At 46.7% G+C, this 1,153,433-nt stretch overlaps 1 protein-coding gene and 1 non-coding gene across 2 annotated transcripts; one reads left to right on the plus strand and one right to left on the minus strand.

Moving 5' to 3' along the window:
* Positions 1 to 24,776: 24,776 nt before the first annotated feature.
* Positions 24,777 to 913,329, minus strand: LOC146784472 (guanylate-binding protein 1-like). Its single transcript, XM_085633259.1, has 16 exons — positions 913,298 to 913,329; positions 826,406 to 826,498; positions 639,542 to 639,798; positions 618,102 to 618,229; positions 617,679 to 617,788; positions 507,288 to 507,493; positions 328,950 to 329,192; positions 272,595 to 272,875; positions 271,856 to 272,068; positions 189,793 to 189,901; positions 188,162 to 188,355; positions 139,737 to 139,839; positions 137,770 to 137,963; positions 100,816 to 100,918; positions 98,850 to 99,043; positions 24,777 to 26,939 (listed from the first exon to the last, which is right to left on the minus strand). The coding sequence occupies exons 3-16, from the start codon at positions 639,732 to 639,734 to the stop codon at positions 26,799 to 26,801; spliced, it is 2,412 nt and encodes an 803-aa protein (XP_085489385.1). The 5' UTR covers positions 639,735 to 639,798; positions 826,406 to 826,498; positions 913,298 to 913,329; the 3' UTR covers positions 24,777 to 26,798.
* LOC146784473 (small nucleolar RNA SNORD2) lies at positions 871,031 to 871,102 on the plus strand. The gene has a single exon (XR_014971475.1). It is a non-coding gene; the product is annotated as a small nucleolar RNA SNORD2 (small nucleolar RNA).
* Positions 913,330 to 1,153,433: the final 240,104 nt, after the last annotated feature.

The following is a 1,153,433-nucleotide window of genomic DNA, read 5'->3' on the forward strand; positions in this document are numbered from 1 at the left end:
ATTTTAATTTTTTACGAAAAAATCGCGAGGTGCGCGCGCGGTGCGAGCACGGTGAAAATCCCATAAAAAAAAATGTATACATAAATTAGCATTTAAAAAACCTTTGAAATTCACTGAAAAAACCATAGGTTTCACACACGTTATAGCTAGGAATTAGCATTTAAAAAACCTTGCAAATTCACTTAAAAAACCATAGGTTTCACACATGTTATAGTTAGCTGGACATTTCACTTGTAAAAAACCAATGAAATTCCCCCGTTATAGTTAGTGCAGTCAACTATAACTGTCCAGCTAACTATAACATGTGTGAAACCTATGGTTTTTTAAGTGAATATATATATATGCATATATATATGTTCATATGTGTGCATGTACAGAGAGGTAGAGAGGTAGAGAGGTAGCGAGTAGAGGGCGAGTAATAGAGAGTAGAGAGTGAGTAGTAGAGAGTAGTAGAGAAAGTATCAGAGAGTGAGTAGTAGAGAGTAGTAGAGAGTGAGTAGTAGAGAGTAGTAGAGAGTGAGTAGTAGAGAGTGAGTAGTAGAGAGTGAGTAGTAGAGAGTAGTAGAGTAGTAGAGAGTGAGTAGTGGAGTGAGTAGTAGAGAGTAGTAGAGTGAGTAGTAGAGAGGGTGTAGTAGAGAGAGAGTAGTAGAGAGTAGTAGAGAGTGAGTAGTAGAGTAGTAGAGAGTGAGTGGTAGAGAGTAGTAGAGAGCAGTAGAGTGAGTAGTAGAGAGAAGTAGAGAGTGAGTAGTAGAGAGTGAGTAGTAGAGAGTAGTAGTAGAGAGTAGTAGAGAGTAGTAGAGAGAGAGTAGTAGAGAGTGAGTAGTAGAGAGTAGTAGAGAGTGAGAAGTAGAAGTAGAGAGTAGTAGAAAGTAGTAGAGAGTGAGTAGTAGAGTGAGTAGTAGAGAGTAGCATAGAGAGAGTAGTAGAGAATGAGTAGTAGAGAGAGTAGTAGAGAGAGAGTAGTAGAGAGTGAGTAGTAGAGAGTAGTAGAGAGTGAGTACTAGAGAGTAGTAGAGAGTGAGTAGTAGAGAGTAGTAGAGAGTGAGCAGTAGAGAGTGAGTAGTAGAGAGAGAGTAGTAGAGAGTGAGTAGTAGAGAGTAGTAGAGAGTGAGTAGTAAAGAGTAGTACAGAGTGAGTAGTAGAGAGTGATTAGTAGAGAGTAGTGGAGTAGTAGAGAGTGAGTAGTAGAGTGAGTAGTAGGGAGTAGTAGAGAGTGAATAGTAGAGTGAGTAGTAGAGAGCAAGTAGTAGAGAGTGTGTAGTAGAGAGAGAGTAGTAGAGAGTAGTAGGGAGTGAGTAGTAGAGAGAGTAGTAGAGAGTAGTAGAGTAGTAGAGAGTGAGTAGTAGAGGGTAGTAGAGAGTGAGTAGCAGAGAGAGTAGTTGAGTAGTAGAGAGTGAGTAGTAGAGTGAGTAGTAGAGAGTAGTTGAGAGAAAGTAGTAGAGAGTGAGTAGTGGAGAGTGAGTAGTAGAGTAGTAGAGAGTGAGTAGTAGAGAGTGAGTAGTAGAGAGAGAGTAGTAGAGAGTGGTAGAGTGAGTAGTAGAGAGTGAGTAGTAGAGAGAGAGTAGTAGAGAGTGAGTAGTAGAGTGGTAGAGAGTGAGTGGTAGAGAGTAGTAGAGAGTGAGTAGTAGAGAGTGAGTAGTAGAGAGTAGTAGAGTGAGTAGTAGAGAGAGAGTAGTAGAGAGCAGTAGAGAGTGAGTAGTAGAGTAGTAGAGAGTGAGTGGTAGAGAGTAGTAGAGAGCAGTAGAGTGAGTAGTAGAGAGTAGTAGAGAGTGAGTAGTAGAGAATGAGTAGTAGAGAGTAGTAGTAGAGAGTAGTAGAGAGTAGTAGAGAGAGAGTAGTAGAGAGTGAGTAGTAGAAAGTAGTAGCGAGTGAGTAGTAGAGAGTGAGTAGTTTAATTTAAAAGGAACACAATGAGGAGGTTCATTTTGCCATAGAAGAGACTGGTTCTTATAAACAACTTTATTTACTACAGAAAGGACTTAGTCCATCAAGTGACTGGAACAGCGATGGGTGCGAGATTCGCACCCTCGTATGCAAATCTATTTATGGGACATTATGAGACAGAACACGCTTGGAAATTTGGGGAGGTTTATGAAGAAAATGTTATATATTGGGGAAGGTTTATAGACAATGTTTTTATGATCTGGAAAGGGGATGAAGAGAAACTAAAGCTTTTTCATAATCATTTAAACAAGAACCAATATAACATTTTATTAACTTTAGACTATAGCAAAGTAAGTATTGTTTTTTTGGATGTAGAAATGTATGTTTCAGAGGGCTGCATTGAATCTAGACTACACAGAAAATCTACATCAGTAAAATTCGATATTGCACACTAGATCAGGACACCTGAAAAGACAAATTGACAATATTCCAAATGGGGAATTTTTACGTGCAAAAAGAAACTGCAGTGAAGAAAGAGAGTATGATGGTGTTACTAAAGAGATCACTGAGAGATTCTTAAGAAGAGGCTATGATAAAGGTTGTGTAGAGAAAGCAAGATTAAGAGCTCAGAAAGTAACACGCAACAAACTACTAAAGGATAAATCTAAGCTTACTGGGGGTAATAATGATGTGATACGGTATATCACTACCTACAGTGAAGGGAATGCTAGAGTCTTCAATACGTTATGCAAACATTGGGAAGTACTTACCCTAGATAAGGATACAGCAAGTATTGTGCAGAAAATACTGACCATGGTATACAAAAAGGCACCAACTTTGAGAAATGTAATGAGTCCCAGTGACACAGTGAGTTTTGAAATCCCAAATGTAGTCAGTAGGACAACAACTATGATAAGTAATGTACTGCCAATTGGTTCTTACAGATGTAATCAATGTATATGCTGTAAGCATATAGTAGACAAAACACAAACTTTTCATGATAACAGGCACCAGAAAGTGTTTAAAATCGGTTCATTTATTAATTGCAATACTAACAATTGTGTTTATATAATGACATGCATATGTGGCAAAATGTATGTAGGGTCATCAGTAAGGAAGTTAAAAGTTAGATGGATGGACCACATTAGGGCTATTAAAAAGTGTGATTTGAAATACCCTATAGCAGTACATTTCAAAGAGAACCATAAACTGACGGAAATTGGAGGAATCAGGTTTATTGGAATATAACAGGTCACCTTAGACAGGAGAGGTGGTGATTTAGAAGGCAAACTACAGAGTTGAGAAACCTTTTGGATCAATATATCATGTACTGTTCAATGTGGCTTAAATTTTGATTGCAAATTATATACCTTAATCTGATCAAATAGACTGAATTCAGAAGAACATTTCTATCGGGGTATACATTCGGATCATGAAAAGTAATCACTATTCAAGTGTATAGATAAGCGCAGGCTTAACAAGCTCATATTCGTAATTGAGAAACCAGAAATAGGAGATAGAATGCTCTCCCCTCTAAGAAGACTGAAAGTAAAAGAGTGCCTATACTGTTTAAGTAAAGAAATAATTATGTTGAGAGAATTAGCACTAGAAGCTAAAGAAGTTAAACATCTGAATATTATTGGGGGTTCCATTCTGGAGAATGTAACAAATTATCAATTTCATTATACTATTTTCGTTCGTAATAATTTGAGTAAAGTTACAGTACTAAACAAATAAAAAAATAATCTAAATGTTTATATAACAAAAAACCAAAGGTTCGCTCTAAAACATTTAAAGATAAACGTTAAGTCTCATGATTGGGCAATATTTAAGTAATCTCTAAGTTCCCATAAAAGATACTAGTAACCACGTGAGATGGAAGTAGCTTAATAGCTTAAGGAAAGTGTTTATCTATCCAAGTGCCAGGAGTTTGAATCCCGGCAATGCCAGGGTTTGTAATGTATATATTAAAAAAAAGCATTTCTTTTCCCCTTTTTTCTGTTTGAAGATTAGGCACGTGAAGGAGTAATTAACTTGTAGGAATTTCGAAATGATAGAGCATAGATATCCTGGATAGGAGCAACAACGTGAGAAGGAGGTAGAAAATAGCTTAAGGAAAGTGTATATTTATCCAAGTGCCGAGAGTTTGAATTCTGTCCATACCAGGATTCATTTACAAAACAACGTTTTTTTTTCATTTTTTACTTTCTTTTTTTTTTTTGCGCCTGATCAGGTGCAGATGATTAAACAATCTAGAGGGTATTTAAGGGCAGAAAAGAGAAGTGCTCAGTACATGCTAGGATTCAGAAGCAGAAGGATGGGAAGGCTTCCAGCCTGAATGCAGGTAAGAGTGCAGGGTGGGGATATAACCTATCCACTATGGGGAGACTGATAATATTTAAGGATAGAGGAACTTGATTAACTATAACGTTCTTGGGGCGGGAACTGCTGGTTTTAAGGTATTTATAAGTGTAAGGACATAATCTCTGCCTCTAATATAGAGTGAATGAATGAATTAATATTTTTTATTGTATCAATTAACAAAAATTGTTGCAAAAAGTCTCCTATATAATATCCACAAAACTTAATTGCTACAATAGGCATCATTAACTATTACAAGTTTGATGTACTACATCCAGTAAAACAAATCCTAAAAATACAGATCATAGATTATAATAACACTAAAACCCATGTATCAATTTATACAAAGTACAGGGAATAAAAAGTGTGAGATGGGTACGCACCGGCTCTCTCTTTTTTTTTTTTAAACCGGGGACTTTTCCCCTGGGCAGAAACATCACAAAACAGGCAGATTCATATAAAATTGCAACATAGAGAGGCATTCAAAGACCTATTTTGGAAGAGAGATTTCGACTAAGTGCGAAGTAGATACATCTTGTCACAGCATACAAATCAAAGTCTGGGCGTGCTTAAAGTGCAGTCTTAAAATTCTCAAGTGCAAGGTGCGTTACTTAAACGTTCTTTAACTTTATGTGCAAATTTAGCAAACCTAGCCAGTTCCATCGGTGTCTCCAGGCTAAACAAGAGTTTCATGGCATCCTTGCAATTACGTGTCCCATATTTTAAAAACAATGGTCTTAGTAAAGTGCGACGTGTGTGTGTTAGGCAATGGCATATGCAGACTAGATGAACCATGGATTCTTCATACTGGTGACATAGACTGCAGGTGGTAATTGCCTCCAGGGATTTCCAGCACCTGTTGATATCTTTTATCGGCAATGCCATAAGCCTCACTGTTAAGATTTGCTTTAAAAATATCTTATTTAAAGCAGCGTCGAGGTATGGTTGCCATTGCCGATCTTCATAGGAGCTTACAAGTATCCCAATGTTACTTTTGGAGCGATTCAACTCCTTCATATCTTCTCCCTGGATAATGCTCTAACTTGATTTTTTAATATAGATTTTAGTGTGCTAGGCTGATAGGTCAGATCCTGCAGTTTGTTCATGTTAAGCTGTAATGCAGTGCAGGCAGTTTTCAGGCCGTTGCTCCATGAATTATTGGCTTTCATAAAAATCATTTTCAGGATTGACTTCATAGTATTCGGAGGGGCCGCACAAACCCCTCAGTGATACCGCACGAACGTTGCCCAGTGTTCGTAGTTTTGCTTGTTCAGCCCAAATTCCAGTCACACCAAGATAATACGTGTATGTGCTGGGATCTGGAAAATTCGCTTGTAGGCTCGACAGTTGATATGTTCGAGGCTATTAACAAAAGCCGCAGGGAATGCTAACTGGCCATATGTAATTGAGGAAAGCAGCTTGTCCCTTATAACTTTTCTAATGGATTTTGTTGTCGGGCTATTTAGTTTGGCATTACGCTTGCACAAGGCAAACGTCACTGCTTTGGCCTTTGTTTCGGCTAAAGCAAGGTAAGCTGTTGATTTCCCATTACTCATCAGCCAGACCCCTAAATAATTACGTTTTGTTACTGTTGTTATCTTCAAGTTGCCCAACCTCCAATGTTGTCCGAGTTTGTTGGTATACTTTCCGAATATAATTACCTTTGTTTTTCCTGCATTTGCTCTTAGGTCATTCTTATTGTTGTAAAGATTTAATGCGTCCAGTAGTCTTTGCATGCCTACTTTTGTGTGATCTAATAGCACCATATCGTCTGCATATTGTATTAAAAATAATTTGTTTGAGCCAATTTTCGGAGATAGAAGATTTGCATTGAGGATTGTTTTGCCATGTATAAGTTAAAAAGCAAAGGTGCCAATACGAAACCTTGTTTTAAACCACGGTCTGTTGGGATCTTTTTAGTAGCAGAATTCTTTGAAGTTTTCACCCGTACCCAAGTTCCAATGTAAAGGCAATTTATTGCCTTTAAAAGAGTCTCTGGTATCCCCCAACCTTGTAGTTTCCGCCACAACAGGCTCCGATTGACTCCGTCGAAGGCCGCGGAGTAGTCCACGAAACATGCAAATAGAGGAAGAGACTTTTTCTGTGAAGTCTGTTCTATCATGTAAACAAGGGCTAAAATATTATCCATTGTGGACGCTCCTGGCCTAAAGCCATTTTGGCAGCTTGGTAGGATTTCATTTTCATCAGCCCACGTCTGCAGGTCTTGTAGAAGGAGACTAGCATAACCTTTAGTCTCAATTTCTAAAAGGGCTATCAACCTGTAGTTTGAGGGGTCCCCGGTATTGCCCTTTTTATTGATTGGTTGTAGTAAAGATCCTTTTCAAGTCTTTGGAATTACTGAATTTGCCAGACAATGCTGGTAGAGCGGCGTGAGTATGCTACTCCAGACGTCGCGGTCTTCTTTAAACAATTGCCCTGGTAACCCGTTAGGGCCTGGTGCCCCATTCTTTCTAATATTTTGTTTAATTATTGTCACGCGTTTCCCTACGACCAGGGCTTCTGGAGGTATCTCCGTATTTGATGCGTTCCTTACCACTGCTGATCCGGATTTGTCTTCTGCAGCTACTAGTGAAGTTTTGGGCAGAGCGGTGATGGAAGACAGCTCTTGGTTGTGCGCAGATGTAAGATTTTGTGCGTCACAATATAATGTTGTTACATAGGTTATCCATATGTCACTAGCAACCACATTGCACCTGTCTTGGCCATGACCAGAGAGCTTGTTAATGTATTCCCAGAACTCAGCCTGTTTATTTAGCTTTAGCAAGGAAAAGAAATTTATCCACTCCGAGTATTGTTGTTTTCTTTTATTGTCCCACACGTTTTTCCTGTGGATTTTCTTTGCTAGGAGTTGGTTTTGATATGTTTCGTATTTTCCGTTTTGCTTATGGATCCGTGTGGCTGTTCTGAGCGACCTCTTACTTTGCTCCACTTTTTCGCATAGTGGATGAAATTGGCGACAAGACGTTTCTATAGAGACTGGAGATTGTTTTTTACCTTTCAGAAGTTGGTATATCATAGTCATTAATTTAGTCCCATTCTCATTAATATTACCTGTTGTGGAATCTTCGGCAGGTCCAGGCCAATTATTTTTCCACTGTGTTAGGGCTGCTGTGTCTATTTTTGTCCACTTTAGTCTCCTAGGCAAAACATATATTTCTTCTCCATTGGCATTACCCACGGAAATGATGGTCTGAAGGCGGGCCGTGTGTAGGATGATAGATATGGCAAGTGGGAGATGGTCACTAGTTGGGATAGGAAGTTTTTGAAATTCCATCACTTGCCCATAGAAGCGACCACACGTAAAAATATAATGAATTGGTGATTTAGATAGCCCCTGTGTGTCTTTGTTGGAGGACAATTTAATACCATGGCACGTTTGTATTGATTTTAGTCTGTGTATATTTAAGAATTTATTCATCAACGTTCCTGCTTTATCTAAGGGCAGAGCTTCATCTGGTTTCATTCCAAGGTTTTTCGTTTTAAATTCTCCGGCTATTATGATCCCACAGTTTGGTTGACTGCTTAGTAATTCCTCAAGGGTATCCACTAGCGTTTTCATCTCACTGTGTCTGGGGGCCTCATTGCTATTAAAGTAGATATTCACGAGAATGATCTTTATTGGGCATCCGTTTAATTTCAATACTTGTACTAGGACTACCTGAACCATGTCCATGTTTAATAGAGGTTTTATTTTTATGTTGCTGCTAATCCGCGTGTATATTGATAAGCCCCCCGACGGTCTTCCAAATATGTTGCGCTTTTTTGCAGGCTGTTGAAATTCCATGAAGCTTGGTATAGCCGTTGGAATGAGCGACCAAGTTTCTTGCAGACATAACAGGTCCCCTGACTGTAAAAATTCAAATACTTCTTTGTTCTGTAATGAGGCTTTTAGCCCTTAAACATTCCATGAGATTATTTTGAGGAAGTTGCCTGGTTTATTGCTCAGGCAACCATTTCCTTGTATGCTAGGAGCACCTGCGCTTTGTTTGAGTGGACTCGGGCACAAACTGTATTTTTATGTTAGGGAATGCTGTTGTGCGAGGGACATAATTTGTCCCTTTTAAGATGGACTTTCATGGGAGCTGTGTTGGATTTAAACGCGATCCTCTTTTTAGCATAAATGGATATTTGTCTTCTTCTGCGGTGTGAACATTAATCCCCCAGTTTGCAAACCTTTATTTTTCTTTCGTAATTTTTTGTACAAACGAGCCGTCGGTCCATTTTAGTATTGTTGACTCTCTGCTTGTATTGTCATCCAGGATTTTAAATTGAACTTGGGTGAGGTCTTCACTGGAGATGGTTGAGAGCTCTGGGATGTGATGAAAAATTTGTAGAATGTTGGACCTGTTTAATGTGTCCGTACTTCCCCGTGATGTGTATTCAGGTGTAAAAATTATTTTATTTTTCTTCTCCTCTTTATATCCTTGTACTGGTTGGCTGGCCACGAGGGAATGTGCAGCAAATCGTCGCGTATTTGTTGGAGATACTTCGTGGTCGATATTGACTTCTTGGGACCCCTGTAACTCACTATTATTCAGTGATGTAGATGCTATCACTTCTCTATTTAGTGCTGTCTGCTGAAGTTTCCTATGGCTATTTTCGTGCAGTACCTTATTCAGACTGCCTATACTGACCAATTGCAGAGACTCATCTGATTTGTGCGGTGATTGCTCTTCCTTATTGTTGACTGGTCTGTTTGAAATTGTTTGGGATATAGGATTATTTGGTATAGTTTGATATTTCGCCTGGCTTTCCCTTTGGAAGATCGGAAAAACTTTCTGTGGTTCAAGGTTCTTGTGTGTGGGCACCTGTGTTGCGAGTTTTTTTTTAGGTCGGACATCGATGGGTTCTCTAGCGCCCAGTTGTAAATACTTTGCCTTTCTTTGTTGTTTTAAGTTTTTGGCCTGTTTTTTCAGGTGTTTCTTCGGCCTTCTTGAAAGGTTTTTACTCAGTTCTGTGGTGTGCTTTAATTTTGCGACCCCACTGTTGTTACCATGTGAGATCTCATAGATTATAGGTTTCTCAGGCGATGTTTTGCTTTGACGGGGGGGCTGATGGGGACTGCAAAACTAATGGAGATGTACCCACGCACAAAATTTGTTTACTGTCTTGTGTGTTCATCAGTGTCGGATTTGTTTCTGCTAAGCCGGTTTTCCCCTCGGGGTTGTTTACAGTGCTCACTCCAATTTCAGTTTGTAGTTCACTTGGGGAGATTGTAACTCCTGCCGGACTATTCGTGCCGTTTTGTGTGCCATCTTTTGCAGGCCCTTCGACTGTTCTTTGCAGGCTCTGAACTGTAGTTGTCTTTGCTTTAATTCTATTATGATGGATGTTAGCACTTCAGGCAAAGTGCTAAGTTTCTGTACAATTGGAAGGCATGAGCACCTAGCAGTTGGTTGCAGCCTCAACGACTCAATTTTTCCGTCTCAGGTGTTGATTTTAGTTTCGCTGTTAATCATGGCTATTGCGAGAGCCTGTATAGTATCCATTTGAGATTCCAATGTTTGCGTTTTTGGTTGAAACATCCGTTGTGGAGTGTACATTTTGTTTCGGTGGTTGAGTGGAACAAATTCTGATTTCCCAAAAGGCTATTCTCTTTCCGTTCCTCCTGTTCCTCCTGCAACAAGAGTGAATTTTGATATAGAGTGTATTAAGGAGATGGTTGAGTGGCTAGTGAACTAACTGTCAAAAGAGTACTAATAGAAATGTAAGGTTGAGGCTAAAGAAAGGAAATGTATATGTGGTCTATTTACTCTTAACAGACCTTATCAAGGGGAACTCAATAAATTAAGAAAATCAGACAATGATGAACTTAGAACTTGGAGATTAAAATCGTTATAAGGAAAGAACTATGGAATTAAATAATAAAATAAGTAAATATTTAAAGAAAAGTAGTTGGAAGTCCTTACTAAAGTTTAAATAATAGAAATATGTTTTCATCAATTTAGAATTCCTTTTGTGGAAGTGCAAGTGCTAACTTTAGAAGATGAAAAAAGAATAGCAAAATCAAGAGACTATAAAAGGTAAATGAGTTTGTTTTTTTCTTTTCTTTTTTTTAAGTTTAACTGAATCATATGTGCTTAAATAAATAGATAAATAGATGCATAGGTATGGTAAAAGAAAAAAGGTGTTAGGCTAACTGCTTGTGGAGAAGGAAGATATGTGCTCAATTAATTTCTGAAGCTTAGCAGGGTCGGGCCTGGTTGGAGCCTGGATGGGAGACCGCCTGGGAATACCAGGTGTTGGATAGTTTCTGTAGCCCCTAAAGGAGAAGGTATAGAGAACATGGAGGAAAATATAATTTGTATTTGTATAGATGTATATAGATTTCACATCAGTGTGTTGTTAAATAGATTTATTATGCTGAATTTCAAGTTGTATTTTGTTTAGATTCTAATTGTAATGGCCTATGTTTGTAAACAGCTCTGAAGAAGCGCAGTGGAGCGCGAAACACATGTTGGGTTTGTTCAGACTGCGGCTATGTTTTGACTGCTTAAGAAAAAATAAATAACAACAAAAAGAAAGGAACTAAGAAAATTAGATTTTTATTTTTATCGATGTCTTATGCGTGTTTATCTCAGTGATGGTTTTTGATATATTACAATAGGAGTTTAATCATCGGAGATCCTAGGGATACTGGCCAGGTGGTCTCCCTACAAGAGAGTGGCTTGGGTATCTGGAGTGAGGTGGCTATCTTGGGACCGGAATAAGCAGTAGAGCGCAGTGGATGTGTGTCATGTGATAGGATTGTGGTGACTGTGTATGCAACTAAAACAAAACAAACAACTGAACAGTAACTTCTCCCAGCCTAGACTTCCAATCCTGAAGTATCTTTTGCCTCCACCCAGAACACATTAACATTCATTTAGGGTCTGAATAGTTCTATGGTGCCAGTGAGCCCAGCAGAAGGATACTAGTGCCCAACAGCAATTCAATATAGCATGTTCACCTAAAGACAAGAACATTTGTCTCTACCCCTCCTCCCCACCACCTCCTCAACACCCTAGGCTGGGTTTTCTCCTGCCTGGCCCATCCTCACGCATGCGCATCTCCCACTGGCGGCCATCTTTGTAGTCCCGCGATTCCGGCTCGGCAATCGTGACACCACCTCATTTATAGCACAGTTCACAGAGTACCAGCAGGGTCAGTGAGCAGCACATGAGGTTGCAGACATCACAGAGGTGGCTTGCAGTCGTCATCTCGGATAACGAAAAGGTGTGAAGTGGCAGACAGTACGGTTTCTTGAGTCAGGAGTGTCGGTCATGCCTGCTTCCTGGGGAGAACATGGGGATTCACGATGGCCCCTAACTGACATACTTTCCTTCTGGGCCCTATTTCTCCTGAGACTCTACTGTGGAGAGACCACTCATGCATTATGAACTCCAATGTGTTGTGTACTGTTGATGGTGTGTATCTAAATAAACCCATTGAAAGTGAGAAAACACTCTTAGCAGTTCTATGCAGAAATAATGATTTTTGTGAAATAAATAATTTAACAATTGTTTCTCCCCAGACTATGACTGATGAGTCCCATTGTACTCGTGATCTCAACAAGTTAACAATGTTGCATGAGTTTTAATTGCCAAGTCAGTTAAGATTATACTACATTCAATGAAAATGTTTCTTGAATACAACAGCATCTAGTCCAGTCCAGTCATTATTGTTTTGATAAAACTAAAGATTTTGGTACTTACTGTAAATGTTTCGAACACCTCCATTCTACCCATCAAGAATCCAGGTAAAGACACCTATTGACTTGTGGAAGACCTACATGCAATTTGTTAGAAAAGTGGTTGTGGTAATGGTCCTCATTCCATGTGCAGGAGAAAACATTTATGTGGTATCCCCTGGTTAGCAGCTTTCAAGGAACTCCCATGGCAACAATCATTTTTGTAAGACAATATTGGCACAGTCATTAACCTTTGTCTAGTGAACATCTAATTGCTGTTGATTAAATTCCTTATTGGTAATTTTCAGACATTGTTTGGTATTTAGGAGATGGCATTAGGTCTTGAAAGCACCAGAGTTCAGTACCGCATTAGCGCATAATTTGGCACCAAGCCTCTCAAGATTATGAAGATCATGAAGTCCTGCAAGACCGGACAAAATTGCATCTGTCTTTGTATCAGTGCCGCTATAGAAGTTGAGCCATTTGCATTAAGAACTCAACTGGAGCAGTTGGTTAGAGAGCAGTTTCCAGAAGCAGATCTGATGACACATCTTTGAAGGCATTCAGATAGGTCCCCGCGTATTCGGCTTATTGGGAAGTAACCCTTGTGTATCTGAAAGGAATCTATAAACAGATTAAAAAAAGAATACTGTATAATCAAAATCTGAGTTCGAAGTGCATAATGAACAATCTACCTTAAGCATGTTACTATCAGAGTTCTTTAAAGAAGCCTCTTCAAAGACAGGAGAAGGAACATCACACAGACTGGATTTGAGTAAAGATGCTTTTGAACCCTCAGAACAGAGCACTTAGGTTGGTATAAACTCTAGTAATGATTCTGGTAAATGATTAGCTGTGATTAAAAACTTTAAAGCAACAGAAGGAATGTAGATGTATAAATGTGAAATTAACATTTCTATAATCTTGAGGCTTAGTACTCGAAAACCATGGAAACCCAAACCTGAACTGAGAATTACAAGTAAAAGAATCCATGAGAATAATGTGGTATATTATGTGGTGCATTGACATTTGATGAGCCTTGTCTCACTTGGAAGTGCAGACTACCTGAAAATTATAATAGCAATACTCTCGATTCATGGTAAGTGTCAGGTTGGGGGTAGAACCCATGGGAAATATTGTTGGTAATTTTAAACTAAAGGTTTGTTCACATTCTCATAGGACCCATAAATGCTCAGATGTACATAGGCAGGTGTGTCTTTGTCCGGAATTCAAGTTGTTAGAAGAAAGAGCTGTATAATCACCTTACCATTTCTTAGCTAGACAGGTAGGAAAGGGGAACTCTCTTTTTTACACAGTTCGACTTGCAACTTGTCTTTTGTTATTTCAACTATTTTGTTTTAGTTTGATATTTAGTCCTGACCCCTTCCCCTTTATCACATCCAATCACTACCATATATAAACACCCTGGTGTTGCTGATAAGTGCATGAGGGATCGAAGGGTCTATGCTGCCTCTACAGTCTATTAACCGAGAGAACACATCTCCAAGGATTAGTGTGGCACTTTCACTTTGTTGAATCATGTTCTGTGGTCTTCTCAAACCTAATACAACTCAAAACACAATTTCTTTAATCCTTAGTTTTGTGGGCTCCCTAATCATGTGGTTGGTTCTGCCCAATTTGTATATAGAGTTACCTATCTTTTTGCATATAGTCCTATAAACTCCTATGATCTAAACTCCTAGAATTCTCAGCGGAGTCAAAACTTTTCAGTATGTTGATGATCTGTTAGTTGCTTTTGATTGCAACTTTACCTGCTAACTAAATTTGCTAAAAAAAAGGCACAAAGTGTCTAAAGAATGCTGCAATTTTGTCTGCTCAGAGTTTGATATTTAGGTTAAGTCACTTCCGCAGAAGACAGACACCTGTTTGCCAACCACAGTGAGGCCACCCATAAGCTACCTGAACCTATTGCATGTCTAGACAGTGGATTTTGGAATACACCAGTACTGTTAAACATGTTGAAGATTTCTTTCAAGGACACCCCGAGCCCTTACCTTCGTTCATGGAGGCAAGACAAGCATTTGCATCCCTAAAACAAACACTGTCTTCTGCTCCTGCTTGCCTAATTATACTAAACCTTTTATGCTATATTGGCATGAGAGGGAAGGCTTTTCTCTTGGAGTGTTTCTTCAGGATCATGGTAAAATAAAGAAATGTTGCATAGTATTGTTCTGCTCTTGATGCTGTAGTGAAAGCTGGTGTATGATTGCAGCCCCCACCTACCTATTTGGAGTGTCTGAAAACTTTGTACTTGGGTTACCTCTCATTGTTGCTTTACCTTGTGCTTTTGCTGAGGACCACAAAAGTTAGCATCTTTCCAGGCCCATTTTGTCAAGGAATGAAATAGTTATTGTTTGCCTCTCACATTACATTGATACGCTAAACTCTGCTTCATTGTTCCAAATGGCTTTTGATGGGAAACCACATTACTACTTTCTCACCACTTTCTACCTCACTAGACCGCACATTGATCCAAGCGACACACCTTTGCTAAACTGTGATCTTGATTATTATTTTGAAGATTCTTGCCACAGGAATGATGAGAGAGTCCTGGTTGCTGGAAATGCGTTCTTCACTATATTTCAAGTTATTGAGAGCAGATGTTTACACCAGACGCTCACTACACAAGTAGCTACATTGATAGCCCACACCCATGCTTGCATCTTAGTGACTAAGAAACCGGTCACCATTTTGCCTGATCCAAAGTATGCCTTTGCAGTGGCCCACGATTTGGGGTTCTGTGGCTGCAGCAAGGAAACCTCATGCCCCAATCAAGAATGGCTTCCATGTTAAAGGATTGTTCAATGCCTCCAATTGCCTTTAAAAGATTCTGTTTAGTATGTTGCACACTAAACCACCCTAGACACAATGTCCAAAGATAAAACGTTTGCTGATGGTTCATTGTGCCCTAATCACAAGCCCCATGGAAACCCATCAATGGACTGCAATCTGGGGATTGGGTCCATGTGAAGGTCCACTAGCAAATTGTTGGTTTCCAACCCTGGTGATTAGGCCCGTACTGGACCCTACTAATAGTAAATAACTCTGCACAGTGCAGTAGGTTGCATGCTTGAATCCATGCATCACACTACAAGTGGACCACCAAGCCTAAAGACTTAAATACCATGGACTGAAGTGCTCCTGATCCCTGCTGGCACCCCACATAGACATAATCAGTAAACAGTCCATCCTCCAGCCTAAGACTACTGTCTATGATCCTTCCAGCTACCTAATTCTTTGGGGATTCTGCCCTGCTGCTGCCAACAAACAGTGAAATAATAAATGCTCAAATATCAAACTAGTAATCCTGCTATTTTCATTTTCCATACCGGTCGCAGCTTACCAACCGCCGGATAGAGCGGGCCCCCTTCCCTGAGCTGTTGCCAGGTTGAGGTGAGGCTACTTATCCATACACTTAGGGTACAACCAGTAATTCTGGAAAATGAAAATTGCAGGATTACTGATTTGATATTTGAGCATTTATTATTTCACTGTTTGTTGGCAGCAGCATCCTTTTAGGTCCTGACGAAAGCCTTGACACCACTCGGGTTGACTTGGCTGAAACATGTAGACCCCTTCGTCCGACACATGCAGTTTAAATCCATACTGCAGGTGCACAGTCTTTCAAACCTGTCAGCAGGAGCAAGTCATTAAAAATATGTTTTTGTTCCTGTTATTCAGTTTTAACTTCACCACCTTCACGGTTTGATATTTCTGTTGAGCTGCACCCTCACCACTATTTTTCAGCACCTCTCATCTGGTGGATTTAGTATATCCTGAAGTAGAGTAGGAATACAAAAAACATCCCTGAGCTCCTTTCTCTCAGAGAGGGAGTTGTAGCCCTTGGTGGGACTCGGTATTCCCACCAGGAGGAGAATCCCAGATGATGAAGCATGCCACCTTTGGTGGGTGAGGGATTTTGTCCTGAAAGGGATTTTTCCCACAGCTTGTTGCGTGATATTTCGTTTGTCACTCTACATGCCCATGTTTTTATTTTAGACCCAATGATTTTTTGTGGCAGTTCTGAATTTTTGGGGATATTATCCTTGCAAGTCTCTAAAATGTTTCCCTTGGACCCCCTCTCCTTCACATATATTTGTGTTAAGGAGACCTATGATACCAATCTTGTTTGATGGTAGGAACAATGCAATGACCTGTATGCGCTTAGGCCTTTCATTTCTGAATGTTATAATATCACCATTCACATTTCACTCAATGACCCTGCCAATGGCCTTGCCCAGTAACCAAACTATGCTTGCCTACTATGCATTGTGCATCATTTATTTGTGGACTCGTTTGTGAGATTGGAAATGGTCGTATAGGTGTTCTTTGTTGAACACAGTGAATGCAACATATCCATTCCCAAGCAAACTGAAACCATTTCTTGCTTCACTGGAGTTGAACTTCCTTCATGAGCACTACTCACCGGCAGTGACCCACCGGGATAATCTGGGACTTGCTATGTATGCAGAAACTAGGTTTATGTCTGGTCACCTGAGAATTGGCCAGGATCCTGTTAACTTGCTAATAGTGTGCCCCAATCAGACATTTAGCCAAGTAGGAACAACGGGGTGAGCCAATGATAGTCTTGGACCTGGGTTCAAATTGGGACAAAAAACAATGGTCCTAAACCTCACTTGGAATGATATAAATCAAACCTACAATAATCTTTTAAGCAATTATAGAGCATGCGCAAAGTCAGCTCACAGTAATCAAATCAATCAGTATAATGATGTGCAACAACCAAAATTTGTCAAAATTAACAAAGGTTTTATTCATTATGGACGCCCATATCTACTTAGCCTGGATCACAAGCCCCCAACTCTAAAGTGCCACATGACGATATATCTCTGTATTCCAAAAGTACATGTAAATGGATTCCTATTGATTAAGTGTGGCCAGGCTATATAAGATTGATAATTGTTTACCAGTCCAACCTATGAATTTTTCTAATTATCCTTCTTAAAACACCCACTGGAATTCATTTTCCAACCCCTTCACACTAGACCACCCTCCCCCTTCACACGTTCCCCTGGAGCAACCTCTTTTCTGTTTCCTTTCTCCATTGCAGTAAGATATCTACTGTTGGGTTAATGATGATTGAATAAAACTTTTGTTCATTTTGACAAATTTTGGTTGTTGCACATCATTATACTGATTGTTTTGATTACTGTGAGCTGACTTTGCACATGCTCTATAATTGCTTAAAAGATTATTGTAGGTTTGATTTATATCAGTCCAAGTGCGGTTTAGAACCATTGTTTTTCGTACCAATCAGACATTTGTTAGCACGACCAACTACCTTACAAAAGACACGACCTAGAGACATTTCAAAAACCTCCAATTCTTTGCCATGCTGTTCCCTATTTATGGTACGGGAGTGTCAACTAAAAACTCACATTGCAATGGTTTAGAAGAATTAGCAAACTCTACTGCCATCACTCTAGATTTGATTTCCAACTTAGTGGAAGCTCAACAAGTACAAAGTAGGGGCCTTGATTTTGTCCTGGCTGCTAAGGGAGGTGTTTGTTTCATCATTGCCATCCAATATTGTACTTTCATTCCAAATGTTTCTATGGATCTACATTGGCAAATAGAAGAGAGGGTGTCAAAATCCTCCATACGATGGACTTTGGAATGGACTTTGACAGATTTAACCCCTGGTCCTAGATAAAAATATTTCTTGAGGTTGTGGAATGACTTTTGAAATGATTTTGATAATGTTTGTCATTGTCTTGCAGACATGCATCCATATCCAAATCTGTATTGCCTCAATTTCAATTCTTACCAGAGGCAATGGCACTTCCCTATCCTATCTGTTAACAGAACAGGGTGATGATGATTGTAATGTTTGGAGAATTGTTTATAGTGTCCTAGTAAATTGAGAAAGAAATGTTGAATGGAAGGTGAATCGATTAATGAGTACTGCAGTGCCTTAATTGTGATAGTATTAGTACAATACAGAGGAGTTGTAAAACAGTAAATCTATATTCACTCACATTAATGTTATTTTAACTTGCATCAGCCATGTGTTTTTTGCTCATGCGAACATTACCCAGAGGAAAAGCCTGTTTTGAATATTTAGCTGTTCCCACCTCTTGTCTACTGAGTTATTAACTAGCTTGCACATCTATAAGATGTTAACATATTCTGTTACTATTTGCAGGATATTTCAGCTGTTCTCATGATCTCAGTCTAATAATCAGTCACATGTTCCCATTAAAAAACAATGAGCAAAAGTGTATGAATGTGTGTTGTAACGTTGTGCTAGGACCTTTCTCCACTCAATAGTGCTGGAGAAGATTCTACCCATTCTGGTCTGTGTTTCACAGACCTCTTTTTTAGGTCTGGTCTAAAGGCAGCTTTAGATGTGTTACTAGCCTCATGTTTTACCAAGGAATCATCCAGAAAATACGTACGCAGGGACTCTCATTTAACACTCTTTCACCATTGGTCTGTTGATGTGTCACTCAAATTATACTCTCGCCCACCCCAGCAAAATGTATAAATCAATAGTCCAACCTGCCTCAACCACTGGATGCTTTCACTTTGAGTGAGTGCATTCTACCCTTGCACATGTACGCATACATCTTAAAAAATAGTTCCCTAAAACTGAAAATTGTTAAACTTTTCCCAAAGACTGATAGTCAGTATGTTTGATAGGGTTATATGAAATATTTTCATAATCCTCCAGAGATTTGTTGCAAATTACAATGTTTATTCCTCAATATATTTTTATATCTGTCTATTTATCATACTGAAAATTAGCTCAAGTCAATTAAGTAGCTTGTGTGAATATGCAGACATTTAGGATGGAGGATTTCAATGCATTTCCATTCAACTTTTGAGGGACACCTAGTGACCACTAGTGGAACTGTGGGTTGATGTAAGAATTTCAATTCTTTTGCATTTGATCTGTGAGAGACACCTAGCAACTTGTGGAACTACACCTTCATGAAGGAATATAAATGCATTTGCATTTGACTTGAGGGACACATAATAACGAATAGTGGAACTGCAGCTTCAAGTAAGCATTTCAAAGTTTTTGTATTTGACTTTTTGAGGGACACCTAAGGACTGATGGAATTACACCTTCACAAAAGACTATCAACGCTTTTGCATTTGACATGTGAGGGACTCCTAGTAATGACTAGTACAACTGCAGATTTGTGTAAAAATGTCAATGCTTTTGCATTTGATCTGTGAGAGACACCTAGTAACTTGTGGAACTACACCTTCATGAAAGAATATCAATACATTTAACTTGAGAGACACATAGTAACGATTAGTGGAACGGCTTCTTTAAGTAAGCATTTCAAAGCTTTTGTATTTTACTTTTAGAGGGACACCTAAGGACTTATGGAATTACACCTTCACGACCGTCTATCAACGCTTTTGCATTTGACATGTGAGGGACACCTAGTAATGACTAGTACAACTGCAGATTTGTGTAAGAATGTCAATGCTTTTGCATTTGATCTGTCAGGGACACCTAGTAACCACTACTGAAGCTGCAGCTGCATTTAAGAATTTAAATGCTTTTCCATCTAACTCAATAGGACACCTCGTAATAACTAGTGGAACTGTAGCTTCATGTAAGAAGTTCAATACTCTTTTAATTGACTTGTGAGGGACACCTAGTAACAACTTATGGAACTGCACCTTCATGCTCGAGAGGGACATTTAGCAATAACATGAGTTATTGCAGCACTGTAACAGACTTGTTAAGCAGTTGCTTCTGACTTGAGAGGTACATCTAGTAAAGTTCTGAAGGGCTGCAGTCTTGTAAAATACTTCAACAGTTCTTTCTGAATCGGAAAGCACATATAGTAGTTACTTGAGGAAGCTGTAGTAATGTGAAAGGCCAGACCGATTGGCTTTGCCAGTGCTTGCTTCTTTTGTCTGCAAACCTTTACTGACTTTGATTGGAGTATACAGTGTTTTTTATGAGAAGCCCATGAATGAGTGTTAAACACTATGGTGCGGGATTCAGTCTTCTGAATGTATTCCAACTGGTTTATTTCATTGCTAAAAAGCACAGCTTAAACTGTACTCAAACACATCTTGGATAGGCAATAGTAGTAGCTCCCTGGTGAAGTCTTTTTCCTGAAACAGACATATACATGCATATACATTTTTTCACTTTCTTGTGATTTCCAGAGTCTAATGCAAGTTAGAAAACTGAGTTTGTGGGATCATGTTCATTATCTTCAAGTGGTTTAGACAGTTAGACTGAGCATCCTTGGTGTGGTTTCCCTGACTTTTTGTCTCAGCCGCCTGTATTTTTGCTGTGTGCTGGATTTTGTTTTTGCTGGCTTAGGTTATGTTGTGTAGTTTCTAATAATACATATGATCTGTGCGTTTAGATAACATAAACTAAGGGATTGGTGTCCAGACTGATTCCAGACACCCCCACAGGATATGTTATCCTTTAGACCAGCTAGCTCACAGTGTCACTGTAAGCTCCCTAACCTTACCAAGGAGCGAATAGTTTCTGACAGCTATCGAACATGACAACCCTAGATACTTCAGGGATCGTGGAAACAATACATTACTTTTCGCTTAGTCACTCGTGCTCACTTGGTCTCAGAGAGGTACACAGAATAAACAATGGGGGCATTTTCAATAAGGATTTATTGAACAAGCTTCATTCTAGCATTAAACATGTTTGCTGTGACAATCATTAGGTAGAAGCAGATATATAAGATTACAAGCACCAACAAAGTAAATAAAAATTAGAAATCTACCATGGTGCTAAAACAGTAAATATATGCAGGCATATCGATATATGGCAGTAATCAAGCATACTCCTACGATGCAAACCCTATCTAAGTAGGCCTATGTGTACCTAGCATGTATGTGGGTGTAAAACCAAGAATCCTCAGGGAAACCGCCAACCCCATTACCTAATGGGAGAGAACGAAGGACCTCGTCTAGGTCTCAGGTCGGATACCGCGCAAGGGATGTCAGTCCGCTGCGTGCTGGAGCTTCTGCAGGCCGGGAGCCCAGTGTCTTGCGTTAGAATGGAAGCTTCTCCTTTGGTTGCCCAGTGAAGATGTGGTTCTTTTAAACCCGAAAGGTACCCTCAGGGGATCTACCTAGACGTGTAATGATACAGTGGGTCTGTCGTTCAAAAATGACGATTAGGGTAACTTTTGTACAGAGTTATTATACAGAAGATGGTAATCATGCTGTGCATGTCCAAGGCAGGGGATTAAGATATGACATTACGAATCCTCATTCATAATAAATGAGGCTAGTTTTCTACGAAAACCACACAACATTTATTCAGCATATAACTAGTTAAAAGGTCAGCGCCAGAACCATAATGTAGAGCAAGGTAGGACGAATGTAGGTAAAAAGTTGTGCAGCTACCTAGGCCTATATTGGGGTATATTGGGGCTCATATCAATTTTCTGGGAACTTTGCCACTGCTGATCGGTGCCAAAATGCAAGTGCTCCTTGTGTAAACTGAAAATTCTGATTGGTTCTCCCTGATTGGCATATTTGGTTTACTGGTAAGTCCCTAGTCAAATGCACTGTGTGTGCCCAGAACATGTCAATCAAATACTACTAGTGGACCTGAGGCACTGGTTGTGCCACCCAAACAAGTAGTCTTTCAAATGTGTCTCAGATTGCCACTGCAGTATCTGTGAGCACAGTTTTAAACTGCCAGGTTGACCTCGCAAGTGCACCCCCTTGCCAGGCCCTCACTGTCTCTTTTTATACAGGTAAGGCACCCCTAAGGTAGGCCCAAGGTACCACTATGGGCAGGGTGCAATGTATGTTAAAGGCAGGACATGTACTGGTGTGCTTTGCATGCTCTGGTAGTGAAAAACTGCAGATTCTGTTTTTCACTATTGCAAGGACTAACTCTCCCATAGGCTTACATGGGAGCTGCCTTGTAACATTTTTACAAGTGTAACTTTCCATTGGGAACAGCTAGAGATTTGGAGTTTAGGCCCTCTGAACTCAGAATTTAATAACACACCTTTTAGTACATCGGTTTTAACATTTTGTGCCCACTTTTAGAAAATGCACATTTTCTTCTTTAAGCATGCTGTGCGCCTCTGCCTGTTAGTGTATTCACCATCTGGTTTTCGAGTGACAGGAGCTAGTGATGTGCATTCACTCTAGACAGTCACAAGGGGGGTGGAGGTGGTCCTGTCTTTCCTAGGTGACTCATAACCTGGCTGAATAGATATCTCTGCATTTAGGGTGGTGGGAAGAGTTTTCTTCAGGACCTGACTAGGCTGTGTCTGCTCTGCACAATGCTATCTCCACCTCCTGTAGTGAAGCTGGTCCATGGAGGACAGAACTGGTTTTCACTGAGCTCAGAGACTCTTGCAACAATGACTACAAAGAAAAAATGGGGTATAAATATTGGACTGGGAGGAGTCCGATGATCCAACCGACCGGAAGTGGGGAGAAACTGGGCAGAACACGCACCCATCTCCGGGATCACTCACCGGTCTAGCGGCACTAGGGAGGAATACGGAGGCGCACCTGACGTCATCAGCGGGAGACACACAAAGGTGCTGGGATCCGGAAGGAGATGTGTCTGACACGGAAGCAGCGACGACGAAGAGGAGAGGAGATTGAGGCGGAGCGGCCAGAGAGCTCGAGGGAGAGAGAGACGGAAGGCACGAGATCGCGGAAGCAGCGGGTACCGCGAACAAATCCGGCGGCCCAGAGAAGAGGGAGGACGCCCCGGCCCAGATCACGGGTCGTGGCACAAGGCGAGTACCATTAGGGGGATCATTCTGGAGGGGGTGGTGGGGTGGTGCGGGACAATAGGGCATGGTGCTTTGTTTGCTCTGTCACCTGGCCAACCCTATCTGCGCACCCTGTTCCTTCCCCACATGGCGTCTGGTGGTGGTGGCACATAGTGTATACAAGAAGAGGACCCTGTTATTAAAACCGGTTTCTGTTTTGTTTATTTTCTCTCCCTTTCATCCCTGAGTGCCCTGGGAAGACGTAACAGTAACGACCAGACCAGGACCAAGCCTCGAGGAGCCCCGGGTGAACGGCCAAGAGGAACACTTCTTAACTCCCCTCCCCCCTTTTTTGCTTTGTTCCGTTTGTGTACCTGATTTGAAGGCCACCTGTTTGGATGGCAGTACGGACCTTATGGGACTGATATACCAAAGAGCCCAAAAGCGGTTGTCTCATAACAGAATAAAATCCCTGAAATCCTTGTACTATATGTGTGTGGTGTTCCCTTCTGCTCCCCGGATCCCCACCCCGCCTACATGGACCTAAGACCCCAGAACTTTATATTACTTGTGGAATCAAGAGGAACCTCTGCCAAGGACAATAACTGAAGAGCTGTGAAGAGGAGACTGCCCCTTTGCTGGGTTGGCCTGCAGCTGCTGCTTGTGCCAAGGAAAGGACAAAGACTGGAAGTTTGCTGTGAACCTGTTTGTGAAGAATCTCCAAGGGCTTGTGCATGCTTGCCTCCTGTTCTGAATTCTTTGCAACACAAAGACTTCACCACCAACTTCCCCGAACTCCACTGCTAGGAGTTCTGACCTGCCAGGAGTTACCTGTTCAAGTTCTGGGCCTCTGAAGGTTGTTCCTGTTGTTGGGAGCTGAAAGAAGCTTGAAGAAACCCCTAAAAATGTGCCTGTTTTTCCAGCGCAGTAACACCATGCAGGTAATATTTCCACGCATCGCACATGTGTGCCAAAATTACTACAATGCTGGGGCTGCAGTAAGAAACCGACGCATCACCTGCCCGCGCAGTAAGAAACCGACGCATCACCTCCACTCCAGTAAGGGACAGACGCGTCACCTCCCCTATGTGGCAGTAAGGACCTGATGTGTCACCTCCACTGGAGCAAGGAACTGACGCATCACCTTCCCTGCATGCAAGGATCCGACGCATCACCTTCCCTGCGGCTGTTTTTGCTTGTGATTTTGACGCATCCCAGGTACTTTGTATTAAAAGTGACGCACCCATAGTTTCCTATGGACAGACCTGTTCTTAGCTTTAAAAAGTCATAGTTTGGTATCTGTATGTTGGATTGTCGTTTTGATCTTGTTTGGTTTAGATAAAGATTTTTTATTTTTCTAAACTGGTGTGGTGTTTCCACTGTGTTACTGTTGGTTATATACAAATGCTTTACACAATGCCTCTGTAGTTTAGCCTGGCTGCTCTGTGCCAAGCTACCAGAGGGTGAGCACAGGTAAACTTTGGTGTATACTTTACTCATCTTGACTAGAAGGAAGGGTCTCTACCTCGACAGGGTGTATACTGCTGCCAACTAGAGACCCCAATTTCTAACAGACACATTATTTTTGTTTTACATCTATGTTCTTCCACAACCTTGCCTCTGACTTCCTGTCATAGTCATGGATGAACCTTGGAACCTCTATTCAAAAAGTGGAAACTGCTCTTGAAACTCTAGCTAATAACCCTTTGAGTTTATTGTCGACAATCTAGAATTCAGACAGGCAGTAAAACCTCTATCTATTTCATCTATTAAAAGTGCAAGAACAAATGCTGTAGAAATGACTGTGAAAAGAAATACTATGTACCTACCTCTCTTGTTGATGTTCTTTTATGTCACTATTAAGGGTCAGTTTACCATGTACATACATGTAAGTGGTAACCTCGAAAAACTCTATGCCTGATTGGACCCCTGACTTAAACTGCTTAACGTACCAGTGAAACTGTTACTGTTATTTCATTGCTTGATGCATGTGAGCAATATCCATTTCCAGGGCAACCCAGCACTATTTTGGTTACATTTGTGAAGGTGGCATTTTCAGTTATTCCCACCTCAGCCCCAAGCGAAAGCGAGTTGCAATATTTTTTGTCTGTGGATGCACATACAGATTTTTTTCTATAGGGACGAATCAGTTTAAACAACACACCTTTCTTTCCTTCCAGAGTTACGACGGGCCAGCAGAAATATCTTTCAACGTTCTTTTTGCGGCTATTGATAGAACAATTTTTATACTGTGAATAACTGAAGCAAAGTATTGGACAAAAGACTGCATTTAATCTGCAGGATGGGGGAGGAGAGACCCTGGCAGAAAGCCTACCCTGACGTCATACTCCACCAGATTATTTAACGCATTTACTATTTGTACTCTAACCACGGTCCTAATAGAATCTTGCTTTGCCTTCAGGTATGTTGGTTACACGGCAATTTCCAATCTGTGCTGCTCATAAGGATAGATGTGTGGGCATTTATCCACTCCAGAATGTACGGACAGTGAGAAAATGACATTTCTCCGCACAGAACCTGTGACGCCGCAGATGGTGCTCAGCTCTACGTGAATCCCTGTTCGTTCGTTGGAGCTCTCTTTTTCTGTAACATGTGCAATGACAGACTCTTCTTATGTCACCAGGTCAGGACTGTTGCACTGAACCCATACTCTACTACACTCCTCACTCTGTGCATCCCGAAGTAGTTACCTGCACCCTTCAGTAATAGGCTTCCATGCAGGTCCCTAATTTGGGTCAATGGACTGACCCTGTATGCGTTTTGCCATTTTTAATCCTGTAATTCTTCTTATATGACATTTTAAGCATCCTCAAGTATTTTATTTAGCATTTCATCCCCTTGATGAGTTACTGGAGCCCATCTGCAGTGGGGTATCATACTACGCAGTAGAAGACCTTGGGTGGAAAAAGTGTGTTTTTCATGTAGCTTATGTCAGCAGTGTTTTCTTGTCATGTGTTAAGACCAAAATTGTGTTCTTATCATATTTTTGTCATTGCACCTTGATGTGCAGTGAAATACAAGGAATGAGAGATAGAAAGCTTAGGCTTTTCAATCTCTAGTGTATGGATAATGAAACATATATGGATGTAGTGCTTAGGTGTTGTATATGTATTGCAGGCTGCACATATCATTTTGTGGATATTGGTAATGTACATGTACAACAAAAAGTGGATATTGGCAATGCAACCCTATATTAAGGGCTACAAGTATGCACGAGGCCTCAAGGTGACGTCAGTGGTGAAGCAGTGCCCCCCCCCCCCTCGGTAATGATTAGCTTGATTTGGGAGGCTGGTGGACAGTACGTTTTTCGCTGTAATAAGGCTATATGTAATTTTACTCTTTCAAGAAATTACTGTCCATTTACCCATATTAACTTGACAGCATCGTTCTCATGCTTCATGCAGCTGTGAAGCGCCAAGCCTCTCAGATGTGTCAAGTCTCAGTTTTTTGTCTGGCAGTTATTAAGCATGTTTAAACGCTGTGTTTTGGACAACATGTATAGTTTGTCATCGATGTAACCATTGATTCCACAGCTTGTCATTAAAACAAGATGATGGACTGATAATTAGGTAAATTACGGCGCATTATTGGCATGCACACAATCATGTTGTTGCAGTCTCCTGTTGACTGCAGCTGAACAATCCTCAAGAGTTCAGGACGGCCTCGCCCCTTAGAGCTGGAAATAAAAAAGGAGTAACAGTTTTTGACAGATACCTCTCGAGAATCCTCAACGTGGTACACCTGAGCATGCCTCACTTAATCAAGTTTTATCAATAACTTGTTGCTTTTTAAGGGTGACGCGAAAGCTGCTGGTGGTTTATGTTTGCTCACATGGGTTACGGGAGTTTATAAACTGATACTGAGCTGAAATAAATGTTTATGAGGAATTCTCAACTGAAGCAATGAATGTGCCCTCATTGAACAGTGATTGTGTTTGAACATCTCCCTTAGGTGCCATGGATTAGATGATTTGGTTATTGGTTGTTGTCTCACAAAGAAAGAAATCTGGAGCTACTGCAAGGAGGGCCTTTAGTGGAAAGAATTGCATTAAAGTGTGGAACCAGAAGACATCAGTGATTAGGTTGGTACATGCAGCTCAGTCTCTTTTAGAGTATAACACACTCATTTTTTTTCTCCTCAGGCTTAGGTTTGGAAGCCTCAATCATCTGATTCTTGAGACTTTGGATCTGGTCCATCATTTCCTTTTGATGCTTCTCTGCTCCCTCCTTAATCAGCCGTGCTTGTTCCTGTGGAATAAAAGAGATCAATGGGAGACAGCTGCAGCTTCTTGAAGATACTCACGGGCATACGTATGTAGTCACATCCACACAAAAAAACTTAAGAGATACTTGAATCACAGTCAGTCACAGAGATCTTACCTGTTCAAATTACGTAAACATTTAAACAATCCCAAATCCCAAAATACAGGGCTATGGTTGAGTACACACCATTTTATAAAATGGCACACACATATAACAGTATTACCTCCAATGTTCTTTGCTGAATAAAGATCTCAACAAACAGAAGGCTGATATTGTAAACACTGCATGTGTCCATTTGTATGGTTAATACTTTGAGAAAGTCACAATCTAGTGAAAGCCAGTCAGGTCTATTTGCCATGTTTTTGTAAAAAGGACAAATAGACATAATAATAGGCGGCATGAAGGTAATTTGGTTCGGCCTCCTTCAGCCCACACTCTGTTTGAGTGTTTGTCACGGTTTTGCTCATCCTAAAAAACAGCTTACAGAGAGTGTGGAAATAGGTCAACCCCCTTCAACCATTAGAATTAATAGCAGTGTCAGTCACCTTTAGGACCAGTCCCTAGTACAGCCATACAATAACTGGAGTGCCTATGATGCTGTTAGAAGATGTTTACCCGAATTACATTTCACTCAACATTGGCAAGAGGTGAGGCAAAGGAGACAGTTTGTAGCCACTGCACTCCTCACACAAGTCCGGTAGGCCGTGGGGAAACAGAGGCATAGTTGGTTTATTAAGGAGTTAAAACTTTTAGCAAGTAAAATTTAGATTTTAACTATTTTACATAAAATGGGACTGTGAAATTCATTGTCATACCTAAATATATTTTTCTCAATTCATTATGGCCGATGCTGTCTCATCTTCTCTTCAAAGAATAAGGGACCAATCACAGCTTCCACGGCAACGTCCCCACACAAACCTCCCCATTGCTTTTTAGGTCAAGCCTAGGCAGCACATGCAGCAACGATCTTGACATTATCGTCCTTACTGAAACGTGGCTAAATAGTTCCTCCTCGCCCATCCTAGACCTCCTGGTACCTCCTAGTCATGACCTAATCCGCCTAGACAGAAATGTGCAACCCGGTGGCGGGCGGGCTGTATTTATCGAAACACAATCGCAGTCAATCAAGCAGATTCTATCTCTTTATCCACCTGCGAATATCTCTGTATCAACATCTCTGATCACAAGCGCCTCGCCAGCAAACTTCACATAATTTACCACACTTCGGGTGATAATCTGATGTTCATCGATGAGCTAATGGAAGTCATTGCATCCAATGACAACTCACAAGTGCCACAGATTTTCCTGGGCGACTTCAACCTCCATTGGAACAACTCAAGAGATCATGGTGTAAGCTGTCTTAAATCTTTTCTATCAAATCAGGATCTGTGACAGTCCAAACCACAACAAGGGAGAGACACTAGACCTCATCATAGCTAGAACGAACACGGTATCATTAGAATTCATCACCCCATGTGACTGGACAGACCATTATAGCATTTTCTTCTCCATCAATATCGAGGTAACTCCAAAAAGGGGCGAACCCACAAAAACAAATCAATGGAAAAGGAATGTACAAAATATCAACCCCATCGACCTTGTAAACTGATGCAACTCTGCCCTGATCCCCAAGACAGACATGGCCGACATCCATGACCTCACAGTCTTTTACAATTCCACTATGCTTGAAATTCCTGACTCTGCAGCACCCCTCCAAGAAAAAAACGTTTCCTCCAAAATCTCCAAACTATGGTGCAATGAGAACCTGAACTCGGATCGGCGCAAGCTAAGATCAACTGAGCGACTATGGAAATCAGCACCCTCCTTTGATCACCTACATCAGCTTAGAGTGCTGAGGAATTCATACATCAGGAAGATCCTAAAGGCTAAGGCAGACTTTTTCAAAACCCAGCTGAACCAAGCCATCAACCGCCCCAAAAAACTATTTGAAATCGTCAAACAGTAAGTGCGCAACCCACCTAACTCCATGGAACCAAGCGATTCGGCTACTCCTAACTGTGATGAGCTTGCCAAGTTCTTCCTAGAAAAAATTAAATCCATTGAACTCGACATCCAATCTAAGAAGGCCCTCCCACAAACTATTGCTCTGGATACTAAATTTCCCTCTCAGATCAAGGTCCATTTTAGTACTCTGACGGAAATCCCAAAAAACAATGCCTCTTGGCACACCTTCTCGCCCATCCCTGAACAAGAAATCTATAACACTCTTCTAGCGATTAACCACTCCAATCACTTCTCGGACACCTTACCTCCTTCTCTATTCAAAATGATAAAAACCTCTATTCTACCCCTATGGTCAAAGATTGTAAATGCCTCTCTGAGACAAGGATCCATACCGGAATGTCTTAAAATAGGGCGGGTCACACCTATACTAAAGAAATCCGACTCTCTCCACTCAGATCTCAACAATTACCGCCCTATATCCAACATACCCACTTTGGCAAAAGTGCTGGAAAAATGTCCACAAATACAACTATGCAACCACATCGAGAATTACAACCTCCTAGACAAACACCAATCCGGCTTCCGTCAAGGTCACAGCACTGAATGTGCACTCGCCCACATAATGGATGACATACTAAAAATGCTAGACCACAACGAATCATGCCTATTGATACTTCTTGACTTATCCTCCTACTTTGATACGGTTAAGCATGACAACCTACTGTCCCTACCGGAACGAAGGATGGGCCTAACTGGCCCAGTGCTACAATGGTTTACCTCCTTCCTAAATAACAGAACACAAAGAATTAAGACGAAGCACTCACTCTACCAACCCTCCATGGTCACCATAGGGGTTTCACAGGGCTCAGCACTCTCACCCATTCTTTTCAATCTACTCATGGAACCCCTGGCAAACGCATTGAACTCTGTGAACATTCTATATCACCTGTATGCGGATGACACCCAACTGTACATGAAAATCTCCCAACCAGAAGACTTCATCTCCCTCAACGCTATTCTACAGAATACTCAAAGTTGGCTCACTGGCAACCACCTCATGCTTAACAACAAAAAAACGGAATTCCTTCTCATCTCCCTTCCCAATCACACACCCAAGATAGACTTATGGTTGAAACATCTAACTTCCTTTGACTGTGCTCCCCACATCATTGACTCCGCGAAATCCTTGGGAGTCACCATAGACAAACACTTGAACATGCAGGCGCAAATCAATATTGCCACCAAGGGAGCTAATCATCAGATGAGCATACTAAGGAAGTGTAAACCCTTCCTCCCACAGAACAACTTTAAAATGGCGGTACAAGCCTTAGTGCTACCAAGATTTGACTATGGAAGCACCACTGTATGCGGTCTCCCCAAATACAAGCTGGCCCCACTGAGGGCTTCGCTTAATGCTGCAGCCAGACTAGTCTCAGGAACTAAAAGAAATAACCACATTTCTCCAACCTTGAAAGCTCTGAACTGGCTACCCTACGAGGCAAGAATACACCTAAAGATCGCACGCATGACCCACAAAGCCCTGCATAGCAATTCCACCAGTTACTTAGCACGAAAGCTAGAATGATCAGGAGGATGCAGACAATTGCGAAGTGCGATTTCACTACTACTGAAACTACAATCCTTCCACAAGAAGACAACGGGTTGCAGAGCATTCTCAGGGATCGCACCGAAGATTTGGAACTCCCTACCTCCAGTAGTATGCGGAATCTCTTCCTTTACCTCCTTCAAAAAATAAGTAAACTTCTTCTAATGAACAAATTCACATCCTAAGACTTTAACGCTATGATAACAACCAGTCACCTATGCTACCCTTATACTACTGTCTACCTCTTTTGTATTGAATGGCAAATAACAAATGTATGTATACTACCCCAACCACCTAATGTGTAATAACTGTATATTGTAAAGCTCTCTGATACCCTCATGGGTCATGTTCGAGCTATATAAAACTTTATAAATAAATAAAATAAATAAACATGTGCTCTCTCTTCAAGACATGCTCTAGAAACTCTGTGGGCTTACAGCCTGCCCGCTGCTTTTCATTTGTGTCCTTTACAAATCCTTGCTTCTAAGTGGTTATTTTTCCTACATGTTTCTCCTTTTTCATTGTTTGTTTCCACCCATGGAGCAAGCTCTCACTACATGTAGCATCCCTCTTGTGCCATTATAGTTGCTGGCTTATGGACGTTTGTTGGAAAATGAATTATTAGTAGTGGCAGGTATGCATTTACCACTGGCATTAATGCCACTAACACACTATAGGGCTCACAACAGGTATGTATAGCATTTAAAAAACACAAATTCAGTAAATAATTAAGACACAACACACAATAAAAATCCAACGCCTATTTATAAAAATAAGAAATATTTTTATCTTCTAAATGACACCAAAATGAAAAAACAAATCCACTATAGGGAACCAGAGATATGAAATTTTAAAGATTAGTCACTTTCTAGTGCTTAGTACCCAACAGTGCAATGTTTGGACATTTGCTTGCCTCTGATAGGGACAAATTCACATTTAGCAATTGTTCTGGATGATTCCTCACCAGACTCATGCAGCCTCCTCCAGCAGAGTTAATCCTGTTAGGAACTCCTTCCTGAAGATCCTCTTGTGGGTCCAAAGTGTCCAAAACACAATCCGAGTATCTGGAATCTCCAAGAGGGTCCTTGAAAGTTTGGGACTTCAGATCCGACAATCCACTTGGACAAAACCCTTACAAATCCACTGGTAGTACCCCAGGCTGAGGATTCTTTGTGGTAATGGTCCAGGTGAGCCCTGCTAACCTGCAGCTTGCAGGGAGTCCACTCTTTAGTCCTTTTGAAGCAGGTTTGATCCACAGGGCTGTAGTTTCAGATGGTGCAAAAGGCACACTCTTCAGTGCACATCAAACTCCTCAGTGTGGGCCCTTCTGGTTCCCTTAAGTTTTAAAAGCAGATCTGAGAGGCACTGCCTCTCTCAGATACTTAATCTTTGTTCTCTGGGGTCAAGCAGGAGGGCATGCTCTGGGGTGTTGGCCTGTCCAAAGAGGTGCAGGCCAACACCCCAGAGCATGACCACTTCCTCAAAAGTGTGGCACAATGCTAACCCAGAAAGCACTATTCCTTCAAAATTCAATATGTCAGAATTTTCAGGGCACAGGGAGCAGAACTAACTAAACCAGCCCATAGGATGGCTTCATCTGCATAGATCCACTACCCTTACATCCGTGAATTTCTCCTAAATCCCCCCATCAAGCTGCGGGGCACAGGGAGAGGTGTAAGTGAAAACTAATTTCTAAAACTTGTCTCCTCCTTCCTTTGAAGAGCATTATTTACTATCCCTTCCCATGGCTCTGGCATTCCTATGCCCAGCAACCTCTCCTCCCCAAAAGGCTTCCTACCACCAGGGGTCATTTATCACCTCTTTAAAGCAGCCAGACTAATCCACTTATCTCTGACCAATCAGGGCAGAGCACTACAATGAATTTTGGCTGAGACAAGAAAGTCTTAGAACTTCTTGTCTGTACATTTTAGAAGAAATTCAACAATACCATATTTATCATTAACGTTCTACAGAGTCCTTTAATCCTAGTTTTAGGGCTTTTCTATCTCAAGCTATTAACTAGTAACCTCTTGCAGTGTTAACCTATGGGCTGGGGATCTGCAAAGGAAAAATTATCTGAGCAATTTGTCCAATACCAGGGCCTATACAACAGGTTTTATAAGGACCCTGCTTATATCTACAGGACCCCTCACCCCTGGAACACTTAGGAAAGACTTTAGGGGTTCCGAATATATATACTCATTTCACAGTGCTCCTAGCACAAAAGTCGATTTTGGGAAGCACTTTGCTACATTATGGGGAGTGTAGTGTGCAATTTCACTAACCCAAGGGCATATCAACCATTTTTATAAGGATTCTCCTTATGAGTGCCTGTCCCCACCCCTAGGACATCTAGGGGAGACCATGAGGGCACCTGCAAATTCCCAAATATTGTAGCTTATCCATTTGTAAGTGCCCCAAACACCAAAGTAAAGTTTTGACACAGTTTGCATTTGCATTTTAATAGCAATCCTGCTACACAGGGCAGCTTTTAAACTTACCTCTGGCTCCAGCACTGCACACATGCAAGTGCAAAAAAGGCTGCTGGCCTCTAAACTGCCCTGCCCCATTCCATTCTGGGGCCTTAAAGGTAGTTTCAACCCCCTGCCCTATATGTATTAGGGCCTTATAGGGAAGGTCATGCCAATCACAGGGGGTACCGTAACCCATAGTGTTCCCTAGTGAATTTAGGTGTTTTCATTGGATTCTACGTGTGTCTTCAGCAAAGCACTGGCCATAGGCTTGGTTAGGCAGAACCCAGGGTCAGTCAGAGTCAGTTATCACCAGTACCTGTCAGCAAAAGGTTGGGGGTAGCCCAGGGCACAGGATGACTTTGCAACATAGCCCCCTCCCCCAAACGGAAGGTGATGGGTTACTAACCTACACCCTGGTAGTCCTCATCAGCTAAGTGGAAAAACCTGTAAAGTCCATTCGCATTTGCATGGGCAACCCAAAGTCTATGTTCCACTGTAAAGTCCATTCCCTATAGGGAAATAGACCACCTTAACAGCTGTGATTCTCCCCTCTCATCTGCGTGAGCCATCTGAGAGGCCTGTGGTCAGTTTGAACACGAAAGTGAGTCCCAAACCAATATGGTCTCAACTATTTCATGGACCAAACCACAGCAAAAGCACTCAATGGCACTCCACCTTTGCTCTCAGAAAGAAGTCTCCTGCTAATAAAGGCAACTGACCGATCAAGGCCCTCTTCATTTAGCTTTGACAACATTGCCCCAATCCTTTGCTCTGAAGCATCTGTCTGAATCACAAATTATTTTGTGTAATCAGGGGCCAGCAACACAGCTTTCAGAGTGTCAAAAGCCTTCTGACACTCTTGGGTCCAATCCACCTGTTTGGGCCTCTTCTTAGAAGTGAGTTCTGTTATGGGCCCCACAATGGCCCCATAATTTTGAACAAACCTTCTATAATACCCGATCAGTCCAAGGAATGCCCTGACCTGAGTCTGGGTAACAGGAGCTGTCCAATCCAAAATAGTTTGGATTTTGGCTTGGAGATGCTGTACATGGCCCCCACCTACCAGCTGGCCCAGGTACACCACTTAACTCTGGCCTATTTGGCGCTTGCCTGCCTTTATTGCCAGGTCTGCCTGCTGCATGGCCTGAAGCACTTCCCTTAGGTGGCTTAAGTGATCCCCCAGGTAGAACTGTATACAGCTATATCGTCCAGATAAGCTGCACTAAACTGTTCCAACCCAGACAAGACCCTGTTCACCAACCTTTGGAAGGTGGCAGGTGCATTCTTTAAGCCAAAGGGCATTACCTTGAACTGATAATGCCCCTCTGGTGTTGGGAGTGCTGACCTCTCCTTTGCTCCATCAGTGAGGGCAATCTGCCAATAACCTGAAGTCAAATCAAAAGTAATCAGGTATGTAGCTGCCCTAACCTGTCAATGAGCTCATCAGCTCTAGGAATAGGGTAAGCATCAGTCTTTTTGACTTAATTCAGTACTCTATAGTCCACACAGAACCTTAACTCCTTGGGTCCCCATTGGAGATTAGGTTTGGGCACCACAGGACTGGCCCATGGACTTTCAGATGGTTCAATTACACCCAATTCCAGAGTTTTAGCTACCTCAGCTTTAATACTGGCTCTGACATGGTTATACAACCTGTACAGTTTAGTTGTGACAGGTGGGCTGTCACCAGTGTCAATGTAGTACACATACCACTCAGTGATGCCTGGGGTGAAAAGAAAACAGGCCAGCAAACTGCTCCAGCACCTGCTTGCAGCCTCTGTGCTGCTGGTCTTTTAACTTGGGAAAGAGTACAACTCCCTTCACTGACCCATTAGTGGAGACGAGGTCGGGCACTAGCTCAGTTTCCTCCACCAATTCCTCATCAGTGACCAGTCACATGGTCATATCGGCCCTGTCATGGTGGGGATTCAATCTGTTCACATGCAGGACCCTATATGAGGGTTCTTGGGGGTACAAAGTTCAAACAAATACCTCACCCTTTTGTTCTGAGTTTGAATAGGGCCCACTCCACTTGTCATGGAGAGCCCTGGGAGCCACAGGCTCCAACACCTACAATTGTCCTGGAGTATATTCAGGCATAGTAGCCTTCTGAACATACCAGTGCTTCATGAGCTCCTGGCTGGCCTCCAGTTTCCTGCTTACCTTGTACGTGTACTCGGTCATTCTAGATCCCAGGCCTAGTACATAGTCAAGCACATTGCTTCTTTGAGAGGCATCTCTAAAGACTCTCTCAGCAGGCACAGTGGCCCCTCACAGGGTGTCCAAACAGCTTCTTAAAGGGACTGAATCCATCCCCTTTCTGTAGTACCTCCCTGTAGGCAAACAGTAGGCATGGGAGGAGAACAACCCATCTCCTCCTGAGTTTCTCTGACAACCTATTTATCATGCCCTTCAGGGTTTTGTTGAACCTCTCAGCTAGACCATTTGTTTGTGGGCTATGGGGGTGGTGAGCTTGTCATTGACACCACACTCATCCCACACAGCAGTCAGATAGCTGGACAAAGTTTGTGCCCTATCCTACACCACCTCTTTCGGAAAACCCACTCTGGTGAACACACCAAGCAGTGCTCTAGCCACAGCAGGAACATCAATGGTTCTAGGAGGGATTGCTTCAGGGTACCTAGTGGCATGGTCCACTACCACTAAGATATACCTATTACCTGATGCAGTAGGTGAGTCCAGGGGACCAACAATGTCCATCCCCACCATTTCAAAAGGAACCACAACCACTGGCAGTGGTATTAGGGGAGCCTTTGTCTTGCCCCCTGCCTTGTCACTGTCCTGACAGGGGACACAGAAGCTGCAAAACTCGTTTACCTTTTCAGACATATGGGGCCAGTAGAAATGGTTCACCAAATGGTTCCATGCCTTTGGTTCTCCCAAATGTCCTGCCAAGGATATATCATAAACCAAAGTCAATTCTGGTGCAACACCAACCTCCTCATGGTCCCCTCCTTGAGGTTTCTGGCCTCAGTATAAAGCAGTCCACCTTCCCAGTAGATTCTATGAAACCCACTGTCATCCCCCTCCTCTTTCTTAGAGGAAATCTGCCTCAAGTTCTCAAGGGTGGGACAGTCTCTGTGTTCCTTACTAAAGTCCTCTCTGGAGGGTCCACCTGCTCCTGTCAGTTCTGCCAAATCTGACAGCGCCGGCAGGGATGGAGTCCTTCCCTCCGAGGCCAGATCCTGCCCATCAGGGTTAGATTCCTCCTGCACCTCTGGAGTTCCCTGGACTGGCTCATGAGGCCTGTACACTTGTCCTTGGATGCTTGGTCCTTTGTTCCAGGGTCCAACTGTCCAGCCCTTCCCTTCTGGCTAGTCTGTGACCCAGTCACAGCACATACCCACTCAGGGAGCTCCAATATTTTCATATGGAGTCCTCTCTCCACCTCTGACCAGTCAGAGGCTTCAAGATCATTGCCCAGTAAACATTGGACTGGGAGCACCTTAGACACAGCTACTTTCATAGGGCCTGTCACACCTCCCATTCCAAATCCACCACAGCCATAGGATGGAGTTTGGTAGTGTTTTCTGCATATGTCACCTGTTGAAACTCACTAGGTAGCAACCTTCCTGGAGGCACCAACTCATCCAGGACCATAGTTACACCAGTCCCTGTACCTCTGATAGCCTCAACCTTCCTTACATTCACTTTAGGCCTCTGCCTGTAATTGTCCATGTTTGGAGGTAAGGAAGCCAGGGTGGCAATATTCACCCCACCCAGGGACACTAAGGTGGCTTCCACCACCTGCCTATCCGGGACACTACTCTCCACCCCCACACTTACACTGGCAATACCAGGGGATGGCCCCTTAGGGGGGAGCTTCTTGGCACGGACAGCATCTCCCTGTTTGTGCCCTGGCTGGTTACAGTCAAAGCCTTTACCCACTTTTGAGGGATCAAAGAACCTATCATCAGTTCCCTGATACCCCCTCCCTTTGAATTTGCGTTGGTTCTGACCCCCTTCCTTGGTCAGGTTTTTGTGTCTTTGGAGTACACCTTCTGTTTTTGACCTTCTTTCCCCTGGCCTTTCCCCTGTGCTTTCCCCTTGGGAGGGACCTGTCCTCCTTTTTTCTGGTCACCCCCTGGTGCTGAATGGAAACCCGAGTTCTTACCCACTCATCAGCTGCTTCCCCCAGCTCTCTGGGGTCTGCCAGCTTAGAGTCCACTAGATACTAGTGTAACTTCTCTTATGCACAATGAGTCAAAATATGTTCATACAAAAACAAATTATACAAATCCCAATATGTGTCCTCTTTGTTTCCAACAATCCAGCCTTCTAGTGCATTCAGTAAAACATCCACAACGTCTACCCAAGACTTTGAACTAACTTTCTGGGTGTCTCTAAACTTCACCCTGTACTGCTCTGGAGTCATGCCAACTCTCTTGACTAAGCATGCCTTCATCTGCTGGTATGATTATGCATCCTCCTCCCTCAGGGTCAGGAGCCTATCCCTCCCAGCTACTGGAATCGACTTCCACAGGAGTGCACCCCAATACGTAGAGTGGACCCTACTCATTCTAAGGGTCATCGCAAAGGCTGTTAGCCTCTTATCAATGTCATCCCCCTCTACATACCTGGGTACTATAACCTTTGGAAGTTTGTGATCAAATCCACCACCCCTGGACATCTCAAAATCTTCATCATTTTCACTGCCAACATTTCTTTTCTCCTCCTCCCTCTCTTCTTACCTAATTCCAATTTCTCCCTTTCCAAGGCAATTGAGGCTAGTTGGGCCTCAAGCTGCCTTTGTGCAAGGGATAGTGATGGTTCCTGAGTAGGGGACCCTGCCCTCCACCCACCATCAGAAATCGCCTGGCTAACAACGGAAAAAATGTAAGAGGCAACTTCTTCACCCCCTCCCAGCTGCGGGTGGTGGGAGTCACTCCCCATCCACCCTGAATCTCCTTAGCTACCCCAGGCCTTTAGGGACTTAAGCAACCCTGCCTCTCTAATCTTGTTGGAAGCAGGCATCCCCCTCAGCCTACACTGTACCCTAAGATCAGCCATCCTGAACTGGGGCAGTTTAGCCAGGTCCATCTCCATGGTTCCCTAGTTTTGGGTCACAACAACTAGACACGCAGACTTGGAACTATTTTGAAAAATCAAAATAATGGATTAAAAACTGTTTTAGTACAAATTTATAAAAAAATCTAACTCAAAAGTTTTGTTCTAAGGCAAATTAGAGGATTTTTAAAATCCTAATTCACTTTACTGAAAGGTATACTTTTTAAACGCAAGTCCTCGTCCACACCACTGAGCACCAAATGTTAGAAAGTGCATTGTCAGTAGCGGCAGATATGCATTTACCACTGGTAATAATGCCACTAACATGCTATAGGCCTCAGAAAAATATTCCCATGCTTAACCCTTAGTAGCTTGGCTGTGAGCAGGCTGGCTTAACTTCAAAGACAGGTATGTAAAGCATTTAAAAACACCAATTCTTTAAATAATTAAGATGCAACACACAATAAAAATCCAACACCAATTTACAAAAGTTGGAAATATTTGTATCTTTTAAATGACACCAAAACGAAAAAATTCCACTGTAAGGGAACCAGAGATATGCATTTTTAAAGATTATTCACTTTCTAGGGCTTAGTACCCAACCGCGCCACTTCTGGACATTTGGTTGCCTCTGACTGGGACAAATTCACATTTAGCTATTGTTCTGGAGGATTTCTCACCAGACTTGTGCATCCTCCTCCAATAGGCTTAATCCTGTTACGAACTTCTTCCTGATGTTCCTCTTGCGGGTCCAAAGTGTCTAAAACACAATCCAAGGGTCTGGATTCACCAAGAGAGTCCTTGAAAGTTGCGGACTTCAGTTTCCACAATCCACTTGGCCAAACCCTTACAAATCCACAGGTAGTACTCCAGGCTGAGGATTCTTTGTGGTGATGGTGCAGGTGAGCTCTATTAACCTGTAGCATGCAGTCAACTCCTTAGTCCTTGTGAAGCAGGTTTGATCCACAGGGCTGTAGTTTCAGATGGTGCAAAAGGCGTAATATTCAGTGTGCAGGGCCTAGTGAATACACATCAAACTTCACAGTGTGGGCCCTTCTGATTCCCTTAGGTTTTAAAAAGCAGATCTGAGAGGCACTATCCATTTCAGATACTTATTCAGTGTTCTCTGGGGTCAAGCAGGAGGGCACCCCTGTCCAATGAGTTGCAGGGCAACAACCCAGAGCATGACCACTTCTTCCACAGTGTGGCACAATGCTAACCCAGAGAGCACTATTCCTCCAAAATTCAATATGTCAGTATTTTCAGCAAAGGGAGCAGAACTAACTAACCCAGCCCTTATGATGGCTTCATCTGCATAGGTCTACTCCCCTTACATCTGAAAATTCCTCCTTAATACCCTCATCTGGCTGCAGGGCACAGGGCAGAGGTGTAAATGAAAACTGGTATCTATAGCTTGTCTCCTCCTTCCCTTGAAGAGCATTGTTTACTATGCCTCCCCCTGGCTCTGACATGTCTATGCCCAGCAACCTCTCCTACCCGAAAGGCTTCCTAACACCAGGGGTCATTTATCACCTCTTCAAAGCAGCCAGGCTAATCCACTTATTTCTGACCAATCAGGGCAGAGCATTACAATGATTGTTGGCTTACAGACAAGAAAGTCTTAGAACTTCTTTTCTGTACATTTGTAAAGAAATTCAACACAACCATATTTATCATTACCATTCTACTGAGTCCTTTAATCCTAGTTTTAGGGCTTTCCTTTCTCCAATTATTAACTAATAACCAGGGCCAGACTGGCAGTAGAGGGCTGGTTTTGGGCCCCTGGGGGGCCATTTTTGTTACCGGGGGCTGGCAATATCAGCCCCCTGTAACAAAATCGGTCGAAACCAGCCCTAGAAAACAACTCAGCCACACCTCACCTGCCCCAAGCGGCAGCCGGGCGAGCAGTTTCGGTTCCCAGTCAGGCCCTGGCAATAACCTCTTCCACTGTTAAAACATGGACTGGGGATCTGCAATGGAAAAATGAACGGGGCAATTTCTCCAACACCAGGGCCTATTCAACAGGTTTTTGTAAGGACCCTGCTTATATCTACAGGACTCCTCACCCCTGGAACACTTAGGAAAGACTTTAGGGGTTCTGAATATATCAAAATATTGCAGATCCTCATTTCACAGTGCTCCTAGCACAAAAGTCGATTTTGGGAAGCACTTTATTACTATGTGGGGAGTCAAATGTGCAATTTCACTAACCCCAGGGACTACAAAACCCTTTTTATAAGGAGTCTCCTTATAAGTACATGACCCCCCCCCCCACACACACACACCTGGGACACCTAGGGGAGACCCTGGGGGCACCTACCATGCCCAAACATTGTAGTTTAGCCATTTCTAAGTTCCCCTAACACCAAAGTCGAGTTTTAGCACAATTTGCATTTTAAAAGCAGGCCTGCAACACAGGGCTGCTTTAAGTCTGACCTCAGGCTCCAGCAGTACACACATGCAAGTGCGGAAAAGGCTGCTGGCCTCTAAGCTGCCCTGCCCCATTCTATACTAGGGCCTTAAAGGTAGTTTCAACCCCCCTGCCCTATATGTACTAGGGCCTTATAGGGGAGGTCATGCCAATCACAGGGGTACCCTAACCCATAATGTACCCTAGTGAATGTAGGTGTTTTCAATGTATTCTACGTGTGTCTTCAGCATAGCACTGGTCCTGGGCTTGGTTAGGCAGAGCCCAGGGTCAGTCAGTCAGTTACCACCAGTACCAGTCAGCAAAATGTTGGGGCTAGCCCAAGGCAACGGAGGACTTTGCAACACCCATTGTTAAAGATTGCAGGAATCTGTTAGCATGAGCTGAAAGCCATTTTGTACTTGGCAGCCATTTTAGTTAGCTATGTGCTAGCCATTTGCTTTCTCCCTCTTCCAGAACCTCGCACATGCTCAGAAAGGCCTAGCTAGTAGAATGCACCTGCTTCTAGTATAGAACTGTCAGGCTGTTCTAATTGATGTCAGCAACTCATTACTCCTCCTACTTGTTGACTGTGCATTTTCTGTATGACCATCTATGTGTGTAACTCTTCTCATGTGTACTTGTACTGCTTTCTTTTGAACCCCTGTGTGGGTATATAAGGCCCATGTTCTCTGTACTCCTTAGAATGCCTCCTACAGTGACTCGAGGGTACTGTGTGATGCAATCTCTCTCATGTGAGGCTTAATAAATGCATTGTTTTTATATTACAGCTTCTGTGCCAATCTCTTCTTTGTTGGTTTAAAAGGACCAGGTGTATCAGTGAAACCCCTGAGAAGGTTTATATTTCTTCAAATGGCGCTCAACGTGGACCTCATCAGAGAAGCGGCTATCCAAGGGAGTGGTCTTGACAGGAGACAGGAATCTACTGAGGAGGACAGAACAGGACTCTATTAAGGAGGTATCCTGCACAAAGATTCTCTGTCTCTGCAGCCCAGTATAGTTCTGGTCTTCCTGATTTGACTCCTCCAATTGTTTACCGCTCCTAACTGAGAACCTTTTTGGTGTGAGTAATCTAAAAACGACTGTTAGGTCACTCAGAACTTGGCACTGAGAGGATGGAGATTTTGTGCTTGGTAAGGTCGTTTGTTGCGACGCTTTTTGGAATTGTATGGAAATTGGCCAATATTTGGAATTTGGAAATATGTAAATTGCAATTTATGTAGGCAAGTAATGAGAAACTTTTGAAAACTTGAACGGCACACTTTGAGTTAAGTGCTACTTTGTGTATAATATTGTATATCTTACAATATTCTTGGCATGCCCGTTTCAAGCGCACATCAAAGAATGTGTTGCTTTCTTGGAGGTACCAATGTGAAACTTGTATGGAATCAGCCGACTCCCCTAGAGGGGATACCTAAATAGGTTTAGGTATAAAAAATGTATTTCTTCTCTGGTGACTAAGTACCCCAAGGAATTAAATATGAACATAAAAAGGATCCTGGTCTGTGCACTTAGTAACATTCCTAAGTGGTGATATGCAGAGCATTTTTGGGTGTTTTGCCAGCCAAATTGGCAAATTTGGTGTATTTAGCTTCTTGAAAATGGAACAGTCTTTGGGCTGTTATGTTGCAGTTATTTTTGGACTACCTTTGAGAAGCTTTTCTTGTAAATATGACTTACAATTAATATTTACAAATGGTTTGGTTACAGTACAGTCTGTGGGCTGTCTTTTGTTTCTGTCCTAAATGTTGATTTGTGGGTTAAATGTGTGTTTAAATGTCTATGTGGTTTGTCATTGGTGGTACTTGTGTGAGTAAGTAGCGATTGCGCACGTTGTGTAAGAATGGCTAGCCTTAAGCGCGCTCTATTGTGTGTTCTGAGTGTATGACCCCCCTTCTGAAAATGTCTGGAATGAGCTCAATGCGTTTTTTTTGTTGTCATCATTCTGTTATGCAAAATATCATTAAAATAAAATATATTTTAGAATAATCCAGCAATGAATTATGTAATATATGCTAAATAGCTGCACGCTATCATTAAAATTGACAGAGTAAGACACTATACATTGCGCAAATTGCCACAATGCTAAAGATAAAATTAGAATTCACAATCAATAGGAATAAAATAGGCCTCATAGAAGGAAGAAAAAACGAAATTGTGGGCCTTACAATAATTTGGACTAAGATACAAAATGTCACAGCATTTATCCTTATATATTAAGTATTAATAGGCATTCACATTATCTGAGTGAGTTGGTTGTTGTTGAACTAACCACAAATTACAGAACAATAGATTTGTGCTGGCTTGAAAGGCGTGAGAATTCGACACCTGCTGATCACAAGCAACAGCTGTGTCAATAGCACATGGCTATTTCAGACTACAGGCTACAGAGGGGAAAATGCAGAGTCACCTAGATTTTAAGTCAGTGTAAACCTGGTATAAAGGCCTGCATTAGAGACTGCTGTTTTAAAAGTTAGAAATACAGTTTCATTATTTTGGATAGCAGAGAAAAGATAAGAAGGGATTTCCTTTCTTAATGCCTTTTTACATAAGCACATCTGTGGTTTTGATGTTAAATAATAACTGTCCTTAAAAGTGGCGCAGACTTTCATGTTTCAAGTATGATAGTAAAGGAATGAAGCTTGATTTTCATATGTACAACCATCAAAAGGGTTGGAGTTATTTAAAAAAATTAAAATAATACTGTGAACGCCTAGCATTAAAGTTGAATTTAAGCAGCGTTTTACAGCAATGGGGGGAACTAAAATGGCAAGTGTCACTTCACCCAGGCGTACAAAACTCATTTTTCTAAGCGTGTACCTTATACATTTCTGAGGCCCCATCTCTGGGATATGTAGAGGACATTCTGGGGATGACTAATATGGGAAAACATTGTAGGATATTAATTTTTAAGTGCCCCGAACACCAAAGTCGAAATTGGGAAGAATTCACCTTTTAAAAGCAGTTCTGCCACTCAGAGCTGCTTTCAAACTGCTCTTAGGCTTCAGTAAATGCACAAATGCAAGTATACAATTAATAGCTGACCTCTATACTGCTATAAAAGCATACCTCACACTGCTTACAAATATAAATAAATATAAAAACCCAGCAGAAGTTATTCTCTTACCTCTAAATTACTGGAAAACAGGAATAACAGGACTGCCTTTCAGCTGTGATTCTTCATAGTCACTTTGAATTGAAAAACCACATGGAAAACCTTGCACCCAAAATAGGACAGCTGGTAAAGGGTTAAAGGTTGAGTTCTACATTTAGAAGCCTAGCAGGGCTCAGAGCAAGGTTTGCTTTGACACTTCGACCTATGAAACTTTTTGAAAGACGAGATGGCAGCGCAGGGAGAGGAAGAGAAGTTTTGCTTACTTTTTTTGGCAAAAGCAAGTTTTTTTTTTTTTTGAAATATTTTTATTAAGTTTTTGCAAACAAAAAACACAACACATCTTGGTATCAGGCTTAGCAGGAAATTACAAAAGCAAGTTTTTATGCACTCATATGAACAGAAGGCAATATGATGGTATATGTGAGCTCTGATTCAAAGGCTAGCTCTGCCATGTATATAAAAATAATGTTTTTAGTTTGAAGATTACTGTGCAAGGGCTGAGATAATGGGATTTAGTTTGAATTCATGCGCCCTCATGTTACACTTGTACATTTGCTAAAGGAATTGGTGGTTGGGTATTCATGTGTTTTAGCTAGCTCAATGTGCTAATTACCTCCTATAACTTTGTTTATGCCCAGTTGCTACAAATAGTGGTTGATCGTGTCAACAGAAGTAAAACCTGTTTCAGGTTTTCCTATTGTCGAAATGGGGGAAGGAGGCTAGCTCCTCTACAAATTAAGGGTAGGCAAATTCATGTTTTCTCTCTTTTTCTCAATCTCTTTGGTGCCTGTCTAAGCTGTCTGTGAAACAGCTATGAGACATTTAATTAGTTATTCAGTAATACTGTTTTACAAATTGTGAGCATTAATAAAATGAATAAATAAATATGCTATGTTACTTCCCATCCTGTCTGATGAAATTATGAAAGGATGAGTAGTCTAGATTGCTGGTCCCTTATTTGATCTTTAAGGGGAACTAGATGTGGGTAGTTTTTGTTCTAAAATTCTCAGGTGATAACACCATTATTATTAGCTAGTCTGTGTAAATAAGCTTACAGTCCTTATTAGAGCTGATGTTGCATAGTTTGGATCGTGAAAAGTAGAATGCAGGAAAGACGCCCATGTGATCCTTAGCAAACATTTTATGAAGAAAATATTGTTTTATAGGAGTTTGTTTGTCACAACATGTTCTGCTGGAGAAATTTATGTACCCGCTATGTTGAAGTTTTTAGTTCTTTATGTAATAAGAATCCTGGTTAAAATTAGCAGTTTTAGATTTTCCTGCTGCACCTATTACCTGAGAGTATGGTCCTATACGTACATTTTAGGTGCTTTTATTAAGAGAAATCATTTTAGAAGTGTCTGCAGTCCTGTACAAGTAATGAAAAGTCTATGAGTAAAAGTGTAGAACATTTCCTTTTTTCTTGAGGGTCTTCAGTTGAATAATATAGGAATACACAGATGTAAGGATTTAGAGTATGTCTGTATTGTTTTTCTCTTTTCCTCAGAAGTTAGTAAATGAACACAGACTTTCTTAGCTTCTTCAAATAGAGTAATAGGTCCAGGGTATTTACTCTCAGATAGAAGTAGTGGTTCTTGGGTGCCTTGCTAATATATGGGGCGTCCCAAGACTAGGAAGAATTTCGAGGATATCCTCTCTGTTGATAGATTATTTGTATGCCTTGTCTAAAGACCTTTTGTTCTGTCCACCAATAGATATTTGCTGCCTTAAAACCATTGCCAGAGGGGCCCTGACATTCGATCCAGCCTGAGGAGTCAGCACCAGTCTAGCTTGAAGCCAAGGTGAAAGTAACCAGCACAGGCATTGCTAGCAACTAGGACCTCCGTGAAGGTAGAAGGCTGGAAGCACTGGGATGTGAAGTGTGTACCCCTGCCTCTGTCTTGGGCGAAAGACGGGGTCACTAATCAGAAAGGAGAAATCGTGGATCAAGTTTTTGATGCCCAGCTGAGAGTCACAGACCAACCAGAACGACAAGGAGGTTTTTGCTTGAGAAATAAGGGTTGCTTCAGGTACTTCAGCATCATGCTCCTGAATACTGTCTGTAAAGTCTGCACCTTTGTTTGTTGATCAAGAGATACTTGGGCACACTGGATACAATTTGTGGCCCCAACAAAAGAGCAGTGCGCCATCAGAGCAATACAGGAGTTAGGGAAGGACTTGAGTTCAGGGTACAGGTGCTGTGCCTTTGCTGCCTGTTAGATTGAAGTGAAGAAAACTGGTTCACTGCCTGAGACACTGGACAGCATCGCTGAGGACATTTGCCCCGGAAGGTGATTGCCCTATCCTGAAAGAAAAAACTTTTCCCTTGAAACTGGGCCGAGATTCCTGAGTTGCGAGTTGTGCAGCTCCACCGTGGGAACAACAAGAGCCTGCCTGTGAGGCTCAAACGGACACAGGGAGAAGACTCCCCTCTGGCTGGTTGTACAGCGGCTTCAATTTCCCTAAGGACTTCTTTTTTGTTAATAATGTACCCCTTTGGACGTCCCATTTTTGAGGAGGAGCAGCCCTTTGCGGCTCCTCGTCCTAATTCTCATGGCCCTGTGTGGTCCTCCTGGTCCTCTGGAGCCAGGATTGTTTTTGTAATAATATGTCTGACTGCTTTAATATTTGCATTAGGAATAATGTTTATTCTGCGAGAGAAAAGTTCATCTGAGCAGTTGACAAATGTTACTTTACCCTTTCCTTGACTATAATGATTGATACTCTAAACCTCATAAAAAGAACACTGGAAAAGTCTATTGAAAATGTTTTTTACACAGAATTGGACTAGATGGTTCTAGGATTTGATTTCTGCTTAGGGTTGAAAAATATTCATAGTTCTGTTTGTGATAACAGTCATTACTCTCTCCTGCTATCTGTATGACCCAATGCTCTGTTCCCTTTGTACTCCTGCTTATACCTTATATATGCCCGCTTAACAATATTTAGAATGAGAAATGCCCACCTAGCAATGGATTAGAATATTGATGAATTTATGAGAACAAATGTGCAAAATATTTTCTATGTCCCTACTAGATCATAGGAATGTCTTTTGCTCATGCTAAAAGGTTAAAGGTTGCTGGAATCTGTTAGCATGAGCTGAAAGCCATTTTGTACTTGGCAGCCATTTTAGTTAGCTATGTGCTAGCTATTTGCTTTCTCCCTCTTCCAGAACCTCGCACATGCTCAGAATGGCCTAGCTATTAGAATGCACCTGCTCCTAGTATAGAACTGTCAGGCTGTTCTAACTGATGTCAGCAACTCATTACTCCTCCTACTTGTTGACTGTGCATTTTCTGTATGACCATCTATGTGTGTAACTCTTCTCATGTGTACTTGTACCGCCTTCTTTGGAGCCCCTGTGTGGATATATAAGGCCCCTGTTCTCTGTACTCCTTAGAATGCCTCCTACAGTGACTCGAGGGTACTGTGTGACGAAATCTCCCTCATGTGAGGTTTAATAAATGCATTGTTTTTATATTACAGCTTCTGTGTCAGTCTCTTCTTTGTTGGTTTAAAAGGACCAGGTGTATCAGCGAAACCCCTGAGAAGGTTTACATTTCTTCACCATGATCAGCACGCTTTATGTTTGAGCACACCTTTCTTTTGTTCTACATGGCGCAGCTCGCCCACCTCCTTTTTTAACTTTGGCAACATTTATTATAGCAGCTGTCTGTGGTGGCCACTGTTCAACAGCCCTTTGCACTTCTGCCAGTCAACAGCTCCACCAGCTCAGAGAAAAGATTGAAATGAGGTTTTGTTCAGCGTGGAAATAAGCTCACATGATTTCTCAGTTTTTTTTGGGCAGCACAGCATGCCGCTCTTCGTCAATATGCATGGTAGTGGCACGCCATTCTTTCATTCTACATGGCACGGCTCACCCACCTCTATTTATTTTTATCCCACTTACAGCCCTGCATAGGACTTGTGCCCTGCGTATCCTTAATTTGTTTACGCAAATGTGTATTCTCAACTCTCCCTTGCAAACCATTGTAACCTTCATGTTTCAGAGATGTAATTTTTGTTTTCAATTTTTTTTATTTATTTCTTCAAGATGCACAGACTCCGGAAACTTGGCAGATGTGATTCACTTAGGGGCCGCAACCTATGTTTACCAACATTCTACTACCTGGATCATGAAGACACTAGTTTCCCCACACCTCCTTCTGTGTCTGCACCTTTGGCACACTTCCATCGATCACTCCTACTATCAAAATTGTTGACATTGGTAGATCAAAAAACTAATTAACGCACATGTCCGTAAGGGCGAGTTCCTGTCTCCACCACTGTAGGATAAGGTAGAGCGTTCATCACAGCGCTATCAACAGAACGTTAAAAACATAAATAAACAGCAGTGTCAAGATTGTAGCATGGTACTAGCACCAGTCTGGTCATGCTTCCCTCAGTGGCCTCCTCCTGCTTTTCAATTTTATTTATGTTTTCGTTTCCTGAACTCTCTCAAGTAAATTCCAGTTAACGTCCCTCCCCGAAAGAATGTAAGCACTTCACTTTGACGAGTTCTGTGTCCACCTGTGATTTGCTGTCAGTTGAATGGCCACTTAGTTTCACCAAAGTTAGGTGCGTGTGCTGCTGGTCGATGGAGCCGAGGCTGAAGCAGCTGGTAACTGGTGCTTTTGAGTAGTACTGAGCATTCTGCAGTCATGTGCGGAATATACTGCGGTTGGTGAGTGAGCCCGCCTACCTCCTTATGAGCCCCCTTCACCTCCGAACCCTCCGCTGTCATGCATCTGTGAACTGAGCTGAAGCCATAGCATGCATCAGAGCCGCTTCAAATACTTTCATATGCCCCTAGTCTTTCTTGTTGTGCTGTGCTAAACAAGAATCTGTGCACACTAGATGGAGGCACATGCCCTGCTGCTATACCCGAAAACCTGCTCGCCACCAAATACTGGCCAGGTGCTCTTGCTATCATGCTACATACAACAAAGTGTTTTGGATGACAGAGAACTCAGAAGTGGCTGCTTATGATGACACAGGCAGCTTCTGCCTTGCTGTGAGGTGTGCAGTGCATGGTGAGCTGAGACTTGGCGCAGCTGTTGATATTGGCTGTAATCACAGAGCAAGAGTGTTGTCAGCCAACAATTCAGTGCTGCTTCAGCTCCTAATGGATTTAGGATTGCTGTGTGTATGACTCCACCTGCGGTTGCTGCTAGCTGTTTAAGCAGATCTGCAACTCTGTTGTAAACAAGTAGTGGGCAAGCCAACACATAAATATGGAAGGGTCAGCCAAGGGTCTGTCTTGTTTTTAGGAGCCCATGCACAAGCCAACCCATGAAAATATTTGACCTATAAATCATTCAACAAACATTATGCATAGATGCCAAGTTTTCAAATTGCCATTTGTGATTCTTACCGGATTCTGTGTACTTATAAGTAACATTTAATGACCAAATGTGTGACACCTGAAATGACACTATCCCAAGAGTAAAACTAAGCAGTGAAGTCCATGGAAAGGGAAAAATATCAGAAATGATTCCCTATTAAGGTGCCAATTCCGATCCGGTAAAAACCGGGTACGAACCGTCGGACGGAGCCTTTTCTCCGTCCGACTCGTACCCGGTGCGAAATCCATCCGAAAATGCAAGTACGATTCATACGGAAACACCATTTCCGTACGATTCGAACAAAACACCGACCGAACAGAAACTAAACACAATTCCGATCCTGAAAGGAGCCGACGTGACGTCGGTACGCATCCAGCCTACGTTTCACGAACCAGGAAGTACGATTCGAACCGACGTCATCCCGCACGGAAAATATTTACCGGCTGCCAAAAACTGCCGGGAAATCAGGACGACACACGCAAGGAGCAGCTGGACGCGACGAACAGACATGGACCCGAACCTACGTGCCATCCCTGCCCTCCTAGCAGTCCACCTGGCGTACAGGAACCGACGCAGACGCCGCAGAAGGTCAGCACAACAACCAGGGGCAAAGGGGGGGGCAGGGGCAGGACACACAACACCAACACATGGTACCAAATCACACATGGCCTGGACATACCTGACCATCAGGGCCTGGTCACTTCCAGGGGGTGGGGGCAAGGCCAGCAACGCAAGCGTCCGCCACAACGGAAGTGGATGGTCACGCGAACCGGTACGTACCCTACCCAGGCCGCAAGAGCGTGGGTACGGAACGTACCACGCGTCCCCCTACGTCACTCCAACAATAGCGGTACGGCCCGTACCCACGTCAGAAAGGCCTTGGTACAGCTCGTACCAGCATTGCTGGGGTCATGTAGGGGTACGCGTGGTACGACCCGTAGCCACGCCCCCAAGGCCTGTGTACGGTGCGGACCCCACGGCCCGCAACAATGGTGGGACGCACCGTACCCACACACCAAAGGCATGGGTACGGCCCGTACCCAGGCACGCAGAGCGTGGGCAGGGGTATGTACGGACCGTACCCCCACCCGTGGAAGTACGGCCCGTACCCCCACCCGTGCATGTACGCCCCGAACCCCCACTCGTGTATGTACGCCCCGAACCCCCACCCGTGTATGTACGCCCCGAACCGCCACCCGTGTATGTACGCACCCAAGCGCCACCCGTGTATGTACGCCCCGAACCCCCACCCCACCCTGGTATGTACGCCCCGAACCCCCACCCGTGTATGTACGCACCCAAGCGCCACCCGTGCATGTACGCCCCGAACCCCCACCCCACCCTGGTATGTACGCCCCGAACCCCCAGCCGTGTATGTACGCACCAAACCCCCACCCGTGTATGTACGCACCAAACCACCACACCAGCCGTGTATGTACGCACCAAACCCCCACCCCAGCCGTGTATGTACGCACCGAACCACCACCCGTGTATGTACGCACCGAACCACCACCCGTGTATGTACGCCCCCGAACCCCCACCCCAGCAGAGTATGTACGCCCCGAACCCCCACCCGTGTATGTACGGACCGAACCCCCACCCCAGCCGTGTATGTACGCACCAAACCACCACCCGTGTATGTACGCCCCCTAACCCCCCCCAGCCGTGTATGTACGCACCGAACCACCAGCCGTGTATGTACGCACCAAACCCCCACCCGTGTATGTACGCACCTAACACACACCCCAGCAGAGTATGTACGCCCCGAACCCCCACCCGTGTATGTACGGACCGAACCCCCACCCCAGCAGAGTATGTACGCCCCGAACCCCCACCCGTGTATGTACGGACCGAACCCCCACCCCAGCCGTGTATGTACGCACCAAACCACCACCCGTGTATGTACGCCCCCGAACCCCCCCCCAGCCGTGTATGTACGCACCGAACCACCAGCCGTGTATGTACGCACCAAACCCCCACCCCAGCCGTGTATGTACGCACCGAACCACCAGCCGTGTATGTACGCACCAAACCCCCACCCCAGCCGTGTATGTACGCACCGAACCACCACCCGTGTATGTACGGACCGAACCCCCACCCCAGCAGAGTATGTACGCCCCGAACCCCCACCCGTGTATGTACGGACCGAAACCCCACCCCACTCGTGTATGTACGCCCCGAACCCCCACCCGTGTATGTACGCCCCGAACCGCCACCCGTGTATGTACGCACCCAAGCGCCACCCGTGTATGTACGCCCCGAACCCCCACCCCACCCTGGTATGTACGCCCCGAACCCCCACCCGTGTATGTACGCCCCGAACCGCCACCCGTGTATGTACGCACCCAAGCGCCACCCGTGTATGTACGCCCCGAACCCCCACCCCACCCTGGTATGTACGCCCCGAACCCCCACCCGTGTATGTACGCACCCAAGCGCCACCCGTGCATGTACGCCCCGAACCCCCACCCCACCCTGGTATGTACGCCCCGAACCCCCAGCCGTGTATGTACGCACCAAACCCCCACCCGTGTATGTACGCACCAAACCACCACACCAGCCGTGTATGTACGCACCAAACCCCCACCCCAGCCGTGTATGTACGCACCGAACCACCACCCGTGTATGTACGCACCGAACCACCACCCGTGTATGTACGCCCCCGAACCCCCACCCCAGCAGAGTATGTACGCCCCGAACCCCCACCCGTGTATGTACGGACCGAACCCCCACCCCAGCCGTGTATGTACGCACCAAACCACCACCCGTGTATGTACGCCCCCTAACCCCCCCCAGCCGTGTATGTACGCACCGAACCACCAGCCGTGTATGTACGCACCAAACCCCCACCCGTGTATGTACGGACCGAAACCCCACCCCAGCCGTGTATGTACGCACCAAACCACCACCCGTGTATGTACGCACCAAACCACCACCCCAGCCGTGTATGTACGCACCAAACCACCACCCGTGTATGTACGCACCAAACGCCCACCCGTGTATGTACGCACCAAACCACCACACCAGCCGTGTATGTACGCACCAAACCCCCACCCCAGCCGTGTATGTACGCACCGAACCACCACCCGTGTATGTACGCACCGAACCCCCCCCCAGCCGTGTATGTACGCACCGAACCACCACCCGTGTATGTACGGACCGAACCCCCACCCCAGCAGAGTATGTACGCCCCGAACCCCCACCCGTGTATGTACGGACCGAACCCCCACCCCAGCCGTGTATGTACGCACCAAACCACCACCCGTGTATGTACGCACCAAACCACCACCCCAGCCGTGTATGTACGCACCAAACCACCACCCGTGTATGTACGCACCAAACGCCCACCCGTGTATGTACGCACCAAACCACCACACCAGCCGTGTATGTACGCACCAAACCCCCACCCCAGCCGTGTATGTACGCACCGAACCACCACCCGTGTATGTACGCACCGAACCCCCACCCCAGCAGAGTATGTACGCCCCGAACCCCCACCCGTGTATGTACGGACCGAACCCCCACCCGTGTATGTACGCACCGAACCCCCACCCCAGCAGAGTATGTACGCCCCGAACCCCCACCCGTGTATGTACGGACCGAACCCCCACCCGTGTATGTACGCACCAAACCCCCACCCGTGCATGTACGCACCGAACCTGCTATAAGAATGGGGTGTGCAAAACACCCCCAGCAGTGCCCAGACACAGGAGGGGTGGGTGCAGGGTCCTCCCAGCAGTGCCCAGACACAGGAGGGGTGGGTGCAGGGTCCTCCCAGCAGTGCCCAGACACAGGAGGGGTGTGTACCTATCACTCCCAGCAGTGCCCAGACACAGGAGGGGTGGGTGCAGGGTCCTCCCAGCAGTGCCCAGACACAGGAGGGGTGGGTGCAGGGTCCTCCCAGCAGTGCCCAGACACAGGAGGGGTGTGTGCCTATCACTCCCAGCAGTGCCCAGACACAGGAGGGGTGTGTACCTATCACTCCCAGCAGTGCCCAGACATCGGACAATATACCCCATCAACAAGTTCAGTGACCTACAAGGGTGATACCCCAGATGCAGGCGGAGCCATCGCTGAGCCAGCATGGCTATATTGAAAGGCAACCCTCACACATCCAGGAAATGTAGACACAGCACAGCACAGCATTTGGGAGACACCCTGCAGGAAAAATGGCCTGGGCCACAGAGGACGGAACACACCTTGGGACAATGTCACCATACAGTGAGAGCAAACATGACCAAATACCATTTGCAGAGACCTTTGTGATGGCACGCAGATGGCAGGGTACACCCCATGAGCAGCACACTCCAACATTTCACAGACCCCTAACACATTATCACCACCCCAACGCAGGGAGCACCAGCACCAACAGCAAGTCCAGGAAAGCATCAGTGTGCAAAACAAAAAGAAAAGGCTTTATTCAGCAGGAAAATATATCAGAGAAAATGTCCACTATGTACAAGGGCCATGGGCCAGCCCAGCAGCAATGTCCGGGGGGGGGGTACACATCGGGACGTGTGTCCCCTAGCTTGCCTGCACAGTTCACAAGTCCATTTCATCCACAGAAGAGGGGGCATCAGGGGGGAGGGTGGAAACAGGCACCGCAGGGACAGGAGGGGAAAGGGTAGGTGTTGTGGGTGCAGGGAGGGATGAATCTGCCACAGGGGGGGTGCCAGCGCCAAAGGTGGAGGACAGAATGGCGCTGCACACGTCGGCAAGTTCCCCCAGCGACTCCCCCGTACCCAATCCAACCACAGGCCCCAAGGAGGGGGGGGGGGCAAAGGGATGGGTCGCAGCGCCACTGGGGGAGGGTGTGGACAGGGTGGGGGACTCAACTCCCCTGGCCGGGTCCCGCCTCCACCGCTTGCGGGGTGGTGTCATCCTGGGGCTGGGGGGCACACTCGCAGTGGATGATGCTGTCACTGACTGTTGGCCAGGAGAGCTAAGGGGAGTGGATTTGGAGGGAGTGGGTTGTGTGGAATGCGGACTCCCACTGTGGCTGCGTGTTCTACGTTTCCCCCCCGACCCAGTGGGTGTGCCTTCCTCACCCTGTGTGTGCGTGACAGGAGGTGTGCGCTTCGACTTCCCTGGTGGTGTGGTGCCTGTGTCTGTTGGGGTGCGTGCACGCTGACGTCTGGATGTGCGTGGGACAGGCACGGGAGTGGGAATTGTGGATGGGGCAGGGGTAGGGGGTGTTACGCAGCGCTGCAGGAGATCCAGTGCTGCAGTCAGTGTGGAGTCTATGGACCTCAGCAACTGCCGTTGGTCAGACTGCGCAGCCGACATGCCCTCCATGTATGCCTCCATCTGGGTCAGCACCTGGGTGTGGGCATGGAGGACATTTAGCATCGCAGTCTGACCAACCTGCAACTGCCTCAGGATGTCCACAGACTCCGCACTCACCGCAGCAGTGGTGACAGGGGCAGGGGGTGCGGTGCCTGGCAGGAAGGAGACATGTGGGGACCGAGCACGGAGGGAAGGGCCACGAGCATGTGGGAGGCCGGTGATGGAACCTGAGGTGGCGGGGGGATGTGGAGGGCTGCCATCAGCTGGGGGGGCAGACTCCGCCACCTCTGGGAGCTCAGCCTCGGACCCGTCTGCGTCATAGTCTGTGTTGGCAGTCAACAGGTCCTCCGCCTCACTCCCTTCGGCCTCCGTGCCACTCCATGTGCCAGACAGGACAGCACTGCTGGTACTGGTGCTCAATCTCTCCTCCCGGTCCGTGCTAGTGTCTCCTTCCGTGTCCCCCGGCGATGCTGTGGGCAAGGTGAAGAGACAGGAGAAAATCAGACACCTGTACACTTATGTCACATGAGTCAAATATACATAGGTCACATTGCATAGCCTGAAAAGCAACAGGAGTAACACCTACAAAACAATGTACACATGTAGGCCATGGAACACACAGTTTTTCTACCCACCATGCCACTGAGACACAATGGAGATCATGACACAACAGCAAATCACTGCACCTGAAATTTTAGAGAGGAGTCAGCCTCTGGGGACAAATGTGCACAGCACCTGCACCACACTGCGTCGTCAAAAAGGGATGAGCATGAATCATATCCATTTACTCTTGCCGCATGCTGCAAAGGCAATACATGAAACCAGGCCACACATGACAGGGTCACTGCACCTTGAGCGTATGTCCAGTCAAACATCACACACAGGCTAAACCCAGCAAGGAGGATGAAGCTTCTGACATGTAGGCCTTGTACGCACAAACCACCCACACCTGAGACAATCTCATTGAGACGGAGAAAGTATGTACACCTCTTACTCTGGGATGGAAACACATGGCCTCCACTAATTCATGACTGTAAACACACAGCCCCTGGTGGCCATGTCCACACATCATTGACAGGCAAACATCATCAGATTGTCTCAACAACACACACAGGTAATGCCCACTGTGAGTATGCACAAGCAAAATGGGTCCCCCTGTACAGTGGACACATGTAGCAACCTGTAGGTCCTAACAGTTGAGCCCAGGGTACAATGCCACCCTACGCAACCCATGGCAAAGACACAGTGAATGGCCATATTGTTGGATGACGCACATGATACCTAGGAAGAGGTGCCCCAGGGCACAGTAGTGCCCACACTCCTCCATGGTCCAGGATGGACATGACTGCAAATTAAGCAACCGTCCCTGCACTTAGCAGGCCTCCCACTCAGGCACATCATGTCAGAGGGCACACAATTGGACATGCATGCTGGAAGGCTGTACATTTTGGAGACACACCCCTATGTCGTGATTCACAATCAGTGCCAAGTGACATGGACACCACAATGACTGAAATTGGCCATGGCACACGCAAGGTCCCCATACCTGTGGCACATCACCCCCACACATGATGCTGATAGCATAGGGCACCTGCATGAACTGCCTGCATAAATAACCTTGTGCAAGAGTGGCGACAGACCAGGGAACACATTGCAAGGAGGGGAAGGGAGGGAGTGAGAACAGCACTGTGCTACTTTGTGGAGAAGTTGACGCACTGCACAATCAAACCCTGGCAGTGTATCCATGCAACTGCACACTTACATTGGCTGGGGACACACAACTGACACACATGTACCTACCCCCTTCCTGCTGCTGCCTCTCCTGTAGGCGCCTGTCCATATCGGGGAAGACCACCGCCAGCACACGCTTCTGGATGTGGGTCAGACGACGGCGGCCACGGTTCTTACGGCTCTCAGGTGAGTCCCCCAGCAGGAGCCGTGCAATCCTCCTCGTCCAGCACCGGATGTCCTGCCAGCGTTTCCTCACCTGAGACAGGCTCCGCCTCCGACCCTCTGTACCCCTCACGGCACTGACGGCTTCCCTCCAGATCTCCCCCTTGGCAATGGCGCCTACCTGTGAGGATGCAAAAGAGAGAATACATTAATCCACATGAGCAAAGACACAGAGACACACATATAGAACAATCCTCATTATGAACAGGCCATGGTATGCATGCAACTAATTGCACCTTTGTCATAGGGACATTATCCACTGTGGAAGGCCAAATGCACTACGTGCCAGTGGAAGCACACGGGTGGCATGAGGGGTACCACACACTCACTGACCAGGGATCACACTGTGCCTCACAGGCTACACCAGGATTATGTACAGCACCTCACAGCAGTCACCTGCCCCAGCACACTGATGCTACCTCAGCAGAGTACACAGACACACACAGGTACAGGACAATCACATGGCATTGCCAACTGCGGGTACACACCTCACTCTGCCCATGTGCCAGTAGACGGGGGTGTCACAGGTGTGGGGCTGGCTCAGCACGGCATGCACACAGCACTGCTCCCTGCTCACATCCGATGGCCAGGCCATATCCATCCCTCATGCTGCTTGTGTGCAACACTCCCCATATGCACTCACCCACATGACAGGGGACTAACACACACACCAATGTGCAGGGGACGAACACGGCCTTTGGACACTCACAGCACAGGTACACTGAACAAACACACATCCATGGGTACTGACACCTGTCACACTGGGGGGAACACAGGATCACATCAGGACTGTGGAAACAACATCCCCAGGAGGAGTATGCAGGCAGAATGTGGCATGCACCTTGCATTCATTGTCACAGTAGGCACTATGCAAGTGAGGAGTGCACACAGGAAACACAGCATGCTCTGCATGGGTGACATGAGGCCTTCCACACCCTGGGACCCACTCCAAACAACAGTGCATGTCTGTCACACATGGACACAATGCCAGAAGTCACTGTCACACAAAAGGGGCACAGTCTAAGCTAGTGGAGTCTGCACTCACCTGAACCCCTGGTCGACCATACAGGCTCTGGAACTGTGGGAGGATCACATCTATCAGGGCAAGGTTCTCCTCCTGGGTGAATGGCTGTGACCTCTCCACAGTCCTGGACATGGTGCCAGAGGAATCACTATCAGCAGCAGTGGTCAGGGATGAATGGATGTGCAGGCAAGTGCTCTCTCATGGGACCTGGCTGCCTTATATATGCCTGGCTGGCCTGTTCATGTATAGGAGTACAGATTGATTGGTCAGTCACATTAGCATCCTACGTTTCATCCAATCCCTTCAAACCTACCCCAGTGTGTGGCTTTGCATGGTTTCAGTTTTGATAATGATGTCAAGTCAACATCCACATTGCAACAATGTAGATTCTTTCAAACTGACTTCTGCTGTGCACCTGGTGCTCAAATTCAAAAATTTAACTCAGTCTCCATGGCAACCATCAGGCATTTAGGCCCTTATACTTGTCCCTCATGTGTCCCCTATGTGTTTTCATACATTTACACACAGGTACGGTGCGTTCCACGCCCTAGGGCACCCCACAAGCAGTGATACCGACCGTACATGCGCTTGTACGGTCCGGATCACAATATGGGCGCTGGCGTATGCGTACGCCACAGTAGTACGGACTGTACACGCGCTTGTACGGTCCGGATCACAATATGGGCGCTGGCGTATGCGTACGCCACAGTAGTACGGACTGTACACGCGCTTGTACGGTCCGGATCACAATATGGGCGCTGGCGTATGCGTACGCCACAGTAGTACGGACCGTACAAGCGCGTGTACAGTCCGTACTACTGTGGCGTACGCATACGCCAGCGCCCATATTGTGATCCGGACCGTACAAGCGCGTGTACAGTCCGTACTACTGTGGCGTACGCATACGCCAGCGCCCATATTGTGATCCGGACCGTACAAGCGCGTGTACAGTCCGTACTACTGTGGCGTACGCATACGCCAGCGCCCATATTGTGATCCGGACCGTACAAGCGCGTGTACAGTCCGTACTACTGTGGCGTACGCATACGCCAGCGCACATATTGTGATCCGGACCGTACAAGCGCGTGTACAGTCCGTACTACTGTGGCGTACGCATACGCCAGCGGCAATATTGGCCCAGGGACCCTATACACGCGCTCCGAGCGTATGTACGGTGCGTATAACAACTGTCAGTGGTGACAGGCGGCACACAGACAGGAATGGAGCGGACAGGTATTGCCAAGGGTGGACACCAATGCATTGTCTGTGCAATACCACCTGTGTGTGACACAGGTGTGTCAGGATGTGATGTGGCACTTTACCCCTGAGGTGTGGGCAAAGCACATGTACGATGAGCTGTGTACACATGTCGTGTGTGATGGTGCGCATTGTACCACACATCCCCTGCACTCCTTTGACATGTGTGCATGTCGTACACACTAGTGGAGCCATGAGTCACTTGCATGTCCCAGTCACGGACACCCGCACCTGTCCCCTGATGCCAGGTACACGGAATATTACATATGACACGTGTATGGCTGCGTTGCATGCTGCAACCATGTCATGTGTGTGGCATGTCTTTCCATGATTTTGCTGTAGGTGTGTGATTCAATGTGTCAGCAGTTGCTGCTGCCAACATGTGTCTGTGTGTCGATGGGCATGGCACACTGTTCCGCACACCAGCCCACATATGTGATTTGCCATGAGGTGTGTATGTATCCAACTACACGGAGTATCAACACAAGTACATATCCACATGCTCCCTATGTATGTTCTGTCTCGACATGTACTCCTCAAAGGCAATGTGTGTGGCCTGTCCTATTCCTATGACATGTGACCAGTGCATATCGCATCCAACTACCTGTCTGTACCATACGCATACTACCTCTGCACATGTGTGGATGTCTGTGAATCCTGTGATGCGTGTGCATGTTCACTTACACTGGCCCACAGCTAGTCTCATGCCATGTCATCGTGATCTTGCCCCCCTCCGTTAGTGGCTGTCCCTTGGTAGGAGTGTAACCTGACTGGCGTTCGTGTCCAGGAACTGTGGCACAGACCTGACTCACAACGTGGCATATGTGTATTGGCTGTGTAACATGTGCTCAGTGCATTGACGATGTTGTTGTACAGTGCTCACTCTTAGGTGTTCCTTCCATTTCACTGCAGGGCTCCGCCTCTCCCTCGACGTATGCCAGACATTGCTGCCCTGCATGAACGGGACTGTATACGCCGCTACAGATTCAGCCAACGGTTGATTGATGAGTTGACTGGCCGGCTGGAAGCACAACTCCTCCCGCGCCACAGGTATCCAAGTGCACTGACACCCAAGTTGAAGGTGATGGCAGCCCTACATTTCCTTGCCACGGGTACGTTCCAACATACCATTGCTGATGTCGGGGGCATGTCCCAGACGATGTTCAGCCGTGTTCTGCATGATTTCTTAGAGGCCATGTTGGTTCACCTGGATGAGTACATTAAATTCCCAAATCGTGAGCAGTTGACAGATGTCAAGCGTGAGTTCTATGCCCTGGGAGGGATGCCCCATGTCATTGGGTCCATAGATGGGACACATGTTGCGTTGGTACCACCACAGGCACAGGAGGTGGTGTATAGGAATCGCAAACATTATCACTCCATTAATGCCCTTGTGGTGTGTCTGTCCAACATGGTGATTTCACATGTCTGTGTTCGCTTTCCAGGATCAGCACACGATGCCTTCATCATGAGGCGTAGCAGGGTGCCAGAAATGATGCTGCAGCTGCGGAACGAGCGAGCATGTATTGTTGGTGGGTAGACTCTGGCAGTTCTGTGTTTGGCGTCATCTTCCAATCTCACTGCCTGTGCTGACACACTTCTGTCCATGATGTTTCCTTGTAGGGGACGCTGGCTATCCCAACATGCCATGGCTGATGACGCCTGTCCGCAACCCCAGCACGGCTGCCGAGCACCTCTACAACAACGCACATGGGCGGACCAGGAGAGTCATTGAGAGGACGTTTGGACTTCTGAAGAGCCGATTCCGGTGCCTCCACAAGACCGGCGGAGCACTCCCATATGCCCCGGTGAAGGTGTGCAAGATCATCATCGTCTGCTGCATGCTGCACAACATGGCAGTGGAGGAAGCTGTTCCACTCATACTGGATCAAGATGACCAGGACCATCCACCCGTGGAGGATGAAGGGCTTGGTGACGGGGCAAGTGATGTGGAGGAGGAGGAGGCTGTGGAGGACATGCGGAGTCGGCTCATACGCAACTTCTTTGCTTAGTGGTGAGTTCCAGTGTCTGAGTGTGCACGCATTGGGCCGTGTGTGGCATGTGTTGCAATGTGTGTGTCCATCTGCATGTCTGCCAAGTGAGTCAGTGGTGTGTATTGAAGTGTCACTCAAGTGATGGCGCAATGGAAGGATGTTGTCTGAGGGTCATCATTGTCACCTGTCATGTTAACAACATGATACGTGTTAAGTACATGCTTGCGGATGTGCTCCTTTGTGCTGAATCCTTGTGTGTCTCTCTTCCACAGGTCCATGTGCATGCTGTCTGCTGGTGGCATTGTTGTGCTCCTGCTACTCCTCATGAACACAGCGACATGTGCTGATTCAGCGTCACATGCACGGGCAAGTGTTGAAATCTCCTCAGGGTAAGGGATGCCTCACGTCGTTTTGGGTGTGTGAATTGTTTGTAGTCTGTGTGCACTTCTCCGGTTCATGTGTGTTCCATTTGCATACATGGTGATCCTACATGGGGAACATGACATGGGGCAGGCTTCACCTGGAGCCATGCTCAGACTTGGTGACTGTCATGTGGCAGGGGATTGGGGATTGTGATGAGGCCATCATTGTGTGTAACACTGGCCTCGGAAACATACAGGTTGCACCGGGTTGACATGGTGTGTGATTGCCCCATCAGGGCCTCAATGGTGTATAGCGGCCTCTCCGTGGCAGCAGGGGGTGTTTAGCTGTTATCCGTCACTTGTGTGCCAGGTCAATGGGATGCCAGCATCTGTGTTGCAATGGGGGGTGCCAGTGTTGCTCCCACATGTACATCCACATGACCTGTGTATGTGTTGACAGAGTATCATTGTCATTCCAACACACATGACTAATAAATTTGTCCCTCTGTCTCCAAGGTGCCTCTTCCCTGTCAATGGTGCCCTGTTGCCACTGTGCGTGCCGCAGGTCTGGCATAGTTTTCATAGGTGGTGCATATGTGTCTATGTGTAGAGTGACAAGATGCTAGGGGTTTGTCAGGGAGTGGGAACTGTATTATGCACAAGATGCACAGTTCCATCCACCTCAAGGCAAGAGAGACCATCCCCCAGGGAAACTACAACATCTGTGTAGAATCCTACCCTGCAGTCTACGGACATGTGCCTCACGACTCCCATGGTACTTGTCCATATCCGGAGTGCATCTGCACAGCTCTGCTACTGCGTCGGGCAACCAGGCCACATCAACGTCCTAACGGGATGGGGGGAATGTTTCACAGCCAGCTGCAGGATGACCTTCTAGATCCACGCCCACACTCATGATGCAGCCCACAACCCCAACACAACCATGTGGCACAGTGATCCTAAACTGCATTCTGGCATCTCCATGCATCCAACCTTGGCCTAGCCACCATTCTCAACATCCGCCTGACGCAAGCATGCTGCACATTGTAGGGACACATGTCTAGACATACCTGGGAGCGGCAAGCCAGGTCACTCCACATGATCCCTGACCTCTGCGCATGACTGTTGCTCCCCTGAATGTGTCTGTAGCCACAGTTGTGCGGGAACCACTCAGCTGGTTGGGCCCAGCACAGGTGAGTTTGGTACTCCATGTCTGTATCAGATGAGACATTGGGACCCATGTGTGTCCTGGGCAAGACTGCGACCCCACGGTTTGGATGGTTGGAGTTAATTCTGAGATCAGGCATGCTTTGACTGTACGACACACACATGTATTGTAATAATGTAGAATCACGGCATCATCTTGTAAGTGTGATTAATTTATTTGTGGTGGGGTACGGGTTTGTGGGGATGACAAGAGGTGCACAGCGGGAGTGTAGAATCCAAAGTTCACTGGGGGAGTTGGTATCCTTGTCGTAGCAAAATGTCAGAGTCCATGCCACAGTCTTCGTCAACATAGGTCAGACAGTGACCAGCAAGTCCATGTGGCAGACAATGTCATGTGCTGCTATTGGGCCAGAGGGCCAGGTGCCAGGCCAGGTGACCTGGGAGATGGTGATGTTCTGCTGACTCTCACAGTCTTTTTCGTGGACGACCCACCTTCCTGCGGGGACCCTCGGAAGCAGTCCGTGACGATGTCTGTGACGCTCCGTCGGATGAATCCTCCTCCTCCTGATCCCTCCCTGTGTCTGGTAATGGCCTTCGCCTGGTGCCACAGGGAGGGTTGCCCATGTTGTCGGCAATCCGACGGAGTACACCGGTCATTTGGGTTTGCACCGCCACGAGCTCAGCCTGTCTATCCTCCATCCTTCCTTGGTGTTGCAGTTGACAGGCATGTTGCTGGGACTGCAGGGTCTTCATCTCCTGGAGGGTCCCCTTGATGTCATTGAGGGTGGACGCAATCTGGTCCATGCCCCTGGTGTCACGCCGGTATGTATCCAGGATGTTGCTGACCTGGGACACTACCGGGTCCTGAGCTGCCTGGTCAGGTTCGCGCCTCCGCCGTCCTCCACTCCCGCCACCCCTGCCCACGTGCACCTGGCCTGCCGTTGTGGGTGCATCGGGTCTCCGGGACCCCTGAGGGATGGCATCTGCGTTGCCGCCTGCCTCCTCCTGGGTGCCCGGAGGACCGTGTCCCTCCTGGGCAGACTGGCTGGGTGGTCGTGTGCGGGCAGGGCTCCTGGACGTCTCCTGGGATGTGGCAGGAATGGGGGTGGTGGTTGGCACAGTTGTACCTGACGCAGGTGCTGCAGGTGGTTGGACACCAGAGGGGCCAGGTTGGTCTGGGTCATCCACGGAGTGGTGAGAGTCATCGCTGGCGGTGGGGTCATCATCCCGCGGAGCCTGGTCCTGTGTGACTTCCCCCCCAGTGTTGGGGGGTGTTCGTCGACGTTGACCTGTGTGTGAGAGAGACAATGTTGACAGTGTCACATGTGGCATCCATGTTGCATGCATTTCTGATTTGGCACTCTTCCTCTGGGTAGTTGGATCTGTCCTGCATTCCTCTCACAGTGCACTTGTGCATGGCTATGTCCCTTGGCCACAGCTGTCAGGGCTTTACGCATGTGTGAGACACAATCTTAGTTGATGCATCTATTTGGGTACACAGTCAGCAGTGTGGTGTGCGGGCGTAGCGAGCCATGCAGAGGCGCCTTACGTGTTGCACTGTACGTGGCCAAATGGTGTTTTGGCAAGGCAATTTGATGTTGCAGGTAGGGGACTGAAGCATTTGTGACAGGGTTCTTACCGACACGGTGGGTGGGTATACTGGGTGTGTGGTTAGGTCTGTGCCTGCAGCACGGATGGACTCGTGCACAGATTGACACATGGACCGGTCTTCATCTACGGAAGGGGGGGTTGAGGCACTGCCAGACCTGGTCTGCATGCACACAGTCCACCGGCTGACGAGTGGACATGGCCACACCACCCAAGGGTGATTTAGTCTCCCTGTGTCTCCCTTCCTCCCTCCCTCTGTCACCCTCCTCCCTCCCTCTGTCGGTCTCCCTCTGTCACCCTACTCCCTCCCTCTGTCTGTCTCCCTGTGTCCCCCCTCTGTCTCCTTCCCTCTCATTCCCCCTCTCCCTCCCTCTCTTTGTCACTCTCTGTCACCTCAGGCCAGCTTCCTGGGCACACACAGTTAGCCGGTCTTTGAATGGCCATTGGCTTGTTCATGTGAGTTAGTCCCTGTTCTCCGGGCACCCATTGGGCAGTGTGTCTGAGTGTAGGCTGCTGCTGTGGCGGTGTGTGCTGAGACTCTATCAGAGCGATGCATCTTCATTGTCTGCTGTGATGTGCAAATTGTGCCTTCAGACCCATGGCATCCTGCATGGCAGCCATCATTTGCAGGCAAGACAGTACTGTGTGGGTACACACAGTTTGTATGGCTGTGCCCTGGGCCATATGGGCTGAGGGCATTGTTGTGTGCTTGTGAGTTGCTCAATGTTAGTTTTGCTGCCCCCACTCCCAGCATCGACCACATCCTGTGTTGTGTTGGTGTATTGTGTGGCCTGTGACTTGGCATGGCCCTGATTGATGCATGGGGCATGGAGGTGCCAGTGGCATGTGTGTGTTTGTGGAGTGTTGTTGTGTCCGGTGGTGGCTTGGGGGGGGTGGCATGCATGATTGATTGTGTATGGCATCCCCCCCATGTGAGGTGAGTTGTTTGTGTACTCACCAGGGTCTGGGAGTCCTGGCAGTCCGTGTAGTCCCTCCACCGCCAGCGTGGACATCACCTTCTCCTCCCAGGGATGGTATTGTACCGGTCTGGGGGGCGGCCCTCCTCCAGTGATGTTCCCCTGGTTGTGATTGTCAGTCATCTTCCTCTTGACCGTCCTCCGCAGATCGTACCACCTGGATTGGCACTCGTGCCTGGTCCTTCTGGTTGTCCCAACAGCATTCACAGAATCGACGATCCTCTGCCACATGGCGGTTTTTTCGGATATGCTGGTCTGTCTGACCAATGTCCCAAAGAGCTGTGGCTCGACTCTGAGGATTTCGTCGACAAGGATCTCCAGCTCCTCCTTTGTGAACTTTGGATTCTTGGTGGTGGACATGGCGTGGGGTGTGGTTGTGGGGGTGTGGGTGTGGATGGCTGTGGGTGTGTGGGTGTGGTAGTGGAGGTGTGTGTGTGAATGTGATGAGGGGGTGTTTGTGTAGGTGGTTGTGTGAAGGTATGCAAGTGTGAGGTTCAAGTATGGTGGTGTGGGTCGTCTGTGGGCTCTGGCAGCAGTGGGTCTGTTGCAAAGGCTCATGGTTTGTGTGTGTGGTCCATTTTTATTGGTCCATTTGTGGGTGTGGCTGTGTTTGAAATTTGTGTGGGTGTGTTATGAGGAGTGATTGAGTTTTGGGCCTCTGTTTGGCAGTTTGGCAGTTGCAGGTGAGTGTATGTGATGTTTGTGGGGTTGTTGGGCCTGTTTGGTGGTGTGGGGAAACTCTACTTGACTCTCCTTGTGTAAATATGGTTTGTCCGGGTTCAGTACGTGTTTTTTTGGCGTCAGTACGGTCCGTACATGCACTGGTGGGGGTGCGGTCCGTACATTCCCTGGTGGGGTGGTGGTTCGGTGCGTACATACACGGCTGGGGTGGGGGTTTGGTGCGTACATACACGGCTGGTGGTTCGGTGCGTACATACACGGCTGGGGGGGGTTCGGGGGCGTACATACACGGCTGGTGGTTCGGTGCGTACATACACGGCTGGGGGGGGTTCGGGGGCGTACATACACGGCTGGTGGTTCGGTGCGTACATACACGGCTGGTGGTTCGGTGCGTACATACACGGCTGGGGGGGGGTTCGGGGGCGTACATACACGGGTGGGTGTTTGGTGCGTACATACACGGCTGGTGGTTCGGTGCGTACATACACGGCTGGGGGGGGGTTCGGGGGCGTACATACACGGGTGGGTGTTTGGTGCGTACATACACGGCTGGTGGTTCGGTGCGTACATACACGGCTGGGGTGGGGGTTTGGTGCGTACATACACGGCTGGTGGTTCGGTGCGTACATACACGGCTGGGGGGGGTTCGGGGGCGTACATACACGGCTGGTGGTTCGGTGCGTACATACACGGCTGGGGGGGGGTTCGGGGGCGTACATACACGGGTGGGTGTTTGGTGCGTACATACACGGCTGGTGGTTCGGTGCGTACATACACGGCTGGGGGGGGGTTCGGGGGCGTACATACACGGCTGGTGGTTCGGTGCGTACATACACGGCTGGGGGGGGGGTTCGGGGGCGTACATACATGGGTGGGTGTTTGGTGCGTACATACACGGCTGGTGGTTCGGTGCGTACATACACGGCTGGGGTGGGGGTTTGGTGCGTACATACACGGCTGGTGGTTCGGTGCGTACATACACGGCTGGGGGGGGGTTCGGGGGCGTACATACACGGCTGGTGGTTCGGTGCGTACATACACGGCTGGGGGGGGGTTCGGGGGCGTACATACACGGGTGGGTGTTTGGTGCGTACATACACGGCTGGTGGTTCGGTGCGTACATACACGGCTGGGGGGGGTTCGGGGGCGTACATACACGGGTGGGTGTTTGGTGCGTACATACACGGCTGGTGGTTCGGTCCGTACATACACGGCTGGGGGGGGTTCGGGGGCGTACATACACGGCTGGTGGTTCGGTGCGTACATACAGGGCTGGGGGGGGGGTTTGGTGCGTACATACACGGCTGGTGGTTCGGTGCGTACATACACGGGTGGGGGTTCGGGGCGTACATACGCGGGCGGGGGGTGGTGGGGTGTTCGGCGCGTATGCGGGCACATGTCTCCATGGTTGCTATGGGAGTTCGGTTCGGACGGTGTTTTTTGCGTACGGTTGTGAAATGGGGAGGACGGGAGGGATCGTACTTGCGCAGTCGGACTTTATTTTTCCGCACGGTGGGTTTCTCGCCCGGGGACGTGTCGGTGACTTTTCCCGACCCGAGGACGTGTGGGGAAATCTTCCCAATGCGATTCGTATGGACTTTTTTCCGTTCGAATCGTACTTGGCAGTTTGTACGCTACTTTGACGATTCGGACGGAAAAAAATCCGGATACGAGTCGGACGGGGAATTTTTTTACCGGATCGGAATTGGCACCTAAGCATTGAGAAGCTCTAAAAAGACCTCTGTTGCATTGCACTTCATTATAACAAGGTAGGTCTTGGACTTGCCACTAACCAACTGGGAAATGCTGCTGCACTTATCAATGCTGCTCCCCACCACAATAATAGCAGCTGAGACCAGAGCTGGACTGGTCACATCGGATAACCTTCACAGCATCACCTAATTGTAAGAAGGTAAATCCTAATCTCTACCAACTCAATGATTCCCTCTGAAATGTTTAATGCAACATGCTTCTTAGCGCCTCAACCATCAGAAATTTCCTCAGCAGATAATTTGTCACAACTTACACCATGTATATTTCTTTGCTGCTGTCATCATCGTATTGTCTCCATATGAATGTGTCACTGCCGATTGTTTTTGTTTATTTTCTTTTGAAACAATAAAAAGATGTTTAAAAAAAAAATCCTCAGCAGGTACCTACATCATAACCACCCCACTTCAGCTTTCTCTCATACACATAATCCTTCAAAATGCTAGCATTGCCTGCCCCTTCTGGACTGGCCACTTACAATCTGGGGAAATGCTGTGGAGCTCATAGTAGTTGTTTCTACCAATGCTGTACTTCTGTTGTCTGCTAATAGCTTCAATGCTGGCTAGACTGCATCACGCGATTACCTCTGAACCCCTCAGGGGGCTTTAGTGCTGCTGCACTTTAGCCCAGTCAATGGTTTCAATCTCTGACCTGACTGCCTGTCCAGTGACGTTGACAGTCATAGGCTGGTAAGTTGATCCGCACCTTTAACAGCATTGCAGCGCTTGCCTGGATTAGATACAACTCTGTGCCACCAGCCTCAAACACACATGAAGGGCAGTAGGTGAGTTGTTTACTCAAACAGAGGAGCTGTGGCCAGAGTCAGCCTGGGGGCCGGAGCAGCTGAGGCTGGGGAGGGAAGAGGGGTTGCAGGGCTTGGAAAACATCCTGCCTTGGTGCCAGAGCCTGAAATCCTCTGCATGACAAAGTAGCACACACGGAGGGTGTATTTGTATTAAGACCAGGCAACATTCTGGTTGCAGGTGCAGCAAGGACAACCAAAGCTGCTGCCCGGCGCCTCAGGGGCCAATCACAGACACTGCGTGGCAGTGGTTAAAAGGGGGTGTCGCCTTGCCAGAAAATAACCGGCACGGCATAGCCCCTGGATCCATGTGTGAGGGCACTGCTGGGTCTTCATTGTTTTTGTTTATACCAGAGAGCTAAGACTCATCCTATTGACTACCATGTTCAACAAAAGTAGTAAGACTTGATGAACAAACTTCAACTTAATGCACATGTGAGAGAGCTAACAAGGCAGCACCTGCACTTCATTTACTCTTTACCTCATTTCCAAGGTGATGGAACGTAACAGAAAGCGGTACACTTGGGAGAGACTAGTATAGGGAATCAGGAGGTGTAGCACAACATAGGAGTATCTCACCAAGAGATACTACCCGGTATAACCTACCGCACTGTCTAGTATTCAGCTCAACTATAGTGCCGATTCCGATTCGGGTCGGAAAGCACTCCGACCGAGTCGGATCCAGAGTGTTTTCCGACCGAGCCGGACCCCTGCAGTCCGACCGAGCGAGTAGATGCGCACGTATGCTGTCGGACTCGGTTCGGTCGGACTTCCATTGAAGTCAATGGGAGCCAGTTGTACGATGCGTACATGCGATCCCATTGACTGAATGGGTATGTCTCGAACAAGTGCACCCCATACAGTGGGTACGCGTCGGTGCCATCCGTGCCGTACATGCCTGTGCGGGGGAGACCCATGTGTCTCCCCCTGTGTGCGAGTCGTACGGATGCGGGTGTCAGGGGTTCCGACGCGGACCCCCGAAGTCCGACTCTGGGAGCTTTTGCGAGCCGGACACTCCGGCTCGCACAGGCTGTCCGACTCATGCATCGTACTGGCTCGGTCGTGAATCGCATCCATTGCACGCCACGGTTAGCTTACGACCGAGACGTACGGAGCGGTTCGGACCCGGAAATGACTCGGTCGGTGATTTTCATGTAGCTCTCATCGTACTGGCTCGCTCGTACAGCTGTACGAGTCGGGCAGAAAACACGCGTACGGCTCGTAGTTTTTCCGGCCGGATCGCGTTCGTTGCCCTTCTGACCCGGATCGGAATCGGCCCCTAAGTGTACTTTCTTTTGCGGAAATGATAAATATGTTGAGTACTGAACACAAGCACACTGCACTATCTCCTTGAGAAACCTGTGACTGCTGCCCCCGCTACCTTGAGAGCAAGTGCAGAACAGGTTGTATTTGGCCCACTTTGCAGACGCATAGTAGGACTGGCCCTATGACACCAGAGGTAAACTATCTCAACTACCACAGTTGAGGCACAGTAGTCTCTACCTGTCCAGTGACCACCCCCCCAACGGGCCCAATATCTACTTTACAAGAATCTATAGCATACCCAGGAAGAACGATAAAGAACTGTGCAAGAGGACCAGGAAGCTACAATTCTGTAACCCAGAAATTGGCCTGAACACAGTTAATCCTTGACTGCTCCGACAGTAGGAACTGAACTTTTGATGAACGGGTATGAAGCAAAAATACCCATAGCTCTTATTGGCCTAAACCTGCCTGGAGAATGACAGTGAAATTGCTGTGCATACATGAACCTGTGTAAAACTAATTTTTGCTTGAGTATTAACAGCTTCTTCTTGGGTGCGAGCATTATCTCTGTGGTCAAATGGGTGTCATTCTATGCATTGGTGGAACGTTCTCTTTAGTTCCTAAAAACAATACCGGAAGGACGGTAAACTGAGGCCATAATGACATCCCCTGGAAAAAGGGAGTGCAATGCAGAAATTTGTGAAATGCTCTTGCATTTCTACCTGGGCATGTTTATGCGAACCCGCCCCCCCTCCCCCCAGCCTGGCAGTGACACGTTTAAAATGTATTGGCAAGCTCCACCCTACTTCCTTAGGATTAGAGAGCTGGGGGTGGACCTTGCTCCTCAGTGAATGGTCCTTCAATGCCCAGCATACAATAGAGAGTCAGTTGCACTTGCCTTTGATTCCCTGCAGCTACAACAGACATTGCTACAGAGTTAGGCATATTTCCTATAGACACATTGACAGGCTTGTTCCTTTAATAATGTCTCAAGTCCATTGCATCAAGAACCTTCAGGCTTCATTGTTGCACAAACATTTGTGTTGTTATCATACATAAGATGACCATCCAAAAGCTGGCAAGAATATTTGGACACTTCCCTAGGGAGGCATACTCAAAGATACCAGGACCATCTGTGTAAATTCATTACAGCCAGAGGTAGTGTCACATGGCCGTTGGGGACATTGTCGACATCACTAAGTTAGCATGAGCCCTGCAGCCATTGTGCGGCTTTTGCGCTTGTTACTACATGACTTTGCTTTGAGAGGGAGAGCAAGTGAGGCACTATAGCTAGTCGGTCCTGGGCTTATGGGTACTCAGGTGGTAGGATGACTCAGTCCCTGCACACCAAAGTCCTATAATCCTACGCATAGTTCTGTTCATTTGGAGAATCACTGCAACATGGCGCCACCAACGTTTGGCCTGGTACTTATTCACGAGACCCCTGAGAAGCGCTTGTCCACAATTACCCTCTCGTCGTTTTCAGAGACGTCCTTGGCGGGGGCGGAGAGGGGGGGGGGGAGGGTTGGCCTCCTATATTTTATGTCTATAGGTTTTTCATGCTTGAATTTTAAAAGGTTTTATTTCTGACCCGATATTGTGCTACCGTTCTTCTTGCATCCTTATTTCTATAATGGCGGTTGCTATTGCGCCACCGAACCGCGTTGCGGTTACAGCATTTTTAACTGGCCACGGAGTCCCTGTTGCTGGGGCTGATATTGTTTTTGTAGTTGTGGCAGACCCCACCTATCGCTATGAAGTTTTCTACTCTTGGGTTACTTACGATGCGCTATTCCGAGCGCATACCGTCTATATGCTTTGCTTGAAGTTCAGTTGACAGCTTGGGAGCATACCATTTGCTTTAATGGCACCCTTCCTCACCCTGTTGCTTCTGTTCGGCTTGGCCCTCTGTCTTTTGATGGGGCCACTTGACCGGTTTTGTCTGTTTTTACACCACATCCAAATTATATGAATGTTAATCTTGCAGAGCTGCGTCAATTACATACAACATTGATTCACAAACATAGACGTGTCATACAATTTATGTCTTGTGCAATTCAGGTTGCTCCTGCTGGAGCTGCTCATGGACCGCCAGCACATGCTGGTTTGGTGATTAATCCCGTCATTGTGAATTCAGTGATGGGCAGACGTCCTCAGAATGGTGATGACTTGCCGTTTTGGCTTGCACAGAAATTTGAGCAGCTAGAGACTGTTTTACCCAATACCACTGCTGTTGATAAGCACAGGATCCTTACAATGAGTATGCCAAGTGGTTTAGTTCCCACTTTAGCTGATTGCACCACCTGGGGAACTGTCTTTGCCCTCATTATGCACTGTGCTTTGGCGCCTCATCCATGAGCATTCTCCCGAGTGTTCTAAAGAAGGTTCAGGATGAACACTGGGCTGGACCAGGCCTGGATTTGGGGATTAAATTAGTGGAAATGTTCCCTGTTGTCTCCGAAATGATCATGGCTAACATTAAAGGTGAAGCATGTTGCTTAATGGTAGGCCAGCGCCTTGAGGCGGTACCGGAAGTTGATCGGTAATGTCGTTTGCTAGGTATTATTGAGATGGTGTATACACCTTTGGGTCGCAATAATTTGGAAATTAAAGCATTCATGCAACAACAACCTAAACCAGGAAACAGCAGTTACATCGCAAACGGTACAACGCATGCCATTACCCCGCATGCTGTTGCAACGCAAAAGGTGTGTAGCAGTGGGTAGAAGGTGTTGGATTTAACTCCAACACCTTCCCTACTGTTGCACACACTGGAGTTGGAATAGTAAATTAAACTATTCCAACTTCCAGAGCCCCCCGTCAGAAAGTTGAGGTAAAGTTTTGTGTTGCAACGGCATGCGAGGTAATGGCATACGTTGTAAGGTCACATATCCACCTAAACCACCTCCCGACCAGGGGGGTAGTTCAGTCTTTCCTAAAAAGGCTTGGAATAAGCAGCAGCAACAGTAACAACAGAAACCTGGTTTTAGTGCAGGTTCGCCTCCACCTGACGCTTCTGAACGTAGATATGATTTGCACAACCGCTCTAAAATTAAGACACCAGTGAGGTTCCAGGTCCCTGATCCTTATTATCCTCGTTCCTTTCAGGAACCATCTGAATAACACTTCGATGGAGGAGGATGTCAGGATGGCAGACAAGGGGAGTTCAAGCAAACAGGACGTGACCCGCAGCACCAGTTTGATGTGAAAGTCAAACAGGAGGGACCACCTCCATATCAAGCCCCTTTTCAGAAGAATAAGTTGCAGCTTTGATAGCAAAGTTTTCCTCAGATGGTGAGAACCCTACTCCTGGACAGGAGTTGGGCGGTTACCCTCCTCAACAGCGCTCCAGAGATTACCATAGTACGGAAGACACTCAACCAGCACCTGGAAGCGAAAGCAACTGATACTTTCATTATGGTGGAAACAGCTGACACTCGTGTTGCCCCCCCCCCGATAGGTTCTATGAAGTGTGCCTCCAAATTGAAGGTGATATTAAACGCACTATAAAAGCGGTCTTTTGGGATAATCTAACTTCTTCTTATGATATTCTGTTGGCAGAGGTGGATTGGCCTCTCCCGTTTATTCTTGCTTCCTCTAAAGGGTAGGATGTTATTCTCCCGATTTTTTCGCAATATGTCCCAGACATTAAACAAGCTTATGCTTCGGAGTGGGCTCTTGCCCTTGCTCCCGCGTTATATCGAAATCAGGCTGGTTGGGACATAGATTCCTCCGCGCATGTAATTCCTTTACCTTCTACACTGCAGCCCCAATCCCAATATCCAATTAAACGTGAAGCTAGTGTCAATTGGTGAAAGTCTTACCCAATTGGAATATCAGGGTATAATTGAACCCTCTGTTTCATTAAAGAATAATCCTCTTTTTCCGATATTGAAACCGGACGGTTCATATTGCATAGTTTTGGATTACAGACATTTGGATTACAGATATTTGAAGAGTCATGTTCATACCTTTGGGGAACAGAACACTCACAGCTCTGGATTAATACACAATATTGTACATAAAAAGTTTAAAACTACTTTGGATATTCCCAATGGATTTTTCAGTCACGCATTGGCTCTTGAGAGCTGTGACTTGACAGCATTCAGCGTGTTAGGCAATCAGAAAAGACATGCATGTTTGCCTACAGGCTATAAGAATAGCCCAGGTGCGTTTGCGGCAAGCATTGTCTCCATTTAGCATGAGATTGATCCAGATGCTTTCTCGTACGTCGATATTTATTTGACCGTTGATGATTAAATCCACATCTTGTGCGTGTGAACCGCATTATCACATGTTTTGCTGACCTAGGTTACAAATGTAATTTTCCTAAGTCTCAAATTGCCTTTTTGGAAGTTCTTTTTCTTGGTTATGAACTTACCAATGAAGGTAGGGGGTTTGCCCCCCACTTTCTGGAGAGATGTGCTAAATTTCAACCTCCATCTACTCTTAAAAAATTGCAAACTTTGCTGGGAATTTTGGGAGGACATACATTCCTGATTATGCCAAGCATATAAAGGCGCTTTATGCATTAATACAACCCTCTTTTTTTTCTTCCTCCTGCCTTCCGGAACACACCAAGATTCTTCAGTCTTTGCAGTCTGATCTTCTTGCAACCAATTTCTTGTCAACCTGAGACAATTCTACAAATTTAGACATAAGGATTGTACCAGGTTCATTAGGTTTCACTTACTTGACGTTCAATGAGTGGATACTGTCCCCGTTGCTTAGAAATCTCATTTGTACACTTCTGCTGAAATGCGTTTTTCTCCTACAAAAAAAATATTGATTGCCGTTCTGATGGCGATCCTGAAGGAACGCTCTATGGCACAAGGGAAACCCAGTCTCATGGTCTCCCCCGTGCCTGCTCTAGAAGCTGTCACGATTGCGAGTGTTAAGAACTCTAAGGCTTTACATCCCCTTTGAATTCAATGGGCAAGTTCTTTTATCTTTGACCCTTCTTTGCAGACACAGGAGTTCTTACAGTATGAACACGTCCATCCTGCTCCGTTGTCTCTGCTTCCTCTTAATCTGTACAAGTGTATCCTTTATATTGATGGTTCTGCTCAACCTGCCATTGGATCTAAACATACTTATTCGGCTGCCTGCGCAATTGTGGTAGACACACTGGTTGATGGTGATTTTAAATCTTTGGTGCACACTCAATCACTGGGTGATTGTACAGCACAACTGGCTGAGTTACGTGCTTTGGATTTAGCTCTTGAGTTTGCTGAGCCTGAAGTTCCCACACTTATAGTGTACGACTCTTTCTACTGTGTACAATCTTTCAATGACTACTTACTACTTACTCTTTTGGCCACAAAATGATTATTGTAATTCTAAAATTAGCGCAATTATGCATAAAACACTTTGGGTCCGGGTGGCCGCTCTGAAGGAGCGTTTATCACACACACTTGTTATTCATACATTAGGACACCAGTGCTGGAAATTCTTTGGCTCATGAGGCAGCCAAATCTGCAGTTGCCACATGTTCAGTAGCAGCAGTATCAATGTCCATGACTAAAATAGATGATGATATTCTTGCAGCTATCGCTGCTACGAAGGATGGAACAGAGTTTCCCCAAGGTTTTTCTTCACGTTATTCGTACCACTTGTCTTCAGAACAAGTTTCTTTTGCAACTATTCCGTCCATTGGTGATCAGCTGATTCCCAACGAGAACCGCAGATTTTCTTTAATTATTGCCGCACATGAAGGCATGGCATCCGCCCATGCCGGAGTAGCTGCAACAGTTTTGTTGTTCTAACAATGTTTCCGGTGGTGTGGCTTATATTAACAAACCCGTAATTATGTTCTTTATTGTGACATTTGTCAACAAATTAAGCCTTCCACTTTTTCACGTCCACCACATACTTTTTTTTTTTTTTTTGAAAACCTTTATTGACAGTTCAATCAAGAACAAGTATGGGCCTACAACCCCCCGGGGCCGGCCGCTAAGCAATCAGAGCAAAAACAGGCAAATGTAAACACAGGCAGCACTTCGGGGAGGAGAATCGTAATGCTAATACTGTGAACAGCGTAGGTAGGGCACCAGGAGAAAAAGGTTTTCATTTTATAATGAAACAAGGCAGAAGGATCAGGTGCCAGACAATTTTCAAACAGCACTTACAGATATGCAGAGTAATAGACAGAAACGATTTACAGCAATCTGTTAGGTCAATGGCGCAAACACAAGAACATCAGGATGGGGAAGAATATCGTAAGCAGTGGCGCCTGCAGTCCCCCGCCAGAACTCCCGGAGAGCACCCCGGAAATTGTGGTACACATGGAGCGGCAGCGAGTCATAGCAAAGGAAGTGTATCACGCTGATCCCAGAAAAAGAAAAACAAAAAGAAACAGAGAAGAAAAAGGAGGCCATGGAAAAAGAGAGAAAAGACTAAAGAATCCCCTCCCCCAACCCCCCACCCTGCACCTCTGCAGATGAGTACGGCCCCCCCCCCCAGCAGTGTGCCTGTCGCCCTGGAACCAGACCCGAAATATAGGAGAATAGGGAAAAAGAAGTAGGAAAAGAACCCCACCAGACGGGGGGGTAGAGAGAGTATTAATAAACTGGAGGAGGGCCTTCAAAACATACCCCCGGCTTCTCCCTCCCGCACGGTAAGTTTCCCCCAAAGTGAACAATAAACAGCACAAAATCGATCTTCTCAAAGAAAGATGGGGAGCATTATGCACCTATTATGCTGTTAGCTATGCCAGGAGAGCACGCAACCCCTGAGCCCGCCCGTCCACTAGATGACCACCCCTGAAGGATCAGCCTTATCCCTGACCACTCTTTGGAATTCTGCCCATGCCTACCCCTCGACCCAGCACCATATCCGATGTTCCAAGGTAGAGGATTGTCCAAAAACGTCCGAGAAGCGACGCATACAGGTGGGATGGAAGTCTCTGAGCATCAACACAGTCCGCAGCGTGGAGAAACAGGCTTCCCAGTGCTGCCCCAGGATATGCACTGCACTCAAGGTCCAGGAAGGCAGAAGCAGCCAAAGCAGACAATAGTTGCTGGAGTTGTCCTTGGGTCGCAGGAGGGCACGTACGGGACGAGGCTACCACATCCCACTCAGGGCCAATGCCTCCGGGACAGATCAGGCCCTCAACTGGACGAACACACTGTAGCATACTGGCCGGAGTGTCCAGCTGTGCACTAACCTCAGGGGTGGCCGCCAAAGTGTCCTCCTGTGCGCAGTGTGAGTAGTCCCTGTGTACGTGCGGACAGGCGGGTCGCCATTGCCCCAACGCCGACGCCACACCGTTGAGCTTACTCCCCAAGACCCCGACACCATGGATCAAGGAGGAGTGAAGAGCACCAAGAGCCTCGAGGAGGTCGCCGTACCCCAGCACAGCTCTCTGGGATCGCGCCGCCACACTCCCAAAAGTCGCACTCTCACAAGCCCGCTGCGACCCAGCGGACAGGATGGTAGGCTTCATCGCAACAAGATGGCCGCCAAGTATGCCCGACCCTCACCGGGGCCGGGACCCTGGGACAAGCGTCTCGATGTCCACGTCGCTGGTGACCGGGTTCCGGGGGCAGGCAAAAAGTTATACGTTGCGTGGTCACGGGCAACAGTCGTCCCCCCTACGGACCAGCTCCCGTAAAAATCCGGGGGCGGCCCGCAATGATCCGGGCAGGATACGGGCGGCAGCCGGGCAGCTCACCATCAAAGGCAGGGGCAGCCACCGGAGGATCTGAGAATTGCACCCCCGGGCATGCACCCGGTCCGCTACGCTTGACAATAGAAACGACCACGACGAAATGTAGGCCGAGTTTGGCACCGCTCCGGTGGACCGACTCCACCCAGTCACAACAGACCGCTGTTGTTGAACTGCCACCCGGCCACGGCGTCCACTCGAGGTCCCGGCTCCGGGGCCGCACAGGCCGCAAAGTTCAGATGCACATTTCTCCGGCGGTACCGCAGCCAGAAACCTCGGAGTCACACAGTCGGGTGCCACTCTCCTTCAGAAACACGACCGCGTAGCACAGGTTGAGGATCTCGTGCAGGATATCCGTGCGGGATGCGGAGGTTCACGGAGCCGGGAGTCTACGCTGCCGTCCCGGTCGCCATCTTGGCTCCTCCTCTCCACCACATACTTAACTTTACATTTCAAATCAGACGTTTGGCTGGATTTATCTTGATCACTGTTGTCCATTGTCGTCTGACACTGCATATAAACATACTTTGGTTGCAGTGGGTTTGTGCACAAGTTCCTATGGGTTTGGGCGCAACGCAGTACTGACGCTTGAACTGTTATCAAGGATTTGCCTGTCTTTGTTGGGACATTTGCTTGTGGTACCTTCCATTCTGACCAAGGTCTGGCGTTTGCCTGTAAGGCTTACCGGGATTCGATGAAGTCATTGAGGGTGCAGGTGCAATTTTCGTCTCCATACCGGCCTGAGGGCAATTCAGTTGTTGAACGAATGAACCGTGACTTAAAGCAATCTTTAACAGCAAGGGTTTTAGGTCCTGGAAGGGGCTGGCTGACTCATCTCTATGGAGTACAGCATGCACTAAATAATCTCCCGAGAAGATCTCTTGGTGGACGGACCACATATGAAATGCTCTTTGGCATCAAAATGTTTGTACAACACACACAAGGAGGGCCAGGAGGAGGTTTAAGGTCCAGCCTGGGTGCACTCCCCACTACACAAATCAAATCACAAAAGAGCCCATGGGTCCAAGATGTGTGAAACTAACGAATGTGATACGCGAAATTCGCCCCTAAGGGAAAACCTGCTAGACAATGGAAGGAAACATCCCTGGGCTCCTCCCTCGTAGAGAGGGGGTTGAAGCCCGCGTTAGGACTAGCCTCCTAACACAAGGAGGCACCCCTAGGATAAAGCATGACACCTATGGTGTGTGAGGGCAGTCATCCTTAAAAGGAACACCTTCCATTGTCTAGCAGGTTTTCCCTTAGGGGCGAATTTCGCGTATCGCATTCGCTAGTTTTACACATCTTGGACACGTGGGCTCTTTTGTGATTTGATCAAAATGTTTGTGCCTGACCTTGATGGTCCAGACGTTGTGGCGGCTGCCGCAACTTTTCATGTAGATAACCGTTCTACTATGTTACAGGGTCTACAAAAGACTTGTGACACTTTTGTAAAAGATCATTTGCCCTTGTCCACAGAAGCAGCGGTGCTGATTCCTGTTACTGGCTGGCTTCCTAAATTTGGTGATCTGGTTCGATAAAAAGTGGAGAACACAAAATAATTTGGTCCTTCTTATCGTGCTCCAGTCCCAGTCCTTGGATTGAAGGGTACTCGCACTATGATTTTGCCACCATTGCCTGGTCACAAGGAGAAACACTTTATTTCCATTGAACATGTCAAGTTACACCATGTGGCCGATACTGAATAGTATGCCTTGGAACATTCCATTACGGGAAGTTTCTCTGAGTTCGCAGACTTCCCCTACTACGACTCTACAACCGGAAAGTGAAGTGGAGACTTCTATCAATTTGTTGCCTGACTTGCCATCAACAGCCATGACTTAGTCACCTGAATATGCTTCTCCACCAGTCGAGTTTACGGTTGACATTCCTGTAACTCAAATCCATTAATCTTTGACTTTGAATTTGCCCCCAATATTTCAACTGGGTGCTAGTGGTTATTATATGGACAGAGATAACTCTTCTACCGATTCCTCTTCTCGGACTTTCACTGTGGCTGAGCCTCCAGGTCGTGTTTACACTTTTTTCTGCTGGTTTTGAACAATTTATCTGGTTCCCCCTTGGACATACATCTGGCTAGTGCTCACAATGATTTTCCTCTTTATGTGGATTGGTTTTGTGACTTTTTTTTCCTTTTGATCAATGGCCATTACTTGCTGGAACTCTCTGCAGTTAATCTTGCCGATGGTGTTTTGGCCCCACACACTTCATCTCATAAAATGAAAAGAGATCAAGCCTTTGTAAACATTTCTGCTTTCCCAGTTGTGGATGGTATAGTGGGGGATAACGTTCCATTCAAAGTCTACAGTCCAACAGAATATATTAAAGTTCAATACGTTTTTCATGTTTCTATTGGTGATTTCATCAGGCCAGGAATACATTTGGATGATTGGGATGTCAACGCTGTTCATTCACTTTTTTTCAGACTTTAAATTTTATACCGCTTTTGAGACTGAAAATTAGTATTCAAATTCTGCAAATTATGCTGATTTATTCTGCTTTCAACATTATGGTCATCATTTTTTACATAGATCTAGTACTGTCAGAAATCCAGTTAATTATACACAATGGGAACATTGTCCAACACCTTCAGAGGGAAGTTCACAGACCCAGAAAAAAAAGTTAGTCTATTTTATAGGTTAAAATCTTTTGTATTATTATTATAAAGTAAATGCCCAGCCTCACACGAAATTTATGCTGACCCATACTAAATTGATATATTCTTCAGCTTTCATAGCTGATTTAGCCTTAAAAGGTTATGATTATTGGAAAGAAATGATAGATTTGAAGTCCATATGGGGTACCAAAGATTGAAACCCCTTGCAATCCCTTTATCTGGCATGTTTAATTCCATCTCAGCTGATATTCCTTGAATCAGACTGTTCAACAGACTACATGTTTTGGTTTAGCATCTGTAAATGATTTAAATACTTCTTTAGTTCCATCTATGGCTGCCTGATATGCTTGGCAGCGACATTCCAATTGTTCTGTAGAGGATGTGAAAGATTTGATCCAAAATTGTACTCTTAACTCGTCTTATATTGGTTACTAAGGCCGGTTAATACTAACACGTGTCAGTTGCGCTTCTCCAATGCTTATAATGGGTTAACTCTTAGTAGACCTGACCCTCGTTCCCCTGATTCTCATACAGTTACCACATATTCAGTTGGGAAACTATGTCAGCAATGGTTAGAATGCTCCACACTGCCCTCTGTAAAACAACATCTTTCTCTATCTGGGGACATTGATTTGGCAGATTTCCTTTCGTGTCCAAAATCCCATTGTTCTAAACTTTTTGTATATCCTCCATATAATGAATTTTGGAAACTGTCCCAAATGGAACTGGATTTCTGCTAAAGACGACTTGATCAAGACAATTTGAAGAAGGTTCTTGATGTTGTTGATAATAGTATTATTGTCTTCTCGCATTTACACGTTGGAAAATATTGTTTCATCTGTTACAGACATTATACAAAATGATGTATCTGTTCTGTATCATGGACAAAATTAATTGGGCTCTGTAATGCAATTTGCTTGGACATTGCAGACACTGAAAAGTGGCAAAGTGCCATGGGATTATTTAAATGCATCCGCCCTGTTTTTGCAGTTTAACTTAACAGATAAACAAAAGCTTATGTCAATGAAAGATGTTACATACACTATGTTGCACATTGAAAGTTAGAACAGTTGCCATTTTCAATAGCGGAGACTGTTTCTTCTGTATGGGTAATACTCGGGGTTATCTCGCTGGCCAGGTCACTATTTCAGTTCACTGCATGCAGAAAACATTACCCAGTTGGTAGATTTTAACCCCTTGGAAGTGCTTTTAATGTATGAATTGTGGTTGTTACTGTTTACTTTTTGCAGTCAGTGTGAGGAAAAATAAGTTTTCCTGACAGTGGAGAACTGTGATTCTACTGCAGGACATTCCTTAGTTTGTACAAAAGTTAAGTTGCACGGGGCTTGTAACATTTCTGCCCCTAATTTAGCCTTTTTTTTAAAAAGAACCCCGGTACCTGCAATTATTCCCATGCTAAATCTCCTTTCTAATGGAAGTTATCTTATCCTAAATAACCACAACTGCTGCGGCATACAGGCAGGCGTCCCGTATATAGTAACTGTTTCACAACGTGTTACATGTTGCAGCAATGTCCTTTCCCCCCCACATGGGATTGTGGATAGTTCGCTGTGACCTTCCATTCCTACTTTGAAAGCAGATTTCAATAAACTAAGCAGACTCAAAGCGCTATTGTTTCAACAAGAGGTCGCTCTCACTTTAGTTCGTGAGACCTTTGAATTGCAGGTGGCTTGGACATCCAGTGAGATTCAGTCACTGCTAAACTCGAATCTCCCCCTTCATTTTGGGGAATTAATTCACCAAATATTTAATGTGTCTGAAACCGAAGGCCTTGCTCACTTTTTTAAAATTGTGGGCTCAATCCTCGTTACATTCTTTCAAACAATTTTTGGAGTAATTCCACCTTTTATTCATTCTATTTTTTCCAGTGCCTTTGGCAGCTTTCCCCTGATTCTCTTGCTGGTTTGCGGGGTGCTGGTTCTTGTTCTACTGCTATGCAATGGCTGCCCGTCCTGTGGTCCAACCCTGCCCCGGCCATTTGCAGCTGTACCGTGACAGAATGAAGCAACTTTTTGGATGCTTGCCGTTGGCCATTTTTGGCATAAGCTATCAGCTAAACTTTCGCTACGCCTATTTCACCTGCGTGCAACCTGTGTTCTACTGTCGCCTGTGCCCCTTTGAATGGGCCCTGGATGTTTGCCTTTCTAATACATCTTGCGCTGATCTGGATTATGAACTGTTAGTGGGTCTCTTGCTGGCCCATGACCAGTGCTGTTCTGGAGACAGTCGCTTGAGGGATGCTTTTCTTCATAGCAGACAGGCTAAGTGGATTGCCTGTACTCATGCGCAGCACCTCCTACAGCGCAGCATCCTCAAATATCACGCAGGTTGCCCGGAAATTCTCCTACTGGCACAGGATTATGAGAAGCATGTATGTTCGTTCAAATTGCTCAATTAGATGGCAAACCTCTTTGCGGAAGAAGGTACCGATGGCCTTTTGGAGCTGCTTGCATTCTAGAGTGCATGTGCTTTTATGGACTTCGATGGATCACCATGAGGGTCTTGGGACCTGATTCCCTGTCTTGTTTTTGTTTTTTATTTTTCAGACTCCCCCTCATTCGTCTTCGAATCTCATGGATACTCCATCATTCATTTAAAAAAAAAATCTTTCTTTGTCCATGTAATTTGACCCTTGGCATTCGCTTTGGCTCTGCTTACCTTTACGTTCTGTTTACCTGGGTGCTACAGACCTGGCCAAGAGGAGGGTGTCATGTGGCCGCTTGGAACATTGTCAACATCACTAAGTTTGCATGAGACATGCAGCCATTGTGCTGCTTTTGCGCACGTTACTACATGGCTTTGTTTTTGCAAATATCTTCGTTTATGCTTTTCACATGAGAACTGTCTGCTGTGCTCGTTCTCTGCCTGATCCTGCTGTTTAGTCTGAACCTTTTGTACAAGGTCGAACAACAATGACCCTTATTATTCTGCTCTGGTCAGGCCCTGGCACCTGGACAAAACATACCATTGCAGCTGCTGTTTAACACCTGTACTTTTGATATTATGGGGAGGCGTGCATGTTAGCACACACTTGGAGAGGTACCTTTTCAGGGAGAAGAGCGAGGCAGCAACTGTGCTGTAGACTTACCATATATAAGCTGAGGTATGGGGTCTGCTGACAAAGCCCAGAGATCTTCTAATATATAATAATATCTTTTTTTCTAGCAAGGGGAGGGAGGATAGGCTCTATGGTCTTTTCCTCTATTGTCCTGTTAGCATGACATCTCCCTTTATGATATGTGGACTAGTTTCTATGCTGACTGTTTTTGTATTATGCATTTCTCTGCTTATTGTGGCACATATACTGCATGTTAGGACACGTTAGTTAAATTAAACATTTTAAAACGTTTTCATGTCTCTGTCAGAGCTTATTGTGGACTAGTATAAGGGTGAGGGCGAAAGGGTGTGCCTTGTTACAGCGATTCCTGAGAGATCTGGGAGTGTTGTGTTCTGGGGTGTCTAATCACTTGTTTCTCTGTGAGTGAGTAGGAGAGCAAATGAGGCACTCTAGCTAGTCGGTCTTGGGCCTATGGGTACTCAGGTGGTAGGATGACTTAGTCCCTGCACACCATAGTCCTATAATTCTACACATAGTTCTGTTCATTGGCAGAATCCCTGCAACAATAGGAGGGATAAATATGCTGTCCTATTAAATTGTTTTGTCTCATTTACTGCAGTGTGTGTCAAGAATATATATTTTTTGCTCTTGCTACACATAGCCTTAGTAGTCTTGAAGCCCTATTATCGAAAAAGCCTTTGCTCCTTCTTTGTAACCCAGTGGTGTCTGTCTAGGGAGAAGAGAAAGGAGGATCGGATTCTGGTGTCTGAAAAGCAAAGAAAAAATAATTAATGACTGTGTAGAGGCAGGGTGGTGCCTACGAGGATTCATGCCGTAGTCGATTTTTGCACCTTGAGCGGTCAAAAGAATAATGCAACCTAGAAATTGAGGGACTTTTTGATGAAATTGTTCTGCATCAATTCTGACACAAGTAGATACTTACAGATGAGAAATCTTCAAAAAGCACTGTGCTGCTCTTTGCTCTCACCTTGGAACCGCTAGCTGCCTGGCTCCGCTGGGAGCCCTCGATCAGAGGGATCCGGTGGGCCCCGGGCTTCGAGGATCGGGTCTTGTTGTACGCGGATGATATTCTTATGTACCTCACCTCGCCGCGGAAGTCGCTCAATGTGCTTTTTGATGTTCTTACTTCCTTTGGGAGAAATTCGGGTTTGATAATTAACTTGACCAAATCTTGCGTGTATCCTATCTCCGGTGGCCTTCCTCTCCTGCCGCCGCGGCTTCCGCTCCAAACATCTCAATCCGGCTTTAAATACTTGGGGATATACGTTTCGTTGGATCCGGCAGTCCGCTACGAGCAGAATCTCCTGTCTCCCCTCCGGCGTTTGAGGGCGGATACGGCCCGGTGGTGTGCGTTGCCCTTGTCTCCGCTTGGTCGCGCAGCACTGTTTAAAATGATGTCCCTTCCCAGATTTCTTTACGCACTCCAGAACTCCTTCGATATCATTCCGGCGGCCTACTTTAGGGAAGTGGAGAGTTTGCAGAGGAGACTGGTTTGGGATGGTCGTGCGCGTATCGCTTTGGCAAAGCTGACTCTTCCCTGGTATGACAGGGGCATCGCGCTCCCTGACATTAGAAGGTACTATTGGGCCTCCCAGCTGTCTGCCATTAACCATGCTACGTACGCTCCTGGCTCGAACCCGGCTTATGAGATGGATAAATTCCTGCTTCCCGGCGGTAACTATAACAGAGCGCTTTACTCTCGATCTGCCGGAAGGACCCTCACGGGCCCTACTAGGATAGCGGTACGTGTGTGGAAGGCGGCGAATGCAGCTGTGGGCTGGAGTGAGCGGTTGACGTGTGCTACTCCTCTGTTCGCCTCAGAGCGCTTGGGGAGCCTCTGGACAACGAAAGGCTTTGAGCACTGGGATACGATCGGCATTAGCAGAGTGGGGGACCTATGGGTTAAGGGCGCGGTTAAATCCTTTGCGGCGCTTCAGAGCGAGTACGAGCTTAGTGAAAGGGAGTTCTTCCGCTATGCCCAGGTTCGGCACGCCCTACTCTCGGTCTTTGGGGAGGGGACCACGGTCCCTGTTTCTTCGCCTCTCGAGGACCGTATACTCGACGGACACGTCCCTGACAGCACTATCTCCCTGATTTATAAAAAACTCATAAATAATCGGGCTGATCTCTTGGTGCGTCTTCGGGAGGTGTGGACGGGAGATGGGGTTGAGTTGGACGACGAGGACTGGCAGTCTGCGCTGTCATCCCCTAAGGAGGTTGCCATCCCGGCCCGTCTCCGTCTGGTCCAGCTTAAGATTTTCCATCGTGTCTACGTGACGGGTCCCCGTTTGGTCTCGATGGGGTTTTCTGACAACGGGCTCTGTAAGCGTGGCTGCGGTCTCAGTGCCACCTTTCTCCACATCCTCTGGGAGTGCCGCGAGGTGGCGGAATATTGGCGCCAGGTGCATGATGTTATGAAACGAGTCACTGGGGTCGCTCTGCTGCCGGAGGTGCGCCGATGTGTTCTGAACGTGTGGGAGCCCAATGACTATAATGCGGCCCAGGCTCGGTGGGCGGCCCTTGGGAACATGATCGCAAAGAGAGATATTGCGCAGCTTTGGGGTTCCCAACGGCCTCCCACCGTGTCCGTATGGAAGGAGAACATGGACTGGTGCATGTTCAGGGAGAAGGCGGTGTATGTGGCTCGTGGTGAACCCGGGGCGTGGGGTAGAATCTGGGGTCAGTGGAATGTGTATCGAGGGACTATCTGTTCTCCCCCCCTGGTGGATACGTCTGATGTTGCCTTGTCCCCCTGATCCTTGACGGTTCCTTGCTTACTTAGTTCATCTGAGTATAGATTTGGTTTGCCCGTGGCCCCCCCCTCCCTCTCAGACCCCCTTTTTACCGACCACCCTTGGGTGGTCCTGTGTGGAGTTCCTCTGCTGTGGTTAGACGCCCTTTCAATGTTTCTCGCCTTGCTTTTTGTTTTTCTTTACTTTTGTTGATATTTATGTAAAAGGGTGTATCCTGACTTTCCTGATGTGCAGCCTGATCTCCTGTCATTTAGCGGAGCCCCTGCGGGCCAGTCATTGTTTTTGAACTGCTTGATCATTTCTGCATACTAGCGGCCGGCCCAGGCGGTTGTAGGCCCGTGCTTGTACCCTTTTTATCTGCACAATAAAAATTAAAAAAAAAAAAAAAAGCACTGTGCATTAGAAAATAAATTTTCCATGTACCCATACTTCGGTGATATTCTTTTAAAAGGTGTGGTACCAAATAATTGACTCTAAAATATCGATCTGCAACAACATCAACTTCAACTTGCACAATACCGTCAAAATAATTAGATGTGGTGTTAGGTAGTAAGGGGCTCATTTATAACATTGTGACGCAGTGCTGCACAGCAGGTCAAATTGCTGTGCTGCGCAGCGTGATAGCAAAAGGGCAAAAATGCGCCATATTTAAGGCAATAGGGTACATTCCCGCCTTTTCCCCTGCACTGGTACACTTTTGGCAGCCTATCGCCAATGCAGACACCCTTGCACCAGGGTGCAAGGGTGCCTGCATTGCATGCAAGAAATATTTTGTCCAGGGAGGAACACCTTCCTTCACAAAAACAGTCCGGGGAGGCATATTACTCTTTATATGTGTGCTGTAGAATGCAGTACACATAGAAAAAGAAAGAAAAGAGGAGAAATAGAGATATTTTTCTTCCTTAATCCTCCCCTGGGAAGGAGTAAGATTTTGGCGCATCCCCACGTTTACAAGTTCTTGTACATCTGCGGATGCGTCAAAAACCATGGCAGTTGTATGGGAACATTTATGCATTACCCATGGAATGCCTTCCCAAGGCAGAGTAACGCAATGCAGTGATTTGTGGTGCGTTGCATTACACCAGGATTTTTAAAGCACTCAGAGCCACGCAAAGTGACTTTGCGTGGCTTTAAAAATATGACTTAGAAGTCTGTTTCATGCATGTAGCAAGTTGCGTGGTGCAAACGTGATGCGACCCTCTCATAAATAAGCCCCTAAGTCTATACTTCCTAAGGAATGTTAATATTTTAGAGACTATATTGTTGCAGGTCATAATTTCGTCATGCAACCCTTCTGAATGGCAGTCCATGACAGATGTCAATGGATTTTGTTCAAAGCATTGCCAAGATCCCGCAGCATGTAGAGCGCCATAGACATCTCAATATGTCTCTTCTCTAAAGTTGAAAACGTGCATCCTTCAGAAACAGACTTATTTATTCATCAGAAGTTTCTTTTCCTGAGAGAAGTTCTTGCCTCCTGCCAGACACGTGTTTTCTTCGAGCATCAATGGTTTCTTGCATTCGTATTGTACACAGTGTGCGTATATGCGCGAGTCCTCTGCAGGAATGCCAGGAGAAGCGGTGTACTGGCCTTACAAACTGACCCGTTTCTCTTCTGCTCTCCTGCCACTTCTAATATGACACCAGAAGGAAACATGTTGAAAGAAAATCGTGAATAGGGCAGCTGACTCCCCCAACCAGACAATCGTGATGGATGCATTCATCCGAGGAGGGGCAAGTGCTATTAAAGAGACAAGGTCTCAGAAGAGCAGTCATCAATTGTTAGTCTGTTGTTTATGCATTTAATAGAGGCACTTATGATGGCGAACTAGGGTCCCAAGTAACACTTTCATTCCACTCGAATGGGATTGTAACACACAGGGACGTAACAAACACCCCTGCAGCCCCCGCGGTGAGAGGGTGGGTGCCCAGTTTTCAGAAAGTGAAGGGGGCCCCCTCAGCTCTTCGGTGAGAGCTGTGAGAGAGAGTCTTGCTTTAGACTTGCTTTGCTCTAAAGCAAGCCTCTCTCTCTCTAAAGCAGCCTGCACTGAGCTCCTGCGCTGACCGAGAACTGAAGAGAAACAAAGTAACAAGTTACATTGTTTCTCTTCAGTCAGAGCCGGACCGGAAAAGGGATGGGTGTGGGGGCCCTCAGGCCTGGGTCTGTTTGTACCTTATATGACCAGGCACACAAATGCATCTACAAACACAGACACTCTCAATATTAACTTGTTTTTTATACTGCACTGAAACCGCACTTATGCCGCTTCTAAGCGCTGTAAATAAGAGATGTGATTGTTAACCCGAACTCAGTTTTCCGATTGCAGAAAAATGGAAGGCCGAGTCTTCTTGTTGACACTTGAACTCTTTAACCCAGAACTTTTCATTTGTTGGCAGTGAGACTTCAGCTCACTGAGCCATCGTCCCTGCAGCAATACAACCTGTTAGAAAAAACACAAGTATGTGTTGTCGCAAGCATCAGTGCATCAGCATCTGATCATCAAAGAGTACGATTTACATTAATTCACTAGAAATTGCTGCAAGAGTTCTGAAATGTGCAGACAGAATGTGTGTATGTATGTGCCTGTGCGATGTATTTCTATAGCATAAACGTGGCCAAAGGTAACAGATCGCTGTACAGGGACAAAGGCGATGGTCGACCAGTTAATATGGGTGGTGTTGGGTGGGCCTCACACGGAACCCAACTGTGCTTAAAATCTGACATTTAAACGGCCCCTATCGAGCCCTTTGTTTATGTCGTTAACTTTACAGACAATTCTGTTAGCAATAGCTTGTGAACTCAGTTACTTTAATTTGCCAGCAAACAAGCACTGCCTGTGCCAGCACATAGTAAACAATCTATCTGTGAGTAAGCTAAAGTGAATGCATTCATGTATTGTATCTTGACGAACTAGTGCTGCCATGCAAAACAGCAGTGGCGGCTGGTGACATTTAAAAGTGGTAGGGCGTAAAAGTTTGAAATGAGTGAACTGTGGCCAGTGTGCAAAGGGTGGGCAAATGGTGTATTTTTAAGCAAATTTGAGAAAGCAAGAAGGTTAATATGGCAATTGTGAAAGTGTAGTTATGACCTCAATTAAGGGATTTCATATGAATGATGTAGGTAGCTGCTTATTCAGTATAACCACAGAACCTAATAAAGCCAAGATACAAGGTGGAATGTGTGAAATTTGCTGTTTTTGCCACTGTCAGATGTGGCTAGCCTTTTTCTGTTTATGTTGGTGCCATTGTGTGTTGAGTGTTTGTGACACTATCTCTTTTCAGCCTGAGTTGTGTGTTTGCGGCCTGCTGCCGACCTTTAAAGTGGAAAGTCAGTATCTGTCCTGACTCCTAGGCAAACAGTGCTAGGCACACACCTAACCACATCCAATCAGGGGGCAAGGATGAGAAGAAGACATGCTTGTGAGACTGTGTGTGGCTCTATCCGCTTATGTCATTTATACTCTGTGTGTGAATGCACATTGTGTGCAGACTACAGAGGCCTGCTGCCAGCCTACCGTTGGCACAGATAGTGCCAGGCTCATGCCTAACCAATGATGAGTCCACAGTGCTGTTCGTATTGATCAGGACTCCCCTAGTGCTGCTTCATACTGACTAGGTGCCACAGTGGAGATTCTTATTGGTCACGGCCACGAAGTGCTGCTCTGTTAAACCAGAGACCTCAAACCAATGTGAATAAAGCAAATTCAACTGTCCTATCGAGACAGCCTATTTCTAGTCATAGTGCCCTTTTTTTTTTTTAAACAGAGCCAGGATAGGTGTCAGAATTGCTGGCAAGACATAGCCAAGGGGCTGCACTGCAATGTACATGCTCTGATGCTCCTCTACGTCATCCTAATCGATGTGTTCGCAAATGTATGTTGGTCTTAGCAACCAAGCTGCCATGACCTGTGTGTTGAGCTGTGACACCCAGGGTAACATGTAGGTGGCTTTAGCAGCCCATGTGTGACTTAGATGCACCAGTGCGGAAAGGCACCATGTGAGGGAGGTGACATGGTGGCAATGTGATCATCCAGTGTGCGGAGCGGAGGTCAGTATTGAATGTGGCACTGCTTTGTGAGGTTGTGGGATCCAGCCAGGCGAATCTATTCGCACACTTTAATCTGCCTCCCACCAGGGTAGAGGATGTTGGGGAGAGGATTTGGCCTAACGGGTCAACCTCAAAACTAGGGAACTGGGTTCGAGTCTCAGACACGATGCTCCACATCATGTGATTCTGGGCAAATCACTTAATCTACCTGCGCCATGCGTAACTGGTGCTTGTGTAAAGCGCTCTGATACCGGCTACCTTTGGGTCAAGTTCACGCTATATAACACTTGGAAAAAAAAAACTACAGGCCTCTTATGATGAAAGTATGTAAAAGGCAGTTATACTTTTCTAAATTCACAGGCCAGCACATACATACCAACATTTTTAAAAATGTCGGTATGCCTCAGAGAACCCGCACCTCGGACCTCCTTGAGGGCAGTGAATGTTCAAGAATATTTAACACACAAACCGTAATGGCCAACAGCAGTAACAGCCAGAAACAGATAGACAAATGCGTTTTGGTGCAGGGAGTCTTTTCCGTGCTAGAGCGATTTGCCTTTGCATTGCCATCTATCAGATCCAGACATTGAGCTGAATTTCATTAGCTTTAAAAGTGGGCACATTCTCTTTGTTTGCAGCATACGTGTTCACGTTCACTCACATTTTCTATTTAGGGCACATCATTATTCACATTTAATATATAAGTGGACTCATGCAATGTTGTTATCAAACTGTGCATACTGATCATAGCTATACGAGTGCATTTTATTTATTTGAGGTTTAGTATAGTGCACGGAACACACCGTAGGTTAACAAGGTGCTGGTATAAACTATAAATAATTAGTTCTTCCTCCACTGGGATGAGTAGCAGAGTTAAGGGAGATACCCGCATCCTGTTTGTTTGAAAAAGAGTGTCGGTATGTGAAAATAGGAACATGGAGGTCCAAAATGGCTAAGGTTCAACTCCTGGAGGGTCCTACCCTCCTTTAATATATACAATATGCTTTAACAGCATGTGCAACTGTATGAAGAATGGTGTAAGCGCACTGATGAAAACACATGCATTTTACACTGAAGCTATTAAACGATTAACGATCTTAAAAAGAAATTACAAAAGAAAACTTGTGAGTTGGCGCAAGGTAGCCCTAAAATATCACCAGGAATCTCAAGTCGTCATGGGTGTTAAAATGCCCAAGAAAAATTGAGATATCAGATTAGTCACATTATTTCAAATGGGGCTTGCTTCCAGGCTCTCTTACCCGTTCACCCAAATCACGGATGAGATTATTAACGCTAGTGAGGCGGATGTCTTAGCCTGATTTACCCTAAGCCTGCTGATCGAACTGGCTGTGCAGAGCCTGCTGACGGACAACCAGATGGGACACAGGGAGCAGCGTGCAAGTTAGATTTTTTGTTCCCTCTAAAAAGATCGGCACAACCAAGATGACCCCTCTCTGACTGGGCAGTGTGACCCTGAGATGAAGGCCTGAGGACAGGCACGGTTGGGAGGCCAAGACAAAACAACCGCCCACCGGCGCGAGTGTTCGGTCTTTTGGAGTTGTAGGGCCCTGGGAGGATGACTGCTGCCTGGCAGACTCGGCCCTAACGAGCCTCAGCGCGAAGTACGCCTTGGTGAAGGGGAGGGAGGCCGTGTTGTTATTATAGATGCTTTGGTTTATAAGAACAGCCTGCCGCTCTTATTTCGGCCGTCGAAGTCCAGTATAGGGACATACCATGGCAGTAGGAGAAACCTGCAGCTGGCCACCACCATAGTGCCAATATCGGCAACAGTTATCACAAAACACATAAGTACATAAATGAAACACACGACACTGAATGTAAGTGGAGAAATATTGCTGCAGGTTTATTAGCATAAGCAATATGCAAACATGGTGGGTTATCTTACGGGCGATCCCAGGGCAGGCCAGCCCCTATGCCGCCTGCCCGTCTGATAAGCCTAGAGTCACCATGGCAACGCCAATTGGTGTCTACCAAATGTTGGGAGGGTCCCCCCCTCCCATCCGTGGACCACCAGTCCACTTGCTTCACACGCCCCCCCGTGATGGGTGGGCGGAGCATACATGGCAGCCCCCGGTTGCTCAGACCCACAACCGCCTGTCGGATAGCGGGGCGCCGTCGGTATTCCAGTGGACACGCTAAACATCCCTGGGTATCCTGGCTTAGCACCACGCGGTGCTGCTGCATGCTATACCCCTTGGTATGTGCAGACCCTGGATCGCCCTGTAACTCCTCCTGCAACACAAAGTGAAAATTGTTAGAAAACCTGGCCCCCCCTTTGTCCCTCCGGACGCCGGGTAAGCGGATGGGCGGGCAAGGCGAACGAGCGGACAAGAGGGCGGGGAGGGGGCGGAGACAGAATATGTACCCCCCTGGCTCCTCCCCGCCGGAAACAGCTATCTGCTGGGGTCTCCCTTGGTCTATCCCAGGGACACGACCTCCCACCCCTGTGCCTTCCTGTGGCACTAAGGCGGCCGCCCTCAGAGGGGCGGGCCGCTGCGCAACCCCCCCGCGGGCAGCCTTACAGTGGGTGTAAACAAAGAGAAATCCCCGCCCGCAACTAGCGCTAAGAGAGACTGGTACCGGCTGCCACGCTTCAGAAAAGGCACGCGGTACGCGATGTGTTCTGCAGAGACAGACATGGGGTGAACAACATTACAAGACATAGGCATAGTATGTGCATTGCCGAAAGAGACAAACACAGGCTGTGCACAAGGCAAAACAGGTTCGAGAGAAGAAAAAAAAGCACTACGCGCCGTGCGAGTCTCGGCGCCGACTCTATATCCTGTAATGTGATTCTGGGCAAATCGCTTAACCTGGTGCTTAACAATAGCTGAACTCTCTAATGTAGCCAGTGGGGCTCATGTAATCTCAGCTTAAAGAGAACATAGGTGCCAACCTGTATTCTTTTTGGGCCTGTGTATGTGTTGCAACCAACATGCAAGAGGTGTCCACAGAGAAAGGGCACAGCTTCCGCTTCTTAAGTAACGTTTCCAAAAGTGAAAGCACACGAAGAATGAAGAGAGAATCCAGTTCCACCCCTCCTACAGCCCGCCCCCTCTCGTGATGAGTTTAAATTGTTACCACCCATCACCTCGTTCTCCTTCTCAGTCTGCCCCGCCCCCTGCCATTGAAATGAATGGAGTTCTGTGAACTCCTCCCAGGGCCATTGTGTAAGCGCCCGAAATCTAAACCTATTCACGGCATTCAAAGTCAGCACGCCCTCTGCACTGATGTCACAGCTGTAGCTTGTGCCTGCAGGTCGAAGAATACCTCGCCCAGCAGGCACATGCACAGCAGGAGCAGGACATCTGCAAAGTTCATCACAGTTGCCCATAACAAAATAAGAGAGCAGCAAATAGTAGTTTCTTTCCTGCTGCGTGGCGATTTTCTAAATTCTCTTTTTGCCTCTCCCCTGAGAGTGGTAGGGGCAGGGCGATGCCCATTTTGCCCATTAGCACCAGCCGCCCCTGCAAAACAGTGAGCTTGTCTGTGAACCCTTCCTTGGAGTTAGTAGCCAATACCGTCCACAGGCATTTACAAAGCGGCCTCCGCTGGTGCCCTGCGCGACGAAGTCACCTTCGGTGTCCGCCTCTCAGTGTCGTACGTTCCTGTGCTCTCGTTCTCGAGTGGAATGTGGCTCCCCTTCATTCCGTGGGCGACTGTTCTGCAGATGACAGCAGAATTTATCAACAAGATTTATAAACCGACCTGAACTCCGGAGAATGCCTACATTGCTGCTGAATACTTCCACTGGGGGTTTGTTGCAATCCCAAAATAAAACGGATCACATTTATATTAATTCCATGTAAAATCCCACTGTAATAACTTTATTTTGTCCTTGCTTGTTTAAGGTGCAGTATAAAGTTGCAGTAATTTCGGGTGGAACCTGGAGCAGTTTATTTAGTTTCTATAGCTTTATAACGCCTTCAAGTCACAGAATGTTTGATATCGTCCTAGCAGTAGCAGCTAGAGATGGCAGGGTGCTAAAAGTAGATGAAAGGGGAGAAGGAAATGTGAGAAGTAAAGAGTCATGCCAACCTTAGACTGCCAGCGATATCACCCTTGGCATGTTTCCCCATTGGCATCAATGGGCCATAGGGAGTGCATATGGATGAATGATGATACATAGAAATCCATGGACTGCCCCTTCGTCACTTCTAGGTGTATCCTTGGAGCATGCATCCTGGTGATTCGTGAGCAGCACATGTTCTACGCTGCGTCACTTTTCACTCTAGGCCTCATGGCTTCTGTTGCGCATCAGTGAATGCTATAGAACACTTATCCAGGCTGCATATAACCTTGGCATGTTTTCCCAGTGGCATCAATGGACTATAGGGAGTGCATTTCCGGATGAATGATGATACGTGAGAAGTCCATGGACTGCCCCTTCGTCTCTTCTAGGTGTACCCTTGGAGCAACCATCCTGGTGACGGTGAGCAGCACATGTCCTGTGGTGTGTCACTCCTCACTCCAGCCAGGCCTCACATATGGGCTACCGATCCTACCAGTAACCGCTAGACACAGTGGTGCTCCTCTGTTGCACACGAGTATACGCTATAGTTATCCAAGCTCCATATAACCATGGTATGCCAAAGGATGTTCTTCAGTATATTCTAATGGCCGTTACCAGGCAAAGTAAGTTGGGGTCAGATATACTATTTACAGGTTGCAAAATACTATTTTTGCAACTAGTAAAAAATTTTATGAACTGACCTTTGTATCGGCCGGTGTAGGAGAGCAGAATCTGCTTCACATGGGTACCCCCACTTTTTGCTGGTGTTTCACTGTTTTTCGACCTTAGTCTGGCCGTGGCCCTGCTAATCAGGACCACAGCCTAGCTGCTTCCTCTCTAAAATGGTTTCCATGTACATTAGGTACATATCTAATTGGATTCTGGAGTGCCTTATAAGCCCCTAGTATATGGCACACTATGTACCTAGGGCATAGGTACCTCAGAGGCCTACCAGGGGCTGCAGCATGTATTATGCCACCCCTGGGAAGCACTCCAAAATGACACCACAGGTCTGCTACTGCAGCCTGGGTAAGGGTGTGCTTGCACCCCTTACTGTGGTATAGGCTACCTTTATCACTACCTTATACAGACACATATAAACCTATAAGCCACTCCTATAGCAGGCCTTGACAATCCTGAAGGCAGAGTGCTTGTTTTTATGTGAGAGGGCGCCCAAGCATGAGCTGAGCCCCTCTGCAGCATTCGGAAATACTTCCTTATGGCTGTTCTGTGATACAGCTATACCATGTACTCTTAAGTGCATTATAACCTCGCGGTAAATGCTAACTTTGGGATGGCTGCATCAAAACATGTCGTGTTTGGTGTCAAACGCTTTAGAATACTACCCCCCCTCCAGTCCTGGCGGCGGGGGTAGCATTCCACCCTTCTAGAGGGAGAGACATGTTCCCACTGGCTAAGCCCGGTTAAAACTTTCCAAAGCCCTGGCATCACAAAATGGATGCCACTGCCACAGACACGGGTCTGCCCTCCTGCTGCTGGGGGAAACTCCGGCAGGGGAGGCCTGGACAATAGGTTTCCTGTCACAGGGAGGTGTAACCACCTCCCCAGACAGGCAGATGTGTATTGGGGCAGGGTGGGTGCATTCAGAGAATGCTTTTGTGACACTGCCTAGGGCACACAAGGTGTCCCTGTGCATAGCCCAGTTCAAACCGGTTGCAGGGGCACTCAGCCCCTGCTCTGGCGCGAAACTACGCCACCCCCACCCCAGGTCCACGCATAGGTGGGGCCTTAGAGTTAGTCCATCCCCTAAACTTAGTATAAGTATAGGAATCCAGTCCCTAGGACTTTAGATTACCCTGGATGAACCTTTGCAACATATATCCTGGACCTTCAACTTTCTATCACGACTAGAAGACGGAAGAAATCTCCCTTGGGGTCAAGGAGTGACTCCCCTGCTTGGCAGGCACCAAAGAAGCAACTGACCGGTCTGCAATTCTGAAGCTCTCGCCGGACGCCGAAGTCTCTGCATCTCCAGAGGTAAATTTCCAGACTTCCCCGAGGCTACCCTGAGTCCACAGCAAAGCTGAGGGCTGTGGCTATCGTGGGTGACGTGAAACCGTGACCCCTGGACACCGTGAACTTTTGCAGCAACACTACCTTCCTGATCATCCTTGAAGTTGTGCTTTGGGCTCCAAGTAGCCCCAGCCTTGAGCACCTCCTGCACTGAAGATTGTTGGCCTCCACTCCACGAGTGATCCGTGGGCCAGCTTCAAGTGCGATCGCTCGAGGCTCCTTCGTGATCACTAGCCCGTTGGCTAGCAGGTTCCCATGAAGGCGACTCCTTTTCTGATTGGGCGTTCCTGGTAGCTCCAGACATGCCCTGACTTACCTTCGCTGAGTGAGTCCCTCAAACTTTGCTGGTCTGCACCGCAGTCCTTTCTCTGAATTCCAGTGACTTGCCGTTGCCAAGGCTTGTTGGGTCTTTTCTGGTCGCCGACACTGCAGCACTCGACAGACTTTGTGGGACAGCTCGCACCTGGCTCGTGGACTTCGTCGACACCTCCTGAACCTCGTGGCTGAAGAGTCAAGACACCCATCAACTCACCTGAAGCACCCGACATCTGTGGGCATTGGTCCATCCTGCCCTAGGTCACTGGCAAGTGACCCAGACTCTGTCCCCTCTGCTTTCTGGTTCCTTACATCCTAGATCCAGGCTGGGATCTCTCCGGACACTTCTCCTCTTCAAGGCAGCAGCAGTTCTTTGCAGGCTTCCATTGAAATCGACGACGCGACCCGACACCAAAAGACACCTTTGCACCCGGCATTCCTGGGTGAGGTAACTCGAGTACTCCAGTGCTCTCGTGGGTGCTAGCCCTAGAACTTCTTAAGTCCAAAAGGGTTTGGTCCTGACTCGACTAGAAGTGTCCCTAATCTTTAAATTTCCAACCGCGACATTGCCCGTAGAAGATAATAGGAACCCGTGGTTGTGTTTCCACACTGCATACAGCTCCCGGGGGGTCCCCTGTGTCACTACCTTGGGTGGTTCCTTGGGGTCCCAGCGATTCTAGAAGCAATAGGCCTAGTGCCTATTTCAGTCGTGGTTCTTATACCACTTTTTTAGTATATGGTTTGGTGTGCCCCTAGGGCCCAAACGTGTATTTGTGCTTTTACTGATGCTTGATCACTTGTAACTTTAGTACTTCGAACTCCAGTCACATAAAGAGACTAGGGTGTGTGTTTAACCTTAGATACATATATTTCGAACATATACCTGGTGTGGTTGTCTTTTCATTTGATCATTCAAGAGATTACAGACTGGTAAAACAAGCTGCTTTACATTCCTTCAACACTTACCCTAAAGGCTACTCTCCATAGCTACCACTAGGATAGCTTTCATATAAGGTTGTCTTTAACCATTCACCATAAGGGGTTGTTTGGACTGATACAAGGTGCCCACTAGAACTAGTGGACAGCATATATCAGGCCACCTTCTCACAGCCGGTTCTTTAAATTTCGATCACAGTCGGTTGGAATTGGACCTACCTCATAAATATCAAAGCAGCATCAGAAATGGGTCTTCAAGGGCCAGTCCTGGTCGGAGAACTGGGCACAGATAAATGACAAGGCCAGGGAAAGGGTGAAGTTTCCATCTTTTTTATCTGAAGAGATGCATTTTATGCAGCAGCATCTATCTTCTATCTGGCTGTCTAGAACCCACCTCTCTAGTGCCTAGGAGCTTTTCAAGAAGTTACCCAGCAGATCACATTAACTATGCAAATCTATAAAGGGAAATGGATGCATTCTCACACATAAGATCTCTGCTTTATATACTTGCACTCTCCGTGCAGACGCGTAGCTGAGATGTTAATGTGTGATACATTTGTTTTTGAGTTTCCTTTAGCTACTATTTTCTTGGGGATAGGTTTGTTAATGAAAGATGTTGTAATGGTTTGATAACTTAGATACAATATGGGTAGGGGCTTACAGACTTCAAGCACCCACATCTCCTGTTTTGGAAAGGGGCACGCCTGAATTTTCAGGAGAGCTGAACTATTCCAAAGACAGAGTTCCACTTACCAGAAGTACAGGGTCTCCTAGATTGCATGCAATCACTGTCACAGTCTTTGTGACCTTTGACACAAGGGCCTTGCATGGTCTCCAGCTATGTTCATACAGAGCTCAGTGGAAATCAAGAAGCCCAGATTCACACCAGAACATGGGCTTCTATTGGAATTCTCAAGGGCATATTATCAAGCCCATTATCACGGCTTTAGTGGCAGTTTGCTGCCGCCAAAGCGGCGATAATTTTAACGCCGTTCTTGATAATATGCCCCTTGGTCATTTTTTTGTAAAATGCTAGCACACAGCCGACTGCTTTTAGGTATTTAGGCTTTCTAAATACATAGAAGGGTGTTTGATGTATTTCTTCACTGGCTCTGATATATTCTGCCATTTGGATTATATTCCTAATTAATGTTGTAACTGCACTAGAATGTACCGACTCTGTTTAGGGAAATGAATAACATCTCCAAAAATGCAACATGCTATTGGCTCGAAGGTCAGAACTGTCTGGAGTTTGTCAAACCTGGCATAGCTGACTTGGAGGGGTGTCACATATTTTTTTTTTTTTTAAGTTTTTATAATTGCAAAGGTTGGCTCTGTTATTAATATCTATTAGATAAATATACAATCTCCTCTTCATCAGGCCCTTAGGCTGGTATTAATGTATAGTAAGTTTACCAGATAGGCCATGTCACCAGGGGCACTCTATTCAGGGCCATCTATTCCTTTTACAAAGCATTGTAATTTGGAATCTATCTATCTGGCCAGAATAGAGAAAAAAGGCTTTACATTTTAAGGATCGTATATTGTATTAATCTTTGCAATCATGACAACCGAGGAAAATGTTTCAGAGCGTACATTGCCAGGATGAATATATTTATTTCACAAAACAGAAAGCGGCTAACACAAGAAGTTTCTGAAAGTAAACAGTTCTTACCTGCATCCTGTTTGCCTTCTGCTCTTTATTTTGATCTACCTGCCATTGGTCGCAAGGGGAGTGTCATGGGTCGCAAGGGGAGAGCCATTGGTAGCAAGGTGTCGCAGGTACAATCCCTGGCGACTTCTAAATGATAGTCCATGGCTGCATCCTTCCTCTTGGTACTTTTCATTGGCTCCTGCCTCTGCTGCAGTGCCTCACTAGGAGCCCCTGCCTCGCAGCTAGCACTGACTACTAGAGAAGATCACAAGCCACCAACCTCTGGAGGGCCTAGGATGACTAGGTGTACTGGATTTACCAGGACAGTCCAGGTTTTTCACCAGGTATCTCATTAGATTTCGACAAATTTAGCACATGTCCTGGTTTTCAGAGAAGGTCGACTAAAGACATGGGGAGGCACGTTTTTATGTGTTTCATGGGCAGTATGGCGAGTCGCTGGCTTGAGAGCTCTTGACTGGCACGGAGGATGGGGGGGCCCCTCCATGTAGTTTGCAGGGTGGCCCCCTCAAGTTTCGTTACGCCACTGTATACACATTACATACTATACAATAAAATTTGAAATGTTAAATAATAAAGCTGGTCAGAGACTTACACTGAGCTTCTGACTCATTAGTCTCTCGTTTTCCTTCATCAATTTCTCCCTATCCTCCTCCATCTTCTGTGTCAGCTGCTTGACATGTTCCTCATGGCTTTTCTGCTGGGCCTCCAACTTTTGCTGGGCTGCTGCTTGCATCTCATCCTTCAGCTTCATCTCCCGCTCTGCAGCTTGTACCTTTGCTTGCTTCTCTGATGAAAATACATAAGTGAGAGAGGTTCCTGAGAAGAAACATACTTTGCAAACTCAAAGCTGTTACGATAGTGAGAGTGCAAACGTGCTAAATCTTAATAAAACGTGCAAAGCCCAACTTCAGAAAACCTGAGAACCTTATTCCTTAAGAAAGGGGTACCCAATAAATCTAATACTTCGGACCTTTCTCTTTCTCATTTTATCAGCTGTGAAAATGTCATCCTGTTAGGCTGTAGACGGATTCAAACAGCTAGCACAGATTATGGCAGTGTAAGTGTTTAAGGTAGGGAAAAGGGCAAAGAGCAGTAGATATTGTAAACATTTAGGACTTTACATTTATACATAGCGGCCCATGGGATGATCAAAAGGCATCAAAGTAGGTGCTGGTTGGCATGATGGGCTGGACAGCGTTTGCAGACTGAGTGCAGAAGATATCTTTGACCTGCGTTACAGCCAGCAGGCAGGCAGTGTATTAGCTAAATATTGATTAGTAGGGTTGATTTTCCTTGATTTACTTTTACATCCCCCTAATTAACCTTCTGATTGTGGCACTATGAAAGTAGTCTCTAATGTCCTAGGGCAATTGTATTTGATGTACCTGGGGATTGAAGGGGAACGTTTGCTGGTTAATCAAAGTTGCTCAGCTGTTTGTTTGGTTGGGGAATGTATTGAAGGATATGAGCCAAGATGCCCTCAAAAGGCAGAGTTTATTATGTATGTTGTTATGTGTGGCATTTCAGTTTCAGAATCTCGTAACCACTGCTATGACATAGCAACAGTTGATAATAAAACTGGTTACCCACTGTTGTGATATCATAAAGGCCTTCCAGGCCCGGCCGACATGCATCTCCGAGAACTTGTTATCACAGCTCTGCTTGTCTGCTTTGATTGAAAGCATACAGCACAGCACAGAGGAGTAAGGAAGGCAGGGAACAAGGTGGGAGTTGGTCAATGATGGAAGGAGTGTTTTTTAAATCTTTGGGAAAGGGATACATAACAGAGGTCATTTTATGTATGACTTCCCCATTACTCCTCTGCCACTGCATAGTAGTTAAAAGCAGGGGCAAATGATTTTGGGGGACATACAAAACATAAAATTATAGATGGGTAAAAAGGGAATTATGGGGATGTTTTTCACCTCGGGTTCTGAGTGACATGATCAACATCTCAAGCTCTGCTCTAGTTGTCTATTTGATGTCACTCAGAACTCCTCTTTGAAAAACATCCCTATAATTTACTGTTACTAATCAATAATTCTATTTGTTATTAGCTCCGATGCATGTAGTGGATGCTGGCGGATAATGTACACCAGATGTCGTTTATGTCATGTAGGTATCCTTTACACTGCCTCACTAGTGCATGGATTTACAGTGGAAGACAGTTCTGGAATCTGCTGGCAGTATTGTTACTGGAGAACGTGTTTTGTCACATAGCGAGTCATTGGTAAGAAGATGGTGTGTTTAGCACATTATATGGTAATGCATATTTATGTGCCTTTTAACCTACAGTACACACAGTTGTGCAACAACTACTTTGCTTAAAATCATTTGGTAGTTCATTTGCTTGGGCGAGGAATCTTCAAAGAAAAGGGCTAAAAAATAATCTAATAGGAACAAGGTTTCCGGGCAATAGGCAGAATTCCTGAAGATCACACTTGATTTAAGCAGTTTGTACTGCATGGGATGAACTAGTACTTAAATAGAATCTGAAGCCTACTGTTTGTTCTGCAGTGTTCACAGCAGTTGATATGATCAATAACATCACCACCTACCAGCAATTTCCTTCTCCTTCTGCGACAGGGTCTGATCCATCTTCAGAATTGACATTGCTACAGATTCCTGTTTCTGAATAGACTCCTGGAGAACTTCTTCTGCCTAGGAAAGAATACACAATTTATGCCGCACTGGACACCTGCAGTTTAAGGAGAGCATATGTTTGTACCAGTAGAGAAGGATAGACTTATCTACATTGTGATGATGGTCCTAGGCTTTCTCCTATTGCAAATGTGAGTGTACCATGCTACCTCTTGGTAGGACCATAAGCAGCTTTTCAAAGCCATAACCAAAGTTGTATTAGACGGACACCATGCACACCTGAATCACACAGCGATATAGAAGCACAGTTGGCCATCCTTTCAAAGTCATGAAAAGAGTAGACTGAAGATTTAAGGGAGTGTGAGTGTTATTAATAGAAATTTGCCTAATACTAGTATTACTAGATTGATCATAAAGTTAACTAGCTTACTAGCACCCCTTTGCGCTCTTTTTAGTCTGCAGTTCAAAGCTGACGAAATATTCTTTGGTTTTAGAGAATGCATACAGTAAGTAATGACTAAAAAGGGTGCAGAGACAGAATATTGAGGCAAAAATATGGACTTGCACAAATATCATGGCAACAATATCGTGGGTCAAGAATATGGACAAACAAAATATCGTGGTCAAGAATATCGACTTTGGGTAAGTAATATCAATGTAAAACATATTGAAGAGTTTAATATCGTTTGCAACAATATAGATGTTAAAAATATCGTTTTCATTAATGTTATGTATTTTAGTATATATTTTATATGAATGTGATGCATGTATTTTTTGAATAAGAATTGTTTGTATTTTTACTATAGGTATTTTTAGTAGTATATACCATTTATTTTTTATTTTTAGTAGTTATTATTTTTTATTTTATTTGAATCTTGTGTTTTTAGTAGTACCGTAGCGGGTTGTGGGTTTAAAGGGGAATAGGGTGGGAAGGAATATCATTATAGTAAATTTATAGAATCATTTTAATGTATTAATAATTGTGGAATTGAGAACTTATAGTGTTAAATGTGTAAATTAATTTTGTATTAATTATGTAATAATTAGTTGTTAAATAATTTTAATTAATTGGCAATTATGTTAATTGTTGAATTATTATGGGTGTGTGTTGTGGTATTAAGAGGTGAAAATGGTGATAAGTAATTTATTTATAATTAATGAATTCATAATTAGTTGTTAATTATATTAAATTAATTAATTAGTAATTATTGCCGGTAATTGGGTAATTAATTTAAGGTGTGTGTTATGGTGTTTACAGGTGTAAATAGTGGGAAGGGTGGGAAGTAATTTATTTTTAATTGATGAATTAATAATTAGTTGTTAATTAATTGAAATTAGTTCATTAGTAATTAATTATGGTAATTGTGTAATTCATTTTAGGTGTGTGTAGTGCATATTATAGTGTTAAAAAATGCGTATTCAAATAATGTTATTAATTATTTGTATTATTAATAATTTTTACAAATCATTATTTATGTTAACTATAGAAATAAATGTAAATATACATTTTGAAGTTTTTATTTTATTGATGTGATGTTATAGGGTAGGAAATAAAATAAATACATTATTTGTTTTTAAATTTTTGTTTGTCAATATTTGCTTCTTTAAAATAAATATTGTTTATAAATATATTAATTTACTTTAGAGAATAGTTGTACCTTTTTGTTATATGTAATTAAAATATTTAATGTTAATATTTAATATATTTAATCTGATATTTTTAAAATATTGTTTATTGATTTTTAAGAATATTTAAAAAAGTGTTTAAATGTTATTATTATTTTTTGTTTCTCTGCTATCCAACACTTTCCTTACTGTTGCACTCACTGGAGTTGGAATACTAAATTTTACCCCTCCGCTATCCAACGCTTTCCCTACTGTTGCACTCACTGAAGTGGGAATAGTCATTTTTACCCCACCGCCATCCAGCACTTTCCCTACTGTTGCACTTATTGGTGTGGGAATAGTAATTTTTACCCCTCCGCCATACAGCACGCTCCCTACTGTTGCACTCATTGAAGTGTGAATAGTAATTTTTACCCCTCCGCTGTCCAACACTTTCCCTACTGTTGCACTCACTGGAGTGGGAATAGTAATTTTTACCCCTCCCCATCCAGCATTTTCCCTACTATTGCACCTATTGGAGTGGGAATAGTATTTTTTACCCCTTCACTACCCAGCACTTTCCTTACTATTGCACTTATTGGAGTGGGAATAGTAATTTTTGCCCCTTCAATACCCAGCACTTTCCCTACTATTGCACTCACTGGAATGGGAATAGTAGTTTTTTACTCCCCGCCTTTCCAGCATTTTCCCTTCTGTTGCACTCACTGGAGTGGGAATAGTAATTTTTACCCTTCCGCTATCCAGCCCTTTCCCTACTGTTGCCCTCACTGGAGTGGGAATAGTAATGTTTACTCCTCTGCTATCCAACGCTTTCCCTACTGTTGCACTCACTGGAGTGGGAATAGTAATTTTTACCCCTCTGCTATCCAAAATGTTCCCTACTGTTGCACTCTTTCAGGTTGGAATACTAAATTTGACCCCTCCGCTATCCAACACTTTCCCTACTATTGCACTTATTGGAGTGGGAATAGTAATTTTTACCCCTCCCCTAGCCAATATTTTCCTTAATGTTGCACTCACTGGAGTGGGAATAATAATTGTTACCCCTCTGCTATCCAATACTTTCTCTACTGTTGCACACACTGGAGTGGGAATAGTTATTTTTACTTCCCTGCTATCCAACAATGCCCCTACTGTTGTATTTATTGTATTGCGAAATGTACTTTTAAATTTATGTATACATTATTATGTTATTGTGTTTATATTTTTTTTATGAAGTTTATTTGTTATATTTAGTTAAAATGTAAATTAAATTTAATTTATCTTGTCAAAAAAAAATAATATTTAAAATGTTTAATTTTATATTATATATATTTTTAAGTTGATATTTTGTACATCTATATTTTTTACTTCAATATTTTTGAGTCGATATTTTCGTTCTTACCTGTTTAAGTATAGGGAGTCGATATTTTTGCAGTCTATATTTTTGTCATCGATATTTTTTACATCGATATTTTGTCAGTGATCCACTAAAAAGTATGTAGAATCTAAAAGGTAATTCCACAGAGCTGGACGTATCAAGAAAACCCATTTGCAGCTTGTAATGCTATTCACTGCTAGGGGAGAACCCCTAAGATAGTTCTTAATTTGTGCCAGTGGTTGCCGGTGGTGCTCACTGTCACTTTTGAGGACCAAAACTAATGTTTCATCATCAGACATGGCAGATACCAAAAGAGAGCAGTAGCAAGTAAAAAGGAGCATGGTAGGAAGGTAGGAAAACAGTGACAAAGGGGAAAATCATGATTAGAAGAAACCTGCAAAAGAGAGATAAAGGGACAGAAAGTGTGAAGGGAGGCATGAAAAAAGTATTATGTGGAATCAAGACTCTGAAGCCTTTGTATTCAGACACCTCAGGATTCAGCAGCGGTGGGCTACTAAGAAATACTGTACGAATATGCACTTATTATTTTAGTTTAACAAATTAAGCACTGCCCAAAGTTCACAGCAATATATGGCTGAGCAAATGACTTATCTTAAACAAGCATTTGCAATGCAATAGGCCTTGTATTTGTATTAGTTACAGCTAATGGTGTTGTAAATAGATAATGTGGTATAATACTTCAAAGAAAAGCGATGTAGCAGAGTTTACATTTAATTTATGGTGAAGTTAACAATTCAGAGAGAGTACTGTAAATCCAAGAGGCTCATTACGATGGCGGAACGATCGCCACTGCCAGGCCGTTGGTGGCGATCGTTCTGCCATCGTCATGAGAGTTACCCCCCACCATATCATGATGGCGGTGTGTATCGTGGCAGACGCCATATTAGGATGTCGATTTTGTAAGGCTGCCATGGAAAGGCTGGCAGACAATGGTTTTTGGGGGCCCGTTGCGGGCCCCCCTTGTGTCTGGGGGTGGTGAGGTGCACTTGGGGGGTACCTATGGTACCCCCCTACATTTTGCTGCACCAAGTGGCAGGCACAGTGTGGTGTCTGCCATGTGGTGCAGTGAAATGCCAGGCATGCAATTTTAACATAGCGGCGGGTGCTGCTGTCAGCAGCACCTGCCGCAATGTTAAATTGCAGCTTGCTACTGCCATGGTGGCGGTCGCATCCTAATTTGCAGTGCGGGACCGCTGGCGGCTGGTCCCAACAACGCGGGGATGGCGGGCGGACTCAGATCCGCCCGCCATCCTAATGAGCCCCTAAATATCATGAAAACTTTCCTCCAAAAGCATTTAGCCCGTTACAATATGTGGAGAGCTCTTGGAGGCATGGTCACATTGGAAGCATGATCCATGTTTCATAAGTCCTGCTCAGGACGGCAGGACATAGGAAGTTCATACATACCGTGCCCCGGCCCCCATGTTAGTTTTATGAGCACAGCGAAGCACAGCAGTGTCATTTGCGGTCTAAGAACCGGGACCATGCTGAAGATTGCAGCCTCAGAGAGGGCGCATTGCTAGGATTCTGTATCCTTAACCCCTTCGATGCTGCGCAGATTCCGCCGCTGTGCTGGCGGAATCTTGCGCGGGCGGGGTCATGACGGAATGGTTCCGTCATGAGCACAGCTCAACCGTGGGTCATGACGGAACCATTCCGTCATGAGCACCGAAGGGGTTAACCCGCTGAACATTGAACACTTCCCCCAAACAACTGTTATTTTCCTGGGGTCAACAGACATAGACATAAGTTTAAAATTGACGCCACTTATGAACGTAATGAAATGTGTCGGTCATCTCTCCAAAGTGCATCACTTCATGTATTCAAGTGACAAATTAAGGCTTAATACATAAGTAGTTTTTAGGTCTCCCCTACGCAGCGCACATGCACTGCATAGGAGGGCCTTTAGGCATCGGTCTTCACTTTTCAAGCAATGCACTCGTGCTTGTGGCGGCATCCACCTTGCGGGAGCGAGCAGCGGCGCACCCCAAGTACGAGTGCAGTGCTTGAAAAGTGAAAACTGATCTCCCAAGCGTGCGCACCACTCGTGGCCTCACCTCCTGCTCCCCTCTCTCTTCACGTGGCCACTCCCCTTCCTGTATGCGAGGCTCGCCGGGGCCTTGCGGGTCTTCTATGCTGCTTTGTTCTGTTGTGGACTCCAAGGCTGTTCGTGTTCGCGGGCTCACCTCCTGCTCCCCCTCTCTCTTCATGTGGCACTCCCCTTCCTGTATGCGAGGCTCGCCGGAACCGCGCTTGTCTTCTATGCTGCTTTGCTCTGTTGTGGACTCCAAGGCTGTTCGTGTTGTGGACCGGCGGTACAAACCTCCTCTCTTCCAGAAGCTGACATTTCTGGCAGTAATCGAAGCTAGCACACTCACATGCCACTGGAGCCACCACCCCCCACTACAGACGGACGGGCCCCTGCAGCTCGTGTCAGCCCCCAAGAATTCATGCAACAAGCGTGTGCATTGTGCTCCCATCTGCACCAGAAACGCGCGTAAATTCACCCGCCAGGCACAAAGTGATCGGCGAAGGAGAATGCTTGTCTTGTGGCTGACGCTCTGCTGCATACAGGCCTGGTATGTACAATTCAGGGCTGAATGCTGAGTTGTATTCACCCCGCTGGCTGCTCTCGCGCAGCTCTTTGTGCAACAACAAAGCTTACAAATACGGGAGCAGGCATTGCTAGTTGTCTGTGTTTCCAATGATGGGCTGAGCAATTAAGCACAGTGCAGTAAGCGTGCTAAGGCATTCTTCCGAACCGGCAGCAAACTTGCCTTTGAAGGTGAAATATTTATTTGCGTTTGAATGTTGGGGCGATTGTTGCTAAAACATATGGCAGCGTCGCATACAATATCTGTTTATTTTCCATAATAATGCACCTGCAAACAATAAATTATCCTTTAACCCCTTCAGTGCCCATGACGAGCTGGACTCGTCATGGGCCGCGGTGGCGCTGTGCCCATGACGAGTCCAGCTCGTCATAGACCCCGCCCGCTAATGCAACGGCCGGCACTGGGCGGGGAAAGGGGCGGGCACTGAAGGGGTTAATATCTTATGAATGTTAAAAGTGAAGCGCCTTATTTTTTAAACAAATCGGGCTGATGCATGGTGTATGTCTCCTTATTTTGTCACATGGGTGCTTGTTGAATGCCAGTTTCTATTCGCCAGCTCATTGAGTAGTTCTGTCTCCTCTCCTGCTAAATCCCCTGTGCTTCTCTCTGTAATATGAACACTTAGCAATTACCAAACAACTTTCCTCATCTCCACTGCAGAACTCAATCATGACTTTAGCTCGTGTATTGCATGAAAACTAGCCAGCAGAAAAAAATCTTCTGGGATGAGTGACAGTTTGCTGTTTACATTTGCTTTAATCTTAACCTACAGTTGTTCGCCTTTCTGAGGTCATTATTATTATTATAAAGTAAATGCCCAGCCTCACACGAAATTCATGCTGACCCATACTAAATTGATATATTCTTCAGCTTTCATAGCTGATTTAGCCTTAAAAGGTTATGATTATTGGAAAGAAATGATAGATTTGAAGTCCATATGGGGTACCAAAGATTGAAACCCCTTGCAATCCCTTTATCTGGCATGTTTAATTCCATCTCAGCTGATATTCCTTGAATCAGACTGTTCAACAGACTACATGTTTTGGTTTAGCATCTGTAAATGATTTAAATACTTCTTTAGTTCCATCTATGGCTGCCTGATATGCTTGGCAGCGACATTCCAATTGTTCTGTAGAGGATGTGAAAGATTTGATCCAAAATTGTACTCTTAACTCGTCTTATATTGGCCCGTTGGGTTGGTTACTAAGGCCGGTTAATACTAACACGTGTCAGTTGCGCTTCTCCAATGCTTATAATGGGTTAACTCTTAGTAGACCTGACCCTCGTTCCCCTGATTCTCATACAGTTACCACATATTCAGTTGGGAAACTATGTCAGCAATGGTTAGAATGCTCCACACTGCCCTCTGTAAAACAACATCTTTCTCTATCTGGGGACATTGATTTGGCAGATTTCCTTTCGTGTCCAAAATCCCCTTGTTCTAAACTTTTTCTATATCCTCCATATAATGAATTTTGGAAACTGTCCCAAATGGAACTGGCTTTCCGCTTAAGACGATTTGATCAAGACAATTTGAAGAAGGTTCTTGATGTTGTTGATAATAGTATTATTGTCTTCTCGCATTTACACGTTGGAAAATATTGTTTCATCTGTTACAGACATTATACAAAATGATGTATCTGTTCTGTATCTTGGACAAAATTAATTGGGCTCTGTAATGCAATTTGCTTGGACATTGCAGACACTGAAAAGTGGCAAAGTGCCATGGGATTATTTAAATGCATCCGCCCTGTTTTTTGCAGTTTAACTTAACAGATAAACAAAAGCTTATGTCAATGAAAGATGTTACATACACTATGTTGCACATTGAAAGTTAGAACAGTTGCCATTTTCAATAGCGGAGACTGTTTCTTCTGTATGGGTAATACTCGGGGTTATCTCGCTGGCCAGGTCACTATTTCAGTTCACTGCATGCAGAAAACATTACCCAGTTGGTAGATTTTAACCCCTTGGAAGTGCTTTTAATGTATGAATTGTGGTCGTTACCGTTTACTTTTTGCAGTCAGTGTGAGGAAAAATAAGTTTTCCTGACAGTGGAGAACTGTGATTCTACTGCAGGACATTCCCTAGTTTGTACAAAAGTTAAGTTGCACGGGGCTTGTAACATTTCTGCCCCTAATTTAGCCTTTTTTTTAAAAAGAACCCCGGTACCTGCAATTATTCCCATGCTAAATCTCCTTTCTAATGGAAGTTATCTTATCCTAAATAACCACAACTGCTGCGGCATACAGGCAGGGGTCCCGTATATAGTAACTGTTTCACAACGTGTTACATGTTGCAGCAATGTCCTTTCCCCCCCACATGGGATTGTGGATAGTTCGCTGTGACCTTCCATTCCTACTTTGAAAGCAGATTTCAATAAACTAAGCAGACTCAAAGTGCTATTGTTTCAACAAGAGGTCGCTCTCACTTCAGTTCGTGAGACCTTTGAATTGCAGGTGGCTTGGACATCCAGTGAGATTCAGTCACTGCTAAACTCGAATCTCCCCCTTCATTTTGGGGAATTTATTCACCAAATATTTAATGTGTCTGAAACCGAAGGCCTTGCACACTTTTTAAACTATTTTTGGAGTAATTCCACCTTTTATTCATTCTATTTTTTCCAGTGCCTTTGGCAGCTTTCCCCTGATTCTCTTGCTGGTTTGCGGGGTGCTGGTTCTTGTTCTACTGCTATGCAATGGCTGCCCGTCCTGTGGTCCAACCCTGCCCCGGCCATTTGCAGCTGTACCGTGACAGAATGAAGCAACTTTTTGGATGCTTGCCGTTGGCCATTTTTGGCATTAGCTATCAGCTAAACTTTCGCTACGCCTATTTTACCTGCGTGCAACCTGTGTTCTACTGTCGCCTGTGCCCCTTTGAATGGGCCCTGGATGTCTGCCTTTCTAATACATCTTGCGCTGATCTGGATTATGAACTGTTAGTGGGTCTCTTGCTGGCCCATGACCAGTGCTGTTCTGGAGACAGTCGCTTGAGGGATGCTTTTCTTCATAGCAGACAGGCTAAGTGGATTGCCTGTACTCATGCGCAGCACCTCCTACAGCGCAGCATCCTCGAATATCACGCAGGTTGCCCAGAAATTCTCCTACTGGCACAGGATTATGAGGAGCATGTATGTTCGTTCAAATTGCTCAATTAGATGGCAAACCTCTTTGCGGAAGAAGGTACCGATGGCCTTTTGGAGCTGCTTGCATTCTAGAGTGCATGTGCTTTTATGGACTTCGATGGATCACCATGAGGGGTCTGGGGACCTGATTCCCTGTCTTGTTTTTGTTTTTTATTTTTCAGACTCCCCCTCATTCGTTTTCGAATCTCATGGATACTCCATCATTCATTTAAAAAAAAATCTTTCTTTGTCCATGTAATTTGACCCTTGGCATTCGCTTTGGCTCTGCTTACCTTTACGTTCTGTTTACCTGGGTGCTACAGAAGAGGAGGGTGTCATGTGGCCGCTGGGAACATTCTCAACATCACTAAGGTGCCGATCACGATCCGGTAAAAAATGTCCCGGTACGACTCGTATCCGGTCTTTTTACCGTACGAATCGTACAAGTGCCGTACAAACTGCCAATTACCATTCGCATGGGAAAAAGACCCTACGAATTGCATTGGGAATCATTCCCCACACGTCCTCGGGTCGGAAAATGTGACCGACACGTCCCCGGACGATTTACCGTACAAATGTGAAAAGTGAAGTCCGACAGCGGAATCACGATCCATCCCGTGCGTCAGAAGTTACAACCGTATGGAAATAACACCGTCCGCACCGAACACCCATAGCAACCATGGAGACATGTGCCCGCATACGCGCCGACCCCCCCCCAGCCCCCGTATGTACGTGCCGACCCCCCCCAGCCCCCGTACATACGTGTCAAACCCCCGTGTATGTATACACCCGTGTATGTTCGAGTCGTATCCCCACCCGTGTATGTACACCCGTGTACGTGTCGTACCCCCGTGTATGTACACCCGTGTACGTGTCGTACCCCCGTGTATGTACTCCCGTGTACGTGTCATACCCCCCGTGTATGTACACCCGTGTACGTGTTGTACCCCCGTGTATGTACACCCGTGTACGTGTCGTACCCCCCTCGTGTATGTACACCCGTGTACGTGTCGTACCCCCATGTATGTACACCCGTGTACGTGTCGTACCCCCCGTGTATGTACACCCGTGTACGTTCGAGTCGTACCCCCACCCGTGTATGTACACCAGTGTACGTGTCGTACCCCCCCGTGTATGTACACCCGTGTACGTGTCATACCCCCCCGTGTATGTACACCCGTGTACGTTCGTGTCGTACCCCCGTGTATGTACACCCGTGTACGTGTCGTACCCCCGTGTATGTACACCCGTGTACGTGTCGTACCCCCCGTGTATGTACACCCGTGTACGTTCGAGTCGTACCCCCACCCGTGTATGTACACCCGTGTACGTGTCGTACTCCCCGTGTATGTACACCCGTGTACGTGTCGTACCCCCAGTGTATGTACACCCGTGTACGTGTCGTACCCCCGTGTATGTACACCCATGTACGTGTCGTACCCCCGTGTATGTACACCCGTGTACGTGTCGTACCCCCCGTGTATGTACACCCGTGTACGTGTCGTACCCCCCGTGTATGTACACCCGTGTACGGGTCGTACCCCCGTGTATGTACACCCGTGTACGTTCGAGTCGTACCCCCACCCGTGTATGTACACCCGTGTACGTGTCGTACCCCCCGTGTATGTACACCCATGTACGTGTCCTACCCCCCTGTATGTACACCCATGTACGTGTCCTACCCCCCCGTATGTACACCCCTGTACGTGTCCTACCCCCCGTGTATGTACACCCGTGTACGTGTCGTACCCCCCGTATATGTACACCTGTGTACGTTCGAGTCGTACCCCCACCCGTGGATGTACACCCGTGTACGTGTCGTACCCCCCCGTGTATGTACACCCGTGTACGTATCGTACCCCCGTGTATGTGTCGTACCCCCCGTGTATGTACACCCGTGTACGTGTCGTACCCCCCCGTGTATGTACACCCGTGTACGTGTCCTACCCCCCCCCTGTATGTACACGCGTGTACGTGTCCTACCCCCCTTGTATGTATACCCCTGTACATGTCGTACCCCCCCGTGTATGTACACCCGTGTACGTGTCGTACCCCCGTGTATGTACACCCGTGTACGTGTCATACCCCCCGTGTATGTACACCCGTGCACGTGTCCTACCCCCCCCTGTATCTACACCCGTGTACATTAGAGTCGTACCCCCACCCGCGTATGCATGGAGCGTACCCCCACCACAACATTCTAAGTACGGAGCGCACCCCAGGCCCCAACATCACAACCGCATGTACGAGTCGTACCAAGCCACACACAAGGACAGCACTGTACAACAAAATGGCCCATGTACACACCGTACACACGCTAAAAACGCACGTACACAACCAGGACAAACCCAAACGACACAAGAATACACCATTCGAATGGCACAAAGCCACTAAACATGTCCAACAACCACTAAAACAACACATTCACTGACCTGCAACTGCCAAAAACAAACAGAGGCCCAAAACACCACCACTCCTTATAACACACCCACCCAAAGTTCAAACACAGCCACACCCACCAATGGACCAATAAAAAGGGCCCACACACACAAACCATGAGCCTTTGCAACAGACTCACTGCTGCCAGACCCCACAGACAACCTACAGCACCATACTAGAAGCTTTACCACACCTTACACTTGCACACCTTCACACACACACCTTCACAAACACCCCCTCATCACATTCACACACACACCTGCACAACCACACCCACACACCCACAACCATCCACACACCCCCCCCACCATCCACACCCACACCCCTCACCATGCCCACTTACAAGAATCCAAAGTTCACTAACCGAGAGTTGGAGGTCCTTGTCGATGAAATCCTCAGAGTCGAGCCACACCTCTTTGGAACATTGGTCAGACAGACCAGCATTTCAGCAAAAACAGCCATGTGGCAGACCATCGTCGATGCTGTGAATGCTGTTGCGGACACCAGAAGGAACAAGCAGGAATGCCAAGCCAGGTGGTACGATCTGCGGAGGAGGGTCCGAGCCAAGATGACGGATGAACACAACCAGGCCAACGTCACTGGAGGAGGGCCGTCCCGCAGACCCGTACACTACCATCCCTGGGAGGAGAGGGTGATGGCCATACTGCCAGTGGAGGCAGTCGAAGGATTAGGAGGACTCCGAGACCCGGGTGAGTACACAAACAATGCACCTCACATGGGGGGAACGTCATCCACAACCAAACTCACAAACAGGCACGCAACCAACCCAAGCTATCGCATGACTCAACCACACTCCATGAACACGCACATGCCACTGGCGCCACCATGCCCCATGCACCCAGCTGGACAATGTCAAGTCACAGGCCACAGAAGACACCAACACATGACACGGTAACCCGGATGGCGGGAGGGTGGGCCCCAAAAATCACATAGTGCAACTCAGAAGCAAACAACAATGCCCTCTGCCCATATGGCCTAGGTCACAGCCAGACAAACAGTGTGTCCCCACTCAGGAAAGACTTGCCAGCAAATGCCGGACGCCTTGCATTAACACATGGAGGTGAAGGCACGTTTTTGCACATGACAGCAGCTAATGAACAGGCAACACTGTGAAAGAGTGGCAGCACACACCACCACAGCAGCAGCGCAGACACAGACACTACACCCAATGGGTGCCTGGTGATCAGAAACAAACTCACAGCAACAATCCAAGGGCCATTCAAAGAACTGCTAACAGTGTGTGCCCAGGAAGCTGGGCTGAGGTGACAGAGGGTGACACCAGAGGAAGGGAGAGGGGGACAGAGAGGGAGGGAGACACAGGAAGACGGACAGAGGGAGGAGGCCGACACACAGAGGGAGGGAGAGGGGGACAGAGAGGGAGGGAGACACAGGGAGACGGACAGAGGGAGGAGGCCGACACACAGAGGGAGGGAGAGGGGGACAGAGAGGGAGGGACACACAGGGAGACGGACAGAGGGAGGAGGCCGACACACAGAGCGAGGGAGAGGGGGACAGAGAGGAAGGGAGACACAGGGAGACGGACAGAGGGAGGAGGCTGACACACAGAGGGAGGGAGAGGGGGGCAGAGAGGGAGGGAGACACAGGGAGAGCAAATCAGCCTTGTGGTGTGTGGGAATGTCTGCTCGTCAGCAGGTGAACTGCGTGCATGTAGACAAGGGTGGCCAGTGCCAGCACCCCCCCTCTCCTCTATGGCAAAACACAGGGCCATGTCACAACCTGTGCACGAGCACAACGACAGCTACCTGCATCATTGAAGTGTGTGGAACAACTTCATGTGCCCACGTACAGTGCAACACGGAAGGCGCCAATGCACGGCTCGCCACACCTGCCCACTCCACTGCTGACTGCAGTCACACTTGACGCAGCAAGTAAGACTGTGCCACACATAGTTAAAGTCGCCAAAGCTGTGCCCAAAGGACATACCCATGCACAAGTGCACTGTGAGTGGAATGCAAGACAGATCCAAATTCCCAGAGGAAATGTGCCAACTTTGAAACTAATGAAACATGGATGTTGCATGGAACAAAATTAACATTGTCTCTCTCACACACAGGTCAACGTCGTGGTTCACCCCCCAACACTGGGGGGAAGACTCACAGGACCCGGCTCTGCGGGAGGCCGATCCCACCGGCAGCGACGACTCTCACCACTCTGCGGACGACCCCGACCAACCTGGCCCCTCTGGTGTCCAACGACCTGCAGCACCTGCGTCAGGTACAACGGGGCCAACCACCACCCCCACTCCTGCCACATCCCAGGAGACACCCAGGATCTCTGCCCCACCACCACAAAGCAGCCAGTCTGTCCAGGAGGGACAAGGTTCTCCGGGCACCCAGGAGGAGGCAGGCAACACCGCATATGCCATCCCTCAGGGGTCCCGGAGACCCGATGTGCCCACAACGGCAGGCCAGGCGCAAGTGGGCAGGGGTGGTGGGAGTGGAGGACGGCGGAGGCGCCAGCCTGACCAGTTGGCTGGGGAACCGGTATATTCCCATGTCCGAAACATCCTGGACACATACCGGCAGGACACCACGGGCATGGCCCAGGTTGTGTCCACCCTCAACGATATGAAGGGGCCCTCGATGAGATCAAGACCCAGCAGGCCCAGCAACATGCGGAGCAACATGCCTGTCTACTGCAACACCAACGGAGGATGGAGGACAGACAGGCTGAGCTCGTGACGGTGTTCACGGGAATTCACAGTACACTCCGTCGGATGGCCGACAACATGGGCAACCCTCCCTGTGCCAGAAGGCGTAGAACATCACCACCCACAGGGAGGGATCAGGAGGAGGAGGAGGAAACATCCGATGGAGCATCCCAAACATCGTCACGGCCTGCTTCTGAGGGTCCCCGCAGGAGGGCGGGTCATCCACGGAAAAGACCGTGAGAGTCGGCGCTACAGCACCATCTCCCAGGACACCTGGCCTGGCACCTGGCCCACTGGAGCAACAGCAGCACAGCATCAAAAGACATTCTCTGCCACATGGACTTGCTGGTCACTGTCTGACCAATGTTGACAAAGACTGTGGCATGGACTCTGAGGATTTCAAATGGCAAGGACACCAACTCCCCTAGTGAACTTTGGATTCCACACACCCGGAAAGCCCCTCATGTCAACCCCCCCCCCCCCACCAAAATAAAAAGTCACACCATGAAGAGAAGATGCCTACTGGTTGCATTATTACCTTACATGTGTCTTGTAAAGTCTAACTATGCCTGAGTTCTCATTTGACTTCAACCATCCACACCCTGGGGCCTGAGTCTGGCACCGGACACACATGGGTCACATTGTATTAGGCAAGACAGACATGGAGCACCATACACACCTGTGATGGGCCCAACCAGCTGAGGGGGGGACCGCACAACCGTGCCGACAGACATATTGAGTACAGCGACAGCCATGCGCAGAGGTCAGGGATCATGTGGAGTGTCCTGGGGGGCACCCAGGTATGTGTGGACAGGTGGCAGAACCATGTCCTGCAAGCTTGAGTCAGGTGGATGCAGAGAATGGTGGCCTGGCCAACGTTGGATGCATGGGGATGGCACATGTCACAATACCCACACAGTCATGGACATCATGCACAATACACAGTCTAATCCCACACAAACAGCTTGCATCTTGCTACTCTACACATAGACACATAGCCACTATCACGGAAAACCATGCCAGACATGCCGGATGCACCGTGGCAACACACCAGCATTGACTGAGAAGAGGCACCTTGGAGGCATAGGGACACCTTTATTAGTCATGTATTCGGGATTGCAGAGGCAACTCGAAGTAAACATGAACAGTTCATGTGGAGTAACATGTGGGTCCAACACTGGCACCCCCCTTCTGCAGCACAAATGCGTGATAGCCATGGAACTGGCACACAAGTGTCGGCTAACAGCTAAACACCCCCAGCTGCTCACGGAGAGCCTGCCATACACCATTGATCCGCTGATGTGGAAGTCCCACAGCATGTCAAGCCAATTCAAACCGTATGTGTCCGAGGGCAGTGTTACACACATTGATGCCATCATCACATTCCACAATCCCATCACTGATGACAGTCAACAAGTCTGACCATCTATTCAGGTGTACCCAGCTGCATGTAATGTGTACCATGGTGATGCAACATGTCTGCAGAGGAACCAAACATCGACAGGGGCAGTGTGCATACATCGTGAACAACTGCCACACCCAATACACCCCTGATGCATCCCTTACCCTAAGGAGACTTCCAAACGTGTCCGTGCCTGTAACGCTGAGTCAGCACACGATGACGTGTCCATGAGGAATAGCAGTGCCACAACAATGCAACCAGCAGACGGCATGCGCAAGTACCTGGGGAAGAGAGACACACAAGAAGTCAGCGACAAAAAGCACAGCCACTTGCATGTGCATGTACTCGACACATGTATGGATGACAACATGCTAGGTCACAATTATGACTGGGGAAACACAACCATCACTGGCACCATCACTCCAGTGACACACCCACACACACCTCTGACTCACGTGCCATACATGCAGGTGGACACACACATCGCAACACATGCCACACGGGGACCAATGCGTGCACACTCAGACACTGGTACTCACCACTGAGCAAAGAAGTCGCGTATGAGCCGAGTCCGGATGTCCTCTTGCGGCTCCACATCCTCCACATCACTAGCCCCATTGCCAAGCCCTTCGTCCTCCACGGGTGGATGGTCCTGGTCATCTTGATCCAGGATGAGTGGCACAGCTTTCTCAACTGCCATGTTGTGCAGCATGCAGCAGACCATGAAGATTTTGCAGACCTTCGCCGGGGCATATGGGAGGGCGCCGCCGGTCTTGTGGAGGCATCTGAATCGGCTCTTCAGGAGGCCAAACGTCCTCTCTATCACTCGCCTTGTCCGGCCATGGGCGGTGTTGTAGCGGAGCTGGGCCGGCGTGATGGGGTTGCCGAGAGGTGTGATCAGCCATGGCATGTTGGGATAGCCAGCGTCCCCTACATGGAAAGCACATGGACATAAGCAGGACAGGAGAAGCGGTCGTGCTGGAAGTCTACGCAAAATACAGGACAGACAGACTGTACCCACCAACAACACATGCTCGTTCGTTGCGCAGCTGTGTCATCATTTCAGGCACCCTGCTACGCCTCATGATGTAGGCATCGTGTGCTGATCCTGGAAAACGAGCACAGACATGTGAAATCACCATGTTGGACAGACACACCACAAGGGCATTGATGGAGTGGTAGTGCTTGCGTTTCCGGTACGCTACCTCCTGTGCCTGTGGTGGTACCAAAGCCACATGTGTCCCATCTATGGACCCAATGACATGGGGCATCCCTCCCAGGGCATAGAATCCACGCTTGACCCCAGTCAACATTTCAGGGGTAGGAAAATGGATGAAGTCATGCAGGTGATTCAACATGGCCTCTAAGAAATCATGCAGCACACGGCAGAATATGCTCTGGGACATGCCACCAACATGAGGTATGGCAGAATCAACCGTTGGGGGAAGCGGTAGCACCGGATACAGTCATTCTCCCGCATGGCAGCCAAGTCCGGAATTGGTCGGGGAAGAGGCGGCGCTCTGCAGTAATTTGGAAGTGACAAGGAAGAGTGAGTGCACCACAACAACAATTAATTTGTACTGAGCACATGTTAATCTGTCTATACACATATGCTACATACGGAGTCAGGTATGTGCCACATGCCCTGGACACGTGTGGCTGCCAGGTGACACTCCTACCAAGACCCAGCTACACACGGAGATTGTGAACCTCCACATGCCATGGCATGGGATTAGCTGTGTCCCAGTGCAAGTGAACAGCCAGACGCAAGACAGGAGTGACATACATCCACACATCAGCAGAAGTAGGATGTCGATTGCAGAGACTGGTAGCGGAACACTAGAGCCACAGGTCACATGACATTACACTAGGACAGCCCACACACCTTGCCATGAAGGTGTACATGTCATGACTCACCACACATTCATAGAGAGGATGCAGACATGTCCTTGTTACGCTACTCCGTGTCCCATGCATACATACGCACCTCACATCCGATACCACATGTGGCATGGTGTGCGGAACAGTGTGCAATGTCAATCTACACACAGACACATGTTGGTTGCTGCAACAGCTGCAGCTTTTGAGGGAGCTCCAACATCAACCTAATGGGAACCCCCCCACACATAAATGACATAGTCACATCATGCACCGTGGGAAGTGACATGTCAGGTGTGGTAACCCCTGTACCGGGCCTCAGGGGACACTTCCGTGTGTTGGTGTCCGTGCCATGCCAGTGACGCTCATCACAAGTGTGCAGTACGACATGCACACATGTCAAAGGAGTCAAGGGCATACCTGGCACACATTGCACCATCACACATTACATGTGTACACATCTCATCATACATCTGGTGCCTTCGCGAGAACACCCATAGTGGTACGGCCCGTACACACGCCTGTACGCTCACTATCACCATGGGTGTCCTCGCGTATGCGTACTCGTAGTGATAGTGAGCGTACAGGCGTATGTACGGGCCGTACCACTACGAGTACGCATACGCGAGGACACCCATAGTGAAAGTGAGCGTACAGGCGTGTGTACGGTCCGTCTCACTATGGGTGTTCTCGCGTATGCGTACTCATAGTGATAGTGCGCGTACAGGCGTGTGTACGGGCCGTACCACTACGAGTACGCATATGCGAGAACACCCATAGTGATAGTGAGCGTACAGGCGTGTGTACGGTCCGTCTCACTATGGGTGTTCTCGCGTATGCGTACTCATAGTGGTACGGACTGTACACACGCCTGTACGGGCCGTTGCTATGCATTTGGGGTGCCCTAGGGCCCCGGAACGCACCGTACCTGTGTGTGAAGCTCAAATTTACATAGGGGACACATGAGGGACAAGTATTAAGGCCTACATGCATGCTGGTTGTCATGGAGACCTAAGTTTGAATTTGTTCTGGAAGGTGCACAGCAGAAGTCAGTTGGAATGAATCTACTTTGTTGCAATGTGTTTGTGGGGTTGACATCATGCTGAAGAAAAAAACACAATAAGAACCCACTGACTGTGCTAGGTTTGAAGGGATTGGAGGAAACATAGGATGCAAATGTGAGTGACCAATCACTCTGTACTCCTGTGCATCAAACAGGACAGCAAGGCAGATATAAGGCAGCCAGGTCCCATGAGGGATCACTTGCCTGCACATATTTCGATTCTACCACACTGCTGCTGCTCCTGATTCCCTGGAACCATGTCAAGGTCTGTGGAGAGGTCACAGCCATTCACCCTGGAGGAGAACCTGGCATTGCTGGATGTGATCCTCCCACAGTACCCCCTGCTGTATGGGCGACCAGGGTATCAGGTGAGTGCAGAGGCTACTAGCACAGACTGTGTCCCTTTTTTGTGACTGTGACTTCTGCCATTGTGTCCAGGTGTGACACACATGCTATGTACTGTAGGGGGGGTCCCAGGGGGGGGGATGCCTGATGTCTCCCAGCCAGTGCCCAGACGCAGGAGGGGTGGGTGCAGAGTCCTCCCAGCAGTGCCCAGAGTCAGGAGGGGTGGGTGCAGAGTCCTCCCAGCAGTGCCCAGAGACAGGAAGGGTGGGTGCAGAGTCCTCCCAGCAGTGCCCAGAGTCAGGAGGGGTGGGTGCAGAGTCCTCCCAGCAGTGCCCAGAGACAGGAGGGGTGGGTGCAGAGTCCTCCCAGCAGTGCCCAGACGCAGGAGGGGTGGGTGCAGAGTCCTCCCAGCAGTGCCCAGAGTCAGGAGGGGTGGGTGCAGAGTCCTCCCAGCAGTGCCCAGAGACAGGAGGGGTGGGTGCAGAGTCCTCCCAGCAGTGCCCAGACGCAGGAGGGGTGGGTGCAGAGTCCTCCCAGCAGTGCCCAGACACAGGAGGGGTGGGTGCAGAGTCCTCCCAGCAGTGCCCAGTCACAGGAGGGGTGGGTGCAGAATCCTCCCAGCAGTGCCCAGACAGAGGAGGGGTGGGTGTGATGCACAGTGTGAGCCTTGATAATTGATTGTGTCATTGCCCTCATTCCACATGTGTACTTTCACTGGCACGTACTGCTTTTGCCCTTCCCCAGAGGAGTATGTCCCTATGGCAAAGGTGCAATGCGTTGGCTGCATGACATGCCTTGTTGTAACCAGCTAATTTGTTCTCATATGTGTCTCTCTGACATGTTGCAGGTGTATTGATGTTGTGTCACTTGTTCATCCTCACAGGTAGGCGCCTCTGCCAAGGAGCAGATCTGGCTGACCGCCGTCAGTGCCGTGAGGAGTGCGGATGGTCGCAAGCGGCGCCTGTCCCAGGTGAGGAAACGCTGGCAGGATATCAGCGGCTGGACGCGGAGGATCGCACGGGTCCTGCTGGGGGACTCACCTGAGAGCCATAAGAACCGCGGGCGCCGCCGTCTCTCCCACATCCACAAGCGTGTGCTGGCGGTGGTATTTCCAGACTTGGACAGGCGCTTACAGGAGATGCAGCAGCAGGAAGGGGGTAGGTACATGTGTGTTTGTTGTGTTTCACCAGCATTTGTAAGTGCACTGTTCCATGGATACACTGCCAGGGTTTAATGGTGCTGTGCAGATCCTGTTACCCACAGTATTGCAGTGCTCTCCTGCCTCCCTTCCCCTCCTTGCAATGTGTTCCCTGGTCTGTGTGTAGTCACTCCGTCACAAGGTTATGTAGCCTGGCACCTTCTCCACGTGTACAATGCCTGCAGCATCATGTGTGGGGGTGGTGTGTAACAGGTTTTGGGACCTTGCCTGTGCCCTGTCCAGTTCTGGTCTTGTGGGTTCCATGTCAGTTGGCACTAATGCTGAGTCCAGACATGGGAGTTAGTCTCTCAAGTGTGAGGCCTTACAGCACGCATGTCCTATGTGGTGGCCTGTGACATGATGTGCATGAGTGTGCGGTATGCATAGTGCGGGGATGGTAGCGTGTGTTGCAGTCATTCCCATTCAGGAGCATGGAGTTGTGTGGCCACTACTGTCCCCAGGGGCATATTTTCCTAGGTATCAGGTGTGTAATCCGAATATGTCGACAATCTCTGTGTCTACAGCATAGGTTGTGCTCTGTGCCATTGTCCCCTGGCCAAATGTATATTGACGTGAAATGTAGTACAAGTGTCCACTGTACAGCCTGACCTGATTTTCCTTGTTCATACTCACGGTGGACATTGCCTCTGTGTCTTGTTACAATCATCTGATGATGCCCATTTGTACATGATTATTTGGACAGGCGCACCTTGGGTATTTTGTGTGCAATCTTGAATTGTAGCATCCCATGTGTATTTCACCCAGACTAAGAGATGTAAGTGCTTCCTGTGTCTCCAAATAATTGTCTCATGTAGGGGGTGGGTGGTGCGGGCATGGCCTTCATGTCACAACCTGATATCTCCTTGCTAGGACTGGCCAGTGTGTGATGTTTGTCTGGACATGCATTCAAGGTGCAGTGCGCCAGTCATGGTGGGCATGTTTTCAGTATAACCTATGCTGCATGTGCCTCTTGTTCCTGGATATGGTCCCTGCTCATCCCTATTTCCTGCCACGCTGTGTGGTGCAGATGCAGTGCTGGATTGTCCCCAGGGTCTTGCTCCTCAGTCAAAATTCCATTCCATCTCATTTGCTATTGTGTCATGCTCTCCATAGTTTTTCAGTGGCATGGTGGGTCAAACAACGGTGTCTTGCATGCCCTACATATGTACCTTGTTTTGTAGATGTAACTCTTCTTTTGTTTCAGGCTATGCACTGTAACCTATGTAGATTGGACTCATGTGACATATGTATACAGGTGTATGATTAATTTCTGTCTCTTCACCCTGCCCACAGCATCGTCGGGGGACACGGAGGGAGACATGGGCACAGACGGAGCAGAGGGACCGAGCACCAGTGCCAGCGGTGACATCGGGGCTGGCACATCAAGTGGGACTGAGGCGGAGGAGAGTGAAGCCGGGGACCTGTCGACTGGCACAACAGAGTATGAAGCTGACGGGTCCGAGGATGATCTCTCCGAGTGGGCGGAGGCTGCACCAGCAGCTGACAGCGGCACTACATCTCGCCCCGCCCCCTCCATTGCCATCAGCCGCCTCCCACTTGCTCGTGTCCCTTCCCAACGTGCCCGGTCACCACATGTCTCCTTCCTGCCAGGCACCGCACCCCCTGCCCCTGTCTCCACTGCTGCCGCCAATGCCGAGTCTGTGGACATCCAGCGGCAGTTGCAGATTGGTCAGGCTGCGATCCTTAATGTCCTCCATAGCCACAGCCAGGTCCTCAACAACATGGAGGCATACTTGGAGGGCATTCATTCATCGCAGGCTGACCAACGCAGCTTGCTGAGGTCGATAGACTCGACACTGACTGCAGCAGTGGGTCTCCTGCAGCGCTACGTCCCACCCCCTACCCCTGCCCCATCCACACTTCCCACTCCCATGCCTGTCCCACGTACACCCAGACGTCAGCATGCACCCACCACAACACACACAGGCACCACACCAGCAGGGAAGGTCCACAGCACACCTCCTGACACGCACACACAGGGTGAAGTAGGCACACCCACTTGGTCGGAGGGCAAACGTGTGACACGCAGCCAGAGTGGGAGTCCGCATTCCACCAAATCCACTCCCTCCAAATCCCCTCCTCTCAGCTCTCCTGGCCACATCTCCCCCAAAGACTCCTTCATGGCCGCTCTGTCCCTGAGCCCCACAGTGACACCACCACGCAAGCGGTCAGGTGTGCAGCGAGATCCTGGCCTCCGCCTTTGGCCCTGCCCCACCCCCTGTGGTGGAGTCCTCCATCCCTGCACCCACGACGCCTACCCTTCACCCTCCTGTCCCTGCAGTGCCTGGTTCTTCCCCCCCACATGATGCCCTCATCCCTGTGGAAGACGACGGAATGTAACTGTGCAGGCAAGCTAGGGGACACACATCCCACTGTGTCCCCCATCCAGCTGTGACTTCTGGACTGCCCTATGGGCTTTGTAAATATTGAACTTCCTACAAACAAGATTTTTTGGTTCATGCTGAATAAAGCAATTTTTTTTTTTCCCTTGGAACACTACTGCTTTGCTGGTATTGCTGTTGGTGGGGCTGCTACATGGTTTTGGGTGGTGTTCATGTGTTGGGTGTGTGGGAAATGTAGTAGTGTGCTGGTCATAGGGGGGACCCTGGGATCTGTGTGCCATCACACGGTGTTAGCTAGGTTTCTGTGTTCATGTAAGCAGTTGCTGCATGGTGAAATTGTCCAAAGGTGTATTCCTTCCTCTGTGTACCCTGACATCTTCCCTGCAGGGTGTTCCCAATATTTAGCGCTGAGCTGTGTGTACATTAGCTGGGTGTGTGACGGACTCCTTCAACTTTGCACATGCATGCTGAGCGATGTCTCCACCTGCATCATTCGTGGCATCCTTGGTAGTCATTGTACTTGTGTATGTGGACTATTGACATGACTTCATGTGGACATGTTTTCTTTTCTGTGCTATGCATGCGTATACTCCCAGCCTCGCACACATGTGTTACATGTACTGCAGGGTCTTTGTGCACCTGACTGAAATTTGTGGGCATGGTATCTGTGGCTACTCCACCCTTTGTGTTCCATGGGCACTGCTGTGAGTGTTAGGCACCCACCCCTCCTGTGTCTGGGCACTGCTGGGAGGACTCTGCACACACCCCTCCTGCGTCTGGGCACTGCTGGGAGTGATAGGCACACACCCCTCCTATTTAACAATATGTACGCTTAGAACATACACGTGTGTGGGTTCGCTCCATGGGGGTACGGTTCGTACTTACACTGTTGGGGTGGGAGTAGGCTCCATACGTACGCGGGTGGGGTAGGGGTCGTACTTACACTGTTGGGGTGGGAGTACGCTCCATACGTACGCGGGTGGGGTACGGGTCGTACTTACACTGTTGGGGTGGTTTTACGGTACGTACATACACTGTTGGGGTTGGGGTACGCTCCATGCATACGAGGTGAGGGTACGGGTCGTACTTACACTGTTGGGGTGGGGGGTACGCTCCATACGTACGCGGGTGGGGTACGGGTCGTACTTACACTGTTGGGGTGGGAGTACGCTCCATATGTACGCGGGTGGGGTACGGGTCGTACTTACACTGTTGGGGTGGGGGGTACGCTCCATGCATACTCAGGTGAGGGTACGGGTCGTACTTACACTGTTGGGGTGGGGGGTATGCTCCATACGTACGCGGGTGGTGGTACGGGTCGTACTTACACTGTTGGGGTGGGGGTACGCTCCATACGTACGCGGGTGAGGGTACGGGTCGTACTTACACTGTTGGGGTGGGGGGTACGCTCCATGCATACGCGGGTGAGGGTACGGGTCATACTTACACTGTTGGGGTGGGGGGTACGCTCCATACATACGCGGGTGAGGGTACGGGTCGTACTTACACTGTTGGGGTGGGGGGTACGCTCCATACGTACGGGGGTGAGGGTACGGGTCGTACTTACACTGTTGGGGTGGGGGGGTACGCACCATGCATACGCGGGTGAGGGTACGGGTCGTACTTACACTGTTGGGGTGGGGGGTACGCTCCATACGTACGCGGGTGGGGGTACGGGTCGTACTTACACTGTTGGGGTGGGGGTACGCTCCATGCGTACGCGGGTGAGGGTACGGGTCGTACTTACACTGTTGGGGTGGGACGTATACGTACGCGGGTGAGGGTACGGGTCGTACTTACACTGTTGGGGTGGGACGTATACGTACGCGGGTGAGGGTACGGGTCATACTTACACTGTTGGGGTGGGGGTACGGTCCGTACATACACGGTTGGGGTGGGGGTACGCTCCATACGTACGCGGGTGAGGGTACGGGTCGTACTTACACTGTTGCGGTGGGGGTACGCTCCATACGTACGGGGGTGAGGGTACGGGTCGTACATACACTGTTACGGTGGGGGTACGCTCCATACGTACGGGGGTGAGGGTACGGGTAGTACTTACACTGTTGGGGTGGGGGGTACGCTCCATACGTACGCAGGTGGGGGTACGGGTTGTACTTACACTGTTGGGGTTGGGGGTACGCTCCATGCATACGGGGGTGGGGGTACGGTCTGTACATATCCGTCCCCACGCTATGTGATGCTTGTGCGGGCCGTACCCAGGCCTTTGCCACGTGGGTACAGCCGTCCCCCCATTGTTGGGGTGACGTAGGTGTGGGCGTGGTACGACTCGTACCCACGCTCTTAAGGCGTGGGTATGGGACGTACCTGTATAGTTGTGTTGCCGGTTCGCATCGTCAGGCACTTCCGTTGTGGCGGACGCTGGCTTTGCTGGACACGCCCCCACCCCCTCGTAGTGACCAGGGCATGGGGGTCAGGTATGTCCAGGGCATGTGTGCTGTGTGACTTTGGTGGTGGTTTTGTGGCCTGCCCCTGGTCCTGCCCCCCCCCTTTCCTCCCCTCCCTTAGTTGTTCTGACCTTCTGCGGCGTCTGCGTCGGAACCTGTAGAGGAGGTCGACTGCTATGAGGGCCGGGATGACACGTAGGTTCGGGTCCATGTCTGTCCGTCGCGTACAGGTCCTCCTTGTTCGCGTCGTCCTGATTTCCCGGCAGTTTTTGGCAGCCGGAAAATATTGTCCGTGCGGGATGACGTCGGTGCGAATCGTAATTCCTGGTTCGTGAATGGCAGGCTGCGTGCGTCCCGCTTTCCCGGATCGCATTTGTATGTTTATTTTCATCGGTCGGGGTTTTGTACGATTCGTACGGAAATTGAGTTTCCGTGCGAATCGTAATTCCATGTTTGTATATTTTGACGACCGGGTAAGCGTCGGACGGAGAATATGCTCCGTCCGACGGTTCGTACCCGGTTTTTGCAGGATCGTGATCGGCACCTTTGTTTGCATGAGCCCTGCAGCCATTGTGCTGCTTTTGCGCACGTTACTACATGGCTTTGTTTTTGCAAATATCTTTGTTTATGCTTTTCACATGAGAACTGTCTGCTGTGCTCGTTCTCTGCCTGATCCTGCTGTTTAGTCTGAACCTTTTGTACAAGGTCGAACAACAATGACCCTCATTATTCTGCTCTGGTCAGGCCCTGGCACCTGGACAAAACATACCATTGCAGCTGCTGTTTAACACCTGTACTTTTGATATTATGGGGAGGCGTGCATGTTAGCACACACTTGGAGAGGTACCTTTTCAGGGAGAAGAGCGAGGCAGCAACTGTGCTGTAGACTTACCATATATAAGCTGAGGTATGGGGTCTGCTGACAAAGCCCAGAGATCTTCTAATATATAATAATAACTTTTTTCTAGCAAGGGGAGGGAGGATAGGCTCTATGGTCTTTTCCCCTAATGTCCTGTTAGCATGACATCTCCCTTTATGATATGTGGACTAGTTTCTATGCTGACTGTTTTTGTATTATGCATTTCTCTGCTTATTGTGGCACATATACTGCATGTTAGGACACGTTAGTTAAATTAAACATTTTAAAACGTTTTCATGTCTCTGTCAGAGCTTATTGTGGACTAGTATAAGGGTGAGGGCGAAAGGGTGTGCCTTGTTACAGCGATTCCTGAGAGATCTGGGAGTGTTGTGTTCTGGGGTGTCTAATCACTTGTTTCTCTGTGAGTGAGTAGGAGAGCAAATGAGGCACTCGGTCTTGGGCTTATGGGTACTCAGGTGGTAGGATGACTTAGTCCCTGCACACCATAGTCCTATAATCCTACACATAGTTCTGTTCATTGTCAGAATCCCTGCAACAATAGGAGGGATAAATATGCTGTTCTATTAAATTGTTTTGTCTCATTTACTGCAGTGTGTGTCAAGAATATATATTTTTTGCTCTTGCTACACATAGCCTTAGTAGTCTTGAAGTCCTATTGTCGAAAAAAGCCTTTGCTAATTCTTTGTAACCTAGTGGTATCTATCTAGGGAGAAGAGAAAGGAGGATCGGATTCTGGTGTCTGAAAAGCATAGAAAAAATAATTAATGAGGGTGGTGCCTACGAGGATTCATGCCGTAGTCAATTTTTGCACCTAGAGCGGTCAAAAGAATAATGCAACCTAGGAATTGAGGGACTTTTTGATGAAATTGTTCTGCATCAATTCTGACACAAGTAGATACTTACAGATGAGAAATCTTCAAAAAGCACTGTGCATTAGAAAATACATTTTCCATGTACCCATACTTCGGTGATATTCTTTTAAAAGGTGTGGTACCAAATAATTGACTCTAAAATATCGATTTGCAACAACATCAACTCCAACTTGCACAATACCGTCGAAATAATTAGACGTGGTGTTAGGTAGTAAGGGGCTCATTTATAACATTGTGACGCAGTGCTGCACAGCAGGTCAAATTTCTGTGCTGCGCAGCGTGATAGCGAAAGGGCAAAAATGCGCCATATTTAAGGCAATAGGGTACATTCCCGCCTTTTCCCCTGCACTGGTACACTTTTGGCAGCCTATCGCCAATGCAGACACCCTTGCACCAGGGTGCAAGGGTGCCTGCATTGCATGCAAGAAATATTTTGTCCAGGGAGGAACACCTTCCTTCACAAAAACAGTCCGGGGAGGCATATTACTCTTTATATGTGTGCTGTAGAATGCAGTACACATAGAAAAAGAAAGAAAAGAGGAGAAATAGAGATATTTTTCTTCCTTAATCCTCCCCTGGGAAGGAGTAAGATTTTGGCGCATCCCCAGGTTTACAAGTTCTTGTACATATGCGGATGCGTCAAAAACCATGGCAGTTGTATGGGAACATTTATGCATTACCCATGGAATGCCTTCCCAAGGCAGAGTAACGCAATGCAGTGATTTGTGGTGCGTTGCATTACACCAGGATTTTTAAAGCACTCAGAGCCACGCAAAGTGACTTTGCGTGGCTTTAAAAATATGACTTAGAAGTCTGTTTCATGCATGTAGCAAGTTGCGTGGTGCAAACGTGATGCGACCCTCTCATAAATAAGCCCCTAAGTCTATACTTCCTAAGGAATGTTAATATTTTAGAGACTATATTGTTGCAGGTCATAATTTCGTCATGCAACCCTTCTGAATGGCAGTCCATGACAGATGTCAATGGATTTTGTTCAAAGCATTGCCAAGATCCCGCAGCATGTAGAGCGCCATAGACATCTCAATATGTCTCTTCTCTAAAGTTGAAAACGTGCATCCTTCAGAAACAGACTTATTTATTCATCAGAAGTTTCTTTTCCTGAGAGAAGTTCTTGCCTCCTGCCAGACACGTGTTTTCTTCGAGCATCAATGGTTTCTTGCATTTGTATTGTACACAGTGTGCGTATGTGCGTGAGTCCTCTGCAGGAATGCCAGGAGAAGCGGTGTACTGGCCTTACAAACTGACCCGTTTCTCTTCTGCTCTCCTGCCACTTCTAATATGACACCAGAAGGAAACATGTTGAAAGAAAATCGTGAATAGGGCAGCTGACTCCCCCAACCAGACAATCGTGATGGATGCATTTATCCGAGGAGGGGCAAGTGCTATTAAAGAGACAAGGTCTCAGAAGAGCAGTCATCAATTGTTAGTCTGTTGTTTATGCATTTAATAGAGGCACTTATGATGGCGAACTAGGGTCCCAAGTAACACTTTCATTCCACTCGAATGGGATTGTAACACACAGGGACGTAACAAACACCCCTGCAGCCCCCGCGGTGAGAGGGTGGGTGCCCAGTTTTCAGAAAGTGAAGGGGGCCCCCTCAGCTCTTCGGTGAGAGCTGTGAGAGAGAGTCTTGCTTTAGACTTGCTTTGCTCTAAAGCAAGCCTCTCTCTCTCTAAAGCAGCCTGCACTGAGCTCCTGCGCTGACCGAGAACTGAAGAGAAACAAAGTAACAAGTTACATTGTTTCTCTTCAGTCAGAGCCGGATGTGGGTGGGGCCCTCAGGCCTGGGTCTGTTTGTACCTTATATGACCAGGCACACAAATGCATCTACAAACACAGACACTCTCAATATTAACTTGTTTTTTATACTGCACTAAAACCGCACTTATGCCGCTTCTAAGCGCTGTAAATAAGAGATGTGATTGTTAACCCGAACTCAGTTTTCCGATTTCAGAAAAATGGAAGGCCGAGTCTTCTTGTTGACACTTGAACTCTTTAACCCAGAACTTTTCATTTGTTGGCAGTGAGACTTCAGCTCACTGAGCCATCGTCCCTGCAGCAATACAACCTGTTAGAAAAAACACAAGTATGTGTTGTCGCAAGCATCAGTGCATCAGCATCTGATCATCAAAGAGTACGATTTACATTCATTCACTAGAAATTGCTGCAAGAGTTCTGAAATGTGCAGACAGAATGTGTGTATGTATGTGCCTGTGCGATTAGGGTGACCAGATTCTCAAAACAAAAAACGGGGACAGGTCATAGACATAGAAGTAGGACTACGATTTGCAGTAACCACCGACATAAAAGTAGGACTATTTGACAGATGTGATAAACATAGAAAAAGGACTACGACTGCTCCCTCCAAGACCGAGATGAAGCATTACAGATGACAAATCAGAGGTCTTTTATCGGCAGTAAGCATTAATTCCATTTAAACAGACTTTGCCTCAACATTTGCTTTAGTCCAAGTTTGTTTTCTTATTAGATAAGTATATATATTGGGATTGTTAACTGAACAATAAAGAAAATTGCACAATCGAAGAGGAGTTTGTGCTCTTGTTTTTGCCACGAGGAAGTGAACGAGTGCATCGCTAGCGAGTTTGATAGATATATATATACACACATATACACACACACACATTCTGTCTTCGTCAAAATCAGATACTGCTGTTTGTAGAATACTCCTTCCCATAAAGCACTCCCCCTACGTTCAGCGCAGTTGACTGAAATATAAATAATGTTTGCTTTATTTACGTGGAAACATTTACGCACATTAGCATAGTAAATAGTTTAGAACATATAAGACAGGGCTGGCTTTAGTGCTGGTGGCGCCCTGTGCGACAATGTTTGTTGGTGCCCCCCCCAATGACCACCTCCACCACGGATTCTCTCACTAGCACCCTTTAACAGTGACCAAGTCACCATAACCACACTCTATCAGATGCATTATATATAGCGCCACTCATACCAGTGTAGGGTGTCCAAGCACTTTGCATCACACACACATTACACAGAGACAATCAATCATACGTGTGTAAATCAGTGTATAGGAAATGTTACATAAGCCAAAGGACTGAAAGTGTAGGAGTCACATGTCATCCATACTGGTAGGCAGTATAGTTTAAGAGTGCTTGGTGTGGAGAAGCACAAACGCAGAGTCGAAAAAGAAACAGCATAGTTGGGAGTTTTCTTTAATATTAAGAATCGATTTCTAGCCAGATTAACCCTTTTTGAAACATTAATCAATGTTCTAATAATGTATACCTTGCAGTGTGTATGCAGTTCTAGGATGAAAGTTAATAGCTCACTATTCTATATTAGGACTTTAAGTTATAAATTGCAAGTAGCAAAAAAATGTCTCTTGTGAAAGCAGTAACCCTGCAGATCTGTTTACATCATACACACTCTGTAATCTACTTGGTACACGTTCTTTGCAGCAGGCATATTAACCCTCTGCACTAACTTCAGCCAAGTCAAAACCTCAACTATACAAAATGCTGATCTGTCTCCAGGAAGATAATTAATCACACTCTTGACATTTATGTGAGGCCTGGTAATTGCTGGGGGAAAGAAACGCTACACGGCGCCCCCAGGAAGCCAGCACTGGTGCGGATAAAACTCTCAGGGTTAAAATTACACGTTGCGGGCTTGCAGGCTGGGAGGGCAAGGATTCCTGGATGATGCAGCTCTGATGCAAGGCAGTGTCCCGACGGTGCTGGTAGGGCTGGGGAGGCGTCACGAAGCTGCTGCTGGATTCTGCTGTAGTTTGAGACTGTCCGACCCTCGCTCGCTTTAAGGCAGAGCAGGGTCACGGTGGATTGCGGCAGGCTGTAAAATCAGGGTCATGCCGGTCACAGGTGGTTCTAACCAGCTGCAGGATGACGTCGGTGGCGCTGTGTAGAGAAAGAGAAGGGAAATCCCGAGAGAACATGTCTCTCTTCAAAGGATTTCCCTTCCTGCTACAGCGCTCACCTCAGTGACGTCACCAAGCTGTGAAACCAGAGCATGCGCGCAACCGGAACAGTGAAAAACCGGGACATTTCTTTGTTCAACCCGGACACTGTTCTAAAACGGGGACATTTGACTCCATTGGAGTACAGTGTCGGGACACGGGGACATTTCACAAAAAACGGGGACCGTCCGGGCAAAACCGGGACGTCTGGTCACCCTATGTGCGATGTATTTCTATAGCATAAACGTGGCCAAAGGTAACAGATCGCTGTACAGGGACAAAGGCGATGGTCGACCAGTTAATATGGGTGGTGTTGGGTGGGCCTCACACGGAACCCAACTGTGCTTAAAATCTGACATTTAAACGGCCCCTATCGAGCCCTTTGTTTATGTCGTTAACTTTACAGACAATTCTGTTAGCAATAGCTTGTGAACTCAGTTACTTTAATTTGCCAGCAAACAAGCACTGCCTGGGCCAACACATAGTAAACAATCTATCTGTGAGTAAGCTAAAGTGAATGCATTCATGTATTGTATCTTGACGAACTAGTGCTGCCATGCAAAACAGTGAGCTTGTCTGTGAACCCTTCCTTGGAGTTAGTAGCCAATACCGTCCACAGGCATTTACAAAGCGGCCTCCTCTGGTGCTCTGCGCGACGAAGTCACCTTCGGTGTCCGCCTCTCAGTCTCGTACGTTCCTGTGCTCTCGTTCTCGAGTGGAATGTGGCTCCCCTTCATTCCGTGGGCGACTGTTCTGCAGATGACAGCAGAATTTATCAACAAGATTTATAAACCGACCTGAACTCCGGAGAATGCCTACATTGCTGCAGAATACTTCCACTGGGGGTTTGTTGCAATCCCAAAATAAAACGGATCACATTTATATTAATTCCATGTAAAATCCCACTGTAATAACTTTATTTTGTCCTTGCTTGTTTAAGGTGCAGTATAAAGTTGCAGTAATTTCGGGTGGAACCTGGAGCAGTTTATTTAGTTTCTCTAGCTTTATAACGCCTTCAAGTCACAGAATGTTTGATATCGTCCTAGCAGTAGCAGCTAGAGATGGCAGGGTGCTGAAAGTAGACGAAAGGGGAGAAGGAAATGTGAGAAGTAAAGAGTCATGCCAACCTTAGACTGCCAGCGATATCACCCTTGGCATGTTTCCCCATTGGCATCAATGGGCCATAGGGAGTGCATATGGATGAATGATGATACATAGAAATCCATGGACTGCCCCTTCGTCACTTCTAGGTGTATCCTTGGAGCATGCATCCTGGTGATTCGTGAGCAGCACATGTTCTACGCTGCGTCACTTTTCACTCTAGGCCTCACGGCTTCTGTTGCGCATCAGTGAATGCTATAGAACACTTATCCAGGCTGCATATAACCTTGGCATGTTTTCCCAGTGGCATCAATGGACTATAAGGAGTGCATTTCCGGATGAATGATGATACGTGAGAAGTCCATGGACTGCCCCTTCGTCTCTTCTAGGTGTACCCTTGGAGCAACCATCCTGGTGACGGTGAGCAGCAAATGTCCTGTGGTGTGTCACTCCTCACTCCAGCCAGGCCTCACGTATGGGCTACCGATCCTACCAGTAACCGCTAGACACAGTGGTGCTCCTCTGTTGCACACGAGTATACGCTATAGTTATCCAAGCTCCATATAACCATGGTATGCCAAAGGATGTTCTTCAGTATATTCTAATGGCCGTTACCAGGCAAAGTAAGTTGGGGTCAGATATACTATTTACAGGTTGCAAAATACTATTTTTGCAACTAGTAAAAAATGTTATGAACTGACCTTTGTATCGGCCGGTGTAGGAGAGCAGAATCTGCTTCACATGGGTACCCCCACTTTTTGCTGGTGTTTCACTGTTTTTCGACCTTAGTCTGGCTGTGGCCCTGCTAATCAGGACCACAGCCTAGCTGTTCCTCTCTAAAATGGTTTCCATGTACATTAGGTACATATCTAATTGGATTCTGGAGTGCCTTATAAGCCCCTAGTATATGGTATACTATGTACCTAGGGCATAGGTACCTCAGAGGTCTACCAGGGGCTGCAGCATGTATTATGCCACCCCTGGGAAGCACTCCAAAATGACACCACAGGTCTGCTACTGCAGCCTGGGTAAGGGTGTGCTTGCACCCCTTACTGTGGTATAGGCTACCTTTATCACTACCTTATACAGACACATATAAACCTATAAGCCACTCCTATAGCAGGCCTTGACAATCCTGAAGGCAGAGTGCTTGTTTTTATGTGAGAGGGCGCCCAAGCATGAGCTGAGCCCCTCTGCAGCATTCGGAAACACTTCCTTATGGCTGTTCTGTGATACAGCCATACCATATACTCTTAAGTGCATTATAACCTCGCGGTAAATGCTAACTTTGGGATGGCTGCATCAAAACATGTCGTGTTTGGTGTCAAACGCTTTGGAATACTACCCCCCCCCCCCCGCCAGTCCTGGCGGCAGGGGTAGCATTCCACCCTTCTAGAGGGAGAGACATGTTCCCACTGGCTAAGCCCGGTTAAAATTTTCCAAAGCCCTGGCATCACAAAATGGATGCCACTGCCACAGACATGGGTCTGCCCTCCTGCTGCTGGGGGAAACTCCGGCAGGGGAGGCCTGGACAATAGGTTTCCTGTCACAGGGAGGTGTAACCACCTCCCCAGACAGGCAGATGTGTATTGGGGCAGGGTGGGTGCATTCAGAGAATGCTTTTGTGACACTGCCTAGGGCACACAAGGTGTCCCTGTGCATAGCCCAGTTCAAACCGGTTGCAGGGGCACTCAGCCCCTGCTCTGGTGCGAAACTACGCCACCCCCACCCCAGGTCCACCCATAGGTGGGGCCTTAGAGTTAGTCCATCCCCTAAACTTAGTATAAGGATAGGAATCTAGTCCCTAGGACTTTAGATTACCCTGGACGAACCTTTGCAACATATATCCTGGACCTTCAACTTTCTATCACGACTAGAAGACGGAAGAAATCTCCCTTGGGGTCAAGGAGTGACTCCCCTGCTTGGCAGGCACCAAAGAAGCAACTGACCGGTCTGCAATTCTGAAGCTCTCGCCGGACGCCGAAGTCTCTGCATCTCCAGAGGTAAATTTCCAGACTTCCCCGAGGCTACCCTAAGTCCACAGCAAAGCTGAGGGCTGTGGCTATCATGGGTGACGTGAAACCGTGACCCCTGGACACCGTGAACTTTTGCAGCAACACTACCTTCCTGGTCATCCTTGAAGTTGTGCTTTGGGCTCCAAGTAGCCCCAGCCTTGAGCACCTCCTGCACTGAAGATTATTGGCCTCCACTCCACGAGTGATCCGTGGGCCAGCTTCAAGTGCGATTGCTCGAGGCTCCTTCGTGATCACTAGCCCGTTGGCTAGCAGGTTCCCATGAAGGCGACTCCTTTTCTGATTGGGCGTTCCTGGTAGCTCCAGACATGCCCTGACTTACCTTCGCTGAGTGAGTCCCTCAAACCTTGATGGTCTGCACCGCAGTCCTTTCTCTGAATTCCAGTGACTTGCCGTTGCCAAGGCTTGTTGGGTCCTTTCTGGTCGCCGACACTGCAGCACTCGACGGACTTCGTGGGACAGCTCGCACCTGGCTCGTGGACTTCGTCGACACCTCCTGAACCTCGTGGCTGAAGAGTCAAGACACCCATCAACTCACCTGAAGCACCCGACATCTGTGGGCATTGGTCCATCCTGCCCTAGGTCACTGGCAAGTGACCCAGACTCTGTCCCCTCTGCTTTCTGGTTCCTTACATCCTAGATCCAGGCTGGGATCTCTCCGGACACTTCTCCTCTTCACGGCAGCAGCAGTTCTTTGCAGGCTTCCATTGAAATCGACGACGCGACCCGACACCTAAAGACACCTTTGCACCCGGCTTTCCTGGGTGAGGTAACTCGAGTACTCCAGTGCTCTCGTGGGTGCTAGCCCTAGAACTTCTTAAGTCCAAAAGGGTTTGGTCCTGACTCGACTAGAAGTGTCCCTAATCTTTAAATTTCCAACTGCGACATTGACCGTAGAAGATAATAGGAACCCGTGGTTGTGTTTCCACACTGCATACAGCTCCCGGGGGGTCCCCTGTGTCACTACCTTGGGTGGTTCCTTGGGGTCCCAGCGATTCTAGAAGCAATAGGCCTAGTGCCTATTTCAGTCGTGGTTCTTATACCACTTTTTTAGTATATGGTTTGGTGTGCCCCTAGGGCCCAAACGTGTATTTGTGCTTTTACTGATGCTTGATCACTTGTAACTTTAGTACTTCGAACTCCAGTCACATAAGGAGACTAGGGGGGTGTGTTTAACCTTAGATACATATATTTCGAACATATACCTGGTGTGGTTGTCTTTTCATTTGATCATTCAAGAGATTACAGACTGGTAAAACAAGCTGCTTTACATTCCTTCAACACTTAGCCTGAAGGCTACTCTCCATAGCTACCACTAGGATAGCTTTCATATAAGGTTGTCTTTAACCATTCACCATAAGGGGTTGTTTGGACTGATACAAGGTGCCCACTAGAACTAGTGGACAGCATATATCAGGCCACCTTCTCACAGCCGGTTCTTTAAATTTCGATCACAGTCGGTTGGAATTGGACCTACCTCATAAATATCAAAGCAGCATCAGAAATGGGTCTTCAAGGGCCAGTCCTGGTCGGAGAACTGGGCACAGGTAAATGACAAGGCCAGGGAAAGGGTGAAGTTTCCATCTTTTTTATCTGAAGAGATGCATTTTATGCAGCAGCATCTATCTTCTATCTGGCTGTCTAGAACCCACCTCTCTAGTGCCTAAGAAGTTACCCAGCAGATCACATTAACTATGCAAATCTATAAAGGGAAATGGATGCATTCTCACACATAAGATCTCAGCTTTATATACTTGCACTCCCCGTGCAGACGCGTAGCTGAGATGTTAATGTTTGATACATTTGTTTTTGAGTTTCCTTTAGCTACTATTTTCTTGGGGATAGGTTTGTTAATGAAAGATGTTGTAATGGTTTGATAACTTAGATACGATATGGGTAGGGGCTTACAGACTTCAAGCACCCACATCTCCTGTTTTGGAAAGGGGCACGCCTGAATTTTCAGGAGAGCTGAACTATTCCAAAGACAGAGTTCCACTTACCAGAAGTACAGGGTCTCCTAGATTGCATGCAATCACTGTCACAGTCTTTGTGACCTTTGACACAAGGGCCTTGCATGGTCTCCAGCTATGTTCATACAGAGCTCAGTGGCAATCAAGAAGCCCTTATTCACACCAGAACATGGGCTTCTATTGGAATTCTCAAGGGCATATTATCAAGCCCATTATCACGGCTTTAGCGGCAGTTTGCTGCCGCCAAAGCGGCGATAATTTTAACGCCGTTCTTGATAATATGCCCCTTGGTCATTTTTTTTGTAAAATGCTAGCACACAGACGACTGCTTTTAGGTATTTAGGCTTTCTAAATACAAAGAAGGGTGTTTGATGTATTTCTTCACTGGCTCTGATATATTCTGCCGTTTTGATTATATTCCTAATTAATGTTGTAACTGCACTAGAATGTACCGACTCTGTTTAGGGAAATGAATAACATCTCCAAAAATGCAACATGCTATTGGCTCGAAGGTCAGGACTGTCTGGAGTTTGTCAAACCTGGCATAGCTGACTTGGAGGGGTGTCACATATTTTTTTTTTTTTAAGTTTTTATAATTGCAAAGGTTGGCTCTGTTATTAATATCTATTAGATAAATATACAATCTCCTCTTCGTCAGGCCCTTAGGCTGGTATTAATGTATAGTAAGTTTACCAGATAGGCCATGTCACCAGGGGCACTCTATTCAGGGCCATCTATTCCTTTTACAAAGCATTGTAATTTGGAATCTATCTATCTGGCCAGAATAGAGAAATAAGGCTTTACATTTTAAGGATCGTATATTGTATTAATCTTTGCAATCATGACAACCGAGGAAAATGTTTCAGAGCGTACATTGCCAGGATGAATATATTTATTTCACAAAACAGAAAGCGGCTAACACAAGAAGTTTCTGAAAGTAAACAGTTCTTACCTGCATCCTGTTTGCCTTCTGCTCTTTATTTTGATCTACCTGCCATGGGTCGCAAGGGGAGTGTCATGGGTCGCAAGGGGAGAGCCATTGGTAGCAAGGTGTCGCAGGTACAATCCCTGGCGACTTCTAAATGATAGTCCATGGCTGCATGCTTCCTCTTGGTACTTTTCATTGGCTCCTGCCTCTGCTGCAGTGCCTCACTAGGAGCCCCTGCCTCGCAGCTGGCACTGACTACTAGAGAAGATCACAAGCCACCAACCTCTGGAGGGCCTAGGATGACTAGGTGTACTGGATTTACCAGGACAGTCCAGGTTTTTCACCAGGTGTCTCATTAGATTTCGACAAATTTAGCACATGTCCTGGTTTTCAGAGAAGGTCGACTAAAGACATGGGGAGGCACGTTTTTATGTGTTTCATGGGCAGTATGGCGGGTCGCTGGCTTGAGAGCTCTTGACTGGCACGGAGAATGGGGGGGCCCCTCCATGTAGTTTGGAGAGGGGCCCCCTCAAGTTTCGTTACGCCACTGTATACACATTACATACTATACAATAAAATTTGAAATGTTAAATAATAAAGCTGGTCAGAGACTTACACTGAGCTTCTGACTCATTAGTCTCTCGTTTTCCTTCATCATTTTCTCCCTATCCTCCTCCATCTTCTGTGTCAGCTGCTTGACATGTTCCTCATGGCTTTTCTGCTGGGCCTCCAACTTTTGCTGGGCTGCTGCTTGCATCTCATCCTTCAGCTTCATCTCCCGCTCTGCAGCTTGTACCTTTGCTTGCTTCTCTGATGAAAATACATAAGTGAGAGAGGTTCCTGAGAAGAAACATACTTTGCAAACTCAAAGCTGTTACTATAGTGAGAGTGCAAACGTGCTAAATCTTAATAAAACGTGCAAAGCCCAACTTCAGAAAACCTGAGAACCTTATTCCTTAAGAAAGGGGTACCCAATAAATCTAATACTTCGGACCTTTCTCTTTCTCATTTTATCAGCTGTGAAAATGTCATCCTGTTAGGCTGTAGATGGATTCAAACAGCTAGCACAGATTATGGCAGTGTAAGTGTTTAAGGTAGGGAAAAGGGCAAAGAGCAGTAGATATTGTAAACATTTAGGACTTTACATTTATACATAGCGGCCCATGGGGTGATCAAAAGGCATCAAAGTAGGTGCTGGTTGGCATGATGGCCTGGACAGCGTTTGCAGACTGAGTGCAGAAGATATCTTTGACCTGCGTTACAGCCAGCAGGCAGGCAGTGTATTAGCTAAATATTGATTAGTAGGGTTGATTTTCCTTGATTTACTTTTACATCCTCCTAATTAACCTTCTGATTGTGGCACTATGAAAGTAGTCTCTAATGTCCTAGGGCAATTGTATTTGATGTACCTGGGGATTGAAGCGGAACGTTTGCTGGTTAATCAAAGTTGCTCAGCTGTTTGTTTGGTTGGGGAATGTATTGAAGGATATGAGCCAAGATGCCCTCAAAAGGCAGAGTTTATTATGTATGTTGTTATGTGTGGCATTTCAGTTTCAGAATCTCGTAACCACTGCTATGACATAGCAACAGTTGATAATAAAACTGGTTACCCACTGTTGTGATATCATAAAGGCCTTCCAGGCCCGGCCGACATGCATCTCCGAGAACTTGTTATCACAGCTCTGCTTGTCTGCTTTGATTGAAAGCATACAGCACAGCTGCAGAGGAGTAAGGAAGGCAGGGAACATGGTGGGAGTTGGTCAATGATGGAAGGAGTGTTTTTTAAATCTTTGGGAAAGGGATACATAACAGAGGTCATTTTATGTATGACTTCCCCATTACTCCTCTGCCACTGCATAGTAGTTAAAAGCAGGGGCAAATGATTTTGGGGGACATACAAAACATAAAATTAAAGATGGGTAAAAAGTGAATTATGGGGATGTTTTTCACCTCGGGTTCTGAGTGACATGATCAACATCTCAAGCTCTGCTCTAGTTGTCTATTTGATGTCACTCAGAACTCCTCTTTGAAAAACATACCTATAATTTACTGTTACTAATCAATAGTTCTATTTGTTATTAGCTCCGATGCATGTAGTGGATGCTGGCGGATAATGTACACCAGATGTCGTTTATGTCATGTAGGTATCCTTTACACTGCCTCACTAGTGCATGGATTTACAGTGGAAGACAGTTCTGGAATCTGCTGGCAGTATTGTTACTGGAGAACGTGTTTTGTCACATAGCGAGTCATTGGTAAGAAGATGGTGTGTTTAGCACATTATATGGTAATGCATATTTATGTGCCTTTTAACCTACAGTACACACAGTTGTGCAACAACTACTTTGCTTAAAATCATTTGGTAGTTCATTTGCTTGGGCGAGGAATCTTCAAAGAAAAGGGCTAAAAAATAATCGAATAGGAACAAGGTTTCCAGGCAATAGGCAGAATTCCTGAAGATCACACTTGATTTAAGCAGTTTGTACTGCATGGGATGAACTAGTACTTAAATAGAATCTGAAGCCTACTGTTTGTTCTGCAGTGTTCACAGCAGTTGATATGATCAATAACATCACCACCTACCAGCAATTTCCTTCTCCTTCTGCGACAGGGTCTGATCCATCTTCAGAATTGACATTGCTACAGATTCCTGTTTCTGAATAGACTCCTGGAGAACTTCTTCTGCCTAGGAAAGAATACACAATTTATGCTGCACTGGACACCTGCAGTTTAAGGAGAGCATATGTTTGTACCAGTAGAGAAGGATAGACTTATCTACATTGTGATGATGGTCCTAGGCTTTCTCCTATTGCAAATGTGAGTGTACCATGCTACCTCCTGGTAGGACCATAAGCAGCTTTTCAAAGCCGTAACCAAAGTTGTATTAGACGGACACCATGCACACCTGAATCACACAGCGATATAGAAGCACAGTTGGCCATCCTTTCAAAGTCATGAAAAGAGTAGACTGAAGATTTAAGGGAGTGTGAGTGTTATTAATAGAAATTTGCCTAATACTAGTATTACTAGATTGATCATAAAATTAACTAGCTTACTAGCACCCCTTTGCGCTCTTTTTAGTCTGCAGTTCAAAGCTGACGAAATATGCTTTGGTTTTAGAGAATGCATACAGTAAGAAATGACTAAAAAGGGTGCAGAGACAGAATATTGAGGCAAAAATATGGACTTGCACAAATATCATGGCAACCATATCGTGGGTCAAGAATATGGACAAACAAAATATCGTGGTCAAGAATATCGACTTTGGGTAAGTAATATCAATGTAAAAAATATTGAAGAGTTTAATATCGTTTGCAAAAATATAGATGTTAAAAATATCGTTTTCATTAATGTTATGTATTTTAGTATATATTTTATATGAATGTGATGAATGTATTTTTTGAATAAGAATTGTTTGTATTTTTATTATATGTATTTTTAGTAGTATATACCATTTATTTTTTATTTTTAGTAGTTATTATTTTTTATTTTATTTGAATCTTGTGTTTTTAGTAGTACCGTAGCGGGTTGTGGGTTTAAAGGGGAATAGGGTGGGAAGGAATATCATTATAGTAAATTTATAGAATAATTTTAATGTATTAATAATTGTGGAATTGAGAACTTATAGTGTTAAATGTGTAAATTAATTTTGTATTAATTATGTAATAATTAGTTGTTAAATAATTTTAATTAATTGGCAATTATGTTAATTGTTGAATTATTATGGGTGTGTGTTGTGGTATTTAGAGGTGAAAATGTTGGTAAGTAATTTATTTATAATTGATGAATTCATAATTAGTTGTTAATTATATTAAATTAATTAATTAGTAATTAATGCCGGTAATTGGGTAATTAATTTAAGGTGTGTGTTATGGTGTTTACAGGTGTAAATAGTGGGAAGGGTGGGAAGTAATTTATTTTTAATTGATGAATTAATAATTAGTTGTTAATTAATTGAAATTAGTTCATTAGTAATTAATTATGGTAATTGTGTAGTTCATTTTAGGTGTGTGTAGTGCATATTATAGTGTTAAAAAATGCGTATTCAAATACTGTTATTAATTATTTGTATTATTAATAATTTTTGAAAATCATTATTTATGTTAACTATAGAAATAAATGTAAATAAACATTTTGAAGTTTTTATTTTATTGATGTGATGTTATAGGGTAGGAAATAAAATAAATACATTATTTGTTTTTAAATTTTTGTTTGTCAATATTTGCTTCTTTTAAATAAATATTGTTCATAAATGTATTAATTTACTTTAGAGAATAGTTGTACCTTTTTGTTATATGTAATTAAAATATTTAATGTTAATATTTAATATATTTAATCTGATATTTTTAAAATATTGTTTATTGATTTTTAAGAATATTTAAAAAAGTGTTTAAATGTTATTATTATTTTTTGTTTCTCTGCTATCCAACCCTTTCCTTACTGTTGCACTCACTGGAGTTGGAATACTAAATGTTACCCCTCCGCTATCCAACACTTTCCCTACTGTTGCACTCACTGAAGTGGGAATAGTCATTTTTACCCCACCGCCATCCAGCACTTTCCCTACTGTTGCACTTATTGGTGTGGGAATAGTAATTTTTACCCCTCCGCCATACAGCACGCTCCCTACTGTTGCACTCATTGAAGTGTGAATAGTAATTTTTACCCCTCTGCTGTCCAACACTTTCCCTACTGTTGCACTCACTGGAGTGGGAATAGTAATTTTTACCCCTCCCCATCCAGCACTTTCCCTACTATTGCACCTATTGGAGTGGGAATAGTATTTTTTACCCCTTCACTACCCAGCACTTTCCTTACTATTGCACTTATTGGAGTGGGAATAGTAATATTTGCCCCTTCAATACCCAGCACTTTCCCTACTATTGCACTCACTGGAATGGGAATAGTAATTTTTTACTCCCCGCCTTTCCAGCATTTTCCCTTCTGTTGCACTCACTGGAGTGGGAATAGTAATTTTTACCCTTCCGCTATCCAGCACTTTCCCTACTGTTGCCCTCACTGGAGTGGGAATAGTAATGTTTACTCCTCTGCTATCCAACGCTTTCCCTACTGTTGCACTCACTGGAGTTGGAATAGTAATTTTTACCCCTCTGCTATCCAAAATGTTCCCTACTGTTGCACTCTTTCAAGTTGGAATACTAAATTTGACCCCTCCGCTATCCAACACTTTCCCTACTATTGCACTTATTGGAGTGGGAATAGTAATTTTTACCCCTTCCCTAGCCAATATTTTCCTTACTGTTGCACTCACTGGGGTGGGAATAATAATTTTTACCCCTCTGCTATCCAATACTTTCTCTACTGTTGCACACACTGGAGTGGGAATAGTTATTTTTACTTCCCTGCTATCCAACAATGTCCCTACTGTTGTATTTATTGTATTGCGAAATGTACTTTTAAATTTATGTATACATTATTATGTTTGTGTGTTTATATTTTTTTAATTAAGTTTATTTGTTATATTTAGTTAAAATGTAAATTAAATTTAATTTATCTAGTCAAAAAAAATAATAATATTTAAAATGTTTAATTTTATATTCTATATATTTTTAAGTTGATATTTTGTACATCTATATTTTTTACTTCAATATTTTTGAGTCGATATTTTCGTTCTTACCTGTTTAAGTATAGGGAGTCGATATTTTTGCAGTCTAAATTTTTGTCATCGATATTTTTTACATCGATATTTTGTCAGTGATCCACTAAAAAGTAAGTAGAATCTAAAAGGTAATTCCACAGAGCTGGACGTATCAAGAAAACCCATTTGCAGCTTGTAATGCTATTCACTGCTAGGGGAGAACCCCTAAGATAGTTCTTAATTTGTGCCAGTGGTTGCCGGTGGTGCTCACTGTCACTTTTGAGGACCAAAACTAATGTTTCATCATCAGACATGGCAGAGACCAAAAGAGAGCAGTAGCAAAGTAAAAAGGAGCATGGTAGGAAGGTAGGAAAACAGTGACAAAGGGGAAAATCATGATTAGAAGAAACCTGCAAAAGAGAGATAAAGGGACAGAAAGTGTAGAGGGAGGTATGAAAAAAGTATTATGTGAAATCAAGACTCTGAAGCCTTTGTATTCAGACACCTCAGGATTCAGCAGCGGTGGGCTACTAAGAAATACTGTACAAATATGCACTTATTATTTTAGTTTAACAAATTAAGCACTGCCCAAAGTTCACAGCAATATATGGCTGAGCAAATGACTTATCTTAAACAAGCATTTGCAATGCAATAGGCCTTGTATTTGTATTAGTTACAGCTAATGGTTTTGTAAATAGATAATGTGGTATAATACTTCAAAGAAAAGCGATGTAGCACAGTTTATATTTAATTTATGGTGAAGTTAACAATTCAGAGAGAGTACTGTAAATCCAAGAGGCTCATTACGATGGCGGAACAATCGCCACTGCCAGGCCGTTGGTGGCGATCGTTCTGCCATCGTCATGAGAGTTACCCCCCACCATATCATGATGGCAGTGTGTATCGTGGCAGACGCCATATTAGGATGTCGATTTTGTAAGGCTGCCATGGAAAGGCTGGCAGACAATGGTTTTGGGGGCCCGTTGCGGGCCCCCCTTGTGTCTGGGGGAGGTGAGGTGCACTTGGGGGGTACCTATGGTACCCCCCTACATTTTGCTGCACCAAGTGGCAGGCACAGTGTGGTGTCTGCCATGTGGTGCAGTGAAATGCCAGGCATGCGATTTTAACATAGCGGCGGGTGCTGCTGTCAGCAGCACCTGCCGCAATGTTAAATTGCAGCTTGCTACTGCCATGGTGGCGGTCGCATCCTAATTTGCAGTGCGGGACCGCTGGCGGCTGGTCCCAACAACGCGGGGATGGCGGGCGGACTCAGATCCGCCCGCCATCCTAATGAGCCCCTAAATATCATGAAAACTTTCCTCCAAAAGCATTTAGCCCGTTACAATTTGTGGAGAGCTCTTGGAGGCATGGTCACATTGGAAGCATGATCCATGTTTCATAAGTCCTGCTCAGGACGGCAGGACATAGGAAGTTCATACATACCGTGCCCCGGCCCCCATGTTAGTTTTATGAGCACAGCGAAGCACAGCAGTGTCATTTGCGGTCTAAGAACCGGGACCATGCTGAAGATTGCAGCCTCAGAGAGGGCGCATTGCTAGGATTCTGTATCCTTAACCCGCTGAACATTGAACACTTCCCCCAAACAACTGTTCTGTAGTAGGGGATCTCTGTGTATAGTCATAATCTATGAATAGTCCCGCCCATGTGCGGGGACCCCGGAGCAATCAAAATATCTCTTAAGCTGTCCTGCATTTGCAAACCTGCAAAGACACTTAAGAGACAGACAAAAATAATACAGCCTAAGAACAACATGGCTGCACTGGCCAGCACTTCCTCTGAAGTGAACACAAAAGCCAAAATAAAGTTTAAATGTCATTTTTATTCACATCTGACATGTTCCTTTATTGTATCACACTCCCTTCACCAAAATCCCTTTAAACAATAGAGAGGAAGGGGTGGACAGACAAGCCCTATAGGCTGTCATTATGTGTCTGCTAAAGGGATACCGTGCCTTTAAGAAACTCTCCAGAGACCCCCGGTATCCCAGGATGCACAGCCAAAGCAAGTTACTTTCAGTTCTTTTTTCCGGCTCCTGCTAGCAGGACCCTGGAGCTTGAGCTCTACCCTTTTGGGTGGATATTTGGACTAAATTTTAGATTTTTGGATAAATAGTGTGTTCATTCGACGTCTAGAGCCTTTCTTTACTGCATCCTGAGTTTTGGTGCAGTTTGCTCACTCTTAGCATGGCTTTATTTGATAAATGCCCTGAGTGTGGGAGGAAAAAGGCCAAGACGGACCCACATGATGTCTGTATCCTCTGCTTGTCTTCCTCACATGTCCCTGCTGCGTGTGCCATCTGCAAGACCTTCTCCAAGAGGACCCTGAGGGACAGGGAGAAGATTCGCCTCCAGGGACAGGAGAAGCAGAGGACAGGTGGGACTTCGGGGCATGGAGGATCTCATTCCCCTTCCTCTGCCCATGCTTCAGCCACTGGAGGGACCTCCGGGCAGAAACAGCAGCAGAAGCGACGCCTACCGGCTGGTAGATCGCGTTCGACGTCGAAGGCGACGACGTCGAAGGCGAGAGGTAAAGCACCGGTGTGTTCGCCGTCGATCCCGGGCTCGGGGTCGCGGCATTCTCGACGTTCGACGTCGAGAGAGGGGCCGGCGAGACCTAGGACTAGGTCGCCGTCGAGGATTCCACGGTCGACGTCGACACCCCATCGACGTCGTACTGAGCCCCGCGATGGATCGCCGCCGACGACATCAAGGCCGAGACACCGGCGACTGCCATCGAGACGGAGGGGGTCGCCGTCGAGGCACAGATCGCCGTCGAGGCACAGATCGCCGTCGACAGATCGCCGTCGAGGCACAGATCGCCGTCGGGGCACAGATCGCCGTCGAGGCACAGATCGCCGTCGAGGCACAGATCGCCGTCGGGGCACAGATCGCCGTCGAGGCACAGATCGCCGTCGGGGCACAAATCGCCGTCGAGGCACAGATCGCCGTCGAGGCACAGATCGCCGTCGAGGCGAAGGATATCGACGTCGAGGCGAAGAAGATCAGCGTCGAGGAGACGTCGTTCACCGTCGACGTCGAGGGGCCACCGGTCGACGTCGAGGGGACGCCGGACGGCGAAAAGACGCCGGACGAGGTCGACGATCAGTTCGACGTCGGTGACATCGGGGAACACGTCTTCGGTGATTATAATCTCCAGTCGTGGATCTAGGAGGCGACGGCGCTCCCCCTCGTTGACTTCAGCACGGGATAGGCCCGCCAAGAAGAGAAGGGTGGACGGGAGCCCGGACAGTGCTGGTCCTGGTTCCCCTACAAGGAGTGATGGAGCTCCGCAGCCTCTCCCCCAGCCGCTGCCTCAGAAGCCTCCTACGCCTCCTCCGCCTCCGCCTCCTCCTCCGCCTCCTCCTCCGCCTCCTCCTCCTCCCCCTCCTCCTCCTAAGCGGCCTACACCGCCTCCACCACCGCCAGTGCCGCAGCTTTCGCCGTCTCCTCGGCTACCGGCGGTTCCTAAGGCTCCTCGCAGACAGAGGTCGCGTTCTCGATCTCGCCGGAGGTCACGGAGTAGACGCAGGTCGTCCACTCACACGAGGCATGGACGACGGAGGTATAGATCTCGTTCCAGAGGCACGTGGTATACAGACTCTTCTGGCAATGGACGGCTCTCCCCCTCGCTGTCGGAAACTCCGCCTACCCGAATCTCGCCGGTGGATGATATTGCCACCTTCCAGGATGTGTTGATGAGGGGGCGGCGAAATTGGGAATCTCCGTAGCAGTCCCGGTTCCCACTACCTCGGTGATCTTTGAGACATTGCACAAGGCTCACCTCTCCCGCCCCCTCCTTCCTTTGGTTCCGGGTTTGGAGGAACCAGCCATGGAGGTTTTCTTGACACCTGCGGTGGTGAAGTCTGCTCCCTCACGGTTGCAGAAGAAGTACAGGGCCCCTGATTCGGACCCGGCGTTCCTCAGGGTGGACCCTCCCCCGGACTCTGTCATTGTGGTGGCGGTTCGTAAACAACACTCCACGACGCCCTCTTCCGCGGCTCCTCCGGATAAGGAGAGCCGCAAGATGGACTCCTTGGGGAGGAGAATGTGCTCTACGTCGGCCACGACTATGAAGGCCGCTAGCGCCTCTGCCCTGCTGGGTCGCTATGACCGATCGCTTTGGGACTCTCTGCAACAGTTTGCTGCCTCCCTGCCTAGGGACAAAAGGGAGGACTTCCAGGAGGTGCTGAACGAGGGCATGATGGTCTCCAACCAGATCATCAGTGCGGCGGGGGATGTCTCGTTGCTGGCGACCCATGGGTACTGTCATGGAGTGCACATGAGGAGACATTCCTGGCTGAGGCTTACCTCTCTCAAGCCTAAAGCGCAGCAAAAGATTGCGAACTTGCCTTTCTCTGGCTCGACGCTGTTCGGGTCTCATGCGGATGACGAGATGGCCCGCATGAAGGCCGAAGCGGAAACCCTGAAGGCCGTGGGGTTGGAAAGACCCAAGGAGCAGAAGAAGTCATTCCGTTCCTATGGCAGGCGTTATTCTAAGCAACGCGGTCAAGGGCGCCAGTCTGGTCACCAACAACAGCACCAGCAACAACAACAGTTCCCGAGGCTTCCACGTTCCCGGAAGCCCAGTGTCACTTCAACAGGACTGCTGCCTTGCTTCATCGCCTGGGGCTGCACATCAACATGTCAAAGTCAGTGCCGATTCCTGTGCAGTGTCTCCAGTACTTGGGGGCCTCAGTCAATACCTTGAACGCAAGCGTGTGTCCTTCAGAGGAGAGACGCTTATCGATCCGTGGGAAGGCCCTGCACCTCCTCTCAGCCCGCTCTCCTACAGTGAGGACGGTGTCCTCCTTACTGGGGTCGATGGCTTCCTGCATCTTTCTCACCCCCAATGCACGTCTGCATATGAGGCCTCTGCAGGAATGTCTGGAGGATCAATGGGACCAGAGGCGGGGCCGTTGGGAGGACAAGATTCATATGTCCCAACACGCTCTCCAATCTCTGAAATGGTGGTGCTCCTCAGAGAATGTTTGCAAGGGGACTCCTTTCCACAAGGATATTCCGGTCCAGACCATAGTGACCGATGCGTCTCTCCAGGGCTGGGGAGCGCATTCGGGCCCTCTTCAGATTCAGGGGATGTGGTCGCAGACGGAGATGACTTACCACATCAACTTTTTGGAACTCAGAGCAGTACACTTGGCCCTGAAGGCGTTCCATCCCTCCTTCACGACGAACTCCCTGCTTGTTCAGACGGACAATACCACTACCATGTATTACATCAACAAGCAGGGGGGCTCCCGTTCACGCACGCTGTCTCGGGAGGCACAGACGATCTGGAATTGGCTGGTGGCCAGGAACCTGACGATCACGGCAACCCATCTGCCGGGAGTGCAGAATGCCCAAGCCGATGCGCTCAGCAGGCTCGTCCAAGAAAATCACGAGTGGGTGCTAAACGACAACGTGCTAAGAGACGTCTTCGCAGAGTGGGACACTCCGGATATCGATCTGTTCGCTACGGCAGAAAACAGCAAATGCTGCGACTTCCCGTCCAGGTACTACCAACCAGGGACACTGGGGAATGCCCTATGCATCAGCTGGTCCAACAGCTTTCTCTACGCCTTTCCACCCATTCCCCTGATTCCGGCGGTGCTGATCAAGCTGTCGCAATCCAGAGCCAGGATGATCCTGATTGCTCCGGAGTGGCCGAGGCAATGGTGGTTCACCGACCTTCTTCACCGGTCTGTTCTGCCACACCGGCGCCTGCCGTGTCGGCCGGACCTTCTCACGAAGTTCGGAGGACAGATGGTTCACCCCAATCTCTCGTCCTTGAGTTTGGCAGCATGGCTCCTGAGCTAGTACAGTATGGACACTTGAACCTACCTCAGGACTGTATGGAGATCTTGAAAGAGTCGAAGAGACCGTCTACAAGGACTTCTTACGCCTATAAGTGGAAGAGATTCTGCTTGTGGTGCGAGGCGAAGGACATTGACCCTACATCCTGTAAAGAAGACGTTATTTTGCCTTATCTGCTGCAGTTAGCTCAATCTGGACTTAATTTTCAGTCTATTAAAGTTCATCTCGCAGCTTTGACTGCGTATAGAAAGGGCCCTTCCCAAACCTCATTTTTTCAAATCCCTGTGATTAAAGATTTTTTGGAGGGTTTGCGTAAGGTGTTTCCCCCTGTTAGACGACCTTCTCCACCATGGGAATTGAACGTGGTGTTGTCCAGATTGATGAGAGAGCCTTTTGAGCCTATTCATAAGGCTTCTTTGCAGCATTTGTCCTGGAAGGCTGCCTTCCTTGTGGCCATTACATCGGCCACGAGGGTAAGTGAGATTCAGGGTCTGTGTTGTCAAGAGCCGTATACTGTATTCCATGCGTCTAAAGTAGTGATGCGTACTCATCCTAAGTTTTTGCCTAAAGTGATATCTGATTTCCATGTAAATCAAATGATAACTTTGCCTACATTTTTTCAGCATCCCTCCTCTCCGGCGGAGAGGTCTCTGCATTCACTAGATGTGCGTAGGGTGTTGAAATTCTATCTAGATAAGACAAAAGACATCCGCAGGTCGGATCAACTGTTTGTAAATTATGGTTCAGTAAGAACTGGTCTAGCTACCTCAAAACAGTCCATCTCCAGATGGATTGTGTCCTGTATTCAGCTTTGTTATCAGAAAGCTAATAAGACGTTAGGGGGTAAGCCTACAGCGCATTCGACTAGGGGCAAAGCAGCTACTACAGCTTTGTTTAGGAATGTTCCCATTGCTGACATTTGTAAGGCTGCCACCTGGAAGTCGGTCCATACGTTTACAAAGCATTACTGCCTGGACTCTGATGCTAGGGCAGATGCGCAGGTTGGACAGGCTTCGCTGAGGAATTTGTTTGCACAGTGATTTGTTGGTGTTTGGTTCTTACTCCACCGCTGTTTGTTGGTTGGGATGGGCTTGCCGTTCTATTCATAGATTATGACTATACACAGAGATCCCCTACTACAGAAGGAGTAGTTTCTTACCTGTAACTCCAGTTCTGTAGTAGGGGTATCTCTGTTATAGTCATAAGCGACCCTCCCTCCTCCCCGGTGGAGTAATTCTGGCAGTATCAGGCCTGTTGTTATACACCTTCAAAAAGAACTGAAAGTAACTTGCTTTGGCTATGCATCCTGGGATACCGGGCGTCTCTGGAGAGTTTCTTAAAGGCACGGTATCCCTTTAGCAGACACATAATGACAGCCTATAGGGCTTGTCTGTCCACCCCTTCCTCTCTATTGTTTAAAGGGATTTTGGTGAAGGGAGTGTGATACAATAAAGGAACATGTCAGATGTGAATAAAAATGACATTTAAACTTTATTTTGGCTTTTGTGTTCACTTCAGAGGAAGTGCTGGCCAGTGCAGCCACGTTGTTCTTAGGCTGTATTATTTTTGTCTGTCTCTTAAGTGTCTTTGCAGGTTTGCAAATGCAGGACAGCTTAAGAGATATTTTGATTGCTCCGGGGTCCCCGCACATGGGCGGGACTATTCATAGATTATGACTATAACAGAGATACCCCTACTACAGAACTGGAGTTACAGGTAAGAAACTACTCTTTATTTTCCTGGGGTCAACAGACATAGACATAAGTTTAAACTTGACGCCACTTATGAACGTAATGAAATGTGTCGGTCATCTCTCCAAAGTGCATCACTTCATGTATTCAGGTGACAAATTAAGGCTTAAAACATAAGTAGTTTTTAGGTCTCGCCTACGCAGTGCACATGCACTGCATAGGAGGGCCTTTAGGCATCGGTCTTCACTTTTCAAGCAATGCACTCGTGCTTGTGGCGGCATCCACCTTGCGGGAGCGAGCAGCGGCGCACCACAAGTACGAGTGCAGTGCTTGAAAAGTGAAAACTGATCTCCCAAGCGCGCGCACCACTCGTGGGCTCACCTCCCGCTCCCCCTTTCTCTTCACGTGGCCTCTCCCCTTCCTGTATGCGAGGCTCGCCGGGGCCGTGCGGGTCTTCTATGCTGCTTTGTTCTGTTGTGGACTCCAAGGCTGTTCGTGTTCGCGGGCTCACCTCCTGCTCCCCCTCTCTCTTCATGTTGCACTCCCCTTCCTGTATGCGAGGCTTGCCGGAGCTGCGCTTGTCTTCTATGCTGCTTTGCTCTGTTGTGGACTCCAAGGCTGTTCGTGTTGTGGACCGGGGGTACAAACCTCCTCTCCTCCAGAAGCTGACATTTCTGGCAGTAATCGAAGCTAGCACACTCACATGCCACTGGAGCCACCACCCCCCACTACAGACGGACGGGCCCCTGCAGCTCGTGTCAGCCCCCAAGAATTCATGCAACAAGCGTGTGCATTGTGCTCCCATCTGCACCAGAAACGCACGTGAATTCACCCGCCAGGCACAAAGTGATCGGCGAAGGAGAATGCTTGTCTTGTGGCTGACGCTCTGCTGCATACAGGCCAGGTATGTACAATTCAGGGCTGAATGCTGAGTTGTATTCACCCCGCTGGCTGCTCTCGCGCAGCTCTTTGTGCAACAACAAAGCTTACAAATACGGGAGCAGGCATTGCTAGTTGTCTGTGTTTCCAATGATGGGATGAGCAATTAAGCACAGTGCAGTAAGCGTGCTAAGGCATTCTTCCGAACCGGCAGCAAACTTGCCTTTGAAGGTGAAATATTTATTTGTGTTTGAATGTTGGGGCGATTGTTGCTAAAACATATGGCAGCGTCGCATACAATATCTGTTTATTTTCCATGATAATGCACCTGCAAACAATAAATTATCCTTTAATATCTTATGAATGTTAAAAGTGAAGCGCAGTAAGAGACGCAGCCACGCCTTATTTTTTAAACAAATCGGGCTGATGCATGGTGTATGTCTCCTTATTTTGTCACATGGGTGCTTGTTGAATGCCAGTTTCCATTCGCCAGCTCATTGAGTAGTTCTGTCTCCTTCTCTCCTGCTAAATCCCCTGTGCTTCTCTCTGTAATATGAACACTTAGCAATTACCAAACAACTTTCCTCATCTCCACTGCAGAACTCAATCATGACTTTAGCTCGTGTATTGCAGGAAAACTGGCCAGCTGAAAAAAATCTTCTGGGCTGAGTGACAGTTTGCTGTTTACATTTGCTTTAATCTTAACCTACAGTTGTTCGCCTTTCTGAGGTCATTATTATTATTATAAAGTAAATGCCCAGCCTCACACGAAATTCATGCTTACCCATACTAAATTGATATATTCTTCAGCTTTCATAGCTGATTTAGCCTTAAAAGGTTATGATTATTGGAAAGAAATGATAGATTTGAAGTCCATATGGGGTACCAAAGATTGAAACCCCTTGCAATCCCTTTATCTGGCATGTTTAATTCCATCTCAGCTGATATTCCTTGAATCAGACTGTTCAACAGACTACATGTTTTGGTTTAGCATCTGTAAATGATTTAAATACTTCTTTAGTTCCATCTATGGCTGCCTGATATGCTTGGCAGCGACATTCCAATTGTTCTGTAGAGGATGTGAAAGATTTGATCCAAAATTGTACTCTTAACTCGTCTTATATTGGCCCGTTGGGTTGGTTACTAAGGCAGGTTAATACTAACACGTGTCAGTTGCGCTTCTCCAATGCTTATAATGGGTTAACTCTTAGTAGACCTGACCCTCGTTCCCCTGATTCTCATACAGTTACCACATATTCATTTGGGAAACTATGTCAGCAATGGTTAGAATGCTCCACACTGCCCTCTGTAAAACAACATCTTTCTCTATCTGGGGACATTGATTTGGCAGATTTCCTTTCGTGTCCAAAATCCCCTTGTTCTAAACTTTTTGTATATCCTCCATATAATTAATTTTGGAAACTGTCCCAAATGGAACTGGCTTTCCGCTTAAGACGACTTGATCAAGACAATTTGAAGAAGGTTCTTGATGTTGTTGATAATAGTATTATTGTCTTCTCGCATTTACACGTTGGAAAATATTGTTTCATCTGTTACAGACATTATACAAAATGATGTATCTGTTCTGTATCATGGACAAAATCAATTGGGCTCTGTAATGCAATTTGCTTGGACATTGCAGACACTGAAAAGTGGCAAAGTGCCATGGGATTATTTAAATGCATCCGCCCTGTTTTTGCAGTTTAACTTAACAGATAAACAAAAGCTTATGTCAATGAAAGATGTTACATACACTATGTTGCACATTGAAAGTTAGAACAGTTGCCATTTTCAATAGCGGAGACTGTTTCTTCTGTATGGGTAATACTCGGGGTTTTCTCGCTGGCCAGGTCACTATTTCAGTTCACTGCATGCAGAAAACATTACCCAGTTGGTAGATTTTAACCCCTTGGAAGTGCTTTTAATGCATGAATTGTGGTCGTTACCGTTTACTTTTTGCAGTCAGTGTGAGGAAAAATAAGTTTTCCTGACAGTGGAGAACTGTGATTCTACTGCAGGACATTCCCTAGTTTGTACAAAAGTTAAGTTGCACGGGGCTTGTAACATTTCTGCCCCTAATTTAGCCTTTTTTTTAAAAGAACCCCGGTACCTGCAATTATTCCCATGCTAAATCTCCTTTCTAATGGAAGTTATCTTATCCTAAATAACCACAACTGCTGCGGCATACAGGCAGGCGTCCCGTATATAGTAACTGTTTCACAACGTGTTACATGTTGCAGCAATGTCCTTTCCCCCCCCCCCACATGGGATTGTGGATAGTTCGCTGTGACCTTCCATTCCTACTTTGAAAGCAGATTTCAATAAACTAAGCAGACTCAAAGCGCTATTGTTTCAACAAGAGGTCGCTCTCACTTCAGTTCGTGAGACCTTTGAATTGCAGGTGGCTTGGACAGCCAGTGAGATTCAGTCACTGCTAAACTCGAATCTCCCCCTTCATTTTGGGGAATTAATTCACCAAATATTTAATGTGTCTGAAACCGAAGGCCTTGCACACTTTTTTAAAATTGTGGGCTCAATCCTCGTTACATTCTTTCAAACTATTTTTGGAGTAATTCCACCTTTTATTCATTCTATTTTTTCCAGTGCCTTTGGCAGCTTTCCCCTGATTCTCTTGCTGGTTTGCGGGGTGCTGGTTCTTGTTCTACTGCTATGCAATGGCTGCCCGTCCTGTGGTCCAACCCTGCACCGGCCATTTGCAGCTGTACCGTGACAGAATGAAGCAACTTTTTGGATGCTTGCCGTTGGCCATTTTTGGCATTAGCTATCAGCTAAACTTTCGCTACGCCTATTTCACCTGCGTGCAACCTGTGTTCTACTGTCGCCTGTGCCCCTTTGAATGGGCCCTGGATGTCTGCCTTTCTAATACATCTTGCGCTGATCTGGATTATGAACTGTTAGTGGGTCTCTTGCTGGCCCATGACCAGTGCTGTTCTGGAGACAGTCGCTTGAGGGATGCTTTTCTTCATAGCAGACAGGCTAAGTGGATTGCCTGTACTCATGCGCAGCACCTCCTACAGCGCAGCATCCTCGAATATCACGCAGGTTGCCCAGAAATTCTCCTACTGGCACAGGATTATGAGGAGCATGTATGTTCGTTCAAATTGCTCAATTAGATGGCAAACCTTTTTGCGGAAGAAGGTACCGATGGCCTTTTGGAGCTGCTTGCATTCTAGAGTGCATGTGCTTTTATGGACTTCGATGGATCACCATGAGGGGTCTGGGGACCTGATTCCCTGTCTTGTTTTTGTTTTTTATTTTTCAGACTCCCCCTCATTCGTTTTCGAATCTCATGGATACTCCATCATTCATTTAAAAAAAAATCTTTCTTTGTCCATGTAATTTGACCCTTGGCATTCGCTTTGGCTCTGCTTACCTTTACGTTCTGTTTACCTGGGTGCTACAGAAGAGGAGGGTGTCATGTGGCCGCTGGGAACATTGTCAACATCACTAAGTTTGCATGAGCCCTGCAGCCATTGTGCTGCTTTTGCGCACGTTACTACATGGCTTTGTTTTTGCAAATATCTTTGTTTATGCTTTTCACATGAGAACTGTCTGCTGTGCTCGTTCTCTGCCTGATCCTGCTGTTTAGTCTAAACCTTTTGTACAAGGTCGAACAACAATGACCCTTATTATTCTGCTCTGGTCAGGCCCTGGCACCTGGACAAAACACACCATTGCAGCTGCTGTTTAACACCTGTACTTTTGATATTATGGGGAGGCGTGCATGTTAGCACACACTTGGAGAGGTACCTTTTCAGGGAGAAGAGCGAGGCAGCAACTGTGCTGTAGACTTACCATTTATAAGCTGAGGTATGGGGTCTGCTGACAAAGCCCAGAGATCTTCTAATATATAATAATAACTTTTTTCTAGCAAGGGGAGGGTGGATAGGCTCTATGGTCTTTTCCCCTATTGTCCTGTTAGCATGACATCTCCCTTTATGATATATGGACTAGTTTCTATGCTGACTGTTTTTGTATTATGCATTTCTCTGCTTATTGTGGCACATATAATGCATGTTAGGACACGTTAGTTAAATTAAACATTTTAAAACGTTTTCATGTCTCTGTCAGAGCTTATTGTGGACTAGTATAAGGGTGAGGGCGAAAGGGTGTGCCGTGTTACAGCGATTCCTGAGAGATCTGGGAGTGTTGTGTTCTGGGGTGTCTAATCACTTGTTTCTCTGTGAGTGAGTAGGAGAGCAAATGAGGCACTCTAGCTAGTCGGTCTTGGGCTTATGGGTACTCAGGTGGTAGGATGACTTAGTCCCTGCACACCATAGTCCTATAATCCTACACATAGTTCTGTTCATTGTCAGAATCCCTGCAACAATAGGAGGGATAAATATGCTGTCCTATTAAATTGTTTTGTCTCATTTACTGCAGTGTGTGTCAAGAATATATATTTTTTGCTCTTGCTACACATAGCCTTAGTAGTCTTGAAGTCCTATTGTCGAAAAAGCCTTTCCTCCTTCTTTGTAACCCAGTGGTATCTATCTAGGGAGAAGAGAAAGGAGGATCGGATTCTGGTGTCTGAAAAGCATAGAAAAAATAATTAATGACTGTGTAGAGGCAGGGTGGTGCCTACGAGGATTCATGCCGTAGTCGATTTTTGCACCTTGAGCGGTCAAAAGAATAATGCAACCTAGAAATTGAGGGACTTTTTGATGAAATTGTTCTGCATCAATTCTGACACAAGTAGATACTTACAGATGAGAAATCTTCAAAAAGCACTGTGCATTAGAAAATACATTTTCCATGTACCCATACTTCGGTGATATTCTTTTAAAATGTGTGGTACCAAATAATTGACCCCAAAATATCGATTTGCAACAACATCAACTTCAACTTGCACAATACTGTCAAAATAATTAGATGTGGTGTTAGGTAGTAAGGGGCTCATTTATAACATTGTGACGCAGTGCTGCACAGCAGGGCAAATTTCTGTGCTGCGCAGCGTGATAGCAAAAGGGCAAAAATGCGCCATATTTAAGGCAATAGGGTACATTCCCGCCTTTTCCCCTGCACTGGTACACTTTTGGCAGCCTATCGCCAACGCAGACACCCTTGCACCAGGGTGCAAGGGTGCCTGCATTGCATGCAAGAAATTTTTTGTCCAGGGAGGGACACCTTCCTTCACAAAAACAGTACTGGGAGGCATATTACTCTTCATATGTGTGCTGTAGAATGCAGTACACATAGAAAAAGAAAGAAAAGTGGAGAAATAGAGATATTTTTCGTCCTAAATCCTCCCCCGGGAAGGAGTAAGATTTTGGCGCATCCCCAGGTTTACAAGTTCTTGTACATCTGCGGATGCGTCAAAAACCATGGCAGTTGTATGGGAACATTTATGCATTACCCATGGAATGCCTTCCCAAGGCAGAGTAACGCAATGCAGTGATTTGTGGTGCGTTGCATTACACCAGGATTTTTAAAGCACTCAGAGCCACGCAAAGTGACTTTGCGTGGCTTTAAAAATATGACTTAGAAGTCTGTTTCATGCATGTAGCAAGTTGCGTGGTGCAAACGTGATGCGACCCTCTCATAAATAAGCCCCTAAGTCTATACTTCCTAAGGAATGTTAATATTTTAGAGACTATATTGTTGCAGGTCATAATTTCGTCATGCAACCCTTCTGAATGGCAGTCCATGACAGATGTCAATGGATTTTGTTCAAAGCATTGCCAAGATCCCGCAGCATGTAGAGCGCCATAGACATCTCAATATGTCTCTTCTCAAAAGTTGAAAACGTGCATCCTTCAGAAACAGACTTATTTATTCATCAGAAGTTTCTTTTCCTGAGAGAAGTTCTTGCCTCCTGCCAGACACGTGTTTTCTTCGAGCATCAATGGTTTCTTGCATTTGTATTGTACACAGTGTGCGTATGTGCGTGAGTCCTCTGCAGGAATGCCAGGAGAAGCGGTGTACTGGCCTTACAAACTGACCCGTTTCTCTTCTGCTCTCCTGCCACTTCTAATATGACACCAGAAGGAAACATGTTGAAAGAAAATCGTGAATAGGGCAGCTGACTCCCCCAACCAGACAATCGTGATGGATGCATTCATCCGAGGAGGGGCAAGTGCTATTAAAGAGACAAGGTCTCAGAAGAGCAGTCATCAATTGTTAGTCTGTTGTTTATGCATTTAATAGAGGCACTTATGATGGCGAACTAGGGTCCCAAGTAACACTTCCATTCCACTCGAATGGGATTGTAACACACAGGGACGTAACAAACACCCCTGCAGCCCCCGCGGTGAGAGGGTGGGTGCCCAGTTTTCAGAAAGTGAAGGGGGCCCCCTCAGCTCTTCGGTGAGAGCTGTGAGAGAGTCTTGCTTTAGACTTGCTTTGCTCTAAAGCAAGCTGTAATGTTGGTAAATAAGCACTCGGAACAAGTATTATCTTTCCGCTATGTTTATTGGCACATCAGTTGAGCAGTTACACCAAGGAGCGCCGGCCACCTCTATCTGTGCGCTCGCTGCCGCACACTCCTCTCTCCACGCTCCGCGCTTCCTCCTGCGCGCGCATCCTGGCGTCAACGTGCGTACCCGCGTCACGTCACGTGACGCGCTAACAACTAGACCGCTACATATCTCCCCCTTTTACCGACCCAACAATAAGTCACTTACAGTTCGCAGTCCAGTTCAAAGTCTTGGAACCTGGAAGGCCTTACTACTTGTCTTCCGCTCCTGGTCACCTTACCGCTTGACCCTCGAGCCCCTTGGCTCTGTGGTTCCTCACGTTCTGTCCCTTCGGCCATCGCTCCCCCACTGTTCAGATTACCTCCCAGCCTGTCCATCTCTGCCACTGGGGTCTCACCCCCTTGCTCTCCTCCTTGCTCCTCTCCTGCACCTGCTTCTTCCCTTTCTTCACTTCCGCTCGCCTTATTCTCTTCATCCACGTCTCCCGTGCCTTCGCCTTCCGTCTCCCACTGTTCCCATCTCAATATCTTGTTGCACCGGGCCATGCGGTCCTGCGACCACACGTTCCCGTCACTGAGCAGAGCCGCTCTGTCATACACTTCCTTGACCTGCATGGGCTTGCTGTACTTGCTGTCTCCTTTCCTTTGTAGGGTAGCCAACTTCACTCTCACCCATTCTCCTCTCACTAACCGAGTGTCCTTCACACTCCTCCTCTTGTTGTAGTTGTTGGTGTAGATGGCTTGAGCCCTCTCCATATTTGCTCTCACGACTGCCGGAGACCATTCACTGGTCACTACCTTCTCCTTCCAGATTCTGTTGTCGTGCGTGAAAGGTTCACGTCCTCTCAATATTTGGAACGGGCTGTACCCTGTGCTTGTGGGCGTTATCCTGTAGGCCCATACCATATTCTCCACCGCCTTCTTCCAGTCCTTGTTGCAGGTGATGGCTGCTTGAATGGCCCCCATCACCACCCTGTTAAATCGTTCCACCAGACCGTTACCTGCCGGATGGTATATGGCCGTGTGCTTTACCTCGATGCCGTTCCTCCCCATGAACTGTTTCCATTTTTCTGATGTGAACTGTGGCCCGTTGTCGCTTAAGATGGACTTGGGAATTCCCTCTCGGGTGAACGTTTCCGATAGGAACTCCAGGATGTTCTCCGTGTCCATCGTTTCGCTCACTTTTATCTCTGGCCACTTGGAATAACGGTCGATGAGGACACACACATATTTTTGTACGCTCTGGTCATCCAGCACCGGCCCTAAAATGTCTATGGACAACTCTTCCCATGGGTTTGCGGGCGTGTCGAATTTCCCCAGAGCCGGGCGTAATGGCCTCAACGTTTTGTCAGCCCCTTGGCATTGGGGGCACTCCCTGACATGTCTCTCTGCTCTCATGTCCATGCCTGGCCACCAGTAATTCTGTTTCGATCTAGCTTTGAGTTTCCCAATGCCCAGGTGGCCTTCATGCAATAGGCCCAGTAGTTTGTTGATGAGATTCGTGGGGGGGATTACTCTGTCTCCCCGGTATATGAATATGCCCTCATCTCCCACGGTCAGTTCTTCTCTCACTTCATAAAAAGGTTTGAGGTTGGGTTTCACCTTTTTCTTGTCAGGCCACCCTTGGGTGATGTGGGCTTTTGCCTCCATCAGGTCCGCATCTTCGTCATACGCGGCTGTCCACTCCTGTCTGCTGATAATCTTCTCTTGATCCTCAATGAGAGCCACCATCTCTCCTCTGTCCGCGGGGTCTTCTTCTCCCGGCTCCATGGCCGCCGCTCGGCTCAGGTAGTCTGCCACTCGGTTCTTGTTTCCCGGGATGTACTCTACATCATATCTGTAGTCCAACAATTTTAGGGACATTTTCGATATCCTGGGTGTGGCGCTGGCGTGTCCACACGATGTCAGAACCTTCACTAACGGCTTGTGGTCCGTTTTGAGCAGGAATCGGGTACCCCATAGGAATTGCCGGAATCTCGTCATGGCCCACACTACCGCTAACATCTCCTTCTCAATGACGCTGTACTTGCCTTCTGTCTCCGTCAGTGCTCTGGAGGCGAAGCTTATTGTCTCCACTTCTCCACTTCCTCGGTCTTGCATGAGTACAGCGCCCAACCCCTTGTCGCTGGCGTCCGTGATGAGTATGGTGGCGCCTTGCGGGTCGTAACCCTTGAGAGGCATTGCTTCTAGGATCCCTTTTTTGATGACTTCAAATTCCGCTTGGGCTTCCGGTGTCCATTGGAACACCGTGCTTTCTCTGGTCAGCCTCCTCAAGTTATAGGTCTTAGATGCGAATTGTACCACGAATTTACTGTAGTACTCCGCCATCCCCAGGAAGGACCTGACCTCCTCCTTGTTCTTGGGGGCCGGAGCTTCAACGATGGCCTTCACGTTTTCCATCTTGGGGGTGACCCCTTGTTGCCCTATTTCGTGGCCTAAATAGGTCACCGATTGCATTCCCAACCGGCATTTCGACCATTCCGCCGTGAGACCTTTAGCTTCCAGCGTCCGTAACACCTTTTCCAGTGTCCTGTCATGGTCCCTCCTATCTCTGCCCATCACCAGTATATCGTCCTGGAAGTACTGCACGTCCTTGCAGTCTCTGAACAGCTGGTGCATCATCTTCTGGAAAACGGCCGCCGCCGAGGCCAACCCGAACGGCATGCGGCAGAATCTGTAGCACCCAAACGGGGTAATGAACGATGTGAGACTTTTGCTGTCCGGGTGTAGGGCTACCTGGTGGTAAGCTGATGTAAGGTCGATGGTGGAGTACCACTGGACTCCTCTGGTTCGTGCTAGCATCTCCTCTATCTTGGGAAGGGGAAATTTCTCCACCACTATGTTCTTATTGAGTTCTCTCAAGTCTACGCAGAGCCTGACCTTCCCGTTGGGTTTCATCACGACCACCAAAGGCGCCAACCATTCGGCACAGGTTATGGGTTCTATGATGCCCTTCTTCTCCAGGTCTTGGAGTTCCGTCTGGACAGCTTCCCTTACTGCAATGGGCACATTCCTTACTTTGTGTGCTACTGGTGTGGCTCCTTCCTTCAGTACTATTTTGTGTTGAAATTTCTCCATTTTTCCTACTGCGCCCCCAAACACTCTCGGGTAGTTTTCTTTCCATCTGTCTGTGTTCAGCGATTCCACCTGGTCTGTGAGCAGGATCTGTTCCTTCCCTCCTGGGTCGAGTTTTATGCCCAGGTCGCCCTGGTCCAACCATCCCAGAACGGAGGGTCCTTTCTCGGCCACGTACAGCTTGCACCACGCCGTACGGCCTCTGAATTCGAACAACAGACGTCGGAACCCTAGCATGGGGATGCGATCACCATTGTATGTTACCGGTCGTATGTCTAGTTTCTCTAGCCCAGGGCCCAACTTGGGTTGGAATTGTTCTACCCACACTGCACGCTGTACGATGGTGAATGGGGATCCGGTGTCTGCCACAACTGAGATGGTTATGCCGCCCATGGACATCTCCAGGACCGGTTTGGTTGATCTCTTGGCATCCACGCTCAGTACCTGATCATATATGCACAGTACGGTGACCACCTCCTCCTCCGTGGCGTCTTCCGGGTCTTCCGCGCTTTGGTCCATGTATTTCACCACTCCTTTCTGTTGTTTCTTCCGACACACCTTCTCGTAGTGGCCCATGATACCGCAGTGCATGCATTTGGCTCTGAAGGCCGGGCAACGTCTGTCGTGGGCTTCGTGGGACCAACTTCCACACCTGTAGCACGTTTTCTTGCTCTCACCGTCCGCTTGTTTCCCTTGCCATCTGCCGGTCCCTTTGGTTGTGGGAGGCCTGGGTTTCTGGTCCCTGCGGTGATCTCCCTCCTGTATCCTGTTCACCATGGTTGGGGCGCCTGTGTCTTTTCTGGTAGCATCGGCGCACCTCTTTGAGAGTTCCGCCCTCTTCACTATGACCATTACTTCCTTGAGTGTGGTGTCCCCACTCGCCCACAGCTTGTCTTGCACGTTTGTACTGGTGGTGTGCATGATCACCTGATCTTTTATAAATTCGTCTTCCCACAGTGCGTACCTGCACGGGGCTGCTAGCTTCCTCAGTGCTGCTACATACTCTTCGATGGATTCTCCCACCTTTTGTTTCCTTTGCTGGAAATTATATCTATCTACCGAAACACAGACGGTGGGGCGGTATCGCTCATCCAGGTCCTCCACCGCGTGCGCATACACATCATCGTCTGTGTCTTCTCTCTTCGTGGGCACTAGGCTCTTGTATATTCTCAGACCTTCAGGCCCTAGATTTAGTAGCAGGATGCGTTTTTTTCTCTGGGGCGTGAATTTCTCTTCGTTCTCGTCCTCCAAAACCCCAATGAAATTGTCTATGTATTCCTTCCAGTCCTCCCATTTCATCATTGGTTCACCGGGTTTCGTTAGGAATTGCACCGGTGCAATCGCATACCCTGCCGGGGTACTCATCTTTGCTTCCTTGGCGCTTGTTTCGACGGTGGCTTTACTCGGGGGGCTGCCTGGGGTGTTGTCGTTGTTTCTTGTGTGCTTGATCCTCTGGGGGCTCTTGTCACTGGGCCCCACTTCCTCCTCTTTGGTAGCCAGTGCAGCGCTTTCTGTGCTTGATTACGTGCGAGGGCAGCTCGTGTGCTTTTGTCGGTTGTGGACGGTGTCGTCTCTGTGGCCTGTTTGTGGTTTGGTTATTGTACCGTGGCACTGCCACGCTCCTCGGGTGCTCTGTGCCTGGGGTCGATCTCCGCAGTTGGCTGGGTCGTATCTCGTGACTTCCCCCTTCCAGGCGGCCTGTGCGGTGTTTTGTTCGGGCTTGATGGCCTGGTAGCGTGTCTTCCTTCGACTCGTGGGGCCACGTGGAGTGTTGCCCTCTACTGCGCTTCCCCCCGTCGGTCCGGTTTCCATCCCATCCTCGTCGCCACTGTAATGTTGGTAAATAAGCACTCGGAACAAGTATTATCTTTCCGCTATGTTTATTGGCACATCAGTTGAGCAGTTACACCAAGGAGCGCCGGCCACCTCTATCTGTGCGCTCGCTGCCGCACACTCCTCTCTCCACGCTCCGCGCTTCCTCCTGCGCGCGCATCCTGGCGTCAACGTGCGTACCCGCGTCACGTCACGTGACGCGCTAACAACTAGACCGCTACACAAGCCTCTCTCTCTCTAAAGCAGCCTGCACTGAGCTCCTGCGCTGACCGAGAACTGAAGAGAAACAAAGTAACAAGTTACATTGTTTCTCTTCAGTCAGAGCCGGGCCGGAAAAGGGATGGGGGTGGGGGCCCTCAGGCCTGGGTCTGTTTGTACCTTATATGACCAGGCACACAAATGCATCTACAAACACGGACACTCTCAATATTAACTTGTTTTTTATACTGCACTAAAACCGCACTTATGCCGCTTCTAAGCGCTGTAAATAAGAGATGTGATTGTTAACCCGAACTCAGTTTTCCGATTTCAGAAAAATGGAAGGCCGAGTCTTCTTGTTGACACTTGAACTCTTTAACCCAGAACTTTTCATTTGTTGGCAGTGAGACTTCAGCTCACTGAGCCATCGTCCCTGCAGCAATACAACCTGTTAGAAAAAACACAAGTATGTGTTGTCGCAAACATCAGTGCATCAGCATCTGATCATCAAAGAGTACGATTTACATTAATTCCCTAGAAATTGCTGCACGAGTTCTGAAATGTGCAGACAGAATGTGTGTATGTATGTGCCTGTGCGATGTATGTAAGGCAGCCCGGGGGGAGTTGCGCAGCGGCCCGCCCCTTGGAGGGCGGCCGCCTTAGTGCCACAGGAAGGCACAGGGGTGGGAGGTCGAGTCCCTGGGCTAGTCCGGGGGAGACCCCAACAGATAGCTGTTTCCGGCGAGGGCGGGCAGGAGACAGGGGTACTTATACTGTCTCCGCCCCCTCCTCGTCCTCTTGTCCGCTCGTTCGCCTTGGGCCGAGGTCGCAGTTCGTCGTCGCAGAATCGTCGTGTGCGCGCTCAGCCTGCTACAAGCTTACGTGGTGAGTTTGCCGGTGACCTTCCTCTCGCCCCGGCCCTGTCCCTGGGCAGTACCAGGAGACGGGGCCCTGTGGTCGGTGTACCACGGGCGGGGGGGGAGGGCCGTGCGCGGAGTGCTGTCGGTGTTGCGTGGTTGTGGGGTGACTAAGGGGTCTGCATGGTGGAGACGCGGTTCGTGTCTCACACTGGTGGTGTGCGTCAAGATTCCATCATGCGTTAGCAAGCGATGCATAGGAGGCCTGGTTTGTGGGAAGTGGGCCCAACTGACCTCTTCATCGCGAGGCTACTGGGTCCTCTATATTCACACCGTTCACCTGCCCGACATTCTTGCAACCTCCCGACGTCAGTACCCCCTGCCAACACGACTAAGTCTCCTGTCCGGAGTACGCCGCGGGTGGGCTCGGGGGGGGGGGGGGCTTCGCCCCGGTCGGTTTTCGGTTGGGGCGGGCTCAATGTAGAAGGGTCTCCCTTCTCCGTGGCCATGTCCGGGGATAGTTTTGTCGCGGGCTGTCCCGGGTGAGTTAGGTCCCTTACTTCGGCGGGAAAGGAGTTGTGGCCGGGGGGGGGGGGGGCGGACAACCTTTATGGGGGACCGGGGGATTTTCTCCCGGATACGACGCTGACTAGGCCTGTGTTCCGGGCCAATCCCGACAGACGCTTTGTGGCCTAAGGGACGGTCGGAGACTCCCAGTCTCAATTTTACTGTTTTAAAGGCGTACACGCAATTTGTGGTCTGGCGGCTAGTTTGCCGACTCTAGTGCTGGAAACCGGGTTTCGAGCCTCGGGGACGCGTTCACATCCTGTGATTCTGGGCGAATCACTTAATCTTCCCGATCCTGAACCCAAGCAGTTGACCCGGGTTCGATAAAAACGATGGGCTGCACCATGCTCCTCGTGTGTATGTTAAGGTTTACTATTTAAAACAATTGCAAGCGCCTTGATGCCCGAGATGTGGCGGGTGCGGGCCTCTAGCACAGTCTGAGGTCACGTGACCAGGCATCTTATTGAGTGTGAATTGTTACAGGTCCTATTTAGACTTGTAGGCGCATTCTTATTGTCTAGTGGTAGTGTCTGCGCGGCGCACTGTACAATGTTTACTATCTTTAATGTGATGCTCTTTGGAACTCTCACGCGTGAACCCAAGCCTGACGGCATTCCACCAGAATCGTTAGTTAATGTGAATTGTTTCTTCGTCGACATAAATGCGTTAGTGCCCGACTGGCTGGTGCTTTTCTGCAGTCTGTACACGCAAGCCTCGAGATATTGTGCGAATGGCTGGGGTTGGCATGTTCTCGTGCAGACATACAGTGCCCGGGTGGTTGCTGCATGTCTGCACCACAGACGTCGATGCAGTTAGGCTGTGCCAGGGTTTTCACTTGCGCCACGGCCCATCTGCAGCCTGGTCCAGGCGGCCTCCGTAGGTACAGTATGAAAGGTTTGCAAGGCTGCCCGGGTACTTAGTCTTTAGTTGATGTGGTCCGTCGGCTTAAAGCGGCCCACTTTGGTGCAGCAATCCGGGGCTCGAGCCTCGAGTTCGCGTCCTCACCCTGCGAGCCTTCGCTGATTCATGACATACCATTATTATTAGGACCCTGACAGGCCCGGCTCAGATGTCCCTGGCGCGGCTCGTGCACCTAACTCCTGCCCCGGCTCCCCTGTGGCTCAAGGGCCCATGCGGAAGGAGTCCAGCTCCTGCAGTTGCAGCGCCAAGACGCCCCTAGGCATGAGCTGCGCTATATAAATGATATTTTAGATTTCATTACAGCAGTGCATTTACCGTGCCCACACTCAGCGCTCCTAGTCCCCCTTGTCGCTCTCGCGCCATCTAGAAGACCTTATTCATGCGATGCTCCCGGGCCACGTAAGCGCTATGATATGTTATGTTGGCAAGGGTTGGCCTGGCAGCGCCGCTCCAGAACGTAACTGGTGCTCTCCTTAAAGCGTCCCATTACCTCCAGGTCGATTTCGCGCCATATATCAGCCCACCTACCTCTATAGCGGGATTCGCACTGTTGTACTCGTGACGGGATCGCACACGTTCATTTGCACGGGCCACGCACGCAGGGTGGGCGGCATGGGACCCGGCTCGGTTGGTCCTGGGGGTTAGCGTACGGGCCGGCCGTCGGACCCCTGACAGCTGGGGCTCTCGGACAGGCTTGTATCCCCCCCACCCCCCCGGACACGAGGGGCATGGCTGCGGGCACCAGTGGTATAACAAAAAAACAAAAAAAACAAAAAATTAACAACAAAATTAGTAACTTTTCATTTTCCTCCTTAGTTTGTGACTGGTGCCCGGCCGATCTGGAATATCGCTCGCTGCTGGACAGGGGTGTAAGTTCAATGGAGGCCGGGGGGTGGGGGAACCGGAGTGGATGCACCGGGTGCAAGCATCGGTCTCCGTGTAGCGCTGGACATAACAGTTCTTGTTCTCTGTTTTACACAGGATTTTGTGACTCCACACGTTCGAATCAGACGGCCGTGCGCACGCTCCGTGAGGTTAGGAACGAGGCGAGGGATGGATAGCGAGGGTGAAACGAGAACGTAGGGCCATCTGCCGCCTTCAAGTATAGCGAGTCAGTCGTGGCGTCCGCAACACCATCAGAACTGGTGTTAGTCACGTGGTACTCTGTGTCTGGCCTTGGCAGATTGCAATTGGACTGAAGTGAGTCGAGGGGGCGCCTTGCAAATGGTACAACAAACTTACGCTTTGGAGCAATCATGCTATTAAGCAGGCAGACACCACTCACCCATGCATCGTGGGTCTGGGGTTTTTTAGTGTTTGCACGAGACTAGGCCCGATCTGCATCCCGGTCTCCAGGGCGCGCTTTCGTCCGCCCCCCAGCGCAGCAGAGCGGTTTGCTGCTTTACGGTCTTTAGTGCTGGGCGCACGATTGTTTTCCCTCGGCTTCGCTCTCATATGCAGTCACTATTCTTGTGGTGATTCAGTGCACTGTGTGTAAGTCAAGTAGAGTTGGGCACAGTTAGTACTCGAATGGGAGGTCTGTTTTGTGTCACGGCGAGTATAGGTTGTGACCATTCTGATTTGTGGCGTTGTATGTACCGAGTGAAGCTCTGCCCCTTGGCCACAGCATTGCAGTTTCTCCGCGAGAGTGTGCGAGTTCGACAGCATTTGAGTCATGTTTGGAGAGGAGCATAGTTTAGGAGACTGCCTCAAGTCTTTAGTTTGACTAGGCACTTTTTAAGAACTCTGCTCCATGGCTGTGAGATGATTTTCATCTGGCAAGGAAATATATGTTAAGGGCTTGTTTAGGGGACAACATATTCTGGGGAGGAAGGTAAGGGTCATGTTTATCATTGCCTTGTTTTTGTAAAATGTGATATATTGCTCAATGAAACATAGGGGTTGCATCACACTTTGGTACTGAAGTAGTCGCAACGCAGCACAAACGGTGAACTGCAGCACTATGCATCTATACATATATGTACCACAACTCCCCACCACAGCGACATCTAGGGTCTAACCATTGTTCGTTGCATGGCAGTTTTCTGTTCGAAAAGAAACCCATTGCTAGGCACCGTGCTCCTAATTGCACCAGTCTTTGGGCAGGGTTGACCATATTGAAATTGCTAGTGTGTGCTGCCCATGCCTTGCTTTTAGCCGTTGGGGCCAGGAATAGTCAATTGGTTTTGTATACTGCAGGGGGAGGGACTCCTATCATCTTCAACCCTGCCAATATAGAGCAGTGCTACAAACTTTCCAGATTTGCAGTTACATGGGCATCGCTCCTTTTTGCTATCCTCGCACAATTCTAATGCATGTTTATGTAAGGGCACGGCATAGCACAAGACCTGCTAATTATATACATCCTCCAGTACCTTCAGTATACGTGCGCGCACATATCTCTCACTTCCTGTGGAGGGCAAATGAGACCGAGTGGACCTGAATCACCTAGTAAATGCGTGGTGTGTTGGTGGCCGGTCTGTATGCCATAGCCAGTGCCTGAGCATGCTTGGTAGCCCTGCAGACCAGTTTTACTCTGTAAAACACTTGTAGCTGCGCAAGGCTCCCTCGGTTCTGTCGAGGTCTTTTATATTAGCCGAGCACTCCTGGGACACGGCACCACTACGGTCGGGAGCAGGGGGAGGTGTCACTTTGCTTCCAGCACTTAGGCTAAGCAAAGAGTTACGCCTAGTGCTGAGTAAGTGTTAATGTTACCTGGTCGTTCATAGGGGCCCCTTAGGGTAGGATGGCCTAGTGGCAAGGAACGGCTAGGGTGGTTTTACGTGTGCTTCAGCGATCATGGAAAAGTATGCATCGCGGGCCCTGGCTCACACGGAAGTGGGCAAAGATCGCACACTCCACAGGTGCCGAGGCTTGCTCTTTGCCTGGCTTTGGGGCTCCAGGTTACTTCTGTAGTGCTAGGCCTTCAGATGCTGTAAGGATGCCCGTTTTTATTCACTCGATTGTCAAACGATTGGTATTTCCGGGGTTATTCCACGGGTGTTGAGTGTTTGGCGCTTGTTGTTTTTCCATTGGGTCGGTTTGATGCGGGATGGTGGTTTTTTGGGCACAGCCACGTGGTGGGTCTTTCTGTGTCTGACTGGGGTTAGCCTTCCTTTAATCTCCCGGTCTGTCACACACGGTTGCAAGACTTTTCTGGGAGCAATAGGGGTCCAAATACTTGTGGGGTTGCCAGGCTTGGACAGAGGTTGGTGGCGAGCTCCCACATCATTCGGTAGGAGGATTTCGTAGAGTCTTGGGGCAGGTCACAGGCCGCTTCCTCTCGCTGTGTTGTTCTTCTAGGTGTGATCGGGTCAAGCGACGGAGGAGAGCAATTATCACATGGTATATCTGGGCATGAAGGAACGAACGCCAGGCAAGATTGTAGCGTAGGCAGATAATGGTACTTATCGGGGACTGGACGTTGGTCTCAATGGCATGCCGCCATGCAAGAGGACCATGTACCTAGGTCACGTACATCAGGCAGTGACAAGTGATCTGGGACCATGTGTACTAGAATATACAGGAGTGGTTCCCACCACGGTTGGTCAGATGGGAAGCTGTCATCTTATTCTCACTGTATACCCTTACTCCATCACTCCTATTGTAATCTGAGGATGCCTGTTGACGCTGTTAGACCTGCTATTAGTTATTACATTACTTGTGTGCCTTGGCATTGTTTGGATCGCATCAGGGCCAGTTTGGGGTTACTGGCGAATTGTTTGCTCTAGGGCTGAAGCGGGCGCTTCTAGGACAGGGCAAGATTGATTAGGCCAGGCAGCATGACAAAGGTCTTTTCGGCACTGGCAGAATGGTGCAGGCTGCGAAGTAGTGCCATTGCAGAACATAGATTTGTCAACATTCTGCTAGGAAATGTTTAGCAGCAGGAAGGTATTGAACCATGGCGAGCAATTGATTGTGGGTTCGTGCTCATCAGGAGCAAGGGAATTGCATTCTGTTCCATCAGGCTACGGGTACCGTCTATAGCACCAGAATCTGTGAAGCTGCCATTTTCGCCCTGGGCTGGGGTGTCAATGTCATCCAACTTTGCAGCCAGACTCTAGGCAGGCAAAGGCATACTTGCAATGGTGCAACAGGCACTCAGCAGTAGAGTTAGATGTGTCATCATACCCCGATATAACGTCAGTGATGAAACGTAGGTTGTGGCCACACACGACCAGGCACTCTAGGGCAGCGGGGGTGTGCCAGCGCCAGGAGGGTGCGGGTGCCTGGGTAGGGCTGCTGGCTTGGAGGGAGCACTACTCGGATCGCCACAAGGGCACATTTTGCATTCATAGAAGGCTGAATTGATGCTTTTATGGCATGGTGCCAGTTGCTTTAGTTATGCGCATGTTTCTTGGCAGTGTCAGAAACATTCAGAACGCAATGCTGGTGGTTAGCCTGTTGTCATGCTGTTCAGAGGTATTTTAGCTCAGGCATGGCCAAGCATGGGTTATAGGCCGGTGGTCTGCCCTGGGATTCGTGTTAACAGGCAGGTGAAGCAGCAGAACTTGGAGGGGGTTGGGTTTGACCTCTTGATACAAGGGTGGAGCCTGGTTGCTCACTTATTAGCCCGCCCTTGAGTTCGACGAAACAGGTACCTTGATGCGAGTATCGGTACCGGGTAACTTCTCCCGCCCTCCAGCACTGGCTGGCAGCTAGGCAGGTTGTGGAAGTGGCTTATGGTCCATACGATTAAGGGAAACAACGGGGCAACACTTTGAGCTACAAATCTGCAGGAGAACAATTGGCGTTGTTCTCCTCTGTGGTCACCCTGATCTGTCTCTCCCTGGTATACTAGCAGAATTTTGGGAGGGCAAGGCTTTACATTTGGTGGTGACTGATGGAATACGATGGGCGTAATCCAACGGAGTGAAGGAGGAAGTAAGGCAGGCTTGTCAACTCTTACCTCCTCCCGCATGGGCACTGCCAGGCAGGAGTGACTTGGCAAAGAGATTGTTATTTAGCCATGCAAAGGCAACCTTGGACCATCGCCTATTTTAGGTTTAAGGTCATTCCAGTTAAATCCACGGGGGAGTTAGAAAGGTGGGGGAACCTGTCCTGATTGTGCCCGCTGGCCGCCGGCTCGGTTGTGGCGTAGACTTGTTTTGGCTGGACCTGGGAGAAGCCCGGTATCAGTATGCTGTAGGTATGAAGGCCTATCGGGAGCCATGCGCAGTTGCGCAGAGCAAAGAGGTCTTGGCTTCATCAGGCATGGTCTTGTACACGCCAAGTCCACAGGGTGCCTGGAGGGAGATGGGGTGCACCTCTCTAGTTTAGGCATGGACCTTTTCATACTGGACCTAGGGGAAGCTTGGGCTGCAACAGGTTGTAAGTAAACAGGTCTACCTTGGTGGGGGGCCCTGGTAGTGACGGTGGCCACTCCCAAGGCTGTGGAGGAGTTACAGGGCGATCCAGGGTCTGCACATACCAAGGGGTACAGCATGCAGCAGCACCGCGGGGTGCTAAGCCAGGATACCCAGGGATGTTTAGCGGGTCCCCTGGAAGAACGACGGCGCCCCGTTAACCGAAAGGCGGTTGTGGGTCTGAGCAACCGGGGGCTGCCATGTATGCTCCGCCCACCCATCACGGGGGGGCGTGTGAAGCATGTGGACTGGTGGTCCACGGATGGGAGGGGTGGACCCTCCCAATATTTGGTATACACCAGTTGGCGTTGCCATGGTGACTCTAGGCTTATCAGACGGGCAGGCGGCATAGGGCTGGCCTGCCCTGGGATCGCCCGTAAGATAACCCACCTTGTTTGCATATTGGGTATGCTAATAAACCTGCAGCAATATTTCTCCACTTACATTACAGTGTCGTGTGTTTTATTTATGTACTTATGTACTTATGTGCTTTGTGATAACTGTTGCCGATATTGGCACTATGTAAGGCTGCCCGGGGGGGGTTGCGCAGCGGCCCGCCCCTTGGAGGGCGGCCGCCTTAGTGCCACAGGAAGGCACAGGGGTGGGAGGTCGAGTCCCTGGGCTAGTCCGGGGGAGACCCCAACAGATAGCTGTTTCCGGCGAGGGCGGGCAGGAGACAGGGGTACTTATACTGTCTCCGCCCCCTCCTCGTCCTCTTGTCCGCTCGTTCGCCTTGCCCGCCCCTCCGCTTACCCGGCGTCCGGAGGGACAAAAAGGGGGGGTGCAGGTTTTTTCTAACAATTTTAGTTTGTGTTGCAGGAGGAGTTACAGGGCGATCCAGGGTCTGCACATACCAAGGGGTACAGCATGCAGCAGCACCGCGGGGTGCTAAGCCAGGATACCCAGGGATGTTTAGCGGGTCCCCTGGAAGAACGACGGCGCCCCGTTAACCGAAAGGCGGTTGTGGGTCTGAGCAACCGGGGGCTGCCATGTATGCTCCGCTCACCCATCACGGGGGGGCGTGTGAAGCATGTGGACTGGTGGTCCACGGATGGGAGGGGTGGACCCTCCCAATATTTGGTATACACCAGTTGGCGTTGCCATGGTGACTCTAGGCTTATCAGACGGGCAGGCGGCATAGGGCTGGCCTGCCCTGGGATCGCCCGTAAGATAACCCACCTTGTTTGCATATTGGTTATGCTAATAAACCTGCAGCAATATTTCTCCACTTACATTACAGTGTCGTGTGTTTTATTTATGTACTTATGTACTTATGTGCTTTGTGATAACTGTTGCCGATATTGGCACTATGTAAGGCTGCCCGGGGGGGGTTGCGCAGCGGCCCGCCCCTTGGAGGGTGGCCGCCTTAGTGCCACAGGAAGGCACAGGGGTGGGAGGTCGAGTCCCTGGGCTAGTCCGGGGGAGACCCCAACAGATAGCTGTTTCCGGCGAGGGCGGGCAGGAGACAGGGGTACTTATACTGTCTCCGCCCCCTCCTCGTCCTCTTGTCCGCTCGTTCGCCTTGCCCGCCCCTCCGCTTACCCGGCGTCTGGAGGGACAAAAAGGGGGGTGCAGGTTTTTTCTAACAATTTTAGTTTGTGTTGCAGGAGGAGTTACAGGGCGATCCAGGGTCTGCACATACCAAGGGGTACAGCATGCAGCAGCACCGCGGGGTGCTAAGCCAGGATACCCAGGGATGTTTAGCGGGTCCCCTGGAAGAACGACGGCGCCCCGTTAACCGAAAGGCGGTTGTGGGTCTGAGCAACCGGGGGCTGCCATGTATGCTCCGCCCACCCATCACGGGGGGGCGTGTGAAGCATGTGGACTGGTGGTCCACGGATGGGAGGGGTGGACCCTCCCAATATTTGGTATACACCAGTTGGCGTTGCCATGGTGACTCTAGGCTTATCAGACGGGCAGGCGGCATAGGGCTGGCCTGCCCTGGGATCGCCCGTAAGATAACCCACCTTGTTTGCATATTGGTTATGCTAATAAACCTGCAGCAATATTTCTCCACTTACATTACAGTGTCGTGTGTTTTATTTATGTACTTATGTACTTATGTGCTTTGTGATAACTGTTGCCGATATTGGCACTATTTCTATAGCATAAATGTGGCCAAAGGCAGCAGATCGCTGTACAGGGACAAAGGCGATGGTCGACCAGTTAATATGGGTGGTGTTGGGTGGGCCTCACACGGAACCCAACTGTGCTTAAAATCTGACATTTAAACGGCCCCTATCGAGCCCTTTGTTTATGTCGTTAACTTTACAGACAATTCTGTTAACAATAGCTTGTGAACTCAGTTACTTTAATTTGCCAGCAAACAAGCACTGCCTGTGCCAACACATAGTAAACAATCTATCTGTGAGTAAGCTAAAGTGAATGCGTTCATGTACTGTATCTTGACGAACTAGTGCTGCTATGCAAAACAGTGAGCTTGTCTGTGAACCCTTCCTTGGAGTTAGTAGCCAATACCGTCCACAGGCATTTACAAAGCGGCCTCCGCTGGTGCCCTGCGCGATGACGTCACCTTCGGTGTCCGCCTCTCAGTCTCGTACGTTCCTGTGCTCTCATTCTCGAGTGGAATGTGGCTCCCCTTCATTCCGTGGGCGACTGTTCTGCAGATGACAGCAGAATTTATCAACAAGATTTATAAACCGACCTGAACTCCGGAGAATGCCTACATTGCTGCAGAATACTTCCGCTGGGGGTTTGTTGCAATCCCAAAATAAAACGGATCACATTTATATTAATTCCATGTAAAATCCCACTGTAATAACTTTATTTTGTCCTTGCTTGTTTAAGGTGCAGTATAAAGTTGCAGTGATTTCGGGTGGAACCTGGAGCAGTTTATTTAGTTTCTATAGCTTTATAACGCCTTCAAGTCTAGTCAAGGAGCTAGAGATGGCAGGGTGCTAAAAGTAGACGAAAGGGGAGAAGGAAATGTGAGAAGTAAAGAGTCATGCCAACCTTAGACTGCCAGCGATATCACCCTTGGCATGTTTCCCCATTGGCATCAATGGGCCATAGGGAGTGCATATGGATGAATGATGATACATAGAAATCCATGGACTGCCCCTTCGTCACTTCTAGGTGTATCCTTGGAGCATGCATCCTGGTGATTCGTGAGCAGCACATGTTCTACGCTGTGTCACTTTTCACTCTAGGCCTCACGGCTTCTGTTGCGCATCAGTGAATGCTATAGAACACTTATCCAGGCTGCATATAACCTTGGCATGTTTTCCCAGTGGCATCAATGGACTATAGGGAGTGCATTTCCGGATGAATGATGATCCGTGAGAAGTCCATGGACTGCCCCTTCGTCTCTTCTAGGTGTAGCCTGGGAGCAACCATCCTGGTGACGGTGAGCAGCACATGTCCTGTGGTGTGTCACTCCTCACTCCAGCCAGGCCTCACGTATGGGCTACCGATCCTACCAGTAACCGCTAGACACAGTGGTGCTCCTCTGTTGCACACGAGTATACGCTATAGTTATTCAAGCTCCATATAACCATGGTATGCCAAAGGATGTTCTTCAGTATATTCTAATGGCCGTTACCAGGCAAAGTAAGTTGGGGTCAGATATACTATTTACAGGTTGCAAAATACTATTTTTGCAACTAGTAAAGAATTTTATGAACTGACCTTTGTACTAATTGGCCGCTGTAGGAGAGCAGAATCTGCTTCACATGGGTACCCCCACTTTGTGCTGGTGTTTCACTGTTTTTCGACCTTAGTCTGGCTGTGGCACTGCTAATCAGGACCACAGCCTAGCTGCTTCCTCTCTAAAATGGTTTCCATGTACATTAGGTACATATCTAATTGGATTCTGGAGTGCCTTATAAGCCCCTAGTATATGGCACACTATGTACCTAGGGCATAGGTACCTCAGAGGCCTACCAGGGGCTGCAGCATGTATTATGCCACCCCTGGGAAGCACTCCAAAATGACACCAGAGGTCTGCTACTGCAGCCTGGGTAAGGGTGTGCTTGCACCCCTTACTGTGGTATAGGCTACCTTTATCACTACCTTATACAGACACATATAAACCTATAAGCCACTCCTATAGCAGGCCTTGACAATCTTGAAGGCAGAGTGCTTGTTTTTATGTGAGAGGGTGCCCAAGCATGAGCTGAGCCCCTCTGCAGCATTCGGAAATACTTCCTTATGGCTGTTCTGTGATACAGCCATACCATATACTCTCAAGTGCATTATAACCTCACTGTAAATGCTAACTTTGGGATGGCTGCATCAAAACATGTCGTGTTTGGTGTCAAACGCTTTGGAATACTACCCCCCCCCCCCCGTCAGTCCTGGCGGCGGGGGTAGCATTCCACCCTTCTAGAGGGAGAGACATGTTCCCACTGGCTAAGCCCGGTTAAAACTTTCCAAAGCCCTGGCATCACAAAATGGATGCCACTGCCACAGACACGGGTCTGCCCTCCTGCTGCTGGGGGAAACTCCGGCAGGGGAGGCCTGGACAATAGGTTTCCTGTCACAGGGAGGTGTAACCACCTCCCCAGACAGGCAGATGTGTATTGGGGCAGGGTGGGTGCATTCAGAGAATGCTTTTGAGACACTGCCTAGGGCACACAAGGTGTCCCTGTGCATAGCCCAGGTCAAACCGGTTGCAGGGACACTCAGCCCCCCTCTGGCGCGAAACTATGCCACCCCCGCCCCAGGTCCACCCATAGGTGGGGCCTTAGAGTTAGTCTATCCCCTAAACTTAGTATAAGTATAGGAATCCAGTCCCTAGGACTTTAGATTACCCTGGACGAACCTTTGCAACATATATCCTGGACCTTCGACTTTCTATCACGACTAGAAGACGGAAGAAATCTCCCTTGGGGTCAAGGAGTGACTCCCCTGCTTGGCAGGCACCAAAGAAGCAACTGCCCAGTCTGCAATTCTGAAGCTCTCGCCGGACGCCGAAGTCTTTGCATCTCCAGAGGTAAATTTCCAAACTTCCCCGAGGCTACCCTGAGTCCACAGCAAAGCTGAGGCCTGTGGCTATCGTGGGTGACGTGAAACCGTGACCCCTATACACCGTGAACTTTTGCAGCAACACTACCTTCCTGGTCATCCTTGAAGTTGTGCTTTGGGCTCCAAGTAGCCCCAGCCTTGAGCACCTCCTGCACTGAAGATTGTTGGCCTCCACTCCACGAGTGATCCGTGGGCCAGCTTCAAGTGCGATCGCTCGAGGCTCCTTCGTGATCAATAGCCCGTTGGCTAGCAGGTTCCCATGAAGGCGACTCCTTTTCTGATTGGGCGTTCCTGGTAGCTCCAGATGTGCCCTGACTTACCTTCGCTGAGTGAGTCCCTCAAACCTTGCTGGTCTGCACCGCAGTCCTTTCTCTGAATTCCAGTGACTTGCCGTTGCCAAGGCTTGTTGGGTCCTTTCTGGTCGCCGACACTGCAGCACTCGACAGACTTCGTGGGACAGCTCGCACCTGGCTCGTGGACTTCGTCAACACCTCCTAAACCTCGTGGCTGAATAGTCAAGACACCCATCAACTCACCTGAAGCACCCGACATCTGTGGGCATTGGTCCATCCTGCCCTAGGTCACTGGCAAGTGACCCAGACTCTGTCCCCTATGCTTTCTGGTTCCTTACATCCTAGATCCAGGCTTGGATCTCTCCGGACACTTCTCCTCTTCACGGCAGCAGCAGTTCTTTGCAGGCTTCCATTGAAATCGACGACGCGACCCGACACCAAAAGACACCTATACACCCGGCTTTCCTGGGTGAGGTAACTCGAGTACTCCAGTGCTCTCGTGGGTGCTAGCCCTAGAACTTCTTAAGTCCAAAAGGGTTTGGTCCTGACTCGACTAGAAGTGTCCCTAATCTTTAAATTTCCAACCGCGACATTGCCCGTAGAAGATAATAGGAACCCGCGGTTTGTAATTTGTAATTTGTGGGGGTATTTGTAGAGTGCAACGGTCGCTCCAGAAGGAGCATCTTGGCGCTGATTTCCAGGTAGAAGATCAAGTAACTTCCTAAAGGTAGAAAAGTTAGATGGCTGCCATGGTGTAGTCGTCGGGAAGATTAAAAATCCAAGTTTTTAGTGCTTTCCTGAAGTGTTTTTCTTGGGTTAAGGACCTCAGGAATTTGGGCATGCTGTTCCAAGCTTTAGTGGCAAGATGATTTAAGGTTTTGCCACCTTTGGTTTTCAAAGAGAACCTAGTAGGAAGGATTAGATTGTCCTTAGAGGAACGCAGGGATCTGCTAGGGTTGTAGTGAGGGAAACGCTTGATAAGATATTTTGGGCCGGAGTGATTAAATGCCCGAAATGCTACCATAAGAATCTTGAAAAATATTCTTTTGTGCAGTGGGAGCCAATGTAAAGATTTTAAAGCAGCGGATATTGAAGATTTTCTGGGTAACTTCAGGACTAATCTGGCTGCAGAGTGAAGTACACTTTGGAGTTTTTTAAGTGTAGCTTTCTTGGCGCCAGCCAGAAGACCGTTGCAGTAGTCCAAGCGAGCAAGAACTAGGGCCAATGTGACGGTTTTTCTAGAGTCTATTGGTAAAAAGTCAAAAAACTTTTTTAGAGATTTGATGATTCCGAAACAACTGCCGGCCACAGTCCTCACGTGTTGGTCGAAAGACAGATCAGTATCAAACAGGACTCCAAGGTTCCTTGCAGTTGTTACAGTCTGGGGGGAGCAGCTGAGTCTTCAGGCCACCATAGGCTAGGACAAAAATTGACATTTTTTCCCATAGGGAGGATCTCGGTCTTGCTGGAATTACATTTTAGATGGTTTAGATCCATCCAATGAAAAACAGCTTTCAGACAGCATTTGAGGTTCTGCTCCGCCTCAGTCGAGTGTTCCTCTAGGGGCACAATGAGTTGCGTATCATCGGCATACGATGTTACGAGTATGCCGAATTACTCAATCAGAGAAATGAGTGGAATTAGGTAAATGTTGAAGAGGAGAGGGCTCAAGATGGAGCCCTGAGGGACTCCAGATGAGACCCTCTTCTCTTTAGAGAGGAAAGGACCTAGGGCGATCGTTTGCGATCTATCCGTTAGAAAGGACGTTATCCAAGCTAGAGCCACCTCTGAGATACCAATATCTTTCAGTCTGCTAATCAGAATGGAGTGCGAGATGGTGTTGAATGCCGCCGTGAGGTCTAAAAGAATGAGGACGGCATTCTTCTTCTGATCCTGCAGCAGCTTTATAGAGTCTGTTAACTCAATCAGTGCAGTTTCTGTAGAGTGATGGGGGCGAAAGCCTGATTGTTGGGGATGGAGTACATTGTGTGCTTCAAGATACCTTTTAAGTTCTCTATAAACCGTTTGTTCGGTGATCTTTCCTAGTGCTGGAAGGAGCGATATTGGGCGGAGATTAGTAAGTTCAGAGGGGGATTTGTTAGATTTCTTCATCAGGGGTTTGACTATTCCCTGTTTCCACAGGCGAGGTACAATTCCAGTGCTAAGAGAGGAATTAACAATCTTGTTAATAATTGGGTTCACCACGTCAATGAGTTGATGGAGTATTCTAGGGGGGCAGGGGTCAGAGGGTGAACCAGATTTGCATGCCAAGATAATTTCTCTAGTTTGCGGTTGTGTTTCCACACTGCATACAGCTCCCGGGGGGTCCCCTGTGTCACTACCTTGGGTGGTTCCTTGGGGTCCCAGCGATTCTAGAGGCAATAGGCCTAGTGCCTATTTCAGTCGTGGTTCTTATACCACTTTTTTAGTATATGGTTTGGTGCGCCCCTAGGGCCCAAACGTGTATTTGTGCTTTTACTGATGCTTGATCACTTGTAACTTTAGTACATCGAACTCCAGTCACATAAAGAGACTAGGGGTGTGTGTTTAACCTTAGATACATATATTTCGAACATATACCTGGTGTGGTTGTCTTTTCATTTGATCATTCAAGAGATTATAGACTGGTAAAACAAGCTGCTTTACATTCCTTCAAGACTTAGCCTGAAGGCTACTCTCCATAGCTACCACTAGGATAGCTTTCATATAAGGTTGTCTTTAACCATTCCCCATATGGGGTTGTTTGGACTGATACAAGGTGCCCACTGGAACTACTGGACAGCATATATCAGGCCACCTTCTCACAGCCGGTTCTTTAAATTTCGATCACAGTCGGATGGAATTGGACCTACCTCATAAATATTAAAGCAGCATCAGAAATGGGTCTTCAAGGGCCAGGCCTGGTCAGAGAACTGGGCACAGGTAAATGACAAGGCCAGGGAAAGGGTGAAGTTTCCATCTTTTTTATCTGAAGAGGTGCATTTTATGCAGCAGCATCTATCTTCTATCTGGCTGTCTAGAACCCACCTCTCTAGTGCTTAGAGCTTTTCAAGAAGTTACCTAGCAGATCACATTAACTATGCAAATCTATAAAGGGAAATGGATGCATTCTCACACATAAGATCTCAGCTTTATATACTTGCACTCCCCGTGCAGACGCGTAGCTGAGATGTTAATGTGTGATACATTTGTTTTTGAGTTTCCTTTAGCTACTATTTTCTTGGGGATAGGTTTGTTAATGAAAGATGTTGTAATGGTTTGATAACTTAGATACGATATGGGTAGGGGCTTTCAGACTTCAAGCACCCACATCTCCTGTTTTGGAAAGGGGCACGCCTGAATTTTCAGGAGAGCTGAACTATTCCAAAGACAGAGTTCCACTTACCAGAAGTACAGGGTCTCCTAGATTGCATGCAATCACTGTCACAGTCTTTGTGACCTTTGACACAAGGGCCTTGCATGGTCTCCAGCTATGTTCATACAGAGCTCAGTGGCAATCAAGAAGCCCAGATTCACACCAGAACATGGGCTTCTATTGGAATTCTCAAGGGCATATTATCAAGCCCATTATCACGGCTTTAGCGGCAGTTTGCTGCCGCCAAAGCGGCTATAATTTTAACACCGTTCTTGATAATATGCCCCTTGGTCATTTTTTTGTAAAATGCAAGCACACAGCCGACTGCTTTTAGGTATTTAGGCTTTCTAAATACAAAGAAGGGTGTTTGATGTATTTCTTCACTGGCTCTGATATATTCTGCCGTTTTGATTATATTCCTAATTAATATTGTAACTGCACTAGATTGTACCGACTCTGTTTAGGGAAATGAATAACATCTCCAAAAATGCAACATGCTATTGGCTCGAAGGTCAGGACTGTCTGGAGTTTGTCAAACCTGGCATAGCTGACTTGGAGGGGTGTCACATAATTTTTTTTTTTTAAGTTTTTATAATTGCAAAGGTTGGCTCTGTTATTAATATCTATTAGATAAATATACAATCTTCTCTTCATCAGGCCCTTAGGCTGGTATTAATGTATAGTAAGTTTACCAGATAGGCCATGTCACCAGGGGCACGCTATTCAGGGCCATCTATTCCTTTTACAAAGCATTGTAATTTGGAATCTATCTATCTGGCCAGAATAGAGAAATAAGGCTTTACATTTTAAGGATCGTATATTGTATTAATCTTTGCAATCATGACAACCGAGGAAAATTTTTCAGAGCGTACATTGCCAGGATGAATATATTTATTTCACAAAACAGAAAGCGGCTAACACAAGAAGTTTCTGAAAGTAAACAGTTCTTATCTGCATCCTGTTTGCCTTCTGCTCTTTATTTTGATCTACCTGCCATGGGTCGCAAGGGAAGTGTCATGGGTCGCAAGGGGAGAGCAATTGGTAGCAAGGTGTCGCAGGTGCAATCCCTGCCGACTTCTAAATGATAGTCCATGGCTGCATCCTTCCTCTTGGTACTTTTCATTGGCTCCTGCCTCTGCTGCAGTGCCTCACTAGGAGCCCCTGCCTCGCAGCTTGCACTGACTACTAGAGAAGATCACAAGCCACCAACCTCTGGAGGGCCTAGGATGACTAGGTGTACTGGATTTACCAGGACAGTCCAGGTTTTTCACCAGGTGTCCCTTAGATTTCGACAAATTTAGCACATGTCCTGGTTTTCAGAGAAGGTTGACTAAAGACATGGGGAGGCACGTTTTTATGTGTTTCATGGGCAGTATGGCGAGTCGCTGGCTTGAGAGCTCTTGACTGGCACGGAGAATGGGGGGGCCCCTCCATGTAGTTTGCAGGGGGGCCCCCTCAAGTTTCGTTACGCCACTTCGCCTGACAGACGCGAGGATTTTGGGCGGACTACAGATCCCAGGGGGCCTGCTGCTATCGCCCGCACCTGGTCTCACTTTGCCTTCCTGCCGGCGCCGTTAAAGCGCCTCGCTGCTCCCGCTGCCGCGGGAGCCGCTTCGCCTGACAGACGCGAGGATTTTGGGCGGACTACAGATCCCAGGGGGCCTGCTGCTATCGCCCGCACCTGGTCTCACTTTGCCTTCCTGCCGGCGCCGTTAAAGCGCCTCGCCTGACAGACGCGAGGATTTTGGGCGGACTACAGATCCCAGGGGGCCTGCTGCTATCGCCCGCACCTGGTCTCACTTTGCCTTCCTGCCGGCGCCGTTAAAGTGCCTCGCCGCTCCCGCTGCCGCGGGAGCCGCTTCGCCTGACAGACGCGAGGATTTTGGGCGGACTACAGATCCCAGGGGGCCTGCTGCTATCGCCCGCACCTGGTCTCACTTTGCCTTCCTGCCAGCGCCGTTAAAGCGCCTCGCCGCTCCCGCGGGAGCCGCTTCGCCTGACAGACGCGAGGATTTTGGGCGGACTACAGATCCCAGGGGGCCTGCTGATATCGCCCGCACCTGGTCTCACTTTGCCTTCCTGCCGGCGCCGTTAAAGCGCCTCGCCGCTCCCGCTGCCGCGGGAGCCGCTTCGCCTGACAGACGCGAGGATTTTGGGCGGACTACAGATCCCAGGGGGCCTGCTGCTATCGCCCGCACCTGGTCTCACTTTGCCTTCCTGCCGGCACCGTTAAAGCGCCTCGCCGCTCCCGCTGCCGTGGGAGCCGCTTCGCCTGACAGACGCGAGGATTTTGGGCGGACTACAGATCCCAGGGGGCCTGCTGCTATCGCCCGCACCTGGTCTCACTTTGCCTTCCTGCCGGCGCCGTTAAAGCGCCTCGCCGCTCCCGCTGCCGCGGGAGCCGCTTCGCCTGACAGACGCGAGGATTTTGGGCGGACTACAGATCCCAGGGGGCCTGCTGCTATCGCCCGCACCTGGTCTCACTTTGCCTTCCTGCCGGCGCCGTTAAAGCGCCTCGCCGCTCCCGCTGCCGCGGGAGCCGCTTCGCCTGACAGACGCGAGGATTTTGGGCGGACTACAGATCCCAGGGGGCCTGCTGCTATCGCCCGCACCTGGTCTCACTTTGCCTTCCTGCCGGCGCCGTTAAAGCGCCTCGCCGCTTACGCGCAGCGGACGCGCGCGGACGCCGCCGGACGAAGCCCGGACTAAGGGCGGACAGTCTGTGACAGTCCGGGACTGTCCGAGGCTGGGCTGGGCCCCACCATTTACATCGACCTTAGGAGCCTCAGAACGTTGAAGACATCTAAGCTGGTAACTCGTCAAAGGGTTGACTGCACAGTCGAACTACCATTCATTTATAAATCCTTTGGTTACTGACATTTGCCATTTTGTTTTGCCTTGACAGACGCGAGGATTTTGGGCGGACTACAGATCCCAGGGGGCCTGCTGCTATCGCCCGCACCTGGTCTCACTTTGCCTTCCTGCCGGCGCCGTTAAAGCGCCTCGCCGCTCCCGCTGCCGCGGGAGCCGCTTCGCCTGACAGACGCGAGGATTTTGGGCGGACTACAGATCCCAGGGGGCCTGCTGCTATCGCCCGCACCTGGTCTCACTTTGCCTTCCTGCCGGCGCCGTTAAAGCGCCTCGCCGCTCCCGCTGCCGCGGGAGCCGCTTCGCCTGACAGACGTGAGGATTTTGGGCGGACTACAGCTCCCAGGGGGCCTGCTGCTATCGCCCGCACCTGGTCTCACTTTGCCTTCCTGCCGGCGCCGTTAAAGCGCCTCGCCGCTCCCGCTGCCGTGGGAGCCGCTTCGCCTGACAGACGCGAGGATTTTGGGCGGACTACAGATCCCAGGGGGCCTGCTGCTATCGCCCGCACCTGGTCTCACTTTGCCTTCCTGCCGGCGCCGTTAAAGCGCCTCGCCGCTCCCGCTACCGCGGGAGCCGCTTCGCCTGACAGACGCGAGGATTTTGGGCGGACTACAGATCCCAGGGGGCCTGCTGCTATCGCCCGCACCTGGTCTCACTTTGCCTTCCTGCCGGCGCCGTTAAAGCGCCTCGCCGCTCCCGCTACCGCGGGAGCCGCTTCGCCTGACAGACGCGAGGATTTTGGGCGGACTACAGATCCCAGGGGGCCTGCTGCTATCGCCCGCACCTGGTCTCACTTTGCCTTCCTGCCGGCGCCGTTAAAGCGCCTCGCCTGACAGACGCGAGGATTTTGGGCGGACTACAGATCCCAGGGGGCCTGCTGCTATCGCCCGCACCTGGTCTCACTTTGCCTTCCTGCCGGCGCCGTTAAAGCACCTCGCCGCTTACGCGCAGCGGACGCGCGCGGACGCCGCCGGACGAAGCCCGGACTAAGGGCGGACAGTCTGTGACAGTCCGGGACTGTCCGAGGCTGGGCTGGGCCCCACCATTTACATCGACCTTAGGAGCCTCAGAACGTTGAAGACATCTAAGCTGGTAACTCGTCAAAGGGTTGACTGCACAGTCGAACTACCATTCATTTATAAATCCTTTGGTTACTGACATTTGCCATTTTGTTTTGCCTTGACCATGCCTATAAGTCTAAGGGAACCAGGACTACCGGGGTCAGGCCCTCTTGACAACTATTTAGTAAAAAAGGTCAATAAAATTAACAGTGACCGACGGGCTTCCCTGGGGATGGATAGCCTCCAGGAGAGCCCCCAACACCCTATAAACGCTGAGAGTTTCCCATTGGACAAAGGTATCTGTGTCTCCCCTTCCCATATTGAAGCCAACGCTACTGTTACGGCCACAGCCCAGGTTTATATGGACCCTCTAGATCTGGACGTGAATTCTGCGAGTGATGTGACAGTCGAGGCTACACATGTTCCCAGACCAGTTAGGAACTGTAGAAAACAACAAACTAAAAAGGGGGGGGCCTCTACCAAAGGAAATAGAAGGGTAGATATTGGGGAAAAAGCTCATATCGATCCAGACGAACTTTTAAATAGCAGTTTTGGTGCAATAACCCCATTATTCCCTGACCATTTTTCCAAATTACTCAGCTCCTTTGAGGTTTTACTTGACACAAAATTAGATCTACTTATGCAACCTCTGGTACGGAAACTTGATATGGTCGCCGATGAGGTTAAAAGGTTGGGAGGATTATTAACAAAACATTTAGACTGGGTAGACAGCAATAAAAAGAAGGGGCCGCGTGCAGCTGGGCACGATAATCTAGTTAGAGTAGAAAACCCACAGATTCCATCTCAGCCCGTTAGCATTAATGCTATAGCCACGCCAACACCTCCTATGATTACTATAGCCTCAAACCCAGCCAGCCCAGTAGTAAAGGAGCAGGTTCCAGCGCATAAAGGAGAGGTGGTAACGAAAGCTAGATTTATTAACCTACCCCCGGCTTGCTCCCCTTTCGTTGTGATCTTAACCAATGTCCCACCCCAGGATAGGCAGGCAGTTCCCTTGCAAGTGGAATCGCACGATTCTCTCAAGCAAAAGACAGTGTCGTGGTTACATAGGAAGTGTGGGTTCCCTCTTAACATGGCCAATGACATCTTAAGTACTCGCAGGGTAAATTGGATTGGGCCCTCCAAAAAATCATCTAATGGAGATTGTGTCATAGCCAATTTTAGACACACACAACATGTGGCTACTGTTTTATTGAGAGCAGCATCCTTGGCACAAGATGCTAATAGCATTCAGGTGCGTCCCCTTGGATTCTTTTACTCCCACTTCCCCCCTAGAGATTGTTTCCACCTGACTAGACAGAGAAATCTCATCCCAGCATCGAATTTGATGCCTTTTCTTCACCAGGGGGTAGGTGCTGCCCATCAGTTTATGGGTGGGCCAAATATACCCACATCTAATCGTTTTGAGGCACTCTCTCTGTTGGATATGTGCGACTGACAGGAGGCTGGTATACAGGGGGGGATGAGTCATCACCGGTTAAGGCCCTCTATGTAGAGGATCAGCCCCCCGCATTATCTGCAGGTATTGATGTTAGTCATCTGCCTGCCGATAACTGTAAGGGGGGTTCACCAAAAAAGTTGATCAAAATGTTAACGTGGAATATTGCGGGCTTACGTGCCAAGAGAGATAATTTATCCTGGTTAAGCTTCTTGAAGGATTTTGACATTCTGGCACTTCAAGAGACCTGGGAAACTGAATGTAATTTTTGGTTAGATGGTTTTACATCTCATTTTGTTCCAGCTTCAAAATCAGTTTCCGGAAGGGCCTCAGGAGGCTTAGTGGTTATGCTTTCGGTGAAACTAAAAGGAATCGTTAGCAGGATAACTTGTTCATGTAACAATTTTCTTATACTGGAATTTAAACTCTCCAATAATAGAAAATTATTACTGGTAAATTGCTATAATTCCCATCAAGAGGTCTTGCCGAATGAACACTTGCTATGGTTGGCGAATTTTTTAAATACTTATTCTTTGAAGCAAACCACTTTCTGCTATTATATTTTGCTAGGCGATTTTAATGTACACTTATGTAGTCATAATTGCTGTTTATCTGATATTGACGGACCAGATCTGACATCCCCACAGCATTTTGAGCACTCAAGTAAGGGTGAAGCTCTGGAAAAACTTCTTATCGAAAATCAGTTGTACCAACCAGGCTTTCACGAACAAACCGTACGGGTGCCCACCTTTATTGGAAGGGATAGTAACACCATTATTGACTACATATTTCTTTCATCTGGACTTTTAAATATGTATGTTTTTATAATGCGATTCCATCTATTTTTAGCGACCATAATCCGGTGGTAATTGAAATGTTAGATGGCCTTTCACTTTTAAATACCTTAACCTCACACGTGTTGGACACTGAACTCAGGGCAAAGGATCAGGGAAGAAGGCTAAACTGGTCTAAGGTAGTTCCAGAGGAATTTTTCAACTCAATAAAGCTAGAGGCGGCCCTGGACTTGGAAATCTGTGGGGACCAACTTTCTACGGGGAAGGAAGTAATTTCCTCGTTTGAAGCCATATGCTCCCTAGTGTCAAAGGACCTAACTAGTATAAGTAGACCAGCACCTAAGAATGGAGTCTCCGGCTGGTTTGATCATAACTGCACTAAAGCTCATAATAACCTTAAAAATGCACTTCAGGCCAGTCCGAGGAATAAAATCTTAGTGTCGCAGTTAAGGAGCGACTATAAAAAAGCACTGTTGGTCCGGAAAAAAGAAATTAAACACAACGCCTGGGCCGATCTTATGGATAAGGCAACTTTAAAAGACAGTGCGAAATTTTGGTCCATTATCAACACTCCTCTTTTTTCCGATGTTAAAAATGGAGTGTTGGAAACTAATATAGCAGAGGAGGACTGGTTGAGTCACTTTAAAATCATATATGGTAGTCACTTAGATTTAGAATCCCTAAACGGGCAAGATTCGGCTTCTACTTTAACCCCAGTTAGTTTTCATATAGGAGAAATTATAAAAGCAATTGAAGACTCTGCAGGAAAGAAGGCTCCTGGCCCGGACGGGGTCCCCACCGATTTGTATAAGGCAAACCCGGTGTTTTGGGCCAATATATTGACTAATGTATTTAACTCCTCGGCTATTGTAGGTTTTCCCAAATCCTGGTCACATTCTATCATAATACCGGTGTTCAAGAAAGGCCAAAGGGCTGACCCTAAATGCTATAGGCCCATATCCTTGATAGACTCCTCTATAAAAATCTTGGGGAAAGTCATACTTGCTAGGATAACAAATTGGGCCTCGGATAATAACATCTTGTCCGATGCACAGTATGGCTTCAGAGCCGGCCGGAGCACGGAGGATCAATGTCTGAACCTCCTCTTAATAATAGACAAATACACTAAGGCGGCTGGGGGCTCCTTTTACCTGGGCTTTATGGATTTATCCACGGCCTTTGATCTCGTAAATAGGTCAAAGCTGTGGACAATGCTTCTGGAGTTGGGACTTGACCCTCCCCTTGTGTATTTCCTTTCAGAGCTCCACCAAGATTTGAATGCCTCGATAAGGATGACGACGGAGGGGAAGTGCACGGCCAGCTTTAAGTCTAGCAGAGGGGTACGACAGGGATGCATCCTTGCGCCCATGTTGTTCACCCTATACATAAATTCCCTGGAACAAAATCTGCTGGCTGCAACGCAGGACATCCCGCGTATGGGAGGTACCCCGATCCCGGTCCTCCTATACGCGGACGATGCTGTCCTGCTGGCCAGGACTTCCCTGGCGCTGCAAAGATTGCTGGACTCGTTCGGGGACTTCATGCATAGCCTGGATCTGGTGGTTAATAACGGCAAATCTCATGCTATGTCGTTAGGTCTTGCGAAAAATAAGGTAAAGCCTTTTTTCTGCAGAGGAGCCGAAATCTCAAGAGTGAAGACTTTCACTTACTTGGGAGTAGTCTTTGATGACAAGGGCTCATGGTCCCCTCAGCTTTCTATAAAGGTAAACTCCATAAGAAGCTCATCTGCGGCTGTACTTGGCTTTGCAAAAAGGTTGGGAGGAAAACCGACAGAGGCAATACTAACAATCTACAAAGCCAAAACAGTTTCCATTGTAAGGTATGGGGCGCCAATCTGGGGTTACATTAAACACGACGCGATCCAAACGGAGGAAAACAAATTTCTTCGTACCCTCCTTGGCCTCCCACAATCAACCGCTTCTTATTCAGTCCATTTGGAACTCGGGTTAGGTTACATAGCAGACATGATTAAATTAGCCCCACTACTGCTATGGATCAAAATTTGGCTAAACCCGAAACTTACTTTAAACCATAAAATACTAAAGGACTGTACTCGACTTGACAACATGAATAAAACTCAATGGCTGTCAAATATCGAGAGGTTATCTGCCTACATTGGGAGACCAGAAATCTTTTTTAGCCCTGAAATTCTCTGTAAGGCAGATCTTGAGTGGGTACAATTCAATTTTACGAAGCTAAGGGAGGCCGCGCGGGAAGAAGTCGAACTTCGTAAACCCTCTGTCAGGGGACACGTCCTGGTATCTCAGCTCTCAGGGTTGTCTTTATATCTTACAGTGGTAACCCACCCTTTTCACAAATGGCTGTTGACTAAATTCCGGTTCAACCAAATACACATAGTTGTTTGGGATGTGACTGGTTGGAATAGGCCTGACGATGTCGCCCCTTGCAAGTGCGATGATATTTCTCCACAAGACACTACGCACTTTATGCTATTTTGCTCCTTTTTTAAACATGCCAGGAAGAGGTTTATTATTCCTTTGTTAAAGAGTAGGAACTTTACACAGTATAAGCCAGCTCTATTGTTCCTAAGCATGCTTGAATGTCCACTAATTATGTTCTGTGTTGCTAGCTTCTTGGTGGCAGCCGTTAGAGAAAGGAGGGTCAGACTAAAACCTATACAGGATGTGGAGCCTATTTGATATATGGAATTTGATCCTGTATTAAGATTTCATGTTGATTATGGTCTATTATGAAATTTCATTAGGAATTGTTTTTAATTGTAGATTTGTGAATCGCAAGATTTTATGTATTTAATCGTGTAGTATACTTTTATGATTTTAATTAATCGAATAAAGTGGTTTTGACTTGACTTGACTTGACTTACGCCACTGTATACACATTACATACTATACAATAAAATTTGAAATGTTAAATAATAAAGCTGGTCAGAGACTTACACTGAGCTTCTGACTCATTAGTCTCTCGTTTTCCTTCATCATTTTCTCCTTATCCTCCTCCATCTTCTGTGTCAGCTGCTTGACATGTTCCTCATGGCTTTTCTGCTGGGCCTCCAACTTTTGCTGGGCTGCTGCTAGCATCTCATCCTTCAGCTTCATCTCCCGCTGTGCAGCTTGTACCTTTGCTTGCCTCTCTGATGAAAATACATAAGTGAGAGAGGTTCCTGAGAAGAAACATACTTTGCAAACTCAAAGCTGTTACGATAGTGAGAGTGCAAACGTGCTAAATCTTAATAAAACGTGCAAAGCCCAACTTCAGAAAACCTGAGAACCTTATTCCTTAAGAAAGGGGTACCCAATAAATCTAATACTTCGGACCTTTCTCTTTCTCATTTTATCAGCTGTGAAAATGTCATCCTGTTAGGCTGTAGATGGATTCAAACAGCTAGCACAGATTATGGCAGTGTAAGTGTTTAAGGTAGGGAAAAGGGCAAAGAGCAGTAGATATTGTAAACATTTAGGACTTTACATTTATACATAGCAGCCCATGGGATGATCAAAAGGCATCCGAGTAGGTGCTGGTTGGCATGATGGGCTGGACAGCGTTTGCAGACTGAGTGCAGAAGATATCTTTGACCTGCGTTACAGCCAGCAGGCAGGCAGTGTATTAGCTAAATATTGATTAGTAGGGTTGATTTTCCTTGATTTACTTTTACATCCTCCTAATTAACCTTCTGATTGTGGCACTATGAAAGTAGTCTCTAATGTCCTAGGGCAATTGTATTTGATGTACCTGGGGATTGAAGGGGAACGTGTGCTGGTTAATCAAAGTTGTTCAGCTGTTTGTTTGGTTGGGGAATGTATTGAAGGATATGAGCCAAGATGCCCTCAAAAGGCAGAGTTTATTATGTATGTTGTTATGTGTGGCATTTCAGTTTCAGAATCTCGTAACCACTGCTATGACATAGCAACAGTTGATAATAAAACTGGTTACTCACTGTTGTGATATCATAAAGGCCTTCCAGGCCCGGCCGACATGCATCCCCGAGAACTTGTTATCACAACTCTGCTTGTCTGCTTTGACTGAAATATAATTTACTGTTACTAATCAATAATTCTATTTGTTATTAGCTCCGATGCATGTAGTGGATGCTGGCGGATAATGTACACCAGATGTCGTTTATGTCATGTAGGTATCCTTTACACTGCCTCACTAGTGCATGGATTTACAGTGGAAGACAGTTCTGGAATCTGCTGGCAGTATTGTTACTGGAGAACGTGTTTTGTTACATAGCAAGTCATTGGTAAGAAGATGGTGTGTTTAGCACATTATATAGTAATGCATATTTATGTGCCTTTTAACCTACAGTACACACAGTTGTGCAACAACTACTTTGCTTAAAATCATTTGGTAGTTCATTTGCTTGGGCGAGGAATCTTCAAAGAAAAGGGCTAAAAAATAATCGAATAGGAACAAGGTTTCCGGCAATAGGCAGAATTCCTGAAGATCACACTTGATTTAAGCAGTTTGTACTGCATGGGATGAACTAGTACTTAAATAGAATCTGAAGCCTACTGTTTGTTCTGCAGTGTTCACAGCAGTTGATATGATCAATAACATCACCACCTACCAGCAATTTCCTTCTCCTTCTGCGACAGGGTCTGATCCATCTTCAGAATTGACATTGACATTGCTACAGATTCCTGTTTCTGAATAGACTCCCGGAGAACTTCTTCTGCCTAGGAAAGAATACACAATTTATGCCGCACTGGACACCTGCAGTTTAAGGAGAGCATATGTTTGTACCAGTAGAGAAGGATAGACTTATCTACATTGTGATGATGGTCCTAGGCTTTCTCCTATTGCAAATGTGAGTGTACCATGCTACCTCTTGGTAGGACCATAAGCAGCTTTTCAAAGCCGTAACCAAAGTTGTATTAGACGGACACCATGCACACCTGAATCACACAGCGATATAGAAGCACAGTTGGCCATCCTTTCAAAGTCATGAAAAGAGTAGACTGAAGATTTAAGGGAGTGTAAGTGTTATTAATAGAAATTTTCCTAATACTAGTATTACTAGATTGATCATAAAATTAACTAGCTTGCTAGCACCCCTTTGCGCTCTTTTTAGTCTGCAGTTCAAAGCTGACGAAATATGCTTTGGTTTTAGAGAATGCATACAGTAAGTAATGACTAAAAAGGGTGCAGAGACAGAATATTGAGGCAAAAATATGGACTTGCACAAATATCATGGCAACAATATCGTGGGTCAAGAATATGGACAAACAAAATATCGTGGTCAAGAATATCGACTTTGGGTAAGTAATATCAATGTAAAAAATATTGAAGTGTTTAATATCGTTTGCAAAAATATAGATGTTAAAAATATCGTTTTCATTAATGTTATGTATTTTAGTATATATTTTATATGAATGTGATGCATGTATTTTTTGAATAAGAATTGTTTGTATTTTTATTATATGTATTTTTAGTAGTATATACCATTTATTTTTTATTTTTAGTAGTTATTATTTTTTATTTTATTTGAATCTTGTGTTTTTAGTAGTACCGTAGCGGGTTGTGGGTTTAAAGGGGAATAGGGTGGGAAGTAATATCATTATAGTAAATTTATAGAATAATTTTAATGTATTAATAATTGTGGAATTGAGAACTTATAGTGTTAAATGTGTAAATTAATTTTGTATTAATTATGTAATAATTAGTTGTTAAACAATTTTAATTAATTAATTGGCAATTATGTTAATTGTTGAATTATTATGGGTGTGTGTTGTGGTATTTAGAGGTGAACATGGTGGTAAGTAATTTATTTATAATTGATGAATTCATAATTAGTTGTTAGTTATATTAAATTAATTAATTAGTAATTAATGCCGGTAATTGGGTAATTAATTTAAGGTGTGTGTTATGGTGTTTACAGGTGTAAATAGTGGGAAGGGTGGGAAGTAATTTATTTGTAATTGATGAATTATTAATTAGTTGTTAATTAATTCAAATTAGTTCATTAGTAATTCATTATGGTAATTGTGTAATTCATTTTAGGTGTGTGTAGTGCATATTATAGTGTAAAAAATATGTATTTAAATAATGTTATTAATTATTTGTATTATTATTAATTTTTAAAATCATTATTTATGTTAAATATGGAAATAAATGTAAATAAACATTTTGAAGTTTTTTTTTATTGTTTATTGATGTGATGTTATAGGGTAGGAAATAAAAGAAATACATTATTTGTTTTTAAATTTTTGTTTGTCAATATTTGCTTCTTTTAAATAAATATTGTTTATAAATGTATTAATTTACTTTAGAGAATAGTTGTACCATTTTGTTATATGTAATTAAAATGTTTAATGTTAATATTTAATATATTTAATCTGATATTTTTAAAATATTGTTTATTGATTTTTAAGAATATTTTAAAAAGTGTTTAAATGTTATTATTAATTTTTGTTTCTCTGCTATCCAACACTTTCCTTACTGTTGCCCTCACTGGAGTTGGAATACTAAATTTTACCCCTCCGCTATCCAACACTTTCCCTACTGTTGCACTCACTGAAGTGGGAATAGTAATTTTTACCCCACCGCCATCCAGCACTTTCCCTACTGTTGCACTTATTGGTGTGGGAATAGTAATTTTTACCCCTCCGCCATACAGCACGCTCCCTACTGTTGCACTCATTGAAGTGTGAATAGTAATTTTTACCCCTCCGCTGTCCAACACTTTCCCTACTGTTGCACTCACTGGAGTGGGAATAGTAATTTTTACCCCTCCCCATCCAGCACTTTCCCTACTATTGCACCTATTGGAGTGGGAATAGTATTTTTTACCCCTTCACTACCCAGCATTTTCCTTACTATTGCACTTATTGGAGTGGGAATAGTAATTTTTGCCCCTTCAATATCCAGCACTTTCCCTACTATTGCACTCACTGGAATGGGAATAGTAATTTTTTAATCCCCGCCTTTCCAGCATTTTCCCTTCTGTTGCACTCACTGGAGTGGGAATAGTAATTTTTACCCTTCCGCTATCCAGCACTTTCCCTACTGTTGCCCTCACTGGAGTGGGAATAGTAATGTTTACTCCTCTGCTATCCAACACTTTCCCTACTGTTGCACTCACTGGAGTGGAAATAGTAATGTTTACCCCTCTGCTATCCAAAATGTTCCCTACTGTTGCACTCTTTCAAGTTGGAATACTAAATTTGACCCCTCCGCTATCCAACACTTTCCCTACTATTGCACTTATTGGAGTGGGAATAGTAATTTTTACCCCTCCCCTAGCCAATACTTTCCTTACTGTTGCACTCACTGGAGTGGGAATAATAATTTTTACCCCTCCCTATCCAATACTTTCTCTACTGTTGCACACACTGGAGTGGGAATAGTAATGTTTACTTCCCCGCTATCCAACAATGCCCCTACGGTTGTATTTATTGTATTGCGAAATGTACTTTTACTGCCATCGTCATGAGAGTTACCCCCCACCATATCATGATGGCGGTGTGTGTCTTGGCAGACGCCATATTAGGATGTCGATTTTGTAAGGCTGCCATGGAAAGGCTGGCAGACAATGGTTTTTGGGGGCCCGTTGCGGGCCCCCCTTGTGTCTGGGGGAGGTGAGGTGCACTTGGGGGGTACCTATGGTACCCCCCTACATTTTGCTGCACCAAGTGGCAGGCACAGTGTGGTGTCTGCCATGTGGTGCAGTGAAATGCCAGGCATGAGATTTTAACATAGCGGCGCGTGCTGCTGTCAGCAGCACCTGCCGCAATGTTAAATTGCAGATTGCTACTGCCATGGTGGCGGTCGCATCCTAATTTGCGGTGCGCGACCGCTGGCGGCTGGTCCCAACAACGCGGGGATGGCGGGCGGACTCAGATCCGCCCGCCATCCTAATGAGCCCCTAAATATCATGAAAACTTTCCTCCAAAAGCATTTAGCCCGTTACAATTTGTGGAGAGCTCTTGGAGGCATGGTCACATTGGAAGCATGATCCATGTTTCATAAGTCCTGCTCAGGACGGCAGGACATAGGAAGTTCATATATACCGTGCCCCGGCCCCCATGTTAGTTTTATGAGCACAGCGAAGCAGAGCAGTGTCATTTGCGGTCTAAGAACCGGGACCATGCTGATGATTGCAGCCTCAGAGCTAGGATTCTGTATCCTTAACCCGCTGAACATTGAACACTTCCCCCAAACAACTGTTATTTTCCTGGGGTCAACAGACATAGACATAAGTTTAAACTTGACGCCACTTATGAACGTAATGAAATGTGTCGGTCATCTCTCCAAAGTGCATCACTTCAAGTATTCAGGTGACAAATTAAGGCTTAATACATAAGTAGTTTTTAGATCTCGCCTACGCAGCGCACATGCACTGCATAGGAGGGCCTTTAGGCATCGGTCTTCACTTTTCAAGCACTGCACTCGTGCTTGTGGCGGCATCCACCTTGCGGGAGCGAGCAGCGGCGCACCACAAGTACGAGTGCAGTGCTTGAAAAGTGAAAACTGCTCTCCCAAGCGCGCGCACCTCTTGTGGGCTCACCTCCTGCTCCCCCTCTCTCTTCACGTGGCCACTCCCCTTCCTGTATGCGAGGCTCGCCGGGGCCGTGCAGGGTCTTCTATGCTGCTTTGTTCTGTTGTGGACTCCAAGGCTGTTCGTGTTCGCGGGCTCACCTCCTGCTCCCCCTCTCTCTTCATGTGGCCACTCCCCTTCCTGTATGCGAGGCTCGCCGGAGCCGCGCTTGTCTTCTATGCTGCTTTGCTCTGTTGTGGACTCCAAGGCTGTTCGTGTTGTGGACCGGGGGTACAAACCTCCACTCCTCCAGAAGCTGACATTTCTGGCAGTAATCGAAGCTAGCACACTCAGATGGCACTGGAGCCACCACCCCCCACTACAGACAGACGGGCCCCTGCAGCTCGTGTCAGCCCCCAAGAATTCATGCAACAAGCGTGTGCATTGTGCTCCCATCTGCACCAGAAACGCGCGTGAATTCACCCGCAAGGCACAAAGTGATCAGCGAAGGAGAATGCTTGTCTTGTGGCTCACGCTCTGCTGCATACAGGCCAGGTATGTACAATTCAGGGCTGAATGCTGAGTTGTATTCACCCCGCTGGCTGCTCTCGCGCAGCTCTTTGTGCAACAACAAAGCTTACAAATACGGGAGCAGGCATTGCTAGTTGTCTGTGTTTCCAAAGATGGGCTGAGCAATTAAGCACAGTAAGCGTGCTAAGGCATTCTTCCGAACCTGCAGCAAACTTGCCTTTGAAGGTGAAATATTTATTAGTGTTTGAATGTTGGGGCGATTGTTGCTAAAACATATGGCAGCGTCGCATACAATATCTGTTTATTTTCCATAAGAATGCACCTGCAAACAATAACTTATCCTTTAATATCTTATGAATGTTAAAAGTGAAGCGCAGTAAGAGACGCAGCCACGCCTTATTTTTGAAACAAATAGGGCTGATGCATGGTGTATGTCTCCTTATTTTGTCACATGGGTGCTTGTTGAATGCCAGTTTCCATTCGCCAGCTCATTGAGTAGTTCTGTCTCCTTCTCTCCTGCTAAATCCCCTGTGCTTCTCTCTGTAATATGAACACTTAGCAATTACCAAACAACTTTCCTCATCTCCACTGCAGAACTCAATCATGACTTTAGCTCGTGTATTGCAGGAAAACTGGCCAGCAGAAAAAAATCTTCTGGGCTGAGTGACAGTTTGCTGTTTACATTTGCTTTAATCTTAACCTACAGTTGTTCGCCTTTCTGAGGTCAGAAAGTTGAGTACTGTTGATTTGGGTAAGAACAGCTGTTAAGCAGGGCAGAAAAACACAGTATCGGGCGATGTATGTGCAAGTTAAATGCCAGTGATCATTTCAGATTACAAAAGGGTGCTTTTGGATAAGACTTATATTTGCAAAGCCTTTGGTGAGCATATGGTCCACATATGGTCAAAAACGGGCTGCAGTCATTCAGACCAATCTGTACGCAAGGAGTTTGCAGAAAGTGTCTTTCGCTTTTTCCTGTTCACCATTCACCTGCTCCAGCAAGTATTTTCTATACCAGCTTTTGGGATAGCATATAGCTGTTGATGTTTCTTTGTGGCGGTGTGTGGCACATTATCTTTGGAGTGTTGCTTTAAGGAATATTTGTCTTGACCAGAAAAAAGTGGCCACCTTCATAATGTTACTAATTCCAGTAATCTCTTACAAAGTTTTGTGAATGTGACACATTTGCACACACATATTTGCAAAGGTTGTCACCTCCACGCTTCACCTACAGCTTATATGCCCCACAAAATGTGTGTTTTTCGACAGGCAACTTGTGCATGCGAATCTTTAAAAATGTCATGCTTTTTTCTTCCTCGAACACTATTTTTTAGTGGAACTCTTCACTAACTACTTTAACACGTTTCCAGCAAATCAGACCACCAGGGAATGTACCGCTGTCTCTGACCCCACGAGCAACAGCAGCGAAATTCTCTAAATATGTGTGCAAAAAGGAACCCCTTTTTGGTCGATGCTAAAAAAAATCAATTTGGAAGGAAGCAAGCAACCATTGGGACAGGCAGATACATGTTGCCAGCATTGAAAGGACAAAAAAAACTCAAGACATTATTTGTTGTTAATACGTTTTTTAATATGGTCGTTCAGTTGTACATAATGCTTTCTTGGTCATATCTAAGGTAACAGAAATGCTTCTGACACTTCTTTAATATAACTTTTCAGCATGCTGCAGACTTCTGTACAGCACAGCTTAAAGACATAGGCAAAGTCAATATCTCTGGCTAAACACTCATAAGTTCCCAAAGGCGAGACCTATTGGCTATGCCACTGCTTGTTACATTTGTTTGGAGGCTGTGTCCTTCTAGTGAAAATGCATTGTTTAATTAGTTAATGCTGAGATGCAATTATTTAGCAATCCTACTCATTTTAAGAAGGTAATGTTATTTGAAATATTTTGCAATTCAGAAAAGTTTACGACTCAGCTGAACAATTACTGTTTGTTGGTTATTATTGGTTTAAAATGAGTTCTTTCTTCAGGATACGGAGGAATGTTGTTCATGGTAAAATGGGCGCCATGTTTACTATCAACTTAAGCATGATGCCGATTAAGCAAACAGCACGTCCAAACGGGTGCTGTACAGAGAGTTAAAGTTTATTTAAAGTCTTTTAAATAATGGAGGTGGGCGAGCCGCGCAATTTAGAACACAAGGCCAGGTCGCCAAATTAAAAGATACAGCATGTGAAATGTAAGCAGGAACAACATGGTAACCTTAACGCTTTTACACTTTTTATCAGGTCGAGTGTAGACAGCGCAAGCTGTCACTTGGCGACCTGTTGTAGATAGTTTGTGCAGTTAATCTCCACCTATTTCTTGCCCCGTCTTTTGCTTGTCAAGGCCAGTGTCTTTCAGAAAATCTTGCTTGTGACGGGTCAATCTTCCCTCTTTTCCCTCCTTTGTGTTTCTGTTTTCTTGCTAGAGAGCCCCGGCCAAGTACTGTCTCCTTTCACTTTCAGTGTTTATGTGTTCAGAAGGAGACTTTTTTTTTTGTCTGCACGTGTTTTTTGCCGTCCACTTACTCACCCAATATGTCCCACCCACACCCTCACTCCTTCCACAACCCTGCTTAGTGTCTTTTGCAGATAACCTTCACATTAAAGCAACAGCTTAATATGTACCAGCTCTTAAAATCAGCCTCAGCACCGGAGCAGCCGGCCTACAGCCCGTAGAATCAATCCAGTACGGACCCAGAGCTCCCCATAGTCCTCTATGCCTGGAATTCATAGAGTTGGTGCTGGGAACCATAAAGTGCATGGGGTTGTTTCTCATTGGACTGCTGCGATCGGCGTACACTGAACACAACAACTGGAGGCACGCAGGAGTATTGCCTGGTAATGCTGAAATACATTTATCTGTTTGATTGTACGCAAGCCTTGAACTTTTCATACTTTTCCTAGTGTGGCTGCCCGTTCTGTGCCCCCATATACGTACTTTTTCACGGCCCGTAGCCCTCTTTCTATTCAAATAGAGATGTCGCCAGTGCTGCCTGTCCTGTGCCCTCCATTCATGCTTTTTTACAGCGGTCAGGAATGCACGGTTTAGTGAGATGATGAAATTCCAAGTTGTCTATTTCAGTAAGTTTGCATCAGCTCACAGTATTTTTACAATCCTGCTAAGTGCCACACATCAGGCGTTAGACTAACGCATACAGTGTGGTAATCCACATTACCGCACTGAAATGCATTGTCACACATATGCTGTGTGTCAGCTGTCACTAAAGCGCTGATTAAAGCTGAGCCTCAGGCAGCGCGCCGCCTCTGGCTTGCACGTGCTACTCCAGCAGACTTGGGGCTCACAAGCAGTCTGCTGGCAGCCTCACTCAACTGCTTGCTACAATGTATCATGATTGTGCTTTCCAATCCCTGTGGTGCAGCTCTCACTATTGGCCTGATGTCATCGCAGGGGACGTCATGTCACATCCTGATATCGGAGTGCAGGAGTTTCTTTTGGGAGCTACAAGGCATGTGGCTGGTTTGCAGGCAGCGCTGTGTATATTAATCATGGCAGGAGCGCTGCAAATAATCATGGTTCATGCCGCGGTGCTCTAAGTGCTGTCTGCTGCAGCTCACACTGTTCCAGGCCAGCGCCTGCTATCAGCTGTTGTTTATTGTGTATAATAATAATGGCAGGAGAGCTGCAAATAATCAGTGCTGCAAATAATCATGGTTCAGGCTGCGGTGCTCTCAGTACTGTCTGCTCCAGCTCGCACTGGCCCAGGCCACCGTCTGCTATTAGCTGTTGTTTATTACCTCTCTGTTGAAATGATGGATTCTTATGCGAAGGTTTAGTTTGAAGACCTTTATTGGTTAACATGCGTGGGAGAAAGAAAAACCCACAACCGCTCATCCTGGTGTTCCCGCTGCAACTGACAAACCTAAAGAAGCAGCAGAGTTGGAACGAGAACTCCAGAATGAGTGACATATTAAATAACAATAGCGCCCTAGAGCCGGCGCGCGGAACTGACAAGTTGTCCTTAAAGGAACAAGGACAACTTGTCAATACAACATCACCCTCTTTTTTTTTTACAGAAAAGAACATTATTAGCAAGCAATGACAAAGTCAAATATAATAAAATGCAGAGAGCAAACACAGGCAATGCAGTGAGAACAGAAATGAGCATAGGAAAAGAAGCTGCATGAAGTAATAATAATTGTTCATAAAAATTAAAGAAGTGTAGAAAGATAACAGGAAAAGAAAATACAAACAATACATGCATCATCTACCTTTCTCTCAAAAGATAACCACACACTCCCTCACACAAACAACAAAACAACCCAAGTACAAAAATCAAGAAAGCTGGCCAGGCTAAAAGAGTAAAGTACAGGGTGAGGGCAAGAAGTAGAAGAAGTGAAATGTTGAAAGAAGTACAGAGAACAGTGAAAGAGTGGAAGACGGCTGCAGACAGAAAAAAGGGAAATTATGGCTGTCATTCACACAAACAGTATCCAGCAGTGGTATGAAGCACAGTAAATGAACGGGTGTTAAGCTCATAAAGGTGGGAAAGGGTGGAAATGGAGAGGTGAGCTGCACTATAGAACTTCCCCAAAAGCAGGTTGGGTGGAAGGTGTGGGAGGGACCCACACAGCACCGGGTAAAAATGTAAAATGCAACATGTGCAATATATATGGATGAACCACATGAAACAAAGTACGGTAAAGGAGAAGAAGGTGTGGGAGGAACCCACACAGCACAATGTAATAATGTAAAATGCAACATGCGCAATAGATGTGGGAGTACCGCATGAACGTGTGAACAAAGCACGCAAAACAATGCAAAATGTACATAATAGATGTGGGTGTAGGCCACATGACAAAATGTAATACTATGAAGAGTAGATGTGGGTGCAAGCCACATGACAAAATGTAAATTTCAAAGATAACTAGGTGTGGCGAAGAAGCTACCACACTATAAAATGGAATGCATAGAAACCAGTACAAAGTAAAATACAATACGTGTATGGATAATGCCACACAGTAAACAAACTTGTGCACTTTAGTTTTAAAAGGAGGCAACCAAATTCATGTTAAAAAAATGGCGTAAGATAGCCCCATTAACCATTAAGAAAAATGATTAATGTAATTGTAGAATGACCTGAAAGCATATGAAAATATGAGCATTGTGAGGTGTGGAGCACGCCGAAGTAAAAACAGGAAGCTGTGGGGTTGTTTGAAGATCCTTTAATGTAGAAGGTAGATTAGAGACCTCATCCTCCAACAAGCAGATCCAACTGAACACACATTCAAGAGGTAACATTCTACACAAGAGCATTCCAAGAAGGAACTCTAAAGAAGTACAAGCTCAGGTCAAAAGCAATGCATGACATAAGCACATGACATCACCAAGTCAGAACACTACATCACCTCCCTCTTTTCATCAACAAAACAAGACGAAATAAGAGCAGAGGGCTAAGACAAATTCAACATTTTACATTTGATTTTGAAAACGTAAAGGAATCTTCTTTAGCCTAACCGGTCTAGTCTCACTAGAAACTGCGGGAGCTGCAAGAACCTCAGGAGAATTCCCTTCGCTGCATTTGGTAGGACATTTGACTACTCTATTGAGGTTCCACACTCTGTGATCCTGCGTTCTCACCGCATTTCCTAGAAGTTTGGTCACTTTGATTGGCTGACCATACTTGGAACTACCAAACTTCCTCTCAGGGAGTTTTATTTTGACCCAGTCACCAACTTGAATGAGAGTTTTCTTAACGGCCTTCCTCGTGTCAAACACATCTTTCCTTTTGATCATTTTCTCCAACTCACGATCTTTCCAACCCACCATTTGGTCAACAACCCCACCTACACCTAATCTCTTTGAAGTTACCCAAGGAGGATTCAGTTGAGTGAAAGGCACCCTTCCTTTGAACAGCACAAACACAGTGACACCAGTAGAGGAATGTGGAGTAAACCTATACTCATACACCTTCTTCTTCACGGCTTCCTCCCAGTTGTAATTAGAAACCAAGGCTAACTGCATGGCCTCCTTCAAAACTCTCACAAATCTTTCAACTACCCCATTTCATTCTGGGTGATACAACGCTGCACGCTTATGAGTAATCCCTCTTTCATTCAAGAACTCTTCCACTGCTCTGGAGACAAATTGTACCCCATTGTCCGTTAACACAGAGCTTTGCAAGCCTTCATTCGCAAACAGATCGTCAAGAAAATCAATAACAGATTTGGAATCCACACAATTCACTATTTTGACAGCTGGCCACCTGGAAAACATTTCAATACACACCAGAACATACTGATCTTGAGACCTTACCTTGACCGGACCTAAAATATCAATGGCTACGTCCACCCAGAGACCAGTTGCTTGTTTTCTAACGATCATAGGTTGAGTTCTACATTTGAGAACCTTATCACTACAGGCGCACTGAGGACAAGAGCGCACCCACCTCTCAATCTGCGTGTCCATTGCAGGCCATCAATATGTTTCCCTTAGTCGTTCTTTAGTTTTTGCGATTCCCATGTGGCTAGCATGCGCATTATCCACTAATCTTTTGCGCAGAACCAAAGGAACAACAAATCTACATCCCCTGAAAAGATCTCCATTAAAAACGGACAATTCTTCTTTGACGCACCAAAAACCTTTAATGTTCTCATCACAAAGACGCTTCTCGCACCACCCATTACGTACAAAACCAATAACCCGTTGAAGAACAGAGTCATCACTCATTTCCGTATTCCATTCTTCTTCAGAGATCACACCCTGAGTGACTAGACACACTTTCAAACCTTCTCCAGCATCTTCCCCAAGGAAACAGTCAACATCATCACTATCACAATCTTTGGAACCACCCAGCCTCGACAAGCAATCCGCAAGAATGTTATTGGTTCCAGGTAAATAACACACTGTGAACTCGAAATCTTGTAAAGCAACTACCCATCTCCTTATCCAATGGGAAACACGATCAATTCCTTTCTTCTCAAAAACTTCCTTTAGAGGTTTATGATCAGAAATTACTGAAAACACTTTGCCCCACAAAAACATTTTGAGTTTCCTAACAGCTCAATACACGGCCAAGGCCTCTTTTTCAATAACTGAGTAATTGCATTCCGCACCTCTAAGTGGTCTCGAGATAAACAAAATAGTGTTGTCTACGTTTTCACCAGAATGCAAAAGCACGGCACCAAGTCCCTTACTACTGGCGTCCGTCATGACATAGGATTCTTTCATGGGGTCAAAGCTAGAAAGACTGGGTGCTTTATTCAAACAATCTTTGAATAGGTCGAACTCCTCTCCACAAGACTTGTCCCATACAAATTCACTTCCTTTTTTTAACAAAGACCTGATTTTCTCCGTTTTTTTAGCAAAGTTAGGAACAAATTTATTGTAAAATTCCGCCATCCCTAAGAACTTTACAAGCTCATCCTTATTTAGTGGATAGTTGAGAGTGGAGATGGCTTCTACCAAGGATGGTGTGGGTTTGATACCGACCCAGAAATTAAATGCCCAAGATATTCGATTTCTTTGACATCAAACTTACATTTGTCTAGCCTTAGAGTAAGCCCTGAGTCTTGTAACCTAGACAGTACTAAATTTACTCTTTCATCATGTTCTCGTAAATTTGAACCATGAACAAGAACATCGTCTTGGTAGACTTTAACTCCATCAATGTCACACAAAATGTTCTCCATTACCCTTTGGAACACTGAAGTAGCAGAAATGAACCCAAACGGCATTCTTAGAAACTTAAATGTGCCAAAAGGTGTTATGAAAGCTGTCAAGTCTTGGCAAGAGGGATGAAGTCTGACCTGATGATAGGCCGAAGATAAGTCTAAGGTTGAAAAGTGAGTGGCATCACCTAAGGAGGACAACATCTCCGTTATGTTTGGAAGGGGATAACGATCAACTACCACTGCCTTATTTAGTTCTCTCATATCAATGCATAGCCTGGCCTCTCCGTTTGCCTTCCGAGTAAGCCTGGCAAAGCACTACGCTACGCTCGCGTAGTTTGCGAAGTTCGCGCTACTTCGCACTACGCGAATTGCACGTAGCACAGTGCGAACACGCGTAGCGTAGTGTTGCGTAGTGCTGCGGTCATTTTTTGCTTGCTCACGGTCCTCAATGTCAAGTTGGTGACCGCGAGCAAGCAAAATGACATCCCCGCGAGACTTTTTCCTTGTTCGCGATCAGCAACATCAAGTTGGCGATCGCAAGCATGGAAAATAAACCTCCCGGCGAGATTCCCAACGCGAGGAGGTCAGGTTTCTCATTGCGAGTGGTCGCGCATGCTCGTGACCTCTTGCGATGAGAAACTACCAGTTCGCGTTGAGAAAGCTGCCGCTCGAGTAAAAATCTACTCGAGCAGCAGAAAACTACAGCTCGCACTGTGCAAGATGCCATTTTCAATGATTGCACAGTGCCGGTTGCTTGTCCGCACTGTGCAATCATTGAAAATGACATCTGGCACAGTGCGAACAAGGTACTTGGATGACGCCATTATCCAGCAGCTTATTTAATTCTTCTTTCATTCTATCTTTGACTAACAAAGGAACATTCCTGACTTTGGCGGTAACCGGAGAAGAATTACTTTTCAGTTTGATCAGGTGTAAGTATTTTTTTAGACAGCCGAGATTTTTATCGAAAACTTTGGGAAATCTCTTGAGCCAGGAATCTTGATCGGAGATTGAGGCAATGGTGGGAAGATCTCTTAAACACACCGAGGGAGATTCATTAGGATCTAGAAACACTCCAAGATCACGTTGGTGAGACCAACTGATCAGCGAATCCCCTTTCATTGAGACATAAATCTTCCCTGCAGTAATTCTCCCTTTGAAGTCTATCGTTCCCATAAAATACCCCAACAAACTTATGACTTGACCACCATAACTCGAGCAGCAGAAAACTACAGCTCGCACTGTGCAAGATGCCATTTTCAATGATTGCACAGTGCCGGTTGCTTCTCCGCACTGTGCAATCATTGAAAATGACATCTGGCACAGTGCGAACAAGGTACTACGCAGTTCGCGAAGTGCTACGCGTAGCTCACGTAGTGCGAACTGCACTTTGCGTAGCTTCGCGAAGTGCTACTTCGCGAACTACACCCAGCCCTACTTCCGAGCCATAATGACCGGATAGATCCATTCAGTGGCTTCAACTTCTTGGATGACGCCATTATCCAGCAGCTTATTTAATTCTTCTTTCATTCTATCTTTGACTAACAAAGGAACATTCCTGACTTTGGCGGTAACCGGAGAAGAATTACTTTTCAGTTTGATCAGGTGTAAGTATTTTTTTAGACAGCCGAGATTTTTATCGAAAACTTTGGGAAATCTCTTGACCCAGGAATCTTGATCGGAGATTGAGGCAATGGTGGGAAGATCTCTTAAACACACCGAGGGAGATTCATTAGGATCTAGAAACACTCCAAGATCACGTTGGTGAGACCAACTGATCAGCGAATCCCCTTTCATTGAGACATAAATCTTCCCTGCAGTAATTCTCCCTTTGAAGTCTATCGTTCCCATAAAATACCCCAATAAACTTATGACTTGACCACCCTAACCTCTTGGGACAATATCTGGCTTGAAAAGCTTCACGCTCGTGGAGAGATGTTTCTCATAAAAATATTTAGGCACCAGAGTAATTTTTGCTCCAGAGTCAAATAGCATATCAACACTGCTGTTATCAATAAGAACTTTTTCCATAGGACCATCTTTAACTTGACAGCAAATTTGAGATACAACTAGATTGTCATCATCTTGTTCATAAAGATCTACTTCCCTCACATTTTTTATACTCTTATTAGACCTGCAACATTCAGAGAAGTGACCTTTCTTTTTACAAATTGAACATACAGTCTTCCACCCAGGATGGTCTTTAAAGTTGGCAACGTGTCCTGCATTACCACAACGAAAACATCTCACAGAAAAGGATTTAATATTTTGGTTCGGTCGTGTGGATTTTAAAGAACTTGAAGCGTTCTGTTGAGGAGTCTTGGACGCCTTATCGGAGCCCGTAGGCGATTCTGCCTTTATTTCTTTGACATCAGATTCAGAGCTTTTGTTATTATCTGTAACCTTACGTATGGCTTCAGAGCACGCTTTAGAATGTTCATGCAATTTTAGAGTAGTGATAACATCTTTAAGGGACGGATTATCCTTTTGCCAAAGTGCGTCTTTTGCTTTGTCTGTAGAGGAACCCAACATGAGTTGATCTCTGAGTCTTTCATCTAAACTCCCACCAAAAGAACAAGTGGAAGCGAGTTTGCGTAAAGAAGTAACATATTGTTCAACAGACTCATCATGTCTTTGAACCCTTTTACCAAAGTGATATCGCTCCAAAATCATGCTCATTTTAGGCAGATAATGTAAATCCATTTTCTTGATACAAATCTCATACTCATTGAGAGAGTTTCCTTCACTATCAGGTAAATCCGGAAGGTGCTCAAACACCTCCTGTCCCTCCGAACCTAAACAATGGAGGAACAGAGCAGACTTTCTTTCTGCACTCAGGGATGTCCCACAGACCCTGGCATAGTTAGCAAACACCTTCTTCCATTTAAGCCAAGGTATGGGGGGTTCACCTGGAGCAGACAGAAAGAAAGGAGGAGAGGTGACGTTTTGCATGGTGATATCGAGTGAGTGGTGGTGAGGTGAAGTGTGAATAGTACAAAATGGGAGAGAATGTATGCTGGATCCGATTCTTGGCTCTAATTTCCTAACGAGAACCTTTGTCAAAGATAACACCTACCAAATCACACCTATGAATTGCAAACAAGTAGTTGAAAAAGGGGACAAGTAACATGAAAATTGGCTTCTTAAACTTTAGTTGAACGTAAAAGCGCGGCAGAAAAGTTGTGCAACACTCCTAACCTACACATTTCATTATATGTATACAGAAATAAAAAGTTGCGTAGATTAACGGGGTATGGAGGTTACATTAGCACAATCTTAACATAGAAGGCCTGCGGTGAGACAGTTTTTATATAGGCGAAAACTAAGCAGAACAGCTAAAATCCAACACACTATGAATAAGCAGTACCCTTTTTTTTTTAAAGTAGCCAATCTGCAGCGAGGAAGTCTTAGAAGAAAAACAGCTGTGCAGATCAGCGACAAAATCAAGCAAACGTTGAACAACTAAAACACAATCTGCAGTAGGTGTCTTAACTTAAAGAGAGCTGTGCAGATCAGCGAAGACGTCAAACAAAACCTTTAATGAATGTTACCTTTCTTCCGTTGAGGCAGCGAGCAGTGGGTGTGTGGTGAAAAATACTCCTTTTTTTTTAAACAAGGAAAGCAAGACGCTCACTGCGTACGTTTTGATCCTCTCACAACGGTGAGTGGAGCGAAATTCTGTAGTCTCTTTGAAGACGCGCTGACGCTGTGGACTCCGGGGTTGACGGGATGACGAGGAGCTTCAGGAAGTACGCGTTGGTAGGTAACAGTACGAAGAGTACTGGTAGGCCGTAGACAGGACAACGCATTGCCAGGCAACGGTACGGGGAGTGCTGGTGGGTCGTAGATATGCCAGATAACAGGAAAGAAGATGTTATTTGAGACACCTCTCCGCTTAAAAGCTTTCGCCTGAAAACCTCGGCAATTGGTTCTGCATGGCCGGGCAAAACACGCGTGGAGATGAGCAGGAAGATGTGCCACAGTTACTCTTCCAAGGTATTGTAGCTTCCGTCATGAAACGAGTCCAGCGCAGCGTTGTGCCTTGGGAAATGAAATGTAGGAATTTCTTCTTTTCCTTCTTCTTTTTTTTTTTACTTGGTTAAATCGATGAGGGGACGTTCAGATGGCAATGAGTCTTTTAAAGCAGGCTGCAGAGTTGATTTTGAGTTGAGGTCTCTTTTGTAGTTTCCAGTCGTTGCCAAAATGAGGTGTGGAGCACGCCGAAGTAAAAACAGGAAGCTGTGGGGTTGTTTGAAGATCCTTTAATGTAGAAGGTAGATTAGAGACCTCATCCTCCAACAAGCAGATCCAACTGAACACACCTTCAAGAGGTAACATTCTACACAAGAGCATTCCAAGAAAGAACTCTAAAGAAGTACAAGCTCAGGACAAAAGCAATGCATGACATAAGCACATGACATCACCAAGTCAGAACACTACACATTGTCAATAAGAAAACAATAAGATAAAACAAATAAAGTGGTCACCGTAGTCATCGTAGTGTGTACCTGATGCATTAACTGGAATGGAACAGTACCTTGCTATATATTGGTGGATCGATGACCAACGAAGATATGAAGAGGAGAAGAAGAAAAAAAAACCAGCAGCGTTCCCGTTTGAAGTTGTTGAAGACGTCCTGTAATAAACAGGTGCCGTGGTGCTGGATGACCGCTATGTGGCACTGTTAGATTATGTCTATATAATCCATAGTCAAATGCCGGCTCCAAGACTTGAAAGAAAGAAAAAGCCAAGAAGTAGAGAGTTCTTGGAAATGCGAAGATGGTGGCAAGTAGAAACCAGAAGATGGAAGAGAGAAGTAATCCACTGAATCCAACGACGTTCTGGCCACATCAGAAGAAAGTATCTTGGTTGGCAAAAACATGTGGTTGGGAAGGAGACAGGAATGCAGGGGAAACATTGCTGCAGAGTTTGTGGTATCCAGCAACACAAGATGGAGGCACGCAGTATGACGACGTGCAGAGTGGCTCCAAGCACATAGATGCATGCAGGGGTCCAGAGGTAACCATGCAGCTCTAATTGCAGGAGACGTCACAAAGAAATGAAGCAGGAGTTGTAAAATAACAGGAATAACGTTAAGACCACGAGCGGGCTCTGTGTGTTCTTGAGACTTTTGAATATGTGGTAGATGGCGGATAAACTGCCAAAGGAGCTCACACACATAGGAAAAGTGAAAATATGTAAAGCTAATGGATGTTCACTCACGGCGAATGTCCGAAGCATTGGTAAAAGTCCCCCATGCAATTAAAAGTACTTGATAACTGCTTCAGACGATGTATTTTCTGTAAAATTCTCCGATTAAGGGTAGAAGACCGGAGTCAGGAAACGGTGAGGTTTGCCTTCTTCGGTTTCAGATTTCCTTAGCAGGTATTGAAAGTACTGGTTCAGATTTTGTTGCCCCGATCTGGGCTCTGTTTAACTGCAGACAGCATGTTAGCAGGCAGGAGAAGCTGGTAGTGGTCAAGGTTGGGGAACAATGCGAAATCCTTAGTCATGTTAAAAGTTCTTGAATGATTTTCTCAGTTACTATCCTTAAGCTTGCTTGAAGTATGTTGGTTGAAGTCATTAACCCAGAGCATGGGGTGAGAATTTCAGATGGTCGTAAGATGGTGAAATATAGTAAAATGAAAGCGTTGGAGTCAGTCGGTCTGTTTATTCTTTCTTTCTTCTTGTCCGGTCGTCGCCAAATGTTGAAATGATGGATTCTTATGTGAAGGTTTAGTTTGAAGACCTTTATTGGTTAACGTGCGTGGGAGAAAGAAAAACCCAAAACCGCTCATCCTGGTGTTCCCGCTGCAAGTGACAAACCTAAAGAAGCAGCAGAGTTGGAACGAGAACTCTAGAACGAGTGACATATTAACTGACAATAGCGCCCGAGAGCCGGCGCGCGGAACTGACAAGTTGTCTTTAAAGGAACAAGGACAACTTGTCAATACAACACTCTCCCACGCTTAATTCAATATATATCCACAGTTGACGGAGCTGAGAGAAGTCAGTCTATCATAGGACGGCCCCGCCCAGGACTCACAGGAGTCAGGACAGCTGAGCTGCCTGGACGACTATCACTGGAGGCGGGCCGGGCAGCAAACTTGCATTGCCACGACCCACGGTGACTCAAGGCTTGAGCTTGCCTGCAGCAAGTCTTACAGACCAGAGTCTCTGCCTTCAACTATGGAGTGCCAAAAGCGCAAGGACAGAAATTAGTTAAGAGTGTTAACCGTTCCGGGAGCCCGGCACCCAACCTACTGCCTCTGAAGGTGTCCAGGGTCTCGTCAGCAGGCACTTGATCTCATAATGGCAAGAGAACTTTTTCCTAAGTTTAAATTGTGACGTACATACTGAGATGTGGTAACCTCGAGCTTTGCGAGGGAAAGGTTTGTGTTTTTCCCGAATAGAGGTCCCGTATAGTAACTGTTTCCTAAATTAATTGAAAACAAGATCTGTATTATATTTAATTAGCTCTTCTGCTTTTCCGTTACAAATCCTGAAGCACTGCAGCACTGAAAATCGTAATATGCATTTGTATCGTTGAGCAACATCATTTGAAAAATTATTCTTGTTAAATACATGTGCAAGAAACTATCTAAAAAAGTGTGCGCTATATTTTATCCCCGTGGCCTAGGCAACAGCTGTAGCCCTGCATTAGTCCTGCATGTACCTGAACCCATTTTTCTTCTCGAGTGCAGCTCTCTTTTATTCTCTCTCTGTGATTGACTTACTGGCTGACAGCTCTTACCTGTTTATGTGCTACAGTACATATGTATAGCTTTCTTTGTGCTTATGACTTCTCTTCAATGTTACAAATGGGGAATGTCATTTCTGATTGGCCATTAGTCTAGACTCTACACACTTTACGCATGTCTTTTTCTGACTTTAATAGTTGTTTCAGGCATTTGTGTTTAAGATTAATGGGTCCTCATCTGGGAAACTGATATAGAATCCCAAAACATTTTGTGGATCAATTAAAAATAATTAAACTGAACACCCCTTTTGTTGCTTGTGTCTAACTTTAACCATTTCTCTTTTGGTCTGTCAGCATCTGCCATATGTTGGATCCCCTCATAAGGGGACATACCGTTTTACACACAACAGCACACTGGCTGGCTGTAACCTATGTGTGCCTCAGCCTCACTCTCTTAAGCATTGCCCGATGCAGAGTGTCTGTGGTCACTGTCCGATTAGATTAAAAGGACACTAGGTTAGTTCCCTTCCATTTCTGGTGCTTTACAGCTGTTTTAAGATCTCCTTACAGTTTCTCATTGCTCTAATGGTTGTAATTTCCGATATTTATAGGTTTCCCTCGTCTTCATTGCTTGATTTTGCTCGGTAGAAAGAGTCACTCACAGTCATTGAAATGTCACTCATATTTACACTGAAATTATGAAAATGTCACACATAGCAATCTGAAACCTTGGCAGCTATGGTTTTAGCTTTTCTTTAAAGGTTTTGCCTACTTTCAACAAAATGCAGGAACAGTGGAGTTGGAATAGGCTGCAGCCCGATTAACCGAATTACAGTACAATTTAACATTCACTGTCAGGAGCTGCGTGTGTTTGTAAAGTCTTGCCAGCGACTTATGGATTGTTTTCATTATTTCCACTGCTTATCAGTAAGTTCACAGTGCCAGGTAACCATGCGCTCTGTAGGTATTTATTAATGTATTTGTCTACCTTAAACCGGATTCCAGAAGGTTATAATTACTCATTTTAGCACTGATGTTTTTGAGTGTGCAAGAACAATGTCTTCTCAGTGGATGGGATATGTTCAGAAACTTTTAGATTAGGGCTTTAGATTTCATGCTATGATAGTGGTTGTATGTTCGTACCCAGCCTTTGTTCGTACCGCCATTTAGTAAATGTAACTAGAGTGTGCAGGTAAAACTGAAGATGTGTGTGTATTCCTGTCTGTTATTATTTTCAGCTGAATTTTGGCAGTGTAATTATTTTCCACGGAATAAGACTGTCTGGAAACATGCTTTAGCTCAATTTTCCTTTTGTGATTGTGTAATAAATGCCTTTTCATATTTTTATTAGGTGCTTTTTCAACTCCTTGGGAGAAACATTTGAAAGTAGTATTACCAGAAAAGGGCCACCTGAACTTAGCAGAATACCTCACATATCATTGCTTTGCCATATTCCATAGTACATTACTTCTGTAATTTAACGTGGTGGCTCATTTACAGTTCTGGAAACTTGTGTGGACTCTTTTCCATCACTTTTCAAACAGATAATATTCCTTGCCAGAGCGCATCAAGTTTCTTGTCACTACGAGAGAACAAAAGTAGGACTTTCATTTCAAAATCAATGCTCTTTTGTTTGTATCACATGGTGGACCTGGGATGCATTCTCTTTTAACACAGTTGGCGTAAATTTCTGAGCAACAATATCCATTGTCTGTGTGCGTGATACAGAGGACATTCACACAGTGTAAGTGTTTCATTCATGCCACACGTTGATTGATGCGCTATTATGGGTGTCACTTCAAGCAAATGCCAAACCAAAACGTATTTGTAAAAGACATTGACATTTACAACACCAATATCTCTAACTCTCACAAATGCGAGACCTTTTGCATTGCAATGCTTGGTTATAAATGACATGAGCATGAAGAGGAAGGCATGGCCGGATCGTACCAATGGCTCAGCTTTGTTTTCACTTAGCTTGGGAGCAGTGTGGTGTGCCGGGTGAGGGGTCGGAAGAGTGCGCTGAGCTCTCACCGTGTGGTGGTATCTAAGTCCGGCGGGAGCACGGCATGCTAAAAGATTAGGTGGCCGTAAAGCGTGCGCCATCCGGTTTGAGTCTCGGTGTCATGATAAGCAAGTAGTGTGTGTGTTTAAACACAAAAAATGCCACTGCAATAACAAGCTGATTATAAGTGGGCAAGCAGTGCGATGCAGAACAAAAGAAATGCACCGCCATACTTAAAGATAAAGTGCGCACCAAGCTGGTAGTGCTCGATTTCAATGTAAAACAAGTAAACAGAACAGTTAACAAGCAAAGAGGCAGTCCAACTAAGAAAAGAGTTCTCTCGAAGTATAAATAACCTGAACAGTAAGAAAACATGTAGGAGGGGGAAACAACCATTACATCACATGCGTTACAATGCATAGCGATTACAACACGGTCATTACAAAAACAGCGTTGTTGCATTGCAGTACCATTACAACGCAAGTCGTTACAACGACTTGCTCTAGATGGTGCTCTAAACTAAGGAATAGTATAATTTACTGTTGCACACACTGGAGTTGGAATAGTAAATTATACTATTCCTAAGTTTAACGCGCCATCTAGAGCAAGTCGTTGTAATGAATTGCGTTGTAATGGTACTGCGATGTAACAATGCGGTCGTTGTAACGAACACGTTGTAATCGCATGCGATGTAATGGTCTATATTCGTAAAAGTCCAGTCCTCATGGGAGGATACAAAGTTCCAAAAGGAGGGGCTACTAAGTGTATTAACCAATGAAAAGCCAGCCTTTCTAAAGGACAGCAACAGGAATCAATGAAAAAGATGGACGTTTTTTCAAGCCCAGATACTGCATGTCTTGAAGAGACAGCACAAGCGCTGCCTAAGCAAGACCTAAAAATTAACAAGTGACACAGATTCACATATCAAGTGAAACTTATGTTGGCAAAGGGTTGGGAGAAGTACTGAAGGAGAAATCCCAAACTAAATGTATATTTGTATGTAAATGGATTTATATAGTATGGACCGAACTGATACACAGCAGAGCGATGTGCAGGATCCAATTTAAAGACACAACATGAGATTGGAGGATCAAAGACACACAATTGGTAACCAGGGAAGAAAAAGAAAACAGTGGGCGTCCAGCAAACAGTATAAGGCACTAGTCGTAATTACAGTAATGATGGTGCTTCCAAGAGAGGAGGGGTCGGATGCCAATTCCACCTCAATAATCCCTTCAAAAAAGAGAGTGGAAAATCATCAAAATAATCCTCCGTGAGCACTCTCAAAATAATAGATCATCAAAACCAATATCAGAGACTTATTTGTTCTTAGTCCACTTTTAATTCTTTGACATCCGTTCAGGGACAAAAGTTACAGGCTGTAGGAAATTCCCCTTTTTTTCGAATCCACATTTTCAAGGTGTACATTTGAAGCATGGAACTGTACTAATGAAAAACAGACATGGAGTAACTTTTGTCCCTGAACGGATGTCAAAGAATTAAAAGTGAACTAAGAACAATTAAGACTCTGATATTGGTTCTGACTATCTATTATTTTGAGAGTGCTCATGGAGTATTTCTTTGATGAGATTAGAGGAGTAGCTTGTTTCTAAGAGCAAAAGTGGACTGTAACTTCATCACATAACAACAGTGGATTTTCTTACAGACAAGTTATGGAGTGTCTCTTCAGTAAGAGCAATGGAGTATGAAAACAATGAGAATGGTAGTACATACAAAAAGTCTGACCTGATCAGCATCCTTTGTTTAATAATAATTGTATAGGTTTCCAGGAACCACACAATTTCAAGTTCACTAATTTCCTCGAGTTGATAAGAACAAGGCAAATATATTTCTAAACATTTGTTTAAAGTTGAAGTAGGTTGCATGTTTAGAAAGGTTAGAGCCAGTAGCATGGCCAGACCAATCTTAATGTTCTCTGAAGATGAAGGCCCTTGAAGGGTAAGAACTGTGTGCATAATTGTTAAGTACTTTATTGCATATTCACGTTCGCTTTTTGCTGGTTTACTGAGAAGGGAATGTCATGAAAAACTGGCACACCTAAGGATTTAGCCACATTTAAGACCTTACGCTATTTCAGCTGGATGTGTTTGGCTCTAATAGAAATGGGGAGACAGTTCCAAACAGCAGTGGCCTGTCTTCCTCGGGGTGGCTGAGGCGTCGTGCATTGCCAAGTTCAGAAAGGAGATACATTTCAACATCACTGCCATACCAGGGGAGAATAATGGCTGAATATAACAACAGAGTGCGAGTAATACTACTCTGGTTTCCAAGGCACGATTGCGTGTTAGCACCCTTCATTGGTAATGTCCTGGAAGGATTTCCTATGCCCCCAATTTGATTAAGGGAGGAAGTTGTCATTTTGGGGGAGATGGCTCAAACATCTCTGTCTTCTCATAGGGTGGGGGATATATTACCCTTCTCATCTTCCATTATTGCCAAGTGTAGGTGAATGTATTTCTTTCACGTGCCACCACATTAGGGCCAACACTGCCAACCTGCCTAAGGGGGAAGCTGCTTGTCAGGCCCATTGCACTGCCAAATGAATAAAAGTAATTTTGAACACCAACACCTTGCCCAAAGGCAGGTGTTTGCCCCAATCACCCCTTGTTTTGTTGATTGCACTACTGAATATCACCACCAACAATATTGTGGCATACTAATATAGAAGACAGACCTTGAACTCCCTTTTCTGGACTTAAAGATTATACAGAGGCACAATAAATTGGACACTATCACTTTAAAAAAAACAACAGATAGTCACAGTCCCCTTCTATTTAGTAGCTTCCATCTAAAAGCCCTAAGGGAGAATCTGCCTTATGGCCAGTTCTTGCACATACAACGCATCTCTTCAGAAAGGAACAGAAGTGGGTCTTCAGGCTCTCATCCCAAACACGGGGCTTGAACGACGACATTCCTTGGGCTGAGTTGAACCGTCCATAAATAATTTTTCCACCACACCAGTTAGGCTGCCTAGTACTATCCAATTATGGATTTTTATAAACAGCTAGTGGACTACCCCCTGTACTTTGGGTGAGCCATTGAACCAAGGCAGGATTATTCAATCCGGCCATCCTTGACCACCACGCCCCTACACAATGCCTACCCACCCCTGTGTCATCACCCACCTTCAGGGGTAGTTATACATACCCACTTATGCACGCGTGGCCCGTGTCTTACTATCATAATACACTATTCCAAATAATACCCTATTAAGTGGCATTAGGTTCACTTTCACGTTTAATGTATCTATTTAGTAGCAATAGGGTCACATGACAATATTAAAGTTTATTTTGTCAGCCCAACATTAATTCAAAAGGGGTCACTTAATTAATACAGGGTTCACGCCTTATATCCGGACCATCGCCCCTCCATCCAATAACTTTGTCCCGTTTCCCTCATGTTAATTGTGAGGAAAACAATAAAAATTCCTCCCAAAATGGCCGCCCATGTTAGCAGCCTAGAGGTCCACATCTTCACGTGACACAAGGTCTTCAAATACTCCAGACCCGGAATTCACCGACACAGGGGCCCAGAGTGAGGGTAGGATCAAAGCAAGTCGCTCTGTAGATCTGTCGTGAGTATGCACCAGATCGCCTGCCACTCCATAAAGGAGTTTTCTCCTCATCTTCCTGGTAAGACTAACGCCACGTAATGACCAACTGTCATTTTTAATTTACAAAATCAGAGCAGTGCTTTGCCATCCCCGTCAGCCTTTAACCCTACATAGCTGGGGTGAGTCTGTCATAATTACGACGATGCATCAGCTCGCCTGTCGGCGCGCTCTCACTGGCTCCATTACTGTTTAACATTAAGGGACCGATTCCGGCCGCAAAACGAACCGACCGACACGGACCCGGACCGAATACCGACCGATACGGACCAGCGCCGTATGACCCGTGCAGTACGATGCAACGCGAGTGAATTACAACCGACACGTACGGAACACAAGCCGTACGGCCGAGCCGTAGGGAAAATAGTGATCCGGCCGGAAATCCAACGCGATTTTCACCGACCGACACGAACCCGGAATGAACCCGACCGACCCGTACCTGCGATGTACGATTAGTGCAGTACGATGCAATGCGTGTAAAACCAGACCGACTTGCACAGAGACCAAGCCACACGACCGACACGCACAGGCAACCCGGCACACAAGCAATAGAGACCGACGCGTACCAAACACAGAAGATAGGCAGCGTGAACGAGGCGGAGAAGTCCACACGAGACAACAGCAGCGTCTGTTTCCGTCACATGAACGTCTCCTTCATGCCTACAAAACCCAAAGGAAAAAAGACAAAAAAAGGACCAAACAAGCAATGACAAAGCCAATAAATACCAAAGAAAAAAACATGGGACAAAGACACACCCACAACTCCAACTATATAAAGGACTAAAATCACTACCATCATCCCTTGCAAACAGGAGACACAGCCAGCAGCAACCACCAGTACACAGCAACCACAGACACACTCACAAGTCACCCATCACACAACTCACACACCATCAGCACCTCATACAAAAGCACACACACATACACCCAGCAAAACCTACACCAAACCACCCTCACTTGCACCCTGACACATACATCTCTAACCACTACCACCCATCACCATGCCCCCAAAGAAGAATCCAAAGTTCACAGATAGTGAGTTAGAAGTGCTGGTAGACGAGATCATCAGAGTAGAGCCACATTTGTTTTGTACATTGGTCCAAAGTACCCCCATCTCACAGAAAACCAAGATGTGCCTGGTGAGTACACAAACAACATACCCAAGATTGTGTGGCAAAGGGACAGTGAAACCATGCACCGCAAGCAAAGCTACACTAACCAATAGATAATCCTACCATGATGTGTATGCCAGTCAGACAAACACAATACCTGCCATCTCATAGTGACTTGGAACTGTGTCATGACATGCACCAACCTACAAACAAATAGAGCAAGCCAGTGGCACAAAGCCAAATAGACCCTGCCAGACAGTTTGCCACCACAAACACACCACCTCACAGTGCAGCTGACTGTCAGGAAGAAATAGTGCGGATGCAGGTGAAGTGAGTGTAACCAAAAGCATGATGGGGCCTGTAGTCACAGATAATGCTCCCCCTCCTCATTGGCCCATCCAGACCTCTCTGAAACATGCCCACATCACAGGGAGTGAAATGACTGACAAGATGGCTGACACTGGGTCCTGCTGTGGAGAGCACAAGGCCCTGCAAGGGGTTGTGTGCAAATTAGAAGCAGGACACCACTGACTGGATACATCCTGAAAGACAACTTGCATGCCCTACAATGGAAGCACATTTCATGATGGGAAGAAGGACTGACAGCCCTGACCATACTTACCAGCATGTGGAGACACCCCCACCCCAACGCAAACTCCACACAACTCACCGGGTACAATGCATTGACACACACATCATTGAAATATCAGCAAAAGATACCCCACACTGGGTGCTGCTGTGTGAAGCACAGGGGCTCACTTTGGACTTGTAGCCAAGCAAACACCAGGATTTCACAGTCAGCCATCTTGCCACTGCTGTCACACCCCCTCACAGGGAAGCAGAGTCAAGAGGGAGGAAGTATGGGCATGCTGGGAAGGGGGTGTAGCCAAGAGTATGATGGGAGTCGCAGTCACAGACAATCTACACCCACCCACATGACCCAGCAAGCTCACACTGAACCATACTCGCCTCACAGGGAGTGGGAAGGGACTGACAAGATGTCTGACACTGGGCTCTGTCGTGGGGAGCACAAGGCCATGCTGGGAAAAAGCCAACAACAATATCAAACTCTGTCCGTGACAAGCAGGGAAAAAGCAGTGTACATGCAGGCCTCTGTTCGAAAAGTAGAAAATGTCATGTTTGTGAACCATTGATGCATGTAGAAACATAACTCACATTGTGTGTCTCTTCCAAACACAGGTGGTGCTGGGCACCCAGCACCAAATGATGAGGATACCCAGTCCCAGACTCTGGCGGACACTGAGCTCTCCGTTCTGACTCTCTCTCTGTCCTCTTCGGATGATGACGACCAACCTGGCCCCTCCGGTGTGAGCCATCCTGCAGCACCTGCAGCATCAACATCTGCACCCCCTGTACCCATGCCTCCAGCATCTGGACACTGACAGGGCACCCCCACCAACACGGACAGACCAAGGCCAATCAACACCCACAGCACAGGGACAGAGGACCCCCGGAAGCTACAGCAAACACCACCAGCAACACCACCCAAGGGGTCCCAGTGTCACCTGTGCGTCCCACTGCCGGTCCTGCCCATGTGGAGAGGGGTGCTGGGAGGGGTGGGAGGCACAGGGCGCACCTTGCAGAGGGGTCTGGACTGCATGATGACCCCCACCTGGCGCGCATCTTAAATGCGTACCAGGATAGCACCAGAGGATTTGGCCAGGTAGTGGGGATCTTCAAGGACATGCAACACGAGCAGGTCGCCCACCATGCCCACATGGAGGCCATGTGGGCTGACATTACTGCGGTGCATCGGGACATACTCCAATGCCTCCACCAGATCAACACCAACCTGTCCACACCCCCCTGTGTAGCCACAACATCTGTTGCAACACCATCTGCCAGCGCCACAGGGAGGGAGGAGGACTCTGGCGGAGATTCCCCTGCACAGCAGAGGCCTGCACATGAGGATCCCCCCCAGAAGAAGAAGGATCGTTCGAAGAAGGACATGTGAGAGGCAGATGAACCAGCACATCCCCCAGGGCCTCTAAACCTGTTCTGGACAATGTCCTTTGTGCACAACCCGTTCACCTTGTCCAATCACACACAACTCGCCCGCATGACATGGAGGGTTCATGTTGGGCCAATGTAGCAGATGACTGTGGACTTTACTCTGGACATTTCATCTACCAGCACTTCCAACTCCAATGTGAACTTAGAATTCCCAAACGAATGTACAGCAGCCACCATCCTGTGCACTTCCCTCACACATGTTTGTAAAGAAACTCACCAGTACACCATAATTGCCTCTGTTGTGATTCCAACTTGTCATGTTCAGGGAGATGTCAATCTGCTACACAACAACGTGCATGCCAAATACTGCAACAATGTGACCAACGTAAGGTGAGTCATGGTGATGTGACACATGTGAGAGAGACACACCACTATGGCAACACAAAACATACTCACCATGGCCATGTTACTCATCACACACAATGATGTTGACCTGAAACGCATTGGCATGCACAGACACAACACCAACCCCAGTCAGTGGTAACATGTCCACAGGTGAGGTAAGCAGATGTCACTTAGATGTGGGAAGACAGACAACGCACATGAGAAAGCGTAGCACAGGTTCATTACACATCACCAACACGTTTATTCCACAATAGTTGCACGGTAATTCTACGTAACAGTGGACACACGCTCTCAATGTGTTGGAGAATGGAAGTCCAGGGATGTCTGGTACATCAGTTGATGGGAATTGTCAACTTCCACACTGGTGTTGGCTTCTGGGTGTTGGGGGTCAGTGTTGACCACACAACAGGCAAAGTACTCTGGGAAGGACAGACACAAGACACAGTCAAAAGCACAGAAGAACAGGAGAGAAATGCAATACACATGCACAAAACATGTTGCAAGACACCTACACAAACACTAGTTAGCAGTACTACCCTATTGTGGAGTACACAAGACCTGAATGGACACATCCCAGCACGTATCTAGTCAAGTGGCACACAGACACACTCAGACAGCAACAGAGCTAGCACAACACATTCCAGGCTACCTCCATACATGCACATAACAACCCTGGAAACTCACATTCAGGTGAAGAAGTTGTTGATGAGCTGTGAGCGGACGTCACCCTCATCCTCATCATCACTGGCATCTTGGCCCAGGCCGAGATCCTCCACCGGTGCCGCAGGTTGGTCATCGTCATCCTGGATGAGAGGCACCTCCTTCCACACTGCCATGTTGTGTAGCATGCAGCAGACAAGGATTATTTTGCACACCTTTGCAGGCATATGGGAGGGCCTCTCCGGTCTTGTCCAGGCAGCGAAAGCGGCTTTTCAGGAGGCCGAATGTCCGCTCAATCACCCTCCTGCTCCGACCATGTACCTCATTGTAGCGTAGCTCGACTGGTGTCACGGGGTTCCTGAGGGGTGTCAGCAACCACGGCATGTTGGGGTAGCCGGAGTCACCTACACACACAAAAATGAACAAGTAGCTGAGTTTTGTAGGAGTGCGGAATACAACATTGACAAACACACACAATGAGAAACAGTCAGTTTACACCGACAAGCCAGGCATGCTGAGCTGGCATCTGTGACATCAGCGCTGCAATGCGACTATTCATTATGTAGGCATTGTGCGCAGAACCAGGGAACCGTGCACACACATGTGTGATCGACATGTCAGCAAGACAGACCACCAGAGCATTGATCGAATGGTAGTGCTTCCTGTTACGGTATGCCGGCTCATGTGCCTGTGGTGGTATCAGGGCAACATGTGTCCCATCAATAGATCCAATGACGTTCGGCATCCTCCCCAGTATATAAAAGGCATCCTTTATTTCAGGGAGTTCTGCTGGGCTCGGGAACTTGATATACAGGTCTAGGAAATGCAACATCCCCTACAAGACATCACGTAGCACCCGACTAAACATCGTTTGCGACATCCCACCAGCAGTAGCCACAGTGTACTGGAAGGTACCAGTAGCAAAGAAGTGCAGGGCTGCCATCACCTTCATCTCTGGGGTCAGTGCTGTAGGGTATGTCCGGCCAGGTAGCAGATGTGGCGCCAACTGCTCCGCCAACTCCGCAATCAGTGGCCTGGTGAAGCGGTACCGTCTGATGCAGCCGCGTTCCTGCATGGTTGCAAGGTCTGGGAACGGTCGATGGACAGCTGGTGCCCTGCAGTACAGAGATGCACAAAGGAAGATTGTTCATCCACCCATGTGGCCATGACCACGATCAATATCACATGCTAGATCATGACATTACACAATGTACTGAGGTGTGTGCTGCTGGTCATGGCAAAACCAAAGGAAATGATGGACGGAGTGTTGAACATTGCAAGCACTCACCCCCAGTCAACTGATCTGGGTTTAATCCATCACCGTTCTTTAGCCCACTCTGCCACCCCAGTTCAGACATGGCCATATGCAAATCAGTCTGACCCTGTGCCTCATGGGAACAGTCCAGCCCGAAATGCCAAGCCATGTCGTCCCTGGACCGGAAACAAGCTTCCTAGGACCGGTTTCTGGCATTTCAGCCGTCTTCAGCCAGGCTTGCTTGAATCCAGTGGCAAAGTGAGCAAGGGACTCACGTCTGAGCATACCCTGCTGGTCATGGACACATATGTCACCTACATGACCACCACCTCACATCTCAATTCCACATGTCCACATGAGTCCCATGTAGTGCAATGGCCAATCATCTGGCTGTGTCACCCAACCTATGTGCTGCTGCAACGTTTCAAACACACACCACACTGACAAGTGAGGCCCCATGTCTCCCAGGCATCACAGATCTTTGCCATGCAGAAACCCAGGGTCCCTGTATTGCCACATCGACACAGCAATGGACATGGCGTATCACGTACACACCACAAGGCAAGCGTAAGTCCCACAGGTAGTGGCCACTGTTGTTCCTGCCGGCCCTACATATACGTCTCTTAGACACACACCCCATCAAGGGTGATGCATATACCACATGGATGTGGAGACTGTCATCCATTTGGCACATTTGATCAGACACATCTGAGACACAACATGCACACAGACTGTGGGTGCAAATCAGTATTGTGGTTACAGGTCTCACTGTGGCGTACATGCCATCACCCCCAGGACTCAGGGTGTATGTGACATGTCCTAAACATATCCAACCTAACACTGTGTCCGTGACCCATGCCCATTACTGTACAATTGCACATCACAGTGGTAATGTGCACAACACACAAAGGATTCTGCCCCCATGTACACGTGCACAGCCTGGGAGTGGCTACACAAAGTGCCAGCCAAAAAATCAGATGTGGCCCCCACAAACACCCAGGGAATGCAGCCTTACATGCCATGGGACACTGTGTGGCCAATGCTGTAGTGTGGTAAGTGTGCACAGGTGTCCCTGGCCAGTAAATGTGTGTTGCATCCGTATAATAGTCACACCAATGATGTCCGACACGGGTGACAATGCATATGCATTGCACGGGTCATGACCGAGCCGCGCGTACGCTTTGTCATTGAATGCAATGAGGTCCGACGCGGGTGACAATGCGTACGCATTGCACGGGTCATGACGAGCCGTGCGTACGCTTTGTCATTGAATGCAATGAGGTCCAACGCGGGTGACAATGCGTACGCATTGCATGGGTCATGTCCGAGCCATGCGTACGCTTTGTCATTGAATCGTATGGTGACGGGTGCATGTGTATATTCAAAATACGCATCGTACAGTCAGTTGAACGAGCCGGGCGCACCCATTGGCTCCGGACTGTCATGGAGACGGATGCGGATTCAAAACTTGTACGAGTTGTGCACTGGAAATTCAGTTCGATGCCTACAACAATGTTGCAATTTCAAGTTTCCATGAAGGTGAAGATTTGAATGATGCGGAAGGCGTGTACGAGTTGTACATTTAAATGGATTGGCCAGATTCATAGAATGCAACCGTGTTGGACCTATCACTTGGGACACATGGCACAGAGTCTGCCTCTGCAGCACAGATATAAGGCTGGCTGGCCCCAGGGAGCTCACTTTGTAAAGTCTTGCCAGCGACTTATGGATTGTTTTCATTATTTCCACTGCTTATCAGTAAGTTCACAGTGCCAGGTAACCATGCGCTCTGTAGGTATTTATTAATGTATTTGTCTACCTTAAACCGGATTCCAGAAGGTTATAATTACTCATTTTAGCACTGATGTTTTTGAGTGTGCAAGAACCATGTCTTCTCAGTGGATGGGATATGTTCAGAAACTTTTAGATTAGGGCTTTAGATTTCATGCTATGATAGTGGTTGTATGTTCGTACCCAGCCTTTGTTCGTACCGCCATTTAGTAAATGTAACTAGAGTGTGCAGGTAAAACTGAAGATGTGTGTGTATTCCTGTCTGTTATTATTTTCAGCTGAATTTTGGCAGTGTAATTATTTTCCACGGAATAAGACTGTCTGGAAACATGCTTTAGCTCAATTTTCCTTTTGTGATTGTGTAATAAATGCCTTTTCATATTTTTATTAGGTGCTTTTTCAACTCCTTGGGAGAAACATTTGAAAGTAGTATTACCAGAAAAGGGCCACCTGAACTTAGCAGAATACCTCACATATCATTGCTTTGCCATATTCCATAGTACATTACTTCTGTAATTTAACGTGGTGGCTCATTTACAGTTCTGGAAACTTGTGTGGACTCTTTTCCATCACTTTTCAAACAGATAATATTCCTTGCCAGAGCGCATCAAGTTTCTTGTCACTACGAGAGAACAAAAGTAGGACTTTCATTTCAAAATCAATGCTCTTTTGTTTGTATCACATGGTGGACCTGGGATGCATTCTCTTTTAACACAGTTGGCGTAAATTTCTGAGCAACAATATCCATTGTCTGTGTGCGTGATACAGAGGACATTCACACAGTGTAAGTGTTTCATTCATGCCACACGTTGATTGATGCGCTATTATGGGTGTCACTTCAAGCAAATGCCAAACCAAAACGCATTTGTAAAAGACATTGACATTTACAACACCAATATCTCTAACTCTCACAAATGCGAGACCTTTTGCATTGCAATGCTTGGTTATAAATGACATGAGCATGAAGAGGAAGGCATGGCCGGATCGTACCAATGGCTCAGCTTTGTTTTCACTTAGCTTGGGAGCAGTGTGGTGTGCCGGGTGAGGGGTCGGAAGAGTGCGCTGAGCTCTCACCGTGTGGTGGTATCTAAGTCCGGCGGGAGCACGGCATGCTAAAAGATTAGGTGGCCGTAAAGCGTGCGCCATCCGGTTTGAGTCTCGGTGTCATGATAAGCAAGTAGTGTGTGTGTTTAAACACAAAAAATGCCACTGCAATAACAAGCTGATTATAAGTGGGCAAGCAGTGCGATGCAGAACAAAAGAAATGCACCGCCATACTTAAAGATAAAGTGCGCACCAAGCTGGTAGTGCTCGATTTCAATGTAAAACAAGTAAACAGAACAGTTAACAAGCAAAGAGGCAGTCCAACTAAGAAAAGAGTTCTCTCGAAGTATAAATAACCTGAACAGTAAGAAAACATGTAGGAGGGGGAAACAACCATTACATCACATGCGTTACAATGCATAGCGATTACAACACGGTCATTACAAAAACAGCGTTGTTGCATTGCAGTACCATTACAACGCAAGTCGTTACAACGACTTGCTCTAGATGGTGCTCTAAACTAAGGAATAGTATAATTTACTATTCCAACACCTTCCCCACTGTTGCACACACTGGAGTTGGAATAGTAAATTATACTATTCCTAAGTTTAACGCGCCATCTAGAGCAAGTCGTTGTAATGAATTGCGTTGTAATGGTACTGCGATGTAACAATGCGGTCGTTGTAACGAACACGTTGTAATCGCATGCGATGTAATGGTCTATATTCGTAAAAGTCCAGTCCTCATGGGAGGATACAAAGTTCCAAAAGGAGGGGCTACTAAGTGTATTAACCAATGAAAAGCCAGCCTTTCTAAAGGACAGCAACAGGAATCAATGAAAAAGATGGACGTTTTTTCAAGCCCAGATACTGCATGTCTTGAAGAGACAGCACAAGCGCTGCCTAAGCAAGACCTAAAAATTAACAAGTGACACAGATTCACATATCAAGTGAAACTTATGTTGGCAAAGGGTTGGGAGAAGTACTGAAGGAGAAATCCCAAACTAAATGTATATTTGTATGTAAATGGATTTATATAGTATGGACCGAACTGATACACAGCAGAGCGATGTGCAGGATCCAATTTAAAGACACAACATGAGATTGGAGGATCAAAGACACACAATTGGTAACCAGGGAAGAAAAAGAAAACAGTGGGCGTCCAGCAAACAGTATAAGGCACTAGTCGTAATTACAGTAATGATGGTGCTTCCAAGAGAGGAGGGGTCGGATGCCAATTCCACCTCAATAATCCCTTCAAAAAAGAGAGTGGAAAATCATCAAAATAATCCTCCGTGAGCACTCTCAAAATAATAGATCATCAAAACCAATATCAGAGACTTATTTGTTCTTAGTCCACTTTTAATTCTTTGACATCCGTTCAGGGACAAAAGTTACAGGCTGTAGGAAATTCCCCTTTTTTTCGAATCCACATTTTCAAGGTGTACATTTGAAGCATGGAACTGTACTAATGAAAAACAGACATGGAGTAACTTTTGTCCCTGAACGGATGTCAAAGAATTAAAAGTGAACTAAGAACAATTAAGACTCTGATATTGGTTCTGACTATCTATTATTTTGAGAGTGCTCATGGAGTATTTCTTTGATGAGATTAGAGGAGTAGCTTGTTTCTAAGAGCAAAAGTGGACTGTAACTTCATCACATAACAACAGTGGATTTTCTTACAGACAAGTTATGGAGTGTCTCTTCAGTAAGAGCAATGGAGTATGAAAACAATGAGAATGGTAGTACATACAAAAAGTCTGACCTGATCAGCATCCTTTGTTTAATAATAATTGTATAGGTTTCCAGGAACCACACAATTTCAAGTTCACTAATTTCCTCGAGTTGATAAGAACAAGGCAAATATATTTCTAAACATTTGTTTAAAGTTGAAGTAGGTTGCATGTTTAGAAAGGTTAGAGCCAGTAGCATGGCCAGACCAATCTTAATGTTCTCTGAAGATGAAGGCCCTTGAAGGGTAAGAACTGTGTGCATAATTGTTAAGTACTTTATTGCATATTCACGTTCGCTTTTTGCTGGTTTACTGAGAAGGGAATGTCATGAAAAACTGGCACACCTAAGGATTTAGCCACATTTAAGACCTTACGCTATTTCAGCTGGATGTGTTTGGCTCTAATAGAAATGGGGAGACAGTTCCAAACAGCAGTGGCCTGTCTTCCTCGGGGTGGCTGAGGCGTCGTGCATTGCCAAGTTCAGAAAGGAGATACATTTCAACATCACTGCCATACCAGGGGAGAATAATGGCTGAATATAACAACAGAGTGCGAGTAATACTACTCTGGTTTCCAAGGCACGATTGCGTGTTAGCACCCTTCATTGGTAATGTCCTGGAAGGATTTCCTATGCCCCCAATTTGATTAAGGGAGGAAGTTGTCATTTTGGGGGAGATGGCTCAAACATCTCTGTCTTCTCATAGGGTGGGGGATATATTACCCTTCTCATCTTCCATTATTGCCAAGTGTAGGTGAATGTATTTCTTTCACGTGCCACCACATTAGGGCCAACACTGCCAACCTGCCTAAGGGGGAAGCTGCTTGTCAGGCCCATTGCACTGCCAAATGAATAAAAGTAATTTTGAACACCAACACCTTGCCCAAAGGCAGGTGTTTGCCCCAATCACCCCTTGTTTTGTTGATTGCACTACTGAATATCACCACCAACAATATTGTGGCATACTAATATAGAAGACAGACCTTGAACTCCCTTTTCTGGACTTAAAGATTATACAGAGGCACAATAAATTGGACACTATCACTTTAAAAAAAACAACAGATAGTCACAGTCCCCTTCTATTTAGTAGCTTCCATCTAAAAGCCCTAAGGGAGAATCTGCCTTATGGCCAGTTCTTGCACATACAACGCATCTCTTCAGAAAGGAACAGAAGTGGGTCTTCAGGCTCTCATCCCAAACACGGGGCTTGAACGACGACATTCCTTGGGCTGAGTTGAACCGTCCATAAATAATTTTTCCACCACACCAGTTAGGCTGCCTAGTACTATCCAATTATGGATTTTTATAAACAGCTAGTGGACTACCCCCTGTACTTTGGGTGAGCCATTGAACCAAGGCAGGATTATTCAATCCGGCCATCCTTGACCACCACGCCCCTACACAATGCCTACCCACCCCTGTGTCATCACCCACCTTCAGGGGTAGTTATACATACCCACTTATGCACGCGTGGCCCGTGTCTTACTATCATAATACACTATTCCAAATAATACCCTATTAAGTGGCATTAGGTTCACTTTCACGTTTAATGTATCTATTTAGTAGCAATAGGGTCACATGACAATATTAAAGTTTATTTTGTCAGCCCAACATTAATTCAAAAGGGGTCACTTAATTAATACAGGGTTCACGCCTTATATCCGGACCATCGCCCCTCCATCCAATAACTTTGTCCCGTTTCCCTCATGTTAATTGTGAGGAAAACAATAAAAATTCCTCCCAAAATGGCCGCCCATGTTAGCAGCCTAGAGGTCCACATCTTCACGTGACACAAGGTCTTCAAATACTCCAGACCCGGAATTCACCGACACAGGGGCCCAGAGTGAGGGTAGGATCAAAGCAAGTCGCTCTGTAGATCTGTCGTGAGTATGCACCAGATCGCCTGCCACTCCATAAAGGAGTTTTCTCCTCATCTTCCTGGTAAGACTAACGCCACGTAATGACCAACTGTCATTTTTAATTTACAAAATCAGAGCAGTGCTTTGCCATCCCCGTCAGCCTTTAACCCTACATAGCTGGGGTGAGTCTGTCATAATTACGACGATGCATCAGCTCGCCTGTCGGCGCGCTCTCACTGGCTCCATTACTGTTTAACATTAAGGGACCGATTCCGGCCGCAAAACGAACCGACCGACACGGACCCGGACCGAATACCGACCGATACGGACCAGCGCCGTATGACCCGTGCAGTACGATGCAACGCGAGTGAATTACAACCGACACGTACGGAACACAAGCCGTACGGCCGAGCCGTAGGGAAAATAGTGATCCGGCCGGAAATCCAACGCGATTTTCACCGACCGACACGAACCCGGAATGAACCCGACCGACCCGTACCCGCGATGTACGATTAGTGCAGTACGATGCAATGCGTGTAAAACCAGACCGACTTGCACAGAGACCAAGCCACACGACCGACACGCACAGGCAACCCGGCACACAAGCAATAGAGACCGACGCGTACCAAACACAGAAGATAGGCAGCGTGAACGAGGCGGAGAAGTCCACACGAGACAACAGCAGCGTCTGTTTCCGTCACATGAACGTCTCCTTCATGCCTACAAAACCCAAAGGAAAAAAGACAAAAAAAGGACCAAACAAGCAATGACAAAGCCAATAAATACCAAAGAAAAAAACATGGGACAAAGACACACCCACAACTCCAACTATATAAAGGACTAAAATCACTACCATCATCCTTTGCAAACAGGAGACACAGCCAGCAGCAACCACCAGTACACAGCAACCACAGACACACTCACAAGTCACCCATCACACAACTCACACACCATCAGCACCTCATACAAAAGCACACACACATACACCCAGCAAAACCTACACCAAACCACCCTCACTTGCACCCTGACACATACATCTCTAACCACTACCACCCATCACCATGCCCCCAAAGAAGAATCCAAAGTTCACAGATAGTGAGTTAGAAGTGCTGGTAGACGAGATCATCAGAGTAGAGCCACATTTGTTTTGTACATTGGTCCAAAGTACCCCCATCTCACAGAAAACCAAGATGTGCCTGGTGAGTACACAAACAACATACCCAAGATTGTGTGGCAAAGGGACAGTGAAACCATGCACCGCAAGCAAAGCTACACTAACCAATAGATAATCCTACCATGATGTGTATGCCAGTCAGACAAACACAATACCTGCCATCTCATAGTGACTTGGAACTGTGTCATGACATGCACCAACCTACAAACAAATAGAGCAAGCCAGTGGCACAAAGCCAAATAGACCCTGCCAGACAGTTTGCCACCACAAACACACCACCTCACAGTGCAGCTGACTGTCAGGAAGAAATAGTGCGGATGCAGGTGAAGTGAGTGTAACCAAAAGCATGATGGGGCCTGTAGTCACAGATAATGCTCCCCCTCCTCATTGGCCCATCCAGACCTCTCTGAAACATGCCCACATCACAGGGAGTGAAATGACTGACAAGATGGCTGACACTGGGTCCTGCTGTGGAGAGCACAAGGCCCTGCAAGGGGTTGTGTGCAAATTAGAAGCAGGACACCACTGACTGGATACATCCTGAAAGACAACTTGCATGCCCTACAATGGAAGCACATTTCATGATGGGAAGAAGGACTGACAGCCCTGACCATACTTACCAGCATGTGGAGACACCCCCACCCCAACGCAAACTCCACACAACTCACCGGGTACAATGCATTGACACACACATCATTGAAATATCAGCAAAAGATACCCCACACTGGGTGCTGCTGTGTGAAGCACAGGGGCTCACTTTGGACTTGTAGCCAAGCAAACACCAGGATTTCACAGTCAGCCATCTTGCCACTGCTGTCACACCCCCTCACAGGGAAGCAGAGTCAAGAGGGAGGAAGTATGGGCATGCTGGGAAGGGGGTGTAGCCAAGAGTATGATGGGAGTCGCAGTCACAGACAATCTACACCCACCCACATGACCCAGCAAGCTCACACTGAACCATACTCGCCTCACAGGGAGTGGGAAGGGACTGACAAGATGTCTGACACTGGGCTCTGTCGTGGGGAGCACAAGGCCATGCTGGGAAAAAGCCAACAACAATATCAAACTCTGTCCGTGACAAGCAGGGAAAAAGCAGTGTACATGCAGGCCTCTGTTCGAAAAGTAGAAAATGTCATGTTTGTGAACCATTGATGCATGTAGAAACATAACTCACATTGTTTGTCTCTTCCAAACACAGGTGGTGCTGGGCACCCAGCACCAAATGATGAGGATACCCAGTCCCAGACTCTGGCGGACACTGAGCTCTCCGTTCTGACTCTCTCTCTGTCCTCTTCGGATGATGACGACCAACCTGGCCCCTCCGGTGTGAGCCATCCTGCAGCACCAGCAGCATCAACATCTGCACCCCCTGTACCCACGCCTCCAGCATCTGGACACTGACAGGGCACCCCCACCAACACGGACAGACCAAGGCCAATCAACACCCACAGCACAGGGACAGAGGACCCCCGGAAGCTACAGCAAACACCACCAGCAACACCACCCAAGGGGTCCCAGTGTCACCTGTGCGTCCCACTGCCGGTCCTGCCCATGTGGAGAGGGGTGCTGGGAGGGGTGGGAGGCACAGGGCGCACCTTGCAGAGGGGTCTGGACTGCATGATGACCCCCACCTGGCGCGCATCTTAAATGCGTACCAGGATAGCACCAGAGGATTTGGCCAGGTAGTGGGGATCTTCAAGGACATGCAACACAAGCAGGTCGCCCACCATGCCCACATGGAGGCCATGTGGGCTGACATTACTGCGGTGCATCGGGACATACTCCAATGCCTCCACCAGATCAACACCAACCTGTCCACACCCCCCTGTGTAGCCACAACATCTGTTGCAACACCATCTGCCAGCGCCACAGGGAGGGAGGAGGACTCTGGCGGAGATTCCCCTGCACAGCAGAGGCCTGCACATGAGGATCCCCCCCAGAAGAAGAAGGATCGTTCGAAGAAGGACATGTGAGAGGCAGATGAACCAGCACATCCCCCAGGGCCTCTAAACCTGTTCTGGACAATGTCCTTTGTGCACAACCCGTTCACCTTGTCCAATCACACACAACTCGCCCGCATGACATGGAGGGTTCATGTTGGGCCAATGTAGCAGATGACTGTGGACTTTACTCTGGACATTTCATCTACCAGCACTTCCAACTCCAATGTGAACTTAGAATTCCCAAACGAATGTACAGCAGCCACCATCCTGTGCACTTCCCTCACACATGTTTGTAAAGAAACTCACCAGTACACCATAATTGCCTCTGTTGTGATTCCAACTTGTCATGTTCAGGGAGATGTCGATCTGCTACACAACAACGTGCATGCCAAATACTGCAACAATGTGACCAACGTAAGGTGAGTCATGGTGATGTGACACATGTGAGAGAGACACACCACTATGGCAACACAAAACATACTCACCATGGCCATGTTACTCATCACACACAATGATGTTGACCTGAAACGCATTGGCATGCACAGACACAACACCAACCCCAGTCAGTGGTAACATGTCCACAGGTGAGGTAAGCAGATGTCACTTAGATGTGGGAAGACAGACAACGCACATGAGAAAGCGTAGCACAGGTTCATTACACATCACCAACACGTTTATTCCACAATAGTTGCACGGTAATTCTACGTAACAGTGGACACACGCTCTCAATGTGTTGGAGAATGGAAGTCCAGGGATGTCTGGTACATCAGTTGATGGGAATTGTCAACTTCCACACTGGTGTTGGCTTCTGGGTGTTGGGGGTCAGTGTTGACCACACAACAGGCAAAGTACTCTGGGAAGGACAGACACAAGACACAGTCAAAAGCACAGAAGAACAGGAGAGAAATGCAATACACATGCACAAAACATGTTGCAAGACACCTACACAAACACTAGTTAGCAGTACTACCCTATTGTGGAGTACACAAGACCTGAATGGACACATCCCAGCACGTATCTAGTCAAGTGGCACACAGACACACTCAGACAGCAACAGAGCTAGCACAACACATTCCAGGCTACCTCCATACATGCACATAACAACCCTGGAAACTCACATTCAGGTGAAGAAGTTGTTGATGAGCTGTGAGCGGACGTCACCCTCATCCTCATCATCACTGGCATCTTGGCCCAGGCCGAGATCCTCCACCGGTGCCGCAGGTTGGTCATCGTCATCCTGGATGAGAGGCACCTCCTTCCACACTGCCATGTTGTGTAGCATGCAGCAGACAAGGATTATTTTGCACACCTTTGCAGGCATATGGGAGGGCCTCTCCGGTCTTGTCCAGGCAGCGAAAGCGGCTTTTCAGGAGGCCGAATGTCCGCTCAATCACCCTCCTGCTCCGACCATGTACCTCATTGTAGCGTAGCTCGACTGGTGTCACGGGGTTCCTGAGGGGTGTCAGCAACCACGGGATGTTGGGGTAGCCGGAGTCACCTACACACACAAAAATGAACAAGTAGCTGAGTTTTGTAGGAGTGCGGAATACAACATTGACAAACACACACAATGAGAAACAGTCAGTTCACACCGACAAGCCAGGCATGCTGAGCTGGCATCTGTGACATCAGCGCTGCAATGCGACTATTCATTATGTAGGCATTGTGCGCAGAACCAGGGAACCGTGCACACACATGTGTGATCGACATGTCAGCAAGACAGACCACCAGAGCATTGATCGAATGGTAGTGCTTCCTGTTACGGTATGCCGGCTCATGTGCCTGTGGTGGTATCAGGGCAACATGTGTCCCATCAATAGATCCAATGACGTTCGGCATCCTCCCCAGTATATAAAAGGCATCCTTTATTTCAGGGAGTTCTGCTGGGCTCGGGAACTTGATATACAGGTCTAGGAAATGCAACATCCCCTACAAGACATCACGTAGCACCCGACTAAACATCGTTTGCGACATCCCACCAGCAGTAGCCACAGTGTACTGGAAGGTACCAGTAGCAAAGAAGTGCAGGGCTGCCATCACCTTCATCTCTGGGGTCAGTGCTGTAGGGTATGTCCGGCCAGGTAGCAGATGTGGCGCCAACTGCTCCGCCAACTCCGCAATCAGTGGCCTGGTGAAGCGGTACCGTCTGATGCAGCCGCGTTCCTGCATGGTTGCAAGGTCTGGGAACGGTCGATGGACAGCTGGTGCCCTGCAGTACAGAGATGCACAAAGGAAGATTGTTCATCCACCCATGTGGCCATGACCACGATCAATATCACATGCTAGATCATGACATTACACAATGTACTGAGGTGTGTGCTGCTGGTCATGGCAAAACCAAAGGAAATGATGGACGGAGTGTTGAACATTGCAAGCACTCACCCCCAGTCAACTGATCTGGGTTTAATCCATCACCGTTCTTTAGCCCACTCTGCCACCCCAGTTCAGACATGGCCATATGCAAATCAGTCTGACCCTGTGCCTCATGGGAACAGTCCAGCCCGAAATGCCAAGCCATGTCGTCCCTGGACCGGAAACAAGCTTCCTAGGACCGGTTTCTGGCATTTCAGCCGTCTTCAGCCAGGCTTGCTTGAATCCAGTGGCAAAGTGAGCAAGGGACTCACGTCTGAGCATACCCTGCTGGTCATGGACACATATGTCACCTACATGACCACCACCTCACATCTCAATTCCACATGTCCACATGAGTCCCATGTAGTGCAATGGCCAATCATCTGGCTGTGTCACCCAACCTATGTGCTGCTGCAACGTTTCAAACACACACCACACTGACAAGTGAGGCCCCATGTCTCCCAGGCATCACAGATCTTTGCCATGCAGAAACCCAGGGTCCCTGTATTGCCACATCGACACAGCAATGGACATGGTGTATCACGTACACACCACAAGGCAAGCGTAAGTCCCACAGGTAGTGGCCACTGTTGTTCCTGCCGGCCCTACATATACGTCTCTTAGACACACACCCCATCAAGGGTGATGCATATACCACATGGATGTGGAGACTGTCATCCATTTGGCACATTTGATCAGACACATCTGAGACACAACATGCACACAGACTGTGGGTGCAAATCAGTATTGTGGTTACAGGTCTCACTGTGGCGTACATGCCATCACCCCCAGGACTCAGGGTGTATGTGACATGTCCTAAACATATCCAACCTAACACTGTGTCCGTGACCCATGCCCATTACTGTACAATTGCACATCACAGTGGTAATGTGCACAACACACAAAGGATTCTGCCCCCATGTACACGTGCACAGCCTGGGAGTGGCTACACAAAGTGCCAGCCAAAAAATCAGATGTGGCCCCCACAAACACCCAGGGAATGCAGCCTTACATGCCATGGGACACTGTGTGGCCAATGCTGTAGTGTGGTAAGTGTGCACAGGTGTCCCTGGCCAGTAAATGTGTGTTGCATCCGTATAATAGTCACACCAATGATGTCCGACACGGGTGACAATGCATATGCATTGCACGGGTCATGACCGAGCCGCGCGTACGCTTTGTCATTGAATGCAATGAGGTCCGACGCGGGTGACAATGCGTACGCATTGCACGGGTCATGACGAGCCGTGCGTACGCTTTGTCATTGAATGCAATGAGGTCCAACGCGGGTGACAATGCGTACGCATTGCATGGGTCATGTCCGAGCCATGCGTACGCTTTGTCATTGAATCGTATGGTGACGGGTGCATGTGTATATTCAAAATACGCATCGTACAGTCAGTTGAACGAGCCGGGCGCACCCATTGGCTCCGGACTGTCATGGAGACGGATGCGGATTCAAAACTTGTACGAGTTGTGCACTGGAAATTCAGTTCGATGCCTACAACAATGTTGCAATTTCAAGTTTCCATGAAGGTGAAGATTTGAATGATGCGGAAGGCGTGTACGAGTTGTACATTTAAATGGATTGGCCAGATTCATAGAATGCAACCGTGTTGGACCTATCACTTGGGACACATGGCACAGAGTCTGCCTCTGCAGCACAGATATAAGGCTGGCTGGCCCCAGGGAGCTCACTTGCCTGCACTACATGCTACTGGACCACATCCCTGCTACCACTGCTGCTGTCTCTGCATCCTCTGGCTCCTGCTATGGCACGTACTCTGGAGAGGGCCCCAGCCTTCACTGAGGAGGAGAACCAGGCCTTGCTGGACAGGCTCCTTCCACAGTACAGCAAGCTCTATGGGAAACCAGGGGAGCAGATAAGTGTGCAGTCCACTGCCTTCCTAATTATGCATGTTGTCTGACTAGCAGTACTAGCAGTGTGTACACCAGTGGCAAGCATTCTAACTGACTACTTTCATCCCCCAAAGTCTGTAGGTACATGTACTGAATAGGTTTCCTGCTGCTAAAGTGCATTAGTGCAAGCTTAAACTATCCAGGCATTGTTAACATGTCACATACACAGGAGGTTCAGCACTATATACTTTTGTATAGTTTCCAAGTAACAACAGCCGTTTGATAAAGCATGTGACACAAACAAGATATAACGATTTTCTTCTTTATTGCTTTTGAATGAAGATTTCTTCTATTTCACATTTCATGTTCACATAGCCATAGCCAAAGACGTTTCGTCTCCCATGAGACTTCTTTAGGGCTCATAAGTATGGTGTCATTCATATTCTGAATATTGCATTTTTGAACAATTTCACATTGCATTAGAAAATATAAAAAAATTTATATATAAAAAGAGGCTACAGGTATTCGTTAGCATCACTATTTCTTAGCGTCTTTCAAAATCATATGTGTTTCGCATACCTCATAAGTATGGTGTATATGGTTCTTTCCTGTATGGCCGTTCCTAGGGTAAGGATTCAGCGATGAGAATTTCTCTAGGTCACCAAATGTTCTACAAAAAAATATATTTGCAGAACCATATAATATCAATCCCAAAATTATTTCATTCTTTTACTTTTATTTAGTCTCATCAATTGTCATACAGCATGATTTCATCCCTAAGTGTTACCATGATTAGAGTAAGACAGATAAAGAATGCCCTAGAGGACCTATGCGGATGTCCATGTGCTAGTGATCTAGAATCTTAATATATATGCCATACCGCAAAATCACGTAATCTAATAATAGTGACATTGATAGTGCTTTCTGATTTGTCACTTATATGCTTGGGAGCTGCGATGCAAAAGATGTAACAATAAAGTTTAGCCACTTTAACTGAACATGCGATGCATCAATCTTTAATATTAATTAAAACATCATGTATTAGTTCAACATTTGTTCACGCAGAGCTATATTGCTAGCTGTGCAGGCAGGTATCAATAACAACGTACCCAACGGCAACCTGTTATATTATATTCTGTAAAGAGACCAACGCAATAATTGCATTTCGTGGGTTGTAGTTTGTCCTATTTACTTTTGAAAAGACCGCGAAAAACCAAACGGAATTGATATCGTGAGTAATGACATACATTGACTAATTATAGAATGACTGACAAATATAGATCTATTAGGGGTTGCCATCATAGTGCAAATTATGAGTCTCAAGTTTATTTATGACAAAGATGAAAAAGTCACAATGTCATTAACGCGTGTTTGAAATTACGCGAGCCCAACTATAGCAGGGATTGGAACTTAATATATCTTGGAGAAAGCAAAGTGCTTCTCACTCGGATTTACGTCAACCCGAGCCCATATAGTATCTAGTTATGCAAGGTTTAGTTATCTAGCCAACTTACTCGTGACGGTCTGATAGCCAGCAGCTCAGGTCATGGTTTCAGCAAAGCCGTATATGCATTAATCACGGCTTTTTAAATCCAGCACCCGATGGTAACCATATCACGTGACCTACGTGACGTCTAGTGTGTTTGACAAATGTGTTGGGAAGCAACCGTAGCGGCCATCTTTCAATGGCCAAAAGTTCCAATGTGTTCATGGCGTCACTGTTTATAACTCAGTAAAAATTAAAAGTGACAGATTTACTGGGAACAGTGTTCGACTTATACGTTGCCATATCATATAATCTCCTTTTTGTTAACAATATTTGTACACGTTAGTCTCGGCTTTCTAGGTTCGGCACAATTTTTAAAAGGTCAAAGCTCCAATATATTAATGGCGTTACTTCATATAAATCAGCGAACATTGAAAACATAACATGTTCGTTTGGAACAATATTTAGCTTGTTCATTGCCGCACCATATCTTTTTATGTTTATTAGCAATTTATATGCATGAACTCAATTATATGTGAATTTTAACAAACTTAACATCTACGGCGGCCATCTTTAAATGGTCAAAGTACACATTAGAAAGTTTCTTGTTCTCTTTATATCAATGGATGAATGACCATCACAAAATATATTGTGTTCCCAAAGCCATTTTTATATGAATAGCCATCACATGATGTCATTTGTTGTTCAGCCATATATTACATCGATTTTACCATTGGTACATTGATTGTCAGTATATTATTACAATCATCTGTATTACAACCAAATTATATGGTTCTACAGTGACATATCAATAACATCTTTATAGCTCATTCCCATTCCCAAGGATATCATAGAAAATGATGCATCTCATCATAGATATTAAGACCAAATTGCACAGTTCTAAGACGACATATCCATGACGCCTCCCGTTGTCGCAAGGGCAGTTGCCTATCCCCTCCACGTTCTGGCATCTTGACATGATCAATGCCATAGAATTTGAAGTTCTTGTCATTAGGATGTTCGCATTGTATATGTATGGAGACTGGATATTTATCATTGCCATTTTTTATGGCTCTTGCATGTTCTTGTATACGCAGTTTTAGACTGCGTATACTGCTCCCAATATACTTTTTCTGGCAGGCACATATAATCATATATACCGTGAATTCAGTGTTGCAATTAATAAAGCAATTTGTTGTGTATTCCCGTGAAATATTGCTAAATTTCTTATTTTTATTAATGCCAAATTGACATATGCAGCAGTTGCCACAGATGTGGAAACCCAATGGTTTGTCAGGTAACCATGTGGACATAGGAATTCGAGAGTCCCTGATGTAGCTCGGACTCAAGACTTCTTTTAAGGTTTTACTTCTACGATAAACAATTCTCGGTCTTTTGGATGTTATTGGACTTATCGAGTCATCTTTAGAAAGAAGGTGCCAGTTTTTCTTTAAGATCTTATATACTTGGTTGCTCTGAGCGTTGTATTCTGTAATGAAAAGTATCCCAGATTCATTTCTCTCTTTGTCTAATTTGCTTGCACCTTTCATGACCAGTAGCTCTTTCCTATTGAGGGTCATAGCCCTCTTTTCGGCCTTATTCAAACAAGCTTGATTATAACCTCTCTGTATGAATCTGCTTTTAATTTTGCTAATGTTGCTTTTAAAATCTGATTCCAGACTACAATTGCGTCTAGCGCAAACCATTTACACCAGTGGCAAGCATTCTAACTGACTACTTTCATCCCCCAAAGTCTGTAGGTACATGTACTGAATAGGTTTCCTGCTGCTAAAGTGCATTAGTGCAAGCTTAAACTATCCAGGCATTGTTAACATGTCAGACATGCAGGTGATTTGTCCTTCCCCATGATTGCACTGCCTGTGTAATTCATTTCCCTTTGTGATGATGACATGCATATCTAAATGTGTGCTGCACAAGTCTGGGGCATGTGTGTTAATGTACCTTTCACTTTGTCATCCTCACAGGTAGATGCCCACCAGAAGCAGGAGATCTGGCTGACCATCACCCGGGCTGTTCGTTCAGTGGGGGTCTACAAGCGCCGGATACGCAACTGCCAGAAGAGGTGGCAGGACCTTTGGGGCTGGACCCGGAGGATAGCTAGAGTCCAGCTGAAGCTGTCACCTCCACGCTGGAGGGGCGGACACCGGACCCTGACTCCCCACATGCTCCGGATACTGGCGGTGGTCTTCCCGGACCTGGATAGGCAGCTGAAGGCTAGACAGCAGCAGGAAGGGGGTAAGTCCATGCCTGATCTGTGTACTATGTCTGACATGCTAATAGCAGTCTTTTGGCCAGGTCACACTTCCACATTACGTAGGTCTTGTAGTCCAATACTCATGTCCCTCAATTGTGTGATGCACCCTCCTCATCTGTTCCACAGGTGTGGCACCTACAGTCTGTTGCTTGTGTCACTAGGGCACTGTGTCCCTGTAGTCAGCTATGCTTCAGCTACCGGTCAGCATCTGTTCCTGTGACTCTGTTGTGTGTTTCATGGGTGGGTCAATTGTTTACACAATGCCTGAGATCTGACATGTGATATGTGTGTGCCCTTGAGATGTGTTCCAATTGCTGGTCTGACTCGCAACATGTAGCTGGAGTATTCCAAACCCATGCAGCAGGGGACTCCGATTTTTGGGCGTCAGGAGCATGTATATCGAGTATGTCACACTTGCTTAGCCACCTGACTACTGTCCAGGGCCAAACACGGTTTCACGTAGACCTTGCCAGTCATGCCTCCTCAAGGGCATTTCGAAACACTCTGTAATCCCACTCCTGTGTATGAAATTGCAGGTTGTGCTTAGTGACATGTGCCCTCAGGTGTCTTCCTCTGTGTCATTAGGGTGTGGCTTGTTGTTACGTACAACTGGTGTGTCCATGATTCAGAGGGTCAGCAGGACATCTGAAATGTGACTGTGAGAGACAAGACCTGTGTGACATATAGGTGTGTGATCATCTGACAGCGCACAATGGTGTATGCAACTGTGTCCTTCAGGCAGCTGGGTTACATGCATGGCAGACTGTGACGTGTTAATGTACAGGGATTTGTGTTTGCAGAGACTCAGATGTCTGATTTGCATGATGTGAGGTCTTCTGGGTCCTGGATATGTTGCTTGCATGGGATGGGCAAGTGCGCCGGTCATCTGCAGAGTTAGCTTTACCCCTGAGCTAGGATTGTGAGTCAGTGCATATTGTTGTTGTCTGGATGCCCTGCCCCTGTGACAGGAGACAGTGTTGACTGACTTTCAGAGCATCCCAGTGCCATGGCATTTAACTTGCTATGGGTGATCCTGCATTGTGTTTAAGTGTGCACCATGAACACCATTGTGGCATTGCCCATCAGGACATGAGAACATCATAGTGTGTGTTGCTGGCATGCATCACAAGCATGTGAAATGAGTCTCTGCCCATCCCTTCATACGGACAACTGTACTGATTCAGTAGCAAGAGATGTGCTGTGTGTATAGTGACATACTCCTACATGTTCACTTGCATGTACAACTAATGTGTGGGTGGTGCATGTTGGCACATTGGGGTGTTAGCATCCAACATGCAAAAGACATATGGGTGAAAGTCAAGGAGGGATATGTGTGCCATGGTTGATGTTGAGAATGACAATTGTCTTATCCTAAACAGTGTTGGCACTTTGAGCTGTGTTCAGCTGATGATGCCAGGGCTTGCACTGTGATGTGATGTACTCACTGTGGTGTGTGCAGTCGGTGCAGGTGACTGATGTTGTTCTCTTACTTCCTATTCCTATCCAGATACATCCACTGCCACAGGAGGGGACAGCTCCACGGACCAGGAGGAGCCACAGAGCCTTACAGGGACAGAAGGAGAGGAGTCAGGTGGACCCAGTGGCACGGATGGCGAGTGGAGCCACACAGAGGAGTCGTCAGCACCATGCCCCCAGCTGAGGGCCACAGCAGCTCTGAGGATGACTCCCTTGTGGAGGCGGGTGTCAGCAGCCACCATACCCTATCTAGTGAGGCTGTTCCCGCCACCGCCACCACCACCACCACCACCACCCTCCCATCGGCTCCCATCCCAGAGCTCCCTGTGGGCTCCTGTGTTCGTGAGCATGTCTTCTTCGTGCCCGGCACCTCACCCACTGCCCCTGTGTCCCCTGCTGCCCTGAGTGAGGAGTCTGTGGACTTACTTCGACAGGTCCATGTAGGGCAGGTGTCAATGCTGAAGGTCCTCCATGCACACACAGGTCTAGTGTCATTCATGGAGGGCATTTCCTTGGGCATGTCTGCCCTACAGAGGACCAATCAGTCCGTGGCCTCCTCCCTGACGGCGGCAGTGTCCCTCCTCCAACAGTCTCGCACCCCTCCTACCCCGGCACCACCTACGATTCCTAGCATCCTACCTGTCCCAAGCACACAAACACCCAAACCAAGGTCTAGACGTGCACACAAGCAAGCGCAGGGGACTGTAGACACTCACAGGGGCTGGTTTGCAGACACACACACACAGTCATCCACAACCACTCCGCAGTCCTCCGAGACCTCTCCCTCCCAGCCCCCTTCCCTTGCATCACCTGCAACCCCATCTCCCCAGAAGCTCTTCCTCTGTGACCTTGGCCTCTTCCCCACCGACCCAGCAGATCCTGATTACAAGGGGAAGAGGAAGTCCCCACACACAGAGGGGAGTGCCCCTCACACCCTGAAACCCCCCCCAGGCGCAGTCAGACAGAGACCCCCACCTGCAAGTCCCCCCGGGTGCAAGACCCCCCCCCCCCCGCCACCACGCAGCTCCAAGGCAAAGTCTCCGTCCTCCATCCCCCAGGCCACCACTCCAGAGGTTTCCCCGCCACTCCCTGCCCCGGGTTCCCCCACCCACAGATACACCATCCCCAAAATGCTAAGGCCCTCCCCCCCTGGCACTTGCTTCTCCACACCTGGTCAGACGGTTAGTGCTTCTGATGTGGGGACCGTGTCCCCCCCTGCCCTGCCGACCTCACCTGCCCCCCATTCCGCTCCCATGGATGTAGGCACTGCATTGGAGTTCACGACCACCCTGTCTGACTTGGGCACTGCAGTGGTGACCTAAACCACACCATTTGACCTGCCCACTGGAGTTGTGCCGGCACCCACCCCATCTGACTTGTGCCCCACAGTTGTGACAGCACCCACCACTTCAGTCAGCTCCACTGCAGTTGCAAGTGTCTCGCCTGCATCCACCACCCCTTCACTGCCTCCTTCTGCTGCGCCCTGATCCTGTCCCTGCAGTGCCTGGCCTGCTCCATGTATGCCCCTTCGAGGGGATGACCCTGGTCCTTAGCAGTGCAGGCAAGCAAGGTGGGACAGTTGTCACTCTACTTCACTCCTTGGCATTTGGTCATGGACTGGCCATTGACCTTTTGTTTGAACAGATGTTTAACTTTTAATATGCTGAATAAAGCTTTTTTCTTTATCCCTGTGAACTTGATTTAGCTGTACATTGTGTTGATGATGTTTAACATGCCCTTGCAACTGTGATGCTTGGTTTCCAATGTTGAATACTGATGTGTTGCTATGAGGTACTCCCTGTGGTCCATGAGATATGTATCCTATTCGGGTGGGTATCCATGTCATCCTTTGCAGCTACCTGGGTGTGTCAGGATCAACTATTTGTGGACATATCTGTGAACATTTCATTTGCATGGTCACATCTCTGGCTTGCACCTCTGCACATATGATGTGCTTCCCATTGTCCAATTTGTCACTTCAACAAACGTTGTGCTCCTCAACACTGGACCTACAGTTGTGGGCATCATTGGTATGGGAGCAACTGGGTCCTCTGTGCAACTTGCTAGACATATGTTTTGGGTATGTGCAGGTGACTTAGGGGAGACTCCCGTACCCAGGCTGTTGTGACCAGAGCCTTCATTGTGTGGTAACTGAAGGCTGACTGACCAAGTGTTCTGCAGACATGAGTGAGACATGCGTGGAATATGTTTATGTTTGGCACAGTTGGGCTTCCACAGGAGTTGGGTCCCCTCAAGTAAGTGTGTTGTCCAGTGACATGGCCTGGGCCCATGGTGTGTGTTGTATGAGCATGTGTGTGTGTCCACATCCCTGTTCATACACAGACAGTGTTCCCTTGATATGTTCCTGTTGTTGATGCTTGCTGAGTGGTACTGGGTTCACCCCACTACTTTTCCAATGTGCTACCAGATGTGTGGGTGCATGACACACTACTGTTAATTGGTGTATCATCATTGGGATTTGTCAGTTCTGAGTGGTGATGATGTTGTCAGACACAGATGGGACACAGTCAGGGTTCCCCAAGGAACCTGTTTATTTGCTAAATCATGTAGTTGTCCCTAGGTGGTACCTTTCAGTGATTGAGACATTTGTATGTGTGTGTGACTGCTCCCACTTGTCGGGTTCATGGCTGCGATGCTGGCAGGTGTCAGCATGTGTGCCTTGTCCTTCTCCTTGGCTTCTGCATTGTCCTGGGACTGTGGCAGGGATTCTGAAGGTTACGTGAGCTTTGAGGTAATGGCCATGTACCGCATACTGTGCAGTATGTCTGTCAGTCCCCAGGGTTGCAAACGGTCCTTGTGTGATGTGTCTGTGCAACTTAGTTCCTCCCGACATTCCTGTTTGTCATGGGTGCATGTGCAATGTCACCTGTCCATGAGGGCTTCACAGATACACATTGTTGCAGTTCAGGGTGTGTGGTGTTGAGGGTGGCCTGATGTAAATGTTTGCATGGATGGTCCCCTAGCTCCCGTTTGTCCATGGATGAGGGGCCATGCTGAGCGATTTGTGTTTGTATATGTGTGATGTACATTTGTGGCACAAGACACATGTCTGGGTTTCCAAGTTTGTACGACATCTGCCTTTGTCATCACAGTGGAAGTGTCATGCATGCTTGTGTCACCCCAATGTCTGGTCCCTGGGGGTAGTGGTGTTGTGTGTCAGTCTCTTGCTGTGTAAGTTTGTGTTAATTCCAGCTTGTATCACATGTGTCTGTGGTGCTCCCTCTCATCTCCCAATGCCTGATTGCCCACTGAGGGTGTCCCAATGATGGTTTACTTTTGTGTGGCACTGTGTCCACATCTGTGTCACTGTGGTTCAGCCCCCTTCATGTTTTGAGTAGTTGCCTGGGGATACTGTGACACACACATACACATGCTGTATCAGATGTGCAGTGCGAGGTTGCCTGTTTGTGTTTGTGCATCTGCACCAGTGCATTGGTATTGCTGTTGTGCGCCTTTGTCTGGATGCTGTTTCTGTGATTTTGCCTGCTGTCCCTGTGAGTCATGCAAAAACAACAATTGATGGACAGAATGCAGAACAATGTCATACATTCACCCCAGTACAGAGATCTGGGCCTAAATCCATCGTTTTTTTGCTCACCATGCCGTTCCAGTTTGAACCCAGCCATATGCAAATCAGTCTTGACCCTGTGCCTCATGGGAACAGTCCAGCCCGAACTGCCAAGCCAGGTCCTCCCTGGACTGGAAACAAGCATCCTAGGACCGGTTTCGGGGTTTCACCCCTCTTCAGCCAGGATAGCTTGATTCCAGTGGCATGGAGAGCAAGGGACCCACGTCTGGGCATACCCTTCCCACTCGGGGTGACAAATGCAAAAACAACAATTGATGGACAGAATACAGAACAATGTCATACATTCACCCCAGTACAGAGATCTGGGCCTAAATCCATCGTTTTTTTGCTCACCATGCCGTTCCAGTTTGAACCCAGCCATATGCAAATCAGTCTTGACCCTGTGCCTCATGGGAACAGTCCAGCCCGAACTGCCAAGCCAGGTCCTCCCTGGACTGGAAACAAGCATCCTAGGACCGGTTTCGGGGTTTCACCCCTCTTCAGCCAGGATAGCTTGATTCCAGTGGCATGGAGAGCAAGGGACCCACGTCTGGGCATACCCTTCCCACTCGGGGTGACAAATGCAAAAACAACAATTGATGGACAGAATGCAGAACAATGTCATACATTCACCCCAGTACAGAGATCTGGGCCTAAATCCATCGTTTTTTTGCTCACCATGCCGTTCCAGTTTGAACCCAGCCATATGCAAATCAGTCTTGACCCTGTGCCTCATGGGAACAGTCCAGCCCGAACTGCCAAGCCAGGTCCTCCCTGGACTGGAAACAAGCATCCTAGGACCGGTTTCGGGGTTTCACCCCTCTTCAGCCAGGATAGCTTGATTCCAGTGGCATGGAGAGCAAGGGACCCACGTCTGGGCATACCCTTCCCACTCGGGTGACAAATGCAAAAACAACAATTGATGGACAGAATGCAGAACAATGTCATACATTCACCCCAGTACAGAGATCTGGGCCTAAATCCATCGTTTTTTTGCTCACCATGCCGTTCCAGTTTGAACCCAGCCATATGCAAATCAGTCTTGACCCTGTGCCTCATGGGAACAGTCCAGCCCGAACTGCCAAGCCAGGTCCTCCCTGGACTGGAAACAAGCATCCTAGGACCGGTTTCGGGGTTTCACCCCTCTTCAGCCAGGATAGCTTGATTCCAGTGGCATGGAGAGCAAGGGACCCACGTCTGGGCATACCCTTCCCACTCGGGGTGACAAATGCAAAAACAACAATTGATGGACAGAATGCAGAACAATGTCATACATTCACCCCAGTACAGAGATCTGGGCCTAAATCCATCGTTTTTTTGCTCACCATGCCGTTCCAGTTTGAACCCAGCCATATGCAAATCAGTCTTGACCCTGTGCCTCATGGGAACAGTCCAGCCCGAACTGCCAAGCCAGGTCCTCCCTGGACTGGAAACAAGCATCCTAGGACCGGTTTCGGGGTTTCACCCCTCTTCAGCCAGGATAGCTTGATTCCAGTGGCATGGAGAGCAAGGGACCCACGTCTGGGCATACCCTTCCCACTCGGGGTGACAAATGCAAAAACAACAATTGATGGACAGAATGCAGAACAATGTCATACATTCACCCCAGTACAGAGATCTGGGCCTAAATCCATCGTTTTTTTGCTCACCATGCCGTTCCAGTTTGAACCCAGCAATATGCAAATCAGTCTTGACCCTGTGCCTCATGGGAACAGTCCAGCCCGAACTGCCAAGCCAGGTCCTCCCTGGACTGGAAACAAGCATCCTAGGACCGGTTTCGGGGTTTCACCCCTCTTCAGCCAGGATAGCTTGATTCCAGTGGCATGGAGAGCAAGGGACCCACGTCTGGGCATACCCTTCCCACTCGGGGTGACAAATGCAAAAACAACAATTGATGGACAGAATGCAGAACAATGTCATACATTCACCCCAGTACAGAGATCTGGGCCTAAATCCATCGTTTTTTTGCTCACCATGCCGTTCCAGTTTGAACCCAGCCATATGCAAATCAGTCTTGACCCTGTGCCTCATGGGAACAGTCCAGACCGAACTGCCAAGCCAGGTCCTCCCTGGACTGGAAACAAGCATCCTAGGACCGGTTTCGGGGTTTCACCCCTCTTCAGCCCGGATAGCTTGATTCCAGTGGCATGGAGAGCAAGGGACCCACGTCTGGGCATACCCTTCCCACTCGGGGTGACAAATGCAAAAACAACAATTGATGGACAGAATGCAGAACAATGTCATACATTCACCCCAGTACAGAGATCTGGGCCTAAATCCATCGTTTTTTTGCTCACCATGCCGTTCCAGTTTGAACCCAGCCATATGCAAATCAGTCTTGACCCAGTGCCTCATGGGAACAGTCCAGCCCGAACTGCCAAGCCAGGTCCTCCCTGGACTGGAAACAAGCATCCTAGGACCGGTTTCGGGGTTTCACCCCTCTTCAGCCAGGATAGCTTGATTCCAGTGGCATGGAGAGCAAGGGACCCACGTCTGGGCATACCCTTCCCACTCGGGGTGACAAATGCAAAAACAACAATTGATGGACAGAATGCAGAACAATGTCATACATTCACCCCAGTACAGAGATCTGGGCCTAAATCCATTGTTTTTTGCTCACCATGCCGTTCCAGTTTGAACCCAGCAATATGCAAATCAGTCTTGACCCTGTGCCTCATGGGAACAGTCCAGCCCGAACTGCCAAGCCAGGTCCTCCCTGGACTGGAAACAAGCATCCTAGGACCGGTTTCGGGGTTTCACCCCTCTTCAGCCAGGATAGCTTGATTCCAGTGGCATGGAGAGCAAGGGACCCACGTCTGGGCATACCCTTCCCACTCGCGGTGACAAATGCAAAAACAACAATTGATTGACAGAATGCAGAACAATGTCATACATTCACCCCAGTACAGAGATCTGGGCCTAAATCCATCGTTTTTTTGCTCACCATGCCGTTCCAGTTTGAACCCAGCCATATGCAAATCAGTCTTGACCCTGTGCCTCATGGGAACAGTCCAGCCCGAACTGCCAAGCCAGGTCCTCCCTGGACTGGAAACAAGCATCCTAGGACCGGTTTCGGGGTTTCACCCCTCTTCAGCCAGGATAGCTTGATTCCAGTGGCATGGAGAGCAAGGGACCCACGTCTGGGCATACCCTTCCCACTCGGGGTGACAAATGCAAAAACAACAATTGATGGACAGAATGCAGAACAATGTCATACATTCACCCCAGTACAGAGATCTGGGCCTAAGTCCATCGTTTTTTTGCTCACCATGCCGTTCCAGTTTGAACCCAGCCATGTGCAAATCAGTCTTGACCCTGTGCCTCATGGGAACAGTCCAGCCCAAACTGCCAAGCCAGGTCCTCCCTGGACTGGAAACAAGCATCCTAGGACCGGTTTCGGGGTTTCACCCCTCTTCAGCCAGGATAGCTTGATTCCAGTGGCATGGAGAGCAAGGGACCCACGTCTGGGCATACCCTTCCCACTCGGGGTGACAAATGCAAAAACAACAATTGATGGACAGAATGCAGAACAATGTCATACATTCACCCCAGTACAGAGATCTGGGCCTAAAATCCATCATTTTTTTGCTCACCATGCCGTTCCAGTTTGAACCCAGCCATATGCAAATCAGTCTTGACCCTGTGCCTCTTGGGAACAGTCCAGCCCGAACTGCCAAGCCAGGTCCTCCCTGGACTGGAAACAAGCATCCTAGGACCGGTTTCGGGGTTTCACCCCTCTTCAGCCAGGATAGCTTGATTCCAGTGGCATGGAGAGCAAGGGACCCACGTCTGGGCATACCCTTCCCACTCGGGGTGACAAATGCAAAAACAACAATTGATGGACAGAATGCAGAACAATGTCATACATTCACCCCAGTACAGAGATCTGGGCCTAAATCCATCGTTTTTTTGCTCACCATGCCGTTCCAGTTTGAACCCAGCCATATGTAAATCAGTCTTGACCCTGTGCCTCATGGGAACAGTCCAGCCCGAACTGCCAAGCCAGGTCCTCCCTGGACTGGAAACAAGCATCCTAGGACCGGTTTCGGGATTTCACCCCTCTTCAGCCAGGATAGCTTGATTCCAGTGGCATGGAGAGCAAGGGACCCACGTCTGGGCATACCCTTCCCACTCGGGGTGACAAATGCAAAAACAACAATTGATGGACAGAATGCAGAACAATGTCATACATTCACCCCAGTACAGAGATCTGGGCCTAAATCCATCGTTTTTTTTCTCACCATGCCGTTCCAGTTTGAACCCAGCAATATGCAAATCAGTCTTGACCCTATGCCTCATGGGAACAGTCCAGCCCGAACTGCCAAGCCAGGTCCTCCCTGGACTGGAAACAAGCATCCTAGGACCGGTTTCGGGGTTCCACCCCTCTTCAGCCAGGATAGCTTGATTTCAGTGGCATGGAGAGCAAGGGACCCACGTCTGGGCATACCCTTCCCACTCGGGGTGACAAATGCAAAAACAACAATTGATGTACAGAATGCAGAACAATGTCATACATTCACCCCAGTACAGAGATCTGGGCCTAAATCCATCGTTTTTTTGCTCACCATGCCGTTCCAGTTTGAACCCAGCCATATGCAAATCAGTCTTGACCCTGTGCCTCATGGGAACAGTCCAGCCCGAACTGCCAAGCCAGGTCCTCCCTGGACTGGAAACAAGCATCCTAGGACCGGTTTCGGGGTTTCACCCCTCTTCAGCCAGGATAGCTTGATTCCAGTGGCATGGAGAGCAAGGGACCCACGTCTGGGCATACCCTTCCCACTCGGGGTGACAAATGCAAAAACAACAATTGATGGACAGAATGCAGAACAATGTCATACATTCACCCCAGTACAGAGATCTGGGCCTAAATCCATCGTTTTTTTGCTCACCATGCCGTTCCAGTTTGAACCCAGCAATATGCAAATCAGTCTTGACCCTGTGCCTCATGGGAACAGTCCAGCCCGAACTGCCAAGCCAGGTCCTCCCTGGACTGGAAACAAGCATCCTAGGACCGGTTTCGGGGTTTCACCCCTCTTCAGCCAGGATAGCTTGATTCCAGTGGCATGGAGAGCAAGGGACCCACGTCTGGGCATACCCTTCCCACTCGGGGTGACAAATGCAAAAACAACAATTGATGGACAGAATGCAGAACAATGTCATACATTCACCCCAGTACAGAGATCTGGGCCTAAATCCATCGTTTTTTTGCTCACCATGCCGTTCCAGTTTGAACCCAGCCATATGCAAATCAGTCTTGACCCTGTGCCTCATGGGAACAGTCCAGCCCGAACTGCCAAGCCAGGTCCTCCCTGGACTGGAAACAAGCATCCTAGGACCGGTTTCGGGGTTTCACCCCTCTTCAGCCAGGATAGCTTGATTCCAGTGGCATGGAGAGCAAGGGACCCACGTCTGGGCATACCCTTCCCACTCGGGGTGACAAATGCAAAAACAACAATTGATGGACAGAATGCAGAACAATGTCATACATTCACCCCAGTACAGAGATCTGGGCCTAAATCCATCGTTTTTTTGCTCACCATGCCGTTCCAGTTTGAACCCAGCAATATGCAAATCAGTCTTGACCCTGTGCCTCATGGGAACAGTCCAGCCCGAACTGCCAAGCCAGGTCCTCCCTGGACTGGAAACAAGCATCCTAGGACCGGTTTCGGGGTTTCACCCCTCTTCAGCCAGGATAGCTTGATTCCAGTGGCATGGAGAGCAAGGGACCCACGTCTGGGCATACCCTTCCCACTCGGGGTGACAAATGCAAAAACAACAATTGATGGACAGAATGCAGAACAATGTCATACATTCACCCCAGTACAGACATCTGGGCCTAAATCCATCGTTTTTTTGCTCACCATGCCGTTCCAGTTTGAACCCAGCCATATGCAAATCAGTCTTGACCCTGTGCCTCATGGGAACAGTCCAGCCCGAACTGCCAAGCCAGGTCCTCCCTGGACTGGAAACAAGCATCCTAGGACCGGTTTCGGGGTTTCACCCCTCTTCAGCCAGGATAGCTTGATTCCAGTGGCATGGAGAGCAAGGGACCCACGTCTGGGCATACCCTTCCCACTCGGGGTGACAAATGCAAAAACAACAATTGATGGACAGAATGCAGAACAATGTCATACATTCACCCCAGTACAGAGATCTGGGCCTAAATCCATCGTTTTTTTGCTCACCATGCCGTTCCAGTTTGAACCCAGCCATATGCAAATCAGTCTTGACCCTGTGCCTCATGGGAACAGTCCAGCCCGAACTGCCAAGCCAGGTCCTCCCTGGACTGGAAACAAGCATCCTAGGACCGGTTTCGGGGTTTCACCCCTCTTCAGCCAGGATAGCTTGATTCCAGTGGCATGGAGAGCAAGGGACCCACGTCTGGGCATACCCTTCCCACTCGGGGTGACAAATGCAAAAACAACAATTGATGGACAGAATGCAGAACAATGTCATACATTCATCCCAGTACAGAGATCTGGGCCTAAATCCATCGTTTTTTTGCTCACCATGCCGTTCCAGTTTGAACCCAGCCATATGCAAATCAGTCTTGACCCTGTTTGATTCCGGTCCAGGGAAGACATGGCTTGGCAGTTCGGGCTGGACTGTTCCCATGAGGCACAGGGTCAAGACTGATTTGCATATGGCCATGACTGAACTGGGGTGGTGTAGTGGGCAAAAGAACGATGGATTTAACCCAGATCTCTTGACTGGGGGAGAATGTCTGCTTTGTCAGCATTCCGTCCATCATTTGTTTGTTGTAACGCTTTTCGCCCTAAGTGGGATGGGTATTCCCAGACGTGGGACCCGTGCTCACTACGCCACTGGAGTCAAGCTATCCTGGCTGATGACGGCTGATAGCCAGAAACCGGTCCTAGGATGCTTGATTCCGGTCCAGGGAAGACATGGCTTGGCAGCTCGGGCTGGACTGTTCCCATGAGGCACAGGGTCAAGACTGATTTGCATATGGCCATGTCTGAACTGGGGTGGTGTAGTGGGCAAAAGAACGATGGATTTAACCCAGATCTCTTGACTGGGGGAGAATGTCTGCATTGTCAGCATTCCGTCCATCATTTGTTTGTTGTAACGCTGTCCCTGTGAGTCATATCACATCATTGTGCACGTTCATTCGGGTTGTTAGCTGCCATTGCTGGCATGGAATGTGTATTTGTGAGCTGACACCTACAGCCTACACATGTTGTTTTGATTAGTGTGTATTTTTTAGATGTGTGCATGCTTGGTGATGGTCACTTCTGCTCTTGTGCGATTGTACACTGTATGCATTGTCAGCCCCCATGTGTGGTGCTTGTCTGCACATGGCCGAGAGTGTGTTATGTTTTCACAGCACTGTTAGCCTTACCACATCTCTGTGGGAGTGGGACACAACCACTAGTTTGCCCCAGAAGTGTTTAATGTGTTGGGAGCAGGGATCATACATGCTGTTTGTTATTTGCAGCTTTGACCATGATGACACTTACCTTTTGGTCATTGTGATGAGGGGGGTTTAGTCCCCATCACCACAATGTTCAACATCTGCTGCATTTTGGAAGCCCACACTTAACTTCTGTTCTACACAGTGAGGGAGTGTTCTTTTTACATTGCCCCAGTGCTATAGTGATGCTTGCCTTGTGTATGTCACACTCATGTGTTGGTCACACAAGTGCTGTTAGTTACATTGTATGTTCGAAGTCCTAATCACTGTTGTGGGCATTTGCCACAGACTACACACTGTTGTCATGATGTTAGGGGGGATGTATTTTGCTGACATACCTGATGTTGGAGTATGCTGGATGTGTTGCGCATCACCCATCCTATGGCTGGGGGTGGCAGTAGTGATGGGAAACATGAGCCCTATGGCTGGGGTGGCAGGGGTGATGGGCAACAGGACCCCTATGGGTGTGGGTGGCAGTAGTGATGGGCAACAGGTCCCCTATGGGTGGGGGTGGCAGGGGTAATGGGCAACATAGTCCCTATGGGTGTGGGTGGAGTAGTGATGGGCAACAGGTCCCCTATGGGTGTGGGTGGCAGTAGTGATGGGCAACAGGTCCCCTATGGGTGGGGGTGGCAGTAGGGCTGGGCAACATATACCCTATGGGTGGGGCTGGCGGTAGTGATGGGCAACAGGTCCCCTATGAGTGTGGGTGGCAGGGGTGATGGGCAAGATAGGCCCTATGGCTGGGGGTGGCAGTAGTTATGGGCAACATATGGCTGGGGGTGGCAGTAGTGATGGGCAACATACGCCCTATGGCTGGGGGTGTTAGTGGTGCTGGCCATGCAACCCCTATGGTGGGCTGTTGTTAGTGGCCAGGATGTGGATCTCCTGTGTGTGTGTGCCATTTTGCGGGTACGTGTCGTTTGTTTATGTGGTAGGTGTCTTACGTACCGCCTGCACCGTCGGCGTCGGTTCCTGAGCCGGTCATAGATGTAGAGTACTGGTATGACATGCGCAATGGGATTCATGATGTGTTCATGTCGTACACGCTGCTTGTTGCTCCGTCTCGTACCCGCTGCAAGCTGGTCTGTCTCGTAGCCGTGTATTGAGTTGTGGCACGAATCATAGCTGATATGCTTGTTTTCCGGATGCTGTGACGTCCCGTACGTGGCGACCCGTGCGGCGCGTAGGAAGTACGCATCATAATTGTCATGCCGGAAACTGCTATGGATACTGCTGCCGGGCGACTCGGTTCAGCGTTAGGAGTTACGGCTCGGACGGAGAATAGAGCTTCAATCACGGCCTACGTGTCGGTCCTGTTTTTGGCAGTTACGCGCATCGTACTTACTCTACAGGACATACCGGCTCTGGGGACGTGTCAGTCGCACGGTAAGGCTACGGACAGCTGTCCGACCGGGTATCAGAATCGGCCCCTGACTGCACTCCACATTTGGGTTATGTCTACGTGCAACGGAGGTCGCACTCGATGCTCTATTATTCTTTGACGTTAATAAACACAGGTCATCAAGCCAACAACTGAGTGTATGGGTGGCACATATGCCAGATTGTGTGTTTGTATGTTTGCCTTGGCACGTTCAGATGAATGCGCTGCTATTATAATTTCAGAATTTTATCTTTCTGCCAGAAGCCTTCACGCATCGCTGGTACCTCGTCATGTTCTACTCACCATAGCCATATGCATGCTCATTGGCACTGCGAGCTTCAATTGAACGAATTTATTTTATTTACCGCTTTTGGATACTAACCAAGCACGTTTGATCACAAGTGCTAGAGACACCTCCCCTCTTGTACTTGTACACCATCCCAATCATCACATATACTCACGTGCTGAATATTAACCCTTATTTCTGTTTACAATAATAATGTCTAAACTAGGCTGGTTCTTTTCTAGTTTTTGTCTCCCCCTCCCTTTCCCTTAGGTCTTTCACCTCGGGATCCTTTGACCCAGGACTATTTACCACATCTAGTTACCGACTGGTAATGCCATAGTGCCAGAGTACCTATTTTTTCCTTTGTCCTGATGAAGTGCCACCTGACCCGTTAGGGGCTACCAGGCACGAAACATGTCGACCTATGCACCACATTACCCCAATAGGACCATCATATCCGGTTAGGGCCTAGTCTTTTAGTTAGGCTAGTGTCCCTTGATAATAAATACAATACATTAGGGTACCCTAGACCCAAGGGCGGTTCCCTCATGTGGGCGCTGGGACTCCGCCCCCTTTATTTCCTTCGCAAAATTGCTTTTTCTTATTGAAATTGTTATTCAAATCCACTGTTCTTAAATAAAAGATTTTCTTTAGGGCAGTACTGGAGATAACTCGCCGTCAGATAAAAACTCCTCGAACAGAACTCTGCTGCACCTGCGCAGCTAACTCAGTAAGGCTTGCATCAAATTACCATTTGCCGGGCGGATGAGGTCAAAGCCCTGAGGCCTGTGAGGTCACCAGCTCGTCAAAATCATTACCTCCCGCGCTAAGCTCCACCCCCTGACAACATGTGTGTAAAGTTTGTCCCTAGGCGTTTTTGGCTGAAGCCCTGCAGCTCCAGGGACTTCATGGCCATCAGGGCCACGTCACAGGTTGGGTGGGAGCAAGCATCACTGACCCCATCTTGTGATGAGTTGAGAGTGTGTGGGGTTAGAGGATGGAGGCGGCAAGCCTAACCCTGGAATCTAGCCCCTGGTGCTGTTTATTTTCAAGAGATAAGTGTAAATTTGTGGCTTGTTATCTTCACGATCTCTCTGAATGCAGAGCAACTTCCTCAGCACCGATCAGCCTTTCCAAGTGAGCCCGATCGATATCTTGCAGTTGTTAGTGCAGACAGGATGCTGTGGCACAATTGTATCAGCAACTCCTGGCACATACTTTTAGTAGGGGGCCCACATGTGAGCATTTAATTACGTGTTACCAAAGTGACTACACACCAGCCACAATGTCTGTTTTCCCTCTCTGACTTCATGGTGCTGCTGTACGCTAACATTTCTTCTAGTCAGGATTTAATTTCATCAGTGAAATGGGTTTCAAAACTTAGAAACAGATGCACTGGTGAAGTGCCATGACGTGGTGCGCACAGCCTGCTGTTTCCTTTAGCCACCTGGGGAGGTGCATTAGCAGAGCCAGGAGTGCAGCGAGGAATCTTAACACCAACCATAAGACAAGGATTGGAATTGTCCGGCTGACTGCAGAACGCCGTGCAAACCTTTTGACTGTCTCTTTGTGCTTGGCTGAAGTCAACATATGCAGGCCCTGGTGAGCTTTTCCTATGCAATTTAAAAGTTTTGGGCATTACGCTGGCCGAAATGTTAAATGCCTATGTGTGTGTGTTTTCTAATGACGTGATTTGAAAGTCTTTCTTCTCATCGCTTTGCAGAGCAAAAGAGAGGAACTGGGTTAAACACATGAAGTGCAAAATGATGTTCCTTTGTGAATAATTTTAAAGGGCTAGCAATGACACACATTTTTGTCCTATGATCTGTCAAGAGTAATGTGCTGGTAGACCCATAAAACGTATCAAAAGAGTACCCAGCACCAAGCTTTTTTTACTTTTTCCCTTTTGTTTAATAAAACTGATGATTTTAGTCTACACTATTGGTACCAGACTTATCCTGTCCAGTCAACAAAATACCATGCCTCCCTTCAAGGCCTAGCCTCTCTTTCAGAAAACGCTACAGCCTTCAAACAGCTTTAGCTTATGCCTACTCATGTTTACTCACTAATTGAAAATTGGTGTCTTTATTTTACACTGAACCATTTTCAAACTTTACCAGCCGCCATTGCCTAGACCTATTTTATCCTTCAAACTCACTGCTCTACCTAGCACTCACTCTAGGGCTTCATCACCAAAAGATCTCCGGCAAAGAGGCCCTTCACGGGTACCCGTCAGGCATTGCAGCGCCGGCCCGACGAGGAGCAGGCCCAATGATGAAGCATGACATCCTTTGGGGTGTATGACGGCATACTGTTAAAGGCCTTTCCTTCCCCCTTCCCTTCCCTAAGGAACTGCACTCCCTTTTGATTATATACTAATATAGAGGACATGAATCTAGAGACAAAATATTGAAAGGTAACTCCAATTAGGGAAGTATAGATTTACTATTCCTATCATATCAACGTACCTTGAAGATATATATATACCACATAGATACATGTATATTGACTTAGGTATATAAAATCTATACTTAACAGGCAATATTCTATTTTCGATATATGTTCTGTCCTTGATATTCTGTCCAATTGATTTTGTTGATTCAATACTGAGGGGCACACTGCTTGTCCAAGGACAATTGGGGCCAGTGGCGGCTGGCACAGATCGGGGGTGACGGGGTGGTGGGGTAGAATGGGGAAGGGGAATGTAAAAAACAAAACAAAAAAACACTTACCATGTCGCTATGTCCCGCGTCTCTGCCCTGTCTCTCTTTCGTGGGTCTCTGGCCGCACAGCAAACAGGAAGCACACCCAGGCTCCCCTGAACAATCACAATGCTGCAATGCAGCATTTTTTGATTGGTCTGAGCGCTGTGGTTTGTCGCTCAGCCAGAGAATGGGGGTTTGAGTATGTTCTCCACGCAGGCTGTAATACAGCCTGCATGGAGAACAAGCAAAGTGTGCATGAATGCTTGGCTAGCCTTGAGGGCCGGCCAAGCATTCATGCGCACTTGGAGTTGGCAAACCACTCCACCCCTGCACTGAGAGCAGAGCAACCTCGCCCGCCCGCAAAGCAGCTGGAATCAATAAAATGATAATAACAAGTTATTATCATTTTATTTTTCATTTCCTCACACTGCTTAAAAGCAGTGGGTCGACACTCCTCCGCCTTAGCGGAGGAGCCACCACTGAACTGATTGAAGCTGAGTGAAAGCCTTCCCTGCCTTGCCCTAAGCAACTGTGGTGGATGGAGCAATTGCTCCATCACCCCAACTTGCCAAGGACAGAGATGAAGTTTTGTCCCCCACTGCCTCCCCATCTCATCCAAGGCAGGGGATGCACCTTTGCCTAGACTTGCTAATGGGCAAAAGGCTCTATTGCAAGGGATGAGTGAGACCAGCAGTTAACACCTGCCCGCTACCCAATCTGAAATGGCAAATAGGGATGCGGGTCAGCTTTCACAGCCCCCCTTCACTCTCAAGCAAATTGTGGGCAGGGTAGCTAGACAGCAACTGGCTGTCCCAGCTTAGCTTCATCCTATTTTTAGGTCAAGCCTGAGCAGCGCATGCGCTGCTTTTGCGAGCCATGCTATAGTGGAGTATGGACTTGTAGCTCCACCCACTCTCTGCCTATATTTTTCAATGGCTTGTGTCATTGTCCTTTGTAAATATAGGCTTCTGATTCATTAATTGGCTTGTTAGTCCCTCCTTAGTACCGCTTGTCTGCATTTGTTACCTCCCATGGGGACTGGACCTTTTACTTGTATTGATACACAGTATGTTTTAATTGCATCCTCCAAGCACTATTTTCCTGAAGGGCTTTGGACACCCTCTCCCTCAATGGTTTCTTTTTTTTTTATTTAACTAGTGCAGCAGCCTTAGCACTAATAATGGTGCTGCATTTTACTTTCGTTTCAGTGGGATAACGAACTCGGCCGCATTCTTTTTTTTAAAATATATTAACTTTTTGTTACAATATTGGCACCCGCATTTTAGCTTTTAACATTGCATGCTAAAACGCGGTTGCTGCCATTGATTCAAAAGCAAAGAAATGGAAAGAAAATGTGCATTTCTTTTTCTATTTCTTTATTTTCCCTAAGCAGATGTCATTTCGCTGTAGCTGCTGGGGGTGTGGGGACTCCTTGCTTGACTCTCCAGCAGCAGCCCAGCTCTTGTGTCAGATCGAGCTCCCACAGCCCCACCTCCGCCTTCCTTTCTGCTTTGTATGTGTGAAGACGCATGTATAAAAGTACAGAGGGCTAAAGGGACCAGTTTTACATGGGCCATCTGTCTCCCGGCGGCAGCAGGAGAATCTTCGGCAGCATTCTTGTTTTCGTCAGGATTGTACAGGGCAGTTACCACTGCGTTTTGTATTATGCTTGGTCTTCCAAAAATAAAGAATAAGCATTTACAATGCAATAGGTCTCGTATTTGTGAGAGTTTGAGCTATTGGCATTGTAAATGACAATGCCTTTTATTTACATGTTGGTTTTTAAAACATAAATAAAAGGCATTGTCATTTACTATGCCAATGTTTTTCTGAGGATGATGTAGGGCCAGGATTGTTCAGAGCTGCCATGCTGCTCTATTCACAAATACTCAGAAGGAAGCGGGGGAGTTGTTAGCTGCTCTGGGCCCACAAAATGTAGCCCCTTGGAGAATTAAGGCTTGTTTGTCAATAGGCAGGCAGGAGCACAGATATAGTCAAAAGACACTTCTTAGCTTTTAGGTTGAGCATTCGAGACCTCTTGTAAATACTTTAGTATATACTTATTTGTGTATGTACTTTGTGGGCTCTGGAGATCCGCCCTAGGACTTCTCTGCTTCTGCTTAGGGACTGTTTTTTATTCTGTTCAACTGCCTCTATTTAACTATCTTGATAGAAAACGACCAGCAGAGGTCAGTAAAATACCAGTATTGCTTTCTGCTTAGGGACTTTCTTTTTAAAAAATTTTCTGGCAACTGCCTCTATTTAACTTTCTTGATGGAAAACGATCAGCACAGGTCAGTAAAATACCAGAATCACTTTCGCATTCTCTAGGTTTCAGTCCATAGAAAATGTCTTCCATGAGCACCCGTAGACAATAATATTTTTTTCAAATCTTGTATTTTCAGTGATATGACCACCATTGGCCCTTATTTTATATTATAAACTGAGCTTTGAACTATACCATTTCCCGCTGAAGGGCAATATTTCTCTCCATGTGTTCCCATACCTGGTGTGTCACGCGGTTTGGTGATTGCTTTCCCTCCATGTTAAAGAACGGTAGATGTTTCAGCACCCAGGCTCTTGTGCTGCATAGCTAAATACATATACGGTCCCAAAGGCGAGACCGATTGCATTGCAAATGCTTGTTTTAGCATCTGTCATATTTGCAAACATTGGGTGGAAATAAGAAAAATGTTCTACCCCCAGCCATGCAGCGGCTGTGTGCTCTTATATGCAGAGGCACTGTCGTTATCCAGAGCTTTTCCCTGCAGGTTTCTTCTTGCTTTAACAGAGAAATGCTGTTCTTCCAGACTCACAAATTCTTTACGCCGAGTGAACAAAAGGTGAACAGTACTTTCTGCATTCTAGTTGATCCGACAGCATTCTTGTCTTTGTGCAAGTTGGCAGAAAGGGAGGTTAAAACCTCTCATGTCACCCCCTACCTGCCGTCACGAAAGACTCACATTTAGTATTGATGCTTTCAATAAAATTGCAGTTTCGCTTAAAATAGTTTGTTTCTATAATGTCGTCTGTCTTTCAAATGACATGGCGTACACACGTCAATTAAAAGCACCTTATAAGTGATCCTCGTTTAATCCACCCCTTGGTGGGTACAATGTTTCAATCATTAATGGTCAGACATGGTGGTTCCTCGAACCTTTCATTGGTCATTGCAATTCCGTACAGATGCACCAATATTTTTCTTATCTTGTAATAATGCATATTATTGGAATCTGGTGCACTTGGGAGACACCCTCCACAGGCCTAGTTGTCCATTAGTCCTGAAGAATTTGCTTCTAAACTGATGAATTTGCTGCTAAACAAAGAAACACGCCAATCTCCCCTTATTTTAGGTCTAAAATTGGCCATTGTTTTTATCATGTACAGAGGATAATTCATTTATATAAGCAGACACTAACATTTCCCTGATATTTTCTTAACCTCATACCAGTAGGCCACATATTACTACAGTAAACACCACCATATCGGGCTCCGACATACAGCCCTTTCACATACACCATCATTAGAGAGCAAGTGGTAAGACTAAGTTTAGATAGGCCTGTCCCCACGAACACTGTGCCATATTTATGAAAAAGTGGTGCAGCGCAGCAAGTCATCTTATGTACTGCGCTGCGTCACTGGGGAAGGGCAGGAATGCACAGTATTTATGGCATTACGGTGCATTCCTGTCCTATCCCCTCTCTGGTGCACAATGGGCTGCCAATTACCAATGCAGGCACCCTTGCACCATGCTGCAAGGGTGCCTGCGTGGCTTGCAGGATAATTTTAGTGCAGGAAGGGGCACCTTCCTGCACAAAAACAATCCTGATAGGCTTTTTCCTCTTTCTATATGTGCTGCAGTATGCAGCAAACATAGAAAGAGGGGCAAATTAGGAGAAATAAAGATATTTCTCCTTGTAACACCTATCCTAGGGAGGCGTATCTTGTTGGTGCATTCCCAGGTTTACAAGATCTTGTAAATCTGGGAATGCATCAAAATCCATGGGTGTTGCATGGGAACACCCACGCAACACCCATGGAAAAACCTCCCTGGTGCAGAGTAACATCATATTCCTAGACAGTTCAGCCATTTAAATAATAGCCAAGGAAGTAAATGTGCAATTTTATTTGTTATCTTTTGCAATAGCAGGGGGTTGGATATCAATACCCAGAAGACAAAGTTTATGGTCTTCAATCCACCTAAGACACTATGTCCCAACCCTAGTCTAGATGGCATCATGTTAGACAGAGTGATGGTTTTTTTTTTTTTTTTTTTGAAACCGTTTATTACAAAGTTCAGAGAATATACAAAGATGGGCCTACAACCTTCAGGCCGGCCGCTAGCAAACAAGAGGAGCATAAGATACACACAGTAGACCGCAGGCTGCGGCAAAGGGAAACGTACAGGAGTTAGCCGCGTTGATGGCCACACCATCCGGACCCCACATGACGGTTTCTTTTTAACATAAATAACAACAAACAAAATCAAACCACAAGGCAACCCACGATCGAAAACAGCAGCATGTGCTCCCCTAGAAGGGGGACTCTACCAATCCATAGGAGTATCAAAGGGGGGGGGGAGAAGGTCAGAACAGGGACTGGGTGGACTCAGTGCCCGGTACCGGAGGGCTGAACCGGCTAAGGGGACGGGGCAGGCGATGGATCGGGCAATAACGGCGGGGCACAGAGTCCCCCGCGGTAGGCGTTCCAGGGGCCCCATACTTTCACCCATGTCCCAGGCTTACCTCTCGCTACATACACCACCTTTTCCCGAAACATGCACCAGTCCATATTTTCCTTCCAGGCCGAAACAGTCGGGGACCTCTGGGAACCCCACAGTTGAGCAATATCACGCTTAGCTACCATATATCCCAGAGTCACCCACCACGTCTGTGGTGCCGAATAGTCAGTTGGTTCCCACATGTTCAACAGGCATCTCCTCGCTTCGGGCAGCAGCGGCACACGCGTAACCACCCGCAGGACCTCATGCACACCACGCCAGAATCGCTCCACCTCTGGGCACTCCCACAAAATATGAAGAAAGGTCCCCAAAGAACCACACCCACGCTTACACAACCCGTCCACAGCATAGCCCATACGCAATAGCCTTGGCCCCGTTATATAGACCCTATGGAGTATCTTGAGCTGGACGAAGCGAAGGCGGGCCGGTATGGCCACCTCTTTCGGGGAGGCCACCGCGGAGACCCAGTCCTCGTCGTCCAGTTCCAAGCCATCGGCAACCCAAGCCTCGCGAAGATCAAGCAGCAATCCCGCGCGGTCATTGATCAGTTTTTTATAGATTAACGAGATCGTGCTTTCCGGTACATGTCCATCCAGCACTCTATCCTCCAGAGGGGAGTACTCCGGGATGGAGGCGACGTCCGGGAAGGCGGAGCATAGTGCATGACGGATCTGCATATACCGAAAGTACTCCCTGTCTTGCAACTGGAATTCCGTCTGCAGCATCCCGAACGTTTTGAATCCCCCCCTCGTCCAGAGATCCCCCACCCTGCTGATGCCTATCATGTCCCACTTCTCGAAGCCCTTCGAGGTCCACAGGGAGCCCAACTGCTCAGATGCGTACAGTGGTGACGCCCGGGTCAAACGATCCTTCCACCCCATCGCTACATTAGCCGCGTGCCACACCCGTACCATGACACGCGTGGGGCCCGTCAGACGTGAGTCGAGCGAGCTGGAGTAGAGCGCTCGATTATAGTCACCACCCGGCAGTAGCATCTTATCCATTTCAAAGGCCGGGTTTAGGGCGGGCCCGTAGAGGCCGTGATTAATCGCGGCCAGCTGGGAGGCCCAATAATACCGTTTAATATCCGGGAGGGCAATCCCCCCGTCATACCACGGGAGCGTCAGCTTCGCCAGGGCGATACGTGGTCTCCCGTCCCAGAACAGGCGGCGTTGCAAACTCTCCACCTCACGGAAGTAGCGCGCCGGGACGAGGTCCATTGTATTCTGCAGAGCGTACAGGAAACGCGGCAGCGACATCATCTTAAACAATGCCGCCCGGCCGAGCGGCGAGAGCGGCAAACACCGCCAACGCGCGACATCCTCCTTCAGGCGCTGGAGGGGGGGGAGCAGGTTTCGATAATACCGGGCCTCCGCGTCCAGGGTGATGAAGATACCCAGGTACCTAAATCCCCGCGGGGCGATCTGGATAGGACAGCCCCGCGGAAGAATAGGAGCCTCCCCAGAGAGAACATACACGCACGATTTAGCCCAGTTGATGACAAGGCCGGAGTTACGACCAAATGATTGCAATACATCAACCAGTACTATCAGTGATTTACGTGGGGAAGCCAGGTACAGGAGAATATCGTCAGCATATAGAGACACGCGGTCCTCATACTCGGGGGTCCAGCGGAGACCACGAATAGAAGGTTCCCACCGCAGCCACTCCGCCAGGGGCTCCAAGGCAAGCGCAAAAAGGAGCGGCGATAACGGGCAGCCCTGCCGCGTGCCCCTGCCCAACTCAAACGGAGCCGACACTCTACCGTTCACAACCACCTGCGCCAGTGGGCCAGAGTACAACAATTTAACCCAGCTGATAAACCCTGGGCCAAACCCAAATTTCGCGAGCGTCGCCCAAATATATGGCCATTCAAGTGTGTCAAACGCCATAGTGGCGTCCAAGGATGCCAAGATGGCCGGCTCCCGTATGAACGGGACACGTGCGAGCACCCCATGCAAACGCCGCAGGTTGAGGGCTGTGTTACGATGGGGAATGAAGCCAGACTGGTCCTGGTGGACCAAGTCACACAGCACGCCGACCAGCCGATTGGCCAAAACCTTGGCGAGAATTTTGGGCTCCGCATTCAATAACAAAATGGGTCGATAGGATGTGACCAGGTCCCGTGGCCTCCCCTCCTTGTGACAGTCAGTCAGTCAATTTATCTTTATTCGATTATTGAAAATCATAAAAGATCGAGCAATGATACATAACAACATTTCATCAGATCACTAAATTTGCATACAATTATCACAAAAAAGAAACATACATTTTTACAATAAAACATACATAAATATTTAAAAGGGATAAAAAGAAGGGTTTGTTAAAAAAAAGAGGAAGTTCATTTTTCAGAGATAAAGTGCCTGTGCCTTAATTGAAACTTATTTAAACGTGCTCCTGCCACTAGAAAACTAGCGACAGAGAAGGCTACTTTTATATTAGGAAGAAGTTGCAAAAACATCAGGGCTGGTTTTACCTGAATAAAGCCCTGGGTGCGTAAAATAGGGAGCAAGTATCTTTTTCTAATCTCAGCATAATGACCGCAAAACATAATAAAATGCATCGTATCCTGAATTGAAAAACAATCGCAATCGCATGGTTCAGCGTCATCCGGTCTAGCCCAGGTTCCAAAATTACCCAATATAAAATTAATTGAGTCAAAACGAAATCTCGTTAAGAGAAAACGATGGTAAGGGTTTGTTACCCATAGAAGGTATGGTTCCATTCCAGGAACAGAGGTAAGCAAATAATGTTTCCTTACCATGGGTTTTTTTAGCTCTTGTGCTTCTCTTTCCAGGGCATATAGATTTATCAAAGTATCTTTAACTAATTTTAAATCTTCATGAGTTATTTCATCTGGAGATGAGAAGAGCTCCGGGCGGCCTGCTAGGGACAACTGAGTTCTCACATATCTTACCCATGGGATTTTAAGTGCTCTGTCCAGGGCTAAGCAATCTTTTAAAATGATGTGGTTTAATGTGAGCTCCTGGTTAAGCCAGGTTTTTAGCCAGCCAATCACTGGGGCTAATTTTAAAATATCAGATATGTAGCCCAGGCCTACCTCTGTGTGTAATGCGAATGTCGGGGTTGATTGGGGAACAGAAAGGAGAGTTCTTAAAAATTTATTTTCTACATTCTGTATTTTAACAGGGTTAATATATCCCCAAATGACAGAGCCGTACTGGGCGACTGACAAGCATTTTGCTTTATAAATTTTAATTATGCTTTCCATAGGACGAGCACCCAATTTTTTGGCAAAACCCAACAATCCTGCGGTCGCTCTGGCAACAGCGTTACTTTTAACCAGAAGCTGAGGACCCCAAGTGCCCTTTTCGTCAAAGGTCACACCTAAGTATGGGAAAGAAGGGACTCTCTTAACCTCCTTCCCCACGCAATAAAATGTTAGCATCTTTTTTTTTCTACCTGCGTGTCCAGCGATCATTACATGTGATTTTTCTGTGTTAATTTTCATGTCCAAAGATGACATGAAAGCTCCAAAGGATAAAAGGAGTTTATTCAATGCAACTCCCGAACGTGCAAGAAGAACAGCATCGTCCGCGTACAGGAGGACAGGTATCTTTGTCTCCCCTGCACGCGGAATATCACTATGTGATGTTCGCATTACTGCCTCAAGGTCATTGATATATAAGGTGAAGAGGAGGGGGGCAAGTATGCACCCTTGCCTAACCCCCCTCTCAGACTTAAAGAGGCAGGTGCATCTTCCTTCCCTAGTGACTCTAACTGAAGTCATGAGATCCTTATGTAGCTCAGCTAAGTAATCGACTAAAGGGGGGTCAAGGCCCATGCCCAAAAGGATCCCCCACAGCTTCGACCTGTTAACCAGGTCAAAAGCTGAGGAGAGGTCCATAAAGGCCATGTACAGTGAACCACCCCTAGCGACTACATATTTGTTTATAATTAGCTCTAGGTTTAGGCACTGATCTAAGGTTCCTCTATTGGCTCTAAAGCCATATTGTGCATTAGATAAAATACCCTTACTTTCTAAAATCATGGACAATCTACCTAAGAGGACTCTCCCCAGGATTTTAACACTCGAATCAATAAGAGAGATAGGCCTGTAGCAGGCCGGGTCTGTCCTCTGTCCTTTCTTGAAGATTGGCACAATGGTCGAAATTGCCCAGCTAGGGGGGAAAATAAATTCCCTTGTAGCATTAAAAATATTAGTTAAAATTTTTGAGCTAAGTTCAGGAGCGCTCTTAAAGAAGTCCGCAGGGACCCCATCTGGCCCCGGTGCCTTTTTACAGAGTGTATCTTTAATTGCAAGTATCACCTCTTCCTGAGTAAAGGGAGGAATATGAGTCAATGATTTTAGTACGGGCGTTTCGCAATCTAATGTGGAGTGGGTTTGGCTATAAATGTTACTAAAATGTGACACCCACTGTTCATCTGGGATAATACAGTCAGCTCTCTGATTATCTAGTCCCACAAAATATGGGTGATTTATGACTGCCCAAAATTTAGCACTATCTTTCTGTATCTCGGGCAGTAACAAATCATTCCAAGCCTCATCTTTAATCTCAGATTTCCTCTTCCTAATAGCTGAATTATATTGTTTCCTCAATGATGCTCTCAATACTCTGTCTCTAGGTTTGCACTTTAAGGCCTTAAGAAGGGCTGAATGGGCCCTAGAACAGTTTATATCAAACCATCTAGGGCCCGTTGGTTTATTAAGCTTTACCCTTACGGTCAAATCTAAGTTAACTTGATGACATATGACACTAAAGGCCTCAACCATTTTGGCACTCGGGTTTTTGTTATCTAGACAAATGGCAATTTCATCAACAACTTTTGCCAATGTTTCCTGTAAAAAGAATGTTGGGATAACTTGGTCCTATTTCAGCCTACGATTTTGATCTTTTAGCGCAAGACCTGTCGCACACAGTGTGTCAATCTTCCTATTTTCAAGGACTCCATATGCTAAAACATCTAAAATCACAGGATTGTGATCGCTAAAAACAGAAGTTTCTACCGTATAAGCAAATGTTTTAGGTAGAATACTTAAAGAAACAAAAATGTAATCGATAATTGTGCCAGAATCATGACCCACATATGTTGGTAGCCTCAAGTCATTTGAGCAGGTACAAAATTCATAAAGATTGAGGGTGGCCAAAAACGATTCCAAGATCTCTCCGCTTGGGGTGTGTTCAAAATGCGGAGATAGGGAATAAAAAGGAAGTATCTCAGTTTCCCTCTGACAACCTGCCAGGCAGGGATGAATGTTAAAATCTCCCATAAGGATCACCTCATAATCATAATGACTATTCTCAATCTGAGTAGATAAGAGATCCTCTAAGGATAGCAAATGCTCGTTAGGAAATTGACTGGTCGAAGAATTATAAAAATTTACAAATAAAATGGGGTTACAGTTTGATAAAGTCAATTCAACCATTAAACAATTTTTGGATTTAGACTGGATATATCTAGGTTTACCTTTGACGTCGAGTGAAATATACACAGCTAACCCACCCCTTGCTCTTCCTACTTTACTGGGGACTGCAGGTACTGAGAAATGAGAGTAGCCATCTAGGGCCAAACACTCTAACGTTTCCCAAGTTTCCTGGAAAGCAAGAATATCATAACTCCTGATTTTGTCCAACCATATTTTGTCTTTAAATTTGGTTCTGAGCCCAGCAAAGTTCCAGCTCATGATTCTACAGGCCCTGTTACCCGCAGAGGACTGAGGTGATAAAACAGAAGCGGGATGTAGTCCCTCAACATCATTAGCTTGACTAGACAAAAGTCAATCATTTTGATCCATAAAAGATAGTGGCGCAAAACGGTTAAACAGTTCTAAGGGTTGTGTAACAGGGTTAAACACAAAGGATTGTTGTCGGTGGACTGATGCATTATTCCTTATATCTTGTCCCCATCTAGAGTGAAGATCCCAATTTGTGTTCCATCCTAGGGCAGGAGTCCTTGGGAATGATACGTTCTGCTGTTCCCCATAAAAGAATTTCAAAGTGAGGGGAACCACGGTACCTTGTCTTCGTTGGGGGGGAAGGATGTTTGCAAGAATATTAGGAAGAACGTGTTGATTTGAGAAACTCACAGCCACACAGTCACCTTTGAATTTTTTTGGCCGATTTCCCAGCCAAGGAACCCTAGTTGCTGATTTGATTACGCTTGCGAGATGTTGCTGACCTCCTGGAGCTAGCCGCATATTACTGGTTAACCAATGTAGGGCTTTGCTACACAGTGAGTTAGAACTTTCCACCGTGCCTCTTTCTAATGGAGGGACATTTGCAAGGACTAACACCACGGGTGTAGCTTCAACAATAAATTGCAAGGGATCCGAAGTAGGAATATGGGGTTGTAATTGTGTTTGCATGTGGGGAACATTCGCCGCGAGAGTTGGATTTGCTGGGGGGCACTGAAACGTAGAGCTCCCGACTACAGCGTTGGGAATCAATGTCGATGGGTTCTCCCCAGGAGGCTCTGTTCCCTCTCCGACATCCAAAGCAGTTCCGTCTACGGCTTCCCCAGAATTATTGCTCAAGAGAGTAACTAACGTGGTTAAATTTTCAATGCCGCTTGCAACTGTGTTTTGATAACCACCCAGCTTCTTAACCTCTGCTTGTAATTTATCGATCTTGGATATGAGGGGTTTAACAATAGTGTTAATTTTAGTCTCAATAAAATCCGCAATTTTATCAAAAAGGGCTTCTTCACTAGAACAGGTGGAAGGATCATCAGCATGATTCATTTGTATACATTTTGAAGTATTAGCCCTCTTCCATTTAGCCCCAGAGCGTAGACCACCCCGCTTTAGAGGGATCTTAGTGCATTGACGCTTGGGTCTAACTTCATGACCTATAGGAGTTTGGTCAAGAATAGGCACCTGGGACGTCTGAGACTGTGCGTCTTGATCAGAATCAATGTCATTCAAATCGTTTATGTTACCCTCAATAAACAAGTCTTCTAAAGCCGGGGTTGCATTGTCCGAGATATCAGGTATGGCTTGGGAAACAGTGTCAGCAGACGTGGTTACGCTAAAAACATCTTGTGTATTAATTTCATCAGGCGACGTAGTGGCAAAAGTAGGTGGGGACAGGCAGAGCAAATCCGGTGATTGGCTCAGCCCCAAAGACTCCCTTCTTTGTGTGTTAATCTTTTGCACAGTCTGGACCAAATAATTGTTCATCTTGTTGTGTTGGACTACAACAAGTTTTTTAGGCATGACTTATCGTGTAACCGAAATTAACAAGAACGCATAAACGTGGGGACTTCTATAAGCTCAACTTACTTGTACAATAATGTCAGATATAATTCATACAGCATGTATAGCCCTGCCCCTGCCTCCTCCTGCCGATGAGGGCCGTAGAGGGCCCGCCCTTTGCCCGGGCTTAGCCCCGGGCGTCCCGCTCGCGTCCCGCGAAGCGGCCCTTGCGCTGATTTTATGCGCCTCCTGGCGCCGTTGGTGCGTGCGTGCTGTGCGCCGCCGCAAGTGCTGCCGGGATTCGTAGTCCCGTTATGCGGCGGCGCGGAATCTGGCTGGCGATGACTCTTGGCGGTGGCGGCACAACCGTGTAGTCTGTACGGTCTCCTGGCGATGGCAGCGTTAAGGTGAGCTCGGTTCCCCCCGCTCCGCCGGCCATGCGCTGATTTTATGCGCCTCCTGGCGCCGTTGGTGCGTGCGTGCTGTGCGCCGCCGCAAGTGCTGCCGGGATTCGTAGTCCCGTTATGCGGCGGCGCGGAATCTGGCTGGCGATGACTCTTGGCGGTGGCGGCACAACCGTGTAGTCTGTACGGTCTCCTGGCGATGGCAGCGTTAAGGTGAGCTCGGTTCCCCCCGCTCCGCCGGCCTTGCGCTGATTTTATGCGCCTCCTGGCGCCGTTGGTGCGTGCGTGCTGTGCGCCGCCGCAAGTGCTGCCGGGATTCGTAGTCCCGTTATGCGGCGGCGCGGAATCTGGCTGGCGATGACTCTTGGCGGTGGCGGCACAACCGTGTAGTCTGTACGGTCTCCTGGCGATGGCAGCGTTAAGGTGAGCTCGGTTCCCCTCCTTGTGGATAACCACGATGGTAGCCAGACGCTGGTCTAGCGGGAGGGAACCCACCGAGTGGGCCGCAAGGAACATAGCACGGAGATGCGGCGCCAGCGTATCCGGTCGCAGCTTATACAACTCGATGGGAAGACCATTAGGACCCATGGCCTTGCCGGAAGCGACCGAGCGTATAGCGAGGGCAATTTCTTCGGAGGTTGGAGCGGCGTCCAACAACACTCTGTCCTCCTCCGAAAGGGATGGCAGCGCGATATCTCTGAGCAGGGCATGGGAATCCTCTTCAGAGCGGGAAGATACGGGGGAATACACCCCACGGAAATAGTCCGCGAAGCAGGAGACAATTTCCTCCGGTTCAGTGACACACACACCATTCGTTTTCTCAATCAACGGGACAACTCAACTCGCTCTCTCTTTTTTATCCAGCAACGCAATCAATTTACCGGCCTTATCACCCACATCATACAATCTCCCCTGTTGCTCTCTACTGAGGCCCCTGGCCGCCTCCGTGACGAGGGCCTTATAGGCCGCTTGCTTGAGTTGGAGAACATGCAATTTGTCATCCGTCACCCCCCATTCTAGATCACCCTCCAACTCGGTTATCTCAGCTTCAACACGGGTCACCTCCTCCCGCTCGCGCCTCCGGGAGTGGGAAATAAGGGACAGGGCCTCTCCCCGGAGTGCTGTCTTGAACGCCTCCCACAGTGAGACCGCCGATGACACAGACCCCACATTCTCGTCAAAATAGCGCTTAAGGGATTTAATCAGCTCTGCGCGAATGGTGGGGTCACGCAGGTACCAGGGATTGATCGGGGCCACTCTACCCTCTCCCCTCGGCAAAATATCAAAGTGCAACAAGAGCGGGGAGTGGTCCGAAATACCCCGTGCCAAATGGCGCACCTCTCCCACCCTCCCCACATAAGCCGCTGGGACCAGGATATAATCCAGCCGTGAGAGACTACCATGAGCTCCTGAATGGAAGGTGTACTGTAGCTGCATGGGATGCTTTAAACGCCAACAATCCACCAGCCCCAGGGTATCCAAGAGGCCAGATAACCACGCTTGGGCCCGGGGGAGATCCCTAGGGGGGTGACGATCCACAGTTCCGGAAACTACAGCATTAAAATCCCCCCCCACCACCAGAATCCCCTCCGGAAGGCCAAGGAAGAGGCGCCCCAGGTCTGCAAAGGTGGTCGTCTGCAGCCCCGGTGGGACATATACTGACACAAAAATGACCACTCTGCCCTCCATTCTGCCCACCACAACCGTGTAACGTCCCCTATCGTCATGGCGCACCTCATCAATCTCCAACGGGAGCGAGTTTTTAACCATAATGCCCACACCCCTTGAACCAGACGTGAAGCCCGAATGGGCCACAAGGCGGTAGCCCCGTCGATTCATAGCGCAAAAGGAGTTGCCAATGAGGTGCGTCTCCTGCAGAAAAACTATATCGGGCGAAATTCGCTTCAAGAACTGCAGAACCACACCTCGTTTTATCCTGTCCCCCAGTCCATTAACATTCCAGGACAACAAACTCAGTCCCCTACCCCCCATCATAAACAGAAGTCATCACTCGTCCCCCAGGGAGCACTGTAGAGGTAACACAATGAAACGTTTGCCTTGTGGTGTAAACAAACAACACCCCACCCCAACCCACCCACTCCAACAAAACTCCCCCCTCCCTGCACCCCTGCATGAGCCCGGACAGCCCCCCCAACTTGCAGTGTGCCTGTCGCCCCTATAGAATGAAACTAGCTAGACCCCCTAGAGGAGGAAAGAGTACCCCTTCTAGACCCCACACAACCTCCATGGGAGGGGAATGTACAAAGACAGACGCTCGATCGAAAGTAGCATCGTATTCGTCCAGAGTGAGGCCCAATATTGACCCCTCAGTCCCGATCCAGTGGGCCGTCTCCTCCCGCCGCCCCCCCCCCCCGCCATCTCGATCACGATCCCCAGACAGAGTGTCCAGCCAGTCCCCGGCCGCTTCAGGACGATCAAAAAAGTGCGTGCGACCATCCACCTCCACTCGCAGCTTGGCCGGGAAGAGCATGGCGTACTTTAAGTTCAGGTCCCGGAGTCGGCGTTTGACGCCCAGGAAGCTCAGTCTTTGCTTCTGGACCGCTTGGGTGAAATCAGGGTAGAAGTTCACCTCCATATTTTCCAGCTTAACCGGCCCATGTAATCTGGAAGCTTGCAGGATAGCGTCTCTGTCCCGAAAGTTAAAAATCCGGGCAATGAGAGGTCGCGGAGGGGCTCCGACCTTCGGCCTTCCCCCGGGAACCCTGTGGGCCCTCTCCACAGCAAAAAATGTACTCAGTCCCCGAGGCTGGAGATGGGTAGCGATCAGGTCCTCCACAAATAGATCCGCCGCCGCTTCCTCCCGTCCCTCGGGTACTCCGATGATTCGGATGTTATTCCGCCGGGCCCGACTCTCGGAATCCTCGAGGCGCCGATCCATAAGTGCGCTCGCCTGACTTAGCCGGCGTACCTCCAGTTGTAGTGCCGCCACCTCAGTCGTAAGGCCCGATGCGGTTTGGGCCAAAGAATCAACTCGATCGTTGGTCTTGGAAAGATCGGCCCTCACCAGGCCAACATCCACAAGGACCGCGTCGATCTTCTGTGCCAGGGTGTCGAACCGCTGGCCCACCGAGGCCTTCATCTCGGAAATGGCGCCCATGATGTCGTGGAGAGTCAGATACGTGGGCAAGTCCGGGGCATCAGAAGGGCCCTCAGGGGACTTGTGCGGTCCGCCGGGAGATCCCCTCTGGAGGGTGTAGCGGTCCATGCTGTTGGCCTGATGGGCGGTGCCACGCCGGGTCGACTTGGTCTTTGACCGATCCCCATCTTGTTTCGTGGCCATCGCCGCTGATCCCACAATCGCACCAGCAACGCCGTAAAGGGCAGGCAATCAGGGCCACGAGCTCCGGGGGGGCCACCCCAGATCGGCGGGGTGGGCCACAGCAGGCAGGCAGGCAGGGTCCCCCAGCGAGGCCACACCAACACAAAAGGCTTCGCGATCCCACTTGCAGAGACGGTGAGAAAGCGAAAGCGAAAGTGCGGGGTACGCGACTCGCCAGGCCCGGCCCGCCGTTGTTGTTCACTTTGCCACTGGGTCACCCCCCAACGCAAATCCGGGGTTCGGCGAGAAGAAGGCCGCAAACTTCAATCGGTGCTCACTCCGGCACCCGAGGTCCGATTCGAGAACGGAAAACGGGTACCGCCTCAGCTCAGGCTCACCAACACAGTCCCCTCAATCGAGGCAGGATGAATTCAGGATAAATGTAGGAGGTTGCGGAGGTCCTCGGGAGCCTCGCACCTACGCGGCCATCTTGGTTGCGCGCTAGGCTCCTCCTCCCCAGGGTGATGGTTTTTGACGGTTTTTGAATACCTAGGGGTCACCCTGACAGAAAACATGGAGTGGGGCCCTCAAATTGCTAAAGCCAAGTTTAATCTAGCCCAGACTACTGGAGGAATTATTAAACTACTAAGAAACTCTTCCTCCAAACCTGCTGGGCCTTTAGTGGAGATCTACAAGGTGCAAGCCAGGAGTGCGACAATGTTTGGGGCTGAATTATGGGGGCACCGTTGTTGTGGAGACGTGATTAAAGTAGAAAACAGTTTCATGAGACAGATTTTGGGTCTCCCCTCAGTACTCCACTCATCCCTTTACGGCTGGACTTAGGAATCAGACCCATTGGAGAGGAGATAGGTCTCATACCCCTAACATTTTTGTTGCAGACTATGGGTGACACCAGAACTGGCAGTCTACAGGGCGGAATTAAAAGAGATATTGAGCTTTCCAGGAGCAGCAAAAATCCCTTTGTTTACTCATATAAAAAAAGAATGCAGCAGGCTGGGAAAACTAAGCGTGTGGAGCAACCCAGAGGAAGCGTGTTTTGCAGTCTCCCGTTCCGAAGTAGTAAAAGCCTATCGAATGAGTAAGCTAGCAGAGGTGAAAGGGAGCCCGTCCATACCACACCTGACGGTCCTGAAGGACGAGTATTTGTTCAAACCCTTCTTAGATGACATTTATCCATTCCTGGCAAGAAAATTATATGTCCAGTTCAGACTGGGCACCCTGCCACTCTGTGCTTTTTCCTGCAAATGGTCAAATGCGGCCCGGCGAGAGTGTCCAACCTGTAATTCGGAGGAAGAGTCAGAGCTGCACGTCATCTTCTTCTGCCCTGCCTACAAACTAGCGAGGAAGCACTGGCTTGTCCCACTGTGTAGGAATCTAGGGTTCGTACACTGTATAGAGGCATTCCGAGTTTTAAAGCATGACACCTGTAAGCCCATTGTTTTTGCTGTATCGCGATTTTTGACCTCAATGTAGAGTAGGTGCTGGACTTTTGTACATATGCCTGTCCAGTAGCAAATAGCACACTGTCCCTGATCTTCTAGGGTTTTTTTTTTAACTCACTTTTAAAACCTTTTTACAACTTTTAACTCTAAAACCAATTACAACTTTTAACTTTAAAACCAATCAAGTTCTTATTGTTTAATATGTCTACATTTCTTGTTATTATGTTGGCTACAATGTAACTAATGAATTACCATTGTATGACTATTTTATGAAATTTTTACTTGCACTAACTGTATCCTTATTGCTACTATTGATGGGTTTCAGCAGGTGTTGGTCTTTCCAATGTATTGCCTCTTGTTTTGCACTCACCCTGCACATGTATTGGACTTAGACATGTGTCAGTGCAGATCCCTCTTTCTTATCCAAATTACCGAGGTGATGTAACTATATTCTTGCAAAGAGGACTGGTTATCATTTTACTGTTATGAATTGTAATGCATTGTTTACTGTTAGTATACTTTTATGGTCGCATAGACCGAAATAAAGTTTTTCTGAACTGAACTGCGATTTTATTATCATGTTTAACTAAAAGTATCCCATTCCAACAGTTTATACAAAGTTAAAGTGAACCTTTATAGTACGGTACTTGCGGGTGTGATTGTTATCATGCACTGAAGGAACATGTTAATTCCTTCCTAGGGCTATACAATTTAAATGCGCATAACAGGCTAAAAACGTAGAAAACACAGGGATTATGCGATGCTTCAATGTGTTATCATCCATACCTTTATCCCTTTGCCAGGTGCCTGTCTGTATTGTTCTGTTACTCTTTTTTGGTCCTCGACAAGGAGTAAATATCCTCCTGGCTTTGCGTATACCGCACCTGACAGATTATTTTGTATGGTCGATGAAAGCTTCTGGAGCAGATCTCTGCAGATATCAGTGGACCGCTGCTCATTCTCCGCACAAAACTTTTCACATTTGTCTTTTAGGATCTCCTGCATGAACAGCAAATGAGATCGTTAACAGGGGGTGTGGTATGTACCAGATATACACAGTAGCCGCCAGGCGCGCAACACCCATTGGGCTCACCGGGCTTCAGCCCCCCCCCCCCCCTCCCCCCCCGTCATGTGCGTCATCCCGGCTGAGATAGCCTCGCGGGCTGGCGTCCGTCTGATTGCAGCCACACCCGAGTACTTAACAGGTCTTTAAAAGACCATTTACTCGTTAATGAGGCTTTTGTTGTGTGTTCACCCCTTCTAACAGCCACTCTGCCTATGGCTGGAAGACTTAGCCCCCCCCGAAATCTTTTTCAGCCCCCCCGAAATCTTTTTCAGCCCCCCCCCCCAAAATCTGCCCCATGTGTGGCTTTTGTGGTGCATGATTAAATAGGGGAGGCGAGGTACAAACGGTGCTAATGAAAATTTGAAATTTGTACTACAATATGATTGATGTGGCCTCTTCAGACCTGCAATAACAGATGACAAAGAAACACAAACAAAAATGGCTGATTCATGAAATTACCCCCAGTTGCTTCTGAAACTTCCAGTCTTCATCCTTAAAGGAGCGCTGCATGAAGAGTTTGATGGCCTCTTTCTCACACTCAGCGTGAAGGTCTAGGAATACCTTCATTGTCGCGGTTGGGAATTTTGCTCGTTCCCTCATCTGCTTCTCGTAGTGTGCTACAGCCTCCTGGACGGCTGCAGAGTTCTCAATCTGTGCAAGAGCAACCACGGCGCTCTCTATGCAAGGCACTGACCCGCTGCGAATGGAATCCACGTAAATCACTGCCAGATTTGCCAAAACTGAAAGAAACCCATAACTTCAAATCGTAGGCACTTTGAAAACTGAAGTACAAATATTTTGATCTCACAAATTAGACAGCATCATATAGTTGAGAGAAGGGACTTAAATATTAAAAAATGTTAAACAACTCTTTATTCGATTTTACAAGGGTCAGCATCAACACTGCGCAACTGTAATAATCCATGGCGCAGCCATCATAACAAGAGATACCTTCAAAGGTGTAAGCCCCATCCTTGACTACCTCAACTACCCTTCCACACAACAGAACAACTACTTCCTCGACCTCTCTGGAAGAAGAAAGAGCATAACAGTCCAAAACAACACAAACACTTCAGTATGGGAATTGCACTTGTGCTAAGTACCACTACAAGAGACTCTCAGTGTAATAGCCTCAAGGCACTGAATCTTGGAGGATACATCTAGGTGCCGATCACGATCCGGCAAAAACCGGGTACGAACCGTCGGACGGAGCACAATCTCCGCCCGACGCGTACCCGGTCGTCAATTTTTACAAACAAGGAATTACGAATCGCACGGGTACACCATTACCGTACGATTCGTAAAAAAGCCCGACCGAACAAAAAAACACCTACCAATGCGATCCGGGAAAGCGCCGACCTGACGTCGGGACGCTCGCAGCCAGCCATTCACGACCCAGGAATCACGATTCGCACCGACGTCACCCCGCACGGTGAATATTTTGCGGCAGCCAAAAACTGCCGGGAAATCAGGACGACGCGAACAAGGACCACCAGTACGCGACGGACAGACGACGACGTGAACAAGGAGGACCAGTACGTGACGGACACACAGGACGACGCCACCAAGGAGGACCCGTACGCGACAGGACGACGCGATCAAGGAGGACCCGTACGCGACAGGACGACGCGATTGGAGTACCAGTACGCGACGGACAGACATGGACCCGAACCTACGAGTCATCCCTGCCCTCATAGCAGTACACCTCCTCTACAGGTTACGACGCAGACGCCGCAGAAGGTCAGAATAACTAAGGGAGGGGGGAAAGTGGGGTGGGGTGGGGGTGGCACGACCAGGGCAGGCCACAAAACAACCACATAAGTCACACACCACACATGGCCTGGACATACCTGACTCCCATGCCCTGGTCACCACGAGGGGGTGGGGGCGTGTCCTGATAAGCCAGCGACCGCCACAACGGAAGTCCGTCACCACGCGAACCGGCAACACAACCAGACAGGTACGTCCCGTACCCACGCCTGAAGAGCGTGGGTACGAGTCGTACCACGCCCACACACACGTCACCCAAACAATGGCGGGACGGATCGTACCCACGTGGCAAAGGCCTGGGTACGGCCCGCACAAGCATCACATAGCGCGGGGACGGATATGTACGGACCCTACCCCCACCCCGTATGCATGGAGCGTACCCCCCATGCCATCAGTGTAAGTATGACTCGAACCCTCACCCGCGGACCTACGGACCGTACCCCCACCAGTGTAAGTACGACTCCTACCCCCACCCGCGGACTCACGGACCGTACCCCCACCACACCAGTGTAAGTACGACTCGAACCCTCACCCGCGTATGCAAGGAGCGTACCCGCCACACCAACAGTGTAAGTACGACCCGTACCCTCACCCGCGTATGCATGGAGCGTACCCCCCACCCCAACAGTGTAAGTACGAATCGAACCCTCACCCGCGGACGTACGGACCGTACCCCCACCCCCACCAGTGTAAGTACGACCCGTACCCCCAACCGCGTATGCAAGGAGCGTACCCCCCACACCAACAGTGTAAGTACGACCCGTACCCTCACCCGCGTATGCATGGAGCGTACCCCCACCCCAACAGTGTAAGTACGACCCGTACCCCCACCCGCGTATGCATGGAGCGTACCCCCCACCCCAACAGTGTAAGTACGACTCGAACCCTCACCCGCGGACTTACGGAGCATACCCCCACCCCAACAGTGTAAGTACGACCCGTACCCCCACCCGCGTATGCATGGAGCGTACCCCCCACCCCAACAGTGTAAGTACGACTCGAACCCTCACCCGCGTATGCATGGAGCGTACCCCCCACCCCAACAGTGTAAGTACGACCCGTACCCTCACCCGCGTATGCATGGAGCGTACCCCCACCCCAACAGTGTAAGTACGACCCGTACCCCCACCCGCGTATGCATGGAGCGTACCCCCCACCCCAACAGTGTAAGTACGACTCGAACCCTCACCCACGGACGTACGGAGCATACCCCCACCCCAACAGTGTAAGTACGACCCGTACCCCCACCCGCGTATGCATGGAGCGTACCCCCCACCCCAACAGTGTAAGTACTACTCGAACCCTCACCCGCGGACGTACGGACCGTACCCCCACCCCCACCAGTGTAAGTACGACCCGAACCCCCAACCGCGGACTCACGCACCGTACCCCCACCCCAACAGTGTAAGTACGACCCGTACCCTCACCTCGAATGCATGGAGCGCACCCACACCGTGTATGTTCCAAGCGTACATATCCAGAAATAGGAGGTGTGTGTGCAGAGTCCACCCAGCTGTGCCCAGAGACAGGAGGGGTGTGTGCAGAATCCTCCCAGCAGTGCCCTGAGACAGGAGGGGTGGGGCCCGATCACTCACAGCAGTGCCCTGAGACAGGAGGGGTGGGGCCCTATCACTAACAGCAGTGCCCTGAGACAGGAGGGGTGGGTGTGGAGTCCTCCCAGCAGTGCCCTGAGACAGGAGGGGTGGGTGTGGAGTCCTCCCAGCAGTGCCCTGAGACAGGAGGGGTGTGTGCAGAATCCTCCCAGCAGTGCCCTGAGACAGGAGTGGTATGTGCAGAGTCCTCCCAGCAGTGCCCTGAAACAGGAGGGGTGGGGCCCTATCACTAACAGCAGTGCCCTGAGACAGGAGGGGTGGGGGCCTATCACTTCCAGCAGTGCCCTGAGACAGGAGGGGTGTGTGCAGAATCCTCCCAGCAGTGCCCTGAGACAGGAGGGGTGGGTGTGGAGTCCTCCCAGCAGTGCCCTGAGACAGGAGGGGTGGGGCCCTATCACTAACAGCAGTGCCCTGAGACAGGAGGGGTGGGTGTGGAGTCCTCCCAGCAGTGCCCTGAGACAGGAGGGGTGGGTGTGGAGTCCTCCCAGCAGTGCCCTGAGACAGGAGGGGTGTGTGCAGAGTCCTCCCAGCAGTGCCCTGAGACAGGAGTGGTATGTGCAGAGTCCTCCCAGCAGTGCCCTGAGACAGGAGGGGTGGGGCCCCATCACTAACAGCAGTGCCCAGAGATAGGAGGGGTGGGTGTGGAGTCCTCACAGCAGTGCCCTGAGACAGGAGGGGTGGGTGTGGAGTCCTCCCAGCAGTGCCCTGAGACAGGAGGGGTGTGTGCAGAATCCTCCCAGCAGTGCCCTGAGACAGGAGTGGTATGTGCAGAGTCCTCCCAGCAGTGCCCTGAGACAGGAGGGGTGGGGCCCTATCACTAACAGCAGTGCCCTGAGACAGGAGGGGTGGGGGCCTATCACTTCCAGCAGTGCCCTGAGACAGGAGGGGTGTGTGCAGAATCCTCCCAGCAGTGCCCTGAGACAGGAGGGGTGGGTGTGGAGTCCTCCCAGCAGTGCCCTGAGACAGGAGGGGTGGGTGTGGAGTCCTCCCAGCAGTGCCCTGAGACAGGTGGGGTGGGTGTGGAGTCCTCCCAGCAGTGCCCTGAGACAGGAGGGGTGTGTGCAGAGTCCTCCCAGCAGTGCCCTGAGACAGGAGTGGTATGTGCAGAGTCCTCCCAGCAGTGCCCTGAGACAGGAGGGGTGGGGCCCCATCACTAACAGCAGTGCCCAGAGATAGGAGGGGTGGGTGTGGAGTCCTCCCAGCAGTGCCCTGAGACAGGAGGGGTGGGTGTGGAGTCCTCCCAGCAGTGCCCTGAGACAGGAGGGGTGTGTGCAGAATCCTCCCAGCAGTGCCCTGAGACAGGAGTGGTATGTGCAGAGTCCTCCCAGCAGTGCCCTGAGACAGGAGGGGTGGGGCCCTATCACTAACAGCAGTGCCCTGAGACAGGAGGGGTGGGGGCCTATCACTTCCAGCAGTGCCCTGAGACAGGAGGGGTGTGTGCAGAATCCTCCCAGCAGTGCCCTGAGACAGGAGGGGTGGGTGTGGAGTCCTCCCAGCAGTGCCCTGAGACAGGAGGGGTGTAACACATGTGTGTGAGGCCGGAATTACCCACATCCATACTGCCTACAAGGGAACATGTCCCCATGAACTCATGTCAACAGACTCCACACACAAGTACAGTGAACACCAAGGATGCCACGATTGTTGCAGGTGGAGACATGGCCATGCATGCATGGCCAAAGTAGAAGGGCTCCGTCACACACACAGCTCATGTACACACAGCTCTGCGCTAAACATTGGGAACACCCTGCAGGGAAGAAATCTGGGTACACAGAGGAAGGAATACACCCTGGGACAATTGAACCATGCAGTAACTGCTGACATGACCTAAGGAAGTTAGCCAACACCTTGTGATGGCACACAGATCCCAGGGTCGCCCCAATGAGCAGAACACTACTACAAATCCCACACACCCAAAGCCTTAAACACCACCCAAAACAATGTAGCAGCCCCACCAACACCAATACCACCATAGCAGGAGTGTGATAATGAAAACAAAATTAAGCTTTATTCAGCATGAGCACAATGTCCGTGGATCGCAGGCAGTTCAATTTTTACAAAGGCCATAGGGCAGTCAATGATTCCCAGCTGGATGGGGGACACAGTGGGATGTGTGTCCCCTACCTTGCCTGCACAGTCAAATGGCATCGTCTTCCATACTGGTGAGGGCATCAGGGGGGGGGGAAGCAACAGGCACCGCAGGGACATCAGGGCAAAGGGGCGGCGTTGTGGGTGCAGGGATGGAGGACTCAACCACAGGGGGTGTGTCATGGCCAAAGGCGGAGGCCAGGATGGCACTACACACCTTAGCAAGGTCCTCCAGGGAGTCCCCTGCACCTGAAATGACCTCAGGCCCCAAGGAGGGGGGGGTTCAGAGGGATGGGTTGCAGCGCCACCGGGGGAGGGTGGAGACAGGGGGGGAGACTCAACCACCCTGACCGAGGACTTCCTAGACCGCTTGCGTGGTGGTGGAACTGTGGGGCTCAGGGACAGAGCGGCCATGAAGGAGTCCTTGGGGGAGATGTGGCCAGGAGAGCTGAGGGGAGGGGATTTGGAGGGAGTGGATTGTGTGGAATGCGGACTCCCACTATGGCTGCGTGTCACACGTTTGCCCCCAGACCCAGTGGGTGTGCCTATCTCACCCTGTGTGTGCGTGTCAGGAGGAGTGCGGTGGACCTTCCCTGCTGGTGTGGTGCCTGTGTCTGTTGTGGTGGGTGCATGCCGACGTCTGGGTGTACGTGGGACAGGCATGGAAGTGGGAAGTGTGGATGGGGCAGGGGTAGGTGGGGGGAGGTCGCGCTGCAGGAGACCCACTGCTGCAGTCAGTGTGGAGTCTATGGACCTCAGCAAGTTGCGTTGGTCAGCCTGCGATGAATGAATGCCCTCCAAGAAAGCCTCGATGTTGGTGAGGGTTTTCCCGTGGGCATGGAGGACATTAAGGATCGCAGTCTGACCAATCTGCAGTTGCCGCTGGATGTCCACAGACTCAGCATTGGCGGCAGCAGTGGAGACAGGGGCAGGGGGTGCGGTGCCTGGCAGGAAGGAGACATGCGGTGACCGGGCACGCTGGGAAGGGACACGAGCAAGTGGGAGGCGGCTGATGGGATCTGAGGGGGCGGTGCAAGGTGTTGTTCCGCTGTCAGCTGCTGGTGCAGCCACCGCCCACTCGGAGAACTCCTCCTCGGACCTGTCAGCTTCGTATTCTGACGTGCCAGTCGACAGGTCCTCGGCAGCACTATCCTCCACCTCTGTCCCACTCGATGTACCAGCCCCGATGTCTCGGCTGGCACTGGTGCTCGGTCCCTCCGCCTTGCCTGTGTCCATGTCTCCCTCTGTGTCCCCCGACGATGCTGTGGGCAGGGTGGAGAGACAGAAATTAATCAGACAGCTGTACACATCAGTCACATGAGTCCAATCGACATAGGTAACATTGCATAGCCTGAAAAGGAAGATCCCTAACATCTGCAAAACAAGGTACCCATGTAGGGCATGAAACACACAGTTGGTTGAGCCACCATGCCACTGAAATACCATGAAGAGCATGAGACAATAGCTAAAGACAGGAAACGGAGTCTGACATAGCACCCAGGCCCTGGGGACAATCCAGCACTGCATCTGCACCACACAGCATTGGCGAAAATACCGATGACCAGGGACCATATCCATGAACTTGAGACACATGCTGCATAGGTAATGCAGAAAACATGCCCAACATGACTCGGTCACTGCACCTTGCGTGTGTGTCCAGTAACATCACACACTGGCCAGACCCAGCAAGTAGGAATCCGGATTTGACACATAGGCATTGCCCGCCCCAACAAACCCCCACACGAGGCAAATTGTTGAGACACAGGTGGCACCAACATCTCAGAGTCTGGGTGATAAACACAGGGGCAGGCAAAAAGCAAGATTGGATGCCAAACAGCCAAGGTGCGCCTGTACAAATAATGAGGTACCAGTGCACATCCTCAGATGAGTATAACAAGACACACAGGCACTGGCAACTGTGAGTATGAAGAAGGACAATCAGGTCAGGCTGCACAGTGGACACCTGTACATAATAGCACGTCTATATACATGGTGACAGGGGACAATGGCACAGAGCACAACCTACGCTGTAGACAGTGAGAGTGACCACGTTGATGATGACACAAACAACACTGAGGATAAGGTGCCCCAGGGGACAGTAGTGGGCACGCAACTACATGCTACTGAATGGTAATGACTGCTACACACGTCACCATCCCTGCACTATGCGTATCGCACACTCATGCACATCATGTCACAGGCCACTACATAGGACATGCGCGCTGTGAGGCATGACACATGAGAGACCAACTCCCATGTCTGGAGTCAGCATCAGTGCCAACTGACATGGAACCCACATGCAGTGACCTTGACAGTGCACAGGCAAGGTCCCACAACCTGTTACACACTACCCACACACATGATGCTACTGTCATTGTTCTCGTGGACAAAGCGCCAGCCTACATTACCTTGTGAAGGAGTGACTACACACAGACCAGGGAACACATTGCAAGGAGGGGAAGGGTGGCAGGGGCGCAGCGCTATACTGGGGCAAACTGGATCTGCACAGCACCCTTAAACCCTGCCAGTGAATTCCTGCCACTGTGCCCTTACAAATGCCGGCGACACACAACAAACGCACATGTACCTACCCCCTTCCGGCTGCTGCATCGCCTGTAAGCGCCTCTCCAGGTCTGGAAAGACCACCGGCAGCACACGCCTGTGGAGGTGGCTCAGACGGCGGCGGCCGCGGTTCTTGTGGCTGTCAGGTGAGTCCCCCAGCAGGAGCCGTGCAATCCTCCGCGTCCAGCACCGGATATCCTGCCAGCGTTTCCTCACCTGGGACAGGCTCCGCCTCCGACCATCCACACGCCTCACGGCACTGACGGCGGTCAGCCAGATCTGCTCCTTGGCAGTGGCGCCTACCTGTGAGGAAGAACAAGTGACACCACATCAATACACCAGCCACATGTCACAGAGAGACATATGAGAACAAATTAGCTGGTTACAACAAGGCATGTCATGCAGCCAACGCATTGCACCTTTGTCATAGGGACATCATCCTCTGGTGAGGGAAAAGGCAGTACGTGCCATAGTGGGTACACAGGTGGAATGATGGCAATGTCACAATCAATGATCAAGGCTCACACTGTGCATCACAACCACCCCTCCTGTCTCAGGGCACTGCTGTGAGGACTCCACACCCACCCCTCCTGTCTCAGGGCACTGCTGGGAGGACTCCACACCCACCCCTCCTGTCTCAGGGTGTAACGCCCTGAACGTCTCAGGATCGTTTAACAGACACGACAATGAGGACGCAACCACTTGTGAAGGGTTAGTTCTTTTAATGAAGGCAAATAAAATACAAAGAACAAACAAAAGTTATAGTCACTGGAATCCTCCAGGCTAAGTATGTTACCAGCCCACAGCACGGATGGTCCTAACCGTCCTCTGCATATACGCCGATCCCGGCATATGCCAACAGAGGGCAGAAATGAAATGGCCGACAATGCCAATCGGTAGGCTGTGAGGGGCACGAAGAGTGTTGGGGAGAATCGAGGAGTCAGGGAAACACCCAGCCGGGGTCTCTACCTGAAGGGAGCAGCCGCTCAACCTCTTCCTCAGACTGCACCGGGACGCGGAGTCACCTCCTGGTGATGCGTCACCGATACCCCAATCACAAGCAAGAAGACTGAACCGAGAGCAGCCGCTCGATCGATCCTGTGGACTTCCGAGTCTGTAACGCGGCAAACACCTCCTGGTGTGCGTTACAGCTGGCAGTCCCTGTGTCTCTGGTCGGGCTGGGAGTTACGACTCCAACCAGCAAAAGCGCCACTGCGCTTGGACTCAGCCGAGTCAAAAAGCGAAGCTCAATGGTTGACCGGTAGAGCTTCCGGGTCCTTCACAGGTGACGATGGGGCAAGACACGGCCCAGGGAGTAACGACTCGACCTACCTCCGTTCTTGCCTTACTGGAGCACCACTCCGGAACACTGCTCTTCACGAAGCAGGTACGTCGGTGTAAACACAATATCCGACAGCCTTGTACCTCCCGGTTCCTCCCTTTATAGGGCGTGTTTTCCTTGAGTTATGTAACAGCTCTCCTGTTTACATAAGGGCGTGTTTCCCTTGAGTTATGTAACAGCTCTCCTGTTTACATAAGGGCGTGTTTCCCTTGAGTTATGTAACAGCTCTCCTGTTTACATAAGGGCGTGTTTCCCTTGAGTTATGTAACAGCTCTCCTGTTTACATAAGGGCGTGTTTCCCTTGTATGACAGGAATTCTTGACAGTACATCCTCCCTCTCAGCGGCTCCCCACGGGTCCAGCGCTGGCAGGAAAACGCCGATGGAACAAGGAGACCAAGCGCGGAGCATGAACCCCTTCAGCCGGTTCCCATGAATGCTCCTCCGGGCCATAGCCTTTCCACGCAACCAGGTACCACAGCTTCCCCCTGCGCCATTTGGACGCCCGTATGCCCGACACTTCATACTCCACCTCCGACTCCACGCATACCGGCCTAGGTGTCCCAGACGGCTTGGAGGGTGCTGGTTTGAGCAATGATACATGAAAGACAGGGTGTATCCGCAATGACTGGGGCAAGCACACCTTCACGTTCACGGGACCCATACACTTGGTAATTCGATAGGGGCCCATGTACTTGGGATGGAACACACTGTTCTTTCGAAACCTCATGTTTCTTGTGGATATCCAGACGTAGTCTCCAGTGCGGTACAGTGGCCCGGGCCTTCTCTTCCTATCTGCCGCAGCCTTGTATCTTCTCTTGGCCTCTATTAGGACAGCCCTTGAGCGCATCAACGTGTCTTTTATGTGTGCCACCCTGTCCGCTGTGGCGGGAATCCTGTCCTCTCTGAACGGATGTAGAAATGGCAAGAACCTGGGATGTTGGCCATAGTTGCTATAGAACGGAGATGACTGTGTGGAGCTGTGAGTGGCGTTGTTATAGGCTATCTCTGCAACCCATAGCAAGTCGACCCATTCTTCCCTGCCCTGGTCCACAAAACATCGCAGATACTGTTTGAGCGTTTGGTTCAGGCGCTCGGTTTGGCCGTCCGTTTGAGGGTGGTAGCTGGTGGACAGGGCGGTCTTAACATGCAGTGCAGTGCACCAAGTCTTCCAGAATTGCGCAGTAAACTGCGACCCCCGGTCCGACACGATCACCCCAGGTAATCCATGCAGTCGTACCACATTCTTTAGGAGTAGTGACGCCAATTCCCCGGCCGTAGGGACTCTCTTGCAGGGGATGAAGTGCCCCATTTTCGTCAAGTAATCCACCTCCACCAGTATTGCCGTCATCCCCTGGTCTACCGGTAGGCCCACCACGAAGTCCAGTGATATGCTATCCCATGGTCTATCCGGGGTCGGAAGTGGATGTAAGAGCCCTTGGGTTCGGCCATGGTCGGCCTTCATGGTAGCACACGTAGGACACTCCTGTCCCCACCTCCTGACATCCACTCTCATGGTTGGCCACCAGAAATGCCGTCCCATGCTAGCCACCGTTTTTTCAAAGCCCAAATGACCTGCGCATGGAGAGTCATGGCACCAGATGAATGCTTGTTTCCTTAGCCTAGGCGTGGGTATCAATAGGCACCTGCCCTTCAGGGGTATCCCGTCCTTCAGCTGCCATTCTCTGTGACTGAGGAGCCACCTCCGCCATGCGAATGACCTGATCCCTCTCTTTATTCCCCTCAGGAAAGTATCCGGTTGGATAACCCCCAATACCATCCTCGGGGAAATGATGGAACGCTCGGTTGCAGGCAATGGTTCCTTAACTGCAGATTGACGGGACAGGGCGTCCGCCTTCCGGTTTTCCGTCCCCGGCCGATATGTGATGCGGAAGTTGAACCCCGCAAAGAAGATCATCCACCGCAGCTGCCTGGGAGAAAGGTGTCTAGTGGCCGTCATGAACTGTAGGTTCCGATGGTCCGTGTACACCGATACCACATGTCTTGCCCCCATCAACCAATGCCTCCATTCGGTGAAGGCGTCCTTGATTGCGAGAAGCTCCTTCTCCGCAATATGGTAGTTGCGTTCGGCGTCGTTGAGTTTGCGGGACATGTACGCAACGGGATGAAGCACCCCTGTGTCGTGGTTGCGTTGGGACAAGATAGCCCCCAGCGCCACATCCGACGCGTCCGCTTCCACCACGTAGGGGAGATCCGGATCGGGGTGAGCCAACACCGGCGCCTTACCAAAGGCGCTTTTCAGGGCCTCAAAGGCTTTGTTCGCTTCAGGGGACCAGACAAACTCCTTGGACTTCCTCAGTAGCTGTGTGATTGGGGCCACCACTCCTGAAAATCCATCTATAAACCGCCTGTAAAAGTTGGCGAAGCCAATGAAACTTTGGACGTCCTTCACGCTTTGGGGCACCGGCCATTCTTTCACCGCCTTGATCTTTCGTTCTGCCATCTCCTGTCCCTCTGGACTCAGCATCACTCCGAGGAATTCCACGGATGTGACGTGGAAGTCACACTTGCTGAGTTTACAAAACAGCATGTTTTCCCTCAGCTTTTGGAGCACAGCTTTGACGTGGTGTACGTGCTCCTCCACACTGGACGAATAGATGAGGATGTCGTCGATATATACGACCACGTAGATATCCAACTCCTCTCTGAATACCTCATTCAAAAAGTACTGAAAGGCTGCCGGGGCGTTGCACAGACCGAACGGCATGACGAGGTACTCAAAAAGGCCGAACCTGGTCTTAAAGGCGGTCTTCCACTCGTCTCCGTCCCTCATGCGCACCAGATGGTATGCCCCTTTCAAATCCAACTTGGTGTAGATACGAGCTTTCTTGACCTGTTCCAGAAGTACACTGATGAGAGGCAAGGGGTACCGATTTTTTATGGTTATCGCATTCAATGCCCTAAAGTCCACACAGGCTCTCAGCTCCCCATTAGCCTTCGGGATGAAGAAGAGTGGCGAGGCGGCCGGAGACTTGGACGGGCGGATGAATCCTAGCTTGAGGAGTTTATCCAGGTACCCCCGGAGATGCACGTTTTCAGGCTCCGTCAGGGCATACAGCCTGCCGCTGGGAACGCTGGCCCCTGGCACCAGGTCGATCTGGCAGTCAAACTGTCTATGTGGTGGTAGCACTTCCGCCTTCACCTCATCAAATACATCCTCAAAACTGTGATAAGCCTGGGGGAGAGCCACATCTTTTTCTGCCGCTGTAGCCACCGTCTGACTCCCGCTCTCATCTGCGTCAAGGGATTCCGTTCTTATTCCACAATGCAGGATGCAATACGGTGACGTCATTTCGATGCGATGTGTTGGCCAATCCACAAAGGGGTTGTGTTTCTGTAGCCACGGCAATCCCAATATGACGCCATATTGGGGCGCTCGGATGATGTTAAAATCGATTTGTTCCAAATGGTTCCTCCCATATCTCATCGGAAGGACCCCCGTGTGCTGTCCGATGGGCCCCGTCACCAATCGCCTTCCGTCTACCGCATAGACGTCTTCGGGTACTGCTTTGGGAAGAAGCACTAGCCCTAGCCTGCATGCCTCGTTGTGGTCCATAAACATGCCAGTGGCCCCTGAATCCACCATGGCCACAACGGGTATCCACTGGTCATGCACTCCCACGTGCACCGTGATAAACAGGTGTCGTTGTCCCTTAGTGACCGAGTTGGAAAGTGAAGGGATGGATGAGTGACTCCGAGATGCCCCTTCTCTGGTCTTGGAGTCCTCTAGTTTTCCGCCGGTATGTCCACCACGGCTGTTACCGACCGGTTGGCCCGATAACGTGACTTCTTCGGTTTGGCGGGGCATTCACGTACGTAGTGGCCTTTTTTGCCACAATATAGGCACAATCCTTGTTTACGGCGTGACTCTTTCTCCGTGGCTGTGAGGCTCGCTCGTATTGCGCTGATGTCCATGGGTTCTCCCTTGGATGCGGTGGAAGTTTCAGGGCTTCCCACCGTCACATAGGATGGAAGGGATTTTCCTTTTCTCCCATGATCCCCCTTTCTTTCACTTAGCCTATGTTCCAGCCGTAATACCAGGTTGATAAGGCCCTCACATGTCTTGGGTTGAGGGTCAATATGAGCCACGGCGTCCTTGAGCTCATCGCACAGCCCTTGATGGAAGAGCGCCGTCTGTTTAGCAACAGGCCACTTGGTTTCCGCAACCAGCCTTCGGAACGCGTTGAGATACTGCACCAGGTCGTTGGATCCCTGTCTCAACTCAAGCATTTCACGGTCCGCCGTGTACGAGTCAGCCCTTCTGTCGAATACCTTCAGGAATTCCTCGCGAAAAGCACCCCAATCACATAAGAGGGGGTCGTCCCTGCTCACCAGAGGTACGGCCCATTGTGCCGCGTTTCCAGCCAAATAGGATATAAGGAAAGCCACACGAGCCTGACTCGTGGGGAACGCCTTTGGTTTGCACGATAAATGTAGCGCCACTTGTGTGAGGAATACCTGCACTGTGTTAGGATCCCCACTGTACCTCTCTGGTGTTGCCAAGGGGATGGGTACCGGCATTTCCACTACTACCGCAGGGGTCTGGTTCGTGAGGGAGGTGCTGGGCGTGAGCGGGTCCAATTGGATAGCATCCAGTCTGGCTTTTACATCGGCTGTTTCTTGCCTAGAGGCAGCCACTTCAACTTGCATGGCCGCTAAAGCAGCCAGCACATCATCAAGTGTTGCCATGTCTGTTATCGACCGGGAGACAGTTAGTGTTATTAAGGTCGGATATTTTGTAACGCCCTGAACGTCTCAGGATCGTTTAACAGACACGACAATGAGGACGCAACCACTTGTGAAGGGTTAGTTCTTTTAATGAAGGCAAATAAAATACAAAGAACAAACAAAAGTTATAGTCACTGGAATCCTCCAGGCTAAGTACGTTACCAGCCCACAGCACGGATGGTCCTAACCGTCCTCTGCATATACGCCGATCCCGGCATATGCCAACAGAGGGCAGAAATGAAATGGCCGACAATGCCAATCGGTAGGCTGTGAGGGGCACGAAGAGTGTTGGGGAGAATCGAGGAGTCAGGGAAACACCCAGCCGGGGTCTCTACCTGAAGGGAGCAGCCGCTCAACCTCTTCCTCAGACTGCACCGGGACGCGGAGTCACCTCCTGGTGATGCGTCACCGATACCCCAATCACAAGCAAGAAGACTGAACCGAGAGCAGCCGCTCGATCGATCCTGTGGACTTCCGAGTCTGTAACGCGGCAAACACCTCCTGGTGTGCGTTACAGCTGGCAGTCCCTGTGTCTCTGGTCGGGCTGGGAGTTACGACTCCAACCAGCAAAAGCGCCACTGCGCTTGGACTCAGCCGAGTCAAAAAGCGAAGCTCAATGGTTGACCGGTAGAGCTTCCGGGTCCTTCACAGGTGACGATGGGGCAAGACACGGCCCAGGGAGTAACGACTCGACCTACCTCCGTTCTTGCCTTACTGGAGCACCACTCCGGAACACTGCTCTTCACGAAGCAGGTACGTCGGTGTAAACACAATATCCGACAGCCTTGTACCTCCCGGTTCCTCCCTTTATAGGGCGTGTTTTCCTTGAGTTATGTAACAGCTCTCCTGTTTACATAAGGGCGTGTTTCCCTTGAGTTATGTAACAGCTCTCCTGTTTACATAAGGGCGTGTTTCCCTTGAGTTATGTAACAGCTCTCCTGTTTACATAAGGGCGTGTTTCCCTTGAGTTATGTAACAGCTCTCCTGTTTACATAAGGGCGTGTTTCCCTTGAGTTATGTAACAGCTCTCCTGTTTACATAAGGGCGTGTTTCCCTTGTATGACAGGAATTCTTGACACAGGGCACTGCTGTGAGGACTCCACACCCACCCCTCCTGTCTCAGGGCACTGCTGGGAGGACTCCACACCCACCCCTCCTGTCTCAGGGCACTGCTGTGAGGACTCCACACCCACCCCTCCTGTCTCAGGGCACTGCTGTGAGGACTCCACACCCACCCCTCCTGTCTCAGGGCACTGCTGGGAGGACTCCACACCCACCCCTCCTGTCTCAGGGCACTGCTGGGAGGACTCCACACCCACCCCTCCTGTCTCAGGGCACTGCTGTTAGTGATAGGGCGCCACCCCTCCTGTCTCAGGGCACTGCTGGGAGGACTCTGCACATACCACTCCTGTCTCAGGGCACTGCTGGGAGGACTCTGCACACACCCCTCCTGTCTCAGGGCACTGCTGTTAGTGATAGGCCTCCACCCCTCCTGTCTCAGGGCACTGCTGTTAGTGATAGGGCGCCACCCCTCCTGTCTCAGGGCACTGCTGGGAGGACTCTGCACATACCACTCCTGTCTCAGGGCACTGCTGGGAGGACTCTGCACACACCCCTCCTGTCTCAGGGCACTGCTGTTAGTGATAGGCCCCCACCCCTCCTGTCTCAGGGCACTGCTGTTAGTGATAGGCCCCCACCCCTCCTGTCTCAGGGCACTGCGGTTAGTGATAGGCCCCCACCCCGCCTGTCTCAGGGCACTGCTGGGAGACATCAGGCACCCCCCCCCTGGTACCCCCCCTACAGTACACGGCATGTGTGTCACACCAGGACACAATGCCTGAAGTCACAGTCACAACATAGGGACAGTCTGTGGCAGTGGCCTATGCACTCACCTGATACCCTGGTCGCCCATACAGCATGGGGTACTGTGGGAGGATCACATCCAGCAGAGCCATGTTCTCCTCCAGGGTGAATGGCTGTGTCCTCTCCACAGCCCTTGACATGGTTCCAGGGAATCAGTAGCAGCAGCTTGGTCGACAAATGCAAAGATGTGCAGGCAAGTACTCCCTCATGGGACCTGGCTGCCTTATATGTGCCCTTCTGCCCAGTCTCATGCACAGGAGTACAGAGTGATTGGTCACTCACATTTGCATCCTATGTTTCCACCAATCCCTTCAAACCTAGCAGTCTGTGGGTTCTCTATCGGTTTCATTCTCCTGCATGATGTCAGCCCCACAAACACATTGCAACAAAGTAGAAGAATTCCAACTGACTTCTGCTGTGCACCTTCCAGAACAATTTCGAAATTTGAACCTGGTCTCCATGACAACCAGCATGCATGTAGGCCTTAATATTTGTCCCCTATGTAATTTGGAGAATCACACACAGGTACGGTGCGCTTCCGGGCCCTAGGGCACCCCAAATGCATGGCAACGGCCCGTACATGCATGCCTACGTTCACTATCACTATGGGTCTGCATGCGTATGCGTACCCGTAGTGGTACGGACCGTACACACGCATGTACGCTCACTATCACTATGGGTCTGCACGCGTATGCGTACCCGTAGTGGTACGGACCGTACACACGCATGTACGCTCACTATCACTATGGGTCTGCACGCGTATGCGTACCCGTAGTGGTACGGACCGTACACACGCATGTACGCTCACTATCACTATGGGTCTGCACGCTTATGCGTACCCGTAGTGATAGTGAGCGTACAAGCGAGTGTACGGTCCGTACCACTACGGGTACGCATACGCGTGCAGACCCATAGTGATAGTGAGCGTACATGCGTGTGTACGGTCCGTACCACTACGGGTACGCATACGCGTGCAGACCCATAGTGATAGTGAGCGTAGATGCGTGTGTACGGTCCGTACCACTACGGGTACGCATACGCGTGCAGACCCATAGTGATAGTGAGCGTAGATGCGTGTGTACGGTCCGTACCACTACGGGTACGCATACGCGTGCAGACCCATAGTGATAGTGAGCGTAGATGCGTGTGTACGGCCCGTACCACTACGGGTACGCATACGCGTGCAGACCCATAGTGATAGTGAGCGTACATGCGTGTGTATGGCCCGTTCACTATGGGTCTGCACGCGTATGCGTACTCGTAGTGCTACGGACCGTACAAATGCCTGTACGCTCGCCATCACGATGGGTACACATACGGCAGCACTCCCACAGTGATTTGGGAACATACACACGCCCTCTTAGCAGCAGTACGGCGGTTTTTACACATCACTGTGGTGATAGGCGACACACAGGTAGGAATAGGGCGGACATACTTGTCCATGGATGGACATACTTGTCCAGGAATGGACATCAAGGCATCGTCTGTGCATTACTACATGTGTGGGGCACAGGTGTCACAGGCTGTGATGTGGAACATGCCTCCTGAGTGGAGAAGGCACCAGATGTATGATGAGATGTGTACAGGTGTACTGTGTGAGGGTGCTATGTGTGCCAGGCATGCCCTTGACTCCTTTGACATGTGTGCATGTCGGACTGCGCACTTGGGGTGAGCGTCACTGGAATGGCACGGACAACAACACACGGAAGTGTCCCATGATGCCCGGAACAGGGGTCATGACACATGACTTGTCACTACCCACAGTGCACAATGTGACTATGTCATATATGTGTCCGGGATTTACATCAGGTTGATGTTGTAGCACCCTCAAAAGCTGCAGCAGTTGCAGCAACCAACATGTGTCTGTGTGTAGATTGTCATTGCACACTGTTCCGCACACCATGCCACATGTGTTATCGGATGTGAGGTGCACATGTATGCATGGGACACGGAGTAGCGTGACAAGGCCATGTCAGCATCCTCACAAGGAATGTGTGGTGAGTCATGACATGTGCACCTTCATGGCAAGGTGTGTGGGCTGGACTAGTGTCATGTCATGTGACCTGTGGCTCCAGTGTTCCGCTACCAGTCTCTGCAATCGGCATCCCACTTCTGCTGATGTGTGGGTGTATGTCACTCCTGTCTTGCGTCGGGCTGTTCACTTGCACTGGGACACAGCCATTCCCATGGCGTGGCATGGGGAGGTTCTCAATCACCGTGTGTAGCTGGGTCTTGGAAGGAGTGTCTCCTTGCATCCATACGTGTCCTGGGCATGTAGCACATACCTCACTCCCTATGTAGCATGTGTGTATTGCCAGATTTACATGTGCTCAGTAGACATGAGTTGTTGTGGTAGTGCACTCACTCTTCCTTGTCACTTCCTCATTACTGCAGAGCACCGCCTCTTGCCCGGATAATTCCAGACTTGGCTGCCATGCAGGAGAATGACAGCATCCGGCTCTACCGCTTCACCCAACCGTTGATTCAGGAGTTGACGGCGAGACTGACACCACACCTGCAACCGCTGCACAGGTATCCCACGGCACTGACACCCCAGCTGAAGGTAATGGCTGCCCTACATTTCCTTGCCACGGGTACCTTTCAATATACCATAGCTCATGTGGGTGGCATGTCCCAGAGCATGTTCAGCGGTGTGCTGCATGATTTCTTAGAGGCCATGTTGATTCACCTGGATGACTTCATCAAGTTCCCAAACCCTGAACAGATGACAGAGGTCAAGCGTGGATTCTATGCCCTGGGAGGGATGCCCCATGTCATTGGGTCCATTGATGGGACACATGTAGCTTTGGTACCACCACACGCACGGGAGGTGGCGTACCGAAATCGGAAGCACTACCACTCCATCAATGCCCTTGTGGTGTGTCTGTCCAACATGGTGATTTCACATGTCTGTGCTCGTTTCCCAGGTTCAGCACACGATGCCTACATCATGAGGCGTAGCGGGATGCCTGATATGATGATGCAGCTGCGCAACGAACGGGCATGTGTTGTTGGTGGGTACAGTCTGTCTGTCCTGTATTCTGTATAGCCGAGCAGCACGACCGCTTTGCCAGTTCTAACGATATCCATGTGCTTTCCATGTAGGGGACGCTGGCTATCCCAACATGCCTTGGCTGCTGACACCTCTCCGCAACCCCATCACGCCGGCCCAGCTCCGCTACAACACCACCCATGGCCGGACAAGGCGAGTGATAGAGAGGACGTTTGGCATGCTGAAGAGCCGATTCCGGTGCCTCCACAAGACCGGCGGCGCACTCCCATATGCCCCGGCGAAGGTTTGCAAGATCTTCATGGTCTGCTGCATGCTGCACAACATGGCAGTTGAAAGAGCTGTGCCACTCATCCTGAATCAACATGACGAGGACCATCCACCCGTGGAGGACGAAGGGCTTGGCAATGGGGCTAGTGATGTGGAGGATGTGGAGCCGCAAGAGGACATCCGGACTCGCCTCATACGCGACTTCTTTGCTTAGTGGTGAGTACCAGTGTCTGAGTGTGCACGCCTTGGTCCCCGTGTGGCATGTGTTGTGATGTGTGTCTCCACCTGCATGTATGGCACGTGAGTCAGAGGTGTGTGTGGGTGTGTCACTGGAGTGATGGTGGCAGTGATGGTAGTATTTCCCCAGTCATAATTGTGACCTAGCATGTTGTCATCCATACATGTGTCGAGTCAATGCACATGCAAGTGGCTGTGCTTTTTGTGGCTGACTTCTTTTGTGTCCATCTTCCCCAGGTACCTGTGCATGCCATCTTCTGGTTGCATTGTTGTGGCACTGCTATTCCTCATGGACACGGCATCGTGGGCTGACTCAGCGTTACAGGCACGGACACGTTTGGAAGTCTCCATGGGGTAAGGGATGCATCTGGGGTGTATTGGGTGTGGCAGTTGTTCACGATGTGTGCACACTGCCCCGGTCGGGGTTTGGTTACTCTGCAGACATGTGGCATCCCCATGGGACACGACATGCAGCTGGGTACACCTGAATAGATGGGCTGCCTGGTTGTCAGTCATCAGTGATGGGATAGTGGATTGTGATGATGGCATCAATGTGTGTGACACTGCCCTCGGACACATGCGGTTAACATTGGCTTGACATGGCGTGGGACTTCCACATCAGCGGATCTATGGTGTATGTCAGGCTCTCCGTGTGCAGCTGTGGGTATTTAGCTGTTAGCCGACACTTGTGTGCCAGTTCCATGGCTATCACGCATTTGTGCTGCAGAAGGGGGGTGCCAGTGTTGGACCCACATGTTACTCCACATGATGTGTTCATGTGTACTTCAAGTTGCCTCTGCAATCCCAAAAACATGACTAATAAAGGTGTCCCTATGCCTCCAAGGTGCCTCTTCTCAGTCAATGCTGGTGTGTTGGCACGGTGCATCCTGCATGTCTGGCATGGTATTCCCTGATTGTGGCGTTGTGTCAATGTGTTGAGTGGCAAGATGCAAGCTGTGTGTGTGTGCTGAGACTGTGTATTGGGCATGATGTCCATGACTGTGTGGGTATTGTGACATGTGCCATCCCCATGCATCCAACGTTGTCCATGACCCCATTCTCTGCATCCACCGGACTCAAGCTTGCAGGACATGGTTCTGCCACCTGTCTACACATACCTGGGTGCCCCCCAGGACACTGGCCAGGATCCCTGACCTCTGCGCATGACTGTTGCTGTACTCAATGTGTCTGTCAGCACGGTTGTTCGGCCACCCCCTCAGCTGGTTGTGCCCATCACGGGTGTGTATGGTGCTCCATGTCTGTCTTGCCTAATAAACTGTGACCCATGTGTCCTGTGCCAGACTCAGGCCCCAGGGTGTGGATGGTTGAAGAGAACAGATGACTCAGGCATGTTTAGACTTGAAAAGACACATGTTAGGTAATAATGCTACCAGCAGGCATCTACTCTTAATAGTGTGATTTATTATTGGGGGGGGGGGGACAAAGTGAGGTGCTTTCCGGGATTAGGGAATCCAAAGTTCAGTAGGGGAGTTGGTGTCCTTGCCATTGGAAATCCTCAGAGTCCATGCCACAGTCTTTGTCAACATTGGTCAGCCAGTGACCAGCAGGGCCATGTGGCAGAGAATGTCTCTTGATGCTGTGATGCTGTTGCTCCAGTGGGCCAGGTGCCAGGCCAGGTGTCCTGGGAGATGGTGATGTAGCAGCCACCCTCACGGTCCTTTCCGTGGACGACCCGGCCTCCTGCGGGGAACATCACCAGCAGGCCGTGACGACGTCTGGGATGCTCCGTCGGATGTTTCCTCCTCCTCCTCCTGATCCCTCCCTGTGGGTGGTGATGTTCTCCGCCTTCTGGCACAGGGAGGGTCGGCCATGGTGTCGGCCATCCGACGGAGTGTAGCGTGAATCCCCTGGAACGCCGTCACTTGCTCAGCCTGTCTGTCCTCCATCCTCCGTTGGTGTACCAGTAGACAGGCTATTAGGTCCGCATGTTGCTGGGCCTGCTGGGTCTTGATCCCCTCGAGGACGGACACAACCTGGGCCATGCCCGTGGTGACCTGCCGGTATGAGTCCAGGATGTTATGGACATGGGAAAATACCGGATCCCCAGCCAACTGGTCAGGCTCGCGCCTCCGCCGTCCTCCACTCCCACCACCCCTGCCCACTTGCGCCTGGCCTGCACTTGTGGGCACATGGGGTCTCCGGGACCCCTGAGGGGTGGCATTGGCGTTGTCGCCTGCCTCCTCCTGGGTGCCCGGGACACCGTGTCCCTCCTGGCGAGCCTGGCTGCATTGTGGTGTTGGGGCAGGGATCCTGGGTGACTCCTGGGATGTGGCAGGAGTGGGGGTGGTGGTTGGCACGGTTGTACCTGACGCAGGTGCTGCAGGTGGTTGGACACCAGAGGGGCCAGGTCGGTCGGGGTCGTCCGCAGAGTGGTGAGAGTGGTCGCTGCCGGTGGGATCGGTCTCCTGCAGATCCGGGTCCTGTGAGTGTTCCCCCCCAGTGTTGGGGGGTGCAGCACGACGTTGACCTGTGTGTGAGAGAGACAATGTTAATTTAGGTCCATGCAACATCCATGTTTCATCCGTTTCAAACTTGGCACATTTCCTCTTGGAATTAGGATCTGTCTTGCATTCCACTCACAGTGCACTTGTGCATGGGTGTGTCCCTTGGGCACCAATTTGGCACCTTTAACTATGTGTGGCACAGTCTTACTTGCTGCGTCACGTGTGACTGCAGTCAGCAGTGGAGTGTGCAGGTGTGGCGATCCATGCATTTGCGCCTTCCTTGTAGCACTGTACATGTGCACATGGAGTGGATCCACACACTTATATGATGCAGGTAGCTGTCCTTGTGCTCGTGTACAGGTTGTGACATGGCCCTGCGTTTTGCCATGTTGAAGAGGGGGGGTTCTGGCACTGGCCACCCTTGTCTACATGCACGCAGTCCACCTGCTGACGAGCAGACATTCCCACACACCAAAGGACTGATTTGCTCTCCCTGTGTCTCCCTCCTTCTCTGTCCCCCTCTCCCTCCCTCTCTGTCCCCCTCTCCCTCCCTCTCTGTCCCCCTCTCCCTCCCTCTGTGTGTCAGCCTCCTCCCTCTGTCCGTCTTCCTCCCTCTCTGTCCCCCTCTCCCTCCCTCTCTGTCCCTATCTCCCTCCCTCTGTGTGTCCCCCTCTGTCACCTCGGCCCAGCTTCCTGGGCACAGACTGTTAGCAGATCTTTGAATGGCTCTTGGCTTGTTGATGTGAGTTTGTTTCTGATCTCCAGGCACCCATTGGGTGTAGTGTCTGTGTCTGCGCTGCTGCTGTGGTGGTGTGTGCTGCCACTCTTTCACAATGTTGGCTGATCATTAGCTGCCGTCATGTGCAAACCAGTGCCTTCACCCCCATGTTTTAATGCAAGGCGTCCGCCATTTGCTGGCAAGTCATTCCTGTGTTGGGACACACTGTTTGTCTGGCTGTGACCTAGGCCATATGGGCAGAGGGCATTGTTGTCTGCTTTGGAGTCGCACTATGTGATTTTTGGTGCCCAGCCTCCCGCCATCCGGGTTACTGTGTCATGTGTTGTTGTCTTCTGTGGCCTGTGACTTGACATTGTCCAGCTGGGTGCATGGGGCATGGTGGCAGCAGTGGCATGTGCCTGCTCATGGAGTGTGGTTGAGTCATGCGATGGCTTGTGGTGGTTGCGTGCCTGTTGGTAATTTTGGTTGTGGTTGCAGTTCCCCCCATGTGAGGTGCGTTGTTTGTGTACTCACCCGGGTCTCGGAGTCCTTCTAATCCTTCGACTGCCTCCACCGGCAGTATGGCCATCACCCTCTCCTCCCACGGATGGTACTGTACGGGTCTGCGGGAGGGCCCTCCTCCGGTGGCGTTGGCCTGGTCGTGTTCCTCCTGCCTCTTGGCTCTGACCCTCCTCCGCAGATCGTACCACCTGTTCTGGCAATCCTGCTTGGTCCTCCTGGTGTCCGCAACAGCATTCACAGCATCGACGATGGTCTGCCACATGGCTGTTTTGGCTGCCAGGCTGGTGCTTCTGACCAATGTCCCAAAGATCTGTGGCTCGACTCTGAGGATTTGATCAACAAGGACCTCCAACTCTCGGTGACTGAACTTTGGATTCTTGGTAGTGGGCATGGTGAGGGGTGTGGGTGGGGATGGTGTGGGTGTGGGGGGTGTGTGGATGTTGGGGGGGGTGTGGATGGTTGTGTGTGTGTGTGAATGTGATGAGAGGGTGTTTGTGAGGGTGGTCGTGTGAGGTGTGCAAGTGTAAGGTGTGGTGTAGCTTGTAGTCTGGTTGTGTGGTGTCTGGCAGCAGTGAGTCTGTTGCAAAGGCTCATGGTTTGTGTGTGTGGGCCCTTTTTATTGGTCCATGGGTGGGTGTGGCATTGTTTGAAGTTTGGGTGGGTGTGTTATAAGGAGTGGTGTTGTATTGGGCCTCTGTTTGTTTTTGGCAGTTGCAGGTCAGTGATTGTGTTATTTTAGTGGTTGTTGGCCATGTTTAGTGGCTTTGTGCCTTTCGAATGGTGTATTCTTGTGTTGTTTTGTTTTGTCCTGGTTGTGTACGTGCGTTTTGAGCGTGTGTACGGTGTGTACAGGGGCCATTTGGTTGTACGATGATGTCCGTGTGTGGCTTTGTACGACTCGTACATGCGGTTGTGATGTTGGGGCATGGGGTGCGCTCCGTACTTAGGAGGTTGTGTTGGGGGTGCGCCAGGAACTACTGGGGTGTACATAGACGGTGGTACGACACGTACAGGGGTGGGGGTGGGGCTCGAACGTACTGGTGTGTAGGTACACGGGGGCTATGACACGTACTGGGGTGGGGGTACGACTGGAACGTACTGGGGTGTAGGTAGACGGGCCTATGACACATACTGGGGTGGGGGTACGACTGGAACGTACTGGTGTGTAGGTACACGGGGGCTATGACACGTACTGGGGTGGGGGTACGACTGGTACGTACTGGTGTGTAGGTACACGGGGGCTATGACACGTACTGGGGTGGGGGTACGACTGGAACGTACTGGGGTGTAGGTACACGGGGGGTACGACACGTACTGGGGTGGGGGTACGACTGGAACGTACTGGGGTGTAGGTACACGGGGGGGTACGACACGTACTGGGGTGGGGGTACGACTGGAACATACTGGGGTGTAGGTACACGGGGGGTACGACACGTACTGGGGTGGGGGTACGACTGGAACGTACTGGTGTGTAGGTACACGGGGGCTATGACACGTACAGGGGTGGGGGTGGGGCTCGAACGTACTGGTGTGTAGGTACACGGGGGCTATGACACGTACTGGGGTGGGGGTACGACTGGAACGTACTGGGGTGTAGGTACACGGGGGGGTACGACACGTACTGGGGTGGGGGTACGACTGGAACGTACTGGGGTGTAGGTACACGGGGGGTACGACACGTACTGGGGTGGGGGTACGACTGGAACGTACGGGTGTGTAGGTACACGGGGGGGGTACGACACGTACTGGGGTGGGGGTACGACTGGAACGTACTGGGGTGTAGGTACACGGGGGGGTACGACACGTACTGGGGTGGGGGTACGACTGGAACGTACTGGTGTGTAGGTACACAGGGGCTATGACACGTACAGGGGTGGGGGTGGGGCTCGAACGTACTGGTGTGTAGGTACACGGGGGCTATGACACGTACTGGGGTGGGGGTACGACTGGAACGTACTGGTGTGTAGGTACACGGGGGCTAGGACACGTACTGGGGTGGGGGTACGACTGGAACGTACTGGGGTGTAGGTAGACGGGGCTATGACACGTACTGGGGTGGGGGTACGACTGGAACGTACTGGGGTGTAGGTACACGGGGAGGTACGACACGTACTGGGGTGGGGGTACGACTGGAACGTACTGGGGTGTAGGTACACGGGGGGGTACGACACGTACTGGGGTGGGGGTACGACTGGAACGTACGGGTGTGTAGGTACACGGGGGCTATGACACGTACAGGGGTGGGGGTGGGGCTCGAACGTACTGGTGTGTAGGTACACGGGGGCTATGACACGTACTGGGGTGGGGGTACGACTGGAACGTACTGGTGTGTAGGTACACGGGGGCTAGGACACGTACTGGGGTGGGGGTACGACTGGAACGTACTGGGGTGTAGGTACACGGGGGGTACGACACGTACTGGGGTGGGGGTACGACTGGAACGTACTGGGGTGTAGGTACACGGGGGGGTACGACACGTACTGGGGTGGGGGTACGACTGGAACGTACTGGGGTGTAGGTACACGGGGGGGTACGACACGTACTGGGGTGGGGGTACGACTGGAACGTACTGGTGTGTAGGTACACGGGGGCTATGACACGTACAGGGGTGGGGGTGGGGCTCGAACGTACTGGTGTGTAGGTACACGGGGGCTATGACACGTACTGGGGTGGGGGTACGACTGGAACGTACTGGTGTGTAGGTACACGGGGGCTAGGACACGTACTGGGGTGGGGGTACGACTGGAACGTACTGGGGTGTAGGTAGATGGGGCTATGACACGTACTGGGGTGGGGGTACGACTGGAACGTACTGGTGTGTAGGTACACGGGGGCTATGACACGTACTGGGGTGGGGGTACGACTGGAACGTACTGGGGTGTACCTAAACGGGTGGGGGTATACATATATGGGGGGTACGTGTCGGACGTACGGGGGCTGGGGGGGGTGTTGGGCGCGTATGCGGGCACATGTCTCCATGGTTGCTATCGGTGTTCGGTGCGGACGGTGTTTTTTCCATACGGTTGTACGCTCGGACGCACGGGATGGATCGTGATTCCTCGGTCGGACTTGGCTTTTCACGTTTGTAAGGTAAATCGTCCGAGGACGTGTCGGACACATTTTCCGACCCGAGGACGTGTGAGGAATGATTCCCAGTGCGGTTCGTATGGACTTTTTACCATGCGAATCGTGATTGCCAGTTCGTACGGCACTTGTACGATTCGTACGGTAAAAAGACCAGATACGAGTCGCACGGGGGAATTTTTTACAGGATCGTGATTGGCACCCTAATCTCTGTTTTTCATGACCCTGTATGGAAGAGGCAGACAAACTGCCAACAGTTTCTATTCCGTATGCAATCGTATCCCAGATTTTCAGTTGCCAATTCAACTGTTTCTTGGAGGTAATGTTATGTAGCCAACGTAGGCTGACCATATACACGAGACTGTGCTAGGCGGTGTTTAGCCAAAATATCGAGTTTTAAATTTCGACCTACAATAATATCGTGTTTTTAATATCGTAGGTACAGAATATCGAAGTCAAGAATATCGATGGACAGAATATCGATCCCAAGGTAAGTAATATCGAAGTTAATAATATCGAAGTACTTAATATCGATGTAAGTAATATCGTAAGTAAAAATTTCGATGTCAATAATATCGATATTTATTTAGTGTAATGTCATTTAATATGTATTTTATTTGTATGTTAAAGATTATTGTAATGTATTTTAATACATTTAAAAATAAATGTTTAGAGATTTATAAATATTTTACATTTAATTTAGCGTTTTAGTATCAGAGCGGGTTGTGGGTTTATAGGGGAATAGGGTGGGAAGTAATTTAATTATAATTAATGAATTAATATGTATTGTTTAATTGGTATTTATGATTAATTAATTGGTAATTAATTAATAATTGGTAATTAATTGATTAATTAATTGTTAATTAATTATTAATTGTAAAATTATTTTATTAATTGGTTAATTATATACATTATAATTACTTTATTATTAATATTTTTATTTATTGTTATTGTTAATTAATTAATTGTTAATTAGTAATTAATTGGTGATTTAAGTTTATTAAGTGATTAATTGATAATTAAATTAATTATGTGAATTGTTATGTGTAGTGGGTTGTGGGTTTATAGGGGAATAGGGTGGGAAGTAATGTAATTATAATTAATGAATTAATATGTATTGTTTAATTGGTATTTATGATTAATTAATTGGTAATCAATTAATAATTGGTAATTAATTTGATTAATAGATTAAATAATTTTTAATTAATTATTAATTGTAAAAATAATTTATTATTTTGTTAATTATATAAATTATAATTAGTATATTAATAATATTTATTTATTGTTATAGTTAATTAATTAATTGTTAATTAGTAATTAATTGGTTATTTAATTTTATTAAGTGATTAATTGATAATTAAAATTAATTATGTGAATTTTTATGTGTAGTGGGTTGTGGGTTTATAGGGGAATAGGGTTGGATGTAATTAAAATAAAATAAATAATGATATATTTTATTTATTTGTAATTATTATTAATTAATTGTTATTAGTTAGTTAAATATAGTAAATATAAATAATTGATTATTGTATTTTATTTGTTGTTATTGCTAATTAATGTATTGTTAATTAATAATTAATAGGTGAATATTTGTAATTTCGTAGTTAATATGTATTAATTAGTGAATTAATAACTATATTAATTATAAAGAATGTATTATTAATTGTAAATAAGAGATAAATTGATATTTGAATCTATTGTGTATTTTGTATGTGTAGTGTGTTGTGTGTTAAAGGGGGAATAGTGTGGGATGTAATTTAAATTTATTTATTTAAATATTTATTTTACATAATTGGTATTTAATAATAATTATTTTTTTAAAACATTGTTAACATGCAATTTTTTTATAACAAATTATTGAATTGGTCATAATGTTCATAGAATCACTATGCTATCTAGTGCTTTCCCAACTGTTTTACTATCTGGAGTGGGAATAGTAATTTTTACCCCTACGCTATCCAGCGCTTTCCCTACTGTTGCACTCTCTGGAGTTGGAATAGTAATTTTTACCCCTACGCTATCCAGCGCTTTCCCTACTGTTGCACTCTTTGGAGTTGGAATAGTAATTTTTACCCCTACGCTATCCAACCTTTTCTCTACTGTTGCACTGTCTGGAGTGGGAATAGTGAATTTTACCCTTACGCTATCCAACACTTTCCCTACTATTGCACTCCCTGGAGTTGGAATAGTAATTTTTACCCTGACGCTATCCAACACTTTCCCTACTATTGCATTCTCTGGAGTGGGAATAGTAAATTTTACCCTTACGCTATCCAACACTTTCCCTACTATTGCACTCTCTGGAGTTGAAATAGTAATTTTTACCCCTACGCTATCCAACGTTTTCCCTACTGTTGCACTCTTTGGAGTTGGAATAGTTATTTTTACCACTACGCTATCCAACGTTTTCTATACTGTTGCACTCTCTGGAGTGGGAATAGTAAATTTTACCCTTACGCTATCCAACACTTTCCCTACTATTGCACTCTCTGGAGTGGGAATAGTAAATTTTACCCTTACGCTATCCAACACTTTCCCTACTATTGCACTCTCTGGAGTTGGAATAGTAATTTTTACCCCTACGCTATCCAACGTTTTCCCTACTGTTGCACTCTTTGGAGTTGGAATAGTTATTTGTACCCCTACGCTATCCAACGTTTTCCCTACTGTTGCTCTGTCTGGAGTGGGAATAGTAATTTTTACCCTTACGCTATCCAACACTTTCCCTACTATTGCACTCTCTGGAGTGGGAATAGTAATTTTTACCATTACGCTATCCAACACTTTCCCTACTATTGCACTCTCTGGAGTTGGAATAGTAATTTTTACCCCTACGCTATCCAACGCTTTCCCTACTGTTGCACTCTTTGGAGTTGGAATAGTAATTTTTACCCCTACGCTATCCAATGTTTTCCCTACTGTTGCACTCTCGGGAGTTGGAATAGTTATTTTTACCCCTACGCTATCCAACATTTTCCTTACTGTTGTTTTTGTTGAAGTTGGACTAGTAGTTTTATTGTGTCTGATATTAAATATGTTTTGTAATATTTTAGCTATTGTAATATATAATTAATAATAAAAATTATTCAAATTAAAATTATTGATTATTATTTGCTATATGTAATTATTTAATATTTATTAATGTTATTGTTTTAAGTGTATAGATGTATTGGTAATTTAAATAAATATTTAATAATTTATATGTTACAGAAGTTATTATTAAAAGTAATTATTAAGTAAGTGTATATATTATATATTATATATATATGTTTCATTAAAGTTTCATTTAATTATATATATTTATTATACATTTTACATATTATACAATATATTTAATTATGTTTCTTTGATTTATAAGTATTATTTGGTTTATTTTACATATATTTATAAACTAAAAAAAAACCGATATTTTTGAATTACGATATTTTTGACATCGATATTAAATTATCGATATTTTTGTACTTACCATGTTGTAGATAGGATGTCGATATTCTTGACCACGATATTTTTGTTGCGATATTTTTGTAGGTCGAATTTTTGTCTTTCGAAATTATGTCATACAATCGTGCTAGGCCAGGTGTCAGGTGACCATGTTAACATCACATGGCCTATCTTGCCTCTCATCAAAGCCAGCTCGTAAAACAAAATTGAAAAAAAGGGTTCAATAATATTTGTAAAACCAATGTGGGTCCTAGTTATCCATTATTAAAATAAGCGGTATCTAGACTAGATGTTGCTTGCGCACACAAAAAACCTATATGTAAGGCTCTACACAAGAACTCTTCGCCTCTGGAGTTTTACTGTAAGATGGACCCCAAATGTGTCTGATATACGCTACTCTCTTTGGCTTTATTAAGAATGAAACACACTTTTTCTCATTACATGTCCAATATATACTTCACCACAGAAATATTGGTGAAAGCCTCTACACTTGGAATTCGAAGCAGTGAGTAAGAAGCATGGATCCCAGCTATATAACAATACTGAAAGTTTCAAAATGCAATACTGTACTGATTTTGATAGCTTGGAACCTGAGAAAGTCAACTTTATTTCTTATGTTTATATGCTTCAGTGAACATTATACTTCATACCATTGCAACCATTTGGTAAATATTTTAACAAGCATCATCATATAGAATAAAATTAGGAGGTCTAAAATTGTTCTCGATACGAAGGCCCCAGTCATGGGGGTTGAGGTTGTTCGCCTCTGGTGTCCTGTGATCTTACCTACTATTGTTCTGCAAACAGGGCCAACTACAACCATTTTGTCACTAGACTCCTAGTGAGGTAGTGTGAAGGATGCTCAAGCTCGGAGCTCAACAATCACAATGCAATAAACAAATGTCCAAAACAGTGCTACGCCTTCATGAAAAGATAGTACTTTAAAACAAACTAGAACATAATACATATAAACACAACTAAGTAGAATTTTGTGTCCCTGGGTGCTATCAGGCACTACATCTTTATTCACTATCTCCCCCACCTTATCTAAGTGGCCCCTCCCCTCAGAGTAAAATATATTAGCATGATTAGAGGTCAGGTACAGTTCTGACTATTTGACAGGCTTGACCTAAGTCTCTTATGGCTTAGTCTTAAGTTTCTTAACACATGCGATGGATCTGTTCTCAAAGCAGGGGGCATCTGGTTTCTCCCTCAGCGTGCTCGCCTCCCTGTCTTATGAAACAAGGCTTGCCAGCAGGCAGTTCAGTTGGCATGTTCCACAACTGCTGTTGCCTGCCTGGCAGATGAGGAGTCAGCTGTTCGAATTCATTGCAGGTAGTTGAGTCTCTGAAAGAGCCAGCCAGTGAAGTCACTCACTGACTGGTTCTTCAGCTTACAATGCGGCCATGTACGGACCAAGTCTTTGATGATGATGATGTGCCCATGTAGAGGCTGATTTGGTGATGATGTGGCAACGGATCACTGACATAATATAGAATGCCAAAATATCGACCTACCAAAATACCGTTGACAAAATATAGAATGCAAAAATATCGAATTCCTATCTACAAACAGGTAACTACAAAAATATCGAATCAAAAATATCGTTGTAAAAAATATAGTTAGTAAAAATATCGAATTTTTTAAATGTCTTAAAAGTAATGTAAAAAGAATAAAATATTAAATATAATTAACTAAAACATACTTAAAATACTTAAATAACCTTAAAAATAATAAATAATTAATGTAAGTTAAAAAAAAATAAACATACATTTTTATTTTTTAATACATTTATATATTAACGTAATATTAATAAAGAGTAATCAATATTTTTAGCGTAGGATAGCAGGAGGGTAAAATGTACTATTACCACTGCAGTGACTACAATAGTAGGGAAAGCGTCAGATAGCGTAGGGGTAAAAATTACTATTCCCACTCCAGAGAGTGCAACAGTAGGGAAAGCGTTGGATAGCGGGAGGGTAAAATTGACTATTCCCACTCCAGTGAGTGCAACAGTAGTGCAAACGTCAGATAGCGAAGGGGTAAAAATGACTATTCCCACTCCAAAGAGTGCAACAGTAGGGAAAGCATTGGATAGCGTAGGGGTAAAAATTACTATTCCCACTCCAGAGAGTGCAACAGTAGGGAAAGCGTTGGATAGCGGGAGGGTAAAATTTACTATTCCCACTCCAGTGAGTACAACAGTAGGGAAAACGTCACATAGCGTAGGGGTAAAAATTACTATTCCCACTCCAGTGAGTGCAACAGTAGGGAAAGCGTTGGATAGCGTAGGGGTAAAAATTACAATTCCCACTCCAAAGAGTGCAACAGTAGGGAAAGCGTTGGATAGAGTAGGGGTAAAAATTACTATTCCCACTCCAGTGAGTGCAGTAGTAGGGAAAATAACAACAAATTAATTTTCAATACCAAAAATTAATAAATACAAATAATACCAATTAATAATTAATTAATAGTAAATTAATTATCAATATACAATAATAGTTTCAATAATTAATTATTTACTATTAAATTACTTCCCACCATATTCCCCTATAAACCCACAACCCGCTACAAATAATAAATTAATACAATTAACATAATTATCAATTAAACAATTAATTACCAATCAATACAAATTAATTACCAATTAATAATTAATCAACAACCAATTAATTTTCAATACCAAAAATTGATAAATAACAAAAAAATACCAATTAATAATTAATTAACAGTAAATTAATTATCAATACACAAAAATATTTTCAATAATTAATTAATTACAATTAAATTACTTCCCACCATATTCCCCTATAAACCCACAACCCGCTACAAATTATAAATGAATACAATTAACATAATTATCAATTAGTAAATCAATCAAAATTAATTACCAAATACAAATTCATCACCAATTAATTAATTATCAATACCAATAAATAAAAATAAATATTTACTTAATTACAATTAAATTACTTCCCACCCTATTCCCCTATAAACCCACAACCCGCTACGGAATTAAATTACGCAAAAAGTTAATATAAAATTAATTACTTTAAAAAAAATTAAACATACATTACAAAAACCAATATACACTTTTAAAATATATACTAACATACAAAACACTTTATAAAAAAATCGATATTAATAAAAATTTGAAATTTTTGAATGCCTGTATTATGTACTTCGATATTACTTACCTGCATTTCGATATTTTTAACAACTATTTTATGTCCATTCGATATTATGTCCATTCTATATTTTGTACTCGATATTATGTCCATTCTATATATTTTTTTCGATATTGTCTATTTACCGTGGCAACATACAAGCTGATACTCTTAGTGCTGATGCAGCTATGCACAGGCAGATACATGATGTGACTTCAAACAGACTTTTACGCCCCTAATGAAGCAGCTCCTACCAGACATTTACTCCTTCTGCAGAGTTGGCAGGCTCCTTCATTCTCTCAGCAGACAGGCAGGCTTCTAGGGGCTCAGGTGAGGTATACAGCTTTTCTGGCAAGAGATCATACTCAGTTGATGTCCTCTCGCCTCTAGGAAGCTGGTTATCAGGCAGACATGATAAATGGTTGCACAGCAGTCCTCTCAGCACTATGCAGAGTATTTCCTACCTTGGTCATAAAAAGCATGCTACTAGAAAAACAAGTGGGGTATTGAGGAGCTACATTTAAAAGGCAAAATCAGACAGGAGCTGGGTATACACTGTCTGCATTTTCAGGATAGGCTTGGGTTATTATCATGTTAAGTGTACTTTACAGGCTGCTCTCTAGTCAAAGCCTTTGTGTAGAGTGATGCTTCCCACAGTAGGTAGCTTCCAGCCTGCTGCACCCCCAACACGGGTACAATGAGGTGTGAGGTTTCTGTCCGAGGGTGTTATCAGCCAAATGAAAGTGTAATCAGGGAAAGAGAAAATGATGGGCCTCACCTAAAGCTTCCCTTCACTTTGCACAATAGGGTCTGTAGACCTCCCCTCTCCCCTACCTCCTACCAAATGGCATTGTTCAGGAAGACTAATCAGCAGTTCCTTGCAAGGCAAAAGTCTTAATTGAGGTTCTAAAGACGCCCTGTATCGACTCCTCTCACTTCATTCTCTAGGTCCTCTCTCTTCAGCTTCAGGAATGTCAGGAATACATTTCAACTGTCTGGAAAAGAGCCTCACCTTCATCTTGTGCAAAGGCCAGGCCTGTGGTAATCAAAATGGTTGTTACAGACCTCCATTAGTTTGGATCACTCACACACACCATGCATGAAGCACGAAGGTTACACACACCAAGACCTACAACATACCCTTGCGATGTTAGCACTATGAGTTGTATAAGTGTATAGAAGTAGAACTTTACATGAGTAGCCCAACAGGCATTCACTCCGTTTACACAGATGAAACAGCTTCGTCACAACTTTGGACTCACAAATTACAGTATGCTGCCACCACCACTATGGTGCCAATTCCGATCCGGTAAAAACCGGGTACGAACCGTCGGACGGAGCCTTTTCTCCGTCCGACTCGTACCCGGTGCGAAATCCATCCGAAAATGCAAGTACGATTCATACGGAAACACCATTTCCGTACGATTCGAACAAAACACCGACCGAACAGAAACTAAACACAATTCCGATCCTGAAAGGAGCCGACGTGACGTCGGTACGCATCCAGCCTACGTTTCACGAACCAGGAAGTACGATTCGAACCGACGTCATCCCGCACGGAAAATATTTACCGGCTGCCAAAAACTGCCGGGAAATCAGGACGACACACGCAAGGAGCAGCTGGACGCGACGAACAGACATGGACCCGAACCTACGTGCCATCCCTGCCCTCCTAGCAGTCCACCTGGCGTACAGGAACCGACGCAGACGCCGCAGAAGGTCAGCACAACAACCAGGGGCAAAGGGGGGGGCAGGGGCAGGACACACAACACCAACACATGGTACCAAATCACACATGGCCTGGACATACCTGACCATCAGGGCCTGGTCACTTCCAGGGGGTGGGGGCAAGGCCAGCAACGCAAGCGTCCGCCACAACGGAAGTGGATGGTCACGCGAACCGGTACGTACCCTACCCAGGCCGCAAGAGCGTGGGTACGGAACGTACCACGCGTCCCCCTACGTCACTCCAACAATAGCGGTACGGCCCGTACCCACGTCAGAAAGGCCTTGGTACAGCTCGTACCAGCATTGCTGGGGTCATGTAGGGGTACGCGTGGTACGACCCGTAGCCACGCCCCCAAGGCCTGTGTACGGTGCGGACCCCACGGCCCGCAACAATGGTGGGACGCACCGTACCCACACACCAAAGGCATGGGTACGGCCCGTACCCAGGCACGCAGAGCGTGGGCAGGGGTATGTACGGACCGTACCCCCACCCGTGGAAGTACGGCCCGTACCCCCACCCGTGCATGTACGCCCCGAACCCCCACTCGTGTATGTACGCCCCGAACCCCCACCCGTGTATGTACGCCCCGAACCGCCACCCGTGTATGTACGCACCCAAGCGCCACCCGTGTATGTACGCCCCGAACCCCCACCCCACCCTGGTATGTACGCCCCGAACCCCCACCCGTGTATGTACGCACCCAAGCGCCACCCGTGCATGTACGCCCCGAACCCCCACCCCACCCTGGTATGTACGCCCCGAACCCCCAGCCGTGTATGTACGCACCAAACCCCCACCCGTGTATGTACGCACCAAACCACCACACCAGCCGTGTATGTACGCACCAAACCCCCACCCCAGCCGTGTATGTACGCACCGAACCACCACCCGTGTATGTACGCACCGAACCACCACCCGTGTATGTACGCCCCCGAACCCCCACCCCAGCAGAGTATGTACGCCCCGAACCCCCACCCGTGTATGTACGGACCGAACCCCCACCCCAGCCGTGTATGTACGCACCAAACCACCACCCGTGTATGTACGCCCCCTAACCCCCCCCAGCCGTGTATGTACGCACCGAACCACCAGCCGTGTATGTACGCACCAAACCCCCACCCGTGTATGTACGCACCTAACACACACCCCAGCAGAGTATGTACGCCCCGAACCCCCACCCGTGTATGTACGGACCGAACCCCCCCCCAGCCGTGTATGTACGCACCGAACCACCAGCCGTGTATGTACGCACCAAACCCCCACCCGTGTATGTACGCACCTAACACCCACCCCAGCCGTGTATGTACGCACCAAACCCCCACCCGTGTATGTACGCACCTAACACCCACCCCAGCCGTGTATGTACGCACCGAACCACCACCCGTGTATGTACGGACCGAACCCCCACCCCAGCAGAGTATGTACGCCCCGAACCCCCACCCGTGTATGTACGGACCGAACCCCCACCCCAGCCGTGTATGTACGCACCAAACCCCCACCCGTGTATGTACGCACCAAACCACCACCCCAGCCGTGTATGTACGCACCAAACCACCACCCGTGTATGTACGCACCAAACGCCCACCCGTGTATGTACGCACCAAACCACCACACCAGCCGTGTATGTACGCACCAAACCCCCACCCCAGCCGTGTATGTACGCACCGAACCACCACCCGTGTATGTACGCACCGAACCCCCACCCCAGCAGAGTATGTACGCCCCGAACCCCCACCCGTGTATGTACGGACCGAACCCCCACCCGTGTATGTACGCACCAAACCACCACACCAGCCGTGTATGTACGCACCAAACCCCCACCCCAGCCGTGTATGTACGCACCGAACCACCACCCGTGTATGTACGCCCCCTAACCCCCCCCAGCCGTGTATGTACGCACCGAACCACCAGCCGTGTATGTACGCACCAAACCCCCACCCGTGTATGTACGCACCTAACACACACCCCAGCAGAGTATGTACGCCCCGAACCCCCACCCGTGTATGTACGGACCGAACCCCCACCCCAGCCGTGTATGTACGCACCAAACCACCACCCGTGTATGTACGCCCCCTAACCCCCCCCAGCCGTGTATGTACGCACCGAACCACCAGCCGTGTATGTACGCACCAAACCCCCACCCGTGTATGTACGCACCTAACACACACCCCAGCAGAGTATGTACGCCCCGAACCCCCACCCGTGTATGTACGGACCGAACCCCCCCCCAGCCGTGTATGTACGCACCGAACCACCAGCCGTGTATGTACGCACCAAACCCCCACCCGTGTATGTACGCACCTAACACCCACCCCAGCCGTGTATGTACGCACCAAACCCCCACCCGTGTATGTACGCACCTAACACCCACCCCAGCCGTGTATGTACGCACCGAACCACCACCCGTGTATGTACGGACCGAACCCCCACCCCAGCAGAGTATGTACGCCCCGAACCCCCACCCGTGTATGTACGGACCGAACCCCCACCCCAGCCGTGTATGTACGCACCAAACCCCCACCCGTGTATGTACGCACCAAACCACCACCCCAGCCGTGTATGTACGCACCAAACCACCACCCGTGTATGTACGCACCAAACGCCCACCCGTGTATGTACGCACCAAACCACCACACCAGCCGTGTATGTACGCACCAAACCCCCACCCCAGCCGTGTATGTACGCACCGAACCACCACCCGTGTATGTACGCACCGAACCCCCACCCCAGCAGAGTATGTACGCCCCGAACCCCCACCCGTGTATGTACGGACCGAACCCCCACCCGTGTATGTACGCACCAAACCACCACACCAGCCGTGTATGTACGCACCAAACCCCCACCCCAGCCGTGTATGTACGCACCGAACCACCACCCGTGTATGTACGCCCCCTAACCCCCCCCAGCCGTGTATGTACGCACCGAACCACCAGCCGTGTATGTACGCACCAAACCCCCACCCGTGTATGTACGCACCTAACACACACCCCAGCAGAGTATGTACGCCCCGAACCCCCACCCGTGTATGTACGGACCGAACCCCCACCCCAGCAGAGTATGTACGCCCCGAACCCCCACCCGTGTATGTACGGACCGAACCCCCACCCCAGCCGTGTATGTACGCACCAAACCACCACCCGTGTATGTACGCACCAAACGCCCACCCGTGTATGTACGCACCAAACCACCACACCAGCCGTGTATGTACGCACCAAACCCCCACCCCAGCCGTGTATGTACGCACCGAACCACCACCCGTGTATGTACGCACCAAACACCCACCCGTGTATGTACGCACCTAACACCCACCCCAGCAGAGTATGTACGCCCCGAACCCCCACCCGTGTATGTACGGACCGAACCCCCACCCCAGCAGAGTATGTACGCCCCGAACCCCCACCCGTGTATGTACGGACCGAACCCCCACCCCAGCCGTGTATGTACGCACCAAACCACCACCCGTGTATGTACGCCCCCGAACCCCCCCCCAGCCGTGTATGTACGCACCGAACCACCAGCCGTGTATGTACGCACCAAACCCCCACCCCAGCCGTGTATGTACGCACCGAACCACCAGCCGTGTATGTACGCACCAAACCCCCACCCCAGCCGTGTATGTACGCACCGAACCACCACCCGTGTATGTACGCACCAAACCCCCACCCGTGCATGTACGCACCGAACCTGCTATAAGAATGGGGTGTGCAAAACACCCCCAGCAGTGCCCAGACACAGGAGGGGTGGGTGCAGGGTCCTCCCAGCAGTGCCCAGACACAGGAGGGGTGGGTGCAGGGTCCTCCCAGCAGTGCCCAGACACAGGAGGGGTGTGTGCCTATCACTCCCAGCAGTGCCCAGACACAGGAGGGGTGTGTACCTATCACTCCCAGCAGTGCCCAGACATCGGACAATATACCCCATCAACAAGTTCAGTGACCTACAAGGGTGATACCCCAGATGCAGGCGGAGCCATCGCTGAGCCAGCATGGCTATATTGAAAGGCAACCCTCACACATCCAGGAAATGTAGACACAGCACAGCACAGCATTTGGGAGACACCCTGCAGGAAAAATGGCCTGGGCCACAGAGGACGGAACACACCTTGGGACAATGTCACCATACAGTGAGAGCAAACATGACCAAATACCATTTGCAGAGACCTTTGTGATGGCACGCAGATGGCAGGGTACACCCCATGAGCAGCACACTCCAACATTTCACAGACCCCTAACACATTATCACCACCCCAACGCAGGGAGCACCAGCACCAACAGCAAGTCCAGGAAAGCATCAGTGTGCAAAACAAAAAGAAAAGGCTTTATTCAGCAGGAAAATATATCAGAGAAAATGTCCACTATGTACAAGGGCCATGGGCCAGCCCAGCAGCAATGTCCGGGGGGGGGGTACACATCGGGACGTGTGTCCCCTAGCTTGCCTGCACAGTTCACAAGTCCATTTCATCCACAGAAGAGGGGGCATCAGGGGGGAGGGTGGAAACAGGCACCGCAGGGACAGGAGGGGAAAGGGTAGGTGTTGTGGGTGCAGGGAGGGATGAATCTGCCACAGGGGGGGTGCCAGCGCCAAAGGTGGAGGACAGAATGGCGCTGCACACGTCGGCAAGTTCCCCCAGCGACTCCCCCGTACCCAATCCAACCACAGGCCCCAAGGAGGGGGGGGGGGCAAAGGGATGGGTCGCAGCGCCACTGGGGGAGGGTGTGGACAGGGTGGGGGACTCAACTCCCCTGGCCGGGTCCCGCCTCCACCGCTTGCGGGGTGGTGTCATCCTGGGGCTGGGGGGCACACTCGCAGTGGATGATGCTGTCACTGACTGTTGGCCAGGAGAGCTAAGGGGAGTGGATTTGGAGGGAGTGGGTTGTGTGGAATGCGGACTCCCACTGTGGCTGCGTGTTCTACGTTTCCCCCCCGACCCAGTGGGTGTGCCTTCCTCACCCTGTGTGTGCGTGACAGGAGGTGTGCGCTTCGACTTCCCTGGTGGTGTGGTGCCTGTGTCTGTTGGGGTGCGTGCACGCTGACGTCTGGATGTGCGTGGGACAGGCACGGGAGTGGGAATTGTGGATGGGGCAGGGGTAGGGGGTGTTACGCAGCGCTGCAGGAGATCCAGTGCTGCAGTCAGTGTGGAGTCTATGGACCTCAGCAACTGCCGTTGGTCAGACTGCGCAGCCGACATGCCCTCCATGTATGCCTCCATCTGGGTCAGCACCTGGGTGTGGGCATGGAGGACATTTAGCATCGCAGTCTGACCAACCTGCAACTGCCTCAGGATGTCCACAGACTCCGCACTCACCGCAGCAGTGGTGACAGGGGCAGGGGGTGCGGTGCCTGGCAGGAAGGAGACATGTGGGGACCGAGCACGGAGGGAAGGGCCACGAGCATGTGGGAGGCCGGTGATGGAACCTGAGGTGGCGGGGGGATGTGGAGGGCTGCCATCAGCTGGGGGGGCAGACTCCGCCACCTCTGGGAGCTCAGCCTCGGACCCGTCTGCGTCATAGTCTGTGTTGGCAGTCAACAGGTCCTCCGCCTCACTCCCTTCGGCCTCCGTGCCACTCCATGTGCCAGACAGGACAGCACTGCTGGTACTGGTGCTCAATCTCTCCTCCCGGTCCGTGCTAGTGTCTCCTTCCGTGTCCCCCGGCGATGCTGTGGGCAAGGTGAAGAGACAGGAGAAAATCAGACACCTGTACACTTATGTCACATGAGTCAAATATACATAGGTCACATTGCATAGCCTGAAAAGCAACAGGAGTAACACCTACAAAACAATGTACACATGTAGGCCATGGAACACACAGTTTTTCTACCCACCATGCCACTGAGACACAATGGAGATCATGACACAACAGCAAATCACTGCACCTGAAATTTTAGAGAGGAGTCAGCCTCTGGGGACAAATGTGCACAGCACCTGCACCACACTGCGTCGTCAAAAAGGGATGAGCATGAATCATATCCATTTACTCTTGCCGCATGCTGCAAAGGCAATACATGAAACCAGGCCACACATGACAGGGTCACTGCACCTTGAGCGTATGTCCAGTCAAACATCACACACAGGCTAAACCCAGCAAGGAGGATGAAGCTTCTGACATGTAGGCCTTGTACGCACAAACCACCCACACCTGAGACAATCTCATTGAGACGGAGAAAGTATGTACACCTCTTACTCTGGGATGGAAACACATGGCCTCCACTAATTCATGACTGTAAACACACAGCCCCTGGTGGCCATGTCCACACATCATTGACAGGCAAACATCATCAGATTGTCTCAACAACACACACAGGTAATGCCCACTGTGAGTATGCACAAGCAAAATGGGTCCCCCTGTACAGTGGACACATGTAGCAACCTGTAGGTCCTAACAGTTGAGCCCAGGGTACAATGCCACCCTACGCAACCCATGGCAAAGACACAGTGAATGGCCATATTGTTGGATGACGCACATGATACCTAGGAAGAGGTGCCCCAGGGCACAGTAGTGCCCACACTCCTCCATGGTCCAGGATGGACATGACTGCAAATTAAGCAACCGTCCCTGCACTTAGCAGGCCTCCCACTCAGGCACATCATGTCAGAGGGCACACAATTGGACATGCATGCTGGAAGGCTGTACATTTTGGAGACACACCCCTATGTCGTGATTCACAATCAGTGCCAAGTGACATGGACACCACAATGACTGAAATTGGCCATGGCACACGCAAGGTCCCCATACCTGTGGCACATCACCCCCACACATGATGCTGATAGCATAGGGCACCTGCATGAACTGCCTGCATAAATAACCTTGTGCAAGAGTGGCGACAGACCAGGGAACACATTGCAAGGAGGGGAAGGGAGGGAGTGAGAACAGCACTGTGCTACTTTGTGGAGAAGTTGACGCACTGCACAATCAAACCCTGGCAGTGTATCCATGCAACTGCACACTTACATTGGCTGGGGACACACAACTGACACACATGTACCTACCCCCTTCCTGCTGCTGCCTCTCCTGTAGGCGCCTGTCCATATCGGGGAAGACCACCGCCAGCACACGCTTCTGGATGTGGGTCAGACGACGGCGGCCACGGTTCTTACGGCTCTCAGGTGAGTCCCCCAGCAGGAGCCGTGCAATCCTCCTCGTCCAGCACCGGATGTCCTGCCAGCGTTTCCTCACCTGAGACAGGCTCCGCCTCCGACCCTCTGTACCCCTCACGGCACTGACGGCTTCCCTCCAGATCTCCCCCTTGGCAATGGCACCTACCTGTGAGGATGCAAAAGAGAGAATACATTAATCCACATGAGCAAAGACACAGAGACACACATATAGAACAATCCTCATTATGAACAGGCCATGGTATGCATGCAACTAATTGCACCTTTGTCATAGGGACATTATCCACTGTGGAAGGCCAAATGCACTACGTGCCAGTGGAAGCACACGGGTGGCATGAGGGGTACCACACACTCACTGACCAGGGATCACACTGTGCCTCACAGGCTACACCAGGATTATGTACAGCACCTCACAGCAGTCACCTGCCCCAGCACACTGATGCTACCTCAGCAGAGTACACAGACACACACAGGTACAGGACAATCACATGGCATTGCCAACTGCGGGTACACACCTCACTCTGCCCATGTGCCAGTAGACGTGGGTGTCACAGGTGTGGGGCTGGCTCAGCACGGCATGCACACAGCACTGCTCCCTGCTCACATCCGATGGCCAGGCCATATCCATCCCTCATGCTGCTTGTGTGCAACACTCCCCATATGCACTCACCCACATGACAGGGGACTAACACACACACCAATGTGCAGGGGACGAACACGGCCTTTGGACACTCACAGCACAGGTACACTGAACAAACACACATCCATGGGTACTGACACCTGTCACACTGGGGGGAACACAGGATCACATCAGGACTGTGGAAACAACATCCCCAGGAGGAGTATGCAGGCAGAATGTGGCATGCACCTTGCATTCATTGTCACAGTAGGCACTATGCAAGTGAGGAGTGCACACAGGAAACACAGCATGCTCTGCATGGGTGACATGAGGCCTTCCACACCCTGGGACCCACTCCAAACAACAGTGCATGTCTGTCACACATGGACACAATGCCAGAAGTCACTGTCACACAAAAGGGGCACAGTCTAAGCTAGTGGAGTCTGCACTCACCTGAACCCCTGGTCGACCATACAGGCTCTGGAACTGTGGGAGGATCACATCTATCAGGGCAAGGTTCTCCTCCTGGGTGAATGGCTGTGACCTCTCCACAGTCCTGGACATGGTGCCAGAGGAATCACTATCAGCAGCAGTGGTCATGGATGAATGGATGTGCAGGCAAGTGCTCTCTCATGGGACCTGGCTGCCTTATATATGCCTGGCTGGCCTGTTCATGTATAGGAGTACAGATTGATTGGTCAGTCACATTAGCATCCTACGTTTCATCCAATCCCTTCAAACCTACCCCAGTGTGTGGCTTTGCATGGTTTCAGTTTTGATAATGATGTCAAGTCAACATCCACATTGCAACAATGTAGATTCTTTCAAACTGACTTCTGCTGTGCACCTGGTGCTCAAATTCAAAAATTTAACTCAGTCTCCATGGCAACCATCAGGCATTTAGGCCCTTATACTTGTCCCTCATGTGTCCCCTATGTGTTTTCATACATTTACACACAGGTACGGTGCGTTCCACGCCCTAGGGCACCCCACAAGCAGTGATACCGACCGTACATGCGCTTGTACGGTCCGGATCACAATATGGGCGCTGGCGTATGCGTACGCCACAGTAGTACGGACTGTACACGCGCTTGTACGGTCCGGATCACAATATGGGCGCTGGCGTATGCGTACGCCACAGTAGTACGGACTGTACACGCGCTTGTACGGTCCGGATCACAATATGGGCGCTGGCGTATGCGTACGCCACAGTAGTACGGACTGTACACGCGCTTGTACGGTCCGGATCACAATATGGGCGCTGGCGTATGCGTACGCCACAGTAGTACGGACCGTACAAGCGCGTGTACAGTCCGTACTACTGTGGCGTACGCATACGCCAGCGCCCATATTGTGATCCGGACCGTACAAGCGCGTGTACAGTCCGTACTACTGTGGCGTACGCATACGCCAGCGCCCATATTGTGATCCGGACCGTACAAGCGCGTGTACAGTCCGTACTACTGTGGCGTACGCATACGCCAGCGCCCATATTGTGATCCGGACCGTACAAGCGCGTGTACAGTCCGTACTACTGTGGCGTACGCATACGCCAGCGCCCATATTGTGATCCGGACCGTACAAGCGCGTGTACAGTCCGTACTACTGTGGCGTACGCATACGCCAGCGCCCATATTGTGATCCGGACCGTACAAGCGCGTGTACAGTCCGTACTACTGTGGCGTACGCATACGCCAGCGGCAATATTGGCCCAGGGACCCTATACACGCGCTCCGAGCGTATGTACGGTGCGTATAACAACTGTCAGTGGTGACAGGCGGCACACAGACAGGAATGGAGCGGACAGGTATTGCCAAGGGTGGACACCAATGCATTGTCTGTGCAATACCACCTGTGTGTGACACAGGTGTGTCAGGATGTGATGTGGCACTTTACCCCTGAGGTGTGGGCAAAGCACATGTACGATGAGCTGTGTACACATGTCGTGTGTGATGGTGCGCATTGTACCACACATCCCCTGCACTCCTTTGACATGTGTGCATGTCGTACACACTAGTGGAGCCATGAGTCACTTGCATGTCCCAGTCACGGACACCCGCACCTGTCCCCTGATGCCAGGTACACGGAATATTACATATGACACGTGTATGGCTGCGTTGCATGCTGCAACCATGTCATGTGTGTGGCATGTCTTTCCATGATTTTGCTGTAGGTGTGTGATTCAATGTGTCAGCAGTTGCTGCTGCCAACATGTGTCTGTGTGTCGATGGGCATGGCACACTGTTCCGCACACCAGCCCACATATGTGATTTGCCATGAGGTGTGTATGTATCCAACTACACGGAGTATCAACACAAGTACATATCCACATGCTCCCTATGTATGTTCTGTCTCGACATGTACTCCTCAAAGGCAATGTGTGTGGCCTGTCCTATTCCTATGACATGTGACCAGTGCATATCGCATCCAACTACCTGTCTGTACCATACGCATACTACCTCTGCACATGTGTGGATGTCTGTGAATCCTGTGATGCGTGTGCATGTTCACTTACACTGGCCCACAGCTAGTCTCATGCCATGTCATCGTGATCTTGCCCCCCTCCGTTAGTGGCTGTCCCTTGGTAGGAGTGTAACCTGACTGGCGTTCGTGTCCAGGAACTGTGGCACAGACCTGACTCACAACGTGGCATATGTGTATTGGCTGTGTAACATGTGCTCAGTGCATTGACGATGTTGTTGTACAGTGCTCACTCTTAGGTGTTCCTTCCATTTCACTGCAGGGCTCCGCCTCTCCCTCGACGTATGCCAGACATTGCTGCCCTGCATGAACGGGACTGTATACGCCGCTACAGATTCAGCCAACGGTTGATTGATGAGTTGACTGGCCGGCTGGAAGCACAACTCCTCCCGCGCCACAGGTATCCAAGTGCACTGACACCCAAGTTGAAGGTGATGGCAGCCCTACATTTCCTTGCCACGGGTACGTTCCAACATACCATTGCTGATGTCGGGGGCATGTCCCAGACGATGTTCAGCCGTGTTCTGCATGATTTCTTAGAGGCCATGTTGGTTCACCTGGATGAGTACATTAAATTCCCAAATCGTGAGCAGTTGACAGATGTCAAGCGTGAGTTCTATGCCCTGGGAGGGATGCCCCATGTCATTGGGTCCATAGATGGGACACATGTTGCGTTGGTACCACCACAGGCACAGGAGGTGGTGTATAGGAATCGCAAACATTATCACTCCATTAATGCCCTTGTGGTGTGTCTGTCCAACATGGTGATTTCACATGTCTGTGTTCGCTTTCCAGGATCAGCACACGATGCCTTCATCATGAGGCGTAGCAGGGTGCCAGAAATGATGCTGCAGCTGCGGAACGAGCGAGCATGTATTGTTGGTGGGTAGACTCTGGCAGTTCAGTGTTTGGCGTCATCTTCCAATCTCACTGCCTGTGCTGACACACTTCTGTCCATGATGTTTCCTTGTAGGGGACGCTGGCTATCCCAACATGCCATGGCTGATGACGCCTGTCCGCAACCCCAGCACGGCTGCCGAGCACCTCTACAACAACGCACATGGGCGGACCAGGAGAGTCATTGAGAGGACGTTTGGACTTCTGAAGAGCCGATTCCGGTGCCTCCACAAGACCGGCGGAGCACTCCCATATGCCCCGGTGAAGGTGTGCAAGATCATCATCGTCTGCTGCATGCTGCACAACATGGCAGTGGAGGAAGCTGTTCCACTCATACTGGATCAAGATGACCAGGACCATCCACCCGTGGAGGATGAAGGGCTTGGTGACGGGGCAAGTGATGTGGAGGAGGAGGAGGCTGTGGAGGACATGCGGAGTCGGCTCATACGCAACTTCTTTGCTTAGTGGTGAGTTCCAGTGTCTGAGTGTGCACGCATTGGGCCGTGTGTGGCATGTGTTGCAATGTGTGTGTCCATCTGCATGTCTGCCAAGTGAGTCAGTGGTGTGTATTGAAGTGTCACTCAAGTGATGGCGCAATGGAAGGATGTTGTCTGAGGGTCATCATTGTCACCTGTCATGTTAACAACATGATACGTGTTAAGTACATGCTTGCGGATGTGCTCCTTTGTGCTGAATCCTTGTGTGTCTCTCTTCCACAGGTCCATGTGCATGCTGTCTGCTGGTGGCATTGTTGTGCTCCTGCTACTCCTCATGAACACAGCGACATGTGCTGATTCAGCGTCACATGCACGGGCAAGTGTTGAAATCTCCTCAGGGTAAGGGATGCCTCACGTCGTTTTGGGTGTGTGAATTGTTTGTAGTCTGTGTGCACTTCTCCGGTTCATGTGTGTTCCATTTGCATACATGGTGATCCTACATGGGGAACATGACATGGGGCAGGCTTCACCTGGAGCCATGCTCAGACTTGGTGACTGTCATGTGGCAGGGGATTGGGGATTGTGATGAGGCCATCATTGTGTGTAACACTGGCCTCGGAAACATACAGGTTGCACCGGGTTGACATGGTGTGTGATTGCCCCATCAGGGCCTCAATGGTGTATAGCGGCCTCTCCGTGGCAGCAGGGGGTGTTTAGCTGTTATCCGTCACTTGTGTGCCAGGTCAATGGGATGCCAGCATCTGTGTTGCAATGGGGGGTGCCAGTGTTGCTCCCACATGTACATCCACATGACCTGTGTATGTGTTGACAGAGTATCATTGTCATTCCAACACACATGACTAATAAATTTGTCCCTCTGTCTCCAAGGTGCCTCTTCCCTGTCAATGGTGCCCTGTTGCCACTGTGCGTGCCGCAGGTCTGGCATAGTTTTCATAGGTGGTGCATATGTGTCTATGTGTAGAGTGACAAGATGCTAGGGGTTTGTCAGGGAGTGGGAACTGTATTATGCACAAGATGCACAGTTCCATCCACCTCAAGGCAAGAGAGACCATCCCCCAGGGAAACTACAACATCTGTGTAGAATCCTACCCTGCAGTCTACGGACATGTGCCTCACGACTCCCATGGTACTTGTCCATATCCGGAGTGCATCTGCACAGCTCTGCTACTGCGTCGGGCAACCAGGCCACATCAACGTCCTAACGGGATGGGGGGAATGTTTCACAGCCAGCTGCAGGATGACCTTCTAGATCCACGCCCACACTCATGATGCAGCCCACAACCCCAACACAACCATGTGGCACAGTGATCCTAAACTGCATTCTGGCATCTCCATGCATCCAACCTTGGCCTAGCCACCATTCTCAACATCCGCCTGACGCAAGCATGCTGCACATTGTAGGGACACATGTCTAGACATACCTGGGAGCGGCAAGCCAGGTCACTCCACATGATCCCTGACCTCTGCGCATGACTGTTGCTCCCCTGAATGTGTCTGTAGCCACAGTTGTGCGGGAACCACTCAGCTGGTTGGGCCCAGCACAGGTGAGTTTGGTACTCCATGTCTGTATCAGATGAGACATTGGGACCCATGTGTGTCCTGGGCAAGACTGCGACCCCACGGTTTGGATGGTTGGAGTTAATTCTGAGATCAGGCATGCTTTGACTGTACGACACACACATGTATTGTAATAATGTAGAATCACGGCATCATCTTGTAAGTGTGATTAATTTATTTGTGGTGGGGTACGGGTTTGTGGGGATGACAAGAGGTGCACAGCGGGAGTGTAGAATCCAAAGTTCACTGGGGGAGTTGGTATCCTTGTCGTAGCAAAATGTCAGAGTCCATGCCACAGTCTTCGTCAACATAGGTCAGACAGTGACCAGCAAGTCCATGTGGCAGACAATGTCATGTGCTGCTATTGGGCCAGAGGGCCAGGTGCCAGGCCAGGTGACCTGGGAGATGGTGATGTTCTGCTGACTCTCACAGTCTTTTTCGTGGACGACCCACCTTCCTGCGGGGACCCTCGGAAGCAGTCCGTGACGATGTCTGTGACGCTCCGTCGGATGAATCCTCCTCCTCCTGATCCCTCCCTGTGTCTGGTAATGGCCTTCGCCTGGTGCCACAGGGAGGGTTGCCCATGTTGTCGGCAATCCGACGGAGTACACCGGTCATTTGGGTTTGCACCGCCACGAGCTCAGCCTGTCTATCCTCCATCCTTCCTTGGTGTTGCAGTTGACAGGCATGTTGCTGGGACTGCAGGGTCTTCATCTCCTGGAGGGTCCCCTTGATGTCATTGAGGGTGGACGCAATCTGGTCCATGCCCCTGGTGTCACGCCGGTATGTATCCAGGATGTTGCTGACCTGGGACACTACCGGGTCCTGAGCTGCCTGGTCAGGTTCGCGCCTCCGCCGTCCTCCACTCCCGCCACCCCTGCCCACGTGCACCTGGCCTGCCGTTGTGGGTGCATCGGGTCTCCGGGACCCCTGAGGGATGGCATCTGCGTTGCCGCCTGCCTCCTCCTGGGTGCCCGGAGGACCGTGTCCCTCCTGGGCAGACTGGCTGGGTGGTCGTGTGCGGGCAGGGCTCCTGGACGTCTCCTGGGATGTGGCAGGAATGGGGGTGGTGGTTGGCACAGTTGTACCTGACGCAGGTGCTGCAGGTGGTTGGACACCAGAGGGGCCAGGTTGGTCTGGGTCATCCACGGAGTGGTGAGAGTCATCGCTGGCGGTGGGGTCATCATCCCGCGGAGCCTGGTCCTGTGTGACTTCCCCCCCAGTGTTGGGGGGTGTTCGTCGACGTTGACCTGTGTGTGAGAGAGACAATGTTGACAGTGTCACATGTGGCATCCATGTTGCATGCATTTCTGATTTGGCACTCTTCCTCTGGGTAGTTGGATCTGTCCTGCATTCCTCTCACAGTGCACTTGTGCATGGCTATGTCCCTTGGCCACAGCTGTCAGGGCTTTACGCATGTGTGAGACACAATCTTAGTTGATGCATCTATTTGGGTACACAGTCAGCAGTGTGGTGTGCGGGCGTAGCGAGCCATGCAGAGGCGCCTTACGTGTTGCACTGTACGTGGCCAAATGGTGTTTTGGCAAGGCAATTTGATGTTGCAGGTAGGGGACTGAAGCATTTGTGACAGGGTTCTTACCGACACGGTGGGTGGGTATACTGGGTGTGTGGTTAGGTCTGTGCCTGCAGCACGGATGGACTCGTGCACAGATTGACACATGGACCGGTCTTCATCTACGGAAGGGGGGGTTGAGGCACTGCCAGACCTGGTCTGCATGCACACAGTCCACCGGCTGACGAGTGGACATGGCCACACCACCCAAGGGTGATTTAGTCTCCCTGTGTCTCCCTTCCTCCCTCCCTCTGTCACCCTCCTCCCTCCCTCTGTCGGTCTCCCTCTGTCACCCTACTCCCTCCCTCTGTCTGTCTCCCTGTGTCCCCCCTCTGTCTCCTTCCCTCTCATTCCCCCTCTCCCTCCCTCTCTTTGTCACTCTCTGTCACCTCAGGCCAGCTTCCTGGGCACACACAGTTAGCCGGTCTTTGAATGGCCATTGGCTTGTTCATGTGAGTTAGTCCCTGTTCTCCGGGCACCCATTGGGCAGTGTGTCTGAGTGTAGGCTGCTGCTGTGGCGGTGTGTGCTGAGACTCTATCAGAGCGATGCATCTTCATTGTCTGCTGTTATGTGCAAATTGTGCCTTCAGACCCATGGCATCCTGCATGGCAGCCATCATTTGCAGGCAAGACAGTACTGTGTGGGTACACACAGTTTGTATGGCTGTGCCCTGGGCCATATGGGCTGAGGGCATTGTTGTGTGCTTGTGAGTTGCTCAATGTTAGTTTTGCTGCCCCCACTCCCAGCATCGACCACATCCTGTGTTGTGTTGGTGTATTGTGTGGCCTGTGACTTGGCATGGCCCTGATTGATGCATGGGGCATGGAGGTGCCAGTGGCATGTGTGTGTTTGTGGAGTGTTGTTGTGTCCGGTGGTGGCTTGGGGGGGGTGGCATGCATGATTGATTGTGTATGGCATCCCCCCCATGTGAGGTGAGTTGTTTGTGTACTCACCAGGGTCTGGGAGTCCTGGCAGTCCGTGTAGTCCCTCCACCGCCAGCGTGGACATCACCTTCTCCTCCCAGGGATGGTATTGTACCGGTCTGGGGGGCGGCCCTCCTCCAGTGATGTTCCCCTGGTTGTGATTGTCAGTCATCTTCCTCTTGACCGTCCTCCGCAGATCGTACCACCTGGATTGGCACTCGTGCCTGGTCCTTCTGGTTGTCCCAACAGCATTCACAGAATCGACGATCCTCTGCCACATGGCGGTTTTTTCGGATATGCTGGTCTGTCTGACCAATGTCCCAAAGAGCTGTGGCTCGACTCTGAGGATTTCGTCGACAAGGATCTCCAGCTCCTCCTTTGTGAACTTTGGATTCTTGGTGGTGGACATGGCGTGGGGTGTGGTTGTGGGGGTGTGGGTGTGGATGGCTGTGGGTGTGTGGGTGTGGTAGTGGAGGTGTGTGTGTGAATGTGATGAGGGGGTGTTTGTGTAGGTGGTTGTGTGAAGGTATGCAAGTGTGAGGTTCAAGTATGGTGGTGTGGGTCGTCTGTGGGCTCTGGCAGCAGTGGGTCTGTTGCAAAGGCTCATGGTTTGTGTGTGTGGTCCATTTTTATTGGTCCATTTGTGGGTGTGGCTGTGTTTGAAATTTGTGTGGGTGTGTTATGAGGAGTGATTGAGTTTTGGGCCTCTGTTTGGCAGTTTGGCAGTTGCAGGTGAGTGTATGTGATGTTTGTGGGGTTGTTGGGCCTGTTTGGTGGTGTGGGGAAACTCTACTTGACTCTCCTTGTGTAAATATGGTTTGTCCGGGTTCAGTACGTGTTTTTTTGGCGTCAGTACGGTCCGTACATGCACTGGTGGGGGTGCGGTCCGTACATTCCCTGGTGGGGTGGTGGTTAGGTGCGTACATACACGGCTGGGGTGGGGGTTTGGTGCGTACATACACGGCTGGTGGTTCGGTGCGTACATACACGGCTGGGGGGGGGTTCGGGGGCGTACATACACGGCTGGTGGTTCGGTGCGTACATACACGGCTGGGGGGGGTTCGGGGGCGTACATACACGGGTGGGTGTTTGGTGCGTACATACACGGCTGGTGGTTCGGTGCGTACATACACGGCTGGGGTGGGGGTTTGGTGCGTACATACACGGCTGGTGGTTCGGTGCGTACATACACGGCTGGGGGGGGGTTCGGGGGCGTACATACACGGCTGGTGGTTCGGTGCGTACATACACGGCTGGGGGGGGTTCGGGGGCGTACATACACGGGTGGGTGTTTGGTGCGTACATACACGGCTGGTGGTTCGGTGCGTACATACACGGCTGGGGGGGGGGTTTGGTGCGTACATACACGGCTGGTGGTTCGGTGCGTACATACACGGCTGGGGGGGGTTCGGGGGCGTACATACACGGCTGGTGGTTCGGTGCGTACATACACGGCTGGGGGGGGGTTCGGGGGCGTACATACACGGGTGGGTGTTTGGTGCGTACATACACGGCTGGTGGTTCGGTGCGTACATACACGGCTGGGGGGGGGTTCGGGGGCGTACATACACGGCTGGTGGTTCGGTGCGTACATACACGGCTGGGGGGGGTTCGGGGGCGTACATACACGGGTGGGTGTTTGGTGCGTACATACACGGCTGGTGGTTCGGTGCGTACATACACGGCTGGGGGGGGGTTCGGGGGCGTACATACACGGGTGGGTGTTTGGTGCGTACATACACGGCTGGTGGTTCGGTGCGTACATACACGGCTGGGGTGGGGGTTTGGTGCGTACATACACGGCTGGTGGTTCGGTGCGTACATACACGGCTGGGGGGGGTTCGGGGGCGTACATACACGGCTGGTGGTTCGGTGCGTACATACACGGCTGGGGGGGGGTTCGGGGGCGTACATACACGGGTGGGTGTTTGGTGCGTACATACACGGCTGGTGGTTCGGTGCGTACATACACGGCTGGGGGGGGGTTCGGGGGCGTACATACACGGCTGGTGGTTCGGTGCGTACATACACGGCTGGGGGGGGGGTTCGGGGGCGTACATACATGGGTGGGTGTTTGGTGCGTACATACACGGCTGGTGGTTCGGTGCGTACATACACGGCTGGGGTGGGGGTTTGGTGCGTACATACACGGCTGGTGGTTCGGTGCGTACATACACGGCTGGGGGGGGGTTCGGGGGCGTACATACACGGCTGGTGGTTCGGTGCGTACATACACGGCTGGGGGGGGGTTCGGGGGCGTACATACACGGGTGGGTGTTTGGTGCGTACATACACGGCTGGTGGTTCGGTGCGTACATACACGGCTGGGGGGGGTTCGGGGGCGTACATACACGGGTGGGTGTTTGGTGCGTACATACACGGCTGGTGGTTCGGTCCGTACATACACGGCTGGGGGGGGTTCGGGGGCGTACATACACGGCTGGTGGTTCGGTGCGTACATACAGGGCTGGGGGGGGGGTTTGGTGCGTACATACACGGCTGGTGGTTCGGTGCGTACATACACGGGTGGGGGTTCGGGGCGTACATACGCGGGCGGGGGGTGGTGGGGTGTTCGGCGCGTATGCGGGCACATGTCTCCATGGTTGCTATGGGAGTTCGGTTCGGACGGTGTTTTTTGCGTACGGTTGTGAAATGGGGAGGACGGGAGGGATCGTACTTGCGCAGTCGGACTTTATTTTTCCGCACGGTGGGTTTCTCGCCCGGGGACGTGTCGGTGACTTTTCCCGACCCGAGGACGTGTGGGGAAATCTTCCCAATGCGATTCGTATGGACTTTTTTCCGTTCGAATCGTACTTGGCAGTTTGTACGCTACTTTGACGATTCGGACGGAAAAAAATCCGGATACGAGTCGGACGGGGAATTTTTTTACCGGATCGGAATTGGCACCTATATGTACTAAAAGTACAAGAGACAGTAGTTCAATTGTCTGTCAATGAGGGTACTCTGGGTGCAGAGCTTACCAGACAGGTCCAGGACCATACTCCTGTTCAGTGACAGGCCCAGGAATCTGTGCACATGCTGGATTAGAGCTTGTTAGAAATGGGGGTCTCTAGTTGGCAAGGGCTTGCACCTTTGTCCAAGTAGGGACCCTTCTTCCTAGTCAGGATAAGGGAGTTACATTCCTAAAATAACCTCTGCTCACCCCCTTGGTAGCTTGGCACGAGCAGTCAGGCTTATCTTAGAGGCAGTGTGTAAAGCATTTGCACATAACCAACAGTAATACAGTGTAAGCACTACAAAAGGACACCACACCAGTTTAGAAAAATATCCAATATTTTTATATACTTAAGACAAGACCAAAAACGATAAGAATCCACAATACAGTACATAAAAATCTTCAGTTATCAAAGTATCCTTGAAAAACTGTTCCTTGAAGTCGATAGCTCCATCCTGGGCTATCACGTCGTCATGAACAAACAAATCCAAACAGTTCTGGCTGACCGCGGCGTCGCGGGTCAGCTACGGTGTCGGAAAGACCCGCAAACAGTACCTTTTGGAAATGCAGGGAGTCGATGACCTCTCGTTATCACACGCGTTGCAGGTCAATCTCCTCTCTGATGCAGCGGTGCGGCGTGCGGTGCTCTCAGGTCGCGGTGCGAGCAGTGGCTCGGTGGCGGCGTCGGTGAGACCAGGGTTGCGGTGCAGCGTTGCGGCGGAGCCCTCTGTGGTGCCTTCAGGACACGGAGTCGGCAGTGGCGTTGTGGACGGCGTTCGGCTTGAAGTCTTTGCTGTTCCTGAGACTTCTTGAACAGGGGGCAAGCTCTACCTCAAGCCCTTGGAGAAACTCACAAAAGTACATTGCAGAAAGTTTAGTCCAGTCCTTTCACTGCCCAGGAGAGAAGCAGCCACTGCAGGCCAACGCAGCAAAGCACAGTGCAAAGTGGTAGTTCCTCCTCACAGCTTCTCCAGCTCTTCTTCTTGGTAGTCTTCTTGATCCAAAAGAGTTCTAAAGTCTTGGGGTCTGGGCCCCAATATTTATACAAGCAATTCCTTTGTCCTCTGAAGCAAAGGGGCCTGTACCTAGTTCAAACCAGTTTTGGGTGCATTCTGCCAGTGTGCACCTTCTTCCTTTGTCAGTGTGAGCCAGAGTCCTCAGACGCACCAAAGGAGGTGGAGCCAGCATTCTGGAAGGCAATCACAGCCCTATTCAGACCCAGGTGCTACTCCTCCCGCCCATCTGTGTGCAGATAGGTCTATTCAGCCCTGTGCAGACACCCTGTCTCCTAGAGTCTCCCCCAGCCCCTGTCACAAACCAGACAGACAATACACAAGCTCGCACAGGCAGGCTGGATGGTTAGGTCAGAAAATACCTACTTTCTAAAAGTGGTATTTTCAAACACTATGGTGTCGATTCCGATCCTGTAAAACCCGGGTACGAATCGTCGGACGGAGCGTTTTCTCCGTACGACTCGTACCCGGGAAAACCACCTTACAAACATGCAAGTACGAATCGTACAGAAATACCATTTCTATACGAATCGTAAAAAACACAGTGCGGCTCAAATATACATAGAATTCCGATCCGGGACAGAGCGTACGCGACGTCTGCACGGAGTCAGGCAGCATTTTACGGACCACCAAGTACGATTCGTACCCACAGCACTCCGGACGGTACGCGGGGGGTACGTCGCATACATACGGGGGGCTGGGGGTACGTCGCGTACATACGGGGGGCTGGGGGTACGTCGCGTACATACGGGGGGCTGGGGGTACGGTGCGTACATACGGGGTGCTGGGGGGGCTGTGCGACTCGTATGCGGGCACATGTTTAGACGTGCACATGAGTGCTATAGCGTTCGCTCCGTACGGTGTTTTTTCTATATGGTTGTACAATCGGACAGACGGGACGGATCGTACTTGCGCGGTCGGACTTCATTTTTACGAATTGTACGTAAAAATGTACGGGGACGTGTCGGGGACTTTTCCCGATCCGAGGACGTGTTGGGCAATTTTCCCAATGCGATTCGTATGTAGTTTTTCACATACGAATCGTACTTGCCCGTTTGTACGGGACTTGTACGATTCGTACGTAAAATAATACGGATACGATTCGTATGGGGAATATTTTTAACGGATCGGAATCGGCACCAGAATGTTAAAACCAACTTCACTAAAAGATGTATTTTATCATTCTGAGTTCAGGCATACTAAACTCACATTTCTACTGCGTTCCCTGGGTCAGTTAGGATTATAGGATGTTATAATCAACTGCCCACTCTGGCCTATGGTGAACAGGTAGTCTTGCAATAGTGAAAACGAAGTAGGCTGTAATTCACTATTAGGACATGCCACACACACCAGGGCATGGCCTACCTTTCACAAACAGTGCACCCTGCCCATGGGGGTACCCTGGGCCTACCTTAGGGGAGGCTCACATGTAGAAAAGGGAAGGTTTAGGGACTTGCAAGTGTGTGCACTTGCCAAGTCGACATGGCAGCCCCAGCCTGCACACAGGCTCTGCAATGGCAGTCCAGAGTTACACTTTACGGGCTGTTTGAGTGGGTGGCACAATCCAGTGCTGCAGCCCACCAACAACATTTGCTTTATGGGCCCTGGCATGCGCAGTGCACTTTACTAGGGACTGATATTTAAATCAAATAGGCCAGTCATGGAAACACCAATCCATAACACATTTTATAACAGGAGCACTTGCACTTTACCACTGGAGAGCAGTGCGAAAAGTGCGCAGAATCATTACACCAGCAAAAACAGAGTCAAAACCAGGAGGTCAGAAAGCAAAAAACTCATGGGAAACACGCCGAAAGATGCCAAGTCTAACAGAGCTGGATTAGATTGTTGTGATACTAACACCAAAAATTAAACGTTTGGATGCCAGATACACTCAGTTGGGCCAGGCAACATGGCTGTACGACATTCAGGGTACATTCCGTCCCAACAGGAAGGATCACTGAACTTTGTCTGCTGAGGCCTCTTGAGCAAAACAACACATTTTGTTTAGATATACACTTTTGTACACTTATTCACATCACTTCTTGACACAGGCAGGAGTTATGTAACCTGCGAGCGATACGTGTTCTCATATTTACCTGCATTTGGATAAATCAAATAAAAATTCCAATTTTGTTTTTTACGTTGGGCCTCCTCATCCATGTAGCAAAATTGCTAATGCTTTGTACAATCAGTATGGAAAATGATCAATATTCTACCTCTTGACTCAACTTTGCACTGAGTACACACCACTGTGTATACCCCTAAAATGGAGCAAGTCCCACTGTCTTAAGACCATAATTTTTCTAGATAACGAGAACAAGAGCTGTAAATGCTCAGAAAGTATCTGAGCCATTAAGCAGTATGATACCAATCTCTCAAGAGTATTTACTCATGAAGGTGTTTTGTTATGAGCCATAATATCACCTTGTGGTCTCTTACTAGTGCTAAGTAGCACTTAGATAGAAATTCATGGCAGTATTTCTCACCTCATGTGGCCACTAAGGTTAAAGGTGGAGATGCATGCACAGTGTTTTAAGGTTATAACTCATTGTAAGGATAGCAAAAGTTGAGTAGCAAAAGCATCACAAACTTACATTTCCCAGTCACTGAATGGCCGCCTTCGATAGTTTTAGTTCTACATTTCTGAAAGATAAATTGGCAGAACATCTTTGTCGGTTCGACAAAGTCCTCTTCCAGGTCAGTCTCGAGGAGCTCTTCAAGTTTCTTCAGCTTCTTTTTAGTTGTAGGCCGATCAAACACAAAACATTTCCGTCCTGGAAAGTAAAACCTGATGCACTCCCTTGGAAGGTTTAGCTTTGATGTATCGGAATTGTTGCCTGTATAATGAAAGATGAATAGCAATTCAGATATATCATACAGGATCGTAAGACAGTTTATGGACATAGCAGGAAGAGAACATTGGTGAGACAGAAGAGTAATTGAGAGAGAAGTCCCCCAAAGTAAAAAACTCAGTAGGTTTGTTTGAAACTGGTGGTAACAGAATCAGTCAGAAAGACAAAACAATAAAATAGGCTTAATACAACAAGAACATTTTCAACATGTGCCCTGATACTGCTGAAGCGTTTGTCTAAATACTGATACTGAAATACAGGTAATAAGCTTCTCCCTATCTCTGGTGGCTATCTAGCCAATAGAATGTGTCAAAGAACCTGCTTAATATATGTATGTCCATGGTTTGGTCAATATCTATGCAAAGGCAACCAGATGCCAGTGGATGTGCCAAAAGTGCCACAAATGTATTTACACATAGGATTTTCAGAGGTGGCCTGGTTTCTGTATGTAGCACAGCAAGTTGGAGGATACAAAAAAGTTGGATTTCTCTTTTCGCAGCCAATTTTACTGCTTAATAATGTATCTTCTGAAGCCCTGTAGCCTACTTACGCTATGTCAGACCCCATTTGGGTGCCAAGGACTGGCAGGGTCTACTAGGCCTTAAATGTGGGGGGTTATACACAGGTCAGTGGTACTGACTTCTCTCCCTTGTAGTTTACATACCTGTCCTGCTCCCACTCTTTTCCTACCCTGGTATTCCCTCTAGCTCAGCCTTCCCAGTCTCGCTGGTGGTTAGACTGGTGTGAATTAAGCTCTGGTGCAGTGATTAAATGATCAACTGAACTCAGTCTTTTGCGATATCTTACCCTTCCTATGGAAGTTGATATACTTAGATTCCCTTGTGTTGCATTTCCATACCCACACAGCCCTCCAATGCACGTTGGTGGGATCCATGGAGCACAGACACCATAGCTGGGCACAGCTTACTTTGGCAGTGTGCTCGCTCAGCACTTCTGGCAGAGGTTGCAGCACAAGGCCTCGATGAGGATGGCAAAGGCCTTGGCAGTCAAACAAAGTCCTGGGCACCTGGTATAGGATAAATGCACTGATTGGCAAAGTCTCTTACATCAAGAATGTTATCATACAAGGTCCACGCAAGTTATTTACGGTCTCTTCACTTTGTTTAATCTTTATGGACACAACCAGCCAACATGTGTTTTATCACAATGGGAAGTATCCTGTGACTTCTCCAGGGCTGTATGTTAAAGCGTTGGTATCGGGTGAGATCGCTCCGCCGGTGATAATTCTGACCCAGCTGCTCTGGTAAGCGTAAGAAAAGATTGAAAAAGCCTCATAAGTGTACAGTGTATGAACACAATGCTCCGGTGTGCTGGAGAGCCCAGTCAGCATGGTAAAGTTAGAAGGGACGCATTCTAGTGAGTCTACAGTAAAAGAACAAGATTCACCGGTGTGTCGGTGATCCCCAGAATGAGCGCCTGTGATCCGGAGCAGAGGTGAACCAGTGCCTGATCTCCGCCTTAGCGCACACGCTAAAGGTTCCTTTTCAACGGCAAACCCGCTGTTCAACTGGATCACAGTCACTCATTCTGGGGATCACCGACACACCAGTGCATCTTGTTCTTTGTCTACAGCATAAAGTCTGGACTTCAGGTGATGGCCCTTCACCTCTGAGAGATTGACTAGCATGCAGACACTAGCCCTGGTTGCAGAACCATTATTTGAGTACTCTGTGGAACAGACATTGTCTTGGCCATAAAGGACTTGGAAATGAAACCAAGTGGTTTAGGGCCCACTCTCATGTGCAAGTTTGAAACACGGGATCCCCTGTTTAAAACTGTAGAACTGGTTTGGAGTGGCTCTCCATTCAAATATCATCTGCCGGCTGTTTTCCAGACACAGCCCTTGTGTAGAGTGATGCAGTGTGAGGTTTCTGAACCTGGCTGTTATCAGCCAAACTGAAGAAGTAATCAGTGAATGACAAAATGGTAAGCCTCACCTAGAGACTTCCTCACCATACACAAGAGAGTCTTTACTAAGACTCCTCACGAACACGATGCCCATGGAAACCGAGATATCAGCCCAGATATCAAGGTACCTTCAATCGGGGCAATTACCAACAGAGCAACCAGGAATACCTGGTAACAAGGAACACCCAGTATTGGAGGCCATAACAGAAATTTCTATCTTCAACCCTGTCTAAGCAAGTATTATCTAGTTCTACCGTTTCCCTTCTATCTAAGTGTCTCTCTTTTGTACCGTACACAGGCATTAACATCTTCGAACTTCACCAGGACATAATTGCGTTCTTCCGCAAAATACGGCTTAGGAAATATTTTGCTAAAATTGATGACACTACACAAAATACGTATGACCAAATAGACAATCGTTCAAAGGTCTACGACCTACATCTACTTTTACACCCACACTGGACCAGATCGGACCAGAGGTAGAGATATTCTAAAATGATGTGCTCAAACATCTTAAAACATTGATTACTCCTTCTTTTCGTCCCTCTCCCAATCTAAATAAAGAAGAACTTGAAGATTTGATCACCCTCAGACATAACTCTGAAGTAACTATAAAAAACTGTGATAAAGGAGGTGGGATAGTAGTAGTAGACACAGAGAAATATATTCAAACTATGCAAAAACTCTTAACCCCTTGCATGCTTATGACGAGTCCAGCTCGTCATGAGGTACAGTGGAGCTGTGCTCATGATGAGCTGGGCTCGTCATAACGGCTGCGCTCCGCCCACGCGCGATTGATTCCCCACCTGTGTGGGAGAATCAATCAGTGGGTGGAGCCGTGACGAGCCCAGTTCATCATGAGCACAGCTCCACTGTGCCTCATGACGAGCTGGGCTCATCTCAAGCACTGCGTGCCGCCCCCCACTCCCCCGCGCCGTGGGGGAATTACCCCTGCGGCGAAGGGGTTAAGCGATGCCTCTTATGATCAATTAGTCAAAATAGATCCTACTGCCAGAGTCCAAAGAATTATTTTTATTTTCACAAAAAGAGAATTAGGCACAGGAACCATCTGTCAAATGGAGTTTGATTTCCTAAATATAGAACATCCCAAAATGCCAGCCATTTACGGTGTACCAAAAATACATAAAGACAGCCACAACCTTTCCTACTGCCCAATTGTGACTACAATCACGGAACCGATCTCAAAATACATTGATCGCATTCTATGCCCACATGTATCCAAAATAACATCATACATATAATACACCAAAGCAATGATACAGACAGTGGAGGGATTACCATTTAATATCTCCACAGACACAATGGTCACGTTAGATGTTGAATCTCTTTATAGTAATATACCTAAGGAAGGTGCACTCACGGCCATGAAGTGGTTCATAGAACATCACCAAATAGATTGCTGTTCAGAGTTCATTATAGAGATCCTCAAAATCGTATTAGACGAAAATACTTTTGATTTTAAGGGGGCCCCAGGGGGAGCAGAGAAACAGTCTCCCCCTGGGGCTGTTCGCCCGAATGGAACGGACCATGTAGTGACGTTAGGGAAGGGCGCGCGCGCAGTTAATTTTAGTCAGGTGCGCGTAGTGTAGGGAAGCGCGAGCGAGGGGCGAAAGGAGGAAGCAAAGTCAGCGCTGAGGGAAAAGTTTTCTCTCAGGTGTCAAACGGACCGGAATCGACGGGGAGGAGCAGGAGACGCATGGAGGAAGAAGAGCAAGTTAAGGCAGCATTGGAAATATTGAAGAAAGCAGGGAGAGAAGACCTGCTGTCAGCTGAGGCGAGAGCTGCGTCTGTGCCCAGGGGAAGGACAATGAGGCGTCGTGCGGCAAGCGGAGTGCAGAGGGCAATAGCGGCCTGCTTGCCTCAGCAGTCTGGTAAAACACGTCGAAGAGCCACGCGCCTCAGGAGCGGAGGTGCACAGGGCAGTGAGGACAGAGGTATGGCAAAACACCTTTCACAGCGCCCGGTGATAGCAACGCCTCAAGGAGTTTTACATAGTGCCACAGTAGGGCAGGAGGTTACCATGAGGGGGGCTCCAGTGGCAATTTTTAAGGGGCTCATTTCCAGAAGAAGTAGAGTGAGGGGCAGGAGGGGTTGGGGGAGGGGTGCTGCACCATGCCTCCTCAGCTGGGAGCAGCACGGTAGCGTTGCGAAGGTGGGAACGGAGGACCAACAGGTTAGTGATATGACAGAGCCTCTGGGTATGATTTTGCACACTAGGGGGGAACAAGGTTTCCGTTAGTGGATTATTCTTCAGACACAGGGAGTGACAGGGAACAAGATGAGGTCGTGGGCATTTTACGGCCAGCGCAGAAAAAGAACAGGCAAAGGCTTGGTGGGGTTACTGGTGGCAAGGGAAAAAGGTTGCAACAGGTGAGGGGTGAAGGTTTTGGTATAGGGGAGGAAGGTGTGGATTTTGTGGCGCAGGTGGTAGACACAGCTGGTGAGTCCAGTGAAGAACAGGATGATTGGGTATATGGCGTAGACCAGCTGGGTGAGGGTTTGTGGCAGGGCGATATTGGGCCCTCTCATAGATCGGAGCCCGACATGGAAGAAAGTATTTTTCCGGAGCCTAGGTTACCACCAGGTCAAATAGCGCAAGGGGATTTAGCAGAGATAGGGTGTGATGAAGGCTAGTGGGTGTGGGTGCCGCACTCAGGGCAAAGAGGCGAGGCGCAGGAGAGGGAGGCTGCTAAAAAATCACAGTTTGCGAGAGTACCAGTTGCAGAGCAGCCTACCGGCGGGAAGAGCGCCCAGCGGTCGGAAGCTGTTTCTGGCCGGATTGTAGATCAAGGCGAGCTGCGGTCTCGACAAGCGCCACAGGTAGCGGTGGCTAGTGATTTAGCGTTTCAGCAAGAGAAGTTCAGTGCGGATTTTTCACAAAGACGCAGAGCTCGAGCGCAGAGTCGTGTTCAAGATTGGCGCTTTTTTGATGGAGGGATAGGAGATGGAGCCCTGCCTAGCAGTAGTAGACAAAATGTGGGGTATGGAGAAGAGGGTGGGGATGAAGAGGTGATTTCGGATGAAGTTAGAGAGGAAGGCAGTACAGTCATGCAGCAAATCAGAACGAAAAAAGGGGTAAGGGAGGGAGGGAAGGGGTCAACTGCCTATGTTTCTACCTTACAGAAGTCACGTGCGGACCTGCCAGTTGAAGAGTCTCAAAAGAAAAGACGTCGAGCGAGTGTGCCAGTGGGCATGAGGGACAGAGCAGAACATCTTCCGAGAGGTACGACACCATGGTGGGAGGTGTGGGCCCCTTCGGGTACACATTTAGACTTACCACAGGTGAGGGATATACACAGCGGCTCGAGTCAGCCAAAGGTACTGTCGAGTAAAGTTGGGGAGGAAGAGGCCTCAGTTGTTGTACAAAGCAAGGATAAAGTAGGGAGCACGACGGCGCAGAAGACAGAGGGGGACGCGACGCAGGCAGGGGGTAAGGTAGCTAAACGTTCACCTTACATGGGTTTAGCGATGCCCCTGGGTACACATTTATCTTTAAAGACGAAACAGAAAATTTGGGACCATGAGTTTGTCGACATCTTTAAATTACTACACAGGGAGGTCCAGGCAAAAGAAGGTTCTAAGGAAGAGGAGTGGGAACTCGCAAGGCGGCCAAGGGTTCCACGTAATGTGAAAAACTGGACGTCTGCGTTTCTCATTTTTGCCACCATATATACGGAGAAATACCCTGAGAGAGCAGTGTCCATTTTTAAATATATGGATGTAGTACGAAAAGCTCAGCTGCAGTTTGGGGGTTATTGCTGGCTCAATTATGATGAGGAATTTAGGGCCAGGATGTGCATGGCAGCAAATAAACCATGGGGTGAGGTAGATGCAGAATTGTGGCTTCAATGGATGGCTTCAGCTCATCCTTTGGCGACTACTCATACTGCCAGCGGTCTGCCGGTTACATATAAGCCCTTTCTACCACGTCCCGCTCTATCAGGGGCGGGTGTCACAGGGCGGGGGCAGGCGGCTGGGATTGGAGCCTGCTGGAATTTTAATAGGGGATCATGCACCAGGCAGGCGTGTCGCTTTAGACACGAAAGTTCACAATGTGGGGGGCGACATGCAATTACCCAGTGCTTCGCCACATTTAACGCAGCTGGTGGGCAGAGAGGGCCCGAGCAAGGATGGGGGGCCAGGGGTAGAGGGGCACCATTACAATTTATGCCAAAAGGCTGCTACGCCAATTAATTTGGAGGCGATGATACCATGGCTGGAAGCATATCATGATAAGACAGCGGCTAGCACATTGTTTTGGGGTTTGTTGGAGGGTTTCAAGATTAGTTATCAAGGGCCCAGAGAAAGTCGGTGGGCAGATAATTTGAAATCCGCGACGGATTTCCCTCACATAGTTCTAGCTAAGCTGTCTGAAGAAGTGTCATTGGGCAGAGTAGCTGGCCCGTTTGCGATGTGTCCCTTGCCGAATTTTGATCATTTCGCCTATTGGGGTCATCCCTAAAAAGGCAGCTGGGGAATTTCGAATGATCTAACATCTGTCTTGGCCAGAAGGCTATTCTATTAATGATTTTATTGCCCCAGCAGACACGGCAGTGTCGTACACGTCAGTCGACGAAGCCCTGAAACAGGTGAATTTTTTAGGTGGAGGTGCGCAGCTCGCTAAATGTGATATCAAGTCGGCGTTTAGGTTCCTCCCGATTAATCCAACCGACTTTGAATTGTTGGGAATGTATTTTGAGGGGCACTATTATGTTGACAAAGTGTTACCTATGGGGTGTGCGGTGTCTGGCGCCCTCTTTGAGCGATTTAGCACTTTCCTGCATTGGGTTTTTTCGCAGAGTTACCAGCAAGGAGCTTCCTGTCACTAATTGGATGATTTCCTCTTCATGGGTAGGGCAGGTACTCGACAGTGCCAGACAGCCTTGGATGTTTTTTGTAAGTTGATGAAGGAGCTGGGAGTGCCCTTGGCACCGGAAAAAACAGTAGGGCCACAGACCTGTTTAACATTTCTTGGCCTTGAGATAGACACGGTAGCACAAATAGCCAGGCTGCCAGCAGGAAAAGTACGTGAAATTCGAGAATGTGTGGAGGAAACATTGGAAAAAACGAAACTGGAGCTTAGGCAGGTACAGCGCCTACTGGGCTATTTGACGTTCGCTTGCAGAGTAGTAAGGGCAGGTAGGACGTTTTGTAGGGCTTTAGGCATGGCGCTGTCGGGAGCCCGGCGGCCACACCATAGAGTCCGCATATCTAAAATGGTGAAGGAAGATTTGAGAGTATGGTTGGTTTTCTTGGAGGATTTCCATGGAGTGCCGTTACAATTCATTGAAGACCGTTTTATCTGGCAGGTACAGATATATTCGGATGCGGCTGGTTCCAAAGGTTTTGGTATCTTTTGGGACGGTCGGTGGTGTTCGGAGCAGTGGCCAGTGCACTGGATGACACAAGGGCGCAGCATCGCCTGTTTAGAGCTTCTTCCGGTTTTGGTAGCGCTGGTCACATGGGGCAAAGAGCTTCAAAATAGATCTGTGTTGTTCAATATTGATAATATGACTGTGGTGAATCTACTCAATCACCAAAAAGCCAAAGATGTGACAGTGTTACGCTTGTTACGGGAGTTTATGTTGGTGAGTTTACAATGGAATATTATGTTCAAAGCCAAACACATACCAGGGGTAAATAACTGCATTACTTTTTTTTTTTTTTTTTTTTTTGAAACCGTTTATTACAAGACTCAAAGATATACAAATATGGGCCTACAACCTTCCGGCCGGCCGCTAGCAATGAAAGGAGCATACGATATACATTTATAAAACATATGGTGCTGCGGCAGAGCATGCATAGGAGTTAACATCGTTACGAGCCACACCATCCAGACCCCACTATACGGTTCCATTTTAAACTTAAAGAACAACAAGTACAAACAAACCCACAAGGCAATCCTCAATCGGAAATAGCGAACACGTGCTCCCCTAAGGGGGAAATCCTAGCCATCCATAGAAGTCTCAAGAGGGGGGAGAGATCAGAACTAGGGCTGGGGAAACCCAACGCCCAGGTGCCGGGGGGATGAGTTGGCTAAGGGGACGGGGCCGGCGACGGATCAGGCAATAACGGCGGAGCACAGATTCCCCCGCGGTAGGCGTTCCAGGGGCCCCACACTTTCACCCATGTCCCAGGCTTACCTCTAGCCACATACACCACCTTTTCTCGAAACATGCACCAATCCATATGTTCCTTCCAGGCTGAGACAGTCGGGGGAATAACTGCATTACTGACGCCCTTTCACGTTTTAATTGGCAGCTTTTTTGCGAACTGGCGCCAGGGGCGGACAACAGCAAAACCCTTCTGTCAGACAACATCTGGGCGTTGGGGAACTGACAATTGAAAGGCTCGTGGAAAATTCAGTAGCGGACTCCACAAGGAAATCTTACAGACAAGCATGGTTACAATTTACGAGTTATGTACAATGTAACAGCGAAGGGTGGAAGAAGCAACAGTTTACTTCCATTATCTTACACTTTGTCCTATGGCTGGGCGAAACGGGGATTGTCATCTAATACCATAGCGGGTAAACTGGCTGGGGTATCCTTTTATGGACAGTTACACTGGGGCTTTGACCCTGTTGAAGGCATTCTGGTGCGAAGAATGTTGAAAGGTTTGAGCAAAAGGAGGGTAACACGGCGGCTGCCTCGAGCCCCCATTTCTTTTCAGCTGCTGCAGAGACTGGTGCAACAGTTACCAAATTGTTGTTATAGCGCTCATGAGGCAGCATTGTTCAGGCTGGCAATGATTTGGCTCTTTTTCGGAGCGTTTAGAGTGTCAGAGATATTGGGTGACAGAGGGAAAGGAGGTATACGATATGACGAAGTGATTTGCGAACAGCAGAGGCTTCGGATTTGGTTAAGAAGTTCAAAAACTGACCAATTGGGGAGGGGCGTTTGGGTTTTTCTGAATAAAAGTGGCCTGGCGGAGTGTTGCCCAGTTTTAGAGTGGGAGGGGTTTCAGGACAAATCCAGTACCAACACAGCAGCTTATATTTTCATGCATGCATAAGTCAGGCCATCATGTTACCATTTCACAGCTGTTGGGGGTGCTGAGGAAGGTTTTGTTGTTAGTGGGAGAGTCACCTTCAGAACATGCAACTCATTCATTCAGAATAGGAGCAGCGACGGACGCTGCAAAGTTGGGGTTAGGGTGGGATGCCATTTAAAGAATAGGCAGGTGGAAATCCAGGTGTTGTGCACGTTATGTACGCAAGTAGATTTAGTAACTGTTGGTAAGGCGTGCTAATTCTTTTTATTTTATGTTAGGTGATATCCGCACTTTGTCTGGCAAATGCCACGTATGGATCATCGGACATTCATTTGTCAAATGGGCAGGCCTCTTCGCTGAAAGACAGATTTATGGTTACAGCCTCGGCCTCCCAAGTGCAGGACATGAGTTGCTTTGGCATGGAAAAGGCGGCATGAAATGGGAGGAACTGTTCCCAACTCTCAGAAGATTGAGGTACGATAGACGGCCGCCAAACTTGCTGTTGATACATTTAGGAGAGAATGATCTCGTATCGCTTTCAGGTCTTACGCTGTTAAAAAGCATGAAGTTAGATCTAGCGGTGATCAAGGACAACTGGTTGGGAACAAAAGTTGTATGGACTGAGTTCATTTATCGGCAGCATTGGAGACATTCGAGAGACCAAGTGGCAATGGACAGAGCACGCAAAAAGCTGAATAAAGAAATGAAAAACTATTGTGCGGGAATGGGCATAAAGTATCTGTCACATGGAAACATCACCAGTACAGAGGGACAGTTATTCAGAGCGGATGGGGTTCATTTGTCAGATTTGGGCCTGGCATATTACATTTTGGAAATCAGGGATTGTTTGTCAATGGAATTGGCTGTTGACCTGTGGTGCAACAGTAAAGATCGCTGAAGGGAGGTTACGGCTGCAAGGGTTGGTGGGGACAGGAAAACGCTTTGGTTTTCCTGGGTGGCAAGGTTTGGGGTGGGTGAGGCAGGAGCGGTCTTACCCAGCATCCCAGGAAGACGGGTAGGAAGAAGGGGAAGAAAAGAATGACAAGGTAAAGGTAACACAGAGAAGTTGAAGGTTGGTTTAAAGTTTTGAAATGGGCAAATGTGATTTTAGAAATGGTTTTGGCTCAGTATTCTAAATTGTAAAGAGAATAAATAAATTGCCGAGTTATTTGAGACTTTACCTGTTCTAAATATAGTAGCCTTTCTACTATACAAAGATGTGTGAGGGTCAGTTTGTTTTGGGCGATGCGCCCTCTATAGACAGACTAAAGGAGTCAGTATGGGGGCAGTTTGTGCCCCCACTGTAGCGAACATATATATGGCATACTTTGAGAGTATCTATATATTCAATGAAATAGCCACCTTTTTTTAATCTATTCATAATTGGGCTCGCTACATAGATTACGTTTTTTTCATCTGGACAAATACACCCAATGCGCTGCATTAATTTTTATCTTGGATTAATCTTTGCGATCAGAATCTCAGATTCACAGCTCACATCAGTTCTAAGAACATTTAATTCCTTGACATCCAAATCAAGGAAAATAACCAGGTCTTGGAGGTTGACCTTTACGTGAAACCAACGGCAAGGAATACTCTCTTGCACTTTAATAGTTTTCACCCTACAAAGCTAAAAGAAAGCATTCCCTTTGGACAGTTCCTCCGTCTTTGGAGAATTGTACCAATATTGCCGACTATGACAGTAGATCAGAACATATGAAGAATAAATTCATCACACATGGATATCCCAGACGTGTAGTAAGAGCAGCGTACAAGCGTGCAAGATTCTATGACAGAGATCATCTCTTAGCTAAACACCCTACTAAAACAGCACCACAATTGGTATGCGTTACTAGACATTCTACGGCCAATGAACAAGTTAGTCAAATAATATGTGCCACCTGGCACATTTTAAACACCAACTCAGACGAAAAATATAATCTGCCACGTCCAAAATCTAAAGGACCAAATTGTCCATTCGCACATTAATAACAAACCATCGTTCATTCAAAAAACTATAGAGGGAGGCATCCCCATCTGTGGGAACAATAAATGTTCCCAATGTAAGGCATGCGAGAATGCAATCATAACCAAAACATTTGAACATAATGGACAAACACACTCAAATCATTTACAAACTGCAAAACAAAAAGCATTGTGTATTTGTTATTATGTCCGTGCAGATTAGGCTACGTTGGTGAGACGTCAAGAACACTAGCAACACGGCTGACAGAACATCACTCAGCGATACGGACAAAAAAGATGGCTGCCCCTCTAGTAAAACATTTCACAGAAAAAGGACACAGCCATGAAGATATCCAGTGGCTAGTCCTAGAAAAAATAAACGTTAAAGCTGGGACGGACATTGATTCCATCAGAAAATTTATAGAAGTTTTTTGGATACTCTTTTTAAATACGGTCAAACACGGATTAAACCAGGAAATCCTGTGGGAACAGGCCATTCGATACAATACTGGTTAAATGCTATACTTACATTTATTGAGACATTACTGCTTCCACAGCAACTCATCACATTCTTGACTGGCACCTTCTTTATTAGCCATCTGTTTTCCTTGTATTATTGTATTCCTTTATTTCTCCACCCTTCGTGGAATGTGCATGTTATCATTTGCGCTATGCCATTATAACTCCATATTGTTCCTCTTTACGTAGCCTACTTCGTGCCAACTAGTTCTCAGTCAGTACACCCCCTAGTCATCATTCAGTATATCTGTAACACTGTATCAAGTTTGGTACAGATCGTGAAAACCTTTCTGTCATTTATTTCCCAGACAGCATCAGTATTTTCAATAAATATCTGTAGTGTCGCGGTCTAGTTGATGCGCACTACGTCAGGGTAGGAATGCGAGTAGCGGCCATATTGGACGCTACTGCGCATGCGCGAGTTAGCGCAGCGCGAGTGAAGCGTTCGGAGCGTGTTGCCCGGCGCTCTCTCGGATATAATAGCTTGAGAGTAAATAAAGGCGTATTTATCCCTCTACCCAGTCGCCTGCAAGTCCTTGGGGGTAACTGCAAGTACAGATTGCACCTAGCAACACTACAGTGGCGACGAGGATGGGATGGTGAGGACCCTGTGTGACCCAGGAGGAAGGTGCCCCCCAACTTGCTCATTGGAGGAAGACCCACGAAGAGGGACGTCGCCCCACGCGGTAAGAAGACCGAGGGGGTCGAGGACAGACGCCAATGCACCGGGAGAGCGTGGCAGTGGCAGACGGACGCCAGAGGATGGCACGTGGGCGGTGAGTGTGCTGGCCACGAGGCGGAGGAACGTCACAGGCGGACCGTAGGGAGGCAGCGAAGACCCTGGCGGAATCGGGTGGCGACAGCGCAGGCAGCTCCAACGAAGTCCCAGGAACCCGAAGAAGGGGAGAGAGGACAGACGCGCCAGGTAGCCCGAGGAAACAGGTGGAAGCCAAAATGAGCGCACAGGCATCAGCATTAACGACGCCGATCCCGTTCCTTCCACGTCCAGGAGAACCCCAAATGAAGTGGGAAGACTGGAGGGAGTACTTCAAAAATTACCTAGAAGCGCTGGAAGATGAGAACGAGGAGGCGTTCTCCAGTGCCAGGAGGAAGAGGATACTCTTACACAATATAGGACGAGAAGGTATACGGGTATTCCAGAACCTCACACCGGTCACCAGACAGGCAGCGGACACGGACGTGTTCAAACACGCCATTGAAGACTTGGACAACCACTATCGCCCCGCAGTGTGCACCTCCATCGACCGCTACAATTTCCAGCAGAGGAAGCAAGAAGCGGGGGAAACAATAGACGACTACGTGGCGGCGCTGAGGAAACTTGCGATAACGTGTAAATATGGGGCGTTACAGGAAGAATTCATTAAGGACCAAATCGTAATGCATACGACAAGTAAGACGGTGCAAGATAAACTGTGGGCGGGTGGAGATTCGACGCTGAAAGACGTGATTGCCATAGTGAAAAGGGCAGAACTGACCAAGCGCTGTGCAGAGGCTGCAAAGAGAGACCAAGCCCCGAGACTCACAGTTAATAAGGTGGACGACGTGGACCAGTATGGACGAGGAAAAACAGCGCCTGGAGAGTACAGAGGAACATCCAAAGGGAAAGGAAAACCAGGACAACCGTGGAAGCAAGACAAGGGAGAAACGGCGAGTTGCTACAGATGTGGAAGCTCGAACCACGCAGCGCACGACAAACGGTGCCCCGCCTTCAGAGCCAAGTGTGCGTTCTGCGGCCTGGTCGGCCACTATGAGAAAGTGTGTCGAAGGAAAGGGAAACAACACGCGGTGAAATTCGTGGCGCAAGACATAGGAGAAGAAGTAGAAGGCCAGGAGGAAGACGACGAAGTCCTGTGTGTGGAGGACCAGGTGCTGGGCATCGATGGGAGGAGATCGCGCCAGCCCCAGTGTGACATGATCATTGGAGGAGTAGGAATCACCATAGTGGCGGATTCGGGGTCTCCTTACACGATCGTCCAAAGATCGGTGTGGAACGAGAGGTTCAAACCCACTCTGGGCACACGTCTAGAACCACCCGACATACGACCGGTCACCTACACGGGGGAACCCATCCCGATGGTAGGGTTCAGGAAGCTACTGTTCCAGTTCAAAGAACGAAGCGCCCACTGCAAACTGTACGTTGCGGAGAAGGGACCATCAGTCCTTGGGTGGATGGACCAAGGAGAGTTGGGCGTACAGCTGAATCCAGGAGGGGACACCCAAGTGATGGTAACTCTGGACGGAGAAGAGTCGACGACAGCGAAATGGCGGAATGGACACCCGAAAGTATTTGGCGGCAAAATCGGAAACCTCGAGAAGTTCTCCCACAAGATCGTCCTCAAGGAAAATGTCAGCCCTGTTGCGCACAAAGTAAGGAACATACCGATCGCAGTGAGAGAGGCGGTGCAACAGGAACTACACTGGCTGGAGGACGGGGGAATCATCGAACCGATCGACAGTGCGGAGTGGTTGGCGCCACTGGTAGTGGCCATGAAACCGTCAGACAAGGTGCGCCTATGTGTGGACCTCCGAGAATTAAACAAGTGCATCGTGGTAGAAAAATTCCCCTTACCACGCATAGAGGAAATGTTGGCCCGCACGAAAGGCGTGAAATGGTTCTCCACCATCGACCTACAATCGGCATACCACCAGGTAGTGCTGCATCCCACGAGCAAGAAACTGACGTCATTCATAACGCCGTTTGGATGCTATCAGTTCTGCCGCATGCCCTTCGGTCTAGCTTCGGCAGCAGCGGTGTTCCAAAAGCTGATGGCCCGCCTATTCAAGGGTATAGAGGGAGTGCAATACTTCCAGGACGATATCCTAGTAATGGGGAAAGAGCTGGAAGACCACGACGAGAAGCTGGAAGCAGTATTGAAGATCTTGGAGGAAAACGGCCTGACAGCAGAGTGGGAGAAGTGTCATTTCGGGATGACATCAGTCACATACCCGGGGCATGAGATAGGAGCGCACGGGATAACACCGAAGAAAGGGAACGTGAAGGCCATCTGCGATGCACCCCCGCCCACCTCCAAGGAAGAAGTACGGTCATTTCTAGGGATGGCGGAATACTACAGCAAGTTTGTCCACCATTTTGCCACGAAAACACACTACATGAGACAACTCACGAGGGACAAGACTGCGTTTGTGTGGACGGAAGAGATGCAGGAAGAGTTCGACACGGTGAAACGTGAAATCAGCCAGGCGATCCCGCTGTATGGGTACGATCCCCTGGGGAGATCCATATTGATGACGGACGCAAGTGACAAAGGGTTAGGAGCGGTGCTCATGCAAGAAAGACCTGAAGGAGGGACGGAGATGATCAGCTTCACGTCCAGGACATTGACGTCACCGGAACAAAAGTTCAGTGTGATCGAAAAAGAGATGCTGGCCGTGGTATGGGCCATGGGAAAGTACCGCCAGTTCCTGTGGGGCACAAGATTTCAAGTGAAAACGGATCACAAACCCCTAGTAAAGGTTTTGACATCCGACGGCCATGCCAGCGCCACAGATGACGCTGAAACTCCTGGAGTATCGTTACGACGTAGAGTACATACTGGGCTCGAGAAACAAGATTGCAGATTACCTCAGCAGGGCGTCAGCAATGGAAAGTGCCACCAATGGCACGGAGGATGAAGACGAGATGGTAGCCCTGACGGACGACCCAGAAAAAGCCATCAGTAGACAGGAGTGGAAAGACGCGTATGCAGCGGATGGAGATCTGGACGACATCAAGATGTACATTGTACAAGGGTGGCCGGAGAGGAGACGACAGAGACCCAAGGTCCGGCAGTTCTACGAGGTCAGAGAAGAGCTGTCGGTGGGGAACGACGGGGTGTTCGTATACAGAGGAAACAGAGTGGTACCACCGGAGAACATAATACCGGATCTGCTATCCATAATACACGAAGGACACCTGGGAATCGTGAAGACGAAGGCCAGGACCAAACAAACGTATTGGTGGCCGGGAATGGATATGCAAGTAGAGAGGCACGTAAGAGACTGCGTGCAGTGCCAAGGAGCGGACAAGATACTGAAACCAATGAGGCCGCCTCTAGGGAAGTTCACGAGTCCCAGTAACCCATGGGAAGAGGTGGCAGTGGACATCTTAGGACCTATACTGGATGATCAGGGGATACCCAAATACCTCTGTGCGTTAGTGGACAAGTACTCAAAGTGGCCAGAGGTACACATCCAAGAGGTCATGGACACGGACGAAATACTGCGCTTCCTCAAGGCAGTGTTCCTCAGGGAAGGCATACCCAGGACCATAATCAGTGACAATGGCCCCCAATTCACCTCGGACAAATGGGCCAAATTCGCAGAAAGGAATGGCATTCTACTTAAACACACGTCGATATATCATCCGGCTAGTAACGGACAAGTAGAAAGGTTCAATAGGGTGCTCATGGGCTCCATACAAGCTGCCATCACGAGGGGCAAAGACTGGGAAAAAGAAGTGCAAAGTACAATCTGGGCATATCGCATCACCCCCACCGGTACGGGGTATAGCCCCTTCCAAATCCTGCGAGGAAGGCAACCCTTCACCAGAGACAATGTTGCTTGGCAGGAGAAGACCATCACCAGCAAGTGGTCTCCAGCGGTGGTACAACACAACCTGGAGAAGGCACAACGCATTTACACGGAACACTACAACCGCAACAGGAAGGTGAAGGAGACAGTATTGGAAAAAGGGGAGTGGGTCAGAGTGAAGCTGGCAGTTCTGAAGCGAAAGGGAGAAAGCAAGTACTCCCCACCCCTAAGAGTAGAAGAAGTGTACGACCGGGCAGCGTTGCTCAGTGATGAACGTGTGGTCCCACGATCGAATGGCCAAGTGCAACAAAATCCTACAATGGCCCCGGGGGGACACGGAAGGGAAAACACAAACAGAAGGGGCGACAAGGGATGCAGAAACGTCTAAAGGAGAGTGTGGTGAGAACATGAGTGAAGAACAGGATGGAGAGAGAGACATACCGGAAGGATGGCCCACGGAGGAAAGGACCCGGGAAGACGGTGAGAAAGGAGAGAGAGAGGGCCAGGGCACTCCGGAAGGAAGGAGAGGAGGCCCTGTCTCAGAAGGAGGCCGAGAAGGACATACCACCCCGGTAAGACACACCCGGGTGGGGCGAGCAGTGGTGAGACCATCCAAGTTTAGAGACTATGAAATGGACTGACCACCCGGTCGGGGTACATTGTGTTGGATGGTATAAAAGGGGGAGATATGTAGTGTCGCGGTCTAGTTGACGCGCACTACGTCAGGGTAGGAATGCGAGTAGCGGCCATATTGGACGCTACTGCGCATGCGCGAGTTAGCGCGGCGCGAGTGAAGCGTTCGGAGCGTGTTGCCCGGCGCTCTCTCGGATATAATAGCTTGAGAGTAAATAAAGGCGTATTTATCCCTCTACCCAGTCTCCTGCAAGTCCTTGGGGGTAACTGCAAGTACAGATTGCACCTAGCAACACTACAATATCCATATGTGATAACTACGTCATTATTTATTGCCCAGATAGCAACAATGTCTCAAATATCCACATGTGTGCGTTCTTATGAAGGGAGCGTTCACGCTTTTCATATTAGAAATGTGGAGTCACCACTGATTGTTTTGTAAAACGGCGTGTCCAGGGTGCGAAAAGAGGAAGGTCAGAAGGTGGGGGAGGCCTATATACCCCCCCACGTTCCTCGCGCCCCGGAAGTGACGCGCCCTGCGCGCCGCAGCCACTGGCTGCTAAGAGTGGGGGGGACTCCTCGCCGAGGGGTCCCCTAGTAGAAGGGGGGTGGGCTGGTGCCTAGCTGGCACTAGAGGCCCGCCCTTCTAGGGCACCCTGCGGGCGCCAGGGCAGCCGCATAGTAGCATTAGATATCAAAATTGTTAATTGTAGTGCACGCAAACATGTTTTCAATAAAGTTCTGTTGAAGGATGCAGATGATAGGATATCTTTACCACGTGACACATCAGCTGCAGGTTAAAACAACGTAACCGGCACACGCCAGTTCAGTTGCGGAACGTAATCACGAAAAGAAGGAACTCCACATCCGGTGTCCCAAAATCGGCTGCAAAGTAAGTACATGCTATTTGAGCCTCTTTAGCTGTTAATAAGTGCACGTAGCAATCTGCCAGCTTATTAAATAGATTTATCTATTAATGCTGACGCATTATTCTCTCACATCATCACTAATCACATTTTGGTTCATATTTCCGGTTTTATTTTTCGAATTAACTAATGTGATCAAGCTGTAATCTTTACATTTTCGGTCTACATTTTCGTTCATTTAAGTTACAAGGCACGAGTTAAATAACATGAACCACACGCCGATATACTAAATCCTGCCAGTTTTTAACTCCTAATTGGCAGTGACTGCAATCCCTGTGAGCGCACAATATGGCATAGATGGCCCATATTTTGTTTGCCTGGCCGTTAATTTACAAAACATCATTGTCCCCCCATTTTTCTTGAGAACCAGATGCATATATAATCAAACACGACAGTGTCAATTTGAAAATAGCAGTTATTATGAATGCCTGTGATAGTATTACCTTATACAAGTGGCTTTTTTACATTCTTTAGCCGCTTAATGGCTATGGTTTATTTGCTTTGTATCAATTCTTGAATCAACAATACAGAATTTATATGAGCCCGTTTATCTGCACAACATTGTATCAAAGTGAGTGCTGGCCTGTTATACACTTTTCTTATTAATAGCATGTGACTAGTTTCACATCATTGACTCCCCCAAGACTCTCCGCTACAACAAGCGCTAAACTGATCAGAATGATTGTGTATGTTTCCATTCGGCACTTCTGGAAATGCAGAGGTAATCTTTGGTCACCACTGGACACTCGGCGCTATCTTGCTTCTATGATGACGTCTAATTCATCACTCAACTAAAAATTATTAGACGTACTGGTATAAACAAAATATACCCCACCAGATTCAATACTATGGGGTCTAATATAATAGCGGGCGGATCACCACCGTCCGTATGGCGGTGGCGATCCGCCCGCCAAAAATCACCGCCCGCTTAACTTTTCCCCCGCCACATTACGATGGCGGGGGGGGGGGACACCCTAGCGGACGGGAAGACCGTCCGCCGGTTTTCCGCTGGTAGGCAATCTGCCCGATTGCCTACCGGGCGGAAAAGCCCAGCAATATGGTGGTGGTGCCTTGCAGGCACCGCCATTTATATTAGTATTATGGTGGGGAATTGCCTTTCCATGGTGGAGACTCTGCCATGGAAAGGCAAGTGGTTTTTTCTTAGGGGGCCCGTTGCGGGCTCCCACGGTTTTCGGGGGGCGGGGTGCACTCAGGGGGTACCTATGGTACCCCCTGCATTTGCATGCACAAAGTGGCAGGCACCTCGCGGTGCCTGTCATGTTGTGCATGCAAGTGCACAACATGCCTTTTTAGGTCTCGCTGAGACAGCGAAAGCTGTCTCTTTGAGACATTTTGTAAGTGGGTTTTCAAAAGTGCTACCGACATGGTTTTGCTGGCCTAGAGCTTGAGTGCACGATGGCGTGCACGTGCACAGCTGCTCCTCTGCTCATTGTGTTCCCCCCCTCCCTTCTCACCCAGCCCTTTGGTGCTCTGCTTGCATCTCCTGAACGCGATCCCTACTGTCTTTCACATGTGTTTGCTGTATCTCGCTTGTCTCTCCCCCCCACCCCCTTATGCTCCTGGCTTGGTATGTTTCTCTATTTTTCGGTAGTCTGTCTTTCTGTCTACCTCTCTGCTTTCCTCAGATAGATTGTGTCACTCTCGGTGTATTTTCTGTCATGCCTCTGTTCTGCCTGCCTCTTTCTGTCTCCCCCGTGCCGCCCATCGAAGAGGGCCCGAGTCATTGATGAGGTCAGTGTATTTACACTCCATTGTATTGGGAGACGGGCACTTAGGCTCCTCCTCCCCCCTTACTCCTGGCGTCTGCTTGCCCTAATCCCCTGATAAGAGTGTGTAAAGAATGAAAACTGAGGAGCTCCCGTCCATTGGAGCCCCTGCGCAAGTCTGGGACACCTCTTACAGACAATCCCCACCTTGGCCTGGCTTGAAGCTCAGGAGACGCCGGACCGCAGGCCCCTGAAGCTGGGACACGCCTCAGGCCATGGAGACCCCCTGTCTGTAAGGCTTTGGGCAATGATGCAGGTCTCCCACCACCAACAGTGCCTCCAGCCCCCTCTAGGAGCCACCAGCTTCTCTGTGTCCCACTGCCTGCCCCAGGGCACTATGAGGGGCTACTGCACCACCACATAACATACTCCAGCAGCCACTGCAAGCTGCTATCTTACCAGGACAACTTAAGGGCTGCAGTGACCAACCCGGACTGGTATGGGGGCGGCCAGAAAGGCCACTACCCATCAAGTAAGTACACTCGCGTACTGCATATGTTATTGTTTACAGCATGTGACGTGTTTGTTCTTTAACAGAAAGATATATTTTATTATTACTCGTAGGCCGCATTTCGGCCTTTGCTTTGCTCTTATACATATCTTTAATTATCCGGCAAACCCCGTGATAGGTTTCATTTCAAGCTGCACTGACTCTTATCCATCTGAAATAGGTAAAATTAAGGATATTATAGAGTTCGAATGTCTATGTTGTACGTACCAACATATATATATTTGTCTGATTGGACAATGTAAATAAAAGGCACTATGTAAGTGCTCAATGTTATCAACATTTGTTCATGCAGATTTCGCTGTTGTACATACAGTTGGTAGTGTATATGTGTATATTTATGACGTGATACCCATGTCATTTATTTATGAAACAAAGTCCTTCTCTCAGCATAAGCATATTTTTTTCTGTTTTGGTAACGAGCAAGCTGCCCATACCGCAGCACTGTCAGAGGCTCTCGCACAGTTCTGCTCCGATATGAGCCATTTTCACACTAGTTATTTGCAGCGCTACAAAACCGTAGGACTGCTTAGCAGGCGCTACACAAGGGCACATTCTAATTCGGCACGAAGCATTTTCCCCTAACACAAGTGAAAAGTCAACATTTGGCCACCCATATCACATTTTCACAACAATATTGGAAGTCTGAGCGGAGAAACTGATGAGATTTTGCTCACAATGTGCGGAAATTGTAATATTTAACCAGGGACTGCATAATATGGTGAAAGGAAGTGCACCAGGAATTATATCCTAAGACTGGAGTAAAAATACCAGACTTGCATCTCACGTAATTTTACAGAAATGTCTCATAATCATTCAAAAGGTAATTACGCAAATTTCTCACACCCTCAATGCTATTATCTCGTCTTAGGTCACTGCACCTAGGTGTGATGGCATGAGGAAGAATGAGACATCTATATTGCCACAACTCACACAATTCGCCACTTTAATCTGTAGAGCCGAGATTTGTGGTCTAACAGCGCAGGCTTGCAGCAGCGCTCGCTGCCATTTCAGAGAAGCCTGAACCAAGTGTAATGGGTTTCAGTTCAGTGCTTTGTAACACTTGATTACTTTAGAAGCCTTCGCTTCCTCACGCAGAATCCAATGACTACGTTTCCACCTCCGTGGACGTGGAATCTGACTGTTGTTGGGGGACACCGGATGGTGGGCCAGATGAATTTGGACACTCAGGTTTTCACCCCTCCTGGGAGTCTGGCAGTGCCTGCTTCCTCTTGACTCTGCCTGTGGTAAGACTGTTGCTACTAATTTCATTTCCTCCTTAAATTCCACGAGTTTTGGCCGCGATTTGGTGCCTGCGCCTCTGAAACCACAGCACAGACTGCAGATGTTAAAGCACTTCATGCGGGCCTGACACTCCCGTGGGCCACAGACCAAGTGGGAGGCAGGCTGTTTACCTGGTGCTTGTTGAGAGCAGGTGCAAGGCCTCGACATTTAGCTCTGCAAAGGGTTGAAGACACTGAGACATGCTACATGTACATGAACACAATGACAGTTACACACACAAACACACACATGCATTAATATACATAAGCACACACAAAGCCATGCACCCACAGCCACACACACAATAAACAAACATACACACACAGCCACACACAGAGCCGCACACAAACAGACACACCTATCAACTCAGCCTCATTTACACGGTATCAATCACTTTGGGCTCATTCTCACCCGCCAAACTTTTGAAAGAGCTTGCACGCGTGTAGCCTTATTTATACTACTATTTTCTCACTCGCTATTATTTACATAAAGTATAGCACTGCAGCCACAGCAGCTAAATCTGTAGCACAAGGCTCACGGTTCGATTCCTGGCGCAAGCAGCAGGTCATCCTAGCAATGTCTTATTAGAAGCAAAATAGCTTGCTCGCCTTTGGGACCTTATAAGTGTTTAGCCATGCAAAACTTGATGTTGTTGCACCAAGGATATTGTGCTGGATAACTAAACACTTATAAAGTCCCAAAGGCGAGACCTATTGGCTATGCCAATGCTTGTTTACATTGCGGCGGGTGCTGCTGACAGCACCACCCGCCGCAATGTAAAAAATGCGGGATGTGCCCGCCAGTGTGGCGGGTGCATTCTAATGCCAAACTTACCCACAATTCCGATCCGGGACATCGCGTACGTGACGTCCGGACAGAGTCAGGCAGCGTTTTACGGACCAGCAAGTACAATTCGTGCCTACGTCACTCCGCACGGACCATGTTTTACGGCAGCCAAAAACTGCCGGGAAATTGAGGACGAAGCGAAGAAGGAGCACCGGTACGCAACGGACAGCCATGGACCACATCCTACGTGACATCCCGGCCCTCATAGCCTACGACCTGGTACACAGAAACCCACGCAGATGCCGCAGAAGGTCAGAACAACACCCAGGGGCAAAGGGGGGGGGGCCAGGGGCAGGAAACATAACCCCCACCCAAGTGAAATTGGAAAAATGTCCTGTACATACATGACCTCCTGGCTCTGGTCACTTGGGGGGGGCGTGTCCACCACTCCCTACGTCCCGTCACAAAGGAAGTGGACGTGGACGCGCACCCGTCACCACGACAATGGTGGGACGGCCCGTACCTACGCTGTGGGGTCGTGGGTACGGCCCGTACCACCATTGGAGTGGTGATGGAGGTGTACGCGCCGTACCCACGCCCTCAGAGCATGGGTACGGCTCGTACCACCATTGTTGTGCTGATGGAGGGGTACGCGCCGTACCCATGCCCTCAGAGCGTGGGTATGGCCCGTACCACCATTGCTGTGTTTATGGAGGGGTACGCGCCGTACCCACGCCCTCAGAGCGTGGGTACGGCCCGTACCACCATTGCTGTGTTGATAGAGGGGTATGTGCCGTACCCACGCCCCCACAGCGTGGGTACGGCCCGTACCACCATTGAAGTGGTGACGGGTATGCGTCGTACCCACGCCCTCAGAGCGTGGGTACAGCCCGTACACCCTATGATTGCGGGGTCAGTGTCCATCCCACCCGTACCCCTACGGCACCAGTACTGAATGGATACAAGGCGTACACACGCCACGAATGTCGGCACAGGGCCTGGTGCAGCATTCAAGCAATATATTGGTCTGTGTGTATGCACAGGACAGCAGTGTACTGCACCAAGGGGGCAGGTGGGTGGGTGGGTGGGTGGCTGCAAAGGACTCCCAGCAATGGACAGAGACATGGGGGTGGGTGCCTATCACTCCCAGCAGTGCCCAGACTAATGAGGGGTGGGTGCCTATCACTCCCAGCAGTGCCCAGACATTTGAGGGGTGGGTGCCTATCACTCCCAGCAGTGCCCAGACTTATGAGGGGTGGGTGCCTATCACCCCCAGCAGTGCCCAGACATATGAGGGGTGGGTGCCTATCACTCCCAGCAGTGCCCAGACATATGAGGGGTGGGTGCCTATCACTCCCAGCAGTGCCCATACATATGAGGGGTGGGTGCAGAGGCCTCCCAGCAGTGCCCAGACATATGAGGGGTGGGTGCCTATCACCCCCAGCAGTGCCCAGACAAATGAGGGGTGGGTGCCTATCACTCCCAGCAGTGCCCAGACATATGAGGGGTGGGTGCCTATCACCCCCAGCAGTGCCCAGACATATGAGGGGTGGGTGCAGAGGACTCCCAGCAGTGCCCAGACATATGAGGGGTGGGTGCCTATCACCCCCAGCAGTGCCCAGACTTATGAGGGGTGGGTGCCTATCACCCCCAGCAGTGCCCAGACATATGAGGGGTGGGTGCAGAGGACTCCCAGCAGTGCCCAGACATATGAGGGGTGGGTGCCTATCACCCACAGCAGTGCCCAGACTTATGAGGGGTGGGTGCCTATCACTCCCAGCAGTGCCCAGACATATGAGGGGTGGGTGCATCATCCTCAGATGACCACAACTCCATGGGTCCATGAAAGCATCCCCAATGTGCGACTATGTTGAGAGTGCCATTTCAACGCATCACTGACAGCAGTGTCCCACTCCCATGAGGATGGATGTCATTCCCCCACTGCATGACACACCACATGTGGGTGCGATGACAAATGACACAGGCATACCCACCCCTGGCGGATGCAGCACAATACACACACTCAGACCATGTCACTAGATTGCATAGTTATGTGAAAGCCTACTAAACTAAGAGAGCCAAAGGGAACACACACTGTCACGCACATTCAAGGACTGATAGGACTGTACAGGTGCTGGCACAGCCACCAAGTCGTTGTCTCCCATGGAAGGAATAGGGTGGACTTCCCACAGATACATTGCCCACAATTGTCAGACAGGTGACCAAATACCCTGCAGAACAAATAACATATGTGTGCTAGGCTGGGAGTACACACATGCATAGTGCGGAAAAGGGACCATTTCCCCATGGAGGCATGGCAACATACTCTATACACAAGTACAGTGACTACCAAGGATGGCACAGACGATGCAGCCGGACACATTGCTGAGCAGGCATGGACATAGTTGAAGGGATCCATCAGCCACCAACGGAATGTAGACACAGGTCAGCACAACAATGGTGCAACTCCCTGCAGGGAAGAAGGCAGGTGCCACAGAGGAAGCAACACTCCTTGGGACAATGACTCCTAACTCAAAGCGCATACACGACCCAAGAATCATTGCAGGGACCTTGTGATGCCACCCAGATACCAGGGTCCACCCCATGAGCAGCAGACTACTACATTTCCCAGATACCCAACACATGAACACCACCCCGACTCATGGAGCATCAGCACCAACATCAATACCTGAAAAGCAATCGTGTGCAAAGGGAAAACAAAATGCTTTATTCAGCATGGAAAATAAAATTTGAAAAGGACACTATACACAAAGTCCGTAGGCCAGTCCAGATATGTAGTCCTGGGGGGGACACATGGCCAGGCGTCTCCCCTAGCTTGCCTGCAAATCTGATACCTCTGGTTGATCGACTGGGATGGGGGCATCATGTGGGGAAGGATCAGGCACCACAGGGACAGGAGGGGGTAGGGCAGGTGTTGGGGGTGCAGGGACGGACGACTCCACCACAGGGGGTTGGGCAGCGCCAAAGGTGGAGGTCAGTATTGCGCTGCACACGTCCGCAAGGTCTTCAAGCGTCTCCCCTGCACATGAAGGAACCACAGGCCCCAAGGAGGGGGGGGGGGTCAGAGGGATGGGTTGCAGCGCTACTGGGGGAGGTGGTGGACAGGGGGGGGGACTCAACTCCCCTGGCCGGGGGCTTCCCTACCCGCTTGCGGGGTGGTGTCACACTGGGGCTGAGGGACAGACTAGCCATGAAGGTCTCTTTGTCTGACTGTTGGGCAGGGGAGCTGAGGGGAGTTGTTTTGGAGGAAGTGGGTCGTGAGGACTGCGGACTCCCACTGTGTCTGCGTGTCTGCCCGTGTGCCCTAGACCCAGTGGGTGTGCCTTCTTCCCCCTGAGTGTGCGTGCCAGGAGGTGTGCGCTTGCCCTTCCCTGTTGGTGTGCTGCCAGTGTCAGGTGTGGTGCCTGCCTGGGAAGGTGTGTGTGTGCTTGGGACAGGAATGGGAGTGGGAAGTGTGGATGGTGCAGGGGTAGGTGGGGGGACGAAGCGCTGCAGGAGACCCACTGCTGCCGTCAGTGACGAGCCCATGGACCTCAGCAACATCCGTTGGTCAGACATCGCTGATGACATTCCCTCCATGTACGACACCATCTGTGTCAGCAGTCTGGTGTGGCCATGGAGGACAGTCAGGATCGATGTCTGCCCAACCTGCAACTGCCGCTGAATGTCCACAGACTCGGCAGTGAGGGCAGCAGGGGAGACAGGGGCAGGGGGTGCGGTGCCTGGCACGAAGGAGACATGTTGTTGCCCTACACGGACAGAAGGGACCCGAGCAACTGGGAGGGCGGTGATGGGAATGGAGGGGGCGGTGACAGTCGTAGTGCTACTGCCAGCTGTTGGAGCAGCCTCCGCCCCCTCAGGGAGTTCAGCCTCGGACACGTCTGCGTCGTAGTCGCTGGTGGTACTACCCAGGTCCTCCGCCGCACTCCCCTCGCCCTCCGTGCCACTTGATGCAGCCGACTCGCCAGGAGTGGTGGCACTGGTGCTGGATCCCTCCTCCACGTCCGTGCCGGTGTCTCCCTCGGTGTCCCCCGATGATGCTGTGGGCAAGGTGAAGAAACAGGAAATAATCATTCACCTGTGTACATCTGACCCATGAGTCCAAACTAAATAGGTCACAGTGCATATCATGGAAAGCATCATGAGGAACATCTAGAATACCCAGCACATATGTAAGCCCTTCACTCCCCAGTTGGTTCACCCAACATGCCCTCTGAAATAATGTAAATCCGACACCACAGCAAATAACTGGATATCCAATTATACAGAGAAGCTAGTGTCTGTGAACAGTGGAGCACAGGCAGACCATGACGGCATGCCACCTCCTGGTCACTGTGAACGCAATAGTATTGGTGCACCCAATGCCAAAAAACAGACGCCAATGCTGAAGGGGTCCCCACACACACAGACCTGTGAGTACTTCAGAAAAACCAAAAGTTATACTATCTGATCCATTGGGAAGCACAAAACAGTACACAATTGACATATTTGGATGGTGTGAATGTCCCACTTGTGTGGAACAGGACACACATGTGCATGAATATCAGAAGTCACACAAGGAGGTGCACGCTAAACTACATATACACAGTCATTGTATGAGCTGGCCGCCTAATGGCAAGAAGCCAATGTTAAGAAGAAACGTGGTATCAGGAAGTACATACACATGGCACCACGGTGGTTGGGATGACTTTACACCGTGAAGTTGGCATCAGCAACAACCAAGGACTGACCCAAATGCTAACACACTGTGGGGACATGGATATGTATAAATCCTAAACAAAATAGGACTGAAATGTGCCCATAAACTAATTGTGCCAGCGTGTTCCACAAAAGTGTAACAGTGGCACTTGTGCACTCCCTTGGGAGACATCTGTCATGAAGGCACATCATTGTCCTTCACGAAATCTAAGTGAAGCATATAAACTATTGGGACATGTTGACTAGTGTAGTGAGTGGCAGGGCACATGACTTCTTGAATAACAACTTAAAAAATGCCACCTGTCCCATGGCCATCCGTACCATGATGACCCAGTTGGCAACACATCTGACCCACTACCAGTCATGTGGATTGGCACACATGTCCAGACACAGGACAATGCATTAGCAAATGGCCCTCAAATAGTGTTGAAATAAGGAGCACCTGCACTGAGGAGACACCCTGATGTGAACGAAGAATGTCCACACAGATGTCAGCACACACAGACCAAACCACATAGCATCTGGAGCACACACCGGTGCCAATAATGGATGAGCATGAAACATGTTTTTCCACTTGTGGCACATGCTGCAAAGCACAAACATGACACCCTGCACAACATGCCTGGGTCACTGCACGGTGAGTGCCTGTCCAGACAATCATCACACACTGGTCAGACCTGCCAAGGAGACATAAGGTTTGGACATGTAGTCCATGCCCGCACAAACACCCCATACCTGAGACAATGTGATTGAGACAGTTCAAGAAGTGACACCTCTCCATCTGGGTTTACTAAAAGGTGCATCAGGAAATCCAAAATGTACTCCACATCACCTCGTGAGGCTGCCAAAACATATTTGTGACAAATAACCTCAACAGATTGTTGTACATAGACACACATGCACTGGCCAGTGTAAGGATGCACAAGCAAAATGGGGTCAGCCGGTGCAATGGGCACATGTAGCACACTTCAGATAAATACAAATGAGGCCAGGGAACAATGCCACAGAGCCAAAACTATGCAGAACACATTGAGAATGGGCACAGTTTTGGATGACACACATGATACCGAGGCAAGGGTGTCTCAGGGTACTGTAGTGGGCACACTGCTCCATGGTCCTGGAATTATCTGACTGTAACATAAGCTACCGTCCCGGCACGATGCATATCTCCCACTCATGCACATCATGTCTGAGGCCACAACATCGGTCATGCATGCTGCAAGTCTGTTCATTTTAAAACTCACACTCCTATGTTGAGACTCTGCATCAGTGCCAACTGATATGGACCCCCAAATGACTGAACAGGACAGGGCACAGGCAAGGTAACAACACATGTCTCCCACCCCACCCCCACATGATGCAGACAGCAATGTGCACTTGGATTAACTGCCAGCCTAGATGACCATGTGCAATAGTGATTACACACAGACCAGGGAACACATGTCAAGGAGGGGAAAGGAAGAAGAACAGCAGCGGATGACTTTGGGGAACAGAATATGCAAAGCACATATCAACCCTGACAGTGTATCCATGCGACTGAGCACTTCCAAAAGCCAGTGACACACAACAAACACACATGTACCTACCCCCTTCCTGCTGCTGCTTCGCCTGTAACCGCCTATCCATGTCAGGGAAGACCACCGCCAGGACACGCTTCATTTGGTGGGTCAGGCGCCGGCACCCGCGGTTCTTGCCTTCTGATGAGTCCCCCAGCAGGACCCGGGCGATCCTCCTTGTCCAGCACCGGATTTCCTGCCAGCGTTTCCTCACCTGTGCCAGGCGCCGACTGCGACCCTCCATGGAGACCACGGCCCGCTTCCATTTCTTCCCCTTCTTGAAGGCGGTTACCTGTGAGGATGCCAAAGTGAGAATAGATCACTACACCTGCTCCATGTCACAGAGACACACATTAGAACAACTTTGATTTGTTGCACAGGGCATAGTATGCTGCAAAATATTAGCACCTTTGTCATAGGGACATTCGCCTCTGTGTAAGGCCCAATGCACTACATGGCATTGGAAGTACACAGGTGGCATGAGGGGTGCGACACACTCCCTGATCATGGCACACACTACATCACAAGCAACACACATCAGATGGCCAGCACCTCCAAGCAGTCACATGCCCCAGGCCACTGACCCAACATCAGCAGACTACACAGACACACACAGGCACAGATCATTCACCTGCCAGTGGCAACAGCCGATACAAACCTCACACTGCACATGTGCCACTTGCCTGGGGGGTGTAACAGGCGTGGGGCTAGCACAGCAAGTCAGACACACAGCACAGATCACTTCTCACATCAGATGGGTAGATCAGTTGCCTCCTCCATGCAGCTGTGGTGCAACACTACACATAGACACTCACCCACATGACAAGGAAAAATCACACACATCAATGTCCAGATCATTTAGACACTCTCACCACAGCTCCACACAACTCGCACACATCTGTGGGTACAGTCACTTGTCACACGGTGGGAACACTGAATCACCTCAGGACTATAGAACAAGAAGGGCCAAGAGGATTAGCTATGCTGAATGTGCCATGCAGCATGCATTGAACGTCACAGTAAGCACTATGCAAGTGAGGAGTGCACACATGTACCAGATCATGCTCTGCATGACAGATATAAGCCATTCCCCCCCCCCCCCCTGGGACCCACTCTAGACAACATTGCATGGCTGTCACACCTGGACACAATGCCAGAAGTGCCAGTCACAAAAAAGGGGCACAGTCTAAGGTAGCTGATCTGCCATACAGGCTGGTGTACTGTGGGAGGATGACGTCCAGCAACGCCTCATTCTCCTCCTGGGTGAATGGCTGGGCCCTCTCCACAGTCCGCGACATGGTGCCAGAGGAATCACAAGCAGCAGCAGTGTAGTCGAATCAAAGGTTGTGCAGGCAAGTGCCCTGTTGGACTTGGCCCTTTTTGCAGGGTCATCCCTAAACTTTTTGCCTTCCTCCTGTATATTTTCTGACCTGTTGTTGGCTGTTTTATGACTCTGGGCACCTTACTACTGCTGATCAGTGCTAAGGTGCATATGCTCTCCCTATGGTAAAATGTATACATTGATTGGTGATAGGCGGTGTGAATCCTGCGACGTTTGTTGAAACGCGTACCTCGATCCGCGCAGCCGTACCCAGACCTCCGGGTGAATTAGAAAAGTACTATCTTGCCCTGATAGGACGGCTCGTATAAAGGATGTTTTGGCATTCTAACAAATAATCTACTAGTGCATCCTCACACAGGAGACCGTATCATCCCTAAAGTGCAACCAAACAGACTTGGGATTTCTCTTGTTTTACAAACGTTTCAAAATGTCTAAATAATGAACATGACCTCATGTATGCAGTGAGGCCCCATCAGACTGGACCAAGATAAAGTTACACGCCATTTGTAGGCTTCGTCTTAGCCTCTAAACCATCCGTCAGCAATTTTTATTGGGACAGAGATGGACTCTTGTTAAAGTTATTCTGTGGAGGATTTAAATTTGTCAGTCCTGAAGAAGGTGGTTTTTATCACTATACACCACCGAAACGCGTTGACTCATAGATTGTTGGGTGGAATTTGTTGCGGAACAGAACCCCAAGTAATTAGGGTGCATTGTCACCAGACTGTCTCTGTTTACTGTAATCACAAATTCACACATCCAAGACATAATTCTGGTGTCTGTCATTGTTCCTCCCATTACACAATTGTATGTATGTCCTATTGTCCTTTTAAATCTGTACTGAAAGTTATACTTTATAACTGTGTGTGTCTTTAGATACAACGTACATATATATTTTTACCTTACTGTCACGGTTGAGGCTTGATTCTCAGTCACCTGTTTGTAACTATTTTATCTGATGTATTTTGATCATGTGATACCTCTTTTTAATTTGTCAATAAATTTCAATCAATGCTTTTTACTAAAGAAAGAGTTTCTCTACTGATAATTTTCCAACATTACACGTTAGGCGGTCACAACCTTGTCTGAAAGTGTGTAAGTGGGTGAATGATATAAGGTCTGTTTATGTAACATATGTTTCTATTCTAGCACAAAGAGAAAAATCTTTTTAACTAAATAGTTACCAGTGCTCTATCTCTTTGAACTTAATTGAGCCCCTCTCCTTGTTTTGCAAGGTACATTGATTGGTGTCCATGTTTGGCTTATTTGGTTTACTATCAGCCCCTAGTAAAGTGCACCAGGAGTGCCAGGGCTTGTAAATACGAATGCTGCTGGTGGGCTTGCAGCACTGGTTGTGCCACCCACAGAAGCGGTCTAGTAAAATGTGTCTAAGGTCTGCCATTGCAGAACCTGCGTGCAGTCTGGTACTGTCATGCTGACTGCGCAAGTGCACCTAATTGCCAGTCCCTAAACCATCCCTTAACTACATATTAGTCACCCCTCTGGTAAGCCCAAGGGCAGGGTGCATTGTAGGTATAAGGTAGGACATGCCCTGATGTGTGTGGCATGTCCTAATGGTGAATTACAGCCATTTTCGTTTTTCACTATTGAAGGCTACCTGCTCTCCATAGGCCAGAATGGGCTGCTGGAATTATTACACGCTATAATTCCAGCGGACTCAGAGAGCATGGTAGAAAGTCAAGTTTAGTATGCCTGAACTCAGAATAATAAAATACTTTTTAGTAAAGTTTATTTTAATATCCTGTGTTTGTAAATACTACTCTTAGAAAGTTAGTATTTACTTGCTTAGCCATTTCAGTCCGCCTCTGCTTTGTGTGTGTGTGCTGCCTAGTTTCAGTGAGGGGCAGGGCTGGGGAATTCCAGGAGACAGGCTGGCTGCCAGGTGGTGGGTAGAGAGATTACACCAGGATGGGTGGGAGGAGTACACCTTGACTCTGAATAGACCTGTGCTCTGCCACCACAATGCTGGCTCTGCCCCCTGTGGAGCGGCTGATGTCTCTGCCCTGTGCACTGAAAGGAAATAGCAGAGTCACCACAACAAAGTGCTCCAAAACCGGACTGAGCCAGGCACAGGCCCCCTGGCGACAAAGAACAAAATAAACTTAGTATAAAAGAAGGAGCCCTGCTCCTAAGAAATCAGATCCTGCTTGACAAGAAGAACCTCTGCCTGAGGAAAAGGAACTGGGAAAGCTGTAAGGAGGAGTACTGTCCCTGACCTGGGGGATAAGCCTGCAGTGGTTGCCTTGCTGCTGAAAGGAGAGGAGAAAAGACTACAAAGACTTTAATTCAACTTGTGCTTAAAAGATCTCCAAGGGCCTGTGCTGAGCTTGCCCCCTGAATGAAGTCCCAGGACCAGTGGACTTCACCCCCAGCTCCCCAAAGTCTTTTGGAAGTGCCTGATGCTGTTGTTGGGCCTTCTGAGGGACTGCGTGTCGCAAGGAGCTGGAAGCGCGACTCAAGAAGGAGAAGCGTGCCGCCGTCTGAGCCGCTGTCGGCGCATCTCGCAAAGGGTGTCGCCGCTGCAGCATCGCGCGGAAGCGTCTCGCATCATTCCGGAAGTGTCTCGCAACGCCGAAGAAGCGTGTCGCCATCGCAGCCATCGTAGCTGACGCATTGCACCGCATCAAGAGAAGAATCTCGCATCGAGAAAGAAGCGTGTCGCCATCGCAGCCATCGTAGTTGTCGCATTGCACCGCATCAAGAAAAGCGCCTCGCATCCACGGAGAAGCGTGCCGCCGTCAGAGCTGCTGTCGTCGCATTGCGTAAAGGGGTGACGCCGCTGCAGCATCGCATCGAGTGGAAGCGTCTCGCAAACGTCGGAGAAGAGTGCCGCTGCCAATCCCTTTAAACATACACCAGTGACAGCATTAGCATTTTTTCAAATTAGCTGCATCATGTCAAGTCAACAACCACTTTGCAACAATGTATAATGTGGCCAACTGCCTTTTCCAGGCCACATGATGGAAAAATTTCAACTTTTAAGTTGGTATCCATGACAACCAGCATGCATGGAGGCCCTAATACTTGTCCCTTTTGTGTCCCCATGGTAAATTTGAAATCCCCACACAGGTACGGTGCGTTTCACACGTACCCGTTTGGCACCACTACTCTAGTGATACGGCCCGTACCCGCGTGTGTACGGCCCGTGGCACTATGGTAGTGGTGCCATAGGCGTACGCCTTAGTGCTACGGGCCGTACCCGCGTGTGTACGGACCGTAGCACTATGGTAGTGATGCCATAGGCGTACGCCATAGTGCTACGGAGTGTACCCGCGTGTGTTCGGACCGTAGCACTATTGCGTACGCCTATGGCAACACTACCATAGTGCTACGGGCCATACACATGCGGGTACGGTCCGTAGCACTATGGCGTGCGCCTATGGTACCACTACCATAGTGCTACGGTCCGTACACACGCGGGTACGGCCCGTAGCACTAAGGCGTACGCCTATGGCACCAATACCATAGTGCTACGGTCCGTACACACGCGGGTAAGGCCCGTAGCACTAAGACATACGCCTATGGCACCACTACCATAGTGCTACGGCCCATACACATGCGGGTACGGCCCGTAGCACTAAGGCGTACGCCTATGGCACCACTACCATAGTGCTACGGTCCGTACACATGCGGGTACGGTCCATAGCACTATGGCGTACGCCTATGGCACCACTACCATAGTGCTACGGTCCGTACACACGCGGGTACAGCCCGTAGCACTAAGGCGTATGCCTATGGCACCACTATCATAGTGCTACGGTCCGTACCCGCGTGTGTATGGCCCGTAGCACTATGGTAGTGTTGCCATAGGCATACGCCATAGTGCTACGGTCCGAACACACGCGGGTATGGTCCGTAGCACTATGGCGTACGCCTATGGCACCAGTACCATAGTGCTACGGTCCGTACACACGCGGGTACGGTTCGTAGCACTATGGCGTATGCCTATAGCACCACTGCCATAGTGCTACGGGCTGTACACACGCCCTCAGAGCGTGTGTACGGTGCGTTTCACAGCTTACACTGGTGATAGGAGGCGCACAGGAAAGGAATGGAGGTGTCAGACTCGCCCAAGGATGTACATCAAGTCATTGTCAGTGCAGTCCTTCATGTGTAGGGCCTAGGTGTGTCAGGCAGCGATGTGGCACATGTCTCCTCATGTGTTAACCCAATAGTTGTGTCATGACCTGTGTACACATGTCATGTGGGATGGGGCACTATGTGGCGCACTTACCCTTCACACCTTTTACATGTGTGCATGTAGTTCAAACTTGTCAAGCACTGCATCACTGGCATGGCACAGTCACCAACACCCGCAACTGTCCCTTGATGCCAGGTACGCGGCTGAGACGAAGCTCGGGATGCTATTTTATTGCGAATGCCCAAACTATAAGAGGGCTTGCGAAACACAGGATCACTGCAACATTTACAGTACCTGTTTGACACGCTGTCGAGCTGGTATGAGAAACCTTGGCTGACAACGGTCACAAATAGTTCAGTGCAAATGTGCTGATAAGGTGAATGAAGTCCTGTTGCCCGGAAGAAATTTCCGTAAGAGTAAGGCAATGAAACATGTCGGCTCATTGGCTTCTTGTCTGTTAAAATACAGCACTTTTTATCTTTGAATTGACCCATGAGCAGAGAATAAAATTATGGTGGCCATGGTTCTCTATCAATTTTAATTTAGGACTATGGTGTGTGATATTCACATATTTTCACCTTTTGTTTTTCTTGATTTTTTTCTGGTTCAGTTATCCTGTTTTCTTTGAGCAAGGTGGCAACCTATGATGAGCAACGTGGCAGTACTGGTAATGATCTAACCGGTTTCAGCTCACTAAGGTGTTGCGCACGTGAGGTGCTACCTTGTTCTGCACATATTTTTCTTCACTGATTTTCACGGTGTGGGGTGTTATATCCCTGTGATTGAACTGTTTTCTTCACACATTTACATATATTTTTTGAACATAGTGACTGCTACATTGGTTTAGAGTTCTTGCAATTTTCTTTTTTATAAATTAGTACAGACTCTGGTAAATCGGGAATCCACCCCACAAATTTAGATAATTGGGGGTAGATGTGAAGAGGCTAACTTGATACCTCTCGATTCCTGTTGTTACACAGTGCTTAAAAATTTCTGTACCTAATAGATTGGGTCTTTTTTGTTGAAAAACACGGATGATGACACCTGACATCTCACTACCAGCGTGCCACGATGTGACTATGTAATGTGTGTGTCATGTGTTCCCATGATCTTGCTGTTGGTGTTCCGTCAACGGCATCTGCTGTGGCTGCATCCAACATGCGTCTGTGTGTAGATGCTCATGTCACACTATTACACACACCAGGACACATGTGCAATAACACATAACGTGTGTCTGTATGCATCGAACCGGGACTTGCGAGCTTAGGACATATCAGCGTAGTCTCAATGTCTGTGTGATCATGTTTGACATGTACCCCTTCATGGAAAGGTGTGTGGTGTGTCCATTTTCCATGACATATGACCTGTGCGTCTAGCTTGGCGCCAGCTGTCTGTATGAGATGACTTCCTTCACCCCGCTTCGCCGCTGGGGGCATTTGCATACCTGAATTCCGACGAACTTGGAGGGGCTGTGCCTGGAGCCGCTGGCAGCTACGGAGGGAGTAAGGGGCTGCTGGATGGACTACAGCTCCCAGGAGCCCGTGCCTGACTGCACCTGAGCTGCACCTGAGTCGCGGCCCGCCCACCCGCCCACTAACATTTAAAAACGCTCGCGGAACCCGCTGGCGCGGGTCCCGCTTCGCCGCTGGGGGCATTTGCATACCTGAATTCCGACGAACTTGGAGGGGCTGTGCCTGGAGCCGCTGGCAGCTACGGAGGGAGTAAGGGGCTGCTGGATGGACTACAGCTCCCAGGAGCCCGTGCCTGACCGCACCTGAGCTGCACCTGAGTCGCGGCCCGCCCACCCGCCTATTGGCTCCAGTACCCTTTAAGTTCACCTTGATTCCGCAGCGCGGGACGCGCCGCGGGACGCCCAGGACGAAGCCCGGACAAAGGGCGGACAGTCTGTGACAGTCCGGGACAGGAGGGGGCTGGAGGGGGCCGTATACAGGCTTGTCAGTTCGTTGTTAATCTGCCTAACCCGTTGTGTGATTTGCTGTAACGTTATTTTTATAAGGGTAGGGCAGTGAACCTTATTGTGGTATAACGGGAAGTTATCATTTGTGTTAGATTTCCTTATTCAGCACAGGTTTGTAGGGTGCCGCATTTGTGGTGCTAATCTGTTCTTGAGTTTTGGTACCGGTTTAGTCCGGCTTATAATGTCCAAAGCCAAATCAGCAGTTGTGATGTCCACTATGGATAACTATTTAGTTAAGATGGTGGATAAAATCAACCAAGAACGGAGGAAGTCCCTTGGACGGCCGGGGTCTCAAAGCCTGAGCCCCTCCTCTCTTAACCGATCGGCTACCCAGTCAACTACCAATCCTGATGTTAGTGTTTCCCTAGATCCAATGGATAGTTCCATTTTGGTTGACTCAAATGATACTACAAGTGAGGCTATTGTTATCTCCGGGCCCCCTAACGATGTGGAATCTGGTCCAGAAACTTCTATTGATTTAATAGTTCCAAATGTGCAGGCTCCGAGGCCACAAAGATTAATACGTTCATGCAGGAACAATAGCAAGATTAATCAGCCTAAACGAGGGGGGAATCGCCCCGCTAAAAGAGCTGATCCCTCATTGTCTAATGCTCAATGTGAGCAAAAAAAGGTACTGGATGGTACCACGATCAGTTTAGACAATGTGCAACTTGATTTTTTGATTAATGCTATTGATGCCAAGTTTGACTTATTTGTTAAACCCCTATTGACTAAACTGGCTACAATATCAGACGAAGTAGTCAGATTGGGAGGTTTAGTGGATACATTTATTAATGCCGCCAAGGGAGCAAAAACTAATGATAACGAACTTGGTCCTGTTGAGGTTCCCTGTAACACCTCTAATTTAGTTGTAACGTCGGCCGTGAGCAGCACTTTTGGTTCTGGGAATGATTGCGAAGCTCCTCCTGCTGTCCCCAACTCTCCCCCACAGTTGTCGGCCCAAGTCAAACCATCCTTTAGCTCAGTTCTAAGGAAGCAGGTGGGTTCCAACGCAAATTTTAGTAGTTCTAGTAGCCCTCAGCCAGATTTACCACCGACCTGTGCACCTTTTGTGGCAGTTTTAACCAATGTTCCTCCTTTAAGAGCGACCGGAAGTAACCACGGTCCTGATGAATCCCATTCATCATTAAAGAATAAAACTGTGGATTGGCTCCACCGGCAATGTGGTTTCCCCGTAGCTCTGTCAGGGGATATTTTAAGCACTAGAAGAACTAATTGGGTGGGGAAATCCCGCAAGACTTGTGGAGGGGATTGTATTGTTATTAATTTTCGAAACCCACAACTTACCTCCATGGTGCTGATCAAAGCCGCATCCATTCCTATACGAGATCAAGGAATTTCTTTACGTCCCCTTGGGTTCTTTTATAGAGACCATGATTTTCAATTCGATGTCGAGCATCACCGAGGGAGGTCCAGAGATATGAACATGTGTGCTGGTCCTACTATCCCCACGTATAATAGATTCCAGTCCCTGAGTGGGCTTGACTGTAACGACTGACTGGTATCTCCTATGGTGGACCCAGGGATTGTGGTTATTACCTTGGGAGAGGGGAGGCGTAGTGTGGTCCCTGGGGCTCCAGAATCAGTGGAGGCAATTGGTACAAGTGGATCCAGTGTTAATTATACTGATGTCCCAGTTGATTGTGGAAATGTAAGACCGACCCCTGGGGCTTCAGAATCAGTGGAGGCCATTGGTACAAGTGGACTCAGTGCTAATTATACCGATGTCCCAGTCGATTGTGGAAATGTAAGACCGATCCTTGGGGTTTCAGAATCAGTGGAGGCCATTGGTATAAGTGGATCCAGTGTTAATTTTACTGATGCCCCAGTAGATTGTGGAATTGTAAGACCGACCACTGGCAACGGGGATAGGGTTGTATCAACTAAACCCACTGTATCTGATAATTGGGACTGGTGTTCTATTGCCTGTTGGAATGTTGCTGGTCTCTCACAAAAGGATGCTTGTTTAGGATGGTTAGATTTTATTAATAAGTTTAATATTGTTTGTTTTCAGGAAACCTGGAGTCTGGACCCCATTAATTATTTGGGTTTTGTCTCTTACCAACTGCCGGCGGTGGCTTCCACCTCGGGCAGAGCTAAGGGTGGGCTTTTGACTCTGATCTCTGTGGATGTACCACTTATTGTTAAGAACTATGTACCCATTGGGGCCCATTCCCAGATTCTATGGCTATACCAGGAGCTGGGTAGAAATATCCTTTTAATCAATTTTTATAATAATGTATTTGACAATACTAGGCAGCAGGTAGTGTTTGCTTTAGAGTCCGCTCTGGCAGATATAGTAACGGGAAACAATATAGTGTTTGATTTCATATGGCTAGGGGATTTTAATACTGCTGTGTGCCCATCACCCGCCCACAGGGTTTGTGGTTTTGTAAACTGTTGGGGGGAAGGCGTCTCTCATTTTCCCCATAATCCTTACGGAGATTCATTAAACAAAATCTTGATGACTTATGATATGGAACTGTTGGAGAATTTGAAAGGTGCCTCTGGTGAAACTATCCCTACATTTACGGGCCGAAATGCAAATACGGTGATTGATTTTATTTGCATTTCATCTAGCCTTAACCCGTGGTGCACAGCCCCTTTGGTAGTTGATAATTTAATTAGCGATCATAACTGCCTAACTATGGAGGCCGTTCTTTGGAAGGCGAAACAAGGCCCCAATCTAAATACAATAGCTAATATTGAACCCCACCGACCAAATGGAACTAGAATTAGGTGGAAGGGAGATAAAGCTGATATTCTGTCCAACTCCATTATTATTAAATGCGTAAACGAAATTGCTGTTATTTTAGAGAGCAAAGAATTAACGGATGTAATTATACCCACGTTTACAAATATTAATCTCATTATTGATGCCAAATTTACTAAGCTTCTTAAGGGTAAGTCGTGCAGGCAAAGGGGGTGGTTCGACCACGCTAGCACTTTTGCCCTGAAGGGTCTAAAAGAGGCACTTGTAGCCAAACCAAGGGATATAACTTTGGTCAGGGAGCTCAGAGCCACCTATCAGGCTGCAGTTAAAAATAGGAAGGCCGAACTAAGACAAGAGGCATGGGACAAGTTAGACCAGGCGGCTGAAACTTCGGATTCCTCACTTTTTTGGGCAACAGTTAATTGTCCCTTTCTTAAGAACGAGGAGATGCCTGAACTGACGGCAAATGTTAGTGCAGAATGTTGGGTCTCCCACTTCTCCATGATTTTCGACTCGGAAAAATCTCTGGAGGTTGGTGGTGGTGATTGGCCTGTCATTCCCTTAGACATATCCACTTCCGAGGTTCAGGATTGTATTTCTGTTAGTAAGGGAGGAAAGGCCCAGGGGCCCGACGGGGTGCCCATAGATGTTTACAAAAAAGAACCAGAGATATGGGGCCCGTTATTAACTAACGTATTTAATGCAGCGGTCCGTTATGGTGTCCCACACACATGGGAGGAATCTATCATTATCCCTATATATAAGAAGGGGGAGAGGAGGGATGCCAAGAACTACCGCCCAATCTCCCTTCTCGATTCCTCCGTGAAAATTATGAGCAGGGTGCTTCTGGTTAGACTAGAAGAATGGGCCGATTCAAACAACATATTGGCTAATTCCCAATACGGTTTTAGGATGGGACGAGGGACAGTAGAACAGTGCCTCAACCTAGAACTCCTTATTGGGAAGTATACGAAGGCCAAGAAAGGTTCTCTTTTCCTCTGCTTTGCAGATTTGAGCAGTGCCTTCGATATGGTGAACCATAAGATTCTATGGGAGAAATTACTGGAAATGAGGGCACCGGAGGGCATTGTTTATTTCTTGGCCCGGTTATACGCTAACCTTAGATCTAGTGTTCGTTTTGGCCCGGGAGGGGAGCGTACCCCTAAGTTCCCTATCAGACGTGGCATTAGACAAGGTTGTGTGCTTGCCCCTCTACTTTTCACACTTTTTATCAATGAGATCGATTCTGTTTTAAAGACTGTTGTGGCTGATGCCCCTAAAACCCTTGATTTCCACGTCCCAGTTTTACTTTATGCGGATGATGCCGTTATTTTATCTAGGACCCCTATTGGCCTTCAACGCCTAATGGACAGGTTTTCTCTGTTCATTAAGGAAAGGAAGTTGAAGATTAATAAAACAAAAACATTTGTTATGGAGTGTGGTAAGAGCTGTAAAAAACCGCATTCGTTTTTTATTGAAGGGCATAAGGTCCAAACGGTGGACTCTTTTAACTACCTAGGTATTACATTTTCCAAGTCAGGTAGTTGGTCCAGTGAGATCAACCATGTCAGGGCGAGAATGGCGAAATGTGCCCATGGGGTGTTTCAGTTCGCATCTAAAATTGAGGATAAACGGCTTAAAGACATGTTGAAAATCTATCAAATGAGGTGTCTTTCTATTGCTCTTTATGGTGCTGGTATTTGGGGGCATGCTCCTAGTGGAAGTTTACAAGTGGAGGAAAATCTCTTCCTAAAAAGACTCCTTTGTCTACCCACTTCGGTTTCTACCGATTTGGTGCACAGGGAGTTTGGTATCCAACATCTTTTAGATTCTGTCGCCCTCAGACCACTTTTGTTGTGGCGTGCAATTTGGGCAAAGGAAGAGACCTCCTTAAATAGAGCTATCATTAAAGACTGTTTCTTTATTGATAACCATCTAAAGATTCCATGGGTCAAATTTGTTTCGGGTAGTTTCTTGGAGATCTATGGTCTTAATGTAACAGAGGACTATCATGCAGCCTCTAGTTTGACCAAAAATGAGATGAAATCTGTTTTTATGAGCCATAAGACAGAGGGGCGTGGGAGGGCCAGCGGTAATTTAACTACCTGTTTGTTCTACGGTAGTTTCTGTGAGACGACAGGGTTCCAACCATATTTGAGTTTTGTTACCAGACCCTCCCATCGGTTCGTACTGACAAGATTGCGTTTTGGGATTGTTCACCATTTGGTGGCATTTCCAAGTATCAAAAAACACCCGAATGGTCCCTGCCCATGTGACAATACTACTGCACAAAGCACCATGCATTTTTTATTGTTTTGTCCGTTTTATGGCAATTTTCGATCAGCTTTTTTAAAACCTGTTTTTAAGAAATATGGAGTTAGGACTGTAAAAGATACCATGAAATTGTTATTTAACCCGACACCCGATGTCTGTTTCTTTACTGCCACTTTTCTTCTTCGTGCCATCAAAGCAAGGCCTAGTATGATATTTTAAACTGTTTTTTATTGTATTTTAACTGTCTGATTTATTTCGTTAATATGATGTTGTTTAATAATGTAATGTATGTGCTTTTATGGACTTTGTGTTTAAGCTCCGAATAAAGCCTTATGAAATGAAATAAAATGACTTCCTTCAAATGCACATATGTGGATGCATGTCACTCCTGTAATTTGTCGGCCTGTTCACTCACACTGCCCCACAGCTACTTTCATGGCATGTCATGTAGACCTTGACAATCCAAGTTTGTAGCTGGCTCTTGGTAGGAGTTTCACCTTGCTGGCATACGTGTGCAGGTTGTATTGCACAGTACAGACTCTGTATGTAGCATATGTTGATTAGCTGTTGAACTTGTGCTCAATGCATTGACATTGGTGTAGTAATGTACTCAATCTTCGTTATTCCTTCAAATTTTCTGCAGGGCACCGCCTCTCCCCCGACCAATGCCAGACTTGGGTGCCATGAGGGAACGTGACTGCATACGCCGATACAGATTCTCCCAACAGTTAATTGAGGACCTGACAAACAGGCTGGCACCACACCTCCAACCGCGACACAGTTATCTGACTGCGCTGACCCCCAAGATGAAGGTGATGTCAGCCCTACATTTCTTTGCCACCGGTATGTTTCAATTCACCATAGCTGATGTGGGTGGCATGTCCCAGACCATGTTCAGCCGTGTCCTGCATGATGTTTTAGAAGCCATGTTGGAGCACCTGGATGAATTCATCCATTTCCCAACTCATGAGCAGTTGACAGGTATCAAGGGTGAGTTCTATGCCCTGGGAGGGATGCCCCATGTAATTGGGTCCATTGATGGGACACATGTGGCTTTGGTAGCACCACAGGCACAGGAGATAGCCTATAGAAACCACAAACATTATCACTCCATTAATGCCCTTGTGGTGTGTCATGCTAACATGCTGATTTCCCATGTCTGTGCACGTTTTCCAGGGTCAGCACACAATGCCTACATCATGAGGCGTAGCAGGGTGCCAGAAATGATGCTGCAGCTGCACAACGAACGAGCATGTCTTGTTGGTGGGTAGACTCTGTTTGTCCAGTATTTAGCGTTGTCTTAGTATGTGATGGCATCTTCTGGCCCACTTCTTTACATGATGTTTCCATGTAGGGGACTCTGGCTATCCCAACATGCCATGGCTGGTGACACCTCTCCGCAACCCCAGAACAGCTGCAGATCACCGTTACAACAACGCCCATGGGCAGACCAGGCGAGTGATTGAGAGGACGTTTGGCCTCCTGAAGAGCCGATTCCATTGCCTCCACAAGACCGGCGGGTCCCTCCCATATGCACCGGTGAAGGTCTGCAAAATCTTCCTCGTATGCTGCACAACATGGCAGTGGAGAAAACTGTGCCACTCATCCTATATCCCGATGAGCAGGACCATCCACCCGTGGAGGATGACGGCCTTGGTCACGAGGCAAGTGAGGAGGAGGAGGAGGACATCCGGAGTCAGCTCATACGCAACTTCTTCTCATGATGGTGAGTCCCTGGGTGTGAGTGTGCACGCTTGGAGCCTTGTGTGGCATGTGTTGCAATGTGTGTGTCCAGCTGACTGTGTGCTAAGTGACTTTGAGGTGTGTTCTGATGTGTCACTCGAGTGCTGATGTCATTCCACACATTTCAGCTGACACATTGATTTGACAACTAGCATGGTGTAAACCTTAGTCATTTGGAGTACATGACCATGCATGCGGATGACTACGTTTTTCCTGACTTCTTGTGTCTCTCTCATCCCCAGGTCGTTGCGCATGCTGTCTGCTCGTGGCATCATTGTGCTCCTGCTAATCCTCATGAGTATTGCAACGTGTGCTGAATCAGCGTTACATGCACGGACATGGTGAAAAGTCTCCTTTGGGTAAGGGTTACAGCAAGGCATTTTGGGTGTGGTAGTTGCTTGGAATGTGTGTGCACTGCTCCTGTGCAGGTTTTGTTACTATGGATACATGTGGACTCAACATGGGGCACATGACATGTAGCATGACTCACATGAATTGATGGTTACACTTCGTGACAGCCATCTGTAATGGGATAGTGGAATTTGATGAAAGCATCAATGTGTGTACAACTTGCCTCGGAAACATACGCGAGGCAACGGGTGAACATATTGCGGGACATCCCCATGAGCGGCTCAATGGGGAATTGCAGCCTCTCCGTGTGCAGGAGGGGTTGTTTGGCTCACCCCCATCACTTGTGTGGCAGTACAATGGATTTACTGCATCTGTGGTGCAAAGGGGGTGTCCAGTGTAGGTCCCACATGTTATTCCTATGGACCTGTGAGTCAGTTAATATTGATGCTTTTGCATAGGTGTGAGCCTGCGTAATAAAGGTGTTCCTCAGCCTCCAAGGTGCCTCATCTCTGTCAATGCAGGTCTCTTGCCACTGTGCATGCGGCATCTCTGGCATGGTTGTCAAGGATTATGCATATGTGTCTATGTGTAGATTAGCAACCTGCATGCTGTTCTTCATGTATATAATTCTCTATTGTGCATGATGCCCATGGCTGTGTATGTGGTTTGACATGTTGGTCCCCGCAACGGGCCGTCAACACTTTCTGGGGTGTGTTTCCTGTGTGCAGCTCTGCCTTCATTTTCATGATCCGCTGTCTGTCATCTTTGGTGATTGTGCATCCTTTGTCTCTGGGTGTGCCATTGGAAACCGGTTACTCCTTCCTTGGCATACACCTGTTGCAGTGGTCCTTTCAGACATCCTAGTATTTGCGTGGATATTGTGTCATTGTTCCCAGGACATGCCGCCTGCTGTTGCAGCCACTGCAGCAAGGGCACACGTAGTTTCCAGATTTGGCAACACACACACATCAAAGATGCTCCTCCCTTCCTCCCTCCACCCATTCATTTGGCTGTCATCAGCTTGTCTGTGCCACATTTGCGTCCATGCGTTGCGAAAGGCTGGACCGTTTGCACATGCAACGTGCACATAGCACGACCCTCAGGTCCTTGCATGACCCACATCACACTACAGTCTGATGTTGCAGCCACCCTCCAAGCAAGGTCCATCCACACATCTCCCGCCTGCTCTCAGGAATACACTAAGCGCACACACAACACTTTTGCATGATGAGTGTGCAACTCCGACTGCCTACACAGCGCTGCCATGCCTTACAGGCCCTGCAACACCCACCTGGTCATGTCCCTCCTACTCCCCACTGGCTCTGTACCCCTGCAAGGCCATGGGAGTGGGACTCAATGCTTCTGCATGTAGTACGCTGTCGTCGTGAGGCACATGGTACAGGTATCATCTCTCAACGTGTCAATCTGCAATGTGTCCAGGACCCCCCTCTCCACCATCACATGCGCACACAACCTCATCATCAACTCGTATGCCATTGCAAGCCAGGCGCTCCTCACCCTCAGCAAGGACGCAGACATTTCCAGTTCCAATATTCAAGATTGCATGAGATCTATAGATGAATGTCAGAACAGCATCCACCTGAGGCTGGACTTGTACAGGACTGAGGTTAATATCTGAGGATTGTCCTCTTACAGCGGGGTCAACTGCTTGTGTCCCACCCGCAGAAGCCCCGCTCAGGCACCCAGTGTCCACGCACACAAGATGTTGTGCATCATGGATAGCTTGCTCACATTTGCCATGCTAATCACCAGCATATGTCCCTCACACTGCAACACCCTCTGCATTATGCACATGATCCCTAGATGGATCCACTCCAAGGAAAGACGGACCATCCCCCAGGTCCACGACAACATCCGTGTCAAATAATGCCATGCCCTCTACGGAGCAGCCACATCCAAACTCCCGGGACACTTGTAAACATCCAGGCTTCATCTGCACACCTCAGCTGCAACATCCCGCGCCCCAGTGTGTGCTGCAGGATGACCTTCAGACTCCCCACCCACACTCAGGAGGCAGGCCACAACCCTGACCTAAAACCAACCTTGTACCACTGTCATCCGAGAGCCCGTAGTGCCATCTCCGTGCATCCAACCTTGACCTGGCCACCATTCTTCAGATCCACGTTACTCCAGCATGCAGGACATAGTTCTCCCACCTGGGAACACATACCTGGGACTCCCTCCCCGGGAACCTCCAAATGAGGCATGACTTCTACGCCTTAATGTTACTCTTCCAAATAGGTGTGTCCGCACTGTTTAGCAAGCCCCCCCTCAGCAGCTTGAGGCCATCACAGGTGAGTATTGTGCTCCATGTCTGCATTGAATGATAACTTGTGACCCATGTGTGTCCTGTACCAGACTCAGACCCCAGGGTATGGATGGGTGGAGTTAGTTCAACACGCAGGCATAGTTAGACATTTACACGCACATATGTTGTGGACTCATGCCAAATGACAGCAACATCTCATGCCAGAAAAAGAATTTATTTTTGGTGGGGTGAGTCTTTTGGTAGATGTACAAAGGTGCTCTACCGGGTGCATAGAATCCAAAGTTCACAGGGGGTGATAACATCCTTGTCAGTTGGAGTCATCAGAGTCCAGACCACAGTGTTGGTCATCATTGGTCAGACTGTGACCAGCAAGTCCATGTGGCAGGGAATGTCATTGGGTGAGGTGCTGCTGTTGCGCCCGAGGGCCAGGTGCCATGCCAGGTGACCTGGGAGATGTGGATGGTCCGCTGACTCTCACGGTCTTTTCCGTGGACGACCCACCTTCCTGGGGGGACCCTCAGATGCAGGCCATGACGATGTCTGTGATGCTCCGTCGGACGAATCCTCCTCCTCTTCCCTCCCTGTGGCTGGTGGTGGTCTTCGCCTGGTGTTACAGGGATGGTTGCCCATGTTGTCGGCGATCCGACGGAGTGAACGGCTCATGTCCGTTTGCACCGCCAGGAGCTCAGCCAGTCTTGCCTCCATCCGTCCTTGGTGTTGTTGTTGGCTGGCATGTTGCTCGGCCTGCAGGTTCTTCATCTCGTCGAGGGTCCCCTTGATGTCTGTGAGGCTGGACACTACCTGGCTGATGCCCCTGGTGTCACGCCGGTATGTGTCCAGGATGTGGCGTATGTGTGCCATACCGGTTCCTTCAGCTGTCTGGTCAGGTTCTCGCCTCTGCCTGCCTCCACTCCCACCACCCCTGCCCACACGAGCCTGGCCTGCCGTTGTGGGCACATTAGGTCTACGGGACCCCTGAGGGATGGCATTAGTGGTGTCGTCTGCCTCCTCCTGGGTGCCCGGCGAACCTTGTCCCTCCTGGTCAGACTGGCTGTGTTGTTCAGTGCGAGCAGGGCTCCTGGGTGTCTCCTGGGATGTGGCAGGAATGGGGGTGGTGGTTGGCACAGATGTACATGATGCAGGTGCTGCAGGGGCTTGGGCACCAGAGAGACCAGGTTGGTCGGGGTCATCCACGGAGAGGTGAGAGTCGTCGCTGCCGGTGGGATCATCTTCACGCTGGGCCTGGGCCTGTGATTGTTCCCCCCCATTGTTGGGGAGAGGGCGATGACGTTGCCCTGTGTGTGAGAGAGAGACAATGTTAATGCTGTTTCATGCCACATCCATGTTTCATGCATATTCAAGTAGTCACAGTTCCTCCAGGTGGTTGGTTGTGCCTGGCATTCCTCTCAATGTACACTTGGGGATGGGTTTGTTGCGGGGGACAGATTGGCATGTGCTCCTGAGTGTTTGCCCAGTCGATGTTTTGCTCGGAAGCTTATTTGGCTATGGATTGGTCTTTTTGTGTCACATGTCCATTGTGAGAGTGGGTAAATCCGTAGCCTGCCCCGGGGGTGTGTGCTTGTGTGAGGGGGGTGTGTGACCGAGCCTCCTGTTGGGTGTAGTGTGATTTGTCATTGGGTCTCCCAGGTGATGTGTCTGTCCCCTCATGGTGCATGCTGACATGACAGTGTGTGTGAGTTCCTGTGCTAGGTATGTGAGCTTGTCAAGTTGTTGTTTAAGTGTACAGTGATCACAGGAGGGCCTTGTGCTGCCTACAGCAGGGCCAAGTGTCAGCTACCTTGTCAGTACTTTGCCAGTCCCTGTGCATGGGGCATGGTGCATGGGTATTTACCTAGGCCATATGGGCTGTGGGCATTGGTGTCTGCTTCTGAGTTGCACAAAGTGTTGTGTGAGCCCCACCCTCCCAGCATCCCAGACATCCAATTCTTGGGTTTGTGGTTGGTGTGGGCTGGGACATGGCATTGCCTTTATTTGTGAATGGGTCATGGAGACGTTAGTGGCATGAGCGTGGTTCTTGAGTGTGGTTGTGTGCGGTGAGGGCTTGGGGTAAGTTGAGTGCATTTGGTGTGGATGCCATTCCCCCCATGTTACGTGAGTTGTTTGTGTACTCACCAGGCTCTGCGACTCCTTCGACTCCGTGTACTCCCACCTGGATTGGCATTCATGCCTGGTCCTTCTGATGGGCGCAACTGCATTCACCTTATCGACGATCTTCTGCCACAGGCTGGTTTTTTGGGCCAGGCTGGTCTGTCTGACCAATGTTCCAAAGAGCTGTGGCTCGACTCTGATGACTTCGTTGACAAGGAGGTCCAGCTCCGCACTTGTGAACTTTGGATTCTTGTCTGTGGGCATGGTGTGGGTGTGGATGGTTGTGGGTGTGTGGTTGTGAATGTGATGGTGTGTGTGTGAATGTGAAGAGGGGGTGTTTGTGAAGGAGGTTGTGTGAAGGTGTGTGAGTTAAGGTGTAGTTGAGGTGTAAGCAAGGTGCAGTTGTTTGTCTGTGGGGTCTGGCAGCAGTGGGTCTGTTGCAAAGGCTCATGGGTTGAGTGTGTGGGCCCTTTTTATTGGTCCTTTTGTGGGTGTGTGTGGTTTGAATTTGTGGTGGGTGTGTTATAAGAGGTGGTTGTGGTTTGGGACTCTGGCTGTTTGGATGTGCCAGGTCAGTAATAGAGATGTATTTTGTCATGTAGATGTTTTTTGTGGTGTTGTGAGAGTCAAATTGACCCTCCTTGTGTTGTTTTACAGTGTCCTGGTTCTGTACGAGCATTTTTCACGTCGGTACGGTGCGTCCATACGCGATGCTGGGTGAGGGTGCTGTGCTACGGTGTTGGGGTACGATGCGTACTGGTGTGAGGCTGGGCTGCGGTGTTGGGGGTACGGTGCGTACAGGTGCAGTGCTGGGCTACTGTGTTGGGGGTACGGTGCGTACAAGTGCAGTGCTGTGCTATGGTGTTGGGGTACGGTGCGTACTGGTGCGGGGCTGGGCTACGGTGTTGGGGGTACAGTGCGTTCAGGTGCGGGGCTGGCCTACGGTGTTGGTGTACGGTGCGTACTGGTGCGGGGCTGTGCTACGGTGTTGGGGTACGGTGCGTAGGGGTGCGGGGCTGGGCTACGGTGTTGTTGTACGGTGCGTACGGGTGCGGGGCTGTGCTACGGTGTTGGGGTACGGTGCGGAGGGGGGGTATGGTTCTGACATACGGGGGTACGGGGTTGACATATGCGGGGTGAGGGGGGCTGTACGTCTCGTATCCGGGCACAAGTTTACCCGTGTACATGTGTGCTACCGGGTTCGCTCCGTACGGGGCCTTTTACATGTGGTTGTGTATTCGGACGGGCGGTACGGATCATACTTGCGCGCTCGGACTTTGGTTTTACGATTTGCACGTAAAAGTTTCCGACACCGCTTTTCCCAACGCTATTCGGACGTAAAAAATCCCGGGTCCCTTTCGTACAGGTTTCCCAACGCTATTCGTAGGTAATTTTCATGTCCGAATCGTACTTCGCTGTTTGTAAGGTACTTGTACGATTCATACGTGAAAATTTACGGATACGAGTCGTACGCAATTTTTTTTTTTACCGGATCGGAATCGGCACCTAAATAAACAAACGAAAATGTAACATTATTTCATGCTCAACAACAAAACCAAGAATAAGGGAAATCTCTGCCGGATTGCTTCTGCGACACTGGACTTCATCATAGAAAGCTCTGAATACAACTTCAAAAAGTAAGAAAAACATCTATTTAATTTTACAACTGCATAAAATAATTGTAAAAAACTTTATATTAAGTACAAAAAATTTAATCTTTTTTTTTAATTTTTATTCAGCAGTGTCAGATTTCATAAAGTTTACATAAGAACCACATTTTATACGAATCAAAACATACATAATTTCACAGCTTTTTGAACATTTGTCGCTATTCACAGCCAATCTGTTACCGGTGCCCATAATTGCTCCCCAAATTGCTTTCTTCTATAACCCTTCATTTTATAAAGAGCCAATTCCATATGATATAGGGCAAGGATCCTAGACCTCCATTCAGAAAAAAGGGGTGGATCCGGGCTTAACCAATTTGAGGTTATACAAAGGCGCATCAAAGCCATACATAAAAATACAAAACCCCTTTGTGGTGCAGGCCTTCTACTATTTAATAAATCAAACTCAATGCCAAACAAAACTAGGCCCGGATTAAGAGCTACCGATAGTTCTAAAGAGGAGTTCAGAAAAGATTGCAGTTCACCAAGGAAGGGGGCCAGTGACGAACACAAAAAAAACATATGTGCAGCATCCGCTGCACTCTCACCACACCGCGCGCATTTATCCCCCCTTCCCGTCTTCCATTTTGCGATCTTGGCTGGAGTATAATAAAGATCAAAAATTGACGTAAAACACTGACTCTTTAAACTCCAGAAAACAAAATAGAGCTTGCCAGCTCTAACGACTCCTGCAAATCTATATTCTGAATCCCAAGCCTTCTTTTGCATTTTAATTCCTGCATTGGGAGATCATCTTGCTGTCCACGAATAGCTTCTTTATATAATTGTGAGAGGTTCCCCATGCATATTAAAACCTTGAGTATGGGAATTCCCTCAAGTGAACATATAGCCTTCGTGATGGCTTTGTCTAAATAACTGCGCAGCTGTAGGTATTTAAAAAAGTCCCCCTTATCTAATTCAAATTTCTCTCTCACTGAGGCATATGACATTATTTGACCATGTTCACATAAATCCCCCACAGTCCATATACCAGCCGACCGCCACTTCCGGGCTACGGAGTCCATGAGGACTGTAGACACAGCCCCAGGCAGACCAATCGGTGTATAAAAATTGACTTCCTTTATCTCACACAACAAACATATCTTCTTCCAAACCAAAAAAGCTGCTGACAGAACTTTAAATCTGTTTTTTTTGTAATACCTAGGCTCTATAACCCTAATAGATGCCGTGCTTCTGAGCCCAAAACTAGTTCAAAGATAGAGGGAGATAAAGGCAAACCCTGGCTTGCCCTTTCTCCATAAATCAAAATTCCACAATGTTGGAGCATCGATACATAATAATATAAACGAAAATTAGGGATAGCCCACCCCCCACGATTACTGGGCAGGTAAAGCCACTTCATGGCTCTTCTCGCCCTTTTATAACTCCATAAGAACCGAGAACAGAGCCTTTCTATCCTCAAAAATAAAGAGTTGGGAAACATTACCGGGATAGCCCGAAATATATAGAGAAACTTCGGAAAAATCAGCATTTTAATAACGTTACTTCTTCCATAAAGTGATAAGTACAGATGATCCAGTCTCTCCAAGATCTTATTAGAGTCTAAAACAATAGGATCAGCATTCAAAGCTGGAATATCCTGTACCTTCGCCGAGATTCTAATGCCCAAATATACTACCTCATCAACTATTTTGGAGTCTACTGGGCGTCCCTTTTCCGAGTGCAGAATCTGGGTCTTGGCTAGATTCAGCTTATAACCTGAATACCCGGCGAATTCGTTCGTCAAAATCTCAATTCTATCTAGCGCTCTAACCGCATCACTTGTCAGGACTGCTATATCATCAGCATAGGCTAGAACTTTCACGTCATATAGCTGAGGTTTGACGGGAATAATTATTGTGTCATATTCCAGTTTGTAAATCAGCGGCTCTATATAGAGAGCAAAGAGCAAAAGGCGAACAAGGGCATCCTTGTCGTGTGCCCCTTAGCACTTTAAACTCCTCTGATTCCACCCCTGAAACCTTTACAACAGCAGCCGGCTTCTTATATATAGTCTGTATAGCCTTCAGAAAATCAGGGGGGAATCCCTTCCAATTAAGCACAGACCATAAGTAAGCCCAGGAGACCCTGTCGAATGCCTTTTCGGCATCCAACAGGGCCACCCCAACCCGCGAATCCGTCGCCTGTGCCCAATCCAGAAGAGATATGACCCGGCTGATATGATCAGTGGTGCCCCGGCCGGCGATAAAGCCATGCTGACGTGGTGAGACAATTGAGATAATAACTTTAGAGATTCTCCTGGCAAGGAGTTTTGAATAAATGTTGCTGTCTGCGTTTATTAAAGATATGGGTCGGTATGAGCCTAATTGTAGCCCATCCTTCCCCTTTTTCTTAAAAACCATGATAATCATTTTAGACCAAGAGTCCGGCGGAGAACCTTTAAAAGCGTTTTGCAGCAACGCCATTAACTCTAGCCCAAGCTCCAACATAAACTTCCTATAGAACTCCAAAGGTATTTTATCCGGGCCCATCACCTTGCCACACGGCAGTGAAAGGATAGCAGCCTCCACTTCTTCTAGCGTTATTGGCTCAGACAAAATATTTTTCTGTTCTTCTGTCAGAGAGGAGGAAGCAATCCCTGCTAAATAGCTCTCCGCCTTTTCGGTTTCCTCATTCCGATATAAATTCTCATAAAAAAATTGAAAAGCTTTCCTCACCCCTTGAGACGTTACCTGGAGTGCTCCCTGCATATCTTTAATTTTAAGGATTTTATTCTGTACCTCTCTTTGTCGGAGTCGGTTGGCTAAAACCTTGCCGGTCTGCTCCCCATACTCATAACATTCCCTTTTATACAGCTGAAACTTAGCAGCCACCTCCTCAGCAAACTGTTGATATATGACAGATCTATTAATGGCTAGCTTTCTCAATGTCTCAATCAAATCCGCTCCTTCTTTGATTTTTTTTTATCCAGCTCACGTTCAATATTGCTTAAATCCCTGATACGGTTTTCCAAAACTACCTTGATATTTTTACGCTTATGGGCAGCAAAGCTAAGAGTCTCACCCCTGAGTCCCGCCTTAAATGCATCCCATACCATTCCTGCAGAGGCAGAGTTCCTGTTAATCTCAAAAAAACTTGAAATCCAATCCTTAATATGATTACAGTACTCAGTATCCAGCAGCATTTTCCTATCAAAAGTCCACTCAGAATTTCGTGGGGTAGCTGTATCAAGCTCAATTTTTAAAACTACAGGGTTATGGTCAGAAATAAACCTAGGCAGAGTAGCTATGCTCGCCTTTCCAAGCAGGGAGTTAGAGACAAAAAAATAGTCCAGTCGTACCAATTTTTTATGAGGGGCTGAGAAGAACGTATGCCCTGACTGATTGGCATTAAGTTCACTCCAAGCATCAGATAATCCTTGATCAATAGCCAAACTACGCAAGCTTCTAAATACTCTAGGCTTCCTACCATGATAGGCCTGATTGCCTATGACATCAAACCCCTCATTTAAATGTATGTTCAGATCCCCACAAATTATGAGCGGTTGTGTCCAAGTAGACATTTCTAGATTAATTTTATCAAAAAATTCAGATTCATCTAAGTTTGGACCATAAACAGTACAAATTGTAAACTTTTTACTATTAACAATAACTTCAGCAATTACCCAGCGCCCCCAATTATCCTCCTTATATTTCCTAACCGTTAATACTCCTTTCCTAGATATAATAGCAACCCCCCTCGAGTTTGCTGACTGACGTGAGCAGACAACCAGATTCATACCCAAAGTCTTGAGCCATCCTCGATTCGCCCATGAGATATGCGTCTCTTGTAGACACAAAACATCCCAAGACAGGGCCTGGGTTATCCTAGCCAAAACCCTCCTCTTGTTAGAGTCATTTAAACCACATATGTTGAGAGAACAGACTGTAAGTTTACCCATTTATATTGCTATAAGTTTTCCCAACTACATCACTTCTCTTTCTCCAATACTCTCCCCCCTTGCATTCAGCATTTCTTCTCTGGCTTGAGCTCGCAATTACTAATATCGAACTAGTACTGAAAAAATAAATTGAGGGATTCCCTCCATTCCCTCCATACCAATACAAAGAATATTCATCCACTGCTGAAGTTTTCACCCCCACCCCCCCCAATACCCCTAAGTCCCCCCACCCAGTGCAGACAGCCCCTGCAACCCCAACCCTCAAACCGCCCCCCCTCCCAAACACCCTACCACCCCCATGAGGTATTGGGATCAAAGTCCCTTGCGATGCAGAGTCGGGCCTCCGCACCTCCCACTCCCCTCTTCTCCTCCCTCAAAACAAAGCTGAATCTGCTTGACTGCATTTCAATTTCTCCATCAAACAGGAAATTAACCAAGAAAGATCAACCTCATTATTGTCTAATAGCCTTACTAATCAAGAAAAAAAATTCATCAGTTAAATGTTATAAAGTCTGTAGAAACTCCTTGGCCGACGACTCGTCAAAAAACATAATTGTCCGCCCTTTAACAACAATCTTCAACTTTGACGGGTTCTGAAGGAAGACTTGAGCGCCTTTATCCTGAAACTGTGGAATCAGCTGTCGCATCCTCCAACGAAGGTCAACTGTGGACTGGCAAAAATCAGGCCTCACGAAGAAATCACAGTCCTTCGCATGGCCTTTCTTACTGGGTCGTGCAATATCGTAAAGGGCTTCATGAGCCAGAAAGTTATTTAGCGAAATACGAATTGCTCGAGGATAATCAGTACTCTCGCCTGGCTTCTTTCTCTGGTTAGCTGGGTAACCATGCGCTCGCTGTATCTCCACTCGCCAGTCCCACTGTGCAAGCTCCGGGAAAGCCTCTCCCAATAATTCGGCTGTTACGTCTTACACGATTCTCTAAATCGGTCAGCTTCCACTGTAAGTCATCACGATGAGCTTTCATGGATCCTGTAATTTCTCTCTGCTTTGTGAGATCATCCTCCAGGGCGGATATCCGTGTCTCAGCCTCGCTAATTCTGTTAGACATATCCGTGCATGTCTTCACCACCCTCCGAATTGAATTCTGTATTTTCTTGGATGAGTTTTGCATACGAATACTCTCGGCCTGGGTTTCTGCCCTATGCGCCACAATCAGGTCATAGATAGTAGCCAGCGTTACTTGCCCTTTCTCACTCCTTGTAACAACATCACCAGCTGGTAAAAATAATTGGGATTCTGAAGGAGGAACGATTGTATTAGGTGAGCCCTCATAATCCCAAGAGAGCAACGCATCTGAACCAGGTGGACTCAGTCTTTCAGCTCCTTCTACTGCAATTGTGGCACTTATTGCATTCTCTGAATTCTCTTGATTCATTCCATTTGGAGACCTTGTCACTTTATCACCGCCTATACCTGAGCCGGCTTCTTCCAACCCATCTTCTAAGAAGCTCTCATCTGAAGAATGATCTGACAGGGAGAAGAAATCATCTGCACTGGATAATTTGTCAGGTGGCTCACATAGCTCCAAATGGCAGTGATTGTCCGCCAAAGTAGAATCAATAGCAGTATCCATAACAGCACCAGTCCTTTCATCGGTCCTGACACTCTCATTTATGATCCTTCTAACTCCTCCACTATCGTCCATCGATGCTATGGGGGCATTATCAATAGACTGTTTAATTATTTCTGCTGGCTGGACTTCATCTCCCAGAATGCAACAAGTGAGAACATTGCCACCCGGCTCAGAGCCCTGCGAGGTAACTGCATGAATTGAAGCTAGAGGCACTGCGATATCTTCCGCTACCCCCGGTTTTGCACTCTCCGCACTCACCACAATGCCGGCGTTATGTTCCAGACCATCCACCTCCTCGCCTTGCTTCATCCTGGTAGCCGACTCGTCCCCTCGTTTCTTTCTGTTCACCTTTTGCGTGAACATCACGGGTATTGCCGGTTTAGCCGGAGTCCGAGCTTTGTCTGATCCTAGAGAGCCGTCCATCGAGCCTTTCGCCCCCTGACCCGAGGCTTCCAAGGCTTCCAACTCTACAGCTGAGTCAGGTAGGATGAAAGTTTTTTTACTTAGAGCCGCGTTAGCGGTATTGGCAGCCAAGCGTGTTTTAACCGGCGTACCGGTCTGTAAAGCAGCAATTCATGGTCTCGCTGGTCTCGCTGATCGGGAAGTCAATTTTGTCGCCATTACTTGCGCTCCGTGATCCGGAAACCTTTGCTTGAAACGACAGCAATCCGGATAAGCAAGCCAGTGGAGGGAGTTACAGAACAACAGCAACCGCCAGCACATCAGTTTGTTCATTGTAATTCAATATTGAGCTGTCGGCCAGAGCAATATCAGCCAAAGCAGAATCACTGCATCTGTAGCAAACAGTGAGGGGAGTGAGGAGCAGCCCGCTTAACCGGCCAGCAGCTCAGCCGCCATCTTGCCTCATATTAACTAAATAATGTATATTTATTTTTAATTATATCTCCTTTACAGAAACTTCAACACATACTCCACTACCTTCAAACATCATCCAAAAACCACCTTGCCAAAAAAGTAAGTATAAATTTACTATTCCCACTCCAAACTTTAGTCACTCGGGGAAGACGCTGGACACTAAACATATATCATTTACTATTCCCACTCCAAACTTGAAAAAGTCAGTGAAGGCGTTGGATAGAAAGCATATATAATTTACTAATCCTACTCCAAAGTAGAAAAAGTCAAGGAAGGTGCTGAACACCAAACATATATAATGTACTATTCCCACTCCAAACTAAATTAACTCAGGGAAGGTGCTGGACACTAAATATATATAATTTACTATACCCACTCCAAACTGCATTAGCTCATGGAAGGTGCTGGACACTAAACATATATAAAGTAGTATTCGCCACTCCAAACTTGAAAAAGTCAGGGAAGGTGCTGGACACTAAACCTATATAATTTATTATTCCCACTTCAAACTACCTTATGTCAGGAAAGGTGCTGGACACTAAACATATATAATTTACTATTCCCATTCCAAACTACAAAAAGTATGGAAAGGTGTTGGACACTAAACAAATATAATTTTATATTCTCACCCCAAACTATATTAACTCAAGTAAATTATATAAAAATATTATTTTTAAATGTAATAGCCCAATAAAATTTAAAAAAACATAGAAAATAATACACATTATACATGTATTTACATATTCCCGTTCATAAATATGTGATATGTGCATCCCGGTGCCCGGGGCGCGCTTTCGCCCGCTCCCCAGCGCAGCAGAGCGGTTTGCTGCCTTACGGACGGATATCTTTAGCGCTGGGCGCACGATTGTTTTCCCTCGGCATCGCTCTCCTATGCAGTCACTAGTCTTGTGGTGATTCCAGGGCACTGTGTGTAAATTAAGCAGGGTTGGGCACGGTTAGTACTTGAATGGGAGGCCTGTTTTTGTGTCTCGGCGGGTATAGGTTGTGACCATTCGGATCTGTTGGCGTTGTATGTACCGCGTGAAGCTCTGCACTTTGGCCACAGCATTGCCGTTCCCCCGTGAGAGTGTGTGAGTTCTACAGCATTTGAGTCATGTTATGGAGAGGAGCATAGTTGAGTAGACTGCCTCAAGTCTTTAGTTTTGACTAGGTGCTATTTAAGAACTCTGCTTCTCTCTCTCTCTCGATCTCACCACCTCACTCTCTCTCTGCTAATGCAATAGGTATCACATATGCAAAAAAAAAGCTAATGCCAATAGAAATGACAATGCCATTTATTTAGGGATACAAGAAAATAATGAGCAATACCAATAGCTCTACCTATAATATTGCCGAGACCATTGCATTGTAAATGCTTGTTTACTCTTTTAACCGAGTCCTAGGATCTCAGGAATACAATTGTTCTACCTCGACGGAGGATCTGCACTTTGAACTCACCCCTTCCCCAAAACCACCTGCTCCGCTGTAATCAAGCATCGTAGCACACCTGGGTTTGCACTCGGCAGCCCAGGTGGGAAACCAGTGATGAAGCATTTAAGAACTTTACCGGATATATGCTGTCCACTAGTTATAGTGGACACCCTGTATCTGTCCAAACAACCCGTTATTGGTTATAGGTTAAAGACAACCTTCATTGAAAGCTATCCTAGTGGTAGCTATGGAGAGCAGCCTTCAGGCTAAGTCTTGAAGGAATGTAAAGCAGCTTGTTTTACCAGTCTATAATCTCTTGAGTCACTAAACGAAAGATACCACACCAGATATATATATATATATATATATATATATATATATATATATATATATATATATATATATATATATATATATATATTGCAAGATTCGTCTCCAGCTTTCACGTCACCTCGGAAAGACGAACACAGACCCATATATCAGTGCAGAAGTTTCTGTTTTATTTCATTTCACCCAGCACTGCCGCCATTACGCGTTTCGGCCTGCAAAGAGGCCTTGATCACATGACATGTGAGGACGACATTCACATATTTAAAGTGCTAGTGCATGATCACGTGGTACACAATGATTAGGTCACCATAGACATAGAAACGGTCAAAAATCGTTTTAGAACAATTGTTCATGGTTAACGTAGTGTCGAAAAGGGCACAAAGCATCGAATCATTATTATTGGTCATCATAATGATTAATATCATAAGAAACTTGTTTTGGTACTGTGTAGATAAATAGTAAAGTGAATACAATTCACCTACTACGAAGAAAACTGAAACAATGTTCAATTTTAAACACATCATATAAACATATATATAGAGATATACATAGATCAATAAATATGAATATTTAAATATATGATTAAATAAATAAATATATAAATATGTAAATAAATATATATGCACGTTCTTATTTGTATAATAAATAAGATAAAAGAATAAAACCCCAGTGGGTATATTCTAAAATTTTCTAATCATAGGTTAAAATCCATGAATGATGATGGTTCAACAATATACACAAGTCCTTCACATAGTTTCAAAAACAGAATAACATAAAGTGCTGGTGTTTTAACCTGAGAATGATGTTAAATTTTTTTAATCAAAACCGTTTCTTTAAAACAAGGGTGCCTATGCTGAATAAAAAGGTGCTACCCAGTGTCTAAAATATACATAAAAATTACAATGTATTGCCGTGTTTGTTAAAAGAATAGAGGAAGGGATTATCAAAGGATACTACGATGTCTCGTCTATCATTTATCATAAGGGATATAGTAGGCTTAGGGACAGTACTAGTGCCTAATGTTGTTGTCATAGGCACGTATAGAAATCCTCATTGGCGTTAAGCCCGTTGGGTGACTTGGTGTCTAATTCTAGAATGTATCGGGTTTCTAGTTTGCGTAACATGGCTTCACGGTTGCCACCACGTCTGAGTGGCAATACACAATCTATTGCGAAATATTTCAAATGCTCAATGATATTGTTGTGACTTTCTTTGAAATGTCTCGCGACTGGATAAGCAGGGTCACTGTTAGATATAGCTCTGATGTGCTGGTGTATCCTCTTGTAGACCTGCAACTTGGTACTGCCAACATATTGCAGGCCACAGGGACACCCCAGCACATAAACAGCGAACTCTGTTTTGCAAGTTAGAAATTTGCTTATCCTTCTTTCTTCCATATGAAATGGGGTTCTGTATGTAGTTGTGCTGACACCATGTTTACAAGCTTTGCAATTCGTGCAACGATAGAATCCCTTTCTAGAATTCAGCCAATTCTTGTTTGGAATAACCTCTGGACTGCTTTTAACCAAGTCACTCGACATAGAACGTGCTTTTCTGAAAGTAATGTTGGGAATTGGTGCAGTCTGTTTTCCTATCACTGGGTCATTGCAAATGAGATTCCAATTTTGTCGGATTATTTTGCGGATAGTGCGATGTTGTCGATTGTAAGTCAATATCAGTCTAGTTGGCTCTGTGGTCAAATTATCAACAGAAATGGGGGCCATCTGTTTGTTTTTCAGGGCATCAGTTCTGGATGTAAGATGGGCTCTCCTGATTGCCTGACCAATTACCTTTGCCGAGTAACCCCTGGCTAGAAATCTCTGTCTACTTTCATTTTGTGCCATTAGACATTCCTCATGCTGACTACAAATTCGTCTGATGCGCAACATTTCCCCATAGGGAATGCTGCGAATCAGGTGGCCTGGGTGATGGCTAGAGGCGTGGAGTATGGAGTTCCCAGCTGTGGGTTTTCTATGGAGTCTAGCTTGGATCTGATTCTCCCAAATATAAATCTCCACATCCAAAAAAGTGATGATTTCCCTACTGATATTGACTGTGAAATCAAGATTCAAAGAATTGACATTAATCTGATCTATAAAGTTTCTGGCCTGTGTTTCAGAGCCCTTCCAGATAATGAACAAGTCATCAATAAACCGGTACCAACAGATTACATGAGTGGTTAATAGTTCAGAGTATGTTGATCTGAGGACTTGCTCCTCCCACAGTCCCATATGCAAGCAGGCATAGCTGGGAGAGAAGCAAGCCCCCATTGCAACACCTCTGACCTGTTGATATACCTGATTTTGGAACATGAAGAAGTTATTATGTAAGCAGGTGTGTATCATGGTCACCAACATTTTGTTATGATTACTCATATGAATCGATTTGGTACCAAGGTAGTATTCCACTGCCTTGATGCCGTCCTGGTGGTGAATGCTGGTGTACAAACTGGTAACATCAAGTGTTATCAATAAACAATCCGGATCCCATGTAATGTCTTTGATCTTATGTAGAAAATCGCTGGTATCACGGATATACGATGGCAGCTGCTTTACATGTTCTTGTAGGAAGTAGTCTACATATCTAGAGGTATTTTCAGTGATGCTGTTCCTTGCAGATATTATAGGTCTGCCTGGGGGTCTTTCAAAGTTCTTGTGCACTTTGGGGATGAAGTATATGACTGGTATGACGGGGTGGTCATTTTTGAGAAATTTAAGTTCATCAACACTTATCAGGCCCGCACTTCTCCAGGCAGTCAATTTTAAATAGAAATCGCACCACATATATATATATATATATTCACTTCTCTTTTCCTCGGTACAGCCGCCGCTCACCAAACCAACGGGTGCGTCGTCACAAAGGACCACCCAGGCAAGGTCCGTAATATTCTTTCTTTCTTTCTCACAACGACAGAGATTGACGACGCTGTGTTCTGGCCAAATATTTATTGGGACAGCTTAGAATGTATTGTGACATGTGATATACAATTTTGTATGAATTGATTAGCCAAGACGAGAGATGTTCGCTATTGAGAACTACTAGTCTTTTGTTTAACACACTGCAATTGTAGTTGTATCACGTGACTGTGTATTCATGCATTGCGGTTTAAAATGACCGATTTCAAAAATGGTTAAACTATTGGTATACAAGCCTGCTGGGCAGGCGAAACGCGTCCTTCTAAGCTGTCCCAATAAATATTTGGCCAGGACACAGCGTCGTCAATCTTTGTCGTTGGGAGAAAGAAAGAAAGAATATTACGGACCTTGCCTGGGTGGTCCATTGTGACGACGCACCCGTTGGTTTGGTGAGCGGCGGCTGTACCGAGCAAAAGAGAAGTGAATCTTTGTGCTCGCCGCCCCCCCGCAACTGTGGATTAAAGAGGAAGCTGACTACTAGCATCCACAAATTGGCAGAACAACTCCTGGGAACCTGCAACGTTCACGGCTGAGTCGGAGGACCGGCATGCGACGAGACAGTATTTCCAGGTAGGAAAAGCTGAGAAGCACAGAGCGGGAAACTGGGAAGCCAGTCAGAATACTTATACTCTATATCAGCAACAAGCTTATAGAGACTGGCGGTTTTTGGCCATAGGCATCAGTGCCTAAGTTGTGATATACAATGTCAGCGGCGGAACTAAATGAAAGAGAGGAAGCTACACTTTCTATTTTTGATGACACGAGTGTACCCACCAAAAAAATAGGAAGTCAAAAAACTACTGAAGTAGTTTCTGATACCTTCACGCGATTAAAGCGCTTAGAAAAACTCAAGCGGAGCGAACTTTCGAAATGGTGGGAGGCGAAGTCCCTCCAGCGTTATCTGGAGGTGAAACGAATCCCACGGGGACTGCGCATCTTGGTAGCACCAACATACGAGGACCCAAATCCTAACATGTTATTGGAGTGGGCAGACAACAACCAGGAGGCATCGCGAAAAATGTTGGCAATCTTAATCAAGTACGCTGATATTGATAGGCAGAAAATCTTGGAGGAAATAGCCCAGATTCTTGACATGCTGTCTAAGGAAGGAGATCAAGAACCAATCATGAAATTTACGAAGGAGATGTCTGAGCGTTTAAAGAAGTTGGAAACAACAATCAAGGAAAGGAAAGCGCAAAAATGTATTAGAGATAAAATCAATTACGATCGGGGGCAGATTTATACCTTTCCCAAAAAGTTCGACACCTTGAGAAAACATAGAATGAACCCAATGTCGCAAGCAAGAGCAGAGGTGCAATCGGAGTTGAGCAGTATACAAAGCTCAGAAATTGACACAGACTTAGAGGAAGGACAAAGCCGACAACCATTGCAATCTGCACCTTCTGTTATCGAAGATTTCAGTTTTTTAGAACAAGAAAGGAAGTTCAACCTTCGCCCCAGACCCAAACCTCAGTACGACAACAAACCAAGAGGAAGAGGCAGAGGAAACAGAGGCGCAAAGCGGCCAAACAACGCCAATATGTCCAGTGCCAAAGGGAACAAGTAGAAAGCACCGAATCATTGGCCAATGTAAGTTCCATCATTAACCTAACAGATGTCAGCTTAACACCAAAAGAAGAGACAATTTTGCGACTGGGATTGTCATACTGCCCTCCAGCAGACTTCAACTATGTGACAACCAGGGTAGACACTTTCAAATTCATAAGATCTTTAAAATTAAAAAAAATTTTTTGCACAAAGCCAAAATAAAAAAGATACCAAAATACAAGTGATGCAAGATTCATCCGAGCAACCGAGTAGTCTCTCGGTATCTGACATGGATTTAATGTTTGATTTGGGAACTATGGACCCAGAATCTGGAAGTGACACAGTTATGCCAGATATATCAGCGAACTCAAACCTAGAGTACAATGGTTCTCTTTCTAACAGTCAAGCAATACAACTGGCAAGAGAACAAGAACTAAATATTGAAGGAACTGTAGCTACTAATTTCCGGCCAAATTCAAAATTCATACCTACTACTGCAAGAGACTCAGTTGATGTATTTAATGAGTTAGTCATAAATGACTTTAAAAAATTGGAAAAATGTACTAGTGTACAACATAAAAATTTCACACAGCATGAAAAAGAGTACTCTGCATTAATTACTAAATTAAAATCCAAAGTCAACTGTATTGTGAGAAATGCAGATAAAGGTGGAAATGTTGTCCTCTGGGACAAAGCCAAATATTTAAATGAAGCATATAAACAACTTAACAACTGCACCAACTATGTTAAAATAACTCAGTCAGTGATGCAATGTAGCTTTGATGTTTATAATGAACAACTTGAAGAATGGTATAACAAATGTCTGATTTCAAGAGAAGAAAAGTTGTTCTTGAAAGTGTCTAATCCTACAACACTGGTGTTTTATTTAATACCAAAAGTCCATAAAAATGTAGATAACCCACCAGGGCGACCAATCATCTCTGCCATTGGTGGGGCTCTAGAAAACACCTCTAAATACATTGATTCTTTTCTTTGCCCATTAACCAAATCTTTGCCTTCATATATTCAGGACACGGGCGACTTCTTAAAAAGAATATATGATATACCCTGGGAGGATGACATGCTATTGGTTACTATTGATGTAACCACGCTTTATACAAGCATTAGGCATGAGGATGGCCTGAGAGCTATGAAACACTTTTTGAGAGTGCGTCCAATTAACCTTTGGTCACACACTCAAATGCTAATCCAAATGACCTCGATGTGTTTGAAAAACAACTACTTCCTCTTCAATAATGATTTATACCATCAGATCTGTGTTACCGCGATGGGCACCTGCTTCGCCCCCAGCTATGCCAATTTGCACATGGGCTGGTGGGAGGAGCAGGTGGTCCGGATCGAGTACCACCAAGAGTGGGAAGAAAATGTTCTACACTGGAGTCGTTTTATCGACGACTTGTTTATCATTTGGAGAGGGACAGAGGAGTCTATAAAGAGTTTTATTTAAAGAATTCAAACTCTTTAAATTTACAATTCACCAGCACAATCATCAATACTTCAGTCAATTTCTTAGATCCGACTGTGTACATAGAAAACTCCAAAGTCCACACGAGGTTGTACAGGAAGCCGACAGTGGGGAACACGTTGCTGCATGCAACGAGTTTCCATCCGCAAAATCTAATCAAAAGCATTCCATATGGTGAATGCCTCAGGACCATTCGCAATTGCAGTGAGCAGGAAATCCTAGACAATGAACTTGTAAACTTAGAACAACGATTCCAATCACGAGGTTACAAAAGGGAATATATTCAGGCTTCTATTAAACAAGCTAAAAAGAGAACAAGGGAAGACATTCTGTTTCATGACAGCCAGAGTAAAATTAAGCGAAAAAGTACGCAGAACAATCAAGTAAGAATGATCACCTCCTTCAACCGACAGCATGGTCAAGTCAGGAGTATTCTTAGTAAACACTGGCACCTCATCAGAAATGATGCAGTTTTGGGTAAGCTAGTAAAATGAGACCTGCAATTACTTTTAGAAAAGCTCGATCGTTCAAACAGATGCTGGTCAGTAATATGATTCCACAACAGCAAAGTACAAAGATGCACACATGGTTAAGGAGAAAGGAAGGGTTTTTAAAATGCAAAGCTTGTAGCCATGGGAAGAATACTTCTTCCTATAAACCTGGACTCTCCAAAAGAGAGAAAAAGATCAAAGGTCTGTTGTCTTGCAAACCAGAATATACTGTCTACGTTTTGCAGTGCCCTTGTGGCCTGCAATACGTGGGCAGTACTATTCAGTCAGTACATGTGAGAATTCTGCAACACCTGAGAGCTATCAGGAATGGGGACAAATCATATCCAGTTGCACGGCACTTCGATGCATACCATGATAAAAATGCGCATGAGTTAAGCTACTTTGTGATTGACTGCGTGCCTCCTAACATTAGAGGCGGCAACCGAGAAATGAAGCTTAGAAGATTAGAATCGCGCTATATTATTGAATTGAATACTAAAGCCCCTATGGGCTTAAATATGGAAGAGGATCTGACAACACATCTATAAAATTGAGGGTACAAAATTTGTGCACAATTTGTGAAAAATTTATCAAGATTTGTCAATCAAAGAAAAAAGAAATGTATGCCACACCTCTCTCAATTTTGGTTTTAACTATTTTTCTTTTTCCAAATTTTCTTTATTAAGTTTTTTTTATATTTTCTCATAATGCATGGGGAGATACAAGTCGTGAGTTTGACTGGATGACTCATGCACTACAGTTGCCTATTTGGGCTGATTTGTGAGTAGAAGTTTTTTGAAATATCAAGAACAGAAATCACTGTCACTTTAATAAGGATCATACGTGTAAAGATAAGCAGAAATGGGTATATGCCCACAGGGGCGGAATTTAATTGCACAACATTTCTGTTACGACAACAAACGTCTAATAGACGGTTTGTACGAATAATTGAATATGTCAGACCCACTAGCGTTGAATTACTTGTACTCTTTGGAGTAAGTTATACTCACTAGGGTTGAACTGTGCATGCCAGCGTGAACGCATACAAAGAGGACAGGAGTGTTTGCATAAAGTTTTATTGAAAACCAAAAAAAGTTATACCCACTAGGGTAGAAACGTTTTCACTCGTCCTAAGTTAGTCATTCCCACTAGGGTTGATTTTCTGTGCAAGCGCAATTAAATGAGAAGAGTGCGCGTGGCCTGAGTCCTTACATAAAGTTATATTGAAAATTACAAATTAATTTTAAGAGTGTATCTTATGGTCTACTCGGATCTTTAATTAATATTTGTTAATGTATTGAACACCAATGTATTGTGACATGTGATATACAATTTTGTATGAATTGATTAGCCAAGACGAGAGATGTTCGCTATTGAGAACTACTAGTCTTTTGTTTAACACACTGCAATTGTAGTTGTATCACATGACTGTGTATTCATGCATTGCGGTTTAAAATGACCGATTTCAAAAATGGTTAAACTATTGGTGAACAAGCCTGCTGGGCAGGCGAAACGCGTCCTTCTAAGCTGTCCCAATAAATATTTGGCCAGAACACAGCGTTGTCAATCTTTGTCGTTGTGAGAAAGAAAGAAAGAATATATATATATATATATATCAACGATTCCACAGCGTCTCAGCCTTTCACAGCCACACAGGGACACGGACCACAGAATTTTGTGCCAATTTGCGTGTTTATTCAGATGCCGCCATAACGCGTTTCAACTCCTACGAGTCTTGTTCACATGGTAACGTTTTTTTGCGGCAGAAGCTTTTTTAAAGTAATAACGTGCTCTGTGATTGGATTACACAATTCTATAGAAATGGTAGAGGTAATCTTCGTAGGTTATTATCACGGTCAACGTTTGTTATACACATACATTTCAAAACAATAATACTTTCTGTTTGATGGTTTCATAATTTACAGTTTATCAATGTTCATAATAATAATGTATTATGACATGGTATGATTTAAAATAATGCGGTTTCTCTAAATTTTATAATCATACTAGAAATGTATTTTGTATATCCTTTTGATTAAAATACCCACAAATTGAAATAGAAAATCTGAATCCAATAATGTGCAAATAGTGCTGTAAAGTGCTTAAAAATTAAAATATATGTAAATATAAAACAAATGTGCGTTTCGTTGTCACTTCGATACTGCGGTTGGTAGCTATTGCCATTTGAAAATATTATATTTTTTTTCGATGTTATTTTCGGTCTTATCAAAATGGTGCCAGGTAAAGACAGACTTGAGAAATGTAAGGTTAAATGTGTAGACTGCATCTTATATGGGGTATTTTTCCGAATCTGATCATACATCTCAAACATGTGGTGCAAAATCATGCTCAAATAAATACATAAATACACATATATAAATACATAGATAAATATATAAATATATAAATACGCACATAAATACACCAACACGTAAAATAGATAGATTTGTCATAATCCAAAAATCCTCATAAAATTTTATAAAAACCTTAAAAATATTGTTCGGTTTCTAAGAAGACATGCTAGACAAGGTAGGAGGTTATTTATATGCAGGTGTACAGATCCTCCGTGATATTGAGACCTCCTGGGGTCTTTGTATCGAGGTTTAAAATGTATTGTGTTTCCAGTTTTCTCAATTTGGCCTCTCTGTTTCCTCCTCGTCTACTTTGGGGAATGCAGTCTATTAGGAAGAATCTTAAATCCTGACTTTTTGAATTGTGGTATTCGCGGAAATGTCTTGCTACCGGATATGTGTTATCATGATTGTTGATGGCTCTTATATGTTGTAGGATCCGTTTGTGGGCTTGTAGCTTGGTGCTACCAATGTATTGTAGTCCACAGGGACACATTAGAACATATATGACATATTCCGTCTTGCAAGTAAGTAGCTTTTTTATTTTGATTTCCTCCTTACTAAAAGGTGTTGAGTATGAAGTTCTATTTATACCCAACTGGCATGCCTTGCATGTTTTACATCTATAAAATCCATAATGGGTTTTGAGCCAACTACAAGATTCAATTACTTCAGGAGTTGTTGAAACAAGTTTATCCCTCATAGATATTCCTCTCTTGTAAGTAATAGACACTTTTTTGGGCAAGGATTCCCCTAGTACTGGATCGCTTAGGATAAGTGGCCAATTACTCATTATGATTTTGCGTAGCTCCTTGTGTTGGTTGTTATAATCTATAATGAAGCGAAATTCGCTTTTGGCATTGTCCTCTGTAGCATTTGCTGCTATTGACTGTTGTTTCTTTGATTTAGGTTTTATTAAATCCAAGCGATCCCTGTTCATAGATTTGGCAATCGCTCCATCTATGGTTTTGTGAGAATATCCCCTTGCAAGGAATCTATTTTTGGCTAGTTTTTGTTCCTGTTTGAGGACTTTTTCATCGCTGTTTATGCGTCTTAATCTAAGCATTTCCCCGTAGGGGATGCTATTGATTAAGTGTCGGGGATGGGCACTAGAATTGTGCAGAGTTGAATTTCCCGCTGTTTTTTTGCGGTAAAGTTTGGTTTCAATTTTGTTTTTGTCAATGTATATGGTGGTGTCAAGAAAATTAACAGATGAATTATTGATAGTACCTGTAAATTCAAGATTTAAAGTATTTTTGTTGATAGAGGTTAGGAAGTTTTTTGCCTCCTGTTGTCCTCCCCTCCATATTATAAAAAGATCATCAATAAATCTTAACCATATAACAATGTTGTTTTTCAAGATTTCACTGAATTCATTAGCTAGAACCAGCTCCTCCCACCTACCCATGTGGAGACATGCGTAGCTAGGGGAGAAGCTGGCTCCCATAGCTACTCCTGTTGACTGTTGATAATGCATGTTGTTAAACATAAAAACATTGTTATTTAAACAAAATTCGACCATATCTATTAACATTTTGCTGTGGTCTGTTAATGTTGATGTCCCCGAACTTAAATAATGTCGAAGTGCTTGTAGTCCGTCTCTGTGTTTGATGCTCGTGTAGAGCAATGTTACATCTAATGCCATCATTAGATAGTCCTCCTGCCATTTGATGTCTTTGAGTTTATGAAGGAAATCACTTGTGTCCCTTACATATGATTTTAGACCTTGTACATGACTTTGCAAGTAATAATCCACATATTGTGAGGTGTGTTCTAGCAAACTTCCACGTGCCGATATAATTGGTCTACCAGGTGGTTGGTTTCTATTCTTATGGATCTTGGGAATAAAGTACATTGATGCTGTTATCGGACTGTCATTTTTCAGGAAATTGTATTCTTCTTTAGTTATCAGATCTTTAGTTCTCCAATTTAGTAATTTGATATTGTACTGCTGGTGTATTGTTTTTAGATCCGCTCCATTTATTTTTGCATAACATTTACCATCATTGAGTTGTGACAATGCTTCCTTCAGGTACTCAGTTTTCTTCCAGATAACAATATTACCTCCCTTGTCCGCATTTCGTATGACAATGGAGGGGTCATTGTTGAGTTTTAACATTAGTTTGTTGTATTCTGCTGATCTTTTGTTGTATCTGATTTTTTCATTCCGTACCTTGTGATGTAGCTTCTTGATTGCCCCTGTTAAGTGTTCATTGAAGACGTCGATAGAGTCTCTTTGACTGATTGGTACGGATGTGGACTTTGGTTTGAAGGGTGATGGGATTTCTGCTCTTTCCGGTCTGGTGTTGATATTAGGCTCCATCATTGTTTCATTATCGAGTTGTACATTACCTTCGGACCATAGATCAGTGAGAGTATCTAGTAGTATTGTCTCTTGATTAGTCGTAGTTGGATTTGATCTTATTTCCACTGTCGTTGTTGGGTTCTCAGGATTAACTTTTTTTGTTTTTGTTTTATCTTTTTCTTGTAATAAAAAGTGTTTTTTTAATTTTAATTTTCTTATACTCCTGTAGATGTCCATCCTGGTTCTTGAATAATTGAAATTGCTTTCCGGACAGAAAGATAGGCCAAGGCTTAGAATTTGTTCTTCCGCTTTGGTTAGATCAATATCAGCTAGGTTGATGATAGTTTGGTTAGTTTCATTACCCAAACTTATTTTCTCATCCATCTTCCCCTGGCTCTCCTTCTGGGATTTGATGGCCCGAATTCTCACCTTGCGCCTCTGCCTGCGTTTGTAATTTCTTGACTTTCTGTCGGTTGAGTTCTTGGCCGTAAGGTTTGCGTCTGTCCATACATAAAAAATTGATCTCATCTCCTGGCTCAGGTACCGGTTCCGATATCCCCACTGTTTTATCTCTTAATTCGGAGTCAGAACCACTATCCATTGCGGAGCTTAGATCAGAGTTGTACATTGGAATTGCCGATTTATCTCCTGTTCTTGTGTCTTTTCTTTGACTTTCCTTTTGGTTTGCTCTGGTTCGTCTTAAAGTATCGTATTTTCTTGAGAAGGTGAAAATTGGTCCCAATTCGTAATCTTTCTTATCTCTTATAAATGTATAGGCTTTCCTTTCCTTTATTTTGTCCTCCTCTTTTTTCAAGCGTGCCATCATTTCCTTGCGTAATTTGTCAAGTTGTGATTGGTTTACCTCCGTTTTCTCGTAATTTGTAATTTCTTCATTCAATTTGTCAATTTGTTCCAATAACACAGTACGGTCAATTTCGGCATACTTAATCAGAATTAGAACTAAATTTCTGGAGGATTCAAGACTACACTGGGCCCATTCTTGCATCATTTTTGGGTTCGGGTTCTCGTAACTTGGAGCTATAAAGATTCTGAGGCCGCGTGGTATACGCCCCACATCAATGTAACCTTGTAAGGACTTATATGTATATATATATGGGGAACAACCTTTACAACGCAACTTTTACAACGCACTACCATTACAACAAAACTGTTACAACGCGAGTGCATTGACAACGCAGGACATTACAACGCAAGTCTTTACATCGACTTGCACTAGATGGTGTGCTAACATTAAAAATAGTGTAGTTTACTATCCCAACACATTCCCTACTGTTACGTAGTCTGGAGTTAGAATAGTAAATTACACTTTTTTAATGTTAGCACGCCATCTAGTGCAAGTCGATGTAAAGACTTGCGTTGTAATGTCCTGCGTTGTCAATGCACTCGCGTTGTAAAACTTTCGTTGTAACAGCATGCGTTGTAACAGCATGCGTTGTAATGTCATACATCCATATATATATATATATATATATATATATATATATATATATATATATATATATATATATATATAAAAAAACACAAGAGTTGCCTCCCAATGATGAAGCCTCACACAGCGTGCTTTTCACCTTTTAATCCAAGGATGTAATCCGTTCGGCCTTCTGGACACAAATAAAACAACCAGACGCATTTCAGGCATCACCTGCCCTTGATCACTGGTACGTGTAAAGCAGCAGCAAAGCAGAACCACTAGCGCAACTTAAATGTCCCGCCCATGTGGGCGTGTGCGCACTTGAATGCTGGTATACGTAGTTCGCCAAAATAAAACCCAAGTGGGCGCTGCCACGCCACAAAATGAAAGTCTTACCCCAGTGGGTGTGTACAGAGTCAGTCACGGATTTAAATAGCTTCCTCAGACCGGGCACGCTGTTCCTGACTCTGTACACACCCATTCAAGTGCAAATATCAGATGGCAAAATTGAAACATGTCTATATAGAAAGCCCACATCAGGCAACATGGTATTACATGCAGGGAGTTTCCATCCATCCCACACTATAGATAGCATCCCATATGGAGAGTTCATTCGCATTCATAGAGCATGTAGCACTCCTGAAATGAGAGAACACCACCAGTTGGAAGCCAAAAAAAGGTTGGAAGCTAGAGGCTATTCACCTAACAGACTTGACACGGCTATGAGGAAAGCAAATACCTGTAACCGTGTAGCCCTGTTAGACTCCAATAGGAATCTCCAACAAGATGGTGTGCGTGTAATTGATCCTAGGGACAGTGAGCTTTCGGAAATTAGATTAATTACAGGATACAGTAGACAGGCCAAATTTATTAAGAACATTATAAAAAAAGAATGGCCTATTATCCTTACCGATCCCACCTTGAAAGAAATTGTCCCTAGCACACCGACCATAACTTTCAGGCGAGCGTACTCTATGCGCAATGAATTGGTGAGAAATAGCCCAGAAACTGACATCACCACCAGTTGGTTATCACCCCGCAAGGGTTTCTTTAGATGTAGCTCATGTCGAGCATGTAAGTTCGGTATGAACACCACCACTTATGTAACACCTTTTTCTGACACTCCTATAGCCCTGAAGGCTCACTACACATGCAGAACAGAATTTGCCATCTACGTACTCAAATGTAGTTGTAATCTCTGTTACGTGGGTAGTACCAAACTGCAAGTGTACGTGCGAATTTTGCAACATCTCAGGGCCATAGTAAACTCTGACCAATCCTATCCAGTGGCCCGACATTTCAAAACTGTACATAATAATAACCTTAGTTGTTTACAGTATTTTGTGATTGATGCCGTGGCACCAAGTAAAAAGGGAGGTAACAGAGAGAAAATATTGCAGCAGTTAGAGTCACGCTACATAGTAAATCTGGATAGCAAATCTCCTGCCGGTTTGAACATAGGGGAAGATATGTATAATATCCTATGATCTACTGTCATATACATGAGTACTTCTATACAGACATCATGTCCCGAGAAGGTGTCCACTTACTCTGTTTAATGTACATGCAACTGCACTTTAGATTCAATTCTATTCAATGTTTCGGAGTATGTTGATCCTGGGGTGTATTGATACGCTATGAGGTCCAGCCAAATGAATCGGTTTGCTGTCTTTTTGTCTTTTTGTATACATTATATTGATGGTTCTTAGAAGGTATAGCTCTTTCTTCTCTCTTCTCTTCTGTTTTCGTGGTTTATGCCCCCTCCTGTGTATTTCTCTCATTTGTATGCTCATTCTTTTTACGAGTTTTCACCTTCCTTTTTAACATTCCATTCGACTATGATAATATCTGGATAGATCATATATGCTTCACTCTAGTACATAAATAGGTTTATATTCAAACCTTCATGTTAAATTAGATAGAAGCAATGTCTACACATGTCGAGGAATGAAGATTTCATTATTTTTCCTATCCCTTTTTCAACTTTAGGCTATATAGTGATACAAACATTATATGTAAATTATGATTATAGCTGCCATATCCCCTAATTAGGTAATGTAAAGTTAACATAAGATATTATATTCGAGCACGTAAGCACTTTTTAGCACAGTTGGTATTATAGGCACATGTCGCACTTTAAACAGTACTGTTCTGGTTTACTGATGTTCATCTATTTATACCATTTTACCATACTATAATTGTATATTATACTATGCATGCATAGAAGTATAGGTTGTGGTTATTTGAAGTACCGGCGTTGGTCAATGTACACAGTAGGTTTTTTACACTTTTATTCAGAAGATCTAACTACAATAATAAGGGGTATTTGCACCTGGAAGATTATTCTGTTGTTAGTACTGTATTCCTACGGTTAAGTCACTATTTGCACTAGAATACGGAGGTATTTTAGTATACATTTGTACTTATTGTACATAAGCGGGTATTTGAACCAGTATTTATTCTATTATATGCTGTTTTTTGCACATTATTAGCCAGTTTGCACATATGCGTTTCTTTGCACAATAGTAGCAATTGGTAACAAATCAGACTAGTGAATCCTTGGATCTCGTATAATATAGACGCACTGTTAATTTTGACGCATTATAGTATGTGCTCAGGGACTGAACTAAAGTCATATTAAGAAAGGAGCATGCATTGGTTCTGTTTATAATATGCACCTATATGTTTCTATTATATGCATTCATAAATCGGAAATTGCACTAAATGTGTTTCTGACGAGAAAATTAAGATTGAAAGAAAAAAAAAATGCACAAGTACTGTTTCTATGTTTGTGAACGTGACGATGCACGTCACGTTTTTGTACCTATACTGTGCCTTTAAATTTTGTTGTAGCCTCCCTGTTTGTTAAGTGAACAAGGACACAGCCCAGTGTCTGAAACGCGTCTGAGGCAGCACCGTTTGTACACATGAAAATGAAATAAAATCCTGGCAATAGCTGAGAAAAGTGTTCGTGTTCCTGTTTCGGTGCGATGAGGCACTAGGGAAAAGCGGAATCGAGATATATATATATATATATATATATATATATATATATATTCACTGAAAAAACCATAGGTTTCACACACGTTATAGTTAGGAATTAGCATTTAAAAAACCTTAGAAATTCAGTGAAAAAACCATAGGTTTCACACATGTTATAGTTAGCTGGACATTTTACTCGTAAAAAACCAATGAAATTGCCCCGTTATAGTTAGTTCAGCTAACTATAACTCACGCGCCCGCAATGCACTGCTGATGACGTCACATATTACATCACTCATGACATGGTCAGTGACATCACTCATGACATCACTGATGACATCTCAAATGACATCACTGATGACCTCACTGATGACATCATCCAGTGAATGTGTGTTTTTCTGAAAATTAAATATGTTTTATATATGTATATCTCAAGGTCGATGGAAGAATAAATGGGTATATAAGTGTCTAAATGGATGATTTGTTTTTAAAAAATTGATTGTGTAACTGACTGATTAAGTGTATCTCTCACTTTGTGTATAAGTGGCTGCATGGGTTGGTGAGTAGCTACATGGGTGTCTATATAGGTTAGTAGTTGTTTTTTTGAGTATCAGTCTGAGTGTCTGTATGGTTCGGTGGGGGGTATTACGTAGTGCATAGGTGCATGAATGAGTGACTCACTGTTTGTATGTGTTGAAGACAGCATGTGTGCAGGACTGTATGGGTGGATGAGTGTGTGTATGGGTGTGTTAGTGAGTGAATGACTGTCCCAATAGTGTCTTCAGGAGTAACTACATATGTTTTAAACTAGTATATGTGACTATTGGTGTATATATGTGAGTATATGTGAGAGGGAGAGATTGAAAGAGTTCCTGTATGAATAAGTATGTGTTTCTATAAGTGATTGTTTAAAAGACTAAGTATGTGTAAGTTTCCGTAGAAGTAAGTGTGGTGGTGTGTGTATAACTGTATATGCAGGTGAATGTATGTTTGATTCTTTATTAGCATGAGTGACTATGTGTGGAAGTAACTCCATGGATGAGTGGCATTGTGTAACAGGATGTATAGGTGTGTGAGTACATATGATGAGTGAGTACATGTATGAGTGACTGTATAGGACTGTTGGTGAATGAGTGGATGTGTATGTGGATCTTAGAATTACTGAAAAGGTTGTTGTAACTGGTATTGGTATGTCCATTGTTTTGAAAATTTTAGTCTCTATTTTTGAATGTGTGTATCAAAGCTTATATTAAGGTGAGAGGAGGTCTGCCACTCTATCACAAGGATGATGTCATCAGTGATGTCATCAGTGATGTCATTTGAGATGTCATCAGTGATGTCATGAGTGATGTCACTGACCATGTCATGAGTGATGTAATATGTGACGTCATCAGCAGTGCATTGCGGGCGCGTGAGTTATAGTTAGCTGAACTAACTATAACGGGGCAATTTCATTGGTTTTTTACGAGTAAAATGTCCAGCTAACTATAACATGTGTGAAACCTATGGTTTTTTCACTGAATTTCTAAGGTTTTTTAAATGCTAATTCCTAACTATAACGTGTGTGAAACCTATGGTTTTTTCAGTGAATTTCTAAGGTTTTTTAAATGCTAATTCCTAACTATAACGTGTGTGAAACCCATGGTTTTTTCAGTGAATTTGCAAGGTTTTTTAAATGCTAATTCCTAACTATAACGTGTGTGTAACCCATGGTTTTTTCAGTGAATTTGCAAGGTTTTTTAAATGCTAATTTTTTTTTTTATTCTTCATTTTTTTCAAACATATTTTTAATTTAATTTTCTTTCATTTTATAAAGACTACGCTTAAATTTTTAAAATCCTTAAATATTTTTTTTTAATATATTTTTTAAAATAAACATGTAAAATTTATTACCAGATTTTTTTTTTTTTTTTTTTTTTTTTATAGTACGCGTACCGTAAGCTCACGGTAAGCGTACGGTTTACGCAACGTCCGTAATCTATCTACGCTGCTTGCGTATAGTTACGCACTTTGCGTAGCCGCGCGTACTGCGCGTGGGACGCGTGCGCGCTTACGCCACACGCGCACGTTACGCGGAAGTGCCGGGGAGTGACTGTTATGCGCATGCGCGCAAGCGCGTGTCTTTTTTACGCGCACGCGTACTTTTTGCCGTAAGCGTACCGTAAGCGTACCGTAAGCGTACGGTAGGTCATGTGATCTTGAAACACAACTTTTGATTGGTTGAAACTACTTTTATTTTTATTTTTTTTACCGTACGCTTACCGTAAGCTTACCGTACGCGTACCCCGTGATTTTTTTTAAAATAAATAAATGTTTTTTTTGTACTTTTCTGTCCTTCTTTGACCCCCTTACAAATGTTAGGGGGTCTGTAACTCTCCTCATTGCCCCCTTTCCTTGTTTTCACTCTTTTTTTTCAGAGTGAAATACACAAAATGGCGGCCGCCGCTTCCTGGTTTCGGCCGATTCGAATGTTTACTAAGATCTAACAGCCAATCAGAATCGCGCTCGCGCACGCCGCCGTACGCTTACCGTAAGCGTACGGTAAGCGTACCGTAAGCGGGCTCAGATATATATATTGATTTAAAGGCTATTTTCTCAGAATCTACTGAACAGATTTACACCAAACCTACAAAAGGCACTTCCTTGACCTAGGGACTACCTCTCTGCCAAATTTTGAGTAATTCTGTTCAGCCGTTCGGGCTGTAGCTCGTTCTAAAGGTCCTATGGAAAAATGCATGGGAAAAACGCGTTTTGGGACCCCCCTTTTATCTCAGCCCCCGCTTGACGGATCCCCCCGAGACTTTCAGGGTAGGAGCGGAGCGGAGCGCCCCACCTATTTTGAGAAATTCGCGAGGATTCGTCGACCGGCGCCAAAGTTATTCAAAATAGAATGTTGAGGTTTTCCTATGGAAACGTGGTCCTAACTATAACTACCTACTGGCGACCGCCAGTAGGTAATATATATATATATACTGCACACCAAAGTTTCTGCTGTCAACAGGAACCACTCGGACACATTCACGTGCTGCAAAAATTCTGTATTTTAATGGCAAGTTTGAAACTACGCGTTTCGGCTTTACGCCTTGATCACGCTTAAAGAAGCTCATTGTCACCATGATTATATTCACTGTTTTCAAAATAAACAAAGGACTACTTACAAAACCCGTGTATGTACACTACTGCCAACTGTGGCGGCCATTTTGTAACGTGTAAGACTGAGTTCATATCTCTATGTAGTCAAACTGATATGATACAAATATGTACACAAAAGTTATTCATCAAGTTCATCAACATTAATGTAACTAAAGGCCGCAATCTACATATTGTTTAGCGGCAATTATGGACCTTTTTGGTATCACATATGCGCAACAATTGGGCACCATCCCAAATAGCAAAGCTCCACACAAATAAGTACAAAGCATGTCAGATTGAGCCCTAGTGGGCTACAGAGTTAAATGCAACAAATATATCAGCCATTGCTCCCAACTTCTTAACCCAAGTGGGTTTAAGGTGTACATCAGTTCTTGGATCCAATCGTCTCAGTCTGTCAAAGTTATTAATCGAATTTACATATGGCCACACAGAATTTTCAAATAGTAGACAGATGAGGTGCCACAACCTAAAATATAAAAGGCTAAAATTACTGATTGCCAGCTCTTCACTTGAGTTTAGACCATTTGGTACTAGACTCTCCAAATCTATAATATATCTTGACTCTAGTTTTCTAAGAGACAATTCTCTATTGCCCCCTCTCATTCCCAAATTTATCGAATCAATAACAACCATGCAAACTAAAGTCTCATCCTGAAAGTGTTTGGCATAAAAATGGCGGGCTACCGGATATTGTAGTGGTCCAGGACAAACACAAATATCTGGCGGAAGGGATCAGACAATTGAGTGATGGTGATTGCTATTGTAAATCTAGCATGGCAGACATATTCAAATCTAATACGACCTACAGAGAATTACTGGTAGAATGGAGGGAAAAGGGACTATTGGAATGGGAGGAATATAACTATCTGCATTGTGCCCACCCAAAAATTCCCATCCTCTATTTACTTCCGAAACTCCATAAAAATGTGCATGACCCCCCAGGGAGACCAATAGTCTCTTCAATTGGCTCTCTGTTAGAAAATACTTCCAGGTTTATCAATCATTACCTTAGATCTTATGTGGTAGCCCTTCCTTCTTATCTTAGAGATACTACACACTTTCTCACAATAATTGATGGAATTCATTGGGAAGAAAGCTTTACTTTAGTAACTCTGGATGTGAGTAGCCTCTATACGAGTATCCAGCATGAGTTGTGATTACAAGTTATTCAATACTTCCTTAAGACACGATCTATCTCATTGTTGTACCACTCACAGATGATTGTTGACATGATTACATTTTGTTTAGTCAACAATTTTTTTAACTTTAATGATACCATCTATAGGCAGTCGCAGGGTACTGCGATGGGTACCTGCTTCGCCCCCAGTTATGCGAACTTATTCATGGGCTGGTGGGAGGAGCAGGTGGGCTCACATATGACTGAATTTGAGATCAGTGTGACCCTGTGGCTGCGTTACATTGACGATATTTTTTTCATTTGGAGTGGGGATGAGAGTTCAGCAAAACATATCAGTAAAAGTACCATGGAATTTCTAGATGTACTTTTAGAAGTTAAAGGAAATATATTGGAAACTAGATTGTTTCGAAAGGAAACTGCTGGCAATAGTATCCTTAGTGCAAGCAGTGCACATCCACGGAATCTTGTATACAGTATCCCCAATGCAGAACTACTGCGTGCGAAAAGAAATTGTAGTACAATTAGTGCCTATAAAAATGAGGAGGCGACTATGTGCAAACGATTCAAGGAACGTGGATATAGTGATAAAACTATTGTAGAGGCCAAATCAAGAGTTGAAAAAGTAACTAGGAATGAACTGCTACATCCCAGAAGAAAAGAAGAGGATAATGATGGTATAAGATTCATCACCACAGTTTCAGGACAGGCGAACGAAGTTCGTAGAATTTTTAACAAACACTGGCATGTGTTGCTAACAGATGAACATCTAAAGAAAAATCTTGGCAGTAACCCACAAATAACATTTAGGAAAAGTCACTCACTTAAAGATGAGCTAAGTCACAATCATGTGACAGATGGGGAAAAGGCAAGTCCTAAGGGTAAACCTGGCTTCAAATGCTGTAGGAATTGTAAGGCCTGTAAAGGAAGTTTTGATTGTGTCAGACTGGTACTACTGAATTCAAAAAGAGAATTTCAAATTAGAAACATCTTGACATGCAATACGACATATTGTATCTATGTATTGATTTGTCCATGTGACAAATGGTATGTGGGAAGTACCAAACATCAGGCCAAGAAGAGAGTTTTGGAGCATATCCGTGCTATAAAAAATAATAACAAACAATATCCGGTAGCCCGCCATTTTTATGCCAAACACTTTCAGGATGAGACTTTAGTTCGCATGGTTGTTATTGATTCGATAAATTTGGGAATGAGAGGAGGCAATAGAGAATTGTCTCTTAGAAAACTAGAGTCAAGATATGATATAGATTTGGAGAGTCTAGTACCAAATGGTCTAAACGCAAGTGAAGAGCTGGCAATCCACCTACATGACAAATAATGATATATTGATTGAGAAAGAGCAGCAGATGCTTTCAGTAATTTTAACCTTTTATATTTAAGGTTGTGGCACCTCATCTGTCTACTATTTGAAAATTCTGTGTGGCCATATGTAAATTCGATTAATAACTTTGACAGACTGAGACGATTGGATCTAAGAACTGATGTACACCTTAAACCCACTTGGGTTAAGAAGTTGGTAGCAATGGCTGATATATTTGTTGCATTTAACTCTGTAGCCCACTAGGGCTCGATCTAACATGCTTTGTACTTATTTGTGTGGAGCTTTGCTATTTGGGATGGTGCCCAATTGCTGCGCATATGTGATACCAAAAAGGTCCATAATTGCCGCTAAACAATATGTAGATTGCGGCCTTTAGTTACATTAATGTTGATGAACTTGATGTATAACTTTTGTGTACACATTTGTATCATATCAGTTTGACTACATAGAGATATGAACTCAGTCTTACACGTTACAAAATGGCCGCCACAGTTGGCAGTAGTGTACATACACGGGTTTTGTAAGTAGTCCTTTGTTTATTTTGAAAACAGTGAATATAATCATGGTGACAATGAGCTTCTTTAAGCGTGATCAAGGCGTAAAGCCGAAACGCGTAGTTTCAAACTTGCCATTAAAATACCGAATTTTTGCAGCACGTGAATGTGTCCGAGTGGTTCCTGTTGACAACAGAAACTTTGGTGTGCAGAATATAAAGGACTTCCGGCGTCTTTACTCGGACCGCCCGCGACAGCCTGGATCTGTTTTGATGGGAATTAGTGTATCGAGATATATTTATATATATATATATATATTCACTGAAAAAACCATAGGTTTCACACATGTTATAGTTAGCGGAAATTTTACTGATAAAAAACCAATGAAATTCCCCCGTTATAGTTAGTGCAGGCAACTATAACTCACGCGACCGCAATCCTCTGCTGATGCTAATACTGTATTTAGACACTTATTTGCCCATGTCTTCTTCCATAGATTTTTAGCTATACATATATTACAAATATTTTTTTTTCATAAAGACACATATGTCATCAGCAGAAGATTGCGGTCGCGTGAGTTATAGTTGCCTGCACTAACTATAACGGGGGAATTTCATTGGTTTTTTATCAGTAAAATTTCCGCTAACTATAACATGTGTGAAACCTATGGTTTTTTCAGTGAATTTGCAAGGTTTTTTAAATGCTAATTCCTAACTATAACGTGTGTGAAACCTATGGTTTTTTCAGTGAATTTGTACGATTTTTTAAATGCTAAGTTACTTTACGCCATTCGTGGCGTGCGCGCCCACTTAACGCAGTTCGTTCCGTGCGCGCACGGTGCGCTTTGCGCACCGCGCGCCCACTTTACGCAGTTAGTGCCGTGCACGCACGGTGGGCACGCGGTGCGCTACGCGCACCGCGTGCCCACGTTACGCTAGATGGGCCATGTACGCACGATGCGCTTCGCGCACCGTGCGCACATGGAGGACATATGATGCACTTCGTTTTGAAAGGTAATATTTACATTTTTCACACCTCTTATAAGCCATGCACAAATGGTGCACTTCGGGCACCATTTGCACACGGGGTGGGGAGAGTGTGGATAATTTTTTTTTTTAAATATTTTTTTACCGTACGCGTACGGTAAGCGTAATCGGCGAAATTAGCGAAAAAATAAAAATTCCGTTTTTGGCCTTGGGGGATCTTTGGGGACTCCCTCAACATGGCTAGGTGTTTTGGAGCTGTCCAAACAGCCCCTTTACATGTTTTTGTGTTGGTATTTTAATCCACACTCTCAGTGCGAGAGAGAAAATGGCGGCCGCCGCTTCCTGGTTTCGGCCGATTCGAATGTTTACTAAGATCTAAGAGCCAATCAGAATCGCGCTCGCGCACTCCACCGTACGCGTACGGTAAGCGTACCGTAAGCGCACCGTAAGCTGGCTCAGATATATATATTGATTTAAAGGCTATTTTCTCAGAATCTACTGAACAGATTTACACCAAACCTACAAAAGGCACTTCCTTGACCTGAGGACTACCTCTCTGCCAAATTTCTAGTAATTCTGTTCAGCCGTTCGGGCTGTAGCTGTGTCTAAAGGTCCTATGGAAAAATGCATGGGAAAAACGCGTTTTGGGACCCCCCTTTTATCTCAGCCCCCGCTTGCCGAATCCCCCCGAGACTTTCAGGGTAGGAGCGGAGCGTAGCGCCCCACCTATTTTGAAAAATTCACGAGGATTCGTCGACCGGTGCCAAAGTTATTCAAAATAGAATGTTGCGGATTTCCTATGGAAACGTGGTCCTAACTATAACTACCTACTGGCGACCGCCAGTAGGTAATATATATATATATATATATATATATATATATATATATATATATATATATATATATATATATATATATATATATATATATATATATATATATATATATATATATATATATTTTATTACTAAGCACACCCTCCTAGTCTCTTTGAGACTAGAGGTCAAAACACATAAGTTACACTTCAATAATCAATGTAAAATAGCACAAATACAGGTCAGGCCCTAGGGGCGAGCCAAACCATATACTAAAATAGTGGCATAAGAACCACAACTTAACTAGACACAAGGCCTAGAGCCTGTAGAATCGCTGGAACCCCAAGGAACCACCCAAGGTAGTGACACAGGGGACCCATGGGGGCCGTGTGCAGTGTGTGAACACAGCCGTGAGCTCCCGTTAGCTTCTATGGGGGAAGTCGCGGTTAGATTTTTAAAGATTAGGGACACTTAGAAATGAGTCAGGACCAAACCCTTTTGGACTTAGGAAGTTCTAGGGCTAGCACCCACGGGAGCACTGGAGTACTTGTGTTACCTCACCCAGGGAAGCCGGGTGCATAGGCGTCTTTGGGTGTCGGGTCACGTCGTTGATTTCAATGGGAGCTGGCGAAGAAGTACTGCTTCCGTGAAGATGCGAAGTGTCCGAAGAGATCCAAGCCTGGACCGAAGATGAGAAGAACCTGAAAGCAGAGGGGACAGAGTCTGGGTCACTTGCCCGTGACCAGGAAGGCGATGGACAGATGCCCACCGATGTCGGGTGATTTCAGGTGAAAGAGGTGGAGCTTGACTCTTCAGCCACGAGGTCCAGGAGGCATCGAGGACGATCAGGAGCTGGAATCGAGCTGTCCCACAAAGGATGTCGAGTGCTGCAGCGTCAGTGCCCGGATTGGACACAACAAGCCTTTGCAACAGCAACCCATGCAGAAACAAGAAAGATGCTTCGATGCAGACCAGCAAGGTCTGTGGGACTCACCACTTGGTTGGGTGTCAGGGCATTTCGGGAGCAACCAGGGAAGCCCAAGGAAATACAAAGTTACCCCCTCAGGGCCCCTTCAGTCAACGGACCAGGGATCGCAAAGGGACCTCGAGACGAAACACAAAATGGTGGCCCACGGGTCACTCAGATTGACCAGGCCAAAAATCTTCGGTGGATTCAGTGCTTGAGGTGGGGGCTACAAGTCCGCCCAAGCACTACTTCAAGAGACGTCAAGGTCAATGCACTTGCAGAAATGCACGGTGACCAGGAGTCCTGGTTCCGCGCTACTCACGAGGGCTGCGGGTCTCAGCTTTGCTGGGGACTCGGGTCGGCCTCTGAGATGTCTGGAAATCATCTTCCTGGGCTGCAAATACTATGGAGTCTGACGGGAGCTTCGATAATGCAGACCGGCAAATTGCTTCGTTGGTGCCTGCCAAGCAGGGGAGTCACACCTTGACCCCAAGGGAGATTTCTTCAGTCCTCTGGTCTTGAGCAGAGCGTTGAAGGTCCAGGATTCAGCTTCAGAGTTTCGTCCAGGGTACTCTAAAGTCCTAAAGACTGGGGTCCCATACTTCTACTAAGGTAGGAGGTTGGACATACTCGGGGGACCCACCTATGGGAGGGTTTGGAAAGAAGGGTGGCTACACCCATTTCCTTTGTTCAGTTTCATGCCAGAGCAGGGGCTGGAAGGCCCTGAACTGGTTTGAGCTGGACTATGCACAGGGACACCAAATGTGCCCCCAGTGCAGGACTTCAAAGCACTCAGAGAGTGCTCCCACCCAGCCCCAATACACATAAGCCTGTCTGGGAGGTGGTTACACCTCCCTGTGACAGGAAAACTATTGTCCAGGCCTCCCCTGCCGGAGTTTCGGTCAGCAGCAGGAGGCCCTGTGTCTGTGGCTGCAGCATCCATTTTGTGATGCCAGGGCTCTATTAAGTTTCTACCGGGTATACCAGTGCTGTCATGTCTCTCCCTCTAGAAGGGTGGGATCATACTCCCACACCAGTTACTGGTGTGGGGGTATGATTCCAAGGTGTTTGACACCAAACACAACATGTTTTCGTGCAGCCAGTCCAAAGTTAGCATTTACCGTTTGGTTATAATGCACTTAAGAGTATATGGTCAGGCTGCACTACTGACAACCCCGGAGAAGAGATTCCAAAGGCTGCAGAGGGGCTCAGCTCATGCCTGGGCACCCCCTCACATATAATCAAGCACTCTGCCTTCAGGATTAATAAGGCCTGCCATAGGGGTGACTGTTTGTATGTGCAGTATATGGTGAGATATAGTGAACCTATATCTAAGTAAGGGGTGCAGGCACCCCCTTACCCAGGCTGCAGTAGCAGACCTGTGGTGTCATTTTGGGTGGCTTTCCAGGGGTGGCATAATACATGCTTCATCCCCTGGTAGGCATCTGCGTTACCTATGCCCTGGGTACATAGTATACCATATACTAGGGACTCATAAGGGTACCTCAGATCCAATATGAACTGTATCTAAAGTACATGGAATCATTTTAGAGAGGAAGCAGCTAGGCTGGGGCCCTGAATAGCAGGGTCCCAGCCAGACTAAAGTCGAAAAACAGGGAAACACCATTAAAAAGTGGGGGAAAACGTGAAGCAGATCCTACTCTCCTACAAAGCATACCACCAACTAGGTTGGTGGGTGATGGTTCTTTTTAAAACATATTTGGTTTCCTTTCCCACTCCTTTCAGCACTGTGGTGCAGTGTTTTAGATTCCCTTGCTGGGTCCGTCCCTTGTGGTTGATTAGTTATTTGGGGATAAGGACGTACCCCTTATTTTCCTCGCTCTCCCTTTGTTTTCTCCCGGAACTATAAATCGCACACTTGCCATGCTCATTGATGTCATTAATGTCATTTCAGATGTCATCTGTGATCTTATCAATGATCTAATAGAACATGTCATGAGTGATGTAGTATGTGAGCTCATAAACAGTGCATGGCAAGTGTGTTAGTTATAGTTACTTCAGTTAACTAGAACTGGTGAATTTCAGTAATGTTTTTTGTTTAAAATTGTATTTTTAAGTGACATTTTCACCTAACTATACCATAACTTTATTCTTTGTTTTTTTAGTGAATTTCTAAGGTTTTTGTAATGTAAGGTATTACCATTGCCTAACTCTAACGTCATTGAATGTCTAGCTTTTTTTTATTACAACATGAAGTATGATTTGACAAACATACGTAACTATTCCAACTGCCTGTGGGCACCCAACCATCCGCGGATGATACCCACCCCTGCCACAAATGGCCTTCAGCTGTGTCTGGCATGGAGTTTGATACGGGGCCTGCCTGCAGTGAGGCTCTGAACCGAACTCCTGTAGTGGGCCGGTTCATCGTTGCTCATGCACCTCCCCCCTACAGTCGCTCAGTACCCCACAGACACATAACCCGACTTTTTCTTTTTTGGTCTCACTGTAATCTTGCTGCAATTTTGCAGGTCTCCTTTGAGTTTTCGTGTTGGGTGGGGTGCACTGAGTACTGCGATCCTGCAGTGACATGAGGTCAGGCTGTTCCTACCATGCCCCATTTTGGCTGTAGCATCTGAATTTCCTGTGGTACACAGCATGGATAAACTGCTTTTTGGGAACCCCTTTTTTGATGTATCACCCCAAAACTTTCCAGGAAAAAGCTGAGGTGGATGAACCTTTTTTGGGAAACGTTTTGTGCAGATTCATCAAATCGTGGCAAAGTTATTAGCACACCAAAATATAATTTTCCTATGGAAACCTTTTAGCCACTCTGTAGTTATAGTTAGGGTTACCAGAGATAGGAATTCCTCAGATTTTTACCATTAATAACCTTGCACCTGTTTGACGGATCTTCACAAAACTTTGTAATGTTTTCCTCTTTCTACGTTGGCGGTGTATGCAATGTTTCGTGGAGATTCGTAAAGGGGTTGCAAAGAAAAAAGAGGTCCCAAAACACATTTGGGCACCAAAGCATTTCCCATAGACTTTCTACTTATGCGTAGCATGAAAATGGCTGCTAATTGTAATGAAAATTGGTTAGATCACACATTATGGGGTGCAGGTGATCCTTTTTGGTACTACAGGTAAGTATTTTTTTAATTTACAAGGAATTTAAATTCTTGAATGTCTGTACTTTCATGCAATTTCACGGTATTTCGTGTAAGTACCATGGTACATAGTGATGACACGTCATTATTTGCATGGCTAATGACTGCCTTTACAAAAGTGAAAGGCTGCCATTTTGGCTGTGATCTGCATCTTCAGATCTAGGTCAGAATTAGGTTTGATATTTTTTCTCTACTTATTACAACTTTGTTACAGTGGTAGATGGTAGGGATTTAAAAAAAAAGTTTTATATATTATTCTTTAAAAAAAAAAAAATGGAGTAATGTGATACTGCCTTGGGAATACCACTGTGCTTAAAATAAATTTTAACATACACTGTAAACAGTACGTTTTACAAATATAGTGTACTTCAGCATATTTTCTATTTTTAAGATCTAAAATATGCACAAAAGTCTATGGAGTAGTGTGGAAATACCTACAAACTACCGTGCTTCTTACATTTAAAAAAAAAAAAATAGACCAGTTCTTTCTAAACTGCTGTAAAAATATAAAGGGCCTGATTATGAGTCTGGCGATCCATGAACCGCCAGACTCATGGTGGCGCAGCCGCCCTATTATGACTAGGGCTGTTGAACGGCCATTGCATCAGTCACCACCAGGTGGTGGTGGTGCGGCGGTCTGAGGGCCACAATATGCTTGGTTGTGCCCTGAGGCACCGCTAGGCATTTTACAACTTTCCTTGCCGCCAGTGGTCTCATGGAGGTTTTCCTCCATGAAGCTGCAGGCGGAGAGGAGAGATGACCCTGTGCATGGGGTGCATGCAGGGTGGCACATGTTGTGCCACCCTATATTTTTACTCCCCCAGTTCCTGCATGAGATGGAATGCATGACATGGTGTATTCCTTCCCGTGCAGGAACGTGCACTGGCAGTCCCTCGGAGGTGCAGATGACAAAAATACTTGTAATCTGGTGGGTGGCAGTGACTATTGGTGGTGCGGGAGCGTGGCAGTGGCCTGCCAACCGCTCCCGCACCGCCAAAACTCATAATGAGGGCCATAGAAATATGTACCTAGATTTCTGTACCTTTTCATACCTGCCAAGTTTTCAGATTAGTTAAGTGTGGCATTGCCAAGGTGTCAGTGCACTCATGAGTTGCATTCAACTGCCAAATATGTGACACCTTCTGGTGGGTAAATTCAAGCAATGAGGTGCATGGAAAGGGATACAAATCAGGCATTACACCCCTTTGAGCAATGAGCAGCTCTTGCTTTATAATGAACATTAAATCTCTGCATATTTTTCACCAGCCTATGTTATACTGTGTGTAATCCAATTGTAAAACAATGTGCATATTCACAGTGATTTCTGTCACAGGGTGGGACCTTGTAGCACTATAATAAGGTAGTTAATATCCACCACTGCACCAATGATGAAAAAATCAGTTCCTCTCTGTTAGAAATGGGATTTCTGGTTGGCTAAGGTTTGCACCCAAGCCAGGCAGAAACCACCACTCTAGTCAGGACAAGGGAGTTACACTCCTAAAATAACCCCTGCTCACCCCCTTGGTAGCTTGGCACGAGCAGTCAGGCTTATCTTAGAGGCAGTGTGTAAAGCAGGGGTCTCCAACCTTTTCTGTAGTGAGAGCTACTTCTGGTCAGTGAAAATCGTTGTGAGCTACTTAAGGCCAAGCAACTTGCGCATCTTTTCGAGAGACGCCGCACGCCCAGTTTCATTGACTTTAAGCCTAATTTCTTCGGAACCGTTACTTTTGTTTAAACAAAAGGGGCCACACTACCTCTTTTGAAGTGACAGACAGCCGTGGCAAAAGCTTATCTTCCTTGGAAGCATTGCTGGAAGGTATAACGATCTATGTGGGATACAAGCCTATGACCTCCTTTTGTAAACCTCAACATATATATTCCTTACCAAATGTGAATTGTTGAAGTATAGCTTAGATGTGCAGTCACTAGTTTTCAAAAAAGAGACTAATTTTTGGAAGAACCTCAATTATTTCCCCTTCACCACATACTCTTGTTTTTGTAAAGTTTTAAAATCTCCCATCCTGGTTCAGATTAAAATAATTTTTAAACCATTTGATTTTTTAAGGATTTTATTTTCTACCATATTTATTTTGTAGGGGTAAAAAGGGATTTTTCTTTATGTAGAATACATATTTTTCGACATAATACATGGCCCAATCAAGTACAAGCTTCACTGAGTTTGTGAAAAAATAGAATTTCAACAGTCACAGATGCTCTATGCCTGGGGCCAATGGGAAGGTTTCCAGTTCTTTATGTGGCTATTCTGTTTAGGCAGGTAGGTACCCTCCCATAGCTTCCTTTGTAAGCAGGATAACTTCTAAGATAGATGCTATTTTTTTTTAGAAAAAAAGAGTTTGAAACGCTGTTTTATTTCAATGAATAAATGTAATCATTAATAAAGCAGAGTTTCACACTGTTTTTTTTATTTAGACAACATTTAGTGTGCAAGTAAAATCTGCAAAGCCGCCTCACCAATACAGCTACTAGGCCTGGGCAGTGGCTCACAATGCATCTGTATAACAAATTTGGGACCTGACTCTTTATGAAAGTGTGGGAAACACCTATCGTTTTTTAACTGCGTTTATTGAATAAAGAGAAGGGCTCGCTATTTTCATGACTATATTGGCGTCAAAACACTCTTAACAATTATGCTCTGGTCCTAAGAGGCAGCCAAACTCAACTGAAGATTTAACTGGAATACTCCAGATCTGTCCATGATCCGGAACTTTGCTACCCAGAGAAAATTGTAGTGTTGGTGTTGATTAACACATGCACTAGGAACAGAGAAGTTTAAAGGCATGGGCAAAGTGGGCTCTGGCCCAGAGCCCCACCCTTTCAGGGGGCCCGATAGAGCCAGCTCAATTCTGCAGAGAACCTTGCCCGATACACCTTTAATTTTTAAACAAATCATTTTAAATATCATTTTCCTTTAATTTATTATGAATGTGGATGACATGTGAGAGTCTGCTACAGACCTTTTGCAGAGAAATGTTGTGTTAATGTTCATGCAATGTCCATAAAAAGTTTCTTTTGATCGAAACACATCACATATTAGAAATGCGACAGCATCACAGAGACTATTTGCAGTAAGTGAGCTGCTGCTGTGTCAAATATTGAAAACACACATCCCTATCCCTGAATATTGGATAAGACTGCCATTAGACTCGGACAACAATTGCAGATCTCAACTGCTTAAGAATTTGAAAGCAGCAATGCACTACCAGCTGCCCTCTTATACAGACCAATTGTTAGAAGGAAATGGCGTCAATGGCACCACTAGAAACTAAAGTTTCAAGACAGGAGGCTGACTTGCATGCCAACATCAGCCATCCAACTCCCAGTTACGTGCAACCACTTAGAACAGGCACTCTGCTCAAGTAAGCCACCTACATTGAGGGCTTGTATAAATATCCAAATGTACGGGGTCAAAAACCAGCTCTCGGAAATCAATGCAAAAAGGCTGATGTCTTAAATGGCCAACAGATTCTGCAGACGTAAAAGCTGTACGTTCTTCTCTGCCAATTGTGAATGACAACTAGCCTTAGAATGGAAAAATCCCTTTAAAATGTACACAGATAAACTACACGTAATGCAGATTAGCTTTTACCACTAAAAAAAACATTGCAACAACCTCCAAGTGTCACGACTCCTACTTGGTTTAGCCAAATAAAGGCAACAATAATCTTTGCATACAAACCACGAAATACCTACCAGTAGCAGGGTGTTCGCTGTACATTGCTAGGTTAATTCTAGTGAGAAAACGTTGGAACATGGAGTATGAAAACGAGGAACAAAGAAAAGGGTTAACAGAGTTATAGAAATGTTACCAATCTCTGCAAATGATGGCAATCTTCACAGCTAGTGGGTAGAAATAGTCTAAAACACATGCATAATTTCGATGAGCGTGCCTGTGCTCTGTCAATGACCTGGCCACAGAGGGTATGAAAGAGTTAAATCTGGAAATCGTAGCTGTACTGAAGAGAGGAACAATTACACTGTTTTCAGAAGTGCAGATGTATCATGTGCCTTCAGTAAAGGAAACTGGAACTTGGCAACACACTGCTGTTCTGTTTATAACCAAGAGCTGGAAAGCGGGAGAAAGATATTCCCAGTCTTTCAAGAGCCCGTGGCATACCAGTGGCTAAGGATAGAAGACGCACATCGCAGCTCGAGTCTAGAGAACAATGCATTATTATGATGTTTACTGGCCAGGCCAGCACTTACCGTTTGATCTGCTGCTGAAATATGTTGCAGGCAGAAAAAGGCGGCTGGTGGGGTTCGTAGCAGTTCAATACTGCTTGCGCCACCAGCATGCTAGAAGGCTTTCCGGGACTTGCTGCTCCACTCCGACCCACCTGGTGCTTGCTCCGGCACATGTCTTGACTTGCACAATCAAGACTGCGGTGCCAGGCTGTGAAAGGCAGGTGGCGTGGAGAAACAGTGTCATCATCTTTGCTCTGCCCACCCCAGCTAAACTCAGTTAGGCCAATCTGAGCAGCTGGTTTTGGTGATGGCAGGCAACGGCTATGGAAAAAGGCCTAAGAACTATAAATGATGAGAGCAGGCTACACAACTGAGATGCGAGACGCGAGCTACTCATGGGGGTTTGGCGAGCTACCGGTAGCTCGCGATCGACCGGTTGGAGACCCCTGGTGTAAAGCATTTGCACAAAACCAACAGTAATACAATGTAAGCACTACAAACGGACACCACACCAGTTTTAGAAAAATATCCAATATTTTTATATAAACAAGACCAAATACAATAAATATCCATCATACAGTACTTCAGAAATAGTTACTTCTCAAAATGTCTTTGAGTTGCAAAATACGTTGAAAAACACAGTTTGTATGAGCTGGTAGCTCGGTCTGAGCCTACCTCGATGCTGAAAACAACAGAGTCTCGCAGTTCCCGCTGACTGCGTCGGTACGGGCCAGCAACAGCGGGACAGATTCGTTCACAGTACCTTTCTTAGTGTGACCCACACGGTGGTGCGAGTCGGTCTTGGCGTCCGTCGCGGTTGCGATGCAAAGTGGAAGCGGTGCATGGTGCGGTGTCCCTCAATGCGGTGCGAGCAGCGGCTCGGTGACGATCGTGCAGATGGTGTCGGTGAGACCAAGGCTTGCGCTGCAGGGCGAGTCGGTGCTCAATGCGGTGCTGGCAGGTTGCGGTGCAGGTGTTCAATTTCCTTCTGGAGTTAGCCACTGTCCCATTTGACATGGACCCCCGCCAAGACAACCTGGGGATGATTTCTGACCATATGATGGTGATGCTGCCAAACAATCTTGCTGCTTCTGCTAACCCTAGCCGGATGTCGTGGGTGAGGTCCTTCCTTCCCAGTTGCATGAGGTCATTGCCACCCAGGTGAATTATCAAAACGTCGGGGTGCCAAGCGCCTGTTGCCTGAAGTCGCCAATAGTTTATCCCATCTCATCCCCAAGCAGCCCCACTAACTAATGCAAGTGGCTTCTGGCCTGCACGCCTGCCTGTGGCCACTGTGCAGCCACAATGTCTGCATCCGGTGGTTGAAAGAATGACTGACCACCCAAGCCAATCTGGGCCAGGCCCCTTCCAAGGCATCAAACACACTGTCAGTTTGTCTCGCAGCACTGTCCCTTATGCCTTTCAAGCAAGTGAGTCCTCACTTATGTTTTATAAGTGTTGGAGAGCAACCTGCCCATCACCTTGATTCCTGCCTCTGTCATCCGATGCTGCACAGCAGTTGTTGCTGCCCCTATCCTGAAAGAGTGGGACCCAAATGAGGCGGCTCGGAGGCCTTCCTTACCAAGCTTTGCACATGACCACAGAGAACTGTCATTTGCTCAGCAGATCACCGCTTCTGTGCTTGAAAAGTGATAAGCTTTTTATATCCACAGTCCCGAGGAAGTCTTTTTATAAGAAAAATGTGTTGTCTGTGCTGCTTTCATTCAAATCAATTATTTCATCCAAACTAAGTACATCTTGTGGATAAATATCAAATGAGAAGGACTGTGTTTATTATGTTTGGTCAGGTGTCAAAGCTCTAAACACAGTTATGATATTGTGAGAAATCAATGCATTTTACCAATATTAAAAATAAATAAGCTTTTCTTTTTTTTCCAAATTACAATTGACTACATCTCATTTTAAATGTTTATGTGCTCCAGGCATTAGTGGAACATTGTAGAAGTCATTTGCCTTTTGTAGTTGACCTATTTGCGCCTTGTAGCAGCAGGGGTGCAGTCTGTGGAAGCACTGTGTAATATCACATCTCTTTTACTGACCATGGATAGAGGGAGGTACTCGTGTGGTTGTATATTTTTTTTCCACTGCTGCCATTTTTGTAATAGTAGTACTGTTATTAATGGCCTACACCACCCCCTGGTTGTCAGACCATAGTGTCAGTTTAATGTCCCACAGCCTATCTTTATAAACTGCCAGGGCTACCACTATGGGGAACAGCTCAAGGAAGGAGATGTTGTTGATGATGTCCAACTCCTGCCATCTTGTGGGCCATGGACCGGCGCACCACTCCCTTCCTAGTATTGCCCCAAATCCTTGGCTGCGTCTGAAAAGTGCTAATTGTCTGGCCATCACCCATCCTTCTCTCCATATGAGGAGCCCATTAAACTCTGCCAGAAACAAGTCCCATATGACCAGGTCCCCTTCCCTTTCTCTCCTGCCCCAAGCCTAGTGTGATGGTGCTTTTTTCCACAAAGCTACCGTCAGCCGTGTCAGGTGCCTCGCAAAACCTAGCCCTGCTGGTATGACTCTTGCAGCGAAATTGAGTGTGCCCATCAGTTGTTGTAGCTCCGCGGAGCATCTCTTTCTCCTTGCTGCACATTGACCTTATCTCCTCCCTTATCTCAAGTACCTTATCCTCTGGAAACCTGGACTTCCCCGCCACCGACTCTAGCTCTATCCCAAGGAATTCTGACTTTGTTGCTGGGACTACTGATTTTTCGGATTCTAGTGGCACACCTAGCTCTTTGGCTAGCCCTTGAAAAGCCCTCAGTGTGTCCTTGCACTTCCCTGTCCTTGCCAGCCCCATGAACCTGAAATCATCAAGGTAATGCAGCTTGCCTCCCTGTGGTTGTCTCTTGTCCAGGGCCCATTTAAAAATGTACTGAAACACTCAAAGTATGAACACGACAGAGCAGCCTATTGGCATTGCCATGTCAAAGTATATCTCTCCCTCGCACTTAAAGCCTAGCAGGTGAAAGATATCCGGGTGTAATGGGAGGAGTTGTAAAGTGGACTCGATATCTGCCTTCGCCATGAGGGACCCATTGGCTAAAGCCCTTACCAAAACAATTGCATCTTCCACTGTAGAGTACCCTACTGAGCATGCCTCTGGACTGATCCCATCATTTACTGATGCTCCCTCTGGCGAAGAAAGGTGGTGGATGAGCCTGATCTGACTCACCTCGTTTTTGGTCACCACCCTCAGGGGTGAGATCATCAATCCTTTGGGAAATGGGGGACGATAAGGGGCCCTTTATTCTCCCCAATTCTTTCTTCTTGAGTTTCTGCTGCACAATCTCTGGGTGTTCCTGGGCAGATTTTAGGCTCTTCACCCTGCCCATAGGGATGGAATCCTCAAACTGAATGTTAAAACCCTCTTCAAAGCCTTTCACCAGTAGGGCGGTGTCCTTCCTGTTGTACCCGTTGGATAGCCTTCTGAGCTGGTGCGTATTAACGGGTGACCTGGCTAGCTGAAAACGTCCCCATCCCTCGTGGTCTCCCTCGTCTCTGCTAGTGCCTCCTCTTCTTCTATTTCATGTTGCTATGGTGCTTGTTGGGCCTGCACCCTGAGGCTGGGTGTCCCTCCCCCATCAGACTGTGCAAGCGTGCCTATATTTGCATGCTGCACCCCATGTGCACTCGTTGGAGTCATATTTCCGGCAAATCACTGCTGACCCACTGTGTGCTGGTGCTTTCTAGCTGTTATATGCCTTGGGCTTGTAAAATGATTAATGTTGGTCGTTCCTTTCCTCAAAGGGGGTATTCTAAAAGGGCTGCTCACATTTTCCTGCCCTAACCTTGATCTATTTTGCCTCAAATCTTGAGGATGAACCCAGATACATACTCCTCATTCTAGTCCATTTCAGGGTGTGTCTGCATTTTCAATCTAAAGCCCTTATCATAATCCAACAATGGCTCCCCTGGGAATTGCAACTCATGGGTATTGGCCTCATAGAGCCAGAGGTCTGCCACACAGCGTGGGAACTTCTCAACAATAATGTATTCCATTATCTTGAATGCGTCTTTTTCGCTCCCTCCTGTCTTCCTCTTTCTGTCACACAGGGTCAGGTCTAAGCCCTCTAACTGTATCTCTAGTACTGAGAAAATGTCAATAAATCCTTTCCTCCAAATTCTTTCTTTCACTGCCAGGGGTATGAGTTTCGCTAGCCCTGTCGCTCTTGTGATCATTGATGCCTGTCCTGATTAGGACCTCGTGTAGGGCTCTGTAGCTTGCCCCATTAAAGCTGGGGTTCTCGCCCTTGTTGCGCTGCCCCCCTACTGTGCTGCCCCACGCTGCCATGAGGGATGCTAATCCCCTGCCATTGACCTACGCTGGAGCCTGAATATTCGAGGACCCTACCATGGTATCCATCCCACCACCCCTCAATGGCGGGCCCCATTGTACCTGTGCATGGGCGTGAACTGTGCACCCTGGCTGCATCACATGCCATGGTAACCAAGACACCCTTTTATGCAAGCGTGCCTGTTATGCCCTGCAGCTGCACCTGTGCCATTAAACAACACTGGTGCAAAGGACTTCAAACATCCATGCATAATTGTACTGATATACTCAACACTTGCTACCTTGCTGTAGGCTTTTCTGCTAGATCCCATCATTGCTGGGATGGCTGCAGGCGGCGAGTCCACATGCCCAAAACCTTTTCTCGCATCTGTTCTTTGTTGCCTGGGTCATGGTTTTCTTGGGTCTTTGCACTGCCTCTGATACGATGCTTGCGTCTTCGGTGTCCCCCATGATGCCTGAAGAACCTCTGTCCTGCTGGAGCCCTCACATGGGTCCTCACCCAGCTGGCTGTGCAGCCTAACATTTCGTGCTTTTTTGATGCTGTACGCAGCAGCTCCTCCACCTCGCCTGGCTGCCCACCTGCTCCTAGGGTCTCCATGCTCCTTATTTGTGCTGCCTGGTTGGGCCACGTCACCTTGTGGAAGCCCCCGTGCCCTTTATGCTAGCTAGCACGGACCTCATGGATCAAAGCGGGAGAGGGAAGTGGGCTGGCTGGGTCTTGGGTCGCTCATGGGGAGCTGTCCCCAGTCCCTTTAGCCTTAGTCTCTATTTGCTGGAGCTTGTGAGCTAGGTCATGCCGCCACCGTATGCTGTCCACAACTCGCTCCCTTTCTGTACACAGGCCCCAATTTGCTGGCTGATTCTCTGCTACTGGAATAACATGCTGGTTTGCTGTATCTCATCTGTCCCTTGCTGCTTCCTAATAAAATGGTGGCCTGCAGTTAGAGTGCTCAAGCTCTCTTGCCTCGTGCTGTTGTTGTGTAAGGCTGTTTAACCCTTTCCAGTACCTTCCAGTGGTGTTAGTGACAGAATAAGCACTGTGCTGCCGCTTACATTTTTTCCTTGCACCAAGCTCCGCTGCGGTGGGTAGGGCTTATCGCCGCAAGTAAGAAAACTGTTTGCCTCTGGCTGCAAACTGACTCTATGCCCCTTGACAGCCCTGTGACTCTGCTCATGGTAGTCCAGCTTTCAAATAAAAACCTTAAAATGTACTTCAGGCTTCAAACACAAATAATTGAAACAAAAGAGCACCGCTGCTTTGTTATACTTAGTTAAATATCAAGTCTTTCTATAGGGGCCAGGGTTGGCACTTTAAATGTCTGCACCAAAGCTCACCGGCATTCGGGGGGGGGGGGGAAGGGCCTTATTAGGCTCATTACTGCCTGATCCTTCTGTCTGTGACTGCTGCTGGGCTCTGCGCGTCTCTCGGAGGGTTCTGTTCCCAAAGCTCAGGCGGGGATGCAGTTCTTGGAACCACAGATGGGGCAGAGCAGCATGTCGTGCTGGAGTCGTGCTGCAGGCAAGGTCGCTCAGTGACCGAAGGGACCAGTGGATGGCCCGATAGCCAGGTGGGGCAGGGCGGCACGATCCAAAATTGCGCTGCAAGCAGGTTCCCTTTGAGGTCTCTGGACAATTTGTATGGTGCCAACCAGGTACTTCGTTCTCCGTTCCTCCTCTCGCAATTTCGTGGGTGCAGCCCCTGCTCTCCAAATGTAGCCTATGCAGGGGCAGGGTTGTCCTTAAAACCCTCCCGCTCCCCCATCTGCAGTTCAGCGGAGTACCCCATACGGTGGGTTTGAAACAATACCTGAGCCCCCATTGACCTAGCAGTTTTTGTGCCAACCTTGGTGCGCTTTTTATTGACTTGGGTGGGGAGCAGGGGCATTGCCGCTTGTTGTTGGGAATGCTACGGCGGCCCAAGCCAGTCATTTCAGGTAAACAGTGGTTGTGATGGCGCCGGCCCCTGAGGCCACCTTCGGTGATGGCATTTGCTATTTATACCTAATGACCTCTGTAGTTTCATATTGCACCAGGTAGTTGAGACTGGCTTAGGTGCAGAGCACCCAAGCAGCATTTTCTTGCAAAGCTGACAGCTTGGCTTTTACACCTGCATGGAGCTGGAATCATTCATCGCAATTACGACATCAATGCAGCAATTCATTCTCTTCATGAAACAAGTTATGTCACAGTCTCAGTCTGAAACCTAAAGAAACACATGCATCTTAACAATGTAAACTGACTGCAATTGTTCTTGCCCGATTGCTTTGTTTTGAGCTGCGTAATACTTGACCGAGCTGTGCAGGAGGGGACTGGGATGCAACAGCAGTTCAAGGATGTGTCCGTGGACGGAGAGTCACAGGCAGCATCTCTTTGGACTCTGATGTGTCTCATCCTGGCTGACTGGCTGGCAGCAGTGGTGCTTTTGTTATTGTGTGCTCTTTGCTTGGCAGCTACGGTGCCAGCCACAGACCTGAGCAACCACCCCTAAAACAACTGACTAAAACAACAAATTAATTAGCCGGCCAGGGAAATCCAGTTTCTCTGGGCTGGGAGAGACAGTACAGATGAGGGACACCCCCAGGCCCATGTGTGCTACGCAACTCCACTCTATGCTACTCCATGCTATCCACTCTACTCTACCACACTCCACTGAACTCCATTCCACTATACGCTATTCCACTCTACGCCTCTACACTATATGCTATTCAACTGTACACCACTCCACGCTACAACACTCAATTCTATGATATTCTACTGCATACCACTATAATGTTACTCGCTCCACTGTACCGCACTGCACTCTGTTACTCCACTTGCATGCTTTTGCACTCTTCCTCACTCTTCGTCTCTCCAGTGTACACTATTCTACGGTACGCCACTCCGCTCTATGCTACTCCACTCTACAAAACTCCACTGTACGCTATTCCACTCAACACCACTATACTCTGTCACTCCGCTGTACGCTACCCCACTCTATGCTATTCCACTGTACACCAGTCCATTCTACCACACTCCAATCGATGCCACTGCACCGTACTCCACTCCACTGTACGCTATTTCACAGTATGCAGCGTCACTTTATTACACTCCAGTCTACACCCCTAAACTGTACGCCAGCCCATGCAACACTATTCCACTGTATGTAACTCCACTCTACACCACTCTGCTATACGCTGTTCCTTTTTATGCCACTCCACTCTACGCCTCTCTACTCTACCAAACTCCACTCTAAGCCACTCCACTATACACTACTCCACGCTACTCCAGTCTCGCTACTCCACTCTATGCTATTACTCTACATCACTCCAGTGTACACCACTCCACTATTCCACTGTACGCCTCTCCCCTCTACGCCACTCCACTGTATGCTATTCCACAGTACGCTACTCCACTGTACGCCACTTCACTGTACATTTTTCCACTCTACTCCACGCTACAACACTCCACTCTATGCTATTTTACTCTATACCACTATAATGTAACTCACGCCACTGTATGCCACTGCACTCTACATTACTCCACTGTATGCTATTACACTGGTCCCCACTCATCTCTCCAGTATACACTATTCTACTGTATGCCACCCCACTCTACAAAACTCCACTGTATGCTATTCCACTCTACGTCACTCCACTGTACCCCACCGCAGTATGCACTATTCCACTTTACACAGCTACACTCTAACTCACTCTACTGTACACTATTCAACTCTATATCAATCCACTACACTGTGATCCACTCCCCTGTATGCTATTCCACTGTATGATACTCCACTGTACACCATTCCACTGTATGCACTCCACTGTACGTTGTTCCACTGTATGCCACTGCACTCCATGCTAATCCACTGTATGATATTCCAATCATGTCACTCTGGTGTATGCCACTACAGTGTACGCCACTCCACTGAATTCCACTATATTTCAGTGTGTGCTACACTACTGTATGCCACTACAGTCTACGCCACTCCGCTATATGCTATTCCACTCTACGCCACTCCACTCTAAGCTATTCTACTATATGCCACCGCACTGTACCCCACTCCACTATTCGTCATGCACCTCCGTACACATTCTTCACGCCTTAATCACCACATTACATTAACTGTGACTCGCCACTGTGTTCTGAGGAATGATGTCATGTCAGATGTCATAAGTCTTATTATGACTGTCATGATTTCACATGCTATAAGGTATATAATATGCAAGGGTATAACCACTGCATGGAGAAACAGCAAGATATAGTTAATGTAATGTGGTGATTGATTAGAGAAGAATGTGTACAGGAGTTGCGTGACATATAGTAAATTGAAGGCAGTGCGTAAATTATCAATATAAATTCTATCTAGTGGTGCATAAATTGAAGTTATAAGTATAACTTTATAATTTCTCCAGTTTGCATAGTTTAAGTTGGGCTTGTACATATAGAATAAATAAAGCTTTCCTAAATACAACTTAGCTTTGACTTTTTTTGAACAAAATGTCTATATCGATCTATAACTATATCTATATATAAATATATATGCATATACACACACCCCTATATATATATATATATATATATATACATTTAAAAAACCTTGCAAATTCACTGAAAAAACCATAGGTTTCACACACGTTATAGTTAGCGGACATTTCACTCATAAAAAAGCATTGAAATTCCCCCGTTATAGTTAGTTAAGCTAACTATAACTCGCGCACCCGCAATCCACTGCTGATGACGTAACATATTACATCACTCATGACATGGTCAGTGACATCACTCATGACATCACTGATGGCATCTCAAATGACATCACTGATGACATCATCCAGTGAATGTGTGTTTTTCTGAAAATTAAATATTTTTTATATATGTATATCTCAAGGTCGATGTAAGAATAAATGGGTATATAAGTGTCTAAAAGGATGATTTGTTTTTGAAAAATTGATTGTGTAACTGACTGATTAAGTGTATCTTAGTGAATACATGGCTTAATGAGTAATGTTTAAATATGTAATTTTCTGTATCAGTCTCTCACTTTGTGTATAAGTGTCTGCATGGGTTGGTGAGTAGCTACATGGGTGTTTATATTGGATTTTAGGTTGTTTTTTGAGTATCAGTCTGAGTGTCTGCATGGTTCGGTGGGGGGTTTAACGTAGTGCATAGGTGCATGAATGATTGTCTCTCTGGTTGTATGTTTTGAAGACAGCATGTGTGCATGACTGTATGGTTGGATAAGTGTGTGTATGGGTGTGTTAGTGAGGGAATGACTGTCTCAATAGTGTCTTTATGAGTTACTAAATATGTTTTAAAGAAGTATATTTGACTATTGGTGTATATAAGTGAGTATGTGTGAGAGTGAGAGATTGAAATAGTTCCTGTATGAATAAGTATGTGTTTTTATTAGTGATTATTTAAAAGAGTAAGTATGTGTAAGTTTCTGTAGAAGTACGTGTTGAGGTGTGTGTATAACTGAATATGCAAGTAAATGGATGTTGGACTCTTTATTAGCATGAGTGACTATGTGTGTGAGTAACTCTATGGATGAGTGGCAATGTGTAACAGGATGTATAGGTGTATGAGTACATATGATGAGTGAGTACATGTATGAGTGACTGTACAGGACTGTTGGTGAATGAGTGGATGTGTATGTGGATCTAAGAATTACTGAATAGGTTATTGTAACTGGTATTGGTATGTCCATTGTTTTAAAAATTTTAGTCTCTATTTTTGAATGTGTGTATCAAAGGTTATATTAGGGTGAGAGGAGGTCTACCACTCTGTCACAAGGATGATGTCATCAGTGATGTCATTTGAGATGTCATCAGTGATGTCATGAGTGATGTCACTGACCATGTCATGAGTGATGTAATATGTTACGTCATCAGCAGTGGATTGCGGATGCGCGAGTTATAGTTAGCTTAACTAACTATAACGGGGGAATTTCAATGGTTTTTTATGAGTGAAATGTCCGCTAACTATAACGTGTGTGAAACCTATGGTTTTTTCACTGAATTTGCAAGGTTTTTTAAATGCTAAATCCTAACTATAACGTGTGTGAAACCTATGGTTTTTTCAGTGAATTTGCAAGGTTTTTTAAATGCTAATTCCTAACTATAACGTGTGTGAAACCCATGGTTTTTTCAGTGAATTTGTATGGTTTTTTAAATGCTAATTCTTACCTATAACATGTGTGATTTCCATGGTTTTTTCATTTATTTTGTATGATTTTTTTATTATAAATTCTTATATTAAATGTGTTTTTTTTTTTTTTTTTAACTTTATATTCTCTTAAAACACTATGTTTATTTTTTTAAAATTCTGCAATATATTAATTTTTCTCTTTTTTTTTTTCACCAAACAGGTAAGATATATTAGTATAACATACAAATTCTTTTTTTTTTTTTTTTTACTTTATATTCTCTTAAAACACTATGCTTAATTTTTTTAAATTCTGCAATATATTAATTTTTCTCATTTTTTTTTTTACTAAACAGGTAAGATATATTAGTATAACATAGAAATTCTTTTTTTCCTTTTTTTTTTTTCTTTTTTTTAAGTGCGCGTACGGTAAGCTTACGGTAAGCGTACGGTTTGCGTAATGTTCGTAATATTTCTACTCTTTTTGCGTATGGTTACGCAATTTACGTAGCCGTGCGTACTGCGCATGGGGTTGCGTAAGCGTGTACGCTACACGCGCACGTTACGCGGAAGTGTTGGGGAGTGACTGTTATGCGCACGCGCGAGCGCGTGTCTTTTTTACGCGCATGCGTACTTTTACCGTAAGCGCTCCGTAAGCGTAACGTAAGCATAACGTACGCGCACGGTGGGTCATGTGATCATGAAACAAAACTTTTGATTGGTTTAAAGTTGTTTCAGTTCTAGAACTCTCCTACACCACACCCATTCCCCTCATTTCTGCTTGTGATCCCTTAGGAGAAGGAGCTGACTTGTCTTTGGGATACGATGGCAGACCAGCACTCTTCTACTGAGAGTGAGGCTAGCAGCACCACCATCAGGCAGAGAAGGAGGAAACAGAAGAGCTCTTTTATATGGGGGTATTTTAGTTTTCCTGAGGGTGAGAAAAAAGTCAATGCTGCTTTGGTGACTTGCAAGCTGTGCCAGCGTGTACTTTCGAGAGGTAATCCCAACAAGAAGTATTCCTTCGGGAATCACACTATGTTGAGACACCTTCACGATGTACACCCTAGGACACATGCTCGACATACTGGAGGAAACCCTTCAGTAAGTCAACCAAGCACATCCACAGCAGCTCAGCCGAGTCCTTCTTCGGAAGCTCAGCAGAGCCCTTCATCTGTGGGGGCAGATTCACCTTTTTCTGATCCTGTGGAAACGAACCATCGGTTTGCGAGGGTTACTATGCGGTGTTCATTTTGCCATGGTCTAATTGTTCATAGGGAGACCAGTCTTCCCCTCATTAACAACAAAATAGACCAGCACATTTGTCCTACCAGCTAATGTTCCCATTCTTCCTTTCCTCTGTCCCTGCATGAACACAACGGCTCTTTTAAGAGCCAACCTTACCTCTCAACTTTTTTTTATTTTTTCTTTAAAACTTTTTTTTTTTTTTTTTACCGTACACGTACGGTAAGCGTAATTATTATTTTTTTTTTTTTAAAAACACTAAAAATCAATTACCACATCTCAAGATCCTTGAGGAATTAATAACTAAATACTAAAAATCTGTTTGAGGAGAAGTGGAAGAAAGGGACCATCTAATTTCTGACTTACCTGACCCACCCAACAATTTAATTTTTAATTAAAATTTAATTGAAATTACTTGTAAAAATGGTTGGTTTTTTTCGAAAATTTTCTTTCACAATCTGAAAAAAAAGAAAAAAGTATTAATATTTAATAAATCATTATATAACACAGTACACGTATTTACATATTTTCCAAAAACAATTTTTTGCCTTTTTTTTGCTGTTTTCAGAATATATTGCATTTCACTATAAATCGTGAAAGCAATTGCATTCATCACTTAACAGCGGGCAAAAAAAAAATAACAATCTCAAAGATTGTTTTAAAAAAGCCCAGAATCTCTTTTTACTTAAACATAACATTATAGAAATGCATAATATTCTAAAAAAATATCATCTAATAACAATAACTATTTCTTTAAAATACTGTCTGACAATTTTGTTACAGAAGCATAATCTCAAAAATAATATATCTCAAATAACTCCACAATACATCTGGTTACATTTCCTTTAGGCCAAATAGTAATTTTTAAATTCTTTTTTGATTAAATTTCCAATGGTAATCTAATAAAATTCCAAAATTTAAATTGTACAGATGTTACCGATTCTCTCTAACATTTTGTTTTCCGAAAGATTAATTAATAATTAAATAAGTCCACAATACAATTGGTTACCTTTCCTTATGGCCAAATAGTAATTTTAAAAATCTTTTTTGAATAAATTTCCAATGGTAATCCAATAAAATTCCAAAATTTAAATTGTACAGATGTTACCGATTTTCTCTACATTTTTGGTTTCCGAAAGATTCATTAGGAATTAAATAAGTCCACATTACAATTGGTTACCTGTCCTTTAGGCCAAATGGTAATTTGAAAAATCTTTTTTTTTGAAAATTCCAATGCTAATCCAATAAAATGGTAAAATTGTTTTGTACAGATCTTGCCAAGTCTCTCTAAAATTTAGGTTTCAGGAAGATTAGATAGGAATTTGCTAAATCAAAAGGCAAACGTTGCTTGAAAATCAATTGGGAATCATTACACAGTGTCCAGCCTTTTTCACATTTAAGATAAACTGTGTAATGTCCAGAAGTAACAGTAGGTCCTTCATGGAAAATTATTGCAACTGTTACAAAAGTTTTTCCTGAAATTGATAATTGCTGTCCTATAAACTTCTTTATTAAAGTATCCAATTTTGAACCATCAGCTTTACATCGTTGCATCATTAAAATTACATACTGTCCGTATTCCTTTAAAATTAACGTTGAAAACATGTCAGATTTACACTCACCACATTCCATGCTATGATTAGCATCTTTAACTAATTTAGCAAAAGTGACTGTTTTACTGTCTGGCAATGTTAAATAAATACACCTTTCAGAATCAACATTAGAGCCACATGTATTGTAACAGTTTTCACAACTATGTTCCCATTTATAAGAGACACCAAACATATTTTGAATTGGCACCCCTTCTTCTTCCAGTACCTGAAGAAAATACATCAAGAATTCCTGTGCGTCTTGCTGTACATTTTGAGAAAACTGTGTTCGTCCTGAACATACATCTAAAAGTTTTCTAATTTCAGTAGCACTTTCTATTTGAGTTTTATCATTACTCAGCTTTTGAAAAAGGAGACTCAACTCAGAACAGAATCTTTTTCTCTGATTTACTATTATCTGCTCTTGCAAACTTTCCAGATAAAATGCAACATTCAGCACTACATTAGCGTAGCAGTTGACACCAGAGCTATTTTCAAAATGACAACCTACAACCTCTTCTTCATTTTCCTTTTTCTTTTTGCTTGCAATTACATCACTCCTCTTTTTTTTCCTCCTCTCTACATCCTCATTACAGATATTCTCAATTCTCCTTTTTCGAGAAACTACACGTTTTTCCAACACAGGATACTGACCTAAATGAGGAGCATAAGTTCTTCTTAATCTATTATACTCCTTTACACAGTTTGTATCAGCACTAACTTTTGATTCATCAAAGTCTATCATGAATAAACCAGATAATGTTTTCACTCGTGACAAAGCTACATAAGCCATACCTTCTTTGAACACAGTTGAACCAATGTTTACAAATGCACAATCTACAGTCAATCCTTGAGACTTGTGAATAGTTACAGCATATGCTAGAGAAAACGGAAACTGTTTCCTTTGTACATATAAGTCTTTCACAAGCATGAAACGAACTGTACAACGACAAATGTCTATAACTTCTTCTATCTGATCAAATTTTATTTTTAAACATTCAATTCCATCTTTTTTCTGATAATTAATAAAACCCACAACTCTTCCCATAGCTCCATTAACTAAACCTTTTTCAACATCCAAATTTCTCCTTAAAAATACTCTACAGTTATTGCAAACATATAGATTTTTTTCTAATCCAGCAGTTTTGGAAATGTTCTTCTCTAGTGAATCCAATGTATTTTTCAGTTTGCCTGTTAATGTGATAGTAATTCTTCCATCCTGAATTTTGTCCACTGCTTCCAATTTCCTGATATCTTCCTTTTCCAATTTCAAAAGCTCCTCATTGAATATTGAGCATTCACGTAGAGTTGGCATTAAGCAGATGACACTTTTCTTTTCTGCAATGTTCTTGTATATCTTCTCTGCAACTATTTCTTCCTTTGGAAATAAATTATGTAGCAACCGACTCTGTAATGCTTTTGTGCCAGCTTCAGTGAGTAGTCCAATTCTGATATCTTTCAGAATACTTCCATATTCTTCATCGTTTGCTTGCCTCATATTAGTAGTAAGTTCCTTGTACTCAAAGAAGGACCAAATATTTGCATTACCAATGCTTCCCAATGACTTCTTTGTGTCTTCATGTGTCACAGTATTAAACACTGGTTGTCCTTTAACTGGAGTAAGCTGTAGAAGATCCCCAAAAACTATGACATGTTTTCCACCAAATAACACGTCATAGTCTGTCCTTAGAATTTGCTGCATTCTTAAATGCACAAAGGCAAGCATTAAGTTTGATACCATGCTCACCTCATCAATAATGAGAACTTGCATCTTCTTCAATACTCTTGAAACTTCCAAGCATGCTTCTCCAGTTAGCTTGTGGTATTGTATTTTGTTCTCATGCTCCACTGGTAACATTAGCAAACGATGTAAGGTGATTCCTTTTATGTTATATGCTGCTAACCCAGTTGGAGCAGTAACCACACAAGACAAAGTTGAATCCGTTTTTTGCTGTAGGTAACTTCTGATGACTTTTATTAAGAAACTTTTTCCAGTTCCAGCTTGTCCGCTTACATACATCCTGATTGGATGAAATGATGTGCATGAGCACTCTTTTTTTTCATGTAGTAATCCGTGATCAATTTTGTTTCTGATCTCTTCATAAATTTGTTGCTGCTCTTCATTCAGTTGTCTTTCCAAATTTGGTAAGTCTATAAATTCTTCTTGAGCTTGATTCATAGCCGTTTCCACTTCATTCATGGCTATTGCAGCTTCATTTTCAACGATTGGTTGTCCTAGGGGATCTTGACTGAGTCTTCCTGAACTTTGGCTGTCTTGAGAACTGTCTCTAGCTACTTCAGCTGCAATTGTAGTTTCCTGTTCAATTTCTTCATTTAACATTTGCACATAATTTGTGAATGTACTACATTCTATGCTGTCTTTGCAAGCATTAAATGAATCTTCATAGCTTTGAAATTCTCCCAGTAGTTCGTCCTCTGTACGCCATGGTTTAAACAGCTGTAAAAGAGCCAAGTAGTAAAATTCCTTTTTGTCAGTAGTGTCGCAACTCAGCTTCCTGTGATTTATCAAACTTCCTTTTGTTTGCTTCACCAAACATCCTTCCTCACCAATGACTTTATATTTTCCATTGTTGATGTCTTCTGTGGCTTTCCGTGAATAAATGTAGTTCTGCAGCACTTCATAGTGACACATGTTCTCTAGATGAAGACTTCTCTTGGGATAATATGTGTCCAACATGTTTGATTTCAAAATATCTGTACTTTCTGGGTCATTCTTGGCCAAATATTCAATTTCTCCAACAGATTTCAGTACCCGATTTCTCATTGCTGCAAGGCCTAAACTTGCCCAAATTATTCTTCTTGATTTCGAGTAGAGACTTGCAGAAGATAACCTATCTGAACATTCGTAGGATCCAATTTCTCGATGCGATAACATCTTTAAACTGAAACTGTACAGCTTCTTACTGACAGTCTTCTCGTGAGAAATCTCTTCCCACATTTCTTTCAATTCAGTTTTTTCTGATTTAGTAATGTAAGACGTTACATATCGAGCAACAGCAATGGAATTGTCAGCTACATACTGTATATCCATGTTAGCATTCCACATGGATAAAATGACTGGGTTGTAGTCATTTATATTTTTTGATTCTTCTTTTCTTTTAAGGTTGTAGGTATTCTTAGGTGATTTTCTTGTAATAGTATGTCTCACAGATGACATAAAACTGTTTACTCTTCCATTTGAAAGAACAGGTCTAGGAAATCCAAATCGACATATAGGTGCCGATCACGATCCGGTAAAAACCGGGTACGAACCGTCGGATGGAGCATAATCTCCGTCCGACGCGTACCCGGTCGTCAATTTTTACAAACAAGGAATTACGATTCGCACGGGTACACCAGTACCGTACGAATCGTAAAAAAGCCCGACCGACCAAAAAAAACCTACCAATGCGATCCGGAAAAGCGCCGACCTGACGTCGGGACGCTCGCAGCCAGCCATTCACGACCCAGGAATCACGATTCGCACCGACGTCACCCCGCACGGTGAATATTTTGCGGCAGCCAAAAACTGCCGGGAAATCAGGACGACGCGAACAAGGATCACCAGTACGCGACGGACAGACGACGACGCGAACAAGGAGGACCAGTACGCGACGGACACACAGGACCACGCGACCAAGGAGGACCCGTACGCGACAGGATGACGCGATCAAGGAGGACCCGTATGCGACAGGACGACGCGATCAAGGAGTACCAGTACGCGACGGACAGACATGGACCCGAACCTACGAGTCATCCCTGCCCTCATAGCAGTCCACCTCCTCTACAGGTTACGACGCAGACGCCGCAGAAGGTCAGAATAACTAAGGGAGGGGGGAAAGTGGGGTGGGGTGGGGGTGGCAGGACCAGGGCAGGCCACAAAACAACCACATAAGTCACACACCACACATGGCCTGGACATACCTGACTCCCATGCCCTGGTCACCACGAGGGGGTGGGGGCGTGTCCTGATAAGCCAGCGACCGCCACAACGGAAGTCCGTCACCACGCGAACCGGCAACACAACCAGACAGGTACGTCCCGTACCCACGCCTGAAGAGCGTGGGTACGAGTCGTACCACGCCCACACACGTCACCCCAACAATGGCGGGACGGATCGCACCCACGTGGCAAAGGCCTGGGTACGGGCCGCACAAGCATCACATAGCGTGGGGACGTATATGTACGGACCCTACCCCCACCCCGTATGCAAGGAGCGCACCCCCCACCCCAACAGTGAAAGTACGACCCGTACCCCCACCCGCGTATGCATGGAGCGTACCCCCAGCCCAACAGTGTAAGTACGACCCGTACCCTCACCCGCGTATGCATGGAGCGTACCCCCCATGCCAACAGTGTAAGTACGACCCGTACCCCCACCCGCGTATGCATGGAGCGTACCCCCCATGCCAACAGTGTAAGTACGACCCGTACCCCCACCCGCCTATGCATGGAGCGTACCCCCCATGCCAACAGTGTAAGTACGACTCCTACCCCCACCCGCGGACTCACGGACCGTACCCCCACCCCAACAGTGTAAGTACGACCTGTACCCCCACCCGCGTATGCATGGAGCGTACCCCCCAGCCCAACAGTGTAAGTACGACCCGTACCCTCACCCGCGTATGCAAGGAGCGTACCCCCCACCCCAACAGTGTAAGTACGACCCGTACCCCCACCCGCGTATGCATGGAGCGTACCCCCCAGCCCAACAGTGTAAGTACGACCCGTACCCCCACCCGCGTATGCATGGAGCGTACCCCCCATGCCAACAGTGTAAGTACGACCCGTACCCCCACCCGCGTATGCATGGAGCGTACCCCCCATGCCAACAGTGTAAGTACGACCCGTACCCCCACCCGCCTATGCATGGAGCGTACCCCCCATGCCAACAGTGTAAGTACGACTCCTACCCCCACCCGCGGACTCATGGACCGTACCCCCACCCCAACAGTGTAAGTACGACCCGTACCCCCACCCGCGTATGCATGGAGCGTACCCCCCAGCCCAACAGTGGAAGTACGACCCGTACCCTCACCCGCGTATGCAAGGAGCGTACCCCCCACCCCAACAGTGTAAGTACGACCCGTACCCCCACCCGCGTATGCATGGAGCGTACCCCCAGCCCAACAGTGTAAGTACGACCCGTACCCCCACCCGCGTATGCATGGAGCGTACCCCCCATGCCAACAGTGTAAGTACGACCCGTACCCCCACCCGCGTATGCAAGGAGCGTACCCCCCACCCCAACAGTGTAAGTACGACCCGTACCCCCACCCGCCTATGCATGGAGCGTACCCCCAAGCCCAACTGTGTAAGTACGACCCGTACCCCCACCCGCGTATGCATGGAGCGTACCCCCCATGCCAACAGTGTAAGTACGACCCGTACCCCCACCCGCCTATGCATGGAGCGTACCCCCCATGCCAACAGTGTAAGTACGACTCGTACCCCCACCCGCGGACTCACGGACCGTACCCCCACCCCAACAGTGTAAGTACGACCCGTACCCCCACCCGCGTATGCAAGGAGCGTACCCCCAAGCCCAACTGTGTAAGTACGACCCGTACCCTCACCCGCGTATGCAAGGAGCGTACCCCACACCCCAACAGTGTAAGTACGACCCGTACCCTCACCCGCGTATGCATGGAGCGTACCCCCACCACACCAGTGTAAGTAGACTCGTACCCTCACCTCGAATGCATTGAGCGTACCCCCACCGTGTATGTTCCAAGCGTACATATCCTGAAATCGGAGGTGTGTGTGCAGAGTCCACCCAGCAGTGCCCTGAGACAGGAGGGGTGGGTGTGGAGTCCTCCCAGCAGTGCCCTGAGACAGGAGGGGTGGGTGCCTATCACTAACAGCAGTGCCCTGAGACAGGAGGGGTGGGTGCCTATCACTCCCAGCAGTGCCCTGAGACAGGAGGGGTGGGTGTGGAGTCCTCCCAGCAGTGCCCTGAGACAGGAGGGGCGGGTGTGGAGTCCTCCCAGCAGTGCCCTGAGCCAGGAGGGGTGTGTGCGGAGTCCACCCAGCAGTGCCCTGAGACAGGAGGGGTGGGTGCCTCTCACTCCCAGCAGTGCCCTGAGCCAGGAGGGGTGTGTGCAGAGTCCTCCCAGCAGTGCCCTGAGACAGGAGGGGTGGGTGCCTATCACCAACAGCAGTGCCCTGAGACAGGAGGGGTGGGTGCCTATCACTCCCAGCAGTGCCCTGAGCCAGGAGGGGTGTGTGCAGAGTCCTCCCAGCAGTGCCCTGAGACAGGAGGGGTGGGTGTGGAGTCCTCCCAGCAGTGCCCTGAGACAGGAGGGGTGGGTGTGGAGTCCTCCCAGCAGTGCCCTGAGCCAGGAGGGGTGTGTGCAGAGTCCTCCCAGCAGTGCCCTGAGACAGGAGGGGTGGGTGCCTATCACTAACAGCAGTGCCCTGAGACAGGAGGGGTGGGTGCCTATCACTCCCAGCAGTGCCCTGAGACAGGAGGGGTGGGTGTGGAGTCCTCCCAGCAGTGCCCTGAGACAGGAGGCGTGGGTGTGGAGTCCTCCCAGCAGTGCCCTGAGACAGGAGGGGTGGGTGTGGAGTCCTCCCAGCAGTGCCCTGAGCCAGGAGGGGTGTGTGCAGAGTCCACCCAGCAGTGCCCTGAGACAGGAGGGGTGGGTGCCTATCACTCCCAGCAGTGCTCTGAGCCAGGAGGGGTGTGTGCAGAGTCCACCCAGCAGTGCCCTGAGACAGGAGGGGTGGGTGCCTATCACTCCCAGCAGTGCTCTGAGCCAGGAGGGGTGTGTGCAGAGTCCTCCCAGCAGTGCCCTGAGACAGGAGGGGTGGGTGCCTATCACCAACAGCAGTGCCCTGAGACAGGAGGGGTGGGTGCCTATCACTCCCAGCAGTGCCCTGAGCCAGGAGGGGTGTGTGCAGAGTCCTCCCAGCAGTGCCCTGAGACAGGAGGGGTGGGTGTGTAGTCCTCCCAGCAGTGCCCTGAGACAGGAGGGGTGGGTGCCTATCACTAACAGCAGTGCCCTGAGACAGGAGGGGTGGGTGTGGAGTCCTCCCAGCAGTGCCCTGAGACAGGAGGGGTGGGTGCCTATCACTCCCAGCAGTGCCCTGAGACAGGAGGGGTGGGTGCCTATCACTCCCAGCAGTGCCCTGAGACAGGAGGGGTGGGTGCCTATCACTCCCAGCAGTGCCCTGAGACAGGAGGGGTGTAACACATGTGTGTGAGGCCAGAATTATCCACATGCATACTGCCTACAAGGGAACATGTCCCCATGAACTCATGTCAACAGACTCCACACACAAGTACAGTGATCACCAAGGATGCCACGATTGTTGCAGGTGGAGACATGGCCCTGCATGCATGGCCAAAGTAGAAGGGCTCCGTCACACACACAGCTCATGTAGACACAGCTCTGCGCTAAACATTGGGAACACCCTGCAGGGAAGAAAGCTGGGTACACAGAGGAAGGAATACACCCTGGGACAAGTGCACCATGCAGTAACTGCTTACATGAACAAAGAAAGTTAGCCAACACCTTGTGATGGCACACAGATCCCAGGGTCCCACCAATGAGCAGTACACTACTACATATCCCACACACCCAAACCCTTACACACCACCCAAAACCATGTAGCAGCCCCACCAACACCAATACCAGCATAGCAGTAGTGTGATAATGAAAACAAAATTAAGCTTTATTCAGCATGAGCACAATGTCCGAGGATCGCAGGCAGTTCAATATTCACAAAGCCCATAGGGCAGTCAATGATTCTCAGCTGGATGGGGGACACAGTGGGATGCGTGTCCCCTACCTTGCCTGCACAGTCAAATGGCATCGTCTTCCACACTGGTGAGGGCATCAGGGGGGGGGAAGCAACAGGCACCGCAGGGACATCAGGGCAAAGGGGCGGCGTTGTGGGTGCAGGGATGGAGGACTCCACCACAGGGGGTGGGTCAGTGCCAAAGGCGGAGGCCAGGATGGCACTACACACCTTTGCAAGGTCCTCCAGGGAGTCCCCTGCACCCGAAGGGACCTCAGGCCCCAAGGAGGGGGGGGGGGTCAGAGGGATGGGTCGCAGCGCCACCGGGGGAGGGTGGAGACAGGGGGGGAGACTCAACCACCCTGACCGGGGACCTCCTTGACCGCTTGCGTGGTGGTGTAACTGTGGGGCTCAGGGACAGAGCGGCCATGAAGGAGTCCTTGGGGGAGATGTGGCCAGGAGAGCTGAGGGGAGGGGATTTGGAGGGAGTGGACTGGGTGGAATGCGGACTCCCACTATGGCTGCGTGTCACACGTTTGCCCCCCGACCCAGTGGGTGTGCCTACCTCACCCTGTGTGTGCGTGTCAGGAGGAGTGCGGTGGACCTTCCCTGCTGGTGTGGTGCCCGTGTCCGTTGATGTGGGTGCATACCGACGTCTGGGTGTACGTGGGACAGGCATGGGAGTGGGAAGTGTGGATGGGGCAGGGGTAGGTGGGGGGAGGTCGCGCTGCAGGAGACCCACTGCTGCAGTCAGTGTGGAGTCTATGGACCTCAGCAAGTTGCGTTGGTCAGCCTGCGATGAATGAATGCCCTCCAAGAAAGCCTCGATGTTGGTGAGGGTTTTGCCGTGGGCATGGAGGACATTAAGGATCGCAGCCTGACCAACCTGCAGTTGCCGCTGGATGTCCACAGACTCTGCATTGGCGGCAGCAGTGGAGACAGGGGCAGGGGGTGCGGTGCCTGGCAGGAAGGAGACATGCTGTGACCGGGCACGCTGGGAAGGGACACGAGCAAGTGGGAGGCGGCTGATGGGAACTGAGGGGGCGGTGCGAGGTGTTGTTCCGCTGTCAGCTGCTGGTGCAGCCACCGCCCACTCGGAGACATCCTCCTCGGACCTGTCAGCTTCGTATTCTGACGTGCTAGTCGACAGGTCCTCGGCCGCACTATCCTCCACCTCTGTCCCACTCGATGTGCCAGCCCCGATGTCACGGCTGGCACTGGTGCTCGGTCCCTCTGCCTTGCCTGTGTCCATGTCTCCCTCTGTGTCCCCCGACGATGCTGTGGGCAGGGTGGAGAGACAGAAATTAATCAGACAGCTGTACACATCAGTCACATGAGTCCAATCGACATAGGTAACACTGCATAGCCTGAAAAGGAAGATCCCTAACATCTACTAAACAAGGTACCGATGTAGGGCATGAAACACACAGTTGGTTGAGCCACCATGCCACTGAAATACCATGGAGAGCATGAGACAATAGCTAAACACAGGAAACGGAGTCTGACATAGCACCCAGGCCCTGGGGACAATCCAGCACTGCATCTGCACCACACAGCGTTGGCGAAAATACCGATGACCAGGGACCATATCCATGAACTTGAGACACATGCTGCATAGGTAATGCTGAAAACATGCCCAACATGACTCGGTCACTGCACATTGCGTGTGTGTCCAGAAACATCACACACTGCCCAGACCCAGCAAGTAGAAATCAGGATTTGACACATAGGCATTGCCCGCCCCAACAAAACCCTACACGAGGCAAATTGTTGAGACACAGGTGGCACCAACATCTCATAGTCTGGGTGATACACACAGGGGCAGGCAAAAAGCAAGATTGGACGCCAAACAGCCAAGGTGCGCCTGTACAAATAATGAGGTACCAGTGCCCATCCTCAGATAAGTATAACAAGACACACAGGCACTGGCAACTGTGAGTATGAAGAAGGACAATCAGGTCAGGCTGCACAGTGGACACCTGTACAAAATAGCACGTCTATATACATGGTGACAGGGGACAATGGCACAGAGCACAACCTACGCTGTAGACACTGAGATTGTCCACGTTTATGATGACACATACACCACTGAGGAAAAGGTGCCCCAGGGGACAGTAGTGGGCACGCAACTACATGCTACTGAATGGTAATGACTGCAACACACGTCACCATCCCTGCACTATGTGTATCGCACACTCATGCACATCATGTCACAGGCCACTACATAGGACAAGCGCTGTAAGGCATGACACATGAGAGACCAACTCCCATGTCTGGAGTCAGCATCAGTGCCAACTGACATGGAACCCACATGCAGTGAACTTGACAGTGCACAGGCAAGGTCCCACAACCTGTTACACACCACCCCCACACATGATGCTACAGTCATTGTTCTCGTGGACAAAGCGCCAGCCTACATTACCTTGTGAAGGAGTGACTACACACAGACCAGGGAACACATTGCAAGGAGGGGAAGGGTGGCAGGGGCGCAGCGCTATACTGGGGCAAACAGGATCTGCACAGCACCTTTAAACCCTGCCAGTGAATTCATGCTACTGTGCCCTTACAAATGCCGGTGACACACAACAAACACACATGTACCTACCCCCTTCCGGCTGCTGCATCGCCTGTAAGCGCCTCTCCAGGTCTGGAAAGACCACCGGCAGCACACGCCTGTGGAGGTGGCTCAGACGGCGGCGGCCGCGGTTCTTGTGGCTCTCAGGTGAGTCCCCCAGCAGGAGCCGTGCAATCCTCCGCGTCCAGCACCGGATATCCTGCCAGCGTTTCCTCACCTGGGGCAGGCTCCGCCTCCGACCATCCACACCCCTCACGGCACTGACGGCGGTCAGCCAGATCTGCTCCTTGGCAGTGGCGCCTACCTGTGAGGAGGAACAAGTGACACCACATCAATACACCAGCCACATGTCACAGAGAGACATATGGGTACAAATTAGCTGGTTACAACAAGGCATGTCATGCAGTCAACGCATTGCACCTTTGTCATAGGGACATCATCCCCTGGTGAGGGAAAAAGCAGTACGTGCCACAGTGGGTACACAGGTGGAATGATGGCAATGTCACAATCAATGATCAAGGCTCACACTGTGCATCACACCCACCCCTCCTGTCTCAGGGCACTGCTGTTAGTGATAGGCCCCCACCCCTCCTGTCTCAGGGCACTGCTGTGAGTGATAGGCCCCCACCCCTCCTGTCTCAGGGCACTGCTGTGAGTGATAGGCCCCCACCCCTCCTGTCTCAGGGCACTGCTGTGAGTGATAGGCCCCCACCCCTCCTGTCTCAGGGCACTGCTGTGAGTGATAGGCCCCCACCCCTCCTGTCTCAGGGCACTGCTGTGAGTGATAGGCCCCCACCCCTCCTGTCTCAGGGCACTGCTGTGAGTGATAGGCCCCCACCCCTCCTGTCTCAGGGCACTGCTGTGAGTGATAGGCCCCCACCCCTCCTGTCTCAGGGCACTGCTGGGAGTGATAGGCCCCCACCCCTCCTGTCTCAGGGCACTGCTGGGAGTGATAGGCCCCCACCCCTCCTGTCTCAGGGCACTGCTGTGAGTGATAGGCCCCCACCCCTCCTGTCTCAGGGCACTGCTGTGAGTGATAGGCCCCCACCCTCCTGTCTCAGGGCACTGCTGTGAGTGATAGGCCCCCACCCCTCCTGTCTCAGGGCACTGCTGGGAGACATCAGGCACCCCCCCCTGGGACCCCCCCCGACAGTACATGGCATGTGTGTCACACCAGGACACAATGCCTGAAGTCACAGTCACAACATAGGGACAGTCTGTGGCAGTGGCCTATGCACTCACCTGATACCCTGGTCGCCCATACAGCATGGAGTACTGTGGGAGGATCACATCCAGCAGAGCCATGTTCTCCTCCAGGGTGAATGGCTGTGTCCTCTCCACAGCCCTTGACATGGTTCCAGGGAATCAGTAGCAGCAGCTGGGTCGACGAATGCAAAGATGTGCAGGCAAGTACTCCCTCAAGGGACCTGGCTGCCTTATATGTGCCCTTCTGCCCAGTCTCATGCACAGGAGTACAGAGTGATTGGTCACTCACATTTGCATCCTATGTTTCCACCAATCCCTTCAAACCTAGCAGTCTGTGGGTTCTCTATCGGTTTCATTCTCCTGCATGATGTCAGCCCCACAAACACATTGCAACAAAGTAGAATAATTCCAACTGACTTCTGCTGTGCACCTTCCAGAACAATTTCGAAATTTGAACTTGGTCTCCATGACAACCAGCATGCATGTAGGCCTTAATACTTGTCCCCTATGTAATTTGGAGCATCACACACAGGTACGGTGCGTTTCGGGGCCCTAGGGCACCCCAAATGCATGGCAACGGCCCGTACATGCATGCCTACGTTCACTATCACTATGGGTCTGCACGCGTATGCGTACTCGTAGTGGTACGGGCCGTACACTCGCATGTACGCTCACTATCACTACGGGTACGCATACGCGTGCAGACCCATAGTGATAGTGAGCGTAGATGCGTGTGTACGGTCCGTACCACTACGGGTACGCATACGCGTGCAGACCCATAGTGATAGTACACACGCATCTACGCTCACTATCACTATGGGTCTGCACGCGTATGCGTACCTGTAGTGGTACGGACCGTACACACGCATCTACGCTCACTATCACTATGGGTCTGCACGCGTATGCATACTCGTAGTGGTACGGACCGTACAAATGCCTGTACGCTCGCCATCACGATGGGTACACATACGGCAGCACTCCCACAGTGATTTGGGAACATACACAGGCCCTCTTAGCAGCAGTACGGCGGTTTTTACACATCACAGTGGTGATAGGCGACACACAGGTAGGAATAGGGCGGACATACTTGTCCATGGATGGACATACTTGTCCATGGATGGACATACTTGTCCATGGATGGACATACTTGTCCAGGAATGGACATCAAGGCATCGTCTGTGCATTACTACATGTGTGGGGCACAGGTGTGACAGGCTGTGATGTGGAACATGCCTCCTGAGTGGAGAAGGCACCAGATGTATGATGAGATGTGTATAGGTGTACTGTGTGACGGTGCAATGTGTGCCAGGCATGCCCTTGACTCCTTTGACATGTGTGCATGTCGGACTGCGCACTTGGGGTGAGCGTCACTGGCATGGCACGGACACCAACACACGGAAGTGTCCCATGATGCCCGGTACAGGGGTCATGACACATGACTTGTCACTACCCACAGTGCACAATGTGACTATGTCATTTATGTGTCCGGGATTTTCATCAGGTTGATGTTGTAGCACCCTCAAAAGCTGCAGCCGTTGCAGCAACCAACATGTGTCTGTGTGTAGATTGTCATTGCACACTGTCCCGCACACCATGCCACATGTGTTATCGGATGTGAGGTGCACATGTATGCATGGGACACGGAGTAGCGTGACAAGGCCATGTCAGCATCCTCACAAGGAATGTGTGGTGAGTCATGACATGTGCACCTTCATGGCAAGGTGTGTGGGCAGGCCTAGTGTAATGTCATGTGACCTGTGGCTCCGGTGTTCCGCAACCAGTCTCTGCAATCGGCATCCCACTTCTGCTGATGTGTGGGTGTATGTCACTCCTGTCTTGCGTCGGGCTGTTCACTTGCACTGGGACACAGCTATTCCCATGGCGTGGCATGGGGAGGTTCTCAATCTCCGTGTGTAGCTGGGTCTTGGAAGGAGTGTCACCTTGCATCCATACGTGTCCTGGGCATGTAGCACATACCTGACTCCCTATGTAGCATGTGTGTATTGCCAGATTTACATGTGCTCAGTAGACATGAGTTGTTGTCGTAGTGCACTCACTCTTCCTTGTCACTTCCAAATTACTGCAGAGCGCCGCCTCTTGCCCGAAGAATTCCAGACTTGGCTTCCATGCAGGAGAATGACAGCATCCGGCTCTACCGCTTCACCCAACCGTTGATCCTGGAGCTGACGGCGAGACTGGCACCACACCTGCAACCGCAGCACAGGTATCCTACGGCACTGACACCCCAGCTGAAGGTAATGGCTGCCCTACATTTTCTTGCCACGGGTACCTTCCAATATACCATAGCTCATGTTGGTGGCATGTCCCAGAGCATGTTCAGCGGTGTGCTGCATGATTTCTTGGAGGCCATGTTGATTCACCTGGATGACTTCATCAAGTTCCCAACCCCTGAACAGATGACTGAGGTCAAGCGTGGATTCTATGCCCTGGGAGGGATGCCCCATGTCATTGGGTCCATAGATGGGACACATGTAGCTTTGGTACCACCACACGCACGGGAGGTGGCGTACCGCAATCGGAAGCACTACCACTCCATCAATGCCCTTGTGGCGTGTCTGTCCAATATGGTGATTTCACATGTCTGTGCTCGTTTCCCAGGATCAGCACACGATGCCTACATCATGAGGCGTAGCGGGATGCCTGATATGATGATGCAGCTGCACAACGAACGGGCATGTGTTGTTGGTGGGTACAGTCTGTCTGTCCTGTATTCTGTATAGCCGACCAGCACGACCGCTTCACCAGTTCTAACGATGTCCATGTGCTTCCCATGTAGGGGACGCTGGCTATCCCAACATGCCTTGGCTGCTGACACCTCTCCGCAACCCCATCACGCCGGCCCAGCTCCGCTATAACACCGCCCATGGCCGGACAAGGCGAGTGATAGAGAGGAAGTTTGGCATGCTGAAGAGCCGATTCCGGTGCCTCCACAAGACCGGCGGTGCACTCCCTTATGCCCCGGCGAAGGTCTGCAAGATCTTCATGGTCTGCTGCATGCTGCACAACATGGCAGTTGAAAGAGCTGTGCCACTCATCCTGAATCAACATGACGAGGACCATCCACCCGTGGAGGACGAAGGGCTTGGCAATGGGGCTAGTGATGTGGAGGATGTGGAGCCGCAAGAGGACATCCGGACTCGGCTCATACGCAACTTCTTTGCTTAGTGGTGAGTACCAGTGTCTGAGTGTGCACGCATTGGTCCCCGTGTGGCATGCGTTGTGATGTGTGTCTCCACCTGCATGTATGGCACGTGGGTCAGAGGTGTGTGTGGGTGTGTCACTGGAGTGATGGTGGCAGTGATGGTAGTATTTCCCCAGTCATAATTGTGACCTAGCATGTTGTCATCCATACATGTGTCGAGTAAATGCACATGCAAGTGGCTGTGCTTTTTGTGGCTGACTTCTTGTGTGTCTCTCTTCCCCAGGTACCTGCGCATGCCGTTTGCTGGTTGCATTGTTGTGGCACTGCTATTCCTCATGGACATGACATCGTGGGCTGACTCAGCGTTACAGGCACGGACACGTTTGGAAGTCTCCATGGGGTAAGGGATGCATCTGGGGTGTATTGGGTGTGGCAGTTGTTCATGATGTGTGCACACTGCCCCTGTCGGGGTTTGGTTCCTCTGCAGCCATGTTGCATCCCCATGGGACACGACATGCAGCTGTGTACACCTGAATAGATGGGCTGCCTGGTTGACAGTCATCAGTGATGGGATAGTGGATTGTGATGATGGCATCAATGTGTGTGACACTGCCCTCGGACACATACGGTTAGCATTGGCTTGACATGGTGTGGGACTTCCACATCAGCGGATCTATGGTGTATGGCAGGCTCTCCGTGTGCAGCTGTGGGTATTTAGCTGTTAGCCGACGCTTGTGTGCCAGTACCATGGCTATCACGCATTTGTGCTGCAGAAGGGGGGTGCCAGTGTTGGACCCACATGTCACTCCACATGATGTGTTCATGTGTACTTCGAGTTGCCTCTGCAATCCCGAATACATGACTAATAAAGGTGTCCCTATGCCTCCAAGGTGCCTCTTCTCAGTCAATGCTGGTGTGTTGGCACGGTGCATCCTGCATGTCTGGCATGGTATTCCCTGATTGTGGCTATGTGTCAATGTGTCGAGTCGCAATATGCAAGCTGTGTGTGTGGGCTGAGACTGTGTATTGGGCATGATGTCCATGACTGCGTGGGTATTGTGACATGTGCCATCCCCATGCATCCAACGTTGGCCAGGCCCCCATTCTCTGCATCCACCGGACTCAAGCTTGCAGGACATGGTTCTGCCACCTGTCTACACATACCTGGGTGCCAACCAGGACACTGGACTGGATCCCTGACCTCTGCGCATGACTGTTGGTGTACTCAATGTGTGTGTCAGCACGGTTGTTCGGCCACCCCCTCAGCTGGTTGTGCCCATCACGGGTGTGTATGGTGCTCCATGTCTGTCTTGCCTAATAAACTGTGACCCATGTGTCCTGTGCCAGACTCAGGCCCCAGGGTGTGGATGGTTGAAGAGAAAAGATGACTCAGGCATGTTTAGACTTTACAAGACACATGTTAGGTAATAATGCTACCAGCAGGCATCTACTCTTCATAGTGTGATTTATTATTGGGGGGGGGGGGACAAAGTGAGGGGCTTTCCGGGATTAGGGAATCCAAAGTTCAGTAGGGGAGTTGGTGTCCTTGCCATTGGAAATCCTCAGAGTCCATGCCACAGTCTTTGTCAACATTGGTCAGCCAGTGACCAGCAGGGCCATGTGGCAGAGAATGTCTCTTGATGCTGTGATGCTGTTGCTCCAGTGGGCCAGGTGCCAGGCCAGGTGTCCTGGGAGATGGTGATGTAGCAGCCACCCTCACGGTCCTTTCCGTGGACGACCCCGCCTCCTGCGGGGAACCTCACCAGCAGGCCGTGACGACGTCTGGGATGCTCCGTCGGATGTTTCCTCCTCCTCCTCCTGATCCCTCCCTGTAGGTGGTGATGTTCTCCGCCTTCTGGCACAGGGAGGGTCGGCCATGGTGTCGGCCATCCGACGGAGTGTAGCGTGAATCCCCTGGAGTGCCGTCACTTGCTCAGCCTGTCTGACCTCCATCCTCCGTTGGTGTACCAGTAGACAGGCAATTAGCTCCGCATGTTGCTGGGCCTGCTGGGCCTTGATCCCCTCGAGGACGGACACAACCTGGGCCATGCCCGTGGTGTCCTGCCGGTATGAGTCCAGGATGTTACGGACATGGGAAAATACCGGATCCCCAGCCAACTGGTCAGGCTCGCGCCTCCGCCGTCCTCCACTCCCACCACCCCTGCCCACTTGCGCCTGGCCTGCACTTGTGGGCACATGGGGTCTCCTGGACCCCTGAGGGGTGGCATTGGCGTTGTCGGCTGCCTCCTCCTGGGTGCCCGGGACACCGTGTCCCTCCTGGCGAGCCTGGCTGCATTGTGGTGTTGGGGCAGGGATCCTGGGTGTCTCCTGGGATTTGGCAGGAGTGGGGGTGGTGGTTGGCACAGTTGTACCTGACGCAGGTGCTGCAGGTGGTTGGACACCAGAGGGGCCAGGTCGGTCGGGGTCGTCCGCAGAGTGGTGAGAGTGGTCGCTGCCGGTGGGATCGGGCTCCTGCAGATCCGGGTCCTGTGAGTGTTCCCCCCCAGTGTTGGGGGGTGCACCACGACGTTGACCTGTGTGTGAGAGAGACAATGTTAATTTTGGTCCATGCAACATCCATGTTTCATCCGTTTCAAAGTTGGCACATTTCCTCTTGGAATTAGGATCTGTCTTGCATTCCACTCACAGTGCACTTGTGCATGGGTGTGTCCCTTGGCCACCACTTTGGCCCCTTTAACTATGTGTGGCACAGTCTTACTTGCTGCGTCAAGTGTGACTGCAGTCAGCAGTGGAGTGGGCAGGTGTGGCGAGCCATGCATTGGCGCCTTCCGTGTAGCACTGTACATGCGCACATGGAGGGGATCCACACACTTATATGATCCAGGTAGCTGTCCTTGTTCCCGTGTACAGGTTGTGACATGGCCCTGTGTTTTGCCATGGTGAAGAGGGGGGGTTCTGGCACTGGCCACCCTTGTCTACATGCACACAGTCTACCTGCTGACGAGCAGACATTCACACACGCAACACGGCTGATTAGCTCTCCCTGTGTCTTGCTCCCTCTGTGTCCCCCTCTCCCTCCCTCCGTGTGTCAGCCTCCTCCCTCTGTCCGTCTCCCTCCCTCTCTGACCCCCTCTCCCTCCCTCTCTGTCCCCCTCTCCCTCCATCTCTGTCCCCCTCTACCTCCCTCTCTGTCCCCCTCTCCCTCCCTCTGTGTCCCCCTCTCCCTCCCTCCATGTGTCAGCCTCCTCCCTCTGTCCGTCTCCCTCCATCTCTGTCCCCCTCTACCTCCCTCTGTCCCCCTCTCCCTCCCTCTCTGTCCCCCTCTCCCTCCCTCCGTGTGTCACCCTCTGTCACCTCGGCCCAGCTTCCTGGGCACACACTGTTAGCAGATCTTTGAGTGGCCCTTGGCTTGTTGATGTGAGTTTGTTTCTGATCTCCAGGCACCCATTGGGTGTGATGTGTGTCTGTGCGCTGCTGCTGTGGTGGTGTGTGCTGCCACTCTTTCACAATGTTGGCTGTTCATTAGCTGCTGTCATGTGCAAAACAGTGCCTTCACCCCCATGTGTTGATGCAAGGCGTCCGCCATTTGCTGGCAAGTCATTCCTGTGTTGGGACACACTGTTTGTCTGGCTGTGACCTAGGCCATATGGGTAGAGTGAATTGTTGTCTGCTTCTGAGTTGCACTATGTGCTTTTTTGGGCCCAGCCTCCCGCCATCCGGGTTACCGTGTCATGTGTTGTTGTCTTCTGTGGCCTGTGACTTGACATTGTCCAGCTGGGTGCATGGGGCATGGTGGCAGCAGTGGCATGTGCGTGCTCATGGAGTGTGGTTGAGTCATGCGATGGCTTGTGGTGGTTGCGTGCCTGTTAGTGATGTTGGTTGTGGATGCCGTTCCCCCCATGTGAGGTGCGTTGTTTGTGTACTCACCCGGGTCTCGGAGTCCTTCTAATCCTTCGACTGCCTCCACCGGCAGTATGGCCATCACCCTCTCCTCCCAGGGATGGTAGTGTACGGGTCTGCGGGAGGGCCCTCCTCCGGTGGCGTTGGCCTGGTCGTGTTCATCCTGCCTCTTGGCTCGGACCCTCCTCCGCAGATCGTACCACCTGTTCTGGCATTCCTGCCTGGTCCGTCTGGTGTCCGCAACAGCATTCACAGCATCGACGATGGTCTGCCACATGGCTGTTTTTGCTGCCTGGCTGGTGTTTCTGACCAATGTTCCAAAGATCTGTGGCTCGACTCTGAGGATTTGATCAACAAGAACCTCCAACTCTCGGTTACTGAACTTTGGATTCTTGGTAGTGGGCATGATGAGGGGTGTGGATGGTGGGGGGGGTGTGGATGGTGGGGGTGGTGTGTGGATGGTTGTGGGTGTGTGGGTGTGGTTGTGCAGGTGCGTGTGTGTGTGAATGTGATGAGGGTGTGTTTGTGAAGGTGGTTGTGTGAAGGTGTGCAAGTGTAAGGTGTAGTAAAGGTTGAGGTCTGGTGCTGTGGGTTGTCTGTGGGGTCTGGCAGCAGTGGGTCTGTTGCAAAGGCTCATGGTTTGTGTGTGTGTGGGCCCTTTTTATTGGTCCATTGGTGGGTGTGGGTGTGTTTGAATTGTGGGTGGGTTGGTTATAAGGAGTGGTGGTGTATTGGGCCTCTGTTTGTTTTTGGCAGTTGCAGGTCAGTGAAGGTGTTGTTTTGGTGTTTTTTGGCCATGTTTAGTGGCTTTGTGCCATTCGAATGGTGTATTGTTGTGTTGTTTTGTTTTGTCCTGGTTGTGTCCGTGCGTTTTGAGCGTGTGTACGGTGTGTACATGGGCCATTTGGTTGTACGGTGCTGTCCTTGTGTGTGGCTTGGTACGACTCGTACATGCGGTTGTGATGTTGGGGCCTGGGGTGCGCTCCGTAGTTAGGAGGTTGTGTTGGGGGTAGGACTCGAACGTACTGGGATGTACATACACGGTGGTTCGACACGTACAGGGGTGGGGGTAGGACTCGAACGTACTGGGTACACGGTGGTACGACACGTACAGGGGTAGGGGTAGGACTCGAACGTACTGGGGTGTACATGGACGGTGGTATGACACGTACTGGGGTGGGGGTACGACTGGAACGTACTGGGATGTAGGTACACGGGGGGTATGACACGTACTGGGGTGGGGGTACGACTGGAACGTACTGGGGTGTAGGTACACGGGGGGTATGACACGTACTGGGGTGGGGGTGGGGCTCGAACATACTGGGGTGTAGGTACACGGGGGGTATGACACGTACTGGGGTGGGGGTGGGGCTCGAACGTACTGGGGTGTAGGTTCACGGTGGTACGACACGTACTGGGGTTGGGGTACGACTGGAACGTACTGGGGTGTAGGTTCACGGTGGTACGACACGTACTGGGGTGGGGGTACGACTGGAACGTACTGGGGTGTAGGTACACGGGGGGTATGACACGTACTGGGGTGGGGGTACGACTGGAACGTACTGGGGTGTAGGTACACGGGGGGTATGACACGTACTGGGGAGGGGGTGGGGCTCGAACGTACTGGGGTGTACATAGAGGGTGGTACGACACGTACTGGGGTGGGGGTACGACTGGAACATACTGGGATGTAGGTACACGGGGGTATGACACGTACTGGGGTGGGGGTACGACTGGAACGTACTGGGGTGTAGGTACACGGGGGGTATGACACGTACTGGGGTGGGGGTACGACTGGAACGTACTGGGGTGTAGGTACACGGGGGGTATGACACGTACTGGGGTGGGGGTGGGGCTCGAACGTACTGGGGTGTACATAGAGGGTGGTACGACACGTACTGGGGTGGGGGTACGACTGGAACGTACTGGGATGTAGGTACACGGGGGTATGACACGTACTGGGGTGGGGGTACAACTGGAACGTACTGGGGTGTAGGTACACGGGGGGTATGACACGTACTGGGGTGGGGGTACGACTGGAACGTACTGGGGTGTAGGTACACGGGGGGTATGACACGTACTGGGGTGGGGGTGGGGCTCGAACGTACTGGGGTGTAGGTACACGGGGGTATGACACGTACTGGGGTGGGGCTCGAACGTACTGGGGTGTACATAGAGGGTGGTACGACACGTACTGGGGTGGGGGTACGACTGGAACGTACTGGGATGTAGGTACACGGGGGTATGACACGTACTGGGGTGGGGGTACGACTGGAACGTACTGGGGTGTAGGTACACGGGGGGTATGACACGTACTGGGGTGGGGGTGGGGCTCGAACGTACTGGGGTGTAGGTACACGGGGGGTATGACACGTACTGGGGTGGGGGTGGGGCTCAAACGTACTGGGGTGTAGGTTCACGGTGGTACGACACGTACTGGGGTGGGGGTACGACTGGAACGTACTGGGGTGTAGGTTCACGGTGGTACGACACGTACTGGGGTGGGGGTACGACTGGAACGTACTGGGGTGTAGGTACACGGGGGTATGACACGTACTGGGGTGGGGGTACGACTGGAACGTTCTGGGGTGTAGGTACACGGGGGGTATGACACGTACTGGGGTGGGGGTGGAGCTCGAACGTACTGGGGTGTACATAGACGGTGGTACGACACGTACTGGGGTGGGGTACGACTTGAACGTACTGGGGTGTACCTAGACGGGTGGGGGTATACATACACGGGGGGTACGTGTCGGACGTACGGGGGCTGGGGGGAGTGTTGGGCGCGTATGCGGGCACATGTCTCCATGGTTGCTATAGGAGTTCGGTGCTGACGGTGTTTTTTCCATACGGTTGTACGCTCGGACGCACGGGATGGATCGTGATTCCTCGGTCGGACTTGGCTTTTCACGTTTGTAAGGTAAATCGTCCGAGGACGTGTCGGACACATTTTCCGACCCGAGGACGTGTGGGGAATGATTCCCAGTGCGGTTCGTATGGACTTTTTACCATGCGAATCGTGATTGCCAGTTCGTACGGCACTTGTACGATTCGTACAGTAAAAAGACCCGATACGAGTCGTACGGGGACATTTTTTACCGGATCGTGATCGGCACCTTAGTGTAGTATTTATCTTTGCTCTTGTATTTCCGTCGACAGTACTTTCCACACCGATGACTTTGGAAACGTAAAACTTGCTCCTTTAACTTTTTCTCTTCTGTGCTTTTTCGTATAGCACATGTTGCATATTCTTCAATGAAAGATAACACTGCTTCATCAGTATCTGTTCCAAACTTTGGGGCATCCTTGATCCACAACAGCATATGAATATGAGGAGCACCTCTTGCCTGGTACTCTTTTCTCCAAAAGAAATCCACTACTTCTCCAAGAGGTGGATTTTTTTTATTGCAGATGAAGGACATCATAGCCTCAAATCTATGATTGAAATATCTGCAAACATTAACCGGATCCAATGAGCACAGTTCTCCTGCTGTCTTGTATTCGATGTTTTAAATGTTTGAATTTGCCTCTCGTAGAAAATCCAGTAAATCATCCCAAGCGTACTCAGCACAGCTTAGGGTAAGGAACCATGTTGGTGTTCCTAAATTCCGTAACATGCATTTTAATTCACCATGGCGTCGGTACCAATATTCATTTGTCCCACGCTGACAAGCCATCAGATTGATCAGTTGTGTTTCCAAATGATCATCTCGGTGCTGCACTTTCTCCATAAAATCCTTAGCAGAAACATTTTGTAAATGTACTCCACTTTTTAAAATGTGATTTACTGCATATGATAATGCAGACAAGTCGCTTTCAAATAAAAGATGGAACAAATAAGGAATACTTTGTCGAAATCTGGGATCTTCTGCATATAGTCTTGTAGTTCGATACTCAGAAGCTGGAATCTGTTCTGGACGTTCATCGTATCGTCCTCCTTTTCCTGTAGGAAACAGCTGGGGAAAACATCGAGCTTCCAAGCTCTCCTCCCATACACTCACGGGAGTTCCTTTTGCTTTCTTCAACTGAAACAGATCAATATTGTCTCCCATAACTTCTTTTGAATGAAGAGGATGTATGCTAAAATGTTCATAAATTTCTTCTTCCTTCGACTTGTCCACTTTTTCAATTTGTCCAGTTGGTGTTTCTGTGTCTTCTTGTAAATCTTCTTCTTCTTCTTCTTCTATATAAATTGATTCATACCATTTGTTATTCCTTTTCAAATACAAATTTTCTCTTTGTACTTTCCGTACATCTACCAGCTCCTGCCAAATCTTCTTATTCTTTGTAGGTACACCATTAACCAGAATAACTAATGGTTCAGTTTCCAAAGTATCTGCATCAATAGTTTCCATATTTTTTTTCAAATCCAAGGGCAAATACACCACTCTACCTTTTAAACCTCTCAGTAAATCTGAAGGAGGTAATTTACCAGTTTTGGGCTCCATACGTACTATGGTCTGGAACGGATGAACACATTGAATAAGTATAGACTCATATGTATTTAATTCAGAAAGTTCGGCAGGAATAGCATCCAATTCTAAATTATTATGTACAGCTCTGGTCGGCATTCTATTTTCCTCTAACTTGTTGTAACAGTATTTACAAATACGCTGATCTTCACCCAATTCAAAACAATTTTCAAGAAATGTATATGTGGCAAAATCCTTCCACTTATAATTATCTTCATTTTCACTTTTTCTGTAGAGATCAACATTCCTGGTTTGTTTTCTATAATGAGTTCTGCGGCAACAAATACAAGTAATATTTGGTCTTTCATTAGAGATTATTGCAAATTTTGTTATGTGATCATTAAATGTCTTACTTACAGAGGGTTCTACATTCTCTTCCACTTCTTCCTCATTTACTGTGTCCTTTTCTGCACTGTCTTGTTCAGGACCAAAGTAACAAAACTGAATTTCATCAGTAACCTTCTCTACATCTGATACCGATCCACGGAACAGAGCCCTATTCAATTCATCTAACTTTATTGCCGTCTCACAAACTTTCTCATTTCAGTATGATGAACAGCCAGCATCCTAAAATGATGAAAAACACTTTTACACACTTTTCTAGATAGACAAGCCAGAGAATGACCCTGCAAACCAGTATTCTCTCTCACTCTGCATGGATCTAGACTTTGAAGCACCTTAATCTTCTGTTTAACACTTTTTTTACTATATTCTCTTAGAAACTCACGAAATTTATCAATAGATTCCTGACGCACAGTGCAAATACTACTACAATTCCAAGTGTACACTGGGGCTTTAGGACGTCTCCCCATAGCCTCATCCGCCATCACTTGTACCTCATCTCTTGGAACCATTTTCTCCTTCTCCATTATACAACCATTTTTCACTTCATAAGCACGACCTCTGGTGTCAACTGCATGCAGCAAACTATTACTTTGAAAATAACTCTCTTCATTAAAAAAAGGTTCACTACTTGAACTATGCATCCATTCTCCTAAAAACACTTTACAAAAGTTTGTTCTTTTCACTAGTCTTTTCTTTTTGCTTTGTGATTTCAGTACATTGACCATTTTATCTAATGTACGCATCCTATTCAAAATTAAAATGAATAGTTTCCTTTTTAATTCTAATGCCTTTGCTGCAATGGCTTCAATTTCTTTTTTTCTCTTATAAAATTTAGCCTTTTTCTTATATTTCTTCACATCCTTTATCAAATTGGACACAACTCTTCTCTGAAACATTTTTCTACGAATCTCTTTAAACGCTGTTTTTCTTTTTAAGTTAATCTTTATTGTTTCTGAAGGTATATTTGCATTAACTAAATGCTCAATTTTTTCCTGTTGTTTTCTATTTAAAACATTCTTTCCAGTACAGACATTTTGTACATTTTTCCTTTTTTTGAAGATGTTGTTTAAAAAACTTTTTTCTGCTTACCAGAAGACTTTCTCTTTTTCCCAACATGAGCATCTCCAACTAACTTAGGTCCTCCAGTTGTCTTCAGATATAGGTTTTTTTTGTGGTTTTTCCTTAGTCTGGATTTTGTAGGCATCTTAAATTTTGTTCACTGCTCGTCAGCAATACCTGAAAAAAACTAAAAAAAAAATCCTTTATTTTATTTAAATATATTACTACATTTTTTATGATCTTTTCAAATCTTAAAATACTATGTACCCCTTTCCTACAAGTGAAAATCACAATAACACCTTCACAAATTAAATATCTAAAAACAATTCCTGTGTGCACACAGAGTCATGGTTTGAAATTAGTCAGAAAACGACATTTCTTTGCCAATTGGAAAGCACACTTCCTACTGTTTTTTTGGCAAGTGATAAGTACTTTTACAGTCTGACACATTTTGAATCCACTTTTCAGATTCTGAAAAAAGCACATGTCCAAACAGCTTTTTGAGACCAGCAACATCTGTAACCTGGGTGACTGACTACACTCCAGCAAGGGCAACCAGCCTTAGTGATGCTGAATGTTTTTGCATTACTGACTGCAACCTCAAACCCCACTCGGTTGTGAATACTGTGCATGATTCCACAGGATAAGCAGCTGGGTGTGTGCTAAGAGTCTGCTTCTGCAGAAAAAATAGCTCCCCCTTTCCATCTAATGCAAATGTAAAATTACCAGAGTAATACGCAATAAATCTCTGTCTGTAATTCCTCTTTGCACACAGAGTCATGCTTTGATATTAGTCAGAAAACGAAATTTCTTTGCCAATTTGAAAGCACACTTACTACTCTTTTTTTGGCAAATGATAAGTACTTTTACAGTCTGATACATTTTGAATCCACTTTTCAGATTCTTAAAACAGCACATGTCCAAACAGCTTTTTGAGACCAGCAACATGTGTAACCTGGGTGACTGACTACACTCCAGCAAGGGCAACCAGCCGTAGTGATGCTGAATGTATTTGCATTACTGACTGCAACCTCAAACCCCACTCGGTTGTGAATACTGTGCATGATTCCACAGGATAAGCAGCTGGGTGTGTGCTAAGAGTCTGCTTCTGCAGAAAAAATAGCTCCCCCTTTCCTACTAATGCAACTGTAAATTTACCAGATTAATACGCAATAAATCTCTTTGTGTAATTCCTCTTTGCACACAGAGTCATGCTTTGATATTAGTCAGAAAACGAAATTTCTTTGCCAATTTGAAAGCACACTTACTACTCTTTTTTTGGCAAGTGATAAGTACTTTTACAGTCTGATACATTTTGAATCCACTTTTCAGATTCTTAAAAAAGCACATGTCCAAACAGCTTTTTGAGACCAGCAACATGTGTAACCTGGGTGACTGACTACACTCCAGCAAGGGCAACCAGCCTTAGTGATGCTGAATGTATTTGCATTACTGACTGCAACCTCAAACCCCACTCGGTTGTGAATACTATGCATGATTCCACAGGATAAGCAGCTGGGTGTGTGCTAAGAGTCTGCTTCTGCAGAAAAAAATAGCTCCCCCTTTCCATCTAATGCAAATGTAAAATTACCAGAGTAATACGCAATAAATCTCTGTCTATAATTCCTCTTTGCACACAGAGTCATGGTTTGAAATTAGGCAGAAAACGAAATTTCTTTGCCAATTTGAAAGCACACTTACTACTCTTTTTTTTTGGCAAGTGATAAGTACTCTTACAGTTTGACACATTTTGAATCCACTTTTCAGATTCTGAAAAAAGCACATGTCCAAACAGCTTTTTGAGACCAGCAACATGTGTAACCTGGGTGACTGACTACACTCCAGCAAGGGCAACCAGCCTTAGTGATGCTGAATGTATTTTGCATTACTGACTGCAACCTCAAACCCCACTCGGTTGTGAATACTGTGCATGATTCCACAGGATAAACAGCTGGGTGTGTGCTAAGAGTCTGCTTCTGCAGAAAAAAATAGCTCCCCCTTTCCATCTAATGCAACTGTAAAATTACCAGAGTAATACACAATAAATCTCTTTGTGTAATTCCTCTTTGCACACAGAGTCATGCTTTGATATTAGTCAGAAAACGAAATTTCTTTGCTAATTTGAAAGCACACTTACTACTCTTTTTTTTTGCAAGTGATAAGTACTTTTACAGTCTGATACCTTTTTAATCCACTTTTCAGATTCTTAAAAAAGCACATGTCCAAACAGCTTTTTCAGACCAGGAACATGTGTAACCTGGGTGAATGACTACACTCCAGCAAGGGCAACCAGCCTTAGTGAAGCTGAATGTATTTGCATTACTGACTGCAACCTCAAACCCCACTCGGTTGTGAATACTGTGCATGATTCTACAAGATAAGCACCTGGGTGTGTGCTAAGAGTCTGCTTCTGCAGAAAAATAGCTGCCCCTTTCCTACTAATGCAACTGTAAAATTACCAGAGTAATACGCAATAAATCTCTGTCTATAATTCCTCTTTGCACACAGAGTCATGGTTTCATATTAGTCAGAAAACGAAATTTCTTTGCCAATTTGAAAGCACACTTACTACTCTTTTTTTTTGCAAGTGATAAGTACTTTTACAGTCTGACACATTTTGAATCCACTTTTCAGATTCTTAAAAAAGCACATGTCCAAACAGCTTTTTCAGACCAGAAACATGTGTAACCTGGGTGACTGACTACACTCCAGCAAGGGCAACCAGCCTTAGTGATGCTGAATGTATTTGCATTACTGACTGCAACCTCAAACCCTACTCGGTTGTAAATACTATGCATGATTCCACAGGATAAGCAGCTGGGTGTGTGCTAAGAGTCTGCTTCTGCAGAAAAAATAGCTCCCCCTTTCCTACTAATGCAAATGTAAAATTACCAGAGTAATACGCAATAAATCTCTGTCTATAATTCCTCTTTGCACACAGAGTCATGGTTTCATATTAGTCAGAAAACGAAATTTCTTTGCCAATTTGAAAGCACACTTACTACTCTTTTTTTTTGCAAGTGATAAGTACTTTTACAGTCTGACACATTTTTAATCCACTTTTCAGATTCTTAAAAAAGCACATGTCCAAACAGCTTTTTCAGACCAGAAACATGTGTAACCTGGGTGACTGACTACATTCCAGCAAGGGCAACCAGCCTTAGTGATGCTGAATGTATTTGCATTACTGACTGCAACCTCAAACCCCACTCGGTTGTGAATACTATGCATGATTCCACAGGATAAGCAGCTGGGTGTGTGCTAAGAGTCTGCTTCTGCAGAAAAAATAGCTCCCCCTTTCCTACTAATGCAACTGTAAAATTACCAGAGTAATACGCAATAAATATCTGTCTATAATTCCTCTTTGCACACAGAGTCATGGTTTCATATTAGTCAGAAAACGAAATTTCTTTGCCAATTTGAAAGCACACTTACTACTCTTTTTTTTTGCAAGTGATAAGTACTTTTACAGTCTGACACATTTTTAATCCACTTTTCAGATTCTTAAAAAAGCACATGTCCAAACAGCTTTTTCAGACCAGAAACATGTGTAACCTGGGTGACTGACTACACTCCAGCAAGGGCAACCAGCCTTAGTGATGCTGTATGTATTTGCATTACTGACTGCAACCTCAAACCCTAAAAGTATTCCTCATTTATAACAATACACCTTATTTTATGGTGAAAACATAGTCCATATTATTTTACATGTTCCTCACATTTAAATTTCTCCCAAAACACAAAACGATAAACACAACTTCAACAAAAGGAATTCCAATTCTATTATTCATTTCTTAATTTACCATATACATCCCCTCTCAAACTCATAACTCACCTTTAAAATTAGTTAGTTGTGAAAGAAATGTGGCACTCAAACAGCAGATTATCAGAGCCAGGATCTCTGTTCTGTACACCTCTCTCCTCTCAGCAGAACCAGATAATGGCAATGTTTCCCTCTCTTTTTCCACACATATACATGTTAATTTCAAATCTCAGTGCTTCCCCCTTTTTTTCAAATGTAATCACACATTTCTATTGGTTGAAAACCAACCCTTTTCCAAAAGTACCCTTCCCCCAACTTGACTTCAGCTTAGTACCCTTCCCCCAACTTGACTTCTGCCTGCTACCATAGCAACTGCTCTTGAAACACTGCTGTGTAGAGTTAGGTCAGAAGTTCACCACACAATGTTTCATTTCCAAAGAGCAGGAGTGCTTGACTTTTCAAACCTAACAGCAAATCCATAGTACTGTTCTTTGGTAACACATTTTTCTGTACCAATACAAAACATGCTTCTATACATTTACACATACAGCCTAGTTTTTAGTGTAGAATGGTATGAAACAGCCAATCAGTTCTTTTTTTTAAAAAAAATATGCATGCCTCCATTTCCAAACTGTCTTTCATTTTTGTTTCCCATTCTACTGAAAGACACCTCCTGAGTGCATCCAGTTCTCCTTTTAAGATGTTCACAGTGTGGATTGTAGGGCACAGCTATGTCTTCTGGAGTGAAAAGTATGCAGAGAAAACAGGTATGGTGAGAGACCTTGCTTTGCCAAATGTAGACATTAAATGGATTGGTCAGAGAGGGTTAAAGTGGCACCAATTGATGCCATTGGTGAAATCCTTCATGCAAATCCAACACCCTGACCTCATAATAGTGCACTGTGGTGGCAATGACCTAGGCACTTTGACTGGGGTAGGTCTGGAAATGCTTATGAAGGAGACCTTTGCACAACTGTTTTCACTTTTCCCTAAAACTGCCGTTGCATATTCTAACATATGCCAAAGGCAAAAATGGAACTGGTCCAATCATTTTTGTCCGCAGATTGACAAAGCAAGAAAGCACGTCAACAAATCTGTTTCTGCTTTCCTCCGAGACTATGGTATGGGTTCCATTTACCACAACAACTTGCGTTACGACATGCAAGACATTTATAGAGTAGATGGTGTACACTTCACTGATGAAGGAAACAGAGTCTTCCTCTTGAACCTTAGACTCTGCATCGGTACTTACTTGTAGGTACCACTAAAAAATCAAATCACTTCATAAACACAACGGCTCTTTTTAGAGCCCCCTAATATCTAAACACTTAAATCCGAATTTTATTTCTCTTTTTCTTTTTTTTTTTCTACCGTACGCGTACGGTAAGCTTACCGTAAGCTTACCGTACGCGTACCCCGCGATTTTTTTTTAAAATTAATAAATGTTTTTTTTGTACTTTTCTGTCCTTCTTTGACCCCCTTTCAAATGTTAGGGGGTCTGTAACTCTCTTCCTTGCCCCCTTTTCAAGTTATCACCCTTTTTTTTCTGTGTGAAACACACAAAATGGCGGCCGCCGCTTCCAGGTTTTGACCGATTCGAATGTTTACTAAGATCTAACAGCCAATCAGAATCGCGCTCGCGCACGTCACCGTACGCGTACGGTAAGCTTACCGTAAGCGCACGGTAAGCTGGCTCAGATATATATATTGATTTAAATGCTATTTTCTCAGGAACTACTGAACAGATTTACACTTCCTTGACCTGAGGACTACCTCTCTGCCAAATTTCAAGTAACTCTGTTCAGCCGTTCGGGCTGTAGCTGTGTCTAAAGGTCCTATGGAAAAATGCATGGGAAAAATGCGTTTTGGGACCCCCCTTTTTCTCAGCCCCCGCTTGACGAATCCCCCCAAGACTTTCAGGGTAGGAGCGTAGCGTAGCGCCCCACCTATATTGAAAATTTCGCAAGGATTCGTCGACCGGCGCCAAAGTTATTCAAAATAGAATGTTGCGGATTTCCTATGGTAAGAGGGTCCTAACTATAACTACTTACTGGCGACCGCCAGTAGGTAATATATATATATATATATATATATATACAATTAGCAAAGGTGCACATAGAAAGGGATCATGGTGACCTAAGCACAGAAACTTTCCTTGTCATGTTTGAGCATTCCTGGCTCCCTTTACTTTTCCTGTTTACCATAATAATTTCTATGTTTTCGGGGACTCTGGCCGCATACCTTGATTATACTTTGTTAGTTATTTTAGCTAATTTGTTATGTAAGCTTAAATTTATTTCCCTGATTTATGATTCTCTTCTGTATTTAGCTAATTTTTCTTTCCTGTGTGGTAAAATGAAGCAGGGGAGCCCACTTATTCTACGGAAGGTGCCAGTCTCCCATATACTCTTATTTGTTCCCATCTGGTTTCTACTTGTTTTACTGGGGTAGTGAAAGGTATATCCACTGCTCAGTAACGCAACATATACTCTGACTATGTTCAAATGCAAGGGACCGTCATCTCTGCGCTGATCATGCAGGCTCACCAACGGCATGACAAAGGCAAGCCAGTCTTGCGGTTAGGGCATGATCAGTGCCAGGAACCCTGCTTCTTTTTCTCCTTGACTGATGTGCTATTGCAAGCATCTCATATAACTTAATCACTGGTGGGTCCCATATTCCATGCTAAATATGAGGTTGCAGCCTTTACTTTTTCCCTAATCACCACTCAAGACTCCATTAGCATAAGTGGCATTAGCCCTCTGCCTGTAATGTGACTGGTATAAAATAAAACTTTGTCTGCTTTTACATGTCTGCTCTCAACCTCAACACAAAGTAGAGACTTACAGACTACAGAACTAGTCAGCAATATGAATTTAGAGTACTGTTTATATCAGCAACATGGCTCAGGGGCTCTTAAAGATTGAACATCAGCAAAATTATACGTCTGGGCTATGAGATCATTCACCATCGCGCTGATAGACTAAACCCAAAGGAGAGACAGCCGGTATCTTTCAATTCTTCCAGAATATTTTTAGAAACTCTGTAAATCCTGTTTCATTTGCAGAAATAATATTTAAAATAGCCTTTCTGCCACCTTGTTCTTTGGAGATGTTTTAATAGAGCCTACATTCTGCTACTGATTTTGGGTCTCTATTAACTAATCATTTTTCTGCCTTAAGATGTGCTAATTTTACAACCCTGAGTCCTTTAAATGTTTGAATTGGTGACCCCAGCTGCCGGATGCCTCCACCCTACTTGTCTCTCTTTCGGCTCTTGGATTATGTCAGTTAGAACGGATTCCTACTTGCATTCTGGTTACATACTGGACCCCATTTTAAACACTTTTCCATCCTTGAACGTTAACACTCTGATGCAGTTTATGTGGATTCACCATTATAAGAGTCCTGTTACACTGTCTGTCCATAAACTCAAAGCTTCTGTCATTAACTAATCCTACCAGATGCTGGTCTGTTTCCCTTTTTAGGTCAAAGTCTACCACACAGTGCAGCTGTCTGGTTGCAAAGACTGAGGTGCCGATCACGATCCGGTAGAAACCTGGTACGAACCGTCGGATGGAGCATATTCTCCGTCCGACGCGTACCCGGTCGTACAAATATACAAACATGGAATTACGAATCGCACGGAAACACCATTTCCGTACGATTCGAACAAAACCCCGACCGACGAAAAAAAACATACAAATGCGATCCGGGAAAGCGCTGACCTGACGTCGGGACGCACGCAGCCTGCCATTCACGAACCAGGAATTACGATTCACACCGACGTCATCCCGCACGGTGAATATTTTCCGGCTGCCAAAAACTGCCGGGAAATCAGGACGACGCGAACAAGGAGTACCAGTACGTGACGGACAGACATGGACCCGAACCTACGTGTCATCCCGGCCCTCATAGCACTCGACCTCCTCTACAGGTTCGGACGCAGACGCCGCAGAAGGTCAGAACAACACAGGGAGGGGGGAAATGGGGGGGGCAGGAGCATGGGCAGGCCACTAAACCCCCACCCAAGTCACACAGCACACATGCCCTGGACATACCTGACCCACAGGCCCTGGTCACTACGCGGGGGTGGGGGCGTGTCCAGCTAAGCCAGCGACCGCCACAACGGAAGTTCTTGATGACGCGAACCGCCAACACAACCAGACAGGTACGTCCCTTACCCACGCCTTAAGAGCGTGGGTACGAGTCGTACCACGCCCATACCTATGTCACCCCAACAATGGCGGGACGGCCCGTACCCACGTGGCAAAGGCCTGGGGACAGGCCGCACAAGCATCACATAGCGTGGGGACGGATATGTACGGACCCTACCCCCACCGCGTATGCAAGGAGCGTACCCCCCACCCCAACAGTGTAAGTACGACCCGTACCCCACCCGCGTACGTACGGACCGTACCCCCACCCGCGTATGCATGGAGCGTACCCCCCACCCCAACAGTGTAAGTACGACCCTTACCCCCACCCGCGTATGCAAGGAGCGTACCCCCCACCCCAACAGTGTAAGTACGACCCGTACCCCACGCGCGTACGTACGGACCGTACCCCCACCCGCGTATGCATGGAGCGTACCCCCCACCCCAACAGTGTAAGTATGACCCGTACCCCACCCGCGTATGCAAGGAGCGTACCCCCCACCCCAACAGTGTAAGTCGACCCGTACCCCACCCGCGTACGTACGGACCGTACCCCCACCTGCGTATGCATGGAGCGTACCCCCCATGCCAACAGTTTAAGTACGACCCGTACACCACCCGCGTATGCAAGGAGCGCACCCCCCATCCCAACAGTGTAAGTACGACCCGTACCCCACCCGCGTATGCAAGGAGCGTACCCCCCACCCCAACAGTGTAAGTACGACCCGTACCCCACCCGCGTATGCATGGAGCGAACCCACACCCGTGCATGTTATGAGCGTACATATTGTCAAATCGGAGAGGTGGGTGCAGAGTCCACCCAGCAGTGCCCAGAAACAGGAGGGGTGGGTGCAGAGTCCTCCCAGCAGTGCCCAGAGACAGGAGGGGTGGGTGCCTAACACTCCCAGCAGTGCCCTGAGACAGGAGGGGTGGGTGCAGAGTCCTCCCAGCAGTGCCCAGAGACAGGAGGGGTGGGTGCAGAGTCCTCCCAGCAGTGCCCAGACACAGGAGGGGTGTGTGCAGAGTCCTCCCAGCAGTGCCCAGAGACAGGAGGGGTGGGTGCCTAACACTCCCAGCAGTGCCCTGAGAAAGGAGGGGTGGGTGCAGAGACCTCCCAGCAGTGCCCAGACACAGGAGGGGTGGGTGCAGAGTCCTCCCAGCAGTGCCCAGAGACAGGAGGGGTGGGTGCCTAACACTCCCAGCAGTGCCCTGAGACAGGAGGGGTGGGTGCAGAGTCCTCCCAGCAGTGCCCAGAGACAGGAGGGGTGGGTGCAGAGTCCTCCTAGCAGTGCCCAGACACAGGAGGGGTGTGTGCAGAGTCCTCCCAGCAGTGCCCAGAGACAGGAGGGGTGGGTGCCTAACACTCCCAGCAGTGCCCTGAGACAGGAGGGGTGGGTGCAGAGTCCTCCCAGCAGTGCCCAGAGACAGGAGGGGTGGGTGCAGAGTCCTCCCAGCAGTGCCCAGAGACAGGAGGGGTGGGTGCAGAGTCCTCCCAGCAGTGCCCAGAGACAGGAGGGGTGGGTGCAGAGTCCTCCCAGCAGTGCCCAGACACAGGAGGGGTGTGTGCAGAGTCCTCCCAGCAGTGCCCAGAGACAGGAGGGGTGGGTGCCTAACACTCCCAGCAGGGCCCAGAGACAGGAGGGGTGTGTGCAGAGTCCTCCCAGCAGTGCCCAGAGACAGGAGGGGTGGGTGCAGAGTCCTCCCAGCAGTGCCCAGACACAGGAGGGGTGTGTGCAGAGTCCTCCCAGCAGTGACCAGAGACAGGAGGGGTGGGTGCCTAACACTCCCAGCAGTGCCCTGAGACAGGAGGGGTGGGTGCTGAGTCCTCCCAGCAGTGCCCAGACACAGGAGGGGTGTGTGCAGAGTCCTCCCAGCAGTGCCCATGGAACACAAAGGGTGGAGTAGCCACAGATACCATGCCCACAAATGTCAGTCAGGCGCACAAAGACACTGCAGTACACGTACCACATGTGTGCGAGGCTGGGAGTATACGCATGCATAGGGCCAAAAACAAAACATGTCCCCATGAAGTCATGTCAATAGTCCACATACACAAGTACAATGACTACCAAGGATGCCACGAATGATGCAGGTGGAGAATGGCTCAGCATGCATGTGCAAAGTCGAAGGACTCCGTCACACACCCAGCTAATGTACACACAGCTCCACGCTAAAGTCAGGGGACACCCTGCAGGGAAGAAGTCAGGGTACACAGAGGAAGGAATACACCTTGGGACAATTGCACCATGCAGCAACTGCTTACATGAATGGAGAAAGCTAGCTAACACCGTGTGATGGCACACAGATCCCAGGGTCCCCCCATGACCAGCACACTACTACATTTCCCACACACCCAACACATGAACACCACCCACAACCATGTAGCAGCCCCACCAACAGCAATACCAGCAAAGCAGGAGTGTTCCAAGGGCAAAAAAAAATAGCTTTATTCAGCAGGATCAAATAACTGGCATGTAGTAAGTCCAATATTTACAAAGCCCATAGGGCAGTCCAGGAGTCACAGCTGGATGGGGGACACAGTGGGATGCGTGTCCCCTAGCTTGCCTGCACAGTTACAAGCCGTTGTCTTCCACAGGGGTGAGGGCATCATGTGGGGGGGAAGGAACAGGCACCGCAGGGACAGGAGGGCGAAGGGTAGGCGACGTGGGTGCAGGGATGGAGGACTCCACCACAGGGGGTGGGGCAGGGCCAAAGGTGGATTCTAGGAGCGCGCTGCACACCTCAGCAAGGTCCTCCAGGGACTCCCCTGCACCCGAAGGAACCACAGGCCCCAAGGAGGGAGGTGGGTCAGAGGGATGGGTCAAAGCGCCACAAGGGGGAGGGTGTGGAGAGGGGGGGGGGACTCAAGCACCCTGACCGTGGACTTCCTTGACCGCTTGCGGGGTGGTGTCACTGTGGGGCTCAGGGACAGAGCGGCCATGAAGGAGTCTTTGGGGGAGATGTGGCCAGGAGAGCTGAGGGGAGGGGATTTGGAGGGAGTGGATTGGGTGGAATGCGGACTCCCACTCTGGCTGCGTGTCACACGTTTGCCCCCCGACCCAGTGGGTGTGCCTACTTCACCCTGTGTGTGCGTGTCAGGAGGTGTGCGGCGGACCTTCCCTGCTGGTGTGGTGCCTGTGTCTGTTGTGGTGGGTGCATGCTTACGTCTGGGTGTATGTGGGACAGGCATGGGATGAATGAATGCCCTCCAAGTATGCCTCCATGTTGTTGAGGACCTGGCTGTGGCCATGGAGGACATTAAGGATCGCAGCCTGACCAATCTGCAACTGCCGCTGGATGTCCACAGACTCAGCATTGGCGGCAGCAGTGGAGATAGGGGCAGGGGGTGCGGTGCCTGGCAGGAAGGAGACATGTGGTGACCGGGCACGTTGGGAAGGGACACGAGCACGTGGGAGGCGGCTGATGCCAATGGAGGGGGCGGTGCCAGATGTAGGGCTGCTGTCAGATGGTGGTGCAGCTACCGCCCACTCGGAGAGATCATCCTCGGACTCGTCAGCTTCATACTCTGTTGTGCCAGTCGACAGGTCCCCGGGTTCACTCTCCTCCGCCTCTGTCCCACTCGAAGTGCCAGGCACGATGTCACCGCTGGCACTGGTGCTCGGTCCCTCCGCGCCGTCTGTGTCCATGTCTCCCTCCGTGTCCCCGACGATGCTGTGGGCAGGGTGAAGAGACAGAAATTAATCATACACCTGTATACATATGTCACATGAGTACAATCTACTTAGGATACAGTGCATAGCCTGAAACTAAGGAAGAGTTACAACTACAAAACAAGGTACATATGTAGGCCCTGCAAGACACAGTTGTGTGACCCACCATGCCATGGAAAAACTATGGAGAGCAAGACACAATAGCAAATGAGACGACATGGAATTTTGACTGAGGAGCAAGGCCCTGGGGACAATCCAGCACCGCATCTGCACCACACAGCGTGCCAGGCAATAGGGATGAGCAGGGACCACATCCAGGAACTAGAGGCACATGCTGCATAGGTAATACTGATAACATGCCCACCCTGACTGGCACACTGCACCTTGAGTGTATGTCCACACAAACATCACACACTGCCCAGTCCTAGCAAGGAGAGTACAGGTCTTGACATGTAGGCCATGCCCTCACCACCCACCCCCTACATGAGACAAATCTGTGGAGACACAGGAAGCACTTACATCTCTTAGTCTGGGTGAAATACACATGGGATGCAAAAAATCATGATTGCACACAAAATACCCAAGGTGCGCTTGTCCAAATAATCATGTACAAATGGCCATCATCAGATGATTGCAACAAGACACACAGGCAATGGCCACCGTGAGTATGTACTTGGAAAATCAGGTCAGGATGGACAGTGGACACTTGTAATACATCTCACGTCAATATACATGGTGCCAGGGGACAATGGCACAGAGCACAACCTATGCTGTAGACACAGAGATTGTCGACATTCTCGGATTACACACATGATACCTAGGAAAAGATGCCCCTGGGGACAGTAGTGGCCACACAACTCCATGCCCCTGAATGGGAATGACTGCAACACACGCTAACATCCCTGCACTATGCGTAACGCACACTCATGCACATCATGTCACAGGCCACCACATGGGACATGCCTGCTGGAAGGCCTCGCACTCGAGAGAGCAACTCCCATGTCTGGAATCAGCATTAGTGCCAACTGACATGGAACCCACAAGTCCAGAACTGGACAGGGCACAGGCAAGGTCACAAAACCTGTTACACACCACCCCCACACATGATGCTGCAGGCATTGTACACTTGGAGAAGGTGTCAGGCTACATAACCTTGGGATGGAGTGACTACACACAGACCAGGGAACACATTGCAAGGAGGGGAAGGGAGGCAGGAGAGCACTGCAATACTGTGGGTATCAGGATCTGCACAGAACCATAAACCCTGGAAGTGTATCCATGGAACAGTGCACTCACAAATGCTGGTGAAACATAACAAACACACATGTACCTACCCCCTTCCGGCTGCTGCATCTCCTGTAGGTGCCTGTCCATGTCTGGAAAGACCACCGCCAGCACACGTTTCTGGATGTGGGAGAGACGGCGGCGCCCGCGGTTCTTGTGGCTCTCAGGCGAGTCCCCCAGCTGGACCCGTGCGATCCTCCGCGTCCAGCACCGGATATCCTGCCAGCGTTTCCTCAACTGGGACAGGCGCCGCTTCCGACCATCCGCACTCCTCACGGCGCTGACGGCGTCCAACCATATCTGCGCCTTGGCAGAGGCGTCTACCTGTAAGGATGAACAAGTGACACTACATCAATACACCTGGCACATGTCACAGGGACACAGATTAGAACACATTTGCTGTTTACATCAAGGCATAGTATGCATCCAACGCATTGCACCTTTGTCATAGGGACATGATCCTCTGGGGGAAGGGCAAAAGCAGTACGTGCCATTGAAAGGACGCAGGTGGAATGAGGGCAACTACACTATCTATTATCCAGGCTCACAGCGTGCATCACACCCACCCCTCCTGTCTCTGGGCACTGCTGGGAGGACTCTGCACCCACCCCTCCTGTCTCTGGGCACTGCTGGGAGGACTCTGCACCCACCCCTCCTCTCTCAGGGCACTGCTGGGAGGACTCTGCACCCACCCCTCCTGTCTCTGGGCACTGCTGGGAGGACTCTGCACCCACCCCTCCTGTCTCTGGGCACTGCTGGGAGGACTCTGCACCCACCCCTCCTGTCTCTGGGCACTGCTGGGAGGACTCTGCACCCACCCCTCCTGTCTCTGGGCACTGCTGGGAGGACTCTGCATCCACCCCTCCTGTCTCAGGGCACTGCTGGGAGGACTCTGCACCCACCCCTCCTGTGTCTGGGCACTGCTGGGAGGACTCTGCACCCACCCCTCTCATGTCTGGGCACTGCTGGGAGACATCAGGCATTCCCCACCCTGGCCCCCCCCTACAGTACATGGCATGTGTGTCACACCTGGACACAATGGCAGAAGTCACAGTCACAAAAAAGGGACACAGTCTGTGCCAGTGGACACTGCACTCACCTGATAACCTGGTCGGCCATACAGCATGGGGTACCGTGGGAGGATCACATCCACCAAAGCCATGTTCTCCTCCAGGGTGAATGGCTGTGACCTCTCCACAGCCCTTGACATGGTTCCAGGGAATCAGTAGCAGCAGCTGGGTCGTGGAAAACAGAGATGTGCAGGCAAGTGCTCCCTGATGGGACCTGGCTGCCTTATATCTGCCTTGCTGGCCCATCTCATGCACAGGAGTACAGAGTGATTGGTCACTCACATTTGCATCCTATGTTTCCTCCAATCCCTTCAAACCTAGCAGTCTGTGGGTTCTCAATCTGTTTTTTTCTCCTGCATGATGTCAGCCCCACAAACACATTGCAACAAAGTAGATTCATTCCAACTGACTTCTGCTGTGCACCTTCCTGAACAAATTCAAAATTTGAAGTTGGTCTCCATGACAACAAGCATGCATTTAGGCCTTAATACTTGGCCCTCATGTGTCCCCGATGTAATTTTGGGCTTCACACACAGGTACGGTGCGTTCCGGGGCCCTAGGGCACCCCAAATGCATAGCAACGGCCCGTACAGGCGTGACTACATTCACTATCACCATGGGTGTACTCGCGTATGCGTACACGTAGTGGTACGGGCCGTACATGCGCCTGTACGCTCCCTCTCACTATTGGTGTCCTCGCGTATGCGTACTTGTAGTGGTACGCTCACTATCACTCTGGGTGTTTTCGCGTATGCGTACCCATAGTGGTAGGGACCGTACACACGCGTGTACGCTCACTATCACTCAGGGTGTGCTCTCGTATGCGTACCCATAGTGATACGGACCGTACACGCGTGCGTACGCTCACTATCACTACGTGTACGCATACGCGAGGACACCCATAGTGATAGTGAGCGTACACGCGTGTGTACAGTCCGTACCACTATGGGTACACATACGCGAGTACGCCCATAGTGATATTGAGCGTACCACTGTGTGTACGGTCCGTACCACTATGGGTACGCATACGCCAAAACACCCATAGTGATAGCGAGCGTACAGGCGTGTGTACGCTCCGTACCACTATGGGTGTTCTCGCGTATGCGTACCCATAGTGATATGGACCGTACACACGCCTGTACGCTCCAAATCACTATGGGTGTCCTCGCGTATGCGTACACGTAGTGATACGGACCGTACACGTGTGCGTACGCTCACTATCACTATGGGTACACATACGCCAGCACTCCCATAGTGATAATGGAATGTACACAGGCCCTCTTAGCAGCAGTACGGTGGTTTTCACACATCACAGTGGTGACAGGCAGCACACAGGAAGGAATAGGGCGGACATCAAGGCATTGTCTGTGCATTACTACATGTGTGGGGCACAGGTGTGACAGGCTGTGATGTGGAACATTACTCCTGAGTGGAGAAGGCACCAGATGTATGATGAGATGTGTACTGATGTAATGTGTGATGGTGCAATGTGTTGCACTATCCCATCCAGGGTGGTGTCCCTCTATGCGCACAGCGTTGTGGGGTAACAAAGTTACCAATTTTCGTTCTGGTTAAACCAAAGTTCATTTATTCATGATTAGAAATTAGAAATTCATTGTTCCGTGTAACAAATTATCACATGTTGTGTCAACAAAGGTGCTGGTGGATATCCTCTATGCATTTCGGGTAAAACCCTTCATCAGGAGGAATCCTGTAAACAAAAACAGGAGATAATGTTGCATGTCCCCTCATAGGATTTAACTTCCACTTACAAATTAAAGCGTTAACAAAGTTAAATAAGTGAAAACATGTACCATCCAAGATATCAAGCTTCAAAAAGTGCACGAAAGCATATCAAGAAACGCTGTTAAGGAGAACTACAAAGGCATATTAGAAATTGCACCCAAGCTATCCGGTGTCTTTTTTGAAAATTTCCGGCGTGTGAATCGTGCTGTGAAATAGATACGGTGATAGCGGCGTGTTAAATAGATACGTGAATGTTATATGAAATATGCGTGCCGAGATCAAGTGAGATAGTCCAACACGTGTACAAAGTAAAGCATGCAGTGTTAGCAACATAAGCCATAAGATAGAACCACGCACCAAAGTCGATTGAGATCGTGACAGTTACCTCAGTTCACCCGTTCGAATGAGCATATCCAAACTGCTCTGATCCGAAAAACCGTTAGTAAGCGTGTAGCCATGTTAAGTATGCGGATAGTGAACAAAGAAAGAAGACTCTAATAGTGGCGCCATCTTAGAATAGGAAACATATAAATTGTCAGAACATGACAAAAAGCAATAAACAATGACTCGACAAGAAAACCGAGTTAGTACAATGTAACCAAGGCAAAGTACATAAAAGTTGAGATAATAAGTTGTGGTCACCAATGTAAGATAAAAGCTAAAAAACGGTGTTGGAAAAAATTAATTAATTAAATAAATAAAGTTGTAAAAAATCAAATCAAAAAGAAACATGGATGGAAAATACATGTAAGCAGAAAGGTTGAAGATGGGTAAAGAAACAGTGGAGAAAAAACAATAACATTTTAAACATGAAAAGATATATATGAGCTTTTGGGCATTCTTGTAGGCAACAATTCAAAGTCAAATAAAGCAACTCAGTTCGAGACGATCATTCAGTCCAAGGGGTACCATGGAGTTCATTTTGTAAATCCAAAAGGTCTCTCTTTGAATCAGAAATTTTCTGTTGTCACAACCTTCCCTTAGCGGAACTGTTTCACACACTAGGAAACGTAATTGACTGACGTTGTGTTTGTGTTCATTGAAGTGTACTGCTACTGTCGAATTGAGATTGTTGTTGCGGATGTTGCTTTTGTGTTCGTTTAATCGGGTTTTCATTTTCCTTTCGGTTTTGCCAATATAAGGCAAGCCGCATGGGCACTTCAACATGTAAACAACATTTTTAGAATCACAAGTTGCTGAAACGAAAAGTTTTATGTTGTGACCTTTAGTTGGATGTTGTATGTTCGTGCCTGTAATGATGTTATTACAATTCCCACAATTGTGGCAAGGTATAGTACCCTTGTATTCAGAAAATGGCTGTGAGGAGCTTGTTGATTTTAATACCTCCATGAAATTTCTACTCCTTTCGTAGGCAAACACTGGTTGCTGCGAAAAGATCTGATTGAAGTCAGATTCCATTTGTAGTAAAGGCCAATGTCTGAGAATGGATTTCCTGATGTTAAAACTTTCTGTTGAGAATTTTGTAACCATAACCATTCTCGTAGCTGTATCTGAGGCTGTTGGTTGTTTTTCCAACAACGTTCCCTTTGTTTATTGGACGATTTGTCAATGGCTGTTGTCAGTATTTGTGATGGATAACCTCGCTTTACAAAGCGTCGTTCCATTTCCAAGGTTTGTTGGGTTAGTTGTTGGGGTTCAGAGATGATTCTCTTTATCCTGAGAAATTGGGAAAATGGTAGATGTCGTTTTAGAGAAGGTTGATGAAAACTCGAGTAGTGTAGCAGATTGTTTCTGTCTGTGTCTTTCCTGAAGAGTGTAGTTTGAATGTGATGATCCACGATGTAAATGTGAACATCTAGGAAATTTATATCTGTTTCACTGATGGTAGAAGTGAACTTGAGTCTATCGTTGATGGTGTTAAGATTCGTAATCGCTTCAGTCAGTATGGTTTTTGAACCTCTCCAAATTAAGAAAATGTCATCAATGTAGCGAACAAACAGTAACAGATGATTCTCCCATGGTGTGGTGTGCAAAATGTGATCCAACTCAAACTTGTGCATGAACAGGTTAGCGTAGCAAGGTGCTGCACAATTTCCCATGGATGTTCCATTCAATTGAAGAAAAAATTGGTTGTTGTGAGAGAAATAGCTGTGATAAAGTGTAAAGTGTAGAAGCTCCATTAGAAAAACCTGTAAATCATGAGAAATTTGTGATTGTAGAAGAAAATGTTCCGTGGCTTCTAGCCAGTGAAACAGATATAAATTTCCTAGATGTTCACATTTACATCGTGGATCATCACATTCAAACTACACTCTTCAGGAAAGACACAGACAGAAACAATCTGCTACACTACTCGAGTTTTCATCAACCTTCTCTAAAACGACATCTACCATTTTCCCGATTTCTCAGGATAAAGAGAATCATCTCTGAACCCCAACAACTAACCCAACAAACCTTGGAAATGGAACGACGCTTTGTAAAGCGAGGTTATCCATCACAAATACTGACAACAGCCATTGACAAATCGTCCAATAAACAAAGGGGAACGTTGTTGGAAAAACAACCAACAGCCTCAGATACAGCTACGAGAATGGTTATGGTTACAAAATTCTCAACAGAAAGTTTTAACATCAGGAAATCCATTCTCAGACATTGGCCTTTACTACAAATGGAATCTGACTTCAATCAGATCTTTTCGCAGCAACCACTGTTTGCCTACGAAAGGAGTAGAAATTTCATGGAGGTATTAAAATCAACAAGCTCCTCACAGCCATTTTCTGAATACAAGGGTACTATACCTTGCCACAATTGTGGGAATTGTAATAACATCATTACAGGCACGAACATACAACATCCAACTAAAGGTCACAACATAAAACTTTTTGTTTCTGCAACTTGTGATTCTAAAAATGTTGTTTACATGTTGAAGTGCCCATGCGGCTTGCCTTATATTGGCAAAACCGAAAGGAAAATGAAAACCCGATTAAACGAACACAAAAGCAACATCCGCAACAACAATCTCAATTCGACAGTAGCAGTACACTTCAATGAACACAAACACAACGTCAGTCAATTACGTTTCCTAGTGTGTGAAACAGTTCCGCTAAGGGAAGGTTGTGACAACAGAAAATTTCTGATTCAAAGAGAGACCTTTTGGATTTACAAAATGAACTCCATGGTACCCCTTGGACTGAATGATCGTCTCGAACTGAGTTGCTTTATTTGAGTTTGAATTGTTGCCTACAAGAATGCCCAAAAGCTCATATATATCTTTTCATGTTTAAAATGTTATTGTTTTTTCTCCACTGTTTCTTTACCCATCTTCAACCTTTCTGCTTACATGTATTTTCCATCCATGTTTCTTTTTGATTTGATTTTTTACAACTTTATTTATTTAATTAATTAATTTTTTCCAACACCGTTTTTTAGCTTTTATCTTACATTGGTGACCACAACTTATTATCTCAACTTTTATGTACTTTGCCTTGGTTACATTGTACTAACTCGGTTTTCTTGTCGAGTCATTGTTTATTGCTTTTTGTCATGTTCTGACAATTTATATGTTTCCTATTCTAAGATGGCCGCCACTATTAGAGTCTTCTTTCTTTGTTCACTATCCGCATACTTAACATGGCTACACGCTTACTAACGGTTTTTCGGATCAGAGCAGTTTGGATATGCTCATTCGAACGGGTGAACTGAGGTAACTGTCACGATCTCAATCGACTTTGGTGCGTGGTTCTATCTTATGGCTTATGTTGCTAACACTGCATGCTTTACTTTGTACACGTGTTGGACTATCTCACTTGATCTCGGCACGCATATTTCATATAACATTCACGTATCTATTTAACACGCCGCTATCACCGTATCTATTTCACAGCACGATTCACACGCCGGAAATTTTCAAAAAAGACACCGGATAGCTTGGGTGCAATTTCTAATATGCCTTTGTAGTTCTCCTTAACAGCGTTTCTTGATATGCTTTCGTGCACTTTTTGAAGCTTGATATCTTGGATGGTACATGTTTTCACTTATTTAACTTTGTTAACGCTTTAATTTGTAAGTGGAAGTTAAATCCTATGAGGGGACATGCAACATTATCTCCTGTTTTTGTTTACAGGATTCCTCCTGATGAAGGGTTTTACCCGAAATGCATAGAGGATATCCACCAGCACCTTTGTTGACACAACATGTGATAATTTGTTACACGGAACAATGAATTTCTAATTTCTAATCATGAATAAATGAACTTTGGTTTAACCAGAACGAAAATTGGTAACTTTGTTACCCCACAACGCTGTGCGCATAGAGGGACACCACCCTGGATGGGATAGTGCAACTCTTGTTATTTCTTTGACCTTGGTTTAGGGGTCGCTCCTCTAGCAGCACGCCACTACTTGTTAAAATTCAACATACTCCGAGATTAAACGGGAGTGCGCGATATTTCAACACTTGTCATGGTGCAATGTGTGCCAGGCATGCCCTTGACTCCTTTTACATGTGTGCATGTCGTACTGCACACTGGGGATGAGCGTCACTGGCATGGCACGGACACCAACACACGCAAGTGTCCCCTGATGGCCGGAACAGGGGTTACCACACCTGACTTGTCACTACCCACGGTGCACGATGTGACTATGTCATGTATGTGTGGGGGGTTCCCATTAGGTTGATGTTGGAGCACCCTCAAAAGCTGCAGCTGTTGCAGCAACCAACATGTGTATGTGTGTAGATTGACATTGGACACTGTTCCGCACACCATGCCACATGTGGTATCGGATGTGAGGTGCGTATGTATGCATGGGACACGGAGTAGCGTAACAAGGACATGTCTGCATCCTCTCTATGAATGTGTGGTGAGTCATGACATGTACACCTTCATGGCAAGGTGTGTGGGCTGTCCTAGTGTAATGTCATGTGACCTGTGGCTCTAGTGTTCCGCTACCAGTCTCTGCAATCGACATCCTACTTCTGCTGATGTGTGGATGTATGTCACTCCTGTCTTGCGTCTGGCTGTTCACTTACACTGGGACACAGCTAATCCCATGGCATGGCATGTGGAGGTTTACAATCTCCGTGTTTAGCTGGGTCTTGGTAGGAGTGTCAGCTGCCAGCCATACGTGTCCAGGGCATGTGGCACATACCTGACTCCGTATGTAGAATATGTGTATAGACAGATTAACATGTGCTCAGGACAAATTATTTGTTGTTGTGGGGCACTCACTCTTCCTTGTCACTTCCAAATTCATGCAGAGCGCCGCCTCTTCCCCGAGCAATTCCGGACTTGGCTACCATGCAGGAGAATGATCGGATCCGGTGCTACCGCTTCCCCCGACGGTTGATTCTGGATTTGACTGCAAGACTGGCACCACACCTGGAACCGCTGCACAGGTATCCTACGGCACTGACACCCCAGCTGAAGGTAATGGCAGCCCTAAATTTTCTAGCCACGGGTACCTTTCAAAATACCATAGCTCATGTTGGTGGCATGTCCCAGAGCATGTTCTGCCATGTGCTGCATGATTTCTTAGCGGCCATGTTGATTCACCTGGATGACTTCATCAAGTTCCCTACCCCTGAAATGTTGACTGGGGTCAAGCGTGGATTCAATGCCCTGGGAGGGATGCCCCATGTCATTGGGTCCATAGATGGTACACATGTAGCTTTGGTACCGCCACACGCACGGGAGCTAGCGTACCGCAATCGGAAGCACTACCACTCCATCAATGACCTTGTGGTGTGTCTGTTCAACATGGTGATTTCACATGTCTGTGCTCGTTTTCCAGGATCAGCACACGATGCCTACATCATGAGGCGTAGCAGGATGCCTGAAATGATGATGCAGCTGCGCAACGAACGAGCATGTGTTGTTGGTGGGTACAGTCTGTCTGTCCTGTATTTTGCATAGCCTACCAGCACGACCACTTCACCAGTTCTAACGATGTCCATGTGCTTCCCATGTAGGGGACGCTGGCTATCCCAACATGCCATGGCTGATCACACCTCTCCGCAACCCCATCACGCCGGCCCAGCTCCGCTACAACACCGCCCATGGCCGGACAAGGCGAGTGATAGAGAGGACGTTTGGCCTGCTGAAGTGCCGATTTAGGTGCCTCCACAAGACCGGCGGCGCGCTCCCATATGCCCCTGCGAAGGTCTGCAAAATCTTCATGGTCTGCTGCATGCTGCATAACATGGCAGTTGAGAAAGCTGTGCCACTCATCCTGGATCAAGATGATCAGGACCATCCACCCGTGGAGGACGAAGGGCTTGGCAATGGGGCTAGTGATGTGGGGGATGTGGAGCCGCAAGAGGACATCCGGACTCGGCTCATACGCGACTTCTTTGCTTAGTGGTGAGTACCAGTGTCTGAGTGTGCACACATTGCTCCACGTGTGGCATGTGTTGTGATGTGTGTTTCCACCTGCATGTATGGCACGTGAGTCAGAGGTGTGTGTGGGTGTGTCACTGGAGTGATGGTGCCAGTGATGGTTGTATTTCCCCAGTCATAATTGTGACCTAGCATGTTGTCATCCATAAATGTGTCGAGTTCATGCACATGCAAGTGGCTGTGCTTTTCGTGGCTGACTTCTTGTGTGTCTCTCTTGCCCAGGTACTTGCGCATGGCGTCTGCTGGTTGCATTGTTGTGGCACTGCTATTCCTCATGGACACGTCATCGTCTGCTGACTCAGCGTTACACGCACAGACAAGTTTGGAAGTCTCCTTAGGGTAAGGGATGCATCAGGGGTGTATTGGGTGTGGCAGTTGTTCACGATGTATGCACACTGCCCCTGTCGCTGTTTGGTTCCTCTGCAGCCATGTAGCATCACCATGGGACACGACATGCAGCTGTGTACACCTGAATAGATGGTCTGACTGGTTGACAGTCATCAGTGATGGGATAGTGGATTGTGATGATGGCATCGATGTGTGTGACACTGCCCTCGGACACATACGGTTAGCATTGGCTTGACATGGTGTGGGACTTCTACATCAGCGGATCAATGGTGTATGGCAGTCTCTCCGTGAGCAGCTGTGGGTGTTTAGCTGTTAGCCGACAATTGTGTGCCAGTTCCATGGCTAACACGCATTTGTGCTGCAGAAGGGGGGTGCCAGTGTTGGACCCACATGTTACTCCACAAGAAGTGTTCATGTGTACTTCAAGTTGCCTCTGCAATCCAGAATACATGACTAATGAAGGTGTCCCTATGCCTCCAAGGTGCCTCTTCTCAGTCAATGCTGGTGTGTTGCCACGGTGCATCCAGCATGTCTGGCATGGTTTTCCCGGATAGTGGCTATGTGTCGATGTGTCGAGTAGCAAGATGCAAGCTGTGTGTGTGGGCTGAGACTGTGTATTGGGCAGGATGTCCATGACTGTGTGGGTATTGTGACATGTGCAATCCCCATGCATCCAACGTTGGCCAGGCCCCCATTCTCTGCATCCACCGGACTCAAGCTTGCAGGACATGGTTCTGCCACCTGTCTACACATACCTGGGTGCCCTCCAGGACACTGGACTGGATCCCTGACCTCTGTGCATTACTGTTGCTGTACTCAATGTGTCTGTCAGCACGGTTGTGCGTCCACCCCCTCAGCTGGTTGGGCCCATCACGGGTGTGTATGGTGCTCCATGTGTGTCTTGCCTAATACACTGTGACCCGTGTGTCCTGTGCCAGACTCAGGCCCCAGGGTGTGGATGGTCAAAGTCAAAAGAGAAGTCAGGCATGTTTAGACTTTACAAGACACATGTAAGGTAATAATGCAACCAGCAGGCATCTTCTCTTCATGGTGTGAATTTTTATTATTGTGGGGGGGGGAGGGGGGTATGACGTGAGGGGCTTTCCGGGAGTTTGGAATCCAAAGTTCAGTAGGGGAGTTGGTGTCCTTGCCATTGGGAATCCTCAGAGTCCATGCCACAGTCTTTGTCAACATTGGTCAGACAGTGACCAGCAGGGCCATGTGGCAGAGAATGTCTCTTGATGCTGTGATGCTGTTGCTCCAGTGGGCCAGGTGCCAGGCCAGGTGTCCTGGGAGATGGTGATGTAGCGCCGACCCTCACGGTCCTTTCCGTGGACGACCCGGCCTCCTGCGGGAACCCTCGGAAGCAGGCCGTGACGATGCTTGGGAAGCTCCGTCAGATGTTTCCTCCTCCTCCTCCCTCCCTGTGGGTGGTGATGTTCTACGCCTTCTGGCACAGGGAGGGTTGCCCATGTTGTCGGCCATCCGACGGAGTGTATCGTGAATCCCCTGGAACACCGTCACTTGCTCAGCCTGTCTGTCCTCCATCCTCCGTTGGTGTTGCAGTAGACAGGCATGTTGCTCGGCATGTTGCTGGGCCTGCTGGGTCTTTATCTCATCGAGGGTCCCCTTGATCTCATTGAGGGTGGACACAACCTGGCCCATGCCCGTGGTGTCCTGCTGGTATGTGTCCAGGATGTTTCTGACATGGGAATATACTGGTTCCCCAGCCAACTGGTCAGGCTCGCGCCTCCGCCGTCCTCCACCCCCTCCACCCCCACCACCCCTGCCCACTTGCACCTGGCCTGCCCTTGTGGGTACATCGGGTCTCCGGGACCCCTGAGGGGTGGCATTGGCGGTGTCGCCTGCCTCCTCCTGGGTGCCCGGGACACCGTGTCCCTCCTGGCCAGCCTGGCTGCATTGTGGTGGTGGGGCAGGGATCCTGGGTGTCTCCTGGGATGTGGCAGGAGTGGGGGTGGTGGTTGGCCCAGTTGTACCTGACGCAGGTGCTGCAGGACGTTGGACAACAGAGGGGCCAGGTCGGTCGGGGTCGTCCACAGAGTGGTGAGAGTGGTCGCTGCCGGTGGGATCGGGCTCCTGCAGATCCGGTTCCTGTGAGTCTTCCCCCCCAGTGTTGGGGGGTGAACCACGACGTTGACCTGTGTGTGAGAGGGACAATGTTAATTTTGGTCCATGCAACATCCATGTTTCATCAGTTTCAAAGTTGGCACTTTTCCTCTTGGAATTAGGATCTGTCTTGCATTCCACTCACAGTGCACTTGTGCATGGGTGTGTCCCTTGGGCACCACTTTGGCCCCTTTAACTATGTGTGGCACAGTCTTACTTGCTGCGTCAAGTGTGACTGCAGTCAGCAGTGGAGTGGGCAGGTGTGGCGAGCCATGCATTGGCGCCTTCCGTGTAGCACTGTACATGTGCACATGGAGTGGATCCACACACTTATATAATGCAGGTAGCTGTCGTTGTGCTCGTGAACAGGTTGTGACATGGCCCTGTGTTTTGCCATGGGGAAGAGGGGGGGTTCTGGCACTGGCCACCCTTGGCTACATGCACGCAGTCTACCTGCTGACGAGCAGACATTCCCACACACCACACGGCTGATTTGCTCTCCCTGTGTCTCCCTCCCTCTCTGTCCCCCTCTCGCTCCCTCTCTGTCCCCCTCTCCCTCCCTCCGTGTGTCAGCCTCCTCCCTCTGTCCATCTCCCTGTGTCTCCCTCCCTCTCTCTCCCCCTCTCCCTCCCTCTCTGTCCCCCTCTCCCTCCCTCTGTGTGGCAGCCTCCTCCCTCTGTCAGTCTCCCTGTGTCTCCCTCCCTCTCTGTCCCCCTCTCCCTCCCTCTCTGTCCCCCTTTCCCTCCCTCTGTGTGTCAGCCTCTGTCACCTCAGCCCAGCTTCCTGGCCACACACTGTTAGCAGATCTTTGAATGGCCCTTGGCTTGTTGATGTGCGTTTGTTTCTGATCTCCAGGCACCCATTGGGTGTAGTGTGTGTCTGTGCGCTGCTGCTGTGGTGGTGTGTGCTGCCACTCTTTCACAATGTTGGCTGTTCATTAGCTGCTGTCATGTGCAAAACAGTGCCTTCACCCCCATGTGTTGATGCAAGGCGTCCGCCATTAGCTGGAATGGCTTTCCTGAGTGGGTACACACTGTTTGTCTGGCTGTGACCTAGGCCATATGGGCAGAGGGCATTGTTGTCTGCTTCTGAGTTGCACTATGTGATTTTTGGGGCCCACCCTCCCGCCATCTGGGTTACCGTGTCATGTGTTGGTGTCTTCTGTGGCCTGTGACTTGACATTGTCCAGCTGGGTACATGGGGCATGGTGGCGGCAGTGGCATGTGCGCGTTCATGGAGTGTGGTTGAGTCATGCGATAGGTTGGGGTGGTTGCGTGCCTGTTAGTGATTTTGGTTGTGGATGACGTTCCCCCCATGTGAGGTGCGTTGTTTGTGTACTCACCCGGGTCTCGGAGTCCTCCTAATCCTTCGACTGCCTCCACCGGCTGTATGGCCATCACCCTCTCCTCCCAGGGCTGGTAGTGTACGGGTCTGCGGGAGGGCCCTCCTCCAGTGGCGTTGACCTGGTTGTGTTCCTCCAGCATCTTGGCTCGGACCCTCCTCCGCAGATCGTACCACCTGGATTGGCATTCCTGCCTGGTCCTTCTGGTGTCCGCAACAGCATTCACAGCATCGATGATGGTCTGCCACATGGCTGTTTTTTCTGACATGCTGGTCTGTCTGACCAATGTTCCAAAGAGCTGTGGCTCGACTCTGAGGATTTCATCAACAAGAACCTCCAACTCTCGGTTACTGAACTTTGGATTCTTGGTGGTGGGCATGGTGAGGGGTGTGGATGGTGGGGGGCGTGTGTGGATGGTTGTGGGTATGTGGGTGTGGTTGTGCAGGTGTGTGTGTGTGTGAATGTGATGAGGGGGTGTTTGTGAAGGTGGTTGTGTGAAGGTGTGCAAGTGTAAGGTGTGGTGAAGCTTGTAGTATGGTGCTGTAGGTCTGTGGTGTCTGGCAGCAGTGAGTCTGTTGCAAAGGCTCATGGTTTGTGTGTGTGGGCCCTTTTTATTGGTCCATTGGTGGGTGTGGCTGTGTTTGAATTTTGGGTGGGTGTGTTATAAGGAGTGGTGGTGTATTGGGCCTCTGTTTGTTTTTGGCAGTTGCAGGTAAGTGAATGTGTTATTTTAGAGGTTGTTGGACATGTTTAGTGGCTTTGTGCCATTCGAATGGTGTATTCTTGTGTTGTTTTGTCCTGGTTGTGTACGTGCGTTTTTAGCGTGTGTACGTGTGTACATGGGCCATTTGGTTGTACGGTGCTGTCCTTGTGTGTGGCTTGGTACGACTCATACATGCGGTCATGATGTTGGGGCATGGGGTGCGCTCCGTACTTAGGAGGTTGTGGTGGGGGTTCGACTCTGACATACAGGGGTGTCCATTCAGGGGGGTACGACACGTACAGGGGTGGGGGTTCGACTTGAACGTACTGGGGTGTACATACAGGGGGGTACGACACGTACAGGGGTGGGGGTTCGACTCGAACATACTGGGGTGTCCATACACGGTGGTACGGTGGTACGACACGTACAGGGGTGGGGGTTCGACTCTGACGTACACAGGTGTACATACAGGGGGGTACGACAGGTACAGGGGTGGGGGTTCGACTCGAACGTACTGGGGTGTCCATACACGGTGGTACGACACGTACAGGGGTGGGGGTTCGACTCTGAAGTACACGGGTGTACATACAGGGGGGTACGACACGTACAGGGGTGGGGGTTCGACTCGAACGTACTGGGGTGTCCATACACGGTGGTACGACACGTACAGGGGTGGGGGTTCTACTCTGACGTACACGTGTGTACATACAGGGGGGTACGACAGGTACAGGGGTGGGGGTTCGACTCGAACGTACTGGGGTGTCCATACACAGTGGTACGACACGTACAGGGGTGGGGGTTCGACTCTGACATACACAGGTGTACATACAGGGAGGTACGACAGGTACAGGTGTGGGGGTTCGACTCGAACGTACTGGGGTGTCCATACACGGTGGTACGACACGTACAGGGGTGGGGGTTTGACTCTGACGTACACGGGTGTACATACAGGGGGGTACGACACGTACAGGGGTGGGGGTTTGACTCGAACGTACTGGGGTGTCCATACACGGGTGGGGGTTCGACATGTACACGGGTGTACATACAGGGGGGGGTGTACATACACGAGGAGTACGACTCGATCGTATGGGTGCTGGGGGGAGTGTTGGTCGCGTATGCGGGCACATTTCTCCATGGTTGCTATGGGAGTTCGGTGCGGACGGTGTTTTTACCATACGGTTGTACGGTCGGACGCACGGGTAGGATCGTGATTCCTCGGTCGGACTTCACTTTTCACATTTGTACGGTAAATCGTCCGAGGACGTGTCGGACACATTTTCCGACCCGAGGACGTGTGGGGAATGATTCCCAATGCGGTTCGTATGGACTTTTTACCATGCGAATCGTAATTGGCAGTTTGTACGGCACTTGTACGATTCGTACGGTAAAAAGACCGGATACGAGTCGTACAGGGACATTTTTTACCGGATCGTAATTGGCACCATAATCTGGGCAAGTTTACCCAGGAATGCATTCCGTCCATTACTTACCATTGACTTAATGTTTTGTAGCTCATATTTGCTTGAGTTCTATTTGCTGTCCTTATTTGTGCTAGGCACTTCTTGAAAGTGCTTGTGTTTTCAGTTGTCTCCTTTGTATGCTAGTAAATGTACCGTATTTATGTGAAATGGTGTCCTACGCATGACTGATTCTACATCACTATGAGTTCTTGTCTGTGACTGTAGTTCAGCAAAAAAGAGTCCTTTATTTATCTTGGCACACTTTCTGTACTTTAAAGACAAAGTTCAATTGTCAAGCAATGACTTCTGACAAATTGTTTATTTTGTTGAAAGGGAGTTAGGAGTTGGTGTTTTTTTCCTCTGACTGCAAAATGAAGGGATTTTGTATAGATAATGTAAAAAGGAAAGGCTGCATGATGTCACTTTTAAAAAAAAAAACATTTAAATACCTGTAAATTAGCTGGGTAAATATTCTGAATAGAATAGCAGTTAAAATAGCACAAATGAAGCACATTATAAATTCTAAAGTGTGGTGGAAACAAAGATTTTAATAGGAACAAAACAAATCAATACCCTTGGTGATTACATAGACCTGCTTTTCACAGATTATCATTTGTGCGCTGCATAGTTTTATCAATAAAATTGTATTTCTGTGAGAATGTTGTGGTCATTTCAGTTGAAAGAGTGTTCTCTGGAAAAGACAGTGCACTTCCACACCTTGCTTTAATAATATATTTGCTACAGTGTGCTCCAAAATGCACCACTACATCCTTACCACTCTCCTGCTGAATACATTTGCTACACTTGTTCTATGTGTGATGCATGGATTTTTCAACAATACTTCATGGATGTAATATTAATGGCAGGAAAATTGTTACAGCACCACTAGCCAATGCAAATTGTGAGATGCCATTTGCGCATGAGCCCGTATTGGTACACTTCTTTTCAGTGATCCTATTCCTATTAAGGTCTTCAACAAAACAGCACTCTGTAATTTAAATAGCATTTGCTCAAATATCTGGCCAGCGCTTTTCAGCTTTTACTTCAGTATTAAGTATTATCACACAAGTACTGAAACAAACCCAGTCTGTATCAATGAAGCATATATACAGATTACTGTACTACCATCTGTGATTAACATCTCAACCAACCTTTATAACGGATGTTGAAAGGATCCAGTGAAAACAGTACAGGGGTACATTCAGAGGACTTTAAAAAAGATTCGTAATGCTCCTTTTACCAGCAACAATTTTAGTAAAAGTCTGGAGAAAGCGGGGGTCCCTAGCAAATAGTTTTTATAGCACTTTGTGCATTAACTGAACCTATTCCTAAGCATTCCAAATATTTACAGAGGAGAGCGTAAAAGAAAAAGAAGGTTGCATGGCCTAGTTCTATTTCATTCCAATTCAATAAACAAGTTATTTCCTTTGCACACTTGGCTTACTAAAAGTAGTGATAGTAAGCAGAAAAGGCTTAGCCCAGTCTGTGGTAGGCAGATATCAACTAAGACACAGCATAAGACAGTATTGTCAAATTTGTGTCTCTTCTAGAGAATAGGGGCATTATTTAGAGGGCAGTATTGAATTAAAACCCTCAAAATAACTTCATGACTTACAGTCCACACCATGTGCATACTTCACTACACCTCCCCCCACCTTTTATCCACCTTTCCTCTGACCCTCCACCCTGATGGCATCAATGCGGCACTAAGCCACACCAGACACCATACATTTTAGCCTCTGGGAAAATGTTTACGAGTACCCATGGTTAAACCACTGGCAAAACCAATAGGTCCCAAAGGAGACACCTATTGACTTTGCCAGCGCGGTTACTTTTACAATGTTTCCTAATGATACACATACCAACAATTAATCACATGCTTACTGGCAGAAATGTTGATTGTATTGCCACAGTAAAAATTAACAGGACACACTGTGCTGGAGTCACTCATTACCTCCCCAGCTTTAATGAAAAACTATCCAGAACTCAGAAGCCAGAAACACACTCAATCTACCACGCCACATGCACATCACCGCATCCCATAAGGAGCTCCAACGGCTTCCCATTCTCAAACAAGCTTTATTCAAACTCTTCATGCACATCTGCAAAGCCCAACACAACATAGGCCCAGCCTACCTCATCAACCGCATCACATTCCGCAAACTCATCAGACACCTACGCTCAGCTGGACTCCTACTCGCACACATCCCACTCATATGCAGAAATAGATTCGACAATCAGACCTTCTCCTACTTCACTCCTAAAGCCTGCACCGAACTGCTGTTACGCATCAGAGCCACCTCTTCAATTCTTGAATTCCACAAGAAGCTGAATATATGGCTCTTTGAATAGGCCCACCCCTAAGCCCTGCCAGGATTTCTCCTGCTGCAGTGGCAGGATACCTGTCATAAAGTGCTTTACAAAAACACATAACATAATATAACAACATAGAACTTGGGCTTCTACCTTGGCTAAGTCTTACTAGGGATAAACCTCATGAATTGGCTCTCTCACCCGCCCTATGTAATAATCTATCTAACTTCTTCTACACAAAGACTGTCCAAATGTATCAGACATTTAATCAACCTGAAAAACTTTACTAAGATATAGTAACTTTGAAACATTTTCAGCCAATGTCAATATCACATGTGGCTAAACTTGCACATATTATTAAATCGGTCATCTGTGTCTGACTGATACAGCCTCTATGTCTGTTGCCTTCTTCAATCTTTCTTTAAGAATCTTTACTTTGCCAAAGGACTAGAAAAAAAGCCATGGATGCCCACATGCTTAAAAAAACCTAAAGAGGATCCTAGTGTTGTGAGAAATTTCCTGGCTCTATTATTCCTCTCTTTTCCAGCCAAATTGATTGAAAAGGAACCTAACAAACAATTTTGCTTCCATTAATGGGCCAACTTTATAGCTGGACCCCTTGCAGGCTGGCCTCTGCATGGAACATTGGCTGCTCTGCTTTGATTAGCAGACAATCTTCTGACGACCAAACTGAATCTAAAATGAAAGTAGCTGCTTGTTCTAAGTCCAACATTTGATATGGTTTCCAATGCTTGCCTGATCTGACATCTTTCTGCTATTGGTATCCAAATATCTACCCTTGCTTGGATGACATTCCTCTCAGGCAGTTACAGGTGATTTATCTATCTCCTTATTCATCTAGTTCCAAGGATATGCTCTGTAGCACCCACAGGAATTTTCTCTGAGTTCCACGAAATGTAATCTATACTTGACTTCTCTGGCTTCGGTCATCCAAGTTTTTAAACTTACTCTGTTGTCCTATGCAGTTGACAGCTAGATTTTTGTATCATATTTTCAATCCTTATTGATGGTAATCACCAGCTGGATGAGAATGACCAGGATTAAATTATAAAGTGACAAAACAGAGGGTCGCAACTTTGGCAGCGCCTAGTGTGTGTGTCCACAACCTGATGGCTAAGTGAGCTGTGCCCCACCTAGACTCTGCTGGATTCCGCTATGAATCTGGGGTTTGCTTTTGATTGTGCAACAAGTAAAAATGTTTGATTCTGGTTCATTCTTGTATTCACATATGTTGTGCATGGCTATTCCGCTTCTTTTCTTCAGCTGCCTCAGAATAGTTGTCCAACCAATCACTGTATACAGACCGAAGGATAGGAATCACTGTGCCTAGAGGTTCCTGCATAGTGTGTCAATCAGGTGCATGTGGTTAAAACGCTGTAGTAAGCATTGTTAATGGAGCTGTGCCATGATCCTGTATGGTCAGTGTAGTGATTGATTCGGGTACGCAAGATGAGTTTCAGGTAGTTTTATTCCAAATAGTAAAATAGACCCAATCAAGACCCCACCAGGAGCAGCCAGCATGCTGCTCAGCCCAGTAAACTATGACTGTTTGACTCACAACATTCCATAACATGGCATCACAGTAAGATTCTACAAGCAGGGCATGAATAGCATTGAACTCAAGATATAACATATCCCCCTTTTCCCAAATATACAAAAGAACAACAATGAGAGAAGGAGACAGATTAAGAGGAGAAACGGAAAGGAAATAAGAACCACAAACCATAGAAATAAGAGAGCAACTGCAAAAGGATGAGAAAAGCAAAGAAGAGAGGAAAGCAAGAACATAAGAACCATCCTTCCTTCTGTACACAAAAGCAAATGCAAGAAATAACAAAGTCGGAGAAGAGGAAGCGCGAACGACTGCCTCAAAACACACCCACTGGCCAGAACAGGAATGTAAAGAGGCTGAAAAATGAAAAGCCAACAGTGTAAGAAAACACGATAGAAAAACAGAGGAAAGATCAGAATCCACACAAGACACCAGGAAGATGACAAACCCAAGAGAATAGAAATGAGGAAAGAAAACAAGGTAGATGAGGAAAAGTATAAAGATAATCCTTACCCAAGAGAAACACCATCATCAATACAAAATGAAAAATATAATGTAAAGACAACAATGTAGAGAGTTCAATAATATAATAACAAACCATGTGTGAAGGTTGGGAGGACTATAACCCAAATGCAACCCTTAAACAGACAATGAATAAGAGCAGTAACAGATGGGACAGAGACCCATAGAAACCATAGTCCTTGTAATATTGACAAAGTGAAAACAAAGAGAAATTGAACAATGTCAACAAAAAGATATGGATAGGGACCCATATAATAATGCGAAAAGGAAAAAGCACATGCATAGGTCCCAGGAGGAAGACATAGTAAAGTTGTGCACATGTGAGACGTGCACCATGTGTTAGGACGCACCTCGTGGAGATGCAAAAACGAAGTGCACTGAGCAACGGGAATAGGACCCATGCGAGACACCTCGAATAGAGGTCATGTGTAATGCACATAACGCCTGGCAGAAGACCCAACAGACGCACCTCACAGAGAGGTCAAGAGTTATGCATTGAAAGAGCGGAACAACAATCCATGCAACACATCTTGTGTACTTTGAGGTAGAACATTGTGCACTGTAATGATGGGCGTAGAGCCCGTAAGGCACACCCTATGTAGGGTAATAGAACTAGAAATGACAACCTTGTGTGAAGGTCCGTTGTTGTGCACTGGAGTGACGGGGAAGCAAACAGGACTGAATCCTAGATGCATAATTCCCTTGAACATAGCAACTAAACACATAGACTAATGAAACAGGCTTAAATAACAATGCAAATTAACATTTCATTTGCTAAAAGTTAAAACATGTAAGTATGCGTTAACATGTATATGTGACACACACCTGTGTTGAAGGGTAATAAGAAAGATTTGCATAAATTGACCAAAAACTATAGTCCCACGGACATGTGTCTCTGAAAGCAAAACCTGGCACCAGCAAGAACAACGGTTGAGAACAGAATAGAATGTTTAGTAGACTTGTTGAAAGAGCAGTAGAAAACACCCTCAAAACCAAGAAGTAAAAGGACTTGGAGTGCCTGTCACAAACTGCGATTCTGTGACAGGCTGTCGAAGAAAACAAAAAGTAAAGAGGTGACAGACGCAGGTTCGTGTCAGGAGAGTCGCCAAAAACTTGTAGTGATTGAGTCAGGTACACAAGATGAGTTTCAAGTAGTTTTATTCAAGATGGTACAATAGACCCAATCAAGACCATATCAAGACCCCACCAGGAGCAGCCAGCATGCTGCTCAGCCCAGTCAACTGTGACTATTTGACTCTATAACATGTCATCACAGTAAGATTCTACAAGCAGGGCATGAATAGCATTGAACTCAAGATATAACAGTCCGGTACCTTCTCACTCTTCAATGTCTACACATGGCTAAGTGTTCCTTTATCCAATCACACACTCATCAATTCTAACGACTGGTTCATTCAGAGCTGGAAATCTGCTGATTGTCTTGCTAGAAACCTTAAATTGGCATCAGCTAACCTGTTGTGGTTATTTTCATCAAGAAAGTTTGGGTGAGAAGTTGATCCTTCTCCTACCTTGCAGCAAAGCTTTGGAATGGTCTTAATCAGTCAATTCGCTTGAAATCAGTGTTTTGAGCTTTTTGAAGAGTAATCCAGTTAGAACCACCAACAACATGATTTCATGAATGCTGACATCCACTGGCTTCATGATATTTTACTACTGCTTCTCTAACACTTGAGTGCATTCATATTTCCATAACTCTAATATAGCAGGCTAGCCCATATTTACTACCTTGCGTTATCAGGTGTGTGTGAGTACTGGGACTTATTGCGCCTTTCTCAAGTAGACTAGAATATTCTGTCTCCAGCAATAGGTTGAAAAGGCTTGCTTGCTAATGAGGCAGACACACTTCTGTGGGATCATCATATATTCTAAGAATGCATTTGATACATCATTTTAACGATTATAGGTTTCTACAGCTTATACAGTGCTCACACTTGTGAATCAAACATTGTTTTCTCATCTATTCTAGTTCCCCTTTGACTATATATTCGGACACTAAAGCAAAATCCAGTTGTATGTTTTCCAAAAACAGAGAGTCTCGTCATCTTTTTGTTTGGCTTTTAAGAGCTCCCTTCGCCTCCCCCCACCCCTTAGAATAATATATTGTAAAAGGGTCATTAGCTTGCTCGGCTGAGGCAAAGACACCAAATTGTCCCTGGAAGAGAACTTTCAGTTTGGATTGTTGGACAAGTCCTGTGAAAGCCCTGTTTTTTACAGGAATCAATCATCACCTTGAATTCTCGACAGCCACGAGCAGCCGCTAGCGCTAGTGACATATCTGAAAACATTTTTAACAAAAAATTGTCCAACCTCTTAGATCTTATAGCTTTCCTCAGTATTTTTTCTCTCATACGAACGTCTTCGAAATTGACCACTAAAGTACGCGAGTACTTTGCATTAGGAGGCTGGAAAGAGGGAACACCATGAGCTCACATAATAGTAAGGTCCTCCTCCTTTTCTTGTTGTTGTGGGATCACATACTGTTTAACATAGTCTGAAATCAGCTTTATGGCATCCTGGCCATTCTCTCATCTTTCTCCATCTCTTTTAGAGGAGTCTGTAGCTCAGTTAATTCTAATTTAAAGTTTGTTGTTAAAGTATCGGATTTGGTTTTAAAATCTTCAAGATCCGAGATTATTTGTTCAGCTTGTGCCAGTCTGAGATTGAATTGCTGTTAACCTCCATTTATTTTACTGTGGTTTATGTAGCTCTTTGTGAGCCCGGTCTTGCAAATTATTTTATGTCATCTTCCCTAATATTTATTGCAACACCTCAGCCAGCTCAGAAGGCTGTTGTGCTGTTAGTTTAGCTAATGCACCGAGGGCTACCAAATGAGAATGAGGCAGGTTGTTTGAAGATTGTACCAGAGGTGGCAATAAATCTTCTTGTATGTCATTTGTCCTAGCAGGGGAATTTGGCTCAATTTCTGCATGCAGATTAGAGGCTATCTTTTTATGAACTGTGCTGACAGCGAGGGAGAGTTGAATCATAGTGTCTTTTTCTACCATTTGCTGTTGATCCCTTCCAAACGCCAGGACATTTTCGGAGCGGAGGAACAAAACAGTGGGTAAATAGTTGTAATTATGGAGGCTAGAGCAATCTCCGATTCGTGAGCTACATTTGCTAATCCTTCAGAGCCTTGACTTGCTATTGGAGTAGACTTGGAGGGAGGTGAGCGGTTATCTTTAATGGGGGTCATTGACACCATGAGGGGAGATGACTGGCTAGAATGGCTAGGATGAAAGTCGCTAGAGACCCCTAAATTATCTCCCTTTATATCTGTTCTTCATGTTGCATTGGCTGCCTCCACCCAGAGCTTTGGAGTTCCTTTGTAGCCGTATTTCGATTTAAATGGCTGTCATCATTTCTATCTTCTTTGGCAGCATCCATTATGTACCACACACCTTCTGCTACCTGTTTATATTCCATAGCCAATTTGAGATTTGGAGAAATAGCTTTTAGAACCAGTTCCAAGACTCTTGTACTTGGCTCCCAGAGAGCACTAGATGGTTAAGGAGCCTGGAGTTCTTGACTGATTTGACTGGATCTCAAACCTTTCCTGAAGATTCACTTATGGAGTGCTGCTTCATTGAGCCAGAGAAGAGGAAAGCCATGCTGTGCTTGCAGAACAGAAAGCGTGCCGAAAAAACTCGTAGTCAGAAGCTTCACCCACAGCTAAATGTAATCGCTGCCTTTAAGGTGTAGCTAATGTATATCCTTGAAGTTGCCTATACCCAAATATATCTAATGGTCTTTTAGCTCCTGGGGTAGCACAGTATGGAGTAGGGAAGCGAGAAATTCTGTCTTTCCCTTGTTTCAGTCTTTCTGTGTCTTTACAGTGTTTTAGGCTCAAGGTAGAGCGTTGCCTTGTAAAGCCTGGTGAAGCGAGACATTGGGCCTGTATACAATATGAACTTGACTACTAAGGGACCTGTTGCATGTTATCACAACTTGCTGCGCAGTAAGGTAATTACTGACTTTTCCCTTGTTTCGATTATTTCACCGCCCCCCCCGTGGAATTTTAACATAGCATTCAATGACAGGGGTTGCATGCGGGGTATATGGCCTCTTAATTGGCGTTTTTCAAGTTGCGTCCACATAGGATCCGGGGTGCCTCCACTGCCTTATCCTCCATAAGTACACCTCACCTGAATATGGTGTTCACTGCTGAGAGCCTCAGGAGCGAAGCAGGACTTCTCAAACCTGCACAAGTCTTCCCTTCGCCATCTTGCGTGGCTGCAGTCACCCGGGATGCAGTTTCTAGATGCAGAGAATGATGGGAGCTCTCGCCTCTCCCTTCTCACTGAATGCTTCTTGTATCTCCCCGTCTATCTGGCTATGCTTCTTTGTTCTCTTTTCCTTTCTAATAATAACTTTCCTTGAGTTTTTGGGGGATTTCTTACCTTTTTTTTCTCTTTTCTTGATGAGACTCTGATGGCATAATAATAATGACACGGGCACCCGTAGATGCAGTCATGAGTGCAATTCCAAGGCACTCAGCTAGGCAGTAGGTAAAGGGTGGAAAATTTCCCAAGAGGGCCTGGCCCACGTGGGGGCCTCAGGGGTCCAAGCTCTGCAGGGAGGAGGGAAAGATGAGGGGAGTCACAAAAAGATGTATCAGAAGTATTTTAATATGAAGCTTGGTTGTCAAAGTCGCCTCAAAATAAATTATGGCTTCTAGATTGTTAAAAGTGATCTCATGCAACGCTAATGGCATGAATAATAGAGTTAAGTTTCAGGCGATGTTATACCAATTTAGGATATTACACACAAGTGTTACCTTTTTTCAAAGACTCACCTTAATACCACTCATCCGCCCTTAAAGACACCAGGCTATATTTGTTACTCATTTTTTACATCCTTGGATGCAGCAATAGTGACGTAGCAAATTTAATCACTAAAGATTTGTGCAGTGAGATATTAGAGTTAATCAGCGACCCAGGGACAAGATTTGGGTGAAAGTTATCGTACAAAACCACATAATAAATTTTGTAAGTTACTACGATTCCATAGAGGATTCACCCCTAGCCCTAGAGACTAGATACAATATCGCAAAAGGAGCATCAGGATCACTGGTAATGGGGGGGGCGAATTTAATCTCCTTTCCAATACCTCTATTCAAATCAAAATAAGCTTTATTCGGAAAGTTAATTTCAATCCATAAAAGCAAATACAATAAAATATTTCAGTACATATACATTAAAAGGATTCTCATATGAACAATACTATTTAGAATATGTGCAAAAATGGCAATATTTAAAATGAACAAGATTACGTATCATTTTCAGGTTAAAACAGAGAAAAAGAGAAATAGCCCCCATCTGCAGTATTAGGATGCATTGGGGGATAAACCCAAAGCAACGTTTGGTAACTAATAGGTGCAATACTCCGTCTTAACATCTATAATTTACATCTTTCTCCATATTCGGTTATGCTTAAGCGTTAGAGGCATTGAGAGAGTCAATACCTCTATTGACTTCCCTCGTTTAAAAAAATATCAGAATAAGCCTACGACCATTAAGGTCGTGAGATTATTAGAACAAGATCGGGACTAAATAGAGCGTTGCACCTCGACCATCCACAAGGCAGACAATACACTTGTTTTCCAAAAACATATAATTCAGCTTCACAAATACATTTTGTTCTTAGTTTGATACATCTTCTGTTGAGGTCAATCAGATATCTTACTTAACGCGTTTTCAGACCATTTGATTATTTCATAGAACTCTGTTTACCATCTTGGCAGAATGCAAGACCCAAATGGGCGTCTGATGAATCTCTATCAGTAAATGAAAGCTGGCTAGAGAATATGCGACAAGCCTTGGAAGCTTTTCTAGGGGTATAGATACTGCTTCCGATTTCTTGGACTGGGGGCACTGAAAGCATTTTTTTAGAGGTGAGGTAATCGCTTTTCAAGCAAGGTAAAATCAATCAAATGGTGAAATTGAAACAGCTGCAGTCTGCATCAAATCAGGCAGTTATGGCATCTATCTCAACACCATCTCCGGCAACCAACATGGAGGTAGTCAGGGCAAGACAGAATTTAAAGAACACTTCTCTTCATTAGAAGTATTAAATCATAACATGTTTCTTGAAAAAAGATATGAAGAGAGTAAGCACATGGGCAAATGTTAGGTCTGGTCAATTAAACGGAAAAACAACAATTCCTTAAAAACCTTTTGGGATCCATATCTAGGCATAGTTACTCAGCCTTAGTTGATAGCTGAGGTTTTCAGGGATCATTATACAAAGCTATAATCGGATCTACCTAGGCCCACCATCAAAACAATAAATGTGTAGTTAGATAGTGTCAGAAATCCAACTTTAGCCCCAATCACTATGGCCAAAGTTATGCAGGCAATTAGTTCCTCTCCCAATGCTAAGGCCTGTTGTAGGGATGGGAAACCAGCAGAAATTAATAAATTCTCTCAGCAATTAAATATGTTTTCAGTTAGGCTGTTTAGCCAAATTCTTGCAAGCTGCGAAATCCCCAGTATATTTACTGAATCAGTGGTAATTAGTTTTCTAAAAAAAACAAACAGATAATGATACAAACTCTTAACGTCCGATTAGTCTGCATAAAGCAGTTATAAATTGGTCACTAAAAGTTTAGCAAATAGGTAGGCACCAGTAGCCCAAGCAATAGTCCACAATGATCTGAACAGTTCTTACTTGGTAGAAACATCACTATCATATCAAATTATTTAATTGAGGCAATTGATTATTATTCCACCTACAAAATCATTAATAATGTTGGACGTGGAAAAAGCATTCCACCTACTTCAGTGGAAAGTCTTATTCGCTATTTTATCTAAATTTGCTTTTCCGACTAGATTTCTTCAGCTACTCGTAAATCTATACAAAAATGCAACAGCACATATAGTCATTAATGTTAATCCAGCGGGACAAATTGTCATTAGCAGAGGAACGCGCCATGGATGCCCAATGTTACCCATTCTATTCTCTTTATTCATAGAGCCACTAGCCTGTGCTATACGTCAAGATCCTAATATTCTTCCACAAGTAATCGGAGCAGCTCAAATGAAATTGTTCGCCAATGATATGGTGCTTTACTTAGCAGCAGGGTAGGCTAACATCTCGCACCCCTTTCGTAAGATCAAAGATTTTAGGAATATTTGTGGTTATTAGATTAAACATTCCAAATCAGAGGCCTTACTTTTTAATTGCACTTTAGAAATGTTGCCAGCAGCGATGCAGGCTCATCATTCATTAACCATCCCAATTAGATATTTAGGAATTTACGTTCCCCCCAAATTCGATGATCTGTTTGCACTTAACTGTAGCTCTATACTAACGAAAATGCACAAACTGCTTGACCAATGGCAGATCCTCTCAATGACAATTGGCCGCCTTGATTAAAATGAATATCCTTCCATTATCTTTATTTATTTTTTCAAAAGTTATGATTAAAGTTCCACAATCATTCTTTGATGCTATTGACTCTGATCTTAGACACTTTATTTGGCAAGGGAACAAGCCCCAGCTTAAACTTTAGGTCAGTCACTTATATCAGGAAAGGGGGAGGGGCGTGGATTGACGCTTCAAGATGGCGGTCGCCTCATTGAGTGCTCCGGACCCCTCCGTCATCTGCGTCGCAATCTGCCACCATCAGAGCCTCTACAATCCCCTACTGAGATTCTGCTGTACCTACTGTGGCTGAGGTTACACGGCGGGGTCAAAACGTTGCACGGTGTTGCCTGCTGCGGGTGCACTCCGCCCCGATCTCCGGCGTTCTAGCGCCCAAGATGGTGGCACCGATTCTTGGAGCCTCTCTGCCCTAACCTGAACCTGCTGTTCTGGCTCTCCCAGCTCGCCATCGGAGGCCCTCCGGTGCTGTGCCCCTGTGGACTTGCTGACGTCCTGCCCTAGTCGGGACCGGGGGCTAAGGCATCTTGTACTGTGACTAAGGGAGCGGCCATCGACACCCCCCCACCCTGCTGGCTGCGTCTCTGTCATCACTTGCCTGGCCTGCAGGGTGGTGAGTGGTGGATGGTGACCGAGGTACCCTGCGACTGGTGGATAGGCTGCTATATCGGGCGGCGGGACCTCAGGATCTGGGCCCCCCTCCCTCTCCGGGTCCAACCTCAATCTATGCCTGGCCCTACGCCGACCACTCTGACGGGAGAGCTCTGCCCAGCCTACCTCCACGGGGCAGGACCGGAATTGGCTGCATTTGGGGCCGTGGGGGCGAGACCTGCCTGAGTCGTCCTGTAGAGCTGTTTGGCTTCGGCTTCCAGGACCCGGGTGTGTGGAGCTGCCGACGGAACCGCTGCTATTACGCCCCCAACTTCTACTGCTGCAGCTGCGATCCTGGAACTGCCTCATCCCTCAACTGCGCCACGGGGGTGACCTGGTGCTTCGGTCTGCTGGGCTGGCGGCGGCCAGTATCCTGCTTCTCGACCTGTGGTGGATCTACGGCCTCTGCCCAGAGAGCCTGAGTGGAGGTGGGTGAATGTGCTGCATTCGTGGTGGGGGTGCTTAGAGGGAGATTCCTCGCCTGAGCCCTCTCCCCGCACCCCTGGGTCTGTGCCCGAGTCACAGCGGCTTCGCCCTGAACTTCTGCATCCTGCCCTGCCACCTACGACTGCAGAGACTTCCCATTGGGGCTCGGCCCGCCCCGGCCCCCCGGTCGGCGAGAGCTGCTAACCTGACCCACTCCGGCCCACCGCATCAGTGCACCACACACCGACTGCCTCCTGGCCCTCCACGGACCTGAGCTGCTGAACGGCCAGAGTCGGCATTTGCAACACTCGCCCTGCTGCTGTTTGTGACCTCCCGGGACCCGGGGACTCCCCCGTTCTTTTACTGAGACCACTTCGGAATTTGCAGTCCTAAGGCACTTCTGCGGGCATAGCTGGCTGACACGGACCGGACCTGCTGTACCGAACGCAGAGAGGTCTCCGCAGTCCTCCCTAGCATGGTAGGGAAGCATTCTTCCATTTGGCCAACGTCAAGACGATGCCCCGGGAATCCTGGTGAGTGTGGAGAGTGGCAGAGCATGGCAGTGGAGAGATGTTTTGAATCGGAGCTCTGGCTGGTGTCATCTGAGAATCCACTGTGACGGGGGACTTTGGCTGCGTCGATTGAGCAGCAGGGGCAGTGAGAGGGGTTCCTGCCACCCGTTCCTTTTCTCCCTCTTTCCCCCCCCCCCAATCCCCCTACTGGGAGGCCTGAGAGCTGATGATCTGCACCTCGGACATATCCCATAGGGGAGCGCCTGCGCCACAGCACCAGTACGCATTTCATCTCTCTGAGTGGACAAGACCCCGCTTCTTTGGAGCAGTGATGGGGAGGGATCGCGTCCCTAAGATGCCCGCTACGCAAACCCAAATCAAGATTGATAAGTACGCTACAGCTGAACGTAATCCAGCCGACAGAACACCGGGGAGCTCCTCCCTCCCGGGACCGATATCTCAACTATCCTACAAGGCATCAGCAACTCTCAGGCCTCGGTTGATAGCAGGATTGGCGAAGTCCAGGTGGATGTGGCCCTCTTACGCCAGGATCTGCATAACGCTACAGTGCGGATCTCTGAGACAGAGTCCTGCATATCCACGGTTGAGGATGAGCTTGGTCAGCTGAAGACCCAGGTGACCCACTTGCAAACTCGCACCTTTGAGCTGGAGACGTGGCTGAGGTCCTGGATGCTCAAAGACAAGCTCTCTGCTTAGTTCGGGATTGAGCGTGCCCACCGCTCCTTGGCCCCTAAGCCACCTCCCGGTGCCCCACACCATCCCATAATTGCAAGGACCCTCAACTTCCGACATAGAGACGCCATCATCAATGCGGCCCGGTCCCAGAGACCCCTGATATATCAGAACAATACTATCATGCTCTTCCCTGACTACACGAGGGAGGTGCAGGCCTAGCACCGTTCCTATTCTGAAGTCAAACAAAAGCTCCGTAACTTGATGTTGAGATATGGCCTCCCCTTCCCGCCTGTGGGTGGTTCTTCCAGGGCAAGATTATCTTTTTTGATACTCCACTGGCTGCCTGGACGACTGAGGAGCGACCCCTACGGATCCAGCCCGCCCCCTCAACCGTCCTACCTGGATCTCCGGCACCAAGCTTGCCTCCTCCCAGACAGTGGCGCAGGCACATGCAGTCCCGCATGGGAGTCGACGAGGGGCAGTGTCAGCATCACCAGGGTGCCCCCGGCCCTCCGGGACCACAGTCGATCCGAATCCGCCAAGCATAACATTGTGGCGGCCTGGGCTCAGACCAACACCCTACCCTGAGAAAATGGCGCCGAGGAGTGGATTGGTGAGCAGCCCAGGAGGAACCTCTCTGAAGCTTGTGGCTGCCCAGCGAAATTTCACAAGGTTTGGGGTAAATGGCTGAACCTACTGTTTTAAACTCCTTGCTATGGCTCTTCCATGTAATAAGGTATTGATTTCTCGCTTACTTAGTCCTACCGTGACTGTAGTTTTTACTGCTTGTTGGAGGCTGTTTCATGCTTTATTTTGTAAGAGGTGTGCTGAAGATTTGTTTGCTTGTTTTTCAAAAATGATAATAAAAATTGATTTATCCAATGTCATCAGTTGCTCAGTGTCTATTCCAACATTAGTTCCACCCTACTATTTAGTTTTGTTCAAATGAAACACTTTTGTGCCGGATACAAAATAGGAGAAAAGGCGTGTTTCGATAGCATTAGCAAAGCTTTTTTCACATCAAAGTTAACGGGTATAGGCAAGTGGTATAGAATATATATCCAAAAATGAATGGGGGTGTAAACAGATTTTCTGAATAAAATTACAATTGTAACTGGCTGCAAAATCGATAGCTCACAATGGAGGATCCAGACCAGCTGAGCTCTAAAGCAATACGTGCCACCAACTACATAATAATGGCTTTCTTCAGGAGATGGATGCTCTATAACACTCTGGGGGATATTCACAAGAACGGGCGATAATTATCGCCAACCTAGGTTAACGCATTTTTACATAAGCCGTCTATCGCGGAAAACTAAGGCTGTGTTAACGGCGTATTCTCAACATGCCGGCAACAGGCGATAGTTTCCCGATAACGCGTCAAAGGTCCATGTTAAAACTACCGGGACGCCGATAAAAAAGGAAACCGAACGTGAAAAAAGTGTCGAAGGCCCAACAGCGATAAAAATATCTGCAATAAGCAGCGCCAGGCTTGCAATTCCCAAGTCAGGTGGGAAAAATCACCATAAAAGCTGCAAAAAAAGTAAAAACAAAACCCAAACAACTGAGAAGCACCATGGAGGAAGCTGGAGCAACTACAGAGGCCAACCAAAACCCCACAACCCCCCTTCCCCCCCTTCCCCGGAGGACCAGCCAGGGTCCTTGGGGAAGGAGAAGGGCAAGGAGGAGAAGAAGAGGAACCTGCGATTCAGTCCGCAGGAAAACAAGATCCTAATTACGGAGGTGATAGAACACCATCAACAATTGTTCATCACCTTCACTGTGTCATAGGCAACTAAAAATGCAATATAGCAGTCCATCTTAGCCAAGGTGAATGCAGTCGGAGTGAAGAGAAGGGAAGTGGATGACTGCAAGAAGCGCTGGAATTATGTGAAGCGCAAAACCAAGCTGAATCTCGCTAACAACCGGAACGCAGCAATGCAGACTGGGGGTGGGAGTCCAGCGCCACAGCAGGCGCTGGATGAGATGGAGGAAATGGTGTCCACAGTCATCAGTGGAGAGACGATGGCAGGAGTTGGGGGACCGAACACAGCTCAACATGACATGACCCAACAGCAACAGGGTGAGTAACGACCAGGGACGGGGGGGGACGGGGGAAGATGGGCACAATGGCACATATGCACAATTAATAATAGCACAGTGCACACCCACAATGACTCTGGATCATGTCCCTGATCTCCTTGGCATACCACAGCACACATAGAAGCAGCAATCAGGGCCCCGTCGACAATGTGCCCAGAGGGGGACCTCCCCACACATCACTAATCTCACAACAAACCCATGCACATGTGCTGAACCCAGCAAAGCTGCGGGTCCATGAGCCACACTTACAATGCAAGTGACACTGCACAACGATTAACATGGCTGCAGTCCGATTATCATCACGTGGTGCACGCCACAACACTGAGGTGGCTGAATGTGGACCACATACGTAAAGGAGCAGGTCACACTCTGACACATCCACGTGCACAAACAACCCCTGATGTCAACAAGACCTCTACAGACAAACCATGCCCAAGAGTCCCAAATCCCACAAAGAGCCCAATTTACCAAACTCTGCAACATCTCAGCATTGTACCAGCACAGAAGTGAAAGGCACACCACCTGAAAGTGATAAGGGCCAGCAAAATCAGAGCTGCAGGGGCGACTCTCCCACAATGCAGCACACACATAAGAATCAGAGCACAACAACATTGACAACAATGTGGTACAAACTGAAACACTTTCACAACTGAACAGAGGATACAACTGCTGCTGCTTGTGTAAAGAAACTGGCCAGTCACATTTGGCATAGCAGGAAACTGTGAAATGATAATGTACAAGTACAACCTCACATCCCTGATGGTGTCCACTGTCCCGCATCAAATAGGCATTTCCTCCCAAACAGTCACAATGTACATTGTCATGCAGTCTGTTTGTAAATGTGTCCAATGCGAGTACATACATGGAACACACTGTTAAACTGCATCTCCCCTTTACATTGCAGAGGGAGAATCAACACCTCCTGCAGACCAGACTGTACATCTCTTCACTGATAATGAAAAGGACCTCCACACTATTGATAACAATGCCCTCCAACAGCTCATGGACACACTCAGCACCCCATCCCCAGGAGCAAGGCAGCCCAGCTGCATCGAAGAGACCCCGCCCCCTGCACAGACCACATAGCAGGAAGCACCCACCACCAATGCTGTCTCCCAGGACCCCCACAACCAACACATGGCATTCCAACATTGTGTGTTAGAGTGCCAGAAGGAGATGGCTGATCAGGTGCGGGTGGGGTTTGATATCATGGCAGACAAACGAGATGCCATACGTGGGTGTCTAATTCCCATCAGGGACCACTTACAGTCCTTAAAGGACACCCACAGTCTGCTCCATGCTCTCCAACAAGCCGTGGCTGACATCGCTGGAGTCATGACTCTGAGACATGAACAACTGTCTAGTCAGAGTGGCGGCAGCAATGTCAGCTGAGAGTTGGGACACATGCTGAGGATCATGGAGAACATGGAACGGATGCAGGCAGGAAGAATGGCTGCACACCAGCAAGATGTAGCTGGGATCTTCCATGCCTTCCAGATCCTCATTGCTGCCACAAGGTCTAGCGCAGATGAATGCTGCTGCTACTACTCCATCCACATCTCCGCCCCCTGATGTGTCAGTGCCTCACAGTGTGGCAGACAATCCACCTCCGGCCCCTGATGTGTCACTGCCACACAGTGCTGCAGACATAACACCACCACCCACATGTGAGGCACATCACACATCTAAGGACTGTGATGTGGATTATTCTGCCTTTGTAGTAAGAAGGAAGCGGTAGCATCCATCTCTGCCATATGGCCTGTTTCAGCTTGGTTCTGCCCTCTGCATCATGCCTTGGAATAACACCTACCACTGTCCCCCGAAACACTCTGTGACACTCACCTCGACCCTCGCCAAGGACTGCCATATTTTGTTTGCTTACCAATGCCACCGCAATCAGACTGCGGACTGAAATTTCATGAACTTGTCAATCCCTAAAGGACTCTGGCTGGCCCTCCATGGGGCAACAATGTAAAGTAGGGTTTGCATGGCCATGTACAGGTCCAGCTTCAACACTCCACCGAATGTGATAATATTCTAATTCACACGGATGTGTCATGTCTATAATCAATCGAGTATGAAAGTATGGATGAATGTAAGGGCAGTGATTCCATAAAAAGGTACTCCCTGGGAACTGATATCAATGCGCATGTTTGACCGTGACCCAAATAGGCAGTGAGATGACTGGGAATGTGTGAACTAGCTGTGGCCTCATTGCTCCTAAACAACAATCTAGCAATTTTCCAACTTAGCCCCATGTCAATGTAGGAAAAAGGGCTGTGTGTAAAAAAGTCAAAGTCAAATTTATGTGGATGCCACAGCTCGGAGCAGTGATTTGTTTGAGTGTGCAGCGGTTGGACTCCTGGGATGGTCTGTGTGTAAGTGTGAAGGTCATTCCATGCAAGTGAACTGCAAGCAAGAACTTATGTGTGTGGGGTGTGTATACATTGGTCTTTGGTTATCGCTGTGTCTAGTGTGGGAGTCGTCATCAGCTGCTTTGGTATCTCTCAGGGGGTGCCGGGCGCATGCAATTCCAAGGTCAGAGGTGCAGATGTGCTACCACCTTCTAGTTCACACAAAGGAGCTTTCATCTCTAATGTTAGTTTGTAATCTGCTTGCATTCTGGAAATGTCATGTGGATTTGTTTTGGGGGGATGTCACTGCTTCCCCTTCCAGCACGGTTGAACCCTTCCCAGCCATGTACGTGCCCTCATGGTCAATTTTGCATGCTCTGATATAGCAGTGGTGTTTTGCTGCAGTCTGACAGTGATGGGTACAGGTAGCTGTGAGGAGGCACGTGACTTCTCACCTTGCATCTATTAGCTGACACTGTTCACTACTATTGATGGATGACGTACGTGCACACATGTGATCTGTACATGGCACATATGTCCAGGGGACACCTTGGTGTGTTCCACATAAGGCATTCCTGCTGGCTTTTTGGCTGGTGTGCATCTCCCATGTTGCTGAGGTGTTCACTGTGCCCCTTACGTCCATGTTGCTCATCTTGTGGGACTTGAGTCACAGGGTGCATCTCTGCATCAGGGTGGTTCAAATTTGACCCCAATTGACAGCCGCAATTTCATATCTGACCCCAAATGACACCCGCAATTTCATATCTGACGCCAAATGACACCCGAAATGTCATATTTGACCCCAAATGACACCCTGTTGTCTTTTTTGAACACCAATGACAGCCTTCATGTCATGTTGTTGTACACATGTGATACGCTGATGAGTGGGATTACGTACTACATTTGACACCCTGAAATGGAATTTTGAATAAGCAACACCCTAAACAGTCTCTCTGTACAGAGGTGACATACCCACCATCTATTTGCTATTTGTGAGATTGTTAGCACTTAATGTTGCACTTACACTTGTCAGAGTGATGTGCAAATGCAGAGGGTTGTATGACGTTACAACGCATTCCGTTGCAATGCATGCCTTTACCACGCATGCGTTACAACGCGAATGCCATCACCACGCATAACCTTTACCACGAAAATGCCTTTAGCACTCATACTTTTACAACGATTTTCGTTGTTAAACTATGCATGTTAATGGCATTTTCATGTTAAAGGATATCTCCGATCCCTACAAATTAACCCTAAAATGTACCTTTACCCCTGCGCGACACCACCCCCTCATTCCCCCTTACCTCTCCACTCCAAGCACTTCCGATTTGCGTTTCACATCGTTAAGAGGAAGCGGAAGTGTCTTTCCGTTTCCTCTAACGACGCCGATTGCCTCCACATCTTTTTCTTCTTTTACTGAATACATCGGAAACAGGTGTGGGTTTTTTTCTCTTTTTTTGGGGGGGGGCACCCTTTGTTAAACCCACGCTTTTTTTGGGAGGGGGGGAGACCTCCGCAAGGCCCCTTTTTTTTTTTTTTTACCTTTAGCACACATGCCTTTACTACGTATTCCGTAGTAAAGGTATGCGTGGTAAAGGCTATTCGTGGTAACCACGCATGCGTTGTAATGCATGCGTGCTTATGGTTATGCGTGGAAACAGTCGCGTTGTGGTGGCCGTTTCCCAATGCAGAGGACTGACATGCACACAGGGAATGTGTGTTGCAATGAATTTATTTGCACATGCTGTTCATGTGGTCATTTTGTACTGTTCCATGATTGCTAAGGACAGTCACAATGTGACGTGCTCGTGTGAAGAAATTGTTAATGATTGTGTTCCTTTGGGCTATTCCTGCTGCAGTGGGGTGTGGTCCACCTGCCTCATCTTCCTCATCATCGTCCAGTGCATCTGGCACTTGATCCATGGGGCATTGGTGCGTACACATATATAGTGCTGTACACAACATGCAATGATCATCTTGCACACTATTTCTGGGCTGTACAGGAGTCTTCCACCTGTGATATCCAGGCACCTGAAATGTGACTTTAACATGTCAAATGTGCGCTGGGGACTTGTTGCATGGAAGCCAGTGATCAGCTGAGGAGGCTGCCAAGCTCGCGGGCCTCGGGCTTGAAGATTGCACCGGCACGTGGTGGGCCCTCTTGGGAACACGCCGGTAGCGGCAGGTGAGCAGTGAGGCCTGCGTGTGTAGGGGCGGGCAATCACCGCTGGGCGCCGGACGGGTCTGCAGAATAGCGGACTAGGATGCAGCAGGCGCACAGGATCGCGCAGGCATCACCGGTCACAGCACCGGCCTCGTGGCAGTGTGAGGGGTGCTGCCCTGGCAGACACGCTTCTGCAGGCGATGATGAGATATGCACCTGGTGGCATGTGACATAGCCACCTCGTCGCCGGTGTAAATTTGTCCGTTGAAGGTGGTCGGCCAGATGTGTGTAGGCCTATGGTCAGGATATGGCAGACACAGAGACCCACACAGTAGTTACTATGGTGGCCATCCCGGAAATGAACCATGCCCAGAGCCCCGGGCTATTTAATCACACTCCTATGCTGGACTGGCGTATGCCGGGCCAGCCCACTACACTTACGCATACAGGGGGGGTGACATAGCTACATGTCCACGGTCTTCCCCACTGCCTGAGGTAACATGGTTGGGTCCACTGTCCACAACACTACAAACACCAGCAGTATATGTCCACATGGACTTGTCTGTGCTCTGCATACTCAAGACTGTCCAGCACATCACCGCCACACTTGGCATTGTGTACATTCTTATTCATGGGCCACTTGCCTCCTTCGCACATTCTTGGTTCCCACCTCTCCCCACTTTCTGCAATTGTGTGGCAGACGGGCTATGCCTTTGTGGATGGTTTGTATACATGTCTGACCCCTGTTACCAGTTACTTGTGTTGTTGTGTCTGATAGGTGGGCATGTTGTTTGGCATGTTGTATGTGATTTTGTTACGTGTGCATTCCCACAGTTGTGAGTTGTATGAATGTGGAGTTGAAGTGTGTGGTGTGTTCTGTTGGTACTTACCAACAAGCTGTGCATTTCCATAGGTGCCATCCTGAAAGTACTGGTTGATGATGGACTGTTGGAAGATGTAGGAATCATGCACACTGCCTGGGAAGTTGGTGATGACATTGGTGAACAGTCCCGGTGGTCCACTATTGCCTGCACATTGATGGAATGCGTGTGCTTTCTGTTGAGGTAATTGTGTGCAGTGTCGGCAGGGGGCACAAGTAGGACATGTGTGCAGTCAATTGCCCCCAACATGTGCAGGAAGCCAGCTATGAGGTAGAAGCCTTGCTTGGTCTCCAGCTGTTCCTGCACAGTGTGGGGGAAGAGAAGGTGCTGGGGCATCAAGCTTATGATGGCATCCAAGACAGGTGTGAGGAACTTTGATAGGGCTGGCTGTGAGACTCCTTTGACTCTGGCAGTTGTTGGTTGGAAGGTACCAGAGGCCAACAAGTGCAGCACAGCCAGCAGCTTTGTCTGTGGAGGGATGTTGGTTGTCCGCTGTGTTGGTACCATCAGCCTGTGGGCAACGTGGGCAATGTGGGTCAGGATGCGGAGGATGGTTGTCCTTTTGAGCCTGTAGTGGGCAATTACATCCTCTGGCGTTAAGTCTCTGAGGCTGGTGCATTTTCGGAAGGTCTGCTGTCTTGTTCTGCGCTGCCTCAGTGGTACTCTGGGGGGGTGGTCCTGGGGGTGGGGGTGGTCCTGGGGGTGGTGGCGGTGGGTGTTGTGGCCCTCTTGTGGGTCTCCAAGCGCATGATTAGTAGCTCCATGGCATCTGTTGGTTTTCAGATGTGGCTCTGGGCTGGGCTCCCTTTATACTGCAGGTTTTCGTCCTACTTAAGACCAGAAAAAAGCAGGTCTGAAGTCCCTGCTACTAACGTACCTTATTGCCTGTTTTTGGACTGCATCACCGATCTGGCTGGTCGTTGAGAATATCATGAAGTGGTGTTAACGTGAGTTTTTGCACGGGAACGCCTACTCTGCATATGATTAGCTTTAGTTGTCGCTGTCAGCCTTGGCAATGTTTTCTAGCGGCAGCTATCGCAGGTAAACTGACGATGTCGGCTGTTAGCGCAGGCTTGTGAATAGGGCTATAAATCTATCGCCACTTTGTGGCGGAAAAGTGCCTCTAAATCGGTGATGAGTTCTTGAGAATATGCCCCCTTTGTTGTTAATTCATGCGATGCTTTCACTGGCATTATCTGCCTGCTTCAGGTGTAAATACGAGAACGGGGAATGGCTGCATATGGTGCTGACTTGCCCACGTCTGGCTACATTTTAGGAGGAGATCTTTTGAGTGCAAAATTACAGGTAAAGTAACCCTGGATGCCCATGGAGTCCTTCATGGTATTATGTTCCCACAGCTTCAATTATTTTTTATTTCCACTCTTGTGGCCAGAACGCTGATATAGGCGAAGTGGAAATCTGACATCCGTACATTGGATCAATGGACTGCAAAAATGCAGAGGGTTAAATCATGTGAAAATATCTATGCACAGAGAGTTGGGTCAATATGGACATTTTCGAGACTATGGAAAGGTTGGGATAATTGAAAAAAGACTTTTTTTCTTATGTTACTCGGCCTTTTAAATATGTTAGTGAAGGGATTTTCATTTTTTCCTTTCTTTCGATACAGTATATAAAAGGTTTATGTAATAGGTGCTTAGCATGTGATTTTTCTATTCTATGTATGAATTTCTGGCATGTATGATTTAATTGTTTGCTATAAATGAAAGTGTTTGTATCTTTTTTTTGTGGTACATCTATAAAAGAAAAAGTAAAAAAATCCAGTTGTGTGCTGTGATTCAAACATGGGGAATGATCTAGAGATTGTTTAGCTCTCATCAAGTGCATCCTTTTTGTTACCCACAACAACAAAATACTTACATCAATAGAAACCAAACTATTGTTTGTAAAGAATGTCGGTCGCCTCGAGGGAAGGCTTACATTGCTAAACCCCAATTACAAACAATGACCACCTACTGTGCCTGTGAGGGAAGAAGAAATTCAGAGGTTCCGGTACAATTCATGAAGGATTTTAACATAGTTGCACATACCTTTGAGCAGTTTCAAGGCGTTCTCCAGGTATTCATCTGCTGTGATTGGTTTTCCATTTAGTTCAAGTTGCAGAGTGAAGTCTCGCACCGTCCAGATGAAAGTGGGAAAGAAACTCATGAAGTCTGCGGTGTCCGACGCTTTTGTCTTACTGTCTTTGTGCCCAGGGGTCTTCACCTTGATATGGTTTGACAGCTCTGTCACGTAACTGGATTCCAATTAAGGTAAAAAAGGACTTCAACAGAAAGATTCTCGGTGTATCTCAGAAAATACTACGGACAAGTGTAACTTTAAAAAACCTTTTCTTATGAAATATTCCATCTTGTGTCCGATTCTTTTATTAGGAAATGTAAGACTACAGGTTAATGATCTAAGGACTTTCGAGGAGGACAACACTTGGGAAGACAGATATGGATGTCGGACAGGGAGGATTGTGTCTAATGTTCAGCCAAAAATGAAGTTCAGGCATGGCTTGTGTTTCTCTCAAGTACATTTGCTAATTTACTTTCGAAATTGTCCTTTAAAAAGGAACAAATGAAAATCCATGAAATGTAAATGCTTTCTTATGAGAAAGTGAGCAGTAATATATAAAGGTATTGAGAACAAATTTGCAGTTACCATTTGGAAATGTTTAATGTGCTCAAAATGTTTTAAGTTCATAAATGTGTTGTGAGAAAACAATAAACAAGATCAAATATGAGTGTATGTCAACAATTCTAGAAATATATCCACGTAAATTCCTTTGGAAATGATATGCTTGCACATAATGGTTAGCATTTCATACATGCATGAGAAAATGAACACAGTGCAGGTCTTTGTTTAAATTTCCATGCAGGAGATCAAGGATGAAAGTGTTGTGTGTTCGTTATATTGCAATTTTCAAGATCCTTGTATTTATGCTGATGGGCAGCAGTCGGTTGTGTGTAATTTCTCCATGGTCAGCTATGTACATCTGTGGGGCATTCCAATGTTAGACAAAGTTCCCTGACATTGTGCTATGTCCTTGTTCTGGCGCCCAGCCTCGTGGATAATATTCAGAACGTGCCTTTCATTTTGAATCCGTTGTTGACAGGCATAATGGTTTACCTCCCAAATTGTACATTTTCCAGAGGCCCTGACTTTGTGGCATATCCCCACTACTGATGTACAGCTTATTTAAAAAAATCTAAATTTGTTTTGCATTGCAGATCGTGCTAGTTTTGTGACTGCCCATTTGCTTTTTCTGCCAAACACTGCATTTTCTAGAATTCCACAGTCACTGCTTTGTTTCCAGCCTTGCAGGCCACCAATGCATGAAGAAATCACCACATTTGTGGCTGGCAGGTGCTGGCCATATCACACCTCAGGCATGCATTCATTGATGAGCTATTTGAAAGCATTCCTGTACTTCAGCCTACTGTCTTTCATTGATCCATAGTTTGTTGGCTGACCCTATGTTTCGATTGATTCTCAATTAGAGTGCTATAGCAATGCTTTGTTTCCTCAATGTGCGCTATTTAACAGTTTAACCTTGTTTCTTTGCTAGCACTGTTTTACTGCGCCTTGTTTCGAGGGCTAGCACTGTTGAGCAGTGTTTCAGTTTTCTAAGCTAACCCTATTTAGCGCATTTTCAGTTCTTGAGCTTTCACTGCTTTTAGACATTACCTTTTGGTAGTCCTTGGCTTCCTTTTCCTGCCTCCTTAGTTCCCAGCACGCAGCCTTCCTATCCCAGTGGAGTTTATGAATTCTATCCCCGATATCCACTTATCTGCATATATGCCTTGCACGTGTGGATGTTAGTTATTCTGATTGTGGGATTGCCTCTTGATATCCTGTTCTATGTGAGCAACTGACTTCTTTGCTATCTTGTATGAAGCTTCCTCATTGGGTCCCTCCTCTCGTCTGACTTCCTGTTTGATCTTGGGCAGCTCTTTTACAAATATTCTTTTCCATTTCTCTCCTTTATCAAAGATCCTTGACAGAAACTTTACACTGCAGCATATTTAATTACTCTCCATTATTACAAGGAGAAACTTAGGGGTCCATTAGGATCGCGGGTGGACTACTGTCCGTCCGCCACCAAAGGGGTGCTGGGACCAGCCGCCAGTGGTGCGGCTGTCATGCACCGCCAATTAGAATGCGACCGCCACCATATTGCAGGCCTTTTCCGCCTAGTAGGCAATTTTGACGATTGCCTACCGGCGGAAAAGCGGCGGACGGTCTTTCCGTCCGCCGTGGTACCCCCCCGCCATGCTAATGTGGCGGGGGGCAAAAGGCCGTCCGGCGGGGTGTTTTGGCAGGAGGATGGCCACGGCCAGTCGGGAGGTGCGATCCGCCCACGACGCTAATGGGCCCCTAAGTTATTGTTATCCAAATAAGAAGAGTTTAGGAAAATGTGCGTGAAATTTACAAGTGTGCAGTACACTAGCACACGAATAGCCATCCTTTAACACAGAATAGGACACTTAGCTGCTGTAAAAAATTAAGAAATCAACAGAGCATGTCAACTCAATGAAAATAATTAAATAATTCAAATGAGCCTTTTAAAAACACAAACTAGGAAAAATATTTACAAATAAAGAATAGCAGCTTGGAAATCGTGTAAAAATATTGTTTACCATAATATAATGCTTCTATAATTATAATAGTAACTAACAAAATTTCCCAAAAAGAATATAGTCGACACTAATATCGTCCAAAAATATGGAGCTGCAAGTAGGCAGTAATAGTTTGGACCTAGTTTCTATCGGAAAAGCGTTTATTAACTTGCCTATATCTTTAGAGCCGGTTGACAAATCTTCACAAAAGTTTCCGAAAAAAGTGTCATAGAAAGTCTTGCTGTGCATGGGAAATTTCGGGGTTATCTGTTAAGCGGGAGCCGAGAAAAAGGGGGCTAATAAAAGTGTGTTTTCCCATTTTAATTCCCATAGGAAGCATAGTCGAACCTACATCCTGAACCGCTGGATGGAATTACCCCAAATTTGGCAGATAGTTAGATGTTGTTACACAGATTGATATTTGTTATTTGGTACAAATCTGTTCAGTAGTTTTTGAGAAATTTAAGAAGAAAAGTTAATGATATCTCTGGCTGTGGATATTTCGCGATGATCCGCTATTAAATCGCAAATGTACGCCCCAATAGTGATGCTATGATTGGCTGGCCCCAACTTGCACAGAAAACGTAACAAGACGTTGCACAGACGTAACAACTGGACAAAAAAGATGAAGAAGTTCAAACACAATCTAACTCTGACCCAAATAAAAGCCATGTGCGATCTAGCCGCAGACACCAGCATTGTGGTGAGACCCGCCTATAAAGTCTGCAATATTGTTATTTTACCTCAAGAAATGTATATCAATGAAGCCAACTGCCAATTGAATGACAGTAACACATACAGGAGCTCCGATCGCACTGAATACAACAAGAGTGTCACTTGCATTGGAGAGAAACTCACGGAGTGGAAGGATAGGGGATGGATAGAGTGGGAGGAATTCTGCTTTTTAAGGAGGGACTTTCCCATTCTCCCCATCCTATATCTTTTACCCAAAATACACAAATGTACAGACAATCCCCCAGGTAGAACCATAATTTCATCTAGGGGTAGCGCTCTCGAAAGCATATCACGTTATGTGGATCATTTTTTTAGAGAATTTGTGAGGACATTACCCTCACATGTGAGAGACACTAAGGACTTCCTAGAGAAAATTGACAAGTTATTATGGCAGAAAGATTTTATTCTGATAACAATGGATGTGAATTCTCTCTACACTGTGATTGACCATGACCAAGGGACCGAATCCTATGCGAGATTCCTCAAACCGAGAAATGTCAACTACCTTGGACACACTACCATGATTTTAGAAATGTTTAAGTTTTGCCTTGTCAATAATTTTTTCATGTTTAATGATGAAATATATGTACAAACACACGGGACCGTGATGGGGACATGTTTTGCGCCGAGTTTCGCGAATTTGTTCATGGGTGCTTGGGAGGAAGACATTAAAAACAACACTGAATTTCAAGATGCATTTTCCAAAGTCATAGTTTGGCTAAGATATATAGACGATATTTTTGTCATCTGTCAGGGTAACAAAACAATAGGCCCTTGAGTTCATTGACAAACTCAACCAGAATAATTTTAATATTAAACTTACCAGTAACATCAGCAAGGTCGAGGTAAAATATCTGGACACGAAGGTACAGGTAGTAGACAACGATATACACACAACTCTTCACCGCAAAAGCACAGCTGGTAACACTTTACTACATGCTCTGAGCAGCCATCCGGACAATCGCAAGTGGATAATTCCATACAGAGAGCTGCTCAGAGCCAAAAGGAACTGCAGTACAGAAACGGGTTACCTCAGAGAAGAAGCGATTATGATCCAAAGATTTCTAGATAGAGGTTATCTGGGTTGGGTCCTGAAAAGGGCAGTTGAAAAAATCAAAAAGGTGAAAAGAGCCACTACACTTGGCGACAACATTTCTGACCATAGTGAGATTCGTGAGGAACATCAGAGACGTGTCATACTTACTTTTAATGTCAATTCCAACCAAATTCGCAAGAGCATTATTCAGAACTAGGGCATCCTTAAAGGAGATCCCATTATAGGGGCTACCCTCCTGGATAGACTGAGCATCACTTACAGAAGAGGGCGCAATTTGAAAGATCGGCTCGTACACAACAACTTCAGTACCAAGGATGTCAACAGGGGAGTAGACCTTCAAGGTTTCTTCCCCTGTGGACATTGCAAGGCTTGTGGCAACAGCCGCATGGTTAAGGAGTTTTGGAATACGAGCACCAATAATATGGTTAAGATCAAGCTGTTCCTTACATTCACTAGTACCTTTGTCATTTATGTACAATGTCCTTGCAAACTGAGATATGTGGGAAGCACTACTCATATGGCAAAAAAATGCATTCTGGAACATAAAAGGGCTATAAACAACAAAGACAAGCAGTATCCCATAGCCCGCCATTTTGCAACTCATCACTGTTCAGATTACACGAAGCTCTCCTATTACATCATTGAAGAAATAACCACCAAACCCAGAGGAGGCAATCGCATCCTAAAACTAAGACAAAGGGAATCTAGACATATCATCGGCATATGTACCCGTTTTCCCAATGGGCATAACATGAATGAAGAGATGCCCATCCATCTACAAGATGAATAGCCTGTTCTCTTCCCTATACCTGTCTTTATGGTCTTTATATCATGATCCCAGACTACAGAGTCAAGACATGATACACATGCACACACGATATACATCTGCTGTTCACCCACATTTTACAAACAGATAACCAGAACTATCTGCAGCGGACACATATTTATATACATCATTATATGTAAGGTCTATTGGTCTGTGCATAGTATATTTATACATTTGATGTGTTGCATTCTGAAACCTTCCTTTGGTTGTGTTCTAAAATGGGCTTTTTCCACCTTCTCTCTCTTTTACAGGAGGAAAGGAAGGGACTATGTCTCAGACTTGTGGCAGCGGGTTCCCTACCCTTTTCTTCGAAATTCTTCCATCCACCTCCAGTACGAAGATAAGAACAAAATATATATATCTTTTATATATTATCTGCACTGCAATTTGACCAAGTAGATGAATTGTGCACTTTTCACGGGGGAATTAGGGGCAACAAAATGTATCATCCACAGGAAACCGCATCCCAATACATGGACTCAGTATTCCGTCATTTTGCCTACATCTTGTACCAACTTGTTTCATTTTTTGTTCTGGACTATACAGGACGTTGAGGGGTGGCTTTATGCTGACTCCTCTTTTACATTTTTTAGAGTATAGAGTATCCAGGGACTGACCACCATGTTAGTTAACACCCACTAAGAAGGGCTACACATTCAATGTTACATGCAACATAGTATTCTGACACCTTGCCCTACAAGTCCACACACTCGTGTGGCTTCGCGTTTTTCTAGACGAGCCCTATTCAATGCATTACCCACCAATAAGGGACATACACTCATCATTATGCATATCATGGCATAAAGACACCCTCCATCAGCAGTTAATACACTCCCGCATCCTTGCACTTGTCTGGATCTGTTGCACACTCCTAAAAGGTTCGATACACGTGATGACAGAGTTTGAGGGTATATAGAGATGTACAAACATTCTATATTCCTTTTTCCACACCCTCATGAACTTTCCCCGAATAGCAACATCTATACAGGCCCTGGTACAGTTTTGGAATTACGCAGGACTACTTTTCCCAGGAGACACCATGTGCCGGTTCACCACGGCAACGGATTTCAAGCTTGTGACACTTTCTCTAACACGCATTGCGCTAACATGTTTATGTGCCATTTTCACGTTTATAACCAGGGGCACACACCTTTGTAACAATATACCCGATATGCGTTATAGGCAATAACGAAACGAACATGTTTAGGTAACAAACATTTACAACAGGGCACTTGATGGAAATGTATCTATGTTTTATTTAAATGAATGCGTTCTGATTTGTAACATAAAGTACTTGTAACTTTTACAAATTATGTCTGTTTTGTGCAACTTCAATATATAGTTACATCTGTATAGGACCTTTTCCAAGATGGAGCTTAAACTAATGCGAGTTACCTACAGACAGTCCTCGTTCCATGTTTATTGTTATGGTAACTTAAAATGGATGATCATACTGTACCATGTTGTGTGAACAAGCGCTTTCGGGGGCGAAACACGTCACGGCAGGTTTATGACTACAATAAACCTCTTTTCGTTGGTTTAACTGTGGACTGTGGTGTTTACTTTGGGACCCGAGTGCTCGATTGGAACCTCGTTTTCTTGGGCATTGATTTTACTGGTTTTTTTTCGCCGGCATCGCGCCACCCCTCTAAGGGCGTCGGATCTCCGGAAGGAGATATCAGGAATATATATATATATATTGGGGTGACCAAAAGGCAAGCAGCACTCGAACACGACACACTTTTCCCCAGTAAAAGCATTTATTAGGTATGCTCAGCTTCGCTTCTCAGTCTATTAGCATACGACTGCCACCTGACGCGTTTCGTAGTCCACTTCCTCAGAGGCACCGCAGTCGAAGGAAGCAAGCCGGGCCACATCCTCCTTTTTAATCCAATCGTCCGCTGATATGCAGCTGCTCTGGATGAGACAAAACGCAATGATTAATGGGAGATGTAGTCCATAATTACTTGTCCATAGATGGTTGCTTCCTTAATAATTGCCAAGTTCCTAGCTCTACATTGAGCCCCAAGGAGTGAAGCCATGCTCAATCCATGCGCCGTGCTCCACATTGAGCCCCGTGCTTCGGAACTCGTGGCCCCCTTCACATGGGGTGGTGCTCGCTCAGCGGCTGGTCTGCCGCTTGTTACATCAAGGCTCATTGGGGTGACCAAAAGGCAAGCAGCACTCGAACACGACACTCTTTTCCCCAGTAAAAGCATTTATTAGGTATGCTCAGCTTCGCTTCTCAGTCTATTAGCATACGACTGCCACCTGACGCGTTTCGTAGTCCACTTCCTCAGAGGCACCGCAGTCGAAGGAAGCAAGCCGGGCCACATCCTCCTTTTTAATACAATCGTCCGCTGATATGCAGCTGCTCTGGATGAGACAAAACGCAATGATTAATGGGAGATGTAGTCCGTAATTACTTGTCCATAGATGGTTGCTTCCTTAATAATTGCCAAGTTCATAGCTCTACATTGAGCCCCGAGGAGTGAAGCCGCGCTCAATCCATGCGCCGTGCTCCACATTGAGCCCCGTGCTTCGGAACTCGTGGCCCCCTTCACATGGGGTGGTGCTCGCTCAGCGGCTGGTCTGCCGCTTGTTACATCAAGGCTCATTGGGGTGACCAAAAGGCAAGCAGCACTCGAACACGACACTCTTTTCCCCAGTAAAAGCATTTATTAGGTATGCTCAGCTTCGCTTCTCAGTCTATTAGCATACGACTGCCACCTGACGCGTTTCATAGTCCACTTCCTCAGAGGCAACGCAGTCGAAGGAAGCAAGCCGGGCCACATCCTCCTTTTTAATCCAATCGTCCGCTGATATGCAGCTGCTCTATATGAGACAAAACGCAATGATTAATGGGAGATGTAGTCCGTAATTACTTGTCCATAGATGGTTGCTCGCCTAGCAGCGTGCATGCGTTGCATAGGAAAGACATTTAGCCATCGCTTCAACTTTGCTGTCAAAAACGTGCACGCATTCCATTGCTTTGAATGGGAACGCGTGCATGTTTGGCGATTTTTGCTTTCGGGAGCGAGCTTTGAAACCATCTGTTAGTAATTAGCAGATGGTTCTTGCTCACTCACGTAAGGAAAACAGGAGCAGGCCCCCTCCTCTCTCCCCTTCCCCTGCTGCCAGCTTGAGGTGCGTGGAGCAGACTGAGATCTGCATAAGATCACACTGTTGCTTGTTGTTTGAAGTCAGCACCAGCGAGGCTTCAAGGGAGGGCCCTGTCAAGTATTTGTGGCCGTTATCCATCAGATCTTTGCATGCCAGAGTGCCCGGGCCCTGTTCAGGGTCAGACGTAAATAACATTACATCGCACCAAAAACAGATCTGTCAGGGCTAATGGGGCCGCAGGATTTATAGGGTCTTTAAAAAAAACCTCAGTCCTTGTTTCGTTTCGTGTCCAAAGGCTTCTGGAAAGACGGGGGATGTTGAGGCGCAGGGAGAGCAGACCGAGATCTGCATAAGATCACACTGTTGCTTGTTTAACATGGCCGCCTTGCAGCTGTGCGAGCTGGCCTCTCCCACTCCAGCGGGCTGTTGATTCATGGCTAACAGGATCCGAGGCCTCTTTATGAAGAGATAAAATACGAGGCGTGCTTGAACATCAGAGAGCTATGGGAGGCATGGGCGGCTGCCGCTTCCCCTCTAAAAGCATTCCGGCAAGACACCGCATGAAGCGCGGTGAGGCCGGAGATTTCATTTATGAAGGCAAATCCATTTCAAAGAGCATGTGTAATGGAACGAGATGTCTGCGGGGCTCGCGCGCCTTGTCTCCAAACTCAGCCCTGTCCATTTTGATTAATGCTAATGGGCTTCTGTTACTGTTTCGCATAATGGAACCGCTCTCTACTGGAGCTGTTGTATGGAGGCTCATGGCCTTAAAGCCGTGGAGTGCAGCGCCCTATGCCCCAGTGTTGTATATGAATTAGAAGTGGGCACACTGGTGGTGTAGTCAACACTGTTTGCCTTGTTAGGTCTAGGCTAGCGAAGGCTGCGCTTGCGCAGTCTCGCTCGCGAGAGATAATGACTTGGAGAAGAGGGGCTTGAACCCGCCCCTCTTCTCCCCTGTTCTCCATTGGCTGGCCTCGTAAATGCTGGCCAGCCATTGGAGAAGCGGCTTGTCGCGCAAAACAGGCCCCGTCTTTTTCGGATTGGGGGGCGTGTTTTTTCGTTGCTTTTCGCAGGGCGTGTTTTTCTCTCCTCCAGCCAATGGCAAGAGGAGAGAAAAAGAAACACGCCCCCGAATCCGAAAACGCCACTGCGTTTCTCCGAGGCTTTTCTGCTTCGCCTCGGAGAAAGGCAGTGGTGTTCAGGGCGATTCCCTTTAGGACTGGCAGCTGGGCTCGCTCGCCGCGGCAGCACGTAAGACTTGTTCCTCCTCCGTGAGTGTATTTATGAGACTGGATAGTGTGTGCTCCTTCACAAAGTAAAATGGTTTTTTGAGAGTTATGGTACAGAGGAAAATGAGGGCAGACTTAGCCCCTGATTTTGCTAATGGAGAGACAACGTGTATTACTAAATTATACGGCACGTTATTTGCAACATGAAATTCTTCTAGTTCGTTGAAATGTTCTTTAAATACAGGTAAATGAAACGATGCTTTGTGGACTACGCTTCTACATCTGTAAGGAGGCAGGCTACACCCACAAAACGCCAGTGTTTCGACACCCGTTCCCTCGCTTCTCCAACACGTATCCTACATCACCACCCGTATCCCTTACTCAACTAGACGTATAATTACCTTTATGCTTCTCTTTCTTTTAGAAATACTTTCATTATTTACTGCGCAGAGTTACAACCTGCACGCTCTAGTCGAACCTTACCTGACTTACTTAACTGACACCACGTGACATTTATTTCCCCCAACCAATCATAGCCACGGGCTAATCGTGGCCATAGCTTCACGCATGACGTCCATGTTTTGACGTACGGGTCAGTTTTTACTCCGCCTGCTCTGGGAAGTTTGAGGACTTCCTTTCACAGACTGCTCTGCTCCTGTGACGTAGAAAACGCGCCCAAGGTTTGAGCCGAGGTGGCGGGAGTCCGGGCACGGTAAGTGAGTGAGGACTAACCGTGCAGTATTCATTATAAGCCTGCTGCGAGACGGTCTCTAGTCTCTAGTGAAGTGAGCTGGAAGCCAGAATCTCTGGGACCCGTCTGTGGTCACGAACGGTTGAGCTGCGTGCGTCAGACGCTAATTTCTCCTTCTAGTTTGAAGAATGATTTATAAAGGGTGTTGCATATACTCCTTTTTTTTCTCCCTCACACATGTAATTTGATACAGCGGTAACCTGCCTTTCTTTTCTCCGGTTACATAAAGGAACGTTATGTTTTGAAAGTTCCATATCGCCTGTCTCTGGCAGTTAGACCTTTGCAGAACTACCTGTAACATCTGCTCGGGTCTGCTATACTTATTCATATTTATTTACAGCTATTTTATATAGCGTGAACTTTACCCTAAGGTGGCGGAGCACTTTACAATATAACGAAGTAAGTTACTTAAGGAGTGAGGGTCTTATAGGATCCTCTTTGTCGAATTTACATGTTAACAAGTTACAATGGTCTTTAATTTATTACAAGATACAATTGTGTTTATAAAAACGAAAGGTGGCACAATTAGGGTAATACAGGTACAAAATACATATTTACAAAATTGAGCTCCCTTGAATGTCATGTGGCCATGAGGGTCATGACCTGGAGTGAATTATTCATAGAAGTGTCTTTGGAAGAGAAGTGTTTACATCTGTTTTGAAAGTCCGGACGAAGGCGGTGTTACGAAGGATTGGAGGTAGCAAGTTCTAGATAGTAGTTGCATGACCTGAGAAGGATTGTGCCATAAATCTTTCCCTTTTAAAAGTAGGAGGTTTGAGCAGTACATTTTCAGCATTGCGTGAAGGTCTCTGCACTCTATTCAGCAGAGCGGGTGCTGTGGTACCGCGCAGTTACAGTGCCGCTGCAGCCCTCACTCTGTGCTGTATTCTGCACGGATCTCAGCCGTTCCTGCACTCCTGCCAGACAGAGCCGGACACAGCAGTCCAGCCCAGTGAGGGATTCCAGCTGTTGCCTCACTCCCTCTGTCTGCAGCGCTCAGCCCTCTGCCCTCCGTTTAACTGTCTGCCTCTCTAATGGCCTGGAGTCTTGACAGGAGGTGCTCCCTGGCATCTGCTGCCAGAGTGCGCAGTGTTCAATGCCTTCACTTCCCCTCTTAGGTCCCGAGGCCCACCAGACAGCACGCCATGAGAAGCAAGCAGCTCAGCGGCTGCTCCAGCGGGGCCGGGTGCTCGTCAGAGAACTCATCCTCATGGTCATAGGCTCTAACAGGTCGGTTGCTTCTGACAGCATTTGTTTTGTAATTACGTGAATGCTCGCAGTGTGGGTGATTTGTCTTGGTTGTCGGCCCAGTCTCTTTTACTTTCTTTCTGATGTTGGCATTTAACTCCTTTGTTTCTCGTGCCTTAAACACTGTTAAATGATGATTTATTGCTAATCTCGTCACAGGTGCTGGAAGGTTTGTGGAAGCCACTGTGTGTGTATGTGGCTCTGTGTATGTGTATGTGGCTCTGTGTATGTGTGGGTGGCTCTGTGTATGTGTGGGTGGCTCTGTGTGTGTGTGTGGGTGGCTCTGTGTGTGTGTGGGGGTGGCTCTGTGTGTGTGTGTGTGGGTGGCTCTATGTGTGTGGGTGGCTCTGTGTGTGTGTGTGGGTGGCTCTGTGTGTGTATGTGTGGGTGGCTCTGTGTGTGGCTCTGCGTGTGTGGCTCTGCGTGTGTGGCTCTGCGTGTGTGGCTCTATGTGTGGTGACTCTGTCTGTGTGTGGGTAACTGTGTGTGTAGGTGGCTCTGTGGGTGGCTCTATTTGTGTGTGGGTTGCTCTGTGTGGGTGGCTTTGTGTGTGTGGCTCTGTGTGTGGGTGCAAATGCAATAGGTCTCGCATTGGAGAGTGATTAAGCTATTGACATTGTAAATAACAATGCCGTTTCTTTAAATGTTTTAAAAACAAAAACATAAACAAGAATGTCATGAGCAATGCCAACAGCTCTAACTTTAACAATGCCGAGACCATTGCATTGTAAATGCTTGTTTTTAGCACTGCAATGGATTTGCACTGCTTCAGGGAGCATCAGTAGCCCAGTTTGGTGAGATGCGGCCAGATCAAGGTGTGAGCCTCCAGACCCTGATTCCCTTCTGCAGCCCAGGGAGCAGTGACTGTAGCTCATTTCACACCTCATAGGGGAGCTGTTGCCAAGGGCCCTTGTTCACAAAACTGTGGTGCAACCCTGCATTATTTACAAGGCAGCGTTAAGTGGCTTAGGGCCGCCTTGTAAATAAGGCAAAGGAGTTAATGTCACCAGAAGGTTGGAAAAAGTGAGTTCTGGTGGTGTTAACTCCTTTTAAATATGCCCCCTACTAGCAAGGGACGACTGTGGCCTTAGCAGAGCTTCAGACTTTCACAGATTGACACAACCCGCAGTTCACTACTATAAACTGATCGTTTCTCCATGGGACAGTGTATGTCAGGCCAGGGTTCAGTGTTATTTTCCAGTGTGGCGCACGAGCCATAAAATATTCAAATAGGACACCTAGTCTAGTCTCTCCCCATGAGTCGAGAAACCACGGAATACTCTGACTGGACTGGACCTGCATTCCGTTGCTGCTTGCGTGTGCTATAAACCATTAAACTAACTCATGTCTCCTGGTCACAAAGTGGCAAACTAGAAAACATAACAATTCCATATGGTTTGGGGCACAAAAGGGTACACATGTGGCATCACAGACTTGCTGCAAGCTAAATTTGCTGAAAGAAGCAAAAAAAGGAAACATACTAGAACAGACTTTCAAATACGGAAACAGCAAAACAAAACGCAAACAATGCATCAGTCCAAACATTGCTAATACCAAATGCAGAGGATCTCCAGAATATGAGAAGAGTGAAAAGGGTGGGATTTAAAATTGCAATGTATTCTTGCTACTAGTGCACGTGAAGTTCACTGCACATGTGATACAAAATTATCTGCATGAAATGGTATAAATAAATTTAAAAACATAATCTATTACATTTTAGTCCATGAACTGACATCTCGCAGCTTGGTGAGCAATGTTTACTTTTGGGGAAATAAAAGTGATGTCATATACCCTAAGTCTTGTTCTTGGTCTGAGAATCTGGCACCTGCAGTGGGCGTCTGGGGCCCCAGTGCAAGCGGGGCACCCATGGTGCTGCTTGGGAAGCAAAAGTAGCAGTAAACAGGGTTCAGGTGGCCGATCGGACTTCTGGGCGCTGGTGCCACTGCACCTGCTGTACCTGCTGCATCGCTGTTAGCCCCTGGCTAACTTGTTGATGGAAGAACTTTGTTTAGTGGGCGAAGTGGGTGGTAAATAGGGCGCAATATATCGTACAGATTTGAACTTAGCACCGACAAGGTAGTTTATGTAATTTGGCCCATCGCAGGTTTCCATTGGCAAGGATAGTAGCAAAAACCTCTCTTACAATTTTATACATTTCTGCCACGTCCCGACTAATTAAACATTTTTTTTTTTTTTAAAGTGGCTAAATAGCTCATAAGATATGTGCTCTATTAATACATGTATTTTGTTTCTTGGAAGCACAGTTGTGCAGCACTTGCATTCAGTTATTTTGTTCAAGGCCCAGATTACACCAGCTCCCACACATGGAAAGGATTAATCGGATCCTATGACTAATGATACCCTTGCCTCTTGGCCTTTCTTTTATCAGAACTATGCAGAGGATCCTTTATTTTAAACTTTCAAATAAGGTGTGTCGACCAAGCAACAGTCCGTATATTCTTCACTCGCAGGATGTATCAAAATTCTATTGAATCTTGACCTGAAATTGATCTACAGCCCTAAAGTCCTTCTCCTGTGTCCCTCTGCCCAGTGGGGTCCTACAGCTGGACAAGTCAAGATGTCATGAGAGATGCAACAAGCATTTGCAATGCAATAGGTCTCACACGTACGCGAGTTTAAGCTATTGGCATTGTAAATCACAATGCCTTTTATTTATGTTTTAAAAACAAAAATAAAAGGCATTGTCATTTACAATGTCAATAGCTCAAACTCACGTAAATGCGAGACTTATTGCATTGCAAATGCTTGTTACAAATTGGAGAGATTTAGGTTCATTGTTTTATAAGGCAGGCAAGGTTACCTATTGATGATTTTGCAATAAACTGTAGTAGAGTATCAAAACAATAACATTCTAAAGGAAAGTAGGTTTTCAGACTCCTGTTTTTTGTGTGCAAATTCAACGGGATGGTTGCAATTACATCACAAGTGTTGACACAAAGGTATCCATTTTGAGGTACCTCTAAAAAGGAGTTAAAGGATTAACAAACAGTAACCATTCAGAAATGCAGTTACAACAATGAAATATGAAAGGAATGTTTTTATTTGCTGACTTTTGCAGAATCAGGGAATTCAAAGTTCAGACGGTTGCCATTTATGGTTGCTTTATATGAGATTGGTGTGCCATTCTTGTGCTAAGTTTGTAGACAACCTGAGAGCATTGCATCTATCTAAAGGAGAAAGAAAAGCGATGTTACCAACGAACTCAAACTTCTGGTATGTTAATTATGTTTAATTACTAAGGTATATAATCATGTCATATTATAATAAAATATTTTTAAATATATATTTTAAAATATAATGATTTATAAGTGATTCTGTAAGTGTTTTTACATATCTATTACTAAGTGACTAAGACATAGTTTGTCTCAGGTGCAGACTAGGTATTTGTGAAGTTAATTTACAATGTGTTTCCATAGACCTGCATGTTGCAGTTGTGCACTTTTACTTCATCTGTGAGTGGTACAAGAAAACAGTGCACAGTGCTGGTTTAAAGTTGCATATAATAATGTAGTATGAGATGTGAAAAGTTTACATGTGTATACATGATGTGCTGTTCACAAACAATATTTTTATTTGAATTGTGGGAGTTGTAGTCCTATTTGTTCCATTATAAAAGAGGACTTGAACACTCACAATTGAAAATGGAAACCATGCACTGTAGATGTATATTAATTATAAATCTGCCAAATGTGACATACTCTTTAGTGTAGGTATTGGATAATTACAGAATTGAATTGAATTGAAATTAAATTTGTAGATCGCAGCATATACCCGAAGGTGTCTTGGCGCTGTGCATGATCTGGAAACATACTGAAACATGAAGAAAGCCGTAATCAGAGTTAGAAGTTTAGGCGGTTTGTGTAAATAGCCATGTTTTCAGGCCTTTCCTGAAATGAATCAAGGAAGCAGCTGATTTTAAGGTGATGGGTAATGTATTCCACAACCTAGCTGCTGATCTAAAGATGCTCTTGCCTCCCCAAGTAGCCTTTTTGAAAGGGGGGATTGTCACGTTCCTAGCTGTTCCAGACCGCAGGGTTCTGTTAGGAACATACCAATTTAGTTTATTTCTAAACTGTGTTGGTCCGAGATTGTGCAAGTGATTTAAAAGTCAGGCATACGACTTTAAACTGACATCTCTGCCTGACTTGGAGCCAATGTAGTTTTTTTATGGCTTCTTTGGCGGAGACATTTTTAGGAATGTTCAAGATGATGCGTGCTGCTGCATTTTGTACAATCTGGAGCCTGTTAAGCAGGCCTGAGTTGGCGGTAAGGTAAAGGCTATTGCAATAGTCCAGACGAGCAAGGGTTACTGTTTTTAAGAGATCCTCTGGTATAAAGTGCTTTATTTTGTTCATTAATCTAATGGCAAAGAAAGAAATGGCTGTGATTTTGTTAATTTGGCCCTTGAATTTAAGTTCTTTATCGATGATAATACCCAAATCCTTAGTTTTAACTACGGGTGCTGGAAGCACTCCAAGTACAGGTGGCCACCAGTCAGCTGTCCAGAGAGAGGGTTTATTACCAAAGATGATGACCTCTGTCTTAGTTGCATTCAGGTTTGTATGTGCATACATGGTGAGATATGGTCTTGAATTATTATTCTAAGTGACATTTGTAATGTAACACTGCTAAGCATTGTTTAAATATGTATTATGATTACTAGTGCAGATTGCGACTTTTGACTCTCACTGTCAGCATGTAAAATCAGTTTGTTAGGTATTAAATGTATGTTTTAGTACATATAGCTGACTTCTGACATATGCTGTAGGTCTGCCATAAACCATGGTTCTTTCTGGTTAAAAAAGTGAGAGTTGTCCATTTGTGTTTCTGTAATTTACTCATTATGTGGACACTTGTATGCGAAGCACTATGCTACCTGTGATGCAACTGTCATACATGTTTCTAAAGTGAATAGGCTCACTCACATAGTCATGGATCACCAAAAGAACGTATACATTAACTAACATACTCACAAAGTCGATATATATCTGGCACTATCAAAACATGTTGGAGATAATTTTCTAATTCCTAATACAGGTACTGAGGTATTCATTTAGGTATCTATGTTAACATTTTTACAGCTTTTGGCACAGAGAGCCAGATACTGTACATTTTCTTAAACATGTTATAGGACTGCTAGCTAGGCCATAGCACAGGGTACTATGTGGTTAATATGTGAGATATGTTCTTTGAATATCAGAGTGAGTGCTTATGAACAAGCTTGTACTCAAGTATACTTGCAGTATCCTGTCCAGACTTTATTCTGCTATAACTAAGTAGAAAGGTAGGCATTATGTCTTGGGTGTGGTGTAATTGACTCGTGCAAGCTTTTATAATGTTAGGGCTCTCTTCTTACATACAAATCATCCACAAACTACTCTTGTAGAACATAAGGAACTAAGGAAGGTTGTAGGTAGGCTAAAGCGTAGGGAGCTATATGCTTAAAATGTTCCACATGCACTATGAAGATTCACTGAGCTATATGTACTTCTACAGACCCATGTTCCCAACTATACGTGCACCATACCACCCAATTTTCAGTGCGATATAGCTAAATACAAAAGCACAGAGACACTAAAACAACCAGCATGCAGCTCCTTAGAGACACATTTTAATAACCATATAGGTTACAAACAGAGACCGTTATTTACCCACAAAATTATATACACATGCAATAACAGCAACACATATAACTGAGACATTCATTCACATATCAGCTATAGAACTGACAATTTCAAATCTAATATGCACAGAAGTAGCCTTTACATCATATTTTGGGCGTTAAACAGTTTATCGTCTGGATGCAGTTTTAGTGCAAGCCCAACCTTCATACTTTAAACACCTACACAAGGTGTATATACTGATCTTTTATTGGATAAAAGGGACCATTGAGGTAGGCTGTACCTCCGCCATCAGGTAGGTGGCTATGTGCTTAAAAGGTAACACATGTATTCAAAAGATTCACTGAGCTATATCCATTCATACAAACTCACGTAGCCCATTAAACATTCACCTTGTCAACCAGAGTTTAATCTGAAACAGCTTAAGTAAGCAGGCAGGCACCACTCATGCAGTCAATCAGTCATTCATGCACTACTCATGTATTCATTAATTCATCCATACCCCCTCATCCACTCATTATTACACCAATGCAATACCAATCCACTCATTCTAACATCCATGCACTACTCATTCACTCCTTCTAACATCCATGCACCATTCATGCACACATTCAATAATCCATGCACCCATTCAATCATTCATGCACCATTCATGCACTTATTGAATCATACATGCTCCACTCATTCAGTCATTGTAACAACACATATACATCCATTCCATATTCAAAGAATCATTCACTCTTAGCATGTATGATCCTTTTTAACTGTAAAATGTGGTTCTAAGTAAAATCTTTTTTTATGTGCTTTTTTTGGATTTATTTTTTTACAGTTCTTTTTGGCAACTGATACCGCAGCAAGATGTGCAAAACTAACAACAAGCACCATGAAAAGCTGCAAAAAGGTTTCTGGAAAAAAAATAACAATTGAGGTTGCTTGCACAATCAAGCATGGCTGCAATTGACTGCTCTTCAGCAACTATTATTGTCCCACAATCCATACAGTACATTGCCATGCAACAAAATTCAATAGCAATATCATCAAAATTCCTCTGCACTTCTGGAGGGATCTTCCCACCAGGTACAGATGCTATAGCCAATGGTGTAGCGGTTGTTCCAGCTTCCCTTTCCTTTCTTGCTATCTTTAGGCATCTTTTATGATATGTTTTTAAGTGATATAACAGGAAAGTTGTTCCACAACTGTACTTTTTATTTGACCCTCTAGACAATATTTTATCGCACGCGGAGCACTTAACTAACTTTGCAACAGTTTTGGACTCACCGGACGATATTGTGAAGAACTCACATGCAATGCTGGATTTTTTTAGAGCAGGACCTTCATTTTCAGAGTCTTCCTCTGCTACCTCCTGAACATCCTAGTCCACCTCATATGACACTTGCTGCTGTTCTCCTGGTGATGTAGCCATTTTTTGCAGTCGAAAATGCTCAAATGCAAGGTGTACAGCTATAACAACAGTCACCTCCTCTGGATCTCAGTAGAATGAAAGGAAGTTTCAAGAAAAAAGATATGGGTGGGGTCTACCTTCTAGGAGAGTTAAAAAGTGTATTATCCAATCACATCATTTTCCGTCTCGGTCACATGACCTTCACGACGATCGAAGTGTTTAAGGTTACCGGTTATGCCAATAAAAGGCAGTTTTTACTACAATAACTTAAAAAATATATAAGTTTTAAGATTCTGTTAATAAACAGCTGTTAAAAGATCTCTGAATAGGTGTTAATGTGTGTCTTAGTGTTTGACAAAACCACATGGACTTTGCAACTAGCAATGTAATTGCGATGCCTAAAGGAAAAATACATTTGAAAAGTGGTTTCTAAAGAAATAAATAGAAAAACTCAACTTAAAAGATGATGACATTGAACCCCTACTCTCAAACATTTTCTACATTATGGGGCCGATTCCGATCCGGTAAAAAATGTTAGCGTACGACTCGTATCCGTATTTTTTTACGTACGAATCGTACAAGTACCGTACAAACGGCCAAGTACGATTCGTATGTTAAAAAATCCATACGAATCGCATTGGGAAAATTCCCCAACATGTCCTCGGGTCGGAAAAAGTGTCCGACACGTCCCCGGACGTTTTTACGTACGATTCGGGAAACTGAAGTCCGAGCGCGCAAGTACGATCCGTCCTGTACGTCCGAATGCACAACCGTATGGAAAAAACATCGTACTGAGCGAACTCCCATATCAACCATGGAGACGTCCAAACATGTGCCCGCATACGCGCCGAACACCCCCCAGCCTAACTCCCCCATGTCCGCACCGTACCCTCATGCCCCCCATGTCCGCACCGTACCCCCACCCCACCCCCGTAGGCACGGAGCGTACCCCCGCCCCCGTATGTACGGTGCAGACCCCACCCAACCCCGTAGGTACGAAGCGTACCCCCCCTATGTACGGTGCGGCCCCCCACCCCACCTCGCAGGTACGGTGCGGACCGACAGCGCAACCGCTGTGGGTCCGCACCGTACATACGGGGGGGTGGGGGTACGCTCCGTACCTATGGGGTGGGGTGGGGGTCCGCATCGTTCAAAGGGGGGGTGGGGGTCCGCACCGTATATACGGGGGTGAGGGTTCGCTCCGTACCTATGGGGTGGGGTGGGGGTCCGCACCGTACATACGGGGGTGGGGGTATGCTCCTTACCTACGGGGGTGGTGGTCCGCACCGTACCTACGGTGGGGGTGGGGTGGGGGTACGCACCGAACCCCCTGCACCCCGTATGTACGCGCCGTACCCCCCCCCACCGCTGTACGTGCCGTACCCTCGGTTCACGTATGTACGACATGTACCCCCAGGCCCCTACACCCTGCCCGTGCCTGTACGCACCCTACCCCAGGCCCCTACAGCCGCACCCTCACCCAGCATTGCGCATGTACGAGTCGTACCAAGCCATAGCAAATGTGAGCACTGTACAACAACATGGCCTATGTACGCACCTTACAGACGCGAAAAACACACGTACTGAACCAGGACACTGCAAAACACCATAAGGAGATTGATTGATTGATGAGAAACTTGTATGGCGCAGCTATCGCCCTACGGGCATCCTGGCGCTTAGACTGAGAGACGGCAACAAAGATGACAAAAGGAGGATCATGAGAGCTTGCCTAGATTAAGCTTTAGGATATAGCCAGGTCTTAAGTCCCTTACGAAATTCAAGTAAGGAATTACACTGCCGCAGGTTCGCTGGAAGCTTGTTCCACATGCCGGAAGCTACTGTGCTAAAGGCTCTTCCGCCCACCCTAACACGCTTAAATCTCGGAACCACCAGTAGACCAGCTGTGGAAGAGCGCAATTGCCTACTTGGTAGGTAGCGAGCGAACTTATCCTGTAAAGGGGCTGGGCCTAGTCCATGCACTGCTCTAAAAGATAGGCACAAGGACTTAAAGAGGACCCTTTCCCTTACATTAAGCCAGTGTAGATCCTTTAGCGCTCTGGTGGACGAAGCGCAGCGTCGCCTATCAAGCACCAATTTAGCTGCGGCCGACTGAATCCTCTGCAATCCTTGGAGGATGTACTGCGGAGCCCCCAGATAAAGGGAGTTGCAGTAGTCAAGTCTGCGTAATACCGTGCTGCGCACCACTGTAGCTCGCGACTCCCTAGGGAGCAGAAGTAGGATACTACGAAGCAGCCGCAGCAGGGCAAAGCAGACATTAGCACTCTTGCTTGCCTGGGATACCATCTGAAGGTCGTCGTCGATGATCACCCCAAGATTACGGACCTTCCTGACTGGTATGAGGGTTCCTTCCTCCGGTGTGAGACAGAATTCGGAGGGGAGATGTTTAGGGATCCTGAATGGTGAACAGAAGACCACCTCAGTTTTACCGCTATTAAACTGGAGAGAGTTCCTTCTGAGCCAATCCTTAGTCTGGTTCATGCATTGATGGAAACGATCCATGGATAGGGTATCATCCCCCTCAAGAGAGAAGGCCAGCTGCGTATCGTCAGCATAGTTCACCAAGCTGACTCCGAAAGATTTTATTAACGGAAATAAGGGCCGCAGGTAAATGTTAAAGAGGATGGGACTAGTTGCGGATCCCTGCGGCACCCCATACGCAACTGGAGACCTACTAGAGGAGAACGGTGCCAAGGTAACTACCTGCTGCCTGTCTTCTAGATAGGATTGAAGCCATTGCAGCGCTCTACCCTTTACACCTATCTGCCTCAGCCTCTCCAACAAGACAGGGTGACTCACCGTATCAAATGCTGCCGACATGTCAAGGAGCACCAAAATCATGGCATTCCCGTTGTCGGCCCGCATTCGAAGGTGGTCCAGCATGGTGGTTAAAGCTGTTTCGGTTCCGTGGCCAGGACGGAAACCGAACTGATCCCTATCCAGCAGAAGATTCTCTTCCAGAAACTGAGATAAGGTCTTACTTACAGATTTTTCCAATAATTTCACCGGGTATGGTAGGAGAGAAATGGGCCTGAAGTTAGCTGGCACCAGAGGGTCCAGATTCGGCTTCTTTATCAGTGGGGTCACCACTGATAATTTCCAGCAGTCTGGAACAGATCTGTTGTACTCTTACATGAAGTATACACTGGTAGCCATGATGTAGATTTCAAGTCTTCTTTATTAGTTCCAATTCCAGGTAGCATCAGTCTAGGTTTAGCCATGTACCAGCTCCTACTCCAGCCACAACTTAGGCCCTTGTTACAGCCCATATCACGGCCCATGTAACAGCCCCACCAGGAGCAGCCTGCCTAGCTGCTCAGCCCATCTCCAACTGTCATCACTCACCCACACAGGCACCCAGGCATTCCATTCATCACAGTCACACCAACATTCCGTTACCATCTCTCACTCTGGCTGAGCAGATAGGAAGACCTAGGCTAATTACAATTAAGTAAAACTCAGGATATAACATTATCCCTTTCCTTTTCAAATGAAAACAAAGTTTACATTACTACAGCAAAGAACTATACACAAAATAAACCGTAATGTCCATAACTCAAGGATGCAACCAAAAGTAAACATCACTAAAGCAAGAACAAAGTAAATTAAAGAGAAGAAAGGCAAAAACTACATATCATAATATAACATGCATCAACATTACCCATCCTCCCTCATGAAGAGTATTATAACAATTTACAACGCACCTAACACTGCGTACTTTGGGGAAGACTTAACACTGTCTAACTAGCAGTGACCCCTCCTTCTTTCCCCTGAACATACAAAATACACGTAGTGAAAGGTGAACACACCACGACAAACACCCGAGGCCATAAACAGACATCAAGGGTGAACCGACACTACAAATACACGTGTACCACAATATGAACCACATAGAAGGTACACACAGTGAGGCGCAGGGCGACTTACACACGACCACAACTGAAGCGCAGGGCGACTTACACAGGACAACACGTGATGCACAAGGCGACTTACACACAACAACATCTGACACGCAGGGCGACTTACACAAGACAACATGTGACGCGCAGGGCGACTTACACACATACAACATCTGAAGCGCAGGGTGACTTACACAGGACAACATGTGAGGAGCAAGACGACTTACACACATACACACAGACTAGACGTGTAGCGCAAGGCGACTTACAAACACATCAGCCCAACGTGCAACATAAAACGACTTGCACACACAAAACAAGAAGATGGGAACCACCCACCAAGACCATAACACCAATCATATAAGGCAAAAACTGTGGCATACAAATACAATGTACCCTTGTACATACATTAGGAATAACACCCACTGGTATAAGGAAGATAAACCATATACCTACCCCCATGTAGAGGTCACTAACTGGGACTAAAACCCAACCTCACCCCTTCTTCTAGGGGATAAACTGTGATGACCACCCACTAGGAGATTAGGACGTCCCAACCAATAACAGCGTAAAACAACTGTGGCATCACGACATAAAATGAACACTGTAGCACACGAGAAAACTGTGTCCAACGCCGGTGAGCGACCTCTCACCCGAGTGCTAAACAAGACACACATTAATAATGTTCCTATTCTGACCGCACTAAAACTAAAGATGCAGAACACATCATTACTCCTTTGTCAAACCGGCCAGTGTTACACCATAACTGCTGGGCTCCTTATGATATTACATTTCCACACCGTCAAAGTTATATGCCACTGAAATGTGTCTGCTGCTTTGTAAGCTTACCGGCAAATACACAGTTCCGTGAGTCGACCCGAATTTGACAGTCCTGCATCAGACATCGATGCATACATCAAGTATCTCTTGCGTTGTCACCAGAGATCATGTCGATATACTAAAACTTTATTTGAAGATAAACGAACAACAGCGTGGTTGGCAGCACATAGCATGCATAGCAATGACGAAGGCAAACACAGTCGATCGCCTCCAAACACAAGATGGTGGCACGTTTTATTACGTCCGCCGGGTGGCTCGCGGCACGCTGAAGCTCCCAAAGCGTCTAACGACAGAGCTCTGCACTGGAATCCACCTCACAGAAGTTCGAAGAGGGAACACGCGCAACTCCAAGTGTAGTGTGAGTGGCACGCGCATATTTGAAATTTGAAATTGGAGTAAACGGTTGTTTTATGCAAAAGTTGAGGGCAGATTGTTGATGCTAGTAAAATAAAGAAAATAAAAACTCACCAACTTTCACAGAGCGCTTTTCACACAGCGCTTAACAGATGCCCCCTTCTGGTGCCTACTGCCGCCGGCAATTAAAGCTCACCGACAACGTGTTGCCACAAGTTCCCATTACACGCATGACTCGCTTCACAGACAAACGTCGCATTTCCAATGTTTCCAGATAAAGTCAGATGTCACGTTCGCTTCAAATCCATTGCCTATTTCGGATTACCTTCCGTGAGCCATGTCCCACGCTGTCCACGAACAATATGTGTTGCAAACTCCAAAACAATTTATGGAAATGTAGAGGATAAAATCAAAAACCACTTTGTTGAAATGTGTTTAGTAGTGCACATCATGAGACCAAGCACTAGACTTAGCAAGCTTCCAGTCATCCATACCGTGTGCACTTGACACCAGATAGTGAAGATTGTTTAGAAGACAGCATATGCAGATGTGTTGCTTTGTATAATAACTTCCAGGCACATTATTTACACCTTGTTCACTGACGCTGCTTGTACTTTCTAAGTGCCATTAAAGTACCAATCTTAGCAGAACCACACCGCTTCTGTGTGGCACCTGTGAATTTACTTCACTGAGTTGGACCACAACTCACATCTTAGAACAGCCACTCTCCTTTACTTCACTGAGTTGGACCACAACTCACATCTTGAACAGCCACTGGATACATCCATACGGCAGATTTAAAAGGAAGTGGTAGGGTGACAAGCAGTCATTTCACACCCTAACATACAGACCATACCTTTGGTCAAGTCCATGGAGTATCCCATCCTCGTCGCCAAAATTATGTTGTACTCTTACATGAAGTATACACTGGTAGCCATGATGTAGATTTCAAGTCTTCTTTATTAGTTCCAATTCCAGGTAGCATCAGTCTAGGTTTAGCCATGTACCAGCTCCTACTCCAGCCACAACTTAGGCCCTTGTTACAGCCCATATCACGGCCCATGTAACAGCCCCACCAGGAGCAGCCTGCCTAGCTGCTCAGCCCATCTCCAACTGTCATCACTCACCCACACAGGCACCCAGGCATTCCATTCATCACAGTCACACCAACATTCCGTTACCATCTCTCACTCTGGCTGAGCAGATAGGAAGACCTAGGCTAATTACAATTAAGTAAAACTCAGGATATAACATTATCCATCTGTTAGAGATTGATTACAGATCATCCTTAGCCAAGGAAAGGTGTTGCGTCCATAGAACTTCCATATCTTGTGGGGAAGAGGAACTAGGGGCAAGCCAGACGACACACTTTCTGTCAGGTTATCAAAGATTTCCTGGGAGAAGGGTTGAAAGCTGTCTAAGACAGCGATCGTTTTAGGATCTCCGTCAGCCGGGCTGGTTGCTTCCTCAGAGCCATGCTGGATGTTGACCTGCAGATTATTTACAATATTAAAGATCTTCTCCTGGAAAAAGGAGGCGATTTCATTGCATAGAGTTTGCGAGGGGGCAACTCTATTGCTCATACAGTCTGGGTTGGTAAGGTCTCGAACGATCTTAAAGAGAGCTTTAGACCCATTAGAATCCTGTGTGATGGAATTAGCATAGAAATCTGCCTTGGATCTCAGAATGAGAGTTTTATATTGTAGTTGTACCTGTCTCAGATCTTTTTTATCTACCTCAGAGTAGTTTCTTCTCCATTTCCTCTCTGCCTGTCTGCGAGAGAGTCTGAGATGACGCAACTTCTCATTATACCAGGGCGCTGATCTTTTCCTTGCCTTCTTTAAAGGCTTTATAGGGATACAGTGGTCTAATACCTTAGTTATATGATCTGTGAATGACTTATAGTTATCCTCCACGGACTTATTGGGAGAGAAAAAATTGACATCGAAAAAGGTGATCAAAGAATCAACCTTTGCCAGTTTGGCCCATTCTCTGTCCATCCTGCGAAAGCACTGCTGGCTGGGCATATTCTTCTGGCACGGCATCTCCAAACTCAAGTGGATAAAAAAGTGATCAGTCCAATTCAAGGGCGTTATATTGGTCACTTTTGTTGTATCTGGACTGGCAAAGACCATATCCAGAATACGGCCCTTCTGATGGGTGGGGCTGGACACCAATTGATGGAGATTCAAGGTGGAGCAAGTATACAGGAGGTCTCTCAGTTGACTACTGAGGCCCCCGTCCTCGCTGAGATTAAAATCACCTAGAATGACCATATTGGTATGGGCAAGTTTTAAATTGGTGATGGTTTCAGCGAGAAGGTGGAATTGGGTAATCGCGCCCGGTGGCCTGTAGCAGAGCATCCCCGTGAGTAAGCTCCCGCCAGGAGACTGAAGAGAGAAGCCCATAATTTCTATCCCCCCAACTGCGTCAATTTGACATGGTCTAAAGTCTAAGGTGTCCTTAAAGATCAAACCCACTCCTCCCCCTCTGCCCGAGCTACGAGGCTTATGAATGATTTTGTATCCACTGGGGCAGGCCCCGCTCAAGCCAACGGTAGACTCCGTGTTGGCCCAAGTTTCTGTAATAAAAAGTGCATCTAGTTCCATGTCTTCCAGGAGGCTAAACACTTCGGTGGAGTGCTTAACAAGCGAGCGGCTATTAATTAGACCGCAAGCAAGACAAGCACTTGCTGATTTGTGACCCTTTGGAGGATTTAGCTGTAGCAATTGTGTTTTACTATAAGTTACTCGTTTTGACTCGCAGTTTGACCGAGTAGCGTTGCTGGCGCTGGAAGCGTCCGGGGCGCGGACGGGCGAAGACGGGCTTGCCTCTGGCGCGCCTCCGGCGCGCCATTGGCGCGCCCGGTGCGCGCCCGCGCTGCGCGCTTGCATCGGGTGACTTTAAATAGGATCTCGACAAGAATTCCCCAACCACTAAAGCACCTCTCAAAATGGCGGCTGGAAATGGCACAGTAGCGGTGTTAGCACACCCAAGATGGCGATACTAGGGGAGCAGAAAGGTCGTCACGCTAAAGCAGCGTGTGCAGAATGTTTTTAAAGTGCGGGTAAGTGAGTCAGCATTGTGGAACAAGATTTTAAGATACACTTCTAGATTAAAACAGGTTTTGACATAAGAACAAGTAAAGACAAATAAAAGCAGCACCACGCAGCGCCCTGATTTCAACAGTACTTCAAGCACACAACACTCGCTCTGTCACTCGATGTTAGCCTCAGTCAGTTAGGCTGCGCGCTTGCATCGGGTGACTTTAAATAGGATATCGACAAGAATTCCCCAACCACTAAAGCGCCTCTCAAAATGGCGGCTGGAAATGGCACAGTAGCGGTGTTAGCACACCCAAGATGGCGATACTAGGGGAGCAAAAAGGTCGTCACGCTAAAGCAGCGTGTGCAGAATGTTTTTAAAGTGCGGGTAAGTGAGTCAGCATTGTGGAACAAGATTTTAAGATACACTTCTAGATTAAAACAGGTTTTGACATAAGAACAAGTAAAGACAAATAAAAGCAGCACCACACGGCACCCTGATTTCAACAGTACTTCAAGCACACAACACTCGCTCTGTCACTCGATGTTAGCCTCAGTCAGTTAGGCTGCGCGCTTGCATCGGGTGACTTTAAATAGGATCTCGACAAGAATTCCCCAACCACTAAAGCGCCTCTCAAAATGGTGGCTGGAAATGGCACAGTAGCGGTGTTAGCACACCCAAGATGGCGATACTAGGGGAGAAAAAAGGTCGTCACGCTAAAGCAGCGTGTGCAGAATGTTTTTAAAGTGCGGGTAAGTGAGTCAGCATTGTGGAACAAGATTTTAAGATACACTTCTAGATTAGTCAATTTGAATCGCACAACACCACAAAACACGTCCAACAATATGCCAGTCAACAGCAACACCAAGGACGGATGGAGGCAAGACAGGCTGAGTTCGTGGCGGTGCTAACGGACATGAACCGTTCACTCCGTTGGATTGCCGAAAACATGGGCAACCCTCCCTGTGACACCAGGCGAAGATCAGTAGCAGCCACAGGGAGGGATCAGGAGGAGGAGGATTCGTCCGACGGAGCATCACAGACATTGTCACGGCCTGCTTCTGAGGGTCCCCGGAGGAAGGTGGGTCGTCCACGCAAAAGACCGTGAGAGTCAGCGAACCATCACCATCTCCCAGGTCACCTGGCCTGGCACCTGGCCCTCTGGCGCAACAGCAGCACCTCATACAATGACATTCTCTGCCACATGGACTTGCTGGTCCCAGTCTGACCAATGTTGACAAAGACTGTGGCATGGACTCTGATGACTTCCAATGGCAAGGATCCCATCTCCCCCTGTGAGCTTTGAATTCTATTCCCCCGGTAGAGCACCTAATTTCATCTACCAAGACACGTACCCCACCGCAAATAAATATATTATTTTGGTCATGAGACGTTGCTGTCATTTTGCATTATTCAACAACATATGTGTGTGGAAATGTCAAACTATGCCTGAGTGTTGAAGTAACTCCAGCCATCCATACCCTGGGATCAGAGTCTGGTACAGGACACACATGGGTCACAAGGTATCATCCAATACAGACATGGCGCACCATACTCACCCGTGATGGGCCCAACCAGTTGAGGGGGTGCCTGCACAACTGTGCGGACAGACCTATTTCGAAGAGCAACAGTCATGCGCAGAGGTCAGGGATCATGTGGAGTGTCCTGGGGTGGGAGTTCCAGGTATGTGTAGCCAGGTGGGAGAACTATGTCCTGCATGCTGGAGTCAGGTGGATGTGGACAATGGTGGCCAGGCCAAGGTTGGATGCATGGAGATGGCACAATGGGGTCTTGGATGACAGTTCCACAAGGTTGTGTTGGGGTCGTGGTGGTGGCCTGCATCCTGAGTGTGGGCGTGGATTGTGAAGGTCATCCTGCAGCTGACAGTGATCCATTGCAGCTATCTCTGTTGGACGGTGATGTGGCTGGGTCGCCTGATGTTGAAGCAGAGCTGTGCAGATGCACCCTGGATGTGGACAAGTATCATGGGAGTTGTAACGTACTTCTCCGTAGAGTGCAGGGTAGGGTTAGACATGGATGTTGTAGTTGACCTGGGGGATGGTCTGTCTTGCCTTGAGGTGGATTGAACTGTGGATCTTGTGCATAATACAGAGTGTGCTGAAGCCTGAGGTACAGATGCTGGTGATCAGCATAGCACATGTGAGCAAGCAATCCATGATGCACACCAGCTCGTGTGTGTGGACACTGTCTGCCTGTGCAGGGCCCTTGCGGGTGGGACACAAGCAGTTGACCTAGCTGTAAGGGGACAATCCGCAGATGAACACCTCAGTCGTGTACAAGTCCAGCATCAGGTGGCCGATGTTCAGCCATCTGCCAATGGATACCATGCATTATTCAATATGAGAACTGGCAAGGACTGCGTCTTTGGGGAGGGTGAGGAGCACCTGGCTGGCAATGGGACACCAGATGATGATGAGATGCAGTGCGCATGTCGTGGTGTAGAGGGGGATCCTGGACACATTGTAGACTGACACCCTGAGACATGATACCTGTGCCATGTGTCCCACAACGACACCATACTACATGCAGAGGCCTGGAGTACCACTCCCATGGCTTTGTTGGGGTACAGAGCCGGTGGGGAGTAGGAGGGACTTGACCTGGTTGGTGTGACAGGGCCTGGAAGGCGTGCCAGCACTGTGTAGGCAGTTGGAGTTGCACACTCAGCATGCAAAGGTGTTGTGTGGGCGATGAGTGCATGCCTGAGTGCATGCAACAGATGTATTGGATGGACATTGCTTGGTGGGTGGCCTCAACATCATGGTGTAGCGTGATGTGGCACATGCAAGGACATGAGGCACGTGCAATGTGCACGTAGCATGTGAAGACGGTCCAGCCTTTGCCACCGCAACTGTGTCACACACAAGCAGATTACACCAAAATGAATGGGTGGAGGGAGGAAGGGGGGTGCGTCGTAGAGGCGTGTGTGTGAGGGCAAATATAGAAACTCTGTGTGCCCTTGCTGCAGGGCCTGCAGCAGCATGCGCCATGTCCTGAAAACCATGCCACAAGTTGCACACAAACACAAGCATGTCAGAAAGGACCACTGCAAAAGGTGTATGATAAGGAAGGAGTGTCTGGTTCAACATGGCACACACACAGACAATGGATGCACATGCAGCAAAGTGGCCGTTGTGGGGACTGAGATGCCAAAATACCTACACAGCCATGTACATCATGCACAATACATATCATAATCCCTGACAAACAGTTTGCATCTTGCTACTCTACACATAGACTCATATGCACAATCTGTGATAACTATGCCAGACATGCCGCATGCACAGTGGCAAGAGACCTGCATTGACAGAGATGAGGCACCTTGGAGGCTGAGGGACACCTTTATTAGTCATGTTTGCCGGAAGGCAAATGCATCTATATTGACAGATGCACAGGTCATGTGGATGAACATGTGGGACCTACACTGGCACCCCCCTTTGCACCACAGATGCAGGAAATCCAAAGAACTGGCACACAAGTGACGGGTTTGAGGCCAACCCCCCGTGCTGCTCACGGAGACGCTGCTATTCACCATTGAGCCTCTAATGGGGATGTCCCACACTATGTCAACCCGGTGCATCCCGTATGTTTCAGAGGGCAGTGTTACACACATTGATGCCTTCATCACAATCCACAATCACATGACAGATGACTGTCACCAAGTGTGACTATCACTTCAGGTGAATCCAGCTCCATGTCATGTGCCCCATGGTGATTCTACATGTATGCAAAGTAACCAAACATGAACAGGAGCAGTGCATACACATTCCAAACAAATAGCACACCCAAAAAGCCTTGCTGCATCCCTTACCCTAAGGAGAATTTTCGACATGTCCGTGCATGTTACGCTGATTCACCACACGCTGCTGTATTCATGAGGAATAGCAGGAGCACAACAATGCCACCAGCAGACAGCATGCGCAAATACCTGTGGATGAGAGACACACAAGAAGTGAGCCAAAAGAAGCACATCCGCATGCATGGGCATGTAATCGACACGTATAAGGTTGTCAACATGCTAGGTGAAAATAGTGTCTCAGGAAAGACATTCGTTCATTACACCATCACTCGAGTGACACATCCAAACACACCACTGACTCACTTGCCATACATGCAGATGGACCCACACATTGCAACACATGCCACACAAGGCTCAATGCGTGCACACTCAGACACTGCAACTCACCACTAAGCAAAGAAGTTGCGTATGAGCCGACTCCGGATGTCCTCTTCCTCCTCCTCCTCAACATCACTTGCCTCGTCACCAAGCCCCTCATCCTCCACGGGTGGATATTCCTGCTCATCCGGATCCAGGATTAGTGGCACAGCTTTCTCCACTGCCATGTTGTGCAGCATGCAGCTCACGTGGAAGATTTTGCAGACCTTCACCGGAGCATATGGGAGTGCGCCGCCGGTCTTGTGGAGGCACCGGAATCGGCTCTTCAGGAGGCCAAACGTCCTCTCTATCACTCGCCTGGTCTGCCCATGGGCGTTGTTGTACCAGTGATCGGCAGCCGTTCTGGGGTTGTGGAGAGGCGTGATCAGCCATGGCATGTTGGGATAGCCAGAGTCCCCTACATGGAAACATCATGGACAGAAGTGGGTCAGGAGAAGCAGTAAGACAGAAAGATGACGCTAAATACAGGAGTAACAGAGTATACCCACCAACAAGACATGCTCGTTCGTTGCGCAGCTGCAGCATCATTTCAGGCACCCTGCTACACCTCATGATGTAGGCATCGTGTGCTGATCCTGGAAAACGAGCACAGACATGGGAAATCACCATGTTAGCAAGACACACCACAAGGGCATTAATGGAGTGGTAATGTTTATGGTTGCGAAAGGCTACCTCCTGTGCCTGTGGTGGTACCAAAGCCACATGTGTCCCATCAATAGACCCAATGACATGGGGCATCCCTCCCAGGGCATAGAAGTCACCCTTGACAACTGTCAACTGCTCAGGAGTTGGGAAATTAATAAACTCATCTAGGTGAACCAACATGGCCTCTAAAAAATCATGCAGGACATGGCTGAACATGGTCTGGGACATGCCACCAACATGAGCTATGGTATGTTGAAACTTCCCCGTGGCAAAGAAATGTAGGGCTGCCATCACCTTCATCATGGGTGTCAGTGCAGTAGGATGCCTGTGTCGCGGTTGGACGTGTGGTTCCAGCCGGGCGGTCAAGTTCGCAATCAACCGTTGGGTGAAGCGGTAGCGGCGTATAAAGTCACGTTCCCTCAGGGCAGCCAAGTCTGGCATTGGTCAGGGGAGAGGCGGAGCCATTCAGTAATTTGGAAGGGACAACGAAGAGTGAGTACAGTACAACAACAATGTCAATGTACTTAGCACATGTCAAACAGCCAATACACATATGCTACATACAGAGTCAGGTCTGTGCAACACATCCTGGACACGTATGCCAGGCAGGTGACACTCCTACCAAGAGCCAGCTACAAGCATGGATTCTCAAGCTCAACATGACATGGCATGAAACTAGCTGTGGGCCAGTGTAAGTGAACAGGCAGACGCATTACAGGAGTGACAGACATCCGAATAGGTGCAGACTAAGGAGGTTTATCATACAGACAGGTTGCGAAACACTAGAGGCACAGGTCACATGTCCTTGAAAAAAGGACAGACCACACACCTTGCCATGACGGGGTACATGTCAAGACAGATCACACATACATTGAGACTAAGCAGATATGTCCTTGTCTCGCAAGTCCATGTTGGATGCATACATACACACGTTACGTCTGATTCCACATGTGTCCTGGTGTGCATAATGATGTGCCATGCCCATCTACACACAGACACATCTTGGATGCAGCAACTGCAGATGCATTTGACAGAACACCAACAGCAAGCTTATGGGAACACATGACACACACATGACATATTCACATCGTGCCACGCCGGTAGTTACATGTCAGATGTAATTATCCGTGTACCTGGCATCAGGGGATAGTTGCGGGTGTTGGTGACTGTGCCATGCCAGTGATGCAGTGCTCGACTGTCCCCAGAGACAAGCTCCTCTGTATAAATTGATATCAAGTAATTTGCTGTTGTGTCATGCTCCCCATTGTTTCCCAGTGGCATGGTGGGTCAACCAACTGTGTGGTGCAGGGCCGACATATGTTTGTAGTATTGTAAATGTTACTCATGTTGCTGTTCATGCTATGCACTGTGACCTGTGTAGTTTGGACTCATGTGTCATATGTATACAGGTGTCTGGTCATTTCCTGTCTCTTCACCTTGCCCACAGCATCGTCGGGGGAAACCGAGGGAGACACTGGCACGGACGTGGGGGAGGGATCCAGCACCGGGGCCACCAATGCTGGGGAGTCAGGTGCAACAAGTGGCACGGAGGCCGAGGGGAGTCAGGCGGAGGACCTGTCCAGTCCCAACACCGACTATGACGCTGACGGGTCCGAGGCAGAGCTCCCAGAGGGGACGGAGACTGCTCCCAGAGCTGAAAGCAGCACTCCAGCTTTCGCCGCACCCTCCATTCACATCACCGCCCTCCCACTTGCTCGGGTCCCTTGTGTCCGTGCTAGGCGACAACAGGTGCGTGAGAGACGGCAAGGAGGTGTATTTAAAAGGTGAAGGGTGCACTTCCACTCCGGATCATTCTGTAGTGTGTAGGCACATTCAATTGCATGGTGCTTGTAATGTACACGGTCATAATTCAGCTTGTATTCTGAAAGGGATTCGTGTGCCAGTCATGACCCCGTCTTGTACGCTGCTTGCTAACGGTAGTTATGTGCTATTAAATGATGAAGCTTGCTGTGGGATGCTGGTTGGAATTCCTCACATCGTGACTGTATTAGTACGAGTGGTTTTCTGTAATAACGTCCTTTTCCCACCCCCGCATGGCCGGCTCGATGTATCCATCTGGCCTTCCATTCCAACCTTGAAAGCAGAGTTCAACAAGATGAGCAGAATAAGGGCTCTATTGTCTCAAAAACAAGTCGTGTTGACTTCATCCCGAAAAACATTTGTCCTTCACGTAGCTAACACGCGCACAGAGGTGCAAGCGCTTTTGAACACTGATCTTCCACTACAGTTAGTCAACAAGTGTCCTTGCTGATTTTTTCTCAATTGTGGGCTCCTGCCTCGTGACCTCCTTCCAAACTAGGTTTGGTGTGATCCCCGCATTTACTCATTCTTTTTTTGCTAGCGTCTTCGGAGGTCTCCCTTTGCTTCTCGCCCTCGTAGCTGGGGTGCTATTATTGATCTGCGTACTACGCTACGGCTGCACAACTTGCGTTACAAGACAGCATGCACCGGCTGCTCCATCTTCGGAAACAGATGCTTGAATTCTACGGCACTCTGCCGCTGGCGACCTTAAGCATTGCCTATGGATTGTCCTTCCGGTTTCCCTTCTTTACCTGCGTGCAACCTGTCTTTCATTGCCTAGATTGTCCATTCCAATGGGCTCTGGATTTGTGCCTGGCTAACTCGGTGTCTCCTGGCCCGGATTTTGATCGAATGATGAGCCCCCTTGGTGGCTCATGAGTTGGACTGTTCTGGCGTCAGTATCATGGCCTGTGCTGCAGCACATGGAGTCCTAGGGAATTGGGACATCGGAACGGCTGCAACTGAATTCTTATCCAGCAGTTATCTTGATGTCCCCACCTGTTGTCCACAAATGGTGCTGGATGCCCCGATTGTTGAGGAACACGTGTGTTCTTTCCCCCTGCTGAACTGTATGGCAGATAATTTTGTGGAACGTTCAAATGATTTCCTCTTGGAAGCTGTTGCAACTTATTGTGCTTATACCTTGATGGATTGACTTTTGGCATGCACATTTCATTGTCCATCCATCGATGTCATATTTTTTCACCTTTTACATGGTTAAGTTCCCTGCAACATCGTTTATAATAGACATTTCTTTTATGACTTTTTCGCTTCCCTTCTATGGACTTCCAGTTCATGCCCTTGGTTCCGTTCTATCAAACTTGAACTCTGCGTTCTTGAATTTGCGCCCCTAGTAGTTAGTGGTACGAACAAGGGGGGGTGTAGTGAAGATTACTATCTCCCTATGTACAATGCTAAGTTAGCACCACCGCGTTAGTTGTTAGAAAGCCATCTTGCCAATTTTGCTGCTTTTGCACGCGACACTGTAGTTGCGTGTTATTATTTGAAATATGCCTACTCGAGTTTGCTTCACATGAGAACTGTCTGTTGTTTGACATCCTTCACAGTGTGCAGCGTGCTTGTACTGTACTTTGTGTACACAAACAGTCTGGGTGACTAGACGGTGCATGTTGTTGTGTGCAGGGTGATCGTCCCACTATTTGGAGATTACATGCACGCAGCTGCAGATACCTGATAGACGAGTGCTTTTCATATTGCAGTGCAGCACGTTTTAGTTTCATTGTGATGGAGAACTTACGCAGGAGAAGAGACTAGCTGATCCTGTGATGTGATTCCACTGATCTGATCTGTACGGTGGGGGGTCCCCCATTCAAGCCTAGAGACCTTCTATTAGTGTAATGATACTACTGTTAGTTTACTGGCGACAGGAAGGTTGCTGTTTCCACTGTCATTGTCTTATGATTGCTCCTTTCATTGTCTATGATATTGTAACAATGCTGATGCTTCTGAACTTTACCATTTGTCTGCTTATGTTAGCCACAGTACTGCATCTTAGGACGCAATGTTAATTGAATGAACTCTTTCAACTTTACCGTGTCTTTGTCTATTCTGTTGTGGACTGATCTGAGAATAATGACGAACAGGTATTTCTGATTCCCACCATTCCTGAGAATATTGTTAGTCGCTTGTTCTGGGTTGACTATACATTGGGACGGCCGAGCTCAACCTCGGCTAACGAATGGAACACGAAGCTAGTCGGATAGGGGGTTCTGGGTTCTGAGGGGAATTTGTGGTACACCAAACATGTCTCCTTCGTGCCAGGCACCGCACCCCCTGCCCCTGTCTCCCCTGCTGCCGTCAATGCAGAGTCTGTGGACATTCAGCACCAGTTGCAGGTTGGTCAGACATCGCTGCTGCGTGTCCTCCATGGCCACACCAGACTGCAGACATGGATGGTGTCGTACATGGAGGGCATGTCATCAGCGAAGTCTGACCAACGGATGTTGCTGAGGTACATGGACTCGTCACTGACAGCAGCAGTGGGTCTCCTGCAGCGCTCCGTCCCCCCCCTATCCCGGTACCATCCGCACTTCCCACTCCCATGCCTGTCCCATACGCACCCAGACGTCCCCATGCACGCACCCCACCAGACACAGGCAGCACACCACCAGGGAAGGGCAAGCGCACACCTCCTGTCACGCACACACAGGGGGAAGTAGGCACACCCACTGGGTCGGGGGGCAAACGGCAGACACGCAGCCACAGTGGGAGTCTGCAGTCCTCACAACCCACTTCCTCCGAAACCACTCCCCTTAGCTCTCCTGCAACACAGGCGGACAAAGAGACATTCACTGCCAGGTTGTCCCTCAGCCCCAGGGTGACACCACCCCGCAAGCGGTGGAGGCAGTACCCGGGCAGGGTAGTTGAGTTCCCCCCCCCCCCTGTCCACACCCTCCCCCAGTAGCACTGCAACCCATCCCTCCGACCCCCCCCCCCTCCTTGGGGCCTGTGGTTCCTTCGGGTGCAGGGGAGACGCTGGGAGTGCTTGCGTCCGTGTGCAGCGCCATCCTAACCACCACCTTTGGCGCTGCCCCACCCCCTGTGGTGGAGTCGTCCATCCCTGCACCCACAACACCTACCCTTGTCCCTCCTGTCCCTGCGGTGCCTGGTCCCCCCCCCCCACATGATGCCCCCCCTTCTGTGGATGATATGGAAGAGTGAACTGTGCAGGCAAGCTAGGGGAGACGCGTCCCAAGGTGTCCCCCACCAGGACTTCGCACATGGCCTGGCCTATGGGCCCTGTATATAGTGGACATTTCTTTTGCTATAATTTTTTATGCTGAATAAAGCATTTTATTTTCCATATGCACACTAATGTTTTTCTGGTCTTGCTGTTGGTGGTGCTGCTCCATGATTTGGGGTGGTGATGATGTGTTAGGTGTCTGGGAAATGTTGTAGTGTGCTGCTCATGGGGTGGACCCTGGTATCTGCGTGCCATCACAAGGTCTCTGCAAATAATCTTTGGTCATGTAAGCTCTTACTGTATGGTGACATTGTCCCAAGGTGTGTTCCTTCCTCTGTTGACCCTGACATCTTCCCTGCAGGGTGTTTCCCAATTGTTGTGCTGAGCTGTGTCTACATTTCCTGGGTGTGTGACAGATCCCTTCAACTTTGGCCATGCATGCTCAGCAATGTCTCCACCTGCATCATTTGTGGCATCCTTGGTGGTCACTGTACTTGTGTATGGAGTATATTGACCTGACTTCATGTGGACATGTTCCCTTTTCCGCACTATGCATGTGTGTACTCCCAGCCTCGCACACATGTGTTACGTGTTCTGCAGGGTATTTGGTCACCTGACTGACAATTGTGGGCATTGTATCAGTGGCTACTCCACTCTTTTCCTTCCATGGGAGGCAACAACTTGTTGGCTGCCCCAGCACCTCTACATTCCTATCAGTCCTGGAATGTGCGTGACAGTGTGTGTTCCCTTTGGGTCTCTTAGTTTAGTAGGGTGGCACATGAATATACAGTCTTGTTGCATGCTCTCAGTGTGTGTATTGTGCTGCCAGCGCAAGGGGTGGGTATGCATGTGTCATTTGTCATCACACCCACATGTGGTGAGTCATGCAGTGGGGGATGGACATCCACCCTCATGGGAGTAGGACACTGCTGTCAGTGATGTGTTGGCATGCCACTCTCAATATAGTCACACTTTGTGTATGCCTTCATGCACCCATGGAGTTTTGCTACTTGTAGGATGGTGTACACACCACCATGTCTCTGTCCACTGCTGGGAGGACTCTGCACCCACCCCTCCTATGTCTGGGCACTGCTGGGAGGACTCTGCACCCACCCCTCCTATGTCTGGGCACTGCTGGGAGGACTCTGCACGCACCCCTCCTATGTCTGGGCACTGCTGGGAGGACTCTGCACCCACCCCTCCTATGTCTGGGCACTGCTGGGAGTGTTAGGCACCCACCCCTCCTATGTCTGGGCACTGCTGGGAGTGATAGGCACCCACCCCTCCTATGTCTGGGCACTGCTGGGAGGACTCTGCACCCACCCCTCCTATGTCTGGGCACTGCTGGGGGGACTCTGCACCCACCCCTCCTATGTCTCGGCACTGCTGGGGGGACTCTGCACCCACCCCTCCTATGTCTCGGCACTGCTAGGGCTGATGGCCACACACCCCTATGTGTCTGTCCACTGGCGTGGTACGACCCGTAACCACGTCCTGAGGCCTGGGTATGGGACGTACCCCTACGTCACCCCAACAATGGGGGTACGACCCGTACCCACGTCCTAATGGCATGGGTACGGTATGTACCCCTACGTCACCACATCAATGGGTGTACGGCCCATACCTACATCCCAAAGGCCTGGGTACGGGCCGTAGCCCTACGTCACCCCAACAATGGGGGTACGACCCGTACCCACGTCCTGAGGCCTGGGTATGGGCCGTACCCCTACATCACCCCAACTATGGGGGTACGACCCGTACCCACGTCCTAATGGCATGGGTATGGTACGTACCCCTACGTCACCACATCAATGGGGGTACGGCCCGTACCCACGTCCCAAAGGCCTGGGTACGGGCCGTACCGCCATTGTTGGGGTAACGTAGGGGTGGGCGTGGTACGACCCGTACCCACACTCTTAAGGCGTGGGTACAGTGCGTACCACAATTGTTGTGTTGACGGTTCGCGTCCATGTCCACTTCCATTGTGGCGGACGCAGGCCTTGGTGGACACGCCCCCACCCCCGAAGTGACCAGGCCCTGGGGGTCAGGTATGTAAAGGGCATGTATGATTTTGAACTTGGGTGGGGGTTATGTTTCCTGCCCCTGCCCCCCCCCCCTTGCCCCTGGGTGTTATTCTGACCTTCTGCGGCGTCTGCGCCGGTTCCTGTACACCAGGTGGACTGCTATGAGGGCCGGGATGACACGTAGGTTGGGGTCCATGGCTGTCCGTCGCGTACAGGTGTTCCTTCTGCGCATCGTCCTGATTTCCCGGCAGTTTTTGGGTGCCGTAAAATATTGTCCGTGCGGAGTGACGTGGGCACGATTCGTACTTGCTGGTTCGTGAAACGCTGCTTGACTCCGTCCGGACGTCACGTCCGTGGTGTCCCAGATCAGAATTGTGGGTATTTTTTTGTCGGTCGGTGTTTTTTACAATTTGTACGGAAATGGTGTTTCTGTACGAATCGTACTTACGGGTTTGTAAGGTGGTTTTCACGGGTACGAGTCGGACGGAGAAAACGCTCCGTCTGACGGTTCGTACCCGGGTTTTACCGGATCGGAATCGACACCTAGGTAGTTAGGGTTTCTCAGTTACAGAAATGTCGGTGAGCAAGTTAGATCAATAGACACAAAATACACATGTTTTCCGGACTTTCCTTGTACTGTTTTAACAATTCCAATAGTAATGTCTCTGAGGAGGCTGCCTCCAGTGCCCAGTGGTAAAGGCCTCCTAAGGGAGAAGGACTGGGGCAAGCAAAGACAGTTTCCAAATGCCGGAGACTAATTACTGTTCCTCATTGGGAGCGTGTTTCTACCAACGTGGGGCGAGAGAGGCAGAGTTATTTGGCCCCGGTAGGTTTGCACAATCCCCGCTGGCAGGCGCGCTGTTATGGGACTCCCATTCCGCACATTGCTCAGTTCCCGGCAGTCCCACCGGTATCAGGGAAAGCCATCCGCCCGGGATGTTACCTGGCACTGGGGTGGGGCGAGGCTCCTCCGGTCTCTCCTGGCGTCCTGGGCGAAGGTGGCTGCCCACGAAGCCCTGGGCCTGCAGCTCACCCCACGCACCTCGGCGGACTCGGCGCTCGGCGTCTCCTTACTCCTCCGGTGTCTCGGCGCGGCCCCTCCCGGCTTGATGCGGACATCAGAGGGGCGCGCCTCAGGGCAATCCCGGTTGCCAGGTGACGCTTCCCGGCAGCAACAATCCCAATTCCCGGCAGCAACAATCCCTCTCTCCTGACGTCGCTGGGAATTCCGCATGGTGCTTACTGGGCCTCCCGGGCCAGCAGCCGTGATTTCGAGGTAAACGGAACCTCGCTTGGCAATGCGGTTGGGGCCCCGGGCCTGCAGCGGTGTCTCCACGGCCACACAGCGCATCTTCCTCACCGCGCTCCGCTGCCACAGCGTCTCACGGGGACTCGTAGCCGCAGCACTTCGCTCCCACAGCTCCTGCAGGCCCCGGACACACACAGCGCTTTCTCCGTAGTGCTTGCAGCTCACCAGGCAGTCAGGTGCCCGTGCCAGCGGTGGTGATTTTGGGGAACAGTGATTCTCCTTCACGGCGCTACATAGCCACAGCCAGGTCCTGGGCAGTAGCAGTGATTTCAGGGTCACAGCGCTTCAGTTCCTCCACAGCCCTATACAGCAACAGCCAGGTCAGTTACCTCGGGCAGGGTTGCAGGGACAGTTATTGCAGATTGGTCAGAGTCCCATGATCGGGCAGTCAGTAAGCCTTGTTGGTGGAGACACACTGGAGATGTTATCCCTGGTTCCTCGCCCCCAGGGCAAGATCAGCAGGCAGGCAGGGTAACTCAGCTAACTTGGGGCAGCAGTTCCTAGGATCAGTCAGCCTCAGTATTGTAGCAATCCCCCTAGCTCAGCAGCCTTCACTCCAGCAGAGCATCTCCAGGTCCAGTAGTGTAACAGGGCTCTGTAGCCCCCACCCCTCCTTTTATATCCCAGAGTCAGGTGACCAAAAAGGCGGCAATTTCTGGCAGCAACTAGGGAGTTGGGAAGGTTCTTGAAGAATCTAGGTGCCCAGGGATGTTCCCTATCTCCTCTGTCCTGTCTGTCTATGGTGACAAGAGGCAGGGCCGTCACGGTTACAGTAGCATCCAGTCCCAGCCTTTTCCAACTACTAGTGTGCAGACAGGACGGTGGCCTCACCACAGGAGTAGGAGCCAGTAGCAGACATGTTTCTAGGAGAGAGCATCTGCACTTCAGCACTGTTTAGCAGCGGTAAGGCGCCCAGAGTCCTATGTCCAATAATACTGGCGGTCAGATACGAGGCAAAAAAGAAGGGGAAAAAAATGCAGGGGAAGACCACACCAGGGCTGGCAGGTCTAACACGCCAGTACTCTTTTAAAGAATTTATTTTCTTGTATCTGTAGGGACGTCGTATTTACTCTACCCCATATTGGAGCCCCATGACAAATACCAGTCACACACTTGGTTCTGTACAAAGTGAGTATCTTCCTTACGGGTTTATTTCCCAGTTTATCCGAAAATCTAAAAATTCCCTCAGTGATTCTTAAAAATTTCAAATTACATGAATCAATGTGAGGTTTCCAGCTACCCTTTCTATTAAAAAGAAGGCCCAAGTAAGAAAAAGTTGGGACTCTACCTAAAACTACTCCTCCCACATAGTGTTGTCTATTCTTCAATTTTATGTTTCCACATGTCATGACAAAAGTTTTAGTCAGATTTAGCTGTAAATCCTTTTCTGTCATGTGTTGAGCAAAGTTCTTCATTAGACACTGTAGGCCATTCACTGTCCTTGATAAAAGGACAGCGTCGTCGGCATAGAGTAATACTGGGGTAGTACGTCTACCTACTTTAGGGCTATCTGCATTTTACTTCTGTAAAAAAGGGTCCATATTATTAATATATAGGGAGAACAGCAGTGGTGCCAGTACACAACCTTGACGTATTCCTCTTGTAACCCTAAAATCCTGTGTACATTCGCCCTTTATTCTGAATCGTACTCTTGAAGTTAAAAAGGTGTAGATCTGGGATAAATATATAACAATATCATTTGGTGATCCTAACTCTTTTAGGGTTTGCCATAGTTTGGGGTGTTTAACGAGGTTGAACGCACTTGTGAAGTCTACAAAACAAAGATGTAGAGTCCCCTCCTTAGCTAGAGTATATTTTCCTATTTAGAGCTCCAAATGTAAGCACTGTTCTACCGTTACAATACTCCGCCTGAACCTATACTGGGCTTCTGAGAGAATATTATTCTCATTAACCCAGTCTTCTAACCTCCCTAGGAGAATCCTTCCCATTAACTTTGAGGTTCAGTCCAGAAGAGATATGGGGCGGTGGCAGTTTGCCTTACCTCTATCTCCCCTTTTAAAAATGGGTACAATATGCCTGTAAGACCCCTCCTATAGAAGCATTAAAAACTTTTACTAAAATGGGGGTCCAGAAATCCATATCACTTTTAAAAACATCAATGCGACTTTCCCGCTAGCACTTTTTTGGAGGGCGGTTTTAATTTCCACTATTGTAATTGGCAGAGATTTTACAGGTTCAACTAATATAAAATTGCCATTATTTATTGTGGTGACACTCGCTGCATCTGGATTAAAAATACCCTCAAAATGTATGATCCAGTCTTCTGGGGGTACGTCAAATTCTATTTTCGATTGTTGTATAATCTTTAAAAAATGGGTGGTCAATACTATGCCAGAATTAGAGCCGCATTTCTAGTTTCAGCTGCCTGAATTAGAGTCGCCCAAGCATCCTCCCGTATTTCACTTTTCCTTTGCTTTAAAAATCTTTTGTAATCTTTCCTTAAAGTCCCTTGGTTTTAATTTAAGAGCTGTTTTTAAATCCCTGTTTAGATTAGAGAATTCTCTGTTGAACCATCTAGGATTATTATCATGTATTGCTTTCTTCCTTTTGAGGGTTAGGTCGCTCGCTATTTCAATAATAATATTGCAAAAGGCATTTATAATTAACATATCTATAGAAGAGCTATTCATACAAATGTCAATAGCCCTTTGATTTTTCCCTCTTAAATTATCCAAGAAAATGGTTGGATCTACTCCTGACCATTTAATAGATACTCCTTTATTTCCTTGGGTTTTTATATATGTATGTGTAGTCTTACCCCTGGGTTGATGGGCCAGGGCAAGTCTCAGTGTCAATATTAATGGATTATGGTCACTAAGCAATTTTTCGTTAATTATAACATTTTCCACCACACCTTTGCACTTTGCTGACGCAATAAGGTGATCAATACTTGATGATGCTCTCTCCCCTACGTAAGTATGCATGGCATTTTCACCCTCTAAGTTTTCTGGTTCCAAAATTACTAGATTATATTTAAAAACAATGTAATTTATTGCTTCCCGTATGGATCGTGTGGGAAATGAGTGATTCGCTCACCAAAATAATCGCTAAAACCACATTGTTCTCCCACTAAAATATCACAAATTTCACAATTAAAATCTCCTCCCAAATAAGTGTTTGAAGAAAGGGACGGTGCACCAAAGAGTAAAATCAAAAACCACTTCCAATTTGTCAGAATGTATCCTTTATTCTTTGTTTAAGTCTTAAAATTCAGACACAGCCAATGCGTTTCGTTCCATTGGAACTTCGTCAGGGCTCCGTAAGCGATGTGCAATGGTCAAATCAACAATGTAGTTGTCTATTAAAAAGCAAATATCGTGGCCATCCTTCCTTATCGCAGTTAACTTCCTCTTCGTATTCCAAAGTCAAAACCAAATAAGTATATACTCCACTCCCAATTCCTTTACAAAGTTATCTAGATCAACCTCTAGGGCCTTAATTGCCCTTGATCTAGTGCTATCAAAAATTTTATTATAAAAATTAATCAAAACAATTGTCTGTTTACCTTTCGAATATAGGTGTATCAGCAGGTAATATTGTGACTTGACATTAACATCCTTCACTATCAGGGGCGAAGTAACTGCCACTGGAATCAAGCTATCCTGGCTGAAGAGGGGTGAAACCCCGAAACCGGTCCTAGGATGCTTGTTTCCAGTCCAGGGAGCACCTGGCCTGGCAGTTTGGGCTGGACTGTTCCCATTGGGCACAGGGTCAAGAGTGATTTGCATATGGCTGGGTCCAAACTGGAATGGCATGGTGAGCAAAAAAACGATGGTTTTAGTCCCAGATCTCTGTACTGGGGTGAATGTATGACATTGTTCTGCATTCTGTCCATCAATAGTTCTTTTTGCATTTGTCACCCCGAGTGGGACGGGTATGCTCAGACGTGAGTCCCGTGCTCTCCATGCCACTGGAATCAAGCTATCCTGGCTGAAGAGGGGTGAAACCCCGAAAACGGTCCTAGGATGCTTGTTTCCAGTCCAGGGAGGACCTGGCCTGGCAGTTCGGGCTGGACTGTTCCCATTGAGCACAGGGTCAAGACTGATTTGTATATGGCTGGGTCCAAACTGGAATGGCACGGTGAGCAAACAAACAATGGATTTAGGCCCAGATCTCTGTACTGTGCTGAATGTATGACATTGTTCTGCATTCTGTCCATCAATAGTTCTTTTTGCATTAAAGTAGCTAAGCCTTCTTTAGCTCTCCCTCTTCTTGAGGGACTAGCATTAGTGCATATTACTTTAAAAACCATTTATAAAAAACGGCTCAGTATTCCAAGTTTCCTATATCATAATTACAGCACACCTCTCTATCGATTTATTCCATTCATCATAATTTATCTTGTTTTTAATTCCTACTACGTTCCAGGACATAATATTCAAGGAACTATGAGCTTGTGTAATTGACGGCTCAAAACCATATCTTCCATATCCCAAGTGAAGGTACCTAAGATATTATCTTTATCATCAACTGTTAATTCATGTTGAACTACCATATTGCATCGATCCTCAATAGGTACTCGTCCACTCAAACAGCCATTTAGCTTATTTGCCTTTACATTAACATCAAGTTCATTTGCAGGAGGACTGTGCTCCAGCGATCTATCAGAAACAATTTCTTCATTTTCCCTGAGTCAATCGATCTCACTGCAAGATCTAAGTAATTCATACCTGCTGTCTTAAGGGATATTTATAATCGGTCTACACAAATTGGAACTATTTGCCTTTATATTTGCATAGCTAGGCCTATAGAAATAGCCCAGTAGGACAGCACTTATACATTCCATCATATTAGAATTCATGCTCATAGCATTATATTACAAATATCTCCATCAAGTCTTCTACCAACTCCCTACTACGAAAGTTCACCACTACACAATCTCCCGCACATTGTTTCCTAGAGCTACCCACCCAGCTCACTCGTCTCAACATTAAAATGTTTTGTTGTAATACATTAATGTCGGTATTCGTTTTTACAGTAAGCCAGTGTGTCACTTGATTTTTTTAGTTTCTCATAGGATTCATGGATCTTATTTTCCAACCTGGGCACGTTTTTAAGAATGATGACATAAGGTGTCGCCTGAGGCGGAAGATGTAAAGGACCATCTGCAGTGTAGCCTAAATTCGTATTCCCAATAGGTTGCTCCATTTTACTAATTTCTTTTGTTAGATTAGTTGGAGTTTTGAGATCAGTAATTGACCTATGGGTTTGGATGGGTGGCATTCTGGCCCTTGGTGGAAGCTTGATAGGGGCCATTCCATGTATAGTCTGAGTTATAATTTCGGTACCACCATCCTCCTTTAGCTTAATTTCTTGGGTTGTCATCTGCAGTTGGTAATCTCAGTTTTTTTGAGGCAAATAGGCCCGACACCAAATCTGTTAAAAAGTTGGACCAATTTTATCTCAGACATAAGACGACGTTCAATGTTATCCAGTTTTGAATGTACTTTTTAAAATAATATCTCAAAATGATGCTTCTCTTGTAGACTCTCAATTACATTAGTATCTCCCTATAGCGTTCTTTCAGGTTTGCCACCTTTCTTTACCTTCTGTTTTGGTCTGGGTTTCACAACCTGGCTTTCCATGGAACTTCTCTTTTGGCTGTTGTTTTGCGTTTTTTGCTGGTGGGGAGACTAGGTTTATATCATCGGATAATTCTGAGATCTCCAGTGTCGATGTTACAATGCATGGATTGTCCCTACTATTTGGCATGTCCTTTTTATTTGTAGTATTACTAACTGGCGCTATCTCTGACTCTAGCGCCTTCTCGCCATCTATTGTCTCATGTATTATTAGGTCCTGACTAACCTTTGGTACCGGTACTGAAACCAACAAGGCAGCATCTAACGCAGTTTTAGTTGCTGCCAATTGTTCCTTCACGAGGACAATCTCATTACCAATCATTCCCACTGCTGATTTTAAATATTTCGTAATCAGCATGTTATCAGAGTGTGGCTTCCCCTGCGATTGTGGTTGCTTCCTCTTACCCATTTTGACACCGTTAATGCAATACAGTCGTAAGAACGGCTTACCATTCTCTTACTTTAAATCCTTTGACACAGTCAAGATGGGTGGCCCAGCCCTGCCTCCTCCTGTCGCCGATGGGCACAGACGGGCCTACCCGGGTCCGCCCGCGTGCGTCCCGTGCTGCGGGAGCCCTGGCCGATGTTTAAGCACCTTCTGGCGCTTCTCCTCAACGTCTGCAGCGTGTGCACCACAAGGGATGTAGGGAAATTTAGTTCTTCACTTTCCCCCACAAACCGGCAATCAGCAAACCAAGCCAGTAATCAACAATCCGGCAAAACCAGTGGGCAAAAGAACAGCAGAGTTTAACTATCTGGTCTTCAATGTCATCACCTGGTTGTTTGTCATTGTTGAAGCAGTAGTATTTAGCTAAATCTTATAGAGACATGGTATGCACAATGTGGGAACCTCTAATCCTCCAAGCTTGATTTAACCTATGGCCAATATATAGGGTATACCTACTCAGCTGAGGAAGACTTGTTTTTCTTCCTACTACGAGCACGTGAGTAGGGGTCTATGAGAAAGCTTGACTGAACTACTCAGTTTTGACCATTAAATAAGAGCCTAACCAACATTGGGTGCCTTGTCGTGTAGTTCTTACTTATCCATAGATCTGCGCATTGTTCAGACAACATAAACTAGGGGCTTGGTGTCAAGACTGATTCCGGACACCCCACAGGATTTGTTGGCCTATAGACCAGCTAGCTCACAGTGTCACTGTAATCCCCCTAAACTGCCAGGGAGCAAATGGTTTCTAGCAAACACTGAAAATGACAGTCATGTCCCCTCAGGGATCGTGGAAACAGTACACAACCTTTCGCTCAGTCAATCTTGCTCACTTACTCTCAGAGAAATATAATGCGAATACACAGTGGGACGTTTTCAATAATATTAATTGAACCAACGTTATTCTTGCATAAAATACGTGTGTTGCAATGATTAGTAGACAGAAGCAGATAAATGTGATTAGTTGATATAGTTCTACTATCGTACTAAACAATGTATATATGCAGGCATATAAACAAGGCAGTGATCTAGAGTACTCCTACAATGTGGACCCTACTCTAGGTTTACCCAGACTGTGTGTAGGTGTAGAGCCAAGAACTTCCCCAAAGGACAATCCAACCCCATTACCTGATGGGATAGAGTAAAGGACCTTGTCTTGGTCTCAAACTGGACACCCCTCACAAGATGTCAGACTACTGCGTGGTGATTTCTCAGCATGCAAGGACTCCCAGTGTCAGCGGAAGTATTTCCTCTGTTAATCTATAGGGATGCTCATCTTTTATAACAGAAAGCAGTCTTGCGGTATATGCATAGATTAGTGATGCTATGGATATATAGATCGCCCTCTAGATGAAGATAGTGATGATATTTGTACGTAGTGCGAGACGAGACCTTGTACATGATGTTCAGGGCTTTGTGATAATGTTGTGCGAAGCTATATGTAAAAAGTTTTGTTTCAGAGAAAATATTCCAGCATTGTCGTGCATGCAAATGTGTGCCAAAGGTCACAGCTGGAATTCTTATTTGTGAGGACAATGTAAGAAATAAGCTGCTTCGCTGCATGGGCCTAACTCAGGAATATAACACTATACCTCTACAGTAGAAATATTTGCAAACTACTCGCCCAGGGCCGGACTGACTACCGGGCGTTTTGGAATTCTGCCGAGCAGGGGGCTGATTTCCCTGCGGTGGGGGCTGATTTCGTTCATGGAGACCTGCGTGTACTTCGAAATAATAAAAGCAAAACGAATTTCGTTCAGTACACGCAGGTCCCCATCAACGAAATCAGCCCCCAGCTCAGCAGCATTCCAAAACGCCCGGTAGTCAGTCCGGCCCTGCAACACACAATAAAAATCCAACACCAATTTATAACAATAGGAAATATTTTTATCTTTTAAATGACTCCAAAGCGAAAACAATCCACTGTAGGGAACCAGAGATGATTTTTTTTTTTTTAAGATTACTGACTTTCTGGTGCTAAGAAACCAACGGTGCCCCTTTTGGTCATTCTGTTGCCTCTGACAGGGACACATTCACATTTAACAATTGTTCTGGAGGATCTCTCACCAGTCTTGTGCAGCCCCCTCCAGCAGGCTAGATCCAGTTAGAACTCCTCCCTGAAGTTATTCTTGCGGGTCCCAAAGTGTCCAACACACAATCCAAGGTTCTAGAATCTCCAAGAGGATCCTTGAAAGTGTGAGACTTCAATTCCCACAATCCACTTGGCGAAAACCGTTACAAATCCACTGGTAGTACTCCAGGCTGGGGATTCTTTGTGGTGATGGTCCAGGTGAGCTCTGTTAACCTGTAGCTTGCAGGGAGTCCACTCTTTAGTCCTTTTGAAGCAGGTTTGATCCAAAGGGCTGTAGTTTCAGATGGTGCAAAAGGCGCACTCTTCAGAGTGCAGGCCTGGTGAATTCACATCAAACTCTTCAGCGTGGGTCCTTCTGATTCTCTTAGGTTTCAAAAGCAGATCTGAGAGGCACTGCCCCTCTCAGATACTTATTCAGTGTTCTCTGTGGTCAAGCTGGACGCCACGTCTGTCCACTCAGGTGCAGGGCAACACTCCCAGAGCATGATCACTTCCTCCAAAGTGTGGCAAAATGCTAAACCAGAAACCATTATTCTTCCAAAAGTCAATATGTCAGTATTTTCAGCAGGGAGAGAGGAGCTGGCTAAAGACACCCCTAGGATGGCTAACCTCCGTAGTCTCTTCCCCTTGCATCTGCTCATTCCTTTCTTAAGCCTAGCATCTGCCTTTGGTTCAAAGAGGACAGTTGTAAAGGAAACAGATGTCTTTAGCTTGTCTTCCCCTTCCCTTGAAGAGCCTTATTTAGTGGCCCTCCCTCTGGCTCTGGCATTCCTATGCCCAGCAACCTCTCCAACCCAAGAGGCTTCCTAACCCCAGGGGTCATTTACCACCTCTTCAAAGCAGCCAGGCTCACTCACTTATCTCTGACCAATCAGGGCAGAGCAGTACAGGGTTGAATTTTGGCTTACTGACAAAAGAAGTCTTATAGCATCTTGTCTGTACATATTGTTAGATTCATCATTACCATTCAACTCAGTCCTTTAATCCTAGTTTTATGCCTTTTCTTTCTCCAGTTATTAACTAATAACTTTTTCCGATGTTAACCTATGGGCTGGGGATATGCAATGGAAAAATGAACTGGCCAATTTCTCCAATACCAGGGCCTATAAAACAAGTTTTGCAGATCCTCATTTTGGGAAGCAGTTTACTATAATGTGGGGAGTGAAATGCACAATTTCACTAACCCCAGGACATTTAAATCCATTTTTATAAGGATTCTCCTTATAAGCACCTGACCCCCCACCCCTGAAACACCTAGGGGAGACCCTGGGGGAACCTACCATGCCCATCATTGTAGTTTCTTCATTTTTAAGTGCCCCAAACACAAAAGTCGAGTTTGGGCACTATTTGCATTTTAAAAGCAGTCCTGCAACACAAAGCTGATTTTAAACTGACCTCAGGCTTCAGCAGTGTACACATGCAAGTGCAGAAAATGCTGCTGGCCTCTAAACTAACCTGCCCCATTGAATACTAGGGTCTTAAAGGTAGTTTCAATCCCCCTGCCCTATATGTATTAGGGCCTTATAGGGGAGGTCATACCAATCACAGGGGTACCCTAACCCATAGTGTACCCTAGTGTATGTAGGTGTTTTCACTGTATTCTACATGTGTCTTCAGCATAGCATAGCACTGGCTCTGGGTCTGGTTAGGCAGAGCCCCGGGTCAGTCAGAGTCCGTTACCACCAGTACCAGTCAGCAAAATGTTGGGCGGTGCCCAGGGCACAGGATGACTGTGCAACATTGCCTCGTCTGTTATGTCTTTGTATTAAGTCCTCTACTTCCCTGCTTCTGGCTTTTGCATGTTTGTGTGGGATCACCAATATGTGTGGCAATAGCTGAGAATCTACATGGTGTTTCTCATCCACTAAGAGCATTGTCTTTATGGTACTCTTTATAAAATATAATCAAACTTATCAGCTTCACTGACCCTGCATGGATAACCTATAGATGGATATTTTGCAGTTTGTAATTGCAAGAACAATTTTAGTTGAGAAACTGCAGTCTAACATTGTGGAGTTTATGAATTCTATCCCCAATATCCACTTATCTGCATGAGGTGCACCTGTGGATGTTAGTTGTCCTGATTGTGGGATTGCCTCTAGATTTCCTGTCCTCTGTGATCAACTGACTTATTTGCTATCGTGTATGAAGCTTCCTCATTGGGTCCCTCCTCTCCTTTGACTTCCTGTGTGATCTTGGGCAGCTCTTTTACAAATATTTTTATTTGTCTCCTCTATCAAAGGTCCTTGACCAAACCTTTACACTGCAGCATCTTTAATTACTCTCCATGATTACAAGGAGAAACTAGGCTATTGATATCCAAGCAAGATGAGTTTAGGACAATGTGCCGGAAATTTACCAGTGTGCAGTACAACAGCACATAAATAGCTATCCTTTAACACAGAATAGGACACTTAGCTGCTGTAAAAAATGAAGAAATTAGCAGAGCACGTCAATTCAATGAAAATAATTAAATAATTCAAACGAGCCTCTAAATAACCAAACTCGGAAAACCATTTAGAGATAAAGAATATTAGCTTGGATATCGTGTTAAAAAAATTGTTTACCATAATATAATGCTTCTATACTTATAATAGTAACTACCAAAATATCCTAAAAAAGAATATAGTTGACATTAATATTGTCCAAAAATATGCAAAAATATAGATTTTTTTAATATATAGAGTTTAAAGAAGTAAATGGTAAATATTTTATTATATGAATATAATCAAATGTAAAGCAAATAAATGCCACTAATATTTTATGCTATACATAAGTTTATACTTATATAATAACACACACATATATGTGTGTGTTTATTTATATATATATTATATATTACCTACTGGCGGTCGCCAGTAGGTAGTTCTAGTTAGGACCTAGTTACTATAGGAAAATGGCAACATTCTATTCGCAATAACTTTGGCGCCGATGGACGAATCTTCGTGAAATTTTCAAAACTAATTCTTTGTTGAGATCAGATCCTGTGTTGAAAGGTTGGGGGTGATTCGTCAAGGGGGGGCCGAGAAAAATGGGGGTCCCAAAACGGTTTTCTCCATGTTAATTTCCATAGGAAACTTTAGACATGGCTACAGGTCGAACGGGTGAACGGAATTACTCCAAATTTGACAGGGAGAAGAGTCTTGGTCTAGAAAGCATGCTTTTGTTTATTTGGTGTAAATTCGTTCAGTAGTTTTTGAGAAATATCGAAATTTACAGATATCGATATTTGGGAATTCTGCCATCTGATTGCCTGAGGCGTTACAAGCACAATCCTGTTGCTGATTGGCTGCGAGCGGTTGCAACTAGGAAGTGTTGGCTGCCATTTTGTGATTCCGATGAAGCGAGTAAGGTGAAAAAAGGGGGGGGGGAAGTGGGAAATAGGAGGGTAGGAGCACTGTAACCTCTGTGGGGTGTTTAGGGTGTGCTATAGAGGGGGTGCGAAGCGAAGTATTTACCCCTACCGGTGTGTAAGTGGTGAGCTACGGAAATTAAGTGAGGTATTGGGTAGAGTCTGATGCGGTTAGTGAGCTGGTGCAGGACTCTGGGATTAAAGCGTGAGTCCAAATTATGTGTCTTATTCTGTGAAGTCATGTGCCGTGGCTGTTGCACTACAGTTGTGGAAGTAGTGTCCGGATGTGTTTATAACTACTAGGACTAACTACTGACCCGTACTGGTATGAAAGTCCTGGGGAACGGAATATATGTGAGGTATTGTCTGGAGTCTCATGTTGCTAAACTGAGCTGCTGCCGAAATCGGGGATTAAAGCGTGAGCCCAAACTGTGTGTCATATGCTGTGAAGTCATGTGCTCTGGCCGCTGTGCCACATCTGTGCAATTAGTGTCAGCATGTTGTTATAGCTACTTGGATGAACTTTTGTTTAGAACATTGTAGCTTGTGTATGGTGCTTAGGTGGTGTTGTAAAGGGAGTGCGAAGGTAAATCAATATGGTATTGTAGAGCGCAAACTACTCACCCCTATGGGTGAGTGGAGCTGGGGATCAAAGCCGAGAGGTCTGTGCTGCAAAGTGAGATGTAATCTAATACACAATAGGGCAACCCACTAATCCCCTTGGGACTGGGTATAATCTCACCAAAGTGAGATGGTCTGGCCGCTGCGCCACAGCTGTTTGGAGAATAAATGTTGGCGAGGGTGCGGGAGTTGGCGTTATATGGCCCTAAAATAGGGGGCCTAAGTTGTAAGTTATAGGGTGGCTCTAAAAAGAACCCTTGTGTTCATTAGTTGGAGCTTCATATAAGTGCGGATGCACAGCTTCAGGTTATTCAGGAAAACTCGGTTTCCCTGATCTGTGAAGTGTACTCCATCACTTCTGTATATATCTGCCATATCAAAACATATGTTGTAGTTGTAGATGGACCCCATTTTGTGGTCTCTGAGGTATGCAGAGACAGCTTTGTTGGCTTTCTTCCGAGATTTTTCAATCTGAGGACAAAATTGTTTGGACCATTTCCACTTCTGTCTTTGGCATATATTGGAATATACAAAGACAGTTTGAGGCAAAAGTAACATCAATTGTCCAAAGGTGTCCTTCATAAGCATTTCCAAATCTACTCCAGTCAATGTGCCTAGGTCGTTTCCACCACAGTGCACAATCATGAGGTCAGGGTGTTGGAGATGCAAACAGGTTTTAACCAAAGGCAACAATTGGTGCCACTTCAATCCTCTCTGTCCAAACAATTTAATGTCCACATTTTGTAAACCTAGGTCTAAGTCAATACGTCTCTGTTCTGCATACCTCTTGCACCAGAAAACATAGCTATGTCCTACGATCCACACTAGCATTTTGAAGGTATGACTGGAAGGTATGGAAAGATGTCTATAGCTCATGCAGTTCCTTCGTAGAATAAGAGATATCTTTAAAGATGGGGAACTAGTTTCTTTTCGCATACAAAACGGTACCTGATTGGGAGATGAAAATCATTGTTTTTTAAAAGTAGGGTGCACATTCGTTTTGTGGAAAAGTATGTTTGTGATCGGTTAAGAAAAAGCAGTTTGCATGTACATATTATAGTACATATTATTGGATAAAATTTGCTCAACTTAACCACACCTGCTACTTGCATTTGGAAGTCACTGTTCGAACTTAAAACAATCGTGAACTTTTAACCTGCATGTGCCGTTAAATGTCCGAGAAAATGTTGCAAAAGAATATCTTTAGGTTTAAAAAAATTGATGAACTTTTAACCTCCATGTGTTGTAGAACGTTCTAGAAAGTGTGTTGATAGAATACGTTGCATTTCTGACTTCGATGTGTACTTGAATATTTAAAAAACTATTTATATGGAAAAGTAGAAAGACAGTAATAGAGAGAATTTTTGAAAGCTAAAAGAATCAAGGAACTATTGTAATTTGTTCTTGATTACCTACTTGCGGTCGACAGTAGGTAGTTATCACAGTGAACAGGTGTTGCTCAGAGTGGCATGGTGGTGATATGGTGCTACACTCAGGTATGAAACCGAGAGTCTAAACCATGAGGTCATTGCTGTAAAGTGATGTGGTCTGGTGTTTGTAGCATACATGTGCAAGTAGTGTTAGTAGACGTTTATACCATACAGGGAGAAGGAAGCGAACTACTGACCGCTACTGTGTGTTGATAGTATACCTGAAGCAGGAGGCGAAGTAGTTACGCCTACCGCTGTGAAGTCTTGGGGATCAAACCGAGCTGATTGCTGTAAAGTGATGGGCTCTGGGTGGTTTAGGATACTAGCCGCTGTAGTATAAGTGTGTTAGTAGTGTTAGTATGCGTTTATAGTATATAGGGAGTGTGAAGTGAACTACTCGTCCCTACTGGTGTGAAGACTCAGGGATTAAACCGTGAGCCTAAATTGGGAGCTCATTGCTGTAAAGTGATGTGCTCTGGGTGCTGTAACATACTTGTGGAAGAAGTGTTAGTTTACGTTTATACAATATAGGGAGTGGGAAGCGAAAGTCTTACCCCTACCGGTGTCAAGACTCGTGGATGAAACTATGAGCTCATTGCTGTAAAGTCATGTGCTCTGTGTAGTATTCCATTGTAAGTCATAGTAGAATGTTAGTATGTAATTCTACTAGAATCTAAGGGGCATATTATTAAGGAACGGCGTTAAAATTAGCGCCGCTTTAGCGGCATAAAACTGCCGCTAAAACGGCGATAATGGGCTTGATAATATGCTGTAGAGAATTCCAATAGAAGCCCATGTTCACACAAGAACATGGGCTTCTATTGGAATTCTCTACGGCATATTATCAGGCCCATTATCACAGTTTCAGCGGCAGTTTCCTGCCGCTAATACAGTGATAATTTTAACGCCGTTCCTTGATAATATGGCCCTCAGTATGTAATGTTAGAATGTAGGGCTGTCATGAGGGGAACCTTGCAGAGTTTGTACACGGTGCTGGATTAGACGGTTTCTTTGCTGTCTGCTTCTGTTGGTGGTTGTTTCAGGTGTCTTGTTTTCTTGTAATAACTCTACTTATTGGATTCACTGCTGTCTGCCTCTTCACTACAGAAATTTGGCGACGAGTGGGAAAGGGCAAAAAGAAGGCACCACTCAGCAATATTTCAAAATTACTTGCGTTGTGCTGAAGACCCGTTGTGTTCGTGTAGCTGTTTCTACTCATGCCAGGGTCGTCGGCTCATTGAACTATGTCATCCGACTTCTGGTAGGATTTATATTTTTAGATTTTGCGCTTCCTCTGCTTCACTACATTCTGGTCCCTGTACTACACGTGTGTAAGTAGTGTTAGTATGCGTTTATACTAATAAACGCATCATGGTAGTAGGGAGGGCGACCTCTCAGGCGCAGCTCATACAATGTCCCGGGTGTGCATTCACTGGACATTTGTGTTTGCTATTAGAGGGTGGTGCATGGCTTCCACCCTGTGATGGCAAATATTGTTCGACTACTTGAAGAGAGCGGATGAAAACCTCGTATCGCTGTAATAGAAGAGAGAAAAGAACAAAACAAAAAAAAAGCGGGGTCTCACCCGTTCTTTTAAATGAGGCCCCTGGTGGGTGGGTAATGTTTCATGGCCAATCCATTTATTATATTGCGGAGTATCTGTAGGACTGGGGATCTTAATGTCACATATAAATTAGGGCGCGGAAGGGCACAGAGGCGTTTTGCAGCCTAGTGGAGCGCCACCTTCCCGGGTATTGTTTACTAATTGTTCAGGGTGTTCGAGGCCAACTGAAGTCCGGGGATCGCCACACTCCGGGTCTTTATTTAAATATGCAGGTTGGGCCTCAACGGTCCCTGAATCCTCGGTGTTCCTAGGCAGTGCCTTATTTGTTCTGTAATCACACGGGCAGTACTTATGGTGTTATAAAGTGATGCACTCATAGAACTCTTGCAGTTATACAATTACCCAGGCTTAATTTGTCTAATAGTCAGTTAGATTGTGTTTGGTAGGTGCACTCTAATATTAAATAATGTTGTCCTTAAAATCTCCTATAAAGAGATTATTTTCACAATAAACAATAGACAACTGTCGTCAGAAAAAGAAGACCTATACACTCAGTTATTTATTTGAAAAAATAAGTAACCTTTATTAAAACAGAAATAAATAGAAATGTAACTTTAATAGAACAGTATAATAAAGAAACGTGGGTTGGACTCCAGTGGAAGCAGCGTAGGAAACCTGCAAGACAAAAATGAAACATAATTATGTGTGCTATGTGTAAGAGGTAAAGAAAGGTAGTCCGAATGAAAGGACCATAGTGAGAATGGAAGGGAGTGAGAGTGGGTGGAAGGGAGAAGGGGAGGGAGAGTCAAAAGAAGAGAGGGAGGAGGAAACAGAGCGTCAGCCTATTGCATCCAGCCCTTAGTGTTTACCCTCCGTCACCCGTTTGTCTAGGATGCTGGGGTCTGCGAGAAAGAGTGTGGTTCAGCAAGTCCTTAAAATTAAATACAGGAGGCCAGAGATTATGGGCCATATTATGAAGGAAGGTCGATAACATTATCGCTGCTTTAGCGGCAGGAAACTGCGGCTAAAGCGGTTATAATGGGTTGATAATACGCCCTTGTGAATTCCCTTAGAAGCCCAGGTTCTGGTGTGAACCTGGGCTTCTATGGGAATTTACAAGGGCATATTATCAACCCCTTATCGTCGCTTTAGTGGCAGTTTCCTGTTGCTAAAGTGGTGATAATGTTATCGCCGTTGTTTGATAATATAGTCCTACATTATTAGCTACGGGAAAATCGCTTGTATGCACCTGTGCACCCAGGGTGCTGCACCCCAACCTCTTCCCCCCCACTGTGCTCAATTGCAGGTCTTGGACACTGAGGCTTCACTGCTCACCTGCCACCACTGGTGTGTCCCACGACGTGTTGGTGCAAGCTCCTAGTCCGGGGTATGTTTGTACGATAGACCAGGTATCCGGTCGGGGATGGTGTCTTGATACCACGAAGGAAGGTGTCAGAATGCTAGGGCATCATTGCAGGGTCAGCTCCCGCTCCACCCTTCTTGTGGCAATTAATGGAATGTCGGATAAGGGAGAAATAATTTAATGGTGGAAACGTCTGGAGGTAAATGAAGGTTTATTTCAAGCTTGATAGAAAATAGGAGTTGAGTGCATCCTTCGTTTTTGAAGTACGATCTACCAACTGTTAGTGGTAATCATGGTTCAAAGAGGAGTTGGAGTGCACGAGAATACAAGGTTAAATAATATGTTATCCAACGTTCACATACAAAGGAACAGAACGCATGCTAGAAGCATAATGTGGGCGTGTAATGCAGTGGCGGGAGCCTGTGTGCATGTACATTTAGTAAGGAGCTCACTACAGTGTCCTAAAAGCCAACGCCACATGTCTGTAGGGCAGCGCTGCCCGCTGGCTCAGGCCTACAGTACGGTCCAGCAGGTCCTTAAATTTAGACCGATGTGACTGAATGAGGTCAGAGATCACATCATTACGTACGGCAACATCGCTTTTTCGCACGTGCGCACTCAGGGTGATGCACTCCACCCCTCCTGCAGAACCACACTCACCAGGTGTTTGTAGGGCAGCACTGCCCATAGGTTCAGGCCTACCTTATGGTATAGCAGGTCTTTAAAATGAGACATAGATGTGACTGAATGAGGTCAAAGATCACATGATAATACATGGCAATATCGCTTATTCGCACATGCACAGTCTGGCGGATGCATCTCATCCCTCCCACAGCACCGCGCTGAACAGGTGTCTGTAGGTCAGCGCTGCCCGCTGGCTCAGGCCTACAGTACAGTCCAGCAGGTCTTTAAAATGAGATAGAGATGTGACTGAATGAGGTCAAAGATCACATCATAACACATGGCAATATCATTTGTTCGGACCTGCGCAGCTAGGCTGAAGCACCCCACCCCTCTCGCCGCAGCGCGCTCAATTGGAGGCCCTGTACACCCAGGCTGCTCTGCTTACCTGCTGTCATTGTTGTGTGAGCAAACACTACGGGCAGCAGTGCTCACAATTCAGATGGAGTGTTGATTGCAGGAAAGTGTACACCTCATGGATCCCTTTCGTAGACAGCGGGCAGTAGGGCTCACAATTTAGAGCCCGTGTTGATTGCCAGGATGGAGTACAACTCATGGATCCATTTCTTTTTTTTATTGCGCATTGTGATATGCGAAGTGGATGCGGCAAATCATTTGAGGTAGTGTGGAAGAAGGGGGACGTGTGGCGTTGTGGTTATCCTATTTATATGTACACAAAGTGGGCTGGGCTTGCGTATACCAGGCCAGCGAATGGGTGTGAATAATTATTTCGGGGACTTGGGCGTTGTTCAGTTCCTGCCTGGCCAGGAAGTGTACTTATGTATGTTTCTTTGTAGTTTTGACCTCGCAGAGTGTGCAATTTAGATTAGTGTAGCATGTGTCGGGAGGGCGGAAACTATCGTTAATGAGATGGCATGTGATCTAGGATGTGCAGTCTGCCTGTGGCTGATAATGCTCCTTAGAGCCAGCAATACCCAGGTCAAAAGGCAACACAATAATGTGCAGACACACACACCAGGGGCATCGTGTAACACATTTGTTTTTTGATGGAACGTTTGAGATGCATGGCAATCATACGTGGAAGGTTAATGTACAGAGCATGAATATTGATCAAGATGATCGTTGCATGTTGTGTGTAGTATAAGATATGTGTATAGAGCAAAACACTTTTCAAAAAAGCTTTCTAAGCAGAAGAGGCGTATCTCATCAAACACTGTAGAGAGAATGAGTAAAATGGGTGGGGTCGTACAACTGTTACAATGGGAAATGTTATGAACCAATCAAATGCTTTTTTTTAAGGTCACATGGCAATCGCGCACCGAGCACGCAAGGAGGCCGCACCCGACTCGATTTTGACAAAATATATTTATCATAATATAAGTGTATTACAGTTAGAAATATATAAATATTTAAGATAATTTAGATTTTTGCGTGCTCTCATATACTGTTTAAAGTTATTTAGATATACTTTTGAGACAAAAAAAAAAGGGAATGGTGTACCCGGCGCGATACTATACGTCTGTGACGTAAGACCGGGCCTGGCAGCGTGTACTCGTCGAATATGCAACGCGCAGCAGGCGCGACCCCATACGTACATGACGCAATGCGTGGCTTGGTACTGCGTACCCGTCGGATACCAAAGTAGTACTTGGGGTGACTTCATGCGTATGTGATGTTACACGGGACGCGGTGTCACGAACTCGGATACGAAATGAGCATCAATTACGAGTTTAACAATATGGCAGATAGGATTCGTGTGGTGATGGAGCTTGGTACGCTACCGGTATGGGAGAGCAGTCCCCCCCCCCCCCCCCCCCAAAAATACACATTTTTGGGGGAAGATATAAAACATTACATGATTTTTAAAGTTAAAAACAAGAAGCATAATAGAGTTCCAAAATATTAAACAATATAATAGAAAAAATATAGGTTTTATAAACATTAAAATATGAAATTAACATTTAAAAAACCTTCGAAATTCACTGAAAAAACCATAGGTTTTACAGACGTTATAGTTAGGAATTAGCATTTAAAAAACCTTAGAAATTCACTAAATAAAATAGGTTTCAGGAACGTTATAGTTATTTTAACATTTGACTCATATAAAACCAGAGAAATTCACCTGTTATAGTTAGTTGAGCTAACTATAATTTGCGCGCCCGCAATGCACTGCTGATGATGTCACATATTACGTCACTCATGACATGGTCAGTGACATCACTGATGACATCTCAAATGACATCACTCATGACATCACTCATGGCATCATCCACATGACAATCTGATGCACATACTGAAGCTCTAATATAAACTTTGATACACCCATTCTAAAATGCTGACTACTATTTTTGAAACCATACACAGAAGAATGCCATATATTACATAGCACTCACTATTTCCTATGTCTACACACACATCCAGTCACTTATACATGTAGTTACTCATCAATAGAGGACTATAATATGCACTTATACATCTATACATGCAGTCACATGCTGCCACTCATCCATAGAGTTACTCACACGCCTAGTCAGTAATTCAAAGAATGTATCACATACCCATTTAATCATGTATACAGTTATACACACCAACTTCGTTATTTTTAGACATACCACATCACTTATTTATACAGACACTAACTCATATTTACTGTCTTATACAATCACTGATAGAAGCAGACACTTATTTATACACCCACTCTTGAAATAACTTATATATTCCAACACTCACATATAGTGGCTTAAAACATATGTAGTTAGTCACAGATATGCCACTGAGACATTTATTCACTCACCAACACATCCATAGACACACTAACTCACCCATACAGCCCTTTCCAGATGCACTTTTTAATCCATACAACCACTGAATCAAACACTCAGACATCTATGCACAGACTCATACACCCACCCACCCACACAGACACTCAGGGACCCATACAGATACTCAGACAACAAATCAATAACCTATATAGACACTCATGTAGGTATTTAGCAACCCATGCAGTTGCTTACACACCAATGGAGAGACTAATGCAGACCTTTACACAGTTTAGTCACTAACCCGTGCATTCAGTAAGAAACGTTCAATCACTCACTTATACAGTCAGTCAGTCACATACATACAAAATAATTCCTTTAGGCACTTGTAAATGTATTCATTCTTCAATACACCTTGGCATGTATATATAAAACATATTTACATTTTATAGAAACACACATTCACTGGATGATGTCATGAGTGATGTCATGAGTGATGTCATGAGTGATGTCACTGACCATGTCATGAGTGATGTAATATGTGACATCATCAGCAGTGCAGCGCGGGCGTGCGAGTTATAGTTAGCTCAACTAACTATAACAGACGAATTTCTCTGGTTTTATACAAGTCAAATGTTCAACTAACTATAACGTCCCTGAAACCTATGTTTTTTTAGTGAATTTCTAAAGTTTTTTAAATGCTAATTCCTAACTATAACGTCTGTAAAACCTATGGTTTTTTCAGTGAAAAAATAAAAAATAAAATATATCATAAAAAACCATTGAAATTCCCCCGTTATAGTTAGTTCACGTAACTATAACTCGCGCGCCCACAATGCACTGCTGATGACGTCACATATTACATCACTCATGACATGGTCAGTGACATCACTGATGACATCTGAAATGACACATTGTGGATTGCGGTCGCGCGAGTTATAGTTACCTGAACTAACTATAACGGGGGAATTTCAATGGTTTTTTACGAGTGAAATGTCCAGCTAACTATAACATGTGTGAAACCTATGGTTTTTTCAGTGAATTTGCAAGGTTTTTTAAATGCTAATTCCTAACTATAATGTGTGTGCAACCTATGGTTTTTTTAAGTGAATTTGCAAGGTTTTGTAAATGCTAATTTCTAACTATAACATGTGTGAAACCTATGGTTTTTTTGTGAATTTTTAAGGTTTTTTAAATGCTAATTTATGTATGTATTATTATATTTTTTATATATTTTTTTATTTATGGGTTTTTCACCGTGCGCGCACGGTGCGCACACCCCGCGATTTTTTGAAAAAAATAAAATGTTTTTTTCACCCTTCGGGGTCCTTCAGGAACCCCCTGACAAAGGCTAGGGGGGTCAGGAACTCTCTACCCTGCCCCCTTTTCACGTTCTCCACCTTTGTTTTTCAGTGCGACACACAAAATGGCGTCCGACACTTCCTGATTTCGACTGATTCGAATGTTGACTGACATCTAACCACCAATCAGAATTACGCTCATGCACGGCACGGTGCGCGCACGGTGCGCGCACGGTACACGCACGGTGCGCGCTTATAGATATTTATGTACTTTTAACTTCAATTTTCTCAGGAACTACTGAACAGATTGACACCATATATGCAAAAGGCACATGCCTGACCTGAGGACTACCTCTTTGCCAAATTTCAAGTAATTCTGTTCAGCCGTTCGGGCTGTACCTTCGACTAAAGGTCCTATGGGAAAATGCATGAGGAAAATGCGTTTTGGGACCCCCTTTTTTCTCGGCCCCCGCTTGACGAATCACCCCGAGACTTTCAGGGTAGGAGCTGAGCGGAGCGCCCCATTAGTTTTGAAAATTTCGTGAGGATTCGTCAACGGGCGCCAAAGTTATTCAAAATAGAATTTTCAGATTTCCTATGGAAACTCGGTCCTAACGATAACTATCTACTGGCGACCGCCAGTAGATAATATATATATATATATATATTTTTTTTTTTTTCAAACCCTTTCCGCAAAGAAAGAAATAGGTCGCACTCTGGTGATAGTTTCCTCACTTTTGTTGGTTTTAATTTCCAAGGTTTACAATTACACTCCTGAGGCAAAAATAAACCAACGCGTTTCGGTCTCCACCAAGACAGTCTGGGTGGAGACCGAAACGCGTTGGTTTGTTTTTGCCTCAGAAGTGTAATTGTAAACCTTGGAAATTAAAACCAACAAAAGTGAGGAAACTATCACCAGAGTGCGACCTATTTCTTTCTTTGCGGAAAGGGTTTGAAAATTAATGGCGGCCAGGCTCGGTCGCAAGGTAACGCACAACTGAAAGAGCGCCACATCAGCGAAAGGAGCCGAAGGATGTTTTATATATATCTATCTATATATATATATATATATATATATATATATATATATATATATACACACACACACACACACACACATATTACCTACTGGCGGTCGCCGGTAGGTAGTTATAGTTAGGACCTAGTTACTATAGGAAAATGGCAACATTCTATTCTCAATAACTTTGGCGCCGATTGAAGAATCTTCGTGAAATTTTCAAAACTATGTTGAAAGGTTGGGGGTGATTCATGAAGGGGGGGCCGAGAAAAAAGGGGGGTCCCAAAACGTATTTTTTCAATGTTAATTTCCAAACTTTAGACAAGGCAACAGATCGAACGGGTGAATGGAATTACCCCAAATGTGGCAGGGAGAAGTGTCTTGGTCTAGAAGGCAAATGCTACTTACCAGTATACATCTGTTCTTGGCATGTAGAGCTGCAGATCTACACACTGTACATAGATCGCCATCTGGTGTTGGGCGCGGATGTTGCTGTTGTTTTTCTCTTGGAAAGTCTTTGGAAGTCACGAGGTATGTGACTCCTCCTTAGGATCGTATTGCACATAGGCTTCGGCTCCATCCTCAGATTGTTTTTCGCCAGCAGGGAAATGATGGAGCATAGTGATAGCAGTGAAGATGCCCATGTGTGCTGTCTCTAAATAAGATAACCTGGAACAGATAAAGGTAGCCGGGGAGGCGGGTGGGCATGTGTAGATCTGCAGCTCTACATGCCAAGAACAGATGCATACTGGTATGTAGCATTTGCCGTTCGAGGCATATGAGCTGCAGATTACACACTGTGCATAGATTGTATAGCAGTACCCATCCCTAGCGGTGACCACCAGTATCTGTTGCAGTGATTTGAAATAGTGTTTGGAGTACAGCCTGGCCCACACTAGCTTGTTGCTTAGCCTGCATATCTACACAATAGTGTTTAGTGAAAGTGTGCGGTGTTGACCATGTAGCTGCTTTGCAGATATCATCTAAGGGGATGTTCCCTAAAAATGCCATGAAAGCTCCTATCTTATGTGTGGAGTGGGCTTTAGGGGGAACAGATAGCGTTTGTTTTGCTTTGTGGTAGCAAATCTGAATGCATTTGACAATCACCTAGCTATCCCAGATTTGGAGATGGGGTTGCCTTTATGTGGTGGTGAGAAGGAAACGAACAGTTATTTGGTCTTACGAAAGGGTTGTGTTCTCTCGATGTAGTAGAGTAAGGCTCGTTTGACATCTAATGTGTGGAGAGCTCTTTCGGCAACGGTTTGTGGTTGTGAGAAGAATACAGGTAGTTCCACAGATTGGTTTAGGTGAAAAGGAGAAATGACTTTAGGGAGGAATTTTGGGTTAGTGCGGAGAACAACCTTGTTATGGTGCATTTGCAGAAAAGGTTCTTGAATGGTGAGGGCTTGTATTTCACTGACCCTTCTAAGGGAAGTGATGGCTACAAGAAAAGCAGTTTTCCATGTTAGGAATTGAAGTTCACATTTGTGAGGAGGTTCAAAGGGTGGCCCCATTAGTCTAGTGAGAACGATGTTTAGGTTCCACACAGGTGAGGGTGACACACTGGGGGGAATTATTCTTTTGAGGCCTTCCATGAAGGCTTTTATGGCAGGTACTCGAACGAGTGATAGATGTTGCCTGTTTTGTAGGTAAGCTGCTATGGCTGCTAGGTGCAGTCTAATAGACGTGTAGGCTAGATTGCATTTTTGAAGGTGTAGTAAATAGCCTATGATGTGTTGAATGGACACATCTAGGGGATTGAAGTTATTGTTGTGGCAATAGACCACAAAACGTTTCCACTTGGCTGCATAGCAAGCTCTAGTGGTTGGTCATCTAGCCTCTCTAATGACATTCATACAGTCAGGAGGAAGATTTAGGTAACCGAATTCTAGGATTTCAGGAGCCAGATCGCAAGGTTGAGCTGAGCTGGGTCCGGGTCCCTGATCTCTCCATGGTTCTGGGTTAAGAGGCTTGGAGAGAGGTGTAACTTTTGGTGCGGTACTACAGATAGTTCCAGCAGTGTGGTGTACCACGGTTGTCTGGCCCATGTTGGAACTACTAGGATGAGAGTGAGGGAGTGTTGATGTAGTTTGCGCACCACTAAGGGAATGAGGGGGAGAGGTGGAAAAGCATACGCAAATCTGCCTGACCAGTTCATCCATATCGCATTGCCTTTGGATAGTGGGTGTAGATATCTGGCGGCGAAGCTTGGGCATTTGGCGTTTTCATGGGTGGCAAAGAGGTCTATCTGTGGATGCCCCCACATTTGAAAGTACGGGTGAAGAACTTGTGGATGGAGTTCCCACTCATGGATTTGTTGTGTTTGTCTGCTCAGCAGATCTGCTATGGTGTTCTGGACTCCTGGGACATGTTGGGCTAGAAGGAAGAGTTTTAGGGGTATGGCCCTTCTCCATATGCTCTGTGCTAGTTGAGAGAGCTGCAGAGAGTGTGTGCCACCTTGTTTTTGTATATAGTACATGGCTGTCATGTTTGTGCGGACTAGGACTTCCTTGGCTGATATGTGTGGTTGAAATGCCTTTAGTGATAAGAATATTGCTAGTAGCTCCAGATGGTTGATGTGGAGCAACTTTTGCTGAGGTGTCCACCTGCCCTGCATGGTGTGATGTAGTAGGTGAGCTCCCCAGCTGGAGAGCGATGCGTCCGCTGTTAGTACTATCTGAGGAACAGGGTCCAGGAACGGTCGCCCTTTGGAAAGGTTTTTGGTGGTCCACCACTGCAGAGAGCGATGGGCACGACCGTCTACCAACACCAGATATGTCAGTTGACCCTGGGCCTGGTTCCATTGGCGCGCTAAGCATTCTTGGAGAGGACACATTTGGAGTCTTGCATGAGGTACTATGAAGATGCAAGAGGCCATCATTCCTATGAGTTGCATGAACACTCGAGCTGTCAAACAGTGTTCTGGTTGAAATTTGGCGCGTAGGGCTTGAATGTTTGCTATCCTGGCAGGACTGGGGTAGGCTAGCACTTTTGAGGTGTCTATTGTGGCACCTAAGTACTGTTTTATGTGGGACGGTTGCAGATGGGACTTCCTGTGGTTTACTGTGAAGCCCAGTTCGTGAAGTAGCTGTATAGTTGCATGAGTGTGTTGTACACACTGGTTGTATGAGTTGGCTTTTATTAGCCAGTCGTCGAGGTATGGGAAGACGTGTATGTGTTGTCTTCGCAGGTGTGCTGCCACTACCGCTAGGCACTTGGTAAACACGCGCAGTGCTGTGGTGACTCAGAATGGAAGCACTTTGAATTGATAGTGTTGACCGTCCACTACAAACCTGAGATACTTTCTGTGAGCTGTGTGAATGGGCATGTGGAAATAGGCGTCCTTGCGGTCTAGGTTGGCAAGGAAGTCGTTTTGGGAGAGCAGGGGGAAGTACCTGCTGAAGTGTGACCATGTGGAAATGGTCTGAATGTATATAGTGATTTAGGGGTCTGAGGTCCAGGATGGGCCTTAGAGTGTCGTTCCTTTTTGGTATGAGGAAATATAGGGAGTAAAGTCCCATATTTTGTTGGTGGGTAGGAACTGGCTCTATCGCACTCTTTTGTAAGAGGGAGATTACCTCCTGTTTGAGAAGTGACAAATGTTCTTGTGACATGGGGTGGTTTTTTGGTGGAATGTTTGGGGGATTGATTTTAGTTCGAGGCAGTAGCCTGACCGAATTATTTGTGTCACCCATTTGTCTGAGGTGATAGTAGCCCAGACATGAAGGAAATTTTGTAGTCTGCCCCCGACTGGAGTGGGATGGTCTGGGGTAGTGAAGGGAAGTCATTGGGTAGGAGTGGAGGCAGAGTGGGAGGTATTAGTTTTGCCTCTGCCTTTATTATTGTTACTCCTGTAGCCACCTCTCTGGTAGCTCTTAGTGAAGGTGGATTGTGTATTGTTTGAATACTTTTTGTTGATAAGTGTTCCGGCACACACCTGTGAAAATTAAGCCCGTGTATGGGTATAGTGGCGGTACTAGGAATGGTGGGGTTTTCTGTTTGATTTTGTACAGTTAAGGAAGGGCGGGGGTGGGTGTGGGGGAGGTGGGTATGTTTCTGATTAAAACAAAGAATTTGGTAACATGCAGATGTCGAGCTACTGAAGGTGATGTAGTACCACTGGGAGCACTTATAAAGTGCCCTATGGCATGGTATATGTTTTACCCGCAAATTTGTATGTTTTAATACGCTTTGCTCATGAGCGTTCCGGTAGACGGTTGTTGAAATTAAGTTCTTGTATTGGTATAGTGTGTTTACTAGGTTCGGTGTGGCTCTTTCTTTAATTTTGTAAAGTTAAGGAAGGATGGGGAAGAGGGTGGTGCAGTGGCAGTGTGCCCATTTATGAATCGCTTTATGGTATGGTATATGTTTTTCTGGCAAATTCCCATGTTTTTTTTTTTTAAAACAACAATTTTTATTGAACATTTCGTGTTACCATGACAGTTCGGTTCACATAATATGCAGACATATATTCAGCATTGCATAGACATTCGATCTCACATTTCCTGCGTGGATACCCATCAATTCTATCCCATACACCCGGGTAGGTCCCCAGGGTGGACTTCCTCAAAGACCCTTAGCAGGGTGTGTTCACTCACTATCGTCAGACTCGGACTCCTCCGATGGGGGGGCTCGCAGATGTGTGCACGGTAGGCGTTCCAACCTCCCCATACCCTGCCCCACTTTTTAGGACACCCTCGGTGAATATACACTGACTTTTCCACCATCATAGCCATGTCCATATCTTTGCACCATTGATTGAGAGTAGGGCTAAGCCTGGATCCCCAGCGTTGTGCAATATTTCGGTTTGCCACTGTCATGCCTAAAGTTACCCAGTCCTGAGCAACCCTGTTCAAATCTGTGGGTTTCCAGATGTTGAGGAGACAGCATCTCGGGTCTGGTAAGATTGCATCACCGCCTTCCAGTTGTATACCATTTTCAGGCATAACCAGATTGTATGGTAGAATGTGCCTGCTTTTCCGCATTGCCTGAGACATAGCGGCTTAACTACGCGGTGAATTTTATGTAAGTGTGTCCTGGTGTAATACGTGCGGTGGAGAATTTTTAACTGCACTGGTCTTAGTCATGATGGAATTGCAGCCTCTCTGGGGGACGCAAGTGCCTCCTGCCAGTCAGCCTCATCAATGTCTCCCAGCTCCAACTCCCACGTGGCCTTTAGTGTTTCAGTGGGATCCAAGCGGTTATTTACTATTTTGCGGTAGGTCAGCGAAATTGGCTTTTTGTGGAGGTGGTCAGTTAAAAGCCTATCCTCTAACGGCGAGGATTCTTCAGGTCTCGCGCCCGCTGGCAGGAGGGACTGCAGTGCATGCCTGATCTGCATGTATCTAAATAGTTCTGTCTGCACTAAGCCGTATGTGTCCTGCAGGTGGGCAAAGGTAACCACTCCTCCCTTCTGCCACAGGTCCCCAACTTTCGATATCCCTATTAAATCCCAGCTATGGAAGCCCTTGGTATTACCCAGCATACCAAGTCGCTGAGTATCCCATAGCGGCATTGCTAGTGTGACGACCCCTTCCCAGCCCAACGTTCGTTGCGCCTCAAACCATATGCGTAGCGTGTGCGATGTTGGACCTGTAAGATTGCGTCTTTTCCTTTTGTTGTAAAGTGCCCCCATGATCCCAGATGGGGCCAGGAGGTGTCTATCCATCCGGAATGTTGGATCTGTTTGGGGGACATGAAGCCATTGGTTGATAGCCACCAGCTGGGAGGCCCAATAGTATACTTTGATGTCCAGGAGTGCAATCCCGCAATCGTACCAGCTTTTGGTGAGCTTGTGCATTGCTATACAGGGTGCTTTCCTGTCCCACAGTAGCGTCGTCACTTCTGCATTTATTGCTGCAAAGTAAGTAGCGGGGACAGGGAATAGTGTGTTCTGTAACGCATATAAAAACCTGGGCAGCGCCATCATCTTAAAGAGGGCAGCCCATCCCAGTAGCGTTAGTGGTAGTGTACGCCAATACTGGACGTCTTTTTTAAATCTCGCATGGGGCTGTGTCAAGCTTTTTTTCAGTAAACTGTGCATGGTCATGTGTCACGAATATCCCAAGGTACTTAAACCTGCTGATAAGTGTGGTTGCAGCCTCAGCGCCAGCGTCTTGGCAAATATTTTAACCTACGCATTAAGGAGGGAAATCGGTCTGTAAGATGCACATTCTGCCGCCGACTTGCCCGGTTTATGTATTGTAACGATAGTGGCAAGACGCTGGTCTCTCGGTAGGATCCGTTTGTCTAAGCTCTCCGCGTACATGGCCAAGAGGTGTGGCATGAGTTGGGGAGCTGCGCGTTTATAAAGTTCGATCGGAATCCCATTAGGTCCTAATGCCTTCCCCGTGTGTAGCGCTCTAATTGCTTGTGTGAGTTCCTCCGGTGTGATGTCCGTCTCTAGGGCTATTCTGGCATCTGCGCCTAAGGTGGGCATGTGTATGTTGTGTAGAAACTCGAGGTTCTCATCCACCGTTGCAGTGGCAACTGGTGTGTAAACCGCCCTGTAATGCTGTGCAAATGCTTCAGTAATTTGCTGCGGTGCAGTAACTAGGCCTTTGTCAGTTGTGCTGACCTGAGTTATCCAATTATTCGCCCTTTCCTTCTTTCCCAACCATGCCAATAAACGGCCTGCTTTATCTCCCTGCTCATAAATCATATGTTGTGTTTTAGTCAGCCTATTAGAAGCCTCTTCACGCGTAAATGCTCTATATTCCTGCAGTGTCAGGTGTAGTCTATGCGCCGTCTCGACGGTAGCGTCCGCTGCCTGGGCCGCCTCCGCTAACGAGACCTCCAATTCTAGCCCATCAAGGTGTTTTTGGCTTTCCTCCCTCTATCCCAAAATGAATTCCCATGTTTTAATACGTTTTGGTGATGAGTGTTCCAGCAGACAGGTACAGACATTACACAAGATTTCTGTGGATACGACATCTTTGTGCTGATTGACACTCTTGTACTGTGGTAGAAGGCTGATCGCGTTGATGGAAAATTATGAAACTTGGTGCCATTGTAGATTTTAATGGAAGGTTACACTGTTTGTTTGTTACTATGGTGTAGTTTGGGTTCTAAGTGGGAGAAAAAAAGGGGGGGTGCTCTAAAAGGGGGGCAAAGCTCTTAAAGGGGTGTGGGCTATGCAAGTTGGGGCGTGGTCTAAATCAAAATAAGTATCATTGTGTGCTTTAGAAAATCCTATCCAATTATCGTAGGTTGGAAAAAAACATTGTTTAAAGGATTTCCCTTTCTTCTACAACGTGGGTAACCGAGCGTGATGTCTCCAGTTCTCAGTAGTGAGCAAAATAAGCATGCGTACATCGATGTGCATGCTGTCACTGCAGTGTAATAAATATTTTTAAAAATTGACTATATTTGAGAGGGCCGAAAATAGAGCCTGGTAGAGAGTCGTTTGGAGGCTGCCTGAAAATAAGCGCTGGTCCCCAGACCCGGCCCAATTAAAGCGCAGTATCCATGCATCCTAAGCACTGCGCCATTCAACCATCTTTTTTTTTTTTTTTTTTTAAACAAAAAACACACAACAAAACAACCCCTCTTCCCCCCCAACCCCACCCCAAGTCCAACTCCCCCCACCCTGCACCCCTGCGGGCCAAAAAACCCCCCCAACTTGCAGTGTGCCTGTCGCCCCACTAACCCCATTCTACGAAAAGACCCCGGAGGAGGAAAGGGACCCGACCCCGCCCGCACCCCTCACGGGTCCTGGGAAGATACAGTATGCAAAAGAAGTAAGACCCAACTGTACAGTGCAAAACAGCAAAATCAAGGACCAAAAGTCAGTCTAAGGGGACCCGTCACCTGCGGTGCCCCCAGAGGGCCCGGGGCGGCCACCCCCGTCCGGCAGCGAGTCCAGCCAGTCACTTGCGGCCACAGGAGAGTCAAAAAAGGCTGTCCGCTCTCCATGCTCCACTCGGAGTTTCGCAGGGTAGAGCATCGAATACTTCAGGCCTAGCTCGCGGAGACGGCGCTTCACACCTTGGAATCCCATCCGCTGTTTCTGGACCAGTTGCGTGAAGTCCGGGTAAAAATTGATGGTCGAGTTCTCGTGGCGGACCGGGCCATGGGTCCGCGAAGCCTGCAGAATAGCGTCGCGGTCCCTGTAGTGGAACAGTCTGGCCACGATAGGCCTCGGGGGGGCCCCCGGCCGCGGCCGGCCGCCCGGAACTCGATGGGCCCGCTCCACGGCGAAGAATTTGCTGAGGCCAGCCGGGGACAGCTGTTGCAGGATAAGTTCCTCGACCACGAGGTCCACCGGGCGGCCGTCGGAGGACTCCGGTACACCAATGACGCGGATGTTGTTGCGTCGGGCCCGTCCCTCGAAGTCCTCGAGCCGCCGGGCCATGTGGTCATTGACCACTCTGATGTCCCCAAGCGCGGCCCGCAGATCCGACACCTCCGCACCCAGAGTGGAGGTCCGTGTATCAAGGGCCTGGACCCTCTCGTTGGTTTTGGAGAGGTCGGCCCGAATCAGGGTGACATCGATCGCGACAGTGTCGATCTTACGGGCCAGGGTCTCATATTGCGTCGCGATGGTTTCCCTGATGCCCTCGATGGCGCCCATAATGTCCTGCAGGGAAAGTTCCGTAGAGACGGTCGTGCCTCCCCCTGCAGCATCCGGGGGGAGGCCAGCCGCGCCAGGGGACCCCCTGCCCTGGGTATAGCGGTCCATGTTGTTGCTCTGGACCGCTCCCCCGCGGAGAGAAGCCTTGGTCTTGCGCCCCTCCGTGCCCCCTTTGCCCCCCATGTGAGCACGGTCTCTCAATGGGACCTCCAATCAAGAGGTGTGTGGGCGCCAGCAAAAGGACCACAAACTGTCGGTATAGGGGTCGGAGGCGTTAGGCACACCAGTAGCAGATGGAAGCAAACCGCGGGCAGAGGCCCAGGAAGCACCTCGTCACCTCGAGCACGCACGCCAGCTGGTCTCCTGAAGGCCAAAACCGAAACCGAAAGTGCTGAATCGGCAACTGGCACCGCGCTGAGGCCGCTGTTGTTCAATTGCAGCCCGGCCCCACGGGTCACCTGCACCCCGGCCACCTCCGTCGGGTGGGTCCCAAAAGTTCCAACGACGATAACTCAGGATTCCCAGGTCCGATTAGATTTTAAAAAAGCGATATATGATCAGCTGGTCTTCATCTCCCAGATTCCATAAACCAAATCAGGATATTATCAGGATATATTCCGAGGAGCAGAAAGGGTCCGGGGAGCCCTGCGCTCACGCGACCATCTTGGATGCGCGCTAGGCTCCTCCCCCTCAACCATCTTTTAATTGATGGATATATTCCTGCTTATATATATATATACATAAATCTGTTCGTCCGCTTATCTTAAGCATCTGTGAGCGCACTCGCCTATAGTAAGCACTGAGCCATTCATGCAGCGATACGCCTATATATGCATAGATATATCTGCCCAGAATCAATCCTAAGCATTTGTCAGCCCACCCGTCTATCGTAAGTACTGGTCTTTGCATTCATTCATCCTTCCATCCATCCATACATTGATACATTGATCTATGTATCTATCCATTGATGCATCTGGCCATGCATCCACTCGCCCTTTATTCAACTATACGTTCTTATTTCCGTGCATCGTCCGCCCCCGATCTTAAATACGACGTATTATACTCATCCAGCTACACTCTTAAGGCGTTGGGCGTTGAAAAGGCTTGCGAAAAAATGCATTGACAGGCAGATCTTTTAATAAAGAATAACAAAGCTTTGAGTTACTCTTTGTGGAGCATACTTCAACACCCTTCTCAGGTGGTGTTTTAAACAAAGGTACATCTGGCGAAAGAAATGTAAAGGAGCTTTTAAGTGTAATACGTTAATTTAGAAACATAACGTTTTGTCGAGTTGTTTATAGGTACACTGTTTTAAAGTGGCCATGACTGACAGATACTGAATACCTGTACTTCTTATATTTGAGAAAGTATACCAGACAGCTAATTTGGGGTGGTGAGAACCTTGAGTTCTATATTTCCATGTGAAGTACAGTATAGGAATATAAAAGTAATTATTAATATTAAAGAGGGGGTGTGAGAACTTAGTGAGGCAGGCAAAGTGTGCGTTTTCGTAGCACTAAAACAAGACCGTGTGTAAGGTGAGAGCAGGTTTGTGCTGGAGTTGCCTTGTTGTGGTCGTTTGCAGAGGCACAACCAGAGGGCAATTTCGGGTGAGCCTAATTCTTTCAACAATAGGCAGAGTGGGCATGTAGGGGTTGTAAAAAGGGGTGAAAAAGAACAGAGTCTCCTTTACAAAAAAATGATGTTTTGAAGACCGGTGAAGTACTCGGGTGTGGCTCTGTGTGTGCGCCCGGGAAGCTGTGTCAGAGAGTGCAGGGCAACGGGCGTTGCACGCATGGTGGTCTGTCTGCTAATCACCCCACGATGATGTTGCTGGTGCGTTGCAAAAAGAGAAGGGAAATACTGAGAGAAAATGGCTCTCTTTAAAGGATTTCCCTTCTCCTACAATGCAAGTCACTTGGCATGATGTCTGCACTTCTAAGTAGTGAGCAATGTGCATGCTCTCACATTGTCACTGCAGTGCAATAAAGAAAAAAAACTGATTACGTTTGTGAGGTCGAAAAATACAGCCCTATAAAAACCCGTTTTGAGGCTCCCAAAAATAAAGTGCTCGTGGTCACATCCCCAAAGACACCCCCTCCAGTTAAAGCCCTGGGTGCAGTGTTATGTTTGCGAAGTTGTTGATAAAATTGTTAGGTAATAATGGAAATTTGTATCTGTACTGTTTGGTTGATAATATCATTCTAAGTACATAGATTAAAATTTTAAAAAATACCATTTATAAAGTTGTGTGTGGTGGGTTGCAGAGAAAGTGGTGTGGGGTGGTGGGGTGTGGCGCAGAGGTGAAAAGTATGAGGTAGTGCAGTTATATATAAATTGTATTTGAGTATGTAAATAATTAAATAAATACTTGCTGTATGCTCTATGGCACTACTTGTCATCCTAGTGCTCATCTGTCGTGCTCAATCATGTTGCAGCACTGGGTCTGAAAGTTGTTAGTGGAAGTTTTGCAATTGTATTGTATTATTTTAACATAGTGAAGAAATGTGAAAAATAATTGAATCTATTTTTTGCTTTTCAGAAAATTATTTCGTTTGGATTGAAATTTGGAAATGTCTAGAAGAAGTGAAAAAAAAAAGAAAGGAGATAAAAATATATTTGACTAAAAGGAAAGAACTTGAAGTAGAAAAAAATGCGAGTAGTAGAGAAACTGTTTGTTTGAGTAAAAGCAAAAGACAATTTTTGAAAAAATATTACGGACATTTAATGAGAAAAACATCACACAAAGCAAAAAGAAGAATTTTTCAAGTAAGGTGAAGCAGAGTTCAATTTCAAATACGAGGGAAAGGAAGGATGATAAAGAAATAGTATCTGGTACTCGGAGACAAAAACAATTTCAAGAAATTCGATCTAGAGTGATTCAGAATTTATTGAAAACATGCTGCAAATATAAAAGAAGAATGTTCCAATTCAAAGAGAAGCAGCGTATTGAAAGTATAGTGGATACTGCTTTCAATTTGAAACAGAAGTTCTTCATTTTGATTTTAAAGAGATTGAAAGTATTGGATAAAATAGTGAAAGTATTGAAAGACAAAAGTAGAAAAAAATGACTTGTGAACAGAACCAACTTTTGTAAAATCTTTAGTGGACATTGGAGACATACTTCTAGTACTGAGTCTTTTTATTGAGGAAAGTTACTTTCAGGAAAATAGTTTATCATTGCAGTTCATACTGGAGGTCGTTGCTACGAAGTTCAGGATGGTGTTCCTCTACCAAAGGAGGAAATGGTTGGTAAAAGTGCAGAAGAGTTAATAGCTGAAGAAGTGCAAGGGAAACATTCACGAGCTCCTGTGTATAAGTGGAGTTGTAGCAGCATTTGTAGTATTCGACAGGAATTATTAAATCAATGAGGACATTGTTCCGAGTTGGAGGTGACAAAAATATTTATATACACCTGCTCAACGAAGAGATAGAAAGATCAGAGAGTAGAAAGGGAGACGAGGGGAGAATGGAAGGGAGAGAAAGAGAAAGAGACAGAGAGGTATCCCTGGTATCAAGGATCCAGTCCCGAAGGGGAGGGCTCAATCTTGCCTCTTAGTGGCCCTCACACACCCCGAAGGATGTCATGCTTCATCATCGGGCTTTTTTGCTCCTCGTCGGGCCGGCGCTGCAATGCCCGACGGTCCCCCGAAGGGTCTCTTTCGCTGAGATCTTTTAAAGAGAAAAGCCGATAGGTGAATGTGAGGGGTGTGTGGGGTAAAGAGGGGGATCCAAAAAAACTGATGGTTACGTGCGTGCAGAAGTATGTGGATAAAATTACCTAGGGGTGTCCAGATAAGGTTATTTAATGTTGTGGGACCCCTGGTAGGATAAAAGACCCGGAGGTCAGTAAGTTACTATTGGGCGCAATGTGCCAGTGTAACTCAAAATAAGGTCGACATGTTTCACGCCTGCTTAGCCTAAAAAGATCAATGGCGTTTCTTCAGGACCTAGCTTTTGTGGATAGTTGTGCACGACGTTGGTGGGGTTCCAGGTTAGGTAAGGTAACCCGCGTGAGTGTGAAGGTGTGCTTGGGTGAAGACCGCGAGGTTCAGTGGCCTAATGAGCAGTATATGTCTAAGTGTTATTCATTAGAACGACCCAAGGCTTGTAATACCTGGTAAGGATACATAAGAAGGGAGGGGGGCGGGAAGGGGAAGGAGACAAAAAGATAAAAAAGGGGGATTATAGTTACGGGTCTGGTGACGCATGGCAAGAACTGTCCCATACCCCTGACTGCCATCCATAAAATAGTGTCCCAATCAGTCACATGGTGGCTCAAAGAGTAGTAGAACATGAATTAAACCACATTGAACACAAGACATACAACAACAAGGATGCGAGCAAGAGTCAAAGTTCGGGGGTATTTTTTGTTGTCACAAAGTGTCCCTGGCCACGGTAGTCGACCTTTGTGGTTAGTAATGTGGTCAGTGACCGTAGCAGGGGGCCAATCCCGTGGTGGTTTTCGACAGGAATCCATAGATAAAATGCGAAATTTGCTACGAGAATATACTCAGAAAAGTATAAAACAGAAGATTAAGTTGTTACAAGGACTAGATCCATGTAATGTAAGAAAATATACTAAGAAGTATGGGCATTCTCTGGCTTGTCTTTCAAGAAAAGTTTGTAAAAGTGTTTTTTCATCATTTGAGGATGTTAGCAGTACACCATTCAGAATGCGGAACTTTGTAAAGAAACTGTACTGTGTAAAAAGTCCTGCATTAAGTTTAAGTGAACTGAATGGAAGTCTTTTATATGGTTCTTTATCAGATGTTCAAAACAAGTGTGATGATATCGAAATGCGATATTTTGGTTCAGATGAGCAGTTCATTGAAAGTGAAAGTTTGACAATTACAGATTTTGGAGGAGATGAGAAAGTGATTAGCACTGATCAGTTTGAAGAAGAAATTGGAAAGTTTAATGTAGTGTGCTCTGAAATACCAAACTATGTTTGTGTTTGTTGTTGACGTACTCATTATAAAAGTCAAAGTAGGAATGTTGATTTTTATTTGAAAAGTGAAAAGGAGAACAATGATAAGTGGAAAGAATTTGCAACTTACATGTTTGTTGAAGGTCGATTTGAGTTAGGTGGTGATCAACGTATATGTAAATTTTGTTACAACAAATTAGAAGAGAACAAAATGCCTGCTAGAGCAGTGCATAATAAGTTGGAGTTAGTAGCTATTCCGCAGGAGCTGGCCAAATTGAATACATATGAGTCGGTTCTAATTCAATCTGTTCATCCTTTTCAAACTATAATTCGGATGGAGCCTAAAACAGGTAAACTGCCACCAACAGACTTGCAAAGAGGGCTGAAAGGAAGAGTGGTGTACTTAACTTTGGATTTTAAGAAAAACATTGAAACTATTGCTGGAGAGAAAGAGGAAGATGAGGCAGTAGTTATTTTAGTAAATGGTGTACCCACAAGGAGTCGGAAAATATGGCAAGAATTTGTGGATGTCAATAAAGTTGAAAAGGCTACCTTATATCTTATAGAGAACAATATTTATTACAAAAATGTGAATGTGGATATACAGGTAATACGTTTAGAAGATGATTTTTAAATTTCAAGTGGTCAGATACAGAAAGTGGACAAGTCAAGGACTAAAGAGATTTATGAACATTATACAATATGTCCTTTGCATTCAAAAGAAGTGATGGGAAGTAGCATTGAGTTATTTCAAATGAAAAAAGCACAGGGAACTCCAATGAGTGTATGTGAGAAAAGCTTGGAAGCTCGTTGTTTTCCACAGTTGTTTCCTACTGGAGAAGATGGATGATATGATGACCAACCTGTACGGATTCCAGCTTCAGAATATCGGTCAACAAGATTATATTCTGAAGATCCTAGATTTCGACAGTGCATTCCATACATATTTCACCTTTTGTTTGAAAGTGATCTGTCTTCTCTCTCGTATGCAGTGAATCATATACTTAAAATTGGAGTTCATGAATCACATCTTTCTGCGAAAGAATTTGTGGAGAAAGTTCAAGAAACAGATGAAAATTTAGAAACACAGTTAATCAATTTGATGGCATGTCAACGTGGAACAAATGAGTATTGGTATCGTCGTCATGGAGAACTCAAGTGTATGTTACGGAACTTAGGTACACCAACATGGTTTGTCACACTTAGCTGTGTAGAGTATGCATGGGAAGATTTGCTTGAATTTTTAAGAGAAGCGAATACTAATATAAAAAATTTTGAAATAAAGACTCCTGGTGGATCCTGTAACTGAGTGCAGATATTTTAATCATAAGTTTCAACTTATGATGTCTTTTATCTGTAATAAAAAGAATCCACCTCTTGGAGAAGTTACCTATTTATTTTGGAGAAAGGTGTACCAAGCAAGAGGTGCACCTCATATACATATGCTACTATGGGCCAAGGATGCACGTAAATTTGGAACTGATTTTGATGAAACTGTATTGTCTTTAATCGAACAGTGTGTGACATGTGAGATTCCGAGAGAAGGAGGAGATAGAAGCTTGAAACAGCGAGTTTTACGTTTCCAAAGTCACCGTTGTGGAAAGTACTGCAGAAGAAAATACATGTCTAAAGGAAAATTTTACACCAAATGTCGGTTTGGTTGTTCCCGTCCAGTCATTTGTAAAGGAAAAGTAAATTCTTTTTTTTCTTCTGTGAGGCACACAATAACGCGGAAATCTCTCAAGAATACCTACAACTTAAAAAGAACAGAAGTGTCAAAGTATATCAATGACTACAATCCAGTCATTTTAAAAATGTGGAATGCAAACATGGACATCCAGTAGGTTGCGGATAACTCAATTGCTGTTGCACGTTATGTTACATCATACATAACAAAATCTGAAAAAACAGAGATCAAACAAATGTGGGAAGAAATTGTACAAGAGAATAGTCTCAGCAAAAAATTGTACAGCTTTAGTTTGAAAATGCTTTCCCACTGAGAAATTGGATCGTATGAATGTTCAGACCGCTTGTATTCTTCAAGTTTATATTCAAAGTCATGAGGAATCATTTGGGTAAGTTTAGGTCTTGCCTGCAAACCAAATAGAGTGTTGAAATCATTTGAACAAATTGAACAATTAGCAGCAAATGAGCCAGATAGTACCAACCTTCTTAAAACTAATATGTTGGACACATACTATATGAAAAGGAGTCAACATCTGGAACAGCTATCATCAGTGTCATCAGTGATGTCATTTGAGATGTCATCAGTGATGTAATCAGTGATGTCACTGACCATGTCATGAGTGATGTAATATGTGACGTCATCAGCAGTGCATTGCGGGGGCGCGAGTTATAGTTAGCTCAACTAACTATAACAGCCGAATTTCTCTGGTTTTATATAAGTCAAATGTCCAACTAACTTTAACGTCCCTGAAACCTATGGTTTTTTCAGTGAATATATATATATATCTGGCAGAAATAACTGCCAACAGGTTTTCTTGTGTATCTATAGGATATTTAATATGTTTTTGCACAAGTATTCAGCCCACTCGGGTTGTTTGATGAATTATGAAAAAGATATTGCGTTGGCAGTTATTTCTGCCAGATATTCTTCTTAATTAAATTGGCTGATGTTGGCATTACAACACGTGACTTCAGTTACTGCCATCTAATAGTCGCATTGATTATGGAATTCATAATGCAATACTGTATGTGTTCAGTCCAGTTGGACTAGGATGACGATGGTTACTTAGGTATTAGACCCGTTTGATTGTCCACTTGGATTGCAATTATGTTTTGTCATCATTATTTTTAGTGACTTACATATATTATAGGTTAATGCAACATTTTAAATGGCCATGTTTCGTGCATTTGTATTTTACTTCAGAGTCCATATAACATTTTTAGGATGGATATCTGTTTAATACGGAGTCACGTGAATTTGTGATTTCGTAGTACGATATTGTTAATACCCAGTCATATGTGAAATTTGTCCACTTGGACTATTATGACGACAAGCATTGACATGGTCTTTTTATGTTGAGCATTTAATTCCTGTTTATGCGACATTTCAAAATGGCCACACTATTTGTACTAGTATTCTACTGTGGATGTACGAGGAGTCAGTTTTTCATTTTCACACTTTTTTTACCTGTGTTGTATTTAAACATGGTGAATTGTAGAGTTTACGAGCGTGATAAAGCCGTAATGGTGAAACGCGTCGTTCTACTTGCCTGATTAAAGGATCTACTTTCAAACGGAGTGTCTGAGTGTTTCCTTGGTACTAAGGGGACGTTTTGGAGGATATATATATATATATATATATATATATATATATATATATATATATATATATATATATATATATATATATATATATATATATATATATATATCACGGTCTCCGTTGGCACTCGATATTCCTTCCCGCCACATACAGACACGGACCGCAAAGTAGGTGCTGCATTCTAGATTTTATTAAGATGTCGCCATAACACGTTTCAACTCCTCAAGAGCCTTGATCACATAAATATTTCAACAGCTAAGAGGTGTTGCTATGGGGGCATGCTTCTCCCCCAGCTATTCATGTTTACATGTTGGCTGGTGGGAGGAGCATGTCCTCAGAGCTAAGCATGGGGTTGAGTGGCAAGGACATGTCAGGTATTATAAGCGATATATTGATGACATATGTTTAATCTGGGATGGAAGTAGAGAGGCAGCTACGGAGTTTGTGACATCTATTAATTGTAATAAGCAGAATCTTAGATTCACAGCCACTATTGACCAGGTCTAATGTAGCATTTTTAGATGTTCTCCTCTATGTTAGCGAGGGTGGGATTCACACGCAGTTGCACCGCAAACAATCTGCGGGCAACTCAATTTTGCATGCTGAGAGCTCGCATCCCTGCCACTTGATCCGGAGAATACCATACCGGGGTTGCAACAAATCTTTTGTGGTTCAAGCCTTGAGCAAAGGTAATGATTTGACTAGGGAGGAGCTGTTAATACCTAAACAAGGCAAAACCAAAGGGGATGATGGACAGAGTGTTGAACATTGCAAGCACTCCCCCCCAGTCAACTGATCTGGGTTTAATCATCATCTTCTTTAGCTCACTCCGCCACCCCAGTTCAGACATGGCCATATGCAAATCAGTCTGACCCTGTGCCTCATGGGAACAGTCCAGCCCGAACTGCCAAGCCATGTCTTCCCTGGACCAGAAACAAGCATCCTGGGACCGGTTTCTGGCTAACAGCCGTCATCATCCAGGCTAGCTTGAATCCAGTGGCAAAGTGAGCAAGGGACCCATGTCTGGGCATACCCTGCCAACTTAGGGTGAACAAAGCAAAACCAAAATCCATAAAATAATCTACTCTCAATGGCCTATAGTTATAACGTTAAAACCAATACTACCTACCCTGCCAGCCATTAAATTCAGGAGGGCACCCTCTATGAGGGATGCCCTGGTTAAATCCAGTGCTGAGATAACACCGAAGAGTACATGGCTGGCTAATGTGTTTTTTTTTTAAGTGCAACTCATGTCGTGCATGTACTTTTGCGACCAATGCCACACATTATGTGACTGTATTTGGTGACAAGATGATTCAAATAAAAGAACATCTAACTTGTCGTTCTGAGTTACATTGTACTTGTGGCCTGGAGTATATAGGGAGTGCTAAGCTCCCTGTACACAAATTGATTTTGAATATGTGAGGGCAATTGTCAACTCTGACACAAATTATCCTGTTGCCAGACACTTTAAGTTGGTACACCAGAATAAGCTTAAAGATTTGGAATATTCTGTGTTGGGGGCTGTTCCCATTTCCGGACAGGGAGGGAACCGAGAAAACAGCCTACGCCAACTTGAGACTCAGTTTATCTTGGCTCTTGATACGAAGATGCCTAATGGGCTCAATACCAGCGAAGACATGCACAACTTTCTTTAGCTACAGTTGTTTGTTGAATCAGGAAGCCTTCAAGTAGTTCTTTGGAATAATGACTCCTAGTTTCTCAGGTACTTATGAATTTGTTTTTACCTTGTTTATCTGTAAACAGTATGTTTTACTATCTCTCTGTGCTTTATAACTGGCACTTGCACTTTAGTATTATTCAGGCTTGGATAATCAGTACATGCTGCTATAGAATCAATAAGTTGCACAGCACATTTTGCACAGGTTATTTGCTTATTTTGCACACAGCACGGCATTTTAAAGTAGCAGATTGTTTTTAGTGATTTATTATCCAAGTTTTGACTTTTATGAACACATAAATAATTAATTTGATCTATATATTCTTTTTTGTGTATTTGTGCAACAATGTATTAACAATCAGCACTGAATGATGAAGTTTCATTGCATTTATTATGACAGATCAATTGGGATGTGGTATTTTGCATTATAGATGGAAGAATAATGGATGCAACAAGCACTTGCACTTTACATGCAGTTTGTATCTTTTACCATTTGGTCAATTCAGGTAACAGTGTTTTATAATACCTCATTATCCTATATATATTTACACATGATGTAATGTTGGATATTTAATGGGGGTTATTAGTTTAGCACTTTACATTCAATCCTGACCGACATGGGACTTCGTTTTGCGTATTTGCGCTTTGTGTTAAAAGTTTGTTTTAGTCGGAACTTGTATATTGTGGTTTTATACTTTGATCTGTATACTGGGTCTCAATATGTGAACCATTGATATGTGATTCAATATGAGAGTACAGTCTGTTTTCGAGTTTCACTAATGTGGCATTGAGTTTTCGAAAGCCATTAATGCACACTTTGTATTTATTCTGTTCTTTGTCATGTGGCGCGTCATGTGATCAAGCTCGTGTGAGTCGAGCGTAACACGTCATGGCGGGCAATATGCCTGAACAGCCTTGGAGTGAACATTTGCAATAAATCACGGCACTGCAAACCTACAGCATTGGAGTTGTCTGAATTATTCTTGGAGGCATTAAAGAGGTCCGTGCCTGGTGGTCCTGTAGAGAGATTGTCAGGCCAGGAGTTGAAGTGGGATATATATTTATATATTACCTACTGACAGTCGCCAGTAGGTAGTTATAGTTAGGACCTTGTTTCTATTCAAAAAGTATTTTTTCTTTTGCCATATCTTTGGCACCATTTGAGGAATCTTCGCAAAATTTTCAAAACTAATGGGGCTCTCCGGTCAGCTCCTGACTTGACAGTTTCAGGACGATTCATCAAGCGGGGGCCGAGAAAATAGGGGAGTCCCAAAATGCATTCTCTATGTTAATTTCACTAGGAATCTTTTGTTGCGGCTACAGCCCGAACTTCTGAACGGAATTACACCACATTTGGCAAAAGTTCTTGGTCCAAAGTGCACTTTTTGCTTTAAATGGTGCATATCCGTTCAGTAGTTCCTCAGAAATTCATATATAAAAAAAGTATTAGTGTCTGGTGACCGCGGCGGATCTGCAAACCCTCCCTATCACGAGCGTGACTCTGATTGACTGCCATCACTTCAAACCAGGAAGAAAAATAGTAAAACAACAAGAAAAGGGGGCACGGTAGAAAAACCCTGACCCGCTAGGCCTGCTCAGGGGGTCACAGAGGGACCCTGAGGGCCATAAAAATCACCCTACGTGAATCCCGCCCTAAATAAATTTAAAAAATGAAGCGCGGTCTCCCACACTTCATTTAATTAAGCCCCCGGGTGGGCCAGGTCCTGCGGGCATTGATGAAATGTGATGCGGGGGACATGCGGGGGACCTGCGGTGCCCCAGGTGCCCCATGGACTGCCACCATCCCAGGGGATAGTCATTTAAATGTAAGGAGCACGCGGCCACCCCGCAGCTCGGGGACTGCCACCTCCCCAGGACGATAATTATTAAATGCAGGGGGGACATGCAGCCCCCCACAGCCCCGGGGACCGCCACCTCCCCGGGGCAATATACAATAAAATCGGGGGGCACGTGGCCCACCTGCAGCCCGTGGACCACCACTTTTTCGGGGCTGAATCTAAAATTAGTACTTCAACAGGGTACTAATTATATAAATGCGGGGGTCTGGCCCCGGGGTCCACCACCTCCCCAGGGCTTTAAATTTGATGGAGGGGGCTGTACGGCCCCCCTCAGGAGCCCTCCATGGCCTTGGGGACAGCCAGCCCCAGGGCCGACTCTGGCAATGTCCCGGGGTACCCACCCCCAGGACATTGCAGTTTGCTATGGCAAGGCAGGAGCACTGCTCCCGCCCTGCTATAGCAAACACTGCTTCGCTTCATGGAAGTGAGAACAGGAAAACTACTCTTGCTTCCATGAAGCGAAGCAGTATTGCTTTTGGGCAAAGGGAGCTGCATGTTTGCAGCTCCCTTTGTCCAAAAACAATCCTGGCTCCTGCAGGACGACGCAGGCATTGGGGCTCCCCCATGGTCCTCAATATGAGGCCGGGCCCCGGTGGATGGTGCCCCTGGGGTTGACATCTGGTAATGGAACTGGGGGGCATTCATTATTTTTTTCTCTTGGATAGGAGTCGCGACCCCAGTGCGGCTCTCAGCGCAGCCCCCCAGTGTAACGTCGCGGCGGATTCGCGGATCAACCTAAATTAAATAATTTAATAGTATATAATTCAGAAGGTAGTGTTGCATTTGTGTATTTGTTTTATAGAGTTAGTGAGACTGAAGTTAATAATCACATTAAATTTGATAGTTAGTGATAATATATTAAAATTAAAAGTTAAACTTGAAAAGTGTATTGTGTTGTAGTACATTGAATTTGTGCTTTTGTGGATTCGCGATGGTTTCCCAAATCCACAAAATACTTAAAAAGAGTATGTAAGTTATAAAATTCACTGTTGGGTTTAGGGTGGCTCTAAAAAGAGCCCTTGTTTAAATTATGACTTTGTTGGAGCTACATGTAAGTGTGAATGCAGAGCTTAAGGTTGTTGAGAAACACTCTGTTCTCTTCATCTGTGAAGTGAACTCCATCACCTCTGTAGATGTCATCCATATCAAAACGTAGATTGTTACAGATGGAGCCCATCCTATGGTCTCTGAGGTAAGCAGAAACAGCTTTATCGACTTTCTTCCTAGCTTTCTCAATCTGTGGACAGAATTGATTTGACCAATTCCATTTCTGTCTTTGGCATATATTAAAGTATACAAAGACAGTTTAAGGCAAAAGAAACATCAATTGTGCAAAGGTATCCTTCATTAGGATTTCCAGACCTACCCTAGTCAATGTGCCTAGGTCATTGCCACCACAGTGCACAATCATGAGGTTAGGGGGTTAGAGATGCAAAAAGGTTTTAACCAAAGGCATCAATTGGTGCCACGTTAATCCCCTCTGTACAATCCATTCAATATCCACATTTTGGAAACCTAGGTCATTGTCAATACCTCTGTTTTCAGCATACTTTTTGCACCAGAAAACATAGTTGTGCCCTACAATTCATACTGCAAGCATCTTGAAGGAATGTCTGGAAGGAATGAAAAGATGTCTGTAGATGAGAAAGTCAGTTGGTAAAATGAGAGGTATCTAAAATGGTGGAGATGATGCTGTTTTTTAAAAAGCCGATAAGTGATTGGCTGTTCATCAACATTGTGCACTCAAAAATAGGATGAATTGTTACTTTCCTGAAGAAGCATGTTTCTTATTGATTAAAAATATTAAAAAACAGTTTGAAAGGTACATTAGATAGGATAAGGTAATATTTTGCAAAAGTCGACCACAACTGCTATTTGCAATTGTAAGCTACTGTGCTGAACTTGAAAATATGGTGAACTTGTGACCTGCCAGTACAGTTGAAATTTGCAGAAACTGTTACTATGGAAACTGGGATTAAGCAGAATGGGGGAAGGGTTGAAACTTTACTGTGGATTTAAAATTGGAAATGGTGACTAATATAAAAGTGCTATGTTACTTAATTTAAGTCCGTAGTATGTGCAGAAATAGCGTGCTGTTAAAATAAAATACTAGTATTATTAGAAATAGGTTTTTGAACTCCCGTAAGAGTTTGCGGTTCCATCGCGACCCTACACTGCGGCACCGCGGTGGAGTCGCAACTCCAGAAAATTACAAAACCAGTTTGGGTACTTTTAGAAGACAGTTAGAAAGGGTTATTAAGTATAACCAATAGAAATGTGTAGGAAGCAATTTGATTTCTTACTTACATTTATTTGTGTGCAGAAAGAGAGCGAAAGTTTGCCATTACTGGTTTTGCGTAGTTGAGAGTGGTGCATTACATTTATTGTGTGCATAAGAAAATCTTTTATGAGTTTCTGATATTTCATACTCTGCAATACTATTTGAAAGGTGAATTACAAATTTGTAAGGTGTGATATGTATTATGTAGTAGTGCTTTACTCTTTGTAGTAATATTTTTAGATTTGAAAAGCATTATTTTGAAAGTTTTGAAATTATTTGAGAAGTGTGATGTTTGAAATATGTTACGAAATATGCAGATGTGTATTGTAATTGGTTTTATTGTACTGAAATGATGATTTAAATAGTTTGTGCATACTAATATGTGTACATTGGTAGATGAATTAATGATTATGGTAGTTTTAATGAGTCTGTAGAAAGGTACAGTTGAAGTACCCCGCATCATTTTAGGTGTGTCTTTAAAATGGGTAGTGCAGTCTGTCATGTTGAGGTCTGCATGGTCTTGTGACTGAGGTATGTATCTACTTGCACATGTAGACTCATGCATGTTATGCATGTAAAGATGCTACACGTATAAAACACAGGTATACGTCTATTTGTATGTTTCTTTTATATATGATGCCACTAGGAAAAGGTGCAGACACATGCATGTATGCTTTCAGGAATATGGTGAGACTTACAACAGAGACAGGTAAAGGGTTGCTGCTTTATATTTGGCGAGGCCCAACGCCCTACGTATTTGCACAATGGTGAAGCTGCAGCTCAAAAGTGAGGTTTAAGACATGTTGGTAGAGGGATTACTGAATAGGCTACTTTGTATGAGTCTGTGGAGAGGTACACTTGAAGTACGGCACATAAATCTAGGTGTCTGTTTGGAACGTGAAGTGCGGTCTGTCAAGTTTAAGGTGTGCATGGTCTTGAGACTGAGGTATGTCTCTACTTGCACATATATTCTGATACGCGTTATGCATATGAAGATGCTATACATATAAAACACAGATATACTTTTTGCACCAGAAAACATAGTTGTGCCCTACAATTCATACTGCAAGCATCTTGAAGGAATGTCTGGAAGGAATGAAAAGATGTCTGTAGATGAGAAAGTCAGTTGGTAAAATGAGAGGTATCTAAAATGGTGGAGATGATGCTGTTTTTTAAAAAGCCGATAAGTGATTGGCTGTTCATCAACATTGTGCACTCAAAAATAGGATGAATTGTTACTTTCCTGAAGAAGCATGTTTCTTATTGATTAAAAATATTAAAAAACAGTTTGAAAGGTACATTAGATAGGATAAGGTAATATTTTGCAAAAGTCGACCACAACTGCTATTTGCAATTGTAAGCTACTGTGCTGAACTTGAAAATATGGTGAACTTGTGACCTGCCAGTACAGTTGAAATTTGCAGAAACTGTTACTATGGAAACTGGGATTAAGCAGAATGGGGGAAGGGTTGAAACTTTACTGTGGATTTAAAATTGGAAATGGTGACTAATATAAAAGTGCTATGTTACTTAATTTAAGTCCGTAGTATGTGCAGAAATAGCGTGCTGTTAAAATAAAATACTAGTATTATTAGAAATAGGTTTTTGAACTCCCGTAAGAGTTTGCGGTTCCATCGCGACCCTACACTGCGGCACCGCGGTGGAGTCGCAACTCCAGAAAATTACAAAACCAGTTTGGGTACTTTTAGAAGACAGTTAGAAAGGGTTATTAAGTATAACCAATAGAAATGTGTAGGAAGCAATTTGATTTCTTACTTACATTTATTTGTGTGCAGAAAGAGAGCGAAAGTTTGCCATTACTGGTTTTGCGTAGTTGAGAGTGGTGCATTACATTTATTGTGTGCATAAGAAAATCTTTTATGAGTTTGTGATATTTCATACTCTGCAATACTATTTGAAAGGTGAATTACAAATTTGTAAGGTGTGATATGTATTATGTAGTAGTGCTTTACTCTTTGTAGTAATATTTTTAGATTTGAAAAGCATTATTTTGAAAGTTTTGAAATTATTTGAGAAGTGTGATGTTTGAAATATGTTACGAAATATGCAGATGTGTATTGTAATTGGTTTTATTGTACTGAAATGATGATTTAAATAGTTTGTGCATACTAATATGTGTACATTGGTAGATGAATTAATGATTATGGTAGTTTTAATGAGTCTGTAGAAAGGTACAGTTGAAGTACCCCGCATCATTTTAGGTGTGTCTTTAAAATGGGTAGTGCAGTCTGTCATGTTGAGGTCTGCATGGTCTTGTGACTGAGGTATGTATCTACTTGCACATGTAGACTCATGCATGTTATGCATGTAAAGATGCTACACGTATAAAACACAGGTATACGTCTATTTGTATGTTTCTTTTATATATGATGCCACTAGGAAAAGGTGCAGACACATGCATGTATGCTTTCAGGAATATGGTGAGACTTACAACAGAGACAGGTAAAGGGTTGCTGCTTTATATTTGGCGAGGCCCAACGCCCTACGTATTTGCACAATGGTGAAGCTGCAGCTCAAAAGTGAGGTTTAAGACATGTTGGTAGAGGGATTACTGAATAGGCTACTTTGTATGAGTCTGTGGAGAGGTACACTTGAAGTACGGCACATAAATCTAGGTGTCTGTTTGGAACGTGAAGTGCGGTCTGTCAAGTTTAAGGTGTGCATGGTCTTGAGACTGAGGTATGTCTCTACTTGCACATATATTCTGATACGCGTTATGCATATGAAGATGCTATACATATAAAACACAGATATACATGTAGTTGTATGTTTCTTTTATATATGATACCACTAGCAAAAGGTACAACCACATGTTTCAGGAATATGGTGAGACTTACAACAGAGACATGCAAAGGGTTGCTGCTTTGTATTTGGCTAGAACCAACACCCTGAGTAGTAGTAGAATGGTGAAGGTGCATCACAAAAGTGAGGTATAAGACATGTTGGCAGAGAGATTAGTGATTAGGCTACTATGTATGTCTGTGGAAAGGTACACTTGAAATAGGACTGTTAAAAGATGGGTGGAGCTACAGGTTCATCCATCTGCAGCGGTCACCTGATGTGAGGCACCACAATCCTGCCAGGTACCACGCATCAGGCGTTAGACTAACGCATTTCAGTGTGGTGCTCCGCATCACCGCACTGAAATGCATTTTCACGCATATAGGCATAGCGCTTCAGCTGTCAAGCTGTTAGCGCTACCCACTGCTAAAGTAAAGCTGTAGTGATGGCAGCGTGTGCCCTGCCTGGTGTGCGCGCTCCGTTCACAGGCTTGGGGGCTCGGCTGGCTGAGCTAGCAGCAACTGTCTGCTACAATGTATCAATATAGCAAGAGATTTCCAGTGGTGGTGCAGCTCTGACTGCGTCACGTCGAGGTAGCGGTTGCAGCAAATCATGGCAGTGCTCTCCTACTTGCACCATCGCGTGGTTCCAGGGTGCAGTAAATTTAAAATGACAGCAATGGCCCCCACTGCGAAAGGGCGAGGGGTTACCGTTGCCAGGACAGACCACCCCCACGGTAAACTCTGTGGGCCCGATTCACAGAACTAACTTAAGACAAAATCCTAAACTTACTACCATTTTGGTATTCACAGAAGGCACTTACTCATTGTGGTATTCACAGAAGACACTTACTCACTTCGGTATTCACAGAAGTTAGGAGTCCTAACTTTAGGACTCCTAAATGCCTTCTGTGAATACCGAAAGTATTAAAATTAGGACTTTTCTCAGTTTAGGAGTCCTAAAGTTAGGACTTCTAACTTTACTACTACTAAACTGAGAAAAATCCTAATTTTAAGGCTTTCGGTATTCACAGAAGGCATTTAGGAGTCCTAAAGTTAGGAGTCCTAACTTTACTACTACTAAATTGAGAAAAATCCTTATTTTAAGACTTTCGGTATTCACAGAAGGCATTTAGGAGTCCTAACTATACTACTACTAAACTGAGAAAAATCCTAATTTTAAGGCTTTCGGTATTCACCGAAGGCATTTAGGAGTCCTAAAGTTAGGAGTCCTAACTTTACTACTACTAAATTGAGAAAAATCCTTATTTTAAGACTTTCGGTATTCACAGAAGGCATTTAGGAGTCCTAAAGTTAGGAGTCCTAACTATACTACTATTAAACTGAGAAAAATCCTAATTTTAAGACTTTCGGTATTCACAGAAGGCATTTAGGAGTCCTAAAGTTAGGAGTCCTAACTTTACTACTACTAAATTGAGAAAAATCCTAATTTTAAGACTTTCGGTATTCACAGAAGGCATTTAGGAGTCCTAAAGTTAGGAGTCCTAACTATACTACTATTAAACTGAGAAAAATCCTAATTTTAAGACTTTCGGTATTCACAGAAGGCATTTAGGAGTCCTAAAGTTAGGACTCCTAACTTCTGTGAATACCGAAATGAGTAAGTGCCTTCTGTGAATACCAAAATGGTAGTAAGTTTACGATTTTGTCTTAAGTTAGTTCTGTGAATCGGGCCCTGTAATTGCCGTGGCTCACGGTTTGCGGCCAGAGGGCGGCTTCACAAGTAAGTGAGACTGGCAGCGCAACATGCTGCAGCCAACCAAGTGGATTAATATTCATTCTGGGAAATTATTTGTTTTTAGCTGCAGCGCGATCAGCTGCCTTAGTGGCGGTCATGTTGCAGTATACTGTAGGTCAGAGTTCTTCTGCCCAGGTATGGCTGCAGGCTCAAGGCTGCCAGCGGGCTGTGTGTGCCTAAAATGCCCGGGGCTGGGTGCTGCTGTCTGACTCTGTTACAGGAGTACCAGGTATAAGTCCACACTAGGTTCAGCTCATAGGTGAGACCTGAGGAAGTGTAATCAACCACTGTGAAAAGAGGAGAGTAGGAGACGGAACAATCAAACCTGTACCGGTCGCCGAACCACACATGAGATTCCAAAGAGGGGATGTTTTCTTTCAGAATAAGTAACAGAGTTGTGAATAGTGTGCACCGTTTAAAATTGTATCATTTTTGCTGCTTTTTAGGTCTCGCTGAGCCAAAGGCTCGAAGAGACATTTTGTATGTGGGCTTTTCAAAGTGCTACCCACAGTCTTTTGGCTGGCCTAAATCTTGAGTGCACGATCACATGCACGTGCACAGCTGCTCCTTGCATTCCCCCCTCCCTTCTCACCCAGCCCTTTGATGCTCTGCTCGATTACTTTCACTTTAGCCGCTTTGACCCTTGCATTCCCCCCTCCCTTCTCACCCAGCCCTTTGATGCTCTGCTCCATTACTTTCACTTTCGCCGCTTTGATGTTTGGATAAAATAAGGATTAAGCTACTTTGCAGGCACTGATGTTAAGCACAACGCTATGTTACACTGAGGTTACTTCACGGATTGGAGACAACTTTATGTAATGGGCTAATGCTTTCGGTGAGAATATTAAGGAAGAGTGACCACGGAACTGTTCATTGCCTACATCAGATTTGGGTGCATCTGACTAAAGCAGGTGAGGTTACTTTAATATGGGGGCTGGGTTATGTTACATTTGCAAGCCACTTAAGAGTCCACTCTCTGACCCAGACAGTTGCTCTCGCCATCCTTCTGTAGTATTCTGTGCTGAAAGATAATATTTCACAAGTCTGAAAATGCACATTTGAAGCAAGATTTTAACAGGTATCTCCTATGATATAATCAATATTCATCAATCATTTACAAAGCTCAATACACAACTACTAAACAAGCTGTAACTACTTGTTAGGATTTGATTAGTGCGGAACAGACTACAAAAACAATATGTATTATTCTTTTGGGAAAGAAATAGAGCCATTTGGATTATACGGCCATAAACCAAATTGTCTGTCCATGCTGAAATCAAATGAGCCTTAACCCCTTCGACGCTCATGACGGAGCGGTTCCGTCATGAGCATCGGTTGCGCTGTGCGCATGACGGAACCGCTCCGTCATGGCCCCGCCCGCGCTCAGAACCTTCAGCACCGCGCGGAAATCCGCGCAGCGCTGAAGGGGTTAATTATCCAACTCAAAGATGTCCTTTTATCAACTTCATTTGGGTTGACAGTCAGCATTTAAACTTACGAACTACAGGTTATACACAGATCTCCGCCATTGATGTTCAGCTCACTGAGCCCGCTATTTTAACAACAGCAGAACAAGCAGAAACACTATTAATAACATTCATTGGTTGCATCTGGTGAGAAACAAACAATCCTCTGCAACAGTGCAGGGTGAGAAAATAAAGTTGACCTCACAAAGTATGCATTACCTTCACATACCTTGAAAAAACCCACTAATAAGCGCTGACAAACTTTACATAAATGGCACCTTAATTTCATTTTTTCATTAAAACAAATTCCACAACTAAAAAACTAGCATCAGCTACCTAGCAACACCTTCTTAAAGCTTGAAGAGGTAGGTTGTTTATATCATCGGGGGTGAGGGGGGTCCACATATATGAAAAGATATTACCTGCTGCCACATGCAAACCTATTAAGCTGCAGCAATCTGAAAACTGTGGCAGCAATTTTACTAATTTAGATCCACCGATTGAGAGGCCTCCATACCCAGAGTGAATGACAAAAGGTGACTATCGCAAGGATACATTACTCTTGCATAAAAGCTGTAACCGTATAAAATACACTAAAAGTATATGGGATAACTTATTCCTAAGAATGACTATGAAACGATCAGAGAAGCGACTAAAAACCCCTCTGCAACTCTTCAAACACTTAAATAACTTAAGCCCAGAGCTGCCGTCACAGTACCACAAGCACCAAAAACATTTCAAGGGCAAGGTAAGCAGAAAACAGTCTTTGCACAAAAAATAAGCACTCCAACAATACTTTTGTATTGTTTCGATTCTTTTTGTCTCTGCCCTATCTCTTGGCTGCGTCTTTACTCTCTCCCATCTTCTCTCTCCACCTCTTTGCTACATGTTCTCTCGTAATGTTTTCATTTTCCCCAACTCTCCTCTTTACTCTCTCTAATTCTTTTTTTGCTCCTTTTCTGTCTCTGTCCCTTCTCTCCTCTTTCTATCCCCACCTGTCCCTTCTCTAACCCCACTCCTCTTGCTCTGCCCGCCCCCCCATCCCTCTCTCCCGCAGTACTGCAGCATAGGCAGCACCAGGTCTCTGATGCCTTCTCAGTGTTGGCCCTGGGGGTGGAGGAGGTAAGTGAGCCCCCCAAGTGAATCCCATTATCAACAGATAGTGAACCTCTATTTACCAACAAGTACGGAGCGGTCTCGGGTGACGGCTGATGCGAACAGTGATCTGCTCTCGGCCCCGACAGGGCCTGTGGGGTGGGGGCGTTACCTTACACTAGGAGATGAAGTAAAAGTGATATCCTCCCCTCCCCCCACTCCACCTCTGTCTCTCCTCACCCTCCACCTCCGTCTCACCTCACCCTCCACCTCGGTCTCTCCTCACCCTCCACCTCCGTCTCTCCTCACCCTCCACCTCCGTCTCTCCTCACCCTCCAACTCTGTTTCTCCTCACCCTCCACATGTCTCTCCTCACCCTCCACCTCACCCTCCTCACCCTCCACACGTGTCTCTCCTCACCCTCCACACGTGTCTCTCCTCACCCTCCACACGTGTCTCTGCTCACCCTCCACATGTGTCTCTGCTCACCCTCCACATGTGTCTCTGCTCACCCTCCACGTGTCTCTCCTCACCCTCCACACGTCTCTCCTCACCCTCCACACGTCTCTCTCCTCACCCTCCAGCTCACCCTCCACACGTGTCTCTCCTCACCCTCCGTGTCTCTCCTCACCCTCCACGTGTCTCTCCTCACCCTCCATGTGTCTCTCCTCACCCTCCACGTGTCTCTCCTCACCCTACACGTGTCTCACCTCACCCTCCACGTGTCTCTCCTCACCCTCCACGTGTCTCTCCTCACCCTCCACGTGTCTCGCCTCACCCTCCATGTGTCTCTCCTCACCCTCCACATGTCTCTCCTCACCCTCCACACGTGTCTCTCCTCACCCTCCACACGTGTCTCTCCTCACCCTCCACACGTGTCTCTCCTCACCCTCCACGTATCTCTCCTCACCCTCCACGTGTCTCTCCTCACCCTCCACGTGTCTCAGCTGCACGCCTCATGCCTCACACTGCTGCACGCCACACACTGCTGCACACCTCACACTGCTGCACGCCTCACACTGCTGCACGCCGCTGCACGCCACACACTGCTGCACGCCTCACACTGCTGCACACCACACACTGCCACACACTGCTGCACGCCGCACACTGCTGCACGCCGCACACTGCTGCACGCAACACACTGCTACACGAAACATTGCTGCACGCCACACACTGCTGCATGGCACACACTGATGCAACCGGAACACTGCTGCACGCCACACACTGCTGCATTACTCACTGCTGCATGCTGCACGACACTGCTGCAGGCAGCACACTGCTGCACGCCGCACACTGCTGCACGCCGCTGCACGCCACAGTGCTGTATGCCTCACACTGCTACACGAAACACTGCTGCAAGCAGCACACTGCTGCACGCAGCACACTGCTGCACGCCGCACACTGCTGCACGTCACAGTGCTGCATGCCTCACACTGCTACACGAAACACTGCTGCACGCCGCACACTGCTGCACGCCGCACACTGCTGCATGCCGCACACTGCTGCACGCCACACACTGCTGCACGCCGCACACTGCTGCACGCCGCACACTGCTGCACTCCACACACTGCTTTTATGCGAGTTTATGCTACTGACATTGTAAATGACAATGCCTTTTATTTGTTTTAAAACCAAAACATAAATAAAAGGCAGTGTCATTTTACAATGCCAATAGCTCAAACTCTTATAAATGCGAGACCTATTGCATTGCAAATGCTTGTTTGTGTTGCCGTCATGTCAGGGAACAAAGCCCCGCCGCTCCCGATCATTACTAGTCTCGTCATTAATAATCTCATGACCACAACTTGTTGCTAACGCCAGAGACTGAAGTCAAAGCTATGAAACTTGGCTGTATTCTCGGTTTCTTCCTCTGATTCTTCTGTAAAATGAAGAGAGGCCAATCTGTGCATCCAGAAGGTGAAGAGGGAAGGTACCTATTGACCTTCCTTCATTTTACAGAACAATCCGAGCAGGAAACCGAAAGTAAGGCCAGGTCAATTATGGATCCGGACCCAGCCCTACTGGCTGTGTTGATACATTACTGAGATCCACAAAGGTAGAACTCGACAGAAGCACTGGGTAGGTGTGCTGTTAACACACCCCTGTTAACTGGTAGATGCTGAGTGCCATAAGCAAGAGAGGACTAAACGCTAGGTATTAGCTATTAGGCCCCAGAGGCTTGAAAATAGCAAGACTTTGGGGTATTCCCAGACAGAAGGATAGCCAGGGCTCTAGTCATGGGTAGACGCGATAACAAGCAGCTGTCTGCACAGTTTTATCCTTCAGACAAGCTTCCCCATGCACACTCTACAGCCCTTTGCAAACATTCAGCACTATCGATATTACGTTTCTGACTGCTACCATGTGAAGTTGATGCCCTTATTGGATGTCTCAGTGGTATCCCTAAATTAACTTTCCATTTCAGGGATTTTGAGCAGTTCGAAGATGTTTTAGTGCTTCTTATTGGCAAAAGGCTGTAATGTCTAATATTTATCTCTTTCCATCATCGCTTATTTTGCTCACAAGAAAGTGTCACTGATAGTTGTAGAATGTCACTCATAATTATGCTGAAATTATTAAAATGTCACACATAAGCAACCTGAAACCTTGGCAGCTACGGCACCAAGCTGCTCTGGAGAGAAGGCAGCGAGGGGGGAAGGGGCTCTTAGAGACCATATGGCATGAGTCCCCTGGACGACGCCATTTCGAACAAACCCAGGGCCTAGGCAGGAAGGAGGGAGCGGGGCAGAGAAGTGATGTGTCACTGTGTGATAGGGCAAACAGAGACTTCCTGCCAGCCCCCTCCCCAATTCTTTAAAAGAGTTTGCACAGGAAGAGGAGCTCTCTCTGGGGTGTGGTATGCTGAGGACGACTGGTGCTGGGGCCTGCCAGCTCTCTCTGGGGTGTGGTCTGCTGAGGACGACTGGTGCTGGGGCCGGCCAGCTCTCTCTGGGGTGTGGTCTGCTGAGGACGACTGGTGCTGGGGCCTGCCAGCATGGGCAACTGGAAGAAAGAACCTCCAGACTGTCCCAGGACCCTGATTTGTACCAGAAGGGAAGACCAGGACAAGTGACCAGAAGCCTGGGCCTCTGCGCAAGAAGAAGAGAGGCCCAGGGAGAGAGCCAGGTGAAAGGCTGGCGCAGGGAGCCAGTGGACAGCTCCCTGCTGAATCCACCCTCCGTGAGACCGGGGGGCGAAGGAAAGTGCTGCCAGTGGCTGGGGAGCACCAACAGGAGCAAGAAGAGGTGAAAATGGCGCAGATCGGTACACTGAGATATGCCCCCAGAAGGTAGGTGACCTTTGACATCTGACGGGACCGATGACGAAGTGGGTGGGGCTCCGCCGCCAGTCTTGAATGTGCCCCCGGGGTGGGTCAGGTCCTGGGGGCTGACCCAATATGAAGCAAAGCCGTCGCGCTCCCCGTAAACTGGCCCAACCGGGGTGCCAGGAGCCCACCCTGGCCCCCGGCGATGACTGGGGCGAGGAGCGCTGTCGCACCCCCCCTTGAAGATGTCTGTGGGGCCCAGGACCCCAACTCCGGCCCCCAAAGAGGAGCAGCTAAGTCGGGGAGTGCCGTTGCGTGGGGTGCCAGGAGCCCACCACGGTGGCCGAAGAAGAGTGGGAGGCGGGGAGCACTGTCGCGCACCCTTTCCCCCATGCAGATGCCCTGGGGGACCGGGATCCCAACCCCGGGCCCCGATTTCCCGAGTCCAAGTCGGGGAGCTCCGGCACGCTCCCCGTGAAGAGGGCGATGGGCCAGGGACCCCATCCCCGGGCCCTGAAGTAAAAAGGAAGGCGGAGGAGTGCCGTCGCAGCCCCCCCCCCCCCCCCGAGGTCGGGTGAGGCCGGCAGGAGTCTTCGCGTCTGCCCACCGGAGCGGCAGAGCAGAACTGCGATGCTGGCTCCCGCGGCAGCACGCAAGGGATCTGGCCGAGCAGGGAGCCAGCAGGGGCAGCCAGGGGTGGGCTCCCCGGGCTGCCCTCCACCAATTGAGCCATGCGGGCTTCCTGGGTGGGACCGGGACCCCGCGGAGGAGGAGGAAGAAGAGAAGAGGGGAGCGGCCGGGGGTGGGCTCCCTGAGCCATGGAAAACTCACCGGGCACAGGAGGGGTTCGGGTGGGACCGGGTCCCCCCATGAAGAGCTAATGTGGCGCAGGGCCACCATGCCCGACAACGCGGCTCTCCCCGGAATAGCTGCTCATCAAATTTGCATGGAGCCGGGGAGAAGCGCCCCATAATGCCCTGCAGGCCCGGACCGGCCTGCAAGGAAAAGCAGCATTTTCTCTACTCGTGGGGCCCCAGGAGGGCGGGGTCACCGCTGACTGCCTGGAAAGGTGCATGAGGAGCTGCTGGAGCAACGCAGTCTCCCCAAGACAAAGATGAGAAAGTCCCTCTCTAAGTCTCCGGGGACTTACAAAGAATAATCCCTCAAGGGCTCAGCCAGGCATCATCAGCATACCCATGGCTGGATTGTTCTGCAGCTGGGGTTACCTTAGGGACTGCCTCAAGGGATGATGGGCTGAGTTGGGGATGTCTGGAGAAGGTGAAGAGGTGTAATTGCACCACAAATGCATTTAACCATGTTATTTCTTTATTAGAGGGACTGAAAGACACATGTGTAATGTGAAGTACTTGTGTAAGGTGATGGCATAAGCCAAATGGGGTTATGTTGCTGGACATCCCTGCTAGGGTGTCTGGCTGTATTTGCGTAATCCTGTGATTTTACCTGTGATGCCTTTTAGAGGCTGTGATTGCAATGCATTATAATTGTTATCATCTATGATAAGTACCTCATTTAAAGTGATGCCTAAACATGTTTTCTTGCTACTGCGTTAGGGGAGGAACAACCCAGACTGTTAGCCACAAGATGTAGACAAAGATTAACCTCGGGGCTAAAGTGGGGCACACCGGCAGGCACAATCTGGACTAAATCCAGGTAAATGTGGGTAGGGTTCTCCAGGGATGGAGAAGGGGAGGGGGGGTCACGGGTGGGGAAGCATAGGGTTAACAAAGAAAAAAAGAAAATTCTCATTCGCATCATAACTTCGGCGTTATTTTTTGGCTATCGTTTTTGACTTGGTGTCGACACTCAGGAGAAGGTAGATGGTTTGGGGTTCAATCTCTCAATCCCCCCATGAGAACGTTACAATATCTATCTTGGAATGTAAATGGTCTCCGGGTCAAAAGTAGGAGGGAAAAAATCCTCCAATATCTTAAAGATTCACCTGCACAGATAATTATCCTGCAAGAAACACACCTTGTGAGGGAAGAGATTACTGGCATATGCAGGAAGCTTAGGTGGGTGGAACATTGTGTTAGTTCTGATCAAAATACCAACATCAGGGGTGTAGCTATTTTAGTTAAAAAACAAGCTAATGCCTGTCTCTTAACAACTATGACAGATCCAAGTGGCAGTTGGGTCATTGTTAAGCTATCTGTAGAAGGTGCACCCATAACAGTAGTAGGTTATTATGGTCCCAACCAAGATGACTCTTCTACACTAAAAACTATTTTTTCAAACCTTCTAGAGTTTCCTGATTTGGTTATTCTTGCGGGGGATTCCAACATAGTGTTGGATACTCAAAAAGATAAATCGCCCAGTAGTAGGGCAAACGTCCTGTCTAAATCTAGGACATACTTAAAGATGATGATGAGGCAGAATGCCTTATCTGACATCTGGAGAGAAAGATCAGGTACCCAACTAGGTGTCTCCTTCTATAATAAAAAATATAGACATAAATAAAGGATTGATTACATCCTTATCAGTAATGATTTAAGGAGTAAAGTCAAAGATATAGGCTATCTGACCCCCCACCTTTTGGACCATGTGGCGGTCTGGATAGAACTAAAGCTATCAGGCAAAGAACAACAAAGGGTGTGGACATTCGATCGCACACTCCTCCTAGACGAGGCTGAGAGAGAGTATTTATCCCAGGAGACAGAGTTCTTCCTAAACATAAATGTAGGCTCGGCGGAGCCTGCAGTGGTTTGGGACACCCTGAAGGCGTACTTGAAAGGCTTGATAACATATAGGACCTCCTATAAGAACAGGCAGTACAGGGAAGAAACGATATCCATTGAGAGTGAAATGAAGGAGGTAGAAAGGAAGTTTAATAATGAAGCCAATCAGGCTACTCGCCAGGCACTAGAAGAGAAACTAAAAATCTTGAAAGACTAGTTGGAGGATACTATTCAGGCTAGAATCTCTAAACGATGGGAAGCTAGCAAGCTTGCCCATTTTGAATACGGTGAGGGGGCCGGTAAATTATTGGCATGGAAGACCAAAACTGACAGAGTTCGTACCCTTATTAAACAGATTGATGACGAGTATACTAAATCGTTGACAACTAATGACGAAGAGGTAGGAGAAGCCTTCTTCACCTTATTCAAAGATCTGTATACTGAAGATAAGGATGTAGATAGCATAAGCATACGTGAATGGCTTAATCAGATCAATCTCACTCCCTTAGACTTAGCCCAACGAGAGAACCTAAAGTCTGGCCCGGATGCCCTTCCTATGGAATTATATATGAGTTTGGGAGAGACAATAATTCCATATATGACAACCCTCTTCAACAAAATTTGGGTAGAAGGGGCTAGACCTCCCACTTCATGGGGCGAAGCCAGTATAACATTGATTCTAAAGCCAGGTAAATCTCCACTAAATGCGGGTCCTATAGAGCTATTTCACTCCTAAATAATGACTACAAGATCTTTTCTAGAATACAGGCAGATAGGCTAGGTGTAGTAGCAGGAGGTCTACTCCATGCAGACCAAAAGTGTTTTTTGAAAGGCAGGAATTTTTTTGACCTCATCCACGACTTAATAGGTGCCATCGATTTTGCCTCTACTTTTTCACTTCCCTTGGCAGCAATGACCCTGAATGCCACAAAGGCATTTGACAGGGTCAACTGGAACTATTTACAGCTGTACTCTAGAAGTTTCATTTTGGGCCATAATTCATCCGAACCATTAATCTTATGTACAGCGACCCTTCAGTGAGACTTGTGGTCAATGGAACCCTAACTAGACCCATTAAAATCGAAAGAGGAACCAGACAGGGCTGCCCCCTCTCCCTGCTCTTATTTAACATGTACATAGAACCATTTGCTATACGTCTCAGGAAGGAGATAGACATTATTCCATTCAAGAGTGGAGTGTGGGAAAGGAAGGTAGCTCTATATGCAGCCGATATATTACTTTTATCTTCGAATCTGGAACTATCTTTCCCTCATATTATCCGTCTAGCGCAGGATTTTGGTCAGGTCTCGGGATATGAAATTAATGCTGACAAACCAAAATTATGACATGGAATCTACCAGAGTGTCGACATCGGGTTAAAAATGAGATGCGATATCTGGGAGTGAAGATTGTCCAGGACATCAATAAGATTGCAGAAACCAATTTTTTAAACATTGTGAGAGAATGTCAAAAACTCATGAAGTCCTGGGCACACCTTCCCTTGACATTCATGGGTAGAATCAACTTAATAAAAATGGTAATCTTACCAAAAGTTACTTTTCTCTTCAACACCATCCTGCTATACTTTGAGAAGCAGGTCATAGATAAATTTCAGCAATCTATTAATTCATTTGTGTGGGCCTACAAAGCGACAAGAATAGCGTGGAAAAAGCTGAGGTGCAGGAGAGAAAAAGGCGGTCTTACACTCCTAGACATTCAGTATTATGCCTGGGCCTTTCAGCTAACACTTTCTAGAATTCTACTAAAATGCCCGCACTCATCAGAAAGGGGGGGAAATGTTTTTAGCAATTTTAGATCAAGTAGGGTTATCATGCGAGGGCTTTCTTTTTAAATATGGAGACAAGAAGTTTTTTAAGAAAATAAGGTTGAAGGTATTACTGAGTGCAGCTCAAACTTGGGCCAGAATTAAAAAATCAACGGGCCTAGAATTCTGCTCAAGCTTGGCTCCGTTGTGGGACAACCCGGGAGCTCCAAGCTGCTTGAAAGATAAATTGGCAGCCCCCCTCAAAACAGCGGGGTTTCTGGTATGGGGAGACTTGGTCTCTGAGGGAGCACTTCTGCCCTGGGCATCATTCGATGAGAAAATGGAGGAAGGCATGTCTAGATTCAAATATTTACAATTAAAGAGTTGGTTTCAGAGTTCTAATAAACCTATAGGTACGGGCAATATTCTCGAAGAACATTTGGTACAGAAGCCAGGAGGAAAGAAGGAGGTATCATTCTTTTATTGAACTATTGAAGAGACCATTGATGGAGATTTCAGATTAGCCGAGGAACTATGGGGAGATGCTATCCCGGATATAGACTGGGCAGACTTCTGGCAAATTTCCTTCAACACCTTGTTTTCAGTTGTGAAACCAGCCTGGCTAAGAAGGAATCACTACTTTACCACACATAGGGCCTATCTTTCCCCGGCGAGACTTACTAAAATATCTAAGGGTGCCCCTGCTAGTTGCAAAAAGTGCCATATGGAAAGCGCCCCAGACACACATATGTTCTGGGATTGCCAGCTATTTCAGAATTCTGGAAGGAAGTAGAAACCACTCTTATGGATATTCTAGGGTGCCCAGTATGTATCTCCCTTAGGCTTATCATTTTTGGTATATCAAGTGAAGTCATAGGCTCAAGCAGAAGTTTTTTATTCTATGCTGTTCTGCTGGCCATATGTGAAATATGCAAAAGATGGGCGGAGACCATATCCCCCATGCATTCCGACTGGCTGACCTCTCTATATAAAACCTCTAGAACTGATTTAGCTAGACTGGGAAACAGCAGGAAGAAAGTAATTTGGGATTGCTTGATAAACTGGTCTCCTGGTTAATAGCGATAATCTGCTTCACATTGATAAGATAATTTATATAATTTACATAATCCCTTGATCCTATGATTAAGCCTCACGGGAAGCTCTCAGACTGCGTCAGGCTGTGTTGTGTCTTCTCAGTATCGATCTCCAATTGAAAAAAGACTCACAGCAACAGTCACCGGTTTTGAGAAATCAGAAGAGAGCATTACCACCCTCTCCTCGACAACGAGAGGTCAGCAACAGGAAGTGGGTCTGTTTGCCACTGGTAGGCGGGCGACAGAGAGGTGGGGTTCACACCTCGCGGGCCTACGTCTCATAACTGAGTACCAGTGGCAGCCGACCAGTCTCCTAGTTGTCTGGGGTTAAGAGGCAAATGAGATGGAAAACAAAAAGATGTAGAGGTGCATACTGTATGGTCAGTATGAGATGCTGAGTCAGGGTTATGTGTCCCCAGGGCAGGTCTACCTATTTTTAATGCTTGTTGAGATGATGGGGTGGGTTGCCACTGGGATGGTGCCAGTTGGCAGGGCCCTCGCTCCAGGTTGTGCCAACCCACTGCATTAGGGGGCAAGATGATGTACATACATGGGAGTGGCGATACTAGACCCCCCCCCCTTGCAGGAGTTGTAGAGATGTTATGCAAGGTCACAAAGTAATTTCAACAGCGTATATTTGTAAATTGGTGCAAGTAGTGTGTGTGTGTAATAAATCTACTATTACTTTTATAAAGCAAAGTACAGACTGGACAATCCATTATTGATTATGCGCACCTGTAATGGCGATTACTAGCCCACACCACTACCTTGAGTAAGCTTTAGACTGCTCTGCAACGCTACCCTCAGAGAGTCAGGCGCTACACTAGGGTGTTTGGTTCCCAGTGAAGGACAAATGTGACGTTATTTGTGGGGCCTCACAGATACTGCCTCGTTTTCCAACAACGACGCACAATTTTAGGTGTCTGCTTGAAATGGGAAGTGCAGTCTGTGAAGTTTTAAGGTCTGCATAGTCTTTTGACTGACGTATGTCTCTACTTGCACATGTATTTACATTTGTGTTATGCATCTGAAGATGTTAAACATATAAAACACAGATATACATGTATTTCTATGTTTCTTTTATATATGATACCACTAGCAAAAGGTACACCCACATGCATGTATGCTTTCAGGAATATGGTGAGACCTAAAACAGAGAAATGCAAAGGGTTGCTGCTTTATATTTGGCGAGGCCCAACACCCCGAGTAGTAGTAGAATGGTGAAGGTGCAGCTCAAAAGAGAGGTTTAAGACATGTTGGCAGAGGGATTAGTGATTAGGCTACTTTGTATGAGTCTGTGGAAAGGTACACTTGAAATACGCCGCATAATTTTAGGTGTCTTGAAATGGGAAGTGCAGTCTGTGAAGGTTTATGGTCTGCATGGTCTTGTGACTGAGGTATGTCTCTATTTGCACAGGTATTCTCATACGTGTTATGCATGTGAAGATGCTAGATGTATAAAACATAGGTATACGTCTATTTGTATGTTTCTTTTATATATAATGCAACTAGGAAAAGGTTCAGACTCATGCATGCGTGCTTTTAAGTATATGGTGAGACTTACAACAGACACTTGTGAAGGCGTGCTGCTTTATATTTGGCTATCTCCAACACGCTAAGTTGTCGCAGAATGGTGAAGCTGCAGCTCAAAAGTGAGGTTTAAGAAATGTTAGTAGAGGGATTAGTGATTAGGCTGCTTTGTATGAGTCTGTGGACAGGTAAACTTGAAATACGCAGCATCATTTTAGGTGTCTTCAAATGGGAAGTGCAGTCTTTGAAGTTTTAAGGTCTGCATAGTCTTGTGACTGAGGTATGTCTCTACTTTCACATGTATTCTCATATGTGTTATGCATGTTAAGATGCTAGACGTATAAAACATAGGTATACGTCTATTTGTATGTTTCTTTTATATATGGTGCCACTAGGAAAAGGTGCAGACACATGCATGCATGCTTTCAGGAATATGGTGAAACTTACATCAGACACATGCAAAGGATTGCTGCGTTATATTTGGCTAGGCTCAACACCCTAAGCAGTTGCACATGGTGAAGCTGCAGTTCAAAAGTGAGGTATAAGACATTTTGGCAGAGGGATTAGTGATTACGCTATTTTGTATGAGTCTGTGGAAAGGTACACTTGAAATACGCCGCATCAGTGAACTATGAAAGATGCTGTATGACTCCTACACTTTGTAACCCTCGTACAGGTCCACTGGAATTATGTGATTTTGCAGCTGCAGTGTTTTCTGCATAAATATGGATTTACTGCATTTGCCAAATAATCCATTATCTGCTGCATAATCCGCAGATTTCAACAAAATAAATTGTCTCTATCTCACAGAGATAAAACGTTACTAAAAGTGGGAGCGACACATGTTGCTGCACAGTGGAAGGCATTTGCAAAGGTTGACAAGCCACCTTTCTGATGCTTATTTCTGTATTTGGGTGTCATGGTTGTGGTAATGAGGTGAACCTTTGTCCAGATAGTGTTAACCTGTGTAAATATTCCAAAATAATGAGGCAATACTAGCACCAAATGTGCCACGTTACGCCCCATAATTTGCCTTTTCCGGCTGCATAATTTAGTCAACCCTCCCACATAATTTGGCCCCCACCGCATAATTCCCGTGACCCTTCCCTCATCATCTTAAGAACTACATTCTGTTCATTGAATTTGCACACTTGATTGATTTATTGTCGTTGTATAATTTGTGCATGTGATGTAAGGCACTCTGAACACCCTAACATTGGTAGGAGTAGCACTATAAAAGACATAAAAAAATGGTGGCATTTAAATAGTTATTCACGTAAATACTCAAACAGACCGATAAATCTGCCCTTAGGGTGCATCCATATCTCTTTTATATAGGATTGAAAGAAGCCAAAAGCTTTCTTCCATAGTTTCTGAATTTCTCTTACGTTCCTGTGAAGCCATTACAAGGAGGGCTGAGGGTCTTTTAAATCAGTCCTTTGTCTTAAGCCCAGCTCAAGGTAGGAAAGCCTCCTCGCAGCGGGCACGTTGCTGCTCGAAATGGAAAGCATTCAACTTGCAGCATATTTCGCTGGGGCCCAGATTCTTGGCAACATGGACAGCGTCCACCCTGGAAAACAGTGGGTGGGCACCATCCACCCGCCTATTATCCGGATGTGTGCCCTGACTGTACCACCAAAAGTAAAGTGACGCACACGGCGTGGCTAAAACCAACAGGCCCAGTCACTTAAACAAAGCAACATCCGCACCACAGCCTCCACGCTTCGAGATGCTGGCTATGCAGACATTTTTCACAGGCACGAATGCGGTTCATGGCTGCCTCAAGCAAATCTGTGATCATACCCCACGAAGAGAATAGTGTTAGTGGTAATTAAATCAAGATTTTAAGCAGCTTTAAATACCACACCTCTGCCCGTTCTAAGCACCGTAATGACCGATGTTACTGTTACCTAATTTAGGGTACTCTTTGATGAGAAATGACATTTAATTATCTTTTCTGGCACATTATCATTGAAAGTAATGAATCAAACGTCTTACGCGATACAAATGGCGCAGAGTTTGAGAGCTCTTTCAATATTTTTATAGACAAGTCAAACATCAATAACAAACAGTACAAGTATATCAAGGTAGCTCTGCTATCAAGACACAACTATAGCTTGGCACAGGCCTTGCGTGACTAAAGGTGACGAACAGTTGGACATTTTACCACAGTCTCCAAAAGTACACATACTCTTAAAGACATCAATCTCTCAAACAAGTCGCCCTCGAAAGGCGTGAGGGTGGAAGCACCCACTTCTTGCCTTTGCTCCCACAGTCCTCTTAAGGCAACTCTATCTTAAGACACTTATTTTGCAAGCTTATGTAGGCTGAATCTCACTCATTATTTACCATTGGTTGACTTCCTCATCACTTTTGTTTCTTTTCTTTTAATATGCTAGCAGCAGCTGGTAAGGTCTTGGCTGAAATAACACATGAGCTGTGGTCAAGATCTATTGTTCTTTAAAAAAAATTAAAAACGGCTTAGAGTCCATCCAGTAACTTACCCTTGGCTGGATTCCTTGTCATTGTCATGTCTTTAGTTTTAATTTGTCAGAGACAGCAGCTGGTTTCATTTTGAGGGTCCCTCCACACATCTCAGACAGCTTAGGGAGGATTTTGGTTTCACATCTTTAGATTACACACACACACCTCCACCATTGCTTGTTCCATATGTAGCAGCACAGACAATGACCATTTTCCCTCGCCCCCAATTTAGCCTGCTATAGAAGGCTTCAAAAGACGACTTGTAATTACACATAGTGCACACACATCTGTAGTCCCAGCATACTCGTATATATTAGCAAAAAGACACACACTACAGAGATGTATGTGTCTGTATCATTCAGTACACATATGTATGTTCTCGCCAATACATTTGGTGGTTCATTATGCCGGCAACGGACAACACTTTACACACATTAGTAAGCACAGGCATGTTAGCAACAACAGTTCATGTTCTTCAGAATAAAAATGACTGTATTTCCTCAGCATTCTTGCTTATTTTACCCAACACATACGTGCCTGCATTATTAGGCAGACACGTGAATTAGCAAGCACACACGTGCACGTACGCCATTATAATCATGCTTGCATTATCCCAACCATCTTACTCGTTTTACCACATACGGCATGAATGTTTAGTTCCAGCACACACTACCTTCGACATCAATCTCTACACAAGTATGTATTATCTGAGCATGAGTGGCACAATTTAAACCAAGACATACAGTAAACATTGCTCCAGGACAGGAAAGATGCCAAAATGCAACATCATTTTTGTTATGAAAAAAATACCCTTTTTGGCGATGTGGGCAGCTGTGGCCTTGAGCCAGGGCTCAACCGCCACATAGGGAACCTTACCAAAAACAGATACTTCTGAAAACTAGACACAAAGGTGAGTCCAGAGCAGTTTAACTTGTCTGGATCCCACAATGTTTCTTAAACACAATGCCCAGCAAACTTCAAACTAAAGCTAGGATCATGCATTTTCCTCACTTCTAGTGGGGACCAATAAAAGTCCTAGCACCTAGCATTAAAAATATTAAATTCAAACCACTCTCAAATGCAAAGGGAAGAGATAAGACAGTGGTAACTTGGAGTGATCCAAAGAATGCCAAAGAATTTTGGCAGCACAGAGAAGAGTTTGCCAAATGGGGAATCGAAATTAGATTAACAGAAACTGAAAGATACCCAGGCCCGTTATGTCCGATGGCAGAGTCAAGATCACAATCTGATAGCGGTCTACTTCAAGGGGCAGCTGGTCGTACCACTAGCACCAAGAAAGGATGGACCAACCTACGTATCATCCATCAAGGTTCATCAGGAACAACCAGTCAGACTCGGAAAGTGCTACCCCCAACATCAAGTTCCATGGACCACAGGAAAAATGAAGCATGAAAATGTAACTTGAAAACAGGCTTGTGGAACATAAACGGACTAGGCAGCAAAACAGAGGATGCAGATCTATTAGAATTCCTAAAACAATTTGATATCTTATTACTCCAAGAGACATGGTCAATAACATCGGTTCAGATAAACGGCTTCAAAGAATTCCAACAATATGCCACCAAAAGAGGTTCACTTGGTAGGGCAGCCGGCTGATTATCAATCTACCTGAACACCAGTACACTATGGACGTACGACCTAATTGGCTCAGGACAAACATGGATTCAGAGTATCAAAATTGAACTACCACCAGACCTCTGTTCAGGATCGCAAGACTCTCCAGACATACGGTCATTGGTAATTTGTAACATCTACATTCACCCAGAATCTAAGAAGAAACCAGAGAAAGTCGCGACTCTCAAAGCACTGGTAAAAACTTTGCAATCCACCTTCCCACAGGCGGGATTAGTAGTATCAGGCGACTTCAACATGTTTTTATTACAAGTAGACCACACACAAAATAGCCAACAAAACAACCTGAAAGGCAAAATAATTCCACCACTGATAACAAATCACAGAATAAGGATAGACAAGGCCAGCAGTGTGCCTTAAATTTTGCTAAAATCAGCATAATCACTGTGAACGGTTGCTTCCTACAAGACCAGCCCGCAGCCACGACCAGAATAGCTAAACAGACTCAATCAGTCCTAGATTATACCATAGTGGACCTGGCGGTACTCCAAAGGGTCGCCAGCTACCAAATAATACACAAATTGGAGAGCGATCATAGTCTGCAATCAATTGTTCTTACCCTTCAATATGTAAGGGCACCAGCAAGCAACGACTTGACGGAAACCCCTAGCCCATATAACCTAAAACGACTCGCATGGAATGGAAAGAATGTCGAAGAAATTATGACCCATGTAAAAAAGGTACAGGAAAAAGGCGAAGAAAAAAGATCGGCAGAGCATCGGGCCAATTGGGAAAAGATGATCATAAGTTTAACAGACGAATTCGGTTCCCAAAACAAAAGCCATAGAAGAAATCCAATGACAGCATCTCTGGTACATCTTGACTCTATAGTGTGTAAACAAATGGATTCTAAATCAGGAAATTAGAAAGTTACAAGGAAAAGATCAGATCAAGGGTGAAGACACACAGTGACAAATCCACAAATTAGGGCAAAAATATAAAAAAGAGGTTTGGATAGCAAAGAAAAATCAACAAACAGAAATTTGGCAAAAACTTTTGGAAACAAGCAAATCAAATAATAACAGGACATTTTGGGCAGAAATTAACAAAATAGCAAACGGAGCATTCCACGAACGCAACGCAAATATACTAGAGGCAGATTGGATACATCACCTAGAGCAAATTCAAGGGAACAATTGCAACCTTCAAGTACTGAAATCAGATCACACTACTCATCACCAATACAAAAGGGAAGAACCCAAAGAAAACTTTGGTGAAAATTGGATCAGAGCACATCAAGTACAAATGGTTATAAAAAAACTGAGGACTACTGGCGCACCAGGCCCAGACGGCTTGCCAAACGGGCTCTTTAAATACGACCAATCGTTCTGGGCAGAATACCTCACCCCATTGTTCAACCGCGCTTTTCAAACGGGAAGTATACCATCATTATGGAGAGGGAGCATTTTGCATCCAATTTTTAAGGCAGGCGCTAGATCGGACCTGGCGAACTATAGGCTGATCGCTCTCATAGACGTAGAGGCCAAAATATACGCATCAAACCTCCTCATAGCACTGGAAGAATGGGTCACCATGAGTAAGATCCTCCTAATTACACAGACCGGGTTCAGGCCAGGAACAAACACGTTGTGCAATCTGTTCGCCTTAAATCTTCTTGTCGAAAAAGCAAAGGACAAATCAACAAAATTGTACACCTGTTTTGTCGATTTAAAATCAGCGTTCGGCACGGTACCAAGGGAGATCCTATGGCAAAAGATGGCAAACTGGGGTATCCCACCAAAGTTACTGCAGGTCATCATCAACCTATACACACCCACCTGGGTCAAGATGAAATTAGGGAATGGTAAAAGAACAACAGCATAGATCCAACCCACATTGGCCTAAAGCAGGGATGTGTACTGGCCCCCACCCTTTTTAACATTTTTACTGCAGACCTGGATAAGAGGATATCGGAAATCCAGAGCGATCCCCCAAAGCTAGCACACCGCAAAATAAGTAGCATGCAGTATGCAGATTACATTGTCCTATGCAGCCAGACCCCAATGGGCCTACAGCGCTCCATCACAAGGTTGCACGAATACACCAGGGAGCATGGTTTGCTCATCAATCATAAAAAAACGAAGGTCATCTGTTTTTCATCACGTACAGGACGGCAAAAATTCAAATGGCACGTGGCAGGAAACGTCATAGAGCATAGCGTCACATACAAGTACCTAGGAGTAGTGGTAGACTCAAGGTTGACTCTAAAAGATCACTTATTGTACAGAAAAGCCCAGGCTAACAAACTACGCTTCGCTCTAAATTTACTAAAAACAAAATTGAAGTGTCCATCCAACTTATATTTGCTAAAAGTAATCACAGCCAAATTTCTCCCAAGCCTTATGTACAGCTTGGAATTATTCAGAGGACAAGACGCAAACTTCCTGAATCTTCAACAATCAGAGTTATTCAAATACATCTTTCAGATCCCGAAGTTTGTATCACAAGCACAAGTACGTCTGGAATTTGGGTTATTAAACCAGCACCCAGTAAGACAAGCATTAATATTAAAAATGTGTTGGAAATTAAAAGCAGCACAAGAGGATTCGTTGATGGGGTACTGTTGGATCGAAATAAAGAATCAAATAAAAGGAAAAAACGGCTGGAACACAGTTCTAGAAGAAGCATTGATAAACCTCAAAATGCAAGAAGCATGGAACACCAATTACACCTTTGCAGCTTTTAAAAAAATAGCCAATAATGCGGCAAAACAAAAAGCCTGGTTTACAGATAAAGCCACATTAGCTAAGAAAAAGCATGGCGGGACGAGATTAGCTACATATGAGAGATGCTCCCCACAACCATATTTAGTCAACCACATCACAACCGCTACCCAACAACTGCTACTTCGAACTCGGATGGGGGTTTTTATCTCAAAAGATCAGGTTCCAGCATGGAAACAAACACGGCCAACATCACTCTGCAGACTCTGCGGTCAAGCAAAAGAAACTCTGATTCATTTACTGTGTATTTGTCCATCCCTGAATAACCTGAGACATTTTTATCTATTACATGCATTTCGTATATTTCAAATTAGATCACGTCGGCCAGCAGTCATGTTAGCATTGAACAGAAAACTGTTACAGGTAGCATGCAGGGCCACCAGATTTTTGCAGAAAGTTAGCTTCTTAATACAGAAAATCGAAAAATAGCGTATGAGATCAAAATCTTTAAAATCAAATGTCCGAGGTGCAAATAATAGTTTAGAATCTAAGATAACTTACATTTTTTAAATATGACAGTATAGACTGCCTGTGTACTTTTTACTTTTTAAAAGCCAATTGGAAGATTTTAGCACAAAAATTGTAAAGGTTTTAACTAACTATATACAATAAAATTTACTTTACTTTACTTCCTAACACCTAGCGTTTCCACACGTCTCCTGATAAAAAATGGTGCCTCACTTATGTGCGGTCTTCTTTCCCTTTGATTGATGTCACAGTGCACTGTGCATCATATAAAATTGTAAAAAAAAGTCTGAGCTCGAGGGAACCATTTCCCTCATATTGCAACTTTGTTTTTAGAAAGAAAATGCTTCAGGTGCTTGCTCCAGAAGGATTTCCTTTCCTAATGTGGTGGACTACTCATTGACGTCCACTTCCTTAGTGAGGTAATGCGGTGGACAACAACAGATCGTCCACTGCCTTTAAGCAGCTGAACAGTTCTATACTTTCATTACTGTGATACATAGTGTTACATATGAAACTTAATTTAATTTTTTAATAGCATTCATATTAATATGAAGGTAGCAGCAGAGCATATGTGACAATATGGAATTCTCCAGTTACATTTACAGCAGTGTGTGACATCAACATAGCTGATGTGAGAACACAGGCTCCTTGAAAAAAACAATCACAAACACTGAACAGTGCATGCCCTCATGTCAACAAGGTGCCCTATAACGTGGGACCACAGAGCTCTAGTATTGATGACAGCCTCACCAGAAAGGCCAAGGTGAACACTAAATGCAGATTTCTAAGGATGGATTCAGAGAAGGATATACATGCATGACACTGATGAGTTTTCCAAAGGATACTGCAGTTGATCGAGTGAACGTTGGTCAATGGTGCCCATGCTGTTATAGACAAAGACACTGCTCAATAGTATTGCCAGAGAAAATATTGAGTTATCGTTATTGGAATTCCCCTGGAAAATATAAAAAATACAAGTTTTATACTCACAATAAAATAACACTTTGATTTTTCATTTGCCAGAGCTCCAGGAGTGACTTTGGATATTATTTATTGTCATTGTTGTAGAGACATTACAGAATATTTATTATAGGGATTAGTTAGAGAAACTGTATTTCCAACTATTTGTATTTGTAATACTACAGTTTACTGCTAGTGGAACAAGTAAAGCTCTCCATTGACATTAAACAGACAGATAACCATAAAGTATTTCCAATTTAAAAACTGTGGTAAGTTGTTTAAAGACAAGACCATCTCTTATGACTCACCTTCTCCTCATATCCAAGTCCCTCAGTGTCCAGCAGCACTAGGGTATGCTTAGATTTCTGAGGGTGTGCTACGCACCACATCCAAATCCCCTTAGTGTGAGGATTGATTGTAGATCCCAAGAAAAAGCCTGGGAAACAAAATAAATGTTAAATTAAAGTGACAATGCTACTATTACAATTTCAAATGTATTTCTTGCAAATATAGATGCCCAAAACCAGTTGGAGGCATATGTGTCTAATTCATGCAAGCTATGAGCTTCCTGCAGATTAAAGAATAACATAACTATCCACCAAAATGTAGACCATCTTTCGACCTGATTAAGAGTCTGGTGGAGGGTTGCTCTGTCCCTAATATGACAGATGTCACATCCGCCTTATTACAAGGGCCTACGGATATCCATCATATTTGCTAAACTCTAAATTGGGTCCTGGTGACACAGCTGTCAATTAAAATGAACTGCTTAATTTTTTCAGCAAAGAAAGAGGATCTTTTATCATTAGCTAGAAAAGGTAACAAATTGCTTCAAAAGAAAGAGCATTTGTTAAATCAAATTTATTTTCTCCTTAAGACTGAGTGTGCACATCTTCGATTGCCAATAAGGATATTTAACTGCCTAGATGCTAAGTAAGTAACTTAATCACAGCCTTCACAAACTATACCCTAGACCTTTACTCTAACGGAATCTTTTGTGTCTTTGTCAATTGGATATGAATACATTGTCCTGAAGCTTCACATTAAGCCGATTCCAATATCTTCTTTGATTTCCCTTTGCTCTCAAGGTCTATGACATGGGAACATGTATCTGCACATGCTTCACAAGACAAGACTACAATCATTTATTGGCTCAGTGGCTTCTCCCTTTCTTTGAGCCCTCCATTTCCCACCAGCACCTAGGTACATTCCTTAACAGAGGAGATGATTCAGAGGTTGGTGGTAGCAGACAATCTTCTGATTTTGGAGTGGTCAATCCTTCTTCAGAGGACTGTCCACCACTGTAGAATCTTTTAACAGAAAAACCCCTGTCATACTGTCCCTATGGTGAAGGTAATACCCGGTGGATTCAAAACCAACAGAATGTCCTCCAATGTCAACTTCCCCCATATTTCAGACTATCCATCTTTAAATCAGGCCCAAATGTTGATTTTCGCCACATTTTAGACAAAAATTTTCCCCGATGTATCTTCTTCTCAAGAACATTCAAAAGTCTTTAAGGCTTCCCAGTTTCAGAGGTTCCCTATGGTATTTGTCCTGTATCTGTCTTTCTCTTTGTTTGATCAGTATGGGTGGCCCTCCTTCCTTCGTCCAGCACATCCATCTATTATTCTAGCACTAATCTTGGTGTTATGCACTTTCATCCTCTTAGCAAAAACTGTAGGTATATTTCAGTTCTTCTCTCAACCCACTATGTAATGCTGGGAATTTAACTTCTTCCGACAAGCAAACTTCTACCACCAAACTTCTGAGAAGACCAAATACTCAAGACAAGTATAGTACCTTGCTTGACAGAAATTAATTTTAACCTTTTAGTCTTAGCAGTGATTCCCTGGGTACACAACAACTGCAGTTCTCTGATGAATTCATGATTACTAATTTAACTTACTTACCAGCCTGTTAGACTGGTGAGGCCCATTCATATTAATCTCTACCCAAAACAGAGATGACAAATGTTCCCTTAGACACATCACTGAGAAACAAATGGTGGTGATAAAAATATACCTTACATTAGAGATTCAAATATCGGACGCTTATCAGGAATTGCATAAAAACATTTTGAAAATGAAATAGGATGTCACCAAAGCTTAATTTCCAGAAGCACTTATCAGTTTTTTTCTTGTGGTAGAGATGACTATCTTCCAAAATTACACTCTGAATGAATAGAATATACTCGGCCCTACACAAAGGTTCCCCGTAATTCTCCCTTGAAGAAACTACAAAGTTCTTCAGTGAAACCTCAAAATAGAGAGATACTCTGCTCTTGGAAAGAAAACCAGGCCGCTTCATACAAGAAATGCTTTCTAGCTTAAGGAAACATCATCAATAGGAATATATTGTAGTCATTTATTCCAGGACACCAATTTGTAAACACATGCTTTACAAGTTTACACGCCAATCGACGAAAAATCCTAACATAAAACTATTCTTCACATTTCATATGTGCATGTTAGTAAAAGGCCTTACCTCTTTTCAAATTTAAACAGATACCTGTGCCTGCTACAGAGAACATGAAATAGGGCAGGACTGACTCTTAGAGTAAATCACACATAATTGAAACAGGTTACATTTTTTTCTGCTTTGCAGTTGTACCTTTAAGTGTATTAGCAATCTGGCAGCAAGTTTCACTGCTAGTTTTAATCAAGGAGCCTACAGGGGCACCCTGTGACAGGTCTGTGCATACAATTAAACCTTTGCAGGCTGTAAAGGAGTTAGGATCTGTCATTTAAAAGTGAAACATGTTAGGTTTCTTAGCAAAGCAACAGGATGCAATCCCACTGAGGTTCAAGAATGACACACAGTGTAGGTAAGGCTTTCAGACCAGAGCATGGTGGCCGAGGTAAGGTAGCCTGTTTTGGCGATGGAGCTTGTTGAAGAGATGTGTAGTGTGCAGATGAATTAGCGCTCTTAGTTACAGTAATAATTCCCTTTGGGGCAATACGTAATCAGGGACAGTTCAAAAGTTGCAGTTCGAGAGAAAAGGTTTCTTGTTCCAGAGGCAGTCAAGGACGATGTTGCATAAGAGTCTTGGTCTTGGTGTGGGTGTTAGAGCAAGACTTGGGTTGAATTAGACCATGAATCTCTTTAGAGCCTTACAGCCCTTACAGCCACAAACCTTGGGGCACTGCAAATTCCAGGAGCCTCTGCGGCCGGAGCCACTTGCATCATCGGAAAGCACCTGGAGGTGCTTTAAAACCGGGCGCAGGCTCCCGTAGTGTGGGACCCACTTACAGCCTTACAGCCCTCACAGCCCTTGCAGCCACAAACCTTGGGGGCACTGCAAATTCCAGGAGCCTTTGCGGCCGTAGCCGCTTGCATCATCGGAAAGCGCCTGGAGGCACTTTAAAACCAGGTGCGGGCTCCCGCAGCGTGGGACGCGCGTAGGCGTGCCCAGGCTGAGCCAGGGCCAAGGACGGGCCCGTCCACGCCCGTCCACGCCCGGAAGAGACTGGACTGGGCCCACCCTCCGTCATCTGTGATTTGGGACCTCATAACACATCTGACAAGATACTGTCACGTTTGTGGGAAACATGGCGGCTGGCTGAGACGCCGGTCGGGAGCTTAACAGGGGACAGCCACGATATTGCGTAAATCTTTACCCACCGATGCCTGCCTGCTTATTGATAACCTACCAGTAACCTAACCGCGGTAGAAGCGGCGTACCTAGGCCCAGTCCTTGTCCTTTGCCAAAGGTTTTTTGGCCTCGTCCCTCTCCCGGAAGGTTCGATGGTGAATGGTGGCGCCGGGATCTCCCCCCTGGGCTGCGGCAGCAAGCGGCTCGTCAGCTACAGGGGAGGAAGAAGAACAAAGCTGGCAGTGTCAGCACATGCAGGTTGCGCCCTGAAAGATTCTTTGAGACGTCGGCAACTCCAGCAATACCGGATGATCAGAGCAAAGCAAATGCGGTAGGAGCGTTGGAGCCGGCCGCAGGTGAGCAGCTGGAAAATGATGTAGAAAATAATTCGGATGGGCAGAGGGATGCAAGGCTAGCGCTACAACAAGAGAGATTGGCAGGATATAAGCAAACTTACTCCAAGGGTATAGGTAGAGTGCAGCACCAGCCAGGTAGCCGGTATACATTAAGGTCACGTACCTGTTCCCCCTGGGTGGTGGGGGGGAGATTTGGTAGTGAGAAGGCATCTACGCAACCTATTTTAAAAATCCAGGCCAGTATGAGGAAAGTTAGAACAATTCCGGTTCAAATAGGGATCCGCAACCCAAAAGGGTCAATACCAAATCGGTGAATGCAGGCCTTTTGAAGGGGAAACAAGCAGTTGTGGCCCAGAGACCCCAAAAAAGGACTCCCTTGCTCAGATCCTACTTTAAGAGGATCGATAACATTTAGTACGGAAGTTTGCACTGAGGGTATGGATGGAAAAAATACCCCTGAGCCAGGAAGGCAGGAAAACAGAGCAAAGAACCCCTCAACAAAGACTGGTCCTACTAACGAATCTGACACCCTCCCAGTATTTATAACTGTTTCAACACAGAATAGATTCTTGCCCGTGAGCATGGAGGGACCACCCCCTGAAGCTGGTGGCAATGGCGATGGAAGAGAAGATATTTTGACAGAATGTTTAGGGGGTTCGGGGGTAACTGCTTTTGTGGCAACTGGTTAGAACACCAATAACTCTGATAATAAGAATGCGTTACAGGAGATGCTATGTCGCATCTCCAACGAAATGAGAGAACGCTTCGACATTTCAGAGACAAACCAGAAAGAAATTCAGGGGACCTGTCGGGGTTTAGAAGAGAAAATAGAAGGCCTTGCAACACGAACACAAGATTTGGAGCTAGGGCTCCAAGACTTGCAGGCTAAGGCCCAAACAACGACGCAAGAAGTGGAGCAGTTAAAACAAAGAGAGAGATTTCTTTCGGAAAAGCTTGAAAGGTTGGAAAATAATGCCAGGAGAAATAATATCAGAATTTTGGGTGTGGCTGAAGGGTTGGAAGGATCTGACATTAAATCATTTGTGAAAAAGTTGTTGAGTAGCTCGTTTTCACAGGAGGTTGCTCTGCTAAACTTAGAAGCAGAAATCCAGCGTGTCCACAGAGATCCTTTTAAATTACACCCAGGTCGGAAAAAACCGCGAACGATCCTGGTTAATTTCCTTTCGTTTTCAGTAAAAGAGAAAATTCTGAGTCTCGCATTAAGGGAAAAAGCACTACATGCAATGTGTGCCTCCTACAGAATTAGGTCGGACATCTCAAAAGAGACTGCTAACAGACAATGGGAGCTGGGCAGTAGGATGGTAGAAATAAAGAAACAAGGGGCAACCATACAATTGAGGTTTCCGGCGTTTTTAAAAGTGATGTGGCAAAGCAAAATGCATAACTTCTCGGATCCAGCCGAGGTAGATACATTTATTCAAGAAATTAAGCTTGGAAATGAAAATAATAGTTAGAGTGTGGGTGGTGGGTAAAGGCGTAAAAGTGATGACTATATAAACTATATGGTTCTCCCTCTGTACAAGCTCAGTAGGCAGTGGGGATGCCTACAAAATATATCTTATGGGGAGGGTGGGGAGCATAAGGGGAAAAAAATGTTTTTGTCCTCAAGTCAGTTATGGAGCACCTCTTATAATACCGTAAGAATTAAGACCCGTGAGGGTAGCTGTGAATTATGAGTAAAAAAGATCTGACGGTTCTATGCTGGAACTTGAATGGGTTATGGGTGAAAAGAAGACAGAGAATAATAGTGCAGTATTTAAAAGATCAAATCGCCCAAATAATAATGCTTCAGGAGACACACCTTCTGAGACAGGAATGCAAGGATTTCCTTTCTAAGCAAAGATGGATTGGAGAGTGGGTGTCTACTGATCAAGCTCACTGTACTAAGGGGATAGCAATAATATTAAGGGCAAATTCAGGGATTAAGCTTCTCAGATATAGAGCAGATGATGGTGGGCGGTGGATAATAGCTGAGATCCAAATTTCCTCCAAATTTCCTCTGTGATGTACACCCTAGCAAGCTATTATGGTCCGAATATAGATGATGTAACACCTCTTACCAAACTCTTTTCTAATTTGGTTGACTTTCAATCCCCATTATCCTTGGAGGAGATTTAAATATTCTTCTGAATAATGAGCTTGATAGGTCATCACCCAGAACTACAATTACCTCTCCTAAGATGAGGACATATTTGAAGGATATGATGGAAAATTTTAACTTATGTTATGTTTTTCGTAAAGTTGAGGGTAAACGTAGGGGTTACTCCTTCCATAGTAAAAAGAACGGCCACTTCTCAAGAATAGACTACCTGTTTATGAATAAGAAGGAAGTAGAGTCTGTAGTAGGGATAGAACATCTGCCTATACATCTTTCAGATCATGCAGCACTGCTTTTAAAAATTGAGGGAAGAGACACTTACACAGTAGGTAGGTGGACGATGAACAGAAGGATTTTATTACAGCCCTCGCTAACAGAGAAGGTGTGCTCAGATACAGAGATATTCTTTTCCCAGAACTTAGGCTCAGCTTCTGTGCACACAGTATGGGATGCTTATAAAGCATGGTTACGAGGTATTGTTAAAAGTCTAACAGTTCACTGGGCCAGGGAAGAGAAAAAACATCTTAATAAAATAGAGGAGGACATAGGTATAACAGAAAATCAATTAAAAGAGAATAAAGGGTCGGAAAGAGAAAGAAAGGAGTGGGCAGATAAGTTGGAAGGATTAAGGTTGAAGTTTAGAACTATGGTGGAGGAGAAAGATACACAGCAATGGGAGGTGAGCAGATCCAAAGATATTATACATGGGGAGAGGTGTGGGAAGCTCTTGGTGTGGAAAACAAGGTTAGACAGAAATCAACATTTTATAGGGAAGATCCTAGTGGAAGAGTCTGGACTTCTGGTTGAGGAGAGTGAAAAAGATGCTTTTACTAACTTCTTCCAAAAGTTATATACAGAAAACCTAGAGCTAGTCGAACAAGAAATACAATAATGGCTTGTAAGTAAGCAGCTTCCTAAACGGATGTATGACGTAACAACGCGAGTCATTACAACGCGTGCAGTTACATCACGGTCGTTACAACGACTGCGATGTTACCATGCTATGCCATTACAACGCAAGTCTTTACATCGACTTGCGCTAGATGGCGTGCAAACATTAGAAAAGTGTAATTTACTATTCCAACTCCAGTCCACTTAACAGTAGGGAAGGTGTTGGGATAGTAAACTACACTATTTGTAATGTTAGCACGCCATCTAGCGCAAGTCGATGTAAAGACTTGCGTTGTAATGGCATAGCGTGGTTACATCGCGTTCGTTGTAACAACCGCGATGTAACAGCATCGCGGTGTACTGACTGCGATGTTAAGGATGTTTCCCTCCTAAACTTACCGAAGCTCAAGCCCTATATATGGGACGAGAAATAGATGGAAGCGAAATCCTGGATATTATGAATAAGCAAAAAAAAGGCAAGGCTGCAGGCCCGACGGGATTCCCTCTGAAATGTATTCCATTTTACGGGAAGAAATTATCCCGGTGTGGGTCAAACTATTTAACTCTATACTAATAGACAGGGGCCCAATTCCGCTGTCATGGAATGATGCAGTTATTTCCTTGATTCCGAAACCAGCCAAGAACTTGACACATTGCCAATCATTTCGCCCAATCTCATTACTTAACAATGATTACAAGATCTTCTCTGGGGTTTTAGTGGCACGCCTGAACAAGGTTATGGGGTTGCTGATCCATCAAGACCAAAAAGGCTTTATTTCAGAGAGATATATGAATGAACTTAATTATTCCCTGATAGGTTCTATAGATCTAGCTATAACACATAACGCTCCCCTCGCAATTGTTACACTAGATGCTGCAACTGTAGCTATTTAAAGATCATTTTAGAGCATATGATAGATACTATTTTTAAAATCTATAGAGTGCCAACAGCTAAGATTCCAGTAAACAATGGTTTGTCTCGCTCTGTACGAATTGAGAGGGGAACAAGACAGGGATGTCCTCTGTCTCCTGTATTATTTGATCTATATATAGAGCCCTTTGCCCAGAGTTTAAGGTTAAACGAAGAAATTAAACCTTTTAAAATTGAGAATTATTCTAGAAAGATCTCGCTTTATGCGGATGACTTTATGGTTTATACTTCAGATGTAATATAAACTCTTACACATCTTATGACAGAAGTGAGAGAATTCTGTAAATTGGTGGGGTATGCAGCAAATGAAGAAAAAACAGAAGTAATGATTTGGAATAAAGATAGTGAAGAAATAAGATGTGTTGAAGAAATAAGATATCTGGGGGTCAAAATAATTAAATATCTTGGGAAGTTAGTGGCTGTTAACCTGGAAAGAGTAGGAAAGGAGATGGAGGTATTATTAAAGAAATGGCAGAATCTTCCTCTGTTCTGATCTATGGTCGGATTAACTTGGTGAAAATGTCCATTCTGCCAAAGCTCACCTTTCTTTTTGATAGTATTCCGTTGCAATTTGAAAAAAAGACGCTTTCAAAGTTGCAAGGGAAGATCTCCTCTTTCATATGGGCCAGTAGAGGAATATGCTTCTCCTGGAAGAAGCTGAGACGGAAAGTAGGAGTGGGGGATTTAGGTCTCCCTGATTTTCAAATTTATTGCTGGGCGTTCCAATTTAAAAATAAAAGGATGCTTCTACAAAGACCGGATGAATCTCTTATAGGGGCTATGTTTAAAGCCATGCTGGGGGGTTTGTCTGAGGAGGGCTTCTCTTATAAATATGGGGCTCCGAAATAAAAAAAAAAGTTAGATTAAAATGCCTTTAGTCAGCGGCAAGGACCTGGTACGAGATAAGATCCAGGCTAGGTATTCCTTACTACAGCAGGTTGTCTCCTATTTGGGATTCTCCTGGTACCCCGGAAAGCCTATTAGATTGTTTGGCAAAACCACTGAAAAAGTCAGATGTTAGGCAGTGGGGTCATTTGATAGATGGTGGGCAAAAGCTAACCTGGAGCTTTTGCCATGATAAGACAAACGGAGCAATATCCAGATTTAAAATCTACCAGATTAACTACCAGATTAACTCCTGGTTTAAGACTCAGAAAGGGTTTGAAAGAGACTCAGAACAACTGGAGCTGGAACTACAGATCACAGCGGCAAGGAAAAAAGAGGTAGCACTTTGGTATCATCTTCTTTTGGATGCAGAACTGGCAAATATGAAATTACCACACAGTGCATGGGATGGTAGCTTGCTGGAAGCAGAGCTGGTGGATTTATGGCAAGTATCATGTACTACACTTTATCGGGTGGTTAAACCGGCTACTTTAAAGAAAAATCTTTTTTTTGCTCTACATAGAATCTATTGGACTCCAAAAAAAGTGCAGAAGATAAAAGGAGGCACAGATCCAAAGTGTAAGCGATGTGGCAATGAAGATGCTGATGATGTGCACATGTTTGCTATCTGCCCAAAGCTGGGAGGATTCTGGTTGGCAGTTGTCATGTCTATTTCGCGCTCCGTGGGGGTCGACATTGAGGTAAGCCCCGAGTGAATTATGTTTGGGATAATCCAGCAGAATAAAGATAAGCTTGACTTGCAAGCGAACTATCATTATCGGATTTTTTATTTAATACTACTAGCATGAAGAGAAATCTGTAAAGTTTGGACCCAAGTGGAGGCCCCTTCATGGCAAGCCTGGAAGAACTCTGTCAGTTGGTTTAGAGAACTGGATAAAAGTAATCTCAGGCTATGGAATCTGTTAAAATTTTGAAGACCTTTTTTTTTCCTTGTCCAATAATTACGCCCTTCTGTTTCAGTAACTGGGAGGGCAGTGAAAAATCTCGAAATAATCAACCCAGAAATTCTGACAACTTTATAGCCGATGTTGGGCACTTACGAAAGGCGTCTCCTCTTGTGCCAATCGGTGGTGTTATGAGGACAAAAACAAAAAAGACAAAAAAAAAAGATACTGTCATGCGATTCCCAGCCCATTGTAGCCAATTTAGATTGCATGTCACTTTTCTTTTATCTTGCCTATATTTAGCCTAAAAGATATAATTGATGGCAAAAAGGAAGACCCGTGCTGACCAGACAGTGGGAGTATGGCAGGAACATTGGATGCTTTTTTAACAAGGGTAGAATCGGTACTGACCCACGAGATCGCCTTAACTGAGAGACGCCTTTCCCTAGATTCTTTGTCAGCACAGAAGCATTCTTCACTTGGTCCAATTATTCCATTAACCCCCTTATTAACCTCTTCCCCTATTTCAACAGTACCACTGGTATTACCTGTACACACTGCTGTACCAGTAGGTTCTCACCTACCTAACGAGCCTATTACCTGTCCTATGCTATCATTAGCAAGCATGGGCCCAATAGAGGTGCTTGACAAGAGCAGTGAGCCCCCAGTGAAACGCAGAAGGGATGGTGGACTGGCTAACCAGCCGGTGAAGCCGAAATCCCAACCTAAAAGATGCAAAGGGAAGGAAGGACTCGGAAGAACTGACCCTGGTCCAAATTCCAATCTGCCTCCTGTGATAACCAAGGACTCTGTTTCCTTCCCACTAACAGAGGGTGATGATACGTGGAAGAGGCTTGAGACACTGTTTACTGTATTGTTGAACCCTTTGCAAATACAACTGACTAGAATTGAGGAGCGAATGTCGCGTATCGAGGGTCTGGTTTCATAATTTTGCCTTTGCTTAATTGGGCCCCCTGACCAACATACTGGGCCTCCGCCCCATTTAAGTAATGGCACTGTACAGGGGAACCAATCTACCCAGGGGGGAGAGGAAGGGTTTGAGCCTTCCAATATAAAGAAGGGGAATATTAACAGAACCCATTTATAGAGTAGTTTGCCATCTACTGCCCAAATTGAGCAGCAAGCCCAAATGGCACATCCTGTACATCAACATCGACCTCACCGGAGAGATGAGACACCCTTGCTGCAATCTGTCACTGCGACTAACGATCTAGGCCATAAAATTCGACTAACTTCAGAGGGACAGGAGGGGAGAGTCCCTTGTTCCAACAAACATAGCCTGCTTAGGGGGGCATATATTAAAACCTATCAGTCTTTGCATCTCCCTCGGGCCTCAGACCCCTTTGTCATGATACTGGCGAATGTCCCGACCCTAGGGAAAGATCAGCCGGAAAGTACTATCCAATTGTTAAATAAATCTCTCCACTGGCTCTCTCGCCAGGCCCCTAGAGGGGTAACTGGGGTTATCCAACTCGCAAACCAAATTATTATGGCAAGAAGGGTGGAGTGGCTGGGTTTGACAAATAAATAAATGGAAGGGGACTGCATTATCCTGAACTTTAACAATCATTACAGCCATGGAGCCCTTCTGGACCAACTGCGGGGGGGACTCCCCAAGGGGTACCCAGATACAAGTTCTACCCTATGGGTTTTTCTTTTCTAGATATCCCCAAATACCGGTAAATGAATGCAGATCACTTTGGGGGGGATCAAATGAGAACTGTTGCTCCAATGGAGGGTGGAAATAGAGTGTTAGCCCTCTACAATACCTCTTATTGATAGGCAACTGAGCAAACTAGGGCCCAGGGATGGTCCATATACAACCAAGATCTCTTATATGGGAGGGCAGGCTGAAATGACGGTGTCCGATGTAGGAGAGGCATATGAGGAACCAGAAAAAGACCACTTTAGAACTAGAGCGATATGCACCAGTCAATCTGGACAACATTGTGGGGAAGGGTTTGTTCTTGCAACCTGGAATGTGAATGGGCTTATAAATAAGGTTGAGAACATTGACTGGGTTAATTTTATTTCCTGTTATGATATAAAATGTATCAGGAAACTTGGTGCGTAAATCCTCTACATATCGATGTTTTTTCTTCCCATTTCCTTCCAGAGACCGGCTCACAATCAGGTCGAGCAATGGGAGGCCTACAGATACTTATCTCTAATAAAATTTCTGTAAGGGTTAAAAAAGTTGTATTAGTGGAACCTCATACCCAGATCTTATGGTTAAGTAAGAAGGGAGGGAAAGATCTTATCCTAGTAAATTTTTATAATAACATTTTTGACTCGAGTCGTATTAGTGTGGTAACAGATCTTGACAAGCAATTAGAAACTTTTTTAGCTCGAATTAGTACATATTATGTCCTACTGTGGGCAGGAGATTTCAATATACAGGCATGCGATGTGCCCAATCACCAGGCATGCAGCTCCATCTATGGTGAAGGGGACGCAATTGACCACTTTTGACATAATGAGTATGGGGAAGCTTTAAACCAGATGATTTCCAAATATGATCTCCTCCTACTTAGAGGAGGCTGTGGCCAAAACGGGGTCATATTCCCAACCTTTATAGGGAGATATATGTATTCAGCTATTGGTTACATATTAGTGTCTACCCCGGATATATTAAGGTGTGGCAACCCAACTGTTGTTCCCTCCATTCTGAGTGACCACAATTTACTGGCCCTATCTCTGTTTTTTTTGGGCCCCAAGAGCGAAGTTTTTACTCTGGCTGACAATATTACCCCATCTAGCAAAAATGGAATTAGAATAAAGTGGACAGGAGTTAATCCAAGTAGGACACTAAAGCAAATAACACATAATCAGTGCAAAACGGCCTATTGCCTCGAAGATGAGATTTGCCCTATCATACTAATTAGAAACTTCAATTGTATTACCATGTTTATTAAAACACTTTTGACTAGGCAAACTGACAAAATACCCAAAAATAAAAAGGGGTGGTTCGACAGTACTTGCACTAAAGCACTTCAGGTGCTTAAATATGCACTGTCCAAATCACGGCGAGATGCACTGGCGATTAAATCCCTGCGACAAGAGTATAAATCAGCTCTAGTAGCCCAGAAAAAGGTGTTACAAAAAGAATCGTGGGAAAACCTGATCACCTCCACAGAAACCAGGAACAACAAACTCTTCTGGGATACAGTAAATGCTATGATTTACCAGAGTTCGGTTAATTTATTCCGGCCGATAAATAGATGGCACACTTCTCTGGAATTTTTAACAACAATGAGGAGACGGTGGGGGGAGTAGCTCAGGAACCCCACGAAGAGAGGCCCTGCATTTTAGACATCACATGTGCAGAAGTTCTCGAATGTATGACGTTACAACACATACATTTACAATGCATGCCTTAACAATGCAGTTTTTACATCGCAACATCCTTTACAACCCATGATTTTACATCGCATGCCATCACAACGCATTTTTAGAAATTACATTTACAACGCATTCCACTACATCGCATTATACAATTACAAAGCATACCATTACATTGCATATAAGGTAAGTGTTGGATAGTGTAGGTGTAAACATTACTATTCCCGCTTCAGTGAGTGCAACAGTAGGGTAAGTGTGGGATAGTGTAGGGGTAAAACTTACTATTCCCACTCCAGTGAGTGCAACAGTAGGGTAAGTTTTGGATAGTGTAGGGGTAAAAATTACTATTCCCACTCCAGTGGGTGCAACAGTAGGGTAAGTGTTGGATAGTGTAGGGGTAAAAACTATGTGTTGTAATGGTATGCATTGTAGTGACATGCGTTGTAAAGGTATGCGTTGTAGTGACATGCGATGTAATGGCTGCGTTGTAATGGCATGAGATGTAAAGGATGTTGCATTGTAATGACTGCGTTGTAAAGGTAGTGCGATTTAATGACTGCGTTGTACAGGATGTTTCCCGAAGTTCTCCAGGCAATTCAGGAGTGCTAGAGGGCAGGCACCAGGTCCCGATGGAGTTCCAGTTGACGTTTATAAATCCGAACCAGAACTATGGCGACCCATTTTAACAAGAGTGTTCAATTCAGCTGCAACGGAACAACCACCACTAACATGGGACGAGTCTATTATTGTCCCGATCTATAAAAAGGGGGACAAAACTGACCCTAAAAACTACAGCCCGATTTCCCTCTTGGATACCTCTTTTAAAGTTATGAGCAGGGTTCTACTTAAAAGGCTGGAGCAATGGGTTGAGGAGTATCATATTTTAACGCCTGTGCACTACAGATTCAGGAAATGCCTGGGCACGATCGAACAATGTCTTAACTTGGAGCTACTCATCTGCAAATACAGTAGGGCAAAGACCTTATATTTATGTTTTGCAGATTTGAGTAGTGCCTTTGATCAAGTTGATCATAATTTACTGTGGCAAACTCTGACTGACCTAGGAGCCCCTCGGGCAATTATCAGTTTTCTTTCCCGCCTATATGAAAAACTAACTAGTGCGGTCCGTTTTGGCCCCCAGGCGGAATGTACACCTACATTTAATGTGGGATGGGGTATACGGCAAGGTTGAGTGTTAGCCTCAATGTTATTCTCCCTTTTTAATAACAAGGACGATATTTATTTACAAAAAATACAGGCTGATGTCCCAAAGGTGGCTGGTCATCCGATACCTGTATTATTATATGCGGACAATGCTGTACTATTGGCACGGACCCCAGTAGGCATCCAAAGACTGATGGATGGTATCAGTCAGGTTTTATGAAACAACAGAGGATGGTAATTAACAAATCAAAAACATTCACCATGATATGTGGGTCCAAAAAGAAATCCTGTAAAACCTTTTTTATAGATAGTACCCCAATATGCACAGTAAATTCCTTCTCTTACCTTGGTATACTATTCTCAGGTAATGGTACTTGGTCCCAACATATCGTAAATACAAGAGCCAAAATGAGTAGAGTCAACCAATGGATTTTTAAATTTGCGGCCAAATTGGGAAACCGACCATTCAAGGAGATGGTAACCATTTATAAAGCTAAAGGAGTAAGTACTGCTTTATATGGGGAAGGACTCTGGGGCTACACAAATAGTGTCACACTGCAAACAGAGGAAAACTGCTTCTTAAAACGCCTGTTGACTTTACCATCCTCTGTATCAAACACCATTGTACATCACGAGGTGGAGCTGCAATTTTTGAGTGACACCCTGATTGTAGGGCCATTGTTATTATGGGCATCAATCTGGGGACATGAAGAGACTGCTTTTACCAGGTCTATCATCCTGGATTGCTTAAACTTGGATAATGCTCTGAAAATCCCTTGGTTGTTTTATATTAATAACACATTAAAGGAATCTGTTTAATATGTCTGTATGGTCGGACCCTGAAAAAATATTAACTATTACAAAGAAAGAGATCAAGGTTTCCTTTCTGTCATTCAGACAGAATCTCAGAGTAAAATCGGAACTGAGTAAACCAACTGTGGTTTCATATAAATCATACATGCTAGAAGAGGGACCTAATGGTTATCTGCTGCACGTGACCCACGCACAGCATTAATTTGTTTTACTGAGGCTGAGATGCGGTATTGTACATTATTGTGTTGCTTTCCCAAAAATGAAGACACGCCCTTTAGATACGATACCTTGCCTGTGTGACAATAAGATTAAACAGAGCATGCTGCACTTTTTATTGTTCTGTAAATTTCATTGTAATTTTAGATATTTTTATCTAAAGCTCCTGTTTGTTAACCATGGAATTAGGTCTTAAAAAATTGCAATGAAATGTCTTGTAAGTCTAGAGGACCCATTGACGTGTTAGAACACTGCCATGTTTATTTTAAGATCGATCACCGCAAGGGAAAGCATTGTGTTACAAACTAGAAACAAATGACCTCAATGTCTGTACCTTTAAATATGCGTAAAACTTTTATTGCATCATATTGTGTGTGCTTTTATGGCTATTTGTTTTAATTGCCGAATAAAGATTTTGATGATGATGATGACACACAGGTTAGGTAAGGCTTTCAGAACAGACCATGGTGGACAAGGTAAGGTAGCCTGTTTTGGTGATGATGTTTGTCAAAGAGATGTGTAGTGTGCAGATGAATTAGCGCTCTTAGTTACAGAAATAATCCCCTTTGGGGTGATACATAATCAGGGACAGTTCAAAAGTTACAGTTCGAAAGAAGAGGTTTCGTGTTCCAAAGACAGTCAAGGACGATGTTGCATAAGAGTCTTGGTGTGGGTGTTAGAGCAAGACTTGGGTTGAATTAGACCATGAATCTCTTTGATTTCTTCATAGAAAGAATGCAGTGGTCGAGAATGACTGCATCAGGATAAAGCAGTATTTGGATTGAGCTCGGAAGAAGGATTCAAATGAAATCTGCACCATCTCTAGAACGAGTACTCCTAATTATAACAACTTCAATGTTTAGGTCTTGCCTAGCCTTGCAGCGCGCATGCGCTGCAGGCGTAGCGAGATTTATTGGGGTAAAAGTATTTTTGGAGAAGGACTTCTGATCCCGCCCATCCTTTCAATGGGTGAATGTCCGTATTTATTTAAAACCCTGCATTTCGATTGCTCTGTAGGCTTTTTGGTTACCGCCCTGTATCTTTTATGTGCACGCCTTTGGGACACCGAGTCTATGGCTTCCTTCAGTTTTATGGCTTTTCTGTTATCTGATGGGGCGTGTTAAGGGAAGGTTCAGGGAGAGTTCAGCAAGCTTTTGCACGTACCCATCACGTGCGTCTTCTCTTTCACTCCCCTCCCTCCTCCACCCCCACCCCACTCTCTCTGCTGTTCCTCCCCTCCCTCCAGTGCTGTGTGGGGCGCAACAGCGACAGCTTGTTTAAAAAGGCATATGTGTGTTTATTTTTGTTTCTGCTCCGTGGACACGCTAACATGCTGCAGCAGTGTTAATCTTTTCTTAAACACTCTGTATACACTTACAGAGTTTGGTAACAATTGAATCGAAAACCAAGCTTGCAGAACTCACAAAAAAATATTAAATGGGTTCTTGTTTACAAGAGGACTCAGTTTCACCGAGGACTCAGTGCCCCTGTCCTTGTTGACCTTTTGCGTTTACTAAGGGCCAGGACGCCACATGTTACTGCTGTCATGTTTACACTTGGAGGAAGTTCGCCAATGGAAGAACTGATGGCCGGGTTTACTTGTACACTCATAGAAAATATAATTTTCGCAGCATAAGGGCCGCAAATTCTAGAAATCAGCTAATTAATTTCCTCTGTTTTAGGATCCTTAACAACATGGTACGCTTGCTGACAAAAATATGTTTGCATTCTGATATTTGAGCAGCTCGTGCTTATCAAGCGCTCCCAGACGCGCTTCTGGACTAAAGCCACCATTAAGTACTGAGAAGCAGTGTCCAAGTCAACAAGCACTGACAACGCCCACAGATGGCAAAGGGAAGCTTCAGGAAGGCGCACAGATCTGATAAGACACGTTCAGTAGCAGTGCAGACTTCGCTCACACACACAGCCGCGTTCCCCAATACTCCTTGTTTGAGTTCCAATTTTAATGTCATGGCATATTTCAATTAAAAAAATAACTTTATTGAATTCGTAAATTATACAAATATCTCTTTGTAAAATAGATAGATTATAACTTTGATGCCTCATTCTGGCAAAACAAAGTGATAATCTTAATCAAGGCATAAGTAGTCATGCGGGTTAATGCGAGGTTCAAGTAAAGCGTGATAGGTCTGTTATTCGTTTTGGTACAAATCGATACCTTCTTTTCTATTTTGAATGAAAGATGAAGTGCAGTGTGGTGCATTAATTCATGTACAACACTGTGCAGTGTGGGGGGTTAGCGTCCCGAGGGTGCACTCTAGTGTGGTACATTAGTCTCTCCAGGGTGCAGTGTGGACTGGTGGCTTTGTTTCCTCAGTATACAGTGCAGTGCACTGAGGTGCATTAATCAATCTACAATATTGTGCAGTGTGGCGGGATAGCAGTGTGGTAGATTAGTCACTCCAGGGTGCAGTGTGGACAGGTGACTTTGTTTCCTCGGAGTACAGTGCAATAATCAATCTACAACATTGTGCAGTGTGGAGGGTTAACATCCCGAAGATGCACTGTAGTGTGGCACATCGTCTCTCCAGGGTGCAGTGTGGACTGGTGGCTTTATTTCCTCAGTATACAGTGCAATGAGATGCATTAATCCATCTACAATTTTGTGCAGTGTGGCGGGTTAGCATCCAGAGGATACGCTGCAGTGTGATACATTAGTGACTACACTGTGCAGTGTGGACTGGTTGCTTTGTTTCCCCAGTAAACAGTGCAGTGAGGTGCATTCATGGTCGTAGGGTGCTACTGAGACCAAAATACTGCTATTGGTAGGGTGTTGGACAGTATTCTACTGTCCCTATGATGCAGTGGGGTAGGAGCACTGTCATTAGGTGCCATGAATTGTGCTGGGTTTTGATTTGACTCTCCTTTCTTCCAAGGGGCTGTATGTTGCAGCATCGCTCTCGCTCCACCGCTCTCCTTCCCTCCACCTCTCTCCTTCTTTCACCTTTCTTTTCAAGCGCTGTATGTGGCTACATTTCCCTCTCTCTCCCCGTCGTTCTCTCCTCGTCCTTCCACTTTACTCTTTCCACCTTTCTGCGTCTTCTTAATTTCAAGGCGCTGTCTGTGCCAACACCTCTCTTCCTCTCTCCTTCCTTCCACCCCTCTCTCTCTCCTGCTCTCACCTTCCTTCTGAGGTGCTGTATGTGTCAGCAGGTCCCTTTCTTGCACACCCTCACGGTCGTACCTTTCGAGGCACTTTATGTGGCAGCATGTCGCTCACTTTCTCTCCATCCATTCAAGGCTCTGTATGTGACTGCACCTCTGCCCCTAACTGGTGGGGCCTCAGCGGATCATCAAGTGTGCGACTTACACCAATGTCAGCATGACACACGTTTTGTACTTTATATTCCTGCACATAAAACGTATTATATCTGCTGTTTTAGTGCCCTCAATATTTATTACTGCATGATATGAGTATTTTATGCAGAACATTGCATTGTAATTGGATAACCAACTGGCTTCGTGGGCGTAGCCCTCATGTGCCCTCTCGACCTTCAGTGCTGCCCTTCTGCCCGCTGTTCATTGTTTACAAACCCAATACCTGGGATAGCGCCTGGTGCGTACATCTCTGCCATAGCACTGTCCCATTTTCTGCCGCCCGCTCCCACAGTCCATTTATATAACCTCTCTGCCGCCCATCATGTTGGAGGGGACGACTCGGCTACCTATCCTTACCAGGCCAATAACACGTTTACAATTATCTTCGGTAACAATGTCTGTGGTCATTGATGTGAGACTTGGCATGGTTCCCATATACATTACAGATCCGTGAATAATGTATCGAAGCTGCTTACCCTACGTTGCGGCCATTTTAGAGAAATGACATACACCGAGCATCGCATCGCAGACTGGCTGTGGCCATGGGCCTCACACCAGGGCCGTTAATTAAATTGGAGCCCTTGACAAACAGCGTCACAGCGCACCTCATTGGGCAACAGATGAATTAGAAATCATTCACGCTTAGAGAAGTGCAGGTCGCCTATCACCCAGGAAAACCATGGAGCTGCGGTACAGAAGACTTCTTTTTCAGCAGTGCGGCCCTACATTTTCACAATATTTAAAAGAAAGGTTGAAACCCCAGGGCGGCTGTGAGGGTCTGTGAGGGACAGGGTCTGGAGCTGTTCTCTGGCTGAGGGGTGAGGGTTGGGCCTGGAACTGTTCTCTGGCGGTGACTGCTTTTTGTGCTCTCACCGGTGTGTTACTTGAGCACATACCTGGCTTTACCTAAAGTGCACACCCCATGTGCTGTGAGGGGATCTGTGGATGGGGAGGTGTGTCTGTGTGTTTTTCTTAGGGGGGAGGGGTGTTTGGGGTGGCAGTAGTTATATAGCAGTAGGTTTGGACTTGGTGGGAGGATTTATCTAAGTGCACTTTAGCGTTTGCTTCCAATACGTTATTCGTCCTTGTGGCACTCCCCAATTTGTACTTAACGGCTGTCTCTCCACTCTCCTGGTCATCCTGCCCCTTCCTTCACCAGAGTCTCTGCTTCTTGCTGGACTCCTCCTTTCACCTCAACCTTTCAGTCTCGCTTATTAGCACTCCCCACAGGCTGTCTCTCCCCTCTACGTGTCATTATGTCCCTCCTTTCACTACAGGCTCCCTATTTTTCACCCAGTCCCTCTTTTTATCCCAGCCTTTTCACTCTCCTTCGTGTCATCCATTCCGTCTCTTTTTGGCTCTCCCATCGGTACTTCACTGCTGTCTCTCCGCTCTCCTTGTCACACTGTCCCTCCTTTCACTTGTCACACTGTTCCTCCTTTCACCAGAGGCTCTTGGCTTCTTAGTGGACTCCTCCTTTCAACTCCACCTTTCACTGTATTCTAATCTTCTAATAGCACTCCTTTCTGGTACTTCATCAGTCTCTCCCTCCTTTCACCAGAGGCTCTCCATTTCTCACCCAGTCACCTATTTCATTACAACCTTTCAGTTATTTATGTTTTACAAAAAAAAACACATAAAAACCAATGACATTAACAATAACAATAGCTCAAAATAATGTCAGTGCGAGACCTATTGCATTGTAAATGCTTGTTTCATAAGTAGTGAATATTTGGGACAGTTTCCTCTAAGGCTTATGTTTCGCTCCCATTACAGTAGCCTTTATTTGATATGGTGTTTTATTCTGCAATTTCCAAGAGTTAAAATAACAACTGCCACTGTCACTCGGTTCTAATGCAAACAGCAGTTGCCGGAAACAGCAGCTCTGGGCCCCATCAGAATTATGAGATCCATGGGAACACCGCAGAGCTCTTCATTTTCACCCAGAGATTTCGACTGCGAAATATCTGGGTGAAAGTCTGAACAAAAAAACCTAGAAATTACTGATGGAATTAGGTCCCTGGTAATTCCTCAAATCGTAGTTGACATTCAGGTTACAATTTGTAATGGGCTGGATTTTTGCCAACCTCATAGTCCCATTATGGCAACACACCCCACCCACACCACAACAGAGTATGCATGCATAAATAAATACACAACACAACTTTTGTTTGGGAAAAATATTGCTGCAGGTTTATTCCATACAAAAGTATGCAATATGGTGGGTTATCTTACGGGCGATCCAAGGGCAGGCAGCTGTACCAAATTATGCTGCCCTACCCGCCTGATGAGCCAAGCACTGTGGAGAAACCAATCAGCGCTACCCTTATGGGGGTGATCCCCTTACTGGATCACGTGACACATTGGTCCCTTATTACTCACGCCCCTTTCATGGCGGAGCGGAGCGGGGTCGCGGGGATTGGGACTCTCATAATGAGGGCCTCAATGGGGAAGTGCTGCCAGGGGTAATGGAAAATGGTCACAATAGTTGTGGTTTGATAAATAGGGTGGGCATTGACTGAAGAAGTGTCGCCATGGCATGACTGAATCAACAAGTGCAGTTATCAGCATCCTATAGGTGCTGATCCGTTTTACCTTCTATTTGCAACTAGTAAAAGCATGAATACGAAAACATGACAGATGAGGCATTTTGAGCTGAATAACTGATTTCTTAGGTGAGGTCAGGAAAATTCATGTCAACCAATCCATGAAATACCGAGGTCCCACCATGAATATTTTGTATTCAAAGGGAAACTCGCCAAATTCTTCCCAAAAATAATGTCTAGGAACAAAACAAGAATATCTCAATATCACTCAAACAATAAACTATTGATTGGTTATTTGAGCAAAGCAAGAAATATTATCAGAATGATAATCATGTGCATCCCAAAAAAGGGCCAGACCTTCTTATCACATGCTAAAGAAAGCTGAGCAGCTGTTTTCACACAGAATACATTACATATGGATGAATGAGAGCGACTTGCTGGATATAACTCTATGTTGGAAACACAAATACCTCATGTTCCAATTCCTATATTCAGATTTCCAGATCACCCGGAATGATCAAATAGCTGTGCATCTAACAGCTGGCCACACGTGTAAATCCCATGACATTTGGTAAACAACTGTAAATGTACTTGACACAAGTTGAGTCGACAAGAGAACATTCACCTTTGTTCTTTCCCGCCAACTTATTAATCAGGTAGGACTTTCCAGTGCTGTAGGGCCCCACGATGGCCACAACTACCAGGGGCTGGGTGATCTTGTTTAAAATCTCTATGGCTTCTTGTTTCACTACAAGTTCTCCTTCTGCTGTGTTTTCGATGAGGCACACGGGTGCTGGCATACTGACCTGGGCAGCCATTATGTCTTACAGAGAAGGCACTGAATGGGCCAGATGATGATGATGCAGGACACTGTTTTGAGATCTGTCAAGAAAAGGAAGGGTTATTATAATCAGCAGTACTGTGTCTGAACAAACGACAGTGTGTACAGAGTGGGCTAAGAGTTTGAAACTTTATAAAACAAGCATGTGCAATGCAATCGGTTTCGCATTTACGCAAGTTTGAGCTATTGACATTGCAAATGACAATGCCTTTTATTTTTGTTTTTAAAACATAACTAAAAGGCATTGTCATTTACAATGCCAATGGCATAAACTTGCGTAAATGCGAAACCTATTGTATTGCAAATGCTTGTTTCTAGCCTTCTTTGGATTCCAGCCCCGACTATGATGCAATCTTGCTTGTCCCAGAGATAAGGCTATTTCAGGCTAAGTACAAACCGGCACCAGAGCGCTCCCCCATTTTTCCAGCTAATTGACCTCCAAACACGCCCACTTCGGCACAAAGGAAAGAGGCAACTTCTTGAGAAAGAAAATACCATAGGTGGTCGAGGGCACACCCACTACATATCAAATGTAAAACAAGCATTTACAATGCAATGGTCTCGGCATTGTTAAAGTTAGAGGTATTGGCATTGCTCATGACATTAATTTTGTTTATGTTTTTAAAACCTTTAAAGAAACGGCATTGTTATTTACAATGTTAATAGCTTAATCACTCAAATGCGAGACCTATTGAATTTGCACCCACACACACAAAGCCACCCACACACCAGCATTTAACCCCTTCGACGCTCATGACGGAACGGTTCCGTCATGAGCGTCGGTTGAGCTGTGCTCATGACGGAACCGTTCCGTCATGACCACGCCCGCGCAAGCAACGGTCAGCACCGCGGGGGAATCCGCCCCGTGTGGAAGGGGTTAAGAGACCAGCCAATGGAGAAGAGGGGCGGGTTCAAGCCCCTCTTCTGAAAAACATTAAATCTCGGAGCGAGACTGCGCAAGCGCAGCCGAGAACTAAAAAGGAAGGTTTGTGCCAGACAAACAGTTTATTTTACCAAGTTGAAATGGCAGCTCAAAACTGCACTACAGGCTGCAGTGGCAGACCTGACATGTTTAAAAGTACTACTTTGGTGGGTGGTATAATGAATGCTGCAGTCCCAATAGCATCGTTTAATTTACAGGCTCTGGGTACTGGCTGTACCAAGTACTAGGGACTTACAAGTAAATTAAATGTACCAATTTTACCATGTTTGGAGGAGACAGCACAAGCCTTTTTGCACTGGTAAAGTGCAGAGGCCACTGCAGAGACCTAAAGCCAACAAAACTAATCTGGCCAACATGAGGGGTGAAGGAAAAAAGTTTGGGGGAACTGCACCTCAAGGATGCCAAATCTAACAGGATCTGGAGTAAGGCCCTTTATCGGTCTACTTTGAATCACCCTAAAATCACAATCATTTAAGGTACATATATGCTCAGATACCCAAGTTCCCAGTTCGTATACTCAAACACAACACAACATTTTGATTCTCAGTGCTTCCGAATACAACTGCGCTGAAACTACTTACTCTATCCATCTAGCTGTCCCAAATGTTGTTGTTCTCGCATAAATTTCACGACACCCTTGATTTATCTACTGCTTAGTGCTAACTTTCTGATCTCTAACCAGATATATCGATATGCTAAAGAGGAGTCCTCAGTTATATTTACTGGATCAGGTTTGTTCAACATTAGCACTGGTTTGGTCAGCAACTAGGTCTTGTATATATGTAGTTATAACCTCCTTTCAAGTGATAAAACCTCTGGTGCAGTACAAGACTTTGATTAAAGCTGTGGTAATTAAATGTCATGTTTCTTAATGGTCTTTTCCAGCATGGATGATGTGCAAAGAGTAATAAGGGTTTGTTGGTCATTGCATCAATGAGGGGCATGATTTTTCCATGTCCTGTGCTCAGCTGTCCAAACTCCATTATAACTGACACTGATTTAAGGACAATTGGCCAGGCCGTTATTATATGACATATTAATAGACGCAGTCTTTGTTAGTGGGAGCCTCCACTGCTCACTTGCACCAATGAAATGTGCACTATACTCGCTGACCCACTACATAGGCTGCGAAAACATAACTTTCTCAACCTCGCTAAACCCTCATACATGTGAAATAATCTTTCTATGATGTTAGGGACCCTTAAAACAAGACAGAATTAAATTGGAAATGCTTAAGTTGCTAGCATTCCAAAAAGCACTACAAAAATTGAAAAAACAACTTTCTACTCAGTTGGGAAGGACAAAAAATGAAACAGTGCTCATGTGGCATCACTTAGGGCAGCTAGGACTATTGAGCCATAGGTTGAACAGATTTTCCATAGTGAAAACCAGAGCAGGTCACAGAAAGAGAAGTTAGACTACAACTTGACAGTCAATAGACAATAGAGGAGGATGTGATACAAGCTGTAAAACACAAGACAAACTGAAGCAGTGAATATGCCATCTGTTTGGGTGTAAGTAACACCATCCGGGAGACTTGAGTTATGGTTAAAGTTTACAGTTACAATAGAAATGTAATTCATACATTATGTTTATTTATCCTTCTGTACCCTTGACATTCTCATACTATCTCTTTCCTTCCTTCATTCTACTGCTTATGCTTTACTTCATTCTTTTCTCTCGCTCAAAAGATTCTGTTTTCCTCCTATTCTGTCTGTGCTCGTAATCTTCCAATTCTCTCTGCTTGCATGTTTTCTTTAGCTTCTCTGCTCCAACGCAATGCCTCTTGTTCCATTGAGAAAGTGCTCTCTAATGCCCCGTTTTAAGGAACATAGATTTAATCTTTCTAATTATATCCCTTTACCCTCAGACCACGGAGCCTAAAATGTAGGCTCACCTCCCTTGCAATCGTCTGGTTCCCAAACTTGCTGGTGCCCATGAAGCGCCAATATTGCTGGGGAAGTTAGTCTATTTTCTGGATATGCTTCACTAAGACTGGACTTATACAGCATTGCGCTTTCGGGACGCATTTCTCAAGATTCAAGCTGTCCTCTCCGCCTAATCAGTTTCCACTCTAGCCCATAATTAATGTTTAATTACATTAAAATGTAAGACATTCTGGCATCAATAAAGGATACTGCTGCTTAAACATTAACGTGCTCTCAGCATGGATAGGCCACTCGCAATCTTTCCTTGCAGATGGAACGAGTACTACAAAACGCTTTAACTAAATACGAGGTCTCATACTGGTTTTCATTTGCAAAATGGGACATCGAGTAATTAATTACAAGGAAACCGAACCTGCCACAACCTGCTCTATGGTTTATATTTGATAGAGTTTCCCGAGTGAAAACCCATATGTAAAGTACAACTAATAACATAACTGCACCCTGACCAACCATCTTTGCTTATCATATTATGGTGCGCCCAGCAACAAAAACGATAAAGAAACATATACGAGGAAGAATCGTCAACACCAATACAATTTAAGCCAAAGTAATAGTACCCACAAAAGTCAAATAGAAAACTACCAAATTGTCATTAAGGTTATTAACTGTGGCGTTCAATAATTGCTGACAGGTATGCATCTATCCTCTCAATATGACCCTTCACCAGTAGCACAACCCTTATAGATTTTCCGGGTTCTTCCTATTGACACCCCATTTCTCATCCCACCTCTCCTCACAGTCCTTGAACTTTATCTGCATGGCCACCAGCTGGTTGAAGAGGAGGTCAGCCATTGCCAGATCATGCTCCCCTGTCTCTGGTACTCTCCGAGCAGCGGCTTTTTCGGTGTCCCCACTTCCACCCCGCAGGATCTCAGGTTCCAAAGGATTTCCAGCTTTGAGTTTGGCGCTACCCGCCCGCCGTTGCTGAGACTACAGGCAACCGCCCGCAGCGCCGATGTAATGTAGGGACCTCTAACCTCACGCACGAAGGGGCGAAACCGGAGAAAGCAGGAGAGGGAGCCGTCATTGTTCGGGGCTCTTATCCTATTTCTTGATCCTAAGTTGGTACACATTAGTTGTGTGCCGATTTACGATTCTATGAAATATGTCAAATTGTGACATATTGGACGCTGTGTAATATAGAGATTAATAACGTAATAATGTTAACTTCACTGTTTTGCAGTATCAGTGTTTTGCAGTATTCAACGTACGCAATTGCTAGGTAACGAAGTACCTAATAGAGGCAGCGTCTGATGGATCCCAACCTAAATGTAATGTTACTGTGTCGTTCTTATCTACCGACAAAACAAAATAAAAAAAATACAGAAATAAACTTGCCATCCAAGGAGCCAGAAAAGGCGGGTCAGAAAATGCAATAAGTTGGAAATGTTACACATAGTAAATGACATAAGCCACCTAAATACACGCAGAGAACTTCACATGAGTATAAACAGTGCGTTCTGAAGGTGTTCAGGCTTACTTTTCCCACTTCCCCTCGTCAACTTTCTTCTAATCAGCCCTTTCCAAGATGGCTGCGAAAATGACGTCTGCTTTCTGTTTTGATTAGACACAAGCCGGTAGTGTTGGGATGGCTGCATGATTTGTTTCTTCCTGGAGTCAGCCTGTATCGTTGCAAAAATGGCAGCGCCTGTCGAAGACGGTGTGCATGCACCAATGCCAGGCAGATGTGGTTTCTACGTGGCAAAAAAGAGCAGATTCTGCAAAATGATTGTGTCCGAAGGAAAGAGGTTATGCGGGGAGCACGCAACGCACGGAAAGGAAATAAGAGGAACAAGCCGAGGGCACCGGAAGACACCACCGCCTTTCTCCGAGGCAGAGCAGAAATGCCTCGGAGAAAGGCAGCGGCGTTTTCGGATTCGGGGGCGTGTTTGTCTTTTCTCTCCTCCAGCCATTGGCTGGAGGAGATAATGAGACTTCTTGCAAAAAACACGCCCCCTGATCCGAAAAGAACGGGGCCTAATCGGAATGACTGACCTCTTCTCCAATGGCTGGCCAGCATTCAAGAGGCCAGCCAATGGAGAACAGGGGAGAAGAGGGGCGGGTTCAAGCCCCTCTTCTCCAAGTCATTAAATCTCGCGAGCGAGACTGCGCAAGCGCAGCCTTCGCTAGCCGAGACCTAAAAATTCTAGGAAAGGAGGGTACACAAATACAATGGTGAGATTATATTCACATACTGCAGGATGCGTGATGTGAATATAATGAACTTGTTCCTTAATGTGTTGCGCCTATTTCAACAGAATATGGGTGTTACATTCCTTTTCTTTATGTCAATTTACCTAAAAATTAAATCCGGCGCCGTTAAAAACACAACAGCTGCAGATGCATTATCTTAAAATGCACAGATTGGATTAGTATGTTCGGCTTCATTTTGAGTTTTAAAAATGCATAGTCCTTCACCAGAGAAAAATAGAACGTTCACACACTGTCCTCCAAATTAAAATATAAATTGGCAGCCTACGCAGACGATATTCTGATAATGACGGAGCAACCCCAGGCATCAATAGAAGCACTAATGTCCACTAATGTCCACGATAAAAGAATAATCGGAACACTCAGGGTACAAGCTTAACACTTACAAATCTGAGTGCAAGCCGCTGAATATCTTCTGCTCCAGAGAAGTCCTGGGAAACTCAGGGCTGACCTGGCAGACCAACTATATTAAAATATCCAAATTAAAATATAAATTGGCAGCCTAAGCAGACGATATTCTGATAATGACGGAGCAACCCCAGGCATCAATAGAAGCACTAATGTCCACGATAAAAGAATACTCGGAACACTCAGGGTACAAGCTTAACACTTACAAATCTGAGTGCAAGCCGCTGAATATCTTCTGCTCCAGAGAAGTCCTGGGAAACTCAGGGCTGACCTGGCAGACCAACTATATCAAATACTTGGGTATACTATTTGGTAGTGACCTACCAACCACAATACGACACAATGAGAAACTTCTACTGATAAAGATAAGAAACAACTAGAGGACTGCTCACCAAAATTTGTGACATGGTGGGGACGAATCGAAACACTAAAAATGATGATCACACCCCTGGCAAACTACCTATCAGGGATGATCCCCATCTTCCTAACAGATGATTTCCACCAAAGGGTAGATAAATTGTGCACCAAATTCCTGTGGAGGGATAAGAAAGCGAGGATAAGCATAAAAAAACTAAGATTCCCGAAAACACAAGGAGGGGTGAACCTGGCGGATTTCAAGCTCTTCCAACTCGCTTTCATTGCCAAACAAGGCATACAGTGGGTAGATCATACACCGGAATACACACCGGTATGGTTCCAAGTAGAAAATTCCATTCTGAACAACCAGAAACCCACTAGCCCTGCTAACAGCAAACACATACCCACACGCGCACAACCCTATACTGAGGAACACCAAAATAGCACTGCTAAAACTCGACCGTAGAATGGAGGTCAGTATCAAAGGCTCAAAATTAGAAGCAATATGGGGGAACAGCAACCTTAAATACAGAGGGAAAACCCTAAGATTCGACACTTGGATAGAGAAAGGCATCACGCACCCGCACCAACTAGAAAAGGGAAAGGCGCCAATCACATTCACTGAATTGAAGACAACCCACCAGCTAGAAGACCTAGACCTGTACATGTTTCTAAAGATAAAGACAACCATAACAAAATCAAAGCTAACAGACACAACGCCCTCGATACTCCAATATGTAAAGAACATAAACAAACTAGGTCACCAAGCATCGAAAATATATAAAACACTAAGACAGCTCAAACACAAACTGAATAACAAAACAAAGGGATACTGGGACACACACTCACAACCCCCAATAAAAGAACAGGAGTGGGAAACTATATGGGCTTCAGCCACAAAAAATAAAATCACACCTGTTCTCGCACAAACCAAATTATGGCTCCTTCACAAAACTTTCTGGACCCCAGCTCGAATACACACACTAGGCCCAAGAGATAACCCAACATGCTGGAATTGTGGCACGGGGTGGGGAGATTTAGAACACCTGATCTTCCAATGCCCACGGCTCAAGATCTTCTGGCATAATGTTATGGACTTTATAGACAACGTTTTTATGTGCAAAATCACCAGGAACTTTGCCTCACTCATTACAGCGTTCATTCGAACAGACCTCCCCACAGAGGGAGAGAGAGAACTACTGGACCTACTCCTAACAGCGGCAGTCAAACTCGTGCTAAACAACTGGAAAGACTCCTCACAAACATCCTACAAGAGCTGGCTCAACTGGATTACTTACCTTAGAGGAGCAGACAGCCTAGCACTGCAATACACGCCGTTGAAGGCGTCTTCCAGAGGTCTATGGGAAGCGCTGGACAAAGCGCTAGTCCCTCATGATCCACCATAGGAAACAAATACAGTCAGATGCCAAGGCAAAGACCTGAATTAAAGGGCTACCTAAGTTTGAGAAAAGTATGCGATTGCAATCCTTCTCCCTCAACTTATTCTAATCTATCCTATACACTCCCACCTTAGGAACTCTCTCTTCACTGTATGAAACAAGCTGCCAATGGGGGAGCCGACCTAAAAGTAACACTATACTAACAGAAATACCATGTAACCTAAGGGCGACCCTGACAGACAAATGATATGTATGTCCTGTATATGTATAAAATACCTAATAAAAATACTATAAAAAAAAAATATATATATTATTTATTTCAATCACATAAAGTTAAACGGTTATTTTTCAAGAGTTAAGACGAAATGGCTCAGTTTGCGGTTGCCATTAAGCAAATAGAGAAAGTACATTAATGGTGTATGTATAAAAGTGCTGGGAAAATATTTGCTAAATATGTTTATTTTAGCTTTTCCGTCAGAGCTTTCCTGCCTTATTTTCTTTTCTTGCCTCTCACTAGTATTTTGCTTTCATGTGTCTGAAGCCAGGATTCAATGATTCAGACTTCTCCACCCTCTTTGAGCTTTAATTCCTTACATTTATGGGTTTCAGAGAAAAGCGGGAATATAATGACCCAAAGGAAGGCAAAAGGAAGTACACGGTCAAAAAGTGTCCATGTATGATACCTTTCGTCAGTCCTGACAAGTTAGTCAACAGACCTTTGCATATTGGGACTTGTAGTTTTGCTTTTAACATCGCACGGTGTCAATATTTAAAAGCGAAAATGCTGCTGGCTAAAAAGCCCCAGTTGGCTGGTGGCGCCGCATATAACACTGGGCATCCAACCCTCATGCACACACTTGTTACCTCTTTAGACGCACTTCTTTGTGTTGAGGAGGCATTAAACATGAGTTGAAGGTAGGGGATCTCCCCCACCCTCTCTGCCAAAAGAATGCAGCAGCCCAAGAGACACATGTGGCCATCTTATCTCCATAAACTGAAACTTTGGTTTACAAATTAACCAGGGTGGGGTCACATGCGTTAGGAGATGATGTCCCCTCTCCACAAGTTCTAAAAACACACACGGGCAGGACCGACCTAAAGAAAATATTGATGCAAACACAGATTGTAGCGAATGCATCTCATGTTCCATCACACCCACCCATCTTCACACTGTACTACTGCCAGCCCTCATGGCAGGATCCTGCTTCGATTCTGCTATGTATGTACCAACACTACCCACACCTTAGTATCATCCAAGCGCCTCAAGCCTGCCTCCTACAGGGAGCACATGCTCCTTGCCCTTCGTGTGCCAAACGCGGGAATTTCCAGAGACCCCCTCAGCGTCCCCTTCGCTTCCTGGCTGAGAAGGGCAATCAAGTAAGCGGTGCCCCGGCGCAACACGATCAAGGCAACTGAGTTATCTTCACCGTACATTTTACAGCTGTGAAAGGCGGGTACATCATTGAAACTCAATATCCCCTTGAAAGTTAGAGAACACTACAGCGAAAAAGGGTGGTGTGAGGTGTTAAGCACAGTTAACAATCATGCAGAAGTCTGTTTGCCCGGACACTACATTTTTGCATAGCACGTGGGACCACAAAGAACGACATAACCCTCACCAAAAGGGAAACAAAAATATCACCGGTACCTTGGCCTGACCCCTAAGTTATCACCCGCTTTTCTACACTGAAGGTCGCGTCTGTGATACAGAGCGCTGAACGTACTACCCTGGTGCCGTCCTGACTGTGGTGCTGGAGTAAGGACAGCCCTCTGACTCCTGGGAAGTTTGCTTTGGGATGGGGGATGGGGAGGGAGGAGCAGGTAGAATTTCAAACCGGAACCAGTAAACAAGCTAGGAGCACACCCTCCTACGTCATGGGAAACAAAGATGGCGTCTTCCTGTCCTTGTGGGCAGTCCTAAAATTGGACAGGGCGGTAACAAAAAAGTCCGATTTCCCATCACGCGTCAGCGTTTAACATAAACAGTGACGCAAGCCAATTGAAAACAGGGACGTGGCTTTAAGTCCCCTTCTGAAACTGTACGATTCCAGAAGCCCTCACAGAGCGAGCAGCGCATGCGTGCTGCAACGCCAGGCGAGACCTAAAAAGAAGCTAAAGATGGCGTCTTCCTGTCCAGATGGGCCGTCCTAAAATTGGACAGGGCGGTAACAGAAAAGTCCGATTTCCAATCACGCGCCAGCGTTTAACATAAACGATGACGCAAGCCAATTGAAAACAGGGGCGTGGCTTAAAGTCCCCTTCTGAAACTGTATTGATTTCAAGAAGCCCTCGCAGAGCGTGCAGCGCCTGCGCGCTGCAACGACTGGCGAGACCTAAAAAGGAGCTAAATAATATTACAGTAATTAACCCACAGGCTGCACTGCATGTATCCTACTACTGAAACCTACCAAACTACGCTGTCATGGTTACTGTTTCCCTTGAGAATGAGGGGTACATCTTTCGGATCAGAGGTGTGGCTTTGTGTCATAATTTTCCTTTTTCGGGCCAATGGTGGGGTCCTCTTTTTTTGCTCGCTAAAGGAGACCACGTTTCTCAAGTCGACTGCTGGACGGGGGCTCTGTATTTACAGTTTCCACTTATCACAGGTGTTTGCAGTGAGGCACCATGACACTGATTTTGAGTGGGCGGAGTTCATTGACCTTCTGAGCCAATACCCAGTTTTGCATAGTTTACCGCACCCTGTAATTATTGGGTGCAAAAAATAGACTACAACCTTCCTTCAATGTTGGCAGGTCAAACCTGCCAGAACTTAAGACGGCAAAAGAGTATGGTGTATATCGTGATATGTGGACTTTGGCACCAGAATCCAAGTGTTATTCCCCCAAAACACAGAATAGGTGCAGTTTATCACACAGATCTTACCCAGGGAGTCAAATTTTATCAAGAGTACTAAACAACATCAACCGCTCTGTGGCACTCGTAATCGGGGTCTATCTCTTCCTCTGACTGCAAGAGGGGTTTGGTATCAACGTTTTTCTGGGCTTGTGCTTGCACGGTGAACCTGGTGGCGACCTAGCAGAGCTTAGGGGGAGCCAGGCACAGCCTGTACAGGTAAGAGCGGCTGGGCGGTGGGGTGAGGGGGGAGTCGACAGACCACGGGAGAGGGAAAATAACATGAATAAATACATAAAAACACTTACCTTGCGTGTGTCTTGGCGATGTGGCGATTGCAAGGTAAGTGGTTTTATTTATTTTCCTATCCTGTCATCTGCCTACTTCCCCCTGCCCCGCCCACCACTCTTACCTATACCAGCCACACCTGGAGGGAGCGGATCTATACTTTGCACAATTTAATTACAATTGCTTTGCTATCGATCCTTTGATACCCAGGGTCTACGGTCCTTCACAGGAGGGTGGATCACGACCCCATCACTACACATACCCCAGCCAAGTTACCAGGTTCACGTGTAACTAACTTCACCAGTAAAGGTTCTTCTTTGCATTTTGGTGCTTGTAGACATGTTTATACCATTATAAAACCACTTCTGAAAGTACCAAATTGAATAGAAAACCCCTTTCTTAGATTACCTGGCTTCCAAGACCTAAAACACAGAGAAAAATCCTTGACTGCAGAAGGTAGCCTTATGTGGAGCTTTGAAACTGGATTTACATGAAGTACATTATGAGAACTTTACCACTTTACTGACATCAGCAAGCTGCCAAGTGGTAAAATATGATAAACTTTACACAATCTCAGAAGTTCCTCCAGTTTTAAAGATAAAACTGCATGCTTTCCATTGGTGTAGAAATAAGCCCCATACATAGCTCTGCACAATCGGAAAGGAACTGTCCTAAGTTAGTAGAATTATTTCCTAGTTCCCTGTATGAGCAGCTAATCAAAGCAAGCGCTTCTAAAAAAACACAAACTCAAAAGGGCTTTTAGTCTGCCCATTACTTACCATTTACTGCTGAGATTGTCACTCTCATTTTCTTGCTCGTTATTGATGACCAGGAGTCCGCTTCGACATTGCTTCAGTATGTTTCTGTTTAATTGTTTCTTCTTTGGAACATGAGCCAACTATTTACTGCTTCCTTGTTTAGTGTTCTTTTGTGTTGCTTGCACTTGGCGCTTGTATTTTTGTTCACTTCAACACCATTATAGTTGAATGTAAACAATTTGCAATGAATGTAAATAATTTGCAATAATAATTTAAACATAACGTGTCAATTACTGAAACCTACATTTTGGCCATTTGTTGCTTTAAATATACTTCTGTTGTTTACCAGTGTTGCAATACAGTATTTTCAAAATTAACGTTTACCGCTCCATAACTTTTTTTTCTTTGCCTATATTATCGCGGCTATCTCCCTCTGTAGGAAGAAGAGGTACTCCGGCTTTAAATACAAGATTCCTAACCTCTCAACTGCTGACCCCCATCTAGTGCTGAGCCCTTTTTAGTTCAAGCATTTGAGACCTCTTGTATATACTTTAGTATATACTTCTCTTGTGGGCTTAAACCATTACTCAGCTTTTCATTTATTTGTTTCAGTGTCCTTTAAAAGTTCTTGCTTGCTAGTGGTCAGCCCTGCTTTTTTGTCCCTCCTTTTTCTCTTTCGTTTAATCCCCTGGAGCAGGAACCAAGAAGTGTATCATTACACTTTGGTTGTTTATCTGTTGTGTGGGGTACTATTTTTCCTTGGTGTCCTTCTCGTGTTTCGGTGGGTGCGTAATTATCTTAGGTGCCCATAGCTGCTTGCTTTAGTTGGTGTCAGATCGTCTTTTCCGAATGTTGTGTTGCACTTAGCTGATGGCATTTTCAATATACAATCGCCTCGAAACGCGTCCACACAACAGGAGATACCACACTCACTCACCACCCTAGATGGCTTTCCTGTATTTTTAATTTATGTGCTTCTTTGGCAGATGCCGGAATGTGCTTCGGGTAAACCTGCATATCTTGTTTTGTCCAGTCAATGTTTAAAGTACAAAAAAAAAAAAGCATTTACTGTTTTAGAAAAATGAGTGGTGAATTTCAGTTAGAAGCTGATAGTAGGATTTCAGTAGGTACAAAGTTATATATTATAGTGTCGTTTTTAGGCCTCGCCTACGCAGCATGCATGCGCTACATAGGAGGTCCTTTAGCCGTCGTTCAGCTCTTTTTCGAAGTACATACTCGTGCTTGTGGGGGCATACACCTTGCGGGAGCTCGCAGCAGCATGCCACAAGCACGAGTATGTGATTCGAAACAGAGCAGACTGCGTGCGCACGCATACACGCATGCACCACTCCCGGTCTTGTTTTGGCTTCTTGGAATTGCCTTGCGTTCATGTTGTTAATTTTTTTGGGGCTTGAAAAGGCATTCTCATCAGTGTTTGGGTTTATTTTAAGGTGGCGTTTAGATATTTTTTCCTTGGAAAAGGGATTTATACATTCACTCCCGATCGCGTTTTATCTGTCTTTCTTTTGAGTTCGCGTTGAAATATTTTTGGTGCTTCAAAAAGCATTCATACGCTATGATCAAGCGCGCCCTCAGCAGTCCGTCCGGGGCACAAGCAGGGACTGACTTGAGTGCTCCCGATCCTCGCACACTCGGTAGTCTTCCCTCGGCCAAATAAGGCATCCACTTCTGTGCTCCCTCGTTGTTTTATCTTGCCGCTACTCCAATGAGATGCGCAGTTCCCTTGATTCTCCATGCAGTCCTATTTGCCATCTTGACTTGGGTAAGAATCACATTGGTTTCTACTTCTTGAGTTTGCATCTTGGAATTACGGCACTTTCAGTTTGCTGCTTGTTTTGAAAAACAAATTCGGGCAATTATTTAATGAACTCTGTGGCTTGAAACATGTAGTCGGTAAGCATGGTTTTCAATGAGATGGCACAAAAACTTGAATGCGGCATCATACAAGACTCATTATACTGTTATTTACTAGTGGTTTCAGGCTTATGATTTCCTCTTGTAGTGGTAAAGGGTTTGGAATCTGCTTATAACTTGTTAATTTCTGTCTTTGTGCAGCCCTCGCAGCACTATAACTAATTGAACCAAGATGTTCCAGTTCGAATACGGGCAATTGGGTGTTCGCCAGACACCCTCTTCTCCAGGGATGTCGCCCGCCTTCTTCTTCAATGCGTTACAACAAACAAATGATGGACGGAATGCTGACAATGCAGACATTCTCCCCCAGTCAAGAGATCTGGGTTAAATCCATCGTTCTTTTGCCCACTACACCACCCCAGTTTAGACATGGCCATATGCAAATCAGTCTTGACCCTGTGCCTCATGGGAACAGTCCAGCCCGAACTGCCAAGCCATGTCTTCCCTGGACCGGAATCAAGCATCCTAGGACCGGTTTCTGGCTATCAGCCGTCATCAGCCAGGATAGCTTGACTCCAGTGGCGTAGTGAGCACGGGTCCCACGTCTGGGAATACCCATCCCACTTAGGGCGAAAAGCGTTACAACAAACAAATGATGGACGGAATGCTGACAATGCAGACATTCTCCCCCAGTCCAGGGAGGACCTGGCTTGGCAGTTCGGGCTGGACTGTTCCCATGGGGCACAGGGCCAAGACTGATTTGCATATGGCTGGGTTCTAACTGGAATGGCATGGTGAGCAAAAAAACGACGGATTTAGGCCCAGATCTCTGTACTGGGGTGAATGTATGACATTGTTCTGCATTCTGTCCATCAATTGTTGTTTTTGCATTTGTCACCCCGAGTGGGAAGGGTATGCTCAGACGTGAGTCCCTTGCTCTCCATGCCACTGGAATCAAGCTATCCTGGCTGACGAGGGCTGAAAGCCCGAAACCGGTCCTAGGATGCTTGTTTCCAGTCCAGGGAGGACCTGGCTTGGCAGTTCGGGCTGGACTGTTCCCATGGGGCACAGGGCCAAGACTGATTTGCATATGGCTGGGTTCTAACTGGAATGGCATGGTGAGCAAAAAAACGATGGATTTAGGCCCAGATCTCTGTACTGGGGTGAATGTATGACATTGTTCTGCATTCTGTCCATCAATTGTTGTTTTTGCATTTGTCACCCCGAGTGGGAAGGGTATGCTCAGACGTGAGTCCCTTGCTCTCCATGCCACTGGAATCAAGCTATCCTGGCTGACGAGGGCTGAAAGCCCGAAACCGGTCCTAGGATGCTTGTTTCCAGTCCAGGGAGGACCTGGCTTGGCAGTTCGGGCTGGACTGTTCCCATGGGGCACAGGGCCAAGACTGATTTGCATATGGCTGGGTTCTAACTGGAATGGCATGGTGAGCAAAAAAACGATGGATTTAGGCCCAGATCTCTGTACTGGGGTGAATGTATGACATTGTTCTGCATTCTGTCCATCAATTGTTGTTTTTGCATTTGTCACCCCGAGTGGGAAGGGTATGCTCAGACGTGAGTCCCTTGCTCTCCATGCCACTGGAATCAAGCTATCCTGGCTGACGAGGGCTGAAAGCACGAAACCGGTCCTAGGATGCTTGTTTCCAGTCCAGGGAGGACCTGGCTTGGCAGTTCGGGCTGGACTGTTCCCATGGGGCACAGGGCCAAGACTGATTTGCATATGGCTGGGTTCTAACTGGAATGGCATGGTGAGCAAAAAAACGATGGATTTAGGCCCAGATCTCTGTACTGGGGTGAATGTATGACATTGTTCTGCATTCTGTCCATCAATTGTTGTTTTTGCATTTGTCACCCCGAGTGGGAAGGGTATGCTCAAACGTGAGTCCCTTGCTCTCCATGCCACTGGAATCAAGCTATCCTGGCTGACGAGGGCTGAAAGCCCGAAACCGGTCCTAGGATGCTTGTTTCCAGTCCAGGGAGGACCTGGCTTGGCAGTTCGGGCTGGACTGTTCCCATGGGGCACAGGGCCAAGACTGATTTGCATATGGCTGGGTTCTAACTGGAATGGCATGGTGAGCAAAAAAACGATGGCTTTAGGCCCAGATCTCTGTACTGGGGTGAATGTATGACATTGTTCTGCATTCTGTCCATCAATTGTTGTTTTTGCATTTGTCACCCCGAGTGGGAAGGGTATGCTCAGACGTGAGTCCCTTGCTCTCCATGCCACTGGAATCAAGCTATCCTGGCTGACGAGGGCTGAAAGCCCGAAACCGGTCCTAGGATGCTTGTTTCCAGTCCAGGGAGGACCTGGCTTGGCAGTTCGGGCTGGACTGTTCCCATGGGGCACAGGGCCAAGACTGATTTGCATATGGCTGGGTTCTAACTGAAATGGCATGGTGAGCAAAAAAACGATGGATTTAGGCCCAGATCTCTGTACTGGGGTGAATGTATGACATTGTTCTGCATTCTGTCCATCAATTGTTGTTTTTGCATTTGTCACCCCGAGTGGGAAGGGTATGCTCAGACGTGAGTCCCTTGCTCTCCATGCCACTGGAATCAAGCTATCCTGGCTGATGAGGGCTGAAAGCCCGAAACCGGTCCTAGGATGCTTGTTTCCAGTCCAGGGAGGACCTGGCTTGGCAGTTCGGGCTGGACTGTTCCCATGGGGCACAGGGCCAAGACTGATTTGCATATGGCTGGGTTCTAACTGGAATGGCATGGTGAGCAAAAAAACGATGGATTTAGGCCCAGATCTCTGTACTGGGGTGAATGTATGACATTGTTCTGCATTCTGTCCATCAATTGTTGTTTTTGCATTTGTCATCCCGAGTGGGAAGGGTATGCTCAGACGTGAGTCCCTTGCTCTCCATGCCACTGGAATCAAGCTATCCTGGCTGACGAGGGCTGAAAGCCCGAAACCGGTCCTAGGATGCTTGTTTCCAGTCCAGGGAGGACCTGGCTTGGCAGTTCGGGCTGGACTGTTCCCATGGGGCACAGGGCCAAGACTGATTTGCATATGGCTGGGTTCTAACTGGAATGGCATGGTGAGCTAAAAAACGATGGATTTAGGCCCAGATCTCTGTACTGGGGTGAATGTATGACATTGTTCTGCATTCTGTCCATCAATTGTTGTTTTTGCATTTGTCACCCCGAGTGGGAAGGGTATGCTCAGACGTGAGTCCCTTGCTCTCCATGCCACTGGAATCAAGCTATCCTGGCTGACGAGGGCTGAAAGCCCGAAACCGGTCCTAGGATGCTTGTTTCCAGTCCAGGGAGGACCTGGCTTGGCAGTTCGGGCTGGACTGTTCCCATGGGGCACAGGGCCAAGACTGATTTGCATATGGCTGGGTTCTAACTGGAATGGCATGGTGAGCAAAAAAACGATGGATTTAGGCCCAGATCTCTGTACTGGGGTGAATGTATGACATTGTTCTGCATTCTGTCCATCAATTGTTGTTTTTGCATTTGTCACCCCGAGTGGGAAGGGTATGCTCAGACGTGAGTCCCTTGCTCTCCATGCCACTGGAATCAAGCTATCCTGGCTGACGAGGGCTGAAAGCCCGAAACCGGTCCTAGGATGCTTGTTTCCAGTCCAGGGAGGACCTGGCTTGGCAGTTCGGGCTGGACTGTTCCCATGGGGCACAGGGCCAAGACTGATTTGCATATGGCTGGGTTCTAACTGGAATGGCATGGTGAGCAAAAAAACGATGGATTTAGGCCCAGATCTCTGTACTGGGGTGAATGTATGACATTGTTCTGCATTCTGTCCATCAATTGTTGTTTTTGCATTTGTCACCCCGAGTGGGAAGGGTATGCTCAGACGTGAGTCCCTTGCTCTCCATGCCACTGGAATCAAGCTATCCTGGCTGACGAGGGCTGAAAGCCCGAAACCGGTCCTAGGATGCTTGTTTCCAGTCCAGGGAGGACCTGGCTTGGCAGTTCGGGCTGGACTGTTCCCATGGGGCACAGGGCCAAGACTGATTTGCATATGGCTGGGTTCTAACTGGAATGGCATGGTGAGCAAAAAAACGATGGATTTAGGCCCAGATCTCTGTACTGGGGTGAATGTATGACATTGTTCTGCATTCTGTCCATCAATTGTTGTTTTTGCATTTGTCACCCCGAGTGGGAAGGGTATGCTCAGACGTGAGTCCCTTGCTCTCCATGCCACTGGAATCAAGCTATCCTGGCTGACGAGGGCTGAAAGCCCGAAACCGGTCCTAGGATGCTTGTTTCCAGTCCAGGGAGGACCTGGCTTGGCAGTTCGGGCTGGACTGTTCCCATGGGGCACAGGGCCAAGACTGATTTGCATATGGCTGGGTTCTAACTGGAATGGCATGGTGAGCAAAAAAACGATGGATTTAGGCCCAGATCTCTGTACTGGGGTGAATGTATGACATTGTTCTGCATTCTGTCCATCAATTGTTGTTTTTGCATTTGTCACCCCGAGTGGGAAGGGTATGCTCAGACGTGAGTCCCTTGCTCTCCATGCCACTGGAATCAAGCTATCCTGGCTGACGAGGGCTGAAAGCCCGAAACCGGTCCTAGGATGCTTGTTTCCAGTCCAGGGAGGACCTGGCTTGGCAGTTCGGGCTGGACTGTTCCCATGGGGCACAGGGCCAAGACTGATTTGCATATGGCTGGGTTCTAACTGGAATGGCATGGTGAGCAAAAAAACGATGGATTTAGGCCCAGATCTCTGTACTGGGGTGAATGTATGACATTGTTCTGCATTCTGTCCATCAATTGTTGTTTTTGCATTTGTCACCCCGAGTGGGAAGGGTATGCTCAGACGTGAGTCCCTTGCTCTCCATGCCACTGGAATCAAGCTATCCTGGCTGACGAGGGCTGAAAGCCCGAAACCGGTCCTAGGATGCTTGTTTCCAGTCCAGGGAGGACCTGGCTTGGCAGTTCGGGCTGGACTGTTCCCATGGGGCACAGGGCCAAGACTGATTTGCATATGGCTGGGTTCTAACTGGAATGGCATGGTGAGCAAAAAAACGATGGATTTAGGCCCAGATCTCTGTACTGGGGTGAATGTATGACATTGTTCTGCATTCTGTCCATCAATTGTTGTTTTTGCATTCTTCTTCAATGCAGCACATTATATCGCAATCTGGGGTTCATTACGTATTACGCAATCTGGGGTTCATCCTCGACTCAACACTCTCCATGACCAAGCAAGTCAACGCCGTCTCATCCTCCTGCTTCATGGCTAAGAGTATGCTTACTACTACTCTTGAATTGGCTTCAAGAGTAGTAAGCACTATGTAAATAAAATTACATATTGAGTCCATTCCACCATAATCTGTTCTAACTCTAACAGGCAGGACGAAGCGGACAACACACCATGCACCACAAAGCGACTGAAGCAATATTCATAGGACCAGGCACTCTCAAAAGAGAAAGCTCCAAGGAGCAACAACTAAAGGACTAATAGTCTTCGCTCATTAAAAACTAGAGGTTCCCACAACGGCAATGCACACACTAAAGTACAGTGAGACAAATACACAGGGCCCATTGACTGCTCCCCTCTAATACAACTTCCTATGGCAACCCAAGACCCCGGACAACCTCACCTTGCGCACGCCTTTTTTGATATAGAACTAAAGCTCCCGACACACATTGAAGCTGACCTGGTCCCCATTGCTAGACTTGTCATTGACATTGAAAAAGGAAATCTTGATGGAATTGGAGCTTTGCGAGTTAAAAGACATCTGGGTTAGGATAGCTATATTCAAAGCAGTCCAGCAGCTTGCAGAGGCCTTCTCGGGTGGTGAACTGGGTCTTAATATCGTTCATCTCCTTCCCTCCTCCCTCAGCCGCCATCTTAAGAAACAGCATTCCTCCTGTCCTATGCCCAACACTAACACAACACGCTTGCACAGTTGTCCTTTGCTCTAGTGGTCAAGTCTATCAAGGCATGGAAATGGAAAGTGGACCCAAGCCTAGGATTTTAATAAAAAAAGGAGAAGGACTACAATGGAAACAAAATGGATGTAAGCTGTCCATTGTGAACAACAAAAAAGTTCTGGCATCTTGGAATGTGGCAGGCTCCTATCCACTACATTAAATATGAAAAGATAGTAATTTTTCACTGAACATTTTTGGCACAAATCGCATGATCCACTGTGCAAAGCAGGTTACTTAGCAGCCTTAAATGATTACCAGAACTCTATTAAACAATCTCGTAGAGATTTTTATGCAACCAAAATTCAATGTGCTGCTAACACCTCTAGGAAAATCTTATCTATAGTTAATACATTTCTTTCAGAAGGTAGATAACATCTACGCTTTATTCTCCTCGGAAGCTACAGACTCTCAATATTTGAGTGATGCCATTGAATTGGCTGATATGGCTTCGCTATGCTCCTCTCTGAAATCTGGCTCCCTCTTAGATCCAGTATCTCTTTCTATTCTAGAGCAAGTTCTGCGGTGGTTTATCCTGTTTTGTGCGTCCTCCTTAATCGCTCTTTTGCTTTCGGCTGTCTTCTACAGAGTTGGATACACGCAATGGTAGGTCCATTATGAAGGAAGCCTTTGCTTTATCCTTATAAATCAGAGAATTATTGACCAGTCTCTCTCTTAATTGTTTTCTCCATGATCACTGAGGAAATATATAAACAGACAACTTTCCAACTTTCTTGAAAGCAATGATCTGCTTCACAGGACTCAGCCGGGTTTTTGTCCATCCCACAGCACTGAATCCGCATTGTTGCTCGCCACTAAATCAGTTTCTTGGACTTGATGATTCAATAGCAGTCATAATGCTAGATCTCCATGCTGCTTTAGACAAGGTATCTCATACATCTTGTAAAGAAGATTGTGGGAAAGAGGGGTTTGTAATAAGGCCCTGCTTAGGTTTGCCTCTGTTTTGCAAGATGGAATCTTTCAGGTTTCTCAAAAATCCTTTCACTCAAAGACGTTTCCACTGTGTCAAAGAGTGCCTCAGGGATCTTCCCTGAGTCCAACTCTTTTTAACATCTTTGTCCCCCCACGGTGGATGTAATTGAACGCTTTGGCGTCACCATCATTTCGTATGCGGACGATACATAGCTGATCATCACTCTTCAACTCCAGTCCAAAAAGCTTTATTCGACTGTTAAGTCATAAAAGCACAATACATAGAATAAAATATTTCTTAGAACACTGAACAATAATTACGCAGAATTTGTAAAACCTTATTAAATATACAAAATAACTGTCATAGCAAATATTAAAAACAATTCGGTGAGTTAAAAACCAAGAGGAATAAAATGAATAATATTATTGCTGAACATAGGAATGAATATGGCACTGTTACATGGGGTACTTTCAAAGTCCATACACATTACCAAAGAGCCAGACTAAGATTCACTACAAAATAGGGTAAAAGCCAGCATCATATTTATAGCCGCCAGGATGACTTTTTTTTAAACGTTCTTCAGATTGCCGGGGTTAATCGTGATCTAATAATCCATGACCAGCTCAAAAACTTAGCAATTGCAATAGTAATACACGGTGATGTTTCTGTACGTAAAATTCTTAATGCATCGGCACACCTTCTTAAACCCAGAGACCTGCAAATTGGCTTAAGCCACACATGACAGGGGGCTGCATATGCTGGACAAGCAAACAGTAGGTGAGCCAGGGTCTCCTGCTGGTCCAGACACAAGGGGCACTTGCTGTTACCAGATGGGACCCATTTTGCAGTATGCGATCTTATTGGCAATGTGCCCACCCGAAATTGAAAATACAGCTTCCGGTCGTGCGGTTTGGTTATTAAATCCCAGTCCTGCTCGAGATTTGGCCGAAATTTGACTTCCCATTAGCGTGGAAGTATCACTATTTCGGTGGATATTGAGGAACACCATTTCCCAGTACTTTTCTTTCAAATAGTCCTTTGGAGGGAAATACGCATTGGAGGGATCTTCTCACAACGTAGCCATTCCAATCTTAACTAGTAGGGTTCTTATCTCCCGTAGCCATTTGATTTTGTGATAGCAATCTGCTCGGATTAAATCATTGAGGCCAGAAGCATAAGGTGCTAGTTCTGGCGTGCACCAAATTCTTCGCCAGTAGAGTAACAGGCGTAATCTTGCTATATCAACCAGGGTTTTTCTGCCTAATTTAAACAGCAATGGACACACTGGTGTGCTTTGCGGGAGACCTGTGATTCTGCGTAGGAACCTATTTTCTGCAGTGGCGAGCTGGGATAAGTTCTCAAAACCCCAGAGCTCGACCCTGTATAAAGCAGAGCTTACAACTTTCATACCATAAATATGGAGTACTGGGCTAATTGGGTTTGTTAAAGAAGTTTTGAACTCAGTATGTAGAGCCCCAGATAGTTGCCAGTGTTTTAAAATAGCCGTATCAAGTTGGCAATTCCACCTTAGGTCATTTTGCAGGGTAACCCCCAGATAAGTAAAAGCCCTAACTTGTTCCAAGGGATAGTTATTTATGCATACGCCATCTTTAGTGTTTTGTGTTGATTAAAGGACATACATTCTGTTTTGGCTACATTCATTTCCAAACCCCGAAGATGACAAAACTCCTCAAAAAGTAACAAGGCACGCTGGAGGCTGCTGGGAGTTTTTGAGATGATTAACGTATCATCCGTGAACATTAAGATGGGGATGTGAATTCCCGCTAATACGGGGGCGTCAGTGGGAGTTGACGATAAAAACTTGGCGATCACATTGATAAAGAGTGAGAATAATGTAGGAGCCATTACGCAGCCTTGGCGCACACCTTTGTCAATGGGAAACGATTTGGTGACATTTCCCTGTGACCCCCACCGTATTTGGGCGAAATTGTCCTTGTGCAAGTGAATTATGAGAGATTGCAACTCTGGTGCCATCCCTAGCTTTTGTAGCACTGCCCATAGCTTGCTGCGGGAAACAAGATCAAATGCTGACTTAAGGTCAACGAATGCAGCATACAAGGATCCCTTACCTAGAGTCACTGTCCGCCAGTATATTAGTGTAAACCGAAAAACCTGATCAATAGTGCCGGTATGAGCCCGGAAGCCTGCCTGTAGTGGTGAAAGAATGTCATACTCATCAATCTAATCTTGGACCTTGTTCAGTACTAACCGGCCCATGACCTTTTGCAGTGAGTCTGTGAGGCTAATAGGCCTGTAATGTCCTGGGTGGGATTTATCCCCTTTATTATATACTGGAATGATCTTGGCCACTTTCCAGGAGTCAGGCTCTGGGTGTCCTTGGGCAATGGCATTAGCCAGTAATGTAATATACCGGCACCATTTGGGTTTATCATAAAAGAAATGTCGGCCAAGATGCCATCTATACCCGGAGCTCTACCCCCTGTTATGGCTCTGAGGGCAATATTAACGTCAGCCAGTGTGAAGGCCGTATCTTGATAGAACGTGTGTAAAGGCGCAACAGGGTCCCCCTCTTCAGCACTACGAGGATATTGGGGTTTGAAGTGGTTGACCCATTGATCCTTAGCTACATGATTTTGTGGCGGAACTGGCTGTCCCCCCTATCCCATTTTACAATGTTCCAAAACTGCTTGGGGCTATTGCTAGCACATGCAAGTCTCAAGTCCTGCCATTGGCTTTCGTCCCATTGCTTCTTGGCCTTTTCCTGGATCTTCCTGTAATTACTCCTGGCCGCCCTTACTTTGTCTGGTGTCCCTGTTTTAAGTTCCTCACCCAGTATTCTGCGTGCCATCCTACAATCCTCGTTAAACCATAAACTGAGTTTCTTTCTTTTGATGTTCTTATCTGTGTCCTGCTTTAAAAAGTATGATCTTAAATGGGGAAAAAAATTGTTATGAGTGGTGGTAATTATCTTGGTGAATTGTCAAAAGTGTTAGCTCCATAGGGCATGGCCACGCAAGCGTCTAAGATGGCCGCTTGCTGTTGAAGCTCCGTCGGCCGGCCTAACATTTTCTACATTATTCCCATCGCTAACCACAACACTCGCCCCACGCGGAGCAATGCTGCAGTGCTGAATGGGTCCTGATCCTGGCGAGCCGACTTTGAGACCAGTGGACGCCTCCTTCGCCGAGTTGCGGCGCCTGGGGCTTGGGGCACGGAGAGGTGGAAAGCGGTGCCCTGGGCCTGAATGTCGCAAACAAACGGAGAGGCGCTAAGACGCACAGCGAGACCTGGTGGTGAGGTGGGGCCTGCTGCTGAGGTGGTGGTGCCGGTCGCAGGGCTGTGGAATTGATGCCCCCGCCTGATATGCCAAGAATGGGCGGTGCCTGTCCGCACCCGTTCCGTAGCACGTGCACCCACCTTTTCCCGAAGATCGCGCGGGGACGGGGCCAGCCGTGTGCCTGAGTAGAGCCCATGCGACGGTGAAGGGGCGTAAGAGACAGTGGAGGGGACAAACCTATACTGGCCTCGCTTGAGCTGCGGCCAGCTGCCCAGTGGCGTGGTCCCTGCTCCCCTGCTCCTCATCTGCCCACTGCCGGCGAGCCTGACCAACCTTGTGGCTCCCTAAAACGTGAGAGGCCTGCATTCACCTACTGCTGATCCTTGCCCCGAAGCGGCGCAGCTGGCGCTCCATCATGACTCTGGGCCCCCACCGCAGCAGCCGCGTCTGGCCCTGCACCTGGCCACCTGTGCTCCTGTGGCAGTGGACTATTACATCCACGGTGTGGGGCCTGGTCTGATTCACTGCCTGGCCCCGCAACGCATGGCCCATCTACTTGCCTAGCGGATATAAGACCCCAGGAGTAGGGCCCCATCGACATCAGACTCTCCCTAGACCTGGGATAAAGGTGCGGAGGCCTGAGAGGGACGCTGGGACCTGCCTGCGGGGCCTGCCTCAGACACCTGGCTGCACTGGGCTTCTCCTCATGCCTGGTATCACTCCCTTTACACTGCACTGAGCCTGCTGTGAATTGTGCAGTTTACATCCTCCATTACTGCGATTCGTCACACGCAACAGGCCTGCCTGCTGGGGACTAACTTGGACTTCAAATAATACATAGCGTCATTTGGCTACTTTGCGGTTTCTTTATGCTGCGACAACGCGGCATGGGCTGCAAAGACCCCAGGCAGAAGACTCTGTCCTTTGAAAAGCTCGCGGACAGGGCTACTGAGGAGGTCTCAAATATGGCAGAGAATACACAGGGAGCGGACGACCTACCTGCACTAAAAACGTCAATGCTCCAGGAGATGATGGCAGGTTTCAGAGCCCTAGACGTGCGTTTTGACGCATTAGACAAGAGCCTGGCAGACATGGGGGCCAAAATCCAAGCACATGACCGATGCTTGGATGTGGCTGAGGCCCGCATTTCAGATATCGAGGATGGCACAGCTCAGTCCCTGAAACGTTTGGCGCGCGTAGAACGCATCCTCAAGGAGGTGGTTATAAAGAATGAGGACCTCGAGGCGCGCAGCAGGCGCAATAACATTTGCATTTTGGGAGTCCCTGAGACCGCCACCACAGGCCGGATGGACATCTTTGTCGAGACTTTGTTGTCTGACCTATTTGGGAGGGAGTCCTTCACCCCAGGGTTTGTGATAGAGAGGGCCCATCGATCCTTGGGACCCTGGCCTAATCCAGGCTGCCCCACAAGACCCATCATTGCCCATGTCATGAACTTCCGGGACTGTGATTCAACATTGTGCCTTACAAGGGAGCGTGGGGACACCATATGGCAGGGCTCTAAAAAATCCTTCTATCCAGACTTCACTGTAATGGTGCAAGATACCCGCCAGAAATTTATTGGAGTCAAGGCAACCCTCAGAAATCTGGGTTTCAAATATGGCATGTTGTATCCTGCCAGACTGAAGGTCGATGTGGGTGGCCGGGCTCGCATCTTTCAAACTCCTACAGAGGCGCAGGAATTCTGTCATTCACACAAACAAAACACTAACAGGACAGGGTTGAGGATTGGGGGACCCTCCCCTCCGCACAGCGACTCTGACGCAGGTGTTGAACTATTCTCCAGTTCCGGTACTGGTTAGTGCTGTGGCAATGACTCTCTATCCTGATTGTTTAATGTATCGGGGATAATGTACATTATACATCTGTAATCTTTCAGATAGTTGGCCGACTGACGTGGCGTTGCTACCCCTCAAGGTGTATACCTTGGGTTTGTTCATGTTTTCACCGAAGTGCACTTCTTGGGGTTCTTCTTTTAAATGTAAAGTCAATTGGTACTTCAAGCTCTGCTTTTTGTTAAGGGATTGCCTCGATTGGGTTGAAATGCGGCTGGGTGGGGGGAGGGGGGAAAGCTTCATATTGCATCAATGTTTCTAGTTGCACACCGCGATGGTCACTGTCACAGTTTTTCTTTATAGTCTGCTACTTCACGATAATATGTTTGATACGTACTCCTGATGGAACAGTTAAGTAATACTGACGGTCCCTTTAGCTTGTCCTTAATGTCCTGGAACTTCAGGGGTCTTAACAACAATCGCAAAAGATGACAGGTTATTCACTATTTGCTGAGACACAATGTTGACATTGCTTATTTGCAGGAAACGCATTTGCTCAAATCAGAAGCGGCCCGCTGGGGAGCACACAGATATTACGCAAATTACAGCAATAACGCAAGGGGCACTGCAGTCCTTATCCATACGAGGGTTCCTTTCAGCCTCAACTCTGTGGTTGGAGATAGTGAGGGTAGATGCATCATCGTCACAGGCACACTCCTGGGCCGTTACATGGCACTGGTGTGTCAGGCACACTCCTGGGCCGTTCCACGGCACTGGTGTGTGTATATGACCCGAACACTGACTCCTTGACTTTTTTTTACTCCTTACACACCCAGTTAGCAAGGTTAGAACCTAGCTTCCTCTTAGTAGGGGGGGGGGGATTTCAACTTACTCCTTAATCCAAGCCTAGATAACACCTCCACTTCTCCAGACACCAAACCACGCTCACGCCACGCTCTTCTTGATCCCTGTAGGCAATTATCCCTGCTAGCCATTTGGTGCAAACGCAATCCTAAATTCACGGAGTATATCCACTATTCGGGCCCACACAACATTTGGACCAGGATCGACTTTTGGCTGGTCTCACCGGGTGTCACTGGCTGGTTCCACTCACTGGTGACACTGCCACGGACGTATTCTGACCACGCCCAGGTGAAGCTTCACCTGAATGTTCCCCGCCCAGAGGGCTTTGAACGACAATGGCGCTTTCCGAGCCGCGCCCTTCATGATGATCTTTTTAATGCAGAAGTGCGCGAAGCCATTGAAGACTACTTGTCCATCAATACCGGTTCAGTAGACACATGGGCGGTCTTTGCATCGCTAAGCATGCCGGAGTACTTAAAGATCACCGAAACACACTTGCGTGTATAGAACGCGACCTCGCAGATTTAGATGCCACAATGCTCCACACCCCAGACCCTGGTACAGAGGGACAACGGCTAGCCCTACTCGTTGAATTTCATGAGACTGCAGACCGTGAGCTACTGTATTTATGGCAAGTATCAGTCTGCCAGACAGTATGGAGAAGGCGAGCGACCCGGAAGGGTACTGGTACAGATGTCCGCCCCCATACAGCAGGTCTTACATCACCGAACTGCACTCTTCTACAAATCAGACACTCTCCTCCACCCCAGAAATTTTTAACTAATTCTTGGACTATTTCACAGCCCTATACATCAATAAAGTAGGAAGCGACCCCTCGACCCAGGAAGCCTATTTGTCCGAGATAGCACTGGTGTATTTAGAGAAAAACATGCAGGACTTTGTAGCAGAACCCATATCTGAAGCTGATGTCCTTGGTGCTATAGGAGGACACCTGAGGCTTGAGCCGGGTGCATAGTTAGAGCGCGAGACATATAGCGTTTTAAAGAGATGTTTTTAAAATTGTTTTACCTTATGCTCCGAGGCCCCCCACCGCGTCTTCCGCCAGGCTGTAACATTCTAGTGGCTCACGACGGGTTCAAATATCTTGACGTGTACGTCACGGCCGACAGAGACAAATTTGTCGCGGAAAATCTAATGAGGCCCCTCCAACGGCTTCGCACCGACGTTAAACACTGGCGCGCATTGCCACTGACATTGCTTGGACGGGCTTCGCTCTTTAGGATGCTCGCCCTCCCGAGATTCCTCTATGCGTTGCAAAATACCCCCTTCCCGATTGCACCCTCTTACTTCACTGCGGTCAACGCTGAGCTCACTCGTCTTCTCTGGGAGGACAAGTCGCCTCGCATTGCCCTCCATAAGCTTACCAGTGGCTGGTATGATGGAGGTATAGCCCTCCCAGACATTAAGACCTATTATTGGGCGTCGCACCTCATGGTTATTAACCAGTGGCTCCATGTGCCGGGGGATGACCCCGCATACCGTATGGATCGACAGCTACTCGGCCCCGGAGGGGTGATGGGAGCCCTTTACAACCCAAAAAGGGGTCGCGTTCCGGCGGGGCCCACAGCCCATACCCTCCGGATATGGCACACGGCGCAACGGGCGATGGGCTGGGCTGGGAAGATTACCCAGGCAACGCCGCTTTGGGACACTAGGCAGCTCGGGGTACTTCGCACTACCAAGGGGTTCCACCAGTGGGATCTTATTGGTATCTCCAGGGTGGGGGACCTCTGGCGCAAGGGAGAGGTGATCACTTTTGCCCAACTGCAAGCGGATTACGACTTGGCGGACACCGAACACTTCCGATATTTACAAGTTCAACACGCTCTTCAGGCGGCGATTCCACGTGGGACTCGGCTCCCTGAGTCATCGCCCTTGGAGGACCGGCTCCTCATGGAGCATCTGCTCCAGAGAGCGACGTCCCTAACGTACCGGAAGATAATAAATAACCGCCCCGACCCTTTTTCCGCCCTCAAGGGGAAGTGGGAGGCAGAACTTGGAGAATTTGATGAGACGGACTGGAATTCCGCGCTCTCATCCCCCAGAGAGGTGGGCATATCTTCCAAGCTCAGACTGGTCCAACTCAAAATTTTGCACCGCACATACTACACCCGTACCCTCCTATTCAGACTCCACCGGGTGGAGTCCCCGCTGTGTCTCAGGAACTGTGGCCACGAGGGGACCTTCTTGCATACCCTCTGGGAGTGCCCTGTCGTGGCGACTTATTGGAAAGGGGTGTTGCGTATTCTCTCCCAGGTAACAAAAATTCCCACGCTGCCGGAACCTCGGCTGTGTCTCCTCAATGTCTGGGAACAGACGGACCACAAGAGGGTGACCCAGCTTTGGGTGACTTTGGGGCTCATGCTTGCAAAGCGTAATATAGCCCAGAAATGGGGATCGGGGCAGGGGCCTACCCTGACGCATTGGATCCGAGATATGGACCTTGTAATGGTGACCGAAAAAACTGTGTATGTCCATAGAGGGTGCCCCAAGAAATGGTTCCAGGTCTGGGGTGGATGGAATGTTTACCGGGGAAATATCTGTGAGCCCCCACCGGATGCAGCGGACTCTGATCTCAGTGACCAGGACTAATGGCTCCACTGTTGGAGATGGGCGGGGAAGGAAACGATGGTGTGATGTCATTGGGCTGTTTGTTTCTCTCTGTGACACCTGTATTGTCATTGCTCCGGTACCTCGTAACCTTTGTATGCCATGCCTTGCACTAAACGAGTGGTGTTTGTTTTATGTGTTGTTGATAAACCCAATAAAAATATTTAAAAAAAAAAAAAATTGTTTTACCTTAATTACTGCCACGAAATTGTCACTGCCATTTGCACATGAGGATTGTTTATGCGTTTTTGCACAGCTCGATCTTACCTGCCTAAACGTAGCCGCCATTTTAGGTGCCCTGAGGTTAGCGCTCTAGGCTTCCTCATCTGCCCCTATTTAGGTCGATGCTCTCGCGACCGCGCTGAGGACACCTGAGGATTGAGCCGGGTGCATACTTAGAGCGCGAGACATATAGCATTTTAAAGAGTTGTTTTTAAAATTGTTTTACCTTAATTACTGCCACGAAATTGTCACTGCCATTTGCACATGAGGATTGTTTATGCGTTTTTGCACAGCTCGATCTTACCTGCCTAAACGTAGCCGCCATTTTAGGTGCCCTGAGGTTAGCGCTCTAGGCTTCCTCATCTGCCCCTATTTAGGTCGATGCTCTCGCGACTGCGCTGAGGACACCTGAGGCTTGAGCCGGGTGCATAGTTAGAGCGCGAGACATATAGCGTTTTAAAGAGTTGTTTTTAAAATTGTTTTACCTTAATTACTGCCACGAAATTGTCACTGCCATTTGCACATGAGGATTGTTTATGCGTTTTTGCACAGCTCGATCTTACCTGCCTAAACGTAGCCGCCATTTTAGGTGCCCTGAGGTTAGCGCTCTAGGCTTCCTCATCTGCCCCTATTTAGGTCGATGCTCTCGCGACCGCGCAGCGGACTCGCGCAGCGGGCGCGCCGCTGGCGCGCCGAAGGCGCGCCTAAGGCAAGCCCGTCTGCGCCCGTCCGCGGCCGGCCGGTGCAAGGGGCCACAACCCCTGAACAAAGAGGGCTAGCTATCCGCTGGAGTGCTCGACAACTTCGAGCTCTCTGCCCACCTCTCTCTAAAGCTTGTTTACACAGTCTGAAGGCAGAGGAGTCTGGTAATTGCACAGAATGTCAATACAACTGGCGCACCGAGCCCGCGCATAAAACCAAGAACAGCAAGCTCTTATGCGGCTTGCTCAATACTAGATCTATGCGGAAGCATAGCCTTGACATTTACGAGCTGCTTACAGATCTGAAACTGGATTTACTATTTCTTACGGAGACCTGGCTCGACCCTGACTCTGAGCCTGATATAATAGCCTCTCTCCCTACTGGATACGTATTGGCTCGCTCAGATAGGATGGTGGGCAGAGGTGGTGGAATAGCCATTGCTTACAAACAGCCACTATACTGCCAGCTCGAACCTCTTGCAATTGCTGACAGTGAGACGGGTGCCTTTTCCACCAAGGTCAACGAGGGAAACATACTGAAGGGCTTTCTGATCTATCGTCCTCCGGGTCCTTTTACTCAGTTCTCCAATAGCCTCATTGATGGCCTGACTGAGACCGCCTTACGCAGAGTTAAATTTATGCTCTTAGGCGATCTCAACATCCATTGGGATGACCCGCTGGACAAAGGAGCAACTGACCTCTGTCAACAATTACACTCCCTCCAACTAGAGATTAAATCCAAAGCCCCCACCCATCAAAAGGGACATTTACTGGATCCTATCTTTGTGAATTGGGAAGGTATTGAAATTAAGGCCCCTGTTCCTGTTTCATGGTCTGATCACTTCCTTGTTCCGTTTACATTAACCATCCCTCTGAGCAATAGCCATAAGAGGACCAACTCTAAATTTATGAGTCGTAAATGGACCGCATTCTCCAAAGCTAGGTTCGACATTGCCCTGTCCATTGGCGGTAAACCAGGAGGTGAGGATGCAACATCTGCTTCTGAAAGATTAGATGCTCGTATAAACAAAGCTCTCGATGACACTGCCCCTCTCTGCCATAACAACTCGCACAGAAGGCATCAGAAATCCGCCCCTTGGTATAGTAAAGAACTTCGTGTATTGAAAGCAGAATGTAAACAATATGAAAGACAGTGGAGATTGGCCTACCTTGATCAAGATAAACATAGATATAAAGATAAACGCAGAAAATATCATACCGAAATTAGGCGGGCCAAAACTAAGTACTTCTCTGGCAGGATAGATGAAGCGAATAATTCTACCAAGGAGCTTTTTAAAATCTACAAGGAAATTGCTGTCTGCGGTGCCTCGATGGACCCGTCATTGGTCTCTGAAGATACCTGCAATCGTATCGCTGCCTTCTTTTCGGACAAAGTAGCTACCATCTACTCCTCGTTCTTGGGAGGGACGGAAAAGGGAGCAGCTTTCTTTGAGAGCAAATCAGCAGACATAGATACGAACAGTCTAACCAATTTCCTTGTCCCTCCCTCGAATGAGCTCCAGCGGATCTGTCGCTCGATTACATCAGGGTCCCCACGAGACCCTGCATCTCCTAAACTTCTAGCAGAGAGCATAGAGATCCTTGAACCTTATATTAGTGATGTTCTAGATCTCTCTTTTAGCTCCAGAAGTGTACCTCAGAGTTGGAAACAGGCGGTAGTTCTTCCACTCCAAAAGAAGCCTAACCTCAGTTGGGACAGGATGGATAATCTCCGACCCATCTCTCTCCTCCCCTATATGGCTAAAGTGGCAGAAAAGGTAGCCAATCTTCAATTGATGGCATTTGTGGAGAAAGCCAACCTGCTTCACGCTACACAGTTTGGTTTCCGGGCCCACCACTCTACGGAGCTTGCGTTACTCTTGGCCACTGAAACCGTTAGGAAAGGTGCTGATGAGGGACATACTATGGCCCTCGTCTTACTGGACCTTAGTGCAGCCTTTGACACTGTAGCACATTCCATCTTGCTACAGTGTCTCAACAAAGGTGGAGTTACGGGCTCTGCACTTAGTTGGATCCAATCCTTTCTCACTGACAGGAGCTTTCAGGTTAGACAGGGAGAACATTACTCTCGCATGTTCCCTCTTAATCAAGGGGTTCCACAGGGCTCTGCCCTGAGCCCCACCTTGTTTAACCTGTATGTCTCTCCGATTGCCACCATAGTGGAAAGCCACGACCTCCAGTTAGTGACCTATGCCGACGACACACAGCTCGTCATCTCGCTGTCACGAGCACCGGATGTTTCGGCATCCAGCTTCAGAGCATGCATGCAGGAGCTTGCTTCCTGGATGTCTACTAACTGCCTGAAGCTGAATGGGTCGAAAACTGAAGTGCTCGTGGTGGGGGGTGCACCGAGTGTGTGGTCGTCCGCATGGTGGCCAGACTGCTTGGGACCCACCCCTGTGCCGTGTCAACAGGCAAAAAATCTGGGAGTGGTATGTGATTCTGATCTCGCCTTTACTGCCCAGATTAATCGGGTGGTTGGAACCTGCTTTGGCATGCTTAAAAGTCTAAGGAAAACTCTCGATCTGCTTCCAGTCAGCGCCAGGAAGACTCTTGTTCATGCCCTAGTCACATCTAGACTTGACTATTCTAATCTTCTATACTTGGGCGTGACAGCAAAGTGCCTTAATCGTCTCCAAGTTCTTCAAAACGCTACAGCTCGATTGGTACTGCGACTGCCTAGACGTACGCCATCTAAAGCCACCCTGAAGACCCTCCACTGGCTGCCCGTTAGGGAGAGGATCATCTTTAAGGCACTATGTCTATGCCATCGTATTATGATGAGCAGGGCGCCTACTCCCCTCTGCAATCTTATTACCCCCTAAAGACCGGAGCGGTCGCTTCGCTCCTCGGGCACTGGACTAGCTGTCATCCCCAAATTTCGGAAAGCTCGAATGGGAGGGAGATCTTTTAGATTTCTCGCGGCCAAAAACTGGAATCTTCTCCCGGCAGAGCTTCGCCTCGAACCCTCAGAGAATAAATTTCGCAAAGCACTAAAAACCCACTTCTACCGCTCAGCACTGCTATGACCTTCTTCCTGATTCGCCTCTATTTCCTCTCAGCGCGGGGACACGCCGAGGTGCGTAACCATGCGCTTTATAAAATTCCATAATAATAATAATAATATTGATGCCCTTCGAGGCTCCTCAGCCCCAGGTTTAGAGAGCTCCACCGGAGACTTCTATAAGGCCTACAAAGACATACTAGCGCCGCAGTTGATAGAGGTTTATGCTGAAGTGTTCAAGAGACAGATACTGCCCCCCACACTCCGAGTAGCGGTCATTATTCTCCTCCCCAAACCTGGCAAGGACCCGTCCCTCTGTAGCTCATACAGACACCTTTCGCTATTAAACTTAGACTATAAAATATTAGCTAAGATTATCGCTAACTGTCTATCACAATTGATGGAATTTATCATATCTCCGGCACAATCGAGTTTTTTTCCCCCATCGATCCACCTCATTAAATCTCAGAACGTTATTCTCTGTAATACATAGAATTGATCCGTAAGTCCCAGCTGCTGCTATTCTTTTAGATGCAAAAAAAGTTTCAATTAATTGGAATGGCCCTTTTTTATTTCGGTTATGCGTCGCATGGGCATGCCCGTGGGCTTTATAGCCACCACCGCACTACTATATGGTCGGCCCACGGCAAGACTCCGACTGAACGGCACTCTATCCCGACCCTTTTCATTTTCCCGCGGCACACGGCAGGGCTGCTCACTATCCCCCCTTTTGTTCATACTGGTCATGGACCCTTTGATTCGCCATTTACAGGAACAACATTTACATAGAGGCTTACAATTCAACACGGGTCCCTTATTAGTCTCGCTATATGCGGATAACACAATTCTCTATGTTCGTGATCCTCAGGAAAACGTAGAACCGCTTATCAGAGAAATACTCAGATTCGGACGGGTATTAACTAGCACAAATCAGTGATCTTTCCTTTCACAACAAGTATGGTTCCATGGGACTGCGGATTCCCCCTCGAGTGGTGCAGCAAATCGGTAAAATATCTGGGCACACATATCCACATGGACACTGCCGAAATCCTCAGCTTGAATTATGGGCGCGTTAGAAGCTCAAGTGGAACGATGGCTGCGCTTACCGCTATCTATAGCAGATAGAGTCGCAATACTTAAAATGGTAGTGCTCCCAAAATTGTTGCATCTTTTTAACAATATCCCCATACACCTCACAAACTGCTTTTTTTCAACATTGCGCACACACCTCATCCGACTGATATGGGGGGAAGAGGGCGCGTGTTCGCTGGCAGTTGCTTACCTTCCCTTGTCATAGGGGGGGATATGGAGTCCCGGATCTCCTTTTGTATTATTTAGTGGCCCAATGTTGCTATGCATATGCTTGGCATATGCTTGGTATCCCGAGCCCACCCTGGCTACCAGTAACAGGGGGAAAACTGGTGCAACACACCTTGGCCAAATTTAATATCACTACAATGGGGGATTTATACCCGGAGGAGCATATCTTCTCAGTGTCGTAAGATGCCCGTTTCCAAACCGTCTCGTTTATGGACAACTTTGTATTAGGGCGAATCCGCTCTGCATACACGCCACACTGACTACTTACCCAGTTGAACGGGACTCTTTCACTCCACTAACATTGATCATCGAAAGCGAAACTGGTACTCATCTCCTATCTAAACTATACAAAGCATGCGCTAGCGCGAGGATGGTGAATGATGATGAAGTCCGCAACGCGTCGGAACAAGACTTAGCTCGTACCATCACAGGCGAACAGTGGGCAAAGTGCTGCGCAGTAACGAGGGAAGTTTCTCTTAACAGTAGGCATTTCTACTCCGAGTCTACTTTACTGCCGCCAAAGCACACAGAATAGATCCGACCAGACCCCATAATTTTCAGAAATGCGTTGCCCCACATGCGGACTTTGCGCACCCCTCATGGGCCTGTCCCAAATTGCAGTCCTACTGGGAGCAAATACACAACACACTGGGTGTCATGACCAATGTTCCCTCTAATTTTTTTTCTCTGTGTGCGGCAGTGTGAGGTCTCTGTGCGCTCTAGCCACGGCAATGTGCGCCAAGAACCAGACCGCGCGTGTAGGTGCAGCGACAGTGGTTCTGTCTCGGGGTTCCTGCTTTATTGCGCAGATAACAGACTTAGGTACTGGAACGGAACCCAAAGTAGCCCTGGCAATTTTGCCGCACCGGCTCCCACCCTCCAGTAACAAAACTGGCCCCACTGCTCCAAAACGGACCCCCCACCCTTCCAGCCTCCCAGGCAAACGCCTGCTAAGGCCAGGCCAGCCAGGGGGATGGCCTTCGTAATGGGGACTGGAGCACAATGGATGTGGTTCGTCGGCTACGCTGCCGACTTTGGTGCTAGAAACCAGAGTTCGAGCCTCGAGATCGCGTCCACATCCTGTGATTCTGGGCAAATCACTCAATCTCCCCGTGCCTAAATGTGTAATGTAAATACGGTGCTATGTAAAGCACTCCAATACCTTTGGGTCGAGTTCGCGCTATATAAATATGCAACAAAAAAAAAATGGTACAATGGTTGTATCATGTTCGAAATGAGATAGTGCAGTGCAGAGCATCTGCAACCACGACAAAGCTACACTAATACATATTAGGAAACCAGGGCAACCGTCCTCATTCCACAGTGCCAGTGAACCTCTTCTTTCCTTACTAAGAACACAGTGGCAGCTCAGGGACATCTTAAGGACTTTGAGCGCCCTAGGCCAAACGTATTTTGGGGGCATCTGTGCGGATCAGCTTTGAATTTATGATCCAGTTTCAGCTTTCTCGTGTCCCTTTGGCCAGATCACAAACAGTACACAGACACACTGGTTCAAATTCCAAATGTGTTTATAGTTAATATTCAGGGATAGTGATGTATTTTTCCAATATTCTAACACACTAATACTACTGCAAATAATCACTGTGACATCCTCCCATTTCTCATATCTAAGATCCTGTTTGGATCTAAAATTAAAAAAAAGTATGGCTGTTGCATGAAACAAAAACACATTTGTCATGAAATGTCTGTAATACAATCTCACACATTACCCAGATTCAAAATAAATGAAAGGAAAATGCTATTTGCAATATTCTGTTTAAGAATTATTCAAGGTCATCAGGGCAAGCCTCTGCAGAACAGAGCTGGCTCTACGAAGGCGAGGGTTACTCCACCCTTCAAAACTGATAATCATTAGTTCACTTATCCACTCTGAAGATGATTCTTGGATACACTGTGGGGGAGTGTACACAGAAGTCCACCATGTGTGCATTCAGAGTTACTAATATATGTTAGTGGTTCTGAAAGCACACGTGGTGCTTTTAGGCCTGCTCAGGGCTTTAAGTAGGATGAAAAAAACTGGGGGGGGGGGGAGTCTTTCAAAGGGGCGTGCCTGATGTAATTAAGGGCCTGGCTTAAAAGCACGTAAGCTAAAAATCTGTGCTTAGCATAGTGTGCCACCCAACCGTTAATGTGCTGCCTCTGTCATTGCATCCAGATATATAATACAACAAGTAACATTATACCTACAACAAGCCAGGACTATTGCCTTTGTCAATGGTTGTTATTTGCATAAGATAAATAAGCAACAACTACGGCTTTGTTGAATATAATATCGAATATGCCTCAGTTTTCAAATGATCAGACTGTGAAAAAACTATAAAAAGTCCTCTGAAGTTACACCAAAGGCTTTGAGCAGTTGCACTGCTTCAGAGTTGAGATTTTATTTTACCCTGAGGGTGAGGGCAAAAATGAAGATCCTGATAGGGACCTGTCTCAGCACCGGCTTTTAAAAACTCAGCATCGGCAGGACCCAGCCCACTTGCTGCATGCTTTTTGTTAATAGAGCGTGGCTGCGGGCAGATTGTGTACATTTTTTAAAGTATACATGGTAATTGCAGCAATTAACATGAATACTTTAAAAAATGCACACGGTCTGCCTGCAGCCATGCTCTATTAACAAAAGGCATGCAGCAAGTCTAGAAGCAGGACGTGTGCTTTCAGAATCACTAACGTATATTAGTGATTGTAAAAGCACACATTGATGTTAGGATATGTAGCAGAGGTGTTGTGTAGCTAATATTACTAGTGAAGCTTAGGCCAGGTAAAATATAGATGTAGAGCTCTGCCCCAAACGTTCAAGAAAAGCTGAGATGCAGGTGCTTGTAGTGAAATGGCGGCAACCTGCGCACAATATTGCAACAGATTAGAGCCGGATCTAATGATGGGGCCCGTTCAGCAACAGTTTGGCAGATAGTATAAAAGCTGAAGCAGGCACTACTTGAACAAACGTGGATTTTCTTAATATCTGTTATCCTTGTCTGCATTTTAGGTATGACGTTTGATTAAAAAAAAAAAAAAACCTAAGTAAGAAAGAGCGGTACTGCTCATGCACTTTCAACTTCTGACAAGCACCTGAAAGTTTGACTACCTCACCTTAGCCCTTATGTGCCTTAGCCGGCATCATTTGAAAGTCAAAATCAAATCCCAAAGCTCAGCACACAGTATAGTGTATGTCTCACACTCTTCCAAGGATCACTGAAGCCAGCTGTCACTAATTCTGGAAATTGTGTTTTTCAGGCGCGGTGGAAACAGTTCAGAAATCCATGCCTTCTGATCCTTGCACTCGCACCACGCACTTGACATTCTGAAAACACCTAAATAAATTACTCCTCTGAATTTCTTTCTAAATAAATGCATTTGCGTTATCTTGCTATTAAGGATCACTGCCTTTCTATCCCCTTGATGTATCCGCTCCTCTGCCTGCTCCCCTGTCCTTATTTACATTTACTGAGTTTTTGATACCTATCTCTTCTTTTTCACCATTTAAGTCCAAAAGCACGATGTGTGCTTTAAACTTTGTTTTTTTGTGCTTGCTGCATTTATTTTCTTAATAAAGCATGGCTGCGATCTGATTGTGGGCATTTAAGAAAGCAGTCTTGTTAATTGCAGCACCATCATGTGCTGCAATTAACATAAATATTTTCACAATGGTCCACATTCAGGCCGCATCCGTGCGCCATTAAGAAAAGACATGCATCCAGTTCAAAAGAACGACGTGTAAAACACACGTCGTTCTTTTGGACTTGCTTTTCTTCTCTTAAAGGAGCGAGGCTGCGGGCTGATTGTGGGCCATTGTGAAAATATTTATGGTTATTACAGCGCATGATGGTGCTGCATTTAACAAATATTTTCACAGAAGCCCACAAACAGCCCCCAGCTGCGCTTCATTAAGAAGGAAACGCAGCGAGTGCAAGAGCCGCCATAACCAGGAAATTGCCACTTTTCGCGCCGCTCGCACTTTAAATGCGGCAGTGCGAATTCTCTCGCGGGATCTACTGTGGGTGCGCGCCCCAAACACTGCACTGTGCGCTCGTAGGAACAGACGTGAGCGCGCGCGCAGGCGCGCACCTTCCTGGGAACACAGGTCATGACTAATTTGTCTCTTATTCCCACACTGGAAGTGGCACTACTGGGATACACAGTACATTTTCCTAAAAAAGGTAGAACATTTGCGTCCCTAGGACTGCTGCTAGCCAACAGAGAGATAGCTCTATTGTGGGGCAAGAGGGCAGCCCCTACTCTGAAGGGTTGGCTGCGCAGTCTAGCATACTGCAATATTAACAGTGATTATGCCTTGTTCATCACGCCCTAAGGACATATTGGGCCCATATCGGGCATATGTGGAAGCACTGCGGCAGAGCTCCAACTCTCAATTGGAAAATGCCATAGTTCCTGAGGGTGTGGGGTGACGGAGTGGATCCCTTGGGTTAGAAGCTACTTACCTATAGGGCTCTGATTCATGGCAATACACCCATCATTAGATTGATTGTATTTATGTGTATCACCGCTAAGGACCAGAAACAGTGGCGATTACCTGTTGTCGCTCGAACGAAGAGCGGGAAAAGCAGAGGGAAATATGATATCTAAGATATTCAGTTGCTGTTACTTAAACGCCTACAGCCCTGTTGTAATTAATATACTCAACTGTACAACTGTGATCACTAGTTTATGATATGTAATAAGACAGTGTACCAACAAATGTGTATTAATGATATGTGAAGAAAATTGAAAAATACCGTTAAAAAAAAAAAAGTGTTAGCCCCATGCCTATCAGAGGCCGTGCGCCCATTTGCTACCCCTGACCCTTTTTCAAGGCAGAATGCTTTGATTAGAATTGCTACGTCCGTCCATTGTTTTTATGGGTGCTAGTTTCAATTTTGGGATGCCCAACCGAGCATCTTCCTCACCTGTGAGGTCGTGGTCCTCGATACCAAGGGGCTCAAAGGTCGAGTTGAAGTCTCCAGCCACTAATACGAGGGAGTCCCAAGAATACGTGCCCAGAAGATCGTTGGGGGCCGCTATAACCTCCGACTTCTTCCCCCCGCTTAGACCCCTTGCATAAACATTATAAATGTTGATGCTACATTGTGGACTTACTCTCAGCCGTATTGCGGGGACATCATTACTCTGGGTCGAGAGTAACTGGATTTTACAACTAATCTCCTGCCGCACTCTCCAACTCTTTTTAACATCCTTGTCTGCCCCCTGGCTGATGTAATCGAATGCTTTGTCTTCACCATCATTTCATATGCTGACGATATGCAATTGATCATCACTCTTTCTCAAAAATGCAATAACACTGCTTTTCAACTGCGTCTGTGCCTTTTGGATGTATCTGTCTGGATGGACAACAACTGCTTAAAGCTAAATGGTGAGAAAACTTAGGTCCTGATTCTGGGTAATAAGTCTGACATTTGATCAATGGCATGGTGGACCGCTAGTCTAGATCCTTTACGAAAAAGTAAAAAAATCTTGATATATGGATAGACTGTAAGTTGACAACCAAGTTATTTCACTAGCTCAACAAGCACTTACAATGCAATAGGTCTTGCTATTGCTTGATTTAGTGTCCCTGAAGAGGGTGCCGCGCTCAGTTTTAAAGTAAAAAAAAAAATAAACAAACAGAGCGCGGTGTCCCTGAAGCAGACGCCAAGCTCAACATGAAAGTTTAATTAAAAATGAATTTGAAACTGAGCGCGGTGTCCCTATAGCAGGTGCCGGGCTCAGCAGCACTGCAAATACAAAAAAACAGCCGCCACTGTTCCCATCACTGTCAATAAACAGAATAGTGCTTACCCACTAAATAAAGCAGACTGTGTAACGAGCCAAGTAAAAGGTTCAGTCGTTATGGGAGGTAACATATGCAGACAAGGCAGTTCCAAGGAGGGACTAACAAGCCGAATAATGACTCGGAAGCCTACGTTTATGAAGGCACAAGCCAATTAAAAATATGGACGGAGAGTGGGCGGGGCGTCCAGTGCATACTCTACTTCAGCATGCCTCGCAGAGCGAGCAGCGCATGCGTTTCAACCTAAAAACTAATTTTCTGAAATAGGACGAGCAGAACTACTTGTACCATAAAGCAATTCGAAAACAAGTCTGGGTTAGTTACTAATAACAGTTATAATTGCTCTTGCTTTTGTATGGTGCTTCAAACTGCACTTGTGTCATTTCTAAAAGCTATAAATGACAGGTAAGATTGGCATCTTGGTTCTTGGAGCCGAACGAACATCAAATGTTAAGTTGTTTATACTTGTATAGCATTTACATTCATGATAACGGCATCGCTGCGCTCAATCCACAGGCCCAAGCTGGATCAGACCTAAGCCTCTTTGCAGCCACACCTTTACCCTTTGCATTCTGGTACTTGTGGTCCTGTATTTTAATGGACACAACGACAAACACCAGAATGCAAGTAGAGCTAGATTAGCAACTAATGTTGGACATCAGGCAACGTGAGACTCAGGAGGAGTTTCCGTTATGTTTAATATATTTGGTTTAATGAAATGTTGGGTTTGCTGCTGTGCATTGTTTGATACACCGCTAGTAGCTGCAGGTGGCATGGAACCCGTGGATACCATCAAGGCACTTCGTAGTTTACAGCAGCGCGTGGCCTGGTGTGACATCACTACCGGTTCCGCGCGGAGTCATTTGTTTCTCTGTGGTTCAAAGGCAGCAGAAATATGAAAAGTGGTTTTACTTTAAAAATGTTGTAAATATCGCGCTCGTGCATATCGTTGCAATGATTCGTTCTTTCTTATACCTTCCCTGTTCCGCATTTTGCCAGTCCATTGGGAGTGCCCAGAGTAAACAGTGTTTACTTTATACAGTAGGCGTTAACAGCATTACATTTAGGGTGACCAACTGGCATTGGTGTAAATTCAGGACGGTGAGTGTAAAAATTCAGGATAAAGGGTCAAAATTCAGGACACAAATTCAGGACAGGAGGTCAAAATTCAGGACAAAACTTCAGGACAATAGGTAAGTTTTACAGACACATCAGAGGAGGTTGCGCAATAGTATATAAGTAAGCCCAGTGAAAAGATGGAGGTTTACACAGCTGTCCGTTTTCCAGGATGAATTTATTGTAAATGTAGAAGAGAGCCGCCCCAAGACCTGAGCAAAGCACAAGGCAACATCCAACTGACACCCAGCCCAGACGCAGCTAGGCAACTGAGAGCATTCCAGATGACATAGGGCCATTCTGCTGCATGCTCTAACTGAGTGACATCATCACACACCTCCCTTCTTTTATTTAAATAACACTTATAACGTAGAATAAAATAATGAGCAGATTACAGAAATACAAAATCAACAGTTGAGGCACAGCAAACAATGAACAGTCCCACTCATACAAACTCTCGTAACCAGCTTGGTTTGACACGATCCCTGGAACTTCTCCTGACACCACCATCCCCTCGTAAAACATTTTCGTCATTTGTTACCTTTCCTTGTGAAAAGACAGGATCTCTAGCTACACGGGATGCGTTCCACCAATTGCCATTGCTTAACTTAACAGCATTTTTCCTGACCTCAACAACTTGTTGAGGATCAAAAAACTTTGAAAAACCTTTCCTGACAGACACAGGATTCTTTATTCTCACCCAGTCTCCAACCTTAATTTTGTGATCTTCATTCCTAACAGTAAATTCACTTCTTTTCTTACTAATCTCATAAGATTTCTTATTCGCAGAATCCCAAATACTCCTCATGTCACATCCCTGATGAAAAGACTTCACCATCCAAAAGGGATAAACCTGTGAAGAAGCTTTCCTGCCTCTCATGAGTTCAAATGGACTGAAATTGGTAGATACATGAGGGGAAGTACGGTATGACCACACAAGATCCTTAACTGCTTGAAAAACACATGTGTTAGATCTGTAAGCAGCTTGAACACATTCCACAATAACCCTATTGAACCTTTCAGTTTTACCATTGCTCTGTGGATGATAAAGAGGAGTTCTTGTGTGCTTGATACCAGAAGAATGCAAAAAATAATTCATTTCTTGCAAAATAAATTGGACACCATTGTCCGTGAGAATTTCCTCTGGAAAACCTTCTCTGAGAAAAATCTTTTTAAGACAGTTGATGACACTCTTTGAATTTGGTACACCAATTGGTTCAACTTCAACCCATCTAGATAGATGGTCCACAAGAACTAGAAAATATTTTGAATTTGTAGGAAGAACATGAAATGGGCCAAGAAAGTCCATACCTAACTTTTGCCAAGCCCTTGCAGGAGGAGATACAGGATGTCCAACAGAAGTGTCAGCGTTGGTTTTTCAGTGAAAAATCGCATGAATTAGCAAACATATGCTAATGCGTTTCAGCCGTACATGCCGATGCGTTCCATGCGTGAACGTCGAACGTAGAAAATCAATGCGTTCCAAGTACAGGAAAACAAAAGGGTGCGTTCCAGGTGCGTAGAACTGACGTCAGACAATGATGAATGTCACAGGACAGCGCGCACGGGAAGCTCTTGTAGCGAGAGCAAATATAGCAGTCTAAAAACGGTGAGACAAATTAATTCAGCAACTTTTGCCCATTAATAACGAATTTCCTTACTGCCAAAGTCTCATATACCACGTAGCTTGTGACAGCAATGCATACATGCGTGGCAAATGTTAATAATAGGGTGCGGCTCTCTGATATCTTAGTTCCTTATTGCTTATTAGTCAAAAATCTATTGCCTTGATGCTCGGATACGTAATGCCTTGGCGCTTGAATAAATAACGAAAAATGTACTCACAGTAGAGTCGTGGGTTCAAACTTGCTGCGAAAAAGGCATACCTTGGCTTTGTTCGTTAAAAAAAATCTTGATTCGCAAGACATCACTGGATAGGTTAGAATCCCATCCTCGTCGCCAATGAAAAGATGGAGGTTTACACAGCTGTCCGTTTTCCAGGATGAATTTATTGTAAATGTAGAAGAGAGCCGCCCCAAGACCTGAGCAAAGCACAAGGCAACATCCAACTGACACCCAGCCCAGACGCAGCTAGGCAACTGTGAGCATTCCAGATGACATAGGGCTATTCTGCTGCATGCTCTAACTGAGTGACATCATCACACCCAGCCATATCCAAACATATTCAACCATTTGCAAACCTATCCATCATGTATCCTTCCATCTATCATTTCACTCATCCATCCCTTCATCCATCCTTTCACTCATTCATCCATTATCCATCCATCCACCCTTTCACCCTATCCATCTGTACACTCATCCATCCACTCTTCTAACCATCCATCCATTCACTCATCCATCCAGCCATTTACCCTTTCACCCATCCAGCCATCCTTTCACTTACTCATCCATTCAACCACCCAGTCACTCATCCTTCCACCCATCCACCCTTTCAGTCATCCATCCTTCCTTTCTCTCTCCATCGACCCTTTCACTTAGCCATACTTCCTTCCATCCACCCACCCATCCATCTACTCATCCACTCATGAATCCATCCATTGACCCTATCACTCATCCATCCTTTCTCTCATCCATTTATCCTTTCACTCCTTCACGCATCTATTCATCCTTTTGCCCATCTACCCTCCCTTTCACTCACTCATCCATCCTTACATCCACCCTTTCACTCATCCGTCCATCCATTCACCCTTGCACTTATCAATTCATCAATCCATCCATCATTTCACTCATCCATCCACCCACTCACTTATCATCCACCTTTTCACTCATCCATCCTTTCACTCATCCGTCCATCCATTCACCCTTGCACTTCTCAATTCATCAATCCATCCATCATTTCACTCATCCATCCATTCACTCACTCATCGTCCACCTTTTCACTCATCCATCCTTTCACTCATCCATCCACCCTTTTACCCATCCAGCTACCCTTCCACCCACACATCCAGCTATTCAGGGCTTTAAGTGGGATGAAAAAACTGGGGGGTCTCTCAAGGGGGCGTGGCCAATGTAATTAAGGGTGTGGCTTAAAAATTTCGTAAGCTAAAAATTTGTGCTTAGCATAGTGTGCCGCCCGACTGGTATTTTGCTGTTTCTGTCATTGCATCCAGATATATGATACATAAAGTAACATCATACCTACAACAAGTCAGGACTATTGGCTTTGTCAATTGTTGTTAGTTGCATAAGATAAATGAGCAGCAACTATGGCTTGTATCAATATTGAAAAAGCTTCCACTTAAAGCCCTGGTGACACCACGACAATGTTGCTGCTCCTGAGTTTCAAAAAGAGAAGGGAAATCCAGAGAGAAATTATTCTCTTTAAAGGATTTTTCTTCCCCTATAACGCTTGAAAAAAACGGACCGCATGTGCCAGGGCACAAAACAGAGCCCGATAGAGACCCGTTTCGAGGCCTCTTTAAAAAAACTGCTGGTGCTCAGACCCGGTGAGACCCGGCCCACTTAAAGCCCTGCAGCTATTTACCTTTTCTCTCATCCATCCTTCCACTCACTCATCAATCATCCATCCTCTCTCATTATCCATCTATTCAATATTTCATTCACCCTTTCACTAATTCATCCAGCCATCCACCCATCCCTTCACTTACTCACTCGCCCACCTTTTCATATTAATTTTGAGCTGAGCCTTTTTGAGAAGATGCCCATCAAGAACTTCACCATCGCTGCAGGAGCCATTCCAGGGATCGGACAGAAGCCACCCAGGGCGGAGACAGGAGCCATCACCGGCGGGGGGGGGGGGGGCGGGGGGGGAGGAGCCACCAGATGGGGGACAGGAGCCATCACTGGGGCGGGGCAGGAGCCATCACAGGATCCACCAGGGTGGGCATGCAGTATTCTAGTATCATCTTGGTCTCTTCCAGGGTGGGGTAGGGCTCCTCACCCCCTCCTGGACTAGACAACGAGAAGACAGGCGCTCTTTCCAAAATGTTATTTTTGCCATCCCCCACTGTGATGTATGGTACTTAAAGGAGCTACTCCAAGAGAACTGATTTAACTGATTGTCCTCCATACTTTGTTAATCAGTGTGGGTGCGATTGTGCCATTTCTTTATTTTATTACATTATAGACTGCATGTTTGAAGAACCGAGGTTTGCTTACAATTTAGTGACTAATTAAGCTCTGTGAAGAGAACCACGTGCTGCCTCGGGGTAATCAGGGCCGGTTCTAGGATGTTTGGAGCCCTGGGCAGAAAGGGAATGTGTGAGGCCCCTCTAAATTGCAGAGACATGATGCATTCAGGGCTGCTTGCATCTGAATAGATGCCCCTGCTCCTGAAGCTGCAGCCCCTCCCTCTCAGTCACCTTCAAACACCTCTTAGCAGCTCATCAAGGGCTGAAGGTGTGAGGGTAGCCATCCCACTGTGCCTCTCCAGTGCTGCTGGGTATCTGAGCTTTGGTACTGCATCGGAGTCTGTTACGCCCGACCTCAACAGCATCGGAGTCAAGAAGGGAGGTGGGTGGAAGCTGTGCCGGCTTCAGGGTGGTGCGACCGGTGCCAGGATAAAATTACGGACAAATGGCGTCATTAAAGAATCCTTCACGGACAACGGACAGACGGCCGAAATTACGGACTGTCCGTGAAATTTACGGACGGTTGGTCACCCTAATTACATTAGAGCATTCATATGCACACAAACCAAAGGTTTTTTATTGCAGATATCAAAGCGAGCGTTTTCGTCCCTTGGTCGTGGTGCAGTGTAACCAAGGATTTGGTCCTGTCCCTAAGTAGTGGTGTGAATAATAGATGTAGTATTAACAAACGTAAGAAAAAATCCCATCAGAAAGGAAGGAGGCGCGACAGGGGCTCCTTGCGGCTGCTGAAAATATAGACTACCCCCACCACCGAAAATGATAAATGGCACCAGAGGCGCAATTAAAGCCAAATTTCGTGGGGGGGTTATGAAAAAAAATCAGGGGGGGGGCTAATTATTCCAGCAGTAGGCAAAGTGAAGATGCAGGGGCTGTAAGAAGGGGTGGTAAATGACAAAGCCTCGTTAACAAGCAAATGGACTTTTAAAGACCTGTGAAGTACTCAGGTACTTGTGTGGGTGCCCGGAAAGCTGTCTCAGCCTGGGCTGCCACACACGACCGGGGGAGGGGGGCTGAAGCCCTTTGAGCCCAATGGGCGTTGGGCGCCTGGATGGCACCATGACAAAGGCTCAGCTGAGGGACACCGGGCCAGACACCGAGCACCTCAACAGAGAGGGACTCGCACTGAATCACCATGTGACATGATTGTGTCAGTGGCAGTCATGGGTGAGATCAGTGGGGCAACAATGCAATGGGGCACTTAACTGAGGTACACGAGGTTGCGTAGCTTCTTGTAGCAGGACACAGAGAGAAAGTGCATGGGGTGGAGAGAGCAGGAGACTAACACTTTGTTATCAAGATTCACAAAGGGGGGGAGGTAGCTCAGGAAAGGAATGTGTACAAGAGAGACTCACACCCTAAATAGATCACTTAGGCTGCGTAAAAATTCAGGATAATTATACTTAAATCAACGAGCTCAGTTTAATTTAGTTAATTAGCTTGGAATTAACTTGATAAACTGAGAAAAACATTTTTGTTTTCACTTCCGTAATTTTTACACGTTATCCTTAGCTTTCTAAAAACACATATCTGAATATTTCCCCATATTTAGACAATTCAACAGCCTCTACATATATTTATTACACAAAATAGATGGCACCTCTCAAAATAAGTAAAAAGAGAGACAAAGCACGGTATCCCTGAAGCAGGCACCGTGCTCAGTGCTAAAGTAAACAAGCATTTGCAATGCAATAGGTCTCGCATTTATAGGAGTTTGAGCTATTGGCATTGTAAATGAATTTAAGTTTGGTTTTTTAAAAACATAAACAAAAGGCACTGTCATTTATAATGCCAATAGCTCAAACTCGTATAACTGCGAGACCTATTGCATTGCAATGCTTGTTTAACTAGGTTATTGTAACACCCGCGTTTTACAGGGCCAAAAAGCCGCGGAACCGTATAACATGGCTGTGTTATCGCTCTTTTGTTATATATGTCTAATTTAAGGCGATCGATGCTTTATTTAGGTAAATGTTAGTATAATCTAAACATTGCATGTATCCACTTATGAAAGCTAATCACGTGTAGTAAAGACCATGTGTCACTGTGCAGCACTTTACAAAAATAAAAAATACAATATTCCATCTGCAAGTGAAAAGCCGACACATTTTCCTTTAGTTGTACTTTTCGATAGCAGGCAACTGTGTTTTCTTTTTGAAGTCTTTTACCACAGACTAAGAAAAGCATCTTACGTTCCCTAATATAAATAGTGTCTGGTAATTCCCTCATAAACAGGGCTGTAAAATATTTCAGAAAGAAAAGAATAAAAAAACGTATTATTTGTTCTTCGAGAACTCAAACCAGAGACCTGCCTTATCAGAGCGGAGAGAGTTATATGGTACTAGCCCTAAGCCAGAGATAACAGACAAGTGGGGGAGGGTGGAGGGGGGAGCGGTTTAAGCAAAGAGACACAGAGGTGCAGAGACGGCTGCACGGGAAGGCCTGCCCCTGGAGCTTGCTGGTGCCGGTGAGGCCTTCAAGCCTCAGTATGGGCCCCTGGGGCCCACACCTGAGCACGCCATTCATGCCTTCTGCACGAGTTGGGCCCCGAAGAAGGTTTGGTTGCGTTATAAGGGGCGTCTGCGGAAATATTGGACTGTAACTGGATTTATATAGCGCTTATTGCCTCTGACGAGGCGCTGAAGCGCTTTGAGGCGTGTAACTCCGATTACTACTGAAATATAGAATTTATAAAGCGCTTTGTGCCACTAATGTGACTACGAAGAGTGCCACTGGCCTGGTAGGCATGAATAGCCACCCTCCCCCGTGTAATTCCAGCTGCTGCAACAGGGGGAGGGACGGACTCTGAGGAGAGAGAGCAGAGGAGGAAAGAGCAACAGAGAACCAGTCTGCCAAGTAGGTGCGAACGTTAAAGTGAAAGTAATCATTTCGCAGGCGCTTTGATGTTCGCAGTGGCCGCGCGGCTCACTGAGAACATCAAAGCGCCCGCAAAATGTACACGCAGGCTGCCAACTGGTGCGCACGCCCGGCGCACATGCACTGTAGTTGGGGGCCTGAAAAGCACTCGTTTGCACTTCCAAATCCCCGTTTTCTATAGCTCTCGTCAGAGCAGCGCTAAAGCGCTGGCTCAGGCGAGACCTAAAAACACAACAACACAGCGTGATGACCCTGAAATGGGCGCAGCGTTCAGTGTTAAAGTCAAAACAAAAAAAACAGAGTGCGGTGTCCCTGAAACGGGCATCGTGCTCAAAATGAAAGTTTAATTAAAAATAAGACTTGAAACTGAGCACGGTGTTCCTATAAGGGTGCCGCACTCAGCAGTGATGCAAATATAAAAAATATTTGCATGCCATAGGTCTCGCATTTAAATGCGAGACCTATGTCATTGCAAACAATAAAGAAAAAGTACATGTACCATGTAGCAACCAAGTGTAGGGGCCAGTAGCAATGGGTGGATACAAATGAGGACATGCCCCTACTAAGGAGTAACTAAGAAGCCTATTAAAGAATCAAACGCCTGCATTTGCAAAGGACAAAGGCACAAGCCAATGAAAAATATGGGTGGGGCGTCTCCTTCGTGCTCTACCCACAAAAGATCACCAGAACAGCACTTGCATGCTGGCTCAGGCTCGACCTTAAAATGCTTTGTGATATTGAGAATTCTCAAGAACATGCTTGGATTTCTACCAGTGTCAGCTCAGAAAACCGTCATTCAAGCTCTGTTCACCAATAGGTTGGACTACTTCAATGCCCTTTATCATGGCCTCTCCCAGTTGCGACTCAGTAGACTTCAACACATTCATATCTCTGCAGCACGTCTGTTGCTGAAACTTCCTAAACGTGCAACCATTGGAACTGGTTTGAGCAAGCTATACTGGCTCCCTATTAAGCAGAGAAATGCTTTTTCAGTGAACTGTTACTGCTATTAGTCATTATCTAATTTTGGCCTGCAATAACTTCAATCTTTGGTCAAACCAAAAATCCCAGCTAGGAATTTACGATCATCTGACACTCGACTAGCCTCTGTTCCTAAATTTTAAAAAGTTAGAATTGGAGGTGGCTCCTTTAGTTACCTGGCTCCTAGGATCTGGAAATCCCTGCCTCCAAAAATCTCCTTACGGAGCGAACTTCAGGAAACTTCTAAGAAACGCTCTATAAATATGCCTTATTATTATTAAGTGGGGCAATGCTGAATGGTAGGAATATTATGGATTCTTGCAGATTCCAGAAGTTTCTGTCAAAGAAATGCAAAGAAAATGCGTGATTTCAGGGAAAGCTTGAGGTTTGCAGGGCATTGTGAGTGAGAAAACCTTGTGGCACCCGTGCAAAGCACACCACCCTGGAATGCCCTAGTTTTCTAGTTGAAAAAAATGTCTGTGGATGGCTGGCAAGCACCGCCCCAAATCTGGCAGCTACCTCTAATGTTGATATCTCTGCATAGTGCTTTAGGGCCTTTTGTATCAAGGTCTCTTGGACCCACCCACACTAGAGTGCTATCATTTTTATCAAGAGACTTAGGGGAATACTGTGTGGTAGGTAATTTCTCGGTTCACACAAATGTGTGTTTTTAGTCAACGTTTGAGGCTTGCAGAGCATTGTGGGTTAGAAAATGGTGTCGAATTCAGGTGAAGCACGCCATCCTGTACTCCCCTGGATGTCTTGTTTTCAGAACTGTCTGAGTCTGGTAGGTTGAATACCCTATGCACCCCCCAGGAGAGGCAGCAATTCTAACGTGCCAGGGGTGGGGTGGAGCATGGGCCCATGCCGGAGGGGGGGGGGCCTCTTCCGACCAAAACAAATTGCATGAATCCAGTTTCCCATTTGCCCCTAGGGTGCCTGGTATGTTTTTAGGGTGTGGGCATGGCCATGCCCATAGTGGACAGTCCCACCCCTATATATCTTTTTTTTTTAAATCCCTGATATCTAGTTTTTTCTGGCGTCTAGTGGGTTTTCTGCCGCCGAGGGGCAAATAGGGGTGATTACACCCATTTGCCACCCAGAGGGGACAGAAAGGCTGATGCCCCATTTACATGGGGTGTGGGCATGGCCATGCCCATGGTGGTCACCCCCCACCTCTATATTTAAAAGCAAAATCCTTTCCCTGAGGTCTAGCGGGCTTTTTGCCCCGGGGGGTATATAGGGGGTAATTAACCACATCCATCCCTCCAAGGGGACAGAAAGAGTGATGCCCATTTAAATGGAGTATATTTCCCTGGCTTCTAGTGGGTTTAATGCCCCCCAAGGAGGCAGACTGGGGGTAAAGATTATACAATTTAAAAGGGATGGGGCACGGCCATGCCCATGATTTGCAGCGCCCACCTCTATATTTCAAAAGAAAATCCCTTCCCTGGTCTCTAGTAATTGTCTGCACTCCCCCCCCCCCCCCCCCAGGGGTATAGATAAGGGGTAAGTAGCTCCATCCACCCTCGGGAGGCGTGAGGGGGGCAGAAAGACTGCTGTAGTTAAATATGGTCAGGGGAACACAAGCCCTTGCCTAAGGGCTGCCTCCCCCATCCATGGTGCCTAGTGGGTCTATCCCTGCTTGGGGACGACTTTCCTGTGCGATCCCCAAGCAGGGATCCACTGGGAAGAGGTAGCATTGGAAAGGTGAGATTCTCCCATTTCCAACAAAACCTCTGCCACCCCAATCAGTGCTCGGGCTGAGATATTTCCCCGAGCACTGATGCAGTAAAAGTAAAATGAGCCCTTTGGCTCGTTTTACTTTCACTTCACTGTAATGGCGTCACTGCACGCTGATCTTCATTACAGTAAAGTTTGGAAATAAATACTCAGGATGCTTTGAAGCACTTACCGAGCAGCCTGAGCTTAACATAAAACAAAGGACTCCCTCTGGTGCAGTGCACCAGAGGACCCATTATTTACCTCCCCAGTGACGGCCATTCCGAATTCGCACTCGGGAGGTAGTGAAGGTGTCGCCTCACCCAAGGGGTTAACAGAAGCTAATGTGTTATGGAAAGTAATGATTTGCAGCTGTTGCCCAAAGTAGAATGAAGTAGCTGCCAAGTAAAGCTGACTGCCACTAAGCAACACCAGGAAAAGTACGGGAAGGTATTTCAAGCTTCCACAGTACTCCGTTGAGCACACCAATAAATGGCCCCACTGCACCTGCTGCACATACGCTAACTAAACCACTAGTTTGAACCCTTTGACACAATTTATTTGTTGTTTCTACGCTTCCCTCTTGCATGCTGAGTTTGGTTTAATACTTCCTTGTGATATTCTAAACATGACAGCTCTGCCACCATTTATGGACGATAGAACAAAAGATCACATTTTAATGAACACTGCTGATTTCAAGGATTAATCAGGAATAAAAGGTCTGCTTAACTGCATTTTCTAGTTTGTTTTTTGGTGCTTCTTTTTACTATTTGATTTTCTTTGTTTTATGATCTATCCCAACCCACTCTAATCTACTCCACTCAATCTACCCTCCACTCTATCCCAATCTACTCCACCCCCAATCGACCCAATCTACTCCAATCCACCCCACTCCAATCTGTCCCACTCCAATATTACCCCGTTCCAATCTACCCCATCTACCCCACTCCAATCTACCCTACCCCACTCCAATCTACCCCATTTTAATCTACCCCCATCAACCCTACTCCAATCTACCCCACTCAACCTCATACTACCAGTGCTTAATTTGAGCTGGTGGCTTCCGGTGCTCAGCACCGGCACTTAATTGTCAGCACCAGCGCTTATGACGTGTGCCGCATGGTGGCACTGTTAGTCTAATTTTGAAATGAGCACAACAACAGTTGTTTTGTAAACTACCATACAATAAAAATGACTAATACCTGTTGCGCAAGCCATTCTTATATTCATAGTGGGCCTGGAACAGTCTTAATTTTCACACTTGTACAAGTGTGATGATTAGTAGTTGTGTTGGTACTTTCATTGGAAGTGTTGGCAGAGGTAATGGGTGGTGCAAGCTGCCGTGGGCTCCTGACACGGCCCTGGCACATATTTCTTTACAAATTAGGCAAAGCACTCTACCACACTCCAATCTATCCCACTCCAAACTATACAAACTCAATATACCCCACTCCAATCGACCCAACTCTAATCTACCCCACCCCTATTTCCTCCACTCTAATCTACCCCAATCTACCCCATTACAATCTACCCCAATCTAACCTACCCCTATCTTCCCCACTCAGTCTACCCCGATCTCCCCCATTGCAGTCTACCTCAATCTACCACAACCTCAAACTCCCCTAATATACCCCACCTCAATCTATCCCACTCCAATCTACCCCACCCCAATCTACCTCACCTCAAATTACCCGCTCCTAACTACCGCACCCCAAATTATCCCAAGCTACCTCAGTCCAGTCTACTCCAACCCAATCTGCCTTAATCTTCCCCACCCCAATCTATCCCAATGTACCCTACCCCAATCTACCCTAATCTACCTAACCCCAATCTACCCTAATCTACCTCACCCTAATCTAACTCAACCTACCCCATCACAATCTAACCTAAACTACACCACCCTAATCTACCTCAATCTACCCCACAGAATCTACCCCTATTTTCCCCACCCTAATCTACACCTATTTACCCCAACCAATTTACCCCATTCCAAATTACCCCCCAATACCCCAACAAATCTACCACACTCCGATCTACCCCAATCCACCCCACTCCAATCATCCCACTCCAATCTACCCCACCCCTATCTACTCCATTGTAATCTACTCCAATCTACCTTAATCAGTAAGGACCTTATCTATGAAGGCCTTGCAACACTTTTGCGTCGCCATTGCATCACTTTTCGTGACGCAGTAGCGGCATAAAAACAATGCTCCGCACTGCACCATATTTACAAGGTGACGCATGTAGGCAGATGCGTCACCTTGTAAAGCCCTGAGCCACATTATGTCTGCGTCAGGTATAATGTATGCAGGGTGGGCGTTCACACATAAAACAAGCATTTGCAATGCAATAGGTCTCGCGTTTGCGAGAGTTGAGTTATTGGCATTGTAAATGACGATGGCTTTGATTTATAGGTATTGAAAACCTGCAAGAGGTGCGTAAACACACACTTTGTACTTATAGTTGTTGCTTACAAGAAGCGAGGCTGGCGGTAACTGTGCCTCTTTTACTGCCAGCCTTGCTTCTTGTAAGCAAGAACTATAAGTACAAAGAGCGTGTTTACGCACCCTTGCAGGTTTTCAGAACACCTAAATAAAAGGCATTGTCATTTACAATGCCAATAGCTCAAACTCTCGTCTATGCGAGACCTAATGAATTCCAATTGCTTGTTTACTGTTCTCTTTACCTACATTTTACCCTTAATACAGTCTAAATGTATTTCTCTGAGACCTCGAGGTAGCTGTTAAGAAACTACACTTTTTTATGACAGTATTCTAGGTTTGTCAGTGAGCAGAGATTGGACCTGATGATCATAACATAGTTTGTTAGCTATCTATCATACAACATGAGGGAAACTTTAGAAGAACTAGAGCTATGATTTATAAAGTCCTTGTTCCTGCAGCCATTTTATGTTGATTGCCACGTGTGTACCATCTGTAAACCAAATACGTTTTATGCAGCTGGTCATAAGTACAGGCCTTGTCATTACAAAACTTAACATTTTTGAAACCGAGAAGTCATACTGCCAATATCGGCAACACACTCCCCATCACACATACAGCAATCTCCTGATGAAATAAACAGACAAGACACCTTTTTTGTGGAGAAAATTGCTGCAGGTTTATTTGCATACCAAAATATGCCAACATGGTGGGTTAGCTTACAGGGGATCCAAGGGCAGGCAGCCCCTCCACCGCCTGCCAACCTGATGAGCCAAATTGCACCGTGGCCCTAGCCAATCGGTGCTTACCTATTTTGGGTAAGGGGTTACCACCTCCCACCGGTGAACTGCCAGTCCACCTCTCTACTCACGCCCCCTGAGGGGGCAGAGCATTCCAGGCAACCCCAGTTGCTCAGGTTTACAACCGCCCAGAGGACTAGCGGGCCGCCGTCGCTTCCCCAGGGTCCACCGCGTCGACTTCCTGGGGATATTTGGCATTTGCACCCTAGTGCTCCTGAAGAGGGTACCCTGTGTACATTTCAGCCTCTGGATTGCACTGTAAAAAACAAGTTCATGCCCACTCTAGACAGGTGTACCCCATATTCTTCAAAACACCCTGTGGACTTGGCATGCAGCAAACCATGCCTGATAAAGCCAAAGCCCCTCTGTTCAGTGAATTTACGCATGGCACTGATAACTCTCCTGCGCGAGATTTCCACAGCATCCACTGACCATGCTCCTCGCCACACTAAACGAGGGGTCATCTCTGACCACCATAACTCACCTGCCCCCAATTGGTTGCTTAACTTACACATGTTGGACTTCATTTCTTGCAACAGATCCTTTTTCCCCAAGAGAGTCAGACCATTGCCTCACCCAGGCCCCACAAAACAAGTCCATGCCCACTCTAGACAGGTAGACTAGTCCTTGCCCACTCTAGACAGGTGGTCCCTATCCTCTACCAAACACCCTGTGGACTTGGCATGCATCAGACCGTGTCTAATAACGCCAAACCCCTTTTGTTCAGTAAATGTGCCCATGGCACTGTTAACTCTCCTGCGTGAGGTTTCCACGGCATCCCCTGACCGGGCCCCTAGCCACAATAAATGTGGGGTTATCTCTGCCACCATCACTCACCTGCCCCAATTGGTTGCTTAACTTACACATGGAGGCCTCCATTTCTTACAGCAGTACTTTCCAACCCGGGAAAGTCCAATCATTGCCTCCCAGGTGTATGACCAAAATGTTGGGAGGGGAGACACCTCCCCTAGTCTGTGCCGCAGCTTCTTCAGCAAGCTGTTCCAGCGCATGCCTGGGACCCCCAACCAAATTAACTCAGTGGAGAAAAAAACCATGCCTCCATTTCCTGAATTCCGCCCTTCGCCACTCTCAAGATGCACGGAACGCCATTCACCCAGACCTTAGATCCTGGCAAAATAAGGAAATGCTAGGCTGCTAACACCCTTATTGAGCACTGCACACCATCCAACTACTCAAGCTTGTACATAATTTGCAAAATAACACTGCACCTCATCAAACCTTTGGTATACTCAACATTCGCCTGTACATAATACACTTAACCTTTCTTTCGGCCACTTCCCTGGATGGCAACGGACGGATGTACCTTCTAAAACATTGGGATTCCCATCGTCCCACCTGCATGATGTTCTCTGCTGACAAGCCCGCCCAGAACGCTGTGTTTGCTGCCCCTGCATAAAAAAGTGACTGCAAAAGCGCTTGCCAGGACCCGCATCGCCTGACATTTAATCATGCCTTCATTACCCGTTCAACCCAAAACTGGTAAGGGGCGTGCTGTCCGCATGACCCAAAAAGTAACTCTCTCCAGAAGGGCCAGCTAGGAGCCGACCAGACCCACTGGGCCATACCACATATCCCCCAGTTTGGTGCAACCAGATTACATTACCCTCACTTGCCAAGCCTAGTCCGATTTTGATCTTCTCACTACACCCCTGTATGGGAGTACCACACCGTCCAGAATTCCTAGGCCAGAAATTGGGACAGTAGTCCCCTTGTTCGCTGACAACTCCCAAGGATATTTTGCTTAACTGAAGCTACCGGTAACATGCAATGCTTATGGATCTGAGGACATGGAGTAAACCTATGAGCAATGTACCTACACCCTCTTATCTATGAATGCAAAATGTGCTCTGGTAGTTGTCCGTATTTGTGATCCAACCCCTCTATTTCAGCACCATTGAGGTAACAGCAACCTTTTAGGAATGACAACCTCACGCCCCAGTTGACTGAATAGTGCCACTTAGTGTGTAGCCCATGACCCTACGTTTTTCACTGAAAGTATACCCGGATTATGCTGAATTTTAGCTTACATCACTGCTCAGTGCGCCTCGCACAATCACCGATATTTCTTTGTATTTTCTGTTTCTGGCTGCAAAAAAAGATTTGGCCTATTCTTCACCCTCTGTGTAGTGCTCTGGACTGCTATGACAAGCGTCAATAAGGCCTTACAATCCTATGTATCAGTTCCTCTTGTGATGCACATCCGCTGGGTAGCTGAAATGCTCCCTATCTGCAGTACCTTGTAGTTATTCAATGATGACAGCATCGAGGCCTTTACTGGGCTGTAACCATGGATGCTTAAACCGGAAATCAGACCCACTGCAAAGGTGTGTCCCTGTAAAGAATTTCCCTCCACCATGAACAAAGGCCTGTCTGTTTACTGGTATGCCTCCTGGCACCATTCTGCTTTGTGATACGAAACATTCTATTCAGCAAGTTGACAGTCTGGCATTGCCAATACCCATTGTAATCACCCTCCATTCTGCTGTGCATTGATCATTTGGCTAAGCCATGGGGACCCTGGAAATCTCTTTGAACCTCCTGTCCTCTGCCCAAATAGCAAGCACAACCCACTGTTTCCCCATAGGGGCTCCCGTCAGTAGAAGAGGGTGAAAATGTCTTGCTAGCTTGGCCACCACAGACTATTATACCTTTGTAACCATCCTCCCCAAAGTATGCGCCTGCCCAGCTACTGGTGCTTCCCCATATAGCCTAGCTACTAAGGCGAGTGGGGCTGGGGATTTCTTGCTTAAATGGAGCAGCCTGTAACCTATCTTCAGTTCAGGGTGCAATACTTTGCTGTGTTTGCCTAGACATTAGCAACGCCCTATTGGTCACTGAACCCCAGCCAAACACAATATTGATATCAAATCTGGTAGGGAATGTGTGTATTGCGCCCACTATTGCTGACACTGCACCCCTACTTGTAGTGACAGCTTATGCTGCCCGCCAGGCATGCATAACTGCAGTCCAAGCCCAGATGCACCCTACCCGCTAACCGTCTGTGACCCTTGTTGCTTGACTCAGCAATAAACCTGACTCACTTACGTGATGAGTTTAGAAGTATGAGCCCATAAGCAGGGCGTCCTGGTGTACTTGCCGTGAATCCCTTCTTTCTTACAGTAATTTTGCCTGTGCCGATTATCTCTGGTGTTTACCCCCCAGCCTTCCCAGGCTGCTTACTGCACCATGTGAGCAGCTGCTAGCGACCGAAGCACTCAGTTTACCTTGATCTTACTCAAAGGCAGATTAACTGTAACAATATGCGTGGTACGGTTACATTATGTCGGGATCCAACTGCTACAGTTACGTGTACTGGTGCCGTCCCCATGTATGTGTATCCTACTGGAACCCCTCTGCCTAATGTGTGTGACCTCAGTACATGGTTCAGCTAATATGACGCATTTGCCTGTGACTCCAGACCAGCTAGCACCAACAGGGCGTGCTGCTGCTGGCTGAGTCTATACATGGCACACACCTTCTAAGAGGAGGGCCTGAAGAATGGAGGCTCGTATACCCTGCTTGACTACATTTATTTATTTATTTATTTATTTAATTTGTATGGCGCGTTATAACCACAGGGGTCTCTAAGCGCTGTCTGACCATATTTACGTGATAGATGTTATATTCACTTGAAACCAGCAGTACACCTAAGGTCTGCTCCATGCTTGTTTGAATAGTACGGTTTTTAATTTTTTTCTGAAGGAAAGTAAATTACTCTCCTTCCTGAGCTCTGGATCCAATTTGTTCCATAGGGCTGGGATTGTGTTGGAGAAAGCACGGCCCCCCACCGTGGTCAATTTAAAGCGGGGCTGAGACAGAAGGGTGGCGTCCGACGAACGCAAAGTCCTACCCGGTATGTAAGGGGATAGTCGGGATTTTAGGTATTTTGGTGCTTTACCATGCAAAGCCTTGTGAGCAATGCACATCCCTTTGAAGACAATTCTCTGGCGAACTGGTAGCCAGTGCAACTCCTGCATCAGGGGAGAGGCATGGGCATTTCTGGGTTTTTTAAATATCAACCTAGCTGCATCGTTCATGACTCCCTGTAGTTTGTCCAGCAGCCGCTGTGGTAAACCTAAATAAAGGGAGTTCCCGTAGTCCAGCCTAGCCAAAATTGTGGCTGAGACCACGTGTCTCAAGGTAGAAAATGAGAGTAGGGCCGCGATCTTCCTAAGTTGTCTTAACAAGCCTATACTGGTGCCTACTACGGTGGTAACTTGTTTTTCCATGGATAATTTATTATCTACATATAGGCCTAGGCTTTTGACTGCAACTGCCGGCTTTGGGGGTACACCCAGCTCCATTGGCCAAAATTTATCACTCCAAGGGTTACCCGAGATGGAAATGGGTAATACTTCCGTTTTATCCGGGTTGACTTTTAAGGAGTTCTCGGACATCCAATTGACTGTGGTTTTCAATATGTCCTGTAGCCTGGTGGGAGCTCCTGGACCATCATCCAGCCGGATGATTATCTGGGTGTCATCGGCATAGTTGTACACTAGGCAGTCCATCCTATTCAGGAGAGCAATTAGTGGTTGCAGGTAGATGTTGAAAAGTAGTGGAGACAAGGCAGATCCCTGGGGGACCCCGCAGGTGATCGGAGCAGGGGTAGAAAGTAGATCCCCCAGCTGTACTCGTTGTGTCCTACCCTGCAGAAATGAAGAGAGCCATGCATGTGCTGTACCCACGACGCCAAAGGATCTCAACCGCGACAGAAGCTGTTTATGGCACACGGTGTCAAACGCCGCGGAGAGATCCAATAGTACCAGGGCGCTCGGTGTTTTTACATCAGCTCGCATCCTTAGCTCATCCAAAATGGATAGCATAACTAGTTCCGTGCTGTGATTAGCACGGAACCCTGCCTGATTGGTCTCCAACAGGTTGTTACTCTCTAGATGGCCCGATAATAGAGCTAACACATGCTGCTCAATTACCTTGGCCAAGAAAGGCAACTGGGAGATGGGCCGAAAATTTTTCAGACATTTTGTGTCTGCTCCAGGTTTCTTCAATAAAGGGATCAGGCGAGCCTCTTTAAAAGCTGAAGGGATCTGTCCTGTCCGGAGAGAGGTGTTCAATAGGTGCAGAACCTCCTCCTCTATTCCTGGCATTGCCATCTTGAATATGTCAGGCGGGCAGGGATCCACCAAGGAGCCTGATTTGACTCGGCCTGTGATTTTAAGTAATTCCTGTTTGGAAATAAGGGATAGCTCAGCTAGAGGTGGAATGTTTAGCGGGCCAGTGAGGTCCGGTATGTGCGGACATTCGAGGGGTGCAGTTTCTGCAATTTCATCCAAGATGTCGGATATCTTCTTTACGAAGAAATCCTGGAACCTCTGACACTCCTCCTGGGTGAACTCAGGACTTTGCTCCTTGTTCACCCTGAGCTCCGCCAGGATCACATTGTGTGATCCTAGGCCGTAGTCTGAAATTCTTGCTTGACCTTCCTTTGAGATAAGGGCACCTTGCAATACATGAGGTCCGGGTATCCACTGTATAAAGCTTTCTCCAGTGTTATCCATTATTGAGCTATGTTTGTTGATCCAGTCAACAAGCATCGAGGTAGACCCTAGCTGTGCCAAGCCAAACCTGTAATTGAGTGCCCAACACCCGAAACCTATCTTGGCTCTGGATGACGGTGTCTGTTACTGAACTTGATGATACTAAAATTGTCGACCTCTGGAGGATGAGGGGCTGTGCAGACCTACTTGGCTGGGAGACAGCTAACAGGTTTTGGCTCTAATCGTTCCTCACCGTGGGATCCTTTTCCCCCACAGTGGGGCTCACTGGGAAGCCACTGCATCCCTACTGACTCGACAACTTAAAGAAACCAAGTTTTTTCCACACTTTATCCACTATCGCTCCAGTTAGTATACAGTGTGCGTACGTGTCTTTTTAACGTAGACCAAAAGAGCATTTATACGTTAGTGACAGTCCCCACAATTATACGGGCCTGCCCAGCTTCTGATGCACTTCGGAACATATGGCCTTAAGCCATGGATGTCTTTAGTAATGAAAACATTAATAAGCAACGCAATGAACCATGGACATACTTTTAAATATCTCTGAGGAGATGCAATCGGATAACACAAGACAAGCAATCTGCAAGGGACTTCGGATGCCATAAGCCGCCATCGAGGTCGAAAAGGACCAACAGATCCGAAAAAAACCCTGGAGGTATACCCATCTGACACCAAAATCTGCATCCACCTGTTCCTGAACTGGAACATCTGATGAGGCTAAACGCGGCAGCAACCACTCGGCCACAGAAACTGCCATTGTGCCCAACCAGCAGAACCCACAGTTGAAATTCAGTCTAAAATTTGTTTGCTGCGATCTTGGCTCCAAACCTGCTGAAGCTGCAGTTTAGATAGATATAAACTTGTTTGCTGAGATTTTGCCCCCAACAATGTAAGTCTCTCTATCCCTGGCCTTCAATGACAGTAGCCCTCCATGGAACTTCCCAGGACATCTGCAGGCCTGGCTGCTACCAAGCTACAGGCTCACTCGCTGCACCCTTCTGAGGCAACTGTCCATCCTAGCCTCTAGACCAGCTGTTCTCCTCCCGTAGAAAGGTGCACCCTCATGTGAAAATGCGATAACAACATGACTGGCAGCGATTTGCAGGATAACTAAAATGTGAGACAACTATCAGGCTTGAGCTCTTTTCATCCCTCAGTGTGCTCCATTTCACCAAATAAGGCTCTTCTGGGAAGCCGCTGCCTCCCTACCTACCCAACTGGGTGTTGCCATGCACTGCTGTACACAACATAGCTTGTGCTGAAAGGAGGCACCCCACACCCCCTCGTTTGTACACATGCATGACTGATGCTGCAGGGCCCTTCCCTCCCTGCACATCTCCCCAGGCAGCACAACACAAATGCCTGACAGAGTTGGCCCGACACTTGACCCTTGAGGCTTTGCGAGCAATTAAAGCAATCTAGTTAACACTCATACAAGGTCATTAGTGTCAGATTCTGCAGGACAAGGCTGCCTCCCCTGACTTTCATGCACTGGAGAACGCAGCTGTGACATTTGCCCACATGTCACGCATGTAAATGGGCCTGTTTTATACTCACTTCTGGCAGCAACCCGATCCTGCTAGGAAAAGTACTGCTTTATAGCCCACATAACTGCTTCTTTCCTACTCCCTCTGGCTGCAATAATGGAATTAACCCACCCTCTGGTCTGTGACAGACCCCAGACTTCATTTCAATAGCTTCCAGTACTTAAAGCAATATTTAAAGGTGACGTGGCAACATGTCTGAGCCACCTACAAGTCATGAATGAGGCTGTGTATTGCCAAAAGTAAGATGGATTAGGTAATACTGGCGAGCCCAGGCATGGTCGGGCGCGATTCGTTTCCCCACTTGTGACTACCAGTTTCTCTACCCAAGGACACATACCCCTACCTGTCACCCTCATCATCAACCCATCTTTATAGCAATAACATGCATTCATGCTGTGACCTAAAACATATAGTCGCCATGTTCTGCCACCCAGAGCAGTGTTGTAAATCCCAGTTGGCTGCAGTCACACTGAATTTGCGTTATGACTAACGGTTGCATATTCAAATTAAAATGCCTTGTTAAACAAATCACAACGCTGTTTTAGATCACACGGAGTGAAACCCCATAGTCACTTTTCTGGCTATTGTTTGTTGGGAGCCACTCAATTTGTCTCCCATGCACCGCCCGGGGAGCCCTAACGCGAAGTGGTGCAATGCCAGGCGCCCGTGGTGGCCCTGTGAATGCCCAAATCCTTCAGCTCTCATGGGTCATGGTGCGCCTGACACAACGATCATCCCAAGGCGGGACAAAGACCCCCTCGGCCTCACGTACAACCACTGGATGCCTACCCGGTGGGGCCTGGCAGCGCATGGGTCGGGTTTTAAGTGCCTTGCCCCACGTCAGGCACACCACACAAACTGCAACGCATCATGGGAACAGCCTCGACAGCAAGTCCTGCGCTTTATCATCCTTGTGCTACCAGGTATCCTCTATTCACTTACCTGGTGCCTTTCTTACATTTGACACGTCTCTTTGGGGCCAACTTATTCTGATTATTCCTTCATTTCCTTTCTTGTCCTATACAGCACTATCTCAAGAATTAGTAACCATCGTCCTGATGATGACCTTTAAGTGAATAGGTCGAAACGCCGTCGACTCCACAACGCTATACGCAGCTGTCAGAGGGCCATTCGCAAAATATGAAACTGTACTTGCATTTGTTTAAATCAAATGTTTGACCCTTACAAACGATTGTTTTTACTGTTTTTCCGCCGCTTCACGTTGTTTTCTAATCACTTGTGTCACTGCGTCGTTCACCCACACCAACACTTCCAGTGCACATTTGATTGTTATGGTTACTGCAATCTAATTGTATCGTAGTTTTGTTATAATTATATGCAAATAACAACCCTTCCACTCTATCTTGGTCTCCTATCCCCTTTCTTTCCCTTCCTGTGTGATTGAGACACCTTTTTACAAACAGTCCTTTCCGAATGACATACTGGTTGAGACGTTGTTCTTTTTGTTATACAGCCTACCCGGTCTCAACTGGGGCAACGGGTTTACTCCTGTATTCTGTTTCCTGCGCTTTATTATAACATGACACCGAGACATAGCGCACAAAACAACCCCTTCAGGGCCCATCCCCCCGAGCGATGCGAAGGTCTAAATAAAATATGAAAAGGGGGGAGGAGGTGCACCTCAACCGCATCATGACGGGGCCAGACAGTACACCTCAACCAAGGACAGACAGCACAGAACCGGGGACCAACAACCCGCCACTCGGAAAGCGAGCCTGTCCACTGTGCAGGCCCAGGCAACTAAAGTCATATGTAAACAGGTATGCATATTATAATGTCCTGAAGATGATCCCAGTATTTTCTTAAGGGATCGAAACGCCGTCGACACCTTGTACACCATATACACTTTTTGAAAATGCTCTAATATTTTGTGTAATGGTGTCTTTTGTATACTCTGTTTGTAATATAAGAAATGTGTTAAAAACAAACAATTTCACTTGCCTGAACCCCTTACTTTATGTTGTACGTCTTTCTTGCTAAGGTTGGATGCAGGCATGTGTCCCACTTAAACCGCTCTGTGTTTACTTTCTGTAAATATTGAATTGATTGAATATTAAATATCTGTCCGGCTTGACAGATGTTTACAATATAGCACTGATTGGGTCTATATTTATTGACTATAACTTATTGTCTGTCTGGGGACCACTGTCTTTAGAAAGGGTCCCCAAACGGAGGGCAGTGTACCAATGGGGGGAGCAGAGAAGGAGAAGCACACACCGGGGAACCGTCACCCCTCCTAGGTGTGTGCACCCCTTCTCCTCCCAGCAAACGAGGGCGACTCCGCGCACACCCGACTTCCTACATTCCCGGAGTACTACAGTCCGGCCCGGCATATTCACTGACGTGTACAATGCGCCATACGGAATTTCTCCCTTTCGCAAGATTCAATCTCACATGTTGCTGCTTTGCATTAGGTGAAGGGTCCTTCAACAGGATTTTACAATCCTGAAAGATGTTCGTGTCGAGTGACTCGTATCGAGTGTTACAAACACTCGAGGTCAGCGCCTGAGGAGGACAAAGAAACAGTTCACAAGTTATGAGTACTTTACGAACAACACTATTACTAGGAATGTACCCAGATGCCCCGCATATTCGTAATCATTCAGTCAAGGGGAGGGATCCAGCCCCAGAACAACATCTCATGTACGGAGGGAAACATCTGGAAGGGCCCGAACTCACAGCGGAACGACACCCCCTTAGTCTCCAACCCGTGGCGGATCCAGGCCTCAAGCTTCTGTGAATGGTGATATTTACTTACCACCCAGACCTGTTGCAAAATTGCAGACGTTGGGGCCCCACACCGGAATTATGCCCAAAGCAAACAGTTACCACAACGCTTCCCACCACGAGCCACACAAAACTGTCCTCACTGTTCCAGCCGCCTACCAGAAACCCACCTGTATTGCATACGCCCCCAACGCGGGTGCTCCGTAGGGCCCACCGGCCACTCTGACCGTGCTCTTAATGGTCCCTCCTCCACCACCAAACGCGGGCAGTGAGGAAGTAGGCGGCTGACTCCCCGCAACCAAAGAGGCCGACCCAGATCGCGAGACCGGCTGTATAAAACGAATTGCATGCTAATCATACTTCCTTGTCATCTAGACCGATTGAGGTTTGAACCCCTGTCCCTTTAGTTTCGAACACGACTGCTTTGGCAATGCGCTCTCCTGATAACACCGATGCGAGCCCTAAATGCTCGGCACACCAAATCCCACCCAATGCGAGGCCTCGCCAAGGGACAAAGCGCCATAAAAACCCACAGTAGAACAAAATAGAGCCAACCCGAGTGACCCAACATGCATCCAATCACTCCAGGGACCTTGAACATGGGGTCCTGACGGGGTGCAGGGCAGGCGCTTTGTGCACGCGATCAGCAGCTTGGCCTCTGCACCCCCGCTGTCCACCGCCTAAATATGGCGTGATGCCCGGGCTCAAGCGTGGCTATCTGGTCTATTGGACACCTTGGGATTGGTGGATTGCTGGCGTTTAAAACATCCCACGCAGTTACAGTATACCTTCCATTCGGGGGCCCATGGTAGTCTCTCACGACTAGATTATGTCCTGGTCCCGGCGGCATATGTTGGGAGGGTGGGAGAGGTGCGTCATTTGGCACGGGGTATCTCGGACCATTCCCCGCTCCTGTTACACCTGGATCTTTTTCCGAGGGGTGAGGGTAGGGTGGTCCCGATCAATCCCTGGTACCTGCGCGACCCCACCATTCGCGCTGAATTGATTAAATCCCTCCAGCGCTATTTTGACGAGAATGTGGGGTCCGTGCCGTCGGCTGTCTCACTGTGGGAGGCATTCAAGACAGTACTACGAGGAGAGGCCCTGTCCCTCATTTCCCACACCCGGGGGCGCGAGCGGGAGGAGGTGACCCGGGTGGAAGCTGAGATAGCCGAGTTGGAGGGTAACCTAGAATGTGGGGTGACGGATGCCGTATTACATGTCCTCCAACTCAAGCAAGCGGCCTATAGGGCCCTCGTCACGGAGGCGGCCAGGGGCCTCAGTAGAGAGCAACAGGGGAGATTGTATGATGTGGGTGATAAGGCTGGTAAATTGATTGCGTGGCTGGACAAAAGGGAGAGAGCGAGTCGTGTAGTCCCGCTGATTGAGAAAACAGATGGTGTGTGTGTTACTGAGCCGGAAGAAATCGTCTCCTGCTTCGCGGACTATTTCCGTGGGGTGTATTCCCCGGTGTCTTCCCGCTCTGAAGAGGATTCCCGTGCCCTGCTCAGGGATATCGCGCTGCCTTCCCTTTCGGAGGAGGACAGAGTGTCGTTGGACGCCGCTCCAACCTCCGACGAAATCGCCCTCGCCATACGCTCGGTCGCTTCCGGCAAGGCCATGGGTCCTAATGGTCTCCCCATCGAGTTGTACAAGTTGCGACCGGATACGCTGGCTCCACATCTCCGATCGATGTTCCTGGAGGCTCATTCGGTGGGCTCTCTCCCGCTGGACCAGCGTCTGGCTACAATCGTGGTTATCCACAAGGAGGGGAGACCTCGGGACCAGGTTACATCCTATCGGTCCATTTCGCTACTGAACGCGGAGCCCAAAATTCTCGCCAAGGTCCTGGCCAATCGGCTGGTCGGCGTGGTGGGCGAACTGGTTCACCAGGATCAGTCCGGCTTTATTCCCCATCGTAGCACGGCCCTTAACTTGCGGCGTTTGCATGGGGTGCTCGCACGTGTTCAGTACATCCGGGAGCCGGCCATTTTGGCGTCCTTGGACGCCACCATGGCGTTTGACACGCTTGAATGGCCATACATCTGGGCGATGCTTGCGAAGTTTGGCTTTGGCGCTGGGTTCATCAGTTGGGTCAAATTGCTGTATTCGGGCCCATTGGCGCAGGTGGTGGTGAACGGTAGAGTATCGGCTCCGTTCGAGCTGGGCCGGGGCACGAGGCAGGGTTGCCCCTTATCGCCGCTCCTTTTTGCGCTTGCCTTGGAGCCCCTGGCGGAGTGGCTGCGGTGGGAGCCTTCCATCCGTGGTCTCTGTTGGACCCCCGAGTATGAGGACCGCGTATCCCTATACGCTGATGACATCCTCCTGTACCTAGCTTCCCCACGTAAATCACTGATAGTACTGGTTGATGTTTTGCATTCATTTGGTCGTAACTCCGGCCTTGTCATCAACTGGGCTAAATCGTGTGTGTATGTTCTCTCCGGGGAGGCTCCTATTCTCCCGCGGGGCTGTCCGATCCAGATCGCCCCGCAGGGATTTCGGTACCTGGGTGTCTTCATTACTCTGGACCCGGAGGCCCGGTATGATCGGAACTTGCTTCCCCCCCTCCTGCGCCTGAGGGAAGATGTCACGCGCTGGCGGCGCTTGCCGCTTTCGCCGCTCGGCCGGGCGGCATTGTTTAAGATGATGTCTCTGCCGCGTTTCCTGTACGCCTTGCAGAACACCATGGACCTCGTCCCAGCGCGCTACTTCCGTGAGGTGGAGAGTTTGCAGCGCCGCCTGTTCTGGGACGGGAGGCCGCGTATCGCGCTGGCGAAGCTGACGCTCCCATGGTATGACGGAGGGGTCGCCCTCCCGGATATCAAACGATACTATTGGGCCTCCCAGCTGGCTGCGATTAATCACGGCCTGTACGGGCCCGCCTTAAACCCGGCATTCGCAATGGATAAGATGCTACTCCCGGGTGGGGACTATAATCGAGCGCTCTACTCCAGCGCGCCCGACGCTCGGCTGACCGGCCCCACGCGTGTCATGGTGCGAGTGTGGCACGCGGCCAATGTGGCGATGGGGTGGAAGGACCGTTTGACCCGGGCATCGCCACTATACGTGTCCGAGCAGTTGGGCTCCCTGTGGACCTCGAAGGGCTTTGAGAAGTGGGACATGATAGGCATCAGCAAAGTGGGGGATCTCTGGACGAGGGGAGGATTTAAAACGTTCGAGATGCTGCAGACGGAATTCCAGTTGCATGACAGGGAGTACTTTCGGTATTTGCAGATCCGTCATGCACTGGGCTCCGTCTTCCCAGACGTTGCATCCATCCCGGAGTATTCCCCCCTGGAGGATAGAGTGCTGGATGGACACGTCCCGGACAGCACGATCTCACTGATCTACAAAAAACTGATCAATGACCGCTCGGGATTGCTGACTGCCCTTCGTGAGGCTTGGGTTGCCGATGGACTGGAGCTGGATGACGAGGACTGGACCTCTGCGGTGGCCTCCCCGAAAGAGGTGGCCATACCGGCCCGCCTTCGCTTCGTCCAGCTCAAGATACTCCACAGAGTCTACATGACGGGGCCAAGGCTCCTACGTATGGGTTATGCTGTGGACGGGTTGTGTAAGCGTGGGTGTGGTGCTTTGGGGACCTTCCTACATATACTGTGGGAATGCCCGGAGGTGGAGCGATTCTGGCGTGGTGTGCATGAGGTCCTGTGTGTGGTTACGCATGTGGTGCTGCTACCCGAAGCGAGGAGATGCCTGTTGAATGTGTGAGAACCTGCCGACTACTCGGCGCCACAGACGTGGTGGGTGACTCTGGGATATATGGTGGCCAAGCGTGATATTGCTCAACTGTGGGGATCCCAGAGGTCCCCGACTGTCTCGGCCTGGAAGGAACATATGGATTGGTGCATGTTTCGGGAAAAGGTGGTGTATGTGGCGAGAGGTAAGCCTGGGACATGAGTGAAAGTATGGGGCCCCTGGAACGCCTACCGAGGGGGAATTTGTGCTCCGCCGTTATTGCCCGATCCGTCGCCTGCCCTATCCCCTTAGCCGACCCATTTTCCTTGTTCCGGACATTGAGTTTACCCAGCCCTAGTCCTGATCTCTTCCCCTTCTTGATACTCCTATGGACTGGTAGGGTCCCCCTCTCAGGGGAGCACATGCTGCTATTTCGGATTGTGGATTGCCTTGTGGGTTTGTTTTTTCTGGTTGTTTTTTCAGTTTAAAATGAAACCGTACAGTGGGGTCCGGATGGGGTGGCTATCAACGCTGCTAACTCCTGTGCATCTTCCTCAGCCGCAACGCACGCTCTACAATGTGTATCATATGCTCCTTTTGTCTACTAGCGGCCGTCCGGAAGGTTGTAGGCCCATCTTTGTATATTTTTTGAGTTTTGTAATAAACGGTTTAAAAAAATAAATAAATAAATAAATATGGCGTGATGTCTGGCGCGAAAAGGGGAGCACAACACAACCTGAGTTACAGCTCCTCATCACCGAAAGCGAACGAGACCCATCCATTCGAGACTGCGGTGCCCATGAGGACCGCACACCTGGGAAGGTAGGGGATACAACTCACCGCAAACAGAAGCCGACCCACGACCAGGGATATCCAGCACGCCGACGACGCCAGACCAGGCCTCTGGACGGAGCGACCAGAAGGCACGTAAACTGCGTGAAGGGTTGCGGCCAAAAGAGGACACCAGGTGGGCGGAGGGGTACTTAAACCTATCTCCCTGCCCACCCGTGCCCAGAAATGACGCGGGGTGCGCGGACCCAGAGGGGGTCTCTCAGCACTAGGCTGTATCGTGTGCACTCATGTGGCACTAAGGCGTAGACCGCGGGGAGCCACATTCTGTCTCAAAAGACTTGTTAAAGGTTACCCTGTACTTTTGATGTGTGTGTGAGTTCTATCTGCATTGGAACAGAAGTTTTTCAATAAAACAGAACTGACGTTTTCCTTTCCTCCAAAAACATCTCTCTGTGAAAAACTCTCTCTGTGAAAAACCTGTCACAATGTATCTGGGGAAAACAGGCCAAAATGGATAAAAAAAACCTGGGCAAACTTGTGTAGGAGCACTGATTCCAGGGCTTATTCCAGTGACAAACTATTTCCTTAGGTACAATACGTTTTTATTACTCCGTCTAAACAAATCACATCAATGACAGTTGGTTAATTAAAACATGCTGTGGTAAAAAAAAAAAAACAGTTAACAAACGGAATTAATGACAGCCCGTCCTTCACACACTGTAGGACATTCATATCCCATATATTTTTATGGAGCGCCCGACAGTGATGACTTCCGATGCTGTTTACTTTTATTTTATCTCCTAGGGCCATTTTTAGGTCTCGACCTTGCTATCGCGTAAGCGATCGCAAAGCGAGACTATAGAGAGCGGGTTTGAAAAGTGCTCCCAAAAAGCGGATTGCATGGCTAGCACGCGCACAATCACGCGCATCATGCCGCCATGCAATCCGCCTTTTGGGAGCACTTCAAAGGGTCCGCTTCCTGCCTGGAATGCGCTCCCCCGCCCCCCAAGCGCGCGCGTGCCCCGCTTTGCCGGGCTTGTCTTGTTTTTTTTAACTTTGAGCGCGAGGCGCGCGTGCGGCCAATGCTTGTTATACCATGCACAATAATTTACTTTAGGTTTCGGTTTCAATTCTCCGTTCCCGATCTGGGTAATAAAGCTTTCTAGTTTGGGATGTTCCAAACATGCTGGGTCCATAAGCACACCGTGTTCATGCAGATGCATAACTCTGCCTAAAATTTAACGTGTGTTTGTTAATAAAAACGTTGTGGCACTGTGTGGTGTCCTGTGGCATGTTCACTGACGTGATACAACAGTGCGCCCTGAGCGTCACATTAACAATGGGATAATCTGACGCGTGACACAAAAAGTAGCTGAAAGCGGGCACACGTTGTTCATGCTTCTGTAGGCATGCCCTGTGTCTGAGAGTGCTGCGTTACAGGCAGCATTTTTTTTACCTCCTCCATCTCATGCTAACATCGCTGATAAGTACAGACAGCAGCAGAATGTTCTCTGGGTCGTCTCTCAGGTGAGCATTGAGAACTCCTCGCCCTCAAGCGTGGAGCGCTTTTGAGGATAGCGCAATTTAAGAACTTTAATTTAACAAGGCGCTTTCGATTCTTAGTGCAGACATAGTTCGCGTTTGAGAGTTCTGGACAAAACTGGCGTGGAGTTCAGAGGCATTGGGTGTGGGCGGCCTGATGAGACGTTCGAGGGCGCCACAAGTGGTAGTAGGGCTCTGTGTTTTGTTAATTGTAATGGCGGATTTAAGGGGGAAGAAAAGTGAGTTTTCTCTGCATGCATAATAAACAGGCCAATGATGTGCGGCCAATGCTTGTTATACCTTGCACAATAATTTACTTTAGGTTTCGGTTTCAATTCTCCGTTCCCGATCTGGGTAATAAAGCTTTCTAGTTTTGCCCATCTGTCTCCTGCTCCTCTCACTAGGTCGCGTTTTGCTTTCAACAGCCTGTCCTCTCTCCACGCACTCGTCCCTTCTCTCTTGTTTTCATTCGCCTCTCTCCCCCTCACTATGATCTGCTTATCTTTACAGCCATCACCCCCTTTCCCTTCCTGGCCCCTTGGCCCCCTTCCACAAACTCGGCGGCTCGATGGGTTAATGCACTTCCTGGATTGCGCACGAGGGGAGTGCAGCTATATATAGACAAGGACACACACAGTGCGGGCGTTGACGCGTTTGGGTGGAAAGGAGGGAGGGGAAGCTTATCTCGGGTTTGGCAAGTTCATAGATGGTCTCCGACAAAATACAGTTCAGGAACTGTTTGTATTTCAACAACAAAAAACGCAGATATTTTAAAAATAGTGGAGTGTTGCAGGGTCCCTTGAATCGCGGGAAAAAAATCTAAATTAGGACAGTGCATTTCGAGACCAACTTGTACCCGAGCAGCTAAAAGAGAGCGACAACTCAGTGGGTTTATGCGCTGCCACGTCAAACCGTATGGTCATGGAATTAATTGATTCATAAACCACTAGCCTTGGGCCGCCTCAAGGCGCTTTCGGCAGACGAGGGGGTAGTCGTGGGTAGTGAAAGAGGCACATTTTTAATGCCCGCAATGGTGCCTTCTGCTCTAGTGGTACTCGGCGTTGTCTTCCAAGCCTCCTAAAATCAGACCGCCACAGGAAATGGTTATTCTCTCAGGCGCCCTTTGCAGTTGGAAATGGGAGAATGTGGTATAACCACCAGAGCTGCCACTTTGGACCTGAGGAACCGAGTTCGAGTCTCGGCATCGGCTCAACACCCTGTGATCCTGGACAAATCACTTAATCGTCCCATTCCTATATATGTGTGTCTTTCTGTAACGTAACTGGTGCTCATGTAGAAATTCTAGTCGACCAGTTACATGTGGTCTCCATTGGACACAGTTGCTTCCTGGCTTTAGGGTGCTTGGGGCAGGCGCTCAACTACTGTGGAGGAGTCCCAGTTGTACCTTGGAATTTGTTTGTGGCACATGGTGGTGTCTGTCGGGGTTTTAATTCGAAGAGCACAGGCATATGGTCACATGTACATATAAATGCTGCAGCTGAAACCAGTTGTAAATTGACCGGCTGATTTTTCATCCAGGGATGCCCCATATTAGACAAACGGAACACAAGCGCCGCCGCAGTGGCCTGTGATCTTTTGAGAACACCGTATTGACCGACTAGATAAATGAGGCAGCACGGTGGGTTGACGTGCCGGCTGTCGAGTGGCATGTCACAGATATTAGCCATGGTGAGTTTAGCTCAACCTTTCATCCTCATCAGGGATACATAGGCTCAGTGATTTGGGCAGTAGTAACAACCATTGCTCATAGTGCCACAGAGCCATAAGCATGTCTCCTGCCTCCACCGCACTTAAACCAGACCAGGCTCCCAGGGAAGGCAAAAACTTGCCGCACACCCTGCGTGCTTACATGTGCTGTATTGTAAAACATTTGTAATATTCTAGTTCAAACAGAGGGTTATGTGGAGGTTTAGGCAAGAAAACGTCAAGATTCTAACTAATGCATAAGTCACTTTAAGATGCTCTAAAAATAATATTTGCAATAATTATGCAGCCCGGGAAGGACCAGCAGGGAGAGTAAATAATGCAGAAAGAAAAGGCAAGTTATGCTCGTTAACGCAGCACATTTTGTCTTAGTTTTTCGTCACTTATTTGCTTTTTTAGACATCTTAACAATGTATGGGCAAAGATTTCACCTCATTAATAGAATTTTAACACCTTAAATCAGCAACTATTTTGTTATTGTAAAAATCTGCAAATTGCGCACAAGATGATGGAATATGTGGGAAGTGTGGCACATCCTTAATTATGTGGAAAACTTCAGGCCACAGAATTGCATAATTCCACTGGCTCTGCCAGCAGCATATGGCATCGCCCTGCTGGTTTGTTAATTACCAGGCAGGGACTCAGTGGATGGACTACCTCAAACGACATATGTTGATTATTGCTCACAGTTGGCTCACTGGCCAGTGGGTGGGGGCGTTCAAAGGCGGAAAGACGAAGGTAACCTGATCAAAGCTGAAAGCACTTAAGAGCACAGGACGGAGCCCAAACAGGATAAGAGAACTGGCCATGCAGCATAATGTAGCACTTCCCAGCCCAAGCCCCCTGCCCCCCTCCCGGCCAGCTCCTCCATAAAACGCTATTTTTAAAAGCGCTCTGGGTTGAATGTATAAAATATGGGGATTGGGTTCGGCACACAAAGCCGTTAGACCAAGGGCGTTATTCTGAGTTCCATTACCAAAACTGCAGTGAGGTGGCTGTGGTAAAGGTCTCCTCAGCCCATCTGAGAAGACCAGCGAGTTCATAAAGCGCTGATAACCTTGTTATTGTGGTGACTAATTTGTGCTGCAGTTTGAGCGTCCCTCCCTTGTCCCCCCACATAAAAGACTTAATTACAGAGATCCCAGATAACAATCTAACAACAAGCATTTGCAATGCAATAGGTCTCGCTATTGGCATTTCAAATGACAATACCTTTTATTTATGAGTTGATTTTCAAAACAGATAGATAAAAAGCATTATCATTTATAATGCCAATAGCTTAAACTCTCGCAAATATGAGACCTATTGCATTGCAATAGGTCTCGCATTTACGCGAGTTTAAGATATTGGCATTGTAAAAGACAATGCGCTTTATTTATGTTTTAAAACGAAAACGAAAACAAAAATAAAAGGCATTGTTATTTGCAATGTCAATAGCTCAAACTCGCGTAAATGCGAGACCTATTGCATTGCAAATGCTTGTTCACATTTGTCAACATTATTGTATTGGAACCATTAATGAATACGATAAAGGAATGTATTACACTGTACACGTTGGCCTTCCGATATTAAAAGCACCCTCTTTTGCCATGAAAATAATAATTCATGCCGTCCTTTATCTTTGTAATTATCCCGTTTGCTTGTGTCTGTGGTTTCTTTTCTTCACGGAAAGTACAAAACCCCAGCAGCATCTCTGTTGTTTTATTAAGTAGCGTACGCGTGCGACTCCAATTCTCTTTATTCAGAGGCATTCTGTTTTGTACATTATAAAAAAAATGCGAAAGAATGAAGAGAAAAAAAGGAAAGTTGAACACAGTTTAGAATGCTAAAAGCGAAATGAAAGAGCACCGCAATAACCTCAATTATGACAAAGTGTCTTAAAAGTTAATGAAAATAGAGGTGGGCGAACCACCTGGTGCAGATCAAAAATAAAGGCGGGGCCAACGTACGTATGCCTCCAATAAACATTCTCTTTATTCAGTGTCATTTTGTTTTCTACATCATAAAAAAAATGTGAAAGAACGAAAAGAAAAAACAAGCATTGGTATAGCCAATAGGTCTCGCCTTTGGGACCTTATAAGTATTTAGTTATGCAGCAGGTCCCAAAGGCGAGACCTATTGGCTATGCCAATGCTTGTTTAAAGGTGCAGTGGGTATGTGGACCCTTTGTCAAGAGCATTTACTATGCAATATTTTGAGATATGTGCTTTATAGGTTCACTAACTACACTGCAACCGTCATCTTCTAACGCATTTTAATAGCACCCTTTAAGAGGGTACAGCATAAATAATGCTAATGCAGTCAGCAGGGGTGCCCGACCCCAGCTTCTGTATTTTTGTAGCCCAAGATGGTTCTTCATTATGGCACTTTGATTCGAGGATAGCAGAGTGCCACTCACACAGTCGGACAACTTTGACCAAACGCTTCTGCAAATAAACGCCACATCTAATGGTTTTGCCAATGTTTGTTATGTTTTGAACTGACTTTAGTGCATTGGAGGAGGGGGCGGGGTGGAGCCAGGGACCTCTCTTTATTCTCTGAGATATCATGCAGCTAAAAGCAGCTCCCTCCTCTGTTCTGCTAATCCCTTCTAAAAGCGTCAAAAGCAGACCTGCTGGCTGAGACCATCTTGGTTACTCAAGGAGTCTGTTTAATTTTTGCAACATCTCTTCCGTCAGCCTGATAATTTGTAAATGCATGAAGACAGGGGAAAGGTAAGATTCTTCCTGTTTCCCTTGCTAAGCCATGGGCCGGACATTTGGAGGTGGGGGGGGGGGGGTAGAGCCAGGCGCTCTGCGGGCTTTTTTTCCCTGACATAGCATTAGAAACAAGAAGAATCTTACCTTCCCCCCTGTCTTCATGCATTTAAGAATTAACAGGCTGACAGACGAAATGGTGGAACAAGCATTTACAATGCAACGGTCTCGGCATTGTTAAAGTTAGAGCTATTGGCATTGCTCATGACAGTATTTTTGTTTATGTTTTTGTTTTTAAAACATTTAAAGAAACGGCATTGTTATTTACAATGTCAATAGCTTAATCACTCTCAAATTAGTATGGACACTCCCTTGAACTAAAAATGTGCAGAAAGAGCCCATTTTGGAACTGCCCAAGACCCGAATGTGTATTTGTCCGAAGACATATGGTTTGGATTTTGTAGCAAACATCTGAACCTATTTATATTTTAGATGATTCCCTGAAATCTGAGGCACACTTCAGAGCGCAAAATTCAGTTATTTTGAAAAAAGATTGGTATAACAGAATCTAGACACTCAGATGAGCACGTCATATGGTTAATGATGTCTTCTGAAAAAATCTAAATTGCATTTTTTGAAAGAACAAAGCAATGCTCAGCAACATCCTAACCACCCACCAGAATATTTTTGCTACGTTTTTACAGAGCATCACCCTTCAAATAATAAGCACATCTGCTCACTCCCCTGCAAAGACAGCAGATCACTAGCAATAAGAGGGTTCAGCATTTTTCTTTATTGTAAAAAAGCTTGGAAAGCAGCCTTTATCCTCCGAAATTCAAATTTACTTCTGGTTTTACTGTATTCTTCTCGTCCAAACAGAAAGAGGGTAAACACCCTTCAAATGCTTGGTGTGCGAATTCCTAGTGTGTTACTGCAGTGGCTTAAAGTACACATTGGAAAGGCGCTGCTTCGTGGAGAGGGCATCTAACTAGCCACACATTTATTTGACGGCACTTCCATAAACGATCTGAAAGCACCAACGTTATGACAGAAAGACAAAACACTACAACCCAGCACGGGATAAACGCAGAGTGAAAGCGCCGATACCTACTTTCGTAAGAGAAGAATGATGATCCTCTGTTCTAATATAATTATGCAACGATGGATAGAATACCGCGCAGCACCCCCACTCGGCGCTGAGGCTAGGATGCGCTATAGTACACCGAGAGCAGGAGCTTTTATCTAAGCACCTTCTTCCTGCGTGTCTGATGCCCTCTGCCTCCTCATCCAAGCACAGCTACTCATTAGCAGCCTTTCGCCTCAAACATCATGGGACTTCCATGGCACCGACCTGACTGGAACCAAATGTTGTACCAGGAGTATAATTTCCACATACAGTGCTTTAAACGAGCAAGTACTCACAGGAAGGCCCACACGTGAACAGAGGGGCAGGATGAAAGACTACTTTGGGAGGTAGCGGGTGAAAGCTCAACTTTATGGCACTGGAAAAGTAGTTTAGATTACAGAACTTTATAATGTTACCAATGAGTACGAATCTGTAGGTCTGTCGAGAACTTTCCTGTTCTAGCAGTCCACGTGGGCAGTCAGGGTTCCAACCAGGAAGACAAGGTAACGAAACCAAGGAAATGTCCTAAACACTGCATACCTGGTACATCAGCAACCTTCCTTGCCCCTTAGGCCACGAACACTAGCAAATGGGCGCCAGAGGAAGCTGGACTACAGGTCTGGTACAACCACCGTACCTGCGAGCCAAGCTCTGTCACACCCACGTCCCAGCCCCTGCTTGACAATATTCTGAGGCCCCTGGAGCTGGGTCAGGACAGCCATCTGGCCTGATCCTCAAGCCCAAAAGGGGCCTGGAATTTAGACACTTATTTGGTGGAGGGGGCTTTTGATAAAGCTCCAATTGTGGTTGGCCGCAAACTGGAGGTCGGCAGGTTCTCATATAATGCAGCCAAGTTTTGGAACCAGCTCCCAGATTATCTACGTCTGGAATCTAATTATCTTAAATTTAGAAAACAGCTAAAAAGTTTTCTCTTTCCGCGATCGGTTCTGTGTTTTTAAGGTGTCACGTTAAGCACTGGGATGCCCCTGGGTAGCCATGCGCTACATAAATGTGAATTCATTAATTCATTCATTCAAAAGCTGGAAGCGGCCGGTCCTCTAGATGGCAGAGACGCTGGCGGCATCACCTCTAAAGAAAAGTTGCCAGTTTGAAAACTGCCACCAGAATGGAAACCGAAAGTGCTTTTAAAATACCACACTTGATCTTAGTCGAGCACCTTCCAAATGCCCCCGGGGACCCGCACAGCGGCTTCTGTCCTCACAACGAACTCCCGTCCTTCGGTGTCTGCATTGACAACCCTGCCGCATCACCAAGCGAGCTTTACCTTAATGGAGGGAGTGTTAGTCCATAGAAGAGCGTGTCCACCAAGTGAAAAATCACATACTGAAGTTACATAACTAATGTATTTCACCTATTTACATATTCATTAAAATGAAGGGAAAAAGTTAAAAAACAACTTTAGGAACAGGGAAGTAAAGTTATTTTTTCAGTCACGATTTTCAGTCGAAAGGTCCTCTGGTTTCAATCTCTTCAGCTTGACTGCTCGACCACCTCATGCGCTCCAAGATGAAAGCGAAAATCCCAAAAAGTAAAAGATTCCCTGCCCTGTCTCAACATTCCCACAGAGGTCACCATGAGGTAACTTTCATGGAGAGCATGCAACGCCACTGGCCTGCACAGAGTCCTTTCCTTCGTGCCACATCTCACCCTGGAAAGGCCTGCCCCGGCCCCAGTGGGAAGGCGGGTCTCGCCCCAGTTTGCTCATCAGACGTCAAAGGAATTTGTCGCCGCAGCACTCTGCTGTGTAAAAATCGCGTGTTGTGATTTCAGGGAGATCGGCCGCAGGACAAAGGGACGTGCCGGGAAGATAAAAGGGGCTGATCCGGGCCCAACCGGCATGAATGGGAACGGCAACCATTACAAGGCTGAGGGGAAACCAGAGTTGGCGTTCCATGCTGTCTGCAAATGCCAGTGTGGCCGCGTGCCAAGTCCCATAGAGCCAAATACTCACACACACCCCGGGCAGAGGTTGAGGGCTCGTAGCAAAGTTATCGGGGGTGGGGCATTTTCACAGCAATCTAAGAGACTGGTATCTTCTACAAATGGCCATCTCTACCTCCGTGATCCAATATTTGTGTAAACATAGCAGTTATCTGGACTACCAGTGCAATTACGTTAAGTAAAGTCGTTCAGTGGGTTAATGCACCACAAATAATCGGCAATATAACACCAGCTGCGAAGGTCTGTTTAATCTGCGCGTTCTTCCCGGAATCCCGCCTGCCGCAGGTCGGCATCCACGTGGTTTGGTTCGACTTTTATCATACATAGGTCGATGACAGGGCCACTCATTCACTGGTCTTAAACACCAGTTATGTGCAGTCTCTCCGCACTACAAGACTGTCAGTAATTATGCACCATGTTATTTGGGGTTCCGGGTTGGCGCAATGCATGCGCACAGTTGTACGTGGACAAGCAGGTAAACACGGCGTTCGACCTAGGGAAAAGGGGTCCTTCGTTCGCAAACAACCTTAAAAAAAAACAAGGAAATGTCAACACACCCCCAAACAAACCACGAATGTGTGTAACGCCGCCGCCTTTCTCCGAGGCGAAGCAGAAATGCCTCGGAGAAACGCAGCGGCGGTTTCAGATTCGGGGGCGTGTTTTTCTTTTCTCTCCTCTTGCCATTGGCTGGAGGAGAAAATGAGAAAAGTAACAAAAAACAACGCCCCCGAATCCGAAAAGGACGGGGCCTGTTCGGAGAGACGATCCTCTTCTCCAATGGCTGGCCAGCATTCAAGAGGCCAGCCAATGGAGAAGAGGGGCGGGTTCAAGCCCCTCTTCTCCAAAACATTAATTCCCCGGACTTCCGGTTCTGCCTTCGGCAGACCGGATGGTCCCTCGACCTAAAAATGAAACAGACTCGCTGAGTAACCAAGTGTGTCTCAGCCAGCAGGTCCGTTTCTGACACCTCTGGAAACATTTAAGATAGCTCTAATCACTGTGCCTCCTGCTGAGCCCGGAACTTGCACAGTAATTATCTGCCAACTGCAGGAAGCATGAGTCTCTCACAAAGCACTGTCAGGGAAGCCATAAAACAAAAGTAACATTCTTAGTGGAGGGCCAGGACAAAAAGTAACAGTACCATCCCACCTCACTTGCAGGCTTTATTCCCTTCACTTGCACTGCATGTGATGTCCAGGCCTGGCTAGACACACGCTGCGCAGAGGTTAGGCCTCAGGCATTGCAACGCAGCAATTATAGACACACACACAGTGTTGCTGGTACTGGGCTAAGAACCCGAGCGGTCTTACGCCCCTTTATTTAACCCCTCGGGCGAACCCGCCCTCAGGGTGCGAGCGTGCGTTTAAGTGTGGCGTGAACGGGCCGGGTGGCACCGTCACTACATCTCTCCAATCTTTTAGATACTAAGGTCCTTCACATTTGCAACCTCAATCTTTCTTTACGCACCACGCAAAGTCCTTTCGTCTTTGGCTGGGGACAGGGTTCGGCCGGAGACCATACCTCTGGCTCCGGAAGTTCTTTTCTGTTCCTGACCCCATTGCCCCTCCTTCTGACTCAGGGGATACAGCCTGAGGGCTCTGCTGTTCTTCACCCGTTCCTGACTCTTCTCCTTCCGGGCGTGACACGGGCACGGGACTACTGATGGGAGTGCTCGTTGGTGCTGTTCCTTCTTCCTCCTCTGACTCCCAAGTGCCACCATCGGCCGGCGCCGGTCTACACTCCACTCTCTTGAACCACAATGCGTTCCTGGTAACCACACAATTCTCACTCACTGCCGACACCATGGTCCCTTGCACATTGATGACCTTCCCCACCTCCGGCTCGTACAGGGTGCGATGCTTCCAGCCAGGCTATCGGTCCTTCACGATGACTCTTTCACCAACTCGGATGTTCATCAGCCGTGCTCTGCGATCCTGGCTCGCTGTATCATTGGACGCCTTTCGCCGGGCCTGGGCAGCTTCAGGATTCATTGCTGGAGGTCTCCACGAGGGGTCCGATGGGACGCTGTCCCTTGGTGCTTTTTGGAACATGAAATGAGCCTGTGCACACTGGGTGGTGCAGTGCGGTGTCTGATGGTAGGTACTTAGGAATTGCTGAAGGTACTGCTCGACATCCTCCCCCTTCTCCACTCCGATCCTGAGAGCTCTGTTCTCATGAACCGCTCCACCTCGCCATTCACCTGGGGCCACTGTGGCATGATCTTGCGGTGTTGAATGGCACGGGAGGCCAGGTACTCTTGGAACTCTCTTCCTTCAAACGGTGGGCCATTTTCTGACTTGAGTTCCTCCGGCAGTCCCATCATGGTGAAGACACACTCAAGTGCTGTCCGTACGTGTTGAAAGGCTGTTGATGACACCACTTCCACCACCGGGAACTTGGAATGTGAGTCAAAGAGAACCAGAGTGCTTCGGCCATCAGGAAACGACCCAAAGTCGAGACTCACTTTGGTCCAGGGCTCCTGGCATAGGTCCTCAGTGATCACCAGATGGGGTGCCGGGTCACCTTCGGTGATGTTGTAAAAGTGGCAGGTGCAGATGACCTCCTCGACCATGGCATCCATGCCTGGAAACCAAACCTTGCTCCGTAACCTGGTTTTCGTTTTGGATATCCCTTGATGCCCTTGGTGCGCCAGATGGACCACTCTCTCTTGAAGGCTCTTCGGAATTAGGAGGGTGCTGCCTCTCAGCACAACTCCATGAAGGCCCTCGCTGAGCTCGCTCTGAGCCTTCCACAGCTGTTGCCAAAACAGTCGTTTGTCCGCTGTCAGCGCGCTGATTCCGTCAAGGAAGTGCCGCCAGTTCCTGTTGGCTAACAAGGCCTTGACTTTGACCAGGCACTCATCAGACTCTGTCGCCTTCCCAATATCTTCTAGCATGAGAGCAACTGGGCACACTTCAAGAGAGACCATCCGGACATACTCCTCGGTGCAGTCCTTATCGGATAGTGGCTTGGATGGCACAGGCAGGCCAGGGTGCCACGACAGGAAGTCAGCTGGGTTGTTGACTCCCGGACGAAAGATTACATGAAAGTGATAGGCCCTCAGTTGGACTGCCCACCTCTCGATCCGAGGAGGAGCCAGCCGAGATGTGCCAGCGAAGAGGGGAAAGAGAGGCTTGTGATCCGTGACCATTCGAAAGTTGTGTCCATACAAATAGAGATGGAAGTACTGGCACGCCTTTTTGATGGCCAGGGCCTCGTGCTCGATTTGTGTATAGTGCATCCTGGTTCCGGTCAGCGCCCTGCTGGGGTATACAGTTGGGACCCACTCTTTGGACTCCGTCTCTTGCATCAGAACCGCACCCAGCCCTACAGGGCTTGCATCCACCACCACTTTGGTGCGCCGATGGGGGCAAAAGTACGCCATCACCCTTGTCATCGATGAGGGCCTCCTTGACGGCATGAAATGCCAGATCTTCCTTCGCGGACCAGACTCACGGCTGACCAGACTTTGTAAGATTGCGGAGTGGTTCGGAGAGAGATGCCAGTTTGGGAATAAACTGGCCACAGTATGTGGCCATTCGAGGAAACTGCGGAACCTGTGGGCAACGTGGGCCTCGGGCCGACCGTATGGCCGCAGCTTTCTTCGGATCAACACGCAGGCCATCTCTGGAGAAAATGTAGCCGAAGAAGTCCACCGACTCTTGATAGAACGAGCACTTGGCTCTGTGCAGGGTGAGTCCGTTTTCCGCCAGCCATTGAAGGGTAGCTCTAAGATGCACGTGGTGCTCCTCCAGTGTCTTAGAGAATTCGAGGATGTCATCGCTCAAATTTAAAACACCTTGCAACCCGGTGAGCGTCTCCCTTATCGCGTTTTAAAACAGCTCCGCAGCAGAGGTCACTCAAAAGCTCAGTCTCTTATACCGACATAGCCCCACATGAGTGGAGAAAGTCATGATGTTCCTGCTGTCGGGGTGGAGCTCCAGCTGGTGGTAGCCGGAATTGAGGTCTAGCTTGGTGAACCACTTGGTGCCATTGAGGTCTGACACGATGTCATCCATGGTGGGTGTGAGATGACGCTCCCTCTTCACGTCCTTGTTTGGAAGGCGCATGTCAACACAGGGCTGAATGGCTCCCGGCTGCTTCGGCTTGGGGGCTATGACCAAAGGCGACACCCACGGGGTGGGGCCCAAAACTTTCTCTCTCACGCCCAACTGCTCCAGCTTCGTCAGCTCTTCCTCCACTTGAGGGCGTAGGTGGAACGGCACCCGTCGGTGCCTCAGGGCCATAGGCTTGACTGTTGGGTCGATTAGCAACTTGAATGTTTTCCCTTTTAGGCGGCCCAGCCCCTCGAACAACATGGGGAAGTCTCTGAGGATTTTGCGGACGTGCAGACCATGCACCTGGTTCGCGAAGAAAACCAACTCTAGGTCCTCCCCCGTGTGACAGCTGAGAAGGGCTCCTCGTTGCCCTTCCATGACATGAGACCTTGTGTTGAGATGATGGCCCTCGTTGGCAACCTCAACCTCCATGACTCCTCGCAGGGGAAGTGGATCATTTCCGTCGTATGTGTACATTCTTGCCTTGGATGGGAGAAGCCGGGGACGTGGTGATAACTGCTCATATTGGAAACTGTCCATTACATTCACCGATGCCCCTGTGTCAATGAGGGCGCTTGCGGGAGAACCTTCCACTGTGATGGTGCACATGGGTGGCGTCTCGCCTCTTGTGCCTTCTCGACCAACAAACGACACGAAGAACATGTCATCATCTTCTGCCCCCAGTCCAAACCCTGGTGGGGTGGTGTCCACTTGATCCAGAGGGTCCTCGAGCATCAGCTGTCTCACCGCTGTCGTCTGTCCACGTGGGTTGGATTTGGGGCATTTGTTCTCACTCTGCCACTCCGGTTGAGCTTACCGCACTGGGAGCACATTTTCCCCTTCGCAAAGCACATCCCTGCCGGAGGGTGGTCCAATCCGCAATTTCCGCACGCGCTTCTTTGGGGCGGTCTCGTGGGTCCCCTCAATGATGCCGGCCGTCTCTGAATAGCGTCCACTCTCTACTCCTTGACCACGGGTGGCCGTGTCGATGCCGGCTGCGGCATAGGCCATTTGAGGGCCACCTCCATCTTGTCTCTGGGAGCGTTGGACAGCTCGTGGGGCCTGGCGAGTACGAGGATCTCGTCCAAAGTGATGCCCAGTTGTCGGAGTATAAGGTGGAGCAGCGTTACTGAACGACACCCCTGAATGACTTGCGCCCTGATCTCCTCCCTCTGGTCTGGCAGCGTGCAGGAACTCGCCAATTTCCGTAGACGAGCGTAGAAATCATCAATGGTCTCTACCTCCCCATGTCTGTCGGAGCTTGAATCGCTCGAAGTAGGGGTTTATTTGGGGGTCGAAATGCCTGTTCAGGGCTGCGACCGCCCCGTTGTAGTCATCGTCCACACCTGTGTTGGGCAATGTCTCAAATAGATCATACAGCTCATCCCCTCCGTAGCACATGAGGAGCGACCTTTTAACCCTTCCGTCGGTATCTCGCACGCCCACCAAGTAATGGTCCAGGCGGTCGATCCAGGACTTCCAGCACGCCGTGGCTGTGGCGGGGTCAAAGAGTTCGCTAAATGGTGGTAAGGGGGCAGCCATGGCCTGACCAGGCCGAGTTTGGGCAGGTAGGGCCGCCTGCTGAAGGACTAGTGGCTGCGCTGCAGGGGCACCACCCCCTCCATCTGCATCTTGCCCACTCATCTTTCATCACTAGAGCATTTGCCAATGCTCAAAGGCGGTGGCGGCAGGGTAGGACGCAGGGTGCAGGCCGACATGGGGCCCCGATGGTGCTGTCGCTACTGGACGTGGGAGGGCAGGAAGGTGATGTGGGTGTTCCAACTAGTGGTGACTACCACTACAGTGAGGGGTGTTCCCCTGATGCAAGCGCTGAGCTGATTCCCCTCTGACACCTCATGGGGACTGCCTGTGGTGCGTGGCGGGCCCAGGTGCTGTCGGCCTCATGGTTGATGCAAGTGTGAACTTGCTGGGAGTGCAGGTTTACAGTGTGCATTAGTTGTTTCCCTCCTTTATTTTTATTTCTGGGAGTCCAACTTTGTTAGCCAGTCTCAGAGGCTAGGCACCGGGGCGTGCACATGTGCGTAATGCGCGTCGCAGGCCAAATACTTTCTCTCGCCGAGTCAGGCGTTCCCTCCTCCCGCCGACTCGCCCACGTGATCGTGGGAGCGCAGCGGGGCATTGGGACTGCCGGGGCGCCGGCTCGATCCCACTGTAGCCAGAGCGAAAAGCGCGGACACGCGCAGGGCAGGGCCGGTCTCACCTTGAAGGCGCTGCTCCAGGCGCCGATGACTCCAGCAAACAGCAGTGCAGTATGGGGTGGGCACCCGCTGACGATGCACGCGCCGGTGCACCCTCCACCGACGGACAGCAGCAATGTGCGGGGTGGGCTCCCGCAGGGGTGTTACATGCGGATCCGGCAGAGCGGATTGCTCACACCACACGGGAATCTTTTTTGGCGGTGACCAGCTGCAACCACCGGCCCAGGGGACAAACGATGCAGGTGAGGCACGACCGAGGCGTGGGTGGGACCCGCCTCGTCGCCAATGTAGTGTCCAGGACTGGCTGGACACACGCTGCGCAGAGGCTAGGCCTCAGGCGTTGCAACACAGCAATTATAGACACACACACAGTGTTGCTGGTATTGGGCTAAGACCACTAGCCATCTTCCGCCCCTTTATTTAACCCCTCGGGCGAGCCTGCCTCAGGGTGGCACCGTCACTATACTGCACACTGTCTGAACTTCTTTTAAAGGTTCCTTTCTGCATTGGCCGGTTTACCTCCCTTTGATTAAAAAGGTAACAAAGTTTCTGCTCCATATAGCACTTATGTTAAATGTATTTTAACGGCAAATGCGAGAACCTTCGTAAGACTTTAAACTCTGATATCCATATGGCAGGCATTGCATGCACGAGGAGATGTGATGGGTGAGGAATGGTATCAAAGGTCTGTTCTATGGCCTAGCTTAGTGCTAGTGAGGTGGGTGGCCCAGGGATAAAAGGAAGTAGCTGTCTTGTCTCTCAAGACATGCTTACTTGGAAAGAGCTAGGAGTTCTTCAAGTACCTGGCTGCTAGCGTCCCTGGGAAAGGGTCCAATCTATAGATTAAATTGCTCATTACTTTCAACATATCAGTTATGCTCTCTGAATAGGAAGATTATATTTAAATGGGGATGTGCCTCAGAATCACAATGAAGCACTGAAACACAGGCAATTTTCCACAGCCTTGCTATGCCGACCTTGATAACTCTGCTTCTTAGGTAGAATTATGTTACAAAAATAAATTCACAGTTCCCATGACACCTTAGTTAATGGACGACAGCACTAAGCTCTTAATGCAGCCCACTTGCCCTTACATCACAAAATCAAACTGGTTAAAACTCCAGAAGCATTCATGCAGCAGCTCACAGCGTCGGTAAGACTGAAACACACGCCGTTTGTTTCAGGCACAACGCCACTGCCATGCCCACAACGCCGCTGCCATGCCCACAACGCTGCTGCCATGCCCACAACACCGCTGCCATGCCCAGCCCCAATGTTGATGGAAGGTTTGCGGTGAACGAAGCACCCCCAAGAATGGTTGCTGCTTCATGCTAAATTGACCTTTATCAGTAATTGGTCTTGGTAACATTCAGCCCTGACAAAATCTTCAGTGTTTGCATTTTCCTTCTGTCCTAAATTTAAGTTGCAGACTGCCGCAGGGATTTCTGCTCCAACAGCTAGTCTACCGGCAGAAACCTGTCCTGATAAAAATGAAAACAAGCAATGAAAGCTGTAAAAATGAGGTGAAATATTTGCCCATACAGTATTACAATGTATAAAAATGAAAAATAATGAAGTAATACTATAAAAAAATATGCTGCGTTATGCTGCGTATTTTGCCATTTTGCTGCATAATTTGGTGCTTCCCTGCCGTATAATTTGGGACCTCTCCTGCCACATAATTCCAGTGGCCCTGTTTATAGAGCAACAAACCCCACCCCAATCTTCCTTTGATTTTCGGCAGGATTCATAAGAGATGTCAGTAGAAAGCCATTTAGTTTAGCTGATTTTCTGCTGCAGCAGCAAGCAGGATTCAGCCACCCTACTTAGTCTGTCGCCAAAATCCTTTAGTCCTTCCCTAGACCACAGGAACGATGCTATGGTGAGACACTTGAATTAAGAGCCAGTTGCTCATAAAAGGCCTACTAGGAATGTTGTGTTTAAAATACGCCAACCAATATTTTTTTCATTTTCTTAATTGCAACAGACTGCACAGTTGAGAACAGCATTAAATACACCTTACACCAGTGTACACCACAATCTTCCGCTGTTTGTCTTCACGTATATGTAGTGCAACAATCTGCAACATATTTCACTTGCCTCAGCCTGCTGAATGCTGTCCGTTGTTGAACTACAATTGTCTGTCTCTGCTCTTGCTTTAATGTAATTTTAAAAAAATTGAATGTTCTAAGCCTGTCTTGATTTGGGTTGGCTTCCTTGGGTGAATAATAGGTTTCCTGTTTCAGTCTGGGCCACAGTGCGCAGAATCCAAACTAATATGTAGGAATCCACAAACAAAAAGTGAAAAGCTGACCGTCTTCAGCTTCTTTAATGCTCAAAACACAGGTGATTGCTTTGCATATGTTTAAAAGGCAGACACCATTGGAAAGACAGCCAACGTTGGAAGAGTGGAAAACTTGGAAATAGTCTTTATGAGATAGTAACAAAGGCCATGACGGTTCGCAGTTCGTGATATCATGAGGTTATGGAAACAATGGCCACATCTGATAAAGGGTCATGGCAGTCATGGGGTTTCATTGGAGAGCAGCCGGAAACGCCACAGAAGGGAACGGGGGCGCGGCTTCGAGGCTCAGTCCATGTACAGCGTTTCCCTTGCGGGAGCGAGCAGCGGCAAGGTAAACGCCATACATGCACGAGTGCTCATTGGAAACAGTGCAATACATGCACGAGTTTCCAAAAAAGTACGGAGTGATTACGGAGGTCACTCCAAAGGAGCGCTCGCGCGCTGCATAGGCGAAACCTAAAAAGGAAAGTTAAACAAAGTTTTCAATGCTGGAAGAATAATGAAAGAGCACCGCACTGCACTAAGCTAAGTTATGCTAAAATGTTTTCAAAGTTAAGAAAAATAAGAGGTGGGCGAGCCACCTCGTGCAGATCAAAAAAAAGGCGGGGCTGCCGTTCTTACAGATTAAGCGCAGCATCGTGTTGTGCTGAGCTGGAAGTGCTTGAGACGAGCAGCATCAAGCCACCATCTTATCGCAAGGAGGGCTCAGTGAAAACAGTTGCATCGCTGTTTTATTGCAGCGATGTGACACTTTTCATAAATGAGGCCCTAAGTTAATTCATGCATAGTTAATTAAAACCATTACATTTACAAAAAGGTATACGATTATTATCATTATATTGCAATATGATATTGCAGCAGATATACACAGTTGAAAGGATAAAAGGATAAAAGATAAGAAATCGATACAGAATGTCGTTTTGCTTTGCATCGGGAGAAATTTCACGGGATAACAATATAAAAGTATCAAATAAAAAATACTATGCTCCATACGCAAAAACAAGATCAAGGCCAATCTCTCAGTGAACCATTTTTTGTAGTATTTATAAAGTGCGTACGTACAGTACAAAACCTTGCCATAAAGTGCATCTAGTTTAATTATTAAAACCATTGTATGCACATAAAAGCAAATTCTAACATGTTACCCAAATAATACGAGATAGCCACTCAAGCATTATGGTTGAAAACATCAGTAAATACACAATATCATAATCAGCTAAAGTGCTATATCCAGTAAGGAGCAAAAGACCAAGGTTTACTTCATAAGGTGCATACATACTGTGCAAGACTTCTGTCATAAAGTGGATATATTTGACAGTACACGTACTAAGATAAATACTGTTCCCTAAAAAGGCCTTCAATTGTTGAGTGGTGTGCAATTTATACTACATTATAAAAAGTATAAAAGATGGACCAAATCACCAATGTACTAATCTCCGAGACACAGATTAAATGTCAGATACTGGATTTTGCCAGCTCCTTGGTTGCTCTGTTCAGAAATTTTACTGTTTAAATGCCAGTTGCACAGGAGCTCCCCTCAGTAATGTTATAACAGCAGGTCGACATGACCTAATTTGCAAAGTTCTTAATGTAGGTCGTAGGAGTCTTCTCTGTACTGGCAAGGCTGGACAAAGACATAGCAGGTGGAGCAAAGATTTGTTTGGCAACAGAGCTGACATTCTGGAGCTGTCCATCGTTGTTTCCAGGAGGGTTTGTGGTCCTTTGTTGCAAATAAGCCAAGTTGTAGTAGCAAGAGGTTATGTTTCTTGTGCCATGAAAATTGCGCAGATAAATACGGCTGGGAACCCTAAGCTTCGTTTGACGGCAAAATTGCACAGGCATGGATTTTACTTGCTGGTGCAGCCTTGTCTATGACAAAGGATGATACTTTGGCAGCTTTATTTGTAATGGGCTTAAATGCCCCATAATCCATAGAGGTGTGCCAAGCATCTTCTGGTTGCAGTTTAGCGAATGAGTCCTGTAATACTAAGCACACAGAGTTCTTTATGAGTGCCTACCTTTCTATTTCCACCCAACACTGATGTGCAAGCAAATTTGCTTCGACTACCCTAGTCATCCAGCACAAGTTTAGCAGGTGCTCCCGGCCTATATGGACCCGCGGCAATAACACTAATTCCAATCTAATTTGGGCTTGCGACACGTACCTTGGAATCGCAAAGAGTTTCTTAAAAAGGCACGATTGTAGATTGTTTAGGGTTAAGGTGTCTTTCCCCATGAGCAATGCAGACCCGTAAGATATTGAAGACAGGAATTTGGCTCTCCCAACTTGAAGTAGATGGCATGTTGAGGTGTTTAATGTCTTACTTTTCAAGGTTTTAAAAACAAACAATAGATTGTTAGCTATTGGTTGTCTTGATTGTAAATAGACTTTATAGGTTAAATGGGAGTGTAGATGGACACCGAGGTACTTATAGGTGTTGACCTGTTCTAGTACATTATCACTGGCCCGCAAGTATATTTCGGCTGCCTGTTGCTACTTCTACCTTTGAAGCAAAGAACTTTCATTTTACTGTAATTCAGGCTTAGTCGCAGATTGTTGGTGTACCCCAATAACTGATTTATTGACCGCTTCAACCCAATTGGGGTCTTGCTGAGGAGGACGATATCGCCAGGATTTTGCATGCTTCTTATTTGTACCGTGCCAAACCTGGGAGGATCTGCCTGCACTAGAGCCATTTGGATATCGAGGTCAGCCATGTATATATTAAATATACATGGTGCTAGGATGCACCATTGTTTTTAAGTCCATGTTTGAGTACATTTTATTTGCCACTCTTTGGCCGTCCCCTACCTTGATTTGTACCCATGTGTTGTAATATAGGCTAATCATTGCTTTCAACAGTGTTGGCGGAACACACAATTTGTCCATTTTTTCCAAAACTAGGCTAATCATTGCTTTCAACAGTGTCAGCGGAACACCCAATTTGTCAATTTTTTCCATAACTGGGCCCTTGGAACTTTATCAAATGTGGCTTTGAGGTCGATAAAACAGGAGTACAATTTACTGGATTTGGAGATTGCTTGTTCAGCCAGGAAGAGTTACCGCCAGCAGGTTTGTTAAGGTACTCATTCCCACCCTAAAGCCAGTTTGAGTTATCAGGATAAAGTTGGAAGTATAGTCCCAATATTCTAAATTACTCAGCAAGTTCGGGGCAAAGAGCTTTGCTTCAGCATCTGTCAAGGCGATTAGCCTGTAGTTGGCTGGATTTGAATGCTCTTCTGGTTTGTAAATAGGCTGGACGACACTGCCATGCCATAACTCCGGAATATTGCTTTATACCATGACGTAATTAAAATGTGTTAGATGAGAGGACCAGAGACTGACATCCTATATAAATAAAGCGTTGGGGGGGGGGGCGTGGCCGAGCCAGCGACCAAGATGGGCGCCTGACTCCGAAACTCCAGAGCCATTGTCCTCGTCAAACCGCCGGATGCTTCCTAAACGGTGACTGTGGAGTCGTGTCGGGCCATAACTTATGGTGTGGGCGGGTGGCAGTGGAATGCGCTGCCCCAGGAAGTGATTGGTGCCTGCAACAAAGAGACGAGACCTGGGCACTCCTGGGCCCGACGCAGCCTTGGGAGGCCCTGAGATGACAGGGGTCTCTGGTGGGCCTGAGGGCGGCGCCCAGAGTGCATGGCTCGGTCCGGTACGCGGCCTCAACGGCTGGACTGCCAGACGGAGTGGAACAATGCTCGGGAGCAGTTAGTGGCATTATGGGACCATCGCCAGTGGGCCATGGAATAAATAAGTAACTGCGTGCTGAACAAAGGGATCGCGGAGCTGGGGACTCCCGGCGACGTGAGCTTCCAGAGACCCGACCGCTGAACACCGTCGGCAATGTGAGAGTGCTCGACCTCTTAATGACGGCTGTCTCTATAGATACAGCAGAAGAGCGCCGCAAATAACTACTGCACATACAGGGGGGAAAAAAAGAACCAAAATAAAAATTATATACGGCGCACGAGGTGGGCCCCCCTGCGCCTACTCCCCCTGAAATACCTGGTGCTGCCACAGTGACTCTGTACATTACGCCACTGAGTCACTGGATGACGGCGTAAGCCCTTGGGACACTTGCTCTAGATCAGGGGCGTAGGAGACACTAAAATTCTGGGGGGGACAGGGACAACCTTGTGCACTTTCCAGTGACCCTATACAAATCACCGCCCGTTAAACAAATACAATCGCATACTTTCGAAGTGAAATATTGAGAAAAGCAGGCATGTAGTCACAGTTTGCATGTATGCTTTATTGTTATTTACATTCATATAGTAATGAGACCAAATGTTTAAAAAAAAACATATATATGAATCTTGCATCTTAATGCACAAAGCAAACAAATGCCGCTGACTTAGGGTGGGGGCGTCGTGTTTGCAAGTGCATTAGGGTTTGAAAAGTACCTACTGCTGCATTCCTGGTCTCCAGCAATTTTCAGGCAACAATAAAAATGTGAAGATAACTTTGGTGATTAATGTTCTTTTTTGAGAGAGATCGAAGGCTTGTCTAGTAAAAGTTTTAATTCAATAGGTCAGTGAGTTACTGCTTTTGTCTGAGATATTCTTTTGGTATTTGAAGTTTATAAGTTAAAATCCTAACATTGAACAGTGAGCTATTAACTGTCATCAAAGAGCTGCATAAAAACTTCAATGTATAGATTAGAACGTTATGATTTTTCCCCAGTCTTTCCCTATCCTAATGTTGGAAAATGGGTTCATTAGGATGGAAATCAATTCTGATTATTGAAGAGAACCCCCCAACCATGGTGTTATTTTTTACATTCTGAGTTTGTGTTTCTCTAGTGTTGCAAAGCCGCCCTGGGCACTCCCCAACGTTTTGCTGACTGGTACTGGTGGTACCTGACTGACTGACCCTGGCCTCTGCCTAAACAGCCAGTGCTATTCTGGCACTTAAAAATACAGTGAAAATACCTACATACACTAGGGTTCACTATGGGTTAGGGTACCCCTATGATTGGCATGACCTCTCCTATAAGGCCCTAGTACATAATAGGGCAGGGGGATTAGATTTTAAGTCCCTAGAATATAATAAGGCATGGCAGTTTAGAGGCCAGCAGCCCTTTCTGCGCTTGCATGTGTGCACTGCTGAAGCCTGAGGTCAGTTTAAAAGTAGCCCTGTGTTATAGGGCTGCTTTTAAAATGCAAATTGTGCCCAAACTCGACTTTTGGGTTTGGGGAACTTACAAATTGATCAACTACAATGTTGGGGCAAAATTAAGTGGAAAAATGTTTTCCACTTAACTATGGCTGTATCATATTTGCCACATAATACATCATCTGCTGCATAATCTAACGACTTCCTCCAAAACAATTTTGTAGCTCAAACGGATCCCAAATTACTAAAAGAAATGTGACTTGTGTTGCTGTGAAGTTTAGGGCCCTTTGCAAAGGTTAGTAAATAAAATAATTCCTAAGAAAACAATTGGTCCCAGACACTCCTAATGACACTCAAATTAATACCTGTAGGAGAGTGTAGTATGCAATCAATTCATACAACCAAAAATGTATAATGTAAAGGCACATTCAACAGGGAAATCTCATAGATAAGAGGCCAACCAAAGTCAATTAAATTGCAAACATCAATTTATTTCCCGCTGAATCATATTCATAAAATGCAAACTTAGGGGCTGACTACGATGGCAGGCGGACTTGAGTACCACCGCCATCGAATCGGGGAATGGGACCGCTGGCCTTCAAGGTGGAGGCCCCACGATAGGCATTACAATGCAACTACCACAACGGTGTTTGCAGTGCCTATCTTTTACATTGCAGCAGGTGCTGCTGGCTGCATCATCCGTCGCAAAGGACCCATGTCTGAGGGCCAGGGGTAAAGGGGCCTGCTACGGGCCCCCAATGTCCCTTTCGCCTGCATTTCCATGGCAGGTGAACCGCCATTGATAAGCTGGCGGGTAAGGGACATATTAATCCCTGCTGCGGTGCATGGTAGACACCACCAGCATTGTAGGAACCACGAGCCCCTCCACCACACCGGCGGGCCCAAGAAGCCCGTCGGGTGCGTGGTGGTTGGTCTTTCCGACCGCCAGGTAACCACCCGCCATTGTAATATGGCGGGCTGTGATGCAGTCACCAATGGCGGTGGGACCGCCACGGACAGGGTGAAGTGGCGGTCCCACTGCCATTATAATCACCCCCTAAGTTTGGTGTGCATGCAAATCCTACATTGCCAACCCCTGGCAAGTTGCACTGCTAGTGCTGGAAAAAGGCCAATGGAGGTACCAATGGGTGAGGTGGACTGGCCTCAAGGGTCTTGTGACCTCAGTGACAGATTCACTGTCGATCTAGGATGTGCTTCTTCATATGCCTGCCCGTAAGACTGGAAGTGAACTGCAGTATGGATTGTGGTGGACAGGTCCACCTGCGGGCGCTAAGACACCTGGGCTTCTAAGGTCTATCGGGCCTTCTAAGGTGTAGCATCGGAATAAGCTGTCAGGAGTGTGGTATGGTGAACTGGTCATGAAGGTCTGAACATGGTTCCCCAGTTCCAAATTCAGCAGCTCTGGCCAGAGTACCACATTCTCTCCCACACTGAACACCATACTGCCCCACTGAGAGAAACTCGCACTGCCTTCAGCTCAACTCAATTGTGCTGCGACTAAATTCAAATTATGCACTAGACAACAGTAAAATGCTGCCTGAAAAAAAATGAATTACACCCTGGAAAAAGCAAACACTCATAGGGAATGCAAGAATAAGCAAAGCATGTGAACTGTAATCAGAAAAAAACATGGTTACCTTAACGGTTTTAAACTCCTTCAGAAATCAGTAAGTGATTTTGCCTGAAAAGTTCAAGACATGGCTACAGGACCAGGAAGGGACCCCTTTCAATGTCCATTGCTTATATCCTTTCAAAATGTATGCAGTTTGGTTTAAAAAAGACCACATCCCCAAACACAGAGCCGCATTTTATAAGCTAAAATAATTAAAAAGTTGAAAACGATCATATTAAACGTTTCCACTCGACCCATCAACCAGGTATTGCAGTCCCTTTAGGAATGGCGCACTTACCCACCCTGGGAAAACAATGTTGTTCAAAGAAAGAAGATAAAAAGAAAGTAGCGCTTTCACTGGCAAACTCTGTAAAGTGGCGCTAATGTGTGTGGGTGTAAATAACAGTCTGGCCTGTCTGCTGTCCACTCTGTATTGCTTTATTTAGGTATTTAACTATTTTTTCTCTCCATTCCGAGGTTTTTCTTTTCAATAGAAAACGGTCAGAAAATGAGGACATTTACAGCCAAAGTGTTCAGCCTTTTTTGGATCAATTTCACAGGGGAACAAATAAAGAAAAGGAGAGGCAAGAGAGAGTACCTTAAGAGCTGCCTCTTGAAATCAGCAGGTAAGCAGGAGCGAGACAGAGACAGAAAGAGATGGAGGAATAAAGAGAGGAGGGCAGCCGCCAGAAGCAGGTCAGGAGTAGTGGACACGGTCCTTGCCATGAAGGAAAAGAGACAGCGTTTATTTTTTCTCCGTTCTCTGCCCTTCCCAGAATGGCTGAGCCTTCCTGCAGCATAACAAAAGGCAGAGGGCGGGTGGCCTCTGACTCCAGGCAGGTCAAGTGCAGGGCCATTAGGTAGCGCTTTCGCGTGCTAATGGCCCTGCGATAACAGAAGGGAGAGGGGAAATTCCTTTGTCCCCCGTGTCCCCCCCACCCTTGTCCCCCGTGTCCCCCCCACTCCAAAATCTGGGGGGGATATATCCCCCGCGTCCCCCACACTTCCTACGCCCATGCTCTAGATAAACACATGAGGATCGTGCTGGCACGGCTCGCCAACGCACTGTCTCGGTAGGGGCCTCCAGCTCTGATATTTAATGCACCTGACTGCGTGAGACCGATCATGAGGGGATGTACTGATCCCAAGCAGGGCCAGTTGAATTTTGATGCTGGGAGAACCTCCAGACACAAAGAGACTGAGGGCACCGCGGAGAATGAGCTGCAGCAACTGGAGGGCCCTGCCGCAACTATGGCTGAACTGAAAGCCGGTTTTAAGGCCATTGATGCTCGCCTGGACACTCTCACCACCCGATTAGATGATTTCAATGGGCGGCTGGAGACCCAAGACACCTGCATTGGTGAGGCCGAGCAAGGAATCTCCACCTTGGAGGACGCACAATCCAGCGTCAATAAGAGACTTGAAAGAACCGAGACCTTGCTTAAAACATTAGAAACCAAGGCGGAAGACTTGGAGGCGTGCTCGCGCCACAATAATATTTACATCGCAGGTGTAGCCGAATCAACGAACACCGGACGCAAGGCTAAATTTGTCGAAAACATCCTTGTAGATATCTTTGGCAGGGATGCCTTTTTGGTACCTTTGCTGTGGAGAGGGTACATCGGACATTAGGTGCTCGACCGGCACCAGGAGCGACTCCAAGATTAATAATAGTCAGAATCCTCAACTATCAGGACCGTGATGCAGTGCTGAGGTTGGCCTGGGAACTTGGCTCGTTCACACATCAGGGGTCAGCCATAGCGATCTTTCCAGACTTCACGCCAATGGTGCGAGAAACGTGACGTAAATATGCGGACATCAAGTGTACCTTACAGAAGGCAAATATTAAGAATGCAATTCTGCACCTGGCTCGCCTCCGCTTCCAAATTAGTAGCAAAGCTCACATCTTCGACACTCCTGACGACGCTATGAAATTCTGGAAACAACACCAAAATGCAAACAGACTTCCTAAGCATGGAGGAGACAAGGACACCAGCGCCCAGCAGTTTGCGGGCGGTCTGTGACCTCTTTCTCTTTGTGTGGTAAAGATTGGCTCCTGCTTGGAGGGGCGCGGGGATGGCCCATGTGCAACAGCTATCATACTGATGGAACATTGTGCATAATCTGTGAATTGTAAGCATACAATAACTGCGTACAACAACCCAAACTTTTTCAGTCACATAACTGTTTTTCATGAACCGGAACTGAACTCACTTATCGGATTTATCTTGCATAGACGGCTCCTATGGAGTGTTGCCTAGCTCCCATAGGAAGGTTTCTTATCTTTTTCTTCCTTCTCCCTTCCTCCCCCTCTTCCCCCTCTTCCTCCCTTTCTCTAGGTTTCTAATGGGATTCACCGGGTGCTTTTTTGTACGTATCCAATGTGAGTGGGGAGTGATGCTTAAAATGTTCCTAGATATTAATATCTTTGTTCAAGTATGGTACAGATTAATGTTTCGCTGCTGCGCTGAACATATGGAGTTTATGTATTTGCGACATATCATGTATTTTTTTTTTTAACACACTTTGTTGCTGACCTCATTGAATGGTGCATAACATAAATCTTTAAGCCAAGTAATTTTTTAACTATAAGCAGATAGATCGGAGCAGTGAACAGATATTGTGACATTTACTTTCCCGGAACAGGCATAACCTATTACCGCATGTAACAGAATACAGATAGTATTTACGTAATTATCGTTACATTATCGGATTTGAGCATATAGTACCTTAATGCATATGACAAAGAACAGCAATGTTGCGACATATCATGTATGATCGTGCCCTGCCTACATGACCTCTCCAGATGTTCGGAACTCTGGTTGGTGCTCAAATGTATACCCTGGAATGTGAGAGGGCTTTCGAATCCCAGGAAGAGTCGTCAGGGTTTGGCCTACCTGTCTAGACACGCAGCCCAACTGTCTTTCCTCCAGGGAACACACTAAGCACCTTCTCCAACACATGGGTTTGCAACATCATGGGGTAGCCACCGTTTTTTTGCCAGTTATAGTACATACTCCCGTGGAGTGTGCATTTTGGTCCACCGCTCGCTTCCTTTTGTACTCTCTGAAGTTGTGGCAGATGATGAGGGCAGATATATTTTAGTGTCGGGCTCCCTAGTTAATATATATGTGCCAATTGTAGACACGACTGATTTCTTCCCCAAAATTGCTATACACATTACACAATTTAACGTGGACAATATAATTTTGCAGCGTGAATCTTTCTGGATTCACTATGCTGTGCATTATTCCGCGATCTTGTGGTTGGGTCCGGATTCGTAGTCTTTTCTTTTTTTTTTTTTTTTTTGTAGCCCAGGTGGGTGGCGACGACCCACCATTTGGTGCACCTCCCGTGACGTCGTCGTGCTTCCTGCGGAAGTCCCACCTTTGGGGCGCCATCTTCAGATTCTTTTTTCCGCCGTTGGGTCTGGATCGTCATCGGGAAGCTCCAGGATTTCAATCGAAGGAAGAAGAAGGAAAAGCGAGTTTTGTCGATAAACATCTACGAAGAGATCACAGGAGAGGAATATATCACATCAGGAGCGCGAAGAAGGAAGAATTCCGCTTTTTTCTTCGACGCCCTTGGAGAATGCGCACTCAGAGGCCCTGAGCGCACTGGACAAGATGCCATTCAAGTTCTGCCCTAACTGCCACCACAAGTTCGCGCAGAAGGACCAGCACCCGGTCTGCAATCTCTGCCTACCGGTCGACCACCTGAGCAAGGACTGCAACGCCTGCTCAGCCTTCGCGCCGAAGACGCTCCGGGTGAGAGAACGTCAGAGAAGAGCCAACGCCAGCATGGAAGGCAAGGGTAAGGCCCCGTCGCTCTACGATCTGGGCCTCTCCACAGACGATGAGGACAACGTCGCCGAGGGACCCGAAATCTTCACGGTCGTAGAGACCGACAAGAAAACTCAAGACGAGGTAAGAGCCGTCGAGTTCAAAACACCCGAAAATGCCTCGAAAACCCGAGGGTGACTCGAGAAAATCTGAGTCAAAGTCCACAAAGGGAGCCCCGGCGCCGAAAACTTCGACGACCAAGGGTGGAACCATGGACAAGAGGCCCAGCGGATCCTTCGAAAAGGACTCCCTGGTGCCGAAGGACGCCGAAAGGCTCAGTTCGTCGAAGACAACCCTTGAAACGGGGCGCTCGACGCAGAAGGACAAGCCGGCGTCGACGCAAGTTCCGTCGAAGAGGACCGCGGTCGACGCCGAAAGCATCTCCGAGATGGAGAAAAAGAAGAGGCGGCTCGAGGCCGAAATGAAAAGCATCCTTCAGAGGAAGAAGGAGTTCGACGCCAAGATGAAGGAATTCAAAATTCCAACGGTTCCGCCGACGGACGTCGTCGAAATCGAGGAGCAGGACGACTTCGGCACCGAGGGGCTGCCGAGAGATCTCGAAGAGGAAGATGAGACCTATTATGAGGGCGAAGCCGAGGAAGACGACCAGCAGTCGTTCTACAGCTCGGCGCCATCAACCAGCCACGAGATTGAATGGCAGGATCTCGACACCGAAAACCCCGAGGAGCCTGTGGACACGTACCCTTTGAGGCCTTCGCCGCCCGACGACATCGGGGTGTACAATATGGTGGTCAGGAGAGCAGCAGTAGCCTTCGGCGTGAAACTGGACGAGGAGAGGCCGAAGGCCGATTTCCTCCTCGAGACCCTGCTCCCCATCCAGACGAGGAGCCAATTCCTTCCCATGCTACAAAGTGTGATGAATCAGGGAAGAGAGGCCTTTAAGGAACCAGCGACTTGCCGTTCGATCACGCCCAGGACGGAGAAGAAGTATAAGCACTCTTCTCTGGACCCCCCTTACATCAAGGGTAGTATCACGGCCGACTCCATCATAGCTTCCACGGCCAGGAGAAGGGCCAACGTGCCAGCGACTTCGGGGCCACCACCCGATAAAGAAAGCGGGAGGATGGACCTCACAGGAAGGAAGGTCAAGAGGAACTCCGCAATGCACTGGCGCATGGCGAATTCCAATGCACTCCTCAATAGACACCAGTACCAGCACTGGGACGAGATGGGGGAACTAGTAAAACACCTCCCTGAAGAATACCGCCAAAGAGCCTCCCACCTGGTGGAAGAAGGTAAAAACATCGCCAACTCTTGCATTAAGACTGCGTTGGACGGGGCGAGACTTCGGCCAGACTAATGGCCATAGGGGTCACCGAGCGAAGACAGGCATGGCTAAGAATCTCTGGATTCAAACAGGAGGTGCAGAACAACATTCTTAGCACCCCCTTCAACGGGGAAACACTGTTCGGAGCAACAGTAGACGAGAAACTCACCCAGCTGAAAAAAGAAAACGAGACGGCGAGGTCCATGGGGGCCCTACAGCTCAGGGGGATGAGGAGAGGCAATCCCTCTAAGAGACCCTACGGTCGGGGAGGAAGCCAGCAGGGAGCGTCGCACCAGACGTTCCAGCAGGGTCAGCAGGGTGATAGTCACGGACAACGAGGTCAAAACAGAAGCAAAACTGGCAGTACCAACCTCGGGGCCAGTCCTTTCGCGGGAGAGGGAACGGACGTGGCCAGAGGAGAAGAGGGGGAGACTAACCCTCATCCAAGTGACTCGGCATGCAGGGGGACGCCTACCCACGACATACCCCCAGGGGTGAGGCGCAATGCAGTAACATCAGGGGGGAGAAGAGAATCAAAAGCCTACGAGCATCCAACGCCAGGAGGCGGAAGACTGAGTCTCTACCTTCAGGAGTGGCGACGTATAACCACAGACAAGTGGATACTGAACGTCATGCAATACGGATACTGCGTGGATTTGGAGAAAAGACCTCCAAACAGAAAACCAAAAGGAAGACAAAGATCGGGTCAAGAGCTTGCCCTACTCCAAGAAGAAACGCTGAACCTACTAGAAAAAAGAGCCATAGAGGCAGTGCCGTTCAGAGAACGGAACAAGGGGGTCTACTCAAACTACTTCGTGGTACCGAAAGTAAACGGAAACCTCAGACCCATCCTGGACCTTCGTTACCTAAACAAATTCATCAGAACGCAGAAGTTCAAAATGACTTCGCTGCAGGAGGTGCTGCCCCAAATAAGGGACGGGGACTTCATGGTCACCGTGGACCTCAAGGATGCCTACCTGCACATTCCAATAAACAGAAGACACAAGGGTCTCCTAAGGTTCAACATCAACCAGGAGCATTACCAGTTCACAACCCTGGCCTTCGGGCTAAAATCAGCGCCAAGGGTTTTTACGAAATGCCTGTCGGCAGTCGCAGCCCACCTACGAAGGGAGGGGATCCATGTCTACCCCTACCTGGACGATTGGGTGGTCAAGGCAGACACACGCGAGAAGTGCGAGAGACACGCAGCACGCGTGACAGACACTCTGACGAACCTGGGGTTCTCGATACACTGGGGGAAGTCATCGCTGGAACCGGAGCAGGTGAAGATTTTCCTGTGAGCAAAAATCAACACCCTAAACAGCACGGTGGTGCCCAGCGACAGGAGAACAGATGCCCTACTGAAGGAGACGCGTCTCTACCAGAAGGGGCGAGCTCTGACAGTGAGGTCAGTGAGCAAGATCATGGGGATGATGGCGTCGTGTATCCAGCTGGTGCCGAATGTACGCCTGCACATGAGGCCATTCCAAGAATGGCTACAACAGCAATGGTCACAAGCAAGCGGGAGTTGGGAGGATCTAGTGGTTGTTACGCACGCAGTGCAGGAGGAGATGACTTGGTGGAACAGAGACAACATGACAACAGGGAAGAGCCTGACACCACCAAACCCAACAATGACCATTACCATGGACGCATCCCAAAGGGGATGGGGAGCGCACATGGACAATCTCAGAGTGAGGGATCTGTGGGCTCCAGCAGATGCGGTACGCCATATCAATTACCTCGAATTGAAAACCATCCTGCTAGCCCTGAAGGCATTCCAGAGACACCTGTACAACCAGAGGGTGTTGATTCAAACAGACAACACCACGGCAATGTTCTATATCAACAAGCAGGGGGGGACTCAGTCGTTTCCCCTCTCCTCTCTGGCACAGGAGATTTGGAGATGGGCCATACCTCTCAGGATAGATCTACTGGCAATTCACCTTCCAGGGAAGGACAATGTGGAGGCAGACTGGCTAAGCAGGCAGACCTCGGCATCGCACGAGTGGGAGCTCAATGGACAGGAAACGCAGAAGCTTTTCCAGAGATGGGGAACTCCCACGATAGACCTGTTTGCAACACGCCAAAATGCAAAATGCCAAAGCTTCCCGTCCAGGCAACCAGAACAGCAGTCCCTGGGGAATGCCCTATGGATAAGCTGGTCAAGGACATTTGCCTACGCCTTTCCACCGATACCCCTGTTACACAGAGTGCTCGACAAGTGCAGAACCAGCAACATGACACTGATCCTAGTGGCTCCGCAGTGGGCAAGGCAGACATGGTTCTCCCAAATTCAGGAAATGGCGCAAGGCAATCCCCACAGGTTCACGAGAAGAAGGGACCTGCTCTCCATGCAAAACGGAGAGGTCCTACATCCGGAGCCAGAGAGCCTCAGCCTGGCGGCATGGCTCCTGAAGACCTAGAGTTCGCTCACCTTAGATTGCCTCCAAGCACTATGCGGGTGCTGCGGGAGGCAAGAAAACCAACCACACGCAAATGCTACAGCGCGAAATGGCAGAGATTTACTATGTGGTGCAGGAAGAATGGGCTGCAAAATACAATGACAAGAGACTCAACAGTGCTGAGGTACCTCACACACCTTCTAAAGAGTAACCTCTGCTCAACCTCCCTAAGGGTACACCTAGCGGCGATCGTGGCCTACACCAGAGGAGAGAAGGGTGGAAGTTTCTTTACATCGCAGGTTGTAAAGAGATTCATGGAAGGAGCCAAAAGAATTGCTCCCCCTAAAAGGTTGCCGCCGCCAGCATGGAATCTCAACGTGGTACTGACGGAGCTCATGAAGGCACCGTTTGAACCCATGCACAAGGCCTCTCTGCAAATGTTGACTATGAAAACGGCCTTTCTGGTAGCCATAACCTCGCTACGCAGGGTGAGCGAGCTTCAAGCGCTAACGCTACAGGAACCCTACATTCAGATTCACAAGGACAGGGTTGTCCTGAGAACAGACCCACACTTCATGCCCAAAGTGGTGTCGGCGTTCCACATGAACCAGAGTATTCAGATACCGAGTTTCTTCCAAAAACCCGACTTCAAACGCAGAAAAGGCGCTATACACTCTAGACGCTAGAAGAGCGGTGATGCACTACATCGAGAGGACCAAGGAACTCAGAAAATCAAAGCAGTTGTTTGTGTCCTTTGCTACTAGCTTCATGGGTAGACCAGTGACTAAGGGCACCATCGCTAGGTGGATTGCCCTCACTATTCAATTCTGCCACAAACAGGCTGGACAGGAGCTAGCGGAGGGGCCTCAGGCTCACTCCACAAGGAAGAAGGGGGCAACCGTTGCCTTTCTGGCGAACACGCCCATTCAGGACATATGTCTAGCGGCAACTTGGGCATCTGTGCACACGTTCACAAAACACTACTGCGTGGACATTCAGATGAACAAGGAAGCACAAGTTGGACAGAAGGTGCTTCAACACATTTTCAACGACCAACGCTCATCTACCACCCAGCCGCCACAAAGTTAGGAAAACCGCTACAAAGTCTATGCACAGCATAGTGAATCCAGAAAGATTCACGCTGCAAAACGAATAGTTTCTTACCTGTCGGTGTAGTTTAGCAGCTTGAAGATCTTTCTGGATTCACTAGCGAACCCACCCACCTCCGCCAGGAAGATGAGGCTGGAAGAAGAGGGGGTGAAATAGAAAAGATCAGAAGGAATGAAATAAGTACTGGAAAATGGACATAAGGATTAATCAATCGCCTAGGGTTAAAAAACAAAACAAAAAAAAAAAAAAACGAGAGGAAAAAAGAACCCGAAGAAGGCGCCCCAAAGGTGGGACTTCCGCAGGAAGCACGACGACGTCACGGGAGGTGCACCAAATGGTGGGTCGTCGCCGCCCACCTGGGCTACAAAAAAAAACAAAAAACAAAGAAAAGACTACGAATCCGGACCCAACCACAAGATCGCGGAATAATGCACAGCATAGTGAATCCAGAAAGATCTTCAAGCTGCAAAACTACACTGACAGGTAAGAAACTATTCGTTATGGGGGGTGGAGACTTCAATCTTACTTTGGACCCCATGACGGATACAACGGAACCAGGACACACCACAAAGCCACATGCAACACTGGGCCTCACCGCGCTACTAGACTCTCTGCCGCTGGTGGAACCCTGGCGCACGCGGCACCCAACTGACACAATTACTCGTTCTGTTCAGCTCCGCACGGGTCTTGGTCAAGTATAGACCATTGGTATCTTACACCACAACTACTACTGGCGGTCCAGCCAAATGATCACTTACCTCGCATACTGTCTGACTACTCCCCCATCCTTCTTATGATGGAATTATCCCAGATACCAAAACCACATACCCAGTGGAGGTTCCCTGCCGAGGCCATGCTCGACTCGGCCTTCCATGCTGAGGTGGTTGATGGCATTGGTGAATACTTCCAATTAAATGAAGGGACAATGACTCTCCAGTCCACACTGTGGGACCCCTTTAAAGCATATATAAGGGGGGTATGCATATCCAAACACACTGGGGTGCTGCGCTCCATACGAAGGAACCAGGAGGTTGTGGAGAGGAAACTCAGGGATATAGATACTGCTGCACAAGCGACAGACCCCTCTCGGACATTATATGACAGGGCGACACCTTTGGCCAAATTCAATGACTTGGCGGCCCGCAAAGTTAAATATTTTGGAAAACATGCGAGAACCCGAACATAAGGCGAGAGGGAAAGACCGGGCAGAACACTCACTAGATTGCTCCGCCCTCAGTACCAATCAAAGTACGTAACGCACCAGACATGGACAATGGTGACACACTAACGCTGGGGACCAATATTACCGCTGCTTTTCACTCCTACTACACCCGCTTATATACAGCGTGCGTTCCCCCGGTGGGGCAGGCCATTGCGGATTATCTGCTGGAAGTTGCCATGGTCTGCATAGAAGAGAGACAACTCGACTTCTTAGCTGCTCCGATTGACGAAGAGGAAATAAAAAAGGTGATATGAGATCTGGCCAGTAGCCGGGCTCCCAGCAGTAGCCGAGCCCCTGACAGCCTAACAGGAGAATTTCATAAAGCCTACCAGGATGAACTGGCCCCACGGCTACTGGAGGTATATGACGAGGCCCTACAGAGAGCATGCCTCTCCCCAACTATGCGAGAAGCCATAATTACGCTCTTACTTAAACCTGGTAAAAACCCCGAAGCTCCATGTCCTACAGACCATTGTCCCTACTTAATCACGACTATAAAATCTTGGCCAAGATTCTCGCCACCCACTTATCATTGTTAGTTGATACAATGCTGTACCCATTTCAGGAAGGCTTTGGACCTGGCCATTCCACTGCGCTTAATCTACGGGCTATATTTACTGTCATAAATAAACTGGAACCAACCCTACCAGCTGTGGCCATTCTACTCGATGCTGAGAAAGCATTTGATTCTTCGGAATGGCATTTTTTATACGCTGTATTACAGAAGCTGGGAATCCCAGTGGGGTGTATCAATTTAATCCGATGTCTATATGCCACCCCAGTTGCCTGCCTGAAACTCAAAGGTGTGATAACCCCTAGGTTCTTCTTGACACGAGGTACCAGGCAGAGGTGCCCTCTCTCGCCCCTGCTATTTATTATAGCTCAAAAAAATCATTTGACAGAGAGGCAACACTTCAAAGAGTAATAATAATGATGGTACATAGCGTTTTTCAAAATACACGTATACAAATAGAAAAAATAGGTTCTTTAATTGTTGCAGGTTGAACAAGCAGCAGAGAAACAGCCAACGCGTTTCGCCCAACAGCGGGCTTCCTCAGGGCTGTAAAGAGCAACATACATATATCAAAGAATGATCTTTCTAAAATTTCATTTAATATAATATAAACAACCAAGGTTGAGAAATGACCACATTGCAAAGAAACAATTCATCATTTGTGATTGATAGGTAATCAGTGTCACCTTCTACCAGATGTAGTGGCAGAAAGTAAACTTGATAAAAATGTGAATAAAAAGATATAAGTAAAATGAAAAAGAATTAGAAAAGGAGAAAGGAAAGGAAAACGAAACGGGAGGAAGGAGAATAAACGTGCAGGAGAAAAGAGACAATGCACCATCAGAAATAATAAAAAGAAATCCATATATCCAATTAAATAGTTGAAGAGGAAGTGCTATACCACTAAAGAATACAACAAGTAAAGCCTATGAATTATCAAAGGGCTCACCACAACTAGGTGTTGGATACCGTGATTGATTGATTCAATCTTGGTTGTTTATATTATAATAAATGCAATTTTAGAAAGATCATTCTTTGATATATGTATGTTGCTCTTTACAGCCCTGAGGAAGCCCGCTGTTGGGCGAAACGCGTTGGCTGTTTCTCTGCTGCTTGTTCAACCTGCAACAATTAAAGAACCTATTTTTTTTATTTGTATACGTGTATTTTGAAAAACGCTATGTACCATCATTATTATTACTCTTTGAAGTGTTGCCTCTCTGTCAAATGATTTTTTTGTGGTAAAACGTATATGGTCCTTGGATAGTGGACCTTTGAGGTGGGCAACTTGAACTGTTTGAATTAGTGATAGTTTGTGTATAGGAGGGTAGTGCAGCTGTGGCTTTCCCCAACTATCCATTTGCTTCATATTATTTATTATAGCTATGGACCCCCTGGCAATACAATTTCATACAGGCCCGCTTGTGGCCTCGTTTTATGCCGATGATGTGATGCTATTCGCGAGGAAACCAGACATCAATTTATCCCCACTACTTCGAGAGGTGGTCCGATTTGGAGTATACTCGGGAATAGCTATTAACTGGGCCGAATCGGAGGTTTTCTCCTTGACTCCGGCCACCACCCAGGTAGATATTGGATTCCCGCTCAATTGGTGCACAGAACCCCCGAAATATCTTGGTATCTTTCTACATTGTAGCAGCCCGGAAGTAATTCATATCAACTACGGACCGGCGATTGACCACCTGACAGCACAGGTTGAGGGATGGATCAAGCTTCCTCTTTCTATGGCAGGTAGAATCGCCATAATTAAAATGGTCATACTTCCACTTTTTTATATCTTTTTTTAAATATTCCCATTGCGCTCACCACAAGATTGTTTGATACAGGACGGTCACTACTTATCCACCTCATTTGGGCTGGTAAGCAGCCGCATATCAGTTGAAACACCCTTGTCATGCCATACGAGAGGGGAGGGTTTGGAGTCCCTGACTTCTTTTTATACTACTTAGTTGCCCAAATCCACTTCAGATATTATTGGTATCATCCCTATGCCCGGCTCCAGTATTTAAAGTCAGAACAGTCCCTGATATATCCTAATCTTTTGTTGGCATTGGTGCCAGAAGGCCTCCCTCGATCCCCAACGAAATTCAGACACTGCCAACAGCATGCTGGGCTTAGTCAAAATTGGTCAAAATTACAACAATACTTGTAGGCAGGGTTCCTGCACTCTGCGATATACCACTGGTTGATAACCCCTGGTTGCCTCACACAACAGAAACTCTCACCAAGCATACACTGTCCAGGCTCTGGTTACGGAGGTGGGTGATTTCTTTAAGGACTCACGACTGCGCACTGCGGAGGTTCTTATCCCTTGGGGCAATGCCTCCTACATGGACAAATTCCTCATACACAGAATCCGCTGCTCCATGATTTAGGCGCTCCCAGATGCAACGACGGAGCAGGCTGACTTTCCCCCAGTTACACTGGTCATAACTTCACCAGATGGAACACACTTGGTTTCCCGACTATATCAGTTATCTCTGACTCTCCGACCTGCGGCCGGAGTCAAAACGTGTACAGCATGGGAGCAGGATTTAGATGTACCATTGACTGACAAGATATGGTACTATTGCTGCACACAGACAAGATATATATCAAATAACCACTGTCACAAACTCTTACACTTTAAGTATTTACACTGAGCATACATAACCCCATGTCTGTTAGCCAGGATAGATCCAAGCGCCTCACACTTGTGTGCCAGATGTACTGTTGCTTACGCTGATTTCTCACATCTTGCCTGGAACTGGGGCCCCATTCTGGCATACTGGGGAGGTCTTTCAGCATTTCTCCCTAATGGTCGAGCATACCCTACACAATTGATGGCACTGCTGGGGTATATCCAGCCGTTGAAGAAAAGCATAAGGCAATTTACAGCAATCGCCCTCTTGATTGCGAAGTGTAAGGTTTCCATAAACTGGGGTAGAACACAAACACCCACAGTGAAGGCCTGGCTTCGAAACCTGGTTCATTGCGACACAATAAGTTATATATATTCCATGTTGCAGCCACCATCCTTGCATCCACAAGACATTTTGCAACCACTGAAAAGTTATTTGCAGACATTCCCCCTGGATGGGGAAGGATAATCCTGAGGGGCTTGTGGGGGGCATGCCTTGACTTGTTGGACTAAATGCATACTCCAAATACAAATGGATCTGGGATATTGATCATGTTGGATAAGTCATCTTGTAGATGCAAGCATCATTATTTTGATAAGAAACAATCTGCACCTTGTTTTATTGTTGGGTTATGTTATTTAATATCAACGATCAGTCCCGATGAAGTTGAAAATATGTACCTTAACAGATGTCGACATGTATTGTTATACGTTGCAAATCTTAAGAAAAGTCACGCCCAAAAATAAATAAATAAAGCGTTGGGGAGGCTGTTGGGCCCAGGTGCCCCCTCTGACCGGAGCCTTTTTAACGTTTTAGCTACTTGATATTATCTAATCAGCTGAAAGTACGTCTATTGCTGGCGCTGAGTTTGTAGATTCTCCTTGCTAACTAAGCCAGGTTCTGCATGTGATGACAAGGAAGTGGAGTAATGCTCTTCTAAGACAGGCTCTGCATGCAATGACAAGGAAGTGGAGTCATGTTCTTCTGAATTATATACTGTAGTGATGTGCGCTGATCATGCTGCCTCTGTAATGGCGAACAAGGTAAACACAAGGAGATGATGGACGGAGCGCTGAAACTTTTCAGACACTCACCCCCAGTCACAGATCTCGGTTAAATCCATCATTGTTCTTTAGCTCACTTTGCCACCCCAGTTCAGACACAGATATATGCAAATCAGTCTTGACCCTGTGCCTCATGGGAACAGTCCAGCCGGACTGCCAAGCCATGTCTTCCCTGGACCGGAAACAAGTATTGTGGGACCGGTTTCAGGTGAACATACCTCATCAGCCAGGCTAGCTTGAATCCAGCAGCAAAGCAGGCAGGGGACCCACGTCAGGACATACCCTGCTAACTTAGGGCGAACAAGGCAAACAAAAGGAGATGAGGGACGGAGCGCTGTAACTTTTCAGACACTCACCCCCAGTCACAGATCTGGGTTGAATCCATTATCATTCTTTAGCTCACTTTGCCACCCCAGTTCAGACACAGCTTTATGCAACTCAGTCTTGACCCTGTGCCTCATGGGAACAGTCCAGCTCGAACTGCCAAGCTATGTCTTCCCTGGACAGAAAACAAGTATTGTGGGACCGGTTTCAGGTGAACATACCTCATCAGCCAGGCTAGCTTGAATCCAGCAGCAAAGCAGGCAGGGGACCCACGTCAGGACATACCCTGCTAACTTAGGGCGAACAAGGCAAACACAAGGAGACGATGGACGGAGCGCTGAAACTTTTCAGACACTCACTCCCAGTCACAGATCTGGGTTGAATCCATCATCGTTCTTTAGCTCACTTTGCCACCCTAGTTCAGACAAAGCTATATGCAAATCAGTCTTGACCCTGTGCCTCATGGGAACATTCCAGCCCAAACTGCCAAGCCATGTCTTCCCTGGCCCGGAAACAAGCATCCTGGGGCCGGTTTCGGGCTAACAACCCTCATCAGCTAGGCTAGCTTAAATCCAGTGGCAAAGTGAGCAAGGGACCCACGTCTGGGCATACTCTGCCAACTTAGGGCGAACAAGGCAAACACAAGGAGATGATGGACGGAGCGCTGAAACTTTCCAAACACTCACCCCCCAGTCACAGATCTTGGTTGAATCCATCATCGTTCTTTAGCTCACTGTGCCACCCCAGTTCAGACTTGCCGAACTCCCTAGCCTGGCTGACCAAAGATGACATACACCGAAACTGGTGCCAGTATGCTTGTTTCCGTTCCAGGGAAGACATGGCTTGGCAGTTCGGGGTGGACTCTTTCCATGAGGCACAGGGTCAAGACTGATTTGCATATGGCTGGGTCCAAACAGGGGTGGCGTGGTGAGCAAAAGAACGATGGATTTAACCCAGATCTTTTGACTGGGGGAGAATGTTTGAATCATTCAGCATTTCGTCCATCATTTGTTCCAGTTACAAATTTTGCCCTAAATGGGACGGTATGCCCAGGCTTGGGTCCCTTGCTCACTGTGCCACTGGATTCAAGCTAGCCTGGCTGATGAAGGGTGACAAACCCTGAAACCAGTCCCAGGATACTTGTTTCCGGTCCAGGGAGGACCTGGCTTGGCAGGTTGGTCTGGACTGTTCCCATGAGGCACAGGGTCAAGACTGATTTGCATATAGCTGGGTGCAAACTGGGGTGGCATGGTGGGCAAAAGAACAATGGATTTAACCAAGATCTCTTGACTGGGGGAGAATGTTTGAATCATTCAGCATTCCGTCCATCATTTGTTACAGTTACACATTTTGCCCTATGTGGAAAGGGTATGCCCAGACGTGGGTCTCTTGCTCACGGTGCCACTGGATTCAAGCTAGCCTGGCTGATGAAGGGTGACATACCCCAAAACTGGTCCCAGGATGCTTATTTCCGGTCCAAGGAGGACCTGGCTTTGCAGTTCGGTCTGGACTGTTTCCATGAGGCACAGGGTCAAGACTGATTTGCATATGGCTGGGTCCAAACTGGGGTGTCGTAGTGGGCAAAAGAACTATGGATTTAACCCAGATCTCTTGACTGGGGGAGAATGATTGAATCATTCAGCATTCGGTCCATCATTTGATGCAGTTACGCCTCTTTAATGTCAGCATTGCAATGCCGATTTCTCCCATTGACCAATTTGATTATTTCAGGCCAGAGTGAATTGAAGTTTACTTGCTTACTTGCATGCAATAGTTTTATCCAAAGGCCCATATTGTAGTTGTATTTTGCTGCCAAAACAGTTTATTTTTTTATAGTTGGATTTCACTCTGATTATATTGGACAGTTGAACCTGGGTGGTTCTCTATCGAGTTTGTTCTTCATGGTACGTAATTGTGGTGTGAACCACTCCACCCCCTCTGGATTATGCCTTGACGGGGTTGTAGGGAAGTTTGTGATGAGGATTTCAACACATTTTCCCATTCTTGAATGGGGGACATTGCTGCAGCTAGGCTCGCCATTTTCTGCGAGAGGTGATTTGAAATAAAAATCATGATATTCTCTATTGACGCGTCTTTCCATATAAGAAGCTTCACGGTATATGTCTGGGCAGATGTTGGCACGCATTGTGCTTCTAGGGCACTGCGGGGAGTTAGTTCCAAATTAAATGTTTGAGCAAAGGGATTATTGTCTGAACTTACTTGTATTGAAAAATTGGTAAGCCTCTTAATAGATCAGCGTCAGCGCGGGTAGTCAATGGCATAAACTGACTGGACTGTTACACTGTTGAAGGCCGCTGGAGTATCTATTTGGTTGTGGGCTTTCAGGGTATAAAATCCCTGAACTTCTAAAGATGTTATGCAGGACTTGCCAAGTGCATCCCTCTTGTTTGATTTCCCACTATTTCTGTGCTATAGTATGGTGTTTTACCATGAGAGCTATGCAATAGATTTATGTCACAGGGACAATGGGGAATATAACGTTGCAGGGGGTGACTGGTGGGAACCACATGAACTTACGGGCTCTGTACTTTGTGCCCCTCAGGACGGTCCAGGGACAGCCTCCTTTTCGGAACTCCCAGAGCATGAAGCATGTCCCTTTAACTGGAACACTCTTCCCGATAACCCCGCCCCCTATACTGACGTGGGTAACAGACCGCCAATAAGATTCCCGGAGCTGAGAAACAGGATGTGCGTTGACACCGGAGAGAGCAGAGAGGAGAGGAGTGACGGAGAGACGGAGATTCCACGGGAAGGCGAGTCAAGCGAACATCCGAAGAGCTGTGAAAAACCCACGGAGGACTGGAAGTCGGAGACGGGAGGCCTCCGCAGCCACGCTTCGCCAAGCTACGCCCACGGAGGAGCGTGGCTAACCCAGGTACGGGATCGCTTCACGGGTTGGGTTGGGAAGCGGGAGAAGGGAGGGCGCTACTAGACGCCGCTACTCGCCGCCTTGCCTTGTACATAGTTGAGACCCTCCCCTGCACTCCACTCCAATTCACTACTGTCGCTTTGCTCACCTGTGCACTTGTGTGGACTCCTCACTCCCGATCCCCAGAAAAGCTAGAAAGAGCGGATGTGACTACTAACACTTGCTTCTCTCTTTGTGTTGCACGGCCCCGGAGCACCCTCCTGCGCTACGACCAAGTGGAAGGAAAACCCACGACGTCAACAGGCGAAGAAGGCCACCCCGCGCTGCGAGAGGACGAGGAACCCACCCCTCTGGGACTGTACTGGCGATCACTTAGGTTGTTTAAACCAGGACTCCTCTATCAGAAGTACCTACTTTACGAATAAACCCCATCCTTCCCAATCATCTTCTGTCGTGTCCTCCTTCCGACCCGCTTACAATTTATATTAAAATTGCGGGATATTAATATGAACACTTGTGGATACATAGCATTCAAGTTTTTTCATAAGCAAATGAGGATATGAATCTTAATTAATTTATTAATTGGAGCTGGGTGGATATAAAGATGTATTATCAATAATGTGAAGTGTGCCTCCCTTGACATCTTAACAAACTGAATCCATGATTGACCGATATCCACTATCTCATGAGCCCACAAGATGTCAATTGAAATGTAGATTGCCATTCCGCCTATGGCCCTACCTGTCTTCACTTCCTTTGTTGCTGTATTGAAGTATTCCTTAAATCCCACAATTGGGGTTGGCGTTTGATGCCAGGTTTCTGGCACGAGAACAATTAAATAATTGCATATATATGAGATGAACTCATCCTCCTCCACTTTTGTACCAAGGACATTGACGTTCCATGCGCAGATTCTACAATGCTGTTTGGCCCTGATGCGACTCTACTAAGTTTGCTGCTAATAATATCCATGGTTGCTGGAAATCCCCAGGATTGGGCTGCTGTTGGGTCATTTTTAAAGGTATTGTTGACTTTGTTATTTGTAGGCCATCCCAGACTGCTATGGGGTTTTCCGGTCCACAATACCCCTTTAGCAATCCTGTCGTTTGCAATGGCGGAAGTAAGGAGCAGCAGCCACTTTCCTCATATCGATTCTCCAAACTGCAAATTGTTCTCTATGCTACCAATAAGGGATGCACTGCTTTTGTCTGACCAAATGACAATAGTGATGTCGTTCCCTAGGCGCTCCGGGTTAGGACTGAATTCAACAGCCTCTATATTATTTTTCCTAATATCTTACAACTGCGCTCTGATTTAAAAGTTCATAGTGGCCCCTTAAGGTGTATTGAGGGATTAGCTCCATTCTTACACTGTCTTGCATTAGAGTGCCACAAATCTGACTCTGCACCTGTGTTTTAGATTACTGTATATTTCAGGTTCTTCCTCAGTATAAGGCCACATTTTAGTATTTGTAACAGGATTAACTGGACAACCTGCAGTGCCTTGATGTGATTTCAGTATGCCTGTGTTGTCTGCCGTAATGGCAAGTGTAAATATTTCGGACACATGTCTTTGACTCATTGTCAGTGAAACTGCTCTCCCACCCTTGCAGCTCCACCATTAAGTGAGGCTTCTCCTAAGCCCCTGCACTTCCGTGGTGTTGGTGTTCGAGGCCATCCTCCACTCACAGGTTATACCTGCGCCTCATCCCTGGTGGGCCAGTGGACCTCTGACTCCTTTCTCTCGCTCCGCTTTCTGCCCCTTTCTGCTCCGTTTTCACCCTTTAACTCTTTTACCCTTTCACTCTTTATAGCACTATTCTTCTGCTCCGTTTCACCCTTTATTCTTCTCACCCTTTCTCTTCATATCTTTTTCTTTTCTTTTTTCACCCTTTTACTATTTACTTTTTTCCTCTACCTTATTGCTTACTTTCCCACGTTTTTCCTGCCGCTGCTGCCCCCGCAGCCCTTCCCCCCAGCGCGACCAGCCCGAGCCAGTTCCCCTCCCTGCTCCTGCCTCCCAGCTATGCAGCTTTCCCCGACCCCTACTTAATCGTGAATCGGGCGCGCTGCTGGTGCACCGAAGACGTGCCAAAGTCAAGCCCGTCTGCGCCCGCAACCCGACCATCGCCAGGAACCCTGGACCTCCGCACTGCCAACGCTATAACCCAGCGGCTCTCCACGCACTCAACCCAGGCTGCAACAGCAACTGCAAGCTAGCATCACCAGCAGACACCCAAGGACCCTTCAGCTGTCACCGCTGCTGGCACACCTGCAGCACCGCCAGGAAAAAGGACCCAGCACAACCCGCCCGCAAGAACACAACCAAACCGAAGACCCTGCAATGCATCCTCCTCAACGTCCGAGCACTCCACAAACACGCCACCAAAATCTGGGATCTCCTCGACAGCACCAACCCGGACATAGCATTCTTCACCGAAACCTGGACCAACACCACCTCGGGACCGGACATCGCCATCCCCCAAGGATACAAAATCTCCCGGAAGGACCACCCCACCTCCCCCGGGCGGAGGAATCGCCATCGACCACAAATCCACCCTACGCCTGAGCACACTCCCCGACGAGCCCACAGACCTGATGGAACACCTACACTTCAAGATACAGGCCAGCCCGACCACCACCCTCCGAGGAACTCTCATCGTGTTGAATTGTGGGATTTGCAGTCCTAAATCTCTGTAGTTTTTCCCTCTCATTCCCGATGACTATCGGTTTTCCCTCCAAATTTCCCCTTGTCTCTGTGCTCAGACCTGTATGTTAAAAAATGCACTCCTAGCCACCATTTTGTGTTAAGAAGTCAGTGAAACCAGCCCCTCCTCCCCCCCCCCCACATCCCCTCCCCCCCACCAGCAACAGGGATATTCTACATCAAAGTGTGCTCTGAGGCAGCAGTGTTCCCTGTGTGCTGTTTAAACTGTGTTTAATAGGGACCGTGCACTTCTTTTTTTAGCCAGGAGAAGGAGTAAAGTTTTATACAAACACTATTTTCAGAGGACAAGTTAGGCCCTTACCTGCAGAAGTCCAAAGTGTGGATTGAGCCTGTCTGTCTCCTAGGAGATTCTGAACAAGAGAAGCAGCTCCCCAGTCCCAGCCCCCACCCCCAGGCCAGCAGACCTAGGACTGGTGATTGGCTATTCAGCTCCCAGGCAACTCTAAGCCACATTATATCTGCGCCAGGTATAATGTATGCAGGGGGGGCATTCTGGTGCAAGAAAGTGTCATAGAAGTGACACAGTGAAATCTGTAACATTTCACTGCGCCACATCTAGGATGCAAATGCGTCAATATCTTACGCCTGCCCCACAACAGGCGTAAGACTGACGCAGGCCTTTTCACATGGGGCTTGCCCCATGTGAAAGGACACATTGCTGGAGTTGCGTCACTTTCGTGACACACTCCAGCAATGCGTCACTTTTGCGCCATACAGATAAGTCAGAAATACTGACGTATCTGTAACTCCTTGCGACATGATGCGTCATACAGTAAATATGACGCATCAATCATGTCGCAAGGAGGGCGCACTGAGAAGTGACGCATCGCTGCTTTCATGCAGCGATGCGTCACTTCTCATAAATGAGGCAGCAGTGTTCTTCTGTGTGCTGTTTAAACTGTGTTTAATAGGGACAGTGCACTTCTTTTTTTGGCCAGGAGAGGTAGGAAAGTTTTATACAAACACTATTTTCAGACGACAAGTTAGGCCCTTACCTACAGAAGTCCAAAGTGTGGATTGAGCATGTCTGTCTCCTAGGAGATTCAGAACAAGAGAAACAGCTCCCAATTCCCTGGTCAGCAAACCTTGTCTGAGGTCGCTGGGACCTTATATAGTCTGCTAGTGGTAGTTACATGTATACACTGATTGGTGGTTGTATCTGATGTTTCTATTGGATTAGGGTTAGTATCCTCATTGGTTGGGTATTTGAGGATTCTGATTGGTTTCTGGGTCTGTGATTCAATCAATGTAGGGTTGGGGCTAGGCTTAGGATTTATATTGGAAGTAGGGACTAGGGCTTCCTGTGATATTGGTTGTTGGGACTAGGGTGGGACTAGGGCTAGGGTTAGGCCTTTAATTGGAAGTAGCGATTAGGGCTTCCGGTGTGATTGGTTGCTGGACTAGGTGTGGTACTAAGAGTAGGGTTAGGCTTTCTATTGGAAGTAGGGACTAGGGCTTCCTGTGCCATTGCTTGCTTCGACTTGGGTTGGGACTACTGGTAGGGCTAGGGCCTCTATTGGACGTAGAGATCAGGGTTTTTGAAAGTTATTGGGTGCTTGGACTAGGGCTGAGATTGGCTGTAAGGTCCTGTCTCCTATTGTTTCTAGTTTTTAGGGCTAGTGTTGTGATTGGATAGGGTTAGGGCTAGGGTTCCCATTGGCTGCAGGGGTCACCTCATTACCAGGGCTATAAAAGGCTGAGGCTTAGGGCAGCTCAGCCCGGGCATCGCGGCTAAGGGCAGAGAGGACAAGGGCAATTACCTGTTTGAGCCTGTTCGAGACTGGTCGGGCCTAGGGCCAGAAAGGCTGCCCATGTTCACATTCAGTAATAGCTTCCCCACACCATCCACAAACATAGTAACACATTCACACCAAATGTACACCACACACAACCCTATGCACGGACCAATGTACCAGCATGCACTACAAACCCAACCACACCACATCTATTCACCCTTCTATCCCAACTACCACACATACCCACCATCACCTACAACCAGTACACAACTCTATCCTATACCACTCATCACTAACACAACCCCATTCAACACCATGCATAACTAAATCCCATCCAGACACACGCTCCCTGCTCTAATTACACCTAACAGACCAACTTTTATCACTAACAAACATATATTCACCCTTCCATCATGTGTCCAACAAACACCCTCCTCTCCCTACTACCATAATAACACTAACGAAAAAATACACACACTGCACACCACCACACTTTTTAACTCATGCAACAAAACAGTCTAAGACAAACACTCTCAACTCTCCCATCATTCCCTCCTTCACACAACATACACTCTACTCATAAACACATCACCACCCCTCTACCATACAACCTCCTCTCACAAACAATACTATACAACCAAATCCATTGCATGAAACAAATACACCAGCACCCCTTTTCACTACTCCTCAAAAACAAAACATATCACACACACCAGCACAACAAGATCTTCAAAGCGCAACACGTCAAAATACATACCACCACAAAATACAAACATACACCCACCTTTCAAACCACACAAAGGAACAAACTCAAAGCTTTCTCTCTTTCACCACACCTAACACAGATACAGCAACACAGCATCTCTCTTCTAACTGCCTCTCATCCATTGGACAATTTAGAACCTTACTAAAAGACCCACATGCTGCACCGGTTCCAAGTTTAAATATCGATGTAATAAATATCGATGAAACAAATACCGATGTAAAAATATCGACTCCCTATACTTTAACAGGTAAGTACAATAATATCGACTCAAAAATATAGATGTAAAAAATATTGACTTTAAAAAATAACATAACTTAAATAAAAAATTAAATAATATTAATATTATTAACAAAATTAATGAAATGTAATATATATTTTAACTAATTATAACAAATAAACTTAATTTAATAACTATAAACACAAAAAAGTGTACATATACATATATTTACTTAAATACATTTTATTTACTATTATATTTATTGAATTTATAAACTTTTTAAATTATATTTAAAAAAATAAACACATATATAAATAATGTAAAATAAAGTAAAATATTCTATATTTAATTAACACATTAAACTATTTAAAAAAGAATAATACATACATTTATTAACAAAATAAAAACATTAGTAGTTAAAACGTTGGATAGCGAGGGGGTAAAAACTACTATTCCCACTCCAGTGAGTGCAACAGTAGAGAAAGCGCTGGATAGCGGAGGGGTAAAATTTACTATTCCCACTCCAGTAAGTGCAACAGTAGGGAAAGCGCTGGATAGCGTAGGGGTAAACATTACTATTCCCAATCCAGTGAGTGCAACAGTAGGGAAAGCGCTGGATAGCGGAGGGGTAAAAATTACTATTCCCACTTTAGTGAGTGCAACAGTAGAGAAAGCGCTGGATAGCGGAGGGGTAAAATTTACTATTCCCACTCCAGTGAGTGCAACAGTAGGGAAAGCGCTGGATAGCGTAGGGGTAAAAATTACTATTCCCAATCCAGTGAGTGGAACAGTAGGGAAAGCGCTGGATAGCGGAGGGGTAAAATTTACCATTCCCACTCTAGTGAGTGCAACAGTAGGGAAAGCGCTGGCTACCGGAGGGGTAAAAATTACTATTCCCACTCCAGTGAGTGCAACAATAGGGAAAGCGTTGGATAGCGTAGGAGTAAAAATTACTATTCACACTCCAGTGAGTGCAACAGTAGGGAAAGCGCTGGATAGCGGAGGGGTAACATGTACTATTGCCACTCCAGTGAGTGCAACAGTAGGGAAAGTGTTGGATAGCGGGTGGGTAAAAATTACTATTCCCACTCCAGTGAGTGCAACAGTAGAGAAAGCGCTGGATAGTGGAGGGGTAAAAATTACTATTCCCATTCCAGTGAGTGCAACGGTAGGGAAAGCGCTGGATAGTGGAGGGGTAAAATTTACTATTGCCACTCCAGTGAGTGCAACAGTAGGGAAAGCGTTGGATAGCGGGTGGGTAAAAATTACTATTCCCACTCCAGTGAGTGCAACAGTAGGGAAAGCTCTGGATAGCGGAGGGGTAAAAATTACTATTCCCACTCCAATGAGTGCAACAGTAGGGAAAGCGTTGGGATAGCTTAGGGGTAAAAATTACTATTCCCACTCCAGTGAGTGCAACAGTATGGAAAGAGCTGGATCCCAAAACATTAAAAAACAAAACCATCAACATTTTTATTAAATTAAATTTCCAATATTAACATAATTAATATATAAATTTAAATATATTATTATTAACAAAGATAATAAAAAATAATTAATTACACATTATTTAACACTATAATATCCACAACACACACCTAAAATTAATCACACAATTTAAATGTAATCATTACTAATTAATTCATGAAAATTAATGTATTATTATTAGGGCTCCCGGTTTTCCGTGTAAACAGATTTTTACATATAAATACAGACGGAAAACAAGTTTTCCTTTGTCTGTATTTATATGTAAAAACGGGAAAATACTAGCACATTTTGCGGCGCTGCCCTGCTCCAGCAGAGAGTTGCAAAACAGGAATGGTGATTGCTCACAGAGTAAGTATCGCCTCTGGTGTTATCAGTATTTATGGGGTGAGAAAAAGCCATTGAAGAAACAACAAGGCCTCGTTAAGAAGTGAATGGTCTTTTAAAGACCAGTGAAGTACTCTGTGTTTTTAAGAAAGAAAATTATGTCGCATCCGGTTCCTGTTTGGGAAGAGTCAGTGTGGAGCGGAGCAGAGTCAGAGATCAGAGCCGCCGAAGCCCCCAAAGGCCGAAAGCCTTCGGAAAATTGCTGAGTGCATCGGGGCGCGGGCTGTTTGTAAAATGATCAGCATGAACTAGGGCACATCATGTGCATGTTACCATAACAACTTTCGTGCAGTCCAAGTAAATAAAGCATTAACAAACGCCCACTAACTGTATTTTTGTCAATGCCTTCAATACAATGTATATAAGGGGAGAGTAGTGAAATAATATAGATTTCAATGTTAGAAAAGGCTCAGTCCTAAACTATGATGCTCAATTGCGTGACTTATTTTAAATCACAGCAGGATTATATTTTAATGATAACGGGCCTTTCCATTCGCTGTATATTTAAGAATGTATTAATATGAACAATGAATTGGGACTTCGGGCCTGGTGCTAGATCCCCCCTCCTGTCGCCCTTCTGGTGTGATACAGCATCAATCACGCTTTTAACAATTGAACTTGACTTAAATCGGGGAGACAGTAAAATCAGCCCCGTTCGCACCTCTCATTGACTGATTGCCTTTCGTGACCAGCTAGCTTCCCTCTGTCCAAGGGTGGAGGTTTCTTGCTTACGTTTTCGGTGCACCCCCACCCCCCCCCCCAGCTCTGGAAGGAAGTGCAGAGCCGTCACCGCGTAAAACTCGGCCTGCTCCCCTCCCCTTCTGCTCCAATTTCTGCACTGTGGGCCTTGCAATGATATTAATTTTTCCCAATTCAAAAATGATAACATGCAGTTTACAAAGCAGTGCTGGGCAGCGGCGTCACTATGGGGGTGCGGGGGGGGGGAGGGGGTGCGGACCACACCGGGTGACACCCTCACATGGGGTGACACCAACAGGGCCGGTGTGCACCTAGCAACCTAACCTTTCAGGAGGAGAAGGTGCCTGTGCGCAGCGTGCACTGTCTCCTCTCCTTTCTTTTATTTGCTTCCCTGAGAAATAGATCCAAAAAAGAAAATCACTTTTGTCGGAAATCAATGTCGTATTTTTCTGACATTTAATTCCAAAGTGCAGCATCTGAAATAAAAGTTTAAAAATATGAAAAATAAAGTAAGACAGAGTGGTAGCAAACTGGCCAGATTGATTTTATTCACACCCAAACACATTAGCGCCACTTTTACAGAGTTTGCCAGTGAAGCGCTATTTTTGTTGTCTTGGCTTTGTTTTCCCTGGGCTTGGAACTAGTGCACCAATCCTGGAGGTACTGCAATGTAAGGATTGAAAAACAAAATTTGTACTGCTGCTCTGCATCTATGGATGTTGTCTTGTTTTACCATACTGCTTACGTTTTGTAAGGATATAAGCAATGGCCATTGGAATGGGTCCATTCAGGTCCCTGTTGTCATGTCCTTAACTTTTCAGTCAAAAGCACTCACTGATTTCTGAACAGTGAGTGTAAAAGCATTAAGGTAACCATGTTGTTCCTGCTTACATTTCCCATGGTTTGCAAAATTTTGCATTCCCTATGATTGTTTGCTTTTTCCAGGATGCTGTCACTTTTTTTGTAGGCCACATATTGCTCTTGCCCAGTGCGTAATTTAAATTGAGCCGCATCCAGGTGTTTATAGCTGGCAACAATTGGGTTGTAGTTGAAGGCAGTCTGAGTTTTTCTCAGTGGGGCAGTATGGTGTTCAGTGGGGGAGAGGATGTGGCACTATGGCCAGAGCTGGTGAATTTGGAACTGGGGAACCAGGTTCAGCCTTAATAACCAGTCCACCAGACCACTCCTCTGAGAGAGCACTATCTCATGCTAGACCTTAGAAGGCTTCGCAAGACATTAGAAGCCCCGGTGTCGTACCCACTCCTCTGAGAGAGCACTATCTCATGCTAGACCTTAGAAGGCTTCGTAAGACATTAGAAGCCCCGGTGTCGTAGCACCAGTAGGTGGACCCTAGCATGACAAGTGTAGGTTAACCTTCAAGGCTTGTCCACCACTATTCATACTGAAGTTCACCTCCAGTCTTGCGGGCAGGCCTATGAAGCAGTACACCCTAGAACAACAGTGACCCTGTCACTGAGATCACAGGGCCCTTGAGAAGGGCCAGCTCTAGGGCGGTGCAACCGGTGTGACCGCACCAGGTGCTGACTTTAGGTGGAGGCATCATTTTTGCAAATATATTATGGTTTTAAAAGCACTTGCTGCCTCCTTCCTGGCCTCCAGTAATTTTCAGTAACAATAAAAATGTCATGATGACTCTGATGATTAATGTTCTTCCTAGAGAGAGATCGGAATTTTGTCTAATGGAAGATTTGACTCATGGAAAGGTAGCTCAGAGGGTTAATGTACCTGCTGCAAAGAATATGTACCATGCAGATCACAAAGTGCACATAATGTAAATAGGCCAGTGGACTACTACTTTTGTCAGAGAGATCCTTTTGTTACTTGCAGTTTATAAGTTAAAATCCTAACATAGAACAGTGAGCTATTAACTGTCATCTACTCCGCAGCAACACAAGTCACATTTTTTATTAAGTTTTGATACGTTTGAGCTACAAACAATTTATTAGTTTAAATGGTCAGCTCATGCTGCAGATCTTGCATTATGAGTCAAATATGGCAGAGCCATTATTATTTAGAAAACATTTGCAAACTAGGATTTTTAGCCATTCATGTTTGAACTGCTGTTTTGGAAAAGGGTGAAGTGCTGATGACAGAAACTCCATGACTCGGAGACAAATGGCTTGTGCTTCCACATGTTATCGTATTTGGGGACATTCTGTGATTAGAAGCATATCCCACTTTGTGAATACATTTTACTGTCAATAACTCATTATAACCTTAAATAATCATGTGTATCCATTGGTTGATAAAACTGGGCAGTGAAACCAAACAAATACAAAAAATTGGGATGTTTGCGCATTCTGGCCACGCCTCTGGCTCTGCCCACTGATCCAATCCTTGGGTTATTCACGCCCTCTGATTCTCCGCCCACAGTTCCCCTACTTTTTTTCCCCCACTTCGACCACTGATATATCGTGTTGCTGGATAGTGGGAACACCACACCACACCATACCAGTACAAAGTACCATACCTATGATATTATAAATTACAATAAGCTGTTGACTAGCAGGTAGCCCACTGTACAACCTGATTAATGAGTCATTATCACACTGTTGTTAACAGGCACATTTTGTAAATATAGGACCTACATTTACAAACGCTACTAAGGATTCTGTATGGTCCCGTTATTTGCCAACTGTGTCCACTGGCGGACTCGGAGCGGAGGAGGTCAATGCGGTAAGTCGCGAGGGGGTGACACCATGAGTTACCCGCACCGGGTGACACCAACCCTAGTGACGCCACTGGTGCTGGGCACAGACAGACATGCTTTTTCTGGCAACATATTACTCTTGTCTAGTGCATAATTTGAATTGAGTTGCTTCCAGGTGTTTATAGTGGGGCACAATTGGGTTGTAGCTGAAGGCAGTGTGAGTTTCTCTCAGTGGGGCAGTATGGTGTTCAGTGTGGGAGAGGATGTGGAACTCTGTGCCGATGCAGAAACTGCAAGGCTCTGAAACAAATGGCGTTTGAAAGCACTTTTAGGCGTATTTGGGACATTCTGCGAATGGCAAAGTTTTCAGATGAATGTATTTTGTTGGCCAATAACAAACGAGTGCATGTGTGCATTGTCAATTTACATAAATGTGGAAAAAAAACTAGCTGCAGCGTCCTCTTTAACTTGTAGGAAAAATAAATGTGGATAAATACAGATAAAATGCCCAAAAAATAAATATGGATAAATACAGACGGAAATGGCAAAAAAATAAATACCATAAAACCGGGAGCCCTAATTATTATTTATTAATTAATCAATAAAAAATGAATTACTTCCCACCTTTCACACCATTTACATATATAAACACCACAACACACACCTGAAATTAATTACACAATTAACATAATTAATTATGAATTGACATTTTTTTTTTTTTTTTTTGTAATTCTTTTTATTAAACCAATTCGACAGTCATTCCACAAATGTTTAGTAACAGGCGAGAGCAAGGTACAAATGGCCACATAATACACATAACAAGACATTTTATCAGCAAATTTCCCTAGCGATCAGGGGGATGCATGAGCCTCATCTACCATCTGTCTGCTCGGTGGGGGACATATATCACCTCTATAGTGGTTCCAAGCACCCCATACCTTGATCCACTTTCCGGGGCAGCCCCTGGCAACAAACACCGACTTCTCCCTCCACATGCACCAATCGAGATCATCTCTCCACTTCCCAAGCCCGGGTGACTGCGCCGCGCCGCGCCCCACAACTGCGCGATGTTCCTCTTCGCTACCATAAACGCTAGCGTAGCCCACTGTTGAGTGTACGCGTTGAGGTCATTAGGCTCCCAGACATTTAGCAGGCACCTTCGCGCCTCTGGGTGGATGTCTACGCCCAGCACGGCCCGCATAACCCGGTGCACATCTCTCCAATATGCTTCTATCCGCCGACAACCCCAAAGGATATGAAAGAAACTCCCAGTGTCACCGCACCCCCTCCTACACAACTCGCTATCCGCCCGCCCCATGCGAACCAGCACGGGACCCGTTACATACGTCATGTGGAGAATATTAAGCTGTACCAGCCTAAGTCTGGCCTGAGTCGCCACCACCCTGGGGGAGGAGACCGCTTCCTGCCAATCTTCATCATCGAGCTCTAGACCTTCACTATTCCAGTTGCTCCTAAGGCGCACTGTTAGACCTGGCACCTTGGCGTGAGTCTCCCTTCCTCTTTTTGTCGCTGTGCCTCATGTGATTTTATGGTGTTGGCCGCTCAGCGCGCTGTGCCACTGCCAACCAGTGTCACGGTGCGAGTGCTCCCTTTATAAATTGTATGTGTTGGTTGGATTCCATGATTGGATTGTTTGATTTACTATCAGACCCCAGTAAAGTGCGCCAGGAGCGCCAGGGCATGTAAAGGCAAACGCCGCTGGTGGGCTTGCAGCACGGGTTGTGCCACCCACGGAAGCGGCCGGTAAAATACGTCTAAGGTCTGCCGTCGCAGAGCCTGCGTGCAGTCTGGTACTGACGCGCCGACCGACAAGTGCCCACACTTGCCGGTCCCCGAAACCTTCCCTTAGCTGCATGTTAGTCACCCCTCTGGTAGGCCCACGGGCAGGGTGCATTGTGAGCCTGAGGTAGGACAAGCCTAGATGCGTGGCATGTCCTGGTAGTGAATGACCGCCATTTTGTTGTTCACTACTGTAAGGCTACCCTGTTCTCATAGGCCAGTATGGGCGGCCTGGATTATTACACCCTATGATCCTAACCGACCCAGGGAACATGGTAGGAGATCGAGTTTAGTATGCCTGAACTCGGAATGATAAGGTACATCTTTTCGCAAGGTTTATTTTAATATTCCGGGTTTGCAAATGTCACTTTTAGAAAGTTGGCCTTTGCTTGCCTAACTATTTCAGCCGCCTCTGCGTGATGTGTATCTGATGTCTGGCTGGTGTGAGTGACAGGGCTGGGGGAACCCAGATGGGCAGGGCTAGGTAGCCTGGTATGAATAGGACGATCGACAGGTAGATGGGTGGGAGGAGTGCTCCTAGGCTCTGAATAGGACAGTGCTCCGCTCCCTCGATGCCGGCTCCACCCCCTGTGGAGCGTCTGATGACTCTGCCCTGCACTCTGAAAGAAGAAGCCTGCATCACGTAAACAAAGTGCTCAGAAACCGGACTGAACTAGGCAAGGGCCCCCCTGGCCTGGGAGAACAAAAGATTTGTGGTATAAATGGAGGAGCCCTGCTCCTAAGAAACTAGATCCGCTTTTGACCAAGAAGAATCTCTGCCTGAGGAGGAGGCACCGGGAAAGCTGTAGGAGGAAGACTGTCCCTATCCTGGGGGATTGGCCTGCAGTGGTGACCTTGCTGCCAAAGGAGAGAAGAGAAACTGTTGCTGAATACTTTTACTTTACTTTTACTTTCAAAACTTGTGCTTTTCCAAAACGATCTCCAAGGGCTTGGAACTGAGCTTGCCCCCTGAACTGAGCCCCAGGAACATTGGGCTCTACCTGATCTCCACTCGCCTGCTGCTGGACTGTGGTGTCCTTTCCCTCGCCGGAGCTGTGACCCTCGTGCCCAGTCCCTCCCTGAGCCGTGACCAGGACTGCTTAGCCGCCCCCGCCTTGGGAAGAGCCTCGCTCGATCGGAGCCGCTCCCCCTACGCTGTGCTGGGCTGCCCCGTCACCTCGCTCGTGGAGGCTCGCTGTGCCCCTTCACCCTCCCGCCGGAATCGGCGTTTGTGAGCATCTCCAAGCCTCGGACGGCCCGGACGCATCGGCGTGCCCGGCTGCCCCGCTTTGTTCACCCGCCACCTGCAACACCCCGCTCCTGTCGTGAGCCTGAAGATCAGACCCCCATCGTGAAGTGTGGGAGCCCCGGACGCCGCCTCGCTCTTCTGTCGAAGAGCCGCTGAAATCCCGCACCCGCCTTTGCGTCAAGAAACAAGGTACTGTACTTACGAACTCGACCGCGAGCTCGCATCGGATCCAGGGTCCGCAACGTTCTTATTTCCCTGTCATCTGCTGTGTGCTCCCCGGGCGCTGCTTCAGCACGAAGTGCGCTGAGGCCTACAGTTACCTTGTGCCCGCCTAAAGGACTTTCCGTAAAACCAAGAGAACTTGACCGTATTTCCAAGAATTGTGGCCCCGTCAGTTCAACGTTACTGGGCCTTGTATTTAACTCTGCTGAAACTACATAAAAGCTTATTTTTATATACTCCCGGATTGGTGTCCGTTTGTGGTGCATGCAAGGGGTTTACTGTATGTGTAATTGCATTTGCTTAACCGTGTACGCCTGAGACTTAGCCTAGACTGCTCGCGCCACGCACCTAGAGGGTGAGCAGGGGTTATTCTGGGGAGTCATCCTTCGCCCTGACAAGAAGTAAGGGGTCCCTGCTTGTTGTGGGTTCACACCTGCGTCAACCAGAGCCCCCTCATTTCTAACATTGGTGGCAGCGGTGAGGATTTACGGATTTGCATTTGTGGTTTGCGTGTAGTGAATCACTGATCACCACGTAGTGAGAGCAGACCAGTAACACAGCCACAAGGCTAGCATTGTTTTTGTTTTGCCAAGAATCTCCGTTGTTAGAGCCATGCCTGGTTCACTTTCCGCCGGAAGGGCGGCTTCCGTAATCTCTGGATTTGAAGACATAGATTGGGAGGAAGGCGCACTTCATGATCGTACCAATGAAGACTTGAAAGGTCTTTGCTCCAAGTTCAGGATTGCCCAAACTGGATTGAAAAAGAAGGAGCAACTCGTAAAGGCGCTGAGGGCCTGGTATGAGTCAAAGGCACCAGAGAATCAGGTGGAAGTGGTTCCACCAGAAAGTGTCCATGAGTTCGGCAGATGCCTGTCGCCAGAGGAGTTGGCGGACAGGGCAGCAACCCGGGCACACGAGGTGGAAATGGCGAAACTTCATGGGCAGATGGATATGGAAAAACAAAGATTAGCCATGGAAGAAAAGAAACTACAATTAGAGCATGACATGAAGCTGAGGGAGCTGGAGCTGAAAGCCAAAAGTTTGGAGCTTAATCCCTCTGGTGGCAGCACACCGCCAGGATCGGCGGAACCAAGAGTTTATATTCCTAAGGATGTAGTGAAGGAGTTCTTCAGGAATGACGACATCGGGCAGTGGTTCAGAGCCTACGAGGTAGCCATGTCTTCCCACCGGGTCCCTGAGAAAGATTGGGGAGCGGGGTTGTGGGGAAGGTTCCTGAGTGAAGGGCGGGACACACTGTTAGATTTACCTGTTGATGTTCGTAATTCTTACCCCCATATGAAGGAAGCATTGATGACTAGGTATGGGTTGACCCCTGAGTTATATAGACAGAGGTTCAGGGGTTGCACTAAGATTCCCAATAGTACGTATGTGGAGTATGTGACTTTCTTTTGCAGAGCGCTGGATGGTTGGGTGAAGGGTAGTAAGGTGACTGATTATCAAGGGCTTCTTGATCTAATGGCATGGGAGCACTTGTCCAGTAATTGTTTTCCTGAGCTGCGCCAGCACCTGATCGATAGTAAGCTGACTAACCCGAGGAAGCTTGCTGAGGAGGCGGACCGCTGGGTCAGTACCAGGGTCCACAAGGGTACCGTGGGAGATTCCGCCAAAGGTGGGCAGGGTCCCCAGCAGAAGAGTGGGGGGGACAGGGGTAAACAGAAGCAGTTCCAAAAAGGGCCACAAAATAATCCCCACGGGAACCAAGGGAAGGGTTCTCAGCCTCCCCCACCCCAGAAACCGACCGGGGCCCCGACAGGTCCTCCTGTTCAGAAGGGGCCCGTAAGATGTTACAGGTGTAACAATTTGGGGCATTTTGCCTCTGATGTGAAGTGTCCGATGTTTGGTAAACCAGCACCCACTGGTGCTCCACCCCGGCAGGTGACTAGTGTAGCCTTGGGGGAGGAGAGGGATGTCCAAGGTGGGTGGGGTCCCGCAGAGATGTCCCTGGTCTCGCTAGGAGACCGTGAAGTGGTCCCTCCAACCCAGCTGCCTGAGAACACTAAGAAGTACAGGCAGTGGGTGACCATAAATGGCCATAGGGTGGAAGCTCTTAGAGATACAGGAGCCAGTGTGACCGCTGTCAGGTGTCACCTGGTGTCTCAGGAGCAGGTGGTCCCCAATGCATTCTATCCCGTTGTTGCCGCTGACAACACAGAGAGGCACTGCAAGGTGGCTCAGGTTCCCTTCGAGTGGGGGGGGGTCTCTGGTACTCTTCAGGTAGCTGTGAGGCCCGCCATGCCTGTAGACTGTTTGTTAGGGAACGATTTGGAGAGCTCACCTTGGGCTCAGGTGGAGCGGAGTGCTCACCTGGAGATGTTGGGTATGCCGGATTGGGCGTGTGTGACCACACGGTCCATGGCAGCCAGTAAAGGTACTCGAGAGGTCCTGGAGCCTGAGAGGGAGGCCCAGGAACCGGCCTCAGAGAGAAGGGGCAAGGGGCGTGGGAAGCCGGCCCCTGAAGTTCCCACGGTCCAGGAGGAAGCAGACCTTGAGGGGGATGCCCTGGAGCCTACAGGGGAGCAGATAGCTGAACTGGGAGACCTGCCGGAGCTGACCCATTGGCAGCAGGAAGGGGGTCCCACCAGGGAGGACTTTTGCAAGGCACAGAAGGAGTGCCCTTCTCTCGTGGGTATGCGGCAGCAGGCTGCAGACCAGGCCGCAGGTGATCAGTCAGGATCACATTTCATTTACTGGGAGAACGACCTCCTATATACAGAGCCTAAGGTTGCTGAGCCTGGGTCAGCCCGTGCGCTGGTGGTACCCCAGGACTTCAGAGCCTTCCTACTGGGGCTGGCTCACGATGTGCCATTGGCAGGGCATTTGGGGCAGGACAAGACCTTTGAAAGGCTTGTCACCCACTTTTATTGGCCCCAAATGCGCAGGAGTTCGGATACTCACTGCAGGACATGCCAGACTTGCCAGGCAAGTGGAAAGAGTGGAAGGAAGCAGAAGGCTCCACTCCAGCCATTCCCTGTGGTCGGTACTCCATTCCAGCGAGTGGGGATCGACATTGTAGGGCCACTGGACCCCAAGACAGCGATGGGCAATAGGTTCATCCTGGTCCTGGTGGACCATGCCACCCGGTACCCGGAAGCCATTCCTCTGAGGACAGTGACGGCCCCCGTGGTGGGACGTGCACTGATGGGAATTTTCTCCCGAGTGGGATTCCCTCTAGAGGTGGTGTCTGACCGAGGTACCAATTTCATGTCCAAGTACATGAAATCTCTTTGGCAAGAGTGTGGTGTAACCTACAAGTTCACCACACCTTACCACCCCCAAGGAAACGGGTTGGTTGAGAGATTCAACCGAACCCTCAAAGGCATGATAATGGGCCTAGAAGGACCCATGAGGCGCAAGTGGGACGTCCTCTTACCATGCCTTCTCTTCGCTTACCGTGAGGTGCCACAGAAGTCTCTGGGGTTCAGTCCCTTTGAGCTTCTGTATGGTCACCCCGTCAGAGGACCTCTAAGTCTGGTCAAGGAAGGCTGGGAGCAATCTCCCAGGAAACCTCCCCAGAATGTATATAGCTACATGCTGGCCTTCAGGAATCAGACTAGGCGTTTCAGGCAACTTGCTGAGGCAAATCTGGAAGCCAGCCAGGAGGAGATGAAGCGGTGGTACGACCAGAATGCCACTCTGGTAGAGCTTCAGCCTGGGCAGAAAGTATGGGTCTTGGCCCCCGTGGAGCCGTGTGCGCTCCAGGATAAGTGGACCGGTCCCTTTGAGGTGGTGGAGCGAAAGAGTCCTGTTACCTACGTGGTGGACCTGAAGACTCCCAGGAACCCCTTACGGGTCCTACATGTCAACCGCCTCAAGCCCCACTTGGAGAGGTCCCAAGTGGGCATGCTCTTGGCAACAGATGCGGGGATGGAAGAGGAGACCGAACCTCTTCCGGACCTCCTGTCAGCCAAGGAGCAAGATGGGTCAGTGGATGGTGTCATCCTCTCTTCCACCCTGACCCCTGAGCAACAGGATGATTGTCGCCAGTTGCTGGGACAATTTTCTGATCTGTTTTCCCTGGTCCCTGGTGTCACTGATTGGTGCGTCCATGATGTGGACACTGGGGATAGCCCTCCTGTACGGCACAAGGCCTACAGGGTGACTGACAGGGTGAGGACATGCATCAAGGAGGAGGTCTCCAAGATGTTTGCACTCGGGGTCATTGAGTCTTCTAGCAGTCCTTGGGCCAGCCCCGTGGTCTTGGTCCCAAAGGCTGCAGCGCCGGGAGCCACACCCGAACTCCGGTTCTGTGTGGACTACAGAGGACTCAATTCAGTCACTAGGACTGACGCACACCCCATCCCCAGAGCTGATGAGCTCATCGATCGGCTAGGGGCTGCCAACTACCTCAGCACGTTTGATCTAACGTCTGGGTATTGGCAGATCGCCTTGACCGAGGGGGCCAAAGAGAGGTCAGCATTTTCCACCCCAGATGGGCACTACCAGTTCCGGGTTATGCCATTTGGGATGAAGAATGCCCCTGCCACCTTCCAGAGATTGGTCAACCAGGTGTTGGCTGGGCTGGATTCGTTCAGTGCAGCCTACCTGGATGACATCGCCGTGTTCAGCTCCACGTGGGAGGAACACTTGCGACACCTCTGGGAAGTGTTGATGGCGCTGCGGAAGGCAGGCCTCACGATCAAGGCGAGTAAGTGCCAGATCGGGCAGGGTTCCGTGGTGTACTTGGGACACCAAGTTGGGAGTGGCCAGGTGGCACCCCTTCAGCCCAAGATAGAAACCATCCTGAATTGGGAGGCGCCCAAAACCCAGACGGAGGTGAGAGCCTTCCTAGGTCTCACCGGGTACTACAGGAGGTTTGTCAAGGGGTATGGCAACCTGGTTGCCCCCTTGACAGCGCTGACTTCGAAGAAGCAGCCCAGGAAGGTGATCTGGACTGACACCTGTCAGAGAGCTTTTGAGGCCTTGAAAACTGCTATGTGCACGGCGCCCGTGCTCTTGGCTCCCAACTTCTCCAAAGAGTTTATCGTTCAGACAGACGCTTCAGAGCATGGTGTGGGGGCTGTTCTTTCACAGATTAATGAGGAGGGCCTAGATCAACCCGTAGCCTTTATTAGCAGGAGGTTACTTCCACGGGAACAGAGATGGAGTGCTATTGAGCGTGAGGCATTTGCTGTGGTCTGGGCGCTGAAGAAGCTAAGACCCTACTTGTTTGGGTCTCACTTCCGGGTTCAGACGGACCACAGGCCCCTCAGATGGTTGATGCATATGAGGGGTGAGAATCCCAAGCTGTTGAGGTGGTCCATTTCCCTACAGGGGATGGATTTCACGGTGGAACATCGCCCTGGTACAGATCACGCCAATGCTGACGGTCTGTCCAGATTTTTCCGCCTTAGTGGTGAGGAACTCCCTGGGGTAGGGTAGTTCTCCCCACCTTTCAGCTGGAGGGGACACGTGTTAGACCTGGCACCTTGGCGTGAGTCTCCCTTCCTCTTTTTGTCGCTGTGCCTCATGTGATTTTATGGTGTTGGCCGCTCAGCGCGCTGTGCCACTGCCAACCAGTGTCACGGTGCGAGTGCTCCCTTTATAAATTGTATGTGTTGGTTGGATTCCATGATTGGATTGTTTGATTTACTATCAGACCCCAGTAAAGTGCGCCAGGAGCGCCAGGGCATGTAAAGGCAAACGCCGCTGGTGGGCTTGCAGCACGGGTTGTGCCACCCACGGAAGCGGCCGGTAAAATACGTCTAAGGTCTGCCGTCGCAGAGCCTGCGTGCAGTCTGGTACTGACGCGCCGACCGACAAGTGCCCACACTTGCCGGTCCCCGAAACCTTCCCTTAGCTGCATGTTAGTCACCCCTCTGGTAGGCCCACGGGCAGGGTGCATTGTGAGCCTGAGGTAGGACAAGCCTAGATGCGTGGCATGTCCTGGTAGTGAATGACCGCCATTTTGTTGTTCACTACTGTAAGGCTACCCTGTTCTCATAGGCCAGTATGGGCGGCCTGGATTATTACACCCTATGATCCTAACCGACCCAGGGAACATGGTAGGAGATCGAGTTTAGTATGCCTGAACTCGGAATGATAAGGTACATCTTTTCGCAAGGTTTATTTTAATATTCCGGGTTTGCAAATGTCACTTTTAGAAAGTTGGCCTTTGCTTGCCTAACTATTTCAGCCGCCTCTGCGTGATGTGTATCTGATGTCTGGCTGGTGTGAGTGACAGGGCTGGGGGAACCCAGATGGGCAGGGCTAGGTAGCCTGGTATGAATAGGACGATCGACAGGTAGATGGGTGGGAGGAGTGCTCCTAGGCTCTGAATAGGACAGTGCTCCGCTCCCTCGATGCCGGCTCCACCCCCTGTGGAGCGTCTGATGACTCTGCCCTGCACTCTGAAAGAAGAAGCCTGCATCACGTAAACAAAGTGCTCAGAAACCGGACTGAACTAGGCAAGGGCCCCCCTGGCCTGGGAGAACAAAAGATTTGTGGTATAAATGGAGGAGCCCTGCTCCTAAGAAACTAGATCCGCTTTTGACCAAGAAGAATCTCTGCCTGAGGAGGAGGCACCGGGAAAGCTGTAGGAGGAAGACTGTCCCTATCCTGGGGGATTGGCCTGCAGTGGTGACCTTGCTGCCAAAGGAGAGAAGAGAAACTGTTGCTGAATACTTTTACTTTACTTTTACTTTCAAAACTTGTGCTTTTCCAAAACGATCTCCAAGGGCTTGGAACTGAGCTTGCCCCCTGAACTGAGCCCCAGGAACATTGGGCTCTACCTGATCTCCACTCGCCTGCTGCTGGACTGTGGTGTCCTTTCCCTCGCCGGAGCTGTGACCCTCGTGCCCAGTCCCTCCCTGAGCCGTGACCAGGACTGCTTAGCCGCCCCCGCCTTGGGAAGAGCCTCGCTCGATCGGAGCCGCTCCCCCTACGCTGTGCTGGGCTGCCCCGTCACCTCGCTCGTGGAGGCTCGCTGTGCCCCTTCACCCTCCCGCCGGAATCGGCGTTTGTGAGCATCTCCAAGCCTCGGACGGCCCGGACGCATCGGCGTGCCCGGCTGCCCCGCTTTGTTCACCCGCCACCTGCAACACCCCGCTCCTGTCGTGAGCCTGAAGATCAGACCCCCATCGTGAAGTGTGGGAGCCCCGGACGCCGCCTCGCTCTTCTGTCGAAGAGCCGCTGAAATCCCGCACCCGCCTTTGCGTCAAGAAACAAGGTACTGTACTTACGAACTCGACCGCGAGCTCGCATCGGATCCAGGGTCCGCAACGTTCTTATTTCCCTGTCATCTGCTGTGTGCTCCCCGGGCGCTGCTTCAGCACGAAGTGCGCTGAGGCCTACAGTTACCTTGTGCCCGCCTAAAGGACTTTCCGTAAAACCAAGAGAACTTGACCGTATTTCCAAGAATTGTGGCCCCGTCAGTTCAACGTTACTGGGCCTTGTATTTAACTCTGCTGAAACTACATAAAAGCTTATTTTTATATACTCCCGGATTGGTGTCCGTTTGTGGTGCATGCAAGGGGTTTACTGTATGTGTAATTGCATTTGCTTAACCGTGTACGCCTGAGACTTAGCCTAGACTGCTCGCGCCACGCACCTAGAGGGTGAGCAGGGGTTATTCTGGGGAGTCATCCTTCGCCCTGACAAGAAGTAAGGGGTCCCTGCTTGTTGTGGGTTCACACCTGCGTCAACCAGAGCCCCCTCATTTCTAACACGCACCAACGTATCATCCATGTTATTGATCAATTTCCTATAGATGAGAGAGATAGTTTTCTCAGGAATATGGCCATCTAATATTCTGGCCTCCAGCGGCGAGGCCTCCGGCAGCGATTCCCCCCCAGGGACCCGTGCCCGCAACGCACGTCGGACCTGCAGATAACCGAAGTACTCGGCGTCCGCCATATCATACTGCTCCTTGTGCAGAGCCCACTGAACCCTTATTCTCTTGGAAGTAGGCGTCCGTGGCCTTAACAGCAGTTTTACGGATAATTGGATCCGACAGGTACCATGGGTTTATTGGAGCAATCCTACCGGCCGCGGCACTCCCCACCCTCATTTGAAGCCACACAGGGGAGTGATCGGAAATGCCGCGTCCCAGATGACGGATCTCTTGGATGGGGTGGACCTGCGCTGCCGGAACCAGAATATAATCAATGCGCGACAAACTACGATGCACGCTCGACACATGGGTATACTGCGTCCCAGTGGGGTTAAAGGTACTCCACCCATCCACCATCCCCGTTGTTTCAAGATAATTGGACAACCATTTCTGAGAGGGCAGCAGGTCCCGCGGCGGGTGCCTGTCTACCTCGCTGGCTACCACCGCGTTGAAGTCTCCCCCCATAACCAGGATACCCAATGGGAAGGTCAGGAAGATGGAACCCAAATCTTTAAAGGTATCCGTCTGCAAACCTGGGGGGACATATACGGAGATAAACGTCGCCGTTCTTCCTTCCCACTGGCCCGAAACCCCAACATAGCGACCACGGACATCAGACCAGGAGGACTTTATCGTGAAAGGGAAGGAGTTCTTAACCAGTATACCCACGCCTTGGGATCCAGACGTGAACCCCGAGTGTGCCACCATTTTGTAACCCCCTCTGTGTAGGGCCAAGCATTTATTCCCAACCAGGTGAGTTTCCTGAAGGATTAATTGACTAATTAAAATTAATTAACAACTAATTTTTAAACTATTATTAATTAAACAATTAAAACATTAATTATTCAATACATTTTATATAATAAATTACTTCCCACCCTATTCTCCTATAAGCCCATAACCCGCTACGGAACTAAAAACGCAAAATTAAAATTAAAAAAAACGAAATTAACTACTATAAATTATTATTTAAATCTATATAATTAAATTACTTCCCACCCTATTCCCCTATAAACCCACAACCCGCTGCGGAACTAAAAACGCAAAATTAAAATGAAAAAAAAAACTAAATTAACTACTATAAATTATTATTTAAATCTATATAATTAAATTACTTCCCACCCTATTCCCCTATAAACCCACAACCCGCTACGGAACTAAAAACGTAAAATTAAACTTAAAATAAATTAATAACTAGTAAAATGACAATCAATTCTCATTAAAAACACTAAAATAGATAACATTATTAATAAATCGATATTTGTGTCAACTATATTTTTGTAAACGATATTTATTACAACAATATTTTTGTAATCGATATTACTTACCTGTCAGTCTATATTCTTGTCAACTATATTTTTGTTGTCGATATTTTTTCCCCACGATATGTTTGTGGCGATATTAATGTCCCACAATATTTCTCCATCGATATTCCTGCTCTGCACCGCTGCACCACCACCCCTGACTCGTACACCTTCCACCATAAACCAACATAAGCGACGTGTCACACCTCCCAATTTTGCTTCTCCATGTCTACTGCACAACAATGTTACACCACGAAAACAACATAGCACACCAACTCACTCTCAAACACCATCTCCATCACGTACATACGCAGACCCATCAAAATGCCTTCTTAGCATGCTGGATGAGGAACATGATACAGAACAGCTACACAATTGCTATCCTAATACAGCTAATGCCAGCACTAAAAACACACCTGCTACAAACACACACAATACTGTTCACTCTACTACAAAACAAAGTCTCACTATCACCAAAAGCCATTCTCTAAACCGTCTACTAATAAATGCTCGATCCCTCTCTAAAAACAAACATCACATCTACGACTTTCTCACAGATGCAAAACCAGACATACTATTCATAACTAAATCATGGTTGGGAGATGATATGGCTCTAGTCCTGCATGAAGCCATTCCTCTAGGCTATCAAACGATCACCCAAAATCGTATAGGCAAAAAAGGAGGTGGTCTAGCTGTTGTGTTCAAGCAAACATTACATATCACTAAAGTTGATGACATCTCCATAAAGATTTGTGAGGCTCTTCTAACAAGATGCAATACTACACCGTCTTCATCCTGTAACTTCCTGCTCCTTTACAGACCTCCACCTAGCAAGGCGACATTCCCAGACGCACTTCTAGGCCCTGTTTCTAAAATGATAACAATACACTCCAACTTATGCGTTCTGGGTGACCTCAACATTTGGTTTGACAAACCCAATATGACCCATCCAAAAACAATAATCACTGGCCTAGAGGCACTGAACCTGCATCAGATTGTCCACAAACCCACACACATCACTGGACATATCCTAGATGTCGTTTTTGCTAATACTGAACTAGTTACCTTTCAAACTATAACTTCAGTCACATGGTCAGACCACCACTTGCTTGCTTTCCAACATAAAACAACACTAAGGGACTCACCTAAAACTAGCTTACATCCATCCACCTATCGGCCATGGAACAAACTCAATTTGGAACACTTAGAAACACAACTAACATCAAGTACTAATCTGGAAACAATAACTTCGGTTCAAAATCTATAAGAGAGTGTCTACAGGAAGCTTTTGACATCCTGATACCACTCAAAACCACACAACAGCACAAAAGAAAAAAAGTGCCTTAGAGAAACTAAGAAATAAAAGACATAAAACAACAAATTAGAAAGCTGCAACGTACCTGGCTCAAAACAAAGGCCAAACAAGACAAACTTCACCTACAAAAAATTAACAGATTATACAAGTCAGCTATCAAAAAAGCTAAGAAAAGGTACTATTCAGACAGAATTCAAAATGCTAAATGCGCAAATAAAGAGTTCTATAAAATACTCAAAGAATTTCACAAACCAAATTGCCTAGAAGGAACTCATCCTGTTACTCAAGATTTCACAGACAAACTGGCAAATCAATACACAGACAAAGCAGACACATTGGACTCATACTTAAAACAGAATCAAAGCACCAGCACTAACCACTGTACAAAACAACAATCCAAGAATACTTTAACCCAGCCTCTCCGTTCCTTCAAACACATCTCACACGATGAATTTATGGACCTGGTCAAAGCAAGCAGGCCTGGTTGCAGCCCTTCTGACCCCTGTCCACCACAAACCTTCAAGAAAATTATTTTAACAGCCTCTGCTGCCACTCCAGTAAGAAGAATCATCAACGATTCCTTAACTACCGGAATATTTCCAGAAGAACTAAAAAAATCACACATACGACCTTTACTGAAGAAAACAAACTTGGACCTGCTGAAACCCTGACAACTACAGACCCATTACAAATGGACCTTTCCTGGGCAAACTGATAGAAAGAGCATTGTTCGCCCAGATGTCACAATTGATTAAAGAGAATGACATACTCTCAGACTTCCAAACAGGATTCCGTCCGGGAAGAGGCACTGAATCTGCCCTCCTTGCAATCTGGGATGACCTGAAGAATACAGTTGACCGCAGCGGGGTTGCTGCACTACTCCTCTTGGACCTCTCGGCTGCCTTTGACACAGTTGACCATGACACTCTGAAACAAAGACTCTATGAAGCCGCATAGAGGGAACTGTTCTAGACTGGATCGCGCCCTACCTTTGAAACAGAACTAATGTCATCCATACCCCACCTTTCTCGCCCAAACCATACTACACAAAAGCAGGGGTCCCTCAAGGTTCTATCATCTTGCTCATACTTTTCAACATCTACATGAAGTCATTACCGGTACTGATCAATCAATTTCACCTCACGTGCTATAACTATGCAGATGACACGCAAATACTCCTTCAACTGGAATGCCCCAAAGATATTGAAAAATGCCCAATTTTCAGTTGTCTCAGAGCCGTGGATCAGTGGATGACTTGGAGCCATCTCAAATTGAATGCTTCAAAATAAGAAATACTCATGTGTGGCGATTGGAAACATTACGACCCGCTTGCCGCCTGGCCTGATGAACTGGGATCAACATCTAAATTATCGAAGGAAGTAAGAAACATCGGAATAACCATGGACTCCAAGCTGTCGATGAATGCCCAAGTGGACAAACTAGCAAGATCAAGCTTTGTCATTATAAACACGCTGCAACAAATTTTCCCTCATTTGGGATTTCCACACAAGGTCCAAGCTACCATCTCCCTTGTTCTGTCCAAACTCGATTACGCCAATAGCCTCTAACACGGATCACCTTTAACAACCATGTAAAGACTACAATGGATTCAGAACTCGGCTGCCAGACTACTCTTGCATATCAAATCGCGAGACCACATCTCACCTGCCTTGAAAGCCCTGCATTGGTTACCGGTTGCCAGAAGATCCACGTTCAAGCCTCTTTGTATCACCCACAAAGCAATACATGGGATGGGACCGCTCTTCATCAGGAATAAAATCACCAAATACATTCAACAAAGGAACCTATGCTCTAAAGGGGGATCTCGCCTCAAAATCCCAAGATACAAGAAAAAACCATGGGTGGCACATCCTTCTCTGTTGAAGCAGCCAAACAATGGAACTCTTTACCCCCCAACATAAGATCCCCCGCAACCACCTTATCTTCAGAAAACTACTCAAGAATTGGCTCTTCCCCTCATCTGCACCATACACAAACAGAAATTTACAGCATATTCCTCTGTATATAAGCATTTATTTTCACTATAGATATGTACCTATCTTTGTGTATTGCTTTGTATAAACATGTAGAATAACTATGTTGTAATAAATAAATAAATAAATAAAACTCATCTTTGGTCTACATGTACTTACTTCCATTGTGCATCTATGTACCTTCCATGTACTTGGATCTGTGTGTCTGTTACCTTTCTCCTGAAAAAGCATACCCTATTTCTCATCCTGTACCTCTATCAATATCTTTAATCTATATATACTTACCTCCTTTATGCATCTATATACTTTAAATGTACTTATGGATCTATATATTTATCACTTTCTTCTAATTTAGCATTTCAAATGCACAACCCTATTTCTAAGCCTATACTTCTCTCAATATATTCTCTGGCACAAGCTTCTGACTCATCTCAAACTTCTTTCTACTACTCTTTCCAATGCACTACCCTATCTCTCACCAGATATATCTATCAATGTATCCTCTACATACACTTTCTCATTTATCCCAAACCTCATACCACTACTATGATCCTAAAATAACCCTTTCTACACTCTCTCCTACTGTACCACTCCTTGCATCAAACCCTTTTTTTCTCATCCAAAGCCTCCTCCTACTGCAATGACCTCAAAAAAAAAATCTCACTCTTCTGTCCCAACCACTATCCTTTTCAATCAAAATACCTGACTAACATGTTCACTTCTCAATTTCCATATTCCACTATACTAATTCACCACTAATCCTTTATGGGTTCCAGAGTAGCATGCTACTCGCCAATGAAGCATTTCAACACCCCATCAGGTTTACCAGCTCTATGTAAACGCAAACCTTTTTCCCTTTTCTACCCCTCCCAACGCTTCTCAATCCAAATAACTGACTAACATATCCATCACTCAAATTACTTTCATGTTTCGCCATACTAATTCAACAGTAATCCTTATGGGTTCCAAAGTAGCGTGCTACTCGCCAATAAAGTGCTTCAAACCCCCATCAAGGGGTAGCAAGCGCTATATAAAGACAAACCTCTTTCCCTCTTCTATCCCGCAACCTACCCTTCTCTATCCAAATAACTGAATAACATATCCACCACTCAAATAACTTCATACTTCACTATACTAATTTTCAACACTAATCTTTCATGGGTTCCGGAGTAGCGTCCTCCTTGCCAGAAAAGCGCTTCAACACCCATCAGGGGTAACAGGTGCTACCTGAATGTAAACCTTTCTTCCCTTTTATCCCTCCGCTACCCTTCTCACTCCAAATAACTGACTAATATCCACCACTCAAATTACTTTCATATTTTACCATACTAATTCAGCACTAATCCTTTATGGGTTTCTGGAGTAGCGTGCTTCAACACTCCATCAGGGGTAACAAGTGCTATATAAATGCAAACCTTTATTTTTTGCCCTTTTCTATCCTTCCGAATCCAAATAACTGACTAACCTATCCACCACAAAAAAATTACTTGCATGTTTCACTATACTAATTCAACACTAATCCTCTATGGGTCCCGGAGTAGCGTGTTACTCGCCGAAAAAGTGCTTCGCCGCCTCGTCAGGGGTAGTAAGCACTATATAAATGCAATTACAATACAATACAATACAATCTACCAACCCCCCGGACCCTGCGGACCTTTCACCAACTCCATCACGGACATCAACTCCCCGCGAGCCATCGCATCCACCATCTACACCCTGCTGGGAGACTTCAACTTCCACCTCGACAACCAACTAGACCCCAACACCATATCCCTCCAGGACAACCTCGGCAACATAACTCTGCCAGATCATGACCGAACCCACACACTCAGTAAGACACACCCTCGACCCCTTCTTCACATCAGGAAACTCCATCACTTTCAGCCACACCACCGAACTGCCAAGGACAGACGGCCAATGCATCCACTTCCCCTTCAGAACACCCACCATCCATGGACACCAGCACCTGCTCCAACGAAGAAACTGGACCAAAATCACCGACGATCAGCTCACCTCCTCACTCCGCAGCCCGAACTCTGCACAAATGGATCTCCGACAGCGCCAACACCATAGCCCCCCTTAAGAAGAACAACACACACACGCCAAGAAAGCCAGATGATTTACCACCAAACTTCGAGAGTCCAGAGTAGACGCACCTAGGAAGCTTGTTTCCGGTCCAGGGAAGACATGGCTTGGCAGTTCGGGCTGGACTGTTCCCATGAGGCACAGGGTCAGACTGATTTGCATATGGCCATGTCTGAACTGGGGTGGCAGAGTGGGCTAAAGAACGGTGATGGATTAAACCCAGATCAGTTGACTGGGGGTGAGTGATTGCAATGTTCAACACTCCGTCCATCATTTCCTTTGGTTTTGCTCTAGACTCACCTGCTGCCACCTCGAAAAGGCTTGGAGGAACTCCAAATCCACAGAAGCCCACAACAACTTCAGAGCCGCCACCAATGCCCACCACCAACTCATCAGAAATACGAGAAAAACAGCAATCGAAGACAGAATCTCCAGACACGCACATAACAGCAAATAAGTCTTCAGCATCATCAGGGAGTTCGACAAACCCACCTGCAAGTCTACTGACATTCCTCCCTCACAAGACCTTCGCAACAAACTCAGCACCTTCTTCCACCACAAAATGAAGAACTTTTACGACAACTTCGACAGAGACAACCAACACACTGAACCCTCACCAGCCACCCACGACACCCTGAAGCCAACGATTGACAGCTGGACAGCCCTCACCACCGATGACACACTGAAGACGATGAAGTAAATCCACTCCGGGGCCCCCACGGACCCCTGCCCTCACCACATCTTCAACAGAGCCGCCGACACAATCGCACCCATACTTCACCACACCATCAACCGCTTCCTGGTGAACGCCTCCTTCCCCGACAACTGGAAACACGCCGAGATCAACCCCCTCCTGAAGAAGCCCTCGGCAGACCCCACCAACCTCAAAAACTACAGACCCATCTCCCTGCTCCGGTTCCCAGCTAAAAAGTCATCGAATAAGCCATCAACAGCCAACTCGCCACCTTCATCGAAGAGCACAACATCCTCGACGTCTCCCAATACAGCTTCCGAAAAAAACACAGCACAGCACAGAAACCGCCCTCCTTGCCGGCACAGACAACATCCGCTACCTACTGGACAAAGGAGATACAGTAGCCCTCATCCTTCTCGACCTCTCAGCGGCCTTTGACACAGTCTCCCACCGCACCCTAACACACAGACTCCACGACGCAGGGATCTGGGACAAGGCCCTCAACTGGATCCACTCTTTCCTCTGCGGCAGAACGCAGCGGGTCAGACTCCCTCTTTTCCTCTCGGACCCTACACCAGCCACCTGTGGAGTCCCCCAGGGGTCCTACCTCAGCCCCACGCTCTTCAACATCTACATGGCTCCACTCGCCCTATCGTCAGAACCCACGGACTCAACATTGTTTCATACCCAGACGACACCCAACTCATCCTCTCCCTATCCAACGAACCCAACGCAGCCAAACACAACTTTTAAGAAGGCATGGAAGCTGTCGCCAAATGGAAGAAAAGCAGCTGCCTACAAATCAACACCGACAAAACAGATATACTCATCATGGGCACACACCCCGACGCCTGGAACGACACCTGGTGGCCCCCCGCCCTCGGAAGCCCGCCCACTCCCACGGATCACGCACGCAACCTCGGACTCACCCTGGACTCCGAGCTCAAAATGGACTGCCGGATCAACTCCGTCGCATCCTCCTGCTTCCACACCCTCCGCCTCCTACATAATACCTTCAAATGGATCCCCCCCAAGCATAGAAAGACCACTCATGCCCTCAACACCAGCAGACTCGACTATGGCAACGCACTCTACGCCGGAATAAACAAAAACCTCACCCGCAAGCTACAAAATATCCAGAACGCCGCCGCAAGATTGGTCCTCAACCTGTGTAGACACTGCCATATCTCCCAGCACCTGCGCACATTCCACTGGCTCCCCATCGAGACTAGAATCACCTTCAAGATCCTCACCCACGCACACAAAGCCCTCCACAACACCGGACCAGCATACCTTAACAGCAGACTCAAATTCCACGCACCCCAAAGGACCCTACGATCAGCCCAGCTCTCCTACGCCGTGGTCCCCCGCACCAGAAAGACCAGATGGACTGGAACCTGCACCTACCCCCAGCACCTTGAAACCCTTAGGGGTGAGTAGTAGCCCTTAACAAACAAGTGATTGATTGATTGGTTTGTGTCACAGTGACAACTTGATGCAAAGGTCATCACTTGGTTCAGGGCTTCTGAGATTTCCGGTATATTTGATGCTAATAACCCAGTATGGTCTTTAGTGCAGGAGTAGGAATGTAATCAAGGGCTTCCAATCATTCCTCCAGTATCTGGAAAAATGGATATGGGGCAACTGTGAGCTCTGAGTTGTTTTTCAATGAAGTACCTGAACCTCTGTCCAGAAAATGTTGATGTTTTTGTTTCTGTGTAAAAGTTGCATCGTTAGTGACCTTTTCATCTTCCTTTTTTTCTAGATTTTCTCGATCGCTTAGGTTCCCTTTTTGAAAGTGAGGGTCTTGGGCTTATGGTTGGTGTCACTTCTAATTCAGTTTACGTTGCTGGGTGTGTCAACCGAGTCATTCCTTTGCTCCCCCTCCAGTTCCTGGGCTGGATTTGCATCTTTCTCTACCTGCTGTGACTGTTCGAACGCTGCTACTTTTGTCTTTAGGATATCATGGTGTCCAGGATCCAAGCAGATGCAACGTTTGCTGGATGAAAGTTTTGTTTGAGATACCTTTACCTCATCCAGCAATTCTGAGGGGATCTTAGGTATTGTAACAAGGCACTTCATAGTGGTGGAGCATTCACAAGTATGGTGTGCAGTAGTTGGCTCATGCTGAACTTTTTTAACCCCTTGCATGTGTGTGACAGCCGGGAGCTGTCCCACGCCACTGTGGGAGTGTGCGTGGGACAGGTCTCGGTTGTCCTAGCTCCCTCAGACGGGGGAGCGGTGGCGCTCCCCCCGTGGGATGCCCTTTGAGTAGCCCCCACCAGAGAAGACAGCAGAAGTCCTTGCGCTGCCCCACTCTCCCCCTCCACATCATATAATTACATCAGAGCGCACCACGCACCGACGTCATTAGATGAAGTTGGACGCGCTGGAAGCCATTTACTTCCAGTGCGTCTGGGAGGCAGTGAGTTTCTCCTCAGGAGTTTTTTTTTTCAAAACTAAGAGGCATCGGGGGAAAGGAAAGGGTTTTCCTTTCCTCTGATGTCTCTTTGGAGCGTTCCTGCTGCACGGTCGCACATAGGGTGCGATCGTGCAGCAGGAATGCCCACTAGACACCCTAGATTGTTTTTTTCTTTGTCTGTTTCATGATTGCAGGGAGCATCCCCTTGGGCAAGGGTCGCTCCCCTTTCGGGTGTAATTATTTTAGCTGTTTCTGAACCCCTAGGGGGCAGATTGGCAGTTTTAAATTTTGTGTGCCCCATTAGGCCACCGGGGATTTCTTTTTTTTTGTTGGGAAGCAGTCCATTGGGCAAGGGTTGCTCCCATTAAGGGGGGTCATTATTTTGGCCGTTTCTGCTCCCCTTGGGGGCAGATCTGCCTTATGTTTTTAAGCCATTAGACACCAGGGATTTTCTTTGGCAATCTTTTTACACAAAGACGGTGCACCAAGGAAAAAAGTCTTTTCAATAAGTCCAATTTGTTGTTCTTTTATTTCCATTCAATTTCTCAAAAAACAGACTCAGCCAACGCGTTTCGTTCTCTACGAACTTCGTCAGGGCTGTGAGAAAACATAGATAAAAACATACATATGTATAAAAAACACATAAAGTACACCATACAACACAACAAACTGCATAACCAATACTACATAGAAAAATGACATCATTACATATTACCATATAAATTAATAAACACACCTCAACAAACACAAGAATTCAATTACAAATTCTGACAAATATATATGTTATATACAAAAGATGAATCAGACATGTATAGCATTTACAAACACATATAAAAAAAGTGAATCAAACATATATTACATTTACATATACATATAAAAAAAAAAAAACAACATACGATTTAGTCAAACATATATATATCACAAAAAGGTTTAAGAAAACACCATAGTGAACACATGTATATTCTGATAGATTTCACGGACATGACTTATTGTGTTAAGCCCTCCTACAAGTGCTGCCCAATGTTAAATGAAGAGAACTCCTTTGAATCAATTTAAAAATGTAAAGAGAACTCTAAGAGATAATAATTAATAATCAGGTATATTGGTAAAGTTAAAGAAGATAATCCTTTTGATACCGAAGACACTACCTCGAATTTGAAGATGATCTCATCGTTTATTATTTTTACTCTACGATTCTTATTATTATTGTCCTTTGGGGCGAAATAGGTGATAAGAAGAAACGCTTTTACTTAATTTTTACTTAATTGTTGCCATGAGCGTGTTCGTTGCTCGTGCATGTATACCCTTTGCTGGGATTTTCGCTGTTACCGCCCCAATAGTTCAACAAGTTGATAGCTTATTGGGAGGCAGATAGGGATAGCTACGTGTCCCAATTAGTGAAAATAATGTTCATTATTAGCATTTCTTAAAACGCCTTTGATGCTAAATATTTTTGCGCACGATTAGCTGGGACCCTCCGGTCTTTAACGCGGCCGTATGCATTTTGTTAATAATGACATCTCCAGACAGGTGAATACAATAATGTTGATCGTTCGCTTGCTCCAAACGTTTCTAACGTTAATGTTTTATGCGTATAAGTAAGTAGTACCCGCAGGTCTGTAAAGCGATGTAACATATCATGGTGATAACCATATCTTTTATTCTTGTGATACGTCAGTGCATATTGTCATTAAGAATATGCCATAGAATTTATCAAAACATTTTGTTCTATAACCATAGTGGACTTCTTTGACACCGTGTGTGTTTTTTATATTATTCTCGTAGAATGATGGAGCCTGTACTGTGGGCATAAATATACGACAACAAGGTCGTTTAACCTTTTTTCGTGAAATACATAAACCGGACATAAAGGGGACTTGACTAATTGAATATTGGACTAGCTGGTGATATCTTAATAAGAACCTCTACAGTTGCAGAGGTAAGCCTTTTGTCATCTCCTTATGTATGAATTAGATGGCTTTTTGAGGAGATTGTGATTGGTCATGCCCGCAATAGGCCCTAATGGAATTCGTCTTTTGTCTTTTTTCCTTTTTCTTGGGAAATTATTATTCGTATTAGGTCATATATATTCATATTACACTTGAAGGACGGCAGTGTTTCTCTTGGAATATATGGTGGCCGTTCCTTGGAGATAATCCATGGTAAGATTTGTCATTTTGATTTTTACATTATTTTCTTTTGTTATATAAAATTTTTTTTCTTTATTTCTGTTTCTGTAGAGATCATCTTCAAATTCGAGGTAGTGTCTTCGGTATCAAAAGGATTATCTTCTTTAACTTTACCAATATACCTGATTATTAATTATTATCTCTTAGAGTTCTCTTGACATTTTTAAATTGATTCAAAGGAGTTCTCTTCATTTAACATTGGGCAGCACTTGTAGGAGGGCTTAACACAATAAGTCATGTCCGTGAAATCTATCAGAATATACATGTGTTCACTATGGTGTTTTCTTAAACCTTTTTGTGATATATATATGTTTGACTAAATCGTATGTTGTTTGTTTTTTTTTATATGTATATGTAAATGTAATATATGTTTGATTCACTTTTTTTATATGTGTTTGTAAATGCTATACATGTCTGATTCATCTTTTGTATATAACATATATATTTGTCAGAATTTGTAATTGAATTCTTGTGTTTGTTGAGGTGTGTTTATTAATTTATATGGTAATATGTAATGATGTCATTTTTCTATGTAGTATTGGTTATGTAGTTTGTTGTGTTGTATGGTGTACTTTATGTGTTTTTTATACATATGTATGTTTTTATCTATGTTTTCTCACAGCCCTGACGAAGTTCGTAGAGAACGAAACGCGTTGGCTGAGTCTGTTTTTTGAGAAATTGAATGGAAATAAAAGAACAACAAATTGGACTTATTGAAAAGACTTTTTTCCTTGGTGCACCGTCTTTGTGTAAAAAGTTTGTATATCTGGGTTTCCAGTAGAGCAAAAGTACGGCATGCTCTGGACGTGTTTTTGCACCTTCTTAAAATTTATGTATTGATTTTGGATTTGGTGTGCTTAACTGTGGTCAGCCGTACGTTCTTTTTGTTTACAGTTCATTTAATTGACCGTTCTGCACTCTTTTCCACTTTGTTATTTCATAAATATTAATCCAAAGTTGGGGGCTTTATTCCCTCAGACAATATGCCTAAATTTCAGGATGGACGCGAGGAATTGGCTATGGACCTTTTTGGGACTAGTGTCTCTAAAAACACAACAACTGTAACCAATACGGCTACTGTGAGCCTTAAGACATTATTTGTGAAACTAGAAAAATTGCGCAAACAGGAGCTAAGTAGATGGTGGGACGGAGTCACCTTGGAACAGTACATGAAAAATGGCAAAATTCCAAGGGGACTCCGTATCCTGATCTTCCCGACATTTGAAGATCTGAGTGGGGATCTACTTAAAGAATGGGAATGCAATCTGGAGGGTGCATCTGTAACAATGATGAAAATTCTGGTAAGACACGCTGCAGAGAAGGGAGAAAAGCTACAGGCAGAGATTGAGCTCCTAGAAAAGGAAATTAACAACATAACTGAGAAGGACCTGATTGAGAAAAACTACACAATACTTAAACAGGTGATGGATGATCACCAAGTGTACTTGAAGAACAAAAAATTAAGTAAAATAAGAAGAGATGATAGGGACTACCAAAATGGCAGAATATACACTTTTGCCAAGAAATTTGATGGGTTGCAGGGAAATGAGGATATAATCAAGAAAAGAACAAGGGAAGATAGAGATGTTAGTGAGGAAACAGGCTCTAATAGCAATCTATCCCTTTCCTCTTTAGGTAGTTCCACATCAAGTCATACAATGCCAGAGGTCCCTTTAGAAGAGGGGGCCTCGTCTTTCCAAAAAGAACTAGCCAGCCTAAGGATAAGCAACCGCCTCCAACAGAAAAAAGACCAAACAAAAAGAGGCGGGGGGGTAGGCGATCATGGAGCAACCAAAAGGGGAGGCTTGGCAAACAAATCGGGTGCAATACCCAAAGTAAGGAAGTAGCTGCGGGTGGCCTGGCAACAACAGGGGATCTCTTGACCAGTCAGAATGTGAATACCGACTTAAAGATTATAAATCTTTCAAATAAAATCTTGGATGATGATGAAAAGAGTTTACTGAGTAAAGGTCTCAATTTTTGCCCAACACAAGGGGGGGATTTTGCTAGCCTGCATGTTGATCTGTTTAAATTCACCAGGACATTGAAACTTAAAGATTTCTTTGCGAATAAACCTTGTGAACAAGGGGGTGACAGGGGTGTACAGAGTGGGAGTACACACACCATACAAGAAGTACGCAATATACATTGTCTCCTCTCCCTGAATCCAGATGATGAGGTGAATATAACTACGGTCCTCGATGACCTAGACATTAATCATAGTGCGAGTATTGACAGTGGACTACGTCCAAAATCTAAGTTTATACCCTCACATTCTTACCACCACAATATTGATGATTTTCATAATAAAATCACAGAGGAGCTCTATAATATTGAAACACCCAAAAGATTCACTCCCAGGTCAACTACCAATATAACAGCGGCGGAGAGACTAGCCCTGACAAGACTAAATAGGGATACGAACATAGTCATAAGGGAAGCCGACAAAGGCGGGAACATCGTGGTAATGAATCATGTAGATTACATACAGGAGATATCAAGGCAGCTCAGTAACGAGACACACTATCGTAAGATCAATGAGAACCCCATCCCCAACAGCACAATGAACATCAATGCAAAATTATTAGAATGGCGGGAATCAGGACTTCTCAGTGAAGAAGAATGCAGATTTATGTGGGTTAACTGTCCGAATTTCCCGTGTATCTATGTACTACCTAAGGTACATAAGGGGGGGAAATTTCCCCCTGGGAGACCAATCATTTCTGGGGTGGGCTCACCCACAGAAAAAATATCAGAATTTGTTGATCACAAGCTCCAGAAATATGTCCCAAACTTGCCCTCATATGTAAGGGATAGCAAGGACATTTTAATGAAGTTCAAAGATTTCGATTGGTCAGATGAGTTAACCTTTGTGACTCTGGATGTAGAGAGTCTCTACACCTGCATCAACAAGACATATGGTATCAAGGCAGTTCAATCCTTCCTTGATAGAGAAGACGCCAGTTTTTTTGACTACAATGAAATGATTGTTTCAATGATTAACATCATTTTGGACAACAACTTTTTCCTTTTTGATGGTGAATGGTTCCAACAGACACATGGAACCGCAATGGGTTCCAGGTTTGCTCCCTCTTACGCCTGCCTTTTCATGGGATGGTTTGAGAGGGAGCATGCCTGGAACAAGAATGCCTCCCCCTGGACTAATTACATCGTGTACTGGGGGAGGTATATTGATGACGTGATTTGCCTGTGGTCCGGGTCGATTGACCAATTAAATCAATATGTATCCTTTTTGAACAACAACACATACAATGTAAAATTTACAATGACTCATCATAAGGAGCATATCAACTTCTTGGATATTACTTTTTACATCAAACATGGGCAAATACAGAGTACACTATATAGGAAGGAAACTGCGTGTAACGCTGTGCTGCACGCAAACAGTGCACACCCTCACTCTGTAAAGAAGAACATTCCCTTTGGTGAAATGGTGAGGGTCAGACGGAATTGTAGTGAGGAAGACATGTTTCATACACACATTGAGGACACCAAGAGCAGATTTGCGAAAAGGGGCTACGATCGGGCGACTCTGGATAGAGCTGAACTTAGGGTCAGTAGGATGGACCGGGACACGACATTACAGGACAAAAAGAGAACACATGTAACTGACACCAAGGTTAGGTTCATAACCCAATACACTTCCCATAGTAACACCATCTTCAATATTTTTAGAAAGCATTGGCATCTTTTAGTGGGGGTCCCAGGACTAAGAGATGTGATTAACAACAGACCATCTATCACATACAGAAAGGGTATGTCCCTGAAAAGATCACTCTGTCCTAGTTATGTAACCTCTCATCAAAGAACCCAAACATGGTTACCGGAGAAACCAAAGGGATTCTTCACATGTGGAATGTGCAATGTCTGCCCTTTAGGCAGGAATAAAACATCCCTCTTCCGTTACAATAGCCCAAAAGAGTACAGAATTGAGAATTTCGTAAACTGTAATACGACATATGTGATTTATGTCTTGGGATGTAGATGTGGTATAATCTATGTCGGGAGTACCATTCGGGCTTTAAAACTCAGGATCCAGGAACATAGAAGGGCAATAAGATCTAAAGATATCAGATACCCAATCACTAACCATTACGCTAATGAACATCCTGATGATTTGGAATTCTGGTTCCATGCAATTGAACACGTTCCAAAACCAAAGAGAGGTGGCAACAGGGATCTGTTGTTAAGACAGAAAGAATCCAAATGGATTTGTCGTTTGAGAGCGAATAGTCTGGGCCACAATACGGATGGGGAAATGCATTACTTTTTATAGTCGGACACTTGGACTGACATATTGTTTCATACAGTTGATTTTGTTTTGTGTTGGATGTTATTTTCAGTCTTGATACCTGCTGGATATTTGGGTTGATAAACCTGATAAAATTTACTTCCGTGTCTGCTCGTCTCATCCAATGATTAAACTAGTTGCAGATAACCCTTGGTGGTCATTACTACTATTCTCTTCCTCTTTCAAAAGGAAACCCCACTATCCATATGAAATTACCATTAATGATTGGAGGACCTCGTGAGAACATCGATAATAGTTGTCCGTTTTTTTATATATATATAGCTCCAAAAACATCTTTTGAATATTACTTGGGCTTTACTGGATCTCATTTACTCTTTTTCGCTTCATCCTCTTCTTCTCCCTTCTTCTTCAAAGTGTTGACTTCCATTGTTATATACTGATTTGAAATATTAACAATAACTCGTTATATATTGAGCCCATGGAGGGTTGACCAATAATATATCATGGAATTACGTGCAGATCAAGCGAACACCACTATAAATATCATTGACGCCAAATCTGGCTTCTAATGATATACACTTTAAGTGTTTAGATAAAGATGGGACTAACATCAGGGAATACTGGTACTTCAACATTGTATATGGATCATATCGAACTTATATTTTAACACATCCATTGGTTAACTTTTTAGGCTTACGGCCTACATTGACTTTAATATATGTACATTCTCGTGACGTACACCTGCTTATATAGAAAATGCTTTATTTATATTTTGAGGTTTTCCCATGATTTGTGATCTCATAAAGATTTTCAGTATTGAGTATCGTATACGCTGGCAAACGATACGCATTGGTCGCTACTTGGACCTATACGCTACTATTGGTAAAACAGTATGGTTTCAATACAGCGTTTTTGAAATTCGTGGTCTATACAAAAAATTGGTCGCCACACATATTATATTACGTATGGCCAAACATATAAACATATCGATCATGTTAATCCCATGATGTTTGAGTACTAAAAAATTTGGACAAAAGAATCGCCTCTATGAGGATAATATTATTGTAATCTTAATATGGGACTGGTTTGGACATCATATTTCCCATATCTTTTTAAACGACTCTCATACATATGCGGGTTTAATCGATACGTGATTTAACACTATGTATGGGAACTCCGTTCCAAAATGGCGCCCGCAGAGGTGATACAAACACTAGGATTTGTATTTTCGCCTATAAACATCGACATACACCACGTGATACGGGGGATAGGCCTATTTAAGACGGCTGACCTATGGGGTAGGGTTTCGCTGGTGACACGAGATAGCGCCCCCTTCTTTGAAAGGTAAGACGAGATCGCTATGTTACACGTGGGGGGGAGTATAATGGTGTTATACCATTTTTACACTTTGAAAAACGTTTTCATCGTTTATTATTTTTACTCTACGATTCTTATTATTATTGTCCTTTGGGGCGAAATAGGTGATAAGAAGAAACGCTTTTACTTAATTTTTACTTAATTGTTGCCATGAGCGTGTTCGTTGCTCGTGCATGTATACCCTTTGCTGGGATTTTCGCTGTTACCGCCCCAATAGTTCAACAAGTTGATAGCTTATTGGGAGGCAGATAGGGATAGCTACGTGTCCCAATTAGTGAAAATAATGTTGATTATTAGCATTTCTTAAAACGCCTTTGATGCTAAATATTTTTGCGCACGATTAGCTGGGACCCTCCGGTCTTTAACGCGGCCGTATGCATTTTGTTAATAATGACATCTCCAGACAGGTGAATACAATAATGTTGATCGTTCGCTTGCTCCAAACGTTTCTAACGTTAATGTTTTATGCGTATAAGTAAGTAGTACCCGCAGGTCTGTAAAGCGATGTAACATATCATGGTGATAACCATATCTTTTATTCTTGTGATACGTCAGTGCATATTGTCATTAAGAATATGCCATAGAATTTATCAAAACATTTTGTTCTATAACCATAGTGGACTTCTTTGACACCGTGTGTGTTTTTTATATTATTCTCGTAGAATGATGGAGCCTGTACTGTGGGCATAAATATACGACAACAAGGTCGTTTAACCTTTTTTCGTGAAATACATAAACCGGACATAAAGGGGACTTGACTAATTGAATATTGGACTAGCTGGTGATATCTTAATAAGAACCTCTACAGTTGCAGAGGTAAGCCTTTTGTCATCTCCTTATGTATGAATTAGATGGCTTTTTGAGGAGATTGTGATTGGTCATGCCCGCAATAGGCCCTAATGGAATTCGTCTTTTGTCTTTTTTCCTTTTTCTTGGGAAATTATTATTCGTATTAGGTCATATATATTCATATTACACTTGAAGGACGGCAGTGTTTCTCTTGGAATATATGGTGGCCGTTCCTTGGAGATAATCCATGGTAAGATTTGTCATTTTGATTTTTACATTATTTTCTTTTGTTATATAAATTTTTTTTTCTTTATTTCTGTTTCTGTAGAGATCATCTTCAAATTCGAGGTAGTGTCTTCGGTATCAAAAGGATTATCTTCTTTAACTTTACCAATATACCTGATTATTAATTATTATCTCTTAGAGTTCTCTTTACATTTTTAAATTGATTCAAAGGAGTTCTCTTCATTTAACATTGGGCAGCACTTGTAGGAGGGCTTAACACAATAAGTCATGTCCGTGAAATCTATCAGAATATACATGTGTTCACTATGGTGTTTTCTTAAACCTTTTTGTGATATATATATGTTTGACTAAATCGTATGTTGTTTGGTTTTTTTTATATGTATATGTAAATGTAATATATGTTTGATTCACTTTTTTTATATGTGTTTGTAAATGCTATACATGTCTGATTCATCTTTTGTATATAACATATATATTTGTCAGAATTTGTAATTGAATTCTTGTGTTTGTTGAGGTGTGTTTATTAATTTATATGGTAATATGTAATGATGTCATTTTTCTATGTAGTATTGGTTATGTAGTTTGTTGTGTTGTATGGTGTACTTTATGTGTTTTTTATACATATGTATGTTTTTATCTATGTTTTCTCACAGCCCTGACGAAGTTCGTAGAGAACGAAACGCGTTGGCTGAGTCTGTTTTTTGAGAAATTGAATGGAAATAAAAGAACAACAAATTGGACTTATTGAAAAGACTTTTTTCCTTGGTGCACCGTCTTTGTGTAAAAAGTTTGTATATCTGGGTTTCCAGTAGAACAAAAGTACGGCATGCTCTGGACGTGTTTTTGCACCTTCTTAAAATTTATGTATTGATTTTGGATTTGGTGTGCTTAACTGTGGTCAGCCGTACGTTCTTTTTGTTTACATTTTCTTTGGCAATGTCGGGGAGCAGCCCCTTGGGCAGGCTTTGCTCTCCTTTATTGGGGTAATTTGGGGGGGGCGCGTTTCTGCCCCCCGTGGGGGCACACAGGCCTTAGGTTTTAAGGCCCATTTGCCAAGCGGGGCAGATGCCACTACACACCAGGGAATTATTATTAATCAATTTTGGCGATGTCGGGGAGAGGCCCCTCAGGCAAGGGTCACTCCTCATTACTGGGGTGATTTTTTGACTGTTTCTGCCCTCCTTGGGGGCAGATTGGCCTTATGCTTTTGAGCCCACTTGCCCCCAACACCGGGGATGTTAGTTTCACTAAGTTGTTTTTGGGGAGAGGCCCCTTTTGGGAGTGCATATTTTGGCTTTATTTTTAGGCCCATCTGCCTCCCAGGTTGGCTGGTAGATTGTGGTGCAGTATTTGCATATGTGATTGTAATGTTCTATTTCTCCTTTTCATTCTAGTGCAAAGCTTTTGATTCCTGTTTTCGGTTTTGGCAGTGGTTGATCTGCAGTTTGCGTAGTTGCAAATGTTTGGTAAGAAAAACATTTTTGATGTGTTTACTCCAAATGAGTATTATTGTCATGCATGAATGAATTTTTTGTAAGAGGTGTCAGCATATTTAGCTTATGTTTTGAGTGTGAAATTGTTTTTTTATTTGTGCACGATGTGTATTGCTTTGTCTCATGTATAATTTTCTTTTTCTTTTTTAGTGTGATATTGTTGGTCCTTGCTGCTTCTGGGCAGAGTAGGTGGTGGTGAGTCTAGGTGTTTCTGGCAAGTGAGTGGTATTGTTTTGGAGTACATAGGTCTTCGTTATAAAACCCCATTTTGTTTATTACTTGCTTTACAAATTGTTTGTTGTTGTTGACTTTTTGTCAAGTTATGTTTATTGGTAAGGATTATGGCAAGCCGCAAGATTACTGCTCAGCAGGAGGCTGGTATGCATTTTGAATCTTCCTCTGACCATGTTTATGAGACTGACAGGGCATCTGAGGCAGAGGAGGAAATGCAAGATTCTGGCAGTGAGTTTTCTGTCCACAAGGAATTATCTGATGATGAAACTACTCTAAGTGAGGATGAAGCTACACTCAGTGCAGATGAAGTGCATGCTTTAGAGGAGGACACTAATGTGTTGATGGTGCAGCAAGAGGCATCTGGATTGCAGCCTGGGGCTGCAAGGCTTCCCATTGGAAGTGCTGGACTCTGGGTTGATCCAAACATGGTGCAGCCGGTGTTGCCTGCCTTTAGTAGTGATGCAGGGTGTAGAGTGAATTGTGAATTGTTTTTTCAGTTGTTAATGGGTGATGCATTTTTGGCTGAGATTGTTGAGCAGACTAATTTGTATGCTGAACAGTTTTTTAGGGACAACAGTGGCAGACTTAAGCCCCACTCTAGGGCTACCCAGTGGACTCCCACAAATCTGAGTGAGATGAAGAGGTTTTTGGGTTTAACTTTTTTGATAAGGAAGCCGTCCCTGCCTGCATATTGGTCTACCAGTCCCCTTGATGTCATTCAACATATTTTCTGCAATTATGGGTTGTGATCAGTATTTACTTTTGCTTCGGATGCTGCATTTTGTTGACAATGCTTGGGAGTTGCCATAAGATCACCCTGACTGTGACCGTCTTTTTAAAATTCGGTCTGTCCTTGATCACTTTGTAGATCGATTTTCAGAGATCTATACTTCAGGGAAAGAAATAGCTGTTGATGAGTCCTTGGTCCTGTTCAAGGGCCGTTTAGTTTTTAGGCAGTACATTCCTTGCAAGAAGGCACATTATGGAATTCTGATGTATATGCTGTCTGAGAGTAGGACAGGGTATGTCTATAATTTTTTATTTTACACTGGTAGGGATTCCACTATTGACCCCCCTAGTTGTCCTTCCTCTTTAGGAGTTTCAAAGAAAATTGTGAGGGATCTTGGTAGAGGTCTTTTTAACAAAGGTCACCATTTGTACCTAGACAACGTCTGCACTGCTGTGCAATTGTTTAAGGAATTGTTCAAAGTGGACACTCTTGATTGTGGCACAATCCGCTCTAACCGTAAAGGTTACCCAAAGGAGCTTGTTTGAAAAAAGCTTGAGATGGGACAGTTCAGTGCCTTGAGTAGTGATGAAATGCTAGCTGTGAAATGTTTTGACAGGAGGGATGTCTACATGCTGACTACATCCATGATGAAAGTACTTCACCTGTGACTGGGGACAGGTTGCTGATGTGCACAAACCTGTTTGCATTGTAGACTACAATAAGCACATGGGTGGTGTAGCTAGAGTAGATCAGAGGTTGAAACCTTACACTGCTTTTCGTAAGGCTTACATTTGATATAGGAAGTTGGCCATCCATTTCTTCAATTTAGCAACTTTTAATGCTTTTGTTGTGTTCCAGGAGTGTTCTCCAGCATCAAGGATGATTTTTAATGAGTGTCAGGAGTCTGTGATAGGCAGCATTGTTGTAGTGGAACAGGCAAGTGTTTCTAGAGTTGGAGTGGCTGAGGATGTGGCTAGATTGCAAGATCGCCGCTTTCCCAATTTAATTCCTCCCACACCCAAACAAACCAATCCCTGTAAGAGACGTAGAGTCTGTTTGCGAAGAGGTATGCAGAAGGACAGGCGTATGCACTGTGCGGATTGTCCTTCTAAGCCTGGGCTGCGTGTGCCCACATGTTTCAGATTGTATCACACTCAGAAGAGTTTTTGGGAGCAACCGTGAGTCTAATAATGAACTGCCTGGTCTGTATTGTTTAATATTTGTAGTTCTGTTTCACAGTTGGCATTTGAATTATGTATTTAGTTACCGCTGTTGTGTTTGTAGTTATAGTTTTGTATCTAGTTCCAATTGGTTTGTGTTTTCTTTCTAGTTAAAAAACAATTTGATGACGGTGTGTGTGGACTGGCGTTTGCATGGCAGAGTGCATGGAATGGTGCTTGGCTGGTGGTATGCGTGGACTGGCACTTGGCTGGTGGTGTGCGTGGAATGGCGTTTGGCTAGCAGTGTGCATGGACTGACGCTTGACTGGTGGTGTGCGTGGACTGGTGCTTGACGGGTGGTGTGGGTGAACTGGCACTTGACTGGCAGTGTGCGTGGGCTGGCACTTGGCTGGCAGTGTGTGTGGACTGGTGCTTGGCTGATGCTGAGCGTGGACTGGCATTTGGCAAGCAGTGTGCATGGACTGGTACTTGACTGGTGGTATGGGTGGACTGGTGCTTGACTGGTGGTGTGCGTGGGCTGATGTTTGGCTGGCAGTGTGGGTGGGTTGGCATTTGGCTGGCGTGTGCATGGACTGCCGTTTGGCTAGCGGTGTGCGTGGACTGGCACTTGACTGGCGGTGTGTGCGGGCTGTCGATTGGCTGGAGGTGTGCGTGGACTGGCGCTTGGCTGGCGGTGTGCATAGACTAGCATTTGGCTGGCGGGGTGTGAGTAGTGACTTGCTGCTAGTCATTACACACACTGCTAGCCGAACGCCACCGCACACACTACGTCAACCGGTATGATCGTTGTGTCAGTCATGTGGGCATATGAAAGTGATGGGCCCTTGAATGACGCTGTCTGTTGATGTGAATGTTGTAATGTGCTGGGCCCGCAACTGGTGGAGTGAATGGTCTTGTGTGTGTTACGTATGAAAGGTGTATGAATGGCCTGTATACAGGTTGGTGCCTTGCTGTGGCTTTAGAGCTCATGAGCTGTGAGTCATTGGCTCACATTTTTTATCTTTTAATTATTAACAGGGCATTTCCTTTCATGAAATCTCTAGTTAATAACATTTTACGCTCTGAACCTTCACTCACCCTTGTGCCAAATCCAACCAGTATGTGTGTGTACTTAAGGAATAGTTTGGTTTGGAGTAATATTTGTCTTTTCTGTCTTTCTCTGCCAAGGTGTACATTGTCTCTACATTGTCTGTTGATGTGAGTGTTGTAATGTGCTGGGCACACAGCTGGTGATGTGAACGTGTGTGTCAAGTATGAAAAGTGTGTGTATGGCCTGTAAAGAGGTTGGTGTCTTGACGTGGCTTTACAGCTCACATGCTGTTGAGTCATTGGTTCAGGTTTTTAACTTTTAATTATTAACAGTGTATTTCCTTTTAGTGAAATCTCTTGTTAATAAAATATACATTTTGAACCGTTCACTCACTCTCGTGCCAAATCTAATCAGTATGTGTGTGTACTTGAGGAACAGATGGATAGGCAGTGATATTTGTCTTGTCTGTCTTCTGTGCTAAGGTGTAGTTTGTCTCTAGGGAAAATCTACCGACTTTAGATATTTTTGTAAACTAAAATAAATGGGTGCTTCTCATGGATCCCAACAATCTTTTTACTCACAATGCCATGCAAACCTAGAAATGTGACACAAGTCACTTAATTTCCTTGATTACTGTATCATATTTTTCTGGTATCAGATAAAACACAAATTTCCTGCCACCCAGCGTTCCCCAAGGTCTCCTGATAAAAATGGTACCTCACTTGTGTGGGTGGGCCAAGTACCCGGGACAGGCATGAATCCAAAACAACATATTGTGGAGACATCAAAATTATCTATCACAAAACGACCTGCTTTAGCAAGGTGGGTCATCTGGGTTTTTGGCCCAAGGCTCGGCGGCCATCTTGGAAAACCTACCAAACCCACACATTATTGAAAACTAAACACCCAGGGGAGTCCAGGGTGGTATGGCTTGCATGGACCTCCAACGTTTTCCTACCCAGAATACCCTGCAAACTTCAAATTTAGCTGAAAAAAATCAAATTTTTCTCAAATTTGTGTGGGAAAGTTGTGGGATCACCAGGCTGAAAAATGTCCTACCACCCATTGTTCCCCGTACCCTTCCGATAAAAATGGTACCTCACTCGTGTGGGTGGGCCAAGTACCTGTGACAGGCAAGGGCCCAAAACGTATTGTGGAGACATCAAAATTACCTACCACGAAACGACCTGGTTTTGCATGGGGAGTCACCAGGATTTTGGCCCCGGGCTCAGCAGCCATCTAGGGAAACCTACCAAACAAACACATTTTTGAAAACTAGACACCCAGGGGAGTCCTGGGAGGTTTGGCTTGCGTGGACCCCCCAACATTTTCCTACCCAGAATCCCCTGCAAACCTCAAATTTAGCTGAAAAAATCAAAAATCTCACAAATTTCGTGTGGGAATGTTGTGAGATCATCGGGCTGACACAAATTTCCTACCACCCAGCGTTCCCCTAGGTCTCCAGATAAAAATGGTACTTCACTCGAGTGGCAGGGCCAAGTACCTGCGACAGGCAAGGGCCCAAAATGTATTGTGGAGACATCAAAATTACCTATCACAAAACGGCCTAGTTTTGCGAGGGGGGGTCACCTGGGTTTTTGGCCTCGGGCTCGGCGGCCATCCAGGGAAACCTACCAAACCTACACATTTCTGAAAACTAGACACCCAGTGGAGTCCAGGGAGGTATGGCTTGTGTAAAGCCCCCAACGTTTTCTTACCTAGAATCCAAGCAAACCTCAAATTTAGCTAAAAACAATCATATTTTTCACAATTTTCTATGCGGGAAAGTTGTGGGATCACTGGGCTGACCCAAACTTCCTACCACCCAGCGTTCCCCCAGGTCTTCCAATAAAAAAGGTACCTCACTTGTGTGGGTGGGCCAAGTACCCTCGAAAGGCAAGGGCTCAAAACATATTGTGGAGACATCAAAATGACCTATCACACAAAACAACCTGTGAGGTACCATTTTTATCGGGAGACTTTGGGGAATGGGAGTGGGTGGAAGTTTGTGGATCCACACAGATTCCAGAACTTTACATCACAGAAATGTGAGGAAAATGTTGTTTTACAAAGTTTGAGGTTTACAAGGGATTCTGGGTAACAGGACCTGGTGGGAGGCACCCAAGTCACCCTGGGCCTTATGTAGGTAAATTACATTTACCGATTCTTAAATACCGAATTTTACCGATTCGGTATTTATGAATCGGTAAATGTAATGTTGGTTAAAAAAATACCGATTCGGTAAGTGTCGGTATTTTAGAATCGGTATTTACCGATTCGGTAATGGTAACCTGTATCTCATTGATTCCTATGGGCCAGGAGGCCCATAGGAATCAATGGGAAGCCTGTTACCATTACCGAATCGGTAAATACCGAATCGGTAATGGGGGGAGCTCAATCAAGGGTGGCAGGGTGTCACATTGACACCCTGTTGCACCCCTGATTCCTGCATGTGTGCACATGTGGCACACATACATGCCCTGAGGGCATGTGTGTCTGCCACATTGCGCACATCTAAGGGCCAAAAAATGCATTAACTGAGTCATTCATCATTTACCACCAACTTTCAGTTGGTGGTAAATAACGAATCCCCACACCCACCACACACTCTCCCTACATCTCATTTCTGTATTCGGTATTTAGCGAATCGGTAAAATTACCGATTCGGTAATTTTACCGATTTGGTAAATTACCGATTACAGAAATGATCCCCCTACATATCAAAAGCCTAAATACCGGTCGGTAACTGTATATTTACCGAAAATCGGCCGTTACCGACCGGTATTGGGCTACCTACATATGGCCCCTAATCTTGTATTCCCCTGGGTGTCTAGTTTTAAAAAATGTATAGGTTTGCTAGGTTTCCCTAGGTGCCGGCAGAGCTAGGGTTCAAAATCCAGACCTAAGCACTTTGCAAAAAAAAGGGTCAGTTTTCATGGTAAAAATGGGGTATGTTCATGTTGCATTTTGGTCAGTTTCCTGTTGCAGGCACTAGGCCTACCCACACAAATGAGGTACCATTTTTATCGGGAAACTTTGGTTCCATCACAGAAATGGGAGAAAATGTGTTTTTAAAAAAAAATACTTTGAGACTTGCAAAGGATTCTGGGTAACAGAACCTGATGCTAAAAGCTAGATGGGTGTAAGGGAAAAGAACCTAGCGCTCCAACAGGAGTCCACACTAATACTATCTGATTCAATAAAAATACCTGCGGTGCTATCACACTAGGGAATACCACCCCATTCCCTAAAAGGCTCAATCAAAGATTGATTAAACTAACAACTGCTGTTGATGCACACGCATACATTTTTTAAACATATATGTAATAATTCAATAAACAACATTAATCATTAGAACTTTTGTTCTTCTTTAATCTTCAATGATTTCTTCCACTCCCAACGCGTTTCGTCGCAATAGGGATTAACCCAAACGACTTCCTCAGGGCTTAAATTCTCTTGTTCCAATGTATTCCTCCTTAATTCTCCACAATGAGTCAAATTCACTCCGAGTTGCTAATATTTATATCCCATTTCAAATGCTGCCCAAAAGTCCCTCTTGCAAGGCACGAAGTTATCAACTCCGATTCCTAATAGGAGCCAATCCGCTAAGGTTTTAAATAAATTTCTTGTAGATACCATGAAATTCCGGGACCTTACAAGCTTTCGCCTCCCCAATAATTTAAACTCCAAATTATTATTCGTTACCAAATAGGTACCCTAGAGTACCGGGACCTATTCACAGACACTGCTTCCCAAATACAGGTACACGGAAATTAGACTAATAACGTGCGCCTATTGAGCGCACTTGGTTATATACATACGGTTATTGATGAACACGTAGTATTTATATGGTAGCACTAATATGCCCCATGGTCTGTCTGGGTGGAGGGGCCTGAAGGACCTGTTCTCGGCATCCCTCCGTCAGTGTGACCTGTAAGTCCCATGCGGTCGAGCGTGGGACTACGTGTTCATCAATAACCGTATGTATATAACCAAGTGCGCTCAATAGGCGCACGTTATTAGTCTAATTTTTCACCTTAATTTAGGTTTCTGCACGGAGTGGTACACGTGGGGCTGGATCCCATGCTGTCCTGAAGAAGAGGTTAGGGGATACCTCGAAACATGTTGACAAAATAATAGGCAATATAACCACATAAGAGTTATATTTTTCCTGTTATTAACCCCTTTTTATCTTACCAGCTAGGAGTAGGAATACATTGTTAACTCACTAGTTAGGTATTTTTAACTAACACAAACACCACTCCCCCAACACTGCACAACACATAGTTTCACACAAAAAAGTGCTCCTACGTAAATCTCACAAGTCGTAGCACGCCCCAAGCAGTAGATGCTTGGGATGGCCCCAATGATGAAGCATGTCAGCTAGGGGCAACCCTGGGTGAGTGAGGGGACTCTAGAAAAGCATTTTTCTTTTCTAAATTGTTGAGGCTCACCAATTTGGTGAACCCACTGTCTGTTGACTTAGGCTAGTTTCTCATGATCCATTATCTATGGATCAATTGAAGAACAAAATTGGTCTGAAGGAGAGGCGTGTGATTGATCGAAAGGACTTATTGTGCCATATTGAGGGGTCTTTGTTGGCCTCCTCCATGACTGCGTTTTTTAACCCATTGTGGTTCTTATCTAAACAGGAATAACCCAGATGGATGCTGGTTCACGTGCAGGGGGTCTTTACATGTTAAACCCTCATCTTGTTGCAGTTCTTCATCCCATGAAAACTGCGGAGCAGAGCAGCCCATCTAGAGGCTAGGTCTATGGGATCATTGATTTGTCCCTTGCACTAGGGCCTCTACCAAGTGCTGGTCCTAGATGGATGTCAGGTTGTTTGTTATTATGGGGGTAGAATGTTGTAATAACTCAAATGGTTTTGAACTCCTTTCCAGCATTCCTAAAGGCCCTGTTGTGTGTTGCACAAACTGTATTTGCTGTTTGGCCTTGCCTGTAGTTGAAGGATGCGCCTTCCCTGGAGATAATTTATTTTTACATCCCAGCCTCATGTCTGCCTGTGTAGTAGAGCTGGGCGGTTTGCTTGTAACGGTTAAAAAGTCTGTTATTTTTGCTTTTCTAGGTCCCCGTAGCTTAGAATAGGATACTGTTGTTATGTTTTGACAGTCCTCCCTGATGTCCACCTTTAATTCAGGACTAGTAGCTGAGACTGGTGGACTGAGATAGGGCGCTGACTTCTCCTTTGCTCCTTGTTTCTTATCTGCCTGGGGCTTAGGTACCACATGGCACAATTCGTCCCTGTGCTCTCGTGCCCACCACCAGGGGGCCCAATTGTGGGACCTTCCAGTATTCTAATAAGCTTCCAGACCCTCCCCTTCATGCATATACTGACTTCCAGTAAGTTGGACGCTATGTGGAAATTACCATCCATTCCTAATCCATGCCGCGTTTTGTAGAAGCCAGCCTGTTCAAGCTTGAAGGCAGTATGTTCATGCTTGAAGCCAGCCTGCTCATGCTTGAAGCCAGCCTGCTCATGCGTGAAACTCTCTTACCTAGAATTCCCTGCTCACTGCTTCGTCTCCACCCCTGCAGGCCAAGGATGGGTGGTTGAATTCAGCTCACGGGTGACTGGCTCCTGCTAGCCGGCTAACACCTGATGCATGTGATTACTGTGAGCTCTTTTAAGCCCCAACTCCTTTCAGTCAGGGTTGGTCATTGTACCTGTGTTCCGGTGAGACCAATTCTTGTTTCCTGAGCTTTTGATTTCCTTGTTTCTTGAGCGTTTGATATTCCTTGATTCCTGACCTATATTTACTCCTTGTTCCTTGAATACTGAGCCATAGCTATTCCTTTTTCCTGATTTGCACTGGTTGCAGTGCTTTCCTGACTCCTTGTTTACAGAGCTGTAACTATTTCCTGTTTCCAGAAGAAGCACTGCCTGCTACTGCTACCTGGGTCCCAGAACTATAGCTATTACTTGTTCCTGAATTAGCACTGCTTGAAGTGCTTCCCAGATTCCTTAGCTATTGCTATCCGTGTTCCTGAACTAGCACTGTCTTCAGAGTTACCTTGACGCCTGAGTCTTAGCTATTCCCTGTTTCGTTGATTCCTGAACCAGTACTATTTTAGTGCACCCTAGTAGTCTCTCTCCTTCTGTGTTTCCCTTTTCCCAGACCCTGCCTTTTTAGGTCTCACCTAGGCAGCGCAAATGCGCTGCACTAGGAGATGAGCTTTAGAAATCGATCTGCTCCTTTTCAAGCACACTAGTGCTTGTGGTGGCATCCACCTTGCGGGAGCGAGCAGCGGCGTGCCGACCATCTGTTTTCAATTAGCGTGGCTGCGTGCCACTTCTCACTCCTGCAAGCACAAGCGCTTGAAAACAGCTTACCCTACCTCACCTCCCTCTCTCTCCTGCAGTGTTTTCACCCGCTCCCCTGGCAACTGCGCGCGCCGCTCCTCGCTCCCGCATTACATTACATATTTGCAGAACACTATGAAAATTACATTTTGCACAACTTTGCCCTAGCAGTTGCTCTGACGTACGCTTTCACTTCTATACAGCTTTGCTCTTCGAATTGCTCGCCTGTGCGCCTTGTTGCTTTCTCCATTTGCTTTCCTCACCGTGACCTCTGTTTTGCCTCACCTCCACCTGCGCCCTCTGTGTTGCTCCTCGCCATGCACCCCTGTGCTTACTGCCCGCCCTCCGTCTTAGTCCTCACCACGCACCCCTGTGTGTTTACTGTCCGCCCTCCATGTTGCCTCCCATTCCTCCGTGATTTCACCCTCCGTGGTGTTTTCCCACCTGCGTTTTTCCCTACATTTTAGTCAGTATTCCTGATCTCATTTTCCTCCCTCGGCCTGTTGTCTTACTTTTCTTCCTCTCCATTTCTCTCCTGTCTTCGCTGCCTTGCATGCTTCTTGTATTTTCCTTTTCCGATGCTTCATTTTCATGTTCCCCCTCTCCCTCACAGTCCCCATCTCCATCTCACTTGTCTCTCTTTTTCTGAGTGTCTCTTTTCATCATCTCCACCCTATTTTCTCTGCCTTTATCTCATCTTCCAGCTGGTGCTCCCCACCGCCAGCTCTTTATCGCTTCCCCTCTCCTTTCCCATATTTCCTTGGTCTTCTCCATCAAGCTTTTTTCTCTATTTACTTCCACCGCTCCATGGTTGTTTCTCATCCCACTCTGTCCCTTTCTCATGTTTTGTCCTCCCCGTGGACCGTCTTGATGAGCCTCATATTACATTGTAGCAGTCTCTGTGCCTTCTGCAGTTCAAAAGGCTTTGAAGGGGATCCGGAGATTTTTAATCTCTGAGTAACTGGGGGATTTTCTGACAGAGGGTGAGATTCCTGACACACTTTGATTCTGCAGCCGCCTTCTCGGAGATTGTTTATCTGCTTTTCATGTAGACATTTCTAATCGCGCTGTCGTGGGCCGGGAAATAACATCTTGCTTCTTTTAATGAGTGGCGCTGGCATTGTTCCTTTAGAGGCCACTGATATCTCCAGGCTATGGCCTCGCATTTTGTTTATCTGGGCTTGACTCGTGGCCATCCATGCAACTCTGGCCAAGTGCCGTCAAAGGAGGCCCTGAAGCAATATGGGCTTCCCCATCTCTCAAGAGACCATTTTTCATCATACCCGCCCTTTGTTAACTTGTGGTTGCATTTTTCTACACCTGTATCTCAGTCCTGCCTCCATTGTCCTGCTTTGTCTACCCTACTTCGACCACTCGGGTTTTCCTATCCAGCCTCACAGCTATGACCTTGCTTTGCCTCCTCAGTTCCTACTTAAGTGTCCCCACAATGAACTCATTTTCCAGTGGCACCTCCACTGCCCCGCGTCCTTATTCTCCCTCTCACCTCTGCTCTGCATCTTGCACTCCTGTTTAAGCTTTCTACCTCCTCTTATTCTGCATCCTTACCCTTGCTCTTCCGCGCCAACCTGTTTATCAGACTGCCCCACACAGTCGCACAAGTTCCATTTGATCACAAATAAGGGGTTTGGTGATGCATCAGTCAAAGCCTTTGGGCCTTCCTTAGGCACCATAAATATTAAGGTGCCATGCGCAATAAGGGGGTCTTTTTCCCATTAACTTAAAATAAATTGGGTGCCTGTAACACCTGCACTGTGAACAGTGTCACCACTTCATTACAGTGTAACCCATTTAGCGGCTTATCAATGCAGTTATACAAAATTGAAAGTTTTCACAGTTTTCCACTAGGTAATGTGTTTTTGTTCGTTCACGCTATTTTTTTAAAGCAAATTTGCAAAGATGTGTGTCCAAGACGGAGAGATGTCTGTAGGCATTTGATTTCTGTTGCATTGCTGCCAGTGGGACTAAATATACAAGCCGAGTCTCATAAACTCTACACAATATTGGGAGTACAGATTGTCGGGGGGTGAACTGAAGCTTGGAAAGAGTTTTCTGCTCGGCCATCGGTGGTGTAAGTGCTCATGGGCCCCATTCTCTGCTTTTCTGCACTGTATGGTAGATGTTTGCTCCCATGTGGCGCACTTTCCTCTTCTGCTCTCTTCTGTTGACTTACATCTCCTTCAGCCCCCCCCCCCCGGAGGACTTTACGGTTGCACTGATCCGAGGGTCCCTTTTGGGGGCAGTGCCGAATACAACAGCGTGTGTTTTTACGTGTAACAGGATTTCTCCAATTTCAAGTGGCGATAGAGTTCTGTATATGTTATTATGGCAATAAGGTCACGCCGGCCCTATTGTCTACACCTCTACCCTACAATGCAGTTTCATTGACGCAAGTGTATCCGCTCTACGCCCCCTCCCTCTGAGAGCGCCCCCCGCTGAATAGTTCTCTCTTTTGTGGGGGTAGTATTCCCACTGCCTGCTGCATTTGTTTGGGGTAAGCTTTCGCACTCTCTTTGGTGTTAGCTTATTCACTTCTGGGAAAGTGAGGCGTTTTCGGTTTATAGCCCAGCGTGATACATTTAAGTTTCATAGAGTTCTTAATGTATTGCAGTAAATCAGTTTTTATTTTTTCCCCAAATTTTTGGCCGTTATGCTAATTTACGTTAAACGTTGCAGACCAGGGATCAGAACTGCAGGTCTGTTTTTTAAATGGCGTGTTGCTCGTCCATTGACAAAAACGTTGAAGCTGTGCGGTTGTGCAGCTTCCAAGTCTGGACTTTCACAGCCTTGCACATTAAACACAGAACTATGCCAAATAAAAACCTCTCTTCTTGGTCTGCGTGTATTAAAATGTTTAAAAAAAAACAAACTAAATAGCACAAACTGCAACGTGCCTTTGCTGGCTGAAGGTTTCACTAATTCTGCGTCGCTACATCTGTGTGTCTGTCTGTGTGCTGCTCGTGTGATTGTCTTCAGATGTCGATCTACCCTGCTCTTCCGTTTCGCCAAGGCTCCAGTAATGTTAGCCTTCAGATAGGGGCATGACATATATGCATGTCAAACTGGAAGCTCTTGTGATCTTGGAATTCACATACACAAAAATTGTATGCAGTTGGTAGGGGCGTTGCTAGAGGCTACTGTGATGTTGGGTGTTCATGCTACATTACGTGTAGGGGCAAGGGGCATGCAGACTCGTGTGATGGGTTTTCATAGATTCATGTTGCTGCTGTGTGTAGGGGTAAAAGAAGCCTGCATGCGCTTTTGTTTTCACACATTGTACTACCCATATTCTCCCTGATTGCCCAGACCTCAGTGGAATGAAGACATCCAGTTCTTCGCATGTCTGTGCAGCTATAATGCTTATAAGGTCCCAAAGGCGAGACCTATTGGCTATGCCAATGCTTGTTTCCCATTACCTTTGTTCCAGTTACTAGTTTGTTGTCATCCTATTCCTGTTGTCTTGTTCCTAGTTTCCTGGTATGTTTGTTGCTTGTTTTCTGTCAAGTGTGCCCTTTGTTTTCCCTTATTTCCTGTTAAGCACTCCTCCTTGCTAGCTCCTTATCTATCATAGCTCTGTATTTAGATATACAGTCTTGCTATTACCGCCTTGCATGTTTCAGTTTGACCGCCAGGATCGGTGGGCTCAGCTGACAACCTTGGTGGTGTTTCTTGTCCACTGTGAGTATTGTCTTTGAGTCACTTTTATAACATCACCATAGGTATCAACCCCACAGACCCTGTCTTTGCATGTATATCCAATATATTGGTATTCACAGTCAGTATCTGTAACAGCAATTGTGGGTGAGGAACTTACTGAGCTTCAGCCCTACAGTGTGGAGCTCCTGAGTACTTTCCCCCACATTCCCTTTATTGGTAATGTTGTTATATATACATATATGTCTTTCACTTCCATCCTGGGCCTAGTTAGTCTGAATGCTAAATCACCTCATGAGTGCCGAGTCTTAACATTCTTATTCCCCTTTGTAAGCTTCCCCTTTGAATTCCTTTTTCCTCTGACACCCCATGTACTTTCCAGATTTCAGCCCTCCACAGGGCTTGGTCGCCCCACTCACTGCTGCCGCTCCTGCCTGCCTTTGCCGCCTCCTGCCTGCAGATTCCTTCGCTCGCTGCCCGCTGCTCCTGGGAATTTCCCGCTGCTCCTGGGAATTTCCCGCTGCCCGCTGCTTCTTGGAATTTCCCGCCGCTGCCTCCCTGCGGCCCCGCCCCCCTGTGATTCCATTCGCCGCCCCGCTCCCGCCACCCAGCTGCACCTCCCTCCCGGCTCCTTACTTAAGGGGACCGTAGGGGACCACAGAGTGTGACCGCTCAGCCCTCCACAGGGCTTGGTCGCCCCACTCACTGCTGCCGCTCCTGCCTGCCTTTGCCGCCTCCTGCCTACAGATTCCTTCGCTCGCTGCCCGCTGCTCCTGGGAATTTCCCGCTGCTCCTTGGAATTTCCCGCTGCCCGCTGCTTCTTGGAATTTCCCGCCGCTGCCTCCCTGCGGCCCCGCCCCCCTGTGATTCCATTCGCCGCCCCGCTCCCGCCACCCAGCTGCTCCTCCCTCCCGGCTCCTTACTTATGACGCCCCCAGAGCGACCGCGCAGCGGACGCGCGCAGCGGGAGCGCCGATTGAGCGCCGAAGGCGCGCCAAAGGTAAGCCCGTCTGCGCCTGGACCCCGCCCAGCGCCAGACCCCCTGGTCCTCGCCCTCGCCAGCACACCCTGCACATCTACGACGCCAAAACCCTCCACGCACTCAATGCCGGCCGAAACACCGCCTGCTACCGAGCCACCCCGAGACGCACCCACGGACCCTTCACCTGCCTGACCTGCCGCTTCACCGGCCTCCGACCCAACACCGCACCTGCTAAACCGAGCCCCAGCAACAAACACCTGATGTGCATCCTGCTCAACACCCGCTCCGTTCACAGGCATGCCGTCGAACTCTGGAACCTCCTCGACTCGACAGCACCAGACATCGCCTTCCTGACGGAAACCTGGATGAACGCCTCCTCAGCGCCCGACATCGCCATCGCCGTCCCAGAAGGCTACAAAATCACCAGGAAGGACCGCGTCAACCAGACAGGAGGAGGCATCGCCATCATCCACAAGAACACCATCCGCATCACGACCAACTCCGATGACACCTTCACCTCCGCCGAACACCTCCACTTCCAGATACACACCGACCCCAAGACCACGCTCAGAGGCACCCTCGTCTACAGACCACCAGGACCACGCACACAGTTCAGCGAAGACATCACAGACTTCGTCAGCCCGCACGCCATCAATTCCACCGACTACATCCTCCTGGGGGACCTCAACTTCCACCTGGAGGACAACAAGGACCGCAACACCACTGCTCTGCTGGACAACCTGGCCAACCTCGGACTCAAGCAACTGGTAACCACCCCACCCACTACGCTGGCCACACGGTGACCCAGTCTTCTCATCCAGCAAATACGTCACCTTCAGCCACTCCACCAATCTCCAGTGGACTGACCACAGCTGCGTCCACTTCAGCTTCAGTAAAACGACGACCCACCACCACCCTCAACAAGTCCCCCGCAGGAGCTGGAACAAGATCACCGGCGACCAGCTCACCACCTTTCTCAGCCAGAACCCCCCCACCAGCTCAACGGACCCCAACGAAGCCGCCAACAACCTCACACAGTGGATCACCAACTGCGCAGATGCCCTCGCACCACTGAAGAAGAACCCCCCCAGCAGACGCGGCAGCAAGAAAGCCTCCTGGTTCACCGACGAGCTCATCACCTCCAAGAAGAACTGCCGCTCCCTGGAGAACACCTGGCGCACCAACCAGACCACAGACAACATGACAACCCTCAAACACGCCACCCGCAAACACCACCAACTGATCCGCGCCACAAAGAAGACAGCCTTCAAGGAACGACTGGACAACAACACCCACAACAGCAAGGAACTCTTCAGCATCGTCAAAGAGCTCTCCAACCCCGACGCCGGAAACAATGACATCACTCCCTCACAAGACCTCTGCGACTCCCTCGCAGCCTTCTTCCACGACAAGATCGCCAACATTCACAACAGCTTCGGCCCACCAACCACGAACCCCACCACCGAACTGATGCCCCCCACCGCCACCCTCCGCACCTGGACCCCAGTCAGCACCGAAGACACAACACGCACAATGAACACCATCCACTCCGGATCCCCTACGGACCCCTGCCCACACCACATCTTCAACACGGCCGACCACATCATCGCACCCCACCTCCGCGACATCATCAACGCCTCCTTCAACACCACCACCTTCCCGGAGTGCTGGAAACACGCCGAGATCAGTGCCCTGCTGAAGAAACCAACTGCAGACCCCTCCGACCTCAAGAACTACCGCCCCATCTCGCTCCTCCCGTTTCCTGCCAAAGTCATCGAGAAGACCGTCAACAGACAGCTAGCCGCCTTCCTCGAGACCAACGGATCCCTCGACCACTCACAATCCGGCTTCCGAGCCAACCACAGCACGGAGACCGCCCTCATCGCAGCCACAGACGACATCAGATCCCTAATGGACAATGGGGAAACTGCGGCCCTCATCCTCCTAGACCTCTCCGCAGCGTTCGACACTGTCTGCCACAGCGCCTGAACAACACCGGCATCCAGGAGAAGGCCCTGGAGTAGATCACCTCATTCCTCGCCGGAAGAACCCAGAGAGTCCGCCTCCCCCCGTTCCGGTCAGCGGCCACCGAAGTCATCTGCGGCGTTCCACAAGGGTCATCGCTCAGCCCCACCCTCTTCAACGTCTACATGAGCCCCCTCGCAACCATCGCATGTCAACACAACCTCAAGATCATCACCTACGCCGACGACACCCAGCTGATCCTCTCCCTCACCAGCGACCCGGACGCCGCCAGAGCCAGCCTACACGAAGGGATGAAAGACGTCACCGAATGGATGAAGAACAGCCGCCTGAAACTGAACTCAGACAAGACGGAGGTCCTCATCCTGGGATCATGACCCTCCGCCTGGGACGACTCCTGGTGGCCCCCCGCCCTGGGAGCCACCCCCAAGCCAACGGACCACGCACGCAACCTAGGCTTCATCCTGGACTCTTCCCTCTCGATGACCAGACAAGTCAACGCCGTCTCGTCTTCATGCTTCAACTCCCTGCGCATGCTTCGAAAGATCTTCCGGTGGATCCCCACCGAGACCAGGAAGACGGTCACCCAGGCCCTCGTCACCAGTCGGCTGGACTACGGGAACGCCCTCTATGCCGGCACCGCCGCCAAACTCCAGAAGAAACTCCAACGGATCCAGAACGCCTCAGCACGACTCATCCTGGACATCCCCCGACACAGCCACATCTCCGGACACCTGAGAGACCTGCACTGGCTCCCCGTCAACAAAAGAATCACGTTCTGACTCACCCATGCACACAAGGCCCTCCACGACCTGGGCCCCAAGTTCCTCAACAGCCGCCTGACCTTCCACAAGCCCACCCGCCAGCTCCGCTCCGCCAGCCTCGCTCTCGCCACCGTCCCCGCATCCGCAGAGCCACCGCCGGAGGAAGATCCTTCTCCTACCTGGCAGCCAAGACATGGAACTTCCTCCCCATCCACCTCCGGACAACGCAAGACCATCTCGCCTTCAGGAAGCAACTCAAGACCTGGCTGTTCGAGCAGTAGCGTTCCCCCCCCCCCCCCCCCACCCCCCCCAGCGCCTTGAGACCCTCCGGGTGAGCAGTGCGCTATACAAATGCCTATGATTGATTGATTGATTCTCACTCGCAGAGCTATATCTTTAAGTACTGGAGTTCAGCAGCACCCAATGTGTTTTTTTTTTCAGAACAAGCGAGTAAGTCTGTGAGAAGGACGTTCACTGAAGCAACTGGTCTTTATGCAGGGGAGCTTCTCAGGAGGCGCAAGCTGCACTTGAACCTGCCAGACTGCTTCTGCACCAACCTCAGCTCAACCTATGATAACAGTGGCTAAAGCTGTGCCACGCCATTCGTAGCCAGCACTGAGTAATGTAACCTTCTTGTTGATTTTCACTTGATTTTTTATTTGGCTTACCTTAATTGGAGTCTGCACTTTCCCACTGTGCTTTTATCTATGTGCTGCCAACTTTTCCCCCAACCCCCTTGGACAGCTCCCACCAACACTCCTCCTCCAGCACCGGCTCACCTCCCCTATGAGTTACTCTCCAGCTGTTTACAAGGTAGGGGCACGCTGTTTCTGAAAGTGGACCGAGTGATACAAATCTCTTGGGGGTGGGGAGTATTTGTTTCTCTTCTTTGTCAGTTGGGCACTGCCTCACCCCTCCATTCCAGGTTTTTGTTGGTATTTTGGGGAGAGGGGCACAAGCACACTTCCTTGCGAAGTTCCACTCTGCAGTCAGATAGGTAGTTTGTGGGTGGCCCAGGGTGTGCAGGTCTGCAGGCTACACCAAGCCCTATCTAGGCCTCTTCTGCCAATGCCCCACGCAGTCCCCCTAGCAAGGACCCCCTTGCCGCTAGCAGATGCTTTTTGTCTCCCACAGATGCTTCTCCAATTAACTCTTGGCCTTGCAGCAGGTGTGGCAGGTAAGTTGGTGGCACAGTGACGAGGGCACAAAGGATCCATAAAAGGATTCACTGTCCTAGCAGTCCCAGGATTAGCTGCCTCTGTCTATCTCTGCTAACACCCCCAGCTAGCACTTCAGCACCTACCGCCTGCCACTGACCCACCAGAACTCACAGGAGTTATTAATACAGGACTTTGGTGGCATATGAAGGTGCGTGAGGGCTGGGCTGAGCTCCTCAAACTCCCATTCAATGGCTCAACTTGACTTTGCAGTGCCGTGGCTCAGCTTGACCTTTCACAGTAGCATCTATTTGCAGCAGCGAGCTTGCTGCCAGACCATACCATCCTGCACTCTGCTAAGATCCGCATTCTGATTGGTCTCATTAACAGTCTACCAGTGTGATTGTACCATAGAACATCCAATTGATAAATGTGCTAAGAGAAGAAGAGACCCTAATCTATCCCACTCTACCCACTACAATCGACCCCAATTCAATCTATTCCAAACTACTACACCCCAATCTACTGTGGTCTCCCCCACCACAGTCTACACCACCTCAATCTATCCCACTCCAATCTATCCCATCCAATCTACCCTAAACAACCCACTCCAATCTACCCTAATCTATCCACTCTATTCTACCCCAGTCCAATTTATCTCAATCTACCCCAATCTCATCTACTCCAATCAACCCTTCCCCAATATACCCCAATATACCCCAATCTACCCGACTCCAATATACACCAGTCTCCCCTCTGCAGTCTATCCCAATCTAACCCACCAGAATCTAGCCCAATTTATTCCACTCCAATCTACCCCACCCCGATCAAGCTTAATCTACCTCACTCCAATCTACCCCATTCTATCCCACCCTAATCTACTCCCAATCTACCCCACTCAATCTATTCCAATTTACCCCACCCCAATTTACTGCATCGCAATTTATCCCAATCTACCCCACCCCAGGAGCTATGCGGTGTAGTGATGGGAGGCTCTGCTTCAGGTACATTGAAGCCGCCAGTCAGAAGTTGTGCAGTGCTGCACTGTTCTGCACCGCTCTGTGCCTGATCCGGTGAAAACTTCAGTTAAGCTGGGAGATGTACACTCTGACCCCAGCCAACGGGCCAGGACCTTGACGACAGCACTTGGGGGAGAGGGGAGAAGGGTTAGAGCTCAGTCCTACAGATTTACAAAGTCAGGTCTAACATTGGTGGTCAGGATTAGACTTTTATTTGTGCCTAACATACAGTGATTGGTGTACACTACTGGTATAGTGCAGACCATTACGCAACCCGAAACTGTTTCTTTCTGTTTTCTGGTGTCCTCCTGGATGTATTTTTGATACTGAAACACTGGTTAGCTGTTGCACCTGTGAAGTCTTGATAAAATGAAAATCAACTTTTGGCACCTGTACATCAAGGAGATAAAAGCCTTTTGCAAGGAGAGGGGCTGCCTGTGGAGAGAGGATACACAAGGAGGGATTTTGAGGCACGCCTGTATTCTTATGAGGTCACACTTTGGGAAGCAACACTTCCAGATGATTCTGAGGAGGAGGAGGACAGTGAGGGAGAAACAGAAAAAAATGAGTGGCTTCTAGCTGTTCAGAGGAGGCTGAGAGAATTCAACTGGGACCTCAAGAGGGCTGAGACGAAGAGGGCCTTAGCCCAAGAAAAGGAAGTGTGTGTAGCTCAAGAACTGAGCTTGGCTGGGCTGGAGGTGGAGTCCAGCTAAGATGGTGGCAGCAAAAAAAAGTGTTATTATGTGCTGAGGGAAAAGTACACACACCGAAAGATGTGGCGCCCTACATGAAGGAGGGGGTTGACATACACCAGGGGGTTCGTGTTTATCAGGTAGCTCCAGTGGTGTGCAGTATCCCTGAGGTGGATTGGGCAACTGGCACAGGGATAATATTCCTAGTGGTGGGAGGGACACTCTACTGACTTTAGATGAGAGGTGCAGGGAGAGGGGTTACCCCATGGTAGAAGTCCTGGTATGTGAGTGTAGAGACCGCCCAGAAGAGTGTGGGTTGAATGACAGAGACAGTCAGACACTATCTTGCCAGTCTCAGGAGAGTGATGTAGGGTACTTGTGAGAGGCACTGGATGGCAAGGCAAAGAATAGCTTGGTAACACCTGTGTGGGGATGTGTGAGTCAATAGTTAGAGAGCATATTTTAAGTCCCTGTTTTCCAGAGCTATGTCAACACCTGGGGGAGTGTGAGTTCTCTGACACTAGGGAGCTCGCACTGGAGGAAGACATTTTGGTGGATTCCAGGGGTCTGAAGAAGCATCTGGGGGTGTTCCTGAAGCAGGTGCCTCAGGTTTTCTCCAACCAAGTGAAACCAAGTGAGGTAGGGGAGGGTTGTGGTAGGCCCGATAGGATCCAGAGTAGTGGGAGGGATGTAGGGTTTCATGTCCTGTCTCAGAGGAGAAGGAGTGGGAGTGGGCTGTGTCCCGAGGTGCCCAAAATCCAATCTCATGGTCTGGTTGGTTACATGAGGGAACACCAGGAAGGGGGGCCTGGTCTGTAACAGTAGGCCATTTCCTGAGGGGGGTCTCAAGGTGTCAGGTGGGGGTGGCTGTGAAATGAAATGAAATGAAAAGAAAGGTTTATATAGCTCAAGTGTCACTCCTGACGGAGTCTCCTGGCGCTGCAGATAACTTAAACTAACTGTAACTGTCCAGACTAAATCATAGCCAGAGAGCAGACATCTGTTAGACCGAAGATCCAGGTCTTAAGGGCTCGTCTAAATAGGTCTTCACGTTGAATTGCTCTCAAGTCCTTTAGCAAGTTATTCCATGCTTTTGCTCCCAGTACCATGGCTGATTTCCCCCTTTTTGATGACAATTTAAACCTATTTATTGCCAAAAGATTTGCAGAACTTGATAGTAATGTCCTTGTTGTAGTGTATGGTTTAAATCTGATGGAGAGATAGGCGGGGCCAACTCCCCGAGAAGCTCTAAAAGTCGTCAGAAGTAGTTTGAACAGGATTGTTTTATGAATTGGAAGCCAGTGCAGAGTCTTCAATGTAGCAGAAGCAGACGGTCTACGAGGAAGTCCAAAGACCAATCTGGCCGCTGCATGCTGGACTACCTGAAGCCGTCTCAGGGAGGATTTATTCGTCCCAACGAGGAGGCTATTGCAGTAGTCCAGCCGAGACAGTATAAGAGCTACTGTCACCATTTTCCTAGCTGCGGATGGAATGAGATTGAAAAACTTTTTCAATGTTCGGATATAACTAATTTTCAAAACGGGGTACGGAGTTCCTCAAATACAGGAAAAAGAGAGATGAGGACCAGGAGGAGACCCAGTCAGTCACCAATTGGTTGTAAGAAAAAGTATAAGGGAAGGGCCAGGGGAGTGCCCTTTGCGGAACTAGAGCTCTCACACACCCAGCAAGCTAGGTGTCATGCTTCATCATATGAGCACTGCCCCTCGTCAAGTCGGCGCTGCAATCCTTGACGGGCTCCCGGAACCGGGGCTCTTTAACGGGGATCTTTTGTTCCTGCCGATATGTGCTTGGGGATGAGGGGCCTAGTGAAATGGATGTAGCAGAAAATGAAAATGTTAAAAAGGGTTAGTCAGTCCTAATCATGTGTTTATTCTGAAGGTAGACTTCCCTATTAAAATTGGTGTAGAGTGGCTAAGTCGTAGAATTAAGGTGTCTAGACGTGAAGCTCTACTCTAAAAGATCGACATGTTTCTTGCCAAAATTGTCTGGAGGATCAAGGCAATTCTTCAGGATCATAAAGCTGTCTACATAAAAGTGGTAATGTGGACTCTACATACCACGTCCTAGGTTGCTGCCCTGTGAAGATAAAGTGACAACATGAAGAAAAATAAAACTTATAAACATCATCTCTTTATCTAGTACATTATTGGTCAAGGGTGGCGTTGTACAAATCACCATGCAAAACGTGTAAAAAACAACATGATAATGGGTGTACTATTATAAAGAACCAGTGAAGGGGGTGGTGGTGTAGATCTATAGCTACTAATAAGCTAGTGAAACTCTCATGGACAAGCAGGGATACACTCACCTAGTAAATTGACTAGATGTGCTAGCAACGGTGCTGGCGGTTATAGAGGACACCAATTGGGTCCTACAATAAGAAAAAGGTACATAAGAAAAAAGTCAGTTTATCAAATTGATCCACGTGATCTGTCATGGTGCCGATAGGACACATTGAGGCGTTTTGCGTAATAGTAGAACATACTGTCCATCATGAAAACAGAAATGTTCTAACATGGTTCAGACCCAGTCGGACCGGAGCACAGGATCTGAGGTCTGTGTTGGCTCGTGGTACCCAGCGTGGTCAATGACGAAGGAGAACGGTATAGAGTAGCTAACAGAACAATAGAGGATTGTACTTACCAACGTCAGTAGACGTAAATCCCGAAGACCTACCCAAAACCGCCAGGGACCGGGGTGGTGAAGTACGTCTGCCGCTAAGGGTAATTATAGCGTTACTGGAAGTAATCGTGACGTGTCAGTCGAGCGCCGTTACGTGGCGTGGTGACGTCCGCAGTTGCCAGGTGATGGCCTGAGACGCTCAGGTAAAGGAAACGTCGCGATATGACGGAGTGTTTAGAAACCGTCAGTCGAGCCGCAGTGCGTTGCGAAGCAACATGAACGCGTGTGTCGCGCTACAATAAGGTAAAGGGGGGGGAGGAAAACAGTCTCTCAGGACATAGCTGATGTCAGGAGGTGACGCGCGATAGTAAGCGTCAAATTGCACATGATATACAAAAAGTCACACTCAATACAGTGTAAGCAATGGGGACACATGTACATCAAAGATATGTGTATCAGGTCTGCCGTGGACGTGAAACTAGTGCATAGTTGCGGTGTAACTGACAATTCCCATTACACATTGGTGGGTTAATGGTTAAGTCAGATGTAACAGTTCCATTGTATCATGGAGGCAGAACAGTGGGATAAGCCTATAAATTCATTATCGGTGATGGTTAAAGGCCTGTGTGTCATAGTGTTGAGATGGGTAGGGATAACTCCACCCCCTGAGAGTAGACATGCAATCATGGTATGGAGCTCCAAGGGATGTCATCATTAAGGCCTAAGGTGTCACATGAGAGTCTATGCACCCACCTCTGTTCAATCCTGAACAAAGAAGTTTTGGAAATTGTGTGTGGGATTCTAGTATCACCCAATGTAATGACTCAGGGGAGTGATGTGTCTCTAAAAAGTGTCTATAGAGTTTGGTCGTGGTGCGTTGACAACGTATGTTGCTTCTGTGCTCTATTATGCGGGTTTTAACTGGCCGCATAGTCATGCCAATGTATTGTAACCCACATGGGCACGTGATCAAATAAACACATTGTTTGGTGTTGCAATTAGTGTGTTTCTTGATAATCCATTTAAAATTGGCATGTAGAGTGACTTCTTTGGTAGTGGTAGTGAAGTCGCAGACAGTACAGGTACCACAGGGAAAGTGACCTCTAACAGGTGGAAGGCCCCAAAGTGTAGTCTGTGAAGGGGTAACTTTTCTCTTTGGTCTAGTGTGAACCAACATAAGCCGTAGGTTACAGGTCCTTTTGTAGGCAAATCTCGGTCTTGGTATCTGTAATTCTCCTGTATTGAGGATACCCCAATGTGTCAAGATGATTTTTTTGATCAGGGTTGAGTTAGGTGTAAAGGAGGTCACACATGTCAAGGTATCTACAGGTGGTTTAAGGTGTACCTCTAGAAGAGATTCTCTAGGGTTATTGAGAGCCCTTTTCATGGAGTCTTTAATCACCTTGTGTGGGTATCCCCTCGTCATAAGGTTGGTAGCTAAGGACTTGGCTTCAACTTTGTAATCTTTGGTTGAGGTACAGTTACGTCTTATACGTAAGAATTGGCCCACTGGAAGGTTATCTCGAAGGGCTCTCGGGTGGTAGCTTTGGTATAACAGAAGGCTGTTGCGATCTGTTGGCTTTTTAAATAGGCTAGTCGAAAGTTGACCCCCGATAGCTTAATATTTAGATCCAGGAATGCAACTGTTGTATCTGAAATCGTGTGGGAGAATTTGAGGAAAGGGTTCTGCTGGTTAATCCACTGCACAAAAGTGTTGCAAATGTCAGTAGGCCCCTGCCAAAAGATGAGAATATCATCAATAAATCGTTTCCAAAGAACTAGATGTTGATGAAACGGATTGTGGTCAGTATTGATGATCTGTTCCTCAAAAGATGCCATATAGAGGCAGGCCAGACTGGGAGCAAATGTGCTCCCCATCGAAGTTCCTTGGCACTGATGGTATAGTTGCCCCTGATATTCAAAGAAATTTTCAGTCAGTGCTATGGAGGCTAGGTCCATTATAAACGTGATTGGAGTGGGGGAAGACCATTCCAATGAGTTTAAGGCCGTCTCTACTACTGACAGGGTATCACCCTGAGGGATGTTTGTGTAGAGGGCCTCTACGTCAAGGGTTATGAGTAGATCAATGCACGTGGTGTCTTCTATTGAATCGATTGTTTTGAGGATGTCTGTCGTGTCTCTGATGAAGGACGGGATGTTCCTCACCAGTGGTTGGAGGAAATGATCGACAAACTGGGATAAGGGCTCAAGGATAGAGCCGATCCCTGAAACTATGGGTCTTCCTGGGACCGGGCTAGTACCTTTATGTATTTTTGGCAAGGTATAAAAGTACGGGGTCTTAGGTTCTGTGGCATTCAAGAATGACGGTTTCTAAACACTCCGTCATATCGCGACGTTTCCTTTACCTGAGCGTCTCAGCCCATCACCTGGCAACTGCGGACGTCACCGCGCCACGTAACGGCGCTCGACTGACACGTCACGATTACTTCCAGTAACGCTATAATTACCCTTAGCGGCAGACGTACTTCACCACCCCGGTCCCTGGCGGTTTTGGGTAGGTCTTCGGGATTTACGTCTACTGACGTTGGTGAGTACAATCCTCTATTGTTCTGTTAGCTACTCTATACCGTTCTCCTTCGTCATTGACCACGCTGGGTACCACGAGCCAACACAGACCTCAGATCCTGTGCTCCGGTCCGACTGGGTCTGAACCATGTTAGAACATTTCTGTTTTCATGATGGACAGTATGTTCTACTATTACGCAAAACGCCTCAATGTGTCCTATCGGCACCATGACAGATCACGTGGATCAATTTGATAAACTGACTTTTTTCTTATGTACCTTTTTCTTATTGTAGGACCCAATTGGTGTCCTCTATAACCGCCAGCACCGTTGCTAGCACATCTAGTCAATTTACTAGGTGAGTGCATCCCTGCTTGTCCATGAGAGTTTCACTAGCTTATTAGTAGCTATAGATCTACACCACCACCCCCTTCACTGGTTCTTTATAATAGTACACCCATTATCATGTTGTTTTTTACACGTTTTGCATGGTGATTTGTACAACGCCACCCTTGACCAATAATGTACTAGATAAAGAGATGATGTTTATAAGTTTTATTTTTCTTCATGTTGTCACTTTATCTTCACAGGGCAGCAACCTAGGACGTGGTATGTAGAGTCCACATTACCACTTTTATGTAGACAGCTTTATGATCCTGAAGAATTGCCTTGATCCTCCAGACAATTTTGGCAAGAAACATGTCGATCTTTTAGAGTAGAGCTTCACGTCTAGACACCTTAATTCTACGACTTAGCCACTCTACACCAATTTTAATAGGGAAGTCTACCTTCAGAATAAACACATGATTAGGACTGACTAACCCTTTTTAACATTTCCATTTTCTGCTACATCCATTTCACTAGGCCCCTCACCCCCAAGCACATATCGGCAGGAACAAAAGATCCCCGTTAAAGAGCCCCGGTTCCGGGAGCCCGTCAAGGATTGCAGCGCCGACTTGACGAGGGGCAGTGCTCATATGATGAAGCATGACACCTAGCTTGCTGGGTGTGTGAGAGCTCTAGGTCCGCAAAGGGCACTCCCCTGGCCCTTCCCTTATACTTTTTCTTACAACCAATTGGTGACTGACTGGGTCTCCTCCTGGTCCTCATCTCTCTTTTTCCTGTATTTGAGGAACTCCGTACCCCGTTTTGAAAATAGGCTTCTGGGGCATGTACGTTGGACCTCCTTAAATAAAGCCCCCTGTCCCTCCCTTTGAACTACGGATATAACTAAAACAGATCCCAGTTAATTTTAAAACATGGGGCTTAAAGGAAAGGGAGGAATCAAACAGTACCCCCAGATTTTTAGCAACCTCAACCGTTGAAGGAGGGGCTGCAATATCCTCTGGCCACCAGTCTTTGGGTTGAAACAGATTGTTTTTACCAATGGGAAGAATCTCTGTTTTGTCGGTGTTGCAGCAGAGATGGTTGTTATTCATCCATTTAATGATTGCCAAGAGACAAGCTTTAAAATTTTCTTCTACTGTTGTTGATCTATCTTCCAGAGACAGAATAAGTTGGGTATCGTCAGCGTAGGATGTAGTCTCAATTCCAAAGGACGAAATTAATGAGATGAGCGGAGCCATGTATATGTTAAACAACAGGGGACTGATAGAGGCCCCCTGTGGGACACCCGTAGAGACAATGCGTTCAGATGACACACAGGAACCCAAGGAAACAACCTGTTTCCTGTTAGACAGGAATGATGTAATCCAGGCCAATGCCAGGTTTGTAATGCCGCATGATCTTAATCTGGCTAACAGGATGTCATGGGAAATGGTGTCAAACGCGGCAGACAAATCCAAAAGGATCAAGATTGCCTTCCTGCTACTATCCATGATGAATTTTAGGGTGTCAGATATCTCAAGTAAGGCTGACTCTGTCGAATGTTTTGGACGAAAACCATACTGTCGAGGATGAAGGATAGATGCAAACTCAGTGAAGCTGACAAGTTGTTTATACACTATTTTCTCGGTAATCTTACCCAAAATTGGTAGAAGAGATATAGGCCTATAGGTAGATAAAATGGATGATTCCACATTCTGTTTCTTTTTTAGGGGTTTTACAATAGCAAATTTCCAGTCCCTGGGAACAATACCCAAGGTGAGAGAGGAGTTCACTATACTGTTAATAACTGGGTTCACCACATCAATGATATGATGTAAAAAAATTGGGGGACATGCGTCCAATGGTGAACCAGATTTACAAGCTAAAATAGCCTCTTTCGTTTGAGCTAATGTGGCAGCTTGAAATGATTGCAAGACAGGAAAGTTCAAACTAAGATCTGATATTCGTTCATCAATGAAATCTTGTGGCCTGAAAGTTTCAAAGTTCCTTTGAATGTTTTTAACCTTGTTGTCAAAGTAGCATGCAATTTCATTACAAAGTGCCACGGACGAGGGGATAGTAGTATGCAAGACTTTAGGATCTGTAAAGGATTTTACAATTCTGAATATTTCTTTTTGGTTATTCTTGGCTATGATAATTCGATTGTAAAAGTATTCTTTTTTTGCAACTTTAATGGCCAGCTTATATTTCTTCCTGAAAGCTTTGAAGGTTTGCAGGTTGGATTCTTCATATCCCCTTCTCCACCTACGCTCAATCTGTTTACTGTGTAGATGAAGATCCACAAGATCCCTTGAGAACCAAGGGTCATTGTGGATTTTCCTTTTAGAAATTCGAGTACCTCTTCCTGGGGATTCCAATTTATTCCCTATAGATGTGAGCCAGTTAGACATTCTAGCTGAATCCTCTTCTGGTTCCCCAGTAAGTACAGGCACCGTGTCTTGAGCCGTAGCAAACAGAAGGGGGTTAGAGACTAATGAAAGCCATTTCCGCTTGGAAACTTTGATAGTTTCACTATCACTTATACCTATACTAGATTTTTGGGGAATTGAGAAGGCGAAGGGAATAAAACTGTGGTCCGACCAAACCTGTGGCAGTGAGTTACTAGTCTGTAAGGACTTTAAGTTGGTACAAATGGTGTCAAGTGTGTGCCCTCCACAGTGAGATGGACCTTGGACCATCTATTTAAGTCCCAAGATGGAAATCATTTCTAGAAAAGATGAAACTCCTGGGCTGTTATCACATTCCAAGTGAAGATGAACATCCCCAAGAAGAGTGAAGTTCCAATACCTAAGCACTACCTCACTAAGGGCATCTCCCAGGGATTCTAAAAAAGTGTTGCTGTTGCCTGGAGGCCGATACAGCAATACCCCAGAAAAGGAGAAGGAGTTATGCATGGTACAACAAAAGCCCATATTTTCTGGTCCTTTTAGTCCTTGTAGGGTAAAGGTCTTCACCTGCATGGTCTCCCTATGTATAATAGTGACTCCCCCTCCCCTGCCATCCTCTCTATCTTGCCTGCACATGGTAAAATTTGGCGGCAGAGCAACCACTATGTCCGGATTGCAATCTTCCCTCAACCAAGTCTCAGTAATGAATAAAAAATCCAACTTATTGTCGATAATCAGTTCATTAATGTCCAAGGCGTGCTTACGTAAAGATCGAGCATTTATTACGCCCCCTTGGATGAGATCCGGATAACTGCTTACAATATCTGAATCAGTCATGGTATGATGATCTATGAAGTTTATTTGTGTCTGGCATTTCCAGCAACTTATCAGGCCAATGACACTATTGACCTCTAAAACATGACCACATTGTTTACTGGTATTCAGTTTCTCCAAGTAACAAGAGGTCATGGTCTGGTTTGGAGGGTAACGAGCAGCATGGCTGGCGCTGGACGCGCAACGGACGCGGACGGGCGCAGACGGGCTTGCCTTAGGCGCACCCATGGCGCGCCACCGGCGCGCCAGCTGCGCGCGTCCGCTGCGCGTCAGCGCCATTACTTGCTTAAATACCGTGCTGGAGAGAGTAGGTCCGTAGACTAGACCGTCACCCTATCAAGATGGCAGGCAACGATGTCCCACCGGAAGTGGGGGCGGGTATGTCGCGTAAGTACTCCCTCCACACAACCAGCACCAGCTGTGGTGGACCGGGGAGTGAACGCGTGAAACAGAGTTACACAAAGGTAAAAAATTAAACAGTACAAGATACGTTCCCTACAAAATATTTTTTCACGATTTTTAATACCTATTTAAAATTGTAACTACAAACGTCGCAGAGCAAAGTAAATACAGTGATTTTTTAAAAAGAATTATAGCCAAAATAGCGAGCCTTAATCTTTGTTACAGCAAAACAGCAAGACAAGTTATCAACTGCGTGTCAGCGCCATAGCTTGCTTAAATATCGTGCTGGAGAGAGTAGGTCCGTAGACTAGACCGTCACCCTATCAAGATGGCGGGCAAAGATGTCCCACCGGAAGTGGGGGCGGGTATGTCGCGTAAGTACTCCCTCCACACAACCAGCACCAGCTGTGGTGGTCCGGGGAGTGAACGCGTGAAACAGAGTTACACAAAGGTAAAAATTAAACAGTACAAGATACGTTCCCTACAAAATATTTTTTCACGATTTTTAATACCTATTTAAAATTGTAACTACAAACGTCGCAGAGCAAAGTAAATACAGTGATTTTTTAAAAAGAATTATAGCCAAAATAGCGAGCCTTAATCTTTGTTACAGCAAAGCAGCAAGACAAGTTATCAACAAGTGTCCCACCAGTTCTGGTGCCTGACAACACCTCTGCAGTTGGGATGGTGCATGAGTACAGAGAGAGATGTGAGGGGAGACGCAGACCCAAGTGGAAGGACCAGTGGGTCAGGGGTTGCCAGCTCTGAGGTGAGAGCACCCCAGGACTGACCCTGGTGAGGCCACTTCTGGCCTGGGGGTCTTCATGCTCTGTCAGGAAGACAGGGGGCAGGAGACCTGCAACAGGCAGACTCTTGCACAATTCATGAGGAGTGTGTTTTCCTTGGGTGGGGGAGTTGGCGTAACCCCCAAAAGTCTTGGGTTACAAGGCACAGGTCCAGCCTAAGGGTGCAGACCCTAGGCAGGAGGGCCAGGTTTAGGGTGTCCACCCTGACCTGGAGGAAGGGGTGATAGCTAATAATGCACCTCCTGGTTTGTCTTATGGGGCACTGCTCCGTGTGGGAGGGTGCAGGGCCCCAGTAGGGAGGGCAGGGAGAGGGCAGCCTCTACCCTGACCCCTGCCCAGCCTAAGCGTACAGACCCTTGGCAGGGATACCAGTTGCAGGATAGCATACCTGAACTCGTGGGTGAAGTGTGCAGGACGCCTGCCACAGTTGCCTGACAGTTCTAGAGTCTGGGGTTACCACTCCAGGTAGGAGGATGCAGAGACCCAAGAAGGGGGACAGGGTGTGGGATAGCACTCCCCAGTCCCTTGTTCAGCCTCAGGGTACAGACCTCAGGCTGGTGTACCAGTTGCAGGATAGCACCTCTGAACTGATGAGAGAATTGTGCAGGACACCTGTTGCAGGTGCACTGACAATTCCGAAATCTGGGGTACCACTCCAGGTAGGAGGTTACAGAGCCCCAGGGAGGAGGACAAGGCACACCCCCATCTCCTGTCCAGTCTCAGGGTACAGACCCTGGGCTGGTGGGTCAGTGTCAGGATGTCATCCCTGACCTGACAGGAGGGAGAGTAGACAAAGGGTGCCAGGCACCTGGGGCTACCGCCCCCCACTCTCTGATGCCACAGGGGTTAGAGATCCATCATGAAAGGCCTGGGGACTGGCTCTCAGCACTGACAGCTGTCAATGGCCACTGTGGTTTGCTATCCTGGTGGACAGAGTAGCCCAGGGGGCTGGAGTCACACCCCAGGGGGGACTTGGCCACACCACTCTGTTGGCCAAGTGGGTACTGTCTGCCTACTGGGACACATCTGTGAGCAAAGTGAGTTTAGGCTTTGCACAGATGGTGTCCACAAGTGAGGAGAAGAGTTCCCCATGGGTTAGCTTAGTGGGCCCTGAGAGTATGGACAGAGGGATCCAACACGGTTCAGCAAGGCGTAGAGCCAGAATGTGCCCCTTCTGTTGTGGGCAAGGTCTAGGTTCTGCCGCCCCAAGCAGGGAAGTCCATCAAGGGGTTGATTAGTCTACCCTGGCTTTAGGCTGGAAGGGGGCTGTGTCAGACCTGGCTATTCCAGTGGGTTTATCCCCAGACTTTTTGCTTTTTGGCCTCTTTTTTTTTACCCTGTTTTTGTAGGTTTTAGGACTCTGGGCACTTTACCACTGCTAATCAGTACTAAAGTGCATATGCTCTCTGAGTAAATTGTTATTATGGATTGGTGTTTCCACGATTGGCTTATTCGACTTACTACTAAGTCCCTAGTACAGTAAACTGTGTGTGCCCAGGGCCTGTAAGTCAAATGCTGCTAGTGGGCCTGTAGCACTGATTGTGCCACCCCCACAAGCAGCCTTTTAAAGGGGTCTCAAACCTGCCAGTGCAGTGTTTGCATGCAGTCTCTACTGCCATGTCGACCTGGCAAGTGCACACACTTGCCAGGCCCTAACCTTCTCTTTTATTACATGTGAGGCACCACTAAGGTAGGCCCAGGGTACCCCGTGTGCAGGGTGCAGTGTATATGAAAGGTAGGACATGTACTGATGTGAGTGGCATGTCCTGATAGTTAAATACAGTGTATTTTGTATTTCACTATTGCAAGGCTATCTGTGCTTTAGGATAGAATGGGGGTTAATCTATAACATCTTATAAGTATAAGTTTCCATTGGGACAAGATAGAAAGATGGAGTTTAGTATGCCTGAACTCAGAATATAAAAATGCATCTTTTAGTAAAGAATATTTTTATACTGTGTGTTTGAAAATACCACTTCTAGATAGTATTTTCTTGCTTAGCCATCCTGTTTGCCTCTGCTGGTTTGTGGATTGACTGCCTGGCTTTGGAGTGACAGGGGCTGGGGATGTGCATTCACTGTAGAGAGCCACTGGGGGGGCTAGGGGGGGGGGGTTGAGGTGTGTCCTGCCTTTCCTGGATGAATCAGGGCTGGGCTTAATAGACCTGGGCTGCATTTAGATTAGGGGGAGGATATTTCATTTAATCTGAATGGGCCTGGTCTGCCTTACACAATGCTGTCTCCACCTCCTGTCGGGAAGCTGGACTAGAGAGGACAGAACTGGTTTTGACTGAGCACAGAGCCTCTCTGGCACAAGAGAACAAAGAGAAATGCTGTATAAATATCGGGGCTCAGGCCCCAGAACTTTAGAATACCTCTGCACTCAATAGTAACCTCTGCCCAGGAGAGAAGCTGGGAAAGCTGAAGGAGAAGTACTGCCCCTTTGCCACGTGCGTTCCGGGGGATGGCCTGCAGTGCCTGTTTCTGCCAAGGAAAAGTCAAATACTTTGCTGTGTGCTGTGTATCCTGCTTGAAGAAGATCTCCAAGGGCTTGAAGTTGAGCTTGCCTCCTGTTCTGATGTTTCAGGGTCACAAAGACTTCACCACCAGCTCCCCGGAACTTCCTTGCTGGGAGTTCTGACCTGCCAAAAGTTGCCTGTTGCTGTATTGGGCCACTGGAGGATGTTCCTGCAGGGGAAGCTGGAAAAGAGACGCAACTGAGAGAAGCACGATGCATCTGCACCCTTTTCCGACAAATCGCTGAGGTACCGCTGGAGAAACAGACAGCAGCGCCTGCCCGCGGCTTGAGAAATTGCTGCACACCGAATGCCGTGCACCGATCTTCGAAGTTGAGATCACCGCACCGATTCTGATGCAGGCCCAGCTGTGCAGCTGCAAGAACCAACGCATCATGAGACCGCGGCTGGAGAGATCAACGCAGCGATGTTGCCGGCACTGCCGCATTGAGAACCGCCGCATCCCCAAATCCTGATGCATCGCACCGGGGCGCCAAGTCTACAAGAACACCGGGGCCGCATTAAGAAACCAACGCATCACCTCCTCTTCAGTAAGGAACCAACGCATCACCTCCCCTGCATGGCAATAAGGAACCGACGCATCACCTCCCCTGGAGTAAGGAACCGACGCATCACCTCCCCTGGAGTAAGGAACCAACGCATCACCTTCCCTGGGCGTAAGGAACTGACACATCACCTTCCCAGCAGCTGTTTTTGTTTATGGTTTTGACGCATCCAAGGAACTTTGTGTTGAAAGTGTTGCATCTATAATTTGCTATGGTCAGGACGGTTTTTACCTTAGAAAAGTAATATCTTGATTATTGTATGTTGGATTTTTGTCATTTTGTTCTTGTTTGGTTTAGATAAAGATTACTTATTTTTCTAAACTGGTGTGGTATCCATTTGTAGTGGTTTCACTGTATTATTTGTATTGTGCACAAATGCTTTACACACTGCCTCTGAGATAAGCCTGTCTGCTCGTGCCAAGCAACCAACGGCCTGAGCAGGGGTTATTTTAGAAGTGTATCCCCCTTACCCCGACAAGGAAGAAGGCTTCCTACCTGGACAAATGTGCAAACCATTGCCAACTAGAGACCACCATTTTTAACAATAATAAATTAAAATCCAACTTTATCATTAACTAGGATTGTTAAATTACAATTAAAATGAGTGGAAAATGTATTTCTCAAGCTGTTCAGAAACTGAATTTAGCACTTATTAAATATAATAGGGTAAACCAGTGCCCAGCCTTGCCAAAGTGAAAAAAAGACTTTGAGGTTTTTTCTCTGGCGAGACATGTAAAAGATTAAGGGCGTCATTTATTAGGTTTTGACGTAATAAAAGCGCCGCAAGGAATCTTGCTGCGTTGACCTAGGTCAAAAGAAAAGGGCAGGAATGTGCAGTTTATATGAGATACTGTGCATTCCTGTCCTTTTCCCCAGCGCCGGAGCACAATGGGCTGTCGTGCACCAATACAGGCACCCTTGGACCATGGTGAAAGGGTGCTTGCGATGTGGGGCTGATTGATTTTGTGCAGGAAGGGATACCTCCCTGTACAAAATCAATCAATTCAGGCGATTTCCTCTTTGCAGCACACACAGAAAACAGAAAAACTTGGAGAAATGAAAACATTTCTCCCTGTTGCTCCTCCCTATGCCAGCCCGGGGGTGGCGCTAGATGCATTCCCAGGTTTACAATTTCTTGTAAATCTGGGAATGTGTCAGATTGTATAGGTGTTGTGTGGAAACACCCACAGCAACACTCATGGAACGCCCCTCTCATGCAGTGTTCTGCGTAAAAGGGGTGCATATTTACAAGGCCATAAAAGGCCATGTAAAGTGGCTTTACGTGGCCTTGTAAATATGCCAGGGCACATTGTGCCACCGGAACGTCAAAAAAGTGATGTTCCGGTGCGGCAAGGGGCCTCATGCATGTTCTAATTTTAAATACCCTGCATCCTGCCCGATAAGTCTTTAGGGTCTACCTCAGGGATGACTTAAATCAAAAAGGAAGGTGTATACTTGGCAAAGGGGTTATATTGCCACAGTGAAATGGCAGTTTAGAAATGTACTGCAGGCTGCAATGGCAGGCCTTAGACGTGCTTCAGGGAGCTACAATGATACAGGTTGGGGTGGACTAAAAAATTGGAATTAAATTTTGCTGCAAGTTTACTGTTTTGCTCACCAAAAATACTCTCAAGGGTACTGAATAGACCTATAATCAAGCGAGTCATGAAAGTGATACACGTTATTGCATTAATGAATGGCATCTTGAAAGAGTCTGCATAAATGCAGTACAAGGGGGGGGGGGTTGGCGGGGAATAATTAACAAAAAAATTTTTTTAAACGTTTATAAAAGTTATAGAAATGAAATGCTTATTAAATGTAAATAGGTTTGCATGTTCACATTATTGCTTTGTTTCAAAACGAATTCAATAAACAGGAGAAAAGCTACATTGCTGGCCAACACACTAAATGGTGCTGTCTTGTTGACATTTGAGAAATACGATTTTCTTTTCTTGCGTCGGGGGAATGAATGAAACGGGGACCATTAACAAGAGTTTGCTTTTGTTCCCGGAGATAAAGAAAACAGAGCAAAAAGAACAAGAGTGAGAGGAAGGAGGCCGCTCTCTACAGAAGATGTTGGGTGCATGGATCAAAACAAGGGGGGAAAAGCGCTTTGATGTGGCCAGTGTTGACTGATCATAGTGATTTATGCACACAAAGAGGCTGGGAGGGGTAAGAAGCAATAGGTACGGGGGGTGGGAGGTGGAAGAAGAAATACAAAAATAAATAAAAAGAATACTACCTGGATCAGCGCGATCAGTGGAAGGACAGCAATCAAGCTATTCTTAGTCCAAGCTCCCGCCTATAAAGAGGAGGTGACAGTCGCAGGCACTACCTAGTAACAAGGCAGCAATTAAGAGTGACAAATTAGCCAACGAATGGTAAGCAATGGGTGGATTACAAGGCCCTTAGATTATACAATGTCTCCTGCAAGCACTCTACTCTGTGCCACTCTGCTCTACGCCCCTATACAGTATGGAACTCTACTGTATGCCACTCCACGTCACTCTCCTGTATGCCACGCCAATAACTTTTAGCCATGCTGAACATCAGCCACACTGGTGTACAATATAGATAAAAGACATTGGCAAAGCCAATAGCTCTCGCATAGGTGCTGAGTGCTGCAACCCACTAGTAGTCTTTAATGTACAGGCCCTTGGTACAGGTAGTAACATATACTAGGGACTTGTGAATTATATGTGCCAATTGGCTGTATACTAATCCTACCATGTTTAAAAGGAAAGAGCACAAGCACTTTACCACTGGTTGGGAGGAGTAAAGTGCATAGAGTACTAATGCCAACAAACACGTTACACTACAGAAGGCATACACTGAGGGGAATACCACACAAAAGATGGTAATTTCTAACAAATCATAAATGAACATTTATGCAAATTATGAAACCAAGATACAAAAAGGAACAACAGAGTTAAGAGGTTGGCTATTACTGCCAGAGTAAACATATATAACAATTATCCTAGGGATAGCAAACCTGCAAACTGTTTGAACCCCTGGGATACTAATCCTCTCACTGCACCGTATACATCAGAATTCTAACTGACTGTACCACATTGCATCCTAATAACACTAACACACTACACTGTAACCTGTTGCCAATGAATAACCACACTACACTGCACCATAGTTGAAACAGCCTACCACATAGCATTTTAGGCACGATAAACAACCACACATTATGTGCAAACTTGTCAATTTTCCCAGGTCCATGGGAAAGATGTTCATCTGGTCGAGGATGTTTCTTACCTGTCTGGCATGTGTAGTTCTGATTTTATAATGGAACAAGCAGGACTACATTATTAAGAAAAAACATGTACTGAATGAGCTACTCACACATGGACCTGGGAAACTTGTGGGCTCTGTAAATGTGGTTCATGAAATATAGCATTTTTGGCTATCAAGTTGCTTGCGGTAAAATATTTTCGCGCAAAGGTGTGATGATTGTGGTGGCAAGCTGAAGCCTACTGCCAGACTGCCAACAATGTTGCTAGGTACAGAAATAAATACACTTTACTAAAGGCAAGGGCCACGAGCCTGGAGAAAATTGAGGTTAAAGGGAGGGTGTTGTATTTTAGCAGCTGCAGACCTTGAAACTTGGAGAGGATGTTCTTGATTGAGCAAAGACCTGAAGTCTGACAGCAGAAAGGGAAAACGTGGCTCGACGTTAGCTGGGGAGGGTGTGCCAGTGGACTTCAAGAGTGTAGCTTGCTAGACCGGAACATAAAACAGGTGTGATGCAGCTTGGAGACAGAAGGGCCACAGAGGTCAATGCAGTGCTGGTGTTTGACACCACATTGTCAACAGTCTCCTGCAGAACTACTGCCCTCCTTGAAAACAAAATTAATTTTCCATCAGTGCACTGCTTAACCTTGTGACCTCTACCCAGCATCACCCAGTAGATTCCAAAAAACAAAGAGCAAAGTTTTAATTCTACATCTTTGTCTTCATTGTAGCACAAAACAATTTACTTCTAAAACCAGCTCTGTCATTGTAAACTTTGCATGAAACTGCATTTCAAGGACATTAAAGCACTAAACCACTCCACAATTTCCCCACACCCTGCATACCAGGGACACTCTGGGGCATATTTACAATGAAATGGTGCAGCGCAGCGCTGCAAGCAATTTAGCTGTGCAGAGCTGTATCATTCAAAAAATGCAGGGAAGCGCCGTATTTACAAGAATACTTGTGCACCCCTGTGTTTTCCCTTGCACCAGTGCTAAAAAAATGCCTAGCACCAAGCAGGGATGATTGGGGCACATTTACAAGGAGCTAGCGCCGCTGCAGCACTATTTCTTTTTTACGCAGCGGCAGTTCAATCACTGCTTCACACTGCTCCACGTTTACAAATTGACACATTGGGCCCAGTGCGTCAGTTTGTAGAGGCCTGCGTCACATTCTACCAGCGCCAGGTATAATGTATGCAGAGTAGGCGTTCCCACATTAACCCCTTCAATGCGTCAGACGTGCGGGAGTCGTGTGACGCATGCGTGCTCATGTGTGTCGGACGGCTCCCGCGCGTCTGACGCATATGCATCAGAAGGCTCCCGTGCCCCCGACGCCATGGCATAGGAAATCCCTCTGGTGCGGGCACCAGAGGGATTCCCTTTTCCCCCCCAAGAGCCTCTGGAGCGGGGGAAGACCTTCCCCAGCTCCCGAGGCCTCCCCCCTGGTTTCCCTGAAATGACGATCAGCGCGCACGTCGCGCTGACGTCATTTCAGTGAAACCAAAACTGACATGAGCCAAGAGGCTCATTTCAGTTTCCCTTTCTACGTGCTCAGGGGGCTATCTCAGCCCCTGAGAAAGTAGAAAGTCAGGATTTATCGTTGGAAAGGGGAGAATCTCCCCTTTTCAATGGTACCCCTCCATGGTGGATCCCTGATTGGGGATCACCCCAGGAGGGCGATCCCCAAGCAGGGATTCACCCACTAGGCACCAGGGAGCGGCCCCTTGGGCAAGGACCTATGCTCCCCCATATTAATTTGGGCAAATTTAGTCTTTCCGCCTCACCTGGGTGGCAGATGGGGCAGTAGCCCCCAATCTGCCCCACGGGGGGGGGGGCAGAAAGCCCACTAGATACCAGGGATTTTTGTTTATATTTTAATTTGGGTTTGGGGCTGCTCAATATGGGCATGCCAATGCCCCCACCCCCCGGCCTCAAAATCACAGTCTTTCTGCCCCCCTGAGGGGCAGATGGGGTCAGTAGCCCCCAAGATACCAGGGATTTAAAAAGAAATTATAATTAGGTGTTGGGGCTGCCCAATATGGGTATGCCAATGCCCCCATCCCCCCCCGCCGCAAAGGTACAGTATTTCTGCCAGTAGCCCCCAATCTGAAAGCCCACTAGCCACGAGATTTTGTTTTCCCCAGAAGCATGTAGGGGTGGGGGTTGCCCAAAGATGGGCATACCAATGCCCCCACCCCTCCCCGCACAAAATTCCAGTCTTTCTGCCGAGACCTGTGGAAACGCTATGTGGTAGGAAATTTTTGTCAGCCCAGTGATCCTACAACTTCCCCACACAGGAATGTGGGAAAAAAATGATTTTTACAACAAAATTTGAGGTTTGCAGGGGATTCTGGGTAGGGAAATGTTGGGGGACCCACGCAAGCCATACCTTGATGGACTCCTCCAGGTGTCTAGTTTTCAGCAATGTGTGGGTTTGGTAGGTTTCCCTAGATGGCCGCCAAGCCCGGGGACAAACACTCATGGCACCCCACTTGCAAAACCTGATTGTTTTGTGATAGGTAATTTTGATGTCGCCTCAATAGGTTTTGAGCCCTTGCCTGTCATGGGTACTTGACCCACCTATACAAGTGAGGTACCATTTTTCTCGGAAGACTTTGGGTAATGCGGGGTGGGTGGAATTTTGAGGATCCAAGCAGATTCCAGAACTTACCACCACAAAAATGTGAGGAATTTCTTTTTTTTTACAAATTCTGAGGTTTGCAAGGGATTCTGGGTAACAGAACCTGGTGAGAGCCAGACAAGTCACCACATCCTGGATTTCCCTGGGTGACTAGTCTTAAAAAATGTATAGGTTTGCTAGGTTTCCCTAGGTGCCGGAGAGCTAGGGTTAAAAATCTACAGCTAGGCACTTTGCCAAAAAAGGGTCAGTTTCACTGTGAAAATGTGGTGTGTCCATGTTGCGTTTTGGGCCGTTTCCTGTCGTGGGCCTACCCACACAAGTGAGGTACCATTTTTCTTGGAAGACTTTGGGGGACGCAAAGTGGGTGGAATTTTGTGGATCCACAAAGATTTCAGAAATTTCCACCACAGAAATGTGAGGAAAATGGTTTTTTTCTTCTTTTTTACCACCTTTTAAGTTTGCAAGGGATTCTGGGTAATAGAACCTGGAGAAAGCCAGTCAAGTCACCCCATCTTGGATTCCCCTGGGTGTCTACTTTTCGAAAATGTATAGGTTTGATAAGTTTCCCTAGGAGCTGGCAGAGTTACAGTTCAAAATCTACAGCTGGGCACTTTCCAAAAAAAGGGTCTGTTTTCACTGTGAAAATGTGGCCTCTCCATGTTGCGTTTTGGTCCGTTTCCTGCCACGGGCACTAGGCTTACCCACACAAGTGAGGTACCATTTTTCTCGGAAGACTTTGGGGAACGTGGGATGTGTGGAATTTTGTGGATCCACGCAGATTCCAGAACTTTCCACCACAGAAATGTGTGGAATTTTTTTTTTTGGGTCAAATGTTTAGGTTTGCAAGGGATTCTGGGTAACATACCTGGTGAGAGCCAGTCAAGTCACCCCATCCTGGATTCCTATGGGTGTCTAGTTTTAAAAAAAAGTATAGGTTTGCTATGTTTTCCTAGTTGCTGGCAGAGTTAGGGTTCCAAATCTAAAGCTAGTCACTTTGCAAAAAAAGGGTCCATTTTCACTGTGAAAATGTGGTGTGTCCATGTTGCGTTTTGGGCCATTTCCGGTCGCGGGCACTAGGCCTACCCACACAAGTGAGATACCATTTTTCTCAGAAGTCTTTGGGAACGTGGGGTGGGTCGAATTTTGTGGATCCACGCAGACTCCAGAACTTTTCACCACAGAAATGTGAGGAAATTTGTTTTTTGAACAAATGTTTAGGCTTGCAAGGGATTCTGGGTGACAGAACTTGGTGAGAGCCAGTCAAGTCACCCCATCCTGGATTCCTATGGGTGTCTAGTTTTAAAAAAAGTATAGGTTTGCTATGTTTCTCTAGGTGCTGGCAGAGTTAGGGTTCAAAATCTAAAGCCAGGCACTTTGCAAAAAAAGGGTCAATTTTCACTGTGAAAATGTGGTGTGGCCATGTTGCGTTTTGAGCAGTTTCCTGTCGCGGGCACTAGGCCTACCCACACAAGTGAGGTACCATTTTTCTCGGAAGACTTTGGGAAACACAGGGTGGGTAGAATTTAGTGGATCCACGCAGATTCCAGAACTTTCCACCACAGAAACGTGAGGAAAATGTGTTTTTTTGACAAATGTTTAGGTTTGCAAGGGATTCTGGGTAACAGAATCTGGTGAAAACCAGTTCAGTCCCCTTATCCTGAATTCGCATGGGTATCTAGTTTTCAAAAATGTATGGCTTTGCTAGGTTTTCCTAGCTGCTGGCAGAGCTAGGGTTCAAACTCTACAGCTAGGCACTTTGCAAAAAAAGGGTCCGTTTCACTGTGAAAATGCGGTGTGTCCACGTTGTGTTTTGAGCCGTTTCCTGTCACAGGTACTAGGCCTACCCACAAAAATGAGGTACCATTATTCTTGGAAGACATTGGGGGACACGGAGTGGGTGGAATTTTGTGGATCCATGCAGATTTCAGAACTTTCCACCACAGGAATGTGAGGAAAATGTTTTTTTTTTTTTTTTTTTTACAAATGTCAAAGTTTGTGGGGATTCTGGGTAATAGAACCTGGTGAGAGCCAGTCAAGTCACCCCATCTTGGATTCCCCTGGGTGTCTAGGTTTCAAAAATGTATAGGTTTGCTAGGTTTCCCTAGCTGCCGGCAGAGCTAGGGTTCAAACTCTACAGCTAGGCACTTTGCAAAAATAGGGTCCGTTTCACTGTGAAAATGCGGTGTGTCCACGTTGCGTTTTGAGCCGTTTCCTGTCACGGGCACTAGGCCTAAAAACAGAAGTGAGGATCCATTTTTCTCAGAAGACTTTGTGGAACACAGGGAGTGTAGAATTTTGTGTATACATGCAGATTCCAGAACTTTCCACCACAGAAATGTAAGGAAAATGTAGTTTTTTGACACATTTTTAGGTTTGCAAGGGATTCTGGGTAACAGAATCTGATGAGAGCCAGTCCAGTCACCCTATCCTGGATTCCCATGGGTGTCTAGTTTTAAAAAATGTATGGGTTTGCTAGGTTTTCTTTGGTGCCGGCAGAGCTAGGGTTCAAAATCTACAGCTAGGCACTTGCAAAAAAAGGGTCAGTTTCACTGTGAAAATGTGGTGTGTCCACGTTGTGTTTTGGGCTGTTTCCTGTCGCGGGCACTAGGCCTACCCACACAAGTGATGTCCCATTTTTTTTGGAAGATGTTGGGGGACGCGGAGTGGGTGGAATTTTGTGGATCCACAAAGATTTCAGAAATTTCCACCACAGAAATGTGAGGCAAATGTCTTTTTTTCTTTTTTACCACCTTAAAGTTTGCAAGGGATTCTGGGTAATAGATCCTGGTGAAAGCCAGTCAAATCACCCCATCTTGGATTCCCCTGGGTGTCTAGTTTTCGAAAATGTATAGGTTTGATAGGTTTCCCTAGGTGCCGGCAGAGCTAGGGTTCAAAATCTACAGCTAGGCACTTTCCGAAAAAAGGGTCTGTTTTTACTGTGAAAATGTAGCTTTGGGAAACACAGGGTGGGTAGAATTTAGTGGATCCACGCAGATTCCAGAACTTTCCACCACAGAAACGTGAGGAAAATGTATTTTTTTAGACACATTTTTAGGTCTCGCCTAGCTATTGCGTTTACGCAATCGCTGCGAGACTCTAGTAAGAGGGGCATTTCAAAGTGCTCCCAAAAGTGGATTGCATGGCGAGCACGCGTACAATCACGTGCATCGTGCCGCCATGCAATCCGTTTGGGGAAGCGCTTCAGCCCACTGGCTCATTAAGGCGCGCGCACCACTCGATGGCTCACCTCCTGCTCCCCCTCTCAGTTAATAGTTAACTTTCACAGCCGGGGGGCTGCGCTCGTGTTTTAGCGCTTGTTGAAGAAGCATTTTGGGCGTTCGTTATCAGCATTTATGCTTCTCTTTACGCACGGTGACACCTAAAAATAACAAAGCGCAGCCGCTATAAAGCCTGTTTAGGCATTTTTATTTATTTTACAATATTACATGTGACAGCTCGTTTACGTTTGCTAGCGTACATTTCATTAAGCATTTTCGGCGTTTGTTGGTGTCCGCCCTGTTCATTAGGGCCCGCCCACCTTGCTTGTACTTTTCAAGGATGCATTTTGGGCGTTTGTTATCTGCATTTATGCTTCGCTTTACGCACGGTGACACCTAAAAATAATACAGCGCAGCCGATATAAAGCCTGTTTAGGCATTTTTTGTTATTTTACAATATTAGATGTGACAGCTCGTTTACGTATGCCAGTGTACATTTCATTAAGCATTTTCGGCGTTTGTTGATGTCCGCCCTGTTCATTGCGGGCCCCGGGGGAAGAGAGGTCAGCGGACTAGTCTTCCCCCGGGGATTTAGCGCAGTTGAAGGACAGGGGAGGAAGGGGTGGGATAAGGGGTGGGGTCGTCAGATAGGGGTTAAAAGGGGGAGGAAGAGGAAGTCCTTCCTTTCCCCAGCGCCTCAGGGTGGGTTTAGTTAGTGGAGCTTTGGGGGTTTGTTGTCGCGGTGCTACGCGTGGCCGGTTTCGGGAGTCGGTAGCGGTTTTGGCGGACGCATCTGCGAGTTTGAGGAACGGTGAGCGGGGGCGCGGTTGTGGGGATTTGTGGAGCGGCGTTTGAGGCGGCCTCGTCCGGCGACGGTGGGCGGCCTGTGTGCGGCGGGGGAGTCGGCGGGGGCAGGCTGGTGTGTGCGGCGGAGCTGGTGCGGCGATGGAAGGGGGTGGGGGACAGGTGCCTGACGACGCGGCGCTGGGAGGGCTGATTTATTGCGGCCGGGGGTGCTGGATCAGGCGTGGGTGGGGATGGCGAGGACTCCGCGTTCGGCGTCCGCGGGGGTGGCAGGGGCCGTAGCAGCCTGCATGGAGGAACCGCCTCCCAAGAAACACGCGGCGGGTGCGCGGGGGGGGAGTAAGAAGGCGGGGCCTGTGGGGAAACCTGGTGAACGGCGTCTGAGCCTCCCAGTGTTGGGGTCAGTGGAGGTGCTGCCTGAGGGGGGGGGCGGGGGGGGGGAGGTACGTGATGACGCGGGAGGGGCTGGGGCTGCTGTAGGGGCGCTTGAGGGGTGGGTGCGACAGTACCGGGGGGGACGGGGCCGGCCGGTAGTGGGGGGGGCTCGTGCCTGGTGGATTACAGCGAGGACAGTGACCAGGAGGGGGACTGCGAGGAGCCGGTGGGTGAAGACTTTGCCCTGTATCTCTCTGGGAGCGAGTCGGTTGGGGGTGAGGGTGGGGGGACCAGTCGCAGGGCGCTTCAGGTGGCGGCAAGGGGAAGGGCGGGGGGCGGGGGGGCAAAGGCAAGGGCCCGGCTAAAGGGGTGGGGGGGCGTGCGACGGGGCGGGGGACTCCCGGCCCCTCAGAGGGTGTGGGGCGTGGCCGCGGGTTGCGGGTGGCGGGTGCGGAGGTACGGTGGGAGGACCGGTGGGCGGTGATGTCGCTGGAGGAGCGGATACGGGAACAGCGCAGGATGATTGAGGAGACGGAGCGCCGGTGGGACGAGATGTGCGCGGCCAGGGACGGGGTGCCCGCGGGGGGGGAGCGGGCGGTGGGCCGGGTGGCGGTGCGTGGGGGGGGCGCGGGGCCGGCGGGGGGCACGGGCGATGCGTATGGTTTGTAACTCGCCCCACCTCTGGACTAAAATACAGCTATTGAGACAATCCTTTCTGGGATCCCCGGATATCCTCGCCTGTCCAGCTGATTTTCACAACAGTTAGTACGATGTCCACAAGAACACCTCTCCCACTGTGATCGCAATGGACACGGAAAATGTGAGTATTCTTTTTGAAACTGGTTATTAGTGAGCCATCAGTCTTTGAAAATAGCTTGGGTGACTTGGGATATGCACCCTTCAGTGTAACCTGAGCAAGCCATGACACAGTGTATGTTTAACTTAAACTTCCTAGGTTTGTGTATTATTATTTCTTTGTAAGTTATTGTGTCCTGATCTTGCATGTGTGTAGTGTGCACTCTATCCTCCTGCGTATTATCATCATATTTGTCATGTGCATGCTGTTGTGTTTAAGTTGCATGGAAAAGTAAGTCTGTACTATCGTTCTAGCATGGAGAGTGTTTTAAAAAAAAAATATGCCTCATCTGATCGTGCTACGCTTATAGTCACGAGTAAATGTAGATGACACACTAAGTGGTTCCTTTAAAGAACAGTGGCCCCGCTTTGCTAAGCTAAACACCAAACTCATGGTATAGAATATTCCTGAACAGTCTCTTCTACCTTGGTGACCGCATTAGGTAAGGTTTCTCAAAGTTCCTGTTTGCAGAACGGGGGTGGTCGAGGTCAGAGATGGCAAGACTTGCACTGGATCCAATGTATTATTTGCAAATGAAATTTTAAATGACAATGCCTTTTATTTAAATCTTTTGAAAACCTGCAAGTGGACCGTAAACACACACTTTGTACGAATAGTCTTTGCTTATGAAAAGCAAGTCTGGCAGTAAAAGAAGCACAGTTACTGCTAGCCTTGGTTCTCGTAATCAAAGACTGTAAATACAAATTGTGTGTTTACGATCCGCTTACAGGTTTTCAAAACTCATGAATAAAAGGCATTGTCATTTACAACGCCAAAAACTCAAAATCACGCAAATGCGAGACCTAGTTCATTGCAAATCTCACAAATCTCTCTGCTTCAACCAATATTGAAAGTTTAGCGAAATGTTTGATGTGATACGTTTGTAACACGCCTCGGAATCTCACGCACATTACCAAAGTACTTCTCATATACACCGCTATTCAGAAACATCTATAAGCCATGTAAGCCCTCCAACTAATTGTGGACTCTAAAGATTTTGCATTCTCAAAGTCATCTTACTATTATGTATGGCTCTCATTGACAGCCAACATTATGACTAACCAGATTTTAGAACTGGTTATTCACTGATCTTATGAAGTTACAAGTGGAAACAAGCATTTGCAATGCAATAGTTCTCGCATTTACGCAGTTTGAGCTATTGGCATTATAAATAACAATGCCTTTTATTTATGTTTTGGTTTTTATACTAACAAACTCCAGGCCCACTCATTCCTTCCCCCATTCTGTGTCCTCGGTGGTGTACGTGTAGCACGTGCTCTGCGTTTACCTTGTATTGTGTACTTTACTCTGCGTACTCTCTTCTTCTGGTACTTGATTTACGTGGACATGGATGAATCAGTTTGCTAATGTCCACATTTATGGTATAAATGTATCCCACACTTTACAGCGTAAGCAGCACTTTTTTTCTCACAACTATTGTCACACTTCGAGCGGTGTGAAGATAGTAAAATATTTAAATAGTTTTGCAGACAAAGGAGTGGAAAGTAGGTGGAAAATGAGCAAAACCTGTTTAAAAGATAACATTTTTAACAAGCATTGGCATAGCCAGTAGGTCTTGCCTTTGGGAGCTTATAAGTGTTTAGCCATGCAACACTTGATGTTGTTGCACCAAGGATATTGTGCTGGATAACTTCAGCACAATATCCTTGGTGCAACAACATCAACTGTTGAATGGCTAAACACTTATAAGGTACAAGGTTTAGCCATGCAACAGGTGATGTTGTTGCACCAAGGATATTGTGCTGCAAAACTAAATACTTATAAGGTCCCAAAAGCGAGACCTAAGTCTATGCCAATGCTTGTTAGGTTTGCAAGGGATTCTGGGTAACAAAATCTGGTGAAAACCAGTCCAGTCACCCTATCCTGGATTCCCATGGGTGTCTAGTTTTAAAAAAATGTGTGGGTTTGCTAGGTTTCCCTAGCTGTCGGCAGAGCTAGGGTTCAAACTCTACAGTTAGGCACTTTGTAAAACAAGCATTTGCAATGCAATAGGTCTCGCATTTATAAGAGTTTGAGCTATTGGCATTTTAAAATTACAATGCTTTTTATTTATGTTTTGGTTTTAAAACAAATAAAAGGCATTGTCATTTACAATGTAGCATAAACTCGTATAAAAGCAGTGTGTGGAGTGCAGCAGTGTGCAGCAGTGTGCGGCGTGCAGCAGTGTGCGGCGTGCAGCAGTGTTTCGTGTAGCAGTGTGAGGCATGCAGCACTGTGTGGTGTGCAGCGGCATGCAGCAGTTTGCGGCGTGCAGCAGTGTGCGGCGTGCAGCAGTGTGCTGCGTGCAGCAGTGTCATGCAGCATGCATCAGTGAGTAATGCAGCAGTGTGCAGTAGTGTGTGGCGTGCAGCAGTGTGCGGCGTGCAGCAGTGTGTGCCGTTCAGCAGTGTGTGGCGTGCAGCAGTGTTTCGTGTAGCAGTGTGCGGCGTGCAGCAGTGTGTGGCGTGCAGCAGTGTGCGGCGTGCAGCAGTGTGTGGCGTGCAACAATGTACATAACCACATTTCTCCCAGGCTTAATCTGGACGACACACACATAGCTTTTGTAACTCCACAATTCTTCATCCCATGAGTTCCCTTACTGCAGCTCTGTATGTAATCAGAGTCTAGTTCTTAACATTCACTGTTGCTTCTCTCTTTAAAGGGCTCTGATGCTCACGGGTCTCACACACAGTATTCAAAATGCCTAACTAAAATAAAATAGAATCGAAGGGCGTGTGGTTAGCAGAGGTCATGGAAGACTACTGGTGCTAAGAAAACAAGAGGTTTGTGTACACATTCAGCACTTCTATACCTCGGGCAAAAACATAAACATCAAATATGGATTTTACATGTTTCTTTCTTCTGTCTCTGAGGCATAACATAGCTTCAACAGTCTCTTACTTAATTTCAGCCTCAAACAATTCCATTCCATCGTTACAAATTATCACAAATAAAGCAATTCATGTTTCGCCTCTTAGAACAGTTCCTCGTGAGCAACTTTAAAATTGATGCGCGAGGGAAAATAAACATTATGTTAACGTCTGTTTTTCAATTTCACTGAGGCAATGAAAATGAAATGTTCTCAAGTACTGGAAGGACATTTGCTAATTGCACTTTCATTGACTTTTCCGTGCACTCGCAGGCAGACAAACACCGGAACAGTGAATCAGCAAAGCTCGGTCGGCAATATTCGAACCAATATGGAAGACGATATACAGGCTGCCCTATTGACACTAAACGCGATTTGTTAGGCAGGCAAACTGGTGTGTGTGTGTGTTAGGGCTGAGAAGCAATCTGAACAAACATCAAATGCACCCTCTCCCGGTAAACTGTGACTCAGCAGAGAGCTCCCGTCAGGACCAAAGCAGAATTCGGAACCATTGTTATCAGCTCTAATTAAACCCTGCTTTCTAATCAGACCATCGTAATAGTAAAGCGAGATTAGTGAAGGAAAACCAAGGAAACCACAGACAGACCCAGCTTTGTGTGCCAAATGCATAACATGTAAATGTAGCTGTTGGCTGAAGTCCCCTACTCTTCCGAGCGCTGCGGGAAGGAGAACAACAATGATAACAAGCGGCCGTGCGGCCGCGAAAGTGAAAGTGATCGCTATCAAACATCAAATTGGCCATGCGGCCACGAAAGTGAAAGCAAATGGTGTGCAGGCAGCCAAATGGTGCGCGCGCCCGGCGCACATGCACTGTATTTGGAGGCCTGAAAGCACTCGTTTGCACTTCCAGATCCCCCATTTACAATAGCTCTCGCGAGAGCAGCACTAAAGCGCTGGCTCAGGCAAGACCTAAAAAGGGTCCATTTCACGGTGAATATGCGGTGTGTCCACGTTGCGTTTTGAGCCGTTTCCTGTCACGGGCACTAGGCCTAAAAACAGAAGTGAGGTACCATTTTTCTCGGAAGACTTTGGGGCACACAGGGTGTGTATAATTTTGTGGATACACGCAGATTCCAGTACTTTCCACCACAGAAATGTGAAGAAAATGTGGGGTTTTTGACACATTTTTAGGTTTGCAAGGGATTCTGGGTAACAGAATCTGATGAGAACCAGTCCAGTCACCCTATCCTGAATTCCCATGGGTGTCTAGTTGTGAAAAATGTATGGGTTTGCTAGGTTTTCCTCGGTGCCGGCAGAGCTAGGATTCAAAATCTGCAGCTAGGCACTTTGCAAAAAAAGGGTCCGTTTCACTTTGAAAATGTGGTGTGTCCACGTTGAGTTTTGGGCCGTTTCCTGTCGCGGGCACTAGGCCTACCCACACAAGTGAGATACCATTTTTCTTGGAAGACTTTGGGGGACGCGGAGTGGGTGGAAATTTGTGGATCCACAAAGATTTCAGGAATTTCCAACACAGAAATGTGAGGGAAATGTTTTTTTTTCTTTTTTACCACCTTTTAAGTTTGCAAGGGATTCTGGGTAATAGAACCAGGTGAAAGCCAGTCAAGTCACCCCATCTTGGATTCCCCTGGGTGTCTAGTTTTCGAAAATGTATAGGTTTGATAGGTTTCCCTAGGATCTGGCAGAGTTACAGTTCAAAATCTACAGCTAGGTATTTTTCAAAGAAGGGTGTGTTTTTACTGTGAAAATGTGGTGTGTCCATGTTGCGTTTTGGGCCGTTTCCTGTCGCGGGCACTAAGCCTACCCACACAAGTGAGGTACCATTTTTCTCGGAAGACTTTGGGGAAAGTGGGGTGTGTGGAATTTTGTGGATCCACGCAGATTTCAGAACTTTCCACCACAGAAATGTGAGGAACATTTGTTTTTTGGACAAATGTTTAGGTTTGCAAGGGATTCTGGGTAACAGACCTGGTGAGAGCCAGTCAAGTCACCCCATCCTGGATTCCTATAGGTGTCTAGTTTTTTAAAAAAGTATAGGTTTGCTATGTTTCCCTAGCTGCTGGCAGAGTTAGGGTTCAAAATCTAAAGCTAGGCACTTTGCACAAAAAGGGTCAGTTTTCACAGTGAAAATGTGGTATGTCCATGTTGCGTTTTGGGCCGTTTCCTGTCGCGGGCCTTAGGTCTACCCAAACAAGTAAGGTACCATTTTTCTCGGAAGACTTTGGGGAACGCGGGGTGGGTGGAATTTTGTGGATCCATGCAGATTCCAGAAGTTTTCACCACAGAAATGTGAGGAACATGTGTTTTTTTGGAAAAAAGTTTAGGTTTGCAAGGGATTCTGTGTAACAGAATTTGGTGAGAGCCAGTCCAGTCACCCTATCCTGGATTCCCATGGGTGTCTAGTTTTCAAAATTGTATGGGTTTGCTAGGTTTCCATAGGTGCCGCCAGAGCTAGGGTTCAAAATCTACAGCTAGGCACTTTCCAAAAAAAGGGTCTGTTTTCACTGTGAAAATGTGGTGTGTCCATGTTGCGTTTTGGGCCGTTTCCTGTCGTGGGCACTAGGCCTACCCACACAAGTGAGGTATCATTTTTCTCTGAAGACTTTGGGAAACACAGGGTGGGTAGAATTTAGTGGATCCACGCAGATTCCAGAACTTTCCACCACAGAAACGTGAGGAAAATGTGTTTTTTTGGACACATTTTTAGGTTTGCAAGGGATTCTGGGTAACAGAATCTGGTGAAAACCAGTCCAGTCACCCTATCCTGGATTCCCATGGGTGTCTAGTTTTCAAAAACTGGATGGGTTTGCTAGGTTTTTCCTAGCTGCCGGCAGAGCTAGGGTTCAAACTCTACAGCTAGGCACTTTGTAAAAAAAGGGTCCATTTCACTGTGAAAATGCAGTGTGTCCACGTTGCGCTTTGAGCCGTTTCCTGTCACGGGCACTAGGCCTAAAAACAGAAGTGAGGTACCATTTTTCTTGGAAGACTTTGGGGGACGCGGAGTGGGTGGAATTTTATGGCTCCACAAATATTTCAGAAATTTCCACCACAGAAATGTGAGTAAAATGTTTTTATTTCTTTTTTACCACCTTTTAAGTTTGCAAGGGATTCTGGGTAATAGAACCAGGTGAAAGCCAGTCAAGTCACCCCATCTTGGATTCCCCTGGGTGTCTAGTTTTCGAAAATGTATAGGTTTGATAGGTTTCCCTAGGAGCTGGCAGAATTACAGTTCAAAATCTACAGCTGGGCACTTTTCAAAAAAGGGTGTGTTTTTACTGTGAAAATGTGGTGTGTCGATGTTGCGTTTTGGGCCGTGTCCTGTCGCGGGCACTAAGCCTACCCACACAAGTGAGGTACCATTTTTCTCGGAAGACTTTGGGGAACGCGGGGTGGGTGGAATTTTGTGGATCCACGCAGATTCCAGAACTTTCCACCACAGAAATGTGAGGAAAATGTGTTTTTTTGGACAAATGTTTAGGTTTGCAAGGGATTCTGGGTAACAAAATCTGGTGAGAGCCAGTCCAGTCACCCTATCCTGGATTCCCATGGGTGTCTAGTTTTGAAAAATGTATGGGTTTGATAGGCTTCCCTAGGTGCCGGCAGAGCTAGGGTTAAAAATCTACAGCTAGGCACTTTGCAAAAAAAGGGATTGTTTCTCTGTGAAAATGCGGTATGTCCACGTTGCGTTTTGGGCCGTTTCCTGTCGCGGGGACTAGGTCTACCCACACAAGTGAGATACCATTTTTCTTGGAAGACTTTGGGGGATGCAGAGTGGATCGAATTTTGTGGATCCACGCAGATTTCACAACTTTCCACTACAGAAATGTGAGGAAAATTAGTTTTTTTAGACAAATGTTTAGGTTTGAAAGGGATTCTGGGTAACAGAACCTGGTGAGATCTAAAGCTGGGCACTTTGCAAAAAAAGGGTCTGTTTTCAATGTGGAAATGTGGTGTGTCCATGTTGGGTTTTGGGCCATTTCCTGTCGCGGGCACTAGGCCTACCCACACAAGTGAGGTACCATTTTTCTCAGAAGACTTTGGGGAACACAAGGTGTGTAGAATGTTGTGGATACACGCAGATTCCAGAACTTTCCACCACAGAAATGTGAGGAAAATGTTTTTTTTTTTACAAACATTTAGGTTTGCAAGGGATTCTGGGTAACAGAATCTGGTGAGAGCCAGTCCAGTCACTCTATCCTGGATTCCCATGGGTGTCTAGTTTTAAAAAATGTATGGGTTTGCTAGGTTTCCCTAGGTGCCGGCAGAGCTAGGGTTCAAAATCTACAGCTAGGCACTTTGCAAAAAAACGGTCCATTTCACTGTGAAAATGTGGTGTGTCCACATTGCGTTTTGGGCCGTTTCCTGTCGCGGGCACTAGGCCTACCTACACAAGTGAGGTACCATTTTTCTCGGAAGACTTTGGGCAACGTGGGGTAAGTGGAAGTTTGTGGATCCACAGAGATTCCAAACCTTTCCACTACAGAAATGTGAGGAAACAGTATTTTTGGAACACATTTTAAGGTTTGGAAGGGATTCTGGGTAACAGAACCTGGTGAGAGTCAGTCAATTCACCCCATCCTGGATTCCCCTAGGTGTCTAGATTAGAAAAAGGTATAGGTTTGCTAGGTTTCCCTAGGTGCTGGCAGAGTTAAAATTCAAAATCTACAGCTAGGCACTTTTCAAAAAAGGGTGTGTTTTTACTGTGAAAATGTGGTGTGTCCATGTTGCGTTTTCGTTCATTTCCTGTCACGGACACTAGGCCTACCCACACAAGTGAGGTACCATTTTTCTTGGAAGACTTTGGGGAATGCGGGGTGAGTGGAATTTAGTGGATCTACACAGATTCCAGAACTTTCCACCACAGAAATGTGAGGAAAATTTGTTTTTTGGACAAATGTTTAGGCTTGCAGGGGATTCTGGGTAACAGAACCTGGTGAGAGCCAGTCAAGTAACCCCATCCTGGATTCCTATGGGTGTCTAGTTTTCAAAAAAGTATAGGTTTGCTATGTTTCCCTAGGTGCTGGCAGAGTTAGGGTTTAAAATCTAAAGCTAGGCACTTTGCAAAAAAAGGGTCTGTTTTCAATGTGGAAATGTGGTGTGTCCATGTTGCGTTTTGGGCCATTTGCTGTCAAGGGCACTAGGCCTACCCACACAAGTGAGGTACCATTTTTCTCAGAAGACTTTGGGGAACACAAGGTGTGTAGAATTTTGTGGATACACGCAGATTCCAGAACTTTCCACCACAGAAATGTGAGGATATCTTTTTTTTTTGGACAAATATTTAGGTTTGCAAGGTATTCTGGGTAACGGAATCTGGTGAGAGCCAGTCAAGTCACCCCATCCTGGATTCCCCTGGGTGTCTAGATTAGAAAAAGGTATGGGTTTGCTAGGTTTCCCTAGGTGCTGGCAGAGTTACAATTCAAAATCTACAGCTAGGCACTTTTCAAAAAAGGGTGTGTTTTTACTGTGAAAATGTGGTGTGTCCATGTTGCGTTTTCGGCCCTTTCCTGTCACGAAAACTAGGCCTACCCACACAAATCAGGTACCATTTTTCTCGGAAGACTTTGGGGAATGTGGGGTGAGTGGAGTTTTGTGGATCCACGCAGATTTCAGAACTTTCCACCACAGAAATGTGAGGAACATTTGTTTTTTGGACAAATGTTTAGGTTTGCAAGGGATTCTGGGTAACAGACCTGGTGAGAGCCAGTCAAGTCACCCCATCCTGGATTCCTATAGGTGTCTAGTTTTTTAAAAAAGTATAGGTTTGCTATGTTTCCCTAGCTGCTGGCAGAGTTAGGGTTCAAAATCTAAAGCTAGGCACTTTGCACAAAAAGGGTCAGTTTTCACAGTGAAAATGTGGTATGTCCATGTTGCGTTTTGGGCCGTTTCCTGTCGCGGGCCTTAGGTCTACCCAAACAAGTAAGGTACCATTTTTCTCGGAAGACTTTGGGGAACGCGGGGTGGGTGGAATTTTGTGGATCCATGCAGATTCCAGAAGTTTTCACCACAGAAATGTGAGGAACATGTGTTTTTTTGGAAAAAAGTTTAGGTTTGCAAGGGATTCTGTGTAACAGAATTTGGTGAGAGCCAGTCCAGTCACCCTATCCTGGATTCCCATGGGTGTCTAGTTTTCAAAATTGTATGGGTTTGCTAGGTTTCCATAGGTGCCGCCAGAGCTAGGGTTCAAAATCTACAGCTAGGCACTTTCCAAAAAAAGGGTCTGTTTTCACTGTGAAAATGTGGTGTGTCCATGTTGCGTTTTGGGCCGTTTCCTGTCGTGGGCACTAGGCCTACCCACACAAGTGAGGTATCATTTTTCTCTGAAGACTTTGGGAAACACAGGGTGGGTAGAATTTAGTGGATCCACGCAGATTCCAGAACTTTCCACCACAGAAACGTGAGGAAAATGTGTTTTTTTGGACACATTTTTAGGTTTGCAAGGGATTCTGGGTAACAGAATCTGGTGAAAACCAGTCCAGTCACCCTATCCTGGATTCCCATGGGTGTCTAGTTTTCAAAAACTGGATGGGTTTGCTAGGTTTTTCCTAGCTGCCGGCAGAGCTAGGGTTCAAACTCTACAGCTAGGCACTTTGTAAAAAAAGGGTCCATTTCACTGTGAAAATGCAGTGTGTCCACGTTGCGCTTTGAGCCGTTTCCTGTCACGGGCACTAGGCCTAAAAACAGAAGTGAGGTACCATTTTTCTTGGAAGACTTTGGGGGACGCGGAGTGGGTGGAATTTTATGGCTCCACAAATATTTCAGAAATTTCCACCACAGAAATGTGAGTAAAATGTTTTTATTTCTTTTTTACCACCTTTTAAGTTTGCAAGGGATTCTGGGTAATAGAACCAGGTGAAAGCCAGTCAAGTCACCCCATCTTGGATTCCCCTGGGTGTCTAGTTTTCGAAAATGTATAGGTTTGATAGGTTTCCCTAGGAGCTGGCAGAATTACAGTTCAAAATCTACAGCTGGGCACTTTTCAAAAAAGGATGTGTTTTTACTGTGAAAATGTGGTGTGTCGATGTTGCGTTTTGGGCCGTGTCCTGTCGCGGGCACTAAGCCTACCCACACAAGTGAGGTACCATTTTTCTCGGAAGACTTTGGGGAACGCGGGGTGGGTGGAATTTTGTGGATCCACGCAGATTCCAGAACTTTCCACCACAGAAATGTGAGGAAAATGTGTTTTTTTGGACAAATGTTTAGGTTTGCAAGGGATTCTGGGTAACAAAATCTGGTGAGAGCCAGTCCAGTCACCCTATCCTGGATTCCCATGGGTGTCTAGTTTTGAAAAATGTATGGGTTTGATAGGCTTCCCTAGGTGCCGGCAGAGCTAGGGTTAAAAATCTACAGCTAGGCACTTTGCAAAAAAAGGGATTGTTTCTCTGTGAAAATGCGGTATGTCCACGTTGCGTTTTGGGCCGTTTCCTGTCGCGGGGACTAGGTCTACCCACACAAGTGAGATACCATTTTTCTTGGAAGACTTTGGGGGATGCAGAGTGGATCGAATTTTGTGGATCCACGCAGATTTCACAACTTTCCACTACAGAAATGTGAGGAAAATTAGTTTTTTTAGACAAATGTTTAGGTTTGAAAGGGATTCTGGGTAACAGAACCTGGTGAGATCTAAAGCTGGGCACTTTGCAAAAAAAGGGTCTGTTTTCAATGTGGAAATGTGGTGTGTCCATGTTGGGTTTTGGGCCATTTCCTGTCGCGGGCACTAGGCCTACCCACACAAGTGAGGTACCATTTTTCTCAGAAGACTTTGGGGAACACAAGGTGTGTAGAATTTTGTGGATACACGCAGATTCCAGAACTTTCCACCACAGAAATGTGAGGAAAATGTTTTTTTTTTTACAAACATTTAGGTTTGCAAGGGATTCTGGGTAACAGAATCTGGTGAGAGCCAGTCCAGTCACTCTATCCTGGATTCCCATGGGTGTCTAGTTTTAAAAAATGTATGGGTTTGCTAGGTTTCCCTAGGTGCCGGCAGAGCTAGGGTTCAAAATCTACAGCTAGGCACTTTGCAAAAAAACGGTCCATTTCACTGTGAAAATGTGGTGTGTCCACATTGCGTTTTGGGCCGTTTCCTGTCGCGGGCACTAGGCCTACCTACACAAGTGAGGTACCATTTTTCTCGGAAGACTTTGGGCAACGTGGGGTAAGTGGAAGTTTGTGGATCCACAGAGATTCCAAACCTTTCCACTACAGAAATGTGAGGAAACAGTATTTTTGGAACACATTTTAAGGTTTGGAAGGGATTCTGGGTAACAGAACCTGGTGAGAGTCAGTCAATTCACCCCATCCTGGATTCCCCTAGGTGTCTAGATTAGAAAAAGGTATAGGTTTGCTAGGTTTCCCTAGGTGCTGGCAGAGTTAAAATTCAAAATCTACAGCTAGGCACTTTTCAAAAAAGGGTGTGTTTTTACTGTGAAAATGTGGTGTGTCCATGTTGCGTTTTCGTTCATTTCCTGTCACGGACACTAGGCCTACCCACACAAGTGAGGTACCATTTTTCTTGGAAGACTTTGGGGAATGCGGGGTGAGTGGAATTTAGTGGATCTACACAGATTCCAGAACTTTCCACCACAGAAATGTGAGGAAAATTTGTTTTTTGGACAAATGTTTAGGCTTGCAGGGGATTCTGGGTAACAGAACCTGGTGAGAGCCAGTCAAGTAACCCCATCCTGGATTCCTATGGGTGTCTAGTTTTCAAAAAAGTATAGGTTTGCTATGTTTCCCTAGGTGCTGGCAGAGTTAGGGTTTAAAATCTAAAGCTAGGCACTTTGCAAAAAAAGGGTCTGTTTTCAATGTGGAAATGTGGTGTGTCCATGTTGCGTTTTGGGCCATTTGCTGTCAAGGGCACTAGGCCTACCCACACAAGTGAGGTACCATTTTTCTCAGAAGACTTTGGGGAACACAAGGTGTGTAGAATTTTGTGGATACACGCAGATTCCAGAACTTTCCACCACAGAAATGTGAGGATATCTTTTTTTTTTGGACAAATATTTAGGTTTGCAAGGTATTCTGGGTAACGGAATCTGGTGAGAGCCAGTCAAGTCACCCCATCCTGGATTCCCCTGGGTGTCTAGATTAGAAAAAGGTATGGGTTTGCTAGGTTTCCCTAGGTGCTGGCAGAGTTACAATTCAAAATCTACAGCTAGGCACTTTTCAAAAAAGGGTGTGTTTTTACTGTGAAAATGTGGTGTGTCCATGTTGCGTTTTCGGCCCTTTCCTGTCACGAAAACTAGGCCTACCCACACAAATCAGGTACCATTTTTCTCGGAAGACTTTGGGGAATGTGGGGTGAGTGGAGTTTTGTGGATCCACGCAGATTTCAGAACTTTCCACCACAGAAATGTGAGGAACATTTGTTTTTTGGACAAATGTTTAGGTTTGCAAGGGATTCTGGGTAACAGACCTGGTGAGAGCCAGTCAAGTCACCCCATCCTGGATTCCTATAGGTGTCTAGTTTTTTAAAAAAGTATAGGTTTGCTATGTTTCCCTAGCTGCTGGCAGAGTTAGGGTTCAAAATCTAAAGCTAGGCACTTTGCACAAAAAGGGTCAGTTTTCACAGTGAAAATGTGGTATGTCCATGTTGCGTTTTGGGCCGTTTCCTGTCGCGGGCCTTAGGTCTACCCAAACAAGTAAGGTACCATTTTTCTCGGAAGACTTTGGGGAACGCGGGGTGGGTGGAATTTTGTGGATCCATGCAGATTCCAGAAGTTTTCACCACAGAAATGTGAGGAACATGTGTTTTTTTGGAAAAAAGTTTAGGTTTGCAAGGGATTCTGTGTAACAGAATTTGGTGAGAGCCAGTCCAGTCACCCTATCCTGGATTCCCATGGGTGTCTAGTTTTCAAAATTGTATGGGTTTGCTAGGTTTCCATAGGTGCCGCCAGAGCTAGGGTTCAAAATCTACAGCTAGGCACTTTCCAAAAAAAGGGTCTGTTTTCACTGTGAAAATGTGGTGTGTCCATGTTGCGTTTTGGGCCGTTTCCTGTCGTGGGCACTAGGCCTACCCACACAAGTGAGGTATCATTTTTCTCTGAAGACTTTGGGAAACACAGGGTGGGTAGAATTTAGTGGATCCACGCAGATTCCAGAACTTTCCACCACAGAAACGTGAGGAAAATGTGTTTTTTTGGACACATTTTTAGGTTTGCAAGGGATTCTGGGTAACAGAATCTGGTGAAAACCAGTCCAGTCACCCTATCCTGGATTCCCATGGGTGTCTAGTTTTCAAAAACTGGATGGGTTTGCTAGGTTTTTCCTAGCTGCCGGCAGAGCTAGGGTTCAAACTCTACAGCTAGGCACTTTGTAAAAAAAGGGTCCATTTCACTGTGAAAATGCAGTGTGTCCACGTTGCGCTTTGAGCCGTTTCCTGTCACGGGCACTAGGCCTAAAAACAGAAGTGAGGTACCATTTTTCTTGGAAGACTTTGGGGGACGCGGAGTGGGTGGAATTTTATGGCTCCACAAATATTTCAGAAATTTCCACCACAGAAATGTGAGTAAAATGTTTTTATTTCTTTTTTACCACCTTTTAAGTTTGCAAGGGATTCTGGGTAATAGAACCAGGTGAAAGCCAGTCAAGTCACCCCATCTTGGATTCCCCTGGGTGTCTAGTTTTCGAAAATGTATAGGTTTGATAGGTTTCCCTAGGAGCTGGCAGAATTACAGTTCAAAATCTACAGCTGGGCACTTTTCAAAAAAGGATGTGTTTTTACTGTGAAAATGTGGTGTGTCGATGTTGCGTTTTGGGCCGTGTCCTGTCGCGGGCACTAAGCCTACCCACACAAGTGAGGTACCATTTTTCTCGGAAGACTTTGGGGAACGCGGGGTGGGTGGAATTTTGTGGATCCACGCAGATTCCAGAACTTTCCACCACAGAAATGTGAGGAAAATGTGTTTTTTTGGACAAATGTTTAGGTTTGCAAGGGATTCTGGGTAACAAAATCTGGTGAGAGCCAGTCCAGTCACCCTATCCTGGATTCCCATGGGTGTCTAGTTTTGAAAAATGTATGGGTTTGATAGGCTTCCCTAGGTGCCGGCAGAGCTAGGGTTAAAAATCTACAGCTAGGCACTTTGCAAAAAAAGGGATTGTTTCTCTGTGAAAATGCGGTATGTCCACGTTGCGTTTTGGGCCGTTTCCTGTCGCGGGGACTAGGTCTACCCACACAAGTGAGATACCATTTTTCTTGGAAGACTTTGGGGGATGCAGAGTGGATCGAATTTTGTGGATCCACGCAGATTTCACAACTTTCCACTACAGAAATGTGAGGAAAATTAGTTTTTTTAGACAAATGTTTAGGTTTGAAAGGGATTCTGGGTAACAGAACCTGGTGAGATCTAAAGCTGGGCACTTTGCAAAAAAAGGGTCTGTTTTCAATGTGGAAATGTGGTGTGTCCATGTTGGGTTTTGGGCCATTTCCTGTCGCGGGCACTAGGCCTACCCACACAAGTGAGGTACCATTTTTCTCAGAAGACTTTGGGGAACACAAGGTGTGTAGAATTTTGTGGATACACGCAGATTCCAGAACTTTCCACCACAGAAATGTGAGGAAAATGTTTTTTTTTTTACAAACATTTAGGTTTGCAAGGGATTCTGGGTAACAGAATCTGGTGAGAGCCAGTCCAGTCACTCTATCCTGGATTCCCATGGGTGTCTAGTTTTAAAAAATGTATGGGTTTGCTAGGTTTCCCTAGGTGCCGGCAGAGCTAGGGTTCAAAATCTACAGCTAGGCACTTTGCAAAAAAACGGTCCATTTCACTGTGAAAATGTGGTGTGTCCACATTGCGTTTTGGGCCGTTTCCTGTCGCGGGCACTAGGCCTACCTACACAAGTGAGGTACCATTTTTCTCGGAAGACTTTGGGCAACGTGGGGTAAGTGGAAGTTTGTGGATCCACAGAGATTCCAAACCTTTCCACTACAGAAATGTGAGGAAACAGTATTTTTGGAACACATTTTAAGGTTTGGAAGGGATTCTGGGTAACAGAACCTGGTGAGAGTCAGTCAATTCACCCCATCCTGGATTCCCCTAGGTGTCTAGATTAGAAAAAGGTATAGGTTTGCTAGGTTTCCCTAGGTGCTGGCAGAGTTAAAATTCAAAATCTACAGCTAGGCACTTTTCAAAAAAGGGTGTGTTTTTACTGTGAAAATGTGGTGTGTCCATGTTGCGTTTTCGTTCATTTCCTGTCACGGACACTAGGCCTACCCACACAAGTGAGGTACCATTTTTCTTGGAAGACTTTGGGGAATGCGGGGTGAGTGGAATTTAGTGGATCTACACAGATTCCAGAACTTTCCACCACAGAAATGTGAGGAAAATTTGTTTTTTGGACAAATGTTTAGGCTTGCAGGGGATTCTGGGTAACAGAACCTGGTGAGAGCCAGTCAAGTAACCCCATCCTGGATTCCTATGGGTGTCTAGTTTTCAAAAAAGTATAGGTTTGCTATGTTTCCCTAGGTGCTGGCAGAGTTAGGGTTTAAAATCTAAAGCTAGGCACTTTGCAAAAAAAGGGTCTGTTTTCAATGTGGAAATGTGGTGTGTCCATGTTGCGTTTTGGGCCATTTGCTGTCAAGGGCACTAGGCCTACCCACACAAGTGAGGTACCATTTTTCTCAGAAGACTTTGGGGAACACAAGGTGTGTAGAATTTTGTGGATACACGCAGATTCCAGAACTTTCCACCACAGAAATGTGAGGATATCTTTTTTTTTTGGACAAATATTTAGGTTTGCAAGGTATTCTGGGTAACGGAATCTGGTGAGAGCCAGTCAAGTCACCCCATCCTGGATTCCCCTGGGTGTCTAGATTAGAAAAAGGTATGGGTTTGCTAGGTTTCCCTAGGTGCTGGCAGAGTTACAATTCAAAATCTACAGCTAGGCACTTTTCAAAAAAGGGTGTGTTTTTACTGTGAAAATGTGGTGTGTCCATGTTGCGTTTTCGGCCCTTTCCTGTCACGAAAACTAGGCCTACCCACACAAATCAGGTACCATTTTTCTCGGAAGACTTTGGGGAATGTGGGGTGAGTGGAGTTTTGTGGATCCACGCAGATTTCAGAACTTTCCACCACAGAAATGTGAGGAACATTTGTTTTTTGGACAAATGTTTAGGTTTGCAAGGGATTCTGGGTAACAGACCTGGTGAGAGCCAGTCAAGTCACCCCATCCTGGATTCCTATAGGTGTCTAGTTTTTAAAAAAAGTATAGGTTTGCTATGTTTCCCTAGCTGCTGGCAGAGTTAGGGTTCAAAATCTAAAGCTAGGCACTTTGCACAAAAAGGGTCAGTTTTCACAGTGAAAATGTGGTATGTCCATGTTGCGTTTTGGGCCGTTTCCTGTCGCGGGCCTTAGGTCTACCCAAACAAGTAAGGTACCATTTTTCTCGGAAGACTTTGGGGAACGCGGGGTGGGTGGAATTTTGTGGATCCATGCAGATTCCAGAAGTTTTCACCACAGAAATGTGAGGAACATGTGTTTTTTTGGAAAAAAGTTTAGGTTTGCAAGGGATTCTGTGTAACAGAATTTGGTGAGAGCCAGTCCAGTCACCCTATCCTGGATTCCCATGGGTGTCTAGTTTTCAAAATTGTATGGGTTTGCTAGGTTTCCATAGGTGCCGCCAGAGCTAGGGTTCAAAATCTACAGCTAGGCACTTTCCAAAAAAAGGGTCTGTTTTCACTGTGAAAATGTGGTGTGTCCATGTTGCGTTTTGGGCCGTTTCCTGTCGTGGGCACTAGGCCTACCCACACAAGTGAGGTATCATTTTTCTCTGAAGACTTTGGGAAACACAGGGTGGGTAGAATTTAGTGGATCCACGCAGATTCCAGAACTTTCCACCACAGAAACGTGAGGAAAATGTGTTTTTTTGGACACATTTTTAGGTTTGCAAGGGATTCTGGGTAACAGAATCTGGTGAAAACCAGTCCAGTCACCCTATCCTGGATTCCCATGGGTGTCTAGTTTTCAAAAACTGGATGGGTTTGCTAGGTTTTTCCTAGCTGCCGGCAGAGCTAGGGTTCAAACTCTACAGCTAGGCACTTTGTAAAAAAAGGGTCCATTTCACTGTGAAAATGCAGTGTGTCCACGTTGCGCTTTGAGCCGTTTCCTGTCACGGGCACTAGGCCTAAAAACAGAAGTGAGGTACCATTTTTCTTGGAAGACTTTGGGGGACGCGGAGTGGGTGGAATTTTATGGCTCCACAAATATTTCAGAAATTTCCACCACAGAAATGTGAGTAAAATGTTTTTATTTCTTTTTTACCACCTTTTAAGTTTGCAAGGGATTCTGGGTAATAGAACCAGGTGAAAGCCAGTCAAGTCACCCCATCTTGGATTCCCCTGGGTGTCTAGTTTTCGAAAATGTATAGGTTTGATAGGTTTCCCTAGGAGCTGGCAGAATTACAGTTCAAAATCTACAGCTGGGCACTTTTCAAAAAAGGATGTGTTTTTACTGTGAAAATGTGGTGTGTCGATGTTGCGTTTTGGGCCGTGTCCTGTCGCGGGCACTAAGCCTACCCACACAAGTGAGGTACCATTTTTCTCGGAAGACTTTGGGGAACGCGGGGTGGGTGGAATTTTGTGGATCCACGCAGATTCCAGAACTTTCCACCACAGAAATGTGAGGAAAATGTGTTTTTTTGGACAAATGTTTAGGTTTGCAAGGGATTCTGGGTAACAAAATCTGGTGAGAGCCAGTCCAGTCACCCTATCCTGGATTCCCATGGGTGTCTAGTTTTGAAAAATGTATGGGTTTGATAGGCTTCCCTAGGTGCCGGCAGAGCTAGGGTTAAAAATCTACAGCTAGGCACTTTGCAAAAAAAGGGATTGTTTCTCTGTGAAAATGCGGTATGTCCACGTTGCGTTTTGGGCCGTTTCCTGTCGCGGGGACTAGGTCTACCCACACAAGTGAGATACCATTTTTCTTGGAAGACTTTGGGGGATGCAGAGTGGATCGAATTTTGTGGATCCACGCAGATTTCACAACTTTCCACTACAGAAATGTGAGGAAAATTAGTTTTTTTAGACAAATGTTTAGGTTTGAAAGGGATTCTGGGTAACAGAACCTGGTGAGATCTAAAGCTGGGCACTTTGCAAAAAAAGGGTCTGTTTTCAATGTGGAAATGTGGTGTGTCCATGTTGGGTTTTGGGCCATTTCCTGTCGCGGGCACTAGGCCTACCCACACAAGTGAGGTACCATTTTTCTCAGAAGACTTTGGGGAACACAAGGTGTGTAGAATTTTGTGGATACACGCAGATTCCAGAACTTTCCACCACAGAAATGTGAGGAAAATGTTTTTTTTTTTACAAACATTTAGGTTTGCAAGGGATTCTGGGTAACAGAATCTGGTGAGAGCCAGTCCAGTCACTCTATCCTGGATTCCCATGGGTGTCTAGTTTTAAAAAATGTATGGGTTTGCTAGGTTTCCCTAGGTGCCGGCAGAGCTAGGGTTCAAAATCTACAGCTAGGCACTTTGCAAAAAAACGGTCCATTTCACTGTGAAAATGTGGTGTGTCCACATTGCGTTTTGGGCCGTTTCCTGTCGCGGGCACTAGGCCTACCTACACAAGTGAGGTACCATTTTTCTCGGAAGACTTTGGGCAACGTGGGGTAAGTGGAAGTTTGTGGATCCACAGAGATTCCAAACCTTTCCACTACAGAAATGTGAGGAAACAGTATTTTTGGAACACATTTTAAGGTTTGGAAGGGATTCTGGGTAACAGAACCTGGTGAGAGTCAGTCAATTCACCCCATCCTGGATTCCCCTAGGTGTCTAGATTAGAAAAAGGTATAGGTTTGCTAGGTTTCCCTAGGTGCTGGCAGAGTTAAAATTCAAAATCTACAGCTAGGCACTTTTCAAAAAAGGGTGTGTTTTTACTGTGAAAATGTGGTGTGTCCATGTTGCGTTTTCGTTCATTTCCTGTCACGGACACTAGGCCTACCCACACAAGTGAGGTACCATTTTTCTTGGAAGACTTTGGGGAATGCGGGGTGAGTGGAATTTAGTGGATCTACACAGATTCCAGAACTTTCCACCACAGAAATGTGAGGAAAATTTGTTTTTGGGACAAATGTTTAGGCTTGCAGGGGATTCTGGGTAACAGAACCTGGTGAGAGCCAGTCAAGTAACCCCATCCTGGATTCCTATGGGTGTCTAGTTTTCAAAAAAGTATAGGTTTGCTATGTTTCCCTAGGTGCTGGCAGAGTTAGGGTTTAAAATCTAAAGCTAGGCACTTTGCAAAAAAAGGGTCTGTTTTCAATGTGGAAATGTGGTGTGTCCATGTTGCGTTTTGGGCCATTTGCTGTCAAGGGCACTAGGCCTACCCACACAAGTGAGGTACCATTTTTCTCAGAAGACTTTGGGGAACACAAGGTGTGTAGAATTTTGTGGATACACGCAGATTCCAGAACTTTCCACCACAGAAATGTGAGGATATCTTTTTTTTTTGGACAAATATTTAGGTTTGCAAGGTATTCTGGGTAACGGAATCTGGTGAGAGCCAGTCAAGTCACCCCATCCTGGATTCCCCTGGGTGTCTAGATTAGAAAAAGGTATGGGTTTGCTAGGTTTCCCTAGGTGCTGGCAGAGTTACAATTCAAAATCTACAGCTAGGCACTTTTCAAAAAAGGGTGTGTTTTTACTGTGAAAATGTGGTGTGTCCATGTTGCGTTTTCGGCCCTTTCCTGTCACGAAAACTAGGCCTACCCACACAAATCAGGTACCATTTTTCTCGGAAGACTTTGGGGAATGTGGGGTGAGTGGAGTTTTGTGGATCTACACAGATTCCAGAACTTTCCATCACAGAAATATGAGGAAAATTTGTTTTTTGGACAAATGTTTAGGTTTGCAAGGGATTCTGGGTAACAGAACCTGGTGAGAGCCAGTCAAGTAACCCCATCCTGGGTTCCTATGGGTGTCTAGGTTTCAAAAAAGTATAGGTTTGCTATGTTTCCCTAGTTGCTGGCAGAGTTAGGGTTTAAAATCTAAAGCTAGGCACTTTGCAAAAAAAGGGTCTGTTTTCAATGTGGAAATGTGGTGTGTCCATGTTGCGTTTTGGGCCATTTCCTGTCACGGGCACTAGGTCTACCCACACAAGTGAGGTACCATTTTTCTAGGAATACTTCGGGGAACACAGGGTGTGTAGAATTTTGTGGATACACGCAGATTCTAGAACTTTCCACCACAGAAATGTAAGGAAAATGTGTTTTTTTTTTTTACAAATATTTAGGTTTGCAAGGGATTCTGGGTAACAGAATCTGGTGAGAGCCAGTCCAGTCACCCTATCCTGGATTCCCATGGGTGTCTAGTTTAAAAACATATATGGGTTTGCTAGGTTTCCCTAGGTAACGGCAGAGCTAGGGTTCAAAATCTACAGTTAGGCACTTTGCAAACAAAAGGGTCCGTTTCACTGTGAAACTGCGGTGTGTCCACGTTGCGTTTTGAGCCGTTTCCTGTCGCAGGCACTAGGCCTACCCACACAAGTGAGGTACCATTTTTCTTGGAAGACTTTGGGGGATGCGGAGTGGGTGGAATTTTGTGGATCCATGCAGATTCCAGAACTTTCCACCACAAAAATGCGAGGAAAATGTGTTTTTGGGACAAATGTTTAGGATTGCTAGGGATTCTGGGTAACAGAACCTTGGTGAGAGCCAGTCAAGTCGCCCCATCCTGGATTCCCCTGGGTGCTTAGTTTTCAAAAATGTATAGGTTTGCTAGGTTTTCCTAGGTGCTGGCAGAGTTAGGGTTCAAAATCTACAGCTAGGCACTTTGCAAAAAAAGGGTCTGTTTTCACTGTGAAAATGTGGTGTGTCCACGTTGCGTCTCGGGCCGTTTCTTGTCGCGGGCACAAAGCCTACCCACACAAGTGAGGTACCATTTTTCTCGGAAGACTTTGGGAAACGCGGGGTGGGTGGAATTTTGTAGATCCATGCAGATTTCAGAACTTTCCACAGCAGAAATGTGAGGAAAATGTGTTTTTTTAAACAACTTTTTAAGTTTGCAAGGGATTCTGGGTAATAGAACCTGGTGAGAGTCAGTCAAGTCACCCCATCCTGGATTCCTCTGGGCGTATAGTTTTCACAAATGTATAGGTTTGCTAGGTTTCGCTAGGTGCCGGCAGAGCTAGTGTTCAAATTCTACAGCTAGGCACTTTGCAAAAAAAGGGTCAGTTTTCACTGTAAAAATAAAGTGTGTCAACGTTGCGTTTTGAGCCGTTTCCTGACGCGGGCATTAGGCCTACCCACACAAGTGAGGTACCATTTTTATCGGGAGACGTAGGGTAAACCAGGATTGTAGAGCAACTGTCATTACCTATTGACTTTCGATGCATTTCTGCCTTCCAAATAAAAGACAATGCGTAAAAAAGAAGTAATTCTGAAAAATGACCTATAATTCTCATGCTAGTGTGGGTACTCACAATTTCGGAAATATGCAAATATCTACTGTTTCTAAACTCTATATTTTGTTCCAATTTCAAAAATACATAGGTGTCTCTCAAACCGATTTTTCCATGTATATATTTCCCCAAATTAATTGCTATATTACCGGTACATAATAAAAAAACCATTGCAAGACGCTGCTCAGTTATTAGCTCTGGGTTTGTCGGGTTCTTGGTGAACCTACAAGTCTTATATATCCCCACAACCAGAAATGTCCAGCGGATGTAACGGTATATTGCTTTCAAACAGCTGTCATAATTAGAAGTTACAGGTGTAAACGTTGACACAAATGGCTGTTTTTTTCAACTAATTTTAATTTTTTCCTATATTCAACTGTTAGTTTCTCTAAAGAAACCTTGAAGGATCTACACAAATGACCCCTAGCTGAATTCAGATTTTTGTCGTTTTTTTACTTTTCTAAAATGTATAGCTTTCCAGGATCCATTATTGCTTTCATACCCATTTCTACCATTAACTGGAAGGAGGTTGAAGGCACAAAAAATATTTAAAATAGGCTATGTCCCAGATCATGCCAAAACTGTGTAAAACATTTTGGTTTTCTGACAAACGTCTGCTTGTCCCTGAAAGCTGGAAAGATGGTGATTTCAGCACCACAACCCCTTTTTTGATACCGTTTGCAGGGAAAAAACCAGATGCTTTCATCTGTAGCCCTTTTTTCCCATTTTTCCAAATAAAACAAAATTTAGCTGCATTGTGGCTAACTTCTGGGTCCCCTCCAGGGTATCAACAAAAACAAAAACAGAGAAACCTCTTAACTGGCCTGTCTAATTTTTTACCTAGGTGATCACTCTAGCCAAACATTTCCCCTTTGAACATGAATTCTCTCTACACACAAAGTTTTTCTTTTTTCCTTTTGTTTATTTATCAAAAATATTTTTTCTTTTCTTATAATATCATAAACTTTTTAAAGATACAATTTATATAAAATTCACAAAAACATTTACACATACGACAGTGTCATAATGTCATTTCAATTTACAAAGAAGCCGTCAATGGCTTCTATTGGTTTAGAAGCAAATTGTAATATCCCCCAGAGACAAAATAAAGAGCACCATCATCCTTCCAGTCTCACCTTCCATTCTACTCATGCAAACCAACAATCATTCCAGCACAAACAAAAAATCACAATAGAAATTAAAAAGTCACAATAAAAACCACTTCTGAAAAAAGAGTCCTGCTCATTAATTATGTTTGTCACATTTGTTGAAAAACACAATTTTGACATTTCACAGATCCATCAAATGAATTCTTAGTTGGGTTTTCTTTTCATGTAGTTCTTGAATAGGACTCCTAGAAGTGTGATGAATGGTCTACGTACCTTTCGGTGACAACCTATGCATTTATATCACCTTCTTCAGGACCAAAAAAAGAAGTATGCTTTTCATCTGTAAAGTGGTCTGGGGGTCTATATGTATTTAAGGACATGGGAGTGTCACTGATTAAAGCGTCTGAGTCATAGTAGGCAGACAAATGTATTCTTACAGAAGCAAATTCCCTAAAATAATTTTGCTTTCAACCGAAAGGACAGATTTAGTACAGTCCGATCTGTGTTTTTGCAGTCAAAGAATGTGTTCCATATTATATTAGGTATGATGGCTCCATATAAATTTGAAAGATGTCTGTCGATAACATGGGGTATGATGTTTCTGGTTTCTTGTTCTAGCAGAGTTTTATTTCCTGGATTGGTAGTTCCCAAAAATTCAGACAGTGTTTTTGTCAGCATGTGCATATCCCCATGAAATCCAAACTGTTCTGCCAACCCCTCCAGGGTATTCCACAAACCCTGGGTACCTTTAGAATCCCCATGATGTTGGAAGAAAAGGACGCAAATTTGGTGGGGGGGGGGGGGGGGGGGGGAAGGCCTAGCAGCAAAGTGGTTAAAAACCATGTAGAACTGATGCAGCAAAATGTATAACTTTTCACTGCGTCAAAATCACTACGCCTTCTCAAACCAGGCGTAAAAACTGTCGCAGAGCTTTTAACATGGGACACACCTCTGTGTTCTGACACATTGCTGGAGTTGCACCAGTCTTACGACCAACTCCAGCAATGCAAAGCTATGGGTGTTGCTTGGGCCACCCACAACAACACCCATTGCACACCCCTTTGCTGCAGAAAACTGTAGCTAGGAGAGCCATATTTACAAGGCGGCGTTAAGCCATGCAAATTGGCTTAGTACTGCTTTGTAAATATGGAGCAGGGCATTGAGCCACCGGAGCATTGGAAAAAGTGACGCTCCCTTGACGCAATGCCCTTGTAAACATGCCCCTAACTTGCCTCACCACATCTTTGGGATGCTGTATCATTTGGACACTAAACCACTACCAGTGGCAGCTCCTCCGCTAAGGCAGAGGAGCACAGTCTCACTGCTCTGCAAGCAATTTAAAAAGGAATACTAAAATGATTGTTATTATCATTAGTTATTATCATTTTAATTTTCCTTCCTGCTTAGGTACTGGCAGGTGAGGCTGGCCAGGGGGAGGAGTGTTAGGACCACTCTAAAGTGCACAGGACTGTTTGGCCAGCCTTTTGGGCCGGGCAAACAGTCCTGTGCACTTTGCATGGTCCCCACCAGGCTGCATTACACGGCCTGGTAGGGAATATGCACAGCGTCCCTGTCCCTGTCTGAGCGCCAAACCACGGCGCTCAGACCAATGTGATGGACCAGGGGATTCTGGGAGGGTGTGTGCTTCCTGTTGTGGCATGGAAAAGATGTTGGAGGAGAGGTGGCGGCTGTCGGAACCCAGGTAAGACTTGTTATTTTATTTTTTATTACCCCCTCCACTTCCCCCACCCCACCTCCCCCGTTCAGTAGCAGCCGCTACAGACCTCTCCTGTTCACTGCCTCCTATGAACATTTAGCTCTATATTGTACAGCAATCCATGGGACACTAAACTACAACACTGCATGCAGGTTACATTCAAAACTACTATACTACATTCTAGGCGCATGGGTCTGTTTCCCATTGTCGCAGATGGATGTCTGTCTGTGAATCAATATGCAGTGAGGCACTAGAGTGACATGCCAACATGGGGAAAAAAATAAAGGGAGGGTGAATGGCCACGTCACTCGCAGGGGGACACTAGAGGGGACAGCCCCTTAGTGTTTCTTCACTGCCCAGGGTAGTATTGTTTCCGTGGCCAACTGGCCTTGAAGCAGGCCATGGTGAGCGCGAGATCTCGCCTCCCTTGTGACCCCTGGCATGATGCCACTTCCCGGAGGGCAGCAGGGTATTTAGGTGTATATGTTACTGACTGCCCACTTGTGGTATAGTTAACACTCTGTACCTACACCATGTCAGTTGGAGTTTCTTTGCACACTTTTGTTACCCCTAGTTGAGCCATGACCTTGCAGCCTAGACTCTTATCGCCTTCTATTGCACTTATCCATCTTACAGCGTGGTATAGCATTATGTCTATTTTGTCTGCTTGGGTGGCATGGTGGCCAAGCCATCTAACTTGTTCCTTTTTCTATTCCTTTAGACCACTTGAAACAACTGCAGCCCAAAATGATGCTTTTTACTAAGTTGCTAACGCTCTTGCAGTCATACGTCCTGGCAGGTTGAAAATGTATACAGCCGGTAACATGTGTGACCAAGCGTGTCCCATGGTTGGGCCATGATACTGTCCTTACTTCAAGTTTATACCTCTGAATGCACTCTAGGCCACCTTGAGGTTAGATCAAGTGGGTGATTTACCAATATTGGTTCTATTATGGAGCAATCTCTTTTGCCGCTGTTGCACATTTGGACTTTTAAGGGGCGAGGACAACCCGGTTACCACTGTCTTGAGTGCACTGTGTACATGGCTGTTGTAATAACCCACTTCCGCCCAGCAAATCTTGTGGTCATATACTAGCTTACTTCCACTTTCTATACTTGCCCTTAGAAGGTATTACGACCTTCGTGTATGGATGTGCTATGATAGGTCCCTGTAAAATTCAATGTTAGTCCCTGGTGCTTAGAATAGATGGGACAACTTTGTGCATGACTGAACTATGTGCCACTCTGTGCAGACCATTTGCAATTATAGTCTTCCTCCTCTGTGACTAGGCCCCATACCCTGGCCCGCATTGGTTATTTTAAATGGTATTTGAGTTTGCTGTCTTTTGTGATCTTGGTGTGGCTCTAATACCGACATTAAATCTAGTTTATTTTCTGAATATGCTCTATGTAGCATGCACTGATTGTAGCTAAAGCTGTTTTTTGTTAATGAGTGATCCCTGGCCATGGGGGATGGGGGGCAGGAGGGCAGCCTTACTCCACTGCTCCCAAATCCTATGCACCTTACCCTTGGCTGTAGTGACAACCACTTCCCCTAGGAAAGATCGTATACTTCTCTGCTGGCTGTGTGATGCTAAGGTGACCTTCGGCATGAACATGCTATGATAGCCAACTGTACGATACGTCAGTCCATTATACTTAGCTATGACACTGCTGTACAGGGCTATATGATGTCACCTGCGTGACCTATACATGTCCACTATGTGGACACTTGGCACCTACCAGTTGCTCATCTGTTGCTCTTGAAAGAACATGTGCTATTATGTTCTTTCTCATCTTTGACTGGGCTCCCTTCCCTGACCTTCGAGCCCAGTGCCTATCCTTGAAGTCCCCTCTGCTGGGAAAAGCATACTGTACTAAGCATGAGGAAGTGAAGACTTGTAAGATGGAGTAGAGAGAATGAAAGCTGATGTTACTCGGGGGGGAGCGGGGGTTCAGAAGTGTAAAAGGTGGGCTGTGGGAGGCAACAGCCTGCTGGAGCATTTGTTACTCATAGTTGCACTACTACGTTGATAGTACTCCTTACTTCATCATCGACTGTGGCCTTCCTTAATTTATTCAAGATTATATTACACACTATTCTTTCCTTTCTGAATACAACCTGTTCCCGCCATACTCATGTGACAAGTGTGCCAGCTATGTGTAAGGTGCTATTTAATGCATGCGTGCAGATGCCCAATGATCAACCTAAGCTGAGTCCAAGTGGGGGACCCTGATCAATAGCAAAAAGTTCAGTTTATGTGACCTACCACCCACTGGTTCAGCATGGTGCCGTTGTGCAGTTCAGAGACAAGAGACTGGGGCAGTGTAAGTTGTTACCTTATGGGTTCTGGGCTAATTAAAAGCCTCAAAATGTGTGACTGTCACAATATCTGGTGTATAAACATTCTACGGTTATCTGCCAAGACGCATTTACACGTATGGGTATTACATCAGGCTTTCATTCGGAGACCCTTCCCCTATCATTGATATGTGGTCTGCCGTGCTGTCTGCGATTCGGTGATGGACTATCTACCCACCCAACCTTCGCTATGATGGCATTTTTTAAAAATATTTGTATCTGTATCGCTCGGATTCTACTTTCCAGGTCAGGTTTAGAAATCCTTCTTGTGCCTATGGATGAACTCCTTAGGAAAGCAGGCTTTGAACATGGTGATATACAACTAATTGTGCACCTCCCTAGGACAACTGAGGCCGACCGAGATGTTGCTCCAGAGTTACGAATGCGAAGCGCAATGTCTGTTTGAGCTGTTCCTACTTTTGTCCCGATGGATTCGGCATATGCGACCGACCCTAGGCATGACTGACGCCCTCGTCATAAAGTGTTCATGTTGAGCTGACTAGATTCACTGTATTGAGTAATATGTTTGTCTGCTGCGTGAATGGAACTGAGAGCGTGCTGACTTGGCACAGCTTTGGCACATTAGTTATTTTCAAGTCGTGCAATTAAAATCTTACAATGCTTATCCTTGCCTCACCGAGCAGTTGTCACATCAAAATGGCAATGCCACAGTTGGTGGTGGCATACGACTGCTTGAAAGTTTCTACTCATTGCCCTGACGATGTGGTAAATGTGGCATCTTTCCTAGATGCTGCTGAAGATTGAACCTGATTTGACGCAATCGATAATCAACATGTGGGGCAAGCTCGCCTTGTCGTGACTTGGCGTTTATTGTATTTATTTATTGCCAATCCACTATCTACCTATTATCTGAGCCTATGAGTCTCCAAGACTACACAAATTAACAATACGTGCAAAAACAATAACAAACCTCTCTTACTGTTTTTTTTTTAGAAAATAACAAATGCCAGCTTGTTTAGATTTTGTAATGGTTCCTCGTGCGCCTTTAGTACACCCATCTGTTTCTGTTGATCTATTCATTAATTTCTATTTCCTCTTGAAAAGGCCTATTGACCATTGCTTCTAAGGTGTGCCCCCTCCCCCCGACATGACTGGTGCTTCTCGCTGAAGCCATGCAGGGTTTATGTACCTTGGGTGCTATGCCAGATATTGCAGTGCTGTCTCCCTTAAGGAGACTGACCTCTTGTTAGTGCATGTACTTTAATCTGAAAGGTCAGTGCCTTGAAGCTCGTGAAACAATGGTAAGTTAACTTACCCAAAAGCGTCGATAAATGTGCATGACTTATTTCCCTTTCATCTCCATGTGCTCAATATCCCCTTCTATTGACTACTCAAAGTGTAAAACACAGGCTGATCAAGATCACGTTGCTGTTCACGTGAGGGTGCCAAGACTAGTCTCCTTCATGCAAGCCTTGATAAACAGTTTGGCTACTGGCAACCAATGGCTCCTTTACTCTGTGTATTTGTCCCAGCCTCGTATTGAATGTTAGCTCCCATTGTTATGCTCACTGTCATTATACATTCATGGCTGATCTGCATGGTAGCTGCTCTATAACCTTGAAGTGAGCGACACTTTAGGGTACAAGGGAGGGTTATTTATTTTTCATGTCTGTGCTAGGATCGTGTCTTCATCCAGACACCAGTGTGGAGAAGATGGGGGCTTTGGTCGCATGGAAATGAGAGCGCCACTTGCATATTGTTGATAAGTGAAATTAGTGCCGTGAAAGCCTGGTCAACAAAATCAAAACTGCAATATCGCTTTGTAAAACTGTTCCTGATTCGTATATTGTTTCACTCGACTTGCCCTATACCTGTGAAGGTGACCTCTGCCAGAATTTCTTACCAATCTCACCAATCGCGGCTAGTGGTGAGGGTGCATGTGTGCTTATATTAAACTCCTTTATTTTTTGGTTAGTGATATTCTGTTTTGCACCTCACTTTTACTCTTACCGGAACTTCTGCACCCTTAACTGCTGTGTTACCCGGTACTCGCCCTGTTCTACCACAGCTTTGTGCCTTTTGTTGTGGAGAACGTATAATGGTTACTCTGCCTGCTCTGACTCACTTCCGGGGCGGAAGGGGGCGGGTCAAATTTACTGCTATCCCACATTTAACCCCTTGGCTGTCCGATCACATGGCACTGGGAACCCGCACCAAAAGGATTCCCTTTAACACCCAAGAGCCTCGGGGGCTGGGGAAGAGCTTCCCCAGCTCCCGAAGCCCCCCATGGTTTCCCTGAAATGACGATTAGCGTGCACGTCGCGCTGACGTCATTTCAGTGAAACCGAAACTGAAATGAAAAGAGGCTCATTTCAGTTTCCCTTTCTACGTGCTCAGGGGGCTATCTCAGCCTCCTGAGCACATAGAAAGTCAGGAGAGGTATCGTTCGAAAAGGGAGAATCTCACCTTTCCAATGGCACCCATCCCTTGTGGATCCCTGCTTGGGGATCGTCCCAGGAGGGTGATCACCAAGCACGGATCCACCCCCTAGGCACCAGGGAGTGGGGAGCGGCCCCTTGGGCAAGGGCATTTGCTCCCCCATATTAATTTGGGCATATATAGGGCAGATTGGGCAGTAGCCCACAATCTGCCCCCCCGGGGGCAGAAAGCCCACCAGATACCAGGGATTTTTTAGAAAATTATAATTAGGGGTGGGGGCTGGCCAATATGGGAATGCCAATGCCCCCACCGCAAAGGTACAGTCTTTCTGCCCCCCCTTGGGGGACGATAGGGGCCGTAGCCCCCAATCTGCCCCCCCAGGGAGGCAGAAAGCCCACTAGACACCAGTTTTTTTTTCTCCGATGAATTTAGGGGTTGGGCTTGCCCAAGATGGGCATGCCAATGCCCCACCCCCCCACAAACTTCCAGTCTTTCTGCCTCCCAGGAGGCAGATGGGGACAATAGCCTCTGATCTGCCCCCCGGGGGGGCAATAAGCCCACTAAGCAAAAAATGCTTCAGTCTTTCTGCACCCCCCTGGCAGATGGGGCAATAGCACATTATCTGCATCCCGGGGGGGGGGGGGGGCGGAAAGCCACCAGGGAGGTTTTTTCTCTCCATAGTTCGGGTTGGGGGCTTCCAAGAATGGACACCCCAAAAAAGATGCCACAGTCTTTCTGCCCCTCCCAGGAGCAGATGGGGGCAGTAGCCCCTGATCTGCCCCGGGGGGGCAGATAGCAGACTATGCGCCAGCAATTATGCTGGCTTTTTATACGCAGGGGTGGGGGCTGATCAGAATGGGCATCCCAATGCCCCCCACCCCCAAATGAATAGCCACAGTCTTTCTGCCCCTCAGGGGCATATCGGGGCAATAGCTCCTGATTTCCCCCCTCCCCAGGGCGGCAGAAAGCCCACTAGGCACTGACTTTTTATTTGGAATGTGCCTACCTGTGGATTTTGGGTTCTAGCGCAGCCAGCACCTAGGGAAACATAGCAAACCTATATATTTTTTAAAACTAGACACTGAGCGGAATCCAGGATGGGGTGACTTGTGTGGCTCTCACTAAGTTCTGTTACCCAGAATCCCTTGCAAACCTCGAACTTAGTTAAAAAAAACACATTTTCCTCACATTTCTGTGATGGAAAGTTCTGGGATTTGCATGGATCCACAAACTTCCACCCACCACGCGTTCCCCAAAGTCTTCCGAGAAAAATGGTACCTTACTTCTGTGGGTAGGCCTGGCACTCGCGACAGGAAACAGCCCAAAATGCAACGTGGACACACCACATTTTTACAGTGAAAGTTGACCCTTTTTTTTGCAAAGTGCCTAGCTGTAGATTTTGAATCCTAGCTCTGCCGGCACCTAGGGAAACCTAGCAAACCTATACATTTTTGAAAACTAGACACCCAGGGGAACCCAGGATTGGGTGACTTGTATGGCTCCCACCAGGTTCTGTTACCCAGAATCCCTTGCAAACCTCAAACTTTGTAAAAAAAGAAACACATTTTCCTTACATTTATGTGATGGAAAGTGCTGGAATCTGCGTGGGACCACAAACTTCCACACACCCCACATTCTCCAAAGTCTCCCGATAAAAATGGTAGCTCACTTTTGTGGGTAGGCCTAGTGCCAGCTACAGGAAACAGCTCAAAACGCAACATGGACACCACATTTTCACACAAAAAACTGAAGCTTGTTTTGCAAAGTGCCTAGCTGTAGATTTTGAACCCTAGCTCTGCAGGCACCTAGGGAAACCTAGCAAACCTATACATTTTTGAAAACTAGACACCCAGGGGAATCCAGTATGGGGTGACTTGTCTGGCACTCACCAGGTTCTGTTACCCAGAATCCCTTGCAAACCTCAAACTTTGTAAAAAAACACATTTTCCTCACTTTTCTGTGGTGGAAAGTTCTGGAATCTGCGTGGATCCACAAAATTCTACCCACCCCGCAATCCCCAAAGTCTTCTGAGAACAAGCATTGGCATAGCCAATAGGTCTCGTCTTTGGGACCTTATAAGTCTTTAGCCATGCAACAGTTAATGTTGTTGCACCAAGGATATTGTACTGCATAACTAAATACTTATAAGGTTCAAAAGGCGAGACCTATTGGATATGCCAATGCTTGTTAAGACAGTGGGTGGGCCTTCCTCCTGGTAGTGCATGAGGCAGGCCAGGATTGAGTTATAAATCGGGACAGTTGTACTGAAGAGCCTCTTTTGTTGCCTCAGCACTGACATATGAGTTCATAATGCAAGTGAGCACTCCTCACAGGCATGCTGAAGAGGGGATGCAGGGAAGAGAACGCGTACTGAAGAGGAAGAAAGGTGTGCGTGCTGGAGAGGGGAGACAGGGAAGGCGTGCAGAAGAAGGGGTCAGGAAAACAGTGCTGAAAGGGGGGGGGGCGGAGAGACAAGGAATGGCGTGCTAAAGAGGTGGCGGGAAAGAAGTGGTTAAGATGGGGAGGCATGGAAAAGTTGGCAGAGATCAACAAGTTGACAAGGGAGAGCGAGGGTGAAACAGACAGTGGAGGAGCAAGCACCTGCGGCCGAAGCTAATTGAAAATGCGCCGCTGCACGACAGCTCTTTTCAAGCACTCTGAAGGATTGGTTCACACAGGACAAAAAGAATCAACAGTTTAACATGTCAGCACACCCAACAGAAAAGAAAGCAGACATCTTATGCAGAAAGGGGTACACAGCACTGCACTATAGTAAAAAATGGGCTGTCCTTTGTTCTTAACACCCATCTTCTACCAGGTCTCCAGATTTGCATAAGTTTTCCATAGTAATCCTCAGCTGTGTCAGTGTTTGTGACATGTGCCTACGAAGTGGTGTTGTCTGCATGTGTGTGGTAGAGATGGTTTGTGAGTAGCATTTTGTGTGTGTGAGATGACGATGCTTTGTAGCCCTATGCCTGTGTTGTTGTGTTTCATGTAAGTGTAAGGTTTGTTTGTAGCATTTTGTGTGTGTTAGATGAAAGTGCTTTGTAGCCCTATGCCTGTAGTGCGATGTTTCATGCATGTGTGGTGTGCTGTCTTGTGAGTTGTGCATTTTGTGGTCGTCTGTAGTATGTGTGTCAGAGGGTGTGTTTTGTTTGGTGGGGAGTTCACAGCCATGGGCACCCGTCCCCAGATGAATGCGTGCAGAAAACTCTTAATAATTATACGGCAGGTCGCGGTGGCCGGGGCTGACATATTTAAAGCTTGAATGAATAATAAATCGCATTACTAGTGAAGGGGCCCAGGGTCGAGGGGACAAGGGAGAGCGAGGGTGAAACAGGCAGTGGAGGAGCAAGCACGCGCGGCCAAAGCTAATAATAAATCGCATTACTAGTGATGGGGCCTGGGGTCGAGGGGACAACGGAGAGTGAGGTTGAAAGGTGGTTTGTGAGTAGCATTTTGTGTGCGTGAGATGACAGTGCTTTGCAGCCCTATGCCTGTGTTGTTGTGTTTCATGTAAGTGTAAGGTTTGTGAGTAGCATTTTGTGTGTGTGAGATGACCGCGCTTTGTAGCCCTATGCCTGTAGTGTGGTGTTTCATGCATGTGTGGTGCGCTGTCTTGTGAGTTGTGCATTTTGTGGTCGTATGTAGTATGCGTGTCAGTGTGTGTTGTGGTTGGTGGGGAGTTCGCACCCCCGGGCACCCGTCCCCAGATGAATGCGCGCAGACAACACTTAATAATTATACGGCAGGTCGCGGTGGCCGGGGCTGACATTTTTTAAGCTTGAATGAATAATAAATCGCATTACTAGTGAAGGGGCCCAGGGTCGAGGGGACAAGGGAGAGCAAGGGTAAAACAGGCAGTGGAGGAGCAAGCATGCGCGGCCGAAGCTAACTGAAAACGCGCCGCTGCCCGACAGCTCTTTCCAAGCACTCATGCTTGTGCTGGCATCCACCTTGCGGGAGCGAGCAGCGGCGCGCGGGCCATTTGTTTTCAATTAGCGCGCACGCCGCTGCTCGCTCCTGCAAGGTGGATGCCAGCACAAGCACGAGTGTTTGAAAAGAGCTGACCAATTACTAAAGGTCACTCCTAGAGCAGCTGTGATGCAAAAACAGACTAAAACGTCTTGGAGCAAAAAATGATGTTCCAAAACAATTCATTCATTTAAACTCAAAAATCTATGGCCTAGCTTCCAGCTCTTCAATTTCCAAAAATAGAAAGAAAAAAAATACAACAATCTATTAGGCATTGTAACAAAAGACTAAAAAAGCTCCTCGTCTACTCTAGTTTTCCTATTTTCAAAAGTTTTACATCTCAGAGGTATAACGTAACTGCACGGATAATCGGATGAAATGTGTGGAAAGATGCTGGACCGAGTGGTATTTAAAAAAACGCATAGCTCATCTTGGGAAACATGTGGCAGGAATATAGCAAATACAGAGGGGAGCACTCAATCACTATTTTTTGTCTTTTAAATTGATGTCCATTCTATAATAACTAATAACCCACCTTTCTATCTTGAAACAGGTGGTTACAATGCAATTTAGCAAAAGAGTACAATGAAACCTGAGCTTTGCTCGTTTGCTTACACATGCTACTTAACACGTTTGAATTCCACAAGTCCAGCAACGTGGCATTCAGGTGCGGTACAATTTTGTCATGAGCCTTATGGTAGCCCACTAGTCGTTCATTAGACCTCTGTAATCAAGCTCCAGTCAAAGACATCGAAAAAAAATGATTCCAGAGACGCTCCGTTTTCTGCCTAAATATGAATTTGCTACATTTGCACATTTTTACCATCATTTCTTGCCACCGCAAAGGGATAAAATGCTATTAAAATTGTTGAACACTGAGTACAATGCTTAACCGGACATTTGGCATGATAGCAGGGCGCGGTGCGTCAAATGAGGTGGGATGTCTGTGGCAAGAAGCCAAAACCTATGTACATCAATGCAATTTAAGCAGGGTGAAAAGGAGGATTCCTTTTTATAATGAAAGACCCACATTTATATCACAGACTAGTGTTTCTAAGGTACTATTTCAACAGGATACTCACAGTCCACAAGAAACTCCGAACCATATTACATCTCATTTTAAGATTCAATGTCTTGAATGGTAAAGTGTCTCTAAGTCAGACTTAAGCAAAAATAAATTAAGTGCATAATACTGCTCTGACTGGATGTTACTTAACAGAACTAAACTAGTGAAGTGGCCCATGGTCGAGGGGACAAGGGAGAGCGAGGATGAAACAGGCAGTGGAGGAGCAAGCACGCGCGGCCAAAGCTAATTGAAAACGCGCCGCTGCACGACATCTCTTTTCAAGCACTCGTGCTTGTGCTGGCATCCACCTTGCAGGAGCGAGCATTGGCGTGCGGGCCATTTGTTTTCAATTAGCGCGTGTGAAGCTGCTCGCTCCCGCCAGGTGGATGCCAGCACAAGCACGAGTGCTTGAAAAGAGCTGACCGATTCCTAAAGGTCACTCCTAGAGCAGCACTGCGCTCTAGGCGGGACCTAAAAATGGTACCTCACTTGTGTAGGTAGGCCAAGTGCTAGTGACAGGAAACGGCCCAAAATGCAACGTGGACACACCACAGTTTCACAGTGAAAAAGGACCCTTTTTAGGTCGAGGGACCATCTGGTCTGCCGAAGGCAGAACCGGAAGTCCGGAGATTTAATGTTTCTGAGAGTGGCTATTTAGCCCGCCTCTCTTTTTGCCTCTCCTCCATTGGCTGGCTTCCTAATCGGAGGCCAGCCATTGGAGGAGAGAGCCGTCCCTCCAAATAGGCTCCGTCTTTTTCAGATTCGGGGGCGTGCTCCGTGCTGTTCTTTCCACTTTTTAGCCACGCCCCTTTAGAACAGCAGGAACACGCCCTCGAATCTGAAAAAGTTTCGAAGCTTCCATCCGCCATTTTTTTGGACTCACCAGAAGCTCCGAGGGCGTTGCAGGCGTTTGTCTCCTATTCTCCTACAGGGGTAGACTTTCGGACGAAGTGGAACACCAGATCAGGGAAGGCTGAAATGTCAGGTAATTCCTAGCTCTTTATTGTGGGGGTGAGCGGATTGCCGGCCCTGACGCAAAGCTTGTCCCCTGATGCCAAAACATGGCCTGTGACCCGGGGCAGTGAAGGGTGGTACAACGCGTGTGTAAGCAGGGCAAAGTGAAATGATGCAGCCGCCATAAACTTGGATTATTAAACTGAATCCCATCCGTAGTTTTTACACCTAGACTAAATAAAGGGGCAGTGTTTAGCGTCTCGCTAGATAGCACCTTCACCTAGACCAGACACTTGAAGAATTTGGATGCCAGCCCCAGAATTGTCATGTTCTTCGTACTGTGTGTAGCAACACAATTTATAATTGGCTCTTTAGCGGCTCGGATTATCGTTTAATCGAGCTTTGTTTTTAGTAATTCGTGGTAGTTTAGAAGTCAGGTGTCTGATTGTGGAGGTATGTACTGTACTGGGCGTTAATAATTCATAAAGTATCGGAGCTCTGCAGCCTCACTTGAACGACATTTTTCCCTCTGCACTTCAATCTGCTGTTGCTACTTCCCTTTAGCAGAACGCTTGTTTTCAAACATTGGACACTTTCTGCCACGAAATTCACGTTGATTCGGGACCGCAATCAAATGATAAAACCTTACGCTTATCGCTTAAAACTGACTTGTGTTGCTCGTCTCTGTTTAAGACGGATTTAATGGCGGCTTTTTGTCTCCTACAGGGGTAGACTTTCGGACGAAGTGGAACCCAAGATCAGTGAAAGCTGAAATTCAGGTATTTCCTAGCTCTTTATTGTGGGGGTGAGCGGATTGCCGGCCCTAAAGCAAAGCTTGTCCACTGATGCCAAAAGGTGGCCTGTGACCCGGGGCAGTGAAGGGTGGTACATCACATGTGGACAAAGTGAAATGAGGGCTTAAACATCTTTCGGGACAGACAACCAAATGGTGATAAAACGTAATGCTGATCACTTTGTGCCCCCCCACCCCCCCCTCCGGTCCAGGTAACCCATCATACCGAGCGTGTCGTAATTATGATTGGTGGTTAAGTCGGTCTTTCTAGGGCATGTCACGTGAGCAATGCATACTGAGTGAATATTTTGGTGTCAACGGCAGTGGCTTTTCTATTCCGTATTTTCTGAGCACGCCGTCAGTCTGCACACTGAATACTTCAGCGAAGAAATTAGCTGTACTGTCGTAATTTCCCCTTGAAACAAACAGTGGTGGGGGCAGTGTTTAGCGTCTCTATGTAGCTCCTTCACCGAGAATAGACATTTGATGAATTTTGAGGCCAGTCCCAGGATTGGCATGTTTTTCATATAAACTGTGTGTAGCAACACAATTTATAATTGGCTTTTTAGCGCCTCGGCATATCCTCTAAACGAGCTTCGTGTTTATGGTAATTCGGTGGTAGCGACTAAATAACGGGCCTTCTCCACGCCTGAGTAGTTTTCATACTAAATAACTTATAATTAAGAAGTTTCTTGTTCGGTTTGAAGGGAATGTGTCTAATCGTGGAGGTATGTGCACTAAGTAATACTCGTAGGTAATTTCATCGTTGCTAGTATTAGGCGTTAATAATTCATAAAGTATCGCAGCCTCACTCGAACGACATTTTTTCCTAGATACTTCCATCTGCTGTTGCTACTTCCTTTAGCAGAACGAAATTCACGTTGATTGTTGGTTTTGCACTAATCTTTATTTCTGTGTTTAACAGCATTCCGATGTCCGAAGGATGCGCAGTTCGTTCTAGAGGGAGACTATCTTCACAGCACAATTGCGGGTAAATATCAGACCACCTCGGACCTCCCCTAAAAGACTGAATTTCTGTAACGTTCCTTAAACTTTGCAGACTCTTGCGAGGGTATATTAAAGGCCTCACTCCACGAGGACTACACAGTTGTAGTTCATCACTACTTTGTGGCCAACATGCTGTTCAGATACCATTTTAATTGATTAAAACTACCGTGCTTGCTTAAATCACTGCTATGACTTGCGCACAGTTCCACACGGTGGAAGCATTTAGTTTCCTTTTTCGGTCGAGCCTAGGCAGTGCGCTGTTTTTGAGACATGCGGTGTCTCCTTTGTGCACACCCATCGTTTTCATTGGTTCCTTTTTAGGCGAGGGACCATCTGGTCTGCCGAAGGCAAAACCGGAAGTCCGGAGATTTAATGTTTCTGAGAGTGGCTATTTAGCCCGCCTCTCTTTTTGCCTCTCCTCCATTGGCTGGCTTCCTAAACGGAGGCCAGCCATTGGAGGAGAGAGCCGTCCCTCCAAATAGGCTCCGTCTTTTTCAGATTCAGGGGCGTGTTCCGTGCTGTTCTTTCCACTTTTTAGCCACGCCCATTTTCGAACAGCTGGAACACGCCCTTGATTCTGAAAAAGTTTCGAAGCTTCCATCCGCCATTTTTTAGCAATCACGCAAAGCTCCGAGGGCGTTGCAGGCGGCGCCGGGCTCGGGAATCCTGTGCACAGCTTCCAGGTGCAGCCTGCTCCATGCCCGGCTGCCCTGTGCGCATCACAGACCGACAGCCTCTTCCCGAGGATCCCGGTGGCTGCACTCCACCCTCACCCCGGCCGCTATCTTCCAGTGCCGTCCGCGCTGCGGTACCAGCAGCAAACAGCTCTGGGATCGTGCACAACCGGGAGCTCCATGTGCTCCCGGTTGTGTCCCATATAGTGGCTTTGAAAGTTGACAAATGTTACTGTAAATGACTATGACCCATACTTTCCCCAAAAATGATTATTGGGGTTGTGCGTATCTTTTTGGGGTGAGAGGTCGGTCCGCAGCTTGCCAGTCTACAAACGATTACTATCATCGAACACAGCCACGTATTGAGTGTTTATTGGTGGGGGCTGTTAGAGCCGTAGGTCTGGGTGGAAAGAACCCCCTTTACACTGGAGGTTCATGTACAGCTGTGCACTCACACCGCATGCAGTGCAGGGACACGGCCCGAAGGTGCCTTCGCACAAACAAGGAACCGGTCAGATCGAGGGATGGGGGCACAACACAGGCCCACGGAAGGCCACTACAGAACTGGCTCTCTGCTCCAGGAGCGCCCTCAGCTCTGCGCCCCCCCCTGCAGACTCCCTTTTACAGCTGGGAGCGCCCTGGACTTCAGAGCCCACGCCGTCAGCACAGCGTCGCACTGAAGGCACGGGCGGGGCATTAACCCCTCTCTCCCAGGCAAGCCTGCGCCTCCCTTGTGTGAGGCCACCCTCCCATCCACTCCTGAAGCCTTGGTTGGAACTAGGCAAGGACCCTGCATCACGCCACTGCAGGTGTGTGCGTTTCTGGGGATGGGAAGCAGCACAGTAACACCATGCACAATGTGAACATGCCATTATGCAAATATAAATCACACCCGACAACATGAATTTCAGCCTGCCACCCCATCAATGGTTAATATTCACAGCCGGGTGTATTTACTGCCTTCATAATAAATATGAGTTAGTGAATATAGCCCCAATACTCACCCCGCCCCAAAAAACAGCAGAAACAGTCCTTGGCACCCAAGCAGTCCCCAATATCCTAGCAATTTACTATTCGGAAGCCCACCGTCAGTGTAATCGAATTTAACAAGTTTGTGGGCACACGTCATATTATATTTCAGATTTCATAATGTTTTCGAAAATTCTAATTCGCCATCACAGAGTTTTACATACTTCTGAGATAAAAAGGCTTAGAGATCACATTTGAAATTGAGTTAAAATGTGTTGATGTGTGTGCTGCAGGCAGTAAAACTTTTTTTTTTAAATCCAGGTGAAAAAGTCTAGTGTTTGGGGGTCTGTTGCCCTTTCGCCACAATTTTGTAAATTTTTTGCAGTTTTATGTGACGCTACGTCGACCGGAGCTATTGGAGGGCATTACTGTTCACCAGTTCCATTACACATGGTTTATTCGTTTTTGTAGCCACGAGGAGATTAAGTAATTTGTCTCGAATCACAAGTGGTTGAGCAGACGCCGAGATTCGAAATCGGTTCCTCAGTTTCAAATTCGACGGCGCTGGCCATAACGCCACATCCCTTAACGTCTTCCTAATGTTTACATCTCTTGGTCTTTAGGGTGTTGTAATGTTTCCTATATCTCACTACCTCACAACATCCCTCTCCCTCACTACATCACTGTTTCACTACCTCACTCTCTCTACTCCACTCTATCTCACTACCTCCCTATCTCACAACTTCTCTCTCTCAAAACATCACTACCTCACTCTCTAGCTCACAACCTCACAACTTCACTCTCTCACTCACTACCTCAATCACTCTCTATCTCACTACCTCACTCTTTCTATCTCACTAACTCACTTTCACTCTCTCTTTCACTACCTCTCTCTCTATCTCACTACATCACAACATCACTCTATGCTTATATATCACTACCTCACAACATCCCTCTCCCTCACTACCTCGCTCTTTCACTACCTCACTCTCTATCTACCTCACTCTCTATCTCACTACCTCACTCTCTATTTCAATACCTCACTCTCTATTTCAATACCTCACTCTCTCTCTCTATCTCACTACCTCACTCTCTCTCTGCTAATGCAATAGGTATCACATATGCAAAAAAAAAGCTAATGCCAATAGAAATGACAATGCCATTTATTTAGGGATACAAAAATGATAAAAAAAATAATGAGCAATACCAATAGCTCTACCTATAATATTGCCGAGACCATTGCATTGTAAATGCTTGTTTTGCAATGTGCCTAGCTGTAGATTTTAAACCCTAGCTCTGCCGGCACCTAGGGAAACCTAGCAAACCTATACTTTTTTAAAACTAGACACCCAGGGGAATCCAGTTTGGGGAGACTTGTCTGGCTCTCACCAGGTTCTGTAACCCAGAATCCCTTGCAAACCTCAAAATAAGTAAACAAAAACAAATTTTCCTCACATTTCTGTGGTGGAAAGTTGTGGAATCTGTGTGGATCCACAAAATTCCACTGACCCCGCATTCCCCAAAGTCTTCCGAGGAAAATTGTACCTCACTTGCGTGGGTGAGTCAAGTACTTGCGACAGGCAAGGGCCCAAAACCTATTGAGGCGACATCAAAGTGAACTATCACAAAACAACCTGGTTTTGCAAGGGGGGTCCCATGAGTTTTTGGCCCCGGGCTCGGCGGCCATCTAGGGAAACCTACTAAACCCATCCCATTTCTGAAAACTAGACACCCGCCGGAGTCCAGCAAGGTATGGCTTGCGTGGGTCCACCAACATTTCCCTACCCAGAATCCCCTGCAAACATCAAATTTAGCTGAAAAAATTACTTTTTTCTCAAATTTCTGTGTGGGAAAGTTCTGAAATCTGCATGGATCCACAAATTTCCTTCTACACAGCATTCCTCCAGGTCTCCCGATAAAAATGGCACCTCACTCGTGTGGGTGGGTCAAGTACTCACGACAGGCAAGGGCCCAAAACATATTGAGCAGACATCAAAATGACCTATCACAAAACAACCTGGTTTTGCAACGGAGGTTACATGGGTTTTTGGACCCGGGCTCAGGGGCCATCTTGGGAAACTACCAAACCCACACATTTCTGAAAACTAGACACCCGGGGAGTCGCTTAGAATTCTCGGTGCTATACCCTTATTCACTATGTTTTGGGCTCTTCCCAGACACAGACCCTTGTCCCACCCACAAAGTGAGGTATTATTTTACTCGGGAGACTGAGTGGAATGCTGTGGGGTAGGACATTTGTGATTCCACCCAAAAATAAGTGGAAAATGTGTTTTTTTCAGCTAAATTTGAGGTTTGCATGGTATTCTGGGTAGCAAAACGTTGGGGGAGCCATGCAAGCCATACCTCGCTGGACTCGCCCGGGTTTCTAGTTTTCGCAAATGTGTGGGTTTGGAAGTTTCCCAAGATGGCCGCCGAGCCCGGGGCCAAAAACTCAGGTGACCCCTCTTGCACAACCAGATGTTTTGTGATAGATCATTTTGATGTCTACTCAATACGTTTTGAGCCCTTGCCTGTCGCGGGTACTTGACCCACCCACGTGAGTGAGGTATCATTTTTATTGGGAGACCTGGAGGAACGCTGGGTGGTAGAAATGTTGTGAATCCACGTAGATTCTAGAACTTTCCTACACAGAAATTTGAGAACAAAGTGATTTTTTTCATCAAAATTTGAGGTTTGCAGGGGATTCTAGGTAGGAAAATGTTGGGGGACCCACGCAAGCCATACCTCCCTGGACTCTCCTGGGTCTTTAGTTTTTAGAAATGTGTGGGTTTGGTAGGTTTCTCTAGATGGCTGCCGACCCTGGGACCAAAAACTCAGATGCCCCTATGTATCCGAAAATGACCTGGTTTTGCAAGACGGGTCATATGAGTTTCTGGTCCCGGGCTTGGCAGCCATCCAGGGAAACCTACCAAACCCACACATTTCTAAAATTTAGAGACTCGGAGGAGTCTAGGAAAGTATGACTTGCGTGGCTCTCCCAACATTTCTCTACCCAGAATCCCTTGCAAACCTGCATTTTTGATCAAAAAATCACTTTTTTCTCAAATTTCTGTGTGGAAAAGTACTGGAATCTACGTGGATCCACAAATTTCCTACCACCCAGCATTCCCCCAGGTCTCCCGATGAAAATGGTACTTCACTCGCGTGGGTGGGTCAAGTACCCGCGACAGGCAAGGGCCCAAAACGTATTGAGGAGACATCAAAATGACCTATCACAAAACAACCTGGTTTTGCAAGGGGGGGTCCCATGAGTTTTTGGGCCCGGGGTCAGCGGCCATCTAGGGAAACCTACTGAACCCACACATTTCTGAAAACTAGACACCCAGGGTAGTCCAGAAAGGTATGGCTTGCGTGGGTCCCCCAACATTGCCCTACCCAGAATCCTCTGTATACCTCAGATTTTGTTGAAAAAGTCATTTTATTCTCACATTCCTGTGTTGGAAAGTTGTAGGATCACCGGGCTGACACAAATTTCCTACCACCCAGCGTTCCCCCAGGTTGTTGAAAATTGAAACAACGATGTGATTAAGCATTTACTAAAGACATGAATTCTCCTTTAGGACCGAGTTTCTTTCGTTATGTTGACTAAAGTCTGGACTCCATTTTGTATTGTCATGCCTCCACGTGCGTAGCACGAGAAGAGTCCTATCTTCGTGTTAGTTGCTTTTGTAATCTGCCTAGTAACAGTCTATAAATAGCTCCTTTGTCCGTCTGGCGCATGCCCAGACTTGACCACATCTGTTATCAGTTAATCCTTGCTTGACCATGTTTTCGCGGGCTCAGGAAATCGTCAACTCCGCCCATATATTGATTCTGTATCGAAAATGTCCATAAAAGGTAATGAATTGTGCCTCATGTTGTATCCACCCACTTATGAGCCCCTCTGTTGTGTATAAAAGGGGACTGTGTACGCAAGTTCTTTGTGCTACTCTATGCAATACTGAAGGGTGTTGTATGGATTGTAGGACCACCCTTAAGGGTTAATAAACTTTGTCTTTGTACTTTGCAGTTTCCGTGCCAACTTCCTTGTAGCTTCCATTGCAGGAGAGCGAACCCTTGTGTCCTGCGGGCCTAGCTGGGGCCTGTATTCATCAATTGGCGCCCGTCACGTGGGGCTCATCGGCGACTCGGATGCTCGAAGGACTGGTCGTGACGAAGGTGAGGAATTTGGCCGAGGATGTGATCACTGCCAGAGGCATTTTGAGTCCTGGCATCCCGAGGTTTTCTTCCTTCCCTTCCGAACTGACCATCTGGGTGGCGCCGGTCCTCGACTGAGACCTCTTCTGTCGGTTCTGCCGTGACAGCCGTTTGGGCGAATTTTGGAGCTTGGCAGTTGGAATCTGGACACTCTTGATTGGTAAGAACCGTTGTACGGTACTTGCTCCGAGTTTTTGAAGCCTGGGTTGGCTATTTGAGTTTGATTTGTGATGACCGGTCATATCTTGTATTGATTACTGTGAGAATATATGCGTTGCAACACATATAGGCAGGTAATGTGGAGATATTTCTCCGGAGCTGTGTAAATTTGAACGGCGCAAAGTTTAAGTGCCATTTCTTTGATAATACTGCATATTTTGCATTATTTTTGAGCATGCCTGCTTTTAGCGCACTCCGTAAGTGGTGCTGCTGCTTTGGAAACCGGTTAAACCTCGAGGAATCTGCTCCAGCCCCCCCAGAGGGGACTCCTAATAGGGATATGTATGTGAAGCATGGTCTTTCTTCCATAATGTATAGCACAGTATGGAGGAAATACACCAAAAAGGATCCTGAGTTACGATGGCCTTTGTATGGATCGTTTGATATGCGTAAGATTGAGTATGTGGAACGTGTATGTGTAAACGGCGTGCTCGTCAAGATATGTTTGAGTGTGTGCGGTTATGGGTGAAGGAAGTGCGTGAGCGAGAAAAACGTGAGAAAGTGCTGTTTGATAAAGAGCAACGGAAGAATGATCATGTGCGAGCGCAGGAAGCGAAGCGTCGGGAGGGAAGAGAACTGGCGGAGAGACAAGAGAAAGAGCGTAGGTTGCAAGTATCGGGTCAATATGCTGTTCGGCAGCCTCTTTATCCTGTCCTTACTAATCTTGATGATGATTTTTTCCTATTAGATCGTTCCCCGCCACCTTATGTAGGTGCGTCTGCTCCGGCAGTTCAGGATTCTGGATCGGGTAAAGATAAGATAGACACGCGATCCATGTTATCTCTTGAGCGCTGGGGTGAGCTTCGGAAACTTTCTTATCGTGCAGTTTCAAATAAGATGTCTTCTGCAGAGTTATTGCCGGCTCTGGAAGGATGGCAGGATAGGGAGAAATTGTATTTTGCTGCCGTTTTTTCTGATGAAGTGGTTGCTGCCTTTCGCAAATATTCTGATGTTTTTGATCCACAGGAGATAGTGTCGGATTCTAAAGCACTACGTAATGGTACTTTCTCTCTGTCAAGAATTCCTGTCATGCGAGGGGAGGAAAACGGTAACCAGCGAAAACGGACTACATCTCCCAGGATGCTTAGCGGTTGAGAGGTTATGTAAACAGGAGAGCTGTTACATAACTCAAGGAAAACACGCCCTTATGTAAACAGGAGAGCTGTTACATAACTCAAGGAAAACACGGCCTTATGTAAACAGGAGAGCTGTTACATAACTCAAGGAAAACACGCCCTATAAAGGGAGGAACCGGGAGGTACAACGCTGTCGGATATTGTGTTTACACCGACGTACCTGCTTAGTGAAGAGCAGTGTTCCGGAGTGGTGCTCCAGTAAGGCAAGAACGGAGGTAGGTCGAGTCGTTACTCCCTGGGCCGTGTCTTGCCCCATCGTCACCTGTGAAGGACCCGGAAGCTCTACCGGATAACCACTGAGCTTCGCTTTTTGACTCGGCTGAGTCAAAGCGCAGTGGCGCTTTTGCTGGTTGGAGTCGTAACTCCCAGCCCGACCAGAGATACAGGGACTGCCAGCTGTAACGCACACCAGGAGGTGTTTGCCGCGTTACAGACTCGGAAGTCCACGGGATCGATCGAGCGGCTGCTCTCGGTTCAGTCTTCTTTGCTTGTGATTGGGGTATCGGTGACGCATCACCAGGAGGTGACTCCGCGTCCCGGTGCAGTCTGAGGAAGAGGTTGAGCGGCTGCTCCCTTCAGGTAGAGACCCCGGCTGGGTGTTTCCCTGACTCCTCGATTCTCCCCAACACTCTTCATGCCCCTCGCTGCCTACCGATTGGCATTGTCGGCCATTTCATTTCTGCCCTCTGTTGGCATACGCCGGGATCGGCGTATATGCAGAGGACGGTTAGGACCATCCGTGCTGTGGGCTGGTAACGTACTTAGCCTGGAGGATTCCAGTGACTATAACCTTTGTTTATTCCTTGTATTATTTGTGCCTTCATTAAAATAACTAAACCTTCACAAGTGGTTGCGTTCTCATTATCGTGTCTGTTAAACGATCCTGAGACGTTCAGGGCGTTACAAAATATCCGACCTTAATAACACTAACTGTCTCCCGGTCGATAACAGACATGGCAACACTTGATGATGTGCTGGCTGCTTTAGCGACCGTGCAAATTGAATTGGCTGCCTCCAGGCAAGAAACAGCCGATGTAAAAGCCAGACTGGATGCTATCCAATTGGACCCGCTCACGCCCAGCACCTCCCTCACGAACCAGACCCCTGCGGTAGTAGTGGAAATGCCGGTAGCCGTCCCCTTGGCAACACCAGAGAGGTACAGTGGGGATCCTAACACAGTGCAGGTATTCCTCACACAAGTGGCGCTACATTTATCGTGCAAACCAAGGGCGTTCCCCACGAGTCAGGCTCGTGTGGCTTTCCTTATATCCTATTTGGCTGGAAACGCGGCACAATGGGCCGTACCTCTGGTGAGCAGGGACGACCCCATCTTATGTGATTGGGGTGCTTTTCGCGAGGAATTCCTGAAGGTCTTCGACAGAAGGGCTGACTCGTACACGGCGGACCGTGAAATGCTTGAGTTGAGACAGGGATCCAACGACCTGGTGCAGTATCTCAACGCGTTCCGAAGGCTGGTTGCGGAAACCAAGTGGCCTGTTGCTAAACAGACGGCGCTCTTCCATCACGGGCTGTGCGATGAGCTCAAGGACGCCGTGGCTCATATTGACCCACAACCCAAGACATGTGAGGGCCTTATCAACCTGGTATTACGGCTGGAACATAGGCTAAGTGAAAGAAAGGGGGATCATGGGAGAAAAGGAAAATCCCTTCCATCCTATGTGACAGTGGGAAGTCCTGAAACTGCCACCGCATCCAAGGGAGAACCCATGGACATCGGCGCAATACGAGCGAGCCTCACAGCCACGGAGAAAGAGTCACGCCGTAAACAAGGATTGTGCCTATATTGTGGCAAAAAAGGCCACTACGTACGTGAATGCCCTGCCAAACCGAAGACGTCACGTTATCAGGCCAACCGGTCGGTAACAGCCGTGGTGGACGTACCGGCGGAAAACTAGAGGACTCCCAGACCAAAGAAGGGGCATCTCGGAGTCACTCATCCATCCCTTCACTTTCCAACTCGGTCACTAAGGGACAACGACACCTGTTTCTCACGGTGCACGTGGGAGTGCATGACCAGTGGATACCCGTTGTGGCCATGGTGGATTCAGGGGCCACTGGCATGTTTATGGACCACAACGAGGCATGCAGGCTAGGGCTAGTGCTTCTTCCCAAAGCTGTACCCGAAGACGTCTATGCTGTAGACGGAAGGCGATTGGTGACGGGGCCCATCGGGCAGCACACGGGGGTCCTTTCGATGAGATGTGGGAGGAACCATTTGGAACAAATCGATTTTAACATCATCTGAGCGCCCCAATATGGCGTCATTTTGGGATTGCCGTGGCTACAGAAACACAACCCCTCTGTGGATTGGCCAACACATCGCATCGAACTGACGTCACCGTATTGCATCCTGCATTGTGGAATAGGAACGGAATCCCTTGACGCAGATGAGAGCAGGAGTCAGACGGTGGCTACAGCGGCAGAAAAAGATGTGGCTCTCCCCCAGGCTTATCACAGTTTTGAGGATGTATTTGATGAGGTGAAGGCGGAAGTGCTACCACCACATAGACAGTTTGACTGCCAGATCGACCTGGTGCCAGGGGCCAGCGTTCCCAGCGGCAGGCTGTATGCCGTGACGGAGCCTGAAAACGTGCATCTCCGGGGGTACCTGGAGAAACTCCTCAAGCTAGGATTCATCCGCCTGTCCAAGTCTCCGGCCGCCTCGCCACTCTTCTTCATCCCGAAGGCTAATGGGGAGCTGAGAGCCTGTGTGGACTTTAGGGCACTGAATGCGATAACCGTAAAGAATCGGTACCCCTTGCCTCTCATCAGTGTACTTCTGGAACAGGTCAAGAAAGCTCGTATCTACACCAAGTTGGATTTGAAAGGAGCATACCATCTGGTGCGCATGAGGGACGGAGACGAGTGGAAGACCGCCTTTAAGACCAGGTTCGGCCTTTTTGAGTACCTCGTCATGCCGTTCGGTCTGTGCAACGCCCCGGCAGCCTTTCAGTACTTTTTGAATGAGGTATTCAGAGAGGAGTTGGATATCTACGTGGTCGTATATATCAACGACATCCTCATCTATTCGTCCAGTGTGGAGGAGCACGTACACCACGTCAAAGCTGTGCTCCAAAAGCTGAGGGAAAACATGCTGTTTTGTAAACTCAGCAAGTGTGACTTCCACGTCACATCCGTGGAATTCCTCGGAGTGATGCTGAGTCCAGAGGGACAGGAGATGGCAGAACGAAAGATCAAGGCGGTGAAAGAATGGCCGGTGCCCCAAAGCGTGAAGGACGTCCAAAGTTTCATTGGCTTCGCCAACTTTTACAGGCGGTTTATAGATGGATTTTCAGGATTGGTGGCCCCAATCACACAGCTACTGAGGAAGTCCAAGGAGTTTGTCTGGTCCCCTGAAGCGAACACAGCCTTTGAGGCCCTGAAAAGCGCCTTTGGTAAGGCGCCGGTGTTGGCTCACCCCGATCCGGATCTCCCCTACGTGGTGGAAGCGGACGCATCGGATGTGGCGCTGGGGGCTATCTTGTCCCAACGCAACCACGACACAGGGGTGCTTCATCCCGTTGCGTACATGTCCCGCAAACTCAACGACGCCGAACGCAACTACCATATTGCGGAGAAGGAGCTTCTCGCAATCAAGGACGCCTTCACCGAATGGAGGCATTGGTTGATGGGGGCAAGACAAGTGGTATCGGTGTACACGGACCATCGGAACCTACAGTTCATGACGGCCACAAGACACCTTTCTCCCAGACAGCTGCGGAGGATGATCTTCTTTGCGGGGTTCAACTTCCGCATCACATATCGGCCGGGGACGGAAAACCGGAAGGCGGATGCCCTGTCCCGTCAATCTGCAGTTAAGGAACCATTGCCTGCGACCGAGCATTCCATCATTTCCCCGAGGATGGTATTGGGGGTTATCCAACCGGATACTTTCCTGAGGGGAATAAAGAGAGGGATCAGGTCATTCGCATGGCGGAGGTGGCTCCTCAGTCACAGAGAATGGCAGCTGAAGGACGGGATACCCCTGAAGGGCAGGTGCCTATTGATACCCACGCCTAGGCTAAGGAAACAAGCATTCATCTGGTGCTATGACTCTCCATGCGCAGGTCATTTGGGCTTTGAAAAAACGGTGGCTAGCATGGGACGGCATTTCTGGTGGCCAACCATGAGAGTGGATGTCAGGAGGTGGGGACAGGAGTGTCCTACGTGTGCTACCATGAAGGCCGACCATGGCCGAACCCAAGGGCTCTTACATCCACTTCCGACCCCGGATAGACCATGGGATAGCATATCACTGGACTTCGTGGTGGGCCTACCGGTAGACCAGGGGATGACGGCAATACTGGTGGTGGTGGATTACTTGACGAAAATGGGGCACTTCATCCCCTGCAAGAGAGTCCCTACGGCCGGGGAATTGGCGTCACTACTCCTAAAGAATGTGGTACGACTGCATGGATTACCTGGGGTGATCGTGTCGGACCGGGGGTCGCAGTTTACTGCGCAATTCTGGAAGACTTGGTGCACTGCGCTGCATGTTAAGACCGCCCTGTCCACCAGCTACCACCCTCAAACGGACGGCCAAACCGAGCGCCTGAACCAAACGCTCAAACAGTATCTGCGATGTTTTGTGGACCAGGGCAGGGAAGAATGGGTCGACTTGCTATGGGTTGCAGAGATAGCCTATAACAACGCCACTCACAGCTCCACACAGTCATCTCCGTTCTATAGCAACTATGGCCAACATCCCAGGTTCTTGCCATTTCTACATCCGTTCAGAGAGGACAGGATTCCCGCCACAGCGGACAGGGTGGCACACATAAAAGACACGTTGATGCGCTCAAGGGCTGTCCTAATAGAGGCCAAGAGAAGATACAAGGCTGCGGCAGACAGGAAGAGAAGGCCCGGGCCACTGTACCGCACTGGAGACTACGTCTGGATATCCACAAGAAACATGAGGTTTCGAAAGAACAGTGTGTTCCATCCCAAGTACATGGGCCCCTATCGAATTACCAAGTGTATGGGTCCCGTGAACGTGAAGGTGTGCTTGCCCCAGTCATTGCGGATACACCCTGTCTTTCATGTATCATTGCTCAAACCAGCACCCTCCAAGCCGTCTGGGACACCTAGGCCGGTATGCGTGGAGTCGGAGGTGGAGTATGAAGTGTCGGGCATACGGGCGTCCAAATGGCGCAGGGGGAAGCTGTGGTACCTGGTTGCGTGGAAAGGCTATGGCCCGGAGGAGCAGTCATGGGAACCGGCTGAAGGGGTTCATGCTCCGCGCTTGGTCTCCTTGTTCCATCGGCGTTTTCCTGCCAGCGCTGGACCCGTGGGGAGCCGCTGAGAGGGAGGATGTACTGTCAAGAATTCCTGTCATGCGAGGGGAGGAAAACGGTAACCAGCGAAAACGGACTACATCTCCCAGGATGCTTAGCGGTTGAGAGGTTATGTAAACAGGAGAGCTGTTACATAACTCAAGGAAAACACGCCCTTATGTAAACAGGAGAGCTGTTACATAACTCAAGGAAAACACGGCCTTATGTAAACAGGAGAGCTGTTACATAACTCAAGGAAAACACGCCCTTATGTAAACAGGAGAGCTGTTACATAACTCAAGGAAAACACGCCCTATAAAGGGAGGAACCGGGAGGTACAACGCTGTCGGATATTGTGTTTACACCGACGTACCTGCTTAGTGAAGAGCAGTGTTCCGGAGTGGTGCTCCAGTAAGGCAAGAACGGAGGTAGGTCGAGTCGTTACTCCCTGGGCCGTGTCTTGCCCCATCGTCACCTGTGAAGGACCCGGAAGCTCTACCGGATAACCATTGAGCTTCGCTTTTTGACTCGGCTGAGTCAAAGCGCAGTGGCGCTTTTGCTGGTTGGAGTCGTAACTCCCAGCCCGACCAGAGATACAGGGACTGCCAGCTGTAACGCACACCAGGAGGTGTTTGCCGCATTACAGACTCGGAAGTCCACGGGATCGATCGAGCGGCTGCTCTCGGTTCAGTCTTCTTTGCTTGTGATTGGGGTATCGGTGACGCATCACCAGGAGGTGACTCCGCGTCCCGGTGCAGTCTGAGGAAGAGGTTGAGCGGCTGCTCCCTTCAGGTAGAGACCCCGGCTGGGTGTTTCCCTGACTCCTCGATTCTCCCCAACACTCTTCGTGCCCCTCGCTGCCTACCGATTGGCATTGTCGGCCATTTCATTTCTGCCCTCTGTTGGCATACGCCGGGATCGGCGTATATGCAGAGGACGGTTAGGACCATCCGTGCTGTGGGCTGGTAACGTACTTAGCCTGGAGGATTCCAGTGACTATAACCTTTGTTTATTCCTTGTATTATTTGTGCCTTCATTAAAATAACTAAACCTTCACAAGTGGTTGCGTTCTCATTATCGTGTCTGTTAAACGATCCTGAGACGTTCAGGGCGTTACACTCTCCCTCCCAGGTGCCTGATGCGGTCCGACGTCTGTTTGCGCTACGGGATGAAATGCTTCGACTGCGGGACAAAGCGCGTCGGAACAAGGAGGAGGAGAGCTTGGCCTTGCAGGCGGACGACCAGCAGCCGTCTTCCTCCCAGTCAGATAAGAGCGAACTAGTGCATGCTAAACCCATGCGAGAGGCGGCACCTTTGTATGTTCCTCCTAAAGGAGCAGGAACGAGTACGGATATTACTTCTGCCGATGCTAAGGGGTATTTTGTGTACAATTGGGTTTATACTCCCTGGCATAGGGCTGATGTTATGGCATTAAAGAATGCATTGCCTGATCCCCGCAAGAATCCAGCGGCCTTTTACGAAGAAGTCGAGGGGGCCTTGAATTCTTGTACTATGACCTTAGCAGATATAGATCTGTTCTTTGGGCTTATCTTACCACCGGATATGTGGCGATCTGTACGGAAGGTGGATGATCAAGCCGCTTTTAAGGCTCGGTGGTCTGAGCTTGAGGATGAGGACAGGGAGATAAAACCCGCGCAGAAACCGCCTCAGATTATCTTAGATCTCCCCGCTGCTATTTTGACCAAGTTAAAAACAATCATTCCCCCTAAAAAGATTGACTGGAACATGTTAGCTTCGTGTAAACAGAAAGTTGATGAATCAGTTGCAGATTTCTTTACGCGCTTTGAGGAGACATTTCATGATTTTAGTGGTCAGTCACTTACGGATGATACGGGTCGACACCTTTTTGCTGATAAATATGTGGCGAATTTATTACCGGAAATAGCAGCTCGTTTAAAAGCGAGTGAAAGTTCTTGGTCCACCGCGTCTCCGACAGCCCTCCTGACTATAGCTCAGTATTATGAGCGTCAGGAACAGGAAGCGAAGGGGCAGGAGGAGAAGAAGTCGAAAGATTTAAAAACGAAGGTGATGTTAGCGCAAGTGTATGGTCCGCCCCGTCGGGGTGTCAATAGAGGTAGGGGAGGATTCTATGGTCCCCCTTCGGGTCGATCAGATTTAAATAGGAATCAATGTGCGTATTGTAAACAATCGGGACACTGGGCCAGAGATTGCCCGGCGTTGTATGCATCGCGTCAGGGGCATAATCAGGGTGGACCGAGAGGTAGAGGGGGTTCCTCGAATTTTAGAGGGAATTCTAATGATCATGCTCGTTTTGAACCTACCGTGCAGCAGCGAGATAGACCTAATGTCTTTGATCGACAGCACCAGTATCAAGTGTCAGGGACTGACCGCTCTGGGTACCACGATTCACAGCATGCATAGGAATGCGTTGGGTGGGGGTTAGAATCAGTTGAGGTGCCGGTTGATCAGAAGGGTCCTTATGTATCAGCGAAGGTTTTGGGTTCTACTGATCAGTTCCTAGTAGATACAGGAGCGACTCGTAGCGCGCTGTCTAAACAATTGGTTCCGAGGGCTCCCCCATCTGGCTTAATGGTTACATCGGTAGGGTTTGTTGGTACACTCTCTCGAAGCCCTCTTTCTCGACCCCTTACATTCCAGGTTGATCCCTTTTCTGCACCCTGTCCGTTTTTGCTTGCCCCGAATACGCCTGACAACATTATGGGCCTTGATATGCTCAAGTACTTCAGAGCTACGATCCGCTGCTCCCCCGCTGGAGTACGTGTGATATTAAACGATAATCACCCCCTGACTGAACGGATGTGTGTGGTTGCAGAGGATACTGTGTTAGCTTCTCTCCCACGTACTTTGTGGGCTATTTCGGATACCGATGTGGGACAGATGGTGATTCCGCCTGTCCATATTAGTGTCCAGGAGGGGGCGGTGTTACCACGCCTCCCGCAGTATCGTATTTCCCAGGAGGGGGAGGAGGCTCTTATACAGATTGTGCGGGATTTGATTAAGGTGGGAGTAGTGGAGGAAGTTCCCTATAACGTCTGTAACAGTCCGATTTTACCCAGCTTGAAGAAAGATACGGATGCCAAAGTCTATCGGTTTATCATTGATTTGAGGGAGGTGAACAAGATCGTGATACCTCAGTATCCAGTGGTTTCTGATATCACGACGTTGCTCACTTTGGTCCCGCCAACGGCGACCACGTTTTCGGTTATTGATTTGAAAAATGCCTTCTTTTCGATTCCTATTCATCCTGATAGCCGATACCTTTTTGGTTTCACTCTGAATAATAGGTCTTATCGATTTTGTAGAGTTCCTCAGGGCTACACAGAAAGCCCTAGCATTTACAGTCAAGCATTGAAAAGGCAATTGGACTCCTTTGTTCTGCCCGAGGGTGTCGCCCTTATACAATATGTCGATGACATCTTGTTGGCGGCTGACACTCCTGAGCTGTGTGAGAAGAGTACGTTATCCTTGCTTTCCTTTTTGGCATTTCACAATCACAAAGTATCGAGGAAGAAATTGCAATTCTGTAGACCAAAGGTGACTTATTTGGGTCACCTTTTGTCTAAGGAGGGGCGTGCACTCACACCAGATCGTATTCAAGCAATTTTGGACACGCCAGTGCCTTCCACGCAGAAGGACGTGCGTGCATTTTTGGGCCTTGTTTCTTTTTGTAGGCAATGGATATTAGGGATTTCACACATAGCTAAGCCATTATTAGCCCTTTTGACAAAAGACACACCAATTCCTCTTCCCTGGTCAAATGAGTGTGACATTGCCTTCCAGCAATTGCGACAGGCCCTTTGTTCAGCACCAGTGTTAGGGACTCCTGATTATACAAAACCCTTTTCGCTGTATGTGCATGAGAAAGATGGATGTGCATTATCAGTTTTAGTGCAGATGCACGGCGGCAAGCAGCGCCCTTGTGCATATTTTTCGGCTGTACTTGATCCTGTTGCCCGAGCATTGCCTGGTTGTTTTCGCTCGGTTGCGGCGACAGCTGTGTCAATACGCCAAAGCGAGGGAATTGTGTTATCTCACAAACTGTTGGTATTAGTCCCCCATGCTGTTGATGCCCTGCTTAATCAGACAAAAACGCAGCATTTGACCAGTGCCCGTTTAACGGGATATGAGTTGACGCTTTTGGCTCCTCATATTACGTTAAAGAGGTGTGTAACGTTAAATCCGGCTACATTGTTGCCGTTCCCGGAAACTCAGTCTGAAGCACGAAAAGCACATGATTGTATTCTTGTGACTGAGGAACAGACAAAGGGTCGTATTGATCTCCAAGATACGCCCTTTCCAGATGTAGATGGAGAATTGTGGGTGGACGGATCATGCCTGAGGCTACCAGATGGTACGACTTCAGCAGCGTATGCAATTACCACACTGCAAACAATAGTGGAGACAGCACGCATACCACAGAAATCAGCTCAAGCAGCGGAACTTATAGCATTAACACGAGCATGTGAGCTCAGTACAGGATTGTGTGTGAATGTTTATACAGATAGTCGCTATGCCTTCGGAGTAGCGCACGATTTCGGCCTACTCTGGAAGGAGAGAGGGTTTCTAACGTCACATGGAGTACAGATAATGCATGGAGAGTTAGTCCACAACCTTTTGACTGCATTGACATATCCGAAGAAGATTGCTATAATTAAATGTAGTGCCCATAAGAAAGTGGTTGATAAAGTTGGAGAAGGGAATGCTTTGGCAGACCGGGTGGCACGGGAGACTGCAATGCAGCCTGGTGCTACTGCCATGTACGTAGTGAAGTCGCAGGTAGAAAGATGGCACGATGCAAAGAGAGAAGTGCTGGAAATACAGAGGACCGCTTCTGATAAAGAACGGGAGCAATGGTCCAATGATGGAGAATTGGATGATGAGGGTTGTTGGAGAAATAAGCAGATGGATAGATGGAAGTTACCCACAGCTTTTGTACAACCTATGGTTCAGATGGCACATGGGCTAGCACATGTTGGAGCTTCCGCAATTGTAAAATTGCTTACTCAAGTCTGGGAGCATCCAGAGATTGCTAGCACGGCAAAGAGGGTAGTGCAGACCTGTATGATTTGTCTGAGGTACAACCCAGGAAAGGGTACTCGAACTCCAGCAGGAGGATTTGTGACACCTACTGCACCCTTTGAGGTTTTGCAGATGGATTACATCCAGCTTGATCGCTGTAACAATTTGAAGTATGTTCTAGTAGTGGTTTGTGCCTTCAGTAAATGGGTTGAGGCATACCCTACGAAAGATAATACTGCAATGACTACAGCCAAGATGCTATTGAAGGAGTTCTTCCCTCGATATGGCGTTTGTAGACTGCTGTGGAGTGATAACGGACCTCACTTTATAGCAGATGTTATAAAGTATGTCCTGAAAGGTCTGGGCATTACCCAGAAGTTTCACGCAGTGTTTCACCCTCAGTCTGCAGGACTGGTCGAGAAGTATAATGGTACGCTGAAGCTCAAGATCGCTAAGATCCAAGCTTCGACTTCTTTGACTTGGCCAGATGCTTTACCGCTGGCATTATTGTCAATTAGATCGATACCACATTCTCGAACCGGTCTCACGCCTTATGAGATTGTTTTCGGACGCCCAATGAATATTTGGGGTCCACCACGGCCTAAGGCTGTGTATGATGTACCTTGTGTAATGATGAATGATTATTTGGCACAGTTAACGGATAACTTGGTTTCTATTCATCAACAGGTCCGAGAGGCGCTCCCTGATCGGTCCACAGGCGAAGGTCATAGTCTCCGACCTGGAGACTATGTTATGCTGAAGATTTTTGAAAGGACGAACAGCTTGGAGCCGAGATGGGTTGGTCCTGAGCAAGTCCTACTTGCAACGAGGACGGCTGTGCGGGTTTCCAACCGAAAGAATTGGATCCATTCCCTGCACTGTCGCAAAGTGCCGCCTGGATTGGTGGAGCCTGCTGTATTGACCGACCATCGAGAAATTCTGACTGCAGAGAAAGGCCGTGCTGTGGAAGCGAACGACACTGAGGAGCTCTTTCCGGACCACGTGATTCCTGGAGGAAGACGATATCATCTCAGGCCAAGGAAGTGAATTCTTCAGTAGCAGGACAAGTTGTCAGAACGGCCCTTAGGTTAGTGAAACGGAGAGCCGATGTGGCAAGGGGGGGGGATCAGCCCTGCATTAGTGTAGCGACACCCGTCTTGGCCCGCTGGTGAAGAAATCAACCACTGCCTAAGGGGAAGAGTTCTGACAACCTTTTAGTTTCAGGAAGATATTGATTTTTCATTCTAACATGGAGAAAAAGAAAATCCTTTGTGCAACAGGTTTTATGCTTACAGTAGCTATTGTTGGGATAACCACATGGTTTGTGGAGGATGTGACTCCTGCTCGAGAGTTGCTTGTTTTGACTACTCCAGTGCCTGAGGAGCACTACTTTTATACCCTTCCGTATCAAGAGTTGAAGCATCGCCAGTCTTATTTGAATAACACTTTCATCCAGATGTTGCATCATACCCATGTTGCCACCAATGCTACGAACTGTTGGATATGTGGCATGATGCCAGCTCACCAGAAGAAAGGAGGAACTCCGTTCATACCTCTTCCTTTTTCTCATAATGGCTCTTGTAGAGCATGGTACACTTTGCTTTTTGCCACCCGGAAACCTACAGTGGGACGGTTACTCTTCAGACTTAATAGGGAATGTCATCAAGATAAAGATGGTTATCCACAAGCGAACGGGACAATTTGGGAATGGGAAGAGTATCGACCGGACAATGAATCGATTCCCTATATTTTCACGAACACCAGAGACACTGTGGGGAAAGACCGATTTGTGATTCAAGTGGCACAAGCTCAAGCGGACCTGTGTGTCCAGAGTGTGGGTTATATTCCTGTTGGTGTTAGTGATTGTATCACTGTCTTAAACATCGACGGGTTGAATAACAGTACTTTCTTAGCATCTCATAATACATACTTTGTGTGTGGAAATAAAGGTTATTACCGTTTGCCAGCCGGTTGGTCTGGAGTATGTTATGTAGCATTCCTATTACCTCCTGTATTCTTGGCACCTGCATCTTATCATAAAGATTTGAAGTTGTTGAATAATGTGACTGTAAATAGGTATAAACGTACTCTATCCATTGATGACGTGGACCAGACTGATACTAGCCTGCAGCAGTATATTGATTTTAATTTAGGATTGTTCTTCTTTGTTGGAGCTGCCCTAAATAGTAGGAAAGTTCGAAGGTTAACAAGAGTTGTAGAGGCTGTGACAAATCAAGCCGCTGCTGCTCTTGGGAATCTTACGGAAGAATTGCAAATTACTAGAATTGTTGCATTGCAGAATCGTATGGTGTTAGATGTTATGTTAGCTGACCGAGGTGGAGCATGTAAAATTATCGGAAGTAGTTGTTGTGTGTTTATTCCTGACCACACGCCATCAGTCTATAATGCTATTAACAAATTACATAAAATTGCAGCTGAAATCCATACAGAAAATGGCACTTGGACCTTTTCTGGATGGTTTTGGGCATTGATCACCACATGGGGATGGAAGGTTTTAACTGGTCTCTGTATTATCGTAGCAGTTTTGTTTTCCTGTTGCATTTGTATCCAATGTGGTCCTTTACTCTGTTCCCTATGTGTGTCACTCTGTATTCCTGATAAGAAAGCTATTGCCAATGTCACTTACCAGAAACATTTGATTAAAGAAATAGAAGAAATGATGAAAATTGACATATACGATGATTATTCTAATAAACCGGATGTCTTCAGTAAATGCTGAAAGGGTCGTCTGTTGAAAATTGAAACAACGATGTGATTAAGCATTTACTAAAGACATGAATTCTCCTTTAGGACCGAGTTTCTTTCGTTATGTTGACTAAAGTCTGGACTCCATTTTGTATTGTCATGCCTCCACGTGCGTAGCACGAGAAGAGTCCTATCTTCGTGTTAGTTGCTTTTGTAATCTGCCTAGTAACAGTCTATAAATAGCTCCTTTGTCCGTCTGGCGCATGCCCAGACTTGACCACATCTGTTATCAGTTAATCCTTGCTTGACCATGTTTTCGCGGGCTCAGGAAATCGTCAACTCCGCCCATATATTGATTCTGTATCGAAAATGTCCATAAAAGGTAATGAATTGTGCCTCATGTTGTATCCACCCACTTATGAGCCCCTCTGTTGTGTATAAAAGGGGACTGTGTACGCAAGTTCTTTGTGCTACTCTATGCAATACTGAAGGGTGTTGTATGGATTGTAGGACCACCCTTAAGGGTTAATAAACTTTGTCTTTGTACTTTGCAGTTTCCGTGCCAACTTCCTTGTAGCTTCCATTGCAGGAGAGCGAACCCTTGTGTCCTGCGGGCCTAGCTGGGGCCTGTATTCATCAAGGTCTCCCGATAAAAATGGTACCTCACTTGTGTGGTAACGCATAGTGACTGCAACAGGAAATGGCCCAAATCATACTGTGGAGACTTCAAAATTACATATAACAAAACTACCTGGTTTTCGGGGCGGGGGGACCTGTTTTTTTGGCCCCGGGCTCGCTGCCGTCTATGGAAACCTACCAAACCCACACATTTCTGAAAACTAGACACCCTGGGGAGTCCAATGAGGTTTGGCTTGCTTGAATCCCCCAACGTTTCCCTACCCAGAATTCCCTTCCCTGCAAACCTCAAATTTAGCTGAAAAAAACACATTTCCCACATATTTTTTGTTGGAATCACCATGCCGGCACAAATGTGTGGGTGGGTCAAGTACTCACGACAGGCAAGGGCCCAAAACATATTGAGCAGACATCAAAATTACCTATCACAAAACAACCTGGTTTTGCAACGGAGGTTACATGGGTTTTTGGACCCGGGCTCAGGGGCCATCTTGGGAAACTACCAAACCCACACATTTCTGAAAACTAGACACCCGGGGAGTCGCTTAGAATTCTCGGTGCTATACCCTTATTCACTATGTTTTGGGCTCTTCCCAGACACAGACCCTTGCCCCACCCACAAAGTGAGGTATTATTTTACTCGGGAGACTGAGTGGAATGCTGTGGGGTAGGACATTTGTGATTCCACCCAAAAATAAGTGGAAAATGTGTTTTTTTCAGCTAAATTTGAGGTTTGCATGGTATTCTGGGTAGCAAAACTTTGGGGGAGCCATGCAAGCCATACCTCGCTGGACTCGCCCGGGTTTCTAGTTTTCGCAAATGTGTGGGTTTGGAAGTTTTCCAAGATGGCCACCGAGCCCGGGGCCAAAAACCCAGGTGACCCCTCTTGCAAAACCAGATGTTTTGTGATAGATCATTTTGATGTCTACTCAATACGTTTTGAGCCCTTGCCTGTCGCGGGTACTTGACCCACCCACGTGAGTGAGGTATCATTTTTATTGGGAGACCTGGAGTAACGCTGGGTGGTATAAATGTTGTGGATCCACGTAGATTCTAGAACTTTCCTACACAGAAATTTGAGAACAAAGTGATTTTTTTCATCAAAATTTGAGGTTTGCAGGGGATTCTAGGTAGGAAAATGTTGGGGGACCCACGCAAGCCATACCTCCCTGGACTCTCCTGGGTCTTTAGTTTTTAGAGATGTGTGGGTTTGGTAGGTTTCTCTAGATGGCTGCCGACCCTGGGACCAAAAACTCAGATGCCCCTATGTATCCGAAAATGACCTGGTTTTGCAAGACGGGTCATATGAGTTTCTGGTCCCGGGCTTGGCAGCCATCCAGGGAAACCTACCAAACCCACACATTTCTAAAATTTCTAAAATTTGGAGACTCAGAGGAGTCTAGGAAAGTATGACTTGCGTGGCTCTCCCAACGTTTCTCTACCCAGAATCCCTTGGAAACCTGCATTTTTGATCAAAAAATCACTTTTTTCTCAAATTTCTGTGTGGAAAAGTACTGGAATCTACGTGGATCCACAAATTTCCTACCAACCAGCATTCCCCCAGGTCTCCCGATGAAAATGGTACTTCACTCGCGTGGGTGGGTCAAGTACCCGCGACAGGCAAGGGCCCAAAACGTATTGAGGAGACATCAAAATGACCTATCACAAAACAACCTGGTTTTGCAACGGGGGGTCCCATGAGTTTTTGGGCCCGGGGTCAGCGGCCATCTAGGGAAACCTACCGAACCCACACATTTCTGAAAACTAGACACCCAAGGTAGTCCAGAAAGGTATGGCTTGCGTGGGTCCCCCAACATTGCCCTACCCAGAATCCTCTGTATACCTCAGATTTTGTTGAAAAAGTCATTTTATTCTCACATTCCTGTGAAGGAAAGTTGTAGGATCACCGGGCTGACACAAATTTCCTACCACCCAGCGTTCCCCCAGGTCTCACGATAAAAATGGTACCTCACTTGTGTGGTAAGGCATAGTGGCTGCAACAGGAAATAGCCCAAATCATACTGTGGAGACTTCAAAATTACATATCACAAAACTACCTGGTTTTCGGGGCGGGGGGACCTGTTTTTTTGGCCCCGGGCTCGCTGCCGTCTAGGGAAACCTACCAAACCCACACATTTCTGAAAACTAGAGACCCTGGGGAGTCCAATGAGGTTTGGCTTGCGTGAATCCCCCAACGTTTCCCTACCCAGAATCCCTTGCAAACCTACATTTTTGATCAAAAAATCACTTTTTTCTCAAATTTCTGTGTGGAAAAGTACTGGAATCTACGTGGATCCACAAATTTCCTACCACCCAGCATTCCCCCAGGTCTCCCGATGAAAATGGTACTTCACTCGCGTGGGTGGGTCAAGTACCCGCGTCAGGCAAGGGCCCAAAACGTATTGAGGAGACATCAAAATGACCTATCACAAAACAACCTGGTTTTGCAAGGCGGGGTCCCATGAGTTTTTGGGCCCGGGGTCAGCGGCCATCTAGGGAAACCTACTGAACCCACACATTTCTGAAAACTAGACACCCAGGGGAGTCCAGAAAGGTATGGCTTGCGTAGGTCCCCCAACATTTCCCTACCCAGAATCCTCTGTATACCTCAGATTTTGTTGAAAAAGTCATTTTATTCTCACATTCCTGTGTAGGAAAGTTGTAGGATCACCGGGCTAACACAAATTTCCTACCACCCAGCGTTCCCCCAGGTCTCCCGATAAAAATGGTACCTCACTTGTGTGGTAAGGCATAGTGGCTGCAACAGGAAATGGCCCAAATCATACTGTGGAGACTTCAAAATTACATATAACAAAACTACCTGGTTTTCGGGGCGGGGGGACCTGTTTTTTTGGCCCCGGGCTCGCTGCCATCTATGGAAACCTACCAAACCCACACATTTCTGAAAACTAGACACCCTTGGGAGTCCAATGAGGTTTGGCTTGCTTGAATCCCCCAACGTTTCCCTACCCAGAATTCCCTTCCCTGCAAACCTCCAATTTAGCTGAAAAAACACATTTTCCACATATTTTTGGGTGGAATCACCATGCCGGCACAAATGTGTGGGTGGGTCAAGTACTCACGACAGGCAAGGGCCCAAAACATATTGAGCAGACATCAAAATTACCTATCACAAAACAACCTGGTTTTGCAACGGAGGTTACATGGGTTTTTGGACCCGGGCTCAGGGGCCATCTTGGAAAACTACCAAACCCACACATTTCTGAAAACTAGACACCCGGGGAGTCGCTTAGAATTCTCGGTGCTATACCCTTATTCACTATGTTTTGGGCTCTTCCCAGACACAGACCCTTGCCCCACCCACAAAGTGAGGTATTATTTTACTCGGGAGACTGAGTGGAATGCTGTGGGGTAGGACATTTGTGATTCCACCCAAAAATAAGTGGAAAATGTGTTTTTTTCAGCTAAATTTGAGGTTTGCATGGTATTCTGGGTAGCAAAACGTTGGGGGAGCCATGCAAGCCATACCTCGCTGGACTCGCCCGGGTTTCTAGTTTTCGCAAATGTGTGGGTTTGGAAGTTTCCCAAGATGGCCGCCGAGCCCGGGGCCAAAAACCCAGGTGACCCCTCTTGCAAAACCAGATGTTTTGTGATAGATCATTTTGATGTCTACTCAATACGTTTTGTGCCCTTGCCTGTCGCGGGTACTTGACCCACCCACGTGAGTGAGGTATCATTTTTATTGGGAGACCTGGAGGAACGCTGGGTGGTAGAAATGTTGTGGATCCACGTAGATTCTAGACCTTTCCTACACAGAAATTTGAGAACAAAGTGATTTTTTTCATCAAAATTTGAGGTTTGCAGGGGATTCTAGGTAGGAAAATGTTGGGGGACCCATGCAAGCCATAACTCCCTGGACTCTCCTGGCTCTTTAGTTTTTAGAAATGTGTGGGTTTGGTAGGTTTCTCTAGATGGCTGCCGACCCTGGGACTAAAAACTCAGATGCCCCTATGTATCCGAAAATGACCTGGTTTTGCAAGACGAGTCATATGAGTTTCTGGTCCCGGGCTTGGCAGCCATCCAGGGAAACCTACCAAACCCACACATTTCTAAAGTTTCTAAAATTTAGAGACTCGGAGGAGTCTAGGAAAGTATGACTTGCGTGGCTCTCCCAACGTTTCTCTACCCAGAATCCCTTGCAAACCTGCATTTTTGATCAAAAAATCACTTTTTTCTCAAATTTCTGTGTGGAAAAGTACTGGAATCTACGTGGATCCACAAATTTCCTACCACCCAGCATTCCCCCAGGTCTCCCGATGAAAATGGTACTTCACTCGCGTGGGTGGGTCAAGTACCCGCGACAGGCAAGGGCCCAAAACGTATTGAGGAGACATCAAAATGACCTATCACAAAACAACCTGGTTTTGCAAGGGGGGGTCCCATGAGTTTTTGGGCCCGGGGTCAGCGGCCATCTAGGGAAACCTACCGAACCCACACATTTCTGAAAACTAGACACCCAGGGTAGTCCAGAAAGGTATGGCTTGCGTGGGTCCCCCAACATTGCCCTACCCAGAATCCTCTGTATACCTCAGATTTTGTTGAAAAAGTCATTTTATTCTCACATTCCTGTGTAGGAAAGTTGTAGGATCACCGGGCTGACACAAATTTCCTACCACCCAGCGTTCCCCCAGGTCTCCTGATAAAAATGGTACCTCACTTGTGTGGTAAGGCATAGTGGCTGCAACAGGAAATGGCCCAAATCATACTGTGGAGACTTCAAAATTACATATAACAAAACTACCTGGTTTTCGGGGCGGGGGGACCTGTATTTTTGGCCCCGGGCTCGCTGCCGTCTAGGGAAACCTACCAAACCCACACATTTCTGAAAACTAGACACCCTGGGGAGTCCAATGAGGTTTGGCTTGCTTGAATCCCCCAACGTTTCCCTACCCAGAATCCCTTGCAAACCTACATTTTTGATCAAAAAATCACTTTTTTCTCAAATTTCTGTGTGGAAAAGTACTGGAATCTACGTGGATCCACAAATTTCCTACCACCCAGCATTCCCCCAGGTCTCCCGATGAAAATGGTACTTCACTCGCGTGGGTGGGTCAAGTACCCGCGACAGGCAAGGGCCCAAAACGTATTGAGGAGACATCAAAATGACCTATCACAAAACAACCTGGTTTTGCAAGGGGGGGTCCCATGAGTTTTTGGGCCCGGGGTCAGCGGCCATCTAGGGAAACCTACTGAACCCACACATTTCTGAAAACTAGACACCCAGGGGAGTCCAGAAAGGTATGGCTTGCGTGGGTCCCCCAACATTTCCCTACCCAGAATCCTCTGTATACCTCAGATTTTGTTGAAAAAGTCATTTTATTCTCACATTCCTGTGTAGGAAAGTTGTAGGATCACCGGGCTAACACAAATTTCCACCACCTAGCGTTCCCCCAGGTCTCCCGATAAAAATGGTACCTCACTTGTGTGGTAAGGCATAGTGGCTGCAACAGGAAATGGCCCAAATCATACTGTGGAGACTTCAAAATTACATATAACAAAACTACCTGGTTTTCGGGGCGGGGGGACCTGTTTTTTTTGGCACCGGGCTCGCTGCCGTCTATGGAAACCTACCAAACCCACACATTTCTGAAAACTAGACACCCTGGGGAGTCCAATGAGGTTTGGCTTGCTTGAATCCCCCAACGTTTCCCTACCCAGAATTCCCTTCCCTGCAAACCTCAAATTTAGCTGAAAAAAACACATTTCCCACATATTTTTTGGTGGAATCACCATGCCGGCACAAATGTCCTACCGCGCAGCATTCTCCTTAGTGTCCCGAGTAAAATTATACCTCACTTGTGTGGGTGTCCAATGCAGAATTGGCTAAAAACTTATTTTTAATAAAATGGAGCGCTTAGAATATTCGGTGCTACATCCTTATTCCCTATGTTTTGGGCTCTTCCCAGTCACAAGCCCTTGCCCCACCCATACGAGTGAGGTATCATTTTACTCAGGAGGCTGAGGGGAACGCTGTGGGGTAGGACATTTGTGCCTGCATGGTGATTCCACCCACAAATATGTGGAAAATGTGTTTTTTTCAGCTAAATTTGAGGTTTGCAGGGCATTCTGGCTTGAAAAACATTGGGGGATCCACGCAAGCCATACCTTGCTGGACTCCCCCGGGTGTCTAGTTTTCATAATTGTGTGGGTTTGATAGTTTCCCAAGATGGCCGCCGAGCCCGGGGCCAAAAACCCAGGTGACCCCCCTTGTAAAACCAGGTTGTTTTGTGATGGATTATTTTGATGTCTCCTCAATAAGTTTTGGGCCCTTGCCTGTCGCGGGTATTTGATCCACTCAAACAAGTGAGGTACAGTTTTTACTTGGAGACCGGGGGGAATGCTGTGTAGAAGGGCATATGTGTGGATCCACGCAGATTCCAGAACTTTCCCACACAGAAATTTTAGAAAAAATAGATTTTTTCAGCTAAATTTGAGGTTTATAGGGCATTCTGGGTAAGAAAACGTTGGGGGACCCATGCAAGCAATACTTCGCTGGACTCCGGCGGGTGTCTAGTTTTCAGAAATGTGTGGATTTGGTAGGTTTCCCTAGATGGCCGCCGAGCCCGGGGCCAAAAATTCATGGGACCCCCTTGAAAAACCAGGTTGTTTTGTGAAAGGTAATTTTAATGTTGCCTAAATACGTTTTGGGCCCTTGCCTGTCGCGGGTACTTGACCCACCCACACAAGTGAGGTACCATTTTTCTCGGAAGACTTTGAGGAATGCGGTGTGTGTGGAATTTTGTGGATCCACACACATTCCAGAACTTTCTACCTCAGAAATGTAAGGAAAATGTGTATTTTTTTACCTATTTAGAGGTTTGCAAGGGATTCTGGGTAACAGAACCTGGTGAGAGCCAGACAAGTCACCCCATCCTGGATTTTCCTGGGTGTCTAGTTTTTAAAAATGTATAGGTTTGCTAGGTTTCCCTAGGTGCCGGCATAGGTAGGGTTCAAAATCTACAGCTAGGCACTTTGCAAAAAAAGGGTCCGTATTCACTGGGAAAATGTGGTGTGTCCACGTTGTGTTATGGGCCGTTTACTGTCGCGGGCACTTGGCCTACCCACACAAGTGAGGTACTATTTTTCTATGAAGACTTTGACGAATGCAGAGTGTGTGGAATTTTGTGGATCCACGCAGATTCCAGAACTTTCCACCACAGAAATGTGAGGAAAATTTGTTTTTTTTACAAATCTTGAGGTTTGCAAGGGATTCTGGGTAACAAAACCTGGTGAGAGCCAGACAAGTCACCCCATCCTGTATTCCCCTGGGTGTCTAGTTTTCAAAAATATATAGGTTTGCTAGGTTTCCCTAGGTGCCGGCAGAGCTAGGGTTCAAAATATACATCTAGGCACTTGCAAAATAGTGTCCGTTTTCACAGTAAAATGTGGTGTGTCCACGTTGTGTTTTGGTCCGTTTCCTGTCGCGGGCACTAGGCCTACCCACACAAGTGAGGTACCATTTTTCTCGGAAGACTTTGGGGAATGCGGGGTGAGTGGAATTTTGCGGATCCACACAGATTCCAGAACTTTCCACCACAGAAATGTGTTGAAAATGTGTTGTTTTTTTTGTTTCTTACAAATTTTGAGGTTTACAAGGGATTCTGGGTAACAGGACCTGGTGAGAGCCAGGCAAGTCACCTCATCCTGGATTCCCCTGGGTGTCTAGTTTTCAAAAAGGTATAGGTTTGCTAGGTTTCCCTAGGTGCTGGCAGAGTTAGGGTTAAAAATCTACAGCTAGGCCCTTTTCAAAAAAAGGGTCAGTTTTCTCTGTGAAAATGTGGTGTGTCCACGTTGCGTTTTGGGACGCTTCCTGTTGCAGGCACTAGGCCTACCCACACAAGTAAGGTACCATTTTTCTCGGAATATTTTGGGGAAAGCGGGGTGCGTGGAATTTTGTGGCGCCACACAGATTCCAGAACTTTCCACCACAGAAATGCGAGGAAAATGTGGGTTTTTTGTACAAATTTTTAGGTTTGCAAGGGATTCTGGGTAACATAACCTGGTGAGAGCCAGTCAAGTCACCCCATCCTGGATTCCCTGGGTGTCTAGTTTGCAAAAATGTATAGGTTTGCTAGGTTTCCCTAGGTGCCGGCAGAGCTAGGGTTCAAAATCTACAGCTAGGCACTTTGAAAAATGGGTCCATTTTCACTGTAAAAATAAAGTGTGTCCACGTTGCGTTTTGAGCCGTTTCCAGTCGCGGGCACTAGGTCTACCCACACCAGTGAGGTATCATTTTCATCGGGAGACTTAGGATAACATAGAATTGTAGAGCAACTGTTATTACCTATTGACTTTTGATGCATTTCTGCCTTCCAAATGAAAGACAATGTGTAAAAAAGAAGTCATTTTGAAAAATGACCTATAATTCTCATGCTCGTATGGGTACTCCCAATTTCGGAAATGTGCAAATATCTACTGTTTCTAAACTCTATATTTTGTTCCAATTTCAAAAATACATAGGTGTCTCTCATACCGATTTTTCCATGTATATATTTTCTTAAATTAATTGCTATATACCCGGTACATAATAAAAAAACATTGGAAGACGCTGCTCATTAATTGGATCTGGGTTCGTTGGGTTCTTGGTGAACCTACAAGTCCTATATATATCCCCACGACCAGAAATGTCCAGGGGATGTAACGGTTTATTGCTTTGAAACAGCTGTCATAATTAGAAGAAGTACAATCACAAGAGACATGGGTTTTTGCATAAAAGATCTGCACATCCAGGAATACAGTAAAAGACACAAATGTACATGTATATTCCGAATCGCATATAGAGGTGCTGTCACGGTGTCAACAATGCCCACCCATCAGGGCATAAACAACCATGGAACGAATCCCAAGGCGATGTACAAAGTCAAAATACACCTGAGCACACCCAAGTAGAGTTACTATAATCCAACGGTTTCAATCAAAACCTCAGCAACATGAATAGTGGTCAATTGTTAGAGTGTCCTTATTTCTTTTTTTGTAATTGGATATAAAGAAGTTTCCCAATCAGGTCCTGTTGCAGATTATTTTATTCATCAGACAACAGCGCAGAGCAGCAGCAGCCGACGCGCGTTTCGCCCACCGGGCTTTTTCAAGGCTGCAGGAAAATACACATAAAACAATAATTGTACAGTCATCGAATATAATCTGTTGAAATCACCGCAGTGAATAAACACATAGAGATGCCCTGAGATATCGCAATTCAAATTTGAAAATAGATAAACACTTCTATTGTATCATTCTGTCATTGGTTACGTATTCTTCCGTCCACATAGATATCAAACAGACGTAGGAGACGCAACTCAAAACCTCTAATGACATGATTGGACAGGATAACACATGATGATTACACCATAAATAAGGAAAAAAAAACATTATTTTTGTTAGGAACAGGGAAACAACATCCTGGTTCTGTTATAAAAAAACAGCACGCTATGTCAAGTTAGCCCATCTTAATGCATGCATTTTGAAAACTGTAAAAAGGCCTATACGAGCGTCCTTTTGATGTAATCACTGCGGTGATTTCAACAGATTATATTCGATGACTGTATAATTAGAAGAAGTTACAGGTGAAAACGTTGACACAAATGGCTGTTTTTTTCAACTATTTTTCACATTTTCCTATATTCAACGGTTATTTTCTATCAAGAAACCTTGAAGCTTGCTGAATTCAGAATTCTGTCTACTTTTCTAAAATGTATAGCTTTCCAGGATCCATTATTGCTTTCATACCCATTTCTACCATTAACTAGAAGGCGGTTGAAAGCACAAAAAATAGCAAAAATTGGCTATGTCCCAGAAAAATACCAAAAGTATGTAAAACATCTTGGTTTTCTGACAAAAGTCTGCTTGACTCTGAAAGCTGGGAAGATGGTTATTTCAGCACTACAACCCCTTTTGTGATACCATTTGCAAGGAAAAAAACAGACGCTTTCATCTGTAGCCCTTTTTTACCATTTCCCCCCCCCCAAAAAAATTTTTTGCTATATTTTGGCTAATTCCTGGGTGCCCTCCAGGGGAATCCACAAACCCTGGGTACCTTTAGAATCCACATGATGTTGGAAGAAAAGGACGGAAATTTGGCGTGGATACCTTATGTGGTCAAAACGTTTACAGGGGCCTAAGTGCGAACTACCCCAAATAGTCAAAAAAAGTCCTAGCACGGGGGGGAGGTCTAGCAGTGAAGGTGTTAAGCAGGATGCCACCGCGGCGCAGCGGGCGTACCGCTGGCACGCTAAAGGCAAGCCCATCTGCGCCGGTCCGCGCCTGGACGTCACCAGACGCCAGACCTGCTGCCGGTTATGCGGGAGGTAGACTACGCTACTCTAGTGGAGACCTTCAGGCTATCAGGAAAAGGGTTAGCCTCTGCAACCATCCTCCTTGATCTTTGCTAGAAGGTCAGTTCTGCTATATTATATGCGGCTTTAACTCTTGGTCTATTACATCTCCCTCTATAGCCCCCTCCCCCTCTTGGCATAATATCAAACTCTTGAGTCTCAATTGCCGGTCTTTAGTAAAACATCATGCTGAGGTGCATGACCTGTTGCAGGATGATTTTTCTGCTGTTCTCTTTTTAACCAAGACCTGGCTCTCAGCTGACACGGTGGCGGAGCCAGATTTGGCACTCCCCCAAAGCTATAGCATTGCTACTCTCAACAGAGAGACGAGAGGTGGGGTTGTCGCAGTTATTTTTAAATCTTGCTACACTTGTAGAGGTCCTGGTTGGGTGCGAGTACGAGCGTTTTGGAATTTCATTTAACGCCAACTATACTCTGTCTGGACTATTGGTTTACCGTCCACCGGGGCCATCTAGAGAGTTCAGGGAAGCACTCATTGATGTAGCTAGCTCTTTGGCTATGAGATCTGCCAAATTTAGCATTATTGGTGAACCTGCATCTGGAGAGTCCACATGACACAGACACGGGCAGTTTTCTAGAAGATCTTGCTACTTGTCAGCTGGTTCAACTGGTCTTAGGCCACACCCACTCTACAGGCCAACTGCTAGATCCAGTTTTTTCTAATCTCTCTACCCTTACAGTCAACACCCCGATCCTGATGAGTTGGTCTGATCATTATTTGATATCTATGACTCTCTCGGGGGTAGAGCCCTCTCAAAGGGTGGAACAGGAGTCATTTTTCAAACGTCGGTGGCACAAATTGGACATGGGTCAATTCCACGCCTTCGTTTCCACACTCTGAGCTTACCCGATGATCTTGATGCAGCCAATAAGGCTTTATCTGACTGGATTTGACGGCCTCTGGACGTACTTATCCCGGCTAAGTGGTCTAAGAGTTGCAACAGCAAACCCAGTCCTTGGTACAACAGCAAGCTTGCTACTATGCGTAAAGCCTGTACAAGGTTGGAACAGGCATGGAGATGGAATTATGACCCGATTTTGAAAGGGCATTATCTGGCAGTTATCAAGGACTATCATAGGGCTATTCAGAAGGGCAGGGCAGCCTTTTATGCGGATGAAATCAGGAGTAGCAGAAACCCAGCTAAACGTATTTTTTCTATACTTAAAGACCTTAAAGCAGCAGGGGCATCTACAGCTTCTCTGATCTCTTCTAACCAGCAGTGTGAGGATCTTGCCACCTTTCTTCATTAAGAAGGTAGAAAAACAACAGTGTGGTTGATGCCTCTCAGAATGGTTTCTGCTCGGGTCACAGCACAGAGTCTGCTCTCCTTGCTGTGACCGAACATCTGAGGGCAGCCTTAGATGCCGGATGCACTTTGGCGCTGACTTTATTAGATCTCAGCGCTGCGTTTGACACGGTATCACACCAGATCCTGCTACAACGGTTGGAGGAGGCTGGTATTGACGGTTCAGCTTGAGTTGATTCGCCTCCTTTCTTGCAGAGCGAACCTTCCAGGTGGCGGCACCCCTTTTCCTCTTTGATACACACTGTGAGAGTAGGGGTTCCTCAGGGCTCATCTCTGAACCCTATGCTATTCAATCTGTATGTTGGCGGCTGTAGCCAGGAGTCGTTGACTAACGGCAGTATCATATGCTGACGATACTCAGCTGGTAGTTGCTCTCTCCAACGACTCCACGCAGGATGCTCTTAAGTTTCGGAGCGATCTTGCAGCTGTTGCGGAGTGGATGTCTGCTAACTGTTTACAGCTTAACGCCAGCAAATCGGAGGTTCTGCTGGTAGGGAGAGACTCTGAGCTGTGGAGCGAGCGCTGGTGGCCGGCATCCCTGGGGGTCGCACCCGTCCCCAAGCCAGTGGTCAAATATTTGGGTGTATGGGTTGATTCGGCCCTCAGTCTGCAGGTCCAAACTAAAAAAGTTTCAGGCACCTGTTTTGGTCTCCTGCGGGATCTCAGGCTGCTGCTGGGTTTCTTTGATCCTGCCACTCATCAGGTCATCATCCAGGCTACCGTCATGTCTAGGTTAGACTATGCCAGCTCTCTGTACCAGGGGGTCTAGAAGGAGGAAATTCGACGTCTGCAGAGGGTCCAGAATGCGGCTGCCAGAACTCTCCTGGGCCTCCCTAGAACCTGCTCCACGACAACTGCCATCCGCCGACTCCACTGGTTACCGGTAGCTAGGCGTGTCGAGTTCAAGTCCCTTTGCATTGCCTTTAAAATCATGAATCTGTCTTCACCTAGCATGCTGGCAAACCTGCTCTTACCCTACAAACCTACCCGCCACCTTCGATCTTCTGGCCAGCATTCGGCTGTCCCTCGGGTGAGGAAGGTGCGCAAAGGAGGACGATCTTTCCGCATTTTGGTGGCCAATCTCTGGAACTCGCTCCTGTTGCACATTCGCAGTATGGACAACTACCTGGCCTTTTGTAAGGCTATTAAAACTCATATTTTCCCTCTGACTAGGATCTGCCTTCTTCTGCAGGCTCCCATCCTTTCGTGTGGCGGTCAGCACTGGGATGCCCCTTTGCTGGGGTAGCTAGGCACTATATAAAACCACGTAACATAGCATAACATAACATATGCATTTCTAGGCCATGTGCATTGCGGAGATGAGTCTGGTGTAATGACTTGGAATTGCCCGGACCCATGTGCTCTTGAAACTGAAGCTTTTCTGTATTACATTAACGCTTTGAAAAAGCTGAAAGTGGCAACAAATTGCAGAGGATTTGTTTGCTAGTTGCACATGCAGTTTCACCAGACACAGCTGTACATTCACATTGTCCTTGTTTGCAGTCGTGCACCAGTTAATGGGAATACCACCCATTTCTGCGCATGAGAAAACAAACGCTCCCATTCAAGCAAGGAGATGCAATGGTTTGTGTACAAAATGAGGCAACATTCTTCCCCTGCCTTTGAAAGCTGGCCTGCTACCTCGATCTGTGACCCTTTGAGAAACTCAGCTCAAACCAGGCCCTTCCCCATCTGCTAGTGCAGTGGAATTACAAGAAAGCCTTACTGATTTTTGCCTGCTCCATGCCAATAGGGACATACCCGGGATGACACTCAGGCCTCTCGTTATCTCTGAAACATGCTTTTCGTCGGCCTTTCCCTTGTGTGGCCCTCATGGTGCTGCGATCGCACTGGTAACACTGTTCCGCCTGGTCTTCTGCATACCAACTGAAAGTATAATGACTACGCCAGAGGGCGTGGCCAATAGTATTCTACTGTGTGCTCCTTCTCTGTCCAATGCGCCCACTACATGTGGTATGTGCATATTGGTAGGGTACAATCAACACCAATTACGATCCCCAGGGAGCACTTTTGTGTTCAGTGAACGTAGTGGCACTGCGGCGAAGCTGAATGCTTTGTGACACTGTCCATCACTATTGGACTGGAGTGAGATAAAGGGCTCTCAATGACTGCAGCCCAACCTCCCAGTTCACCAGCCATTAAACCAACGCAGCCTGTACTACCTGGGTGAAGTGCATGGCCATCAGTGGAACTGCGCCACTCTCATTGATCCACACGTAGTCAGCCAAATGGAATTGTGTTGTGTCATGTACAGGATCATGGTCTGGGTAGTCATAGCACCCTATCTGGCTCATGGCTTGACCTTAGCAAGGCTTCCTTTAGTATCTGGTTGCTGCCACTGTTCTTCCCTGTAAACGTGGCCGTAGAATGTCTTGAAAGGATAACCTTTGAAGACATTAGGGACTTATACCTGGCCCACCCACTGGCTACCCCTCCTTGTTCCCCGCTGATTGGTACGAGGGGTACCCTTTCAGGAACACAATAGTGGTGCATTATGTCAATATCCCAGGAGTCTTTAGGGCAGGACCCTGGTTGAAAACGATGGCGCCCCGCTAGTCCTTCGGGTGGTTGTAAGCCTGAGCAACCGGGGGCTTACCTGGATATGCTCTGCCCCTAAAAAGGCATGAGTAAAAGTTATGGACTAGGGGTCCATGGTATATAAAGGGCAGAACCCCGACATAAATGGTAGCACCGATTGGGTTGGCCACGGTGCAGTTTGGTTCATCAGGCGGGCAGGGCAGCTTAGGTTAGTCACCGCTGCCTGCCCTTGGATCGCCCGTAAGTTAACCCATCAAGTTGGCATACTTCTTGTATGTAATAAACCTGCAGCAAACTGTTTTCCCAACAAAACTTGTGTAGACTGTTTATTTTGCGCAGCGATGCAAATTATTGATACGGGCGCGATATCGGCACTATACCTGCACCACACGTCGTCTGCAGCTTGCTGTCCGATACCGCAACCAGCAAACCATCAGTGTTGAACTGATGGACCCAGGTCCATGCCAGAACAGCAACCGGAGGTAAGAGACACCATCCTACTGCCCTCCTTTCAATCTCCAGCCCCACGGTAACAACCTTACTGGGGTGAGAGACACACTGGTACGCACGTTGGGGTCCCGAATGGAATGCTGGCTGGGCATCTGAACACGGACACTGGTGCATTCTTCTGTACAACATGGTAAAAGTTTCCTGGTCAATACGACAGCTGCTGAAATTTGCAGTGCAGCGCTGCCCACCATGCCTAGCTTAAATAGAGGAACGAGACGTGCATTCGTTTGCACCCCTCTTAGAAGCTGTACTGCGCTGTTGTTCCCTACTCATCTAGAAACTGGCACCAAGGCACAATGCCTACTACGGTTGAAACAGAGTGAATGCATCCACCTCTGAAGGATGGGCGGCTGCTTAAGCCCGGCAGGATGAGAAAAACAGCATCCAGTATTCACGAGGGCTTGCATTACTGAAGAATTCTGAAACCGGAAGTCATGGCCAACAAACCGCAACCTGAAGACCTGCCCCGCCCGCTGTGATCGCTTCTCCCAGGGGATAGCACTAGTGGCTGGCAAAACTGCCTGCCATCAGTGCAGAAATTGTGGCTGCCCGAGGCCACCACAGGGGGCCACTCAAGAGGGCGGCCCTGTAGTGGCATCGGGCATCCACCCCCACTCCTTTCTCCTTCCTCCCTTCTCTTGGGAGGGGGGGGGTTTGGGCCTAGGGAGGAGTCCCCCCTTGGGTCACGGTTGTCCCGCGTCACGTCCGGTGCGTGAGGCGGGGTGAGGGGTACATAGGTATCCCCCACCTCCTCCTCGGCCTCTTTTCGCACCGGACGCGGCGCGGACACCAGGCTTCCATCACGGATTCACGGATTCTATGTCGGCGCCCCGTAGTCCTTCGGGCAGTTGTGGGCCTGAGCAACCGGGGGCTGGCCTAGCTACGCTCCGCCCAGAAGGGCGTGAGTATAATGGACCTAGGGTGGTCAGGTGATCCGGGAAGGGGATCACCAAAAGGCGCAGTACTAAGTGGTTCGCCACGGTGCTGCTAGGCTGATCAGGCGGGCAGGTGGCGAGAAGGCTGCCTGTCCTTGGATCGCCCGTAAACTAACCCACCAGATTACATAACGTTGTATGTAATAAACCTGCAGCAGTTTTTTCCCAAGTATAACTTGTGTTGTGTGTTTCATTTGCGGGCATTCTTGCTGTGGGGGGGGGGTCTGTTGCCATGATGGTGCTATAGTATTGCCCCTCAATGCGTTGAAAAACACCTTATCCAGGCATGCCAGGGCTAGCTCGCAGTCTGCGCTACTTAAGGAATTGAGGGTGACACCTGACGAAAGTGGGGCCCTTCCTAGTACAGCCGCACCACTCACTGGGGGTCAGCGAGCTAGACTTTACCAGGACAGAGTCAATAGGTGTGACCTTCATGTTACCCTAACAGGCAATATTGCCCAGAAGCCGATTTAAATGTGTGTGTGGGGGAGGGGGCTGAAAAGATGGCGCCTGTCAAACGACGAACGCGGAGTAGTCTTGCTGTTCTGTTAATCAATCTCTAATTCTCATCAGCCGGCCAGGATAGGGTAGGGCAGAGGATGTCGCCCACCACGTACCGTTGAGCCCCGTGGCGCCAGGCGGCCTCGGAAATTGAGCTGCCGCAAAATGCACCACCATACAGCTAGGGGGCAGAAGTACACTTAACCTGGGTTGGGACGAGCAGGATGGTAGGCCCTATCACCAAAACTGGAGTGATTCCCACCGTAAAGAAAAAACAGGATCAAACGGAGGCAGGACATGAGCTGTCGGTATCAATATCCGTGCCCTTTACCCGATATCACCCCACTTCCAGCCTCGTGCGATGGCGCTGCTTAATCGCGCCCACCTGGCCAGGCAGGGACAATGGCCCCGAAACCAGTGTGTGTGGGGGGGCAAACTCACCGCTATTAACGGCGAACGCTGCCTCCGGACCCAATGCGACGCACCCAAATTCCTCTGTTGCTGGCCACTAAAAGAGGGCACCACCCACAGGGGGTCAGCGAGACAGAATTTACCAGGAAGAAGGGCTAGGGATGGAAACGCTAACTTGGGAAACATCAGGGAAATTCAATTTCCAAATGGAATTCGTTGGCGGAGTTAAAAACAGTCTTAAAGGGCACTATTTGTATATGTGCCCTACATCCAGTGGTCGAAGTGGGGGGAAAAAAGTAGGGGAACTGTGGGCGGAGAATCAGAGGGCGGGAATAACCCAAGGCTTGGATCAGTGGGCGGAGCCAGAGGTGTGGCCAGAATGAGCAAACATTCCAATTTTTAGCATTTGTTTGGCATTTCTCTGCCCAGTTTAATCAACCAATGGATAATCATGATTATTTAAGGTTATAATGAGTTATTGACATTAAAACACATTCACAAAGTGGGATTTGCTTCTAATCACAATGTCCCAAATATGATAAAATGTGGAAGCACAAGCCATTTGTCGCCGAGCCATGGAGTTTGTCATCAGCATTTCTCCCGTTTTCCAAAACAGCAGTTAAAACATGAATGGCAAAATATCCTAGTTTTCAAAATGTTTTCTATATAATTATGGCTCTGCCATATTTGCCTCCTAATGAAAGATCTGCTGCATGATCTGACCATTTCAACTAATAAACGGTTTATAGCTCAAACGTATCAAAAGTTAATAAAAAATGTGACTTGTTTTGCTGCGGAGTGGATGGCTTATTGCAAAGGTTGACTGATCACCTTTCTCACTGTTGCATTTGTATGTTACACTGGTACTAATAAGGCAAAATACGATGCAGCCTTTTTTATAATGCATAATTTAGTCAACACTGCGGCATAATTGTCTCCTCCTTTGCTGCATATTTAATTCCTGTGGCCCCACAGCAAGCAGCACATGTTAAAAGGGCTTGTGAATGAAGCAGAGAGACTGAAGTTTGCGAATTTAGTTTGGTGTACGTGCAAATCCTGCATTGCCAATCCCTGGTGAGTTGCAGCTACTACTTCTGAAACAAGGCCAATGGAGCTACCTATGGGTGAGGCAGACTGGCCGCAAGGGCAGGGCCGGCCTTAGCACTGGTGGTGCCCTGTGCATTAATGTTTGTTATTGCCCCCCAATGACCACCTCTGCCATGGATTCCCTCACTACCACCCTTTAACAGTGCCCCTCAAGTCTCCATAACCACACTCTCTCTCAGAGGCATTTAATTTGATTTACAGTGCCACTCATACCATTGTAGGGTGTCAGAGCACTTTGCATCACACACATTACTCAGAGACAATCAATATGTGTGTAAATCACTGTATAGAAAATGTCACATAAGAGTAAGGACTACAAGGTGTATGAGTCACATGATAACCATACTAGTAGGCCGTATAGTTTAATAGTGATTGGTCTGGAGAAACATAAACTCAGAATTTAAAACGTAATACCATGGTTGGGGGTTCTCTTTAATAATCAGAATTGATTTCTGACCAAAAGAACACTTTTTGCAACATTAGGATAATCAAAGACTGGGGGAGGTGGGGCGGTGGGAACATAACGCTCTAATTTATACCTTGAAGTTTGTATGCAGCTCTTAGATGAAAGTTAATAGCTTACTGTTCTATGTTAGGATTTTAACTTATAAACTGCAAGTAACAAAATTATCTCTCTAACAAAAGCAGTAGCCCACTGACCTATTTACATTATGTGCACTTTGTGATCTGCATGGTACATGTTCTTTGCAGCAGGCACATTAACCCTCTGAGCTACCTTTCCTTGAATCAAAACTGCCGCTAGACAAAATGATCTCTCTCTAGGAAGAACATTAAACACCAGAGTCATCATGACATTTTTATTGTTGCCGAAAATAGCTGGAGGCCAGGAAGGAGGCAGCAAGCGCTTTTAAAACCTTAATATACTTGCAAACATAATGCCTCCACCCAAAGTCAGCACCCGGTGCGGTCACACCGGTTGCACTGGCCCTTCTCAAGGTTCCTATGACCACAGTGACAGAGTCACTGTTGTTCTAGGCTGTGCTGCTTCATAGGCCTGCCCACAAGACTGGAGGTGAACTTCAGTATGGATTGTGTTGGACAAACCTTGAAGGTTAACCCACACTTGCCACTGCTAGGGTCCACCTGCTAGTGCTAAGACACCAGGGCTTCTAAGGTCTTGCTCAGCCTTCTAAGGTCTAGCATGTGATTGTGCTCTCTCAGGAGAGTGGTCTGGTGGACTGGTTATTAAGGCTGAACCTGGTTCCCCGTTCTAAATTCAGCAGCTCTGGTCATAGTGCCACATCCTCTCCCCCACTAAACACCATACTGCCCCACTTAGAAAAACTCACACTGGCTTCAACTACAACCCAATTGCTGCCGGCTATAAACACCTGGAAGCGGCTCAATTTAAATTACGCACTAGACAAGAGCAATATGCGGCCTACAAAAAAAAAGTAACAACATCCTGGAAAAAGCAAACACTCATAGGGAATGCAAAATTTAGAAAACAATGTGAAATGTAAGCAGGAACAACATGGTACCTTAACGCTTTTACACTCACCATTCAGAAATCAGTGAGTGCTTTTGCCTGAAAAGTTAAGGACATGACTACAGGGCCCTGAATAGACCAAATTTAATGACCATTGCTTATATCCTTACAAAACGTAAGCAGTATAGTAAAAAGACCACATCCCTGGACGCAGAGCCGTAGTACACATTTTGTTTTCCAATCCACACTTGGCAGTACTTCCAGAATTGGTGCACTAGTTGCAAGCCCAGGGAAAACAAAGACAAGAAAACAAAAATAGCGCTTCACTGGCAAACTCTGTAAAAGTGGCGCTAATGTTTTTGGGTGTGAATAAAATCAATTTGGCCAGTTTGCTACCACTCTGTCTTACTTTATTTAGTTATTTTTCATATGTTTAACCTTTTATTCCAGATGCTGCACTTTGGAATTAAAATACGAAATTTCCAGCATAAATGTTTTTCTTTTTTGGATCCATTTCATAGGGGAGCAAATAATCTTGAAGTCATGATTTTCAGTAAGAGAAGAACTGCTAGATAGAAAGAAGGAAAGAGTGGGGGCAGCTGAAGCGGCAGAGCAGAAGTGGACACTGTATTTTTCTTCTCTGGGTAAGAAGGAAAAGACAGAGTCCTGTTACTTCTCTGCCGCCCGTCCTCGAACGCCAGGAACGCCGAGCTTTATTTATAGGCGATGGTGATTTCTTGCGTGCTGGGACGCATTTGCAAAATAAAAAAGTAGAGGAACGGAATCCTTGGAATTGAAGAAGTAGGGGCACGCCGTCCCCTGCCGATCCCGCCCACTTCGACCACTGCCTACATCCCCCTCGGGTTGCAAAGAGACGCTCTATTTTGCTGGGAGTGCATGAAAACACGGTGCAGTCTCAGAATAGCCTGGGGCGCTGTGTTTCCGTTGGTCACTGGTAGGTCCCACCCCGAAGTGAATTGAAAAACCCGCCGAGTACATGAGGAGCAACACTTTTCAAAGCAGTTACGGCATACACGCCATAAGACCCGATCCAGGCGGGAGACTTCGATTTGTAAGTCATAAATGACTTTATTTTAGCAGTCACCTATCTAAAATTGCATTTGCTTCCATTCAAGTCAATGGGGAAAATTAAATCCACTACTCTATTTTTTTTCCTCAAAATGTCCCTGAATCTAGTTGCATTTTTCTAATTTCTTCCATACCCGGGGACAGCTGCAGCAGCACACAGAGCAGGACGTATCACAGACTAACTAAAGCGAGGCAGTAAGGGAAGCATGGACTTTGCATAGCCTGCGGACATACAAAGGAAAAAGACACTTACTGCAACCCCTCTTGTGCTCGTCTGATGGCTCTGACCATCTGGCGGCTGTTCCAGCGTATTTATACACTTGGTTCGTGGGCATCACTCAGATCGAAACTGAAAGTATTATGTCATGTTACAGGAATTCACCCATTTCCCGGAAAAAAGAAGGCCTTTCCAGGGTAAACGTGTGCCTCCTCCCTCCATCCCTGTCAGGCATGTGCCAGTAGGCCCGCAGTGTTGCTGCAGAGGCACATTATATGAGGAAAAAGATCTATGTAGGTGGTGTGGTGAGAAACTTTCCCCAAATAACAACAAGCAAACCAAGTTAACAGATGTCTTGTAGATGATTTAAGAGATAATAGACTGCTCCCCTGAGAATGTTTTTAATCTTTTGGGATCAACTTCGCTAAAAAGCTGCAGACCCTTATAGGGAATTCATGAAATATTCCAGTATTTTCATGGTGCACCAGGGAAGACTGGACTTTCCTAGAAGTAGATATTGGTTTTTTTCAAATGTATTAAGTACGAAATTACTTCCACTATAACAAGGTCATAATGTTTTCATGGGTGACTTCCTTATGCCTGTAGTACATTGAGTATAACAATGCCAGATATTTACCATGGATACTTCAGCTACAGTCATGGATACTTCTAAACATTCCCTCCGGTATACAAGGGTCAGCATTTTGTCATTGACACCCCCTATAAAATGAGCACAGGAAATCTTATGACGAGTTACCTCAAATATCAGTTCCAGCATTTTGCTATGGATTCATCCCACATGCTAAGAATTATGTGCATCATGTCAGGGCCTTCGGCCAGGTGTGGTGGCGTGTATTCTGTGCCCCTGTCGCTGGGTATGACTGGGATAGCAGCTTTCTCAGTTTGACAGTTCAAGTCCCCACAGCTAATGATGGTGTCTTAATAGAAGCATGTCAAGGCCTCCAGTTTGCCGACGGTAACACCTCAAATCCATATGCTGTTAGTGCCCCTTGCCCATAAGGTAAAATAACCCTCCAGTTGCCAGACCAGCAGCACACATGAACGCATAACACACATGCACTCACACACACACATTCTCTCACACACACTCTCACTATGTCTCTTGTACTCGTTCATAAATGTGTACTCTGTCACACAGATACAGTGCCACTCAAACCTCCATTAGTCAATATGCTTTAATGTGTTAGAAATGCTTGCCCTGCTGCTTCTGCTTTACCTGTCTTACCTTTTAGTGCCACTAGATTCAAGCTAGCCTGGCTGATGAAGGGTGATATACACCAAAACCGGTCCCAGGATGCTTGTTTCCGGTTCAGGGAGGACCTGGCTTTGCAGTTCGGTCTGGACTGTTCTCATGAGGCACAGGGCCAAGACTGATTTGCAAATGGCTGGGTCCAAACTGGGGTGGCGGAATGGGCAAAAGAACGATGAATTTAACTCAGATCTCTTGACTGGGGGGGAATGTTTGCATCCTTCAGCATTCTGTCCATCATTTGTTGCAGTTACACTTTTTACCCTAAGTGTGATGGGTATGCCCAGACGAGGGTCCCTTGCTTACTATGCCACTGGATTCAAGCTAGTCTGGCCGATGAAGGGCAACAAACCCTGAAACCGGTCCTAGGATGCTTGTTTCCGGTCCAGGGAGGACCTGGCATGGCAGTTTGGTCTGGACTGTTCCCATGAGGCACAGGGTCAAGAATAATTTGCATATGGCTGGGTCCAAACTGGGGTGGCGCAGTGGGCAAAAGAACAATGGATTTAACCCAGATCTCTTGACTGGGGGAGAATGTTTGAATCTTTCAGCATTCCGTCCATCATTTGTTGCAGTTACACTTAACTTTTAGTGAAGCTTAATAAAAACATATTCTTTATAAGTGATTAAAAAATATTAATGCATTGCCTTGTTAATGTTTGTTACAAGTATGACGTGAATGAAAAGTGCACTTCCTCAAAACAGCTGTACGAGGCTTCTATTTGGTTTCATGTGTGGATCAAGCAGTTACAGTATTGGAAAATAACGAATCCACGTTCTAACATGCAATATCACAGCATCCAATTCATCTTATTAAATGCTTGACTTTTTCGGCAACCATAAATTCTATCCAGTAAAACGTTGCATTTGTTTTTTTTTTAGACCCAGCTTACATTGTAAAAAAAACTACATGTCCAGGAATGAAGCATAGTGGCAAATGGAAAACCAATCCTGTCTGAAGGTGTCACATGATCCTCAATCCATACCATACCTCAAACCCTCAGCCCTAGTCTCCCTCCGCATGCCATCCCACATTCTCAGTGCTCTCTCCCCTCTTGCGCCTGCCTCTTGTTGCAGATGGAATTAAGTAGGCATCTAGTACTCCAGAAAGAGCAGGTATTCTGTGGATGCCTTTGTAGAAATTTGTGTATATTCATAAGAGTTGTGTAATTTATATATATGCAGAGTAAGAGGTGTGCTCATGTGAGTTCTGGATGATGGTAATAGTGTGAGTGAGTGCAGCGTGAGTGGTGGAAGTGTAGGGTGATCAATGTGCTAATGTGAGTGTTGGGTGAGCTGCATGAATGAAATGTGAGAGGACCGCCCATGTGAGTGTTGGGTGAGAGGAGTACATGCAGAGTGAGAGAAGTGATTGCAGGATGGTGTTAGCGGTGTAAATGCAGGGTGAGTGGTGTACCTGTGTGTGGTGCAGGGTGAGTGGCAAGAGTGAAGGGTGATCTGTGAGAGTGACTCGTGAGTGCATGGTGAGAGGAGTTAATGCAGAGTGAGTGGTGTGTCCCTATGAGTTCCGGCAGACTATTGTCCCTGTGTGCAGGCAGTGCCTATATGAATGCAGGTTGAGAGGTTTGTCGGAGTACAGGGTGAGGGGAGGAAGTGCAGGGTTAGAGGTGTGACTCCAAGTTGAGCGCTGTGCTTGTTTGCATGGTGTGAATGGAGAGTGAGTGCTGTGCCCATGTGATTGAAGGGTGAGCTGTGTGAGTGCAGCACTACATATGTGAGTGCACAGTGAGCAATGTGACTATGTGAGAGTAAGGTGAGAGGAGTGACTGCAGGTTGAGTGATGTGAGTAGTATACGCTGATACCTTTTGTCAGCATTCATTTTTTGACAGGTGACCCGCCCCCAGGAAGTGACGTATGAGCCGGAAGTCCCTCCCCGGAAGTCCCGCCCCCGGAAGTCCCGCCCCCAGAAGACCCCCCCTCCCGGAAGTCCCGCCCCGGAAGTCTGGGCCCTGGAAGTCTGGGCCCCGGAAGTCCAGACCCCAGGAAGGGCAGTCCCTGAAGGGGGGCAGATGTAATGTGTGCGCCCCCTACCCTTGAAATGGGGGCGGTGCAGGTGTGTCATAGGCGTAGAAGGGTGGTCAGGTGAATGGCTGGGGGTAGCTGCAAGCCACCCATCAGGGCCTACAAGGGGTGTTTAGGGTTATGGGTTGGTTGAGCAGAGACTTACTTGTGCGCGCCATGTTGGTTGGGCAATCAGGGGCATGTCCGGGCATGTTCAGCGGGTGGTAGCGGCTGTAGGTTGGTGTTGTTTGAGCAGCGGCGATGTTCGTCTGTGGAATGGGAGCCCTAGAGTGGTGCTGAGTCTTTTTTGGGGTAGACCAAGCCCCCAAGGAGGCGTGCCTAATGCATAAGGGTTCCTAATTGGCAGACCAGGGCGTGGGGGCGTAGCCACAGACAGCCAAGGGCTGGATTTCCAATGTCCCCACAGGAGGCGGGAAGCTAGACTGCCAGTTTGCTGATTCAGTAATTTTGCCGCCTAATTTAAAAAAGTCTGATGTAAAATGCCGGTAGTTATGAAAAAAAATAAAAAAAAAAAAAATAAATCAAAACCAGCCAAGGGCGGGAATGCCAATGTCCCCACAGGAGGCGGGAAGCTAGACTGCTACTTTATAGGTGCAGTAACTTTGCCGCCTAATTTTAAAAAGTCTCTGATGTAAAATGACAGTAGTTATGAATAAATAAATAAATAAATAAATAAATAAATACATAAATAAATAAAAAATAAATAAAAATCAGCCAAGGGCGGGAATTCCAAAGTCCCCACAAGAGGCTGGAAGCTAGACTGTGAGTTTGCTGGTGCTGTAATTTTACCGCCTATTTTTAAAAAAGTCTCTGATGTAAAATGACAGTAATTATGAAAATAAATACATAAATAAATGTTAAGTCAAGCCATGGACCTGGTATGTGTGATGTCGCAACCCTAGACTGTGAGTTTGCTGATGCAACAGTATGCACCACATAGTTCTAAAGTCTCTGATGTAAAATGATACTAGTTATGAAATAAATATATAAATAAGACATGTTCATACAACTGCGGCTTCTCTCTACGTGGGAGTGGGGTGTCAGGGCTGATAAACATGGCAATCTTGTAAAGCATGCGTCTGGGTTTGGTAACATGACCATACATCATTTTGGAACGGTGAAGGGTGCTGTCACAGCCCGGATAGGGCTGGATGGAGCAAGTTCCACATAAGAGGCGGCAAACCAACCAGTCATGGTGATATAACAGGGTAAAAAAATGCTGCTGCACCCCAGAAAGAGCGGGATGAAACACTGCTCCACAAGAGGAGGCAAACTAAAATGTAAGTTTGCTGATGTAACATTTTCAGCGCCTACCATGTGTAGGCCACCCCAATGGGGCCTAGTAGGGGTTGTTTAGGGTTATGGGATGCGTAAGCAGAGACTTACCTGTGTGCGCCATGTTGGTTGGGGCAAGCCGGGACATGTCTGGGCATGTTCAGGGGTAGTTGCCGCAGTAGGTTGGTGTTGCTTCAGCAGTGACAAGATGCATCTGTGGAATGGGAGCCCTTGAGTAGTTCTGGAGTCTTTTTGGAGGTAGACCAGGCCCCTAGGAGGCGTGCCTAATGCATATGGAGTTCCTAAGTGGTAGACCGTGGTGCAGGGCCTAGCCACAGTCAGGCAGAGGCGGGAAGTCCAATGCCCCCACAAGAGGCGGAAGCTAGACTGTAAGTTTTTTGGCGCAACAATTTTACCGCCTAATTTTAAAAGTGACACTAGTTATGAATAAATAAATAAATAAATGTTAAGTCACCGAGGCTTGAAGGGGTTGATAAGTATGACAATTTTGTAAAACATAAGTTGTTGGTGCAACATTTTTCACTGCCTAATTTTAAAAGTCTTTGCTGTAAAGTGACACTAGTTATGAAAAGTGAATAAAATAAAATAAACAGATGCTATGAAACTATCACTTCTTTCTATGTGGGGGTGAGGTGTCGGGGATGATAAGTATGACAATTTTGTAAAACATAACTTTTTGGTGCAACATTTTTTACCGTCTAATTTTAAAAGTCTTTGCTGTAAAGTGACACTAGTTATGAAAAGTGAATACAATTAAATAAACAGATGTTATGAAACTATGGCTTCTTTCTACGTGGGAGTGTGGTTAGCAAGTTTGCTGATGTAACAATTTTCACCGCTTAGTTTAAAAAACCGCCTTAAAAGAGTGCTAAGACACAAAGAGGCTTCTACGTGGGGAATGAGGTGTCAGGGACTGATAAACATGGGAGTCTTGTAAAAAGTGGCGCCGAGGGCCTTGTAATATGCACAGTCGTGATGTTCTTAGATGGGACAGTGCGTGAGAGGTCGGTAAAAGTATGACTTTTTAAGGTGCGCATTTTACACCTTTGGAGTGTGCAGAGAAGAAAATTGAAATGCAACACGTAAACTCTTTTTCCATGAGTTTCCCGCCTATCTAGGACACGACGAGGCTTCTACGTGGGGGGAGAGGTGGCATGGACTGATAAGCATGGGAGTCTTGAAAAAGTGGCGCAGAAGGTCTGGAAATATGCAGACTCATGATGTTCTTAGACAGGGAGAGGTCGGTGAAAGTATGACATTTTTTAAGGCGCGCTTTTACACCTTGGGAGTGTGCAGAGAAAAAATTGAAATAGGGACGTAACCACACTTGCACTCTAAAATTTGTTGGAGCACCTAATTGTATCTTTGCGGGTAAACAGGCTTTGGCATAAGACTACAGAGTTAACATGGCGCAGAGGGGAAACAGCCATGCTGATGAAACAAACTCTATACTTAATGTAAGTAGCTATGGATTTTGTTTTTATTTTATAAGGCAGTTCTGGTATTTGTTAAAAACTTTAGAAAAGGAATAACTGTAAAATAAGCATGCATATAGTTATTATTGTAGTACTATGTCATAGAGACCTAACAGCTTTAAGAGGATACAAATTACAAAATAAAACAATGCCTTTTATACACATACCTTAAGTGTTGGTGGTCTTCAGGATATGTAGGAGATGGTTGGGCCGCCCCAAATCAGGCATCTGCTGCATTACAAGGGGACAGTTGTGGTAGGTGCACTGGCTGCTGCTCTGCGCACTTGTTCTACCCCAGATACTACATTTTATTGACTGCTTGCCTTCCCCTGCTGCATCTTCTGGGAGCACACTCCTCAGTATACTGTTACACGATCTTTACTTAACACAGCTAGCATTCAAGTACTTGTGGGGCTGGCTATTCTCAGTCTTATACTGTTATGGGGCTGTGCAGTAATGTTATTGGGAAATCGACAATGACAATACTTCCTATCAACATTCTATGCATTTTCGCATCCATTTGCAAAGACTATTGATGTTTTTAGGGTGAGGGTGCCATGATGCTGTTAGTCTAGTCCATTTGTATTACAGCAGCCAGGATACAAAGTGCACATCAGAGGGCTCAGACAACACCATTGCATTTAACAATTACAGACGTGGCATTACATTCCTCAGCACACTGCCATTGTATCCCCTTGGCACCGCTGATAGTCTCCTCGTGATTGTCTTCTGTTCAGTCGATTGCTGTATTGACAACACTGTTTTATTGTAGTTTTACTGCTTTGATTCCTTGGCTCATGGATACACAGGTTTTCCTCTCTTGGTCTCAGTTGCAAAAATTGTCCTCTGTAGACCATTCTTCGCAAAGGTTAATTTGTAAACAAATAAGTGCTGGGGTTCTTGTCAGGAGGCAGCTTGCACCAGCCCATTTCTCCTGTTAGCACCGCCTAAAACAGAACCAACTACCAACCACGAAAGTGGGAAGAGGATGTGAATTAAGGGCCAGAGTTGCTGACTTCAGCGCTGGGGAACCAGGTTTGATCCACGGCATCGGCTCAACATCCTGGGATTCTGGGCAAATCACTTAAGCTCCCTATGCATAAATGAATGTGTCCTTAACTGGTGCTCATGAAAAGCACTGGTGTTGATGATTAAGCGCCGGCTGAGCACTGGCTCAAATTAAGCACCGATTCTTCTGCTTCTTTGTGCTAGAGCTAAAACATACATGAACCTGTCAATCTGTGGAAGCTATTCCTAAATGAAAGTGCCTTGAAGTACATGTGCTGAGGCATGAGGACAGAGCCATACTCCCCATACACAGAGTATACTCCTTGTGTTGTGCATTCCCAAAGGTGCTATCCAGTGTTGAAAGAAAAACACAAAGTTCTTTTTGTCCACACCTATGTCACTCACAATTACCGACAACGGGTGCCCCGGGCGTTGGAACTAGGGGTGCAGCAGGTACTTGAGCACCCCCAGATCTGGAAGGAGTTAAGAAAGGTGATGGAAAACAGTGAAGCCTTTCAATCTGTGAAATTTTCAAACAGCATTAGCAGTGTGCTCAAACACAGTGAAAGATCAACGAAATTAAGGAGAGCCCACAGAAAGAAGGTATGCCACTCTTGTGAGTGGGTGGGATCAGATTACAAGAATGAGGCACATGAAAGGCACCAATGTAACTAATAGCTCCTTTTTAGGTCTTGCTGAGCCCCAGCGCTTGCGCTGGCTCGGAGAGATATTTTATAGTTGGGATTTTTAGAGTGCTGCCTGTGGCCTAAAGCTTGAGTGCACGTGAGCGTGCACGCGCGCAGCCGCCAATCACTGCTGCGCGCGCACCACTCACGTGCTTGCAGTTGCCACACGCAGCGCTCCCGTCCAAGCGATCGCGATCACTTTCGCTTTGATCGCGATCGCTATAACTTTCATTTTCACGGCCGCGCGGCCGTTACTTTTACGGCCGCGCGGCCGAAGGCTTGTTTTGTTTTTCAAGTGTTTACAGCTACAGCCTATGATCAACTGCTTAACCTTTTGTGACTTTTGGAAATCGCCAGACAAGTAATTGTTCCTTGTGTTGTCTTTGTTTTTATTACACAGAATATGCCCACTCCCACACCCCATATTCAAAGACTTCACTTTGAGATGACTTATTCTGTTTTAGGAAAGCCTGTCCGGTGGTCTCCTATCTTCTCTCTATTCAGTGCTTGTTTGGCAGTGTTATAACTTAACTCGAGCGCTTTAGAAGAGAATTAATAACATTAAATTCAGTTTTTTTTTTTAATTATTAGCCACAGGGCCATTACATGAGAAAGCCTGTTGATGATTGCTGCCCTGTCCTAACTGCTTGCCTTTACCCCACTTCCGTCTCTCATGATATGTTTCTTAAATGCGCTGCAGACACTGTGTGGTCCTGGGCACGTACTCGTACTTCCGTGAGTTTCGTAACAGCAGCTATGAATAAGTTTGTCTACTTTTCTCACTCGTGCTGCATGGATAAATACTTATAAGGTCCAAAAGGCGAGACCGATTGCATTGCAAATGCTTGTATTTATAGGAAATGTGTGCCCTAAAGCTACTCCCTGGTTATTTTAGAACGTTTACCCACGTTTTCATTAGAGTAAAGTCTGGAGATTATACATGGGCTGTTGATATTATAGTTGAAGGATCGCTTCTATTTTAGACCAATCTTTTTATACTGGAGACAACTCTAGATGAAAGCGACACAAGACTCAGTGGGGTTTTAAAAGGTGCCCTGGGAGCCATATTGGATTGTACAGTGGTTCTGTACATTCCTGCACCCCCCCCTCCCTCCCCCCGAAAGAAATACAGCACCGCGATGGTTTACTGCCACGACTAAATTATAAGCGTATTCTCAAAGCTTCACTTTTTACTAAACGCCTTTGAACAATTTGCAATCAATATAATGTTGTGAAAGTGTAGACTGAAGGGATGAATATATATTAAATGATTACAATACTTTGCGACTTGCCCACTTTCTTAACATGTGTTTAAACCACTCCTTCATGCTCCAGTCACAGCAGATGTCTCCGGTCGCTCACTCCTAAATTCTTTCCTGCTTAATATGGCCATCCCATAATACACCGTGCGGACGGTGTGGTATGTGCCCGGCCGTCTTGTATTTCAATGAACGACAGCCTTGTTTCTATTGTCATGTTCCTAAGGTCGTCAAGTCTCCTTGTATACTGAGTAAGAAGAAGAGCACGCTATGGCTAGGTTGTGCTTCAGTGTTCTAATTCATTTAACAGTTACTACCACTGACGTGCCTGGTTGAGGTTTTGTACTTCTAAGCCTACTTTTTTTGGACGTTGCGTATTTCCTCACGTGTCTTGCACATTAGCTTGCTAGTGGGGTTGTAATGGCTGCGGGTACCGTGAGCACGAGTGGCGGTGTCGTGAAGAAGACCGTGGGGTACAGCACTGGCTCAAGACAGCTTATGGCTTTGCAACGGACAGGAACAACTTCCGCAGGTACTAGGGGAGGGGCAGCAGGGTCGGAGCTCCGAAAGGACCAGCACAGCAGTATTTATTTATTTTTATTTAGTGCATTTTTATATTTTTAAATAGTCTGCAGCAAGGAACTTGGCAGCAAGGCCAAATGTGTTAGTCATACTTACCTACTTAGGTGGACCCGAACAGGCTGCATTTTACACATAAAACACCTGCTCTAGAGATATTTATGTGCCCAGCACTTTCCAGGATATAGTAACGTAGCACGACGGCCAGAGCTGTCGACTTTGGAACTAAGGAATCATGTTAGAGTCTAGTTGTCGGTTCAACATCACGTGATTCTGGGCAAATCACGTAATCTCCCCGTGCCTAACAAAAAAAAATGCTGCGTGCAATCTAGTTTCTTTATTCTGTAACACAGTTTATCATACATTTCTTTCCTTTCCACCATAATAAACCCTGTTTATCTTATCTCAGCCGCCCGCAATTCTGTTGTCACATCAGGCTTTCTGCATATGTTTGTTTTCAATGGCCTCATGTTTCTTTATTTACTTATATTTATTGCTTTATATTTCTCTCATTACCGGTGCCTGCCCAGCCGTCGTCCTCTGTCTAGACCAGCAAACGAAATGCACCCGTTCCCGCTGCAACAGCATCAATGCAGCATGCCCCCCTTTCATACAGCCACCCCCACAATAAGGCGCAAATACGACCCTTGAACAGTCCAAAAATACCGCCAATTTAAGCAACAAATTAAATTCCTAATCTTAGCAGCAGCTTTTATATAATCTGTATTTATAAAACGTATATTCACCAGTGTGCATATTAGCCTAAATAAAACAGATTTCATATTACCCAACAGTAGTTATTGTATCGACCTCAGGAGGATAAAAGGCTCAGTCAACACGTTGGGATTTGAACCTGTGACCTTAAGGTCAAACATAGGCCCTACACTGGACGCATACCTCCCCTAAGCCACCAAACCCTGCTATTACTTGTGTCAAAAGGAGTACATTACGCTGTATTTGTTACAACAGTTCTGCATTTGCTAATATTTGCAACTCTTAAAACATAGGTTTGTTGTAAAAGTATCTAAACGGAGTTATGACTAATTGTCCCTGTGGAGTTATAAAAGGACCTCTATTTGCCACATGGGTATTGCAGCCTTAATGCAATCTTTCTCTTTATAATTGCATTAAGGGTGCAGTATCTTATAAAGCTAATAAAGGTGCCTTTACAACTCCACAAGAATACCTAGCAACAGCTTATGGCATTGCACCCTTTCATTGCTTGAGCCCTTTTCATTTATTACTTATGCTACTGGTAGTATATTGTTTAACAAAAAGAAAAAACAAAACACATTACCATTTGAAACACCAATTGCTCAAACATTCACCAATGCGAGACCTATTGCATTGAAAATGCTTGTTAAAGTTTACCAACATCGCAAACAAGAATCATTTGAGTCTTTTAATTGGGGAATGTGGAGACAGGCATGTGTTAAAGTAGGGTGGGAAAACAAACCAATCCACAAGTTATTTTACCCTTGCTTGTATGCATGGCTAAAACCACTCTGATTTATTAATGGTCTCTTTTAAGTAACTCATTTCTTTAATAATTTTTTTCAAAATAAATTGACACAATGTATTCACATGTTCATAATATTGCACCATAATGCAAACCAACCCACATTTTCACTAAAAAAGGTCTCAGAATATCATTCACCCGCTTCCTTCCCTTCAGCTACCCACTTAAAACTTTTTGTCATGCTCATTTGATACACTTGCTTGTTCAGTAACAGCATGATGCTCTTAGAACACCTACAGTTTTAGCGTGCTGAAGCCCCTGGCCAGCATCCTGAATCAGAAATTTGTTCTAGCATCACTGATGGCTTTTCAGATCTCATGTGACATCGTTCACCAGATGACCCCTTTCATGCTCCCTGGGAAGCAGATCCTATGTTGGTTGATTCGGTAGAGCACTTCTGCGGATGAGTCTAGACCTTCCATATTCTAGATGACAGAAGATTTTTGTTTTCCAAATCTTCGTGCAATTAAGTGTCTCAGAGCAAGGTAGATATCCCTCCATCACCATAACTATCTTTAAAATCTATATACTTAGTGTGTCAAAATAAAACTTTCTGTGGTTATTGAGCTGAAGAAGAAAGTGGACTTGGCTGTCCAGAACGGAAGAAAGTAAACCTGATACTGTGTTAGTAGCAACCGTGCAAATAGGAAAGAACTCTTTGTTATGTTATGGTAGGTGTTTTTATTTAGCCACCCTACACTATTTACATGGTCTTTTAACACCCTTAAGTGTTATAGCAGTTTGCTCCAACAGAAGGTTCATTTATTGGGGAAATCAGATTGTGTATTCCTGACTTGTTGTCAGTGTGTTTGTGGTGGCTTTGCTCAATTTGCACTGTGGTGGTGTGTCTCTATCCTTGAGCCTCGAGTTTATTGTTTGTCCATTTGTGGATGTAAACAAGCAGATGCCTCTGGGTGAGAGCTGCGTGGTTTGCATTATATTTTTATGTTATACCTCGGCTCTATTTGGCCCAGCAGACTGAGGTTTTGCTGGAAGAGTTTTGCCATAATAGATAGATGGTTTATACTAGATGTTTAACACCCTCATTTTCTGTGTAAGACTTGTGTCTTGCTGTAACTTGTGTAAAGAAGCAGGTTGGTATGGTTTATACTGATGTGGTGTTGCAGTGGGTGGTGTAGGGTGGTGTGGAGAGTCAAGTATGGTTTTAGCTATTGTACTACATTGGGTTGTATAGTAATTACATTGCAATTTAGTGTGGTAAGGTGAGGTATGGTGTTATGTGGCATTTGGTGATGTGGTACACAGACCTTTAAGGTGAGAAGTAATGATATGGTACGCCAAAGTCCGAGAAAGTATGGTATTGTGTGTGTTGAGAGTGGTGTGGTACTGAGAGATGTGGTGATGAAAATTGATGATGTGACATGATGGAAAATATTAGTGTACGATATAATGTGCTGTAGTGAGGTAGACTGAAGTGGAGTGGTGCAATATGAGATTGTCATGTGTGGTATGTTGGTGTGTTCGGTGTTGTGGTGTAGTGATATATACTAAGTGAACTTTGTTGTTGTATAGTTCTGCTGTGCTGTGATGTGCAATGTAATTGCTCTTATATGGATAGTTGAGGTATTGAATGGCATGTATACTGCATGGTGTGGTGTAGTCTGATGTGGAACCATAAGGAACTATTGGAGGGGTTGATGGATGGGTGGGGTGCGATATGATTGCATGTGATGTGGCTTGGTATGAAGTGTGGGATGTTGTAAACTGGTATAAGTATACTTCTATCCGGTGGTGCAATGTGTAGGATGTTGCGTTTTGGTGTGGTGTAGATTGGTGTGGTGTACATTAGTGCGGTGTTAGATTTTGTGGTGCTATGTGGCATATGTGGTATGGTGAACAGGGAGGTGTGTTGTGGTACAGTAGGGTGTGTTGTGTTGTATACCATAGAATGTATGGACCTGTGTGGAGTTATTAAGTCAAGGAGGGTGCTGTGAGGTGCGGCAGTGTGACGGGGAGAGTTTTGCCATAATAGATAGATGGTTTATACTAGATGTTGAACACCCTCATTTTCTGTGTCAGACTTATGTCTTGCTGTAACTTGTGTAAAGAAGCAGGTTGGTATGGTTTAGACTGATGCGGTGTTGCAGTGGGTGGTGTAGGGTGGTGTGGGGAGTCAAGTGTGGTTTTGGCTATTGTACTACATTGGGTTGTATAGTAATTACATTGCAATTTAGTGTGGTAAGGTGCGGTATGTTGTTATGTGGCATTTGGTGATGTGGTACACAGACCTTTAAGGTGAGACGTAATGATATTGTGTGCCAAAGTCTGAGAAAGTGTGGCATGGTGTGGTATTGTGTGTGTTGAGAGTGCTGTGGTACTGAGAGATGTGGTGTTGAAAACTGATGATGTGACATGATAGAATATGTAGGTGTATGATATAATGTGCTGTAGTGAGATAGACTGAAGTGGAGTAGTGCAATATGAGATTGTCTTGTGTGGTATGTTGGTGTGTTCGGTGGTGCGGTGTGGTGTTATGTACTAAGTGAACTTTGTTGTTGTATAGTCCTGCTGTGCTGTGATGTTGCAGTCAATTGCTCTTATATGGATAGTTGCGGTATTGAATGGCATGTATACTTCATGGTGTGGGGTAGTCTGATGTGGAACCATCGGGAACTATGGGAGGGGTTGATGGATGAGTGGGGTGCAATGTGATAGCATGTGATGTGGCTTGGTATAAAGTGTGAGATGTTGCAATCTGGTATAAGTATACTTGAAGCCGGTGGTGCAATATGTAGGACGTTGCGTTTTGGTATGGTGTAGATTGGTGTGGTGTACATTAGTGTTGTGTTAGATTTTGTGTTGCTATGTGGCATATGTGGTATGGTGAACAGGGAGGTGTGTTGTGGTACAGTAGGGTGTGTTGTGTTGTATACCATAGAATATATGGTCCTGTGTGGAGGTATGAAGTCAAAAAGGGTGCTGTGAGGTGCGGCAACGTGACGGGTATATGGTTGTAGTGAGTGGCTGCAGTGTAGAGTTGTTGTGTGAGATGATGGGTGGTGGTCTCATTTAGGATTTCACCCTTGTTCCCCAGCAAATGGGTGCTATCCGGTAAGGTGTGAGTTGATCTGGACTAACGTTTTATGATGTGAGTTGCATTGTGCTGTACACATTATAGTGTGGTGTTAAGCTTACTGATTATATTGTGTGCCAGGTGTAGTGATGATGTAGTATGGTATGGAATTGGTTGGGGTGGTGATGTTTTGTGGGAGGCAGTGATGCGGGTTGATATTGAATAGTCTGGAGGTGTGTTGGAGTGTGCCGTGGTGAATGCTGTTATCAAATAGCAGAACAACAAAAGAAAAACCTTTAACTTACTTAAGGATCCCGGAAAACATAGCAGTCTGAGTACAAGACCACGTTATACTGAAAAAAGAGTTAATTAATTATATAATTACATTTACGATTGGTGTGTCACCCCTTCTACTCATGTTGAGGTAGTGGTAGAAGTGGGATTGAAGATGCTTCCGTTGTGGATCCAACAGTATACCAAGTGGCAGAAGGTCAAAGACATTTTCAATAGCTCTTAAATAGTATTCTCAAAAGGCCCTACAAGAAAGCAAGATTTTCACATAGCCTTAAGGGCCAGACTGCTAGATATGCACAAAATGGCAGTGCAAAAAAGAATGCCTTAGTTAGAGTAGCAGTTGCTAAACCCAAAGTACACCCTAAAGTACCATCTTCCATTTTACAAAAATATGTTCCAAGGAAGTACTCTACTCATGTATTCATTCATTGTGAAGGTGTGGCTAAGAATGCAGCCTCTTAGGCAGTATTGTGGGGGCCAGTATAGCTCCTTTATCAGCAGAAGTCCAAGCCGCAAGTCAGGCCGCTAATTCTGTGCGTGCTACACCTTATGAAGAACTTAAATAAGCCATTTTAGCGAAAATTGGGCTTAATAAAGGGAATTACTGAGTTGTGCTCAGAGAGAAATGTGGGCTTATAAGGAAATCCCTAGGCATTATTCTTTAGAGTCAAAGACTGAGGAGACATATGGTACAGATGGGTTTGGCTAGTGAACGTTATAGATAACATATATATGGAATCATTCATAGGTATTTTTCCTTCTAGTACTGTAAGATGAGCAAAGCAACATACTAGGGTAGGCCTACAGGAAGCCATCAATATAGCTTGCGCCAATCATTGTGCTCAAGATTGGAAATTGGGAAATATTTGAAGTTAACACCCACTCCTAATGTCTGTAAAGGCCCACTCATTTCTCCAAGAATAGATTTTTTTCTAAAGGCTCAATATTTTCATAATGGAGCAGCGAAGAACACCTCCAAAAATAGGTCACCCTTAATGTTAAGCTCTCAAGGACCACAATGCTTTTGATTGTGGTGAATGGGTCATCTTGGTTGAGTGTGTCCTAGGAAAACACTAGCATAAACATTAAAACAAGTTTTTCAGGAGGCATTGTGTTGTTTGCAGAAGCGCAAGCTCTTCCTTTCAAGCAGGCCTTTAGCTTTATCAGGAGCCCAGTCCAAGCGCTAATAGATGCAGGAGATAAACAAACTGTCACCTTATAGTGGCTACACCCCACAGAGAACGGAACCAGGAGTCTGTGTAATCTGTGCTTATGGAGATACGATCAATTATTAGGCAGCTTTTATTCCTTTGCAAACAGGAAGGCACACCAAGGAAACTTTTGGAGGGGTAATAGATAAATTACTTGAGGATTATATATTTGGAACCAACAATCCCCAATTCAGCTGCAATTGTTACTTAGTGTAGGATAGTCAATGTATGGACAGCATTCTTCATTCTATTCAGTCACAACTGGAAAAGCTATGCCGCAAGTTAGGTGAAAAGCTGAATACACCCCTTCTTTATATGTAACAGAAAGATCAGACAAGTACTACTGTTAATACTTTTTGTTAGCTCAGTCAAATCATCCACGGTAGATAAGATAATGCTTTATATCTGAGTTACATACAATCTTGTAAGGAGCTGGCAAGTAGATAAATGGAACACTAGATTCAACATGTCAGTGCATCAGAATATTTAATGATGCAATTAGATCCTTGGTATGGGCAGAAAAGACATGCCCAAAAAATTGGGACTGTTCACCCTCATCACATCTCGTAACCACCACCTCATTTACGTTGAAGGAATGGTGTGGTTTTCCTAATGGCAAAGCCATACCATACGCCATTAAGAAAACCATTTAACTTTGCAGCTAAATTGGGGATTGTTGGTTCCAAATATATAATCCTCAAGTAATTTATCTATTACCCCTCCAAAAGTTTCCTTGGTGTGCCTTCCTGTTTGCAAAGGAATAAAAGCTGCCTAATAATTGATCGTATCTCCATAAGCACAGATTACACAGACTCCTGGTTCCGTTCTCCCTGGGGTGTAGCCACTATAAGGGGACAGTTTGTTTATCTCCTGCATCTATTAGCGCTTGGACTGGGCTCCTGATAAATCTAAAGGCCTGCTTGAAAGGAAGAGCTTGTGCTTCTGCAAACAACACAATGCCTCCTGAATAACTTGTTTTAATGTTTATGCTAGTGTTTTCCTAGGACACACTCAACCAAGATGACCTATTCACCACAATCAAAAGCATTGTGGTCCTTGAGAGCTTAACATTAAGGGTGACCTATTTTTGGAGGTGTTCTTCGCTGCTCCATTATGAAAATATTGAGCCTTTAGAAAAAAATCTATTCTTGGAGAAATGAGTGGGCCTTTACAGACATTAGGAGTGGGTGTTAACTTCAAATATTTCCCAATTTCCAATCTTGAGCACAAGGATTGGCGCAAGCAATATTGATGGCTTCCTGTAGGCCTACCCTGGTATGTTGCTTTGCTCATCTTACAGTACTAGAAGGAAAAATACCTATGAATGATTCCATATATATGTTATCTATAACGTTCACTAGCCAAACCCATCTGTACCATATGTCTCCTCAGTCTTTGACTCTAAAGAATAATGCCTAGGGATTTCCTTATAAGCCCACATTTCTCTCTGAGCACAACTCATTAATTCCCTTTATTAAGCCCAATTTTCGCTAAAATGGCTTATTTAAGTTCTTCATAAGGTGTAGCACGCACAGGGTTAGCGGCCTGACTTGCGGCTTGGACTTCTGCTGATAAAGGAGCTATACTGGCCCCCACAATACTGCCTAAGAGGCTGCATTCTTAGCCACACCTTCACAATGAATGAATACATAAGTAGAGTACTTCCTTGGAACATATTTTTGTAAGATGGAAGATGGTACTTTAGGGTGTACTTTGGGTTTAGCAACTGCTACTCTAACTAAGGCATTATTTTTTGCACTGCCATTTTGTGCATATCTAGCAGTCTGGCCTTTAAGGCTATGTGAAAATCTTGCTTTCTTGTAGGGCCTTTTGAGAATACTATTTAAGAGCTATTGAAAATGTCTTTGACCTTCTGCCACTTGGTATACTGTTGGATCCACAACGGAAGCATCTTGAATCCCACTTCTACCACTACCTGAACATGAGTAGAAGGGGTGACACACAAATCGTAAATGTAATTATATAATTAATTAACTCTTTTTTCAGCATAACGTGGTCTTGTACTCAGACTGCTATGTTTTCCGGGATCCTTAAGTAAGTTAAAGGTTTTTCTTTTGTTGTTCTGCTATATGATAACAGCATTCACCACGGCACACTCCAACACACCTCCAGACTATTCAATATCAACCCGCATCACTGCCTCCCACAAAACATCACCACCCCAACCAATTCCATATCATACTACATCATCACTACACCTGGCACACAATATAATCAGTAAGCTTAACACCACACTATAATGTGTACAGCACAATGCAACTCACATCATAAAACGTTAGTCCAGATCAACTCACACCTTACCAGATAGCACCCATTTGCTTGGGAACAAGGGTGAAATCCTAAATGAGACCACCACCCATCATCTCACACAACAACTCTACACTGCAGCCACTCACTACAACCATATACCCGTCACGTTGCCGCACCTCACAGCACCCTTGTTGACTTCATACCTCCACACAGGACCATATATTCTATGGTATACAACACAGCACACCCTACTGTACCACAACACACCTTCCTGTTCACCATACCACATATGCCACATAGCAACACAAAATCTAACACGACACTAATGTACACCACACCAATCTACACCACACCAAAACGCAGCGTCCTACACATTTCACCACCGGCTTCAAGTATACTTATACCAGATTGCAACATCTCACACTTTATACCAAGCCACATCACATGCTATCACATTGCACCCCACTCATCCATCAACCCCTGCCATAGTTCCCGATGGTTCCACATCAGACTACACCACACCATGAAGTATACATGCCATTCAAGACCGCAACTATCCATATAAGAGCAATTGCCTGCAACATCACAGCACAGCACAGCAGGACTATTCAACAACAAAGTTCACTTAGTACATAACACCACACCGCACCACCGAACACACCAACATACCACACAAGACAATTTCATATTGCACTACTCCACTTCAGTGTATCTCACTACAGCACATTATATCATACACCTACATATTCTATCATGTCACATCATCAGTTTTCAACACCACATCTCTCAGTACCACAGCACTCTCAACACACACAATACCACACCATGCCACACTTTCTCAGACTTTGGCACACCATATCATTACGTCTCACCTTAAAGGTCTGTGTACCACATCACCAAATGCCACATAACAACATACCTCACCTTACCACACTAAATTGCAATGTAATTACTATACAACCCAATGTAGTACAATAGCCAAAACCACACTTGACTCCCCACACCACCCTACACCACCCACTGCAACACCACATAAGTCTAAACCATACGTACCTGCTTCTTTACACAAGTTACAGCAAGACATAAGTCTGACACAGAAAATGAGGGTGTTCAACATCTAGTATAAACCATCTATCTATTATGGCAAAACTCTCCCCGTCACACTGCCGCACCTCACAGCACCCTCCTTGACTTAATAACTCCACACAGGTCCATACATTCTATGGTATACAACACAACACACCCTACTGTACCACAACACACCTCCCTGTTCACCATACCACATATGCCACATAGCACCACAAAATCTAACACCGCACTAATGTACACCACACCAATCTACACCACACCAAAACGCAACATCCTACACATTGCACCACCGGATAGAAGTATACTTATACCAGTTTACAACATCCCACACTTCATACCAAGCCACATCACATGCAATCATATTGCACCCCACCCATCCATCAACCCCTCCAATAGTTCCTTATGGTTCCACATCAGACTACACCACACCATGCAGTATACATGCCATTCAATACCTCAACTATCCATATAAGAGCAATTACATTGCACATCACAGCACAGCAGAACTATACAACAACAAAGTTCACTTAGTATATATCACTACACCACAACACCGAACACACCAACATACCACACATGACAATCTCATATTGCACCACTCCACTTCAGTCTACCTCACTACAGCACATTATATCGTACACTAATATTTTCCATCATGTCACATCATCAATTTTCATCACCACATCTCTCAGTACCACACCACTCTCAACACACACAATACCATACTTTCTCAGACTTTGGCGTACCATATCATTACTTCTCACCTTAAAGGTCTGTGTACCACATCACCAAATGCCACATAACACCATACCTCACCTTACCACACTAAATTGCAATGTAAGTAATTACTATACAACCCAATGTAGTACAATAGCTAAAACCATACTTGACTCTCCACACCACCCTACACCACCCACTGCAACACCACATCAGTCTAAACCATACCAACCTGCTTCTTTACACAAGTTACAGCAAGACACAAGTCTTACACAGAAAATGAGGGTGTTAAACATCTAGTATAAACCATCTATCTATTATGGCAAAACTCTTCCAGCAAAACCTCAGACTGCTGGGCCAAACAGAGCCGTGGTATACCATAAAAATATAATGCAAACCACGTAGCTCTCACCCAGAGGCATCTGCTTGTTTACATCCACAAATGGACAAACAATAAACTCGGGGCTCAAGGATAGAGACACACCACCACAGTGCAAATTGAGCAAAGCCACCACAAACACACTGACAACAAGTCAGGAATGCACAAGTCTGATTTCCCCAATAAATGAACCTTCTGTTGGAGCAAACTGCTATAACACTTAAGGGTGTTAAAAGACCATGTAAATAGTGTAGGGTGGCTAAATAAAAACACCTACCATAACATAACAAAGAGTTCTTTCCTATTTGCACGGTTGCTACTAACACAGTATCAGGTTTACTTTCTTCCGTTCTGGACATCCAAGTCCATTTTCTTCTTCAGCTCAATACACCACAGAAAGTTTTATTTTGACACACTAAGTATATAGATTTTAAAGGTAGTTATGGTGATGGAGGGATATCTACCTTGCTCTGAGAAACTTAATTGCACGAAGATTTGGAAAACAAAAATCTTCTGTCATCTAGCATATGGAAGGTCTAGACTCATCCGCAGAAGTGCTCTACGGCATGAACCAACGTAGGATCTGCTTCCCAGGGAGGATGAAAGGGGTCATCTGGTGAACGATGTCACATGAGATCTGAAAAGCCATCAGTGATGCGAAAACAAATTTCTGATTCAGGATGCTGGCCAGGGGCTTCAGCATGCTAAAACTGTAGGTGTTCTAAGAGCATCATGCTGTTACTGAACAAGCAAGTGTATCAAATGAGCATGACAAAAAGTTGTAAGTGGGTAGCTGAAGGGAAGGAAGCGGGTGAATGATATTCTGAGACCTTTTTTAGTGAAAATGTGGTTCGGTTTGCATTATGGTGCAATATTATGAACATGTGAATACATTGTGTCAATTTATTTTGAAAAAAACTATTAAAGAAATGAGTTACTTAAAAGAGACCATTAATAAATCAGAGTGATTTTAGCCATGCATACATGCAAGGGTAAAATAATTTGTGGATTGGTTTGTTTTCCCACCCTACTTTAACACATGCCTGTCTCCACATTCCCCAATTAAAAGACTCAAGTGATTCTTGTTTGCGATGTTGGCAAACTTTAAAAAGGAGCTATTAGTTACATTGGTGCCTTTCATGTGCCTCATTCTTGTAATCTGATCCCACCCACTCACAAGAGTGGCATACCTTCTTTCTGTGGGCTCTCCTTAATTTCGTTGATCTTTCACTGTGTTTGAGCACACTGCTAATGCTGTTTGAAAATTTCACAGATTGAAAGGCTTCACTGTTTTCCATCACCTTTCTTAACTCCTTCCAGATCTGGGGGTGCTCAAGCAGCTGCTGCACCCCTAGTTCCAACGCCCGGGGCACCCGTTGTTGGTATTTGTGAGTGACATAGGTGTGGACAAAAAGAACTTTGTGTTTTTCTTTCAACACTGGATAGCACCTTTGGGAATGCACAACACAAGGAGTATACTCTGTGTATGGGGAGTATGGCTCTGTCCTCATGCCTCAGCACATGTACTTCAAGGCACTTTCATTTAGGAATAGCTTCCACAGATTGACAGGTTCATGTATGTTTTAGCTCTAGCACAAAGAAGCAGAAGAATCAGTGCTTAATTTGAGCCAGTGCTCAGCCGGCGCTTAATCATCAACACCAGTGCTTTTCATGAGCACCAGTTAAGGACACATTCATTTATGCATAGGGAGCTTAAGTGATTTGCCCAGAATCCCAGGATGTTGAGCCGATGCCGTGGATCAAACCTGGTTCCCCAGCGCTGAAGTCAGCAACTCTGGCCCTTAATTCACATCCTCTTCCCACTTTCGTGGTTGGTAGTTGGTTCTGTTTTAGGCGGTGCTAACAGGAGAAATGGGCTGGTGCAAGCTGCCTCCTGACAAGAACCCCAGCACTTATTTGTTTACAAATTAACCTCTGCGAAGAATGGTCTACAGAGGACAATTTTTGCAACTGAGACCAAGAGAGGAAAACCTGTGTATCCATGAGCCAAGGAATCAAAGCAGTAAAACTACAATAAAACAGTGTTGTCAATACAGCAATCGACTGAACAGAAGGCAATCACGAGGAGACTATCAGCGGTGCCAAGGGGATACAATGGCAGTGTGCTGAGGAATGTAATGCCACGTCTGTAATTGTTAAATGCAATGGTGTTGTCTGAGCCCTCTGATGTGCACTTTGTATCCTGGCTGCTGTAATACAAAATGGACTAGACTAACAGCATCATGGCACCCTCACCCTAAAAACATCAATAGTCTTTGCAAATGGATGCGAAAATGCATAGAATGTTGATAGGAAGTATTGTCATTGTCGATTTCCCAATAACATTACTGCACAGCCCCATAACAGTATAAGACTGAGAATAGCCAGCCCCACAAGTACTTGAATGCTAGCTGTGTTAAGTAAAGATCGTGTAACAGTATACTGAGGAGTGTGCTCCCAGAAGATGCAGCAGGGGAAGGCAAGCAGTCAATAAAATGTAGTATCTGGGGTAGAACAAGTGCGCAGAGCAGCAGCCAGTGCACCTACCACAACTGTCCCCTTGTAATGCAGCAGATGCCTGATTTGGGGCGGCCCAACCATCTCCTACATATCCTGAAGACCACCAACACTTAAGGTATGTGTATAAAAGGCATTGTTTTATTTTGTAATTTGTATCCTCTTAAAGCTGTTAGGCCTCTATGACATAGTACTACAATAATAACTATATGCATGCTTATTTTACAGTTATTCCTTTTCTAAAGTTTTTAACAAATACCAGAACTGCCTTATAAAATAAAAACAAAATCCATAGCTACTTACATTAAGTATAGAGTTTGTTTCATCAGCATGGCTGTTTCCCCTCTGCGCCATGTTAACTCTGTAGTCTTATGCCAAAGCCTGTTTACCCGCAAAGATACAATTAGGTGCTCCAACAAATTTTAGAGTGCAAGTGTGGTTACGTCCCTATTTCAATTTTTTCTCTGCACACTCCCAAGGTGTAAAAGCGCGCCTTAAAAAATGTCATACTTTCACCGACCTCTCCCTGTCTAAGAACATCATAACTGTGCATATTTCCAGACCTTCTGCGCCACTTTTTCAAGACTCCCATGCTTATCAGTCCATGCCACCTCTCCCCCCACGTAGAAGCCTCGTCGTGTCCTAGATAGGCGGGAAACTCATGGAAAAAGAGTTTACGTGTTGCATTTCAATTTTCTTCTCTGCACACTCCAAAGGTGTAAAATGTGCGCCTTAAAAATGTCATACTTTTACCGACCTCTCACGCACTGTCCCATCTAAGAACATCACGACTGTGCATATTACAAGGCCCTAGGCGCCACTTTTTACAAGACTCCCATGTTTATCAGTCCCTGACACCTCATTCCCCACGTAGAAGCCTCTTTGTGTCTTAGCACTCTTTTAAGGCGGTTTTTTAAACTAAGCGGTGAAAATTGTTACATCAGCAAACTTGCTAACCACACTCCCACGTAGAAAGAAGCCATAGTTTCATAACATCTGTTTATTTAATTGTATTCACTTTTCATAACTAGTGTCACTTTACAGCAAAGACTTTTAAAATTAGACGGTAAAAAATGTTGCACCAACAACTTATGTTTTACAAAATTGTCATACTTATCAACCCCGACACCTCATCCCCACATAGAAAGAAGACATAGTTTCATAGCATCTGTTTTTTTTATTTTATTCACTTTTCATAACTAGTGTCACTTTACAGCAAAGACTTTTAAAATTAGGCAGTGAAAAATGTTGCACCAACAACTTATGTTTTACAAAATTGTCATACTTATCAACCCCTTCAAGCCTCGGTGACTTAACATTTATTTATTTATTTATTTATTCATAACTAGTGTCACTTTTAAAATTAGGCGGTAAAATTGTTGCGCCAAAAAAACTTACAGTCTAGCTTCCGCCTCTTGTGGGGGCATTGGACTTCCCGCCTCTGCCTGACTGTGGCTAGGCCCTGCACCACGGTCTACCACTTAGGAACTCCATATGCATTAGGCACGCCTCCTAGGGGGCCTGGTCTACCTCCAAAAAGACCCCAGAACTACTCAAGGGCTCCCATTCCACAGATGCATCTTGTCACTGCTGAAGCAACACCAACCTACAGCGGCAACTACCTCTGAACATGCCCAGACATGTCCCGGCTTGCCCCAACCAACATGGCGCACACAGGTAAGTCTCTGCTTACGCATCCCATAACCCTAAACAACCCCTACTAGGCCCCATTGGGGTGGCTTACACATGGTAGGCGCTGAAAATGTTACATCAGCAAACTTACATTTTAGTTTGCCTCCTCTTGTGGAGCAGTGTTTCATCCCGCTCTTTCTGGGGTGCAGCAGCATTTTTTTACCCTGTTATATCACCATGACTGGTTGGTTTGCCGCCTCTTATGTGGAACTTTCTCCATCCAGCCCTATCCGGGCTGTGACAGCACCCTTCACCGTTCCAAAATGATGTATGGTCATGTTACCAAACCCAGACGCATGCTTTACAAGATTGCCATGTTTATCAGCCCTGACACCCCACTCCCACGTAGAGAGAAGCCGCAGTTGTATAAACATGTCTTATTTATATATTTATTTCATAACTAGTATCATTTTACATCAGAGACTTTAGAACTATGTGGTGCATACTGTTGCATCAGCAAACTCACAGTCTAGGGTTGCGACATCACACATACCAGGTCCATGGCTTGACTTAACATTTATTTATGTATTTATATTCATAATTACTGTCATTTTACATCAGAGACTTTTTTAAAAATAGGCGGTGAAATTACAGCACCAGCAAACTCACAGTCTAGCTTCCAGCCTCTTGTGGGGACTTTGGAATTCCCGCCCTTGGCTGATTTTTATTTATTTATGTATTTATGTATTTATGTATTTATTTATTCATAACTACTGTCATTTTACATCAGAGACTTTTTAAAATTAGGCGGCAAAGTTACTGCACCTATAAAGTAGCAGTCTAGCTTCCCGCCTCCTGTGGGGACATTGGCATTCCCGCCCTTGGCTGGTTTTGATTTATTTTTTTATTTATTTATTTGTTATTATTTTTTTTTCATAACTACCGGCATTTTATATCAGACTTTTTTAAATTAGGCGGCAAAATTACTGAATCAGCAAACTGGCAGTCTAGCTTCCCGCCTCCTGTGGGGACATTGGAAATCCAGCCCTTGGCTGTCTGTGGCTACGCCCCCACGCCCTGGTCTGCCAATTAGGAACCCTTATGCATTAGGCACGCCTCCTTGGGGGCTTGGTCTACCCCAAAAAAGACTCAGCACCACTCTAGGGCTCCCATTCCACAGATGAACATCGCCGCTGCTCAAACAACACCAACCTACAGCCGCTACCACCCGCTGAACATGCCCGGACATGCCCCTGATTGCCCAACCAACATGGCGCACACAAGTAAGTCTCTGCTCAACCAACCCATAACCCTAAACACCCCTTGTAGGCCCTGATGGGTGGCTTGCAGCTATCCCCCAGCCTTTCCCCTGACCACCCTTCTACGCCTATGACACACCTGCACCGCCCCCATTTCAAGGGTAGGGGGCGCACATATTACATCTGCCCCCCTTCAGGGACTGTCCTTCCTGGGGTCTGGACTTCCGGGGCCCGGACTTCCAGGGCCCGGACTTCTGGGGCGGGACTTCCGGGGCCCGGACTTCCGGGAGGGGGCGTGGCTTCTGGGGTGGGGCTTCCGGGGATGGGGCTTCCGGGGGCGGGACTTCTGGGGGCAGGACTTCCGGGGGCGGGACTTCCGGCTCCTACGTCACTTCCGGGGGGCGGGGCACCTGTCAAAAAATGAATGGTGACGAAAGGTATCAGCGTATACTACTGATGTGACATATGAGTTTGGGTGCAGATGAAAGTACAGAGTGGGAGGAATGAATGCATGGTGAGTATTGTGCTTGTTTGAGTGAGTTTGCAGAGTGAGCAGTGAAAGTGACAGGTGAGTGAAGTGTCACATGAGTGCAGGGGGATTAGTGTGCTTGTGTAAGTGCAGAGTGAAAAGGGCGAGTCCATGTTGAGTGGTGTGAGTGCAGGGTGAGTGGTGTGCTCATGCAACCACAGGGTAAGTGGAGGGAGAGCGGCATGAGATAATGTTGAGGGGCATGAGTGCAGTGTGGTCACTGTGAGTGCAGGGTGAACGGTGTGCTTTTGTGAGCGCAGGTTAAGAGGAGGATGAACGTGTGAGTGCAGGGTAACAGCATGAGTGGAGTTTGGTTGCTGTGAGTGCAGGGTGAGCTGTGAAAGGTCTTCACATCACCAAGGAGCTACAGAGGAATCATAACCAGGTCATCCTCCACTCAAAATAATCATCAACAACAAGGACCTGATATGTTCGGGCGGCTAATTCCGTTTTGCTTATTGAGTGGGCATAGGAGTTTGCTTTCTCCTTTATATGCTATATATATTGTCTCTACTCATAGTAGCCCACTCTTTACTGATTCATAAAAACAAACCAACTTCTGAATCACCAGTCACCGTGTCAAACAAAGTACCCTGTACTGTGACAGAGGCACACCGCAAAAAGGTACGGGAATCTAAGTGCAAAGAAAAATTGTGGGGAAAAAACGTGAAGGACAAGATAGCACCTCACGTGCGCACCACCAGAGGAGCCTGCTGGTTATTGATTACCAATTGGAGAAAACAGGGGTAACCCTATAACCCAAGGAACCTGGGCCTCATCAACATAATATAAACAACGGTTCCATAGGGAAGCAGTTTGTCACGTTCTTCTATTGTTCCGTTGAGTCGAGTGAAGCACAAGGGGTCCACCTCCCGACGTCCCCGGCTCTGAATAGGTAAACAGAGTACCAGGGCAATCAGGCGAGGGAAAGGGATTTAGGATGGGAACAGCAGGGATAGGGATACCTGTAACATAACATAAATCATAACACACTGTACGGTACACATAAAGCAACCTACTCTCATTCGGTCTCACTAGGTATGCCTCAACAGTGTGTCTCTCCAAAACCATACTCAGGCAACAATAATCATGCCTTCAAAACCAATGTGATTTAACAGAGGATCGCTCCCCCTCCAAGCAATTTACAACCGGTAGGACATTGCTACTTGAAAGCCCCCTTATGTTCCCTGCAAAGCAAAGGTGAAGAGCCAGGGACCTCTTCTCGTTATTTAGCCCTGAACCTACTCAACTCTAAGGTCCTCGAGAGGAAGTCCTAACTGATAGCGTGAAGTGCGCGGGGAGTATAGTTAAAGTCACGCTCTCCCCTCGAACCCTACACTCGTGGTATCTTCCAACCACTGACTATTGTCCCGCATAGTGCAGCCCCTCCTTCCAGCTGAGCTACCTGAACGTTGCTGTGGCAGTGTCTCCGGTGGTCCCACCGCACAGGTCCACAATCAGAGTAGAGAGCGTCCGCTCCTACTTCTTCCAGAGGTCCGGGGTTTTGACAACGCGGCAACGCTCGTCCAGCGTTCCGCGAGTAGGAAGTGATCTCCTCCCTTTTTGCTGCACCCAGAACCTTCAACCGCGGTGACGCTTACGTCAGCGTCCCGTGAACCAAATCGTGTGGAGACCGATACTCAGGCCTCTTGTACCCCCCCGACGAATTCTGTGTCCAGCGGGGCACACTGCTGTTTCTCTCGTGCTCGTGCTCCGGCGTTTCTTTCCTCGCCGCTTTCAGCCTCCACCAAAGCAAATCCAACTAGGCAGTATTACGCGCACCGATTGGTCCTCGGTGCCCATACTTAACAGTTGTGGCCACGCCTCCTTCCCACCGAGATGTCTGGGAGTTGTGGTCCAACTGTAAGTTTGGTAGGCGCCTTGCTCAGCGCCTGACAGTATGCCCCCCGCCCAAGCGCCTCCTAGGACCAGGCTTGTCCGGGAAATGGGCGTGGAATAAACGTACAGCAGTAGGAGCATGCACATCCGAGGATGGAACCCAAGAATCCTCCTCCGCCGTGTACCCCTTCCAAGCAATGAGGTACCACAGACGACCCCTCCGAAACTGTGAATCCACCACCTTACGTACTTTGTATTCCTCACGGCCCTCCCTGACCACCGGAGGAGTGGCCACCCTCCGAGCCCCCAACGCCGGCTTCAGTAGGCTGCAGTGGAACACCGGATGAATCCGCAGCGAGGCCGGTAAGGCCAATCTGTACGCCACGGCTCCCACTCGTCTCACCACGGGATACGGGCCAATGTAACGAGGATGGAAGATACTGCGTAACTTAAATCGGAGATTCTTTGTGGACAACCACACTCGGTCGCCCGGTTGATAGACGGGTCCGTCCTGACGATGGCGGTCCGCCCAGGTCTTGTACAGGCCCTTGGCCCTCTCCAGGTTTGTTTTCAGACGTTGGTGTATGTCCCCCAAGGCCTGCAACTGAGTCGCAAGAGCAGGCTGGTTGCGTGTTTCCGCTGGGAACGATAAAGGGAGCGTCTTGGCATGGTAACCGTAGTTAGCCCAAAAAGGGGTTTCTTTGATGGAGCTGTGCCAAGCGTTGTTGTAGGAGAGTTCGGCCAACCACAGAAGGGACACCCATGACGTACCTGCTTCTCTTGCGTAGCAACGGAGATACGTCTTGAGCATTTGATTGAGACGTTCGGTCTGGCCATCCGTCTGTGGGTGGAAGCTGGTGGACGTGGCCACCTCTACTTGCAAGGCTTTACACCAATTTCTCCAAAACCGGGCAACAAACTGCGGGCCCCTGTCCGATACTATCACTCCAGGAAATCCATGCTGTCGCACCACATTAGACAACAACAACTGGGCTGTTTGACTGGCTGAGGGTAAGTTCTTGCACGGGACGAAATGACCCATTTTGGTGAGACCGTCCACTATTACCATGATCGCATCATATCCTTGGTCCAGTGGTAGGCCCACCACAAAGTCCATGCTTATGTTGTGCCAGGGTCCTGCGGGAGTCGGTAGCGGGACCAACTTGCCTTTAGCCTTGGAATGATCTCCTTTCGCCCTAGCGCAGACTTCGCACTGCTGGATCCATTGCCGGACGTCCTTGTCCATGGAGGTCCACCAGAAGGGTTGTCTCATGAGGTGCAGTGTTTTGGTACGTCCTGGGTGCCCTGCTACCAGCGATTCATGGCACCAAACGAAGACCTGGTGTTGCAGCTCCTCCAAAGGCACGAACAGACGATCTCGGTAAAAGGGCAACCCCTCTTTTAGGTGCCTGTCCGCCTCCTGCTCCTCCCATTGAAGCCATTGTACCAATGTGCGATGCCCTCTTATGGAGTTTAGAAATGTGTCAGCCCGAACCACACATATCACCTTCTCCGGGGGAATGAGGGCCTTGATCACCTCCGACCGATGTTCCTGTCCCCCCTCTTGTCGCGAGAGCGAATCTGCTTTCCGGTTCTCTGACCCAGGCCGATACGTAATGACAAAGTCAAAGCCTGCAAAAAACAGCATCCAACGCATTTGCCGTTGCGTGAGATGCCGAGCAGTTTTCAGGTACTGCAAATTTCTGTGATCGGTGTAAACCGTTACAGTGTGTTTAGCCCCCCACAGGTAGTGCCTCCATTCCTGGAACGCCTTGTGAACAGCCAGTAGTTCCTTTTCAGCAATCGTGTAGTTTGCTTCGGCTGCTGTTACTTTCCGGGACAGGAAGGCTACTGGATGTAATTGTCCGGTCAGAGCCTGTCTCTGCGATAGTACGGCCCCCACTGCTATGTCAGAAGCGTCCGCCTCTACAACGAAAGGTACTTCAGATTGTGGATGTTGCAGGATGGGTGCAGTGGTAAAGGCCAGTTGTAACTCGCGGAACGCCTGCATGGCCTCCAGAGTCCATGAAAACGGATGACCCTTGCGTAGCAAACGAGTGAGAGGCGAGACGAGCTGGGAAAAGTGAGAGATGAACCGTCTATAATAATTAGAAAAGCCCAGAAAACACTGCACATCTCTCACAGTTTTTGGTATGGGCCACTCCTGTACTGCCACCACTTTTCGTTCAGCCATGCTCAACCCTGAAGGACTCAGGACCACCCCCAGGAATTCCACCCTTTCTACGTGGAATTCGCACTTGCTCAACTTGCAAAACAAATTGTACGCTCCTAGCTTGTGTAACACTTGTGAGACGTGCGTGATGTGTTCCCTGGGGTCTGTGGAATATATCAGTATGTCATCGATATACACCACTACTGTTTTATCAATGAGCTCTTTGAGGACGTCATCGAGGAAGTATTGGAACGCCGCCGGGGCGTTACACAGCCCAAAAGGCATTACCCTGTACTCAAACAGCCCGTACCGCGTCTTAAAGGCCGTCTTCCACTCATCCCCCTCCCTTATCCGGACCAGGTGATATGCCCCTCTCAAATCCAATCGAGAGTAGATGGTCGCCTCCTTCACCTGGTCCAGTAGGACAGGGATGAGAGGAAGAGGGTAGCGGTTGCGGACGGTATTTCTATTCAATACCCTATAATCGATGCACGTTCTCAAGTCACCATTGGCTTTCTTGATAAAGAAAAGGGGCGAAGCAGCCAGAGAACGGGAAGGCCTGATGAACCCTATCTCAACGTAGTGCTCTAAGTATTTTCGCAGATGTTCGGTTTCTGGCTCAGACAAGGCATAGACTCGACAAGACGGCAGGACTGCCCCTGGGATTAAGTCTATTTGGCAGTCGTAACTGCGATGCGGTGGCAGGAGTTCTGCTTTACTTTCGCTGAACACCTCTCAGTATGTGTCGTAGGCGGCTGGGAGGACCGTCTCCTTCTCTGCTGCGGTACTGAGGTGATACCCCTGAGTGAGGGCCAGAAGGTGAGTCCGATGAGCGTTGACACACGCCTCTTTACAGTACTCCGTGTCAAACTCCACCGTTTTCTGCTTCCAGTTAATAGAGGGGTTATGAGTCGTCAACCAAGGCATGCCGAGGATCACTTCATATTGTGGAGCCTCAATAATATTCAAAGCTACCTGTTCTACATGATCCCACAAGGGTCCTGGTTTGGTCAGGGTTAGAGATTCCGTAACCTCGGTGATGGGTCCTGATTTAAGAGGCTTTCCATCCACCGCCCAGACTACCTCGGGGTTTGTTCTCGGGATGCGCCTTAACCCAAGCCGCTGTACTAACCCACTATCAACAAAATTACCGGTGGCACCGGAGTCAATCATCACTCCTATCTCGTGTTCTCTATTTCCCACCGTTACTCGCATGTTTAATACAACGTGTGATTCGGAGGCAACCGACTCTACGACGGCTAAAGAAGGTAACTGCAAGACCCTAGAGGCGGGTGTCTTATCCGGTGTGACTGAGGCCCATTCTTCAGAGGGTGATGCCTGTACTGTGGCTACTGCCACTTTCTTCGTACCTGTGTACCCCCCTCTTTTGGGTTTGACGGGACATTCTCGAACATAATGGCCTTTCTTGCCACAATACATGCAGAGACCGGCTAGTCGGCGGTTCTCTCTCTCGACCCGGGATAACGGGGCTCTGATTGCACCCACCTCCATAGGTTCTGCCTGAGAGTCCGGGGATGCCCCTGCGGGTCCAAGTCCTCTCTCGGCTTTCTCGACGTGAGCATAAACCCTCTCTCCCTTCCGCTCCGCCAGTCTATGGTCTAACCTTAGCGTAAGGTTCATAAAGTCTGTGTACGTAGTGGGCTGCGGATCAATTTGCGCCAGTACATCCTTCATGTCTTCCCTCAAGCCCTGGTAATAGAGGGACATACGCTTTTCCTCAGGCCACGCCGTTTCCGCTACGAGACGATTGAACTGGGTCAAATACGTCACCAGATCATGTTTGCCCTGTCGGAGTGCTAATAATTCTCTATCCGCCGATAAAGTGGTGGCCCTCCTGTCAAACACCCTCTCAAACTCGCTTCTAAAGGCGTTCCAATCTGACAGCAGAGGATCGTTGTATTTGACCAAGGGGGCTGCCCAATTGGCCGCGTCCCCCGTCATATACGATATAGCAAACGCCACTCGTGAATGATTAGTCGGAAAAGAGGCTGGTTTGCATGAAAAATGTAACGCTATTTGTGTGAGGAAGGATTGGATTTTTAGGGGGTCCCCCGAGAACCTCTCCGGGCTTGCCAGGGGAATGGGTGGTGAAACATTGACTTGTATAGGTGTCGATGACTACGTGGCGTCAAATGGGTTGCGCCCTTGCCTTTCTATCCTGTCTTTTAGGGCTGCGGTTTCTATCTTTGATGCGGCCAATTCCTGTTGTACCAACATGAGAGCTTGTAACACCTCATCTAGAGAGCCCATACTTGTGCTTGACTCGACCCCACACGGAATTATTTCTTGGGCGCGTAATTCTGTCACGTTCTTCTATTGTTCCGTTGAGTCGAGTGAAGCACAAGGGGTCCACCTCCCGACGTCCCCGGCTCTGAATAGGTAAACAGAGTACCAGGGCAATCAGGTGAGGGAAAGGGATTTAGGATGGGAACAGCAGGGATAGGGATACCTGTAACATAACATAAATCATAACACACTGTACGGTACACATAAAGCAACCTACTCTCATTCGGTCTCACTAGGTATGCCTCAACAGTGTGTCTCTCCAAAACCATACTCAGGCAACAATAATCATGCCTTCAAAACCAATGTGATTTAACAGAGGATCGCTCCCCCTCCAAGCAATTTACAACCGGTAGGACATTGCTACTTGAAAGCCCCCTTATGTTCCCTGCAAAGCAAAGGTGAAGAGCCAGGGACCTCTTCTCGTTATTTAGCCCTGAACCTACTCAACTCTAAGGTCCTCGAGAGGAAGTCCTAACTGATAGCGTGAAGTGCGCGGGGAGTATAGTTAAAGTCACGCTCTCCCCTCGAACTCTACACTCGTGGTATCTTCCAACCACTGACTATTGTCCCGCACAGTGCAGCCCCTCCTTCCAGCTGAGCTACTGAACGTTGCTGTGGCAGTGTCTCCGGTGGTCCCACCGCACAGGTCCACAATCAGAGTAGAGAGCGTCCGCTCCTACTTCTTCCAAAGGTCCGGGGTTTTGACAACGCGGCAACGCTCGTCCAGCGTTCCGCGAGTAGGGAGTGATCTCCTCCCTTTTTGCTGCACCCAGAACCTTCAACCGCGGTGACGCTTACGTCAGCGTCCCGCAAACCAAATCGTGTGGAGACCGATACTCGGGCCTCTTGTACCCCCCGATGAATTCTGTGTCCAGCGGGGCACACTGCTGTTTCTCTCGTGCTCGTGCTCCAGCGTTTCTTTCCTCGCCGCTTTCAGCCTCCACCAAAGCAAATCCAACTAGGCAGTATTACGCGCACTGATTGGTCCTCGGTGCCCGTACTTAACAGTTGTGGCCACGCCTCCTTCCCGCCGTGATGTCTGGGAGTTGTGGTCCAACTGTAATTTCGGTAGGCGCCTTGCTCAGCGCCTGACACAGTTAGTTTCAATCGCAATACATCAAACAACACACAGCATTTATAGATCAATCAACTAATCAATATTAAACAATGAATTACAATTCAAAAAGTAACAATTTATTCTTTTTCTTTTCAATCAAGTTTCAACTCATTCAAATGTACACAAAAATCCTATACAAGGGATGAAACGGCTGTATATACAATATTTTTGAAAAACGACGCAGTGACCAAGTGAATAAAGTGACTTAGTGCAATGGTGAAGGTGTAGATATTTACAGTATATGCACGTGTTTTCATGAATAAAACCAAAATATACACAAAATTTCTTATTCTGAATAAAGTCCTCGGCTTCCTTATGGGTATATGGTCAACCTTGTAAGGCACATGTCCTATCTTTTATGAACAAGGAATTCCAATTGTTAAAGGACTGTAGAACCGTCGACGTTTCGACCCTACATCAAACAATCTTTGTAAGCAGTCATATCGGGTCTTCTTCAGGACACAGGGGGTGTGTATAACAGCCTAGACAAATTAAATAAGTATGTATAAATAATAGATCTCAATGCTGTGTTTCAGACTTCGAACAGGGAGAATATTCCCATACACTCACCTAGGATATGGAACAGATATCCACACGAATGTCGCAGTTACCACTCGTTATCAGTCAAAGGGAACTGCCTGGTGACATATATGCAAAATGGTCAGAATACAACAAAGGCACGACATCATTTAGGCCATTACACAAGCAAAAATAAAAATGAAAATGAATTGTTCGAGTTTTACCGGATTCTTCTTAGTCTAGCAGGTTAATTCCTTCTACGTTACAACCGCTTCAATTGACGGGACTTTCTTTTAAATACTACAAATGTGAACCCAAATGAGAATAGTCAAAAACCATTCACGATAAGCGATACAAAAATAATAAATAAGACCATTAATAGTAGGAATAAACCAAGTGGTGGCTCACCTGGCTTCAAGATAGAGACTTAGTGTATAATAATTCAAAAGTAGACGCAGCCATCAGGACACAAATTCAACTAAAAAGCACAAGCAAAACATATTTAGTTGTGCAATTTTTATATTCAACCGAGATCTAATCTGTTAACGAGTGGATAGCCTCAACAATGGATCATAAATTAAAAAGAAGAACTCACGATTAGCTCAAGTCACTAAGCCAACCCACCATATATAGTTTCCCAGATTATGATACAATTTACATTTCGGTCTGGTCTGTTAAGTAGTAAATGACTTCAACGATAAATCGCCAATTATAAGAGCTCGCGGTTGACTCGATTCACTAGACCAAATCAACCAATATATCCAACATATGCGATGTCCAGCAAACTTTAGGAATGACTATGTTCAACCGGAATGCTGTAACTCGGTTGGCAAAGCTTTTAATCGCAGACAAAGGCGACACTCCAATTCATAGCCTACAATATACAGTATGTGAATACAATTCATCGGGCAACCCATATCTATCGAGTGCCTAAGAGCCACTCGTTTAAAAGTCTATTTGCCAGCGAACGAACTCACGGCCTACCATACTATTAAACAAACTAATCCTAAGGTTTTACAGGTAAGATACAGGAGATTGCGGCGCCGCATACCTGATGCTACTCAATTATTTCTGTCATTCGAGGGGGTCCGTTTACTTGGAGCAGCAAGCCCGGGAAGCGTGCGTGCAGCAGCTATATTGCTGTTGTCAGCAAACATAGAAACAGGACTAATGGTAACAACGTCAGCTGACATTGAAACGGCTCTCACCGAGCATGACAATTCTTCGTGTGTGTGAGGTAGCAACAAAGTGCCCTAGTCAAACTGTTCTATATTTCAGCATAGGTGATAAAATGCAACAAATTGAAAGGTGCATGTTATTTAGATTACATAGTGAATCCTATTAGAAACATTCATTTCAAATTGTGTGTCTAACCCGGGAAACGTGCGTGCAGCAGCTATATTGCTGTTGTCAGCAAACATAGACACCGGACTAATGGTAACAACGTCAGCTGGCATCGAAACGGCTCTCACCAAACATGACAATTCTTCGTATGTGTGAGGTAGCAACAAAGTGCCCTAGTCAACCTGTTCTACATTTCAGCATAGATGATAAAATGCAACGAATTAAAAGGTGCATGTTATTTAGATTACATAGTGAATCCTATTAGAAACATTCATTTCAAATTGTGTGTCTAGCTCCAAGTCTCTGTTATTCATTTTCTTCAAGTTAGACAACTCTTACGACCTAGTTAGACAATGTCGAAATCACAATAAAAGAGAGCAACTCAGGTTATTTTAACAATTCTAATACATAATGCATAATCCCAATTAGCTTCGCTTGAAACACAATGTGTTACCCAGGTAATTATCAGAAAACACAGGTCGCATAGAGTTTTTCAATGATCAAACAGATGGTTATTTTCCAATAGTTCATAATTAGTAAAAGAGGTGATTAAGTAACAACTCTAGGGATGTTAGCATTGTTGGCCATTTTACCTACTCTCAGTACCAATGTAGCTGTGCCACATATAAATGCGTCTCATCGGGCTGAAGACACCAGAGTCCTTCCAGTCTCTAATAATGCACACAACGAAGCTCTGGTTCTGAACGATAGTGATCCTATTACCAATCTCTCTAATTGCAGCCTGTCGCAAGAAGAAAATAATATTCTTTCCAAGGGGTTGTCTTTCGTTCCCACTCAAAGAACGGATCCATTCATGGTTAAAATTGAACTCATGCAGTTTTTCAGAAAGATCAGATTAAAATATTTCTTTGCACAAAGAGAACCTTTTCCTCGACCGAGTGCCGCAACACCTTTCAAACCGGATTCTGTCTTTACACCATCAATACAGACTATGAGTCAGAAAATTGTAGCGTTTGAGCAAATTGTAATGCAAGAGGTTTTGTCCATATTGGACAAACCTAGATTTGTTCCCTACAATATCTCTCTAAGAGAAAAATCGGCCCTTCTGTCCCTTAAGAACAATGAGCAGATAATTATTAAAGCTGCGGATAAAGGTGGCTCAATTGTAATACAAAATCGGATCGATTACATCAATGAGATCCAACGACAACTTAATGATCGCGACAGTTACCAACCTATCAAAAAGGATCCTACATCGGAGATAAAGCTTTTGATAGATTCTTTAGTGACACATGGCCTTGAATTAGGTTTTTTGAGTACCTCGGAGTCTAGATTTCTTTTGAAAACTAATCCCAGAATTCCCACAATCTACACCTTGCCCAAGGTCCATAAGAACCTTGAGAAGCCACCTGGACGCCCAATTATATCGGGTTGTGGTTCCTTATTAGAACCGCTCAATCAATACATTGACTATTTTTTACAATCGTTTGTGACTGAAACAAAATCCTTTGTTCGTGATTCCACACAGATGATTCAGTTTATAGAAGATTACCCTTTTGATAAGGAGAGACAACTCTTAGTAACTTTAGACGTATCCTCCTTGTATACGAGCATTCCTCAGCACGAAGCACTTGTTGTGGTGCAAGAAGTACTAAATACAAGACCAACTCCTCATAGAGTTCCCACGGAATTTCTAATAGCTATGCTCGATATTGCAATGTCCAAAAACTACTTTGTCTTCCAGAATCAATATTTTTTTCAATGTAAGGGCGTTGCTATGGGTGCGAGCTATGCGCCGTCCCTGGCAAACCTCTACATGGATAAATTTGAGTGGGATCATTTGTATGATGATAACAACCCGTACAGAGATAACATCGATATGTGGAAAAGATATATCGATGACGTCTTTATGATTTGGACCGGTACAACTACGACTTTGACGGCATTTTTTGAATGGCTAAACGAAAGATCTAATGATATAAAATTCACAATGAGTGAGAACAAGGAGGTCATACATTTTTTGGACCTTAATGTGAAAACTATGGATGGTGTACTGTATACTGGGCTCTATAGGAAACCCATTGAGAGAAATGCTCTTCTTAGATACAATTCCAATCACCCCCGCAGTCTCCGCGACAATCTGCCTTACGGGCAGTTTCTTAGACTGCGGCGTAATTGTACCCAGAGAACAGACTACTTTGCTGAAGCAATAGTTTTAACACAGAGATTAAGGAGTAGAGGCTATCCCAGTACTCTTCTGAAACGAGCCAAAAAGAGAGCGTGGTACTGTCCACGAGAAACTCTACTAGAGACCAAGACAAGTGAAAAAGTGAACGACAGAATGGTATGTGTTACCACTTTTAACCCAGATAGCCAAGCAATCAAGAAAACAATAGTTAAATATTGGAACTTGGCGGCTACAGAAATAGGGACTGTTGATCCACCACTGTTTGCCTTCAAACGCGGTAGGAGTGTTAAGGATGCTGTAGTTAATGCTTACCTTCAAAGTTCCCCTGTACCAGACTTACGTTCACAATTGTCATTACCACCTATTTTGGGTCATAAAAAATGTGGCAACTGTAAAGCCTGCGTGTCCACGATAGAAGGTCCTGTGTTTGTCTTTGGGACAAGGAGCTATACACGACCTGTTTTTACGAATTGCAATAGTAACAATGTTATTTATGTAATTTATTGCCCATGCGATAAAATCTATGTAGGGCAAACTACACAAAAAATAAAGCGTCGGATTTTACAACATATGAGCAGGATCAAATGTAAAAAACAAGGGGCTCCTTTGGTGGACCATTTTCTCAGTTCCAACCATGCACCTGATAGTTTGAGATGGACAGTTGTTGAAAAAGTGCGGTTGCACCCGAGAGGTGGCAACATACATTCCATTCTCAACTACAAAGAATGTAGATGGATCCACACTTTGGACTCTGTAAAGACAGGATTAAATGAAAATGAGGAGACCAATAAACAACTAGGCATATTATGCTTTGGCTAAAGCAGACATGCATTGATATCTGGTTGAAAAAGTTTGCTTAACTTGTTGCCAACCTTCTGTACTTACTTATGCCTTCCTGTCCCAGTCACTAACAATGAACCATCCTAAATATTGCCTGTTCACTGAAAAACTGTATACTAACTGTTTTTTTTTAAAGGTATTTTGTGTATACATTTTGTTCTAAGTGAAGCCTTCATGCTATCCACTACATACAAGAAATGCTAACATCCCTAGAGTTGTTACTTAATCACCTCTTTTACTAATTATGAACTATTGGAAAATAACGATCTGTTTGATCATTGAAAAACTCTATGCGACCTGTGTTTTCTGATAATTACCTGGGTAACACATTGTGTTTCAAGCGAAGCTAATTGGGATTATGCATTATGTATTAGAATTGTTAAAATAACCTGAGTTGCTCTCTTTTATTGTGATTTCGACATTGTCTAACTAGGTCGTAAGAGTTGTCTAACTTGAAGAAAATGAATAACAGAGACTTGGAGCTAGACACACAATTTGAAATGAATGTTTCTAAAAGGATTCACTATGTAATCTAAATAACATGCACCTTTTAATTCGTTGCATTTTATCATCTATGCTTAAATGTAGAACAGGTTGACTAGGGCACTTTGTTGCTACCTCACACATACGAAGAATTGTCATGTTTGGTGAGAGCTGTTTCGATGCCAGCTGACGTTGTTACCATTAGTCCGGTGTCTATGTTTGCTGACAACAGCAATATAGCTGCTGCACGCACTTTTCCCGGGTTAGACACACAATTTGAAATGAATGTTTCTAATAGGATTCACTATGTAATCTAAATAACATGCACCTTTCAATTCGTTGCATTTTATCATCTATGCTAAAATATAGAACAGTTTGACTAGGGCACTTTGTTGCTACCTCACACACACGGAGAATTGTCATGCTCGGTGAGAGCCGTTTCAATGTCAGCTGACGTTGTTACCATTAGTCCTGTTTCTATGTTTGCTGAAAACAGCAATATAGCTGCTGCACGCACGCTTCCCGGGCTTGCTGCTCCAAGTAAACGGACCCCCTCGAATGACAGAAATAATTGAGTAGCATCAGGTATGCGGCGCCGCAATCTCCTGTATCTTACCTGTAAAACCTTAGGATTAGTTTGTTTAATAGTATGGTAGGCCGTGAGTTCGTTCGCTGGCAAATAGACTGTTAAACGAGTGGCTCTTAGGCACTCAATAGATATGGGTTGCCTGATGAATTGTATTCACATACTGTATATTGTAGGCTATGAATTGGAGTGTCGCCTTTGTCTGCGATTAAAAGCTTTGCCAACCGAGTTACAGCATTCCGGTTGAACATAGTCATTCCTAAAGTTTGCTGGACATCGCATATGTTGGATATATTGGTTGATTTGGTCTAGTGAATCGAGTCAACCGCGAGCTCTTATAATTGGCGATTTATCGTTGAGGTCATTTACTACTTAACAGACCAGACCAAAATGTAAATTGTATCATAATCTGGGAAACTATATATGGTGGGTTGGCTTAGTAACTTGAGCTAATCATGAGTTCTTCTTTTTAATTTATGATCCATTGTTGAGGCTATCCACTCGTTAACAGATTAGATCTCGGTTGAATATAAAAATTGCACAACTAAATATGTTTTGCTTGTGCTTTTTAGTTGAATTCGTGTCCTGATGGCTGCGTCTACTTTTGAATTATTATACACTAAGTCTCTATCTTGAAGCCAGGTTAGCCACCACTTGGTTTATTCCTACTATTAATGGTCTTATTTATTATTTTTGTATCGCTTATCGTGAATGGTTTTTGACTATTCTCATTTGGGTTCACATTTGTAGTATTTAAAAGAAAGTCCCGTCAATTGAAGCGGTTGTAACGTAGAAGGAATTAACCTGCTAGACTAAGAAGAATCCGGTAAAACTCGAACAATTCATTTTCATTTTTATTTTTGCTTGTGTAATGGCCTAAATGATGTCGTGCCTTTGTTGTATTTTGACCATTTTGCATATATGTCACCAGGCAGTTCCCTTTGACTGATAACGAGTGGTAACTGCGACATTGGTGTGGATATCTGTTCCATATCCTAGGTGAGTGTATGGGAATATTCTCCCTGTTCGAAGTCTAAAACACAGCATTGAGATCTATTATTTATACATACTTATTTAATTTGTCTAGGCTGTTATACACACCCCCTGTGTCCTGAAGAAGACCCGATATGACTGCTTACAAAGATTGTTTGATGTAGGGTCGAAACATCGACGGTTCTACAGTCCTTTAACAATTGGAATTCCTTGTTCATAAAAGATAGGACATGTGCCTTACAAGGTTGACCATATACCCATAAGGAAGCCGAGGACTTTATTCAGAATAAGACATTTTGTGTATATTTTGTTTTTTTTCATGAAAACACATGCATATACTGTAAATATCTACACCTTCACCATTGCACTAAGTCACTTTATTCACTTGGTCACTGCGTCGTTTTTCAAAAATATTGTATATACAGCCGTTTCATCCCTTGTATAGGATTTTTGTGTACATTTGAATGAGTTGAAACTTGATTGAAAAGAAAAAGAATAAATTGTTACTTTTTGAACTGTAATTCATTGTTTAATATTGATTAGTTGATTGATCTATAAATGCTGTGTGTTGTTTGATGTATTGCGATTGAAACTAACTGCTTCCCTATCGAACCGTTGTTTATAATATGGTTATTGATTACCAGCCATGCTCACGTGTATCATCATTGGTTGCTATCTTGTAAAAACAAATATTGTAGGTGTCCAGTTGTTGATGAACTGTGAAAGGGACAAGTTAGTGGAGTGTCATATGCATATAGGTTGAGTGCTGTGCTCGTCTGAGTGCATGGCAGGAGGATGAGAATGGCGTGAGTGTATGGTGAGCAGTGCGAGTGCAGTGTGATCGCTGTGCGTGCAGGGTGAGTGTGGAAGTGAAGAGTGAGCGGTGAGAATGAGGAGTGAGTTGTCTAAATGCTAGATGGATTCCCAGACTCCTGGCCTAACTCAGCATTGGATTAACGGCTGGCATAGGTTTTCAGATTTAAGTTAAACTATTACTATTATGGCATCAATGAGGGATTTCAAAAACGTATAGGTTTGCTAGGTTTCACTGTAAAAATGTGGTGTGTCCATGTTGCGTTTTGGGCCGTTTCCTGTTGCGGGCACTAGGCCTAGCTACAAGTGAGGTACCATTTTTATAAGGAGACTTATAGGAACGCATAATTGTAGAGCAACTGTTATTACCTATTGACTTTCTATGCATTTCTGCTTTCCAAATGTAAGACAATGTGTAAAAAAGAAACCACTTTGAAAAATGTCCTATAATTCACATGCTAGTATGGGTACCCACAATTTTGGAGCTGTGCAAATAGCTACTGTTTCTAAACTCTATATTTTGTTCCCATTTTGGAAATACATAGGTGTTCTTGATACCTAGTTTTCACTCCTTATATTTTACCAAATGAATTGCTATATACCCGATACACATTGAAAAACCATTTCAAGACGCAGCTCAGTTATTGGCTCTGGGTTCCTCAGGTTCTCGGTGAACCTACAAGTTCTATATATCCCCACAACCATAAGGGTCCAGCAGATGTTATGGTATATAGCTATAAATAATCTGTCATACTTAAAAGAAGTTACAGGTGAAAACGTTGGCACAAATAGATGTTTTTTTCAACTAATTTTCAATTTTTCTTATTTTCAACTGTTAGTTTCTATTAAAAAAATCTTGAAGGAGCTACACAAATGACCCTTTGCTGAATTCAGAATGTTGTCTACTTTTCAGAAATCTATAGCTTTCCAGCATCCATTATTGCATTCATACCCATTTCAACCACTAACTGGAAGGAGGTTGAAAGCACAAAAAGTAGCAAAAATAGGCTATGTCCCAGTAATAAAATACCAAAACGGTGGAAAACACTTTGGTTTTCTGACAAAAGTCTGTCTGTCCCTGAAAGCTGGGAAGATGGTGATTTCAGCACCACAAACACATGCAGGGAAAAAAATCAGATGCTTTCATCTGCAGCATTTTTTCCCCCAAAAAAATTAAATATAGCTGTATTTTGGCTAATTTTTGGATCCCCTCCAGGGAAATCAACAAACCCTGGGTACCTTTAAAATCCCCATGATGTTGGAAGAAAAGTACACAAATTTGGTGTGGATACCTTATGTGGACAAAAAGTTACAGGGGCCTAAGCGCAAACTACCCCAAATAGCCAAAGAAATGCTTAGCACGTGGCGGGGGGGATGCCTTGCAGCGAACGGGTTACAGACGTATATCATTTATTAGAAGATGGATTAATAAGAGGTTTAGTGTCAGTGTTGTTTTTAGGGATAGTTTGAACATAGTCATGTATGAAACTGTGTTTTGTGTAAAGATGTGTAGTTAAGTATTTTATTGATATGGTGATATTGTATGGGATAGTGAGATAGATGGGTGATAGAGTAGTAGAGAAAGATAAAGGTGTAAGTGAAAGGGGTATTTAGAGGGAGGGTGGACTGTGAGAGGTGTATTATGTATAGTGTGAGAAGATTTAGGAAGTTAATATATGTTAGTAGGTGGTATAGAAAGGAGATAGGTAATGTGATAGAGGAATGATGTTGTGTAGTGGTATATGTTGGTTAGCATTCAATGATGTATTTTCACAAACAACTAAGTATAAGTAAATAAAAAGGCTTGCTTGAAGATTTATTTTTTTCGTTTGTAGACACACATATAGTATGTAAAATGTGTCCCACATTGTTTATTCTAATAGCCAAAATAATACCAGTAGTATAAATCTTAAAGGTTCAAATATATAAAGTTGGCTATATGGTGTAAAGTTATATTGGGAAATAATATTTTTGAGTGAATTTACTACCAGTGTGCGTATTAATTTTTGTATTAAACTGACGTGCGTGTTTTTCCTAAATCAATTTTGCGGAATTGGGTATGTAATTTTTGGGGTTCTGTAAATTGTTTTGGTTTGGTTAAATGTGTGTTTTAATGCTTACATTTGTGAAACCGAAAGTTGAGTTAAACCTATAAAACAGTGGAATACAAACTGAAAATTGTGACAAAAGCAGCTTTGGTGGGCTATATAATAATTCCAGTGGCATGGCTATGGTGCTTTTGAGTTTGGCAAAAAATGTGTCAGAAGCTACTACATCTGTCCCATTAGCATATAGCAATTACCATGTGTAAAAAACCATGTAACCGTGCTAGTTTCCTAAGATACATTTCCACCTCATAAGAAATATAAGTGGAACGCTCTCCGAAAAATCAGAGCACTTCCCACAAGCATGCAGGTGCTTGAGTGTGTGGATGAGAGGGTTTCACAAGTGAAGATAATTGGGGGAGGTGCTCTGATGTTGTGGAGTGGTACCAGTTATATGTCTAAATAGGTGGAGATATAAGTTGTAAAACTTTCAAGGGTACGGAGTGTTTTAAAAATAGTAATTGCTATATGCAATAAACTATGCATTAACTTAAAGTCCAAACTTGGGGTCTAAATGTATCCATGATATAAGTCTATAAGGGGAACAGCCTGCTTGCCCTTTGGTACCCCCCGCTACTTCGTTTCGCGGGATTTCTGGCTGAGGGAGCATAAAATAAGCAGATGTTTTAAAAAGTTGTTTGTAAGTTCCCATTTCATCTTGTCCACATTGCTTAAACAACAAATAGGAAGCCCAAAAAAATTGCAAAAGAGTTAACCTAAGGAAGTTCCGTTAGGCTTTAGGATAGCTCAGTGATTTCATTGTGTTAGCCGCACAAAAATACCTCGCTACTTCTCCTAGCAGGTGTCCTTGCTGAGGGAATATAAAGTAAAAAGCATTTTTAAAAAGTTGTTTCTAGATTCCCATGTTATCCTCTTCATGCAACTTAAGCAAATAATAGGAAGCTGATAAGGGGCAAACGTTGGAAAAGGGTTAACCCTAGGAAGCTGCGAACCTACTTAAAATTCCATCCTCCCTAAGTTACAAACCTTAGAACCATTAAAACTGCTGAAAAGTAATACCTTTTATTTAACGTGCTTTGAATCAATAAATGCTGCATTAAGCAGGCTCGTCCCCCACCTGCATGTAAAAGTAGCATTCATGTTGCCCCCAATATCTACAGCTGGGGAACTAACAACAAGTTATCCCAATATCCGTTGTGGCTTTGACTCATTATTTCAGACTCAACATGAACCATCACCGATGCAACATTTCTGGCTGGTATGTTTCACTCCAATAACTACAACAGAGTTCGCCAAGGGCCTCTCTGTTTAAAAGTGCACACAAGGGGTGTGTACATACTGCATAAACAGCATAAATTGTATTCGAATGGCATTGTCTGTTCGCTACAGTTTTCTTTATAAGGGCAGAGCTATCTGTTTAAATTTGGCAGCTTCAGAGTTTATTACACATGGTAATTGCTATATGCAAAACTCTGGCATTAGTTTTAGTAAAGGCCAGTGGAATTATATAATTTTGTAGCGGTGGCGTCTTCAGCATTTTTATGAATTTGCCAGATAATCCATCAACTGCTGCATAAACTGCAGATTTCCTAAACAAAATATGTTTGAAGCAGAAATATATTAAATGTTAGTAAAAACAATATAAATTCTGTTGCTGGATAGTGGACGGCCCTTTGAAATGTTCACTAGTAACTGATCTATTTTTTTTGGCTGTGTTTGTGTGTTAAAGTGGTTGTAATAACTTAAAACCCTAGTTCAAACACTGCGAACATGTAAAAATGTAAACTCAATAAAGCAATAGTATCACAAAATATGCCACATGACACCACATCATTTGATATTTCTTGCCATAAATTTTGTGAACCTTGCTGTATAATCTGATTCTCTCCCCTGATGCATAATTCCAGTGACCCCACTTATAACCACTATCCCTATATAAACAGGTTTGAACAAACAACCACTACAGTGAGCAAACACCAAATAAAACTGCCTGCTGCTCTGTAGGAAAAAAATGGCTGCATTGGCACCTGGCAGGTGTAAAACATAAATAATTGCAAAAATGTTACATTAGATCAGGTGCAAATTGAAAATGTTGTGTACAAAATCAATCAATCAATCAATCAATCAATCAATAAGGGTTTTATAAAGCGTGCTACTCACCCGTGAGGGTCTCAAGGTGCTGGGGTGGGGGGGGGCAGTTCCGAATCAGTCTAAGAGCCAGGTCTTCCTGAAGGTGTGCAGAGTAGGGGAGCGACTGATGTTGACTGGGAGCTTGTTCCAGGTCTTTGCTGCGACGTAGGAGAAGACTCTTCCGCCTGCGCTGGTTCTGCAGATGCGTGAAGTCTCTGCCAGGGCGAGGTTGGCGGAACCGAGGTTCCTTTTGGGTACGTGGAAGGAGACTTTCTCGTTGAGGTATTTGGGTCTGATGTTGTGGAGGGATTTGTAGGCGTGGGTGAGTAGCTTGAAGGCTACTCTCTTTGTGACCAGGAGCCAGTGGATGTCTCGTAGGTGCTGGGTCATGTGCTCGTATCGTGGGGTTCCGAGGACGAGTCTGGCTGCGGTGTTCTGGATGGTTTGGAGCTTGTGTAGCAGGGTTCTGTTGATTAAAGGGCGTTGCAGTAGTCCAGTCTGCTGGTTATGAGTGCTTGGGTGACGGTCCTTCTGCATTTGGGGGGATCCACTTGAAGGTCTTGCAGAGGGAGTTGAAGCAGGTGGAGACGACGGCGTTGATCTGGCGGGTCATGATGAGGGAGGCGTCTAGAATGATGCTGAGGGTTCGGCCGTGGTCTGATGGAGTGGGTGGGTTTCCGAGGGCGGAAGGCCACCAGATGTTGTCCCAGGCGGTGGAGGAGGGTGCGAGGATTAAAAAAATATATATATGTTAACTGACCTTTCTCCTGGCTAGCTGTTGGAAAGGGTAGTGGAAAACAATGTGTTACAATTAGGTTAAATTATAATAAAAGTGGGGAATGCAACCATGGTTAATACATGATATACAGAAAGCGCTAGATGTAACATAGAATGTTTGCTCCCCAAAAGCACTGGAATATTGTTAAACAAATCTAATTAACACAATGCATACAATTTAAAGCAAGAAAGTATTTATGATGCTAGATATATAATAGTACTTAGGGTAAAAAACAATAGCCTAAACAAAATGTAAAACAATACAGCAGAAATAACCTCAATTTGCTTTATGCTATGCATCGCATAAATCTAACGCTTAATATATTTGTGAAAAAGTTTGGTTACAATAATATTTTGAATGCTACTTACTATATAAAAATGTATCAAAGTAGAGAGCGCACGTCGGCAGCAAACAAGATGGCCGCACCCTGATTTTCCTCCGCGTGAGCCGAGGAATCCTCTTCACATTGTCAGACGGTTTCGGCTCGCATTTATTTTTTGGCGGCATCAGTCATCAGAAATGGCAGGGAGCGGCTTGGTAACCTTTTAAGCTTATAAACTGATAATTTCTGTGAGCTTTGCCTGCCGCTCCTGTCCTGTCAGGTTTATAGCCGTCCTTTTGATGGGTTCTCAGCCTGCCTCCATAAGTATAATGGCATGTTTTTTGCCAATATAATCTCCCTTTTCTCTATGCTGAATGACATAGATGGCCACCATTACTGTTTTTTCACCTATTTTTCTCAACCTCCTACTCATCGCACATCTAGTAATTGTTTTCGGACACTTCCAGTGCTGGTCACATTTTGTTATCTGCCCCATTAATCCTCGCAGGGCAAAGTTATATCATCAAGTTTCAACATGGATACTTCCAAAGTTGTGGCTTCTACTGCTTCTGAATGAGTCTGGAGGTGGCGCAAAGAAAAGAGTAAAGAAAGATCCTTCATCTCCTACGAAATCTCCATTACCCTTGACTCTGGGTGATATTATGGATGAGTTAAAATTTTTTAAACCTTTCATGGTGGAGACAAGTGCAACTTTACAATGGATTGAGGATAAGTGGTCCATCCTGAATTCAAGACTCACTGAGGTGGAACAATAGGTGATTGACATCCAAAATGTTGCGAATAAGGTGCCTTAGTTAACTAAAGAGGTTACTCAGCTTAAAAATCTGGCTGAGGATTTGGAGAATCGGAATCGCCACAACAACCTATGCATTTATCGGATTGCGGAGGGATCAGAAGGTCAGGATATGATTACCTTTCTCAAGCTGCACATCCCCAAAATTGTGGGGTTGAAATCTTCTGCGGAATTGAACATTCAAAGAGCCCATAGGATTGGTCCTTCTTCTCCTGCATCTTCTCAGACATAGACGCATTATTGCTCTGTTTCTACAATATTCTGATCTTATGGAAGTCCTTAGGTCGGCCAAACAAAGCAAGAAGATGCTCTGGTCGGGGCACAAAGCCTTCTTCAATCTGGATGTGCCACGGTTACTCCTGCAAGGCGAAAAGAGTTTTTGGAATTGAGACCAGTTTTGAGATCCATGAATGCAAAGTATGGGCTTCTACATCCTTGTTTTTTCAAGGTCACCTACCAGGACAGGACGATCTTTTTCGAAGGCCCTAAGGAACTTAAGCAATTCATCTGTGAACACAAATGAGAAGATATGGAACTCAGTAAAACTTGATTTGCTTAACTCTTATTTCTGTTTTCATATTATCTCTCTTTTTGATGTTTTGTACAGGCTCTGCATTCCTTAGGTTTGTTGGATCGTGCTGTGGCGATTGTAGTCGTCTTCCCACTTCCAGTCTTCATGTTTCCGTGTATGTATAATCAAGTTTTTCATCACATAGCAGGTCTGTCTGGAGTTCCTTGTTTATTTGGATATGTTATATTCTATCCTCTATCAGTTTTGTATCATGTCACCGTTCCTGACTTCATATGTTTGTTTCTTACTCTCCTCATGGCCTCCCTTTGAGTTGGTCATCTTATCTTGCCCCCTCGCTCTTAAACTAGTATCCTTCTGTTCCTCATTCTCGTGGGTGATATGACTGAAGTCCTTCAGCTTTTTGTAATCATTTTACTTCTCTATACACTGGAGATTTATTTTCCTCACTCCCCACTGTTATATATTCCTTTTCTATTGCTATTTTGTTTTTCTCTTTATATTCTCTCCTTTTTCTCTTTTACTACTAAAGATGCACTGCGGATTGTGATTCTGCCCACGGTACTGCCTGCTTCTTCCTCGCAGACTGTATGCCTCTTTTCTTCGGGCGTGTTGCGGTGCTGCGCGGCGGGACGCTGTTGCCGTTTTGGCATCGCGGGTATGTCCCACGACACCTGCTCTCTTTCTGTGTCGGGCACGCTGCATACCCACGCGGTGGCCCATTATCTGACAATTTGCATGACAGGAATATCGCAGCTCCGGTATTGGAACTGCAGCTTCCTATTTCCACATTTTGGGGCACTATATTCTTAACTTCTTTCACCGGATATATATTTCTTTCTTCATTTCTTCTTGGGGCCATCTTGCCTTCCCATAATTCCATAGTCTTCTTCCCAGAAGTTCTTCGGAAGTATCTGCCCTACCAATTCAAGATGGCGACCTTCCTATTCCTTTCCACTATCCTTTTCCTTATACAAGATGGTGGTTACTTACTTCCTGTTTGGTCATTTCCTGTTCCTGTTTGATCACTTCCTGTTCCTCTTTGCTCACTTCCTATTCATGGGTATTTAAAGGGCTGAATCCTTCATTTCCTTGTGTTGCAAGTCTCTTTGCTCCTGCTGGTGTATCCTCGCTCCTATTGGTATCCTTTGCTCCTGCCTGGTATATCTGTGATTCCTGCTGGTGTTCCTTGTTCCTGATTATAGTCTCCTATTCCGGTTTAGATCCCTTGCCTTTAAATTCCTCCTTTCTGCTAGCTTCTATCCTTCATTTTAATTCCTAGAGTCACCACTTCCATCAGAGGTTTTTCCCTACGGGATTTTTTTCCCTTTGTGACTCCTTTTGAAAGGCACGATCAGCTTTGACCTTTTTCCTTGTCGGCAGCACCGTGGCTACCAGAAGGGGTCACCCTTACCTCGGACAGACCACAACCTTCAAGAACCGAAGTCGAGAATCTCTCCAACATGCCAGAACCGATAAGAACACTTGCAGTCGTGACAACTAATTGTGGCTCTCCATTAAATTTTACTCATCCCTCTATATTCCTGTTTACTTCATCATCCTATTTTACTTTTTATTTACTTGGTGCCAGGTTAACAATTGCAGTTCTCATTCATGTCTCCCTAGTTATTAGTCATTGTATATGTTATTCATGGCTCATTTGCGTATTGTCTCCTGGAGTGTAAAAGGACTTCGTAACTCTGTTAAATAACAGAGGGTGTAAACTCACCTTTCCAAGTTGAATTGCCAGAACGCTTTTTTACATGAGTCACATCTTAAAGATACTGACATTGATTGTATGCGCAGGCAATGGGTGCAGTTCTTCTGCTGTAATAATAGGAATGGTGTTTTAATTTTATTTAATAAATCTATGCATATTCAAGTGATTAAGGAAACCAAAGATGATGCTGGGAGGTGGTTACTATTGAATGTCAAAGTGAATGATACTCTTCTTATTATGTAACGTTTATGGCCCTACAGGTGTGGATTTACAATTTTGGGAACAATTCTCTACTATCCAATCCGAATGTTCTTCAGATAATTTTATTTTAGGGGGAGATTGCAACCAATTAATGGATCCTTTTATTGACCGCCATTATAAGTAAGATATATCCACTAAAAAATAGAAAAATCCTTCCAGAGGGTATTTCCTCTAGAGGGTTTAATCGATGCCTGGCGAGGTGTCCACCCAGATGTGTTGGAATTTACGTATTTTTCTCCTGCGCACGCCTCACAATCCAGAATAGATTACTTGTTTGTCACTCAAAATGTTCTCCAATTGATTTTAAATGTTGAGATTGGCTCCAATTTGATTTCAGATCATGCCCCTGATATTTTAGACCTAGATATTCCTAATAACAATTCTTGACATAATAGGTGGAGATTTAATAACACACTACTACAAGATGAACAGTCAACTGATGCATTTGCTGATTGTACTACCAATTTCTTTGCTGTTAATCTTCTTGTCGATTCACAGATGAATTACATATGGGATGCTTATAATGCGACCGCTAGAGGTTTTATTAGTGACTGTCGCTGTGAAGAAAATGAAATCACTTAAGGATTCTTCACAATTGCTTAAACAAATCAAAGCATTGGAGCATGCTTATTTTTCCACCAAAAAAAAGACATTTTGTCTAAATGAATCAAAGGTAAATTGCAATACAACAAACAATCTTGTATTAATGCATGTGGTACTTTACTTAAAATCAATGCAAAAGTGTTTGGTGGCCGTAATAAAGCTGGTAAAATGTTGACCAATTATTTGAAAATTAAAAAACAAAAATTGAAAGTACAAGTTATCACAGACAAAGATGGATTGACTCACACTAAAGACATAGAACTTCTAGAATGTTTTACACAGTATTACACTAACCTATATTCAGTAGTTTTCTCCCATGACTGACCAATTAGATTCTTTCTTTCAATCTATGTCAAAACTGACAATCATCACACCAGATCTCTCCGTCTTAGATGCCGACATAAATGAGATGGAGCTCAAGAATTCTGTTCTTCAACTCCCTAATGATAAAGCTCCCGGTCCCAATGGATTTTCTTTTAAATTTTACTCACATTTTGAACATCTCCTACTTCCAAAACAAATTCTTTTGATTTCTCATTTTGTGACCCGAGAATGCACACAAGGAACCCTTTCACAGAAGATGCTTTGCTTGCTTCCCAAGAAGGGTAAGGACTTATCCAAGTGTGGGAATTATAGGCTCAGAGTCATTACTCTTCTTAACACGGATAGCAAAATATTTGCAAAGGCCCTGGCGTTACACATTAAGCAGGTTATTCCAGATTTATTAGACATACATCAATCAGGATTTGTGAAAGGATGTTTCATTTCAGATAACTCTCAAACCTTCCTTAATATAATCTATATGGCCTCTAAATCTGAAATACCTTATGCGGCCATAACTTTGGATGCTGAAAAACCCTTTGATCATGTCAATTGGGATTTTATGTTTTGTACATTAAAATGGCATGGTTTTAGTCCCCATGTTCTTAGATATATTCTCAGCCTTCCACTTCAATTTAAGCTGATTGCATGCAGTACTCATATTTCCCTCTTTTCCGAGGCCCCATACAAGGCTACCCTCTATCCCCTCTCCTTTGTATTCTTTCTCTGGAACCTTTCCTAGAGAAAATTCATAGATCATCGGCATTTTCCGGATTTAAATACAAGCAAATGGAAGTTAAATTCATTGCTTATGCAGATGATGTGCTATTATATGTCTCTAACCCTCTAAATATGCTTCCTGCTTTTTTCCATTTATTAAATGAAAATTTCCTGGTATCCGCATATAAACTCAATATAGAGAAATCAGAGGTACTGCAATTAAATAAATATTGTCTCCCTGATATGTTTAAGGATACTGGTTTTACCTGGACATCTAAACCCATCAAATGTTTAGGCATTATATATTCTAATACCATTTAAGAAACCTTTGAAATAAATTTAGAACAAGTAAAGTTACAAATTTCCAATATGTCGCTAGCTTGGTCCCCTCTTTTCTTATCTTGGTGAGGAAGACTAGTTACAATTAAAATGATGATGTTACTGATAATTAATTTGTATTTGTCCATGCTTCCAGTCGAGCTCCATCTTACAATTTTCAAGTCAGTTTCTCGTTTACTTTTATCTTTTTTATGGAACAAACGCAAATTGAGAATATCTCTATCTTGGCTTCAACAGACTAGGGATAATGGAGGGGTCAATTTATCTGTGATCAGCAGATACCACTCTGCTTTTTCTCTAAAGCAGATTTGGACCTCTCTATATGTTCATTCTCTGGATGACTGTACAGTCTAGAGTCAACTGAAACAAGCTTGTATTGCCCCTTTTTGGCTTACGGAAAAGGCCTACATATCCCAAGCTCTTAGGAATTTCCTTTCACCCCTATTTACACACTCTCTCTCTGTTGTCACACCTTTACTCCTTAAGTCTAGTTCCCTACTTGAGAGTTTATTTTACAAACTCCGATATGGTAGAATAAGCACGTTAAATTAAGTAATCGAGCTCTCTATTAGAAGGTATGGATAGATAAGGGAATATTAGTATGTGGCCATATCAATTCCAATGCTTCTGTATTAGAATTTAGGGACATCCAACTTAAATACGATATTTCATCATTTTATGCAGTTCAATTTAACCGTATTAGGCCCACCATTCTTCAGCTTTATTCTCAATCCTCCTCTTCATCAACTCTTCTATTGTTTCCGTTTCCTCCCATTGATTTTTCCTCAAAGATGAAAGCTTCCTATTCATACAAACTTTTATGTCTTCCGCCTAAGAGTAGACCCAAAAGAAAAATGTAATTATGTTGAGAACTGGACTTCAATCAAGAATTTTCTCAACACACTTGGGAAGCAATTTGGGCCAAGTTACATACTACTTCCTGCTCTGCTGCCACTATCCAAAATCTATTTTATTTCTATAATAGACTATATCACTCTCCCACTCATTTATATCAGTTTCATCTAATCAACGACACCAAATGTTGGCCTTGTGCCCAGGAAAACTGTGAGGTTTTGCATATGTTTTTTGATTGTCTCTGAGTTCGGAGTTTTTGGTTGCTAATATGGGACAAGCTTAGTAACATATTTTCTACGGATTACACGTTTAACATCATACATCTGTTTTTGGGTAATGTAACCCCTCTATGGCAAGGCAATTGGGAAATTTATTGATTAGACAATAGCCCTGGATTTACAAATTATCACATCCAATTGGGAATACACTTCAAAAATCACCTTCATTGCCCAGTGGAATTACTATGTGATCACACGTTAAACAGAGCCCTTGCTACCACATTACTCCTAATGATTAAAAGCGATCTGTTCTGCTTCCTCTAACATCATACTTATTCAGAACTGTTGCCCCTGCTAGACCTGTGAGCACCTTTTTTGGACTCTCATGAGTAGCCACTATTTTGTTTGGTTATTCTGGAAATAACAGATGATTGCTATTTATATTATCCTAACCATGTTCTGAATATTCTTCTTTTTTCCTTCTCCCTTTCTTCTTCTTTTCTCTCTTTTCCTCCCTTTTTCTTCTTTCATCTTTATTCTTTAAAATCTTTTAGAAAATGCCACAGTTTATATTACCCCAAGGTCCCTCCTGTGCTCTTCCCATTCAGGACAAGTGGAGATAATCATCTCCCGACAGAAAAAAGAACAGAGGAATGCTGGGACCCTAACCCCAGCCCCTCCCATTGGGAGTACATAAGCAGTACTTACCCCGCATTCCGCCTGTTCTTTTTTTCTGTCTGTCGACAGGAATGGGATGAGGTTCTGGTGCTGCTCCTGCTGGGCATGAGTGGCGTTCTTCTTGGTTCCCTGTCTGGCTGCCTGGCTGTCCTGGACGGAGTGTGTTCTTCCTCCCGACCTGCTGGGCTTGCCGGTAGGCTTGGATGTTTTCCAGCTTTGGTGCGTGCCTTTGCAGCTGGTGCGTCCGCCTCCCAGTCAGCTCCAGGTTGGAGGGCGTGTCTTCCTGCAGCCTAGCCTGGTAGAAGATGCACCACGGTTACTGGATGCCTTCTCCGCTTCTGCCCTGGCGTCGTGGCTGGTGATGTGCCTTGGGCTGACTGGCAATGGAGGGGAGCTTTGTTCCTGTGTTCCGGGCCCCCCGTCAGTTCCGCATAGAGGTCTCTGTTTTTTTCCCTGCTGTGCACATGTTGTGGGAGGGCTGTTTGTACACCCCTACTCCGGTGCTTGTTTCTGCCTTCCTGCTGCGGTCTCTCTTCGTTGAACACGTGGGTGGGCTAGCCTTTTGGTTTGTGCATGGGGAAGCCTGGTGATGGTGGAGATTGAACCAGGGGGCGCATGCTAGCAAGGGCATGTGCCCTGCTGCTGAGCTACATCCCCACTTTTGGCCTCCTCTTCGATGTTGTGGCTCTCTTTCTACCGGTCATGCCCCGCTGTGCACGGCGGGTTCCTGCCGGTGTCCTTGCCGGTATCGTCTCTACTGCCACACCTGGTGGCGTTGGGGCTCCGTGCTGTGGTGTTGTAGCACTCCTGGGGTGCTGCTTTCTCCTGCCCTGGCGTGGATCCTGGGAGTGCGCCTTGTGCTGGTTGGGGGGTGCCTGCTTCCGGGTGGGGGCCACATGGTGGTGACTGTGTCCTCCTTTTGTGCTGTGCTCTGGCTGTTGCTCTGTGCGGTTGCTCCGCTCCTGCATTCGGATTGCTCGAGTGGACTGTGGTGCTCTTTTTTCCTTGTGTTGGCTGCTTGTTTGCCCTCCTGTTCATCTGGATGTCTCTTCCTGGATGTCTGGGTGCTTCGGACACTTCTGTTCTCCTGCCTTCCCTGCCCTGGTGTGGGTCCTGGTGGTGCGCTTTGGGCTGCCTGGTGGGGAGGGCCTTGTTTCTGTCTCCCGGCTCTCCACCCTGGTGTGTTCTGCTCTGGCTGGCTTGCTCTGTGTGCTGTTGCTGGCCGCTTCACCTGGCCTATGCCGCATCTCTTCTTTCGTTGGGGTGCTCTTTAGGCATCCGCTCTGTTTTTCATCTCTTTTGTGTTGGGGTGGGGGACCTTGCTTGGAGTCTGCGGGCCTGCCCCCCTCCGGGTGCGTGCCGTGTTGCAGTTTTTCCAGTCCTGGTTGGGCTGCCGTCTGCATGGGCATGTGTGTTGTGGCGGTTTGCGTCTTCTGTCTTGCCTTTGGTGCTGGCATTGCGTTTTCCTGGCTGGTCCTCTTGTGTGTCTAGGCTCCTCGCCTGGTCGCTTCCCTTGCCTTTCCTTTGCCACCTTTCCTCTTGTGTGTGCTTCCTTCTTGGGTGCGTCTGCCCTCCGTTTGTTCTAGCCTAGTTGGTCCCTGGCTGAGGGCCTGCCTGGTTGCTCGTGCTGTGGGTTGTGCCCCTGCACCCTGTTGGGCCCTGCTCCTGCCTGTCGCATTTTTGTTTGTGTTGGCTGCCTGGGGTTGTTGCTCTCTGGCGGGTCCTGTGCGGCTGGCAGGTTGTGTTGTTCTGGTGCTCTGGTCCGTGGGGCTGTTGGGCTGTTCATGGGTCTTTAGCCCCTCTTTTGTCTGGCTTCTCCACCCCCAGTTCTTGCCTCCTTTCTGGGTGTTGTGCTGGGTTGGGTCTGGTCCTTCGCTGTTTGCGTGTCCACATGGGGTTGCCATGGGCTGTGGGGTTTTTCTTTCCTGCGGTGGTGCCTTTGGGGGTGTTTTTCTTTGCTGTTCCCTCCCTGCCTCCGGCTGGATTTTATTTGCTTGGCCCTGGTCTGCTCTGGTCTCTGCCCTTTTTTGATGTGTCGGGCCTGGTTGGTGTCCCGCTCTTGCTGGCCTGGGTGGTCCAGGGGCTCTGGGCATCTGCTGCCTGCTGTTCTCTTCTGCCTTCTGGCGTTTGGCATGGTCTGGTCTGGTTGTTTCCTGGTTGGGATTCTCCCGGGTCTGCGGCCATGCCACTTGTCTCCCTGCTCTCTCCGCTCTTCTTGGTTTTGTGCCTCAGGTGCGGCTGTGGTCTCTGGCTGCCGTCGTCCCTGCCTGGGGTTGGCTGTTCCGTCGGCGGTTGTGTCCTGGTCCTTGCGAGGGTGGCGTGGTCCAGTCCCTTGTGGCCTCGGCCCCCTTTCCGGCTGTGCTGGTCCTTGCCTGGGCGGCCGCTCTTCTCATCCCTGCACATCCCCCCTTTTGGACCCTCTCTTGTTGGTGGTGTCTGTCATTCTGTGTTCCCCCCTCCCTCTGTTGGAGATGCGCTCACGTGATGTTTTTCTTGACCCTTGGGTGCCTGCCTGCCTGGCTGCTGGTTTCCTGGGGCTTGCTGCAATGGTTTGGGAGGAGGGGGGTGCGTGTGGCTCTGTCTACTCTAGCCCTCCCTGGCCTTTGCCGGTGCCCTGCTGGGGCCTTCCCCGGTTTGGGCCTTCCCCGGGTGTGGGTTGGGCTGCCAGGTCCTTCTGTTCGGGCTGGTTGCTTGGATCCGGCCCTGGCTTCCCGTCTGCTTGACGCTCTGTTGTCTTGGTTCTGCCTGGGGGTTTTCCCCTACTCCTGTCCTCCCTTGGTGCGTGCTGGGCCATGGTGTTTGGCCTGGACGGTCTGCTTGGCTTCCTCCCTGGCTTCTGTTGCCTCTCTGGCTTGTGTGGTTTTGGAGGTTCTTTTGCCTCCCTCTGGGGTTGAGGATAACGCGCTGTGGTGGTTGGCCCTGTCCTGCCCCTTTCAGGCCTCAGTGGGTCTGTGTTGTTGACCCCCCGGTCTTTGCTGGCCTGTCTGGTTCAATCAATCAGGGGAATTGTAAGCACCTTACTCACCCGTGAGGGTCTCAAGGTGCTGGTGGAGGGGGGAGGTAAGCAGCTCCGTTCAGCCGAAGAGCCAGGGGAGCTTGTTCCAGGTCTTGGCCGCGATGTAGGAGAAGGCTCTGCCACCTGTTTTGTCTTTGTGGATGCGAGGGGTTTAGGTGAGGGCAAGGTCAGAGGATCGGAGGTTTCTTTTGGGTAGGTGGAAGGAGGCGGTCTGCCTGGTCTCTTTGGGATTGTCTCTGGCTGGCCTGTTCTTTCAACTGTTTCTGATCTTGGATTGTCTGCTGCTGATGTTGGGGCTTACTTGGGGTTTCCCTTGCTGTTGTCTTGGGTTTTCTGGGCTGCTTGGTTGGCTGGCTGTTCCATTGTTGGGCCCGTTGTGCCTCTTCTCTGGTGGTGGGTGTGTGCCTTCTCCATGACTGTAGCTTCCTGCTCCGGTCGCCCAAGGTTTGCAGTTGGGGTGTTTTGCTGGGGCTGTGTTGTTTGGGGCGGGGTCTCCCTCTTGTTCCCTTTTTCTTCTTTGGTTTCCCCTGGTCTTGTTGGCCGTGGGGATTGGTCTCGTCTGCTCTGATTTCTCGGCTTTGCCTGTCAGGCCCTGGTTCTGTTTAGAGCCTTGCTCTCTGGGCGGTGTTTAGCCCTCCTGGGGTTCTGCTCCATGCCGGGCGTGCCCCCTTCTGGCGCTTGGGCCTTGTGGTGTGGCATTCCGGGGATTGTGTTTCTGTTTCTCCGGTTTTGGCTGTGGGTGCCTTGGCCTTCCCTCTTGGCCTGTGTTAGAAATAGGATTTCTGGTTTGCTAGGGCTTGCCCATAAGCCAGGCAGAAACCACCACTCCAGTCAGGGCAAGGGAGTTACACGCTGAAGATAACCCCTGCTCACCCCATTGGCAGCTTGGCACGAGCAGTCAGGCTTATCCGAGAGGCAATGTGTAAAGAGTTTGCACAACACACTCACAGCAGTAACACAGTAGGCACACCACAAAAAGGAACGACACACAAGGGTATATAAAAAAATAGCCTTTGTATTCTCATAAACATAGAAACATAACCACACATTTACGCTGTGCCATCTGGCACTGGGCAATATTCACAGGGGATTATGTACAGGACCAGGCCAATCGGGCCACGGTCAGAACCATCAGAACAGGTAAGTAAATGTGAGACACAACCAGTAACTACTGGTACCATAATGACCTAAGCATTATCACAGTCACATTAGACACCATCCTAAAATATCATAGCATGTCATTAGGCAATAAATCACATTAGGCCCAAACCTCATTAGCATAAACACATTACGCACTAGGCCCCACCAGCATAAGCACATTATGCATAAACATCCTAAACATAAACACATTTTGTCATAGGCATCCTAAACATAAACACATTATGTCATAGGCATCACCAGCATAAATCACATTACGCAATCAAATTGGGCATAAAGCATATTATGTAATAAAACAGCAGTGCACCACAGTACACTGACCAGGTGTACACATCACCTTACCCTAGGGCCTTGCCTTGCGCCCTCCTGGTACACACAGGTACCACCTGCCCTCAGGCCAGCTGGCCTTTCACTGAGGCTCAAAATGCCCTCTGTCCAGCAATATCAGGGAGCTAAACTGCCCCTGGCAGTGTAAGTAAAGTGTGCAATTGCACCAGGGCGTGGGAGTGTATCTTACTCCTTTCTTCTCATTAAGAACAAAATGCCATCACAGGAAAATGGCACTGGCACTACTGTGCCTGGTGAGCCCCACTCTGGGACACTGTAAATAAAACTTTGCCCAAAACTTTGCAGCTGCCCGCGCTGGTGCGGTGCAGCTGTGAAGAAAACAGAGGCACGGTCACCTCTGTGCCCTAGGGCGACCCCAGGGGTAGAGCACCGACAAAGTGCCCTGACACACCCCCTTTCTTCTGGTTACAGGTAAAAGTGCCCCCAAGCCCCACTCCGGGACTTTGCAAATCAAATGCCCCCCAGCCCCATTTCCTTGGGTCTCTGTGAAGGCAAATCCCAAAGGGGTGCTACCGGATGCACCAATATTACTTTAAGTGTAGCCCCACTCACCGGGGCTCTTGGAGGAGGACTCCGCTCCTCTGGCTGGCAGTCATTCTGCACTGGGAGACCTGGAGGATCTGGTCGGACGCCTCCTCTCCCTCACTCAGCATGCAGGGCTCTCTCCAGACATGGGAGCCTCACCGACGATCCAGTACCAGCTCGCCTGTCGGTCTTTGCACCAGCCCTCTCTTCATTTCACCCGGCCCCCCTCCTGGGACCCGGGTTTCGATGTGGAGCCCGCGTGGCTCCAGACTTCCTGCTTCCGGTTCGCGCAGGTCTGCCGGCGCACGATCAGGCTTTCAGGATGCCTGACTTCCTGTTTCACCGCCGATAGCAGTGATCGGCGCCTTCTCTCCGCTTTTTCCTGCAGCAAGTGTGGGGTGGGATCCTGCTATACACAGCGGAGTAGGCTCCCCCTTCTAATAAAATCCATTGCGGGGTGGGCACCCGCTCTCAGGATCAAAGCATAAAGCGGGGTGGGCACCCACTCCAAAGACGCAAAAACACGGGGTGGGCTCCCGGTCTGATTAGCAGCAGGGCAGAGGAATCCTCATGTCGGGATTCCCTCCCAACGCCGTTCCAGCCCAGCGCTGCAAGGCCAATCCAAAGATTCTCCTCTGCTCCCAGGAAATTTAAATTTCGCGCTCACGAGGCGCTAGATGTAGCAAAAAGTCCTGAGTGGGGAAGGGGGCAAAGCTGGGACCAGGGAGGCCAGCACACAGGGCCCTCCAGCAGGGAAGCAAGCCCCCATGGCGGTTCCTCCTGGGCCCCAGCAGCAGCAAGCCCCCAAAGGTCCAGGAACAGCTCATTTTCACAGCCCCAGTATTTATACACAGAATCTTTGTCTGCAGGACAGGCCTTTTGGGGTAACCAGATGTAACTGGTTCAGAGGGGGTTTGGAGCTCTCTGTTGACGGGGCTCCTCTTCTCTATTGTTAGGTGGGGGCTCGTCATCAGACACACCACGGGGGTGGAGCCAGCATTCACTAGGGCAGGCACAATCCTATTCAGGGACCAGGGACTTCTCCTCTCACCACTCCAAATGCAGATGTCCCATTCAGCCTAGCGCTGACTCACCCTGCCCCTCCTGGAGCCACACACTCGTCACCATCCCCTGTCACTCAAAAGCCAGACATGCAATTCACATCAGGTAGGCAGGCACATGGCACACAGAAATGCCAACTTCTAAAAGTGGCATTTCTAAAATAGTCATAATATATCTGCACACAAAATTAAGTAGCATTTATTATTAGTATTTCAAACATACCAAACTTGACCACGTTGCGCCTCTCATATCAGGAATTACCACTGAAACACTTATCGGGGAATCCCCAATACATTCCTATGGGAGGGCAGCCTCACAGTAGTGAGAAACCAAAATGGCTGTTTGTCACTACCTGGACATGTCACACACTTAAGGTACATGTCCTATCTTTTAACTACAATGCACCCTGCCCAGAGGGCTAGCTAGGGTCTACCTTAGGGGTGACTGACATGTGGTAAAAAGGGGGGTCACAAACATGGCACACACTTTAGGTGCCACGTCACAGTGGCAGTAACACTGCGCGCACAGGCCCTGCAATGGCAGAGGCCTGGGATAGGTTTGAAGGGCTACTTTGGTGGGTGGTGCAATCAGCGCTGCAAGCCCACCATTAGCATTTAATTCACCAGCCCTGGGTATATGAGATACCACTTTACGAGGGACTAATAGGTAAATTAAATATGCCAAGCAGGTGTAGACCAATCTTACCATATTTAACACAAAGAGAACACACACTTTACACTGGACAGCATTGCTAAAGTACCCAGAGTCCGACAACCACCAACACCATGTCAGAAAAAAGGCTAGGAGAAAGGCAAAAAGTTTAGGGATGACCCTGCAAAAAGGGCCAAGTCCAACAGCCTGTCCCTGGGCCCTGACTCCGCCTCCCGGGCTGGTTGGTTGGTGGTTGGCATCCTTTGGTTCTGGTGGTTGGTTCGCTCCTTGGGCCTGGTGCTCGTCTGTGGGGTTTCGGTGGCTTGTCCTCCCTGGCCGTTGCATCCCCCACTTTTTTTCTGGTTTGGTCTGGGTGGTCCGGTCCTTGCTTGGTCCTTTGGGTTTGGGCCTTTCCCTGTCGACTGACCCTGTCCTCTTTCCTTTTTTGGACTGCCTGCCTGGTGATGCTGGGCTTCTCGGCCTTTTGTCTGTTATGCGCCCTTGGACGTGTTCTATTGGGGCTTTGTCTTCTCTGGCCCGCTGCTTTACGGGGTTTTTGGCTTTCTCCCCTCTGCCTGGTTGTCTGGTGTTTTTCCCTTCTGTTGGCCTGTGTGCTCTGTTTCTCATTTTTCTGGTTGGCTGCCTCCTTGCTGTCACCTTCTGTTTTCCTTTTTTCCGGTTTTCGGTCCTTGGTTGGGTCCCTACTGTTCGGTTCTGGCTTGCTGGCCTGTTGGGCCGCTGAAGTCTTCTTGGGTGGCCTCCTTGCTGTTCTTTGTTGTTGGCGGACTCGGTTGTTTTTTGATTGGCGTGTTCTCCCCCTTCCTTTTTCGTTCGGGGGGGCTCCTGGTGTGTGCTGGTTGTCCTCTGTGGGTTGTTTGCCTCTTCATATTGGCCATCTCCCATTGTTTTTGATGGACGTGACCATGTGGCAGGAGACCCCTGGACGACTTCATCTTGAACCAACCCAGAGGCCTGGGAAGGAACGAGGGAGCAGGGGCCGTGAATTGATGTGTCGCTGTTTGATAGGGCAAACAGAGACTTCCTGCCAGCCCCCTCCCAATTCTTTTTAAAAGAGTTTGCACAGGAAGAGGAGCTCTCTCTGGGGTGTGGTCTGCTGAGGTAGACTGGTGCTGGAGCCTATCGCCATGGGCAGCTGGAAGGAAGAACCTCCAGACTGGCCTAGGACCCTACCTGGCACCACAGGTGAAGACCAGGATCAGTGAGCAGAAGCCTGGGTCTCTGCACAGGGAGAAGAGAGACCCAGGAGGGGAGCCAGGCGAAAGGCTGGCGCAAGGAGCCAGTGAAGACCACTCCCTGTTGCATTCACCTTCCTGGAGATCAAGAGGTTGAAGGAAAGTGCTCCCAGTGGCTGGGGAGCGCCACCAGGAGCAGGACTAGGCCAAGATAGAGAAGATCAGTCCCCTGGGGGCTGAGTTAGGCCCCCCAGAAGGTAGGTGACCTTTGACCTCTATTTGGACTTACATCAAAGCGCGTGGGGCTCTGCAAGAAGATAAGCATCCCCATGAAACTGCCCACAAGGGGGTGCCTGGAGCCCACCTCGGCCCCCCATGAGTCCGGAGGGCAGGAAGCACATTGCGCCCCCTCATGGAGATGTCTCTGGGGCCCGGGACCCCAACTCCGGGCCCTGATTCGGAGAAGCAAAGCTGGAGAGCGCATCACACTCCCTGTGTAGATAGCGAGGGGCCCGGGATCTCATCTCCGGGCCCTGATCTGAAGACGGAGGAGGGGAAAGTGCCGTTGCACTCCCCCGAGGACCCGCTGGGCCGAAGATAAGTCATGGAGCGCCCTCGCCTTCCCTGTGAAGAATGCTCCTCGGGCCCGGGATCCCAACTCCAGGCCCCGAAGACCGATGCCGAAACCGAAGACCTCCACAGGGGAGGGGCCAAGGATCCCAACTCTGGGCCCCGGTGTGTCCCGCAAAGTTGGGGGAGTGCCGCCACACTCCCACGTGGCTGGAGGAAGGCAGGGGGAGTGCCGTCGCACTCCCCCAGGGTCCGGCGTGACCGAGAAGAGTCTCCGGGTCTGCCCGCCGGAGCGGGCAGTCCAAAAGAGAAGTGGGTGGGGAGCCGGCTGGAGCCACCAGGGGTGGGGTCCTCGAGTGGCTCTCCAGCGAGCCTGCGGTACGGGGTTCCCAAGTGGGACTGGGACCCCAATGAGGAAAAAGTGAAGGTGCCAGGGGCCTGGGTGGGACCTGGCCCCCGAAGATAAGTAGAACAGCTCGGGATGGGCTCCCTGAGCCGTATCACTCACCTGGGGGTCTGGGTGGGACTGGACCCTTCAACAAAGCACCGAAGCAGCGGGAGGCCGACAGCAGTGATCGCGGCTCTCCCCGAAGCAGTGGGGGAGCCGCTACAATAATATGCACAAGGCTGAGTAGAAGCCCCCCATAATGCCTTGCAGGCCCGGACCGGCCTGCAAGGAAAAGCAGCTTTTTCTTGGCTTGTGGTGGCCCCAGGAGGATGGGGTCACCGCAAGATGTGTGCAAAGGTGAAGGGGGAGCTGCAGGAGTGCAGACTCCCCCAGCACGACGTGAGTAGAGTCCCTCCCTAAGTCTCTTGGGGAATTGGAAGAATTGACCCCTCAAGGGCTCAGCCAGACATCAACAGCATACTGTAGCTGGAACTTTTGTTCTTCAGCTGTGGGTGCCTTAGGGACTGCGCCAAAGGGATGAAGGGCTGAGTTGGGAATGTCTGGGGAAGGGCATCCCCTGGAGGTGAACAGGTGTAATTGCACCAGAAATGCATTTACTAACGATATTTCTTTTAGAGGGACTGAAAGTCGCATGTGTTATGTGAACTACCTGTGCACGGTGACGCCATAAGCAAAGTGGGGTTATGTTGCCAGTCATTTACCTGCTAGGGTGTCTGGCTGTATATGCTTAATCCTGTGATTCAACTGTGATGCCTTTTAGGGGCTTTAATTGCAATGCATTACAACTGTTATCAGCTATGATGAGTACCTCATTTCAAGTGAAGCCCAAACATGTTTTCTTGCTACTGCGTTAGGGGAGAAACAACACTGACTGTTAGCCGCAACATGTAGAGGTGCATACTGTATGGTCAGTATGAGATGCTCAGTCGGAGTTATTTATGTCCCCAGGGCATGTGCACCTATTTTAAGGCCCTCGCCCCAGGTTGTGTCAACCCACTGCATTAGGGGGCAAGATGATGTGCATACATGAGAGTGGTGGTACTAAACCCCACCACCCCTGCGGGAGGGGTGGAGATGTTATGCAATGTCACAAAGTAATTCCAACAGCTTATGTATATTTGTAAATTGTTGCATAGTATTGAGAAGTGTGTGTGTTAAATAAATGTACTCTTACTTTTATAAAGCCAAGTACAGACTGGACAATCAATTATTGAGTGTTATTTCTGCGTACTTGTAATGGTGATTACTAGCCCACACCACCTCCCTTGAGTAAGCATTAGACTGCTCTGCAACGCTACCCTCTGAGAGTCAGGCGCTACACTAGGGTGTTTGGTTCCCAGTGAAGGACAAATGTGACATGTTATTTGTGCAGGCCTCACACATACTGCCTCGTTTTCCAACACCAGGTTTTTGCTTTGGTATTCTCCACTTGTCATGAATGGGATGAGGACAGGAGGGACCTGGATGTAATGCTCTATTACTTACCTGTAATTTTCATTACTCGGGTCCCGTTGTCCTCGTCCCATTCATTACGCCCCGCCCTCCCTCCCGGGTGGACGGCCTTCCTGTTGGGAGCTTGGTAGTTCAAGTGGAATTCTGGGTAAGTACTGCTTATGTAATCCCAGTGGGAGGGGCTGGGGTTAGGGTCCCAGCATTCCTCTGTTCTGTTTTTATGTCAGGAGATGATTATCTCCAATTGTCATGAATGGGAAGAGGACAACGGGACCCAGAGTAATGAAGATTACTGGTAAGTAATAGAGCATTAGTATTGTTCTTTTGACTCTAGGCATTATGTCTTCTCTCGTTATTTATTCATAGTTGTTAATCCTTTTTAGCTATAATATTTTCACTGTTTCATATATTATTCCTACATAATGCTTGAGGAAATGTATGTCATTTTACTATGTATTATTTAACAATTTCATTCAGTAAAGCATCTTTAACAAAAAACAAAACATTTACCAAAGTAAATCTTAACTTCTTCCTCACTTGTTTACCATTTCTATAAATGTATTACCTTTAGGTGATTGGTGTGTTTACGCACAAAAAAGTTCCAGATACTCTAACAAGGCTTTTTGTCATCTCCTTTAGGAAGCTTTTGTTGAGAGAAACAGTCAATTAGCAAATTAAGAAGAGTGGCAGATGGCTAAAACATTGTAAATCTCCCAATCTGTATAGATTATTTTCATCCTTGTTTGAAGCATGTGTGCATTTTATTGCACTGTAACCATGTGTTTGTGAAAGTAATAAACAATACAAGAGACACATGGGGTGGAGGGTGTTGGGTGTTGGAGGGTGGAGAAAGGCTGACAGAGAAATCACGTGGCTGAGACAGAAAGTGCACCAAGTGCTATATATATCGGTAACCCCCCCCCCCCCACCCCACCGCTTAGCAGTAATTAGTCGTGCTGTGCAAAATAAACAGTCCACACAAGTTTTTTTGGGAGAAAGTTTGCTGCAGATTTTTACATACAAGGAGTATCCCAACTTGGTGGGTTAATTTATGGGCAATCCAAGGGCAGGCAGCGGTGACGGATGTATGATATTACAACGCGGGTTTTTACCACGCGTGCAGTTACATCGCATGCGTTACAACGCATGCGATGTTACAACGCTATGCCATTAGAACGCAAGTCTTTACATCGACTTGCGCTAGATGGCGTGCTGACATTAAAAAAGTGTAATTTACTATTCCAACTCCAGTCCACTTAACAGTAGGGAAGGTGTTGGGATAGTAAACTACACTATTTGTAATGTTAGCACGCCATCTAGCGCAAGTCGATGTACAGACTTGCGTTCTAATGGCATAGCGTTGTAACATCGCATGCATTGTAACGCATGCGATGTAACTGCACAGCGTGGTAATAACCACGTTGTAATGGCTGTTCCCCGCGGTGACTCACCTAAGCTGCCCTGCCCACCTGATGAGCCAAACAGCACCATGGCCATTCTAACCGGTGCTACCATTATGTGGGGGTTATCCCCCTTACATATCATGGGCCACCAGTCCATACTTTTACTCATGTCTTTTTGGGGGCGGAGCGTAACCAGGCAAGCCCCCGGTTGCACAGGCTTACAACCGCCTGAGGGACTAGTGGGGCCCCGTCGCTTTCAACCAGGGTCCTGCCGTACAGACTGTTGGGATTTTTTACATAATGCACCCTTATTGTGCTCCTGAAAGGGTACCCCTCATACCAATCTGCCACCGGATCGCCCTGTAATTCCGCCTGCAACACAAATAAATATATTAATATATTCAATTCATTAGCCCAGCCCTCACGCCGGTGTTGTGTAATATCTGGTATCCCCTTGGGATCGTGTATCCCCTGACTTCGGGAGACTTCGGAGGTCTCACCTATTGGACAGCTCAGACAGGCCTACGAACAGCCCCTCCCACCCCCGGAGAGGTAGCCTCGGCTCTAGCAGGCAGAAGTAGCAGCGCACCGAGCCGAGCAACTGTCATTAAAGCACACATCTCTCTGCTGAGGTTCCTGGGATTTGGCTCTGGTACCCCAATTGTGCTCTTGCAGAGGTACCGTTCTGTACCCATATGCTTCCAGATCGCCCTGTAACTCCGCCACGGCTCTGGAGGCGGCCACCGTCGCCTAAAAAGCCACCCCAACAAAACAGTTCCTTTCTCGCTGCAAGCTGTAATTTCCCAGGCCTCATTCATGTCCAGTCGGAACAGATCCAAGCCCACCTGTGGCAAGTGCACACGAACATTGTCAAAATAACCTTTGGTGTTCGCCCGGCATAGCCCCTGCCTGATGAAGCCAAAGCCCCTTGCTCTGCGAACTTGCGCATGGAGCGGTTTACTCTTCTCTGGGAATGTACCAAAACCTCGCATGACCTGCAAGAATGTGATGGCCTCCCAGGAGGGAGCTCTAATCTCAAACATCGCTATCTTCCTTCAAGCTGAAGTGGCTCCCATCCCCTGCAACCTGTAGTTGCAGTTCTTCTAGCCTTTCATGCACCCTAACACCTGCTTCCCCAATTCATGGAACAGGAGCACACTTGTTTACAGGACCGCTTCCACAACCAGCCTATATACTTGGCTATGCGGACGGGGCATTTTGTGCATCACTGAAGCGACCCGTAACCTGACCTGGGGGCAGAGTGCACCTACTTTGTTGCGGTTGACCAGACATGTGCACGGACCTTCTCTATTAATAATCCTTGGCGAACAAAACAGTTTTTTGCCTAGCACACACTATTGTAGTCACAACAATTTGGAGAGAACTTACGCCTACTACCAGACTTGCTTAACTAATGCTCTATCACAGATGCCCACGTACCTGCTAACCAGCTGTGACCCTTGATGCTCTATAGGTCTTGCCCCCACTACATTTATGCAGTTTCCTGCAATGTACCCTTCTGCCCCTGTATGGGTGGAAAAATACCTGCAACATTGCAAATCCCACTGCACTCACATTCTCAGGCAGTCCGGTTGGGGGAGAGGGGTCCTTAGAATTGGCTCTGCTACATTGCCTGGCCTTCTAGCCCGCAAGCACCCTTGTCTGACAGCAGACTTTCTGCTGTGTTGCTCGTGCATTGTCCGCACCCTGGCGCAAGACGTCCCGTTCTATACCTCTGCTAACAGACTACCTTCAGTGAGGCAGGAGTGAACGGTTATACGTTGGGCATTTGGCCATAAGAACCTTGGTTTGCTTTGGCAGGGATCAAATTGTTGCATCTGTCACACTCAAAATAGTGGCAATGTGCAGTTCTTTTGCATTCTACACTTCAGGGTGGGACTACATACCCCACGAGACCACGGAGTTGTGTGTATATTACCAGTGATACTATTAGAATCTAATGTTCCCAGTGTCAATTGATGACTATCCCGCCATGGAATATGTGAAATTAAGCAAGGCAGCCTTTGTGTACTTGCCATTATCCCTCCTGTCGTACAGTAATTTTGCCTTTACAGTTTAATCTGTGGTATTCACCCCCAGACTTCCCAGGCTGCATACTGCTGACCATGTGATAAAGCAGCTGCTGGCGTAATAAGGGAATCTCACATTGCATCTTGCAATGAAACAACACCCGCTTGAATGTGCTATGTTGTAAGCGATCAAGTGATAACATCTCTCTTCCCCTTGAAAAGATACCACAAACCGCACCGGTCATTAGAACCTTAAGCAGCACACAATTTTCACCTGGGCATACCTCTAACTGAGAATGGCTCTGCACCGCAGTAAGGCCAGAGACACATTTCTTAAACATATTCGCTGGGTTTGCCACTTGGCACCCTTCTGGTTGGTGATACGGAACCTCCTACTCAGAATAAGCTGACAGTCTTGGGTTGCCATCATACCACCTGTGTCCCTTGAATCACCCCCATTTCCTCCCCGCAATAGTCATACTGCTAAGTGGGCAATCAATTCAACATCCATCCTTTCCTGCCAGACTGGTGCCTGTTCAGTTTTGTCTGTGGTGACTGCACCCAGACTTCCCATGCAGCTTTACTGCTAACAATGTGAGCAGTTGCTGACATTGAGGGAATCTCACGCTTGCAACTACAGTGATTGTTTAAATTATTATGATACTAAATGTCTGGTTGAACTATGCACAGGTAATTGACACTCTCCCACGTGCAGTTGCTGAGAAATGTTTTGAACTAGTCCATCAAATTCAGCCAGCCACCCCCCTAGGTGGAGACTTGCACTCCCAAACTTCTGCTAGTGTAAACCACGGTCACACCTCCTGTTCAGTTGAATTTAGTAATTCACGACACTGACAACCACAGGGGCCTAATACTGGGCTGTGTATATGCGGCCCAAGATGACCTTAAACAATTGACTTGGAGTGGATGGGTGTTAACATAGACTGGCTGAAGTGCAATACCTTTGACAATCACTCCTGACAAGATGTGCCAATGCAGGTAGAAGTAAGAGTTATCATGCCCGCCTTACTTCATTTCCCAGATATCTGTGTATAGTGCTTGTTGTAGCATGACACTTGTGTATTTTTGCAGTGCAAGTGTTCCCGTAGACATTTTGCCGTTGGATCAGAGATATTTCTTACCCCGCTCACTGATATTCATTATAACCGCCACAGAAGGAATAAAGGTTGATTGAACATCATGGGGTTTAGATCCTAATACCATGAGGTGAAGCCACCACCAGACCCAAAAGCTGAAACGCTCCAGGTTTCCTATGCCATGACTTCTCCTGTGCCCTTTGAACTCACCTTTAAATCCGTAAGTAGCCAATTGGCTGACACACCAGTGGGACCTGGCCGTAATATTTAATGGCGGCGTGTCCGGCGCAAAGAGGACGCCAAGATGGCCGGCGGAGGCATAAATACCTTCCCACCTCCTCAGAGCACCGGAAGTGACGCGCCTCTCGCGTCTGGTAAGGGGACTCCTCCTCAAGTCCCCCATTATTCATGGGGGTAGGGAAGTGCCCAAATGGGACTAAAGGGGCTGCCCGTTGAGGGTGGCCCCCTGCTGGGGCTGCGGGCAGCCGCAAATCACTGAATGAATGCCTGAATATGTCATGTAAATACGGTGCTCATTTACAGCGCTCCAATACCTTCGGGTCGAGTTTGCGCTATATAAAAGATGCATAAAAAAAATAAGGTATGGAGTAACGTATTAGCATCCACACCCCAGCAGAGCCTGAAAAAACTTTAAAGGAACGATTCAATAGTATAGAGGTGAGTCACACTGGGTCAGTGGACGCTCAGCCATTCCACACGCCACACCAGTAGGTAACACACTTTACAGCGTGTGATGTGACTTTCCCTTTTGTGTGTTTTCTTCTCCCTTAGGTAGAGAATGGTACAAAGCTGCCTGGTGCGAGTGAAGGGGGCCTGCAATGGTTGGAGGATGGGGCCTGATGATGCTGTATGTACAATTTCTCCTGCTGTAGAGGGTCTGGGTTCTGGGTGAGCGGATACTCCTGCTGTGCTGATAGACTGCTGTGACTGAAGGGGTTGAGGGTGCTGTCGAGAGGACACCCGCTTTACCTGGTGTGAGATACCCTGCTGTGAAGAGCTTGAGAGGGTGCACCTTTCATGTTGAGCCGACAAATTGGTGTAAATTGGTGTAAATGAAAGGGATGAGCCTGCTTCAAGTTGTGCAACACACCGCGCTGTGAAGAGGTTCAGCTTCAGCTTGAGGAGATAGACTCTTCATGTTATTCTCACACACTGGAATAAATGTAAGGGTTGAACTTGCGGTTCAGAGGTCACCCACTTCATGTTGTGCGACATACGCAACAGGTTGAACCTCAGGTTGAAAAGGTCTTCATGGTGGCATGACATAGGTGGAAATGTAGGGATTGAGCTTGGGGTTGAGACAACACCCTGGGGAAGATTTACAAAAAAGTGGCGCATCTGTAGAGATGCGCCACTTTCCCTGCGCCACCCTTCGAAACTCTTGCGCCACCATGGATGCGCCGTATTCACAATACAGTGCACCATGGCGCAAGGATTGACAGATGGGTCAGAAATTCTGATGCACCTGTTGGTGCAAAAGTCACGCATTGCTGGAGTCGTGTCACAAGCACGATGCAACTCCAGCAATGCATGGGGAGGCCTATCCTCATTGTGCTGCATCACTCCTTACGCCTGCTCCAAGCAGGCATATGGTTTTGACTCAGTGGCGTCCTAGAAGTGGCGCAGTGAAATCTTGGAGATTTCATTGCATCACTTCTACGAGACTTTTTTGCATGGGAACGCCCACCCTGCATACATTATACCTGACGCACGTATAAAGTGACACAGGGCTTTACAACGTGACGCATCTCCCTAGATGCATCGCGTTGTAAATGGGCCACAATGCTACATGGGGAACCGACCCCCATCCCACGTTATACAACCACCGGAAGGCCAACGTGTATAAGCCCACTCCCCTGCAGAGACGTCCATTTAATAGGTGTTCTGCCAAATGAACACTAATCCGCTACGGTCACCATAGTTTTAAAGTTGAGAGTGGCTGGAAATGTAATAGGGAACACATGATCCTCCTAAACTCCTAGCGGATCTCGAGGATTATGGAGCCTTGTGGTACTCTGCTGAACTGTATATAAGGGAGACGTGAACTGCTGCGCCACCGGGCTCTCTTGCGTGTTGTTGCTGGATCTGCGGCACCTGCTCTGCCGGAGCCTGGGGTCTGGTGTTTCTCTAGCCCCAGAACGGTCGATACAAATAATAAGTATACCTCCTTCAGCCACAGTTATTCTATTTTTTAATTGTACACCGACATTAATGGCAGCGTGGCACTGGAGCTAGGGCCCGGATTGGCACACTATACTTATACCATACATGGGAAGACCCCTCCGACGACCAAAGCTGGCCCCTGCTGTGGTTGGGTGTTGTCCGCGCTTCTCCGCCTCCAGGGTCCTCAGCTGCAATGAATATGGGCAAAGACAGGCCACAAAGAGGAGTACAGCAAACAAAGATGGACCAGTTCATTGCACAGGGAGGGCCCTCAAACCCCGATCCTCCAAGGGAGGCCCCCACCTCAGAGCATGTAAACACACAGCCAGGCCCCTCGGGCCCAAATCCTTGCGGCCATTGAGTCCTCCAGCACAGCGGCCCAGCAAAAATTGATGCCATGTCTCTGGACATAGGCTTACTACGAGTTGACCTCCGTATGGTTGCAGAGAGATCCCTGGCCACAGAACAAAACGTGACTAAACTGGAAAATGAAGTCTTCACATAAAAAAAACACTAGCAGACTTAGTTTCCAAAACGACTACCCTGTAACAAAGAGCGGAAGATGCCGAAGGACCATTATAGAGAGGCACCTTAGGTTTGTGGGATTTCCAAAAGGCGCCAAAGGTAATGCCGCTGAACAGTTTCTAGTATGATGGATCAAAGACATGTGTCCCGCAGCACAACTGTCTACTATTTTTGTGATCGAAAGAGCGCATCGAGCTCTTATAGAAAAACCGCCTGCAGGCGCACCTCTAAAGACCCTTATTGCCAAAGTACTCAATTACAGAGACAGGGACTGTATACTAAGAGCAGCGCGACTGGAGGGTGATCCTACTTATGAGAACAATGTAATTTGTATTTTCCCAGACTAAACACGCCTAGTTCAGCGGCAAAGGGCATCCTTTGGTGGGGTAAAGCAAAATCTCAGGGCAATGGGCCTACAGTATGCACTCCTGTCCCCCGCTAAACTAAAAGTGATACATAATGAGCGGGTGCATTTTTTCACTTCACCTGAGGATGCCTGGGACTGGTTGGAGGTGCTGGGTGAAGCCAGATCAGTCTACAAGGGGAAGGAGAGATTGAATGTGCCTGGATCTAATACAGTGAGGGGTTTCAATGGCAGAGGGAGGAGGTCCAGAAACTCATCGAGCTCGACCCATCGAGTGGTGGTTTGCCAAGATGGATCCCGGGACTTGGAGCACGAAGATACGGGCAGAAAGGGCCAGAGTGAATCCAGTGTGGATCCTCATCTACAACAAACTGAACGGGAGGCTGCGAGAGCCTTGGTAGAAGTGGTTACAGCGTTCAACTCAGACAGCAGCATGGGAGACGCGATAGAGGATACACAACTAGATGAACATTGAACTGACCCAAAGCGGGACAAACATAAGTACCAGGAGTGGGAAGCTAGTTTGTGTGGGATAACTGAATATGAGCCATGCGCTTAGTCCAAATGTGAAAGACGCGCATTAGCGGTGATATGAGATATATGTCGGTGGATGTGAGTGATTGGCTGGACTAAATTGATAAACGGGTGGAGCTGCACACAGCCCCATCTTATCTTACCTTATCTTATCTCCTCTTCTCCTCCTATCTAATCTATCATTCTATTATTTTTCTCACTCAGCTGCACTTTAATTCACTTAGTTTATATTTCTTTTTTTTTTATTCATTGAGCCCTCAGTAAAGTGTTGTGAGTGAGTGTGTGGAATGAATGGATAGATAGGAGAGAAGTGAGCGAGTTGTTGAATGTATGGAGGCCAAGAGTTGGGATGAGATAGCTGATTGATTCACTGGTGTGGATTGGCACGTTTCATTACAATCTTGCTCCGTATATAGTTTTGGATGACTTTGTGTATAAAGTATAAGTAACTTGGATTGAGTGTGATCAGTGTTATAGTTGTAAATGAGATTTGATCGGTCCACAACAGATTTGGTTAGAGCATGACCTACACGCATAATGACACTGATGTCATGTTAGTTTTAATGGATTTGAGGCTGTCTGGGGACTGGGAAATGGGGAGGGTTGGAAGGGGTTAATAGGATTGGGAATGCATGAATTGCTGATATAGTGTTTACGCAAGGGGGTGGGAAAAGTTGAATGTTGTGGGAAATGTACTAGTTATAGGAAAGCAGTGCAAGTGATGGAACAAAGAAATAATAAGGAAGAGCCATGTGTAGATGCACAGAGATATGGGACAATTTTAGATTATAACTTGGAATGTGAGGGGTCTCTATTCATTTACAAAGCGGTACAGAGTGCACTCCTACCTGCACAGACAAGGGACACAATTGGTGATGCTGCAGGAAACCCACCTACTACACTCTGAAATTCAAAAGCTGCACAAGAAATGTAGAGGACAGCTATATGCCTCTACATATTCCACATATGCAAGGGGGGTATTAGGATGGGTGGCCCCACAAGTTTGTTTCCAGATGCACAATTATACAGCGGATATTGAGGGTAGATATATAGTAATTCATGGCACACTAGATGGGATTCAGGTCTGTCTGGTAAACACATATGCCCCAAACGCAGACGATGGAGATTATTTCTTGGAACTGGAAAAACTGCTCATTCCACATGCTGGAATTCCTCTTATATGGGAGGGGGTCTTTTATTTTGTAATTGATGGCAATTTTGACAGGCACCCCTCAAAAATGCACACCAAACCTAACATTACCTCAGCTCTTCAAGAAGTGATGCGCCGCATGCTATGTGTAGATACATGGCGGGAGACCCACCTGAGATTGCAGAAATACATGTGCTACATGCCAGCTCGGGACGTTTCTAGTAGACTAGATCGATTCCTTCTCTTAGGAGAGGCCATAACAGCCGCTGTGCAGACCGACATACTCACACAATTCCTATAAGACCACGCCCCTGTCATTCTCCAGTGGGGTCCACAATTGGGAGCTTAGGGGGTAAAAAAGAACAGGTTGCCCCCCACTCATTAACTTCACCTCAACAATAGACCTGTTCCGTCTTATTGTGTGAACGAATATCAACGTTCACCATATACTTTTAAAGAAGACACACAACTTTGTGTGTCACAGCAGAGAATCCAAATTTTACTTCTGCCATACAGTGACCAAAATCACTATTTGCCCATAGACAAGTTAGCGAAATATGGGGAAGACTTGACTGCCTTACTTGGTGGGATTACCGTCAACTCGTGCATGGAGAAGCCGACAATGCAGGAGGACTCCTAGCATGGTTAATAAAAAGAGAGCAACCGCCCCCACTAATCCTAACGCTAACACACATAGATGGGACTTTGATAAATACGCAGGCAGGAATCAACAAATGTCTCTATGACCACCTAGCTGCAACATATCACAAAGCCCCAGGTATTGCACAGCCCTCTAACCTCAACTTTCTGCAAGATATACCAGTTCCTGACATCACAGCTGAACAAGCACAGGCCTTAGGCGCATAAATAGAACTAGACGAACTACGCAAGGCTGTGCAGAGCATAGCCATATGCCAAACCTCTGGCCCAGATGGCCTACCAGTGGAAATGTATCAAATGTACAGTGACATACTGCTCCCTAGGCTGCAAAAGACCCTGCATGAGGCTAAAGACAAGGGTGTCCTTCCTCAGTCCATGAGGGAGGCTCGGATTGTTATGCTCCCGTACCGGGTAGAGACACATGGGATCCGGATTCGTACAGGTCTCTCTCAATGCTTAGAGTCGATATAAAGATACTTGCCAAGATCCTCGCGACCTGTCTCAGTAGAGTGTTATCCCAACTGGTAAATGAAGATCAGTGTGGCTTTATACCGGGAAGGGGAACGCACATGAATATTCACTGCCTCTCTAATGTGTTGCACTCGACAGCTGCTAGCGATTATAGAGCGGCAGTGGTCACCCTAGATATCGAAAAAGCATTCGATACGGTGGGAATACATGTGGGAGGTTCTCAAAAAATGGGTCTTGGCTGTGATAATATTGCATGGGTCCTGCTACTCTATCGGAGCCCGAGTGCCCATGTGCGTACAGGTAACCAAATATCGGAGAGCGTGACAATCGGGAGAGGCACACAGCAGGGGTGTCCTCTCTCCCCATTGCTATTTACTTTGGCTATGGAAGCTCTGGCCATTAGATTGCAGTGAAATATGGAGGGGTGGGGTATCACTGTTGACGGGCGAACACAAGTGATCTCACTGTACGCAGACAATGCGCTTCTGTAGATCTGTTCTCCAGAAGAAGCTATACCGGCCCTGCTAGAAGTACTTTATTTGTTTGGAAAAGTATCAGGGCTCCATATTAACCGCCGGAAGACCCATCATCTTTCCATTACCCGCCTTAGCACGGGAAGAAATGTAAGGCCTCCCTAATGTAGAGTTCAGCTGGGAAACAAACCATTTCCGAAGCCTTGGCATGCAGGTGACACATAGTCCCCGAGACCAATATGCACTAAATATTGGTGCAGTTATTGCAAATCTGAAAGAGTCAATCCGCCTTTCGAACAGACTCCCCATTTCTATTATGGTACGAGTTGCACTTGCCAGAATGGTCATGCTACCTCGGTGTCTATATGCGCTACAAAATACATTCTGCAATATCTCGAAGTCTACGTTTACCACATTAAATAAATTACTGGTATCGCTAGTATGGGCTGACGGCTGGAGCAGGGTGAAATTAGAAGTGCTTAAAATGGACATGCAGATGGGGGCTTTGGGACATTTACTATTTCAGTACGCCGCACAGTGATGTATGGAGGGACACAATATAGAAAAAGCGCTGCAAGCAGACAAACATAGAGGCTCAGACCTCCCGTGGTACCTAATGATGGGCATGCAGGTTCCTAATACATGTCCATTTATAATCAGGAGGGTGGCGGCGGTCTGTGAGCTCGCGGTCACTCAGGTTATTCGCAGAGCACCATACCCAAACTCGTTCCCTATACAATGGTTGCAGGGATTCTCTCAAATCAAATCTGTCATGGATATATCCAAATGGTACGAGGGGGATTGCACTTCGGCTGGAGACTTATATGCAAATGGGACATTTCTGACATTTGATGAAGCAAGAGAATGGTATCAAATCCCTGAGTGTCAGTTTCTTCAATAAACCAAAATATCTTGCACAGTTCACAAAATATGCCCTTCTTTCCCAGAGGAGCCAATAGAGTCACATACACTGGCATTGATGGTCAACCCAGGATCCACTAAAGGCCTAATCTCCCGTTGCTACAAGGCCCTCATAGAAGACCGCATGGTTGACACATTAATAAAAGGCTGATGGTGAGAGGACCTTCTGGTCCCCCTTACGGAAGGAGAATGGAAAAAAGTATTTGTGCATGTGCGGGAGATGCCCAGTAATGCCAGATTTAAACATATTCAATTTCACTATATGCAACGCACTTACTTGACTCCTCAGAGACTTGCCAGTTTTAATATGGAACGCCACTCCAACCGTCCCCGATGTAGTATAGACCCAGCAACTTTCTTACATATGACCTGCTTGTGTATTCATCTGCAGCAGTATTAGTACCAGGTAATCCAGATATTACGCACTGTCACAGCCATTAATATAGAAGCATCCATTAAGCATTGCCTGTTGGGTGTAAGCCCGACCCCAAAGAAAAGAACGCGTACAAGATACAAATTTGCACTGCTACGCCTAGTTTTAGCAAAGCAGCGTATTGCAATACATTGGACTTAAACTCTCCCCCCCAAGATTGGACAAATGGTTATCGGACATGTGAGAGTGGGGTGTGGCGTAAGATCGCCATCTAAAAACAGCGTGCACAGACGAGAATGCAGAACAAGCTACTGAAAACTGGGGGTACATGCTGGAGGGGTTGCAAAGACCTAACACCCTTTCACTTTGAATTGTGGACAGACTCCAGCTCCAAATAAATGCCCTAAAGATATGGTAAAAATACTTTGAAAAGAAATACCGTCACTTGACACTGCTGCAAATTGTTGTTGGGTAGTTTTTTCTTTGTTGCAGTAATTATGTTTTCAGCAATTCATATTCTGATAACATTGTATGATAATGCACACATCCATGGTCTGGGTGAGTAAACCCAGATACATCACATATGTCGAAATGCAGTCTTGATGAAAACCTGTTGGGCAGATCAGGAGAATTGTAAACTGCATGAGGTGCAAATTGTTGTGTCAAATAACGCAGTACTATAATAAAAATAAGTTTTAAAAAAAAGTACAAACAAAAGCCGCATTGCTGAATTCGATTAACTAGATGGTTTCAATTGCGGGTTCGGGAGCCGGGTGCACAAATGTGAAGGTCAGGGAGTGTGATCTGAGCTGATGGCTGTAGAGCAACATTCAGTTGTACCAAGACAGGTAAACTGCTTTCCAAAAGTGGTCTTATAATGTGTTATATTTTCAGCCATTTCTGACATTTCTTATCCAATATAAAGTTGCATTCGGGGACACGCAGTGTAACTTTTCTGTGCACTTTTGACTAAAAAGCCAGACCTTACTGAAGATTTTTGATACAACAGATCGAGCAGTGATAATTAAAAGTTGCTTTAAAGACAAGAAGACATGGAATACAATTGAAACATGATGCTTTGCACTTTGTGCACTCATCAGAGAGAGCCCATTTGTACATGTTGCTGACACCATGCATTCAAGCTAAATCTTTGATTCCTTAAAGCATATGCATCCGTTGTTCTCAAAAAGAATTCACTCAGCATGTTATTGCTCGTGCATGGACCCTTATTACCTACTTATCTCCTGCTAGGTCTCCATGTTATTAATTGGAGTACGCAGTTCTCCCTTCTGCACATGTAACATCACAGATATGTCATGTGGGTGCAACTGCTTGCAACCCTTGCTACATCTGTGGCATCTCTCACCTTTCTAGGGGTTGCACGGGGATTCTGGTGTTGGGGGCCAACAGATACGCATGGACTGGTCCCGAGTTCTGCTGGAAGCTTTAGTCAGGGGGAGCCAGGCTGCGGGGGATCCAGTCCTCCACAGTGGCGGTTCTCGCCTCTCGGAGGTGAGCAAGGGTTCCTCTAGACCACCGAATGGCACCAGACTAGGTTACAGAATCATGCACTCTGCCCTGACAGCACCTACTCTGATGGAATGAAGAGGTGCTACATTACACCAGAGATTCGGAAGCAGAGGTTGCACGCACTGCGCCCCCTCCCAGGGATCTCTTGTCACTGACTCCTCCTTCTTCTTCTATTTGACTCACCCACAAGGCAAGGCCTCCTCAGTTTATTGTGACACCACAGTGATCAAAATCAATCAATCAATCAATCAAGGGTTTGTGAAGCACACTACTCACCCGCGAGGGTCTCAAGGCGCAGGGGGTGGGTATTCGCTCAGCTTTGTCTCATCCAAAGATACAGGTCTTGAGGCTCTTCCTGAAAGCTTGCAGTGTGGGGGCTTGTCTGATGCTGAGTGGGAGTTTGTTCCGGGTCTTGGTTGCGATGTAGGAGAAGGATCACCTCCCCCCACTCTGGCTCTGGAATGCGTGGTATTTCGGCTAGGGCAAGATCGGCGGATCAGAGGATTCTCTTGGGTGCGTAGAAGGAGATTCTTTCATTGAGGTATTGGAGTCCGATGTTGTGGAGGGATTTGTAGGCGTGTGTGAGGAGCTTGAAGGTCACTCTCTTTTGGATGTGGAGCCAGTGAAGTTCTCATAGGTGTTGGGTGGTGTGATCTTGTCGTAGGATGTTTAGGACAAGTCTAGCTGCGGCGTTCTGGATTTTCTGGAGTTCGAGGAGTAGAGATTTGTTTATTATTGCATAGAGGGCGTTCCCATAGTCAAGTCTGCTGGTTATGAGTGCGTGGTGACGATCCTTCTGTATTCGGGTGGGATCCATTTGAAGGTCTTGTGGAGGATGCAGAGGGTGTTGAAGTATGTGGAGGATACAGCGTTGATCTGTTGGTGCATGGTGCGAGAGGAGTCGAGCATGATGCCGAGGTTGCGAGTGTTGTCTGTGGGTGTGGGGGGTTCGCCAAGGGAGGTGGGCCACCAGGTGTTGTGTCATGCTGAGGGGGTGGCCCCGAGGATGAGGACTTCTGTTTTCTCTGAGTTGAGCTTTAGTCAGCTGTTGCTCATCCAGGAAGCAACGTATTTTATGCCGTCCTGGAATCTGTGTATGGTGATGCCGGGTTCGTTGGTGAGGCAGAAGATTAGCTGGGTGTCATCAGGGTAGGAGACTTTGCTGAGTCCGTGTTTTCTGACGATGGTAGAGAGGGGGGCCATGTAGATATTGAAGAGTGTGGGGCTGAATGAGGATCCTTGGGGTACTCCACAGCTGTGGGTTCGGAGTGAAAGGGTCGGAGTCGGAGTCTGATTCTTTGGGTTCGGCCGGTGAGAAAGGAGCAAATCCAGTTGAGGGCAGTTCCCCGATGCCGGTGTCATGGAGTCTGGCGGTTAGTGTGCGGTGGGAGACTGTGTGGAAGGCTGCTGAGAGGTCTAGTAGGATGAGGGCTAACGTGTGGCCCTGGTAGAGGAGGGTAAGATGTCGTCCGTGGTGGCTAGGAGGGCGGTCTCAGTGCTGTGGTTGCTGTGGAATCCGGATTGGGAAGAATCAAGGATCGAGTTGGCTTCTATGAAGTTAGTGAGCTGATTGTTGAAGATCTTCTCCGTAACTTTGGCTGTGATGGGGAGGAGAGAGGTTCTTGAAGTCCGTCGGGTCTGTGATGGGCACATGAGGAGGGGCTTGACCTCTGTGTGTTTCCAGTCATCAGGGAAAGTGCCTGTTTCGAGAGAGCAGTTGATGGTATGTCGTAGTTCTGGTGCAATGGTGGAGGCAGCTCTGTGGAAGATGTGGGGCAGGCATGGATTGGTGGGTGCTCCTGAGTGTATACTTCTCATGGTCTTTGCGGTGTCTTCTGTGGTGACCTGAGTCCAGGCGGTGATGGTGGGCTAGGTTGCGGTGTTGGTTGGAGGAGTAGGGTCAGTGTCTAGGGTTTGCTCGTCGAAGTTGCTGTAGAGAGTTTTCATATGAAAGTAGGAGCTGAGTTTGTTGCAAAGGTCGAGGGAGGAAGAGACGTCAGAGGATTCGCTGTGGGGTTTGGATTCTTGGATGATGCTGAAGAGTTCATTAGTGTTGGGGAAGTTGGTGACTATTTTGTTCCGGATGAAGTTCCTCTTTATGGTTCTGATGAGTTGGCGATTTTCTGTCATAGCGGTTTCGTAGGCGGAGCGAGCGTGCTTTGGGGGTTTTGCTGTTCCTCCAAGCTTTCTCAAGTCATCAGCACATGCGCTTGGATTCTCGGAGGTCAGTGGTGAACCAGGTGGCTTTCGTGGTGTGTTGTCTGTGGGAGTTCCGAAGGGAAGCAAGTTTATTGATTTAATGCATTTTTATAAAGCGTGGACTTTACCCGAAGGTGTCAGAGCGCTGTACAATAGAACCAGTTACGTTACATGAGAGAAATGTTACAAAATAGAACATTACAAAAATAGCAGGACACATTGAGTGTCCTGCTATTTGGACTGTCTGCACAGTTCTGTGATCCAGCTGTGGAGTACGTCGGCTGCAGAGTTGGCGTCGGTTGTGGTGGGGGAGGAGCGTGGTTGAGGGCAGAGTTGAGTTGCTCCTCGGTGATCTTGCGCCAGTTCCTGCACGAGGGGCGAGGTATAGGCCTGTGTGTGGTGGGCTTGGAGAAGGAGAAGTGGATGCAACGGTGGTCCCTCCAGATGGGTTTTGTGGTGTAGCTGAAGCGAGAGTTGTGTCCTCCAGTGAAAATGTGGTCAAGGGTATGTCCTGCCTTGTGGGTGTGGGTGGTAACAAGATGTCTCAGTCCGATGTTGTTGAGGTTGTCCAGGAGGCCGGTGGAGTTGGGGTCTCTGGGGTTGTCGAGGTGGAAGTTCGGGTCTACGAGGAATACATAGTCTGTGGATGCGATGGTGTGGGGTGCAATGAGGTCTGCGATGGTAGTGGAGAACATGGAGCGTGATCCGGGAGGTCTGTAGGTGAGGGTGCCGCATAGAGTCATTCTGGGGTTGGTCTGGATCTGGCAATGCATGTGTCCATGGGGAATGTGGAGTCGTTCGTGCTGGATGTGGTGAGTCAGAGGAAGTTTTTGTGTACGATGGCCAGTTCACCTCCAGGGCGGTTGGGGCAGTCCTTCCTCTGGATCTTGTATCCATTGGGGGATGGCTGTGGGGTGTGGAGCTGGCGTTGACCCAAGTTCCTGTGAAGAAGACGACGGTCGAGAGGGTTCTGAGGAGGGTCCCAGATTTCTACTGCGTGTCTGTGCAGGCAGCGAATGTTGAGGAGGATGCAGCTTAGGGGTTTGGGTGTGCTGGCGTAAGGTCGGTTGGTGGTGGCTGTGGGCATCTGGAGATGGGTGAAGGAGCAGCGGCAATGTCGGAAGGAGAACTAGTCTTGGGCGGTGTTCAGTGTTGACAGCTGGCAGTTGTTGTTTCTTCCGGGGTTGAGTGCGCGGAGTGTTGCTGAGCCATAGCACTGGTGTCCGGAGGACCAGGGTTCCTGGCACTGGTCACGGGCGGGTCGCCGACAGGTACAGACGGGCTTGCCTTTGGCATGCCTTCGGTGTGCTAGTAGCGTGCCCGCTGCGCAGCCGCACAGCAGCCGCCATTAAGTAGGGGTAGGGGAAGGGCAGGAACAGCTGGGAGGCAGGAGTGGGAGGGGCCACGGGAAGCAGAAAAAAATGGAAAGGGAAGCTGCAGGAGCGGCGAAAATAGGCACAGTGAAAAGTAGTAACAAAGAAGGAGGGCAAAGGCACGACAAAAGTACAATAAGAAGAAAAAAGAAAGTAGGCAAAAGTGAGGTGAGATGCCTGACGACAAAGTCAAAGGTAGAAAGGAGAGCCCTGGGGACTCGAACCGTGCTCTCCTGCGCGGGAGGCAGGGGCACTAGCAGGTAGAGCTGAGGCGAGCTGCGTGCTGGGAGAGCAGAGCCCATCACATCAGGGAGCCTTGCCCAAAAAAATAGGTAGCTTTATTAAAGACACAGGACCTCATACCTTGATATCAGAGAAAGAGATATGAATTACAAAAGGAATTACATTACAGAAAGCTGCCAGGCTTTGAAGCTGTGAAAATCAATAACCTGGGGGCCAGGCTGCAGTGCTAAGGCACCAGGCCACCTCTCCAGTGGCTGCCACAAGTCAGCTGGGATTCGGTCCCGGTGATCATTACGCTCTTAAGTCCCATCTGGCTTGCGAGGCATAATGCGGTGGGAGTTTCAGCAGTGGAGGCAGGCTCCCAGCTGTGAGGCAGGCTTCCAAAGATAAACTATAGCGTGCCTGCAGCCTATAGGTGTGCTTCACGCACAGTGTTCCCTGCAAGGCTGTCTCAGCAGGAGGGATTGGGCAACTACGCTTGTGACGTCCTGAGTTAATCAGAGGTGCTGCGCTAGAGTGTCGGGTAAATATTATGTTATACTTTGTAGGCAGCTGAGTGAGTTGACTCAGCCTTCAAGCCTGCTGCAAGCAGTGCAGACGCGCTGCTGTCAGCTAAAAGCCTTTACTCTGTCAGTGTGGTTTAATTAGCAGCGCTCGGCTCCAGCTTGCTCTGGAGGTGCTATAAATGTGTGGCAATGTATTTCAGTGCGGTGATGCGGGCCACCACTCTAAAATGCGGGCCACCACTCTAAAATGCGTTAGTCTAACGCCTGATGCGGGGAACAGCCATTACAACGCGGTTTTTACCACGCGCAGCTTTTACATCGCATGCGTTACAACGCATGCGATGTTACAACGCAATGCCATTACAACGCAAGTCTTTACATCGACTTGCGCTAGATGGCGTGCTAAAATTACAAATAGTGTAGTTTACTAGAGGTCTGTTCTGCTGCTACCAGAGGACTGCCCTGCTGCTTGAGGAATGCCTTGCTCACCATAGGATTTCCCTACTTCTAGAGGCCTGCCTTGATGCTTGAAGGAGACACCGGCTGAAACCCGCACACGTCCGTGGCGGCCCGGCGATACTCGTTCCCCGGATTTTCTTGGATTCATTCCCTCGCTCTGAACGCCCCACCGAGGACTCCTCCCGGTTCCTGTGTAGTGGATCGGGGCTCCGACCCTGCAGCGAATATTCAATTTCCAAACAACCCCTCTCTCTTCCACTGGATGATTTCACTCGTACGATCAGCCCTACACAGCTGACGTCCTACGACGCCTTCCTGGCATCCTAAATCGGCCCTTCTTCCCACGTGCACTGATCTCTTCGTGCCACAGCACTCATCAATTGGATACCCGGTCCTGATGATGATCCTAACTTGAAAGGATCAAAACGCCGTCGACCCTCCCACATCAGCAAAAATCTTTTGGCGCACACCATACTTTGGTTCTCGGAATCGCTGAAAATCATAGCCTATCTTTACGAAATAATCATGATGTGAACCAATAATTCTGTATATATTATATTTTACTCTTCACCTTGCGCCCTGTGCTGTGTTTTTCTCACATTGTCACTTGCGCTGTCATGTTCTATCACGAGCACAATGTGCACTTCCTTTGGGTTGCCACTGCATACATGCTTAACAGTTCTGTCATAACTGTTATGTATATTCCAATCTTCTAAATATATGATGCCTAAGAGCACATTCAGCAAATAATTTGGAGTCTCTCACCTTTGTTCTTCTATTGTAATGTCTTGCACATACAAGCCTAATTATTTTCAATGATTCCGGTTGAGATATTGTTGTATATTTGTAAGTTGAAGGAGAACTGGACCATCTTCATGAACACAGGACGACCAGACATGAGTCCAAGGGATAGTTGGCTGGCCTTCTGTGTGAACTACAGGGGCATACAAAGCTCCAGAGACCTTGAACTCAGCACCTCTTTGCTGGAGTGAATTTTAGTCCCTCCTCCCCCCCCCCCCCCCACCTCCCCCCCCACCAGACAGTGGCTTCCAGGTCCTGTACTCTTGAAAGTGGTGTTAGAGATCTGGCTCCTGCCTAGACCAAAATCATGAGACTTCAAAAAAGTTTCACAGAATGTACCAGAAGAACTGAAGAAGACAAAGAGCTACCCGACAGTCGATCCACCCAAGGTGCATTGCCTGTTGGTTTGACATTGCAGTAGCTCCTGCTACATTATTCTACGCAGCAGCAAATCCTGTTCACCAAGATCTCTCAGTGACAGTGTCTGGCTTCATGGAGCCCTCTTCTGCTACAGCTTGGAGCTGTGTCCCGCTGGAGGTTTTTGGCTGTTAAAAAGTTTCTGAAGTTTGAAGGTAAAAACCTTTACCGGGCTCGATGGTGACCAGCTCCCCATTGATAACGACAAACTCCTCATCCTGGAAATCCTTCTTATTCTGCTCAGGGCTTTTTCATGCTGTTGTCAATGGCTTCACTGAGACTTCATCCAGTGCTTCCCGGTGATGATGACTCCTCTTTGGATGCAGCCTGCTGCCTTGCCCCGCTGCACTCTACCTTCTCCTGGACTTTTTCTTCAAAAGTTTACCTCAGTCCGAAGTTCAGCCAAGACCAGGCCCAATCCACCTTGTGTATCTGACTTGTGCTCCATTGTGGTCAACCTTATCTTTTGACTCTGTCACGGTCTCACGCAACCAGATACACACAGTTGACATTTTGATCTTTTAGGTGCTAGATTTCACTAAACACTTAAAAAGAATCTGGGTATAGTGATAGGATTTCATTTGTTTTGGTGTTATTTTATTATGGTTTGTGATATGTCGGATGCTGGAGGAAGTGCAAGGTCGTTGAGGCGTTGGCATCCGGGGACGATGTGTTGCACAAAGGAGGTGATGCATCGGTTGGATGTGCGAGGCTTTGGTTTCCGAAGGCGGTGCAGCAACAGTGATATGTCAATGTCAAGAGCGCAGTGTGCATCAATTTGGTTGTGTCGTAGTCGAACCGCTGGGCTGAAGTGAAGGCGATGCATTGGTCGAAAGACTTGCAGAGCCTGGAATGGGTCAGAGTCGGGATGGTACACTACGAATGTCGGTATGCGGTGTCCGAGACTCATGTAGCAGTGGTTCATCGGAGGTGCTGCGGCATAGTCGGGTTTAGTTGAAAGTTGAGGTTGTGACGTTGTGCACTTGGTGAACGGTGTCCACGACTTTGGTGCACGCAGTGGCGATGCGTCAGTTTTGCAGGGATGCACCGGTTCCATAATGACACTTTGGAGTCGACACAACGGTTTCCTGGTTGTGGCACAAAAACTCACTTCTAAGGTCCCAGGACTAGATTTGGCACCACTTGGCAGAGCAAGGCCCACAGCAGAGGGACTCAGGCAGGGCCGTAGCCATGGGGGGTGAAGGGGTGAGTGGGGCCCTGCCAGGGCCATAATGTGCTCTGGCCCTCCAACTGAAAGCCCCGACCTTACAGTTTCTGTTATTTAATAAATATATGGATAAGCTTGACATTTGAGACGGTGCACATGATATGCGGCCTCAACTCTGCCAGCATTACCAATACTGAAACTGAAAGAACCGTATCTGTCTCCAGAGTAAGAGACTGAGGCAGAGGGATAGACAGAAGCAAGGGGGGGCTGGGCTGAGGCTGTCGTGCACACCCAGGTGCACTGAATGATAGTAATATTGACTTATGAATCATAAGAACTACCTCTCCTGGAGCCTCACTGCCATTGGTAAGGGCACTGTATACAGGCAGCAGAACGACATGCAGCGTGAACACACTGCTTCTGGGCCTCTCTTATCTGTCCAGCAAAGACTGGGATAGTTGAGGAGTCAATCATGTTTTAAAGCATAGTCAAAATGGGCCATTGACAAGAGCCCACACAGGGGGGGGGCACCTAATATGTGGTTAGGGCAGGCCCACTGCATCATTTTTCTATGTAACAGCTGTGTTTTTTAAATAGCACATCTAAAACCAAACAAATAAAAGAAAATGTTGTCACTGACCCTCTGTTGTGAAACCATTGAAAGTGTTGGCATGTTTAAGTTGGGCTGTGTATGTGCACTATGTTTCTATTAAAGGTGCAAGACATGTGCACATCGCATTTCATCCTGTAGACAGGCTCATTAAAGAGCCAGAACTACAAGACAATGATGGAAGGACAGTGTATATGTTCACAGGAATTATGACACCCTCACTCACTCCACTGATCTCATGTAAATAGTATACTTCAACCAGCTCTGCCATAAAACAGTCAGGCAGGCATCTTAGACAGCAGTAGGATCCCAGTCAAGCTGGTGGGTTGGGGTCTGGGCCGTAGCTCAATATGTTATGCCAGCTTGAGCAAGAGCCACGCCTGACATCTTTTAATTTTACTTTCCTATCCCGCAAGAAACCTCCGTACAACTAGCTCTAGAGACTCCAGATATAGACACTTACACACAGAAAAATATGGACAACCATGCACACAGATATAAAGACCCCTGTATGGACAGAATCAGTATGTATAGTCATGAATACCCCCATGCAGACAGACTAACAGATACAGGCCCTATGCACTCCTGCCAACAGTCTAATCAATGTGTGCCCATGTGGCTGTATGTAGACTCCCTCTGGTAGCAATTTCTTCTGGAGCTGGGAGTGGTATTTAAAAACCTTCAATAGTCATTGTTTCTAAAGGATAGAGCCGTTGTTTTGAAAGAATGAAATACTGGTAAAGGGTAGTGTTGGTTTAAAGTTAGAGGTCCCTCTGTCCATCTATGAATTTAGATCTTGTTAGACTTGGGGGTCCCTAGTTGGCACAGGTATGCACTTGTGACAAATAGGAACCCTCTCCTCTAGTCAGGGTAAGGGGGTTCACTCCTAAAATAACCCCTGCTCACCCCCTTGGTAGCTTGGCACGAGCAGACAGGCTTATCTCAGAGGCAGTGTGTAAAGCATTTGTGAAGGCATACAGTAACCAAGTGACAACACTACAAATGGACACCACACAGGTTTTATATTAAAAATAAGTATTCTTTATATAGATTTATCACAAGACCAGTAAACGACAAAAACACACAATACTGTTACTTTAGATGGTAGGATTTTGCTTAATTCTCTTAAGTTCTTAAATGCAACACTTTAAGTCAATGAACCTTTTAGATGCGACACGCAGGGCAACGAAAGTGTTGCAATGATGTTGATGCGATGAAGATTTTGGTGCAAATAAATAAAGACGTGAAGATCTTCCAGATGCGGCACGCTTCTCCGATGTTGCGAGAAGACTCGACTCGATGCTGCAGCGGCGACACACTTTACACGATGCGACGACAGCGGCCTTGGCAGCGGCCCGACGTTTGCGAGAGGCTTCCGCTCGATGCGGTGCTGCAGCTGCAAAAACCCCTTTACACAATGCGACGACAACAGCTACGACGGCGGCACGCTTCTCCGTGGATGCATGGCGCTTATCTTGATGCTGTGCAATGCGACAACTACGATGGCTGCGATGGCAACACGCTTCTTCCTCGATGCGAGACTCTTCTCTTGATGCGGTGCAATGCGTCAGCTACGATGGCGACACGCTTCTTCGGCGTTGCGAGACACTTCCTGGATGATGCGAGACGCTTCCGCTCGATGCGATGCTGCAGCGGCGACACACTTTACGAAATGCGACGACAACAGCTCCGACGGCGGCATGCTTCTCCTTCTTGAGTCGCTCTTCCAGCTCCTTGCGACACGCAGTCCCTCAGAAGGCCCAACAACAGCAGCGGGCACTTCCAAAGAACTCTGGGGAGCTGGGTGGGTGAAGTCTGTTATTCCTGAGACTTCAGCAGGAGGCAAGCTCTTTTCCAAGCCCTTGGAGATCCTTCACAAGTTGAGCAAAAGTACACACAAAGTTCCTTTCTCCTCTCTTTGGCAGTAATGCAACCACTGCAGGCCAATCCCCCAGGTCAGGGATAGTTTCCTCCTCAGCTTCTTCTGGTTCTTCCCTCAGTAGAGGTTCTTCTTGTTTTCCCAAAGTGATCTAATTTCTTGGGATCAGGGTCCCAATATTTATACCCAGAAATCCTTTGTCCTCTGACGGCAGAGGGGCCTTTGCCCAGTCCAAACCAGTTCCTGAGCACTCTGTTTACCAGACTTCTCCTTCCTTTCACAGTGCAGGGCAGAAACATTAGACGCCCCACAGGAGGTGGAGCCAGCATTGTGAAAGGCAAGTACGGCTCTGGAGCACTTTGTTGACAGGATTCCTTCTCTTCATTCACTGTGTAGGGCAGAGACATCAGCCGCTCCCCAGGAGGTGGAGCCAGCATTGTGGAAGGCAGGCACAGCCCTATTCAGGTCCCAGGTGCAACTCCTCCCACCCATCTGGATGCAGATCTCTCTATTCACCACTGCGACACCTCACCCGGTCTCCTGGAATTCCCCAGCCCTGTCACTCAAACTCCAGACAAAGGAATACACACAGCCTAGCGGAGGCAGGTTTGAATGGTTAGACGAGAAAATGCCTACTTTCTAAAAGTGGCATTTTCAAACACAGAATGTTAAAACCAACTTCACTAAAAGATGTATTTTATCATCCTGAGTTCAGGCATACTAAATTCGAATTTCTACCATGCTGTCTGAGTCAGTTAGGATTATAAAATGTAATAACCAAACTGCCCATTCTGGCCTATGGAGAACAGGTAGCCTTGCAATAGTGAAAAATGAAAATGGCTGTAATTCACTATTAGAACATGCCACACACATCAGGGATTGTCCTACATTATCCTTACAATGCACCCTGCCCTTGGGCCTACCATAGGGGTGTCTGATATGAAGAAAAGGGAAGGTTTAGGGACTGGCAAGTGGGTGCACTTGCCCAGTCAGCATGACAGTACCAGACTGCACACAGACTCTGCAATGGCAGACCTTAGACACATGTTTACAGGCTGCTTCTGGGGGTGGCACAACCAGTGCTGCAAGCCCACCAGCAGTATTTGGATTACAAGCCCTGGGCCCTCCTGGTGCACTGTACTAGGGTCTGACAAGTAAACCAAACCAACCAATCATGGAATCACAAATTATACATGAATTTACAATAGGGAGCACTTGCACTGTGGCACTGGACAGCAGTGGCACAGTGCCCTGAGCAACTAACACCAGCAAAAACTACATGAGGCACAGCGAAAAATGGAAGGGAGACTCACGCCAATGTGCCAGGTCTAACAGATCTTACAAACACCTAAAGCTAAAATCTCTTCTCTTTTAAAATCTAATAAATGCCATGGATGGCGTCGAGTCTTTCCTGTCAATGAGAGAAGGTTATTATGCATGCTGCTGATCAACATATATATATAGATACTCATGCACACAAGCGTGCACACAGGCTCCATGTTCACAGACCAACACCCATGTATTTTGTTCTGCAGAAGGCTCTGATATCACCACGTGCTCATCTACCAGTGGACGTTAAGCATGTGCACATCAGCATGTGCTCACTGCTCCACATCACCCTATGTCCTCCAATGTATATCCGTCTGTGCCCCTTACTGCCAATCACCCCGTCCTTCCAGATACACAACATTCATTGCTCCAAATGTACATCAGCTTGCACTTCCCCGAACTGAAGCAAGTTATCCTGCTCTTCCATCTTGCAGAATACAAGGGAGTCCCTTGCTACACATAATCTTTGAACCTTTGTTGCACACTACACTATGCTCCCCTGAGACATATAGCCTTTGACCCTTGCTCTTGGGTTCACTCATGTTCTTCCATATCTTTATGTGAAAAATTGCACCAGTTCCTATCTTTCTTGGATTTCTGGTGCTTGTTGCAGTGCTGTTGTAAGGCATGGGCAAATAGGGCGATTGCCCAAGAACTCCAACATCCAAAGGGCCCCCTGGTAAAGTGATCAAGTTAGTCGGAAGAACAGATTTTGTTTGTCTGATGAGCATGCACTCTTCAGAGAATGTTAAACTGCATAACCACCTATCGCACCTTAACCCTCATGCTCTCAGGGATTTTGCGGTAATCGAGTTAAAGAATAAACTTTCTGTCTTATGTCTCTCTTTCCATCATCACATCACCTCTTCTATCTTATCTTTCTCTCGATACCTCTCTACCAATCTACATTATGTACCTATCACAGTTCTCACTCTATTTGAACTCTCTCCCTCACCTAGATTTACTCAACCTCACTATCAATATACCTCTCTCACACCCACATCTTTCTACGTCTCTCATTACCTCACCTCTTTCTCTCAACCTCAATCACCTCTATCACTCTCTATCTCAACTCTGTCTCTCTCTCAGTTTTTCTATACAAACTCACTGCCTCACTGAATCAAAGAACACCTTTTGAAGGGTATATTTAGTGCCTATCTTTCCTCTCCCAGGTGTGTCCGAACAAGCTCACAGAAATGCACCAATACACAAATCTGTCTGGTAAGATTCCTCTAACGCCTCATGTCTTTACCATGCAGGCCTGGGTATTCCAAAAGGGAACCTAAATTCCTCCTTTATAGGCAACCTTGCACTCAGTGCACATAGCCAGCCACAGTACAAACACTGTCCAGAACTGTTACCTCTGTGTATTGTATTGAGGATAAGGATACACCTACAGACATTGCTAAGTTAGCATAAGTTGGATGTAATTTTGCCGCTTTGCTCACGTTACTACATGGCACATTCCGGGTAAACACTTTGCTTGCTTGCTTTCACATGAGAACTGTCTGTATTTCATGTATTCAGTTGAACACTCTGCTCCTCGTCTGCACAGCGTGTTCAAGGTACAAAAACAATGAGCTCTGTTGAATTGCTTTCGTCAGTCTCATGTCCCTAGCCATAACATAGAACACAGCTGCAACCCTGGAAATCTGGTGCTTTTAATATTGCTAAGCATGCATGTTAACACACTTGGAGAAAACACTTTCCAGGCTAGAAGAGCTGGGCTTGTCCGGAGATGTAAATTCCTGCATCTAAACTCAGAAGTATGGGGTCCCCTGACAAAGCCTACAGGCGTTGTATAATTATAATAAACTAGCTTCTAGCAAGGGGAGGGTGGCAAGGCGCTGTAGTCCTGTTTCCACTATCATTATAATATGATTTCTCCTTTTGCTCTATATGGAATTGTAACTATGCTGATTTGTTTGATCCTATGAATTTTGCTGCTAGTACTGGCACGTGTATTGCATTATAGAGCACGTTAGTTACAATAAACATTTTAAACTATACTTTGACTCTATTTAGTCATGTTGTGGACAAGTACGAGAGTTTGAATGAAAGAGTGTTCTTGTTCCCCCGTATCCTGAGAGAGGAGGGAGTAACATGTTCTAGGATGTCTAATCATTGGTAGCTTCGCTATAGCACAGAGAACGAATGAGACACTGTAGCTAGTCGGATAGGGGCTCTGGGCACCGAGGTGGGTATTTTGGTACACCACTACACACTGAGGTCCTGGTTTCCTGCGCATAGTTCTGCATATGTGCAGAATCCCTGCAACAGTATTGTGCCACTACAGGGACCCATACACCGGGCACACACAATCACCATGTACACACTGCACAACACTATCTCTTTCATCTACTGTACTCCTTATTGGTACGCATACACCCAGCACATACACTCACCATGCATGCACTGCTCAGCACTGCCCTATCCCTATATTGTACCCTTCCCAGGCACACATATACCCAGTGCAGAGTCACCACTCTGATGTAGAGTAAGCATGAGTTAAACACACAGCTGCGAAACTTTTAAAAAGGTGCTTGAACCTGTGACAGGGTAAAATGTACCTGTTCACTACTACTGCCACTACCACGCTTGCACTGCTTAACTCCCAGTGAAGGCGGTAGCCTTCCACCACAATGAGGGTAGCTCTTTGGGCACCCCAAGTCCAACAAGACCCCAATCAGTGAGACTGGCCTATGTCATGACACACGCGTATGATCAGTGTTTGCGTATGACAACAAAAATCAGCAGTAGGGATCCAGACAACAGTACAGTTGGGCACTCAGGGTAGGGGTACAAGTTCATTACCATGCAAAGGACTTTTCCGAACCAACAGTTTTCTTTTCAGAAATTATGCAAAATGCTGAGGCTGCATTTTGTGCTATTTTTAGCATGAAATACATCTTTACATTCATTTTGAGGACCCATTTGACACTAAAAAAGAAAAGTGAAACACTGCATGTGACATGAACAGCTACTCATGTTCTATTAATTCACATTGATATCATGCTCACACAATCACATTTTTAAATAAATATAAACTGAATAAGCAACATGGTGTACTACTGTAATTTTGGCATTTGTGGAACAAGTCTGATGTGAAATGCAGGACAGTTTGTGAAATGATGCCATTGTAAACTAACTTTTGCCCTTGCTTATCTTTTTCCTAAGTCGATAAAATGAGTACCCCTGAGTTAATTAACATTACACCTTGCCATCAGTATCAAAAGATCACTTTGTGAGTCGTTGGGCACTTTACAAAGCATTTATTTCCATAGTGACTTTGTTGAGATACTCCAGCCGCATGCTCTAAAACCGAGATGACTCACTTCATGGGGGTTCATGCAGTGAATCATTAGACTTGTTCCAGTTTTATTCTAATAGTCTGAAGTTGAGCAGAACTGCTTTAGCACCACAGTACCAGAACCTAATAGTGACATGAAAAAAAACCACTGCCTGTTTGAATGATCGGTAGGCTATGCTCAGTCTATCACACATGCACTATTTGTATTGTATAGATTGATAACACACTTGCACTCTGTTATTGATCAGGGGTCTGAAATCATAGCCTGCAGCTTGCTGTATGCCGGCGATTGAAAGCAAATTATAGTCCCTGTATCACACTTACAATGTCATAACACAACCAATCACCATGCAGCTCAAGCCACATACTAGTTTACTGTTTTATACACCCTGGCTTTGTCAATCACTCTTTAAAGGATACAGGGCCTCCCATATGGTGGCAAGAGAAACCCAGGGGCATATTTACAAGGGGATCACCACCAGAATGTCACTTTTAGTGATGTTCTGTTGGTGATATGCCCTTCTCCATATTTACAACGCGGCATCAAGCCACTTTTTATGGCGTAACACTGCCTTGCAAATAAGGCCCCTTTACACGCATCACTTCGTGTGAAAGGGGTGTGCAAAGGGTGTTGCTATGGGTGTTCCACTCCAACACCCATTGCTTTTGATGCTGTCCGAGATTTACAAGGAGGTGTAAATCTGAGGCAGCGCCAAAAACTATAGCCATCCAAGGGCATGATTTGAATGACACAACGGGGAGAAATGAATGAACAAATCTGTATTTCTTAAGCGCATGGTTACCTGTAGGCATCCCAGCGCTGCTAGCAGTGCTATCAAAAACTTCAAGCAGTGTTAGGGAAACAGAAAGGTTTTAATTTGTTTTCGAAAGGTCAGATAATTAGCCTCAAGACGAATCTGGGGAGGAAGGCAGTTCCATAATTTAGCAACATTATAAGAAAAAAAAGACGCCCTCCACTACTTGATGTTTTATTTCTCCTTGTTTTTGCTTTTTCTATGTGTGCTGCATTCTGCAGAACACATAGAAATAAAAATGCCATTAATGATTGTTTATGTGCAGGAAGGTGTCTCTTTTCTCCAGTAAACAATCATTAAATAATGATGATTTGCTAATTCTATGTGTGCTGCATTAAGCAGTGCACAAAGAAGTAACAAATTAGGAGGGCGTGGCTAACCGTCAAGCAGGGCAGACGTGGTTTAGATGAGCTGCGAACCGGGCCCTGAATCCTTTCTGCTACTCTACCAATGCTCGGACATCTGCACTCAAAACTAGCTGAGGCTGACCCCTGTGCCACTGGGCTACATAGCGGAAGGGAAAGAAAATCGACCTTTGTGTGGGCTCTGGAGGAATAGGTTGCGGCCTATACCACAAGGATAGCGGACACCGTAAGGATCGCACCCTGGACCTGGAGGAGTCATTGCGAGGCCGGAGATAGTGCTGCATACCTGCGGGAGCGGATCCGGACAGTCCGGACAGTCATCGGCTTCTAAGGCGCCTGAAAACAGCGGACCGGCGAGACCGGTGGCCATTGCCTGCAAACTCAAGGTACAGGGATACGGGAGCAACAGAAACTAGTGTGGTGACTGCAGACTGGGCTGTGGGAGGCGATGGAGGCCGAGAATTGAATGCCCGGCACTCTGCAGTGTAGCCGAAGAGCCAAACTACACACAATACCCCCGCTGTAGTGGCGCCTGACACCCTGGGAAGCGATTGGCTTCTGAAATGCCTGAAAAGCAGCGGGCTGCATATAACGGCTGTTGCGGCAGACTTACGGCATCGGACTGAGAATCGGGGCATCAGACGTGGGGCGGCCCTGAAATCAGTTATAACTGACTGTGTACTAGTATACCGTGGAGGGAAATGCACAGCAAAATTGAGAGCGGAGGACTCAACGCGTAACGACATGGGAGCGGTGGGGTGAAGCACCCGATGCAAGTAATGATGGCAGCGCTGTGCCGAGGCCCGGTCTGAAAGCAGAGACCATTGGTTCCGCCGCCAACAATGTTGCTCCACAGAAAGGGGGCAAACACAGATAGGACGATACAACCCGGAATCGGTGCATAGCATTGATGCATGGGCCCCCTCCCCCCAGCTGAGCGACATCACCAGGAAAGTGCTGGGACATAAGATCCCTTATGCTGCCACGTTGGGCCCCAAAAGCAGCGCAGAACATTTACATCCGGAGTACATCACAGCGTGGGCTTTGCTAGTCGCTGACTGAAGGTGAGGACTGGCCATAATCGCATGTTACAAGCAGTAAACACAGAGTGATGGGACCAGTAGGGTGCGGTGGAAATCCACGCTAGAGACAGTGCATAGTTACTAGCGCGTAGTGTGTTACGAGTCGGCCCAGTGCAAGAACAGATTGAAGCTTGTGCTGTGCTGGGGGAGGGGACGCACCAGAGGAAAACAAACAGAACCCCTCACTTCTGGAGGAACTGACAACACTATGCACAATGACCTATTACAAGCTTCTAGCCCGGATTTTGTCCCGCCAACAGCGCCTGGGAATCCAGTAGACAAACTGGATTTGATTCTCAAGGAAGTGCGTGACTCTGGAGCAGCAATTGAACAACAGGTGAGGGCGCTAGCCAAAAGCTTCACGCTATTAAAAGCGGATCAGACCAAAATGGCAGAAACAGTGAAAAGTAACAAAATTGCTGCTAGAAGAGATATTGCCACAACACAAGGCCCATATGACACAACTTGAACACCACATCTTCAACAAAGCTGACAACATCATCGCACCCCACCTCCGAGACGTCATCAACACATCTTTTACCACCGCCACCTTCCCAGAGAACTGGAAACACGCCGAACTGAACGCCCTCCTAAAGAAACCAACAGCAGACCCCACCGAACTCAAAAACTTCCGGCCCATCTCGCTCCTACCGTTCCCCGCCAAAGTGATTGAGAAAATCGTCAACGCTCAACTCACCACCGCCCTGGAAACCAACGACTCACTCGACCCCTCACAGTTCGGCTTCAGAGCTAACCACAGCACCGAGACCGCCCTCATCGCAGCCACGGACGACATCAGATCCGTGACCGACAAAGGAGAAACCGTGGCCCTCATACTCCTGGACCTCTCTGCAGCATTCGACACGGTCTGCCACCGTACCCTGATACGTCGCCTCAACAACGCCGGCATCAGAGGCAAGGCCCTGGAATGGATCATCTCCTTCCTCTCCGGAAGAACTCAGAGAGTCCGCCTCCCCCCCTTCAGATCCACAGCTACGGAGATCATCTGCGGCGTCCCCCAAGGATCCTCCCTCAGACCCACCCTCTTCAACATCTGCATGACCCCCCTGGCGAACATCGCACGTAAACACGGACTCAACCTCATATCCTACGCAGACGACACCCAGCTCATCCAATCCCTCACCAACAACCCCACCTCAGCAAGAACCAGACTACACGAAGGCATGAAGGAAGTAGCGAACTGGATGACAGACAGCCGGCTTAAACTGAACACAGAGAAGACGGAGGTCCTCATCCTCGGCCCTACACCCACCGCCTGGGACGACTCCTGGTGGCCTCCAGCCCTAGGCAGCACTCCCCAACCCACCAACCACGCATGCAACCTCGGCTTCATCCTGGACTCATCCCTCTCCATGACCAGACAGGTCAACGCGGTGACCTCGGCATGCTTCAACACTCTCCGCATGCTCCGCAAGATCTTCCGCTGGATCCCCACCGATACCAGGAAGACCGTCACCCACGCCCTCGTCACCAGTCGCTTGGACTATGGGAACACTCTGTACGCCGGCATCACCACCAAGCTGCAGAGGAAACTTCAACGAATCCAGAACGCGGCCGCACGACTCATCCTGAACATACCCCGCCACCACCACATCTCCGGACACCTGAAGAAACTCCACTGGCTCCCAGTCAACAAGAGGATCACCTTCAGACTCCTCACCCACGCACACAAAGCCCTGCACAACCTCGGACCAAAACTCATCAACCAACGCGTCTCCTTCTACACTCCTCCTCGCACCCTACGCTCGAGCGGACAAGCCCTGGCAGCCGTACCTCGCATTCGCAAAGCCACCGCCGGAGGCAGGTCTTTCTCTTACCTAGCAGCGAAGACCTGGAACTCTCTTCCCAGCTACCTTCGCGCCATACAAGACCACCTCCCCTTCAGAAGGCAGCTCAAGACCTGGCTCTTCGAGCACTGACTGACCCCCCCCCACCCCCCCAGCGCCTTGAGACCCGTACGGGTGAGTAGCGCGCTTTATAAATGCAATTGATTGATTGATTGATTGATTGATTGCAGGACAGAGTGGACGACGCCGAGGGGCGGTCTCGGCGCAATAATGTGCGGATACTAGGCATACCAGAATGCAGCGAAGGCTCGAACTCTACCCAATTCATAGAACAATGGTTGCGCAACAATATTGCACCGGAAGTCCTTACGGATTTAAACAGTGTAGAGAGAGCACACAGAAAACCGTCTTGACCACCTGTTCCCGGCGTGCCGCCCAGACCCATCATAGCGCGTATCTTGAACTATAAGGACCGTGACACGCTGTTATGTGCTGCCAGAGAAAAAGCACCAATTCACTTTGAAAATAAACGCATCTCACTATATCCGGACTACACAGTGGCAGTCCAACGACTGAGAGACAAATTTTAGAATGTTAAAAAAACACTCAAGGCTCAAAATTTGAAATACGCTCTATTGTTTCCCACCCGCTTGAAGGTTCTTTATGAACAGAAGGCCCACTTTTTCGATAGCCTGGAAGAAGCGGCGGAATTGGCGGAGGTCACGCTGTCGCTGGATGCATCACAAGGTTCATCGCAAATGCGGCAGCAGAAGCTGTATAAAACTCAGAGGTCTGGGAGAAACAGACTAGGCAGAGGTCGGAAGGCTTGTCCTGCTACCAAAACAAATCCCTCTCCAGAGCAGAAGTTAGAGCCAGCAATCAGCAATAATAGCGGCGGCGGTGTTGGACGACCAAGATGCGATATCAGTAGCTGACTCGATTGACTTGTCAGAAGACATGAACCTACACGCAGACTCTGAGAACAGTATGGTTCTATTCCCTTCAATTAGCCCACTGACTGCAAATGACTATGTGGGCTGAAAGAGCAGGGTTAATATCAGCATGTCCCTCGTCGTACAGATGAGTAGAATTGGTATAACATATGTATGTGGATGGTCGCAGTGTTGATTGTAATTGTACAATGATAGGCCCTGAGCTCGGCCACTGGAGTTGTTATCAGGTGTATTTCACCAATACACATCCAGTGAATGATGGTAGCCACCTACCCCATGGCAACTGCACAATGTTATAAGATACGAAGTGTTCAAGTAGAACTTGTTTTTTTTGTTTGGTCCTCTATCGTATTATGGGGAAACCTTGCATTGGGAGTTATTAGGGGACATGTATGGGCAGACTCATTCATAGTTGTATCCTTAACTAGTCAGCACACAGATATGGGAGTGTTCCAAATATCACATCACCCAACGCCACATGGCTACGACTGGTAAATATTTGTGCGTGACCTCGAACGTTAGAGGAATAGGGTCTGTGCACAAGAGACAAAGAATATATGCCCAACTCAATAGGAGGAAAACCCAAATTGTCTTTCTCCAAGAGACATATCTTACCAATTCTGAGGCAGTTAAATTAAAGAAGAAATGGGAAGGGCAGTTATTCTACATGTCTCCCTCTGCATTTGCCCGTGGAACTGCAATATGGATTAGGAATGGCACCCCTTTTGTAGTTCTCGAACAGAGAATTAACACAAATGGCAGGTACGTGTTGCTCCATGGTACATTAAACGGGGAGCATGTAGTATTGGGTAGTATTTATGCCCCGAACACAGAACAAGACAAATTTCTAGGGACACTTAACACAGCGGTGGTGGAGTGGGATGGGTACCCCTGGATCATTGGAGGGGACTTCAATGCAGTACTGGATGTGGAATTGGACTGCTCCCACCCACCATTACAGGGCACCAGTTGTAAGAAACTGGATAAGACATTAAAAGGATGGGCGGAGGGGTGGACCATGTGTGATGCGTGGTGTGCACGTAATACTGATAGCGAGGAGTACACATTCTATTCAACTCCCCACATGTTGCATACTCATATAGATAGAGTGTTCTGCTCATTGCATATACTTGCTACCGTGGACAATACTACATATCTAGGGAAAACATTGTCCGATCACAACCCACTGGAGATTACATTCTCCTGGGAGAAAATTTTCACACGAGTTCACATATGTCATGAGAAAATATTGATTGCTGGGTAATGTTTTAACTGTGTTTATTAGGACCGGTTAACATTTTTTAAATGATGTGATGATAGAGTGGGGTTTCACACAAAGTCCCAGATTTACAAACATTCTGCGCTATGTTACTGTCATAAAAGTGGCACAAACCGTCACAAAATGTTTTTGGTTATTTACTGGAAAGTTGCCTAAAAGAGACTCAAACCACCCACAAGCACAGCTTTGCGTTACTTAACATCAAGGGAACATTACATGGGTGGTAAATGGGCATTCTCATGCAACCACAAATGCCTATTGATGCAAAATGCTATCTACTAACCTTGGTAGACAGGGTTTTGCACCAAAATATAAAGACAATTTGAAGCAGGCATTGAAAAGGAGAAATGTTTTATTTTTTCCTAACGCTTCCCACTTTGCTTGTGTGCTGTACTATACAATACACATCAAGTGTGGGAAACGTTCTAAAGTTAGTCTATGCATAGTATTTTGTACTGGAAGAGTAGTCTTCCAGTACATAACCTATGTTAGACTCATGCACATACCCTTGCACTATGGCAGAAAGGTGTGTGCATGTCGCTTAGCAGCCTGAATGTGCGCTGGAGCCAGGGAGAGGAGAGGAGAGTTCCATATCTCTTTATAAAGGCACTTTCCTGCTCTCTCCCTCTGATGCAGTGCAACACAGCATATTCAGGTGCTGTGCTGCGTTGTGTGTAAGTTTTGTCAATCTGGCCCACAGTGTTCCCATTAGAGTGTACCACATTATAGTGTTGTTTGAACCCCAGCACTACACAATAGTCATGTATGAGGAGGTTTCTATTCATGTAAATGTATTGCAATGATTTCTTAGGTGATTTGCCGCTTTCTTTTTTAATCATTTGATTGTGCGGGAAGGGGTATTTATTGTTGGGAAAGGCTAATGGATCTATATTTGTCTTTTTATCTAGTATACAAACTTACACCATGATGGCACTATGATTCCACTGAGGGTCCATCTCTGCCTATTATTTCTATGAGCAGCACCATGTCAATGTTTGATTTATCTGATATTTTAGAATCTTTCAATGCTATCACGAGAGGCAGAGCTGCTGTCTTGGATGGTATACCAGCTGACATATTCCTCCATGATATTGAAGGATGGCCTAAATATGTACTTATCCTTGCTAATGCCATCACTAAAGGAGTGCCCATCCCTGACTCCTGGAAGGGCGCTGCAGTGCTCCCAATCTACAAAAAGGTCGATGGGACCCAACCGGCAAAGTATTGGCCCATAAGCCTAATAGATCACATAAAAAACTTTTTTGCGTTGGTTTCTACTTAAAATCCAGGATTGGATAGATGTAAATGATGTCCTAAGCCCCTTTCAGGCTGGATTCTGGAAATGAGTATCTACCATCGACCAAGTCTTCTCGTTCACATTAATCTATTGAAAGACGGTAGTAATCGGTAGAAGCAACCTATATGTTGCCTTTGTTGATCTAAAATCTGCTTTCAATTTGATCCCTCGCCCAAATTATGGCAAGTTCTCAGTGACTTGGACATGCCCCCAATATTCTGTCCATAGTAATACACCTTCATGAAAACAACTACACCAGAATTCTCTGGGGCACACAAGACTAGCTGACTGAAAAGATTCTGGTCTCCAAAGGCATCTGTCAGGGTTGCATATTGCCACAAACTTTGTTCTTGCTGTACCTAAATGATATCGTACACTTTTTATTTCAGTCCCACACAGACGCCCCCTCACTAGCTAATGTGAAAATCCCTATTCTCCTCATTGCTGACGATACTTTGCTGATCTCCAAGACCCTGAGGGGGCTCCAAAAACCTCTGACCAGCTTTGACAAGTTTTGCCACACTCGAGGGTTGGAAATCAACACTGCAAAAATGAAGCTCATGTTTTTTAACCAGCACAAATTGCACTAATGTAGATTAGTATCGGGGGATTTCCCTTAGAGAAGGTGGACTCCTTTGCCTACCTGTGCCTCACTCTTTCTGCTAATATGTCATGGAAGCCACACATTAGTAAGGTGGCTGTTCAGCACAGAGAGATAGTTGGGGTCATCTCCAAAGAGCATCAAGCCACCTTCAGCAAAACTGTAGGACCAGCCCTCCAGATCCATGATGCAAAGGCACTGGGCTTTTCTCTCTACAGGGCAGAGCTCTGAGACTTCACTAACATCAATGAACTGATTAGATCTCTGAACACATTTTTGAGAACTGTTGCCCTCCTAACTTCCAGCACTCCCTCTTATCTATTGACATTGGATATGGGTGTAAAACAGGTAGAAGGTAAAACCAAACTGCGCCCGTGCTGTATTGGAGGAGATTAGTGTAAAATACTTATTGATTTATTGGGAAACAACCCAAAAAGTAATTTGAAATTAAATTGGAGGAGATTATGGTCTACCTCAGAGCTAGCTCATTATGCCACAAAAAGACACTTGCCTCCATTGGCCTGGTTTACTTATGGGAGAACCCATTGGGTGGCCTTATCCCCTCAAAAAAGTCCCTGAAAAAGCTCTACTGGGCAAAAACAATGTCCGGTGATCCCTGTAAAGCTGCCAGTGCTACTTTGTCAGGCGAGTTTCTTGATTTTAAGTCCTGTTGTGTCTTTGAACAGTTTTGGAACATTATTACTGTGCCGATGGATAGGAAGTTGAACTTTCAGTTTAGAGTGGGAACTTTACCTCTGAAATCATTTACCTATAAATGGCTAGCACCGGAATCTCTGGTTTGCCCAGCTTGCAACTTCCCTAAGGGAACTGTTGCCAGCACCCTTTTTGCTTGCCCTCCCTCTGCCCATGTATGCTCTCTTTGGTTATCACCTTTTTGCAGGCAGCTAGTTAGAGGAAGGCAGAGCATTGCCCTTCATGTGTGTGCACAACATTTGTGCACAGATCAATTTCAGGGGTGCCACAGGGTGTCCTTTTGACACCCTTGCACCCTTGAAATTGCATGAACAATTTGTGAGTACCAATTGGTACTCGCAAATTGTGCTTGCAATGTCCCATTCATTCCTATGGGCCTCCAGGAAATTCTCATGCTTGCCATAGGCAAGACAGGTTTCTCATGAGAGAGCATACTGTGAATCATTCTTTTTACAGTTTTCCCACCATTGGCGCAGGCTAGAAACTACTGAAAGTGTGGGGTAGGAGGGTGACTAGAAGTGATTGACCCCCCCAGGTGTTTCCACCAGAAGGGTGGTGGCATCCCCAAGAAATATTCTCGCGGTGGAGGGTGCGAGAAATTACGGTCCCAACAGGTTATCGTGATGGGAGGGGGACTATCCAAGGGTGGCCCATAGTAGTGGGTGGCCCTGTGGAGGGTATGGTTCCCGAGAGATTGAAGGTGTAGCGACTGACTCTGAGGAGATCAGAGAGGTTGTAGGACTCCTATGATTCCCAGGATGGATTACTTGTGGACCCTGAGATGTCAGGATAGGGTAGGTGACTACTGGAAAACAAAACAGTGAAGGGTGTCATCCTAGGACTGTTTTATCTGTGCCTGGGTGTCAGATATGACAATGCCCAGCTTCTTATTGAATTTTCAAGCGTTCCCACAGTAGCATCCTTTAGTGGCTGGTTATTTGACTGTATTTAATGCCTGTCAGTCCATTAAAAAAATATGTAGATAAATGGGTTGCTGTAGTCTGTATGGGCTATTGTTATTGTTGCATTTTATGCGTTCTGAAGGTGTATCAAAAAGACACAGGCTAACATAATGTTCATGTTCAATACTTTATTAAACCTTTATGCTCATAGTGGTTTTGATCAATGTTAATGCTTTAATGCCATTAACAATTCCATTTGGACATGATTAAAGACTATACAGAAACATTTCAACTGCAACAACGGCGGGCCCTTCTTGCCGCACCTCACATCAGTTCTCAAGAAAAATAAAGTAGTTGTCGTGCAATCAACCCCATACGCCAGCCGCTGAGTGGCGCTACTGTGCTCCAGATCAATACAACATGAAAAAATGAGAAAGGGTGTGCACAAATGAAATAGTCCAATGAGCCTCAACGTTGTATCTTAATATCCTCTTTATTTCAAAATAGATTAAGGTTGATAAAAGGATGGTCAGCCAACGCGTTTCATTCCCTCAAGGGGAACTTCATCAGGGCTGTAACATGATAAAACAACATATATATTACATATAAATCATAAAGCACAGGACTAACAACATAAAATAACCACATAATATGACAAGTATAAAGACATTTTATAGACAACATAAAGAAGCAACCATTTAAAATCACATAGATTAGACGTACAAGAGATATTTTTTCATTATGTACATATTTATAGACAGATGTTTAACGGGTGGGAGCTTAATTAGGGAAAACTGTCCACCTCATAATCATTTGTAAGCAGATATTAAGCTAACCAAAACCAACTTATAGTTGGTATACGTCTAATAATTTGATCTGCTATCATCCAATATGTGGAAAAAACTTTTAGAGAGCCATGAGCAACGAATGAAACTGTGAATGGAGATGGTACATTTCAAAGAGTATGTAACGATAAGAAGAAAATGGGAATATATAGAGGAGAGTAAATGTTTATACAGAAACATTGATCATGTTTAGACATGTGGTTTGTTCACCTTTCCAACAACCATATATTGCGATATGCTATCTGGTATAGGTGGGGGAGGGGTGTGCTGTGATTTTGGTGTCATGACCCTTTAGGGGGGCCAAATGTGGTTTCATAATGTAATTTAAGGTATTTAAATCTGCTTTATGTATATATTTGTAAATTAATGCTTAATATTTAGTAATATGTGTGTGTAATAAATGTACTTTTAATTTTTCTAAAGAAAAAGCACTGACTTGACAATCATTTATTGAGTGTTCTTATTGAGTTCCAGCGAGTGCTTCTTAGCCTACACTATCTCTCATGAGTAGGCCTTGGATTGTTCTGCTTCGCTACCCTGAGAGAGTCAAGCATTACAATGGGGTACTTGGTTCCCAATAAGGGGAAATTATGGTCTATTACTTGTGCAGGCCTCACACCCCGCAAAAGTAATAACCAATTTGCATACGACATACAATAATGACGTGATATATATAATATGTCAATTGATAGATAATTAGACCTAATTTTCTAAAAAGAAACATAAAGTGAGATGTATAAAAAAGTAAAGGATCTGAAGTATCTAATTTAAGAATACAATGAGCTGCCTGATAATTACTTCCACTTCAATCTAGCTTGACAGTAAAGTGGACAGATGAAAAATACGGGTCTCTGTTTTCCCACAGAATCACAATGCAGACAGCTGTTAGTTTAAAGCAGACCATTTACATGGAAAGGCAAGCCACGGGTTAAATACCCAACATGAATTTCATGTATAGAGTGCTAGCCATCTGGGGTTCAATTATATATAATAATTTATCAAAAAGGCGAATCGATTTAAAAGTTACGAAAGCTACCATGGACCGCCCTGTGCAGCCTCCCTTTGAGTGTCCTGTACGACAGCACCCCAATAGGTTTTTTAAGCAGTCATACAGATATTTTTTTTGATATAGAATAGATGTTTCCAGTAATAAGACACGCCCAAAATTGCAAACATAGTTCATTTATTATTAAGTCATGGAGTATGTCTATCCATGCTTTCAATATTGCACATAGGGCATCTTTATTAGGGGCTACAGTCTCATTCCTCCATATATTAACCCAAAAAAGTAACAGTGTCAATTGTGTCCACTTAGGATTTCCTGGCCTCCATTTTCCTTACACCCACATTGCTCATCCCATTTAGGCTGTGGGTAGGGAGGGTAAGACGTGAAAGAAATGGTTCAATAGCTCTTCCCATCCATTATCATTGAGTGAGTTTGGAAAATGTATGCTTGCTTGTCTACTAACCCCCTTGAATTTGGAAGCCTCTGGTCTCAGTCTGCTGTGTCTCACTTAGGGTCTCGCTTAGGGTCTGGGGGGCTAGATTGAGACTCTCTAACTAGGATCTGTACAAGGGGTCATGATTTACCCACACATTACACTCACACGTCTAATTTCTAGCAACCTCTTTGCTAGACAAAGACTTCAGAGGGTCGAAAAGACCATGAGTCCTGAATCCAATAGCAAAGTTCTTCAGGAGCAAGGATTCAGAATCAGCAAGTTGCTGGAGCGAGAAAATACATGAAGAAACATAGCTTTGTTGCCATGCACCCTACAACTAGACCGGAGCCCTTACATAGTAAACTAGGAGGAAAAGGAAATGACATCAAACATCACACAACAAGAAACACAAACGACTGGGAAAACCAAAAAGAAGTCTAGGAAGAAACAGCGATAATGCAAAAGGTGAAGATACAAGAATGAAAACCTGAGTTGGAATAGCTGTGGAGCAGATTTAAAAGTCAGGTGCAAATCTTCAGAAAGTATTTGCCATTTTGTAGCTGGAACAAGGAGCATCAGCTAGCACCCCAGGAGCTCGAGGAAAGGCAGCTCCTGGTGAGTTAAACTCACAGCCCACAGCTGTGGGCTTTATGCATCGTTTCCTGAGTTTCGGAAACTGCAGAACCATGCAAGGTAATGCAGTTCTCGGATGGCCATGTGGCTGAAACGCCATGGTCGCAACAGGTGTCAGTCCAGGATAAGATCAAAAGAACAATTGAAACAAATTTCAAATAGTAACAGATTAAGTCAGCATTTTGCACCTGAACAATCGAGTCTTTGTCTAAGTACCTCGTGAGGCAAGAGGGAAGGCTCACTTTCACTGTTACTGTGAGCAGTGTTACCATAAGCAGGAAAACGCGGCTGCAGCAAGTTACAGTTACACTATGCAAGTGAATACAGTTCTATGCTTCTACAGACACAGTAAAGTCTACTCAGACAGTCCATTGCAGCCATGATTGAGATGAATGACTAAAAAGCAGGTGAAAGTATGGCATTGGTGGGCTGAAACGATGCCCCAGCTTTTTTGGGTTGTGCGTAACAGAGGTGTACAGGGTTGTGGTTCTGGGAACATGCTGATCCTTAGCCTTACAAAAGCCTGCCATTTTGTCCTTAAATAGAGCCGTCAATTAACATTGTAATTGCCTACAAGCCAAAGAGAAAAAAATATGAGAAAACTTCCAACTTTATAAAGTTTTATGGTCCCGAAGGGACACAATGTACAGCTGAAATCTCTCTTTCATTCTTAGTAGCAGATACATTGGAATGGGAGTAACAGTCACAGGGTGCCCTGGAGCTAACAGACCATTGTGTTAAGCAAAACTTTAAAAACAAGTATTTTTTGAGGCACATGAAACAAGCACAGGTCAGGTTTGCAATTTCAGCTCTATCTGTTTTGTTACAGACAGCAATGGCCAATAGAAGGAGGTGTTGCTGCACCATTTTCGTCTTAATTATGGATTTTCTTCTCTTGCAGCATAATTCCGAATCAGCTGCATACTTATTAGATTTTAATAAAAGAAATCTAAAATAAGCTGTGCAATAGTCGCTGTTAGGAATGGGGTCTCTGGTTGGCAGTAGTTTGCACACTGTACAAGCAGGGACCATCCCTCTTGTCAGGGTAAGTAAGTTGCACCCTCAGAATACCCCATGCTCACCCCCTTGGTAGCATGGCAAGGGCAGTAAGGCTTATCTCAGAGGCAATGTGTAAAGCATTTCTACATACAGACAGTAAAACAGTGCAAACACCACCAAATTACTCCATGCCAGTTTAGGAAAATAGCCAATATTTAGTTGAGTAAAACAAGACCAAAATGACAAACATCCAACAAACACAAGTCAAGATACGATTTTTTAAAGATTAAATGCAGTTATAGCGCTTGCAAACACAATAATTCCGAGTGGGGCTATAACAACATACTTGATAAACACTAGTCTCACAGTTCGGGCCAACTGCGATGGAGCTCGGACCGGCTACAGAGTCAAATGGACCCTGGTCATAGTACCTTGGAAATGATGACACAACAAAGAGGTTGTGAGGCACCGGGGAGGTGAGGAGTCACTTAGGCCGGTGCAGCGTCAGTTCCTTACTGTCAGTGCAGGTCAGTGGCATGTCGGTACTCAGGATGGTGCATTGCACAATGGAGGTGAGGCGTCACTAAAGCAAGTGAGGCGTCAGTTTCTGGAGGCAGTGCAGAGTCGTTGAGCCATTGACTACTGGGACATTGCAAGGCACAGGGGAGGTGATGCGTTGTTAGTAAAGCATCAGTTCCACTGGTGGTGCAAGGTCGATTAAGCATCAAAGGTCAAGCCACGAGGTGTCGATGTCACGCCACAGGTGCTGCAGTGAACTTCAGAGACGTGATGCTTGGGATTCACACTGTGGCCCATCTTTGGAGGAATTGCGGCGGTGTTAGGCCTGCATTGTAAGTCGTGGTCAGTGCATTCAGGGAGTATCACGGCTCTGGTGCAGGCAGCGGCACTGTGTCAAAGAGCAACAGTGGCTTCAAAGTCACACTCGAAGTCGATTAACTGTTTTCTTCTCTTTTAGCACAGCAAACCCACCTCCAAGGGCCAAAGAACTGGATTTGGCACCACTTGGCAGAGTAGGACTCTCAGCAGAGGATCCCAGGTGCTGCAGGTGAAGTCTTTGATTGTCCTGAGACTTTGGTGATGCGGTGCTCATGTTGTGTTGGATCTTTGGAGGGACTGTGGCGGCATCTGGCCTGCATTGTAAGTCAAAGTTGTTGCATCCAGCTGGGTCCATGGCTCCGGGGGCAGGAAGCAGCACTGTCTCGAAGTGGGGCGCTGGCAAGGAAGTCACACTTGAAGTTGATGAACTGGTTTCTTCTCTTTTACCACCTCAAACTCACTTCCAAAGGCACAGGAACTGTATTTGGCACCACTTGGCAGAGTAGGACTCTCAGCAGAGGAGCCCAGGTGTTGCAGGTGAAGTCTTTGATGTCCCTGAGACTTCCAACAGCAGGCAAGCTCAACTCACGTCCTCGGAGAAACTTTAGAAAGCAGGATGCAGAGAGCAAAGTCCAGTCCTCTCACTCCAAGGACAGAAGCAGCAACAGCAGGTTAGCACAGCAGACCAAACAGCAAAGTGGCAGTCCCTCCTAAAGCAACACAGCTGTTCTTCCTGGAAGAATGTCCTTAGTTCAGAAGTGTTCTGACTATATGGTGTCAGAGGTCCAGTACTTGTATCCAATTCAGCCTTTGAAGTAGGCAAACTTCAAAGGAAAGTCTTTGTAGTGCACAATTCCATGCCCTTCCTGGCCATGGCTCCAGACACACCACAGGGGGTGGAGACTGCTTTGTGTGCAGACAGGAACAGCCCTATTCATGTACAAGGGTAAGCTCCTCACACCACATTAGCTCAGGAAGGCTCATCAGCCTAGTGATGGGCCATCAGGATATGCAGGCCCATCTCAGCTCCCTTTGTGTGACTGTCTAGAATGAATGCACAAACAGCCCAACTGTCATCCATCTCAGACGTGTATTCTTTTTTTTTTTTTTTTTTGTCCTCATATATACGCCAGATAGTGATTGCTCTAGATGGGAACTATCCAGGCCCTCCACACAAGCCATCTCGTTTCCTGCCCTCGGGGACTGTGTGCAGCCGCTGGATTCCCCCAGAGGAGGGCTGTCTCCTTACCCATTTCTGTTTACCACTGGGAATCCCGTGGGTACTAGGAAAGGATGGACCACAAACCTCTGGCTTAATCATTGGACCCATCAATCTTTCTTTATCCAAGCCAGAAGTGGAGACCAGATCTTCTCCATACTCCTTTGATCACACGCAATATCTGACTGGCTGATCCACATAATATTTCTCAAACAGTCGGCAAATTTAGGAGGGATCTCAGACTTCCATTGTCTACAGATTTCTCTCCTGGCAATGACAATCACGTAAAACACAAGTTGTGCAGCAATATTCGTATTACATCCAGGTAAAATACCGAAAAAAATCAATCTGGGACAACAGACAATTGGTACACATAAGACCTCCTCAACAAAACAACAAACGGACCCCCAATAACTGGAGATCTTAGGGCAATCCAAAAACATATGGGTATCATCTGCTGTAGGAAATTTACATCTTGGACTAAATAAACTGTCTGATGATACCCTAGACAGTTTAGCCGGAGTCCAATAAACCCTGTAAGTTGTAAACAAATGGTTTCTCCTCAAATTGGCGGGTTTAATGATTCTCTGAGACAAAGAGAACGAGTCTCTCCAAATTTTTTGTATCTCCTCCCTATTCCCTATTAAGCCATTGCCCCACAGTTTCCCTACCTCTGAAGTTAAACTGTCTCCAAAACCACCCAGTGTCTGATACTAAAAAGAGACTTCCCGTTTCCAGGCTCCCACCCTACAAATAGAATCCATGATTGGGAAATCCTCTGTCGATCCCCAAGATTGTCTAGCCCACCACGCAGACAGTTGGTAGAACTTAAACCTAGTTAGGGATCCATTCGTTAGATTTACAAAAGACTCCCAATCCATAAGCCTGGACTCGCAACACAGGTCTCCCCATATTTTGACCCCCGCTAGTTTAAGAGGCTGAGATAGTTGGTCTAGGAGGCATTCTGGAGTACCTGGGGAATCCCAGATTGGGGCGTATAGGTTAAAATAAGGAATCCCGAGAGTTTTCCGGAAAAATCCCCAATTCTTAAGTGCCGCCTGTAAAATCTTAAGGCGGACTTTTTTGAAGAATTTTTGGTCCCCAAATTTGAAAAGGTAACACTCGAAACCCTGTGGCTGATCATGTAATAGAGCCTGAAAAAGGCGCCCTTGTGAGGAAGAGTCCAATTTGTTAACTAAAATTCTAAAATTCTTAAAGTGAAAGGCATGGCAGTAAATGAGCAAGTCAGGTAAAGCCAGTCCACCTACATTCAAACTCCTCCTCAATTTCTTCCACGCTATCCTGGGCGATTTAGTGGCCCAAATAAACGAACCTATCTTTCCTTGAAGAGAGGCGATATCTTTATGGTTAAATAATAATGGGATAGAATTAAAAAGAAACGTAATTTTTGGGAGGATAATCATTTTAACTAGATTTACTCTCCCATAGAAATTAAGCGGGATACTTCCCCATCTCGACATTAGTTTACAAGCTTCCTTGACTACCTGCAACCAACTAGTTTTAGAAATATCAGCCAATTTCTGAGTTAAGAATATTCCTAAGTATCTGATTTTTTGTTTGGCCCCTACTATCGGAATTGAATTGTTCCAGCCCATAATATCCGTTTTTTCTTTATTGATTTTATATCCCGAGACTCTTCCAAATTCCTCCGCTAATTCAAAAAGCCGCGGGATTGCCTCAACATGATTAGACGTATACAGTAAGAGATCATCCGCATACAATGCGGTTTTCAACTCCAACTCACCAATTTTAAAAGGAATGATTATATTATCCCTTCTAAGTGTACAAACAAAAGGCTCTATATAAACATCAAATAATAATGGGGATAAGGGGCAACCCTGCCTTGTACCTCTAGTGATGTTAAACCACTTTGATAGCCCCCCATTCACTAAGACTTTTGCACGAGGTCCAGAGTATAAAGATTTAACAGCCTCTATAAACAATGGAGGGAAGCCGAACTTCTTCATAGAGGCCCAAAGGTACCCCCAATTAACCCGATCGAAAGCTTTGGCTGCGTCTATTGCGGTAGCCCTTTCGCTTCAGCATAATCTATTGCTCCTAAAGCCTGAAACGTGAGTTCGTTAAGCTGCCTCCCTGGTATGAACCCTCTCTGGTCAGGGTGTACGATTGTTTTGATGGATCTCGCCAATCTAGTAGCCAGTATCCCAGAAAAACTTTTTAGATCCGAATTTAACAATGAAATTGGTCTGTACGACTCCATTATTTGTGGGTCTTTATTTGGTTTAACTAGCAGGGTAATAGTAGCCTCCGACCAGGATGGAGGGATAGGCTCTCCTTGTAAAAGAATGCTATTAAAAAGTGTCTTAAGGACGGGAACAACCGTTTCAGAATTATAGGAATAGACCCATCTGGGCCAGCGGCTTTCCCTTTGCTCATTTTCTTTAATTGATCCTGTATTTCACCCTCTTTAATTTCGCTGGCTAAATAGGTTTTCTCTGTCTCTGTCAATTGGGGCAAGTTGCCCGAATTGAGCCACTCATCTACCTCGCCCAGTCCAACTCTAGTATCCTCTTGATATAAAGTGGACATAAACCCCATAGCCTCATCTCTAATCAGTTCATCCTCCGAAGTTGGTAAGCCAGATTCCCTTTGTACTACAGCCTTTATATTGTTCCTAACCCTGTCCACCCTTGATTTCCAGGCTAAGAGAGCTCCACACTTTTCTCCATATTCAAAATTTTTCAGCTGGCTGGCCTCCCACTTTTCTTTATTAATCTTATCGCACTTTGCGCTAAACGCTGCTTGTAATTCCAGTAGTTCTCTCTCAAGTTTAGATAACAAGTGGAGGAACATGGCGGCGGCAGGCTGACGCCCGTCGCAGGAGTCCCGAGGCCAGCAGGCAGGCACAGCATGTAAAGGCAATATGACCAGGAGTTTCCTACCAAATAGGTGAGCATATATTGTCTGTCTCCCACCTCTCCGGTAAACAGATAATTTGCTTTTTATTCTGTTTTTTCCGCTTTGGTTGAGACGCCGGGTGAGGAGCTGATCGCCGATCACATCGCGCTCGGAGGTACTAGGACCCTGGGGGCGCGAACACCGATACTGACACCGATGTTCTTTGCCGACACAGAGGTAGAGGTAGCGGTTGGAAGAGACGAATGGCTTCGAGAAGCCCCCCAGGAAGCGAAGAAGTTATCTGCTCAGCGGCAGCCCGGAGGAAGCAGGAGGACGCTTTGGTGTAAGGCACGAGCTGCCGTGATATCTGTTCAGTTTCGCGGTCCGGTATGCCGTATTTCCTTTCCTTCTTGCCAAACAGCAACAACTTTGATAAGGTGCTTTCAGAGAGGGAAGGGTGGTTTGCATGATTTTATGGATCTGATTTCTACAGAGACTAACTTAGATACTCCCTGCTGTTTGTTGGGCGCGGTGGGGAAAGCAGAGAAGCGAGGAGTTGTTGAGGTGCAGGCCCTTGACCCTTTGGGGAGGAAAAATTCTAGAGACCCCCCGATTGTACACAGAGCGCTGTCAGTATCGCCCTTAAGAGCTAGAAATAGATATCAATTGAGGTCTCAGCAAGAGCTCATGTCAAACGGGGTGTTAGATTCCGGTATACAGGAGGGTCCAATTCTGCTCACTCCCTTCAAGAAGAAGAGAAAGCAAGGAGACATCAAGAAAACAAAAGCCCCTAAGGGTCCACAACCCCAGAAGAATACACCATCACTTAAGACCTTTTTCAAAATTATGCAGCAGGTCAGGGCTGGGGATGGGAGGGCTGTATCAATTCAGGGAAGCAGTAATCCTCCTTTAGAGTTGATAAATCGATATGCACCCTTAGAGAATACGTTAGCCCCGGAGGGTGATGGTGAATGCGAAAGTGGCGACCAGGACCCCTCGGCAGGTAGTTCATCTCTATCCCAAAATCCACATCCCTCATCAAGGGCCTTGCCTACTCCGCTTGTAGTTGGTCTGGCTGGGCAGTGTCAAGTCCAAACCCCGATTCAGAAGGCTCCTCAGTTGTTGATGGATAATTCGGATGGAGAGGGGAGTATGCTAGGTTCCCTGTTAAAGTCCTTGAAGGGGGACCTCATGGCTAAATTCGAGATCTCTGAGAGCAATCAAAAGAGCATCCACAATAGATTTGACATTCTTGAGTCCAGGCTGGATGATATTTGTGCTCGAACTGGGTCTTTGGAGCTTAGAACTTCTGCATTGTCAGAGTCGGTTCAAGAAAATTCCAAGGTAATTAATACATTAAAAACGCAGAACCGGTCTCTTGCAATGGACATGGAACGGCTAGAGATGCAAGCTCGCAGGAATAATCTCAGAATTTTGAAGATTCCGGAAGGCGAAGAGCGGGAGGACATTAAGGGTTTTGTCTGTAAACTTTTGAGGGAAGGGGTTCTGAAAGACCGCCCTGATATTGTTTTGGAGAGCGAAATTCAAAGGGTGCACAGGGACCCTTTCAGATTACATCCAGACAGGAAAGCACCGAGAAAGATTCTGGTGAATTTTCAAACTTATAGTGTTAAGGAATTGATTCTAGGCAGATGTTTAATTAGCACCAGTCTCCTCCATAATGCACATCCATATCAAATTAGATCCGATATTGGGGGGAAAACTGCGCAGAGACAGTGGGAGCTGGGTTCCAGAATGCCAGAGTTAAGATCTTTAGGTGCACAAGTTCAGATGAAGTTTCCTGCTCTTTTGAAAGTAATGTGGAGGAACAAAATGCATAACTTTAGCAAGCCAGAAGATGTTGACATTTTCTTATCCCAGATAAAAGAGGAAGGGGGTAAGGGGAATTGAAGGTGAACGCGAAGTGAGAGAGTAGAGAGGGGAAAAAAAAAAAAATTACTGAAGGAGAGGGGAATGTGGCGGAAGGTGAACGTGGGGGTGAATCAATTTTTCTTTTTAAGGGGAGAAAAAAAAACTACATTCAAAATAAAATAAAATACAATAATTTGGGAAAGTAGGGGGAAGAGATAGGCGTATATGAATATAAATAAATATTTTTGTTGTGAGCATAATGATATATGATGAAATATGTGTTGCAGATGGTAACTCCTATTTTTTTTTTTTTTTAAGGTTTAGATTAGGGGTGTTATTTACATGCTGTTGCCATTGGGGTTAGGGCTCCTGAATAGGCGATTTCAACGCCAGGTATGAAGGGGGGGGTTCCTCACGGGAGGGTGTGGGAAGGGTTATTGGGGGGTTAGGAAATTGGTAAAATTGTCCTTGTATTGCGCAAGATTGCTTTTTAACTTTAATCGCTCTAGATGTTTGGTAAGATCAGTATTGTATGAGTGGTTCAGTTAGCATAAAATGTCTCTCCTGGAACGTTAATGGCTTAGGATGCAGCAGGAAACAATGGAGGGTCGCCGAGTATTTAAGGAGTACGGAAGCCCACCTCATTTTAATACAGGAAACTCATTTAGAGGCAAAATTATGTGAACAAGTTTTTTGTAAATTGGGGTGGGTTCAGGGTGTATTATGTTCACATCAGACAGATCGAACTAGAGGTGTTGCCATAATAATTAGATCGAATAGAGGGATTAAGGTCCAGAAATGGGAAACAGACAATTCAGGTAGATGGCTAATGGCGGCTCTTTCTATAGCTGGTTTGGCCTTTACGTCTGCAGTATATTACGGCCCGAATGAGGATGATCCAGGTCCCATTCTAAAATTGAGTGCATGCCTTTTACAGTATCCTGCCCCGGTTATTTTAGGGGGAGATTTTAATTTGGTTTTTGATGGGCAGGTAGATCGGACCTCGAGGGCTAAATATTGTGCTCCAACTAAAACTTTAATATCATTGAAGAACATTATGAACGATTTTAACCTTTTGGATCTTTGGAGAGTGAGGAATCCAGTTCAAAGAGAGTATTCCTTCTATAGTAAGAAATATAAGCAATTTTCAAGAATAGATTTTTTTTTGGCAGATTAAGCCTTGCTTGCTAATATTGTTTCGGCCGCTTATACTTTGGTGGGCCTTTCCGACCATTCAGTGGTCGAACTTGCTCTTAGTTTAAGACTTACGAACACAGTAACTAGATGGACACTCGATAGATCACTCCTTATGGATGATAAAGTGAGCGTCCGAATAAGAGCAGGAATAACAGATTTTTTTCATTTTAATCTTGGTTCCGCCACAGTACAAATGGTCTGGGAGTCCTTCAAAGCTTATTTAAGAGGCCTGTTAGGCTCGCAAATGTCATACAGGAGGAAAATTCGTAAGAGGGAAGAATTAGATGATATTAAAGTTATAAAAGATAAAGAATTAGTTTTACAAAGGGCTGCTTTGGTAGACAGAGAGAGGATTCCTAAACTTGAGTCAGACGTGTATTCTGAGACAGGCAGAGGCACAGAATGGTTAAAGTAAGAAAATGCCAACTTTCCAAAAGTAATTCAGTACCCTTAAGAAATTGTCAAAAGATATATTTTTTGCATTAGTCAAAAATATTTTTTTACAAATATACAAAAATACAAAAGGTGCTCATAAAGTTACACAAACATATGTCAATAACAAGGACAAACTCTACTGTAAACATAAATATTAATAGTGACAAAAAAGGAAAAAATTATATTGAATAACAGGTTTGTAGAATCTCGAAAACACTCAACGCTTCCTCTTATTTTTTGCCAAGGTAAGCGTTGACGGCGCTTCATCATATTCATTTAACAGGTCATCATCAGGACAGAATATATAAAGGGCAACCATCCGTCATTCAAACTAGAAAAAGGAGGGATAATCATCATAAATGAGGGTACTGAAATCTATTTGGTTGTAATCAATACATAGAGAATCATTCAAGTTATGGTTGCTTAGAAAGCAAAGGCCCAAATAATGAAAGAAGGATCCTTCACAAATCTTGAATTATTAATTGATTGCAACCAAAGAAGAAAATCCAAGAACAGCTATGGGCAGCCAAAAATCCAATGTTGAGGGAAGCCATTGACATGGCTATGGTTTAAGAACAGTCTGCTTCTTGCATGCGTGAGCCTGACAGGAAAAAGCAAGAGGGAGGTGTCTCAGAAGTTGCTGCTGTTAGTAAAGAAGTAGAGCCTGTTACGCTCACAAGTACACTAGCAAGTCCAACAAGTATGGTGGGACAGTCAGACAAGGCAGCAGGGTTTGCAATCATTGTGGCACCACTAATCATTCATCAAATTGTAAATTCTGCTTTGCCAATAACAGGGAATGTAGGAAGTGTGGCTGCTTACGCCATTTTGCGAAAATGTGCAGAATTAGTAATCGCAATAGAGTGGGGTGTGTCCTGATGAGCCTAATGACAGAATTCGTATGGTGAGTGATGTTGAAGAAGTAGTGCAAGATGGACGGAGAAAGAACAAGCCCAAAGCTTTATTCGTCATAAACAATTGCAAACTTAGTCTTAAGTCTGTGAGTGATCAGTGTTGGCCAGACTGTACATTAAAACCCAAGGGCATATCTCCAGGAGGTTACCAAGGGGAGTCTATTGACATTCTGGGTTTCATGGATGCAAACATTAAATTTGGGGGCAGGTCCATTGAGGGTAAGGTGTATGTAGCAGATCATGGGACACAAATTCTGGGATAGCTTCATCAGTATGATTTGCACATAATTGTCAACCCTAGGGCACCTTCTCAGGTTATGGTGTTTGAGCAGGAATCTATTGAGGACATTCTTTGTGCGAACAGTGCAGTGTTCAAGGAAAGCTTCAGGTTTTTAAAGGGGTATGCCCATAAGATTATTTTGAAATAGGATGCAGTCGCTGTACAGTATAAGCTCAGGAGGGTCCCTGTGGTGGTGCGTGAGGAGGTGAGGGGTTTGATCCAAGACATTTTACAACAGGGAGTCATAGAACCAGTCAAGGCTTCAAGTTGGGTCTCTCCCATAGTCGTTACATGCAAGTCGAATGACCACCTCAGATTTTGTGTGGACTTGAGGGCTCTCAATCGGAGAATAGTGGCTGATACGCACCTTTTGTGTAACATTAATGAGATGGTTTTGTTGCTTAAAGGAGGAAGATTTTTCTCTAAACTGGATGTCAAAAGCGCATACCACCAGATCAAGCTCCACAGAGACTCCAAACCACTCGCAGCTTTCATCACCATGGAGGGAACATACCAATGTACGAGAATGCATTTCGACCTGTCATCGGCTGCAACTGTGTTTCGTAGAATGATCACTGACGTCTTCACAGGTTTAGGAAATGTTATGTACTTTCAAGATGACATACTTATTTTTGGAAAGTCCGTTGATGAACATAATGCTGTGTTGAAACTTGCATTGCAAAGAATTGCCGATGTGGGCCTCACCCTGAGGAAAGAGAAATGTTGCTTTTTGAAAGAAGAAATTGATTACTTAGGTTATACTTTGTCGGCTGGTGGAGTAATGCCAAAAAAAGACCTATTAGATGCCATACTCTTAGCCCTTGCTTAGCAAGACAAAGATCAGCTTGGGTCGTTTATGGGCCTAATTGAATATTATTTGAAATTCGTACATCATGTTTCAGATAAGACTGAGGGCCCGATTCACAGAACTAACTTAAGACAAAATCCTAAAATTACTACCATTTTGGTATTCACAGAAGGCACTTACTCATTTTGGTATTCACAGAAGACACTTAGTCACTTCGGTATTCACAGAAGTTAGGACTCCTAACTTTAGGACTCCTAAATGCCTTCTGTGAATACCGAAAGTCTTAAAATTAGGATTTTTCTCAGTTTAGGAGTCCTAAAGTTAGGAGTCCTAACTTTACTACTACTAAATTGAGAAAATCCTAATTTTAAGGCTTTCGGTATTCACAGAAGGCATTTAGGAGTCCTAAAGTTAGGAGCCCTAACTATACTACTACTAAACTGAGAAAAATCCTAATTTTAAGGCTTTCGGTATTCACAGAAGGCATTTAGGAGTCCTAAAGTTAGGAGTCCTAACTTCTGTGAATACCGAAATGAGTAAGTGCCTTCTGTGAATACCAAAATGAGTAAGTGCCTTCTGTGAATACCAAAATGGTAGTAAGTTTAGGATTTTGTCTTGAGTTAGTTCTGTGAATAGGGCTCTGAGTCTTTGAGAGTGCTGATGAAGAAAGGTACAGTTTTTGAATGGTCATCGGCACAAGAGGTTTGTTTTGGAAATGCAAAGAAAGAGATTTGTGAGGCTGGCCTATTGGTAGGGAAGGGGGGGGGGGCCGAACTCATCAGGACCGAGGGCATATTGGTACCTTTTGATATTAAACTCAAATCCATCATGACTGTAGATGCCAGTGCTACAGAGTGCTACAAGGTTGGGTGCCATACTTTCAGAAAAACATAGTAATGGTGAATGAACAGTAGACTTTGTGTCTCGCACACTAACTGAAACTGAAAGATTGATTGAAAGGGAGGCTTTGTCTGCTGCTTGGGGTGTTGAATTCTGTTGCACATATTTATGGGGCACTCAGTTTGCTTTAAGATCTGACCATAAGCCTCTCATTAAAATCCTTCTCCCTGGTGGTGCTGGCAAGGGTTCAGGAAGGCTAGCGAGATTTGCTGCCAGATTCCAAGAATATCATTTTGAGATTGAGCATATCCAGGGACAGAAGAATGTGCAAGCAGATTGTCTGTCTCATCTTTCACTGAAATGGCAGATGGTACAAGGCCCTGCAGTGAATGAACGAGAAAAAAAAGGTTCAGTTGTGTCTGTGCAAGATATAGTTTTGGGGTGTGCAGGGGCTATAACAAGGGAGGATTGGTGCCAGGCTATGGACAAGGATCTTACACTTAAAGATGTCATGCGCATGGTGATTTCGGGCAAACGGAGGGAAAGTTGTGTAACCAGTTCAGTTTGACCTTTTGTTTAGTTGGTAGATGAGTTGACTACATGTGGCAGCCATATTCAAATGAAGGGTGAGAGATTTGTTCCTCATGTGAGTATGAGACAAAAATTGGTAGAAATGGCTCAATCAGGACATTTGGACAAAGTGTGACGCAGAAGCGTCTCAAACCACAATTCTGGTGGCCTGGTATGGATGCTCAGGTAGTGGACTGGGTTGTTAAGTGTGTTATGTGTAAATAAAGTGAGAAACGTCTTTGAGTTGGTGACCAATCGATCATGGGTCACATTGACAAGGCAGCTTTGCCTTGGCACACTGTTTGCTTGGATTTCATTGGCCCTATGTCTGAGGAACTCAGTGGGCTTAAGTTCGATATGTTTTGCGTAGACTCTTATTCAAAGTGGTTGTATGTAAAATTCATGACTAACATCACCACGAGCACCACCATTTGTGTATTGAGGAAAGTGTTTCTTGAAGAAGGTGTTCCTTCTGTTCTAAAGATGGACAATGGTACGCAACTCACCTCCAAGATCATGGAAGAGTTTTTGGTTGTTAGTGGTATCAGACACGAGCGCGCTTCATTGTATAATCCACAAGGCAATGGCATAGTGTAAAGGGCAAACAGATTGGTCAAGGGTGTCATTCAGATTACTTGTGTTGCCAATCAGGATGTTGTGAAAGCTATTGAGGCGTTGGTGTGGGCATACTGCACCACTGTAAAAGACTCGCTGAGTAAGTCCCTTTTGAAGTGATGAGAGGACGGGTTCCAGGTGACATTTTAGTGCCAGGATGGTTGAAGGAGTGTATCATAATCAGTGATGACACTGTTGATGACAGTGCCAAGAAGACTTGGATTTTGGCTGTTGAACGGGTAAAAGTCAAGGCAGGAAGGGTATCAGGAGGACTGACCAAATTCAAGGGTCCTTTCAAGGAGAATAGAGAATGTTGGAACAAACGTTGAGTTGCCTTGTATCAGAAGGGTGGCGTTTGTTCAAGAGGGTATGAAGGAGCTGTGCATGGTTCCATGTTTATGAGAGATGTAGACTTTGGCAGTAGCCTTGACCCTTGTCCAGTCATGGCCAGGTGGAAGGGGCGAGCCTTAAGGGAGCCACCTCTGAAGCTCTGACGCTGTGGTCCTCCCAGGGGAAAGATCAAATGGTTGTGGGGGTGTTGAAGGGAGACAAACCAGAGAGCGTAAAACCCTGGTGTACCTGGATGACTATGTATGATGACTTATTGTCTTTCTTTACTGCCTGTTCTCATGTATCCTGTTTCATCATACTTACATTTAAGTTCCTTACTGTCTTTTGTTTAATGTCGTGCATTGCCTTACCTCTTTTATTCTCTATTTATTGCAGTATGTTTTTTATTGTGAAGAAAAGGAGATGTATTCTAATCAACTTACGCTTCTTTAGTGTCATATGTGGAATCTCATTGTCTCAGACTTGCACATGACTGCTGTTATTCAAAGGGGTGTTCCACTCTGATCAGTTGACTTCTGGCCAGGAAGGGATCAGTCTGCTTGTTAGACCTGTCAGCCCTAGGGTGGTCTTACCCTGTTTTTTCCCCTTTTTTTGCCTCATTTTTGCCACCATCTTTTCATTGGACCTAGGCCTCTGGGCGCCTTACCACTGCCAAACAGTGCTGAGGTGCAGGTGCTCTCCCCTAATAATATGGCTGCCACAGGCCCCTGCTACTGCAGAGTGGCCATTGTACATACACGCACCAGTAGTTAGGATCAGGCTGGGACATACTGTTACTGTATCCTTGCCGTCCCACCTTTTTGTCACATAGACAGACATGGTAGAAGCCCCTGGAACCTTCCAGCCCAGGGAGGAGTTATACTTTGCCACCTTTCAGGAGGGTCACCTGACCTAGGGGTATAAGAGGAAAGGAGGGAAACCTAACTAGTCAGTGGGGGAACCTCTGCCGGAGTATAGGCTGTTGGGCCTAGGGGGGAACCTACACTACTGAGTCTGACTGAGCTTAGGCTCTGCTGTACCCAAGATAGCCGAGGGGCTCTGTCAGCCTGCTGACCTTGCCCAGTGAGGGGGAAACCCAGGAGACCAACTCCAGTGTGCCGCAGGGAACCTTCCTGCCTCTTGTGCCTGCCAACTCAACCCCCTACCCTTTCCCCCAAGATACTGCAACCAAAGAAACCGCAACCAAGATGTCACTACCACCTGCGCTGGAACTGAAGCACTGAGGACCCTGTGAGCGCTGCTGCTACTGGGGGATCACCAGGTAAAGCGCCATGCTTCTAAGCGCTGGGCTTCCATAGCCTGCTTCCTGCTACAAGGGCTGTGCTCCCCTCGCGTTGCACTACCTGAATTGGCTGCCCACGTGGCTGCTGGTCCTAAGGAACTGCCTACCCTGCTGAGCGCTGTGCAGCGCGCTCCTACTGTGTCCCGGAATCACTGCCGCAGCCATTGCGCTTGGAAGTGTGTAAGCACTGTGTCCGAAAATCACCGCCGCGGCTCCAACGCTAAGAGATAACGAAGCGCTCTGCCCAGGATCACCGCCACGGCCTCTCTGCCCTGTACTGAGAAGCGCTGTGTGCGAAACTCACCGCCGCGACCTCGGGGTCGCTGAAGAAAGAAGCGCTGTGCCGTGATCACCGCTGCAGCCCGGGCGCCGCTAAGCCAGGAGAAGCTGAGGCCCAAATCACCGCCGCAGCCCAGGCGCCGTGTAAATCAAATCCGCAGTGATTGAATCCAGGCCGCACTAGGCCTGCTGCGTGGAAAGGAGGCGTTGCCCAGCAACCAGGGCGCCGGCTGCGTCATCGGCCGCGCCCCCCTCAGGCCGTGCTGTGATTGCCTCCCGGGTCTCGAGGCCTACGGAGGCCCGGGGCCTGCTGCCGGCCGCACCTACGAGGATCTGCGAGGCTCAGGGTGGATCGAGTAGTGTCTTTCCGCCCCGTAACTTTGCCAGCTTTAGCGGCGCGCCGATCCGCCTCCCCCAACCAAAGCCCCATGTGCAGAGAAGAGTGGGCTGACCGGGGAAAAGGCGTCCAGCGATATTTGTGGCTGCAACTTCCCCCGCAAAGACCAAGTGGTGAGTGGGGAAACCATGGGACGGCGCCTCCTTTCAACATCGCGCTGAGTGTGACTGGGGGGGCAGATGCCTAAAGTGTGCTTCCTCTGACTGCTCCCTCTCTGATTGAATGTAGAAAGCCGGTAGAGATCTGGCCTGATCACCGATTGCATCCCTATTAAGAGTTAATCTTTGTGCTGCATAGCGGAGGGCGCTGTGTGACCTGCCCTACCCAGGAAGTATTGCCAAAAGTGAGTTCATGCATACCAAGTGTTCTTGGTGTTGAATGCCCACACAAGGGATGGTACACTATTGAAAGTGCCTTAAGAAATGTTCTCATGTCGTTTGCAAACCTGCATGAAGCTCTTTGTTGAATTGAATGTTCCTGAATGCATTGAAGCCTATGTGTTTAACCTGCACTGCATTACCTACAGTGATACGTGCAGTGAGAAGGTTATTACTCCTCCCTTTTTACCTGCAGGAAGTTCTGCTGTTCTGATGTACTTGAAGGAATTTACTCATGTTTTGAAGTGAAGTGAATTTACTGTTGCTCTGAGATTATCTGCCCTATCGACTGCTCTGACTTGAATTAGATAAAGAGTCTTGTTTTATAAAACAGCCTGGTGTGGTGTCTCTTCATTGAGTGTGCATTACTGAGTCAGTGCGAGTGTGTGCTGCACAACTGCTTAACACATTGCCTTCGGGTGCCTTCCTGCCTCGTGCCAAGCTACTGTGTCGGAATCGGTGACCCCGGTTCTAACACTGCTTCAGATGAGACATAAATAAACTTCTGCTGACCTGCTGTCTGTCTAGTCATTTACTTCATAGGCCCACTAGTAGCATTTGATTTACAGGCCCTGGGTACACCTGGTACACTGTACTAGGGACTTACTGGTAAATCAAATAGGCCAATCATGGAAAAACCAAATATAATTACATTTTTGGCCGGGAGCACTTGCACTTTAGCACTGGTCAGTGTTGGGAAAGTGCCCTGAGTCTTAAGGCCAGCAAAATTGAAATAAATCTAGCACACAGTCAAAATTAGGAGGTCAGTGGCAAAAAGACAGTGGAAACCATGCCAAAAGATGCCAGATCGAACAGTTGCTAAACAAAAGTGCCACAATGTGGCAGACTTTTTCCAAAGTTTAACTTGTTACCTTTTAGCTGCTGCTTACTGGATTCAGATATGAAACTAGCACTAAGGAGGTTAAACGTTTGGCTATAAAGTGTCAATATGTGAAAATTAAAAACTAAAGTTTTGGGGGACAGCCCAGGAGCAGATCACTCCCTGCCCTGTGGCTTTGGTATCCCTAGAGAGGGAGTGTACACTTACCCTGAACAGTATGATAGTCAGTCCTGACCTCCCCCAAGATTGTGTCATAAGCAATGAGCTCCCAGAAGTGGGCACAAAACCAAGAGGGGTGAACACCCAGGGTGCTCTAAACCTTAATAATTCTGAAGGATACTGTCCATAAGCAGAGGCAACAGAGGCCCTAAAGAAGAGGTACAAGTAGGAAGAGGAGGCCATGCAAAGACAGGACACCGAGATCCAGGGGCCACCTACTCGGTAGGAGACTGGCACTGATAAGGCCCCCACGGTCCTAGAGGGACATTGTGTGTTAGTCTTAGAAGTCCTGGATTGTCAGACAGCTGTTCAGCCCCAGGGAGTCACCCCTGAGCAGACTAAAGATGGAGTGGAAAGAGAGTATCTGCCACTTGAGTTGGTGGCCCTCACTTAGAAGACCCAAATAGGTTAACTGAACCAACTGAGCTGCTGAGTGACTCCTTACCAGTCCCTCGGCTGGATGTGAGGTCTTCAGCCCACCCTAAGCTAGGATATCCACCTGTCAGTGAAAGCTAGAATAGTGGTTCTGGACACTGGCAGCTGTCAGTGGCCTCTATGGGTATCTTGCTGTTGGGGCTGACTGGGCATAAAAGTGGCATCCTTGGTGCCCAGACCTCAGGTCACGTCCGTACTGAAGAGTGGACCAAAAAAGGACTGCCCTGCTTTTCCCTGGACCCAGCAACCAGAGGCTGCATGAAGTCTTGACTGCACACCTTGAAATAGCAAAAAGAGGACTATGTTTGTGGCGCCCTGCTCAAGGAATAGTAGTCCCTGAGCCTCAGACAGATGAAGTTACTCCAAGAGTCAGTTGGCTGACTTCCTGTTACAACTAAAGGGGCCACAAAAGCTGAAATAGCTTGCCTTGGCGAATTGGTAGCCAAGAACTTCTGACAGCCGCTGACTACCGAAGTGCAGCCTAGGAAGTCAGAGTCCCAACCCTCGAAGGTTACACATAAGACTGCTGAGCCCAGGAGAGTCATCAAAGTGCAGTTTGGTTGTCCAAGACGGTAGTCATCACCAGTTAAAGGTGTTGCTGGAATTTGAATTTACCTTGAAAAGCACAAAAGACAAGCGGCTTTGGCAAATCAGGAACAGTTGGTTTAATTAAACGCTTCGGCTGGGACACATCCACAGAAACGGGTCTGAGGACTGTCTCAACATACAGTCATTCACAGTGTCATTATATACAGTCTTTGGAGCATCATAAAACAATTTAGGTCTTATTTCAGAAACGGATTGTTAGCTTAGTCATGGTGTGGATGTCAGCCCACCTGATAGTGAATGCAGGTGGGTCTCAACCTTGTGTGGACACAATGAGGGCCAGTGGGTGAAGTGTTCAGATGTCTTGCAAGGGGAGCACGTGATCACTGTGTGTACTGTGTGTGCTGTGCTTTGATTGGCTGAGTGTTCCTTACTTCTTGTGGCATCTAACTTTATGGCGTTTTGGGAATGCATGCATCCCTCCAGCCATATGTGCTTTTTGGTACCAATCTCCTGGGACCATTGTGGTGTTGCTGCCTATCTGGAGGACTAATCTGTGTTTTTCCTGTTGAGGTATTTGTCCAGCTGGTTACATGCCACCCCACCCGTGATCTGTCAATCAGTAGCTTCAGGCCTAGGTTGCAGTGTCTGCCTGACCATGTATTTCTTACTCAGGGTTGATAGAGAGGTCATCTCGGGAGATTTTGACAACAGTGACTTGGTCTTGTTTTTGAATATACATGTATCTTTGCATAGATCAACATCAATATTAACAAAGGGAACCACTGGTGTGCCTGTAAATGGAGACTAGTTACCAGTAGCACCTGTTTTTTGGCTGGACTTCAACCGGACTCCGAGGGACATCGACCCCTGTGGTCAAAGACGTCCCAGTGTGACTGTGGACCAAGGAGTAGCCCCAGGAAGACCACAGCCTCCAGATCAGCATTCTCAACATCCTTCAGCCTCTTCACCATCTGTTATCCATTGCATGAGGACCACTCCATTGTAGTCCATGGCGGCTCGCCCATTGAGCCTGGAACTGAACTGAAAACTGCTTTGACTGTAAAGGTAACTGCCCAACCAAGCCTCTTTGGCATATGCTAATCACTCCCTGCCGGAGTTGGTCTCCCAAATTGGGGTGGAGTAGCAATTTACCGCTCTATCAAAGATTTCCAAAGTTTGCACAGTTTGATTGAAAGCGCGGTACACAACTACGATTAATTACATTGAATGAAAAAACAGTGGTTTATTGTCCCTATGAAAATTCATATCTCAGTAACTCTCTTGTGGATTTTAGCCACTGATGTATCTGTTTGAAGATAAAAATACAACCTATTTTTATAAATTGGTGTAGGATATTTATTGTGTCATGTTTCTTTCTTATTTGAGTGTTTTGGTACTTCTAAATGCTTTACACTGTTTCCTTTGATAAAGTCAGACTTCTCAGAGCCACAAGTACCAATGATTGAGCTAAGGTTTTTCAAATGAATCTGACTGGGCCCAATACAGGTTGTGAGGTTATTACATGGTGAGGTCTCACAACCACACCATATAATAGACTGCTTTCCTCACACTATTGGTGTGAATGTCAGTTGTCATGCATCATGTAGTGTTCCCTTGTATAAAGTTTACTCATAGATTGGCTGTGCCCACTGAGACTGACAAATCACAAACCAGAGTAAGCAGTGCTGAAACAAATGTTAAGCAGGACTGATACCTGCAAGAAATTTGCACGCAATTGGCAAGGTGAGATATGAGGTGTGCATATTTAGTGGATTCACATTGCAGTGACGGAGGGGGAGACAGTTTGGAACAAAAGAGCCAATTTCAGAAGCCAGCTTGGAGGGATTGGTTGCAATCTGACAGATTGAAAGCTTCAGTAGAACAAAATCTTATTTGGTAATGCCTATTCTTAGCAGCGAAAGTCCCACTTCCTCACTGGGAGAAATCATTGGAAAACAATCCTTCAATTCTAATGCTTCAAAATAAAGTTACCTAATTAGCTGTTCATTGGACACTCAAATCTTATCCAGTAATTCAAAAGGTACACTAACTGTTATTCAACTGAGATTTTCTTAAACAAGAGCACTTCTTTCTTGCTAGATCTGGCATTCTTCACCTGTTTTTCCCCTGTCTTTTTGCTTCCCCTGTTTTTGATTATGTGCTGCATTTCATTTTTGCTGATTTTAGGACTCTGGGCACTTTACCACTACTGAACAGTGCTAAATAGCAAGTGTTCCTGTGTGAATTGTATTTGTAATTGGCAATCCATGATTGACTTATTGTAGTTACCAGTAAGTCCCTAGAAAAGGGCACTGTGTGTGCCCAGGACATGTGAATCAAATGCTACTAGTGGGCCTTTAGCACTGATTGTGCTCCCACACGAGTAGCCCTGCACACATGTCTCAGACCTGCCACTGCAGTGTCTGTGTGTGCAGTTGTGACCTGCCAGGTTAACCTGGAAAGCGCAACCACTTGCCAGTCCCACACCTTCCATTTTACAACATGTAAGGTACCCCTAAGGTAGGCCCAAGATAGCCCCATGGGCAGGGTGCAGTGTATTTAAAAGGTAGGACATGTAAAGGTGTGTTTTACATGCCCTGATAGTGGAATACTGCTATCTCTCCCATAGGGTATCATTGGAGCTGCCTTGTAACATCTTATAAGTGTAACTTCCAATTGGGTACAGATTGTGATTTGGAGTTTGGGGTCTCCAAACAAGCAATTTAAACATACATCTTTTAGTGAAGTTGATTGATTTTTTAAATTGTGTGTTTGAAAATGCCACATTTAGAAAGTGGGCATTTTCTTACTTTACTATTCTGTGCCTCTGCCTGTCTTTGGAATCCACATCTGGTTTAGACTGGCAGTTGGGCTCTTGTGCATTCACTCTAGACAGTCACAGAAAGGGCGCTGAGGTGTACCTTGCATATCCTGATGGGCGATCACCAGGCTGATGGGACTCCCTGAGCTAGAGTGGTGGGAGGGGTTGTCACTGACACCTGTATAGGACTGTACATGTCCTCACACAAAGCTGTCTCCACCCCCCAGTAGTGTGTCTGGAACTAGTTCAGGGAAAGGCAAGCTCTTATGCACTACCAAGACTTTCCTTTGAAATTTGCCTACTTCAAAGGCAGAAAGGGGTATAAGTATTCGACCACCAACACTCTCAAATCAGAACACTTCTGGATGAAATGACATTCTGCCTGGAAGAAGAGTGGGATGCTGTAGGAGGGACTGCCATTCTGTTGTTGCTTTGTTGTGCTGGCCTGCTGCTTGCTGCTTCTGTCCTGGGAGTGAAAGGAATGGACTTTGCTTTCTGTATCCTGCTTCAAAGGTTCTCCAAGAGCTTGTGTGTGCTTACCTTCTGTACTGAGAGTCCTTACTTGCCAAGGGGTACCAAATCCAGTTCCTGGGCCCCTGGAAGTAGAATCTGGTGATCTAAAAAGAAAATCCACGCATCGACTACCAGCGTCTATTTTTATCGACGCATCGCTGAAAAAGATCGATGCATCGCTGCTGCCAGCACTAGAGCATGGTTCCCAATCGATGCATTGACCATGGCTTTCACCGCAGGCCCCAGCTTTCCATTGCAGCATGTCAGAAGAATCGCTGCAGCGTGATTTTTGAGTACCGCATCACCGACGTCCTTGATACATTGCTCCAACTCCGCCTGCTTCTTCACTTTAGAATCGATGCAACCCTTGTGAATTTTTGACGCATCATCCCTAGGCATCAGTTTCTTAGTCAATTTTGCCAAGCAGTAAGGAGCCAAGGCAGAGTGTCCTGAGATCGACACATCAGCTCCCCTTCCAGTAAGGAACCAAAGCATCACTTCCTCTGACAGTAAAAACCGACACATAACCTCCCATGCGCAGCAGTAAGGATCCAACACATCACCCACAGGATGGCTTGTTTGGGATGGACTCTCCTTTTTAAAGATGGAAGACATGCAAATTTGAAATGCATTGGATTTGATTTAATCTTGGGTGACACATGCACCTTTAAGAAGCCTAAGTCTCGTCTCCGTGGGGCTCATGTGAGTTTTGAAGTGCACTTGACCTGATCCAAACTTCAGATGACCTTTGCACGTTGCTGAACAAACTTATTTTGTTACTTTTGAAATCTGGATTAGTGCACAAACCAGAAACTTCCATTTACTAAAATAAAGCAAAGTGTTTGAAATATCAATTAGATTTACAAATCTCTATACAGGGTGTGACCAAGCATATCAGTAAGTCATATTTGATCTTGCATCGTATAGTGGCATTTATGTTTCAGTGGGAAAATGGATTGTCCCACTTACTGAGAAAAATTGGGAACACTAGGACTTTAACCCAATCATAAAGGGTCTGCGACACCCGGATCAAAACTAAACCTCACTCGAAGACACATTTAGTGAACAGAGGATTGTCATTTTCCCTATGTGAGCATGAGCTCGTTGTAGACTGCCCTCTGCTTTGCGCACGTTACCGTACAAACTTATTTTGCTTCGTGCCACACTGTACTTTCACACAGAACCTACTGTTGTTTTCGCATTCTGTTCTTTCTTGGGATTTAGCCTGAACACCATAGATGAGGTCGAACAACAATGCCCCTTGTTATTTTGTTCTGGTCAGGCTCTAGCACCTAGACAAAACATGCAAATGCAGCTGTTGGTTGAGAACACATACTCTTGTCCTAACGGTATGCACAGACAGGTAAGACACACTTGGAGAGGGATCTTTCTAGGGAAGAGATTGTGACAGCACCTGAGATGTAGAACTTTCATCTGTGTATGCTAAGGTATGGGGTCGGCTGGCAACACCCAAAGATCTTCTGATATGTAATAATTTTGCTTCTGTAGAAGGGGAGGGGGTTAGACTACTCTGTCTAATATAATGACAACTGCTTTTATGATTAATGGACTACTTACTATACTGAACGTATGTGTCTTAGGCATTCTCTTCTTTTGGCACGTATACTGCATACTAGAGCACAATAGTTTAAATAAATATTTTAAACTTTTTTCGTGTCACTTTCAAATCTTATTGTGGGCTAGTATGAGTGTGAGAGCAAAAGGGTGTGTCCTTCAACCACAATCCCTGATAGAGTTGGGAGTGTTGTGTTCTGGGGTGTCTAATCACTCGTTCCTATGTGGGTGAGTAGGAGGGCAAGTGAGACACTATAGCTAGTCAGTTCCCGGCTCATGGGTACTCAGGTGGTAGGATGAGTCAGTCACTGTCTGCTAAGGTTCCATGATCCAAAGCATAGTTCTATGACTCTGCAGAATCCCTGAAACATGCCGCTGCCAACATTTGGTCTGGCACTTATTCACGTGACCCCTGGGTAGCGCTTGTGCTTGTCCACAATACCCTTGCACTATTTCCTGAAGACGCCTGTGGTGGGAGGGCTTTTCCTTCTCAGTTTGTAGGATCACCTATTGCTGTAGGTTTTTCAAGCTTGAATTATAAAAGGATTTTTGACCCGTTTTTGTGCTACCATCTGAATCCCTTTCTTCAGATTAATGGCTCAACCGATTGCTGTTCCGGCTAATTTCTGCACGGCAGTTACTTAACATTTGTTGCAGCATGGAGTCCCCAATGCGGGGTCTCTGGTTGTTTTTGTAGTCAAGGCGGATCCTGCATACTGTTTTGAAGTGTTTTACTCCTGGGTTACGTTGTCAGCTGATTGGGAATGATAATTCTTTTCATGCTTACACTATTGCCACAGTTCCAGTGGCTTATCACCCTTATGCGGTTGTTGAGGTTCATCTAACGCCCTGGGAAAACCAGATTTGGTAATGTTGCCCTACCCTATCCTATTGAAACTATTCGTATGGGCCCCTTAAGTATTGATGGGGCCACTTGGCCTGTTTTGGCTGGTTTTACTCCGTACTCTAATTATCTCAACGCCACTTTGGCAGAAGTACTTTTGTTGTATGCTCAGGTTGTTCTCCTCTATAGATGCCTGATGAAATTTGTTGCCCATGCTTTTCTCGTGGCTGTGCCTGGGGCTGCGCCTCCTGTGCAGGCTGCGTATGGTGCGGGTCTTGTTATTATCCCTAATATTATTAATTTGATAATGGGCAAACATCCTCAGAATCGAGAGGACTTTCCATTTTGGATTTGTCAGAAAATTGATCCGCTTGATGTGGTTTTCCCTCTCACGGGTCCTGTGGAGAAACATAGGATCCTTACTATGTGCTTGCCTAGTGGTCTGATTCCCCCTTTGGCCAACTGCAACACCTGGGGAATGGTGTTTGCCTCAGTGTATGCACTTTGTTTTGGTACCCGCTTGAAAAGCATTTTTCTGAGCGTTCTCAAACAAGTGCAGACTGAACATGCAGCAGGTCCAGCCTTGGATTTGGGGATGAAGTTGATGGGTATTTTTCCCCTAGTCTCCAAAATAATTCTTTCTAATATTAAAGGTGAGGCCGCATCTGACGTTGACCAAGAATGTGAGTTGACAAATATTATTGCTGATGTTTATACATCCTTAGGTCGTAATAATTTTGGTCAGACCATCTACTCAGTCTCAAGGTAAGCCCCCTCCTGAAAAGGAGGGTCATATCTTTCCTAAGAAGACATGGGGCAAATCTAAGCAGCAACAGAAGCCTAGGTCTCGTGGTGGGTCACAGCCACCAGATACTTCTGAACATAGATATGATTTACATAATAGCTCTAAAATTAAGACTACCAAGAGGTTTCAGGTTCCTGATCCTCGGTCTCCTCGTTCCTTTCAGGATTCGTCTGATCAACAGTATGACAGGTGAGGGCGGCAGGATCACAGACAGGGTGAGTCCACGCAACTGTAGCAGGACTCGCAGGGCTCTTTTGATGTGAAAGTTAAGAAAGAGGAACCACCTCCATATAGAACCCCATTCCAGAAGAAGAAAGTTACCGCTTTGACAGCGAAATACGCCCTAGATGGTGAGAACCCCCCTTCTGGACAGAAGCTGGGCAGTGACTCTCCTCGACAGCGCGGCGGAAGTTAATGTCGTGTGCAAGACACTCCACCAGTCTCTGGAGCCAAAAGCAACTGACACGTTTGTAACTGTTGAAACTAGGGTTTGGCAAAGAATTCTGTTCCGCCAGGGGAGTTCGCATAGTTTTGCCCACTCTATGTGGAGTTCTGAAAAACTCTGCGAAGTGACGCGGAGCGGAGTTTTTGTGGTGAGTGCATGCGAGAAAAATAACGTGCTAGAGCTCCTCCCGGCGAGGCTTCTCATCGCATGTGGTCCCGACAGATGGTGATCACTCGCGTTGATATATCTGCCATTCGCGTTGAGGAAGCTGCCGCTTGAGTAAAATGTCTACTCGATCAGCAGAAAGCAGGAGCTCCCTCTGGCACGATGCTAGTGCCGTTCGCACTGTAAAAAATATCAGTGCGAGCGGCGCAACTTAACAGACTCCGCCGCAGGTGGAACTCCACGGTGTGCTGTGGAGTTTTTCTGGCACGTATTCAGACAAAATATCGAGCTAGAAATGTCAAATATTGAGTTGTAAATATCGTGACACAGAAATATTGCCAGCAAGAATATCATGGTCAAGAATATTGATTGTAAAGTAAGAAATATCGTTTTGAAAAATATAGAAGTCATTATTATCATTTGCAAAAATATAGTTAATTAGTGTTATGTATTTTGGTATACATTTTAAATGTATGTGATGTATTTTTTGTATAAGTATTGTTAATGTTTTTTAATATATGTGTTACATTTTTAGTAGTTATCAATTTTATTTTAATATAATTTTGTGTTTTTTAATTCACTAGTGGGTTGTGGGTTTATAGGGGAATAGGGTGGGAAATATTTTAATTATAATAAATTATTGATTATTTTGTATTTACTAATATTTATTTAATTGAGATTTTATGGTGTTAGTTATGGGAAGTAATGTATTATTAATTAATTATTAATGGGTTGTTAATTAATAATAATTATTTAATTGGTAATTAATTATGATAATTCTGTAATTTGTTTATGTGTGGGTTGTGGGGTTTATAGGTGTAAAGGGTGGGAAGTAATCTATTTTTAATTAATTAATAATTAGTTGTAAATGAATACTAATTAATTAATTGAAATTTAAATATGGAAATTGGGTAATTAATTGTAGGTGTGGGTTATCCCCAGACGCTCATTACACATCTTGTCACGCCACTTCAGCAGATTTCCTTCATCTTGCCTGGCAATGCCCAGCCATCACAGTATATTGGTTGGAGGTGTTTGAGGTGACAGAGAAAGTTATAACCGCAACGCTACCCCCATCTCCCCTAATCAGACTATTGGGATACGTGGCAGAGAAAGCCAGCAAATCTTATAAGCTCTCTGCCCTAATGCTACTCCATGCCAAACGCAGGGTCACAGTGTGCTGGGGCAGTACACTAGCGCCAAAGACACGCGACTGGATCAAAGACATCTCATATTGCAAGCAACAGTTGTCTACCTTTTGGGACCTAATGCCCCCAAGCTCTCGGTCCCGAGACATTTGGGAGCCTTTCACCAGCTATATTCGCCAGCAGGTACATTCTTCCAGTCCATGAACTTTTCTACAAACTGACTTTGAAGACTGACACAACTTGCTGTCGAATTTACGAGTGCTATTGCTATATCTGCTATGCCATTTATAATGTCTTGTATACATATGTATTGACTGCCAACATTTATAAATAAAGTTATATAAAAAAAAAAAGGTGTTGGTTATGGGGTATATAGGTGTAAAGGGTGGGAAGTAATTTATTTTTAATTAATAAATAATTTGTTTTTCATTGATACTAACTTATTCATTTAAAATTATGGAAATTGTGTAATTAATTTTAGGTGTGGGATTTATAGGGGTAAAGGAATGGAAGTAATTCATGTTTAATTAATTAATAATTAGTTGTTAATATTAAGGAATGAATTGAAAATTAAATATGGAAATTGTGTAATTAAGTTTCGGTGTGTGTTGTGGGGTTTTAGGGGTAAAGGGTGGGAAGTCATTTATGGTAAATTCATTATTAGTTAGTTGATCATTAATATTAATTAATTGATAATTAATTAGTGTAATTGTTTATTTTTTCTGTGTGTGCGTTTTGGTTTTATAGGGGTACACGGTGGGGAGTAAATTAATTTTATCTACTTTATAATTAGTTGTTAAATGCTATTCGTTTTTTTATTGACAATAATGTTTAATTCTGTAACACATTTTTTTACAGTTTAATTTAACTGTGGGTTGTGGGGATTATGGGGTAAAGTGTGGGAAGTTAATTATTTTGTATGTGTTTTAATTTGTTTTTTAATTAATAATACTTCATTAATTGATAATTAATTATGTTAATTATGGAAAAACATTTAAAAATGTGGGTTGTGAATTGTGTGCTGTTATAGGGTAGGAAATAAAAAACTACATTTATGTAATAATTAATGTTTTTGTTTCGAAATAATTTCTAATTAAAAAAATATATTTGTTTGGAAACACTTTTTTATTTTATTTAATATAATATTTGTAGGTATTTGTCTTATGTATTTAACATTAAAATATGTTTTTATTTTTTATATTAAATATATTTGTATTTTAATTTTTAATATACTTACATTTTCTTTTATTTATTTCGTTTAAAAAATTTTTTTGATGTTGATATTTTGTTTGTTTTTAATTTTGAACTGACTGGAGTGGTAATATAAATTTTGACCCCTCTGCAATCCAACACTTTCCCTACTGTTGCACTGACCGGAGCGGGAATTGTAATTATTAACCCTCTGCTATCCAACACTTTCCCAACTGTTACAGTCACTGGAGAGGGAATAGTAATTTTTCCCCATGCGCTATCTAACACTTTCCCAACTGTTGCGCTGGCTGGAGTGGAAAATGTAAGTTTTAAATTTTTTAAATAGTTTAATGTTTTAATTTATTCACTGAAAAAACCATAGGTTTCAGGGGCGTTATAGTTAGCTGGGCTTTTCACTCCTACAAAACCATTGAAATTTCCCCGTTATAGTTAGTTCAGCTAACTATAACTTGCGCGCCCGCAATGCACTGCTGATGACGTCATATATTACATCACTCATGACATGGTCAGTGAAATCACTCATGACATCACTGATGACATCTCAAATGACATCACTGATGACATCTCAAATGACATCATCCAGTGAATGTGTGTTTTTCTGAAAATTACATATGTTTTATATATGTATATCTCAAGGTCGATGGAAGAATAAATGGGTATATAAGTGTCTAAATGGATGATTTGTTTTTGAAAAATTGATTGTATAACTGACTGATTAAGTGTATCTTAGTGAATACATGGCTTAGTGAGTAATGTTTAAATTAGTAAATATCTGTATCAGTCTCTCACTTTGTGTATAAGTGGCTGCATGGGTTGGTGAGTAGCTACATGAGTGTCTATATAGGTTATTAGTTGGTTTTTTGAGTATCAGTATGAGTCTCTGAGTGTCTGTATGGTTCGGTGGGGGGTATTACATAGTGCATAGGTGCATGAATGAGTGACTCACTGTTTGTATGTGTTGAAGACAGCATGTGTGCAGGACTGTATGGGTGGATGAATGTGTGCATGGGTGTGTTAGTGAGTGAGTGACTGTCTCAATAGTGTCTTTATGAGTAACTACATATGTTTTAAACTAGTATATGTGACTATTGGTGTATATAAGTGAGTATATGTGAGAGTGAGAGATTGAAAGAGTTCCTGTATGAATAAGTCTGTGATTCTATAAGTGATTGTTTAAAAGACTAAGGTGCCGATTCCGATCCGTTAAAAAAATTTACCGTCCGACTCGTATCCGTATTTTATTACGTACGAATCGTACAAGTCCCGTACAAATGGGGAAGTACGATTCGTACGTGAAAAATACGTACAAATGACCTCGGGAAAAGTCTACGAGACGTCCCTGGACAGTTTTACGGACGAGTCGTAAAACTGAAGTCCGAGCGCACAAGTCCGATCCGTACCGGCGTCCCGAAAACACAAGCATATGGAAAACGTCCCGTACGGAGCGAACTTTGCACGACCCCTACCCCGGGTACACTTGTGCCCGGGGTACGAGTCGTACGGCCCCTCTCAGCCTCCCACCCCTCCCGCGTATGTCCACACCGTACCCCCACCCCCGTATGTACGGCAAGTACCCCCAGCCCCCCTGTATGTACGCGCCGTACCCCCAGCCCCGTATGTACGTGCCATACCCCCAGCCCCCCGTATGTTGGCACCGTACCCCCAGCCCTGTATGTACTCGCCGTACCCCCAGCCCCCCTGTATGTACACGCCGTACCCCCAGTCCCATATGTATGCGCCGTACCCCCAGCCCCCCGTATGTATGCGCCGTACCCCCAGCCCTGTATGTATGCGCCGTACCCCCAGCCCCCGTATGTACGCGCCGTACCCCCCCCACCCCAGCACCCGCGCATGTACGCGCTGTACCCCAGCACACGCGTATGTAAGCGCTGTACCCACCACTCCAGCACCTGCGTATGTACACCCCGTACCCCCACCCCAGCACCCGCGTATGTACACGCCGTAGCCCAGCACCCGCGTATGTACGCGCCGTACCCCTCCACCCCAGCACCCGCGCATGTACACACCGTACCCCAGCACACGCGTATGTAAGCGCCATACCCCCCACCCCAGCACCCACGTATGTACGCCCCGCACCCCCCACCTCAGCCCCGTACTTGGACACACCGTACCCCAACACCGTATCCTAGCATCGCATATGTACGAATCGTACAACACCATTGCATATGTGATGACTGTACAACAACATAGCTATGAACGCACCTTACATACGTGAAAACGACTCGTACTGACCCAGGACACTGAAAAACAGCCCAAGGAGGGTCAATTTGACTCGCACAACACCACAAAACACGTCTACAGGACAAAAAACATCTAAAAGACTGACCTGGCACATCCAAACAGGCAAACAGAGGCCCATACTCACAACCACCTCTTATAACACACCCACCAAAAGTTCAAACCCAGCCACACCCACAAATGGACCAATAAAAAGGGCCCACAATCAAAAACCATGAGCCTTTGCAACAGACCCACTGCTGACAGACATCGCACACAAACAACTGCACCCATACACCTTAATTTACACACCTTCACACAACCTCCTTCACACAGCCCCCCTCTACACATACACACACACCTACACATTCACACCCACGCACCCACAACCATCCACACCCACACCCCACACAATGCCCACAGACAAGAATCCAAAGTTCACAAGGGAGGAGCTGGACATCCTTGTCAACGAAGTAATCAGAGTTGAGCCACAGCTCTTTGGAACATTGGTCAGGCAGACCAGCATATCCCAAAAAACTAGCCTGTGGCAGAGGATCATCGATCGGGTGAATGCTGTTGCGCCCATCAGAAGGACCAGGAATGAATACCAAGCCAGGTGGTATGAACTGCGGAGGGCAGTCAAGCGCAAAATGAACGAGGACTACGCCCAGAGTAACATCACAGGAGGTGGGCTACCCTGCACACTGGTACATTACCATCCCTGGGAGGAGAAGGTGATGGCCCTGCTTTCGCCGCTGGGAGTACACAGAGTCGAAGGAGTTCGAGAGCCTGGTGAGTACACAAACAACTTACGTAACATGGGGAGAATGGCATCCACACCCCAACTACAACAAATGCACTCCCCTACACCCAAGCCCTCACCTGACACAACCACACTCTAAACAACGCTCATGCCACTAACATGAGTATGCCCCATTCACAAAGCAAGGCCATGCCATGTCTCAGCCTACACAAACCACAAACCCAAGACAGGATGTCCGGGATGCTGGGAGGGTGGGGATCACTAAACATATTGTACAACTCAGAAACAGACACCATTGCCCTCAGCCCATATGGCCCAGGTACATACCCATGCACCATGCGCAATGCACAGGGACTGGCAAAGTACTGACAAGGTAGCTGACACTTGGCCCTGCTGTAGGCAGCACAAAGCCCTCCTGTGACAACTGCAAACTCTAACACAAACACAACAAGCTCAGAAATCTAGGACAGGAACTCACGCTCACTGACATGGCAGCATGCGCCATGGTGGGACAGATACATCAGTTGGGAGACCCACTGCCAAATCACACCACACCCACCAGCAGGCACCGTCAAGCAATCAACAATCGATCAGGGTACTTGTAATGCGCGCTACTTACCTGTCAGGGTCTCAAGGCGCTGAAGGGGGGGGGGGTTCCACCACTGCTCGAAGAGCCAGGTCTTGAGGAGTATCCTGAAGGTAAGTAGGTCTTGGGTCAGTCGTAGGTGGGTTGGGAGGGTCTTCCAGGTCTTTGCGGTGAGGTAGGAGAAGGATCTGCTACAGGCGGGCATACGTTGGATGCGGGGGACATCTGCGAGGGCGAGGCTGCCGGAGCGGAGCTGGCGGGTGGGGGTGTAGAAGCTGAGTCTGATGTGCAGGTAGGCTTGACGGCGGTGTGGAGTGCCTTGTGTGCGTGGGTGAGGAGCATACAGGTGATCCTCTTGTCGATGTGGAGCCAGTACAGGTCTCTCAGGAGGGGGGTGATGTGGCTGTGGCGGGGGGCGTTGACGATCAGTTGTGCCGAGGCGTTTCCAAAGCGTTGTAGCCGCCGTTGGTGTGTGGATGGGAGTCCTGCGTAGAGTGCAGTGGCATAGTCCAGTTAGCTGCTGACTAGGGCCTGTGTCACTGTTCTACTTGTTTAGGTCGGGATCCACCAGTAGATCTGGCAGAGCCTGCGTAGGGTGTCGTAGCAGGAGGAGGAGTTTGAGTTTGAGTTTAAAAATTCTTATATAGCGCTCTTACACCAGCGGTTTCATGGCGCTGTAACTGGCAGATCTCCTCAATAGACAAGGAAGGGAGGTCGGGTAACAGAGGATTAAATGAAAATTTTGCTGAAGAAGTAGGCTTTAAGTTTCTTTCGAAACTGGGAATATGGGGTTAGGGATCTGAGATCAAGGGGTAATGAGTTCCAAAGGGTTGGGGCAAGGGTCGCAAATTTTGAGCCCCCCCACTTTTTCCGGCGAAACCGGGGAACTATCAGGAGGGATTGGGAAGAAGATCGGAGCTCCCTAGTTGGCAAGTAGGGGATAATCTCCGAAGAAATGAATGCAGGGGCCGTACCCAATCGAGCCTGGTAAGTGATAGATGCAAGCTTGAATTGGATACGTTCCCGAACCGGAAGCCAATGTAAAAGTTTCAGAAGGGGGGTGACATGTGAGGATTTAGGAAGGTTAAAGACCAGCCGAGCCGCCTGGTTTTGGATCATCTGCAACCGCCTGAGACTATATGCAGGTATACCTGCATATAGGGCGTTGCCATAATCCAGACGGGAGATGACCATCGCAAGGACGATCAACTTCAAGGCCTCAAAGGTGAAAAATCGAGAGACCCTGCGGATGGTGCGAAGAGACAGAAAAGAGGAAGAAACCACAAAACTAACCTGGGAGTGAAGGGTAAGGTGAGAGTTGAGTTTAATACCAAGGGTTTTGACCGAAGTAGAGGGGACCGGAGAGGGACCAAGGGAAGGGGGCCAAAAGAGTGAAGACCAGGGACTGGAACAACCACCCGTCAACACCAACTCGGTCTTATCAGGGTTGAGTTTCAGGTGGTTGAAATCCATCCAGTCCCTGATGAAAATCATAGTGGACTGGAAATTAGAGATAGAGGCAGAAGAAGAGGACAGATTGAAGACAAGTTGGAGGTCATCCGCATAGTTGTATACGGAGACCTCCATTTGTTGTAAAGAAAAAATGAGGGGAGAAATGTAAAGATTAAACAAAAGAGGTGAAAGGGAGGAGCCTTGGGGGACCCCGCCCAAAACTTTCCGAAAGTCCGCAGTGAAGTCACCCAGGCGAACTGCCTGGGTGCGGTCCCTCAGGAAGGAGGACAACCAAACCAGGGCCGTACCCCCGATCCCCGCCGCCGCGACACGGGAAAGTAAGATGGTATGATCCACCGTGTCGAAGGCGGCAGAGAGATCGAGGAGGACCAGTGCCTGGAATTGATTGGTGTCCCTCCCCTCCCTGAGGTTGTCAAGGACCGAAAGAACTACGGACTCCGTAGAGTGTGCGGGGCGAAAACCAGCCTGGCGGGCAGCCAATACCCCATTTTCTTCCACAAAGATGCTCAGAGACCTGGTGACATGGCGCTCGAGCACCTTAGCCAAAAATGGTAGGAGAGAAATGGGGCGAAAGTTGGCTGGGATCGAGGGGTCTGCGCCAGGTTTTTTTAAAATGGGTAAAATGATAGCTGATTTCAAGGGGTTGGGAACAACCCCCTGAGAGAGTGAACTGTTTAGTAAGTGAAGGGGAGGATCAGGGCAAGAAATGTAAATGTGACGAAGTATTTGAGCGGGACAGGTGTCAAGGGGAGAGACAGATTTTACAAGGGGGATTAAGGATGTGAAGGATTCCTTGGTCAGAAGAGGGAGAGAGTTTAATTGTCCTTGGGAAGGAGGGCACTGAGGATCAACAAAAGACGGGGAAGGTGCAGGGATATTAGCTTTAATGGCAGCAATTTTATCAATGAAAAAGCTGTTCAGAGAGTGACAAAGGGCAAGGGAAGGAGAGGGCTTAAGAGAGGTACGATCTGAAAAGGCTAGGTTCTGAACAATCGAGAAAATTTCCCTAGATTGGTTCTCGGCTGTGAGGATCTTGGAGGAGAAATAGGCCGTTTTAGCGGCCAAGATGGCATTCTTATATTGAGCTAAAAGGGTGGTAAAATCAGCTCTTAAGATGGGACAATAGTTTCTCCTCCAGGCCCTCTCAGCACGGCGTACCGATAATTTGATGGTTTTCAAGTCATCGGTAAACCACAGGTTGGCATCTTTCTCTCGCTTGGAAGTCAGACGTTTCAAGGGGGCAATGGACTCACTGGCTGAGGAGAGCCATTGTTCAATGCTATTAACCTGAGCCGAGGTGGAAAGCCCGTGTAAGACGGGATAGGAAGCACTTAAAAGAGCTGATAAGTTCGCCGGGTCAACTCTACTCCACGAGCGGACCCAGACATTATTAGGAAGGGGGGCCCTAACTGGAGAACTGATAGGAAGAACAAAAGAAATCAGGTGATGATCAGACCAAGTGCAAGGAGAGATAAGAAGGGAGTCGACAGGGCAGTTCAAGGACCAAATCTGGTCCAAGATATGCCCCTTGACGTGAGTTGGGGAAGATACGTGAGAAACAAAATTAAGAGATAAAAGTGTGTCTGAAAACTCTCTAGAAGATGAACACTCTGCTGGGTCGGAGGGCCAGAAATTAAAATCACCCAGTAATAACACTGAAGAGTTATTGACAGAGAGGGTGGCTAACACCTCCTGGAAATCAGGGAGAAATCGTAGAGGCGACTGGGGAGGTCGATAAATGAGAAGACAGGTGAGAGGGGGGGATGTGGACGTGGTTCGAATAGCAAGATACTCTGTGGTGGCAATATCGGGAAGAGAGAGCAGTTGAAATGGAAGATCAGAACGGGCAATGACCGCGACGCCACCCCCCGTTCTTCCGGATGAACGATCGGCCCGAAGTGCATAGTAGGGGGCGGGCAATGTAGCTAGCAAGGTGGGTAGGGAGTCATCACAGAACCATGTCTCGGTTAAAAGGAGAAGATCTGGTGCATGATGATCTAACAACACTGATAGTTCATGTGAATGAGCCACCGCCGATCTGGTATTCAGATAATACGCCTTAAGGGTCTTAACTGGGGCAGTATTGACGGCTTCTGTGGAAGGGGGGACCGGAATAGGAGAAGTGAATGAACAGGAACAGTGAGAAGGAGGGGATAAATCTAGCTGGGATATCCGTGAGTGTGTGGAGGCAGATAGAACCCACGGACCCTGTAGCCTGTGAAGCTGGGAAGGAGTGTAAGAAATGATTTGGGCAGGGTATTGTGCCCCTGGCCCCGGTCGGCCGCGGACGGGCGCAGACGGGCTTAACTTAGGCGCAACTTCGGCGCGCCTTCGTCGCGCCCGCTGCGCCCGCCCACTGCGCCGTCGGTGAGGGGAAGTGATTATATAGGGACACATGTGGGGGGAGTTTTGAGTGGGGCGTGGCAGGGGGTGGAGTAGTGCACGCCCAGCCCAGACCCGCCCAAGGTGTACTGGCCGCCCGTCCCACTCCCCACGCGAGGCAAGGAGGGGGCGATCAGCGGAGGCGGTCTGGCTGTCTGGGTCGTGAAAGCAGGCGAAGGGGCAGCCAGGAAATTGCTGGCGCTGGTTCCTGAGCGCTGAGCGAAATGCGCAGGTAGGCACAAGTCAATTAAAACAAGACGTCAGGGAAGTAAAAGAAACACCGTTGCTCCCGGCGAAGCCTCGGGAGATCTGCAATCACTGCAGGTAGCCCACTGTCAGCCTTTTGAGCCGTTAGCCAGGGGGGGAGGAGCCAGAGTAGTGCACGCCCAGCCCAGACCCGCCCAAGGTGTACTGGCCGCCCGTCCCACTCCCCACGCGAGGCAAGGAGGGGGCGATCAGCGGAGGCGGTCTGGCTGTCTGGGTCGTGAAAGCAGGCGAAGGGGCAGCCAGGAAGTTGCTGGCGCTGGTTCCTGAGCGCTGAGCGAAATGCGCAGGTAGGCACAAGGAGACGCCGTTGACCTGCTTGGACATGGAGAGGAAGGATGCAAGGATCACTCCTAGGTTGCATGTGTGTTTGGTGGGTGTCGGTGATGTCCCCAGAGCGATCGGCCACCAGGAGTCGTCCCAGGCTGAGGGTGTGGGTCTGAGGATGAGGACCTCCGTCTTGTCCAAGTTCTGTTTCAGATGGCCGCTCCGCATCCAGTCGGCGATGGCCCTCAGATACCTCATGGATGTTTGTCTTGGCAGTGTGAGGGTCCTTGGTGAGGGAGAGAATGATCTGGGTGTCGTCGGCGTAGGAGATGTTTTTGAGGTTGTGGTGGCGGGCCACTTGTGTGAGGGAGGCCATGTGGATGTTAAACAGCGTCGGGCTGAGGGATGATCACTCGCCCCTCACACAAGCACACACCCCCGGGCAGCCAATGGAGTCACACACTCTCACAATGGACATGTGACACAACAAGATCAAGCCACAGCCAAAAAAGCATCCAAGGCCAAATGCGACATGACCCTGGATAACATTTCAATCAGTCCCCTGCAACATACCCATCCACAAGTGAACATTGATGTGAATGCTAGGCACATACAACTACCTTGAGGAACTGTGGCAACTAGAACATGTATGAAACATGGATGTCGCATGAAACAGCATTAACATTGTCTTTCTCTCACACACGAGGCAACGTCATGGATTTCCCCCCAACACTGGGGAGGAACAATCACAGGCCCAGGCTCGGCAGGAAGATGATCCCACCGGCAGCGACGACTCTCAGCACTCTGTGGATGACCCCAACCAACCTGGACCCTCTGGTGCCCAAGCCCCTGCAGCACCTGCGTCAGGTACATCTGTGCCAACCACCACCCCCATTCTTGCCACATCCCAGGAGACACCCAGGAGCCCTGCCCGCACAGAACAACTGAGCCAGTCTGACCTGGAGGGACAAGGTTCTCCGGCCACCCTGGAGGAGGCAGACAACCCTGCAAATGCCATCCCTCAGGGGTCCCGTAGACCCGATGTTCCCACAACGGCAGGCCAGGCTCGTGTGGGCAGGGGTGGTGGGAGTGGAGGCAGGCGGAGGCGCGAACCTGACCAGCCAGCTGAGGGAACCGGTATGTCACACATACACCACATCTTGGACACATACCAGCGTGACACCATGGGCTTCAGCCAGGTAGTGGCGACCCTCAACGAGATTAAGAACCAGCAGGCCGAGCAACACGCCAGTCAACAACAACACCAAGGACGGATGGAGGCAAGACTGACTGAGCTCCTGGCGGTGCAAACGGACATGAGCCGTTCACTCCGTCGGATCGCCGACAAGATGGCCAACCCTCCCTGTGCCCCCAGGCGAAGTCCACCACCAGCCACAGGGAGGGAGGAGGAGGAGGAATCGTCCGACGGAGCATCACAAACATCGTCAAGGCCTGCATCTGAGGGTCCCCCGAGGAAGGTGGGTCGTCCACGGAAAAGACCGTGAAAGGCAGCAGACCATCCATATCTCCCAGGTCACCTGGCCTGGCACCTGGCCCTCATGCGCAACAGCAGCACCTCATCCAATGACATTCTCTGCCACATCGACTTGCTGGCCACAGTCTGACCAATGATGACCAACAATGTGGTCTGGACTCTGATGGCTCCAAATGACAAGGATCCCATCTCCCCCTGTGAACTTTGGATTCCATGCACACTGTATAGCACCTATTTGTCCACACTAAACAGGTCCCCCACCGAGAATAAATCTTAATTTCTTCAATTAGATGTTGCATTCATTTTGCATGAGTACACAACCTACGTGTGGGGAAATGTCAAACTATGCCTGAGTGTTGAACTAACTCCAGCCATCCATACCCTGGAATCTGAGTCTGGTACAAGACACACATGGGTCACAATGTATCATACAATACAGACATGGAGCACAATACTCACCCGTGATGGCCTCAAGCTGCTGAGGGGGGGCATGCAATCCTGTGCTGACAGACCAATTGGGAAGAGTATCATGAAGGCGTAGAGGTGATGGCTCATGTGGATGTTGCCGGGGAGGGAGTAGCAGGTATGTCTTGCCAGGTGGGAGAACTATGTCCTGCATGCTGGAGTATGGTGGATGTGAAGAATGGTGGCCAGGGAAAGGTTGGATGCATGGAGTTGGCACAACGTGGTCTTGGATGACAGACGGGCAAGGTTGGTTTGGGTGTCTGGGGTTGTGGCCTGCCTCCTGAGTGTGGGTGAGGAGTCTGAAGGTCATCCTGCAGCAGACAGTGATCTATTGCAGCTATCTCTGGTGGACGGTGATGTGGCTGGGGCACGGGATGTTGAAGCTGATGTGTGCACATGCAGCCTGGATGTGGACAAGTTTCCCGGGAGTTTGGATGTACTCGCTCCGTAGAGGGCGGGGCAGTAGTTGACACGGCTGGTGTCGTGGGCCTGGGGGATGGTCTGTCTTTCCTTGGAGTGGATCTATATGTGGATCATGTGCATCATGCAGAGGGTGTTGCACCCTGAGGTACAGATGCTGGTGATTTGCATGGCAAATGTGAGTGACAAATCCATGATGCACACCATCTTGGGTGCGTGGGCACTGGGTGCATGTGCAGGGCTCTTGCGGGTGGGACACAAGCAGTTGACCCAGCTGTAAGGGGACAATCCTCAGATGATTACCTCAGTCCTGAACAAGTCCAGCCTCAGGTGGCTGATGTTCAGCCATTCATCAATGGATCTCATGCCTTCTTGAATGTTGGAACTGGCAATGGCTGCGTCTTTGGTGAGGGTGAGGAGCACCTGGCTGTCAATGGCATACGAGCTGATGATGAGGTGCTGTGCGCATGTGATGCCGGAGAGGGGGACCTGGACACATTGAAGATTGACACACTGAGAGATGATACCTGGGCCATGTGCCAGATGATGCCACTATACTACATGCTGAAGGCTTGAGTCCCACTCCCATGGCCTTGCTGGTGTAGGAGCCAGTGGGGAGTAGGAGGGACATGACCTGGTTGGTGTGACAGGGCCTGGAAGGCGGGGCAGCGCTGTGTAGGCAGTTGGAGTTGCACACTCATCATGCAATGGTGTCGTGTGTGCGCCTAGGGTATGCCTGAGAGCAGGCGGTAGATTTTCAGATGGACAATGCTTGGAGGGTGGCTGCAACATCAGACTGTAGTGTGATGTGGATCATGCAAGGACATGAGGGTCGTGCAATGTGCACATTGCTTGCGCTGACGGTCCAACCTTTGGCACCGCGTGGCTGCAACAGTGGCACAGACAAGCTGATGTCAGCCAAATGAATGGGTGGAGGGAGGAAGGGAGGAGCATCTTTGAGGTGTGTGTGTTGCCGAATCCGGAAACTTTGTGGGCCCTTGCTGCTGGGGCCGCAGCAGCAGGCAGCATGTCCTGGAAACTATGCCACAAGTTGCACACAAAGACAAGGATGTCAGAAAGGACAACTGCAACAGGCGTATGTAAAGGAAGGAGTGTCCGGTTTCCCATGGCACACCCAGAGACAATGGATGCACAATCACCAAAGATGACTGACACAGGATCAGGAAACTGAAGGCCGAGCTGCGCACAGGATACACACCCTCAGCAGGTGTTGACGGCCCGTTGTGGTGACCAACATGCCCAAATACATACACAACCATGGACATCATGCACAATAGAGATCCTAATCCCTGAAGAACTGCATGCATGTTGCTAAACTACACATAGACTCATATGCACAATCTTTGACAACTATGCCAGAGATGCCGCATGCAAAGTGGCAAGAGACCTGCATTGACAGAGATGAGGCACCTTGGAGGGTGAGGAACACCTTTATTACTCAGTTTTACACCTAGGGAAATGCATCAATATGAACAGACTCACAGGTCATTAGGCTGAACATGTGGGACCTACACTGGACACCCCCTTCACAACACAGATGCTGTAAATCCATTGAACTGGCTCACAAGTGAAGGGGGTGAGCCAAACACCCCCTGCTGCACACGGAGGGGCTGCAATTCCCCATTGATCCTCTCATGGGGATGTACCACACTATGTCCACCCGTAGCATCCCGTATGTTTCAGAGGGAAGTTGTACACCCATTGATGCCTTCATCAGAATCCACAGTCCCATTACAGATGACGGCTACGAAGGGTGACTATCAATTCATGTGAGTCATGCAACATGTCATGTGCCCCATGGTGAGTCGACATGTATGTATAGTAACACAACATGCACAGGAGCAGTGCCCACACATTCCAAACACCTACCAACACCAAAATGCCTTGCGGCAATCCTTAACCAAAAAGACTTTTCACCATGTCCGTGCATGGGACGCTGATTCAGCACACGTTGCAATACTCATGAGGAATAGTGGGAGGCCAAGGATGACACAAGCAGACAGCATGCGCAACTACCTGGGGATGACAGACACACAAGAAGTCAGGGAAAAGATTGTCATCCGCATGCATGGTCATTTACTCTACAGGAATAAGTGTGTCACCATGCTATTTTTAAATTGAGTGTCTTAGCTAAAATGTGTGGAAGGACATCATCACTCGAGTGACACATCTGAACACACCTCTAAGTCACTTAGCATACAGTCAGCTGGACACACACATTGCAACACATGCCACACAAGGCTCCAAGCGTGCACAATCAGACCCATGGACTCACCATTATGAGAAGAAGTTGCGTATGAGCTGACTCCGGATGTCGTCCTCCTTATCCTCACTTGCCTCATGACCAAGCCCTTCATCCTCCACGGGTGGAAGTTCCTGCTCATCCAGATTCAGGATGAGTGGCACAGCCTTCTCCACTGCCATGTTGTGCAGCATGCAGCATACGAGGAAGATTTTGCAGACCTTCAGCGGTGCATATGGGAGGGACCCGCCTGTCTTGTGAAGGGACCGGAATCGGCTCTTCAGGAGGCCAAACATCCTCTCGATCACTCGCCTGGTCTGCCCATGTGCGTTGTTGTAACGGTGATCTGCAGCTGTTCTGGGGTTGCGGAGAGGTGTCATCAGCCATGGCATGTTGGGATAGCCAGAGTCCCCTACATGGAAACATCATGTAAAGAAGTGAGTCAGGAGATGCCGTAAGATACAAAGATAGCGCTAAACAAAGGACAAACAGAGTATACCCACCAACAAGACATGCTCGTTTGTTGTGCAGCCGCAGCATCATTTCTGGCACCCTCCTACGCCTCATGATGTAGGCATCGTGTGCTGACCCTGGAAAACGTGCACAGACATGGGAAGTCAGCATGTTAGCAAGACACACCACAAGGGCATTTATGGAGTGGTAATGTTTACGGTTGCGATAGGCGACCTCCTGTGTCTGTGGTGGTACAAAAGCCACATGTGTCCCATCAATGGACCCAATGACATGGGGCATCCCTCCCAAGGCATAGAAATCTCCCTTGACACCTGTCAACTCCTCAGGTGTCCGGAAATGGATGAATTCATCCAGGGGCTCCAACATGGCTTCTAAAACATCATGCAGGACACGGCTGAACATGGTCTGTGACATGCCATCCACATCAGCTATGGTGAATTGAAACGTACCGGTGGCAAAAAAATGTAGAGCTGCCATCACCTTCATCTTGGGGGTCAGCGCAGTAGGATACCTGTGTCGCGGTTGGAGGTGTGGTTCCAGCTTTGCAGTCAAGTTCTCAATCAACTGTTGCGAGAAGCAGTAACGTCTTATGCAGTCACGTTCCCTTTTGGCACCCAAGTCTGGCATTGGTCGGGGGAGAGGCGGTGCCCTGCAGAACATTGGAAGGAATAACGATGAGTGAGTACATGACAACATCAATGTCAATGAACTGAGCACATGCTCAACTGCTACTACACATCTGCTAAATACAAAGTCTGGTCTGTGCAATACATCCAGGACACGTATGCCAGCCAGGTGATACTCCTACGAAAAGCCAGCGACACCCGTTGATTGTCAAGTTCTACATGACATGGCCTGAAACTAGCTGTGGGCCAGTGTAAGTGAACAGCCAGAGACATCACAGGAGTGACATACATCCACATATCTGCATTTGAAGGATGTCATCTCATACAGCTGGTGGCAAGCTAGACGCACAGGTCACATGTCATTGAAAATGTACAGATGACACATATTGCGATGAAGGGGTACACGTGAAAAACGAATACAACAACAAACGATGGTTACGTTTGTGGACCGTCTGTGAAAGTAGCGGACTGGTAGTTACCTCAATAACAGCGCTTCCAACTGGTAAAATGCAATCCCTATCCTAGCGCCGCAACTTTCAGCCCTGCCCACTGGTGACACAGAGGACTGTGAATGGTCGGCGCTCGAGTCAGATCCATCGTGCTGGTTCCCTACCTACGACAGGGTAGCAAAGTTGAACAGTGTGAGGTGCTGAAAGTGGAGAACCGCGAGGTTCAAATTGCGTGGGGAGGATTGATGGAAAGAACTCGGGTGATCGTGTCCGGACTACGCTTCCCGTGAGCCAATCCAAGCAGACATTGCTGCGGAGTCGACGAGCCAGCGGACTGCCGGACCGCTGGTGCCTGTGCGGTGTGTTTCCCTGCCACCACCGCTGCCGTTGCCGTTACTGTCAACCCCCGGTCTCCCTGCAACCGAGAGGAGCGACACGAGGTGAGCAGAGGAGCGGCGGGGTAGAGCGGAGGAAAAACCTGCGAGGGTCGCGGTTGTGGAAGAGCTGCCCGGACCTCGCTTGGACCTGTTTGGTCAAACACGAAAACAGAAGGGAGGAGGAGAGCAAGAGGAGACAACTACCGCGGAGCCGAGGAGGAGTGGCACATAGAGTGATAGCGGCGGGGCACAAATACAAACCAAACTAACCTCCCTAGCGGAAAACGCTGCAGTGTTGATGCGATGAACAAGTGACCACATTGCAGGAAGTCACCTCGACGTGCACCCACCGGAGGACTACTATACCCACAGTGCATCACTCCACATAACAGCTAACGCGAGTGAGGACGAGGTGGGGGCGGTCTGGGCCCAGGGCACCCCTCTGAGAATTGAGAACTGATTACTGGCCAGCTACATCTCGTCGCCACGCCCCCCTCACCTGCCTTCATTATCGCTGGAAGACCATGCATCGCGGGACGCGCGCGGGCGACGCCGGGCCCTCTGTGGCCCTCAGTGACCGAGGTAGGCTGGGCTGGGCCCGGTCATTTACATTTTCTTACTGCCACATTGAACTTGTGTCCGCTTTCGTAGGTTTGTGAATGATTTGTGTACTGTCATAGCTATACTGTATCTCGGACTTACTTGGCCGGTCAGGGACTGACGTTACTCCAGATTTTTTACCAGTTTTACTTATTTACATTTTTTTTTTTGATTAAGTCTATTACTGTGGAAAATAGTGTGGAAAATGTCTAAAACCCTACGCTCAGGAAGGGTAGTGGGAGAAAAGCCTGGCCGAAAAATAACTACCACCCGCACAAGAAACAAATCAGCGAATAACCCACCGTTGAAAGGTCAATGCCAACTATCTGAACTTTGGGATCTAGCTGGTCTAAAAAAATCCAAACTTGTCACGCCAGAAAGATCAGATACTAAAGCTCTGGAATTTCATTCACCAGCCATCATAGACCCCCAACCGCCTCTGGTACAGCATGGGGCCCCACAATCAATGGTAGGGGGGTCTCCCTTACGGGACTCCACAGAGGGGAAAATGATGACCGTAGGTGATCCAGTGCATATACCACCGATCCCTCAGTCACCTATGAATGATAGGCCGGGGGGGGACTTATCTGCACTATCTAATGACCTGGAACTTTGGGGGCGCTACGTAAGCCCAGCTAAAATGGAGTCTTTGGAGCAGTTTCAAGCTTCAGCGGGTGCCACCCCATCGGGGTTACTGTTGTATAGTAGCACCCCTTCGTTAAATGGCCATGAAATATCCGACTTGTTAAATATTTCCAGGAGCCCTGACCTTAATCTCTTGGATAATTGCTGCACTGCGGAAGTACGAGAAAAGCCGATCTCTGAGTTCATGATCGCTATGGAACAACTCCTTGCCTCAATCTTACTGCTTTTGGGGAAATTTGTAGGCAGCTCGGACTGTATTCTTGAATCAGTCACTCAAATTTTAAAGACATTGCTGCAGAAATCGCCTGATATGAGGAAGGCCTCTCCCCCCAAGTCTGAGCATTACTTGTCTGAGGGGAAAACCGGAGATACTAGAGGGGAACTGGATAGGAAGGTTGAATCGCCTACTCTGGAACCTCACAAGGATATGCCTCTTACTGCAGCTCCCAACTGCATCAAAAACACAGTTCTGGAGATAGAGGAGGAGGATAAACCTTTGCCTGGCCCTAAAGTGGTCCAGGAGTTGTTTCCTATTTTTGTGCCTGAGTGCGGAAAAGAATCCCTGGACGATAAACTGGAGGTAAAAGAAGAAAGGGGAAAAAATGGTAAACAAAAAATTAATAAAGGTAACAAGAGGAAACCAATTCGAAAATACAGAAAGAAAAAGCAGCGGAGGATTATTTTCCAAAATATTTCAGCGGCAAGGGAGAATGATGAAATCAATGTGGAGCCCTCTTCTACTTCCTTAAAGGTGGACATTGATTTGAACTTAACTAGTTTAACCTCTGTAGAGGGGGAAAACGAACAACGTAGTCTGTTTACTCAGGAAGCCACACCGCAAGTAGGGGGCTCTCCCCCATGCTCTCCTTCACGGAGCGCATTAGGAGTGCCAATTTCTTATCCATCTGGGGCTCTTAACCCTTTGGCCCCCCCCCTTTGCTGTAACACTAGAGTCGGAAAATTACTGTCCTCCGGCCCGATCTGTAAATATCACTAAGGCCCCGGTGGACGTACGTGTATTAGATTTTGTACCTTTATTTGATACTGACCTTTTGTTAAATAGAGCTTGGCTTCTCAAACGTTTTAGTGAGGTTGAAAGTCTCTACCATATTCAATCTAGAGACATAGAACTGGTGTCTCTGTTGGGTGGAAGTAGGGTATTGAGTATACGGGTGAAATTTTATTCGCCTATTATAACAAACTTGATACTAGAACAAGCTGAACATTTTCAGCGCCTAGGCATTGACATTCTCCCTATCTCCAACCCAGGCAAGCCAAATCTTTTATGTAACCAGGGGTTTGGGGGTGGTGAGCAAAACGGGGTAACCTCTCCCCTTAGAGACCTAAAAATTTGGGTTTCTAGGGGAAAACGCTCAGTTTCGCACGTGAAGCCACTTCCACTAACTGAGAACTCTTCACTCATAGATGATAATAACCGGTGGAATTGGCTCCATAGTGCATTATCAACAAAAACAAAGGATAACCCCAAATTGTTTCACCATCTTTAACACCGCATTAAAAATAATTTCCTGGAATGCGGCTGGATTCCACAGTTGCCCAGAGAAACTTGCTTTTTTATCTTCTCTGGGTGCGGATGTATTGTGCATTCAGGAAACATGGTGCATTGATATGCTAACTCCATCAAAAGATTTTTATGTCCTGGAAGTACCAGCTGCGCCCTCTAAGAAAGGGCATGCCAGGGGGGGGATTGCCTGCTTATTGTCAAATAAAGTGCAATGGAGTTTCTCCCATTATATTGATCCTAGTAGACTTTTCCACACAATAACTCTAGAAAATCTGTGCCATAATGGTGAAAAATATCCTGTGGTAATTTTTAATGTGTATATACCCCCTGAGGAGCGTTTTAATGATAGTTTGCAGCAGGTTCTCCGATAGATTGAACAGATAAAAAATTCCCCATCTTCCCCTGTAATTTTGCTTGTAGGTGATCTAAATTGCAAAATTTCAAATGCTAGTCTGAAACTCTTCAGGAATAAAGTTAAGGAAGAGGTTCATTTTATTCCCCAGACGCTTTTCCCTGAGAACTTGGTGACAAATAAAAGAGGGAAGATTTTGTTAAAAGAATTAGCGATTGGGGATGGTATTATTTTAAATGGAAGATTTCCATCTGACGTCCCCGCTAATTATACTCATAAATCCCCCTTTGGGTCGTCAATTTTGGACTATGCTATAGCAGACTATGGCCTGTTTCCCCATATTCTGGACCTAAAGATTATACCTACGTCACTCAGCGATCATAGTATATTGTTTTTAACAATGTCTTTAAATTCTTTGAATACGGAGTCTTGGTCGCTTAATGGCAACGAGGCTACCTTCCATGCCTCTTCTGGAAGGTGCTTCTGGAACGTTGCCGCCATTAATGGGGTGCAGGACCTATTGGCCGATACCCTAATGGTAATAAACGAGTGGAATGGTAGCGAATTTGTTTATTTTGAAGAATTTTATGCGAAAGATTTTATTGTACGCAAAAAAAACTGTTCCCCCTAGGAAAGGAGAGGTAGTCCCCAATACATTGCGTACCCTGAATAGGGAAATAAATAAACTAGTTCGCGAACAGTATTTAGAAAGGGTTCTGGAACGTGGGAAAGAAATTGCCAGGTTAAAAAGAAAGAGAAGCAGACTCAAGCAAAAAATTAAAAAGGAAAGGGAGGATGAAGTTTGGATTAAACTAAGGGAATCTGCTGTACATGGTAATATTAAAGACTTTTGGGCAATAATTGGGAAGGGATGTGGTACGCGCCATACCCCCACCCCCATTCCTATACCAGAAGAGGTATGGTCCTCTCATATCCGAGAGCTCTATGCAGGGAACGGGACCACAGGTATTGATAATTCCATATATGCTGCCCCTGAAGACCTGGTTTTCCTTCCCTCAGAGAAGGAAATCGAGACGGCTATAAAAAATATGCGGCCCTCTGGGGCCATGGGACCGGATGAGCTTCCTATGACGGTCCTCAAACAAGATCCCTTAAGTTGGAGCAAAATTTTGTACCCCTTGTTTAAGGCGTGCCATCTCTCCAAATTTGTTCCTGCGTCCTGGAGAGGAAGTATTTTGGTCCCTATCTTTAAAAAGGGTATAAGGGATAGCCCTAGTAATTACCGCCTGATTGCACTCCTCGACTCCATCGGAAAGGTCTTTGCGAAATGTCTCCTTAGATCTCTTTCGGATTGGGTCGAGGACGGCAATATTTTGCCGTTTGAACAGACTGGTTTCCGAAGGGAGCATGGTACGCTAGATTACCTGACCGCCCTTCAGGTGATCACAGATAAATATGTCCAGGTGAGAGGAGGAGTGGTATATGCCGCCTTCATTGATTTCTCCACAGCGTTCGATAAAGTAGATCGTGGAACGCTGTGGAGAAAACTGGCGACGCTTGGTGTCCCTACCCCCCTGTTGGAACTGGTGCGGGCTCTGCACACTGAGACCTGGTGCAGGGTCTTAATGGGGGGCGAAAGGGGGCTTTCGGCCAAAATACCATCTCGGAATGGCCTTAAACAAGGCTGCTTATTGGCACCCCTTTTGTTCTCCTTATATACGGCTGACCTCCCTGCTGCCGTGTCTGCCAGTGAGGGGATTGCCCCGATGATAGGAGGGACTCCAATATCCTGCCTGATGTATGCCGATGATGTTCTGATTCTTGACTTGACTCCAATTGGTCTTGCAAATCGGCTACAGGCTCTACAGGCCTTCGCTGGTGAGCATTACATGAAGATTAATATTACCAAAAGTAAAGTGATGTGTATAGCTGGTAAGAAGAAGTGCCGCTCGACAAATTACGGTTGGGCTATTGGAGGGCATAGATTGGAGGTCGTAACTTCCTATACTTTTTTGGGAAAAATATTTTCGGCCAATATGAGTGAGAAACTCCATATAGAGCACTGCTCCCGCAAAGCTCTTGCCCATGGCAATGGGTTAAAGTCCTTATACCAGGCAACGGGGAAAAGACACTTTTCCAGTCTTCTAGAAGTTTTTAGAGTAAAAATCCCCGCAACTATCTTGTATGGTATTGAATTAATAGAGGTGAAAAACTGGGACTTCTGCCATAAGATTGAGGGGAAAATCTTAAGATCCCTCTCGATTCTAAACAATGCTTGCCCACTAGCCGCCTGTAGGCTTGACTTTGGACTCAGGAGTTCCTGGGTTCAGGGTCTATGCGCCCTAATAAGATGGGTGGCCAGTTTGGCTAGAGCGCGAGATGGCACCCTGCGAGTTCTCCTCAAAAATGAACTTTTGGGCAATTTTAAAGAGTTCTCTAAACTCGTAAGCAACTTTAGAAGGGCTGTAAAGATACTGAAACTTGATGAAAGTGTTCTATTCTCCTACTCCTCCACGCAGTTAAAACATGTCCTCAAGGAGGCTTCGTGGGAGTTTTGTTTCCTCTCCGATAAAAAATCAGTTGGTGATAAAAGGAATGTGGAACCTCTCATCTCCTCCTATAGGTTGAAACAGCCACAACCCTATGCCCTATGGAATCTACCGCATGGGATACGTAGGTTTTGGTTTTTGTTACGCTATGATTTAATTCCACTTAATCTACTGTTATCTAAATGGCATGGCACTTCTGCTTTGTGCAATTTATGTAAACTGAATACCCAGGACTGTATGCATGTATTATTGATTTGTCCTATGTTACATAATTTGCGCAATCGATGGCTAAAAGTAATTTGTATCCGCCTTAGCATTGTCACTTTAAAGGATTTCCTTCATGCACTTTATTGTCCCCCGAACGAAATGTTCTGTTCTTATATTTTTAACTTTTTTAAAGGATTTTTAGCTATTTATTAATATCCCTGGTGATATTTTGTCTGTCCGGCTTTGTTAGATTGATTTTCTGATGTATAGCTATGAATTGAATTTTGTTTTTAAATTCTTGTATTTTCTGTGTATTTGTTGTTGTGTATTGCATATGTTTATGTGGCCCTCTTGAGAGCCAAAACATAATAAATAAATTTGAATTTGAATTTGAAAAACGAATACACAGACATGGATACGGCGCAGATATGTCCTCATGTCAAAAAATCATCTTTGAAGCATCCAGACACACGTAATGTGTGATTCCACATGTGGCATGGTGTGCGTATTTGTGTGCCATGCCCATCTACACACAGACACATGTTGGATGCAGCAACAGCAGATGCAGTTGATGGAACACCATCAGCAAGCTCATGGGAACACATGACACACACAGGACATAGTCACATCGGGGCACGCTGGTACTTAGATGTCAGGTGTTAGTGTCCCTGTCCCTGGCATCAGGGGACAGTTGCGGGTGTTGGTGACTGTGCCATACCAGTGATGCAGTGCTTGACACGTTTGTACTACATGCACACATGTGCAAAGTGGGAAGGGGAAGTGTGCCACATACTTCCCCATCACACATGACATGTGTACACAGGTCATCACACATCTATTGTGCTAAAACATGAGGAGACATGTGCCATATCATTGCCTGACACACCTAGGCCCTGCACATGAAGGACTGCAATGACAATGACTTGATGTACAGCCGTGCACGAGTCTGACACCTCCATTCCTTTCGTGTGCACCTCCTATCACCAGTGTAAGCTGTGAAACACTCCATACACACGCTCTGAGGGCTTGTGAACGGTCCGTATCATGATATTGGTGTTGCCGCTGAAGTACGGGTGTGTGTACGGACCGTACACACGTACGTCTACTACCAGTGTGTACACGTACGTGTACTATGGTTGTACACGTACGTGTACGACCAGTGTGTACACCTACACTGGTCGTACACGTACGTGTACGACGGTAGTACACGTACGTGTACACAATGGTCGTACACGTACATGTCAAACGCACTGTGCAACTGGTAGGGGTACGTGTGAAACACACCGTACCTGTGTGTGGATTTCTAAATTACATAGGGACACATGAGGGACAAGTATTAGGGCCTAAATGCATGATGGTTGTCGTGGATACCGAGTTTCCAGTTCAAATTTTTCCATCAGGTGGCCTGTAAAATTCAGTAGGCAACTAAATACAATGTTGCAAAGTGGTTGTTGACTTCACATGATGCTCAAATTTTGAACCATGCAAAGGCACTCACTGGTGTATGTTTAAAGGGATTGGAGGAAACGTAGGATGCAAATGAGTCTGACCAATCACTCTGTAGTCCTGTAAATGAAACAGCCCAGCAAGGCAGATATAAGTCAGCCAGAACCCATGAGAGGGCACTTGCCTGCACAACCTTTCAGTCGACACCACTGCTGCTGCCTCTGCTTCCTCTGGCACCATGTCAAGGTCTGTGGAGAGGGCCCGGCCTTTCACACAAGAGGAGAATGAGGCATTGCTAGATGTCATCCTCCCACAGTACCCCAGCCTGTATGGGAGACCAGGGGAGCAGGTGAGTGCTGACTCCAATACCTTTGACTGTGCACCTTTTTTGTGACTGTCACTTCTGGCATTTTGTCCAGGTGTGACAGACATGCAATGTTGTTTAAAGTGGGTCCCAGGGGTGGGAATGGCTTATGTCTCTCATGCAGAGCAAGATGTAGTTCTTGTGTGCACTCCTCACTTGCATTGTGCTTACTGTGACATTCACTGCATAGTGCATGGCACATTCAGCCTGCCCAATCCTTTGTGCCATTTTTGTTCTATAGTCCTGAGGTGATTCAGTGCCCACCCCCGGTGTGACAGGTGACTGTACCCACAAATGTGTGTGAGTTGAGTGGAGCTGTGGTGAGAGTGGTGAGAGTGTCCAAATGATGTGTACGCCCCCTGGACATTGATGTGTGTGAATGTTCCTTGTCATGTGGGTGAGTGTCTATGAGGAGTGTTGCACCACAGCTGCATGGAGGAGGCAACAGCTCCACCCATCTGATGTGAAAAGTAAGCCGTGCGGAGTGTCTGACTTGCTGAGCTAGCACCACACCTGTGACACCCCACAGGCAAGTGGCACATGTGCAGAGTGAGGTTTGTGTCCGCTGTTGCCAATGGCAGGTGATTGATCTGTGCCTGTGTGTGTCTGTGTACTCTGCTGAGGTTGCGTCAGTGGCCTGGGGCATGTGACTGTTTGGAGGTGCTGTCCATCAGCCTGGTGTTGCATGTGATGCACAGTGTGTGCCATGATCAGGGAGTGTGCTGCACCCCTCATGCCACCTGTGTACTTTCAATGCCATGTAGTGCATTGGGGCTTCCACAGAGGCTAATGTCCCTATGACAAAGGTGCTATTTGTTGCCAGCATACTATGCCCTGTTCAACATATAAAAGATGTTCAAATGTGTGTCTCTGTGACATGGAGCAGGTGTAGTGATGTTATCTCACTTTGTTATCCTCACAGGTAACTGCCTACGAGAAGGGAAAGATCTGGAAGCGGGCCGTCAGGGCCGTGAGATTGGTGGAGGGTCGCAGTCGGCGCCTAGCCCAAGTGAGGAAACGCTGGCAGGACATCCGGTGCTGGACCAGGAGGATCACCTGGGTCCTGCTGAAGGACTCTCCTCCACGCAAGCACGGCGGGTGCCGACGCCTGACCCACCAGATGAAGCGTGTCCTGGCGGTGGTCTTCCCTGAGTTGGATAGGCGGTTACAGGAGTTGCAGCAGCAGGAAGGGGGTAGGTACATGTGTGTTTGTTGTGTGTCACCAGCTTTTGGAAGTGCTCAGTCGCCTGGATACACTGCGAAGGTTAATATGTGCAGTGGATATCCTGTTCCCCCAAGTCAACCGATGCTGTTCTTCCTCCCTTCCCCTCCTTGACATGTGTTCCCTGGTCTGTGTGTAATCACTATTGCACATGGTCATCTTGGCAGCCAGTTAATCCAAGTGCACATTGCTTTCTGCATCATGTGGGGGGGGGGGGTCTGAGACATGTGTTGTTACCTTGCCTGTGCCCTGTCCTGTTCAGTCATTTGGGGGTCCATATTAGTTGGCACTGATGCTGACTCTCAATATAGGAGTGTGAGTTTTCAAATGAACAGTCTTGCAGCATGCATGACCGATGTTGTGGCCTCAGACATGATGGGCATGAGTGGGAGATATGCATAGTGCCGGGACGGTTGCTCATGTTACAGTCAGATCATTCCAGGACCATGGAGCAGTGTGCTCACTACAGTCCCCTAAGACACCCTTGCCTCGAAATCATGTGTGTCATCCAACACTGTGCCCATTCTCTGTGTGTTCAGCATAGGTTGGCCTCTGTGGCATTGTTCCCTGGCCTCATTTGTATTTATCTAAAGTGTGCTACATGTGCCCATTGTACAGGCTGACCCCATTTGGCTTGTGCATCCTCACACTGGGCAGTGCCTGTGTGTCTATGTACAACTATCTGTTGATGGTTGTTTGTCACAAATATGTGTTGGCAGCCTCACAAGGTGATGTGGAGTACATTTAGGAACTCTTGATGCACATTTTAGTAAACCCAGATTAAGAGGTGTAACTTCTTGATCTGTCTCAATCACATTGTGTCAGGTATGGGGGGTTTGTGCGGGCAAGGCCTACATGTCCAAACCTTATGTCTCCTTGCCAGGTCTGACCTGTGTGTGATAATTGTCTGGACAGACACACAACATGCAGTGACCCAGTCATGTTGTGCAGAGTTTAATGTTTGTGCTTTGCAGCATGTTGTAGTGGTGTTTCTTTTTTTTTTCATTATACATGACCTTGGTTCTTTTCTACACGTTCTCTTAGTCCACTCCTCATTCTTGGTTGCCTTCATGTTACCTTTTTGCGTGAGATTTTCTCCAGATCGTCGCCATAAATGTAGTGGGCTGAGCCCACATGTTCAAGTGATGAAGTAGACGTAGACGAGATGATTTTATGTAGTTTATTAAGTCCATAGGTAGAGGTTACAGCAAGATAGAACAAGCCCAGAACAGGCCCCACCAGGAGCAGCCTCCTAGCTGCTCAGCCCATCTTCCCAACTGTCTCAGTCCCACACAGTATCTAAGCATTCCACCCACACTAACATTCTACGCGGAACACTGACACTGGCTGAGCAGCTAGGTACAGAATGAAGGGAACATAATAACATGACCTGAGGATACTACACATGTGTCCAATGTGAAAATACATGGTTCATGCTCATCCATTTTTGCCACCAGTGTGTGGTCGAGATGCTACGTAGTTTGGTCTGTGTGTGCTGACATCTGTGTGGACATTCTTGGTTCCCATGAGGGTGTCTCCTCAGTGCGGGTGCTCCTTATCCCGACACAATTGCAGGCCCATTAGCTAATGCATTGTCCTGTGTTTGGACATGTGTGCCACTCCACATGACAGGCAGTGGGTCAGATGTGTTACCAACTGTGTCATCATGGTACGGATGGCCATGTATCAGGTGGCGTGATTCAAGTTGTTAGTCAAGAAGTATTGTACCTTGGCACTCACTACACTTGTCAACATGTCTCAATTTTTCATATGCTTGACTTTGATGTTTTGTTGTGAAGGACAATAATGTGCCTGCATGACAGATGTCTCCCAAGGAAATGCAAAAGAAAGTACCTTTACACTTTCCGGGGACACGCTGGCACATTTTAAAGAATGGAACAGTTCGATTACCACTTGTTTTATGATTATACATATCCATGTTCCCACAGTGTGTTTGCATGTGGGTAAGTCCTTGGTTGTTGCTGATACCAACTTACGAGTGTCAAGTCATCCAGAACACCGTGGTGCCTTGTATATGTACTCACTGTTACCTCATTTCTTCTTTACAGTGGCTTATTTGAATTCGGCTGGCAGCTCATACAATGACTGTGTAAATGTAGATTAGTGTGCACCTCCTTGTGTGACTTCTGTTATACAGGCACATGTGTGTTCTGTTCACAAAGTGGCACATTCACACATTCTAAACATGTACATTGTGTTAAGTGTTGTGAGTCCCAAGGGATCACAATGTTTTTCGTTTGGGTTTCCAAAGTACTCACTGGTCTCTGAGTGTGGGAACACCTTCAGCATTGAGGTCTGTTATTTGGCCTTGGGTGCACCAATACTGTTTCGTTCACAGTGAACAAGAGGTGGCATGCCTTCATAGTCTTGCTGTGCTCAACTGTTCCCAGACACTAGCTTCTCAGTATAATTCGATATCAAGTTATTTGCTGTTGTGTCATGATCTCCATTGTTTCCAAGTGGCATGGTGGGTCAACCAACTGGGGAGTGCAGGGTTACATATGTGTGGTTTATTCTAGATGTTACTCATGATGCATTTCCTGATATGCACTGTGACATATTTTGTTTGGACTCATGTGTCAGTTGTATACAGGTGACTGATTATTTTCTGTATCTTCACCTTGCCCACAGCATCATCGAACGGACACCGAGGGAGACACCTGCACGGACATGGAGGAGGCATCCAGCACCGCTGCCACCACTGCTGGCGAGTCTGCGGGAGCAAGTGGCACGGAGGGCGAGGGGAGTCAGGCGGAGGACCTGTCTAGTGGCAACACTGACTACGACGCTGACGGGTCCGAGGCTGAACTCCTCGAGGGGGCGGAGGCTGCTACAACACCTGGTAGCAGCACTACATCTGTCACCGCCCCCTACATTCCCATCACCGCCCTCCCAGTTGCTCCGGTCCCTTCTGTCCATGCAAGGCACCACCGTGTCTCCTTCGTGCCAGGCACCGCACCCCCTGCCCCTGTCCCCCCTGCTGCCCTCATTGCAGAGTCTGTGGACATTCAGCGGCAGTTGCAGGTTGGCCAGACATCGATGCTGAATGTCCTCCATGGCCACACCAGACTGATGACACAGATGGTGTCGTACATGGAGGGCATGTCAGCAGCGATGTCTGACCAATGGATGTTGCTTAGGTCCATGGACTTTTCACTGACGGCAGCAGTGAGTCTCCTGCAGCGCTTCGTCCCCCCCTACACCTGCACCATCCACACTTCCCACTCCCATGCCTGTCCCAAGCACACCCAGACATTCCCAAGCACGCACCCCACCAGACACAGGCAGCACACCACCACGTAAGGGCAAGCGCACACCTCCTCGCACGCACACTCAGGGGGATGAAGGCACACCCACTGGGTCTGGGGCACACAGGCATACACGCAGCCACAGTCCGAGTCCGCATGCCGCACTACCCAGTCCCTCCAATGGCACTCCCCTCGGCCCCCCTACCACACAATCTGACAAGGAGACCTACTTGGCTGTGCTGGGCCTCAGCCCCTCTGGCTCACCAGCCCGCAAACGGGAACGGCACTCCATGGGTAGGGGAGTTGAGTCCCCCCCTGTCCACCCCCTCCCCCAGTAGCACTGCACCCCATCCCTCTGACCCCCCCCCTCCTTTGAGCCTGTGGTTTCTTCGGGTGCAGGGGATATGCTGGACGACCTGGCAGCAGTGTGCAGCGCCGAGCTGACCTCCACCTTTGGCGCTGCCCCACCCCCTGTGGTGGAGGCGTCCGTCCCTGCACCCACCACACCTACCCTTACACCTCCTTTCCCTGCGGTGCCTGGTCCTTCCACACATGATGCCCCCCCCCCCGTCGACGACCCCGAGGGTTCTAATGTGCAGGCAAGCTAGGGGAGACGCATGGCCATGTGTCCCCCCCAAGGACTTCTGATCTGGACTGGCCATGTGCCTTTGTAAATAGTGTCCTTTTATAATTTTGCTTTTAATGCTGAATAAAGCATTTTCTTTTCACTTTGAACACTATTGCATTTCAGGTATTGATGTGGGTGCTGATGCTCCAGGAGTTGGGGTTGTGGTAATGTGATATGTTTCAGGGAAATGTTGTAGTCTGATGCTCATGGGGTGGACCATGGTATCTGCGTGCCATCACAAGGTCTCTGCAAAGAATCTTTGGTCATGTGTGCTATTTGTGTTTGGAGATATTGTCCCAAGGAGTGTTCGTTCTTCTGTGGCACCTGACATCTTCCCTGCAGGGAGTTGCACAACTGTTGTGCTGACCTCTGTCTACATTTCCTTTGTTGGTGACGGATCCCTTCAACTATGGCCATGCCTGCTCAGCAATGTCTCCGGCTGCATCGTCTGTGCCATCCTTGCTAGTCACTGTACTTGTGTATTGAGTATGTTGTAATGCCTTAATGGCTATATTCTCCATTTTCCGCACTATGCATGTGTGTTATCCCAGCCTAGCACACAATTGGTACTTGTTCTGCAGGGTATTTGGGCACCTGACTGACAATTGTGGGCATTGTATCTGTGGGAACTCCACCCTATTCCTTCCATGAGAGGCAACATCTTGGTGGCAGTCCCAGCACCTGTACATTCCTATAAGTCCTGGGATGTGCGTGACAGTGTGTGTTCCCTTTGGCTCCCTTAGTTTAGTAGGCATTGACATGACTATACAGTCTTGTGGTATGATCTCTGTGTGTGTATTGTGCTGCATCTGCCAGGGGTGGGTATGCATGTGTCATTTGTCCTCACACCCACATGTGGTGAGTCATGCAGTGGGGGAAAGACATCCATCCTCATGGGAGTGGGACACTGCTGTCAGTGATGTGTTGTTATGGCACTATCAACATAGTCGAACATTAGGGATGCGTACATACACCCATGGAGTTGTGGTCATCTGATCATGATGTACACACCACCATGTCTCTGTCTACTGCTGGTATTCCTCTGCACCCACCCCTCACATGTCTCTGTCCACTGCTGGGAGTGATAGGCACCCACCCCTCACATGTCTCTGTCCACTGCTGGTATTCCTCTGCACCCACCCCTCACAAGTCTCTGTCCACTGCTGGGAGTGATAGGCACCCACCCCTCACATGTCTCTGTCCACTGCTGGTATTCCTCTGCACCCACCCCTCACAAGTCTCTGTCCACTGCTGGGAGTGATAGGCACCCACCCCTCACATGTCTCTGTCCACTGCTGGGCGTGATAGGCACCCACCCCCATGTCTCTGTCCACTGCTGGGAGTGATAGGCACCCACCCCTCACATGTCTCTGTCCACTGCTAGTATTCCTCTGCACCCACCCCTCACATGTCTCTGTCCACTGCTGGTATTCCTCTGCACCCACCCCTCACATGTCTCTGTCCACTTCTGGGAGTGATAGGCACCCACCCCTCACATATCTCTGTCCACTGCTGGGAGTGATAGGCACCCACCCCATGTCTCTGTCCACTGCTGGGAGTGATAGGCACCCACCCCTTACATGTCTCTGTCCACTGCTGGGAGTGATAGGCACCCACCCCCATGTCTCTGTCCACTGCTGGGAGTGATAGGCACCCACCCCTCACATGTGTCTGTCCACTGCTGGGAGTGATAGGCACCCACCCCACATATGTCTCTGTCCACTGCTGGTATTCCTCTGCACCCCCCCTCACATGTCTCTGTCCACTGCTGGGAGTGATAGGCACCCACACCTCACATGTCTTTGTCCACTGCTGGGACTCCTAGGCAGACACCCACCCACCCACTCCGCACCCTTGGTGCAGTACACTGCTGTCCTGGCCATGAAAACACCCCAATATACTGGTTATATGCTGCACCAGGCCCTAAGCCAACATTCGTGGTGTGTGTATGCCTTGTATCACAAATGTACTGGTGCCCTAGGGATACGGGTGATGCGGTCCGTACCCCGCATTCATAGGTTGGGTACGGTCCATACCACACGTACACCTACATCACCACTACAATGGTGGTACGGGCCGTACCCTCGCTTTGAGGGCGTGGGTACGGCCCGTACCACCATTGTAGTGGTGATGTAGGGGTACGCGTGGTACGGGCCATACACACGCTCTGAGGGCATGGGTACGGCCCGTACCAACATTGTAGTGGTGATGTAGGTGTACGCGCCGTACCCACGCCCTCAGAGCGTGTGTACGGCCTGTACCATGCGTACCCCTACATCACCACTGCAATGGTAGTACGGGCCGTACCCACGCCCTCAGAGTGTGTGTACGGCCCGTACCACGCGTACCCCTACATCACCACTGCAATGGTGGTACGGGCCGTACCCATGCCCTCAAAGCGTGGGTAAGGCCCGTACCACCATTGTAGTGGTGATGTAGGTGTACGCGCCGTACCCACGCCCTCAGAGCGTGTGTACGGCCCGTACCACGCGTACCCCTACATCACCACTGCAATGGTGGTACGGGCCGTACCCACGCCCTCAGAGCATGTGTACAGCCCGTACCACGCGTACACCTACATCACCACTACAATGGTGGTACGGGCTGTACCCATGCCCTCAAAGCGTGAGTACGGCCCGTACCACGCGTACCCCTACATCACCACTACAATGGTGGTACGGCCCGTACCCACGCCCTCAGAGCGTGTGTACGGCCCGTACCACGTGTACCCCTACATCACCACTACAATGGTGATACAGGCTGTACCCACGCTCTCAAAGCGTGGGTACGGCCCGTACCACACGTACCCCTACATCACCACTGCAATGGTGGTACGGGCCGTACCCACGCTTTAGGGCGTGTGTATGGCCTGTACCACGCATACCCCTACATCACCACTGCAATGGTGGTACGGGCCGTACCCACGCTTTGAGGGCGTGGGTACGGCCCGTACCACCATTGTAGTGGTGATGTAGGGGTACGCGTGGTACGGGCCGTACACACGCTCTGAGGGCGTGGGTACGGGCCGTACCACCATTGTAGTGGTGATGTAGGGGTACGCGTGGTACGGGCCGTACCCACGCTTTGAGGGCGTGGGTACAGCCCGTACCCCATTGTGGTGGCAACGGGTACGCGTACGCGGGGATTGGTGGACACGCCCCCTGAAGGTAATGTATGGACAGTATATGGTATTTTTAAAATTAGGTAGAGGTTATGTTTCCTGCCCCTCGCCCCCCCTTTGCCCCTGGGTGTTGTGCTGACCTTCTGCGGCATGCGCGGCGGTTTCGGTGCACCAGGTCGTAGGCTAGAAGGGCCGGGATGACACGTAGGATGGGTCCATGGCTGTCCGTCGCGTACCCCTGCTCCTTCTTCGCGTCGTCCTCAATTTCCAGGGAGTTTTTGGCTGCCGTAAAATATTAGCCGTGCGGAGTGACGTAGGCACGAATCGTACTTGCTGGTCCGTAAAACGCTGCCTGACTCCGTCTGGATGTCACGTACGCGATGTCCCGGATCGGAATTGTGGGTATTTTTTCGCCGCACGTAGTTTTTTACGATTCGTACGGAAATGGTATTTCTGTACGAATCGTACTTGCTGCTTTGTAAGGCGCATTTCCCGGGTACGAGTCGTATGGAGAATACGCTCCGTACGACCATTCGTACCCCAGTTTTACGGGATCGGAATCGGCACCTAAGTATGTGTAAGTTTCTGTAGAAGTAAGTGTGGTGGTGTGTGTATAACTGTATATGCAAGTAAATGGATGTTTGATTCTTTATTAGCATGAGTGACTATGTGTGTGAGTAACTATGGATGAGTGGCGTTGTGTAACAGGATGTATAGGTGTATGAGTACATATGATGAGTGAGTACATGTATGAGTGACTGTATAGGACTGTTGGTGAATGAGTGGATGAGTATGTGGATCTTAGAACTACTGAATAGGTTGTTGTAACTGATATTGGTATGTCCATTGTTTTGAAAATTTTAGTTTCTATATTTGAATGTGTGTATCAAAGGTTATATTAGGGGGAGAGGAGGTCTGCCACTCTATCACACGGATGATGTCATCAGTGATGTCATTTGAGATGTCATCAGTGATGTCATGAGTGATGTCACTGACCATGTCATGAGTGATGTAATATGTGACGTCATCAGCAGTGCATTGCGGGCGCGCGAGTTATAGTTAGCTGAACTAACTATAACAGGGGAATTTCAATGGTTTTGTACGAGTGAAAAGTCCAGCTAACTATAACGCCCCTGAAACCTATGGTTTTTTCAGTGAATTTATAAGGTTTTTTAAATGCTAATTTCTAACTATGCCTACAGAGATAGGACATGTGAAGAAAGTAGAAAAAACGCACAGAAAGAAAAAAAGAAATGCAAAAAGAAGCAACAGAAGTCCTCAAAGATGAAGAAAAGTGCAGGAAGAAGGATAACGTGCAGAAAGAACAAACAGAAGAGCAGAAAGAAGCCTTGTTGCAAAATCATCCTGTACCCTCAACTTTTTCAAACGGATACTGGTGGTAACTGAGTCTGATTAACCAGTCCTAGAGCCAGTGCTATGTTAAAAGACTCTCAGAATACAATGAAAACACCTACATACACTAGGGAACACTATGCGTTGGGGTCCCCCTGTGATCAGCATGACCTCCTCTGTAAGCCCCTAGTATATAATAGGGCAGGGGATTAAAACTACCTCTTAAAACGCGCCACAGGGCGTGTTTGCACACGTCACCTCAGGCCCCGTCCCCTCACTTCCCCACTGTGTAAACACGCCCTGTGGCCATTTTAAGTTGGGAGATTAAGTACCCTTGAATACTGAGGGTCCCTAGGGTCCAACTAGACCACTATTTTCCTCCAGTAAGCGCCACAGAGCTACGTTGCAGAGAGATGTAAAAAGGGGCACGGCCTAGACCACCTCTCTGCAACGCAGCGCAGTGGCGCTTACTGGAAGCACCTGGTGGGCTAGTTAGCCCCCAGGGGCCATCAGGATTGAAGGGGAATTATTTCCCCAACTTAAAACGCGTCATAGGGCGTGTTTGCACACATCACGTCAGATATTACATCACTGATGACATATGTGTATTTCTGTAAAATAAATATTTGTAATATATGTATAGCTATAGATTAATGGAAGAAAACATGGGTAAATAAGTGTCTAAAAACAGTGATGTAATATCTAACGTCATCAGCAGTGGATTGCAGTCGCGTGAGTTATAGTTGCCTGCACTAACTATAACGGGGGAATTTCATTGGTTTTTCACGAGTGAAATATCCTGCTAACTATAACATGTGTGAAACCTATGGTTTTTTAAGTGAATATATATATATATATATATATTACTCCAAACTTCGTTTGAAACGATTCCGCTTGCTGTTGGAACACAAACTAATGCGAACTCCAAGTACCTGGTACAAATCAAAGATTTATTGTAGCCCTTACACCCCCTCCATGACGCGTTGCAGTCTGAACAGGCCTTGATCACGTGACACATCTACAGAGCACCTATATATATGTGGCGCACCGGAAGCCATATAACAGGATGCATGTGAGGGGAGGAAGTAAAGCCTTTTTGAATTGCCAGCTGCCACGGCCTCTGACGAGAAGCGCTACAAGCTTCGAAACGCGTAAGGCTAAGGACATCATTCGGGGAGGGGAAGCCGCTTGCCTTGAAATAAAGAGAGGTTGTACCTTACCTGCCTGTGGAGTGCGGTCTTACATCTGAAGAACTTTGTGGTACATGTTAATCGCGGCGCCTTCAGGCCGCGGAGACAACGCACCGCCGAGAGAAAAAATATCGGCCCTGGAGAAGAGACATCTCACTTCTCCAATGGCACAGCAGGAAAACAAATGCAGGCAAGTGAAATCTCTTTCTGCGGTCCAATGGAGGGCTGATTTCAACACTGCCCGAAAATCAACTGGAGCTGACAAACCCACCAGAGGGGATTACTGCATTAAGGTGACTACGTTCCCCATCATGCACCAAAAGACCATGTGGTGGCGCACCGGAAGCCATATAACAGGATGCATGTGAGGGGAGGAAGTAAAGCCTTTTTGAATTGCCAGCTGCCACGGCCTCTGACGAGAAGCGCTACAAGCTTCGAAACGCGTAAGGCTAAGGACATCATTCGGGGAGGGGAAGCCGCTTGCCTTGAAATAAAGAGAGGTTGTACCTTACCTGCCTGTGGAGTGCGGTCTTACATCTGAGGAACTTTGTGGTACATGTTAATCGCGGCGCCTTCAGGCCGCGGAGACAACGCACCGCCGAGAGAAAAAATATCGGCCCTGGAGAAGAGACATCTCACTTCTCCAATGGCACAGCAGGAAAACAAATGCAGGCAAGTGAAATCTCTTTCTGCGGTCCAATGGAGGGCTGATTTCAACACTGCCCGAAAATCAACTGGAGCTGACAAACCCACCAGAGGGGATTACTGCATTAAGGCGACTACGTTCCCCATCATGCACCAAAAGACCATGTGGTGGCGCACCGGAAGCCATATAACAGGATGCATGTGAGGGGAGGAAGTAAAGCCTTTTTGAATTGCCAGCTGTCACGGCCTCTGACGAGAAGCGCTACAAGCTTCGAAACGCGTAAGGCTAAGGACATCATTCGGGGAGGGGAAGCCGCTTGCCTTGAAATAAAGAGAGGTTGTACCTTACCTGCCTGTGGAGTGCGGTCTTACATCTGAGGAACTTTGTGGTACATATACATACATATATATATATATTCACTTAAAAAACCATAGGTTTCAGGGACGCTATAGTTAGTTGAACATTTGACTCATATAAAACCAGAGAAATTTGCCTGTTATAGTTAGTTGAGCTAACTATAACTCGCGCACCCGCAATGCACTGCTGATGATGTCACATATTACATCACTCATGACATGGTCAGTGACATCACTGATGACATCTCAAATGACATCACTCATGACATCACACATGACATCATCCAGTGAATGTGTGTTTCTATCAAATGTAAATATGTTTTATATATATATATATATGCCAAGGTGTATTGAAGAAAGAATGCATTTACAAGTGCCTAAAGGAATTTTTTCGTATGTGTGTGTGACTGACTGTATAAGTGAGTGATTGAACATGTCTTACTGAATGCATGGGTTAGTGACTAAATTGTGTAAAAGTCTGTATTAGTCTCTCCATTGGTGTGTAAGCAACTGCATGGCTTGCTGAATACCTACATGAGTGTCTATATAGGTTATTGATTTGTTGTCTGAGTATCTGTATGGGTCCCTGAGAGTCTGTGTGGGTGGGTGGGTGTATGAGTCTGTGCATAGATGTCTGAGTGGGTGATTCAGTTGTTGTATGGATTAAAAAGTACATCTGGAAAGGGCTGTATGGGTGAGTTAGTGTGTTTATGGGTGTGTTGGTAAGTGAATAAATGTCTCAGTGGTATATTTGTGACTAGCTACATATGTTTTAAGTCACTATATGTGAGTGTTGGATTATATAAATGAGTATACGTGAGACTAAGGTATTTCAAGAGTGGGTGTTTAAATAAGTGTCTGCTTCTATCAGTGATTGTATAAAACAGTAAATATGTGTTAATATCTGTATAAATAAGTGGTGTGGTATGTCTAAAAATAACGAAGTTGGTGTGTATAACTGTATATATGATTAAATGGGTATGTGATTCATTCTTTGCATTACTGACTAGGCGTGTGAATAACTATGGATGAGTGGCAGCGTGTGACTGCATGTATAGATGTATGAGTGCATATTATAGTCATCTATTGATGAGTAACTACATGTATAAGTGACTGGATGTGTGTGTAGACCTAGGAAATAGTGAGTGCTATGTAGTATATGGCATTCTTCTGTGTATGGTTTCAAAAATAGTAGTCAGCATTTTACAATGGGTGTATCAAAGTTTATATTAGAGCATCAGTATATGCATCAGATTGTCACGTGGATGATGTCATGAGTGATGTCATCAGTGTTGTCATTTGAGATGTCATCAGTGATGTCACTGACCATGTCATGAGTGATGTAATATGTGACATCATCAGCAGTGCATTGCGGGCGTGCGAGTTATATTTAGCGCAACTAACTATAACAGGCGAATTTCTCTGGTTTTATATGAGTCAAATGTCCAACTAACTATAACGTCCCTGAAACCTATGGTTTTTTCAGTGAATTTCTAAGGTTTTTTAAATGCTAATTCCTAACTATAACGTCTGTAAAACCTATGGTTTTTTCAGTGAATTTCTAAGGTTTTTTAAATGCTAATTCCTAACTATAACGTCTGTAAAACCTATGGTTTTTTCAGTGAATTTCGAAGGTTTTTTAAATGCTAATTTCTAAGTATAACGTCTCTGAAACCTATGGCTTTTTCAATGAATTTCAAAGGTTTTTTAAATATCGAACTACTGTTGTGTATTTGTCATTAATACTATTTTTTCTAACTTTTCAACTACATAAAGTGAACTGCAAAAGTACTATGTAACGTAATACATTTCACAAATTACAATGAGTTTTTAAATAATACAAAACAATTTAACATTCAGATAACAATTTTTCTCCCTTTGTTTGCTGTCATCAGCTACTACTTAACTTCACTATTCACAGTGATGCCAGTGTAGTTTGACTACTAAAGAAAATAATGTCCCTAGCGTTTTTTTAAAAAGGGGGAATTCTCTCACCATGGACCAAATATCTAATGGGTTATTGCAAAGATGTCACAATCCTAGTAAGTAAGAGCAAAGTAAGCAATGGACTAAATATGTATAAAAGATATCACGATACAATTTATTAATGATAAACATATATTGAATTCAGCAAGGGGTCATTTGTGTAGATCCATCAAGGTTTCTTTATAGAAACTAACAGTTAAATATAGGAAAAATTAAAAATTTGTTGAAAAAAGCAGCCTTTTGAGTCAACGTTTTCACCTGTAACTTCTTCTAATTATGACATCTCTTTGAAAGCAATGTACCGTTACATCCGGTGGACCTTCCTGGTTGTGGGGATATATAGGACTTGTAGGTTCACCAGGAGCCCAACGAACCCACAGTAAAAAACTGAGCAGCATTTTGTAATGTTTTTTTTTTTTTGTTCCGGGTATATAGCAATTATTGTGGGAAAATGTATACATGGAAAAATCGGTATGAAAGACACCTATGTATTTCTGAAATGGGAACAAATTACAGAGTTTATAAACAGTGCATATTTGCACATTTTCGAAATTGGGAATACTCATACTTGCATGACAATTATTGGCCATTTTTCAAAATGACTTTTTTTACACAATGTCTTTCATTTGGAAGGGAGAAATGCATAAAAAATCAATAGGTAATAACAGTTGCTTTACAAATCTGAACTACCCTAAGTCTCCCGATAAAAATGGTACCTCACTTGTGTGGGTAGGCATAGTGCCCACGACAGGAAGTGGCTCAAAATCTAAGGTGAAAACACCACATTTTCACACTGAAAATGTACACTTTTTTTGCGAAGAGTCTAGCTGTAGTTTTTTAACCCTAGCCCTGCCGGCACCTAGGGAAACCTAGCAAACCTATACATTTTTGAAAAGTAGACACCCAGGGGAATCCAGGATGGGGTGACTTGACTGCCTCCCACCATGTTCTGTTACCTAGAATCCCTTGCAAACGTAAAAAAATGACAAAAGAATAAAAACATTTTCCCCACATTTCTGTGATGGAAAGTTCTCGAATCTGCGTGGTTCCACAAATTTCCACCCACCCCGCGTTCCCCAAAGACCTACAAGAAAAATGGTACCTCACTTGTGTGGGTCGGCCTAGTGCCCGCGACAGGAAACGGCGCAAAACGCAACATGGTCACACCTCAATTTTGCAGTGAAAAATGACCCCTTTTTGGCAAAGTGACTAGCTGTACTTTTTGAACCCTAGCCCTGCCGGCAGCTAGGGAAACCTAGCAAACCTATACATTTTTGAAAACTAGACACCCAGGGGAATCCAGGATGGGGTGACTTGACTGCCTCCCACCATGGTCTGTTACCCAGAATCCCTTGCAAACGTAAAAAATTGACAAAAAAAACACATTTTCCCCACATTTCTGTGATGGAAAGTTCTGGAATCTGCGTGGATTCACAAATTTCCACCCACCCCGCGTTCCCCAAAGTCTTACGAGAAAAATGGTACCTCACTTGTGTGGGTCAGCCTAGTGCCCGCGACAGGAAACGGCGCAAAACGCAACGTGGTCACACCTCAATTTTGCAGTGAAAAATGACCCTTTTTTGGCAAAGTGACTAGCTGTAGTTTTTGAACCCTAGCCCTGCCGGCACCTAGGGAAACCTAGCAAACCTATACATTTTTAAAAACTACACACCCAGGGGAATCCAGGATGGGGTGACTTGACTGCCTCCCACCGTGGTCTGTTACCCAGAATCCCTTGCAAACGTAAATAAATGACAAAAAAAACACATTTTCCCCACATTTCTGTGATGGAAAGTTCTGGAATCTGCGTGGATCCACAAATTTCCACCCACCCCGCGTTCCACAAAGTCCTACGAGAAAAATGGTACCTCACTTGTGCGGGTCGGCCTAGTGCCCGCGACAGGAAACGGCGCAAAACGCAACATGGTCACACCTCAATTTTGCAGTGAAAAATTACCCTTTTTTGGCAAAGTGACTAGCTGTAGTTTTTGAACCCTAGCCCTGCCGGCACCTAGGGAAACCTAGCAAACCTATACATTTTTGAAAACTAGACACACAGGGGAATCCAGGATGGGGTGACTTGACTGCCTCCCACCATGGTCTGTTACCCAGAATCCCTTGCAAACATAACAAAATGACAAAAAAAACACATTTTCCCCACATTTCTGTGATGGAAAGTTCTGGAATCTGCGTGGATCCACAAATTTCCACCCACCCCGCGTTCCCCAAAGTCCTACGAAATAAATGGTACCTCACTTGCGCAGGTCGGCCTAGTCCCTGCGACAGGAAACGGCGCAAAACGCAACGTGGTCACACTTCAATTTTGCAGTGAAAAATGACCCTTTTTTGGCAAAGTGACTAGCTGTAGTTTTTGAACCCTAGCCCTGCCGGCACCTAGGGGAACCTAGCAAACCTATACATTTTTGAAAACTAGACACCCAGGGGAATCCAGGATGGGGTGACTTGACTGCCTCTCACCATGGTCTGTTACCCAGAATCCATTGCAAACGTAAAAAAATGACAAAAAAACACATTTTCCACACATTTCTGTGATGGAAAGTTCTGGAATCTGCGTGGATCCACAAATTTCCACCCACCCCGCGTTCCCTAAAGTCCTACGAGAAAAATGGTACCTGACTTGTGCGGGTCGGCCTAGTGTCCGCGACAGGAAACGGCGCAAAACGCAACGTGGTCACACCTCAATTTTGCAGTGAAAAATGACCCTTTTTTGGCAAAGTGACTAGCTGTAGTTTTTGAACCCTAGCCCTGCCGGCACCTAGGGAAACCTAGCAAACCTATACATTTTTGAAAACTAGACACCCAGGGGAATCCAGGATGGGGTGACTTGACTGCCTCCCACCATGTTCTGTTACCCAGAATCCCTTGCAAACATAAAAAATGACAAAAAAAAACAAATTTTCCCCACATTTCTGTGATGGAATGTTCTGGAATCTGCGTGGATCCACAAATTTCCACCCACCCCGCGTTCCCCAAAGTCCTACGAGAAAAATGGAACCTCACTTGTGTGGGTCGGCCTAGTGCCCGCGACAGGAAACGGCGCAAAACGCAACGTGGTCACACCTCAACTTTGCAGTGAAAAATGACCCTTTTTTTGGCAAAGTGACTAGCTGTAGTTTTTGAACCCTAGCCCTGCCGGCACCTAGGGAAACCTAGCAAACCTATACATTTTTGAAAACTAGACACCCAGGGGAATCCAGGATGGGGTGACTTGACTGCCTCTCACCATGGTCTGTTACCCAGAATCCATTGCAAACGTAAAAAAATGACAAAAAAACACATTTTCCACACATTTCTGTGATGGAAAGTTCTGGAATCTGCGTGGATCCACAAATTTCCACCCACCCCGCGTTCCCTAAAGTCCTACGAGAAAAATGGTACCTGACTTGTGCGGGTCGGCCTAGTGTCCGCGACAGGAAACGGCGCAAAACGCAACGTGGTCACACCTCAATTTTGCAGTGAAAAATGACCCTTTTTTGGCAAAGTGACTAGCTGTAGTTTTTGAACCCTAGCCCTGCCGGCACCTAGGGAAACCTAGCAAACCTATACATTTTTGAAAACTAGACACCCAGGGGAATCCAGGATGGGGTGACTTGACTGCCTCCCACCATGGTCTGTTACCCAGAATCCCTTGCAAACATAAAAAATGACAAAAAAAAACAAATTTTCCCCACATTTCTGTGATGGAATGTTCTGGAATCTGCGTGGATCCACAAATTTCCACCCACCCCGCGTTCCCCAAAGTCCTACGAGAAAAATGGAACCTCACTTGTGTGGGTCGGCCTAGTGCCCGCGACAGGAAACGGCGCAAAACGCAACGTGGTCACACCTCAACTTTGCAGTGAAAAATGACCCTTTTTTTGGCAAAGTGACTAGCTGTAGTTTTTGAACCCTAGCCCTGCCGGCACCTAGGGAAACCTAGCAAACCTATACATTTTTGAAATCTAGACACCCAGGGGAATCCAGGATGGGGTGACTTGACTGCCTCCCACCATGGTCTGTTACCCAGAATCCCTTGCAAACGTAAAAAAATGACAAAAAAAACACATTTTCCCCATATTTCTGTGATGGAAAGTTCTGGAATCTGCGTAGATCCACAAATTTCCACCCACCCCGCGTTCCTCAAAGTCCTACGAGATAAATGGTACCTCATTTGTGCGGGTCGGCCTAGTGCCCGCGACAGGAAACGGCGCAAAACGCAACGTGGTCACACTTCAATTTTGCAGTGAAAAATGACCCTTTTTTGGCAAAGTGACTAGCTGTAGTTTTTGAACCCTAGCCCTGCCGGCACCTAGGGAAACCTAGCAAACCTATACAGTTTTGAAATCTAGACACCCAGGGGAATCCAGGATGGGGTGACTTGACTGCCTCCCACCATGGTCTGTTACCCAGAATCCCTTGCAAACATAAAAAATTACAAAATAAACACATTTTCCCCACATTTCTGTGATGGAAAGTTCTGGAATCTGCGTGGATCCACAAATTTCCACCCACCCCACGTTCCCCAAAGTCCTACGAGATAAATGGTACCTCACTTGTGCGGGTCGGCCTAGTGCCCGCGACAGGAAACGGCGCAAAACGCAACGTGGTCACACTTCAATTTTGCAGTGAAAAATGACCCTTTTTTGGCAAAGTGACTAGCTGTAGTTTTTGAACCCTAGCCCTGCCGGCACCTAGGGAAACCTAGCAAACCTATACATTTTTTAAAACTAGACACACAGGGGAATCCAGGATGGGGTGACTTGACTGCCTCTCACCATGGTCTGTTACCCAGAATCCATTGCAAACGTAAAAAAATGACTAAAAAACACATTTTCCACACATTTCTGTGATGGAAAGTTCTGGAATCTGCGTGGATCCACAAATTTCCACCCACCCCGCGTTCCCTAAAGTCCTACGAGAAAAATGGTACCTCACTTGTGCGGGTCGGCCTAGTGCCCGCGACAGGAAATGGCGCAAAACGCAATGTGGTCACACCTCAATTTTGCAGTGAAAAATGACCCTTTTTTGACAAAGTGCCTAGCTGTAGTTTTTGAACCATAGCTCTGCGGGCACATAGGGAAACCTAGCAAACCTATACATTTTTGAAAACTAGACACCCAGGGGAATCCAGGATGGGGTGACTTGACTGCCTCCCACCATGGTCTGTTACCCAGAATCCCTTGCAAACGTGAAAAAATGACCAAAAAAACACATTTTCCCCACATTTCTGTGATGGAAAGTTCTGGAATCTGCGTGGATCCACAAATTTCCACCCACCCCGCTTTCCCCAAAGTCGTACGAGAAAAATGGTACCTCACTTGTGCGGGTCGGCCTAGTGCCCGCGACAGGAAACGGCGCAAAACGCAACGTGGTCACACCTCAATTTTGCAGTGAAAAATGACCCTTTTTTTGGCAAAGTGACTAGCTGTAGTTTTTGAACCCTAGCCCTGCCGGCAACTAGGGAAACCTAGCAAACCTATACATTTTTGAAAACTAGACACCCAGGGGAATCCAGGATGGGGTGACTTGACTGCCTCCCACCATGGTCTGTTACCCAGAATCCCTTGCAAACATAAAAAATGACAAAAAAAAACAAATTTTCCCCACATTTCTGTGATGGAAAGTTCTGGAATCTGCGTGGATCCACAAATTTCCACCCACCCCGCGTTCCCCAAAGTCCTACGAGAAAAATGGTACCTCACTTGTGTGGGTCGGCCTAGTGCCCGCGACAGGAAACGGCGCAAAACGCAACGTGGTCACACCTCAACTTTGCAGTGAAAAATGACCCTTTTTTTGGCAAAGTGACTAGCTGTAGTTTTTGAACCCTAGCCCTGCCGGCACCTAGGGAAACCTAGCAAACCTATACATTTTTTAAATCTAGACACCCAGGGGAATCCAGGATGGGGTGACTTGACTGCCTCCCACCATGGTCTGTTACCCAGAATCCCTTGCAAACGTAAAAAAATGACAAAAAAAACACATTTTCCCCATATTTCTGTGATGGAAAGTTCTGGAATCTGCGTGGATCCACAAATTTCCACCCACCCCGCGTTCCCCAAAGTCCTACGAGATAAATGGTACCTCACTTGTGCGGGTCGGCCTAGTGCCCGCGACAGGAAACGGCGCAAAACGCAACGTGGTCACACTTCAATTTTGCAGTGAAAAATGACCCTTTTTTGGCAAAGTGACTAGCTGTAGTTTTTGAACCCTAGCCCTGCCGGCACCTAGGGAAACCTAGCAAACCTATACATTTTTGAAATCTAGACACCCAGGGGAATCCAGGATGGGGTGACTTGACTGCCTCCCACCATGGTCTGTTACCCAGAATCCCTTGCAAACATAAAAAATGACAAAAAAAAACAAATTTTCCCCACATTTCTGTGATGGAATGTTCTGGAATCTGCGTGGATCCACAAATTTCCACCCACCCCGCGTTCCCCAAAGTCCTACGAGAAAAATGGAACCTCACTTGTGTGGGTCGGCCTAGTGCCCGCGACAGGAAACGGCGCAAAACGCAACGTGGTCACACCTCAACTTTGCAGTGAAAAATGACCCTTTTTTTGGCAAAGTGACTAGCTGTAGTTTTTGAACCCTAGCCCTGCCGGCACCTAGGGAAACCTAGCAAACCTATACATTTTTGAAATCTAGACACCCAGGGGAATCCAGGATGGGGTGACTTGACTGCCTCCCACCATGGTCTGTTACCCAGAATCCCTTGCAAACGTAAAAAAATGACAAAAAAAACACATTTTCCCCATATTTCTGTGATGGAAAGTTCTGGAATCTGCGTAGATCCACAAATTTCCACCCACCCCGCGTTCCTCAAAGTCCTACGAGATAAATGGTACCTCATTTGTGCGGGTCGGCCTAGTGCCCGCGACAGGAAACGGCGCAAAACGCAACGTGGTCACACTTCAATTTTGCAGTGAAAAATGACCCTTTTTTGGCAAAGTGACTAGCTGTAGTTTTTGAACCCTAGCCCTGCCGGCACCTAGGGAAACCTAGCAAACCTATACAGTTTTGAAATCTAGACACCCAGGGGAATCCAGGATGGGGTGACTTGACTGCCTCCCACCATGGTCTGTTACCCAGAATCCCTTGCAAACATAAAAAATTACAAAATAAACACATTTTCCCCACATTTCTGTGATGGAAAGTTCTGGAATCTGCGTGGATCCACAAATTTCCACCCACCCCACGTTCCCCAAAGTCCTACGAGATAAATGGTACCTCACTTGTGCGGGTCGGCCTAGTGCCCGCGACAGGAAACGGCGCAAAACGCAACGTGGTCACACTTCAATTTTGCAGTGAAAAATGACCCTTTTTTGGCAAAGTGACTAGCTGTAGTTTTTGAACCCTAGCCCTGCCGGCACCTAGGGAAACCTAGCAAACCTATACATTTTTTAAAACTAGACACACAGGGGAATCCAGGATGGGGTGACTTGACTGCCTCTCACCATGGTCTGTTACCCAGAATCCATTGCAAACGTAAAAAAATGACTAAAAAACACATTTTCCACACATTTCTGTGATGGAAAGTTCTGGAATCTGTGTGGATCCACAAATTTCCACCCACCCCGCGTTCCCTAAAGTCCTACGAGAAAAATGGTACCTCACTTGTGCGGGTCGGCCTAGTGCCCGCGACAGGAAATGGCGCAAAACGCAATGTGGTCACACCTCAATTTTGCAGTGAAAAATGACCCTTTTTTGACAAAGTGCCTAGCTGTAGTTTTTGAACCATAGCTCTGCGGGCACATAGGGAAACCTAGCAAACCTATACATTTTTGAAAACTAGACACCCAGGGGAATCCAGGATGGGGTGACTTGACTGCCTCCCACCATGGTCTGTTACCCAGAATCCCTTGCAAACGTGAAAAAATGACCAAAAAAACACATTTTCCCCACATTTCTGTGATGGAAAGTTCTGGAATCTGCGTGGATCCACAAATTTCCACCCACCCCGCTTTCCCCAAAGTCGTACGAGAAAAATGGTACCTCACTTGTGCGGGTCGGCCTAGTGCCCGCGACAGGAAACGGCGCAAAACGCAACGTGGTCACACCTCAATTTTGCAGTGAAAAATGACCCTTTTTTTGGCAAAGTGACTAGCTGTAGTTTTTGAACCCTAGCCCTGCCGGCAACTAGGGAAACCTAGCAAACCTATACATTTTTGAAAACTAGACACCCAGGGGAATCCAGGATGGGGTGACTTGACTGCCTCCCACCATGGTCTGTTACCCAGAATCCCTTGCAAACATAAAAAATGACAAAAAAAAACAAATTTTCCCCACATTTCTGTGATGGAAAGTTCTGGAATCTGCGTGGATCCACAAATTTCCACCCACCCCGCGTTCCCCAAAGTCCTACGAGAAAAATGGTACCTCACTTGTGTGGGTCGGCCTAGTGCCCGCGACAGGAAACGGCGCAAAACGCAACGTGGTCACACCTCAACTTTGCAGTGAAAAATGACCCTTTTTTTGGCAAAGTGACTAGCTGTAGTTTTTGAACCCTAGCCCTGCCGGCACCTAGGGAAACCTAGCAAACCTATACATTTTTTAAATCTAGACACCCAGGGGAATCCAGGATGGGGTGACTTGACTGCCTCCCACCATGGTCTGTTACCCAGAATCCCTTGCAAACGTAAAAAAATGACAAAAAAAACACATTTTCCCCATATTTCTGTGATGGAAAGTTCTGGAATCTGCGTGGATCCACAAATTTCCACCCACCCCGCGTTCCCCAAAGTCCTACGAGATAAATGGTACCTCACTTGTGCGGGTCGGCCTAGTGCCCGCGACAGGAAACGGCGCAAAACGCAACGTGGTCACACTTCAATTTTGCAGTGAAAAATGACCCTTTTTTGGCAAAGTGACTAGCTGTAGTTTTTGAACCCTAGCCCTGCCGGCACCTAGGGAAACCTAGCAAACCTATACATTTTTGAAATCTAGACACCCAGGGGAATCCAGGATGGGGTGACTTGACTGCCTCCCACCATGGTCTGTTACCCAGAATCCCTTGCAAACATAAAAAATGACAAAAAAAAACAAATTTTCCCCACATTTCTGTGATGGAATGTTCTGGAATCTGCGTGGATCCACAAATTTCCACCCACCCCGCGTTCCCCAAAGTCCTACGAGAAAAATGGAACCTCACTTGTGTGGGTCGGCCTAGTGCCCGCGACAGGAAACGGCGCAAAACGCAACGTGGTCACACCTCAACTTTGCAGTGAAAAATGACCCTTTTTTTGGCAAAGTGACTAGCTGTAGTTTTTGAACCCTAGCCCTGCCGGCACCTAGGGAAACCTAGCAAACCTATACATTTTTGAAATCTAGACACCCAGGGGAATCCAGGATGGGGTGACTTGACTGCCTCCCACCATGGTCTGTTACCCAGAATCCCTTGCAAACGTAAAAAAATGACAAAAAAAACACATTTTCCCCATATTTCTGTGATGGAAAGTTCTGGAATCTGCGTAGATCCACAAATTTCCACCCACCCCGCGTTCCTCAAAGTCCTACGAGATAAATGGTACCTCATTTGTGCGGGTCGGCCTAGTGCCCGCGACAGGAAACGGCGCAAAACGCAACGTGGTCACACTTCAATTTTGCAGTGAAAAATGACCCTTTTTTGGCAAAGTGACTAGCTGTAGTTTTTGAACCCTAGCCCTGCCGGCACCTAGGGAAACCTAGCAAACCTATACAGTTTTGAAATCTAGACACCCAGGGGAATCCAGGATGGGGTGACTTGACTGCCTCCCACCATGGTCTGTTACCCAGAATCCCTTGCAAACATAAAAAATTACAAAATAAACACATTTTCCCCACATTTCTGTGATGGAAAGTTCTGGAATCTGCGTGGATCCACAAATTTCCACCCACCCCACGTTCCCCAAAGTCCTACGAGATAAATGGTACCTCACTTGTGCGGGTCGGCCTAGTGCCCGCGACAGGAAACGGCGCAAAACGCAACGTGGTCACACTTCAATTTTGCAGTGAAAAATGACCCTTTTTTGGCAAAGTGACTAGCTGTAGTTTTTGAACCCTAGCCCTGCCGGCACCTAGGGAAACCTAGCAAACCTATACATTTTTTAAAACTAGACACACAGGGGAATCCAGGATGGGGTGACTTGACTGCCTCTCACCATGGTCTGTTACCCAGAATCCATTGCAAACGTAAAAAAATGACTAAAAAACACATTTTCCACACATTTCTGTGATGGAAAGTTCTGGAATCTGCGTGGATCCACAAATTTCCACCCACCCCGCGTTCCCTAAAGTCCTACGAGAAAAATGGTACCTCACTTGTGCGGGTCGGCCTAGTGCCCGCGACAGGAAATGGCGCAAAACGCAATGTGGTCACACCTCAATTTTGCAGTGAAAAATGACCCTTTTTTGACAAAGTGCCTAGCTGTAGTTTTTGAACCATAGCTCTGCGGGCACATAGGGAAACCTAGCAAACCTATACATTTTTGAAAACTAGACACCCAGGGGAATCCAGGATGGGGTGACTTGACTGCCTCCCACCATGGTCTGTTACCCAGAATCCCTTGCAAACGTGAAAAAATGACCAAAAAAACACATTTTCCCCACATTTCTGTGATGGAAAGTTCTGGAATCTGCGTGGATCCACAAATTTCCACCCACCCCGCTTTCCCCAAAGTCGTACGAGAAAAATGGTACCTCACTTGTGCGGGTCGGCCTAGTGCCCGCGACAGGAAACGGCGCAAAACGCAACGTGGTCACACCTCAATTTTGCAGTGAAAAATGACCCTTTTTTTGGCAAAGTGACTAGCTGTAGTTTTTGAACCCTAGCCCTGCCGGCAACTAGGGAAACCTAGCAAACCTATACATTTTTGAAAACTAGACACCCAGGGGAATCCAGGATGGGGTGACTTGACTGCCTCCCACCATGGTCTGTTACCCAGAATCCCTTGCAAACATAAAAAATGACAAAAAAAAACAAATTTTCCCCACATTTCTGTGATGGAAAGTTCTGGAATCTGCGTGGATCCACAAATTTCCACCCACCCCGCGTTCCCCAAAGTCCTACGAGAAAAATGGTACCTCACTTGTGTGGGTCGGCCTAGTGCCCGCGACAGGAAACGGCGCAAAACGCAACGTGGTCACACCTCAACTTTGCAGTGAAAAATGACCCTTTTTTTGGCAAAGTGACTAGCTGTAGTTTTTGAACCCTAGCCCTGCCGGCACCTAGGGAAACCTAGCAAACCTATACATTTTTTAAATCTAGACACCCAGGGGAATCCAGGATGGGGTGACTTGACTGCCTCCCACCATGGTCTGTTACCCAGAATCCCTTGCAAACGTAAAAAAATGACAAAAAAAACACATTTTCCCCATATTTCTGTGATGGAAAGTTCTGGAATCTGCGTGGATCCACAAATTTCCACCCACCCCGCGTTCCCCAAAGTCCTACGAGATAAATGGTACCTCACTTGTGCGGGTCGGCCTAGTGCCCGCGACAGGAAACGGCGCAAAACGCAACGTGGTCACACTTCAATTTTGCAGTGAAAAATGACCCTTTTTTGGCAAAGTGACTAGCTGTAGTTTTTGAACCCTAGCCCTGCCGGCACCTAGGGAAACCTAGCAAACCTATACATTTTTGAAATCTAGACACCCAGGGGAATCCAGGATGGGGTGACTTGACTGCCTCCCACCATGGTCTGTTACCCAGAATCCCTTGCAAACATAAAAAATTACAAAATAAACACATTTTCCCCACATTTCTGTGATGGAAAGTTCTGGAATCTGCGTGGATCCACAAATTTCCACCCACCCCACGTTCCCCAAAGTCCTACTAGATAAATGGTACCTCACTTGTGCGGGTCGGCCTAGTGCCCGCGACAGGAAACGGCGCAAAACGCAACGTGGTCACACTTCAATTTTGCAGTGAAAAATGACCCTTTTTTGGCAAAGTGACTAGCTGTAGTTTTTGAACCCTAGCCCTGCCGGCACATAGGGAAACCTAGCAAACCTATACATTTTTTAAAACTAGACACACAGGGGAATCCAGGATGGGGTGACTTGACTGCCTCTCACCATGGTCTGTTACCCAGAATCCATTGCAAACGTAAAAAAATGACTAAAAAAACACATTTTCCACACATTTCTGTGATGGAAAGTTCTGGAATCTGCGTGGATCCACAAATTTCCACCCACCCCGCGTTCCCTAAAGTCCTACGAGAAAAATGGTACCTCACTTGTGCGGGTCGGCCTAGTGCCCGCGACAGGAAACGGCGCAAAACGCAATGTGGTCACACCTCAATTTTGCAGTGAAAAATGACCCTTTTTTGGCAAAGTGCCTAGCTGTAGTTTTTGAACCATAGCTCTGCGGGCACATAGGGAAACCTAGCAAACCTATACATTTTTGAAAACTAGACACCCAGGGGAATCCAGGATGGGGTGACTTGACTGCCTCCCACCATGGTCTGTTACCCAGAATCCCTTGCAAACGTGAAAAAATGACCAAAAAAACACATTTTCCCCACATTTCTGTGATGGAAAGTTCTGGAATCTGCGTGGATCCACAAATTTCCACCCACCCCGCGTTCCCCAAAGTCCTACGAGAAAAATGGTACCTCACTTGTGTGGGTCAGCCTAGTGCCCGCGACAGGAAACGGCGCAAAACGCAATGTGGTCACACCTCAAGTTTGCAGTGAAAAATGACCCTTTTTTGGCAAAGTGACTAGCTGCAGTTTTTGAACCCTAGCCCTGCCGGCACCTAGGGAAACCTAGCAACCTATACATTTTTGAAAACTAGACACCCAGGGGGATCCAGGATGGGGTGACTTGACTGCCTCCCACCATGGTCTGTTACCCACAATCCCTTGCAAACGTAAAAAAATGACAAAAAAAACACATTTTACCCACATTTCTGTGATGGAAAGTTCTGGAATCTGCGTAGATCCACAAATTTCCACCCACCCCGCGTTCCCCAAAGTCCTACAAGAAAAATTGTACCTCACTTGTGAAGGTCGGCCTAGTGCCCGCGACAGGAAACGGCGCAAAACGCAACGTGGTCACACCTCAATTTTGCAGTGAAAAATGACCCTTTTTTGGCAAAGTGACTAGCTGTAGTGTTTGAACCCTAGCTCTGCCGGCACCTAGGGAAACCTACCAAACCCACACATTTCGGAAAACTAGACACCCGGCGGCTTCCAGGGAGGTATGGGTTGCGTGGATCCCCCAACATTTCCTTACCCAGCCTCCCCTGCAAACCTCAATTTTTGCTGAAAAAATCACTTTTTTCACACATTTTGGTGTGGGAAAGTTGTGGCATCACCGGGCTCACACAAATTTACCACCACCCAGCGTTCCCCCAGGTCTCCCGGTAAAAATGGTGCCTCACTTGTGTGGGAGGCCCAAGTACCCACGGCAGGCAAGGGCCCAAAACGTAGTGAGGCGACATCAAAATGGCCGATCGCAAAACCACCTGGTTTTGCAAGGGGGGTCACTTTGGTTTTTGACCCAATGCTCGGCGGCCATCTCGGGAAACCTACCAAACCCACACATTTCTGAAAACTAGACACCCGGCGGCTTCCAGGGAGGTATGTCTTGCGTGGATCCCCCAACGTTTCCTTACCCCGAATCCCCTGCAAACCTCAATTTGTGCTGAAAAAATCCCTTTTTTCACACATTTTGGTGTCAATCAATCAATCAATCAAAGCATTTATATAGCGCACTACTCACCCAGAGGGTCTCAAGGCGCTGGGGGAGGGGGGTCCGTTACTGCTCGAACAGCCAGGTCTTGAGTTGCTTCCTGAAGGCGAGGTGGTCCTGGGTCAGGCGGAGGTGGGTCGGGAGGGAGTTCCATGTCTTGGCGGCGAGGTAGGAGAAGGACCGTCCCCCTGTGGTGGCTCTTCGGATGTGGGGGACGGCGGCGAGGGCGTGGCCGGTCGATCGAAGCTGGCGTTTGGGAGCGTAGAAGTTGAGGCGGCTGTTGAGGTATCCTGGGCCTTGGTTGTGTAGGGCTTTGTGGGTGAGGAGTCGGAAGGTGATTCTCTTGTTGACCGGGAGCCAGTGCAGGTCTCTCAGGTGTCCGGAGATGTGGCTGCAACGGGGGATGTCCAGGATGAGTCGTGCTGAGGCGTTCTGGATTCGCTGGAGTCTCTTCTGGAGTTTGGCGGTGGTTCCGGCGTAGAGGGAGTTGCCGTAGTCCAGACGGCTGGTGACGAGGGCCTGGGTGACCGTCTTCCTGGTCTCAGTGGGGATCCACCGGAAAATCTTACGTAGCATGCGCAGGATGTTGAAGCACGACGAGGAGACGGTGTTGACTTGTCTGGTCATGGAGAGGGAGGAGTCCAGGATGAAGCCCAGGTTGCGTGCGTGGTCTGTTGGTTTGGGTGCGCTGCCTAGGGCGGGGGGCCACCAGGAGCCGACCCAGGCGGAGGGTGAGGATCCCAGGATGAGGACTTCCGTCTTGTCCGAGTTCAGTTTCAGGCGGCTGTTCTTCATCCATTCGGCTACTTCTTTCATCCCTTCGAGAAGGTTGGCTCGGGCGGTGGCGGGGTTGTTGGTGAGGGAGAGAATCAGCGGGGTGTCGTCGGCGTAGGAGATGATGTTGAGGTGGTGCTGGCGTGCAATGTCTGCGAGGGGGCTCATGTAGACGTTGAAGAGGGTTGGACTGAGCGAGGAGCCTTGAGGAACGCCGCAGATTACTTCGGTGGCTTCAGATCTGAACGGGGGGAGGCGGACTCTCTGTGTCCTTCCGGCGAGGAAGGAGATGATCCACTCCAGTGCCTTCTCCTGGATTCCGACGTTGCTGAGTCGCTGCACTAGTGTACGGTGGCAGACAGTGTCGAAGGCCGCGGAGAGGTCTAGGAGGATGAGGGCTGCTGTTTCTCCGTTGTCAAGCAGTGCTCGGATGTCATCGGTGGCTGCGATCAGGGCGGTCTCGGTGCTGTGGTTGGCCCGGAAGCCAGACTGCGAGAGGTCGAGGGAACCGTTCGTCTCGAGGAAGGCGGCCAGCTGCTTGTTGACGGCCTTCTCGATGACTTTTGCAGGAAACGGGAGCAGCGAGATGGGGCAGTAGTTCTTGAGGTCGGTGGGGTCGGCTGATGGCTTCTTTAGTAGAGCGCTGAGTTCGGCGTGCTTCCAGCTCTCCGGGAAGGTAGCGGTGTCGAAGGAGGTGTTGATGATGTCCCGCAGGTGGGGTGCGATGACAGTGTCGGTCTTGTTGAAGACATGGTGAGGGCAGGGGTCGGTAGGAGATCCGGAGTGGATGGAGTTCATCGTGCGGACGGTGTCTTCGGTGCTGATCGGGGTCCAGGCGCGGAGGGTGGTGGTGGGGGGCGGTGGTTCGGTCGTGGCGTGCGTCGGTTGAGTGCTGAAGCTGTTGTGTATGTCCGCGATCTTGTTGTGGAAGTAGGAGGCGAGGGAGTTGCAGAGGTCTTGCGAAGGGGTGATGTCGTTGTTTCTGGCGTTGGGGTTGGAGAGCTCTTTAACGATGTTGAAGAGTTCCTTGCTGTTGTGTGCGTTCTTGTCCAATCTTTCCTTGAATGCGGTTTTCTTGGTGGCGTGGATGAGTTGGTGGTGCTTTCGGGTGGCGAGCTTGAGGGCAGTCATGTTGTCCGGTGTTGGGTCTCTGCGCCATGTTCTCTCGAGGGCTCGGCACTTCTTCCTGGAGCTCTTGAGTTCATCGGTGAACCATGGGGATTTCTTGCTGCCGGGTCTGCTAGGCGGGGTCTTCAGAGGGGCGAGGTCGTCTGCGCAGTTGCTGATCCATTTCGGGAGGTTGGTGGCCACCTGGCTTGGGTTTGTTGCGCTGGTGGGAGGGTTCATGCTCAGGGAGGTCGCGAGCTGGTCGGCTGTGATCTTGTTCCAGCTTCTGCGTGCAACCTGTTGCTGGTGGTGGTGGATCGTGGTCCTTCTGAAGCTGAAGTGGACGCAGCTGTGGTCCGTCCAGTGGAGTCCGGTGGCGTGGCTGAAGGCGATGTCCTTGCTGGATGAGAAGACGGGGTCGAGTGTGTGTCCGGCATAGTGGGTGGGGGTGGTGACCAGCTGCTTGATTCCCAGGTTTGCGAGGTTGTCCAGCAGGGTGGTGGTGTTGCGGTCGTTGTTGTTCTCCAGGTGGAAGTTGAGGTCCCCGAGGAGGATGTAGTCAGCGGAGAGGAGGGCGTGCGGGCTGATGAAGTCGGCGATGTCTTCGCTGAATTGTGTGCGTGGTCCCGGGGGTCTGTAGATGAGGGTGCCTCTGAGGGTGGTCTTGGGGTTGATGTGGACCTGGAAGTGCATGTGCTCGGCGGGTGCGAGGGTGTCGTCGGTGTTGGTCGTGATGCGGATGGTGTTCCTGTGGATAATGGCGATGCCTCCTCCGGTCTGGTTGATGCGGTCCCTTCGGATGATCTTGTAGCCGTCTGGGATGGCGATGGCGATGTCGGGCGCTGAAGAGGCGTTCATCCAGGTTTCCGTGAGGAAGGCAACGTCTGGTCAGGTTGTGTCGAGCAGGTTCCAGAGCTCGATGGCGTGTCTGTGGACGGAGCGGGTGTTGAGCAGGATGCATTTCAGGTGGCTGCTGCTGTTGCTCGTCTTGGTCTTGGTTGGTGCTGGAGTAGTGCTGGTCCGGATGCAGGTGAACTTGCAGGCGTTGCAGCAGAAGGGTCCGTGGGTGCGTCTCGGGGTGGCTCGGTAGCATCCTGGGATTCGGCCGGCGTTGAGTGCGTTGAGGGTGGCGGCGTCGTACGTCCGGCGGGTGGGCTGGGGTCTGCGGGGGCCAGGGGTCCTGGTGCTGGGCGCGGGCCAGGCACGGACGGGCGCAGACGGGCTTACCTTTGGCGCACCTTCGGCGCTCAGTCGGCGCTCCCACTGCGCGCTTCCGCTGCGCGGTCGCTCTGGGGGTGTCATAAGAAGGGGGACGAGAGGGCGGGTCAGCTGGGCGGCAGGAGCGGCTCGGCCAATAGGCCGGTGGTGGGCGGGGCCTGTGGCGAGCTGCGGCGGGAAACTGGCGAGCGGGCGGCTCTGCGGCAAGGCTGGCAGGCAGGAGCAGGAGGCGGCAGAAGGAGCAAGGGGGTGACCCAGCCTGGTGAGAGGCGCAGCGGCAGGCAAGGGCCCAAAACGTAGTGATGCGGCATTTGGGATAGGCAATGTTGATGTCGCATCACTACGTTTTGGGCCATTGCCTGTCGCGGGTACTTGGGCCTCCCACACAAGTGAGGCACCATTTTTACCGGGAGACCTGGGGGAACTCTGGGTGGTGGTAAATTTGTGTGAGCCCGGTGATTCCACAACTTGCCCACACCAAAATGTGTGAAAAAAGTGATTTTTTCAGCAAAAATTGAGGTTTGCAGGGGATTCTGGGTAAGGAAACGTTGGGGGATCCACGCAAGCCATACCTCCCTGGAAGCCGCCGGGTGTCTAGTTTTCAGAAATGTGTGGGTTTGGTAGGTTTCCCTGGATGGCCGCCGAGCACCGGGTCAAAAACCAAAGTGACCCCCTTGCAAAACCAGGTGGTTTTGCGATAGGCCATTTTGATGTCGCCTCACTACGTTTTGGGCCCTTGCCTGCCGTGGGTACTTGGGCCTCCCACACAAGTGAGGCACCATTTTTACCGGGAGCCCTGGGGAAACGCTGGGTGGTGGTAAATTTGTGTGAGCCCGGTGATGCCACAACTTTCCCACACCAAAATGTGTGAAAAAAGTGATTTTTCAGCAAAAATTGAGGTTTGCAGGGGATTCGGGGTAAGGAAACAATGGGGGATCCACGCAAGCCATACCTCCCTGGAAGTGGCCGGGTGTCTAGTTTTCAGAAATGTGTGGGTTTGGTAGGTTTCCCCAGATGGCCGCTGAGCACCGGGCCAAAAACCAAAGTGACCCCCCTTGCAAAACCAGATTAACTATTGTTCCTACAGCGTGAGAATTTTGGAATAATATTGCAAAGAAAATGTGGCAGACATTTTGAGGTTTGCAGGACATTGGGGATAAAAAAAACTTTTTGAATTCACAAGAGAGACATCACCATGAACTCCCATGGGTTTTCGACAATATCTACAGTTGGTGGGTTATTCTTACATGGAAAGTGTACCTTGGCAGAGAAACAAAAAACAAAGATTCCTGCACAACCATCTAATCCTCAAACACACACACATACTGGTTGGATTTGGCACGAGGGCGAGTCATGGTTCAGTGTATTAAATTTTATTAACAAGAGATTTCACAAAAATGAAATGCACTGTCAATAATTAAATTCACAAAAAACCAAACCAATGACTCACAGCTCGTGAGCTGTAAAACCACGTCAAGGCACCAACCACTTTACAGGCCATTCACACACCTTTCATACGTGATACAAACAAGACCATTCGCACCACCAGGCACAAAAGCAACACATTACAAAATTCACCAAAAAGGGACAAGGTACACCCTGCTTCAGAAAGACAAATATTACTGCACAGCCATCTAATTCACAAGCACACACACATACTGGTTGGATTTGGCACGAGGGTGAGTGATGGTTCAGTAGATACAATTGTATTAGCAAGTGATTTCACAAATATGAAATGCACTGGTAATAATTGAAAGGGCGAGAAACTGAACCATTGACTCACAGCTCGTGAGCTGTAAAGCCACGACAAGGCACCAACCTCTTTACAGGCCATTCATACACCTTTCATACGTGTGAGACATACAAAACCATTCACACCGCCAGCCGCGGGCCCATCACATAACAAAACTCACACCAGCACACAGCGCCATTCAAGGGCCCATCACTTTCACACGCCAACATTCCTGACACAGCAACTACACAAGCTAATGGATTGCATGGAGTGGCACTCAGCTAGCAGTGAGTATAGTGACCAGCAGCAAGTCACTACTCACACACAGCCAGCCGAGTGCCAGTCCACACACACCGCTAGCAGAGCGCCAGTCCACGCACACCGCTAGCCAAACACCAGTCCACCCACACTGCTAGCCAAGCGCCAGTCCAGGCACACCGCCACCCAATCGCCAGTCCAGGCACACCGGCAGCCAATCGCCAATCCACGCACACCGCCAGCCAAGCACCATTCCACGCACACCGCCAGCCAAGTACCAGTCCACGCACACCGCCAGCCAAGCACCATTCCATGCACACCGCCAGCCAAGCTCCAGTCCACGCACACCACCAGCCAAGCACCAGTCCACGCACACCGCCAGTCCACGCACACCGCCAGCCAAGTACCAGTCCACGCACACCGCCAGCCAAGCACCATTCCACGCACACCGCCAGCCAAGCTCCAGTCCACGCACACCACCAGCCAAGCACCAGTCCACGCACACCGCCAGTCCACGCACACCGCCAGCCAAGTACCAGTCCACACACACCGCCAGCCAAGCACCATTCTACGCACACCGCCAAGCAAGTGCCAGTCCACACACACCAACAGCCAAGCGCCAGCCTACACACACCGCCATCACATTTAGGATTTTTAAAGACAAAAATAAAAACACAAACAAATCGCAAATAGATACAAATCTACAAACACAAAATCACCAACTAAATACATTGCACTAACGCCAACCCTGAAACATAATCAAATTTTCAAAAGAATACAGACCAGGCAGTTCACTTTACCACTCATGAATGCTCCCAAAAATTCTTTTGCGTGTGGTACGCTCTAAAACAAGCCGGGACACACAGCCCAGGATTAGAGGGACAGTCGGGGCAGTACATACGACTCTCCTTCCGCGTACCTCTTCGCCAACAGACTCTACATCTCCTACTGGGAAAATCTTTTGAGGGTGTGGGAGGAATGTGATCTGGAAAGTGGTGATCTTTAAATCTAGCAACATCCTCCACCACTCCAACCCTAGGAACACTTGCCTGTTCAACTACAACAAGGCTGCCTATTACAGACTCCTGAAACTTAGCAAAAGTCATCTTTGACTCAGGGCAAGAATCCTGGAACACAACAAAAGCATTAAACATTGCCAAGTGGAAAAGATGGATAGACAACTTCTTGTACCAAATGTAAGCCTTACGAAGAGCAGTGTAAGGTTCCAACCTCTGATCTACTCTGTCAACACCACCCATGTGCCTATTATAGTCTAAAATGCACACAGGTTTGCGCGCTTCAGCGACCTGACCCAAAACAGTCACAGGTGCAGTGCTTTCATCATGGATGGTAGTCAGCATGTAGACATCTCTCCTGTCTGAAAAACTTCCCAGCAAGAAGCTCCTGGCAACGCAATGCACTGTACTGTCCCCGCACAAGCTTTTGACAATCAAGTTCTTTCGGGAAACCTTTACGGTTAGAGCGGATTGTGCCACAACCAACAGTGTCCACTTTGGTCAATTCCCTGAACAACCGCACACCAGTGTAGAAGTTATCTACATATAAATGGTGGCCTTTGTTAAAAAATCCTCTATCAAGTTCCCAAACAATTTTCTCAGTCACTCCAAAAGTGGACGGACAACCAGGGAGGTTAATCCTAGATTACTTACCGGTGTACACCCTGAAATTAGAGACATATCCAGTCCTACTGTCACACAGCATATACAGCTTTATTCCATAGCGTGCCCTCTTACTAGGAATGTATTGCCTAAAAACCAAGCGGCCCTTGAACAACACCAAAGACTCATCCACTGCAATTTCTTTCCCAGGGGCATAAATCTCAGAAAATCGATCAACAAAGTGATCAAGGACAGGCCTAATCTTAAAAAGACGGTCACACTCAGGGTGATCTCGTGGCAACGCTAAACCATTATCAACAAAATGCATCATCCGAAGCAGAAGCAAATACCTGTCACGACTCATGACTGCCGGAAAAATAGACGTTGCCATCAAGGGACTGCTAGACCAATATGAAGACATTGATGGCTTCCTTAGCAAGCCCATCAAAAAAGTTAAACCCAAGAACTTCTTCATCTCTTCAACATTTGTGGGAGTCCACCGGGTAGCTCTAGAGTATGGCTTAAGACTGGCACTGTTGTCCCTCAAAAACTGTTCGGCATACAAATTAGTCTGCTCAACAATCTCTGCCAAAAACACAGCGTCCATAAACAACTGAAAAAAATGTACCGGCAAAAAGTTTTCAGTATTCACTCTAGACCCTGGAACACCAGTAAACTCTGGCAATGCCGGCTGCACCATGCCAGGGGCAACCCAGAGGTCATCACTTTTTTAAAGGGAAGCCTTGCAGCCCCAGCCTGCAGCCCAGATGCCTCTTGCCGCAATACACCAACGGGAAGCCTTGCAGCCCCAGGCTGCAGCCCAGATGCCTCTTGCCGCACTATCGGCACATCAGTGTCCTCCTCTAACACAGGCACTTCATCCGCACTAAGAGTATCTTCATCATCCGATGACTCCATACGGAGAGACAACTCAGTGCCAGAATCGTCCCCTGCCTCCTCTCCCTCAGATGCAGAGTCAGTCTCTGAACCATGGTCAGAGGAAGACTCAACCAGCAAACCAACAACCTGCTGAGCAGTAATCCTGCGGCTAGCCATTATACTTACTAAGATAGAAGACTGCACAAACAAGTCAACAACAACCAACAATGTGCAAACCAAGTAAGTAAAGAAATGTGTACCTTTATCACAAAGATCAATGTACTCAAAAACTATACAATTCAATTACAAGAGACAGCTGCACTCACCAGAAACCAACTCTGCAGTGACACAGCAAAAACCAACAATATCCAACTAGAAAGAAGAAAAAAAAAAAATTACTCACAAGACAACAAAATACACATCGAGCACCAATGCAAAAAGTTTTTGACACTCAAAAAACAAACATACTGCTATTATTACACCATTTGCAAAAAAAATTCATGCAGAGAAATCAAACACATTTACATTGTACAAAAAAAAGTCTCTTACCAAACTACACAAACAGCAGAACCACCAGTAACAACACGGCAAACTGAAAAGAGCAAAAGCCTTCACCTAGAACAAATAAGTAAAAAAAAAAACATTACAATTGCAATTCACAAAAAATATAACAATAAACATTATAACATGCTATGTTACTACCCAAATGGTCAATCGGGTTGTGTGCCAGGTGGGGCAGAAAACAGCAGGAAAAAAAAAAGGCTACTCTGTCCCGGGGCGGGTGGGCCAAATACATATTATAAAAATTGCACCCTGGAAGCGACACTTGCCAAAGGGGTCACTTCTATTTTTATTTACACTAATTCCCCGATGTCTAGGAGGCTTTTCTGCCCCCCCCCGGGGCCAGAAACAGCTACACAAAAAAACGATCTGCCCCTAGGGGGGGGGGGGGCAGAGAAGTCTTGAAAAATATTTGGGCCCCCAGGAAGCGACCCTTGCCCAAGGGGCCGCTTCCTTTACTCAAAAAAACACATCCCTGGTGTCTAGTGGGTTTTTCTGCCCACTCTGGGAGCAGAAACGGCTACATAAACGACCGATCTGCCCCCAGAGGGGGCAGAAAAGTCTTACAAAATAAATGGGGGCCCAGGATGCAACCCTTGCCCAAGGGGTCGCTTCCTACAACAACACACACATCCCTGGTGTCTAGTGGGCTTTTCTGCCCCCCCTGGCAGCAGAAACGGCAAATTATAAGACCGATCTGCCCCCAGGGGGGACAGAAAAATCTTATAAAAAAATCACCCCAGGAAGCGACCCTTGCCTAAGGGGCCACTTCCTAATACTAAAAAAGACATCCCTGGTGTCTAGTGGGCTTTTCTGCCCCCCCCCTGGGAGCAGAAACGGCTAATTATAAGACCGACCTGCCCCCAGGGGGGGCAGAAAAGTCTTATAAAAATAAATCAACCCCAGGAAGCGACCCTTGCCTAAGGGGTCGCTTCCTAATACTAAAAAAAACACATCCCTGGTGTCTAGTGGGCTTTTCTGCCCCCCCTGGGAGCAGAACCGGCAAATTATAAGACCGATCTGCCCCCAGGGGGGGGCAGAAAAGTCTTATAAATATTTATCACCCCCAGGAAGCGACCCTTGCCTAAGGGGTCGCTTCCTAAATAAAAAAAACCACATCCCTGGTGTCTAGTGGGGCATCCCTGCTCCACGATCACGACGCTGTGCGCGATCGTTGAGCAGGAATGCCCTGTAGTGAGACATCAGGGGAGAGGGAATACTCTTTCCTCTCCCCCGATGCCTCAATACTGAAGAAATCACCCCCGCGGCCCCCACCGGACAAGGAAACGTACCTCTGCTCCCTTGCACGCGCTGGAAGAAATGGATTCCAGCGCGTCCAACGCTTCCTGATGACGTCGGCGCGCGCTGACGTCATGGGGAAGCGTGGGGGGGCTCGGGGGAGGCAGCGGAAACTCTTCCGCTGCCATCCCCCTCTGTGGGGGCACGATCGATGCCCCAGGGGGGGAGCGCCAGCGCTTCCCCCAGGGGCTGTGCTCATGACGGAGAGGTTCCGTCATGAGCACAGCCCAACCGATGCTCATGACGGAACCGCTCCGTCATGAGCATCGAAGGGGTTAAAAAAAAAAAATATTAATTCTCTCAAATATAATACAAAATCAACACAAATAACACATCCAATAGTACTTCAAATGGTCAAAGCTTACCTTTACTTCGTAGATTGTCTGCAAATTTACCCAATACGCCAGACAATGTATCAAAAATTTCACTTTGAAAGCATCCAGTATGAATTGCTTTAAGATCTTACGTAGTTTCTCTGCACAATTTTTCCAATACGCCACATAATGTATCAAAAAGTTCGCTTTGAAAGCATCCAGTATGAATTCCTTAAAGATCTTACGTAGTTTCTCTGCACAATTTTCCCAATACGCCAGATAATGTATCAAATATTTCGCTTTGAAAGCATCCAGTTTGAATGCCTTAAAGATCTATACACCTTCCCATTAAAGCCGAATAGTGTATCTGTAATCTTTGTTTCAGAAAAATTAAGTATGAGTGGGGTAATTCATAAGGCAATCTCGGTTTCATTTCCAAGTGTGTAGCATTACAGTGACCCCAACCATTATTACACTTTAAATAAACTGTATAATGTCCACTTGTAGTAGTGCTTCCATCATGGAAAACAATAGCAACTGTTGCAAAAGTTCTTCCAGAAATAGATACTTGATTAGCAACACATTTTTAAATTTTGGTTTCCACTTTTCTTCCATTTGGTCGACAGCGTTGCAACATTATAATCAAATATTTTCCATACCTTTGTAGGCGTAATGCAGATAGTATTCTTGATTTACAACGAGAACACATCATCTCATGATCAGCTTCTTTTACTAATTTGGAAAATGGTACAGATTTGCAGTCCGGTATTGTTAAATATAAAAATCGTTCTCTGTCAACTATAGTGCTTGAAGTTAACGAACACTCTTCACATTTATGTTCCCATTTGTAACTGAGACCAAATAAACTCTCAATCTGAACTCCTTCATCTTCTAGTACTCCAAGCATAACCATCAGAAATTCTTGTGCATCTTGCTGTATATTAGCACTGAACGTTAAAGATCCAGTACATGTAACCAACAGTTGGCGAATACCAAAAGCAGAATGAATCTTACTTCTATCAGCTCTCAATTCTTGAAATAAAGTGTAGAGTGCAGAACATAAAGTTTTTTCCTGACTTTCCATAATTTCACCACAAACATCTTCAAGATAAAATATAACATTTAGGGGCCGATTCCGATCTGGGTCGGAAAGCACTCTGACCGAGCCGGATCCGGAGTGTTTTACGACCGAGCCGGAGGCCTGCAGTCCGACCGAGCGAGTACGATGCGGCCGTATGCTGCCAGACTCGGTTCGGTCGGACTCCCATAGGAGTCAATGGGAGCCGGTCGTATGACGCATACATGGGCTTCCATTGACTGAATAGGTACGTCGCAGACAAGTGCACCCCCTACAGTGGGTACACGTTGGTGCCATCTGCACCGTACATGCCTGTGTTGGGGAGACCCATGGGTCTCCCCCTGTGTCCGAGTCATAGGGCTGCAGGTGTCAGGGGGTCCGACGCGGACCCCCAAAGGCAACCGCCCAGACGTTTTGGAAGCTGGGCACTCCGGCTCTCTCAGGCTGTCCGATGCGTGCATCGTAATGGCTCGGTCGTAAATCGCATCCATTGCACGCAACCGTTAGCTTCCGATGAGACGTACAGAGCAGTTCGGACCCGGAAATGACTCGGTCGGTGAATTTCACGTAGCTCGCATCGTACTTGCTCGCTCGTACAGCTCCCACGAGTCGGCTGGAAAACGCGCATACAGGTCATAGTTTTTCTGGCCGAATCGCGTTCGCTGTACTTCCGACCCGGATCAGAATCGGCCCCTAACAATGACATTACCATAGCAGTTGACACCAGAAGCATTTTCGAATTGGTATCCAACAACATCATCACTTGTTTGTATTTTCTGCTTCATTACATCTTTTCTTTTCTGTTGATTTTCTTTCTGCTTTTCAACCATAGTTAACTCTTCAACATATTTGCGTTTTGAACACACAACACGTTTTTCATAAATAGGATATTCACCTAAATGGGGAGCATAAAGCCTTCTCAAATGATTATATTCTGTTACAAAATTAACATCAGCACTAACCTTGTTCTCATCAAAATCAATTAAATACAAACCAGACAACGTTCTAACTTGAGATAATGCAACATATACCATTCCCTCTTTTCCAAAGAATCCAATTTAGTCTGTAGTTTTTCTGAAAGAACAATCGTTATTCCTTGATGCTCTATTTTATCAATAGCTTCAATGAGAACTATTTCTTGATTTTCCAATTTTATAAGCTCTCTATTAAATGTATAACACTCTTCCACTGTAGGCATTAAGCAAACTATAGACTTTTTTTCTTTCATTTTCTTGTACATTACTTCTGCTGGTGTGTTTTCACTTTTAAACAAGTTCTTTAGTAGACGACTTTGAAAAGCTTCTTTACCATGTTTGCTTAGAACACCAATTCTTACATCTTTTAGAATATTTGCATAATCTTCATCTCTTGCTTGTCACATATTCTGAGTGAGTTCTTTATATTCAAAATGTAACCACAGATTCACATTTCCAATACTTCCAGAGATTTCTTTGTGTTGTCATGTAGAAGAGTTTTAAACAATGGTTCTCCTTTTACAGGGGTTAGTTGTAGCAGATCTCCAAATACAATTAAATGTTTTCCTCCAAAGAGAACGTTGTAATCTATTTTTAATACCTATTGCATTTTTAAGTGTACAAAAGCAAGGCTTAAGTTTGAGACCATGCTCACCTCATCAATAATTAAAAGTTTCATTTTCTTCAGCACTCTTGACACGTCATTAGAAGCTTCTCCAGACAACTTCTGATATTCTAATTTATTATCATGCTCCCACTGGTAACAACAATAATCTATGCAAAGTAACTCCTTTAACATTGTGTGCAGCTAATCTAGTTGGAGCTGTTACCACACAACATAAATGTGAACTAGTAGTTGTTTGAAGATAACTGGTCAAAACTTTAATTTAAAAACTTTTACCTGCCCCAGTTTGACCACTGATGAACATCAGAAGAGGTTTAAAAGATGAACACATTCTTTTTTTTCATGCAACAAACCATGTTCTATCCGTTCTATCACTTGCACATATATTTCTTTCTGTTCAACATTCACTTGTTCTTCTAACTTTTCCAATGTTAAATTCTCCTTGTATGCTTGTTGCATTGCAATTTCAACTTCATGCATAGCAATCGCTGCTTCATTTTCCAGCATTGGTTGTCCAAGAGGATCTTGACTACATGGACCACTACTTTGACTATCTTGAGAACTTTCCTGAGCTATTGCACCTGTAGTAGTCTTTTCCTGTTCAACTTCATCATTCGAAATTTTTAAATATGTAGGGAAAATTGGACATCGAATGCTATCTTTACAAGCATTAAAAGAATCTTCGTAGCATTCAAACTCTCAAAGTAATTCACTTTCGCTACGCCATGATTTTTAAACAGCTGCAGAAGTGCTAAATAGTAAAATTATCGCTTATCTGGAGTTTCACAACTAAGTTTCTTGTGGTTTATAAGATTACCCTTTGCATGTTTTACTAAACAACCATGACATCCAACTACTGCTAACTTTCCTTCTTTTAAATTCTCTTTAACATTTCTTTTGAAGCTGTAATGTTGAAGTACTTCATATAGACATAGCTGTTCCAGATGTTGACTCCTTTTCAGATAGTATGTGTCCAACATATTAGTTTTAAGGATGTCTGTACTATCTTGCTCATTTGCTGCTAAATGTTCAATTTCTTCCAATGATTTCAAATATTTCGTTTGCAGGCAAGACCTAAACTTACCCAAATGATTCCTCGTGAATTGAATTTAAACTTGAAGAACACAAGCGGTCTGAACATTCATACGATCCAATTTCTCGGTGGGAAAGCATTTTCAAACTAAAACTGTACAATTTTTAGCTAAGCCTATTTTCCTTGTGCAATTTCTTCCCATATTTGTTTCATCTCTGTTTTTTCAGATTTTGTTATGTACGATGTAACATAACGTGCAACAGCAATTGAGTTATCCGCAGCATACTGGATGTCCATGTTCGCATTCCACATTTTTAAAATGACTGGATTGTAGTCATTGATATACTTTGACACTTCTGTTCTTTTTAAGTTGTAGAAATTCTTTGGAGATTTCCGAGTTATTGTGTGCCTTACAGAAGAAAAACGAATTTACTCATCCTTTACAAATGACTGGACGGGGAAAACCAAACCGACATTTGGTGTAAAATATTCCTTTAGACTTGTATTTTCTTCTGTAGTACTTTCCACAACGGTGACTTTGGAAATGTAAAACTTGCTGTCTCAATCTTCTATCTCCTCCTTCTCTTGAAATCTCACATGTCACATACTGTTTGATGAAAGACAATACTGTTTCATCAGTATCAGTTCCAAATTTAGGTGCATCCTTGACCCATAGTAGCATATGTATATGAGGTGCACCTCTTGCTTGGTACTCCTTTCTCTAAAAGAAATCGGTAACTTCTCCAAGAGGTGGATTCTTTTTATTACAGATAAAAGACATCATACCTTGAAACTTATGATTAAAATATCTGCACACATTTACAGGATCCAATGAACACAGTTCACCAGGAGTTTCTATTTCAACATTTTTTATATTAGAATTCGCTTCTCTTAAAAACTCAAGCAAATCTTCCCATGCATACTCTGCACAGCTAAGTGTGACAAACCATGTTGGTGTACCTAAGTGCCGTAACATACACTTGAGTTCTCCATGACCAATAGTCATTTGTTCCACGTTGATATGCCATCAAATTGATTAACTGTGCTTCTAAAATTTCATCTGTTTCTTGAACTTTGTCCACAAATTCTTTCACAGAAAGAAGTGATTCATGAACTCCAGTTTTAAGTGTATGATTCACCGCATACGAGAGAGAAGACAGATCACTTTCAAACAAAAGGTGAAATATGTATGGAATGCACTGTCGAAATCTAGGATCTTCAGAATATAATCTTGTTGACCGATATTCTGAAGCTGGAATCCGTACAGGTCGGTCATCATATCGTCCACCTTCTCCAGTAGGAAACAACTGTGGAAAACAACGAGCTTCCAATATTTTCTCCCATACACTCATTGGAGTTCCCTCTGCTTTTTTAATTTGAAATAAAGCAATGCTACTTCCCATCACTTCTTTTGATGGCAAAGTACATGTTGTATAATGTTCATAAATCTCTTCAGTCCTTGACTTGTCCACTTTCTCTATTTGACCACTTGAAATTTCAAAATCATCTTCTAAACGTATTACCTGTTCATCCACATTTACATTTGTGTAATAAATATTGTTCTCTATATGATATACAGTAGCTTTTTCAACTTTATTAACATCCACAAATTCTTGCCATATTTTCCGACTCCTTGTGGGTACAACTTTTACTAAAATAACTACTGCTTCATTTTCTTCTTTCTATCCAGCAATAGATTCAATGTTTTTCTTAAAATCCAAAGGTAAGTACACCACTCTTCCTTTCAGCCCTCTTTGCAAGTCTGTTGGTGGCAGTTTACCTGTTTTAGGCTCCATCCGACTTATAGTTTGAAAAGGATGAACAGATTGAATTAGAACCGACTCATATGTATTCAATTTGGCCAGCTCCTGCGGAATAGCTACTAACTCCAACTTATTATGCACTGCTCTAGCAGGCATTTTGTTCTCTTCTAATTTGTTGTAACAATATTTACATATACGTTGATCACTACCTAACTCAAATCGACCTTCAACAAACAAGTAAGTTGCAAATTCTTCCCACTTACCATTGTTTTCCATTTCACTTTTCAAATACAAATCAACATTCCTACTTTGACTTTTATAATGAGTACATCGACAACAAACACAGATATAGTTTGGTATTTCAGAGCACACTACATTAAACTTTCCAATTTCTTCTTCAAACTGATCAGTGCTAATCACTTTCTCATCTCCTCCAACATCTGTAATTGTCAACCTTTCACTTTCTATGAACTGCTCTTCTGAACCAAAATATCGCATTTCAATATCATCACACCTATTTTGAACATCTGATAAGGAACCATATAAAAAACTTCCCTTCAGTTCACTTAAACTTAATGCAGGACTTTTTACATAGTACAGTTTCTTTACAAAGTTCCGCATTTCTGAATTATGTACTGCTAACATCCTCAAATGATGAAAAACATTTTTCCAAACTTTTCTTGAAAAGCAAGCCAAAGAATGCCCATACTTCTCAGTATATTTTCTTACATTACATGGATCTAGTCCTTGTAACAACTTAATCTTCTGTTTTATACTTTTCTGAGTATAAACTAGTAGCAAATTTCGCATTTTATCAATGGATTCCTGTCGAATTCTACAAATGCTACTACAACTCCACTTATACATAGGAGCTCGTGGACGTTTCCCTTGCACTTCTTCAGCTTTTAACTCTTCTGCACTTTACCAACCATTTCCTCCTTTGGAAGAGGAACACCATCCTGAACTTCGTAGCAATGACCTCCAGTATCAACTGCAAATGATAAACTATTTTCCTGGAAGTAACTTTCCTCATTAAAAAAAGGCTCAGTACTAGAAGTATGTCTTCAATGTCCACTAAAGATTTTGCAAAAGTTGGTTCTGTTCACAAGTCTTTTTTTTTACTTTTGTCTTTCAATACTTTCACTATTTTATCCAATACTTTCAATCTCTTTAAAATCAAAATGAACAACTTCTGTTTCAAATTGAAAGCAGTATCCACTATACTTTCAATAAGCTGTTTCTCTTTGAATTGGAACATTCTTCTTTTATATTTGCAGCATGTTTTCAATAAATTCTGAATCACTCTAGATCAAAAAAGTCTCTGACGAATTTCTTGAAATAGTTTTTGTCTCCGAGTACCAGATACTATTCCTTTATCATCTTTCCTTTTCCTCTGCTTCACCTTACTTGAAAAATTCTTCTTTTTGCTTTGTGTGATGTTTTTCTCATTAAGGTGCCGATTCCAATCCGGCAAAAAAAATTCCCGTACGACTCGTATCCGTATATTTTTACGTACGAATTGTACAAGTCCCGTCCCACCGGTGAAGTTCGATTCATACGTGAAAAATACATACGAATCGCATCAGGAAAAGGTCTACGAGACGTACCCGGACAGTTTAACGTACAAATCGTAAAACTGAAGTCCGAGCGCACAAGTACGATCCGTACCACTCTATCGAATACACAAGCGTATGTAAAACGTCCCGTCCTTAGCGAACCCTGTACCACTCGTATCCCAGGTAAACTTGTGCCCGGGATATGAGTCGTACAGCCACCCCTCCCCCCACGTATGTCCACATGTACCCCCGTATGTCAGCTCCGTACCCCCCGTATGTCAGCACCGTACCCCCCCATGTCCACACCGTACCCCAGCCCCGTACTTGGACACACCGTACTTGGACGCACCATACCCCAGCCCCGTACCACAGCCCCGTACTTGGATGCACCCTACCCCAGCACCGTACTTGTACGCACCGTTCCCCAGCACCATACCCCAGCCCTGTACTTGGATGCACCGTACCCCAGCACCGTACCCCAGGCCCGTACTACTACACACTGTACCCCAGCACTGTACCCCAGCCCCGTACTTGGACGCACCATACCCCAGCACCGTACCCCAGCCCCGTACTTGGACGCACCATTCCCCAGCACCGTACTTGTACGCACCGTACCCCAGCACCGTACCCCAGCCCCTACTTGGACATACCGTACCCCAGCACCGTACTTGGACGCACCGTACCCCAGCCCCGTACTTGTACGCACCGTACCCCAGCACTGTACCCCAGCCCAGTACTTGGACGCACCATACCCCAGCACCGTACCCCAGCCCCGTACTTGGACGCACTGCATCCCAGCACCGTACCCCAGCCCCGTACTTGGACGTACCATACCCCAGCCCCGTACTTGTACGCACCATACCCCAGCACTGTACCCCAGCCCCGTACTTGAACGCACCGTACCCCAGCACTGTACCCCAGCCCCGTACTGGGAAGCACCATACCCCAGCACCGTACCCCAGCATCGCGTATGTACGGACCTTACAACAACATTGCTTATGCGAGCACGGTACAACAACATCTCGTATGTACGCACCTTACATACGCGAAAACGACTCGTACTGAACGAGGACACTGTAAACAGCACAAGGAGGGTCAATTTGACTCGCACAACACCACAAAACACGTCTACAGTAGAAAATACATAAAATGACTGACCTTGCACATCCAAACAGGCAGAGGCCCAAACTCACAACCACCTCTTATAACACACCAACCAAAAATTCAAACTCAGGCACACCCACAAATGGACCAATAAAAAGGGCCCACACACACAAACCATGAGCCTTTGCAACAGACTCACTGCAGCTACAGAGCACACCCCAACAACTGCACCCATACACCTTAACATATACACCTTCACACAAACTCCTTCACACATACCCCCTCTTCACATTCCCACACACACCTTCACATTCACACCCACACACCCACAACCATCCACACCCTCACCCCACACCATGCCCACAGACAAGAATCCAAAGTTCACAAAGTAGGAGCTGGACATCCTTGTCAACGAAGTCATCAGAGTCGAGCCACAGCTCTTTGGAACATTGGTCAGACAGACCAGCATAGCCGAAAAATCACACCTGTGGCAGAGAATCGTCGATAGGGTGAATGCTGTTGCACCCATCAGAAGGACCAGGAATGAATGCCAAGCCAGGTGGTACGATCTGCGGAGGGCAGTCAAGCGGAAAATGAACGAGGACTACGCCCAGAGCAACATCACTGGAGGTGGGCTGCCCCGCAGACCGGTACATTACCATCACCTGGGAGACCCACTGCCAAATCACACTACACCCACCAGCAGGCCCTGTCACACACACCCCTTACACAAGCACACACCCCCAGGGCAGGCAATGGATTTACCCACTCTGACAATGGACATGTGACACAACAAGATCAATCCATAGCCAAAGAAGCATCCAAGCCAAAAATCTACATGTCAAACACTCAGGAGAACTTATCAATCTGTCCCCCGCAACATACCCATCCACAAGTGAACATTGAGGGGAATGCTAGGCACATACAACTACCTGAAGGAACTGTGCCAACTTGAATATGTATGAAACATGGATGTCGCATGAAACAGCTTTAACATCGTCTCTCTCTCACACACAGGGCAACCTCATGGATCTCCCCCCAACAATGGGGGGGAAGAATCACAGTCCCAGGCTCGGGAGGAACCTGATCCCACCGGCAGCGACGCCTCTCAACACTCCGCGTATGACCCCAACCCACCTGGACCCTCTGGTGTCCAAGCCCCTGCAGCACCTGCTTCAGGTACATCTGTGCCAACGACCACCCCCATTGCTGCCACATTCCAGGAGACACCCAGGAGCCCTGCCCGCGCTGAACAACTGAGCCAGTCTGACCTGGAGGGACAAGGTTCGCCGGGCACCCAGGAGGAGGCAGACAACCCCGCAACTGCCATCCCTCAGGGGTCCCGTAGACCCGATGTGCCCACAACGGCAGGCCAGGCTCGTGTGGGCAGGGGTGGTGGGAGTGGAGGCAGGCGGAGGCGAGAACCTGACCAGCCAGCTGAAGGGACGGGCATGTCACACATACACAACATCATGGACGCATACCGGCGTGACACCAGGGCCATCAGCCAGGTAGTGGAGACCCTCACAGAGATTAAGAACCAGCAGGCCGAGCAACACGCCAGTCAACAAGAACACCAAGGACGGATGGAGGCAAGACTGGCTGAGCTCCTGGCGGTGCAAACGGACATAAGCCGTTCACTCCATCGGATCGCCGACAACATGGGCAACCCTCCCTGTGCCACCAGGCGAAGACCACCACCAGCCACAGGGAGGGAGGAGGAGGATTCGTCCAAAAGAGCATCCCAAACATCGTAAAGGCCTGCATCTGAGGGTCCCGCAAGGAAGGTGGGTTGTCCACGGAAAAGACCGTGAGAGGCAGCGGACCATCCACATCTCCCAGGTCACCTGGCCTGGCACCTGGCCTTCATGCGCAACAGCATCACCTCATTCACTGATATTCTCTGCCACATGGACTTGCTTGTCACAGTCTGACCAATGATGATAAACACTGTGTTCTGGACTCTGATGACTTCAAATGCCAAGGATCCCATCTCCCCCTGTGAACTTTGGATACTAGGCACACTCTATAGCACCTATTTTTCCCCACAAAACACGCCCCCCACCGAGAATAAAACTACATTTCTTTAATTAGATGCTGCAGTCATTTCGCATGAGTACACAACATACGTGTGGGGAAATGTCAAACTATGCCTGAGTGTTGAACTAACTCCAGCCATCCATACCCTGGGATCTGAGTCCGGTACAGGACACACATGGGTCACAATGTATCATCCAATACAGACATGGAGCACAATACTCACACGTGATGGCCTCAAGCTGCTGAGGAGGGGCTTGCAATACTGTGCGGACAGACCAATTTGGAAGAGTATCATTAAGGCGTAGAGGTCATGGCTCATGTGGAGGTTCCCAGGGAGGGAGTCCCAGGTATGTTTAGCCAGGTGGGAGAACTATGTCCTGCATGCCGGAGTTCGGTGGATGTGAAGAATGGTGGCCAGGGCAAGGTTGGATGCACGGAGTTGGCCCAACGGGGTCTTGGATGACAGACGTCCAAGGTTGGTTTGGGGTCTGGAGTTGTGGACTGCCTCCTGAGTGTGGGTGAGGGGTGTGAAGGTCATCCTGCAGCAGACAGTGATCCATTGCAGCTATCTCAGGTGGACGGTGATGTGGCTGGGGCGCGGGATGTTGAAGCTGAGGTGTGCAGATGCACCCTGGATGTGGCCAACTTTTCTGGGAGTTTGGCTGTACTTGCTCCGTAGAGGGCAGGGCTGTAGTTGACACGGCTGGTGTCGTGGACCTAGGGGATGGTCTGTCTTGCCTTGGAGTGGATCTATCTGTGGATCATGTGCATCATGCAGAGGGTGTTGCAGCATGAGGTACAGATGCTGGTGAGTTGCATGGCAATTGTGAGCGACGAGTCCATGATGCACACCATCTTGTGTGCGTGGCCACTGGGTGCTGGTGCAGTGCCCTGGCGGGTGGGACACAAGGAGTTGACCCAGCTGTAAGGGGCCAATCCTCAGATGATTACCTCAGTCCTTTGCAAGTCCAGCCTCAGGTGGCTGATATTCAGCCATTCATCAACGGACCTCATGCCTTCTTGAAGGTTGGAACTGGCAACGGCTGTGTCTTTGGTGAGGGTGAGGAGCAGCTGGCTGTCAATGGCATACGAGATGATGATGAGGTCGTGTGCGCATGTGATGGTGGAGAGGGGGGTCCTGGACACATTGAAGATTGACACGCTGAGAGATGAGCCCTGGTCCATGTGCCAGATGACGCCACTGTACTACATGCTGAAGGCTTGAGTCCCAATCCCATGGCCTTGCTGGTGAGCTACTTGGTGATTTCATCCTGGTCCATCCCCTGGATACCAGTGTTGAACATGTGTGAGCTGACAGTGTGTGAGCACATCGTGTATAATGCTGTGGAGAGGTCAAGGGGGGTGGCCTCACCATTGTTGAGCAGGGCAAAGTTGTTGGTGTGGGTGGCAATGATGACGGTTGCAGTGGGGTGATTACTGTGGAAGACGGTCTGGTGCAGGTTGCCTGGAGCTCTTTGCGTGGTGGAAGTTTGTCAGTTGCTCGTTGATTGTCTTCCTGATGACATTTGCTGGCTAGGGAAGCACGGTGATGTTCCTTGAGAGCCAGCGTTCCTGTCGTCCATTGTCTAAGAAGGGCCTGGGTCACTGCATGCCTCTATCTGCAATGGAATGTGGCTAACTCCAATGATACATACATGACGGGGGCTACAAGGATGGGGAATGATGTGGTTGAGATGTTGTGTGGGAAGGGGCCTGATGGAGATCCCCAGGGGATGTTGCACATGAGCCGGGTGTTGTATCTGCTGATGATGGAAGTCCAAAACCTGAGGGTGGTTGGTCCTGCGTATAATAGTGCGTTCTGCCTCTGTGTGCCAAGGCTTGCGTGTATGTCCATGAGCTTGCAGTGGTAGAAAGTTGCAAGGGATTGGCTCAGCCTTGCAAGGGTGGGGTGTCTTTTGGATGGAGAGCTGATGTCAGTGCACTCACGATGCTGATGAGCTCCTTGATGTCGTGCGGTTTTTTGGCCTCGGCCCCATCTGAAGGATCTCCAATTGTCCTTGCTGATGATATGGTGATGGCTGTGTGTGCCGTTTTCCCGGGTTGTAAGGCCACTGATGGTTATTTGTGTTGCAAGCTGAGTCCAGTAGGTCTGCCTTGTCCCAGGTGGCTTAATTGTTGATGTGCGTCACAGGAAAGTCTGTCAACGTGGCTAGATTGTTGGATCAGTTGCTGATCCATTGTGTGAGGTTGCAGGGTGTGGCGGTGGTGTTGGTTCCAGTGTCCCACACAGCATGTCTGTGTTGACTTACATCAAGCATCTTTGGGGGATTGGTAGCTGGGTGTGTGGCAGTGTGTTGCTCATCCGAGACGTGGATGCTAATGTGGATGGACCAATGATGAATGCTGGTGTGGTTCTCATCCACAAAAATGGGAAACTTAGGGTCTGACCAACGAACTTAAGAGGAAGTAGGTAGGTACTACAGCAAGTGAAAACAAATCCCATCAGCCACTCAGGTAGCCACCCACATCATCTGGGATTTAGGAACCTTTCTAGTGCCCTTGGTTAGAACAGGGCCACAAGAAGAAAGGACCAACGTGAACCTTATCTTCACTTTGATGTTGTATCAACCAAGGTTCCTAATAGTGTGGGTAGTAGCGAGGGAAGCAGTGCAACAAAACAAAATGTGAATCTTAAAATCATCTACCAGAACAGAAAAGAAGCTTTATTAACTCTGTTCGGGTGACGAAACTAAAACCAGTGCAGGAGCAGTTCGAAAAAATAACTGCTCTAGCCCAGCTCAAAAACGGTCTACATGTTTCAGCCATATGATTGTATTCTAATCTGGCTTTCGTCAGGACCTATGAACTTATGCTACTGCTGTGCGTATGTGTAATCCAAAAGTAAACACAAATGAAAAGGAAAATATACAACCTACTTTGGCTACTGATTTTTTCGCGATACCCAGATCATTTTATCAGTAGTGTTAATCCATTCCCTACAGAGGAGGAGGGAAAAAGGAGAAAGATCAGTACCTAGAATTGTGTGTCACTCCACTTCATCAATATTTGCTGTCTATCACTAAGGGTCTATATGTAACCTCTTAAACACTTGTAATTATTTGTGATTCTTTTCAGTGTTTCTTGTTCAATACAACACCCATGAGAAAAACAGCAACACAAAAAGAAAACGCTTTCCCGTCGATGTACGGGAGCTCTCCTCACCTCACCCGGCATCCGCTCGGAGTAAATGAGGCCCCACTCTATATGCAAACGAACGGGTATAGGACATATTACATGTCTTTTAGAAAAGTAGCAATTAAAATATCGTACATGTCGTGCAACAACCCCTTGCACATTACTAAAATACAATTGTGCGCGCATCCAGTTCATTAATTACCTATTCTGTGTGTAAATCTCTATTCTTCATAGGCCAAACACTCGAAACCGGTAATTCTTCTATCAGTTATAAAGGCTAAAGACCTCTAGGCACACCAATAACTTGCTCAAAATAGACACAATCTTAAGCGTAGCGCTCGATGGTTAAGTGGGGTCCTTTATCGTGACTAACTGGTATTAAAAAGAGGCTATAATGGGTTTGTAATAATCAATTCACAGGAAAAAATACCCCTTTTCCGGCACATAGAATACAACCAGAACTTTGCAAAGGTCGATCTCCTGCACTCTGCGAAGTCAATACTACTGGCTACGTTTCTGAAATCGTCAAGCCGTTTCAAAATAACATTGTGTGAGCGCACCCCTCTTGAGACCCGTTAAAGCTCAAATGCTCGCGTTCACTAACCTGTCCGTCGGTACCTCGAGATTAAACTCGGCAGGATGGGGAGGCGCCGAAGCGCATAACGCGATGGACTAAATACACAGGCATTGTTGCGTGCAATTCAATGGGTCATAATTGAGTTCCAGGGCAGCATGGGACCTGTAGTTTTTTCGTGAATTTCAATGTGGACTGGTAGTTGTGACCAAAAAGATGGGTTCTTACTCTGCTCGTTAGTGTACCAATCCAAAGGGGATTGTGTCGTTTTAAAGTTCCACCTAATATAAATTTATCCAGGGCAACTCTGGCATCATTTCATGCTCGTTAATGATTTCTTAGTATCTGCCTCATAACATCCCATATTGTGGACTGATAATAATGTACAATACAATGGGTTATAACTCAGCTCTTTAGTGTATAAATGCTAAAGGAATTCTTTTGTTTATAGTACATGACGCAATGGTCTAGATACATAGGCACTGTCGTGTTCGATTCAATGCGTCAAAATCGAGCGCCGGGGTAGCATGGGATTTATAGATTTTAGTTTAGTTTTTTCGTAGGTAGCAGTGTGAACTGATGATAATGTCCCTGTAATAGTCATAATGGTTTATCTGCTGTTTCCCACGATATCTTATTCAAATCACAATGCATTGGTGCAGGCCTATAATGTCGCCCAGGGAATATCATCATTCAATCCCTGGGTATCGCTCTTGAGCCTGTAAATCCATTTCTGTTCCTTTTGAAAAAGGAACCGTGTGATAACACTAATATACGCAGGGATGTACGGTTGTTCCAGCACTACCCATTTAAGGTCTTCTGTCCCATGTTTAAGTAGTAGGAAATGACTCGTTAGTTTTGTTGATTGTTTTTTGCACCGAATGGTGCTCTTGTGTTCATTAATGCGCAGTTTAATTTTGCGCGTCGTCATCCCTACATACCGAAGATGACAAGGACATGTAATCATGTAGATGACCTTCTCTGAGTTGCAGTTTGTATGCTTTTTTAGGAGCCATGGTCTCCCTGTGCCTATTTCGACTTGTTTAGTTTGTTGGGTCTGTTCACATACTGAGCAAGAACCGCAAGGAAAATGGGCCTGGACGGCAGGCAAATTCCACAGAGTATTGATTCTTGTTGTAATTGTTTTCTTTGGTCTGGTGTGTACCAGGCTATCACGTATACTATTGCCTTTTTTAAAAGAAAAGAGTGGAGATGGCACCGCCTCTGATCCAATTTGTAGAATACGCCAATGTTTACGTATTGTTCTCTGTACCTGATTGGTATAGGTACTGAAAGTATGGACAAAAGTGAGTCTAGTCAGTGTGGGTTTCTGTGTTGATAAATCTAGAAGGGCCTCTCGGTTGTTATTGGAGGCTCTCTTCCAAGCTTTTTTAACCAAATGTTTAGGATAGCCACGTGCTTTGAGTTGTGTTGACAGACTTCTCGCATGTTTCTGGAAATTTGTCAATTCTGAACAATTCCTCCGGATGCGGAGAAACTGGCCTACTGGCAAGTTTTCACGCAGAGCCTTTGGATGATGACTCTCGAAGGTCAGAAGTGAGTTTCTAGCCATTGGTTTCTTATAGAATTCGCTCTCAAGATGGCCATTACATGGATAGATGGAGATATCCAAGAAGGGTAAACATGTCTTACTGTATTCAACTGTGAATTTAAGAAAATAGTTTTGTTGATTTAGCCACTGATGAAAAGCTGTAATATCCAGTGCAGTGCCGCGGAAGACCACCAGGATATCGTCTATGTATCGCTTCCACAGCAATATCCGTTCTCTGTATGGATTATGGTGGACAAGCACGTGATTCTGTTCAAACAAATGCACATACAAATTTGCCAACGAAGGAGCAAAAATGCTGCCCATCGAGGTGCCAGAGATTTGAAGATAAATATTATCTTCAAATCTAAAGAAGTTCTCAGTCATTGCAAGTCTGGCACAATCGAGAATGAACGGTATAGGTGTCATCATATCCGTATCAACTGTCTTTTGTTCCAGAAGCCCTCTGATTGCATCAAGAGTTTCACCCTGTGGGATAGATGTATATAATGATTCGATATCAAAAGATACCAAATAATCTGTTTCTGGATCAAACGGAATCTCAGGTAGAAGCCTAAGGACATCCTTCGTGTCCTGCAAATATGTCTGCATTGTTTTGACCATAGGTTTTAGAAAAAAATCAACAAATGTCGACAGTGGTTCTAGTAGTGAACCAATCCCAGAGATAATGGGGTGGCCAGGTGGAGGTCGCTGTATTTTATGAACCTTTGGGAGGGTATAAAAATACGGCATGACCGGATATTTAGTTACGAGAAACTCTGCTTCATTAGGTGTGATCCACCCTTCCGTTTTTGCTTCCTCAACTAGATTCTTGATTTCATTGGTTAATCTAGGCGTCGGATCTTCTTGTAAGGGACAATAAGCACGTGTGTCCCTAAGTTGGCGGAGGCATTCTTGGCAATACGCTTCAGTGTCTTGAATTACGATTGCTCCCCCTTTATCTGCTGGTTTAATCGTAATCATAGTATCGTTCGATAAAGTGAGTAGAGCATTCTTTTCTTTAGCCGGTAAATTCTGATAAGGTCTCGCTTGGGACACACTTAGAGAATTAATATCATGTGTCACTGCCTTCTCAAAAGTAAGCACCTGGTCAGGTATCAAATGAGAAGGAGGATTGAAAGTTGAAGGTGGTTTGAGGCCTGTATTAGTGGATGTTGTTTCTCTAGGTGCTTCAACATTACTCTCTCTATTTTTAAAGAAAAAGTGAAGCCGAATCTTTCTAAAGAAACGTGCTAATTCGCACATTATTTGGAACGGATCTCCAATATTGGTGGGAACAAAGCCAAGTCCTCGATCGAGTACAGAATTTTCATCCATAGTGAGAATCCGCGAACTAAGATTCACCACTAGATTGTCGGATTTGTGCTCGTGCTGGGCTGTTGTAGACCCTTCCTGCTTCTTGTGTTCGGAGGAAGAGGGTCTTGAGCCCAGTGTACTTGTTGCTGGCCTCTTCTCCTTCCCCTGTTTCTTCCCGGGCCTCGTCCTAAAAAATTCTGATTTTCAAAGAATTGAGGCGGTGGTGGAAAATGTGGCATGGGGTGTTGGTACGGGGGACTGGGTAATTCCATGGCGTTGATGTCCACCATGTATTCTGTTGTTGGTAAAAACCTTGTCTACCACATCTACGATTGTACCTGGGATAAGATCTTGTCCCTTGATTCTGTTGTACGTCGTTGAAGGAAGATTCTGAGTCACTCGAGAAGTTTTCTGACCCTGAGGAGGAGTAATTGGAACCAGTACGTCTCCCTCTTTGATTGAACTCAGGGGCTACATAGCCTTCTTGGTGTATGGATATACTTTCTCCATTGAAAGCTTTGCTAGATCTTTCTTAAATTTTTCTATCTTGCTTACAAGAATCGAGTCCTTATAATCTTTATTTGATTTGTTAGTTTGTTCCATGTTTTTTTTTAAAAGTGCATTTGTGATTGTTGTTTTTATCTGTCCCTCTAGGACTTGGATCTCTATTAAGATGGCATCAGCTATCCTTTTAGCTGTACTGATTATTAATATCAGCCAATCGCGTGTACATCGCCCCGCGATCAGCGACCAGTCTTTCATAAAGGCCTTGTCAGTTAGAAACAGACGAGGTGCATATGTCACTATTAGGCCCGTAGGGGCGCAATTCCCTCGGAGATATTCTGCCATTATTGCTCCGTGGATGAATGTGCGTGAGTGTGTTTTCTTTAAATCAAGTAAAGATTGCCAGTCGTCTTGTGTATTTGATGGTATGTCTTGTATTGTGTCAAGAATGCTGGGGTTGTCTGCCAGAATAGATTGTAGGACATTGTCATCAAATGACAGGCCTGTGTATTCAGCCATAGCAGGAACTCGTACGATATCTACAAGATTAATGAAATAAATCTATCTCACTGTGGAGAGATTCTACAAATCTTGACCCGCAGCCGTAGCTGCTCTCAACACTTAATAATTCGATATATCTAGGTTTTACCGGATATATCAAGAGGGTCCAAGGGAGAATATTTAATGACCACTAAATTCCTAATCCCCTGATAATCAAAATACTGTAACCACAAAAATGGGAAACTTAGGGTCTGACCAACAAACTTAAGATGAAGTAGGTAGGTACTACAGCAAGTGAAAATAAATCCCATCAGCCACTCAGGTAGCCACCCACATCATCTGGGATTTAGGAACCTTTCTAGTGCCCTTGGTTAGAACAGGGCCACAAGAAGAAAGGACCAACGTGAACCTTATCTTCACTTTGATGTTGTATCAACCAAGGTTCCTAATAGTGTGGGTAGTAGCGAGGGAAGCAGGGTATGTAGCCCCTGAGTTCAATCAAAGAGGGAGACGTACTGGTTCCAATTACTCCTCCTCAGGGTCAGAAAACTTCTCGAGTGACTCAGAATCTTCCTTCAACGACGTACAACAGAATCAAGGGACAAGATCTTTTCCCAGGTACAATCGTAGATGTGGTAGACAAGGTTTTTACCAACAACAGAATCCATGGTGGACATCAACGCCATGGAATTACCCAGTCCCCCAGTACCAACACCCCATGCCACATTTTCCACCACCGCCTCAATTCTTTGAAAATCAGAATTTTTTAGGACGAGGCCCGGGAAGAAACAGGGGAAGGAGAAGAGGCCAGCAACAAGTACACTGGGCTCAAGACCCTCTTCCTCTGAACACAAGAAGCAGGAAGGGTCTACAACAGCCCAGCACGAGCACAAATCCGACAATCTAGTGGTGAATCTTAGTTCGCGGATTCGCACTACGGACGAAAATTCTGTACTCGATTGAGGACTTGGCTTTGTTCCCACCAATATTGGAGATCCGTTTCAAATGAGGTGCGAATTAGCGCGTTTCTTTAGAAAGATTCGGCTCCACTTTTTCTTTAAAAATAGAGAGAGTAATGTTGAAGCACCTAGAGAAACAACATCCACTAATACAGGCCTCAAACCACCTTCAACTTTCAATCCTCCTTCTCATTTGATACCTGACCAGGTGCTTACTTTTGAGAAGGCAGTGACACATGATATTAATTCTCTAAGTGTGTCCCAAGCGAGACCTTATCAGAACTTACCGGCTAAAGAAAAGAATGCTCTACTCACTTTATCGAACGATACTATGATTACGATTAAACCAGCAGATAAAGGGGGAGCAATCGTAATTCAAGACACTGAAGCGTATCGCCAAGAATGCCTCCGCCAACTTAGGGACACACGTGCTTATTGTCCCTTACAAGAAGATCCGACGCCTAGATTAACCAATGAAATCAAGAATCTAGTTGAGGAAGCAAAAACGGAAGGGTGGATCACACCTAATGAAGCAGAGTTTCTCGTAACTAAATATCCGGTCATGCCGTATTTTTATACCCTCCGAAAGGTTCATAAAATACAGCGACCTCCACCTGGCCGCCCCATTATCTCTGGGATTGGTTCACTACTAGAACCACTGTCGACATTTGTTGATTTTTTTAAAAACCTATGGTCAAAACAATGCCGACATATTTGCAGGACACGAAGGATGTCCTTAGGCTTCTACCTGAGATTCCGTTTGATCCAGAAACAGATTATTTGGTATCTTTTGATATCGAATCATTATATACATCTATCCCACAGGGTGAAACTCTTGATGCAATCAGAGGGCTTCTGGAACAAAAGACAGTTGATACGGATATGATGACACCTATACCGTTCATTCTCGATTGTGCCAGACTTGCAATGACTGAGAACTTCTTTAGATTTGAAGATAATATTTATCTACAAATCTCTGGCACCTCGATGGGCAGCATTTTTGCTCCTTCGTTGACAAATTTGTATGTGCATTTGTTTGAACAGAATCACGTGCTTGTCCACCATAATCCATACAGAGAACGGATATTGCTGTGGAAGCGATACATAGACGATATCCTGGTGGTCTTCCGCGGCACTGCACTGGATATTACAGCTTTTCATCAGTGGCTAAATCAACAAAACAATTTTCTTAAATTCACAGTTGAATACAGTAAGACATGTTTACCCTTCTTGGATATCTCCATCTATCCATGTAATGGCCATCTTGAGAGCGAATTCTATAAGAAACCAATGGCTAGAAACTCACTTCTGACCTTCGAGAGTCATCATCCAAAGGCTCTGCGTGAAAACTTGCCTGTAGGCCAGTTTCTCCGCATCCGGAGGAATTGTTCAGAATTGACAAATTTCCAGAAACATGCGAGAAGTCTGTCAACACAACTCAAAGCACGTGGCTATCCTAAACATTTGGTTAAAAAAGCTTGGAAGAGAGTAGGGGTGGGCGGAATTTGCGGAATTAACCTTCGCAAATTATCGCGAGAATGTTTAAAATTATCGCAAACAAGCAGAAATATCGCGAAGATGCGGAAGTTTTTTTCCGGCATGTTCGCGAGATTTTCTGCATGGTTGCGGGTCGCCAACTTACCCATGTGGTTGCTTGCGGGCGCGGCCATCTTGTTTTGAGTTGTTCTCGCGGTGCATGATCGCGAGAAGAAAGACGTGATCGCGCGACGCATGACGTCACTGCGGGCGCGAACTGTCGCGAGACAGCGCAAATGGCTAAAAACAATACAACATCTCATGGAGAACGCGACCGGATCAAGAAAACTTGTCGGCGAACGCAGGGATTCAGGTAAGGCGATCGCGCGCGCGCAAGAATGTATCATTTTACAGCGCGAGCAAGAAACAAATTATCGCCAAGCTGCGGAAACCGGAATTTTTGACATTTTCGCGCTCTCCGCGGAACGCAAAAATGTCAAATTATCGCAATTTCCGTGAACGGAACGAAATTTTTGCCCAGGCCTAGAAGAGAGCCTCCAATAACAACCGAGAGGCCCTTCTAGATTTATCAACACAGAAACCCACACTGACTAGACTCACTTGTCCATACTTTCAGTACCTATACCAATCAGGTACAGAGAACAATACGTAAACATTGGCGTATTCAACAAATTGGATCAGAGGCGGTGCCATATCCACTCTTTTCTTTAAAAAAAGGCAATAGTATACGTGATAGCCTGGTACACACCAGACCAAAGAAAACAATTACAACAAGAATCAATACTCTGTGGAATTTGCCTGCCGTTCAGGGCCATTTTCCTTGCGGTTCTTGCTCTGTATGTGAACAGACCCAACAAACTAAACAAGTCGAAATAGGCACAGGGAGACCATGGCTCCTAAAAAAGCATACAAACTGCAACTCAGAGAAGGTCATCTACATGATTATATGTCCTTGTCATCTTCGGTATGTAGGGATGACGACGCGAAAAATTAAACTGCGCATTAATGAACACAAGAGCACGATTCGGTGCAAAAAACAATCAACAAAACTAACTAGTCATTTCCTACTACTTAAACATGGGACAGAAGACCTTAAATGGGTAGTGCTGGAACCACCGTACATCCCTGCGCATATTAGTGATATCACACGGTTCCTTTTTCAAAAGGAACAGAAATGGATTTACAGGCTCAAGAGCGATACCCAGGGATTGAATGATGATATTCCCTGGGCGACATTATAGGCCTGCACCAATGCATTGTGATTTGAATAAGATATAGTGGGAAACAGCAGATAAACCATTATGACTATTACAGGGACATTATCATCATTCACACTGCTACCTACGAAAAAACTACACTAAAAAACTATAAATCCCATGCTACCCCGGCGCTCGATTATGACGCATTGAATCGAACACGACAGTGCCTATGTATCTAGACCATAGCGTCATGTACTATAAACAAAAGAATTCCTTTAGCATTTATACACTAAAGAGCTGAGTTATAACCCATTGTATTGTACATTATTATCAGTCCACAATATGGGATGTTATGAGGCAGATACTAAGAAATCATTAACGAGCATGAAATGATGCCAGAGTTGCCCTGGATACATTTATATTAGGTGGAACTTTAAAACGACACAATCCCCTTTGGATTGGTACACTAACGAGCAGAGTAAGAACCCATCTTTTTGGTCACAACTACCAGTCCACATTGAAATTCACGAAAAAACTACAGGTCCCATGCTGCCCTGGCGCTCAATTATGACGCATTGAATTGCACGCGACAATGCCTGTGTATTTAGTCCATCGCGTTATGCGCTTCGGCGCCTCCCCATCCTGCCGAGTTTAATCTCGAGGTACCGACGGACAGGTTAGTGAACGCGTGCATTTGAGCTTTAACGGGTCTCAAGAGGGGTGCGCTCTCACAATGTTATTTTGAAACAGCTTGACGATTTCAGAAACGTAGCCAGTAGTATTGACTTCGCAGAGTGCAGGAGATCGACCTTTGCAAAGATCTGGTTGTATTCTATGTGCCGGAAAAGGGGTATTTTTTCCTGTGAATTGATTATTACAAACCCATTATAGCCTCTTTTTAATACCATTTAGTCACGATAAAGGACCCCGCTTAACCATCGAGCGCTAGGCTTAAGATTGTGTCTATTTTGAGCAAGTTATTGGTGTGCCTAGAGGTCTTTAGCCTTTATAACTGATAGAAGAATTACCGGTTTCGAGTGTTTGGCCTATGAAGAATAGAGATTTACACACAGAATAGGTAATTAATGAACTGGATGCGCGCACAATTGTATTTTATCAATGTGCAAGGGGTTGTTGCAAGACATGTACGATATTTTAATTGCTACTTTTCTAAAAGACATGTAATATGTCCTATACCCGTTCGTTTGCATATAGAGCGGGGCCACATTTACTCCGAGCGGATGCCGGGTGAGGTGAGGAGAGCTCCCGTACATCGACGGGTAAGCGTTTTCTTTTTGTGTTGCTGTTTTTCTCATGGGTGTTGTATTGAACAAGAAACACTGAAAAGAATCACAAATAATTACAAGTGTTTAAGAGGTTACATATAGACCCTTAGTGATAGACAGCAAATATTGATGAAGTGGAGTGACACACAATTCTAGGTACTGATCTTTCTCCTTTTTACCTGCTCCTCTGTAGGGAATGGATTAACACTACTGATAAAATGATCAGAGTATCGCGAAAAAATCAGTAACCAAAGTAGGTTGTATATTTTCCTTTTCATTTGTGTTTACTTTTGGATTACACATACACACAGCAGTAGCATAAGTTCATAGGTCCTGACGAAAGCCAGATTAGAATACAATCATATGGCTGAAACATGTAGACCATTTTTGAGCTGGACTAGAGCAGTTATTTTTTCGAACTGCTCCTGCACTGGTTTTAGTTTCGTCACCCGAACAGAGTTAATAAAGCTTCTTTTCTGTTCTGGTAGATGATTTTAAGATTCACATTTTGTTTTGTTGCACTGCTTCCCTCGCTACTACTCACACTATTAGGAACCTTGGTTGATACAACATCAAAGTGAAGATAAGGTTCACGTTGGTCCTTTCTTCTTGTGGCCCTGTTCTAACCAAGGGCACTAGAAAGGTTCCTAAATCCCAGATGATATGGGTGGCTACCTGAGTGGCTGATGGGATTTATTTTCACTTGCTGTAGTACCTACCTACTTCATCTTAAGTTTGTTGGTCAGACCCTAAGTTTCCCATTTTTGTGGTTACAGTATTTTGATTATCAGCGGATTAGGAACTTAGTGGTCATTAAATATTCTCCCTTGGACCCTCTTGATATATCCGGTGAAACCTAGATATATCGAATTATTAGGTGGTTCTCATCCAGCCAGAAGTTCCTGGCCCACAGCCACATGTATCCTGTGGATGTGAGGGCGTGCGTGACGATGGACGTGTTGATGGCTTTGCGGAATTGTGGATGTAGGCCTGGAGATCTGTAGATGAGAGTTACTCTGAGGGTTTGCAGGGGGTTTGTGCCAAACCGGATTTGTGACCCTGAGTGCGTACTTGGGAATAGATATCAATTCATCCACCGGGATTGTTAGTGCCGTCCCTGCGGGTGCTCTTGTATCCGTCTGAGATGGCAATGAGGAAGTTGTGTGCTGAGCATGCTTTCATCCAGGTCACTGTCATGAAGGTGATGTGTGGGCCTGTTGTGTTGAGGAGGTAACAGAGTCCAATGGCTTGCTGGTGGACAGAGCCGGTATGGAGTAGGAGGGACATGACCTGGTTGGTGTGACAGGGCCTGGAAGGCAGGGCAGTGCTGTGTAGGTAGTTGGAGTTGCACACTCAGTATGCGAAGATGTCATGTGTGTGCTTAGGGTATGCCTGAGAGCATGCGGTTGATTTTCGGTTGGACATTGCTTGGAGGGTGGCTGCAACATGAGACTGTTGTGTGATGTGTGTCATGCAAGGACATGAGGGTCATGCAATGTGCAAGTTGCATGCGCTGACGGTCCTGCCTTAGGCACCGCGTGGCCGCAACAATGGCACAGACAAGCTGATGACAGCCTAATGAATGGGTGGAGGGAGGAAGGGAGGAGCATCTTGGAGGCGTGTGGGTTGCAGAATCCGGGAACTTGGTGGGCCATTGCCGCAGGGGCCGCAGCAGCCGGTGGCATGCACTGGAAACTAGGCCGAAGGTAGCACACAAAGACAAGGATGTCAGAAAGGACAACTGCAACAGGCGTATGAAAAGGAAGGAGTGTCAGGTTACTCATGGCTCAACCAGAGAAAATGGATGAACAATCACCAAAGATTACTGACACAGGATCAGGAAACAGAAGGCCGAGCTGCGCACAGGAGACACACCCTCAACAGGCGTTGACGGCCCGTTGGGGGGAGCAAATACATACACAACCATGGACTTCAGGCACAATAGAGATTATAAGCCATGAAGAACTGCATGCATGTTGCCAAACTACACATACACTCATATGCACAATCTTTGACAACTATGCCAGAGATGACGCATGCAAAGTGGCAAGAGACCTGCATTGACAGAGATGAGGCCCTTTGGAGGGTGAGGAACACCTTTATTACTCAGGCTCACACTAAGGGAAATGCATCGATATGAACAGACTCACAGGTCATTTGACTGAACATGTGGCACCTACGCTGGACACCCCCTTCACAACATGGATGTTGTAAATCCAAATGAACTGGCACACAAGTTAAGGGGATGAGCCAAACACCTCCTGCTGCACACTCAGAGGCTGCAATTCCCCATTGAGCCTGTTATGGGGATGTCACACACTATGTCCACCCGTAGCATCCCATATGTTTCAGAGGGAAGTTTTACACACATTGATGCCTTCATCAGAATCCAAAAACCATTACAGATGACTGTCACGAAGGGTGACTATCAATTCATGGGAGTCATGCTACATGTTATGTGTCCCATGGTGAGTCGACATGTATGCATGGTAACACAACATGCACAGAAGCAGTCCCCACACATTCCAAACACGTACCACCCCCAAAATGCCTTGCTGCAATCCTTACCCAAAATGACATTTCCCCATGTCCGTGCATGGAACGCTGATTCACCACACTTTGCAATACTCATGAGGAATAGCAGGAGGACAACGATGACACAAGCAGACAACATGTGCAAGAACCTGGGAATGACAGACACTCAAGAAGTCAGCTAAAATATTTTTCTCCGCATATATGGTCATTTACTAAACAGGAACAATGTTGTCCCCATGCTCATTTAAAAGAAAGTGTCTCAGCTAAAATGTGTGGAATGACATCATCACTCGAGTGACACATCAGAACACACATCTAAGTCACTTAGCATATAGTCAGCTGGACACACACATTGCAATACATGCCACCCAAGGCTACAAGCGTGCACACTCAGACCCAGTGACTCACCATTATGAGAAGAAGTTGCATATGAGCTGCTCTGGATATCCTCCTCCTCCTCCTCCTCCTCCTCCTCCTCCTCACTTGCCTCGTGACCAAGCCCTTCATCCTCCATGGGTGGATGTTCCTGCTCATCCTGCTCCAGGATGAGTGGCACTGCCTTCTCCACTGCCATGCAGCACACGAGGAAGATTTTGCAGACCTTCGCCGGTGCATATGGGAGGGACCCGCCTGTCTTGTGAAGGCACCGGAATTGACTCTTCAGGAGGCCAAACGTCCTCTCAATCACTTGCCTGGTCTGCCCGTGTGCATTGTTGCACCGGTGATCTGCAGCTGATCTTGGGTTGCGGAGAGGTGTCATCAGCCATGGCATGTTGGGATAGCCAGAGTCCCCTACATGGAAACATCATGTAAATAAATGGGTCAGGAGATGCCGTAAGAGCCAAAGATACCGCAACACACAGGACAAACAGAGTATACCCTCCAACAAGACATGCTCGTTCGTTGTGCAGCCGCAACATCATTTGTGGCACCCTGCTACGCCTCATGATGTAGGCATCATGTGCTGACCCTGGAAAATGTGCACAGACATGGGAAATCAGCATGTTAGCAAGACACACCACAAGGGCATTCATAGAGTGGTAATGTTTACGGTTGCGATAGGCTACCTCCTGTGCCTGTGGTGGTACCAAAGCCTCATGTGTCCCATCAATGGACCCAATGACATGGGGCATCCCTCCCAGGGCATAGATATCACCCTTGACACCTGTCAACTCCTCAGTAGTCAGAAAATGGATGAATTAATCAAGGTGCTCCAACATTGCTGCCAAAACATCACGCAGGACACGGCTGAACATTGTCTGTGACATGCCACCAACATCAGCTATGGTGAATTGAAACGTACCTGTGGCAAAAAAATGTAGGGCTGCCATCACCTTCATCTTGGGGGTCAGCGCAGTAGGATACCTGTGTCGCGGTTGGAGGTGTGGTGCCAGCTTGGCGGTCAAGTCCTCAATCAACTGTTGAGTGAATCTGTAACGTCAGATGCAGGCACGTTCCCTCATGGCACCCAAGTCTGGCATTGGTCGAGGGACAGGTGGTGCCCTGCAGAAAATTGTAATGAATAACGAAGATTGAGAGCATAACAACATCAATGTCAATGAACAGAGCACATGCTCAACTGCTACTACACATTTGCTAAAAACAGAGTGTGGTCTGTGCAATACATCCAGGACACGTATGCCAGCTTGGTGATACTCCTACGAAAAGCCAGATACACCCGTTGATTGGCAAGTCTACATGACATGCCCTGAAACGAGCTGGGGGCCAGTCTGAGTGAACAGCCAGAGACATCACAGGAGTGACATACATCCACATAGCTGCATTTAAAGGATGTCATCTCATACAGACAGCAGATGGCAAGCTAGACGCACAGGTCACATGGAATTTCAAATGTACAGATCAAACACATTGCGATGAAGGGGAACATGTGAAAACAGAAAACACAGACATTGAGACAACGCAGATATGTCCTCATGTCAAAATATCATGTTGGATGCATACAGACCCTGCTTACGTGAGAATCCACATGTGGCATGGTGTGCGTAGATGTGTGCCATGCCCATCTCCACACAGACACATGTTGGATGCAGCAACAGCAGATGTAGTTGACGGAACACTAACAGCAAGCTCATGGGAACACATGACACACACATGGTTTCATCCTGGACTCCTCCCTCTCCATGACCAGACAAGTCAACGCCGTCTCCTCGTCTTGTTTCAACATCCTGCGCATGCTACGTAAGATCTTCCGGTGGATCCCCACCGAGACCAGGAAGACGGTCACCCAGGCCCTCGTCACCAGCCGTCTGGACTACGGCAACGCCCTCTACGCCGGAACCACCGCCAAGCTCCAGAAGAGACTCCAGCGGATCCAGAACGCCTCAGTGAGACTCATCCTCGACATCCCCAGACACAGCCACATCTCCAGACACCTGAGAGACCTGCACTGGCTCCCGGTCAACAAGAGAATTACCTTCCGGCTCCTCACCCACGCACACAAAGCCCTACACAACCAAGGCCCGAGTTACCTCAACAGCCGCCTCAACTTCTACGCTCCCAAACGCCATCTCCGATCGACCAGTCACGCCCTCGCCTCCGTCCCCCACATCCGAAGAGCGACAACAGGAGGAAGGTCCTTCTCCCACCTGGCCGCCAAGACCTGGAACTCCCTCCCTCCCGACCTACGCCTGACCCAAGACCACCTCTCCTTCAGGAAGAAGCTCAAGACCTGGCTGTTCGAGCAGTAGCGGACCCCCCCCCCCAAGCGCCTTGAGACCCTCCGGGTGAGTAGTGCGCGTTATAAATGCCTTTGATTGATTGATTGATGACACACACATGACATAGTCACATCGGGGCACGCTGATCGTGAAATGTCAGTTGTTAGTGTCCCTGTCCCTGGCATCAGGGGTCAGTTGCGGGTGGTGGTGACTGTGCCATACCAGTGAAGCTGTGCTTGACAAGTTTGTACTACAGGCACACATGTGCAAAGTGTGAAGGGGAAGTGTGCCACATAGTGCCCCATCACACATGACATGTGTACACAGGTCATCACACATCAATTGTGCAACTACATGAGGAGACATGTGCAATATCACTGCCTGACACACCTAGGCCCTGCACATGAAAGTCTGCAATGACAATGACTTGATGTACAGCCTTGTGCGAGTCGGAGACCTCCATTCCTTTCGTGTGCGCCTCCTATCACCAGTGTAAGCGTGTGAAACGCACCGTACACACGCTCTGACAGTGTGTGTACGGTCTGTATCACTATTGTAGTGGTGCCGTAGGAGTACGCGTGGTACGGACCCTACACATGCTCTGAGAGCGTGTGTACGGTCCGTATCACTATAGTAGTGGTGCTGTAGGAGTACGCGTGGTACGGACCGTACACACATCGTGTGGACGGTCCGAATCACTATTGTAGTGGTGCCGTAGGAGTACGCGTGGTACGGACCGTACACACGCTCTCAGAGCATGTGTACGGTCCGTATCACTATAGTAGTGGTGCCGTAGGAGTACGCGTGGTATGGACCATATACACACGCGTACTCCTACAGCACCACTACTATAGTGATACGCACCGTACCCACGCTATGGATGTGTGTGTACGGTCCGTACCACTATAATAGTGGTGCCGTAGGAGTACGCATGGTACGGACCAAACACACGCTCTCAGAGCGTGTGTACGGTCCGTATCACTATAGTAGTGGTGCCATAGGAGTACGCGTTGTACGGACCGTACACACGCTCTGAGAGCATGTGTACGGTCCGTATCACTATAGTAGTGGTGCCGTAGGAGTATGCGTGGTACGGACCATACACACGTCGTGTGTACGGTCTGTATCACTATTGTAGTGGTGCCGTAGGAGTACACGTGGTACGGACCGTACACACGCCGTGTGTACGGTCCGTATCACTATTGTAGTGGTGCCGTAGGAGTACGCGTGGTATGGACCGTACACACACGTGTACTCCTACGGCACCACTACTATAGTGATACGCACCATACCCACGCTATGAATGTGTGTGTACGGTCCATATCACTATAGTAGTAGGGCACGGATGTATGTCGTTACAACGCACATTTTTACAACGCAGGCACTTACAACGCATTTTTTACAACGCAAAATCCATTACAACGCATTCCATTACATAGCATGACACTACAACGCATTTTTAAAAACTACCTTTACAACGCATTCCATTACAACGCATACTACCTTTACAACGCATACCATTACAACGCATAATATTAAATTGCATTTAAGGTAAGTATTAGATAGTATAGGGGTAAAAATTACTTTTCTAACTCCAGGGGGTGCAACAGTAGGGAAGTGTTGGATAGTATAGGGGTAAAAATTACTATTCTAACTCCAGGGGGTGCAACAGTAGGGTAAGTGTTGGATAGTATAGGGGTAAAAATTACTATTCTAACTCCAGGGGGTGCAACAGTAGGGTAAGTGTTGGATAGTATAGGGGTAAAAATTACTATTCTTACTCCAGGGGGTGCAACAGTAGGGTAAGTATTGGATAGTATAGGGGTAAAAATTACTATTCTAACTCCAGGGGGTGCAACAGTAGGGTAAGTGTTGGATAGTATAGGGGTAAAAATTACTATCCTAACTCCAGGGGGTGCAACAGTAGGGTAAGTGTTGGATAGTATAGGGGTAAAAATTACTATTCTAACTCCAGGGGGTGCAACAGTAGGGTAAGTGTTGGATAGTATAGGGGTAAACATTACTATTCTTACTCCAGGGGGTGCAACAATAGGGTAAGTGTTGGATAGTATAGGGGTAAAAATTACTATTCTAACTCCAGGGGGTGCAACAGTAGGGTAAGTGTTGGATAGTATAGGAGTAAAAATTGCTATTCTAACTCCAGGGGGTGCAACAGTAGGGTAAGTGTTGGATAGTATAGGGGTAAAAATTGCTATTCTAACTCCAGGGGGTGCAACAGTAGGGTAAGTGTTGGATAGTATAGGGGTAAAAATTGCTATTCTAACTCCAGGGGATGCAACAGTAGAGTAAGTGTTGGATAGTGTAGTGTAATATTATGCGTTGTAATGGTATGCGTTGTAAAGGTAGTATGCGTTGTAATGGAATGCGTTGTAAAGGTAGTTTTTAAAAATGCGTTGTAGTGTCATGCGTTGTAATGGAATGCGTTGTAATGGATTTTGCGTTGTAAAAAATGCGTTGTAAGTGTAGTGCGTTGTAAAAGTTGCGTTGTAAAGGTTGTTCCCCGTAGGGCACGCGTGGTACGGACTGTACACACGCTCAGAGAGCGTGTGTACGGTCCGCACCACGCGTACCCCTACGGCACCACTACAATAGTGATATGGCCCGTACACACGCTCTGAGGGCATGTGTACGGTCCGTACCACGCGTACCCCTGCGGCACCACTACAATGGTGATACGGACCGTACACACGCTCTGAGGGTGTGTGTACGGTCTGTACCACGCGTACCCCTACGGCACCACTACGATGGTGATACGGCCCGTACACACGCTCTGAGGGCGTGTGTACGGTCCGTACCACGCGTACCCTATGGCACAACTACAATGGTGATACGGACTGTACACACACTCTGAGGGCGTGTGTACGGTCCGTACCACGCGTACCCTATGGCACCACTACAATGGTGAGACGGACTGTACACACACTCTGAGGGCGTGTGTACGGTCCGTACCACGCATACCCCTACAGCACCACCACAATGGTGATACGGACCGTACACACGCTCTGAGGGCGTGTGTACAGTCCGTACCACGCGTACACCTTCGGCACATCTAATATAGTGCTACGGACCATACTCACGCTATGGATGTGTGAGTACGGTGCGTATCACTATTATAGTGTTGCTGTAGGGGTACGCGTACACGTCCACTTCCGTTTTTGCGGCCCGCAGGGATTGGTGGACACGCATGGTACGGACCGTACACACACGCGTACTCCTACAGCACCACTACTATAGTGATACGCACCGTACCCACGCTATGAATGTGTGTGTACGGTCCGTATCACTATAGTAGTGGTGCCATAGGAGTACGCGTGGTACGGCCCGTACACATGCTCTGAGAGCGTGTGTATGGTCCGTACCATGCGTACCCCTACATCAACACTACAATAGTAATACAGCCCGTACACACACTCTGAGAGCGTGTGTACGGTCCGTACCACGCGTACCCCTACGGCACCACTACAATGGTGATACGGACCGTACACATGCTCTGAGGGCGTGTGTACGGTCCGTACCACGCGCACCCCTACGGCACCACTACAATGGTGATACGGACCGTACACACGCTCTGAGGGCGTGTGTACGGTCCGTACCACGCGTACCCCTACGGCACCACTACAATGGTGATACGGACCGTACACACGCTCTGAGTGAGTGTGTACGGTCCGTACCACGCGTACCCCTACGGCACCACTAATATAGTGCTACGGACCGTACTCACGCTATGGATGTGTGAGTACGGTGCGTTTCACTATTGTAGTGTTGCCATAGGGGTACGCGTACACGTCCACTTCCGTTGTTGTGGGACTCAGGGATTAGTGGACACGCCCCTGGAGTGACCAGACCCTGGAGGTAATGTATGTCCTCAATATTGTAGGTTTTAATTTGGGTAGGGGGTATGTTTCCTGCCCCTCACCCCCCCTTGGCCCCTGGGTGTTGTTCTCACCTTCTGCGGCGTGTGCGTCGGGTTCGGTGCACCAGGTCGTAGGCTAAGAGGGCCAGGATGACACGTTAGGATGGGGTCCATGGCTGTCCGTCGCGTACCGGGGCTCCGTTTTCGCGTCGGACTCAGTTTTCCGGCATTTTTTTGGCTGCCGTAAAAAAAAAGTTGCGTTGTAAAGGTTGTTCCCCGTAGGGCACGCATGGTACGGACTGTACACACGCTCAGAGAGCGTGTGTACGGTCCGTACCACGCGTACCCCTACGGCACCACTACAATAGTGATATGGCCCGTACACACGCTCTGAGGGCATGTGTACGGTCCGTACCACGTGTACCCCTGCGGCACCACTACAATGGTGATACGGACCGTACACACGCTCTGAGGGCGTGTGTACGGTCTGTACCACGCGTACCCCTACGGCACCACTACGATGGTGATACGGCCCGTACACACACTCTGAGGGCGTGTGTACGGTCCGTACCACGCGTACCCTATGGCACAACTACAATGGTGATACGGACTGTACACACACTCTGAGGGCGTGTGTACGGTCCGTACCACGCGTACCCTATGGCACCACTACAATGGTGATACGGACTGTACACACACTCTGAGGGCGTGTGTACGGTCCGTACCACGCATACCCCTACAGCACCACCACAATGGTGATACGGACCGTACACACGCTCTGAGGGCGTGTGTACAGTCCGTACCACGCGTACACCTTCGGCACATCTAATATAGTGCTACGGACCATACTCACGCTATGGATGTGTGAGTACGGTGCGTATCACTATTATAGTGTTGCTGTAGGGGTATGCGTACACGTCCACTTCCGTTTTTGCGGCCCGCAGGGATTGGTGGACACGCATGGTACGGACCGTACACAGACGCGTACTCCTACAGCACCACTACTATAGTGATACGCACCGTACCCACGCTATGAATGTGTGTGTACGGTCCGTATCACTATAGTAGTGGTGCCATAGGAGTACGCGTGGTACGGCCCGTACACATGCTCTGAGAGCGTGTGTATGGTCCGTACCATGCGTACCCCTACATCAACTCTACAATAGTAATACGGCCCGTACACACACTCTGAGAGCGTGTGTACGGTCCGTACCACGCGTACCCCTACGGCACCACTACAATGGTGATACAGACCGTACACATGCTCTGAGGGCGTGTGTACGGTCCGTACCACGCGCACCCCTACGGCACCACTACAATGGTGATACGGACCGTACACACGCTCTGAGGGCGTGTGTACGGTCCGTACCACGCGTACCCCTACGGCACCACTACAATGGTGATACGGACCGTACACACGCTCTGAGTGAGTGTGTACGGTCCGTACCACGCGTACCCCTATGGCACCACTAATATAGTGCTACGGACCGTACTCACGCTATGGATGTGTGAGTACGGTGCGTTTCACTATTGTAGTGTTGCCATAGGGGTACGCTTACACGTCCACTTCCGTTGTTGTGGGACTCAGGGATTAGTGGACACGCCCCTGGAGTGACCAGACCCTGGAGGTAATGTATGTCCTCAATATTGTAGGTTTTAATTTGGGTAGGGGGTATGTTTCCTGCCCCTCACCCCCCCTTGGCCCCTGGGTGTTGTTCTCACCTTCTGCGGCGTGTGCGTCGGGTTCGGTGCACCAGGTCGTAGGCTAAGAGGGCCAGGATGACACGTTAGGATGGGGTCCATGGCTGTCCGTCGCGTACCGGGGCTCCGTTTTCGCATCGGACTCAGTTTTCCGGCATTTTTTTGGCTGCCGTAAAAAAATAGCTGTGCGGAGTGACGTAGGGACGATTCGTACTTGCTGGTCCGTAAAACGCTGCCCGACTCCGTACGGATGTCATGTACGGGCCGTCCAGGATCAGACTCGTAGGTATTTTTTAGCCGTACGGTGTTTTGTACGAATCGTATGGATAGGGTGTTTCTGTACGAATCGCACTTGCTGGATTGTATGGTGGATTTCCCGGGTACGAGTCGTACAGAGAATACGCTCCATACGACAAATCGTACCAGGGTTTTACAGGATTGGAATCGGCACCCAAATGTTCGTAATATTTTTTTCAAAAATTGTCTTTTGCTTTTACAAACAGTTTCTCTACCACTCGCATTTTTTTCTACTTCAAGTTCTTTCCTTTTCGTCAAATACATATTTTTCTTCTCTTTTTTTTTTTTACACTTCTTCTAGGCATTTCCAAATTTCAATCCAAACAAAATAATTTTCCGAAAAACAAAAAATAGATTCAATTATTTTTCACATTTCTTCACTATGTTAAAATAATACCATACAATTGTAAAACTTCCACTAACAACTTCCAGACCCAGTGCTGCAACGTGATGGAGCACGACAGATGAGCACTAGGATGAAAAGTAGTGCCATAGAACATACAGCAAATATTTATTTAATTATTTACATACTCCTTTACAATTTACTGCACTACCTCATACTTTTCACCTCTCCGCCACACCCCACCACCCCACACCACTTTCTCTGCAACCCACCGCACACAACTTTATAAATAGTATTTTTAAAATGTTTATCTATGTACTTAGAATGATATTATCAACCAAACAGCACACATAAAAGATTCCATTATTACCTAACAATTTTATCAACAACTTCGCAAACATAACACTGCACCCAGGGCTCTAACTGGAGGGGGTGTTTGTGGGGATGTGACCACCAGCACTTTATTTTTGGGAGCCTCGAAACGGGTCTTTATATGGCTTTATTTTCTGACTTCACAAACAGAATCCGTTTTTTTTCCTTTATTGCCCTGCAGTGACACTGTGAGAGCATGCACATTGATCACTACTTAGAAGTGTAGACATCATGCCAAATGACTCGCATTGTAGGAGAAGGGAAATCCTTTAAAGAGAGCCATTTTCTCTCAGTATTTCCCTTCTCTTTTTGCAACGCACCAACAACATCATCGTGGGGTGATTAGCAGACAGACCACCATGCGCGCAACGCCCATTTCCCCGGACTCTCTGACACAGCTTCCCGGGCGCACACACAGAGCCGCACCCGAGTACCTCACCGGTCTTCAAAACATCATTTTTTTGTAAAGGAGACTCTGTTCTTTTTCACCCCTTTTTACAACTCCTACATGCCCACTCTGCTTATTGCTGATAGAATTAGGCTCCCCCGAAATTTCCCTCTGGTTGCGCCTTTGCAAATGACCACAACAAGGCAACTCCAGAACGAACCTGCTCTCACCTTACACACGGTCTTGTTTTAGTGCTATGAAAACACACACTTTGCCTGCCGCACTAAGTTCTCACATCCCCTCTTTTAATATGAACATAAAAGCTTTCCAATTACTTTTATATTCCTATACTGTACTTCACATGGAAATATAGAACTCAAAGTTCTCACCACCCCAAATTAGCTCTCTGGTATACCTTCTCAAATATAAGAAGTACAGGTATTCAGTATCTGGCAGTCACGGCCACTTTAAAACAGTGTACCTATAAACAACTCGACAAAACGTTATGTTTCTAAATTAACGTATTACACTTAAAAGCTCCTTTACATTTCTTTCGCTAGATGTACCTTTGTTTAAAACACCACCAGAGAAGGGTGTTGAAGTATGCTCCACAAAGAGTAACTCAAAGGTTTGTTATTCTTTATTAATAAATCTGCCTGTCAATGCAAGCCTTTTCAATGCCTTAAGAGGGTAGCTGGATGAGTATAATGCGCCATATTTAAGATCGGGGGCAGACGATGCACGGAAATAAGAGCGTATAGTTGAATAAAGGGCGATGCAGCAATGGATAGATACATAGATCAATGTATCAATGTATGGATGGATGGAAGGATGAATGAATGCAAAGACCAGTACTTACGATAGACGGGTGGGCTGATAAATGCTTAGGATTGATTCTGGGACAGATATATCTATGCATATATAGTAGGGGTGGGCGGAATTTGCAAAATTCACTTTCGCAAATTATTGCGAAAATGTTAAAAATCTCCGCAATCACGCGGAAATATCGCAACGATGCGGAAGTTTTTTTCCCGCCCGTACGCGAGATTTTCTGCATGGTTGCGGCTCGCCAACTTACCCATGTGGTTGCTCACGGGCGCGCCCATCTTGTTTTCAGTTGTCTCGCGGTGCATGATCACGAGAAGAAAGACGTTATCGCGCGACGCATGACGTCACAGCGGGCGCGAACTGTCGCGAGACAGCGCAAATGGCTAAAAACAATACAACATCTCATGGGGAACACGACCGGATCGGGAAAACTTGTCGGCGAATGCGGGGATTCAGGTAAGGCGATCGCGCGCGAGAATGTATTATTTTACAGCGCGAGCAAGAAACAAATTATCGCTAAGCTGCGGAATGCGGAAATTTTGACATTTTTGCGCTTTCCGTGGAACTCGAAAATGTCAAATTATCGCAATTTCCGCGAACGGAACGAAATTTTAGCCCAGGCCTAATATATTGGCGTATCGCTGCATGAATGGCACAGTGCTTACTATAGGCGAGTGTTCGTAGATGCTTAAGATAAGCAGACAAACACATTTATGTATATATATAAGTAGGAATATATCCATCAATTAAAAGATGGTTGAATGGCGCAGTGCTTAGGATGCATGGATACTGCGCTTTAATTGGGCTGGGTCTGGGGACCAGCACTTATTTTCAGGCAGCCTCCAAATGACTCTCTACCAGGCTCTATTTTCGGCCCTTTCAAAGATAGTCATTTTTTTTTTATTAGAGTGCAGTGACAGCATGCACATCGATGTACACATGCTTATTTTGCTCACTATTTGGAACTGGAGACATCACGATAGGTTACCCACGTTGTAGAAGAAAGGGAAATCTTTTAAACAATGTTTTTTTCCGAACCTACGATAATTGGAGAGGATTTTCTAAAGTACACAATGATACTTATCTTGATTTAGACCACGCCCCAACTTGCATAGCCCACACCCCTTTAAGAGCTTTGCCCCCCCTTTTAGAGCACCCCCACTTTTTTCCCCCACTTAGAACCCTAACTACACCATAGTAACAAACAAACAGTGTAACCCTCCATTAAAATCTACAATGGCACCAAGTTTCATAATTTTCCATCAACGCTATCAGCCTTCTACCACAGTACAAGAGTGTCTATCAGCACGAAGATGTCTTATCCACAGAAATGTTGTGTAAATTCTGTACCTGTCTGCTGGAACACTCATCACCAAAACGTATTAAAACATGGGAATTTGCCAGAAAAACATATACCATACCATAAAACGATTCATAAATGGGCACACTGCCGCTGCATCACCCTCTTCCCCATCCTTCCTTAACCTTACAAAATTAAAGAAAGAGCCACACCAAACCTAGTAAACACACTATACCAATACAAGAACTAACTTAATTTCAACAACCCTCTACCAGAACGCTCATGAGCAAAACATATTAAAACATACAAATATGCGGGTAAAACATATACCATGCCATAGGGCACTTTATAAGTGCTGCCAGTGGTACTATATCACCTTCAGTAGCTCGACATCTGCACGTTACTAAATTTTGTGTTTTAATCAGAAACATACCCACCTCTCCCACACCCACCCCCGCCCTTTCTTAACTGTACGAAATCACACAGAAACCCCCACCATTCCTATTAGCGCCACTATACCCATACACAGGCTTAATTTTAACAGGTGTGTGCCGGAACACTTATCAACAAAAAGTATTCAAACATGCAAATTTGCGGGAAAATCATAAACAATACCATAGCACGGTCAATAAACAGTCCCACTCAAACTACATTACCTTTACTAACTACACATGCCCACGTTACAAATGTCTGTCTTATAATCAGCAACATACGCACATCCCCCACCCCCACCAATACCCATGCTTAACCTTACGAAATCAAACAACGAGCCCCTGCACTCCCGTTACCGCCACTATAGCCATAGATAGACTTAATGTCAACAGGTGTCTGCCGGAACGCTCATCAGCAAAAGCTATTAAAACTTACAATTTTGCAACTCAAACATACACCATACCATAAGACGGTTTATAAATAGTCACAGTACCACTACACCACCTCAACACCCGCCCTTGCTTAACTTTACGCAATAAAAAAAAGAGCCCAAGCAAACGCACAAGTGCCACTATAGCCTTACACAGCCTTAACTTCAACAGATGTCTCCTGAAAAGCTCATCAACAAACCATATTAAAACATGCAAATTTGCGGGTAAAAATATACCATGCCATAGGGCGCTTTATAAATGCTCCCAGTGGTACTACATCACCTTTAGCAGCTCCACATCTCCACGTTACTATATTCTGTAATTCAAACAGCAACATAACTACCTCCCCCACAGCCAGCCCCGCCCTTGGTTAACAGTACGAAATCAAACAGAAACCCCCCATTCCTAGTTGCGCCACTATACCCATACACAGGCTTAATTTTAACATGTGTCTAACAGAACACTTATCAGCAAAAACTATTCAAACATGCACATTGGCGGGTAAAACATAAACCATCCCATAGCACTGTTTATAAATGGGCCCAGTGAAACTACATTACCTTTAGTAACTACACATGCCCACGTTACATATATCCGTCTTATAATCAGCAACGTACACACCTCCCCCACCCCCACCCATCCCTTGCTTAACCTTACAAAATCAAACAACGAGTCCCAGCACTCCCGTTACCGCCACTATAGCCATACATAGACTTAATGTCAACAGGTGTCTGCCGGAACGCTCATCAGCAAAACCTATTAAAACCTGCAATTTTGCAACTCAAACATACACCATACCATAAGACGGTTTATAAATAGTCACAGTACCACTACACCACCTCAACACCCGCCCTTGCTTAACTTTACCCAATAAAAGAAAGAGCCCCAGCAAACGTAGAAGCGCCACGATAGCCAAACAGAGGCTTAATTTCAACAGATGTCTCCGGAAACGCTCATCAGTAAAACATATTTAAACATGCAAATTTGCCACTAAAACATATCCCGTGCCATAGGGCACTTTATAAGTGCTCTACGTGGGACTAGATCACCTTTAGTAGTTCGACATCTGCACGTTACTAAATTCTGTGTTTCAATCAGCAACATAACCACCTCCCCCACACCCACCCCCACCTTTGCTTAACCGTACGAAATCAAACAGAAACCCCCACCATACCCAGTAGCGCCACTATACCCATATACAACGTTAATTTTAACAGGTGTCTGCCGGAACAGTTACCAGCAAAAAGTATTCAAACATGCAAATTGGCGGGTAAAACATAAACCATCCCATAGCACGGTTTATAAATGGGCCTAGTCGAACTACACCATCTTTACTAGCTAGACATCTATATGTCTCCATGGGGAGAGTAAACAAAGTTCTAATTCCCAAAATGTTGATATACAGTCCCTTTACTGTATCTATATTAAAGATATTAACTGGAATGAATAAATTGACGAGTGTCTCAAAAGGGAAAGTTAAGCTCACCATCAGTAAAACACGAACCACTTCAACACCTACATATATCCGCCACAGCGACACAACCTGACAAATAGTATCACTTATAATCACATGTAGTTCTCTAATGTCAACAAACTCATACAGAAAATATACCGCACATTTACATTTTTTTTATCTCTCACACATTTATAAAACATCTCTTCTAAAGAAGCACTCCCCAACTACTTCTATTCCATAAGAACAGACAATAATTAATATGTTTCCTACCATATATTTTAGTATATCTACCTTTTTATTTTTCACTAGTCAGAAACTACAAAAACTATTCACTATACCCAAGTGTAAACCAGAAACCATATTCATATTTATCTCAACTTAGGATCACATGATTCAAACTATGCGTACATATAAAAGGAACGTATCACTTTTCCTATCTCCATCTCCTCTCCATGTAATCTGTACATGGCCCCACTGTACAACAACCTACCCTGACTTACATTCAAACCTACCTCTCAGTGTCAAAAATAAGACCACAACCTGCCCACATAACATTTCTGCATTTCGTTTTATCGCTTTTAACTTAAAAACACATACGTCTCCTAGCACCAACCCCACCCCACTATTTCCTCAAAAAGTATCAGTTGAAAACGTGCAAAATTTTCTTTATCTCCCTAAATACATTACAAACTCAAATTAACACTGTACCTCATTTTCAAAACAATACAGTCCTTTAAAGATGACAAACTAAACTTCTTCTCTGTGGAAAATTCCTAAACATATATAAAATACTTATATAACAACAGCTCAAATGTTATGCATATTTCATAACCAATATCAAACACCACACTTTACTAACACTATATCACTTTGAAATAAAAAATACTTTCAAAATTAAAAACATCACCTCAAATACTTAATTAATACTATAAAACACATAACACACCTTGTTCATTTCTAACTCACCTTTGTAGTTGTTATCCAGATTTCAAATGAAACACGCATACAATTCTCTCTTTCTCACAGAGTACATGTAAAGCTCTGACTTCATCAAGAATGAAACCAGGAATGGCACCATTTCTTTGTCGCTCCACACATAAATGCATGAAAAGAACAAATCAGAATACTTCATTCCTTCAACAGCATTCAAAAACTTACCTCCATTGGTTCATTTTGAATTTTCTTTCTGAAAAGCTACTTATTATACTGCACCACATACAGGTCACATGTTCAACCTATTTTATCATCACACTTTCTGGAACCTTCTACGACACCTGCAGATTAAACTTTCATCTTTTTTTTAACGTAACGATATACTTTTGCAACATTTTATTGAACATTCAACGGCACGTCCACGTTAAAAGTTCACAATAGGGGTCAGTAGTTCATCAGCTTTATTCCCAACTCCAGCAGCACCTCACCTTACGCCCGCAGTGCCATCAGACCCGTGGAAGTCAGTGCTTTCCACTTTCCAAATACCAAATTCATTTTATACACACAAATTGACCTTCGCACTCCCATATAACACCCCCTAAGCACCATACACAAGTTACAATGTTCGAAAAAAAAGTTCCTCCAAGTAGCTGTAACTACATGCTGACACTACTTGCACAGATGTGGCACAGCGGCCAGAGCACATGACTTCACAGCATATGACACACAGTTTGGGCTCACGCTTTCATCCCCGAGTCCGGCAGCAGCTCAGCTTAGCAGCATGAGAATCTACACACTACCTCACATATTTTCCGTACCCCAGAACTTTCAGACCAGTACGGGTCAGTAGTTCGTCCTAGTAGTTATAAACACATGCTGACACTACTTCCACAACTGTACTGCAGCGGTCACGACACATGACTTCACAGCACAAGACACACAATGTAGACTCACGCTCTAATCCCCGAGTCCCGCACCACCTCACCTTAGCAGCATCACACTCTAGGCAATACCTCACTTAATTTTCATAGCCTAGCACTTTCACACCGGTAGGTATGATTAGTTCACTTTGCACCCCCTCTATAGCACACCCTAAACACCCCACAGAGGTTACAGTGCTTCTACCCTCCTATTTCCCACTTTTTTCACCCTTTTTTCCCCTTACTCGCTTCAACAGAATCACCAAATGGCGGCCAACACTTCCTCCTTCCATGAGACTCTAGACATCACTGATGACATCACTGATGACATCATCCAGTGACTGTGTATTTCTGTAAAGTTTAAATATATTTTATATATATTCCAAGGTGTATTGAAGAATGAGTGGGTGTATAAGTGTGTGGATTGAGGATTTAGTAGGTGCGTGACTGACTGTATAAGTCAGTGATTAAATGCGTCTTACTAAATTCATTGGTTAGTGACTAAACTGTGTGAATGTCTGTCTCAGAGTGTCTGTTGTTATGCAAGCTGCTGCATGGGTTGGTCAGTACCTGCATGAGTGTCTATATAGGTGATTGATTGGTTATCTGAGTATTTTTTGCGAGATTGAGTGTGTGTGTGTGGGTGGGTGGGAGGTGTGTGACTCTGTGCATTGATGGGTGAGTGGTTGATTCACTGGGTGTATGGGTTCAAGTGTGCATGTGGAAACAGCTGTATGGGGCGTGAGTGTGTGTATGTGTATGTTGGTGAGTGAATGGATGTCTCAGTGGTACATGTCTAATTAACTACATATGTAAAAGGCAGTGTATGTGATGAGAGCTGAAGTATATAAATGACTCTACATGATAGTCAGTGATTGTGAGACTGGCTGTATGGATGAGTGTGTACTTGTATCATTGATTATATAAGAGAGTAAGTATGCATTAGTATATTCCTGTATCATTGATGCATCTCGTTCCTTCAAAAAATTGTTTGTGTTTACATGCGCTTTACTGATACTAAGGCTCCCGAATGGAGCGTGTATATTGTAACTGCAGGCTCTTAACAAACAATTTTTTTTTAAAGTATGCGTTAGTATCTGGATGAGTAAGTGAGGTGGTGTGTGTATAATTATATAGGTGAGTAAATGGGAGTGTGATCGATTCTTAGCATGACTGACTAGGTATGTGAGTAACTGCATGGATGAGTGGTGGTGTGTGAGTGTCTGTATAGGTGTATGAGTGCATATGATAGTGTTGTATTGATGAGTGACTGCATGTATGAGTGATTATATGGATGAATGAGTGGATGTGTGTGTAGACCTAGGAATCAGTGAGTACGTATGTAGTAACTGGTATTGGTGTGTCAATGATTTAGAAAATGGTAGTCTGTATTTTACAGTGGGTGTATCAAAGGTTATATTAGAGTGTGAGGAGGTGCATCAGATTTTCACGTGGATGATGTCATCAGTGATGTCATTTGAGATGTCATCAGTAATGTCACTGACCATGTCATGAATGATGTAATATGTGATGTCATGAGCAGTGCATTGCGTGTGCGCGAGTTATAGTTAGCTGAACTAATTTCTATGGGTTTGTAAGAGTGAAATGTTTAGCTAACTATAACGGCCCTGAAACCTAGTTATTGGGAAAAGAAAAAACGCTTTTCCTATGGAAAATAGGTCCTAACTATAACTATCTACTGGCAACCTCCAGTAGGTTATATATATATTTGTAAATTTTTATATAATTTAAAAATTATACAATTAATTAAAATTAATAGTTAATTAATTGTTTTAAAGTAAATATATATATATACATTTTTATATATGTGTGTTTAACTTTTTAAAATTACGTTTATTTGCTATATTTGTTAAAATGTATATTAAATCAAAAAAAATTAAATTAATTTTATTATTTAATGTATTTATTATTTTATTCTATATACATATATATAAAAATCGATTTTTTGCACAACAATATTTTTTACATCAATTTTTTTTGGCGATATTTTTGTACTTTTCATTAGAAATATATGATGTCAATATTTTTGACATCGATATTTATATCTCGATTTTGTGGTATGGGGATATTTTAGGTGTTGATATTCTGTCAGTGAACCTTTCTGGCACTTAAAGGAGTTTTGTGGAGTAAAACTTTACCATGTAGTCATTCAAAATGAAATTTACATTAAACGCACCACAAACACTATTTTTCGTGTCAACTTGATGTCTTCTTATGATATTTTACTGGCGGAGGTCGATTGGCCTCCCCCATTTAATCTTGCATGTCCTCAAGATGAGGATGTGATTATACTTTCCTTTTCACAATATGTCCCTGATGAGACTAAGCATGCTTATGCTTTGAGTGGGCCCTTGCTTTGGCCCTTGCCTTATACCACAGCCTGGCTGGTTGGGATAAGGATTCTCCTTTACATGTTGTTCCCATACGTTCTGCCCCTCAGCCGCAGACTCAATATCCAATTAAACCTGATGCTAAGACTTCCGTAAAAGAGATTCTTACCCAATTGGAGTATCAGGATGTGATTGCACCCTGTATCTCTGCAAGGAATAATCCTCTCTTCCAATTTTGAAATCTGATGGTTTTTATCACATTGTTTTGGATTATAGACATTTGAATAGTTATACCCATACTTTTGCAGGGCAAAACATGCATAGTGCAGCTTTGGTCAATAATATCGTGTGTAAGAAGTTTGAAACTACACTAGACATTTCTAATGGATTTTTAAGTCATAACATGGCACCTGAGAGCTGGGACTTATTCAAGTTCAGCGCCCTCGGTTCTCACCAGCGATATGCAAGACTACCCATGGGGTATAAGAATAGCCCCGGGGTCTCTGAGATACGTATTGTGTCCCATTTGCATGATATTGATCCTGACACTTTCTCTTGTGTCGATGACATATACCTGATGGAGGATGACTTAAATCCCCACCTTAGAAGAGTGGATCATATCATCATGTGATTCACTGCTCTTGGCTTCAAGTTCAATTTTGCGAAGTTGCATATTGCGTTTCTGGCTGTTCTTTTTCTTGGTTATGAATTGACGAATGAGGGTAGGGGTGTAGCACCACATTTTTGGGAGAAGTGTGCTCAAATGCAAACTCCATCTACCCTTAAAAAATTGCAGTCTCTGCTTGGTTTTCTAAATTTCAGCAGGACTTACATTCCTGACTATGCTCAGCATACCAAACCTCTTTATGCTTTGATGCACCCATCCTTTTTTGCTTCCTCCTGGCTTCCAGAACACACTGTGGTGTTGCATGATTTACAGTCTGATTTGCTTGCTATGCAACACTTGCATACTAGATTGAATACTACCAATTTGGTCAACAAGATTTTGCCTGATGCGATCAGTTTCACTTATGTGACATTTAATGAGGGTAACACTATCCCAATTGCTTATAAATCGCATCTGTATACTCCTGCGGTATTGGGATTCTCTTCTTCTACTGAAAACATTCTGATTGCTGTGCAGATGGCCATCCTCAAGGAACGCTCTCTTGCTCAAGGTAAATGCATTTTTGTTGTTTTGCCTGTGCCAGCACTGGAGGTGTTCACGAAATCTAGTGTTCCTAATTCTAAATCTCTGCATCCACTCTGGATTCAATGGGCTACGTCTTTGATGTCCGCTGATGTCAGCTTAGTTTTTGACCCTTCCTTGTAAATGGAAGAGTTTCTTCAGTATGAACATGTTCAACTTTTACCTTCTTCGGTTCTTCCTCTTGATCAGTACAAATGTATCATTTACACTGACGGCTCAGCTCAACCGGCCATTGGTTCTAAGCAGATGTATTCTGCAGCTTGCGCTATTGTAGTAGGTACCGTGGCAGATGGAGTTTTTCAGACTACTTTAGTTCATACCCAGTGCCTTGGGGACTTCATGGCCCAGCTGGCCAAGTTGAGAGCTCTCCATTTAGCTCTCAAATTTTCTGATCAAGAATTACCCAACCTGTGTGTGATTCTTTTTATTGCGTACAGTCTTTCAATGACAATTAATTTTTTGGGAAACAAAATGATTTTCGGGATTCCAAAGGTTAGCACGATAAAGCATAAAACACTTTGGTTTCGAGTGGCTGCTCTTAAAGAACACCTGGCACTTACACATGTTGTACTTACATTGGGACATCAACTTGTCGGAGCGCACGCAGTTGGAAAATCAATGGCTGATGAAGCAGCCAAATCTGCAATAGCCCCAGTTAAAGTAGCCTCAGTTACACGTTCTATGACTAAAATTGACGATGACATTTTAGCGGCTATTGCCGCAACTCGGGGTGGTACTCCCTTTCCTCAAGGGCTCCCTTCTCGATATACTTGTCAGTTAACTACTGGCAATATTCCTTTGGTGTTTATTCATGGGGTTGGTGATTGTCTGATTCCCAACCTTGACCCCAGACTTTCTTTGTTAGTGACTGCTCATGAAGGTATTGCTTCTGCACATGCAGGAGTTGCTGCCACTGTTTCTCTTTTACAGCTATGATATGTCCTCTGTTGTGAAGTTTGTCAACAAATTAAAAGCTCTACTATGTCATGACCACCTCAGACACATCTTTTTATTTCAAATCAGCCATTTGGCTGCATTTATTTTGATCACTGCGGTCCACAGAGGAGCTGGCAGACAGAAAGGCTGAAAGGGAGTTTAGGTTGCAAATGGCCAAGCTCAAGTTGGAAGCAGAGGAGAGGAAGGCTGAGAGAGCTGTGGCAAGGGAACAGGCTGAGACTGAAAGAGCTTTGGAGGAGAAGAGACTAACCATGGAGGAAAGGAGAAAGGCCCATGAGCTAAGTCTCAGAGAGCTGGGCATAAGAGCTAGGCAAACAGAGTCAATCAACAATGATGGCAGCATACCTGTAGTGTCTGAAAGTGTCAAGAAAGTTCACATGCCCAATGATTTGCTGCCCAGCTATGTGGTAGGGATGACATTGATATGTGATTTTCTGCCTATGAGGTGGTCTTTAAGATGCACAGGATCAAAGAAGAGTTTTGGGGGCATCACTTTGTAAACTGTATTAGATGTTAAAGTATTCTGTTATTATTTGTAGGTTATTTCAGCTGTTCTCATTAGCTCAGTTTAAAAATGTCCCTAGTGCTGAGGAAAATTCTGCCCATTCTGCTCCGTGATTCACAGACTTTTAGATCTGGTCTAAAGACATCTCTAGATGGCTTGCCAGCCTCACGTTTTCCAAAACAATCTTACAGAAATACATACATATTAGGGGCTCTCAATCAACACTCTTTTACCATTTGTGTGTTGATGGTTCACTCAAATCATACTATCTTCCAACCCAGCAAAAGATATTAACCAAGAGACCAACCCACTGCATACAATGGATGCCTTCGCTTTGAGGGAGTGCATTTTGCCTTGCACATGAACAGAAACACCTTAAAAAATTGTCCCCCAAAACTACAATATGATAGACACTTGCACTGCCAATGACTGACAGTCGGTGTGTATGGTGGGGTTATATCAACAAATGTCATCACTTTCCAGACATTTATTGTAAAGTACAATTTTCATTCTATCCTTATATTTAGCATACTGAAAATTAGCCCAAATCAATAGAGTAGCTAGCGTGTATATGCAGAATTGTAAGCTGAAGCACTCCCACCCTGCACACCATTGCCTCACACTGCTTGCTCCCGTAGAAGGAGCTTCACAAGGCTTACAGCCATTCTCCCCTAATGGGAGCTTCAAATGGGTATAATAAGGAAGCTTTACAAGTCTGCAGTAATGCCACTCATCTCTAGGGAAAGTGTCAGTAAGGCTGTATTAACACAACTCTCCCCTTGGTAAAACTTCAGAAGGCTGCAACAACACTGCTTGCCCCTAGAAGAAGAGTACAAAAATAATGGCAAACTCCATCTCCCACATGGAGTGGTAAGACATTCCTGTCACAAAAACATGAAAAACCAAAATAAACTATTTAGGGGCTGTAGGACCCGGGGGTCACCAGGCCCTATGGGGGTAGCGTGACTCGAGCAGGTAGGCACCCAAAGGCTTACGTGTAGAGTGACCATACAGCACACTCATTCACTGAGATAGGAAACGCACGCAATAATTGACACCACACAGTAGGTTGAATAAAACCAATCAGGTTTATCTAAATCAACATTAGGATCAAAAGCATTTTATTAGGAATAGATTGGCAGTTCATTAATACATCAAAACCTGGCATTGAATCAAAGCGCGACACCTGGTGATCCTGGGGAGCGTCAAACACAGCGTGTACGCAGAGCGCTGCGCATAGCAATTCAATAGCGCTTCAGAACATGGCATTTAACATAGCGCTGCACATAGCAATTCAATAGCGCTTTAGAACATGGCATTTAACATAGCGCTGCACATAGCAATTCAATAGCGCTTCACATATGGCATTTTAACATAGCGCTGCACATAGCCAAGCACTAGCGCTTCAAAACATGGCAATACATTGTTGCCGGAACATGGCATTACATAGGCACATTCAACATGGCTGGTCATTGAAGCACTACCTGATAACTCACTGGAGCATTTAAACCTTGCATTCCTTGGGAGCATTAAACATTACCAGCCATTACAGCGCTTGACATTGCATTCCATTAGAGCATTGGGCATTGTAGCTCAGCAAGGGGGCTGCCCATGGCAAGATCTTCCAGCGTCCACCATAGCGTGTCTTTACAGCGCTTCCCAATACCAGGAATAAAAGCGCTACCTCGCGCACTGGCTCGGAGCCTTTCTTGTGGGTATTAACCCTGGTCCCTTCTTCCAGTGTCCAGCCGGGCCAGAGACACCGTGATTTACAATGAAAGCGGCCGCCGGCCAGTGCGGTGCCGCTCCCGGGCAATAGGGGGCCCTCTGGGCTCCACACGGGACTCCCCCGGGGGAGGGGCGAGTCTAGTGCCTCTGTACGGCCGTCCACCCGCCTCCCCAGGGGGGTTACCTTTCTCTTTGGTCCCTCGCGGCCCTGGCGCCGGTCTCCTTCGGTTGGGGGGTGGGGGCTCGCACTCCTTGAGCCCCGTCAGCTGGCTGATGAGGCCTCCCGGCGATGTCCGGGTCGAGGGGGATGGTGCGGGGCTCCCGGCTTGTCCAGACGTGGCCAGGGAGCTCCGCGGGGATTAGGCAATGGTCCCGGGTCCTCC

Source organism: Triturus cristatus, chromosome 11 (assembly GCF_964204655.1).
Source record: "Triturus cristatus chromosome 11, aTriCri1.1, whole genome shotgun sequence".
NCBI classification, from domain to species: Eukaryota; Metazoa; Chordata; class Amphibia; order Caudata; family Salamandridae; genus Triturus; species Triturus cristatus.

Excerpts from the sequence above, each read along its gene's own strand:
- LOC146784472 (XM_085633259.1), bottom strand. The coding sequence starts at position 639,734 with ATGGCTGCCCAGGTCAGTATGCCAGCACCCGTGTGCCTCATCGAAAAC. Across the intron at positions 329,193-507,287 it reads CGCCTTGAAACTGCTCAAAG|GCAACAATTCCGATACATCA; the intron begins GTATGTGCAACT and ends TTCATTATACAG. Across the intron at positions 188,356-189,792 it reads GAAGGAGAAGGAAATTGCTG|AGAGGCAAGCAAAGGTACAA; the intron begins GTAGGTGGTGAT and ends TATTTTCATCAG.